Raw genomic sequence first — 1,153,433 nt, forward strand, 5'->3', positions numbered from 1 at the left:
TTCATGATCACTTAACAGCAAATAAACCCAAATTTGCTTTGGAGAGGGGAGGGTTTTATTTTCCTGGCATCATGTACTTGTAATAAAAATGCCCCTTTTAATAAAAATCAATAACAACTTAAAATACACAATAAATATTGTAACATTAATAAAACATACTACCCACTAAATCCAGCTTTACTATGTAATGTACACTATTTACAACCTGCATTTCAGGCCTGATCATGCTTCCAACCGCGAGTGAAATGGCCTAAAACAGCTGTCAGATGGTGTGAAATGAACATAGACACAAAGTAAATAAAACTCAAATTAACCCTGAATGTTCTCTCTCAGCAGTGAGTCCGGCCCTAGATAACTAAGGATGAGTGTATGGCTTGTACCCACGTGTACTATATGTCCTTCCTCCCTCCATCTGTCCCTCTTTCCTTTCCTGCCTCACTCTTTCTATTCTTCCTTCCTACCATGTGCCTGGAATTTGAGGGATACAAAATAAATTGAAGGTATCCTTTGCTTTCTAGGAGTTTACAGCATCATTATGGAGATTAAATATTAACTCTATAAATGACGCAGTTCTTCATGATTCCCTGATGCTTAAAGGGTATACATCTCTGATCCATTGTGTGAGCTGCTTCCTCTATCTGAATTGCCTTGCGTCTCCTTCTCCACCTAGAAAACCCCTATGTATCCTTCAAGGCCTCAGTTAAATGTCACCTCCTTTATGAAGACTTCCTTGTGCTCCCAGAGACTGTGATTACATCTTTTGAGCTCCCATAGTATTTTTTCATTCTCCAATGATAGTGATGATCCCACGCACCCTATAGTGAGATCCCTTATCTGCAAGGGAGGCTGGAAAACATAGTTTAGCTGTGTGTCCAGAGGAATTAAGTTTAGTGTTCACATAGTCAGTTTGGAGAGCTAGACAGAGCCTCAAATTCATGTCCAAACACTCTCCTTCTTATTCATGATGGCCAAGCACACCAGCTTTCTGGGTTTTCTTTGCGCCATGCAAATTTCCTCTTTACGTTTGCTGTTCTCTCTTCCCAGAATCTTTCCCCCAAGGTATCTGTGATCTCTGACCCCACCAGTTACTGTGTAGCCCTTATGCTGCTTTATTGTCTTTGTAGCACTTAGGACTCACTATAGTTGTATTATCATTTACTTACACCGAGTTGTATGTTCAGTGAGGGCACTGTGCTCTCAGGCAGCCCTGTACATCAGCACCTAGAACCTGTCTAACATAGTAGGTGCTCTATGCGTATTTGTTAAATGGACAAATCCCAATTGAAGGCCAAATTTCAGGTGCCTTCTAGTCTGACCCTTCTTGTAGTAAGTCTATGGCCATGCCTGGTTGCATCCTGAGGTCCAGTCTCTGGGGCCAGACAGTTCAGGTTCCTTTAGCGGACAATCTGACAACCCCATTCTTCTTTGAATTGATGAATCCTAAAGAAGATTCTTTCATCTTCTGGTTTTAAAGAACAGTTGAGATGGGGTGGGGATAAAGCAGCTGACATGCTAAGGATCAACCCCACCCTACAAACAAACTAAAGGCACAGCAAGGTCTATAAAAACTAGCTTTAATGAGCTCTGCCCTAAAATGGTCAAATCGAAACTGTGGACCCCAGCTATTTTCTAGTTTATGTGACTTTGGGGAATTATTTAATTTTCATGGGCTCAGTTTTCTGTAAAATGGGCACAATAATAGAGATGGGATCACCTATGTGTGTAAAGCAGTAGGACAATGCCTGACGTAGCAGGCATACCTGCTTTACAGGTATCAATAGATATCTCTTCACCACTTTCCCTTTCTCTTCCTCCATTTTATTCTTTTCATCTCTCTTTTTCCTTCTTTTACCTTGTTTTCTGATAGGCTCTTGTATGAATATCTAATAACTTGCTTTTATTTGCCTCTCTGTCTGTCTCTCAGAACTCACAGACCCTTTTCTACTTACAGGACTCTTACTATGATCCTTGTTTGTCTGCCTTGTCCACTGAACTTTCAGTATAGACTAACTTTCCTGAAGAACATAGCAAATTTCTAGTACATGTAGTTAATAGGTTAATAGGTTTCAGGGGACCCGACTTGGCCTATATTTAGAATGCAATAATGAATTGTGCTTTAATTGGTTTTCCCTCATTTAGGGGCCATGGGAACATAATTTCCTCAAATTCTCAGTAGGATCTGTGGTTGGGGTAACGATTGAATTCTGTTTCAGCCAGACTAAACGTGGAAGGTCCTTCTAGGACAAAACACAGATCTCTGTTCTTTCCCACAAGTGGGAGTGCAGATCCAGTTCCCTACATGCCTGCTAAAGTACTGAATTCAGTCCCCAGAGAGACTTTTTCAACGGAGTCATTAACAACTGCCTTTGCTACACTCCTTAGGCAGCCCTGACAATGTGGCTCTTTTGGATATGAAAATACTGGATAGATAGGAAGACCAAAATTTAAAAAATCAAATTAGCTTGGTTTCAATTAATAGTAAAAATGATGACCATATACAGCACCCTAGAGAGATGCATACAAGGCTATGACACATTCTGAGTTCCGTCAAATGACTGAAAGGGACAGGAGCGTAAGTATTGGCTCTTGTGTGAGCACCTTGAGGACTGGGCCAATATCTTTTTTTATCTTTGCATTCTGGGGTCTATCATCTAATAGATGCCTGGTAGATATTTATGGAATAAAATGAAAAGTTCCTAGGGCTTTAAGATTGGAAAGGGCTACTTGACGTAAGAATACGGCTTGGATAATATACTTTCTCTATGCTTTAGCTTGATAGGTGTTGAAATCTCTCCTTTTGTGTGTATGTACCTAGATTTTATTTGAGGAAAATGAAGAGGCAGGAGGGTTAAGGAGAAGAGAACTCATTATTTTGTTTTGTTTTGTTTTGAATACATACTACAAACCAGCCCACTTTACTAGGCACCTTTGCAAACATTGCTATTGTTATTCTCATTTACAGATGTGAAAAACTAGAACCAGCGAGGTTAAGAAACATGTCCAAGTTCATACAACTGAAGCAGTATTGAGACTATGGTCACTTCCCTCTAAAATTGGTGCTTCTTCACCAAAATCATAATAGGCCAAGGTGGGGGCAGCAGGAAATGAGGGATAAATGGGGTACCACCTACTCAGATTTTGTATGTCAACTGGCCTGAAGATTTTGAAAGCCCTTTCAGGGCTGTTGTAAAATGAGCTGTCATCTCTGCATGCTCTACCTTCTCCTGGCAGCCTCGGTGATTCATATTTTAGATTTATCTCATGGATAACCTAAGTTGCAGGTGAACTTGAACTGTGTGAATTCCCACGGAGAGCTGTGATAACACAGGTAAGGAATGGGCCTGGCAATTGTCACATTCGAACTTAAAGATCCAGGTTTTAGGAGGTCAATACATTTCTTCTTTTTTTTTTTTTTTGAGACGGAGTCCTGCTCTGTTGCCCAGGCTGGAGTGCAGTGGCGTGATCTCGGCTCACTGCAAGTTCCACCTCCCGGGTTCACACCATTCTCCTGCCTCAGCCTCCTGAGTAGCTAGGACTACAGGTGCCCGCTACCACGCCCGGCTAATATTTTGTATTTTTAGTAGAGACGGGGTTTCACTGTGTTAGCCAGGATGGTCTTGATCTCCTGACCTCGTGATCTGCCCGCCTCAGCCTCCCAAAGTGCTGGGATTACAGGCATGAGCCACCATGCCCAGCAATACATTTCTTAATATGCAGGATTATGTTGTGATGAAGGGATGAGAGGTTTCAATCCTTACCACCCGCCTACCCCCTGCCCAACTTAGGCAATTGCTCAGAGGCAGTGATGATGATAAATGGAAGACAAATTCTAGTTGCTTGTAGCCTTGGGCTTGCTTTGCTTTAACTCCCCAGAAAGTTTGAGAATAGAGTGCCCTTTTTGTTCTCTTGAGTTTCTTTAAACCTCTCAGCCAGAGGTTCTTGACAATCTGAGCCACAGGAACTCATGTAACCTGCAATGATTGCTCTACTCACGGCCCGCTATGGGCCATTAGGGTAACACCAGGCCCTCACTGTACATTGTCTTCTGGGGTCTGAAAGTTGGTTCTTTTAGAGTGATGAGTGTCTTTTAGAAGAGGCAGTGTGGCTTTGAGGAAGCACATGGATTTTGGAGTCATTCAGACCTGGGTTTGAATCAAATCTAGATCATGTTTCATAATGACCTGAGATTTCTGGGTGATTCCTCATCTGGGAAACAGGGGACATGAGTCCTTCCCAGCAGAGTGGGGATGTCAGGAATCATATATGGAAAATCACATGATCATTCCTGAAGGCTAGTAGCCCAGGCTTTGGGGTCTGATGGACCTTTTTTCTTTTTTTTTTTTGAGATGAAGTCTCCCTGTCACCCAAATTGGAGTGTGGTGGTACAATCTCAGCTCACTGCAACCTCCGCCTCCCGGGCTCAAGCAATTCTCCTGCCTCAGCCTCCTGAGTAACTGGGATTACAGGTGTGTACCACCACACCTGGTTAACTTTTGTATTTTTAGTAGAGATAGGGTTTCACCATGTTGGCCAGGCTGGTCTCGAACTCCTGAACTCAAGTGATCTGCTCACCTCAGCCTCCCAAAGTGCTGGGATTACAGGTGTGAGCCACCACACCCAGCCTGATGGAGCTTTATCAAATCCTACATCTGTTATTAACGAGCTGTGGAAGTTTGAATAAATATCTAAACCTTTCTGACTCTCAAATTTCTTATGAGTAATTTAGAGATAGGAATAACTATCTTTCAGGGTGAATGTGAGAAAATGAAATAATGTATGAGAGGGGTTAGCATAGAATTTGGTACACAAAGGGTAGTCAGTAAGTGCTAATTCATTAAATTATTCATGTCATCATTATTTCTCTTGCAAGAATTGTTAAGGTTATCCAACCTATGGTGATGCTGTGGTACCATGGTACCCTGTCAGCCTCCTCAGGAGGGAGGATTGCATTCCCCTGCTGCCAGGGCTATGGGCTACTGGTGGCTCATAGCTGAGTCCTGCTGCCCTCTGCCCGAGGTTACACACCCTCCCTGAGGCAGGCTGTCACCAATGACCTGTCCATAGAGAGATACAAAAGCCCAGCCTCATTCTCTTGTAACTGCAGCAGACCAATCTGATTCAACTTTTATGTAACAAAGTTGTGAGTTGTTTTTTCATTGCCATAGACCCCCTAGGTTGAAGGTCACATAACCTAAGCATGCTTCGATGGACCAAGTGTGCAACCAGAAGCAGAACCTAAATGCTCAGCCTGAGGAATAGGGACTGAATTAAGAAGTAGACACTGCATGGCAGGATCCAGGATCCAGTCAGGTTGAGCCCTGGCATCACCCCACGACAGGAACCAGTCAGATAGTGCTTTCTGGTATCACGTCATTGCAAGATCCAATCAGATGAAGACTCATTAATGTATGCCTATAAAACCTGCCCCTGGCTGTGTGTAGTGGCTCATGCCTGTAATCCCAGCACTTCAGCAGGCTGAGGCAGGAGGATCACCTGAGGTCAGGGGTTCGAGACCAGCCTGGGCAACATGGTGAAACTCCATCTCTACTAAAAATACAAAAATTATCTGGACATGGTGGTACGTGCCTGTAATCCCAGCTACTCAGTAGGCTGAGGCAGGAGAATTGCTTGAACCTGGGAGGCGGAGATCGTGCCATTGCATTCTAGCCTGGGTGATAGAGCAAGACTCAGTCACAAACAAACAACCTGCCCCAGCCCCCAGCTCAGGAAACAGATTTGAGTATTTTCTCCTGTCTCTTTGCCAGTTGACTTGCAATAAACCTTTCTCACTGCAAGCAAGTATTTGACTTTCCATCATATGTGGAAAAATGGACCCGGTTTGGTTTGGTAACAATCCCATTGGAACAACTCTGCAGGGCCCTCCCAGCTCCAGAGCTCTCTGTGGCATGGGTTGAGGCATCTGTTGCAACTTCAGTGTCCTCATCTGTTGGAACTCAACTCCTTGCTTTGCACGGCTTCTTCCCTCACACCTCATAGATGCAGCCTGCCTCCTCACTCCTCACAGGTGCTGTTTTTGAGAATCCCCTCCTATAAATTTCTTGCATGAAAATTTCAGAACCTTAGTCTGTCCCACAGATTTATCCCATTCAGTATGTGAATCATTTTCACAACTGAATAGCCAAGCCCCAAAACCCTCATGAGACAGATAATGCTCTCTACCTTCTATAATTCCCAAACTCCTTTCCCAACATTTCTAATAATTAGAAAGTTCTTAAAAATAATATCCAACATTTATGTAGCTCTTTATGTATTCTTTCCGAAGCATTTCTGTATATCTTATTTCTCCTGAGTACCATCAAATCTTGCTGAAGCAAATCTTATTAATATTCCCGTTTTACAGAAGAGCAACTCCATGAGCATAAAAGCCTATAAGCAACTTTCCCAAGATTAGCTAAGGAATTGCCATTAGAGGCTTATAAACCAGACTGGCCCACAGATCATTTTTTGTGTGTGTGTCTAATGCATCTTTTTAAAAATTGAGGCCGGGCACCATGGCTCATGCCTGTAATCCCAGCACTTTGGGAGGCTAAGGCGAGTGGATCATGAGGTCAGGAGTTTGAGACCAGCCTGGCCAACATAGTGAAACCCCATCTCTACTGAAAATATAAAAAATTAGCCAGGCGTAGTGGTAGGCACCTGTAATCCCAGCTACTCAGGAGGCTGAGGCGGGAGAATCATTTTAACCCGGGAGGCGGAGGTTGCAGTGAGCAGAGATCGTGCCATTGCACTCCAGCCCAGGTGACAATGCAAGTCTCTGTCTCAAAAAGAAAAAAAAACAAAAACCCAAAAACCAAAAATTGAAATGGGATGATGTCTTAGTCCATTTTGTGCTGCTATATTAGAATACCTGAGACTGGGTAATTTATAAAAAACAAATTTATTTCTCATAGTTTTGGAGGCTGGGAAGTCCAAGATCAAGGTGCTGACATCTAGTGAGGCCTCCCTGCTGCATTCTCACATGGTGGAAGGAAGAAGGGGTGAATCCACTCTTGCAAGCCCTTTTTATAATGGCACCAATCGACTCATGAAGGCAGAACCCTCATGACCTAAACACCTCTCAGTCGTCCCCACCTCTTAATACAGTTACAATGGCAACGAAACTCCAACATGAGTTTTGGAGGGACAGACATTCAAACTATAGCAGATGACTTTAGTTTTCTTCATCATGCCATTGCTACCATCATTCTGTATCCTTTTAATGAATTACTCTATACATTTCTGTCACCTGTCTGACCTTGGGAAGCAATTTGAATTCAGGACATTTCACTTAAAAATGGTGGAAACAGGCTGGGCGCAGTGGCTCACGCCTGTAATCCCAGCACTTTGGGAGGCTGAAGCGAGCGGATCATGAGGTCAGGAGTTCCAGATCAGCCTGGCCAACATGGTAAAACCCTGTCTCTACTAAAAATACAAAAATTAGCCAGGTATGGTGGTGGGCGCCTATAATCCCAGCTACTCGGGTGGCTGAGGCAGGGGAATTGCTTGAACCTGGGAGGCAGAGGTTGCAGTGAGCCAAGATCACGCCACTGCTCTCCACACTCCAGCCTGGGCGATGGAGTCAGACTCCATTTTGAGAAAAAAACAAACAAACAAAAAAAACAAGGTGGAAACAAGATTCAACCTCAGACATTCTAACTTTGGAGCTCAGGTGCTTTCTAGTATACCAAGCCATCTGTGTTTTTTCTTCCTATATATGTCCTATTTCTAGGTCATACAACAAAAATACAAAAACCTTGCATGTGGCAACTTTTTAATGATCCCAAGTCCCTACCCTCTGAGAATTTTTTCCCCAAGTGAAGGTGCCCAACCCCTGTATCATTTCTCATGGAATATGGCTATAGGTTTGCATTTTACATTGGGCTTGCTTACCTGGAGAAACTCCAGTTTGGTAATAACACTCTTACAAATGGCCTTAGAACTTGTTAGGATAGTCCAGATGTGATCTGATCAGTGCAGAGTAGTTTAACTGAAGCTCAGCCACCTCTAAATCACCACAATCCATGTTTAATGTCTGGTCACATAACTTCACAAACCTCTAAAGTGTTTAAGTATTCCACTCAACCAGGAGACATGAGATGTATGTGAGTGTCTCTCTTCTTTATTATCTGTCTTAAAGTTTATGTGTGCAAATGTCTGGTTATGAGTTAACAATACAGGAACAGTCAATACCAGACTCTGAAAAAGAGCACTCCAACATGTCTATAAAAGTGAAATTAGCATCATAAAACAATTATGGATTCAAGTTTTATTTTTTTCTGTTTTCTTTTCCTTGACTTCACAAGGGGTGTGGTTATCTCTATGCTCCTAAATTAGAATTTCAATGTTTTGTAGGAATGAAAATGTCCTCAACCATCATAAGGGTCATAGCTGACACTCCTATAAAAAAAGACACATTAACAAAATTAAAAGATGACAAATTTATTTAATCAAAGTTTTACGTGACACGCGAGCCTTCAGAAATAAAGGCCTACAGATCAGTTTCTATGCTTAACCTTGATGAAGGATGGACAGTGGTGTAGAAATGTGATTGGACAAAAGGGTGTGATGAAGTGCTAATAGACTGAGGGCAGACACCCAGCGAGCCCGGTCCATTCAGATTCTTTTTTTTTTTTTGAATGTTATCATTGCTTTTTAATTCAAACTAATATTAGACACAGAAAAAATAGTAGAAACAGTTCCCATATACCCCTTACCCAGTTTCCCTTTTTGTTAACATCTTTTTTTAAAAAAATTATTACTATACTTTAAGTTTTAGGGTACATGTGCACAATGTGCAGGTTTGTTACATATGTATACATGTGCCATGTTGGTGTGCTGCACCCATTAACTCATCATTTAGCATTAGGTATATCTCCTAATGCTATCCCTCCCCACTCCCTCCACCCCACAACAGTCCCCGGAGTGTGATGTTCCCCTTCCTGTGTCCGTGTGTTCTCATTCAGATTCTTCTTGGCCTCTTTGCATAGCCTTCCTTCCTCCTGGATATGGAGTAAGGACCCCTCTGGAATGAGAGTCTTCAAGAAAAAAGGGAGAAGGGAGAGAGTGACCTTTCCAGGTTTTATGGCTTACTTTGAGGGAGAGTTCTAGTTTCTACAACCCATCTTGGGAAAGAGGAATTCTTGTTTCTATGGCTCACTTCGGAGGAGAAAAAAGAGGCGAGAAACAGAAAGGCAGGAGGTGGTCAGAGAGACCTTGCTTCTGAGGCCTCATCCCCTTTAGTTCAAAGTACTCAGCATGCAACGGGCCATACTTTGGGGTATTGTGTTCTGAGCACAAACCCTTTAAAATCCATGTTACTTTTTGAATGTGTGATTTGGGTTCAGCTGCACTGTGTTTTTGTTGACTCTGTTTGCAAGAAGATAATAGGAGCCAACAAATGTTTAGTACTCACTGTGTGCTCTCAACTGTGCAAAGCATGTTAACAGATATTTTCTTGTTTTGTTCTCACAATAACCTTGAGAAGAAGTGCAATTATTGAGTAACTTGCCCAGCATTGCATAGCTTTTAAGAGGAACTGCAAGATATGAGCCCTAGTGGCGACATTTCTCAAGAATGGTTGTTTGATCTTCCTCTGCCTGTTGGCTGAGCCTATCACCCAATTGTTCTGAACTTGAGCAGGAACAAGGGTATGCTTTTCAGGTCCCTGCAAACTCCCACTCTCAGCAGAAGAGCCTGGAGGAGAGACTTGGCTCAGGGATCCAATTCTGTGCCCCTGCCTGTAACCCCACTGCCCCATACCTGTCTGTTTCTTGTCTGAGATACCTTCTGAATTCTAAGCAATTATGAAATTCCCCTCCACCAAAGTCCTAGAATGAACATTAATAAATATCCAAAAAATGACAGGACAAGGAGAGAGAGGGGCCAACTGAGGAAAATGCATGCAATTTGATTTTACAGGAATTACTTCATCACTTCACTTAAAAATTTCCTTTAGAGGTAAAAGTTCAGTAAATCCAGGGAATGGCTCAATCTTTTATAAAAGAAAATGGCAGGCTTATTGATTTTTATTAAATATATTACCTAAATGTGGTAACAACCAATTTCGTAAGCTTCCTTAGAGGCTGTGGCCTGGCAGACTGCGTGAAACATGAAGTGATTCTTCGTGCAGTACATTTCCAAATACCTTATAAACACCTGTCATGGCTTCAATGGACTTGTCAATTGTACATGCTTCCAGTGCCATCTCTGTGGGATATGCTTTTTTATTATCTTGTGACCCTAATGGAGAATCATTTTGAGGGTGTCTTTCCCACATATTGACAAATTGGCTTATGGAGGAAAGGCTGGGGATCCTTTAAAGTTGCTGACATGAGTTCTTTTTATGGAAGCAATAACACTTGCTCTTGAAATGACATTGCATATGGTTCCCTATATACAATAATTATACGTTTAGCACCTCTATGTTTGACATAAGCCTACAGTGATGTTAGGGTGAAGGTCTCCATAACATCTCATTCTCTTGGTCTTGGTATATTTCCTTTGGCTCCAATTACGTTTTTAGAACATTTGAAGAGCCGTCTTCCACCTCGTTGGTTACTTTTACTGTAAGGTGTGAGTAGGTGGATGAGAGTTTGCCTTTTATAAAGCAGAATAGCATCATATACCTTTGTTTTATTGGCACCTTTGCTCCTTGTGGTAATTGGTAACTCCTTAAATAAAGCAGAATATGTTTTGCTTCCTAAAGAGATTTGGAATGAAAGGTGAAGGGAGAGGCCCATTGAAGCCATCCCAGAATAAAGTTCAGGTGATGGAAAGAAATGGCAGCCTTCTCCCCGAATACTGATTAGGTTTCATTATGACTCTGCAGGAAAAACATGACACCCTGTTTCTCCACCAAGATCCTGATTTGACATCCATTGTTTGTTTCTATGGAGAAAATAATTGGGAACAGATGGCCTCTGATGTCCTCTCCAGCAGTATGGATGGAGATGTAAGTGTTTGATTGCCTATCCTCAATGTATTGCAGTGGGTATGTGCTTGGACTCTGGATTTCAATGGTTGGGGTTCAAATTCCATCTTCTAGTTTCTTCTTGTGGCATCTTGAGCAATTTAACTTCTCTGTGCCTCAATTTCTGCATTTCCAAAGTGAGAATAGTAATTATAGGTTTAGTTTTAGAAAGTCCCAAGCAAGCAGTGTGGTGAAACCAAGCAGACCAGAATAGAATCCTATCTTTGCCAGTTATTAATGTTCTGAACTTGAACATATTATTTTATCTACAATATATGTGTATGTATAATAACAATAATAGTGATAGTAATAGTATCTACTTCACAGGGCTTGTGGTGAGGATTGATAAAGATAATATATACTCTGTACTTAGGATAATGCCTGGCATATATGTGCTCAATAAGTGGTCATTTTATTATAATAAATATCATTGATATTTATCAATGATAAATATCATTTTAGTTTTTTTTTTTTTTTAATAGACGAGAATGTTAGTGGCATCCAGTGTTGATACCAGGAGGTAGACTCTGAAAGCCCAGTGGAGGAGGTGTCTCTGGTTTTAGTAAAATACAGGAGCTACTGCAGGCAATGGGGAAATGAAGGACAGGTGCTGGAATAGGAGAGGGGCAGTTGCTATGAAGATTAACAGTGTCTGTTGAATGCTGCCTCCTGACTGTAAATGGGCTGCCATGCATGTGCCGCCTCTACACCAGTGACCAGTGACTTTTTTTTTCCTTTCATGTCTAGTCCTGTGGATAATGCAGGCTTTTGGATCTGACTTTTTTTTTTTTTTTTTTAAGACAGGGTCTCTTTTGTTGCCCAGGCTGGATTGCAATGGCTTGTGATCACAGCTCACTGCAGCCTCAAACTCCTTGGCTCAGCCTCCCTAGTAGCTGGGACAACAGGCACATGCCTCTACCCCCAGCCACACCAGTGACTTCTTATAGCCATCAGCTGAACACTGACCCCCACCACAAGGTTTCATGTTGGAATATGGGCATGCTGAGGTCTAGGGAATGCTCACAGGTCCCGATGGTGACGAAGACTCTTTTTGACCAAACTTAAATCGGGCTCCTCTGAGTCCCTAGTCCCTCTAAATCATTTTTTTTCTTTTTTCTTTTTTGAGACAGTCTTACTTTGTTGCCCAGCATGGAGTGCGGTGGTGCAATCATGGCTCACTGCAGCCTTGAACTCCTGGGTTCAAATGATCCTCCCATCTCAGCTTCCCATGTAGCTAGGAGAATAGATGTGCACCACAACACTCAGATAATTGTTTATAGAGAGGGGGCCTTGCTATGTTGTCAAGGCTTGTCTTGAACTCTAGCCTCAATTAATCCTTCTGTCTTAGCCTCCCAAAATGTTGAGATTACAGGCATGAGCCTCTGGCCTGAGTCCTCTTTTTGATGAGGACTCTATCCTTGGCCTGCTTACTCCAGTTTTAGCAAGAATCCTGCTGTGTTTGGTGAAAATCTTCGCCCCTTGATATCTTGTCAAATTCCCCACCCCATCCTCCATATCTTATCACCCTGGCCTGCCTTCAGCAAGAATCCTGTTGAGTTGCTCTAGCAAGAATCTCCCTAGCCTTGATGTTTTCTCTTAGTAATTTTTCCATCCACTGACCCTTACCTTGCTTCTTGGCTATAAATCTCCACTTGACTTTGTTGTATTTGGTGTTGAGCCTGATCTCTCTCCTCTACTGCAAAACTCACATTATGGTGGTCTGTTTTGCATAAAGACTTCCTTTCCAGCTTGAGACTGATCAAGATTCTTCACTTCACCAAACTTTAGTCAGGCTCCTGAACCTTCTCCAAATTCGCCTGTGCATTTCCTTGTAAAATCCAGTTTTAACAAAGAACACTGTTAAGTTGGTTTGGTAGGAACCCCCCATCCTTGATATCTGATCAAGTTCCTCATCCTCCACCATCCCCTGGGTAATGTCTGATCACCCTGGCCCATCTTCAGAATTCTGTGAGGTCAGTTTAGCCAGAATCCCCCTTACCCGTGAGGATGTTTCCTCTTAAGGATTCTTCATTCACTGACCCCACTCTGCTCCTTGGTGATAAATTCCCATTCTCCAGTGCTGTATTTGGAGTTGAGTCCAATCTCTCTCCCCCACTGCAGGACCCCATTGATAGGTCCCGGTACCTATCATGATGGTCCCGAATAAAGTCTTCCTTACCATGCTTTAACCAATGTCACTGAATAATTATTTTCTTTAATAAGGCTCAGAGTTAACAGAGATTTTGAGATGAACATTCAGGCTGTAAGAAAAGACGGCTTTAGCTTCTGTCTCAGGGCTGCAGTTGGCGCTGAATAGCCTCATCAGGAGCTGGGGAAACGATGTCTGTGTGGGCATGTGTGTGTGCATGTGTGTGCGTCCATGTGTGCCTTCAGATATACACTGGCTTGTCTCACATTTATAATGTGGCACTGTCTATCTTTCCAGGAGAAATGGATTAATAATCTACATAAGGCATTTAATTAAAAATGTGTCATCACCTCATTAATGTCTTCTCCAAGGATGCATCATTATTCTCTTTCGTTAATAGAAGTGATGTGCGTGTGTGCCCATGCAGAGGCTGGCTAGCCTGTAATGGCAGGTGCGGAAGGCAGGTGGAGCAGGAGAGGGGGCCTGCTTCGCTGTACCCTTACAGGCCCTGCTTCCATGTGTCCAGGAGTGGAAACTCTCCCTTTGGTCTCTGTGTTCCTGTTTCTTTGCAGTGCTAAGTGTTCAGCCCTCGAGGTGTCTGATTCTTCCGGATGGTGAGGATCCAGGGTCCTAGGTTCCTGGAAGGCTGCTGGGCCTCTCAGGCAGCTCCTCTGCACAGAGATCAAGAGAGGATGTGGAGCCCCACAGTGTAACAGTCCCCAGCTCTAGTTTCCTTTCAAATGTAAGTACAAGGAAGCAGAAGGGAACACAGAGGAGCCCCAGAAGAAGGGTTATGAATTATTCATCTCATAGTCTGGGCTCTAGGCTCATAGCACCTCCTCTTCCCCCATCCCGAAAGGCAGCCAATGAGAAAGGCACCTAATTCGCTGGTTGAATTACTGCATGTGAATGGCTAGAGGATCTATTTCAAAGCTGCACTTGGAATTGGCCTATTAAAAAAAGCAGCCCAATTTGTTTCAGAAGCTACACTGGAAATCAATGAGGGCTGTTCCATCTTTACTGGCTATTAAAAAAGCTTTGCTCCTTACAGAGCAACTATTTTAATTAAATCAATAATTATGTTTTATTGAATTCAATGCTCTTCAGCAAAAATCAGTACAGAGCCTTTGAAAACTTAATTTAGGTCAATATCGGGTTAGAGGAGGAAGGAGCAGCAGGTGGGGGTGGTGTGGGGGGAGAGGATCAGAGAGGGAACTAGCTCTTTAACCACACTGGTTACAATGGCTCCCTCCCCTTTAGCTTTGGAGAGAGGTACCATTTGGGGTCCAGCTTCAGTTCCCTGGTGTGATCTGAGAGACCAAAATAGATGTCCCTTTGTCCACTAAAATGGGCTCCAAGGTGAAGAAAACAAAAGTCCTATGGGTCCAGGGTTTAGGACTGCTGGCATGGCAATTTCCAAAATTCCTACGGCTATACGAAAAACCACACTCTTGCTAAATTCCTTAGCAATAGGAGTTATCAGATCCCTCCTAACTCTGATTTACAACCTGGACCATTGCAACTCTGACTGGACAGAGGACTGGCCTTACAAACATTCTTTCCTGATAAGCAACTGAAGACCTCAAGCCGGTTTCAGCCCGCTGACAGAGGCTACCCACAAGCTATCTTTGTGTCCTATAGTTCAGCTTTTGACGGAAAGAGCCAAATTCTACCTCAGTTTAATGCTGAAACCCTGCTTCAAAGTGAACAAGGGATGTATGTTGTTCATGCCTTGTGCCTGCACTCCACCCCTCTCTCATAAATTTGTGTGGCTTTTCTCCAAACCTGCTAAATATGTATGCTTCTATTGTGTCATACGGACCCCATGAGGTGTCAAACCCAACCTGCCCTTCACCTCTTCAAAAAGAGAGCACCTCTGGTCTGGAGACTCTCTCTTCCTGGTGTGCAAGCTGATATCACCAATAAAGCTCTCCTGGTGTTCTTTTGGATGACACTGGGAAGCATGTAGGTGTTAGTTTTTGTGGGGGTGGGGTGGGGCGGGGAGAGAATACTGGGTTGGTGCAAAAGTAATTGTGGTTTTTGCCATAAAGGTGACAGCAAAAACTACAATTACTTTTTCACCAACCTAATATTTAAACCCAAGCTTTCTAATGTCACGTTTTTTTTTCTTTTCTCTGCCCTGCCCCCAGCCCACTCCAGGATGCTTTAATTGCCTCAAGGCAACTGTGACAGAGCATCCTTCTGTGGGCTCTTGCAGGCTGCTTCTGGCTGGCCATTCCACAGGTGAAGAACAGTGGACAGAGTGTTTTGTCCCTATTTTTGTAAAGTACATTCTCATGCTGGATTAGGGATTATTGCAGTAACTTCCTACCCAGTGTCAGGGCTGTGCCCTGGGCTTTCTCTCAAGTTCAGACTATTAAACCGTCTGGAAAGTAGAGCTGGTCCAGTCACCCTGTCCTTTTTCTCTCCAGTGGCTGCTCCTTGGTCCAGGGATACAAACTCATTTGCTTTATCTGAGCTGGGCAGGTAACCCAGATGAGTGAGCAGGAGGGCAGGGACTGAGGCAGGAGAGGAAGAAGCACACATTGCCTAAAAGGGGTGGCTGAAGCCCAGCCCTGGCTAATGGCTACGGCATAGAAACAGAGCCTCATGTTGCTGGTATTTTGATTTCTTTTCTTCAAGAAAATCTGGAAATTCTGGCTTTTCCATGAGTGTCAAGTTGTAAATATTGGCTAGTGTGGTGGGCTTGGCCACATGATATACTATGGCCAATGACATGTGAGTAGCGTTATTGATGTGTGCCATTGCTAAGCAGAAGTTCTAGAGCCAATGCATGGTTCTCCCACCCTTCTTTCCCTTTGTTGCAAAAGGTAAAATTTTCCTCTACCAATTTATGTCTGAAATGATTAGAGGGCTGACAGATTAACAAGAGAAAAGACAAGGTTTATTTTCATACATGCATAAATGGAGCTCCCAGTAATGGAAAACTTGAGGAAGAATCCCAAGAAAAGGTTGATATGTTTCAACCGAAATGGGTTTTTAGGGCTTTCATGGGAGAGAATGGAATAGTCCATTGGTTTTTTGGATGCGAATGGAATAGGCAGTCTGTTTTCTTGCTGGCTGGAAGTTTCCCAGTAGTGGAGGTTTATGGCAGCTGAATTCATACTTCCTGGGGCTAAGGGCCTGTCTTTTTCAAACAGGAGAATCCCTGGGAGGAGTTTAATGGCAGATGAATTTTTAGAAGGTTCTGCTTAAGTTTAAATAATGGTTCTTTCTGCGACTGCTGTCTATTCAGATTTTTTAGTCTAAAATAATCTTCATATCACTTTGGTTGGCTCTTGATTCCTTCAAATGCACATCCCAGACAGAGCTTGCTCCCTCCATTGGCCTTTGTCTCAGGGCTGAAGTCAGCCCACAACAGATGTAAACACAAGCAAGAAAGAAAGCTCAATGTTGAATGCCACTAAATTTGCAGGCCATTTCTTCCTGTGATAATTTAGCCTAAGCTGACGAATACATCTACTAAATTAAAAACATATTTTGGAAATACAGTGAAAACTAAAACCCATAAATCTATGGGTCATCAATTTTCAACCTGTGTTCTACAGGATAAAGTCCAGCTTTCTTATCAGGACATGTGGAGCCCTTAGACATGCCAGCTCCACTGCCTTGTTGTCTAGCACTTGGCACTAGCCGTTTCACACTCCTTGCAGGTCATTCTGCATCACAGACACTTTGTGTTTGCCTGTACAAAATGCAGCCTCTTTCTAGAATGTCCTCCTCCTCCTCCTGGGCTAAGGCACGGCCTCAAGATGGAGCTTCAGAAGGAGCCAAACCAGCAAGGACATGATTGCAACAGTGGACAAGAGCCCATCTTCCTGGAAAGACCAGCTTTCAACAGTGAAACTGTTCAGAAGCTATAAGAAACTGGTCATTAAAAATCAATACCTGGCTGGGTGCGGTGGCTCACGCCTGTAATCCCAGCACTTTGGGAAGCTGAGGTGGGCAGATCACCTGAGGTCGGGAGTTCGAGACCAGCCTGACCAACAAGGATAAACCCCGTCTCTACTAAAAATACAAAAATTAGCCGGGCGTGGTGGTGCATGCCTGTAATCCTAGTTACTCAGGAGGCTGAGGCAGGAGAATCGCTTGAACCTGGGAGGCAGAGGTTGTGGTGAGCTGAGATCACGTCATTGTACTCCAGCCTGGGCAACAAGAGTGAGACTCCATCTCAAAAAAAAAAAAAAAAAAAAAAATTGATACCTTCTAGTGCATTAATCACTGACCATCTGCATCCATCCACCTGGCATTTGGAATGAGGACTGACTAATCCCTCTGAAGTGAACAAACCCCTAGTTATTTAAATGTTTCATGGGCAGTGAGGTGAGTATCAGATAAAATATTGATTTTCTTATTAATAGTATTTTCCTGACATTACAGTTACTCTACATGTAATCCTTATTATAATTTGTTTTAGAGAGGTTTATATAATTTGTTTGAGAGAGGTTATTATATAATTATATAATTCATTTTAGAGAGGTTTATTATAATTCGTTTTAGAGAGGTTAAATTGAAATCATCATTTCTGTTTAACAGAAGAGAAAATGGAGTAACAGAGAGGTTAAGCAACTAGCCTAAAGTCACAGACCTTGTAAATTTTCACTCCAGCCTTCAAATCTATGGAGACTGGAGTCAGAAATTAAAGTGTTAACTGGGAAAATAGAAGTAGCTACATCTGTCCCTGAAGCTGGTAAAAGCGGTCATGACGTGGCTTACATTAGGCATGAAATATGATTCAATAATTCATCAAAATTCAATCTAATTCAACAAACAAACTGTTACTGTACTCCTACCCTTTTTCAGTTATCACACAAACTTAAGGGATTCAAAGAACAAACCAGACCGTTTCTGCAAGGAGCTTTTGGCCAAAAGTGATTCTGTGTTTTGTCTCTGTTCAGACAATAGTCTAAGACTGGTGGGGAGACTTTTTTTTTTTTTTGGAAAAATGCACTGAAAGAAACAACAACCAAAGCAGCTTCATAGGAAGACAAAGAAAAACCCTGTTGGTGACAGACACCTGCATGAAAGACAGGAAGCATCTGACAGAGTCAGACCAGGCACCCCTGCAAGGAAGCAGCTACTCAACGGGGTATGCTTAAAAGCGTGTTTCATTAAGGTGTTTTCAAACTGTGACCAACCACTGGTGGGAGCTCTCCTGCAGCTCAGAAGCCTCCCTTGATGCTGAGTGGGTGCTCAGGAAGATCAAATCAAACTGATTTGTTATTTTTATAGAGTGCTGTATGTGTGTGTGTATGACAGACAGAGAAAGAGAGATCTTCCTTGGGCACCATTCTCTTGCCTGCAGCCAGAGAGAACCATAGAACTCAGCTTTCTAGAGTAGTGCCTGGTTGAAGAGGGAGAATTCTAAGTTTAGAGCAAGAGTTTGCAAACTTTCTAGAAGGCAGATAGTAAATATTTCAGGTTTTGCAGGCCATTTGGTCTCTGTTGCAGCTACTTGACTTTGCCATCATAGTGTGAAAGCAGCCATAGACAATATGTAAATGAATGAGCATGGCTATGTTCCAATAAAACTTTATTTACAAACACAATCTGTGGGCCAGATTTTGCCCACAGACCATACATAGTTTGCTGATCTCCACTTTAGAGCTTTCAGCTCAATCCTATCAGGAGTAGGAGAAAGGGAAGAAGGATCCAAAACTTGATGCTGTGGTGATTCACGAAGAGTGAGAATGGGAAGGTGGGTGCCGTGTACAAGGTCAAGGTGTATTTCTTGAATGCCTGGAATTTGCCACATTTAGGAAAGTGAAGGTGTCACTTGCTTTGGTACATGGGCTTTGGATGAAGATAGGACAGATATACATATACAAATAATTTTTGTATTTGAGAATAATTTTATATGTACAGAAGAGTTGCAAAGAGGGTATAGTGCTGGGGCTCATGAAAATGAGCCCAAAAATAAGGGTCTCAGGACCAGCCTCAGAAGTAGAGTTTCTCTCTGACCTTCTCCTGCCTCCCTGTCTCTCACCTCTTATTGTCCCCCAAGGCTAGCCATAGAAACTAGTATCCTTCTTCCTAAGGCGGGGTCTTAGAAATCAGAACCCCTTTTCTCTAAAGCCAGCAATAAAATATAAAAATATTACTCTAAATTTCCCCTGCCTTTCTGTGTAAGAACTGACCATAAATAAATTCTGTGCATACCTTGTTTGATTGTAGGTCAAAAGACCCCCATTCCAGAAAGGGTGCTACCCTATACTTGGGAAGAAGGAGTGCAGCACAGAGAGGCCTGAAGAAGAATTTGAACAGACAGGCCTTGCTGAGTTTCCCCACTCAGTCTACTAGCATTAGATTGTACTCTTTCTGTCCAGTCATAGTTCACGACTATCCATTCTTTATTGAACCTAAGCATACAAACGGGTAGTCTTCCCTGTATCTTTGGGCCTTCAATCTGAAGTCTCCTGTGCCATGTAAAACTATGAACAAATACATAATTCAACATCTCCTTATCATAAAAACTCTCAAAAATTAGGTATAACAGCAGGAACAAACCTCAACATAACAAAGGCTGTTTATAACAAATCCACAGCTAACATTATAATAAGTGGAGAAAAGCCGAAAGCTTTCTCTTTGAGATCTGGAACAAGGCAAGGATGTCCACTTCCCCCACTTTTATTCAATATAATACTGGAAGTCCTAGCCAGAGCAATCAAGCAAGAGAAATTTGTAAACAAAGGGCACCCAAATTGGAAAGAAGGAAGTAAAATTGTCCCTGTTTATAGATGACATGATCTTATATATAGAAAACCACAAAGACTCCTCCAAGAAACTGTTAGAACTAATAAGTGAATTTAGTAAACTTGCAGGGCACTAAGTCAACACACAAAAATTAGTAGCATTTTTATACAGGATTAGAAAATTATCTGAAAAATAAAAAGTTCCTTTTATAATAGCTACAAAAAATATCTAGGAATAAATTTAACCAAGGAGGTGAAAGACTTGTGCACTGAAAACAAAACATTGATTTAAAAAATTGGAGAGGCACAAAAAATGGAAAGATATGCAGTGTTCATGGGTTGGAAGAATTAATGTTAAAACATTCATATAACCCAAAGCAATCTAGAGATTCAATGCAATCCCTGTCAAAATACCAATGACATTCTTCACAGAAAAAAAAAAAAAACAGGCCTAAAATTCATATGGACCCAAAAAAGACCCTGAATAGCCAAAGCAAACTTGAGCAAAAATAACAAAGGTGGTGGTGTCATATTACCTGACTTCAAAATATACTACAGAGCTATAGTGACAAAACAGTATGGTACTAGCATTAAAAACAAACAGAAAAAACAACAAAGAAACCATAGAACAGTGGAACAGAATAGAAATCCCAGAAATAAGCTGATGCATCTACAGCCAATTCATTTTTCAACAAAGGTATCAAGTACACACTATTAGGAAAGGACAGCTTCTTCAATACATATTGCTGAAAAAACTGGATATCCACATGCAGAAGAATAAAACTAGACTCTTACCTCTCACCATACCCAAAAATTAACTCAAAATGGATTAGAGACTTAAATTTAAGACCCAAAACTACCAAACTACTAGAAGAAAACATATGGGAAAATCTCCATGATATTGGTCTAGACAAGGATTTTTTTTTGGATAAAACATTAGAAGCACAGGCAACAAAAGCAAATATAGAGAAATGGGATTACATCAAATTAAGAAACTTATGCATGACAAAAGAAACAACCAACAGAGCACAGGGACAACCTGCAGAATGGGAGAAAATATTTGCAAACTATGTATCTGATAAGGGGATCATATCTAAAATATATAAGAAACTCAACCACAAAAAATATAACTAGTTTAAAAATGGGCAACAGATCTGAATAGACATTTTTCAAAAGGAGACACAGAAATAGCCAATAGAGGCCAGGTGCAGTGGGTCATGCCTGTAATCCCAGCACTTTGGGAGGCTGAGGCAGGTGGATCATCTGAGGTCAGGGGATTGAGACCAGCCTGGCCAACATGGCGAAACCCCATCTCTACTAAAAATACAAAAAATTAGCTGGGCATCGTTGTGCATGCCTGTAATCCCAGCTACTTGGGATGCTGAGGCACGAGAATCACTTGAACCCAGGAGGCGGAGGTTGCAGTGAGCTGAGATTGCGCCACTGCACTCCAGCCTGGGTGAAGGTGAGACTCCATCTCAAAAAAAAAAAAAATGCTCAGTATTACTAATTGTCAGGGAAATGCAAATTGAAACTACAATGCATATTGCATATACATGTTGGTACAGAGCTCCTAAAACCTGAGACCTTGAGTTTTCATAGGTGCCACTGTGGGACAGAAATTTTCTATTTCAAATTCTATTTCAAAACACTCTATGAAGGGTGGAAAGGTCCTCTCCTGTTCCTTTCCCAGCCTCTGTACTTCTTATTAGGCAAATTTATCTTACTAGGCAAGACATTAAGTAAATATGTTCACTTGACTTACTCTAGCTTTAATGTTTACAAAATATTATAATAGGAATCCAGGTATCTTGCGGCCAAAGCCATTTCCCATTCCAAGATGCAAAGCCCAAAGAGTAATAAGCCTCATCTACAATTGTGACCCTCTGAAGCACGGAAGAAGGTTTAAGTACATTACCCACAGAAGCTCAGATGGAAGTTCCCAACCATGCTTCCTCTTTGCAATGCTGGAATTCCTGGAGCAAAATCTCTCATTCTTCCATGCTGAAGAACTCTCCATTTATGTCTTCCTGTCCACATCATCTCCTAGTTATTGAAAGCTCTCCCCTCCCTCTGGAGTACCACTGCATGTGACACAGTCCTAATGTGTCATGTCCTCCCACCATGTCCAGCCCTCCAATGTTCTGATGGCTCTACTCTTTGAGAACTTATCCTAAAGGCTTTGTTTTTGATTTCTCAGCAGAAGGGTGAGGAAGTTAAGCAGGGAATGCCAAATGCTCTGTGGATAGCAGGTTACGTGGGGTAGTATGCATCTGCTCCCAGAGGCTCAAGTGACCTCCCTGCCATACCTACTCTTCCTCCTTCTGGCCCCTCCTACTCAAGTAACCCAGGCTTCTGCCAGCCATGACCTAGAATGTAGACCCTGGCCTGGGCTTCCCTCCCAAAATGTCACCAACACAGGCCCAGAGTTGCTTTTCTCAAACTATGCTCTGTGGAAAAAGTAGCCCAGAGTAATGTGCCGGGAAAAATGCATTGCATCATCAAATACGTTTAGTGTAGTTTGGGTGAAATGAAATCAAGCTGGCCTTCTTATTGTAGGACCCCCAGTACAGTGAAAAAGCTAATGTGATTGGGAAACTCCCAAAGTTGGTACAGAAAACTGTTCCCCAAGCATTCCTGACCTTAGAACACTTTGTCATGCAGCACGCGGAAGAATGGATTCCATTTTGGGAAATGCTCATCTAGCAAATATTAAGCAGCAAAGAAACGTTTATTTAAACAAATCCACTCCTATTTTCATACGTTTAAAAAAGACTTTCTCCCTATAATAAACAGTCTTTGCATGCTTAGCGTTTACAAAGTTCTTCCACATTCATTGGCTCATTAAAATGATTAATTTGTGCTAAATTTAATCTTTTGAATGGGTAGTACATTCCCCTGGTTCAGAAACAGAAACCGTGCGTAGGTATTCAGTATAAAGGCTCTGTCATGACGTCCTTGTCTTCCATATACTTAAGATTCCATTTTCCTCCCTTACTCCCAAGCAGCTGCTATTGTTACACTATTCAGTTTCCATACAGACTTCATGTATATAAATGCAGAAAAATACAACATCATTTCTCAGCCTCCAAGTTTTTAATAGAAAAGGACAGTTTTACAGTACCTTAAAATATGAGGTTTATTGAGGTATAATTTACACAGAATAGAATCCACCGTTTCATAGCATACAACTCAATGAAATTTTTTTTTTTTTAAGACAAAGTCTCACTGTGTCACCCAGGCTGGAGTGCAGTGGGACCATCTCAGCTCATTGCAACCTCTGCCTCCTGGGTTCAAGCGATTCTCCTGCCTCAGCCTCCCAAGTAGCTGGGATTATAGGCTCCTGCCACCACACCCGGCTAATGTTTTGTATTTTTAGTAGAGATGGGGTTTCACCGTGTTGGTCAGGCTGGTCTTGTACTCCTGACCTCAGGTGATCCACCCGCCTCAGCCTCCCAAAGTGCTGGGATTACAGGCGTGAGCTGCCATGCCCGGCCTCAATGAACTTTAACAATGTTAGGTAACCACCGCCACAATTGTGGTGTACAGCAGCCCCATCGTTCCAAAATGTTTTCTCATCCCCCTCTTTACGTTAAATCTCTCCCTCCACCCCAGCACCCTGACAAGCATTGGCCTAGTTTTGCCTTTTAAAAAATAATGTCGAATAAATGGAATTATATAATATGTAGGCTGCTTTGCTAGGTTTCTTTCACTTGCCATAATGCTTTTGAGATATGTGTATAAGAAGCTTGTTCATTTTTATTGTTTAGTAATATTCTGCTTGTTTGGAGGAAAAACTTTTCCACTACCTATTTAGGTTTGAGTGGTTGGGGATCTGTGAATTAATTGACAAAGATATTAACAGGAGAAAAGGGTTCTTACAAATGCGTTTGGGAGCACTTTATAAGGAGTGGTTCTGCAGATACCTAAGGATAAGGGCTTAAATATCAGCTTATTAAGTTGGTGAGGTGAGGCTTTAGCAGTAAGGTATAAAATGTTTTCATTAGGTTTGTTTACACAGTTTCTTAGATGTCTCAGTGCTAGCTCCCAGTGCTAGAAGTCAGCTTCCTAATTTATAGGAAAATCCCACAGAGGGGCGTTTGTGGCAGCTAAATTCTTGGAAAATCTGCTTTAATAATTAATGGGAAGTTCAGGTAAGACTTCTCTCTGCAGCTATGGATTGTCTAAATGTTTTCAGTTTAAAATAGACTTTCTGCCATTCCCTTCACAGTGTATAAATGAAGGCACCGCCATTTACTCCCCCATTCACCAACTGATGGACACTTGCGTGTTCCCAGTGATGGTGATGATGAGTCAAGCTGCTATGGCCATTTGAGTACAGGCCTTTGTGTGGATGTTTTCTATAAACACTGCTATGGGATAAATTATCTGTGTTGAAGTACTCGCTCCAATGTCTTAGTCTGCTCAAGCTGTTAAATAGCATAAACTGGGTGGCTTATAAACAATAGAAATGTATTTCTGTCTGTTTTGGAGGCTGGGACTTATCGGTAGACTCCATGTCTGGTGCAGGCCCACTTTCTGGTTCAAAGACAGCACCTCTTGCTGTGTCCTCACATGGTAGAAAGGGCAGGGAAGCTCTCTGGAGTCTCTTTCATAAGGGAACAGAGTCCTCATGAGCTCATCACCTCCAAAAGGCCTCACTACCTAATACTATCCTGGGAGTTAGGATTTCAACATAGAAATTTTGGGGGGACACACACATTCAGAACATAGCACCCTAGTACCTCAAAATGCAACTATATGTGGAGATAGGGTCTTTAAAGATACAATTTAAAGGTAAAATGAAATGATATGGGTAGGAATGGTGGTAGGACAGAGTGGTACTGGTAGGAAAGGGTACTTGGGAGAAACTGGCGACGTGAGACACACTCCTATCACAATTCATTGGTCACCTACTATGCCCAGAGCATTGTACTAAGCATCAAAGAACGAAACAAGATAACAACTCCTTCCAAGCCAACTTGTGTAGCCTTCTCTTATTTACAAATGCTTCCTTACTCATCATTCTCATCTGATCTTGAAAAAATATCTTATGAGGCAACCGGAGCCAGGAAGGCTCATCTTTAATGATGCAGCTATTGGGAAATCAATGGAATGAGTTGATAATAAAATAAGACAGAACTTGGCCCTTTAATTTTAACTGAAATGCACATTGTTTTACCAACACTTTGATGTAGCCTTTTATGAGTGTGAACCCACTGATTGGAATTGTACGTTGTTTTCCTTACACAAACCTCATGCATAATGCATCCTCTGTAATTTCTAGATATAATTTAAATGTAAAATGAGATGATATGGGTAGGACTGATCCAATAGGACTGGTGTCATTATAAGAGGAGATTAGGACACTAACACAAAAGGAAGAGCATGTGGGGACACAGAAGACACCCATCTGGAAGACAAGGAAAGGAGGCCTCCGAATAAGAAACCAAACCTGCTAATACCTTGATTTTGGACTTCTTACCTTTAGAACTGAGGAAAGAAATTTGATTGTTTAAGCCACCCACTGTGTGGTACTTTGTTTTGGCAGCCTTAGCAAACTAATGTATATAGTAGGTTATATCTTGCTTCTTCACACTTAAACAATATGTCTTGGTGTTGTTTTCATATTAGTAAATGAAGAGCTTCCTCATATATTTTGGAGCTACATAGTATACCTTTGTGTGAATCTGGTCCTTACAACAACTCTGTAGGGAAAGTAATCCTAATTATCCCCTAAGTTAAGCCCGCCAGAGACAATCAGAAACTCACAAAGTTGAGTGATTTTTCCCTAAGTAGTAAGTAGAAGAAACAAGAGCTGGCCCTAGGTCTGTCCAACTCCAAGTCTTATGCTTTGTGTAAAATCAAGTCTAATGGCCTTATTCAGGCTTTTTAGCTCTGCCATCATTTGTTGCCACCATTTTAAACCAACTCTTCCTTCTACCAGTCCCTCAATAATAAGTCCCCTACTCCATTCACTTCAACTCCCATCACTTCACTTCACCTCTGTCGTAGAAATAACTTATTTTAAATCTATTTTTTGTTTGTTTATTTTGAGACAAGGTCTGGCTCTGTGACCTAGGCTGGAGTGCAGTGGTTAGATCTTGGCTCACTGCGGCCTTGATCTTCCCTCAAGCGATTCTACCACTCCAGCCTCCTGAGTAGCTGGGTCTATAGGTGTGTGCCACCACATCCAGCTAATTCTTTCTTTATTGTTTTTATTGTTTGTAGAGATGGGTTATCCATCATGGTGCCCAAGCTGGTCTTGAACTCCTGGGCTCAAGTTACCTACCTTCCCCAGTCTCTCAAAGTGTTGGGTTTACAGGTGTGAGCCACTGTGCCCGGCCTGAAATAATTTTATGTGAATTCCCATGGCCTGCAAATCTGGCTACCCTAGGGCTTTCCAACTTAGAAGGAACAAGTTTCAGAGCTTCAGATGAGGGCAGATAACCCCTAAAACGATGTAGTGCTTGTTTAGCTTCAACTGTCAAATTAGATCTCTGTTGTTGTTGTTGTTTTTAGAATCAAGAAAATAGGTACCATCCCCGTGTCATACTCCTGGCAGCTTTAACAAGCAAAGGGCAATCCTGGTTGCAATGAGTTATATGTAAGAGAGTTCCTGGCCATTTGGAGGAACACAGCTGATACATATTCCTAGCCAAGTAGATTGTAGAAAGAGAAGGCTGTAGGAGTATGGGCTTTGACTCTGTGCTTAGATCACCCCAGTGGGCTTTGTCTTCATACAGGAAGGGGAGTTCTGAGGGCAAGAAATTTGCTGAGTTTGGGAGTCTGGAAGGACACTACCTCCCAAGTTCCCCTTGCCCCACCCTGTAAAGTAAACCTGCTAACCTAGCCAGTGCTTTCTTGAACTGCTCTAGGTTCCCATGCACCATAGATGAATCCCAGAAATTTCCATATGCGCTGTAAAGAGTGGGAATTACAGAAAATAACTGTGTTGGCACCCCCTGGGTCTCTTTGGATCCTACCAAGGCAATGAGTGAGCAGAGGCCCTGGGAGGGGGCAGAGGCCAGCGGCAAGTGGAGGATGTGGCAGAGACTCAGAGGGATGCAGGGAAGGACCCGGAGGTGAGGGGAAGACCACTCAGCCAGGGAGCACCATGGATGCTAGAAGAGAGTCCTTGCTCAAACTGTGTTACCAAGTGCATGGGGGCTAAGGAAAAAAATCAGATCAGTTATGCATGAAAGACACTGCATTTCCTTTGCCCATCTGATTTTTGTGCATACCAAGCAAGCCAACATGCAGATGCCATCAATGCATGCAAAACTGTCACCATCCAAGAGAACAAAGCCCCTTGCCTGGGTTGAGGAGTGAGTTTAGCTTTTTGCCTCACTGACGTAAGGTGTGGATTTTCCATTGATACCTACCTACGTGTTGCTCATGGGTTGTCCAACTGGACAAAAGATTGTGCTTAAAACTTTGCCAAGTCCCGTGTGGACTGCCCCGAGGGAGTTACAGCCTGTGGAGGCTGAGATTGCTAGCAGCTGTTGCTGGCAGGCAGCTGCTTGGTCCGGGACTACACTTTCCAGAACACTTGCATCCAGGTCCAGCCACATCAGAACCAACCGTGAGGAGCAGAAGCAATGAGTGGCTGCCTCCCTATAGAAAACCCTCTTCTCTCATTTCTCATCTGCACACTGACTGCAGAGCACCGACGCCCTAGGGGTTGGGACAACTTGGGTTCCTGAGGCACCACATCAAGGAAAAGTGTTGCATTGGATTATTACAGGGAGTGAGAAATAAGCTGCTTCTGTGTTAAGCCCCTTTTGTCTGTAGCAGCTGCTAGCATTCCCTTAATGAATAACTCCTCCAACAGAGGACTGGGGGATTCTCGACATCTGGAAGAGTGGTACTGGCAGGAAAGGGTACTTGGGAGAAGCTGGTGGTGCTGAGACACACTTCTATCACAATTCATGGGTCACCTACTATGCCCAGGGCATTGTGCTGAGCATCAAAGAACAAAACAAGATAACTCCTTCCAAGCCAACTTGTGTAGTCTTCTCTTATTTGCAAAATACTTCCTTACTCATCGTTCTCATATGACCTTGAAAAAAAATCTTATGAGGCAACCAGAGCCGGGAAGACTTGTCTTTAAAGGTGCAGCTATTGGGAAATCAATGGAATGAGTCGATAATTAAATAACACAGAACCTGGCCCTTTAATTTTAACTTAAATACACATTGTTTTACCAACACTTTGATGTAGCCTTTTATGAGTGTGAACCCACTGATTGGAATTGTATGTTGTTTTCCTTACACAAACCTCATACATAATGCATCATCTGTAATTTCTAGATTTAGCTTCTTCAAAGTGAAATCAAAACCTAAAGCACTTCCAAGAATCCTTCTGGATATTGTAAATTCCCCCAATCACTTAGGGTTGTTTCATCCATACCTAATTGGACAATAATTTTTAAGATTTATTGCCTTTGTTGTGATTTTCCCCAGTATTCGACTTAGTTTCCATAGAAAGAAAATCTTTTTGCATTTATATTTCATTGGTTTAGATAATACTTAATAAGAGGACATAGTTATGTTAATGGGCAAGCCAGGTTTGTAAACAAATGTAGCTAACAGTTGATGAAAACAGCAGGGTAGGCATATCAGCTATGGGTTCAGAGAGACTGTCTGGGTATTTAGCAGAGGAAATAGAGAATATCCCTTAGTTCAATAAGTGATTGTCCTTAGTGGTGGCTAGCCCACAAAACCTTTTTTCTTCGGGCAGTGCAGCACTCTGTCATGTACAAGGCTTGGTGAATGGTTCCCACGTAGAATTTCAGCTCCCACTCCATCTCTCAGTCAAAAATCCTTGTGTAGAACCTAACTTGGATGAATATCCTTACATGGTGATGCAGTGTGTTATATGTATAAAAGTTAAATATTAAACCGAGATGGAAATAAAAAGACTACTCTAAATGACTAGGTTGTCAAGTGGGGGAACTAGAATTTGGACCTAAGCAGTTGTTACCTGATCCAGAGTGAACTGGGCCACCTGGTCCCGGTGTCTGGATAAGCCACATCCTCTTGTCTGGGTTATGAGACAAGAGCCTCTCCAGTCTTGGTCAAGTACTTATTAATAGTATCTTTGGGTGAGCCATATGCAAGGCTGCTGCTAGTCTTCTGTCCACAGGATTTGCTCGCCCTAGGTTATTGCTACAATTATGTAATTGTGGCTCTTACATTGTAGAATGGAATGAAGCATTACAATTATGTAATCTCCTCATCTCTCCCTCTGCACTTTCTTTTTTGAAGCCCCTCGTTTGTTTCACGATTCTCTTTGTTCATCTCTCTTACTGAATTTGATGCCAAGGCCTTTATGTATTGCTCCTATGCCAGCAATCCTTCCCATTTCCTCCCTGCCTTCCTGTCTACCCAGAGAGTTTGCACAAAGTATGATTTTGTTCCTATCCAGGCACAGCTAAGTGGACAAAAAATGAACATTGTGGTCAATAATAGTTTGCTCTTTTCAGAGGGACAAAGCCGGGCAGTTGGAGGAGGAATGCAGAGAAAGAGACACAGTGATTATCTTGGTTCCTGATGGTTTTCAAGTTCTCAGTTCCCATCATCCTTGTATCCATTCATTCATTCGTGGGACACACATACACTGAGTGCTTACTTGGGGTAGAGCAAAGGGAAGTTATTACGAGGGCTTCAGCTTTCACTCTGAGTAGGAGGGGGAAGCCACTAAAACAGCATGGCATGATGTTGGTTTAAAAGGCACTTGAGCTATTATGTAGAGAATAACCTCGAGGGCCAGGAGCAGAAGCAGGGAGGCTAGCTAGGGGGCCACTATTATCCTCCAGGCAAGAGGTGATGGTGGTTTGGGCCACGGTAGTTGTAGTGGCGGGGTGAGGGGTCGGGCAAGTAAGAGATGGGTTTGTGTCTTTTGAGAAGACAGATTTCCTGGTGGATTTGAAAATGTGGATGTGAGTTGAATGTGGGTGTGAGAGAAAGGGCAGAGTCTAGGTGAGCAGTTGTAAGAATGGAATTTCATTTCTTGAGCTGGAGAAAATTGGAAAGATCAGGGTTTTGGGTGAAAATCAGGAGTCTTGCTTTGTCCGTGGTAGGTTGAAGTTGCCCATTTGACATAAGTGGGGATGTTTACAAAAAGGCAGTTGGACCAGTTGGATACATTAAGTCTGGAGTATTCTTGGGTCTTCGCTTTCTCTCACATTCCCCATCTAATTCACAGGAAATCTGCTTAAAACCTTCTGATGGTGTTCCTTCTCCCTCAGACTAAGGCCAGTGTCCTTACTGACCTTAGAGGAGGCCCTCTATGGTCTGGCTTTCCTTTGTCTCTGACCTTGGATCCTATGAATCTCCCCTGGCTCACTGTTCTGGGCCACACAGGTCCCCAACTGTTCCCAAGCAGGCCTGGTCTGTTCCTTTACATTGCTTTTTGCATCCTCTGCCTGGGATGCTCTTTCCCCAGATGTCAGTAAAGCTTACCCTCTCATCTCCTTTAAGACTTAGTTGAAATAGAACCTTCCAGGCAAGGCCTTCCATCATCATCCTGTTTAAAATCATCACCCTGCAAGTTCTCACTCATCCTCATTTTGCTCCCCTGCTATTTGGTCTCCTCATCTCCTCACATAATTCATATTTGACTCATTTTGTTTATTTTCTGTCTCCTTCCACTGGAATGCCAGCTCCAAGAGGGCAGGGATTTTGTCTGCATAGTTTGCTGCTGAATCCCTAGTGCCTGACACACAGTAGGCCCTCAATAAACATTTGTTGAATGCGTGAGTAAACTGGACTCTCTTCTTGCCTTTGGTGCTTGGAAGATACTTCAGTATCTTCATAACAGATTCCCTTTCACTCAGCTTAAAGTGAGTAAGTCTTGTTTCTTGCAACAGGATGATGTCTGTCTTATACAAGGTCCTCTCTCTCCACGTGGTATCCATAATATCTTGTAGCTCTGTTACAGCACATGGTGTATTCTGTTTCTATGCTATTTTGCCACATGTGTGTCTCCCTCACAAGGTTTTAAGTGCACCGAGGTTCGGGACTGTACTTTTTTTTTGTTTTGTTTTTGTTTTTGTTTTTTTGAGATGGAGTCTGACACTGTTGCCCAGGCTGGAGTGCAGTGGCACAATCTCGGCTTACTGCAAGCTCCGCCTCCCAGGTTCACGCCATTCTCCTGCCTCAGCCTCCTGAGTAGCTGGGACTACAGGTGCCCACCACCATGCCTGGCTAATTTTTTGTATTTTTTAGTAGAGACGGGGTTTCACCGTGTTAGCCAGGGTGGTCTTGGTCGTGGTCTCCTGACCTCGTGATCCACCCGCCTCGGCCTCCCAAAATGTTGGGATTATGGGCATGAGCCACCGTGCCCGGCTGGGACTGTACTTTATATAAGCCCACTGCAGTGCCTAAGTCATACCCCCAGCAACAGTCATTTATAGAATGAAATGATTTTAAGCTAAATTAATTTCCCATTCATTCTAAAGGTGAGACATAAGAGAAAAACATCTACCAAAGGCTTGCTGGTAAATCACTCAGTTGTATCTTAGAAAAAGTTTGCTTTGTAGGCAGGAAGCCCAATTTGTTCTGAAAGGTAAGTACCTCAGAGGATGGGTGCTTGATTATTTCAGGGGATATTTTGCTAAAATGGAGCAAAAAAAATAGCAGTAACACTTACACATTAGAAATTGTTTGAAGGACTTTATGTTAAGTACTAATTCCTTACATCTCAAAACAACCGCATGGGTTTGGGCATTATTGTCATGCCCATTCTACAGATGAGGAAACCAAGTCTCAGAGGCATGAAGCAACCTGCTCAAGGATACACAGGTAGTCAGTCTGGTAAGAAGGGGGGCCAGGATTGAACTCAGGCAGTCTGGCTCCAGAGCCCATCCTCTAAAGGAATACAGAGGGGAAAGAACATCATTCAAAAAGCCTTCCTTGAAAGCTGGAACCAATGCAACTGGTGAGACAGACAAGTGCCTGGCTAGGATAAAGGAAGAGAAGAGCTGTGACCCTTGCATGGTTCTCCTTTACACGGAAGCAGACTCAAATCCCTCCAAGTAGAGCTTGTCACCTGAACTAAGGATGACTTGGAAGGTAGGCTGAGCTTTCAGAGTTGATTCTTGGACCAGCCTTCAGCCTCCATAGACTTGGGGTTACCATCTCTCCTGCAGCACCTGACCCTCCCTTGTTGCTGCCCAGCTCCCCTCTGCAGCCTTCTGGCATTGTTTCCTGGATGGCAACTGACTTGCTCCTTCTTGGTCCCATGTGTCCACACCTAGGCACAGCCTAGGTACATATTGCCCTTGAGGGGCTCAGCCTGACTTCTTTCCTGGTCACATTCCAGAATGGCTGACTCGACTCCTCCTCTTCCACATGCTTGTTTTTCTCCTGTCCTACATAGTGGCGGTGATGTTACTATTGAAGTATGACCTGCTTGAACCCAACAGATTAATTCACCTCCAGGCATCTACTGAGTTCCAAATGGTTCTTCTGCAGAGAATAAACCAGAAACACTACCTTAGTGCTTGCCTTTAAGCAGCTGCACATTTATTAGAGAGATGAGACTGTGTATGCGAAACAGTTATTGGATAAATGAATTTCTTTTTTTTTTTTTTGAGATGGAGTCTTGCTCTGTCACCCAGGCTGGAGTGTGCTGGTGAGATCTCAGCTCACTGCAACCTCCACCTCCCAGGTTCAAGTGATTCTCCTGCCTCAGCCTCCTGAGTAGCTGGGATTACAGGCCCATGCCACCATGCCTGGCTAACTTTTGTGTATTTTTAGTAGGGATGGGGCTTCACCATGTCGGCCAGGCTGGTCTTGAACTCCTGACCTCAGGTGAGCCTCCTGCCTCAGCCTTCCAAAGTGCTGGGATTACACACAGGAGCCACTGCACCCAGCTGGGTAAGTGAATTTCTAAGTTGCACAGGAAGGCTGTGAAGTGCTGGAGGTCAGATAGTGGACCAACCAGAATGGCCTGGAATAAATCACAAAATGTCACAGCTGAAGGAGACCTTGACTATCATCCTGGTTTCCAAAGTGGAAAACAGAAGTGCAGAGAACTCAAGCCACTCGCTGAGGATAAAACAGCAAAGCAGGTGTGGGATGTCAAGTTCTGAGCCTGAGCCAAATGCTCTTTTTATTCAACTGTGATGCCTTCTCCCAGGAGCAGGGCGGGGATCTTGAGAAGGTCTTCTGGTTAGAAGAAGTTGCAAGGGGACATTGCCAGAGAGAGGACGCCATAAGAGGAAAGAGTCAAAGATGAGAAGACAGAAGGAAACTCCACCCAGGAGACAGATCTGAGCCAAGCAACCTATTCTTGATCAAACCCAGTGGCTCGAAAGCTGTGATGGTGGCTTCTGCGTGGCTGTTAAAGTACTGCTGTTAACTAGCAAGTACCTTATCTTCTCACAGTGTCCGTGTGCTCATCTTGAAAACGTTGACAGCAAAGCAGGCCACCTCATGGGATGATGGAGAAGTGCTCATGGGCAGTAAAACTACTGAGGTGTGAAGACCTGCACATCAGAGCCATTGGAATGAATAATTTCACAAGGAAATAAATGGAAGTCCTGATACCAGTATCTTTTTTTTTTTTTGAGACAAAGTCTTCATTCTGTCCCCCAGGCTGGAGTGCAGCAGCACCATCTTGGCTCACTGCAACCTCTGCCTCCCGGGTTCAAGTGATTCTCCTGCCTCAGCCTCCTGAGAAGCTAGGATTACAGGCGCATGCCACCATGCCTGGCTAATTTTTGTATTTTTAGTAGAGACGAGGTTTCACCATGTTGATCAGGCTGGTCTCGAACTCCTGTCCTTGTGATCCACCGGCTTTGGCCTCCCAAAGTGCTGGGATTACAGGTGTGAACCACCGCGCCTGGCCTGATACTGGTATCATTTAATCCTCCTGTCTGGAGGGCAGATTTTGACAGGATTAACAGAAAATTTTCTAAGAGTTCCTGTTCCCCTCGAGGTACAGATCTCCTCCAGGGGATGTGAGCAGCATCTGGGAGTGTTTGGGGCTGATTGTCTCCTTTGTATGTTTCCTCACTGTAATTATGGTCCCACAGCTGCTTTGGGAAGACAAAAACGTGCTAGCCTTGTTCCCCAAATATTGTTCTGCATTTCTTAATAGAATTTGGTAGTGTAATATCACACATACTTGTAGCTCTTCCAAGGAGCCAGGGATGATGCCAAAAAATACTGGAATGGGAGTTAGGAGTTTTTGGCTCTACCATGGACCAGCTGGATGACCTGAGGCAAATGACTTAACCTCTCTGGGCCTCAAAGAGCTCAGACTAGATTATCGCTAAGGTTCATTTTTATTCTAATATTTTATGAGCCTAAGAAGACAATGCTGTAAGAGAAAAAAGGTGCACATTCCATGGTCAGATGAGCTGGGATTTAGAATTTCAGCTCTCAGCCTCATTTGTTGTGAGTCCTTGGAAAAGTTGCTTAACCGACCTTGGTTTTTTAATATATAAAATATATTGAAGGAAATGAAAGTGCTTATAATAAAATAAAGTGCTTAGAGTAATGCCAGATACATATATGCACTTAAGAAATGTGAGTTTCTCTCTTTACTTTTTCTTTTGCCTATCTCTAGCAACCTAAGGAAGCCAGCCAACCTTCATGTCAAATGTCTTCTTCTCTCCCTCCCTCCTTTCTTCCCTTCTTTTCTTCCTTTCCTCAAGATACATTTTCTAAGCATCTCCAGTATCCCAGGCCCGGGATTAGGCACTGAGGACACACAGATGACCGTGATCTGGTCTGGGATGCTAAACTAGGTACAGTCAGGTGTGGGAGATTATGGTAAACTACATAATGAAGAGAAGGCACGCTTTTGATGCCGAGCAGGGAAACAGATTCATGCTTGGAGGAGGTCTCCGGGAATGCTTTGTGAAGGAGTTGGCGTTTTAGCTGATTCCTGATGGAAACTTGCAGAAGCACAGAAGATGGAGTGTGTGTGAGCGCGCGCGTGAATGTGCTTCTGTGCGCAAGCATTTGTGATGTAGCATTGGGCAAGAGACTGGGAAAATGAGCCCATAGTTGCTTCACTGAGGCCAGAGGCTTTGCAGGAAGAGCCTAGCAAGGGAAGCTGGGATTACGACATTATCTTCTTAAGGCCTAATTAAACTGTACATGTTTCCCAGGGCTTGCAATGGGGCTGCAGTTGCATAGCTTACCTTTTCAGCCGGGTGGGGCTACACAAGTTTCTGGAATCCTGAAGCAGAGCATGATGTCAGTGGAGCCATATCTGCTTTGAAAAATGCCTGTAATTCCCAGAAGGACAATGTAGGGGCCTGTAGGACTAGCCTCTTGACTTCCCAGTTTTGCCTCTGCCTGACCCTGGCTACCTGGCAAAGACTCGAGCTCTTGGATAGGTAAACTGATAGGTGCTTGTCTTGACCAGAGGCCGATAGGCATCAAAACACACTTGCAACCCTACCCAAATGACAGAACCTGAGGTGCAGGCAGAGCCAGCCCTGTCCCTTTTGTATGGCATTAGGATGCAGCAATCTAAGGAACCAGGAGAATCTCCCTGGTCCAAGCCCAGGAGTGATTACTTTTGCCTTGAGCTTCGGTCCCACTTTGGGCAATCTGACTCCGTTTCAGGCTTGGATGCTGGGAGCACATCTTTTTTTTTTTTTTTTTTTTTTTTCCCAGTTCGACTCTTTTCACAATACTTCACGTTGGGGCAGTCCCTGTTTTCTGGGGGAAGCATTAAGTGGAAGCATTAAGTGGAAGGATTATAGGATTTGGGTTTTTTCCCTACTAAAAATGCTTTGTTACCTACTTGGATACAAGAGTTGATTAAGTGGAGGTAAAGTCATTGCCTTGAAAGAAAGCTCTGTTCTGCTCATTTGCCTCTAAGCAGTTGCCATTTTAAACTAGGAACATAATTTTGTGTGGCATATAGAAAGCACTTCTCCTTTTTCTCCTCTTCTTCCGCCTCCTCTTTCCTTCTCCTGCTCCCACTTCATTGTGATCAGAGACATTCTTCTAGGATGGAATGTATTTGCTTTATCTGAGTGGTTCTTATGTTCCCATGTTCCAGAGCAGAAGGTCACAGGGAGGCGAGGGGAGGACCTGCAAAGCGTCACCTGGAGCTGGAAACCACACAGACCCAAACGGTCTCCATCTTGGTGGTTGGGATTTCCACTCTGAGATAAACAACCAGTCTCTCCCGGGGCAGCAGTTCTTATTTTCCTTTGAAAATTCATGCCGCTGAAATTGATAGTTTCTCACAGCTTTACTGACAGGTACAATTGTCGCCAGAAACAGAATAAAGAGACAATGCAAAATAGCTCCTCTAAGCTGCCTTTAATTGGCTCTTAAAGTCATTTTCTTGAGATGGATTAATCACACCCAGACACAGCGTGCTAGCGCAGCTCATAAAACTTGTTTTTCCCGATCATTTTCCAGGGTGAGGAGATATTCGTTGCCACTCCTGGTCCTTATGTAAAGTCCTGCTATTAGATTTTATAGGAGCTGGCCGATGAGACACATCCATCCAGGTTTTGGCACTGCAAGTCCGGTGGACAGGTGTGGCCTAATCCTAGAGGCAGGGTTCTTTCCGTCTTAAAGTGAACATTAAATTCTTTCTGCTTGTGGAAAATGACAGACCCCTGAAACCGCTTTTCTTCTGGTTCTGGCAGGCGGTATGAGTATTCTGCAAACTCTTTCTTTGAGCTCTGCAGAGCTTACTATTAATATTCTATTTCCTATTCAAAGAAGCTTCTATGTGAGTATTGATCTTTGCACCAGCTGCCATTTCAGTGTTGAGGAAGCATCCCAAGCGCAACAGTGCTCCCCTCCCCCAAAGTGAACTAGTGAATCAGAAGAAATCTGTTAGACGTGGCAGTTCTTTTAATTTTTGTTTTAAAGCTCTGTTACTTGGAGGAGAAAACCATGGAGGCTCAGCTTCCGTGGAGAATTGAAGGCTGAAATCAAATAAAACTTGCACAAGTTAATCTTAAACACTTAATGGTATGCAAATTTGAGCTCCTATTCATGTAAATCACTGTAATGAGAATCAGTTTCAACCAGCCAGATCAGATTTTGCAGTTTTTCTCTTTTGCTTCCTTTTGAGTGTGAATGATGTGCAGGCATGCGGATGATTTCCCTGGGATTCCTGTGCGGATGGGTAGGTTGCTGGAGGGTGGGGGGTGGGAGGGAAAGAAGGGGTACAGAAGGGAGAGCAGCTGGGCTGGACGCTTTGTTCATGATGATGGCTTTCTCCGAAAGGCTTCAGTCTAATCCTCCTCTGGCCGTGCGTGGTGGCTCAAGTCTGTAATCCCAGCATTTCAGGAGGCTGAAGCCAGTGGATCGTTTGAGTCCAGGAGTTTGAGACCAGCCTGGGCAACACAGTGAGACTTTGTCTGTACAAAAAATAAATGAAAAAGAATTAGCTAGGTTTGGCGGTGCGTGCATGTGTTTCCAGCTACTTGGGAAGCTGAGGTGGGAGGATCACTTGAGTCCAGGAGGTTAAGGCTACAGTGAGCTGTAATCGAGCCACTGCACTACAGCCTGGGCTACAGAAAGAAATCCTATATCAGAAAAAAAATAAAATCCTCCAGCCATAGCATAGTAGCAAGGGACACGGGGAAGGGGCAGGGGCAGGCTTGGGGGTGTATGCCAGGCTTTTGCTTCTTGCCGGCAGGCCTCCGGAGGTGCCCACAGCTCCTTACCACATGTGCTTTCCTAGCGTGGCTGCTTACTTCATCAAGCTAGCAAGGAGAGTCTCTAGAGTGAGTGTGTATCAAGGTGGCATCTTGTACAATGCAGTGGAGTCACAGACGTGACATCCACACCCATGCCGTATGCTATTGGTTAGAAGAAGCAAGTACTAGGTCCTGCTAACATTCAAGGAGTGGGAATTACACAAAAGCATGAACACTAGGAGGTGGGGATCCAGGTGGCAGGGGGCTGTCCGTCATATCATTACTTATGAATTCCATTCCCAAGTATCATTAAAGGGTTAAATCATGTTGACTTTCAAGTCACCGTGGAGATACATCCTAAGTTATACCAAGCTTAGGTAGAGTTGGTCCTCCTTACCTTTCAAATATCTCTCTGCCTGCTTTCAGGTATTTAATAATCTTCTGTTATAAAATAAACTGATGTCTTCTGTTAAATTGATAGAAGGTAGAAGACTTAAATTTCAAATGCTTCTCTGAAGTTATTCTTGACTGAATTTAGTTACCTGAGCTGGTCACCATTGTTCATGGCTAACATCTGGTCATCATGTATTTGTATGGGAAATGAGATGTGGGAGAGAAAAGAAAAGATCCCACTGGGTGAAGTGTGAGATACAAACTAAGAAGGGGGACAAAATACTTTGCCTTTTCCATGGATCTTGCTTTCTACTTACCCAACAGCTAGGCTGTGAGTAACGGTGTTTCCTCTCTGAACTACAGCAAGGGCAGATAGCTCAGTGGAAGCAGTTGGTCATAATATCCCAGAAGGGAAATCCAGAGTGTCTTACAGGTTCACAAAGTACTGAGTATCCCCGGATAGATCCATTAGAAATTGTTGATCAATTGTTAAACTGCTAAAGGGAGCCTCCAATTGTCATGAACTTACTAGACATCTGCCTGAAAAGAGGAGAGAGAGAGGGGACTTGGGGACGTCCCTTGAATCTCAAAATCCTTCCTTCTCTGGATGATGCCCCAGATTTCATCAATTGTGTCCTAGTAAATTGTAAGTTCTCCTGGTGAAGCACTGCATCCTGCTTTATTAGTTATTCACAGCCTAGTGTGAATGAGGGGAGAGGGACATGGATTTGCCATATCCTCCACTGCACGTGGAGTTGTGGAAGGCTCACATTTTCATGGAGAGAGAAAACATTTTAACACGAAAATGTCCTTTATGTATGTCCCTTCCCTGCTTACATACTTTCGCTGGGCTCCCACACCACATTATAGAAAATAAAACTATTTTATTTGGCCAGAGATCCCCCTATAGCTTCATCATGAGTGCTCTAATACTTGTATACCACACCAACCCTTTATTATAACAAACAACCCAAACTCTTTTACGCAGGTATACCTGTCACACACTCCTACTTCTACCTTGGTTGCCTCTCTGCTCTCTTCAGCCTGGAGTTCTTAGAGATCTAGTACAATGACCATATGCTTCGGGAAGATTTCCCCAACTTCTCTAGGGAGGAGAAGTTGCTTTCTCCTTGGGGCTACCACATTGCAGTTGGTAGCATCAAATCACACTGGAAAAGGTTACATGAAAGTTAATCTCTTTCACTACCCTAAGGGCTTTTTGAGGGCAAGGGACTATATTTTCTTATTATAATCTCTTTGATGCCATCCTAGGGCCTGATGATACTAACTACTAACATTTATAGAGCACTTATTGTATGATAGACACTGGGCTATACATTTTAAATGTATCACTCACTTAATCTTTACAAATCTTCATGTTACTATTCCTGCTTTAGTGATGAGAAGCTAAGGCACAGAGAATTTATGTAACTTTTAAAAAGTCATGCAACTAGAATTAGCAGAGCCTGGATATGAACCTGGTTTTCTTGATGTAGAGATTTTGTCTTAGCTCCTACGTTATTGTCTTGTGCATACTCCTTACTATAGAACTATGATTAATACATGTTTACGGAGCGACTGACTGAATGAAAGTGTCACATGTTAGAGAGTGGCCTTGCCCTCATAGCCCCTCCTCAGTGAAGCCCTGCGTCTGTTCAGCTTGGCATTTAGTTCCTGTAGTTCTGGCTTGCAGTCCCTTCAGCCTTCATTGAAGCAGAAGGAAGCATCTGGACTGGCGGCCCTGATGGCTGATATCTCTATTCCTCCTCCTCCCTACTCTGGGCAGCCTGACCTGAGGAGCCCTTGGTTCCAGCTTGTTTGTGACCTGATACTTCAGCTTTAGGGCCCAGAACCCATGAGCCTCTGGGCTGGCCCAGCTGCAAGGGTCTGATGGACATTCTACACCTGTCAGCACTGCAGGTCTGGCCACGGATAAAACAGCCTGGGTGGGAGGGTAGCGATTGTCTTGGCTTTCCCTGAAGAACTTTGTCAGGTGTCCATGGCAACAAAGTCCTGAGTGGATGCTGAGTAGAGTTGGCCCTCTGCCTCATAGGGCCAAGGATAGGATGACCTCTGAGCTGCCACTTGCTGACAAGGCTGGCAATACTGGCATGTATACTAGCCCAGAGAGGGGGCTTTCCTCTTTCCTTGGAGGCAACTGAAACCCAACATATGTTCCTGGTGCTATGCTGGGAGTTATGGACCTAGAGGACTCCACTGGCCCTGGAAAGACTTAGAGCCTAATGTCAGAGATATCCACATGTATTAACAATTGTGATATATTATAATGAGTAATTTGCTATACATGTATGTGCTTTGGATACATAAAAAAATGAGTATTTAATTCTGCTGGTAGACAAAGTGGTTCATGGTAAGCTGCCAAAAGAGGAAGACATGGTTTAGCATGAGATAAAGTAAGTACAATTCCTGCATGGTCACTGAAACATAATAGTGTAAACATAGTACTTGGCAAGCAGTAGGTGTCCAATGATTGCAGATATCATTGTCAGCAGCAACAGTAGTGGCACCCCTAGATCTAGAAGAGTGAATAAGTGATCTTCAGGCACAAAAATCAGGAAAGGGATCAGCGTTCCCTCCTTAAAAGGAGAAAATATTATTCCCATGGAGTAAGTTTGGAAAAAGTATTGAAAAAACAGTAAGATGAGAAGTTGGAAAGTTGGGAAAACACTGAACTCAGGGTTGGAAATTTAATTATAGTTTCAGTTCTGCTACAGTGAGTTATACTAACTGAGCACTTGGTAAATTGCCTTCTCCCTATGGACTGATTCTCTTTTATAATTTATAAATGTAGAAAGATGGACTGCATGGTACCCAAGTGCTCTTCTAATAACAGAATCTTTAATGTCTACAATATCTCACTCACAATGTCTTGCAATCAATAAAAAGGGATCAGACAAGTATAGAAACAGAAAAATGTACCCCACAGTCAAAAGAAAAAGCAGGCAATAGAAACTATAAGATAGTGGAATCAATAGACTATACTGTAAAGCATCTATTTAAAACATGGTCAAGAATTTAAAGAAAAATATAATCATCATGAATAAACAGATGTGTAACATCAACAGTGAAATGGAAAGTGTAAAGAAGCCAATGGGTATTGTATAATTGAAAATTAAAATATTTGAAATTAAAAAATTACTAGATGGGCTTAATATCACATGGTAGATGACAGGTAAGTATACTTGTAAAATTAATAGAAATTGTCCAATCTGAAGAACAGAGGAAAAAAAGGCTTAAAAATAAATAGAGCCTTAGGAACCAGGGGTACCATATCAAGTTATCTAAGATACATTTAATTGTAGTCCAAGAAGGAGGGGAGAAAAAATTGGGGGAGAAAAAATTTGAAAAAATAAAGGGTAAAAATGTTCAACATTTGGTGAAAAACACAAATTTACAGGCCAAGGAACTCACTAAACACAAGCAGGATAAACAGACAATAAAATAAATAAAACCACAGGCACTACAAAGTCAAAGGGAAAGAAAAATTGTTGAAAGCAGCAAGAGCAAAAGGACACATCACGTACTGAGAACATTAATACATATCATGACTAACTTCTCTTTAAAAATAGTGGAAGCTGGCTGGGTGCAGTGGCTTACACCCGTAATCCCAGCACTTTGGGAGGCTAAGGCTGGCAGATCACCTGAGGTAAGGAGTTCGAGACCAGCCTGACCAACATGGTGAGACCCTGTCTCTATTAAACATACAAAAATTAGCTGGTGTGGTCTTGGGCACCTGTAATCCCAGCTACTCAGGAGGCTGAGGCAGGAGAACTATTTGAACCCAGGAGGCAGAGGTTGCAGTAAGCCAAGATCACACCACTGCACTCCAGCCTGGGCAACAGAGTGAGATTCCATCTCAAAAATAAATAAATACATAAAAATAGTGGGAACAAGAAGGCACAGAATGACATCTTTAAGGTGCTTGAAGAAAAAAAACCTGTCAATTCAGAATCTCAGAATTTTTCTGTTTCTGTCAAAAATGATGGCAAAATGACCACATTTGTCAGTAAATAAAAATTGAGAGGATTTATTGCCAGTAGATCACAAATTCAAGAAATGCTAAAGAAAAGTTTTCAAGCAGGAGAAAAATGATTCTTGATAGAATCATCTATCATCTTGATAGATTCCTGATAGAATCAACAGGAAGGAATGACAAGTACTGGGAATGGTAACCATGTAACAAGATATAAAAGATTATATAATTTTTTCCAAATTAATATAGTGTGAGGTTTATAACAAACATAGACGTAATAAATACAACAACAATATCAAAAATACAGGGGAAGGCAAATAATGCTATTCTGTTGCATGGTTATTATATTTTTACATAAAATGGTATTATATAAACTCCAACTAGACTGTGGTAAGTCAAAGATGCATAATGTAATCATTTGAGCAAGCATTAAAATATAATGCATAGAGATGGAGCTTTAAAGCCAATAGCAGAATTAAAATTGAATACTAAAAATATTTGATGAACCTAAAACAAGGCAAAAAGGAGGAGGAAAAAAACTAAAAGCAAATGAGACAAACAGGAAAAGAACAGCAAAATGACAGACTCAAAACCAATCATATCAGTAATTACATTAAACATAATTGAACACTCAAGTTAAATGGCAGAGATGATCAGACTGGATTAAAAAGTAAGACTCCACTATATTCCTTGTAGAAGAAATGACTAAGTAAGACACAGATAAATGTAAAGTAAAGGATGCAAAAAGATGTAGCATGTAAACCATAAGCATAATAAAGTTGGAGTGACTATATTAACATCAGACAGAATAGACTTTAAGACAAAAGTATTACCAAAGACATAGAGGGACATTTCATTATGATAAAAGTTTTAATTCATTAGGAGGACATAGAAATTGTAAATGTGTACTTGCCTAATAACAGAGCTTTAAAATACATGAAGCCTAAACTGACAACTAAAGGGAGAGAGAGACAAATCCCATAATCATAAGACAGAAGATCTCAACAAGGCTGTCAACCACTATCTTAATCCATTCAGGTTGCTATAACAAAAATGCCCCATGGACTGTATAGCTTAAGTGACAAATACTTATTACTCATAGTTCTGAAGGCTGGTAGGTCCAAGATCAAGGTTTTGGGAGAGTCATTCCCTTGTGGTGGCCCTCTTCCTGGTTCATAGACAGCTATCTTTTTAATGTGTCTTTTTTTTTTCTTTCTTTCTTTCTTTTTTATTATACTTTAAGTTTTAGGGTACATGTGCACAATGTGCAGATTAGTTACATATGTATACATATGCCATATTGGTGTGCTGCACCCATTAACTCATCATTTAACATCAGGTATATCTCCTAATGCTATCCCTCCCCCATCCCCCACCCCACAACAGGCCCCGGTGTGTGGTGTTCCCCTTCCTGTGTCCATGTGTTCTCATTGTTCAATTCCCACCTATGAGTGAGAACATGTGGTGTTTGGTTTTCTGTCCTTGCGATAGTTTGCTGAGAATGATGGTTTCCAGCTTCATCCATGTCCCTACAAAGGACTTGAACTCATCCTTTTTTATGGCTGCATAGTATTCCATGGTATATCTGTGCCACATTTTATTAATCCAGTCTATCATTGTTGGACATTTGGGTTGGTTCCAAGTCTTTGCTATTGTGAATAGTGCTGCAATAAAAATATGTGTGCATGTGTCTTTATAGCAGCATGATTTATAATCCTTTGGGTACATACCCAGTAATGGGATGGCTGGGTCAAATGGTATTTCTAGTTCTAGATCCCTGAGGAATTGCCACACTGACTTCCACAATGGTTGAACCAGTTTACAGTCCCACCAACAGTGTAAAAGTGTTCCTATTTCTCCATATCCTCTCCAGCACCTGTTGTTTCCTGACTTTTTAATGATTGCCATTCTTACTGGTGGGTGATGGTATCTCTTTGTGGTTTTGATTTGCATTTCTCTGATGGCCAGTGATGATGAGCATTTTTTCATGTGTCTGTTGGCTGCATAAATGCCTTCTTTTGAGAAGTGTCTGTTCATGTCCTTCGCCCACTTTTTGATGGGGTTGTTTGTTTTTTTCTTGTAAATTTGTTTGAGTTCATTGTAGATTCTGGATATTAGCCCTTTGTCAGATGAGTAGATTGCAAAAATTTTCTCCCATTCTGTAGGTTGCCTGTTCACTCTGATGGTAGTTTCTTTTGCTGTGCAGAAGCTCTTTAGTTTAATTAGATCCCATTTGTCAATTTTGGCTTTTGTTGCTATTGCTTTTGGTGTTTTAGACATGAAGTCCTTGCCCATGCCTATGTCCTGAATGGTATTGCCTAGGTTTTCTCCTAGGGTTTTTATGGTTTTAGGTCTAACATTTAAGTCTTTAATCCATCTTGAATGAATTTTTGTATAAGGTGTAAGGAAGGGATCCAGTTTCAGCTTTCTACATATGGCTAGCCAGTTTTCCCAGCACCATTTATTAAATAGGGAATCATTTCCCCATTTCTTGTTTTTGTCAGGTTTACTGTGTCTTTATATGAAAAAGGGATGAGGGAGATAACTGGGCTGTCTTCTATAAGAGCCCTGATTCCATTCACGAAGGCTCTGCCTTCATGGCCTAATCACCTCCCAAAGGCCCCACCTCCTACTGCCATCATATTAGGGATTAAGATTTCAATGCAAATTTTGGAGGTATACAAACATCTAATCCATTGCAACTGCTTTGATATGATTGACAATTATAGTATGTTACAGCCAGCAGCTGCAGAACATACATTCTTTTTTATGTACACATTTAATTTTCTTTAAGATTAACTACATGCTGGGTCAAAAATGAAGTCTCAGTAAATTTCAAATGACAGAAATCTTCCAATATTTAGAATATGTTCTTTGTCCATAATGGAATTAAACTGAAGATTAATGAAAGGAACTCTGGTGCCATGGTTTGGAAGTTTGATCCTTCCAAATCTCATGCTCAAATTTAATCCCCAGTGTGGTAGTGTTTGGAGATGGGGCCTAGTGGGAGGTGTTGGGGTCATGGGGGTGGATCCCTCATAAATGGATCAATGCCCTCCCTGAAGCAGGAGAGTGATTTCTCACTCTATTAGTTCCTGTGAGAGCTGGTTGTTAAAAAGGGCCTGGCACCTCCCCTATCTCTCTCTTCTTCTTTTACCACATGGTCTCTACATACACTGGCTCCCCTTTGCCTTTCACCATGAGTGGAAGCAGCCTGAAGCCCTCACCAGAAGCAAATGCTTCTTGTACAGCCTTTAGAACTATGAGCCAAATAAACCTCTTTTCTTTATACATTTCCCAGCTACAGGCATTCCTTTAAAGCAACACTGAATGGACCAAGAAATCTGGCAAAGTCCCAATATCTGCATATTTATAAAACACATGTTTAAATACCCCATGTGTCAAACATTGGAAGATGTTTTCAGCTAAATGATAACACACATGAAAAGTTGTGGGACTCAGCAAAGGCAGTACATAGAGGGAAGTTTATAGCTTTATACGCTTATATTAGAAGAGAAGAAAAATTTAAGATTGGTAATCTAAATTTGTGCCTTAAGACGTTAGAAAGATAGAAACAACTTAAATCCAGAATAAGTAGAAAGGACATAATAAAGAGCAGATATTAATGAAGTAAAGAAATCGATAAACAATAGAGACTAGTCCAGAACCAATTACCCTTCTCGTATTCTCTGATAGAAATAATTCAATTAAACTAATGAAACCATTTCTATAAACATTATAGAATTTATCAGGAAAGATGGGAGGGGGAGAAATGAAAATAAACCAAACTTGCAGCACACTCAGCATTTACTAGCTCAGCTTATTGTCTCTGACTTGCTTCCTTATAGTTGTTTGCTGCCTACCACCCCGGAATCATGGAAATCCTGACACAAGATTATAGTTCCCCTTAACTGCTCTGTAGATAAAAACTTAATTATTGTGAAACATTAAGTTTTCCCTTTGAGATATTCTTTCTGGTCATGCATATCAGTGAAACTACTGATGCCAGCTGTTCTGAAAGACCCCAGAAGGAACTGACTCATCAAAGAAGGCAGTTTCCACATTCTGATGATTTCTTCCCCCTTACCCAAACCAATCAATGCCCCTAATTTTCCAGCCCCTCAACCTCCATGATCTGCTTAGAAACCTCAACCCAGAAGTCCTCAGGGAGACAGATTTGAGGGTCTCCTCACATCTCCTCACCCATCTGCCCTGTGATCATTCAACTCTTCTTCTGCTGCACAGCCGGCTGTCTCAATGTGTTGGTCTTTTACTTCACAGCAGGCATAGGAACCTATTGGTCCTGGAATGCTAATATGTATTTCCTCCTGGGACCAGTGATCCCTTTTGTGGTAATAATACTTTTTTGGGATTCTGGAATAACTTAAGTCTGTGTGAAAAGTTTGGAAGATTTTTAAAAAATGCTTTATTATATTTTTCTGCCAGAAAATACAATTTACATATAAACAAGCAATATGGTCCTTGATCCCATCTAAAAAGTTTGCATTTGAAAGCAAGGCTTCCATAGTTCACAAGAAACTCCTTGTGAGACCACAGCCTCACACAGTCTTCTCCCTGTATGAACTCATCCTAATGATAACCCTTATCACTACACACTAGAGGTCAAAGGGGTAGGAGGTTTGGGTGGTGGTGGTGTGTGGTTGGGTTGGGGCAGGTGAGCACTACTGAGAGAAGGAGGATAAATCAACTGCCACTGAAACCTCCCCTCACTGTTCTAGGCGTTCCCCTTTGTGTGACTTTTGTATTCTACCACTTTCCATAGGTCCTGAAGGATGTGGGCTTTGCTTCACATCAACCAGGAGGAGGAGAAAAACCTTCCAAGACAGTGAAGGAGAATAAGTTATCACCTGGACACCTGTTTAATAGACCAGGATTTGCAGATAAGAAAAGGCAGGGTGATGAGCTTTCTGAATCTTGGACAAGTATGACTAAGACTCTGATAATTAAGCTGGGGGAGTGGTGGTCAAGAATGTTCTTCCAACACCAAGGGGAGCCTTCCTATTATTATTGGGCCCCAAAGTTATGCCAGAAATGATTGAATTGTAACATTTAGCAAGAATTATTGTTCACCTGTTTTGTACACTCTGGACCCCAGAATGGAATAGCCAGATACATAGTCAGCCAGATATAAAAATATTTGAATTGTTCTTTGAGTCTATCGGCTAGTGAAAAATGAGTACATTCAGTTTCATTTGAGAACAACATACAATTTAAAAAACATAACTTATATAACACTATAAAGAGAGTAGAGTAGATTCAGTTCCTTCTTGTCTTAGTCCATTTGGTCTGCTAAAAGAAAATACTTTAGACTGAATGGCTCATAATCAAAATAAATTTATTTTCACAGTTCCGGAGACTGGGAAGCCGAAAATTCAATGTCTGGTTAAGGGCCTGTTTCATGGTTCACAGGTGGCTCTTTCTAGCTGTATCCTCAGGTGGTGAAAGGAGCAAGGCTCATAAGGGCACTAATATTAATATTTAGCTCTTTATATACAAGGGCCCTTTTATAAGGACCCTAATCCCATTCATGAGGGCTCCACACTCATGCCCTGACTGCCTCCCAAAGGCCACACCCCCAATACCATCATATTGGGGATTATGATTTCTATATGTAAATTTGTGGTGATACAGTCAGATCATAGGACACCCCATGAGAAAGTAGTTCCTCCTAACCAGTGCTGTTGGGAGCGCAGTCGTGATTCTGGTATTGCCTGGAGATGCTTTCTCTGCCCCTCTCTGTTGTGTCCTGTGTTGTCCTTGTTACAAGATCTCACTGTGGTGGAGACGACTAAGCTGCTTCGGATCTCTCACTTTAAGTCTCAAGTTCTTTTTCAAAGGGCAAAATCCCCTGGTGTTGGTCAGCCCATCCTCGCCGCAGGTTTGGCTTCCCTTCAGCTTGCTGCACAGGCCACTGGCCATGGTGGATCAGGCTGTTGCTCTCTGTCTCTGTAGCTTGAAAGAGGCAGAGCTCTCATCTATGTCTTTTTTCTTTGTCTGGTATCTCATCAGGCCCTCAGTGGCACCTTCAGTTGCACAGGCCTTGTGGTCAATTCATTTGAGAGATGCTTGGGAATGATCAGAACTCCAAACCTATTTCTTGCTGGGCAGAAATATGGATGTCAAGTCAAGTCACTTTCCTCACCCAGTACCCTCTTATTTAGGAGGAGTCTGGGGTATCGCTGCTCAATAATTTACCGCCCTGTCATCAACGTCCATTAGTCACTTCCACATGCATTTGCTCATTTAACCCTCTCACCAATTATTTTAGTAGGTATTATCAAATCTGAAATGTAATAATGACAATAATATCAATAACGACTGCATTTATTGAGTGCTTTTCAGATGACCAGCACTGCGCTGAAAACGTAAGTGCTGCTCAAATTAATCCTCTTAGCCACCCTATGAGGTAAGCATTATCATCCCCCCCATTTAACAGATGAGAAAACAGAGTCACAGAGAGCTTAGGTAACTTAGCTCCAAGTCACATAGCTAATAGACATGGGAGCAAAAGCTTGAAACCACGTGTTCTGTGTTTAGAGTGGAGCTGGGCTAGTTCCAGGTGCAGTAGTAGAGGAACTCCCTGCTTTCATGCCTCCTCTTCTGCCCGTGGTACCTGCACTCTTGAGCGCTAAGTCACTGCATCTTTCAAGGCACAGCTAAGACTCCTGGAAGTTGTGCTGCCATCCTCATGGCAGGGCATGCTCTCCTGCTACCTACTCTCTCCCTTCTACTCTCAGGAAAGAAATCCTGTTTGCCATTTATGAATTTAAACCTATGGGCCGGGTGCGGTGGCTCACACCTATCTATAATCCCAGCACTTTGGGAGGCTGAGCTGGGCGGATCACCTGAGCTCAGGAGTTTGAGACCAGCCTGGTCAACATGGTGAAACCCCAGCTCTACTAAAAATACAAAACTTAGCCGGGCATGGTGGTGCACTCCTGTAATCCCAGCTACTCAGGTGGCTGAGGCAGGAGAATCACTTGAACCCAGGAGATGGAAGTTGCGGTGAGCCGAGATTGCACCGCTGCGCTCCAGCCCGGGCAACAGAGTGAGACTCCGTCTCAAAAAAAAAAAAAAAAAAAAAAATCTATGGAGAATTTATCTTCCAGGGACCTTTACTCTCAATGGAAAAATCTCAGTTCAGCCTCACTGCTATTTTGGTTACAGATACAACATTTATCCCCCTTTTAAAGGTGATGACATTAGACTGAAAAGATGCTTTGGGGATATGGGGTCATGCTGAAAACTCATATTGGTCTTACCTCTGGATAAACCCCCAAGCTTTTTTCACATTCGGCAGTGTTTAGCCAAGCCTCCCAACCTTATTTTTGTCAGGTGGTAGTGAAGACCTGGGGGAGGGAATTTCTACTCTTGGCTCTATTATATTTCATCCTGTAGGATCTGGTCCATTACTCAAGGCTGTTGAAATCTTTTTGGATTCCAACTCGGTCATCTGACATATTCGTATCTTTCTTAACTGGGTGTCATCCGAAAATCTGATGAGCGTGTAGCCTTTATTTTCACCCAAGTCATTGATAAAAATGTTGAATAGGAAAGAGCAAGGGGACTGAATAAATGCTGTTAGAAAACCCTCTATGTCAGTGTCAATTTATTAATTACTACTCTTTGAGTCTGGCATTCTGCTCACTATTGAATTCTTCTAATTATAGAAGCCTGCACTTCTTTCTCTGTCTTATTCATAAGATATGAGAGTCTTGAGTCTGAGATGATGGGATAAGAGGGCAGGTGTGCGGCAAAGGATTAATCTTGCCTAAAGGAAGGTTTGTTCCTCGTCTAGCCCTGGGAGCTAATCTCTAAATCCTTGGAATGTCCTGCCTCATGAGTGTCTTTGTTTACCTGGGGGCCCTGGGCAACACAGTATAAGCTTGACCTCTGGCAGGGATAGAGACTAAGGCCATTCATGTCTACATGACCAACTCCCAATAAAACCCTGGACACCAAGGCTTAAGTGAGCTTCCATGGTTGGCAATACCCTGTGTGTGTTGCACACATTGTTGCTGGGAGTGTTGGCTGCATAACTCTACAGGGGAAGGAAAACTGGGAGCTCACGTATGGTCTCTCCTGGACTCTGCTCTATGTGCCTCTCTCTTTTTGCTTATGTGGATCTGTATCATTTCACTGTAATAAACTATAACTGTGAGTACAATGGCTTTTCTGAGTTCTGTGAGTCCTAGCAAATCACTAAACCAGAAGGTGGTCTGGGGGTTGCCTGAATTGCAACAGGAATCTCTGGATTACATTAAATGTGTCTTTCTTTAAAGCCAGAGGACTAAGATCTCTCTGAATTTCTGCTTGAACCTCCTCTCTGGCTTCCCTAAACCCTTTCTTCAGAAGATATTATGTAAAATGTGTAGGAAGTCCTCTCTCTGCTTCACAAAGAAGCCTCCTCCCCCATGGCCTGCCCTAGGCACTGACCAACCCCTCTTGCCTGCCCCGTGTGGTTTAATGAGTACTCACTTCAGTCTACTCTGGGTAGGATATTGTATTGCCCAAGCAGACTCCACACTCATCTGCCTTTCAGGAGAGTCCCTGCTAAAATCCAGATGTTAACTGGGGAAGAGCATAATTCCCTGCTGTCACCCATTTATACTTCAGCCTAAAGTAATCAGTTCACTAACAGAATGGGTTGTCATTAAGATAGAATTCAGGAGAGGGGAGTTCGGGTGTGGGTACTTCTGGGGCTTTCCCTAACTATGAGAGTGAAGAGGGTTCTGCTAGGCAGGGAAACAGGGTTGCTGGGGTCTCCACAGGGCTCTGTTGAGGCATAAGGGAGGAGCGTGCTGAAGGTGCGGCGGAGGGCTGACGATAAGCTGGCCTACATCCTAGTTTTGTTAGAAAAATTAAAGGGTGAACACTAGCACTTTGTTCCTTCTCTGGCATCCACGTGTATCCACATGGCCAAGTGGGCAGTAACTTTCCAGAGGATGAAGGGGAGAGCAGCCAAGCTGGGCATGGGAGGCAGATGTGTCACCTGAAAGAGAGGGAGCCCATTCCTTATCTCACAAGGGGTTTACTGGAAACCAGGTTCCTGGCACTGCGGGGGGAAAAGGCGTCATTAAGTAGAAGAGAGCAATCCTTTACATATAGGGTTTTAATCTCACTTCTGCCCTATGCAATTCCAGGGAGCTTAACCAAGACACTCTTCAAAATGGAGAAAATTTTGCTCCAATTCTAATATCAGGGAGTGTGACCACAAAACCTTTAGTTCTCTCCTCTGAGGTCATTTTTATGACTTCTCACTACTTTTTACCTTTGAACTATTTTTTAGGTCTATGTTGGGAAAATGGTTTTGTTTCTTTCTTCCCCCATCTCTTTTCTTTATCCTCCAATTGACAGCCATGAAATGATCTCCCCTTAAGACAGTCACATGAGACAGTTCTGTCTTCCCTTCACCCTGGGCCTTAGAGGATTAGAGAGCACATGCCCTAAAAAGCATCACCCTCCCATAGAAATCCATAGAGAATCTCTATTTCTACCCTCCTGGCAGCAGATGTAGAGAAATTGGGGTAGGGGTAGACGGGGTCAACCCCACCCCGCAAGCTTCATAAATGTGAGCGCTTATAGTCAGTTCCCAAGATGGGTGGCCTTCATATTTAAAGCCATTAAGTGGAAATTTCTTGAGGGCAGGACTACATGAATTTGCCCTTGAATTGAGGGTTTGGCCGGGCCTGACCCCTGACTCGGGACTTCAGAACACTTAGGCCAAGCAGGATCTGGAAATGCAGTTTCTTCAGTCACCCCAATGTGCTTGGTACCTGCCTAATGAATGTTTGGGATGCTCACAGAATCTCCCTAAACTCTGCACGGGGGTGTTGGCTGGGAGCTCACTCCCCCAGTGACTGAGACTCTTCTATAATACCTGACTGTGCTCTCAGTCAGAATCTCCACTGAGCTCAGCGCTCCAATTTCACACAATAAAGCGAGCTTTCAACACAGTAAAGTTGTGCTTTGAGCTTGCTGGGCACTCATTTATTGGGCCAAATATTGTCAGAGTTGTTGAACACGCAGGCAATGTAATCAATATAGTCGAAATTGGAGATTTCCAAAGTTTAATCCTCTGGTCATTTTGTTAACCAGCTCTGAATCCCCCGAGGATCTGGTTTAAATGCAGCTTCGGACACAGTAGTTCTGGGGAGGGGCGTAACAAGCTTCCAGGTGACTCCCTAGCACCATACTTTGAGAAGTCAGCATTGAAGGGTGTTGATATGGGGAGGAGGAGAAGCTAGTTGCTACGACTCTGCTCACACATCCCTAGCAGAAAACATAGAAAGGGATCATGGATTCTACACTGGTCTGAAGGAAACTTGTCCCGGGCATCTGCTGTCCCTGAGGCTGAGGACATGGCTCTCAGACCTCCATTACTTTGAAGTGTTTGCAGCAGCAAGAGGCAGGATGGTGCAATGGGTAGTGCTTGTGCTCTGGTGCCAGCTTGCCTGTTTGAGGCCTGGCATGCAATCCTAAGCTCTGTGTTCTTGTGGCTTAACATTTCAGTGCCTTAGTTTTCTTACTTGTACAACAGGGATGGGGTAGTCATAATAGTACCCACCTCTATTAGGTTACTGTAAAAATTAAAAGATTACGTAAGGGACGTGGTCCATAAAAAATGTCCAGAATACTTATTTTCCTTTTCAGCCAGAGCTCCTGTTTCTAAGCCTGGGACCTCAGGGGGCCCTGGGTTTCTATGCCCTGAACTGCCACAGTTGTGCAAGCACTCTTGGGTCTCCTGTTACCCGGGAGCCGGCAACAGACCAAAATAAAGAGGTGGGGTGGGGTAGCGGGGCGGGCTGAGCGAGCCTCTAGAGGGAGTCTGACCAGGTCAGCTGGGAATGCCTGTCAGCCATCCAGGGTGGCTTCTCCTTTGCTCTGCTCCTGCATGGGCCTGGAGGTGGGTGAGTGACTCATGCTGGTGCCCTCCCCACCCCTGCACCCAAATGCTCAGCCCTCCCCACAGCAGGGGCTCACCTAATCCCCACAGTGGGAGTCGGTGGGTATTCACGCCTGTGCCGAGGTCTAGGGTTGCACCGCGCTGACTTCACACTCAGCAGCATGTGCAGCTGAGGCCTCCGGGCAGTCGTCTCCTGCGAGGCGGGCAGTGAGGTCAGCTTGGCAGCCGCCGCCTCTCCAGCCTGGATCTGGCCGCAGGCAGCGGTTCCCTAGGACCCGAGAAAAGGATGGCCGAACAAGAAGCTAGTGGGCTACAGGTCCTGCTGCACACGCTTCAGGTAGGAAAGGGTAGAGTGGGTGCAGAACCCGGCGGGCTGGGTGTTTGCCTGGGCTGGCCTGCCTGGGAGCTATGCACACAGTCCCCTCTGGCAATCACTGGCCCGGTTTGTTAACAGCAAGAGAACAGGAGTCGGCTCTCACCTTGAAGCTGACCTAAGTGATGCTATGGAGTTCAAATATTAAACACGACGATGTTGATGATTGTTCTGCTTAAATTATTGATCCTCGTGGGATCAGAGGCTCTGGGTAAAAGATCCGAGTTTGCTAGAAATGGGAAAGGTGGAGAAAAAGCCTGTTTGGCAAATGAAGGGGACCTGTTGACGCTCCTCCTGAATAAGGCTGGAGACCTGCTGAGAGCATGCAGAGCTGTCTGGGAGCACAGGGTGGGTGAGGACAGGACCCTTCTGGGCATCTCCTGCTAAATGGCTATCTTACTGGGCTCCCAAATTGTAGTTACATCAGAATGGCCTGGGATGCCGACTATCAGTGCATTTTCCCAGGCAGGATCTGACTAGAAACTGTTTGAATCCTGTAGGGCAGTAGCCTGGGAAACTGCCTTCTCCCTGGGGGATGCTATTCAATTCCTAATTTTGAGAATTCTTGTTCTACAGCAGTGGTTTGCAAACTTGTCTGCACATTAGAATCACCTGGAGAGGGTCAAAAAATACTCATGCTTGGGACCCACCCCCAAAGACATGGATTTAACTGATCTAGGGATCAATCCGAGCGTTAGAGTTTGAAAACTCCCCCGAGGTCTCCATGTAGATTTAAGGCTGAGAAACACTACTCTCTATGCTTGTAGTTAGCTGGATTCAGAGGATGCCAGCGTTCAAAAAGGCCCAAGGGGTCTTCTACCCCAGGAGTTTAAGCTGGAAGTTCATGGAAGGGGTCACAAGGCGATGGGCTTGGGGGGGGTCCATGACCCCATTCCCCTGTTTAGAATATAAACATTTTGTACGTATTTTCCTTTTTCCCTGTTGGGAAAAATGTTCTTAATTTTCCTCTGATTGTTTTTGTTTTTGTTTTGTTGAGAGAGCGTCTCACTCTGTCGCCCAGGCTGGAGTGCAATGGTGTGATCTCGACTCACTACAACTTTTGCCTCCCAGGTTCAAGCAATTCTCCTGCCTCTGCCTCCCAAGTAGGTGGGATTATAGGCTCCTGCCACCATGCCTGGCTAATTTTTTGTATTTTCAGTAGAGATGGGGTTTCACCATGTTGACCAGACTGGTCTTGAACTCCTGACCTCAGGTAATCCACCTCGGCCTCCCAAAATGCTGGGATTGCAGGCGTGAGCCACTGTACCTGGCCATTTTTCTCTGATTCTTAAGAAGATTTGCATTCCTGAAAGTTTAAGAACCAATAAATGCAACCTTCAGGTGTGCAGATAAGAAAACGGAATCTCAGAAGTGAAATAGGCTCCTTGATGTCAAATGGGTACATAGTAGGAGAACTGGGCCTTCAATATTCAGATGACTTGGCGTCCTTTGACTCATTCTATCTGATTCATGCAAGGTGAGAATGTATCTGACCAGGGGTATTGGAGGCAGGAGTGGACCTCAAAACAAATTTGCAAAATAAATCCAAGGATTTATTTGTATCTGGCTAGATTTATTTGATTTAATAACCAGGTACAATAAGCTGATATTCTGAGACCCCTTCTAATTTCTGAATAGTTACATGGAGATCTTGATTAACTGATTCAAACAACTGAAAATATCTCATGGACAGAATTTTCCTTGCACTAGCTGTCTAGGAAAGAGGGAAAGTAATAAGTTGGTAATAGGGGTTCAGTAAAAATGAATGTCCTGTAGTTGGCCTCAAAGTCACTTCAGGTTGAACTCAATTGCCTGTATTCCCACCAGTGAGAATTGATAATTGATGTTTAGCATGATCACCCCGGGGCACTGCTAGATTCTCAATTATCAAAGAAAGATTTAATTATGTTCACTAGACTCTACTTAGTTCCCAATTAAGCAGAACATTATGATAACAGGAGCACGCTTCCTGTTTACACCTCAGTTGATCAGAGTTTGGTTTAGAATTGACCTGGGTTCCTGGCCTGGCCTGCACCAAGTGCTTCCCTAAGCCCTGTTTCTGTCTCTACGGTAGAAGTCAGAACTCTGAAACGCTTTTTAAAAAAGAGAACCCAGAACATATATTCTGTGGAATAATCTTTCATGATGGATTTGATGTCCTGTCCCCATCCCTGCTCCCCATGGACTTAAACTAGGTGAGCCCACATTGTTTCTGAGAAAGGGTTAGCTGAACCTGTCTCAGTTGGGGATCCCAAAGATCTTACCAATTCAAACCAGTCTGTCTCTTCTTGTGCACAAGGTGACAGACAGAAGGCTTTGAATTGCTTCTCAAACCTTTGGGGAAACCAGTGAATAAGTTTGAACCAAATGTGAGCTTAGGTCTCAGTTCCCATGTCTTTTAGGAGTGCCCCAAAAGGTTGCCAAGGGAAGGAAGAAAGAGATCGGAGGGACAGAAAAGGCAAACACAAGCATAACAGAATATCCCTGTGCTATGTTTGTGGATGGCCTCCTACTTAAGCATATCACCATTTCTGACTCTTTAGGGGCATAAAATAAACTGTGCCACTAAGAAACATCAGTTTTCTGTGTGTTAACTTTTTCCTGCACACATGAGGAAGGGGTAAGTGGTTTTCCCTACCACAACTTAAAAACAGCTTCTTTATCTCTGTCCTGAAGGTCTGAGAATCAGATTTCTACCCAGACATGTTCCAACTTCCTGGCCTTTACAGCGTGGGTGTGAGGCAGAAAATCAGACTGACTGATGTGGATCTGGGTGAAGCAGGAGGCAGGCAGCCCACAGCACAGGTGCGAGAGGCAGAACGGACTGGATCCAGCCCCTTCTCTGGCACTTACTAGGCTGTTTATCCTTATGAAAGTCCCTCGACCTCTCTGAGCCTCCATTTATGTAATCTGTAAAAGAAGGGCCATAAAAATACGTTCCTTAGCATTTCTGTGAGGATTAAGAGAATACATCTGAAAAGCACTTGTAAACTCTAAATGGCTGTTTGAATGACTGTGGTTTTATGATTTCCCTCGTTGAGTGTGCAGTGGAGAGGCTGGGAACACTTGCCTACACTTTTTGTCAACCTGCCTGGCTTTTTTCCTGGGTGGACTCCAATATACTTGGAAAAAAAAAAGAGGTGTCTCATTTGTCCTGCTCTCGTCTCTCCATGTGGTTTGAGCTAATGGAGAAGATGGGGAACTGCCAGGTTGCAGGATGTGGGCTCCTTGCCAGCTCTGATGCCGTGGGCTGTCACCCAGCAGTGTCCCACAAAATGCCAGTTAAGTATCTTTATTGAAACATGAAAAATGCATAATTTTTCGGTCAGCTTTGGCACACTCTGCTGTGTGATATGGGCACATTTTTGCCATTTCCATTTGTACTTTATTATTTTATGTGATAGCTGCTTAGATCAAACCCTGGTCTGCATCTTTGCCAAAATGTGCATAGTTAACTTCTTTTCTCAACTTGGGATCCAAGAACACCATCTATTATGGATTATGAATGAGGCTGCAGGATGTGGGGCTTCCTGTCTGGAGTAAGCCATGGAACTTAGATAACCTCGGCTGGGGTGATCAGTCCACTTCTCCCCCTTGGACTTGATCCTCCAGGGATTATTTCCAAGATAGCAGGTGATTTTTAGCTTCTGGGCTGCAAATAGAGGAAGGGTAGAAAAATGATGACTGATATGTTTCATTCATAGCACTTGGGACTTCTGCTTCCAAAACATGTCTTTGAAATTTTCCCTTGTAGAACTCTCCATAGAGGACATGAGAACATCCAACTATTGTATCCATAGGGTCAGGTGGAACAGACGCTGAGCTTTTCCCCTGGACTTAAACAGAAGGATTTGGACAATCAAGGGAAGAATTTTCCTTTAGATAGCAAACACTGTGTAGACTTTCCAAGGTTCCCTAGGAAGTTTGAGGCTTTCTGGGTTTGTTGGAGATACCTGCTTCAACCACAACTCAAACATAGAAACAAACTGAAAACTGTCTTAATTTCAAGCATTAGTAGAAGCAAAGAAAGAGGAAACCCTATAAGGATGAGGGCCAAGTGGACAAGAGACAAAATTGGCAAGAAATTACATCTGTCAGTGCCTAAGGAATGGCTTTGTGACAATCAACCTGGGTAGAGAAGGGATGATGACAGTGTGTAGGTATATGCTGAGCTTTAAGTGGGGAGAACCCTTTATTTGGTGTTTTGTTTTTTAAGACCTCATTACTTTCACAGCTTCTTACATTTCTTGGAATTAGAGATTGGAGAAAATGAACAATTATTAAGGGTCCACTTGTGCCAGGCTTTTACCTCCACTACTTAACTTTCCTCTCTCTGCCACCTGTGAGGAAGATGTGGTTGTTCTCCTGTTTTATAGATGAGGACACTGATGGTTAAGGAAAGGATAAGCTGCTCAAGGCTTAAGGACAGAAACTTAGTAAACCCTGAGATAAGAGATGTGAGGCAGGTTTTGCTCCCCTAAAGCCTTTTCACTGGTTTGCATTGCTTAAGCAACCTATGGAATATTCACTTATTCTTTATTTTGAGGATATTACCTTCATCTGACTAAATGTGAAGGTTGGGGGAATATGAATTTTCTGCAATAGAGGAAGGCTTATTTATAACTGATATCATCTTCCACATCCTGATTTGGTGTGGGGGTAGGGAACTCCTGATGAAGGAAGGTAATATTTTGGATTTGGGTCAATTGGATGTTTTCAATATCCATCTATCCATCTGTGTATTCACTCATCCACCCATTCATTTATCCATCCATCCATCCATCCATCCATCCATCCATCCATCCATCCATCCATCCATCCATCCCATTTACCTGTTCATCCACCCATCCACCTATCCATTCATTCACCTAGCCATAGCTTTCTATGTGCTGGAAGAGATGTGTAAAAATGAGAATTATAACACCTACTTATTGATTTTTTATAAGTTTAGAGAAAATTTATAAGAAGTGGTAAGCATATTGGTACATGCCCAATAAGTAGGAGCACTTATTGTAATGAAATACAGTCACTGCCTTCATGAAAATGTGGTATAGGAGCTAGGAGGAAGAAAGAAAATTATTCATAAAGCAAGTTTGCATGTGATGAATGCCATAGTAAAGGTAAACATCAAAAGAAAATTTTATGGAAGTTGGGGGAAGAAACCTCTCCTGATTAGAGATTCAGGGAAGACTTTGGAAAATGGGTCTAATTTCAGCAGGGGGAGGTACATTTACCAGGTTGAGGAGGGTGCCTAGTGATCTTCCCCCTGTCATGGCGGGGGTGGGGATTTGTCATGGCATGGAGTTTGATTTAAAATGACAGTTCATGAAGGGGAAGAAATGAGATGGATATAGAAGTTTGGCCAAATGCTGGAGGGTCTTGAGTGGCAAGCTTCAGGTCCAGCCATGCTCTTGGTAATGCCTGCCTATTCCTGCGTGTGAGTGGTGGAGTTGCAAGACATTCAACCAAGGTGATAATTGCAGAGCTCTTTGGACTAGGAACATTCGACATGACTGCAGATGTAATGTGATCTGTTTTAATTCCCCATTCCTGACCAGGCTTTTGTCACTGGACTTCTTCCTATACCTGTTCCCAACTCTTAGTCCCAGCCTTCAGCCCCTCCTGTCACTTACCTCATCCTACTATCTCAGCTCATCCTGAGCCTCTCTCTAACCCTAGGAGGAAGGGCTGGGATGAATTGAGGCTCAGGGATTGGGGCAGGAGAACTGTTCTACAACACTTGATTTTTGTTGTTGTTGTTGTTTTTTAATTTGTTATTTTAGGGGCAGCATTCAGATAGCATTCAGATGTCCTTGCATCAAAGCAGCTCTGACAGCATGGCTGAATTAACCAGAGTTGAGTCAAAAAGTCTCATCCCCACTCTCAGATTGAGAGCAGTTGGCATTTCCATCTTCTGAGCCCAGATTTTGGATCTGTCTCCCTGAACACCCACCTCTGCAGGGCAGAGGGTGGACAGGGGGCCAGTGGTGCTTTGAGGTGTAATTAGAAATGCAGTGATGCAATGAGGTGCATTGCTGGTGATATGCTGAGGCAAATGGCCAACAGAGACCCACGCCTACAGCAGAAAGCCATCACTTGGCAATATTTACTCCACAATTTACTCAGTTTCTAAAACTGGAACTGATCTTGTGAGAACCAAACACAGCCCCAGTTCCAGCCCTGGGAGATGGGGATGAGAACTTGGTCTCGGTTATCAATTACTGTATCTGCAATCGTGGAACAGGCAGCTATGAATCAAACAGACTGGACACCTCTTCATATTTCAGAAATGGGTGTATGGAAATGCATCCTCTTGGGTGTGAGTCCCATCTCCTTTATGCCAGGCCTGAAATAAAGAAAGTGGAGGGTTTGTGGGGTATGTGCTTTTTCACTGAGCAAATACTGCATGGTTCCTTCAAAGCCATAGGTCTGCAAATCAGGTTCTTGTTAGAGAAAAAGGTAATATGAGACAAGGGAGCATTCAAGGTCAAGAGCTAGGAACAAAAGAATGAATATAAAACAGGGCATGATAGGAAACAGAATGGCAAAGCGTATGTGCTCAATATGTCTGCCTTCCTCTCTCCCTCCCTCCTTTCTTTTTTCTCTCCTTTCTGCTTTTTGGTAACTTTTTACAAACTGAATACATCTATGGAGTAACATAGAGTAACATGGAGGAATCGCACAAAGTTAAGCAAATAAGTTGCTTAAATTTGTGCATATAAGTTGCTTAACTTTGTGCGATTCCTTCATGTTGCCATATATTGTTGTAGATGGTTCGTTCTGATTGCCCAATAGCATGTCATTGTGTGAATATCTTTATCCATTCTGGAGTTGGTGATATTTGGGGTAGTTTCCAATTTGGGGCTATAATGAAATAGTGCTGCTTTGCACATTCCAATACATGTCTTTGTGAACAAATGTATGCATGTCTGTTGAGTATATATCTAGGGGTGAAGTTGTGGGATGCTAGGGTGCACCTATGTTCAGCTTTATAGATAACAACAAATGGTTTTCAAAAATGGTAGCTCCAAAACAAATATCTATTAGCCACATAGATACCATTAGCTAGCGAAAGCACTGGATATTACTCCAAAACTTGTTTAACACATATTTGTTAGTTGAAAGTGATTTGAGATGCCCTGCATTAAGGGACTACTCATAGCATTTATTTCTTTTGTGTTCAGTTCCCCCTTCTTGGTCCTTTTCATAATAGCTAAAATAATAACTAACATTTCTGAAAGAGCTTCTGCAAGTCAGGAGCTATGCAAAGTTTTTCACATGAATTGTCTCATTTAATGGGCTTTTTTTTTTTTTTTTGACAGAGTCTCGCTCTTTCACCCAGGCTGGAGTGCAGTGGCATGATCTCGGCTCACTGCAATCTCTGCCTCCCACGTTCAAGCGATTCTCCTGCCTCAGACTCCTGAGTAGCTGGGATTATAGGCACGCACCACCGTGCCTAGCTAATTTTTGTATTTTTAGTAGAGGCTGGGTTTTACCATGTTGGCCAGAGCTGGTCTGGAACTCCTGACCTCAAGTGATCTGCCCTCCTCAGCCTCCCAAAGTGCTGGGATTACAGGCGTGAGCCACTGCACCCGCCCTCATTTAATCTTTGCAACAATCCTAAGGCAGTTAATATTATCCTCATTTTAAAGCTTTAAAATGGAAGATTGGAGAGGTTAGTGAATTTTCCTTGATCACAGAGTGAACAAGTGGCATAGCTGGAATTTGAGCAGAGGGAATCTCATACCAGCAGAAGTGCCCTCACCAGGTGCATTAACTCTCTAAGGAAAAGGAAGGGCATTTGGAAGATTGTCAATAGATTTCCTCAGGTGTAAGTGTCTGCTGGGGAAAGATGGAGACCCTCACCTAGCACCGTCAGCAAGGACAGTAGCTGTCTCCACAGGCTGGAAGGACTGGCCAAAAGGGTGCAGAACAGGTGCCCAGAACAGGGATCAGCATTCTTTCTGCAAAGGTCCAGATAGCAAGTTTTCAGGCTTTGTAGGCCATACAGGGGATCCCTGTTGCAACTACTCAACCCTGCCACTGCAGCTGTAGACAACATGCAAATGAATGGGTATGCCTGTGTTCCAGTGGAACTTTATTTGGAAAACAGTCAGTGGATTAGATTTGGCCCACAGGCCATAGTTTGTTACCCCTGGCCTGAAGGCCTTTGAATCACAAGCCTGGTGTAAGGGTGGGAGACGGAGTGGAAAGGTAGTGATGGAGCACGAGGTGGTAATTGCTGCGGCAAACTGCCAAGTAGGAACTTACCTCTCTGTGGTGGATGTTCTCAACTCCCAGGGTGCCCTTCCTGTAAAAGCAACAGATCAAACCATGCCTCTGGGTGCAAGTCTTGGAGAACCTGAACTATGCAGTTCGGAGTCCTGAGACTCCGGCTGCTGCCACAGCTTTTCTGGCTATCAGTGGAGAAAGTGCTTGTATCCGTTAGCCCACTGGGGGTGGGCTTTCAGGTTATTTCAGCAGCATTTATGTGTGATGGGGGACTATTATGCAGATAATGGTCTGCATTCAACAGCACTAGAATCCCAAGATAAAACCAGAACTTCTCAAACTGGGTTCCAAAGAACACTAGTGTTCCCTGGGATGCCAGTGGGTGTTCCACTCAAAAAGCATTGTGGAAACAGATGGATTTGAAATGTCAGGATAAATTTACTATATTTCTTTACTAAAGAATCTTCATTTTTAAAAAAATCTTTAAAGACACTCATGGTTTTCAATTCTCAGTTTAAATACCTTTTACTCAGAGAGGATTTCTCTGACAGCCCAATTAGCTACCGGGTCACTGTATGCCCCACCTCTCTCATTTACCTGTCTGCATATTCTCTAATATTTGTTCTTGTGCTCCTGTTCTTCTTCCATCATGGTTGGAATCTTATCTGTCTTGCTTACTCTTTTTCCATACTACCTAAAGCACTGTCTGGTACATGGTAGGTGCTCAATAAATGTTTGTTGATTGACTAATAAAATGAATGTGCATAGTATATTAATAAGTTTGAGACATAATATATGGCATTTTGAAACCATCTTGGAAATAAAAAATTTTTTTGGCAAAACCCACTAGTATTTCATAGGACATTAGGGATCCATGGAACACATTTGGCAAATAACGGTTTTAGACCAATGCCATGTTATATCTCTGCTTGCTTGTGACTGTTGACTTTCTCTTGGTTTGGAAACTGGTTTCAGCATGTTATAACTGTTCTGATGTGAGTGGATTTGAAGTTAGTTCTATGGGAAACCCAGGGTCATTCCTCTGCTTGGTGAATACCACCAGCTAATGACCCTACAACCAGTCTGCAGGCCTTGCATTGACATGAATTCTGGTCCTTACTTGATTGGGATAAAATAATATAAGCAATAGATGTGGAGGTTTAGAGAAGAGTTCTTTCTAGAGGCTCAAGAGAGCCATTCTGATTCTGATCAGGAGGCCATATGGCGATAAGGATAGCTTTAGCTTCAGGTTTCACATTAAAGGCAGGGTCAGATTTCACAGTCACAGCATCTGAGGAAGCTTTTCCTAGGGGATTTGGAGAAAAGCAGCTTTTCTAATGAATGGTCAGCAATGAATTCTCCCCTCACCCTTCCCCTGACCAATTCCCCGAAAACGATGCATGTTAACATTTCTAATCTCCAGATCCCACCAATCGGTGCTAGCTCAATGCCCTACAGTTTCGACCCAGAGCATCTATATCCCAGCCCTCTAAAGACAGAATTAAGCCAACCAGTCCTGAGGATAATGCAGATACCTTTTACTTTTCGTATTTAGATTAAGAGAACACCATAAGCAAATCCCACGTTCTCTTTGACTTTAATTGCACCAACCTAATATGTTCTAAAGGAAAAAAAATGCCCCAAATGACAACTAAATTTTTGCACTGCAGAAGAGGTTAAGATGATAATATTTGAAGAAAAATGGGCATTACAATTCAAGAAGTGTTTTTGTCAAGAACCCCTCACATTTGTCGAGCACTTACTATGTACCAGGAAATAGCCTAAGTATTTTTCCCGTCTTCTCTTACATAACCTCACAACAATCCTATGAGGAATATATGGCTACTTTCCCCATTTTATAGATAAAGAACACCAGGTATTTGCTTTAGTTCTTGCAGTATTTAAGTAGCAGTCGCAATTTAAACACTGGCAGTCTGACTCCAGATTCCATTACATTCCATTCACCAGTCTACAGCATCCCTTTTGTTTTTACCTGTCCTTTCTCCACTAAACATATTTTTCTGTAAAGGTAATACCTGTTCACTATTTGTAAAAAAATTTAATTAATATGTGGATGTAAATTATAGGGAGGAAAAATCCCCCTATTAGATTCTACTTCCTAAGACAACTTCGTAAGCACTTGCTAAGTATTCTTTTAGATGTTTATATACATATAGCAATGAGATGTTTCTATCATTATATACCTATATCTTTATCATTTTTACACACTGCTATTCAATTTGCTTTTCCTGCATACCAATGTACTTGAACATTTTTCATGCCAAGACATATAGCCAGCTTAACTTTGTGTGATAGTTACATCATTTTTTAGTTCATGGTTGTACCATAATTTAAATAAATAGAAGTACGTTTTCTTCTAGCATTTCACTTGGGCTTGACTTTGTTTATGCTCTTTATTTTTTGATATTATATATGTCACTTTTTAATAGTGAAATTTACCAAACTTTTCTTAAATGGATTATTTTTGCTGCAAAGCTTTTCCCCCATGATCTAACTCTTATACTTAATGATGTTTGAGTTTCACACCATATCATTTCCTTTTTCTTATATCTTGTTGCTTTCAGAGAGCTTCTCTGCCTTACTACTATTCACTTGCTTATGCCAAGAGTTAACACATTTATGGCTTTAAAATTTCTTTTACTGGAAGGCCTCATTTCTGTACCACCCAACAGAGCTCTGCATGATAACATTTGAAAGTTTGAAATCTGATGGACCTATTTATTTAAATTAACATATATAGGTTTCTTGGCTGGGCTTTAGGAAGGCCAAAGTTGATTTTGGGTACTGCCACCGACTTTCTGGTTGACTTGAATCCTATGGGTCAGTATCTTCTCTGTCTTGACATCAGTGCTAGGAGATTTGCCTAGCCATATAATCTGTTTCTTTGGCATATTATTATTTTCTTGTTGTTGTTCATATGTCTATTAAATGCCTCCCTGTGCCAGGGAGTGGAAAGTAGTGGGTGGAAAGTTTTTCAGAATTTTATCAGCAGACGCTTTCCTACTGAAATTCTTTCAAACGCTAATGTCTGATGTCAGGAAGAAAGAGATCCAGAATGTTGTGGTAACTCTTGACCCCCTTTGCTCTATGACCTCTCTATTCTGTGGTGACCAACTGAGGACACACTAGCATCATGACTCCAAGTCTCTTGGGGAAGATCAGAACACTCAGCAGCTGTAACATGTTTAGCTATGCCTATGCATTTCTGTCTGCCTATGCAGTTATGCCTAGGCCTATGCAGTTATCAATTCATACACTGCAAGGCAGTGAGTCATAAGCTTTTTGTTTTTCTTTTTTAATCCCACAGATTCTCTTTGAAAGCTAAAGACACTTTCCCCAGATAGATATACATAAAAACCTGTGAACAATTCAGGGCAATAAGCCACTTGATCAGGTTTAAGTTTTTCCAGGTATACACTATTTGGGCTTTGTCTTAGCGAATGAAGCTCTTAAAGGTCAGAATAATACAGCAACTTCCAGTAAAATAAATCTCACAGTTTTTTTTTTCCAATTATATATCTCTCATGCATCTGTACTGGACACAATATTCTTCCTATGTCCATATCCCAACTTGGTCTTGGACATCTTTCATACTTGATTTGTACTTGTGAAAGTCATAAGTACCTTTGATGGATCAACTAAAATGTTACTTTTCAAAAAAAGCCTTTTCTGACAATCTAAGTAGGTGGTATATCTCTCTTCTCCAAAGTTGCACCCAAGCATTTGTACCTCTCTCTTGATTCGTCTATGATTTACTTGCTTATAAAAATAGTTGTCCTTCATCTATTCAACAAACCCTTACTAGGCATTGAGAACCTCAAAATAAATATAACATGGTTCTTGCCCTCCCAGATATGAAGAATCAGATATACGTTTGAGAGTCTCCAGAAAATTAAAAACTCTCCCCCTAGATAAGCATACATATGCACTTAAACCAAACATTTGAATCTCAGAAGATTTGTCCACAACTAGATTGAGAACCTATGCCATGTGATTGTTTGAGTAAATACACGAACAAATAGTTATAAAGCATTATTATAAATGAAGCAGTAGCAATGTTCCCAGTGTATTTTTTAAAGAGGGGGGATCTCAGTTGATCTCTAACCTTCCATGAACCTCTGCTCTTAAATAATGGTAGGTTAGATATTTCAGACCAACCACTGAACTTTAGATAATTAAAAAATGTGGATAAAATATAAAATTTTTATTCTAAAAATCAATGTTCTAATGATATAATGAGCTTGTAATGGATTGAAGTCAAGAGAGGTGAGAAACTCAGAGAAAAGAGCAAAACTCTGGTATTTTTGCCTCAGTCTTAGTCCATTTTGTGCTGCAGTAACAGAGTACCAAAAACTAGACAATTTACAACGAACAGAAATTTATTGGCTCATAGTTCTAGAGCCTGGGAGTTCCAAGATCAAGGGGCTGGCATCTGACCAGGACCTTCATGCTGCATCATGATGTGATAGAAGGCATCACATGATGGAAAGCCAAAGAGAGGGAGAGTGAGAGCAAGAGAGGGTCAAATTCCTCCTTTTCTAAGAAACTCACTCCCGAGATAATAAACCTACTCCTCCAATAATGGCATTAATTCCTTCATGAGAGAAGAAACCTCATTGCCTAATTATCTCTTATAGGTTCTACCCCTTAATGCAATTGCATTGGGGATTAGGTTTCTAACACATGGTTTTTGGGGAACACATTCAAATAATAGCAGCTTTGGAAGTATTTACTATTTTGGAAGGTGTGGCTGGAAAGGTTGAATTGTATATTCGGTGACCTTGCTCATCTAGGATAACAAGAACAATATAGAACTTTCCAAGAATGGAGACCCTAGTGATCCACTCCCTGCTTTAGGGCTGAGACCTGAAGGACTGCTCTCTAGAAGTTAAAGTGAACCATACACAAGCTAGTCTTCACATAGAGCAATTCTTCAACTCTTCTGGGTGACCCAGAAAATTTGAAGACTTGAAAAGGTGGTCTCAGATGTCTAAAAATCCTAAGTACCTACTAGTTGCAAGTTAAAAACATCATTGGTGGAAGAAAATGTCATATGAAGCCCTGTATTAATTCTACAAGTGATTTAAAAACCAGGCATTAGAGGGAGATAAGCTAATATGAGTAAACACCAGAAGAAATAATACATGATAGAATTAGATCCACCAGTACCCCAGAAACTGAAAATACTGCACATAGGATGTAAGAGAACTGGTTACTGTGGTCAAAGAGATAGAAGCTAAGTTTGAAATGTTTGACAGTGAACTATAATCTACAAGAAGTGATACAGTAGATTTGAAGAGGAACTATTAATCAGTAGAAGTTCTTGAACTAAAAAATAAAAGAACCAAAATGAACAGCTCAATATATAGGTTTAACTGCAGATTAGACTTGGCCAAAGAAAGAATTGAAAATCAGGTCATAAGAGACTACACAGAAGGAAGCACAGAAAGTCAAAATAATTGAACATGCTGAAGGGCAGGTAAGATACACAGAGTGAGAAGGTTGGACATACATTTAATTGGAGTTCTGGAAGGAAAGCAGAGAATGAGGCAGCAACAATATTTAAAGAGACAATGAGAGAGAGCCCTTCAATATACTGATAATATTCGATGATAATAGCAACAGCATCTTACTGAAGTCTATATTCCCTGAAATACAGCCTTTAAGTGTCTGTTGAATTCGTTAGGTGAGGAAACATTCCGATTACATTCTAATCTAGTTTTATATCTTTGAAATTATATCAAAAGTTCTTTCAAAATGGTATACTCTTTAAAATAATATCAGACAGTGTGAACTACTATCTGATGTGGATATGTGTTCAAATATTTGAATCTCTATATTTGCAGTCGTTACTTCAAAAATTAGGGCTAAATCTATAATTGACACTATAAAGTTTAAGCTCTCATTTATAATCTTATGATTACTTTTTGACCAAAACTCTCCCTAAACTCATATATGTTATCTATTGTAATACTCTATTTGATTTCTTACAATGTAAATTTTGTAGCAGCCTTTGGCATTGAGTTAAATATTCTAACCTGATCACAGGTAATTAAAACATTAATATTTACTTGCTTTTGCCTTGTCCTCTTTAATGACATGATATTTTGATAACTTTCTATTTAATTTGAAATAGAGAAGAAAAATGATGTTTTGTAGCTTCCCTGGGAAGCAGATTCTGAGACAAAGATTTTCATGCAGGAAGTTTATTGGGGGAGTGCCTGGATCCACGTGTGGGATCATGAAGGAAGTAGGATTGGGCAGAGGGGAGATTGAACTGCAATGTAGTCACAACAGAGGCTCCAGATGATTCCACACCGAGCTCTGAAACTTAGATGGTCCTTCAGCAATCATCTCATCCTACAGCAAAGGGGTTGAGGCTGTACACCTTCTCCCCTGCATCATTGACCAGTCATTGGATGAAGGCTGCTTCCAGATATGGGACATGGCTACAATGATCTGTTTGTATCAATATAGCACTTCTGATATCAAATGTGTGAGGTGGTTCCCACACCAACAACCAACTCTTCAACTTTCTGGATGCCACCTGGGTATCCTACGTTTAACTTCAATTCTGATCCTAACTACCTGGAGTTAGCGTCAGATCTCACAAGTTAAGGGTTTATCCCATGAGACTGCTTCTACTTCAGATGCCAATCACCTGAAACTTCCGACCAATTGGCTTCATAGCCAGGGAGTTCCCACAGCTCCGTCTTCAGGTTTGATAATTTGCTAGAACAGCTCCCAGAACTCAGGAAAGCACTTTATTTACATTTACCAGTTTATGATAAAGGATAAAAATGAATAGTCAGATGGAGAGGTACATAGAGGAGGTCTGGAAAGGTCCTGAGTGCAGGAACATTAGTCCCAGGAAGTTAGGGTGCACCACCCTACTAGCAGGTGGATGTGTTCAACAACCTGGAAGTACTCTGAACCCCATCATTTAAGGTTTTTATGTAGGCTCCATTGCATAGGCCTGACTGATTGACTCATTGGCCTTTGGCAGTTACTTTGATCTCCAGCCCCTCTCCTTTCCCTGGAGGTTGGGAGGTGAGGCTGAAAGTTCCAACCCTCCAACTATGTCTTAGTCTTTCTGGCAACCAGAGTCCATCCTGAATCTGTCTAGGGTCTTCCAGTCACCAGCCATCTCATTAGCATACAAAAAGACACTCTTAGCACTGGAAATTCCAAGGGTCTTAGAAGCTCTGTGTCAGGGACCAGGGACTAAGACCAAATATTATAACAAAAGATACTCCTATCATTCAGGAAGTTAGAAGGATTTTTCTGTTCCAGGAACTGGGGATGAAGACCAAATATATATTTTTTACCATATCATAATGTCACATGACCTTGGATACTTTTTTTTTTTTTTTTTACCTTACAGCAATTCCCAGAAGATACTGCTCAGAGCTGTTGGTCACTAATACTCTCTGTGGTTGGGAGGATAATTGCCTCAGTTCTGAAGGGGAGACCTTGGAGGAACATGCCCAGCATCCACTACATATGATTACTGATGAGACTGAGCATCATGAGACATGGGCTTAAATCTTGGCTTTGCTATTAATTGGCTATGTGACCTGAGGCAAGCCATGTAACATTCTAGGAAACAATTTCCTCATCTGTAAAATAAGTGGTAGTGAAGAGATCAGTTTTCCTAAACTTTAATCATTTGCAGACTACTTTTATAATTTTTTTCATATTTTTGGTTCAACTAAACTGTTGTTTACTTAACATTATTCCCGTAAATTTATACATTAAAATTTTTTTGTTTCTTTTTCTAGAACTGCATGTCAAAAATGTAATCATTTTAACTTAACATTATTTAAGGTGAAACTTTTTATATAGCCGTAGTATAGCAGTAGCACATAGCACATACAGGAAGTAGCCACAAAAATACATGTAATATAAACACATAATGTTATTTAAATCCAGCTAGATACTGTTTCCTGTGCAGTCTCTTAGCCTCAGGTCTGCTTTCTGTTTTCTAAAAAGATTAGCAAATATTGGAGAGGTATTGGAAATAGACTAATAACTGAGACTTGAACAGACATTTCCCAAAAGAAGAATAAACACTTCACTGAGAATAAACATTTTTCTTTATGTGATACAGTGATATTTAATGCTGTGTCTCCTGTGGCATCTAAATCTAGATCATATACTCTCAGTAGGAGGTTTTTGACCTTTCAAAAAAATCCTGGATTAGGCAGTCTTTTGGGTAAAATTATATTGTTCCATGATTCACTACTTGTGTGAGAAGAGTATTGGGGAAAAGATATGAATTATAAATTTTCAGGTCATGCATCTATTAAATTAAATGCTATCCAGAAGCTTGAGGAATTAAGTTTGTTGGCTGAGGTTCCTAATATTGTGAGCATGCCATATTTGAAATGTAGCCATGATGAATAGTAAAGAGAATTCAATGCTTCAATTCTTTCAATATCCCTGGAAGAAGGAGCTTTTCATAGAAAATAGACACTCCTTCCTTGAGTAACCTAGTATAGTCCTGCCCTATGTCCCAGCTTCCCCGATCTGAAGTCAAATGCTCTAAGATCCCCTCTTTGTGAAATCACCAGTTTCTTAATCAGATATCTTATTTCATGCTGACCAGGTATTAGCCCACTTATCTTGGGACATTTAGGCATTAATAGGAGGGACCTAAAACATTGTCCTTCTTGTGATCTTCCTGGAAGATATCGGACCCTGTACTGAGATGCTCAAACCTGCAGACTCACTTCTAGAATTCTATTACCTCTGCATATGTAGGTCACCATCAGGAGCAGAGTTTTGAGTCTTCTCTAGGACTTCAGCTGTATTCTAAATGTTATTGGGATTGCTATTCCTGATTCTTTCTGATGTTTATTTTTAGAATTGATACATCATATTTTTACGTATTTATGGGATACATGTGATATTTTGTTACATATATAGAATGTGGAACGAGCAAGTCAGAGTAATTGGACTATCCATCACTGAGTATTTGTTGTTTCTGTATGTTGGGAACATTTCAGTTTCTCTCTTCTAGCTCTATTTAAATATACAATACATTGTTGTTAACTGTAGTCATCCCGCTCTCCTATTGAACACTAGAACTTATTTTTCTAACTGTATGCTTGTACATATTAATCAACCTCTCTTTACTCTTCCTCCACATTGACTGCCGCACACCCTTCCCAGCCTCTGATAATCAACAAGCTAATCTCTATTTCCATGAGATCCACTTTTTTTTTTTTTTTTTTTAGCTCCCACGTATGAGCGAGAACATGCAATATTTGTCTTTCTGTGCCTGGCTTGTTTCACAAAATATAATCTCTGGTTCAATCCATGTTGCTGCAAATAACATAATTTCATTCTTTTTTATGGCTGAATAGTATGCCATTGTGTATATATGCCACATTTTCTTTATCCATTCATTTCCTGATGGACATTCAAGTTGATTCCCTATCTTGGCTCTTGTGAATAAACATGGGGGTGCAGGTATCTCTTTGATATATAGATTTTCTTTACTTTGGATAAATACTCAGTGGTAGAATTGCTGGATCATATGGTAGTTCTATTTTTAGTTTTTTAAGAAATCTCCATACTGTTTTCCACAGTGGCTGTACCAATTTACACTCCCACCAAATGCATATGAGTTAATTTTTCTGTGCATCCTCACTAGCATCTGATAGTCTTTGTCTTTTTAATAATATCCATTCTTCCTGGGGTAAGATATTATCTCAGTGTAGTTTTGATTTGCATTTCCCTGATGTTTAGTGATGCTGAGTAATTTTTCATATACTTGTTGACCATTTGTATGTCTTATTTTGAGGAATATTTATTCAAACCCTTTGCCCACTTTGTAATAAAACTATTTAATTTTTTTTTGCCATTGAGTTCCTCGTATATTCTGGATATTAGTCCCTTGGTGGATGAATAGTTTGCAAATATTTCTCCTGATTAACAAGTTATCTCCTCATTCTGTTGATTGTTTCCTCTTCTGCACAGCAGCTTTTTAGTTTACTATAGTCCCATTTGTCTATTTCTGGTTTTGTTGCCTGTGCTTTTGAGGTCTTAGCCATAAAATCTTTGCTTTGGGCCAATGTCCTAAAGTGTCTCCCCTAAGGTTTCTTCTAGTGGTCTTATAGTTTTGGGTCTTATGTTTAAGTCTTTAATCCATCTTGAGTTGATTTTTATACATGCTGAGAGATAGGGGTCCATTTTCATTCTCCTACACATGAATTTTCAGCTTTCCCACCACCATTTGTTGAAGAGGATGTCCTTTCCCCAGTGTATGTTCCTGGTACCTTTGTCCAAAATCAGTTGGCTGCAAATATGTGGATTTATTTCTGGGTTCTTTATTCTGTTTCACTGGTCTATGTATCTGTTTTTGTACAAATACCATGCTGTTTTGGTTGCTGTAACCTTGTAATATATTTAGAAGTCAGATAGTGTAATGCTTCCAGCTTTGTTCTTTGTGCTTAGGATTGCTTTGACTCTTCAAGCTCTTTTTTTTGGTTCTATAAAAATTTTAGATTTTTTTTTAATTCTGTGAAAAATAACATTGGTATTTTGATGAGGATTGGATTGAATCTGTAGATTGCTTTGGGTAGTATGGTTGTTTTAACAATATTAATTCTTCTGATCCATGAGCATGGGATGTCTTTCCATTTTTTAGTGTCCTCCTCAATTTCCTTCATCAATGTTTTGTAGTTTTCCCTGTAGAGATGCTTCACCTCCTTGAAGCCTTGATACACAACATACCAAAATCTATGGCACACAGCAAAAGTTGTGCTAGGAGAAAAGTTTGTAGCAATAAATGCCTACTTCAAAAAGGTAGAAAATACTTCAAATAAACATTCTGATAATGCACCTGAAAGAACGAGAAAAGCAAGAGCAAAACAAACCCAGAATGAGTAGAAGGAAATAACTAATAAAAATCAGAACAGAGATAAATGAAATACTGACTAAAAAAAAATACTAAGAATACCTTACATTTATTCCCAAGTATTTTATGTTTGGTAGCTATTGTGAGATTGCTTTCTTGATGTAGTTTTTTATTGGTTATTTTGTTATTGGTGTATAAAAATGCTACTGATTTTTTGTGTTTTGGTTTTGTATCCTGTCACTTTACTGAAATTGTTTATCAGCTTGAAAAGTTTTTGGTGGAGTTTTTTGGCTTTTGTACATGTAAGATTATGGTATTTTCAAAGGACAATTTGATTTCCTGTTTTCCAATGTGGATGCCTATTTTTTTTTTTTTTTTGAAACAGAGTCTCACTGTGTTGCCCAGGCTGGAGTGCGGTGGTGTGATCTTGGCTCACTGCAACCTCCGCCTCCCAGGTTCAAGCGATTCTCCTGCCTCAGCATCCCACACGAGGCTAATTTTTGTATTTTTAGTAGAGATAGGGTTTCACCACGTTGGTCAGGCTGGTCTTGAACTTCTGATCTCAGATGATCTGCTTGCCTTGGCTTCCCAACATGCTGGGATTACAGGTGTGAGCCATCATGCCTGGTTCCAATTAGATGCCTTTTATTTTTTTCTCATGCCAGATTGCCTAGTACTTTCAGTACTATGTTGAATAAGGGTGGCGAAAATGGGCATCTTGTCTTGTTTCAGTTCTTAGAAGAAGGGATTTCAGTTTTTCCTTTTCGGATATGATGTTAACTGTGGGTTTGTGATATATGGCTTCTATTAAGTTTAAGTGTTTCTTCTATGTTTAATTTTTTGAGAGGTTTTTTTTTAATCATGAAGGAATGTTGAATTTTATCAAATGCTTTTTCAGCAGGTATTGGGATTGTCAGATGGCTTTTATCCTTCTTTCTAAAGATGCGATATATGACAGTTATTGAATTGTGTATGTTGAACCATTCTTGTATCCCTGGTATAAATCCCACTTGACCATGGCTTATTGGCTTATTCTATTTTTGATGCATGTTAGATTTAGTAAGCTAGCATTTTATTTTTGTGTCTCTGTTCTTCTGGAATGTTGGCATGCAGTGTTCTTTTTCTGTTGAGTCTTTGTCAGGTTTTGGTATCAGGGTAATGCTGACCTTGTAGAATGAATTAGGGAGAATTCTCACCTCTTCAATTTTTTGGAATAGTTTGAGAAGAACTCGTGTTCTTTGTTAGTTTGGTAGAATTCAGCAGTGAAGCCATCCAGTCCTGGGTTTTTATTCGATGGGAGAAAGAAAAACCCAGTCTCCCATCTTTTGATGGGAGACTTTTTTTAAAATTATTATTACTGATTCAATCTCATTACTCATTATTGGTCTATTCAGGTCTTCTATTTCTTCCTAGTTCAATCTTGGTAGGTTGTATGTGTCCAGGAATTTATCCCTTTTCTCTAGCTTCTTCAGTTTCTTGCTGCATAGTTCTTCATAATAGTCTCTGATGATCTTCGTATTTCTGTGGTATCAGTTTTAAGAGCTTTTTTGTTGTTGTTGTTGTTTCTGATTTTGTTCATTTGGGTCTTTCCTCTTTTATTTGGTTAGTCTATCTAGCAGTTTGTCGATTGTACTTATCTTTCAAAAAATGAAGTTTTCATTTTGTTGACCCTTAGTATTATTTTTTAGTCAGTATTTCATTTATCTCTGTTTTGATCTTTATTAGTCATTTCCTTCTACTCATTCTGGGTTTGTTCTGCTCTTGCTTTTCTAGTTGTTTCACGTGCATTGTTAGAATGTTTATTTGAAGTTTTTCTACTTTTTTGATGTAGGCATTTATTGCTATAAACTTTTAGCACAACTTTTGCTGTGTGCAATAGATTTTGGTATATTGGGTTTCAATTTTCCTTTGTTTCAAGAAATTTTTTATTTCCTCCTTAATTTCTTCCTTGAGTTAATAGTCAATCAGGATCACATTTAATTTCTATATATTTGTACAGTTTCCAAAGTTCGTTTGTTATTGATTTTTAGTTTTATTTTATTGTAGTCCAAGAAGATACTTGATATAATTTTAATTTTATAATTGTTGAGTCTTGTTGTCGTCCTAACATTTGGTCTATCCTGGAGAATGGTTCATGTGCCGATGAGAAGAAAGTATATTCTGTAACTTGTGAATGAAATGGTCTGTAAATGTCTGTTAGTTCTAATTTGGTCTAATACGTAGCTTAAATTCAATGGTTTTTTTTGTTGTTGTTGTTAATTTTCTGTCTTGATGATCTGCCTAATGGTGAGAGTTGGGTGCTGAAGTCCCCAACTATTATTATATTAGAATCTACCTGTTCTTTTATATTTGATACTATTTGCTTTATAAATCTTTGTGCTCTGGTGTTGACAGCACATATGTTTAGAATTGTTATGTCCTCTTGTTCAACTAATCCCTTTATCATTGTGTAATGACATTTGTCTTTTTTTTTTTTTTTTACAGTTTTTGACTTATAATCTGTTTTATCTGCTATAAGTATAGCTACTGCTGTTTGCTTTTGATTCTGTTCATGTGGAATATATTTTTCTATCCCCTGACTTTCACCTGTATGTTTCTTTACAGGTGAGATGAATTTCTAGTAGGCAGCATATAGTTCAGTGTTTTCTAAAAATTAATTATTTCAGTCTATATCTTTTAAATGAAAACTTAATGCATTTATATTCAAGATTGTTATTGATATGTGAGGGCTTATTCCTGTCATTTTATGAATTTACTTCTGGTTGTTTTGTATAGATGAAGAAACCTTTGCTCCTTTCTTTCTTTCACATTGTTAATCATTGTGGTTTGGTGGTTTTCTGTCGCAGTAACATTTGAATCCTTTCTCTCTCTCTCTCTTTTTTTTTTTTTAATTGAGATGGAGTCTTGCTCTCTTGCCCAGGCTGGAGTGCAGTGGTATGATCTCAGCTCACTGCAACCTCCGCCTCCCAGGTTCAAGTGATCCGCTCACCTCAGCCTCCTGAGTAGCTGGGACTACAGAAACGCACCAGCATGCCCAGCTTATTTTTGTATTTTTAGTAGCAATAGGGTTTTGCCACATTGGCCAGGCTGATCTCAAACTCCTGACCTCAAGTGACCCGCTCACCTCGGCCTCCTGAATTGCTGGGATTACAGGCATGAGTCACCGTACCAGGGCTCCTTTCTCTTCTTTATTTGTGTATTTGCTCTGCCAGTGAGTTTTATACTTTCACATGTTTTCATGATGGTAGATACTGTTCTTTCATTTCCAGTTGTAGGACTCCCTTAAGCATTTCTTGCAGAATCAGTCTAGTGGTGATACCTTTTCTCAGCTTTTGCTTGTCTTGGAAAGGCTTTATTTCTCCTTCATTTATGAAGGGTAACTTTGCTGTGTATAGTATTCTTGCATAATATTCCTGCCCCTCCAGCACTTTTAATATATCATCTCATTTTCTCCTGGCCTGTAAGGTTTCTGTTGAGAAATTCCCTGTTAGTCTAATAGAGGTTCCCTCATAAGTGACTAGACACTTTTCTCTTGAGGTTTTTAGAATTCTCTTTTTGTTTTTGACTTTTGACAGTCTGACTAAAATGTGCTGTGGAGAAGATGTTTTTGAATTGTATCTATTTGGGGATCTCTAAGCTTTCTGTATCTGGATGTCTAAAACTCTAACTAGAGTTAGGGATTTTTCAGCCACTATTTTGTTAAATAGGTTTTCCATTTTTCTATTGTCTTTCTATTCTTCTATTGCCTCCTGGGACACTGCATATTTAAATATTTGGCCACTTTAAGGTGTCTCATATGTCATGTAGGGTTTGTTCATTCTTTTTTCTTCATTTTAATCTTTGGGTTTTTTTCCAAAGACCTGTTTTCAAGCTCTGAAATTGTTTCTTCTGCTCTAGCTGTCTATTGTTGAAGTATTTTTTATTTCATTTAATAAATTATTCATTTCCAGGATTTCTGTTTGGTTCTCTTTAATTATACCTATCTTTTTGGTAAATTTGTCATTTATATCCTGAATTGTTTTTGTGATATATTTGTATTGTTCATCTGTGTTCTGTAGCATAACAGGGTGATTATAGTAAAAAATAATTTAATTGTACATTTGAAAAATCACTGAGCTTCTTTAATATCAATATGTTGAATTCTTTTTCTGGGATTTTGTAAATTTCCTTTTTATGGTAATCTGTTGCTAGAGAATTATTACCTTTTTTTGGAGGTGTCGTGTTTCCTTGCTTTTTCATGTTTTGTTTGTCCTTATGTTGATATCTGCGCATCTGGTAAAGCAGTCACTTCTCCCATTTTTTTTTGGATTTGCTTTTGTAGGGGAGGGCTTTTTCCTGAAGACGTACCAATGGTGTTGGTTAGCTAGGACACTTTGGCTTTGCTTCTGGGTGTGTGCAGTAGTATAGTCTCCATGTAATTTCTTCACCTGTAAACAGTGTTAGTGGTGTCTGTGATTTTCTCAGTGACTTAGGTTGCAGTTGTTAGTGGAGGCTGTGGTGAAGTTTTGCTGGGGATGAAAACACCAGACAGTCCAATCCTCAGGCCCCAGTGAAGGCAGTTGCAGGCTGAGCATGCCTTTCCTTTGTCCTCAGGGTGGCATATGCTGGCGTTGGTGTTAGCTATTCTAGGCAATTTGGTTCTTGGGTCGCCAGGTGGCTTGCTGACTTGCTCAGTTGCAAGCAATGACAGCAGTGGGCCAGGTGGATGGGTGGGTCCTTAGGACCCTGGACAGTGGGCATGGCATGAGTAATGGCAGTAGCCATAGCAGGACAACCCTCTAGCTCCCAAGTGGCCTGTGCTGGTATTGGCAGCAGCTGTGATGGGTGAGGAGGGCCAGTCTTGAGGCACACAGGTGGTGCATGCAGGTGGGTGCCTGCTGTGCTGGTAGCTGCAGATTGAGTGGGACTGTCCTCAATCCCATGAGAGGAGTGCTCAGGTGCCAATGGTGGTAAATGGGGCAGGGTGAACCCAAGGCTCCCAGATAACACATTTTGGTATTGGGGAGGATAAAGATGGGCCAGGCGGGTGTGTCCTCTGGCCCTCTGGTCGTGCATACAGGTGCTGCCTGTGGTAGGCAAGGATGGGGTGATCCCTAGGGTCCCAGTGGAATGTTTGGGTGAGGACAGCAGTGGCTGTGTCATGGCCCTGCTGTTGGGTGGGTTGCTTTTAGTGGCAGCAGCCATAGACCGGCAGCTGGGGAGTATATGCTTTCACCCCAGTTGATGGCTGCAGGTAGGGTAGCCTGTCCTCAGGTCACTTGTAAGTGCACAGTGGCTCTACTGCTGAGGTGGCAGGGTTGCTGCCAGTGGCTTGTGCTTTGGCCCTGGGTGCAGCAGCCAGTAGTGGCAATGGCTGTATGTGGGGGAGTCTTCTCTCAGGGCACATGAAAACGCGCAGAGGTCCTACTGGGAGTGGCAGGCTTGTTGCCAATGGCTTGTGCTTTTGCCCTGGAGGCAGCAGCCAGCAGTGGTGATGGCTAAAGCTTAGGGATGTCCGTGGGGCTCCCAGAATGTGGAGATACAGGGGCTGTTGGGCCTTACAGCAGGATGCAGTCTGGTGAGGGCTGGGCTCTCAAAATAGCACCTTCCTGTAGCTTCTTAGGACTTGTGGGGGTGGTTGTGGGACCCAGTGTGAGCTCCCTCTCTGGAGTAATGCCAGTGTACGGTCTCTAGGTAGCTACCTACGTTAGTTTCAGGGCCCACAATGGTCAAGGGGCTTTCCCATGGCTAGGGTTGCAGGAGTCCACGGTGAGAATGTGGACCACTGGGAGCCCCTTGCCTACCCTTCCCTGCATTGGGGAGCCTCTCCAGGATCCCAGGTGATCCTGGCCGAGAAAGCTGCCTGATTTCCCTCTCCTTCCTTGCCTTAGGTATTTATTGCCACTTCTTGGTTGAATTCCAGTGTTCTTTCTTAGATGATCTATTCGAAGTGTAATAATGTACTTGCTATTTTGGTTCTTCTTTGTGGAGGAGGCAAGTACCAGATGCCTCTAGTCAGCCATCTTGAAGACTCTCTCTTCCTGATTCCTTGTTGAGCTATGTTGACAGATATTTCATGCCAGTCTTTCTGCTCTTCAATCACCCAGTGTTGAGACTCTGGACATCTCTTGCTGAAGTCACCTAAGCTAGGTAACCAGAGGATGACTGAATTCTATGTAAGTACCAATTTATATCAGTACTAATAAGTAAATTAGAAAGACATATACAAATTACCTTACCTGGGGCTAGTAAAGGCACAAACTCATGTTAGCGGGGCCACCATCACTAATTTAGTTAGATCTGTGTTCTGAATATCCCTGAGGAATTTGGACCAGGAGGCTTCTTGGCCTCTATCATAAAACCAATTGATGTCAATAAATAAACAGTGATAAGATGACAACCATCAGCTAAATGGTTGAGAAGGAAGAAGGTGAGGGGAAAGAAGAGGAGAACAGCAGGAAAGAGAGGCCTTCACTCAGCCCTTTTTCTATTTTCCGGGTCACAGGGCAGGGCCAAACATCTTTGAATACAACCTCTATGTGGTTAATAGATCCTTCAGTTACAAAGCCCAGGTTTGATTACACAAATAAGTGTCTTCTATTCTCTTCTAGGCCAACCCAATCACAGTTCTTTTTGTAACTCTCTGAATCTTTTATTGGTGTACAGACTTTGTGGTCAATTTAACAAGGTCTGTGAAAGTGAGTTAGTTTTACACATGCAGTTTTATTTGGTGTGCCTTACAAGTTACATGGAATATCTGGAATTACACTAGTATTTCTAGAGTGACCTGATAACTCAGCCCTTTGTTTCTTCCAATCACATCTGAAAAATCACTTTTCTCTTTGCTTCTAAATGTTTTGCTCCCATGTGGTTATTTAATTCTGCAAATGGCACAGGGACAGAATTTTTATGACTAATAATGTGCAAGTAAATGTGTGTTCCATCTGATGTGTGGGCAACCTCTCTGGTATGATATAACCTAGTATGCTGTTGTATTTGTCAAGTGGTTGGATATACAGATAACAGGGTAGTAAATGTGGTGCTTACATTATATGTGCTTGGTCTTTGTAAGATGTGATCCATAGAATTCCTTTCAGGAAAGCTAAATTCCCCATTACCTAGAACAAAATGCATTTGGATGTACCCACTGTACCTATGATCAAAGCAATTTTCATGCATGATATTCTGGGGGTGCATGGAGAAGGAGGGTTGATATAATGCAGAAGATTTTTAGACCTACCTTGAGTCCTAATGAGAGGAAACCTCCATCTGATTTTCAGATAATACTTGTTCTTTTCACTCAATTCCAGTGGCTGTTCCAGGGCAATTTTGCCCCCAGGGGATGTTTGGCAATGTCTAGAGACAATTTTGGTTTTCATAATGGCGAGGGATGCTACTGACTAAACATCTTGCAACACTTAGTGTCCTACTCTGCTAATTGTCTTAAAATGGACAGAACACTTCCTTCATCCCCAGTCCAAAATGTCAACAGTGCCAAAGTTGAGAAGCCCACTTGATCCAATCAGTCATTTATCCATTTTACTGATCTGGGCTGAAACTTAAAATGGGACAGTACCAGATAGCACAGTATAATTTTGTCTAGATAATAATTTCTCTAAGAGAGATAGAGACAGAGATGCTGTACTTGCTAGTTCTTGGAGTTGCTCATAGAAAGATCAGGCTAGTGGATCTCAGGACAAACATTTTCTCTCCAGAGCCATCTCCTAACTCCCTGCTGGCAGTGTGCTGTGGAGCCCTGAGAACCAACTGGCAGTGATCAATGTTATTTGCTTTGATGTATTCCTGAGGCTGGAGGGGTTGTTGAACTATATGAGTGACACACACCTGGAGGAGACGAGTATTATAATTCACAAAGGGGAGAAGGAGACCAATTAAAGTAGATTAAAAACAGAACATACTGTGGGAAACATTCAGGGCACAAAATCATCCAGCAAGCTGATGTATGCACACCAAGATCCATGGAAGATGAATATGGCATCCTGTGGTTTACAAGTTCATGGGCGACCACAGGACAATGTGAAACAGGAGAATTTCACAAACAGCTGTGATCCTCCATGGTTTCTGTTCTGTTCTTATTTCTTCTGCAGCAGAGCTAAAGATTTTAGAACTTAATTTTCATATGTAGTGGCCAGAAATCGGCTTTAGCTTTGGTGAGAGCTGAGTTGCAATCCTGGTTCTACTGCATATAAACTATGTGCTCTTAGGCAAGTTATCTAGCTTCTTTAAACCTTAGTGTCCTCATCTATAAAATGAGGAAAATGATACCTACCTGTTGTGAAGATGAAAGGAGATGGAGTTTGTGAATATGCTTACACAGTCTTGGCATGCCCTAGGTGCTTGATGAATACTCACCCAAGTCTTTTGCTTTTGGAGCAGAAGCAATGTCAAATCTCTCCATTCTACCAAAATGTTGAGCTTTTCAGAATCACTTTCTTATAAGCTTAGGAAGCTCTTCAGAGTGCAATTCACCATCTAGAATTCATCAGTGGGGATGGGAGGATAAACATTTGTACTCAACATTTAACAGTGTTCTGGGTTTTTCTGTTGTCGGGTAGGGCTCAGTGAGGCGAGAAACGGGAGGAGGAAGAATGGCAAACATGATTCAAGAGGTTCATGGATTGGAAAACAGGGATCTCTAGGAACAGACTGGCTGCTATTTTGCCCTCTCAGAGAGCTTCTCAAAGCCTGGTGCATCCATATGGGTTCCAATTTATGTCTTGCATAGTAGTACCTCATTTTTTATAGGAAGATCAGCTCTCTTAAAATAGAGTAAGAACCAAGACAACAACCAATTCATGCATAGGGAGAGCCCAGATGGATGTCATGCTATAAAATCTGTACACCATGTGAGGAGAGCCTCATGCTACCATAATCAGGGCTGCCTTACAACCCTATTTTACATACAATTAAACCTTTTGATCTAACTTGCAAGCCAATTATCTCGCTGCAACCAGCAAATTAAAATAAGGGGAAGATACTAAAGATGCTTCTTTGACAAAAGCAAGGAATAGCAGCTCTCTTGAGGAGAGATTTAAGTTTACATACTTCACATAGAACAGGTTGAGCATAATAGTAATTTTCTCAGCAATAAACATTCGTTCTCACTGAGAAAGTTGAGATGATTTTGAGTGTCTTCTGTTTAAGGGCATGGGGAATTTCTCTTCAAACTATTTATATAAATAGATAAATAGATAGATACAGCTATAGCTTTACTGCTTAAAGACATAAAGATATAGGCTAGACTAATCATTGAGGAATAATTTAGTATGCCAGAATATAGGAGATTAGAGTGCACCCTACAAACACCTCCTGTAGTCCCAGGACATTGGTGCATCCTTAACCTAGGAAGTCAGGGGCTCAGAAGCTCACTATTAATTTCAAGTGGATACGTTTAGGTGCTCCAGTTTCTCTTCTTGTAAAATGCAAATAAATTGAGGTCAAGAGAGATGACTGGAAAATGCTCCAAGATCTATAGCTAACAAGGAGCGGGAGCATGGCCAGGCGCAGTGGCTCATGCCTATAATCCCAGCACTTGGGAGGCCGAGACGGGCGGATCACGAGGTCAAGAGATCGAAGCCATCCTGGCCAACATGGTGAAAGCCTGTCTCTACTAAAAATACAAAAATTAGCCAGGCGTGGTGGCATGCACCTGTAGTCCCAGCTACTCGGGAGGCTGAGGCAGGAGAATCACTTGAACCCGGGAGGTGGGGGTTGCAGTGAGCCAAGATCGTGCCACTGCTCTCCAACCTGGGCAACAGAGCAAGACTCCATCTCAAACAAACAATCAAACAAACAAAATCAAGGAAGGGGAGCACGTTGAAGTGAGAATATCTATCATATTTAAGGTCCTTCTCTTTTTTGATTAAACATCTTTAGCTGTAAAATGGATATTGGTTGCCTGAAAGTATAAAATGAAAGGAGTTAGTATATCTACAACAACTCCTTGGTATACTTGGTAGGTACTCATTAAATATTACTATTAATGTAAAATACAGTACTACAATAATAATAATCAGGGGTATATCTAGGTTCTGGGGGGCCTGAAGCTTATACAACTTTGGATCTCTCTTTAAGGAGAATAATACAAAACTACAAATACAAAATTAAGTATGAATGAGGATACTTATCTGGAATAAGAAACTTTCAGAAAGCAATGATTTTTAAAAAGCTGACAAATACCACAAGCTTCACAAAATCAGAAAAATAATGTATTTTAAAATTGACTTCCTGGCACTGCTTTATAATCCTTTTTTCTCATATCTTTTCTGGCTGAATTTTCTTTGATTGCTCTATTCATATGACATTTTATATAATACCATTTTCTATAGAGAAAATAAGGATAATTCAACCTCTTCTGTAGCATGGTTGATCAAAATTTGTTTTTTACTACTGACAATTAAAGAAAAATTTCTTTCAGCTCCACAATTTGTTTTTTGGGGTAATATCAAGTAAACATTTGGGATTATTGTCAGATTTGAGAAAACTTCTATCAAGCTTCTTTTAAGAACTGTGAGTTTTGAAAGAGCATTTTATAAAGCAGATTCCAGCTCTGTCCATTGCATGCCACGTTTCTCCTCCATGACTCACATTCAGTGCTAGATGCTGAAGGCAATGTGCTCGTGATCGTGGGACCCTCCTGTTATGATGCTGGTGAGTCTGCACAGGTCATGATGCTCCTGGAAGCCATTGCTATAATCAGATGGCCAGCAGTAACTTAGCTATCCACAAAAGTTTCTGCAAATCATACAAATAAATTCCGCTAAACCCAAGCTAAATAGATCCTCAACTCAACTCCAAAGCCACCCGAACAGGAATCTTAATTGTGGTTAAAATACCTTCCTCCTGCTAGTGGTACAAAATCATATGCCTATGAAAACACATGACTGGGACCCCGTCAGGTATTGAAAGAATCCCATGCAAGTGAGGGACTCCAAAGCTTTAGCTGCGTAAGATTTATGGTAACTCTACCTCTGGTAGTGACAAATAGCATTGAGGAGAAAATTACAGTTCACCCTTAAACAACGCTGGGGTTAGGGGCACTGACCCCTGTGCAGTAGAAAATCCATGTATCAGTTTTGGCTGCCCCAAACTTAAATTCTAATAGCCTATTGTTGACTGGAAGCCTTACTGATAATGTAAACAGTGGATTAACACATATTTTGTATGTTATATGTATCATATAGTGTATTCTTACAATAAAGTAAGCTAGAGAAAACAAAGTGTTATTAAAAATCATAAGAAAGAAAAATATATTTACTATTCATTAAGTGGGAGTGGATCATCTTAAAGGTCTTCATCCTCATCTTTACTTTGAGTAGGTCGAGAAGGAGAAGGAAGAGGCAGGGTTGGTCTTGCTGTCTCAGGGGTGGCAGAGGGGGAAGAAAATCCATGTATAAGTTGACCAGCACAGTACATACCCATGCTGTCCAAGGGCCAACTCTAGTAGAATTGAGCCACCAGTTTGCTCAAGAACTAGCTGTGTGACGTAAGGTTAATCATTTTATTTTTTATGGACCTGGATTTCCCATCTTTGAAGTGAGAAGTTCAAATTAGGGGATGTGTAATGTTCCTGATACCCACAACAATGTGTGATTCGGTGAACAGTTTCTGAACGAGCCTAGCAGTGTCAGGGCAGATGGGGAAGAGCCAGAGGAAATAGTTCCCGCATTAAATACCATCCCTCCCTCCCTTTCTCCTCCAGCAGAGGTTTGTTTAGTAAACAAATCCTGAGTTTTCCCAATACAGCCAAGCTATGAAAGCTCTGTGCCACCCAGTATTGCTACAATTACTAATGTGACAGGCCTATCTTTTATTCTCCCAGAAGCAAGGCATGAGGAGTGAACTGAGCTGTCTGAATGACTTACCCAGGCATTTCTCTTTTGAAAGCCATCAGGGCAGGAGGAGAATTGCCTGGAGGCAGCTGGGCTCAGGCCAATGCCCCGGTTGGTCCTGAGCGTCTCCTGTTTTTGAGGTCCCTAGAAGTCAGACTGTAAGTTTGGGAGGATTCCATGACCTTCTCTCTTTACCTCTTGGCCTTTGATTCCTCTCCTTTGATGGATGGACTGGGAATGGGAGAAAGGTGGGTAGTGACTAGTTCTGCTTGGGCAGTATGTACTTTGAATGCTGCTTTAAGGAAGTCCTGGGAATAGCCAAGATTCTGGTGTATGTGTGTGTGTTACGTAGAATAAATTCAGCTGCTAGGAGAGTGACCAGAGAGGAAACTTCTTCTTCTGAATGTTTGTATCTATTTTGGAATTTGGGTGTCAAGGTAGAGATGGGGAGAGTTTTTGCCTTTCCAAGCACAGAGGCTGACACACAGGCAAGTAACAACTGTTGTTGAAGCTGAAGCCTCATGGCTGTTTCCCTTGGCCTGCTACTTTGGTATGAGTGGGATAGAGGTATTCGGAGAAGAAATGACATTTGAATTACATTTTGAAGACCCAGTAGAAGTTTCCTGGGAGAACAAGTTGGGGAAAACACTTGTGTAATATCAAAGACATGCTCTTACTTGTTAACATGGAACTGCTGACAAATAGAGACTGTCCACTGATACAGGGGTCTCCAACTCCCGGGCCACAGACTGGTAGAAACAAGACCATGTTAGGAACCAGGCCGCACAGCAGGAAGTGAGCAGTAGGCAAGTAAGCAAAGCTTCATCTGTATTTACAACCACTCCCCATCTCTCTCATTACTGCCTGAACTCTGCCTCCTGTCAGATCAGCAGTGGCATTAGATTCTCATAGGAGCGCGAGCCCTGTCGTGAACTGCGCCTGTGAGGGGTCTACGTTGCTCTCTCCTTATGAGAATCTAATGCCTGATGATCTGTCACTGTTCCCTAACGCCCCCAGATGGAGCTGTCTAGTTGCAGGAAAACAAGCTCAGGGCTCCCACTGATTCTACATTATGGGGAGTTGTATAATTATTTCATTATATATTATAATATAATAATAGAAAATAAAGTACACAATAAATGTAATGTACTTCAATTAACCCACAACTACCACCCCACACCCACCCTGTCATGAAAAAATTGTCTTCCACACAACTAGTCCCTGGTGTCAAAAAGGCTGGGGAGCTCTGCATTGATAGAAAGGCTGATAACGATGTATGGGCATTTGTCATTCCACATCTTGTTCTTTGCATTTATCCATTTATATGCATGTTTAAACAAAAAACGACATGCTACACATACATTTTTGTGTATTTAACACTATAACATGAATATCTTCTCACATTAATAAAAATGTCCTACAACAACATTATTATCAATGATTGAACATTGTTCCATTGTATTATGGCAATTTATTTAACGTTAGACATTTAGAGTGTTTTCAATTTTTCACGATTAGCAACAGTGATGAAGTGATGAGGATCTTCACAAATAAGATGTTTGTCTCCATCCCTTGGGAATAACTGCAGTAAAATTGTTGGGTCAAAGGGTCTGTACATTTTAAAGGCTTTTGATTAAGTATTTCTAAATTGCCAATCCAGGAAAGTTGTAGCAATTTACACTCTCTTCAGCAGTGTAGGAGAATGCCTATTTCTTCTCACCCTCACCAGGGCTGGATTTTTATCAGGCTTTTAAATCTCTCCCCATTTGAGAGGAGAAAGATGGTAATTCATTTTAATGTGCATTTCTTTGATTACTAATGTAATTGAATTCTTTAAAAAATAAGCCTATTAGCTATTTGAATTTCTACTTTTGTAAATTGCCTGTTTATTTCTTTTGGGTAAGGGAAAGTTTTACTTTAGGAAAATTCCCCTTAAAACACTAGGGTCAGATTTTTAAAAGCATTATCTTTTGTTCTCACTCTTCAAAAACATGCTTTCCACTGGAAAAATGAAGAAATGATCTAAAAGGAGGAATGGTGTCTCTGTTAGTAAATGGTGAGTCTATCAGCAATGGGACTGGGGCAGATTTTAGCTTTCCTGCTTCAGCTCCTAGCTGTTACCTCAGAGTTGGCTCTCAGCCTTCTTAGTTTCTGTTCAGTACCTTTCACCTCTTTATTTTTTCTTTTCTTTCTTTCTTTCTTTTTTTTTCTTTTGGAGACTGAGTCTTACTCTGTTGCCCAGGCTGGAGTGCAGTGGCACGGTCTTGGCTCACTGCAACCTCTGCCTCCTGGGTTCAAGCGATTCTCCTGCCTCAGCCTCCTGAGTAGCTAGGATTACAGGTGCCCACCACCATGCCCAGCTCTTTTGTATTTTTAGTAGAGATGGGGTTTCACCATGTTGGCCAGGCTGGTCTCGAACTCCTGACTTCAGGTGGTCCACCTGCCTTGGCCTCCCAAAGTGCTGAAATTACAGGTGTGAGCCACTGCACCCGGCCCACATTTCACCTCTTTCACCTGCCTTTCAGTCGAGCTATTTGAGTAGCTGCATTACCATGCCCCATCCTAGGTTTTAAGCTTCTAAAAGGCAAGGAAAGTTTCTTCTTTTTCTATAATGCCATGCCACACCTAACATAGTGACTTGTCCATCACAGGTGCTCACTATGTGAAGTGAACAAATAGGGAATGCCACTTCCCAATAGTACCATTTTACTACTAGGCAAGTTTGAGCTTTCTAGCCCTTCCTCAAACTTGCTAGGTAGTCTAAGAAAAACGACCCAAATTTACAGTGCTTATTCTTCATGCCCCAAAGGAAAGATTGGTAATATGTGTTTATAAGATGCTGTGTGTTATATTGGTTCTTTGAAAATACTGATAATTACTGTGGAGCTAAAAGACAATTAAGAGCGTTCTACACATAAGGCATTAACTACACTTGAAATAAAATATGTGAGTTACCAGTGACATTTCAAGGACTATATTTGTTAATAACTGAGGCTTAACAAATAGAAATTATTTATAAACTTGTCTGAAATGGGAATCCAATAGCTGTTTCTAGTCTTGTTGAACAATCCAATTAAGGGACTCTTTATATATAACATGTTTGCCATTTTCCCATTTGAAATATTAAGATGATGTTATATTTAAAATCTGCAACTGGCTATTTGATAGTGGCTCTGTGTCTTCAGCCTTGGACCCTTGGGGGAGGTGAGTCTGCACTCTGCCTTGGCAAGGAGTCCAGAAGGAAGAACTCAGAGGTGTCACTTCCAACTGAACTTGTGGGAGGTGGCCTGTGTCTTCTACTCTGGTCCGCTTGTGTGTGCCTGTCTGCAGAAGACATTCTCTGTTGCAGATCTAGTGGGACTCCTAGAGCCCTGCATTTGTGAAAAACAATAGGAACTTAGCTCCTTATGGCCCAAATGCTGACTCAATATCAATATGATGTAGATATTGTACTACCATGATGGGAGTCCCTTTCCAAGATTTTAACCTCTAAAACAAAAAGAAGTTTGGGAGATTCCAGGAAGGGTCTTTTTTTCACCGATGTCATAATTCCATGCATATGAATCCTGTTGAAGTTGTAGGCCTTGCTGGCTTAAGGGTTCCACATAGCAGAATGTGGCCGATAAAACAACTGTATGCTAGCTGAGCTTGGTGCAAATGATAACCCACACCATGCTTGCCCACTTCAGAACTGTTAGCATGCATGACAATTCGTATCCTGTAACGAGATGCTGAGGTCCAATGCTACAAGTCTGTTTCTCAGTGAATTCACTTGGAGCCTCGTTCTGATGAGATTCACTGTCAGAGTAGCCTGAGCTGTCAGTGAATTTGACTGTTTTGTTAGAATGTCTTTATTGAACTTCATGATAGGCTCTCATGTGAAAAGGGTTGAAAAAATTGTGGCTGCTAGTGGTGCTAACTGTTCACCATTGGGTTATGGATAAACACTGCCTGGCACCTCAAGTAAGGAAGACCTGAGGTAATATCTTGACTGCTAAAAAATATCTACTGGGATCTCAAAATGACACAATGAGACCACTTTTGCTTTCCCAAAAATATCCCTCTTGAAGGATGTTTGAGCCATCTAGGTAGCATTGTGACATCCATCTTGCTTCTAATCCCATGATGCAGGGGAGTACCATAAAGTCACCGTGGTGGACTGTGACTGTGAAGATGAAATTTTAACAGCAACATCCACTTTATTCTAGTCTAGACCTGCCTGTTAAAAAGCAGTACCACTAGGTTGTGCTAGAGTATAAACATAGCACGATGCGCATTTCCTGGCAAATCTTTACTTTATTGGCTATTTCTTTCTTTCTTTCTTTTCCTTAAGAAAAAAAAAAATATCTGTTCTCTGTAACTTAGAAGAACATATCAGAAATATCATTGTGATCACTGTTGTTTGAAATGAAGGGCCTTTGAATGACAATATTGTGATTTTTGTAAAGGCCGGAGGTAGTGAAATGCGCAGAATTATTTATACTTACTCCCAGATACCGCTTAGTCACCTTCCAACATCTGGTGCTCTGGGATGAGGACTACTGCTCCTCTTCAGTCTTCTCATTGGTGCCTCATTTTCTTTCTGACTTGTCAGCACTGGAAAGCTCAAGGCTATCTCTCGGGTTCTCTTTCTTCTCTTCTCTGTGTACTTTCCTAGGGCGTCTTCCTCAGTCACATACCATGTGTATGTTAAGGGCAATGATGCCCCAGCTATATCTCTGGTCCTGACTTTTCCATGAAACTCCAGACTCATCTCTCCAGGATGACCAAACATTTCAGCCTTCTGGGACAGCTCTGCTTTATACCTACTCTCCTGTTATAATTATTAGTAGGACTCATTTCTCTCCCAGAAGATTTCAGTCATGTCGTCCTATACATGAGGTTGGCATTTAAGTCAGATCATGTCACTTTTCTAACTAAAATTCTCTTATAGGAAGGAAAGTAAATAATTGGGAACAATAATAAAATTGACTGTATCACTAAAATAGGCAGGGAACCTAGAATTTATTGAGTGCCATTGTGCTATGTTATTTGCATTTGTTCTCTCATTTAATTTAAAATTCATCTCAACTCTGTTTTGTGAGAATTGCTCTAGGTGATTTCAGCTAAAGCAAAACACAACCAACCAACCAATCGAGAACAAAAATGTAAGGCTCAGAAAGATTAAAATAACTTGCTTAGGATTACACAGCCAGTTAAGTATTAGAGCTGGGTTTGAATCTTAGTTCTCTCTAGTGCTAAAGCTGAAGGATTATTTGTTTGTTTGTTTCCAATTACTTTGTTGATGTGATGGCTAATTAATGTGTCAGCTTGAGTGGGCTAAGGGATGCCCAGGTAGCTGGTAAAGCATTATTTCTGGCAGGGTGTTTCTGGGAGAGATGAGCATTGGTTCAGTAGGCTGAGTAGAGAAGATCCACTTTCATCATTGTGGGTGGGTATAGTCTAGTCTGTTGTGGGCCCGAATACAACACAAAGACCGAGGAATGATGAACTTACTCTCTCTTCTTGAGCTGGGACATTGGAGCTCTTGGTTCTCTGGCCTTCACACTCTGGGACTTACACAAGCAGAGCAACCCCTACCCCCGATATCTCAGGTCATCACACTCAACTAGGAGTTACACAGTCAGCTTCCCTGGTTCTTAGAACTTTGGACTTAGACTGAATTCTATTGGGTTCTCTAGGTTGCATATGACAGGTCATGGGACTTCTCACCTCCATAATTACATGAGCCAATTATCACAGTAAATCTCTCTCGCTGGTTCTGTTTCTCAAGACAACCCTAATACAGTTGGTAACCAAGCATCTTTCTTCATCTGGCCTCAGAAACACTTTTTTTTCTTTCTTTTTTTTTTTTTTAACATGTTTTCGTGTTACTTAGGCCAGTTGCTTAGTGATCTATCAATGGTCATCATCAAAGTCTTGTTGAAGAGATTTCCTGTGTGATTGTATTGATTAGAATTAGATTTGGCTATGGATCATGGGAACTAAAATCACTATTTTATTCCTTTTTACATAAAGAAATCTGGAGGTGAGTGTTCTGGGGGTCCACACTCATGGCTCTGGTTTCCCTCCATCCTGGTGTGATGCATGATTACCTGCCTTGAGAACACCCCGGGCTCTGGGATGGCTGCTGGGAATCCCCGCTAAAATTGGTCTGTTACTAAGGAAAATGGGGAGAAACCGGCAGTCTGCTCTCCTGATCGACTTTTTTTTTCTTTTATTTCTCAGTATTTGAGAATTTGTTTTTCAGAAGAAGTCTGAGTGTGTAAGAAATAAAGCCTAAAATGAGGTCTATTTGGCATCTGATTGACCTACCTATAATTTCCAATTTTCCCTGTGTGACTATTGTGTTGAGCAAGTTTTGTAACTTCTATGACCTAGATACTTTACACAATTATCTCATTTAATTCTCACTAAAGACTCCAAAGTAAGAATTATCTCTATTTCACAGATGAGGAAACCGAGGCTCGGAATGTGTTTTTAGTGCATATCAAACAATGTATAATGTGCAATGATTAACACTTCACGTGTGCACAAGAGGTATTCAAAACTCTTCTTGACCTGTTTTAATCAAAAGTTTCCCTCCTGATCATCAAATGGGACACGTCATCCTTCATATTTTTTCTTTTTCTGGGTTTTCACAGAAAAAGTAACAACAACAACTAAGCTTAATGTAATTAGAGATGATAGAAGAACATCATGGTTTTAACAAATTCACATGCCTGAAATCCAACCCCAGGACCTGTGATTTGGTGATTTGGATTGGTGCGGGAATCTGTAGTTTAGAAAGGTTATGTGTAACTCCATTAGTGAGCTTCTGGCACAAGAAGAATAACTGTCAAGACTTGCTCTGCGGATCTTAGTTTGGTATCTTCTTGATTTGAAAAGTCTCTGCTTATTCCAGTGTTTGTGCTGTCATATTAAACTGCTATCTCTGAATTTCTTGTTACACTGACATTGTTACCGTTCTCCTGGGTGTCAATATAATGTTTCTTCTCAGAAATTCTCTCTTTCAAGAGATGGCCCTCACCTTTTCCCAGGTGGACTCAGTTCCATTTTTAAAGGTGCTGCCAAGGGCTTTAAAAGCAAACTCTCATTTGAGGTGCTGGGGAGCCCTAGTTCATCTTGTCTTTCTCCCTTTGCTTCTCCCTGGAGTAAAGGCTGGCAGAGGAGAATGAGAATAAAATTATTAAAAGTCCAAATTGGCAGGTAGGATTTCAAAGAACAAAATTAATTTTATTCAAGACACATCTCCCTTCTGTTTATGCTCACAAAAGGCTGTCTTTGCAAGAACTCTACAGCACCACGTACACTGTTGGCCCTCTGCGAATCAGCACCAATGACAACATTATAATTACACTTCAAAAAAAAAAGGCAACGAGAAGTTGCATCTTAAATTTCCTTTATTTGGTTGCTCTAGGAGCTTCTGTTTGAGTACAGCATAGGAGAGCAGGTGCAGAGGTTAAAAATATGCTCATAAAAATCTAGAACCCAGTGTCTTTTTGTTACATTCATAATAAATAAGAATGCTTTCCTGGAGGCTCAGCCATTAAGGGAGGTGATGGGGCAGGAAATAGGAGTTCTTCTCTTGGATTCTGTTTATAATGCAGTCAAACAAGGGTAAGGAGGCTTAGCTAAAGCTTTTTTTGGGTGGGGTGGGGAGGTGGGACTAGCAGGCAAATTTGTACTAATAATTAACCATGAGCCTGTCAATTTCTCGTGTATTGTGCTAAAAAGTGTCTCTTGGCATAAGCATAAATAATAGCAACTCCCATTTATGTAGCATCCACTACTTACCAGACAGGGTACCAGGAACTTTACAGACATGATTTCAAGCTGCCACAGCAAAATTGTGGGTGAGTATTATGTAATACTCTGAGAGTCTCTGAGAGGGCACGCAAGGGGTGCATAGCTAGTAAGTGTCAATACCAACATTTAAACCCACAGGGTCCAAAGTGCTTGCTCCTTTCTCTAGATTATTGGCTTGATTAGGACTCATTTGGTTGCAAGTAACTAAAGCCTAGTTCTGAATTTCAACCAACTCAACTTAAACCACACTCTGGGTTTAGTAAAGCTAATATAATTCAATTTCAGTTTACATATAAAAGAGAATTTATTACAGAGATGCAAAGGTTTCTCACTAGACACTAAAGTGAGTCTGTGTCTCCTGAGTGAACTGGAACCAGTGCTTAAGTGTAGGTAGGACTCATGCAGATTTTTGTCTTTGCTTTTTTTTTGCACACCTCAGTTCACTTTTCCTTCTTGCTACAGATGGGCTTCTTCTGGCTCCTCTCTCAACTATCCCCACATCCTGCAAATACAGCCAACAGTTGCTGAGTTCAGCAGGATACAGTCAAGGCACCTGAAGAGACACCAGATTCAATAGTCGTGATAAGTGGATTGATTGGCCCAGCTTAAATGATCTGCCGCCCCGGACCCATCAACTGGGGCCAGTGGGGAGGTTAAAACTATAGAAACATGATTGACCCCACAATGGCTAGGTGGTATAAAAATGGAAGAGCATATCTCAGAAAAGTAGTTTGTGTGTGTGTGTGTGTATGTATTTGCACATTTGTCTGTATGTGGAAACTAGTAGACAAAAGTTGTCCAGTATGATTGTGCAGACTGCAAGTATCTCCTGGTTGTGGGGTCCTAGTGGCTGCATAGTTTGCCACACATCACTTTTAATTCTATCCTTGTGGATGGCTCCCCACAAGGGACAAAAGTAGAAGGATTCGAGTGGTGCCTGAAGAAAGCCAAGGAAGAAAAGAATTTGTCCATAATCTGTTCTTAGCATCAAATCTAAACGTCTGTTAACTATTTATAAACTAACTCGATTTCCATTCATTCATGTACACATTATTCATTCATTCTCGCACTCATTCATCTACTCATTCATTCAAGTACTCATTATTCATTCGATATACTGAACACAAGAAACAAAGCCTCAAATATAGAGGCTGCCATTGCCTATAGGATAAAATCTAAACTCCCCATTAAGGCCTGCCTTCCCAGGTCATCTTTTGCTTTCTCCTGCGTGTACTTGGGGCTGTAAGATATGTTGCAATGTTCTTTTGCCTTTTTTACTTGATAGATGAACACCTATTGGCTTTAAGGCAAAGTTCCAACATTCTCTCCCCAGCCGTGTCTTTGCAACACTCTCCTTGCTCTTAATGCAAAGCTAAGTCACTCCTAATGTTCCCATAGTACTCAGTGAGCCTGTCTCCAGGATGCCCATTAACCTACAGTGTACTTGTCTGTCAGTGAAAAGATGGTGTCCCCTCCTGGAGACACTTTGTCAAATGCTAAAAAACAGTATTAAGTATGCAAATCAATACTGATTGTGATGGTAGATGTGCCCTCTTAGACCTGGCCCCATGGAGAAGAGCACGAGGTACATGGGTAGATGCAGTGGCTGTGAACCACCTCCACTGCAGAACAGCCTGTGCTTTTCTGTTTGTGTGTCTGTCTCCACCATTGTGCCACTGGCACAAATTGTTTCTCACTAATTGTGGATCCCTAGTGACTAGCAGAACTCTTGGCACATTTTTGGTTCTCAATAAAGGTCTTTTGGTTCAATGCAAAAATGAGTAAAATATAAGACAAGAGTATTAATTTCTCTAGAAATACCCCTTTGGCATAATAAATGTGTTTCTGGTTTCTGCCCCAAGGATATAAGAAATTTTTGGGCTCATGTATTTCCTACTGCCTACTTCCCTCTCCTTTTCCCTTTAAGTTCTTGTTTGCTTTTATGGATTTTTTTTTTTTTTTTTTTAAGATGGAGTCCCGCTCTGTTGCCTAGGCTGGAGTGCAGTGGCATGATCTCAACTCACTGCAACCTCTGCCTCCTAGGTTCAAGTGATTCTCCTGCCTCAACCTCCTGAGTAGCTTGGACTACAGGCATGCACCACCATGCCTGCCTAATTTTTATATTTTTTAGTAGAGACAGGATTTCACCATGTTGGCCAGGCTGGTCTCGAACTCCTGACCTCAGGTGATCTGCCCGCCTCAATCTCCCAAAGTTCTGGGATTACAGGTGTGAACCGCTGTGCCTGGCCCACTTTTATCATTTTTTATTATAGAAAGGGTCTATGGTCATTTTAGAACAATTGAAAATTGAATAAGCAAAAATAATTTGTCATTTTACTATTAAGAATAACAACTATTAATATCTACTTTCCCAGATATTTTTCTGTGCCAAAAATATACATCAATGTGGGTTATTTTAAAAACAAATTTAATCATCCCCTTTAAATAGAGATTAGGCAAATATGTAAATGTACAAATCACAAAGAGATAGGTCTAAGAGGGACCTTATTTAAGATTAGAGTTTCAAACAGTGGTGCTTGCTACTTTGGGAGATGCTAAGTTCCTTGTCCCTGGATGTATTTAAAAAACCAAAAAGATTAGAAACTTCTTCATTTGCAAGTTGTAGGGGTGATTCATGTACTTGACAATAGTCATATTAAAGAACTGAAGTCTGAGTTTCTGATCCATTTGGAGAATCCTCATGGATTCTAAGAGGAACCCGCGTTTCTAAAAATGTCTGCTGTGTTGAGAGCCAGAAGGCCTAGCGTTCTGTAGCCCTGTCTCAACCAGCATAATCCTGAAAGGCAGCCTCTCAGAGGTTAATCTTTGAACACACTCTTAGGTTTACTTATGCTTTTCAGGTTGACAGATGAATTTTCATTCCACAATGTGGTATAGTTCAGTGTTGCCTAATGTAGTCATTGTGCAATTAGCATTAAATTAGTTATAAGATAAAATGAAACAAATTTGGCTTTTTGAAAAGGAGGACTTTCATACGAGGCCAAACTTAAGGGAAAGAAAGCCAGAGAACATTTCAACTCAGAAAGCAATTTGCTTTGCACAAGGAAGTCGGAAAATTACAGCCCATCATACCTAATTACTACACACATTTGCGTTTGAATGTGCGCTCTCCCTCCAAGGAACTGTCTCCAAGTTTCTTCCCCTTCATCTCTCAGCAGCCAGAATCTACTGCTGATGGAAAATAGTCATTGGAGCAACAGGATATTGTCCATTTCCCGACATGGTCACAGGAGGTTCTGACAGATTGAGTGTTGTACAGGGTCCTGTTGCAAACGAAGTAATGGGCATATGTGATCATGAAAAATAGGATGGAGGAGAATGTAGATATTCCCGTGAAAGCTGATGGAATGAAATGTGATTCTCCTTCAAACTTCAAGGATTTAAAGAATATGTATAGATACTACCCCTCCAAGAGATAGTGCTTAATTCTACTCCTTCTTCTCAAGTGTGGGCTAGACATAGTGACTGGCTTCCAAGAAACAGCATGGAAAGCAAAAATAATGTCACAGTGCAGAAACATGGCATGCATCACTTAAGTGATAAACCAAGTGAAGACATCATCAGCTGCATCATGTGTTTATCACTGACCCTGGATATATAACGGAAAGGACCTCTGAAGATCCATAATCCTCATCTAATTAAAAAAAATCAGACTAACCCAACTGGGGGCCATTCTACAGGTTACCTTTTCACTACTCCTCAATACTGTCAAGGTTGTGAAAAAAAGGTGTAAACCAAAAGTAAAATTTTAAGCCCCTTAACCAACTGAGTGGACCCTTCCTCTTGGCCAAGAGCCTTCCAAAGTTAATCTGAAAGACTAGTTCAGGCCATGATGGGAAGTGGGAGTTGAACATGTCTCATTATACCCTCCTCCCTTTGGAATTCAGGCACAGCTGACTAGCATTAACATTAAAACAGAGCTCTTAAGACTGACAAAGCAGACTTTTCATAGCAATAAGACACCAAATTCCAGCCTGACTCTAGTACAGCATCACATAACAGATAGCAGGCCCTGAAAGAAATCAAAGTATTTTACCCCAAAATATATGTATTTGACATATCTTGAAATGGTCCAGCAAAGCTGTCTGTTGTGGGGAAAATCTGCATTCTATAGAGAATCTCTATTCCTTTCTAGATCTTTTCCCTGCTCCAGGAGAGAATTAACTAAGAGTCGGGCACCTTATTAGCTCTGATAAGAGATCTGAAGCCTGCTGCATAGAGGTTTTGTCTGCATGAGAAAACCTTGGTCTCCAGAACCCCTTTGTCTTTTTTTTGTTGTTGTCGTTTTGAGACAGAGTCTTGATCTGTTGCCCACACTGGAGTGCAATGGCACAATCTCAGCTCACTGCAACCTCTGCCTCCCAGGTTCAAGTAATCTCCTGAGTAGCTGGGATTACAGGTGCTTGCCACCATGCCCAGCTAATTTTTGTGTTTTTAGTAGATATGGGGTTTTACCATGTTGGCCAGGCTGCTCTTGAACTCCTGACCTGAGGTGATCCGCTTGCCTCGGCCTCTCAAAATGCTGGGATTACAGGCGTGAGCCACCACGCCCACCCCAGGACCCCTTTGTCTTAACTAAGACATTTCTTTCTATTGATCCCGGGCTTTTAGATAATAACTCTTCCAATAAATTGCCAATCAAAAAATGTTTGAATCCGCCTATGACCTGGAAGCCCCTGCTTCTAGTTGTCTCACCTTTCTGGACCAAACCAATGTACATCTTACATGTATTGATTGATGTCTTATGTCTCCCTAAAGGGTATAAAACAAAGCTGTAGCCTGACCACCTTGAGCACATGTTCTCAGGATCTCCTGGGGCTATGTCATGGGCCACTGTTCACTTGTATTTGGTTCAGAGTAAATCCCTTCAAATATTTTACAGTGTTTGACTCTTTTTTATCCACAAAGGAAGACTGAGAAACCGCCACAGACCAGAGGAGACTCGGGAGAGATGACAACCACATGCAACATGGTAACTGGGTGGGATATTGGAATGGAACGAGGACATTAGTGAACCTGGTGAAATCTAGTAAAGTCCAGAGTTTAGTTAACGATAATGTACCAGGCGGGGTGCAGTGGCTCACACTTAGAATCCTAGCACTTTGGGAGGCCGAGGCAGGCAGATCACTTGAGGCCAGGAGTTCAAGACCAGCCTGGCCTACATGGTGCAATCCCATCTCTACTGAAAATACAAAATGTAGCGGGGCATGGTGGCAGGTGCCTGTAGTCCCAGCTACTCAGGTGGCTGAGGCAGGAGAATTGCTTGAACCCAGGAGGCAGAGGTTGCAGTGAGCTGAGATTGCACCACTGCACTACAGCCTGGGCACCAGAGTGAGACTCTGTCTCAAAAAAACAAAACAAAACAAAACAAAACAAAAAAACCCCAAAAAATCCCAAAAAAACAAAATACCAAAAAAATCAATAATGTACCAATGTCAGTTTTTTAGTTTTGACAAATGTATCATGCTATTATAAGATGTTGACAATAACACAACAGGTTATAAAGAAACTCTTTGTGCTACCTTTGTAACTTTTCCTTCAATCTAAAATTATTCTAAATTAAAAAGTTTATTAAAAATATTTTAAAGATTTTTTCTCTCCATGCAGATTTCTCTTCTGTTTCCTTAAGGGACTTGGTTCATGCCTCTGATACTGACCCATCAGATGGTTTTAAGGAAATCAGCATGTTCCTCACAAAGAGAGTCTACATTTTTGATTGTTGGCTCAAACACCAGATTTTGGATGTAATTCTTAAGAGTAAATGGTTAGAGTAGCCATTCATTATCAACTGCTTGACAATTCACCATAGAGTCTGACAAACAGAAGAAGGTTGTAATGCTTAACCTAATTATGTAATTATGTATACAGTCACTCGCAACAGTCTACATAATGGCAGGGCACAATTATAATTACTCTCAGTAAATGGGCATAAAGCTGATTGATGTTAGAATGGGAGGAATTAATAAAAAGGGGTTTTAGAATTAAGTTGTTCAAATATCTCTCCAAGTGCAATAATGGCTTTGCAGCATCTCTGATTCATGAGGGGCTCTCTGCTTGTGCTTGTCTAGCCAACCCACATCCACTTTGTGAGAGTAAAGAACTTTGCTTTTCAATCATGGTGAATGTGTGCTTACTTTACACGGTTGGTTGACTTCCTTGAAGAAAATGGGAGCCAAAACTTAAGACAGAGTCAGAAATAATCAATAAGGTTTTTGAAAGAGGTTTCCACCCTGTGATAGCCATGGTTAACCAAGATAACTGTTGCCTCTATTTGGAAAGACCCTCCACTTCCTCACTGTCCATCACTATTAATCTTATTTCCATGATGAAGCCTTTCGTGACTAGACTTTCCCTTTCTCTCATACCTCTCTCTCAACTTCCGTTAACCATTCTCATTCACTGAATTCAGTTTGCACTTGATCACGGTAACTTGTCAATATTTCTGTGTCCTTTTTGGCTTGTTTTGCAGCTGCGTTGAGAACTCCCATTCTGCTGGCATCCTCTGAGTCCCCTTCATCCATGGCTAAATGTATTGATGAGCATCTAATTGTTTTAATAAACAATTGATTAATGGATATATAGAAGGACAGACAATGGACATTCTGTCAAGTGACTGCTTATGAGGGAAGCCACAACTCTCTATGACTGTATGTCCTGGTGACTTTCAATCAATAATTTTAAACTCATCCCTCTTCAACCTAGGCAGGGATCTCTGCGTATTAGTGTCCCAGCCATGTGTCCCAGATTCATGGAAAGGATCAAAGTCAAAAACAACTTCTATCATCATGACATTTACTTGATAATTCAACATAAAGTGGAATTCCGGAAAACAGGCATGAAACAAATTTGTATTCCTTAAGTGGGAGCATTGAACTAAGAGATCATTGAATATCTCCTTAGTTTTTGGAATTCAGCCCTGGCAATTAGAGAAGAGATGCCTGATGTCCTCTTTATGGGTTATGTGATCCTACACAGCTGCAGATGCTTTTATGACCTATCAAAATTGTGACTCAACTGGCTAATTGCCAAACATTCATGGCTTTTAATAGACTATTTTCTTCTCGGTGCCCTGTTGTAATCTTTGATCGTTGAAGACTTGATCCATAGTGGAACTACCACCTTCATCCTTGGAAGCTCTTTTTTTTCTATTATCTTTCCCATTTATTTACCCTCTTAACTAATTAATTTTATAACCACGCCTGCTGACATTGATTTTCTGGAATCCTCTGTTTTTGGGGTGTGAACTATAAAAAAGATGAAATGTCATCAGTTTCTATTCAGCCTTATTTTCACATAAAAACAGTTTACTCTTACCTGCTTCCTCTACTTCATGAAATATAATCTGGTAAAGACTGAAGAACCTGGTATAAAATTATTGACAACCAAGAATCCATCTGAAGCAGGTGCAGTGTCCTTGGCAGAATTCTAGGGTGACATCTGTGGGTCTTTGTTGCTCCAGGATGGAATGTTTATATTTCCAAAGAGATATACAGAATATTCATACAGAGTCTATATGAATTGAACAGTGCTTCAAGCACAAGATCCTGTTGATGAGAAATGAGACCTCTCTAGGAGAATGTTTTATGACATTATCCATACACTCTTATCCATACTTATTACCTAGTGATGATAAAATTTTGAACATATTCTTTCACTGAAGAAGGGGTTAGTGGGATTTATAATAGAGATACAGATAAAAAATACATTTGATTCTTTGGAAATGAAGACCTAGGGCATAGGGAAAGATAAATAGGATGCCTAATTTTCTTCCAAACTGCTTCCTGTTTAGTTGTTGCGCTGTGGTTATAATTGATACACCAAATCTTGCAGCAAATTTTCATTGCAGCTGGCCACATAGCACTGAGATTCCTGGATATATTTGGTGGGAAACATTCTGCTTTGAAGATGAGATTTGCTGGGATGAAAATCACAGTTGAAGTCCTTTAGAGGTACTTGTGTGGACCAGCTGGTCCAATGAGCTCATGATATGGCTTAAATACTTCTGAGATGTGCCTCATGAGATGAGGAGGCTACACTACACAGACAGGATGGGTAATCTCTCTTCATAGAAACTTAAAGCTGTAGTCCCCAGTAATCTGGCCTTCAAACAAGGGGGAAAACTATAGGAATACTTACTCTCTGATCCTTGGTATGTTTGACCTTAGCTGTTGGTGATTATCTTTATGAAGTAATTCACTCAGAAGTATAAGGGCTTTATGTTTTCAACCGTGGACATAGGTTGTATGATTTGCTGACTCTTCTTGTTATTGTTCGAGTTTTCTTTTCATATATAACATTGTGTTTATTATTGAGATTAAAGGTTTGGCTCATCCCAAAAAGTGTAATCAATATCAGAGTCAATCTTTTATAAATGACGTGGGTCCTCCTATAGAAATAAGAACTTGGAAAATTGCCTTCTGTTGCAGGATAGGAAATCCAGTGTCTGTGGATCTTGATTACTTTGGCCTATAGTGTGGTGAGTATGGACACAATGGAAGGTGATCCCAGGTAGCAAGGGAAAGATGGCATCCACCAAAAGCAGGCTGGCTGAGGGCACGTGGGAAATCATACCTCTTGGGAAACCCTAAGTGGAAAAGGAGAAAATTCTATTATGGCGGAGCCAAGCTATCTATCTTCCAGAGCCATTTCTTCTTCTTTTAACACAACAGCTGGGCTACAAGTTCCATCCTCCCTTGCAGTTATGTGTGAACATGTGACTGAGTTTTGATAAATGAGATGGGGTTGGAAATGACATGTGCCACTTTCAGACCTGTCACATAAAACCCTCCTGTGAGAGGTCCTCTGTATTTTTTTTCAGTTAGCTTAAGGCAGATGAACATGTTGATCTTGGAGGGTACATGAGAAAAGGAAAGCCACAAGATAGAAGGAACTGGGTTATTGAATAACCACTTACAGAAGCCCTGCCCATCAATTAAGAATATCTCTTTAGGACCTTCTATGAATTTTTAAAAACCCTCTTTTTTGATTGGGCCATTCACATGTTTTTCTGGGGGGTGGTTGTTTTAGTGGGTAACATTATCTTAACTCACCTGTATACCTTACAAACTTGTCTATTTACCAATTAGTCTCATGTTGTATTAGTCTGTTCTCATGCTGCTAATAAAGACATACTTGAGACTGGGTAATTTATAAAGGAAAGGGGATTAATGGACTCACAGTTCCACATGGCTGGGGAGTCTTCACACTCATGGCAGAAGGCAAAGGAGAAGGAAAGGCGGCAGGCAAGAGAGCTTGTGCAGGGGAACTCCCATTTATCAAGGCATCAGATCTCATGAGAGGTATTCACTACAACAAGAACAGTATGGGGGAAACCACCCCCATGATTCAATGACCTCCACCTGGCCCTGCCCTTGACAGGTGGGGATTACTACAATTCAAGGTGAGATTTGGGTGGGGACACAGCCAAACCACATTACATGTCATGGTAAAACTTGGAATTCTGGAGATATGTGCAAAGTTTATGTCTTGGTTCTAACTTACCATATGAGTAACTTGGGAGGAAGCTGGATCACCAGGCGCAGAGAATCAGTCCCTGAGATACAGGCGCCCCACCTCGCATGGTGACACCTCGTTCCTTCCACCCCAGTTCAACCTTACAGTGTTTGCGTGTTATTTTATTAATGGAGGCAAGAAGTTTGTATGTAAGTTATGCTAACTTACCTATGTTCCCTTTCTTTATCTCTTTTTCTTTAGCCAAAGGAGCTCATTTACTAGATCTGGGGAATTAATCTGTATTTATGTAGCAGAATGAAGGGAACTGGGGTATATGACAATTATAGCTATTAATCTTACCATACCTGAAACATTAGTTGAGCAGATACTTCCTAGGGTGAGATATCTGTGAGAAAATAGACCTTACTGACCTATTTACAACCGCATCTCCAGTTCTTGACATGAAGTGGCTACCTAATAAATATCTCCCAATTATATTAACACAGTGCTTCCAATAACGAAGCCAATCATGGATAAATTGGGGAGAACACTGACAATAAAACGAACAGAAAATCTTAGTCTTTATCGCCTGGAATGTGGTGGATGCTTTCTTTCAATATAACAGAACCAAATACTGTAGTGGGAATATGAATTAATAATCATTCAAAAATGAATATAATGTCTCATTCTAGATCAAAGCCACACCCTTAATTTAATTCCTGGTTATTGATTTATTTTCAAATAGTTGAGCAGATGCTGGATTTATCTATAGAATGAAACTTGCTAAATTTAACTACGTTGTCACTTAACCCTCTGTGTGTGTGCATTTGTGTGTATAGGAATCTGACTGGTCTTGTATCTGATTCAGAAAAATCTAGTCCTGGCTTTGAGTGAAAATGGAAGGTAGGCAGTTGTCTTGGAGGAATGATTTGTGGGAGGCTCCATAAAGCTCCAAGCCCTAAAGTATCTCCCTGACTTGGCTTTAACTGATCCCTGAAACAAGGAGACTTTTATTCCTTTCATTTATTTCCTTATCCCCATTAGGTTTACCGGGAGGAATAGTATGTTACATAGGTATGAGTAATTAATGCATTTGTGTGGTGGTTCTCAACCAGGGCCAAGTTTGTATTTTGCAACATCTGTAGATATTTTTGGTTGTCACAACTGGGGCTGAGAGTGGTGGGGTGGTTATGCTACTCGTCTCTAGCGGGTAGAGACCAGGAATACTGCTAAACATCTTGCAATATATGGGATGGCTCCCTCTTTCCCATTAAAAAAATAATTATCTGCCCCAAAATACCAATAGTGCTGAGCTTGAGAAAGCCTGCATTAGGGTGAAGTAACTCGTTGATAGGTTCTTTCGAGAAGATAGTTAACACAGTGGAGGTTTTGAGAGAGAGCGTGTGGGGTGGACAGAAAGGCATAAATTTAAAATTGTGGGATGGGAGGATGAATGCTGGAATACCTTTACACCCCAGAGGCTCCTGGCTAACGTATGTGAATTGAAAGGGAAAAAATTACTCCTTCTTGGGAAATATGCCAACTGTAGAGCTGTTCTTTTAAAATGTCATGGTGCCGTCTTAAGTTAACAAAGGTCAGCAGTCGTGTGGGTGGGGGAAAGGGCAGGGATCTTGAACTGAAGTCCACACTGGCCTCTTTTATATGCCTCACTCTATCCTGGAGCATGAGGGACACCTTTAGAAGAGCTTCGTGCCCTACCTGAGTTTTCTGAGGGCACACCTGTCCTCTGAGACTCCTGGGCATGTTTCCAGCAGATGAACATACACTACCACTTTCTCTCTCATTCTTCATCTTCAGAGTCTGCCACACTGTCAAAAGTGGAAAGTTGGCTTCTTTTTTTAAAAATTTTATTATTATTATACTTTAAGCATGAAGATCTTCTATTGACTCCAGTTTGACATCACAGAACATCATTAGGTTATGGAACTGGAAGGAGCCTGAAAAATCGTGTCTTCTTATTTTCTTAATTGAAACATGAGGAAAGCAAGTGGGGTCCAGGGAAAGTAAATGGCTTCTCTAAAATCATTATGGAAAAATGAGGATTAGAACTGGATTTACCACCTCCAAGTCTGATGTTTCTCTATTCTCTATCATGTAATTTTTTGTAGAAACACCTGAGTAAGAGAGAAACTCACTAAAATCTTTGAGAGATTTTGCAGTTTAAATGCTTGGTATAGATTTTTTTCTTTTTCACTGTCGTGCATTCCAAATTCAGTTTTTAGGAACAAGATTTTCAATGCTTTTTATTGATCTCCTGTTGAGATTGGTTTGCATTCTACTCACTATTGCTGGTAAGAAATTATCCTGATCTCAGTGGCTTGAAACAGCCATTTTATTTTTCTCACATTTTGGTAGTCAGGCATTTGGAAATAAGTCATCAGGGCAGTTCTTTCCTGGTGTCTCTTGTATGGTTGCAGTCAGAAGTTGGCTGGGGTTGCAATTATCTGAAACCTCAATTGGTCTGGACATCTAAGATTGCTCCCTTCCATTATTTGGTTGACATTTAATGCCAATTGATCCCAGTTCAGCTGAGAGCTTAATTGACTGTCTACTGGACCACCATATGGGTCTTTCCGTATGGCAAGACCCATACTGGGCTTTGTTATGGCATGGCTTCCTTATGGTAGTCAGTCCTCTTACATGGAGACTTAGGGCTTCAGATGCAAGTATCCCAGTGACCTGATGCCTATTTCTTAATCCTCAAGCTGTACCCCAGGATTGCATTGCTTTTCATGACCTACTCTTGAAAGGTAAGCAATGTCACTTCCATTGCATTCTATTTGGTAATAAGAGAGTTACTGAAATTGGCTAAGATTCAAGAGTAGTTGACATAGATACCATCTCTTGGTGGTACACATGACAAAGCATTTGTGGACAAGTTTTAAAATCATCACAGTTTGGATTTTACAGTCAAAAAGTTTCCACTAAATAAATACTAATTTGGCTATTTTACAATGTCCTATTTTTTTAAACTTGCTATATTTCAAAATTCAATTTGTAAAATAGTAAGAAAGTTTATGTTTGCTTTTGAGTAAATTATTCAACTTCTCTTGGCCTCAATTTCCTTATCGTTATGATAAGAATAATGATATCTAAATTTTAGGATGAGAATTTTGTTTTAAGAATTAAGCAGTAAATGGTGTCTGAAACAAGGTAGACACTGAATGGTAATAATCATAATATTGGCCAGGTGCGGTGGCTCACGCCTGTAAATCCCAGCACTTTGGGAGGCTGAGGTGGGTGAATTGCTTGAGCTCAGGAGTTCAAGGCCAGCCTGGGCAACATGGTGGAAATCCTGTCTCTACCAAGAATACAAAAATGAGCCAGGTGTGGTAGTGCACTCCTGTAGTCCCAGCTACTCAGGAGGCTGAGGTAGGAGGATCCTGGGAAGGTGGGCTGCAGTCCAGTTGAGGCTTCGGTGAGTTGTGATCATGCCAGCCTGGGTGACAGAGCAAGACCCTGTCTCGAAAAAAAAAAAATCATAACATTGTTGTCTACATGGGATGCCAGTTCATCTCCTGATGCCTATTTCTTAACCCTCAAATTGTACAGAACATCTCTGAAAACAGCGCTTCAGATTGGGGTAGGGAAGACCATTACCCACTACTTTAAAGAGTACCCGAGTAGTGGAGTACCCACAAGATAACAGGAGTCCCTGAAACAGAGGCGCAAAGACAGCAGGGTCAAATCATTCCTGCTTCATAATTCTGCTTTAGACTAGCTTGCTGAGAATGAGCTGGGTAGAGGACAAGGAAAAGGGCATCTTCCCAGTGTTTTTGGAATGAAGGTGACTTGTAGAGGCAGGGAGGAGCCTCCCTGTCCTGAATGCTCTTAATTGTCCGTGTATGTTTTGGAGGTGGTGGATTCAGAGGGGATGAAGGTAGCAAGTGGCAGCTGCTGGTTGAAGGAAGAAGGCGGCAACCCATTTCCTTGACTACGGTGTGAGCCTTGGGTGGTAGACACCTGGAAGTGTTATTTACTTGCTATGTTTAGAATCCTTTTAGAAAAGCTGAAAACTGTTCACCACTTCCTTTCAGAAATCCTTAATTCTAACCTGCAAGTTTTGTGCTATAATTTATCAACTGTGCTTGGGAAAGACTTCATAGACTTCCTAGAAATAGAGATGGAGCCTGCTTTTCAATCAGCATCACTTAAAAGAAAACAGAGAACCTTTTAGGCATGTGAGGTTGTTGATTGCTATCATTATTATGATGACCGGAGACTTTGCAATTTATAGAGAGACCACGAACGTGCCGGGCATTGTTGACAAAGCACAGGATTCAAAATTGTTTCTGCCCAGAGGATGCAATCTCACCCTCTTGAGATGTTTTGTTTATTTTTTTTCTCTCTCCTTAAGAGTATTCTGCTAAATTGGGAACATTGTGATCCTGGTGGAAAATTGATCTCATAAGATGTATCTCAAAGGATCTTCAGACCTATTTTTAGATTATTCACGTTTTGTCTGTCATGGCCATCGCCTATTTATTTATCAACATTTTATTGAGCATTTAGTGTGACCCAGGCAGTAAGCTAAGCATTTCTACATTTATTATGGTATTTCTAACCCAACTGTCCATGAGTTAGGTACAAGTATTAGTCCAATAATGTGGGTGAGGAAATTGGGTGTTACAGAGGTTATGGAAATTAGCCTAAAGTTGATCTGAATTAAACTTACATTTTTAACCCCTTCTCTTCTGTCTTTCTCTCCCTGTCTCCCTCTACCTCTCTCTTTCTGTGCCTCAGCCTCACTAGCCTTCTGAATGTCCCTCAACTTTGCCATAGGACTTTGCATACTAGCCTCTTTTGCCCTGAGCATTTTTCTTTTCCATTTTCTGCTAGTTTACTTTTGTTTGTCTTTCAGCTCTCAGCTTAAGTGTTACTTCTTAAGGGATCCTTTTCTGATTCACATCAAATAACTCTATTTTATGCTCACATGTCACAATAAACCCGGCACCTATTCCCAGTTGCACTTTTATATCTGGGTGACTCTACACAATACATCCCTCCCCAACTAACTTCGAAGCTTTGTAAGAACAAGGACTGTCTGTATACATGCTATCTATGTATTTGTAGCACCTAGCGCAGTGCCTGGTACATAGTAAATGCTCAACAAACATCTACCAAATAAATGAAAAACAGACTACATTCTATCTTTACCTTGTTCTAGACCGTGAATACCCTTTTTACCGAGGAGGATCATTGATATCCTTGACAATTCATTATATAAGACTCAATGTATGGTTGGGACATTTGTCAAATTCTGGGGCTGGAGAACTCTCAGCAAAGATCTTGGTGAGGTTGTTTTCACGGTTCCATCTAAGATACTCCAGTCAGAAAATAGTATATGCCGTTTATTTTTTTTATTTTGTTTTATTTTTTATCTTAACATTTTGTTACAAAACCACGTTACCTACCACCCAGCTTCTGTAGTGATAGCAAATGTCTTTCTTATATGTCTTCACTATTTCCATGCCAACCCCCATCATTACTGAAACAAATATCATAGTTATTCAGCCCATAGTCTTCTAAAACACTTCTTTCTTATGAACCCATTTCAACCTCGCCAGGAAATGTTTTCCTTCAACTTAGACTAAATTTCTAATCATGCAGTTTCTGCCTGTTCCTTCTTGTGTGAAGACAGAGAGCGGCTGGTCACTATTTTTGGTGTTACATAACCATTTTTAGTAATTGAAGTTTGTGATTAGTGCTCCCTTCAGTCATTCATTAACAACTTCAAATTTAAGAATGTCTTTTATTTAACCAGTGGACCATGTCTAGTGAGTGTTCAAACTGCATGACTGGAAGAACAAATTTATTTTTGGCAATATGGTTTTCTTGGGCTATGAACTGTGTCCTGAGCTCTTGGCTCATGAGTTTGGAAAGGTTCTGTCTTATTCTTTAGAGTCTAAGAAATAGAATGTTATGGGCTTGTTCTTTCAATCTGGCAGGGCATAAGCACTCTATTTCTGTGAGATCAGGGGCACTACTCAAAGTGCGATGGGATGGACTGTTTTTTTCCCAGTCTAGTAAAATTGGATCTAGACTTGTGGAGAAAATTGAGAGGGGGACTACAGGATCCTTTCTTCCCCTTCACTTTAAGACTGTGATGGATCAATGGTGTCTTCTTTTTTTTTTGAGATGGCGTCTCACTCTGTCGCCCAGGCTGGAGTGCAGTGGCGTGATCTCGGCTCACTGTAACGTCTGCCACCCAGGTTCAAATGACTCTTCTTCCTCAGCCTCCTGAGTAGCTAGGATTACAGGCACGTGCCACTATGCCCAGTTAATTTTTTTAATTTTTAGTAGAGATGGGGTTTCACCATGTTGGCCAGGATGGTCTCGATCTCCTGACCTCATGATCTGCCTGCCTCAGCCTCCCAAAGTGCTGGGATTACAGGTGTAAGCCACTGTGCCAGCCAATGGTGCCTATTTTTTTTTTAAACAGTGTTTGACTGCTATGTTTTGAATATGATTTGTTTGCCCCTACCAAGTCACATGTTGAGATCTGAACCCCAATGTTGGAGTTGGGGCCTGATGGGGCGCTGGGGCCTTGCACAGAGTAGGCATTCAGGAAACTACGGAATGAGAGGTGTTTGGATCGTAGGGGCAGATCCCCCATGAATGGCTGAGTGCCACTGTCACAGGAGTGGGTGAGTTCTCACTCTTGTTTCCCACGTGAGCTGGTGGTTGAAAAGGCCTGGCACTTCCCTTCCTTCTCTCACTTCCTCGCTTACCCTGTGATCTGCACATGCAGGCTCCTCTTGCCTCGTACCATGAGCAGAAATAGCCTGACACTTTCACGAAAAGCAGATGCTGGGGCCATTCTTCTTGTACAGCCTGCAGAATGTGAGCCAAATAAACTTCTTTTCTTTATAAATTACCCAATCTCAAGCTTTAAAAAATAACAACACAAAAGACAGACTAAAACACTGACACATAGTTGGCACTCTATATTTGCTTGCTCAGTTGCTAGATTGACAGAAAAATTGAGCTGTGCACCTTGTAAACTTCTGTAACAATGTTCTCACTGAGATGGACTTTACATCCTGGCATCGAGAACAGAATGGCAAGGCTCTGTCGATTGCATATTAAGTCTGAATCCCACTTCATATCATTCCATAGTTCCCTGAATGCCTACTGTGTGAAAGACCCTATGCTAGGATCAGGGGAGGGCAAGAGGAATGAGTCAAAAATCTTGCTCTAGAGGAGCTCACAGTCTAAAGTGAGTGTGGGAGATTAAAAGTGGCTGAAAATTCTTTTCTACTCCTCCAGTTGAGGGGTAGAGTCTAACTCCCCTCCCCTTGAATTTGGACTAGCGTCCAGATTGATTTGATTAATCAATAGAATGTGGCAGAAGTGATGTTTGGCCTTCTGAGGCTAAGACAAAAGAAGCCTTGCAACTTTCACCCGGTTCATGTGGAATACTTGATCTGGGGGAAGCCAGCTGCCATGGAAGAGGTCCAGTTACCTTAAGACTATTATGCTGAAAAAGACATATGTGGGCATTCTGGTCACTAGTCCAGGTGTGCCCAGTCTTCTAGCTATACCTGTCAAGGTGCCAGATGTGAATGAAACCAACATAGACCCTCCAGTCTAGTGCATCTGCCAGTTGAGTGGCACTCAGTGACCTCAGTTAATACCATGGGAAGCAGTAGAATCTCCCACCCAAGTTCTGGCCAAATTTACCTACCCACAAAATCCACAGCTAGAATTAAAAGGCCATTGTTCTAAGGCATTAAGTTTTGGGATAGTTTGTTACCCCCACAATAGACAGTGAGAACAGAGATATAAGAAAATAACCAGCATCAAGTAAGAACTTTAATAAAAGGTATGTACAAAGTGTTGTTGGACAATGAATTAGAACAAATAATTCTGGTCTTGGAGAGGCCAGGCCACCACAGTGCCTCACTTGGTGGGGCACCAATCATGTTGTAGTCTTTGTGAACAGCAGCCCTGGAGTTGTGCAGAGCCCAACATGAGCAGACATATGTGGCAACTGTGGGTAATGGGGGCTGGGAAGGCAGGTTAGCTGGGAAAACCATAAAGAAAAGGAACTGGAGCTGAGAATTAACATATGCTACAAAGAGTGGGGAGAAATGATGCTTAAGCCTGCATCAGCATGAGCCCAGACTTGAGAGCAGAGGTACCCATGATACTCTTGGTACATAATAACTGGTTCTGTATCATTGGCATGGAGTGTTGGGGTAGGAGGAGTGGCTGCAGCTGAGCCTCCAAAGGCAGAGTGACGTAAAAGGCATCACTTTCATACTGTGGTGAGGAGCTGGGAGGAGGAAGGCAACAGGCAGACATAGAAGATTTTAAAGCAGGGAGTGACACATTCAAAACAGTATTTGAGAAAATTGCAGTTCAAAACCCCACAGACTATGAAAGACACTGTTCTTCCAACTCCAGCTCCCTGAGTCTCCCTGAAAGCTTGGTAGATACATTTTTTTTAATAGGATTGTTTTCAACAACAGGGAATTACTCAATGTTTCATTTCAAAGGATCATTAAAGGAAAATCAAGGCACATCACATCCTGCCTTCTTTAACTGCTCATTTATTATTACTGTGGGTGAGATAACGGCTTTGTGTTATTCTTCTAAATAGTGTAAAATATTTACTGGTAAATGTAGCAGTACATAAATTAATGCCAACTGAGATTATTTTTCTCCACTGATCGCCATAATTTTTACTTAAAGTAAAACCATTTGTGCTGCTCCATTCTGGCTCAGCGCTAAGTGAGGGCATTATGAACTGAACGTCTTTAGGACGACACTGTCTCTTAGTTTCTATGGGGTGGCAGGACCCTGTGGGTGAGCTGGCTCTCTGGTTTGTTTGTGAAACCAACTTCTTTCCTATTTTTCAAGACCACAGTACTTGGGAAGAGAGCACGTGGAGGTGTAAAATTTTCTTTTCTCTGTCACATCTGAATTTACTAAAAGTGGCTTTCGTAAAGTAAGATATTCATTATTTCACTTAACTGAAAGCCCACATGTGGGGGGCTCCTTAGAGTTGATCTGGTGGCTTACCAGTCACCGAGGACCCAAAATTGTGTCTTCATACGGCAATGTCCAAACACAGGAAATATTTTTTGTGTTTTGTTTTAAATTTTTTTTTTTAACTTCTGGAGAAAAATTTTTTCCAAAATCTTGCAGGTATCCTCTCAGGTTTTCTATTTCTGATCTGGGTTCATATCCTCCTCTAAACCAACCACATGAAAGAGAAAAAGCTTAGAGGAGATGAACCATGGCCCATTCCCTGGGCAGGGGAGACGGACCCACATCCTCCATCAACACTCAACCACCCTGTATTTGAAGCAAATGGGGTTTTCTCAGAGGCAGCTCCGGAGGAATGACTGAAGTGTGTGCAGCATATGATGTTGGCCACAGGTCAAACCAATTTAATTGATTTGTATATTAAATGTTGATTTAATATATACCATATGCCCAGTTCTATATCCCTGTTGGCAGATAAAACAGAAGTATAGAAGACAATGCTTGTTCTCAGGGAGTATCAGTGGGCATTATAATAAAGCGGGCTATTCCTTAGCTTGAGAAATTAATAAAATATGTGGATTATCTATTACAGCTCGTGAGGTGGGAATAGAGAGATGAATAAGACCTAGTTCTTGCCCACAAATAATGTGCAATTCCCTTCACCATCTGCTTTATTCAATCTGGTCATACTGCAGACAGATTCATCCCCCAGCCTCCCCATGCTCTGCCATGTTGCCCTCGGAACACACAGGGCTACATCACAGTGGGAACATTCTTTTCTCCCCTTTCAACTTGGTTTCTCAAGAGTCTCCCATCCAAGTACTAACCAGGCCCAACCCTGTTTAGCTTCTGAGAGGTTTCTCAAGAGTTATCATTCATGGATCTGGCTGGGTTCAATGTTTCTTTCCAGGATTCTCTCTACTTCTCCCAGTTTACCTTTGTCACAGCCCTTGCTGTCTTGGGTCCTGTCTGCCAGCTGTTCATCTCAGCCAGGCCTGGAGCCCTGTGAAGGAAGGTTGTGCTGTCATCCATTTTTATCCTCAGTGCCCAGCTTGGTGGCTGGAATGTAGATGATTCCCAATGAATGTTTGCGAGATGAATGCATGAATCATTGAATGAAAATAAATTATATCTGGACCTTTTATTCCCCTTTAATCAGTTTTTACCTTATTAGTTTTCTTCTTTCCCTTTTCTCCTTCCTCTTTTTCTCATCTCCTCATTTTCTCTCTTATTTTCCTTTTCCTTGCTCATGATTTATAATCAACTAATGACTTCAGCATTTTAAAAGTTACCCAACATTTGCACAGCCTTTCCAAAGGCTTTTATGCCCCTCCTCTTCATAGAAAGATGAGCTGGGCTACAGGTCTATCCAGAAATGTCAATGTTGATCAGGACACCAATTCCGGAGACTTCATTTTCTTCTGTGAGCCATCTTTGGGTCCATTTTCAAAGGGCTAGAGTCCTGAACATTCCCCCAAATAATAGATCAGTTGCTGGACAGCTCCTCGGTTCTTATTTCTAGTTTTTCATAGACTACGGAGGGAGAGGCACCCACATTGGTACACGTATATATCACAATTGCTGGAGGATGGTGTGGACTTGGAGTTTCAGAGAATGATATCGTCTATTAACATTTAGTGCAGCTGTGATGACAGGCATTAGCAAAGCGTATGCCAAGACTGCCCTTGTTAGCCCAAAGCTCCCAGTGGAGAAGATGTTAGAGGAAATCCAAGTCTTTCTCCTGGGTAAGTGTCTAGGGATCCCTAGGAGACTCAGGAAGTCCACACTGTCTCTGAGTTCAGGGTTCTCTTCTGTATAACACCTCTGTTATACAGATAGAGTATCAAGCATTGCAGAGATCCCTTAGAGTTTTTTCATAATAGGATTTGGCACCACCCCAGGATTCTCTTGAGAAAAGGAGGAGTTCATTCTTGTCAGTCAGGGAAGTCTTTCCATCAGAACATTTTAGTGGATTTCTGTTTCTTGCCTCTGTGCTGTATTGAAAAATAAGCCGGCCGGGTGTGGTGGCTCATGCCTGTAATCCCTTTGGGAGGCTGAGGCAGGTGGATAACGAGGTCAGGAGATCGAGATCATCCTGGTTAACATGGTGGAAACTCGTCTCTTCTGAAAACACAATCAATCTCCTGGGTAAGTGTCTAGGGATCCCATCAAGTATCTAGGGATCCCTAGAGGTCTCATCCTTCTCAGAATAGGAGTTAGAAAGTTAAATTTTGATATCTTGTTCATCAATTAATTTACAAATCAAAATTAATTGAAAAAATACGTTAATTGATTTTTTTTTTTTTTAAAAAAAACCAGGGCATTCGTTAGTTTAAGTGGGGCCCACCTGGGTGAGAGGGCCCAGCACCTAGAAGAAGGTGTTGGGTCTCTTGGTGGTGAAGTACCACTTGCATTGACAACGCAGGACCCAGTGGGGCAGCGGGAACTTGTTCTTGGAGTCGTGGAACTGCTTGACTGTGGGCCGGTGGCACTTGCTGGGGACAATCTCCTCCACCTTCATGATCTAAATGGAGTGGGCGGGACATGGTGTGGAGAGCCCCTGTCTGGGTAGCACTGGGTGACAGCGCCCCTGGTGGTCAGGTCTTGGTATTCCCCGTGCACATTGTGGGTGCCCCTCCCGGAGTAATAGCGCAGTCAGATGCCAAGTTCTTCACCCTCAGGGGGGTACTTCTCAAACACCCGCCCACAGGTGTTAATCACTTAGTTGATTTTTTCAATTAATTAATTTTGATTTGTAAAAATATTTATCTTGATTACTGTGGGTTTTTTTTTTAATGCCCCTTAAATTTTGTGCTGAGGCAAGTGGCCCTGGCTGGAATTTTGAAGTCTGATTTTAACTCTTTAAGACCCTGGGGAGGCTTAAAGCTGGGACTGAAGAAAGTGTAGGCATCATGTGCCTTTGGGGATGTTGTTGGACTTCATGGCCTCCTTGGAGTTCTTTTTGGTTCGGTTTGGTTCCATTCAACAAATATTTGCCCACCTTTTATGAAAGACCCCTTGTGCCAGGTGCTGGAAAGATAAATACACAAAACTTGATTTCTTCTTTAAATATCTTCATACCTAGTGGGGGTGGAGTGGGAAGCAAGATTATACCATGATACCAACACCATGTGGTAAGTGCAACGTCAGGGCTGAGCCCAGAGTGATGTGGAGATAGAAGGGACTCCAGACCCAGCTTGGGGGTTGGATGGGATCTCGTGGAGCTGGAGTGCACTTGAAGGATGAGCTGGCATTGACTAGGCTGAGAGGTAAGGAAAAGTGCTGCAGGAAGAGGGAAGAGTGTGATCAAAGTTACAGAGGCATGAAATGGCATGGTTTGAGCAGGAAACTCCAAGGGGTTCCGTGTTGATGAAGCATCTATTTCAGGCAGGGTGTTGTAATGAATAATGAAGCTGAAGACATAAGAAGGACAAGATCATAAAGAGCTTTGGAAATTATATTAATGAGCTATGACTTTATCCTATATGTGATGGGGAATTATTGAGGCCTTTGAAGCAGATGAGGAGTATGAGTCTTATAAATGGGAAGATTAAGGCTTTGCCTTAAATAAAATACCCTCTCCTCCAAATATCTTACAGTGCAAAGAGCGCTGGCCTGATTTTGGGAGACTGGACTGAGTGGTACTTCTGGCCTTGCTGTGTGTATTACTTCAGGAGACTCAGCAAGTCCACACTGTCTCTGAATTCAGGGTTCTCTTCTGTATAACATAGGATAGAGTATCAAGCATTGCAGAGATCATTTAGAGTTTTTTCATAATAGGATTTGGCACCACCCTGGGATTCTCTTGAGAAAAGGAGGAGTTCATTCTTGTCAGTCAGGGAAGTCTTTTCGTCAGAACATTTTAGTGGATTTCTGTTTCTTGCCTCTGTGCTGTATTGAAAAATAAGCCGGCCGGGTGTGGTGGCTCATGCCTGTAATCCCTTTGGGAGGCCGAGGCAGGCAGATAACGTGGTCAGGAGATTGAGACCATCCTAGCTAACACAGTGGAAACTTGTCTCTACTAAAAACACAAAAAACTAGCCAGGGGTGGTGGCACATGCCTGTAGCCCCAGTTACTTGGCAGGCTGAGGCAGAAGAACCGCTTGAACCCGGGAGGTGGAGGTTGCAGTGAGTGGAGATCGCACCACTGCACCCCCGCCTGGGCAATAGAGCAAGACTTCATCTTAAATAAAAATAAAAATAAGCCAAGCCTACTGAAATAACAGACCTGTGCTACTCTGGCCCACAAAGCCCCTTTTACTTCCTTGTTTTCTGTGTAAATCATTATTGCTTATTCTTTTGTTCATCTTGCTGATGTTACTACAAGATACGTCTGCAAAGACGAGTTCTGAAGACTAAATATGGAGGGAGGCACAGCCCCTGGGTCTCTTACCAAGTGAATACCCTTGCCTGTCCTTTCGCGGTAATCTTTCTCCATGACAGGAAGTAGAGCTCTGCCATTCCATGTACATCTCTGATCATCCAACTCCTTCCTCTTGCATTCTTAAATATGGCTGCCTGTGTTCTCATTGCAGAGCTCCTCTGACAAGGAGTCCATCCTGACCATCCTCAAGGTCCTTGGAGATCTGCTTTCTGTTGGTGAGTAGGCCATGCCCTCATGCTTTCATATGGCGGATGTGGAGCCTGCTGGCTGTGATCTCTCCCAGGCACTTCTGTGACCTGGGGGTTTGCTCTTGCTTCAGTTTCCTGTGAGAGGCAGCATCACTAGCCCATCTTTTTTCTCTAAGGTTAATAAGACCCAAGTAACCTGGACTGTTTGTACTTGCACTCCTCAGTCTTCTCACCCGACACTGAGGAGGAAATTAGATTTAGTAGTAACCCTCCGTGGTTCTACCCCTCTTCTCGCCCTGCTCGCTTCCATTGTGACCTATTTAAGAGAGCTGAGTATCAGAAGCTGCTTTGGCTATTTGAAGTAGAGGCAGGAATATCAGGCAGAAGCTGAACCTGAAAGCATGTAAGCATCACGTTTTCAGAGATAAGATAACAGAGTTGACTACATTGGAATCAACTGGATTAACCGGAGCATGCTTCTATTCGCTCAAGTTCTTACTGAGATTTTTGAACATTCCAACATTCACTCAATTTGCATTTTTATGTATGCTTGCCTCATTACTTTAGAAAGAAATATTAACACTGAACAGGCAATATCAGAAATAAATGACACTCCAGACCCATAGATCCTCAGGATTATGGTTTCAAGAGGAAGGGGCCCATCGTATTGGGGTCTTTCCATGGTTTGTGCTGCGTTCCACTGGCAGGATGACTTACATTTAGTCTTTCACGTGGGGCCTGTGTAAGTGAAGTCACTCGTCTTCTGGAATAGTGCTGTCTTACATTTGTCCAGAGGTGTCTGAAACTCTTAAGACAAAACCTTGAAGTTCTCCCTCTGATAAGGTGGTGATTACTTTGCCTCTTGCAGAGAATGCTACTTTTCATTAGGACAAAAAATCAGATGGTCGTCTTTGATAATGTACCACCCTGTTGGCCACCTTGGTTAAGTCAACTTTGCCCCGTGCATAGAGAGAATCAACCAAGGCCAAGTTGTAATGAAATCGTTGCTTTTGAGTTTGTCCTTGGGCAAGGTGGAGGAGATCCCTGTTCAAAATTGTACTTAGGTAGAAAGACCAATAGTTCGTCATAGCTCTAGACTGTCTTCAAAATTCCCTAGATAGGATGATTGGATGTTTCTTTCTCAAGGGACTACTGCAGTGGTTTCTGTAATTTTCTTCCATCAGTTTCTGAAGGCTAGCATCAGAAAATCATTATGCCATCAATACAATGATTCCAGATTAGGCCATCATCCCAATCCTTGTTACAGAAGATTCAAATGTATAGCAGAGGGATACTGATATTCTCTCTTCTAAGTATATGATTACTCAAAAGCCTATATGCATATTTACATACATGTACACACATGTATACATACATATACTGAATATTCAACAGAATCTCAGATAAGCTCTATTTATTACAGCTGTTGCAGCTGAACACAACTAGGTTCTTAAATATTCCACTATTTTCCCATTTCACAACCCTCTTCCCTTAACTGATAGTACAACTTTAACACAGGTTGCTTCAAGAACTACATAATTTTATGTAGTTGAAATGAACTAATTCTTGCTCTGTCTCTAGCTGGGAGGTCTGTCTTCTGCTCCAAGGAAAATGGGGATTATTACTTGTGGCTCATCTTTCCTCCGGTTTCCCCTCAGGCACAGACCGGAGAATTCACTACATGATCAGCAAGGGTGGCAGTGAGGCTCTTCTGCAGACCCTGGTAGACACAGCGAGGACAGCTCCTCCAGACTATGACATCCTCCTGCCTCTCTTCCGGCTGCTGGCCAAAGTTGGCCTAAGAGGTACTCGTACTCTAAGACCTAAAGCTGACTGAAAAGGCACTTCTAGGGTTGTTATCATGAGTGCAATTTGGGAAGCTTTGGTGGAGTAGCACAGGGAGAAAGCGGCAGGGAGGTTCTGGACAACTCGATGGTGATGGCAGGACCAGCCCCATAGGAGAGGCCATTTTGTTGACTTTGATGTCAGCTCATCCAAGGTATGGTGCTCAGGACAGAGCCCAGAACAAACATGGGCTACATGGGGCATGGATAATATGGGGGAAAGGAGGGGAGATACTCCAATGCAGTTTTTAATTATTTTAAAAATAAATGGAACATGTCTAAAAGTTGCATCACAAAGTTGTGGAGAAAAAGGAACACTTATACACTGTTGGTGGGAGTATAAGTTAGTTCCACCATTGTGGAAAACATTGTGGTGATTCCTCAAAGACCTAAAGACAGAAATACCATTCAATCCAGCAATCCCGTTACTGGGTATATACCCAAAGGAATAGAAATAATTCTATTATAAAGACACCTGCATGCATTTGTTCATTGCAGCACTATTCATAATTACAAAGACATGGACTCAACCTAAATGCCCATCTAGACTGGATAAAGAAAATGTGGTACACATACACTGTGGAATACTATACAGCCATAAAAAAGAATGAGATCATGTCCTTTGCAGGGACATGGGTGAAGCTGGAGGCCATTATCCTTAGCAAACTAAAGCAGAAACAGAAAACCAAATACCTCATGCTGTCACTTACAAGTGGGAGCTAAATGATGAGAACATATGGACACACAGAGGGGAACAACACACACTTGGGCCTGTCAGAGGATGGAGGGTAAGAGGAGGGAGAGGATTAGAAAAAATAACTAATTGGTACTAGGCTTAATACCTGGATGCTGAAATAATCTGTACAACAAACCCCCATGACACAAGTTTACCTATGTAACAAACCTGCACATTTACCCTTGAACTTAAAATAAAAGTTAAAAAAATAAAGTCTATTATATAAGTGTCCTAGTTTCCTAGAGCTGCCATACGAATTGCCACAAACTGATTAGCTTAACGTAACAGAAGACTGTTAGGAGGTCAGAAGTCCAAAATCAAGGTGTTGGCTGGGTTGGTTCCTTCTGGAATCTCTGAGGGAGAATCGGTTCCAGGCCCCTCTCCTCTGAGGGTTGCCAGAAATCCTTGGTGTTTCTTGGACTATAGATGCATCACTCCTATCTCTGCCTGCATCTTCACGTGGTGTTCTCCTCTGTATCATTTCCTCTTTGTGTAAGGACATCAGTCATAGGATTTAGGGCCCACTCTAATTTGTAATAAAATCTGCAAAGATTCTATTTCCCAAAAGAATAACATTCTGAGCTTCTGGGTGGACATGAATTTTTGGGGGCTACTATTCAATCCACTACAAGTCACACAGAAGTGGAACATTCCTAGTTGAAGGGAAGATGGAAGAAGGGCCTAGAGTTCTTTCCATTTAGGCTCCATAGTCATTTCTCTTTCACCAAGGAAAACCCTGAAACATTTCCCTAAAACTCTAGAAGTTCTTGGAGCACAGTTTAAAAGCATGGGCACTCAGGACTCATGCAGACATTGCAAACGAGTCACAAGTGTTAAGTTCTAATTGTGTGCTGAGTCTTATATAGGTCACAGCTGAGAAGCTCAGATCCTCTGAAAAGTGGGCCTTTGATGTCCAGTGCTATCAGTGGCAGCCAAATGCCCAGGGGTTCTGGAGCACTCTTCCTTTCAATATTTGGATCTCCACGCTGAGTCCATTCAACATTCTGCTGATAATGATGGAGAACTAGGCTTTTGCCAACACCTGCATGAGCGTGTCCCAGAAAAAATCAATACAATTCGTTTGGTGAATATTCAACAGATATTTACTGCATGTCTCCTAGGGCCAGGTGCTTTAGGCACTAGGAACACCATGATGACCAAGGCAGTTAAGGACCTGCTCTCATGGAACTTATGTTCAAGTGAAGAAGGCCAGCAAATCAACAAATAACTTGATGATAGCAGACTATGATGAGGGCTGTAAGAGGAAGCAAGAGTGATGCTACTTTAGACTGGCATGGTCAGGAGAGGTGACATTGGAGCTAAAACTTGAAGAATGAGAAGTCAGTAAAGCAAAGAGTGAGCCAGGTGGACTCCAGGAAAGGACCACAGAGACTTGATATATACCTCGGTCATAAACGGTATAAGCTGGAGAGTCAGACATGGGTTTCAGGCCTGGCCCTGACACTTATTAGCTGGGTGACCTTGGGCAAAGTACTTAAACTTTCTGAGCATTGTGCCCTTATGTATAAAATAGAGCTATCTGTATAGTTGGTCTTCCATTTCTGTGGGTTCTGCACCCATGGATTCAGTTAACCTTGGATTGAAAATATTTTTAAAAATTGTATCTGTACTAAACATGTACAAACCTTTTTCTTTTCATTATTCCCTAAGCAATACAGTTTAACAACGATTTACATAGCATTTACATTAGATTAAGTATTATAGTAATCTAGAGATGATGTAAGGTCTGAGGATGTGTGTAGATTATATGCAAATACTACACCATTTTATATCAGGGACTTGAGCATCTGTGGATTTTCGAATCTGTGGGAATCCTGGAACCAATCCCATGTGGACACTGAGGGATGACTCTACTTAATTCCACGGTGCTGTGAGGATTAAACAAAGTATTGCATGTCACATGCTTATCATATGTTCAGGGCCCTGGCAAACTAGGGTCATACAGGTTTTATAGGAGAAAGAGAGATGAGAGATACACCAGGCCAGTGATTTCCAAGTTATTCACCTTGATATTACTATTGTAGTGATTACATCACCACAGTTTCTGCCATCAAGGGGTTATAGTCCTTGACACTGACATTCAAGTTGCCATGGGCTGACCTGAACAGAACAGAAATGAGGTTGGCTGCTCATGAAGGAATGGGATAGATATCTCTTTTCTGATGAAGGGAATGGGTTATGTAGGTTTAGTTACAACCTCTTTGCTGGTGTCCTTTAGTCCAGAGGTACATATCAGTAAACCAGGTTTAGGATTTTATTTCTGTTTTACTCATTTCTACCTCTGACAAATCTGATAGTGATGTATTCTTGCAAAAACAAACAGGATGATTTAGACATCACCCATTGACAGGTATCATAGTGGGGGCAAAGAACAGAAAATAAGTATTTCTTTTTTAATGCTTATTTTCTAATTATTAAAATAATGAGGACTATTTGTAACACTAGGTATCAGGTTATTTGGAACAGTAATTTAGAAATATTAGAGGGGAAATAGGGGGCATTCCAAGATGGCCCAATAGGAACAGCTCCAGTCTGCAGCAACTAGCGTGACTGATGCAGAAGATGGGTTATTACTGCATTTCCAACTGAGGTACCTGGTTCATCTCACTGGGGCTGGTTGGATAGTGGGTGCAGCCCATGGAGGGTGAGCTGAAGCAGGGCAGGGCGTCGCCTCACCTGAGAAGCACAAGAGGTTGGGGGATTTCCCTTTCCTAGGCGAGGGAAGCCCTGACAGACTACCTGGAAAAATGGGGGCACTCTCACTTAAATACTGCACTTTTCCCACGGTTAGCAACCTGCAGACAATGTAATTCTCTCCTGTTCCTGGCTTGGCAGGTCCCACACCCACGGAGCCTTGCTCACTGCTAGCACAGCAGTCTGACATCAATCTGTGAGGCAGCAGCCTGGCTGGGGGAAGGGTGTCCGCCATTGCTGAGGCCTGACTAGGTAAACAAAGCCAGGAAGCTCCAACTGGGTAGAGCCCACCACAGCTCTTCAAGGCCTACTGCCTCTAGACTCCACTTCTATCGGCAAGGCATAGCTGAACAAAAGGCAGCAAACAACTTCTGCAGACTTAAACATCCCTGTCTGACAACTCTGAAGAGAGCAGTGGTTCTCCCAGCACGGTGTTTGAGCTCTGAGAACAGACAGACTGCCTCCTCAAGTGTGTCTCTGACCCCCGTGTAGCCTAACTGGGAGACACCTCCCAGTAGGGGCCGACTGACAACTCATGTAGGCAGCTGCCCCTCTGGAATGAAGCTTCCAGAGGAAGGATCAGGCAGCAATATTTGCTGTTCTGCAGTATTTGCTGTTCTGCAGCCTCTGCTGGTGATACCCAGGCAAACAGGGTCTGGAGTGGAACTCTAGCAAACTCCAACAGACCTGCAGTTGAAGGACCTGACTGTTAGGAGGAAAGCTAACAAACAGAAAGGAATAGCATCGATATCAACAAAGATCATCTACACCAAAACCCCATCTGTAGATCACCAACATCAAAGACCAAAGGTAGATAAAATCACAAAGATGGGGAGAAACCAGAGCAGAAAAGCTGAAAATTCTAAAAATCAGAGCATCTCTTCCTTTCCAAAGGATTGCAGCTCCTTGCCAGCAACAGAACAAAATTGGATGGAGAATGGCTGACGAGTTGACAGAAGTGGGCTTCAAAAGGTCGGTAATAACAAACTTCTCTGAGCTAAAGAAGGATGTTCGAACCCATTGCAAGGAAGCTAATCTTGAAAAAAGATTAGGCGAATGGCTAACTAGAATAAACAGTGTGGAGGAGACCTTAAATGACCTGATGGAGCTGAAAACCATGGCACAAGAACTTCGTGACACATGCACAAGCTTCAGTAGCCGATTCGATCAAGTGGAAGAAAGGGTATCAGTGACTGAAGATCAAATTAATGAAATAAAGTGAGAAGACAAGGTTAGAGAAAAAAGAGTAAAAAGAAATGAACAAAGCCTCCAAGAAATATGGGACTATGTGAAAAGACCAAATCTACATTTGATTGGTGTACCTGAAAGTGATGGGGAGAAAGGAACCAAGTTGGAAAACACTCTTCAGGATATTGTCCAGGAGAACTTCCCTAACCTAGCAAGGCAGGCCAACATTCAAATTCGGGAAATACAGAGAACGCCACAAAGATACCCCTCGAGAAGAGCAACCCCAAGACACATAATTGTCAGATTCACCAAGGTTGAAATGAAGGAAAAAGCGTTAAGGACAGCCAGAGAGAAAGGTCAAGTTACCCACAAAGGGAAACCCATCAGACTAACAGCGGATCTCTTGGCAGAAACCCTACAAGCCAGAAGAGAGTGGGGGCCAATATTCAACATTCTTAGAAGAATTTTCAACCCAGAATTTCATATCCAGCCAAACTATGCTTCGTAAGCGAAGGGGAAATAAAATCTTTTACAGACAAGCAAATGCTGAGAGATTTTGTCTCTACCAGGCCTGCCTTACAAGAGCTCCTGAAGGAAGCACTAAACATGGAAAGAAACAACCACTACCGGCCACTGCAAAAACATGCCAAATTGTAAAGACTGTTGATGCTAGGAAGAAACTGCATCAATTAACGGGCAAAATAACCAGCTGACATCATAATGACAGGATCAAATTTACACATAATAATATTAACCTTAAATGTAAATGGGCTGAATGATCCAATTAAAAGACACAGACTGGCAAATTGGATAAAGAGTCAAGATCCATCAGAGTGCCATATTCAGGAGACCCATCTCACATGCAAAGATGCACATAGGCTCAAAATAAAGGGATGGAAGAAGATCTACCAAGCAAATGGAAAGCAAAAAAAAAGCAGGGGTTGCAATCCTAGTCTCTGATAAAACAGACTTTAAACCAACAAAGATGAAAAGAGACAAAGAAGGCCATTGCATAATGGTAAAGGGATCAATTCAACAAGAAGAGCTAACTCTCCTAAATATATGCACCCAATAGAGGAGCACCCAAATTAATAAAGCAAGTCCTTAGAGACCTACAAGACACTTAGACTCCCACACAATAATAATGGGAGACTTTAACACCCCATTGTCAATATTAGACAGATCAACGAGACAGAAGGTTAACAAAGATATCCAGGACTTGAACTCAGCTCTGCAGCAAGCAGACCTAGTAGACATCTACAGCACTCTCCACCCCAAATCAACAGAATATATATTCTTCTCAGCACCACATCACACTTATTCTAAAATAGACCACATAATTGGAAGTAAAGCACTCCTCAGCCAATGTAAAAGAACAGAAATCACAACAAACTGTCTCTCAGACCACAGGGCAATCAAATTAGAACTCAGGATTAAGAAACTCACTCACAACCACACAACTACATGGAAACTGAACAACCTGTTCCTGAATGACTACTGGGTACATAATGAAATGAAGGCAGAAATAAAGATGTTCTTTGAAACCAATGAGAAAAAAGACAAAACATACCAGAATCTCTGGGACACATTTAAAGCAGTGTGTACAGGGAAATTTATAGCACTAAATGCTCACAAGAGAAAGCAGGAAAGATCTATAATCAACACCCTAACATCACAACTAAAAGAACTAGAGAAGCAAGAACAAACAAACGCAAAAGCTAGCAGAAGGCAAGAAATAACTAAGATCAGAGCAGAACTGAAAGAGATAGAGACACAAAAAACCCTTCAAAAAATCAATGAATCCAGGAGCTGTTTTTTTGAAAACAGCAACAAAATTGATAGACCACTAGCAAGGCTAATAAAGAAGAAAAGAAGAATCAAATAGATGCAATAAAAAGTGATAAAGGGGATATCACCACCGATCCCACAGAAACAGAAACTACCATCAGAGAATACTATAAACACCTCTACACAAATAAACTAGAAAATCTAGAAGAAATGGGTAAATTCCTGGACACATACACCCTCCCAAGACTAAACCAGGAAGAAGTTGAATCTCTGAATAGACCAATAACAGGCTCTGAAATTGAAGCAATAAATAGCCTACCACCAAAAAAAGTCCAGATCCAGATGGATTCACAGCGAAATTCTACCAGAGATACAAAGAGGAGCTTGTACCATTCGTTCTGAAACTATTCCAATCAATACAAAAAGAGGGAATCCTCCCTAACTCATTTTGTGAGGCCAGCATCATCCTGATACCAAAGTCTGGCAGAGACACAACAAAAAGAATTTTAGAACAATATCCCTGATGAACATTGATGCAAAAATCCTCAATGAAATACTGGCAAACCGAATCCAGCAGCACATCAAAAAGCTTATCTCAATGATAGACTGGATTAAAAAAATGTGGCACATATACACCATAGAATACTATGCAGCCATAAAAATGATGAGTTCATGTCCTTTGTAGGGACATGGATGAAATTGGAAATCATCATTCTCAGTAAACTATCGCAAGAACAAAAAACCAAACACCGCATATTCTCACTCATAGGTGGGAATTGAACAATGAGAACACATGACACAGGAAGGGGAACATCACACTCTGGGGAATGTTGTGGGGTGGGGTGGGGGAGGGATAGCATTGGGAGATATACCTAATGCTAGATGAGAACTTAGTGGGTGCAGCGCACCAGCATGGCACGTGTATGCATATGTAACTAAGCTGCACATTGTGCACATGTACCCTAAAACTTAAAGTGTAATTAAAAAAAAAAAAAGCTTATCCACCACGATCAAGTCAGCTTCATCCCTGGGATGCAAGGCTGGTTCACCATACACAAATCAATAAATGTAATCTATCACATAAACAGAAGCAAAGACAAAAACCACATGTTTATCTCAATAGATGCAGAAAAGGCCTTCAACAAAATCCAGCCCTTCATGCTAAAAACTCTCAATAAACTAGGTATTGATGGAACATATCTCAAAATAATCAGAGCTATTTATGACAAACCCACAGCCGATATCATACTGAATGGGAAAAACCTGGAAACATTCCCTTTGAAAACCAGCACAAGACGAGTATGCCCTCTCTCACCACTCCTATTCAACATAGTGTTGGAAGTTCTGGCCAGGACAATCAGGCAAGAGAAAGAAATAAAGAGTACTCAATTAGGAAAAGAGGAAGTCAAATTGTCCCTGTTTGCAGATTACATGATTGTATGTTTAGAAAACCCTATCGTCTCAGCCCAAAATCTCCTTAAGCTGATAAGCAACTTCAGCAAAGTCTCAGGATACAAAATCAATGTGCAAAAATCACAAGCGTTCCTATATACCATTAACAGAGAGCCAAATCATGAGTGAACTCCCATTCACAATTGCTACAAAGAGAATAAAATACCTAGGAATCCAACTTACAAGGGATGTGAAGGACCTCTTCAAGGAGAGCTACAAATCACTGCTCAGTGAGATAAAAGAGGACACAAACAAATGGCAGAACATTCCATGCTCGTAAATATGACAAATCAATATCGTGAAAATGGCCATACTGCCTGAAGTAATTTGTAGATTCAATGCCATCCCCATCAAGCTACCAATGACTTTCTTCACAGATTTGGAAAAAACTACTTTTTAAAGTTCATATGGAATCAAAAAAGAGCATGCATTGCCAAGACAATCCTAAGCAAAAAGAATAAAGCTGGAGACATCATGCTACCTGACTTCAAACTATACTACAAGGCTACAGTAACCAAAACAGCATGGTACTGGTACCAAAACAGATAGACTAATGGAACAGAACAGAGGACTCAGAAATTACACCACACATCTACAATGATCTGATCTGTGACAAACCTGACAAAAACAAGAAATGGGGAAAGGATTCCCTATTTAATAAATGTTGCTGGGAAAACTGGCCAGCCATATGTAGAAAGCTGAAACTGGATCCCTTCCTTATATCTTGTACAAAAATTAATTCAAAATGGATTGAAGACTTAAATGTTAGACCTAAAACCATAAAAACCCCAGAAGAAAACCTAGGCAATACCATTCAGGACACAGGCACGGGCAAGGATTTCATGACTAAAACACCAAAAGCAATGGCAACAAAAACCAAAAGAAACACATGGGATCTAATTAAACTAAAGAGCTTCTGCACAGCAAAAGAAACTACCATCAGAGTGAACAGGCATCCTACAGAATGGGAGAAAAATTTTGCAATCTACCTATCTGACAAAGGGCTAATCCAGAGTCTACAAAGAACTCAAACAAATTTACAAGAGAAAAACAACACCATCAAAAAGTGGGCAAAGGATATGAACAGACATTTCTTAAAAGAAGACATTTATGCAGCCAACAGACACGTGAAAAAAATGCTCATCATCACTGGTCATCAGAGAAATGCAAATCAAAACCGCAATGAGATACCATCTCATGCCAATTAGAATGGTAATCATTAAAAAGTCAGGAAACAACAGATGCTGGGGAGGATGTGGAGAAACAGGAATGCTTTTACACTGTTGGTGGGAGTGTAAATTAGTTCAACCATTGTGGAAGACAGTGTGGTGACTCCTCAAGGATCTAGAACTAGAATTACCATTTGATCCAGCAATCCCATTACTGAGTATATACCCAAAGGATTATGAATCATGCTACTATAAAATACATGCACACATATGTTTATTGTGGCACTGTTCACAAAAGCAAAGACTTGGAACCAACCCAAATGTCCAACAATGATAGACTGGATTAAGAAAATGTGGCACATATACACCATGGAATACTATGCAGCCATGAAAAAGGATAAGTTTATTTCCTTTGCAGGGACATGGATGAAGCTGGAAACCATCATTCTCAGCAAACTGTCACAAGGACAGAAAAGCAAACACTGCATGTTCTCACTCGTAGGTGGGAATTGAACAATGAGATCAGTTGGATACAGGGCAGTGAACATCACACACCGGGGCCTGTCGTGGGGTGGGGGCAGGGGGAGGGATAGCATTAGGAGAAATACCTAATGTAAATGATGGATTGATGGGTGCAGCAAACCAACACAGCACATGTATACATATGTGACAAACCTGCACGTTGTGCACATGTACCCTAGAACTTAAATTATTTTTTAAAAAAGAAAGAAACATTAGAGGGGATAATTTTATTTTCTTAAAAATGTGTTTTGACTTTTTATTATGAAAACTCTCTCTCATGTAGAGAGATGGCCTATTATATACCTAAAACTTAGTTCTAACCAATGTTAACATTTTGCCGTATTTTCTTCACCTATTTATTTTTATCTGAAATATTTTAAGAGAAATTGCAGGTTAGCATTTTCTTCCTAAATCCTTTCAAGTGCATTTCTTTGAAAAGAGACATTTCCCTACATAATCACAATACCATTATTACAAACCTAATAAAATTTAAAATACGTGTGTAATTTATATTCATTCCAATTTCTCCAAATGTTCCCAACTGTCTTTTACAGACATAGTCAAAGCAAGATCCAATCCAAGTTGACATACTACATTTGAATGTTATATTAAGAATTATATTAATGTTAAGAATATTCAATATTCTTAATTCTAGAATTGTCTTAAAGGAACAACTTTATTCCCAATTGAACTGTGGTTAATGTATGAGGACAACCTAAATATAGGGGCTTGAGTGTTATTCAACCCACAAGCTTCCATGTAAATATGTGTAGCCTGAATTAGCTCTTTTGATTCATTTGGTTCTAGTGGGGACATATTTAGCAGCATTTGTCACTAGGTCTGAAAAATGTCTTTGGCTATGATTATCCTCCTCCTTCACCATCTTCCCCTTCCTCCACTCTACTCATTGTACAATCCAGAATCAATGTGAAGTGCAATTAAGATAGATTGATTTGTGTTCTTAGATAAAAAGATTGGACGGAAGGCCCTGGAATTGGAAGCCCTTGATGTGACATTGATTCTGGCCAGGAAGAACCTATCCCATGGCCAGAATCTCCTCCACTGTCTCTGGGCTCTGCGTGTGTTTGCCTCCAGTGGTAAGTGACTCTATTGTGGCTCTCGGGGATGGCTTCCAAACCTGGGCTGGGACACATGGAAACTGCATGAGGGTCTGGTTGGAAGAAAAGCATGGGTGAGAGATACACATGGTGGTCCCAGCCAGGTAAATAAAAGAGGCTGACAATCCAGAGGCTGTGGAGGTGAGAAGTTACTTCATCATCTTCTCCTTAGCTGGGTAGAGCTCTTGAGTCTGCTCCTAGAGATGGACTTCAATATTGTTTCTCCTTGGCAGTTACACATTACAGCATTGTAGGCTTTTCTATTCGTACTACAAGGTAAAAAAAGATCTATGACAGGAGAAGGGCAGACTTTATTTAGTCCTTGTCACACTCAAGTGTTATATCTGGGCAGAATGACTCTCACATCACAAATCTCCCTACCATATTCCTGAAATTACTCATTGATTACAACATCCCTTACCATTTAAAAAAACCCATGATCCTTCTCAACAGGGTCCTCCAGGTAATTATTAGGAACATCATTGCTCAGTTGATATTTATTTGCTATCTCTTGATTTGACTTATTTCTAATTATCATAGAAATTTTGTATTTAGACCCATAATTTTATAGTTTTGAAAAAGAAACTTTAAAGAGTAAAGCAGGGCCAGGCATGGTGGCTCACGCCTGTAATCCCAGCACTTTGGGAGGATGAGGTGGTCAGATCGCTTGAGCCCAGGCATTTGAGACCAGCTTGGTCTCTACTAAAAATACAAAAACTTAGCTGGTCATGGTGGCATGTGCCTATAGTCCCAGCTACTTGGAAGGCTGAGGAAGGAGAATCACTTGAGCCCAGGAAGTCATGGCTGCAGTGAGCATTAATTGTGACCCTGCACTCCAGCCTGGGTGACAGAGTGAGACCTTGTCTTAAAAAAATAAAAAAAAGTGAAGCGATTGCTTGAATTCATACAGATAAAAAGTCAGGAGGGTGGAATTTCTAACTCCAGAGCTCATTTTAATTCTATTCCATATGGGAACTTTTTATTAATACATTAGATCCTATACCTCCTATCTCATATGTAATGAGCATAGACTTTCATTTCTCCTTTCCGAATTCCCTTCCTATGAAATGAAAGTGACAATTATTTAGAGGTTATATAGTTGATAGGGGAAAGAACGTGGGCTTAGAGCCAAAAAGACCTGAGTTTGACTGTGGTTCTTTTTTTAATGAGTCATAAAGCATGAATACTTACCCTGTTGAACCTCAGTTTCATCCTTTACAAAATTACAGTAGTAATAATGATTACCATTACTCTGCTAGGGCTGCCTTAATGCCTTAACAAAATATCACAGTCTATGTGGCTTAAACAAAAGAAATGTATTTTCTCACTTTATTTTTTTAATTTTTTTTTATTTTTTTGAGATGAAGTCTCACTCTTTTGCCTAGGCTGGAGTGCACTGGTGTGACCTTAGTTCACTGCAATCTCTGCCTCCCAGGTTCAAGCAATTCTCTTGTCTCAGCCTCCCGAGTAGCTGGGATCACAGGGACCTGCCATCATGCCTGGCTAATTTTTATATTTTAGTAGGGACAGGGTTTCACCATGTTGGTCAGACTGGTGTTGAACTCCTGATCTCAGGTGATCTGCCCACCTTGGCCTCCCAAATTACTGGGATTACAGGCGTGAGCCACCATGCCCTTTTTTTCTCACATTTTTGAAGGCTACAGTTTGGAGCTCAGAATGTCGGCAGATTTGGTTTCTACTGGCCCCTCTCTTTGGCTTTCAGATGGCTGGCTGCTCCCTGTGTCCTCACAAGGTCTTTCTTCTATGCTTGGGCATCCTTGATGTTTCTTTGTGTGTCCAAATTCTCCCTTCTTATAAGGACGTAAGTCCACATTAGACTAGGACCCACCTTAATGGCCTCATTTTAACATAATTCCCTCTCTAAAGGCCCTATCTCCAGATACAGTCCTACTCCGAGGTACTGAAGATTAGGGCTTCAATGTATGAATTTAGGAGTGGACACAACTAGCCATAATGGAGCTCATAGACTTGGTAGATGGGGTGAATAGGAGAATGTTCATGGGCATGTTTGTCACATGGCAACTGCTTGATAATTGCTAGTTTCTCTTCCCTGCCCTATGCTTTTCCCTTAGTCTTTTGAAATAGTAGAATGAGTACAGATATGGGGAGTTAATAGGTGACTTTTTATTTCTAATTACCCCAAGAACTACTAAAATGCCTGATTTTTTTTCTTTTCTTTCTTTTTTCTTTTTTTCTTTCTTTCTTTTCTTTTTTTTTTTTTTTTTTAGACAGTCTCGTTCTGTCACCCAGGCTGGAATGTAGTGGCATGATCTTGGCTCACTGCAGCCTCTGTCTCCTGGGTTCAAATGATTCTCGTGCCTTAGCCTCCCGAGTAGCTGGGATTACAGTTGTGCACTACTACACCTGGCTAATTTTTGTATTTTTAGTAAAGACGGAGTTTCACCATGTTGGCCAGGCTGGTCTTGAACTCCTGACCTCAGGTGATCCACCCACCTCAGCCTCCCAAAGTGCTGAGATTATAGGTGTGAGCCACTGTGCCCGGCCACAATAACCTGATTTTCATTGGTAAATTCTCTTAATAAACATGGAGGATTCATAAAAAGAAGGTATTTCTGGGGGAATAATGGGATAGATGCTTGAATCCTTGTTCACAGACGGAGCCTCTACTCACCCATCTCCCGTATATTGACCTGAACACCAGAGAGCATTAGGGAAAGGCTGAGTAGATTTGTATACACCCATCTCTAATAAAGGAAAAGAAGAACTGTGGCTTTATATAAAGGACAACTCTCATTAATGAATAGACAGAAGGTGTGCCACCCACATTTGCAGTGTGCCAGCAGAGCGAAATTTGAAGCATTTCCTGGTTTCCTAAAGCATAAATAGGCTGAAAAACTTGCCTTCCTTAAATATAATGGTTATGGAGATTTAGAAAAATTCCTTCAGCTGAGTTCTGAGAAGTCCTGGGATTTTCCTGTGGGTATGAGGAGGTGGCTATCTGATTCATCTTCTAAGCCTATGTTGATTGTACCAACTCACTGTTCCATAAGGTATTTAAAAAAATTATACTGTCACTCTCCATACATTCACTTTACTGATGAGAGGCAAGCAGAGTTCAAGAAGCCTGCGGATTACTATCTTTTCTGTCAATTGTTAGCCACTGTTGAATGTTCCAGCAAAGCTTTCTAAACAGCTCCTATCTTCAGAAGGAGTTGGCTGGAACCCTAATGGGGCTGTGAGAGCCAATGAACCCTTTAGACGTTCTCAGATGGCCAATGAGGATGTTCACAGAGCTGCCGGAGCTCTAACCTCGGACAGGCATCCACAAAGGTGAACTCAGTGAGGATTTCTTATTGTTATCCTCTTCCAATTTCAAGCCTAAAATCTTCCATGTTAGAATCAGTGCTTTTAAAATTAACTCCTCCCTTACTCAATACCATAATTTTTTTAAATTACTTGCCAAGAGTTTTCTCTAGTCTGTTTTCCCAATTCGGAAGTAAGAGCTGAGTGAGTAGCCACAAGAGTGGAAGATTGATGGGCAGGACTAGGATGCCAAATCTCTGAATTTTGATCCAGGCAATTACTTCATGTACTAGCCTCAGGAGGGACATATGCATGGACGATGTTCCAGGAACCTGCACTCTGCAATAGCAAAGACATCAGCCTCAGTCTCTATCTGAAAGACTGTAGTGAGATGAGGAGTCTTCAGATTTCCATTTAGCTTCCTTTCCTGAGGGTTGGAGCGATTCAATATCATCCACCCTTGTTTCCCTCTCTTTGCTTCTCTAAGACCTCTTGTTCCCACTCACTTTTCTCAGATCAAGGCTAGCCTAAAGCACAAGGCATTCATAGGTCTTTGTCTTAAAAACACAAGTCCAGTGGAGGAAAGACAGACGAGAGTGTCTGTGGACTCCTCTTATTTTCTGACATGAGCAGAGCTCTACCTAAAGTGATCTAAGTGGAATAGGGTACTGGGAATGTTGGAGAGACGCTGGGGCATCCTTGGAGGGAAGAGTAACATCCAAAAGTTGTATTTACCTAACCAGATACCTCTTTGGAGTTTCTTTCTATCATTCAGATCTATGAAAATGTTTTGATAATCACCCAATTGGCCAAAAAGGCAAAAACTTCCCAGTCTAGTTACTGCTGAGCAGGAAGAACTGATTCTTCATTTGACATTCTAGTTGGGGCACAGTCAAGTCATTACCTTAGTCATGGGAGACCCGAGAATGACATTATAGAGGAATGTGCAACCAGGGTGGAAAAGAAAGGGAGCTATCTTGTTTATCAAGTTGCCCCTTAAAGATTTAAAGGAGTCAGTCCAAGTTGTCTTGAGCCTTAACTCATCCACTTGTGACCATAACTACTGTGCTTTTGTTTTTCTTAGTCTCCATGGGAGCCATGCTGGGAATTAATGGAGCCATGGAACTGCTTTTCAAGGTTATTACTCCTTACACCCGAAAGCGCACCCAAGCAATCAGGTACAGAGTGCCATGTAATACTTCTGCCCCTTTTGTAACAGATGGAGAGATGGAGATTGCCCTACATGTATTTTCATGATGCTTCCAGCTCAGTTTAATGGTCATTTGTCCTTTGGAAATATGGTACCATGTCTTTATCCTTTCGCAGTTTACATCCCTCCACACCCATGAGTCATTTCCTCTAATTCTCATCATAACCCTGAATGGGTATATTATTATTCTCTTTTTCAGACGAGCAAGTTAAAATAAGTTGAGAGCCTTATCCAAGGTCACTGTGGTAGCAATAGTAGAGTTGAGATTTGATTCCAGATCTTTCAGACTCGAAACCTCATGTTCTTTTTGCCTGAAGTCCTCAGGTATATACTTTTTACTCACAGCAAATCTGCCATAAATAAATATAATCCTCAAAAGACATTTCATAAATGACAGGGTCTCTAAAGAGACAGCCAGTTAAACTTCTGGCATGAGTTCTGGGCCTTATAATAGTCCATCATGGTCATGTGCTAGTCTTGAGATGTATTTTTATGATTGGAAAATGAAACTCAGCCTGTTCTCCCTGCCTCTGCTTGCTGGAGTGGAGTGAATCATCAGGTTAAAAAGGGAGATGGTTAGACATGAAGGCTTTAGAGATATTCGGGACTATTAAGATCTATCATTTATGGGAGTGACTCAGCGAGGACCTTGAAAGAATATTAGAAGAAATTCAGCCAATTTCCAAGATAGAGGGGATCATTTGGCAAGTAACATTTCCATGCCCAACCATGATATTTTCTGCATCCCAGCGTCAATCTTAGGCTCATGTTCCACCTGATTATTTTTCTCTTGGGTCACTACAGTTATGCCATTATCATCCATTCTCACCTGCAGCTCTCTACACCAAGCATTTCATAGAGTGAAATACATTATATCTCAGTGAAAAAAAATTCTCATCCAATAAGTTGAGAAATACTGGATTGAATGCTGGTTTCTTTACTGTAAGACTTCTCAGAGCCTTTGTAAAGCCAATACATATTGAGAATATCTGTTATTTAGTATACCCTGATCCAAAATTGATTTAGTCAGGGAACTGTGGTTTTTTTTTTTTTTTTTTTGAGATCACCTTTTTTAGGGGAAGGAGGGGGTCAGTGTTTTATGTCTCTCATTTTGGAAACATCTTCTCCAGGGTGTGAATTTATTGCAAGGTGGAATTCAATTAAATTCTGCTAAGAACCCTCATCTAGTAGGTAAAAAACTTCAAAATAAAAAACTCAGGGACCAAAAAAATTTATTTTCTATAATTATATTTTACTCTGTCTTAAATTTACATTTATGTCAGATAACAAGAAATATAAACCAGTGTCTTATCAGGAATCTAAGTCAAATTAGTGAGTCTTTGGTTCATCCAGGGATTTCACTCTTCTCCCCCCACTTCCTGGGGTACATCTGAGTTCTAAGAAGCCATGGTAGTGCTGGGGTGTTGATGGAAAAACACAGACTGTCCTCAATCATCTCATGTGCATTTGGACATATATATGACTTGGATATGTCTCATTTTTATCATTGTGTGCAGGCCTTTGCTGCTGACATCTGCAGTCTCAACATGTTCTTTGGTTACCAATCTATGAACTTTATCTTTCTGCCCTATTCACAAGGCTTCTTCTAATCTGATGCTGTCATAATTCAGCTGTTCAGAAGGTCAGGAATATCTGGTTTCTTCCTTTAGATTTTGTGAAAATCTTGGTGATATCTGCTGGGCTCATCCACATACGGGTCTCACTCAGTCTTCTCCTCTGCCACTTGGGTACCATGTTGTTTGGAAGGCTCCCCTAGGAAGCTCTTCCCACATAACCATGGGTATCAAGGCACTAGGTCTCTTCTTTCTGGGGTGCTCACATAGCTTTTATTGTCTTCCTCATTCAGGCCAAACTTGTGGGGTAGCGGGGAGAAATCAACAAAGCATAGAAACCTCTTCCTCAGAGACTCACACTAGTTGCCATTTTTAATGCTTTCTTTTCCTCCTGCAAAGGGAGTTGAATTCAGGCACAGATCTGATCAAAGTGTCAGAGGCAAGTGGGAAAGTAATACCAGGGATTAAGGGAGTGGGAGTAGGGTGCTCCCAATCACAAAAGGAGCCTTCCAGGGATTCCAGGCATATTTCTACATGTCTGATTTGTTCTGTAAATTTTGGGCAAGATGGTTTTCCTTCTTCAGTCAAATGCCATATTAAAACCAAACCTCTGTAGGAAAGAGGCTTTTCCACCAACCGTTACAATATAGCTGTCATTGGCATGGTGTTTATGAGGTGCCCTGCACTGTGCTAAGCTCTTAGCATGCATTACCTCCTTTGAGCCTCTCATCTGCTCTGCAAGGTGGGTGCTATTATTGCTATTATTGCCCCCAATTTTACCGGAAAATAAATTGAAACTGAAAGAAGTTAAGTAACATGCTGGGTTTTAAGTGAGAGAGCTGGGATTTAAATCCTGTCTGATACATGAGCCTCAGCTCTTAAGCCACCACTGGCGAATCTTATACAGTCTATTTCCAGCATTTTATTTCTACAACCATCATATGTAAGACGATCATATGCAGTTAAAGTTTGCTTAAATTTCTTTTCCATCTAAATGGCTTATACCCATGGAACAATTTGCTTAATGATAGAGGAGTCTTACTCCTCCATCAGTTGGTTATTTCCTCTCAAAGGCTAAATATCTATTCCCTCTGCTTTTGAATTCTTTCCCAAAGCTACCTTGTTTTCTATCTTATCCTTACTCATCAACAGCAAGATAAGAACAAAGGTAGTGACATTGGAAGGCCTGCTCTGTAAGCCTCCTTCTACCAGATTCCTTGGCGAGTCATTTAACTTTTCTTAACTAAACTTTGACATTTCTTAAAGCATGAATGTCAAGTCTTACCTCCTAGGTTTATTGTGGGCAATAAAAAATAATGTGTAAAGACATCATGTGCTTTGACATGCTATGACATTGTTAATCATTATTAATACAAATACTATGGGATGTCTGGTTGCCTGCTGCAGATCAGATGGCAGAGGCTGGGGAAGAGTCTGGAGATGAGAACGTTCTGCCAATTTCCATCTTTCACAAACTCCATCCTGAGAGTAGTAACTAAGACATACCAAAATGAATTCTACTCAAGCCATTTGGTTGACAGAACCTGTGGGCTCAAGGCGGGTCTTGCAGGGAAGGGATGAAGTCGCATGTCAGGGGGCATGGATAGCTCTACTAAGTATCATCCTCCAAATGCTAGCATGCTATGGGAGAGTTATTCTGGGATGCCTTTGTAGGAGCAGATGCCCAGTGTTGTGTCATGATGACTCCTCCCTCCTGTGGAGATTAGACCTGCCCTACTTCTCTAGCAGGAACCTAAAATTAGATGTGCAGCTGTCCTCCAATGAAGCTCTGTCTCCAGATAGTACTCAGGGCAAGATTTACAACAGAAGCTCCAACCACATACTTGCTAGAGAGAAGTGACATGAAGAGCAATGTCACTAACCCTCTGTGGCCTTGTGCCAGCCCTCAGCCCAGGGCAGGCAGCTATTTCAGGCCTCCTCCACTTCCCAAATACCCAACATGCTGCACACACTTGTGTTGGCTTGTGCCAACTTCCTTCCTTCGGCTCCTCATGAGTCCCATGCTAGTGGGAACAGTTATGGTCAGACTTAAACTGTTATGATAGCCCTCTAGTTGGTCTCGCTTCACTTCAAAGCCATCAGAAATGTGCCTCAGCTTCCCTTTCCAGAGTGGTTTCTCATTCCTACTCTCATCTCTCTTTCCAGCCAGCTATCTCTGAGTGTGGCATTCCCTCTTCTTCCCCAGGTCTCTCCCTTCCTCTGGAATGCCATGCTGCCTTGTGCAGTGGTAGAAGTCTTACCCAGTCTCCAGACTTCACTGGATGCCACCTGCTCCATTTCATCAGAGAAAAGGAATCTACTCTCCTCAACCATCCTCCAGAGATTTGTTCAGACCTTCTTTCGACATGCATTCTATTGGACTCTGTACTATATTGGCCTGGGTGTCTTTTCTCCTCCCTAAATTCTGTACTTCCTAAAGTAGAAATCAAATTATATGTATCTTGTTATTTTCCATTCCTCCTAGCCCAGTGCCTAGATAATAATAGGCTCTTAATTAAATTTAAACGAGGCTGAGCATGGTGGCTCATGTCTGTAATCTCAGTGCTTTGGGAGGCAAAGGCGGGAGGACCGCTTGAGGCCAGGAGTTTGCGACCAGCTTGGGCAACGTAGGCAGACCTTGTCTCTACAAGAAATTAGTTGGATGTGGTGGTGCACACCTGTAGTCCCAGCTACTCAGGAGGCTGAGGTGGGAGAGTTGCTTGGGTCCAGGAGTTTGAGACTACAGTGAGTCATGACTATGCCACTGCATGCCAGCCTGGGGGACAAATTGAGATCCTGTCTTAAAAATAAATAAATGAGGGCTGGGTATGGCGGCTCATGCCTGTAATCCCAGCACTTTGGGAGGCTGAGGTGGGTGGATCACCTAAGATCAGGAGTTTGAGACCAGCCTGGCCAACGTGATGAAACCCTATCTCTACTAAAAATACAAAAATTAGCTGGGCATGATGGTGGATGCCTGTAATCCCAGCTACCTGGGAGGCTGAGGCAGGAGAATCACTTGAACCCAGGAGGTAGAGGTTACAGTGAGCCAAGATCACGCCACTGCACTCCAGCCTGTGAGACAGAGTGAGATTCTGTCTCAAAAAAAATGATTAAATAAAATTAAATAAATATATTGAAAAGAAATATTAAAAAAAAATTATTGGTGAATTTCCTATGTAGTAATGAATGAAAGCCAGAATGTACTGCGTAGGTGCTATGCTAGGCACTTCATATTTGTTACCTTTTTTTCCCCCTGATCCCAGGCTGGCTGCACATGCAGGGTTCTGCCCCATCCAAACATGTCTTAAACATCAGTTGGCACACCTCCCAAGAGCTCTATTGCATGAGGGAATGAGGTGCCTTCTGGGAGAGAACTCATTCTGAGAGACTGCGAAGCAGCAGCCACCAGCTTGAAAGGGAGCAAAGTTTCTCTCACTGGAGGGAAGAAAAAAGTTCAGAGATTGGAGAAGGGAAAGATCTGAATTGGAGGGGCATGTGGGGACAGCATTCACATTAAAACTTTGCTGTCTATTTGAAATAGGCTTCTAGTGTTTGGTCTGTTAATGAACTCAGCTGGGGCTTAAACTTTTCTGGGGGTGCCTTTTTATAGAAGTAGGGAGGAGGAAATGACACTGGGCCAGAGTGTGCTACCTCTCGCTCGTTTGTTCCACTGTGGACAAGCTTGTTTATCTGCACTAAAGCTGTCTTTGAGCTGTCCAAACTCACTAAGTAGGGAAATTTATTGAGGCAAAGACAGATTACTTGTCTGCGACTGACTCATCTTGTGACCTTAAGAAAGCTTGTGATTACTCCACGTCTCAACACTTTCTGCTGGAGGCTGTCCCTTTGTGCCGTCATTCCCAGGATGGGCCTGAAGATTTTGATAATAATAAGGAACATTTCCACTGGCCACGTGCTTGACCTTTTCCAAAGTACAGCCACATCCCCTCTGATCCTTTTGGATTCTCACAGTGTAATATTGAACCCAACCTTTGAAACTGGGTTATCAGATGTTATCATCAGTGTGTCTTCCAGGATTTTAAACTCTGCTGGCTTGCCTTGCTTTATAAATATCATAGCCAATTGGAAATGGGTTGGATCTTCCTAGCAGAGACCAGGTCTTGAAGCCCATTGTATTCTCTGACCATTGCTCCACACTTCCAGAAAGAGGACTCGGGCTGCCCACAGGCTGGGATAGCGTCCTTACCGCTCACCTTCATTTTCTCTGGAGCTGCCCCAAGGACACACAGGAAGTCAGGAAGTGTTTTGCTCAAGACCATGCTGGTCTCACCCTCACAGAGGATAACATCTTTAGTATCCCCACCTTCTCAATGCCCTCTTAGGTTTTCAGCAGGAAGGTCATGCTATGATTTATCTCTTTACCCTCAGGGTCAGTCTCATGTTATGAGATTGTGGAGGTCAGAGTACCTGGGCTTAAACACCTTGGCAACGGGAGGAGATGGATATGTTTGGTCTTCAAGCAAGCTTCATAAGCAAATTCTTCACCTTAGTCTCCTGTTGGCTGTCCTAGTAGCTCCTTGTTCTTGGAATAGTGTTAGGTGATATTCTCCCTCCAAAGGACCAATCTTCCAGGGCCTCCCTGGCCTTAGAATTCTGCCTGAGTGCAGGATTACTGGGCATTGCTTTGTTGGCAGCCCTTTCTGGTGATTTCATCTGCAATTTATGAGCTAGAAAAAATGTCCTGCTTCTCTTCTCCCTGCCCCCAAATCACTCACTGCCTCTGCCCAAAGCCGGGTCTTCTGGGCTTTCTCCAATCATCACTCCATTCCACTTTATCTGATCATAGTAGCTGATAGATGAGTGAGACTCAGCCAGAGCTAATGGATTCCATGAGATCATGAGTGAGTGGGTGACTCAGCTACTCTTCACTGAGACAATGGAAATCCAAGTTACAAGAAATGGATTTTTTTCTGTTTCTTAAAATAGTTACTGAATTCCCCCTGGGTTTTCATTCCCTCCCAGCCCCAACTAACGGCTTCATGACTCCCCATTCAACATTAGAGTCTGTGGTCTCCAGGGCATGGCCTCACAGTGGGGCTTCACTCTATGTCTCAGCACTTTCCGCTTGTACCTTGTCTCCAGAGCACTCCAATTCAAATACCTTGGAACAGGAGCAAAAAATTTCCACCCCAGCCTCACAAGTGCTGATATTGGGGGCGTGCACCATGAGCTCAAGTTACTAGCAGAGTGATTATTGCATCTGCAACCTGACTCCAAGCCTGTAGCTGATGGGGAATGAATAGTTTCCTACATGAATTAAGCCTTGGCAACTAGAGTTATAGGGTTAAAGCCCTTTCGTCTCCTTAAGAAGCCACTGAGCTCTTCCTGATAAGGGCAAGCCATAGATATTCAAGTTGTAGTATCTAAAGTTCAAAGGTCTTAAGGGACCTTCTTATCATCTCCTTCATCTTAAAGTGAGGTCACTGAAACCCAGAGAGGCTGAACCAAGCCTTCTACCCTAACTTCAAGGCACCATTTATTACTCCAAGACACTTTTCTGCATATTACAAAACAAACATGCCTTGAATTAGGACTTTTATTTGACAACATTCTATGTGCCTGTCTCAATGTTAAGTGCTGGAGAAATGTTGCTTGGGGACCTCAAGTTGCCGACAGCCTATGCCAACAAGAATGATGTAGTGTATGAGGAAGGCCTTGCATTCTGATCCAGTCTTGGGCTTGTGAAATGACCAGCTCCCTATCCTGTGGAAATGCCTTTATAATGCCTTTCTCAGAAACGCCCACAGAGCTGAGCAGACAGGGCCTCTGCTTTGGGCTCTGGGCCTCAGGCGACCCTACACTTTGGAGAGTCTTCCTTGAAATGTCTCAGGTATTCTTTTGGTGCTTGAGAAGGGCTTGGTCTGGCAGTGCCATCCAGGGGGGCTCTAGTCCCTGTTTCTCACCTTTGAGGTGTTCTCTAATCCCCTGTCACCTGGGTGGTGAACCAGATTCCTTCAGGAGGAGGAGCTCAGGAACTCATCCTGCGTGTGGGTTGTCCTGATTCAGGTGTGTTGGACTAGTGAGCAGATCTTTCCCATTGCTGGTTCTGTATTTATTCCTGAGGATGACATGCTGGACAGTGAGAAGGGTGCTTGATATGTTGATGTTGGATGGATCAAATAAGTTACACAGACAGGCCTCCAAAAACAAAACAAGACAAACCTCCCTTGGTCCTTCATATCCTGGGGAGGCCTTACATGCACCACTTTCCCCTGATAACGGTCCTCTACAGAAATTGCATTTCCACCTTTATCTGCTGAAGCTTGTACAGCTCGTACCTCCCTATAGATTTCCCTCAGTTTTCCCTCTAGAGACTAGAGGCAGGCTCTAGGAACTTTCACTTGCCATAGAAGTTAATCTTCTTGCCCAGCCTGACTCAGTGAGGAGCTTATGCAAAGAAATTTGTATTTTCCTGTAAATCACACCTTCCTCACAACACTGTAACCACCTACAAATATGGAGGAAAGGGAGTTTGAGGAACTTGGGGGAGGTATGGAAAGACTCTTATCAGGAGGGACTCTTGTGGTTTCACCTTTTACTTTGAGGGAACTGATATTTCTTTTTTTCTTTTCTTTCTTTTTTTTTTTTTTTTTGAGATCAATTCTCACTCTGTTGCCCAGGCTGGAGTGCAATGGCATGATCCTGGCTCGCTGCAACCTCCGCCTCCTGGGTTCAAGCGATTCTCCTGCCTCAGCCTCCCAAGTAGCTGGGATTACAGGTGCCCACCACCATGCCCGGCTAATTTTTATATTTTTAGTAGAGATGGGGTTTCACCATGTTGGCCAGGCTGATCTTGAACTCCTGACCTCAGGCAGTTCGCCTACCTCAGCCTCCCAAAGTGCTGGGATTATAGGCGTGAACCGCCATGCCTGGCCCCGGAACTGATATTTCTAATAGAATTCTAAATTCTTCAGGGATGGATTCCACACTCAGGCACCACAAATTTTAAAGCAGATGGGGGAAGAAAACATACTCTGGTTTTCCTGTGGGGTTGTGAGAGGGTGCAGTGTCTGGAGATGTGCTTGTTTAGCAGAGACAAGCCAACTCAGTTGGCTGGGAAGGAAAGGGTCAAAAGGAGGCCATCACACAAATGTGTAGCCATGGAAAGCTAGCTGCTTTTAAGAGTTTAGGCAGAGATTGTAGGATGAGGACAGATTGAAAGCTTTCTGCCTAAGTTCAATTATAGTGCTATTTTAATATTAGATCTCTATGTGATCATTAGTCATCTTCAACAAAGCTAATGAGAAAAATGAGTAGAGAACAATAAATGGTTATTTAAAAGGAGTGAATTAGTATAAATCAGGTCTGAGTTTCTTTCATATGGTGCATCATAGGTATTCAATAAATGCCAGTTGAATGAATGAACACTGTTGTTTTGGTTTGCCTGAGTTGTCCTCTTTTAACTATCCATTGATTCATTCAGTAGTATTGTGGGGCTTTTATTATTGTCAGAGATTTGTGGGCATTGAGTTGAAAAGACACAGTCCTTGCCCTCAAGGATTGTATAGATACATGAACACATTAGCATGTAAACAAATAAGATTAATGTGATCATGGGGGGGATATTTAAGAGGGAGGGTTTCAGTCTGCTCAGGAATTAGCAAGGAGGAACTCACTGAGAGGGCAGCTTTTGATTTGAAATAGGGAAGGAATTTCTGGGTGTTAATTTTATAAGAGCACCACGTTCTAGGCAGAGGCAGAAGCAAGAGCAAAGACAAAAAAGCATGAAAACAATGAGTGATATGTATCAAGACAAAAAAATTCCTATTCCTTAACGCAATTTTTCTTTTCTTAAACTATGGTCCTAAAAAATCACTTTGAAATGTGAACTAAGATTTATGTGCAAAAATATCAATCACAGTATTATTTTTAATTGGAAATATTGTAACCTGAAAAAGCTCAATAATAGGGAATGCTTGGTAAAAGTGATATATTTCCATATCATATTATGAAGCAACACACACAAATAGGTTAGGCACAATGTTTGTTGTGGGAAACAGCTTATGATAAAATATTGACTAGAAAAAGTAAGTCTCAAAGTTCAGAGTGATACAATCTACATTCCCAGCAGCATATGAATGTCCATTTAATTGAATCCTCACCAACAATAAATATTACCATTTTTCTAAATTTTTATTACTTTGATTTGTGAGATTGTTGTCTTGATCTAAATTGCATTTCTGTGATTATTGGATAGTTGAATATTTTTATGAGTTTCTCTGTTTTTTATTTCCTCTTTGTGAATTACATATTCCCATTCTTCTATTGTCTGCTAAGATATTAGAGTGTTCCCACCTTAAAAAAAACTAGAGATAAAATATATAAACCAATGTTGATGGACATTAGGCAATGAAGGGCAGTGATTCCTGAGAGATAAGCCCTTAAATTCCCCCAGCTCATTTTCTTAGAGAGTTTCTAGATTGCAGTGCAGGGACAATGAACCCACTTGCAGCCCAGCAGACTCCCTGAGTTAAAGAAACAGTTGGGAGACAGAGCTGAAGGCCTGGAGAAACCAAGGTGCATAGCATTTGTAGGACAGAGTACTAGAAAGAAAGCTGCACAGAAGGAAAACTCTGGAGATCTTCAGGGATTACCCTCAGGTATTTAGCTGGATATGCAAGCGTGCTTATAGGGAAATTAGCCAAAACCAAGGAAAGACCACCTGAAGGAAATGGAGGGAACAATATCTGACACACACATAGGACTGGAAGTAGTACTTGGTTCTGAAAGACAGACTGGAAAACCTCATGACTCATGGGACATTGGATAAAGTACACAGGATTTTTCCTCAGTAGGGAGGAATAAAGTCATCCCTCGATATTCATAGAGGATAGGTTACAAGACCTCTTGTAGATACCAAAATCTGTGGAGGCCCAAGTCCTTCATATAAAATATTGCAATAGTCGCATATAACTTATGCACTTCCTCCTGTATACTTTTAAATCTTTAAATTACTTATAATACCTACAAATGTAAATGCTATGTAAATAAGTTGTTAGACTCTATTGTTTAGGGAATAATGACAAGGAAAAATCTGTTCATATTCAGCACAGATGCAATTTTTAAAAATAAATTTAATCCACAGTTGGTTGAATCCATGTGTGTGGAACCCATGAATACAGAGCTGACTGTTGTTACCTCTAGACTGAGCGTTAGCTGTAGACCAGGGCTCTGGTCCTGCCAAACAAATATTAAAAGCAAGACCTTGAATCATAAAACTACTTCCAAGTAAATTAGCTGCATCCCAAGTCAAAGCCTCAGAATATTTATTGGAACACAAAAATATTCAGCACTAAGTGAGGTAAAATCACAATGTGTAGAATCCAAGAAGAAATTATCAGGCATGCAAAGGAACAAGAAAGCACTACCCATGAGGAGGAGATAATTTATTCAATCAAAACCAGAACTGAGATAGATGTTATAATTATTAGGCAAGAACATTAAAGAGCTATTCTAACTATATTTCACATGTTCAAAAATTAAGTAATGACACAGAAGATATAAGAAAAACCCAAATTGAACCTCTGGAGATGAAATCTACAGTGTGTAGGAGATAAACACACTGGATTGAATTAAGGAAAATTAGATGTGGCAGAAGAGAAGATTAGTTTGAAAATACAGTAACAGAACATTTCCAAAATGAAACACACAGAGAAGAGATTTGAGAAGAAGAGAGCACTAGTGAACTATGGGACAACTTCAAGCAGCCCAATACATATAATTTGAGCCACTGGGGAGAGGAGAAATAGGTAGGGACAGAAAAAAATATTTCAGGAAATAAAGGCTTAAATCTCTGAGATACAATAAAAATGATAGGGACACAGGAAACCACGTGCATAAGAAACATGAAAAAAACGACTCCAAGGAAAATCATAATTAAACTTCTCAAAACCAGCCAGGTGTGGTGGCTTATGCCTGTAATCCCAGCACTTTGGGAGGCTGAGTTGGGCAGATTGCCTGAGCTCAGGAGTTCGAGACCACCCTGGGCAACATGGTGAAACCCCCCTCTCTATTAAAAATACAAAAATTAGCTGGGCATGGTGGCTCATGCCTGTAATCCCAGCTACTCAGGAGGCTGAGGCAGGAGAATTGCTTGAACCAGGTGGGTGAATGTTGCAGTGAGCTGAGATCACACCACTGCGCTCCAGCCTGGGCGACTGAGCAAGACTCTGTCTCCACAAAAACAAAAACAAACAAAAAACTCAAAACCGATGACAAAAAAAAAAAAAAATCTTCAAAGCACCCAGGAAAGGAAAAAAGATGCATTATGTACACAGAAACAAAAATAAGAATCTAACAGATTTCTGGTTGGAAACAATGCAAGTGAAAAAACAATGGTGCAGCATTTTTAAAGTATGGAATTCTGTACTCAATGAAAATAGCTTTTAAAACTGCTGATGAAATAAAGACTTTTCGGACATACAAAAACTAAAAGATGTCATCAACAGCAGACTCTCACGCCAAGAAATATTAAAAGAAAACTTCAGGCAGAAGGAAAATGATACGAGTGGAAAGATGTATCTATTCAAAAGACCAAGGAGCACTAGAAATGGTAACATGAGTAAATATATTTGATTTTAGATTATTATTTTAGTCTCTTTAAAAATAGCTAAGTATTTAAATAAAGGTAATCTCAATGTAGTCTGTAGTTTATATTTTTTGTAAAGTTAAAATATATGACAACAAGAGCACAAAGATCAGGAAGAGAGAAATAAAAGTATTCTATTGTAAGTGTCTTATGTATTAAATGGTATATTAACAATTAAATGTGGACTATGATAATTTGAAAATGTACACTAAAGCAACCACTAAAACAGTTAAGAGTTACGGCTAATGAGTTGACAAGAAGGTCAATTGTTATAAAAACATTCAATTCATCCAAAAGAAGCCAGGAAAAGAGAAAAAGGTAGTTAAAGGACAGGTGTCACAAATAGACAAAAAATTAACAGGAATGTAGACTTAAACCTAACCATAACATAACTCCTGAGTGGAGTTCCTCTCCACTCAGATGTCAATGTTGCATACTCTATGTAAGGGCAAATATATAATCATATTGATAAACCAGCTACTCATTTGTGCTGCATATAAGAACCACAATTCACAATTGCAAAAATATAGAACCAGCCCAAATGCCCACCAATCAGCAAGTGGATAAAGAAACTGTGGTATAAATATACCGTGGGATACCACTCAGCCATAAAAAGAAATAAAATAGTGGCATTCACAACAACCTAGATGAAATTGGAGACTATTATTCTAAGTGAAGTAACTCAAGAATAAAAAACCAAACATCTTATGTTCTCACTCGTAAGTGGGAGCCAAGCTGTGAGTGTGCAAAGTCATAAGAATGTTAAAATGGACTTTGGAGACTTGGGGAAAGGGTGGGAGGAGTGTAAGGGATAAAAGACTACACATTGGGTACAGTGTGCAGTGCTCAGGTGATGGTGCACCAAAATCTCAGAAATCACCATTAAAGAACTTATTCATGTAATCATCACCTGTTCCCCAAAAACCTATTGAAATAAAAAAATTAAAATTGTGCTGCATATAAGAAACACACTTAACATTTTTTATTGATATATAATAATTATACATGTTTATGGAGCACATGTGATATTTTGATACATTCACACAATGTGTAATGATAAAATCAGAGTGTTTAGGATATCCATCACCTTGGACAGTTATCATTTCTTTGTGTTGGGAATATTTCAAATCTTCTAGTTATTTTGAAATAGATATCGTTGTTACCTATCATCACTTCACTATGCTATTGAACACTGGAACCTATTCCTTCTATCTAACTGTGTTTGTACCCACATTAACCGATTTCTCTTCTCCCTTCCCCACTCCCAGCCTCTGGTAAATATCATTCGACTTTCATCCCCATGAGATTAACTTTTTAGCTCAGACATGTGACTGAGAAAAATGTGAGTGGTAGTTGTCTTTCTGTGTCTCGCTTATTTCACTTAATATAATGACCTTCAGATCCATCCATGTTGCTGCAAATGACAGGATTTCATTCTTGTTTAATGGTGGACTAGTATTCCATTGTGGATATAGACCACATTAAAAAAATCCATTTATCTGTTGATAAACACTTAGATTGATTCCATATCTTGGCTCTTGCGAATAGTGCTGCAATAAACATGGGAAGCAGGTATCTCTTTAATATACTGATTTCCTTTCTTTTGGTTAAATATTCAATAGCGTGATTACTGGATTGCATGATAGTTCTATTTTTAGTTTTTTTTTCGAAACCTCCATATTGTTTTCTATAATGGCTGTATAAATTTACATTCTGACTAACAGGGTATACGAGTTCCCTTTTCTCCACATCCTTGCCAGCATCTGTTATTTTTTTGTCTTTTTGATAACAGCCATTCTAACTAAAGTAAGATGATATCTTATTGTGGTTTTGATTTGTGTTTTCTTGGTGATTCGTGATAGTGAGCATTTTTTCATATATCTGTTGACCACCTGTATGTCTTCTTTTGAGAAATGTCTATTTACATCCTTTGCCCACTTTATTATTATCATTTTCTCCATTGAAGCTGTTGGCATTCATCAATACTCTCAGATGTCTCTACCAACATAGGCTTCATCAGAAACCTTTGTCTACTTTTTAATGGAATTATATGTTTTCTTGCTGTTGAATTGGGTTCCTTGTATATTCTCGTTATTAGTCCCCCGCCAGAGAGTTTGCAAATATTTTTTCTTCATTCAGCAGGTTGTCTCTTCATTCTGCTGATTGTTTCCTTTTCTGTGCAGAAGCTTTTTAGTTTAATGTAGTCCCATTTGTCTGTTTGTGTTTTTGTTGCCTGTGCTTTTGAGATCTTAGCCATAAAATCTTTAACTAGACCAACGTTCTGAAGAATTTCTCCAGTGTTTTCTTCTAGTAGTTTCATAGTTTTGGGTTTTATATTTAAGTCTTTAATCCATTCTGTGTTGATTTTTGTATGTGCCGAGAGATAGGGGTCTGGTTTCATTCTTCTGCATGTGGATATCCAGTTTTCCCATCATCATTTATTGAAGAGGGTGTCCTTTCCCCAAAGCATGTTGTTGGTGCTTTTTTGAAAAATCAATTGGCTACAAATAGGTGAATATCTTTCTGGGTTTTCTGTTCTGCTCTGCTGGTCTGTATGTCTGTTTCTATGATAGTACCATGCTGATTTGGTTGCTATAGCTTTGTATTATATTTTGAAGGCAGGTAGTATAATTCCTCCAGCTTTGTTCATTTTGCTTAGGATTGCTTTGGCTATTTTGGGTGTTTTGTGGTTTCATATGAATTTTGGAGGTTTTTCTCTATTTCTGTGAAGGATGTCATTGGTATTTTGATGGGGGTTGCATTGAATCTGTAGATTGCTTTGGAGTAGTATAGTCTCAAGATTAATTTTAACAATATCAGTTCTTTCAATCCATGAGCATGGATGTCTTTCCATTTGTTTGTGTCCTTTTCAACTTCTTCATCAGTGTTTTGTAGTTTTCCTTCTAGAGGTCTTTCACCTCTTGGTTAAATTTATTTCTAGGCATTTTGTTATTTTTTGTAGCTATTGTAAATGGGATTGCTTTTTTGATTTATTTTTCAGCTAGTTTCTTATTAGTGATAGAAATACTACTGATATTTGTTGATTTGGTATCCTGCGACTTTACTGAATTCAGTGATCAGTTCTAAGAGTTTTTTTGTGTAGTCTTGGTTTTTCTAAATATAAGATCACGTTATATAAAAAGAGAGACAATTTGACGTTCTGTTTTCCAATTTAAGTGCCTTTTATTTCTTTCTCTTGCTAGAGATTGTTCCGGCTAGAACTTTCAGTACTATGTTGAGTATGAATAGTGATAGTGGGCATTGTTGTCTTGTTCCAGTTCTCAGAGGAAATTCTCTCAGCTTTTCTCTATTTATTATGATACTAGCTGGGTTTGTCACATGTGGCTTTTATTATGTTTCTTATGTTTTATTATGTTTCTTATGTTTTATTATGTTTCTTATGTTTTATTATATTTCTACTATGCCTAATTTGTTAAGAGTTTTTTATCATGAAGGAATGTTCAATTTTATGAAATGCCTTTTCTACATCTTTTGGGAAGACTGTATGGTTTTTATCTTCCATTCTGTTTATTTGATATGTCACAGTTATTGATTTGTATATGTTGAACCATCCTTGCACTCCTGGGTTAAATCCCCCTTGATCGTGGTATATTATCTTTTTGATGTGTTGTTGGTTTGGTAGTATTTTGTTTGCTATATTTTGTTGAGGACTTTTGCATCTGTGTTCATTAGGGATATTGATCTATAGGTTTCTTTTTTTGTTGTATCCTTGTTTCATTTCAGTATTAGGGTAATGCTGGTTTTGTAGAATGAGTTAGGAAGAATTCCCTCCTCTTTAATTTTTTGGAATAATTCTAGAAAAATTGGTGTTAGTACTTCCTTATAAGTTTGGTAGAATTCATCAGTAAAGTCATCTGGTCCTGAGTTTTTGTTGTTGTTGTTGTTAGGGGACTTTTTATTACTCATTCAATCTTGTACTCATTATTATTCTGTTCAGATTTCCTATTTCTTCCTGGTTCAATCTTGGTAGATTGTTTGTATCCAGGGATTCATCATTTTCCTCTAGGTTTTCTGATTTGCTAGCATATAGTTGTTCATAATAGCATCTAATTATTCTTTGTATTTCTGTGGTATCAGGACTAATACCTCCTGTGTCATTTCTGATTTTATTTATTTGGGTCTTCTCTCTTTTTTGTTAGTCAGTTAGCAGTTTATTGATTTTATTTATTTTTTAAAAACTTCATTTCTTTGATCCTTTGTAGTTTTTTAGTCTCTATTTCATTTAGTTCTGCTCTGATCTTTATTATTCCTTTCTTTCTACTAATTTTGGGTTTGGTTTATTCTTGCTTTTCTAGTTCCTTGAGGTGCATCACTAAATTGTTTATTTGAAATTTTCTACTTTTTTGACATAGGCACTTTTTTGCTATAAACTTCCCTCTTAGCACCACTTTTACTGTATTCCACAGATTTTGGTATGTTGTAATTTTACTTTCATTTATTTCAAGAATTTTTAAATTTCCTTCTCAATGTCTTCCTTGACTCAATGGCCATTCAAGAGCATGTTGTTTAATTTCACGTATTTCCATATTTCCTTTTATTATTGAGTTCTAGTTTTATTCCACTGTGATCTGAAAAGATACTTGATAGGATTTTGATGCTTAAAATTTACTGAGATTAATTTTGTGGCCTAACATATGGTCTGTCCTGGGGAATGTTCCATGTGCTGATGAGAGGAATGTGTATTCTGTAGCTGTTTGGTGAAATGTTCTATAAATGTTAGGTCTACGTGTTCTAAGGTGCAGTCTAAATCCAATGTTTTTTTGCTGATTTTCTGTCTAGATTATCTGTCCAATGCTGAAAGTGGGGTGTTGAATTCCCCAACTATTATTGAATTGGAGTCTATCTCTCCAGTAAGGTCAATGGTGGGTAGAGCAGGTTAATCTCCAAGTTCCCTGATTGTGCTAGCATGGGGAATGATGCCAGCTGAGGCAGACCTGTCCTGAAGCCTGCTGATGGTGCACATAAGCACCCAAACTGGCAAGCAATATTGATGTGTAGGTCCCTAGATGGTGTGGTCATGGTGGTGGCAGTGGTGAGGACAGGCTTGTCTTCAGGTCCCAGGAAGGCTCCCAGACAGACCAGACTCCAAGCCTGCTGAAAGCACATGCACGTGCAGAGTGTCTGTGTCTGGGGATGCAAGGTTGCTGTCAGTGGCAGCAGCCCCAGTCAGGTGGCTCTCAGTTTCTGGGGAGTGCATGCTTCAGCTCCCTTTGTCCTGGAGAAAGCTTCCCTGGTGCACTGCACTGCCATTCACTAGGGTGTAGAACATCGCGTGGGTTAGAGTGCTGGGGACCTGGCTGCAATGCTGGGTCCAGCCAGCCTACTTGGTGGACATGAGGAAATATCAGTAGGGCTCCATGGATGTGGAAATTCAGGGGCTGTTGGGCCCCAGGGCAGGATATCATCTGGTGGGGCCTGGGCTCTTAAAATGGCTGTGTGCTGCAGCTGCTTGGGTCTGGGGAGTGTGTGGGATCCAGCCTGAACTACATCTCTGGAACAATGTCATGGTATGAACTCTAGGCAGCTTCATATACTAGTTTCAGGGCTCATGAGGGCTGAGGGGCTCTCCTGTGGCTAGGATTGCAGGAGTCTGTGGGAATGTGGAGTCCTGGGGATCCTTTGCTCACCTTTTCCCTGCATTGCGGAGTTTCTCCTGACACAGAGCTGTTCTTAATCCTGGCCAGGCCAGATGCTTAGCTTCCCTCTCCTTCCATGCCTCAGAGATTCCCTGGGTGCCTCCAGGTAGCCATCTTGAAGTCTCTCCACTCAGAGCTGTGTATAAATACATTTTAAATATAAAGACTCGAGTGGGTTAAAAGTAAAAGGATGAAAAAGATATACCAGGCTAATGATAATCAAAAGAAAGCTAGGAAGCTTTTTCTAATATCAAATAAAGTAGCTTTCAGAGCACAGAATATTGCCAGGTATAAAAAGGTAATTCCGTAATAGTAAAGGGTCAGTTTATTAGGAACAAATAAAAGTCCTAAATGTTTACCTAATAACAGAGCTTCAAAATAATTGACGTAAAAACTGATAGAACTGCAAGGAAAAATAGATAGATCCATGACTTTAGTTGGAGATTTTAATAACCCTTTCTGAATAATCGATAGAATAAGTAGAGAGAAAATCAGTAAGAATATAGATGATTTAAATAACACTATCAATGAATGTGGCTTAACTGATATTCATAGGATACTTTACCCACCTACAGCAGACTATACATTCTTTTCAAATGCAATGGAATTTTTACAAAGATAGATAATATTATGAACCATAAAGCCAGTCACAATTAATTTATAAGAATTCAAATGGTATTAAGTATATTCTCTGACCACAAGGAAATTAAATTATCAACAACAGAAAGGTTTCTATAAGAGTCCCTAAAATTTGAAAATTAAATAATGTACTTCTAAAGGAACTATAGGTCAAAGAAGAAATCAAAAGTGAAACTAGAAAGTATCTTGAACTGAATGAAATGAGTACAGCATATTAAAATCTCTGGGATGCCACATTCTTGGGGGAAATTTATAGACCAGTAGGCACATATCAGAAAAGAAGAAAGATGGAATCTCTAATCAACAACCTCAGCTTCCACCATAAGAAAGGAGAAAAAGAAGATTGAAATATAAAGTAAATAAAATGAAGGAAATAAGAAAAATCAGAATAGAAATAAATAAAATTACAAATAGAAAAACAATAAGCAATTCAATCAAAAGCTGGTTCTTTGAGATCAATAAAATTGATAAAACTTCATTCCAGGCTGGGCATGGTGGCTCACACCTGTAATCCCAGCACTTTGGGAGGCCAAGGTGGGCAGATCACGAGGTCAGCAGATCAAGACCATCCTGGCCAACATGATGTAACCCTGTCTCTACTAAAAATACAAAAAAATTAGTTGGGTGTGGTGGCACTTGCCCATAATCCCAGCTACGTGGGAGGCTGAGGCAGGAGAATCCCTTGAACCAGGGAGTTGGAGGTTGCAGTTAGCCAAGGTCACACCACTGCACTCCAGCCTGATGACAGAGCGAGACTCTGCCAAAACAAAACAAACAAACAAACAAACAAATCCAATCCAGACTGATAAGAAAAAGAGAGAAGACACAAATGACCAGTATCAGAAATGAGAGGCAAAATTCCTACAATTTCTGTAGATATGCAAAGGATAACAAGGAAATACTATGAACAACTTTGTGCCAATAAATTGGACAACTTAGATGAAATGGAAAAATTTCTTGAGAGACATAACTATCAAAGCTCACCCAAGAAGATAAAGATAACCTATATAGCCCTATATTTGGTAATTGAATTGAATGTATGGTTAAACTATCCCCACAAAGAAAAGTCTAGGTTTAGATGAGTTCCCTGGCGAATTCTACCAAACATTTAAAAATAAATAATAAAAATTCTGTACAAACTCTTGGAGAAAATTTAAGAAGAGACAATATTTTCTAACTTATTCAATGAAGCCAGCATTACCCTGATACCAAAAGCAGGCAAAGACTTTACAAAGAAGGAAAACTTCCAACCAATATCTCTCTTTTTTTAAATATTCATACAATGGAATTTTATTCAGCCATAGAAAGGAATGACATTCTGACACATGCTACAACATGAGTAAACTTTGCAAACATCCCTGACTTACCAGGGGCTCCTGGGCTCTCAATGCAATAGAAATTGACATGGGGCCAAAAGACTTTTCCCAGACAAAGCACGCGAAGGGTAGAGGATATAGGTTAGCATCATCTGGTTGTGATGATTATCTCGAGTAATGGGCCACCTGGTGGTCTGGCCAGCAGCAACAAGGCTGTAAATCAATTAATTATTCAGCATTCCCTCCCAAGATGGGGCACTCTGCAATCTTGGTTCCCTATTTTGGATCTCCTAAGGCCAGTTGCTGGAATTGTTTAAGTAAAAGACATGGTTAAGCATTATGAGAGCACAGAAGTACAATATAGAAAGGCCATTTTCTTTGTATGACTAAAGCCTCGAGGTTAGCAGGTATGGTGTTGACACCAATATCTCTTAAGAACAGAGATGCAAATATTCTTAACCCAATTTTAGTAAATTGTTATCGACAATATATACAAGATCAAGATCAAGTGATATTTGTTGCAAGAATGCAAGACTGGTTTAACACGTGTAGAAATCATTATATATGATTTATTATATAAAAAATTTAAAAAACCAACAATATATGATTATCTCCATGGACCCAGAAAAAAACATTTGACAAGATCTACCATTTCCCAATAAAAAGCGCAATACATTAGAAATAGAAGGGAACTTTCTCAATAAATCACATCTATGAAAACTGTTAAGTGACATCATACTTCATGGTTAAAAGACTGAATGCTTCCCCAGTAAGATCAGAAAAAAAACTAGAATGTCTACTGGCATTAAATCTATTTAACATTATACTGGCAATTCTAGTCAGTGAAATAAGGTAAGGAAAAGAACTAAAAGACATCCATCTGGGTAAAGAAGATGTAAAACTATTTGCAGATGATTGTCTTTGTAGAAATTCCAACGGAATCTATACACAAAAAATTACAAGAACTCATAAGTGAGTTTACCAAGGTTCCAGGATGCAAGATCAACATACAAAAAATTTATATTTCTACATAGTGCAACAAATTATTGGAAATACATCACTGAAAATTTTTAATAATATAGTTTACAATAGCAATATAAATGTAAAAACTTAGGGATAAATCTGCCAAAAGATGTAAAAGACCTGTACACTGCAAGCTACAAAACAATGTTGAAACAAATGAAAGAAGACATAAATAGAGAGATAACTAGAGGTAATGGTTCAGAAGACTTAATATTGGCAAAATGTCAATTTTCCTTAAATTGATCTATAGATTCGTTGCATTCCCAGTGAAAATTGTGAAGGCTTTCTGTATGCTGTAGAAACTGATACATTGATTATAAAATTCATATGGAAAGACCAAGGACCTAGAATAGCCAAAGCGAATTTGAAAAAAAAGGACAAAATTGGAGGACAAAGAATACTTTAAGATTTATCATAAAGCTACAGTATGGAAGATAGTGTGGTATCAGTGTCAAGATAGATTAATGGAACAGTATAGACACTTCAAAAATAAACCCATGCATGAACAATTAATTTTTGGCACAGGCAAATTTCAAGGAGGAATAATAGTATGTTCAATAAATGGTGCTGGAAAATCTGGATATTCATGTGCAAATGATAGATTTCAGCTTATACTTTACAACATAAACAAAAATGGATCATAGACTTAAATGTGCAACCTACAGCTATAACATTTCTGGAAGAAAACTCAGAGGAAAACCTTTGTGATCTTCAGCTAGGCAAAAATTATTTATTTAACAGCAGTGAAAACACAATTTATAAACAATTGATAAACTGTACTTTATCAATATTAAAAACTTCTGTAGCTCAAAAGACATTGTTAAAAGAATGAAGACACAGGCTACACACTGGGAGATGATATTTGCCAATCAGGTACCTTGTAAAAAAGTTTTATTCTGTATATACAAAGAACAGTTAAAATTAAATAATAAAAAAGAACAATCCAATTAAAAATGGACAAAAGATTTGAACAGATATGTCACTAGAGAAGATATACAGATAGTAAATATGCACATAAAATATGCTCAACATCAGAATTAATTAGGGAAATGCATATTAAAACTGTAATATGATACTACTACTTACTTTTAGAATGGTTAGAAATTAAAAGACTGACCATCACAAGAATTGGAAAAGAAGAACACGAACACTCACACTTTGCTGGTGGGAATGGAGAAATGGTGCAACCACTTTGGAAAACAGTCTGGCAGTTTCTTAAATATTAAACACACACCTATCATATTGTTCACCCACTCCTCTTCTAGGTATTCATTTACACAATAGAAATGAAAGCATATATCCTTACAAAGACTCATTTACAAATTTTCATTGCTTCATTATTTATTCGTAATAGCCGAAAACTGGAAACAATCCTTACATGTATCAACTGGTGAATAAACTGTAATGTTTTCATACAATAGAATATTGTTCAACAATACAAAGAGAAAATTATTGATATATGCTGCAACATGAATAAATCTCAAAATAATTATGCTGAATGAAAGATGCCAGATAAAAAAGTATATACTGTATTATACCATTGTATTAAATTCCAGAAAATGTAAAATAAACTATGGTGAGAAAAGGAAGATGAATCGCTGTCTGGAGATGGGGGTTGGAGGTAAATATGGAGTGGGAGGGAGGGATTATAAAGAAGAATGAGGAAAATTTGAGGAGGATATTGATATTCATTATCTAGATTGTGGTGATGTTTCAAAGGTACATACATGAAATCTCATCAAGTTATACACTTTAAATGTGTATAACTTATTGCATGCCAATAATAAGTCAATACATCAGTCAAAAAACTAAAAAAGTTCTCTTTATATTAAAGAATATGCATAGTAAAATCTTAAAGAAGGATACCAATAACTAGTTATTTTGAATGGTGGGGGGGGGGTAAATGATTTATTTTTTGTATAACATTAGAAATTACTTTTATAATTATTAAAATTAAATGAAAATAATTTCAGTACTATCTAGTCGAAAATATATTCTTTTTGATTGTGTGGCTACAGGCAAATGCATTATAACTGACAACACCATCATCAATAATTAGATCATGCATTCATTCATTCAAAAAGGAATTGAGGGGAGTTTTGACAGGTGAACTAGATTTAACTCATCAGTGTTGGGGATGGAAAGGAAGGGAATAAAATAGAGAAGGGTTTTTTGAGCATAGAATAAAAGCATTAGTAAATGCATAAAGCAAGAAATGGACTGGTTTCGGTGGGACAAATAATTGGTTGGATATTAATATAAGGTAACATTTGAGATGAGTGGTAATGGGAGAGAAAGGCATAAACCAATTCAAGGTCTTGCCTCTATATCTTGTCCACTTTCTCCCTTGTTTCCTTTTTTCTCTCTGCTCCTCTTCCTCCCTTCCTCTCTTCTTCCCTTTCCCTTCTCTCCCTTTGTCATCTTAGGTTTTTTGCATGCTAGGGAAATTCCTTGTGTTTGTTTACAACCTGAATAATTCAATTTTCTGCTACATCCTATCTGCTGTTTACTGTCTCCCACAAAGTATCTAACTATATATTTCTCTCTATATATATATTCAGTTCTTTATATTCTTAGATTTATGGTCTCATGACAGCTTTGGTCTAGTGTTATAGACCCAAATGGCCCCTAGAATATTCTCGAGAATGCAAATCAAGTACTTCCAAATTAATTTCCTTTTTCTAAATTACATTTACTCTCTTTCACAAGAAGTTACCCCTTGAATATTCAGGAAATTGATTACCTCCTTTTTTTGAACTAAAGAATAGTTTTGTTTGCTATTTCAGCATTGCAGAAGCAGAGCTGTTCTCTCAGTATTAGTTTTAATTAATAAGTCACATTGGATTATGCTGGAGTTTGACATAGATCTCTCCTCAAATATTTTATAGGAGGATCTCTAAGATCAGAATAAAAGAAGCAAAAGGAAACCCTAGTAGTACAATTTTAGCAGTTTATATGTGGCATTTGCAGTTTACAGTTTCCTTGGAGAAGTAGTGTAGTGGAACAGGTCTATACCCATAGCGAGAGATGTTGTTATTTTATTTCAGTATCACTAATATGATGCTCCCCATTATGGCTAATTCTCATGTGTGTGTGTGATTAAGAGCAAACTTTGAGAAGTTCTCATATGCAGGTTTACTAAGGAGGAAGGTAATCAAACTCACACTTATCCAAAAGATTCTTACATGGTTTTGACCTTGAGTTCTTGTTTCTCTGGGATAAGGGATTTCTCCAGTGTTTACTGGTGCCTCTGTCCCATCTCTGGCTATCAGAGAGTCTTCTAAATATTTTACTTTGGCATGTTCCATTCCTGTTTCTCAGAACTGCTAAAATTTTTGCAGTTTGAATATTTCTATGAGACTTTCTAAAGGGTAAATAAAACAATTTTTGACTCTATGACATATCAGTAAGTTTTTTAATTCCATAGAATCTTTAAATGCTTTATGCAAATGAAAAAGTAAAAGGTACTCAATCCAATACCCTCACTTTATAAACAGGGATAATGAGTCCAAAATAGATGATTTCCTATAATTTACTCAAGTAACTAGTGGGTAGAAAAGCTCAGAGAAGACTCCAGGTCTCCTGATGTCCTATGCATATCTATTTTCACCACACCATGCTGTAGCATGATGAGTTTTTTCCTCAAATTTAAAAACAGAAATGACTAAATGACTAGAATAAATAAATAAAACATGAGCAGTGGACAGTTTTACTGGAGCCCAAGGGCTCTAAAGAGGAAAGAGCCAGCCTCAGACCTCTGTTTCCTTGAGGTTGAACTAATTTGTTTTTGAAAATGGTCCACCCTAATCATAGTAATCCTCATCACACATAATAAAATCACATTTTATGTGGCGTTTCAGGCCAAATGAATCCCCCAAAAATGCTTTTCAGAGCTAATACCAAAGTCTCTCAATCAGATGATGCCATTATGAAATTAAATAATTAAACTACAGAACTAAAATATAAAAGGGTAAGAGGGAACGTGGAAAATGATCATTCTGAAACAAGATCAAGAGTCAATGAGGCAGAGAAACATGAGTCAGATCCAGATGGCAGCCACCCACTAATCCTGAGCACACTCGTGCCCGCCTGTCATCTCTTGGTAGCCGTGGGTGTTACAGCTCCAGTTTGCCACAGCCACAAGCTGGTGTACACATTCCTTAAGACAGAAAGAGATACAGTGTTATAATGTCTTATTGATAGAGATGTGAGTTCCAAGAAATGCAAAGAAAATTGCTTTTAAAAAATGTAATTTGCTGATTTTTCTTTCCATTGTTGGGAGAACCCAAATATTGACTTCTTAAATTTTGTTTGTAGTGGGGACAAGTGTTCATTCCAAGTAGCATCCTAGTAGTAGTCTTTTTCTCATTAGGGTTGCAGTGAAGGCTGAAATGAGTTCATTGAGTAATTAGTCATAAGGTCCATAGTAATTCTGTTTGTTAAAGCAGAAGTATAAGAGTGTATATTGGAGGGCAATTGTTAAGAGGCTTTTGATTTTCCATGGACTTTTATACACGATCTATTCCTTATTTCTTTTTTCTTTTTTCTTTTTTTTTTGTCTCAAGAGGGCAAACAGCTTAAAAATGGAGTCTTAAAATCATTTCCTGAATTTGAATGTTGGCCTGCCTTGCTAGGTTGGGGAAGTTCTCCTGGATAACATCCTGCAGAGTGTTTTCCAACTTGGTTCCATTCTCCCCATCACTTTCAGGTACACCAATCAAACGTAGATTTGGTCTTTTCACATAGTCCCATATTTCTTGGAGGCTTTGTTCATTTCTTTTACTCTTTTTTCTCTAACCTTGAAAATGGCCATACTGCCCAAGGTAATTTATAGATTCAATGCCATCCCCATCAAGCTACCAATGACTTTCTTCACAGAATTGGAAAAAACTACTTTAAAGTTCATATGGAACCAAAAAAGAGCCTGCATTGCCAAGACAATCGTAAGCCAAAAGAACAAAACTGGAGGCATCAAGCTACCTGACTTGAAACTATACTACAAGGCTACAGCCAAAATTGACAAATGGGATCTAATTAAAGAGCTTCTGCACAGCAAAAGAAACTACCATCAGAGTGAACAGGCAACCTACAGAATGGGAGAAAATGTTTGCAGTCTACTCATCTGAAAGGGCTAATATCCACCATCACAAAGAACTCAAACAAATTTACAAGAAAAAAACAACCCCATCAAAAAGTGGGCGAAGGATATGAACAGACACTTCTCAAAAGAAGACATTTATGCAGCCAACAGACACATGAAAAAATGCTCATCATCACTGGCCATCAGAGAAATGCAAATCAAAACCACAATGAGATACCATCTCACACCAGTTAGAATGGCGATCATTAAAAAGTCAGGAAACAACAGGTGCTGGAGAGGATGTGGCAAAATAGGAACACTTTTACACTGTTGGTGGCGCTGTAAACTAGTTCAACCATTGTGGAAGACAGTGTGGTGATTCCTCAAGGATCTAGAACTAGAAATACCATTTGACCTAGCCATCCCATTACTGGGTATGTACCCAAAGGATTATAAATCGTGCTGCTATAAAGACACATGCACACATGTTTATTGGGGCACTATTCACAATAGGAAAGACTTGGAACCAACCCAAATGTCCATCAATGATAGACTGGATTAAGGAAATGTGGCACATATATACCACGGAATACTATGCAGCCATAAAAAGGGATGAGTTCATGTCCTTTGTAAGGACATGGATGAAGCTGGAAACCTCATTCTCAGCAAACTATCTCAAGGACAAAAAACCAAACACTGCATGTTCCCGCTCATAGGTGGGAATTGAACAATGAGAACACTTGGACACAGGAAGGGGAACATCACACACTGGGGCCTGTCGTGGGGTGGGAGGCTGGGGGAGGGATAGCATTAGGAGATATACCTAATGTAAATGACGAGTTAATGGGTGCAGCACACCAACATGGCACATGTATACATATGTAACTAACCTGCACGTGGTGCACATGTACCCTAGAACTTAGAGTATAATTTAAAAAAATCGTTTCCAGTTTCTTAAAAAGGGGATTCTAAAATAAAATTTTTTTTTGTCTCTCAAGTTCAGCTTTTGTTTTTGAAAATTACCTTTTAAGTAGTTCCTATAGGGTGGGATTTCATCACTAGATCTGGTTTATGGGTGTCCAAAACTTGAACAATTGAATTCATTCAAATCTTTGGGAGAAGGTGTATTTGCTGTCCCCCAAAATGGGTTTGAAAATATCACACGTTCTGTTCTTACTTATAAGTGAGAGCTGAATGATGAGAACACATGGACACATTGGGGGGAACAACAGGCGCTGGGACTTGCATGGGGCGGGGCATGGGGAGGGAGGGTATCAGGATAAATAGCTAATGTATGCTGGACTTAATACCTAGATGATGGGTTGATCTGTGCAGCACACGTTTACCTGTGTAACAAACCTGCATATCTTGCACATGTATCCCGGAACTTAAAATAAAAGTTGAAGAAATCAAAAAGAGAAAATGTTATGCATTCCAACACAAGTCTCTGGACCTCACGTCATGATCAATAAACGTGAACAATGGAGAAATCAATGTCATTGTAAAGACTGTTTGTTCTTTTGTGCTATGGATGCTCCAGGCCTTTCAAGCCACCATTTCAAGTGTAGTGTTAAACTTGAGGGCAAACCTGCTGCGGGCCTGTCAAAATACTTGCTATGGGAGTGCTGTTTTATTCTCAAGAGCCAGGCTGACACGGAGCCCTCTGGCTGCCACAAAGGCCTCTTGTTGGTAAATCTCACAGAGGGTATCATTACTTTCAAGAATTTGATCCATCGATACCAATAAAAATGGAGCATCAGTTAGCAACCCCAAATGTGTCCGATCTTTTTATGTACATTCTCTTATTTAATTTTCACATCACTGTGAAGTTGGCTTTTATGCTGCTGTTTTACAAATGAGGAAACAGAGCCTGAGAGAAATTTGGTAACATGCACAAGGTCATACCAGAAATGAAGTTCAAGACAGAATGTGACTCTAAATTCCACACTCTCTTCATTATACAACGCACACTGGTTTTTCAAGTCATCCAGCCCCAGGCTATGCTTCTTTCCATTAATAATTTGAGGACATTAGTCTATTATTTATACTAACGTTATAGCAAACAAAGTTAAAGCATTTGTAACTGCTTCTTCGTTTTTGTGTTTAAGCAAAAACATCCAAACTATGCTGCAAACACACACATTGGAATGAAAACCAACACACACCCCCATCCACAAATCAGTTAACAAGATTGTACATAGTATCAGCAATTAAAAAAGGATATGGGAGAAGGAAAGACATTGCTTTACATTGTTACAGGCTGATTTCTTTACAAGGTTTTTTAAAGCGGAAGATCCCTGCTTCCTTTTTCAAATGAATTCTAATATGAAATTCCAAAATACAACACAGATAAGAGCCGCCTTGTTGGAAGCTATAGTTAAAACTTCAGAGTTCTGACTTGAAACTTCTCTGCCTCGTCTGGGATTCCAGGACTTGAAAGAAGATGTATTGAAAGCCCCTCAAACTATTGAAAATAACATTAGGTCAGAAGCCATGGATTTGGGTTCAAGAGTGGGCTCCGTCTCTTTCATTGACCCTAAGCAACTTTCTTAATGCTGCTGAGCCTTAATTTTTACACCTTAAAAACAGGTATAATAGTGCTTGTCCTATGGAGCTGTGGTGAGATTGAAGTGGTATGATTCATATCAGGGCCCAGAACAATGGATTGAATTTAACAAGTTTTAATAATGAATACTACCCTTCATCCCTCAAGAGGCGTTCTCTAAACTGTCCAGATGATATACAGGTCACATGTGACTATGACTTTCACTGCTCAACCAATGCACTATCCCAAGGTGTAGCAAATCCTGTCCTTTGGTTGGCAAATATAGCTATCTGTATTGACATTTGAAGTCAACATCTTCTCTAAGGCTTGCTCAAAACGCTGCTTCCTTTTACGTTGCTTTATTTCCCTGCAACCTCAGGCATTCAGGGTTGGAAATTAAGCAAAGCATCATCCACATGCATTTCTTCAAGGCATTTCTAATAGATATAGTACAGAAAGGCCCAGATTAGGAAAAGATACAAGTACTTCTAAGATAATTTAAAGTTTTTTCGTCTCTCAAATGATACCAATGCTTAATAGTGGCTACTGAATTAGCTTGGGCACATGGCATGAATGTGTACACAGTTATCATATTGTTTCCGTGAATCTTCTGTGAAACTGAGGAAGTTACATTTCCTGATTCAGAGGTTGTAATTAAAATACTCTATGGTTGACAAAAAGGGGAAATTTTGGTAAGTGATCTGTTGGCCCCCCACACTATGGAGCTGATCCTGTCAGTTCTTGTTAATGATCATGCTTTCTTTAGTACTGAGTAATGTGTTAGGAATAAAAAGTTTCACCCAGCTCTTAGATGTGAAAAAATGAGTTTGAAATTATCTTCTTTATTTCTGTAAAGATTTTAATGGAGCTATAGAAAACATAAAACAAAAGATTGTTGATAATCTTGTCCAAATTCATATTAGACTTTGCTCATCTATCTGCAGACTTGGCAGACGTAACTAATATAGATTTTAACAAATTCTATTCAGGCTATAAACTTTCTGCTAAAGGAAAAAAAAAGATATTACCTGCTAAATGTCCTGCACATCTTGAACACAACAGTGCTGAAAAGGGGTGTGATTTGCTTACTTGTGGATCGAGGCTTTCATAATAAAAGTTCCTGGTCACTTTGAAGTCGCCTCAGAACATGCAGAAGCAATTAACAACATGTTTGACTTTATAAAAATGGGAAGTGATAGCTTCTTAGACATGTGCCTACAAGATGGTACATCTTGATATACTGTTGCTGGCCATAGAAAAGATTTTTAATCTTTGGCCTGCAATAAACTATTTTCAAAGTGTGAGACAAGAAGAAATCTCTTGTAATTTGGAAATATGTTGAGGATGAGAATGGGGGAAAAAAGAGTACTGTAAAACAGATTTATATGCTGTTTCTCTGAAGCTGTTTGATCTTTGAAGAGACATTAAGTATCCTAGAAAAGGATGAATTAACTGTACATGAATAGTTTTAAGTTGTGACAATTATATGGAAAAAAGCCTCAATTTTTGGAAATAAGACAGCTTCAGAATTGAGAAAATGTCAATGAAAAGGGCAACCAAATTAAACAGAACTTTCTCAATTTCCTTACTAAATTTGTAATTTATTTAGAGTGCAATGTTAATTTCACAAGTTTAGATGACTTCTGTGCTTTAAAACCATTTTCCCTGGGGTAGGTTAAACTTCGTGTTTTAAAACCATGTCCATTTTACATCTGGAGAACTTATGCACACATTTAAAGATGCAAAAGACCTGATGGACAGGCGCAAGCTGGTCTGTGGTAACAAGCCTGTAGACACAAAGTGGGTGGAGATTTGGGGATGAAAACTAATCCTACATATCTAGAAGCCTGCTGTTGCCAGTAAATAAAATATTAAGTATTCCATTGTTATAGTTTGATATTTGACCCCTCGAAATCTCATGTTGAAATTGGATCCCCAGTGTTGGAGGTGGGGCCTGGTAGGAGGCATTTAGATTATGGGGGTGGATCCCTCTTGAACATCTTGGTGCTCTGCTCATGGTAACGAGTTGGTTCTCATTCCATTAGTTCCCATGAGAGCTGGTTGTTAAAAAGAGCCTGGCACTTCCCTCCTCTCTCTCTCTTTCTCTTGCTGCTTCTCTCAGCATGGTGAGCTGTGCACATTCTGGCTCCCCTTCACCTCTGCCATGAGAGGAAGCTTCTGGAAGCCCTCACCAGAAGCAGATGCCGGTGCTGTGCTTCTGCAGAACCACGAGCAAAATCAACCTCTTTTCTGTGTAAATTACCCAGTCTCACGTCTTCCTTTATAGCAACACACAAATAGGCTAAGATGTAGAAGCGCAAATGCTTTTGTAGAGAGCATGTATATCACCTTGACATTACCATGCTGGACTGACACCAGGTACCCATGTAACATAGGCTCAATGAGAGTAGAGCTGCAAGACAAAGTAATGTTACATTTGCTATATAGTTTTGCCTACATAAAAGAAGGATGTCCTAAAGGGTGCAGGCATTTGAAAGAAGTATCATTAGAGAAGTAAATAGAAAGATTATAATTTTCCTATGTCTCAAAGGACTAAAAGAAACTTGTTTTTCATTGCATAGTAGTAATAAGACATTTTTAATTAGTTCTATTTATGTTCTCTTTTTAAAAAGTATTATGCACCTTAAAAATACATATTAATATAGCATGATGAATATATAGCATCTCTTTAATATCCAAGAGAATTTAAAAAGATTTAAATAAATTGCTCTGTTAAAGAATAGAAAAAATTGATACAATTATCATTACATTTTTCTCACATATATTTGTTTATACCTACTATTAATTACTACTAACTACCACTTTTAGTCTTATTTTGTTGTTTAAATATTAGCATTTATATAATAGAAAGTAAATAGTAAGTAATAATATATAATTTCAAGTAAACATCTATTCTTCATATTTTATGTTAAAGTAATAACATGTCTATAATTTTTTTAAAATTATTATTTTTGTTTGTTTGGTACAGCTGTGTCTTGGATTGACTTTCTAAAATGTTGGCAATTCTACCTAGGTAAATGCATCATAACCAGCTCCAGGCCCACCTGGGTTCCCTCCTCCTCTTCCTATAGGCTGCATAAAAGCAGATATAACTTACTCAGGCTGTGTAAAGACAAACATAACTTACAATACCCTTACCTCCAACCGAAAATCTGAGGGGAAGCTAATAAGGTATCAAAGAACATGGACATGGACTAACAGATAATTTAACGACATTTATGTAGAATGAATAAAACACATAGAAAGGACTGTCCTAGTTAACATAGAAGGTAACAATGTAGGGGCAAAACCCCTCTAAAAGATATAAGCAAGATGGCATACAAAAGACATGAATAATTTAAGCTGGGGAAAACATTACCCAAGAAACAAATGCAAATTTCCTACAACTGCTTTGCAGTGTGGAAGAATTTCAGGATATCATGAATTCAGTGACTCAAGATCCAAAGGGTAGGATGCCAAAACAACAGAATGAGCTGGTAGAAAAGATGCCTGAAGAAGACAGAAACTGAGAACACAGGCCGGGTGTGGTGGAACACGTCTGTAATCCCAGCACTTTGGGAGACTGAGGTGGTGGGATCACCTGAGGTCAGGAGTTTGAGTCCAGCCTGGCAACATGGTGAAACCCCCCTCCCTACTAAAAATACAAAAAAATTTAGCTGGGTGTGGTGGCAGGCACCTGTAATCCCAGCTACTTGGGAGGCTGAGGCAGGAGAATCACTTGAACCCGGGAGGCGGAGGTTGCGGTGAGCCAAGATTGCACCATTGCATTCCAGCCTGGGCGACAAGAGCAAAACTTCGTCTCAAAAAAAAAAAAAAAAAAAAGGGAGAGAGAAATTGAGAACAGAAATTCTGCTTTTAAATGAAATTAACAGAATAGAAGCAGAATAGATACAGCAAAAGAGTTAATTTGTGACAGAGAGAGCAAAGGCTTGTAATGATAACCCTGAATGTAGAAGAAAAAGTCAAACATGCAACTAGAATGACAATAATTTATAAGAAGCCAGGGATGATGCTGTTATCAAGAACAACTGGTCTTTCTGAATAGAAAGAGAGAGAATGCCAACCGTTGTGAATGACAGAAAACTCTACCAGAGTGGCCTTAGAAATCCTGGGTCAGGCATCCTTCACTTGCCTCTGCTGTAAATTTTTCTGTTATTTTTAAAATTTATTTATGTTGGGAAATCTTCCTCCATTATTACCTAATATTGAGGAAATAATTTATTTTATTTATAATAACATATGAACACATGGGCTGCATGCAGTAATCCTAGAGCTTTAGGAGGCCAAGGCAGGAAGATTGAGGCCAGGAGTATGAGACCAAGCCTGGGCAACATAGACCCTGTCTCTTAAAAAAAAACAAACAAAAAAAACCCAAAAAAACCAAAAAACACAAAAATTAGCTAGGTGTAATGGCATGTGCCTGTAGTACCAGCTACTTAGGAGGCTGAGGTGGGAGGGTCGCTTGAGCCCAAGAGTTCCAGGCTCCAGGGAGTTGATTGTGCCACTGTACTCTGTCCTGGGTGACAGACGGAGATCCTGTCTCTCCCACTCCCGCACGCCCCCAATACACACACACACACACACACGCACGCATGCACGCACACACACACACATGCACACACACACATATATAAAAATATATGTACATTTATAATTTATAAATTTATAAAATGCTTTTATAATTTTATATTAAAAATATAGATCATTTTAATACTGTATATATAATTTTTACATATAATGGAGCATTTTATTATATATTTATATAAATATATTACAGATATTAATGTTTTCAATAATATATAAATAGTGAAATATAAAGTTTATAAACTTATATAGTTTAAAACATGAATCCAATAATGCAATGTACATACATATGTGTATGTGCACATGTAAATTTTGTCTATCACGTGGGCCATTCTAAAAAAAATGATAACCTGGCTTGTATCAAGGATGTGATTAAACAGATCTGTTCATACACTAAAGCTGTCTATGCACATTGAAAGCTGTAAAAGTGTTTAACTCCTTTGACCCAGAAATTTCACTATTAAAACTCTTATTTAAAAATAAACATTTATATGCATGGGCATTTGTGACAACATTGTTTCTAATGCTAAAAGATTAGAAATAACTTAAAAATTGAACCATAGTGCCTGTTCATGAAGTAGGTAGTGGTATATATGAAAAATCAAATACTATTCAGTCATTAAAAATCAGATGTCAGGAAAAAATTTGGAATTCATAACACAATGCTGAAAATATAGGTGAAAAATGCAGATACAGGTTATAAGACTTTGTATAGTATGATCACGACTATATGGAAATATACACACATATATAATCTTATTTAATGATCTGTCCATTATGCATCCATTCCATTCATTTCTATTGAGAGCACACATAAGCACCAAAAAGAGATTTTAATTTTGTACTTAATTTATTTCACATTTTTCAGTCAAAAATATTTTTAAATATTAAAAAAAGTATTTTTTAGAAAAATAAATATAAATGCAGAAATGATAGCACCTTAATTTATTCGTAAATGTGATCATACCAGATACTGTGATGGGTGTCAAAGGAATCTTTGGGAACCCTCTTCACCCCAGATGGGAACAGTTTCCTTGGTTCTGTTTGGAGATGTCACTGAGAGGAGGGTGAATTTGCCCCTTATTTTTGCCCAGCTTCCCCAAAGCATTATTTTTTCCAAGAAACAAAAGGACCAGATGAAATGTGAATGGACTTGATAGAGTACAGGCACAAAGATGGAGACCAAAGAATATGATTATGGAAATGGGAGCATGTGGTCTTTTGGGTGAAGAATTTTTCACTCTTTGGAGACTGGAATGATGCAATAGAGCCCATTTATCCATTTTTCTAAATTAGAAGGTGGCAAAGTGAAGGTGTCACTCTGGCCCACTTGTGTCTTTTTCTGATTTTGACCCCGCAGCCCACTTGAGATGAAACCACCTCTCCACTCTTTGTAGCTTTGGCTTAATGTCAAGCTTGGGGTGCTTGAGACTTGTACACAGGCACAGAGTGGGGGACTGCATCTGTGAGTTTCTCATTCAGGGCTCTGGAAAGCCTTGAGGAGAAGTGGTTGGACATTGGAACAAGGGATCGTGTTTCTTAATTCAGTGGAGAAGACCAGTGTGTAGAGAATGGTGTCTGAAGCATTCTCTCAAGGTGTCCCCTGGAGAAAGTCACTCCTTTAGTCAAATTTTGGAGGCTGTTCAAAACCTTTGAATTTTGGAATATTTTCTACGTTTATTCTAACCATCCTCTTGTCATAAACACAAGGCTGTTTGCATTAAACAATCACACTGATTGGAAATGACAGAGCCTCTCTGGCCAGCCCATCAGGCCAAGGGAGAGGCATAGCAGAGTATAACCGGGGTCAGTTTCTGAGTCCTGTCTCTGAAAATGAGACTGCCAGGCATGAGGCAGAATCTTTGTAGAGTCATACATTCTCCTGTGAGGAATTCTGTCCTGATACTTGCTCTTGACTTTGCCGTTTTTTAATTTCTTCCTTTCACTCGTACTCACATCCTGTTGGAACGACTCATTTTGTTCTCGTTCTGCTCTGAGATTTTCTTCGGAGTGCAAACCCAGAATTACATCTGCACTTTCTCAGCGAACTCATCGTTTGGCTGGGCTGCTCTATAATTAGATTTTTCAAAAACCTCTCTCCTCGTATATCAATTATTCCACTCCCTTAATCATCTTCCTCAGTGTTTTGCGTGATCCTACTCATTTATCAAGATGTCTGGGTCTGTGCTTAAGCATTTGCAAAGAAAGAGTGATGCCTGCTACTAGAGTACAGTGTCTATGTGGAGGGCGTCTTGGGATCTTTTCTCCCATGTCTGTTCTTTTGCTTTCCACTATCCTTGCTAGATCATAACATTACTTTCATTTTCCAATCCAGAATGCTGTTCCTTTTAATGTACTTCAGGATTTCCATGATGATGGTTTTAGAAGTAGAGCATTCTGGAAATGGATGCTCTCTGTGTTTGTGTGTCTGTGTACTGGGAGACCTAACTTCCTGAAGCATTCACCAGTTGTGTAACTTATTTTCCTATGATAACCTGGGTGATAGCCAACAGGCAAGATATATCATGAGATAAATTCCTGACCCCGTGTTGGGTAGTTAGTATGAGAGGGAAGATGGGCCAGTACTCAGGCACAGAACAGGTAACCCTCTGTTCCAACAGGAGTGCCAGAGTCTGAAAATTTACACTATGGTGATTTAATAATAGTCCCAACCTCATCAAACTAGACATGAATAAGCTAGCAAGGTCTTAGGCAAAAGACATATGTAAGGAAAGATATATATTTCTACAATTTGTCATTTAGGTCTTACTGTAGAACCTGATACAAATATACTGTCTGACAAGTTCTCTTCCACCTGTAGACACTGTTTTATGATGGGTATAAATTCATTCTTTTATTATAGTCACTAAGCATGAGTGATTTACTTCTTCGATTGATCTATGAGGGTTTTTAAATGCCTTATTCACTCATGTATTCACTTTTTCATCATGCATTTATTGAGAGCTTACTATAGGCTGGGTATTTTGTGGGTGCTAGGGAAGGACTGATGAGTAGAAAAAGATATGGTCTCTGTCCCGAGTTTTATAGATCAACAGGAAAGACAGATGTTAATCATAACATCCCACAAATCCTTGTAAAATCATGGCGATGATAACTCCTAGTTGAAGGGTACCTAGGTGAAGGGCATGTTGGGGGTGTTCTGACTGGCTGAATTTGCATATAGTCATCCTGGACTAAATTAGACACACACATACATGTGTGTCCTTGGCTGTAACTGTTCTGAAGGTGAGGTCATGTTGTAGTGTTTATTTTTCACAGGGTTTGGTAGTTTTTATTGCATTTAACACACAGTTAACATTATTTTGTTAATCAGATTCAGGGAATAAAAAACTCCCAAACATAATTTTTCTATCAAAGTAATGCCTAGAAAATAAAAAAGATTGGATATCTATTACAGCTTCTTAAAAGTCTGCAAATCATCTGGCTTGCTGGGATTCCCACGTCTTTAGATTAAAGTGAAATTTGACTCCAAATCTGGTGGGAAATCCAGCATCCTGTCACTCTCAGTGTTCACCAATAAATGTCCATATAGCATTTTTTATTGAGGACTTTTGGCAAAACGTGGTTTAAATGGCAACTAAACCACAGAGCAGGATAGCAAAAATATAGATACTGGCTATGCAAGATTTTAAAAGTCCCTCAAATATTTCCTCTCCTGGGGGATTTTTGCTTTTTTATTTATTTTTTTGTTTAACTCAAGCTTTGTCATTTGCCCATATTTCTAAGTCTATCCAAGCTCTGCCATGGGGGCGTCTTTCAACAACTATTCTCTTTTGTTGAGGATCATAAGACTTACTGAGGAGAAAATAAAAAGATTTCGTGGTCAAATAAATTTGGGGAGCTTCAGTTCAAATGCCATAAGACATTTTTAAAAAACCATAGGATATCTGATTTTTAGCATACTAATATATGTTGTACATTTTTAAGAAAGTGATTTTTTAGTTTTTTTCAGAGATCTACTTTAAATATTTCAAATAAATTATATCATTTATGATGACTTTGGCCGCATGTAGCATGCATTCTGACTTAAATGATTTAAGCAGAAAGAAATCTTATTTCATGCAACTGAGTTCAGATGTAGGATGGACGTCAGGGTTGGTTGATTCAGTGGCTCAGTGATGGCATCACAGGCTTAGTTTTTTCCATCTTCGCCTCTGCCATACTCAGTGTTGATTGCATACCTAGTGGTAGAGGGAGTGTCCTCAAATCTACAATAGCAATATCCTTAAGAAGAGGAGTGGCCATTTGTTCCTAGAGCCCTTAGGTGTGAAGAAACTTGTCTCAGAATCCCCAAACGTACTGTTTCTCATGTATCTTTGGACAGAATTGGGTATTAGCCTTATTCCTACATCAATCAACAGCAAGGAGAAGGGGTGAGCTCTCCTTTAAGCACCTGGATACACATGGGGTGGGTAATACCTGCACAAAATTGGAGGGAGTTATGTGGGATTAAGTGTCAAGTAGATCACTAACAACGTTTTCTAAAGAAATACACTGCTGTGGACTGAATTGTGTCCCACCAAGTACATATGTTGAAGCCCTAACCCCCAATGTTACTGGATTTTAAGATGGGGCCTTTAGGGGTAAAGTTAAGTGAGGTCATAAGGATGAAACCTTAATCCTATAGGACTGGTGGTCTTATAAGAAGAGAAAGAGATTTTCCTTTCTCTCTTTCCTCCTCTCCCTGCATATGCAAATGTACACACACACACACACACACACACACACACACACACACACACACACACACGAAAGGCCATATGAGGACATGCTGAGAAGGCAGCTAAACGCAAGCCAGGAAAAGAGAATTCACCAGAAACCAACCCTGCCAGACCTTCTAGCCTCTAGAACTGTGAAAAAACACATTTCTGTTGCTTAACCCACCCAGTCTCTGACATTTTATTATGGCAGCCTGAGCTGACAAATACAGATTTTGGTATTGAGAAGTGGGGTGCTGCTGTAACCTAAAAATGTAGAAGCAGCTTTGGAACTGGGTAATGGGTGGAGGCTGGAGGAGTTTTGAGGTGCATGCCAGAAAACACCTAGGTTGCTGTGAAGGGACTGTTGGTTGAAATATGGACATTAAAGGCAATTCTGGTGAGGACTGAAAAAGGAAAGAGGAGAGACGCAGAGAAAGCCTCCACCTGCTTACAGAATAAGTGCAGCGCGATGGAAAGAACGTTGGTAGAAGTAAGGACATCAAAAGCCATTCTGGCAAGGAATTAGATGGAAATGAGAAACAAGTTATTGGAAACTGGAGGAAAAGCCATCGTTGTTATGAAGTGGCAAATAACTTGGGTGTTCTAGTGTTTTGTGGAAAGTAGAACTGGCAGGCACTAAAATTGGATAATTACCTGAGGCGATTTCTAAGCAAAATGTTGAAGATGTGGCTATGTTCTTCCTGAATGCTTAGAGAAAATTCTAGAGAAGAAAGAAATTGACAAAGGAATTGTTAAGCAAAAAGGAACTAGAGCTTGAAAATTTAGTAAATTCTCAGCCTATCCATGTTGCAAAAAGTGAGGAAGCATGTTCTAAAGAGAACACCAAGAGTATGGCTGGACTATTACTTGATAAAGAGATAATGAGATTATATGGGCAGAAAACAGCTTGGACTGAAGGGAATAGAGCAAAAGGCACTAAGTGAAGAAAGGCTGTCAGATTCTTGGATGCTTCAGGACAGAACAACAGAGCTATTTCACTGAAAACATGAGCTATTCTTTAAAAAAAAAAAAAAGGGAAGACTCCAAAGATGATTCAGAGATGATCAGGGCTACCACTCACATCACAGCCCAGAGTATACAGGCCCAGGATGCAAGGTTGGGTGAGGTCACTGCCTTGGTTTCAAGAGGCCAAGCTATCTCTTCCTGGAGTGTTGGGGCAGGATCTCTAACTGACAGAGTCATGGGGGTGACAGAGCATTGAACTAGAAAGGATTATGCTCCAGCCTTAAAATCTAACAGAATTTGCTTTGCTAGGTTTGGAACATGCTTGGGACTTGTCATCTCTTTCTTTGGTCTGATTTCTCACTTTTGGAATGGGAATGCCTGTCTTATACCTGTCCTAATATTGTATTTTCAATGCATATAAGTTTTCTGGTCTCATGAGCTCACAGCTATGGAGAAATTTGCCTGAGAATAGATTGTATTCTGAATACAATTGTATTCGACCGTACTTGACTTAGACAATAATTAGATGAGAATTTGGACTTGAGATTTTAGTGCTGATGCTAAAATGAGGTGAGACTTTTGAAGCTGTTGGGATGGAGTGGATGTACTTTGCACGAGAGAAAGATATTAATTTCGAGGAGTCAGAGGCAGAATGCTAGAGACTTAACTGAGTCCCCCTGAAATTCATATGTTGATGCCCTAATCCCCAATGTGATTGTATTTGGAGACAGAGTCTTTAGGAGGTAATTAGGATTAAATTAGATCATAAGGGTGAGATCTTAATCCTACAGGACTGATGGCCTCATGAGAAGAGGAAGATTTTTTTTCTCTCTCTCTCTTTCTGTGTGTGTGTATGTGTGCATGTGTTGAGGGAGGGCCATGTAAGAATATAGTGAGAAAGTGCTGTCTGCAAGCCAAGAAGGGAGCCTTTAGCAGAAACTGACCCTCCCAGGCCTTGATGTGGGACTTCCAGCCTCTAGACTGGTGGGAAAATAAATTTCTATTGCTTAAGCCACCTAGTCTTGATATTTTATTATTACTGCTATAGAAGACTAATACCTATATCAATGTGATAAAAATTAAAGTATAACAGAAGTTTCTAGAAAAAAATGAGATTCCTCTCTCTATGACAATTCTAGCCTTGAAGATTGCTGCTAAAAATAATTTGTGGGGTAGTTTTCTAGTCGCTTTAATACTTACCAAATGCACGCATATGTTTGTGTATGTATACATACATTAATCATTATACATACATGCTTTGTTTACTTTTTATTTTTTTAACATTGATATTTACTTACTGTTATACAAGTTGTGTATTACCATTTAACAAAATACATAGCCCTATCTCATTCTTTATAAAGGCTATATAGATAGATTGTGTAGATGTATTATAATTCCTTCAACCACTTCAGTATGGGAGAATGTTGCGTGAAGTGGTTTCCACACTTATCAGAACATGAAACATCTCATATTATATATATATCTCCAAAATATATAATTTTGGACCTGCTATTCTAGAACTTCAGGTTGTCTGTGTCTGTTTGTTGCCTTAAAAGAAGATGTAACTTCCTGAGGCTCTCAAGACATTTGGCCATTTGGCCATGGCAAAATGTAATTGGCTAATAGTTCTCAAAAGCCATGATAATATAGGGCACTAATGAATACCCATGTGCTGGATGGTCCCCATCTGGTCCTCGTGCACCTGAAGTGCTAACTTCCCATTCTTTAAGGGACCAAGTACTTTGTTCTTTCATTTGTGACACTGAACTGTTACGGAAATTGTGACATTACTCAGCAGCTGACTTATTTCATCTTGGATGAACTCTCCTTCTAGCTACGTGGCTTGAATTGAGTAAATCTGACTAATGAATCAACAGGCAGGATTTTGGCAACATGAAAGAGTCTGGCCTCCATAAAAGTTTTTAAAATTTGTGTAGTGTTTATAAGGAAAATTATTTCTCATAATTTATATTACTTGAATCTAATTTTATTTATCAGCAAATACTCTGAAAGTGACAAAAAGTCACCTTAGTCAAGCCATTTAATCCCTAAAGCCATCCAATCCTATTAATGGGGTTGTGAAGATAAACGGGTGATTCTAACATGCCTGTGAGTTTGCACAACTGTCCTGTTTGCAAGAGCCAAGATATTCTTGTGTTTACCATTGGGGATTGAATTGATTTACAATATAAAGATTATTCTGAAAATCCAATTTCCATGCAAACGCTGTTAATTGTGATACACGTGTCTCAGTTTGTTGACTCAGTTGTTTGAAGGTCCAGAGCTGTATTTTGGAAGATTTGTCAATTTAATTTTTTAAAATTATGACAATTTAATTTTTCATTTATTCATATTTAAAGCCTCATTTGGGCTTGGATTTATTTTAGGTGACAGCACATATACATAAAAAAAGAAAAAGAACCAGTGTCATTAAATTGATGGATCAGAGACTTAAAATTTTTTTAGTGAGCTTCCTTTCCTGATTTCAACAAATTATAAGAAAGAAGATCTTTCCCAAGTCCACTTAATCTTTAGCACCTCATTTATGCCATCTATGGCATTTTTCTGTATAACAGTGACTTACAAATTATCACAGATTTCAGGTACTGGAAGCTGAGATGTTTCCCATGCTTTATTGTTTAAAGGTGTTTATTTTATAGCACTTTTTAGTTGCATTATATCCTACTCTAGAGTAATAGACCCCTACCCCCCCCCTTTTTTTTTTTTTTGCTCCCATCATGGTGTTGTTTTAAGCAATCATGAATCCTTTTTCTTTTTCTTTTTTTTTTTGAGATGGAGTCTCGCTCTTGTCACCCAGGCTGGAGTGCAATGGCGCGATCTCGGCTCACTGCAACCTCTGCCTCCCAGGTTCAAGCAATTCTCCTGCTTCAGCCGCCTGAGTAACTGGGATTATAGGCACCTGCCACCACGCCCGGCTAATTGTTGTATTTCAGTAGAGATGAGGTTTCACCAGGTTGGCCAGGCTGGTCTCCAACTCCTGACCTCAGGTGATCCACTTGTCTCGGCCTCCGAAATTGTTAGGATTACAGGTGTGAGCCACTGTGCCTGGCGAGGAATCATGAATTCTTTAAATTGGAAAATAAAATTGTCTTCTTATTCAAACTCCTATCCAAATGTTTTCATACAGTAAAAGTACAAGGCATATAGTAATAGTATAATTACAATTATACTAATAATCATAAGTTTATTAAAGTATGTATTCAATGATACACATGCATAAATATGTATAATTATATATGATAAATAGTCATGTCTATTATTACCATTATACTCTACTTGGTTAATATAATTTTAATAATGAATAGGAATAGTCCAGGCTACCAGTGTTTTAAAACGACTGTGTACTTATCTATAGATCAATCAAGACCTAGGAAAGATAATGGGAAGTTCTATGTAGGATATAATGACATTTTTCAAATCTTCTCCATCTCTGTACCCTTAAGAAGAAAAAGAAGTTTCTTGCAGTTTCATATTTAGGAAGGCAACCTTGGGTAGGATGTTGATTACAGATATCATTTGACTATCATTCTTGTCTTTTAATCTAGATATAACAAGCACAGTGTCCTGAAGCCATGTCTGAGACATTTGAAGGCAGACTAGGAGCTATCTTGAATAGAAAATGCCTTTCAGCCCACAGAGATGATGTTATCACAAAACACTGTGACTCAATGGGTTGACAGATCCTTTCCCTCTCAACACAGAGTCTATGACGTTGTTTTCACTGAGAAAGCTTAGTCAAGAGATTAGGTGATAGCAGCTAGCATTTACCTCTACCTCACCATGGTGCAAAACCTGGCAGCTGGAGGGAGGAGAGGGGAGCACAATGGAGCAGTGCAGCATTAGAGACTAATGTGCCCAATTCTCAGGACCCCTTGGGAATCTAGGGCATCCTTTTCATTGACAAAAATCATTTATGTGGAGCTTCAGTAACTGAATCTGTCATGTCAGCTACTTCAGTAGGCCGCATGGATTTAAATGGGTTAGAAGTTCCTTCTCTTTAAAGGGCCTTTATAGGCAACTCACACAAGGACAGATAGGTTTGGGCACATGTAGGGGGCGGTGCTGGCAGACAAAGAAGGCCAATTTGAGTTCATCCATTTAACCAATTAGGAAAGTTCAGCAACAAGTAAACCCTGTGTGGCCAGGCATGGGAGCATACGCCTGTAATCCTGTAATCCCAGCACTTTGGGAGACCAAGTGGGTGGATCACTTGAGGTTAGGAGTTCGACACCAGCCTGGCCAACATGGTGAAACCCCATCTCTACTAAAAATACAAAAATTAGCAAGGCATGGTGGTGTGCGCCTGTAATCCCAGCTACTCTGGGGGCTGAGGCAGGAGAATCCCTTGAACCCGGGAGGGAGAGGTTGCAGTGAGCCAAGACTGTGCCACTACACTTCAGCCTGGGTGACAGAGTGAGACTCTGTCTGAAAAAACAAAACAAAAACAGGTAAACCTGTGTTAGGCACAGGAGGAAGGGGCTCTGTCATATGACCCTATTTTCTCACTTCTTCCTTTTGTCTATTTTTTTCTCTCTCAATTATTTGTAAGAATATCCTTGTGCTATAGAGATCAGAAGACCTGCACTGAAAAAGTTAATCTTCTTAAGTCTCAGTTTCTTCATAGTAAAATGAGACAGCCTCAGATTTGTTGTAAAAACAATTGAAATGAGTGAATAAGGACCTTGACATCGCACCTGCCACATTGCAAGTACTCAGTGGATTCCACTGACTAACAATGCTTTGTCAAACAGGGCAGAAGCTTTCATTATGTTGGGGGTAATGTTTTATAATCCTTAAAATACCAAAGTTTCAATATTTTTATTTCCTAGAATATTTCTGAGAATCCAGAAAGGAGCTGGGTCACCATACTGGAAAAATTGCCCTCCATCTCACCCATATGAAACTTGTGGAAATTTTTGATTCAGATAAGAACTGTAGTGGCTTATCACAGGCAAAGCCCTGGTGCTAAGTGCTTCTAGAGTTATCAGGGTCCATCCCTGCTCTGGAGGGGTTTAAGATTGCGTAAGGAGGCTGAGGCAATTGCACAAATTACTATTTAATAATCACCATAAGGACAGGCACAGTGGCTCATGCCTGTAATTCTAGCTACTTGAGAGGCTGAGGCTGGAGGATTGCATGAGCCCAGGAGTTCAAGGCTGCAGTGAGCTGTGATCACACCACTGCACTCCAGCCTGAGTGACAAAAAGAAATCTGTCTCTGAAAATAAAAAGAATAATGATAGTGATAATGATGATGATGATGATGATGATGCTAATCACCATAAAAGTTACTGAGATGCTGAGGGAAATCCAAAAGTTGGGAGTTAACATCTGGATAGAGGATCAGGAAATGCTTCATGGTACAGATTCATTTTTGAAAATCTAAGATCAACACATTTTCAAGAGCCTGAGAGCTTGATAGCAATTTTAAAATGTTATGCTTATGTTTTAAAGATAGTCACAAATGTGCTACCCTACCAAAAATATATAGAAAACTTTTCATTGATAACTTATAGCTGAAAATATTTTTATAAGGCTAGTTTCTAAGGTCATTGTTTCTGAAACTGGCAACCTAAATATTGTTTGTCTTTATAAATACACAGTATCTGTGTATTTCTCAAGTATAAGAAACTGTGGTGTTTCAGATGAGGAGTGGATAGTTGGATAGAATTTTGACTCACAGGCTTTTTGAGTTTCTCACTGACAGATTGACTCCTACTTGGACTTCAGCATCTTTGCTACCTGACCACAGCTATTTTTGGACGGTGGCTACCTTTACTCTGTTTAATCTGTCAATAGACTTCCTTTGTGTCTTTTCTTTCAAAAATTTGTTGAGGTATTTGTTTGACTGGTGACTTCCCCTTGCCATTATCTCCATTGTTACGGAGTTACTCATCTTCGTATTTCCATTCTGAAATTAATGGGGTATTGTGGGAAAGGAAATGAATTTATGTTACTATTTTACTTTGAATGAGAAGTCCCTGTCTCTCGTCTTATTCATTCATTCTTTATTTATTTATGCAAAGACTTGATTAGGATCCAATAGATGTGATGATTCAATAATTCAAAAGGAAAAAGCAACAAAACTGAAAATAAAATAAAAATTTATTTATGTTGCACTCTTGGCAAGATATTACACTTTACATGACACTCCTAGATAAAGAGTGAAGGATGAGACTTATGATGGATGAGGAGTCTGGGACAATAGCCAAGATCTTTATAGGGAGGCTGAAAAAAGCAGGTGGACTGTACCTGTGGCTCTGGAAGCCTCACTAGGAAGAGCTCTAAGCTTGTCAAGCCACTTAGAGGAATCCTCATTCTATGCTTTTTGTGTCTCAATGCTCAGTGGAGCCAAGAAAACTACCTAGCACCATATTCTCCTGCCAACTCAGTACCTTCATTGCCCCCTGTCCTTCCTCACACCATTCCAGCTCACTCCTGGTATTCTTTAATTTTTACTCAGTATTATTTTTAGAGCAATTTTAAGATTGCAGCAACATTGAGCAGAAGATACTGGGATTTCCCATATACCCCTTACCCTGCACATGCAGAGCCCCCTACCCATTATCTGTGTCTCCCATCAGAGTGGTCCATTGATCCCTTCCCTTCCCTTCCTTTCCCTTCCTCTTCCCCTTCCCCTTCCCCTTCCTTCCTTCCTTCCTTCCTTCCTTCCTTCCTTCCTTCCTTCCTTCCTTCCTTCCTTCCTTCCTTTTTTCTCTTCTTTTCTCTTTGCTTGCTTGCTCTTTCATTTGTTCGTTCATTGGTTCATTTAGTTTTGTTTTTTTGAGACGCAGTCTCACTCTATCACCCAGGCTGGAGTGCAGTGGTGCAATCTTGGCTCACTGCAACCTCTGCTTCCTGGGTTCAAGCAATTCTCCTGCCTCAGCCTCCCGAGTAGCTGGGACTACAGGCGTGCACCACCATGCCCAGCTAATTTTTGTGTTTTTAGTAAAGATGGTTTTTCGCCATGTTGGCCAGCCTGGTCTTGAACTCCTGACCTCAGGTGATCCACCTGCCTTGGCTTCTCAAAGTTCTGGGACTACAGGTATGAGCCACCGTGCCCAGCCTACAATTTCTGAATCTACACTGGCACTTCATTGTCACCCAAAGTCCATAGTTTACATCAGAGCTGACTTTTGGTGTTGTACGTTCTCTGGGTTTGGAGAAATTTATAGTGATATGAATCTACCATTATAGTATCATACAGAGTAATTTCACTGCTCTAAAAATCCTCTGTGCTTCAACAATTCACTGTCAAACAGGGCAGAACCTTTTATTATGTTGGGGGTAATGTCATCCTTTTCTTCCTTTAGCCCCAGGCAACCACTGATTTTTTCATAGATTTGCCTTTTCCAAAATGTCATTTAGTTGGAATCACACATACGTAGCTTTTTCAGATTGGCTGCATTCACTTAGCAATATGCACTTAAGGGTTCTCTGTGTCTTTTCATGGCTTGATAGCTCATTTCCTTTTAGTTGTGAATAACATTCCATTGTCAGGATGTAGCAAAGTTTATTTATTCATTTACCTACTGAAGGAAATCTTAGCTGCTTCCAAGTTCTGGCAATTATGAATAAAACTGCTGTAAACATCCATGTGCAGATTTTCATGTGGAGATGAGTTTTTAACCCATTTAGGTAAATACAAAGGAGCACAATTGCTGGATTGTATAATAAAAGTTTGTTTAGCTTTGTAAGAAACTGTCAAACTGTCTTCCAAAGTGGTTGTTACCGTTTTGCATTCGCATCAGCAATGAGTGAGAATTCCTGTTGCTCCATCCTCACCATTCGTCGGTATTGTCAGTGATCTGGATTGTAGTCATTGTAATAGGTATGTATTGGTATTTCATTGTGGTTCTGATTTGCATTTCCTTGATGACATATGCTGTGAAGCATCTTCCCCTATGCTTTGACATCTGTATGTCTTCTTGATAAGGTGTCTGTTAGGGTTTTTAGCTCATTTTAAAAATCAGCCTGCTTGTTTTCTTGCTGTTGAGTTTTTAATTTAATTTTATTTTGATTATACTTTAAGTTCTAGGGTACATGGGCACAACGTGTGGCTTTGTTACATTGGTATACATGTGCCATGTTGGTTTACTGCACCTATTAACTCATCATTTACATTAGGTATTTCTCCTAATGCTATCCCTCCCCCTGCCCCCTACCCCACGACAGGCCTCTGTGTGATGTTCCCTGCCCTGTGTCCAGGTGTTCTCATTGTTCGATTCTGACATATCAGTGAGAACATGCAGTGTTTGGGACAGTTTGCTCAGAATGATGGTTTCCAGCTTCATCCATGTCCCTATAAAGGACATGAACTCATCCTTTTTTATGGCTGCATAGTATTCCATAGTGTATATTTGCCACATTTTCTTAATCCAATCTATCATCATTGGACATTTGGGTTGGTTCCAAATTTTTGGTATTGTGAATAATGTTGCATTAAACATACATGTGCATGTATCTTCATAGTAGCATGATTTATAATTCTTTGGGTATATACCCAGTGATAGGATGGCTGGGTCAAATGGTACTTCTAGTTCTAGATCCTTGAGGAATTGCCATACTGTCTTCCACAATGGTTGAACTAGTTTACACTCCCACCAACAGTGAGAAAGTGTTCCTATTTCTCCACATCCTCCCCAGCATCTGTTGTTTCCTGACTTTTTAATGATCACCATTCTAACTGGTGTGAGATGGTATCTCATTGTGGTTTTGATTTGCATTTCTCTGATGGCCAGTGATGATGAGCATTTTTTCATGTGTCTTTTGGCTGCATAAATGTCTTCTTTTGAGAAATGTCTTTTCATATCCTCTCCCACTTTGTGATGGGATTGTTTGATTTTTTCCTTGTAAATTTAAGTTCTTTGTAGATTGTGGATATTAGCCCTTTGTCAGATGGGTAGATTGCAAAAATTTTCTCCCATTCTGTAGGTTGCCTGTTCACTCTGATGGTAGTTTCTTTTGCTGTGCAGAAGCTCTATAGTTTCATTAGATCCCATGTGTCTATTTTGGCATTTGTTGCCATTGCTTTTGGTGTTTTAGTTATGAAGTCCTTGTCTATGCCTATGTCCTGATTGGTATTGCCTAAGTTTTCTTCTAGGGTTTTTATGGTTTTATGTCTAACATTTAAGTCTTTAATCCATCTTGAATTAATTTTTGTATAAGATATAGGGAAGGGATCCAGTTTCAGCTTTGTACATATGGCTAGCCAGTTTTCCCAGCACCATTTATTAAATAGGGAATCCTTTCCCCATTTCTTGTTTTTGTCAGGTTTGTCAAAGATCAGATTATTGTAGATGTGTGGTGTTATTTCTGAGGGCTCTGTTCTGTTCCATTGGTCTATCTCTCTGTTTTGGTACCAGTATGATGCTGTTTTGGTTACTGTAGCCATGTAGTATAGTTTGAAGTCAGGCAGCATGATGCCTCCAGCTTTGTTCTTTTTACTTAGGATTGTCTTGGCAATGCAGGCTCTTTTTCAGTTCCATATGAACTTTAAAAAGTAGATTTTTCCAATTCTGTGAAAGTCATTGGTAGCTTGATGGGGATGGCATTGAATCTATAAATTACCTTGGGCAGTATGGCCATTTTCACGATATTGATTCTTCTTATCCATGAGCCTGGAATGTTCTTCCATTTGTTTGTGTCCTCTTTTATCTCGTTGAGCAGTGGTTTGTAGTTCTCCTTGAAGAGATCCTTCACATCCCTTGTAAGTTGGATTCCTAGGTATTTTATTCTGTTTGTAACAATTGTGAATGGGAGTTCACTCATGATTTGGCTCTCTGTTTGTCTGTTATTGGTGTATAGGAATGCTTGTGATTTTTGCACATCGATTTTGTTTCCTGAGACTTTGCTGAAGTTGCTTATCAGCTTAAAGAGATTTTGGGCTGAGACAATGGGGTTTTCTAAATATACAATTGTGTCATCTGCAAACAGGGAAAATTTGACTTCCTCTTTTCCTAATTGAATACCCTTTATTTCTTTCTCTTGCCTGATTGCCCTGACCAGAACTTCCAACACTATGTTGAATAGGAGTGGTGAGAGAGGACATCCCTGTCTTGTGCCACTTTTCAAAGGGAATGCTTCCAGTTTTTTGCCCATTCAGTATGATATTGGCTGAGGGTTTGTCATAAACAGCTCTGATTATTTTGAGATACGTCCCATCAATACTTAGTTTATTGAGAGTTTTTTTTTAGCATGAAAGGCTGTTGAATTTTGTTGAAGGCCTTTTCTGCAACTATTGAGATAATCATGAGGTTTTTGTCATTGGTTCTGTTTATGTGATGGATTATGTTTATTGATTTGCATATGTTGAACCAGCCTTGCATCCCAGGAATGAAGCTTACTTGATCATGGTGGATAAGCTTTTTGATGTGCTGCTGGATTCGGTTTGCCAGTAATTTATTGAGGATTTTTGCATCGATGTTCATCAGGGATATTGGTCTAAAATTCTCTTTTTTTGTTGTGTCTCTCCCAGGCTTTGTTATCAGGATGATGCTGACCTCATAAAATGTGTTAGAGAGGATTGCCCCTTTATCTATTGATTGGAATAGTTTCAGAATGAATGATGCCAGCTCCTCTTTGTACCTCTGGTAGAATTTGGCTGTGAATCCATCTGGTCCTGGACTTTTTTGATTGGTAGGCTATTAATTATTGCCTCAATTTCAGAGCCTGTTATTGGTCTATTCAGAGATTCAACTTCTTCCTGATTTAGTCTTGGGAGGGTGCATATGTCCAGGAATTTATCCATTTCTTCTAGATTTTCTAGTTTATTTGTGTAGAGGTGTTTATAGTATTCTGTGATGGTAGTTTGTATTTCTGTGGGATTGGTGGTGATATCCCCTTTATCATTTTTTATTGTGTCTATTTGATTCTTCTCTCTTTTCTTCTTTATTAGTCTTGCTAGTAGTCTATCAATTTTGTTGATGTTTTCAAAAAAACAGCTCCTGGATTCATTGATTTTTTGAAGGGTTTTTTGTGTCTCTATCTCCTTCGGTTCTACTCTGATCTTAGTTATTTCTTGCCTTATGCTAGCTTTTGAATTTGTTTGCTCTTCTCCACTTCTTTTAATTGTGATGTTAGGGTGTCGATTTTAGATCTTTCCTGCTTTCTCTTGTGGGCATTTAGTGCTACAAATTTCCCTCTACAGACTGCTTTAAATGTGTCCCAGAGATTACGGTATGTTGTGTCTTTGTTCTCGTTAGTTTCAAAGAACATCTTTATTTCTGCCTTCATTTCATTATGTACCCAGTAGTCATTCAGGAGCAGGTTGTTCAGTTTCCATGGAGTTGTGTGGTTTTGAGTGAGTTTCTTAATCCTGAGTTTTAATATGATTGCACTGTGGTCTGAGAGACAGTTTGTTGTGATTTCTGTTCTTTTACATTGGCTGAGGAGTGCTTTACTTCCAATTATGTGGTCTATTTTAGAATAAGTGTGATGTGGTGCTGAGAAAAATGTATATTTTGTTGACTTGGGGTGGAGAGTTCTGTAGATGTCTATTAGGTCTGCTTGGTGCAGAGCTGAGTTTAAGTCCTGGATACCCTTGTTAACCTTCTGTCTCATTGATCTGTCTAATATTGACAGTGGAGTGTTAAAGTCTCCCATTATTATTGTGTGGGAGTCTAAGTCTCTTTGTAGGTCTCTGAGGACTTGCTTTATGAATCTGGGTGCTCCTCTATTGGGTGCATATATATTTAAGATAGTTAGCTCTTCTTGTATTGATCCCTTTACCATTATGCAGTGGCCTTCTTTGTCTCTTTTGATCTTTGTTGGTTTAAAGTCTGATTTATCAGACACTAAGATTGCAATCCCTGCTTTTTTTTTGCTTTCCGTTTGCTTGGTAGATCTTCTTCCATCCCTTTATTTTGAGCCTGTGTGTGTCTCTGCATGTGAGATGGGTCTGCTGAATACAGCACATTGATAGGTCTTGACTCTTTATCCAATTTGCCAGTCTGTGTCTTTTAACTGGGGCATTTAGCCCATTTACATTTAATTTTAATATTGTTATGTGTGAATTTGATCCTGTCATTATGATGTTAGCTGGTTATTTTGCCCATTAGTTGATGCAGTTTCTTCCTAGCATTGATGGTCTTTACAATTTGGCATGTTTTTGCAGTGGCTGGAACTGATTGTTCCTTTCCATGTTTAGTGCTTCCTTCAGGAGCTCTTGTAAGGCAGGCCTGGTGGTGACAAAATCTCTCAGCATTTACTTGTCTGTAAAGGATTTTATTTCTCCTTCACTTATGAAGCTTAGTTTGGCTGGATATGAAATTCTGGGTTGAAAATTCTTTTCTTTAAGAATGTTGAATATTGGCCTCCACTCTTTTCTGGCTTGTAGAGTTTCTGCCAGGAGATCCGCTGTTAGTCTGATGGGCTTCCCTTTGTGGGTAACTTGACCCTTCTCTCTGGCTGCCCTTAACATTTTTTCCTTCATTTTAACCTTGGCGAACCTGACAATTATGTGTCTTGGGGTTGCTCTTCTCGAGGAGTATCTTTGTGATGTTCTCTGTATTTCCTGAATTTGAATGTTGGCCTGCCTTGCTAGGTTGGGGAAATTCTCCTGGATAATATCCTGAAGAGTGTTTTCCAACTTGGTTTCATTCTCCCTGTCACTTTCAGGTACACCAATCAAATGTATATTTGGTCTTTCCCATAGTCCCATATTTCTTGGAGGCTTTGTTCGTCGCTTTTTACTCTTTTTTCTCTAAACTTCTCCTCTTGCTTTAGTTCATTAATTTGATCTTTAATCACTGATACCCTTTCTTCCACTTGATCTAATCAGCTATTGAAGCTTGAGCTTGTGTCACGTAGTTCTTGTGCCATGGTTTTCAGCTCCATCAGGTCATTTGAGGTTTTCTCTACACTGTTTATTTTAGTTAGCCATTTGTCTAATCTTTTTTCAAGGTTTTTAGCTTCCTTGCGATGGGTTCAAACATCCTCCTTTAGCTCAGAGAAGTTTGTTATTACTGACCTTCTGAAGCCTGGTTCTGTGAGCTCGTCAGTGTCATTCTCCATCCAGGTTTGTTCCGTTGTTGGTGAGGAGCTGCAATCCTTTGAAGGAGAAAAGGCGCTCTGGTTTTTAGAATTTTCAGCTTTTCTGCTCTTGTTTCTCCCCTTCTTTGTGGTTTTATCTACCTTTGGTCTTTGATGCTGGTGACCTACAGATAGGGTTTTGGTGTGGATGTCCTTTTGTTGATGTTGATGCTATTCCTTTCTGTTTGTTAGTTTTCCTTCTAAGAGTCAGGTCCCTAAGCTTCAGGTCTGTTGGAGTTTGCTGGAGGTCCACTCCAGACCCTGTTTGTCTGGGTATCACCAGCGGAGGCTGCAGAACAGCAAATATTGCATTACAGCAAATATTGCTGCCTGTTCCTTCCTCTGGAAACTTTGTCCCATAGGGGCACCCACCTATATGAGGTGTCAGTTGGCCCCTACTGGGAGGTGTCTCCCAGTTAGGCTACACAGGGGTCAGGGATCCACTTGAGGAGGCAGTTTGTCCATTCTCAGAGCTCAAACACTGTTCTGGAAGAACCACCGCTCTCTTCAGAGCTGTCAGACAGGGACATTTAAGTCTGCAGAAGTTTTTGCTGCCTTTTGTTCAGCTATGCCCTGCCCCCAGAGCTGGGGTCTACAGAGGCAGCAGGCCTTGCAGAGCTGCGGTGAGCTCCACCCAGTTCAAGCTTCCCCAGCCGCTTTGTTTACCCACTCAAGCCTCAGCAATGGCGAATGCCCCTCCTCCTGCAAGGCTGCTACCTTGCAGGTCAATCTCAGACTGCTGTGCTAGCAGTGAGCAAGGCTCTGTGGGTATGGGACCTGCCGAGCCAGGCATGGGATATAACCTCCTGGTGTGCCATTTGCTAAGAACATTGGAAAAGCACAGTATTTTGGTGGGAGCGTCCGAATTTTCCAGGTACAGTGCATCACGGCTTCCCTTTGCTAGGAAAGGGAAATCCCCTGACCCCTTGCACTTCCTGGGTGAGGAGATGCCTCACCCCACTTCAGTTCACCCTCCATGGGCTATACCCACTGTCCCAGCAGTCCCAATGAGATGAACGAGGCACCTCAGTTGGAAATGCAGAAATCACCGTCTTCTGTGTTGTTCACGCTGGGAACTGCAGACTAGAGCTGTTCCTATTCGGCCATCTTGGAACAGAATCCTGTTGAGTTTTAAGAGTTGTCTCCTGGAATTCTTGTTTATTTTCTCTTTAAAAAAAGGCTTGTCTTTGTAGTACACCTTCTATGTGGTTTCTAGAAGTAGTGTGGAGTTAACATTGAGGTATATTTAAGTTTAGCAGACAACTGTTGCAATCTATTCAATGATTAGTTTATTTACTCACCAAACATGTATTTATAAATTACTGTATAGCAGGTGCTATGATAAGTGCTGAGATTTTAAAGATTATATTTGCTGTCCTCAAAGAGCTTCTAGACTAATGTGAAGTCAGATACATAAATACGCAATTTCCATGTTACCGTAAACAATGTTATAATAAAGAAAATTAGAAAGTGTGATGAGAACTCAGAGAAGGAAGAACTTTATGGAGTCTGGAACTCAGGAAGCGGGGGAGCTGGAATTGAGCTGGATGATATAAGGTGAGTAGATAGGGGAGGAAAAGTTTGCTAGCTGGGAAAGGGCCAAAGGGGAAAAGGCTTTCTAAAGAATGAGAGAAATTCCCTTTCAACCTTGGGGTGAAATGCAGGAACATGTGTGTTAATGAGAATTTCAAGTAGTTCAGCATGCCTGGAGTTCTCTGAGAGATTATAGCCCGTGTTGAACTTCATTGGTACTAAATCACATCCTTTAAAGAAGTGGGATTGACAGTTATTTTTATTTTTTATTTTTTGGGACAGAGTCACACTCTGTTGCCCAGGCTGGAGTGCAATGGCGTGATCTTGGCACACTGCAACCTCAGCCTCCCAGGTTCAAGCGATTCTTCTGCCTCAGCCTCCCAAGTAGCTGGGATTATAGGTGTATACCACCATGCCTGGCTAATTTTTGTATTTTTAGTAGAGACAGGATTTCACCATGTTGGCCAGGCTGGTTTCGAACTGTTGACCTCAGGTGATCCACCCGCCTCGGCCTCCCAAAGTGCTGGGATTACAGGCAAGGGCCACTGTACCTGGCCGACAGTTTTATTGAAGTCTTCCCATGTCATCTGAGTTTTAATGACGATCTTAATTTCTAAACACTACAAGGATTCTGGGAATCATAAATCCTGTCAATCAAGGAGTGATCACCAAATCATTGCAAGGCTTTGTGATATGTACAAAAATGAATAACTGCCCTTACTGTCTGGAACCGCAGACCTTAGTTAGGAAAGAGTTCCTCAAAACTAAAAGATCTCTTTTTTTAGGTGATAGTCCTTAGTTTTATTTAGGAAAGAAGAATGTTTATGAAATCTTTTCTTGGAGTTCTGCAAATCATGGAACTACTGGGAGGCATCCTGGAGGATCTTGAGTATTTGACCTGAAATAGAAATGGCTTAGCAGTACTTCCTTCACTTCTTACTAAGAAAGTCCCTTGGTCAGATCTACTGAGCACCCACTGCCTCAGTCAGTGTTTCACAAGTGAGATTCCTAGACCATAGCGTTAGCAACACCTGGGAGGTTGTTGGAAGTGCAGTTTCTCAGGTCCCACCCTAGACCTCCTGTGTCAGGAACTTCGGGGCTGGAGCTTAAAACTCTGTGTTTTAACAAGCCCTTCCGAGGAGTCTGAGGCACAGTGCATGCTCAAGTTTGAAAATCACTGGTCTCAGTGATCGCTGGTGAACTTTTCTGTTGCTATTCTATGTCCTGCCAAGTGAGGGAGCACTTTGTAGGTCTTTGCCACACTGTACCCCTCTTTCCCACAGACCTAAGCAGCTTTTAAAAAGAGGGATGACTAGTTAGTCATCAAATACAAGAATAACTCTTTTTGTTATTTTTTTATTATAAAAGATACATAACCTAAAATTTGCCGTTTAAACCCTTTTAAAGTGTACAATTCAGTCATTAATTATACTCACAATATTGTAGAACTATTTCCACTATCTACTGTCAAAACTTTGTTGTTACCCCCTAAATTCTCTCTGTAATCATTAAGCAATAACTTCCCACTCCCCTTCCCCTCAACCCCTGGTAACCACTGATCTACTTTCTGTCTCTATTTCTCATCGTTTTATGGGTATCTCATGTAAGTGGAATGAATTGCACAATATTTGTCTTTGTATGAATGACAACGTTTTGAAATGCTGGTTGCATTCATGCTGGAAGGTGCTAAGCCTTGGTACCACATACGGCCGTGTTACATCTCAATCAAACAGGACAGATAACAGTCAGGTTTGTCTTCAATGTGCTCTTTAACTGGAGCAAAATCAGATACATTTTTGTTCATCTATTGAATCAGAAACTGTCTGCTGGGTGCCTGCTCTGTGCTGTGCATTGAGATAGGATATCACATCTTTTCTTTTGTGCTGCCAGATATTTCAAGAGTGGATTATATCATAGGTACATTTGACTTATAAGAGTTCAACTAAATGTGTGGTATAGTAAATATTCTATTGTAGTCAAATAGCAAACATTCTGTAGAATTCTATTTTGCATATATATGCTTAATTATATTATTTACTCATTATACCTCTCTATATACATATTGCAGTATAGGATTATAGTTGTACATCCATGTATAATGGACTTTTGAATTGTTTAAGGAAGTTAAATTATTTTAAGGGTAATGTTTGCCTTAAGTGCTAACTTGAGAGTCACACCTCTATGTAGAAAGAGACTCTCTTGTTTGTGAGAACTTATTGCAATCCCAGTCTGCTCCTTTCCCCTCAGACATTAGCTTTTTCCTTCCCAGTGCTGGGGATTCCCAAAAGCTTTTGTCTGAGCCCTTGTTCTGATGCTGTTGCTTGTGAATTTGGAAGTACTTCAAAACCATTTCTCCTTTGCAGAGTCTCTGCTTATGACAAGCCAGGCAGAATGGGGCCCTCCCAGCCTCGATTGCGGTGCTCTGCTCCTGGTTCCATCTCAGGCAGTAGCCATCCTCTGTCACACTCCCTGCTGAGTGTTTGTAACCAAACCAGTCTGAGATCTGGGTTTCATTTTCTCTTAAAAAAATTTCCCGTGATTGATGAGGATTCCTGCATCTGTCTTTGACAGCATCTGGATAGAGTTGTAGGGGAGGAGGTTCTTTGTTTCCAAAGAAAAATGGATGAGCTCCATCCTGGGCACAGGATCTGGTTCCATTTCTGCACCATATGTTTATGCTTTTTCTTTCCTTTCAGCACGCAGAAGCCATCTCAGTTTCTGTTTCTGTTTTCTCCTCTCTCCCTTGAAAATGGTGATTATCAAGATCCGTGTGTTACCACTTTTCTTGGTCACCTGGCTCTGTGTGTGTGTGTGTGAGTGTGTGTGTGTGTCTGTGTGTGTGTGTGATTTTATGCATCCTGCTAGTCCCTCTCACTTCAGGCAGGAGGCCGGCGCTGTAGCAGATGGTATCTAAACAACATGTTCAATCCCTTTTAAAGGTCCTCCTGCTTTATCCACCTGTTATTTGGCTAACTCCTTTGGTTTTTCACTTTCTTTTTCCGCTGCAACAACCCCTTGTCCCACTGCCAACGCTAGTGAGGCTCTAGGATTAAATTCTAGGGCCACCTTCTTCCTTCTTTCTGAAATCTCCCCAAAAAAGCTCGCTAGTGCCAGTGCTCAATGTGGTGTTGGACAGCAGGTGTTAAGTACCTGACATTGCAGTGAGACAGATGCCCAGTGAAGTTCCAGATCTGCTGCTTTCTAACGTGGCTACTTCAGGCAGGTTAAGTTACCTTTCTTAGTCTCTTCATCTGTAAAATGGTGATTGTTATGAGAAGTAACTGAGCTAGTATTTTCTCAGCAATTTCACAGCAATCTGTCAAGAAATCCCATCAGTTCTAAATCTAAAACATATCCACGTGCTTCTTGAGATCACTCCAATTGTACCAAGAAGAACAGTTTGAAGGGGTCCTAGAGTGGATATGGACGTGTCATTTCGGGGACTACTGCAATAGTTAGGTGAAAAATGATACTTGTGTGATTTCTATTTATTTCAATCTTTAGCAATATTTTTTCAAGTGTTCTCTAGTTCTCAGTATAAAAGGATGCCTTTTGTTAAATTGATTACCAGGAATTGTACTCTTTTTGCTGCTAAGATTAGTGGGATTTAAACAAAATCATTTCTGAATTTTCATTGCTAATGTATAGAGATACAATTGATGTTTGTATGTTAATCTGTTATCATGGCCACCTTGCAAAACTTGTTTATTAGTTTTAATAGTTTTTAGTGACTAAGATTTTTCTGTACCCAAGATCATGCCATCTGCAAATAGACATAGTTTTATTTCTTATTTTCCAAACTACATGCCATTTATTTATTTATTTATTCATTTATGCCTAAGTGCCCTGGCTACAATCTCCAGTATAATGTTAAGCAGAGGTAGCAGAATATGTATCTTTATCTTATTTCTGATTTTAGGGGAAAAGCATTCAATCTTTCTTCATTAAGTATCATATTAACTGTGGATTTTCTATAGGCCACTTTATCAGTTTGAGGAAGTTTCCTTTGATTCCATCTTATTGAATAATTTTGTAAGAAAAATATGATGGATTTTATCAAATACTTTTCCTGCGTGTTTTGAGATGATCAGGTATTTTCAAATTCTTTATTCTGTTATTATGGTGGGTTACTACATTGACTGAATTTCAGATGTCAAACCAACCCTGCATTCCTGGACTAAATCCCATTTACTCCTGTGTGTAATCCTTTTTACTTGTTGCTGTGTTTAGTTTGCTCCACATGGCTTTCTACTGGTCTCTGGCTTCTACTCTTGTCTTCCTAGTCCTTTAAAAAAAAAGTAGAGTTGTCAGAGAAGTCTTAAAACATGCTAAATCATTGCTCAAAATCCAGTAGAGAATCCTCCACTTACAGTGAAGCCAAAGCCCTTATAGTACCTACCTCATCTCAGTCCTGCTCCACTCCTGTCATCCTCAACTCTAGCAGCCCTGTCCATCTCACTGTTCCTTGAACAGGTCAGGGCTATTGTCACCTTACAGTGTCTGCACTGGCTGTCCCCTCAGCTCAGCAGATGCTTCTCCTGATAATTGCATGACAATCACTTCCTCTCCATATTTTTATTTATATGTTGCTTTATCAAAGAAGTCTACTCCAGCCAACCTTTTAAATCTTGTAACCCATTCCTGTACAGCTGATCTCTTTACCTTGTTGTTTTTTCTTTTATTCCCCATGGCATTTATCACATCTAAGAATACTAATTTAGTGTACTTTTCAAAAATACTTTTGTCTATTGGCTATTTCTTTCACTTTAATTCCCTCAAACATAAGCTCTTTGGGTGTAAGAGTCTTTGGTTTATCAATTTGTCTTGACACATAGCACGTGCTCAGTAAATATTTGTTGAACAAAAGAATAATATAACTAAGGCTCTTAGACCAGTGCCTAGCTTTTGAAAAAGGTTTAGCAAACATTTGATGGTGATCTGTGTTCAAATAAGACTAAGTGGTAGGGGTAGAATAGTAGAAAACAAAACATGTTTCCTATTTTCTGGAGCTTGTAGAGTGGAAGAGGAGACAGAAATTAATAAAACAATCACACAACTGAGTGAATAACTGCAAACTAAATTGTGCAATGAGAAAAGAGGAAAAAAGGATGAATGTACCTAACAGAGGACTAGGGGTCAAGGGAGTCTTTCTACAGGAAATGACACCTAAGTTAGGATGTAAAGGATAAAGTATGAGATACAGGTAAAGAAGGGGAGAAAGGCCCAGAGCATTTTAGGCTGCAGCATTAGCAAGGTCAAAGGACAAGTCATGGGTACATGCTCTAGGTCTTGGAAAAAGAACAGTGGGGCAGAGGTATAGACAGCAAGAGAAAGTGGTGTGGGACAAAGCTGGAGAGGGTGGCATCTGCCAGATTCAGTAGGGCCTCCTGGTCCATGTTTCAGATTTGGACTTTTATCCAGAGCAAGAGTGCATGTGGGGTAGCAATGTGAGGGTGCTCAAATTCGAGCCTCTGATTGAGAAGACCACTCTAGTTGCAGACTGGAGAACAGCGTGAAGGAGATATAGAGTGGATATGGATGGATTAGTTTTGGGGCTATAGCAGTAGTTGGGTGAGAGATATTTGGGTGATTTTAATTTATTTCATTTCTTTTTGCTTAATTATATTTTCTAATATACCTAAGAAATAACCTAGGAAGTTAAAATATATATTCCAACCAAGGACCAATAGCTCTAGAAATTACATTTCTCATTAAAGTACCAGACCCTCACATGCTTAGGCTAGGGTGACAACAGCAGAGATCAAAAGGAATGGACAACTTAAGAGCACTCTAGAAGTTACAAAGTGGTGTTTGAGGAAATGATGGAGATCTAGGTGGAAAGGGCAGGTAGTGTTAATGGTGCATGTTCAACTTCTGGGAAGATAGTATTTCCACTCTCTGAAAAGGGGAAGCCTGGGGAGGGTCAAGTCTTGGTGAAGTGAATGTTAGGTTCCTGGTATCTGGATGCTAAACATTGCAAGAAGCTTTGGGTAGGGGACAGACTCAGGTGGCCCTCTACCATGATCCTCACCTCCTGTTGTTTATACCTTTATGTTATTTCCTGCCTTTGAGGATGGGAAAGAGCTGAAACTTGTTTTTAACCCACAGAATATGGCAAGGTAAGGACATGTCATCCCTGGTCACCCCTGTGATTATGTTACATAATTGTGTTATAAGAGGTCATTGCATACATATTCTCTGTAGAAACTTTCCTCATTGATGAAGTAAGCAGTAACGTTGGGGAAACCCCCATTGCAAAGAACAGTTGGTGGCTTGTAGAAACTGCAGGTAGCCTCCAGAAATGCAGAGTGGTCTTACTGTCTGTTGATACAGCAAGCCGGCAGTGTCCTTAGCCCTGGCACTGCAAGGAAAGGTATTTTACCAAGAACCTGTTTGAGTTGGGAAACATCCTTCCCCAGTTGAGCCTCAAGATGAAGACTCAGCCCTGGCTGATGCCTTGATTGCAGCCTTGTCAGAACCTAAGCAGAGGATCCACCTAAGTGGATTCCTGCCCCATATAAACTGTGAGATAATACATGAATATTGCTTCAAGCTGCTACAATTGTGGTAACATTACACTGCAATTGATAACTAATATGGGTGGCACTGCTATATCTAGGCCATCTGTGCCACAGAGTATTTGACTTCCAAGAGATAGTTTGGTCCTGTTTCCTCCATGTACCCAGGGATAGGAGCACATTTTTTCTCCAGTGACCTCTCCTGACTGGTGAATGATGACCCTGCAGGCTCACTGCCTGCAAACACATATACAGAGATAAACCCACTTCCTCACTTGGTACCCATTCCACCTTCCATGATCCAAGAGTGACATTCAAGTTATTAGGTTGGTCCAAACGTAATTGTGGTTTTTGCCATTACTTTTAATGGCAAAAATTACGTTTGGACCAACCTAATAATATTACATTTCAGGGGCTCTAGTAAGCTTTTTAACTTAATTTAATTTAAATTTTACTTTATCTCACTCTTCACACCATCCCATCAGTTAGATCTTATACCCACTTTATAAATGAGAAAGGCTATGAGATTCAGAGAGATCAAGTAAACCCAGAACCCAGAAGCAGAAAAGTGGCTGCTCCAAGCTTCAAACCCAAGCCCTCTAATTCCTAATTTAGCAACTCAGTCCTGCCACTCAAAGATGCCTGTGACTTGCTTCTCCTTGAGTTCTTTGTCTTTGTCTCCATGACCACCATTGAACATCTAAACCCGCTTAAGCTGTACCACACTGTGCTATGTAGAATCTTGAGTCAAACAGTGGACTCAAGCTGGACAAGTTGTTTGCCTCATTGGCTCTTTGATGTATGAATCCTCTGACCTTTCACCAGTCATCTAACCTCTTGATCTCCACAATCCTTATTTGAAAGATAAAAATATTGCACAGAGAGATATTTTAGATTCTTTCTAGAATTATGTTAAAAGTAGAGAGAAGACTTTAGGATCACTAGATTTAAATTCACCCAGAGGTAGACTTGTAGATAATGCTGCCTCTTTTTTTTTTTTTTTTTAGATGGAGTTTCACTCTGTTGCCCAGGCTGGAGTGCAGTGGCACAATCTTGGTTCACTGCAACCTCTACTGCCTGGGTTCAAGCAATTCTCCTGCATCAGCCTCCCAAGTAACTGGGATTACAGGGGCCTGCCACCATGCCCAGCTAATTTTTTGTAGTTTTTAGTAGAGATGGGGTTTCACTATCTTGGCCAGGCTGGTGTTGAACTCTTCACCTTGTGATCCACCTGCCTCGGCCTCCCAAAGTGCTGGGATGACAGGCATGAGCCATCAAGTCCAGTGAATACTGCCTCTTGCTAGCTGCTGAAACTTGGGAAGATTATTTACCCTTTGTGAACTTCATTATTGCTGTTTGTAAACCAAGACTAATAATTTCACCCTCTAGCATTCCCGTGAAGATCAAATGTGATGTATAATGATGTATATGGGACATTTAGCTTGCTGCTTGGCATTTATAGGTGCTCCCTAAATAGGGGTGATAAATATTCAACACTCCTCTGTAATGGCTCTTAAAATTTACTTCAACTTGAAGACATAAATTGAACTGTTGCAATTCTGTTGTGTTTTGCTAAAATCTTAACGAGAGGATATTTACAAATTTGCCAATAGTTTAAGCTTAGCTTTTTCTGAAAAGGAGAGTGGACATGAACTGTGACCTCTAGAATCTTAACTGAGTTATCCTACAGTATGAAAATAGATAGGATGTGGGCTGTTCCACTTTGCCTTTGGCTGCTATAACTCTCTTGGAGCAAGATGTTCTGCAAAAATTTCTGAAATGATTCTTTCATTGATGTAAACGTGGGGACACCCATTTGGAGGACATTCTGGCACTTCTACTTTCTATCTCCCCTGGGCATCCCATAGGGAAGCTCAAACAATGGGGGATGATGTTATGAGTTTACACTCTAAGAAAACAGTGCCCTCCCAAGAAGTCCTCTTCAGGCCGTGCACAGTGACTCATGGCTCATGCCTGTAATCCTAGCACTTTGGGAGGCCGAGACAGGCAGCTCACTTGAGGTCAGGAGTTTGAGACCAGCCTAGCCAACATGGTGAAACCCCGTCTCTACTAAAAATACAAAAATTAGCCAGGCATGGTGGCATGCCTGTAATCCCAGCTACTTGGGAGGCTGAATCAGGAGACTCACTTGAACCCAAGAGGCGGAGGTTGCAGTGAGCTGAGACTGCACAACTACACTCCAGCCTGGGGGATAAGCGCAAAACTCCATCAAAAAAAAATAAAAAATGAAAAATAAAAAGAAGTCCTATTCTATAAAATCAGTGCAGCTACCAGAACCATGGGTGTCAGATGCGCACATCCAGCAGAAGGCGGTCTTGCACTCCAAAGGCACTGACTGTGGGCCCCCAGTTCACGCACTCAATACAATGGGCTTGGCTCTTGGAGTGGAAGTAACTGAATGCCTTCTTAGTTGTTTAAGTTTTAGCAGCTTAAACTTTTGCTTTTTGTGGGCTTAGCAGTTGGTTGACAGAGTAGTTGCCTCGGCTCTGATAGGTTTTACTTCTTTCTTCACGCTTCGCTGTGGGAGCAGACAAGTGGCAGAGCAGCAATGATCAGAGTGGACCAGCGCTGCAGACATGTAACCACTGAATAAACCAAAAATCAAGAGCCTCTTGGTGACATGCACATGAGCGACTCGATGTCTGGATCCTTGGCACTGAGTATGGGAGATGAAGTGCTTTCAGTTTGCTCATTAGTTGATTTCAGATGTTTATTCTTATACAGATCTTATATGGACACTACATCCAAAACAACATATTTACAAACTTTTTTTTTTTTAAGGAAAGCACTTATATCACATTCCCGGTAGGTACACAAGTGTATGTTCACGCATTGAAATGAAAATTTCTTAGATCACTGCTAACATTTGCTACAAGAAATGACTCTGATATATTAAATTTCATTTTGATTTCTATTTCATTAAAAACTATAGTTGATACCTAAAAAATTGACTTCACAATGCACTATTGGGTCAAAATTTGCAGTTTGAAAAACAGTGTGCCTAGACAGTCTGGTGAAGTTCAGTTTCCAAACTAATCATCCGCAGGTCTCCTAGTTCCTCAAATGCACATCTTCTGACTCCTTTAGGGGTTTCCTACCCTCTAGTGTTGATGTTTTCCTGGGGCAGCCCTCTCTTCTGCTCTTGACTGAATTTCCTCTCAGATACCACCTGCTTGCCTGGCTATGATGATCATTGCTGCCGTAGTGATTCATAAATGTATATTCCTAACTGTGGTTGCGTTCCTGAATTCTGTATGATGTTTCCAGCAGCATTCCAAACAGTTTCATGTAGCCTTCTGTTGTACCCTTCATCTTGAACTCAGCACCAAAATCAAAATCATTATTTTGTCTAAACACTGCAACTTCTCTCCTTAGTCTATTAATGGCTCTCTTATTCCCCTATCTACCTAGCCTAACTATTCCAGGCCATCACTGACTCTTCTCTCTCCTTCACCCTCCTCAGCTCACCTTTCCTCAGCTCTTGTTAATTTTTTGCTCACAACTTCTCTCTCACTTTTCCATTTTGACACCACATCATCTCAATTTAAAAAACCAAATGGCTTCTCATTACCTACAGAGTTGAATGTTAACTCTTTAGAATATTGGACTTTGGCCTCAAATCTTATCTTCATCATTGCCCTAAATGTGCCCTTTGCTGCACTAAACATTGATCTCCTACTTATGCCCTAGGAAGAAATAAATATTTTCTAGTTTCTCAGGAATAAGCCTCAATTTTTTTGATGAATGTGACACTTATCATGCATTTCCTGCTATGTAATGTCACTGTTTGGATTAATATTTATTTAGGTTAGCATGTTATTAGGTACTTTCTAGAGAGTTGTGATCTGGGAGTCACCTTGAATTGCTCTCTCAACATCGAAAGAGTAACTAAGCCATATTGATACTGTCCCCTAAACCAATTATCCTAAAACTTTCATGTGCGTATAAATTATCTGTTAGAATAAAGATTCTGATTCAGCAGGCCAGGGATGTGGTTTGAGATTCTGCATTTCTATTTGGCTTTCAGAAAATGTGAGGCTGCTGGTCAGAGACCCACACTTTGAGTAGCAAGATTCAAATGTGGCTTTAACCCATCCCTTCTTCCTCCATGCCACTTTTTGGGTTTGAGACCTTATTATTACTTATTCTCCTAACTGGTCTATTTGCCACCTGTCCCTCCCCACCACTAGTCTGTCTCATAAAACTATTATCTAATGGATCATTACTTCATTTGTGAACTTCCTAAAACAAAAGTGCAATGGAAATTAGAAATGCAGTCCTTAGAGACCTGGCTTGTGAACTAGGATTGGGTTAGGCGCCTTGCTTGGGACATCCTTATTCTTTTCCTGTTTCTATGGTTTCCTTCTTCTCTGCTCATTCATTTTGATGAAATTAATTAGGCTGTTCTGCTTTTCCCAAAACACTGATTTTCTTTTTGCCCCAGGCCAAGCCAGGCCCCATATACTATGGCACCTGGATTTTTCACACAACTTGAATTTTCAGAAACACCTTCCATGTGTTCCGTCTTCAATCCACCGTTGCCAAAACTCTGTGGGATTCAACAACAGTGGGATTGAAGAAGCTGAAAGTTGATAAGAGGAAAACCGTTTGAAGGATAAATGAAGTAGTCCCTCCATGAAAGCTAGCCTCGCCCTCTTTATAACTGCCCTATGGTCATTTTGGTCTCCCTGAGCTGGGGTGTCATCCCAGTTGCGGGTTTGCACAGGGGCCTGTGAATTTCAGGCTTTTGCTCTTGTAGAACTGCCTTGTAGGTTATGGGGAGCAATGCTTTCACATGTACTGCTTTTCTATTGTATTTTACTTTATATTTATTCTTTCATTTATCTTCCTTTTTACTGCTGTCTCTGTTGTTCAGTATTAGCTAATATATTGCAAAGTGAACTTTCATTGACCAGGCAGAGGCCAGGGTAGGGCCAGTGAGAGATTCTGGAGAACAACAGATGGGGAGGAAGCAGAGGTGTGCAGCGAGATTCCTGGGATTGGGATCCCAGCTCTGCTGACATGTCTGTACAGTCTTGGAAGTGTGATCTAGCCTCTTTGGCCTGTTTCTCCAATCCTGAGAGAGGTGGTGGAAACAGATCACTGCTTAGCAGGCCTTAGGGATAAGTTACTAGGGCCACACAGAATCTTCTATTTTTTTAAAAAAAAGCAAACACAACTCTCCTCCCTATAATTATACCACACTGCCCTCAATGCCAGTGAAGTTTTCCTTTGCCCTGTAGGTAGATTTTTGTGTGACCTTCTCAGAAGCAGGAAACAGATTGAAAAATCACTAAGATGTGGGTCAAAAAGTATTTTTCATTTTCATATGTGTCCCTTTGTTGCAAAGACTGTGACATTCCTCCATGGCAGAAAGCGATGAATTTGGAAGAAAAATCCCAACATAACTATTTTCCACCCTAAGGAAACAGCCTCTCTTTGCAACGTGTGAATGCATTTTCCACTGCATCCCCAGGGGTATGAGTGTTTCAAGAAGTTTGCACTGTGCTGCTACATTCACTAAGCCCCCAAGCCCCACTCCTTCCCAGACCATCCTCCAGAGTCCCTGCATGTTTCCAGAAACAAATCAAGAGACTGACAAGAGCTCTGCCTGGTATGAATAATAGAAAAATGAGCCACTCTGTGCAAGGAAGTTGGTGGAAGGTGGGGGGAAAGCAGGGGAGAGAAAGAGATTTTCAGCAGCAGAGGGGACCTCAGAGACCCATCTACAAGATGGACACTTCGCTCAGCGTTATTTCTGCATTTATGCCTCTTTAATGGTCAGCGGGGCAATCAATAGATTGCCTGCTACCTGGTTAATCATGGGTCTGTTATGGGGTGGCAATGGGCATGCTGGCTGTGGGATCCATGTGCTGACAAAAAGACCATTGAATGTTGACTGTTACTTTTCTTTCTCTTTCCCCAGGGCAGCCACTGAAGTTCTGGCAGCATTGCTGAAATCCAGTAAGCACCTCTTTTGAAGGGTGGCTATTTCTCTCCACTCTGGGTTTAATGAAAGATACTTTCTGGTCCCCATGGCTGTTTCTTTTTTTTTTTTTTTTTTTCATGAACTACTATTTCTCAATCACCTATGGCTAATTTCTGACCTTGAAAGCGATAAAGTCATGTCCTGGGTCTTTGGGGTAAGATAGAGAATATTATGGCTGTTCCAGGTACATGACCACAAAGAGAAAATAAATATTATCCATACACAATGCCACCAAGACAGTGGACCCTAAAGGGGGTATATTGACTACTCTGGAGCTGGTAGACCCTCCACCCCTGTCTAACAGAGCCAGCAGTCCCTAAAGATTGTTGAAATAAATTCCAGGTTCCAGTGGGATTGCCTCCAGGTCCCAGTGGAAGAAAAGATTTTGGCTGGCTGGAGAGAAGTATTCCTGTATTTGGTTCTCAACTCAGCTCAGCTCATGAGTCTATATTCTTGGGCAGGTGGACTGTTGGGAATTGCTTGGACAATGATGATGCTGATAACAAATTTATATTTAAAAGTTGACTCTTTTCTCAGTTACTTGAGTGATTGCAAAAGAATAGCTCTGGGGTTCTGAATAATTTGAGGATTTTTTTGCCTGGTAGCCCTGGCCTAATTACGTTGGGAGTCAATTTCATGTGTGCAATATAATAGCAGGCACAATGCACTTGGGAGGGAAGAAGTCTTAGCTTAATGTTTTTACTCATTTTTTCCTCCTTACCTCTTCATCTATTTTAATTTGGCACCTTGGAAGCCAGCTGCTTCAATTGTGATATTTGTTTCTCTATAGGGAGCCTGAGGCCTGTGGGTAATAGGTGAACTTTAATAAAACTTTTAAATAAATAAATAAAAATAAAAACACTCTCTCCCCCCATCCATACATCTCTGTCAACTATAAGCAAAGAGAAAGAGCCAAATCACATGCTGTTTCCCTTTATAGGCTTAGAAAAATTGAAGCTTGAATTCATTTAGTTTATTTGAATTTGATATGAGATGCAAGTCTATCCACAGCTTAAAGACCTGCAGGTAGAGTGGAGGTGGTAAGAGCAGGATAGAGGAGTGAAGAGGAAGGGCTTATGAAGCCCTGGAGATAGGAAGGGATGGAAAAGTGTTACTGTGGGTTCTGGGGAGAGGACCATTCATTCTTCAGACTGAACTTGCTTCAGGTTTGGCATCTCGGTTCTCATTATTTATCTGCTCCCTTGGTTGCTCCCAAATGCCTGGTGTTTGAAGCACCAAGGTGAGGGGGTGTTGAATTGCAGGAGGAAAAGATGCTGAGAGCAGCCTGGTAGGCCAGCCTGTGAATGTCATGCCTTGGGAAAGAAGCTATCTCTCAAATCCCCCTAGCCCAGCCTTGGCATGGAGGACTTGATGTTTCATGGGAAGGGAGCCCAGAGAGCTGAGTAAGGCTGGCTTACTTTCTACATACACACTTTCCTTAGCTCTTGAGCTTAGGGTTGAGCATCCTGATATAAATTGTACCTACCTAGATGTGTAAAACTCTGAAAGTAGTCTTATGTCAGTTGTTAACTCTATTGATCAGGAACACAATGCCTCAGCCCAGGAAAAACCAATAGCCAGTGCAAACATGGCTTGATTCAGGCTCAGACCGTGTAGCTAGGTTTTCAACACACCAGCCATGCCTAGTAGGCTGAGTGTGCAGTGCTGGGCCTCAGCTTTTGGAATTTCTAACTTCTTCTTTCCCTTTAGAGCTTAGCTCAGATATTGCCTCCTCTGAAAATCCTTTCTCTGACTACCACAACTTGGATGCCCCTCACCAATGCTTTTATAGGCTCTCCCAACTCAGATTTGATTACATTGTGATGAAATTGCTATTGTCTGTCTCTTCCAGCAGACTGCAAGCCTTTGAGGGAGAGCGTCATCTGTATTGGTTGTTGTATTACTTGCCTCAGCACAATGAAAATCCTGAAATAAATATTTGTTGACTAAATTTTGTTTTGTTTTGTTTTGTTTTTAAAATAATTTTGAGTACTGGGATACCAAATTTTTAAATGAATACATGATTTGTGATTTTTCCCATGTGTAAAAATGGCAGTACTGCCCCCTACTACCAGAATCTAACATCCATGCATAGAACCAATGATCTAAACATTTGTGATTCTCATCTCTATTTACCTGTTCTAACAGATTGGTGGAGAACTGCAATAGCTTGCTGTCCTCCACATATAAAACGGGTTTTAGTGTCCCACTAGGAGGATGTATAGCCTATTTGCTAATTCTGCTGAGCTGTCTATACATCTTTTGTGTTACTTATAACACAAGGTAGTTGGATGAGAGGTTCTCTAACATTCTTTCTAACACTAAATACTCAGCCTTAATGTGTATCAGGGTTTCTCAATGTACCATTGGCATTTTGGACAGGATAATTCTTTGCTGTTAGAGTCTGTTCTGTGCATTGCAGGATTTCAGCAACATCCCTGGCCTCTACCCACCAGATGCCAATATCATGCCTCAGTTGTAACCAAAAAATTATCTTCAGACTCTGCCAAATATCCCCCATGGGGGGTGGACAGTAAAATTCCCACTTGTTGAGAACCACTGATGTGTATTTGGGTACGCACATGAGCTGAAACTCGTTCAAAGTTTCAAAAGACCCCTTCCAAAATACCTTTATTGATATTTCCAAGAAATGCACTTCTTGCATAATTGATGTGAAATTCCTCAGTATCAGCCTCATTCATATGGGTTCATAAGAGGTAAGAACACTGAAGGCAGAATGTCATTGTGAGCATTTACAAAGTACTTTGGAGGGAAACAGATTCTACAGGATCTTGAGGGTCTGAGAATGAGGAGGGCAAATAGATTTAATAATGAGTAGAAAGTCCAATGTGTGGGTAGGAGAATTCTGAGATCATGTTTAAGCTCAGCAAGAAAGAGGACTACATTTAAATAGCAAAGTCTGTCATGGATTTGGGGAGAAGTAATAACAGCATGCTAGGCAGCTGCCATCTTTGTTTTACCAGCCTATCAAAAGTATTGATGGCATGAAGGGTCTGGTTATAGATGGTACCAACATTCTGATGAGTCAGGGGTTGCTGCAGGGCATACAAGTGTTGTGGAATTTTCTATTTGCTTTACATTGCCTATATGTCATGTATAGTTAAGACCTGATATGGAATATCTTTCGACTTGGACCCCAGAGTGAGTTCGCCTCAGCCGAACTTAAATTCAGGAAGTCAGTTTCTGTCTAAAATTCAAGACTTCACCATCTGGCACTGATATCTGGGAACGTTTATGTAAACCTTTAGCTCCTAAAGGCACACTCCTTTTAGCTGGTGATTATTCTGAGCTTGATCTTGATCTTAGCTTGTCAGTGAGTATGAAAGTTGGCCATTGTAATCGTTCTCTGTAATTGCATCCCAAAAAGGAAATAATTCTCTGATCTAAGTAAAGCCAGGAGTAAAGACACACTACTCTGCAGGGAGAGGGGGCAGTCAGTGGTCCTGTGACAGTAAACACTCGGGTGGGTTGGAAATCTGAGGCCACTGAGGCCCTATCAAGTAGTGACAGGCGGAGGCCATCCCCAGGAAAAGCAGAACTGAGGGATCAGGGAGGCTTGGAGTCTACCCACAGTAACCACAGAAAGCAAGGGAAAGATCACCTGCGTTGCATTTGGAAGATCTCATTATTCAGCTTTCTCTTTTATCAAGTAGCCACTGCATGAAAAGCCAGTGTAGAATATGTGGGTGTTGGGAAAAGAAAAATGAGCAAACACATTTCCCATCTCTGTCTCTTTCTGGGCAATAGCAGGCAAAATAAACCTGGAAATCCTAGTTCTCTTCTCCAATTATCTCAGCAATTTGGGATCCTACAAATTAAAAATCATTGCTCACTCAAGGTTCCTTTCTGTGTCTATGTAGGCTGGAATGGTCTAATCCAAATCCCGTGCCTTTCCTTGTATCAGTTCCCCTCTTCTCCACTCACACATGCACAAATCCCACCCTAAATTGTCCTGTATTGAAAGCTTTGCCCTTTTATGCTTTATCCTATCCAAACACATTTAGCTTTTTATTCCTGAAATGTAGTAAAGCTTTAGTCAGGAAATAGTGCTACTTATTATTGCAGGCAATTTTTTAATATAATAAATCAGAACAACATGTCCTTTGTTTTTCCCTCTGTATTAGTCTGTTCTCATGCTGCTATGAAGAAATACCTGAGGCTGGGTAATTTACAAAGGAAAGAGGTTTAATTGACTCAGTTTTGCAGGGCCGAGGAGGCCTCAGGAAACTTACAATCATGGCAGAAGGGGAAGCAAACATGTCCTTCTTCACATGGCAATAGCAAGGAGAAGTGCCAAGCAAAAGGGCGAAAAAACCCTTATGAAACCATCACATCTCATGAGAACTCACTCACTATCACGAGAACAGCATGAGGGTAATTGCCCCGGTGATTCAATTACCTCCCACCAGGTCCCTTCGATTCAAGATGAGATTTGGGTGGGGACACAGCCAAACCATATCACCCTTTCTTATCATCTGCCTTCACTCTGCCTTTATCTCATCTCATCTTCTTCTACCTTCATCTCTGTCTTTTCCTCTTTTTCCCTCATCCTTTTTGTCATTTCTCATTTCCCTGTCCACCTTTCCCTCTTTCTTTTTGCTTCCTCAATTACCTTCCATGAGCATTAGGCATAAGTGCATTTTTGAAAAATTGTGACCCTGGAAGCGGCACTTGAGTAAGTGTGTGGCAATGGGATTATGCCTGATTTGTACTGGCTCCAGAAATGAATCTTCAAATAATGTCTTAGTATTAACCTTGCTGTCCAGATTTAAAGGTCATATTCTTGCAACAAGAAAACGCCTTCTGGTTCAGGCCCTAAAACTTAATAAGGGAATGATAAGTCTCTGTCAGACCACTCTCCAATTTAAGAATTAGCATTTAAAGGAGTCTGGAAGTTTGCAGAAGTTGGGGCATGGGAACAGAAAAGCAAGTTAGCAAAGGAAGAGTGACAGAGAAGAAAAGGGGGAGGGAGAGATGTAAAAGAGCTAATGGGAAGTTTGGCAGGAAGTTGAGACTTCTCACAGATCTTCCTAGTTAATGCTCTGTCTGGCTGGTTCACAGGGACAGCCCGTCAGCCTGTTGCTCCAGTAGGCTACGAAGGGAGGGCATTCTAAGTGCTGAGAGCCGGATCAGGAACAGACGCCTCATAGTCTCAGGAGTCGTCTGCTGTGACCTGGCAATCAGCAATGCAGAGACGGGAGAATGTGATTGATGGCCAAATGGCTGCTCTACTACAAAATGTCAAAGAAGGGGCCATCTTTGATATGCACCCAAATCAGGTCTTTATAAGAATTCTAAGAGTTCCAAGGAGTCCTCAGAATGGCAATATACGTTTAGGATGGTTGGCATTGTTAATCCATGGTTGGATTATTACCATTAGGATGGTAATGAGATCAAATCTCATGACCATGCACAAGTACCAGTGGATCAATGCAGCTGTCACTGAACTTGCATGTAAATTCTGTGTTTCCACACTGCCTGTGGTCTGCCCTCCTGGCTCCAGGCTCTGCTCTGCCTTGATGAGAATGATGCCCCCAAGGTTTTGCCCACAGAGTGTATTTCTTCCTTTAGTTTCCAGATGAGGGCCATGGAGTCAGACTATGAGAACTGGAAAACACCTTCAAGGCTGTCTCATCCAGGGATATTCAAATATTTGTTTTTAAAAATTCATTCTTATTATTCATTTTTAATTGAAAAGTTAAAATGTATATATTTGTGGTGCACCACATGATGCTTTGAAATATGTAGACATTGTGATGGTTGAATTGAGGTAATTGACACATGCAGTTTTTGAGTAGAGAGCTCAGAGTCACGTCTGCCTGGCTCCCGTCAATTACCCCCAAGGCGGCCTCTGAGACACAGTCACAAAAAACAGGGCTCCTGTGAACACAGAAAACTATTGATCTTACCTCCCCCATTCCCCTTATTTTCACAGGAGGAAACTGAGGACCAGAGAGAGGGCATGATCCACCTAGATCTCTGAGACTTTGAATGTTTCATGTCCAGCCCTTCTTTGGGTCTTGGCACAAATAACACTGTTCATAGAACCTTATGTTTATATTTCAGAGAACTAACCATACTGTAATTGATGAATCATGTTTTTTTTGCATATTATGTGTGTATGCATATTTTTCCTACTGGGTATAGCTCCAAAGGAACTGGGATTCTACTGGATCCCCCATACCTCATACTGGGCTACACCCAGAGGAGCTGATAATACATTAATGTTGACTAAGAAAGAATTCCAGGTTCCTGACTTTAGCCTCACACATTTGCTTTCACTATGCCTTGGTGAAGAGTCCAGCCTAATTCCCGTCCCCAGAAGGAATCAAATTGTGGCATGATTATAGAGCTGATGTCTCTTCTTCCACCATAACTTCTGGAGAAGCATGCAGTATATTTTTGTGATGAGCCAAAAATTTGCTTCAAATAATATTGATAGATTTTTGCATTTGTCACACTGGGATGGACGGCTGTGATTGAGTGTGTAGGAATGCAGCATAGCAAGCTATATCCATCACGCTGTTGGTTTGAAATGACAACCCAAATATCTACCATTTAGCAAGAGTTCTTAGTATGTCAGGCACTCTATACACAGTTAGCCTATCAAGGAGATATTATAATCCCCATTTTACAGATGTAGGAACTGAAGTTTGGAAAGCTGAAGTAACTCACATCGTTAGTGGGCTGCAGGGCTTACCTGCCAGTCTCCAGACCCCTGGGACCTGAGCTCTGTGCTGAACCGAGGAAATTAATGAGGCTAGGTTTATTTAGCCTAAAGAAGATATGACTGGAAGCTGAAGAAAAGCTAAATAAATACTGTCTAAGTATTAGAAGGATTATTGTGGGAGGGGGTATCTGTCATTGAGGTTAGAAAAGAACATGGTCCATGCCTTGTAGGCATCTGAGTGGGACCCAGCAAGAGGTACCCAGCACACCACCATGGCTGTGTAAAGGGCCAGGGTCTCTGCTGCCCTGAGGCTGAGCCTCAGGCCGGCCGATGAATGGTGGGGTGAGAGAGAGGAAGGAAGCAGGACGAATTACAGACTCCTCATGCCATGCTGTGTTCAACTTGGCACATGGCTTTTTTTCCTTGGCTCCAAATTCAGTCCTCTCTGCCAAAATGTTATGTCTTTTGCATAAGTCCATAGAAGAGCTTAAAAAGTTTAAGCTAAAGTGATACTACCTGTCCTCGTCGCCCCCATCCCTGTCCCCTTGGGACGGTCAGACCCAATAGGTTGGGCGGGCCTTGGGCTGAGCCGCAGACAGTAAAGCATGTCGTTCCTCTTCCGGCCATGTGGTGGTGCTGTTCTTTTAGTTATCTTGGCCGCGCTAGTCCAATATTTATTTTCAGTGAGTAATTTGTTTATCAGGAGGTTATTTTAATCTAATTTTGGCCAGATTTGCTATTCCATACTATCTGTGCTTCCCAGCGTTAGCAGCTTGCATGTCTTGAAGGAAATTAGCTGAAGATGGTCTCAGAGGCATTTGCTAAGCCATTATTTAAGGGAGTTGGGAGGAGGCAGGGTGAGCAGAGCCCGGGGTGAGAACAGCCGATGGAATTTGTTGCATTTTCAGTGATGTTAGCATGATGGATCGGGACTTACGGAGGGCAGGAGCACCCGGAGCTGCTTTTTCAGAGCTGCCTCTGGTGAATCCTAGAACATCTTGTAGTTACGTCTCCCCATTTCCCCTCTCGCTCTTTGATAACCTGTTATCTTGCTTGCCTGGTCAGGAAAACACCATGTAAGGACAATGCCCTCCTGCCTCCCCGCCCTGCATGTAGCCCTCATCCCTTGTCATAGTATGTTTTGTGAACGTTTTACTGCCAGCCCTCAGCGAAGTGGGAAGGAGGGTAGGGAGTAGGGAGAGAATGACTGTTTATTAGAGTACCTGCACTGAATAATGACTATCAATAATTACGGAGCACAGCACTTGCTAGGCACTTTACACATGGCATCTCATTCTCACTAGAGCCTGTAATATTATGATCCCCATTTTACATGCAAGGAAGGTGTAATCGGGAGAGGTTAGTGACTTGCCCAAGATCCCACACATGGTAAACGAAGAGCTAAAATTTGAACTCAGTTGTGACCGTTTCCAAAGGAGAAAAGCTTCATATTTCAAAGATGATTCCTGCCTTCCACACAGAGTCAGGAAACTGGACTCTGGGTTCAATGCAGCCATTGATTGGCTCTGTGACTTTAAACTAGTTCTTTGCTAGTTTAAATCTTACCAATTATCAAACTGAAATCAAACACTTGACTTCAGTTTGATTTTTCAAACATGGGAGGGCTAGCCCGGGTGAGGAGATTAGGAATTCTTTAGTAGCAAAACCTTTTTTTTTTTTCTTGAACATAAAATCTTATGAGGGAAATTGCATGCATAAAGCAAACAATGGGGGGTAAGGGGAGACCCCAATTAATGACAGCATGACTTGTCCCTTGCCCCTCCCTTTCTTTGGCTCTTGATAGGCATTGAGAAACACCCAAAGAAGTTCCTGAGGGGCCAGAAGAAATCAAGTTTGAAAACCTCTGAAATAAATATACTCAAGGGACTCTTTCAGAGCCCAGTCTGTTGTTTGAGATTACAACTTAAAAAATGGGCTGACACTTTCCTTGGGAGGTTTGAAAATGTGTTAAATCTTACTATGCAGTGGCAATAAGGAAGAACTAGTGAAGTCTGACCTGGAGGAAGATCCAAAATATTGTTCTCATCCTCCAGCCTTAGTCAAGTAAATTCTGAGTCTCTTGGGACTAACAGACCTAATGAAACAATTGAACTGAACCTGACCGAGTGAGGAGGGTCAGCTTCCAGTTGGGATTTTACTGGCAGGCAGGATGGGCAGTATAATTCCACCTTCCCAAGGTGGCCAGGGTGTTCCCAGGCACCCATTCTGGGTCCAACACAGCTGTGGATGGTGGTGTTGAGTTTTTCTTGTTTGATACAAAACTCTTGGTCACGTAAGATATTGTTGGGTTGCGATTGCCACTAATCCTAGTTCTTACACTCATGCAGGATGCTGTCTTTTATCAGGAGATCCTGTCAAGACTTAGTTCTATCTCAAGGGCTATTCCTCTGGCCTGTGTATCTGCTTGTAGGTTTCGGCCATGTTGTTTCTTTGACCATAGTATAAAAGTGCTCAAGGTGGCTTGGTGGCATGTGTGCAGAATGGTGTATGTTCGCTGTAAGCTCAGAACTCTTACTCTGAAAGAGTAAGTCACAAGGCTGAGAGCGGTGGCTCATGCCTCTAATCCCAGCACTTTGGGAGGCCGAGGTGGGCAGATCACAAGGTCAAGAGTTCAAGACCAGCCTGACCAATATGGTGAAATCCCGTCTCTATTAAAAATACAAAAATTAGCTGTGCGTGATGGCATGCACTTGTAGTCCCAGCTACTTGGGAGGCTGAGGCAGAAGAATTGCTTGAACTCTGGAGGCGGAGGTTGCAGTGAGCCAGGATCACACCACTGCACTCCAGCCTGGGCGACAGAGCGAGACTCTGTCTCAAAAAAAAAAAAAAAAAAAAAAGAGTAAGTCACAGTGGAGAATAGCACTTGCTCAGTGGTCACTGTGCAGGCTCTGGAAAGACTGTGTAGAGTTGAACTGTGGCCACTGTGGCATGTTTCTTAATGACTCTGTGCTACACTTCCCTCATCTGTAAAGCAGAGAAAACAGTACGCTCCAAACATAATTGGTAAAATTTAAACAAGGTGATGTTTAAAAGAGTGGGAGTACAGTGCTGGATCTTAGTACATCTCAATAAAGATGAACTCTTGTTTTATTGTCATCACCATTTCAAAAGTCCTGGAGGTTTCAGGAAGTGATGATATAAGGGCATAAAGCCTGATGAAATGTAAATTTGTCTCCCAAGATCTTCTCCGAGGGTTGAATGATATCTGGTTGTTTTTAGAGTCTGTCTTTTTTTCAAGAAGCTTTTTCTGTAAAAGCGCCAGATGATAGTAAATATTTTACGGTTTGTGGATCAGACGCTTCTGTCACAGCTACTTAACTCTTCCCTTATAGGACAAAAACAGCAACAGACAACATATAAAGAAGTGAAAAACTTTATGAAAACGGGCTGTGGGCAATTTGCTGACCCCCTACTTTAGACTATGTGAGCCTCGGATCTGGGGACTCTGTTTTATTCTTATTTCTTAAGCTATTCTTCTTATTCTTATTTCTTATTCATTCTTTCTTATTTCTTAAGCTATTGACTCTAATGTGTTTTATACAGTGGACACTCAGAGTAAGTTATCTAAATGAACAAAGGAATCAATGAATAAGTGAATGCGTGCAGATTGAGCCCTGCTCAATCAATCCGCATGCACTTATTTTGTTTTAGTCTAGGGAATCAAAGGTTAATATCCAAGGTTGATGAGTTCTAAATGTCTTAAATTTTAGAACTTGTATCATCCTGGCATAATTGATGACTGGCTATGGATTGACAAAGATAAATTATCACAAAGATTTAAGGAGATAGAGAAAAATATAAACATTTCATGACTCAGAAAATACATCATGGCTTCCTCATCACTTTCAGGATTGGCTGTACAATTATTTATTTACGTCAAGATGTACCTAAGGTGTTTCCTAGCACCTTCTAATAATAGCAGTTTACAAAGCAGCTTTTCATATATACAATCTCATTTAATCTTCACCATGGTCCTGTCAGACGGGTAAATATTTAATTATTCTATAACAGTAGTTCTCAACATGAGTGACTTTGCCCCAGAGGGAGCAATTAGCAAGGTCTGGAGACATTTGTGGTTGTCACATCTGTGGTGGGAGAGGGTGTGCTGCTGGCATCAACTGAGTAAAGGCCAGATTGCTGCTGAACATCCTACAAATGCACAGGATGGCCCCACACAATGAGTAATATCAGCCCAAGATGTCAGTAGTGTGAGGATGAGAAAAATAGTGTTCTATACAGAGGACACTGAGGCTGAAAGAGATTGACTGACTTGCCCGAGATTGTGTAATATGCACTTGGCATATTGGGACTAACCTCTACTCCTTCCTTTCACTACTGCAGGTTTTAAACTTTTTTTTTGAAAGAAATGAATGTTTATTTTTATTTTCAAATGAAATCCTTTGCAGAGCCACTGTATATAAACAGATGACAATGTAGCTGCTCTGGGGACAATGGAAGTTAGAGACCCTGCTCAGCCTTTTTCTTAGCCCCTTCCATCAGTCCCAGGGGCACACAGTATGGCAACCACTGCCCACAGACCGTGAGGCACACAGAGCACTAGACATCTCTTGGCACCCCAGACTTCCAGATGTCCCTGGAAACTACTACTTTTTTTTTTTTTTTCCCAGTAGGGGATGAAGCATCCAAATTCTGCTTCAATAAAATGCATTGCACAGAAGAAGAGAGAATGGAAGCATTGGGGTCACATATGAGGCTATTGATTGCTGGTGCAGCCCAGGTGATAGGAGAGGATGGACATATCGAGAGTGATAGGAGTTGAGTTAAAAGGAGAATGCACACGGCTCAAGGTTCTGTGATTGCATAGTGTTACAGCTCTGAGGACTGGAGGAACACCAGGATCCTTAGTCTCGGGCCGAATTGGATAAAACGACACGAACACACATGGAGTAGTTTTAAGGAGTGGAGAGTTTAATAGTAAAGAAAGAAGGAAGAAGCCTCCCCATACAGAGACAGAGGGAGGGGGGCTCCAAAGCCCAGAGAGGAAACCAGAGTGCGGCAGAAATCAGCTGGAGGCTGGAGGAGGGGGTATCTGATTTGCATAGGGCTCAGGGGATTGGTTTGACCAGGCGTGTCATTCACATAGCCCGGGAAAAAACTGACCCTCCCACCCAAGCCTTTTAATATGCAAATACAGGGTACCATGATGTTCCACACACATGGGGATATGTCGGGGGGCGCCAAGTTGCCAGGCACATGTTGGGGCAAGGGCAAGAAGACGTGGGTGGACCCAGTTTCTAATGGTGGACTCAGTTTTTAATGGCCCGCATTTGCATATCAAAGCTGGCCAGCCCAGCTCTAAAAGCCGGGCCTTTCCTGCTAGACAAGAAACGTTCTGGAGCTACTTTAAAAGAAACAAAAACTTCCCAAGGACCCTCTTTCCTCTCTATCTGCCTAAAATAATTTCTTAATAACTCCTATAACAATAGTGACACACTATTGGCTGACATAAGGCTGAAGGGTGGCAGGCTCAGGGGTGCAGAAGCATTTGCTATTTGCCTCTTCCTCATACACTCAGGGCCTAGAGGCACAATGCAGTGTGAACCGATTCATGAGCGATGCTTGCAACGCAGGGCAGAATTGCTTTCCTGCTGTCTATGTTGGTTGTCTGTACTCTGGCCAGAAGCAGGCAGCATCACTGGTGGACAGACGGGTGCCTTAAATATCAAGTTGGGGAGAAAGGAAGGTGAGGGAAGGTCTCTGATTTTCTTCTTCTTGGTGTAAATCCTGGCTTTCTTCTTTAAGTGCCATCCTCTGATGAGTTGACAGTGGACACAGCAAAGTCAAACCAGGTGGAAGATTTTCTAGACCTGGAAGGGATAATGGCTTGTCTTGGGGTTTAGCAACTACTTCCTTCCCCACCCACAGTCTAGACTCAAAATAAAAATTTGGATGGATAGGAAAACTCCTATACAAATTTCTAGGCCTATTTCTAAGACAATTATTCTGAAGGGTCTTCTTGCAGAGATGCAAAAACAACAGAAAGGCGAGTGAGAAATTCTCAGCCTGACAGATTCCCCCGCTTTTGCACAACCTGTTGGGATGAGTCTCAAAATGGTGGGGGGGTCACACATCCTGATCCCTGCTCACCTTTCCCGTCATCTGCTACTACTGTCCCCTTGCTTTCTTCACCTGGCTTTAGCTCCTGGACTTTTCATTATTTGTACTTACCAAGTTTTTGCTTTATCCACTTGCTGTGTGCCCTTGAGGTTTGAAGAATTTCCTATCCCCAGATCTCTGCATCCTGGTTCCTTCTTGTCGCTCATGCCTCAGCTCCAATGCCCCCTCCTCAAGGGTCTTCCCTGATCATCCAACCTAAAGCAGCCACCCTACCTCATCACTCTAGCGCCACTGTTTTGTTTTCTCTGTATCACTTGTCTCTATGTGAAATTGCCTTGTTTAGTTTTCTTTGTGTGTGCCTATTTGGTATCTGCCTCCCCCTGCCACTCCTATGGGACTGCAAACCCCATAAGAGGTGAGGCTTTCTCTATTTCATTTTCTGCTGCATCTCTGTTGTCAATAATAGTGCCTGGAACAACTGGTATATCGTAGTTGCTAAATAAATGTTTGCTGAATGGATTAAGGGTGGTACCTTGGGTTTTGGGTGTGTGAACATGGTTTTAGTTTATAATTTACTCTCTGCCTAGCCGTAGGGAGAATCTGGCTTTCCGGACAAAGGCCTGTATGTTTATTTGCATCTAAGAAGCAAACCTCCCAAGAGTCTACCATGTTAGAGAATTTTCAAACTAGCAATATTGAAAAATCAACCATATTTTCTCAAATCTAAGTCTATCATCAGCTGTGAGGTGTATGCCATTTTTTATGTGCCACTGAGTGAGAAAATGCTGTCAGTTACAATGAAAACATCACCCTTGGTAAGAAGCACCTTAATTTCAGAAATGCTAAAATGTGGATAAACATATGCCTGAGGATTGATAAAGTATGTGAGATAGACTCCTCATATGGAATGTAGAATGTTGACTCAGAAGAGTTTCGAGTCTTGTGGCGCCTTCTATGTTTATTTTTTAAATTTATTTTTTATTTTTATTTTTTTGTAGAGATGGGGGTCTCACTCTATTGTCCAGGCTGGTCTTGAACTCCTGGCTCAAGCAATGCTTCTGCCTTGGCCTCCCAAAGTGCTGGGATTACAGGCATGCCCCTTTCTCTTAATAGGTGCAGCATTGCAACCTAAGGTCCTTCATTAGACATTGTATGTGCCGAGGGTGGGGGAGGAGCAGAGATGTGTGAGGAAGAGAAAGGTGTGGATTCTGAGGCTTTACTGAAAGTAGAGAAATTCCTGTGGTTTGGGACTAGTTCTGTGGCAAGTTATTAGAAAGAGTTGAGGATTTATAAAAAGATAGATTAATCTAGATTTAAAACAATGGTCTGAAGTGTAGTCTCTTACCTGTCCCGGTTTCTGGAGTTTAGGAAAAGCATCTTTAATTTTATAAAGGCAGTCAATTGAGAAAACAAGATTTGCTTGAAACCAAAATTTACTTTATAGCCAAGTTTATTGAAATGTATCTATTTTACAAAGAGAAAAAAGTACCCGAAAGCTAATTCAAAACCATCATTCTTATTTGAGAAATGATAATCAAGTATAATTTCCATTATGGATGGCATTAGGTTTCCTTATGCTTTTGTACATATCCTTATGCTTTTGGCTGTTCTCCTTTGCACCAGCCGCTCCTGCAGCTGCAGGGCAGGAGGAGGTGGCAGTTGATTACACCTCTCTTCAATGGTGCCGCACTCACACCTGGGCCTGACATTGCTGGGCCGGCCTCACTGTGTCATTGGCTGGATGTGAAGAAGTCCCCAAAACATCTTCTCCAGGGACTCAAAGACCCATAGGCTATTTATTTGGGCCTTTAAACCTTTTCAAGTTTCCTACGAAAAACCAACTCTTCCCATAACTTAGGGCCCTGAGAGGGAACAGAGAAGTTGGAGGAGGGGGATTGGCTAAAAGCTACTCTCTTCAAGCACCGCAGGCTGTATCTCCATTAGCCTTTCAGAAATCTTCCTCAAGAAGCTGGATTAGTGGTAAGAACTAAAAGTCTTTACATAGGTGCAAAGAATGTGAACTATGCTGACAGCCTTGTGAGAAGATGAATATGTTTATTAGCCCGATTTGTTCATTCCCCAAGGTATATAGGCACGGGAACCTCACATCGACCTCCATAGATATATACAATCATTGCTTATCAATTAAAAATGAAAATAAAACTAAAAGGGAGCTTTGAGGCTACCATGGGATGTTAAACTTTGGAGTCAGATGAGGGGATTTCATGTGAATCCTAGATACGCCACTTACAAGCTCTGCAGACTTAAATAAGTTGTTTAACTTCTCTTAGCCTCTGTCTTCATTTGTAAAAGAGGGAAAGTAATACTTATCTTTAAACATTTTCATAAGACAAATTAGATGATCCATATAAGATGATTAGTCTAGTGCAGAGCACATAGGAAATATTTAGTAAATAAATATTCACGTTGTAATGTGTTCTGATGGCAGACAGCTTATTTTCATGTAATATGATTTAGAATACTTAGTAGAGACTACTTTATCCAGAAACATCTTCTAAATAGACTCCCTGAAAAGACCCCTAAGATAATCTGTTGCAAAGTCAATGGTATCGTATACTGTAGTTAGGGACACCACTACCTTTATTCTTACTAATGTCTCAAAAATGGGAATTCTCAGGTGGAAAATTGCAGGGTTTGAGAACAGTGGTTTGAAGCAAGGGTTTCAATGTGGAGCCCTATTTGGGATCAGGCAAGTTTTGCAATATAATTGCTCAAGGTTGGGAGGAAGGGATTTGGAAGGAAACTTTGGAGAGTAAGTAAGAGTTCAATCCCCCCAGTTGCATGGTCTTCTGTTCTGAGAAGGGGGTTTCTATCCTGAAAAAGACGAGTTGAATTGTCAGTAGTTCAGATGAATGGATTTTCAGGAAGGCTCTGAAACAGTAGAGCTATTTAATCTTTCTGGGCAAGAATTGTTTGGGGTAGAATATGTCACGGTACGCTATATAGCTGGAGGTAATTTCTGTTCTCAGGAATGATAGAGGGCCTCAAGTCCTTGTATTTATTCTTACTCATATATGTCTTATCAAATGTAAAGGTGGCATATTAAACATGTAACTGCTATCAGTCATATGGATCTTAGAAGATTAACTAATCTCCTAAAAAGGCTTTAGAGTAATGAGACTCAATACGTGTACATTTTGCCAGAGAGGGAAATTTTCAGGTTTATATCATGGACATGGCCTTTAATGGCACCTGGTATAAAATGGGGTGTGAACTTCAGCATGCGTAAAGAGGAGTGTTTCATTGTATGTATGGGAGTGTTTCAGAAGAGGCAGCAATGTAGGACTGGTGGCCATTTTGGGGTGAGAAGTCAACTACATTCCATGGGGATTGAAGAAAATGGTTATAAATTTTACTTATTTTGAAATTTTTCCTTTGGCTATGCTCATCGGTGAAGGGTATGTGAAATTTGGGTGCCATCTTCGTAGGGAAAGGAATGATCATTTATTGAGCACATACTTTATGTCAGGTGCTGAGTTATGTTTTCAATTCTTACAATGGACTTGTAAGAATGTTTCAATTATTTTTATCTTTTTTATATTGCTTTAATATTTACAGATGATGGAAATTCAGTTCAGAATGGCTAAGTGTCCTTCTTAGTCCATTTTGTGTTTCTATAACAAAATCCCTGAGACTAGGTAACTGATAAACAATTTTTTTTCTCACAGTTCTGGAGGCTGGGAAGTCCAAGATCAAGGGTGTGGCATCTGGTGAGGGCCTTCTTGCTGCATACTCACATAGCAGAAGGTGAAAGGGCAAGCTAGCAGGACACTGTGTGAAGCCTCTTTTAAAAGGTCCTTAATCTCATTCACAAGAGAAGAGCCTTCCTGGCCTAATCATGTCTTCAAGGCCCCACCTCTTAATACTATCACATTGACAACACCTGAACTTTGGAGGGGACATGTTCAAACTGTAACATTGAGTAACTTAACCAAGGTTACACAGCTAGTAAACACTAGAGCCAAAAGTAAAATGAGTAACTAGGGGCCCCTGAAGCTTCTCTTCTTGTTGTTATGATTTGGCTGTGTCTCCACTGAAATCTCATCTTGAATTGTAGCTCTCATGGTTCCCACGTGTCATGGGAGGGACCCAGTGGGAGGTAGTTGAATCATGAGAGTGGGTCTTTCCCATGCTGTTCTTATGATAGTTAATAAGTCTCATGAGATCTGATGGTTTTATAAAGGGGAATTCCCCTGCACAAGCTCTCTCTTGCCTGCCACCATGTAAAATGTCCCTTGTTCTTCTGCCATGATTGTGAGGCCTCCCCAGCCTCACAATTCACAGTGGAACTGTGAATCAATTAAACCTCTTTCCTTTATAAATTACCCAGTCTCAGGTATGTCTTTATTAGCAGCATGAGAACAGACTAATACATTTGTCCGTAGCAATAGAGAGCCATTGGAATAAAAAAAAAATAGATGATGCTGATCATGATGATGATAGTTACCACAGGCAACAGATATTGTACCTATTATGTACCAGGCATCGAGCCATCTACTTTATATGTATTATCTCATTTAATTCTCTCAACAGTCTCACAAAGGAGAGATGATTACTACTGGTTTTATTTCGGATAAAGACTGAGTGATAGAGCTGTAAAGTAACATGCTCAAAGTCGCACAGCTAGAAAGTGGTGGAGCTTCTGGCTATATGCAAGGATTTCAGAAAGGCAGTGACAGAAAGTTGAAGGGTCTGCCCACAGATTAGGACATGCAAGGCAGGGAGGGGTACATGAGTTTAGAAGTCTACACTCATCTGCATGTCTCATTTCTGGAGCTGTGGCTGTTAAACGTCCAATACGTTACTTTGCTGCAGGCTCCTACATTTTCTCTGCTTAAGGTCATCACTGCTCCAAAAAAGGATGAGGCAGTCCCCAAATATGGGAAATAAAGAGCAGTGATAACAACTTCCTTTAGTTTTGCCAAGTAAGAGGAGCAGTGGGCTGCTTGCAGGTATAATTATTCAGGACGCCAACCACTTCTCCCCGCCAGCCTGTCATGTGGCCCCACATTGCCCAGGAGAAATTCAATTTTTTGAGTCTTGAAGGTTTCTAGGCTTTCCTGTTTAGACCACAAACATCTTTATAAAGATGGTTGGGATCTCCAGTGCCTTCAGGAGCTAGGCAGGTAATTCACTTCTGAAGGAGCTGGGGTTAGACAAAAAAATGAGTTGATTACTATGTCAACCTGTGGACTGCTTGCCCTTCTCACTTGCCTTGACAACACTGTGTGGCTAATAGTCTGTAGGTTACCAGTTTGTAACATCAAAAGGCTACATTTTTTTTTCCTCCTGATTGTCAAAGTTTGTTGTAGAACGCGTAAGGATTAAAACTACAGAAAACTCTAAATAAGCAAATAGAATCATCAGTTGATCCCCACTCATTAAGTATTCTTGTTACCTTGGCATATTCCCTTCCAGTTTTTAAGTGTAAAAATCTGCATCAGTGGGATCTGCACTAAAGAGGCACATGTGAAACTCAGTTAAGAAATACTTGGGGTTAAAATAAGGATATCACTAGGTCCCGTTTCAGACTGAGAATTAGCTACAAGTCAGGCCCTTGGAGGATAGAACCTGGAGAGATAAGCAGAAATAGTAGAATATAGAAGGGTGAATGGGAGGTGAGGACAGAGATAAATCTCCTGTTGTTCATGGATTTGCCAAAGGAAAACTGGCCAAAAAAATACCTTCAGCATGAGGCTGGCAGCAAGGGCCTGATGGAGCTAGGGGGTGCCAGGAAGCAGGGTCAATGCTTTTAGGGTGGGGTAGAGGAGAGGATGAGGTGTTAATACAAAAGACCCTCAGAACTCTCTGTCCATTCCATCCCCATCCTCCAACCAGTTTAAAAGATACTAATGTAGGCCGGGCATGGTGGCTCACGCCTGTAATTCCAGCACTTTGGGAGGCCAAGGTGAGTGGATCACTTGAGGTCAGGAGTTCGAGCCCAGCCTGGCCAACATGGTGAAACCCCGTCTCTACTAAAAATACAAAAAAAATTAGCAAAATTAGCCGGGTGTGGTGGCGTGCACCTGGAATCCCAGTTATGCGGGAGGCTGAGGCAGGAGAGTCACTTGAACTTGGGAGGCAGAGATTACAGTGAGCCGAGATCATGCCACTGCACTCCAGCCTGGGCAACAGGGTGAGACTCTGTCTTAAAATAAATAGATAAGTAGATAGATAAATAAATAAATAAATATATATATAAGTAAATAGACACTAATCTATTTAGAAACTTGAAAAAAATTAAGCAACATAAAAATTTTGTTTCAAGGAAAATCTTAGGAAAACGCTGTTTATGTAAACAGACTATAGCAGAGCTGGTCTCTTCCAAAGAGGGGGACTTGAAGCCCTCTCACATCTCTCAACTCTAAGTCCACCCAGAGCAGTATTCAAAAATGCACCTCATCTCTGCTCTGTTTGCCCTGGCCCTGCAAAGCAGCGCCTTCCTCTCAGATCTTCCAGAACTCTTCTAAGTTGCTGATCCCAGTGACCCTCATTTCATTCTTTGCTCTTCTCCACATTTGCTTTTTCTCAGTTTGATGAATCTCCTCTTGTCGCATTTTAGATACGTATTGACTTTTGCACAACTTCCCAAGCCATTCTCAGAGAAAGATTGACGGGTGTAGGGTCGCGGGGGAAGGAGGTTTAGCTATTTTAAATGTTGGTAAACATGAGAGTTTGTTGGGGATTAACAGGAAATCATGAATAAAATCATTGGGATTTGATAAGGGATTTTTCTCCCAGAAAATTAAAGATTTTTTTTTCATTATCTTTCTCCCCCCACCAAAAAAGACATGGATGAAGGTCACTGGGATAACCCATTATCAATCTAATATTCTTAAAACAGAAAAAAGACAAAAGTCCTTAAGCTTATGCTGCCCACGGGGCCCCTGTGAACTGTTGTTCTGGCATCTTTTTAGCAGGTGATACTGTCCTTTAATACCTCCCACTTAATTCTCAATTTTCTTTTAAACATCAGATATTGAATAGGCTGCAAACTCCTTCAGGCAATAAATAACTCTCATGCTGTATGGCCAAGATCTGCCAGGAAGTGAAATATTTTTGATACAAAAGAACAATTCATTAAAGGAGGTAATGAAGGCAATTCAAACCCTCCACAAATGTATCACCAGGTGAATAAAGCTCGTCACTCTCTGTTTAGGGTCATGTTGTAAAGAGAAACAAACAAACAAACAAACACCAACTGCACAAATGGGCCAAAAAATCAGTGGGGCTTAGTCAAGCCTGACAATTTAGAATTTGACAAACAAGCAGAAAAAAAGAGAGTTTTATTAATATTATGAAAAAAATCCCCTCTGGAATAAAGCATTACATTTCCATGTTATTGTTTGCACTCATATGCACTCACATGGTCTTAGGGAGAAATCTGACTTTGAGATGAAATTTTGCTTATCTGATTATACCTCATGGGCTCTCCCTCACACACACTCAGCCATAAGCACATACTGTCTCATACGCCAGTGTGAATGGTTTAGATGATGGAGAGATGCGGTAGTGAGAGAACAGAGCTACAAAATTTGGGCATTCTGACTGAGAGTCAGCTGGTTAGAGCCCTGCAATGCACCTAGTCCCTAGGAGCCGAGAGGGCCAGGCATCTACTGGGTAGATCTGAACCGGTACATGTTTGTCCACCAACCCTGTAGCCCAAGGAGCTTAACCTGAAAAGTAGTCTATATTAACTCTTGAGAGAGGTATCTTGGACTGTTCTTCTCCCTCTGTTTTAAGTCCGTAAAATACGGTTTTATGGGAGGTCCCAAACAGGAATATTGTACTAACACAGAGAAGTCAAGGAGTTGAAAAGGTCCCTATTAGATATGAGAAAGCTCCATACTAAATCCCTGCTGGGTGGGCTTCCGAACTTTACCTGAACATTTTCAGAGCCCTGTTGCTCACTACCACGTAGAGTCTATCTTGTTGAACACCCTTAACTGTGAAGAATTCCTTTCCTGAATTCAGCCTAGTGTATTTTAATTTCTTTCTTTCTTTCTTTCTTTCTTTTTTTTTCTTTTGAGCTAGGGTCTCACTCTGTTGCTCAGGACTATAGCTCACTGCAGCCTCGAACTCCTGGGCTTAAGTGATTCTCCTGCCTCAGTCTCCCTAGTAACTGGAGCCACAGGTGCAAGTCACCACATTTGGCTTATTTTTATTTTTTGTAGAGATGGGGTTTTACTATGTTACTCAGGCTTGTCTCCAAACTCCTGGCCTCAAGCCGTCCTCCTGCCTCAGGCCCCCACAGTGCTGGCATTACAGGTGTGAGCCACCACGCCCGGCCTGTGATTTCTTTCTAACTTGATCTTGGGGTCTCTTTCAAGAGTGGCTGTAAGCCACTGATAGGGGGTAAAGTTAGTTGGGGTGTGTGGAGGAGGCAGCACAGCAAAACCCGTGAAGTAACAGAAGTGTTTCTGTCGTTACAGAGCCAGGAGAATAAGCGGAGTTGCTGGGGAGCCTGGAGGTGGCAGGGAGCTCTAACAGTGTCTGGGGAGAGAGAGGTCTTGTTGTGGGACTGGGCCTTTCTTAAGGTTCATGTCGTTATCTGTCAGGCTTTCCTGCAGGGGTTATGGACTGGGCAGTTTAAAGAAAACACACATGAAGAGCAGGTCCTATTCACATGACTCTGGTGTTGTCCATTGGGTTTTACTGTGGTCAGCAGATGTGGGAAATGTTGGGTTTTGGGTTAGTGGGATGAGGAACAAGCAGGCCATGTGGCAAACAACCACGTGGGAAGGGCAAATTTTCTCTAGGTCAGAGGCAACAGGGTATGACTGGGTTTCAAGCAACTTAAGTCATGCCTAAAAATGGATGTGGAGGTTACAACTATATGAAACAAATTTATGAGTCTTGATTATATATAAATTAGCTTCCATTCTCTTTAGAAAGGACACCCAACATATCTCTTAGACATGGCAGCCTTTCAGGTACTATATCTCATTCAGCATCCTCTCCTTCCCCACCTAACCTGATAGTCAGCTCAACCCAAATGACAACCTCCTGGGTCCACTGAAATTCAGATAGGAGGAATGGAAATCTGGTGGAAATCTCTCTCTGTGTCTGTCTCTCCTCCCACACTATTATTATTATGTTTCTTTTTTTTCTGAGAATAAGGTACAGACTTTCATATACTCTAATTATGAATTTCCTAAAAACAAAAGTATTCTCTTACATAACCCCAGTTTATCAAAATCTGAAAATAAACATTGATACAAAACTGTTAGTATAACTATTAGATCTACAGATCTTATTCAAATTTGACCAGATGCCCAATAATGCCTTTTATAGCAAAAGAAAAAATTGTTTGCTGGCCCAAGATTTAAACTATAATTACTTATTATGCTGACTTGTCATGTCTTTTTATTTCCCGTTAGCCTCATGTTTTGTTCTGCTTTGTTTTGCCTTTCATGACCTTGACATTTTCAAGGAGTGTAGGTCAGGTATTTTGTAGCATGTCCTTCATTTTGGCTTTGCTGATTTTCTTCATGATCCAACTCGGGTTATGCATTCTTGGCAGGAACACTATAGAAGTGATGCCGATCTTTCTCAGTGTATCATATCGGGTGGCACGTGATGACTGTCCCATTACTGGGGATGTTAACTTTGATCACTTGGTTTAAGGTGACATCTGCCAGTTTTCATACTAAAATGTTATTATTCCCTTGATGATTAATAAGTATCTTGTGGGAAATACACTGGAACATTCTCAAAGAGGTGTGGCTGTGGAGAGCCTGTGACTGACCCTGCCTTTCCCTTTGTTTTCAGAGTCGAACGGCCGCAGAGCAGTGAACCGAGGCTACGTCACCAGCCTGCTCGGGCTGCACCAGGACTGGCACAGCCATGACACAGCCAACGCCTACGTGCAGATCCGACGGGGCTTGCTGCTCTGCCTCAGGCACATTGCTGCCCTCCGGTCCGGCAGGGAGGCCTTCCTGGCAGCACAGGGCATGGAGATCCTCTTCAGCACCACACAGGCAGGCAGCATGGGGATTCACTCTGCAGCTGGAGGCCAGCTGGGTGATTCCTGAAGGCTGTCATTTAGGAATCATCCCAGACAGAGCTGGGAACGCCTCAGTCTATTTCTTGTTGCCTGCTAAGGGCGGATGTTCTGGATTTAAGTCTTCATTCCAGGCCAGGCCCGGTGGTTCACTCCTGTAATCTCAGCACTTTGGGAGGCCGAGGCAGGTGATCACCTGAAGTCAGGAGTTTGAGATCAACCTGACCATGTTGGTTTAGTAAACCTGTGTTTACTAAAAATACAAAAATTAGCTGGGTGTGGTGTCGCACACCTATAGTCCCAGTTACTCAGGAGGCTGAGACAGGAGAATTGCTTGAACTCAGGAGGCAGATGTTGCAGTGAGCCGAGATCGCACCACTGAACTCCAGCCTAGGTGACAGAGTGAGACCCTGTCTCAAAACAACAGCAACAGCAACAACAAAATCTTCATTCCATTGGTTCATTCATATATAGTTAACATATATTTGTTGAATACACACTACCAGAGGTGCAGTGTATGGCATAGTGTTAAGTGTTGACTCTAGAACTAGAGTACTGGATTCAAATCCTAGCTCTAGGGCCTACAGCTGTGTAACTTTGAAGAAGTCACTCAACTTCTCTGGGCCTTGAGGTTCTTCAAAAAACAGCAGAAATAACAAAACCTAGGTTGTTGTGTGGACTAAATAAGTTATTGTAGATATGGCCCATGCTTAGAAGAGTGCTTGGCATGACTGAACTGCGTTGTGAGGATGAGCCGTTATTGGAATAATTAGCAGTGGAATCTAGTGGTGGATATGATAAATGAGGCCCTTGATCCTATAGGGAAAACCTCCTAGCAGAAGAGTGAGACACTAAGTAAGCAAAGAATCCAATGAGGAAGATAATTTCATATTGCACTGTGAAATCAATGAAGTAAGGGCATAGGTCTACAGGGGCCGCCATAGGTAGAGGGAGCAGGTGTTCTTTTAGAGAGAGAGGTCAAGTCATCTCTGAGCAGATGACGCCTGAGCTGAGACCTGAGTTGTTGGAGGAGCTGGTCATGCTGGTCAGGCCAAGTTGCAGGGGAAGAGCATCCCAGGGAAAGGGGATGGTGTCTTCAAGGGTTTCTACTTATTGGCACCCCACTGGAGTATGCATTCTAGGGATTCCTGGATTTCAACCTAAATAAATTCCTTAATTTCACCTGATCAGGGCTAATTGAAATACTATAGTTTGAGGCTACATATGCCCTCTCTATTGGTGATATAAGTGTTCCAGTATCCATCATCTGCTCACCCACCTTCTCCTGGGGCCAAGGCAGCCATGTTACACACACATTATGTTCCTATTATCTCTGGATTAGGCCGCCTCTGGACTCCCTTTATCAGCCTTCTTGCTCTTCTCTGGACACCCTCCAGTTTTTCTCTATCTGAGTACATCTGAGGTAATGAAGCCACCAATGAGAGTGTTGTTTTCCAACCGTGGTATCTGTAGACATTTCTCATTAAAAAATGGTCTTTTCCCCTGCTAAACAATAACAAAATACAGTGCTGCAAACCAATATCTAATTTCCTATCTGCTATCACCTCTGGGTTTCTTTCCATCATTACAGCTTTCAAAGCTTCTCAGTCATGAAATAGCTATATTTTACCTTCTATTTCTCGGGATGAAGCAGGGCTTTGAATTTTTCCAAGCTCCCCCATGCTTTCTAAGCTTGTGGTTGCCCAAGTCTCTAATCCCTCCCAGTCCTTGTGCAATGCCCTCCTGCATTGCCGATGTTTAAGAGACCCCCACTCTGGTCCAGTGCTTTACCGTGTTCCTCTGCCCTCCATGTTATTGGCTATTTCTCTGTTCTGTGCTAAAAAACCAACCAAACAATAAACAAAACAAACAAGAAAAACAAGACCAATAAAGGAAGAAGACAGTAGTCACAGAGGGAAATGTCTACGATAGAAAGATGGTCGAGAAAACACCAAATGAAGCCCAGCATGAGGTGCTAAGAATCTGTGCACAGGTTCTTCAAAACAGTTCCTTATCAGGTCAGTGAAGACTTCAGTTGCTCAATTAAGCACATTAGCAAGAAGCTTCCAGCCTTGAACTACTGTTGGAATGGAAGCAGAATGTGAGTGCACACAGAGTGTGCACTTTATAGTGAGGTTTCTCTAGCTCATGTTATAATCTCTGCAAGTATGATATGGAAAAGCAGTTCAGGAGGGGCCTATGGGATAGTGCTGAGTAAATAGGCCATGACACATCTGTCACCTGGAAGAGTGTATAGAATGTATGGGTGTCAACCTCAAGAGGTTGAATTCCTCACCACCACCACTCGCCCTTGCTTTTAGTCTTTTAAATAGTGTGCTCTTGGCCGGGCGTGGTGGCTCATGCCTGTAATCCCAGCACTTTGGGTGGCTGAGGCAGGCGGATCACCTGAGGTCAGGAGTTCAAGACTAGCCTGGCCAACATGGCAAAACCCCATCTCTACTAAAAATACAAAAAATTAGCCGGGCGTGGTAGCATGTGTCCGTAATCCCAGCTACTCAGGAGGCTGAGACAGAAGAATTGCTTGAACCCAGGAAGTGGAGGTTGCAGTGAGTTGAGATCACACCATTGCACTCCAGTCTGGGCAACAGAGTAAGACTCTGTCTCAAAAAAAAAAAAAAAAAAAGGTGTGCTCTTCCAGAGAAAATATTATCAAGTTTATGTGCAAAGTCAGATGTTTGACATTCTCCTGGTTTTTGGAAAATGATCATTGCAGGTGAAAGATAGGCTGTCCTGGCTTAGAAACCAAATGGCTTGTTACTCTTCCCCCCGGCAGTCATAACCAGTGTTGAGTAGCCTCCCAGACCTGAGGTGAGTGCTGTGAGCACAGATGCCCTTGCAGGTGTGCTGGAGTTACAGCTGCCCATCACCCCTCCTCTCCCTTCTGCTAGAGAAGGCATGGGAGTCACTGGATGGCCAACTTAGGGGCCTTGGATTTGGTGATGTTATTTCAGTTGCCATTTGCAAATTATGCTGCTGTTGCTGCTGCTGCTGCTATTGCTACTGCCAGTGATAGTGATGACAATGTTAATGAAGCAGCAGCAGCAGAGAGAGGAGGAGGAGGAGGAAGAGAAGAAGTAGGAGAAGGAGAAGACAGTTACTTTGAACTCTTACTATTAATACATCCCTTGGCTGTCTTAGCAATTTATGCAGACTCTCCAATATTGATAATTTCAAAAGCTTTTGAGGTAGGATCTATTATTATCTCCCTTTTTATAGATGAAGAAACTGAGGCACGTAACTGTTAAGTAATTTTCCCAAGTTCGCAAAGCTCATAAGTGTTGGAGCTAGGATTGGAATCTGGTAGTCTCACCTGAGAGCCCATGCTTTTGCCCACTGTACCAGCAGCTCCCCCAGTTGAGCATGCATCAGAGTCACCTGGAGGGGTCACTAAAGCAGAGCCTGTTGGACACCAATCTCAGAGTTTCTGACTCAGCAGGGCTGTGGTGGGGCTTGAGAATGTGCTTTCCTGACAACTTCCTAAATGACGCTGATACTACTGATTTAGGATCACACTTGGAAAACCAATGTCCTAAATTAATTTTATTGATGTTTGTGATGTGCTTACAAACCTACTGAGAATGAGACTGACTGTAAAGGAACTTTTTTAAAGTCCTTCCCACACCTTTGCCATCATAATATTCTTCTTTGCCTTTGTGCTGAGGCCACTGCTTGCATTGTTTCTCTCTTGGTGACCCTACCTCTCTGTTTCCTGAGTCTCGCATTTCTGCACAGATTCTGTAAACATCCCCTAAAAGTTCAAAGGCTGAGATCATAGTGCAGCAAGGGTGCTGTGTAATGTAGTATAATGGAATCTTATTGGAGCTTTGCATGAGGAAAGAGGAAGACGGATGACAATTTGAATGCAAGATTAAAAAAAGAACTCCTACAAGGATGCCTGAAACATTTGGGGATAATTATCAATTTGGAGAAATAGGTAACTGCAGAAGGAACAAACCTATATAAGATAATCAGAGAAAAGAACCACTCTTTGGAGCCACAACAGTTTAAGGGGCCTGAAAGGTTGCTAAAATTGGTGGTTTTCAAACTTGAGCATGCATCAAAGTTACCTAGAGGAATTGTTAAATCACAGATTGCTAGATCCTACCCCAGAGTTTCTACTTCAGTTGTTCCAAGTTGAGATGCAAGATTCTGCATTTCTAATGAGTTCTCAGGTGATACTGATGCTACTGGTCTGGGTACTTCACTTTGAGAACCACTGGAATAAGAAGTGATATGGCCTTTTAAAAGTCACAGTTGCCACCATTTGCTCAGAAAGCACAGTAGGCCAAGCCTTGATTCATCAGGCTCCTCTCTGGCCAACAAGACCAATGACCTCAGCCTTGTGGACCTGTGTAAGGAGGGACTGAATTCTAAAGAGAATATTACCAGGTTGGAATCAAGAACTGGATACCCTAAAGGTCAGATTGGTCTGAGATCATTTACTATTTATTCAGTAAATGTTTTCTGAGCTCCTTCTTTGTGAAAGATGTTGGGGCTGGGTTCTATAGGGGATTCAAAGATGAAGGTGATAGAGGACTCATCATCTTCAGGAAACTTAGAATCCTATATGGGAAAATAGGATATGGATAATGCAGTGTAGGCAGCAGGCGGGGGTAATAGCAGACTTTGTGTAACCATGCAGAGGAGGCCCTACTTGGTCTTGCTGACCAGAGAAGCCTCCATGAAGGCACCCACATTTGAATGAGGCTAGGAGAGCGTTTTGAAAAGTCTAAGAGAAACACTTGGTTTGTGAACTGTTCAGAGAAGCACAGGAGGTGGCCACCAGGCACAGAGAAGCCATGGAGAGCGAGCGGGACAACTAGGACATTTTGGAGGGTCAGGCAGAAGGAAAGATCTCAGTGACAATCCAGAAGATATCAAGCCATTTCCATTTAAGATATTTTTATATTGAAGCTACGCCACATCTGCCCTTGGGCTTAGAATTTCTCCTCTATGTTCAAAGAATCACTGCAAAGAGAAGGGAGAGAGGGGTTATGCCAGGCAGGAGTCGAAGAGCTGCTGTGTCACCTGAGACCTGAATAGTAAGAAAGAACCAGTGCCATGAGGGTCTGGAGACGAGGGTTCCAGGGAGAGAAAAAGAAAGTACATGCAAAGACCCTCAGGTGGGGTAGTAGAATGGGAGGTGGGTGAGCTTGAGAAACACAGATATGGCAGAGCATTGTGAGTAACGGTGGAGGCATGAGATTGAGTTGGAGTCATGGGCAGTGCCAGGGCATGAGATTGAGTTGGAGTCATGGGCAGTGCCAGGGCATTTAGAGTTCCTTGAACTATGATGGGGACTTTGAATTTTACTTCCATCAACTTTTTTTTGTTTGTTTTGTTTTGAGATGGAGTCTCGCTCTGTCACCCAGGCTGGAGTGCAGTAGTGTGATCTTGGCTTACTGCAGCCTGTGCCTCCTGAGTTCAAGTGATTCTCCTGCCTCAGCCTCCCGAGTAGCTGGAATTACAGCCACGCACCACAATGCCTGGCTAATTTTTGTATTTTTAGTAGAGACGGGATTTCACCGTGTTGGTCAGGCTGGTCTCAAACTCTTGATGTCGTGATCCACCTGCCTCGGCCTCCCAAAGTGCTGGGATTACAGGCGTGAGGCACCATGCCTGGCCTCCATCAACTTGTAAGGAGGCACGAAGGAGAAGAAGACATGAATTAAAGGGATAGGGAGGGCCAGATCACATAGAACTTCCTAGGGCATAAAAATAAATTAGAATTTTATTTCTATCAAGTTTGAAGCAGGAGACTGACCTGATACAGTTTATGCGTTTCATTTTTTTATTTTTGAAAAATTTTAAATTAATTGTAGTAAAATACATGCAACCAAATTCACCATCTTAACTATTTTTAAGTGTACAGTTTGGTAGGGTTAAGTACCTTGTTGTATAACTGTCACTACTACCCATCCATCTCCAGAACCCTTTTCATCTGGAAAAATTGAAACTCTATACCCATTAAACTGATTTATGCTTTTAAAGGACCATTCTGGCTGCCATTTGGAAAAGAGATTATCAGAGGGCACAAGGGGAAGGAAGGAGAGTAAGGGGAGGAATTAGAGTGTTGATAGGAGTGTAGGCAGGAGACGTTCGTGGCTTTGGCTACCTAGAAGCAGAGCTGGAATTTAAACCCAGGACTTTATACTCTCAGTCAAGGTCCTTTTCCACGAAAATGCCTTGCTTTGTTATGGGAATTATTACTAGGACTCTGCTCTGAGTAGCAGTGACTCCTAGTATTCTCTTGCAGACTCCTAGGAGACTTTATGAAACTAAGGATGCCTTCTCTCTTCCCACTGGCTAATACTAAATGCTTACTATTCGGCACTTGCCTACTTTAATGCATTTAATTCACACACAACATTAGGAGAGAGCTTGTGTTATTATCTCCACTTTGCAGATGAAGACACTGTGGCACAGAGAAGTGTATTAATTTGCCAGGGTTATGAAGTTAGTAATCTTTAGTCCAGGATTTAAACTCAAGTAGTCTGGCTCCAGGACCTGAGCAGTTTGCTCTTACTTTACCTTGCCTATGTATCATGCAAGTAGGGTATTTATTACACCAAAGCAAATTCAAAGATGTTAACTGTGACGGAAGCATTGAATGTATTAATTGAATGCATTCTCATATTTCGTCATCCCTTCCAAGTAGCAGATGTGTTATTGAGAGTGATGGGAAAAGGGAGCCTAAAATCTCACCTTTCCCTCCAATTCTGAGACATTGGTCCATAAGGGTCCTATTTCCTGGAGTCTTGTCTTTTTTTGATGTGTAGCACAAGTACCAACCCTGCACTTCTAGGAGCCTGAGAGCAAGTGCTTCCTGGGAACCTCCCTTTCCTCACCTTAGTCTTGGCTCTGCACAGCACCTTTCCATCAGCATGAGGGAAATGTTGACAAATGAATTCAAGAATTTCTGTTACCTTGAAACCAATGATCTTTGCATTCATAAGTATTTCCCCTACAGTGCAGCAGACAGCAAATATAGCATGATTCCTAAAGCCTTGGGTTTTATAGGTTTTAATACTCCCTCCAGCCTTCAAATTCAGTTCATGGTATGGTCCAATTTTTCAGAACATTTGAACTTGCCTTCATCCTTTCACTTGTTCCATTCCACCAACGAAAAAGACACGATTATCTTTTATTATCAAAGACCATCACAAACATACCTGGGTTCCAAAATGTTGGCTTTTTTGACTGAATTCCCTGGCTTGGGCTGGCTCTATCTCTACCAAGCTTGGAGCTTAGAATATTATATCTGATAAGCCATCTCTTTCACCTTCTTGCTGCCTCCTTGAGACTCTGTTTTTTTTTTCCCATTGCTGATACTTTTCATGAAACACTTGAGACCATTTGACCAGACCAAATGGTGAAATAGCTTCAACTGTTCATTAGCCTCCATAAGGAATCAGCCAAAACTAATTCATTTTCCACCAAGAGTATTTCCTGCGGTGTATCCTGAGGCTGTTGATTCAGAACACCTGATGGGTATGACTGGCACACACTGAAGGAGAGAGAGCATTCTTGATTGCATTAAGACATTTCATTTTGAAAGCTGGCTTACTTAAGGCTGGGCGTGGTAGCTCACGCCTGTAATCCCAGTACTTTGGGAGACTGAGGTGGGTATTTTATCCTGAGGTCAGGAGTTTGATACAAGCCTAACCAACATGGTGAAACCCCATCTCTATTAAAAATACAAACATTAGCTGGTGTTGTAGCAGGCATCTGTAATCCCAGCTTCTCAGGAGGCTGAGGCAGGATAATTGCTTGAACCCGGGAGGTGAAGGTTGCTGTGAGCTGAGATCGTGCCACTGCACTCTAGCCTGGGTGACAGAGTGAGACTGTCTAAAAAAAAAAGAAAGTTGACTTACTTATATTTTGGAGTCATTTGGGTAGCTTAAATTCATGGAAAAATTTTTATTAATTTTTTTCCTCCATGTTCTTTCACATGGAAGTACCTGTAATGTTGAGTCTGGAGATGCCATAGTTCAGCAGCACCACAGACATTCACACTACCCTGTGGTGTGTACCTAGCATCCACCATCTCCACTTCTGTGACTTATTGGCCTCAGAGCTTTCTGCACCCTTTAGGAATAGCAAACTGGGGGACCCCACAAGTCATCTTCCTGTACCAAGTCAGTAGACAAAACATTTACAAAGATACTGAAGAAAATGGTTGTGTTTTTGCCAAAGAGATACTGAACTATACTCAACTCTCTGTCTCTCAATTTAGTGAACTTGTTCCTACATTTTTCACAGTGTCTGAAAAGAAGGGTCTTGTCATGTTCCATCAGTATCAAAATGTTACATCTGCAAACCCAATTTTTCTCTGATTTGGGAAGGTACCAAGAGGGATCAACACTGTGGGCTTTGAGAAGAGGCATGTAATTTAATTTAGGTACTTGGGATTCACTTAGTCTTTCCTTCTGATTTCATATTTTATCTTTTTTAAAAAATATTTGTCTCCACAGAAGACAGCTGAAAGAGAAAAGCAAAACTTCCATCAATTCAGCTGCTCATTGCCTAACGTAGGCAATAATTCACAGTGACACATGGGTGGCTGAGAAAAGACACCGGCCTCCTCTTCCCCCAGCTATCCTGAGCAATGTCTTGCCTTAGGCGCAGCATCCCTTGAAAGAATTTTAAGTCTGTATTCAGACTGAATTCATTGCAATGATGTATGAAATGAGCAAGAGACAGAAAAGTGCAGATTCTACATTAGGCAAAATTCTATGTTGGAGTGTTCAAATTTGACATTCTACATTAAGGCTGTTTACGGTCTGTCCATGTGTATAATTCATTAGCTGAAACACAGCTAGGAGACTGTGCTGTGTTACAGCTAGGAGAGTGTTATTAGCTGTGTTACAGCTAGGGGACTGTGCCCAGATGTTGGCATCTGATATAATCTTCCCTTTGCTCAGAACTGCCTGGATGACAAGAGCATGGAGCCCGTCATCTCTGTGGTGCTTCAGATCCTGAGGCAGTGCTACCCTAAGAGTCCACTTCCCTTGGTCACAGCCAGCAGTGCCTATGCCTTCCCGGTCCCTGGGCGCATCACCACTGAACCTCCACATGATCTATCTGAAGGTAAAATAAGTTGGTAACTATGACCTTTAAGATGAGTTTTTGCATTTTGACCATGTTTCTCAGGAACATGGGTGAAAATAGAATTCGTTATTTTATAGGTCAACCATAATTGTCTATTAAGCTAATTAGAGACATATATGAAAAAGCAGTTTTGATTTTCATAAACAGGGTGAGAAAAAACCAAGCTCGCTTATTTTGTTCTTCATTATTAACTGTTTCTGCTTTGCTTGGTAGCTATCAAATGCCTGTACAGTCATCTCAGCTAATTAAAAAAAAGTCTATTTAGAATCCCATGATCGAATCTCTGCAGCATACTGACTGTGGAATTAATTTGCCCTAAGGATGAAATTGAAATAAAACTCTTGTTATTTACAACTGCAGGCTAGTCATATTGGAATATTTGAAAGTATTATTATTTAATCTCTGGGAAGATCTTCCTGTCAAAAGATCCTGGTACGAACAGATTTTCTATAGGCATAATTTTGCCACAATGGTACAAGATGCCTTCTATGGACTTTTGTTTTAAATAACTTCCTCAATCAAAAAATTAGGGGCTCAATCAAGGTGATATTTAGGTTATAACACATTTCGTTTGTGTGTGATCTCTAAACTTTGGCTACACTAGTTGCATAAATACCTCTAACTTTCATGGGAGAATCCAGAGTGGTATTCATGTGTCATTTTTTCTGCACTTATTTTGCATTCCATGTGGGATAACTGTTTAAACTTTATGACTTAGTGCCCCGACATGCCTACAAGAACACCATTTATACCGACCAATAAGCATTTGTGTGTGGTGGGATATTGTGCAATTAATATTGGGCCCCTTATTTGAGAGAGGAAGAAGAAAGAACCACTGTATGGTGAACATCTAAATCCTAAATCCCAGGCAAAGGGGAAACTTCACTTATTTCACCTCTTTTTCCCCATCCAGAGGATTTTGAAGATGATGGCGATGATGAAGTGGACAAAGACTCTGATGCTGAAGATGGGAAAGTGGAAGTAGGTACACCAGCCCATGCTTCTAATGATGTCCATAGTCACATCATGCACAGAAAAATATTACTTCCTGTGTTTGCCCAAGCCCAGTGTAAATTTTAAGAACTGACTTTAGTACTGCCACTCCAGTGGTCGTGATGCGCAGTAAATGATAGCTACTGTTATTGATTTCCAAGTTGTCATTTTCATCTTGGTAGGTCCGGTACAATGTCTCATTGTAAAGTCAGAGGCTATCCTATACATTATTATGACACCAATACTTTATTCAGATGACCTTTAGGCACACATTTAACACTTGGAGTTGGTATATTTGATAAGACCATTTAAGACCCTAGAAAGATTTTCCAGGAAGCTTTCTGCCTTTGTAAGTCACTCTTCTTATCCTTTCTGCACAGGGGTGCTGCATTGTACAATTCCATTGACATCAGACTCTGTGAATTGTTTTCCCTTAAGTTGCACAGTGCACAACCTGGCCAGCAGAGAAGTGTTGCTCTTTGGTCCCCCTCCCAAAAAGGCCTATCCTATAGAAGAGAGGTTGGTGAACTTCCTACAAAAGGTCCAATAGTAATTATTTTAGGCTTTGTGGACCATACAGTCTTTGTCACAACTGCTCAACTTTGCTGTTGTAGCACAAAACAGCTATAGACGATTTGTAAACAAATGGGCATGGCTGTGTTCCAAGAAATTTTATTTTTTGAGACAGAGTCTCACTCTGTCACCAGGCTGGAGTGCAGTGGTGTGATCTTGGCTCACTGCAACCTCCACCTCCCGGATCCAAGCAATTTACCAACTTCAGCCTCCCAAGTAACTGGGACTACAGATGCCTACCACCACACCCAGCTAATTTTTGTATTTTTAGTAGAGACAGGATTTCACCGTATTGGCCAGGCTGGTCTCGAACTCTTGACCTTGTGGTCTGCCCGCCTCAGCCTCCCAAAGTACTGGGATTACAGGCATGAGCCACTGTGCCCAGCCTCCAAGCAATCTTTGTTTACAAAAATAAGCAGTGGGTTATAGTTTACTGACTGTTTTTGTACAACAAGTTTTCTAGACCTTGGCACTGTTGGCATTTAGACCGGATACTTCTTGGTTGTGGGAGGCTGCCTTGTGCATTGTAGGATGTTTAGCAGTATTCCTCACCTCTACCCACTGGATATCAGTAGTACCTACCTCGTTACCCTCCAGGGATGAACCAAAAGTATCTCTTAGACTTGCCAAAATCACCCCTAGTTGAGGACTACTGCTCTAGAATAAGAATTTGTCTGTGAATTATAATTCTATCTCCATTTCTGTTGGTGGACATGGACTTTGACAAATTCCTTTAAGTTATAGTTTCTTAATTTTGTTGTCTGTAAAATAAGAGTCAGTAAATTAAGGTCAATGCTGCCTTTTATGACATTTACTGGGGATGAAACTCAAATTTAAAAAATCAAAAATCTTCCCTCCTTTCCTTTCTCTCCTTCTTTCCTATCTGTCTAGAAAGAAAGAGGCTTTTGAGTTCTCTGTCATGATAATCACTCACCTTGCTGATGGTAGTAGCAGACATACAGGGACTACCTCTTAAGCTACATCTATAGGTTTAGACTGCTATTGACAGTCTGGTGTTCTCTGGGTTTTGTTGATAAATAGAATCATTTCTGAAGTCATCCGTAGCAAATTGGATCTTTGCTGTGGCTTGATGGTGCAGACCTATGGAGTACGTGCTGAATTATTTGAATAATACTGTGCTGCTGCAGTCATTCATCAATGCCACTTTCCCCTCCCCTCTTGCTTGCTCTTTGATAACTGAATGTCTGATGCAGAGTGTCACCCACTTCATGTATCTGATGGGGAGGGACCGGGTGCACGATAGTGCCTGACTTCCCACAGCATGGGAGGGAGGGTGTTCAGATACTTCCCTTGGCCCATGCTTTGCAGAGGATGGAGGGGTGGGGTAGAGAGAACCCTAAACAAATAAATAAACTCAACTGGCAAAGAAGCACAAGACAAATTGGTAAGAGCTTGAAAACTATTCTTCAAAAGGCTTCAAGCCAAGGCAAGAAGATGAGAAGTCAGTGTGAGGATGAATTGTAGAGAAGGAGAGGAGCATGAGAGTCAGGGCTCAAATTGGAGGCACAGCAAGAGCAAGGAAACTGCTCCAGAAAACTGGATTTTCCCTGGGGAAACCAGCAGCATTTGCTGCCAGAGGCGTGAACAAGAAGTCAGGCATATTTTATTTCTGGCCACAGCACTGATCCAGGCCTTTAACCTGTGGCCTTCCCATTTGACAATCTTAGGTAATAATTGGGACCAGCCTGTTAGCAAGAATGATTAAGAGGATCTTTTATCCGTAAAGGGTTATGAGAGTGGAAAGTAGGGTGCCATGATTTGATTGAAAACTGCCAAGGTCAACGTATTAGATGTGGGCTGTCTTCACATACACAAGCATTAGATTCTGACAAACTCTGAAGAGGAGGGTGATAAACAGAGTGAATTCAAGCTCTCCCTTCCTTCTTCCTTCCTTTCCTTTCTTTTTAATTTTTTATTTCTTTCAGGTGCTTTATTGGGCATGATCCCTATGCAACATGCTAAATTCTTGGGGATGATAATCTGAAACACAAACAGATAAGACACAGTTTTTATCTTCAAAGAGTTCACAGTCTAGTGGACTTGGAGTTTGTCCTTATTAATTGTTCTAATCACCGCCTTCAATGGAGTGGTGAACTCAAGTCTGAGGCAGCCAAAAGACAATGTCCAAAAGCTCCAACCTATGGAACAAGAGCCAGAAAGCATTACCTGGATTAGGTGGGTACCAGAATTCTAGCTGGTAAAGGACTGCCTGGGCTGCTGTGAGGACACAGAAGCAGGCCACCTCCAGATAAGAATAAATGCCATTTATAAGAAATACAAAAGGAGGTGGCAACCTGGCTGAGTGCCTGGTTCTCAGAGACTAAGCTCCAGAACTTTGAAGGCAGAAATGGTCTCTGTCACAACTATTAAACTTTGCTGTTGCACTAAGAAAACAACCATGATCAAATGAATGGGTGTGGCTCTTTTCCAATAAAACTTTATTGACAAAAACAACCAGTGGGCCATAGTTTATTAACCCCTGCTCTAAGGCTAAGTGGGTCGCCTAGTCACATGTGGAATGAATTAGGTTGCAGCTCATGGGTTGAATGACTCTCCTCCCTTCAGATGCACCAGTTGGAGCACAGCCTTACTCACTGGTGGGGACATCCTTCCCAGTGGCCTTCCAGGTTGTGTTTCCATTAGTACCACCCTGGGCCATGGCTGAGGTTGCAGTGGAGGGGGTGAAGGCAAGCAGGAATTGATGGATGAAGCTGCAAAGCACAAGAGTGGGGGCCATGGAGTTGGTCATGGTGTGTATACTGTACCTGAAAATATCATTAAATGAAACTCATGGGAATTACTTTTCTTTTAATTTGAAGTTTGGAGAAAAATTGTGAAACATAGATGGAACATTGCATTTTTTTGCCCCTTGGATCAGGAATACAAACATTTATTTTCCATGTTTATTGGATTTAACCTTTCAGTACTGCCAGGTTTTTCCTTAACTAATGAAATATACTTGTAAAACATATGGTATTTTTTTTTTCTATTTCATTAAGGAAACTTAATCTAGGATATGAAAAGATGAAGAGACTGGGCTGGTTCATTCCTGGTGTCTTTTCTCTGTAAGACCCTACAACCCTTGGAAAACACACAAGTATTCAGAGGAGAGTCACCATCATCATTAAAAGGTTTCGAAATGGTGATCTATCAAGAATAAACAATAAAGTGCCTGGGATTATTCAATCCAATAAATAAAAGACTCACGGTGCCTTGGTAAATTTTTAAATGTACAAAGGGATAAAGATGTAGTAGGAGAATATCAGCTCCTCCCCATGTCTCATAAGGATTGATATAATTTCTCTCCCGCCTACTTCTCAAATCTCATCTCCTGCAATCTTCCTCTTATTCTGTATGCATCAGCTACCTTCTTTCTGTAAGCAAATTGAAGCTTTTCCTTCTGCTAATAATTCACTGCTAGGCCTGTGCATAGCTGGCTTTTTTTTTTTTTTGCCATTTAGGTCTCAGTTAAAACATTACCTCCTTATGAGTCCTCCTGAGATCTCCTAATCCAAACAGCCTCCCATTCCCCAATCTTAGTCACATCATTCTCTTTTATCATTTCAAGGGGAGTTATAACTGTTGGAAATTAACTTATTCATTTGTTTACTTTCTTCTTTACTGTTTTTCTTCTCTCGCTAGAAGGCAAATACCATGGAAGCATGGATGTTTGTCTGTTCCATTGTGACCGAAACTTCAGTACCTGGAAGAGTACCTGCTCACAGTCGGTGCTGATTAAATGTTTGTGAAAAGACTGACAAACCTAAATGTCAAAGATAGATAAAGAGGGACAATAATTACAATGATGCTGACGATAGTGGCAATGAGATAAAGAATTTCTTTTATAATGTGCTTTATCGATTATGTAGTTTATCTCATTTTATACAAATTTTTATTTCTGATGAAGGCTGATAAATACTGACATAAATGCTGAGACAAGTCCTTTATCTTCTTTCTTTTTATTTTAAAAATACAATCCAGCATAAAAAATTCTTCACTGGATGGGCCAGTGCTATAATTTGGAGGCAAGAAAACCATGTCCTAAGATTCTGAAGAAGCACATACATATCATGTCTTGATGCTTCTCAGGGTGGATTTCCTGACTGTAATCTCTTCTATGACTATTCCATTTTAGGATGATGACTTGGAAACAGATGTGAACAAGCTGAGTTCCAAACCTGGTCTTGACCGACCTGAAGAGGAACTGATGCAATATGAGGCGATGTGTCTTGAGCTCTCCTATAGCTTTGAGGTAGGACATATGCTGTGGTTCTGATCTTTGACGATGCATGATGGGTTCTTTGCAGATCCTGGGAGGCCAAACCAGGGTGTACAGATGGAAAGCATTGCTCATCATTAGCCATATGCTTCTGGGCTCTTCCTTAGAGAAAAGCAGAATGCTAAACAAAAGTGGGAAAAGGTGGCAAAAATGGAAAAAAGTTATGATGTATGCAAGGGTTCTTCAGTCTGACACCTTACACTTAGGATGGATACAAGGTCATGTGCTGCATAATGACGTTTCCATTGATGACAGGCAGCATATTCCTTGATGGTCCCATAAGATTATAATACTGTATTTTCACTGCACCTTTTTATGTTTAGACACACAAATCCCATTGTATTACTATTGCCTACAGTGTTCAGCACTTTAACATGCTGTACATGTTTGTAGCCTAGGAGCAACAGGCCACACCATATAGCCTAGGTACACTGTAGGCTAAACCATCTAAGTTGGTGTAAGCACACCCTATGATGTTCATACAACAATGAAATCACCTGATGATGCATTTCTCAGAACATTCCCCATTGTTAGGTAATGCATGACTGTAGCATGAAGGTACACATCACTGCCTATTGTCTGGTGGGCAGGGTGCCCTGCCCCCATGCACTGAAAAAGCAAATAAAAATTCATGATGATTTAATTGTTCTCATGCTAAAGTGGGACCGTTGTCCTAGACGGCTTTTTGAAGGTGGACATACTGACTTCAGGCTTTCTTTTTTAATAGAAACAAATTGGGAACATTAGACCTGGTGATGCTAATTCTGTGCCTAGTTGCTGCTGCCACTGTTGCTGCCATCGATATTTTAGACCTGCTTTTTGATCTCCATTATTTTCTTATGGCTCTTAGTAATCATGAATTTGCCTACATCTAAGGGTATAAGCTAAGTCATGTGTACAGAGGGAGTTAATATATTCTATTTGACTTCAGAAAGCAGAAGGATGGTTTCAGGGAAGGAAATTTCAGTTTAGTATAAAATTTTTTTTCAAATAAACAGAATTATTCTCAAGTGAAAGGCACTGCCTTGGGGTGCAGTGAGGTCCCCATAAATATGGTTTTCCAACCAGATTGTAATTTAGTGGGGGGTCTTGAAGACATTCAAATACTGTTTTGCATTGGACTGGACCCACCAAAAGCCCCTTCCAAACATGAGTTTCTATGATTCTGTCATTTATTTGACTCTTGAAGGTTAGTCTTTAGTTGACCTTGGAAAAAGCTTCCCAATTCACAGGATTTATGCTTAGCTCTGTGCCCAGAGAGTAAGGACAGGGATCAAATTGTATTCCCTACCTGGAAGGACACACTAACATATTGTATTCCATTTTGAACCTGAAGGAACTGCAGTCCAAACTTGGAGATGATTTGAACTCTGAAAAGACCAATCACCACCACATTCCAGCCGCTGCCTCCTCAAAGCAGCATTGCTACAGCAAGGACCAAAGCTCCTGTGGGCAAGAAAGAGAATATGCTGTCCAGACTTCCCTTCTGTGCAGGGTGAAGATGGGAAGGTCCACTGTGCATCTAGGCTCCAAAAAAAATCCTGGAGTGAACCTGTACCAAAATGTGCAATCCAGTAGTCTCAGGAGAGATTCTTCTGAAAGTGAAATCCCTGACATTCAGGCTTCCCTGAAAGCAGATGCCTGGGACATAGATGCAATTTTCTGCCCAAGGATGAGTGCCTCCTTTTCTAATTCCACTAGGACTAGAGAAGCTGTCAAAGTAATAGATAAGCTTCTGCAGACACATCTGAAGCGTGTCCCTTTCCACGATCCCTATCTTTATATGGCCAAAGCCAGAAGAACCAGCTCTGTGGTAGACTTCAAGATGATGGCATTTCCTGATGTCTGGGGACACTGTCCCCCTCCCACCACCCAGCCTATGTTGGAACGAAAATGTGGAGTCCAAAGGTGATGGCGCTACTGACTTGGGAGCTCTTTTTTTTCTGTTCTTTGATAATTTTATAAGTAAAATGGTTTGTACAGATAATTCTACTATCTATAGGAAAGAGAGCATTAATCAGGAACATGTCAAAGCCTGTTGGCAAACTGGCCAAACACACAAACTTTGCTTCCTGCAAGGACTTTTCAGAATCAAGTGTGGGGTAGTGGTAGGCATGCATTTTCTGATGAAAAATTCCTTGAGTAATTCTAATACAACTCCTTATCCTATCTCCATTGCAAACCACTATCACAAAGAAAGATCATCCAGTTTCTCCAAATACTGGGCTCCTTCCTCAAAAGTAGGTTTTCAGGAAAATCAAGAGCTGATTATTTGGGATCTCTTTTCTTGCTTCCTACAAATTGATAGGGGATCTCTCGCTAATAGAAAGAAGGAGGTGTGCCTCCATTCCACAGCCCTAGCTATTATAGACCCTGGCTTAGTTAGGAGAATAGTTTTGCTGCCTCACAGAGCTGGGGGGGAGTTGATGGAAAAGACATTCTCCAGGGAAGAAACACTGGATGATAGATTATTCCCAGAAGGCAGGAAAGGGAGCTTTACCCATGGCTCAGCATATTGAGATTAAAATGAAAACTGCTAAAGGCAAAGAAAACATTATTCTCCTTGAAAAAAAACTGTATGCACATACCAAGTCAATGGAGCAAAGTGGGCAGACCAGAAAGTTTTCTTATTATCCACGTCATCCGTAAATTATTCTCTTGATCGTAAATCCCCCAAACTGCTCCCACTTGGGGTCCTGGCTGACATATCCAACCCTACCCCCTGCACTTTATCTGTCATGCTCATTTTTTGAGAAACAGATCACAAGGGCTGTTCTAGCACCATGTTATCCCTGCATAGGGCATCTTCCCTCTGAGTCCAGGCCTCATGTCCACCTTTTCTTCACCCTTCTCTCACACCTCCCCTATGAACTGGATTGGAAATTCAGGAAGGTAATCTGAAAGACCTTCTAAGCTTTCTTTCTCTCTCTTAGTTAAATATCCCACATTTTGGTGTTTCTTAGAAGATTGACCTTAGCCTACCGGAGCAGACAGAGCCCAAGGAATATAAATTGCACAAGGGTACACAGGCTTATTGGATCCTCCCAAACCTTGAAGATGCTAGCAGCTAATAGTCCTAATGTCTTCCTCAAAACTTTCTCAGTGCAAACTACCCTCTTATTCCCACAGCTAGAAAAGTTCCAAAGTCCCCCAACGCAAGTGCTTTTGATAAAATTCTTCAAGCCAAGAATTCTCTAACTGAAATCTAACATCACTACTTCCTACATTCCTACTTCTTATGCAGTTTTATTTTTTGATAGAGACAGAGAAAGAAGGGCAGGGCTATTTGTATTCTCTGAGCTCAAAGTTGAGGTGTTATTAAACTTCTCTGTGCTTTCATATTTCTCTGGTGACCCCCAAAGTTCTTCCCAGGTGATCACAGGATGAGTGAGCTAGGGAGAGAAGGCTGACCCTTAAAATGTTTTCAATTTTCTTTTTCAGGATCAGGATATTTGAGGATATTCGGAGGCTCATCCAGCCAAGTGATGTTATAAATAAAGTTGTCTTCAGTTTAGATGAGCCTTGGTAGGTAGTCTCGTGCATCTGAGGAAGGTGGGGCATGGAGAATTCTCTTAATGGCATGAGAATAGACATGTTTCCTGTTAATAATCCACTCCTCCTCCTAAAACAGCATGATGAAAATTCAGGTTAAAGATCTATAAGAGAAAACTTAGCTTTAAGAATCATCGGCCAGGCGCAGTGGCTCACGCCTGTAATCCCAGCACTTTGGGAGCCCGAGGCAGGTGGATCGTGAGTTCAGGACATGGAGACCATCCTGGCTAACATGGTGAAACTCTGTCTCTACTAAAAATACAAAAAATTAACTGGGTATGGTGGCGGGTGCCTGTAGTCCCGCTACTCGGGAGGCTGAGGCAGGAGAAGCGCTTGAACCTGGGAGGCGGAGGTTGCAGTGAGCTGACATCCTGCCCTGCACTCCAGCCTGGGCAACAGAGTGAGATTCTGTCTCAAAAAAATAATAATGAGAAAAAGAATCATCACACTGTTTTCAAAGAGTAGTGATAACACATATGTTCACATGTTCCTTATTTCATTGTAGGCCTTTGCAAGACAATGCTTCCAATTGTTTACGGTTCTTCTCCAAATTTGAGTCAGGAAATCTTCGCAAAGCCATCCAAGTGCGTGAGTAAGTAAGGAAAACCACAGTGGGTGTCTCCTGTCAGTTCGTAAGAGCAAGCTGTGACTATCTCTTCCCCATGCTCTGTTCAGTGACCTTGCATTGGTGGCTTGAAATCAGCCATGGTGGGAATATTTATATCTTAAAAATTGGCAAACAGTACAAGTGAAGGTTTTTCCTTTCAGAGAGTCATTTGTTAAACATTTACCAGTACACCACTAAGTGTACTGATATCATAGCTACACTGATATCATAGCTAAGTGAGCCATTCAGTAGAAGTGAACTGTTATTAATGTGTCTTGTGTTTCAAATAATGGGTCCATATTTCGGTGTGAGAGCACTTTGACTGGGATGTTTATACTTTGATGCCAAGGCTGATTCTGTTGAAGGGAAGGGTACATGGGCTTGCTATTCCTGCACTTCTCTATGCCTGTTGCTCTCATTCCTGTGTACTTAGGTGGCAAAAATTATGAGCTTCCCAGAGAAAGGTGAACCATCCTGCATTCAAGGGAAGATGCAGTACCATGCCTCTCTAGCAGAACCTACAGATGAGCTCTCAGTAGAAAAGGATATCCTAGCCAAGGAAAGTCTAGGGCTGTACAAACTAAAAGAAAGGAAATAAAACACAAATGAATTTTACTTCTTTTTCAGTGTCAGAAGAGACCGCCGTTCTCACTATGTTAAAATTCTTTCTATTATAGCAGTGTGGATATATTTCCCATATACCAAAAGGCAAGATACATGATTCATCTTCTATAGGTGAACTTCTGAAAAAACAGTCCAGAACAGATAATGGTGTGGTGGCCATAGACAGACATCAGAATCAGAGTGCCAGGGTAACTTCATCACCTTCCAACCAGGAGACTGAGCAAGTTTCCTAACTCACTCCATGCCTTTATTTCCTCACTCACAAAATGAGAACAATAATCGCACCTACTACTTTGGGATTTCATGAGAGCTAAGTAATACACTTAAGTCTCTTAGAGTAGTACCTGGCGCATGGTCAGCACTTAGTCAACATCCGTTCTTACTCAGGGATGCATATTCGCCATTGTTGGAGCTCAGAATTCAGTATAGCTGAGACCTCCCTCATATCCACCTGATGATTCATTTTTGAAGTTCTTCCTCTTTGGGGGAGGTGAAGGGTGATTTTTTTTTTTGTACATAAAATATTTCAAGGAAGCCCAGCATATAAAACAGAGACCAGTTTAATCAGGCTGAAGATGGGAAAGACAGTCATGTCAAGACTCTTTCTCAGCCCTCTTTGTGTTGTTGGCTTAGTTTCCACTTCTTCCTGTGGCTCCTGCTTTTACTATTTCTTCCCTCCAGATATCATGTTCAAAGGATCCAGGAGAGGAGACCTGATTATGAGTCTCCTGGTGGAACAGCTATCAGATCAGGATGTGGCTAAGCTGCTGGCCCGGCTCAGGTCTTTTTCTCTATACATTTCCCTTGGACCAGAGTGTAAAATCCTAAATTCATCAGTTATGGTCAGGGTAATAGAGTCAAATAGCAGTAAACAAACCTACTTATGGGTAAGGAATTTTTTATGATTACTTTTTGGAGAGAGCACTGTGGAAATAGCAGACAATTTGAGGGGCATAGCCTTTCCAGAATTGTTCTTGTGAGTGCCACTCCATGGGGTTATGCGTCATGTGTTGTGTGGTGAGCCCAGTGGTTAGAGTGTGGTGCCCACAGCGATAGGGTGAGGACTAGACGCCATCAGATAGCTCTACTCTGCTCTCATCTGTCTTATACCAAGCTCAGCGTTTCATAAATCTCAGACAATGCCATTTACCAGGGGTCCAGTGTGGGAGAGTATGAATGGATCGGGGCAAAAACATTTTCCTTTTCATAAGAGCAATGCAAAGAGAATACCAAGAGGATGGAGCAATATTTTTTAAAATAAAATATCCTGATAATGTTTAAGTCAAAACTGCATTGCTAGTTCTGTTGCTAGAGATCAGAAAAATAATAACCTTTGGAGATATAGTGATGGGGAGAGGATCCTTGAGGGCCTCCTGGGGTGCTGGAAATGTCCTATATCTGGGTAGTAGTCACACAAGTGGTTTCAGATGTAGATAAACTCATGGAGCTGTATATTTAAGATGTGTGTATTTTATAGCATGGGAGTTATATCACAATGAAAATGAAACAACGCCTGCATTGCTAGCCTAATTCATGTTTGTTGTTTTGCTGGGGGATGTATATTTACTAGGTTATTTGATTTTTATAAACAGCACCGCAAGTTTAGACACTTCCATTTTCCATATGTGGAAATTAAGGCTCAAAAGTAACGTTGATCTCAAATAGCAATGGCATATCCAAACCAGATGTGATTGAATTTTCTCTGGTATATAGCACACTTGCATTTTTTCTAGCTAGATAAAAACTGCATTATAGTTTAATAAAAAGGTATGCTAATATTTCAAAATAGTAAAAAGACTAGAATTGGAATGTTCTTAACCCAAAAAGTGTTAAATGCTTAGGTGATAGACATTTCAATTACCCTGATTTGATCATTACACATTGTATTATTGTATCAAAATATCACATGTACCCCATAAATGAATACAACTATTGTGTATCCATAATAGTTTTAAAAAATTTAAAAATATGCGCTATTGTGTAATTGACTCTTGTAATACTAGGAAGCCCCCTCACCTCCATGAATTTCCAAAATCTGTACCCAATATTGTGGTATCAGGATGATAAGTATAACTTACCAGCTGGCTGAGATCCTGGGTCTTAGATCTGTAACCCAGAAACTGAAATGTGTAGATTCTTAGTGTCTGAAGTTTACCTGAAAGACTTTCCAGATAACCCTCCAGTCTTGCTTCTGATCTGCAGGTTCGAGTATGACTTGCTGGTCAACGCAGATGTGAATAGCACCCAGCACCAGCAGTGGTTCTATTTCAAAGTGAGCGGTATGCAGGCGGCCATCCCTTACCACTTCAACATCATCAACTGTGAGAAGCCCAACAGCCAGTTTAATTATGGTATGAACGCCTGGGGAGCAGGGGCTTTCTGGAACATGCCAGGAATGACATTTCTTGACTGTTTGGATTCAAAGGGTTTGAAGTTGGGCAGAGTTTTGGGTTGCCAGGTGCAGCAAGGCAGGCAATGGCCCTCAGTGGCACACTGCTACTTTAGAGGGGAGGCTGGGCACCCTCACTCTGCCACACATTGACATCCACTGCTTCTGGATTCCCTCGCTCTACCTTGAATTTTTTGAGGTTGGTGAGCGTTCTCATTTATTCCTTCTCTCCATCTCCTAAGTCCCATAGGAGCAAATGCTTTGACCTGCTTTTTTTCCTGCAAGATAGAGGAACAACAAAATCCAATTGGACAACACTGATTTACATTCTTAGAAAGCTCTTGAAGAAGTTTAAATTCTCCTGAATACCCGTGGCCGTTTTGGAGGAGATACTCAAGAGAGAAAGGCTGACGAGCAGGCTGTATTTATTTCAAATGTTTCGAGGAATGGAAATTCTGCATACAACTGCTGCATCATATACTAACTTACTGGGTGGCTTTGAATGAGGAAGAAGTATTCCCAGGTGTCTAGGTCCAAGTGCAGGGTACTGTCTCTATTTTGTAGTGACTAAACAGATTCCTGTGGGTATGAGAAGAGAAAATATGAACCTTGACATTTATATTCACTTTGTATGGCTATTGTAATAAATTGTCACAAATTTGGTGGCTTAAAACAAGACAAATCTGTTCTCTTACAGTTCTGGGGTTCAGAAGTCCAACATCAGTTTCTCTGGGCTGAAGCCAAGGTGTTGGGAGAACCATGTTTCCTCTGGAGATTCCAGGGGAAACTCCATTTCCTTTCCTTTCCCAGCTTCTAGAGTAACATTCCCTGCATTCCTTGGCTGATGGCCCCTTCTTGCATCCTCAAAGCTAGTAGTGTTGCATCTTGAAATCTCTCTCTGCTTCAGTCACGTTGCATCTCTTTTTTTTTTTTTTTTTTTTTTTTTTGGTGAGACAGAGTCTCGCTCTGTCACCTAGGCTGGACTGCAGTGGTGTGATCTCCGCTCACTGCAACCTCCGCCTCCCGGGTTCAAGCGATTCTCCTGCCTCAGCCTCCCAAGTAGCTGGGACTACAGGCATGTGCCACCATGCCCGGCTAATTTTTTGGTAGCCGGGTTGTGTTTTTAGTAGAGATGGGGTTTCACCATGTTCGCCAGGATGGTCTTGATCTCCTGACCTTGTGATCTGCTGGCCTCAGCCTCCCAAAGTGCTGGTATTACAGGCATGAGCCACCATGCCTGGCCACGTTGCATCTCTTCTATAGTCAAACCTCCCTCTATCTGCCTTTCACAAGGATATTTATGATTGCATTTAGGGCTCACCAGGATAATCACCCCATCTCAAGATCCTTAACTTAATCATATCTGCAAATCTCTTTGGCGATATATTGTTAACAGTCACAGTTTCCAGGGATTAAGACCTATGTGTATGTGGGGGTCATTATTTGGCCCAGAACAACGCTCTTTCCCTCATGGATTAATTCCTTTCTGATTTTGTGTAGGGATGCAGCCCACCCTGTATTCTGTGAAGGAGGCTCTTCTTGGCAAACCCACCTGGATACGGACAGGCCATGAAATATGTTATTACAAGTAAGTTAGAGCGCTGTTAGCTTCCTTTTCTCTGTCCTGTAATTTTCTCTCAATTTCCCACTTTTCCATATTGATCTTATAAACATCAGCAATCTGTGCTTGTCTGCTAAACTTTTTGTCACTCTGTCCTAATGGCCAGTGTCCTGCCCTTCAGAGATATAAGCATATTCACTGGCACCCACAGTAGACCTCGAGAAATACCTTTTGATTGGCTGAAAGAGTTTATCTTCATTTAAACACATTAAAACTTTTAGATCTTGTTGTCAGATATTAGAAGTCATAGAGATTCTACCTGTGATTAGTGTGTCAAGCCTTAGTTCTTTACTTGTTTCTGCTGAACCCAGAGAGTGAAATGTCTGAGATGTTCTATCCTGTTTCTATCCACCCCGTGGTTTAGTTTTCCAAAGTACAGGAGGGTGAATATGTGACAATTACACATAAGTAACTCCTCCCCATAGCAAGGTAATTTTGTGGAAAAAAGTAAAAGAGGGAGGAGTTTCAAAATTCATCTTCAATCCTTGATCAGTTGCCAGTTTCATCAGTTTATCCTGCAAAGTTATAATGAACTTTAAATTGTCCATATATTTTGATGAAAGAAATGCATTCCAGCCATCTAGATTGCTTATATGTACATTTTCTTCAGATGAAAAATAAAATTCAAATTTATAAGAAAATAAGGATAGGGATTGCTATGAGAGGTAGAATATATATAATTAATTATTAGTTCAGTGCTAGTTTCTTATAAAAACTGAGAGACTAGTACTTACTTTCTTAAATAAAGTAAGTTTCATCTCTTTCTGAAATTACTAGCGGCCTCTAAAAAAGTATGATCAGACATTCTAGAGTTTGGGATAGTTGTCACTATGGAAAAGAAACAGAGTATATACCCTTATGCCTCTTGGCTTTTGAGACTTTGAAGATAGGAGTATTGATAGATGGGAAAGGTCAAGAATCTTGTTGCTGTATCAGATACAAAGGCAAAAATCACCATGGAGATAATGACAGTCTATAAGACACAGAGCCAGACTGACTAGCCTGTAATAAAAGAGTTGGAGGTATTCAATCCCTGATCTATTAGGATATGAATCTAAAGAGGATTTTTTTATATCCTTTAGAAAAATTGCACAATATTATGACTTTGTTGGTTTTCCATTCACCTAAATGGCAACTACTCTCTGGCTCACCTATCTTAAGACTCTTAGGGCCTTTCTTACGGTTCAGAGAGATTTAGATTAAAAATCACCTCAAGGTGATAGTCTGTAACTGCAGGGAAAAAAAATGAAAACCTACTTTTGGACCTTGGTGTGTCAAGAATGACTTTTAGTTTTCTCTGAAAATAGTTATTCTCAGTAAATCTGAAAGACCCAGCTTAGAGCTGGCTTGGACCTGAAAGTTAGTAACAGATTGGACAAACATAACATTTTGCATTATTTCCTAATGGGATATATAAATTCCGGTTGGAGGATGCTCCTCTTGGAATTGGGGAGTAAGAAGGCTAAGGGGACCACGTATTTCCCACAAGAAGGAAGAAGCCACACTTTCAAAAGCACAGCCTTGACCTAAGGAGAACCAATGCTGATAGCTTTTAGAGCTATTAGCAAGACAATTACTATGTGATTAAAGAGCAACAGAGGGATAAGAAAAAAACCATGAATGTATAATGTAATTCATTTTTCATATTCCAGCCATGAATACAACAGAGATGAATGGATAAGATTGCTACATTGTAATGTAGTTTGTTTTATAATTATTCACCACGTTGTGTTAACATATTCCCAATACTGTGATGTAACAACAGGGTAGATATGTGTAATCTCTATTCACCCACAAATTAGAACGCCTCTCTCAATTGTAAAATGATGCCTTAGATTATGCAATATCTCTCTCCCTATTTACCTATCCTGATCTTTGAGTTGATTTGCTTTAGAAGAGTTCTTTGCTTCTCTCCTGCCTTTATTATCTCTGGTATATTAATTTGGGAGAACTTTACTTCCCTATTTCCTTGTCTCCAATATATCTTTAGATACTCTGCTCTATTTGTATTATGCTGTTAAAGTCCCAGATTTGGTGCCATGTTTTAAGAGGATGCCAGGGTGCTCACTGTGGGGACAACTGTGAGCCGTGGTACCTGAGTATGTTTATAGAAGGGTGAAAGGAAAAAGGAGACTCAGAAGAAATGGGATTTGCATTTGCATTTTCTTTCAGAAGTTGAAGTTGACAGCAATGATGAGCAGTGAAGGACATGGGCTGACTACTCTGTAGGGCCAATCGTCATCAAATAGAAAGTCTCCAAACTATTTTGACAATGCGCCACTAATCAATAAGATATATTTGTATGTGTTCTTACCAGATTAGTTTATACATTTAAAAAAGTGTATATGCATTACTATACTAATATATTATGCACCTAAGAAAGCATGTAAAAAATGAAGAGTTTTAAATTAGGAAAAAAAGATGAAATAAATAATAGTTTATATCTACCTAATTGTTACATCTTTATGCTATTTATAGCTTAGGGCACACTAGAATTTTGCTGTGGAGTTTACCATTAGATGTAGTTATAAATAGTCTTTTTGGTAATTTTGAGAAATTTTGATTAACTTTCTAGATCTGATTAGATTATTTTAACAAAAATGAGAATTACCGAGAAAGACCTAATATTAAGGGTAGGGGTAGGCTATGTCCATTCTGCCATTTTATGGTCATTTTGATTGCAATTTAATTTTATCATCAATAGATGGCTTCTAAGAAGATTTTTCTTTAAAAAGTAATTGTCTAGTTTGTGAGGTTTAGTTTAATTTAGGTAATACAATCTGTGAATGAAAGTAAGCTTCTGTAAACTTAAATACCTTGCCGGCAGCTAAAAGCAAAAGAAAAAGGAGGGGAGCTAGCTGTTCCCACTTCTCCCTTTGGAGACCTCTCCCATGCAACAATCGATGCTTAACTAACATATAAAAACCGTAGATGCAGAATATAATGTGTTTTTCATACTCCAGCCCTGGAATACAACAGTGATGAGTGGATAAGATTGCTGCACCATCATCTAGTTTGTTTTATAATTACGCATCACATTAGGTTGACATCGAGACAGCCATGCCAATCCCCATATTAAATAGTAGACAACTTAATTTCTTTCTTACTATCTAGATAATAATCATTTTAAGGAGAAATTCTAATATTTTCTGCCTGTGGTCAGTTGATCACCCTGCCCCTCCCCTGGAGCACCTCCCACCCCTTCTATTCCACCTCCTGCTCTTCCCCACCTTGATGACCACTAGGCTGGAAAATAAAAAATGCCCCTCGAGAGGGAGGAACAGAAATGGGCAGATTCATTTTTCCCTGCCTCTCGTAAAAGTAAGCAAGGGCCCTTTTAGTTTCTTTTTTTATTTAGTTCCCTGTGGTCTGCTTCTTCCTCTGATGTGCACAGCCACACACCTTTTTGAATTCTCTCCCAGCTCTGGTTTAAAGTAATTTTGGTGCTGAAGGGCAGAGGGAGGGAAGCTGTGCACTTAGAGTGGCCATGTAATACACCATGGCTGATCTCTTCTGACATTTATCTCCGCTCGTGAGAGGAGATGGAACAGCTCATTCATGAAGATGAATGTCATACAAGAGCTCTGCCATCATGCATCCTTCCGCGGGATCTCAAGAGAGAGATTTTGTGTTATATGGAATATTAGAAATGCTGCAGACACAGGGAAGCCTGGCAACTTCACTGCTCTGCCTTATTAGGTCCTGTTAAGTGAAATGATGCACCCTTGTTAAACAGAGCCATTGTCATTATAAGATTATCTAATCCATTCTCCATCATGGCATTTGCTTATTTTATGCACCCTGCTGAAAAGAAACAATGACTTTCCAGCATATTTTTAAGTACAAATGGAAATAACCTGAGTTCATAACTATGCCTTTGTGTACTTGCTCCTTGCTTCATTGAAGTCTTTATCATTATAAAAGTGCAGATCCTTCCAAAGATAAATGGTTCAGGGAATGGAAAAGCAAACAAAAAGCCTTTTAGCTGTGAAGTTGCTGGATGTACCCAGCCCAGGTCATCTTTGACCCCAGATGACCAATAGGATCCAGCTAATCTTCAAGATCACTCCTGATTTTCACCAGGCTGCTTCTCCATCTAGATGAACAGATTGAGGAGAGGAAGTTCTTTGACTCAAACTTCCACCACTCATTAATGGTGTGACATTGGGCAAATTATACCAACTTCCTTCAGATTCTTCATCTTAAAATGGGATAATAATGGTATCTATCTAATAGAAGTGTTCTGAAGATAAAATGACATGAGATAAAACACGTGTAAAGGTTAGAACAGTGTCTAGTGCATAGTAGGTGTTCAATGAATGCTAGCAATTATTTTTAATAATTAGTAAAAACATCTTAGTGACATCAAATACCAATGATATAAAAGTCATAGTATATGGATCATTTTATTAGCTCTCATCTTGATTATTTTACATTTTTTTTCTATTATTTTAGACTGTAAGTTCATAAGCAGCTCTGATTTATGAAGATCAAAACTTCAGATTCTTACTTGCTACCTTGGACATAAGACATCTTGTCCTTTTTAACCCATTCCTAAGAAGCAGATGATATAATAAAAAATATTTAGTTTCTGAGCTAAGCCTACAACTGGGGTTGAATCCTGTTTACTATACTTGTTGTGTGGAATTGCTCTAGACACTTAACCTCTGTGAGCCTTAATTCCCACGTGTAGAATGTGTGTAATAATACTCACCTTGAAAGGATGTCATTAGGATTGGAGATAATACATTGAACAACCTAATTATTACTCCTGGAGTCTTGGGTCCACGTATTATACAAACTTTACGTGAACAGCTGCTATGTCCAGGCAAGGTGGGAAGCATAAAGATAAACAGATGAATAAGCATGGTCCTTGCCATAAAGTATTGGCCATGAGAATAGGAGTGATAAGGGGGCTATCAGGGCAGGCTTCCTGAAAGAGGAAACACTTGAGTTAAATCTTGAGGAGTGAAGAAGACTTAGCTAAATAAGGAAGATGGAAAGGGCTTTCCATACAAAGCAAGAACATGGGAACAATTTAACATAGGAAGGATGAACATTGCTTCTTGCAAACATCGCTCGATATGTCCACATCGTAACTGGGAAACTAAAAGAACTTGTTGATGGGATCTCAGTTTATCATGGATGAACTGAACTGTAGCAAGCCAGGTGTTTCACTTTAGAGATTTATCAAACATTTGGCTTTGAAGATCCTGGGAAAGTTTAAAGGCCTCTGCAGAGGAAGGTGTGCTGGAAGTAGAGTCATCTCCTGGACAACTCCTGCTACAAGGTGGCTGCCAGGAGAGTCCAGTGGGGATGCCTGACATTTGCTTTAGGTTCAGCCAGAGTTTAGACCCCAGACAAGGGTTGTAACTGAATTTCTTTTAGCTGAAAGTCATTCTAAATAAGGTGTTAATAATAAGATTTTTTTTTTTTTTTTTTTTTTTGGAATTCCAGCAGTGTGCAACCATCCTGGAGAAGGCTGACTTGTTGGTGGGGAGCCTTTAGTCTTGCTCGGGAGAATCTAATATCACCAAGCTATGGGGGGTAGCATGTTAGGAGAGAGAGAGAGAGAGAGAGAGAGAGAGAGAGTGTGTATGCATGTGTGTGTGTGTATTTGTGTGTATGTGTGTGTATGTTGGTGGTGTGAGAAGGCAGATTTGACATAGTCAGAACTACCATTTGAATTCCTTACACTTCCCTTAAATCTTGGGCCCGTGGAAGCTCAAGAGCTAAGGATTAGCCCATTTTATTTCTCTTTCCATTTCACTGCAGCTGTTTTTTCCTTGGAGTCCAGGTTTTGTCTGAATGAGGGAAAGAACATAGAGATAAATACATGGATTTTATTTTTTCTCTCTCTTTCTTGCTCTCTCCTGTGGTTGAATGTGGTGAGGTTGAGTTTGCATAGGCTAAATGTGCTTGTGATGTGACTTTAGTGTACTAATAGTGCAGTGGGGAACCTAAAAAGAAGCAAGGCCCATGCCAAATAAGACCAACCCTACTGGCCCTTAGGGACACCTATTATTTTTGAGTCAAGATACAGGCTCTGTCTCCACCATTTGTAGGTGAAGAACTGGGGACAGTGAGGCACAAGGTGCGTGTTTCCATCTGCCTTTGCATTCATGAATATATGCACATCTGTGTGTGCACTCACACATATATGCTTACAAGTGAAGCACTCTTCCACGCTTTGATTGGTTATCCCTGGCTCATTTTATTTCAACTGCTGTTTCCTGTAAAGAGGAGTAATTGACTAGCATTCGTTGTTCAGCAAGGTGTAAACTGAGTGTATGTTTGCAAGGAGGCTTTACAAGGGAAATCAGAAAGCAAATAAGAGGTAGAGCATATGTAACTTGCATGCTTTCCGAGCTACCATCTGCTTCTTTACATACTTTCTAATACCAGAGTCATAGCTTTTGGAGAAGCTTCAGAACTTTGGGGCAATCTGGCAAAGTAGACCTAATTAGCCATTGCGATCCATATCACACCATGTGGGAAGACACTGTTTTAAAATTTCTATTTCTGTAGGCACAAAGGAAATGGATTCTATTAATACAATGCCAAAAACCTGGGTGTGACAGCCACTTGGGGCTTATGTTGTTACAGGGTACCCTCCTTTCCCTAGCATGACCAAGGCTCCAGATTGCCATGTTGGCAGAAGCTGAGGGAAGATAAAGGTATCAGGCCATAGTCAGTGGGCTACCAGCTTCCCTTAGTCCCATTCCGAGGTGTATAAATATTGAAAAGCCACAAAACCATGAGAAATAAAATAACAGATTTTCTATCTCTTTCTTCCATGCTTACTTTTTGCTTAGGTAGGGAGTGGCATGAAGGTAGCAAAAAGGTAGAAAAGAATAACCCATGTTTGTTATATTTTTCAAGAACACACAAGATTAATTACCTACTATTTCTTCCCTTCCCCTTCCCTTTCCCCCAATAAAACCAAAAGCACAATGGACTAGTAAGCCAACGTTGTAAATGTTCAAAGGTGGAATTACATCTTGGTGTCCGGGTGTATTTTGCATTATAATGCAGCCTTGATGATAACATTTCTCAGGAAAGCCTGTGCAGCTGTCTCAGCATCAGTTGGCAGCGTGTGGGGAAAATATTGCTCGGAATGGACTTCTGGGTGCAATTTTCTTTGATACTGTTCTCTGAAGTATCAAAATTGGTTCTTCATCTTTGACAAAGGAAAATGTGCACTCTCAAGCCTTACGAAGCTGAACCACATTTGAGGTGACAAATATATTCCTTTGGGAAGAAAGCATTGTACAGTGGAAAGAACAAAGCCTTTGCAGCCAGAGAGATCTGGGTCTCAGTCTTGTATCTACCATTTAGCTTTGAGCCCTTTGGCAAATTAACTTTTCTAAGCTTTTGTTTCATCATCCACACGATGGGTTGCTGCAATAATAACATAAGATGACATATGTTAAATGTTGAATTGGAACTCCATATATCATGTGATTGCTAATAAATCTACTTGGCAGGTGGAGCGGAAAGGAAGGAGTTGAATCCTATGTGGTCTGGGGAGAGATAGGGATTGGGGGAACCCAAATTTGGGTGATAAAGTTTATGTCTCCAATTGAAACCCAAGAAAAACAGAACTGTTCACATTTTCCTTGATGTTCTAGCTCAGTGACTATATAGCCCTCATTTTCAGACAGCAAGGAAAGGTCGGTAGCATATATGGCACAATTGGGAGGCAGATGGGCCAGGCTACATGTTGCTGAACTGACTCATGGACTGGCAGTAAGTTTACTTGTACACTTCCCTTTTCTCAGTTTCACCCACAGAAGTGTTTCAAGTGAAGGCCATTGTGCCAGGACAGTATATAACGCACAAGATTTATAGCATCTAGGACCCTAAATGACCCTGCACCCCCCTCCCACCTCTCCCTTATTCTCTTCTCTTCTCCTCCTCTCTCTTTAGAAATCATTATCGCCAGAGTACAGCTGTTGCAGGCGGAGCATCTGGGAAGTGCTACTATACCCTCACCTTTGCTGTCACCTTCCCACACAATGAGGATGTCTGCTACCTGGCCTACCACTATCCCTATACCTACACAGCCCTCATGGTAACTTCCTCTTTATAGCATCACTCCAGCAGGACTGAAGGGGCTCTCTGAGGTTTTCCTGGGAACATTTTGGAGACCCTGACATCCTGATGGGGGGCAGAGGGGAATGTAGGGGAACTACAGCCTTCCTAAAGGAGCCAGGTTTTGTTGTCACTGACTTGGTGCTTTCTAATTGTCCCATCTCCTTCCCTGGACAGAGCACAAGGCTGAGCCTTGATCAGTGACATTCCAAAGGCCCAAGTGGTCTGCAAGTTGGGGCAGGACATGGGGGCATTTCTTAAGAGACTCTGTCTTTAAAAAGTCAAGTTAAGTATGAAGTAGGTTGGAGTTGTATGGGGAGCAACACCATACAAGTAAGCTGAGATGCAAATCTGAAGAAAATTCAGTCATTCAGAGGAATGGAGAAAGCAGGAAGGTAGATCTTGGGAAACTTCTGAGTCTGTGTGCAAGCAGCCACGCCAACATCTCCAGTGGTTCCAATGACCATGAGCTGGAGGTGGCTAGAAGGATCCAGGGTGGAAGAGAAAAGTGTAAGAATAAAACACTAGATCATTGCAACAGAGAGCCACAATCTTTTTATGAGGGAGAGTAGAAGTCAGTGCAGACTCACAGTTAGCATTCCTGTGTACCATAAGGCCCTGCAAAAAGTTCGCAAGACAATTGTGAGAAAATGGACTGCTTAAACCATGCAGCTTTCTGTCATTTGAAAAAGCTGGCAAACTATCCCTTACTGCTACCATTTCGTGGATATCCTGAGGATAAATGAACTCCAGTATCTTCTATAAAGCACTTTCATCCTCTATGTTGATGTAAAATGTTATTAGCATATTTATAATCGTATGTGTGTATATGGGTATATGTATCACTTAGCCTGAAGGATGAGCATTTTCATTTTAAGGCTGTGATAAGGACTTGGAAAAGATAATAACCAAGAACATCTTTTCCTTCAAAAGGAATGTGCAGGTATAAATGTGAATTTTTCGCATAGAGAAGGCATATCTTGAACCACTTGGCTCACTGCTTCATGAAAGTGCATCTGTCCTCTTCTCCATAAGTTGTCTTGCCTAAAGAGAGATTTCCACTGTTTTCCAGATTGTAAAAGATACACAACTAGTATTATTTGTGCATCACACTCAGAGAGCTCAAGAAGTTAATCCAAGTAATGTGCATTGCAAGCTAGGCTGTAACAAGCCACATTTGTCGTAAAACATGTTTTGTTGCCTTTAGGGACACAGAACAGGCAAGATTCATGATCTCCCTTCAACAGCTGTTTTTACGGTCTTGCCTGTGAAACACTGCACATGAAAAGTCTACTGTGGGCTGGGCACAGTGGCTCACTCCTGTAATCCCAGCACTTTGGGAGGCCAAGGTGAGAGGATTGCTTGAGCCCAGAGTTCAAGACCAGTCTGGGCAGCATGGTGAAACCACCATCTCTACAAAAAATACAAAAATTAGCCAGGCCTGGTGGCATGCACCCGTAGACCCAGCTACTTGGGAGGCTGAGATGGAGGATCACTTGGGCTCAGGAGGTTGAGGCTGCAGTGAGCCAGGATCACACAACTGCATTCCATCGTGGGCAACCAAGTGAGACCCTATCTAAAAAACAAAACCCAAAGCAGAAACCAGAAAAGAAAAAAAAGTCTGCTAGGGATGGCGATTCCTTTTAAAATATGTGTTATGTGTTTGCCTTTCCCATTGGGTAAGTTATCATGGATCTAGGACACTGTTCTTTTTGCTTGTTAGAATATCTTGGACTCTGATAAGGTTCCTGGTGGCCATTCGTTTAAAACATTAGAATGCAAAGGGGTTGGGTGAAGTTGTCTAATTCACCCTTAACGTTTCTAGATGCAAGAACTGAGACCGGAAGTCCCACATTTAGCTAGCAGCCATGCAGGAACAGAACATCAGCCCTTGAGGTGTATTCCTGTGGTCTTTCTACTCCCCTGTAGAAAAGTGTAGAAGAAATTCAGAATTTCTGCCCCGGGGTCAGATTAGTGTCATTGCTTGCCATTACATTCACAAGCTGCTAAAACATACAGTCGTTTTATGAGTCCGTGTAGTCATCATTGTGTGATGATACAGACATCTCTAATGTTTGAATTCAAACCACCAGCCCACAGTTTATATCTTTAATGCTGAGTGCCGTGGATGTGGTTCAGCTGAGGGATAATGTCTCTTTCCAAACATGGTCTAATTCTTACCCCAAGATGCTCCAGTGGATTCTTGCTAGGTGCCTACAAACTGATTCAAATTGTGTACCCCTTTCAACCTGGCCTTGACTTGATGGTACCTAGTTGTTTACCTTGTGCCTCTGGGCCTGCTTACCTTCTGGGCACAGTTTCAGATCAGAATACAGGGTCTAAAATTTGCAATTGATAAATAACTCTAAGAATCACTGGATGGGGGGTCAGTGAGGAGAAGATTTCATCTTAAAGGGAAACAAAACACACAAAAAAGAGGACCCGCCTCTCTCCACCAGTCACTTAGTTTCAATGAGAGGGAAAGAGAGGCCTTGTTAATTGATGCTTATTGGCTTGTTACTGTTAACAATATTAATAACTATTACTGTTACTATTAATTACAATAAGTTATAACTACTTATGACTTTTTATTGCTACTTGTGAGCCTACTGACTGTGAATGTCTTCCTCCAGGGAAGTTTGTGGAGAGTTAATGAGAAAGAGGGATAACTTATTTCTCCTAAATGAACAAAACAGGGTTAGAAAGACAATTTGTTACTTAAAAGTGACAAATGTGTATTCTCAATTTTAGGTTTTACATTTCCAATAACTCATGGTCTCTGTCCTCTCTAGGTTTAAGACAATAATTGACTCTGTGACTTCTCTTAAAAAAATCTTCCTCCCATCATGGACAAAATGAGTACATTCTGTAATGCTTACCAGTCATTTTTATTTTTGGACATGTCCTGTGGAGAAACGGTTTTTCTTCCAACAGATCAGTGATAAATTAAATGCGAATGACACCCCAAGGGGAGAATTAACTGTATGTTACTTGGGGGTTATGCTGAGGGGTAGCAAATACGTTTCCATGTGGAATTCATAATTTGCAAGTCTCCTATAATATGGATTACATTTAGTAATTACAGACATTTTTATAGCAAAGGACTTGTATGTTGAATGTTTTTCAACGTGACTACAATTTTGAAACTTTCAAAATTTTTTTATTCTCTTATAATAAGAAAATTCGTATTTGGTTCTTTCAAATGGATATCTTCCAGATGCTTGCCAGCAAGTCTGTTGGATAATCGTTCGTTTTATAGCATTCAATTATAGATAAAAGAAAGAAATACACTATTGTAATTCTGAAGCAAACAAAAAAAAGCTCTATTTTAACCAGCCGTATCAAGTTATCAGTAATTGTAATGATTGTTAAAGTGTTAGCAATAATCGTTACAGTATTAGAATTATGTTATAAATAGCCCCTAGGTAGCCAGTAGTATTGGTTGAAAATGGGGCCCCAAGAGAGTTTCTGATGAATATTTTAGGAGGTAAAAAATTGGGATCTCACTGAGAACTTATAACTGTGTGAAATGACAAGAGACAGCAAAAGCGGTCATTAGTAGAGTCCATGTATTGGGGGAGCTTAAGGATCTTAAAGGATAGAGCAGAATTTTTACCAGACACATATACCCACTGTGAAAGATGTGAATACTGTTATCTCCAGAGACAGGGGTGGGATGGGGAGGTGGGGGGAGGTGGAAGAAAGAGAGGGAAGAAAGAAGAAGAAAGAAAGAAAGAAAAGAAAAGGAAAGGAATTAGAATGCCACATGCACAATATTTTATAAAAGACTCAGAATAAATGAAGAGTTGAAAAAGTGTCCAGTGGGAAATGTTGACTTACATGTGGCAGATCGAAGATGCAATGAGCAGGTCATAAATCAGCACTGTCAAGTAATCAGTAGACAGAGATCCATCCTTGTATAGGCCAAACAAATGACAGACCCCAATAAAGGTTCTTGATGTTGAAGAGGCGAACATGGAAAGCCATTCTGAAGAAGCCAATATGTGCATGAATGGTACAGTCTTTGACAACAAGGACATCTGCATTCCAGGGTCTTGGGCACAAAGAAAGAAAGCTTTGAGGTCAGACAGGCCTAGATTTTAGTCTAGGTGTTGTGTTTCCTTGCTGTGTATCCACAGGCAAGCTATTTAACTTCTCTTAGCCTCGGTTTTCTCATCTGTAAAATTGGAAACAAAAAAGCAGTGACTACATAGGCTATTTCGAAGATTAAATAATTGCTAATTGGAAAGTTTTAGCAAAGTGTCTACATCTGGTAAGCAATACTAGATGGTAACCATTAAAGCATTTATTGTTTTTTATGATGATGTGTGATTATTTTCTCTGTTGGACTGATTGGAAGATACCCGTTCCATAATTCATACTAAAATTAAAATAAAAAAAAAACAAATGGAAGACCCCTCCTCAAAAATTACGAAGGCTACTGATGGTTTTCTTGGGGTAATTGATTATGATTATTTTTTTCTTACTCTTTTTTCCAAATCATCATAATATAGCTTTGCTTATTTTTAATGGACAAGGAATATTAAACCATCCTTTCTTTATAATTGACAAATCTGTGGGTAGATATCTAGAGACTAATCTTTTCTCACATTTTTAAAGTTAAGTCCCTTTAACTTGGGGAGCATAATATTGGCAGACTGGGACAGTTTGAGGAAGCTCATCAGAACATGCCTGCAGCATATTCTTGTAGCTTTTATTTAGCTTAAGGGTGTTATTTGTTCTTCTCTTGTGACAAGAAGTCTTTGATTCTCTGATGAGTGTATTTAAGTGACAACTGAGATCTAGGCAGTAGACAAATAAAGTAGGCCATCTCCTTAGGAGTGGGCTTTCTTCTAAATTAGGGGAACAGAGAGTGCAGCAGTTTAGGGGATAACAATAGAAAATGAATGGTTTTTGAGTGCATAGTGCTTCTCACTTTATCAGTAGCCATCAGCAGGTTACCCTGCTGAGGTCAAGGAAGTCTTTTATCGAAGTTTTAAGGGAGTAGTTGATAAAGGAAAGGGAGACTGAGGACTCCTGTGGAGAGACACAGGATGAGGCTGCAGGCTAAGGTTATCAGCTTGATATTGTTCACAGACAGGATTTTCTTTTAAGAAGTCAGTCTCTCTGGGGGTTTCTACAATTGCCTTAAACTCATTCACATTTTTATAAAGAAACCCACTGCTGTGGCTTCCACAGGGCTGTAATTACAGTCAGTTGGCACATGCATTCAGAGGTCCTACTTTTCTCATCAATGATCCCCACAATATCCAATTAGGCATAACTTTTCTGGACCAGAGATGGGAGATCATTTTTAGGAGAACAGGACAAAACCATTTTTGCAAAAGGAAATCCAACAGAAATTTATACTTGGTTTACTTCTAGCAATCTTTTATATGACTGAAGTCAAAATAATCCCCTAAAAGTAGAAGTGTTAAATACTTGCTGGACCTGATGGCAGGTCCAGCAGGAGGGAGATTTCATTGAGGGGTGCAGGGAGATGGATCCATGAAAAATTGCAGTTTACAGAAAATGAGTAATATGGTTTGGCTGTGTCCCCACCCAAATCTCATCTTGAATTGTAGGTCCCATAATTCTCACGTGTCGTGGGAATTAATTGAGTCACGGGGGCAGGTCTTTCCCATGCTGTTCTCATGATAGTGAATAAGTCTCATGAGATCTGATCATTTTATAAAGAGGAATTCCCTTGCACATGCCCTCTTGCCTGCCACCATGTAAGACGTGCCTTTGCTGTTCTTTCACCTTCTGCCATGATTGCGAGGCCTCTCCAGCCACGTGGAACTGTGAGTCGATTAAACCTCTTTCCTTTACACATGACCCAGTCTCGGGTATGTCTTTATTAGCAGCCTGAGAATGGACTAATACAGTGAGCTTAAGCTAAGAGAATATTAGGCATTTGTTGATTTGTAATATTATTGTGGAAAATGTAATAATAATAATAACAAATTAAAAGATAACCCATGAGAGAAGAAAACTTTCAGGCTTTGCCTTCTCTGACATTTGCTGCTTGGGAGCCTGTCCAGCCAACACTATTTTGAAGGACAGTGCTCATGTGCCCTATGATACTTTTTGACTTTTTGTCTCTCATAGCTAATAGTGCTTGGTGGCTTCTATAGACCAACCTTCTGCCTAACCTGCTTCCCCATATCTGATTTATAAAATCTAGATTTTATTATTTTTTTAAAGTTTGATATCAGGCACCAAAGAGCTATGGCTTAATTGTAATATCACAGAATGATGACTACTGCTTTTTGTTTTTCATTTATTTGTTCCCCCTTTTCTCTTTTTTCTTTTTCTTTTTTTTTTACAGATTGTGTTTATTATTTATTTTTAATTTATTTATAAAAGTTTCATTTTTAGTTGACAAATAATACTTGCTTATATTTATAGGGTACAATGGGGTGTGTTGATAAATGAATATGTTGCAGATTGATCAAACCAGACTAATAAACGTATCTATCACCTCACATATTTATCATTTCTTTGTGGTGAGAACACTTAAAATTACTCTTTTAGGGATTTTGGAATAATTCTGTGTATTATTATAAGCTATGATTACTATACTATGCAATAGATGACCAGACCTTATTCCTCTTGTCTAATTGAAATTTTGTACCCTTTCTCCAACAACTCTCCATTCCTCCCCCTTGTTCCCGCTCCTCCAGGCCCTGGTCACCACCATTCTACTCTCTGTTTCTATGAGTTTGACTTTTTTATATTTCATGTATAAGTGAGATCAGGTGGTATTTGTCTCTCTGCGCCCAGCATTTCACTTGGCATATGTCCTTCAGGCTCATCCATGTTGTTGGAAATGACAGAATTTCCTGCTTCTTAAGACTGAATAGTAATCCATTGTATATGTATGTATATATGTATGTGTGTGTGTATATATGTATGTGTGTGTGTATATATGTGTGTGTGTGTTTGTGTGTATGTATATATATAAAACTCCATCAATGCGCACTGTGGTTGTTTCCATATCTTGGCTCTTGTGAATAATGCTGCACTGAACATAGGGGTGTAGACAGATATCTCTTTGATGTACTGATTTCAGTTCCTTTGGATATACACCCAGAAGTGAGATGGCTGGATTGTATGGTAATTCTATTTTTAATTTTTTGAGGAAACTTCATACTGTTTTCCAAAATAGCTGCACTAATTTACATTCCCACCAATGGTGTTCAGGGTTCCAGGTCCTCACCAGCACTTGCTATCATTCATCTTTTTCATAATAACCAATCTAACAAGTGTGAAGTGGTATCTCATTGTGGTTTTATCTTGCATGTCTCTGATGATTAGAGATGTTGAACATATTTTTTTTATGTATCTGTTGGCCATTTGTATGTCTTCTGTTCAGAAATGCCTATTCAGGCAATTTGCCCATTTTTATAAGGTTGTTTGTTTTCTTGTTACTGTGTAGTTGGTGTTCCTTGTATATTTTAGATATTAGCCCCTTATCTGATGTATGATTTGCAAATATTTTCTCCCAATTTGTGGGTTGTCTCTTTGCTCTGTGAATTGTTTCCTTTGCTATGCAGACGCCTTTTAGTTTGGTGGAATCCTATTGTCTACTTTTGCTTTGTTTGTCTGTGCTCTTGGGGTCATATTTAAGAAATCGCTTCCCAGACTAATGTCAGGAAGGTTTTCCTCATGTGTTCATCTCATAGCTTTACAGTTTCAGGTTTTATGCTTAGGTCTTTAATCCATTTTGAGTTGATTCTTATATAAGGGATCAATTCTCATTCTTCCACATGTGGATATTCAGTTTTCCCAACACCATTTGTTGAAGAAACTGTCCTTTCCCCATTGCGTGTTTTTGGCACCTCTGTCAAAAATCAATTGACTATAGGTGTCTGAGTTTATGTTTGGGCTTTAGTTGAGAAAGCTTCACCATTGGCAAGGACCCATGTGGTCATAATAAAATGTGAAACAAACAGATTTAATAAGAAAGAGAGAGAGAGAGTGAGCTCATAGAAATAATTCAGCAAGATAGTGTTTCCCAAAACATACTCAATAGCATTTCAGTCTCTTGAGATGTTTAGAGAAGAAAAGTTTAATGGTCATCTAAATTTATGAAGCACTGGTGCTAGTTTTTCTTCTAACAGTTCACAATGCATATTGAAATATTAAAGAATCTGAAGAATCTTGCATCCACAGAAATATTTTCATTTTCTTTAACTCAACATTTTCTAAGCACTTTGGCTATGAATTTCCTGCCTTCTCCACCTCCTTGTTCACACCACAGCACTTACACACTACGGGATATATTTTGGGAAATGCTGCAACCAAGTTTCCCTCTCTGGCTTTAGAGCCTCGGAATCTTGATAGTAATTGTGAGGCAGGCTACATTTAGTCTAGATTTTGATAATAAAGAATACTGAGAGCAGCTGTCACTCAAATGTTTATAAAAATCTTAAAAATAATTTGTTTATGATCACAGAGACTATAATCTGAATCCAGCACTATCCATACCTTCTTAACTAAGGAGCTGGAATTTTCCTTTTCCAGGATGACTTAGAAACGTGACTGATATTCTGATGGAGACATTTCCATTCTTCTTCTGTGCCATCTCTCGTGGGATACCCAGATGTCTACTTCTTATATCAGGGCTTTAGTTAATAATTTAATATTGATTTTTGTAACCTATGATTTTTTTTCCAGTAAGCTTCTTTTAAGAGGCTATTTTCTATTCTCTAGTGGTTATTTTATTTTTGCTGTTTCGAAAACCATTTTTATTTAAGTCTAATTTCATTTAATTGTCAGAAAATGTGATTTGTGTAATTTCTGCTTTTTTGGGGGAATAATCTAATGAGTTTTTAATAGCTCTATGTATGATCAATTATTGCTACCGTTCCATGAATATTTGAGAAAAAATTAAAAAATATTCTCTGGAAAGACAAAGTTTGACATATGTCTACAAAAACAAAATTGTTCAAATACTTTATATTATTATTTTTATGCCATTGATTTATTCAAGACCGAGGTGCGGTCTTAAAATCTCCCACTCCGAGAAGAATTTTTTCTCTTTCTGCTGTTTTTTGTGTTATATATTTGAATCCCATATTATTTGATTCTTAAGATTTATGAGTTTTATATGTTCATTGTGAATTGTGCCCTTTATCAAAATAAGATTTTAAAATCCCATTTAATGCACTTGATCTTGAATATGGCTTCGTTGTATATTACTATTGCCATGTCTGCCTTAATTTATGTTTGCTTATGCTTTTAGTTTCAATATTTCTCCTTTAAAATGTTTTAACAGAGGGAAACAAAATAAAGAGATAATTTAAGAGCATTTCTCATACACATTTTTTTTCCTTTCTCTCTCTTTAAAAGTGCCTCTTATATGCAACATGCTGTGGGATTTTAAAAAGTAATCCAAATTTTTGTCATTATTAAGGCTGACTAGCCTGTTCATACTTAAACAGTTTTTACTGTTACTTGTCATTTTGGTTTCATGCTATTTTCCATGCCTCACCGCTGTTGTCTCTTTTTCTTTTTTTCTTATGCAATGTGGACCATCATTTCTTTCATTTTTTCATCCTCAGGGTTTATAACTTTACTAGTGCTTTCTTTTTACCACTTAAAAATAATATATTTGAACTTATACTTCTCCATTAACAGCTAACATTTATTGTTTCCTACATAACAGATGCTCTTCACATACATTATACAACTAAATTATAGCAACCACTGCATGAGATAGGTAATGATATTTTTATGTGCCTTTTAAAGATGAGAAAACTGAGTCATAAAGAGGTTAAATAAAAAATTTACATCAATTTTTTCAGAATCCATGCAACCAGAATGTAAACCCAGATTTCCTGCATTCCTTGGCTCATGGTACCTCCCTCCACGTTCAAAGCCAAAAATTGCATGCCTCTTACCTCTTTTTCCATTACATCCCATCTCCTTCTTTGGCTCTGACTTCTTATCTCCTTCTTTCACTTATAAGGACCTTTGTCATTACCCTGCACCCAACCTGATGATCCAGGATAGTCTCCTCATCTCAAATTTCCTAATCACATCTTCAAAGTTCCTTTACTGTGTAAAATAACATCTTCACAGGTTGCAGGGATTAGAATATGGGCATCTTTGGAGGGCCATTATTCTGCCTATCACACCAACATAAGCAATAAACTCAACTCTGTTTTAGAGACCCATTGTTCTAGTGATATTCTAGAGAGTTTGCATTTGGCACAATACTAAGTACTGCCTTTCAATTTTCAAGAATTAAATAATATTACTCTATCGATGTAAGTTGAAAACATTAACATTTTGTTCCACCTTTTTCCTCCCTTGTACATCTCTTTTTAAGTTCATTTTAGAGCTAGGTGATGACATCAAAATTTGATAATGTGTACTGCCTCCCTAAAGAATTATTTTTTAATGTTTATATTAATATAGTAACCATATTTTTAGATAGTCATTTAGATGTAAGCTTGTTTAACTGGATTTTATTTTAGTCTTTTTATATTGCTTTTCTGTTTGATTTGGGGACAGCTGAAGTGTGTCTTCAAGTCCTTCTTTTCTTTCTTTTTTTTTTTTTTTCTTTTTTTAAGACAGGGTCTCGCTCTGTCACCCAGGATGGAGTGCAGTGACTTGATCTAGGCTCACTGCAGCCTTGACCTCCCAGGCTCAAGTGGTCCTCCCACCTGAGCCTCCCACGTAGCGGGGACCACAGGTGTGCACCACCATGCCCGGCAATTTTTATGTATTTTTAGTAGAGATGGGGTCTTGCCATGTAGCCCAGGCTGGTCTTGAACTCCTGAACTTAAGCAAACCACCCGCCTCGGCCTCCCAGAGTGCTGGGATTACAGGTGTGAACCACTGCACCTGGGCCAAGTCCTTATTTTCTTATTATTTTTTATTTTTTTTTAATTTTATTATTATTATACTTTAAGTTTTAGGGTACACGTGCACAATGTGCAGGTTAGTTACATATGTATACATGTGCCATGCTGGTGTGCTGCACCCATTAACTCGTCATTTAGCATTAGGTATATCTCCTAATGCTATCCCTCCCCCCTCCCCCCACCCCACAACTGTCCCCAGAGTGTGATGTTCCCCTTCCTGTGTCCATGTGTTCTCATTGTTCAATTCCCACCTATGAGTGAGAATATGCGGTGTTTGGTTTTTTGTCCTTGCGATAGTTTACTGAGAATGATTTCCAATTTCATCCATGTCCCTACAAAGGACATGAACTCATCATTTTTTATGGCTGCATAGTATTCCATGGTGTATATGTGCCACATTTTCTTAATCCAGACTTGGAACCAACAATGATAGACTGGACCAAGTCCTTATTTTCAATAAAGATAAGGTAATATGTTGTCTGAGCTTTTGTATGTCTGAGCATACATAAGCTACATTTGCTCATGAGCAAAAACTTGGTTGGATATAGGTTTTTTAGATTATAATCCCCTCTTCTTTGAAGCTCTAAGCAGTACTCATTTCCTCTAGCATGTAGTGTTGCAGAAGAAATATGAGCCAAGAATGATTTTTTTGCATACATATATGTACAATGGGTTTATTTATGCACACACACACACAGAGACACACACGCACACACACCACACAGAGACACATACATGTTTAAAAATAATCTTCAGTGTAGCGTGCAAGTGTCATTCTATGCAACAATGAGCAGTGAGTTAAGATTGGCAATCAAACACACAGGTTAGGCTTTATCCAGAACTAAATTTACTTATCCATAAGAAAGAATACAGAGAAGGCAACAAAACAGCACACATAGAAAGGGCTTAGTGAGAGTCTGGACTCCCAGGCACAGCTTACTTTGTCCTAGTAACTCCTCACTATGGAATTATGTGGTCATGAGAGATTAGGTTGAGTGGGACATATCCATCTCAGCCTAGGAATACTATCAGCCTTGGACTTCCTTCAGATTTCATGCTTAGCTAGTTGTCTAGGTTGTGTGTGTGTGCTTGTGTATGTGTAGTTAGTCATCTTGTATTCTCAGGGGTATGTGGCTCCCTCCCAATCTCCAATGCAGGTGCAGCTCATCAATACCTGATACTCATTATTTGATGGACAATCATAACAATTACATACAAAGATTTGGTTAGATACATGGGCCTCTGCTGGATTTTTATTTATCTTGAATCTGGTATAAACATGCTTCTTATAATTCCTTTACTTAGTGTTGTGTCAAATCCTGGCTTTCTGGAACATCACAAGAACAACCTGTTTCTAAGACACAGTTGGGTTTATTGCTCATGTTGGCATGGTAGGCAGAATAATGGACCTCCAAAATGTCCATATCGCAATCCTGTGAAGATGTTACTTTACATGGTAAGGGAACTTTGAAGATGTGATTAGAGACTTTGAGATGGGGAGATTAACCTTGATTATCAGATTGGGTGTGGGGTAGTCACAAGAGTTCTTATAAGTGAAAGAATTAGATAAGAGAATCAGAGCCAGAGAAAAAAATGGGACTGAATGGAAGCAGAAGTCAGAGTGATGCAATTTTTGGCTTTGAAGGTGGAGGGAGGTACCATGAGTGAAGGAATGCAGGTGACCTCTAGAAGCTGGAAAAGGCAAGGGAAGAGATCTTGTATAGAGCTTCCAAAAGGAATGCAGCCCTACTGACACCTTGAATTTTGCCCAGTGGGACCCATTTTAGACTACCGACCTTCAGAACTATAAGATAATAAATTCGTGTTGTCTTAACCTACAAAATTAGTGGTGATTCCAGCAGTAGTAGGAAACTAATTTACTTGACAAAGTAGAAAGAATGGGACAGAGTCTTACTAGTGTCTCAAAGGGCAGAGGGCAAAGTGGGGATATTTATTGAGACCTTAAAGCCTGGCTTAAAGGCAGATATTTTAATGTGGGGGCATTGATTAGGGTTGGGTAAGGATCATGAAGTAATGGTTTAAGATTGGTGGACACTGTAAGGCAAGGATTTTGAAAAAGGGTGAGAAGAGGGATTCAAAGAATCTTGGCTCAAAGATGGGTTGATGCTTTCTATTGAAGAGTTGATGGGATATTCCTGAAATGAACAATATATTTATTTGTAATTTCTGTCTTCCCAGAGCAGTAAAGTTATGCTGATGAAGGTTGGGGAATAATAGTCATGTTAATATAGACAGTAAGCTATGTGTGGGTAAATGATTTTGGTTCTCAGTTTTAAGGAGAATGACTCAAGGTCAAATTTTCAGGTGCCCCTGAGGCTAGAGAAAGGTCATAGAATTATCTGGTAATCTTTTCTTTTCTTGGCACTTTTTCTTTTTCCTTGCAATTCAACTGTTTCAGTAGAGTACAAATAGGTTTTAGTCTATTCCTATTCAGATGTCAGGATTTGTACTTACTTTAGGACATTCTTTTTCCCTTGTATGTTAATTGTCTATTGCTGCAGTAACAAATTATAAAAAATGTAGTGGCTTCAACAGGAACAGGTACTTTTTAAAAAAAAATTGTACAGCTTTTTAGGTTAGAAGTTTGACATGAATCTCACTGGGCAAAGACCAGGGTTTTGGGGTTGTGTTTCTTCTGGAGGCTCTGTGGGGAGAGTGTGTTTCCTTTCCTTTTCTAGCTTCTAGAGGCCACCTGCATTCGTTGGCTGGTGATGCCTTTCTCCATCTTCAAAGCCATCAAGGGAAGACTGAGGTCTTATGGGGCCAGCAGTTGTTCTCTGCAGCCAGGAAAGGGTCTCTGCTTTTAATCATGTTGTGAATAGATTGGCCACAACTGAACAGTGCAGGACGACCTCCCCATTTCAAGTAGACCTTAATCTTAAAGATGTCTGCAAAGTCCCTTTCACCATGTGAGGTATCCTATCAAAGGTTCTGAAGGTGAGAACGTGAACATCTTTGGGGGCCACTATTCTTCTTACCATATCTGTAGTAAGTTATTTCCACATGTAAATACTTCCTCTACCTTTTGAAGACACTACTTCCCTTTCCATATATTTTATATATTTGTCAATATTTTTACATATTCATTTTATTAAAAAATTCATAAGTTTTTTGTTTCATTTACCCAGCAGGCTAGTTATTTGTCAAGAAACAAGGTGGGTGGTTTCTCCTTGGCCCTCTTAATACCTCCTTGATTGTGGAAAAAACTTTCTACATTTTAAGCTGGGAGGATAATTTTTGGGCAGTGGTGTTTTTGTGCTGCAGACGGGGCAGTGTTTCCCTCTCTGGTTACTGAAATTTCCACTGTCAGGGGTTGCAGTGCAGGTGGGGGAAAATCTCTTAGCCTCTCTATGACTAGTGCCCCTGTTTTGATTAGGGAAAATTTCTTTGGAATTCTTAAAGATTGTTAACCAGGGGCGGGACGTGGTGGCTCATGGCTGTAATCCCAGCACTTTGGGAGGCCAAGCGGCGCGGATCACCTGAGGTCAGGAGTTCGAGATCAGCCTGGCCAATATGGCAAAACCCCCCTCTCTACTAAAAATACAAAAATTCACTGGGTGTGGTGGTGGGTGCCTGTAATCCCAGCTACTCAGGAGGCTGAGGCAGGAGAATCGCTTGAACCTGGGAGGTGGAGGTTGCAATGATCTGAGATTGCGCCACTGCACTCCAGCCTGCCTGGTTGACAGAGTGAGACTCTGTCTCAAAAAAAAAAAAAAAAAAAAAAAAAAAGGATTGTTAACCAGGTGTCCAAATTTCAATGGCTATTTCATTTTTTTTTTTTTTAAATGAGTATTGCGGAGGTATGGTAGGAAAAATTTGTTGCTATTTGTTAGTTGTTCTTTTAGCTTAGCAGTCCCCCTGGATTAACCATGTCTATTATTTTTTCAATGTGCTCACAATTCTCCCTATTACTTTGCCCTGTGATACTATGTGCTGTTGAAGTTTTCTGTCTCATTTTCCCCAGTGTTCTGGGCGTGTTCTATTTTCATGATAACCACATTTTTTTTTAATTTTAAGGAAAGCATGCTTAGATTTGTCTCTTTTCTTTTTAAATTGTTTGCTAATTTTTATTTGTACAAATTTATGGGTACATGTGAAGTTTTCTTACATGCATAGATTGAGCAAAGGTCAAGCCAGCACTTTTAGGGTATCCATCACCCAAATGACGTACATTGTAGCCATTAACACATTCCTCATGATCCTTCCCCACCCCATCCCCTGACCCTTCCGAGTCTCCATTTTCTGTGATTTCCTCGTATGTCACAGCGATAGGAAGAGGGCTTTATGCCCCTGCCCTCCTCCTCCTTGCTTTCAGTGCAACTTGAAAACAGATCTTCTGTTATGCCAAAACATGCAGGAATGATGCTTCCTGCTCCGTCTCACTGAGTTTCTCCTAGACAGTAGAAATAGCCCCCTTTTAATCACTCAAGGCCCAATACATAAAGGACAGATTAGATTAACAACAATACTTCTAAACTATATGTAAGCCGTTGTTGTTTTCTATTATTGTTGTTATAAAAAATGTTGATAATATACATGCCTGCTTTATTTCTGCTCCAGACTCATCTTGACATCCTGGAAAAGAGTGTCAACCTCAAAGAGGTCTACTTCCGGCAAGATGTTCTCTGCCAGACGCTGGGAGGGAATCCGTGTCCCTTGGTGACCATCACGGCCATGCCTGAGTCCAACAGTGATGAGCATCTAGAGCAGTTCCGTGAGTAAAATGGGATCCTCTTCGTAGAAGATTTGACTAAGGGTGTCCTTTATAGTGTTGGAAGCATTCTGTCTCTTTTAGATCAAAAGCTCCATAAAGGGTTGGAGACTGTCTGTCTTTGTAGAAATACACCCCCAGCTTTTCTTGGTGTGACACAAAGGTTAAACATTAATGTTGCTTTGTTGTTAAAGGGAGAGAAAATGAAATGAATTCAAACTGTCAGGCAGATGAAATGACAGTTTGCTAATGATGGTCACTTCCTCTCTTAAAACAGAACCAGGACTCTGAATCATATTTTCCAACTTCTAATCCAGGGACTTTTCTCACTGTGCTCACTGCTGTTATGTGACTCTCAGTCAGTCAAGGTTTGGAAAGAAAGAAAGTTGAGTTTTTAAGCCCTGGCTAAAGAATCCCCTTGATAACCTGAATACCATTTGTGTCTGAAGGGCTGAAGATGTGGACAGGCTCTAGCTAAGAACTTTGAAACAAAGTCAAAGCCAAACTCATGCACACACACGCAGACACACACAAATATACACATATGGACATAAACACATAGACACATGTAGACACAAACATACACACAGACGTGTAGACACAAACATATACGCCTAGACGTGTATACATGTGTAGACACAAACATATACACAGATGTGTATACACGTATACAGACACGTACACACACACATCTTTAAATGTTGGGCTTCTGTGCCTAAGTGCATATGTGCGACTGACCTGTTGACCTGTTACGAACTAGCTTTTGAAAATGGCTTCTGACATCATTTCAGACCTTAGGTAGGCAAAAAAAAAGAAAAAAAAAAAAAAAAAACACCCAAAGAATGAGGAATGTTTTGTGATACAGAGAAGTTTTGGAAATTAAAGAAGAAGCTGGATGCCCAGCTTAATTTATCCCCAGAAGATACTGCCTTCCGTAATGAAGATACAGCCTTCCCTGGTGAAGATACAGCCTTCTCTGAGGAAGATACAGCCTTCCCTGATGAAGACACAGCCTTCCCTGGTGAAGATACACCCTTCTCTGAGGAAGCTACAGCCTTCTCTAAGGAAGATACAGCCTTCCCTGAGGAAGACACAGCCTTCCCTGAGGAAGATACAGCCTTCCCTGATGAAGTGCTAGCCTCATTCAGGTGACTCTTTGGTAGATCGGAATTATATTTTCTCACACCCCATCAGCATCTGACAATGGATGCTTAACAACCTGGCAAATCAACAACCGATTAACCCATCTGGATTAATGAGGCCCTAAAATGCTTTAATGAATAATAAGGGATTTTCCAAAAATTCTCTTCTGTGTTTTATGCATTTAAGAGCAATTTCTGTAACAGTCACAGAGTCCACCCCGTTAGCAGATGAGCAGTGCTTGGGAGCTGGAGACAGCAATCCTCCCAGGGTAACTTTCACTGAACAATTATTTACTTAAGAAAGTGGATGTGTGTAAGTCTGAGCTTCTTTTTCTAAAAAAGAGTTGAGCAGAACTCTGATGTATCATTATGACATAGAAGTGCCTCCGTTTTTGCATTTTTTGCTGACATTGGTGTTTTTGTTGCTATTATAAATGTGGAGAGTATTCTTACTTTAAGAAGAGGACTTGAAACATGCAAAGGCCCTTAAATAATCTGGCACTCCAACAAATAGTTCTGTTAAAAAAAGAGAGAGAAAGAGAAAAAATATCTCTTAGTACACCCTTATATGAATCAAAAGAGGCTGGTTTCTGCTTGCTCTGTAAGATGGGTTATAGTAAGTGTACACTCTTATGATCATAACAGCTTTTTTTTCTTTTAAACACATGCTAACATATCCGATGTTCATCTCAAGAAGTATCAGATAAATGCTATGCATTTTCTTTTTGTCACTTGCAAATGACAATCATTGAGCTAGATCCTGAGGAAACCAGGCTTTGACCTAGATGAAAGGGCTAGTTAGGGCCATCTTCATGGGTGTGTCACCTATACATTTGCAGAGCTCTCCTGCTTAGAAGGGCCATGCACTCTGCTTAACGCTTTTCTGCTACTATCTTTATAAAATTCTTTATAAAGTTTTAAACAAGGGGCCTTGCTTTTTCATTTTTCTCTGGGCCCTGCAAATTACATAGCTGGTCCTGGATGTGATTTAAGGTCATAAAGGTAGAAAGTGGCAAAGGCCAGTGCCTTTCTGATACTACTCTTCTCTGTTTCCAAATTATGCATGAAGAGCTTTAAGTTTTAACCTATTTTTCCCACTCACTGAAAATACTATTTGTATGGATTATGTAGCTGATTGGTATCTTTCATCATGGGGATTAATTTCAGGACCCCTTATTTTACAGATGGGGTAAGTGGAGCTCAGAAAGGTTAAATACTATGATCAGTAGAGGTGACAGATTTTCAACATTGTTATTCTGATTCCAGACTCCACACACACACAACAAACGTGCTGACTCCTTTGTTATAACACATGTTCAGCATCAACATTTTGGCTTCACTCTTGGAGCCATAACTTCCTCTCTTCCTCATTCTGTCCTCAAATTATTAGATACTAGCTGAGTTGTTAAAGCATTTATGCTAAATTGACCACAAATAAGTGTATTACTCTCTTCTTGCTCACAACGAATTTTATTTTCCTTTCCTAACCCAATGGAAGCATTTTCATGGTGAATGCTTCAGATACTGTGGCAGGAAGGGAGAAAGAAAATTCTTTCTGCCTGAAGGCCTTTCTTCATACCCAGCAGATCCCAGCACAGAGCTGAGATTGCATGACCTAAGCCACGTGCTGGGGCACAGTTTCAGCAGGGCTACATAATAAAAATGTATACAGGGTATGTGTCTGTGTATATTTATATATTTACATATATATATGGTAACTATATATATATACATGGTAACTATATATATATATGGTAGCTATATATATAGGTAGCTATATATATGGTAACTATATATATGAATATATTCTTATATATATACGAATATATAAACACATGCCGTTGCTGTGTTTCTAAAAGAAGAAAAAAAACCCAGCCCAGTATAAACACTGCCTACCCTTCAAAGTGCAAATAACCATGCCTGTAAATCAGAAATGGAACTACTTATTTTCCTTTGAATTATAAAATGTGATGTATTGATTTAGGAGAAAACAGCAAATGAGCCTGCAGCTCAAGATTCTCCTGCCTCCAGGCCTCCCTTCAGGTGAGATTAAATTGTTCTACCTGCTTCCTGCCTCTCAGGGACTAGGGTAGCTTCAGTGTGGGATTGCATTTAGCTGCAATTTAGCTAGTTTCTGGTTCAGTAGCTGTCACTCACCCCTCATAAGGAGGCATGAGTGGAAATAAAGGTTTTCTCTCCACTGTGTGGGATTATTACTTGAGTCTTACTTTAGAATTCCATGAAATAAGACCACGGCTATGGAATGCTGGGGGAACTCCCCTCTCAAGGCTAGTTCCCCCGATGATCTGGTCTAAAGTCCTGGACCTGAAGATTACTGAGGACAACTTAATGATTACTTTTAGTTCCTCCCAGGGTCTGAGCTCCAGAGAGTCTTCCAAAAGTGTTTATTTTGTTTGATTTATTTTTCAAAAGCATTTTCTTTTTAAAGTTATTTTCCTGGAAACATTTAGCCTTACTTTCTTGATAACTTATTTTCAGTTGAGTCGTCACCAGATTTGCCAGCTGTGTACTTTATCACTATTTGGAGAACTGAGGACAGTCCCTTTTTGAAATTCTCCCAATAAAGAAGACTTACTACTTTACACCTTGATATTTGAGCCCTCAAAGCCAAACTGCTGGCAGGTCTTCAAGAGCAAAATCATTCTCTGCCCTTTTCAGTGGGACAGTGAACAGGGAAGTTCTCTGGGAGATTGTCACTGAAGTCATTATGGAAGAGGGGGGCTTAAGGAGAAAATGACGGTAGCAGGGAACCTTTACAAAAGGATCAACAGCTCAGCCTAGGATCAGGGACTCTGAGTGATGAATAGGCATTGGGCAGTTAGAAAGCCCAGGCCCTTCCTAACTAGTAGGATTTGGGATGTCAAAGGAACCCAGGCAGGGCATTTGGGTTTTGCACAGCAGAACGGGAGTGAGGAGGAACACACAGAATCCAAGAAAATGGAACAGGGGCTCCAACAGGTTGGAGCAGAAGATATCCCATAAGCTGTTTGGGAATAGGCTTGGTAGGCACGATCAGTCCAGGAAATTCTTTTCAGTGCCTTCTGAGCCTAGTCTCCATTGGTTAATGGTAGTCTGGCATAATTACACTTAGCCTACTTAAATCCTTCAACACATTATATGTGAGTAGGTACTTTGATTAGCATACCCTTTGAATATGCAAGCTTCCAGGTAGATTTGAGAAGTTTTCTATCTTTAGTTTGTATACTCTTCCAGAATGGGATATGTCGGTAGGTGGTGTGGTATCTCCTTTCTTAAATTTGAACTGAGAGAAGATGCTGAATTTAAGCAGAACTAAAAAGCAATCAGAATAAAGCGTCTTGGGGGGTCATTATTTATCTAATCCTGGAAAGAAGAATGATTCTACCTTTGCCCAGACTCAGCCATTTCCGAAAAACCATGCCTGTTTTCTGTTTCTTCTCACACAGATGGAGTTGCCTTTGTGTGGAAATTCCTCTTAGTAATGAGCTCTTGGCCTTCCTATACTTGTTGTCTTACCTCCATTTTGCAGATGGCATCCATCAAACATATTCCCAGATACCCCTCTTTAGGCTTTGGTCTTACTGGACTATTACCCAGAAATGCACACAACCAGAACACACTGCTTAGTGAAGGCTGCTATCATTTTTTTAACTTCTCCATTTTTTTTCTCCACATTGCTCTCACAACCTCGCATTCTAAATGACCATTTTAGCCTGGAGAAAGTTGAGTCCCATTTTAGTTTGGAGAGCTATATCTCTGGAAGATGCTTCATTTTTCTTAGAAAGTTTATTGCCAAACTGGACATCTCTACATTTAGACCCTATAACAACATTGTCTTGACTGTCCTCATGAGTGATCTGAGAGAAGGAATGAATTTGTGGGAATTTTCTGAGGGAAAATGTCATTCTCCTATTAGAAACTCTCATTCTCTAAATGAATAGTCACGGGCTGATTCACTGGTGAGAAGTCAAGAAACAACAAAGGTGGCTGGGAGGGGGTGGATATGCTATTTTTGCAATCTGAGACACTGCCACCCTGCATTTATTATAACCTAAAAGAGCAAAGCATAACCTTTCTATGTTTCTGGAGGTGAGATAATCTCACTCCCCTGCCACAGTCTCCTGTGGCTTACACACTGTTCTTTCCAGGGGGCCTGAGGTGGGGAAAAGCAAGAGGCTGCATTTGCAGTTGTTAAAGAATACCTTTCTTTTTCTTTTTCTTAAAAATATTCTTACAAAAGCAATGTTCTATTCAGCCTGCCATTATGCTAAAAGCTTTTCCTTGGAAGACAATAGCTGTTCTCAGAAAAAAGATTTACATGGGGTCCCGAGGGTGTAATGAGCTACTGCGGCACCTGCCTTGGGTTGGGAGTTGTCACTTGTAAGTGGTTTTACATTAGAAAGGAGTGGAAAAATACACAGTTACAGAATTCCCCTTTTGGCTTCTTTGCAAATCATTTTCCACTCTCTCTGGCCTTTGTCTCTTTCTAAGCCTCCTGATCAGGTGTGAAGAACAGAGCTTTCCGTTGGGGAGAGCTGGAAGTGACAACAGTGGTTGGTCCCAGGAAAACAGAAACTCAGGCGAACTGCAAAACTCTCACTCTGGACATTTCTGTTTTTGTACCTCCCAGAGACATGTGGGGACAAGTATCACTATGGGATGACTGAATTTTAGAGCTTAACAATCCATAAAGACTATTGAGTCCTGATTTCTCAATTGCTGGTGAGAGATTGGGCTGAGGGACATAGGGACATGAGCTGGACTATCTAGGTTACCTATCTAGTTGGTGGCAGAGGTAGTTCTAGACCTCAGCCTCTTGTCTCTTGGCAATCTTTTTTTTTTTTTTTTTTCTGGAAAGTGATGCTTTTGACAAATAGTACAGCTAAAAAAAAATTAACTACAAGAGCATAATGACTTCTCTCCATGGAAATCTTTAATAAAAGAAGTCAGAGAAACTGAACTGTGCCCTTTTCTTGTCTTGGGATTTCCATCTTTTCAGGCAACCTGGGCTGAAGATATTAGGAACACATAGATAAGTATTATTTAGTCTTTGTCACTGAGGTACTCATAATCTACAGGGTGTGTGTGTGTGTGTGTGTGTGATGTCAAATGGGTCATTATAATACAGAAAGTTTTAACAGGGGTGAAACTAAGTTCAGCGGAAGCACAGAGAAGAGGGGAGGTATCTTCATGGTAAAATCAAAGGGGGACTTTTACCCACCATGGTCACCTGTATAAACTCCACGTGCCCGGTGGTCTTGTATTGACACAGCTTTGCTTTCAAAGAAAGCTCAGTTGGCAATCCAAAAACTATTCGAAGAACAGTTTGACTCTTTCTTGAGAATACATGAAAAGCAAAATATATAAAACACATCAAAACCATCTTAAATTTGTTTTTCCTCATTTTTCTCACTGTTGTTGATCTGCCTGCATATCAACAGTGACTCACCATAATCCTACCCTCTTCAGATACAAACCCTCAAGCTGTGTGACATCGAGAATGGTTGAATATCTCCTTTCTGCTTTCCACTTTGGCCTAGTCACTTTAATAAGAAGGCAGGAATCCTTCCTCCTTCTAAGGCTGGTTGAAGTGGGTGGGAAAGACTGTAAAACCTTAAAGGTAGTTGAATAGCTTGGCTAACACCCTATCATGTAAATATTTTATTCTTATACAGTTTTACATAATATCATTTGGTTCTTATAATTACCTTATGAATTAAGAAAGACAATAATTATTACACCTATTTTATGGATGATAAAAATTAGATTCAGTGCCAATGCCATTGATTTACACTTTGAAGTCAAACTTCTATATGCAGAGAAATGGGGGCAATGTCTTTTCAAGTAGAAACTTAGCATATGCAGAAGCAAGGAGACCTGGATATGGTGCTTTGAAAATCTCAGGGTGGACAGGTGTGGTGGCTCATGCCTGTAATCCCAGCACTTTGGGAGGCCGAGGTGGGTGGATCATTTGAGGTCAGGAGTTCAAGACCAGCCTAGCCAACATGGTGAAACCCCGTCTCTACTAAAACTACAAAAAAATGAGCCGAGTGTGGTGGCACGCACCTGTACTCCCAGCTACTTAGGTGGCTGAGGTAGGAGAATTGGTTGAACCCAGGAGGTGGAGGTTACAGTGAGCTGAGATTACACCACTGCACTCCAGCCTGGGTGACAGAGTGGGACCCTGTCTCAAAAAAAAAAAAAAAAAAAAAAAAAAAAGAAATAAGAAAATAGAAAATCTCAGGGTACAGGACTACAGAATTGTGGAAAGAGTATGGGGACAGCAGATAAAATGGGAAAAGTAAGTTGGGCTAAATGATAGGTAGCCTTCTTTTTCATGTTAAAAAGTTTTTATTGAAGGCAATTATGAGCTAATAGGATGTTATTAAAAGCAGAGAAATGACAAGATCAGATTTGTTTTGGAAAGTTTTGTGGCAGTAATGTAGAGGAAAGTTTGGGGTAAGGAGGATAGTGGTGTCATGGAGTCCAGCACAGAGGAACTCTGAAGCATTTACGTCTTAGACTTACTGGTGTTCAAATATTGGCTCTGCCATTTGTTAACTTTATGACCTTGGAAAAGATGATTAAACACTTTGTGTCATGGTTTCCCCATATGTAAGTTGTGGATAATAATACTTTTTCATAGAGCAATTTGAAGATTGTAAAGGGCTTAGAAGGGTGTCTCCCACATAGTGAGTGTTCAAGAAATATTAGCAGTTGTTGGTCAGCTAAGTGGGTGATGAGGTTTCGAAGGAAGATAGGTCTAGGGAAATGGGAGGGAGGGGCCTAAATTTAAGAGATGTGTCTCAGGAGTGAGACATCCTTGGTGACTGGCTGAGAGTAGGTATGAAGGGTAGGGAGTTGAAATATTAATATTTCCACTTTGGTTGGTGGGTGGATAGTTGAATAACAACAAAGAATATGTGAAAAAGAGTAAGACTGATGTTGGGGGATAAGAAGTTTGGTTTTGGAAATATACATTTTCAGAGGCCTAAAAATTATTTAAGAACTAAGGCTAAATATAATTATACAGCCAATATGCTATAAAATATACTCTATTTTAGAGAGAAATAAAACAAATTTTATACTACCTAATTTTCTCAATTAGCAAGGATATCAGAGTTAATTCTATACAGTTATTACGCAGAAACATGTAATATATTTCATCAGAATCAGTCCTAGAACATTCTATTCTACAAATTTGTTCATGTGATATAATGATTTGCATATTTCAAGGTCATTATTTACAAAACAGTTACATATGACTAATACCTCACAACAGCCCTGTGAGGTAAGAAAAAAGAAAGAATTGGATGTATTATCTCCATGTTTAGATGATGAAATTGAGACCTGAGAAAGACATATAATAAGTAGGAGGAAGAGCTTGGATTTGAACCAAATCTGAATTCTAAACCCCATAATCGTAACTGTTGTACTGACTGCCTCTTTCAGCTGTGCAATAATGAGGGAAAATCCTTTACCTTCAAGATACAATCACCCATATGTCAGAATAATTGTTTACGCTACCAGTAATATGTTCTAGGCTTCTCCAATGGTCATTTAAACACTAATAACCCTTATAATTTTAGTAAAATCTAAATATTACTGCCTCTACAATACTCTGCATTCCTCTCCCACCCGTATCTAAAATGCTTCAACCCTACTAACCTTCTTTCTACTTATCGAACACAGCAACCTAACCACCTCCACTGGGTCTCTGTATTTGCTGTTTCCTCTGTGTCCAACACTTTTTCTCCATAGCTATGCATGGTTGATATCTCCTTGTCATATAGTATTCATGCTCACGTCAAGGAAGTCTTCCCGGATCATGATATCTAATGTTGTTCCCCTACTCCGAATCTCTTTATCACATGACCTTGCTACTTTTTTTCTTCATTGCTTCTATGACTGAGCTCCATGAAAGCACAGACTATATGTTGTATTTTTTTCTATTGTATGTCTTTGAACTAACACAGTCTCTGCATGAAGCAGGTGCACAAGACATGTTTATTCAACAAGTAAGTGAAATCCCTGAACCTGTTCTTGCTCCTAGCCACCATGTAGGACCTTTAACCTCTCTTGAAAAGTTACCTCTTACCCGGTTATTTCTTGGGTCCCCAAGGGTAGCCACAAATGTGCTCATAAAGCAGCTATTGGCTACGGTCTCCACACCACTTCATTCTTTCCCTGATGCTTGGACTTCTCTTGGTAGTTGTTTGTTTTCCTTGCAGTCTCGAAAAGGACTTTTGCCATTGCTATGTTTTCAGAGAGTTACTGGATTCCATGTAAAGGTAGGGGAATAGCCCTCTCCAAAACTGTGCCACACATCCACACTACCTCAAGTGGTATGAGTCTCCTCACGTTTCTGGTGAAAGGCTGGATGAGGATGAGATGAACCCCATGCCTCCAAGGTTCAGATGCCTTTCTGTTTCAGGATTCTTATACCCAAGGAATAAAAACACAACCAATGTTTCTCTTTCAGGATCCTTGCACCTAAGGCAGAAAAACACAACCGATTTGTCTTCCATAGTTATTAACACATGTCCTGAGGGCTGGGTAATTAGAAACCTTGTCAGTTCCCCAAACTCAGAATATAAGACGGTGCTAGCCAGGCATGACCATGAGTTTGCTATTAAAATTCCCAATAAAATATGTAGTTTTCATAAAGCAAAACAATACAATTTATTGTTCATGGATATTTACATGTGTAGAAAAAGTATAAAACCATGCTGAAGGAAAGCTACCGCCAGATTCAAGATAGTGATTCCATCTGAGGAAGGAGAAAGGGAAAGCAAAATTTAAAGCAGAAAGGGAAAGCAAAATGAAACCTAAATCTCATCTATTGGGGAGTTTGTATTTCTTAAAGAAAAAGAGTTCTAAAGAAAATATGTAAAAATGTTAATGGCTTTAAACATGGGTGTCTGTCATATTATTTTCTGCCTCCAACTATTTTTATATTTCATGTCTAAAATTAAAAAATTAAACTAAAAAGTGTCAACATGTCATCCTTGTCTAACAAATGCATAAATTCGAGTTAGAAATGTGAAAATAACTCCACGTTCCTCCTATTACTACTCCTCAGACAATTACTGTTAGTAATTTTAAATTTATCCTTTAATATACAGATGCATGCACACACACATGCACACTCACATACTGACGCATGAATACATATGTACAGAGCCTTGAAATTTAGGTTAAAAAGTACTTAAATTGGCCTTCTTGACAATTGAAGTCTGTGACTTCCTTTGGAAATCCAAATCTCTTTCCCATTAATCTGAGACTTGACAGACTCACCAGATTCTGTGCTACCACTTTACACTCCCACAAAGTATGAGATTATTTTCTTCCATGGCTCAGTCAACAATTTTATCTGTCTTCTGCATTTTTATACTTACTAGTTTTAAAAATTTATTTTTAATTTAATTTTTTTATTTTTAAATTTTTGGTGGGTACATAGTAGGTGTATATATTTACGGTGCACATGAAATGTTTTGATACAGGCACACAATGTGAAATAAGCACATCATGGACAATGGGACATCCATCCCCTCAAACATTTATCCTTTGAGTTACAAATAATCTAGTTACATTATTTAAGTTATTTCAAAATATACAATTAAGTTATTATTGACTATAGTCACCCCATTGGGCTATCAAATAGTAGGTCTTAGTCATTCTATTTTCTTGTACCCATTAACCATCTCCACCTTCCCCTGTGACCCTCTACTACCTTCCAAGCCTCTGGTAACCATCCTTCTACTCTTTATCTCCATGAGTTCAATTGATTCGATTTTTAGATCCCACAATTAAGTGAGAACATGCAATATTTGTCTTTCTGTGTCTGGCTTATTTCACGTAACATAATGATCTCCATTTCTATCCATGTTGTTGCAAATGACTGAATCTTATTCTTTTTTATGGCTGAATAATACCCCATTATGTATATGTAACCATGTTTTCTTTATTCATTCATGTGTTGAGGGACACTTAGATTGCTTCCAGATCTTAGCTATTGTAAAAACAGTGCTGCAATGAACATAGGAGTGCAAATATCTCGTTGATATACTGATTTCCTTTCTTTTGAGTATATAGCCAGCAGTGGGCTTGCTGGATCATATGGTAGGTCAATTTTTAGTTTTTTGAGGAACTTCCAAACTGTTTTCCATAGTGGTTGTACTAATTTACATTCCCACAACAGTGTGCAAGGATTCCCTTTTCTCCATACCCTCAGCAGCATTTTTATTGCCTGTCTTTTGGATAAAAGCCATTTTAACTGTGGTAAGATGATATCTCATTGTGGTTTTGATTTGCATTTATCTGATGATCACTGATGTTGAGCACCTTTTCATGTACCTGTTTGCCATTTGTATGTCTTCTTTTGAGAAATGTCTATTTAAATCTTTTGCCCATTTTTTGATCGGATCATTCAATTTTTTCCTATAGAGTTGTTTAAGCTCTTTATATCTTCTGGCTATTAATTCTTTGTCAGAGGGGAGTTTTAAAAAATCTTAACTCTCTTGCCCCCCTCCAAAAAGAACTCACCGTTTTAGTGTGATTCTAATTTGTATTTTTGGGGGCGTGACTCAGGTGGTCCATATTTTAAAATGTTTGTGATTTTCATTTCTTCCTTTTAAATTGTTTATTTTTAAAATCATTTGTCTGGTTTGTCTATTATGTTAGATGATTTGTTCTATAAATGATTTATGAGGAACTCTTTGACTATTAGGAATATTCCTCTTTGTTAAACATGGATTCATTCATTTAGCAAAGATTTATTGATTATTGATCATTTTACTAAATATGGGAACATTTTCTCCCTGTCACCTCTTTTTAAATTTGTTAGTTTTTTTTTGCTTAATTTTCATGGAATCTAATATAGTAGTCTATTTTTTACACTTGTAAGCATAATGTGTTAGGAAAAAGTTTCCCTTTATACAGATGATGGAAGTAAGACCTAGGGAATAAAAGTGATGTGCCTGGTTGCATAGCTATTAAATATGGAGTGAGAAATCAGAATTTAGGTCTTCTCTCAGCAGCATAGGGTGGCGTGTGCCTGTAGTCCCAACCATTTGAGAGGCTGAGGTGGGAGAATCACTTGGGCCTAGGAGTTTGAGTCTAGTCTGGACAGTATAGTGAGACCCTGTCTTAAAAAAAAATTAGGTCTTCTCTAATCAGACAAACAGTTTTGTTTTTAGTATCTTATAAAATAATTTATATAACATATAGACCTAGATTAAAGAACAATAATAAAATGGACATCTATGTATACACAATCCAATTTAAGAAATATGACATTTACCTATATTTTAGTCCCCATAACAATTTGCTCAATGGCTTTCACTCATACTACCTCAGAGTAACTACCATCCTGAATTCTGTGCTAAATGGTCTTTTGCTATTCTTTATACTTTTAAATCACATATTTATATATCTCTGACCATCTACTATTGAGTTTGCCTGTTTGGGACTTTACATAAACAGAAACATTATATAATTCTATTTATAATTGCTTATCTTATTAAACATATTTTAAAGATTAAACTATGTTAACATGTTTGAGTTGGCATCTGAGTTACTCATTTTTCATTGCTCTATAATGAATTCCTATGTATGAATTTAGGTCAGTTTCTCCCCTAGAATTCATGAGTTGAAACCCTAACCCCCAATGTGATTGTATTTGAAGTAAGGAAGTAATTAAGGTTAAACAAGATCATATGGGTGGGACCCTGATGCTACTCGTGTTCTTATAAGAAGAGACACAAGAGAGATTACTCCCTTTCTCGCTGCCATGTGAGGACACTGAGAGAAGATGTGGCCATCTACAAGCCAGGAAGAGAGCCCTCTTCAGAACCTGACCTTGTTGGCACTCTGCTATCAGACTTCCAGCCTCCAAAACCGATAAAATAAATTTCTGTTGTTTAAGCCACCCAGTCTATAATATTTCTTCTAGGTATTTTATGGTTTTAGGTCTTACATTTATGTTTTAAATTCACTTTGAGTTGATTTTTGTATATGGTGTAAGATAAGGGATTGATTTCATTCTTCTGCATCTGTATATTTAGTTTTCTCAACAACATATATAAGAGACTGTCCTTTCCCCATTGTGTACTCTTGACACCTGTATCAAAGATCAATTGACCACATATGCATGGATTTATTTCTGGCTCCTTATTCTGTTCCATTGGTCTGTAAGTTCGTTTTTATGATAGTACCATGTGGAGTTGGTTACTACAGCTTTGTAGTATATTTTAAAATCAGGTATTGTGATGTCTCCAGCTTTGTTCTTTATTTTTCTCAAGATTGCTTTGGCTATTTGGGATCTGTGGTGGTTTCATATGAATTTTAGAATTGTTTTATCTATTTCTGTGAAAAGTATCATTGGAATTTTGATAGAGATTGAATTGGGTCTGTAGATTGCTTTGGATAGTATGGCAATTTTAACAATATTATTTCAACCCATGAACATGGGATATCTTTCCATTTATTTGTGTCTTCTTCAATTTATTTTTCAATGTTTTATAGTTTTTAGTGTGGAGCTCTTTCACCTCCTTGGTTAAATTTATTCCTAAGTTTTATTTTTATGTTATTATAAATGAGATTTTTAAAATTTCCTTTCAAATAGTTTGTTGTCAGTGTATAGAAACACTGCTGATTTTTGTATGTTAAATTTGCATTCTGCAACTTACCAAATTTATTAGTTGTAGCAGTTTTTGTGTGAAAGTCTTTAGAATTTTTTACATATAAGATCACGTCATCTACAAACAGAAAAATTTTTACTTCTTTCTTTCCAATTAGGATGCCTTTTATTTCTTTTTCTTGCCTAATTGGTCTGGCTAGGACCACTAGTACTATATTGAATAGAAGTGGTGAGAGTAGGCATCCTTGTCTTGCTCCTGATCTTAGAGGAAAAGCTTTCAGCTTTTTGTCTTTGAGTATGTATTTAGCTGTGGGCTTGTCATATTTGGCCTTTATCATGTTGCAGTAAGTTTCTTCTATAACTAATTTATTGAGAGTTGTTTTTATCATGAAAGGATATTGAATTTTATGGCATTTTATGCATCTGTTATAATGACCATATGATTTTTATCCTTCATTTTGTTAATGTTGTGTATCACAATAATAACATTTATTGTTCATGTTTTGTAACACATTTGTATATGTTGAACATCCTTGCAGCCTAGGGATAAATCCCCCTTGATCATGGTGTATGATGTTTTAATGTGCTCTCACATTTTGTTTGCTAGTATTCCATTGGGAATTTTTGTATCTATGTTTATCAAATATATTGGCCTATAATTTTCTTTTCTTATAATATCCTTGTCTAGCTTCAGTCATAGAGTAAAGCTGGCCTTGAAAAATTAGCTTGTAAATGTTCCCTTGTCTTCAATTTTTTGGGAGAGTTAGAGAAGGACTGGAGTTAATTCTTTAAATATTTGGTAGAATTTACCAGCGAAGCCATCAGATCCTGAGCTTTTCTTTGTTGGGAGTTTTTTGATTACAGATTCAATCTCCTTACTTGTTATTGGTCTTCTATTAATATTTTCTGTTTCTTCATGATTCAGTCTTGGTAGGTTTATGTTTCTAGGAATTTATTCATTTCTTTGGGTTGTCTAATATGTTGCCACAGAATTGTTCATAGTAGTCGCTTATGATCCTTTGTATTTCTGTGGTATCAGTTGTAATGCCTCTTGTTTATAATTTTATTTAAACCTCCTCACTTTTTCTCTTACTTAGTTTAGCTAAAGGTTTGTCAATTTTGTTTATTTTTTTGAAAAAGCAACTCTTAATTTCATTGATCCAAAGATTCTTGATGGGTGTTTGGCATGATCCACAGGCAGGCTTCCTGTTGGAGTCCTTGGGCAGGTGGCTAGTTCCAGGGTCAGCAGGTGAGTGGGTCTGTGCTTGGATTCACTGAGGGGAGCCTAAAGCTAGGATCTGCTGGGGGTGGCCCTGAATCTTAGTTCTCCAAGGGTCAGCCTGGTGCAGGGGGCCCCTGGGGTGGACCTGTTCACTGGATCTCAGGGGACTGGCTTGGAGCCTGTGTTCGCAGGGGCTGAACGAGCACCTCTACTGAGGCAGGGTTGGACCATGGGTCCAATGAGGCATGGAGCCGTGGGGGCCAGCCTAGAGCCTGGGGCCACAGAAGCTGGCCTGGCAAAAGCATTTCTATTTGCCTCTGTTAGTCAACTGAGAGTGCTAGCAAACTGGGATGACCATATTCTCTACTATGGATTTTTGGGATCACATATGGATCATAAATTCAAAAGTATGTGAGGATTTGCTTATCATTATAAATTCCTAGGGAAAATTTGACATAAAAAGCTGTTCCTGCTCTCCCCTTCTGTGAATTAAGAGTAAAGACCTTTGGACACTTAGCTTTATGCAGGGATTTCCTATTGGATACCCTGCCATGGGTGGGCCCCATGCTTCACTCCTGGTTCCCTGTGTCCCTTGCAGCCCTCAAAACAGAAGGTCAAGGTCTCCAAGGCTCAGTTGAAACCTTCAGGGGGAGAAACATGCTTCGATGCTTGCTTATTTTCCAAGTTTTGTTTTTGGTTTCACTTTGTTCTTGGCACTTACAGATTTATTCTTTCAGACCAATTCAGCAATGCATCAAAAATGACTTTTGAAAAAAAATTCAACATTTTTGTTGTTTCCTTTGGCAGGTTGTTCAGAATAGTTAGTCTATTATTCTGCAAAAAATGGAAGTTCTTACCCCCCTGATCTTTCCACTTTACATGCTACTTTTTTCCATTAGAAAGAAAAATGAAAGTCTATTTTTTGTTTGCTATAATGGATAATATGAATTTGAAGGTCTGTTTGTAATTTGAAATAGCATATCTGCTATTCTATGTTTAGAACTGACATTATTCCTGCTGAAAAGAATATGCTTTCTTTTATGGTTCTTGGAATATTTTTTTTCCTTAGCAGATAGTAAGAATTTTAGTGAAGAAATATTTTGGAGTTCCTGAATTAAGATTCCAACCAAAACCCGGGTTTTCTCCGGGGCTTCCTAGTTTTTTTTTTTTTTTTTTTTGACATCATGAATATCAACAGAAGAGTGTGATTTTTATTTTTTCTGCTTGTAAGATGACTAATTTACCCAGAGGCACCTCATGTGTGTTTTTAGTCACCTGTATCCAACATCAACACCAGAAAGCTCAAAAAGACAAGTTATTCGATACACCACACCCAGCTGTTCTGATCTGTGAGGCTTGCTTGAGGTACCTTCAGCTGCGGAAGGAGCTTGTTCCCTTGCAGCTGGTGGAAATTCTCTCAGTCCCAAGATGGAACTTCTAAATTGTAACTTACAGGGTGGGTGTAATTACAGTAATTGGGACAGTGAATAATTCTCAGCATAGCTGATCGATGTTCCCATGCTCTCAAAAATCAGGATAGAGTGATGTAGTAGAACCCAGATATGAATCCTAGCTATTTTTTCACAATGAATGTTCATGACCTAGTGGGAGTCTTCATTTCTCTGTTAGAGTAAGTGATGAGTGATTATGGCCACAGGGACATCCCCTCATCCCAAAACAAAACTTACAGTCACATTCAAGCCAGATTACAGAATGCTGAGATTGTATTGTACTACCACTTCTTTCTTCTTGAAAGCAGGGATTGGATTTAGTAGAGGAAAACCGATGTGAATGATGTGGCAATTTCCAATTTGTTGGTGGTGTTTTCCTACTGCCATTCGCCCAAGCAAAGTTGTAGAAAGGAAGTTGTTTGGCCAGACAGGAGATTGTCAATAGCAGCCTCTCGAGGCGGTAGCTGGGAGCTCACTTCACTGATTCCCTTCACAAGAGAGATTTGGGAACACAGGTTATGAGCTGAGTCATTGGGCAAATAAACTGCCCCAAATGTGATAATTAAAATGTATGTCCATGAGCCACCTTGGTAATGATCAAGTGATCAAGTTCTCCCCTTAAGCAACTGTGCGCATTGTTGCCTTTCCCGGTAACAGATGATCGCATTAAGAGCTTGCATGCTGCAGCTCAGAGGGAATTGGTGTTACCCCAGTGTCCTATGTGTATCTTCCCTGCAGCTGATTTTCTGTGGCTCATTGAGCAACGAGTCCAGGTGGCAGCTGTGGATTTTGACATCCCAGAATTTTATAGGGCAAGGGCATTCTCAACATGTAGTGATGCACATCCCGTTAGGAAGTGGCTATTCATGAAACTGACAGGGTAAAGCCCTAATTAGAAAGACCAGCAGGGCTCTCTGTACCCCAGGATGCTTCAACAGAGCTGTCACTGTCTCCCCTCAGGCAGGATCATTGGGCTGAAACACTGAGCAAAAAACATTTTGTTCAATGTTCAACAAAAATAACTCCCATCATTAGCAACATGACAAGTGAAAGGAGGACCTGCATGTCAAAAGAAAAGGATTTATGCGTCGTTGTAAATAATGAGTAATTCTAAAAACTTTAAGCTGCTGGGGAAGCAGCTTTCAGCTTCTGGAAGGTGCTATTGGAAACCCATAGAGTAAAATGGGTATGCTTCTCTGGTTTTCAGCAGATGGAAGCATAATTTGAGGTTTTGGGAACACTTTAGTCATGGAAAGAAGTGGGGGACACCTGAATTTGAATCATGGATTATCTCAATATTTTGCAGGACTTATTTCTTTGAGGTCGATTTTCTTGGTCTTTAAAATGGAGGGTTGTAAGTGACTATCTTCTTTGTTTAGGTATATAATGTAGTCTTGTTTATTCAGATTCTGAACTCTTTAGAAAAAAAACAAAGAATTCCCACATACCAAATTGCAGTCTAAGCACACTTACGCAAACAGCATTTATTCCTTATGATTAAAAAGAAATGTAGCCAGATGGTATGGCAGTTTCTTAAGTTGTTATGAAAAGCAAGAATCCTTATCTTAATTTCTTTTCAATCAATAACAATTTCTAATTCACAAGGAAAAGGAAAGCGAAATAGAAACTGTCTTCCTTTGAAGGAAGCTGTGATGTAATGATTTGCTGGGCAACTTACATAGTTTAATTAAGCACTCTGATTAAATCAATATGTATCCAACAGTTCAGCCTGGCAATCAGCTTAATCTCATTAACTGTTGTTCAGACCCCAATAATTGACTAATAATACATTATCATTTATGAGTTATTGACTTCAAGTTATTATAATTGTCCTGCTTTGTTCATAGCGCCTGTTGCCACATGTTAATTATGAAATGCTCAAGCACTTTCTTGGCATAACTTTAGAGATAAAGCTGATGGGGTTTTTAATGAAGCAAGATTATCTTTAGTTCAGAGCTGGTCAGAAGAGCTAGGCTTTTTCAACCCTGTATTGTTCATTAAGTGGGAGCAGGCATTTAGCATTTTTAGAGCTGAGGCTCAAATAATTAGAGACAGGGTTGGAAGGCACCCACACACAAGTTAGAGGATGAGCCCTACTAAATGAGATGGGTGATATCAGAATCATAAACGCCTAGATCCTTACTGCCACAGGATTCTGCTTATTGAGGCTATCTGAATATATATTAAATAGGTATCATTCCTGCTCTCCCTCCTGATGCTTATAGTCTATCTTTGAGGTTTGGATATGCCCAAGGGTATTTGGGGATTCTAGGAGAAGGAACTGACCTCTCCTGGGTATAGGTGGGATGGGTAGGAGCTATTCATGGAAATGGCCTCCCACTCTGAGAGAGGCCTTTGGCCAAACAAGAGGAGTTACCACACCTAAACCAGGATAGCCTGTTGCATGCTACTTCATTTGCCTAGTTCTGTTTAGTTATTTTTTCTGGCTAGTAAGATCTTGCTTTAGAGTGCCAGCCTGGTCTATGCTGGGGGAGTCAAGACAGGAGCTGGGAATGAATCCACATTAAAAAAGGTCATGGTGTCCCCATGGCCAGCCTGGTTATGGCAGCACAGTGAATTCTTGCTTGATATCCAAAAGAAGGATGAAATTTAAGGAGCAGGAACCAACCGGAGAAATTCTATGGCCCCTTCCTCTATGGTGGGTCTCTTTGCACAGACATTTCTGTAGGACCTGGGCTTAATTTTATTGAAGACACCCTGGGAGGCATCATTATCACCACCTCTGGTTCTTAACCGAAGAGGAACCCTTCACTCAGGAATGAATTGGAGCTCCCACTTGTAACAGTGACTGGCTTTCCTGAGACATTGCTTCCCCAGTAGGCAGTCCCTTTAATCCTGAGCACCGCACTCAGAAACCAGCCGTGGAGGAAGTGAGATTTAATCTTCAAGCTCCATCTTTTCTCGTTGTGAATTCCATAAAAAGCCATGTTTTCAAGGGCATGTTTTCCAGGAAATAAGGCATTTTGATAGAGTTGTGAAACATGGGCTTGTCATCAGACTTGGATTGGAAATCTGGATTTTCTGAATTTTGGAAAGTGGCTTAAACTGTCTAAGCTTCGGGTTCCTTATCTGTAAATAGGGATAATATTCCCACCTTCCTAAGGTTGTGGTGAGGATTAATGAGGTAAGGTATATTTTCCTAACACAGCGTAAAGAGAGGGTGCTTGTTAAATACTCATACCCATAATCTTTCACTCCATCCTCCTTATTCATTGCAAGCTGAAATGTAATTGCCCATTTTATACAATGCCATTTTAACACCCAGGGTAACCCAAAAGCCTTTCGAATGGTGAAACTCAAATGGATAGGCAAGCTACTGAAATGTAATGTCAAGAGTTATAGCTCAGGTGTAGGTTTTGGAGTCACTCTTATCTGCGCTCACATTTGGGCTTTCTCTCAGAGTAGCTAGGTAGACTTCTAAAGGTATTGACTGTTGGGCAACCTAGTTAAGCCTCAGTTTCATCATCTGTAAAATGAAATACCTGTAGTATTTTCACATATGACTATGGTAAAGCTTAAAAAATTCGTGTGGCCAGGCGCGGTGGCTCACGCTGGTAATCCCAGCACTTTGGAGGCCAAGGCAGGCGGATCACGAGGTTAGGAGTTGGAGACCAGCCTGACCAACATGGTGAAACCCCGTCTCTACTAATAATACAAAAAAAACTAGCCGAGTGAGGTGGTGCGCGCCTGTAGTCCCAGCTACTTGGGAGGCTGAGGCAGAAGAATTACTTGAACCTGAGAGGCAGAGGTTGCAGTGAGCTGAGATCACACCACCGCACTCCAGCCTGGGTGACAGAGTGAGACTTTTTCTCAAAAAAAAAAAAAAAAAAAAAAGTATATATAAATCACAGTGCTAGGCTCACAGTAGATGCTCAATAAAATATTAGTCCTCTACCTTCCTTTTATTTCACATGGGAATACTATAGCTAGCATTTAACTCCAAAGTGGCACTGGTCAAAGAAAAGGATATGGCCTTTCCCATCTGTGGTTTCAGAAAATACCAGAGGGGAGGAAATAGCAAGCATTACAAAACATCCTGCTTCAGCCTAAAGCTCTCAGGAAAAAACCTTATCTATATTTAGTACAACAAGTTAGAGACAGCTTTCAGCAAAGACTAAAGCACTATCTCATTCATTTTATTCAAATGAATCCAAATGTATCTAATTTTTGCTTTGGCAAATGAATTTCCTTCTATCCCTTACCTATTTCTTTATTCCTAGCTTGTCTGCTAAAGATAGACCCATGAAGGATGCCTAACAGGATCCCATGACAGTAGTGTAAAAGGTTTAGAGGAAGTTACAGGGGAGAAGTGTCCTGTCTTAATGACTGAAACTCTGTTTCCGAGTTGAAATAAATCCCAACTCATCTTGGAGTGAAAGGCTCTTCCAGAGGCCCCAAATGATTCCTTAGAACTTTGAGCTGTGCTTGATTCATTTTTTCTTGTATTCCTCCTCTTTCTCTCCTACACGGCTTATACTAAAGAACCACACCCACTCATGCCGTGGGTGGACAGGAACAAGCCATCAAACGCAGGAGTGAACGGAGTGGGTTTGGAAGCCTGACGGCCCTGGCTCTCATGCCTGCTCTACCACTCGGTAATTTGAACATCTGTCTCCTCCTCTGAGAAACCCAGAGGTCAGTCATTGTGGAGGTGACCCCACTTCAGAGGATTCAGCAATCAGTGGGTCCCTTGACTTTCTGCAGGCCACCAAAATAATGCTCTTCCTGTCTGACTAGATTTTATCTGTGAGGTGGGGGAGCAAATTCATGGTAAGGGAAAAATGGGTCAGAGGGTCTGAAGATGACAAGACCACATTTTCCATCTTACCCTAACTCTTGTCTTCCTCAGCTGTGCTGATAGCACTCGTCTGAGCTCTGCTGTGTGAATCTCCAGTGATTTGGCCAAGTCACTGTATGTCCTCCTTTCTGATCTCAGTTGAGCACGCGGTCTTGATCCTTGACTTCCTGTTTTTCCCTCAGAGCAGGTGACTGAATCCTGCCAGGCTGAGGCAGTCCTGTGAGAAGCAGTGCTCTTGTGTAGGATGATTGTGGAAGCTTGAACTGGGACTTTCAGGGCTATGAGCTGTCCTGTGAGCAAACAGAAGACTTCAGTTTCCATGGCCGCCAGTCTAGCATTATCCCCTCTTGCCATATTCCTTCACAGCATTTATAAACATGCAATTTGGTATTTCCTGCCTCTCATCTGTTTCCGGCTTCTTCCTCTCCATCCTTTCTTCCAAAGGGATTTGCATAAAGGCAGTCTATCAATACTGTTCTTAAAGGAAGTGTCCACAAAAGACTTTGAATCAACCTAGTTTCTAGCTCATCTGTTTCCATAGCAACCAATCATGATGTCACAAACAGAGGGGGATGACTTGAGGTGGGAATTAGGTGGCAAGAGAGCAGATGGGCTTTTGTAAAGAAAGAAAAGGAAAACAATATCCTATCCGCACAGAGATTTCCTTGGTAATAAAGAGCAAGGGAGAGATAAATAAAGAAGCAATGAGAGAAAGGAAGAATCCTTTCCAAACAGCACTGGAGAAATTAGGAGTGAAAATTAGCAACACTTGCGAGCAATGTTTGTTTCCTTTCAGGCAGTATGAATGATGAATCGGCACCACTCCCTTGGGGTGATGAACAACATGCACAATGAGGAAATAAAACTTTGAGAGGCGAAAGAATTTGGCAGGGCTGTGAAGCAAGTCACAGACTAGCTTTGGGAGGAGGATTGAGTTGATATTAATGATGAAATAGAGCAGGGATTGACAAACTTTTTCTGCAAAGGGCCAGATAGTAAATATTTTAGACTTTTTGTGCCAGATGATCTCTTTTTCAACTACTGAGCTCTGACTTTGTCACACAAAAGCAGACATAGACGATAAATAAACAAATGGGTATAGTTGTGTTCCAATAAAGATTTATTTATAAAATAGGAATGGGCCAGATGTGGCCCATGAAATTCTTGAAGTGGAAGTCTATAGAATATAAGTTTCATATTTAAATGGAAAGGTCCTTGATAGTTGTATGGACACCAGATGCACTCCTGAGACTTCTGGACCAAGTATTATAGTGTCATGAGTAAAAAGAATAGGTGGGTACTGAGTCCAAGCTTCTTCATTTATTCAACAAACTTGATTGTGAATCTGCTTCATGAAATATTCTGGGCATTGGGAATACAGCAGTGCATGAATGTCTGTCATCAAAAGTTTTATGTCCTAATTAGCTGTACAGCTTGGGCAAACCATTTACCCAAAGTCAGCCCCAGCTTTCTCTTGTGGGGATGTAATTTTTTAAAATCATGAGTCATATTACATATACAAAACAATTTATGTAGAACATAAACATAAAATAAATACCTATTTGCCCACTATCCATGTTAACATAAAGTAGAACATTGCCACTAGTGTGTCTCTCCCAGGTCTCATTATCCTTCTCTTCTCTTCAGAATATTTTGTTATTTTCTTTTCTGTCTGTTTTTTGATTTAATCATATAAATATTTCCTAAAAAAACTTAATTTTGCCTCTGATGTTTTAAATTATTTAAGCCATAATGTAGTATTATCCTTTGACATATATCTTTTACTCAATGTTTTTTTTTTCCCATTCATCCACACAGATGTGTGTAGCTATTAATAAAGCCTGGGTCCAAAGACCACTAGAGCCAGATGTGTAGTCAAACAATGTTAGAGTTATTAACTGGCTGCAGCAATAGAGAATAGAGAATCACTGAGCCTTTCAAAGGGGAGTTATGGGAGGGTATTTATAAGATTTGAAGGGTAGAGTTGATCATAGATTTTTTTTTTTTTTTTTTTTTGGCAGGGATTGGTCAGGATTTGTAAGCCAGAGAGTTGCTGGAATTGTCAATGGGTTTATCTTTAGAATGCATGAATCCATGTAAAGGTCTGTTTGTGGTTTTCTGTTAGGATATATGGATCTGAATGAAGTGGTATTATTATATGGTCTGTGATGTACATTGTAGCTGAGTTGGCCATAGTTTATTTTTCTTGTGAGTCTGGGTGAATTTTATATATGTTGATTAAATGATCAGTTTTCCCCTTACAGTCTTGCTACCAGCAAGGACATTAAAACAAACAACAAAGAAACAATTTAACTTTACCACTATAGTTTTTCTTCATTGCTATATAATATTCCATTATATGAACAGACTGACATTTACTTATCCAATCTACTTTTGATAACATCCGAGTTGTTCCTGAATATTTGCTGTTACAAGGGATGCTGCTATGATGTGGTTCAAAGTCTCTCCTAACCGAGTATATACTTAGAAGGGAATCATAGTATCTAGGAGCAGGCAGATGTTTAATTTTACTAGGGAATACTGCACTGGTTTCTGAAGTCATTACACAGAGTTAACTTCCTGCCAGTTGTGAATGAGAGTTGCTCTACATCCTGGCTAACTTTCTGATTTTTGCCAGTCCAATGAGTATGTGATGGTATCTCATTGTAGTTTTAATTGGCATTTTTTGGATAATAAATGAGGTTGAACATTTTCTCAAATATTTCTTTAGCCCTTTGGATTTCCTCTTTTGTGATGTTTCTGTTCATCCTCTTCTCCCTCCCCCCACGTTTTGCTATTGGTTTGTCTTTCTCTCACATTATATATGGAATCCTTCTGGCCACTGAGGTGTAATACCAGTTCTGACGTAAATCATGTTTTTATAGACGTGGGTCTGTTTCTGTTATCTTAGTTCTGATTTGTGTTTTATTTGCCCATCTCTGCACTCATATGTTACTAGCTTTATGTCACTTTAAATAAATTCTGATACCTTGTGGGGAAGTCTTGTAGTCTTGTACTTTGTTTTGCCTCTTTGGTAGTTTTTTTTTTTTTTGAGATGGACTCTTTGTCACCCAGGCTGAATTCAATGGCATGATCTTGGTTCACTGCAACCTTCGCCTCCTGGGTTCAAGTGATTCTCCTGCCTCAGCCTCCCGAGTAGCTGGGATTACAGGCACCCGCCACCACACCTGGCTAATTTTTGTGTTTTTAGTAGAGACAGGGTTTCACCACATTGGCCAGGCTGGTCTCAAACTCCTGACCTCAGGTGATCCGCCTGCCTTGGCCTCCCAAAGTGCTGGGATTGCAGGCATGAGCCACTGCACCCGGCCTCTTTGGTAGTATTTAACTATTCTTGGCCTCTTTCACTTCTAAATAAATTTTGGTATCAGCTTGTCTACTTTTAAAACAAAAATATAAAATGTCTATTGAGATTTTTCATTGAGATTTTATTGAAATGATATTCCTATCAGGGAAAAAAGGACATTCCTATGATATCTAATGCTCCTCTCCAAGGTTTTGAGAACATGTTATTTCACCATTAAGTAAGATTCTACAATTGGTTTCATAAAGTTTTATTTTATTTTTTTGTATAAAGAGCTTGCTTTCACATCATATTTTTACTGGATAATTTATATACTTGTGGCTATTACAAATAATATATTCTTTAATAATTTCTTTTAAAAATGATTCCTACTGGTATAGAAAAATGTGATGGATTTTTCTATATTTATTTTGTATTTTAAAATGAAATACTTTTAAAATTTAAATAATTTTTGCAAAACTTTAGAATTTTTTATGCCGATATATCATTTGAAACTGACAAGTTTTTTTTTTCCCCTTTGCTTCTGTTATATTCTTTATTTTCTCTTTTTTATGATTCAGAACAATGCTTATTATATGCGGTGATAGTGAGCATTTTTGTATTGTTTCTGATCTTCAAAGAAATGCTCTTAACATCTTCCTATTAAGTATGACATTTACTGAAGGTGTGTGTGTCTGTGTGTGTGTGTGTGTATTCATTTATGAGGTTAAAGATGTGTCTTTCTATTCCTCACTTGCTATAAGATTTTTAACATGAATGGATGTTGAATTTTATTAGATGCTTCTTCCCACATCTATTATAATTATCAGATAGTTTTTCTCCTTTAATCTGCTATTGAGATAATCACATGAATTGATTTTATAATTTTAAACTGTGCATGCAGTTCTGGAATAAATCCATTTGTCATCATATATTATCTTTTTTATACATTGCTTGATTAAATTTGCTTTTACTTTGTTTAGGATTTGCATATATATTCAAGGTGGTGAGAGGCTTGTAATTTTCTTTCTTTTGCTGTCTTTGTCTCCTTTTGGTATCAAGGTTGTGCTTATCCCTTAAAATTAAGTGATATAATACTCTTTTATTTTTAAATTCTCTGAAGAGTGTGTGTAACATTAATAACATTAGAATGAGCTCTTCCTTGTATGTTTGGGAGAATTTGCCTCTATAGTTCTGGGGCTTTCTTGTGAGAACTTTTTAACCTGTTAATTCAAATTCATGATTGATTAAATAATATTTTCTGGTTTTCTTATTTATTTTTGAAACAAGTTTGACAAGTTGTCCTTATTTTTTCTATAATGTTTCTATTTAATCTAAGTTTTAACCTTGACTGTAAGCTGTTCAAGTTCTTCAGCTTGTGTAATTATGTCCTTATTTTCTTTCTTAATGTTGTTTATTCATACCTTATTCTTTTCTGATATAAAAATTTCAGAGAGGCCGGGTGCAGTGGCTCATGCCTGTAATCCCAGCACTTTGGGAGTCTGAGGCAGGTGGATCACCAGAGGTCAGGGGTGCAAGACCAGGCTGACCGACATGGCAAAAACCTGTCTATATTAAAAATACAAAAAAAAAAAATCAGTTGAGCATGGTGGCGGATGCCTGTAATCCCAGATACTTGGGAGGAGGTTGAGTCAGGAGAATTGCTTGAACTTAGGAGGTGAAGCCTGCAGTTAGCTAAAAGTGCACCACTGCACTCCAGCCTGGGCAATGAAGTGAGACTCTGTCTCAAAATATATATATATATATAATTTATTTCCCTTTAAATGCCACTTTACCTCTATACCACTGGCTTTTCTATGTAATATTTTCATTTTCTGTCAGTAATAATTTTTTTATTGTTACTTTTTTTAACCCATGAATTATTCAATACTTTCTTTAAAATTTTCAAATATGTGAAGTTTTTCAAGTATGTTCTGGTTATCTATTTAATGTTGATTGTAAATTAATTTTATTGTAAACAGAGAATGTTATCTGCCTGTTACCCATCCTTTGATAATTGTTAAGGCTATCTTTATGGCTTAGTGTATAGCTAATTTTTGTAACTATCTCGTGTGCATGAAAGGAATGTGTACTTTCCAGCTATTGGGTGCATTGTTCTGTATAGCCGATTTAGGTGAAACATGTTTGTCTGTGCTATTTGAATCTTATATATCTTTATTAACTTCTTTTTTTGACTGCTTGATCTGTCTGTTTGAGAGAATTGTGTTAAATCTTCCACTACAACAAGAGATTTGATATTTTTTTCTTGTTAACAGTTTTTCTTTACCTATTTTGAGACTATGATGTTAGGTGCGTATAAATTTAGAATTATTATACTGTATTTTTCTAATTAATTGTAACATTGATCATTATGTAGTGATTTTCTTTACCTTAAATGCCTTAAAGGGCACTTTGATATTAATATTTATGCTTTAAATTTTGAGGGGACCAGTACATGAAATTTGAGGGGACCTGGTAAATCTATTTCCGATTACAGTATGTCTTTGGAGGTTTATTTTTAATGTCGGTTGTTTCAGCTAGTTTTTATTTGTAATATCGCATTACTAGTATGCTTTATGAATATTGATTGTAAGGTGACTATTTATTTGGAACAGCATCTGGGGGAACACTTTATAATGGGTTAAGTTATATTCCTGAGAGAATTCCTTCTGCTAGTCACCCAGCAGCATGCTCAACTCAAGTCCAGATGAAGTTAAATTATTTACTTCATGACTATCAAACCACATTAGTAGTGTGCATTTGTACCGAAAACCAGCTTGGGGATATACATGGATACTTTCCCAGAGTAGCACTGGAGTCAAGTCCAGTAATTTTTCTTGCCACTCCCTTTGCAAAAGTGTTTTGTTTCTGGTTCACTTTTGTATTATGTGTGTGGCTTTTTTGAGTACCAGCTTTTTGCAGTGGTCTATTAAATTTTCCACTGTGGCCAAGCTTTGGGCTGTTTCTCCTATTTCCTGGGATCTGTGGAGTTGTCAAACCAAAACTCAAAATCTCTAGGGGTTGGCAGGAAACTCTCAGGTTCAAAGATGACTTCAATAGTCACTTATTCCCCAAATTTTTGGTTTTACTTTACTTTGGAGCATAGCACGTTTTCTTTCTTAGGCCAGCATAGTGATTTTTTTTTTTTTTGTATTTTATTGAACATTTCAGTTGGTTCTGTGGGAAGGTTGAATGAGGGCATCTCATCCACCATGTTGCTAGAAGTGGAAGAGTCTATTTAATGAATATTTTTCATATCTTATTCTTAGGGTGGCTGTGGGGATCAGGAAAATAATATATGACAAATAAAGTACTTGGCTTTTCCATAATTATGTAAATAACCAAATAACATTACCAATTGAGGCAAAACATGTCAGGGAGAGTCATATTTTGAAAAAAAAATCAACTAACTTCATTCTAAGGTGGCTGTGTAAGCCTCAGTATTGTGCATTGTCATGTTAAATAACTAAATATAAATGGTCCATCCACTATCAGGAGAAATAATCATTTCATTGACAGATTATGTTAAGGGCAATTTGACTAGAGACAAGGGCATTGAAAGTTAAATAACTGCCAGTGCAAAATCCTGCTTGCCCTTTGGTGCTAAATGTGGTTTAAATGGTCTTAGGGTTTAAATGTGATGCTCCTCATATTCAGGTATAGACAATCTAAAAAGAATAATTCCTCTGACTCTACCTTGCTTGACCATCTGTATGCTCAACACTGTCAATGTGACTTCTGAAACTATCCTTTTACCCTACTAAGGTCATGGACCATTGGTGCTCAGTTTTGCACAGTATTTTGCAAACTTAATGGATTTACCACTACTGACCTCTCTTCATGGTGTCTTTCCTTTTCTCTGTGCAGTCTGGCATGACTTGCTTTTTGGAAAGGATGTAATTTACCAAGTATTAACCTGTATGTGGCACTGCTGTGTATCCCAGAACCCCAGTTAATGGATGGTGATGTGCACAGAGAAGACTGTCAATAATTTCTGCAGTGAAATGCTTCATGTGCTATAAGAAAAAATAGAGTCATAAGCATGTCTCATTCAGCCATTTATTTGCTAATTTAAAAATTACTTTAATTTAGTGTCAGGCACTGGGCTAGATACTAGGGGTAGAGTGATGACTAAGATAGTCCTCATCCTTAAAGAATTAATGATTTTCTTAGGAGGAAATATACAAACAAATAGAATGTGTAAGTGTTGTAAGCACTATGATAGAAGCAAATTAGAGATGAAGTATAAAGAAGGGAGCTTAAAACTCTACCCGGGAATGAATGGAGGAAGTCAGATAAAACTTAAAAGAGCAAATGATGCCAGCACTAAGGGATGGAAGCTGTATGGGTAGGTGTTTCCCAGTATGGTGGAGTAGACAAAGGGCCTTCTCTAGGCTTAGGAATCATAGTGAGTAAAGGTCCACTGATGTGAGGCAGCTGTGAACATCTCATAGCCTGCATTCATTCATTAGTTTATACGGCATTCATTCATTAGTTTATATGGCATTCATTCAACCAATTTGTATTGGCATCTACTAGGTACCAGGGACTAAAATATTTATAGAGAGAGTTTCTGGTTTTTTGACACTTTCACACTAATGGGAGACAGTCGATAAACTGTCTAGTTAACAATTACGTGAGTATTCACATAATGTGATAGTAGCCATAACAAAAGAAGTGGGTCGTAGTAATAAACAATAAGGTAGAGTCGTAGTGGTAAATCATTTAGAACAGGTTGGCCTCTTTGAAGAGACATTTAAGCCAATACCCCAACCACAAGAATTTGCCATTTGAGAAGGTGAGTGAAGTGGGGCCGAGTTTGGGGAAGAGGGTTAGAGGAAGTGAGCCAATATCTCCCTAGCTCACTAGCATGTGAGGAGACCATGTAGCAGTAATGAGTTTGGTGTGTTTCAGGATCGGAGAGGAGGTGAGGGTGACTGGACAAGGGAGACAGTCAAAGTAAGTGACATTGGAGAGGTAGACGGGACAGATCTTGGAGTGCATTATAGACCAGGCTAAGGAGGAGTTTTGTTTCATCCTATAGTCAGTGGACAATGTTTAAAGGGTTTTGGGTTTTAGAAATGTGTCTCTTCCATCAGTAGGCAGGATAGGATGGAGGCCTAGAAGACTAGAGAGAGAGGCAAAGAAAACACGAAGTGATTTTTGTAATAGTGTGGACAAAAAATAATGAGTATAATTGGGAATTCTAGGAAGAAATGTATGAAAAATATTTGGGCAAGAATAGAGGAAGAATGGCAGATAACATCCACGGGGGATGAGTAGATGATGCTGTCATTTTCCAAATCTCTAAACTAAGCAGGAGGAACTAGTTGTAGTGGGAAGGAAAGTTTCTTAAATGGTTAACTTTTGAGGTTTGAAGAGCATGAGAAAAGAGAACAGCCTGGAGTTGGGGAATGCAGTTCTATTTGGAGCTTATGGAGCAATCAGGACTTGAATTAGAGATGAATGCAGGTTTTGAAGGGCCTCTCCTTTTCTGTAACTTGCTAAAATACACGATAGGGAACCAGGTTTCACACATGGGGAGTCTTCGCCTCTGCTGCCAGCCTGGCATTGTTATATCACCGAGTGGGCCAGCTCCACAGCCCAATCAATATCTGCCGGCACAGCCATCTTCCATCCCCCTAGCAAGGTGAGCATCGAACAGTTAATCTCCCTTTCTCCAGTTCTTAGTAACTCCTGGTTTGTTTTCACCAGACAAGGCATTGGACTATACTGGAAATATAGGTTGCTATTTTTCCAACGGGTCACATAGATCTCAGAATGGTACAGTCTGTGCATGTTGGGGGTGGTGGGAAGGGGCACATGATAACTTCTTAATTTTTTCAATTTTCTCTCAGACCTCCTACACTCAAGCCCTCATATCCAGTAGCTGCTCTCTTCCTCAGAAAATTCCAAGCCTTCCTACATGAGCAGGAAGTTCTATTCCCTTATCCCCTCCTGTATCTTCCAGATATGATCATGTAAGTCTTTAATAGACAATAAATAACTTTTTTAAAGGTTCAGATGAGAAGAATGCAGCTCTGGTCCCATTTGTGAAGGCAGATCGATGCTCCAATTCTCATTCATTCTCTCCATCAACAAGTAGTTGATTTTTTCACTGTTAGGAAGCCAGCACACTTTATTACGGGAGCTTTTTTTTTTTCATTTTGTTCAGGACAGCACAGTTCAGTCTCATAGACATAATGTATACCCTTTCAGTCTAGAAGATATTTTCCTGCCTCCTTATGAAACAAGAAATGCAGACTTATCAGTCTACACTAGCCATGAGTGTCTCTCTCTTAGCCATCTGGTGTGGGGGAAAAACAGTTCCATTAAATTCTTTTTTTACTTATTATATACTTCTAAATATAAGTATACATAGGAGAAGGGTATAGAGAATGATTTTCAGTTTATTATACAATGTAAATAAAATTATCAAATATTATAACAAGGCCAACCAAGGTGAGGATGCAGAAGAAGAAGTGATTCATTCCTTTGGCTAGAGAAGTTTGGCTGGTGGGAAACAAGAAAATGTGTATAGCTTTTCTTTTCTTTTCTTTTCTTTTTTTTTAAGGATACTTGATTGTTAAGGGAAAGAGACCATTTGAGCAATAATTAGAGTATTCAGGATTGAGGGAGGTATATGTTGCTTGTTGTTGTTAATTTTTTACTTGTTTGTTTTGTTTACAGACAACAGCATTTGAGCAACCTTCTTAAATATCTGTCTGGAGCAGAAGCCATTCTTGAGATAGAAAAGATCAGAAGTGCAGCCAAGACTGGTAACAACTGATGAAGTATCTGAAAGAAGCTAGAAGGGGGTCAGAATAGATTAGTCATGAACTTCTAACCATGAGCAGGAGGTAGAATGATGTTATCCCCCATATCCTCGAGTTATTTTCTTTTTCTTTTTTTTTTTAATTTTGCACAGAGCATTATGTGGTCATCTGCTGATGGGAAATAGAGTAGGAGAAGGATTTGAGGAAAATAGTAAAGGAGGAACAGTCATTAAAGGGAATGGAAGGAAAAACTGACCAGTGATAGAGCAAAGAGGGACAGAGGTAAAGGATCAGTGGTAAGGAAGACTGTGGATTTCTGTGGCTTCAACCTATGTGGATGGGTACTTTTCCCCAGCAGTGATCAATAGGTCTGATGGAACAGAGATAGTCAATGTGCGGACTGACCCGATGTGGAGGGTGTGCATGACAAGGGAGTGGCAAAATTGGGGAATAAAGGAGGCTTAGGGTCATAAATTCTTTGTTTTATGGAGTTAGAGCCCCAGCTAAGTTCTTATCTGATAAATTGGTGGCATTCCAAACACTAGGTACTGATTTTGTTCTTGACACATGTTAGCTAGATATGTTGTCCTTTACTTAGGATGCTGAAGGTTACAACATCTCTGACTCATTCTCTGACAGTAAAATGTATTCTTTGGATGTAGAAATTTTGGTCTGAATGTAAATGTTTCCAGAAATTAGTTTAGTTCAGCTTATTTATTTTAAGAAGCGATGAAAGCCACCTAAGAGACAATAAATCTTAGGCATATGTGCCCAGCAGAAGTGTTTGTATATGCAGTGTTTGCTTATGTTTTCCTTGAGGTGTCAGCTGCTTTTTCTATACACGAACCATTGTGAGCATATGGCATTTTGAGGTGAGTCATAGGAAATTCAGCTGAGTTTGTTAATTGCCCAAAGAGACAGGTATAAAACTCAGAAAGGAATCAGAATGTATTTACAAATGAACCTTAGGCAGGTGTGACTTGCCTAATTACTTGCTGATGGAAAAAGCACAGCTATTCTAATTTATTTACATCCCACTCTAATGATATGAGGAGGCTCAGCAATTGCCAGATGGGGTGTGTTGGGGTACGTCCTCCTGAGTTGCTCCAGGCAGTGTGTTTTAAAGGAAAGAAGAAGAATATGGTTTAGGATCCTGGCTTCATAGTTATGTGGACCCCATACCTATATGAGCAAGCTTTGTTTTTAAGCCTCTGTTTTCCTCTTTCTTAAAAATGAAGCTCATAATACATAATTTTCTGTTATTCTGAAAACAAGATGAGTCAACAAATACTTAAAGCAGAGAGCTTAGTTCCTGTTCCTATGGATATTTGTTTTTCTCATTTCCTACCTGCTTCCCCCAACTATAAAACTTCCAGCTCCTAAACATGAGAGATCAAGTTAATGCTTATTGTGATTCTTCTCCCACAACAAGAGCAAAAACTACAGGATCAAAATAACCTAACTTAACAATTATAAATAAATTGAGACAAAGTGAACAAGCGAGAGAAATGGAGAGAGAACGATACAGAAAGTATGGTAAAAAGTATTTGAAAGATTTTAGATGAAATTACTAAGACATCCCTTGAACTATTTTGCAACTTTTTATTTCAAATAAAACTTAAAAAAATTACAATTTATAAAGAAAACGGTTTTTAATTTTTTTTCCAAGATGGCAGATTAGAGGCTTGTAGCATGCCTCAGCCACTTGGAAATAGAATGATAGTGCACAAAGATAAACTCTGTGAGCCTTAACTCAAGAGGAAAAACAGGAATCCACCAGAATCATGAAGGACACCCCAAATCCCGAGGAGGAGAATGTGGGTAAACAGCCCCTGTGACAGTGTCTATCTCATAAAATTTGAGTGAAGCCCCAGTACATGAGAGAGACAGACAGCCTCCCTCTGTGACTCACCTTTCCACTAGTGATCCAAGCAACTGAGGCTGAGAGAGAGCATTTTGTTTCTCCCAAGCCCTAGAGCTAACTTGGAATGAGGCTTGAAGACAGTATGAGGGAAAGACACTGGGAAACGCTGCAGGCATTTTCCCAGTTTCAGGACCAAGAACAGGACACCGTTTTTAATTTGGGCTCATATAAAGTCAGTCATTCTTTGGCAATTTGCATAGCTGTGCAAGCATTTTAGTCTTGGGCCAGAGATTAGAGCACCTGCTCTGGAGGGGTTAGGGACATCCATAGCCAGAACCGTAGAAAGTGCTTCAGCAGTAGGTGCTAGAATTGTGCTCTTCCCCATTGCAGGCCTGGGGTGGAAGGAGAGCTGCTACAGCTGTGGTTTCTCCTAGGTGACGAGACTTGCAGCCAGGGCCATCTTGGCAGACTGGAACCAGTCTGCATGTATCATTGCTGGGTGCCTACCCCAGCCTGTTCCCCTGAGTTCGTGGTCCAGCAGATCCCTCTCCACTTCACTCCCAGGCAGAAATCCAGGCATTCAGGGCACCCACTTGCCTGGACCAGCAGCCTGAGCCACCCCACCCTCATGGACATAGATGATAGTGCAGTGGGGCCCTCTCTGCCCCATGTCCAGGTAGATCTCCAAGTATTTGGAGCACTTCCTCACCAGGATCAGAAGCCTGAGCTGTCTCACCCTTCCTGTGCATAGATTGTGGTGCAGAGGGGCCCTCTCTGTTCCACATGTAGACAAATCTCCAGGTATTTGGAGCACCCGCTCACCTGAGTCACCTCACCCTTCCTGTGCAAAGATCCTAGTGTAGCAAAGCCCTCTCCACTTCATGCCCAGGCAGATCTCCAGGTATTTGGAGTGCCTGCTCCCTGGTCAAGCAGCCTGAGCCGCCTCACTATTCCTGGACATAGATCATGGTGCAGTGGGGTCCTCTACATTCCAAGCCAAGACAGATCTCCAGGCACCCAAAGCACCTTATTACACAGATTGGCAGCCTTAGCTGCCAAACCCTTTCTGTGAAGAGATTTGGGTAAATGCGGGCCCTCTATGCTTCATGCCCAGGCAGATCTCTAGGCATTCAGAGCACCTGTTTGCCTGGTTTAACAGCCTGAGTTGCCCCACTTTTCCTGTGCAGAGATCCAAGTGGAGAGGAGCCTTCTTTGCTCCATGCCCAGGCAGATCTCCAGGCATCCAGAGCATCCACTCTCCTGGATTAGGAATTTAGGCTTCCCCCTACATCACTGTGCAGAGGACTTGGAGCCTAGGAGGTTTTCCAGATTCAGACTTAGGCACACATCTGGGTGCTTGGTGGCTGCTCGTTGGATTCTCCCTCAGCACTGATGCTTGTGCCTACCATCAAGAGACCTTTAGGTGAGCTGGCTCAGCCTGGCCCTGCCCACTGTGGCTGCTGCCTCCCTGGGAGCTGAGCAGGGAGTTCAGACCACTGTGTACTCCACAAGTCAGCCCATTTCCTGAGGCAACAGAGAACTTTTGCCAGTAAACAAGGATCAAGTATATACCCAGCTGCATTGGCCACAGCTGGCTGTAACCCATAAGGTACGTCTACTGGCTTCTAGGTGAAACTGCATGGCCCAATATAAAACCTGCCGACAGATGTGCATAATAGGGCTATTTCTGGCAAATAAATAGGGCTATTTTTGGCAAACCCAAAAACTCTGCCTAGCATTTTCTACGGTCACATTCCGTAGGGAAGAGGGGAAAGGGAAAGAAAAAAACTATAAGGAAAGATAAAGAAAAAATTCCACTTACGTGAAAATAATTACACAAATTAGAAGTGCCAGCATCCCCAGATGAGAAGGAACCAGTGCAATAATTCTGACACCATGAAAAATCTGAATGTAGTGATACCACCAAAGGATCTCGCTAGCTCTCCAGCAATGGTCTCTAACCAAAATGGAAACTCAGGAATGACAGATAAAGAATTCAAAATATGGATTGCAAAGAAGCTCAATGAAATCCAAGGCAAGGATGAAAATCAAAGAAACTTCTAAAGCAATCCAGGAAATGAAGGATGAAATAAATATCTTTAAAAGAAATCAATCAGAGTTTCTGGAATTGGAAAAAAAATGGAAATATTTCAAAATACAATTGAAAGCTTTGTAATAACTGGACCAATTGGAAGAATTTCAGAGCTTGAAGATTAGCCTTTCAAACTAACCCAGTCAGACAAAAATAAAGAAAAAAGAATTTAAAAAAATGAGCAGGGAAGATGCGGTAGCTCATGTCTGTAATCCTGGCACTTTGGGAGGCCAAGGCAGGTGGATCATGATGTCAGGAGTTCGAGACCAGGCTGACCAACATGGTGAAACCCTGTCTCTACTAAAAATACAAAAATTAGCCAGGCATGGTGGTGTGCACCTGTAATCCCAGCTACTCAGGAGGCTGAGGCAGGAGAATCACTTGAACCTAGGAGGCAGAGGTTGCACTGAGCCAAGATCGTGCCATTGTACTCCAGCCTGGGTGACAGAGTGAGACTCCATCTCAAAAAAAAAAAAAAAAAAAAAAAAGAACAAAGTCTGAGAAATATGGAATTATGTAAAGTGACCAAATCTATGAATTATTGGCATAAATAATAATTCTCTCCTCTTCTCTCTTCTTCTCTCCTGAGAGAGAAGAAGAAAAAAGCAACAACCTGGAAAACATACTTGAGGGAATAATTCAAGAAAATTTCCCTAATCTTACTAGAGAGGTAAGCCTCCAGATACAAGAAATCCAGAGAAGACCTGCAAGATGCTACAATGATGAAAATCACCAAGGCGTATAATCACCAGACTGTCCAAGGTCAACACTGAAGAAAAAACCTTAAAGGCAGCTAGGGAAAAAGGTCAGATTGCATACATAGGGAACCCTATCAAGCTAACAGCAGACTTCACAGCAGAAACTTTACAAGCCAGCAGAGATTGGGGGCCTATTTACAACATTGTTAAAGAAATGTCAACCTAGAATTTTATATCTGGCCAAACTAAACTTCATAAGCAAAGGAAAAATAAAATGTTTTTCAGAATAGCAAGTGCTATGGGAATTTGTTATCACCAGACCAGACTTACAAGAGCTCCTTAAGTGAGTTCTAAACATGGAACAACATAACTATACCTGCTATACAGAAACACACTTAAGCACATAGCCCAAAGACCCTATAAAGCAATCACACAGTAGAAACTACAAAGCAACAGGCTAACAACTTCACAATGGATGAATAGTAACCATTAGTGGTCTAAGTGCCCCACTTAAAAGGCATAGTGTGGCAAGTTGGATAAAAAACCAAGACCCATCCATCTGCTGTTTTCAAGAGACTCATCTCACACATAATGACATCCATAGCCTCAAAGTAAAGGATTGGAGAAAAATCTGTCATGCAAATGGGAAAAAAAAGCAGGGATTGCTATTCTTTTATTAAATAAAACACTGTAACAACAGTAAAGAAGGACAAAAAAGGGCATTATGTGATGATAAAGGGTTCAATTCAGCAAGAAGACTTATCTTAAATACTCAACATTGGAACATCTAGATTTATAAAATAAGTACTTCTGAACCTACGAAAAGACTTAGATGTCTACACAATAATAGTGAGGGAACTTTGACACCCCACTGACAGTGTTAGATCATTGATGCAGAAAACTAACAAACTCTGGGCCAGGCGCAGTGGCTCGCGCCTGTAATCCCAGCACTTTGGGAGGCTGAGGTGGGCGGATCACGAGGTCAGGAGATCGAGACCATCCTGGCTAACATGGTGAAACCCTGTCTCTACTAAAAATACAAAAAATTAGCTGGGCGTGGCAACAGGCGCCTGTAGTCCCAGCTACTCAGGAGACTGAGGCAGGAGAATGGCGTGAACCCAGGAGGTGGAGCTTGCAGTGAGCCAAGATTGCACCACTGCACTCCAGCCTGGGCGACAGAGTGAGACTCCATCTAAAAAGAAAAAAAAAAAAAGAAATTCTGGACTCAAATTTGACACATTACCAATTGGACCTCATAGATATCTACAGAATACTCCACCCATCAACTGCAGAATGTACATTATTCTCATCTGCACACAGAGTATACTCCAAGATCGACCACATGCTCAGCCATAAAGCAAGTCTCAATAAATTAAAAACAATAGAAATTATACCAATCATACTCTCAGAACACAGTGGAATAAAAATCCTTTGCTCTCTCAAAAACCACACAATTACATGGAAATTGAACAACTTGCTCCTGAATGAGTTTTGAGTAAACAATGAAATTAAGGCAGAAATCAAGATGTTCTTTGAAATAAATGAACACAGATACCACATACCAAAATCTTTGGTATATAGCAAAAGCAGGATTAAGAAGAAAGTTTATAGTGCTAAATACCTACCTCAAAAAGTTAGAAATATCCCGTATTAATGATCTAATGTCACACCTAGAGGAACTAGAAAAACAAGAACAATCTAATCCCAAAGCTAGCTGAAGAAAATAAATAAATCAGAAAAGAACTGAACAAAATTGAGACTCCAAAATCCATACAAAGAATTGATGAAGCCCAAAGTTGGTTTTTTGAAAGGATAAGCAAGATTGATAGACTGCTAGCTAGGTTAAGAAAGAAAAAGAGATAAGATCCAAATAAGCACACTCAGAACTAACAAAGGTGACATCACAAGTAATCCCTCAGAAATACAAAAGATCCTGAGATGATTATAAACATCTTTGTGCCCACAAAGTAGAAAATCTAGAAAAAATTGGATAAATTCCTGGAAACACACTATCTCCCAAGATTGTATAAGGAAGAAATTGAAACCCTGAAAAGACTAATAACAAGTTCCAAAAATTAATCAGTAATGAAAAACTTATCAACCAAAAAAATCCCTGAACCAGATGGATTCACAGCAGAATTCTACTAGACATACAAAGAAGAGCTGGTCTCAATTCTATTGAAACTATTCCAAAAAAGTCAAAGAAGACAGACTCCTTCCTAACTTATTCTATGAAACCAGCATCACCTTGATACCAAAACCTGGCAAAGACACAATGAGAAAAGGAAACTACAGGTCAATACCTCTGATAAACATAGACACAAAAATTCTCAACAAAATGCTAGCAAGCTGAATCCAGAAGCACATCCAAAAGTTAATTCTCCATGATCAAGTAGGCTTCATTCCTGAGAAGCAAGTTTGGTTCAACATATGCAAATCAATAAATGTGATTCACTGCATAAAAATTTAAAACAAAAACCATATGATCATCTAAACAGATGCAGAAAAAGCTTTCAGTAAATCTAACATCCTTTCATAATGAAACTCTAAAGAAATTAGTCATTGAAGGAACATATCTCAAAATAGTAAGAGCCATCTATGACAAACTCACAACCAACATCATAATAAACATGCAAAAACTTAAAGCATTCTTTCTGAGAACTGGAACAAGATCAGGATGCCCTCTCTCACCACTCCTATTCAACATACTACTGGAAGTCCCAGCCAGAGCATTCAGGCAAGAAAAAGAAGACATCTAAATAGGAAAAAAAGAAGTCAAACTATCTCTCTTCACTTTTGATTCTATACCTAGAGAACCCTAAAGACTCCACCACAAGGCTCCTAGAACTGATAAAGGACTTCAGTAAAGTTTCAGGATACAAAATCAATGTACAAAAATCAGTAGCATTTCTATACATCAATAACATTCAAACTGAGAACCCAATCAAGAACACAATCCAATTTAAATTAGCCACAAAATACTACCTAGGAATACGTCTAACCAAGGAGGTGAAAGATCCCTACAAGAGAAATGCAAAGTACTGCTAAAAGAAACATAGATGACAGAAACAAATGGATGAATATTCCATGGTCGTGGATTGGAAGAATCAATTTCAAAATGGCCATACTGCCTAAAGCAATCTATATTTTCTATGCTATTCCTATCAAACTACTAATGTAACTTTTCACATAACTAGAAAAAAAACTATTCTAAAATTCATATGGAATCAAAAAACAGCCCGAATAGCCAAAGCAATCGTAAGCAGAAAGAGCAAACCTGGAGGTATCACATTACCCAACTTCTAATTATACTATAAGGCTACAGTAACCAAAATAGCATGGTACACTACAAAAACAGACACAGACCAATGGAACACAACAGAAAGCCCAGAAATAATGCCATTGACCAAGACGATGAAAGAAGCAATAAAAATTATGAAGACAGAATAAGAAACTATGAAAATCAACAGGCATATTTAAGAAAAATAAAGGCATTTTTTAGAAATGAAAGATATATCCATTGAAATTAAAACCATGGTAGACAAATTAGGCAGCAGTTTAGACACAGTTGAAGAACTTAAGAAAATGAAGGACATATTTGGGGCCATAACCTATAATTTATGACCTAGAGAAAGAAATGGATACCACAGAAGAAAGACTGAGAGACATGGAAGGTAGATTAAGTTATTTTTTTTTTTGAGACGGAGTTTCGCTCTTGTTGCCCAGGCTGGAGTGTAGTGGTGCGATCTCGGCTCACTGCAACCTCCGCCTTCCAGTTTCAAGCGATTCTCCTGCCTCAGCCTCCCGAGTAGCTGGGACTACAGGCATGTGCCACCACGCCCAGCTAATTTTTTGTATTTTTAGTAGAGATGGGGTTTCACTGTGTTGGCCAGGATGGTCTCGATCTCTTGACCTTGTGATCCGCCCACCTTGGCCTCCTAAAGTGCTGGGATTACAGGTGTGACCCACCATGCCTGGCCTAGATTGAGAAGTTCGAAGAAGCTTCAGAAAGAGCATAGAGAGTAGGAAGAAGAGGGCACTGTCTTAAATATATTGGCTAATAATTTTCCAGAAGTACAAAAGAAATAAATCCTTAAGTTGAGGATAGGATTAACTGCACTTGAACACACCAAAGTGAAGTTGCAGAACACCAAATATTGAGGGAAATTCTTGGAAGAAACCAAAGATAAAATACATAAAATGACATAGTCCTTGATTATTGTTTTCTAAAACTCAAGAGTAAAATAAGATGTTGTTATAAGAAAGTTGGAGAAAACTATGAGAGGAGAATGTTGAGAAAATGGAAACTGTAAGAAATGAAAGAAGGGAATAGTTTCAAGAGTGTTAAATAGGGGAGATCACAGCACTTAAATTCAGGACACTCTACTCCTGGTTTGTCACTTACTACCTGTGAGAATTTGGCTAGGTTACCTACCTTCTCTGAATAAGAACATGCATGTGTTCTGGTTTTGTTTCGATAAGCTTCAATCATCAGCAATCAGCCCCTCTCGCACAGTGATTTTTATTTTCCACTGAAAGAGCCCAATGTGCTGTATTGTGAAGGTGTTAGACACAAAGATGAGAGAAAGCATGAAGTTAGCTTCCTGTCTGGCAGAAAGAAAGGGTGGAGAAATCCAGAATTTGAAGAAGCAGCCAAAACTCAGCCTCCACCTGTGATAGAGTGCCCTAGGCATTTAGGACTAACTGAGGCTTTGAGGCCAGCAAGGAAGTGGTTTGCACAGAGCAGAGGTGCCCATTTGATGTCTCAAACCACAGATTCTTGCTACATCTGCTCCAGGCTGTGACTTACATTTTACTCATGGGGTTGGGTTCTGTTTCTGGAAGTCTTGAACGTGCTTCAGTTTTGAGTTGCTAATCATCACTCTCTGTAACTTGCAAGAGACGCCCCTGAGGTTTCGCTGATTCAAGTAGAGCAGAATATAAACTTATTATGAAGCATAAAGCATGAGAGAATCAAACAAGTTCAGAAAATAAATTGCATTTGGAGCTAAGTGAATAATCTTCCCTACTTCTTGGGCAGACTGGAACAAGGCACTTGTCTGGAATAACAACTGTTGCGTGAGAGTTGGCATTTGATTGCCTTTATTATCCAGAGGGCTGGCATCAGCATGAGGAGGGGTGAGGGGTGTTTCATCAGTGTAGAGTTGCTGGATTGGCTGGACACTTTCCAGCTCTGATCCATAATTTATACCAAGATGGGAATAGCAAGCAAGACACTGCCCATTTTCAGGGCTTTTGCTTATGGACACAAACCTATCCCACTAAATCCCTTACAGAGGAGACTTAATGGGGGCTTTTCATAGCTCTGATAGTTAGTTCCAGACTGGCTGCTGCCTTAAGAAAGAGACAAATGAAAGGTGCTAGAGGCAAGCTCCTATGTTGACACATGATCTTTGCATACCCAACCTAAGTAAAAATTACCTTGCCATCTACTTCTTCATGTATTGATAGTCTTCTAGAACAGGAAGATTGTCTGAATGAGTGAAGGGGCCACAAGACTGTATTTCTAGAGTGTTAGGAATCACTCCTAAGGACTCTGGCTGTCCGGGAATGGGGACAAGAATTAACATCACTCTCTAGGGTGAAGCATTAGATGGACACACAAAACAATTTAGAAATCCTGGGAGCATTTGTATTCCCAGTGCCTCTCTCTTTCTTTCCTATGTTTATCTAATAATGTGCACAGAATTACACTAGTACACTTTTTGTAAACTGAGTTGCTATTTGATTCTCATGTGATATTTTGTTTACATACACAGATTTATGCAGGAAACAGACAAACCTAGTCACTCATGTTTTGCAAGAATTCAGTGCACTGTCTTGTATTACCAGTAGGCTTTTTTATATTAGTTCTAGAAAAGAAAAAAAAAAGTAGGAAGGAAAAGAAGGAAGGAAGGAATGAGGTAGAAAGATGCATGCAGAATGTGTATGTCCATTGCCGCACTATTCACAATAGCAAAGGCATGGAATCAACTCAAATGCCCATGAATGATAGACTGGATAAAGAAAATGTGGTACATATACACCATGGAATACTATGCAGCTATTAAAAAGGAATGAGATCATATCCTTTGCAGGGACATGGATGAAGCTGGAAGCCATTATCCTCAGCAAACTAACACAGGAACAGAAAACCAAATACCACATGTTCCGACTTATAAGTGGGAGCTGAACAATGAGAACACATGGACACAGGGAGGGGAACAACACTTACTGGGGCCTGTCGAGGGAGGGTGGAGGGTGGGGAGAGCATTAGGGAAAAAAGCTGATGCATGCTGGGTTTAATACCTAGGTGATAGGTTGATAGGTGCAGCAAATCACCATGGCACACGTTTACCTGTGTAACAAACCTGCACATCGTGCACATGTACCCTGGAACTTAAAACAAACAAAAAATGCACTTAAAAATAAAAAAGAAAGATGCATGTAGGGCATTATTTTAATTCATTCATTTACCAAATATTTATCAAGTGTCTGGTATATGCCAGACACTTCTAGTCAGGAGAGACGGCATGAGTAGGAAGCAAAAAAGATAAGGTCTTGCCCTTTGAGTTTGCATTCTAGTGAAGGGACACATAAACTGATTAATTGAAATGGTTCTAAAGGAAATGGAAGAAAGAATAGCAAAATGGAGGATAAAGGGACATGGGGACATGGGCTCTGAATTATGAGAAAAGGTCAGGAAGTCTCTGTGAAAGGTAACAGTTGGAGGAGAGAGACTTGGAGAACTCTTCTTGGCAAAGAAAATAGCAATTGCAAAAGTGCATTTGAAAACAACATGTTTTAAATCCCCAAGACAGGAATGTGCTTGGTGGGTCCTAATCAGGGAGGTCAGGTGGCTGAATGGGGAGAACAAGGTGGAGAGGCAGAGGTAAGTTCTGAGAGGTGACGAGGGCAGTTTCTGCAGACACTGGTAGCAGTTGTAGGGATGCTGGCTTTTTCTTTGAGTGACTTGGCACCATTGGTGGCTTGAGGTAGAAGAGTGATACGGTATGTTTTATTTATTAAAGGAATTACTCTGGCTGTTATGAGGGCACTATGGAGGGATAAAGGTGACCCCCGAAGAATCCTTTGCTCTGATCCAGGAAAGCATAGTGGTAACTTTGAACAGAACCACAAAGGTAGGGGGGTGGCTGTATTTTGGACCCATTTTGAAGGCAGAACAACAGATTTTGCTATTGGATTGGACAAAGGATGTGCAAGAAAGAAAGTCATCAAGGATGACTCCCAGGATAAATGGTTTGAATGGGCTGCCCAAACTGGAACCAGGAAAACCGGTGTAGAGACTGTTCTCAGTCATCCACGTAAAGCTAGAGCTTCCTGGACCATTGAAAAAGAGTCGTGAGAGTGGATCTCCTTGCTCTGCTCTCAATGCTAGGAGGACAGCACTCAGTCTTTCACCATTATATGTCATGTTAACTGTAGGTTTGTTGTGGATGATTATTATCAAGTTGAGGATGTAACCCTCTACTAGAGGGTTACAAGTGTTCCTATTTTTCTGAGAATTTTTATCATAAGTGGGTGTTGAATTTTGTCAGTGCTTTTTATGCATTAATATGATTGTGTGATTTTTCTTTAGTTTGTTAATATGGTAGATAATACATTGCTTTATGATCCTTCATCCTTGAAGGAAATTTTCACTAGATACGGAATTCTGGGTTGAAAGTCCTTTTCTTTCAGCACTTGAAGAATATTGTGCCACTTCATTTGGCCTCTGGTTTTTGATGAGAGATACACTACCATTCAGTTTTTTCCCCGATAGGTAAGGTGTTATCCATTTCTTGTTGTCTTCAAGAACTTTTTTCTTTATTTTTCAAAATGTAATTATAATATGTCCTGCTCTAGCTTTCTTTGAGCTTATCCTATTTGGTGTTTGCCCAGCTTCTTGAATCTGTAGGTTGTTTACTGCGAAATTTGGCAAGTTTTAAACCATTATTTCTTTTAGTTCCCTTTTTGGCTCCACCATCTTTCTCCTCTAATTTGGGGACTCCAATTATATGAATGTTCGATCTTCTATTTTGTCTCACAGGTCATTGAGATTTCTTCTTTTATTTCAGTGAATTTTTTTCTGTTGTTCAGATTAGGTAATTTTTATTGCTCTATCATCAAGGTAACAGATTCTTCTTTCCCTCCATTCTGCTGTTTAGCCTATTTGTTAATTATTATTTATTATAGTAATTGTATTTTTCAGTTCTAAAGTTTTTATTTCGGCCGGGCACAGTGGCTCATGCCTGTAATCCCAGCACTTTGGGAGGCCGAGGCGGGCGGATCACAAGGTCAAGAGATCAAGACCATCCTGGCCAACATGATGAAACCCCGTCTCTATTAAAAGTACAAAAATTAGCTGGGCGTAGTGGCGCACGCCTTAATCCCAGCTACTCGGGAGGCTGAGGCAGGAGAATCGCTTGAACCCGGGAGGCAGAGGTTGCAGTGAGCCGGGATTGTGCCACTGCACTCCAGCCTGGCGACAGGGCGGGACTCCATCTCAAAAAAAAAAAAAAGTTTTTATTTCATCCTTCCTTATATATTCTACTTGTTTGCCAAGGACCTTTTTAATTTTCATTTCTTCTGAAGCATTTTTATGATAACTGCTTAAAATCTTTGTCAGCTAATTCGGACGTCTCTGTCTTCTCAGTGTTAGCTTCTATTGATTGCTCTCTTTCAGGACAATTTTCCTGTTTTTTATTTTTATTTTTGTATGATGAGTGATTTTTTGACGGAAACCTGGATATTTTGAGCTATGATATTATGAGACTTTGGATCTTATTTAAACCTTCTGTTTTAGCTAGTGTAGTGAGTTGAATATTGCCTCCACTGCCCCCCCCCATTCATGTCTATTCAGAAGCTCAGAATATGATCTTATTTGAAAATAGGGGCTTTGCAGATGAAATTAATTAAGGGTCTTGAGATGAAGTCATCCTAGGTTTAGTGTGGGCCTTAAATCCATGACTTGTGTCCTTGAACATGGAGGAGAGGATACAAAAAGACACAGGGAAGGACATGTGAATGCAGAGCCCAGGATTAGGGCTATGCTGTCACAAGCCAAAGATCATCTGGAGGCTCCAGAAGCTGGAAGAGGTGAGGAAAAATTTCCTCTAGCAACTTCAGAATGAGTGTGGCCCTGAAAGCACGTTGATTCCGATTTCTGGCCTCCAGAAGTGTGACTGAATAACTTAATGTTGAGGTAAGCCAACTAATTGGTGGTAATTTGTTATGGTAGTCCTAGGAAACAAAGTGGCTTCCTCTATACCTCTCTGGTAGAGGAAGGGTGGGGATGCCACGGTTACTGCCAGAATTGCGTATCCAGGTTTTCCACTAATCCTCTGATGATCCCCAAAGGAGGTGGCCTCTACCTTGCTTCTGGTTGGGGGCAAGGATTCTGGCTCCACACTAAGCCTGCATTGGTAGCACACTGACTGGGAGGGCAAGGTGCAGACCACTACTCCTCACGTGGTGTCTTCTGACACCTCATTATTACTGGTAAGTGGTGAAAGTCCCTACTCTCACTAGGGCTCCTCTGATACCACCCCAGTGGGGAGCAGGGCTAGGCTCCTCATTACTGCTGGGGTAGGACATGGGAGTCCAGGCTTCTCACATGCAAAGTCCAGGTCTCCCCCTGACACTGCAGGTTCCCTACCTGGCCTTTTCTGACACACCTGTGTGCTGGGAAGTGGCCCACTTAGGGTGCCTCATTGGGACCTGTCCAGAGTGGAAGTCTAGTCTCCCCGGGTTTTTTGTGTGGTGTTTGGCTGGAATGTTATTATGTAAAAATTTTCTGACTTGCTAGGCTGCCCTTTTCCTGACTAGACAGAGCAGGCTTTTATGGGGGCCTCTTTGTTTGTGACAATTGGCATTTCTGGGTTGCTGACTTGTTCAGCTCCAAGTTTAGGATGTAGGAGGCAAAACAAGAACAACAACCAACCTACCCTGAGGTCATTCTTGGGTCCTGAGTTTCTGAGCTGGTCCACCTTCTTCTCTTCACTTTTCAGATACTTTTTATATTTGTGTTCTATGTAATGACCAGGGATTTTAGCTGTACTTAGTGGGAGGACTCATGAAGGGTACATCTACTATATATTCCCAGAAATGGCAGTCCTCAGGTGCCTTTTAAAGATTCCTCATGTCTTCATTCTTGCCAGATTGTAGAACTTATCATTTTATGCCCTTTCCTCATGTGTATCATTCTCGGGCACTACAAAGATCTAGGCAATCCTGTTAGATTAGAAATGTAACTATGAGCTAGAGACCAATCGAGTTCCCCAAACTCAGGAGGGCCCTGAACCTTGATGAGGTTTTGGTCAGAAACATCCTTTGTCCTTCCTTGTTACTTGTGAGTAGGCCACTTGAGTCATTGCTTTAAGGAGGAAGGAACATTAATAGTAACATTTTTTTTTTAAGACCGCCTTCATTTTAGAATTTACTGTAAAATTTATCAAAAAAGGCTAGTCCTTCCAGAGTGAATAAGATATTATTCAGGTTATATGAATATTTCGTGAACCCAGATGTTAAAATAAGTAATTACTTTCTGAAATACTGGTTTGTGAAAAGCAGTGGGCTAGTGTTCTCCTCCCCCAGGGTTTTCTCATGCTAATCAAGGCTACTTTCTGAAAATGAACGCTTTCTCAATTTTATTTTCTGCTCTGTATGTTTCTCCCCTTGTTATCTAACATCCTTTTTTTACTGCTACTTCTCTGCCTGCCCGGTACTCAATGTGTTCATGAGCACTGTCTAAGCTTTTTACAGGATGAACATTTGGGAAATAGCCAAATTCTGGTCTTCCCTATACAATTTGGTCATGAACTCAATTATGTTCCTTGACTTGTATATGTTGGACTAGCTTTTCTCAGAAATATTGTACACTGTGTGAGACCCAAGGCTATATTTCCTACTTCTTTCTTATCTTTTGGGATGATGAAGAAAATGCTGGCCTAATAACTGATGGTGAAATGAATTAATGAAGGAGGTAAAGAGAATCTGGCTTAGAGGATAGTAATAAAGATTAAGTATTTTTTTATTAGATTATATTATTCACCCATTCATCCATCCAACAAACTCTCATGTGGATGCCTGCTGTTTATTAGGTACCTTACTAAGCATTGTACAGATTTCAAAAATTAAAAGAAACAGAGGGACAGGATGATGAATACCTTGGACTTCAGGGTCAGAAAGACCTGACTTTAGATCTCCGATCTGCCCCATTCTAACTGTGTCGCTGTGAAATGAAGCTTCTCGGAGCTTTGATTTCCTCCTCTGTATGTTTGTTATGATGATTAAATGAAATAACAAACATATAGAATACCTGATGTAAGTAGGTACTAGATTTATGTTGATTATTAAGAAAATATGTTTTTCTGCCTTAAAGGAGCTTATAGTATAGTAGAGAAGGAAGAATATGTTCAAAGTAATTAGAACATTTTTAGATTTTCCTATGAGAGCAGCATTTTGTAAATTCAAAGGAGAAAGCTCACATCAAACTGGCAATGGGTTGTATAAGTTAAATGTAGTTGTATTGCTGCACATCATTCAGGTTGGCATATACAGATGAATGATCTTCACTAACTTAGACATAGTCTTGGGGGTCAAGGATAAAGGTGGGTTTTTACATTTTTCTTGATGTGCTGTACATTTTCATGTTACCCACCTCCCCAGTATCCCATATCTATTCTCTAGCCCTGGAGAGTGACTTTATGAATTGAGAGGCTAATCTTTATGACCTGCATCTTTGCTGGAATGGCTTTGATTGGGTTTGGCCAATGGAAGATAATACAAAAGATTAGATAAAGGGAGGAAGAGTGACAGCATGGTTTTTATTCTCCCAGCTTCCTCCTTGGCTATGAATCCCTCCCCTTAAGAGTCCAGCTTTTGGTGGGGTCCCCTGCATCCCATTGTCGTTTCTAAGTACCTGTAATGGCTCCCTCCCCTTGTGTCTTGAGGCTAGGGGTGTTCCAGCTAGCCCCAGGATCCTGTACTATCCTTGCTGATTTCTCCAGTTTCATGTGCTGTTTCCTGCCAATGCTTGAAATGATGCCCCAGTCGGGTTGGAAATTATTCTTGCTTCTGCGTCTCCTCACAGGGAAGATGCCTCATGGTAGAGTGGATTCAATCCAAATAGCATTGAAATCATGTTTGTGTTCAGAAAACATGGATTAAAGGGGCCGTGATAGATTTTCATGGAAGAACAAATATTGGGAGAGGAGGGGAAGGCTTGGGAAATTTTTCTTCTTAAATGAATTCACTGGGGAAATTTGTACCAACTTTTCCAGTGCCTGTGGGTTCTCAAGTTTCTTCCCTTTTAGAGAAATTCATCTCTTTCTCTAGAATGTGACCAGCAGGCCCTGCTGTTGCCGCTGCTCGCAGGGCTTTTAATCACCTGTATGAACATCTGATAGGGTTATGAAATATGGCCCCTGAAGGCCTCTGAGCTGCCTTTCCCCTTCCTCGAATGGTGAATAATCATTGAACCACTCCACAGTTTCTGATATGAAGCTCAAATCAAGCCATGAAAAAACCTATATTTCACAAGGTAGCATATTTTTGGTTCCTGGCAGTAAATTTCCGTCACTCTCCCTGTGCTGTGGGACACATTTGGAAAGGTCAGTTTGGCACTGTGTAAATTAACTGGAGGGCCATTTGAGTTGAATGAAATCTATTGTAAATGTGTATTGATGGGCATAGCATGGGCTGGAGGGGCATGGCTCTTGTGCCAGGGTGATTTGGACAAAAAAGCAGAATTGTACCATGGGCCTTGGAACCACTGTTATTGTCACACTGAGTGATCACTGGAATAGTGTGATGAGACAATGAATGGCAGCAGCGTTCTTTTCCAAAGCTTCCTTTGGGAGGTGAGTATTGAAGTTCTGCCAAGCATGAAGGCAATAGCTTGGTGTCATGAGGTCTTATCCCCTCAAGTCTGAGCAGTGCTATGCATTGCCAAGATCCAGAGGACACCATTCCTGTCAATATCTATGTGAATGGAGCACCCTGGAGTTGTGCAGTGTACTGGCTGTGCAGCCATGTAGGATAGCCTTGAGTTCACAACACCACAGCTTTAGGAGGAGGCAGCATAGTCCAGGAGTTAAGAGTGAGGGCTCTGAGGTTGATGGTTCTGGGTTGGATCACAGGTCTTCTGCTTCTTAGCTGTATGACCTAAAGCATATCTTTCAAATTTTCTGAGCATCTCTGGGTATGCATTTTAAAAGTAGTGATAGTAATAACACCTCCATATGTGATTTTGATTATAAAATCAGATAATGCAAATAAGGCACCTTGCTCAGCATGATAAGCAGTTTCACAATGTTAACTATTAATGTTCTTATTACTTAAAATGTAGGCTCTTTCTGGAGCCCCAGAACCCAGTGTTGTCAGAAATGATAATAATTAATGGAAAAACATGGACGGGAACTTGATTTGCCATGCCCTGTTCAGAGCCCTTTGTTTGTACTTGACTCCTTTCCTTTTCAGAGTCATATAATGTCATCAGTGAACAGAGGAGCATAATTTTCCTGCAATTAATTATTTAATCAATCTATTCATTTGTTTAAAGCATATTAATTGAGCACCTCTTCTTTTTCAGGCACCGTTTTAGACTGGGGAGCAGCAGGGAACAAAGAAGACAATAAACAAATCATGTCAAAAGTTCTTTACACAGCCTCTCCTGGTCTGCTTGAGCTTTATATTAACCATCTTATTTTACCTGCAGGAAACATGCGTTTAGGAGAGAGAGAGAACATTTAGAGAAGACTTTTTTTTTAATGGAAAGTAAAGCTATAACTATTATTCAAAGGCCTTGGCTCTGTGCCCTTTTTCAGGAGACTCTGCTGCTGCTAAGCCATCCCCCTGGTGTTTAACCTCCCACAGTTTGTGGCACCAATAGTCCATCAGCGAGCAACATTAATTATGCACCTACTATGTTCCAGGCACTGTGCTAGGCCCAAAGAATACTGTCGTGAACACAACAGAAATTGAGTTTCGTATGAACATAGACATTAAAGAAAGTTTGAAAGTAATTACTTAACTAATAGTAAATGTTCAAAGAAGCACCTCTAATTGTAAGGAAGCAGTCAAGGGAGGCTTTTCTGTGGAAGTGACATTTACACTGAGACTTGAAGGATGACCAGGAGTTGCAGGGGAAAGGCAGGTATAGGGAGAGCAGCTTCTGAAATCTCTAACTTTTTCTAAAAGATGAAGATGGGCCATTTTTCTAGTAAGTTTTTTCCCCATTGAGGGCTTGACAATTGATTGGTCAATAAATATTTGTTAAGTGACAGAATGAATAGATGGATAGATCATCCATCTTCAATGAGTGAATGCATGAATACATAAAATCTTGCATTAGGAAAAATCCTCAAGATTCTCTGGATCAGGGTCATTGGCATTTTAATAGGTTGAAGAGAGAGAGTTATTTACCATCCTTACTCCTTGGCCTTCTTCTTGCTGATTTTTGGCTGCTATAATTTCTTTCATCAATTCTCTCTTTTCTTTTGACTAGACATACACAGCTCCTCCTTTTTTTTTTGAGATGGAGTTTCACTCTTGTTGCCCAGGCTGGAGTGCAATGGCGTGATCTCGGCTCACTGCAACCACTGTTCCTGGATTCAAATGATTCTCCTGCCTCAGCCTCCCAAATAGCTGGGATTACAGGCATGTGCCACCATACCCAGCTAATTTTTGTATTTTTAGTAGAGACGGGGTTTCACCACGTTGGCCAGGCTGATCTTGAACTCCTGACCTTGTGATCTGCCCATCTCGGCCTCCCAAAGTGCTGGGATTATAAGGCATGAGCCACTGTGCCCAGCCCATAGCTCCTCCTTTTAAAAAGTACTTAGTTGATATAGGATATAAGCTCATTCTTTCTTTTCTTTTCTTTTTTTCTTTTTTTTGAGATGAAGTCTCGCTGTGTTGCCCAGGCTGGGGTGCAGTGGCGTGATCTCAGCTCACTGCAAGCTGTGCCTCCTGGGTTCACGGCATTCTCCTGCCTCAGCCTCCCGAGTAACTGGGACTACAGGCGCCCGCCACCATGCCTGGCTAATTTTTTTTGTGTTTTTTAGTAGTGACAGGGTTTCACCATGTTAGCCAGGATGGTCTCGATCTCCTGACCTCATGATCCTACCACCTCAGCCTCCCAAAGTGCTGGGATTACAGGTGTGAGCCACCACGCCCGGCCAAGCTCATTCTTTATGGTCAAGTGAAAGCTCATTCTTTATGGTCAAGTGAATAGCAGCACTGCTGACCTGGAAATCTTACACATTGAAGAGGAGGAATCAGGAACTTCTGAAAAATGGACCTTTTGTAATTAGTCATAGCTTAACATCCACAGGAAGAAGCTTGTGCTTGTATACCTCTGTTGGAAGCTTTGAGAATCCATGCCCACAATGTGCCATACAGCAAGACTCTGCCTTTGGGTCCAAGCACTGGCTGTTTTGTGTTGATCTGTTGTAGGTCAACTTGGAAGGCTATGAAAAATTACCCCATCTGATGCTTCATTTACACAATATGGATCCTGGTGGAGCTTTGAGGGCTTTATTAATAATAGCATCTGACGGTTTATTGAATATGTGGTGCCCAATTACTGGATTTGACAGTAAAAGGTATATATTAATGACTTGTTAGGGCTGACCTGGATGGTAATTGATTACTAATGAGGCAGACTTGCTTTCATCTAGGCAAAGTAAGATTTTGTAACTCTTTTAGCTAGCCCTGCATGAATGCCTTAGGAGAAGTGATCTACTAAATGGATGATAAATATTTCATGAAGAGCATTTTACAACACCCATCTTACTAACTTTTTAAAGGATAACTAGATGGTTACTGGAAAGTCCCAGTTGGCAATTGTCTTTGGTGTTCAAAATTCATGATGTGCAGGATTGGCCCAAAGTAATTACAGTCATTACTAGATTTATCTTGCTACCTGTAACAACAGGGTTACGTCCTAGTAGACTGAGCATGTTTTCCTGCAATGGGTGAGTCATTGGCAAGCTTTGTTTTGGGTTCACAGAGACAAAGCCTATTTTATGCAAGCATTTCAAATGTCGCAAGAAATGAACTTTTTTTAGCCACAGCTATAATTGCTCACTGATACAGAGGTGAAATATTTTCCTTTCTTTTTGGTTCTGAATTAAGTAAATATATGCCTTCCTGAAGATGTTGCATGTATATTTTCTATAAAATGCTCTGAATATGTTTTACAAATTTCAATTTTCCATCTGACCCTTTTCCTCTTTATATTAATGAATTTCACCTAATTGAATCAAATGCCACAACTGACAAGAGTTCATTCTGAATTTCAGCTTCATATCCCCAAGAAGACATTTTCTTAGTAACACTTAGCAAAATGATATCTATCAAATCACTGGTGCAGTTAGAATTTAATTTGCTCTATCAGCTGCCATTGTCATGCTACTTAACCTTAAAAAATGTAATTTTCCTCAAGACTTCATAATTCCTTTTACATTTCTTCTTCTTTTTTTCTCATTGCTTTAATTTAATAAACTATTGAATGAGAAAAGGCTGGGTAAGAGCCATTCTTCACAAGGTGACAGGGAAGGAGTGAGTCTATTGTGTCCCCATGCGTTTCCAATTCACCCCTACTTCTCTTTCACCTCCCAGCTGGAATCTGATGCTTTCCATGCTGGCTTTCCTCCTGTTGCTAGTCCACAGCATCTTCTTAAGGAAGGGGAAAGGAAGGGACTTGCCGAGAAGTGGGAGAGAAAAGAAGAGGCAGCAAGAATAAGAAAATAAAAGGAGGAAATAAAAAACAGAAGAAATAAATAGCAACAAAGGGGAAATAAAAATGAAAGGGAGAAGCAAATTGTGAAAAGTCAAAGAAACCAGCCCCGCCTTGACCCCTACCTACTGTGTTTTCACCTTAGTGAATATGCAGCTCACAAAAATATCTCCCTCTTCTGAGCTCTGCAGGGCACTGCTTCGCAATTACTGGTGATTTTTCCTCCAGGAGACTTTTGGCAATGTCTGGAGACACTTTTGATGATCACCACTGGTGGTAAGAATAGGGAGGAGTGCCAGGCACAGTGGCTTACGCCTGTAATTCCAGCACTTTGGGAGGCTGAGGCGGGCGGATCATGAGGTCAGGAGTTTGAGACCAGCTTAACCAACATGGTGAAACCCTGTCTCTACTAAAAATGTAACAATTAGCTGGGTATGATGGTGCACACCTGTAATCCCAGCTACTCAGGAGGCTGAGGCACAGACTCACTTGAACCTGGGAGGCAGAGATTGCAGAGAGCTGAGATTGAGCCACTGCACTTCAGCCTGGGTGACAGAGCGCGACTGTCTCAAAAGAAAAAAAAAAAAAAAAGCAGACAGGAGGTTGCTGCAGTGGGTTAAGGCCAGGTATCTTGAGTTGAATAGTGCCCCTCCCACCCAAATTCATGTCCATTCAGAAAACTATGAATGTGATCATGTTGAGGAAGAGGTCTCTGTAGATGTAATCAAGATAAGATGAGGTTATACTGGATCAGGGTGGGCCCAAATCCAAAGACTGTTGTCCTTTTAAGACAAGGAAACTTTGGACATGGAGACACAGACATAGAGAAAAGATGGCAATGTAAAGACAGATATAGAGATTGGGATTGGGCTGCTACAAGCCAAAGCATGCCAAAGGTTGCCAAGAACCACCAAAGACTAAGAGAAACAAGAAAGTATTCTTCCTTAGAGACTTTGGAGGAAATATGGCCTGGTAACATCTTGATTTTGGACTTCTAGCCTCCACAAGGCTGAGAATATACAGCCATTATTTTAAGCCACTTGATTCATGTGGAAACAAATACCTAGGAAACTAATACACTAGGAATGCTGATAGACAGTCTACAATGCACAAGACAACCACCTATAACAAGGAATTATATGACCCATAACATTAAGAATGATGAGATTAAAAAACCCTACTATAGATCTTAAGTCTATGGGTCTCCTTAATATTTTATTATATATGATTTGAGGTGTTTCTATGTTTGCAATTTCTCACCTGATTCCTGTACGTTATTTAAGTTTTTGGGCCTTTGTGTGTTGGTATGTCAACTAATTTGTTAACTCTTGAAAGGCATGTGTTTGCCTCTTTGATTCCTTTAATGTTAATTGATATGTACATAGTAGGAACTCAATAAATGCTTCCTAAATAAATGAACAAAGACTGTTAGCACACGAGCCAGTTGCAATGAACCTGTCTTTACTTCTGTCAGTAGAGCATATTCTGAGGTCTTGAGGTTGTACTTTTCCAAGTTGCGATTGATGTTCCTTAAGTTTGAGATGTCTGTGTAAATCCTGTCAACTCATCAAGGAAGTTCTGATGTGAAAAAGACATAGAAGAACCATGGCCTATTGGAAAGAGCTCTGGAAGGAAAGAGAAGCGTTCAATTTATATATCTTTGGGCAACTCACATGTTCTCTCTGAACTTCAGTTTTCCTTTCAATGAAATGCAAATAGTGAACCTAGTTTATAGAATTGTTGTGAAGATCAAGCAGCTTATAACATAAAGACCTTGACAAAAGTACTAAGCAAAACTTTTAATTTTTGACCATGCAAAAAGTGGAACAAGCATCTTCTCCTGGTTCATAAAAGTGTCACATACCAGGTGACATAAATGTGTGTATGAGGGAGCTATGAGTTTTGCCTGGGAAATACAGATCATGGATGAGGGAGTAATGCTTAACACTGTGCACCTCCTGTGTGCCAGGGATGTTTTCACATTTTCTCTTTAATTTTTAGGACAACCTTATGAGGTGGCAATTGCTATTCTCAATTTGGAAATATGAGGGAGGTGAAACTCACAAAAAGAATCTCACAAAGAGCTGCAGTCAGTATTGACAGACTCTGATTTAATATTAAAGCCCAAAATATATCAACTGAACATGTTGCTTTTCAAGCTGATGTGAAGTCTTGAGTGGTTGTTTGACAAATCAAAGAAAGGTGATGAGACCATGTTGTATTGGAACAGAAGATATATGAAGATAATATGAAGTGAAGCATGTGCTGGTAGGGTGTCATCTCTGTGTAAGACAATGTTTCTGACCCGCCTTTGCTGTGCCGTATACATAGGCTGTTTTTCTCTAGTAGCAGTAGTAAGTTATACATGTGCTTGGTCTCCAGGATTTGCCTGTAATGCATTAATAGTGGTATCTATGGACACAGGCTAGAGAGAAAATGATGGGCCATGGCCTCAGGAGTCCTACAAGGCACTCTGTTGAGTTAGCTAGTTTCAGAAGTTTGGCTATCAGAGCTAGAGAATGACAAGGCTAAAGGTCTGGAAAACACATCAGGATATTACATGGTAATCCAGAAGAATATTCCAAAGCCTCTTGTTATGCTCCTGTTAGGAATTTATACTCTGGCAGCTTCTCTGTGAAACTATTTATGTCCTGATGGCTTATGTCCTAATGGAAAATATGTTAATCCATTGGAGAGTTTTCAATGAGCAATTCAAAGAAAAAGTAAATTAAAAAATAAGGGCATTTAAGTGATACCCAAGAGAATACTTTTTGTATCAGAGACCAGAATCAGGGTGAGGAAAAGCCTGTCTTAAATTTCTCTGGTCTGACCTAAGCACTTTGTGCATAGTTATGCCAGACCTACTGTCTTAGTCTGTTTTGTGCTGTTAGGCTAGGTAATTTGTAATAAACAGAAATTTATTGGCTCATAGTTCTGGAGGCTGGGAAGTCCAAAATAGAGAAACCAGTATCTTAGAAGGGTCTTCTTCTTGCATTATCCCATGGTGGACGGACAAAGACTAGGTAAGAGAGAGGCAAACGGGGGCTGAATTTGTCCTTTTATAACAAACCCACTCCTATGATAACAGCATTAATCCATTAATGAGGGCAAAGTCCTTATGGCCTTATCACCTCTTGAATGTCCCCCCTCTTAATACTGTTACCATAGCAATTAAACATAAACATGGGTTTGGAGGGGACAGGTATTCAAATGATAGAACCTGCTATCCAAAGAATTTATGTCAGAAGCCCACATGAAGAGAAAGCATGGCGTTCCTCTACCATTGTGTGTTGGTATGTCAACTAATTTGTTAACTCTTGAAATTAACAGATTTCATTGAAGTTTGAAGGCCACTCCTTTGCACACAAGATGCTATAAGTCTTGCCTTTGGAGGACCCAGCTTTCATTACTTAGGTAATGTGGCATCTGTAAATCTGATCATGTGTGGATATTCAGGGTAATACTTGTACCCTGAATTTTTTTATAAGTTTACATCCAGAAGATCAAATATAAAATATATTTCTACATCTATTTCTACCAGAGACAAGTAACTTTGGGATTCTTTTCTGTCCTTCTGTTCACCTTCTGCCTTCTCTACAAGCTGAGGCCATTTATTTCTGTATAAATATGACATTAGAAATATTTTCACATATCCTTCCTTTCCAGTTTACCTGGTTTTGACAAAACATAGACCAAGGGTGTTCTTTGAGCCTTTAACTTACATTAAAAGTGACATCTAGTGTAGCAGGCACATGATTTATAGGACTCCTCAGATATTCTACCTCCTTCCTGTGAGAAGTGCTGCCCAATGCCTGAACAACATTACGGACACTGGGGGCTGACCAGTCACTTGTTCTGGAAAGGCCAGATTCCTTCTCTAACGCTGTTTCTGAGTAGCTAGGCTGACCAGTAGCAAGACTGGAGTTCCTGGTTCGTAACAGCCATTTCTAGACTTGAACAGAACCTCACAATGAAGGTTTGGATTGTGGCATCTTGAGTCACTAAAGCAACTATGATATAGAGAAGGGCTTAATACTCTGAGAGATGAACTCTGACCAACTAGAAACAGAAGACAGGAAAGATATAGTTAGAAATTATTCCCCATTTCTTCCTTTTATTGACCTCTTGGAATCATGGTTGATCTTTGCAACATGTCAGTAGACAACTCACGTGCCGAGTGATCTGTTCTATCTACTCATGGAATGTTGTGAATCAACGTGGTAATACTTTCATGGTTTTGTATCTTTCCTTGTCTCCTGTTACTTTTCCTTTACTTTTTTCTTTTTGGAATGGAGTCTTGCTCTGTTGTCCAAGCTGGAGCGCATTGCATTGGCACCATCTCGGCTCACTGCAACCTCTGCCTCCCGGGTTAAAGCAATTCTCCTGCTTCAGTCTCCCGAAGGGCTGGGATTACAAGTGTGCACCACTACACCTGACTCATTTTTGTATTTTTAGTAGAGATGGGGTTTCACTATGTTGGCCAGGCTGGTCTCAAACTCTTGACCTCAAGTGATTCACTTGAGTGCCTCAGCCTCCCAAAGTGCTGGGATTACAGGCTTGAGCCACCATGCCCAGCCACTTTTTCTTTACTCTTTAGGCCCATGGTTTGGGCCTCTCAAAGAAAGGATTAGCACTTTATTTCTTTTCTGTGTCTCTATTTTCTAGAGACCTCAGGTTATGACAACCTCTTAAGTTGGAAAGTAGCTTAATAGTCTTAAGAGGATCATGCTTTGGATTGTGTTCTACATGTCAGAAAAAATAAAAAGTTTTGTTTCAATGATATAAAATGATATTAAAAATCTCTTTTCTTGTGGAGTATGTTGTTATTTTTATAAAGCATCTGTTGCAGTATATATGAAACTCAGGAGGATGGAAAGATGGCTGACCAAAACGTTTAGATGTGATTTCCAATTAGTTTTCCTTGGTCCAACAATTCATATATCCATTGTAGCTGTTATACCATGCTTTGCAGAAAAGCTGAGTGAGGGAAGTCAGTTGGATTGGCATTGGGCTATCAGACAATATTCAGGCTGTTGCCAGGAAAAGAGTAAGACAGAGTTTCACAAAACTCTATTTGCAAAATTAAATTGGCCAGGATCAAGATAGTCTTGCAGCTTCAATTTGGTTGCATGCCTATAAACAAGGACCATCAATACAAAGCAATGTTCTTAATAGCGAGGATGTATCTAATCGGCTGCCACTGAGGTCAGCTCTAGGTCAAGTTTCATTTCCTAATGAAAGGAAAAGAGAGGACTGTGGAGAACATTAATGAAACCCATCATGATTCCAAAGTGGAAGGTCCTGCCTTTCCAGGAGAATGAAATACATGCCATTCCAATTTCTTCACATTTAGAAAGATTTTCTAATTATTTTGCAGTGTGTGTGATTTTATGATAAAATCATTTGAAGAATAAGGGAAATAATGAAAGTAGCAGAGAAATGCAGGTATGAAAGAGGTTTATCTTGGAAACCACAAGACCTATCATCTGGATGAGTTACTGGAATTCAATTTCGGACAGACAGATTTGATAGAGAGAATGCCCAAAAATGGAGTCCAGACTTTTAGGGAAGAATGGGAGTAAAATTAGAAACAAGGGAGCAGACGTCTCAAAAAACACGCGAGAGATGAGAGTCATATGAGAACCCAATCATTTAGTTATGTTGGACGATAAGAAACTAGAGTAGTGCTGTGGTTATAATAAACTTGATATATCCTTGAAAAAGCAGGTGCTTTTTTCTTTCATGCATGGCTCAAGACACAGTGTGCTGATATATTACAGAACAATACTTTAATTTCAGAGAATGTAGCTCTGTGAAGGACACTAATGAGGCGGGTGATTTGCACTTCTGCATAGATGCAGCTGCTAAATGGCATGGCTGTCATGACTTCCATATACTTGAGCAGGGGTATTCCCACACCTTGTACATGGAACAACAGATACTTTCTCTCAGAAGCTGGTCCCTGAGGGGGCATCTGCATAGGGTGTTAAGGTAAAATTGCTCCAAGGTATGGTTCAGGTAGTCATAGGTAAGCAGAAATTCATTTGATTATTAGGCAAATATAAGTGGAGGGCCAGTGCAGTCAGCTGCTAAGGCATTCGATGGTTCTTGGTAGGATTGTTGAGAGTAGATGAAAATCAAAGACAAGTCTTTAACATCTTGGATAAGACACAGACTAATTGGCATGGCCTACTCATGTTGGTTAGATTGTAACACAAATCTGTAATCTTTGCCATTGTCAGAAAAGGACCAGGGATTGAATGGAGCTGAGGTAGAAGACATCAATAGGAATGATAACCAACATTAAATAAGGTTAAGCAGATTTACAAACATGTGAAATATGAAAACAGAGGAGAGACATATTAGCATGATGTGCATAGATCTGCATAATCAGCCAATAGTTTTGAAATGACAGTTGAAGTTTAGTATATCAAGGAATTCATATGATATATCCATTTGGAGGTCAGATCATGGTCTCTCAAAGATGTCCTTGCCCTAATCCCTTAATTCTGTGAATGGGTTACTTTACATAGCAAAGGAACTTTGTAGTTATAATTAAGGTTACAAATCTTAAAATAGGGAGATTATTGTGGATTATTAAAGCAAGCCCAATGTAATTGTACAAGCCATTAAAAACAGAGACCATTTTGTGGCTGGAATCAGATGTGGTAGAAAGGAGGCAGAAGAGATGTGGAAGCCAGAAAGGCTAAAAGCATGAAACAAACTTGATGTGCTGTTGTGGACTTTGAAGATGGAGGCAGGAAGCTGAGAGAGACTCCTAGTTGACAGCCAGCAAGAGAATGGGGACTTCAGCTCTACAGCAAAAAGAAATCTGAATAAGCCCAAAGAAGATTCTCCACCTAGCCTCCAAATAAGAGCCCAGGCCAGGTGACTTTTTGCTTGGTAAAACCTATGTTTGGCTTCTATTGTACAGACCTGTGAGATACATGGGTATTGTTTGAAGCCTTTAGATTTGTCATAATTTGTTATGGCAGCAATAGAAAACTAACATATTCACATATTTATGTTTACATAAAGGTATATATGTTCTTCTTTAGTGTGGGAACATACGCAGATATTTCAGGAAAAGTATCATACACCATATAACATATTAGAGTAAATAAATTGTTCATGGGTCAGGTATACATAGCTTTATGGTCAATTGCTTCTGGCACACACCACCAAGGATTGGTCTGGAAGCATGATGCATTTTGATCATTTTAAACTTCTTCCATGATAAATTAAAAAAGAGATTCCATGTGTGAAATTATCATACTATCCGCTTTTGAGGGCTGCTGGCTCCTATATTTTGTCAGAAATTCAAACCCATCTTCAGCCTTCACCCAAGCTTTTGCCAAACTTGACAAATCTTCCAGCCAATATTATACGTATGTATCTGTGTTTATGTGTCTCTAGTATATATACATGCAGATATATAGTTGCCATTTTCAAAGCAATTTTATAATGTGTTAAGAATACAACAGAATTGGTCCTGCTGAAACACTGAGATGCCCACTTTCTATGGACTGGGGAACAGCAGGTGAAGGGGGGCATGAGGCTTTGGTTTCTTATCAACACTGGGCCTATCCTTTTCTCACAGTGACATCTCTTGGAGGTTTTTCTTATTTGTGCTTCCCCATGTTTTGAAAGCTCACTCATGAGTTTACCCAGAGAAAACAGCTCCTGCTTCATTCTTTGCAAACATCCTGATTATAAGAATTTAATGATGCACTCATGGGAGCCACCACTCTGCTTGCCTGTCTTCTTTTCAGCACCAGACTGGGATGGACAGTCCCCCTAGGCAGTTGGGCAGTATGTGTGCACTCCTTATGTAGTCAACAGAGCTATCTTCTGCGTTTTAAATCTGAGTGTGGATACTGGAAAATGCTAATTTATGGTAAGCAAGAGCTGGATTGACAGGAAGCACATAGCAGAGGGAGAGGCCATTTGTTGAGGCTGGGAAGGGGTAATGGAAATGGAAGTGAGAAATAGAGACTGATGGGAATAAAATCAAAGAGGTTAAAAATAGAATGGCTTAGAGTTAACCCAGAGAAAGGCCTAAGACTTTATTCTAAGCAGAATAACTTAGAAAAAGCTATTTGGATTTATATCTACGAAGATAGACTTGTGTGTGTGTGTGTGTGTGTGTGTGTGTGTGCGCGCGTGCGCCCGCACGCACGCGCATGTGTCAGAGAATACGGAAAATGAAAAAAAGAAGCTAAGGGAGTTAAATACCTTCTTGGAAGATCAACTAATGTCCAGACCTTGAGTTTATATGCTGAGAAATAATAAGGGTGGCCTTGTTTTTTTCCAAAGCTGAGAGGAAATGAGAGGCTAGCTTGCTGGTCTTAGGCTAGAATCCAAGCAGATGTCTTAGAGTGGATCAGATGGACTCAGCACAGATCCCATGCAGCATCCCATGTGTTTGATGATCTTCTGAGTCTTTTTACCCTGAGAATTGTACTGGAAGGAAGTAAGAAGCAGGGCTACAGTTCCTGAGACAAGTTTTTTGAGTTAGAGCAAGAGTTAAGGCTGTCTTTACCATGGGCAAACGAGGAGGTATTCCTTTTGGTGATATCCCCGGCAATTTGCTCTGTAGCTCTTCTGTGGAGGATGCTGGAGAAGCAAGGCGATGCAGATTCTCATTTTACATTTGAGTCAGCTGAGTCCCACAGGGTACCAGAATTGTCCAACATTACACAGTTAGCAACATACGTACCAACTGATGCAAATACTCTCCATTTTTCTCAAGTTCTAAAACAATTCTATTCCCATATTGCCTGAGAATAACCTTGTTTCCTGTTTTGTTGTTTTTGTTGGGCAAACATTGGCACTACCAGCGTAGAGCTTATTTGTGAATGAAAGAACATTTGAGGACTCAGAATATTTTAACGTGGACTAAGTAACTCAGTTGGAACATGATTGTTATCTTCACCTAACAGGGAGTCATGTACGTAAAAGAGGGATTTACTTAAATCCCTGTGGTCCCAGAGGGCTGATGAAGGATTAAAGAGTAGTAGCAACAGGAAAACAGATTTCAACCTAGGATAAGAAAGAATTTTCTTCCAGTTAGAAGAATCTAAAATGGAATTAGCTAATTTGTGTGATAATGAATTCTATGTCTTCTGAGGTAATTAAGTCAAAACTGAATGATCATTTGCCAGGATGCTGTACAGAGAATTATAGAATCGGCGCAACATTGGAGTGGGCTTGTGCTTGATAACCCAGATATTAAAATTCACTGTTTCTATCAAAATTAAAATGACTCCACCTGAACTTCTTTATTTTATTCTTTCCTATTTGCCTTTGATTTCTACTCTCCATCTAAGCTTTTATTTCTATGTAGGGTAAAAAAGGGCCTTGTGGTTAGCAAAGTCTAACTTACCTTCCTGGATTCAGTCCTCTCTTTTTCATTTCCTGTCTGATTTACTCATAACGTTATCTACTTCCCTCCTTTACCTTTCTAATATCTTCTCCAGGGCACTTTCTTTGCTTTAACATAGCGTGCTTCTTTACTAAAACAATGTTCCCTTAACTCTGCCACTCCTTATATTTCCAATCTGAATCTTTCCATGAAGCAATAATTTGTGAACTATTTTAAAATTAAAACGTTGGCATTTCTGCTTCCCCAATTCATGCACAGGCCTTAAACTCTTAACATATGACTCTTCTTGCCCCTCACGTTTATTGCGGTATACCTGACAAATAACAATTCTATATATTTAAGAGGTATGCAACATGATGTTTTGATGTGCAGATACATTGTGAAATGATTTCCACAATTAAGCTAATTAATATATCTATCACCTCACATACTTATAATTTTTCTGTGGTGAGAACAATTAAGATAAACTGTTTTAGCAAATTTCAAGTATATATTAATAACTCAGTATTATTAACTATGGTCAGCATGCTGTACAGTAGGTATTCAGAATTTATTCATCTGTCTTAATTGAACCTTTGTATCCTTTAATCAATATCTCCCCATTTCCCCCAAACTCTACCCCCTGAAAACCACCATGTTACTTTTGGTTTTTATGAGTTAGAAATTTTTACAGTCCACATGAAAGTAAGATCATGCAGTATTTGTGATTCTGACTCTGGCTTATTTTACTTAACATAATATCCTTCAGGTTCATCCATACTGTCATGAATGGCAGATTTCCCTCTATATATATTCTCTTATATATATGTACACATTTTCTTTTTCCATTTGTCTGTAGATGAACACTCAGGTTGTTTCAGTATCTTGGCAGTTGTGAATTGTCTGTAAATGAACACTCAGGTTGTTTCAGTATCTTGGCAGTTGTGAATTATCTTGCAATAAACATGGGGGTGCAGATATCTCTTTGAGATCCTGATTTCCTTTCCTGTGAGTATATACCTAGAAGTGGGATTGCTGAATTATGTGGTAGTTTTATTTTTAATTTTTTGAGGAACCTCTGTACTGTTTTCCATAATGACTTTACCAATTTACATATCCACTAGCAGTGTGCAAGGGGTCCCTTTTCTCCACATCCTTGCTAATATTTATCTTTTTTTAAATAATAGCCATTCTAATAGGTATGACGTTATATCTCATTGTGGTTTTAATTTGCATTTTTCTGATGATTATTGACGCTGAGCATCTTTTCCTACACCTGTTGGCTGTTTGTATGGTTTTTCTTGAGAAGTGTTTATTCAGGTCCTTAGCCTATTTTTAAATTAAGTTGTGTTTTAATTTTTCTTTTGAGTTATTTGAGTTCCTTATATATTTTGAATATTAACCATTTATCAGATGTATGATTTGCAAGTTTTTTTTTTCCATTTTGTAGGTTGCTTATTCCATTGATTGTTTTCTTTGCTATTTAGAAAATTTTTAGTTTGGTGTAATCCTACTTGTCTATTTTCGCCTTTGTTGACTGTGCTTTAAGAGTCATATCCAAAAGTCATCACCCAGGCCAATATTAACCAGCTTTTCCTCTTAGTTTCTTCTAGTATTTTCTAGATGCATGCCTTGTGTCTAAGTCTTTAAACCGTTTTGAGTTGATTTTTACGTGTGGTTTAGATAAGTGTCCAATTTTATTCTTCAGCATGTGGATATCCAGTTTTTCCAATACCATTTTCTGAAGAGACTGTTCTTTCTTCATTTAGTGTCCTCAGCACATTTTTTGAAATTCAGTTGACTGTACTTCCTCAGTTTTATTTCTGGGCTCTCTGTTGTATTCTATTTATCAGTATTGGTTTTCTTTCTTTCTTTCTTTTTTTTTTTTTTGAATTCCACTATCGTGGTTTTTGTTACTGTAGTTTTGTAATATATTTTGAAACCTAGAAGTGTAGTGCCTCCAACTTTTCATTTGTTTGTTTGTTTAAGATTGATTTCTCTATTCAAAGTCTTTTGTGTTCCATATCAGTTTTAGGACTATTTTTTTTTTCTATTTTTGTAAAAAATGTCATTGGGGTTTTGACAAGGATTGCAGTGAATCAGATCACTGGGATAGTATGAACATTTTAACAGTATTAATTCTTACAATCCTTGAACAAGAAATGTCTTTCTATTAATCTCTATCTTCCTTAATTTCCTTCACCAATATTTTGTAATTACATGTAATTATAAAATAAGTATACAAGTCTTTTAACTCTTTGGTTAAATTTATTGCTAAACATTTTATTCTGTTTGTTGCTATTATGAGTGGGGTTCTTTCTTAATTTTCTTTTCAGATACTTTGTTGTTTGTGTAGAGAAGTGTGACTAATATTTTTATGCAACTTTACTGAATTTATCTATTGGTACTAAAAGGTTTTTTGCTGAATGTTTAGGGTTTTCTACATATATATCATCTGCAAACAGATATAATTTTACTTCTTCCTTTCTGATTTGGATGTGATTTATTTATTTATTTTTCTTGTCTAATTTGCTGTGGATAGGACTTCCAGTACTATGCTGAATAGAGGTGGTAAGAGTGGACATCCTTGCCTTGTACAAGATCTTTGAGGGAACCCTTTTGGCTTTCCCTATTGATTATCATGTGATCTGTGGGCATTTAATATATGGCTTTAGTGTGTTGAAGTAAGCCCCTTGTATGTCTATTTTGTTGAGAGTTTCAATCATGAATGGATATTGAAATATGTCAAATGCTTTTTTGCATCTACTGATATAATAATGTAGGGTTTTTTTCCTTTTTTTTTTTTTTTTTTTGTTAATGTGGTGTATCACATTGATTGAGTTGTGTATGTTGAACCATCCTTGCATCCCAGGGATAAATCCCACTTGGTCATGGTGCATGATCCCTTTAATATGCCTTTTAATTCAGTTTGCTAGTATTGAGGATTTAAAAATCTATTTTCATCAGGGATGTTTGCTTATAGTTTTCTTTCCTTTTTGTCTCTTTGGTATCAGAGTGATGCTAGCCTCATAAAATGAGTTTGGATGTGTGCTCTCTTTTTATCTTTTCTGGAAGAGTTTAAGAAAGACTGGTTTTAATTCTTCTTTGAATGTTTGGTAGAATTCAACTCTGAAGGCTTCTGCTCCAGTTCTTTCCTTTTTGGTGAGGTTTTTGATTACTGATTCAATCTCCTTATTTGTTATTGGTATGTTCAGGATTTCTGTTTCTTATTAATTTAGTTTCGGTAGGTTGTATATTTCTAGGAATTTATCAATTTTGTTGGTATACAATTACCCATAATAGTCCCTTGTAATCTTTTTTATTTCTGAGACATCTACTGTAATGTCACCTTTCTCTTAACCTATCTAAAGGTTTATGGATTTTGCATATTTTTTCAAAAAATAAACTTTCAGTTTTGTTAATTTTGTAATTGTTTTTCTATTTTCTATTTGATTTATTTCTGCTCTAATATTTATTTTCTTTCCTCTGCTAATTTTGATCTTTTTTTTAAACTAATTTCTTAAAGGTATAAAATTTATTTGAGATCTTTCTTCTTTTATAATGTAGACATTTATAGCTACAAAATTATATCTTGGTATTGCTTTTCCTGCATCCCATTAAATTTTGTTGTGTAGCATTTTTGTTTTTGTCCATTTCAAAATATCTTTAACATTTAAAAAAATTTTTTGGCCCAAAGGTTGTTAGAGTATGTTGTTTAATTTCCATATATTTTCTCATTTTCTTACTGTTACTGATTTCTATTTTTATTCCATTGTGTTCAGAAAAGATATTTGGAATAATTACAATCTTCTTGAATTTGTTAAGAATTGTTTAGTGACTTAACTTGTGATCTATCCTGGAAAATGTTCTATGTGCAATTGAGAAGAAAGTCTTCTATTCTGCTCTTGGGCAGAATGTTCTGTATATTTCTGTTAGGTTCATTCAGTCTGTAGAGCTGTTCAGTTCTGCTTTTTCCTTACTGATATTCTGTTTAGATGATGTATCCCTTATAGAGAGTGGAGTATTGAAGTCTCCTACTATTATTGTGTTGATGTCTATTTTCTTATTTAGATCTGTCAATGTTCACTTTATATATTTAGGTTCTTTGATGTTGGGGGCATATGTAATTTTAATTGTTTTATCTTTCTATTGAATGGATCTTTTTGTACATAATAACTTTATTTGTGTTTTTTGACAATATTTTTTGTATTAGTCTACCTTTTTTGATATAAGTATAGCTATCCCTGATCTGTTTGGGTTACTTTCACATGGAATATCTTTTTCTACCCCTTAACTTTTAGCCTATGTATGTCCTTAAAGCTAAAGTGAGTTTCTTATAGGCAGCATATTGTTGCATCTTTTTAAAAAAATCCATTCAGCCATTCTATGTCTTTTGATTGGAGAATTTAATTCATTTACATTTTTTGATAGGTAAGGACTTAGTCTTGCCATTTTGTTAATTGGTTTCCAACTGTTTTGTAGTTTCTTTCTTTCTTCTTTGCTTCTGTCTTCCTTTGTATTTGATGATTTTTTGGGACAGTATGCTTTGAGTCCTTTCTTTTTCTCTTTTGTGTATCAACTAGAGGCTGCCATGAAATGTATGTAAATTATCTTACAGTTATAACACTATTTTTAGCTGCTAATAACTTCAGTCACACAAAAACTATACTTTTACTCTCTCACACATTTTATGTTATTGAAGTTCCAGTTTACATCTTTTAATATTTTTATCCGTTAACAAATTATCGTATCTAGTTATTTTTAATACTTTTGTCTTTTAACTTCGATAATAGAGTTAAACTGGTTTATATTCCACCATTGCAATTTTAGAGTATTCTGAATTTGACTATATACTTACCTTTTACCAGTGAGTTTTATACTTGCATATATTTTCATGTTACTAATTAATGTTCTTTTGTTTCAACTCAAAGGACTCACTTAGGATATATATTTCTTAAACCTAGTCATAGGTTTGCTTGAGGATCCATAATTCGGCTAAGTTCAGAGGGCCTGCTATAGGGGACAGGGATAGGCATGTTTCCTGGATGCCTGGACAGAGACTACTGGCCCTGGACTGCAGCAGAGCAGGACTGAAACAGAATCTCAGTTCTGCTTAAGGCTCCATAGCTGAGACTGAGGTGGGAGGGCCTGCCACAGGAAGCACGGATGTGAGTCACTGGGTTCCCAGGCAGGCAGGGCTGACTCTGGACTATGGTAGGGCAGGGCTAGAGCTGAGTCACAGAGCTACTTCAAGATCTGCAGTAGGGACCAAAGTCAGCTGGATTGCTACCAAGATTTGAGGTGGATGTGTTTCCTGCCCTCACCCAGTTCCCTGGGTGGGCAGGACTGCTTCTGGACTGGCAGGATGAAGCTTGGAGCTAGAAATGAGTCACAGGACTGCCTCAGGATTTGCAGTTTAACCAAGGTCTTAATACCTGGGGCATGGACAGGTGTGGCTTCTCCGGAGTTTCTTGGCACATCAGGCTGGTTGCAGGATGGTGGCCAAGTGAGGCTGGAGCTGAGTCTACAGGGGAATGGGGCTTCTTTGGTCTGCAGCTGTGGCCAGGCTTGGTAAGACTGCCACTGGGACAAAGGCCTGCTTTCTCAAAGGGGATCTCCTTGGTTATGAGCGTTGCCAGGGTTTTTCAATCTCGTATCTGGATCCTAAAGCTCCTACAAAGGCACTTTTGTCTGCGGGGAATGATTGCCAGATCAATTTTTGTGTGGGCAGATGCAAACTGGGCACCTCCTGTTCTGCTATGTTACTGGTGTCATTTAGACATACTACTCTTTCATCATCATTTTACTGAGTGGTGGGTACTTAGAGGTTTGTTCCCATATTCTTTGTAACTTTCTGGTTTAAAAAATTTCTCATGATTATAAGCCTCTCTAGGATCTCTTCCTTGTCAAATCAAGCAGCATTTTCTCAGTCTTTGTCCCCACTTGAATTCTTCATGACCCTTTTGTATGGATGATACATTTCCTCACCTTCTGGAAGCCCTCTCTTCCCTTGACCTCCATGGCAGGATCATACTGATTTCCTTTCTATTCCCTCTCATATTTCTAACAGTAGTTTCCCCAGGGAACAATATTCACCTATTTTTCTTCTTTCTCTGTATCTCAGGAATGTTTATGATTACTCTGTTTCAGCTATAAACCTGTATGCAAATGGATCTCAAATTCATTAATTTAGGCCTGATTTATCTCCCAAATCCCTGATTCATATTTCCAAATGTCTGCTCGAGAGCTCTCCTTGGTTCCCCTAAATACCTCAGAGCCAGCATGGTGAAAACCCAGTTGATAACCCTCCCCCTGCCCCACTCAGCTCTTCCTGCTCCCTCTTGACTTGCTCTTCCTTATATCACCATTATCCACACTATTCAGGCTCGAAATTTAGTAATCAGAGTTGATTCTTTCTCTCACTCCATAATCAGTGCCCAGCTTTTATATTCTACCTATAATTTCTTTCAGGTGAGCATCCTGCTTTTCTATTCCCCCATCTCTATTTTAGTGTGATGCCTATTATCTCTCGTCTGACCCCTTCTCACCCATAATCTCTATACACAAAGTCTCTGTTCTTTTCCATCATAACTTCCATACTCTGGAATAATCATTCTTTTCTTCAGACGCCATCACTTAGCTTCCCTCACTGAAAAAATTAAATACAGTGTGAAATTCAGGATCCTCCACAATGTAGGACCCAGCTCTCTACATACTTTAACCACCACGAATAACAGCCATTAATAATAGTGAACATGAATGCGAACTCACTGTGGGCCAGGCATTGTGCTAAGTGATTTTAATAACCCAATGAAGTAGGTACTGTTATTATAATTTGATAGTTACATTAATTATGTGCTATAGTCAGAGAGTTAGTAAGCATTTGAGCCTACGTGAGGGGATTCCAGATCCTGCTACCATTTTGGTGTTTTATTGGCTTATCACCTACTCGTACCACATGAAGCTTTAATCTGGAATTTTAATGCGTCCACCATTGACTGCTGCCCCACCTCCCACTGATTGGAATGTTTTTCTACACATGTTGTGTTAGAAAATATTTTCTTTCCTACAGACTCTTTACTGACCCCTGCCCCATATTTGAAATCCTACATTATTTACTTTGTAATATTGATATACAACTGTATTTATTTCTTATAACAATGTGTGCCCTTAGCATCTCAGTTTTAATATTTTTTATGTCCATAGAGACAGAAACTGTGTTTCAATCCCTTTTTTTATGCTTTAAGTTACTTAGAAAAGCACCTTACCTACAAGCTGGTAGGGTCTTCATTTGAATTAAATTGGCTGGTAGCACTTTAACTAAATATCAGAACTTGTCCTAATTCCTTACAATGCACCTTTCATGCTTTTATGATTATTACTTCTTGCATTAGTGTTTAGACAGCCTGCAGGAGCCGCATTGATTTATATGTCACATATATATATATATACACACATATATATATACACACACACACATATATACACACATATATACACATATATATATACACACACATATATATGCACATATATATACACACACATATATATAATTGATTTATTTATATCTCCAGAACTGCCCTGCTGAGGAAAAGAAAAGTCTATTTCCACAAAAGACAAGCAGTAGTAACTGAAAAAGTGTCACAGCAATGTCCAGACAGAAGGAAAAAATTTTTAAATTGGATTAATTAGAATTAATAGCCTAGTTTTCATCTCCTACATTAGTCAGAAGAGATTCATCTAAGCTATTCAAGTCCATGTGTAGTAGTCTGAAATTTTTCTACAGAAAAGTTCATCTGGAAGAACTAATTTTGAGTTATCTGAATTCTTCTGATCCTAACATTTTGGTTGGGAGAAACTGACAATGAGGAAGTGATGGGCACTTGACTGCTTGCTGTAGATCTCCATGTCTTTGTTACCCATGATGGAGGGGTGCAACTGTCTCAACAACTGTTTGGAAAAATAAATTGAAATTTACCATTTGCTAGCCCTGTGTTGGAGAGTGGGTAATTGAATTTTTGCCTCTTATGTGAAACCTATTCTTACATTCTCTCTCTATACCCATTTATCTCTTTACAGAGCTGCCTGAAATTATTCATATTTCTTATTTTTTAGCCCTTTTTCTCACTCAAACCATTGATTTTTTTCTCAATCACACCCATTATTTTTTAGTTCTGCTTTCTAAGAGCCTTTAAGCTTGTTTGGTGTGTGATGAATACATTTTTTAAAATGTTTTGTGACAGAACATTTCTGGGGTAAGGGAGTGATAAATATCAAATCAAATGGAGGCTAAGAATTTAATTTTCCCTATCAGGGCCAATCTGTGCTTCGTTTTATCCTGACAAAAATTGATATTTTATCCCTGTGATAATGGAAGACTCTGATTGTAGTGCCTTTTCATAATTTGTTGGAAAAAAATCTTTTTTTCCTCCTGAGAAACTTGAATCAAAGCAGAGTGGATTCTGTGCAGATAGTGAAGAAAGGCACCTGATATTCCTTTAGCCCTTTGTGTCCCCAGGCCTGGCAGCAAATATTTTCATAAACTTGCTCAGGTTCTTTATTAAATGTGTTGCTTTCTGGTTTAATCTCTGGTTGTCACCAAGAAATTTATCTAGAAAAGGCTGTGACACAATCCTCCCCTACATTCTTCATTCAGCTCCATTTCTTAAATTAAGGAAGACTTGAGGAGTCTGAGACAATGTCTGAAAACTGACCTTTTAAGTTAATACACTAGAATTTGGTTAAGGCTAGAGAGGAACAAAGTAGTACTTATTTAATGAAGACCCATAAAGAGCTTCCTTTGAGTGAGGCAACATTTCAGAGATCTTTACATATTAATTCATTTAATGGTCATCATATCCTATATGATGCTGATCCTATTTTTAATCCTCATTTTATGGTTGAGAAAACTGAGGCAAAGAGATGTTAATTGTCAATGACTCAAGTTACCAGCAAGTGGTAAAGCCAGGATTCCAATGCAGCCAGGATCAATACTCTTAATCACCTACTCTGCTGCCTCCACATTAAATTGTTCAGTTAGATGTGCACCTATCCTGGCATCACCCGTCTCTCCCAGACATCTTGCCCGTTCTTATTTGTTCAGTCTCTGAACTACTCTTTGGAAGGATGTTGCCCATCATATTTCTTTACATTCCCCAAACAAGTTATGCCAGAAGCATTCAGGAGATGTCCAGGCTCCCAAATCCTAGAATTACTTCTGCCTCAGAGGTGCAGTCTCAGCTCTGTCGAAACAAACTATATGATCTTGGGGGGGAAAAAGTTCCTTTACTGTCTTTCTTGTCCATGTGTAAAATAAGATGAGGCTCAGCTAAGTGATTGCCTTTGTTCCAGCAATAAGGTGTTCACCTTGACCCCATACTCTGCGACACCCAGGCTTGTGGACCATGCTTAGAAATATGTCTCATATTCAGTCTATCTTCTGGGGGCGGGCCGACTTGGGTCAGCTAAAACTTTTCACCAAATCTGAAATAATGTGTCTGCATGTGTGAATATGTGTCTTTTAATTTCATTTAATTTCATGGAAGCCTGACCATTAGTTAAGAACCGTTTAGAACCAAGTGACAAAACCCAATTTAAAATGGTTTCAACGAAGTAGAAAAATCTATGGGCTCATGTAAATCAAAAGTTTGGGAGAATGGAATCTTTAAGGATGGTTTTATCCAAAAACTAAACAATGCCCTCAGAATTTAGTCTTTTGCCATGCTCCCCTCTGTGTGGAATGTATTTTGTCAGGGGATTCTAATAGACAGTCTAGTTTATTCCTAGAGATACAAGTTTATATGTTACTAATTAGCAATTCTAATATGAAGGGAATTGTATGAAGCATCTTTCCTATTAGGTCAAATACAAATCCTAGAGCTACCTCTTAGGAGACTGATTTTTGTGCCAGTTTTTACCAGTCAGTCTGCTGGGGGCAGGGTGGTGGTGGTGGTGGGAGGAATGATGATATAATATGCAAGTTTCCTGTGCCCAAAACCTAGGGATCATACTTGCCTGAAACACATGGGCTGAAAGTAGGGAAGCAATTGTTAACAACAACAAAAAAGCTTCTTTTACCAGAAGAAAAGAGATGCATGGTAGGGAGGAAGGCAGGAAAAACTAAGATATGTAATCCATAGTATGTGAAGCTCAGCTGCCTCCTCCCATATTTACAAGTGTGATCTCAGAAAAAGAGGCTTTTAGGATACTTTCCTTGTCGTCCAAACAGATGACGTTGGTAGATAAAATATAATTTAAACACATGAAAAGAACATAAGTCCAGAAATAAGTTATCATGGACCACAAATAGACCAGAAATTTGAAATGTTGAGGAAGACTTAAGTCAGTGGCTTGCTGGGCTCTAAGACTAGAAGGAGACGTGGTAGCTAGCATTTTACTCCTAGGCTATTTCTGCTAAAACTAATAAACATGGGTTAGGGTTCTAGAGTCAGGCTCACTATTTGATGTCAGAGTCTGGAGCTGGGTTTGGTTCCCCTCCCACAAAGAAAAGTACACTGAAAAAAATAAATAAGTGCTGATTCAGGACTTGGGGATTTGTTTTTTCAGAATCAATGGACCTACAAAGTCAGGAGGATAAAGATGCATCCAGGAATAGCACCAAGATGCCATAGCCCTAATATCACCATGGGTAAAGAGCTCCCTAATATTTCTGGACTGGGGGTCTGAAGGTGAGGGAAGACAAAAACAGCACCACTAGATAGGTACGATATTCACAGAGGGAGTGAGAGAGAGATAAACATAAACAACAACCAAGGAAAACCTACTTTCAACATGACCCTATAACAAATAAAACTTCCAAAATATGTCATGAGAAAGACAGCCAACAAAGCCAGTAAGAAAACCACAAATTCACTCTATATGATATCAAATATATAAACATTTTATATGAAGATTTTAAAGTTACTACATTTAGGATGCTCAAAGTGACAAATGAAGAAATAATGTCAATTAAGAAGTGTGAGAATTAACTAGTTTGAAATCTTGTAAATGAAAAAAGTATAGTTTATTCAAAAAAGTAAATGGGATAAATTTAATCCTAGACACAGTTAAAGAAGGAATTAATGAAGTGAAAGAAATCTGCTCAGAGGCAGCACAAGAGGAATGGGATAAAATATTTCTGTAAGCACAGTTAGTAGACATGAGGATATACTGAGAGGCTCGCACATTTATCTGATAGAACTTCCAGAAGAGATTGAAGGGAATGGTGGAGAAACAGTATTATAAGATGTAATAGCTGAAATTTTTGTAAAATAGAGGAAAGATTTGTGTTTCAAAACTGTATTCTGAATATCAAACAAAAGAAATAAAGATTAACCCACACTTAGAAACATCATATTTAATTAGCAGAACAAGAGGATAAAAAGAAAATTTGAGAATCTGCGCCTGGGAGAAAAACAGATGACTTTCAAAGAGACAACAGTTAGACTGAAAGAAAGGGATGAGCAACAAGGCACAATGTCTTTTAAAAGAATGAAGTTAAAAGTGGAAGTTTTCAGTCACTGAAGATGAAGAAAGTCTACCAACAAGACCCTCAATAAGGGAACAATTAATGGATGCACTTCAGCAAGAAGAATAATAAACAAGAGATGACAGGCATGTTATATGAGGAATGATGATGAATATAGAAATTGATACATTTTATGAGAAATTACAGAAAGGACTGGCTACAAAAACTAATTCATTGTTTAATTTGATAAAGCAAACTCGAGATAGCAATGCCAATATGGAAGACTGAATTTAATGGGTACTTAAAATATGTTAAAATTTTTGTCATATTTTGGGGGGTGCAGATGCATTGTAAATACATAAATTTTGTTCAGAATGGTTATAGGCTAAAGAAAACCACTAAAGTCAAGACATAAAATCTATAATTTGACACTAATAGATAAATCAAAGAGTAGAATATATTAAACTCCATCAACTTAAGCATGACTGGAAAGTAGGGGGAGAAAGGAACAAAAACAGACTGATAAACACAAAATCAGTTGGTTAAAATGAGTGTGTGTATGTATCCAGTAATACCAATAAAAATAATTGGGTTAAAGTAAATTATTTTTGGCTAAAATTAACAATTTGAGAAAAATGAAATCGATCTCCATCTCTGCTAACAAGAGACATACTTAAGATGACCCTCAGAGAAGGTTTGCAGATATAAACACCAAACAAGCTTGTGCAGTAATATGAATATTAAATGAGAAAAAAATTATGGAAAATCTAATGATAGGGATAACAAGGGCTACTGTATAATGAAAAATACAATCATGTGATCTATCAAGCCCCTACCAACAGAACAAAAACAGAATTACAAGGAGGTAGGAACAAACCTATAAAATGGATGATTTAAATAAATATTTCTAATTGGCATATATAGAATTTCACACCCAACAAATGGATTTACAAAATCTAACCATATTCCGGGTCACAGAAGAAAAATTATCAGCAATTTAAAAAATCAGTCACCAGTTTTATGAGCAGAGAGCAATTTACTTCCATCTCTATCATAAAAAATATTTAGAAACTTAATTTTTCATTAAGAAATCACCCTAGAATTTAAAAATGTCTTCAACTGAAGGACAATGAAAACATTACATATAAAAACATATGAGGTGCAGCTAAATTAGTAATTAGAAAAAATTTTCTGCCCATTAAACCAGTATTAGCCACTCTGGGTAAATCATGTGTCTTGGAGTGAGGATTTACATCTGCAGCTACCTAGTAAGCCTCATTCCCACTGTCTCTAGTCCTTTTTTTTTTTTTTTTCTTTAGACAGAATCTCACTCTGTCACCCAGGCTGGAGTGCAATAGCATGATCTCGGCTCACTGCAACCTCCACCTCCCGGGTTCAAGTGATTCTTCTGCCTCAGCCTCCTGAGTAGCCGGGATTACAGGCACCCGCCATCATGACTGGCTAATGCTTGTAGAGACCGGGCTGCACCATGTGGCCAGGCTGGTCTTGAACTCCTGACCTCAGGTGTTCCGCCCACCTCAGCCTCCCAAAGTTCTGGGATTACAGGTGTGAGCCACTCTGCCTGGCCTGTTTCTATTCTTTAACGCCAGGACAAGTGATACCTGCCCAGAGCACAGCCTGTGATATCTAACCTGAGCTGATCTATACTACTTTGCCTCTACTTATCTGCTCTCATGGCACATCTCCATCTTTCTCACCGTAGCATTATCCATGACCTTGTTTAATCCTTTCTCCTCTTTCCACTAGCAGTAAACTATTTGAGGGAAGGGATCTGTATATGCCCTGTTCCATGTAAGAGACTTGTGCATAGTAGGTGTGCAGTAAGTGTTCACAGACTTGAGTGCCAAAGTGATCACAGAAGGCACCTAAACATTGTGCCTCTACATGTGAAGCATGTGAAGGCTCTTGGGTCTATGGGTCTGGGGTTCAGAGCAGTGCTCAAGCTATGGACCTGACTTTGAGAATCATCAGCATTCAGATGATATATAAAGCCTGGAAATGGTTAAGATCACTTAGGCATTGACTGGTGTGAGCAAAGAAAGCCCAGGTTCAAGAAGAGAGGAATGGCAGCACAGTCCAGTACAGATTTGGAGAAGGGGCTAGCTGAAGAGGTAAGAGGAAAATGAGGTGTGTAAGTACCTGCAAATCTGGAGAAAAGAGTGTTTTTTAAAAAATTAAGTTGTGCTTCGTGCAGCTGGTAGGCAAATAACAAAGAGATTTGAAAGGAGTTCACAGGAATAAAAACAATGGCGGTCACTGGGGCCTGGAGCAAAGTCAGTTTTAAGGAAATGGTGGAGTTGGACATGAGATTGGAGTGAGCTGCCTGCGTAATTTTGTGCATGAAGAGCTCTGCCTGGAGTGCCTTTTCTTCCACCCCTCAAGTCTTGGCTCACAGCCTGTCCTCTGCATGTACTTCATATATATCATATATTTTTATTATATATAGTTATACATATGTAATATTTATCACATTGCATATATAGGATATAAATAACATACACACATATACATAAGTTTTTACTACTACACATCACAATCATTATCTACTATTACACATCATTATTATGTGTGTGTGGACTCCCATACCTCACCCTGGCTGAGAATGTGAGGTTTTGGGGTCAAGACCATTTATGTGTGTGTCCCAGTTTCCAACACCGTGTGCAGAAGTGTGTTATCTTTCCCTTCATAGAAAATATTTTTATGAGGGTGAGAGACGCACAAAGGGGGTGGTGTGGTGAGGGGAAAGGCTAAGGCAACAACGCTGCCTCTTTCCACCCTTTGTAATGTGTTTTGGCACAATTTTGGTTGGCTGTGGTAACGTAGTAGAGAGTGGCTGCTTGTAGGAGGGAGGTGAGGTGTGCAGAGCCACTATCAGAGCAGCATCTGCCTGCACTTCCGGCAGTGGCCACTTCCATCTGGGGCGGGGGTACCTGGCATCCCTCAGACATTTCTTATGCTCCTTTGCCTCCCCACCCTCCCAGCATTTCCCCGAAAGTGCAGTGCTAATGGACCCATAGCTGCTGGGCTTTTCATCCTGGTATAATGTGGCCTGGGGCCAGGCAGAGATGGTGGATAGGACAGACCCTTGCCTTCATCACATGCCTGGGCATGAAGTGCATATAAGTTCTGTGCAGACTCCATGTTGTGCTTTTCCAGGATTTGGAATGAGAATGTCCCAATTCAGTCAAGAGTAGCACCCATTTGGTTGGCTTAGTCTTGGCCTCAAATGTAACATAAGTTAAGGTCAAATGTAGATTGTTTCCCCTTCTTTCCCTCCTTCCCTCCTCCCATTCATCCTACTCATCATTTCCCCCCTTGGTGTCTTTTATTTGAGTGTCTCATCTGTCTTAAGGTCAAATGTAGATTGTTTTCCCTTCTTTCCCTCCTTCCCTCCTCCCATTCATTCTACCCAGCATTTCCTCCCTTGGTGTCTTTTATTTGAGTGTCTTATCTGTCTTCCTTTCTGTCTTTTTACCTGCCACTTTTTCTCTCTCATTCATTCTCTATTTCTCTCCATTCATACATATGCACATGTTTGCATAAATGCAAATATATGCTTATATAGTTCATTCCGATTTGGAATACAGACTTTTGGTTTTTTTCTCTTATGGTCGTAGTTTTCCTGGCTACCTCTACAATGTCACCTGGGACCAATACCTGAGAAACTGTTTCCATCGGGGAGGTTGCTCTCTGTCTCACGCCAGCCTGGCTGGCTAGATTCCAGATGCTACAAAGGCTTCTCTGGAAAAATTAAGCAGACAAGGGGTAGGGCCTATAGGGCTCTGAGCAGAAGGTATCAAGGTAGTTATAGTGAGGAAGAGGTCCCTCCCGCCCTTGCTGCCCCTACAGACCAGGGAATCCAGCTGTTACTGGGTGCTAAGGATGAAATTTGGATTCCAGAAGAGTAAATTTTAAAGTGCTGGAAAGAACTGATCTAACCCTGTAACCCCTCCTTTTCTTCTTTTCTTTTCTTTCTTTTTGTTTATAGTTTCTGGCACGTAATGAAATGGTCAAAGCAACAGGAAGTTTTGAAACTAGTCCCACATCCCCTTCAAATAGCATGCAGCCTAATGGGTCATTACCTTTACAAATATACCTCATTGACCCTCACCTAATTAACTCCTTGTGGTTTAATCAACATATCCTTAGGAAAATGGTGGTGATATTTTGCTTGAAATTCTCTAGTCTGACTTTTTATGTGCAATTTTCTTCTAGAATGTGTGCCTCTTATAATGTGATTAATTACTTTCCCCCGGAAGAGGTCTTGGCACCCTTTCAACACTTAGAAGCTCTGCTATCATGGGCAGAGAAATCACCTTGACATGCTGGGGCATGAGCAGGGACAGAATAGTAATGGCTCAGCGTGGTGGAGGGCATGGGAATCATAGAAGGCTTGCTCTAAAGGCCAGGACTGGGAGCTTGGCTGTATTGGATGAGGGTTTTAGAAAGTTCTATATGTCAGAGATGAAATCTAAGTCTTTTAGCAGATCTGAGGAGAAGGTACACTAGGCAGGCCAGTGGCCAGGAGTCCAGGGAGAGCAGGCACCAGAGTGAGAATCCAGATCAGAGAACCAGGCAAAGAAAATTGAAGATTCAGGTGGAGATTGTGGGGATAACAAGGTCAAGAGCCCTTGGACAAAGACAAAGGTAACAGAGGAAAAGCTGTAGGCAAAGCATAGCATGCTGGAAAGACCAGGGGTTAAGTCTCACATTAGGTCTGGGTTCAAGCTCTTGTGCTATTTACAAGGAGTTTCTCCTTGAGCATAATTAACATCTGTAGCCATTTATATTTTACTTAAAATGAAACCTATAAAACCCCTTTGCTTTATTATGGTGAGGTTTAAGTAAAATTATGTGTGTAAAATGCTAAATACAGGGCTTGCTGTATAGTAGCTGTTACTAACTGATAATTCACTACCCCCTGCCCTAGACAAGGTCCTGTGGCATAGCTGTATGAATGAAAGTTGACCGTCATACAGAGGTTAGCAGGTGAGGAATTCCTGTGGGTTTCTTACCTAAGTCCGACTTGGTTGCATATTTAGACAGAAACTCAAGTCTAGAGTGCTTACTTGACTTGGTGAAGGTCCCAGCAATTGTTAGAAACAAAGCCAGAAATATAACTCAGCTTTTCTAAATTCTAATCCGCAGGTCTCTCCAATTAAGCGTGTAAATACTTAATGGTATCCATTGATATTTGGAGCCAAATAAGATTTGTATCTTGGCGAGGAAACGTCTGTGGATTTATTACAAAGCCTATGAAGATAAGTGTTATTTTATGTTTCATGGATGCATCTTAATGAATGCCCTACAGGTCTGCATGTTTGACTTTAATGCTTGCATTTATCTAAATGTCATAAAAGTAATAGGAAGACCATATGAAGGAGATGATGAGAACCAGGCAGCACCTTCTTTGGGGCATGTGACTTGTCTTGTGTATACACTGCTGGTGATGGATCATTTTGATTTATCTGCTTTCCCATCCCAGTCCCTCTGGCCATGACAACAATGATTGGAGTTAGAGCACAGTCTGTGGAATGGAGTGAGCTAGGTTGTCTATCTAAAACCCGTAAATTGAGGATCATTAGTCAAACACTTGCCTCATCTGGCCAAAAGGAGAACCTCAGAGTTCTTGACTCTGCTTTTAGCTCCTGATTTGCTCCATGGGTATCTCTCATGAAACTATTTCTTTGGAAATGTAGCAGGGCTTAGTTAAGAATGTGGCACACAGGAGCCAGACTGCCTGCTTTAGAACCCAGCCTTTAGGACGTTTTTTCCATATTATCTTGAGCCAGTCACTTAACTATTCCCAGCCTCAGTATTCTGATTTGTGAAATGGTGCTTACAGTAGCACATTCATCATGAGCTGTCTTGAGGATAATTTGGGTCAAAACAACCACAGTACTTAGTCAATGATGGATACATAGTAAATGTGTCTTAATTTGTTGTCTGGTCCTAAAGCTACAGATTCTTGGTTTCCCTTTGTGGAATCTGTCACACTCCTTCTCTACTCAGCCACTTGGGTTCAACTCTTCGCTTGCCTTTTGGTCAGACCCAAGGCAGCCTATCTGACCCCTGGTAAGATGATATTTGGGCATGGGTTTGCTTTGAAAGGTGCTGTATTAGCCATTCTCACACTGCCTAAGGCTAAGTAATTTATAAAGAAAAGAGGTTTAATTGACTCACATTTCCACTCGGCTGGCAAAGCCTCAGGACACTTACAATCATGGCAGAAGGGAAAGCAGGCACCTTCTTCACAAGTCGGCAGGAAAGAGAAGCATGAAGGAGGAATTTCCAAACATTTATAAAAACACCAGATCTTGTAAGAACTCACTCACTATCATGAGAACAGCATGGGGGAGACTGCCCCCATGATCCAGTCACCCCCCACCAGGTCCCTCCCTCAACGCATGGGGATCATGGGGATTACAGTTCAAGATGAGATTTGGGAGGGGACACAGAGCCAAACCATGTCAGGTACAGAACTCATGATCTTGATTTGTAGCATCATATTAAACTCCTTGAATTCTCCTGTTCTCATGTCACGTTGGGCTTTTCACTAATCCATCCCTAGTGTCTTTCATGGTACCTGATGCAAAAAAGGTACTCGGCTGTGCTGACCACATGAGCAAGTACATGCAGGGAAGAAACACAGTCTCTTGTGTAGCCCTTAACTGGCCCTAAAAATCTGTACTTTGCACTGCTGCTTCTTCTGTGTTCAGTTACTTTATAGTTTACTGAGTTTTGGCAAAGGGTAGAAGACCAAGGTGTGGGAGCCATGGGTGAAGGAGAAGTGAAAGAATGCCATAAAGAAATGCCACTTTTGGGCCACTGCCAATGGCTAGGCAGGGCTCATGTTGGGAAAGGGAGGGTGGAGTCCTATTTGACGCATTCACATTCTCAGAGTCTGGTGAGCCAGGCAGCCAAACTGCTATGGACAAGTTGGTGTGTCTTAAATCAAGTTGGATCTGAGTAGGCATTTATCTAATATAGTTTATGGCTATGAGAGCAGAATTATGCTAGAGAGGTGCCAAGGTTTTAGCTGAGAATATGGTATGTGTTTTAAGCCTTCCTGACAAGTTAGAGACTCAATGGGACAAAGGAGAAAGATGTCAGAAGGATGTCACTGATGTCAGAATCAGAGACAATTGTCAGCTGGATGAGAAGAAGGTCAGTGTTAGGGATATATTTTTACCCAAACTTCAAAGTCTGAACAGTTCCTTCAAAACTGCCCTCACTCTGTACCAACTGCAAGTTTGGGAACTTTCCAGAATCACCCTTAGTTTCCATGATTTGCTGGATCACTGCACATCTCACTGAAAGTTATTACACTCAGTGATAATTTATTACAGGGAAAGAATTCAAATTAGAGCTAGGCAAAGAAAGAGATGCATAGGATAGAGTCCAGGAGGAGTTGAAATGCAGAGATTCTGCTCCTTTTCTTCCCGTGGAATCCTGGTTGGCATTACTTCCTCACTGCCATGATGTGTGATAACAGGTGTAAAGTATTCCCAACCAGGGAAGCTCATCCAGTCCTTGTATGGAGTTTGCATTGGGGCTTGATTGCATACTGCCTATGTGGCTGACCTGCAGTCTCTCTCCTTGCAGACGCTGGGCTAATACCTTTAGTCTCCAGTTCCTCCAGAGCTTGGAACTGCTAGGGCTAGGGCATGGCTCAAACTCTCATCTTAAGTCACATTGTTAGACAGTCCTGGTGCCAAAGCACCCAAAAAAATATACTCCAATCAGGTAGGACATTCTAGGGGCACAGGGGGTCTCCTCTATGTAGCCAAAGGCAAAGGCCAGACTTATCTTTGGGTAAAGTTGATGCTTCATTGCATAGTTATTAACTCTTCAATTCCCCTTTTGTCCAAAATCACCTTGCAAATGGTGGCACAGGGCAAAACAGATTATAGGGACTCTACCAAGCTAGACCATATTAATTTATGATCCTATCTATATGGGAAAGCCAGATAGAGTGGGCCAGGTCTTTATAAGTCAGGATTATGCTGGTGAGGTTTTTCTGGCTGGGCCTAATGGTGCAGAACCACCATGGACCCCGTCCTAGCCTTCGCTTTGCAGTCTCAGATACTTGATTTTATCCATTCATCTGGGTGCATTGGATTATATGGACCAATGCCCCAAGAGATGGATTTTAAAAATCACAAATCTATTAATTTATAATTAAATATATACTCACATATGTGCATACCTTTACTAAGAACCAGAAGAGGTCACTCACATGGCGTGTCTCAGTCCTGTTGAGGTGAGCCACTCAGGACACTGAAATACATCGCAGAAGGCAGCTTATTCAGCACAGAATCAGAGCAGAGGGAGCTGGCTGTTGAAGATATGGTAGTTCTCACGGCCTGAAGACTGGCCTTGCCTACTCTAGCAGCATTTTTGCTCTAAAATAACAGTATCAGACTCCTAAAATGAGAGCACAAATTTTCCTGGTCAGTGCTAACAAGTCCTGTTTTTCCAAGTCTCCATTTTTATTATTTCTTGTCAGGTCCCAAAGGCTTCTCTCATTACATTATTTTGTGTTATAATTTACAAGCTTATTTTATATAAGTGACATCTCAGAGTAAATGGTTCCTAGTACATTAATCTAAGCCAGCTTTAAGTTACCATGTAGAGTAGGTTAGGGCCGCTCTCATCCAGCTGGGGGCTGCCATGCTCACTAGGTCCAGGAGCCAGATATTCCCAGCCCATTCCTACACTGGGGATTGAAGGACCTGGTGATTTGGAGGTCATCTTTGATTTCTCTGTTTTTATCTTCTGAAGATAATGTGAGCAGGTATTATTCGTATGATTGCCTGAAGAAAAAAACTCATGCTCATAAGATACATATCCTGCTGTGGTCCTCTCCTCTTTCCCATGGTAGAATAGAGATCATTAAAACAAATAACAATGGTAGGAAAAAAATAGATTGTAATATCTGGATGGGAATTTAAGTCCTGGTGTAACATCCAGGCATTACAAACCTGGGCTTCATTTTGCCTACGGACCAACTTAGCATCTAAAACAGTCGTACCACAGTGTGTACATATGTATGTATAATGCAAATATATAACACTCTGCATAATACAGCAAAGAAAGAGTGGGGCAAATTTCAGAGTTTAAAATGCAGTATTGTCATCTTTTTAGAGCTGGAGTTACCTTAATGTGCTGTCTGCCCCACTCAGGCAAACTTTAAAATAATATCATATTTCTCAAAACCCTATTAAACTGTCACCTAAATTCCCTTTATTTCCCTTTCCCGTCAATGCTGATTACCACAGAAGATATTTCTGTGTCAGTGGAAATTTTTTCCCTTCCCATCGGCCTTCCTCTCTTGCCACTTTCTTTTGGGGGTCTGTCTCCAGGGGCCAGTCTTCTAGAGACCCCTTTGCCTCAGCAGAACAGAGGAAATACAATCACTCAGCCAGCCCTGGTCATCCAGTGCTGTTTTTCACGTAAGTGCTCAGTAGCTTCAGCTTCCAACTGGGCCATTCTGAGAGCTATGCTGATTTCACAGGGGCTTACAAATAGGTGATACTGAGCATTTGCTATGTATTTGGCTCAGGCTAAGCTCTTTATTCTGTCTCCTTTAATTTTTTCAATGCAGTGAGATGGGATTATTATTATTATTATTATACCCATTTCACAGCTGAACAAATTGAGGCCACATGTAAGTAACATATACAAAGTCAAGCCACAAATTCAGTGGCAGGGCGAGGGTTCAGGGCAACCAACTGCCCCAGTTTTCCCAGGATGGAGGAGTTCACCTGGATGCTTGCTTTCAGTGCTAAAACTTGGACAGTTCTTGACAGAGAAGGATAGTTGATCACTTTAGTTTTTTTTTTTTTCTTTTTTTCTTTTTTTGAGATGGAGTTTCACTCTTGTCACCCAGGCTGGAGTGCAATGGAGCGATCTTGGCTCACTGCAAACTCCACCTCCTTAGGTAAAGCAATTCTCCTGCCTCAGCCTCCCAAGTGGCTGGGACTACAGGCACCCACAACCATGCACAGCTGATTTTTGTATTTTTAGTAAAGGTGGGGTTTCACCATGTTGGTCAGGCTGGTCTTGAACTCCTCACCTCTGATGATCCACCTGCCTCAGTCTCCCAAAGTGCTAGGATTACCAGCATGAGCCACCGTGCCTGGCCGGTCACTTTAGTTTAGATTTCAGTCCCTCTGACTACCTGAAAACCCTTGTTCTTAACCATGAAGGATACTGCCTTACCCACATGGAACAGAATATGATAATATTATTACATAAATTAATACAATGATATCTACTCTTCATTATTTCCATCTTTCTAAATTTTTATGTTTTACAGAAAACTTTTTAAAGTCAAATTTGAGTGGTTCTCATTCAAACTAGATATGGCCATACCAATAATGTATTCACTCATTCATTTGATTGAGTACAGTTTGAATAATAATAATATAATTTTCCTTAATAATAATGCCAGTAATTATACAACTTAACTAATTACATTGATTGGGCAATTGATGTGTGCCATATACTTTGCAAAATGCTTTACATGCATTATCATATTTAATTTTGACAACAACCCCATGAGATAGGGACCATTATTTTCCCCAGTTTTGTAAGTAAAGCTGTGAAGCTCAGGGTACTTCAATGACTAGCCATAGAGAGTGGGCAGAGTCGAGATTCTGACCCAAGTCCAGCCTGCTCACTGACACAGGACATAGTGATCTCAACACAGCTTATTTGCCCTTCTCTACAGAGTTTCAGAGCTGGTTTCAAGGGCTTTGCAGTGGAGCAGTCCAATCTTAACCATGTAGCTGTGTCTCACTTAAAAAACAACTGTGAGAACTCTTAACTTTTTAGAAAGATTCATAGCAGGCTGCTTCAAAATTGAGGGCTCTCAAAGTAAATTTAAATGATGACTTGATTTGTAAAATATTCATTTACATGCAATCTGTAAGGCCTATCTCTGGCACAATCCTTTGGCATGGTCTAGGGGATTGTTTTAAACCAAGGCACTAGAGGGATGTCGTTAGGCTTGTATTAAATGACTTCCCGGGGACTTTTAAATCTATATACTGCTCAGGAAAAACTGACGACCAAAAAATTCTCACATGACAGACAACTTTGGTCACACAGACAGATATTTCGGACCAAGAGTTCCCTTCCTCCCTCTCTCATTCCCTCCCCTGCCTGCCTGCCTGCCTCCCTCCCTCCCTTTCTTCCTTCCTTCCTTCCTTTTTTTTTTTTTTCTTTCTGAGACAGAGTTTCACTGTGTTGCCCAGGCTGGAGGACAGTGGTGCAATCTCAGCTCACTGCAACTTCTGCCTCCCGGGTTCAAGTGATTCTCCTGCCTCAGCCTCCTGAGTAGCTGAGATTACAGGCATGAGCCACCTGAGCCCAGCCCTTTCCTTCCTTTTTTCCTCTCTCCCTCCCTTCCTTGTTCCTTTCCTTCTTTTCTTCTTTCCTTTCTTTTCTCCTCCCTCCCTTCCTCGCTTCCTTCCTTCTTCCTCCCTCCCTTTCCCCTCCCTCACTCCCTCCCTATGGCGTATTCATCCGTCTGTGTCATTCTCTCTGTTTCTTTGGTGTTTGTCTTCCTCTCTGTCTCTAAACCCTGCAAGAAAAAAGAAGTATTTCCATTAACTTCCTGTTCATTTACAAGGCCATTTATGCACATGCTTGGCTTAAAAATCTGTTTTATTTGGCTCCAACTTTCAAATTGTGTCCTTTGAAAGCTACTCATTCTTATATGAATCCTCTCTGGAGCCACATCTCTTAATGGCTACACAGCAGAACTTTTTAAATTCTTGCCTTTAATGCCTGCCTTATTCTCAGACAGGGTGATATCCTACTCACTACTCTTTGTTGTTCTAATCCACATTACTTATAAAGTGTGTGTGTGTGTGTGTGTGTGTGTGTGTGTGTGTGTGTGTGTGTACCAGTCACTGTGCTGGTTTCTAATTACTGGGGAAACAAAATTGAATTAAACACATATACTCAGGGCCCTTTTAAAATCCTTTTTAGGCCTGAGGTACTTTAAGAATTGGAGGGCCCATCATATAGCATATTAAACATAATAAAATGCAATCACAACCCACGTTAAATATCCTTTTTGTCACTGAATTTGAAAAAATTTTATGTTTGCTTTTACAACTATTTGGCTATGGATGATATTTAATTTATGAGTGACTCTTTTGCCATCATTGTCTAATTGGGAATTCTTGTGAAGTGTGGAAATCTTACCTACAAATTGCTTTCAAAGTCAATGACATTCTTATGAATACTAAATTTAACAACTAATGAAGTTGACATGATATTCTATTTTTTGGACAATTAAATGTTTATTTCAATTTAATAGTTTCTTTTCATGTTTTGGAGCTGATACTCTTTTTTTTTCAGGTCTCAAATATTTTTCTGAATCTTACAAAGTGTGTTGGCTCTAGGAAGACTGGAAACTTAGGGGTAAAGGACCCTGTGTGCCTTCCCTGCCTTGAGGCTTGTTCTGGCTCAAGACAGATAGAAAAATCTAGAAGTACAAGGCAGGATAGACTGAAATGACCCATGCCATGGTAGAAATTAGGGCCAGACAGCATAGGAGCACAGGCACAGGAGAACTTAATTCAGTCTCTAAAGGAGGAAAGAAGGAAATCCCAGAATGGGTGAAACACGATGTAACCAGAAGTCCAAGGGAGCTGGTCAAGAAGAGAGGGCGTGAGAGGGCTTTCCTGCAGAAGGAGGGGCCTGTGCAAAGATCAGGAGCAGAACAGAGCATATTGAACCAAATTGTACTGTGGGGGTACAGGTGGGGGTCTGTGGCATGGGGTGAACATCTCCCCATTGGGAAGGCAGATCATGAAGGGCCTTGTGCCTCAATAAGAAGTCTTGATTTTATCTTGAGGCCAATGGGGAGCCGCTGAATATTTGGAAGAAATAGGAATGGAGAGGATGGAAAATATCCAAAAGGTATTTAGGGGGTGGAAATGATGGGACTTAGTAACGCTCTGGGTGCCAGGTACCTCTGTGATGCAGATGTCTTGTGGGACTCCCCCACCGCCCTGCCACATTTCCAGAAGAGTTGACTAGAAGGGTGGCAATGCAGGGTACCTTCCCCAGATCAGTCCCAGGGGATGGGGGGCAGGGGAGTGGGGGACTTGCCCCTGTGCAGGGGGACACATCTTTAAGCCATTGTCTCAGGCCACTGCTGGTATGCCACACAGACCCGCAGGAAGGTTTTAGGATGGCAGAAGTAAACTTTGAAACGAAGGGGCCAGAAATAAGTCTTTGAGACTGTTTGCAAGCAGCAAAAGACTTTGTATGCAGATCTCAATTTCCCATTTTCAGGCCTAAACGTGTCACTAATATTCTCCGTCAGGCTCTCTGACCAGACCTGCTCCCCACACACTCTGTTGATTCCACACATCCTGGGAGCTCTTGGCCTGCCAGGGGCTCTTTCTTGTTGCCCAGTCATCTGTGAATATACCTAATTCTAAAGGTGAATACATTTAAACGGCTTAAACATAAAAGGCAGGTTGCCAAGCAACTGGAAATCTGAAATACCCTTGTCAGGCTATGTAAGTGGAGAACTGGCAGGCCACCGCTGTAGTCATTTTGAGTGAACAGTGGCAACAGTAACAATAATAATAATAATAATAATTCTTATTCTCTTTCTTTTTATTTTTCTCTGATTTCTTTCCTTCCTCCCTTCTTCCATTTCCTACCAGAAACCAGCAGCTCAGCCTTAATTTTAAAATATAATAGCTCTATTTAAATTAACATAAGCCCATAACAGTTCTTATTTCTGTTTGTGGAGTAACAAAGCAGCAAGGCTGCTTCCCTTTTGCTGACTTTCCCCCATTCCGTGAACACCTCCAGAACTCCGCAAACGACCTGAACTATGCTAAGCTTCGTGAGAGTAAAACAATCCACCTCTCAAAGCAAGTAACCTAGCTATAGAAATTTCCTGACACGGTTTCCATTTTGAACAGCTCTGCTCTGGTGTCAGCTGGTGACATCTGTTTTTCAGCTTCAGACTCTTACATTTTCACCTTCTATGTTATTGGTCCTTATGGCTCAGGACTGTCATTTCTTCATTGTGCTGTTCTCATGTGGTGGTTTTTCTGCTGTCTAGATGTCAGCTGTCTTAAATAGCCGGAGCTGGAAAGGGTTTGGGGGAAGCCCAAGATTCCTGAGAGATGCTGCACTGAAGAGAGTAAGCATTCAGTATGTAAAAAAAAAAAAAAAAAAATTCCTAATTGCTTATCTTAAGTATTTCACTGGGCCGGGCGCAGTGGCTCACACCTGGAATCCCAGCACTTTGGGAGGCTGAGACAGGTGGGTTACTGAAGGTCGGGAGTTCAAGACCAGCCTGACCAACATGGTGAAACCCCACCTCTACTACAAATGCAAAAATTAGTCGGGCATGGTGGCGGCGCCTGTAATCCCAGCTACTCGGGAGGCTGAGGCAGGAGAATCTCTTGAACCTGGGAAGTGGAGGTTGCAGTGAGCTGGGATTGCACCACGGTATGCCAGCCTGGGCAACAGAGTGAGACTCCATCTCAAAAAAATAAAAATAAAAATAATAAAACATTTCATTGCACGTGAGTTCACATGGTTTCACTCCTCTTACCTTTTCCCTGCCGTTCTTTGCTGACGTGTAATGGCATCCTGCAACAAAATTGACCCACTTCAGCCCGCTGCAGTGCTTGCTGCAAGGGCAGATACTTTGCTTCTAGAGGAAACTCTGTCCCGGAGCCCAGAGCCTGCTTCCTCAAGGATTTTGGATCTTTCTCCTGTTCTAATACTTTTTTTCAGGCAAATAATGTGGGAAAGAGCAGAGCAAGAAACATATCTGACCTGAGAGCAAAATTATTCACTAGACTGTATTTCAAAGTTTTCTGAATTAAATCAATAGCTTTCTCTTTCTTCAGGATTGTTATCTCTCAGTGCTTTATAATATGTCTAAACCTGGTGAAATGTAATAAAGTATAACAGGGTGGGATGTGTTGAATGAGTCTTCGTGGAGCATGTCACGGTCCCCTTCCCATCTCATTTTGGTGATGTGTCTAGATTGCTGTACCGCGTGGGCTCCATTGAGGTAGTGCTTAGGGCAGGAGCTCTGGAAGGAGATTGCTTGAGACTCGGCCATGAACAGCCAAACAGAAGTGATCTGGCCTTGAGGTGTCTGGAGCTTTCATGAGAACTCCTGAAGCTTGAGGGAATCAGTTAATGCTTTCCTCCTGGCAGTGTTAATTTTACCAGGGAGATCTGGGGGCAAAGGAGCTAGTAGCGTGGGATACAAGTGAGCCAGCCGGCAGGTCTGCAGCACAGTTGCAAACATCCCTAAGTGAAATCAGCTGATAGATTGATGGGGGCGGGTGCACAGCATCTGTCTGCAATTTTCCTGATGCGATTACACGCTTCTCCCAAGTGACTGCCGTTTCTGTGTGTAGTAAATTTCTCAAACCCAACCCAAATACTTTATTATTATACTGTATATATTACGTATCATTATAGCACAGATGTATTATTTTTTATTCCCAGCATATTATAATATAACAATTTCCAGAAAAATCTGTAGTTTGATGCAGATGAGGGAATGCAGATGGATTGGCTCATCTTTATTCAGAGTCTAAAATTGTTATCTCAGCCTCGATTACACCACTTCCTCTTGGTTATCTGAAAATTGCCCAGGAATAGATTTGCTGATTTTCTTTTCATTTATTCCCATTATGTGAGCTCGCTTTCTTATAGTTTAGAGACAGAGGGTACAAAATAAGAAGGCGAGATTACCCTTTGCAAAGAAATACGAGTTGGTAATATTTTGAAATTGGATAGTTTTGTGAGAAAGAAGGCAGCAAAACAGAATGTTTTGAGGGGAAAAAACCGTATTCTGTTATTCATTTTCTCAATGTCTCAGCTCTGTTCCACTGGGGTATAATAAACTTTTACTATTCAGCGTGGTGAGGGGCTTTAGTTAGCAAGCTGGCAGAGGGTCTAGGGCTGCATCTTTCAATCTGGCAGCCGAGAGCCTCCTGAGGCTATTGAGTAATTAAAAGTGATTAGTCCAAATTGCTCTGGGCTGCAAGTATAAAGTATACCCCCAAAAGTCTGATAACTTAGCACCAAAAAGTCTCACTCAATATCTATGTCTCATTCATCATTTTTTCATATGATAACATATTGAAATAGTCATTTTTACTATCTATTGGGTTAAAATATATTATTAAAATTAATTTCACCTTACATTGCTTTTTAAAAATGTGGCTACTAGAAAAAATAAAATTACTCGTGCGCCTTGTATTATATCTCTGTTGAACAGGGAGAGCTTTGCTCCTCAAAAGTCTGATTCCTTAATTTTGGCACCATCTGGGGGCTTGGTAGAAATGCAGAGTCTCAGGCATCACCTCAGACTCATTGGAGCAGAATCTGCATTTCAGCAAGATCTCCAGAGGATTCACACACACTTTGAAGTTTGAGAAACGCTTTTCTAGTAGAGGAAAATTTCTGAAAGGCTTAAATTATTTTACTTCCCATAAATACCTATTGGTTTCCCATGGGGAAAGTGGGAGTTCTTTGAGGACAGAAACTTTGTCTGACACTCCTTGACATCCTCAGGGTTTGGTATAGTCTTTGACACACAGAAGATGATATCCAATAAATGTTGAATACATGAATGGGCACATAGTCCTGTCTGCCACTTTATGGATGAAGACTCTCAATGGTCACAGAAAGTGAAGTGTTCTGATGGGCGACCACTATCCAGTCCAAATAATTTAAAGTGATGTGTGCATCCTTTGGGTATTTGAAGCACAGAACTGTTTTATTTTCATATGTTAGGATCCTAACTGGTTTTCCTATCTGACTTTTAAAAATTACCTTGTTTGTTTTATTCTCCTCCTCCTCCCCCTCCCCCTCCCCTCCTCCTCTCCTCTCCCCCTCCCCCATCCCCCCTCCTCCCCTCTCCCCCTCCCCCTCCCCCTCCCCCTCCCCCCTCCCCCTCCTCCTCCCCTCTCCCCCTCCCCCTCCTCCCCTCTCCCCCTCCCCCTCCTCCCCTCTCCCCCTCCCCCTCCTCCCCTCTCCCCCTCCCCCTCCTCCCCTCTCCCCCTCCCCCTCTTCCCCCTCCTCCCCCTCATTCCTCCCTCTTCCTCCGTCATCCTCCCTCCTCCTCCACCCTCCCCCTCCCTCCTCCCCCTTCCTCCTCCCTCCCTCCTCCCCCTCCTCCTCCATCCTCCCTCCTCCTCCTCCTTCTTCTTCTTCTTTGTAAAGTGAAAGCAAGTTTATTAAGAGAGTAAAGGAATAAAGAATGGCTACTCTGTAGGCAGAGCAGCCCCAGGCCAGCTGGTTGCCCATTTTCAAGATTATTTTTTGATTTTATGCTAGACGAGGGGTGGATTATTTGTGAGTTTTCTGGGAGAGGGGTGGGCTTTGACTGTGGTATGGAAAATTATATGGAATGGAGCAAAATTACAAATGAGATCGTGGTATTTGGCACGTGGTACCCTTTTCCTCACATACTCTTTGCCATCCCCACTTAAATTCCTTTCATTTCTTTAACTGGCCAAGTTTTCTCAATCCAGAGAAGTCTCTGCTTATCTGTCAACTCCTCAAAGAGCCTTCTTTTCTAAAATGATGATTCCACTCCTCCTCTTTCAATCCCCATTGCCTCCTTCTGCTTTAAGTAAATACCCACTAATGCCCAGGACCTCAAGCCTGGGACCTTCATAGTACTTACATGATGTTATTGTCTCCCTTCTCCACTTCCCAGCCCTTGTTTGGCTGGGACTTTAACTCTTTCACCACAGTCCCTATTATAGTGCCTGTTGCATCACAAGACCTCAATAAATAAATATTCTTTGAATGAATGAATTAATGAACAAAAAATGAGTGATTATGTTGTTTATGTTGTGACATAACTGAGCATGGAGGAGTTAATGACAGGAGTTAATTACAGTTAATTGCACCTATCTACTCAGCAAATATTTTCTGAATAATTCCCGTGTAGACAACAGAGAAATAAGGTATGGAAAGCAGAGAGGGTGATGGAAGAGACCAAATATGAAAATGGATTCTAAGGTCACATGGTGAGTTGTACACAGTTGCATAGATGATGTGCCTGGGACCCAGGAGAAGGGAGTTACTCTTTCGCCTGGGGCATCAAGAAAAGCTTCAGGTGGAAGGACAATGAATTTGCTAGGTAGAAGAAGTGAGGATGAACAGGAAAGGACACAGTGTGTTTTGGGAACAGTAAAAATCAGAGGATGGGTATTTGGTTCAGGAGTGACAGGAAAGGAGACCAATTGGCTGGGCCAGCTGGAGTGGGGTACACTTTCAATGAGGAGACAAAGGACTGTGGGTTCTACTACAGTGTGTTACCTGGAAGATGATACCATCAGACTTAGGTTTTCGTTTTTACACCTTATATGCTGCTGTGTGGCTGGACCAGATGTTAAGGAAGAGGTTGTAGTAACGCAGTGAAGAAGAAAGGGGGATATATGTTTGAGAGAGAAGGAAAGAGAGAGGGTGGGGCTTGAAGGTTGTGAACATTAGTAGGAAAATATGTGTATTACTTACAATTTGTGAAGAAGCTGAAAAGATTTAAGAAAAAGATTTGTAGGCTGCCAATAGAATGATCATTATCCTTCAATCAGTTTCCAAAACTTATCAGCTACAAAGGGCCTGTGGTCAGCCTTGGCCTCCATGCCTTCCTCCCTGCTGTCCCCAAGAATCCCCAGTGCGGTGAGTAGGACCATCAGAATCTCTGTTCCCCGCTCTGCCAATGTATGAATCCCCACACCTTTTTGGTGAAAACTAAGCAAATCCATCACTGAAAGATGTCAGAGCTTCTTGGGCTCCTTGTCATCTGGAGGTAATGGAGGTCACATGTCAGGTTTTGGGGAAAAGGCAGAGTGCAAAATTCTGGGAGGGACAGGGTCTGGGGCCACTTTCTGTCACTGGAAGGCTGGTAGGGCTGAAGAAGAACAATTTCTGGTGAAGGCAAATGGTTTGGAAATGATAATCTGGTCAGTTTCTTATTCCAGTGGTATATGGGTCAGAAAGATCACAGCTTAAGAGTTTGTAAAAGATGGCTTGGGTGCAGACAAACCCTGCTCATCTGGGAAGGAATTGTGTCCCAGCAAGAGAAAGCCAGCTCACACTTCATTGTTCTGAAGCTGATTATTAGCCGTGATTACCTGCACTTTCTATTTTCTTCTGCTACCACCCAACTTTGGACCACTTTTCTGCTTATTAGCACTAGCATCTGAATATTGGAAAAGAGGAAAAGAGAGATGAAGGAGCTCCATGTAATTTTGCTTCCTGTTAGCAGCTCTATTAAAAGAATACTGAAGGAACCAATAGAATTAAAGCAGATTGAAACCATTGGCTAAAAAGTTTGATTTTCGTCTACCCTGTTTCACGTTGCCATTGATAATCATTATATTTAGTGCAGCAAAGACTTAGGAGAGCCTTGCTTTATGGGTAGAGAACAGATTTCAAAAGATTTTAATTTTCCCAAATCCATTCAATCAGTAAGAGGCAGAACCAGATCTCAAACCAAAGTCTTCCAATTCATACTTTACATGGTACTTGTTCCCTCACTATATCATATTTTGTCTCAATAAGATTCATTTTGGCCTTCCTCTTAAATATATACAGGCAAAATAATACATAATGAAATGAAAAGAATATTGGATTTTGATTCAGAACACCTAAGTTTTTCCCTTGCTTTCTCTCTTTTCTTGCCTTATAAGCAAGATAGTGATAATTCCTGCCTTGCCTACTTCACAGATTTACTCTCAATACCAAAGGAATAATACAGGTGAAAATGCCTTCTCTGCTGCAAGGTGCTATAAAAATGCCATGAATGTGTTTACATACAATCCCACACATTTGAACAGAGCTAGTCAGAATTATTTGTTACTATGTCATATAGCTACCAGTTGTAATAACATGGCATGAATTTAAAGGATTCTTTTTATTTTGCAGTATTGAGAAAATTCTGAGAAATTAGAAATGTATCAGTAATAACTGATATAGCTTTTGAAGAGAAGAAAATACTTTATTATTTGCAGGGGTTAGGATTATTTTCCTGGAAACTTTAGGAGAATCAACAGAAAACATTAAAAAAATAAGGAGTATAAAAAAGTTCAATAATTTGGAAATTTCAATAAAAGTTTTTTTCCTTGTCTTGGAAAACATGTAAAAAGAACACATACAACAGAAAACAAAAACACACATTTCTATTTCTGAAAATGAGGAGATAAGTTTCCAGGTAACTAGAGACTGTTAAAAGCTGTCAAGTTCTTGCACAATCTTGGTGGAAGAAACATGGAGAGATGTGGAAAATGGAGAGGTTATGAGCAAGGGTGATACGATTTTATGCCCAGCAAAAACATTTTTCAAAACTGAGGATAAAATGAGTTCACTTTCGGACAAATAAGAAGTGCATGTGTTCACTGCCGGCAGATTCATATCAGAAGAAACACTAAAAGGTGAGTTTCAGGCAGGAGAAAAATGAAACCTGATGAAAGTTTGTAGATGCAGCAAGGAGTGAGGAGTAATTAAAAGAGTAAATATGTGGTTTAAATCAATATTGACTTTATTACACAATAAATGTAAATGTCTTATGGATTTTAGGATATGTAGTGGAAACTAAAATATAGTAGATTATATTACACTATAATAAATCAAAGAAGTACCTTGTAATCTGTAAGGTAACTGCTGAAAAAGAATAGAAGGATATATAACAAGCTAATAGAGGAGAAAAAAGAAACAATGGGAAAAAAACAATCAATCCAAATGAAGGTCAGATGGGAAAAAGAATTGATTGTACATTAGGACAAATGGAGAGCAAATATTAAATTGATAGCTATATGCCAATATAAATCATTAATTATATGAAATGGAAATTTTGACTAAATGCTTCAATTAAAATAAAACAGTGCTAGACTAAATAAAATACAATATACAACCATATGGTGCTTCAAAAGACAAATACTTGTAAAGCGATGGAAACACTGAAAGTGATGAAAAATATATATATTTTAAATACTAACCAAAAGAAAGCCAGCAAAGCTATATTTATACACACAAAGGAGACATTAAGGCAATGCCTTAGGAGAACTGGAGAGATATAATGATAGAAAGTTCAGTTAAGCAGGGAAATATAATAATTCTAAATCTGTATGCAGTTAATAACATAGCCTAAAAATAAAGAATTGACAACTTAATATGGAATTGACAAATTCACAATCATCTTTGGAGATTTTAACATACCACTCTCAATAATTCATGGAACAAGCAGATATAATATTGGTAAGAATATAGACAATATGAGAAATATGACTAACAAACTTGACCTAATTGGTGTATATGGGACATTGTACCCAATAACATTCTTTGATCCTAACAGCTTTATTCATAATGGCCCTAAACTGGAAAGAACTCAAATGTCTATCAAGAGGTGAGAGAATAAACAAATTGTGGCATATTCATTGCTATGTGGTACCTTGGAATACAACTCAGTGATTAAAAGAAATTACTGATGCATCCAACAACATAGATAGCTCTCAAAAGTATTATGCTAAGTTAAAGAAGCCAGGCAGAAAAGTTATATACTGTATGATTTTTTTTTTTTTTTTGAGACGGAGTTTTGCTCTTGTCACCCAGCCTGGAGTGCGGTGGTGTGATCTTGGCTCACTGCAACCTCCGCCTATTGAGTTCAAGCGATTCTCCTGCCTCAGCCTCCCAAGGAGCTGGGATTACAGGCGCCTACCACCATGCCCAGAAAATTTTTGTATTTTTAGTAGGGATGGGGTTTTGCCATGTTGGCCAGGCTAGTCTTGAAATCCTGACCTCAGGTGATCTGCCTGCCTCGGCCTCCCACAGTCCTGTTATTACAGGCGTGAGCCTCCGCTACTCACACTGTATGATTTAATTATGAAATTCCAGAAAAGGAAGCACTATGGTGATTAAAAAAAAAAAAAAAAAAAAAAAGCAAATCGGTGGTTGCCAGAGGCTAGGGGTGGGGTGAAAGGATTGCCTGCAAAGTGAAATGAGGAGAATATCGGAGATGACAATAATAATTTTATATCATGATCATTTGGTTTTACAACACTGTATACATGTGTCAAAATTTATTGACTTGTAGCACTACAATTGGTAAAATTTATTTGCGTAAATTATATCACAAACTAATAAAAAAGATAGAAACATCTTTTAATATTGATATGGAAATATCTTCAAGATATATTGGTAAATGAAAAATGCACAGTGCATAAAATGTGCATGGTATGTACCTTTTTTGGAAAACATAGTAGCATGTGTCTTATATACAAATTTTTCTCATTTTATTTTTTTTTCTCAGAATCTTTCCACTTCCTTTTCCACTCCTGTTTCCTGTCTCCTTCCTTCCTCATCCTGTTTTCCTTCTAACAGGTTGTATACACTCTCTTCTAGGATTGCTGGACTTCATGTTAGCTGCATGATTCCACCTTGAAATCAAACCTGCTCTCCTGGCCATTTCTTCTACCCCTTAATCCCACTATCTAATTCTTCAGCTCCAAGAAGCCCCATCTGATCATACCTTTGTATAATGTTTTTTTTTTTTTTTTTTTTTTTTTTTTTTTGTGGTGCTTCCATAGCATACAAGATTGTTCCCAAACCCTTAGTATGCCCTAGAAAGGGCTGCAGAAGCAGGCACGAACTTAGTTTTTGTACCTTCATTTCTTCTCTTGCCTTCCAAATGGCCTGTGCTTTAGTCACATTAAACCATTTCATTTTTCCTTGGGTATTATGTACTTTATGACCTCAGACGTTTGCAAATACGTCTACTTAGGCCATTTCTACTACCTTTCTTTTTACTTTTCTTTACTTGGCAAACAATTAAACTGGACAGACCAGATCAAATGTTACCTTTTCTGTGAAAATTCATTTTTTTTACTCTTCTTCTCCTGTGGTGCCTTAGTATTTGAAAATACTTTGCCTTTGTGAAATTGACATATGATTGTTATTCTCTAAAAAAGTAAACATTCCAGATAGGGATAAAGATGACCTAAAAATCACGTAGATTACCTCTACTTGCAGCTGTCTGTATGTATAGATACCTTTGTATAAATTTTACAGCCACATACAAATGGGATCCTTCTGTGATGCACTCTGTCGTCTGTTTTTTTTTCACTCACTGTTATATCACAGGTACCTTTTTCTGTTGACAGAAAAAGACTTATGTATCATTTTTAATGGCTGCATAGCATTCTGTTTTGCATATTATTTCCTGAACTAGTGTCATTTACAGTTGTTTGCGTTAGTATAAATGATGTCACAATGATTACTCCACTGTGTTTAAAAATATCCTGATGAATGTCCCTGATGACATTGGATTGTAATTATCTGTGCGCCTTTCTTTCCTACCAGACTGTTATTAGTTTCCTGAGGGCAAAAAACCATTATTTATCTTGTAATCTACAGAACCCTGCAGAGTGCCAGTAGAAGCTTAATATATATTGTTGAAAGAAAGAAGGAATAAATGAATGGATGTTTATATAGTTGGGTACACATGTTTATCATCACACATGTCTTCAGTTTTTACTCAACTTTTCATTGGCCTAAAGGCCTGATATCTCTTAGGCATTATTCAATCCCCTACTTGTTCCTAATTTCTTTTCACAGATGTCATTACCACTATAAATTCAATATGTAGCTTTAAGAATAAAAATCTGTCCAAACCATGACTCCCCCATAGACTATGGTGGTCACTGAAACATATTTTATTAATTGCAGAAAAAAATAAATGCAAATATCTGGCACTTTTTGCCTGACCCTGAGCAGACACGAGTTACTAAGACTGAGATTGTCAATTGCAAGAAAAAACCACATGGTATGTGTGGTGCATACTATTTGCAGCTGTTGTCCATTATGAGTTCTCTGGAGTACCATTTGCTGCTACAACTGAATGGTCTTGTAAGTTTAACTTACCAACATGACTGCAAAATTGTCTTAAATCACAGAGGGGAAGAGAGGAAAGCCAACTAGAACTGGCTAAAATACTGCTTATGTCTTCATGAGAATCCATCGTTGTCCCCATTTGCTTCTTCAGGATACTAGAACAGCCTGCAAGGTCTTGTGGTGTATTACAATACAGCAGATTATCAACTTGACTCTCCAATGGAAAGAAACACATTGTTGATGTCTCTCTGTTAGAGCTTGCATTTGGCTTATTGATTAATGTACTGCGTTGTACTGGGTATATCAGGCAATGGAAGCCAACTGGCCCAGACAATGGAAGTGTTTTATTAGTGTCAAAAATTTACAAGAGCTTAAGCCATTTCTTATTTCGTCTTGCTGGGCTGAAAGCACTTATTATTGTTGTCCAATATGCTGCAAATGAACATAGTTCAAAAATCACAAAGAGAGTGATATGGAATTATAGAACTGAAAATAGGATACTGATTGGGTACAAATTCATCAAGCCTCTTTATTTCGAAACAAGCTTTTTATTGGCGTGCCAACACAGCTTGCTTTGGAAAAAGCGAAACCAACTGTGAGCAAATGATATAGTAGGAAAGTTGACCTCCCATTAATTTCAGTTGTGCCTAGCTAGCTAACTGTACATCTCCTTCTTTCCAACATTTTTTTTTAGAAAGTTTCAGTTAGTGAGTCATTAGTCCTATGGTGCAGAACACCTAATCTGCTATGGACTGAATATGTATGTCCTCCCAAAATTATATGTTGAAATCCTAATTCCCAAAGTGATGGTGTTAGAAGGTGAAACCTTTGGAAGTTGATTAGGTCATGAGGGTAGTGCCCTCATAAATGGGATTAGTACTTTAAGAAAAGAGGCTTGCGGGAACTCAGTTGTCCCTTCCACATGTGAAGACACAGTAAAAAGAAAGTCATCTAAGAAACAGAAGGCGGGGCCTCACCAGGCACAGAATTTGCTGGCACCTTAATCATTGATTTCTTGGTCTCCAGAACTGTAAAAAAGAAATTTCAGTTGTTTATAAGCCACCCAGTCTATGGTATTCTGCTATGGAAGCCCAGAAAAAGTAAGACAAATCCATTGCCCAGTTTTTTCAGAAACTTACATAACTCATCTCATGTTAAAAATGGTGAGGCTGGAATTTGAACCCTGGAAATACGGCTCCTAAAGTTGTTCTCTAATTCACTATGCTGTACTGTCCCTGATTGGGTAAACATGTCATCTACAATAATTTCAGAATTCGTTTTATAAAGCACAGCCTTTGGCATATATTTCTTCTGGTGAAAATTCATCATCTCCCTTTTACTTAAGATAGCGGTTCTCAATTGTTCTTTTCTAAAACACACATGTCAAATATCATTCTCCCTACAACTATTTCACTCTTTTCTCCACAATCTAGAAAGCACACATGAATACATGTCATTCAAGGTAATATTATTATAGGGATGACTTTAAACCTGATCTTACATTGAGTTTAACAGGGTGTAGCAAAAACCTGAGTACAGTGGCCTAACCAAATAGTGGTTTACTGTTCTCAAACATCCAGAAGTAACGAAGAAGCTGGTGAAAATGTGGTATAGCTGCTTAAGGAATTTGCCAAGAACCCTGGCTCCCTCTACTTTTATAGTCACCATCTTTAGCATGTGACTTTGATTCTCAAGTTGGCTTTCTCATCTGAAGGTATCACATCTATGTGCAAAACTGGAGGAAGAAGAAGGGCGAAGGACAAGACACAAAAACCAAGTAGGCATTTACCAGATGAAACTGTTCCCTTTAATTAGTTTTCCAGAAGGACTCACACTCTAGTAACATTTAAATCTCACTGGACACAACTGTGTCACACGGCCACTCCTACCTACAAAAGGATCCATGAAGCTAATATTTTAATATGGGCAAATTCCTTCCCCTTCAAAAATCAGGGCCCTAGTAATAAGAAAGAAAGGGAGAAAGGCTACTGGGCAGGTGACCGGCAGTTTGTGCCATGTATGTAATATCATAAGCAAGCACTTGCACTTTTATTGCTAACTGATGACTCTGCAATATACTCTGTTACTTATCACAGGATATCAGTGAGACACTGACTCTATGGTTGAGAATGTCTGATCTACAGGATGAAGTCCAAATCCCTAAACAACATATATAAGAAAGGATCTTACCAGTTTAATATTAGCCTACTTTTTAAAATTTATGTTCCACCATCTCTAGCCCTTTGCTTGAGCCACACATAACTTGTCTTCATTTTTTAATTCATCAACTTTTGCGCCACTGGTTTTGGCATATGTCCCTTTCTTTGTTCAGAAGACCCTCCTCACCGTCTCCATCTGGTAAATAATACTTATTTTGCAAGATCCAGTGTGAATACCATCACATCTTTGGAAATGGCCTTACCTCTCTCAGTCATACCTATTTTGGTGTTTTGTATACACCTCCATTAGCTCACTTGTAATTATTTTCTTTCATATTTGTCACTACTGACAAATGCTATGGCCTCTTAGAGAACAAGGACTATAATTTATTCAACTTTTTCTACCCAGTGCTCCTGCAGTTCTTGGAATATGCTCAAGACACCTGCTTAAGGGAAAATATAGCTGAGTGTTACCTCCAGTGTATAGGTGACCTACAAGGAGCTGAAGTAACCTGTTTTCACCATAGTCAGTAAAAATGCACTGATCTACACCCCTTAAATCTAGACCTCAGTGGATTAATGGCTGTCAGCAGAAATACGGAAGAGACAGATAGTCTTTAGGTTTTTTTTTTTTTGGTCTTAGTTGATGATAATAACATAATTCAGTAATTTTAAAGTGTTTTCTTTATATCTTCCATTGCCTATTCTTTAGCTCTGTTATCAAAAGATATTCAATTTTTTCTTTCTTTGTGCACAATTTGAGACACAGTTTGTATCTTCAAAAAGGCTACGGTTTTTTAGATTCTGTATGAGTAAGATAGTATCATGTTTGTCTTTCCGTGTGTGTCTTATTTCACTTAACACAATGTCCTCCAGACTCATCCATGTTGCTGAAAATGACAGAATTCCATTTTTTTATGGTTGAATAGTATTCTATTGTATCTATGTGTGTGTGTATATATAAAATCATATATTCATATATATGTGTATATATATATAAAATCATATATTCATATATATGTGTATATATATAAAATCATATACGTGTGTGTGTATATGTGTGTGTGTGTATATATATATATATATATATATATACACACACGTCAGTAAATGAATCAAAACACATTTTCCACCTGAGCCCAGACATGGCTTTAGAATGCATTTCAGCACTATGATACTCCAGCTATCTTCTATAAACAAAGGAGGGAAGACATTCCTATCTTTCCCTCATCAGCACATTCTCCATAAAGACTGTTCATGTCAATACACTACCTGTAACTGGGCAGAGAGTGTTTTCCTGACTCCCTTTGCAAAGTGAAGCAAGCATTGTGACTCCAAGATTGAGCTTCCAGATATTTAACTCTTTTGTCAAATCTCTCTCAAGGATTGGGTTCAGGGTCTTACAGTCATGGAGTTCCAAAGATACTGCTTCTGTTACTTGCCTTCTATTTCTGCTAAGGAATGAGAGGGACCATCCCACCCACAGACTTTACGAATGAGGAGGGAAAGAGCTAACACATACTGAATGGCAGGCAATATAGTGAGTGCTTTATATTTACTTATTTTTGTTTTTTATAACAACCACATAAAGTCAGTATTATTGTCCCCATTTTATAGATAGGAGATAGTGTGAAAGAAATTAATTCATTTGCCTGAGATCCCAGAGGTAGTGAGAGATGAAGATAATCAATCTCAGATTTGTGACATCTAGCATCATGCTATTGAACTCTGGAGAATTCGTTATTTCTTTTGTGATCTTGATAAAATCTGCTTCTTGGGTTCTTTTCATACCATCAAATAGTTACATTTTTGATGACAGCCTTGAGCTGTACCTTCGTACTTTCTTGAGTCTTGCAGACCACAGAGGAAGATAGAAAATGGGTAAATGTAGATCAGATATGTGTTAGAAGCAATCCATCTATTTAAAACCTCATGCCAATCATGTGAAAATCTGGTCCCCTGGAGGACATCTTGATGGAAATGGAAAGCGAATTTGGGTTTAATTTTCTTATGTCCCTTTTTCTGCAGGACATCGTCCATATCAGGTGATCACCGCTCGAGTTCATCCAGGAGAGAGCAATGCCAGTTGGGTGATGAAGGGTACCTTGGAGTTCCTGGTCAGCAGTGACCCTGTGGCTAGGCTCTTGAGGGAAAACTTCATCTTCAAGATCATACCCATGCTCAACCCAGATGGTGTCATCAACGGCAAGTATGTCAGGCAGCTGGCTCAGCCAAACCCACAATTATGCTACCACAGTGACACTGTCATTTCACCAAGTGGGCGTGATTGGAGAGGCCTCGGTACTCTGTCAAGAATAAACTCTTGGTTTTCTGTTTTCTGCTACAAATAACAACATACTTTCCATACACACTGATGTCAGTCTCATGGTTTCTTTGAATAGAAAGGTATAGAATTGAGGCCTAGGCAGGAGGATCACTTGAGACTAGTAGTTCAAGACCAGTCTGGGCAACACAGTGAGACCCCATCTCTACAAAATAAATTAATTAAAAAATAGGAAGCTATAGAATCACAGGCAATTAATAGCAGAGGAAGAATCTAGTTTAACATTTTTCTTTTAAAAAGGAGGAAACTGGTGTCCAGGGTAATCAAATGACTTGTCCGAATCACATGGTGGGTTAATGATAAAGTCAGGGCCCAAACTGTGATTTCTTCAGAGTAAGACCAATGCTTTTATTTACTTATTAATATTTACTACAGGGAAATCTTTATTCTCAATTAGCTCTGATAGGACACAGCTATAAGAATGGTGTCCCTCTAGCTAAATAAAATGTCAGCTGAAAAACAGAAGTTGAGGTTGTTCTTCTCTTTACCTAGCCCTTACAGAACTCTTCGAAATATATGATGGGAAAGATGGCTCCTGTGCCTGGTGAGCTCCGTTGAAATGGACCACATTCTCAGAGTTTGTGAGCTGAGGCCCAGACATCAGATGAGGCACCCAAAGTCACACAGGCGGTGCATGAGGGTGACAGGATTAACATCCACAAAGAGGTCTTTCAAACTTTGTGGGCAAAGGATAAAGCCGCCCCTTGCCATGGTAATAGATGAATAGGAATGGACATTCTATCCCATGAGAAAAAGAGAATGCAAGATAAACTGAAAACATTGAAGGAAAAAAAATTCAAAATCTACAATGGAAAATGTATTTTTAATAAAAATTAGTAACAAAGAAGCAAAAAAGAAGTTTAGAAAACTATAAAATAGAGCAATATTAAAATTGTTAAATGAAAGAGACAAAATGAGAATTATAAAGAAATACTAAAAGCACAAAAACTTCAAAGAAATAAAATGAAAATGACTTAAAATAAATAAGAATGATGTAAGAAAGATGAAATAATTCAATTTTTAAGAAACAATTTAAGTGTTAAACAGCCAAGAATAGACTAGTTTCAAAAGATAAGCACCGAAGATAGATAAGTTGAAAAGGTTAAAAGTATGAAGATGATATACCCAGTAATGGGATGGCTGGGTCAAATGGTATTTCTAGTTCTAGATCCCTGAGGAATCTCCACACTGACTTCCACAATGGTTGAACTAGTTTACAGTCCCACCAACAGTGTAAAAGTGTTCCTATTTCTCCACATCCTCTCCAGCACCTGTTGTTTCCTGACTTTTTAATGATTGCCATTCTAACTGGTGTGAGATGATATCTCATAGTGGTTTTGATTTGCATTTCTCTGATGGCCATTGATGATGAGCATTTTTTCATGTGTTTTTTGGCTGCATAAATGTCTTCTTTTGAGAAGTGTCTGTTCATGTCCTTCGCCCACTTTTTGATGGGGTTGTTTGTTTTTTTCTTGTAAATTTGTTTGAGTTCATTGTAGATTCTGGATATTAGCCCTTTGTCAGATGAGTAGGTTGCGAAAATTTTCTCCCACGTTGTAGGTTGTCTGTTCACTCTGATGGTAGTTTCTTTTGCTGTGCAGAAGCTCTTTAGTTTAATTAGATTCCATTTGTCAATTTTGGCTTTTGTTGCCATTGCTTTTGATGTTTTGGACATGAAGTCCTTGCCCATGCCTATGTCCTGAATGGTAATGCCTAGGTTTTCTTCTAGGGTTTTTATGGTTTTAGGTCTAACGTTTAAATCTTTAATCCATCTTGAATTGATTTTTGTATAAGGTGTAAGTATATACCCAAATGACTATAAATCATGCTACTATAAAGACACACGCACACATATGTTTATTGCGGCATTATTCACAATAGCAAAGACTTGGAACCAACCCAAATGTCCAACAATGATAGACTGGATTAAGAAAATGTGGCACATATACACCATGGAATACTATGCAGCCATAAAAAATGATGAGTTCATGTCCTTTGTAGGGACATGGATGAAATTGGAAATCGTCATTCTCAGTAAACTATCGCAAGAACAAAAAACCAAACACCGCATATTCTCACTCATAGGTGGGAATTGAACAATGAGATCACATGGACACAGGAAGGGGAATATCACACTCTGGGGACTGTGGTAGGGTGGGGGGAGGGGGGAGGGATAGCATTGGGAGATATACCTAATGCTAGATGACGAGTTAGTGGGTGCAGCGCACCAGCATGGCACATGTATACATATGTAACTAACCTGCACAATGTGCACATGTACCCTAAAACTTAAAGTATAATAATAAAAAAAAAGTATGAAGATGATAAATTACAAAAAGATGAAAAGCATAAATTCCAAATGATGAAATATGTTAAACCAGGTTAAAGGAAAGCAAATAAAAGCTACAGACCATAAAAATAAAATTTCAGTACACACACACACATACAGAAAGGAAAGACACCCATGTACCCATGTGTTCCTTACAGGTGAGCTCCTCCCAGCTTAGCTGTTGCCAGACTTCATTTTATTTACTTTTTTATGGAGATTATTTGAGGGCAGAGAATGTTGGGCAGAGAGCAGGGTTTCTTCTCTTTCTCTGTGGTGACTGATTGGCCTTTAAGCACATGGGAAAACTGGGAGGCCAAGTCCTTCACTAAAAAACTCGATCAGACCTTGGAAAGAAATTAGCCTTCTGAGCTCTCAAGCTGGAAAGGCCCCAAAGCAGTGTTCGCTCCTGGTCAAACAGAACTCAGCCGGCTCTTGCTATGTGTTCCTTTAATGGCAGAGAACAGCTCTGGGACATCAGTGAATGGCTCCTCCCTGCTTGAGCAGCCAAGGATTTTACTAGCAAACTTTCTCAGCCTAAATGGATGGAAAAAGTTATGCAAGGCATCTTGAGGGACATGATCCCATTTTGACATTTTCTCATCCAAGTTGGCTCTTTTCTGAAATCTCTCCTTCGCTGGAATTGTCTGAGGTCCAGTAGAGAATGGAAAGAGCCGTGGATCTAGAGTCATATGATTCGTTGGGAATTCTTGCTTTTCTCCTGCCCTAGTCAGTTTTCTCTTCTGTTGGAAGAGGAAGACAACATGCTCCCTGTTGACCATTCTGGAAAAGGTCTCAGAAACCCAAGGCAATATTCAAGCTCAGGGATTAAGTATTGTAGTTTCTTCAATTTTAAATGCTTACACCACCAAACCAGGGGCTTTATCCAGATCTTTGGTTTAAAGGTTAATGTGATCTCAGTCACTGAGTATCCTCCTGGCCTGGACACACATTATTTCCAGCTCACAGCTGGTTGCTTTGGATTCCCAAATGGCAGGCCAGCTTCTCCTTAGTGACACTGGCATTTATCATCATTACCATTATTTATTATGATATGACTAAAAGTACCTTTTCATTTATATAGCATCTTTCATCATGGAGCTCAAGGCACTTTGTAGATCACTTGGATTACCCGAACAATTTTGGCTGAAAGGGACTTGGAAATCATAGTGTTATTCTACTGAAGGAAAAATCTACAGGTCGTAGCACATCATTATGAAAAAACTTGAGACTGCCTGAATGGATAATGCCTCATCATAAAAGAGCTTAAAAGTCTCAGTGCCTGAGCCTTCCTTAGAACATACGTAACATATGGTTTATCTAATTTCTGCTTGAACTAGTTCTGTGATTGACATTTTATTTCAGGGCATGCCCACTCTGTTGTGTATCATCAGGTGGATTTGTGTTTTACTGTGTTTTGATCTTTGTCCTGTGAGCTTCACCCATTTTAATCATTCCTCCCTTAGGAAATCCCATGGATAAAATCTAATCCCCCTCATCCGTGCCTGAACTTTCCCATGTGAAGTTCTCTCCAACCTTGATGCAGTTCACCTAAATCTTGTGTATATGGTATTTTTTTTCGATGTTCTCATCTTCATTGGTTTTCTCTGGGTATATTCTTATTAATAGGCTCCTTTTTGTGACACTGTGGTCTTTTGTCCTTTGTAATGTATTTTAACAGTTTTGGGGGAACAGGTTTTTTTTTTTTTTGGCTACGTGGATAAGTTATTTTAGTGGTAATTTCTGGGATTTTGGTGCACCCATCCCCCGAGCAGTGTACATTGTACCCAATGTGTAGTCTTTTATCCCTCACCCCCCAACTCTTCCCCCGCAAGTCCCCAAAGTCCAGTATATCATTCTCATGTCTTTGCATCCTCATAGCTTAGCTCCCACTTACAAATGATAACATATGATATTTGATTTTCCATTCCTGAGTTACTTCACTTAGAATAACAGTCTCCAACTCCATCCAAGTTGCTGCAAAGGCCATTATTTCATTCCATTTTATGCCATGCTGATATATATATCTATATCTATATATATATATAGATATAGATATATGTATTTCTATATATCTCACATTTTCTTTATCCACTCATAGGTTGATGGCACTTAGGTTGGTTCCGTATCTCTGCAATTGCGAATTGTGCTGCTGTAAACATGTGTGTTCAAGTGACTTTCATATAATGACTTTTCCTTTGGGTAGATCCCCAGTAGGGGGATTACTGGATTGAATGGTAGTTCTACTTTTAGTTCTTTAAGGAATCTCCATACTGTTCTTCATAGTGATTGTACGAGCTTACATTCCCACCAGCAGCGTAAAAGTGGTCTCTTTGCATATCTACGCTAACATCTATTACATTTTGATTTTTTAATTATGACAATTGTTGCAGAAGTAAGGTGGTATCTCATTGTGGTTTTAATTTGCATTTCCTTTATAATTAGTGAAGTTGAGCATTTTTTTCATATGTTTGTTGGCTACTTGTATATCTTTTGAGAACTGTCTATTCGTGTCCTTTGACCAGTTTTTGATGGGATTTTTTTTTTCTTGCTAATTTGTTTGAATTCCTTGTAGATTTTAGATATTAGTCCTTTGTTGCATGCATAGTTTGCAAAGATTTTTCTCCCACTCTGTGGGTTGTCTGTTTACTCTGCTGATTATGTCTTTTGCTGTGCGGGAGCTTTTTAGTTTAATTAGGTCTCTTTTTTTGTTGTTGTTGTTGCATTTGCTTTTGGATTCTTAGTCCTGAATTCTTTGCCTAAGCCAATGCCTAGAAGAGTTTTTACAGTGTTATCTTCTGGAATTTTTATGGCTTCAGGTCTTAGATTTAAGTCTTTGATCCATCTTGAGTTGATTTTTATGTAAGGTGAAAGATGAGGATCTAGTTTCCTTCTTCTACATGTGGCTTGCCAGTTATCCCAGCACCATTTATTGAATAGCATGTCCTTTTCCCACTTTATGTTTTGTATGCTTTGTCAAAGATCACTTGGCTGTTAAGTACTGGCTTTATTTCTGGATATTCTATTTTGTTCCATTGGTCTACATGCCTGTTTTTATGCTAGCACCGTGCTGTTTTGGTAACTATAGCCTTGTAGTACAATTGAAGTCGGGTAATGTGATGCCTCCAGATTTGTTCTTTTTGCTTAGTACTGCTTTGGTTATGTGGCCTCTTTTTTTGGTTTCATATGAGTTTTAGGATTGTTTTTTCTAGTTCTTTGAAGAATGATGATGGTATTTTAATGGGAATTACATTGAGTCTGTAGACTGCTTTTGGCAGCATGGTTATTTTCACAATATTGACTCTACCTGTCCATGAGCATGGGATGTGTTTCCATTTGTTTGTGTCACCTGTGATTTTTTTTCAGCAGTGTTTTGTTTTCCTAGTAGAGATATTTTACCTCCTTGGTTAAGTGTATTTCTAGGTTATTTATTTATTTATTTATTTATTTTTACAGCTGTTGCAAAAGTGACTGAGTTCTTGATTTGATTCTCAGCTTAGTTACTGTTGGTGTATAGCAGTGTGTGTACATTGATTTTGTATCCTGAAACTTTACTGAATTCATTGATTAGATGTAAGAGCTCTTTGGATGAGTCTTTAGGGTTTTCTAGGTATATAATCACATCACTGGCAAACAGTGACAGTTTGACTTCCTATTTACAGATTTGGATGCCCTTTATCTCTTGTCTGATTGCTGTGGCTAGGACTTCAAGTACTATGTTGAATAGAAGTGATTAATGTGGGCATTCTTAGTAGGCTTCTTAAAGGTGAAAGAAATGTCCTGTGTGTTGTCTGATCAGTAAAGAGACAATCCTTGCATAAAGATTAGAGAACCAAAACCTGAACTTGGCACTTAGCCTACAAGGCTTTACTTCTCTCTCACAAATAAAAATGGAGCTTGCAATAATGAATAAAAGCAGACCAGTTTCCTTTTGTGGTGATGGTGATGGAGCTTCTGAGAGTGCCTGATAGCTTTTGATAAGAGTGGCCAGTGAAATAAAGGCATGATTTCCCAGCAAAATTTAGGGAGTCCTGCCAAGCCAAGGATCTCTTAGCAACACATGTCTGAACAGGGAAAGAAAATACAAAGATGGAAGGTTATGTTAAGTTCAAAAACAAACAAACAAACAAACAAACATTTTGTCATCTTTCTGGCCTGGTAGTTTGTGTTGAATTGGGCTGAGTTCTAAGTAAATCAGGAGGACTGATCCAGCGGTTTCTTGACACTTAAAAATCTTCCCAAGGTGGGGTAAAAATAGAATGGGCAGTCAACAGATTTTCTTAGAGCAGAAGTGATAATTGGTAGCTGGATTAGAGTGGGAAGTGGGGAGAAGACAGGTGATTCCTGAACTGCATTAAAGGTAGACATGATGTATAAATGAGCACGGGGTGAGGGAGAGGATAAGTCAAGCATGATTCCCAATCTTTTTATCTTGGTTGTTGGGTGGTAGTGACAAAATAATTTTTATAAACTCAACACACAGCCTAACATTTTATTTACAGGAGAACCAGGGCATATTGATTCTTAGAGTATATACAACTCTAAAAACTTGATTATCTTCTTTCAAGGCCATTGTGGAACAGAAGCAAACAGCAATAAAGAGCAAAGACTCCACTATAAGTAAATACACCAAGGTATTAAAACATAATAGCTGAATGCACTAGAGGAAACAAATCAAGCTATAAAAATCAGATACAAAATCTTGACCATTTTAACAATCTGGGACCATTTAAAGTTAGTGCCAGTAGTGTTTACTCCACTGTGGGTTGTGAAGACTTTACAATAAGAGCACTCACAGAATCCATCTAAAAAATTATTCAGCACCTTTTATGGGCCAAGAAAGAAGCTAGTTCCTTTACATATATTGTCTTACTTAATCATCACTATAGCCCAACAAATGTAGGTGTTCTATGCAATTTCTAGATAAGAAAAGTTGAGCACACAGGCGTTCAGTTTTGAGTGCAGTTTAAACAGCTGGTGTTACAGAGCCAGGAACTCAAGTCTATCCTACATTACTTTGCTGTAGATATTTAAGGGAATTAGAATGTAAGAACCTTAACATGTTCTTGCAGGGCAGATTCTTGTATATTATTTAGTCCCAGTCATTCAAATGATAAGGAAACTGAGACCAAAGAGGTAAATGAGTTATCCACAATTACATAGCTAGTTCAACATGGAACTGGCATAAGAAATTGTCTAGATATTGAAAACACACACACACACATCCATGCCCAAGGTTATATGACTAGCTTGTGGGAGAGCTAACTTCAAATCCTTTGTTCATTTTGGTCTATCAGGTCTTCCCAACCTTGGATAGAGATATAAATAGAGTCTCAGCCCCATCAGCTGCTTGGTTCTGAAATTCATCTTGCTGACTCAGATCTTCATATCCAGGGTGTCTGGGAGAAGCCATGGCGCAGCCTTGCCCAGATTTCCGCTATTCTTTCCCGGGATGAATGAATTGGTTCATCCTCACTTCCTAGCTGGGCTTGATCCTGGACACTCTACCTTGACTTTCCAGCTTTCTCTACTAGAGAATGCTGTGTCCTTCCCTGTTACTGCCAGCTTTTGGCTGCAAACACCTCAGCTGACTGTGAATATTTATTGTCATGGGGCTTCTGTTCTATGGCTCACTTTCACTCAACTCGCCAGGATCACCACGCGCTTAGACTGTCACCTCTGGGCTGGGCCATGCCTTTTCCTTCCCATTTTGAACTCAGCTCTACTTTTGAATGTATTTAAAGTCCTTTGGTATAATGACATGCAGCAGTGGCTCTCAGACTTTTGGATTTCACAGATCTGTTGAATTTAAATAAACAGAGGACTGATTAGTAAGTATGTCATTTTTTTATTTGAACAAGTAAGAATGGAAGATACTCTCTGAGATCCCAAACAATTGACTGGGGAAAGTTTCAGTCTCATTTGTTTCTTGAGCTGCTGCCTTTTCTACATGGGATTATGCAGATAACCTGGGAGATGTGATGCTGGGCCTGTAGATCACGGCAATGAGCATACTTGCCATGTTCACTATAATCCATGCTGCTGGTACCCATGAAGGCTTCTTTGTGGACAGGAAGAAGTGTGTAGTCAATAAGTGTGTTAGTTATTCCCACTGTTAATCATCCTTTTCCAGGAACAGGGAAAATTCTGGAAGAGGAAAAGGTACCTGAAAAATGGGCCCTTAAGGGAAAGAGGCAATGCTCTTGAGCTTTAAATTGGGAATACTCAGGTCTAACCAGGGGGTCCCCGTAGGTCATAGAGGAATGATGGCATCTGCCATACGGAGGAGGCCAGAGGAGACAAGTGGCCTCTTGAGAATGAGAACAGCTATACTAATAATCAGTTTTAATTTTTTTGAGTAGTTATCTTTTGCTATATAATTGACTATCTAAGTGTTAATCAGTCTTCTAGTCCTGTTTCAGCTATGCTACTGGGCTTTAAAGAAAGTGCCTATGCCTGGCCGGGCGCGGTGGCTCACGCCTGTAATCCCAGCACTTTGGGAGGCCGAGGCAGGCAGATCACGAGGTCAGGAGATTGAGACCATCCTGGCTAACACAGTGAAACCCTGTCTCTACTAAAAAATTACCAAAAAAAAATTAGCCAGGTGTGGTGGTGGGTACCTGTAGTCCCAGCTACTTGGGAGGCTGAGACAGGAGAATGGCATGAACCTGGGAGGCGGAGCTTGCAAGTGAGCCAAGATCACACCAGCCTGGGCAACAGAGCGAGACTCCATCTCAAAAAAACAAAAAAACAAAAAAACAACAACAAAAAAGAAAGTGCCTATGCCTAAGATTTGTTAAGGGGAAAAGTGGCACTCATACGTAACGAAATTCCTAAGGGAACAGTGGAAATAGTACAATGGCTAATACATTTTAAGAGTTGTACTCAGTAAAATGAGAACATTTAAGAAAATAAAATAGATTTGTTTTCTAATTATAAAAATGATACATGATACAGCCAAGATAATAGGTGTTTCAAAAATAAGACTTAATATAAGGAATTAGTACAAATCTAATACAAGGTTCACGCAAGTGGTAGAAGTCTAAGTTCAAAAGGAGATGCTAAAAAAAAAAAAAACAGATTAAGAACTGCAGAGGCAGCTACCACCTGTAATAATGGAGGAAGCAAATGCCAGAGGAGGAGTTACCAGAACCTAGCAGGTTGAGGGGCTCCATGAGGCTGGTGTTTGGAACTCTGTGAAGGGAGACTGATCTGGCTAGGGCTTCAGTGCACAGCAGGCACAGCCTAGAGGGTGAAGGAGTCTAGAGTGGCCTGTATCCAAATAGTAAAGGAACCATTTGGTTCTTCCTGCTGCTGATGCCTTTGATGGAGTGCAGCAACGTTGGTACTATGGGAGCTGAAGGAGTAGGGATTGACACATTTAATGGCAGCTGCTCTGGTCTTGTTAACTGGAACTGGGAAACAGAAAGAGTGTGTTTCTTTCTCAACTTGCCTTCCTATCTTTCTCTAGGGCTTCTCATTGGCAGAACCTACTGTCAACTGTCAAGGGCATCTGAGCACTGTAGTCTGCAGAGTTTTAACAACAGGTGAAAATAAGTGCAAAGTATCTATTTACCGAGTGCTCAACATGCCGTAGTATGGTTCTTAGCACCCTGTCTATGTGACTTCATTGTTTTCAAAAAACAAAATGATTTTATTGTTTCCAGTGTGAAAAAATGCACATCATTATTATAAACAATTCAATATGTATAGAGAAAGCTTAAGGAAGAAATTTAAAGGCACCTAAATTCAGGACTATTGCATTGTATAATTCCAAAGGGCATCATTTACATTATAATCTATTATAATTACATAGTGCCTCTGGAATTTTGTAATGTAGAGGCTCTTCCTGAATCAAGCTGCCCAGAGAAAAACATTATTAGCAAGTTGAAGGAGATATTTTAGCCATTTGTCTATAAATTGACAGCTTTAGGTATATCAGCTGTATCTTTAAGTATATTTCTATTTTAACTTTCATAAGATAATATATTTTATAGTATAATTTATAAACTAACCGCATCTTCCTATGGCAAAAATACAAATTAAATGATCAGTTTTAAAAATAACCATCTTTCAGTATTGATGGGGCCATAATTAATGTAAATAATTTTTCATTATAAACTGTAGAAAGATGAATATTTTGTTTATTCTTAGCAATTTTTTCTGGTTATTTTCTTAAGATAAATTTTTAAAGTAGTCAATTGAGTCAGATGTTATACATATTTTATACTTGATACATATTGTTGCCAGATTACCCTCCTTAGAAAATTCACAGATTATATTCCTTGTACTAATGGATAAAAGTGACTGGTCCTCATATGCTTGTTAACACTACACATTATCAACCTTTTCATTTTCTGTCAATCTGATTGGATAAACATGATTTTATTTTCATTTTTTATATTTATAACTTCTAATTATTACAACTACCTGAAAAAGTAAACTGTTTAATTTCATTTTGCAGACCAAAAAATGAAACTGAGGCAAAAGGAGATTGAGTGACATACTTAAGGTCAGTCCCGTGTCTAATAAGTTTCAGAGTCAGAAATTAAACTCAGGTTCATCTGTTTGCAAAGCTCTTGTTCTTGTTATACAGCCCCACTGTGTCAAAGCTTCTAGACAATCATCCTGGTGTCTTTCCTCTTGAGTGTTTCCAGCATAGAACTTGGGAAGTGGTAAGTGCCCAATATATGTCTTGTAAGTCTAGTTCTGAGTATACCTAATCTTTCTAAAGTCTCTTAAAATATGGCCCTCCAGGTAAGGTCACTCCAGAACAGAAAGGCTCTAAAAATGTTTTGCTATAGGTCAGATAGGAAGGTAAAGTTTGTGTACTACTCATTGAAGGTATGATTTTTGTTGAACTTGTGCGCATAACAATCACTTAGCATTTTTAATTCCCTTTTTCTCCTTTTAGTCATCATTTACTGTCTTGAAAGAATTACTGAAGACATACTGGGGAGCCTTGTTTTATGTCTGGGCATTCTCCAACAGGCTAAGGTTTAATAAGCATGGGGTCTGTGGATCCTTCCAAGCTGGATTTATGATCGTGGGACTCTTGGATCATGTGGGGGAATGATTCCCTTTCCCATGATTCGCTGGTCCATGTTTGGCTTCTGAAATGCACATTCCCTGTATGCCTATGGGTGTGAGTTTTGCAGTGCTCACCCATAAAGCTAGGGCAGAGGACCAGGACTCCTCTGCAGGAGGGAGAAGGAGCGACAGGAAGAAGCAGCGCAGACCAGCAAAGGCAGAGGACAACTGGCTGTCACATGGTCAGCTCCCAGCAGGCGTTTCTGTCTCTTTCTTTCTTTCCCTGTCTCTATCTCTGTTTCTCAATCTCTCTCTTTCTGTAACTCATTAAGGCATTGCATCCCCTCTCTGAAAGCTTACATGATCACAAGCTGAAGAACATGTAGGAGAAAGTTCTCTATGTTCTGTGGCCTCTGGGAAATGAATAATTCTATTGATATTCTCTGTAGAAATGATGCTAATGACAAGATGGGGGAGTAAAATTCCCAACTCCCTTGTGAATTCTCATTCCAAGGTTTCAGCTCCAAACTTCTCCTTTCAGGCACAGGCCAGGGCAATTCAAAGCTCCTGCTGTAACATCTCTCTGTGAAATGTTTGCTATCCGAAAATCATAATCTCTTCGCAGTTAAAGCTTAACCTCTACCAGTCATCTGTTCCTTCCACATGGAACTCAACTGCTCTTCCTGGGAGCTGACAAAGGAGCTTAAACTTGCAATCATGTTTAATTCCTGAGTTTCATTCGTCACATTTTAATTTAGATTGCTTTGCTATTTTGTACTGTTTGAAACAGAGCAGAATTATTGGTGGATGGAAATTTTTGCTTCATTTGGTTTTTAGAAAAATTTAAGAATTTTGAGACATGAAGCAGAGGTTGAGTGTTTGGATGAAAATGTCAATCTGGGTTCTGGTTCTACCCTGTTTATCCATCTCCATGTCAAGATGCTCTAAGGGGAGATGGGCAAAAGGGTTTTTAATCTTCCTTTGCATTACTTTCCTTATATTTAAAAATGGGGAAAATTGTTATTCTGATTCAGAAGGGGTCTGAGGAACTATAATTTTTCCTCACTTTCTCCTGCCCTCACTGGGAAAAAAGTAGGGGTGGAGGTCTCAGCCATTTTGAATGTGAAGATATTCTCCTAGACAAAAAAACAAAAAATGAACATTATAGGAATAGTGTAATCTCACAGCTTTTGTTTACAACTTTATAAAATGAAAGACAGTCACATATTTAAATTTTAAAAAATATGCAGAAGTAACTGTTTTCTGCCTTAAATTCCTGCCTGGCAAATGCCTGTCAGTAATTCCCAAATCATGGTCTGTAGAGAATTTGCAGGGCATCCGCAATGCATCTTCAGACAAGTGGAAGGAGGTGGAGAGACCCATGAAGAACATGGCACTTGGTGCAACCGTCCAAACCTCTGTCCATAAACCACAGACATAGTATGGACTCAGAGAGCACTGAGGGCCCTGGTTCTAGAGGGCAACACACTCAATCTTGCTGATGAACTTGTTCGTAGAGATCAAAATGGAAATTATTTGCTCTGGGAACTCTTAAGGTCCTGCTGCTAAGTCATTTGCATAGTGTTAAATGATGCATAGTGCTGCGGCTGGATTCTGGGAGTGTGTTCCCAAGGGTTTCCTCACTTACACCCCATTCCCACCACTGCCTGCATATACAGAAGGTGTCAGGAGCTTGAGGACTCCATTTGCCTTCCTCAGACATTGCCGTTTTGAATAAATATTACTATTTATTATCCCCAAATTTAGAGTTATTAATTATATCAGCATAAACCTAATTTATGCCATCATAAACAGCGATAATAAATGCTGCCAAATTCTAATACCCAGCTCTTGCCAACTGTGCCTGTAGTTGATGGGTTTCCCCCCCTCACTTCCCAGAAGCATTAAATTAAAAATGATTCAGTGTTGCAGAATCATTGATCAAGTTGGGGCTGAGGCTCCTCAGGAAATGCACTTGTTTTGTTCAATGCTTTGCTCTTTCATTGGCCGGGCAGCTTCTGATGTCTGTCTGCATTCCAGTGTTTCTCCTTTCCTTCCTCCCCTCCTCTGATCCTTCTGTAGGAGGAAGAAATCCGGGCAGGGATGCAGGGATAGAGGGAGGTAGATGAGCATCTATTATTTTATTCTAAATTTCCCCTTTAGACATCTCTCTTCTTAGCATCCCCACTTCTAACACTTTATTTCAACATAAACTTAGAAATCTTTATAAAGCAAACCCTTGGGTATAATATAGGTAAGTTATTTCTCAATTTCTATCACATCTATCATGTATTTAGGGATGGATGTGATACATGGCTTCCTAAAATACGTGAAAGCCTATAATGGGAAAATAGGAAGCATAGCTCTGAGAACCCCCACCAAAACTGAGGAAGCTTTTTCTTTGGGTATTTACTCTCAGGGGTGCTCTGATTTTGCAGAGGAAGAGGAGAAGCCTGTCCCCGTGTTATCAGAACTGTAATGCAATCTCACTGCTTTTCTCAAGGAGAAACAGTTTTTACTTTTCCTTCGTTCTCCCTGGCTTTTACTTTGTTTTCATCAGTGATGATTGTGGTGGTGATGTAGTATAAAAAAATTCCAACAAGACAGCCAGAAGAAGACCCACTTTAGGTCAAAGTTAGCTTCTTTATAGCTGTGTGGCTTTGGACAATTTACTTAACTTCTCTACTCCTGTTTGCTCCACTTTTTAAGGGAGTAGTAAGCCCTAACCACTGCACCTCACTTGATTAATATCACAATCAAGTACCATAGTACTTCAAAACTATTAAGTACTGAACAAAGGTAATGGTTCCTTTTATTGTGTTCTGATGCCTAAATTTCAGTGGTAGGGCATCTATGTTCTTCTCAATGGTAGGGCCAAGCAGTCTTAATAATCTTTTTCCTGCTTTTCATTTTTTAGTTTTGCAAAGAGATCCAGGATAAGCCATGGCAATAGGATAGAAATTCTAAATTTTGCAGAGGAAGAGACAAGGTCAAAGATACATATATATAAAATATATATATACTATTTTATATATAAAATATATAATATATTTTATATATAATATATATTATATAATATATTTTATATATAATATATAATAATATTATATATATTATATATAATATATATATTATATATATTATATATATTATATAACATATATAATATATATTATATATTATATAATATATAATATATATTATATATATTATATATAATATATATATTATATATATTATATAACATATATAATATATATTATATATTATATAATATATAATATATATTATATGTATATAATATATATACAGAGAGAGAGCTTTAACAAGCTCTCTCTGGTTATCCTTTTGATTTTAAAATTATGGGGCAAGTATAGAACCGAATAGGTTGTACAAAAATTTCAGCAACAGAGAAAGCTTGGAACTGAGTAGTTCAGCTAATGCCTTTTTTCCTCATGCTTACTCATCAAATAGATTTAACTGGCACCTTAGAATGGACAAAAACCCTGGCTTCTTGCCTTCAGAAGCCAGCCTATCATCAGCCTCCATCAAGGTATCTCCAAGAGCTTTTCAGGGTGTCTGTAATGAGCAGCATCTGTGGTACATGGAGTCTGTCTTCCCCAGCCTGGGGACTGCCTCCCTGGGGTGGGTACCCAAGCCTCAAGATCACAGAAGCCCAGTTTCCTAGAAAAGTGCACCCTATCAGGAACTAGAAGGAATTGCACCTCGAAGGCTGGCATTGGAAAATTGCCCGAGAGCCTTCTGCTCTCTGTTCTGGATCACTCTGCCTGGCAGTCTGGAGTTTCTAAGCAGGAAAGTCAAAGGCAGCATATATACTTTGATAATGCAGATCCACCTCCCCGCCGCGATTTCCAGGTTGTCTTTTCCTTGGCTATTCATCTCTCTGAGCCACATAGCCCTTTTGAATTATTAGCCTTACTCCTTTATTGCCCAGCTTCCTTCTTGCAAACATGCTCCCATACATCTTCACTCCACAGAAAATGCTTTCTTCTCTATTTACAGCTTCTTTCTGCCCCCTACCCTTCCCTCTGGTCCAATAACTAACGGCCAAGGAGATAAATAAGAGACATAACTCTTTTTGGCCATTTTTTTTTGTCGTTACTCTGCAGAGTAATATATACATAATAACAAGGAAACAAATCTTATTACTAAAGTAATTACAATAAATAAAAAATAACTGAGAGTGGAGCTTAAAGAAGGGGACATAGCAGCGTAGTGATTACAGCAGGATTTTAAAATTTTAATTTACTAGTGCCAGTCTCTGCTACTCTGTTCATACCCCGCTTAGGAGATTGTGTCTAATTAGGGATTGGTTGTTATTGGTCTTTGAAAGCACCCACTCCTAGCTGACTTATCCCTAGGTCTTTAAAGGAGACATTTGGCCCAAGGAATCCCTTGAAAAATCTCTTTGTCAGCAGCTCAATGTTGGAAAATAGCAGCATTTAGCATGTTAAGTTTCATCATCATCAAAGCTTGGGAATTGCAAATAATTACTTGGCATTTTTCCCTCTGTAGATAACATTCTCTTAACTAGTCTATACAGACATGCATTCACCCCAACATCCGTGGATCTCCAAGTCGAGGACACAGTACACCCTTTTGTAGAATACACTGGTGCTGACCAATCTTAGAGTTAGACCATTTTTCTTTATAGCCAATCTAATTTTATCCAAAAGCAATTTATGTCCTTTGTTTCCACAGAGGAAGTGTGGAATGTTTATTTTTCTTCATTAATCATGACTATTATCCTATTTCTAATAGTCATCTTTCCAAGTCCTTTTGGTATTTGAGTTGCTTCTCTTTCTTTTTGAACCTAAATCTTGTATGTTCAGTGTTTAGTCCTGATACACAGTGTTTTAACTATAATTGTCAGTGTTTGGTTTCCTTAACCTTCTCCAAGTTGCTCTTGAGTGTGGAAGGATGAGGTGCAGCATAGTGGCTTTCCCATGCATCTTAGCATCTTTCTACAACACCATCCCTAAACTTCAAGTGCATTTATTAATTCATGTGACCATGTGTCCTTCTAAGTTGCTCTAAACAAGTGGTCTTAGTCGTCTACACATTTGAAATATAGGGCAAATACAAAATTTAGACACAGTTACTACAACACTTCTTTCCTAAACCACTGCCATCCCCACCATCTCTACTATCACCACCACCATCAGTGACATTACAAGAAAATGGCAAATATTGAATGAGCATTTAACACATGCTTGACAATGCCAAGTACTTTACATATATTATCTTTTAATTCTCACACAACCCTCTGTGGTAAATATTAATAATATCTTGACTTTACTAATGAAAAAAGTAATATTTTAAGAGCAAAATAAGTGTCCCAGGGCATTCAGAACACAGATAGTATTTGGATAAAAAGGATATTCAATTCAGTTTCTTTCTTTTTTTATTTTGATTCTAGATCCTGCCCACTAACCACTACATTATATATGGAATCAGAAGTTATAGAATTCTGTAATGTTAGAGGTGAAAGGCATCTTACATTTCAACAAATCGGCCCCACCCTTTCTTTATAGAAGAGAAAAATAAAAGATGCTCAGTAAGATAGCAGTAGGTTCTTAAATCTCCACAATGTTAGAGTTGAATTTGAAGTCCAGGCCTAAAACTTTCCCCCACTGAATCTCTATTACATGCAAGGATAACATATTTGCAATCTAGGCAGACATTTATGTAAACTATTATGCATAATATTATGACATTTGGGAATGCAAAGCAAAGATAAGTTATTCATTAAGACAGATAATGCAGGATTGAATGGTGGTTCTATTTTTAGTTCTTTGTGAAATCTACATGCTGTCTTCCATATTGATAATAATTTACATTCCTATCAACAGTCTATAAGTGGTCCCTTTTCTCTGTTTCCTCACCAACATCTGTTATTTTTTAATCTTTTTAATAGTAGCCATTCTGAATGGTATAAGATATTATCTCATTGTGGTTTTAATTTACATTTTTCTGATAATTAGTGGTGTTGGGTATTTTTTAGGTGCTTGTGGGACATTTGTATATCTTCTTTTGAAAAATGTCTATTCATACCCTTTGCCCACTTTTTAATGGGGTTATTTATTTATTTTTTGTTGAGTTGTTTGAGTTCCTTGTAAATTCTGGATATTAGTCCCTTTTCGGATGGATAGTTTGCAAATATTTTTTCCCATTCTGCACGTTGTCTGTCCACTCTGTTGATTATTTTGCTGTGGAGAAGCTTTCTGGTTTAATTTTCCCATTTACAATTCACAGTAGCAAAGATGTGGAATCAACCTAAGTGTCCATCAATGGATGATTGAATAAATAAAATGTGGTATAAGTACACAATGGAATACTATTCAGCCATATAAAAGAATGAAATCATGTTATTTGCTGCAACATTAATGGAACTGGAGGCCATTATCTTAAGTGAAAAAAACTCAGAAATGGAAAGACAAATACTGTATGTTCTCACTTATAAGTGGGAGCTAAATAATGTATACACGTGAACATAGAGTATGGAATGAAAGACACTGGAGACTCAAAAGGATAGGGAGGTGAGGAGTAGGTGGGTGATAAGAAATTACTTAATGAGTTCACTGTACATTATTCAGGTGATAGGTACACTAGAAACCCAGACTTTATCATTATGCAATATATTCATGTAACCAAATTGCACTTGTACCCCTTAAATTTATATTAAAAAGAGAGAATGCAAAGAGTTCTGCGTAGAGATGGTCAAAACATCACAAATATTTTAGCCTGTCTAATATAGCTTCCCAGAGGTAGTTGGATGTCTAAGGGTGCTTTAAAATGGGAGGCAGAATACCCTTGGAAGAAGAGTGATAGTATCTCCAGACCAGCATTTTCTTAATGGCTTCTGCAGGACGCTAGCAGATTGGTGCTAATAGATGTTTCACACAAGAGGGTGCTATGGCTTGAAAAGTTCAAAAAATTTTGGGTAAACAAATTTTCTTTTAATTGTAGAAATGTTCAGTGCCATTAAAATATTAACATGCATGGAGGCTCTCCAAGATGGGAAAAAATATATGCCATTTCCTGAAGTTATTTGAACAGGGTCACATTTGTTGAAGTACACCTAAACTATCTAGAGGAACATTAACGATCACTCAACTTGGGCAATGTTTCCCCAGGCTTTTAACTGAGATGCAGACATAAAATTAAGCCTACTTAGAAAGAAGCACATTAGCATCGTGGCTAAGAACACTTAGAATGGAGCTGTATTGCTTGGGTTTGCCATTTACTAGCTGTGTGACCTTGGACAAGAAACTTGTCATAGGTTGGGTTATTTATGACACAGTCTCCAAGATGGAGACTTGCTGTAGGAAATTAGTTGTGTTGAGTTCTTGGGAATAACACCTATGAGAGCGTAAGGGAAGCTGGATTGGGCATAGAGTACAGTTGAATTGTGATGCATTTGCTATTACGAAGGCCTCAGATGATCAGTGGGTACCACTAACGCTGGGATGCCTCTTTACCCAATGGCCTTTCAGTGTCTGGAATTAAGGCAAGTGGACTGAGCCTTTCCTTTGTACTCCCCACCAGTGATCCGTTCTTGAATATGAGCTTCCTGTAGGGAGGGTATACAACCCCAGGGAAAGATGATCCCTTTGGCTGAGGGCAATTCCTAGGGGAAGTACTCAGTTGTGAGCTTCAGCAGCCAGTAGCAGCTGAGGAATGAGTTCCTTGGTCCTAACGGTACTCTGAGGGATACACCACAGTATCTGCTGTGCTTCAGTTTCCTCATCTGTAAAACGGGGATAATAGCAAGTAATGAACTTTTTAATAAGGCCATTATGAGTTAAGTGAGTTACTATATAATATGCCTGATATTTAATAGTGTTCTTATACATGTTAAAGTAAACAACACTTATAAGAACAGTTATTATACTTTAACACCTATAAAATCACTATTAAATAAACTAAATAGTGTATTTAGCATGAAGCCTTATTAAGCTCTTTCGATGGCTTAATCATATTGCTAACTCATTTTTAGTTCATTGTCAAATAAAGCATCTAAGTTTTTTTTATATTAATTGTCATTAACCTGAATGTTTCCTGGTATGTCACGGTGTAGTTGATCTAAATGGATCAAGTCTTGAACCCATGCTTATCCCAATTTCATCCAATTAGATTCCATTCTTCTGAGACCACTTTGGATCTTTAATCTGTCATCCATTTTGTACACTAAGTTGTGCTCTTATAAATGTTATGATTATTCACATTTATAGTTAAGACAATGAAAACTGAAAAAACAAAGAGAATATATCCTTCATTCCTAATGTATTAAAAACAAGTGTCTATATGTCATAGTATTTTCACATGACTTTTTTTTCATAGCTTTTTCTTAGCCTTGGACAAAGAGGCTATTACTGCATTTTCTGCTGCGTTCTTTCTCTAATAATGTAGATATCACTGTTATAAGAATGGCCCACTCTTTCAGAAGGTACCCCCTCAGACAGTTCATGTATTTGATAAACAAACAAACAAACAAACAAACAAAATTCAGTCCAGGCCAAGATGTAATTTGAGTAGAGATGATTAAATATTGACTCGTTTCTAAGAAGTGGATTGTGATTTTGACATGACCTAAAGGGAACTGTATTCATGGAAAAGATGGCCTATTCCAATATAATGTCAAGAGATTTGATGCTAGCATAGCTGAGATCAATTTTTCTTTTATTTTCATAAATGCGGTGTTAAATGAAAATGTCCAAAGCTTGGGATGTGCTTTCCAATGTCAGGGCAAAAAATTCGAGTGTTTATGAGTCCTGATCAGGCTGGGCTTCTCTCTAGAAGGGGAGACTGCAGCACATTAGTGCCTGTCATTTGTGATAGTAACTGTGGTAACTCAGCCAGCAAGACTCCTTTCAGCAGTAATCAGGGCCATTGATGTCCATCTGATCTCAGGTGGGGAACACTTTTTTATAAAAAAAATGTAATTCAATATCTAGCTATTAATCTAGCCATCTTGGCACTGCATTATTGAGTGTTCTAATTCAGTGGATTTGGCCACTGAGAGACTCAGCCATAATGCATGTAATGTAACGGATATCATCTGAAAAACAATTGTTCTCCTTGGCTAGGTTATTTAAAGCCATTGAATAACATAAAATAGATTATATATCCATAATAGTATTGAGAATCATTTCATTCAACCTAGTTTTTCATTGTATGGAAAAAGAAATAGGCTTAGCAATTCGATGCTATGTAAAAAGTTTACCCAGTTTCCTGGCATAGATAAGATCAAGTCAAAAGACAATGGACTCTTCCATTCCAGTGATATGCAATTTCTCTTGGACAAAGATCTTATCCCTATTATTCCACAGAGGAAGACAATGTGAGCTCTACGTGAATAGATTTCTGTGACTTGATCATACAACCATGGAATCTTAGAGAACTTAACATCTAGTTCAGTTTTTCAACTTGCACTTAAAATTCCTTTATAGCATTCATGACATGTGGCCAAATAGCCTGTGCTCTAGCACGTCTATAGTGTGTGAACTTATTTCCTCTCATGTGAACTTATTTCATTTTCGATAGTCCTCTTAGAAAGTCATTTCTTAAACCATGTTAATATATTTCCTCTCAAAGCTTCTACCCTTCATGCCACATACAGTAAGTTGAATTACTCTTCTTTGGACTTTCACACAACTGAAGACTACCCTCATATCACCTCTATATGTTTTCCTTTCTCCACAGTAAGAATCTGTAGTTTCTTCAATCACTTGTCTTGGGATGTATTTTTGGATCTCTCCATCATTCCGATTGTTATCTGAATTACCTCACTCATTAATGCAATAAATGTTCATTGAACATATCCTAAGTAAGAAACATTGGTAAACCTGTGGATGTAACATTGAACAGAGCAAGCTGTTTACAGTAGAGAGGTGGAAACAGACAATTCAAAATAGTATCATACAGTGTTAGACATCATCTGATGGCTGTTAGCCATACAGATGCCCAGAGAAAGGGGACCTAATTTGGTCCTGAGGTCTGAGACAACTTCTTGTAGCATCTACATTGAGAGCTGAAGGAAGGGTTAGCCAGTGGCAAAGAGTGTGAGTGCAGTAGAAGCAGGGAGGTGTCAGAGCATGCTGGTCTACATGAGAGACCGGCATGTTCAGAGCCCAGGAATATCTAAGTTTTTATTACGATGGAATTCCCAGATGACCACCATTATTATTCTGAAAACCCAATTGCTATTCATGAAGCCTGAAGCATGAAGACTTAAGCTCTTTTGATGGCCTAATCCTATTGCTAACTCATTTTCAGCTTATTGTCAAATAAAGCCTCGAAGTTATTTTTTATATTAATTGCCATTAACCTGAAAGTATCTTGCTGTATCACTCTATAGTTGATCTAGATGGATCAAGTCTTGAATCACACTTATCCCAGTTTCATCCAATTAGATTCCATTCTTTGGAGACCACTTTGGATCTTGAATCTGCTATCCATTTCATTTGGCTTTCTACTAATTTACATGGAAACTTCAGAGCTGACAAGAATTTCTTTTATCTTTTTATCATGTCATTGATACATTTGTTGAACTTGAGAGAACCAAGGACAGTGTACTGGAAGACATATCAACAAAGGCACAAGTCCATTTAGTTATGATCATTCAACCACTTTCTAATCTATTTTAGTGCTGCCATTGAACCCATCTTTCTTTATATAACTTGCAAGGATATCTTGAGAGACTTTTGCAAATTCCTCACTGAAGGCCTGTTAAGCTCTGTCTCCTTATCTAATAACCTGTCAAAGTGTGAAACAAAGTTGGGCTGGCACAGCTGGAACAATTCCCAAAATTGTTCTTGGTTACAGGTGCTGGTTTTTATGAGTTCTACTTCCTTTCCTAAGAGACCCCATATTTCCCTGTTAATATGCTCCAGAATTTTGCTGAAGATCAGTGTCAAGCTCACTGGTTTCTTCTGCCATTTTCTCTTTTTTCAAAAATGGAGACATATTTGCTCATCCTTAGTCTTGATAATTTCCCATAGATTACTGACATTGTCTTAAGCTAAGGGTGGGCTCAGCCACTGCCTTTGAAGAGTGAAGAGGAGACCCCAGCTCCTGACTTAGGATGATTCAGACTTCCCACAGGCACCTCTCATAATTGAGAACTTGCAGCACTTAGTCTTACCTATCCCCAGAATAGATCATTCATCATGCTTGTTGGGATGATTTAGTCTGGGGGTGTGAAACTGCAATTCCTTTGACCTTGGTTCACTGAACTGACATGTTACATATGGGCCCAAATCATTGTAACTTCAGGTATTTTAATCTAGAAAATGCTTTATGACACTACATTGTTTTACTTCCATTGACTTAATGCTCTGTAGTACTAACCAAGTTCCCTCTTGGATATGAGTAGATCATAGATGGCAAAGACTGAACATTTTTTGATAGTGTGACATGCTATCAAAGATACATGACTAAGATATGTCCTGCATATCTTGGCACTTTTGTCCACATGTGGTAAGCTTTCAGGGGTTAAAGAGCAAAATTTGGGGGGTGGCTGGCAAGATGGCTCAATAGGAACAGCTCCAGTCTATAGCTCCTACCGAGATCAACACAGAAGGCAAGTGATTTCTGCATTTCCAGCTGAGGTACCTAGCTCATCTTCATCTCATTGGGACTGGTTAGAAAGTGGGTGCAGCCCATGGAGGGTGAGCAGAAGCAGGGTGTTGCCTCACCTGGGAAGTTCAAGAGGTCAGGAAACTCCCTCGTAGCCAAGGGAAGCCGTGAGGGACTGTGCCATGAGGAACGATGCATTATGGCCCAGATACTATGCTTTTCCCACAGTCTTTGCAACCGGCAGACCAGGAGAATCCCTTGGGTGCCTACACCACCAAGGCTCTGGGTTTCAAGGACAAAACTGGGTGACTGTTTGGGCAGACACTAAGCTAGCTGCAGGAGTTTTTTTTTTTTCATACCAAAGTGGTGCAGGAATGCCAGCAAGACAGAACCATTCACTCCCCTGGAAAAGAGGCTGAAGCCAGGGAGCCAAGTGGCCTAGCTCAGTGGATCCCACTCCCATGGAGCCTAGCAAGCTAAGATTCACTGGCTTGAAATTCTTGCTGCCAGCACAGCAGTCTGAAGTCGACCTGAGATGCTCTAGCTTTGTTGGGGGAGGGGTGTCCGCCATTACTGAGACTGGAGTAGGCAGTTTTCCCCTCACAGTGTAAACAAAGCCGCCCAGAAGTTAGGATTGTGCAGAGCCCACTATAGCTCAGCAAAGCTGCTGTAGCCAGACTTCCTCTCTAGATTCCTCCTCTCTGGGCAGGGTATCTCTGAAAGAAAGGCAGCAGCTCCAGTCAGGGGCTTATAAATAAAACTCCCATCTCCCTGGGACAGAGCACCTGGGGGAAGGGGTGGCTGTGGGCACAGCTTCAGCAGACTTAAAACATTCCTGCCTGCTGGCTCTGAAGAGAGCAGTGGATCTCCCAGTACAGCACTAGAGTTCTACTAAGGAACAGACTACCTCTTCAAGTGGGTCCCTGACTTGTGTGCCTCCTGACAGGGAGATATCTCCTAGCAGGGGTCGACAGACACCTCACACAGGAGAGCTTCGGCTGGCATCCGGTGAGTGCCCTTCTAGGATGAAGCTTCCAGAGGAAGGAACAGGCAGCAATCTTTGCTGTTCTGCAGCCTCTGCTGGTGATAGCTAGGCAAACAGCATCTGGAGTGTACCTCCAGCAAACTCAAGCAGACCTGCAGCAGAGGGGCCTGACTGTTAGAAGGAACACTAACAATCAGAAAAGAATAGCATCAAAATCAACAAAGAGAACATCCACACAGAAACCCCATCCGAAGGTCACCAACATCAAAGACCAAGGTAGATAAACGCACAAAGATGAGGAAAAATGTCCAAAAATGCTGAAAATTCCAAAAACCAGAATGCCTCTTCTCCAAAACCTCACAACTCCTCACCAGCAAGGGAACAAAACTGGATGGAGAATGGGTTTGACGAATTAACAGAAGGAGGCTTCAGAAGGTGGGTAATCACAAACTCCTCTGAGCTAAAGGAGCGTATTCTAACCCAATGCAAGGAAGCTAAGAACCTTGAAAAAAGTTAGAGGAATTGCTAACTAGAATAACTTTAGAGAAGAACATAAATGACCTGATGGAGCTGAAAAACACAGCAGGAGAACTTCATGAAGCATGCACAAGTATCAATAGCCAAATCAATCAAGTGAAAGAAAGGATATCAGAGATTGAAGATCAACTTAATGAAATAAAGTGTGAAGATGTGATTAGAGAAAAAAGAATGAAAAGGAGTGAACAAATCCTCCAAGAAATATGGGACTATGTGAAAAGATCAAATCTATATTTGATTGGTGTACCTGAAAGTGACGGGGAGAATGGAACCAAGTTGGAAAACACTCTCCAGGATATTATCCGGGAAAACTTCCCCAACCTAGCAAAACAGGCCAACATTCCAATTCAGGAAATACAGTGAACAATACAAACAGCAACTTCATCAAGAAGAGCAACCCTAAGACACATAATCGTCAGATTCACCAAGGCTGAAATGAAGGAAAAAATGTTAAGGGCAGCCAGAGAGAAAGGGTGGGTTACCCATAAAGGGAAGCCATCAGAATAACAGCGTATCTCTCTATGGAAACCCTACAAGCCAGAAGAGAGTGGGGCCAATATTCAACATTGTTAAAGAAAAAAAAACTCAGAATTTCATATCCAGCCAAACTAAGCTTCATAAGTGAAGGAGAATAAAATCCTTTACAAACAAGCAAATGCTGAGGTATTTTGTCATCACCAGGCCTACCATGCAAGAGCTTCTGAAGGAAGTACTAAATATGGAAAGGAAAAACCAGTACCAGCCACTGCAAAAACATACCAAATGGTAAAGAACATCGACACTATGAAGAAACTGCACCAACTAATGGGCAAAATAACCAGCTAGCATCATAATGACAGGATCAAATTCACACATAACAATATTAACCTTAAATGTAAATGGGCTAAATGCCCCAATTAAAGGACATAGACTGGCAAATTGGATAAAGAGTCAAGACCAATTGGTGTGCTGTATTCAGGAGACCCATCTCACATGCAAAGACACACATAGGCTCAAAATACAGGGATGGAGGAAGATTTAGCAAGCAAATAGAAAGGAAGAAAAGCAGGGGTTGCAATCCTCATCTCTGATAAAATAGACTTTAAACCAACAAAGATTTAAAAAGACAAAGAAGGGCCTTACATAATGGGAAAGGGATCAATGCAACAAGAAGAGCTAACTGTCTTAAATTTATAGGCACCCAATGCAGGAACACCCAGATTCATAAAGCATGTTCTTAGAGACCTACAAAGAGACTTAGACTCCCACTCAATAATAGTGGGAGGCTTTAACACCCCACTGTCAATATTAGATCAACGAGACAGAAAATTAACAAGGATATTCAGGACTTGAACTAAGCTCTAGACCAAGTGGACCTAATAGACATCTACAGAACTCTCCACCTCAAATCAACAGAATATACATTCTTCTCAGCACTGCATAGCACTTAATCAAAAATTGACCACATAATTGGAAGTAAAACACTCTGTAGCAAACACAAAAGAATGGAAATCATAACAAACGGTCTCTCAGACCAAAGTGCAATCAAATTAGATCTCAGGATTAAGAAACTCACTCAAAACTGCACGACTACATGGAAACTGAAAACCTGCTCCTGAATGACTACTGGGTAAATAACAAAAGTAAGGCAGAAATAAAGAAATTCTCTGAAACCAGTGAGAACAAGGACACAACATACCACAATCTCTGAGACACAGCTAAAGCAGTGTTTAGAGGGAAATTTATAGCACTAAATGCCCACAGGAGAAAGTGGGAAAGATCTAAAATTGACAAGCTAACATCATAATTAAGGAACTAGAGAAGCAAGAGCAAACAAATTCAAAAGCTAGCAGAAAACGAGAAAATACTTAGAGCAGAACGGAAGGAGATAGAGACATGAAAAACCCTTCAAAAAATCAATGAATCCAGGAGCTGATTTTTTTGAAAAGATTAACAAAATAGATAGAACACTAGCCAGACTAATAAAAAATAAAAGAGAGAAGAATCAAATAGACATAATAAAAAATGATAAAGGGGAGATCACCACTGATCCCACAGAAATACAAACTACCATCAGAGAATACCATAAATACCTCTATGCAAATAAGCTAGAAAATCTAGAAGAAATGAATACATTCCTGGACACATACACCCTCCCAAGATTAAACCAGGAAGAAGTCGAATAGACCAATAACAAGTTCTGAAATTGAGGCAGTACTTGATAGCTTACCAACCAAAAACAGTCCAGGACTGGACAGATTCACAGCTGAATTCTACCAGAGACACAAAGAGGAGCTGGTATCATTTCTTCTGAAACTATTTCAAACAATAGAAAAAGAGGGACTCCTCCCTAACTCATTTTATGAGGCCAGCATCATCCTGATACCAAAACCTGGCAGAGACACAACAGAAAAGAAAAATTCAGGCCAATATCCCTGATGAACATCAATGTGAAAATCCTCAATGAAACACTGGCAAACTGAATCCAGCAGCACATCAAAAAGCTTATCCACCGCAATAAAGTCAGCTTCATCCATGGGATGCAACATATGCAAATCAATAAACATAATCCATCACAGAAACAGAACCAATGACAAAAACCACATGATTATCTCAGTAGATGCAGAAAAGGCCTTCGATAAAATTCAACAACCTTTCATGCAAAAAACTCTCAAAAAACTAGGTGCTGATGGAACGTATCTCTATCATACTGAATGGCAAAAGCTGGAAGCATTCCCTTTGAAAACCAGCACTAGACAAGGATGTCCTCTTTTACCACTCCTATTCAACATAGTATTTGAAGTTCTGGCCCGGGTAATCAGGCAAGAGAAAAAAATAAAGGGTATTCAGATAGGAAGAGAGGAAGTCAAATTGTCTCTGTTTGCAGATGACATGATTGTATATATAGAAAACCCATTGTTGCAACCCCAAATCTCCTTAAGCTGATAAGCAACTTCAGCAAAGTCTCCATATACAAAATCAATGTGTGAAAATCACAAACATTCCTATACACCAATAACAGACAGAGAGCCAAATCATAAGTGAACTCCCATTCCCAATTGCTACAAAGAGAATAAAATACCTAGCAATACAACTTACAAGGGATGTGAAGGATCTCTTCAAGGACAGCTACAAACCACTGCTCAACGAAATAAGAGAGGATATAAATAAATGGAAAAACAATCCATGCTCATGGATAGAAAGAACCAATATAGAGAAAATGGCCATACTGCCCAAAGTAATTTATAGATTGAATGCTAACCCCATCAAGCTACCATTGACTTTCTTCACAGAATTACAAAATCAACTTTAAATTTCATATGGAACAAAAAACAAGCCCATATAGCCAAGACAATCATAAGCAAAAAGAACAAAGCTGGAGGCATCATGCTACCTGACTTCAAACTATACTACAAGGCTACAGTAACCAAAACAGCATGGTAATGGTACCAGTATCAAAACAGATACATAGACCAATGGAACAGAACAGAGGCCTCAGAAATAATGCCATACTTCTACAACCATCTTATCTTTGACAAACCTGACAAAAACAAGCAATGGGGAAAGGATTTCCTATTTAATAAATGGCATTGAGAAAACTAGCTAGCCATATGCAGAAAACTGAAACTGGACCTCTTCCTTACACCTTATACAAAAATTAACTCAAGATGTATTAAAGACTTAAACATAAGACCTAAAACCATAAAAACCCTAGAAGAAAACCTAGGCAATACCATTCAGGACATAGGCATGGGCAAAGACTTTGTGACTAAAACACCAAAAGCAATGGCAACAAAAGCCAAAATTGACAAATGGGATCTAATTAAACTAAAGAGCTTCTGCCCAGCAAAAGGAACTATCATCAGAGTGAACAGGCAACCTACAGAATGGGAGAAAATGTTTTTGATCTATCCATCTGACAAAGGGCTAGTATCCAGAATCTACAAGAAACTTAAACAAATTTACAGTTGAAAAAACCAACAACGCCATCAAAAACTGGGCAAAGGATATGAACAGACATTTTTCAAAGGAAGATATTTATGTGGCCAACAAACATATGAAGAAAAGCTCATCATCACTGGTCATTAGAGAAATGCAAATCAAAACCACAATGAGATACCATGTCATGCCAGTTAGACTGGCGATCTTTAAAAAGTCAGGAAACAACAGGTGCTGGAGAGGATGTGGAGAAATAGGCACACTTTTACACTGTTGATGGGAGTGTAAATTAGTTCAACCATTGTGGAAGACAGTGTGGCGATTCCTCAAGAATCTAGAACCAGAAATACCATTTGACCCAGCAATCCCATTACTGGGTATATACCCAAATGATTATAAATCATTCTATTATAAAGACACGTGCACACATATGTTTATTGCAGCACTATTCACAATAGCAAACACTTGGAACCAACCCAAATTCCTATCAGTGATAGGCTGGATAAAGAAAATGTGGCAGATATACACCATGGAATACTATGCAGCCATAAAAAAGCGTGAGTTCATGTCCTTTGCAGGACATGGATGAAGCTGGAAACCATCTTTCTCAGCAAACTAACACAGAAACAAAAAACCAAACACCACATGTTCTCACTCATAAGTGGGAGTTGAGCAATGAAAACTCATGGACACAGGCAGGGGAGCATCACACACCAGGGCCTGTTTGGGTGTGGGGGGCTAGGGGAGGGATAGCATTAGGAGAAATACCTAATGTAGATGATGAGTTGATGGGTGCAGCAAACCACCATGGCACGTGTATACCTATGTAACAAACCTGAATGTTCTGAACATGTATCCCAGAAGTTAAAGTATAATAAAAAAAACCCAGCAAAATTCCAGACTGTTAATAGAAATTGGGAAGCAAGTTAAAGTCAATGATTCCTGTATAGTGCAGAAAACATTTTCAATAAAGTGTGTTTTATTTTTCAGTTAAACTTCTGGTAATTTATAATCAGTGATTTCCAAATGTAGTTGATCATCAGAATACCCCAAGGAGCTTTCTAAAAGTGATGTCCAGGGCCAACATGCTATAGTTTCTGATATCTGATTCAAGAGGGAGAGGTGGGCTCTGGGTGTCTGTATTTTTAATATACTGGATAATTCTAAAAGTAGGCAACTCTATGCTACTCATCTGTATAATCTTTTTACTGTCACACTGTCAGATGATTGTGGAGAGATCTTTGTCCGTCTATGGATGGACAAAGACGTGTTTGTGTGTGAGGGAGATAGAGACATAAAAATAACACACAGAGATAATTCACCAAGAGAAACAGGAAGAAAATGCCAACCCCATGGGAGAGGTAGCAAACATTTTTTTCAAAGCATCAGCTAGAGTATTGTTACTTCTCTAGTATATAGTAGAACATACGTAGCAGAACACATGTAGTAGAAAACAGGAACCAATATAGAAATGAAGCTAGCTAAAACTCTATATTTAGAACTTGAACACTGAAGATTTGTACTCTGAAAGACTGCGAATTCTTTGAAGTTAATGTAAAAGCCCTCAAACAAAGGAATGTCAGCTTAGCCATGGGTGGGTCTAAGACAAATTTGTATGATGTACAAAAGGATTAAAGGAAAATCTAGAACCTTTGTTACCAAAGAAAGGTATTCTGGCAGATCCAGGACAAAGAAAATCTCTTTTCCAAGGTCTGTCAAATGATTTTACATATATTTTGTGTCTATCAGCTATTTGCTTAAGTGAGCACCAAGAGAAATTGTGTATAGTTCCATAGTGTGGGTTCATTCACAGAGGGACAATGCTGTCTAAATACCTTTGGTCCTAACTACAAAGGTTCTTTCAGGAAGTATCAACTTCAGCCAGATAGAACCGGCCAACAACTGAAGCCTCAAACATGGTGGCCAAAGTGAATAGTGGACATGAGTTATGCCCTGCCTAAATGCAGCCTTAAGGCTGTTCTGCTGTAAGAATACATTATAATATAAATGCATAGTTGAAATCCTTTGTGGATCATATCCTAAAGCTGCCCAAGTGGGGCTGCTTAACTATTTATTTTGTCCACTATGTTATGTGTTTTGCATTTTATTTATTTATTAAGAGATGGAGTCTCACTCTGTCACCCAGGCTGGAGTGCAATGGCACCGTCTTGGTTCACTGCAACCTCCGCCTCCCTTTTCAAGTGTTTCTCCTGCCTCAGCCTCCCAAGTAGCTGGGATTATGAGTGCACACCACCACTCCCAGCTAATTTTTGTACTTTTAGTAGAGTCAGCGTTTTGCCATGTTGGCCAGGCTGGTCTTGAACTCCTGACCTCAGGTGATCCACCTGCCTCGGCCTCCGAAAGTGCTGAGATTACAGGCATGAGCCACTGCACCTGGCCTTGTTTTATTTAATTTGAGTCAAATGGAGATCACCTAAAGAAAAAAAAAATTGACTTCATGTTTTCTTTGTCACCAAATGACTTTGTTTTTGACTGAATTACTGGGGTAGACACTGCATAAAAATATTTTTTATAGGCAGGAGGGAAAAAGAGGAAGTTTGTGAAATGAAATTATAAAAGTTTCATTTTATAAGGGTGATGACAATTGTGCTAGACATTTTTGTAATATTCACAGCCAAAAAACAGAAATTGCATAAGGATGAATATTAGGGTCTTTCATAAGATGTTTTAGTACATACTGTGTGTCATTAATTAGGCAATATTTCTATGAGGTCAAAACTAGGACATCTCCAGAGTCCTAAATGACATTTCCAGCTTTATGTTGCCATTCAGTGTCTTTTATGCTATTTTATTTTTTTTCAGTCTGTTTCAAGCATTGAGACCCACAGTTCATGATAAAATACATTCTTCAATTTTAGTGCATGGTTACAAAAAAAAAAAAAAGGACACCTATTGGCATTTAGCAAGGTGACCATTCATAAAGTTTTGACTATTTATAGTAGTTTTCATGAGACAGCCCCAGTTTATATTTGGTTTTCCAGTGTAATTATTTAATAGTATACCAGTTTATTCTCAAAAACTGTAGATGATATATTATGTGGCATCCCTTAATATAGTTAACAGAGTCACTACTTATTTGACTTTAACACTAGCGGTTTTTGTGCTTGTTTAGGCCTATTCTTCCCAGCTGTGTCTTCTCCAGGAATTAAAGCTCATGTTCCCAGTCTTTCCTTGGGATCCAAACACTGTGAACATGATAGAAGTTTGCAAAGCTTACGGACAAATACCCTCTCCCTTTTCCTTTATTATTCTTGACCTTGTAGAGAGGAGTAACATACAAAATGGGATAGATCTTAAATACTTATTCAGGTATCTCTTACCCTCCATTCTGTAGATGATGTAACTGGGATACAAAGAGGGTATAATGGGTTTAGCCCATGGATGGCTTGTCTCTTAGACCAGCATGCTTTTCAATTTAATTAGTATTTAAAAAGGGTCCTAAATAAGCTCACTAAAAGGAGGGATCTGAAAAACCAAGCCAACATGAAGGTGGAATTTTACATAAATCCAAATGAAACCCTGGGTATTTGGAATCCTCATGCAGCACATCTTTGGGTAGAAAGACTGCTAAACAGAGTAGGACAAGAGGGAGTTCGTGTTGCTCTAGGGTGCCACCTGCAATACCTGGGTTCTAGGAACCATTCCTGTGACAGCACAATTAACTATCCCAAAGTAGGGGAAATATATTAAAGAGGAATACTCCAGGGAAGGCAGATACACATCTTCCTATTGATAGTCCTATTTTCCCCACGGACTTCTTTAACTTCCATAATCAGAAATAATCTATTTCTCAGAGTCCTTATTGTCTATTGGACAAATCCAGTAAAAGATATGCATTGTGTTTTTCATATGTCTTTGTTATTTTATGAGTTGATTTGAGTTCTACCTCTCCTCTGAGAAAACCAAGCAAGAGGAACTCTGTAATAGGGAAGACTGTGACTAGAATTAAGGACTCATATATTGACCACTGGGGCTGTTAATCATGAGGATGGATTAATAATAGAGTTCGCAGAATATCTGAAGGTCATTAATTGTACCTTGGATTTCTACCTTCCTGGAATAAATTAGGAATAAACTGAGTCTTTCCAAAAGCAAAGGAATACATGAAACCCTTTCTTGCTTTGTGAGTAAATAACTTTGCCCTTTTGGAGACTCATGTTCTCATCTATTACAGAAGGAAAGAAAAAATAATGGAAAGGTTTATGTCCCAGAAGTTCCTGATTCCATGATGTGTCCCTGACGAGGTGGTGTCTTTGGGACCAGTGCTACTAACAAGTGAATATTGAGAAATAGGATAGACACAGGTGGGAAAATATGGCTGCTGGTTTCACAGAAGATTCCAGAAACACATAGACAATATCCTTTCCCTTCGCTCTGCCTCCTCACAAAGACATTCCAAAGGGCACAAATTCCTTGGATCACCAGGTCATGAGGACCTTAGGTCTAGAATAGACAGTAGAGTGCTCTCTCTGTTGGGAGATTCCTATCATACTCCGGATGGCAAGAAAATAAATATGCAATGGTATCTCTCAGAACTGGTTTAAAACATGCCAAATGTGGGATCTTGGCCTCTGCCTTTCTCCAGGGCCAGTCTTATGGCAAAACTCCATGGGATGGGCCTATTCTACCACATTGAGACCAAGAAAATTCCAAGACTCCACCTTAGCAACACGGACGTATGATGAATAGAAAAGAATAAGAAAGCTGTGATTTTTCTTCGAAAGTAAAAGTTTTAAAAAATGCATTGAGCATAATAGACTGTCAGCCATGCTATCAAACTTAAAATTATAGCTGGACCCAGCAGACTCACAATGTAAATCTGACAGGTAGGGCAACAGGCAAGTGTTGCACAAATGCCTCCTGGGACCGTAACTTCAATTCATCTCTGAGGAATCAACATGAAAGCTCCACTCTCCCTAATACTCATGCCCCTATAATTTCATGCTCTGTTCTCACCATGTGGATGAATACAACCTTGAACCATGTCTACATTTTTCATTTTATTTCAGGCAAATGAATTCCTTGCAGGACATATTGTATGTGAAATCAGGCATTTTTCTTAACATTGCCTTTGAGCATTGCCACTTATAATTCTAAGAAAGCCAGAGACATTAAAAGGAACCCAAGGGAAATTCGTAGTTGAAACAAATAACAAAAATGCATTGACTTTGATATTCTTTACCCTTGTCCACACTGGCCTGGAGTTCAGTCAGCTCTTTAGCCTGCAGTGATGAAGCTTGGAGCTGCTTTTCTGGGGGACAGCACAATGGAATAGAGCCTATTTCAATTCCAACATTTTAGAGTGTCTACATTGATGTAGCCAATCTTTGAATTTTGAAGACATTGCGAATCAAAGCATCGTATCAATGTCATTATATGTTGGAGAGTATACTTAGAAAAGGCAAATTGTACTTTCAGTGCATATGTTTTAGTTGTGATATTTAACATTTTCTTAATAGGATTTACTAAGCACCTTAAAGCAGAATTCAGTGATTAAAGATATATCTCAGCCGGGCATGGTGGCTTAGGCCTGTAATCCCAGCAGTTTGGGAGGCTGAGGTGGGCGGATCATGAGGTCAGGAGATCGAGACCATCCTGGCTAACACGGTGAAACCCCATCTCTACTAAAATACAAAAAATTAGCTGGTCGTGGTGATAGGCACCTGTAGTACCAGCTACTCAGGAGGCTGAGGCAGTAGAATGGCATGAACCCAGGAGGTGGAGCTTGCAGTGAGCCGAGATCACGCCACTGCACTCCAGCCTGGGTGAAAAAGCGCCGTGGCAAAAAAAAAAATATGTGTGTGTGTGTGTGTGTGTGTGTGTGTGTAACTTTTGCCAAGTGCTAGACACTATTCTAGATCTTAGGGAAGCAGTGATATAATCTTATCCTCAAAAGCACACATCAAGCTTGAAAGAGAGACCCAGAAGAACTAACCACACTGCACATAGGATAGATGCTTTAATAGATGCATCAGTAATTTGCTGTGGAAGCAAAGAAAAGGCACGCTGAGAATTAACTTTGCTCTGAACAGTCCACAGGTGATAATTGGGGTTTTAGTGGGGCTTTGAGAGAACAAAGACTTCACAGCACTCACTTTTGAGAATGTGGGTTGTATTACAGTATAACTTTGTGATACATATACATTTTTAAAATGAATTATTAAACTGGTTGTTTACTATGTAACAATAAATAGTTTCTAGCATTTTATACTACAAAATCTCTTTTAATTCTTGTGACAATCCTATGGAAGGGGTAATACTAAAATGCCTTATATAGATAAGGAAAGTGAGACTCAGAGATGGTAAGTAACTTACTCAAGTTCTCACAGTTACCAAGTGGCGGAACTGGGATTAGAACCTGGTCTATCTTGCTCCAAAGTCCCAGTATTTTAATGGACCTATTTGCTTGTTAGCAGTGACCTTACTAATTGGCTAACCCTTCGTAAGATCCCACGATGAACCTCACTTTCCAGAACTTGGCCTGAAACCATGACCAGGAGAGATTAGTGCCTGACTTGGCATCTGGGGATTCTCTGTTTCTTTCAGTGTCAGTTTCAGTACTCAAGTGGTCTTGGGACAAGTTACATAAAATTGAATAGCCCTACTTTCTTATAAGTAAAATGAATATAGTGTTCCCTTCATTATGAAGTATTTAGTAGGGTAATCTTTAACCTATACACGTGGACGGCTAAGCACACAGTGCTAAGCACAGGGCACATAATATGGTGTCCACAAAAGTGTCTGTTACCATATACATTTCCGAGTAATTTGCAATAGGGCAATTTGGAGTATCCCAACCTTTGCGCTCATGCCGTCCACAGTGTCTGCTTCTGTCTCCGTAGGACAAAGTGAAAGAACTATGTGTAAAATATTTCTGTAACTTAGACTGACTTTCACACTAATTAGTCTTGGTTTATAAGCTTTTATTTTACTTTTTGTTACTAATCCTGAGTTATTATGCAATGTCTGGTAAGCCAAAGGATTCCACACGCATTTTGAAATGTTAATGCTTACTGAATACACTGTATCAGCTTCTGGACTGAGTTGTGGTTATTTTATTAGGACCCTATTATAGTGCTTATCCCCTCTTTGACTTCTCTGACTTTTCTACCTTCCTTGACTCCACTTGGTTGAGACTCCCGGTTGCTATGACATGGGAAAGTCAGTTTTAAATCATCTCAAAGGCTTCCCCTCCCTCCAGCAGACCTGAACACCCCAGGGCTATTGGGCTGTGTATCGGCAACACGATAACTCTGAATCCCCTCTCCCGCCAGCCAGCCCTAGAATCCAGGGACTCACCTGTTATCCTCCCATCCTTCTGCTAAGGTGGGGCCCTTGTGATTCTCAGCAACCCAGTTCCCAAGATCAGGTTTTAACTTTGTGGTTCAGGATTCTGTTTGCTAAGGACCTGGTATAAGGGCTTGAGTCCAGCTTGCCCTGGGATCCGACCTCCTGACAAACAACTACATACATGTCAAACTGCAATTAATGTAAGCCAATGTTAAGACATTTCTATTAAGTAAAGTCCATACTTTATTCAGATGTCTTTAGTTTTTACCTAGGGTATTTTTTGTTCCCAGAATCCCATCCATGACATCACATTACATTTGGTCCTCTCATCTCCCTAGGTTCCTCTGGGCCATGGCAGTTTCTTGGACTTTGTTTTTGATGACTTCGATAGTTTTGAGGAGTCCTGGTCAGATATTTTGTAGAATGACCCTTAATTAGGATTGAGCTAATGTTTTTCTCATGATTAGCCTGTGTTAGTGTGTATTTTTGGGAAGAAGACTGTAGGTGTAAAGTGCCATTTTTATTGTATTCTATTAAGAGAGCTATATCAATACGACTTATCACTATTGATGTTGACCTTGCTGAGGTAACGTTGCTGGGTTTCTGTATTGTAGAGTTACTCTTTTTCCCTCTCATTTTATACTTTACTCTTGCTGACCAACCTTTTTCACTTAAATAATATCAGGTCACCACCAAGGATAGCAGAGATAAAGGAGCTTAGATAAAAGCCTGAAGGAGGTAGGGAGATCTAAAGCCTGAGGCTATTCTGCTTTGGGTTTAATTTTTTTCTTGGGTCCAGTGGTGTGAAAAATTGGAAGAGGTTTTTTTTTGCTTTGAGAACAATGAGGAGCAGCCCCTGGCAGGTGGCTGTAAGCCAGTGTGTCAGCACAGGGGCAGGTTGCACTGACTGGAGTGGCCCCTGTCCCCATGTCTCCCTCAGGGTTCTGGCAGGGCCTGGCTGCAGGGCTGCTAGGGGCCATGCTGAGGTCCAGTCCTGGTGATCATATCAGGACAAGCATGCACATTCAAGATGCTAAGAACAAAGTTCCCAAGGATGACTCAGCTGTGCTCAAGCCAGGGCAAGTCTGATAGGCTGGAGCAGGGTGGATGCAGGAGCCAAAGGTCAGTGGCCTGGGAGGACTGAGAAGAAGCCACTTCCTGGCCTTAAAAAGATGAGGAGTCTGAATAAATTCCTAGAAGAAGATGAAGCTCCTTTCCTCCTCTTCTTCTTCTTCTCCTCCTCCTCCTTCTCCTCCTCCTCCTCCTTTTTTTTTTTTTTTTGCCATTGGCCACATAGTTAATGGATGGGTAGAGGAAATTTAAACAGAACCAGGATGATTGCATCATTTTAAATGAGCTTGTTTAGCCCCTTTTAGAAGGAGGAAGGTGAAGGCCCCTGTTCAGGCTGTTCCCTGGAAATTACGTTGGCATTTCTTGTGCAAGGAAGACTGAATGAAACATTCAATGAAATATATCTGTCTAAGAAAACCAGTTGCTCCCAAATCCTGCCCCTTGACTGACAGAGCAGCAACTTTGACCGCCATTCACATTTCTTGGAGAGAGAAGTGTGTCAGGGTCTCTACTTTTAAAGCCCAGTAGGGATGTTCCCATGAGAACTCTGGCATGCACTGTGTGGCAATTGGTACCTCCAGGGAGGGTGCCCCTCAATTTAAGTTTCCAGTGTCTACTCCCACTCAATCTCCAAGCTTCAGCCTTTCTCTGTGAGATGTGCTAAATTTGTTAATGTATCCACTAATACAATCCAGAAACTAATACTGAGTGAGCGAGTGAATGAGTAAGCAGAGGCAGGATGAAATAACAGCATCTTTCTCAAATAACTCTCTTCCTTTCCTTTCTAACTGGAATGTGTCCCTGTGGCCTTTTCCTCTAAGAGACAGTGATTTACAGAAACAAAAGCTATTGGGACCCAGTTTATAAAATGTTCCTGACTATATTCTACCATCCAGAGTGGAGCACCTGTAATTGATCCAGAAATTCTAGTTGATCCAGCCAGTGGAGGAAATTACAGGCATCTACAAACCCAACTGATCCTTTTATCGTGGCTGAAATATTCGATCATTCACTTACCTAGTCATTTCGGCTTTCAAAAAATTGAGTCTAGGTAGTTCTCTGACCAAATTAACCTTTTTGATGACTGTGCTAACCATCTGGATTAATCACCGTGGTGAAAGCAGTTGTCCACACAGAGTTTTACGAGTCTCATTTCCTTTGACCTTTATTCTAACCACCCAGTTATCTGACAACATGTGTCTAAAAAGTGAAAAAAGGTCCACTTGCTTTACACTGAATTCAATAATGTCTGACCTTGCTCTTCAGCTGTAGAGTATATTGTTTAGATTGTGAAATTGATGAGGCGAGAAGAGATGCTGAGAGGAAAATAGCTGAAATGCAGGGAGAGCACATAGGGCAGTTTGCTTACATTTAAATTAACTGATGCTAATTTATTTACTTATTATATTTATGGGATGCACCCATTACTTATTAGCCTCTGGATACATGTTAAGAGGATCATAAAAGACACACTCCTTGTCATTATGGCTAATTAACATTCAAATTGAATAACTAACTAACTAACATTTAAGCGCTAAGAATAAAATCGGTCATGGGCCAGTCAACGTTTTCATCAAACGTCCTTAAATAGAATCCATTAGTCGGTCCCCTCTACTTTTCTACCTGCTGCCAAAATATCTGACACCAGAGGATGTCAGAGTTGATAAGGGAACTATATCTGTAGCATTGCAGCAGCTAATATCAGGTGTGTCTCTGGACTCATGCAGGGTAGTATGCAAAGCTTGATTAAATGGACATGGCTTCCTCTCAGAAGAGGTTTATAGTCCAGCTGTAATTGATGTAGAAGAAATGAACATGACATTCAGGGCTTTTATGTCCTATTGTTCTGAAGTTGTTTTGCTCACGTAGCCGCAGCAATTACTAAAGCTTACAAATTAGGGTGTGTGTCCGATAGTAAGTTTTTCTATTGAATATATGCGCTGAAAGATCCTTGAGCTATTGTAAATCCATCGAACTGAAATATGTAGGACAGTGAGAAATACTGAATGGACAACTCAGGTGGTTCTTTTCATAATTTCTAGGAGGAAAGGACTAGAAAGGGAAGGAAATACATATTTGTCATTAACCTACCAAGTAAATCTCTACATAAGCACATATGAGTCTCACATTAAAATATATGCATATTAAATTTTCTGTCCCTTTTTCCATTTATGTTCTTGATGTTTTCACTGTTTTAGCTCTGAGTTGAGGTTATGCTGAAGGCAGTTGGGGGTGACTGAGATCAGGCAGGGAGAAGATAAGCTGTGAATTATGAAGATATTCCACTAAGTATTGTGAGGATTATTGTTACTAGGTGAGAACCAGGGTGATATTGCCGGCTGAGAGTCAATAGTTTCACTTCAATCAGACTTTTGGTAAATTTACATTTTTGAAGAATCCTATGTTTTAAGCCATGAAAGGTGCTCCATTTAGGCTAATTTTAAAAGAATAATCTCCATGTGAATCAGAAGTTCAAGCAAAATTAGAGATTTAAGTTTCTGTGTCATTTTATTAAAACTCAGTGGGCTGCTTTAGAATTTGGAGCATCTGAAGTTAATTTTTAGGTTGGTCATTCACCTAGTGTAGTATATGGGTGAAGCAAATGGGCTCTGGAGCCAGAATTCTTAAACTCCCAGGCTAGCCAGAAACCTCGGGTACATTTATTTACCTCTCTGCGGCTCGGATTCCTTCCCAGTAAGTCGTGAAGATAATAGAATCCATTAATTCAATGAGATAATAAGGTACACTGCCTAACACTGTTCCTAGCATATAATAAATGCTCAATACATCTTCAGCTATTGTAATTATAGTTAATACCAATATATTACCAATATATAGCAACACAATAATAATTATTAACAACTATCATTAACTAATCCTATATTAACTTAAATTTCTTCTCACAGTGGTTCATTAGTCCAAGGAATACTTAAATTCAGTTTTCTTTCCCTAAGATGGTACTTCAGGGTGATTGCAATGGAGCTTCTAAACTTTCCATTCAATCCCTTTCCTCTCTCTTTTTTTTTTGGCCCATTTCTTAGTGAAATCCTCAATTCTAAGCCTTGCATGCATATAGAAAATTATTGTCTTACCCCTCTCTGTGGTGGTGGAGAAGGTGTGTAGGGAGATCTAGTAGCATCCCAGTGAGGGCTAAGCTTAGAGAAAGTCTCATCTCCTACCCAGAACTGTGCCTTGCTAGAGTCAGGTGGGGGAGAAAGGGCAGGGCTGCAACAAATGAAACACCAAAGAAGAGATTCAAAATAAATAATGAAAGAGGTAAATGTGGAGAATGATAAAATTAAGCTAAGGAAAAAAATGGACATAAAGATGGGATAAATGTGTCTGTTGGGTGTGTGGGAGCAAGGTTCTTGTTCAGAATGATAGTCTTATCCAGGATTAGCTTAATGTGCAAGAAGAGTTTCAGGGCCAGGAAACTCTAGCTCATGCCATCCATTTAATACATAGTTAATGTGTTCCCACTAGGTGACAAGCACTGTGTTAAGCATTGTAAATAGAGTGACGAAGACCAGAGACATGACCTTTGCTGCCATAACAATTACGCTAAGTTAATGGGAAGACTTATATTAGTAATAATATTTGTTGACAACCATGATTTCAAATTTATTATTTTGCAAATAGGCAGAGCAGCAGCTGTTAATGAGGAATAGGGACCAAAAGTTAATTAGTTTAATGGATTAGCTGAGGAAAGACTAAGGATGTATAAATACTTTTAGAGAGTGCCTAAGGAACTGCTTATGGTTCTGGAAAATAACTACAGGGCAATAAAGAGTAAGTAATCACCAAAGTTGGGCCTTCTGGTATGTTTCAAGACTCTGTAACTCACCAAAATAAAACAAACTGGCCTTGCCAAATCTTGAAAAAGCATCATTGTGCAGACGGATTTGAGCAGGACTTTGCTTTTTTTTTTTTTTGCATCAAATGGCTCCAAATTTCTTGGGGATTTTCCATTGAAACTATTTTTAAAACAGCTTCTCCCCGAGTTGCTATCATCAGAGAGAGTGGTTTTTATAATTTTATAAGTTAGCTTAATTTGAGGACACTGAGGGTGTGTAAGAAGGTATGGACTAGAGAAGCTAAATAAGAAAGACTGAGAATAAATATTGCTGTCAAATATTCGATAGAATTCTAAATATCTTGGTGTTGTGACCAAAACTCCCCTCTCCGAGTCCTGGTATTTGTAGAAATAATTTTGGCTTTTTGTGAAGCACTAGCCCAATGATCAGCCACTTCTTCTCTCCAATAGAGAAAAGAGAAAGGGCTTAAATAAGATTGAGGAGGCACTGCTCCTGCTTCAGAGCTCCATTATGTGACCATTATGAGACATTTATTGAGCACCATCATTTTAAAAATCAGAGTAAGATGTAGTCCCTTCTTCACAGTCTGGTGCTCTCAAAGAACTACCTTATCCTGAACCTTCAATTCATTTTTTTTCCCAATATGCATGCAGTTTCCCCAACTCAGCTGGGTCCCGCCACCTAGTCTGTCACAAGCCCAGCTAATCCTAATCCTGGTTGGTGACTACAGTGCTAGGCCTCTTACAAGAACATCAACAGTTTCATCTAACATGGAGTGAGCACTTCAGGATGGAGGTTAGGCTTTAAAAAGTGCCAATCCTACCCTTATGAGCTCCCAGTCTCTTCATCTGTCTCCTCCCACCCTTCTGTTTCCATCATGAGTGGCGTGTACAGTGGATGAGCTCATGCCATCTGAGGTCAAACCCAGCCTCTCTCAATTGCCAACCAAATGTCACAGGTCAGAGTACACGATCCAGCTAAGCCTCAGTTTTCTTTTTTTTCCCTTCTTTTCTTTCTCTTTTTTTGGAGACGGAGTCTCATTCTATTGCCCAGGCTGGAGTGCAAGGGTGCAATCTCGGCTTACTGCAACCTTTGCCTCCCAGGTTCAAGCGATTCTCCTGCCTCAGCCTCCAGAGTAGCTGGGATTACAGATGCGTGCCACCATGCCCAACTAATTTTTGTATTTTTTTAGTAGAAATGGGATTTCACCATGTTGGTCAGGTTGGTCTCCAACTCCTGACCTCATGATCCATCCATCTCGGCCTCCCAAAGTGCTGGGACAACAGGTGTGAACCACTGCACCCGGCCAAGCCTCAGTTTTTTTATAAAATGGTGAATGTTATAGGTGGATTTTGAGAAAAAGGCAGGCTAAACTAGGGAAGAGAGATCTGACATGAAATGCTCAATATACCTAAGTTCTTATTTTTATTATCTCATTATCTCCTAATACTCCACAATCACATGCTCTGAGCAGATTGGAATACTCTCTTTCTCAGGAATATACTTTACCTCTCTCTCTACTTCTTAAAATAACATTCGCTTTATCAGAAATGACCTCCTTATCCCCCAATTCCTCTATCACCATCCAGGGTTACCAGATTTAACAAGTAAAAATACATGACATCTAGTTAAATTTGAATTTCAAATAAACAACCAATAGTTTTTAGTACAAGTATGTCCCATGCCATATTTAATGGGATATGCTTATCCTAAAAATTTATCTACTTATCTAAATTCGTATATAACTGATAATCTGTCTCTTTTTTTTTTTTTTTTCTTGAGGTGGAGTCTCACTCTGTCATCCAGGCTGGAGTACGGTGGTGCCATCTCAGCTTACTGCAACCTCTGTCTCCTGGGTCCATACAATTCTCCTGCTTCAGCCTCCCAGATAGCTGGGATTGCAGGCACCTGCCACCATGCCTAGCTAATTTTTATATTTTTAGTAGAATCGGGGTTTCACCATGTTGGCCAGGCTGGTCTTGAACTCCTGACCTCAAGTGATCCACCACCTCGGCCTCCCAAAGTGCTGGGATTACAGGCATGAGCCACTGTGCATGGTCTGATAGTCTGTATTTTATCTGGCATCTCTCCCTCCTCCATTGTCTCCTGCCTACCAAGCCCTATCTGCTATTGAAAATCTTGTTTGCGGGTGGCAAACTCAACCAGGTAGGGAATGCTGATGGGTGGAAGAGTCCCGATGAGGATGTCGTAATGGGGCAGTGTATACAGGGTAGCAGCATCTCATCTCCTGCTTGTTTCTATGTGTGAATGTAAAACTTGTGTTGCTAGTGTCCCCAGTATTTAAGGGTAGTCAGAAATTCAAAAAATTAAGTGTGTGTTATCTGCCAATATTTAAACGTTGAAACTAATTTAAAAATCACTCAAGGGTCGCAAATTTGAAAACTCCAGCCGGTATAATTACATTTCCCCCCACATGACTTTCCTTGATATCCCACACTTAGAGATGACATCTCGTTCAGCTGAATTCCCTATAGGGAGTTGCATTCTTATGGCTCAGTATTAATGGCCCTGTATGGTACATTTTAATTTTTTCCAAGTAGACTATAAATTTGAAGACAGTAGAAACAATGTTCATTTTTTTATTCTCCAAGGCTTAGTATTTAATGTGTTATCAGTTGAAAGAATGAATAAAGGAATGCATAAACTAATAAATACATTTCAGTTTAGCAGGAGTCAGCAAAGATCACTAATAGGGTCAACAACAGGAGTAAGACAAGGGAATACTGAGCAAAGCACCGAAATCCAACACTTTTCAAACCATGACCAGGCAGCAACAACTTGATCCCATTGTGGTATTTTCTTGTGGTTCTCAATTAAATACATTTACTTGAGGTGTTATGAAATGAGTTAAATTCCTCCTCTCTCCAACAGCTGCTGTCCCTCAGGCCTCAGTCGCTCAAACAGCCCACAGCAGATAGGCTGTGTAAACAGAAGCATTCCCAGTTTACTTAGGGAAAATCCTTATGTCAGAGCACAGAGCACACGGCCCCAGTGAGAACGGCCAGAGGGTTCCTGAAGTGGCCTTCATCAGTACCCTAGCCAGCCTCATATCTGAAGTTTTAGCCATAATTTTTTCCGTGGATAGAAATTAATTTTAAGTCCCACAATATTAATAACAGCATTAAGAACTAATATAATAAAAGTTTATTGACTAATTTTGCACCATAATTTGTGTTTGATTCTTGTGCTGCCATGTTTTTATGAAATGGAAACACTGTTTGTAGGCTGAATAATAATGAAAGAAAAAGAGCAAATGATACTTTGAAAATCATTCATTGTGATTTAAGATGTTTTGGGTCAGGAAACTTAATGCTATTTTCATGAGGGATGGGTAGAATAATTTAAAAAATAATAAAAGAATCTGCCCAACCAGAGAAATGCTTAAGAATACATAATCACTTATGGTTGGTTTATATATTATTTGGCTATACTCAGAAATTGATGTCTTTGTAAAAGCCTTTTTAGATCATCAAGAAAGGAGAAGTTGAGAGTACGATCAAGAATCTGTTATCAAGGGCTAAATTGACATGTGTGATTGTCCTATCACCGCCATGGGATGAATAATAATAATAATAATAATAATAATAATAATAATAATAACAGTTAATGGAAGTTAACCAGTTTATTCCAGGCACTGTGCCTACCATTTCATAGACACAATCTCATTTATTCCTCATAACCATCCTATGAGGTTGATTTTCTTACTAGACAAGGAAATGAGTCCAGTAGTTAGCCCCAAGACACATATTCGTGAATGATATCATTGAAGCTTTAACCCAAGGTAGAGTATGTACCTACTGTGCCTTTGACATGGTCTCCTGCTGTAATACTGCAGCACAAACACAATAGGAATGGAAACCAGGGAGCTTCCATCAAACTCCAGAACATTCTCATAAGTGACAGTTGAACCAAGGGAACATAGTTAAAGTAAGGTGCCTTTTACTGGGACATGAGATAAAAGAGTTGAGTAGCACAAGCATCAGAATCAGAATCAGGCATAGGAAACAGGCTCAAGAAACAAAAAGATCAAACACAGTGTCAGGAGTGGACTTTGGGGTCAGAGTCATACATTAGAGCAAGGGTCAGGACAGATGGAGTAAAGACCTAACCTTTAGAGTTAGAAATACAGTTAAAGAACAGGGACAGAAACCATCCATTCTACTATAAGCTCTCAAGAAAGATGATTTTCTCAAATCTGGTAGCTGAAGGCTTGCTGGAAAGAGCTGTATTATAAAGGGTGCTCGGTGTGGTTATTGTGCCATGTGACTGTACTACATAGCCCTGAGTGATGGTTATTCTTATAGTAAATTTGGATGCGTGGATATAATTATCACTGGTTGTTGAAGAACCCTTTAAACTAGTGAAGTCCGAATCTTACTTTTTTTAAAAAAAATATTGACCTAGTGTTTTTCCTTTGGAACCAAAATCTTCGACATCTCATGCTATGGAAAACAAAAAAAATTCTTCAGCGGCTTTCTCCAATTCCTGCTCAAACAAAATGTACCACCTTTTAAGCAGTGAAGAACACACATAGTGGACTGCTTTTAATGACTCATTCTGTTTAATAAATGACTTTGAGAACCATCGAAGACGGTGTGAGAGTAGGGGTGCCAATGACATAGATATGCTTCTAGGAGAATATCCAGGTATCCGTGAGAGCAGACCCATGCCAAGGCCTTACCATTATTCCTAAAAGGACTAAATGACTAAATAACAGTGTGTGTACTTGGACAGGGGGCATTGTATCCCCGTTATTGGAAGAGGTTGGGTAGCTTCCCTTCTCCAGAATCTAACCATAGCTGTTGTCCAACCAAAGGGTCCATTACCAGAGATGAATGTAATAATAATGGAGTTGGCAGCAGGAGTTAAGCCAGAATCTTCTGTCTGCATTGATCACAGGGAAGAGACAAGTCCAGCAGAGATGCTAGCCCAGCAGCCTGGTGTCCATTCGACCTCTCAGGTGCTGGGCTGAGATCCGTTCTTGAACAGGGAAGGATCAGAAGAACTTAAGGAAAATTAAGGTCATGCTTGAAAGACCTCTGTGTATCAAAGGGAAAGCTGCCAAATCCACAAGCGTGGGGTAGATGGTAACACAACTGATGAAATTTGGAACTTTACGAGCCCAATACCCTCAGGAACTGAGAAGGGAGCTAAGAGTCAAGATAGAAGCAAAGCATGGTTCGAGACAACTGTTTGCAAGGAGCCGGGAGGCTGTGCCTTGTCACTGGGTACCAGCTATGTGGTGTGTGGTATTCAGCTAGGTTTAAAGGCATATGGTCAGGTCAGAAAAAGAAAATAAAAATCCCTGGCTTTGAATCTGAGGAGCAGGCTCAGAGTGAAGGAGATATTTCCCCCATCTCTTAATATTCTCAGGGCTACAGTATAATGGAATGAGCCTGAGCCTCTGAATCAGACAGAGCTGGTTTCAGGTTCTGGTTTCATTCCCTGTTACCTGTGTCAAGCTCGCCATTTTCTTTTCCGGCCAAGATGCCTCTTCCTCATTTGTAAGTGAATATAATCATATTTACCTCACAAAGGTTTTCAAAATTTCATTGGGAATGTCAACCCCAGAGCCTGAGTCAAAGTATATTTTTAATCTTGCCATTAATAACGATAACAATCCTAATAAAAGATCATTTTAGATCTGTCATTGTTGGTAAGCCACTTTCTCTTCCTTCATTCAATCCACCATTGTGGCTCAAGGAAATGGCTGGAATGAATTAACTTTGGGAAAGAACTAGATATAATAGTGGGAGAATCGGTGCTGGAGAGAGAAGTAAAAAGCCACCTCTTATAGCTCTGGTGGATTATGGGAAGCAAAAGAACAACAGCAAGAAAAGCAAGGGCTTCGTCATAGGCATCCTGGCCTCCATTCTCAGGGCTGAAGTGTTTTGGGGAAAATGTGTTAGAGAAAGGTGAAGAGGAAGCAGAGGAGACAGATGTGACTGTCTCTAGAACTCTGGAAGAAAAAGCAGAGAGATGCGATTGCTGTGTAGAAGGGTTTCTCCTCCCACCCCCTGCTCCTGCCCGCAAGGCAAGGTGGCTGCAAGGAAGTAAAAGTGATGGGGGCAGGGTCGTGGGTGTTACTGCTATTCTGTCTGGATCTCCTGTACCAGCCTGTGCATCTCTCCCCGGATGCTGTATTGTCTGACAAGGAGAAACTGTTGTTCTCTTCTGTTGTTGCCCTCAGCTAGACAGAAGTCACTGAGCCGGAGAAACCTAGTGGCTCTCTCTCCACTCATCCCCTGTGGCCCTTCTGCAATGACCATCTGCCGCAGGGCACCAGGGATCTCCAGATGGGACTCATGGCTGCTGGGGGTACAGTTTGTGCTCTTAGTTTCCCTGTGTGATCAGATGGATGGGAATCTCCTATTGAGATAACATTCTTTTCTTTTTTCCACTTTTGTTACTTTTAATTGATGCACAATAATTTCACATACTTACGGGGTATGTGATATTTTGATACATGTGTACAATGTGTAATGATGAAATCAGGGTATTAGCATATCTATCACTTCAAATATTTATCATTTCTTTGTGTTGGAAACATTCAAAATTCAAGCTATTTAAAGACATACAATAAATTATCGTTAATTATAGTTACCCTACAGTGCTACAGAACACCAGAATTTATTCCTCCTATCTAATTGTATTTTGTGTTTATTAACAAACCTCTCACCATTCCCCCTTCGCCCTTACCCTTCCCAGCCTCTAGTAACTGCTATTCTACTCTCTCTTTCTATGAGATCAACATTTTTAGCTTCCATATATGAAAGAAAACATAGTATTTCTTTTTTTGTGCCTGGCTTATTTTACCGAACATAGTGTCCTCCAAACTCACCTATGTTGCCATGAATGACAAGATTTCACTCTTTTTATGACTGAATAGTATTCCATTGCATATATATAGGCCACATTTTCTTTATCCATGCATTCATTGAGAGACACTTGGGTTGACTCTATATCTTAGCTATTGTGACTAGTGCTGCAATAAACATCAGGGTGCAGGTATCACTTTGATATGCTGATTTTATTTCCTTTGGGTAAATACTTTGTAGTAGGATTGCTGGATCATATGATAGATTTGTTTTTAGTTTATGGCGGAATATCTGTACTGTTTTCCATAAAGGTGGTGCTAATTCACATTCCCACCAACAGTGTACCAGCATTCCCCTTTCTCCACAACCTTGCCAGCACTTGATATCTTTTGTCTTTTTGATAATAGCCATTCTAACTGGGGTAAGATGATATCTCACTGTTTTGATTTGCATTTCCCTGATGATTAGCATTGTTGAGCATTTCTTTTTGATATATCTGTTGGAGAACACAATCTCACTGGCTTTTTTTCTCCCCTCTTGCTGGGTTTCCTCATTCTGCTTTTCTTCAAAGAATATCCCGCCCCAATAAGTCACTTGGATAGGAATTCTTACTCTAATGTTCAGGGAGAAGGAGAGCTGGGGTTAGCCCTACCCGGATTCACTCAGCTATTGCATGATGGAAAGGACCTGAAAGTTTTCACATGACTCTCAGAAGTGGAGAGTTCCTGGAAATCTAGCTGGAGAGCTTGCCCAAAGGGTTCACTACAGGGTAGTGTGAGCCTAGGGCCAAAAGCTATCTGGGGGCAGGCCAACCTGCCTAAGACCTGAGTGGGAGTTCCAGGTACTAAGAACCAAGGTGGTTCTTAGGATTCTTGGGAGCATTGTCCATGCAGCAAAAGCAGAGCTATGAATAACAGCAAGAAAATCAGCAGAAACATCCAGCAGCAGAAAGGGAGAGCGTGCTGGGAGTCAGCACCAGGGCCAGCACCTCACACCTAAAGGCCAGCCCAGCCCTTTGCAGTCAAAAGACCAGCACAAGACAAGGGGCCACCCACTCCCCATGCCTTCACAGTCCCATGACAACCACATTCCATCTTGGGAAAAAGGAAGGAGCGGAGAAAATTTAATTGAAAGTTAAATTCTGAGTTCACTTAATTTGGTTTCCCACAAAGTTGTTTTAACTCCAAAGACAATTTAAACAAAAAAATAAATTGAGATACATTAGATTGCAAATTTAAGATTTGAATTATCTGGTGGGGTGGGTGCTTATATATATAAAAAGGTGGAAACCACGTTGTCTTTGCCTGTCTGAGTTGGGGTGTGAAAAAAATCTGTATTATTACTGTGTGCATCTTCCTATCTGCTTCACATGGGAATGGATGTGGCTTACATCAAAGGCCTCAGACAGGGGTCAAGAACAATCACACTGGCACTCAGCTTGACTTGAAGCCCATCACCCTGGGGGAGAGCAGCCCACTGGCAAGCTGACAGGAGTAGCAAGTCAGCCATGAGGATTTGGAGAGAAAGAAATCCATAAAGTGTGTGAATGTGCGATAGCCTTTGGTGCTTACAAAGATATGACTTTTTGCTATAGCGATGCTTCTGGGATGAATGGATTATAACAGGAAATACCTCAAAACCCTTTTTCTTCAGCCAAAGTGGGAGCAGCCCTCAGTGAAGGCTTGGTCAGGGGAACTTCCCTTGCAGTTGATGTGGTCAACTCTCTTCCCTATGGGGACATAGCGGGGCATTCCCATGTCCATCTGAATTTATAGAATTTCACCACTGAGCACTCCTTGTTGTTAAGTATGGCAGATGCCCTGCTCCATAGAAAATAAGCAAGTGCCTGCTAGCGAGTGTGGTAATAGAGTGCAGCCTGCATTTCCTGCCTTCCACTCTAGACCTACCTTCCCTTTTTCTTCCAACCTGAAGCACAATTCTGTGGATGATTTTTCCCTCCACCTGACCTCAGATGAGTTCATTCATCCATTTATCAGGCACAAGAGCCAGTTGAAACAAATAAATGAAGTGGAAAGGAAAGGGAGCTTGGTGTCCCAAACCCCTCCACTGAGCTGTGACTCAGGAATTACAGCACGTTGTATTAAATCATTTCTTTTTGATGCATTGGGGCCGTGTACAAGTCGACAGTGACATATGGGAAAGGCCCTGTTAGCAGGATTGGGGCTGTTGTGTGATAAATGACACAATATGTCAAAGAACATCTGTTATCCATCATGTCGGCTTCCTCAGAACACTTGAGATGGAGAGAGAGGGAGGAAGAATGAAGAAGGGAGAGAGACTGGTAGACAGTGGCTGAGAGGTGGGTAAATGAAAAGGAAGCAAGACTATACACAGCTGGGAGAAGATAGGAAAATGACCTGCTCACCATAAGAGAGCCGACATGATTCAGGAGGATGAGCTAAAGTGAGTCCCTCCAGCAACCTGCCACTCTCCTGTCCCTCACATCTCTCTTCCCTTTATGTTTTCATGTTTTTTGTTTGTTTGTCTAAGTTTAATCAGTTGAGCATATTAAACCTTCATGCCAGCAGGTGAGGAATGGGAGCTGGCTGCACAGTTGTTCTGTTCTTTTCCCTCTCCAGACGCACTGCTCTGGTGTTGCATAGGATCTCTTCTGAGCCAGAGAAGCTCAACGGAGCATTCTGCAACTTCACTGGCATAGCAAGCTGTATTAGAATTGCTCAAGTGAATGCTCTGAAGCCAGTGTTTGAGAGCAGGTTTTGTGCCAGCAGGGAACTTGGATTTCTTAGCACTTCATCCTTCTAACATTCCTGTCACACTTATGCAAATGCCTGCAAAGTTTCTGATTATTTTATTTCATCAGAAGAAACTTCCATTTATATCGAATCTCTCTTTGTGATATTATATCTGTGACTCTTTCAGGATGGGGCCAGGGTACCCAGGAGGATAGATTTCGACTCCCCTCAAAGATGCAACTGCTCATCCTGCCATCTAAGAGAATAAATCTGTGTTAGTGACTCTGAAAGATCAGAATGAGACATCCCTGCAGCTCACATGCTTTTATTTTAGATGAGGTTACAGGCAGAAATGCAATTTTGAAAATAATTACACTGTTATATTTACAGAGTTAGTTTCCTTGGTACTCATATTTCTTTCTAAGCATTATTTTATATCCTTTAAATGTATATCTGGATTGTTGTTCTGTGTTACAGAAGCAAATAAAGGAAGAGACAGAAGCAAGATGCTTTGATCCAACAGTCTGGATTACCTGAGTGGGTTTTATAAAATGAAGATCGTATACTTTAGAACAAGATTCTGATTCAGAAGTTTTGATATAGGGCCCATAAATCTGAATTTTTATGTTTATCTGGTGATTCTGATGATCAATGTAGTGAAGTTATTGGTTTCAGCCTAAAAATTAATTTTACTCTTTTCCTGCCACCAGTACCCAAATTTCCTTCTGTGTATTTAATTTCCGCCTCTTCTCCACCATGTGGTTATTTCTAAAAGATAGATCCACATTTGTACCATTCAGGCCAATGGTAGAGAGTAAATCCTAAAACCTAGAGCTACTGCAAATGACTCTTTTCCTCTGAAGACAGTGGATAAAGATGTGTGAGCCGCGGAATTGTAGTGGACATTTTGTTTGCTATAGCCAGGGAAAGCCTGAAGCTGTTGGGCACTGCCGTGTGTAGCCTGAGAATGAAGCTGACACTGTGGAAAGCAGAGAGGAGAGATGGAGAGAAACTGGATCCTTGATGTATCAATTGAGCTTCTTGATCAGGCTTGTCTAACTTGAAATCTATGTCTAGGTATTTCAGCAACATCAGTCAAAGTGTTTAAGTTGAGATGAGGTGTGTTTTAAATCACTCAAAACAAAAAAGTGCCACCTGATACAAATAGCCACACTGAGGAAACCTTGCTCTAAGTCTCATCCCAAATAGGTAGGGAATCCAAAATAAGCATGAACCAGACACCAGATTCTAATAATACTTACAGAGTATCTGGTAGGGCCAAGCACTGTTTAAGGCCAGCGTGGAATATCTGGAGTTGAGAAGGCCAGTTCTTTGAGATTTTCTGAATACAAAGAGAGGACAGTATGCCTTTTAAAAGAACTAATAATATAAGGCAACACAAAAGGATCAAAACAGGGCCGGGTGCAGTGGCTCATGCCTATAATCCCAGCACTTTGAGAAGCTGAGGTGGGAGGATTGCTTGAGCTCAGGAATTCGAGATCGACATGGGCAACATAACGAGACCTCGACTCTACAGAAAATACAAAAACTAGCCGGGGGTGGTGGCACGGGCCTGTGGTCCCAGCTGTTCAGGAGGGTGTGGTGGGAGGATCACCTGAGCCAGGGAGGCAGAGGTTGCAGTGAGCTGAGATCACGCCACTGCACTCCAGCCTGGCTGACAGAGCAAGACCCTGTCTCAAAAACAAAAAATAAGAAGTATGGAAACAGAATAAATGCAATCAATAAATGAAAGGAAGTTAGAGGAGTAAGAACCAAAGCTCATCATGGGCCAGAGATGTAGAGGAGGTAGTATTTGGATTTGTTAGCCATCATTGTTTACGAACACCATTTCCTGTCTCCTTTTTTGGGCTACTCTTGGGTAACTCCTATGACAAAAGGGAAGATAAGACATCGATTATCTCAGGTCAGACAGGCATCCCTACTCATGAGTTAAGCATGCTGATATCATCGAGGGTAGAGCCATGTGTAGTTGACTAGTACAAAGAGGAGGCTACATGAATTACTGATCTAAAAATTACTTAAAGATCCAACTCCCCACCCATTGCCAGTTAAGGAACAACGCTTTGGATTTTTAGCAGTGGAGAGGTGCACCTGGTGTATCTGGGAATATTGATATGACAGTTGTGTCTAGAGTGTGTTAGAGGAAGGTGAATTAGAAGAAAGGAAGGTCCCTCAAGTATCTAGGCTAACATTTCTTAGTCTCTGATTGAATGTGGGGGCAATCGGATTGTCAGGGAGAGGCCCGAAGCCAGGTAGACACAAGAATATTTAGTAATTGATTGGTTTTGGAGGATAAAGGGAGAGGAGGGAATTAGATGTAATTATGAAATGTTTAACCTGAGTTACTATGGGACTTAGTGTGCCATTAAAATTTAACTCAAAAGAAAAAAAAAGGAGAAGCTGATTTCAGAAGGAATATAATTCTTTCAGTTTCAAATATTTTGAATTTCATTGGCTGGCAAGATATTTGTATGGAGATAGTTGTGGCGAGTACATGAGAAATAAGGATGTGGTGTACTGAAGGGAAGTTGAGGCTACAGGTGCAGCTTTTTGGGGTAACAGAAAAAGTTAAAGCTGGAAGAACAGTTACAAAGCCCCATAAAGAGTATATATAGAGAAAATATGAGGATCAATGCCAAAATATGAGTAAATTTCTAAAGCAAAAGGAAGAAATGGAACTCAGAAAATAAATAGAGATAGGCTGGTCAAGGAGGCAATGGTAATAACAACAAAACAACGGCCACAACAGTGATAACTGTGCCTGTTTACTAAGTGTCAGACACTATGCTTAAGCACTACATGAATATACCTTAGAAGGATCAAAGGCATTTTTTTTCTCCCAAGCAAAGAAAAAAGGATCAGAGGACAGATGTAATTACAGAAAAATCCAAGGCAACTCATACTGGCTGTCTTTGAAGTGGGTTATGAGATCTTCAGTTGGTAGAATGGGGTTCTGCCCATGAGAAGCATATTCAACAGTGGTGCAGTGGTTGAACATCTATGCTATGGAGATGGCAAGACCTGGGATTGAAACCCTGGTCTGCACTTAACTAGCTGTGTGGATTCTTGGCCAAGTGGCCCAGTTTCTTCCTCTGTAAAAATGTGGAGGATTTTACCTACCACACAGGCTCATGGCAAGGATTAAGTAATGAATAGCACATAAAGCATCCAGACCACTGTCTGGTACAGTACTCAGCATATGTCTATTAAGAGTGTGGAGAAGGTAGGAAGCCTTAGCTGGGACTAGGCAGCAGAATTCTGTTATGTGTCCAGCTAGAGCAGCCTCCTGGTGTTCAGTGAGGCAGATTCTGGGTTGTTGCATGCGTGCCTGTGAGTGGAGTGACTGAGGAATGGCATGGCCAATCCTTCCACCCAGGAGAGCCACACTTTGGCTTGCTATGATGGTCAGTGACATCCATGGATCTGTATGCAGAGAAATGAGCTGCAAATAAACCCCCTTTCTCTTTCGCTGGCCTATTTTAAAAAAATTTAACAGTAAATTTTGGCATTTCAAGCTTCCCTTCTGTGTGCCATCTGTTCACCTACCCATAGTCCTGCATGTCAGCTTACTCCAGCAGCTTATAAGTATCCCTGCCATCAATGCCCAGTGACTTCTGACTCCATGAACATTGGCCTGTTGAAAATCATGTCTCTGTTTATCTAGATAAATCGATTGTGGCATAAAGCCATTCAGTTCAGCCACCTCCCGTGATGCATGGGGTCAATTTAATGATGGATTTGACTGTTAGCTATCTAAGGCAGTAATGCTTATCCGTGACTATCCATTAGATTCTCCCAGGAGAGGTTTATGTTTTTACTCCACATTTTTTCCTTGTCAAATCTCTACCCTGGACCTGGTGCATTAGAATTTTTAGGTATGAAGTTGGGACATACGTATTTTTATAAGGCTCCCTGGCTGGGTCGGATGTACAGTCAGTGGTAAAATCATACCTATAAGGAGAGAAGTCTTTGAAAAGTTGAACTGGATTTGTTGGTTGACTGTTTGCTCTAGAATGAAGTGTTTGGGGCCACATGCTTCCTGTCTCCTAGATTCAACCTACAGAAATTTTGAACAGTATTCGTTCTGTTTATTCAGGCTGGAGAATGACTACTTACTTATCCAAAACCTAACTTTTTTGACTACTACTATTTAAGAATAGGGTCAAAATAATAGAATTGGGGTTAGAGATATTTGGACTCAAATTCTAGCTTAGTTATGTACTGACTGTGACTTTGAAGAGGCTAATTCACTTCTTTGAGCCTCATCTATAAAATGCGGACAACACCCATATCACATGTTTGTGGTTAGGGTTAAAGAAGATGCTGCATAAAAATTCTCTAGCTGAGTACCTAGGCATGGAATATGCTTTAAATAGAGCCATTATTAATAATATTTTATTTATCTTCATTAGTTACTGATTAATCAATAGATATTCTTACTGCACTATCCTTATAATATTCCAGCTATTTATAGGTTTATGTTGATTTTTTTTTCTTGGGGTTTGTCATCAGCTAATAATATCTTCTAGGATATGTTTTAACGGATATCCATTCTTTCTTTGAGAATGTTAATTTAGAAATGTATACATATGTACAGACATACTCAAAAGAATTAGTTATTGACTTTCTAAATATACAGACTCATTACAGAACATTTTTGTATGCCTTGAGATTATGTTTTATGCCTGAACTGGTTAGACACTTTCTTTCCCACCCACTAAATTTCAGCATGTGTGACTTTCTCAGTACTTCTTGGGCCTCCCATTGCCTTTGCTATTTTGTTCTATCATTGCTGGTCATGTAAGCTAAGAAGAGAAAGAGTGTAAATGAAGGTAGAGGGAAAGAAGGACCTTAGAAACATCTAAAGTGTAGGAAGTTTGAGGATAGAGACCTTGTTCTTTACATTCTTATATACCCATAAAAGTTGTTTAAAAGAAATACTTGTTTAACTGAAATTGTGTTATAATTCTTCTTCACTAGAATCTCTCAGAAAACAGCCTTTCTTAGGCTTCTGAATATTTAGTTTCTTCTTTTCACCTGTGGTCAAGTGGCCAAACTTTGGCCAAATAGGACTTGGAAATTCTGATTAAAAGCTGTATTAATTTGGGATACCATGGGATAGAGGTAATTCCTCCAAAGGAAAACCCAGTTGCTGCTACCTACCAAAAGGAGAAATGAATAGTGGAAGGCAAGGGCAGTTCATGTCCTCTTTTCCATTTTCCATTACCTACCAGAGACCACCTTCTCAATGTCTTTTCCATGTCTCCCTTTTTCTCCAGGCCTTGGCCACTGTTCTAATGTGCTTTCTTATCTCCTTCTTGTTTTCTCCCAATTCTAATATGATTTGCACATGTCTGTAAAATTAAACTTCCCAAAAAGTGCATTTACCATATTTTAAAACCTTCAGTCATTTCTAATCCTCACTGGATAAAGTTTGAATTCTTCTGCCTGGCATTCAAGACCATAAAAAAAATCTTGTCTTTTACCAGCGTTGATGATTTTATTATTCAGAAATTTCTACTTGAACTAGCTGTTCAATGAATTGGCTCTTACATCCTAAAGACAGCCTCAATGGATTGGTGGAGGAGCCTTATGCCAGCCACAGTAGCTTTGCCTGGACACATTACGTAGACTCATTAGAAATCTTAGGAATAATCTGAGCATAATCTCTAGACTCATCTCCTAACATTTCTGGAATTCTTCCCTGTTCCCCATTATAGGCATGCTCTGTGTGTCTATCATGTTGAAAAACTCACAGGTCTCTGGGCAGGCCAAGTGGCCACATGTTTGTCCCTTAGTACGTGGCATTCCCTTTCTTGAGTGTCATTCCACAATCTCTCTCCAGTTCTGACCACTCTCACCTGGACACTTGTCTCAGAAAAATTGTTCCTGATTTCTCCTAGTGAGTGGGAGGTGCCTCTCATTTGTAGCCTCATGATGCACTGAATATTCCCTTATGACACTGTAATGTAATTTCCATTTACTCTCCCTGTCTCAATTATACCAGGAACTCCTTCATTGAAAAATTAAGCCCTCCAAATCTTTATCACCTGTCCTTAGCACATGCTTAGCTAGTGTAGAAGCTCAGGGATGCTGCAAACTTTACCTATCCTATTTACACCCTGTCACATCCTAGTGCACAGAGAAAGATGGGGCACAAGGAAGCTCTCAACACAGAAGTACTTCAATGGCTCCAACTCAATGATGGTAAACACCAACGTTCTTACTGAATGAAACAAAATATTCTCTAAGACGTGATCCTGCTGCCCTTCTGCCCTCATCTCCTCACACTGTCCCTGACCCACCCTTGCTATTTCTGCCCACTGGCCTCCTTGCTCTTTCTGTGACACTGCAGTGTCCCCGAAAGTGACAAGTGTGTTCCAGATTCATTCTCTTTGCCCTGAGTGTTCCCGCTGCTGGAATTGCTCTTTCCTCTGGTATGTACCCAGTCTGCTCTGCTCAATAATAACCTAATTAGGTCCCTGATTGTCTGATATTAAAAAGTGCTTTCTACATAGCACATCCTATATGCCTTACCCTTCTCAATCATATCCACTGCCCTTAGCCTTATGTTGCACGATATATGTTCAGTGGTGTGTTTATTGTGTTTCGCCCTTTTCTCTATGGTAGTTCCATGAGGGTAGGGACGTTGTCTTGTCTGCAACTCTATCCTCAGCTTCTAGAATATGCCTAGTACACAGTAGGCACTCAATTACTGTTTGTTAAGTGAATGAATACGTGCTAAAGAAATAAAAGGTTGTAAGAGAACACAAAGCATGTAAAATAATTATGTTGGACACTACTGAATATAGATAGCTATTCCCACCAGCCATTCATATTCTCTTCTCTACAGAAACAGACAGATACCTAAATTAAATATAGATGCATGTTCCGGAAACTTCAAATCCAATACAGGCACAATGGTATTAATAATACAAAATACATCATGTCTAGCATTGCTTTGTGAAGGAGATTGGGAAAAGAGAGGAGAGAGCCCGAACACTTCTCCCTACAGCAATTCCATACCCCTTTTCATAATATTTTGGTAGCTTGATGGAGGCATTTTCTTCCCGAAAGCAGCCTGACATTTATCCAGGATTGCCTGAATTTACTGCTGCAGTTACCAGCAAAAAGCCATCAGGTTTTAGAGTTTTCTCATCCGTAGTAAGCTGGTCAATTTATTTTATTAGCATCTTTTCCAGTGCCTGACCCTAAAATAACTGATTTCAGTGTTTACATTCTTAGAGGTGGGCTAATGAAGAATCTTTGGCAGCTACTGCCAAGCCCTGGATGTTTGAGTAAAGCTTTGTAATAAAAGCACCGACAAAACCCCAGCCTTACCCATTGGGAAAAAAATATATTTTGTTGTGTGTAGTATTTTTAAAATATCATATTTTGTAATAGATATGATAGATAGATTTGTGAATAGGCAATTAAAAGAATTCTGTAAATTTTATGGAGCTTCTCTTTCCATTCTTTTCCACCTTGGTCACTGACAGATATAATTTGCCTTTTTTAGGATAGACTGCTATTTTTTACTCTTTCTTGTTTTCCTCAATTGCCCTCACCCATCTGTGTGACTTTTTCTTACTCTCTTCACTACGTATGGAAGACTTTGCCCTCACCCATCTGTGTGTCTTTTTCTCACTCTCTTCACCATGTGTGGAAGACTGTTATTTCTGAATCTTTGGACTAACCTTAGAAAAGTTCCCTTAGAGGTGCACACTGTGGTGGCTTCTGAGAGTCCTATGCCTGTCCACATGGAGTTCCTTCTACTATTTTTGCTTATTTCATCATTAAAAATGAAGCTAATTGTTGCCAAAAATGTAGAACGATTGGAACTCTCTTACGTGGCCAGTTGGGGTGAACTCATATACAGCCACTTTGGAAAACATTTTTGAAGTTAAGTTTACAAATACACTGATCATATGATTCAGTGAATTCCACTGTCTCCCCAAGAGCAATAAAAACATGTCCACATGATTGCTCATAGCAGTTGTACTCATAATCACCCCAAACTGAGAACTCACCAAATATTTATCAACAGATGGATGAATAAGCAAATTGTGGCAAATCCATGCAATGAAATACTATTCAGCAATAAAAAGGAACAAAATATTGGTAAATGCTACAACACGGATGAACCTCACTGACATGATCAGCCAAATAAACCAAACATAAAAAGAGTACACACTGAATGATTCTATTTTATGAAATTCTTTAATAGACAAAACTAATCTAAACTGATGGTTGTCTCAAAACAGGGTTGGGGCTATTGACTGCAAAGGGGCATAAGGAAACTTTTGGAGGTGATAAAAAAGTTTTATATCTTGACTGTGAGAGTGATTACAGAGATGTACCCGCTTGTGAAAATGCATCAAACTACGCTTTAGTTGGGTGCATTTTGTTGTATGTAGACTAAACCTCAATAATGTTAATTTAAAATAAAAACAAAAAAGCAAAACTAATGCATGTTTGAAGTCAATTCCCACTGAAATCTTCAGTGGTCAAGCCGTCTGTCTACAGGCAGACTGTTGCCTCCCTAAGACACTGCTGACCATTTACCCATCAGGAGAATTTTAGGAAATTTCATTAAATTATTACAAAGAGCAAGCTCGGATTCAAGACCTGATTTTGCTGGCCTCTCCCTGGGAGAATAGCAACTGATGATAAAAGCAATGAAAACAGTGCATATTTATTGATTTGTTGAAATACCAGGTATTTGTAGTGCTGTGCCAGTATGTCTGGTTCTTAGCACAGTGCCTGGTGCATAGGAGGCACACCATAAATATTTATTGAGTAGTAGAACAAAACTTATAACAATGTTACAATGAATGTATCACCATTTTATAGATAAATAAGCCAGGGTCAGAGAAGTTAAGTGACTTTTCCAAAATCTCTGAGCTAAGAGTTTTCAAAGCTATTTTTCTAGCCCAGGTCTCTAGCATCAGGCTTTCCATTAAATTAAAATTCGATTTAATGCAAGATATCCTGCTTCCCAATTGGTTGGGTTTTTTTTAAATGTAAAATTGTTATGATTATATCTAAATCATATGCCTGTATTGGCAATCAAATAATTTAAATATGTGAACAATCTTTGTAAACTCCAAAGCTTTGTAGAACAACAAGATGTAAGCAATATGGCTTAGCATAAAATTTGGCTTTCTTTTTTCCTAACATAATAAAAGCTAACATTTGTGCTTAAAATGTACCACACACTGTTTTAAGTGCTGTGTAGTCTATAAAAATCACTTAATTCTCACTTAAAACTGTCTGAGGTACATATCATCATCATCATTGTCTTATCTTTGTCTTCAACATCTCCATTTATAGGTGAGTTCATGCATTTTTTCCCCTGAGTTATAGAGGTAGTAAGTGGCAGAGCCAGGATTTGAATCCAAATAGTTTTTATTCAAATCTCTCATAGCCATTACCCTATACTTTCTCATCCATCCATCTACCTACCTACCCATCCATCCATCCTTCCGTCCCCACAACACTAGTTTTTAGCATATTTCCTTGCAACACGTCTGACAAATAATGTTCGTTCAGTGATATCCTCACCTCATTGTCATTCACTTTGATGTTCTGTATAGATGAACAGACTGCAAGTTATGTATATTTTTCTGTATGTCAGTTGAAATTTCAACCAATTTTAAAATTCGGAATAGAAACTGTTCCTCTAGATTAAAACAATAACAACAAGCAAAACAATGGCATAGCTTGTCTTTTATTGCTGCCAATCTGAGTTGGGTAAATTTTGCATTAATAAGTCACATCACATTTATCTGAATAATGTTCTCTTAAACTGAAAAAAGACACAAAGGACTTATCACTCCAGAAATCTATCTTACATATTCCATTCATACTGTTTCTCTTTTCCTTCTCTTGAAAATATGTTGGAAAAATCTAGCATGGGATTTCCAGATTTTGACTCTTCAATTCAATAGTTAAAGGGCTTATGGCCAGAAAGTCATTAGCATTCTTCCCAGTGACCAGGCAGCATGGGCACAGTAGATGATGATGCCTTTGAGAGCAGTTGAGAAGAAAAACCTCTAGCCATTGTGGTATTCAGAGGAGAAGGCTTCAAAGGGCTAGAGAGGTTTACTCTTCAGGTTGACATGCATGTCTGTAGGCTGGATCTCACATTTGGGGCAATAGTCCCCAAGGAGAATAAGTTCAGAAGAGGTCTGATAAAAGCTGCACATTGATTAGGATATTTCAGTGAGGAAACTGTGATTAAACATGCCTCTAGAGCAAATACAATTTAATGTATTTCATGACAGTTTCAATGCTTCACTTTAAGAAAGGAATTGTGATTTTTTTAATGAAATGTCAGTTTTACCGGATTGGTTTTATAAAATAGAGCATATCTACAATGCTTTCTTATTCAGACTTTATAACCTTTGCTACTGTGTTAACTAGGTTGAATGACCAACATTTGAATATCTTCAAAAAGCATTACCTACATTCTGAAGACAGATACATTTATTAAGTATTCCTTATGGATTCATTTCAAAAATTATATATGTAGAGGAAGAACACACCGCTATTTGCCTTGTTAGTAAACTAAATGGACAAAATTCCTTTCATTATGCAGCCTAGCTAATATTACCACATTCGAAAAAAATTTCAAAATTTAAGAATGCACTTCAAATGTGCATTCTTAAAAAAAAGCTGTTCAAAGGGACAGAAGCAAATATCTTTCTATCTATCTCTATGTTTTTAAAATTTATTTTTGCATGCTTTCCATTTTGAAGGCAACTCCTTTCTTAAAGACTAAAACCCAGCATAAGCATTTGGCCTGTTAGATGTGCAACAAACTTCAATTTTTTTGTGGCATGTACAAAAGGCTTTTGGTTTGCAATCAGGCTATAGTTGACACACTAATTTTTCCCTCTAGTAAAGAGGAGTTTCACTCAACAGGTTCGTCGCAGCCTCTGCACCCAAGACCCCGCTGGGAGCCAATTTTAATACCTGAAATATTCTCTGCTTTCTGAAGAGTGCAGGACATCCGGAGAATACTTGACATTAAGAGTGATCATAATAAAGTTTTGTCTTAAACTATTCAGGAGAATTTTAGAGTCAGGAAAGTATGATTAGAGCATCTATGTCTCGGGAAAAGTGTCCCCACTATGCTTTAAGCTTCATATCTTGTAGAAAGATTTAAGACCAAATAATCTTAAAATCAAACCAGATTAGAAGTGCTCTGGAGAAGAAGTCCAAGAGATATATCTTCCCAGTAGTCACATTATATAGGATGATATAGTTTTGTTGGTTGAAAGGATGTCAAGGGATTATGTGAATTATCCACTTTGACAAAGTTAAAGATAAAGGTTAATAATCTACCAGCAAAAGAAAGGGCAATGCCAGACACACATACTCCAGCCGTTGCTTCTCATAATTCCTCTAAGACCTCTCTGGGCCTGGGATTAGTGAGTGCCCCCGATTCTTCCATGTGGGGCCCTTGGCCTCTTTCAGCTGTCAGTGCTTTCGATCATAGGGGTAGTCTGGTATAAAGGGAAGGCTGATGGAATAAAAGTGAAGACAATGCAGGTTTAATAGGGAGAAATGATTTTCCTACTTTCCTTTTTGAAGCCAAATAGACTGTCCCCGTATATTGCCACTTGAAGAAAATGAGTTAAAAAAATCTGATAACAAGGCTCAGAAAGCTGGCTTAAATTAGGTCAACTACTATGACTAAGTAACAATCTGAAGAAATGTACAAAAATCAAGCCTGTTTTTCCAATATTTGGAGGAGAGCTTATTTTAAATAAAAATCAAAATTTTAAGAAGTAGACTACAAAATAAAAATAACTATAATAATTTTATTATATGAAATATAATCTTGTAATGGATATATTATGCCATATATAGTCTATATGATGATGTATTATAATAATTTACATTCGTGTACCAAGAATTAAGCTATCCATTTTGCATCAATTTTCTTTCTCTCTTTACCAAGTGACAGATTTAATGTAAACTGATTCTGTTACAATTGGATCTAATTTACAGAAACATGTATACCATTCATTCCACTGTAGTCAGTCTGTTACATTGTTTCTATCAGAGCTATCTTTTTTAGTGAATTGAGAACAAAGCTTACACTAACACCATTTGTCACTGAGCAAGCTGAACTCTGCTTTCTAAATAGTCTGGCCACATCAATTTTCTAATTTATCTAATTTTCTAATTTATCTCAATAGTTGTATGTGAGCAATACGTTTACTGTCCCATTTAAGAGACGAGAACATTAAGGCAGAGAAGGTTATAGAGCTCACCAAAGGCACACCATCACTAAGTACCTGTTGCAGAGGGGTTACCCTAGTTTGCAGGAGATAATTTTTGGGTTTATTGCAAGGCTATCCTGTGTAGTTAAGTGCTATGAAGAAAATTGCAGCTAAGAAAATAGAATGGAAATTGCAGCTGATTTCTGAGGCAAATAGACATATTAAGGTCCCACTGTGCACTGCTCAAAGCCTTTATGAATTAATTATATGCTACATGTCTCGTTAATTACTAACGTATCACTGTACTCACCTTTTGCCTTAAAAGCTTGGTAAAATCTCATACATATCCTCGAATGAACTACTGCTTCTCTGTATGCTTGCTTACAAATTATAGTTTGATCCAAGAAACTGGAAGTTTCTGCTTCTCTCTGGCTTATATTCACATGTGTTGACATGGAGCATGTGTATGTGCAGTAATCATGTGAGTGTAACAGGCTCCCTTGAATAGTGCCCACCTCAAGGAGAACAGCTGCAGTGTTATTGTTTTCAGTGTAATATCACATTTATAGAACTTGCTGCCAATGTGGTAAGATCAATAGGAATTGCACTTTTATACTACCAGTTTTCCTCTGGCCTAATTTCATGTAGACCAGGAGCATGCACTCACATGCTTGAGGGAAACCGAAGCCACAACGAGTGACAAATGTTCATTTGTCCCCAAGATTGAGACTGGAATAACAGTACTGCTTTCTCTAGTTTCAGCTTGCCTAAAAATATGTGGTGATTAAATCTTTATTCAATATGCTTATATCAAACATTGGCCATAAATTTCATAATTCGTATTTATAAATAGTTTGGGTGAAAGGAAAGATTTGGGAATAAAAAACTTAAGCTCTTATAAATTTTTTCCCAGTTTAAGTCTTGGTTCTGTTACATGATTTTATTGATCACTCATCATGCCCCAGACACAGCCCTCCACACAATACATGGTTATCTCAATTAATCCCTACCACATGTCAACAACAGAGGCTCAGAAAGGTCATATGCTTTTTGGAAATGGTAGAATTTGAACTTAGGTCTCTGACTCCTAAGGGTATATTCTCAACTGCTACCGCATTCTGCCCTTTGAAATTGATGCAGGCAGGCACAGTTGCCATTTTTTATTGCCCAACAGGTACAGCTACTCTTATGAAGCAATGCTTATAGTGAAACCAGCTTACATAGCTACAGTGACCAGTGATTTGCTATATGATGGAAACTCCAGAGAATTTAAAAGTGAGGAAAAATTTAGGATCAAGGCTTGAGCATAATTGATGGCAAAATCTTCCTGCTTCTGCAACAAGTAGAGAGAATAGCTTGTAAATTGGGCCATTTTTATTTTTGGTCAGGGCCAGGCTGGTCAGATTCAGCAATAGAAGAGTGTTTACTTGATACTCGGTTCAATTTGGTCTCCTGGTCTTAGGTGTCACTTGCAGCTACTTAGATGTCAAGGGACAAACTGCACCATTAAAAAAGTAAAAAGAGGCTATTGGATGATAGGCATCTCATACCTATCATCTCAGCACTTTGGGAGGCTGCGGTGGGAGGATTGCCTGAGCCCAGGAGTTCCAGATCAACCTGGGCAACATAGAAAGACCCTATCTCTACAAAAAAAAAAAAAAAAAAAAAAGCCAGGCATGGTGATAGGTACCTATAGTCCTAGCTACTTGGGAGGCTGAGGCAGGAGGATTCCTTGAGCCCAGGAGTTTGAGGTTGCAGTGAGCAATGACTGAGCCACTGCACTCCAGTCTGGGCAATACACAGAATAATCCCTTGTGTCTTAAAACAAAACAAAACAAACAATAACAACAACAACAACAACAACAAAAACAATGGTTCTTGTTAAACATACAGCTTCCCAGGTTCCCAGATACCTCTCCTGGAGCCAGGGATTCAGAGGGCCTGAGATGAACTTGGGAATTTGCAAATTTAACATACACCACGGGAAATCCTTACCATCAGAGAAGTCTGAGATACTCTGCCAAGGCAAAGAAGATGAAGGCTGGCAGAATTAATTGGCCTTCCTTGCCGCTTTTCCTGAAATGCTTGTCTCTGATTTCCTAGTTCCTTTAGTGCTGGTTCTGTGCCATTGACACTTGACCTCATACATCCTTTCCTGGGTTCCTAGCAGCTGCTCCAGTTCTTGTCTGTATGCCACTCTGCCTCTTGGGTCACAACCGCTTGCCATTTTCTACTATTAACCTTGCATTTTGTTTCCGTCGAATTTGACCCATGTGAGAGAACTGGCGGTTCAGTACCCAAACAGATGATTTCCAGCCCAGAAGTTCAAAGAATGATATGATCTTATTTTCTTCTTTGTTTTGGATGTGAGCTAAGCAAATGCATTCTAGGTCAGTGGATGTCAACCTTGGCTCAGCTCCTCAGGGAGCTTTACAAACCACCCTGGGTGATTCTGATGTCATTGTTCTGGGCTATAGCCTGGGATCAGGGACTTTAAAGGCGCCAGCTGCCTCTACCATGCCCCATCGGTGGTAGGGTGTGGGGGTACCAACACTCTAGAAAGTCCTGCAACCACTCTACTAGATTTTAGGAGAGTGGAACTGGGTTTATAAAAAATGTTTGCTTTAGGTATAGAATCCATCTGAGCTATCTTTGAAGGAATCAACCAAAGTAGCATATTGCTCACCCAAACTCTCTTTTCAAGGAGAGAAAAATCTTCAGTGAGCCCCTTTTATGCCTAGCCACCACTCTTCCCTGGACCCCATCTGAGAAGAACGTTTTATAATATCATATTTATATAGCGTTTATCTCCCTAGAGCACACATACCATGCAGATATGTTTTAAGATCTCATTAATCTCACAGAGTTTTTCCTTTAAGATTTCACAGGAGTATCACGGCAATATATAAACGCTGAAAACACAATTTTAAAAATATGTATAAGTGCCATGTAATTTTCAAACTACTATTTACATTCCATAAACATTTATATTTGGGTGTATATAAAACCCGGAAAATATCTATAACATATATAAAACACAAACCATCAAATGTGCTTGCATTGATCAACATTTCCTTTCAATTCCATCTTTTACTCTATGGTGCCCTATTTTTTCTTTCTCCTTCCCTTTGCAAGAATTTTCATGTCTCTTTATTGCTGAAATTCCTATGGCTACATTTATGGTTATTTCACCCACCATGTTTGCTTATTTTCCACATACTCATGGTGGCAATCGCACCAAGGTGAGCAAACGGCTTGCAACATCCGTTGCTTCAAATCTTACCATACAACCCCTCCCTGCCTCACGCAGCCCATACAAATTCTTAGCTCTGTGGTATTCCTTTTCCTTTGACAATTACTTACAAACTATGAGTAGCTTTATTTGTTGGGCAATCAAAAATGGCAACTGTGCCTGCCTGCATCAATTTCAAAAGGCAGAATCCTATAGGAGTTGAAAATATATACTTAGGAGTCAGAGATCTAGGTTCAAATTCTATCATTTCCAGAAAGCATATGACCTTTCTGAGCCTCTGTTATTGGGATGTGGTGGGGATTAATTGAGATAACTATGTATTGTATGGAGGGCCATATCTGGGGCATGATGATCAATAAATGATGACGTCCTTATTAGCATCTGTCACCTACACAGACAAGCCTTCCAGTCTCAGCCCAAGCTCTTTCCTTTATTTAAGTTGTTCACTGACTCCTGCTGGGAGACTTCAAGACCTGTTTCCTCTGCTGCATCATTTCTTTCTTTCTTTTAAAAAAAAAAAACAAAAAAAACTTTTACTTCTGGGATACACGTGCAGAATGCGCAGGTTTGTTACATAGGTATACACGTGCCACGGTGGTTTGCTGCACCCATCAACCCATCATATACATTAGGTATTTCTCCTAATGCTATTCCTCCCCTTGCCCCCACCTCCCAACAGGCCCTGGAGTGTGATGTTCCCCTCCCTGTGCCCATATGTTCTCACTGTTCAACTCCTACTTATGAGTGAGAACATGAGGTGTTTGGTTTTCTGTTCCTGTGCTAGTTTGCTGAGAATGGTGGTTTCCAGCTTCATCCATGTCCCTGCAAAGGACATGAACTCATGCTTTTTTATGGCTGCATAATATTCCATGGTGTATATGCACCACATTTTCTTTATCGAGTCTAACATTGATGGGCTTTTGGGTTGGTTCCAATTCTTAGCTATTGTGAATAGTGCTGCAATAAACACACATGTGCGTGTGTGTTTATATTAGAATAATTTATAATCCTTTGGGTACCCAGTAATAGGATTGCTGGGTCAAATGGTATTTCTAGTTCTAGATCCTTGAGGAATAGCCACACTGTCTTCCACAGTGGTTGAACTAATTTATACTCCCACCAACAGTGTGAAAGTGTTCCGATTTCTCCACATCCTCTCCAGCATCTGTTGTTTCCTGACTTTTTGATGATCACCATTCTAAATGGTGTGAGATGGTATCTCATTGTGGTTTTGATTTGCATTTCTCTGATGACCAGTGATGATGAGCATTTTTTCATATATTTGTTGGCTGTGTAAAGGTCTTATTTTGTGAAGCGTCTGTTCATATCCTTTGCCCACATTTGATAGGGTTTTTTTTTTTTTTTTGTAAATTTGTTTAAGTTCCTTATAGATTCTGGATATTAGCTGTTTGTCAGATGGATAGATTGCAAAAATTTTCTCCCATTCTGTAGGTTGCCTGTTCACTCTGATGATAGTTTATTTTGCTGTGCAGAAGCTCTTTAGTTTAATCATATCTCATTTGTCAATGTTGGCTTTTGTTGCCATTGCTTTTGGTGTTTTAGTCATGAAGTCCTTGCCCATGCCTATGTCCTGAATGGTATTACCTAGGTTTTCTTCTAGGATTTTTATGGTTTTAGGTCTTATGTTTAAATCTTTAATCCATCTTGAGTTAATTTTTGTATAAGTTGTAAGGAAGGGGTCCAGTTTCAGTTTTCTGCATATAGCTAGTGAGTTTTCCCAACACCATTTATTAAATAGGGAATCCTTTCCCCATTGCTTGTTTTTGTCGGATTTGTTAAAGATCAGATGGTTGTAGAAGTGTGGCATTTTTTCCAAGTCCTCCGTTCTGTTCCATTGGTCTATATATCTGTTTTCATACCAGTTCCATGCTGTTTTGGTTACTCTAGCCTTGTAGTATAGTTTGAAGTCAGGTAGCGTGATGCCTCCAGCTTCATCCTTTTTGCTTAGGATTGTCTTGGCTATACAGGCTCTTTTTTGGTTCCATATGAAATTTAAAGTAGTTTTTTTCTGATTCTATAAAGAAGGTCAATGGTAGCTTAATGGGAATAGCATTGAATCTGTAAATTACTTTTGGCAGTATGGCCATTTTCACAATATTGGTTCTTTCTATCCATGAGCATGGATTGTTTTTCCATTTGTTTGTGTCCTCTTTTATTTCCTTGAGCAGTGATTGTAATTCCCAGAAAGAGGGTCTTCGTGTCCCTTGTAAGTTGTATTCCCAGGTATTTTATTCTCTTTGTAGAAATTGGGAATGGGAGTTTGCCCATGATTTGGCTCTCTGTTTGTCTATTATTGGTGTATAGGAATGCTTGTGATTTTTGCACATTAATTTTGTATCCTGAGACTTTGCTGAAGTTGCTTATGAGCTTAAGGTGTTTTGGGGCTAAGACGATGGGGTTTTCTAAATATACAATAATGTGATCTGCAAACAGAAATAATTTGACTTCCTCTCCTCCTATTTGAATACCCCTTATTTCTTTCTCTTGCCTGAGTGCACTGGCCAGAACTTCCAATACTATGTTGAATAGGAGTGGTGATAGAGGGCATCCTTGTCTTGTGCCAGCTTCCAGCTTTTGCCCATTCAGTATGATATTGGCTGTGGGTTTGTCATAAATAGCTCTTATTATTTTGAGATATGTTCCATCAATACCTAGTTTATTGAGAGTTTTTAGCATGAAGGCGTGTTGAATTTTATAGAAGGCCTTTTTTTGCATCTATTGAGATAATCATGTGGTTTTTGTTGTTGGTTCGGTTTATGTGATGGATTACATTTATTGATTTGCATATGTTGAACCAGACTTGCATCCCAGGGATGAAGCTGATTTGATTGTGATGGATAAGCTTTTTAACATGCTGCTGGATTCAGTATGCCAGTATTTTATTGAGGATTTTCGCATCAATGTTCATTAGGGATATTGGCCTGAAATTTTCTTTTTTTTTTTTTTTTCTTTTTGATTCTTTTTTTTTTTTTAATTATACTTTAAGTTTTAGGGTACATGTGCACATTGTGCAGGTTAGTTACATATGTATACATGTGCCATGCTGGTGCGCTGCACCCACTAACTCGTCATCTAGCATTAGGTATATCTCCCAATGCTATCCCTCCCCCCTCCCCCCTCCCCACCACAGTCCCCAGAGTGTGATATTCCCCTTCCTGTGTCCATGTGATCTCATTGTTCAATTCCCACCTATGAGTGAGAATATGCGGTGTTTGGTTTTTTGTTCTTGCGATAGTTTACTGAGAATAATGGTTTCCAATTTCATCCATGTCCCTACAAAGGATATGAACTCATCATTTTTTATGGCTGCATAGTATTCCATGGTGTATATGTGCCACATTTTCTTAATCCAGTCTATCATTGTTGGACATTTGGGTTGGTTCCAAGTCTTTGCTATTGTGAATAATGCCGCAATAAACATACGTGTGCATGTGTCTTTATAGCAGCATGATTTATAGTCATTTGGGTATATACCCAGTAATGGGATGGCTGGGTCAAATGGTATTTCTAGTTCTAGATCCCTGAGGAATCGCCACACTGACTTCCACAATGGTTGAACTAGTTTACAGTCCCACCAACAGTGTAAAAGTGTTCCTATTTCTCCACATCCTCTCCAGCACCTGTTGTTTCCTGACTTTTTAATGATTGCCATTCTAACTGGTGTGAGATGATATCTCATAGTGGTTTTGATTTGCATTTCTCTGATGGCCAGTGATGATGAGCATTTTTTCATGTGTTTTTTGGCTGCATAAATGTCTTCTTTTGAGAAGTGTCTGTTCATGTCCTTCGCCCACTTTTTGATGGGGTTGTTTGTTTTTTTCTTGTAAATTTGTTTGAGTTCACTGTAGATTCTGGATATTAGCCCTTTGTCAGATGAGTAGGTTGCGAAAATTTTCTCCCATGTTGTAGGTTGCCTATTCACTCTGATGGTAGTTTCTTTTGCTGTGCAGAAGCTCTTTAGTTTAATTAGATCCCATTTGTCAATTTTGGCTTTTGTTGCCATTGCTTTTGGTGTTTTGGACATGAAGTCCTTGCCCATGCCTATGTCCTGAATGGTAATGCCTAGGTTTTCCTCTAGGGTTTTTATGGTTTTAGGTCTAACGTTTAAATCTTTAATCCATCTTGAATTGATTTTTGTATAAGGTGTAAGGAAGGGATCCAGTTTCAGCTTTCTACATATGGCTAGCCAGTTTTCCCAGCACCATTTATTAAATAGGGAATCCTTTCCCCATTGCTTGTTTTTCTCAGGTTTGTCAAAGATCAGATAGTTGTAGGTAAGCGGCGTTATTTCTGAGGGCTCTGTTCTGTTCCATTGATCTATATTTCTGTTTTGGTACCAGTACCATGGTGTTTTGGTTACTGTAGCCCTGTAGTATAGTTTGAAGTCAGGTAGTGTGATGCCTCCAGCTTTGTTCTTTTGGCTTAGGATTGACTTGGCGATGCGGGCTCTCTTTTGGTTCCATATGAACTTTAAAGTAGTTTTTTCCAATTCTGTGAAGAAAGTCATTGGTAGCTTGATGGGGATGGCATTGAATCTGTAAATTACCTTGGGCAGTATGTCCATTGTCACGATATTGATTCTTCCTACCCATGAGCATGGAATGTTCTTCCATTTGTTTGTATCCTCTTTTATTTCCTTGAGCAGTGGTTTGTAGTTCTCCTTGAAGAGGTGCTTCACATCCCTTGTAAGTTGGATTCCTAGGTATTTTATTCTCTTTGAAGCAATTGTGAATGGGAGTTCACTCATGATTTGGCTCTCTGTTTGTCTGTTGTTGGTGTATAGGAATGCTTGTGATTTTTGTACATTGATTTTGTATCCTGAGACTTTGCTGAAGTTGCTTATCAGCTTAAGGAGATTTTGGGCTGAGACGATGGGGTTTTCTAGATAAACAATCATGTCGTCTGCAAACAGGGACAATTTGACTTCCTCTTTTCCTAATTGAATACCCTTTATTTCCTTCTCCTGCCTGATTGCCCTGGCCAGAACTTCCAACACTATGTTGAACAGGAGCGGTGAGAGAGGGCATCCCTGTCTTGTGCCAGTTTTCAAAGGGAATGCTTCCAGTTTTTGCCCATTCAGTATGATATTGGCTGTGGGTTTGTGATAGATAGCTCTTATTATTTTGAAATACGTCCCATCAATACCTAATTTATTGAGAGTTTTTAGCATGAAGGGCTGTTGAATTTTGTCAAAGGCTTTTTCTGCATCTATTGAGATAATCATGTGGTTTTTGTCTTTGGCTCTGTTTATATGCTGGATTACATTTATTGATTTGCGTATATTGAACCAGCCTTGCATCCCAGGGATGAAGCCCACTTGATCATGGTGGATAAGCTTTTTGATGTGCTGCTGGATTCGGTTTGCCAGTATTTTATTGAGGATTTTTGCATCAATGTTCATCAAGGATATTGGTCTAAAATTCTCTTTTTTGGTTGTGTCTCTGCCCGGCTTTGGTATCAGAATGATGCTGGCCTCATAAAATGAGTTAGGGAGGATTCCCTCTTTTTCTATTGATTGGAATAGTTTCAGAAGGAATGGTACCAGTTCCTCCTTGTACCTCTGGTAGAATTCGGCTGTGAATCCATCTGGTCCTGGACTCTTTTTGGTTGGTAAACTATTGATTATTGCCACAATTTCAGCTCCTGTTATTGGTCTATTCAGAGATTCAACTTCTTCCTGGTTTAGTCTTGGGAGAGTGTATGTGTCGAGGAATGTATCCATTTCTTCTAGATTTTCTAGTTTATTTGCGTAGAGGTGTTTGTAGTATTCTCTGATGGTAGTTTGTATTTCTGTGGGATCGGTGGTGATATCCCCTTTATCATTTTTTATTGCGTCTATTTGATTCTTCTCTCTTTTTTTCTTTATTAGTCTTGCTAGCGGTCTATCAATTTTGTTGATCCTTTCAAAAAACCAGCTCCTGGATTCATTGATTTTTTGAAGGGTTTTTTGTGTCTCTATTTCCTTCAGTTCTGCTCTGATTTTAGTTATTTCTTGCCTTCTGCTAGCTTTTGAATGTGTTTGCTCTTGCTTTTCTAGTTCTTTTAATTGTGATGTTAGGGTGTCAATTTTGGATCTTTCCTGCTTTCTCTTGTGGGCATTTAGTGCTATAAATTTCCCTCTACACACTGCTTTGAATGCGTCCCAGAGATTCTGGTATGTTGTGTCTTTGTTCTCGTTGGTTTCAAAGAACATCTTTATTTCTGCCTTCATTTCGTTATGTACCCAGTAGTCATTCAGGAGCAGGTTGTTCAGTTTCCATGTAGTTGAGCGGCTTTGAGTGAGATTCTTAATCCTGAGTTCTAGTTTGATTGCACTGTGGTCTGAGAGATAGTTTGTTATAATTTCTGTTCTTTTACATTTGCTGAGGAGAGCTTTATTTCCAAGTATGTGGTCAATTTTGGAATAGGTGTGGTGTGGTGCTGAAAAAAATGTATATTCTGTTGATTTGGGGTGGAGAGTTCTGTAGATGTCTATTAGGTCCGCTTGGTGCAGAGCTGAGTTCAATTCCTGGGTATCCTTGTTGACTTTCTGTCTCATTGATCTGTCTAATGTTGACAGTGGGGTGTTAAAGTCTCCCATTATTAATGTGTGGGAGTCTAAGTCTCTTTGTAGGTCACTCAGGACTTGCTTTATGAATCTGGGTGCTCCTGTATTGGGTGCATAAATATTTAAGTTAGTTAGCTCCTCTTGTTGAATTGATCCCTTTACCATTATGTAATGGCCTTCTTTGTCTCTTTTGATCTTTGTTGGTTTAAAGTCTGTTTTATCAGAGACTAGGATTGCAACCCCTGCCTTTTTTTGTTGTCCATTTGCTTGGTAGATCTTCCTCCATCCTTTTATTTTGAGCCTATGTGTGTCTCTGCACGTGAGATGGGTTTCCTGAATACAGCACACTGATGGGTCTTGACTCTTTATCCAACTTGCCAGTCTGTGTCTTTTAATTGGAGAATTTAGTCCATTTACATTTAAAGTTAATATTGTTACGTGTGAATTTGATCCTGTCATTATGATGTTAGCTGGTGATTTTGCTCGTTAGTTGATGCAGTTTCTTCCTAGTCTTGATGGTCTTTACATTTTGGCATGATTTTGCAGCGGCTGGTACCGGTTGTTCCTTTCCATGTTTAGCGCTTCCTTCAGGAGCTCTTTTAGGGCAGGCCTGGTGGTGACAAAATCAGTCAGCATTTGCTTGTCTGTAAAGTATTTTATTTCTCCTTCACTTATGAAGCGTAGTTTGGCTGGATATGAAATTCTGGGTTGAAAATTCTTTTCTTTAAGAATGTTGAATGTTGGCCCCCACTCTCTTCTGGCTTGTAGGGTTTCTGCCGAGAGATCCGCTGTTAGTCTGATGGGCTTCCCTTTGAGGGTAACCCGACCTTTCTGTCTGGCTGCCCTTAACATTTTTTCCTTCATTTCAACTTTGGTGAATCTGACAATTATGTGTCTTGGAGTTGCTCTTCTCGAGGAGTATCTTTGTGGCGTTCTCTGTATTTCCTGAATCTGAACGTTGGCCTGCCTTGCTAGATTGGGGAAGTTCTCCTGGATAATATCCTGCAGAGTGTTTTCCAACTTGGTTTCATTCTCCGCATCACTTTCAGGTACACCAATCAGACGTAGATTTGGTCTTTTCACATAGTCCCATATTTCTTGGAGGCTTTGCTCATTTCTTTTTATTCTTTTTTCTCTAGACTTCCCTTCTCGCTTCATTTCATTCATTTCATCTTCCATTGCTGATACCCTTTCTTCCAGTTGATCGCATCGGCTCCTGAGGCTTCTGCATTCTTCACGTAGTTCTCGAGCCTTGGTTTTCAGCTCCATCAGCTCCTTTAAGCACTTCTCTGTATTGGTTATTCTAGTTATACATTCTTCTAAATTTTTTTCAAAGTTTTCAACTTCTTTGCCTTTGGTTTGAATGTCCTCCCGTAGCTCAGAGTAATTTGATCGTCTGAAGCCTTCTGCTCTCAGCTCGTCAAAATCATTCTCCATCCAGCTTTGTTCCGTTGCTGGTGAGGAACTGCGTTCCTTTGGAGGAGGAGAGGCGCTCTGCATTTTAGAGTTTCCTGTTTTTCTGTTCTGTTTTTTCCCCATCTTTGTGGTTTTATCTACTTTTGGTCTTTGATGATGGTGATGTACAGATGGGTTTTCGGTGTGGATGTCCTTTCTGTTTGTTAGTTTTCCTTCTAACAGACAGGACCCTCAGCTGCAGGTCTGTTGGAATACCCTGCCGTGTGAGGTATCAGTGTGCCCCTGCTGGGGGGTGCCTCCCATTTAGGCTGCTCAGGGGTCAGAGGTCAGGGACCCACTTGATGAGGCAGTCTGCCCATTCTCAGATCTCCAGCTGCGTGCTGGGAGAACCACTGCTCTCTTCAAAGCTGTCAGACAGGGACATTTAAGTCTGCAGAGGTTACTGCTGTCTTTTTGTTTGTCTGTGCCCTGCCCCCAGAGGTGGAGCCTACAGAGGCAGGCAGGCCTCCTTGAGCTGTGGTGGGCTCCACCCAGTTCGAGCTTCCCGGCTGCTTTGTTTACCTAAGCAAGCCTGGGCAATGGCGGGCGCCCCTCCCCCAGCCTCGCTGCCGCCTTGCAGTTTGATCTCAGACTGCTGTGCTAGCAATCAGGGAGACCCCGTGGGCGTAGGACCCTCCAAGCCAGGTGTGGGATATAGTCTCGTGGTGCGCCGTTTTTTAAGCCGGTCTGAAAAGCGCAATATTCGGGTGGGAGTGACCCGATTTTCCAGGTGCGTCCGTCACCCCTTTCTTTGACTCGGAAAGGGAACTCCCTGACCCCTTGCGCTTCCCAGGTGAGGCAATGCCTCGCCCTGCTTCGGCTCGCGCACGGTGCGCGCACCCACTGGCCTGCGCCCACTGTCTGGCACTCCCTAGTGAGATGAACCCGGTACCTCAGATGGAAATGCAGAAATCACCGTCTTCTGCGTCGCTCACGCTGGGAGCTGTAGACCGGAGCTCTTTCTATTCGGCCATCTTGGCTCCTCCCCCTGGCCTGAAATTTTCTTTTTCTTGGTGGTAGTCTCGTATTTCCTGAATTTGAATGTTGGCCTGTCTTGCTGGGTTGGGGAAGTTCTCCTGGATAATATCCTGAAGAGTGTTTTCCAACTTCGTTCCATTCTCCTTGTCACTTTCAGGTACACCAATCAAATGTAGGTTTTGTTGTTGTGGGAAGTCAGGGAATCCGAATGGAGGGACCAGCTGAAGCCATGGCAGAAGAACATAAATTGTGAAGATTTCATGGACATTTGTTAGTTCCCCAAGTTAATACTTTTATAATTTCTTATGCCTGTCTTTACTGCAATCTCTGAACATAAAATCGTGAAGGTTTCATGGACATTTATCACTTCCCCAATCAATACTCTTATAATTTCCTATGCCTGTATTTACTTTAATCTCTCAATCCTGTCATCTTCGTAAGCTGAGGATGTATGTCACCTGAGGACCCTGTGATGACTGCATTATCTGCAAAAATTGTTTGTAAAGCATGTGTGTTTGAACAATATGAAATCTGGCACCTTGAAAAGAACAGGATAACAGAGATTTTCAGGCAACAAGGGAGATAACCATAAATTCTGACTGCCTGCGGGGCCGGGAAGAACAGAGTCATATTTCTCTTCTTTCAGAAAGTGAATAGGAGAAATATTGCTGAATTCTTTTCTCAGCAAGGAATAACCTGGGAAAACGAATGCATTCCCAGTAGGAGGTCTCTAAACTGGCCGCTCTGGGTGTGTCTGTCTTATGCAGTTGTAGATAAGGGATGAAATATGCCCTGGTCTCCTGCAGCACTCCCAGGCTTGTTAGGATTGGGAAATTCCAGCCTGGTGAAATTCTAGTCAGACTGGTTATCTGTTCTCGAACCCTGTTTGTTTCCTGTTAAGATGTTTATCAATGACAATGTGTGCCCAGCGGGACATGGACCTTCATCAGTAATTCTACTTTCACCCTGGCCTTGTGATCTCACTCTGCCTCTCTGCCCTTGTGATATTTTATTGCCTTTGAAGCATGTGATCTCTGTGACCCACTCCCTATTTGTACACCCCTCCCCTTTTGAAAATTGCTAATGAAAACTTGCCGATTTTGTAGCTCAGGGGGCATCACGGAACCTGCCGACATGTGATGTCACCCCTGGAGACCCAGCTGTAAAATTTCTTTCTTTTGTACTCTTTCTCTTTATTTCTCAGACTGGCCAACACTTAGGGAAAATAGAAAAGAACGTATGTTGAAATATTGGGGGCTGATTCCCCCGATATTTGGTCTTTTCACATAATCCCATATTTCTTGGAGTCTTTGTTCCTTTTCATTCTTTTTTCTCTAATCTTGTTTTCATGCTTTGTTTCATTAAGCAGATCTTCAGTCTCTGATATTCTTTCTTCCGCTTCATCGATTTGGCTATTGATACTTGCATATGCTTCATGAAGTTCTCTTGCTGTGTTTTTCAGCTCCATCAGGCCATTTATGTTCTTCTCCAAACTGGTTATTCTAGTTAGCAATTCCTCTAACCTTTTATCAAGGTTCTTAGCTTCCTTGCATTGAATTAGAACACGGTCCTTTAGGTTGGAGGAGTTTGTTATTACCCACCTTCTGAGCCTACTTCTGTCAATTTTCAAACTCATTCTCCATCCAGTTTTGTTCCCTTGCTGGCAAGGAGTTGTGATCCATTGGAGGAGAAGAGGCTTTCTGATTTTTGGAATTTTCAGCCTTTTTGTGCTGATTTTTCCTCATTGTCATGGATTTATCTACCTTTGGTGTTTGCTGTTGGTGACCTTCAGATGGAGTTTTTGTGTGGTCGTCCTTTTTGTTGATGTTGATTCTATTGCTTTCTGTTTGTTAGTTTTTATTCTAACAGTCAGGCCCTTCTTCTGCAGGTCTGCTGGAGTTTGCTTTAGGTCCACTCCAGATCCTATGTGCCTGGGTATCAGCAGCGGAGGCTGCAGAACAGCAAAAATTGCTGCCTGCTTCTTCCTCTGGAAGCTTCATCCCAGAGGAGCACCCACCAGATGCCAGCCAGAGCACTCCTGTATGAGGTGTCTCCCTGTCTGGAGTCATGGGGATCAGGGACCCACTTGAGGAGGCAGTCTGTCCCTTAGCAGACCTGGAGCACTGTGCTGGGAGATCTGCTGCTCTCTTCAGAACCCGCGGGCAGGAACATTTAATTCCGCTGAAGCTGCTCCCAGAGCCACCCTTTCCCTCAGGGGGTCTCTCCCAGGGAGGTGGGAGTTTTATCTTTAAGCCCTTGACTGGGGCTGCTGCCTTTCTTTCAGAGAGGCCCTGCCCAGAGAGGAGGAATCTAGAGATGCAGTCTGGCTACAGAGGCTTTGGGGAGCTGTGGTGGGCTCCGCCTAGTCCAAACTTCCTGATGGCTTTGTTTACACTGTGAGGGGAAAACTGCCTACTGAAGCCTCAGCAATGGCGGACACTCCTCCCCCGACCAAGCTTGATCGTCCAAGGTCGACTTCAGACTGCTGTGCTGGCAGCAAGAATTTCAAGCCAATGATCTTAGCTTGCTGGGCTCTGTTGGGGTGAGTTCTCCTGAGCAAGACCATTTGGCTCGCTGACTTCAGCCCCCTTTCTAGGGCAGTGAAATGTTCTCTCTCACTGGCATTCCAGACCCCACTGGGGTATGAATAAAAAACTCCTGCAGCTAGCTCTGTGTCTGCCCAAATGGCCTTTCAGTTTTGTTCTTGAAATCCAGGGCACTAGTGAAACAGGCATCTGAGGGAATCTCCTGGTCTGAGGGTTGTGAAGACCATGGGAAAGGTATAGTGACTTGGCCAGAATGCACTGCCCCTCATCACACAGTATTTCAGGGCTTCCCTTGGCTAGGTAGGGAGTTCCCCAACCCCTTGAACTTCCTGGGTGAGGCGATGCCCCAACCCTGCTTCTGCTCACCCTGCTTCTGCTCCATGGGTTGCACCCACTGTCTAACCAGTTCCAGTGAGATGAACCAGGTACCTCAGTTGGAAATGCAGAAATCACTCATCTCTATGTTGGTCTGGCTGGGAGCTGCAGACTGGAGCTGTTTCTATTTGGTCATCTTGCCCAGGAATCCTGCTGCATCATTTCTGCTTGTTTATTTCGCCTTTACAGATGTTCCTTTATTTTCTTTTACTTGCATGTTTCTGCCCATTAGACTGTAAACTCCTTGGGGCAGGAATATGACTTAAATCATTTTGTCCCTACTCCCAGACATGCAAGTATATAATGAGAGTAGGGGGACAGATAGGGAACTTTCTACCTGCAGATACTTGGATAATTCACACTAAGGCCTTGAAGAAAAATTGCATGTCTGCTTCTCCTCCTCTCCGCAAGAAGAAAGCATTAGACAGGCGTTCAAGTCCTTAGCTACCTTTTTCTAACTGGTCCTAAATTGGATCTTTAGGCAAACTTTGCAAGGTCTGTCTTTGAGAACGGAAATCTAGAAACCCTGTCCATTGCACAAAATTTTGGCATGCTGAAGCTTAAATTACTGAGCCTCCCTAGAGAATGAGGCTTGTTAAGCTTGGGGTGTAGTTTCCCAGACCCCACTGCTGGAATCTGCATTCCGGGCACTTGGCTCCCTCATTTTGATTCAGGCTAATTCCAGGGGCAGGTCACCTTCCCCACAGAGGAGCTTGGAAACACCTGTTATGGACAGACATTGCCGTTCCTCTTCTTCTGAGGAGAGAATTGTTTGATGTGTCTTAAATGACCTCATTATTAGCCCTTGGTGGAGCTTCCATTTTTTTCAGATTTAAATTGGACTAAACACTGACTAATAAGGCTCCTGTGCTTATTAAAATTGTGTTGTTCATGTTCATAGCATTTCTCTTCATGACCAAGGAATAATGAGTAGAGTTTGTAAATTCTTTTGCTAATAATTCAGCAATTATGGTATTAAAAGAGTGTTTTGTAGGATAGACATGAGAGGGGATGTAAAGAAATTAGGAGAGAGGAACTATTCATCTTGAAGCTGAAGGGGAATAGACATTTTTGTCTCCCCTCTTGGAACCTAAATGAAGTGGGGTAGGCAGAGTGGCCTATGATTGACTTTTTGTCTTTATCAAGGTATAATTTACAAATACAAATTGTATGTATTTATGGTGCACAATGTGATGTTTGGATATATATATTCATTGTGAAATGCTTAAATGCTTATCAGCCAAGCTAGTTAATGTATCCAACACCTCACACAGTTTGTTTTTTTGTGATGAGAATATTCAAGATCTCTGATAGCAATTTTCAAGTATAAAATACATTATTATTAACTATAGGCACCTTGAAGTATAAGTTCTCCAGAACTTACTCATACTGTCTAACTGAAACTTTGTACCATTTGACCAACAGCTTTTTGTCCATTTCCTTTTCCTGTTCCCTCAGCCTCTGGTAATCAACCTTTGACTCACTGCTTCTATGAATTAGAAGTTTTTTAGATTCCACATATAAGTGAGACCATGTAGTATTTATATTTATATGCATAGCTTATTTCAGTTAGCATAATATCCTCTAGGTTCATCCTGAGTTGGAGAATTTCCCTGTTTTCTAAGGATGAGTACTATTTCATTGTATGTATATATGGGTCATATTTTCTTTATCCATTCATCTCTCCATGGACACTTAGATTGATTCCGTATCCTGGCTATTGTGAATAGTGCTGTACTGAATATGGGAGGGCAGAGATCTCTTGGACATACTGATGCCATTTCTGTTGGATATGTACCCAGAAGGGGGATTGCTGGATCATAGGGTAGTTCATTGTAGTATTTTTTGAAGCTCCATATTGTTTTCCAGGATGCCGGTACCAATGTACTTGCCACCAACAGTATACAAAGGGTATTTTTCCCTACACACTCTCCAATACTTGTTATATTTTGTCTTTTTGTTCAAAACTATTCTCACTGGTATGAGGTGATATCTCATTGTCATTTTAACTTGCGTTTCCCAGATGATTAGTGAAGTTTAACTTTTTTTAATATATCTGTTGGCCATTTGTATGTCTTCTTTTGAGAAATGTCTATTTAGGTCCTTTTGCCATTTAAAAAATCAGGTTACTTGTTTCTTGCTATTGGTTTGAGTTCCTTATATATTTTGGATGTTAGCCCCTTACAGATGTATGGTATATAAATATATTCCCCCATTCCGTAGGTTGTTCTTTCATTCTGTCAGATGTTTCCTCTGCTGTGCAGAAGCATTTTAGTATGACACAATTCCATTTGTCCATTTTTGCTTTTATTGCCTGTGCTTTAGAGATCGTAGCCAAGCATCATGGTCCAGACTAATGTTAATAAGTTTTTGCCTATGTTTCCTTCTGATAGTTTTACAATTTTGGATCTGGATTTTAAGTGCTTAATTTATTTTGAATTGACTTTGTATATAATGTGAGATACAGGTCCAATTTTATTCTTTTGCATGTGACTATCTAGTTTTTTCAAAATCAGTTACTGAAGAGGCTGTCCTTCCCCCATTGTCTGTCCTTGGCACTGTTGTTGATCAGTTGATTGTAATTGCATGGATTAATTTCTAAGATCTCTATTGTGTTTCATTGGTCTATATGTCTATTTTTATGCTGGTACCATGCTGTTTTAATTTCTACAACTTCATTGTATGCTTTGTTCTTTATGCTCAAGATTGTTTTGACCAGTTAGTGTCTTTTGTGGTTCCATATGTATTTTATGATTGCTTTTTCTACTTCTATGAAAAATACCATTGTAATTTTGAGAGGGATGGCATTGAAGTTGTAGAACACTTGTAGCATGGATATTTTAGCAATATTAACTTTTTCAATTCTTAAACATGAGACGTCTTCCCATTTATTTGTGTCATCTTAAATTTCTTTCATCAATGTTTTATAGTTTCAGTGTACACATCTTTCAGCTCAGTTAAATGTATTTCTAAGTGTTTTCTTAATGCTATTGTAAATGGGATTGTTTTATTGATTTTTGGGGGATAGTTCTTTGTTAGTGCATAGAAATTTTACTGATTTTTGTATGCTAATTATGTGTCTTGCAGCATTACTGAATTTGTTTATTAGTTCCAGCAGTGTTTTGGTGGAGTCTTTAGGATTTTCTATATCTAAAATTATGTCACCTGCAAGCAGAGATAATTTTACTTATTCCTTTTCAATTTTTATACCTTTTATTTCCTTTTCTTGCCAAATTGCCCTTGTTAGGACTTCCGGTACTATACTGAATAGGAGTAGTGAGCGAGGGCATCCTTGCCTTCTTCCTGATCTAAGAGGAAAATCTTTCACTTTTTTACCACTGAATATAATGTTAGTTGTGGGATTGACATAAATGGCCTTTTAAATATTATATATGACCTTTTTAATATTAAGATAGTTTTCTTCTACATCTAGTTGGTTGACTGGTTCTATCATGAAAGCATGTTGAATTTTGTCAAATGCTTTTTCTGCATCTATCGAGACAGTCATATGATTTTCATCCTTCATTCTATTAAGATGGTGTATAACATTTATTGATTTGTATATGATGAACCATCTTTGTATCTCAGGGACAAATTCCACTTGATCTCAGTGTTTGACTCTTTCAATATGCTGTTAAATTCACTTTGTTTGTATTTTGTGAGATTTTTTGTATCTGTTAATCAAGGATATTGGCCTGTAGTTTTTTTTTTTTTTTTTTTTTTTTTTAATAGCGTCCTCAGCTGGCTTTGCTATCAGATCAACACTGGCCTCGTAAAATGAATTTGGAAGCATTCACTCCTCTTCAATTTTTTTGTATGTGATTGATATTTAAATCACATTTCTAATATTTGGTGAGGACAGAGGATTACAGTGGTGTTGGCTTCTCTTTGTAAATTTTCCCTCTTTAGGGCATTCCAGTGCTTCTATATTCAAAGTAAAATGTGCACTAGCGTGAAAAATAGAGGAAATTCTATTTTTAAAACTGAGGGTCATTTTAAGGGTGATGTAGTAGGTCGAATGGTGACCTCCAAAAAGATATTGGCATGTCTTGACCATAGGAACCCACGGATATGATCTTGTTTTGAAAGACAATGTTTGCAAATGTCACTAAGTTAAAGATCTCAAAATGAGATTACCCTAGTTTATCTGAGTAAACCATAAATCCAATGACAAGTGTGCTTATAAGACACACAAGAGAGGACACACAAAGAAGAAGGTCATGTGAAGAGAGAACCACTGACTGGTGTGATGCAGCCATGAGCCAAGGAAAGCCTGGAGTCACCAGGAGCTGGCAGCAGCAAGGTAGGATCCTCCCCTAGAGAGTTTGGAAGGAGGCTGGTATTGCTGACACCTTGATTTCAGACTTATGACCTCCAGAAGTGTGAGAGAATACATTTCTGTTATCACCAAGTTTGTGGTAATTTGTTCCAGCAGCCCCAGGAAACTAGTCCAGATGACTAGAGGATTCATATCAGAAAGACAAAGTGACAAAGCTCATGGGCTTTGGTGATTACAAGACCTGGTTAAGGTTCAGGCATTTTTACTCCTTTGCTTCTATGGCCTTAGGCTAAGATATCCTCTCCGACATCTGATTGGCCAGTGAATTGATAATTCATTAATTGGTTCCTCAACAAGCTTATAATTACATCTTTGTGTGCTCTAGTCACAGTGGTAGGCATTGTGGTAAGTAGATGCACTTCCTAACATTATACAATTTTACAGGTAATGCAGAGAGACCAGTATTACAGTATGTTTGTTAAATGTTCTTTAATCTGACTATAAATATTCCAACTGGAGAACATGCTAATTGGAGAACATTTAAAAAATATAGACAAAAAGAATAGGTTGGGTGCCACGGCTCACGCCTGTAATCCCAGCACTTTGGGAGGCTGAGACGGGTGGATCACCTGAGGTCAGGAGTTCGAGACCAGCCTGGCCAACATGATGAAGCCCCATCTCTACTAAAAATACAAAAATTAGCCAGCTGTGATGGCACAGGCCTGTAATCCCAGCTACTTGGGAGGCTGAGGCAGGAGAATTGCTTGAGCCCAAAAGGCAAAGGTTGCAGTGAGCCGAGATTGCACCACTGCACTCTAGTCTGGATGACAGAGCAAGATTTCCATCTCAAAAAACAAAAACCAAAACAATAAAATAACCCATTAGCCCAGAACCAAAGTTTAATCACAGTTAATATTTTAATGGATTTCTTTCAATCCATTTTATAAATATTCTTATAACTACAATAGTATATATTACTTTAACATTAGAATAAATGAAATGTTACTTTAAAATATCATTATAATGGCTTTATAAGTCCTTTATAGAGAATACTGTTCTCTAATTTTGTAGAATTTAGGTTTCATCCCAATTTCTCCTATGCACAAAAATATAGGTTTGAGTACTGGATTTTGTTCTAGGAACCCAGAATGGGACCCTGATCCAGTCTAGATGGCTTTCCAGGGAAAGACTGAATGTGATAGGAATAGTGAGGCCCCCTCCCAGGGCCATTCTAAGTATTCAAGGAGATAATGCAGGTGAAAAATTCTTGGTCGGTTGTTAGGAAAATTTTTCTCTATTGATCTTTTTTTATCTGTTAGCTTTGATTTCCAGTAAATACAAATTAAAGTAAAAAAGAAAAGCACAAAGAAGAAAATCAAATTGCCTAGAGTTTTATTTCTGTCAGTTAATAACTGTTAATATTTTAGGGTATAAAGTTTCATCATTTTCTATGTGTATGTAGTATGTATATTTTTTTCTATTTGCTTTTTTTAAAAAAGGTCATGTGTACATACTTTGTGTTAATGTATGTATTTTCTTCATATCAAAACTATTCTGAGACAGTATTTCAATGACTACATAGAAGGCATTTTGTCATAGGACTGGAAAACAATTTATTTGATCTTAATAATTTTTCCCAATTGTGATGCTTATGTTTATGGCATGACTATGCTGTTTTTGGAATTTTAGTTCCTTCTAGTGTTGCACTGTTGCCAACGTTTGCCTATATCATTGATTATTAACTCGGTATTAATTCCCATAATGGAGTGGCTGGATTGAGCCTCTGGACATTTTCCTTATTTTTGATAAATTGTGCCAAATTTTCCTTTGGAAAATTGTCCGGACTTGAACTTCTACATGTAGTGGGCTGGAAAACCCCCACCTAGATGACTGGTCAGAATTTCATAAGAATGAATATGTGTTGCTGGACTCAAGTAATAAAATTGCACTGTTTGGTATTTATTTTTAGTGAGTAAATTTTGGCTGCTCTTGCTACACACAAAAAATGAGTAACTACATTAGGGGGTTCCAAGATGGCCAAATAGGAATAGCTTGAGTCTACAGCTCCCAGCATGAGTGACGCAGAAGGCAGGTGATTTCTGCATTTCCAACTGAGGTTCCGGGTTCATCTCCCTGGGGTTTGTTGGACGGTGGGTGCAGGAGAGTGTATGCGGCCCACTGAGTGTCAGCCGAAGCAGGGCAAGGCATTGCCCCATCCAGGAGGTGCAAGGGGTCAAGGAATTCCCTTTCCTAGCTAAGGGAAGCTGTGACAGATGGCACCTGGAAAATCGGGTCACTCCCACACTAATACTGCGCTTTTCCAACGGTCTTAGCAAATTATATCCCGTGCCTGGCTCAGAGGGTCCCACACCCACAGAGCCTCACTCATTCCCAGCACAGCAGTCTGAGATCGAACTGCAAGGTGGCAGCGAGGCTGGGGAAGGGGCACCCACCATTGCTGAGGCTTGAGTAGGTAAAGAAAGCTGCCAGGAAGCTCGAACTGGGTGGAGCCCACCGCAGCTCAAGGAGGCCTGCCTGCCTCTGTAGGCTCCACCTCTGGGGGCAGGGCATAGCCAAACAAAAGGCAGCAGAAACCTCTGCAGACTTAAATGTCCCTGTCTGACAGCTTTGAAGAGAGTAGTGGTTCTCCCAGCACGGAGGTTGAGACCTGAGAACGGACAGACTGCCTCCTCAAGTGGTTCCCTGATCCCTGAATAGCCTAACTGGGAGGCACCCCCGAGTAGGGGCAGACTGACACCTCACATGGCCAGGTACCCCTCTGAGATGAAGCTTTCAGAGGAACGATCAGGCAGCAACATTTGCTGTTCAGCAATATTCGCTGTTCAGCAATATTCGCTCTTCTGCAGCCTCTGCTGCTAATACCCAGGCAAACAGGGTCTGGAGTGAACCTCCAGCAAACTCCAACAGACCTGCAGCTGAGGGTCCTGAATGTTAGAAGGAAAACTAATAAACAGAAAGGACATCTACACCAAAACCCCATCTGTATGTCACCATCATCAAAGACCAAAGGCAGATAAAACCACAAAGGTGGGGAAAAAACAGAGCAGAAAAGCTGAAAATTCTAAAAATCAGAGTGCCTCTCCCCCTCCAAAGGAACGCGGCTCATTGCCAGCAATGGAACAAAGATGGACAGAGAATGACTTTGACGAGTTGAGAGAAGAAGGCTTCAGATGATTAAACTTCTCCGAGCTAAAGAAGGAAGTTCGAACCCACCGCAAAGAAGCTAAAAACCTTGAAAAAAGATTAGAATAAAGGCTAACTAGAATAACCAGTGTAGAGAAGTCCTTAAATGACCTGACGGAGCTGAAAACCATGGCATGAGAACTATGTGACGAATGCACAAGCTTCAGTAGCCAATTGGATAAACTGGAAGAAAGGGTATCAGTGATTGAAGATCAAATGAATGAAATGAAGTGAGAAGAGAAGTTTAGAGAAAAAAGAGTAAGAAGAAATGCAAAAAGCCTCCAAGAAACATGAGACTATGTGAACAGACCAAATCTACGTCTGATTGGTTTACCTGAAAGTGACAGGGAGAATGGAACCAAGTTGGACAACACTCTGCAGGATATTATCCAGGAGAACTTCCCCAACCTAGGAAGGCAGGCCAACATTCAAATTAAGGAAATACAGAGAATGCCACAAAGATACTCGTCGAGAAGAGCAACTCCAAGACACATAATTGTCAGATTCACCAAAGTTGAAATGAAGGAAAAAATGTTAAGGGCAGCCAGAAAGAAAGGTCGGGTTACCCACAAAGGGAAGCCCATCAGACTAACAGCAGATCTCTCAGCAGAAACTCTCCAAGCCAGAACAGAGTGGGGGCCAATATTCAACATTCTTAAAGAAACGAATTTTCAACCCAGAATTTCATATCCAGCCAAACTAAGCTTCATAAGTGAAGGAGAAGGAGAAATAAAATACTTTACATACAAGCAAATGCTGAGAGATTTTGTCACCACCAAGCCTGCCTTACAAGAGCTCCTGAAGGAAGCACTAAACATGGAAAGGAACAACCAGTACCAGCCACTGCAAAAATATGTTAAATTGTAAAGACTATCAAGGCTAGGAAGAAACTGCATCAACTAATGAGTAAAATAACCAGCTAACATCATAATGACAGGATCAAATTCACACCTAACAATATTAACATTAAATGTAAATGGGCTAAATGCTCCAATTAAAAGACACAGACTGGCAAATTGGATAAAGAATCAAAACCCATCAGGGTGCTGTATTCAGGAGACCCATTTCATGTGCAGAGACACACATAGGCTCAAAATAAAGGGGTGGAGAAAGATCTACCAAGCAAATGGAAAACAAAAAAAGGAAGGGGTTGCAATCCGAGTCTCTGATAAAACAGACTTTAAACCAACAAAGATCAAAAGAGACAAAGAAGGCCATTACATAATGGTAAAGGGATCAATTCAACAAGAAGAGCTAACTATCCTAAATATATATGCATCCAATACAGGAGCACCCAGATTCATAAAGCAAGTCCTTAGAGACCTACAAAGAGATTTAGACTCCCACACAATAATAATGGGAGAATTTAACACCCTACTGTCAACATGAGACAGATCAATGAGACAGAAAGTTAACAAGGATATCCAGGAATTGAACTCAGCTCTGCACCAAGCAGACCTAATAGACATCCACAGAACTGTCCACCCTAAATCAACAGAATATACATTCTTCTCAGCACCACATTGCACTTATTCCAAAATTGACCACATAGTTGGAAGTAAAGCACTCCTCAGCAAAAGTAAAAGAACAGAAATTATAACAAACTGTCTCTCAGACCACAGTGCAATCAAACAAGAACTCAGGATTAAGAAACTCACTCAAAACTGCTCAACTACATGGAAACTGAACAACCTGCTCCTGAATGACTACTGGGTACATAACGAAATGAAGGCAGAAATAAAGATGTTCTTTGAAACCAATGAGAGCAAAGACACAACATACCAGAATCTCTGCGACACATTTAAAGCAGTGTGTAGAGGGAAATTTATAGCACTCAATGCCCACAAGAGAAAGCAGGAAAGATCTAAAACTGACACCCTAACATCACAATTGAAAGAACTAGAGAAGCAAGAGCAAACACATTCAAAAGCTAGCAGAAGGCAAGAAATAACTAAGATCAGAGTAGAACTGAAGGAGATAGAGACACAAAAAACCCTTCAAAAAATCAATGAATCCAGGAGCTGGATTTTTGAAAGATCAACAAAATTGATAGACTGCTAGCAAGACTAATAAAGAAGAAAAGAGAGAAGAATCAAGTAGATGCAATAAAAAATGATAAAGGGGATATCACCACCGATCCCACAGAAATACAAACTACCATCAGAGAATACTATAAACACCTCTACACAAATAAACTAGAAAATCTAGAAGAAATGGATAAATTCCTGGGCACATACACCCTCCCAAGACTAAACCAGGAAGAAGTTGAATCTCTGAATACACCAATAACAGGCTCATAATTAATAGCTTACCAACCAAAAAAAGTTCAGGACCAGATGTATTCATAGCCAAATTATACCAGAGGTACAAGGAGGAGCTGGTAACATTCCTTCTGAAACTATTCCAATTAATAGAAAAAGAGGGAATCCTCCCTAACTCATTTTATGAGGCCAGCATCATTCTGATACCAAAGCCTGGCAGAGATACAACAAAAAAAGAGAATTTTAGATCAATATCCCTGATGAACATTGATGCAAAAATCCTCAATAAAATACTGGCAAACCAAATCCAGCAGCACATCAAAAAGCTTATCCACCATGATCAAGTGGGCTTCATCCCTGGGATGCAAGGCTGATTCAACATACACAAATCAAGAAACATAATCCAGCATATAAACAGAATGAAAGACAAAAACCACATGATTATCTCAATAGATGCAAAAAGGCCTTTGACAAAATTCAACAGCCCTTCATGCTAAAAACTCTCAATAAATTAGGTATTGAAGGGACGTATCTGAAAATAATAAGAGCTATTTATGACAAACCCACAGCCAATATCATACTGAATGGGCAAAAACTGGAAGCATTCCCTTTGAAAACTGGCACAAGACAGAGATGCCCTCTCTCACCACCCCTACTGAACATAGTGTTGGAAGTTCTGGCCAGGGCAATCAGGCAGGAGAAAGAAATAAAGGGTATTCAATTAGGAAAAGAGGAAATCAAATTGTTGCTGTTTGCAGATGACATGATCGTATATTTAGAAAACCCCATTGTCTCAGCCCAAAATCTCCTTAAACTGATAAGCAACTTCAGCAAAGTCTCAGGATACAAAATCAATGTGCAAAAATCACAAACATTCTTATACACCAACAAGAGAAAAACGGAGAGGCAAATCATGAGTGAACTCCCATTCACAATTGCTTCAAAGAGAATAAAATACCTAGGAATCCAACTTACAAGGGATGTGAAGGACCTCTTCAAGGAGAACTACAAACCACTGCTCAAGGAAATAAAAGAGGATACAAACAAATGGAAAAACATTCCATGCTCATGGATAGGAAGAATCAATATTGTGAAAATGGCCATACTGCCCAAGGTAATTTGTAGATTCAATGCCATCCCCATCAAGCTACCAATGACTTTCTTCACAGAATTGGAAAAACTACTTTAAAGTTCATATGGAACCAAAAAAGAGCCCACATTGCCAAGACAATCCTAAGCCAAAAGAACAAAGGTGGAGGCATCTCGCTACCTGACTTCAAACTCTACTACAAGGCTACAGTAACCAAAACAGCACGGTACTGGTACCAAAACAGAGATATAGAGCAATGGAACAGAACAGAGCACTCAGAAAGAATACCACACATCTACAACCATCTGATCTTTGACAAACCTGACAAAAGCAAGAAATGGGGAAAGGATTCCCTATTTAATAAATGGTGCTGGGAAAACTGGCTAGCCATATGTAGAAAGCTGAAACTGGATCCTTCCTTACACCTTATACAAAAATCAATTCAAGATGGATTAAAGACTTAAATGTTAGACCTAAAACCATAAAAACCCTAGAAGAAAACCTAGGCAATACCATTCAGGACATAGGCATGGGTAAGGACTTCCTGTCTAAAACACCAAAAGCAATGGCAACAAAAGCCAAAATTGACAAATGGGATCTAATTAAACTAAAGAGCTTCTGAACAGCAAAAGAAACAACCATCAGAGTGAACAGGCAACCTACAGAATGGGACAAAATTTTTGCAATCTACTCATCTGACAAAGGGCTAATATCCAGAATCTACAATGAACTCAAACAAATTTAGAAGAAGAAAAACAATGCCATCAACAAGTGGGCAAAGGATATGAACAGACACTTCTCAAAAGAAAGACATTTATGCCGCCAACAGACACATGAAAAAATGCTCATCATCACTGGCCATCAGAGAAATGCAAATCAAAACCACAATGAGATACTATCTCCCACCAGTTAGAATGGTGATCATTAAAAAGTCAGGAAACAACAGGTGCTGGAGAGGATGTGGAGAAATAGGAACACTTTTACACTGTTTTACAGGTGGCACTGTAAACTAGTTCAACCACTGTGGAAGACAGTGTGGCGATTCTTCAAGGACCTAGAACTAGAAATACCATTTGACGCAGCCATCCCATTACTGGGTATATACCCAAAAGATTCTAAATCATGCTGCTATAAAGGCACATGCACACGTATGTTTATTGCAACACTATTCACAATAGCAAAGACTTGGAACCAAGCCAAATGTCCAACAATGATAGACTGGATTAAGAAAATGTGGCACATATACACCATGGAATACTATGCAGCCATAAAAAAGGGTGAGTTCATGTCCTTTGTAGGGACATGAATGAAGCTGGAAACCATCATTCTCAGCAAACTCTCGCAAGGACAAAAAAACCAAACACCGCATGTTCTCACTCATAGGTGGGAATTGAACAATGAGAACACTTGGACATAGGAAGGGGAACATCACACACCGGGGCCTGTTGTGGGGTGGGGGGAGGGGGGAGGGATAGCATTAGGAAATATACCTAATGTAAATGACAAGTTAATGGGTGTAGCACACCAACATGGCACATGTAACAAACCTGCACGTTGTGCACATGCACCCTAGAACTTAAAGTATAATAAAAAAAGAGTAACTATGTGAAGTGATGAATATATTAATTTGCTTCAATATGATAACCTTTTTTACCATCTATATGTATCCCATAACATCATAGTGTATACTGTAAATATACACAATTTAAAAAAAGTTTTACTAACTTTCAAAGCACTCAAAATTCATTTTTTTCTCGTAAATGCTTATGTTAGGGTTCAGGTTTGTGGCTATTTTTGTCATGCTAATGGAAATTAGTGGTGAAAAATCTTATCAAGGGAACTTGCACCAGAAATGAGTCAATTAAATTCTATTTTATAAACATTCATTGAACATCAGTCATGAGGATAAGAGTTTATTTGAATCTAGTACTATGAAAAGATGAATGTGATGTCATCCTTTTAAAAAGTACACAATGTTACAGAGGAATAAAACCTACAAATGCCTATGAATAAATATACATACATATGAGAGGGAAGAATGTAATATATACTGTCATACAGACTCAAGTAGAAAGGAAGATAAAATCATGTTTTCTTGGAAAATATGGCAAAGAGATTGCCCTCTGAGGCTAGGCAGGATTTTAAGAGATGGAGATTATAAGGCTATAGGAACAGCATGAAGAAAGCACATAAGGTCAGAAAGGCTAAGAATATTTAGGCAATGGTGAGCATTCTAGTCTGGTTGAAGCCTAGGAAGTGTGTGAAGGGTTTTGATCATCATGCTAAGAACTTGGAAGCTTATTCCAATAGCAAAAGTACTACTTGGATATTCCTGACTGTTTTTTTCTCCTGCCATTTAAGGCTGGTGACTATTTTCAATGGGTAGGATTTATCAGTTAAGAGGGAGGTAGCAGAACAAAAGAGGAAGAAGAAGAGGAATAAAATCTTTCCCATGAAATGCAACTTGAACATAACAGTTGAAGGACAGTGAGAGTAAAAAAAAAAAAAAAAAAGTCATTTTTCTGTCTCATTGCCTTGCCATGTTTAGAGGATTTCTTGAGGGTTTCTTGACAATAAGGATATTGAGTACCTACTATGTGCTAGATGCTTTCCTAACCTTTCCTTGAACAATTTAGGTAGATATTTTAAACCATAGTTTATGAAAAAGGAAGTCAAAGTCTAGTAAGTTCATGTCCCTTGTTCTGGATCACACAAAGGGCTGGGAATAAAATTTAAATCAGTTGCTTCCAGATCCCATGCTCTTACTACTGCCCTGTATTGAATATGTGACCTTCTGGGAGCAGGACTTTCTGGGTTCTTTTATTATTCTTATAGCTTCTATCTCTGAATCCTAAGACATGTTAAGCTTGGGTTGGAATATGCAATGAATGCATATTAATAATTTTCCAAATTGTGGTGCTTATGTTTATGGCACGACTATCCTGTTTTTGGAATTTTACTTGCTTCCAGTTTTCCAGTCTTAAGAACAGCAGTGTCAGGAACTGTTGCACTGTTGCCAATCTTTTCCTATACCATTGATTATTTATTCAGTATTAATTCCTATAATGGAATGGTAACTCAGAGTTACCTGTTTTGCACTTTAGTTTCTTCAGATTCTGCCAAATCATCATCTTAGAACTAGACAGAACTTTGGCGGTCACCTGGTTTGTTGTTCACCCTTCTGAAATCCCCATATAGTATCTCTGATAGATATTGTCTGACTCAAGACTTGACTGCAGTAGAAGGGGTTGTGTTTTACTCAAATGACTCATTTAATATAGCTGAGAAGTGGAATGGCAGAGGGAAAGCCATGTTTGCTTCTAGAGAGGTTAAACATTGAACAGAAAAAGTAATGTATAGATGCTGCCAGAGATAAGTCCAGTAGTCTGCTGTGTTGTTCCCAGCCTTACTCATCGTTCACAGCTTAGGAACTCCTCTGCAAAGGAGACAGAAGCAATGTGTTCCTGACTTATAACTGTGATGAGTTAACCTACTTTGGTAATATATTTATAATCCTTTTGAGCTCCTTGGAGGAAAGATGCAATATGAATATAAAATAATAACAAGGCTAGCCTTCAAGTACTTCCTGAATGCTCAGGTGTAGTTTGAGGCTTAATGAATTTGGGTTAGTAAAATATTCTGAGATCCCAGTTGAAGGGAGCTAGAGAGCACAAATGGTTATTAATTATTGTTATTATCGACTCCTGCCCAGAGCATGGAGATGGATGGCCTCTGCCATGCTTTATCCCCAGGAGTGTAGCTGCAGATGCCAGTCCAGTATGCCATAAATGTCTAATCTTTTAGAAGGATTAACTCTACATTGGATTAAAAAAATAATGATTTCCCATAATCTATTCTGAATGAGATGCTTTTTTCTCCTCCTATTTCATCTGGTGACTTTCGATACCTATAATTGAAACAAACTGCACTGAAACCCTGGCTGGACCCTTCATGTTTTATATTAAGAAGCAGTGTGAAGACCGTCTACTCGAATTCATCTCACCTGCATAACATGAGGAGAGGAAACAAATGAAATGTAGTTTTACATGTAACCTTGGCATATTTCGCCTACTTTGTGTCTTGTAGTCATGTTCTTGCCACCCAGAATGTCCAAACTGGGTCTATACACAGTCAACATAGATCAGATTTTTTTTTCAATCATTTTGCTTTACATGATCTTAATCATTCCAACAAAAGCTTCATCAGCCAAGCAAAGTATGTCTCATTATGTCAGATGAAGGATGACAAGGTTCATAAATTTGGAAAGGAGAGCTGTATTTCTCATAAAGAGTTACTGTCTGCAGGGGGGCCATTCTGACAGGCTGGGAAACATAGCCTCCAGTCAGAAGCCAGAAACAGACACTTCAAGGGAGAAGAAAAGGGAACAAAAATTATGCTGAGAGGGGTGGCTGAATATACGTATTTATAAGCTAGAGGAGGAGTCATGAATATGTATAAAAGGAGAAACATGTATATGCTCAATTGAGCTGCATGCCTCTCCATGGGGCCCATGTTCAAAATATGGCGGCATTGGCATGATCTGAGGGTGCAGTTTTCAGTCCTCTGACATAAAAGTGTGAAGCAGAGAACATGAAAACCCTCACTGTACATCCTCTGTAGACTGGCCAGAACCACTTCATGGTTGATGGTCTCTTATCAGCAAGGAATGCTAGTTGGTAGTTGGGCTGAAACTGCAAAAGAGAGGGGCAGTTTAAGGTGGTTGGTGTCAGGGGTTTGGTTGATATCGATGGTGGAGCCAGTCTTTCCAAAGGTCTGGTTTATTTAACCCCTAGGAAAAAATGCCTAATGGCAGTTAGCGAGGGAGGAGGTATAACGAGGCTTGTCTGACCTCCCATCCCATCATGGCCAGGAACTCATCTTTGAGATTTCTGTGCAGTTCCTCTTGACCAAGAGGGTGTCCCTTCAGTCCATTAGGGGGCTTAAAATTTTATTTTTATTTTTCATTCAGTTTCAGGCTTGCTCCAAGGAGGCAGGGGGAAAAGTTGATGATTACTTAACTCTGCCCCAATCACTGTCTATTGTCATTGCCTGAGAAACACAATGGAAAGATTTGGGTAGATGAAATGGTTCAAGCACATTTCCAAAGTGATTACAGAAAAGTTTCATTGGTTTTTGAGACACAAACATTTAGCTGTTAAAATAAACAAACTTCTGCATCCCTACAATTATTGCTTACCAATGCAGATGCAGCTTAAATGAATCCCAGCTCATCTTGAATACTGTTATGATCTCCTCAAATGAAGCTTCTTGCTATTTTAGCCAGGGAGGGAGCAGTCAGTATTCAGCTGAATGGTCTTGTGACAATATCCTCCCTGTTTTCCAGTTCAAGTTTGAAGGACATTTCCAATCAGGTTAATGAAGACCTGCTGATTTAGTGCTGAAGTAGGTTTGTTTACATCTCTCCTCTTATCTATCCGTGAAGAGCCATTCTTTTTCATCTGCCAGCCAATCACAGCCTGCCAGTGCAACATCTGGCTTGAGCAGCTGCTGAAAGAGGAAGTATACTTTCTCTCCCCTCAAGCAAGTAACAAGTGTGTGTAATTGAGAACCTGTAATTGCAAGAACACACAGACTTTGGGAGAAACTGTGAGGGGAAGGCTGAGAGAGGAGATGAAGGAAGCAAGGCAGGTTTTGTACACTTTGGAGGGAGTGTGAGGTGGAAAGAACTGCACAGACGAGGGCAACGAATCATTTTTATCTGTGCACCAGCAGAGAGGAGTTATTGTAACATGTGTTCGTAATGTCCTGGGCCACTTTTTAATCAGATGAACATAAAAAAAAAAACAGATAAGCCTTAATATTTTCCCAAACTGAAAATGCAAGGGATCATGTATGAATCTAAGTGGTTTTTGATTCTATGACTAAGACTCTCTTGAGCCCAAAGGTATTCTTTTAGGAAGCATGTGTTAAAATAGAAACAGGCTGGCTTCTTCCACGTTTCAGTGCATTTAGTTCGCCTGAGCTTGAGTACTCTCTCACCCTTGGCGCACTGAAATACTACTGCCTGAGTAGGAGATGCATTTAAAAAGAGCCTATTATCAATTGATTCCATGTCTTATCAAGAAATTCCAAAGCATCTCTTTCCTCTATTGGGGTCTGTTTCCTTCCAAATCTGCAGCTGTGTTGTTCGACTGAGACGAATTCTAGAGAACTGCTATGAGAACTTTTTCAAAACTTTACATCAGGCCAGATCAGAATCACTGGAGGTGACTGAAAAATGCTTGAAATAGTTTCCCAGATTGTTCCACTCTGTTTTACCTTTTCTACATGCCCCACTTTACTTAGAATACTTCAGTGTGTTTACGAGTTCCCACTTGCTAGTGCTTTGTAAAGATTTTGGAAAACTATCTTTGAACCTCAGTCCTCTTTGAGAACTCCTTGCAGAGAGAAGAGCAGAGCACATCCAGCCAAACAAAGCAGCATCTCAATCCCTTAACAGTCTAAATGACACCAGAACAGGCGGGAATAGAAGATCTGCTAAGCCGTCGCTACTTAAAGTGTGGTCTGTGGGCCAGTATCACTGGCATTACCTGGAGTTTGTTAGAAATGCACAATCTCAGGCCTCGTGCCAAACCTGTGAAATTCAAATCTGCATTTTACCAGAATCTTCAGTGATCTTCGTGCAAAGTTTGAAGAGTGCTGCTCAAAGCCACATCTGAATAAAGAAAAGACTTTAAGAGCCAATACCAGCAGAGTTCCACCCATGATTTTTCACTGCTTATATATGAACAACTATACTTATTTTTAATACATGTGCAGGATCAAACAAATCCTTTCTGTCAAGGGCTTATAGTAAATATTTTAAGTTTTGCAGCTACACAGTCTCTGATGAAACTTTAACTCTGCTGTTATAGTACAGAAGCAGCCACAGACAATAACTAAAAAAATGGGTATGGCTATGTTACAATAAAACTGTATTTATGTACACTGAATTTTAAATTTTACATAATTTTCATATAACACAAAATATACTTCTGATTTCTGCTCACCCTTCTAAAAATGTAAAAATTATTCTCAGCTCATGGGCTATACAAAAGCAGATGATGGGTTAGATGTGGCCTGTGGACCGTAGTTTGCAAACTCCTAAAACATATTGAGGTATGTTTAATTTTTATTCTGTGTTGCAGAGGTATTCATTCAAAATTTATTCTTATTCTGATCCAGGTGGCCTGTAGAAATACCCTTGACAAATCCTGGTCTAAAGGTTTAAACTTTGAAATCACACCCAAAGCTCTTCACAAACCTTGACCACGTCTCTCCTTTCCTTCTCCTCCTCTTTTTAAACCCAATACATTAGACACTCAGAAAGGCAGGATTGCAGAGCAGCTAAGAGGCTGAGCATTGGCATCACCTGTATCTGGGTTGACACTTAGGTTCTTCTGTTTACTAACTATGTGAACCTTAGTCACGATACTTAACCTCTGCACAGCTTAGTCTCCTCATCATTAATTTGGAGATAATTATATAATGGCTGGCTGACAGTTTTGTGCTATTTGTAAAATAATGATCAAGTATGCAGGGTTCTTAGCACAATGTTTGGCACATGACAAATTCTCTATAAGGCTTCATGATTCCTGATCCATGCTGTGAATATTTAGCTCTCGATTCCTTGGCTTACGATCCTTTTGCCCAGTTTACCTTTCCCTCATTTGTCCCTTCTATTTCCATATTCTTCTAGGTTCAGGATATAAGTCCCTCCTCTTCTAAAATCTTTCCTAACTCATCCCACTGTGCCAATCCCTACTTAGGCAAAAGTAATGATTCCATGCTTTTGCTTTGTGAATCACATCACTACATTTGCTGTCACATTTTAGCATGGTCATGTGTATATTTGCCTCACTGGCTGGACGTTGGGATCTGTCTGATTTGGCTTTAAAACCCAGGCACCTGGGCACCGTCCATTTCCCAGAGCAGGCAAGCAACAACTGCATGAATTAAAGAGATACATGCAGTAGTTGTCATGAGCAAAGAACTTGAGAATTGTGATGAAATTACCTTTTTTATAGTACAGACTTTTTATTATAATTTTAATTTCTCAACCTCATTGCTATAAGTGAGATATTGACCAATACAGTGAATCTCCATGTGTCTTTTGGAGCTCAAATGCTCCCTCTCTCTTTTTATGTCTCCCTGCTTACGGACATTTGGGTTTCAGCTGTGCCCATGTACATGCATTTGCCCTACTCTTGCCTATGCACTTTTATTCGACTTGGACCTCTGTACACGGATTCCTGTTGAGTGGCCGAGTTCCCAGCTTGAGTCTTGAATGCCAGCCCTGCATGTGTAGCTTTCCAGCTTCTCCTCTTTCTGTAACCCGCTGGATGCTTATCCTCTTTTCATTTCAGCCCATAGGTGTCCAACGGTGCTGCACGCTCCTTGCTATAAAACTGGCCAGGATCTGTAGTTGCCCAATATTCTCAGGTTCTAACCATCCTGCCAGCCCTTGGGCTTGCCAGCTCTTTTTTGTTTCAGTCTTTCCTGACCTTCCAGAACTGTCACCGGAGAGCATTTTATAATCAGGAATAAAGGGATGGCAAAGTCAGGTCACAAGGAGATGGCCACAGGGTGCAGCGTTCATCCAGAAACAAGCTCAGTCCACATGAAAACTTCTCTCTTCCTATTCTAACTCTTTGCTTGAAAAAGGAGCTTCATCCTCCAAGGGCAGCTGCACCCCAGCCCGTGGAAGATGAAGTGAAGCCCTAATCCTGTGGTGTAAAGTGCTGTGGACTCCTTGCCAATGTGCAGAACGATGGTGAAAATAGTAATTAATAAGTGATGGGGTATTATTGACTCATCAGGAACACCTTTGTAGTAGGCTGGATCAGTGCATAATATGGGTCTCATAAAGATGCTTCTTAGAAATCCAGATACCTCTGGTAATGAAATGAGCTAAAAATTTGAAAAGGCCCCCTGACTTTTTTTTTTTTTAAAGGAAAGTATCTTCAATCTAAAGGAAAATGAAAGCTCAGTTGGCAAGGAGGCCGAGACCAGTGCCAGACAGCAAGCTTAATGCATTTAGTTAGCCCCTAAATCCCATCTATTAAGGAATCAACTGCATGATTAATATTATTTTTCTTTCAGTTGTCCAACAACACTGCACTGATTGTTGAATATTGAATTCATATTTTCTCTAAGCAGCCGAACGTATTTATTTGGAATTAAGTCTCTGAGTTGGTGACTTTGGGAAAGCCTGGGAAACCAGAAGCCTGCATAATGGAACATCGCTGAGAGAACACTGGTCTGTAGGGCATGCCTGTTTTATATCGGGGATGCTCAAACGTGTCTGGATGAGTTTCAAGTTCCCCTCCTTTGCTTTCTTCTCAATGAGTGGGGTTTACCTGGTCAAAGCAAACAATAAGAGCACTAAACATCATTAACTCATCCTGAACTTTTCTACTCAGCCCCCAATTTGGTTTCCAGTCATATTAGCCCACAGTTTTAGTCATGGTGTTTCAGCTAAACAACAGCTGGGAGTTGATGGCAACCCAGCTGTAGCCTGCTAGAGCAAACACTTGAGATCCTGAATGTATAAAAATGATAAAATGGCTAGACGTATAGGTCTCTAATTGCAGCCAGGATTCTGCAGCTGGGAAGTCACCCGAAGATATATATTCTGTGTTGTAACCCAGCAACTATGCATTCCATCCCAACTGAAAAGCACTTCCCTTCCTTCTTACCCCTGAGATTGCTGCCAAAATGTGAAGTCCAGTTCCAGCTCCCAAACTATGTTTGCTTCTCATTAGGAGCTGACCCAGCTCCAGTCTTGTAAATCTAGCCATGGATTGAGCCAGGGAGATAGATCAGTTAGAGTTTGAGGGTGACGTGATGGTAAGGTAATACCAGGACATAAGACTCAGATGCGGTCCTAAGATAAAATCTATGGGTTCACAAAGGCAGCCCTCCAATCCAGCACCACCTGCACCACCATACACATGATTGGGAGCAGAGCCACTTGTTTCCTCCCTTCAGCCTTCTGACACATCCCCTCACTCCCTGCCTCCCCTCTTCTACGTTCCTCTTTTCCATTCCTCCCTACATATATACATACCTGTCCTCCTTGCTTCAAACAACTCCTACAACTCATCACCCCTCTCTACCGGGCCCTTTCCAATGATGGGGAAATGTTCATCTTCCTTGAACTTCTCTCACAAGCATTGAAGGGTTTTTCTCTTCCTTTGCAGAAGGCATTTCCCTATAGTCAAATATTCATTCTTCTGCCTTTACAATTAATCCACCAAGCATTGCTCTTGATAGGAAAAAAAAATCAAATTTAGTTTTCTGCTGCTTAAAGTCTGGCTTTCAAGACTATCATTTTACTGTGGATTTAAAGAGCTGAGCAATGATTTCTTTGTTCCCTTATCCTGAGGTACTGATCTTTAGCTTCTTGGACTAACTAGTCTTCATAGCAGAAGGGCTGCAGGAGCTAAGGGGAGAAGATATTAATAAAAGAGGCCAAGAAAGGAAAGTATATCTGCAAGAGTCTAAACAATTATTTGGCTACAGTGATAAGCCCTGGCACTGCACTGCCCTGGCTTCTTTGCCTTTGGGACTAGACCAAAATCTCCTTATGATAAGGGGCCTTCCATTTGCTTTTATATTTGCAGGGTCTTGCACAGTGCCTGGCATAAAAATATGCCTAGGCAAAGAACAGTGTGAATGAATGAATGAACTGTCAAATCTGTTTGGATCTGCTTGCGCTAATGATAGTGCCCTATATTTGTAAAATTTTTCCAAGTATTTCCACATATATCATCTGACTTGATGTGACTATTGGTAAGTTGTCATTTTTTTCCTGCACTTTTGTCAAAGCCAGAAAACATACAAATAAGCAACTAATTTAATTCTGAGAATAAAACCAGAAGGAGCAATGGCATAGATGATGAGATATATTATCTTGTATCTGGCCTTTGGGTCTATATCAGGGGTCAGTAAACTGTGGCCCACGAACCAAATCTGTCCTATCCCCTATTTTGGTAAATAAAGTTTTGTCAGAACACAGCCATACTTATTCATGATGCTGCTTTATCTTGACAATAGCGGAGCTAACTAGTTGTGAGAGATGGTCAGGCCTGTAAAGCCCAAGACATTTGCTATTTTGCCCTTGACTGAAAAAGTTTGCTGACATCTGGTCTAGATAATTAAGAGGCATTCGCTCAGCAGGGGGCACATCTCACTTTTGAGGATGCCAAGAAAGCTAGAGAAAGTCTGCCTGCCTTTGAAACTCCTCTTGATAGCTGGGTGGTATTTTCTGATCAGTGACCTAAGTTATGTGCTTAAAAAGAAACAGCAGGCGGGAAAAGTGGAGCAGTATATAAAACATAAAATTATCCTCTTCAGTGGATGCATGGGTAAAGGCATACTGGAGTACCCAGGGTTTCACACTCAGGTTGCCTTGTGTTATCTCAAACAGCTCAACATAAAGTGCTTCGGAGGGCCCCCTGTCCCACAAGGTGGCTATGACAGCCCGCTGAGCCATCTTAGCCTTCTTCCTTGTCTCGTACTTTCTGTTATCTTTACACTTGAGAAGTTACTCCAGATGCAGCTCTGCTGAAAGTAACATAATTAGGTATGGGTCCCTCCCCTCGCTCTTTCATCATCCCTGCAGTGTGTGCAGGCTGCCTTCACTCTGAGAGCTTAATTTTTCCCTGCTGGATCCATAAGTAGATGGAACATATGGGACCTCTTGTACCTGTAGGCATTTTAGCAATTTCCTCTGATGAATCCATTTGTAAACCTCTGCTCAGTTACAACGAAAGGTTCCTCTTGTTTTTGCAGCCTCTGAAGATTTTGTCATTCACACAGGCAGGAGGTCGTGAGATATCTGGTTAGTTGTGGGGAAATTTTTGCTTTTGGATGCTTATTTACTTTGATAAGTTGAGATGATTTTTTTTTTTTACAGGCAGTTACTTTTAATTTGTCTGCATGACAATACCAATGTTCTAGAACAAGTCCAACATGAGGATTTGCAATCTGCCTCTTTATCTTGGCAGCTGCCATTTAGCCTTGCTGTTTTTATCACTGAGCCATAGATAAGGAAACCGATTGCAAACTGCTTAAGTAACTTCATGATTAAAGTGAAATTATGCAAATAAAGAGAATATTGAAATATTGTTTCTCAGTGGCACCTGCTATATTAAAACAACATAGACTTAGAAATAAGAGAACGTGGATTCCAGCCACATCTCCACCACTTAACAGGTTCCAAGTTTCTTGCCAATTTGTTGTGTAACTTCTCTGAGCTTCAGTCTCTTCCTCTAGGAAATCTAGATGATGATTGTATCATCAGCCTCACTAAATTCACTTCTATTCCATTTCTACTGACAGAATTTTATTGAGCATTTACTCTTTCTAGGCTCTTTGTCTAGCACTGTGGTTATACAAAAATATATTTATTTCTCCTTAAGTAGCTAGGGTGAATTGAGAAGTCAGATACATATAAGAACGAGTTCTATATAATTTGGTATGGAGCATGTGGGATTCTATATGAGTTTTACAGGGATACAGAAGAGGGTATTTTTCTCAGTCTGAGAGTCCAGGGAAATTAGTGTCATTAAGCCAGGGTAGAAGAGAAGGGTTATCCAGATGGTGACCATAGCATGACAGGAAGCAAGGGTGTGTGAAACAGCATGGTATATGTGGAAAGTCCCAAAAGGTTTGGCAGTATGACCATAAAGAGAAAAGCATATGGTGGCAGCCTATGTGGCTGGAGGTGCATGTGAGGACCAGGTCATGAGAGGCCTTGTAGGCCTTGCTAAGGGATCCTTTCTGACTCTAACCAGAGAGCTCTGGGAATTCTGTGAGGCTTTCAGGCAGGGATGTGGTACAGCAATTACAGTGCACTTTTGATCACTTTGGCTAGTGTATAAGGCACTAGTCCAACAGAATAGAGTTTTAAAATTAAGAGATAATTCTTACAGCTTCCAGGAAAGAGACAGACTAGATCTGTGACGGAAGGGACAGAAAGAAAGGGTGTGGTTTTTAGAATCAGTAAAGAAATCATTAGGGGTAGAGAGGTTGATTGGATAGGGTGGGTGAAGAAGAGGGGATATGTTTAAACTGATGATTAAACAAGCCATTATGAGTAAAAGCATTGCACAAACTCTAAAGCACTGGAAAAAAATTAATGATATTTTTAGTCATTCTTCAGAATATATTTAGTGACGTTATGCTCAGTTTTAAGCCCTAGCTAAGTTCCGGCTGTGTGTGGGGGGTGGGGGGCGTGGAGCATAGTGGAAGAATGGGAGTACAGAAAATAGAAGGGAAATTATATTTATAAAAAATGTTATTCCAGACACTGGCCTAATACTACACATTCATGATTTATCTTGGTTCTCACAATAGCCCTTGAAAGTTGATTTTACCTTCATTTTTGGATGAGAGATGGAGACTTAAAGATAACACAATCCCTACCCTCAAAGTGCTCCTAGAATAATGAGGGAAATTTGTATAAATTGAATTATAACTCATTATGAGTGAAGCTATGATGAAGATGAACATGGAGTGATGCAACTATATAGAAGAAAAGTGCTGACCTATATTTAGGGAAACTTCTCAGAGGTGGTAGCATCTGTAAGGTGATTGAGACTTGTCCACGAGGTAGGAGAGGGCAGCCCACGGAGTCACATGTTCAAAATTTGAAGGACTATGAACAGAGAACTGCAAATGGATCAATATGGCTCATAGGAGTAGCAAAGGGAGGCCAAGGTGGGTGGATCACTTGAGGTCAGGAGTTCAAGAGCAGTGTGGCCAACATGGTGAAACCTCATTCCTACTAAAAATACAAAAATTAGCTGGGTGTGGTGATGTGCACCTGTAATCCCAGCTACACGGGAGGCTGAGGCAGGAGAATTGCTTGAACCTGGGAAGCAGAGGTTGCAGTGAGCTGAGATCACACCACTGCACTCCAGCCTGGGTGAAAGAGTGAGACTCTGTATCAAAAACAAGAAAAAAAAAAAAAAGAAAAAAAAAGAAGGTGAAACTAGGATATGCTAGGACTGGGCCTTATGATAAAAGAAATAGGAAACCATTGATGAGTTTTAAGCAAGTGTGTGTTAAGATAAAATAAATACTTAAGAAAGATTATTTTGAGGGTAGTGTAGAAGGGAAGAAGAAGATCAGGGAAAGGCAATTTCAAGGTCAGAGGAGGTAGAAGCTTGAACTAGTATGGTAAAAGTGGAGATGCGGTAGGACTAACATTCAGGAGGTGAAGAGAGACAACATGGTGATCAGGGGTTTTAGAAAGAGATAGATATAGGCCAGGATTATAGGCTCACGCCTGTAATCCCAGCACTTTGGGAGACTGAGGTGGGCAGATCACGAGGTCAAGAGATTGAGACCATCCTGGCCAAAGGCCAACATGGCGAAACCTCACCTCTACTAAATATACAAAAATTAGCTGGGCATGGTGGTGCACACCTGTAGTCCCAGCTACTCAGGAGGCTGAGGCAGGAGAATCACTTGAATCCAGGAAGGGGAGGTTGCAGTGAACTGAGATCATGCCACTGTACTCCAGCCTGGTGACAGAGTGAGACTCTGCCTCAGAAACAAACAAACAAACAAACAAACATACAAAAAAACATTCAGGAGGTGAAGAGAGACAACATGGTGATCAGGGGTTTTAGAAAGAGATGGATATAAATGCCACTCACTTTCTTGTTTGGGGGCTGGGTAGATGGTAGACTGAAACCTCCATCAGATGGAGGCTACAAGTGGAGGACTATTTTGGAGGAAAAGGGGTTGAAAGAAGATAATGGAGAGACATTTAGAGGACACATAGGAGAAGGTAAACTGGTAAAATGTGAAAGATGAAGGGGAGAGCATGCCCAAGGACAGTGGCATCATTTACAGAGAAGGACAACCTTTTGTCAGGTGGCATCTCTTGGCCCATTGAGAGCCAGAATAATTGGGTCTTGATCTCACATTCCTCACTTTTGCAGGTCTGAGTCTTCCCCAATATTTTCAAGATTTCATGAAGCTTAAGTTCTCATGATTTCAGTCCACACACTTTCTTCTGTAATGCTGTGGGTTTTTGCACAATATTTATCCATATGTAAAACTTCCTTTCACTTGTCCCTGCAAAACACACACAGACACATCTCTAAACATCATCGACTCCAGTGAAGAGCTTATGGTCTTCCATGAAAGAAAGCTTGAAAAATTACTTCCTTTTCAGTCCTACACTCAAACATCCCCTTGCCCACTTCCCCTTCCCCTGAATACCCCGACTATTTAGACTGTTTAGCTTCATATCAGTGCATGGCTCCTCTCTTCACTCTATCCTTCCATTCTCCTTTCTTTTCTCATCCTCTTTACTCCTTTTCTGGAGCCACAAATCTCTTTCCCAAACCTCTCCCTTTTGCAGGCATACTGGTTCTTCCTTCATTTCTGAACCCTTGACGCTCACTGACATCTCAGTCCTTGTGACGTTGGAGCATGGGGTAAGAGGTGGGAGATGAGTCATCTTCTACTCTAAGTGTTTATCAAGAGTATTTTCTTCCAAAGATAATTGAGGTATTGGCTATAAAGTGATTCTAATGTATCTACTTTATTATGTGGTTAATATGAGGCATGGTTGATGTGGGGTCATGTTTGTAACAGAAGGTGACCTGTTTTATCTTAGATGAGTTTCATTTGACATGTCTGTGGCACATTAAAATTACCCTTATGGTTACAGCTAATCTCCTCCCTCCTAGAAGACTTTTCTTATAAAGAGTAGAATTTTGTAGGTGGTTCTGTTCTTTCTTATGGTCACACCTCAACATAAGAAAGTTGACTATTGAGTATCATTATTCTTTGCCCTCACTGGCTCTTCCCATGCTGGTTTTGTATGTTCTGCAGGATGATGGTGTGCTTAGAGTGTTGATGTCTCCAGTCTGGGTTGAGGAACTCAACTTTCTGCTCAGTCAACCTAATCTTGACAGTCTCTTCAGACCTAACTTATTATCACCTACCGATCAGCCTCATGACTTAAAAACATGAGCAGTTTATTTACTTTTGTTTAATCATAAACTCTGACTCAGCATTTTTCAGTTAGTACTTTTACTTAGAACTATCCTTGCTTGAAAAGAAAATGTCATCCTTTATTCTAGAACATTGACCTTTAAAAAATAAGTCTAGTTATTATTTTTATACAGGTATATCCGGAGCCATTATTACTCATGTGTTTGTTTTGTTTTATTAAATAATTCACACATCAAGTAATGTGCAAAGGATATGTAAGGAACACACTTACACTTAATGCTAATATTTAACAAAGTTTAACATTTTTACGTATTTGCTTCAGGGTTTTATTTTTAAATAAATAACATATTGTAGATAAAGATTTAAGCCCCCTTTGAATCCATTCACAATCCAATTTTCATCCTTGCTTCACCAAAATTGCAACATCCTGAACCTGGCATCAGTTTTACCTGCCCCTTAGTGCGCTCTCTGTCTGTCTCGCTCACTCTCTCTCTCTTTCTCTCTCTCGCTTTCTTTCTTTCTCCCTCTTTCCCTGTTTCTGCTTTTGTATTTTTTCTTTGATGTCTTTGGTTAACTTTTAATGCTTGTGTATGGCTAATTTACAATGTTTATATAGAAATTTTTATTAAATTCTTCTTTAATTAAAAGCAAACAAACACACCCCATTCCAAGAAAATTTCTAAAATTCAAAACAAAATGAAACTCTAATGTCGTTTTTTTCCAGCTTGATCTATCAGTTTCTGTGAGAGGTATTTTTTTTTAATACCTCTATCTTTTTTTTTTTTTAAAAAAAAAACCTTATAAAAGAAATTTGATTAAAAAACCCTTATAAAAATTTGATTAAAAAAACCTTACAAAAGAAGTTTGATAAGCATTATTTTCTTATATTTCTACATTTTATAACTTCCATCATTTCTTTAACCCATAAATTGATAGATTCTGTTTTTTGATGCCAGAAGGTCGTGGTAGAGGTTACTATTGTTGGAACGCTGTTCTTATAACTTTTAAGGTGATGCTTGATTTCTAATTCAATTCCATTTTGATTAAACAACCTGGTCTCTACAGTAATTTTTTGACATGTAGTGAGTCTTCTTTTTGACATAGCATGAGAACATTTTTAATAAATATTCAATATATGGTATAAAAGTATGCATCTTCTCTGTTTGGTATATAATTTTTTAAGATCAAGGTTTTTTGATGTATTATGTAGATTTTTTTATCTTGCTTTTTCTTTTTTTTTCCTATTTGATCTGTATCTCTGAAGGATGTTTATAAAAATATCCCAATATTATATCTCCTTGGAACTATTTTATCCTGTTCCATGTTTTTGCCCTCAATTCTATTTCACCCCCAATACTAGTATTGCTACACCAGGTAAAAATATGCCTATTGAGTCTTTCTTTTAAATTTTCAACATGATATGGTTTGGCTCTGTGTCCCTATCCAGATCTTATCACAAATTGTAATCCTCATAATCCTGGCATGTTGAGGGACAGACCTGGTGGGAGGTGATTGGATCATGGGGATGGTTTCCCCCATGCTGGTCTCATGATAGTGAATGAGTTTTCACAATATCTGATGATTTTATAAATCTTTGACAGTTCCTCCTTCACACTTGCTCTCTCTCTCCTGCCACCTTGTGAAGAAAGTACCTGCTTCCCTTTTGCCTTGTGCCATGACTATAAGTCTCCTGAGGCCTCCTCAGCCATGTGGAACTGTGAGTCAATTAAACCTCTTTTGTTTGTAAATCACCCAGTCTCAGGTATTCTTTATAGCAGTGTGAAAATTGATTAATACACAGTGTTTTCCTGATAATCTGTTTTAAGTATGCATCCAGCAGAGATCATATAGCTTTTTTAAAAGATCCTATATATAGTAGTGTCTTTTAATAGATTACTTTAATTTTATATTTATTGTGAGCATTCCTGTATTTGGATTGATTTTTTCCATCTTGTTTTGTGCTATTTAACATCATTTTTAACTTCCTTTTAAAATTCATTTTTGATACCTTCCTTGGATTATAAATTTTTTAACAATTTATTTTTTTTCCCTTTTGCCAGTTTGGAAGCTACTAATTATATTTTATTATTTTGGTGATTTTGCTTTAATTAAAAAATAACAAAATACAATGTACATACATAAAATTGTACATGACAGAAATGAATGATCACAAAATTAACATTCATGTAACTGTCATACAAGAAATAAAACATTTCCAGTATTTCAGCAGTATAGAGCATTAATGCATTTTAAAAATGCATCTTTTCCCTTCCAGTTTTAATGAAGTATAAATGACAAATAAAAATTGAATATACTTACGGTGTACAACATGATGTTTTGATATATATATACAGTGTGAAATGACTACCACAATCTAAAATAAATCTTTATATTTTGCTTCTTACGTTACCTAAAGTTGTGCAATATCTCTATGCCTTCCCAACTGAGATGAGGACATTAGCAAAGCTGACTTATCTAGCCATCAAACACTCTTTCTCATCTTCTGTGATATTGTTTTTAATTTTAATATGACTTATTTGAAACAAAGAAAGTCAGCTATTTTATATTCAGTAGTTATATAAATTTCGCATCTTGCTTCCCTTCTCTGTGCCTTTTTTGCTTCTTTCTAAAGTACCTCCTTAAGTAGTTCTTTACTACTAATTTACAAGAATTCTAAACCTCATGTCTGAAAATGTCTATTTCATTTTCATTGGAACGATACTGTATCCAGTTACAAAATTCTAATTTAAAAATTGTCTTCCCTCAGCTCTTTGAAATGTTTCTCTGTTGCTTTCAATTATTTATTGTTACTACTCTTAAATCTACTCACAGTATAATTGCCATTGCTTTGAAGAGAATGTGGCTTTTCTGTTTGATAATTTTCAAAACATTTCTGTTTATTTTCAATGAAATGTGTCCTCCTGTTTTTATTATGGGAACTCACCCTTCCCTCAGTTGTGTTTCATGCCCCTAGGTTAGGGACCTGGGGCCCCATCATTTGGGAATAAATCTCCCGTTTTCTGAACTGGAGTGGGAGGGGATATTGCTTAGTCATATAACCTGGAGTATGGGACTCGGGATCTGATTGTTCCTAATGCAGACTTTCAACCAATCCTTCTGTGTTTGGAAATTTTCTGTAAGTCTCACATTCAGAGCTACCTGGTGCACCCAGTTCCTGACCTTTTTCTCATATAAATTGCCTTGCTTCCTTTTGGCACATAAGTTTGAGGGATCTCTGAACTGCTAAATCACATACCGCTAGACCATCTGCTTTCAATCTCTCAATATTTAGATATTTCTTGTCTGTTATCATCCTCCTTTGCTATTTTCTTTGTGTCTGAAGATTTATAAATATTTCTAAAATTCGTTACAGTAATTTTGGAGGGGGTTTCTTGGAGGTATAATGAATGAGTGCCTATATTCAATCTTCTACATTTAAACAAAATTTTTTTCCATTAAGATTTTATAGACATTGGAAATTCTATTAACAGAAGATAGGGTCCTTCATTTCATAATTAGAAATATCCCAGGGAGACATAACACATTAACTTATAATTATAAATGGCTGTCTGCTTTCCTCTTTATAATTGACCCCCAATTCAGAATTAATTGCTTCCATTTCTTGGTTTTATCTCCTTCACATATTTATGGTTTTGGTTGGCAGGCTTCAATAACTAGACAGTAGACTTCTTGGGATTATGTGTTAGTACCATGACAGGCACTAAATACTCATTTGAGTGCCTGGTACAGAGGTTGCACCATACATGCTTCTTCAATAAAATGGAGTGATTTAGAATCAGAATTAACACAAAAATTTTCATCTATGACAAGAGTGTTTCTCACCTATTGGCAAGAAATTTGAACCAGATGTTCACTATGTTACCATATTTTTCTCCCAGATTTGTCACATGATTTGATTGATTACTGGGCTTAGAAAATGACATTATGAGTAGATGGAAACCCTGTAATAATGGAATGACAATATTACTTGGTATGTGTATAATCCTTTTATTGTTTAAGATATTTCTATACCCATAATTTTTAAAAATCTTCATACATCCCTGCAATTTTGGAGAATAGCAAGGCCTATTTACAAGATACTGGTGAGAATAATCATCATCAATTTAGGAAAAGGAAAGGAAATTCCCATATTTGACATTTTATGTAAAACTAGGAGCAGTGAAGGCAGGAAACTAGGAGAAGGGCTTCTTAAAGGGATTTTAAAAAGTATGGATCACTTGCCAGTTGCCAAAGTACAGGCCTGAATTTTCCTTTCCGTATTACTCTTCTCCTAAGGAATATGACCATGAGGCAGTTAGCACATACCTGCTTTTTGAAGAGAAATAGAAAAGGGGACTTGGTGCAACATGTATCTATCTACAGAAACGGCCTATGTGCTAGACCACCTGCCCATGAAGAGTGACACAGATATACTTCTTTACCCAATTCCACATTCTGACCAGAAATGGACTACAGCTCTGAGCTTATCGTCTCTAATATTTTAAATGGAGGGAGTAGGGGGACCTCTCCTTATGCAGAGAAACAAAGTTCTTATTTAGTAAAAATATTATAGTTAGACACAATTATAACCACAAAGATACTTGACAACCAACAGTTATCAGCAAAGGGAATAATGATAATTTTTGCCTGGCATAGAAAAACATGCTATTGTTAATTCTGAGAATTGTCTAATCTCTCCTCAAGAAGTGGGAGGCCTGGGGATTCTGGCTAGGCTGGGATTCTGGAGAAAAGAATAATATGGGTTTGAGAAGGGTTGGGGTCTGTGGCTATGCAATTTCGAACGAAGTGTAATGGAACCAGGAAAGCTGGGCTTAGACAAACAAATATTTTAGAAGTTGAAGAAGAGTTTCCAAAGCAAGAATCAAATCTGTGGAAAGGATTACCACAAAGAGGTTGCCTGGTAGGAGCTTTAAAGTCTGCTGATTCAGTCTGAAAGGAGGATTGTACATTGACTTGAGGTTATTTATTGCAGAATAGCAAACAGGTAATGCATCCTCTACTAATTGGTATTACAGTTCAATTCTGGACTGGTCCCATAGAATGACGTTTTAAGCATGGATTCAGCTAGTAGGAGGTATGCATTTTAAATGCATTAAAGGAAACTAAAGTTGTAAATTGTAAATAAATCATTATGCCATCTTAAACTGCCAACAAGGTAAGTGAAAGTAGTGACCTGGTTAGCAGTCAGTAGACACAGTTTCAAGTGAGCAGCAGAAACATTCTATTGTTACATAAATGAAGGGAGCAGGGAATTGTTGTTCCTCCTTCAGTGAGATCAAATTAACTAACATCACATCATAGCATCAGGGAAGTCACCTGTGAATACCTAGCAGCTTTACAGGTGTGACTCTCTTGGTTACTGAAAGAGCTTGTCAGTTGCCAATCTGAGCTATTTTTATGTTGTGTGAAAGCTGAAGAATTCCTGGGTTTGTGGTCATGCTGATTTGCCAGACAAAATGGACAACTGGAGAAAATGGTGCTATTTCCTTCTTCTAAAGAATAGACAGATACCTGTTCATCACAGAGGTGGGACTTGAGAGCTTTATGAGGCTGGCGGTTGGAGTCATTCCTGGAAATTCCTTTTATGATGCACAGGTTTGTGGAGGGAGTCTTTATGTGTGTCTCATGGCTTCTTGATAATCATTAGGTTTTAGAGAACTTGCTAATAAATTGTGGTTGACTTCTAAAAATGAAAGTTGCAGATTCACACAAGAAACTGGAAAGTTAAGAATAGGTTATCCCAAGTTCTAGTATGGAAATAGGTAGCCATATGCTGAAAGAGTAAAACTTTGGTAATTAAGGGGCTAATGAATGGACTATTTGGAATATGAAATGTAGTTTTCATAATGTTTGCAATTACATTTTAAAAATCAGGATATAATTCATATACCATGCTATTCAGTTATTTCAAGTGCGTAAAGTGGTTTTTAACATATTCACAAATTGGTACAACCACTAGCTCATTCCAGTACATTTTCATCTCCCCAAAAGAAAGCTGTTAACCATCCTTCCCTGTTTTCCTCTCCTCTCAGTCCCCAGCAATCACTAATGTGCTTCCCATGTCTACGGATTTTTCTATTCTGGGTGTTTCATATAAATGGTATGATATAATGTATGGCCTTTTATGTCTGCCTTCTTTCACTCAGCACAAGGTTTTCAAGGTTTCATCTATGGTGTTGAATGCATCACTATCTTGTTTCTTTCTATGGCTCAATAATATTCCATTGTATGGGGATACCACATTTGTTATTCATCATCAATTGATGGACATTTGGCTTGTTTCCTCTTTCTGACTGATAGGAGTAATGCTGCTATAAACATCCATGTGCAAGATTTTATGTGGACATATATTTTTAGTTCTCTTGAATATATATCCAGGAGTAGAATTGTCGGATCATATGGTGCTGGGTCATATGGGGACTATATGTTTGACACTTTAAGGAACTACAAACCTACTTCAAAGTGGCTGAACCACTTTATATTTCACCAGCAATATATAAGAGTTTCAATTGATCCACATTCCCTCCAACACTTGTCATTTTCTATATTTTAGCCATCAGAGTGGGTATGAAATGGTATCTTTTTGTAATTTTGATTTTCATTTACCTAATGACTAATGATGTTGAACATCTTGTAATGAGCTTATTGGTGATTTGTATATCCTATCTGGAGAAATGTCTATTCAAATATTTTACCTAGCCTTTGATTGGGTTGTTTGTATTATTGAGTATAAGAAAATATTTTCTCCCATTCTGTGGGGTGTCTTTTTCACTTTCTTGATAGTGTCCTGTGATACCCAATAGTTTTTACTTTTGATGAAATTCAGTTTATCTGTGTTTTTAATTGATTTTGCTTTTGATGTTATATCTAAGAAACCATACCCTAACCCAGGGTCACAAAGATTTATTGTCATGTTTCTTGTAGGAGTTTTATAATTTTAACTCTTACATTTAGATCTATAATTGTTTTGGGGTTAATTTTCATGTGTTACTTGAGGTGAAGGTCCAAATGTACTGTTTTATGTATGGATATTCTGTTCTCCTAGCACCATTTGTTGAAAAGGCTATTTTTTCCTCATTAAATTGTCTTGGCATCCTTGTAGAAAATGATTTGATCAATAATATGTGGGTTTATTTCTGGACTCTCACTTCTGTTTCCATTGATCTATGTCTATCTTTATTACAGTATCATACTGCTCTGATAATTGTAACTTTGATTTTGAAATTCGGAAGTGTGAGTCCTCCAGATTCATTCTTTTTCAATACTGCTTTGTATATTCCTTGTTCTTTTCATTTCCATGTGAATTTTAAGCTTAGCTTGTCAAATTTTGAAAATAAAAAAACCCAGATGGACTTATGATAGAGATTGTGTTGAAACTGTAGATCAATCTGGGAAGTAGTGCCATTTTAATATCAAGGCTTCAAGTTCATGAGTACAGGATGTCTTACATTTGTTGAAGTGCTGTTTAATTTCTTTCAATAATGTTTTGTCTTTTGTGGTGTAAAAACCTTACACTTCTTTGGTTAAATTTATTCCTAAGTATTTTATTCTTTTTAATGCTATTGTAAGTAAACTTGGCTTTTAAATTTTATTTTTAGATTGTTCATTGCTGATGTATGTAAATAAATAGATATTTGTGCATTAATCTTAATTCTGGAAACTTGCTGAACTAGTTTATTACCTCTATTTTTTTGTAGATTAATTAGGATTTTCTGTATACAAGATTGTATCATTTGCCAATAAAGATAGTATTACTTTTTCCTTTCCTATCTGGATGCTTTTAATTTCATTTTCTTGCATAATTTCTCTGGCTAGGATCCACAATACAATGTTGAATAGATGTGGTAAAAGCAGACAACCTTGGCTCATTCCAAATCTTGGCAGGAAAATTTTCAGTCTTTTATCATTAAGTAAAATAACAGCTGTGGGTTTATCAGGTTGAAGAAGTTCCCTTCTTAGTTTTTTTTTTTTTAACATGTTTTTATTATGAACATATGCTGGATTTTATAAAACGTTTTTTCAGTAGCTCTTGAGATGATTGTGTTTGTCTTTTATCCTGTTAACATGGTGTATTACATTGATGGATTTACATACATTGAACAAACCTTCCAATCCTGAGATGAATCCCACTTGTTTGTGAACTACATATATAATCTTTTTTATAAGTTGTTAGATTTGATTTGCTAGTATTTTCTTGAGCATTTTGGGCTTATATTTATCAGGGACACTGTTCTGTAGGTTTTTTTCCCATGATATCTTTGGTTTTGCTACCCGGCTAATATTGGACTCACAGAATGAGTTGAAAATTGTTTCCTTCTTATGTATGTTTTGGAAAGTTTTGTGAAAGATTGGTTTTAATTCTTCCTTAAAGGCTTGGTAGAATTCACCACTGAGGCCATGCAAAATTCACCAGTGAAGTCCTATACTTGGTCTTCAGCTTTGATTTGTGAGAGCTTTGTTGATTAATAATTCAATCTTTTATTTATTATAGGTCTATTTCAATTTAATATTTTCTATTTCTTCTTCAGTCAGGTATGGTAAATTGTGTCTTTCTAACTTTTTGTCCATTTCATCTAGGTTTTCTTATTTGTTGGCATGAAATTATTCGTAGTATTTCTTTACAGCCTCGGTAAGGTCATTAGTAATGTTCCCTCTGTCATTTCTCCTTTTAATAATTTACATCTTTTCTTCCTTTTTTTCCTTGTCAGTTTGACAAAAAGGTTTATCAGTTTTCAAAGAACCAACTTTTAGTTCCTTGACTTTTCTATTGTTTTTCTATTCTGTATTTTATGTATTTCTCTTCTAATCTTTATTGTTTCTTTTCTTCTGCTTGCTTCAGGTTTTCCTCTTCTTTTCCAGTTTTTTAATATAAAAGGCTAGATTATTGATTTGTGATTGTTATGTTTTAAAATAATCTCTTTTAATATAGGCATTTACAAATATGTATTTTTTCTGCTTTTGTTTTATCCTATAAGGTTTGGTATGCTGTGTTTTCATTTCTATTAATTTCAAAGTATTTTCTAATTTATATTGTAATTTCTTCTTTGACTCATTCATTATTTAGGAGTGCATTGTTTAATTTCCATGTGCTTATAAATTTCCCAAACTTCCCTCTGCTATTGGTATCTAATTTATTTTGGTTTTGGTCAAATAATATATTTGTATGATTTAAATCATTTAAATTTATTAAAACTTGTTTTATGGCCAACCATGTGATCTACTCTAGAGAATGTGTGTACTTGGGAAAAATGTGCTTTCTGTTTTTGTTGGACCAAGTGTTCTATAGACGTCTGTTAATCTACTTGTTTCATATTGTTATGCAAATCTTATGTTGCCTTTTTGATTCTGTGTCTAGTTGTTCTATCCATTACTGAAAGTGGGGAACTGAAATCTCCAACAATTTTTGGTGAATTGTCTATTTACTTCATTTCTTTTAGTTATTCCTTCATGTATGATGGTGCTTTGTTATTAGTTGTGCACATATTTACAATCTAGCTTCTTGATGAATTAACCCTTTATCATTATTTAATGTCCTTCTTTGTCTCTTGTAACTGTTTGTGAGTTAAGGTACATTATGTCTGATAGTCCTATAGCCACTCTGTCTTTCTTTTGGTTACTGTTTGCATGGTGTTTTCTTTTCCTTCTTTTAACCCATTGTGTCTTTGAATTCACAGTATATCTCTTATAGCCAGCTTGTAGTTGGAACACTTTAAAAAAATCCATTCTAATCTCAATCTTTAGATTGAATTGTTTAATCCATTTACATTTAACATAATTACTGATTTTAAAAAAGGTTTTATGTATGTCATTTTGCTATCAGTTTTCTATATTTCTATGTGTTTTTTTTGTTGTTTTTTCATTCCTCTCTTATTTCTTTTGAGTTAATAAATATTCAAGGCACTATTTAAATTTGTTTTCATTAGTTTTATAGTATTTTTTGAATTCTTTTATAACTGCCTTGGGGATTTATAATATTGATATATAACAATCTAGTCAGATTAAAACAAACTTAATTGCAATAGTGTACAAAATATGCCATTATATAGCTTCATTTCCTTCCCCTTTCTTTGTGCTATTATCATATAAAATACGTCTTCATATATTGTAGACACATCAACACAGTTTATAATTACAGGTTATGCCATTGTTTTTTAAATCAGGGAAGAAATTTTATAATTAAAAATACAATGCCTTTTATATTTACGTATGTATTAACTGTATCAGTGATTTTTTTAATGTGGATTCTTGTTACTGTCTAGTGTCTTTTCATTTAAGCCTGAAGCCTTCCCTTAAGTGTGTCTTGTACAGCAGATTTCATAGCAATAAATTCTCTTATTATTTTCTTTGTTAGGAAACAAATTAATTTCTCCGTTAAAAAATAGTTTTGCTAAGTATAGAATTCTTGATGTTCAGTCTTTTTGTGTTAGTACTTTGAGTATATCATCTCACTGACTCTGGTCTCCACAGTTTCTGAAAAAAAAATTAGTTATTAATTTCATTGTAGGTTTCTTGTATAGCATTAGTCAATTCTGTCTTGTAGCTTTCAAAATTCTCTTTGTCTTTTGATATTTTGGTTATTACATGTCTAGGTGTGGACACTGAGTTTATCTTTCTTGGAGTTTGATGAGATTTTCGGATGTGTAGATTAGATTAATGTTTTTCACTAAGTTTAGGAAGTTTTCAGCCATTACTTTTTTTAACTATTTGTTCGTTCTGTCTCTTTGTCTCTCTATTGCTTCCCCTTTTATTTTGGAACTCCTATTAGATGTATGTTGGTATGCTTGATGGTGTCCCAGTGGTGTCTGAGACTCTGTTAATTTTTTAGATCCTTTCTTCTCTCTATTCTTGAAAGTGGATAACCCCTTCCAGTCACTGAATACTTTTTCTGTCTGCACAAAACTTCTGTTGAGGATCTGTAGTGATTTTTAAATTTCAGGTATTGTACTTTTGAATTCCAGAAATTATATTTGATTATTTTGTAAAATTTTTGTTTTTTAATGATAGTTTCTATTTGCTGAGACATCATTCTCATACTTTCTTTTAGTTCTTCAGACCTGTTTTTCTCTCTCTTTTTAGTTCCTTAAACATATGCATAATAGCTTATTTAAGTCTTAGACAGTAAGTTCAATATCTGGGCTTCCACAAGGATAGTTTCTATTAGCTGTTATATTTTCTGTGTATAGCCTATGCTTTTTTGTTTTTTTAATATCTCATAAATTTTTTGCTGAAAAGTAGAAATTTTAAATACATAATGTTGCAATTCTGGAAATCAGATTCTTCCCCAAACCCAGGATTTATTGTTGTTTGTTTAGTGACTTCTTGAAGTAATCCGTAAAGTCTATCTTCTTGTCATGTGCAGCCATTAAAGTCTTTGCTTGGCTAGCTTAGTGGTCTTCTAATGATTAGATAGAGTTTCTTAGTATTCTGTAACTAATAAGTCTCATAGCGTTTGCTAGGGAACCTACTGTTGATGTCTGGGCATGCCTTCAACACTCAGTCAGACAGTTTACATCTCTTCTTTAATCTTCACTTCCTGCTTGTTCAGAACCTCAAGGTTTGTCAGGATTGAGAGCTCAGGGCCGTTTTAGGTCTTTCCTGAGCATGCACATAGCCCTGAGTGTACATACAATCCTATGCATGCAGGTTTCTAGAAATATTTTAGAGCTTTCAAAATCTCCCTGTGGACATTTTCCCCTCACCTATTAGTTTTAAGTTCGGTGGTTTGCCCATTGGTTGCCCAACAGTTTTCTACTATCTGGGAGACCCATGATGTTTAGCAATTACCTCTAATTTTTTTCAACAAATGCCCATGGGAAAAAGTCTGTTTCCATTCAGGAAGATTTGAATCATGTCAAATAAGGACCAGTGCTGCTGATTCCTTTTGCCTGTGAACAGAGCCAACACTCATCCAATAGCTTTTCAACAAAACAACCTTAATTGAAGAGTCTTGACAGAATTTGCAAGACATCACTAATTGGATTCCACTTGCCATCTGCTGCACTATACCTGACAGAGCCCAGTAAAATATAAATTCAGAACCGATGACAGAATGAAAGGAGAAAACAACCCCTTCCTGATAATTGTGGTTACCCAATCTGGAGCCTTAGAGGGAGGGGAGAGGTAGCATCTAGAGTCTTGTACTAAGGATTGGCATTGAATAAATAAATGTGTACATTTTATTTCCTCAAGATTTATTTGAGATTTTCTCACCTTTAATGGAGAGCAACAAAGAAGGAAAGCAGGTGTCATATCATGTAGGATAATTTTTCTTAAGGAATATTATTTTGAGAATTATTTTCTTTTATAAATATATATAAAAGTCATATTGCCTATGTTTAGCTTGAAGTGTATATTTTAGTTTAAAATACCCAGTGAACTGAAGATGACATTTTTCTGATCCATGAGACCTAACTATAAAGATGTTTTGATTTCTCTTATTGCAAAAATGACTCCCTAAATAAAAAGACGCAGCCAAGCTACTAACGAGAAAGCCCTCTGATTTTCTCCTTGGATCTTAGTGGAAATAAATTAAAGTAAAATAACTTTAAAATGTTAATGCCATATATTTGAAGGAGCTAGACCACTGAAAAGAATCAAGCTTACTTATCAGTAAGAAAGATGAAGATCTAATTATTTCATGGAAGATCCATTAATACCATATCTGTACTCAAACTGCAACTATTCTAAAAGGAAAATATACTCAGACCATAAAAATATGTTTCCCAGAAACTAGAGACTGGAGAATTCATCCATTCATTCTTTATCGATAAGGTGATTTCTATGTGTCACAAATTGTTTTTTGGGGCTGAGGATACAGTAGTTGAACAAAATAGGTAAGGTTCGTGTTATCATTAAGCCTACACTCTAGTGGGGAAGACAGAACATGAACTAAACTAGGGTAGATATGTAATACAATGATGGATAGTGTTAATTGTAGTGAATAAAATAATGTAGGTTGGAAAATAGAGGGTAATGAGCAGGTGAAAGGTGGGAAGAAGATCGTCTATGATGAGATGACATTTGAATAGAAACTTGAGAGAGTAAACCATGGATATTTGGGGAAAGAGACTGCCAGGTAGAATGAAAGCAGTTAAGAAACCCTTGACATAGTCCAGGTAAAAGAAGATAGTGGCTTAGACAGGGTGGTAGTGTTGAAAGTGGTGAGTTATACTTGGTTTCTGTATATATTAAATATTTTGAAGATTTGCTGTTAAACAGGATTAGGGGTATGTGATAAAGATGCCTCAAAGATGACTATAAGGTATTTGACCTGAGCAACTGGTGATTAGGGGAGCCATTTAATGACAATAGAGAGAGGGTAGTTGGTGCTCCTTCCTTCTTTGTTTAGGAAGCCTAAAAGTGATTTGCCTTTTTTTTTTTTTTTTTTTTTTTTGAGATGGAATCTCACTCTGTTGCTAGGCCAGAGTGCAGTGGCACGAGCCACCATGCCCAGCTAATTTTTTTTGTATTTTTAGTAGAGAAGGGGTTTCACCATGTTGGCCAGGATGATCTCGATCTCTTGACCTCGTGATCTGCCCACCTTGGCCTCCCAAAGTGCTGGGATTACAGGCGTGAACCACTGTGCCCCGCCTGTGATTTGCCTTTTAATTTCCTGGAACCACTTGTGTATGTGATTCAGCTGAACAATACCAACAGGTTGTGGAAGATCTGGATAGAATTCAAACCAACACAAAAGCTTTTCTGTAACAAAACAGTACAAAGTGTGTTAAGAGAGAGAGGGGAAAAATAATGAGAAAAAAGAAGGGATTAGAAAAAGATTGTGCTTTGGGTAAAGAAATTTCCAGACTTTTTCCAGGAAACCTATTTTTCATTGGCTAAAGACCTAGGATCAAATTCATGCTTGAAATACATGACTATGAACAGTTACACAAACCTTGTGAATTGCAGTTTCTTCAAATATAAAACAGGATTTTTTTCGAGGATTAAATGATAAATATAGCTTTTTCTCCTCTTATTTTTATTTTATTGTTATGATTTACTGAAAGTCTCAGAAAAGCCCTATATTGATGATCCAATTAGTCTCTAAGATTATATATTACAAGTAGTAACTGAGATCCATTAAATGTAGGACATGATGATGAGTATTGAAGCAGATTCAATAAACATACAAGATGCAGTACTATCCTCAAATGATTTATAGTCTGAATCTGTAGTTAAGCGAAAATTCAGAACAGTATTGATGGTGATGCAAATGTGAATGCTAAAAAGAACTGCTTTTAAAAAATGCAAACATTTGTTCATCACTGATTACATACGAAGCATTTTGCTAAGTGCCTTAAGTGTGTTATGACACTTAAGCCTAAGAAACAAACAATCAAAAATCCTGTGAGTTAAATACTGGTATCACCCTTAGGTCAAAATAAAAAGACAGGCGTGTTCGTCATCTGATATTGAGAGTCTAAAATTTAACAAAGTTAAATAACTTGGTCAAGTTTATACAGCAAGTGAGAGATCCAGACTTGAATGCACACAGCCAGAATCCGGTGACACACACATACACTTTTCACTATTTTTGTTTTCTCAAGGAATTTTAGAAGTTGGAGAAATTGCTATAGATTGTAGTCAAAGGAAGTCTCATGAAAGGGGCAAGGCTTGATAAGTTTCCTGAAAGACAGGTAGAATAAGAAAGAGATGGAGAAGAAAAAGATTGGGTCTGCAGACATGGCTCCATCAGCAGGTGAGGGGATTTGAGAGCTGGGAGAGCACATAGTGGTCTGGGAACAATAAGGAAATATGGTTTGCTTGGACCACTGGGTTTGTGTTGGGCAGTAATAGAAGATTGAGTTGGACTGGTGAGATGAGACTAGTTTGTAGAAAATCTTGAATGTCAGCCAAAGTAGTTTACACATCCTTTTTTAGGTAACAGGAGTCAGTGAAAGAATTTGAATATACTTTTGGAATTATGTCAAATTGGAGGAGAAACATTACGATAGATAGGAGATGAGAAAAACGGTGAGGAGGCAATTGCTGTAATTTATATAGGAGATAATAAATCTTAGACAATTTTTCTTCTTATGAATTTGGGTTTCAAAAAATAAAACCTTATAACCTACCTCCCCTCTCTTTCTCTTCCCTTATTTATGTCACTGACACTTTGTCTTTTCTTTTGCATGCCTTTACCTAGAATTAGCATTTTCAAAGGAGAAAGTCACCTTGGATAGAGATCATGGGTTCTAATTTTCTGCTTTAAAAACAACAACAGCAAAACAAACAAAACAACATCTCTGAGCCAACCAAAACTACGGAGCTTGCTTAGGATTACACTGTAGCAAGTGTCAAAACAAGGCTGAAGCTCATTTTTTTTTTCCTGATTTCTTCTTCGGCACTGAGTGCTATCCATTTTCTCCTACCAGGAAATCAAGGAAAAGGAACTCCAGAATTCCAAGATGACTCTTGACATTCTTTTACCTAGGATGGTATTGGCAGTCAGCATTGCTTTCAGGGAATGGGATAAATGTTTCCTAGCTATTTAAAGACCCAATCAGCAGAAATTATTTTTCTGTACCTGTGTTCCATGTCCTAAGAGACTAATCAAGATTTTATTATACATCCAGAGTTAAACACATTGACATCCTCTAAAGAAAGCATAAGAATCACCTTCTTTTCTACATCTACTAGTTAGCAGGAAAGAGAAGAGTTGTTACTCTCTAGAGACACATTTTGGCTTGATCAACTCATCAGGGGGATTCCTTTCTGGCCTGTAAAGAAAACTTACCTGAATATGAAGAAGGCTCTTAGGCATAGAAAAAGGGAACAAGTAAAACCCCATGCATTCTTTCCACCTAGGAAAATAAATATGGGGTCTTATGATTCATTACAGGACTCTAATTTCTGAGCTTCTTTGAGAAAACTCAGCTCTAAATTTCTTTATCAACTTTTTTGCAGTAGGGATAGGAGACTAGAAGTTCTATTGCAAGTTTATACAAAACAATGTCTATTTTTCTTAATGTTAATGGTTTTGAACATTACATGATATTTTTCTATTAAAGATTTCTCTCCAACAAGGAATATACAGTGACTTTTAATCCAAAGCAGACTGCAGCAGCCTAGAGGAAGCCCCAGCTGAGATGGAGATGATCAGGAACAATCAATATTTCATAATTAAACCTGTTGAATTCACAGTAATAAAGCTGCAGTTTTAATTTAGAGATTGACTGTCCAGAGAAAAAATATTCTGACAGCAGTAGAATGGGGAGTTGACTTTCATTTATTCCTCAGATAAAGGTGAATTCATTGTCTATCACCTTCTGACCACTGTGATGGGTTGGTGCTGAGAAATTGTCAGAACGAGAGAGACATGATATCAGCTTGGAGCTGGCACTTGATAATAATCCCCAGAATGTAAATTCCTGGAAGGACTTATTCACTGCTGCAATCCTCAGAATAAGAATAGTATCTGACACATAGTAGGTGTTCTAGTTGAACAACAAATGTGTGGTTAATTAGTGAATAAAATGTTTTTTATATGACATTTTTGTCTTTTGAATATAATTTTGTACCTGAAACAAACTTGTCAAATGGGAAGAGGAATATTAATTTTACATAGAAGAAAACCACAAAGATGTCAGAAGATTTCTAAGGCTTATGGTCAGGTGACAGCACTGGCCTCACATCCCATCCATTTTTAAAATATTAAGCAGTGAAATCCTTTCTTCAAACAAAATTGGACTCCAGAGTTCAACAGGCAAATCAGATAGAAGCTGAGACATATTGGTTCACATAGGTGTGGGGAGCAGACACCTTTCATTTCTGCAGGCTTCTTCCCCATCCCTTTTCATCCATTGCAAACACTGGATAAATCATGCTAATTAGATGGTTAAGACATTTGTGCTTCTTATAAGTAACTGTCCTCTCTGTTACATAGTTTACTCTTTATTCAGAGGCTACTCTAGCTGTGTGAACTTAGGCAGGTTACTTAACATCTGTAAATCTCAACTTTCTCCTGTGCAAAATGGAAATTATAATTATAAATGCCTCTAGGGTTGTTGTGAAGATCCATGAGGAGAATACATATAGCAGTTAATAAAAGGCATGGTACAAAATAAGTGCTCAATGAATGTGAACTATAATGGTGGTGATGATGATGATGATTGAGATAATGGTGATTGGGAGGAAGAACAGTTTTTGATACTCACCTGGTCTAAAACAAAAGGATGAAGTAGGGCTCATTTATTTTTCCCGTGTGATATGAGCTTTCAATATTAAATGAAATATATAATTATCCATTTCATTTTACATTACAGACATGACAACCAAGATATAAATAAATGTAGAGAATAATGTGTTCTTGCTTTTGTGGTGTCAGAAAGCATTTATTTTGCTTTTTAGGTTTAACAAAAAGGTTTTGAGCACAGTTTAGGACATTAAAATATACAATTAAATGCCATTTTAATTCATGTGAATATACGTTTATGAAATAATATCTGTGTTCCAGCTACTCTTTCAGGCTCTGGAGACACAGAGGTACACAAAACACTATCTTGTCTTTAAAGTGCTGAATGTCTGGTGGAAAAAACCATTATAGTAAGGTAAAATCAAGTCTGTCGCTGAGGTGTCCTCAAATTACTTTTGCAAAAATTGAAAATGTCCATATCTTTCTGCTCATTTTGTTTATCTGGGTTTTTTCTAATGTATTTCTAAGGACAAGGCTTATGGGGAATGATATTTCCTAGGTTCTTGAATATTGATAAGAATTTGTCTATACCTCTATATTTGAAAAATCAGTTTTTCTGGACATCAAATCATTGTCTCGCATTTTCTTTATTTAAATATTTTTATTTAATTCTTTGAATATCCTTGTTCAATTTTCTTTTGAAACATTGTCCTCAAAAAGGTGTAATCTAATTTTTTCCTTGGTAAGTCATATCCTGTTATTACCTAGATTTCCAATGAGTTTCTTTTTCTTTAAAATCCATTAATATCACTAGATTATCTCTTGGTATTTGTTGAAGTCTTAGTATTTCTTTTGATCCTTGGCTTTTTCTTTTTCAGAAACTACTATTATTCATATGTTAGATGTTCTTTGCCTGTCTTCAATATTTGTCACTTTGCCTTGAATCCTTGTTATCTTTTTCTACCCTTCTACAGAATTAAAACAAAGTTTTTAATTTTACATTTTTCTCTAAAGGCATTATTTGTCTTATTTATTCATGTTTGTGTTCTTTCTACACTAGGTTTTATTTACAAAATGATATTTTCTTTTTTTAACCATTTATTATCACCTAATTTTTGAGTTTTTCCAGTTATTATTTTTTTTAATTATAGATTTTTTCCTTTTTTCAAGTTATAACTTTTAAAACTCTTTTAAGTATTTATTTTGAAATAATTTGTATCTGTCAAAGTTACAATAATAGTATAAAAATATTCCTGCATATCTTTCACCCAGCTTACCTAAATGCTAACATTTTACATATCTGTAAGATAATGATCAAAACCAGGAAACTAACATTAATATACTAGTATTAATTACATACATTATTCAGATTTCACCAATCATTCCAATAATGTTGTTTTTCCAGGATCATATATTGCATTTAGTAGTTGTGTCTTCTCAATCTCCTCTAATCTAAAATGGTTCCTCAGGTTTTTTTTCTGTTTATCTTGACTTTTTTGAAGAGTACTGGTGAGTTATATATAGAATATCCCTTGAATTGGGTTTGTCTGATGTTTCCTCATTATTAAATAGTGGCTTTGTATTTCTGGCAAGGTTGTCACACAGGTGATGTTGTACCCTTCTCAGTTGTATCATATCAGGGGCATGTGATGTTGACATGCCTCACAAATGGTGATGTTAACTTTGATCATTTGAATAAAGTGGTATCTTCCAGACTTCTCCGTCATAAAGTTACTATTATTCGCTTTGGGATTAGTAAGTGTCTTGTGGGGAGATACTCTGATGTGAATCTTCTGTTGCTCATTATACTTTTACCCACTAACTTTAGCTACATTGCTGATTGTTGCTTGTATCGATTATTACTGTGATGTTTGTCAAATGATAAGTTTTTTAAGTTTTTCTCTAAATGTATAAATCTACTTCTCTATGTACTAATTGGAATTCTACTAAAATTAAGAGCTATTCCTTCTTCCCTACTTATTTATTTAAATCACTATGAATTTATGAATATTTAATTTATTCTATGGGTTATCACATAGTACTATTGTTCGTGGTCAAATCTTACTGCATTTCACCATTGTGGTTCCCTTAGAATTGATCTCTGCGTCATTTCAACATGTCCCCATTATTTAAAAATACTTCCTTATTTTTTGGCACCATTATATATTCTGTTCCAGACTGATATTCTTTTCTTCTGCCCCACCTCTGAAACCAGGCATTTCTTCAAGCAGCCCTGGTTTCTTTTATTCAATAATGGTATTTAGAAACTGATATCTGGGAACTAGATATGTTTCTTGCTTGTTAGTATTTCTCGGTTCTTCTAGCAGACAGAGCTGGGAAATAGATGTATGAATACACACACAAACACACACACACACACACACACATACACATCTATTTCTTTATCTATCTGTAAATTTAAAATCATGAGTTCATGCTGATACCTCTGATTTCAATACAAAATCACAGAGTTAATTCCTTATTTGTAATTCCTTTCTGTAACAGTGAGAAACCTGGTTGTTGTTATTCATAATTGATTTACTTATTTATTCAATCCTAGAATACACATAAAGTAGTTTTAGAATTGCCAGCTCAGAATTGTGCACTGCTATGAAAAACAAATTTGTGTATTGTTCTTTTTGTCCTTAGCTTTACCATTTATAGCCAAAATTTTATTTTCTAAAGTTACTCAGTTCAGTTCTTTCTTCTTACTTCGTTTAGTGTTAGTCACTTGTGACAGAGTTTATTTATAAATGTTTGTAACCCATTTGGGTTTTCTCCATGGCTCTTGTGTTTGATTATATTTATTTATTTATTGATATGAATATGTGAAATGTTAACTTGGTTCTAAAAGTTGAAATTAGACAAAAATATATGCTCAGGGAAATGTCACTTGCCCCTCAGTCTTCTTACCCCATTCCCAGTTACCCATTCTCTGTTTGTTATACCCCATGTCCACCCCATGTCCATTAGGCCATCAGTCTTATTAGTTTCTGATTTATCTTTCTTGTATTTTCTTGCACAAAGGAATAAATGCATGTTTATTGTTCATCTCCTTCATTCTTAGCTATGCTATTTTATCCCTTAACTGTATATTTTTATTTGTAAAAGTTATATTTCATTCAACTTTATCATTTAACTCCACATCCTAAAAATTACCACTCCATATCAACTCATTGGGATTTTCCTCTTTTTTTACATAGTTGCATAATACTTCATTTTGTGACTGCACCAAATTATTCAACTACTCTCCTTTATGGAAATTTACCTTTGTATGCTAATATTGTATCCTGCTACTTTACTGAATTCCTTTACTGTTTGAGTTAATAGTTGGTTTTCTAGGTATGCTGCAATGTTATCTGCAAATACACATGGTTTCAGATCTTCTTTACTGATTTGCATGCTTCTGAATAATACCTCTTGTCTAGGTTCATTGGGTAATACTTCTAATTATACATTGAAGAGTTGTGGAGAGAGTGATCCTCATTACCTTGTGCCTGCTCTTAGTGGAAATTCCTCTGGAGTTTCTCCATTAAATAAAATTCTTCCTTTAAGACTTTTAGAATTCCTGGCTTTAGGAATGTGCGCATGTGTGCCTGTATGTGTGTATATACACACATACACGCACAGTATCTATCAATTCTTATTTTCTTGATTGTCTTTATCAGGAGTGGGTGTGGAATTTTTCAAAGGTTTCTATTTGCTTTAATTATTATAAAAATAATAATTAGTTCTTGATTTTTAAACATTGTCTTTTATTATTTCCTATTCTAACAATTTTTTGTGAGAATTAAAAAGAATTTAAAATTTCGGATTTTAAATAAATGACCCTTAGTTTTATCTACTAAATAATGTTATGTTGTTCAAAATGTCAGCTGGTTGCAATGGATGACTTCAAGTGGTTATTGGCTGGCTGGCCTCAGAATTAGTAGCACAGCCTAAGGTTTCACTGTTCACTTGCATGTGTATTTGGCAAATTCTTCACAAACAGTTGTTGGTCTTGTGAACACAAAAGTATCTGAGACAGATCTCAATCAATTTAAAAAGTTTGTTTTGGCAGTGTTAAGGACGTGCCCGTGACACAGCCTCAGCAGTCCTGATGACATGTGCCCAAGGTGGTTGGGGCATAGTTTGGTTTTATACATTTTAGGGAGACATGAGATAGCAATTAATATGTGTAAGATGTACACTGATTGGGTTCAGAAAGGTGGGACAACTCAAAGCGGGGGAGGGAGCTTCCAGGTCATAGGTAGATAAGAGACAAACAGTTGCATTCTTTTGAGACTCTGATTAGCCTTTTACTGAATACACAAGTTCCATGTGAGAGGAAGCTAGAGGAGTAGTCACTTACGCCTGAGTCTGGCTTAGTGAAACAACAGGGCAGAGAAAGCCATTACATATGCATTTTTCTCAGGTGAACAGAGGGTTGGCTTTGAGTTCCGTCTTCTTTGTCCACAAGGAATCTCCTTGTTGGCAAATTGTAAGGCAGGTATGTAGCTTTTCTATCTTTGTAGCTATCTTATCTGGTAATAAAATGGGAGGAAGGTTGTGCAGTTCCCAGCTTGACTTTTCCCTTTGGCTTAGTGATCTTGAGGTCCCGAGATATATTTTCCTTTCATTCTGGTGACGTAACTTTAGAAACTTCCAACGTAGAGCACTGACTGCTTCACAGGGAGTAATATTTAATTTATTGAGTCAGTTGTATGTGGGAACAAGTGTTGTGTAGAAATGTGAATTAACTGGCTGGGTGCGGTGGCTGACGCCTGTAATCCCAGCACTTTGGGAGGCCAAGGTGGGCAGATCACCTGAGGTCAGGAGTTTGAGACCAGCCTGGTCAACATGGCAAAACCCCGTCTCTACTAAAAATACAAAAAATTAGCCAGGCATGGCGGCACATGCCCGTAATCCCAGCTACTCTGGAGGCTGAGGCAGGAGAATCGCTTGAACCCAGGAGGCAGAGGTTGCAGTGAGCCGGGATGGTGCTCTAGCCTGGGTGACAAGAGTGAAACTCCATCTCAAAAAAAAAAAAAAAAAAGTGATTTAACTGATCACGTGTTCTTGATTGATGCAAGTGATGAGGTAGGGCTCTCTCTATATTTGCAGCTAATCTGGCTCATCACTTAATCTGGTCTGAGCTGATTTCAGCTGAAGTTGTCCTGGTCGTGTGATCTTTTGAATTGCCCCATTGAATAGCTGAATGATATTATGAAATCAGACTGGTGAAAATAAGTTAGAAATAAAAACCACATTTTAATCTTCTCTATTGGTGTTCAAATTAAAGCATGTAAGAGACTAACACAACAGTGGGAAAAATGAGTTGGGCAAGTATGTAAGTGGGAGTGTCTCCAAGCTTTTGGAGCTGGCTCTGCTCCAGATGAGATGCTAAAAATCCTAAATATGTGTTCTAGTTCCTGGAAGCATGGTGGCAATAAATCCCTTTATAAAGTAATAATTCCTTTGTGAATGTTAATTTTCTTCTTACCTTAAATTCTAGTAGAAAGCACTGCTTCTTTCACTTTAATGTGCATACACAGTCCATTAGGATCTTGTTAAAATGCAGACTCAGGGTTGGGACTAGAGTTTCTACATATCTAACAGGCTACCAGGTAATGTTGTTGCTCCTCCTTTGTGACTACCCTTGGAGGAACAAGGGCATAAAGAACTATTTTGTATTTAGACCTACCAAAGTTCAAATGTTAACTATGGGTAATTTCTTTCACAAAGATGACATTTGAACCCAGGTCAGTTCTTCTGGCTTATCTTTAAAGATTTTGGCTTTCCCATTTCTGGGCTCTGGGGTGATCATGCCTCTGGTAACCCATTTCTGGGTTCCTGGAGGTGTGTAGGAACACCTGTGTTAGATCTCTTATCTTCCCTTGCTCTCTGGATTATTGACTCTCCTGAGCATTTTGCGTGACAAAAAATATCCTGAACATAATAATATGTCCCTGACAACCCTGGTTGTTTTGAGCTTTAGAACAACTGTAGCTTTGAAATGAAGTTGTCTTTTGGTTTTTTCCTCTTTTTTCCTTTTCTCCATCCAAACCATGTTTATTTGGAAAGCTCTGGGTGCAGTGTCTGGCCGATAGTCCCCCATGCTCTTCGTCGTGTTCTTGAAGCTTTCATGCATCTCTTTGCCTTCATAGATATTCTCCTCCTGCACCCTTCCTGCCTTCTTCACCTAGGATGTGCAGTGAATGGCGAAGCTGCTGCCTAAATCTCAAACGTGCTGCCTCTCTTTAGGCTCCAGAGCTTGCTGTGCTGCAGGCACTAATATTATCTAGCCTGGCATCATTCATTCAGTCTGATGGGCTCTATCCCTCTGTTTTTCAGTCATGGACGGATGGGAGATTTTTGAATCCTCTTGTATTGGGACGGCAGCCCTATAGATTCATTTTTAGAAGGTGACTCACTTTTCCTCTGTCTCTGCTTGTGGTCCTTTCTTGGCTTTAGGAGTTCTGGTAGTTCAGGATCTAGTTGTTAAAGCCCGCAGTTATGTTACTTGTTTCCCAACCTCTGGAGGATCCCTGTTCTCAGCAGATAAACGAGATCCACAATTAATGTTAAAAGAATTATTTTTCGTGGCATCATTGTCTTTTAGACTGTCCAGCCTTTAAGGTTCCCTTTTAATCAGAATATCATGCAGCTGGTGGCTTCTATTCAGTGACCCTTTAGTTAGGACTAGTGCTGCTGATTGACTCTTCGATAATTTCAGTTGAGATGCTTTTGTTTGGTCATAAAATGACCATATTTTCTGGAGATCAGAAGCTGTCTTCTCTTTTCTTAAGGAAAAAGATATGCCCCACAAAAACCTCAGTTTTAAGGATTTCCAGACATTGGCTGCAAATGCCTGAAAAGAACAGAAAGATAATGCGTGTGGGAAACAATCAAGGTAAACATAGGCAATAAGGATGCCTGACCCTCAGTGGCGTATGAAATTCCCACCTAAAAACATTCAGTCAGTGCAAAATAATTCAGCCTAGTTCTGGTGAAGTATTCCAACTCTGTACCACCTTCTAAAATTAAGGATCTAGGCAAGGTTATCACATCTCTGGTGTGCATTTGTTGAGAGAGTTACAGGGATGCAAGCATTTCAAAGCTAAAAATGCAGCATTCCTAGACAAACTGGATATCTGAGCATCCTAGATCTGGCATATTTAGTGCATATAAACTTTATCTTAAACTAGCTATTTAAACTAAAGCTTTTTAAAATAAGGAGGACAAGTCAGATCAAATGTCTTTATTTGTGAAAAACAAAATGAAGTGGATAATTTTTCCCTGTAACTTATTTTCAGTGAAGGGAAAAATAACATCATCCTTTGATATTTGCAGATTATTGGTTCCAGGACACCTTCCCCACACCCACCTCCATGGATATCAAAATTCGTGGATGCTCAAGTCTCTTATATAAAATGGCTTAGTACAGTTGGCCCTCCATATTCGTGGATACAGAGGGCCAACTATAGCAATAATCACCATTTTATGATTCTTATAAAGAAAGCAGAACTTCAAACTATTTGAGAGAGGACCACTTTTCAGAAATTATAGGCACTGAATTTATTGCCAGCCAGTCATAGCTGTCCATCTGCTAATTCTCCCCCCATAGAAGGAGCAGCTGTCATTTCAGAAATGCTACGGTAGATAATAAGATAGGGTGCATTTCATCTTCAAATGCTTAAATCCCTGGGAAGAGCAGCAACAGTTCTTCTGACTGCATGAATCTCTGATATTATTAACACAAAATGCCAAATGGATTCAGAGATCGGAAGCAAATGGATTCACTTTAAAAGGAAAAACACTCAAGTTAGGTGTTGTACATATTATAATAACCTGCATTTGCATAGATACAGGGACTGCCAAAGCCCTAGTCACACACAGAGATACTCTCCAAATCATAACCACCATAGAGTCCTGAAGACAAATACAATCACATGGGCTTCCCAAATCCACACAACCTATCTACACAAATGGAATGATTCATTGCCTCCAAAACAGACAACAAACAAACCAAATTTTCCCCAAAATAAGAGCTTTCTCAACTTCTGTATGTCTCACATTGGCCCAATTTCTCTCCAAATCTCTATGTTTAAATATTCTTAGATGTGGTCCTCCTTTGTGTGCTGTTTAACAGCCCAAATTTCAATCAGCAATTTCTACTGATTATTTCTGTGCATTTTTTCTTAGATGAATTCTTTTCTGTTCAGCCTACTCCCTCTACCCTTAGATGTGTCCAAGTACACTGTTACTTAAAAATGACCACAGCCTCTTGCCTGGAGTTCTTAGTCAAGACACTTCTCCCTTCCATTCACCCTGCATATAGCTATCTGATTATTCTTTATAAGAAAAAAAAATTAGGATGAGGTAAGGAACCAATGAATGTAGTCAAAGTTGTGCTATGCATCCTAGAGCATTTTAGATGTAGATGAAGATGTAGACATAGATACAGATGTGGATATAGTCATGGACACAGACATAGGTAGAGATAGAAGTATATGATATTTCTCTGTAGGGATATCTAAAATAGCTATTTCATTCGATCCTCAAAATAAACCTAGGGGGAGATTTGACTTATTTATTTCACACATGAGAATGTTGACTCTCAAAGAGGTCTCAAATCCTATATCTGGTAGCAGCTTGGAGTTGGAACTAGGTCTTATTCAAATTTGGGCTTCTGGTTTCAGCACAAAACTTTATTTTTTTTATTCTTGGAAATTGTGATCTAAAATAGTATTTCTGCAAAGTGGTAATACGTGAGCCTTCTCCATGTAGATGTTGCCCCTGAACTTGGTTTCCATGGAGCATAGGCAAAGAAGATGTAGAGAGAGTTCATACAGAATTGCTGGCTGCTGGACACATGTATGCTTGCATTTTCATTTATACAAGCAGAAATGCTTTTAAAGGGCCTCAACTAATTTCGTCACAGTCAGTGTTACAAAGGAAAAAACAAATCCCCAGTGTTGATGAGAATCCGGGTCAAGGCAAGGAGAAATCACAGAGCAGTCAAAGAGAATCCTGGGGCTCTGGGATGTTGTGCCTGCAAGTACCTTGATTTGAGAAAAGCAATTCATTTAAACACAGCAAATGTGCTTGGGAGCAAGTCTGGGCTGCCTGTTCCTTTCTGTTGCTATCGGCATTGAAAATCTGCTTCATATTTTACCTTCATCCTTGGTCACCAGGCAGAACTGATAAACTCTATTTCTAGATGTCATTGCTATTAAAAAGAGAAAGGGAGAAAAAAAGCAGGCAAAGAATAAAAAATGCCAGAGAGGAACATGTACAAGACCTACCATTTATCAAGTCAAAATATTTTAATGGAGAAATCAGGATAAGTGATTAATCTGAAGATTTTTAGTTTCCAGTAAGTTGTAAGAGGGTCTGACAGGCAGCAGGAAGCTAATATTTAAAGATAATTTCAGGAACATGGAAATGAATAAGTGGTAAAAGGAGAAGACTGAACCTTCTTTTTACCTCCAATGTTTATTGAAAACACTGTGTTTGAAACAAAACAAAACAGAAATCATATCTGATTCTGCATATGAATGCTGGTAAATTTATTCTTTCCAAATTATTTATTCAATATCAACTCTTGATAGAGTTACTATATTAGAGTTTTGATGGTGACCAAGAGACTGTCACTGTCCCTGCCCCCAGGAAGCTCCTAGTCTAATTGGGAAGTCAAGAGAAATAAAAATAAAAATCCATCCAAAATGGTTTTATAAGGACTCTGATCAAGGGGGCCTCAGGATGTTATTGCAGCAAATAGGAGATAGATGCAATGGCCTGAAAAATCAGGGAAAGTTCCCATGCAGATTGATCCCCTAGACGTTGAAGAGGTAGGGGTACATGAAGATGGAGGAGCCCCAGCCAAGACCTATGTATGATAAGATAGAATGGGTGATGTATTGTGTACTGGTTTCTTAGGGCTGTTGCAGCACACTACAACAAACTGGGTGGCTTAAAACAACAGAAACTCATTTCACACTTCTGGAGGCCATAAGTCAAGTGGGAACTGTTAGCAATTCCACTGAGCTTGGGTGTGGAAGGACAATGGTGGAGGGTTTGGGAGGAGTTGGGGGTGCTGGAGGTGTTGGGGATGCTGTGCTGATCCTCCCGATCTGTGGCACTTAGCTCATTGACCCTACTGAGTAAATAATACCTTAGCAGGACTACTGGGAATGTGTCCTGTGCAGGGCTGCCCTTGGTAATCTCTGGTGGTTGTGGGTTTTTAGGATCACTCTGCCTGACAACTCAGCATCTCAGTTTCCTCACTGTAAGTGGCAGTCAATCCTTTCACTACCAGCTGGGTCACTTTTGTAAAGTAACTTGGTACTTTTGAATATGAACATCATCATTCCCACAAATAAGGGAATGTATGATTTTGAGCTCATTATTGCTCTAATCTACCATGATGATATATTTGAAAAAGGCACTCTGATTCTCTTGGTAAATGTCAAACAGTGCAATAGAAGAAAGAGAACAGGGTTAGAAGCCAATAAATCTGGGGGGAAAGCCTAGCTCCTTCTTATGACCTAGATCTCCAGCCATTTAATAATTTATAAGCCTCAGTCTCTTCATTGGGGTGTTCTAATGTCTACCTTGCAGAGTTATTGAACCAGCTGGAAATATCATATGTAACACACCAAGTATGATAGATTGAATGCAACTTAATTATCTGTAGAACTGAAGAACTCATAGCCTAGAGAAATTTATTAAATATATTCCCCATGGATGTATATAATGGGGAACTACATTTTCCAACTTTGTCTTAAAACTCTGATAATCCGATAGCAAGTCAAATATGGTTTCTAGTTCATTTGGGGGTTGTGAATAATTATGATACTTTGGAGCTTAAAGGACAGATCTACAGCTTTCTAGACATCTGAAATTGATGCCAATTGGGGAGAAATCAGAGGAAAGTTTTGAAGTCATTAGTTTAATTGTTTATCTTGTGGAGCTTTATTTTCTCAAGTTATTTTCTTCTGAATGTGTATTTATTTGCTTATTGTTTGTTCCTGTAGCCACAGATGCTCACTGAGCGGGGAAGATTTGAACAGACAATGGCTTTCTCCCAGTGCTCATCTGCAGCCAACCATTTACCATGCCAAAGGCCTCCTCTACCACCTGAGCAGCATTGGCCGAAGTCCCGTGGTGAGTCACTTCCTTCTGCCTCCACCTTCCTGGCTTCTTCCTTCTACCTTCCAGGAAGCAGACTATATTCTGCCAAGGCAAGAATAGACAATGACCAAAAACCTATGTATGACAAGATAGAATGGAGGATGCATGGTGCATTGACTTCCTGGGCTGCTGTACCAAACTGCCACAACTGGGTAGCTTTGTGTAATGCAAGAGAAACTTATCTCACATTTCTGGAGGTGTGAGTCTGGAATCAGGGTGTTGGCAGGATCATGCCCACTCTGATGGCTCTAAGGAATAATCCTTCTTTGTCTGTTCCAGCTTCTGGTGGTTGCTAGCAATCTTTAGCATTCCTGGGCTTGTGGCAGTGTAACTCTAATCTTTGCCTCTGTCTTCACAAGGCCATCTTCCCTCTGTGTCCAAGTTGCCCTCTTCTAATAAGGACATTAGTCATTGTATTAGGGCTTATTCTAATTAAGTATGGCCTCATCATAGTTTTATCATACCTGCAAAGACCCTGTTTCCAAGTAAGGTTACATTCACAAGTACCAGGGATTAGAACTCGAATACATCTTTTGGGGGGACACAATTGACCCCAAAACAAAGGCAAACCCCCAGTGTAGTAGTCATTGGTAAAAACTGGGCAAAAAAATCATATTTCATTCCATATCCTGAGTCTTCATTTTTCTAATATCTCAGTTATTGCATAAGAAAGAAAATGTATATACCTATTAAATAGTGTTTGGAACAAAATCCTCTAGGTGTTTATGTTCAACTAATACTTACTATATTCCAAATTTTATTCTGGCGCTGTCCCAGGGATTTTTATATCTAGGCTGTTTTCCCAAGCCTCTAGTACTATACAATTGATTGAAAAAACACTATTTGAAACCAGAGGACTTGGCTGAAGATAATAAAGAGAAAATGGCAGCCAAGTAACCATATGAAAATGCTCATTTATTAACTACAAACTGTGAACATACCTGTCTACAAACATGTAGAGGGACATACGTCCAAATTTAGAGTCCTTACCTAACGTAACAAACTTAAAATAGAGTGAAGAAGCTCACATACTGGCCAAATCAATTAATCATCTCTACCTTTAGCCACTTTTTGAACATCTACTATGCGACAAAAAGGTGGCACATTCAATGAATATTTATTTTTAAAATGGATGAATATATAATGTAGAATCTTATTTAAATCTCAAAAGAGATGAACAAGTAAACTGATTTCAATGAGATCACCCAGAGGTGTATGGCAGAGTGGGAATTTAGTTCTGATATGTTTTTGTACCCTGCAACATAGCCTCCCTTCATTACTTACTGTTGAAAGCATGTGTTGGGGAGCTCCATGACTATCCGCAGGCACAGTGATTCCCTAGAAGGACTCACAGGACTCAGAATAGCAGTTATATTCATAATTACAGTGTATTACCTTCAGAGGACACAGATTAAAATCAGAAAAGGTAAAAGGCATTCATGGCAGAGTACAGGAGAGAAAAGGTACAAATTTCCAGGTATCCTTGCCCGGTAGAGATATATGGACAGTGCTTGACTCTCCAGCAACAATATGGGTTGCCAGCCAGGAAACCTTACTTAGCTCTGGTGTCCAGGGTTTTTGTTGGGGGGTCAGTTACGTAGCCATCAAATATCCTACATGGCTGATCTTAGTTACTCTGTCTCCCATCTCTCCAGAGGTGAAATTGATATCTCATGGTCCTAGAGCCCCACCATAAGTCACATTGTTAGCATCAACCATCTGGCATGGCCCAAGTCCCAAGGTAAAGAAATATCTGTTATCCAGCAGAATATTCCAAGAGTGTGAAGTTTATTTCCTAGGAGTCATTCAAGGGACAGATCTTATTTCAGAGTGTGCAGGATTTGAATCTAGTCTTGCTGAGTCAATCTTGTTTTGCTTAGAGAGCAAAGTGGATTCTTTTCTCTTAAGAATCCTCATTCTGGAAGTCCTAGACAGAGCAATCAGGCAAGAGAAAGAAATAAAGGGCATCCAAATTGGAAAAGAGGAAATCAAATTATTTCTGTTTGCTAATGATATGATCATATACCTAGGAAACCCTAAAGACTCCCTCAATAGACTCTTACATTTGATAACTGAATTCAGTAAAGTCTCAGGCTACAAAATCAATGTACACAAATCAATAGCACTGCTGTATGCCAATAACAACCCGCTGAGAATAAAATCAAGAACTCAGTTTTATTAACAATAGCTACAAAAAAAAATACCCAGGAATATATTTAACAAGGAAGGTAAAAGATCACTACAACAAGAACCACAAAACACTGATAAAAGAAATCAGAGATGACACCGACAAATGGAAAAATATCCCATGCTCATGGATAGGAAGAATCAATATTTTGAAAATCACCGTATTGCCCAAAGCGATCTACAGATTTAATGCAATTCCTATCAAAATACTAACATCATTTTTCACAGAATTAGAAAAAACAATCCTAAAATTTACATGGAACCAAAAAATAGCTGAAACCTTAGCAAAAAGAATAATCTGAAGGCATCACATTACTGGATTTCAAGTTATACTACCAGTCTATAGTTACCAAATCAGCATGGCACTGGTATAAAAGTAGGCACATAGACCAATGGAACAGAATAGAGAACCCAGCGATAAAGCCAACCACCTACAATTAACTAATCTTTGACCAAGTAGAGAAAATATATATTCAGTAAATGATGCTGGGAAAATTGGATAGCCGCATGTAGAAGAATGAACCTGGATCCCTGTCTCTCACCATATACAAAAATTAACTCAAGATGAATTAAAGACTTAAATCTAAGATCTGAGTCTGTAAAAATTCTCAAAGAAAACCTATGAAAAACTCTTCTGGATATAGGCATAGGCAAATAATTTATGGTGAAGACTCCAAAAGCAAATACAACAGAAACAAAAATAAATAAATGGGACCTAATTAAACTAAGTACCTTTTGCATGACAAAAGAAATAACAGAGTAAACAGACAACCTACAGAATGGGAGAAAATATTTGCAAACTATACATCTGATAAAAGACTAATATCCAAAATCTACAAGAAACTCAAACAAATCAGCAAGACAAAAAAGAAATAATGTTATTAAAATGTGGTCAAATGATGTGAACAGATATTTCTCAAAAGAAGTTATATGAGTGACCAAGAAACATGAGAAAATACTCAACATCACTAATTATCAGGGATATGTAAATTAAAACTGCAGTGAGATACCACTTTACCCCAGTAAGAATGGCCATTTTTAAAAGATCAAAAAACAACAGATGTAGGCATGGATGCAGTGAAAAGGGAATGCTTATACACTACCAATGGGAATGTAAATTAGTACAACCTCTATGAAAAACAGTATGGTGATTTCTCAAAGAACTAAAAGGAGATCTACTATTTGATCCAGCAATCCCACTACTGGGTATCTACCCAAAGGAATAAAAAAGTTATTGTATTAAAAAGATACCTGCACATATATGTTTATTGAAGCATAATTCATAATTGCCCAAAGATATGGAATCAACCTAAGTCCCCATCAATTGATGAGTGGATAAAGAAAATGTGGCATATATAAATATGCACACACATATGTTTGTGTCTGTATATATATATATATATACACACACACAGAGTATATATATGTATAGTATTTATACACAGATGCACATATACATATACTATGGAATACTACTCAACCTTAAAAAGAATGAATTAATATTTTTTGCAGCAACTTGAATGGAACTGGAGGCCATTATCCTACGTGAAGTAACCCAGGAATGAAATACCACATGTTCTCATTAAGTGGGATAAGCTACGGGTATGCAAAGGCATACAGACTGGTATAATGGACACTTGGAGAAACAGAAGGGGATTGGTGGGAGTGGAGTGAAATGAAAAATTACCTGGTGGGTACAATGTACACTATTCAGGTGATAGGTACACTTAAAGGGGACTTTACCACTATAGAATTCATCCACGTAACCAAAAACTACTAAAGCTATTGAAATTACAAAGTTAAAAACAAGAATACTGGTTCTACACTGCTGAAAATGTACAATCTTTTCATTCTGACCTTCTCCCTCCTCCAATCTTAGAAGGCACCCTAATCTCTGCAGTCTACCCTCTGGAAGCAAGCACATGGCCTGCACAGCAGGTCACAATTTGAAAAAAGTATGTTTCTCTGAGTAGAAAGCTTTAGCTTCTAAGAGGAGAGACAGAGAGTGGGACTTAAAAGGAAGAAATCCCTATATAATACACATTTAAACACGCACACATTCAATCCACAACAAAACAGAATTCCTCTCTGCTCTGACAACCTCTAATTGAAGAGCAGAACATTTATTTTAAAGCATGACAGGTGAAAGCCTTGTTTAAAAATATAAATAAACATTAATTAGCTATAAACATGACAGCCACAGACATGTTTCCTGCTGGGACCATCTGAGAGGTGGGTGAGAAACAGCTGAGCACTAAATGCTGTTCACAGTGTTACAAAGCTCTCTAATGGGCTCAACATCACCTTTTAGTTACCTAGGAGGCTATATTTAATGAGTCTCCTGCTGGCAGCAGAAGCGCTGCCACTCACTCAGCACTCAGGCCTATCCTGTACTGGGAAGATTTCCACTGCGACGAGATTAACTGTGACTCTGCCCAAATTCTGGCTCTTATGAAAATGTTTTCTGAAGCACTGGGAAGCCACTTTATGGTGGCTAGGAAGTTCCACCGGTTCTAGATACTATTCAGCCATTTGCCTATGGTGAGTGGATTAATATGACTCCCAGGACCAAAAAGAATGTGGTACTGTGAGAAAAAGCAGTACCCTGAGAGCATTGAGCATTGCTAAATACCAGACAAGTCATTCACTTTATAGTGAATATGGCAATATTCACATATTGTGTAATTCCTCCACTCATCCATATATCTGTCCATCCACTCACCTAGCCATCCATCATCCATTCATCCATCCAACCACTTATCCATCCACCCCCCCATCCACCCAATGTAGGCAGTCATTCATTTCTTCATTCACTTGCATCATATATGTATAATTATGGTGCTACGTGTCAGGGATACAAAGAAAATTTTTTATTTAAGATTGTCCTTTTCTTTGAGGAACCCAGATTTTACTTTGGTAGAAAGTAGAGTCAGGTCTACAAGGAAACCGGAGTGGTAGAAAATAGTAAGCACTGTAACAAAGGCCCATGTGAGCTTTGATAGGAACATAGATGAAGGGTTGAGTCATTCTCTCTCAGGGTCATGGAAAAGCCAGAGATTAGAAGTACCATTTGAGCTGGACTTGCATGAAGAAGAGTTTCCCTTGGATTTTATTCTAGTAAGGCTGAGAAATATTCTTTCCTCAAAGAATCTGTAGGCCTATGATCTCTTGGGTCTTCTGCCCTGTGAAATTGAAAATCTGGGAGTTTTCTGTGCTTGGGGTTACTACACAGGGCAAAGGAAAAGAAGCTTCTCATTTGATGGGTCGCAGAGATTCATTTGATATCACACAGACCTTCTTGTGACTCCATTCCCATTTTCTTTAACCCAGGTTTTCTGTCTCTTTTGTTTGTTAGAGAGTCCAGATGTTAGATACAGAAGCCCAGACACAACAAAGTTTGGTATATTTATGCACTGGAATATTATTCAGTAACTAAAACCAAAACCAAACCAAAAAATGAACTATGATATAGTCAATAATGTGGGTGAATCTCATAAACATTATATTGAGTGAAAGAAGCTAGACACTAAAGACTACATACTCTATTCTCTATGTGTCTGTTTATGTAAAGTATAAGATCAGTAAAAGTAATTTATGGGGACATAAATTGAACAGTGTTTGCCTCTGAGGAAGAGCATTGAATAGTAGGGGTCAGGAGGGAACTTTATAGGTTAGCAGAGATGTTCAATATCATGATCAGAGTCGGTTACACAAAAACTCGTTGAACTATATATTCAGGATCTGCGTTTTTCACTCTAGGTACACATTTACCTAAATACAGAAAATTAAAATTAAAGCAAAGTCACAGAGATTTAAAATGCAATGAGGAGACAAAGGGGGCTCCCTTAAATGAAGCTGACTAGCATACAGGCATGTGAGCCAAGGAAAACAGTTTTCCCAGGAAAGAGCAGAAAGGTTGTAGAAGAAGGTCTGTTTAGAAGTCAGAAAGATCCAGCCAGAGAGGCGGCCTATAAGCAGAGAAGCCCAAAGAAGCGGACAAGCTCTACAATCAGCTAGCAGAAGGCATTGAACCAGTTTCCCTTTGTGGAGCTCCCTCTAAAAGCCAAGAGGCTCATGGCCAAGGGGGCAGATGAGGACAGTCAGGGACATCCCTGGGACTGGAAGAAAGTTCTTAGGCTACTACAGCAAGCTCCTGGGGAGCCAGGTGGACAGCCTCTTCTGAGCTGCCATATTGCAGCTGGCCTGGCCCCTGTGCTGTTCAAGTAATTGGGGCTTCAGAAATGGGAATGGGATCGATTCCTATCCTCTTGGCTCTCACTATGTGAGTGCATTTTGGTAAAGGGATTTCAGTCCTCTTTGAAGAGCGCATCGATTTCTGTTTATAACTCACACAAACTGAGCTGCCTTCTGCCAGAGGACAGGGTGGGCATATTGTAGTTTTGTCTTTCTCTGGGGCCCAGTGGAATAGAATTTTTAGCTACTTAAATGATTTTTCTGGTTTTATTTTGTCCCTCTGGCATATGTTTTGGGTTAATCAGCTTCTTTTAAAAGAAGCACAAAAGGAGATGAAAAAAAGGATGGCATATTCCTTTCTATAACCCTTGTCGCCAAGGGCCTCAAGATATTTTATACACATGAATTGTTTTATTTCCACTTTATTCCTTAGCAGTAGCAGAAGAATAAGTGTTATTTTTGCTTATTTTCATAACTCGTGTTAAGGTACCACATCTAGAATTTCCCTTTTTTTACATTTGAGGATATGGTAGGAAAAGAACAAACACTCCTGTTCCATAGTCAGGAAGGACAGAATACCCATAAAGGTCCTGAATTTAAAATATTTCAGTTTGCTTCCATATTATTTTATTTGGAATTGTTCCCATGCTATCAGAATGAAGGTTAAACAAGGCTTCTTTACCATACCAGAAACCAAGTTTTGTGTATATTTTTACTGACACAAAAAAACTACATTTAATTGAATTGCTTCAGTTTCTTGATAAATTTTAGTGAAAAGCAAAGGGCATTTTTTCTCTTGCTCTCAACAGTGTCTTCAATGTAGTTTCTGTGTAACACAAGAGCTGAAAATCTGGGATATTCTTTTTTGTTTGTTTGTTTTTTTGAGATGGGGTCTCGATCTGTCACCAGGCTGGAGTGCAGCGGTGCAATCTCAGTTCACTGCAATTTCTGCCTCCCGGGTTCAAGCAATTCTCCTGCCTCAGCTTCCTGAGTAGCTGGGACTGCAGGCACGTGCCACCACACCTGGCTAATTTTTGTATTTTTAGTAGAAACGGGGTTTCACCATGTTGGCTAGGATGGTCTCTATCTCTTGACCTCATGATCTGCCCGCCTCGGCCTCCCAAAGTGTTGGGATTACAGGCATGAGCCACTGTGCCTGGTCAAAAATCTGGGATGTTCTTAGAGGGAGGGCAAGTCAGAATTTTCAAAGAAGTCTAAACAAATTTCTTATGTTTTATTTGTTGTGGAATGGAATGAAATGAGGAGATGGAGGGGAGGGGAAAATAGGAGGGTAACCGCTTAGAAAGCATTCCTCTTCAGCCTTTGTGAAGGTCCCTCTGCCCAGAGCTAGTGGAAATAGGTGAAAGCAAGAAATACACAGAGATGGGGCCACAGGGACTAATTTTGCCATAAGGCTGCTCTCCGTGAAGGCCAGAAGTGAAAACAGAGGCTTCCGATGAAGACACGGAAGAGACTTGTGCATGTCTGAAGAAAACTAATCTGGTAAACACAGCAAGGTAGCAATGATCGTGGCCAAGGGCATTGGGCGTAGGGCTTAAAGTTCTCATCGCAGACAGTGAGGGTTGCCCAGAGCAAAGCACAGTCCATCCTTGGGGGCCAAGGCAATCAACAATTCTCAGTTAGGAAAGCAACTCAGAAACAGAGGCAAAAGCCAAGGGCAAATCTCTTTACAGGGACTGAGTAGGCGTGGTGATAGGTCAGTATTCAGTCCCCAGCCTACCCCAAGGGTTTAGCCAGACAATATAGAAGCCTTGTTATAGGTCAAAAAGACTAGTCTGAATCCCACATTATGGTGAAGACAGAGGTCCCAATAACCATCTGCTCTGATTGGGCTTGGTACACCAAATAGATTAATGCTTCTACCTCGAGAACTTCAGTACCTGCAACTGAGCGAGACAGATGGCAAAGGCCTCTCAGGCTGATAGGTTGCAGGGATTGTGTAGAAAGGTGACATCCAGGCTACTGCTTCTCTCCCTTCAATGTCTGAAACTGGGGAAAGGGAACAGATTTAACTCTTGAGGAATCTGCCCAGGAACTCACTGCATAAGTGCCTTCTCAGGGCATTAGGCTTACCACTCATGGAGGGATGGCTGGCCAGAGATGGAGAGTGGAAAAACGCAAGACCACTCACTTTCAAATACGCTAATTGAGAGTTTTGTTATATTGTTCTTCATCACTCGTCCATCAAATGTTTTAAAATGTCGTGTTTGGAAAACTTTTAGAACCACACTGATTAGAGTTTGAGATATCACACATCACTTTCTAATGGGTCCATCTGCAAGTTGCTTAACCTCCTTTAACTTTAGAAGAAATTGAACCTCATCTCTATATTTGGATAACATCCTCCTTTAGGACTTCTTATACTGATTATAGAGGAGTGTAAAATCTCAGCATGGTGACCGGCACATATCTGGCATTCAAAAAAATAATAGACGTTAAAATCATTACTTACTAGAAGGGCATTAGATACAAAACAAAGCCACATATTAGATTGTGTGTTTTTGGGTTGATTTACAGGTGCTCTTTCATTGTAACTGAAATATTTTGGAAAGAACATTATAATACATGCTACTGAGGTGAGATGGCCAAAAACGTCCTTCAGCATAAAGGGTCCCACTGTGGGCAGTCTCATGAGCAGTTGGTTATTGATACATTCTATTGAGTTTAATGTGAAATTTTTCTCCCCAAAGTGGCCATTGGAGGGGTCCAAGACTGATCTGTAAGTAAAGGCTGCTTTTCTAAGGCCATGTTGAAACTTTGGCCCATGATGACCCAATTTAAGTGAAAGTCTGAGTCTCTCGCTTTGGGAAAGGAAACAGAGCATAAAATCCCTTTCAGGTGGTTTTAGGAATAAATTCTGCATGTGCCTAATGTGGTTAACCTCAGCTAGGACTGGATGTTGCTGATGACTCAGATGAAGCACTTACTAAGGAGAGAGTATGGCTATCAATAAAAAGACTAGGAAATGTGGTCTTGCAAATTGGCCTCTTGGAAGGTAGCTGAACATGTCACCAATATCATTTCCCTCAAAGAGATGTTAACTCCATTTAGGAACTTGGGCTGAATGCCATCTGCACAATATTGTGCACAAGCTGGAACCTCCAGGGCTTTAGTTAGCCTCGGTTGGTTTAATTGGACACATTGCTGTTTTCGGTTTCCATCATATTCTCGAATATATCTCCTCTAGGCTTCAGCCTTGCCTTTATTTTCCTGTGGCAATGGTATAAATAATGCAAATGTCTTGATACTGGGAAGCAGGAATGAGACCCAGATGTCAGAATGGAAAACACAGCAGTTTACATTGGCAAAGCAGAGCGGTAAACACAATCAGGAATAGGTGAGCCCTGGGGAAAAGGGGAACGGCTAAGGGAGAGGTGTTTGAGAGGGAGAGGGTAACCTCTTGAACAAGTGGGACCTATTCACTTGCAGAGGAACTAGAATGGGACCAAGGAGGAAGGAGATGAGGAAGGCATGTGAGAAGCATGGCAATCTGGTCCTCATCAGCTTCTTTGCTGAGCAAGAAATCATGGAACTCATGTTTGCATGAACTAAATTAACCTTGCAATTCAGCTCAGACAAGAATGCATTGGAAAAGGTCCCAGGAAGATGCATAATCCAATCCATACCATATACCTTCCTGATGAAGAAACTGAGACACAGAGAGGGGAATTGGTTTAGTCAAAGGCCAAAAGTTCAAAACTAAACACTCCAGCTCAAAGGAAACTAGATGAAACTACACAAAGTCTTCAATTCTGCATTTCTTCCTATGTTCCTTGCCTTTGTGGAAAGGCACAATCATTGCCTGTTTACTTAATCTGGAAATCAAGGAGTTATTCCTAACCTCTTCCTTTCTTAGCCTCTAAATCCATTGTCTCTAACTCCTGTAGATATTACTTCTTTACTCTCACAAAACTTCTTTTCTTTGTATACTTATGTCTGGTGCCTTAAGCTAGGCCCTTCTCATCTCACTTGCCTAGTCTCAGTCCCTCCCATCTTAACACTTCTGTTCTTCTGTTCTAATGATCTGATCATCTTGCTCCTTCTTGCTTAGTTTAAAGGCTCCTTCACCACCTTCAAGAAAATGTCTCAACATTCTAGAATGATGTACAAGTGCATTAACGATCTGACCACTGCCCACTTCTATAGATACCTAATTTATTCTCCTTTCACTCTACCCTCTTATTCCAAATTATTGTTAATACCTCAAAACCACAGATCCGTCTCGCTCTTTCGTCATTTGCTTGGATAGCTCTCACTCAGTAAGGTTCATCTTATGTATAACCTCCCTTGAGAATCCCAGAAGCACCACATAGCACACTTCCAAGGTGCTGCTCCCTTGGAGTGCAATGTGAATGCTGCCCCCTGGAAGGGTGCAACTGTTCTTATTGGGTTCCCAGAGAACACTGCTTATCTCTACTTCAGCTCTTCTCTCATAGTAATACAATGACCTATTGGCTTGTGGTATAATATCAACAAATCAGCTTCTGGATGGGGTAATATAGAAATGAAAAGTGTTTTAAAACATTGCCTCTGGGTTAGGGCAAACTGGGGCTCCAATATTTATTCACACAATAACAATACAAACTTGGGCAAGTTACTTATTTTATCTGGAATTCAGTGTTCTCGGCCACAAAATGGGCATAATAATAGCACCTACTTCATCATGGGATAATCTAGATTAAATTTTTAGCATGCTATCTAGAGTCTTCAATAAATTAAATATTATTGCTATTATTATTGTTACGGAGAGCAGTGCTGTGTTATATTAAAATTTTAACTTCTCCTATTACGTAGCAGTTACCCAGTAAATATTTGTTGAATCAATTGATAAACAACAAGATAGGGCTATTGAGGCGGGGAGTGGTGGCTCATGCCTGTAATCCTAGCACTTTGGGAGGACAAGGCAGGCAGATTGCCTGAGCTCAGGAGTTTGAGACCAGCCTGAGCAACATGGAAAAACCCTGTCTCTACTAAAAACACAAAAAGTTAGCTGAGCGTGGTGGCAGGCACCTGTAGTCCTGGCTACTCTGAAGGCTGAGCCATGAGAATCGCTTGAACCTGGGACATGGAGGTTGCAGTGAGCTGAGATTGGGCCATTGCACTCCAATCTGAGTGAGACTCTGTCTTAAAAAAAAAAAAAGGGCTATTGATTAACCTGTAAATATTGTATTGGGAACAGTTTCTGCTTACCTGTTAAAGAATTTTACTGAAAAGAAGTATAAGTATTAAATCTTACAGTAGAAAAGAAAAAGCTTCCTTAACTTAAATAACTGGATAATTGCCTTGTAATAGCACCCTGCAATTTGGAGAAACACATGTTTCTTAGAATTAACAGGCATTTGTTTTTAGGGATATCGTTTGAGCAACAAGCAGAACAATGTCTCCTTCTCCTTCACTCTGAATCTTCTGTGGCTACTAGAACTCACCATGTTTATTCCTGCAGGTGAATAGCTCTATAATTTGTCATTTACTTCCTTTTTCAGAGTCTGTAAGGATCAGGGAAGGAAGAAAAGCTATTTTCTCCAGTTGAATTTAGCATTTAAGGAGTGCCTATCACCAAGGAGGCATAGCTTCTGGCTTTATTGAGAAATCTGTTGCTAAGACACAGTTTTAATTTGTTTGCACACTTTTCATAAGAATGGTGAGTGTTTATTCACAGAGAGAAACTAAGATGTAAGAGGGAAAAGTTGGTGGAAAATTAGTGATAGTAGAGGATTAAACCTCAAACAATTATTTTATTTGTTCCTTTAGACTAGAGGCTTTGAAAGTAAGGTCCTGGGGCTGGGGCATGAGCATCACCCGGAAACTTGCCAGAAATGCAAATTCTTGGGCTCAACCCAGACCTACTTGAATCACAGAATTGCCAGGGTGTGGCTCAGCAGTCTGCTTTAACAAGACCTCCAGGTTATTCTGATGCTTATTAATATTTGAGACCCATCCTGGGCAACAGAGGGATATCCTGTCTCTACAAAAGTATTTTAAAAATTAGCCACGTATGGTGTCGCTTGCCTGTAGTCCTAGCTACTTGGGAGGCTGAGGCAGGAGGATAACTTGAGCCCAGGATCTCGAAGGTTGCAGTGAGCCATGATTGCACCACTGCACTCTCAGCCTGGGTGAAAGAGTGAGACTATGTCTCAAACAAAAAAAAAAAAAGAGAGAGAGAGAGAGAGACAGAGAGAGAGAGACCCACTGCTCTGAAGTCTAGAATAGGACATCATGCAAATCATGCAAGCCTCACATATCAGTAGCAATAGTAACTGAGGAGACTAGCTTTCCCCTGCTGGAAAATTCTATAATAACATCACCTGAAACAGATGCCTCTAGAGACTGAGCCAATTTTTTTCAAGACCCACAACAACTACCTCATGTTGCCTCCTGATCTCCTAACTAGAATCAAATATCAGCATGATCCTAGAAGATAAGTACATGCTGTTACCCAAAAAGAAATAGCTTGCACACAAAAGAATTACAAGATTTGATAATATATATCATTAGAAACCTGGGCAACATTTGTGGGAGTATTCTAATAAGGGCAGAAATTCACTAGATTTGGCTGACTTCATTGACATGAGTATACAATCTAGAGGTTCTAAATTTAATGTGTTAGCTTGCGCAGCTGGAAGTGGATCTAACAGCTTAATTGGGTGGTTGAATGAATGTTGTGCTCAACAATAGTCTACATTTAGTAAGGTCAAGATTCCAGAGCTTTGCTGGCATAATGTAGGGGAGAGTATGCAAAGTCTCTAGGAGATAGAAATGTATACTGAGTTTATCCTGTTTATGAGAGGGCTCAGAAGACACTCCCTCCATGAAGCAATGAGAAATACATTAGTGTCTTCATCCTTGACAAACTCTGTAGTTGTTCTCCTTTGAAGGCCAGGTTTGTAGGGGATGCCACCATTGAGATTTTTTTTTTTTTTTTGAGACAGAGTTTTGCTCTTTTTGTCCAGGCTGGAGTGCAATGGCACGATCTCGGCTCACTGCAACCTCCACCTCCCAGGTTCAAGCAATTCTCCTGCCTCAGCCTCCTAAGTAGCTGGGATTACAGGCGCATGCCACCATGCCTGGCCAATTTTTTGTATTTTTAGTAGAGACGGGGTTTCACCATGTTGGCCAGGCTGGTCTCGAAATCCTGACCTCAGGTGATCTACCTGGCTCGGCCTCCCAAAGTGCTGGGATTTCCAGGAGTGAGCCACTGCGCCTGGTGAGATGGGGTCTTTGATTTTATGGAGATTATGCAATCCTAGAGTACAGAGGCCAAGTGGTAGCACTTAACCACCAAAGACAGGAGGGATACATCAACCATCGTATCTCTCTTTATCTCAGATAATTCTTCTTGTTCTGATGTCTACTTTATCTGATAATTAATATGGCTACTCTAGCATTCTTTTGTTTTGTATTTGCATACTATATTTTACATCCTTTTACTTTCAACCTATCTGTGTCTTTTTATTTAAAATGAACTTCATGTAGGCAGATATATTTGATCTTTCTTATTTATCCAAACTGATACTCTTTACCTTTTAATTAGTGTGTTTTGACCATTTACAATAAGTAAGATTATTGATATGTTTGGGTTGAAATCTACCATTTTGCTGTTTTCTATTTTTTCATGTGTTCCTAGAGCTTCCTATCTTTTCTGCTTTCTCTTTTATTCATTGAGCATTTTTATGATCCCAATTTATCTCCACATTTGAATTATTATTCATGCCCCTTAAAAGTAATTTAGTGTTTGCCCTATTGTTTACAATATCTATCTTTAATTAATTAGAGTCTACCTTGAGATAACATACTGCTTCATCTCTACTACAAGGACCTTATGACAGTATATAACTATTTTCTCACATTTTATAATATGATTGTGATACATTTACTTTTACATATGCTATAAACATGCAGTATATTGCTACTATTTTTCTTTAGACTGTCAGTTGTGTTTTAGAGAAATTAAAGTCAAGAAAAAAAAGAAAAATATTTTCTTTTACTGTCGTGTGTTTCATTTCCATTCTTTTAATGTTTTGATTCAAAGAGACTGTGACTTTTTCAGACCAAAATGATCTTTGGACCCCAAACTTCTACATCAGGAACTGGAGAAGTTAGAGGCTTTGCCTTAAAGTAGGCAATATTGTTCAATGCCCTTTTCATGCATGGCCAAGAAAGATACAGGAAAAATAAGTACCTCACAAGGAAAGAGTAAATATCTGTAGAAAAAATAATACTGGACAACTAATGACAGGGAGCAGAACCAGGGTCTAATCAACCAACTGGCCCTACCCAAAGGATACAGGCATCTCACAATGCCTGGATGAAAGCATTATAGAATTGTTATGAACCAGCAACTGCTATATCCATCTTATTCATCTCCTTTGAAACATGAGTGTTACTGGGGATATTATTTCCTCATTCAACCATTGTAGGTAGATGAACAGAAAACAGGTGGCTTGCCTTTTTCTTCATAGATAAGGAGAAGGCATACACAGGATATAGAAACTATAATGGAATTTTGGGCTGAGACTGATACTGTAATGGAATGGGCTCTTTAAGTGTATTTTCCTTGGAGAATAGGTGAGTGTATTTTGTATGTGGAAGGGAGGGAAACAAATATTTAGACTAGGAGGAGAGATTATTCTAACACTTAGCTTTTGTTGTATAATAAACCACAGCAAAACTTAGTGGCTTAAACAAAAGCTATGCATTATGATTCCTCTGCTCTGAGCCAGGTTGGCTAGGACTGGATGGTCTAAGTTAGATTCATTCACATACCTGGTGGTTGGCTTGATATCAGCTAGGTCAATCGGGATGACTTTGCAGAGAGTCTCATCATCCAGCAGCCCAGCCTATGTTTACTCACGTGATGGTTGTTGCAATGTTCCTGGGAACAGCAAGACAGCAAACCCCTTAATATGCCTCAGCTTGCATCATATTTGCTCATTCTTATTGACCAAAAGATGCTACATAGCTGTATTAGTCTGTTCTTATGCTGCTAATAAAGACATACGTGAGACTAGGTAATTTGTAAAGGAAAGAGGTTTAATTGGCTCACAGTTCCACATGGCTGGGGAGGCCTCACGATCATGGTGGAGGGCAAGTGAGGGGCAAAGTCACATCTTACATGGCAGCAGGCAAGAGAACGAATACAGGAGAATTCCCCTTTATAAAACCATCAGGTCTCATGACACTTATTCGCTATCAGGAGAACAGCATGGCAAAGACCTACCCCCATGATTTAATTGCCTCCACCTGGACCCGCCCTTGACATGTGGAGATTATTACAATTCAAGGTGAGATTTGGGTGGGAACACAGCCAAACCATATCAATGGCTAAGTGCATATTCAAGAGGTGAAGAAATGTACTCTACCTATTGATGAAGATGAAACATAGTCTACTGCAAAGGGTCATGCATACAAGAATAGAAAAAAAGTTGTGGTCTTTTTTAGATTTTATTATTTTTCTCCATTATTAGCATCTCTCCTTATAATAAGATTTTGCACCACTGCGCTTGTCATATGATTTGCAGAACCTCCCTGTAGGAGGAATGTACTTCCCTACACCACTGATAAAATTGGTTATGTGACTTTCTTTGACCAGTGGACTTTGAGCAGATATGATGTTTTCCACGCTTCAGTAGAAGCTTTAATGGCCATTACCTGATTCTACCTTTGACCGTTTTTCCCCTCTACCACAAGAGTAGCATGTTTCAAATTAGGGCTTCTTTAGCCTGGATCCTAGAATGAAGAAAACATGCAGAGCAGAGTCATAGCCGATCTCTAGTATGAATGAAAAGTAATCCTTTGTTTGATAAGCCATTGTGTTTTGATGGTCATTCTTTTCTACATCGGAACCTAGAGAAAAATTAGAGTGATTGATTAGCTTCTGTTTTTGTATATTTCACCAATTCCCTTTAGATGGATCTTTCCTATTGACTTTTATTTTAATTGTTTTTAACTTTCAAGTTCAGGGGTACAAGTACAGATTTGTTGCACAGGTAAACTTGTGTCATGGAGCTTTGTTGTACAGACTGTTTCCTCACCCCGGTATTAAGCCTAGTACCCATTAGTTATTTTTCCTTATCCTCTCCCTTCTCCCACTCTTCACCCTCTGAAATGCCTCAGCGTGTGTGTTTTTCTCCTCTGTGTGTCCATGTGTTCTAATCAAATTGTTTAAAATGCTCATAGATATCTTAAAATGCCCTTGTTCCTATTTTCTTTTCCAGCTTTGCCCATTCCTCCTACCCAGTCACAAGTAAATTTATCAAAAGAGCTATACATGACTTGTGTTTCTTCGTATTCTATTCACTCCCAAGACCCTTAAAGTCTACATTCTCCCCTGATAACTCCATCAATACAATCAATGTCACTCTTGCCAAAGACACCAGTGATCCCCACATGGCTGGTCTGCTAACTCAACAGCCTCCGAGAAAGTTGACATTTTAAACTTTCTTTGAGCCATGGAACATGAGTAGATACGATTTAAGTGGATTTAAGAAACCAATGACCTGACCTGGTTTTATTTTCTCCTTTGTTGGGCCATTGTAGGTTTTCTGTGACTTCCATGGCCACTCCCAAAAGAAGAATGTGTTCCTTTATGGCTGTAGCATCAAGGAAACCTTGTGGCAAGCAGCATGCACTGTGGGCACATCTACTATCCTAGAGGAGGTCAACTACAGGGTAAGCCGCTGTGGGGAATGACATCAGACATGTTGTGTTCATATTCTTTATTCTTACCTTTAAGACCATGCCCCACTCATTTATTTAGTTTTTTTTTTTTTGTAAATAAGCATTTTAATTATTTTAACTATAGGATTGTAATACAAGCAGGCTGGAGGCATGTGTAACTTCTCCTAATTTTTGTTGAATAATGACTTACTGACTTGTTGCTTTGCCTCTGTTTTCTATGTGGTTTGATATTGTATAAAAGGCATGAGAACTAGAGACAGAAGACCTCATCTTAATGCCTGGCTTTACAATTATTCGATTATTAACTGTGTGATTATGAGGTCATTAACATTACCTCTCTGAACCACCCTTCTGCCATCTGTAAAATGAGGATAGTAAAAATACTGCCTCTGTTACATAGCTTATGGAAGGAACACAATGATACTGAATACAAAAGGACTTCAAATAAATAGGAAGGGATGAACAAACATAAGCCATTAAACCATCTACATCTCTCTGCATGAGCATTCTATAAAAAGCAGATCAGTAATCCACTGACCCTAATTCTATTTTACTTTAGTTTTAGTGGTTAGAGCTCAACTGTTCCTCCATGAAACCACACAGGAAATTAGGGAGGGGTAGAGAAGAGAGTACTTCTTCCCATCAGGATAAAGGCAACAAGCTATTGCATAATGAGAATCAGGAAGAAGCAAAGTTGCCCAAACACTAAATGAAAACTGGTCTTTGTTTAAAATTTCTGTAGAAAAAGTAGAAAATTATGATGGTGTCTGCCTCTTCTGTTATTCTGGGTATGCAATTTACTATGTGCAAAATAGCTTCATCCCCAGGGTTAATGATAGTATTAAGAGGTAAAAATCCACCAAATCACCATTTCACCTGGAAATACGTCCCCTCTTCTCTAGCCTTCTTCACCCAGTCCATCAAAAATAGACTGCTGCTGATCAATACAACCACCCCAAGGCTTTTATAGCAGAATCAACAGCTTATCCTCAATAACCTGTTTGCTGTAAGGCTCAACCAGAGTAATGGTGATAAACCATAAGAAGCTTAATAACTTAATCTTGTTTAGGAAACTAGTTTAGTAAATTAAAGCATTCATCTGGGCAGCTCCTGTGGACCCAACCCATATAAAATGATCTCTTATATGTGATACATCTTGAATCAAAAAAACTACCATGGTCCAATCTTAAATATAGAGTCAGCGTGTTTTTTACTTCTCTTTTTCCAAGGGAAGGTAATAATATTAATAGATAATTCCCTATAGACAGGAAAAGGTATAAGACACAGAACCTTTAAGAAGTCTCCTGTACGAAGCTGACATGAAATGGGGCAGAGGTCAGACATTGTAGGGAATGATAGGATGGGTTCTTATCAACTGTATTTTAATTTTTGTGAATAATTCATACTGTTTAATTAATAAATTCAAAACATATTTTGAGGCCCAGATTAGTGTCAGTTAAAGTAAAAGGCATAACCTTATAGAGACAGGTATGCCAGTTTCTGCCTATGAGAATAAGCACAGTGGTATTTAATAGCAATGCTGTTAAAAAGATTAATCCATCTATACATTAATGCTCACCTATAAGGTTCTTTAACTGTGAGTGGGTCAGTTGTCTGAGCCTCACTTTTCTCCCTTGTGAAATTAGGAAGTTAAATTTTCTACATAGTTTATTACATCAAGTTTGTTGGTGCCCTGGGATTCCTTAAAGGTGATTCATGGGCTACTATGACATATGTGGAGGTAGTGAAGTGAATATGGTTTGGTCACATCCCTGGCTTTCAACCCAAACAGCTTTGCTTTTTAGGGTCCCACATAGTATATAACTCCCTCTATCACTGACACTCTAAATTAGGACATAATGATCTGTAAATAATTATCTTAACACTGGTGATCTGCCTAAAAAGACTTTTGTGTATACAAATGGATCTTGTCAGAATTGAAAGGACCCACTCATTTTACAGATGGGAAAATTGAGGCTCAGGGGAGAGTGTCTTGGTAAGATAGGTTAATGTTATCATCATGGTATCTACCAGCAGTCCAGAGTCTGTTGATGCTTAGAGGCTGATTCCTTCATTACCATCGAAAGTGGAACAATTCTAAACATGTTAAACTTATCTAAGACTTTATTTGGTCATTTACCATTAGTATTGAAGAGACAATTATACACCCTGTTATATTTCACATCCACTCTGCAACATTTATTCAATTTTATTAACCAACTTTAATGGTACTACTTCTAGTTATGTTGGTATAAAGAGGTCAGTGAATCCTCTCTGCAAAACACAGTATAAAATAGAAGAAAATTTTGAAAAGCAGCCCTTTTAGGACTCTGTAAATTGACCAAATACAGATGATAAATTGAGAAGCATTTATTCTTGAAAATTGCTGGAAGTTCATGTAAGAACAGCAGGGGTCTGTAACCTTCTTGACTGGGGCTGCTCCTGACACCACTCTATGTGGTCATCAAGAAATGCAGTTTTACCAACAGAAGGATAGCCACACACACACACACACACACACACACACACACACAGCCAGAAATTTACAAGGGAGACCTTAGAAAAGAGAGAGCCACAGAAAAGCTAAGATAGGCTCTCTATAAATACATGATATATTAAGCCATTCTTGCATTGCTGAGACTGGATAAATTATAAAGAAAAGAGGTTTAATTGGCTCATGGTTATGCAGGCTGTTCGGGAAGCATAATGTTGGCATCTGCTTCTGGGGAGGCCTCAGAAAGCTTCCAATCATGGTAGAAGGTGAAGGGGGAGCAGGCACTTCACATGGTGAGAACAGAGCCAGGAGAAGAGTCAGGGGGAGGTGCCACACACTTTTAAACTACTAGATCTCATGAGAATTCACTCATTATTGCAATGACAGCACCAAGAAGATGATGCAAAACCATTCATGGGAAATCCACTGCTGTAATCCAGTCACCTCCTACCAGGCCCCACCTCTAACACTGGGAGTTACATTTCGTCATGAGATTTTGGTGGGGACATGTATCTAAACTATATCATATGGATTATGGAAAAATATATGTCTTTAGAGGAGACCCAAGAGGGCCCAGTGAGAAAGAAAGTCCAAAGAGACTTAAGAACTGCCACAATTTTGAATGTCTTCCGAAATCACGTACAAATCAATCAACAGAGAGTGGAAGTCTTATGCACTCAAGATATTTGAGCACTACATTTGCCCAAATTATTGTATAACCACTATGCCAAGCAGCCACAGATGTCAAGCTAAATAATTTAAATAAGAAGGTAGAAACTGTGTAGAGACATCAGTGGCACACATTGCAGAAGAAAAAAGAAAGAAATATTCTGCAGATTAATCCAGGAAAGTAGTTAAAAATTTAAAAACATTTAAAAAATAGAATCCAGAGATGCTAAAAAAAAAGTATAATCTATGATGTCCAGTTTGCAACCAAAAATTACAATTTTGTGAAGAATCAAGAATGTGAAATCCATGCTCAGGAAACAAAGCAGTCAGTAGAAACAAGAGTGGGCCAACATGTTGGATTCATAATTATTTCCAAGCAACTGTTAAAATATGTTCAAATAATTAAAGAAAATTATGTTCAAAAGTTAATGGCAAAATATGATGACCATTACTCAATATATATGGAACTTTGATGGATAATTAAAAACAGAAAGAAGGAAGGAAGGAAGGTAGGAAAGAGGATGGGAGAAGAGGGGAGGGGAAGGGAGGGGAGGGGAGTGGAGGGAGGGAGGGAGGGAGGGAGGAAGGAAGGAGATAATGTTGATGAGTATCATAACCAACATGAAAAATTCACTAGATGGGATTGTCAGCAGATTTGAGATGGCAAGATAGTAGAGAATGAATCAGTAATTTGATGATTAACGCCAAATTATTCAATTCAAAGAACAGAGAAAACAAGATTAAAGAAAAGTAAAGAGCTGTAGAGACCTATAGGATAGCATAAAGCATATCAACCAACATGTAATGGGAGGCCCAAAAAGAGAGGAAAATAAATGTCTGAAAAAATATTTGAAGATATAATGAGAGAAGAAGATAGTATAGGAGGAACAAAACATATATGAGACATATAGAATCAAACAACAAAATGGCAAATGTAAATCCAAAAATATCAATGATGTCATTAAATATGAACGAACAAACCCTCATTCCGAAGGCAGAGGTTGTAAGACCAGATTTAAAAAATAGGTTCAAGTATATATTGTCTATAAATGACATGCTTTTGATTCAATAATGCAAACAGCTTAAAAGTTAAAAGATGGGAAAAGATACACCATGCAAATGGTAACCATAATAAAGATGGTTATGTTGACATAAGACAAAATATACATTAAAAGGAGAAATATTACTAGGGCTAAGGGTGCAATTCATAATACTGAAACAAATTGTTAATCAGCAAGGTGTAACAATTATAAATGTATGTGAATTTATATACTCTGAAATACAAGAAGAAAAAGTTGAAAGAAGGCATTTAAAATTTAATAATAATAGCTGAATATTTTAGTGATCTTCTCTCAGTAAGCGATAGAATAACCAAAAAGAAAATTAGTATAGAGAACACCTGACTTAACTTATATATAGCAGTTCTTTTCAAAACAAAAGAATGTATATTCTTTTTGAGTGCACATCAAAATTTCTCCAGCATAGATCTTATAATAGGCTATTTAATAAATATCAATATATCTTAAGGGACTGAAACCATGCACAGAATATTCACCTACACAACAGAATTAAATTATAAATTAACTTTCATAAGAAATCTGGGATATCTCTGATTATTTGGAAATTAAACAATTTGTATCAAATTAACTTATGGATCAAAGAGGAAATCCAATGGGTAATTAGAAAATATCTTTAAGTGAATAAAAATTAAAACTCAATATGTGAAAATTTATAGTATGCAGCAAAAATAGTACACAGAAGGAACTTTGTAATTTATAATATTTAGAAATGCAGAAAGATCTAAAATCAAGAATCTAAGCATCCACATTCAGAAACAAGAAAAAGAAGTGCAAATAAATCCCAAAGTATAAGAAAGAACAAAATAAAAGCCAAAGTAAGATCAATGAAATAAAAATCATATGAACAATAGAGAATCCATAAAGAACATGCTTTTTATTCAATAATTCATAATTTGATTTCTTAAAATGGTCAACAAAATGATCATCATTTAGCTAGACAAAGAAAAGAAAGAAGATACAAGTTACCAAAATTGAGATTGAAAGAAGGGGCATCACTACAGATCTTACAAAGTAAAAATGAATATCATTAACAACTTTAGGCCAACAAGTGAATACATTCTTAGGAGAACACAGACTACCAAAACTGACTCAAGGACACACAGACAATCTGATGAGGTTTATTTTAAGTGGAAAGAAGAATTAGTAATTAAAACTCTTCTCACAAATGGAAGTCTAGGCCCAAATGGCTTTGTTCATACATTCTATCAAACTCTTAAGAACAAAATAGTGCTAATTATAAAAACATCCTTTCAGAAAATAGAGGAGAAACACTTGCCAACTCATTTTATGAGGTCTGTGTTATCCTGATACCAAAGCCAAAATGAGGACATCACAAGAAATGACAGCTACAGCCCAATATTTGTTATAAACAGACAATAAAGTATTATTCAGTGCTGAAAAGGAATGAGCTATCAAGCCATGAAGAGACATGGAAGAACCTTAAATGGATATTACTAAGTTAAAGAAAACAACCTGAAAAGGCTACATACTGTATTTCCAGCTGTATGACATTCTGGAGAAAGCAAAACTATGGAGACTAAAAAGATCGGGGTTGCCAGGAGTTTGGAAGGAAGGAAGGATAAATAGGTGGAACACAGGGGATTCTTAGGGCAGTAAAACTACTTTGGATAATACTGTAATATTGAGTACACATCATTATACATTTTTTCCAACCTATAAGAGATACAACACCAAAAGTGAAGAGAATCCTCATGTAAACTATAGACTTTGAGTGATGATGTTTCTATGTAGGTTCAGCAGTTACAACAAACCTACCACTCTGGTGAGGGATGTCAATGTTGAGGGAGTCCATGCATGTACAGGAGTGGGGGGCATATGGAAAATCTCTGCATCTTCCTTCTCAGTTTCGCTGTGGACCTAAAACTGCTTTAAATAAAGCCTTTTTATTTTTTTTTAAAAAGAGAGAGATACAACCTACGGAAGAAAAAAATGGTTTCACTTAAGTAAAAAGGAAAAGTCACTTAAACAATGTAAGAGTAAACTTTTGCAACGTGGTATGCCAATGTTAAATTAAAGCTATTTGCAAGTATTATTGATCACTTTAGTTGCAGGATATAGAAACAATATATTTATGTCTGTTTGACCAGCCCCCCAGGGGTCTGGACTAGCAGATTCTATTTATTTTAGCAAATAATTATGTAGTACCCTCTATGAGCAACATACTGCTCGATGTGTAGGGATTTTCCTGTGAATAAGACACAGACCTGCCCTCATGGAAATTCTAGGCTTCTGGGGAGATAGAAAACAAACAACTAATACATACACAATAATTCAGTTGTAATTGTAATGAGCACTTTGAAGGAACAAATAGATGGAGGGATTATAGGAAGGGAGGGACAAGAGTGGATAAGATGAAATCAATTAGGAGGCAATTGTAGAAACTCAAGTGAAGATAACATTAGCATTCTATTTCCCTTTTTTAGATGATTGTAAGTCTGGAGGCTATGTAGGAATTTAGAGATCATAGTGAATTATATTAATTATGCTAATATATTTATATAATATATAATTTATAAGATAATTAATAATTATAATTAACAGTTACATTTAACATGAGGATGGTAAGTACCAGAGAGAGTAAGAGATTTGCTCAATGTTCTAGAAATTAACAAAACTGCATCTCTTTAAAAACAATTCTTTCATTTGTATTCTCATTAACTTGTTATGGCTTCTCTACTTTCTCCCTGTAATTTGTCTGAAAGCCTAAGGCTTCACTGTTGTCTAATGTATGTAATTTTATACTATGTGTTAGTTTATGCATATTCTGCCAACACTAAAATGAGAGAATCCTTCTTGTTAATGTCGTAAAAGTTCTGGGACTAATTGCAGTATTTCTGCTGACTCAGAACTGTGTATACTATCAACTCTGAGTCATTGTCTTCTGGGGAGGAGGTCCAGTGGCTGGAAGATCCCTTTCTGTCAATCAGGGTGTCAAGTGTCTAGAGATGCCTTCTAAATGGAGATTAAGTAGTCATAAATAAAATATTTTTACCCCAAGAAAAGGTGGAACATATGAACCCAGAGAGGATGGATTTTCAGGAGTTTCATATTGATCAAGCCTCAGATTTTTGGCTTAGAAGATGAGACGAAAAAGTTCATTTTGGCAATTATATACTCTTAGGAAAGAAGTGAACTATATGTGCTTCTTCTCTAGAATCATCACTGGCCCCTTTGGCCTTGTGAAATAAGTGAACAGTCCCTAGTCTGACCCTGCTAAGTAACAGTGAGGCTGGATGTAGTCTGTAATTTTCAAGTCCCTGTGAAATCTGAGGCTTTCCATAGTCTCAACTCTTTCATGTATGAGGCCAAATGTATGTGTGCAGCCTTGGTCCACAGCAATACAGGAATTGAAAGATTATGGAGTTGGCCAGGTTGGCATTTGGATTCCTTTCTAGCAACTTTATGGTTTTCTGGACTTCAGCTATTTATTTCTAACTTTTTTTTTTTTTTTTTTTTGAGATGCTGTCTCACTCTGTCTCCCAGGCTGGAGTGCAGTGGCACAATCTCGGCACACTGCAAACTCCATCATCTGGGTTCAAGAGATTCTCCTACCTCAGCCTCCTGAGTAGCTGGGATTACAGGTGCCTGCCACCACATCCAGCTAATTTTTGTATTTTTAGTAAGATGGGGTTTCACCATGATGGCTAGGCTGGTTTTGAACTCCCGCCCTCAGGTGATCCACCTGCCGCAACCTCCCAAAGTGCTGACATTACAGGCATGAGCCACCGCTCCCGGCCTATTTCCAACTTTTCTAAGCCTGTTTCCTCATCTGCAAAATGATTTTTTAAAAGTGATAGCCATTTCTTAGGGTTAATAAATGATTTAAAGTAACGAGTATTTTATATATAGATGCTTAACAATGTTGAGAAGCTATTTTTATGACTATCCCTAGTCATCCACAACTAATCATAGTTTGATTTTTGTTTTTACTGTAGACTCTTCCCAAAATCCTTGATAAGCTAGCACCAGCATTCACAATGAGCAGCTGCAGCTTCCTCGTGGAGAAATCTCGAGCTTCCACGGCCCGGGTGGTGGTGTGGAGAGAGATGGGGGTGTCCAGAAGCTACACCATGGAAAGCAGCTACTGTGGCTGCAACCAGGGCCCTTATCAGGTATGTGAGGCTGCAGGACACCCATACTTTCTGTCCAGCAACAATACACAGAAATTACAGACAGCTCGTACCTGCTTTCTCACCTAAAAGGGGAAGAAGGCTCCAAGTAGAGTTTGGTCCTTCTCCCTTGCCTTGAAAAACTGGTTCAACAATTGCTTTCACCTGCAGGATCATCTATGTTGATCCTGGAAGCAATGCATGCATGCTTTCCAATTTGGTTCCTCAATCAGCTGCCCTCACTAGCAAGCAGCTGGGAGCCTCTCTTTGATGTGCATCCCCAACTTTTACAGAACCTCTGCTTGCCTGGCTCTGTTATATGCATAAAATTCTTGCCTTCTGCAACAAGTGGACTAGTTCTATGTACATCATAAAGGGCATAGGTCAGTGTGTAGATATTGTTGGTACATATATCTATTGCGTTTCCATCTTCTGCGTCAATCTAAATCTGTAGTTCTCTTTGTTATCCTGCTGTCTCCAGAGCACACAAAAGTGTGTGCATGGCGTGGGTCTCCCAGAATGAGTGGGTTTTGGACTCATATGCTAGTGTTGAGAGAAAGTGCTCTCGTATAAATCACATTCTTTCTACAGCTATATTAACTGCATGAGCAGCTGGATAGCTGCTACAGCAGGCTGTTCTGGCTGCTTTTCCCACTCCCCCATAGAGAAGCATAAATAAAGGACATTTTGACAGTGCCAGGGTAATAGATTCTTGTAAATTTCTTAGGCAAGCTGACAGACTGCTCCTCGGTGACTTCCATTCAACCCTAAGAATACCTGGACCTCCCCAGCATTAAGCTCATTGTGTTGGCTTTGATAGTCTCCTGGAACAGCTAGGAAGCACTTGGCACCTATGCAATCCTGAGCTTGTAGAAATCTGTTAGTTACCAAAGAGAGTACAGGGTGTGACAGGCAATGCACATTATCTAACTTCTCACGTAGTCGAAGATTTTTTTTAACTCAGAGCTACCGAACCACCCCTTTTGACTATCAATTCTGTCAAATAGCCACTTAGTCTAAAGACTTGTTTCAAATAATTGTTTTGTTACTGAATTAATAAATTCTTAGACTGAATTAATCCTATTCACCCACATTAATGTAAAAGAAGAATAAGAAGAGCTGAAATCATTGGATGAGCCTGAGATTGGGCATCAAGAGATCTCACTCTTTCACTTACCAGCAGTGTTGAAAGCTACTTACTTCTAGGAACCTATTTTTTTCATATGTCAAATGCAGATTTTAATAAGGACTCCTTTTATCCTACCGTACAAGGTTTTGTAAAGACTAAAAGAAAACATATATGTGAATATACTTGGAGGTTATATAATCAGGAATCTGTTCACTCCCTTGTCATTCAAAACGTATAAGATTGGAAAAAAAAAAGCTTTAAATATTGTGACTTTAAGGCCTTATGGACATAGGTTTGTGTCTCTCTCTGTACATGTGTCTTGATGGGAAGGGGCTTGTCATTTGTTTAAAAGACAACTCCATGTAACTCTTCAAAGATTTATTAGCTTGTGACTGTCATTGAGTTTGTTTCTCCAAGCACCAGTTCAAACAAACAGCTTCTAGTCACGTAAGTATCAGTGCCATTCACAATAAATCAGCTGGAAACTCAAAGTTCTCTGGAGCTGTTTGAAGATGAAATGACTCATAGGTTCAGGCCCTCACCAACTCTCTACTGTGCAGTGTACACAGAGGCTGTTGGAGAGGACAAAGAATGAAAGGGCTTACCCAGTGGATGGCCTTCAGGTATTGGAGCAGCATTTATCCTGTGAAATTTTCCAAATGGCTTTTGCATTGGGTCACTAGAAGGAATAACGGAGGGAGAACTGGCTAGAGAAAGCCCTAACAGTGCCAGACCTGGTTTTGGTTTAAGAATCCCATTCTCTATATGAAAAACACTTCTCCTAATGTATTAGTTTCCTCCTTCTCTTTGTTTTCCTGTCCTTACAAACATTGTTGAGTAACTGAGCAGAATCACAGGCAGTGATACTCACAGAGGATGGTGAGTAATTTTACATATGGGGGGGCCCACCCCATGGGAAGGAAGCCAGCCTGGAGTTGGGTGTTTTGGTGATTTTTGCGTAAGGTACATAATGCAGTCTATGAGCTACAAAGCAGTATAGAAATTTCCATCCTGAACATATTGCAAATGCTTTTTGTACATTGGGAAGCTGAGTCCCAGTTGAGTCTTGAGATTATTATTCTAAGGTCATCTTTCCATTTTTTGTTTAGCATTACCATTTATCCAAAAGATGGAGGATACTTAAATACACCCGTGAGAGGCATTCTTTCCTTCCTTCATAAGAATATAAATATTTTTGCAGTTTCTCTGGTTAATGCAGCTTTAAAGTCGTTCCAATCATTTCTCCCCCAGCACACTAAGTACCTGATTTGTAAGTATTGAAATGAAATATCATTCTTTACAGTGACATTTATATTGGAACTGCATTAAAGAACATAAGCTATTACCTTAAAATAATGATTATTAATACGATATTTCCTCTTCTATTTTCCAGTCTATAGTTGGCTAATTAGAAAAAGAATTATCCTGCTCTTGTTTCTTTGGGATACAGTCTCTGTTGCTAGGTCATACACTTAGATCTATAACTTGTATTTAACGTGGAAATCCCACCCACTGAGAGATTTACTTTACCTATTAGGGATGGGCCCAAAGCTATTGAGGCTGTTGAGGTAAAAGCCAAAATGAAATGATGCATCCTTTGGGGGCTCATTTTTTTAGAGGCATCCCGTCCATGTGGACAGCTGTGGGCTTCACACTGAGTGTTTGTGACCTGAGGTCACACACGTGGTGTGTTTGCATACACAAAGGCATGTGGCTGGGCCCCAGGGGTTGCTGGTAGCTTAGGAGGAGGATGTGAGTCCCTCTACCCAAGCAGGCTGTCAGCTTGCTCCTTGCAACACTGCTAACTTGGACAGCAAAGTGGATCTTAAAGAAGGACAGAAGATGGTAACTCAGCTGAGGTTCGAAGAGTGACTCAACTTGTGTTTAAATTCTCTACCTGCGAGTTGCATCCTTGTATTGTGGGACCTTCCTGCAGTGCATCCTTTCTACCACCCACAAGGGCTCCTTTAATAACACAAATCTACTCAAGTCACACTAATGCCCATAAGTGTCTTCATTGTGTCTCGATAAAATCCACCTCATCATCGTGGTGAGTAAGGCCTTTTACAATTTCTTCTTTCTTTTTTTTATACTCAATGCTTAGTATAGTATAAAGTAGGTATTAAAAATGTATGATGGCTGACAAGTGAGTAAGTAAGTGAACAAGTAAATAAATGGCAATTTCCAAGCCCTCAAATGATGATCCTCACTGTCCTTGGGTAAGTAGAAAAAGAGAAGAAATTATTGTGGTCCAAATGTGATCAGATGCCATTCTAAAATGGAGATATTAAGAGTCGTTGCAATGGGTAGAGCTGGAAAATGTGTGGGTGAAAGAAGGAAAGACACAAGAATGCAGGGCTGAGACCTCTCAGACCTGCCACTAGATATGGTTTGAGAGACAATAATCCACCCAATGGATTATTTCCCAGAGTAAGGCAATTCTAGTTCAGGTATGGAATCTCTTATGGACACATTCTAATAACAGATGATAATTAGGCAGAAAGACTTCCATCCATATACGTAGTAGATGCTGCAGTCCACCCTCAAGATCCCTCCTTAGGACCCAGGCACTCAATTTCCCCTGGTTGTTCACAGCTGTGTCTATAACCAGGAATTGCTTGTAACTAAAGGACCCCATCTTGCCCCAAAGCTATGGCTCCTCCCTACCTGCAGCCTACATCCAGTAGCTGATCTGTGGGAAAACAAAAGCCTTATCTCTGCTTCAGTTGGGATGACTCCAAAGGGCCATTCCAGCTCTAGATATCCCTATAGGATTAGCTGGCACCTCTGTTGTAATTCCCTTGTGGTTCAACCTCCCCCTCTGCCCAACTTTGTTTCCCTAGTAACTCACAGGTATTGTTACAGCAAGCACTCCCCAGAAGTCCTTCTATATGCAAATCTCAGCATCTCAGAGGCTGTTTCCTGCTGTAAACAACTTATAACAGTATTTCAAAAAGGCTTAGATTATAAAACATGCATGCTGGAACTAAGCACTTAAATTGTTGGAGATGGTTTAGTGGGGATGAGTTTCATATAGGAAATTCAATCATCGGAACTCCGTGTTCAGGGCTCCCAGTGGCCCTTCATTCACTCCACTTGCCTTAGCTGTTTAGGGAACAAAGCCCTCTACTACAAAACTAGAGACCGCAGATCAGAGCAGGGTTTCTTGCAGTAGCCCAGACTGTAGGCTGACTGTATTTATTTTCTGTGGCTGCCGTAACAGAATACCACAACCTGGATGGCTTAAAACAACATAAATCTGTTCTCTCACAGATCTGGAAGATAAAAGCCTGAAATCAAGGTGTAGGCAGTGTTATGTTCTCTCTAAAGGCAACTGTTTCGTGCCTTTCTTTAAGCTTCTTGTATTGCCAGAAATCCTTGGTGTTTTTTGGTTTGTCAATGCATCACTACAGTTTCTTCCTTTCTTGTCACATGGCCTTCTCTACTTGTGAACCTCTATCTCTGTGTCTCCCCTCTTCTTCTTATAAGGACACCAAACATACTGGAATAAGAGCCCACCTCACTCCAGGATGACTTCATCTTAACTTAATTAATTGTATCTGTAGTGAACCTATTTCCAAATAAGCTCATATTCTGACATTCTGATAAGGAGATAAATTTGGGCATTGGGCAAGATACTATTCAAGCTAATCAACTGGGTCACACAAGAAAACACAAAATTATCTCCAAGAATTAGGGAAGGTTTTTATTTCTGTCTCCATATTGCCCTGCGTTAAAGCCCTAAATATGTTATAACAGTTCTTATTTTCTCTCTACCTCATGATGAGGAAAATGAAACGTTTCAGATTTTCTTGGAACATCTTGGAAGACAAATTTGAGACTCATGGCATGTATGAGTGCTGATTAAGGCTGCTCCAGTATTATAATACACAATGTTAAGGTAGCGATAATGATAACAAACACATCTATCATACTTATTGTGTGCTAAGCCCTTTACATATCTTAAATTACTTCATGTCTGCTATTGTACAACAAAGCACTACAAAATCAGTTTCATTATTATTCTCATTATTCCTATTTTACAAATGAGACCACTGAGACAGAGAAGTTAAGTAACTTGCTCAAGGTCCCACAGCTAGAAGTTTTCTGAGCCAGGATTTGAAGCCAGACAGATATGTTACTGGGATCTTTGCTTTTACCTCGTGCTTTCTGTCTAATAGAATGTGGTTGGTAAAAGGGGACCTGGGCTTTGGAAGCAGGAGACCCACCTTCTGCACTTGGCTGTAATTAAGCAGATCTGCAGCAACAGGTGAGCCACTTAACCTCTCTGGGTCACAATTTTCTTATTTATAATAGGAAGACAGAATTGGAACTAAAAGATAGGTGTGGTTTCTGCTACATTATGTTGACCAAATTTTTTGCTGGGTATCCGAGGGACTTATGGATCACCCAGACCAGGGTGACCCAGTGTAATGTGAAGCCCTTAAAAATTTTATGCAATTTTTCTTTTTTTCTTGTACATTTTTTTAATATACTTTAAGTTCTAGGGTACATGTATACAAAAGGCAGGTTTGTTACATATGTATACATGTGCCATGTTGGTGTGCTACACCCATTAACTCGTCATTTACAATAGGGATATCTCCTAATGCTATCCCTCCCCCCTCCCCACCCCCGCAACAGTCCCCGGTGTGTGATGTTCCCCTTCCTGTGTCCAAGTGTTCTCATTGTTCAATTCCCATCTATGAGTGAGAACTTGTGGTGTTTGGTTTTTTGTCCCTGCAACAGTTGGCTGAGAATGATGGTTTCCAGCTTCATCCATGTCCCTACAAAGGACATGAACTCATCCTTTTTTATAGCTGCATAGTATTCCATGGTGTATATGTGCCACATTTTCTTAATCCAGTCTATCATTGATGGACATTTGGGTTGGTTCTAACTCTTTGCTATTGTGAATAGTGCCACAATAAACACACATGTGCATCTGTCTTTATAGCAGCAGGATTTATAATCCTTTGGTTATATACCCAGTAATGGGATGGCTGAGTCAAATGGCATTTCTAGTTCTAGATCCTTGAGGAATCGCCACACTGTCTTCCACAATGGTTGAACCAGTTTACAGTCCCACCAACAGTGTAAAACAGTTCCTATTTCTCCACATCCTCTCCAGCACCTGTTGTTTGCTGACTGTTTAATGATCGCCATTCTAACTGGTGTGAGATGGTATGTCATTGTGGTTTTGATTTGCATTTCTCTGATGGCCAGTGATGATGAGCATTTTTTCATGTGTCTGTTGGCGGCATAAATGTCTTCTTTTGAGAAGTGTCTGTTCATATCATTTGCCCACATTTTGACGTGGTTGTTTTTTTCTTGTAAATTTGTTTGAGTTCTTTGTAGATTCTGAATATTAGCCCTTTGTCAGATGAGTAGATTGCAAAAATTTTCTGCCATTCTGTAGGTTGCCTGTTTACTCTGATGGTAGTTTCTTTTGCTGTGCAGAAGCTCTTTAGTTTAATTAGATCCCATTTGTCAATTTTGGCTTTTGTTGCCATTGCTTTTGGTGTTTTAGACAGGAAGTCCTTGCCCATGCCTATGTCCTGAATGCTATTGCCTAGGTCCTGAATGGTATCACCTAGGTTTTCTTCTAGGGTTTTTATGGCTTTAGGTCTAACATTTAAGTCTTTAATCCATCTTGAATGAATTTTTGTATAAGGTGTAAGGAAGGGATCCAGTTTCAGCTTTCTACATATGGCTAGCCAGTTTTCCCAGCACCATTTATTAAATAGGGAATCTTTTCCCCATTGCTTTTGTTGGGTTTGTCAAAGATCAGATGGTTGTAGATGGGTGGTGTTATTTCGGAGGCCTCTGTGCTGTTCCATTGGTCTATATATCTTTTTTGGTACCAGTACCATGCTGTTTTTGTTACTGTAGCCTTGTAGTATAGTTTGAAGTCAGGTAGCGTGATGCCTCCAGCTTCGTTCTTTTGGCTTAGGATTGTCTTGGCAATGCGGGCTCTTTTTTGGTGCTATATGAACTTTAAAGTAGTGTTTTCCAATTCTGTGAAGAAAGTCATTGGTAGCTTGATGGGGATGACATTGAATCTATAAGTTACCTTGGGCAATATGGCCATTTTCATGACATTGATTCTTCCTATCCATGAGCATGGAATGTTCTTCCATTTGTTTGTATCCTCTTTTATTTCATTGAGCAGTGGTTTGTAGTTCTCCTTGAAGAGGTCCTTCACATCCCTTGTAAATTGGATTCCTAGGTATTTTATTCTCTTTGAAGCAACTGTGAATGGGAGTTCACTCATGATTTGGCTCTCTGTTTGTCTGTTATTGGTGTATAAGAATGCTTGTGATTTTTGCACATTGATTTTGTATCCTGAGAGTTTGCTTAAGTTGCTTATCAGGTTAAGGAGATTTTGGGCTGAAACGATGGGGTTTTCTAAATATACAATTATGTCATCTGCAAACAGGGACAATTTGACTTCCTTTTTTCCTAATGGAATACCCTTTATTTCTTTCTCCTGCCTGATTGCCCTGGTCAGAACTTCCAACACTATGTTGAATAGGAGGCATCCCTGCCTTGTGCCAGTTTTCAAAGGGAATGCTTCCAGTTTTCACCCATTCAGTATGATATTGGCTGTGGGTTTGTCATAAATAGCTCTTATTATTTTGAGATATGTCCCATCAATACCTAATTTCTTGAGAGTTTTTAGCATGAAGGGCTGTTGAATTTTGCCAAAGGCCTTTTCTGCATCTATTGAGATAATCCTGTGGTTTTTGTCTTGGCTTCTGTTTATATGCTGGATTATGTTTATTGATTTGCATATGTTGGACCAGCCATGCATCCCAGGGATGAAGCCCACTTGATCATGGTGGATAAGCTTTTTGATGTGCTGCTGGATTTGGTTTGCCAGTATTTTATTGAGGATTTTTGCATCAATGTTCATCAGGGATATTGGTCTAAAATTCTCTTTTTTTGTTGTGTCTCTGCCAGGCTTTGGTAGCAGGATGATGCTGGCCTCATAAAATGAGTTAGGGAGGATTCCCTCTTTTTCTATTGATTGGAATAGTTTCAGAAGGAATGGTACCAGCTCCTCCTTGTACCTCTGGTAGAATTTGGCTGTGAATCCGTCTGGTCCTGGACTTTTTTTGGTGGATAGGCTATTAATTATTGCCTCAATTTCAGAGCCTGTTATTGGTCTATTCAGGGAATCAACTTCTTCCTGGTTTAGTCTTGGGAGGGTGCATGTGTCCAGGAGTTTATCCATGTCTTCTAGATTTTCTAGTTTATTTGTGTAGAGTTGTTTATAGTATTCTCTGATGGTAGTTTGTATTTCTGTGGGGTCGGTGGTGATATCCCCTTTATCATTTTTTATTGCGTTTATTTGATTCTTCTCTCTTTTTTTCTTTATTAGTCTTGCTAGCAGTCTATCAATTTTGTTGATCTTTTCAAAAAACCAGCTCCTGGATTCATTGATTTTTTGAAGGGTATTTTGTGTCTCTATCTCCTTCAGTTCTACTCTGATCTTAGTTATTTCTTGCCTTCTGCTAGCTTTTGAATGTGTTTGCTGTTGCTTCTTTAGTTCTTTCAATTGTGATGTTAGGGTGTCAGTTTTAGATCTTTCCTGCTTTCTCTTGTGGGCATTGAGTGCTATAAATTTCCCTCTATACACTGCTTTAAATGTGTCCCAGAGATTCTGGTATGTTGTGTCTTTGTTCTCATTGGTTTCAAAGAACATCTTTATTTCTGCCTTCATTTCGTTATGTACCCAGTAGTCATTCAGGAGCAGGTTGTTCAGTTTCCATGTAGTTGAGCAGTTTTGAGTGAGTGTTTAATCCTGAGTTCTTGTTTGATTGCACTGTGGTCTGAGAGACAGTTTGTTATAATTTCTTTTCTTTTACATTTGCTGAGGAGTGCTTTACTTCCAACTATGTGATCAGTTTTGGACTAAGTACGATGTGGTGCTGAGAAGAATGTATATTCTGTTGATTTGGGGTGGATGTTTATGTGGACGTCTGTTAGGTCCATTTGGTGCAGAACTGAGTTCAATTCCTGGATATCCTTTTTAACTTTCTGTCTTGTTGGTCTGTCTAATGTTGACAGTGGGGTGTTAAAGTCTCCCATAATTATTATGTGGGAGTCTAAGTCTCTTTGTAGGTCTCTAAGGACTTGCTTTATGAATCTGGGTGCTCCTGTATTGGGGGCATATATATTTAGGATAGTTAGCTCTTCTTGTTGAATTGATCCCTTTACCATTATGTAATAGCCTTCTTTGTCTCTTTTGATCTTTCTTGGTTTAAAGTCTGTTTTATCAGAGACTAGGGTTGCAACCCCTGCCTTTTTTGTTTTCCATTTCCTTGGTAGATCTTCCTCCATCCCTTTATTTTGAGCCTATTTGTGTTTCTGAACGTGAGATGGGTCTCCTGAATACAGCACACGGATGGGTCTTGACTCTTTATCCAATTTGCCAGTCTGTGTCTTTTAATTGGAGAATTTAGCCCATTTACATTTAAAGTTAATATTGTTAGGTGTGAATTTGATCCTGTCATTATAATGTTAACTGGTTATTTTGCTCATTAGATGATGCAGTTTCTTCCTAGCATCGATGGTCTTTTCAATTTGGCACATTTTTGCAGTGGCTGGTACTGGTTGTTCCTTTCCATGTTTAGTGCTTCCTTCAGGAGCTCTTGTAGGGCAGGCCTGGAGGTGACAAAATCTCTCAGCATTTGCTTGTCTGTAAAGGATTTTATTTCTGCTTCATTTATGAAGCTTAGTTTGGCTGGATATGAAATCCTGGGTTGAAAATTCTTTTCTTTAAGAATGTTGAATGTTGGCCCCCACTCTCTTCTGGCTTGTAGAGTTTCTGCCGAGAGATCTGCTGTTAGTCTGATGGGCTTCCCTTTGTGGGTAACCCAACCTTTCTCTCTGGCTGCCCTTAACATTTTTTCCTTCATTTCAACTTTGGTGAATCTGACAATTATGTGTCTTCGAGTTGCTCTTCTCAAGGAATATCTTTGTGGCGTTCTCTGTATTTCATGAATTTGAATGTTGGCCTGCCTTGCTAGGTTGGGGAAGTTCTCCTGGATAATATCTTGCAGAGTGTTTTCCAACTTGGTTCCATTCACCCCATCACTTTCAGGTACACCAATCAGATGTAGATTTGGTCTTTTCACATAGTCCCATATTTCTTGGAGGCTTTGTTTGTTTGTTTTCACTCTTTTTTCTCTAAACTTCTCTTCTCCCTTCATTTCATTCATTTGATCTTCAGTCACTGATACCTTTTCTTCCAGTTGATCGAATTGCCTACTGAAGCTTGTGCATCTGTCACATAGATCTCGTGCCATGGTTTTCAGCTCCATCAGGTCCTTTAAGGACTTCTCTACACTGGTTATTCTAGTTAGCCATTTGTTTAATCTGTTTTCAAGGTTTTTAGCTTCTTTGCGATGGGTTTGAATTTCCTCCTTTAGCTCGGAGAAGTTTGATCGTCTGAAGCCTTCTTCTCTCAAATCGTCAAAGTCATTCTCTGTCCAGCTTTGTTCCATTGCTGGCGAGGAGCTGCGTTCCTTTGGAAGGGGAGAGGCACTCTGATTTTTAGAATTTTCAGCTTTCCTGCTCTGTTTTTTCCCCATCTTTGTGGTTTTAACTACCTTTGGTCTTTGATGATGGTGACGTACAGATGGGGTTTTGGTGTGGATATCCTTTCTGTTTGTTAGTTTTCCTTCTAACAGTCAGGACCCTCAGCTGCAGGTCTGTTGCGGTTTGCTGGACGTCCACTCCAGACCCTGTTTGCCTGGGTATCAGCAGCAGGGGCTGCAGAGCAGCGAATATTGCTGAACAGCAAATGTTGCTGCCTGATCGTTCCTCTGGAAGCTTTGTCTCAGAGGGGTACCCAGCCATGTGACGTGTCAGTCTGCCCCTACCGGGGGGTGCCTCCCAGTTAGGCTACTCAGGGGTCAAGGACCCACTTGAGGAGGAAGTCTGTCCGTTCTCTGATCTCAAACTCCATGCTAGGAGAACCACTACTGTCTTCAATGCTGTCAGACAGGGACCTTTAATTCTGCAGAGATTTCTGCTGCCTTTTGTTTGGCTATGCCCTGCCTCCAGAGGTGGAGTCTACAGAGGCAGGCAGGCCTCCTTGAGCTGCCTTGGGCTCCACCCAGTTTGAGCTTCCTGGCAGCTTTGTTTACCTACTCAAGCCTCAGCAATGGTGGGTGCCCCTCCCCAAGCCTCGCTGCTGCCTTGCAGTTCGATCTCAGACTGCTGTGCTAGCAATGAGCGAGGCTCCATGGGCGTGGGACCCTCTGAGCCAGGCGCGGGATATAATCTCCTAGTGTGCCATTTGCTAAGACATTGGAAAAGCGCAGTATTAGTGTGGGAGTGACCCGATTTTCCATGTGCCATCTGTCACAGCTTCCCTTGCCTAGGAAAGGAAATTCCCTAAGCCCTTGCACTTCCCAGGTGAGGTGATGCCTTGCCCTGCTTTGGCTCACGCTCGTTGGGCTGCACTCACTGTCCTGCACCCACTGTCCGACAAGCCCCAGTGAGATGAACCCGGTACCTCAGTTGGAAATGCATAAATCACCCGTCTTCTGCATCACTCACACTGGGATCTGTAGACTGGAGCTGTTCCTGTTTGGCCATCTTGGAACCCCAATTTTTCTTGAGTATGCACATTTTTCTAGGGAGAAAGTGCTCTGCTTTTAGAACCAATTAGGTAGTTTTCAAGTGACTTTGGCTGTTCTATCCACTATTTCCCCCTCTCCTTTTCATTTTATTCTGGCTGGTCTTTATTTCACCTTTCCAGAGTATACAAAGAGGGCTGAGAGGAATGTAATACATTAAGTGGCAGCTCTCCATCAGCAGGGGGAATAAGGAGCAGAGTAGATCTTCAGTGAAACAGCCAATTTTTTTTATAGCAGGGAACCTCCTAGGTTGCTTCCTTTTCTCATTTCACTTCCTCTTGACTTCTCTCCTTGTCTCATCAGAGAACCATGGCTCTCACACAGTACTTTGGACTTGCGCAGCCCAGATGGGACACTTCTCCTCCCTAAAAGTGTCCTGAGCTGCAGAATTGCCTCTGTATCAGGATACAGACACACACACACACAGATTCTTTCTCTCCAACACACAAGTATATGTATATATCACACATATATACACAAACATGTATCCATATCAATGGTTTTTAATAATAGATGTATACAGGAAAGCAGAGTTTATTGTTTAATATGGGCTCCTGTGTCAGATGTAGAGTTCCAGGGAGAGCTCTACATTTCACAGTTGTGACCTTGAGACGGTTCCTGACTTTTATGAGCTTTAGTGGTAGACATGGTGCTCCTCATAGTTCCTACTTCACGGAGATGCTATAAAGACTGAATGAGCTACTGCCTACAAAACATTTGTCACCATTTTCATAGTAAAAACTCAGTACATGTTTACTGTTTATATTTTTATTGATTAACAGGATCATTAATGGTGGTTTTCTTTTTCGATTTTAGATAAAGACACTTAGGCTCCAACTCTTAACCATAATCATTTTATTCTAACCTTCCTAATTAGAAACTTTGGGGTCTAAGATTAAGACTCTGAGCTTTTATGAAGTGTAATATACAGCCAGTGTTGAGAACCACAGATTTTGGCTTTCGTAGACACTAATATCCATATACCTGTATTTATAGGCTTAGCTACATCAAAGTAATGTCTATATGTATCATTTAGACATTTCTTTTATTATCCACTCATTTATTCTATCTGTCAAAATTCCTGTGCTGCCTAATCTATGTTTTAGTTAATTTGTATGTGAAGTCCCAGAGAAGGGAAGGGGAAGAAGACAGTTTGTGAGCCTTCTTCTAGGAGAAGAGAAAGAAAAGCATGAGGAGTTGAGGCAGGGAAGGAAACAGATTTAAATTTCTCCAAGATTGCTGAATTTAAAAGTCTATTCTAATTATGAGCACAACTCAAAAATATTTTAGATCACTATTCTCAGAATCATTTTTACAGGTAACCTTTAGAGGAATATAATTTTGATCTTTTTTTGATCTTTGAATAGGGGGAGGAGGTGTCTTTCTTTCATTAATGTAATCTGAGGAGAGATTGAGGACCACCTCAAACTTTAGTGTGCATGAGAATCACTTGTGGAGTTTAGAAATTGCAAATGTTTAAATTGCAAGAAAGTCTGAACTCTGTGTCCAGCGATATCTTGATCTGGGGCATGGTCCAGGAATCTACATTTTTTTCAATTGTCCCTGGACATTCAGAGCCCAGCTGCCCAGAGACCAGTTACTGAGAGACTGAGGCAGGATAGTCAGACCAGAGGTAAAAGGTAAGATGGTTTTGAGACAAGTTTTTGTTTTTCTTCTCTTGCTTCTGATCTTCTTTGGGATAGAAAATTCCCCATGGCTTTTGTCATGAAGTCTCAAATTCTGCTTCTGCTCCCACTTTTACTTTTTTTTTCTTCATCCATGCTTTTAGGTAATTAGCTTAATTCTACTACAAGAAACTGTCTAATATCCCATTGAGAGTTTAAAGATGTCTTTGTTTCGTTGTTTTCTCTAGCTCCTGGGACACTCCCAGGTCAGGGTATTTTAAATCAGTATCTTTGAACAGTCCTCTTATGTGGACTTTCAAAAGTTTAAGAACAGATATATACAAAATTATTTCTTGGCTATGTGTAAGTTTTCTGGGGAGAATACCTGTATTTCTAAAGGTGTTCTTAAAAGGATGAGCAACGCCCCCAAAAAGATTAAGAGATCATGCCTTAACTTATTGATTCCAGGATCTCTAGAGGGCCCTTCACAGTCTCCTAGTTTTTGCTCTTAAATCAGCTCAGAAGTGCTTGGCTTGACTTTGTGAAAATCAAATGGAGGCTGTAAATCCCTGACTATTTCTGCCTACTTATCAATTAGCACAAGAAGAATGAAGCATCTCATTAAATGTGTATTGGATTAAGCAGTCTAAATCTTCTGTGACTGCATAGGATGCTAATCTTCTTAGGATGCTCTGTCTCACAAGTGGTGGTATAGACCCTGGAGCAGAGCATCAGCAGCATCTGGGATTTGTTAGAAATGCAGACTCCCAGGCCCCACCTACTGAATCTGCATTTTAACCAGATCTCCAGGTGATCCATGTTTCCCATAAATTTGAGAAACATGGATTTTGAACACCCTTGGTCAAAGAGGTGAGGTAGATTGGAAAGAGTGAAGGGTCAAGCATAGGAAATTGGGGAGCTCCAACTTTTCTGTTAAGGCAAGGACATTGTTCCCAGAAATTTTTTTTTAATGACAATGAGATGCTGTATGTATGATAAATATGATTTAAAAGTTGAAAATAAATAATTCCTAGTATGAGATACTTTGTTGATCTATGCCAACATTTTTAATGTTACATAAACTGTTTTTTTTTCACTCCCATATTCTCTAATACCTTTCCCTTCTCAAAGTCTTGGAAAAGAGGACAATTTTCCAAATGCCTGTTTTGCCATTGGAATGCCATTTTATTTCTTTGAAAATACAAATATGAAATCCAGATGCTGCTGGGCGCAATGGCTCATGCCTGTTATCCCAACAATTTGGGAGGCTGAGGTGGGAGAATAGCTTGAGTCCAGAAGTTTGAGACCAGCCTGGGCAATATGGGCAGACCCATCTCTACAAAAAAATTTAAAATCGGCCGACCATGGTGGCACGTGCTTGTGGTTCCAGCTACTTGGGAGGCTGAGGTTACGGTGAACTGAGATCATGTCACTGCACTCCCAGGCAACAGAGCAAGACCTGTCTCAAAGAAAAAGAAAACAAGGAAAAAAAAAAAAAAGAGAGAAATCCGGATGCTAATCTATCATTTTAGTAGAAATACTATTTGGACCATTTATGTTGACACTCTGTCATTCCTTATTAACTGCAATTCAAGTGATGCCTTGCTGTTGTCTTTTTTGTTTTGTTTTTAGAAAAACTTCTTCGGATATGATCTCAAAGCACACTATGAGCAGTTTATTAACTCACTGCAGTCTTAATTATGTAGTAAAATATTGTCCTCATTCTGTTGCCCTCAGTTCTATAATGTCTGTCAGCATCATGATAGAATATTAAAAGGAATTAAATAAAAATCAAGAGGCAGAGATGCTAATAAGGTTGCCAGCAGGGATCTTTCCTGGGATTAGAAAAGCCCTGGGAACCATGAAATTTAAATGCCCATTGTAGAAAATTGTTCCTTCTATGAAAAATAAGGAGGAGATCTGGCACTTGGGATAATCCTATGAGCCTCAAAGGACCTATGATCTTTTAAAAATAATTTGAGTTTAAATGACAAAGAAGAAGAAAAGATGGTTTATCTCTGTAAATCTTACTCTCCCATGTGACTGTTGTAAATGCATAAGCCAGATACTCTTAAAGAACAGACAAACAAAATCAAAGAAAGCATTGACTTAATCCAGAGTTTTATTTATCTTGTAGTGTAGGGAAAAAGGATTGACTCAACCTGGGATGCTTGGAGTAGCATTTCCATACAAATGTTCTGAGAAGGGCAGAGTCCAGGATATGAAGAGTTGTCATGGGGTATTCTCTCTGTATAAAATGGGGTGCACCCCAAACCATAATATCCCCTTTGACTATTGATACCAGTGGGCTGGGGGAGGTCCCCAAACACTGGTAGGACCTTGAACCCAGCTATTGTCCAGGCTCTTGACACCATCCTGAGAAGGAATTCAAGGATGAGTCAGAAAATAGGGAAAGTACAGAGATTTATTGCAAAGTGAAAAGTACACCCTCAAGAAAGGGGAGGACAGGCACACTCAAGACAGAGTCATGTGCAAAGACATTTACAGCTGCTACCTTTATGGGTTTTTCTTTAATCAAGGGGTAGAATATTCATAAAGATTCCTGGAAAAAGTGGGAATTTCTCAGAACTATGATGCCACCCATTTTTACACCAAATATGGGTGTTCCTCGAACTGTCATGGTGCCCATGAGTGTTAATATGTTAATGAGCATATAATGACATTCTAGGAGAAACCTAGGTCAAATCCAGCACCATGTTGGATCTAGTCGGTCTTAGCGAGCTTGGTCCACAAACTATTTTTCAGGGTCTTTTTCAGCCCCAGCTTGTGCAGCTATTTCAGGTTTCCTTTTGCTATTCATGTTTTTATGGGATCTTTGGGGTGTCGCTTTTCTGGCTGGAAACCTCTGTGGCTGGAGGCATCTTTGCCCAAGTTTTGCTGGGGCCCTCTGGGCTTGTTCCGCTCACTCGACCTGGCAGGCTGGACTTGGCTCATGCTACTGGCCTGGATCCCATGCCTGCCAAGGGAGAGTCAAGCATGGAGCAGTGAGGGGTGTGTGAGCAGCATGCGGGCTGGCCTGTGAGCAATTTGTGGTCTGGCCGTTGCACAGTCAGACACGCTGGCTGATGCTATAGGGTGGGCAGCTCCAGGTGCTGGCATGGACACAGGCTCTTGGCTGAGCTGCGGCTGGACCGGGTACACTACAGGCAACTTCCCTGGCTGGCACTGGGGAATATGGTGGCACCCTAAAGTTTGGAGATGCCAGGAACTGCTGGGGGCCCCAAAGATGGAGTCACATCCCTGGCCCAGGGAGCTCCCAGGTCTGAGATCCCTGAAGGGCCACAGCTCTTCTCTTCTGCTCTTCACTCCCAACATGGCAAGCAAGGGGCATGTTTCAACCCTGTTTGTGTTACAGATCTTTCAGCCTCACCATTCAGCAGGTCCCGAGTTCTTGTTCTGCACCCAGGAAGAATGAGGTTCACAGACAAGTGGAGGGTGAGCAAGATGAAGAGGAGCATTATTGAGCAATGGAATAGCTCAGAGGGCCCACAGTAGGCAGCTCCTCTCCATAGTCAGGGTGTCCCAACAAGTGTGCATCTCTTAGTAGAGAGGATACTTGCTCTCTGCAGCTGGTTGTCCCATTGTTTCTTCAGCTCACAGCAGAGAGGGTGGTTCCTCTCTGCTAGGCAGGTCATCCTGATGAGTGTCCAGCTCTCAGCAGAGAAGGTAATTCTTCTCTGCAGCTGGTCATCCCTTCATCTCCCCCTTGTTTCCTATCCTGTCTGTCCTCTGCTCAAGTCAAGGGATGGGGTGTTTATTGGCCTCAGAGGGGAGGAAGTGGGTGCTGATTGATCCATGAGCAGTCATGGGTGGGCCCAGGCAAAAGCACCACAAGCTCCCCCTCTGGTCTGGGGGTCTCATGGCCCAGCCCCCAGGCTTCAGGCCCTCCCTGGCTTAAAGGTGAGGCTTCACTAGGGACCTGCCTCCTTCGCCCAGGAAACTGCCTCCTGCCACTGTTCTCCACACCCAGGCTGTTCATGCTAAGGGAAGCCTGAAGGCCAGCACCAGCTGTCCTCAGCACCCCCTTAGCCTCCCTCCCATGCTTGTTGGTGCACAAAGTCCTGAGGGGGCCAAGCCGGCAGGCGTCAGGCATGTCAGCTCTACCCCGAGTATGTGCATATCTGGCCAGGCTGTGACATTGCCCAGGCTCAGCCCTGACTTTATTCTGAGATTGGAGTGGGCGTTGACAGTGGGGAGAAGCCAGGCAGTGGGAGCAGGCACTTCCGGGCCCGCAGGGGGAAGTGCCGGCTCCCTTCCTGGGCCCCCAAGAGCACAGAGATGCCCGGTTCCTGAGCCATGGCAGGGAGGCTGCAGCTGCATCTGTGGAGCTCCCGCTCTGCCAAATCAGAAGGGGCGAGGCTCTCACTTGTCCCTGGTTCCCGCTGGCTCCATGGAGTGTGCAGCCCAGGCCACACCTCCTTGCAGTCTGGGGTGGGGGCTCCAGGTCCTCGCTGGGTCCCTCTCTGAGAGTTCCTCTGTGCCATACCATGCTGCTCTCCTGACGGCTGGCAGCTCAGCCCGGCCCCATCGTGGCAGTTGCCGGGGTGGCAGGCTCCAGGAGGCTCCCAGAGGCAGGCTCTGGAGACTGTCCGCCTCCTGCCTGCACCGTTCCCGCAGTGGTGGTTGGTGAGAGCAGCAACATGGGGACAGGGGCCAGAGCTGCGGAGGCTCTGGGCCTAGGAGTGGGTCCTGCCCAGTCACGCAATGTTGGGGGCGGTGCAGTCGGCTGCCTCGGGGTACAGGGCACAGGAGTCCAACCATCGCCACAGCTGCTCCCGCAGCTTCTCCAGCTGCCACCGCCTGCGCTTCGCTGCTTCAGCCAGCATGATGGCAGTGGCTGCTCTGGACGGCCCGCCCCTGCCATCAGTGTGGCACTGCTGCCTGGAATTTTCTATTCTCCTGTGACTGCCCTGTATTATTTCTGTCTCACTGTAAGAGGCAAATGACGATTCAAGTCTTCAACAGTCTTCACCATTTCTGCAATCTAATAGAGCAGCCTTAAGAATCATCTCTATTTCTAACAGTAAGCAATAATTCTGTTTATATGCCTGTATTCCCTAAATGTAAATGAGAACGTTTTAGAATACCTTGAATCCTGTTGTTAGAAGCCAATAATTAGAGGTTTTTATATAAATGTTTGTTTCATCAATTAGTCAATATATATTTACTAGTTATCTACTTTGTTTTAAGCTGAAGTTTGTGACTGGGTTTATTATATACAACTAAAAGCACATAACCAAGGGCAGATAATAGCCATTTCATCTACATTCTTCATTCATTCTTTCTTGCATTATCCATTCAAGAAACGTTTTCCTTTTTAAATCCTGCAATATGTTAAGTGCCAAGAATATGACAGGGAGTAGAACTGACAACTTCCATGTCTTCTACAGTTTATAGTCCAGCCACAAAGGCAGATAAGTAAGTAAGCAATGACAGCAGAGTATGGAAAGAAGTGGGTGCCATAAGAGAACACAGAAGAAGGACATGATGATTTAGGCTTCCGGAAATGTTGGTTGTGTATGTGTGTGTGTATGAAACTGGAAAAGGTAACATTTGGTAAAATAGAAGATCATTCTTTGAAAGTAGGGCAGGGTCAGGAAGTCCTTGATTTCTCTTTCATCCTACTTCCTCCTCCTTTCATATTCTAATCTCCCCATAGAACTGCATGCCAGGGTATGCATCCTGCTGGATCTGAGTCCGCTGGAATATGTAAGAACATGATCCTCCTCCTTATTCCAACATGCCCTCTTTAGGAGCATGCTGAAATGTACTGCTGGTATTTCTATGAAGCTTATAATTAACTACACCTCCCCGAAGGCAGACAGAATCGGAAAGATACAAAATGTTTCAAACTCCTCAGACTGATAAAGAGTAGTAAAATTTAAATAGGGCCCATCTTAATTATTTTGTTCCAAATGGAATTCTGGCTATCTACCCCCAAGTATTCCTGAAAACAACAAAAATCACAATAATAAAAATACTTTCCCTTTTCAAAATGATGTATAATTTACAAAACATTTTCATAAACTTTATTTTCTCAGATAAGACAGAAAACTACCAGAGACCAAACAAACAAACAAACAAAAACCATGAAAGTGAGAGATAGGGCAATGGAAAGGAGTGCAGAGTGTTGCATTGCTGCAATGGTCAAAGCAGTCAAGGAGGTCCACTCAGCTATGTGGGCTATTGCTGGATAGGCTGTACATAGTTGAAAAGGAAGGCGAGAGCATTTATCTGCATGCTGTGCACCACCCTACCTTCCTGTTTCCTGTTAGTCCAAGTATGTACCCAGAAGGTTAAACTGACATGTTCAGGTTGCACCATCTGGTCCCTTCTGCAGCCACTCATCCAAGTCCAGAAATGGTGGGAGAAGCCAGAAACTTGAGGTGGAAGGATGGTTGGCTTGGCTCTCTAGGAGCAGCAAAGAAGAAGGTCCTTTTAGGAATTTGACTGGTCAGTCCCAAGGGGTGCAACAAGGGCCCAACAAGAACTGGTGGCACCTAAGGCAAAGTTCATAACTGGGGATCCAGGAGCTGACATATCTGAAGGAATCTAAGGAGATACATAACATATGTTCTATACAATTCTTAAAAGTTTTTTTTTTTTGTTTTTTTTTTTTTTTTTTTTTGTGATGAGGTTTTGCTCTTGTCACCCAGGCTGGAGTGCAATGGTATGATCTCGGCTTACTGCAACCTCCACCTCCCAGGTTCAAGCGATTCTCCTGCCTCAGTCTCCTGAGTACCTGGGACTACAGGCAAGCACCACCACTCCTAGCTAATTTTTGTATTTTTAGTAGAGACGGGGTTTCACCATGTTGGCCAGGCTGGTCTGGAACTCCTGACCTCAAGTGACCTACCATCCTTGGCCTCCCAAAGTGCTGGGATTATAGATGTGAGCCACTGCACCTGGCCCTAATGTTTTTAATTATAAAAGTTATTGCACGGCTGGGTGTGGTGACTCACACCTGTAATCCCAGCACTTTGGGAGGCTGAGGCAGGCGAATCACAGGGTCAGGAGTTTGAGACCAGCCTAACCAATATGGTGAAACCCCGTCTCTACTAAAAATACAAAAATTAGCTGGGCATGGTGGCAGGTGCCTGCAGTCCCAGCTACCTGGGAGGCTGAGGCAGGAGAATCGCTTGAACCTGGGAGGTGGAGGTGACAGTGAGCCGAGATCGCACCACTGCACTCCTGCCTGGGTGACAGAGGGAGACTCTGTCTCAAAAGAAAAAAAAAAGTTATTGCACATGGGCTGGGTGTGGTGGTGCATGTCTGTAATTTCAACACTTTGGGAGGCTGAGGCAGGAGGTTCGCTTGAGCCCAGGAAGTCAGGACCAGCCTGGGCAACATAGTGAGACCTTGTCTCTACCAAAAAATCAAAAAATTGGCTAGGTGTGGTTGGACCCACCTGAGGTTTTGGCTACAAGGGAGGCTGAGGCAAGAGGATCACTTGAGCCTGGGAAGTTGAGGCTGCAGTGAGCCATGTTTGTGCCATTGTAGTCCAGTGTGGGTAACAGAGAAAGACCCTGTCTCAAAAAAATAAGTAAATAAATAAATAAAAATTTGAAAATAAAAGCTAAAGCACAAACGAGCCATATTCAAATTTTAAAATTCACGAACTTAAAAAAAAATTATTTTTAGAGACAAGATCTCTCTCTGTCACCCAGGCTGGAGTGTAGTAGTACAATCATGGCTCACTGCAGTCTTGACTTCCTGGGCTCAAGTGATCCTCCCGCCTCAGCCTTCTAAGCGACTGGGCCTACAGGTACACACCACCACATCTGGCTTATTTATTGAAAAAAAAATTTCTATAGAGACAGGGTCTTGCTATGTTGCCTAGGCTGATCTCAAACTCTTCAGCTCAAGCAATCCTCCCACCTTGGCCTCTCAAATTGCTTGGATTACGTCTTGAGCCACCATGATGGGCCTTCATGACCTTTGACTCTGAAATCTTCCAGAAATTTAATTCCAGAACTACACAAAGATACATATACAAGAAAGTCATTGCTTGTTAGTGATAAAAATGTGCAAACAAGCTTAACTCCCATAAGTAGAAAATTAGTGAAATAAACAATTGTCTGAACATTGGATGACTCAGAAGGAAGAAGATAATTAATATTTACATGGACTTTAGCATTTCTACATGCTAACTCCATCATTTATTGACTGTACTTTGGGTAAATTATTTATGCTTTTAAAATTTTTAGTGTAGTCATCAGAAAGAAAAGGGGGCTAATGATTGTACCTCCTGCAGAGTACATGTATATAAAGCACTTATAGTGTTGTTAAAAAAAAATCAGACAAATTAAATTTAGTAAAATTTAATTGAGAGAAAAACAATTTGGGAATTGGGCAGCCTCCAAACCAGAATGGATTCAGAGAGACTCCAGCACAGGCACTGTCACTGAAAAAAAAATTATGGACAGAAAAAGGAGATGTACAGAAAATGGAAGTGAGGTACAGAAACAGCTGGATTGGTTACAGCTTGGTGTTTGCCTTAATTGAACATGGTTTGAACAGTTGGCTGCCTTTGATTGGCCAAAACCAGCCAAAGTGACTGACACAAGAGTAAGTTACAGTCTCTTTACACATCCAGTTAGGTTACAGTTCACTATATACAAAGAGGTCTTTAGGCTGAACTTGAAATACCTAAGGAGGCAGTGATATAGTTTGGCTGTGTCCTCACCCAAATCTCACCTTGAATTCCCATGTGTTGTGGGAGGGACTTGATAGAAGGTAATTGAATCATAGGGACAGGTTTGTCCCATGCTGTTCTTGTGATAGTGAGTAAGTCTTATGAGATCTGATGGTTATCGTAAGGAGGAGTTTCCTTGCACAAGCCCTCTCTCTTTTTGCCTGCTGCCATCCATGTATGACATGACTTGCTGCTCCTTGCTTTCCACCATGACTGTAAGCCTCCTCAGCCATGTGGAAACCGTAAGTCCAATAAACCTCTTTCTTTTGTAAATTTCCCAGTCTTGGATATGTCTTAATCAGCAGCATGAAATTGTACAGTAGATTGGTACCAGGAATAGGATTCTGCTGAAAAGATACCCAAAAATGTGGAAGTGACTTTGGAACTGGGTAACAGGCAGGGGTTGGAACACTTTGGAGGGTTCAGAAGAAGACAGGAAAATGTGGGAAACTATGCAACTTCCTACGGACTTGTTGAATAGGTTTGCCCAAATGCTTATAGTGATATGGACAATGAAGACCAGGTTAAGGTGGTCTCACATGGAGATGAGGACCTTGTTGTGAACTGGAGCAAAAGTGACTCTTGTTATGTTTTAGCGAAGAGACTGGTGGCATTTTTCCCCTGCCCTAGTGATTTGTGGAACTTTCAACTTGAGAGAGGTAATTTAGGGTATCTGGTGGAAGAAATTTCCAAGCAGCAAAGCATTCAAGAGGTGACTTGGGTGCTGTTAAAGACATTCAGTTTTAAAAGGGAAACAGAGCATAAAAATTTGGAAAATTTTCAGCCTGACAATGTGATAGAAAAGAAAATCTTATTTTCTGAGGTGAAATACAAGACAGCTGAAGAAATTTGCATAAGTAACAAGGAACCAAATGTTAATCCCCAAGACAATGGGGAAAATGTCTCCAGGGCATGTCAGAGGTTGTCATGGTAGCCTCTCCTGTCATTGGCCTGGAGGTCTGAGGGGAAAAGTGGTTTAATGGACCAGGTGGGCCCAGGGTCCCCATGCTGTGTGTAGCTATGGACGTGGTGCCCTGCATCCCAATCACTCCAGCTGTGGCTGAAAGGGGCCAACATAGAGCTCGGGCCATGGCTTCAGAGGGTGCAAGCCCCAAGCCTTGGCAGCTTCCACGTGGTGTTGAGCCTGTGAGTGCACAGAAGTCAAGAACTGGGGTTTGGGAACCTCCGCCTAGATTTCAGAAGATGTATGGAAATGCCTGGATGCCCAGGTAGAAGTTTGCTGCAGGGGCAGGGCTCTCATGGAAAACTTCGGCTAGGGTAGTGTGGAAGGGAAATGTTGGGTTGGAACCCCCACACAGAGTCCCTACTGGGGCACTGCCTAGTAAAGCTGTGAGAAGAGGGCCACCGTCCTCCAGACCCCAGAACGGTAGATCCACTGACAGCTTGCACCGTGTGCCTGGAAAAGCCACAGACACTCAACACCAGCCTGTGAAAGCAGCCAGGAGGGAGGCTGTACCCTGCAGAGCCATAAGTGCAGAGCCGCCCAAGACCATGGAAACACACCTCTTGCATCAGCATGATGTGGATGTGAGACATGGAGTCAAAGGAGATCATTTTGGAACTTTAAGATTTGACTGCTCTGCTGGATTTCAGACTTGCATGGGGGATGTAGCCTCTTCATTTTGGCCAATTTCTCCCATTTAGAATGGCTATATTTACCCAATGCCTGTATCCCCATTATATCTAGGAGGTAACTAACTTGCTTTTGATTTTACTGGCTCATAGCCAGAAGGGACTTGCCTTGTCTCAGATGAGACTTTGGACTGTGGACTTTTGAGTTAATGCAGAAATGAGTTAAGACTTTTGGGGACTGTTAGGAAGGCATGACTGGTTTTGAAATGTGAGGACATGAGATTTGGGAGGGGCCAAGTGTGGAATGATATGGTTTGGCTGTTTGGCTGTATCCCCACGCATATCTCATCTTGAATTCCCACATGTTGTGGAAGGGAGCCAGTGGGAGGTAATTGAATTGTGGGGGCAGGTTTTCCTGTGCTGTTCTTGTGATAGTGAGTAAGTCTCATGAGATCTGATGGTTATTATAAGGGGGTTTCCCTACACGAGCTCTCTCTTTTTGCCTCTTGCCATCCATGTAAGACGTGACTTGCTGCTCCTTGCCTTTCACCATGACTGTGAAGCCTCCCAGCCATGTGGAACTGTAAGTCCAATAAACCTCTTTCTTTTGAAATTGCTCAGTCTCAGGTATGTCTTTATCAGCAGCATGAAAACGGACTAATACAGGCAGCTTTAGGCTAAACTTAATTTAGCAGTGTCTGACACAAAATACTAGCTAATCCTCATCCTCACCATCATCATCATCCTTTCATCTTGCTTGCATATTGTTATACCCAGTCTAGGGTATAACAAAAGACTTTTGTAAAAGCCTAGATGTGAAAACCTAGATGAAAAATATTTCAGTGGTATTCTAAATGCTTGACAAGTAGTCAGTAGTGTTCTTCAATTATACTGCTTTGTCTTATATTGATGAAATTTTCAGATGTCAAAAAGCTGGGACAAGCAGTCATTGCATTACGTTGCAAATTTTGTGTCTAAAAAGATCTTAGCAAAATGGAATCCTGGGCAAAATCTCAAAAGAGGAACTTAAAATGGCTAATTGGGAAGTCTTGAATTTGGTTAAAACAAAAAGGCATCACTGAACTGCAAGATTTATAACAAATATTTAGAGATTTTACTTTTAATGTAATATGAATTAAATGTGAATTATGACTGTTAAGAACATGAATGTGATATTAGATTATGTTAAAATTATCATAGTGACTAAAATGAGGAAGCTGATATTTCTTCTTTCTCCACGTAAGTCTCAATGCACTGAGAAAAATGTGTTCCATGCAAAAATGTAACTTGATTTTTGGGCACTTATTGGAGAATTGTAGCAGAAGTAAGCAATGGTCAGAAAAAAAGAGCCTTATGAGACATCCTAAGGGGATGGAGTTTATTTCAGAGACAGTAAGAATCCATTGATAAGATTTAAAAAGAGGAGTAATGGGATCACAGCTGTCTTTTAACATGTGAATGTTGAATGGGACTTGGGGCAGGGAGACCAGTCAGAAGGCTTTTGTGAAGCCCATGGTTGGAGGGAGAGCAGAAAACAAGATAGACACATGAAGAGATATTCAGGAGGTGCAATTGACTGGACTGGATAATTGGTTGGTTGAGGTGGTGAGGGAGGAAGAAGTGGGAAAAGCCTATGATGACTCCCAGGTTTCTGGACTGTATTTGATACTGGGAATGTAAGAAGGAAAACTGTCTTGTGGGATGTTTGGATGATTATATGCATCAGAAAGTGAAGCATAGGCAGGGGAACTACCAATTTCTTTTGATGTTAAGGAAGAAAAGAAGCTGTGTTTGGCTTGATAGATAAAGTCCATGGCCAATTTCTTCTGTGAAATTCTTGAGTATATAATCAGACCATTAATGGAAGAGAATGTGAAATTGCTGAGTTAACCGTAGGAGGGACTTTCTAACATATACTCATTACTGCTTCAACACAGCTGACCTTATCCTTGTTGCAGCCTAATTTAAATTATAATGCTTATTCTTCTGTGCACTCCAAAATTCTGACTATAGTTTTCCTTGTTACTACTAACTTGCTATAAATGCAGATTTGTACTTTTAGTATTGAAAGTATACTTTTGGCTGAAAAAAGGGAGTCTGAGTCAACTTAACTATGTATGCATATATATATTTCTAACTATGTTATAGACAAGCCCAGGGTAAAACAAGAAATATGGACCATAAATGTATGAATTTATTTTTATCATTGTTTTTGTTATTTCGGTATTTTTTTCTAGACTTTGTTACATGCACATTTTTATAGACTAGTAGTCAGTCTGTACATACATTTATGGATCATTAATTTTTTTCCTTTTGTTTTTAGTTGACATAATAATTGTACATATTTAACTGAGTACAGAGTGATATTTGGATACATGTATACAATGTATAATGATCAAGTTAGGGTAATTAGGGCATTCATCACCCCAAACATTTATCATTTTTTTGTTGAGAACATTCATAATCCTCTCTTACTGCTTTTAAACATTTACAAGAAATTTTTGTTAACTATATTCACCCTATAGTGCTATGGGACACTAGAACTTAGTCCACCTATCTAGCTATAGTTTTGGAACCACTTATTTTTAATTAATATGATAAGAATTTTCCACATTGCTTTGAAGCCTTCGTGCTTCTAATATTTGTATTTTGTTCCAACATTACATTAACTACAGTAAAATTTACTTACAACTGTTAGATATTTTGGTTGCATCCAAATTTTTGCTGTATTGTGCAGCCCTAGAAATAAGATCTTCATATGTAAACTTTCCTTCACTCACTCCAATACTTTGAATTAGTAGATGAGAGTTCCAAAAGGGGAATTACTAAGTCAAAGTGTTGGAGAAAAATTATGGAACTTGATATTATAAAATATTATTCAACAAATTAAAGCCTGGGTGGTCTTGACTCCTTGCTCATGGTCAACGTGAGAAGTTGTATTTCTACTTGGGCTTTTTAGTTCAACAATATATACGACATTTAAGCTTAATGGAGAGGCAAAAGAAAGGAAGGCAAATTAGGAATAAAATGACCACTTTTATCTTAAATGTTTATCTCAAGATTTGTCATCTCTTGATTTTGATAGGTCCTTTCTTACTTTCCCCTCCTCCCCCATTGGCTAATGACAAGATCTGGTGGCAACATTTCTTGTAAGTTTTCTCATTCAGATAAATTATCATAGAAAGGAATTCAAAGGATGGGTTGTTTATTTTGTTTAGTGCTTATGAAATGATATCCTAAAAGAGGCCATTGCAAAAACCATTATGTTAACTTCCAAATTGGATCATCATTTTATCATTCATTTGAAATCTCATTTACCAGTGGCACCCACTGCCAGTTTCCATAACAAATCAATTTGTGTGTCATAACACTCCTCGGGCACTCTTCAGTCACCCATGAATGGGTTGAGTACAGCTGTCATGAGCAACCCCCAAATGTTACCTAGAAATCAAATCTTCCTCTCCCCCAAATCTCTCTGATATAGCTACTTCCTCGCTGGCTCAACATAGGTACAAAAATGAGACCATTTGTAGTCTCGGTCAGGAAATATAAAATAAATTACCAAGGAAGGTGGTGAAATGAAACCAGCCAAACCCCTCTCTTCATCAAGGACATGGGAGATGAGTTTACTTTTGATTATGAGGATCTTATGTAATAATTATGGATATATGACAGGCATGAGATCCTAAAAGTATTACTGAAGCAAGGGTGATCTCTCTGGCTTGGAAAGTTTCTCAACCTCAGCACTTTTGACATTTTGGGCTGGATAATTTTTGGTAGTAGAGGCTGACATTGTAGGATATTTAGCTGCATCCCTGGCCTTTACCCACTAGATGCAGGTAACACCTCTGTAGTTATGACAACCAAAAAATATATCTAGACATTGCCAGTTGTCCCCTTGTAGATCAAAATCACCCATTATGGAGAACCATTGCTTAGTTACAAAGGTTTAGTTTCTCAGGTTCACTCTTTGAGTCTTGGTTTCCTTAGCTGAAAAATCAAAAGAAAGACTTGGTTATCTAAGTTACCCTACAACATTAATGGTATTTGAACATGCCAGGGTCAGGGAAATAGATTTACTGGTCTATATAATCTTTAAAGCCCTAGCCTTTGTAATTCCTGAAGTTTAAAAGTTATTTACACTGTTGGTGGGGCTGTAAACACAATGGGAGTTCAACCATTGTGGAAGTAGGTGTGATGATTCCTCAGGGATCTAGAACTAGAAATAGCATTTGACCCAGCCATCCCATTACTGGGTATATACCCAAAGGGTTATAAATCATGCTGCTATAAAGACACATGCACACGTATGTTTATTGCAGCACTATTCACAATAGCAAAGACTTGGAACCAACCCAAATGTCCAACAATGATAGACTGGATTAAGAAAATGTGGCACATATACACCATGGAATACTATGCAGCCATAAAAAAGGATGAGTTCATGTCCTTTGTAGGGACATGGATGAAGCTGGAAACTATCCTTCTCAGCAAACTATCGCAAGGACAAAAAACCAAACACCACGTGTTCTCACTCATAGGTGGGAATTGAACAATGAGAACACATGGACACAGGAAGGGGAACATCACACACCGGAGACTGTTGTGGGGTGGGGGGAGGGGGGAGGGATAGCATTAGTAGACATACCTAATGCTAAATGACGAGTTAATGGGTGCAGCACACCAACATGGCACATGTATACATAAGTAACAAACCTGCACATTGTGCACACATACCCTAAAACTTAAAGTATAATAACAATAAAAAAAAAGTTATAATATTTTTTGAAAATTTTTTTTTAAAAAACACCATGGTATTATTAGTTGGGGAATGTAAATATGATTAGCTATTATTTTATCTAAGAGGAAAAGTATTTTTAGAGATGAGAATTGGAATTTAAAAAAAAATTTCAACTTTTATGTTAGAGTCAGGGAGTACATGTGCAGGATTATTACTTGAGTATATAGAGTGATGCTGAAGTTTGGGGTACAACTGCTCCTGCCACCAAGGTACTGGTACCTAAAATTAGCAGGTATATACCTACTTAGCATACTACCTCATATTAAGTTTTTCAACCCTTGCCCCCTCCCTACCCCTCTCTCCAGTGTCTATTATTGCCATATTTTTATCTATATGTACCCAATGTTTAGTTCCCACTTATAAGTGAGAACATGCAATATTTGATTTTCTGTTCCTGTGTTAATTTGCTTAAGATTATGGCCTCCAGTTGCATCCATGTTGCTACAGAGGACATGATTTCATCTTTTATGGCTGTGTGGTATTCAATGGTGTATATATGTACATTTCCTTTATCCAGTCCACTGCTGATGGGCACTTAAGTTGATTCCATATCTTTTCTATTGTGAATCATGCTACAGTGAATGTGCAACTGCATGTGTCTTTTAGACTGATCATTTTAGAATGATTTATTTTCTTTTGAGTATGTACCCAATAATGGAATTGCTGGGTCACACAGTAGTTCTGTTCTAAGTTCTTTGAGAAATCTCCAAACTGCTTTCCCTAGTGGCTGAACTAATTTACATTCCCACCAACAGTGTATAAGCATTCCCATTTCTCCACAGCCTCATCAGCATCTGTTGTTTTTGACATTTAAAATTATAATTATTCTGACTGGTGTGAGAAGGTATTTCATTATGGTTTTGATTTGCATTTCTCTGATTATTAGTGATGTGGAACGTTTTTTCATGTTTCTTGGTCACTTGTATGTCTTCTTTTGAGAAGTGTCTGTTAATGTCTTTTACCCATTTTTAATGGGGTTATTTGTTTGTTGCTTGTTAGATTAAGTTCCTTATAAATTCTGGATATTAGACCTTTGTTGGATGCATAGTTTGCAAATACTTTTTCCCATTCCCTAGCTTGTCTGTTGACTCTTTTGATAGTTTCTTTTGCTGTGCAGAAGCTCTTCAGTTTAATTAGGTCCCATTTGTCAGTCTTTGTTTTTGTTGCAATTGCTTTTGAGGACTTGGTCATAAATTCTTTCCCAAGGTCAATGTCCAGAATGATGTTTCCTAGATTATATTCTAGTATTCTTTTAGTTTAAGGTGTTACATTTAAATCTTTTAATCCATCTTGAGTTAATTTTTGCTTATGAGGAAAGGTATGGGTCTAGTTTCATTTTTCTGTATGTGGCGATCCAGGTAGCCCAACACCATTTATTGAAAAGGGAGTACTTTCCCCATTGCTTGTTTTTGTTGACTTTGTTGAAGATCAGATGGATGTATGTGGGTGACTTTATTCTCAGTTTTCTATTCTGTTCCATTGGTATTTATCTGTTTGTACCAGTACCATGCTGTTTTGGTTACTATAACTTTACAGTACAGTATGAAGTCTGATAATGTGATTCCTCTGGCTTTGTTCTTCTTGCTTAGGATTGCTTGGCTATTTGAGCTCTTTCTTGGTTCCATATGAATTTTAGAATAGGTTTTTTTCTAGCTCTGTGAAAAATGATATTGGTAGTTTGATAGAAATAGCATAGAATATGTTGATTTCTTTGGGCAGTAGGGTCATTTTAACAATATTGATTCTTCCAATCCATGAGTATGGAATGTTTTCCCATTTGTTTGTGTCATCTGTGATTTCTTTCAGCAGTGTTTTGTAGTTCTCCTTATAGAGACCTTTGACTTCCTTGATTAAATCTATTCCTAGTTATTTTATTTTATTTGTGTGACTATTGTAAATGGGATTGTGTTCTTGATTTGGCTCTCAGCTTGAATGTTACTGTTGTATAGAAATGCTACTGATTTTTATACATTGACTTTGTATCCTAAAACTTTACTGAAGTTGCTTATCAATTCCAGAAGTTTTGGTGGAGTATTTAGGGTTTTCTAGATATAGAATCATGCTGTCTATGAAGAGAGATAATTTGACTTCTTCTTTTCCTTTTTGGATGCCTTTTATTTCTTTCTCTTGCCTGATTGCTCTGGCTAGTACTTCCTCAGAACTGGAAGTTTTATTTGTGCAAATGCCCCAGAATTTTGAGATTGGAAGCAGGCTGGAGTGTGACGGAGTCAGAAGATAGAATGCTGGCCAAAGATAAGAGTAAAAAAGGAGTGAAGGTAAAATCAGTAGATTTCAAGTGTGCAAATACATACAGAACTCATTTTATTGTTTTCTTTTTATGTATTTATTTATTTAGAGACAGGGTCTCACTGTCTCTGCCCAGGCTGGAGTGCAGTGGTGTGATAATAGCTTACTATAAGCTTGAACTCCCGAGTGGCTGGAAATACAGGTGTGTGCCATGATGCCCAGCTATTTTTTTACTTTTTTTTTTTATAGAGATATGTTTCACTATGTTTCCCAGGCTGGTCTTGAACTCCTGTTCTCAAGCAATCCTCCTGCCTCAGCCTCCCAAAGCACTGGGATTAAAGGCATGAGCCATCTTACCTGACTGAGCTATTTGGACACCACTCCTTTTAAACATAAAATAAACTAAGGGTTAGAGAAAAAAAGGTTGAAGGAGTCCAGGAACTGTTTTCTGTTGGAAGGCTCTCTCTGTCATCACTTGGTTATTTAAGTTGCACAGACGAGACTAGGTGTGAAATCCAGGAATTGCATTCAAAGTAGATTGAAAGGAATAATTAGCAAATTCATAACAATGGTGAGACAAGGAGCTCAGAGTTCTAGACAGACTGTGAGGATGAAGCAGGAAGAAAATGATGAAGAATACCTAGCCATGCTCCACATTCTGCTGCTTTCACTGTGACAAGGGCTTTGGTGATGTTCAGTGCCTATTTAGACACACAGGCATGCTGCCTGTCGGCATGCCTCTGCACCGAATAGAACCATGAATTCAGATTCAGCTTCACAGGCAAGAACATTCTCATCTGAGAGATAATGCTTTCTAAAACTGAGTCAGAAAGGGGAAGAGGAAGGAATAATAAATCCCTCTCTCTCTTGCTTACTCTCTCATTCTGTCTCTATCTCTTTCTCTCCTAGCCTGTAATTCTCAGTTATCTAGACAAGGTACTAGGGACACCTGAAAAACATTCATAACTGAATGATAACAAGTAATGTTATTTAAGTGTTTGCCATTAGTTTACCTGCTTGGAGTGGCTCTTATAATAAATCGTAATATTTATTAGAACTTACTATTTGTTCTTATGTTTGCATGTGTTATATTTACTATCAATGTAAACCTATGAGGTAGTTGCTATTTTTATCATATACCTTTTAGGATGAGAAAATGAGGGCAGAGAATAGTCGAGTAACATGTCCAAGGTTACACAGAGAGTAATGATGGCAGAAAAACCAAATTCCGTGAAAATATATAAAGTGTTTTATTCTGAGCCAATGTAAGTGACAGCAGCCCAGGGAAACAGTCTCAAGAGGTCCTGAGAAAGTGCACCTAAAGCAGTCGGGTTACAGTTTGGTTTAATATATTTCAGGAAGATAAGAATTGCAGGTAAAATCATAAATAAATTCCTGGGAGGTATACAATAGTTTGGTCTGAAAAGGCAGGCCATCTCGAAGTGGGAGCTTATAAGTCATAGGAAGGTTTAGGAATTATTTATTTGGCACTTGGTTGAAAGAGTTAAGCTTCGTTTAAAAACTTGGGGTCAATAGAAAGGAATGCTCAAGTTAAGGGGGGTCTGTTATTTGTCATGTGATGCCATGTTAGAGTCTGGTTGAAAAGTAGGCCACAATATACTGGGTCAAAAAAGACTTGTTTAATGATCTCTAAGGGTTTGTGAGGCATGACACCCCAGGCCCCTTAGAAAGGAATATGAGGAAGTAAAAAGGTCAGAGTCCATTCCTCAGTACGTTTAAAGAGTTAGGACTAGAACCCATCAGATTTGCAACTGAGGCTTCTCTCCTTACTGCTAAATTATTCTGCTTCACTGAGCACACTGCAGGCATGGTCTTAGCTTACTCCCACCATGAGCTTATGAGCAGGTATTGTTTTTATCTTCCTTCTACAGATGAGGAAACTGAGGCACGGAGAGGATGAATAATTTATCTAAAATCAGAAATGAAGTGAGGAATCAGGGATTCAAACTAAGTTGGGTTGCTGTCTCTTTTTCCTCTGACCTCTATGCTCCTTGGCCTCCTGTCAGAGTGCTGCAAGGATATGCAGTACTAAGCAATTGTGCAGCAAGGCAGGTGGAATCGGAGCTCACCTGTGGCAGCATGGTTTCAGTGTTTGGAGAAAGACGAGATTATATTTGATTGCTCCAAATTTGGGTGTTAAAAAGGCTTCATGGAGGGGCTTGTGTTGGCTACAGTTTGGGAAAGTAGGTCTAATTCTATAGGCAGCAAGTGGGAGAAGGGCGTTCGTGGAAGAAGGAACAGTATAAGCAAAGGCATAAAAGCCAAGTGGCACTGGGTTTGCTGCAGGAAATGTTCAGTTGTCATTCAGTTTAGAGTAGTGAGGGTGTGTACCTTTTAGTATATATTTTCTTTAAAAGTACAGCAATTTAGAGAAACTCAGAAGACAGAAAAAATAAGTTTTGATTAAAGTCAGAGTACCCACAGACAACCGCAGAAAGTGACCAAGACAGGGAAGATGCTGCCATGAGAACCCATGTAGTAATCACACAACAGCTGCTGAGCTGTGTTACATCCAGGGGTGAGGACCATTAGGATCAAAATCACAAAGCAAGTATCATATCACAGTAGGAAGCTTCTAGTTCTTCCCCAGGCTCCAACGACTCACTATGAACCCAGAGTTGTCTTTTAGACCCCAACCTGTCTCTGAAAAAGTAACTGCTTTGTATATGTATGCATTTACATGGAAAGGATTACTAATAACTAACATATATGCTGGCACTATTCTTCATTATTCTAAATATAAACTTATGTAAAGGTATAAGTAATGCTTATGTTTAATTGCACAGTTAGAAAATTACCTGTGGGTTTAAGAATAAAGTTCATGAAGAGAATTTTAAAATTCTGCATTATACCTTCGTTAATACAATATTATGATATTTGAAATCAGGATGAGCCTGGGTTGGCTACTCTACAGAGTGTGAATAAATGTGAATGGGAATAAAGAAGTTATGCTTAGGGAGCCTTGATCACCTACAGGTCTTATCAAAGGCCCTCTTACACAGTTGATCTCCTCCAGTTATCACTGACTGAGAGGATTCAGCCAGTAGTAATTCTACTGTCCTAAACAACGAGATATGCCTCCCCACTCCTGCCCCTACCAGAAGAAAACTGGCAGCAGTAACCATTGAGGACTGGCCTGCCTGCTGTGTCCTGCAAGGGAGAAGTAGCTGCAGGGAGTGCTGGGATCTGTGGGATTTGGCTTTTCAACATTTTTAATAAGGCTGAAGCTCATATGCACATAGAACTCATTTGCCTGAAGTCAGACGTCATGGCAACCACAACCTGATCAAATCCAACCCCTGGAGTGTGTGTCAGGGCCTCTGTGATGGAGCACAGCAGGCTCACCTCTGAAGCAGAGTTTGACTCCGGAATCTTCTGTTTGCAGCATGACTAAGCTTTGTTTTTAGTCTCCATCTTGGGGAAGAATTAAAGCTGACCCTATGAGGAGGCAGCAAGAACTGAACAGAAACCCATATTTATTGATAGTGACTCTTCCTCAGAGGAAATTGAAGCAAGTGTCTTTTGAATTCTGTTAAGCCTTTATTATTTCTTTGATGGCAAATATGTGTTAGCAATGTTTATTGAGAAGACTGAGAATATGCTGATCATAAAAGATCTAAAGAATATTAAACATTTCCCATTCATGTATCTTTCACAATTTTTATTTTTTATGTGTATCTTTTCAGAATCTTCATATATATATATATATATATATGTATATATACACTGTGTGCATGGACACAGAAGGATGAAAATTTTTTTTAAATATGAATAACTTATGATGGTTGATTTGAAATCTGTTTTTGGGTATGATTTTAGAACAGAATGAAGTACTCATTACTTAGTGCCGGATGAGATGTCAGAGCCCTGGCATCAGAAAGTGATCAACTCACAGGTTGGTAAGAATTTACTGATGACTGTGTAGGTTTGAAAAGGAAATTATTATTATTATAGATAGAAAGTATACTGCAGAAGAGTGCAGTAGGGCATCTCAGCAAGAGAGGGCTGACCACCCCATGATGAATTTTTGCTTAGGGGTATTTATGGAACTTAAAGTGGGACCTTAAGGGTAATTTGGATCATGTTAGTCACATAGCTCATGATAAATGGTTAAATTTGTAGACATTTTGTGCCTTAATGTCAGCAAGGGTTGCACAATAAGATTCTATATGCATGCATTCTGGAGATGTATAGAAATTCTAATTACTTATAAACTTTGGGTAGAGAAACCTGGAACCAGATGCCTGCTTTAGATACTAGGGAAGTCCAATTACTTCAAATTCCTCAGATAAAAAGTTTTGCCTCCGGATGGCTTGCTTGATGATCACCAGTTGATCTTTGCTTTCTTCACTTGGATTTGCCAAATGGTTTGCATTTTGCCCCATTTATTTTATAATTTTCCTCCTTCCCTTCCTCCCTCTTCCTTTCCTCCCTCCCTCCCATCCTATCTATTAGTCTACTTCTTTATCTAATCTATCATTTCTCTATCTGTCCACACATATTTTTTGTAATCATTTGAGAGTAGTTTGGAGACATCATGCCCTTTTAGTGTATATTTCTGTATGCATTTCCTAAAAACAAGGACATTATCTTGTATAGCTGCAGTAAAATATTTCTCTTACATATGTAGGGGCAGAGGGAAAACTTCTCTTTCGCCCTCAGAGGGTTTGTTGAACAATTAATTCACAAAAGGCAGATTAATAAGATAAAAGGAATCCAGTTTATTACTGTGTGCACAGGGAGAACCACAGAGTGATTGGCCTCCCCAGTGGGCTGCAAAAGCTTATGTACCATCTTGAGGCTACACACAGAATAGGAGCTCGGACAATGGCCAAAAATAGGTTATATTGGTAAAACACATTATGGGAGGGAGAGAAGAGGAGACTTGGTTTGTGATATGGTTTATCTGTGTCCCCACCCAATCTCATCTTGAATTGTAGTTCCCATAATCTCCATGTGTCATGGAAGACACCCTGTGGGAGGTAATTGAGTCACGGGGGTGGTTACCCTCATGCTGTTTTCATGAGAGTGAGTTCTCACAAGATCTGATGGTTTTATATGGGGGCTTTTCCCCACTTCACTCTTGTTCTTCTCTGTCCTGCCACTATGTGAAGAAGGACCTGTTTACTTCTGCTTCTGCCACGATTGTAAGTTTCCTGAGGCCTCCTCAGCCATGCTAAACTGTGAGTCAATGAAACTTCTTTTCTTTATAAATTACCCAGTCTCTGGTATGTCTTTATTAGCAGTGTGAGAACAGACTAATACAGCTTGCAAAGGGGGTCTTGTTATGTAGATGAAACCTCACAGGTAGCAACCCTCAGAGACAATAGAGATGGTAAATATTTCCTTGAGACCTTTAAAGGTGTCAGACTCTCAGTTAATCTTTCTTGGATCCAGACAAGGGAGAAGGCCTGGCAGTATAAATGCAGGTTCCCTACAGATGATGTAAATTTCCCCCAGGAAAGACAGCTTTGCAGAGCTACTTTTATTTGCTGGCTCTCTGACAGCCATCTCAAAATATGTCAAAGAAATATATTCTGGTGTAAAACACTTTTATTTTCCTCACATACAACAATAAAATGACCAAATGAGAAAATATACATTGATACAGTATGATTGTCTAATCCAGAGTTCGTGTTCAACTTTTCTCAATTGTCCCAATAATGTACATTATAGCTGTGTTTTCCTTCTCCTGAATCCAGTCTGAGATTCCACTTTAAGTTTAGTTCACTCTCTAGTTTACTTAATCTAGAATACTTACTCATCATTTATCTCTCTTAACCTTGACGCTTAAAGGTGTCCCTCAATTTGTATTTGTGTGATTGTTTTCTCATTGTTAGATTCATTTTATGCATCTTTGGTAAGTGTACCTCTGAGGAGAAAAAATACAAACTCAGAGCTTTTTCCTATTCTCTTTCCCAACACAACAATCAATGCAATACTTCTGTGATTAAATGAGTAAGGGTTTTTCCACACACACCAACCACTGGACACCTGCTGGATGTCCTCTAATTCAATTCAGTTCTGATGCTATCTACCTACAGATAGTGCCAGATGCCACAGATCAAGGGCTCAGTCCCCAGGAATGCCCTTGGCACTTCCAGACACCAGTCACAAGTTCAGGCTTCCAGAACTTCTGACCCACTGGCTTGAAGTTGGGGTTCCCATGATTACCTCTTTAAATTCAGTTAATTTGCTAAATTGGCTCACAGAACTCACAGAAACACTTACTTGTGTTTACCAGTTTATTATAAAAGATATTACAAAGAATATAGATGAAGAGATGCATAGGGTGAAGTATGGAGGAAGTGGCACAGAGCTTCCATCCCCTCTGTAGGTGGGCCACCTTCCAGGAACCTCCAGATGTTCAGCTATCTAGAAGCTCCCCAGATCCTATCCTCTTGGGTTTTTATGGAGGCTTCATTACATTGGCACAATTGATTAAACCATTAGTCACTGTTGATTAGTTTAACCTTTAGCCCCTCTCCTCTCCCTAAAAGTTAGGAGTGGAGTTGAAGATCCCAACCCCCTAATTGTATCTTGGTCTTTCGGGTGACCAGCTGCCATCCTGAAGCCACCCAGGGACTGCCAGTCACCAGTCAATAATTAACATACAAAACATCACTGTGGAGATTCTAAGGATTTTAGAAGTTATATACCAGGAAATGAGGTCAAGGACCAAATATATATTTTACAATATCACAATACCACAGAAGTAATATAGACCCATCTCAATGCATCATATCAGGAGGTACATAGTGCTGGTCATCCCAATATTGGTGATGTTAAATTTGATCACTTGGTTGAAGTGTTGTCTGCCAGGTTTCTCAACTGTAAAGTTACTGTTTTCTCCCATTGTAATGAGTCATTTTCCTTTGGGGAAATACTCTGGGGCCACGTAAATGTCCTATTTCTTATCAAACTGTTAGCAGCTGCGAATCCAACGGGTCTGCAGCAAACTCGATTCTTGCCTCCTCAGAAAAAAACGAATTCAGCCAAGGGGCATAAGGCAGAGGGAGAGACCAAGGCAAGTTTTAGAGCAGGAGTGAAAGTTTATTTAAAAAGTTTTAGAGCAGGAATGAAATGAAGAAGGCCAAGCAAGAGACTTGAGAGATCCAAGTGTGCTGTTTGGCCCTTAACTTGTTTTGTACATTGGCATGGTTCCAGAGTTTCCATTTCTCTTCCCTTGATTTTTCCCTTGGGGTGCACTGTGCACATGCACAGTGGCCTGCCAGCACTTGGGAGGGGCCGTGTGTGCAGTGTGTTTACTGAAGTTGTGCCATGCTCATTAGAAGCGTTTTTCCCTTACCAGTTGAGTGTTCTTAGAGGAAGGTCGCATAATAGTTAAACTTTGCCATTTTGTCTCTTAGTAGACATGCTTGAGCCCACTCACCCAGCTTCTGAGATCTTATCAGAGTGCTTCTGATCACCAGCTTCACGTGTTTTCTATCTTGGGAGACTGCCTTTCCCTGGTGTCAGCTGTAACTAATTATTATTTTAGAGAGACAGTATAACAAATGCCAGACCAACACCCGATGGTTGCTTGACATTCCTGGGGTGCGGGACCATCTCCTGCCCTGCTTATATCTGCCTAGCTACCTGATCTAACAAAACCACTGGTTTAACATCCCCTTGGGATTTTCTAACTTTATCATTACTTCGTATTTACTAGTTATCATTCTATGACAAGGGAAAACCTCTCCCTTTATCTCTATCCTCTCTCTTGCTCTCTCTCTGCAGTACTGATTAATGGATTCATCAATGGGTTATAGTCTACCAGTGTCATTATTTATTTTATTGTTCAAGTTGCCCCAGTGTGGTCACAGGGAGGCCCTTCATGCTGCTGCTTTTTCCTTTTGACATGTCCTTATTCTGTGAGCACTTTTTTAGTTCTTGGCACCACAAAATGTTTCTTACTAACCTTGTACTTTCTCTGTCCAACTTGTGTAATCAGCTCTTGTCCCAAGGAACCTTAGATTTTTTTTTTTTTTGAGAAAAGAACTTAGAAACCAAGATCTGTGGATTTGGTGTGCTCCTTGCTACTGATGTGTCTCATCAGACAGACCTAGGAGACAGGAGATACAGACAGCAGTTATTTAACCATGAGAGCATACGGATATCTCCAGCTTAACACTAAAGAGTATGTTCTAAGTTTTCTGTTTTTCATATTTTTAAATGTCTTCTTCAACAGCTGGGAATTGAGAAACCTGGCATGGGACTCATTATTTTTCTGCATGATTCAGTTAATAGATAAATTGCATGGACTAATTGTTATATCAACTTCGCTGGCATATAATTTATATACAGTAAAATTCACCCACTTTACATGTACTGTTTGATAAGTTTTGTCAAAGTATATACCACTGAAATCACTAACCATAATCAAAATACAAAATATTTCCAATATTCCAAGAAGTTCCCTCCTACTACTTTGTAGTTAATCCTTCATCTGTAGCTCTAGGGAACGACTAATCTTTTGTTACTGCAGATTATATTTTTCATTTCTAGAATTTCATATAAATGGAATCATACAATATGTGTTCCTGTTTCTGCTTCTTCTTGATGTTTTTGAGATTCTTTATCTTGTGTGACACTGATTGATTTTTTTTTTTTAATTTTGAAACAGAGTTTTGCTCTGTCACTCAGGTTGGAGTGCAACAGTGCAATCATAGCTCACTGCAGCCTAGAACTCCTGGGCTTAAGTAATTTTCTTGCCTTGGCCTCCTGAGTAGATGGGATATAGGTGCACTCCATCACACATGTCTGGCTATTTTTTTTATTTTAATAGAGATGAAGTCTTACTATGTTACCCAGGCTGGCCTCAAGTGATCCTCCCACCTAGGCCTCCCAAAGTTCTAGGATTACAGGAGTGAGCCACTGCATCTAGCCCTGATTGATTTTTAAACCAAGCTTGCATCCCGGGGATAAAACAGATTTGTTCATGATTTATTATCTTTTCATATGTTGCTAGAGTCATTTTGCAAATATTTTGTTAAAGATTAGTGCATCTTTGATTTTGAGGTCTATTTGTAATTTTCTTTTTTGGTAACATCTTTGTCAGGTTGTGCTCACAAAGTAATGTTAGTTTCAGAAAATGTAATAAAAATGTTCTTTTCTTCTATTTTTTATTAAGTAAACTGAAGAATATTGCTATAATTCATCTCTGAAATATTTAATAGAATTCACCAGTGAAGCTGTCTAACCTGGAGTTTTCTTTGTGGGAATGCTTTTTATAATGATATAAGGCTATTGGTCACTCTTCAGTGCCTTTAAATATCTTTGTTTTGTTCTGTTTTCCAAATTTATTTCAATGTTAAAATTTGTAATTTGAGAGCATGTTAGTATGCTACATGATATTCCTTCACTACCAGGATAGTACAAAGTAAAATCTATTTTTTAAAATCTCAATCATACATTGGAACATAGTTTTACATCAGCAAATACACCTGAATACTGCAGAGTATTTCATTTTATACACTCATGACTATTTATCTGATTTCACTACTTGTACACTCACTCTCGTTTTCTTTAAACCCACTCTATTGAGGCCTTTATGCCTACTCGAATAACATTACTGTTGCCAACCTCACTAATTGCCTCCACTTTGCTAAATCAGTTGGTATGTCTTTCGTCCTTGTTTCACTTGATCCATCAGCAGCATTTGACTAAGTTGGTCACTTTCTTCTTTCCTCACTTGGCTTTCAGGACACCACCTTTTCTTGAGTTCCCCTGACCTCTCTGGCTGCTATTGTTTGATGTCATTTGCTGGTTCCATTTCTTGTCCCTGAACTTTTAATGTTGAAATGCCGTGAAGCTCTGTTCTTGGTCATCTTCTCCTCTCTCTATAACCTTAATCCCTTGGTAATCTCAACCAGTCTCATAACTTAAACTGTCACCTCTATCTTGTTAATTCCAAATTTATATCTCCAACTTGGATCTTTTTTTCTAACCCCAGACCTAAAAGTCTAACAGACATCTTTAACTCATCATGTTCCACACCAAATGCTTCAAAACTTGCTCCTCTCACCTGCTTATAAATTCTCCAAAACCTACTCCTTAACCTTTTAAAAGTTCAGTTGCTGTCAGTTCTGTCTTTCTGGTTATTCAGTTCAGAATCCTTGGCTTCAACTATGAATTTCTTGCTCTCTTATATTGATCAAAATTCAAATTCTCTTGTCTTTACATTTCTAGTAAATCAAAAATCTTACCACTTTTCACCATGTCATTATATTATCAACTATTATCTCCTCTCACCCTCTCCTGTCTCTCTCACTCCTTTCTGAGTCTGAGGGACCATCACCTCTTTCTTGGACTATAATCACCTGACATGTTCTTCTTTCCCACTGCACAGATAAAACCAATTTACTGAGATAGTAGTATTGCAGTAGAAAAAGTTTAATTAATGCAGGGCTAGCCGAGTGATAGATATGAGTTTTTTACTCAAATCAGCCTCCCCAAGAACTCAGAGGCTAAGGTTTTTATGGATAATTTGATGGGCATGGGGCAAGGGAATGGGCACTGCTGATTGGTTGGAGATGAATTCATAGAGTCTGGAAAATGATCCTAGTGCACTGAGTCGGTCTCTGGGTGGGAGCCACAGAACGAGTTAGCTATGAATCATGCATCCCTGTGGAGTTAGTTAGTCGCCAGAAAGCCAAAGTCTGAAAAACATCTCAAAAGACCAATCTTAGGGGGTTGGGTGTGGTGGCTCACACTTGTAAATCCAGCACTTTGGGAAGCTGATGCAGGAGAATTGCTTGAGCCTAGGAGTTTGAGACCAGCCTGGACAACACAGGAAGACTCCATCTCTACACACATACACACAAAAGAAAAAATTAGCTGGACATGTTGGCATGTGCCTGTAGTCCCAGCTACTCAGGAGGTCAAGGTGGGAGGATTGCATGAGCCCTCCCTAATGATCATTTATTGCCCTTCAACAAAAGTCCTCTTCTCCACCCCCTCCCATATCCTCTTTTGCTAGGATCCAAGTCCCCATTCTTTCTGTAACCTTAAGATGATATATAGACTTCTGTTCCTCACTGGGGGTTGGATCTCCATTCAGAAGGCTCTTATGTATATATAGATTAAATAACTTTGTGTGCCTTTTCTCCTATTAATCTTCTTTCTGAGAATGATTTTTCAGCAGTCCTTCAGAGGGCCCTTGGGCCCCACACCTATGCGATCTTCTTCCAGTACATCTCCTCATTCACTGCTCCAGACACTGTGGTTTTCTGCAATTCCTGGAAAACACCTGGTGGACTTCTCTCTCTTTTTTTTTCCCCAGAGATATACTTGGCTAACAACTATATTCAAGTCATCATTCAACTTTCATCCATCCTCCTAATGTAGCCTACCTTGACTGTCTTGTCAAAAATCATAAATATCTTACCTTCACCTTCAGAGTTTCTAAATCCTACCTTGACTGTTCTGTCAAAAACTATAAATATCTCATCTTCACCTTCAGAGTTTCTGAATCTATTTACCTTGCTTTCCTTCTTCTTTTTCCCATATTACTCATCAACTTCTAATATCATAAAATTTATGTACTATATTTATTATTTATTGCCTGTACTCCTATTAAAATTTAGTCTTCAAGAGCAGGGATATTTATCTGTTTGGCTCACTAGTATTGTGTACCTAAAATATGGACCAACATGTGACAGATATTTAATAAATTCACATGGAATAAATTAGACAGGTTGTTCTCATTTTCCACAGCAAGATGGATTTATCCATTCATCCATCCATCAGTCCATTTGTTTCTTTGTCCATATATCCATGATAGATTGATCTATTGATCTGTCTATCTAATCTACCTATATCCATCCATCCATCCATCCATCCATCCATCCATCCATCCATCCATCTCTCTTATCTAGCTAGCTAGCCAGCTATCCATCTATTTACCTACTATTTTCTGTCTATCTGTTTTTGAGCATTTACTCTTTATTTACTCTGTCAGAAATAGTGTTAAAAGCTTTGGAAAAAGTAAATATACAGTGATGTGCTAGAGCTTCTTACGCCAGCTTATAGGAACTGATGGTTCAATATTCAGAAATTTTACGAGCTGGCTTTTAAAATAGTGGTAGCTTGAAATTGGCCATGGTATGGGTATTTATACCAGAGAAATTGGAAAATTCTGCAAATCAGGGCTTTTCCTGCCCTTTCCCTTCATCACCCCTAGCCCCAGTTTACCAGTGTACCACTAGAAGTATAAGACATCTCTTGCCATAAAGCAGTTAAACTCCTAAGCATATAGCTCCTAAATACAGTATGTAATAGAACTCAAGAGGATAGTTAAGATGGACTTGCAGTATTCATGTCTTGTGGAAATAAATGAAGAATATTCAAATGAGAATAGACAGAGCCTACTTACTCAGAGCTTGCTTTATCAAGGGAGTCAGCTACTATCACTTGTGTTTGGCAGAGATGCAGAAGCAGTTAGGTATTTGGAAAGCTTTATGAGTGAAAAAAAGGGAAAAACTTCAGGTGATCTAATTGGAGATTGTTGGCAAGGGGAAACTGGATAGATAGAAGTGGGGCAACTTATGTGATTGGTTTGGGAAGGATTTTGGCTTTCTCTAGTCTGTTCTGAAACAGATAAAAGAGAGGGAACAAAGATAAGAAAGTTTGCCATTGTTGATAGTCCTGATCATCCTGAGCTGACTGATTTGGAGGTTGTGGTATAGCTTTCTGGACTTCCTATGTGGGTCAGAGTTCTATCATCATATTTTGTCTGGCTGTTGTCTGTAAATTTGGCCTCTTTGGTCCTTGGTTTTGTCATTTTCTTGCTTATGAGGGGTGTTTAACCCATTCAGAGAAGGCCATGGTTTCAGATATTCACTGCTAGAGGATTGTCACCATAGTCAACTGTATTATGAAATACTGACTTTTTAGTTATATCATCATGGTAATCATATAATAAGGGAGCAGCTGTGAAGAAGCATTTAAAACTCTGAGTAGAGTGCAATGGACCATAGTCTTGACACTATGACTAAAATGACAATTAATAGTTCATGTAAGATGCTTTGGACCCAAGAACGCCAATTGCCAAGACAACAAATTCCAGAGGCTATGGAGATTGACCTTAGTGATCTAAGTAGCTTTTTCCTTAATGCAAAATATAGCCAGTTCTACTTTGCCTGTTTGATCCAAGTGCAAAATCAATATTAGCAATGACATAGAAGCCACCATGACTAGCCCAAAAGGGATGTAGAGCAATGCAATTGTCCATCACTATTCTTGTCAACAAATGACACCATTTTGTATTCCATCTAGGGCAGAGGTAGTATCCTTAATGACTTCTGCCAGAGTTAGGGATCACTCTTTTAGAGCTTTTACTTCTATATGTATGCTTCCCACTGTTGGGAACGCTGCTGTGACTGTCTTCACAAGCAATGGGTCAATTTAAAACATGGCTGCACCTATACTAAGGATATTACATTGAGATGACTTACTGTAGATATGTTAATGATATTTAAATATAGAAATGCAACTTAGATTTTGTTGTTCTGTAGGCAGTGAAATTAGGGTCAACTGTTGAATTGTCAATGTAAGGATGAATTTGATATTAACAAGAAATCTGAAAATGGAGCAGACTGCCCTGAGAAAGCAGTGGGCTATTGAATGTTTTCCAGAGTGATTAGCCATTTCTCAAGTGTAATGGGAGAGTCTATAATATTCCAGCTTTGAGGGTGAGGTTGAAATAGATTATTAACTTTAATGTCTCTTTCAATGCTAAGAGTCTATGTCTCAGAATGATTCTTGTGAGACGTTGATAATCCTGTCAGGAGAATAGTGATTGGTTTCACACCGAGCTGACTTTATTTTACCTAGTTTTACTTAGTTTTTTAAAAGTTTACTAAGTTTTTAAGCCAGAGTTACAAAGGTTACAAAGGGACACTTACTAGTATTATGTTGTTTTACCTGCCATGAGAATATTCTATAGTCATATGTTTTTCCCCTAAAAATTTGTTGTATTTTCTCTTTAAAGACTGTGTGAATCATGTAACTGAAGATGTTTCCATTTTTTTTTTTAGCTGCCATAAAGCCCAGGGACAAATTTGCCACTGAACATTTTAATCATGCAGGGTCAAATTGTCTCTATATTTATGCTTTTTCTTCCTGGTCTCAATCTCTTATTTTAAATGACATTGTCTCTGGCTTTATTTTTATGTTTTAAATTTACTTATGTTATGCATTCTTTCAAGTACCTCAAATCCTTTGGGAAGTGCAATGGGAAGTGGATGAATGGATTGATAAGTGAATGCATATATAATGGCGTGGCAAATTGGTGTTTCTTTGGGTAAGTGCCTATAAGCGATGATAATATCATGTTCCACAATGGCCCAGTAAGCTATCAATTCCTATCCTTGCCAGTAATTTTCATTCTTACTCAATATCCAAATTCTTATTCCGCTATTCCTCAGATGGATTCCCATTTGGATAATCATCAGCCCCAATTCTATGCTCATTCTGAACAGTTGTGGTAAACACTAATTTTTTGCTTGAGATCCAATTGGTTAATAACAAATTGGGTGACAATATCCTACACCTTTTTTACATATCATAATTAGGGCTCAGTAGGTGCTTGATGTATAGAAGAATGTGCTTCTAATAATAAAAACCCCCATATTGAAAACAAAACTTATTAAATACCCCTTGAATTATATACAGCCTACTTAAATTGGCAGTACGTTTAGTCCCAAAATTGTGGTACACTTGATTTGCCATCTTAGATTTAATTTTGAATTAATTTTTGAATAGTAAAAAGTAATTGCTTCTTTCCAGTTATTACTGATCTGAGCATGTATAGAATGTGTCCAGTTCTGGGCAACATCCTTGGAGAAGGATGTCAACTAACTGAAATAGGTTCGGAGGAAGTTAACACATTTCTGAGGACTTTTGAAAGTATGTTGCCTGTCACTGCTGGAGCTATGAATGCTTAGTCTGGAAAGTGATTACATTGACATGGTTATTTCTTTCAAATATTAGACTTGAGTATCTCCACTGTGCACTAAACCTTGTGCACACATGGAGTCTTCCAGAAACACAAATATTATCAGACAGGTGATACATGTTCATGGTACCAAAATACCACTACATCAAGTGCCCAAAATATCTTAAAGGTCTTGCAAAAGGACTATACGGGATGTGGTTTTCTGATAACTGCCATGTGACAACCTACCTGTCAAGCCACCTCTGTGTATACCTCCTAGACTGTGTTCTGGGAATAGTCATCCCCTGGCAGTATGGGATGGGTTTACTCTGTCACCCAAACAATCTGCTTTTTGTTTTCCTACAGAAGGCACCTTAGGTAGATTGATTAGGAGAGATCCCTGTAGCCTGGAAACTGGTTCCTAGGAAAGGAAGCTGAATCAGAAAGAATCTGGGTGGGGAGCCCTGCTTTTCCTACCCTTACCCTCACCTCCAAAACAATTCCCGAATCTGCTTTTATGGCTAAGCAGTATCAAAATCAGAGAATATAAAAGAGAGAAAATTGGGCTGACTTGTTCTTTCAGTGGCACAGTTCCAAAGCATTTTAAATCTTAAACATTCTAAACACTCCTGTAGTATACCTGGGAGAGCTGATACTAATTTAATCAAGGCAGAGGAGGAAGTCTGTAACAGTATTCCCTGTAAGCTCTGACATTTTCCAAGGGTCCAGAGCCTGCTGGACTCCATTTGTAATTTCTTCAAACTTCTCCTTTTGCAAAACCCTCCTGGATATTAAAATACCCTAGGATTGGTGGTAACTGCAACCATTCCATTTCATCTTATTTGCATTAACTTCCAGCCAGACCCTTATGGAGAGAACAGTTGACAGAGTTGTTTGTTGTCAAGGAAATGGTGGGAATAATAGGGAAAAAGTATGCTCTCTGATAGTCATTTTGTCAAAAGAAAGTTACATAGATTTAATTAATAATGAGAAGATTCTTCTGTAGACTTAGCTAGCACTCAGTTAAGGGTTATCAAATCCTCAGCCTGGAATTTTGAAAGTGACGGGGCAATACATTATTTGACTTTGTTTTTAATATATTTACCTTTCCAAGTATGTGTTGCTTATACTAATAATACAATTATTTTGCATTTGTTGGAAATATTCTGAATTAGAATTGAGGTCTTGAAAATAGGTAGTGAATTTCACAAAAATGTGGCTTTAAAGCTAAGCTTTGATCAAGCTTCTGTTGGGTGCAAGTGGGTTAATTAATTCAACGAATTAATAAATGAATAAACAGATAAACAAATGCTTTTTTAAAAAGATACGAGTAAGGTTCTTTCTGTTTCTGAAAAGACAGACAAGCTTCTGCCCAGCCAATTAAGACTTAAGAAGAAGGCACAAGTGGTGAGCTATGGAGGACAAAGGGAAAGAAAAGGAGACGTTTTTAACTGGTGTTTTAGGCAGAATCCTCAGTAATGACACATTCCATTTAATAGCAGTTTTAATTTCTCCAATCCCTTCTACATTCACCATGTTATTTTATTTTGAGGTGGTTTAGGCAAGTTATCGTCATTACTCCATCCAATAGATAAAGAAATGGAGACAGACAGGATAAATATGTGCCTAAAGTCACATAGCTGCTTAATAAATTGTTTGAGGCCAGATCCCAGGGCTCTTGGCTTAACCATATACTCTTTCCACTAGATTACCTGGACAAGCAAAATTTATGAATGATCTCCATTAAATGTAAGCCATCAGTAGTTACTGTATCTTAATTGTTCTCTCCCTCCCTTCCTTCTTCTCTCCCTTCTCTTTCTTTCTTTTATTTTTCCTCTTCCCTTTCTTCTTCCCTCTCTTCTTTACTCTCCATGTTTCTTTCTTTAAAATATCACGACATTGGCAAGCATTAGTAATCCCTTTGCCAGAGAAAATCTAATCCTCACTAACAATGAGTCTGAGTTTTAGATTCTTAATTCATCACATGTTGTATGGTGGGAGTGGGGTTGGTATAAAAGTTTCCTCCTTCATAGAATTATTCTGAGGATTAAATTTGATTATTACGTGAAGTGCTCAGCACAACTTCTAGTACATTGAGAGATTAAGTACTCAATAAATGGTAGCTGTTGATGCTGTGATGTTGTATGCTTACCAAGTAACAATGAAATTGAAATTGATAAAAAGAAATTCATCCTCATTTCAAAGAGAGGGAAATAGAGTCACAAAATATACAGCCTTGATTTGAGATGAAACCCAGGTATGCTATCAGTTAGTTAGGGCTATTTCTAGGCAAATTCCAGTCAAATTTAATATAGTCCTTGCATATGAAAAGATTTGTAATGGGTTGAAAAATACCCAGCTAGTGGGGAATACATGAATGATCTAGTTAACAATAGGGTTGTGAAATCATAATCATGATTTAGTGGAATGGGTTGTTTCTATTTTATAAACAAGATGGGAAATTATTTAAAGATCAGGACTTAACTAGGGAAACGTCTTTGGAATATGAAAATGAGAATTCTGAAGTTAAAAGCATTAGCAGAAAAAAAATAAGGCTTGGAGGGAAGAGAGACTTCAGCTATGGCTTTGATCTCTTGAAGTCGATATCAAAAGCCTTCCTTCTAAGTGGAATGCTAGGATCTCTGTTCCTCCAGCAGTGGACCAGTGGAGGTCTCATTCATAATAGCAACACCTCTTAAATCAGGCCTCTCACCCTGGCTGCTGACATGTTGTTGGGTGTGGACTTGACTTGCAATTGTAGATGAAGCCCCATGCCAAATGGTTCAATTACAGTTCAGAAGAAAGCAATGATAGAATAAAGGCAGTATTGCTCCACATGCATTCTGAATGTGGGCAATTTCTGGCATCTCTCAGCTAGAGGAGGTGGTTTCCTTTTATTCTCAGAACTCAAGATTTCTTACCCCTCAACATTCAGCCATCCCCCACCATCATCCATTTCTCCACATTACTTTGTAGACTTTCTGGACTGTATCTTTCCAAATTCAGATTTCCTTGGTTACAGCACAAACCTTCCCCTCCAAAGGACCCAGTATCTGATGCATGTTTTAACATCTCACTTTTATGTGTTAATTATGTAGTTGTTTAGGAAATAGTTGGAAACTGACTTAAGAATAAGGATATAAAATCCATTTAAGATTCCTCTTAATATTGTTGTTCCCCACACCCCCGTCCCCCACCGTCTCAAGCATCTGGGCACTTGGCTAAAGGTTAGTGCAATGACACAGGCTTCCTGTCCCCCTTGGCCCCCTATTTTCTAATACCCATCCCTTTTACTTTCTAGATGGGTATTCTGCCTGAAATGGGATAAAGCTGGCACACTACCTACCAGAAAAGAAATCTTTGTTTTCAGAGAGAAGTATTGAATCGAGTCTCTCAGAAGGGGAGCCTGACCTCTTCCCTCTCTTCCCACCCCCTCCATCTGGAAGAGAAGAGAAACAGTGAAATTCAAAAGTTGCCAAAGTTTAATTACTTCTACTGAAAGTGCCAAAAAAAATGTGAAAGCTTATCCTTTAGTGGAAGGAACCCAGAGGGCCCTGTGGACATTTGCAGCAGTCTGTTTGCCATTTGTTTTTGTTGTTGTTGTTGTTGTTGTTGTTTGCTTTTCTACTATAGCCCCTGAGTAGCAAATTTCCACTTTCTTTTCCAAGACAAAGGAGGACAGATTGTCCCTCAGAGATTTCAAAAGGGTGTTTCAGATTCTGCCACTAGAGACAGAACTATTGAGCCATCCCCAAATATTTCTGCTTTAAGATTCACACAATGTGAAATTTCAGGCAAGCATTTTCTTACACCATTAGCTCATCATATCGACCATCCACCTATACAAATTGTGTTAAAATTACATCCATTTCTAACAAACTCATCGGGGCCACCTCAGCAGATATTAAAATAGATGTTTTTCTTAGGGGAGCAACAAAAACTCAACAAACAAGCAAAGAAATAAAAATTACAAAGTTGTAATATGAAATTGTAGGCAATTAGATGATAATTAACATTCTCATTAAACAACAGTTATCATTTACCTACCATATGTCAGATCTACACACTTTTATTTGTTTTATTATAATTATTTATCATGACAACCCTGTGAAAGAAGGTAATATTTTCATTTAATAGCTTCAAAGAAAGCTAAATTTTCATCGAGGTTATGGGACTTGGCCAAAGTTACCCATCTATTCACAAACAGAGCTAAAATTTCAATCCATGTTTTCTTATCCCGGGGCCAGGCAATATTTATTCCTCAGTTAATTCTCAATTACACAGTGGCTGAACTAGCTTGTGGATCACCACACATTTATCTGCCTCTTCTTTTCCTGTGCTATATTTTCTATGTGCCTTACCTTTTAATAATACCTGTACAGTCGGGTTGACATATACCAACCTCAATTAACAGGTAACAAAATTTTCTTTTCTACTTTTTAGTACTTGGATAGGCAGGTGAATGAGCCCATTAATTAAAATTATATATAAATTATTATGAATTACAATGATTGCTATTTTCGCATTTCTTTTTCTTTCTTTTTTTTCTTTTCTTTCTTTCTTCTTTTTTTTTTTTTTTGAGTTGGAGTTTTGCTCTTGTTGCCCAGGTTAGAGTGCAATTATGTGATCTCGGCTCGCTGCAACCTCTGCCTCCTGGGTTCAAACAATTCTCCTGCCTCAGCCTCCTGAGTAGCTGGGATTACAGGCATGCGCCACCACGCCCGGCTAATTTTGTATTTTTAGTAGAGACGGGGTTTCTCCATGTTGGTCAGGCTGGTCTTGAACTCCCAACCTCAGGTGATCTGCCTGCCTCAGCCTCCCAAAAAGCTGGGATTACAGGCGTGAGCCACTGCGCCCAGCTCACCTTTCTTTCATATGTGGTAGTCAAAACTGGTGACATGAAGAATAATGTTTTTAAAAAGAACAAATTTGGAAGTTGAAGATAGTAAAGAACATTGTCTGAAAGAAATACAGCTAACATTCCTTCAGCTTTTAGCAACAAGCCTGTTCTTAAAGGAATATCCTTTTCATTACAAATGAGACATGGTAGGTTTTCTGTCCTGTTGGTGACTTTTTAAATAAAAAAAAAAAAGAATCTTACATCTTTAAGTTTTCTGTGAAATCAGCATGCTTTGCTTTTTGATTTCTGATATCTCTTTCTTTTCGATCTAGTTCTTTGTGGATTTATTGCACAAATCTGTGCAGCAGCTAAAAACTGTCCTTTGATACAATGCAGGCAGTAAGCATTAACTTCTACACTGAGGGAAATTGGTATGGAGGATGATGGTGCAACTGGGGATTGGAAGCCAGTTGGACTGTGTATTTCAAGCTCTTTTTACTTTCTAAATCTTTGATGTACCTGGTTCATTCTTAACATCACATGGAAGACAGAAATTGCCCTCAGAGGTTAAGACATTGACGTTGATTTTGCTAGTCCAATCTCCAGTTGAAGCCAGGTTTTGATTTTTCAGAATATCACAAAAAGTTCATATTTTACTGACGTGGACTCAGGCTGTATGTGAGTGTGTGTGTGTGTGTACGTGTGTGTGCATGTGTGTATGTTGTGTGGTTTGGGCTGGGCTAGAGGAGGCAGCATTGGTTGAAAGAGTAAAGAAGCCAGGCATGGTGGCTCACATCTGTAATCCCAGCACTTTGGGAGGCCAAGGAAGGTGGATCGCCTGAGGTCAGGAGTTCGAGACCAGCCTGGTCAACATGGTAAAACCCTGTCTCTACTGAAAATACAAAAATTAGCCGGGCGTGGTGGCAGGCGCCTGTAATCCCAGCTACTAGGGAGGCTGAGGCAGGAGAATCGCTTAAACCCAGAAGGCAGAGGTTGCAGTGAGCCGAGATGGTGCCACAGCAGTCCAGCCTGGGTGACAGAGCAAGACTCCATCTCAAAAAAAAAAAAAAAAAAAAAAAGAGTAAAGAAGAAAGGAGTCTGAGTGACAAAGTGTTCTAGTTATTGAATTAATCAGCTTCTATTCTACAGACTAAGGTCTGAGATTTGGCTACTGTGGTTCTGTTTAAGCAAAATGGCATATTTGGGGGACTGAAAACATTCCTTCCACAATCTCCTTAGAAACAGAGCTCCCTGGTAAATTTGGCAAGGACACTCAACAGTACAGAATTTTCTGTGTGAGATTAGTTTGAGTAACATATTCAGTAAAGACAGAGAGATGGCCAAAATTATCTTCGTCTAAGTTACACTCCAGGGAAGGGATATAAAGACGCTGTTTGTTGGTATCTGACATTATTGGACACCTGATAATTGTCGAACACCTCACCATTAAATAGAATTTAATCTGGTTTTGTTCTGAAATCTTGTTAAGAATAAAGTGAGAGTAAAATGGTGTTTAGAGACAAGACACAGAACCAGCCCCTACTCCTCCTCTCTTGAACTCTGTGAAATTAGCATGCTTTGATTAAAGATACTTAACAGGCTTTTTGGGGAGCAGGTTTAGATTTATAGAAAAATTGAACAGAAAGTAGAGAGTTCTCATATATCCCCTTTCTCTCCTCCCAGCTTCCCCTATTATTAACATTTTGCATGAGTGTGGTACATTTGTAACAATGGATAAGCCAATATCCGTATTACTAACCAAAGTCCATAGTTTACTTTAGGATCATTCTTTGTGTTGTTCATTCCAATGGTTTTGACAAATGTATAATTACATGTATCCTATGTTGTAGTGTCATATAGAGTCGTTTTACTGCCTTAAAGGTCCCCTGTGCTTCCCCTACTCATCCTTCCTTCTTTCCCTTTCCCAAACCCTTGGTGGAAATTACTGATTTTTAAAAACTGTCTCTATAGTTTTGCCATTTCCAGAATGTCGTATAGTTGGAATGATACAGTATGAAGCCTTTTCAGATGGGCTTCTTTCACTTAGCAGTATATATTTAAGGTTCCTCCATTTCTTTTTATGGCTTGATAGCTGACTTGTTTTTCACACTACATATTCCATTATCTGGAGGTACCACAGTTTATGTATCCATTCACTTACTGAAGGAAACTTTGGTTGCTTCCAAGCTTTAGCTATCATGAATCAGGTGCATCTGGGGATTGGAAGCCAATTGGGGTTTCTATTTCAAGCCCTTTTTACTTTCCAAATCTTTGATGTACTTGGTTCATTCTCTTGAATGAACCTCCTCTTGAATGAATGCTTTAAACATTTGTGAGCAGGTTTTTGTGTGGACGTACAATTTCAACTCATTTGGGTAAATGGCAAGGAATGGGATTACTGTATCCTATGGTAAGAGTATGTTTGATTTTGTAGGAAACCACCAAACTGTCTTTCAAAGTGGCTGTGGCATTTTGCATTCCCAGCAGCAATGAGTGAGAGTTCCCTCTACACCACATCCTTACCAGCATTTGGTGTTTTATATTTTGGCCATTTTACTGGGTGTGTAGTGGTATCTCACTGTTGTTTGAGTTGTAATTCCCTAATGACTTACTATGTTGAACATCTTTTTGTAAGCCTTTTTGACATGTATATATCTTTTTTAGTGAGGTGCCTGTTCAGGTCATTTGCCCTTTTAAAAATTGGGTTATTTTCTTATTGTTGAGTTTTAAGATGTGCTTTGCTTTTTTGATTTCTGATATCTCAAGGGGAATGTGCTACAGAGGAACAATTGTTATGCAAATTTTTTGTTTCTCAAGCTGGGGTAAGGAAAGTCTAGGCAGGCAGTGCATGGACATATTGTCAAAGGTTTATGAATTATTATTTTATTTGAGATGATATCTATAAACCATAAGAGAAACATGTATTGCTAAGCTGGAGGGCCACTTTGAAACCAAGTCTTATCTTCTTTCTGTGCCTGCATTTTCATTAGTATTTACAAGTGCTTTCACACCAAGTAATGACACAACAGTGACATCATTTGTTTTTAATGCAGTATTTTTAAAACCAGTATTTTATAATCCTGCTAGTATGTGGATATATTATTTGAGATCCAGAACAGCTTTATCCCTTTCTCATCCTGCAGTTCAGGTGTTTCTGGAGAGAAACAGAAATATCACTACAAGGTTTTGGTCACAAACTACAATAATCTCTACTATGTTAGGGCAAGACTTTCTTTGCCTTGGTTAGACACAGGCTCGAGCTAGAACCAAAGCAGAGAAGAGGGACTGCTCTTTGTCCTTTTCCCCAAATTCACTTTCCAATCTTAGATTTTTAAAATAGGGGAATGCAAGAGCAAGCAAGAATATTTGCCTAAACACAACGTTCTTTTTTCTCTGTTGATAAGACACTATGCAGAGAAATGTGGCTCAAACTGAATAGCCTTGCAACCTTCTCACAGAAAAGTAAAATGCTTGGGTCCTGAGAGGCATAAAGTGGTAGAGGCAAAGCAAAGGAGGCCTTGAACTGCCTTCCCTGAGAGACCACTATATATGACATGATGCTGAACTGCAGGATTCACCAGCAGAGACCTGGCGGGTATCCAGGCAGGATGACGGCAGCATACCGGAGAACTCTACCCATTGAAAAGAACAGCTGCTATTCAGTGTCAGTCAGTTGCTGCATACCAAAATGTGGGCTCAAGACAGATCTTCTGATTTTTCAAGGGAAGCTGGAAATCTGAATTTAATGTAAAATCTCCTAATTTTCAAATGTTGGCAATGAGTTTGGACCCTGTGAGCATCATGAAACATATCTATAAATGAGATCTGGCCTATCACAGGGCTTCCAAGTTGGTGATTTTTGCTCCAGTTGGGTTTGCATCGCTAGTGACTTGCTGACGAGAAACTGCATCTTGGCAAACACAAAGTGGCTATATGGAATATGACACAGGAAGCACACTTTGCATAATTTTAAAGTATGTGACTTTTTTGCTTCCAAACATATTTAGCTAAACTGTGCGGGTTGGCTCTTGTGAATGCATATTACACTCCCTTTCTACCTGCTGTCTGATCCAACCCACACAAACCCAGACAGAGAGATACGTCCTTGAAGGTGTTACTGCCTGTATATGGATAAAGATTGATGAAACCAGCCTTCCTCTTGAGGAGTACTAGATCTCAGGCTCTGCAAAGTAGTAAGAGGTGGAAAGAGAACACACAGAAGAAAATCAGAAAGGAGGAGGAATTCAGACCAGAAATCCTAGGAAGCAGAAGTTGCTAGGTTGCTAAGACACAAAGGTCACCAGCCATCAAATGATGTTTCAGATACCGAAGCTGAGAATCACAGCTGAGGGCAGAGAAGTCTGGTGCCTGGGCTGATGCACGTTTCATTTACTGCTTTCTATATCAGTAGCTGTGGTGGGGAGTATTGGCACCTGTGGGGTAGGGTATGTGTAGTTCTAGGAGTTAATTTGTGTTGACCTATTCTTGGGTTTAATACCATTTTAGTCGATCCAGGTTATAGAACTCAATCATAGGACACATTGCATTGTCTCCCCCAAACACCTCATTCTCGTGAAAACTTCTTGTTAAAAAATCCATTTATTCTAACAAATAACTTGGCATAACAAACAGAGGTCATGTGAGAGTTGTTACAATAGCCAGGTGAACAATGCATGCTTTCTCAAAAAGATGGGGGGGGAAAGATTTGTAAACGACATACTCTTGTAGCAAAAGCAAAGCAAAACGACCCAGGTACTCATAACAATTCATCCAGATTTCCCTCGACTACTTATTAAATGCCAACCGTATGCTGGGGTTTTGTGTTCTGTTTAACAAACCCTCTCTCAAATTTTTATCTTAACTTTAATTGTGCCCATTTTATGGATGAGGCCATGCTTCTGTGAACACACCACTTGTGCAAGTTCACAGATCAAATAAGTAGCAGAGCTATGCATCCAAAAAGACTACATATCCCCCCCATCTCCACCAATGGAACATCAAACTTTTAATGTCTCTTAGGGGCAAAAACATTGTTTTCTATTAGGGATTTAATTTGACTGCCGGTTTAAAAAGGTGATCTCCTCTTTCTGTAGCATAATACATTCAATGGAAGATAGTCATTTCGTCTCTTTTGACATGACAGCACTGTGGTTGTGATATATGTGGATAGTTGAATGTCACTACCACCATACTGTTGGGTTAATGCCAAACCTCCAACACAGCAGACTGAGAAAGAGAAAAACTTAGTCAACCCAGTGGTTCTTTGGTCCACATGATAGTAAACAAAAGTTTAAGATTAAGCAACATCAAATACTTCAAGAAAAATTAGAATTTTTAGCATGTGATGATGGATTTGAAATGCTTACCTGGGGCCCTTAGTTGTGAAGAGACACTTTCTTGGATGTGAATGTGGAATGTACTTTGGGCGACAGCTAAAAAAGTCAGCCTGGGGCTGCTCACTGTTCTGCCCCAGGGAGAAACAGATAAACAAAGGAGTTCCCTAGACTAACTAGATAATACAGTTTAGAGTTTAAAATGGGAAACAACCAAATCCAAATTATTTCCTGCAAATCTATGGGGAAGAATAAAAGGAATGTTTCTGATTTAGACTTTGAGTGCAAAAACTCTGCTTCACACTTTGTTGAGACGTTCCAAGGTAGGTCCAAAATCAGTACTTAACTTCGCTTCCCTAATCACATGTTTTGCTTCCCTAATCTCGTATTTTTTTTTCCTTCTGTGTTTCCCACCACTTTCTTGCCTTTTGTCTTTCATAAAGTATTTGTAGAGGTCGTGATATTCACACTGTCCTGTGCTCTGGATCAGTGGTTCTCAAAGTCTGCTCCCTGAACTTGCAGCTTCATTGTCACCTGGGAAATGTTAAAAGTGAAAATTCTCAGATCCACTTCAGACCTGCTGAATCAGAAACTCAGGAGTGGGATCTGGGAATCTGTGTCTTAACAAGACCTCCAGATGATCCTGATGTGAGGTCAAGATGGAAATTGTGACTAACCTAGACTGCAAAATTGAACAGGACTTGTATCTTGTATCTGCTCTTGGTAGCTTGCAATTTGATAATGGGCACTGCATTAAAGTATTAGTTTATGATAAACTATATGATATAGGTATGCTCAGGGTGTGTGGATGAACAAAGAAAGAGCAACAAAATAAAAATCAATGTTTTAGAGGAACTTCTGTGACACTTTAAATTCAGCAACTTTTTATTGTCTAAAGAGTGTCACCAATATATTTGCATATTTGCGATGTGCAGCCATCTTAAATTAGCAGACACCCCAACCACTGGTGATCCATAACACCAAACCAGGAGGAAATCAAATTCAGTTTTGAGAATTTTTCAATATAGATGATGTGAAAGATCCCTTTAATGTTTTTGTCTGCAGAGTCATTCAGTTTTTCTGGGGCCTAGAATTTGAACTCAACCCCAAATCAGGAGAAAGACTTAGAGGGAGGAATATTCACCAATCCCAGGAAGAAAGAGTTAATGTCAGATCCTACAAGGTGAATTGCATCCTGTTGCAATTTACAACAGGATGCGGAAATCTTTGCTGATTTATTGCAGCCTTTTCTGTCAAGGTATTTTTTCCCCCTTGGTAATCTAATCAGAAAGACAACGTACATTTCTGTGGGATTTTTTAAATCATGATACTCACAGGCAACAGAGGCCAGAGAAGAGGTTCTTATTAGAAGAACAAGCCTATTTGTAAGATACTGTGAAAGCAGCAGCTACATGAAAAAACCTCAGAGGCGGAAGTTTACTGTACACTCAGGGTGAGTCAACAGAACCACAAGACTGCCAAGAAAGTTAATTTGATCTTACCCTGCATGCACAAGTGGCTGGTATTTAAAATGGGGGCAGGCTGTGAGTGTTCTGCTCAGTAGAGGTCAGAACACACCTGGAGTATTGCCTTTTGTTTTGAGCCCAGTTCAAAGGAATTTAACAAATAAACCCCAAATTTCCAACCCAAATCAGACTCTAGCTTCTCTACTTAGTAATTGTGAGGGAAAGAGAGAACCATCACCCTCAGCTGGAGATAAAACCTCCATAGTGCTCTTCACTTTTTGGGAGATTGTAGGGGGAAGAGGAAAGGTGAGACCCTAAGAGATCTGCCTTTGACCAGCAGCAGGATGCATCACCTCCATGAGTATTTGAATATGCATATAGAAGCCCCTGAAGGGTAGCACAATATGCCACCCCAAAATATGCTAGCCACTTTTGCCTAAGGATAATTTTGAGCTAAAGGCATATTAACAAAAAATAAAATTCTAAGCTCCTGAATAAACTTAGGCTGAATGGGCCCTGCCTTGGCCCAGGGGATTCCAAAAAAACCTGAAGAACTAGTTCAGGCCATGATGGGGTCCGGGGAGGGGAAGGATGGGGCTCTGACATGCCTCATCACACCCTCCTCCCTTCGGAGTTTAGACAACAGTGACCGGCATTAAAACAGAGATCTTAAGACTGACAAAACAGACTCATTACAGCAAGAAAATACCGAATTCCAACCTGACTCTGGTACAGCATCACAGGACAGCAGGCCCTGAAGGAAATCAAAGTATTTTACACCCAAATATATTTCTTTGACGTATTTTGAAATGGCCCTGCAAAGCTGTCTCTTGTGGGGAAAATTTGCACTCGGTAGAGAACCTTCTTTCTTACTAGGTCTTTTCCAGAGCGTCTGACACCTTTTAAGTTTCAATAAGAGAATTTTACCATCCATTCTCTCTGAAGCCGGCTGGCCTGAAGGCTTTATCTACATGACAAGAACCTTGACTTCTGCAATATCCCTCTCCCCTTAACTGACCTTAACTCAAGCTGATTTCAGTTCTTTCGACCAATTGACAATCAGGAAATCTTTGACTCCACCTATGATCTGGAAGCTTCCCTGCTTCAAGATGTCTTGCCTTTCCAGGCCAAACCAATATATACCTTACATATAATGATTCATGTCTTTGTCTGTAACTTTTGTCTCCCTAAAATGTATAAAGCCAAGATGTAACACAATCACTTTGGGCACATGTTCTCAGGACCACCTGAGGCTGTGTTACAGGCCATGGTTCTTCACCTTGGCAAAATAAATCTCTAAATTGATTAAGACTTGTCTCAGATACTTTTTGGTTTACGGGTACCTTAAAGAAGAAAACAAATTAAAGCAGGAGTCGGAGTGAGAGGTTGGTTGGTTTTGGAACGTGAGATCCCAAACCATCGGAGAACTGCAGCATGGTGAAGGCAGTCGAGGTCCCATGAACTTGTAGGTGACTTTAGCTGGATCTAATGGGGCAGTAGGACACCGGTTGGTGTGTGGACAGTTAGTGGGTGAGAAGACAATGTCTGGCATGTTCAAAGCTGCTTAGCCAGATGAGTGGCAGGAGGAGCTGTGGGCATTTAGCTCAGACAGAGAAGGCTTGCTGTTAAGTACTTAAAGGCTGCCATGTGAGAGAGAGATTAGGATTATTCTGTGTGTTTATAAGAGCTAGAACTAGGAATTGTAAAGTAGGAAATTACCTGAGCCAGATTTCAGATCACAGAAAGTAAGTCACGAGTACTTACCAGCTACCTAAAGAAGGCATGACATTTCCCAGAAAGAGGGCATTTTCTATTGAGGGATGAAAACAAATGTTGGTTAAAGCCCAAGCTCTGCTACTCCAAGTAGGATCCTCAGAACAGCATCATCTCCATCACCAGGGAGCTTGTTAGAAATGCAGAATTTCTGACCCCATCCCAGACCTACTGAATTAGAATATGTAGCATAGTAAGATTCTTGAGTGAACTATATGCATGTTAATGTTTGAGAAGTCCTGAGTGAAAAGACCAATCTCTAGGGATGTTATTCAAAGTAGTTCAAATAATTAATGGATAGGTGGATTCCTTTCCATCTCCTAAGGGAGGTGGGGTAATGTGCTGCTGCAAACTTTGTACGGTGAGGGAAGAAACTTATCCCGCTGAGTTGTTGGTTTTAATAAAAATAAATCCTAAGAACAGAAGAATGTGCAACCCAGAACTAGTTAGCTGGCTCTGGATAATAGAAGATTCTATCTATTTTAACTGTAAGCATCTATTACACTCTGCCAGGCACTGGGAATAAAACAAAATGAATAATATATGCATCGAGCTCTATGTATTAAACTGTTATACTCTGCCCCTAATGGTTGAAATCATTTACTGACCCTGGGGCTCTTGCCTTAATTTCTGGAAGAATTTAGCTCATCCTTATTGTCACTTTCTTCCAGCCCTGCTCTTTTCTTAATTCTTGATAATATTGCTGTTCACATGAATACCCAATACCTGGAATACTCCACCTTGTTCTATTGTTTTCTTAGTATTTAGCACCTTCAAGCACTTTTATAAATTATTTTCTTATTTAGCATTTGTGTGGTCTGCTTTTCTTTCACTAGAATTACGTGTTTCATTAGTAAGAAGATTTAGGTATGGTGGTACCCTGATGGAGTACTGATAAAACAGGTTTGAAATAAGCTTTGATTTGTAGTGTTTGCCAATCCCTCTGGTGTAAATATTCCTGTCATGGCCAGTTTGAAGCTACTGTTATGACATCACTGAATGTGACATTAGGAAAAATGTGCACAATTGACTCTTGTGAGCTGGCCTGAGCAGCTTCCATCACACAGTTGGTCCCTGTTACCTAGAACAGTGTCAACTCCAAGTAAGTGCTCAAAAGATATTTTTTCATTTACTTAATGAAGGAATGAAGTGGAAAAAACCAGATTGTCATATAATCTACTGATCATAAGAAGAAAGTGTTGTGTAGACAAAGAGAAGAGACAATTAACAGTAACTTTATGGCCTATTGGAGGCTTCTTTCTGAAGGTGACAACCAAACTGGGTGTGGAGTTGACCAGGCAGTGAAGGTAGTTTATAGAGAATGAGCAAAGTTGTTCTAAGATGAGCAAAGAAAACTAGAATGGTGAGAGTTCATGGCAGGGCAATTTGGATAAAGTAATTAGGATACCAAGAGGATGGGCCTTTAGAAAAGGTTAGGACTAGAATGTCAAATGTCTTGAGTGATGCATTAAGCAGCATGTTGAGGGTGATGGAGAGTCACTGAAGAAATCTAAAAATGAGAGTAATTCCAGCAGATTTGCCTTCCAGATGCCTCTGCCAGCAATGCGGGAGATTAATTCTAGCATTGGAAGTAGAGTAGAGGGCCAGGGAGACTACAAACAGACTATTGACTAAAAACCAGCCTAGGAAAAGATGTGATGAGGGACTGTGGTAAAGACTAGAGTGGAGGAATGAGATATGGGAACACATCTGAGAGCTCTTCAGGAGTAGGTTTGATGCAGGTGGTGTCCAGTGGGATCTGGGGTAAGGAGGGAGAAGGTAAGATGATTATGAGATGATTTGATGGTTACTGTGGCTTTAACTAAAATAGGCAACACAAATTGCAGGAACAGATGTAGAGGAAATGAAAAATATTCCTTGTGCTATGCTGAACCTGAGAAGGCCACATGCCATCCAGGTGGAGATGGCACAGTGGAGAAGGCAATAAACCTTCCATGGACTTTGAGGCAATCTAATCTGAGTGTAACAGAGCACTGGGGCTCCGGTTCACCTCTGGACAGCTGGCGTGGGTGCAAAGACATTGACTGACATGTTAAGAAGATTCAAAACTACTCAAAGCCACAGAGTTAGAAATGTGAGTTTTATATTGTGGAGAGAGGTTAAAAAATAGATTTAAAAGTCAGCAACATGTATAAAAGTTCTGGAAGCAGATGGAAACTCAGGGAAAGACTGTTGTAAAATGAAAAATTAATTAATAGGGATGACAGTGTTGGGGTTATACATACATTGATAGGGGGCATCAATATAAGAAAAGATGTCAACAGGAAATAAAAAAAAATACTCCCACGGAAGTGGAAGGTAAACCACAGAAGAAAAGAGTTTCAGGAGGTTGGGGCAGGGAGATTAATCTGATTAGGATAGCAGTTGTCACAATACAATAAAATGAAGATGGGCCAGGAGTATTGGCTCACCCCTGTAATCCCAGCACTTTGGGAGGCTGAGGCAAGTGGATCACCTGAAGTCAGGAGTTTGAGACCAGCCTGGCCAACATGGTGAAATTCCATCTCTACTAAAAATACAGAAATTAGCTGGGCATTGAGGCAGGCACCTGTAATCTCAGCTACTCAGGAGGCTGAGGCAGGAGAATCGCTTGAACCAGGGAGGCAGAGGTAGCAATGAGCCGAGATAGCGCCACTGCACTCCAGCCTTGGCGACAGAGCAAGACTCCTCTACCTCAAAAAAAAAAAAAAAAAAGAAAAAAAAATGAAGATGGAAAACTTGTTGTTGGATTAGATTGGTGGTCCTTGTATGATGTTACTATAGAGGTTGGACTGTACAAATTGCAGTGGGCAGGGTGATAAAATGGGAAAGGAGAAAAGAATGAGCAAGTAGAGGACACTGTCTTCAAAATGCCTGATCAATGGGTAAATATAGAACTAGACACCTCTTGTCTGATTTTGTTATTGATTTAACTTGCTGTTGACCCTGGCACAGCTTTATCCTATGCCTACATAATGTTGAGTCACTTGATGTTTCTATAGAGTCATAGATTTGGAAATATTGTTATACTTGGTTTCACTCAGACAGAATATTTGGTTAATTAACGCATTGTTACCAGTCACCTGTCACTTTGTCACATTTCAGACATATACTTCGCTTGTCCATCTCTACCCCTCAATTTCCTCCTCCTTTTGTAAATTATACTTCAATAAAGTTGACTCAAAAAGAAGAAAAGGAAAGAAACCGAAAGGGCTAGTCCTATGTCTTTAGCTCACAGTAAGTATTGTGAAAAGGGACTTTTGCTACTTCATCTATCTCTTCTGCTTCTTCTGTCACCAGGAGCGATTGCTTGCTGGTAGGGCAGGATTTGTGCTGTAATCCTTTACCATCACAAACATTATGATCCCATTTCCAGTTTAAATGTTATCTTGCCTCCTTTAACCTTCACTCTCTGCTCACATGTAAAAATCTATTCCTCAAGTCCCTTCTTAGCCTTAGCAAACTACCTTTGGCCTGACTTCCCCTTTGATCTGTGATTTCTAATTGCATTCTATAAGGGGTCCTGCTTTTACACAATTTATTGACCCTTTGACAGGAATTTGGACTAGTGTCATTCGGCAGAATTGATGTTTTCTGCAATCTGACGGCTGTTTGGATTTCAGAGTCGATAGCCAACAATAATATTCCTGTGACCTTTCAGAGTCACTGTTTTCTTCTGCTGTAAGGACTAGACACATGAGATTGGAAAGAACTGCCCAAACTGGCTTTCTTCCATTCAGTAGGAGAAATGATGCCTCTGACTAAAGTCAGAATGATTTACATTAAAAATATAAAACTCTCTAGTACAGAATTGAGCATGAAATTCCTCCTGTCTACTAATCAATTGTATGTATGTAAATATTCTATAATTTATGATAAGTTCTGACAATTGGAGCTACAAGTGGTATTGTCAAATTTTCGTTCAATTGGTAAGAATATGGTATTGTCAAAACTGTGATCATAGGTATATTTTTTATTTTTAAATTAAAAAGCTTCTTCATTTCTTGGGCTGTGACATAAGTATATAATATACTAGGTAGACAGTATAAGATTGCTGTTTCATAGATCAGAAATGGTTAATAATGGCAATTCTGTGTGATTCAACTTTATGCGCGCGTGCACACACACACACACACACACACACAGCCAGCCAGAGCGAGAGAGAAAGAGATTTTTTCTTAAAATGCAAGTACTTCATAACAGAAGTTTGATACGAAAGTGTTGATTTGCCATTTCAAAAACAAAACATATTATTCCTATTGGGTCAATGATTATGCAATATTAGTGGAATAATATTAATTGAGGGCTTCCTATGGGTAAAATATTTAATCATAACATTTCTATAAGGTAGAAACTGAGCAGGGCTTCCCACTATATTATACTTCTGCCTGAGATTTAACATTTCTCATGCATATCTTGGAAACTGAAGTCTTGATGGAATATTCATTAGACGGGGCTAATTATGACCAACGAACAGAAATACTCTTTAATTCCAAACTATGCAGGATGCTACTAAGTTTGATATCAGAGAAGATAATTTAAATAAAGAAACAGGAGGCAAAAGCCATGTCTGCCTAGTCTTGCCTTTAAACAACTGCAATTTTGGTTAAGAATTACTAACTTCTTGGTGCTATGGCATCTTATTTGCAAGCCATTAGGATGAGGCTAAGATGATTTAAAGACCTCTCCCCACTTTAGATGGGGCTCATTACATTCCTGATGACACCAGCAGGTCTATTAAAGTGATAAAGCAAACGGAGCAAAAATATCTTTCTCCAGGTTTCGTCCCAGGGCCACCCTCATCAGACTCATTTGGGGCTTTTATTAAAAATATAGATCTCTGGGCTCCAGCTCCAGACCTACTGAATGAGAATCCTCAGGGATGAGGCCTAGGGAATCTGCATTTAATTAGCTTTTCCAAATGCCTGGAATTTTGTTAGTGCTATGTAAATGAATATTTATGTCACATGTATAGTGCTAATAATTCTTAGGCATCTCAAATTTGAGAACTGCTAAACCAGAGAGTGTGGTAAGACATGCAGATTTATTTGATACTAGACTCGCATCCTTACTGCACCAGAAAATGGGAAAGTGGATCATAGACTGATCTACTGAAATCTCTGGTAAAGACATGGAGTTTTTCTAAGATGCCCGTTTTGCCCTCCTCATTAGAGACCCTCCGTGGATCCTGCTGTCTCAGGCACATCCCTATTTTGCTGGACCCTCTGGCGCTAACTCCTTCCCTTGGGCTACAGGTTCTGCTCCTACTTTGTAGTTGCTTGTCCTCTCAGAATGCAGAAAAAATGTAGGCAGTAACTATCATTAAAGATCATTTAGGTTCTAAAAGATTTTTTAAAATGACTTTCAGTTCAGAAAATTTCATAGGCCCTTCTGTAATGAGGACCCCCAGGGGTCTGTGGCCAGAGCGCTGAGGTTCAAACCTCTTTATTCACTCATTCATTTAAAAGCTAATCTATATATATCAAGTGCCTGCTATGAATGAGGCACCATACTAGGCCCAAGAGATACTTATTATCAATTATAACGTCAAGCATATAATAAGTACTCAATATATCTTTTTTAATAGACGTGACACTGAACCTCCTACAATGCCTGTAATTTACCAGTGACCCATCTACGCTTGGTGTGTGGCCTAAGGTCAAAGATCACTTACTAATGTGGAAAAGCCTTTTAAGATCTACCCCTGACTTCCACTTCTTCCCTTTCTCCATGCTTCTTTCTCTCTTTTAATGTCCTAAAACAAAATGAAAAGTTCAGTGGGAACTGATAAAGTTCAGATTTCATTAGCTTTTGATGTCACTTTTCCTTGGGGAGAAGAATCACATTTTTGGGTGACCTTTTTAGTTAATTCACAGCTGGGAGAAAATCACACTTAGTGTCTTTCCTGTTAATAGGTAATTAGACGGTGCTGGTCAGTGCAGTCCTATGAGATGGGCTGTGCTGTGGGGGTGAACAGAAGCAAAATATGGCATTCATCCTTTTGGCCTGTGATTCCCAGGGCCTGGGCCACAGTGGCCATTAAAGGAATGAGATCAGTAAGTGACAACTCAGACTGTGACAAGCAGTGAAATAGAGGTACAATACCTGGGGCAGAGAGGGCTCACTGCAGACCTGGGAATTAGGGAAGGCCTCAGAAGAAGGAACATTTGAATTGAACCTTAAATAATATATGACTAAGCTTCAAAGGAACTGAGACGTACATGCACACGCAGAGAGACTGGGCAAACTTGATTTCTACAAGAGTCTACTCCTGGATATTCCTATAACAGAGCTAAGTCACATTGCTGCTATCAGGACCCAGTCTTTCCTGCTGAAGGGCTTTCCAGACTCACTAGTGTTAGCCACATAACTGTTCTTCCAGAAATGCTGGGTGAAGACGGATCTCAGAGTGTTTTTATTAAAACACTGTGGTCTCCAGTAATATCACTTATTTGTGAGTTTCCCCAGGTGGAAAGGGTCCACAAAATTGGTGGTGTCAGGTACAATTCCCATAAGTAGAAGATGAAAAGAAAGATCCATGAGGTCACATCCAGTCTGTCTCTGGAGGATCAGGGCAGGAGGATGCCGGGATGTATTTATTTTCTAGCACTCTGTCCAGCTCAGACTTACATGTTTACATTTATATAGCACCTTTCCTCAAAGGAAATGACTTCACTCGTGGAAAAGCGAAAGGTCATTTGAAATTTGAGTTACATAGAGAAGCAATAAACTTCACCCTGTCAGGAGGTTGCGCTGAGACTTTGTGAATGATCCTTTGTGGATTGCACCTCATCACTCCCACTTACCTGCTCGCCTGTGTGAGATTTTTGTATGCTATTCCACATTTGCCTGCATGCTGACCTCTCATCTCCCAGACAGCTCCTTTGGCTTCCCCAGTGACCTTAATTATCACCTCATCAAGAATACATATTTGGTGCTTTTAATCTGTCCCCAGAAATCAATCTATCCTCTGCATGCATTACTTTTGTTTAACCCTTTTATCAATTTCCTACCTTGCCCTGCTGCATTTCTACTTTCTGTTTTGAAGTGACTCAGAAATAATCTATCTTCTCATTAGAGCCTCGTAAAAAGGGACTTTGCAACCTGCCAGCTATGTGATTTTTCCACCTCTGAAAGTGAACTTCGAAATGATATTAGCTCCTTGTTTTTTTCTATAGCATTGCATGACTGGTCTAAATCCGACTTGCCGCCTGCATGTCTCTCTTCACGGCTCTTTTTCAAGTCGGCTGCGTGCTTTGAATATTTCTCTGCAAAGGGAGGGGCTGCTCTTTCCCTCCAGTTAAATCTCTCTATTATTTTCTACTCTCATAGCTATTGCTGCTAAGTTCCTCTGCATCTCTCTTCTCGCTTTCCTGGAATTTGCAACCCTTTCTATTTGGAGTCAGCTAAGAGTTTCTTTTGTGTGAGGTCTTCTTTGCACTTTGGCCATGAATATAAGTGATACTATGACCAACGGTAACAACTGTGCTTGCAGATTTCATTTGGTTATAGGGCTGTGCTTTTACGTCTTCCTTAATTGTTATAATATGTTGATCAAGGATGACTCCTCTGCTATAGAATTCAGGGAAGCGAACTGAGATAGTGAAATGAGTACAGGCTTTGGATTCAACAGATCCTGGTTCAAGTCCTTGCTCTGCCATTACCAGCCCAAGATTTTGTGTTAGTAAAATAAAGATACTGTAATAAATTATTATAAACAGGATGGCTTGAAAGAAATTTATTGTCTCGCAGATCTGGAGGGCAGGAGTCCCATTCCACATTTCTTGCCTAGCTTCTGATAGTTGCCAGCAATCTGTGGCATTCCTCGCCTTGTAGCTGCAACACTTCAATCTCTGCCTCCATCTTCACAGGGCCATCTTCTCAGTGTGTCTCTGTGTCTCTCCTCTTCTTGAAAGGATAATAGTCATTGGATCTTAGACTCACTAAAATCCAGTATATCTTGAGATCCTTAATTACATCTGAAAAGACCTTATGTCCAAATCAGCTCACATTTACAGGAACTGGGATTTAGGACTTGGAGATATCATTTGGAAGGATACTATTCAATGCGATATAGCCTTAGTCAAGTTATTTATTCTCTCTCACACTCAGTTTCCAGAATGGTTGTTGAGAGAAATAAATCATAAAATGTTTGGAAAGCCTCTAGTATCATGGCGGGCATATAGTAAGTGATCAATGAATATTAATTCCCTTTTCCAAAATTTCTATTTACTCCTTTGGTAGGACTTTTTAGAAAACAAATACGATCTTGTTTTACAGAGTAGGACATTTTTAAAGATCTAGCATTACATCACTACATGCAATTTAGAAACCAGCTTCCCTCTAAATAATTCATCTGCAAGACGAAGTTGAAAACTTTGATAAGAAAGGGGTCAGCCAGGTGTGGTGACTCATGCCTGTAATACTCGCACTTTGGGAGGCTGAGGCGGGCTGATCACCTGAGGTCAGGAGCTCGAGACCAGCCTGGCCAACATGGTGAAACATTGTCTCTACTAAAAATACAAAATAATTAGCTAAGCGTGGTGCTGGGCACCTGTAATCCCAGCTACTCAGGAGGCTGAGTCAGGAGAATCTCTTGAACCCGGAAGGCAGAGGTTGCAGTGAGCTGAGATGGCACCATTGCACTCCAACCTGGGTGACAAGACTGAGACTCCATCTCAAAAAAAAAAAAAAGGGGGGGGGTTGGGGGGTCCACACAAAAACCAGACAGGCCTAACTATTTTTTTCAGTCTATAAATATTTACTGAGCAACTACTAAGTACTAAACACTTACCAAAAGAGACCAGTGACCAGTCATCATGGAAAGAGATAAAATCGACAATAACACAAAACTATGAAATATAATTTCAAGTAATAGTAAATAAAATAGAGACAAATGAAACAGGATGAAAAGATGGAGCACTTTGAATGGCAGGAGAAATGATGACCTTTGGGAAGGTAACATTTAAGACAAGTTCTGGATAAAGTGAGGGGTCATCCCATGCAAGGGACTGGGGGACACACGTTCTAGACCAGCAATCCTCAACCATTTTGGCACCAGGGACTGGTTTCACAGAGGACAATTTTTCCACAGACTAGGGGTGGGGCATACTTTCAGGATGATTCAAGGGCAGTATTTACCGTGTACTTTATTTTTATTAATATTACATTGTAATATATTATGAAATAATTATACAACTCATCATAATGTAGAATCAGTGGGAGCCCTGAACTCATTTTCCTGTAACTAGACAGTCCTGTCTGGAGGTGATGAGAGACAGTGACAGATCATCAAGCATTAGATTCTCAAAAGGAGCACGCAGTACAGCCTGGATCCCTCAAGTGCACAGTTCACAATAGGGTTCGCATGCCTATAAGAATCGAATACCACCACTGATCTGACGGGAGATAGCGCTCCAGCAGTAATGCAAGCGATGGGAGGTGCCTGTAAATACAGATGAAGCTTCACTCTCTCACCCTCCACTTACCTCCTGCCTAACAGGCCATGCAGCGGTATCATCTGGGGACCCCTGTTCTAGAGAGAAGGAATCGCAAGTGCAAAGCAGGACAGTCAGGGTGTGTAAGGCAGTGGGGTATGGGGACGGGTTTGGAGGAGGCAGGAGCCCAATCATGTAGAGCCTGGTTGGCCAGGGTTGGGATGGGGCCATCATAAATGCTGGATGGGATCCAGTGTGGCTGGCAGAGCACAGGGTTTGAGGGCAACAGCTACTGCTAGCTGTGATTCAGAAGGGCAGTCTGCAGTGTGAATTGAGACCACTGTGGCTGGTTCTCCAGACACTGGTACAGCTGTCTAGGATATGCAGAACTTTTGCCTCGTTTTCCAACTCTAGGCTCTCTCTACTGCCATTCTCTTTGTTCACTACCCAAACTGTCCTCCAACCACAGGAATGTCACCAGCTCTGGATGCTTGTTCTTGCTCTCTTTATTTTATTTTTGTTATCTGATAGAAGCAGACAGTAATACTCTGAGATACTTCTAGGAACCAGTATATGACAAGAGATGCATTTCACCCTGTCAGTTCCTCCAGCACAAATGACATGATAGTGCTTTTCTAAATAATTTTGCAATAATTCGAAATCCTGTTCCTCCAACACAAATGACATGACAGTGATTTTCTAAATAATTTTATAATAATTCCAAATCCTGTTAAGTGAGTGCATACACTTCTGTGGATTTTACTGTCTATTCACCTGAAATTAAATTCTGGTGGGCTTTGCTGCACAGTTCACCTAGAAGAGGCACAATTAGATGCGATCTCATTCTAGTCTGACACTGCTGTGCTAAATACTTTCATTAAAAACTATTTTCTCAAAGAATAAAAGCAAGCATAAAAAATAAAACTAGGGGCCTTTCCATAAGAGAAAGAATAGAGATTGAGAGGAATGGGAGGAAGGATACTGAGTGAAGAAAAGCTGAACAAAAGCATGGAAAGTCAAAGAAGCACACACATGTGTGAATAGCATCATCTAATTGTCCTATAGTGAATTGTCCTATGTCAGAGCATGCCTCTCAAATTCTTCTAAACTTCTCTAGGCAGGCTTAGAAAGGTAATATTCTAGTTCTCATTATTGGGAAGTCACAATCAAGAGAAAGTGATTTGAATGTTAAAAGTATGAGTCTAGCTGATATTGATAGATCAAATGTAATACAACAGCATGTGACACTTATTAGCCTTTTGGTCAAGCTATTGGGCATGGAACACATTCAACATGCAGTAACATTTATTGAGCACCTACAGTATACAGTGCAATGGTTTGAGTAAGGGCTCTGTGGAATGGAAGACATATCCTCTGTCCTCCAGAAGTGTTCAATATCGATTCTGAGTCATTTCCTGTGGCCTTCACTTTTTCAGTTCTTCATATCTACTTTCTTGGAAGGTATTCTCAATTAAGGCTCAAAAGGCTGCACATAAATTTAATTAAGGCTGGAAGTGGTGCTAGACAGTGGAGGAGCAGTGAGCCTGAGCTGCAGCCAAAAGGAGGAATAATCCACTAACTCAGGAGAGCACCCTTTCTTCCCCAGCAAATGCCCAGTGCACTCTGTTTTATTAAGGGACACTGTGCTGTGATGAGCCGACCTGGCCACAGGGTGTCACAACTGCCCCAGGGACTCCTCTACAAACTCAGGAGGGAGACAAGGTCTGAAAGGTCAGACACCAGCAGCTTGTCGTTCCTTCTCCTGCCCACATCGCCAAGTGAGTCAGCCCTGAGTCAGCCCAGCTGCTCAAAAATCATCTAGAATGTCACGGCTGCCAAGGCCTCACAGAATGCCTTCAGAGCTGCTTACCAGGCTCTGTGTAGCTCTTGGTCTAATGGAGGGGATCGACATTTTGGCAGTGCCCGTGAGTGAGATGAGGGACTGGTGACAGCCCCACACCCACGCAGCACCGGCTCCCTCATAGACCTCCAGTCATTCGACCAGGTTTGTTCCTGGAAGGGTCTGCATCATTTATTTGGAGAAGGACCAGGCAGGGGGTCAAGAGACAATGATTTTAGTGTCGGCTCTGCTTCCTTCAAGGTGGGGACCTTCAGCCGCTGAATCCACAGAGATGGGCCTCAGTTTCCCAATCTGTAAAATGAAGGTGGATCCTTTTAACTTCTGAACATTAATGAAGGATTGGCCATGTCGTATTTGGTTAGACATTTCAATTACTTTCTCTTTTTTTGGCTCTGACAGCCTCCAAGGTAGAAGAAATTAGCCATTTTTTTTTTTTTTTTACAAACACAGAAACTGAGGGCCTGTGAGACTAAAAGAAGGTAATCAAAAGGGAATACAGAGGAGACATTTTAATCCAGATCTGTCCAGATTAATCCCACTGTAACTGGGGTGTTCATTTACAAACTACACACAAATGTTTTGTGACTCCTGGGAACTGAGTTTTAGACATGATGAGATGAAAGACACAGAGAATATATTTGAATAAGTCTCATAAAAAGTAAATTCTGGATCTTTGGGATAGAAGCTAAGGGATATTTGTGAATCAAATGGTAGTAGCAAAATGGGTCAAGAATGGCAGGTAAAGGTTAAACAGAAGAGAAACACATTTTAATAATACTCAACCAATATTTATTAAGTTTCTCCCCTGAAAAAGTTATTGTTCAGGGCAGCAAAAGACATGCAACCCTAGAGGCAGCTGAGAGTCCAGCCATGCCAATATCCAAATGCAAATAAAAGCAAGAAAAAGCCAGGAAAGAGACCAGCAAAGTACTGCAGGATTCAATCAAGAATCGAATGAAGAAACTGTATCCCATTGGTGGAACTTGGAAGGCACCAAGGAGAAAGTTTCAATTGAGTCATAAAGAATAGTAGAGTATCAACAGGTAATAACACAAAGGATGAGCTAGCTGGAAGAAAGAAATGCATGAACAGAAGTCAGGAAAAAAAGGGTTGCATTTGATTGTGGAAGACAGTGTAGCAATTCCTCAAAGTCCTAAAGACAGAAATACCATTCGACCCAGCAATCCCATTACTGAGTATATACCAAAAGGAATATAAATCATTCTATCATATAGACACATGCATACGTGTGTTCATTGCAGCACTATTCACAATAGCAAAGACATGGAATCCACCTAATCCACCTAAATGCCCATCAACGATAAACTGGGTAAAGAAAATGTGGTATATATACACCATGGAATACCATGCAGCTGTGAAAAAGAATGAGACCATGTCCTTTGCAGGAACATGGATGGAGCTGGAGGTCATTATCCCTAGCAAACTAATGCGGTAACAGAGAACCAAACACAGCACGTTCTCACTTTAAGTAAGTGGGAGCTAAATAGTGAGAACACATGAGGGGAACAGCACACACTGGGGCTTTTTGGAGGCTGCAAGGTGGGAGGAGGGAGAGGAGCAAGAAAAATAACTAATGGGTACTTGGCTTAATAGCTGGGTGACAAATAATCTGTACAACAAACCTTCATGACACAAGTTTACCTATGTAACAAACCTGCATACATACCCCTGAACTTAAAACTTGTTTTTTTTAAGAAAAGAAAGGGTTACATTTGGAGAACAGTGAAGACTATTCTGTTGAAGTGTGTAGGGGACACAGGATTGGAAAAGTTCCTCTGAAATCATATTGTAAAGAGCCTTCCTAAAGACAATTTTGAGATTGGTGGACAATGGAGAACCAATACAAGAGTAATATACTTTTCTTTTCTTTTTTTTTTTTTTTTTTTTGAGACAAAGTCTTACTCTGTCCCCCAGGCTGGAGTGCAGTGGCACAATCTTGGCTCACTGCAACCTCTGCCTCCCAGGTTCAAGCAATTCTCCTGCCTCAGCCTCCAGGGTAGCTGGGACTACAGGTGCCTGCCACAACGCCCAGCTAATTTTTTTTTTTTTTTTTAGATGGAGTTTTGCTCTTGTTGCCCAGGCTGGAGGGCAATGGTGCAATCTTGGCTCGCCGCAGCCTCCGCCTCCTGGGTTCAAGTGATTCTCCTGCCTCAGCCTCCCGAGTAGCTGGGATTACAGGCATGCGCCACCAACCCCGGCTAATTTTGTATTTTTAGTAGAGACAGGGTTTCTCCATGTTGGTCAGGCTAGTCTCGAACTCCCGACCTCAGGTGATTCGCCCGCCTCAGGCTCCCAAAGTGCTGGGATTGCAGGTGTGAGCCACTGTGCCCTGCCTGATATAATTTTTATAAAGAAGTTTTTGCCTATTGTCTGGGCATGGATGCTGGAACAGGAGATGGGATGCCAGAGGAGAGGTTAGTAAAAGAGTCCTTAAAATAATCTGGTGGCAGAGGTGAGAATGAGGAGGTGTTAGAGATACCAAGGTACAAATGTGAAGACTTGGCCTCTGATTAAACACAGGTTCTGGAGTATTAGAGACAGGGCAAACAGATGGTGGAGTTTTTAAGCCTCAGTGGGAAAATGAAGGTGCTGTTAGGATAAGCAGAAATATCATAATGAGTGGCAAATTCCAAAAAGTTTACAAGAGGAAATACATAAAGAGAAAAGAAGTATACAAATGGAACATTGGGAAGAATTTATGTAATGCAGTGAAAGAAAGAAAGTAAAGCTAATGAAAAAGAGAAACCAGCAACCAGGGTATACAGTTAGGAAGGAAGAGAGAGTTCCTTGAAGAAAGCAGCAGGGTCAGTAGTGGCAGGGACCACAGGGATTGAGAAGGATTGAGACAAAGCCTTTGGAAATGCTGTGATGAGTGCTGTTTTCACATCTTTGCCATTTTCTCTGAACATAGAGAAATTCTGTCTGTGCCTGTGTATTTGTAGCCTCCAACACAGCGTCCTGCCCATCAAAGGCGCTCAATGAATATTTCCTGAATGGAGAAAGGAAAACACAGACACAGACACGGGGCTGTTTAGGAGAGCTGTAGGCATGGAAACAAAGGTGTTAAGAGGGAGTGCCTTCTGAGTCTTGCAGGTGTCCTCTGTCTTTCCTAAATAGTTCGGGGAGAAGGCAGTTCTGGGCTAGTGCAGTCCTTCCAGACCTTGAGCATGCATCAAAATCACCTGTGGGCTTGTTATGTAGCTTGCTGGGCCCCACCCCTAGAGTTTTTGATTTGTAATAATAGGTCTGAAGTGAAGCCCCTGCATTTCCATTCAAACAGGTTCTTGGATGGTGCGGAGGCCACAGGTTCAGTGATCATGCTTTGAGAACCCCTAGGCATGTGAAAATATCCCTGTATATTCAGTTAGAAGACTTAGTTTGAATCCCAACTCCTTATTGGCTCTTTGCCTTGAGGTATTTCTCTCTGCCTATTTTCTCATATGCAAGATGAGGGTCTTACCTAGAACATAGCACTGATAGGCGCGTTAAATGAAATCTCAGTACTTGTCTAAAACATGTTTATTGAACTAATTTTTTTTTCTTTAAAAAAATTTTTGGCCGGGCACAGTGGCTCATGCCTGTAATCCCAGCACTTTGGGAGGCTGAGGCGGATGGATCACGAGGCCAGGAGATCAAGACCACCCTGGCTAACATGGTGAAACCCCACCTCTACTAAAAATACAAAAAATTAGCCAGGCGTGGTGGTGGGTGCCTGTAGTCCCAGCTACTTGGGAGGCTGAGGCAGGAGAATGGCATGAACCCGGGAGGCGGAGCTTGTAGTGAGCAGAGATTGCACCACTGAACTCCAGCCTGGGAGACAGTGAGACTCCATCTCAAAAAATATATATATTTTTTTGAAATTTGATTTATTTTTAAATGTCTTCAGCTTTACCGAGGTACAATTGACAAATAAAATTTATACAGTATATTAAAGGTGTACAACAAGATGTTTGATATACATTGGGAAAGAGTCATCACAATCAAGCTAATTAATATGTCAGTCACCTTACATCGTTAACTTTTTTGTGTATCTGATGAGAACACTTAAGATCTGGTCTCAGCAAATTTCGAGTATACCATAGCTTCTTATTAGCTATGGTCACCATGCTGTACATTAGGTCCCCAGAATTTACTCATTTTATAGCTGTAACATTTATAGCTGACTAACATCTTCCCATTTTCTCCACTCTCCAGCCCCTGGTAACCACCATTCTACTTGGTTTCTATGAATTCAACTTTTTTACATTCCAATAAACATTTTTAAGAAGATAAAGATTGGTTGGAGCTTGAGAAAGTAACAGGAAGGAAAAAAATGTGTTTATTTTGCTTATTTAAGAAATGCCAAGATGCATGGCAAATGCATGTTTGTTGGGCAAAAGATTTACTCTGAATTAATGGATCTCTGTGGAATAGCAGTTAATTTTAGAGCTGGCATGAGTCTTATGATTATCTGCATATCGGTCAGTCAGTTTGTCTGTGTGAACAGGACATATGAAGCCTAAAGGCAAGCTTTATCATCTTGCTTATACAAAGTTAACTATAGCACTCAAACCCCACACATTCAGAATAAGAATAAAATAATGCACCCTTTGAATCATACATAGATATGTAATTTGCTTCCAATAAAAATGGAGATGAGGTTGCAGCTAGATAACCATCAGCTTCGTCCAAGGTACAAAGGTTTAATTTTTTATGTTTGCATTTAGTCATTTTTATAGTACGGGCTTCTTGGCTCACTTCTGAATAAATCTAGGCAGCATTGAAACAAATGCCAAAGAAACAGGAAAAAAAAACCCTCTCAGAATTTCCCGTTCATATTTATAGTGAGTTGACAGATATTGCATTTCCTTTATTTCAGGCCCTAATCAATTCATTGCTAAAAGGAAAAAAAGAGAGAGAAGAAAACAGATGAAGAGGAACAATTTGTATGGGGCTTCTGGTCATTACCCTTCTGTTATAACTCTCATTGGTAGAACTAATTAGCATTACATTAATAAATATAAGAATAGAGGATATGGCAGCCAAAGCAGATGCTTATTGCAATTGCAGATACATTGCTGCCATTTGCTTGTTAAATTCAGCATCTTTAATTCTGCAATGTGGTGCTTTGAAGAGGATGAAAATTTCTCCTTATATGAATCTTCCTTCTATGTGGTCAGGATGCAAGTCATGGGGTAAGGCAAAGTGGCCGTGTCTGTCCAACTTCCTTTGTGTACAAGGTTGATGACTGTGCTTTGTGTCGATCTCTCAGGCATTATAAATCCAGATCCTTCACATTCTAATCTTGCTCGCCTCTTGGCTGTTGGTGAGATGGTGGCCCCAGCACTGACAAAAAGAACCAGCCTGTTCCATGATAGTTTCTGTGGAACTCAGCGTTGATCACTTGTGTCACTGTACCAACAGGGACACCTGAATGGCTCTGTCATTAATAATGGAATGGAGAGCCAGAGTGCAAAACAGACTCCATTGGCTGACTCCCACACTTACGGGAGGGCAATGAAGGGCAATAAGTGCTAAGATGCAAGAGTGCTGTGCTTCTCAAAACATTAATCTTATGCAAAGAATCACCTGGGCATTGTGTTAAAAAGCAGATTCTGGATCCACAAGCTCTCACGGATGCAGGTGCTGCTGGTCCATGAGCCACTCTTTGAGTTGTCTTAATTCCTTTCCCTTCTCTCACCTGAGCCAGGGGTGCATTTCAGCTTCTTCAATTTAACCTTCTGTCTTCTGTGACAAGAACAACGTGAGCTCCGCTCAGATAGCTCCAGAGGACAACATAGCTATTTTTTTCCAAAGTCACAAATAAGTAAATAAATAATAGGTAAATTAGCAGGATTGCTAAAAGCCCCTTAATTTTTCCTTTCAAAATGTAGAGGTAAGTAAAAGCAAATGAACCAGATTCTTGTATCTGTTCAAACCCGGAGAGCGCACCAACAGATAACACGAGGAGGTGTGGAGCAACGTGCTATTTTAACGAGCGCCTGAGTGCAGGTGGGCTGAGGCCTAAAATGGCGTCAGCCCAAGTGAGGACAGGGCAAAGGTTTTATAGCCTCCTGTAAACAGGAAGTGTCCTGGTCTGACATAACTGCTACGTTGTACCTGGAAGGCGTCTTTCTCCATCTTCAGGGGTGTCTGCCAGCCAGGGTAGGTGTCTTCCGTCCGGCTCTCTTCCTGCTTCTGCTATCTTGCTGACACACGCTGGTGACACAAGTGGCCTTGGGCCTTGGGACCAGGCCTGAGAAGGGAGGAGTTATTCATCTCCTTAAGCTTTCAAGTCCCTGGGACAATCTTACAGTTTCCTCTTGTCACAGCTTCCTTAGGAGGAAGTAGGGGGAGACGTAGGTTTGGGGAGAAAAAATGTCATATTCACTGAGCACTCTTTGTGCTATGCTTAACAAACATTTCAATTTTTAATCTTAGCAACAGTCTTAAGGGGTCAGTAACAGCATACGTCAAAGATAAAGGAACTCAGAGGGGCTGAGAGAGATTCAGAGAGATTGCGTGACTTGCCAAGAGTCAAGTTTACTGGGAAGACCTAAAGCCCATATTCCTTTATTTCTAAAATACATGTTTCTGACTTACTAATTCTTTGAGACCTGTAGTTTGAGTTGAGGCATGCTGGCATCTTTTATTTATCTCTTGCATCCTTTCTCATGAGATGTATGGGGCAGCCTGCTAATGGAACCTCCTGGAAGGATGAACACACTCCCTGATGGGAGGTGTGGTTCATGGGAGTTCCCAGGGAGATGCAGAAAAAGGCTGTTTAGGGTCGCTAGAGGGCCCAGTGGGTTCTCATAGCCAACCCCAGGTCCTGAATCTGTTCCTATCTGAATGGAGCCTAGAGCCTCTTTCTACTGCCTCTGCCTCCATCCCCTTTTGTTGATGGTTTCTTCCCTCGGTTCTCATTGGGTTCCCTGCTTCGTACTAGTTTTAAAAGTTAATTAGGTCGGCCAGGTGCTGTGGCTCACACCTGTAATCCCAGCACTTTGAGAGGCCCGAGGCAGAAGGATCTCTTGAAACCAGGAGTTTGAGAGCAGTCTGCGCAAGCCTAGGGAGACCCTATCTCCACAATTTTTTTTTTTTTTTAAAGTTAACCAGGTGTGGTGGCTCACATTTGTAGTCCCAGCTACTTGGAAGGCTGAGGGAGGAGGATCACTTGAGCCCAGGAGTTCCAGGCTGCAGTGAGTTATGATCATGCCACTGCACTCCAGCCAGGGTGGCAGCGCAAGACCCTGTCTTTCTCTTTTAAAAAAAAAAAAATAAAGGCTGGCCGGGTGCAGTGGCTTATGCCTGTAATCCAGCACTGTGGGAGGCTGAGGCAGGGAAATCGCTTGAACCCAGGAGGCGGAGGTTGCGGTGAGCCGAGATTTCGCCATTGCACTCCAGCCTGGGCAACAAGAGCGAAACTCTGTCTCAACAACAAAAAAATGTTAATCATGTCCATTTGAATTATGTAGTTGCAACTCATGAGAAAGGGGGGGAGTTTTGTAGACCACTCTACTATTCAGGTTGTTCAGACCTTGCTTCTGGATGTCTCATCAAGATTCTCAGATTCTCTCACTTCCAACCTTACTACCATGACAATAACTAAATCTCATCATGTTTTTTTTTTTTTTTTTTTTTTTTTTTTTTTTTCTTTTTCACAAAGGCTTCCTTCTCTGTGAGCTCAAACTAACCCATGTAATTTTTAGGTGGCGTTGCCTATAAGTAAGGGCTTCTGAGCAGGTGTATTCATTGCCACTGCTCTTAAGATGCATGTGTAGTGTTAGGGATTTCTTCTGCCAGCGTAGTTTTGTTTTGGTTTGTTTTTGCAGTTAATTTGCAAAAAAGGTTTTGCTAATACTACTGCCTTTTTTGTTTCTTACCTTTCTTGTCATTATGGATAATTTTTGCTTCAAACTAACCATACTTGATTCACTTGCATAGTTCAATTATTAACCAAAAAGCCTACAAAAACACAAAAGCAATATTTGAAGACAAAATGGATGAGAACTTTGTAGACGTGATGAACATTGTGAAATGTAACATTAGGTAGACATAAGCCATTCTTTATATGATAAATAAAAATAAATCTACACTTAGACAAGTAGTAAGAATTCAGAACAATAAAGACAAAGAAAGTATCTTGAAAGCAACTACAGAGAAAACATAGATTATCTGACTACCATTCAATACTTACAAAAAAGTGGTGCAGCTCTGAAAAAAAATGCTGTGTTGTGTGATAATGAAAGGATAGAACTTAGGTGAATGTTAGCTTTTATGGTTTCTTGCACACACATTAATTATTACCTATATCATTAAGACATATCAGATTAGTTTTGCTGTGTTTGGTTGCACCATGAATTTTATTATGTAATATGGTCACCTGCTGCTAACTTAAAAAAGTCTCTATCAACAGGACCTGTTTATGAAATGATATATATACTGTAACATTTGACATCATGGATCATCTTTTATGTACTTTGTTTACTGGGAAGTACTTAGAATGCTACATATATAGTGAACTCTCAGTAAATAAATACTGCTGAAAGAATATTAGAATCTTTGCTCCTTAGCAGAATTTTTATTTTAAATTTTGATGGTTCTTTATATAGGTGTTTTCTAAGTGGAATGAATTAATCCCAAGGGAGTAAAAAAAGATCATTCTCTGAAATATTTGGAAAAGTTAGAACTTCTGTCTTACATTTCAAACATATTTTAGGGGATGTTTCATACTATATGCTATCTTTGTACTGTATTATACACAGTAATATGTATAAATACAATATTTTATGTGCGTATATATATATAAAATGTATATATATAACTTTATAAATAATCCACCACACATAAAGTGAGGTGAATGCTCAAATGCTAATAGGCATGCACAATCAAAAGTGTTTGGAATGCAAATCAATATCACTAGGAGATACCACTTCACACCCATTAAAATGGCTGAAATAAAAAGATAGAAAATAGCTAGTATTGGCAAGGACGTGGGGAAATTGGAGCCCTCATACTCTGATGGCGAGAATGTAACGTGGTGAAATCACTTTGGAAAACAGTGTGGCAATTCTTTAAATTGTTGAAAATAGAGTTACTACATGACCCAACTCTTCCATGGCTGGGTGTATATGCAAGAGAAATGAAAACATATGTCCACACAAGAATTTGTATGTAGGTATTTATAGCAGTGCTATTTATAACAGCCAACAAGTAGAAACAACCCCAAAGCCGGATAACTGATGAAAGAATAAACACAATGTGGTATTTCCATAGGGTGGATTTGATGGAAAGGAATGAAGTACTGGTACATGCCACGACATGGATGAAGCTTAAAAACATTGCGCTAAGTGAAAGAAGCCCATCACGAAATACCACATAAAGCACAATTGTATTTATAGGAAATGCTCAGAACAGGAAAATCTATATAGAGAGAAAGTGGATTACTGGTTGCCTGGAGCTAGGGAAATGGAAAATGGGAAGTGTCTGCTAATGGATGTGGAGTTTCTTTTTGAGGTGCTGAAAATTTTCTAAAATTAGATAGTGGTGAGGCCTGTACAACTCTGTGAATATCCTAAACAAACTTGTATACTCTAAGAGGGTGAATTTTATAATATGTAAATTATTTTTCAATAAAACCATCATAAAAAAGAAAAATGTGCCAGGAAACCACTACTTTAGATAAATTCACACAAACTTGAGGAAGCTAATATAACTGAAAAGACCCTGGCAATAAAAATGTTCCGTTTCATTTGCATTATGTTGCCCCATTTGTTTTATCTCTCTTTAAATAGCATAATCTCTAAAAGACATTTTTTTCTTTAAATTATCTCTATAAGCATTGACTTAACAAGAGATGGCATGTTTCATTTTGTGTACCCTCATGGTGTCTAAAGGGAACACCACTAGATGTATATTGAAAAATGAGGACATTCTGCATAAACAAAACTGATAAAATTGTTTTATGAATTAGGAGAAAAGTAATTTTTATCAGATTTGTAATGATATATTCTCATTTAAGAGGCTGTGGAGAAGAGAAAAGAATGAGTGCTTCCTTCATATTTTCTTCTTTTAAGACTAAAAGAACTAGAGTTTACCCATAATTTCTTGTCTTGCCCTATTTTGGGTGGCAGGGGATATAATCATTTCTTCTTTCTCCTCCCCCTCCCCCTCCCCCTCCTCCTCCCCCTCCCCCCTCCTCCTCCCCCCCCTCCTCCCCCCCTCCCCCTCCCCCCTCCTCCCCCTCCCCCCTCCTCCCCCTCCCCCCTCCTCCCCCTCCCCCCTCCTCCTCCCCCTCCCCCCTCCTCCTCCCCCTCCCCCCTCCTCCTCCCCCTCCCCCCTCCTCCCCCTCCCCCCTCCTCCCCCTCCCCCCTCCTCCCCCTCCCCCCTCCTCCCCCTCCCCCCTCCTCCTCCCCCTCCCCCCTCCTCCTCCCCCTCCCCCCTCCTCCTCCCCCTCCCCCCTCCTCCCCCTCCCCCCTCCTCCCCCTCCCCCCTCCTCCCCCTCCCCCCTCCTCCCCCTCCCCCCTCCTCCCCCTCCCCCCTCCTCCTCCCCCTCCCCCCTCCTCCTCCCCCTCCCCCCTCCTCCTCCCCCTCCCCCTCCTCCTCCCCCTCCCCCCTCCTCCTCCCCCTCCCCCCTCCTCCTCCCCCTCCCCCCTCCTCCTCCCCCTCCCCCCTCCTCCTCCCCCTCCCCCCTCCTCCTCCCGCCTCCCCCCTCCTCCTCCCCCCTCCTCCCTCCTCCTCCCCCCTCCTCCTCCCCCCTCCTCCCTCCTCCTCCTCCTCCTCCTCCTCCTCCTCCTCCTCCTCCTCCTCCTCTTACTCCTCCTCCTCTTACTCCTCCTCCTCCTCCTCTTGCCCCTCCTCTTATTCCTCTTCCTCCTCATTGCTGTGTAATTATCAAGGGCAAAGTACTGTTGCCTTGAACTGCGATTCAGGTTGCTGTGGAGGTAACTTAGAGGAACAGCTCACTGTTTTGGCTCTCTGTTTGAAGGCTAATGTAACAGACTCAGCTCAACAAGTGATATTCCTGCCAGGTTGGTCGTTTAAGGATCCTGATGTATTTGAGAGTTGTCTTGTGTTCTTACTGAAGGAAAAGTAGGTGTGCTGGGTCTAGCAGTAAATACAGCTTTTGTGGGGCCTTCATCTAATAACGTTCGGGAGTTCCTCTATAAGAAAAAGATTACATATTACAAATATAAAAATAGTTACAAAAGTGAATATTTAGAGTGACAAAAGATATCACCCATCACATAGGTCAACATGCTGCCACATTCCAACATGAGATTAAAAAACATAATTTATTTCAAGCATTGTGTCTCATTCCTCTCTCCTGTCAGTGCCAACTGCCAAAGGAGTTATCAACAGAACTCCTGGCCCTAACTTTTGTGTCCCAACATTGGGTGAGTCAGTACAGTTGGAGATAGGAGAGTTATTAGAAGCTCTAATGGTGGGATGGTAGCCATGATTTAATGACACATTGGATTCACTATGAACCACATAAGTGGGTACCACTCACCATGAACTAAATAGATCCCTAAATCATCTCCTCCTCAGTGTGATGATCAAAATGTCCAGGAACACTGCTTTACCATACCACATGAGGGGAAATATGATGGAGGGGACTGGAAAAGTGGCAGTGTCGGAGAGGGGAGACAGCACAGTGTTAATCCATTGCTGCTAGAATACTCACTTCTGCAAATTTTATAACAGTAGGGCCCTGGAAGGAGCCTGTTAGCAAGGGCCCATGAAACCTCACCTTCTTTAGTTTCTTAATAAATATATCTCCACTGATGCTCTGTTTCAGAGGCATTTTATAGATGTCTAGTCAAAGAAGTCAATTTTCACCGTTTCATCTGGACAATTTTACAAGAGTAATGATTTCAGGACATTTTGAAACATTCCGATTTAAAACATACAGAGAAGACAGGAGAAGAGGGGACATGAGAAAAGTATTATTTAATTCATCAAGATAGTTTTTTTTTTTTCTGGAACATCTCCTACATTTAAAAAAAATTCCTATTAGGAAGACACAGAGTAAAACTTTTTCCCTTATAAAATACATTTTAAAACAAATTCATCACATCCTCACTGTAAGGGGATTATTAGATTACTGAATCATTGTGAGTCAGAAATTTTTAATCTTATCATATTGGCTTACAGCTTTGCATAGAACCACCAGTCATATATATATATATACATATATATATATACACACACACATACATACAGAAAGGCAAGAGAAGATTACCTTCTTTAATACATTTAACTGAAACACTGTGACATCACCTATGATGACTCATAGGCACAATTCAATTGTTTCATCCATTCATTACACATTTATCAGTGCCAATTATATATAGGGCTCTTGCTGGACTTAAGGTGGATTTAGAGATTTATAAGAACAGATCTCATCTTCAAGGAGCTCAGATTTTTTTTTAGGCACAACCAGGTATGTATACAAGTAACTATCATAGAAATGCTGGGTGACAAGTAGACATAAAGAACTGAAAATTCTGAAGTATGGGAGCACCATCCAATCATTTATTCGATGACAGAGGATGGACAAAATATATTTGGTGCCTGCCCTCATAGAGTTTGTAATCTAGTGAGGAAGATGCACATTACACAACACAGGACATACACAAATATGTAACCTATAAATTGTGATGTGTTAAGAAAAAATAGATGTAAGAGGCAATGAAAGAGAGTCCTGATGAAGAGTGGAGGGTCATGAAAAGTGTGAGAATGTGGCATGTCAGGGAGAGCTAAGTGCTGAGGAGGAATGACCTGGGTGAAGGAGGATAATGTGGATTGTTTCAGGCATAGAGAAACACAAATGAGAAAGGCACCAAGGAAGAAGATAGCTTGATGAGCTTGAAGAACAGATGAAGGTGAATGAGGCCGGGTTATAGTGAGTGAGGGTGGCAGAAGATAGTTCAGAGAGGAGGAAAAGAAGCTAAAGTGTCAAGGAACTTAAAGGCGTGTTAATGATTCTGTGCTATGGGAATTCTTTGGAGCTACAAAAATATTATGTACAATATAAAGTATGGATTGGAAGCAGAAAGCAGTACTAGCAAAGGCTACTGGGGTCATCCCAGGGAAAGATGGTGGCTTGGACTAGGGCAAAAGCAATGAGGGTGGCAGGGGTGGTGGTGGTAAGAAGCACTCAGATTTTGCAGGTAGAATCAACAAGACTTGATTATGGATTAAACAGGGAGAATGAAAGAGAAGGAACACACCAGACTGTTTGCTTTTATATTGTAATCTGAACTTTGTCATGAGAGTGTAAGTTCTTTGAGGCAGTGGACATGCTTTCTGCCTGATCTGTGCTCTTTATAGCATGAAAGAGGGAGATGGTGTTTGGAAAATATTAATTTGCAATTTGTTTTCCCAGGTAGAAAATCTAGTTTCTCTATCCTTCTGCCCCTCAGGGCTCTCTTGTTTTTTCCATCACTGTGTATTTGCTTCCTGATAGGACCTCAGAGGAAGAACAGGAAAAAAAATCCTTTATACTTCATACTTCGGGACTACTTCTCATCTTCTTTCAACTTGGCACAGGCTAGAGACCCAGAACTGTTCCTGCCCTTTTGAAAAAAATCCTACAATGGTGGCCATCTTAAAGGGGCTATTCAAGATAGTAGCAGTTGGTAGCCCAGTCAAGTTAAAGAAATATTGCAATACAACAGTTGGTATCATTGTGTTTTGTGTAGTGACCAGATGGATGTGCCTTTAAAATGTCTTCATATGCCTTTTGAAATTTTCTATGAATACTTCAATGACAATGGTGTGGGATCTGGCTCTTTGTAATGATCTTCCAAGGAAGCGATGTGCTGCATTTTCACTTGCGTCTGTATCACCTGGTCCATTTCAAGACCATGGGTGCCGCGTTCAGGCTGCCATCATATTATCACTCTATCTTGTGGGGAAGCAGGTGTGGGTAGTGAGTGTTGAGAACCAAGCAGTTGCTCTGGTGGGGTCTTTGGACTTGGTGGACGGCCACAGCTGAGGCAGCATTCTCCTTTATCTCCAAGACTCCTGTCAGCCCCCACACTTTGTTCTTCACATGCAGCTTCAGTGTCTAAGTAATCCGAATAGAGAGCTTGCCTTAAGAGGAGGCCAGGAGGACTTAGTGGGGAGATGAGGAACTTCTGAGAGAAAGAGGAAAATGAAAGAAGAGGTAAACATAGGACTGTATTAGTCTGCAATTGCTGAGTAACAAATCACTGCAAAACTCAGAGGCATAAAACACCATACATATTATCTCATAGTTTCTGTGGGTCTGAGTCTGAGTGTGGCTCAGGTGGGCCTCTGCTTTCAGGACCTTTCACAGGCTACCATCCATGTGTCAGCTCATCGTAGTTATTTCAGGTTTCAACTTGGTAGCAATCCACTTCTGAGTTCTCTCCATGCTGGTAGACAGGATTCAGTTTCTTACTATCTGTCAGCTGGAGGCCACTCTGTTCCTTGCCAGGTGGGCCTTTTGCTTCATTGATGCTGCAGCTCACTTCATCCATCTAGGCAAGCGAGAAGGCAATAGAGTATGAGCAAGGTGGAAGTCAGTCTTCTGCTACCTAACCATAGAATTGACATCGCGCCACCTTTACTGTATTCTATTGGTTAGAAGCCAGTCACTAGTTCCAGTCCACACTTAAGAAGAGGCTGTTACACAGAGGCACAAATACAGGAGATAGAGATCACTGAGGGTCATCTTGGAAGTCTGCCTACCACAATGACCTTGCACTAGATCTACTTGCAAATATTAAAACTGTTGTGGTACAGTGAAGGAAGAGCAGGAGTTTCTTTGGTAAGTACCTTCACTTCTACATGGAAGCAACTCCAAAGTGTTACTCTGGTATAACTCTGATCCAGGATTAGATTAATGTGGTGGTCAAAGAAAGAGTCTGGTGGCTAAATGTGATTTCAGTGGACTCAAATTATTCACTACTGTTTCTTAAAAATACTGTGGGGGCCATGCATCTTCTGTACCACATCTCCTCTGAATTCCAGTTTTTCCCTCCCATCTACTTAACTCGTAAACTACATCTGGGTTGCTCCGAAATTGCTCTCTTCCTACCTCCCCCATACAGCTTCCCGGGTCTCTTGTCCTTTCTTCCATCTCTAGATGACAAATGTCCACTGACAAAGTCTGGCTGCAGCACAGAAATGGTCTGGCAACTGCTGATCCCTCTTTGGGGAGTGGAGGAGAGCAATGACCTGAGCAGGAAAAGCAAGTTCTCTTTAGCAGGCAAGGAAGGAGGAAAGCTGGGAAACCCATGTATATTAATATTTTCAGCCTCATCACATTACGTTTTCTGGGTGCAGGTTTTTATCTCTATAACCAGGCTGCAAACTCCTTGAAAGCTTGTCCTTATCTTCTGCTTTCTTGTATTTCCCAACAGCATATGTGGGACCGAGGTTTGCTGAATGGATGGTGTGTGTACTGGGCTGTGACATTTTTTCCAGTGGACTGGTGTGACTGAAAGAGATAATGTGTCTGAAAGTGCAATGTAAATTGTAACACTCTATATACATGTCATAGTTATTATTGTTACTATCAGCACCATCATCATCATCCTCTAGCACATCTTTTATGCACCATCTGCAAAAATAGGCTTTTTCCTAGATGAATGCTCCACCTAGACCATCAGGATTTAAGCGCAACAAAATAGACAAATTCCTTCCAAAGATATATTTATGTGTCATTCCTATGTTTATAAAATCCAGAATTATAATAGAGTGGGAATATCACATATTATGGCATGAGTGTTTCTAAATGTTACTTACACTTTCTGATTGGGAGAGCAATCAGATATCTTTTATAAAATTTAGAAATAGAAATGAGGTAATAGAAGAAACCATTGTTAATATTTTGCCACATTTCTTTCTATCCTTGTGTGTATTAATATATAATACATGCATACATAGATTTGGGTATATGTAGTTATGGGTATAAAGATTTATGTGTTGCTGTGTTTATAGTCTCATGAGCAATTTCCTATGTCATTAAATACATTTAAAACTATTATTTTGTTGGTAAAATAATATTCCACTCAAATATATGTAATAACAAGTTTAACCATTTCTCTACTTTTTGGAGATCTAAGATTCTGTCTCTTTCCTAATATGAATAAGATTTCAATTAAGATTTGGTAATAAGTCATTGTCTACAGCCCTAGTTACTTCCTTAGGAATTAAGAGTTTAATTAGTAAGTCAATGGTATGACCTTTTAAAATATATTTATAAATCTGGCAAGGCATTTTTCTGAAAAGAATTAGCTAGTTTACATCCTTCCAAGAGTCTAGAAGATTGCCTCTCTTATCCCACCCTCAGTGGCAATGAATAATATTAATTTAAAATTTCTGATTATTTGATGCAAAAATATTCACATTTAGTTTTGTTTTTATTTTTTAGTTACTGAGGTTGATTTTTTTTATGTGCCTTTTGGCCATTTGCATTTATTCTTCTGTGAATGGCTTAGTTACCTCTTTTGCCCTCTTGACTTTTAATGAGTCCTAATGTTTTCCTTTTTAATTGATAAAAGATCTTTAATAGCTGATTTTCACCTTTAGGCTATCGTATTACAATTATTTCTTTGCAGTTGTTTGCCTTCAAGATTTTGTATATGATGGTTTTGACATGTAAATATATTAATTTCTTAAGTAATATTCAGGCTAGTGAACTACATTGAACTATCTTCCAAAAATTATTGTGATCACTTATTTTTATTGTAAAATATTTTATGCACAAATGAATGTATCAAATACACAAAACAATATACAAATGATGTATAGAATATATGTGCGCTGTTTAAAGAATATTGGATAAAATGAAAGCTCTAGTTCCTAGCACTCAATTTTTAAAAAAAAAACGCAATGCCGGTAGCCCCCATGAGAACTCCCTAGTCACACAATTCTCCTTTATTTCCCCAAGTTAACCACTCTGCTGACTTTTATGAGAATAATTTTTCTCCTGAATTTGTGAATTGTATATATTTAATATTTAATCAATATATTGTTTAGTTTTAGTTTTTCTTGTCTTTGGACTTTATATAAATGCAACCACAGTGTGTATATTTTTGTATCATTTCCTGCCTGTAATCCTAGCATTTTGGGAGGCTGAGGCAGGAGGAGTGCTTGAAGCCAAGAGTTTGAAACTAGCTTGGGCAACATCGTGAGACTCCGTTTCTGTATTTCAAAAAAAGACCTAAAAAAAACCCACAGCTTTTATCAGTCAACTATTTTTGCAGCAATGCTGTGTAGCAAACTACTCTGTAACTCAGTAACCTAAACAACAAGCATTCATTTTCAGGCTCGTGGATGTGCTGGCCAGTTGTGCTTTAGGCTAGGGCTTGGGTGGGCAGGTCTACTTCAGACTGTGAAAGGACTTCAAGCCTGCTCCATATGTCTTTTCTTATTATGTGATTGCTACCTTGAACTTGTTCTCATGGTAATGAAAAAAGTGTAAGAGTAGACTACTCATACTTATAAGCACATTTGATCACTGCTTGCATCATGTCCACAAATAATCTATTGGCTAAAGCAAATCACATAAGCTCAACCTCAATGAAACAGGGAAATATATTTGGATTTCTAGTGGTGACTGTAAAGTCATATGGAAACAGGAATGCATGTAAGCTATATAAAACTATAATCAGAAGGGTTGAAGAATTTGGAGCAATAATGAGATCTGCCATGCATTTTAGCCTTCCTAAAGTGAAATATATCTTTTACTCAATAGCTAAATTTATTGTCATGCATCTCATTCCCTGTCTTTTTCTTTTTATGGTTAATAGTTTAGAGTTAATAGTTTATGGCTTTACAATTAAGTGTTTAAGAATTGAGACATGGTAATTAAGATATTACATTATCATTTTTTTTCTTCCAGTGTTTCACTATAGCAAGATATTGGCTGTTAGTTTACAGTGAATTCTTTTAAAAATTGTGATAAAGAGTATTCATATTTCTAATTTACTAAGAATTTTAAACAACACGCAACTTTTGTCTTCTGAAATTATAGGGATAATATTTTCTAAAATTTTTACTTATTAAATATATTAATATTTAATGTTACTGAAATTAAACCACTTTTACAATCTGAGTATAAACACTATTTAGTGATTGTGAATTATTCCTTACATCCTTTTGATTCTATTTGCTTGGTTTTTATTTAAGATTTCACATCTATGTTCGCAATTTCATTTTATTTTCTTAAGTTTTGTAATTAGTGTTGTGCTACCTTTACCAAGAGCACTGGGTAGCTACCATCTTTTTCTGTGCTTTAGGAGGACTATTTTATTTTATTTTAATATTACACATACTAGAAAAACTAACTCATACTGTTAAAATAAATAAATGTGTTTATGCACTAATATACCAGGATGGTAAAGAGGTAGAGCGAGTTTGGGGTTTTGAGATTGCTTTAAATCAATGATTATATGACATCAATGACTTGGTTTCTTTTTACATCTCAATTCTGACTTCTGGGGTGACAAACTTTTTAGGCTGGCTCGCTGCATGGAAGCAAAATGGCTGCGGCAATTTCAGTCATCACATTTTGTAGTACATTGTTCATAAAGAGAAAGATGGGCTGGCTCCTTCTAAGCTTATATAAAATAGAAGTATCTTATTTTGAGAAGTACACACATATATATTCAACATATATAGTCCTAGAATATATATCTAGTCACATACTTTTTCATGTTTATTGATCAATTTAGGTTTCATATGTTTTATGAAATCTGTTTTGTAATTTATATCTATTCCAAAGATAACCTTTATTTTATCCTGATTTTAAAATGTTTGCCAACATTCTACTTGCAATTCTCCTATTTTTAATCTCCTATATGCCCCTATATTTGCTGCCATAGCCTTGATTTTCTTTGTGAATATGCATAATATTGAGGACTTAATTTGACTTAAGTACTTTGAAAGAAATTTTACGTATATTAGCTTATCGCTAACTTCTCTTTTTTTCTTAATTAGATTTATAGGACTTGTTTAATTTTGGGGTTTTGTCTATTTTTTAAAAAGAACTGATTCTTGGATTTACTTACTCTATCTGCTGGTTTACATATTTTTCAGTAATTAGTTTGACATTTTTAAATACATTAAATCAGTTTTACTGCATTTTATTATTTTCTCCTTTTTTCTTGAAGTTGACTTTACATTTCTAAATTTTTAAGAATAAAAATTATTTAATGACAAAGTATTTAAGGATTTTATTTATGCATGTTTACATTTGTCATGTGGACATATCTAAATAGTTTACTATTTTGTTATGCATTTACTCTTTATCTCAACAGGCCCTTAGAGAAGAGCAGCTTTCAACTTTTAGGACCTTGTAAAGTTGTTTTTGCTATTTTTACTCTTACTTAATCTTGAATAAATAATGCAGTCTATACAATGTCTAATTTGGGTGACTTATTGCAGTTTTGTGTCTCAGTAAACAAAAAATTTTAAACTATTCTTTGGAGACTTAAAAAAATTTAATGTTTAAGTGGTATAAACATTAAATATACTGTATGTCTATTCACTTTATATGCTGATTATATTAATCTAATCATCACTATTTCTATACATTTTGACTACTTTATTATATTGTGAAAGTAGGGAATTAAAGCAACTCCAATTATATTTATCTCAATTTTTAATTTCATTTTATTTTGACAAATAATTGCTTGATTAAACAGTTGGTTTCAGATTGGGCATTGTGGAGCACTTGGGGAGGCTGAGGCAAGAGGATTGCTTGAGGCCAGGAGTTGAGATTAGCCTGGCAAACATGGTAAGAGCCCGTCTCTACAAAATAAGAAAAAAATTGATTTCATGTGTAATATGTGAGCACACACTCACATAATCAGCACCTAAGTCAGGACTTACAAACTTAATAGGTTAGCTTCCTGCTTCTATTGAGTCACTAACACTCACAGGTAATTGCTATCCTTAATTCTAACAGCATAGATAAGTTTTGTTTGTTTTTGTAATGTCTCATGTCCGGCATCTTTCATTCAACATTAGATTTGGTCATGTGTTTTGTGTGATACATTCTATAAAACAATTGGCCTGAACTCAAAAAAAAAATCAATATAGTGAAAGACCAGAAAAGCAAACAAACAAAAAGCTGAAGGGCTTGTCTACATTAAAGGAGACGTGGCTGGGCATGGTGGCTCATGCCTGTAATCCCAGCACTTTGAGAGGCCAAGGCAGGTGGATCATCTGAGGTCAGGAGTTTGAGACCAGCCTGACTGACATGGTGAAACCTCATCTCTACTAAAAATACAAAAAAAAAAAAAAATAGCTGGGCGTGGTGGCATGCACTTGTAGTCCCAGGTACTCGGGAGGCTGAGGCAGGAGAATTGCTTAAACCCAGGAGGCGGAGGTTGCAGTGAGCGGAGATCAAGCCACTGGACTCCAGCCTGGGTGACAAGAGCGAGACTTTCTCGAAAACAAAACAAAACAAAACAAAAACAAAAACAAAAAAAAGGAGAAGCTTTGATGAGCAAACTTATGATTTAATTAGAAAAAATTGAATATCAACATGTTAATATTATCTTGTTAATGTTAAAACTTTTATTGTGAAATGGTGTGGTTATATAGAAGAGTATTCTTGATCTTAGATGACAGGATACATTTAGGAGTCAAATGTTTTAGGATCTGTAAGCTATTTTAAAATAGTTTGGTAAAAGTAATATACATACATATATACTTGTGTGCATAAAAAGAGCAGGGAAGTGTGGCAAAATGTGAAAAATTGGGGAAGGACAGGTTGGTGTCCATTGTATTGTTCTTTCAGCTTTTCTGTGGGGGCTGAAATATTTTAAAATTAAAAAATGGGAAGATAAGCACACATTGCTATTTAATCCTAATTTTTAATAACTGAGCAGTAGATTTTCTGTTGTGATTTTATTTAGCATATGTAGAAACTGAGGCTCAGTGGAGTTTGGCACATTGCCTAGAGTGTGGCCCTGATGACTCTGTGATCTAGGTCTTGTGACCATCTCCTGTGCACCTTTTATGAAGGCCACAAGGACACTGTTGACTGACAGTTGAGAAAGGTAAAAGCTATTAAGACATCCTAGAATTTTAGAGTAGATAGAAACTACAGTGATCAGCTAATCAGATTCTCTAATCTTAGAAATGTCAAGGAGGTCAAGTACTCAGTCCAAGTTCACAGAATGAGTTAGAAATGTCAGAGCCTGCATTACAATCTTGGTTTTCTAATTTTAAAATCCATATTATTTTTACTGCACCACCAATGAGCTGAACGTTCCAAGCAGATAGAATTCTGGGCCATGGAACATTAGGACAACAAAGTTCAAAATCAAAAACCAAAACAAAAGCCTCAAATTCCTCAGCTTGCTTTTCAGGTTTAAGCTTGACTTCTGACCACATGTCAATCAGGCATTGTTTTCGGCTTGAGTCGGGAACATTTTGTATAACTCCTCTGAATGTATAATATCCCTGCTCTCTTTCCCAGCCAGGTTGGGAGTGTATCTTGGCGTGTAGCAGAATTTCTGAGTGTTTATTTCCCCGTCTTACATCAACAGTTTGCTGAATCATTTACTTTTTCTCTTTGACAGAGTTTCAATGCTGTCAGTAGAATATGCATCAGGGCAGAAGGGAATTATCATGGTGTCAGGCATTATGGGTAATTCCATGTAAATGGTTCTGCAGAGAGCCATGCTGATTTGCACGGCGGCAGTAACAACTCTAAGTGGAAGGCTTCCTCATGTCTGGTTTTGTTAATTTCAGTTTAGTGGCTATTAGCAGGTTTCCTGAAAATAGGAATGTTAGACCCTAGACAGTCCTTCTCGAACTTGAGAGTGCTTTCCAGTCTTATTTATCCTCTTCTCATAGAAAAGGTTTTGTTTTCAATTTCTTTGTTTCTATTATCCTCATCTTTCTGTTTACTTTTCCTGGCTCCCTGCCTAACCTGAGAGGAAAGGGATGTGTCTCATGTTCCCTTCCCACACTCAAGACTCTGTGCCCTGAGTTTGGGTTACACTTTTCTTTTTTTTAAGTTATTGAGTATACTTCAACAATAGTATACTCTGCCCCGCTATAAATAACTTTTTTCCCACAGAATCCTGTATGCTTTTATAGGAAGAGCTCTGGACTGAAAGTCAGGGGGTCACAATTTCAATTTTGCCATTAGTCAGTCCTATGTCCTTGATCACATTATTTTCATCACTAAATAACATTGAGAAAATGGAATGATTCTGCCTTCACATGTGTTTGATAGGTGGTGAGTAATTAGGTTATACATGTTCATTCTTAAATTATATATGAAAATACATTCTAAAAGATATATTTTAAAAATCAACACTTAATTATCCAGAAAAAGTTGAATTAATTTTTTTCTTAGTTTTTTAAAGTGTCATGACATTTCCTTATTCTGTATGACTTAATGTATTTGAACACATTGTTTTGTTGTCTTCTCTTATGTGATCTTCTCTAGCTCACATAAAAGACTAACATTTTAAAACCCATTTTAAAAATACACAAATGAAAGTGTAGCAAATTAACTGATTTATATAACATTAATTGATTTATATAACAACCATATTTGAGCTAGAAGTAATAGTTTAAAAATCTTAATTTTAATCTCTTTTTTTTACTGCATAGGTAGTAAAATAATGCATCCAAGATAATTTGTAAAGTAGAAATGGACAATAAAACATGGACAATAAAATCGCCTGTGTCCTATATTTGTTAATGATCTAAATAAATGTTGATTATTTACTATATGCTAGCTATTGTTTTAAAGGCCAAGAATACACCAATGAACAAAACAGAAATCCTTGTTTTCATGCAACTTAGAAAATATGTAAAATATCTGGCTGGGCGCAGTGCCTTACGCCTGTAATCCCAGCACTTTGGGAGGCCAAAGCGGGTAGATCACCTGAGGTCAGGAGTTTGAAACCAGCCTGGCCAACATGGTGAAACCCCGTCTCTACTAAAAATACAAAAATTAGCCAGATGTGGTGGTGCATACCTGTAACCCCAGCTACTCGGAAGGCTGAGACAGGAGAATTGCTTGAACCTAGGAGGCGGAGGTTGCAGTGAGCCGAAATCACACTACTGCACTCCAGCCTGGGTGACAGAGCAAGACTCTGTCTCAAAATACAAAAAGAAAATATGTTAAATTTCCAATATACAATGCACAATAAATGCATGAATCATATAGATTACTAGAAGGTGATAAATGTTGTCAAAAGAATGAAAGGAAAAGGGTTTGGAAATTCTGGAAGTAGGGTAAGGGTGTTATTGAGAAGATGATATTTGGGTGATAATTTGAATATGTGAGGACGTGAGCCATGCAGGTATCTGGTGGAAGAACCTTCCAGAGGGAGGAAGAGTCAGAGCCAGGGTAGAAGCATGTCTGGCATTTCTAAGGAACAGCAATGTGGCCAGTGTGACTGATCATAATAAGGAATGAGTAGAGTGTTAGGAAATAAATAGTCAGAGACTTGCTCAAGGACCATAACCTGTAGCCTTTTAGGTCATGATAAGGGGTTTGGAATTTTCTCTGAGAGAAATGAGAAGTTAGTGGCATAATCTGACTTACATTTTGAAGGTCTCACTCTTACTAAACTTTGCGAAAACTGTTTGGGATGTTGTGGGGGAGGACAGGAAGGGGAGGGCAAGAGTGGAAAGAGAAAGATGAGGTAGGAGGCTATTGCAGTTCTCAGTGAGGGCTAGTGATGACTTCCTATGTGGGGTGCTAGACTTGAGAGTGGTGAGGATCAGATTCTGAATATATGCTGAAGGCAGAGCCAATAGGACTTTATGATGGGTTAGAGGTGGTGGGTGGGAGAAAAATCAAGAATAATGGAGTGCTCTCAGGTTTTTGGCCTGAGCCACTGGAAGAATGGAGTTCCCCATCAACAGAGATGGGGAAAACTGTGAGTTTAATAGGTTTGGAGCAGGTGGGGACAATATAAACAATTGGTTCTGCAAAATGTTTTGTTTAAGATTTCTGTTAGATAGCCAAGTAGTAATGTCAAGTCCTTAGTCAGATAATGAGCCAAGAGTTCACCGGAAAGGTCTGGGCTGTAGAAATAAATTTGACTTATTCCTGGGACCTTTGTTACTAAGAATTGAAGTGGAGAGACTAACAGAAGACAATAAGAAACGAGGTAGAAGGAAAACCAGGAGATGAATTAGTAGTATAGTGTCCTACAAGCCCAGTGAAGAGAATATTGTAATGAAGAATAACTGATTCTCTGTATCAATTAAAATGAAGTAGATGAGGAGTAAGAACTGGCTATCAGATTTAATGAAATGAAGGCAATTGATGACTTTGGCATGAGAAGTTTAAGTAGAGTAATGGGTGTGAGATTATAAAAGAATTTGAAGTTTAATGCAAAGGGGTATGGAGAAATGGGGCCATTGTTGGAAGGAAGAGTGATATGAAGAGACCCTTTTTAAGAGATGGAGAAATGATACCATGTTTGAATGCTGATGGGAATGATCTAGCAGAGAGGTAAAGCTTATGGTGTGGAAGAGAGGCAAGAATTGCTGGATGGCTGTCCATCTATGAGGATGAGGAAATAGGATCTGATGCATACCTGAAAGAATTGACCTTAAAAAGTGTCATGGGTAGTTTACTTATAGTAACAGGAGAAAGGCAGAGTATATGGAAATAGATTCTGGAAGGGGTAGAAGAGGTTGTGGGAGTCTTTGGAAGATCTCCTTTGATAGCTTCAATTTTGCCAGTGAAATTGGAAGTAAGATCATTGAGAATGAAGATGGGGAAGAATTGTTGAAGGTTTTAGGGGGAAGAAAGAGGTAAGTAATTGTTAACAAGAGACTAGGAGAATGAATGGGCAAAAGGAACATACTGTGATGACTTGGTAGTACTGAGTCCACTGGAAATTTTCAGTCATGAATTTGAAGTGAGCCCAATCAGCAGAGTGATGTGTTTTTCCCTACCTATATTCAGTTACTTGGAAGAATGTAGGTGGTAAGACAGCAGAAGCTGAGAATATATGCAAATATGTGATTAGATTGGCTGATCATATCAGTCCAAATTCTGCATAAGAAAAAATGGTTACTTTCATAATTGATACCTTGTTTCATTTCCTTCTATCTTTTTAATGCACAGGATTAATTTGGGTTTTTTTTTTACATAAAAACAATTATTCTGAAGTATGTCCTTTTATTCAACATTCTTTTTTTTTTTGGTGGGGGGCTTACAATATGATGCCTATGTGTGGTGTTATATACAATTAATGATTGCATTAATTTTTATTTTTACTATTGTAAATCTACCTAATTGTATTGTCCTTTAAAACTACATGTCAGTTCATGGTTATAACACCCATTGTTATCAATAACTCACTCACCAATCAATTTAACCATGAAAATGGCCCATGCCATATGTCTGACAAGCATTAAGTCATAGGACCAAAAAAAATTGGGATAAGCTTTAAAAGTATCATTCAACCTTCTTTTATGGACATCTAAAAATAGTCTAGTTTCTTAATAAGCTACAGCATATATATCTAGTTCTTTTGGTGGCACAGGGGGCATTTAGTTTTGTGAAAGAGACCAGCAGTTTTTCTAAAATACTCTTCTCCCATTCTTCATTAGTAACAGAATCCCTTTCCCTGTTTTTAGCTTGGTACATGGCCACCTGAAATGAGGACTAAGTTTGCCAGCTTCCTTATTACTAAGTATGGCCATGTGACCATCTTTGGCCAATCAGATGAAAGTGAAAGTGGTGTTTCAGCCATCAGTCATCTGGCACCATAACCTTGACAATGGAAGCTATATAAATTTATAAGGTATAAGGAATCTATGTCTCTGACACTATGGTGGATGTACTTCTGGTCAAAATGACTATGAAAGAAAAATAACTTCTTTTATAAGCTACTGTTATTGTTTATTCTGGGCCTCACAGATGAATTTCAGCCATCTGATAACACAAAAGTCCAACATACCTGTTTTTTCCTAAGCCAAGCATTCTATTGCTTGTTTTTCTTCAGTCCACATGAGACTCTCTGAAAATAAGAGCAAAATAAAAAGGCATTACTTTAAAAAGGACAAAGAAAAAAAAACCCTGAATTTAAAAACTATAGGGCAAGATGTCTGTAAAGTACATATTTGTGATCCTCCAGCAACTGTCCTTGAATCACAGACTGGCAGGCATACAGTATCAGCACACTGTCTAGAGGCTTCTTTCCCGAGCTCCCTCATCTCCCAGACCTATGGATTCTGAATATAGGTGTAACTTTTTTGTAGCCTGCAGCTAGTCTTGCCCACGCTACTCTCTGCCAAGGACAAATTCCAAGTAGGTTTGATTTGGGGATTTCATTGACTTCACAGTTCATTGGCAGAGCAGTGATTCTTGAAAATTCTGTAGTTAGTAAATCCCTTAGCACTTCTTGGTTCAAATCCTCAAATTGGCTTTCATCTGAGAAGGAAATTCTGATATTACTCACTGAAGTGTCTTTAAGACACCCTTTCCTATGTTTCCTATATTCCCCCAACATACAACTTAATTAAGTAGTTCTCAAGTTTTAATCAGCATAAAATCTTGATAAAAATGCATCTCATCTGACCACAGCCTCAGAGTTCTTAATTTGGTAGCTATCATGGTGAGGCCCAGGATTATTCATTTTTAACCAGTGTTATTCCATGACTCTGATGTGGGCCCTGCAGGGGTCACGTTTTGAGAAATTGCATAGAGGCCTCCAAGGGTCTTGACTCAGACAATCTAACTAGTTATAATTTTCTAGTACTTCTAAGGCTCATGCTGAAAGGAAAGAACACTTCTGTATCAAAGAGATAATTCAAAGAGGATTAGATTCTGGTTAAAACTTCTCTCACTGTAGAAACACATAAGAAATGGCATGGCTTCCCTTGCTGTGTGAATTTGGAATTGTATAGATCTTATTATAATTCCAGCACTGCTACTTATTGGCTAAGTGATTTAGATGAGTTATTTGGCATATACAATCCTCATCCACAATGCTGTTGTCAGGATTGGAATGCCTAGCCTGGCTCCTGGAGCATTGACGTTCGTCAGTAAATGACGGTGTTCCTGTTTTCCCACTCCTCTTTCTTCTCGTTTTCTTAGTTACATGAAACTTCTTGACCCCTCCATAGATTGCTAATAAGTTCCAACTACTGATCTCTCTGAGTGTTGATATCTTACTAAACCTGCCACTGAGTACGTTAACTCTTAACACTGAGTTCAGTTGACTTCCTGAATGTCTGACAAAGTATTGTCTTCCTTGGTCCACTGCTTGGTGTCAGTCCTGGTTGCCCCATCTGAGACACTGTCTCTTGAGCTGTGGTCCCACATGTGGTTGCCCTACTTCCACCAGCATAAAGTGTCATTGAGATGGGGGTACTTCAAAAGTCTGGGGAGTTTTTGCTTGCTTTTCTACAGTCCAACTGGACTCTACTGGATGCTCAGAAGCCTTCCATTGTCTAAGATTGTTTAACAAATGAGTGATCTTCACTAACTTCATCTATTCTTTCCCCAATACAATAAAAAGGAAACCTCTGTTAAAAGAGTAACTCTGACACCTGTGCTTCTACTCCCAGTGCACTCTCAATTTAAATGTCATTTTATGGTCAAAAGATTGGCAGACAATATATGGAGGTACACCAGTTCTCCTCATGTTCTCTTTCAACTCAAGCATCATAGGGAGCTTCGCAGCTGTGACATGACTTCCACTTAGTGACAAAGGGGATAAAATCAATTTCCATTTCTGTGGTTCTTCCAGAGAGGCACAGGGATCTCAGCCTCCTAATGTTGTTATTGTTGAAGATCCAAAGATAAGAGCTAGGCTTTAATGTTCGAGGCCAGAATAGAAAGACTGGCTACCGGAGGTTTTTATACTTCCTGATTTATCCATTCTAGAAAGATGTTGTCAAAGGATCAATATTAACACACCAAGATGTGGTTTAGCTGCTTTATATTTCATAGTTATGTAGATACCTACCTCTGATTGGAGATTTAAACATTTGTTTGGGTAAGACCCGCCTAAAACTAGCGTACTATCCATTTATTCTCCATCTTTAAAAATCTTCCAATATTTGTTTCTGGAACCCTATTCTGAGACTCATTTCAAGGGTATTAAGTTAATGAAAAGTATTGTGTTTGAAGTTTTCTCTTTGAAATTTCGTGAATGACTACATTAAATCTCCCAAAAATGTATGTATACACACACTTCAGTGTGTGTAAAGCAGTGGTTTTAAGCAGGGAGAAATTTTGCCCGCTTTTCACTTCCCCTGCCAGAGACATTTGACAGTATCTAGAGACATTTTGGGTTGTCCTAACTAGGTACGGATGCAATGGGCATCAAATGAGGAGAAGTCAAGGATGTTGCACAATTTCTTGCAATGCACAGAACGGTCCCCATAACAAATAACTTTATGACCCAAATGTCAATAGTGCTGATGTAGAGAATCCTTGTTATAGACCCTAACAAATGCGTTTTATCCATGAGAATGTATATTCATTTTATTTTCAAGAAAGATTAGTTCACCCATCAACCAGTTGGGATATTGCCGAGTAGCCTTCTTGCACCGTCCTTCCATAACCTCCTCAAATGCAAACCAAAATGAGTTATGTCAGCACAAACATCCCAGGGGATCCTGATACACAAATAAGAAATAGCCCTGGCTTGCCAAGCTCCCTCCACACCAAGTCAATAGTCTCATCTTAGATTATAGTCCATACACTGTGTCCTTCAGTGCCTGCTCCTTTCCCTTCTCCCTGCCACCCGGAGTACAAGATACAGACTTTTCCCTAAATCCTATAATACCACAAAGCCCCTGCTCTTTGTATTATTCTCAAGGCCTAGCAGGACTTTTTGCACTCAGGCAAATAAACACGCCACCAATAATCCAATAAAACCTTCACAGACATCGGATATAAACCACAGTGATGAGCAGCGCACAATCTATAACTGCTTGGTTCTTTTTTATAAACCGTGCACTTGAGCCCTGAAGGCAACACAAATCAAAGCTAATAAAAGCACCAAGGCCTTCCCCTTATTGTTCCTAATGGGTTGATTCACCCTACGTATGCCATCCCCCTAGTGACCACAGGCTGTCTCCACTCCCAAATGGAAGACATACAAGCCAGCATATCGAGTATGAGGAAGGAAAGAGCTCATTTCAAATATGCCTTTCATCATGATGGCTTTCCACTTGGTGCTCAATAGCTGCAGAGAAATAAACACGATCACCTTGGGCTGGAACTAGCCAATGTCTCATACTCCCAGAGACCAAATACAGCACAACACTCAATCCTGGAGCTCATTTTTTTAAAGTGTGTTTTCCAACTCTCAACTTTGTGAAGGAGCTGCAATTAGTCTATGCAGTAAATGAAAGCAGATTAGAGCAGAAGAATGTGAGTAGTTTGATAAAAAGCTTGCCCCAAAGCAGAGGTAACAGGAAACCACAGTTAGAATGTTCTTTCTTCACAGGAAAACCTCTGTCTTTGGTAGAATGACTGCAGAGTTTCACGATAATCAAAATGCCAAGATTTTATTCTGAGCCACAAACTCAGATGTCTCTATGGGCCAAGCAGATCATGTACCTGAGTGAAAAGGGGTAGAAAAAGGGAAAAGCAAGAGGGGGAGTCTTTGGTCATCTGGATCACATTCCTTGTTTATAATCTCTACTCCTCCCCTAGAGCTCTGCCAAGTTGTTAGCAAGTAGGAATATTTTTTCAGATCTTCCCATTTTTTTCAAAGCTATATAATAAAGACTTATTTTGAGTGTAGAAGCTTCCAATTTTTACATATGGGTAAGTAATTGCATTTAGACAAAAAATGCATGGGCCAAAACAAACTAAAATATATCTGTGGGCTGGATCTATTAATAGCTGTGAGCTACCAGGCTGGCACCACTCTTTACCCATGGCCCTGTATGCAATGTCTCGTCCTTGAAAATGAAGTTAATAGTTAGTGTCCATTAGTACCAGGACCCTAATTAAGGCTTTACAGACTACATTGTTGTATTTTTTAAGTTTCATGTTTAGAATCCACATACATTCATGGAAAGAGGTGGATGGCAGGTGTCAGTGTAACGTGTTGGCATCCCCTTTTGTTTCAAACCTTCTCCTATAGGTGTCACCGATGCTCTCCTTGGGGAGGACTGTGGTCATTGACCTCCCAGTCCCCTTCATGGTAAGCCTTTTCTGATGATGGGCCCTGCCTAGTCAGCCGGCCATGGAGAAACAAAGATTACATACAGCCTTTCCAGACTAAAGATGCCAGTGAGCATCAAAATCAAATGGGAGATTCTCGTAGCCCCAGGCACCGAGAGATTGCCACTCTGGAGTCTCTCTCAGTAGGGTTATGCTCTTTTATAATGTAACATCTTCTCAACAGCTCCTACTTTTCAGAGCAGTCTTGCAGAAAAGCAGTTGGAGGTCTGTTTCTGTTAGCCAAGAACTCATACTCACAGCTTGCCAGAAAAGGTGATGCATCTGTTTATAAGGGAGGTAAGGGAAGAGCCTACTCTATCCATTGGCACAATCATTCCAGATGCATCTGGTGGGACAATTCTGGGGCTGATTCCAATCTCCAGAAATGCATTCTTCCCTGGGAAAATTATTAGCAAGGAGGGACAGGTGTGCAGGGCATTCAAACAGACCTTCCTTTAATTCTGTTTGAATCCTGAATATCTATTAACAACTTGCCTTCCCATTGTTCCCCAACAATTGAAGCGCAGCTGAATACACAATAGGAAAATAGAAACTGGACTAGCCAATTGACTCCGGCTTCTATTTAACTACCAATACACGCAATAATGTCCTCACTAGTAAACATTTGGTGGAAAATATGTAAACATATAAATAACACTATTGAGTATCTCCAAACTAATTTTTGGAAGTAGGTAATCAATAATTTCCCATTAGTTTCTTTTCTCTTGTCTTTCCTTTTCTCTCCTCTTCTTCTCTCAAATATTTGTAAAGCATCTTATATTATGCGTAATTCTGGGCACATCATACCTCTAGGAAAGGACTTCCTCCCCATCAAATTCATATGTGTTGACAAAAAGAACATACGCAATTCAAAAAACTAGAAATTGCCCTGGTGTGTTATTAGATGTCCAATAAATGTTGCTGTTGTCATGTGCTGGGAGAAGGGAAGTCATTGCTAACTTGCAGTGGTCAGGAAACACTTCAAGAAAGTGTACAATTTGGGTACATTAGGAGGAGAAATACCTGGGAGAGGTGGAGTAGGGATAAACATTATGAGGAAAGTCTAGCTATGGGCTTCGTAGTAGTTTTGCTGCTACACCACATTACTATAGATGGTTAGTGTGAGTTAGAAGAAAGATTGGCAGATAATTTAAATATTGGACAAGTTAATTTGCCTCCCTGAGCATCAGTCTCCTCATGTGTAAAATGGGAGTAGTAATGCTTACCTCCATTGAGATGCTATCAATTAAGTGAAATAAGTAATGAAATAATGTACAGAGCATGAAGCATGCTGCCAGGCCCTTTTCTGCACCTGCAGTGTAATAGATAAAATCATGGAGGTCTTTGTGTGATGAATTTGGACATATTTCTACTGGCCTTTGTTGAGGAAAGTTGTGATTTATAGGAAGTCTTTATTCTATATTAAATACACATAAACTACTTTCAACCATCTTAACAAGTGGCAGAGGGTGAGAAACTATGTACAATATTAAATTTCATTTGGATTATTTGAACTTTCTCTTAATTTGAGCAGAACTAGCATTAGTAGAAAGAAAGAGCATGCTGACAAAATTAGTGATGCTTCAAAAGTGCTTAGATATCACCCTGGGGCTTTAGGGGGGTTGCCTGCATTATGTAGGAAAGCAACTTCATTACTAACCCAGTGTTGTAGAGTTCTAAAGGAAGTAACTTGCTGCTCGTTGAGGTTCTAATGACACATCACTCTTGTTTATTCTTTGAAGGGAATCTCTAGCAGGCCTCTGTGTAGCCAGACTTTGGTAGTGCACTCCTAAGTTCTTTATGCATCAAAAAGTAGTAAAGTATCTCTTAAAATATGACATAGTCTAATTTGACCACTGATGTTAATAATCTGGCTTCTCTCCCTTCTTTTTCCCTTATTTATTGAAGATCTCTCCCATTTCCTGGCCAGAACCCTTGTGACCTTCTTCCTTTACACCCCCTGAGCTCCCTTATCTTCCATTGTTTACCTTCTATGGAAGAGGGTAAAATGTACTCAGTGGCTCTTTTGCCTCCTTAGCTAACATGAGAAGGGTCTGTTCTTTTACCAGAACTCCACCAAAAGGAATTCCACATCTCCACTGGAGGTTTGAAATGCAAATAAACTGAGAGTAGTTTTCATGTCACAGATTTGGTTTCTCTGCTCCCTTCCCTTAGGAAATTGTATTTTTCTTTGCCCTGGCTTTTACCTGCTCCCCAGCCCTCCATCTTGCCTCAGCCATGTTGGTTCTCTGGCCCTTATTTCTTTTTAAGATCATTAGGTTTCTCTCATGTTAACTGTTGCTGCTTCCAAGACCCTCACCTTCCTCGTTTCTCAGTGTGATTTCTTTTGCTAATATGCTCACTGTCTACCATGCCCCTTCCACTAAGCCTTCAGCAGCCTTTGCTCTGGTCCTCCAGAAATATTTCATGAAGCGGGAGCTGACCTGGGACAATGCCAACTGTACAAGTGCCGCGGGCTGACTGTGTGCCTCCTGGCCAATCAGTTTGCCAGCCCCCGTAAGAGCTCGTTTCCTCATGCTCCTTGACACAAGCTTTCCTCACTTCATGAGAGTTTCTGATTAGTATTCAGAAAGAGTTTTCTCTGATGGCATTAGTGGGAAATCAGACTGTCAATTTATTTATACCCAGCCTCAGGGCAGAACCACTGTGTGTGGGTAAAGCTATTAGATGCAGAAAATACTCTGTGTGTGTTTGTATGTACACATATTGACTGGAGGTGACGTTTAGAGTGGAAATCCATTGCCCCATGGGTTGGAAAGTGACTCACAGTGGGATATAAAAATGCCGGAGAAAGATTTGGTGTTATTGCTAATGGAGGTCACATTTTCAAACCCCTAGTTAATGGTTTTCCCTAGAAATGCTGTGTCCTCTATGGATAATCACAGTATCATTTATGTCTGGACTTGCTTGCTGCAAACTTAAGGTGGTGGCCTAATCTCACATCATAAGGAAGGACACATCTCTCGTAAGTCTCCTACTTCTGAGATTGACAAAATGGGCTACTGGCCTGGGGTAGACCAGAACAGGGATTAGGGAGCAAGGGTTTCTGATGGGCCAGCAGCCATGGTGTCTTGGTGGGAAGCACCCTGGATTTAGGTTTAGGGGAGCTAAGTTAGGGGTGCAAGTCTCCTGCTTATTGACAGTACAGAGATAAGATGCTCAACTTCTCTCAAACTCATCATTAGGACTGTTGTAAGAGTTAAAATATATACATACACATAAATATATATAATTTATATGTGTATATACTATATTGTATATGCATATATATGTATGTATGTGTGTATATATTCATGTATTTATGTATGTATAATGAAAGAACATGATCAGCACAAAAATCCAGGTTGGGTTGGATTCCCTTAACGTTTTCTCGTAGCATCCTGTAGTTTTTGGTCACAGCACTTTCAAAACTATAATGAAGCAATTAATAATGTAATGCCTCTAGACCAAGACAATTATTAAAATGACTCCTCTGGATTAAGTTATATGAGCGTATAGGGATTTTGTCCTTAGCCTGAGAACAATGTAACAGTGTCTAACACTTGGAAAGAACTTACTATATATTTTTGCAAAAATGAATGAATAGTAAATGTTAATGTTTCTTAAGTCTGAATAGAAATGAACTCTATTGGGGATTTTCTGTGACTAATGGACACTGACACCTCTACTGGTCTGCTTTATTTTGATTCTGGATTAAGTAAGAGTCAATAATATCCTAGGTGCCCATTTAATTTTTAACTAGCAAAATGAAAATATGAACCCCTTCTTACAACTATGACTCTTACAGCCTCCTGGACCTCGGTTTTGGCCAGTGTTTCTCATTTGTAGACTGACTCTTACTTTGACACATAGGTATCAGCAACACTCAGGATTGCAAATCTTATATGGGCATGTGGATACAGAAAGCCATAGCCAGAGTTCCTAGGCTGGTGGGTGTTTCTGATATTTGGCCCATCACCCCATTAATAATTTAGCACTTGTTAGGCCATGTGTTTGGGGTTTGATTTAGGGAAAAAACGTGGTCACAGAAACACTAAGGAGAGCAATCCTCCATGTTGGTAGGTAGAGATAAATCATAGAATGTTAGAACATTCTGGAGGAAAGCTGTTTGGGATGCACTACCAAGCATCATGCAGATTCAGTGGAGGTTATAGTAACGTTCCCTTCATTTACGCAGAACATGTGTTGGCTGGCTGTACTACACAGAGAGCAAAGGCGGGTATTCACAAAGACAGAAGTAAGCCATGATCTTTTAATTAAGAAAAGTTCCTGTCTCATTTATTTCCTATTTGTCCCCCCTCCACATCCCTTTCCTAAAAAGGGTCATTGAAGGCCTGAAGATTTCTAGATTCTTGATCTTTTTTCCAGAATTTACCTACCTGTTCCATGTTTCACTCCATCTGGCCTTGAATCTCCACTGAATGGCTATGTAGCAGTTATGCACTAATAAACAGTGCAAGAATTGGTGTTACTTTGCTTATTAGTGGACACTATTTAAAGAGCCATTAATAAAAAGAATATCAGTAATTGTCAGATTGATGGATGAGATGATTTGAAGCCGGGAGACTTTTGGCTTCCATAAGCTAAGACCCTGCCAAAGGTGAGGACTCTGAAGGTAAAGGTGATACAATCTAGACCTGCAGGTAGATCTAATACAACCTCATCTCTGTGCCCAATATTGGGGTTTTCTCTTCTGTCTATGGCAACTGTTGCCCCTTTGCAGAATTTCAGCAGTATGCTCCTATCTTCTGCTACCCGCCACGGCATCTTTAATTTCCAAGTCTCTTTCATTGACAATACATCCCAGTTCTTTTGTCAACCACAAGATCTAATCTGATCAGGTTATGAACCTGATCATAACCTAATCTTTCTTATGTAAGTAAGAATGAGACAGCTAAACAAGGTTGGAGGCAGGCAGGAATCAGACAGGACTAACTGGAAAAGGTTTCATTAAAAAATAAAACATTTCTCATCATTTGAACTGAACAAAGTCTGCTAACAAGTGTTTTGCCTGCTGGGGTTTCCAGCTGTTCCCTCCTGAGCACTTGGGCATCAAAGTTATATGGGCCCATGGTAGGACTGTTTGCTCTGTTGCCAGGGCAATTACAGTCTGACAGTGCTCAGGTCTGTTCCTGTATTTATTACTATTGTTATTACTTCCCTGCTCATGGACTTTGGGGGCCTCTCAACACAGATGCACACCCTGGGGAATCACAAAGCCACAGGCACATTTGTAGCCACGGCTTGGCAATTCTTGGATTGATATGAATTTAGCATATTCCCTTTATCTAGTAAGCAGAACCATAGATGTTTAGACCTACTCCCGCAAGAAAGACGGTTTCCTGCAGAAAATGTCAGTTTTCCACTCCAGGCAAGGAGCAGAAAGGAGGGACTGCAGTATCTTCATTTTCATCTGAAAAGATCTACAGGGGCCGATTGACCGGTGCTTCATGCCTGACACTGGGCAGAGAGACATATTCATTGTCAAACTGCTCAGGTCCTAGACTTCCATTATTGCTACAGCTATACATAAATACATTTATAAACAAACATACAAATAATTAAATTTACCATTTAGAACTATCAGAATGCTTTGCATTCTTACGGTGTACATGTTTCAAAAGGCAACATATACACGTATCATCCTCTCTTCAAATCTACTTACACTTTGGTAGGGGACGTTTGCTCAAAAACAGAGCAAAGTTTTGGAAACAATCTTTTTCCCTTAAAGTTAATTGTATTACTAATCCAATATAGTCAACACATTTTTTTTTACTGATTTTTTAAGTTCAAAGATTTGAAAATTAACCATTATTTTTTAATTTACTTATAGACTCTGTATGAGTTTTATACAGCAATCTCATTGCTTTTAAGACCTGAATTATGATTTTCTCTGCATTTGGTCAGGCCTCATTTACTGAAGTGAATATAAAATTGTTATATGGCTTTTGGTCAGATATTATCTTTTAGATCATAACAGCAAATTCTAGCCATGCGTAAATCTGCAGACTCTAATGTATATTAGCCTCTCTTCCTGTTTTTATTTGTTTGTTCTAAGTCTCTCCTTCTCCAAAGTATTCAGTCAAGCAAAACTTGAAGGAAAATAATAATAGTATTAATGAAGGAGAGTTTTAGTGACTAAAAATGCTCAGAACTTGAATGCCTACAGGAGCCAAGCAGGTAATGTAAATTCAGGGACTGAGAAAGTGTAAAACAGTATGGACTTAACTGCTTATGTTGCTACACCTGCTTAGCTCTTTCACCTTTAAAACACTGTGCAGGGACAAGCAACCAAAAGATGTCTGTAAGTATACACATCCCAAAGTCCTAATGCAGAGAAGCTATTCTTCCTTCAGACATTCAAGGCAAATCCTATTTTAGTGTATGTTTTAGCTTCCTTAATACGCATAAGATCATTGGGGATTGACATTTCTTATTCCCTTCAATGATCCTTTAAATGTCCACCCTGGACTCTAAAATGACACCCTGTACCAAACACTGTGCTAGAGATGTACAAATAAAGGCAATTTTTAGACTGGAGGCAGGCACATGAGTCACCCTCAAGAATTCAGACCATGCTTTTTTTCCCAACTCCTAAAACAGAGTCATGTACATAGTAAAAGCTAATTCAATGGCCATTAAATGAATGAATGAACAATGGGCTCTCACAATTATTTGCTGGAGATAATGATGCTAACCCAGTCCAGTTAGCAGAACTAGACTGGGTTAACATCATTATCTCCAGCAAATAATTATGAGAACCCTGTAATTCTTCATGAAGCCAAGGACACCTCTTAAAAAGACACCCACACACAAATTTACATGCAATAAGAGGAGAATTACCAATTGCCACGGACTCTCATTGGTCAGTGAAACCCAGTTAAAAGCCTTTTTACTAGAGCAAGCAAACAGTCCCCAGATAAACTGGAGATAGGGAGCTGGGAGATGGTGCTAAGCACGGTGACCATGCTAAGGTGTCATCCAAGTACAGGGCTCCATACCAAGTCACTCTCGTCGCTCTGAGAATGTCACATTGCTTCATCTCATGTTCTGTGCAGTTTATCTGACTAGTCAAATGAATCATTTTGTGGACAATTTCCCTATTCTCTGCTCTAAGATCTAAAGTTTCTTTCTTCAATTCAACTTCCACTTTCCACATAAATTATGTATAATGGGAATACTAATCTTTTATCTTACCTCATTCAACAACTTCAATTATGTAGAGGAATAAAAGCTCTGGCTTCCCTTGAATGTCACTTCTGAATACTTGGCCTTTCTGTGTTTTATCCATATCAAATGACCAGGTAAAATTGGAGAAAAGTAAAGATTTCAGCTGGAAAAAGAGAAGCAAAACTAAGCAAAGATGAGTGGCATTTATATATCCATGTAAATGTGCATACACACACATATCTGTGATCTGTGCATATTCTGCTATGCCTCTGTGTGTAATATTACATACTGCATAGGGAAAAAGTGTCTGAAAAAATTCACTTTTTTATGGAGCATTTACTCTATGCCTCCATGCAAGGCATGTGCACTTTATATCTCATTTAATCTTTATAGAAGCACTTAAGCAGTAGATAATATTTTCCCATTTTTAAGAAGAGGACATTGAGCTTGAAGAGCTTATGTAACTCAAAAGTGGTCATTTGGACAGAAAGTTGGGATTTAGATCCCAGAGAGCTGACTACCAAAATACTCCCTTTATGCTACTTAAAGTAGAGAGATCTTGCTGGGGAGTGTATTTTGGAGCAGTGCTACTCAAAGTATCTGGTCTATGAGCTTTTGATTCATTGGCTGCTGCAATGATAGAGGGAGCTTGTACTCACGATCCCAATGCCACCTTCATTGATAAAATCAGCGGAACTAAAAACAGATGCTTAGTTACATGATTGATTTACATTCTGGCTTAGGCTTCTTATTTTATCACAAATAAAAGTTCATAACTATTTCACAGGCAAATGCTAATCTGTAGACCGTACTTTGTATACCCCTGGACTTGACTATTATGGTCCTCTTACCTAACAAAAACGACTAGCCATTCTGCATGACCAGTGAAGATATGCCTAGTGGTCCACTCTCCTGGCAGACACCATATGGAAGATTAGGGAGCAACATCTTCATATTAATATTATTTCACATTTTTGAAAATAGTTTTGATTTGTGTCTTATCCCCATCATCTTCCAAGAACACTGGATGGACTTGAATGAGCTGCTGTGGGGCTTGGAGGACTAAGTAAAGATTAGGATTGATATTCCACTGATTTTCACTGGCGTGACTATACCAATTGCTAGTGCATTATAAGACTTCCACACCTATGGGTTAATGGCCCCTGCTCATACCCACCAAGTGAATCCCCTACCCACTACTTCGCTATCCTATTCTTCCCCACACTTCTTACGTGATCCACCAGGACCTTACTGAGATTCAGAAACTAAAGGGTTAAAGCCAAACAAAACGGAACTCAGCTCCATTGCTGTGGCCAGCTTCTGTTCTAATTGGTCGTTGTCCTTTTCATTTGAGTTTCTCAAAATGATGTATGTAACCATGGGGAGAGCAGCACCTTTCTCCTTCTTCCCTCACTCTGTGGTCTTTGAAGGAAAGTTCAAAATTAGGTCTGAGAGAAACCACAGAGACCCAGGTCTAAAGAGATTACTCCTGCTAGTCACCACACGAGGTAGCTGCAGGTAGGTTTCAGAAGCCAGGGTGTGGAGCTTAGGGATCAAAGGGCCAGAGAAGATGAGTGCAGGAAGCAGTGGTCACAACAGCAAAGGGGAGGGAGGCAGGCTGTTGTTGCACAATACTGGGCTTGTGCATGTCTCTGGTGCCGTATTGAGTTTTTTGGTGGAGGCATGAGAAAAGAGAGAGGGAATCTGGAAAGGTAGAACATAATTTATAAGAAAGACTGACCTCCAGATCTGCAAAAGCTCTTGGTAAACAAATCCATGAAGTGTAAAGCCTCTGTTGAAATGGACAATTTAATAGAGTCAGGGACTATTTCTGTCACTCTGGCTCTACTACTACTTAATTACATAACTTTTTAAATGCAGTTTATGCATCTGAAAAAACAGAGAGTTGGGCTTGATCAGACTCTAGGCTATCTAATGATATAGTCTCTGATTCACATTTACCCTCTGTATGCATCCTCTAGAAAAACATGGAAATGTAATCACAGAGGGTTTTGCTGTCTGCTGTGGTCATTCATGGTGTAGGGACAATTTCACCAATAAAAGACCCAAAGGAAGGTCCAGCATAGAAATGAAGGACATGTTTGAAGTCTAGCCCACACCTTCAACCCTGCTGTGCCAGTGAATATATGGCCTTTTTTGCAGTTACTAAGGAAACAATTGTCAGTAATGGATTAGGAAACCTGGGCTGAAAGGACACACACAGAGGAGGCTTTGTACGGAGGAGCCCATCAGATGAAAGCTGGCAGAGACACCAACATGCTTAGTGATTGATCCAGTCCTCAGCATGAAAGCATTAGAGTCCATTTGTTGGGGTCGATAAGTGGAGAAGCCACAGAGCCCATCCACCAGCCCTCATACTTTCTTCTCTGCTACCTATTAGAGTTCACAGATCTGCATGGTCTGATTGACTCAGTTTTAACTTCTCTGTTGGGTGCATGTCAAGGCAGGGAATATACACACTTAATTCAAGTTCAGAGCCTCTCCAAACCTGTTTAAAACTCCGAAAGTCACTGTCTTTCAACTCATGCTGGCTCTTTGTAAAGGTTCTGAGAATGTTTGGAGGGACAATACTAAGGAAATAGATGTCTCATTGCTATTTCTTCACTAGACCTTTTCGCTGGGGGTTTACCTCCCCTGCCGAGTAGACACAAGCCTAGTGACCCTAAAAAAGTTAAGGGGAATCTAGGTGATACCAGGTAGTTCATGGGAAGGAAAAAGTAGGAACCTAAGAAACTAGATAGGTCTAACCAGCTCTTTCCTTTGCCTTTTATTATTGAATATTTAAATTAAAATATTAAATTTAAATTTAATGATTTATAAAAGTTAATTTTAAATTTAATTTTATTTGTAGATTTAAAATCACATATTACATAAAATAATATCTTAATTCAGATACACTTTTTTCAGGCTTACATGCATTGCTGAAGGAAAGAATGAGTGGCAAAAGCAATTACATAATCTGCGGATTTTAAAAAAATAAGGAAAACGCACAAAGAAAATATTTAAATCATGCAACCTCATCGCGCATTTCTAACCAGTTAACATTTTTGTGCCCATATAGCATTACAAAAATTTAAAGTAAAATTGGAGTCATAAAGAATATAGCATACTATAGTCAATCATACTTTACATTATGATTATATCCCTATGACGTTGCCAATTTGAAACACATGATGTCAATATTTCCACAGTGTGAATTCACTCGAGTTTATTTGACTAGTAATGGACTGGTGCACATTTTGGACTGTCTCTGTTGCTCATTTTACGATTATTTCCTTAATATTAATTTCTGAAATTTGTATTGTTAACGCCAAGAGTTTAATTAAACACTATTAAGGCTTTCGAAATACACTTCCAAATTTTCCTTGGAGAGACTGCAGTGGTATGTGCTTTTGCCAATGATAGAATGTAACAGTGACTGTTTCCAGTCCATTTCCAGGAGACGATTATGATTTGGGGCTGAGAGTAAGCCTACGATGAGAAGAGAATCATAGTATTTTATTGTTACATTAATTTGCATTTTATATCAAAGCAAATTAACATTTTCTTCTCTGTTGGAATTATGTTTATTTTGTTGTTTCCATTTTAGTTTAGTTTATGGTATTTCAGGTTATTTAGATATATTCAAATTTTATATATCTAATCATTAATATTTTCCTTTATGATTTCTTCCTTTGAAAATATACATTGAAAAACCTTCTCCTGGTTTGGAGATGATAAAACATTAATGTATTCTATTCCTTTTTATCATTAAATTCTTTGATCATTTAACTCTTTAATCAAAATAAATTTTTTTTTATATTTGGGGTAAGATTTTTCTCTCAAATATTAACCAACTGCTTTTGAGTTTTTATCTTTATTGTAGTCCTTTTCCTGTTGCCTGAAGGGCTCCTTTGTCAACTACAAACTTATTTATCCCAAGATTTTTGTGCTTTCTCTATTCTTCCTTTGATCTGCCTGCCATGTTTTATATCAATACCGAAACATTTCATCATCATCGCGTACAAGAGCTTTTTCTTATCTGTAAGGGAAAACCCTCATTAATAGTTTTTACTTTTTATTCTGGGATATTCTTGCCATGTATTCTTCCAGAGGGGAATTTGTTTTCCAAGTCTGAAAATCCCCAGTGGCGTTCTGATTTCCTATGCTTTGATAGACTAATAGGAGGAGAATCGATATTGCATGGTCCTGGGCCTTGCTTTCCCAGAATTTATTTAGATGTTCCTTGCTGTCTCTTGGTCCTAGGATTTATCACATAACCCTTGGGATATTTATTATTAATTTCATTCTCAGATATTTTATAGTTCTGTTGCTATTGTGAATGGAATTTTTATTATACTTAATAATTTATTTTGCTGGTTTAAACAAAGAAAATTGATTTTTGTATATTTAATTTGTAACCTGTCTATTTACTCAATTGTTGCCCTATCTCTAATAAATTTTGTCTTTCAGTTGATTTCTTTAGTTTGTTTTAGGATATAATCAGTCTTCAAATGAAGATAATGTGATTATTCCTTTCTAATATGTATGACTCATTTTTTCTTATCTTATTGAATTGTCTGGGTCTTGCCAAATAATAGGAAATAACATTGGTGAAAGCAGGCCATAGTTTTGGTGATAGTTTTAACAAGGACTGTGTTAGTGTCAAGTACGATTTTGACAATTGGTTTTGCATGAGCATTTGCTGCTGTTATTGATAATAATAAGTACTTATATAATATGCAGTGGACCAACTACTGATCTCAATTTATATGTTAATTCACTGAATTATCTCAGCAACTCCATGAATTAGATATTATTATGCTTATTATAATTATTATTTCCATTACATAGATGAGAAAACCGAGGCACTAAAAAGTCAAAGGGCTTCCTCAGGACCCTGCAGTTAGAAGTGGAAGCACTAGGACTGTAACCCCAGAAATATGGGTCTTGGGGCCTGTGTTTACACACACCATGCCAGGCTATCTTCTCAGGTTTACAGAGAATCCTGGTGGGCTCATATGAGATGACTTGTATCAGACATAGATGCATCCATCTAGAAGTTCCTGATATTTTCTTCTGTTCTCTGCCCTTTATCTTGATACGTTAGGTATGTTAACATCTATACTAGCAGATTTCCTAATGATACCATCATCATGCCATTCTTAGAAAAATACTCTCTAAATCATTTATATTTCTATATATTTATGTTTCTGAACATAAATTTTTTTAAAATTGAGATATCTATGTATCTATGTATGTGTCTATGTATGTATCTATCTATCTATCTATCTATCTATCTATCTATCTATCTATCTATCTATCTATGCTGTTGGCTGGCTGCCCTGTTTATATATTAGTAATGCAATAATCAGTTTTTGGTATTAGGATTATGTTAATATTATAAAAGAAATTATGAAACTTTTTCTTGTTTATGATGTGGTTTGCATTCAATATTTCCCCTTCTCTTGGTTTGTCTTCCTGACGCTCCTACCCAAAACATTTTGAGGTGCAATACTTTCTCTTCAAAATTATTTATATCTTGCTCCACTGTCTTAGGTATTAGTAGTATGAATAAATATTAGACTGTTTAATTTTAGTTATTTATAGGGATCTTGATCCTTTTTTCTTTATTTTCTTTAATTATATTTCAAATACTTGGAGATCCTGTTTGATATGTAAACTCAGATATTTTTTGGACCGTAGGTGAGTGCTCTCTTCCTTCTCCTCATCCTCCTTTCCTTCCTTTTCCTTCTTCTTGGCTTCTGCTATGACTACCATACTATCTGAGTTTGAAATTCCAAATGGAAGCATATCACTTTTCCCTAATGTCTTCTAAAATTCCTATTTATATGTTTAGCTCATCATTTTAATCTAATCTGTTGTGTTAGTTTTGTATTGCTGTAAAGGAATACCTGAGAGTGAGTAATTTATAAAGAAAAGAGGTTTATTTGGCTTACAGTTCTGCAGGCTGTAAAAGCATGGCCACAGCATCTGCTGAGCTTCTGGTGAGGCCTCAGGGAGCTTTCCCTCATGGCAGAGGTGAAGCGGGAGCAGGCATGTCACATGGTGAGAACAGCAAGAGAGAGAGGAGCAGGTGCCAGGCACTTTAAACAACCAGCTCTTGCCTGAACTAACAATTCACTCATTCCCATGGGGAGGGCACCAAGCCATCCATAAGGGATTCACCTCCATGAACCAAACACCTCCCACCAGACCCCACCTCCAACATTGGGGATCACATTTCAACATGAGATTTGGAGGGGATAAATATCCAATTCATATCATCCACCTTTGAGATATTGGAAAACTTCTTGAAGTTGTCTTCTCTGTAATATATTTAATTTTCTACATTGAACAGTCTAACTCACAATTTTGGCCTTTAATTTAGAAATTGAATTTTAATCTCAATAGTGATGTCAATTCTAATTTCTTATTGTTTCCTTTTTGTGCCTTTTAATGTACTTTCACCAATGCAATATACTCATTTCTTTCAGAAAATATAAACAAGAAATTTCCCAGATTTTTCCTATTTCTGGCAGTAAATCTATTTCACAAAAAGACATTTTTTTTGGTATCTTCAGAGTGGCCCCCTTTTATCTGCAATATTTCTTCACAGATTTAACGTCTTTCCTCTGTGCATGTTTACAGAGGATGTTCAATGATGCTCTGTTTTATAAAAAGTGATTGCCAGAGGTTGTTGTAAGACTTTGGGGCAGATACTAAACCCTGTTCACTTATAACTTGGTTTTGTAACAAAGACAGAGGCCCATGCAAGGTTTGAGGATTGATTTGGGACCATCATACAAAGCCAGGACCTCCAGAGATGACAACTGTGGTCAATAAATTAGTAAGACCGCAATCTGCAAAGGGACAACATGGGCATATTTGACTTTCTTGGCCGTGTCTTTGGGTAGAGCAGTAAAAATGGGCAAAGTCTTCATTCATAATTTCTGAACACAGCCCTCCTTCAAGCAGATTTGGAATCACAATTCAAATGTACCTGTAGCCCAAAAGGCCTCAAGCCAAAAATTCTCTCTATAATGGTTCCTGATTGGTAGTGTCCTCAAGTACTTAGGGGAGAAAAACAAAAGTTCCAACTGAAGAAAAGAGTGCTAACACCAATCTACAAAAACAGACTTTAATGTTAAAAAAAAAAGTTTAGCGTTTTAAAAATTATAAAATAATTGAGCAAACAGGACTACACTACTGACACTCAACAGAAAAATCAAACTACTGTACGATGCCCAGAAACACTGCATATGCAGGAATAATCAGGTATGATAATATAAAATAACCATGGTTATATGTTTTTCAGAAATGGTTTTGAGATGAATGAGTTTACAAGTAGATTCAATCTAGTTGAAGAAAGAATTATTAATATGGAACAAAAATATGAAAAAAATCAGAATTTACTACAGTGAAACAAAGAAATAGAAAATAAGAAAGTAAGGTTAAGAGATGTGGAGGACAAAGGGAAAATAGAAAACATAACATACGTTGAATATTATCTTTGATTTCCTTGACAGAGATAAGGGAGAGGCAATATTCAAAAAGATCATGGATGACATTTTTCTAGAATTATTGAAAAATACTAATTATCCTGTCAATAAATTCTAAATAAAAGAAATGAAAATAAATTTAAATCTACTTCAGAAAATCCAAGATAAAGAGAAGATCTTACAAACTGCTAACCTAAATTCCACCATTCATTTGTAGGCATATATAACTTTTAAAACATTTTTTCCAGGTAGCAATAATTTCTTATTCTTTAAAATTTCTGAAATATGTGAATATTTTCTTGATGAGATTATAGAGCCCCGTCTCCTGGAAATGCTTACATTTTCCTGGCAAACTATGGCAATAAAGTCTGAAAGTGTGTGTGGAGGGGAGTGGGGTCTGAGGATCATCACCTCTGCTTTCATTGCCAAACCTTTGGCATAAATTGTGTGACTGCCTGCTTTGTACCTTGACTTTATTCAACTTTATTTAAATCATGTGCATTTTTCGTATTCTAAATGGTTGTTATAATTATCATTTTAATAGCTTCCTTATATTCCATCAAATTTATTCCATTACAATTTCCTCAGTCATTCCTCGCCTATTAGACACTTATGGTTTTATTTCCCTCAAATTTGGATTATTATATATAATACTGTCATAATATACATTTTTATGCCTATAGCTTCCCTTTTATTTTGGTTCAGTTTATTAGGAAGGGTTCCCTGAGGTGACATTACCATGTCAAATGTTATGGAGCCACTGCCCTGAAGGTCTCAATTAATTTACACTTCCACCAGGTATTTTGATATCTGCCAGTTTCAGCATGAGGGTCAGCACTGAGTATTATAAGTTTAAAATAAAGGCCGGGTGCGGTGGCTCATTCCTGTAATCTCAGCACTTTGGGAGGCTGAGGCGGGCAGATCACCTGAGGTCAGGAGTTCGAGACCAGCCTGGCCAATATGGTGAAACCCTGTCTCCACTCAAAATACAAAAATTAGCTGGGTGTGGTGGCAGGTATCTGTAATCACAGCTACTCGGGAGGCTGAGGCAGGAGAATTGCTTGAACCCAGGAGGCAGAGGTTGCAGTGAGCTGAGATCGTGCCACTGCACTCCAGCCTGGGTGACAAGAGTGAAACTCCGACGCACACACACACACACACACACACAAACACGCTGTGTGTGTGTGTGTGTGTGTGTGTGTGTGTGTGTGTATATAGCAAACTTATATAGTAAGAATAGTACATATATATTACATATATGTAATAGTCTATCGATTTGCAGAGTGTAGAAGGCATTTTTGTTTAAATAATGAAATGGAACATTTTCCCACATTTCCTTATTTTTTTCTGTTTTGCTCACCAATTATCAGTACTTATGCTATTTAAACATCTTTTTTGGACCTGATGTTTGTCTTACAGATATCTAGCATAGATATTCTTCTTTTGTGGTGAGTTATCAACAAAAGTTGTTTAAAAACAGAGAGGGTTGTACTGGTTAGCTTTGCTTACTAATACTGTGCAGACATAGGGACCTATATTTTCTAGCAGCATTGGCATCAGAATACTAGTGTGATAGACATTGTTGGCTTGCCTGACACTCATTTCTAACCCTCTTCTCTCTTACCTGTCTCTTTTAAAGAGGGTGAACAGGCTGAAACATTGAGTGACCAGCGCATAGTAAAGCTGGAGGTGGTTTTATTATAAAGCCTGGCCAATAAAATATAAGCAAGAGTGTGCTGGTGCCTTTGTGCCACATTTTCTCTTTCTTTTTCCTCAGATGATGATGTGGTTGCTGGAGCCATAGCAACCACCTTGTAATCAGATTTAAACAAACAAACAAACAGGAGAATGGCAGATAGTGTGGCCTTTATTTTATTACATTGCTGAAATAATGCTATGAATCTTCTACCTTTCCCTCAAATTTATTTGTGTGCAAAATAAAACCTCGTTTAAGTCATTATAATCAGACTTTGTGTTACTGTCTGTGGAAAAAATTTCTAATTAAGACATCTGAGCTGGGTGAGAAGGGAATTGGATCTTCATTTTACTTATACTCACTTTTAAACAAATCCAGAGCCAGTTTTATTCATAAACTTTCTACTGTGAACCCGTGATAACTGACCAAAGTGGAGGTCAAAATTTCTAAATTTTATTTACCTGTTTCCCAGTTTATATCCAGAGATATGAATAAGTCTCCTGGAGCCAAAATAAAATCTGTTTTATTTTTAATGCTCACAACATTTGACAATGGGAGAACAAGATTTAAAGGCACTCACATACCCAAACCCAGAGAAGTCAAGTTCTACTTGACAGTTACAATATGTATCTGAGAGATAAAAATCCATCCATGCCTCTCCACGTCCACTCATTTAGAGTTGCTATTTACCTATTTATCACATACTGAGGATATGACATTCGACAGGTATGTGCTCCATGCCAGAGATGTAAAGGAAGAAACATACTCCTCAGTCTTTGCCTTTGAAAAGTTCTCTTCCACCCCAGTGATGGGGTGTGAGAGGAGGTTATCTACATAAACAAATGTATTTAGCCCAGGAGTTCAAGGCTGCAGTGAGCTGTGATAGCGCCACTGCACTCCAGCTTGGGTGACAGAGCAAGACCCTTTTTCTAAAACAAAACAAAAACAAAAACAACTCTCAAATATGTTTTATACTGTCTGAGAGTAAAAAGAAAAAAACAGAGTAGTAAAGAGAGATTAACATCAAAGGGCAAAATGGAATATAAGGGCCTTGCCCAAGTCTCCACAGCCAATAAAGTGGTACAAGTTCCTTTAATCAAGGTCTTCTGGACTGCTTGTTACAATGACAACTATGACCTGAAATATGTGGACCAACATCTGGGGCATCAAATTTTTTTACATTATAAAATACTATCATTTTAGCTGTTATTGTATAGAAGTTGACTGGTATGAAGGAACTCTCCCTAACCTACCAGTATGGAATATACCGTGAGGTTTATTTTCCTGAATGACTCCTTCTTTTAACCTCTACAGAGCACCTGTTATGTGTCTGCTGGAGGCTGGGGTTGCAAATGTGTATGCGAGTGCTCCTGCCCCCGAGGGCCAGAGTCTTACTCTCATTCCCCTTCTCGCCTCCCCTTTGCCACCTGTGAGGTGGCTGACTGAGCAGGCGGGTGTGACCTTCACTTCCAACCAAGCCAGCCATTCTAGAATTGTATAAAAGTAACCTGGAAAAGGGGTTGGGGAAAGAATCAGACCTCGGAGCTTTAGAAAAGAGACTCAGATTTCTCTTTCTTTAGAAAGTGATCTTTTCTATTGACTTAAGAGAAAAACAACTTGTTCAACATCTGTCTTTACCTTCTGACTGCTGTTGCTTAAGGAGGAACTGACTTCCCTTAACTCTGAAGTAATGTCTCCTTTCTTTAGGAAAACAGGTGTCAAAACATGCAGCAAATCAGATTTTCAAACAGCTGAAATAAACTTGAGGATTTTCTACCTTTTTAATGCTTTTAGCCAGGAATTCTTTTGTGAAGCTTATGATTTCCCAATTTGGAATTTTGTTTCTCCTTGAGGTGCTTATGAGCAATCCTTCTGCATTCTTATTGTCCCATTCCTGTCCTCCATAATAAATCATTATTATTTGGATGTGAAAATCTATTCATAAAAAATGATTCACTATTATTTTTTATTTAGGTCAAATGTACTTTATAAACAGGAAGGCCTCAGGACCACACTGAATTCCGTTGTATTAAACATCTTTATAGGAAGAGAGAAAGATCAAAATTGAGCTAATTTTGATCAATATTATGACTGTGAAATATTCCTTATCACCAGATGCTTAGGTATGAAGGGGAGAATTATGATTCCATTTTACAGATGAGAAAATCAAGGCAAAAAGAGTTCGCTGAGCCCAAGACCACACACTTAGAAACTAGTGAAACCAGATTCACACTTAATTCTGATCTAACTTCAAAAACCACGCACTTTCTAGCTCACCACAATGGAGTCTCTTCTAGTCGCTATACAGCTTTTTATGTTGAGTAGTCAAGACTGAATTTACTTATTAGCCTCTGGTACTTACTAGATGCTAGGCCTTGGATAAGTTACTTGTATTCATAAGTCTGCATCTCCTTATCTGTGGAATGGAGAAAAGAACAATCTCTACCTCACAGGGCTTTGGTAAGGATCCGCTGAGTTAATGCAAATCAAAGAGCTTAGAAGGGTATTTGGCATGCAGTAAGTGATCAATTAAGTTTGGTCAATTGTTATTATTATCTGTTTTTTCATGAATTATACTATAGAGTACATGTCATAATTTTGCTTTCATGCATATATGAGTACAGCTGAATAGGGGGTTCTAAATGAATACTGGTTTTTTAAAGTTTCAGTGTTCAGTATTTATATATGAAATATTTCCCCTACTTTTCTCCATTGGCCGATAAATTCAGAGGAAGGAAAAGTTATCTCTTAGTAAGATTCTTTATGAACTTTTGTTTCAGAAGTGAAAAAAAGCCCTTTTTAAAAATACAGATAAAAGCATTGCTGCTTTGACCATGGTGTGGGAAGGGTACAGATTCCTGGATCTCCATATATCCCCCTTTCCCTTTATAACCCCTACCAGCTCATTATTGTCATGGGGGTACTTCTGGGGAGCCCTGGATGTCGACATCACACAGACTGAGAACCACCACTCCACAATGCACACAACAGAATGTAATGGACAGTGACTGACAAATACAATTAATTCTCACTATCTGAAAAATGCCTGTGTGTAGAAGTCCTTCTTCCTAATTTCAAAGTGTCACCACTCAGCTCCCATTATACGTTGCCACGGTTAATGCTTTGTTTAACTGGCAGGGTCTACAGTTTGGTACCAGAGAACTGGAGGAGATGGGAGCCATGTTCTGTTTGGGCCTCCTCATCCTGGAGCTCAAATCTGCCAGCTGCAGCCATCAGCTCCTGGCTCGAGCTGCAACTCTGCTGAGTGCTGAGGAGGAGGCTCTGGACCAGCACCTCCAACGGTAAGATGCTCCCAAGGGCTCAGAGAAATTTGGACCTTGGTGGTTACATTGCTGAATATCTCAGTAATGAAAGTCGAGTGGACCTAGGGGTCTTCACACAGAGAAAATATGGAAGAATTCCCAAGTAAAGGTAGGTACGCTATCTCGTTTCCTACTGATGACAAAGAGGATGCGCCTGTTTGTACACATATATGCAAATATAAAACTATATGTATTTATACATATTTCTAGGTAACACATTTATGATAAAGAAGATGTGGCTTGGTGACACACACACGGGATATCTACATACACTTATATTTACCAGTTATGTGTTTATATGTATACAGATAACATTTTTGAGCCATTACTCAACAAAAAACAATGGCAATCTCATTGACAATATCTAGGCACCTGGAGACAAGAAATGTTTTTACTCTTCCCATTCTCAAACACCATTGTTCCTTCTTGGAAGACGAAGGGAACCACCTGAAGATGATTAATACATTGGCTCAGAGAACCGGACTCCCAGCCATAGCAGGGAAAGGCTGGATTTCTGAGAATCATGGAGATTATTAATGAGCCAAGTGAGGGAGAACCGTTATCCAAATGAGCTGTTTTGATGTTCTTTCCTGTTGAGAAATATTTTAGACTTGACCAAAACAAATTCAGTGGGCAAGAGGGGAAGAAATAATGGACACGTGAGAGGAGAGAGGATGGAGGGGAGTCCAAGAAGCCAAAAGCGGCTAAGTCATTGCCCACACTTTGAGTGTCAGAATGGATGGAGAAATTGAGTTGTTGGGGAAGTGTCTCCTGGTAAATGAGGAGGCATCTGGTTGTGCACTTCACGTCCAAAGGCAGAGAGAAAGCCATTCATCCTGGGGCCATCTTATTTTTAGCTAATTTTCTTGAATTTTCCTCCTGTTCCTGTTAGGTGGCTGTTGCAGTGTGACATACTGAATGGCCAGTGAAACCTAGAAAGATCTAGCAGTATGCCTTAATACTGCTTTGGAAGGCCGTGGTTTTTCTGAGACTTGATTACCTAAATGCAGTAATTAACTTGCTCACCACACTGGGCTATAGATCATAGACTATAGAAACTTAAGTAAGTGCAGGGCTCTTTCCATAGAGCTGCCGCTGCTGATTTATTTTGACATCACAACCACTTCTGCCTGCCCCTGGTCCCTTCAACACCCCTCAGTGTCTGAAGGCTTCGTGTGTTTGGTATCTTTGTGGTGTTTTCAGACTCTGCCTCTGACAGCAAGCGCTTCCACCTGCCAGCATATATATTTCAACTTGTCTTTTCATCTTTTCCTTTACTAAGCTATCTTGGGTGTAGGCATGCCTGGATTTTCTTTCCTTCTTTCTCTTTTTCCCCCTCTCTCCTCTGCTGCTCATTGAGGGAAGATTGAGCAGAACTGGCATTGCTTGCTTTCGTCAAATTGATTGTGCCCGTCTGTTTGATCCAATTCAGTGAGGATTAGTTGCCTGCAAACTGGAACAAAAAGAAATCTATCAAAGAAATGCCTTTTCTAATTCAAGTTTAAAGAATTTGATGTCAGGCTTCAAATACAATGGCTGCTATATAGGTTATTATAAGGAGATAGTATTATTTGCCTCCACCCTTCCACACCATTTCACACAATTATTCATTTTTCAATTGCATCCTGACCAAGGGGATTGAAGCTAGAGGTCCTCGCATGACCTCTGACCTTTCCTAGGCTGGTGCAGCTCCCAGTCAAGGAAAGATACCTGAACACAGGATGTGATTAATATGTCTACTTTGAATATATTTGAATTAAGTTTGGCAGGCATGGAGTTTGGTGGAGATCAGCAGGAGGGAAACTACCTATTTCACCCAGACATTTGTATGGTAATATATTTTCCTATTCGTTACGATGCAGTTGACCACACGGATTGCGATTCTTGCCCAAAGGACCTGAAAACTGCATGGTTGAGAGGGAGATCACCGTGAGCATTTCTTGACCCCAAAAATGTTCCAGCCAATAAGCTTATGGTCACAAAAAGATGACAGAGAGAAAATTTATAAAATCTACTGGTTTGAAACCATCAACAGGCTTTTTGAGAACCATTTGATTAGTTTCTGAAGAATAAAGTTAAATCCTGAGATGTAATAATCAGCAGAGTGAATCCTAGAACTTTTGTTAGTATCAGGATTCTTATTGTAATACAAAGAGTGTAACCAATGTTTGTCAACACAAATCTTTGTATGTTTTAAAGAGGAGACCTCTACCACCCTCCTCTCCTCCTGCCTCTTCCTTTGATATAACAGGGTTTCCAGCATCCTACAAGATTTGTATTGTTGTTGCACGGAAGGAATTGTGAATAACAAGGTGGGTGAGGGGGCTCTTCTCCAAAGGTCTGCCCTAAAGAACTACAAGAATGGCTGGGTGCGGTGGCTCATGCCTGTAATCTCAGCACTTTGGGAGGCTGAGGCGGGTGGATCACGAGGTCAGGAGTTCAAGACCAGCCTGACCAACATGGTAAAACCCCGTCTTGAACCTGGGAGGCGGAGGTTGCGGTGAGCCAAGATCGTGCCACTGCACTCAAGCCTGGGCGACAGAGGGAGACTCTGTCTCAAACAAACAACAACAACAAAAAAATGCAAGGATGTGGTACTGCATCCTCTCCTAGGCCCACAGACAGCATTAACTCCTTGGGAGTGATCAGCCAGGAAGACAAAGTGTGGCTGCACACTGTGGACATCATGTTTTCTGACAATAGGTTTCATGCTTCATTTACCATAAAAACAATTAGAGTGTACTCAATATCCACAGAGCAACTCAACATTTTTCAAGAGCAGAGGAAGAGCAGAGATAGCGGATGTTTGCCTGGTGGCTGACGCTGAAAATGAAGTACATGCATGCTTTGTTGTTGGTTTCCTTTTGCAGTCCTCTTCTTCCCAGTTGCTCATTTCAGAAATGTCTGCATACTCACGAAAGCATCTTTTGATCTTTCCTCTCCTCTTCCTTTCCCCTTCCTCTCAATCTTATCCCTGGAAATAATTGTGTGTGCACTGCAGGAATGCTAAGCTGCTTCTTCAGGAGGAGCCGTTTATCCATTGTGACAGGTCTTTTGCGAAGTCATTTAAGTTTTGCCGAGTCAGCCACTGTTCGTCTCGATTTGTATCCCTCCACTGCCTCTTGCTCTTCTCAGCCGAGCCCCCCACCTCCATTTGTCCCTCACTTAATAACAAGAGAAAGCTAAAGCTCAGAGCTTCAGAGCTGCGCCTCAGCAATGGCTCAACACCTCCCGTGTTCTCCGAAATTATAATCCTGTTGCTTTAGCCTGGGCTCACCTTAGTATCTACATAAACTGGGTTTGTTTGACGGACAACGCTAAAAGAATAAAAATTCTACATAGATCTTAGAAAAAAAAATGTTTAATAATTAAAAAGTTGCTTGATTTTCATTTGTAAAAGTATAATTTTGTTCTTTTGAATGAGAAAATGAAATTAGGAAGGCAGACAAAAGCGCCCCATCCCTGTCTCAGCATCCAGATAACTACTGTCAACATTATGGCGAAATATCCTAAATTATTTTTCTGTTTTTAACTTAATTTATTATTTTAAATTGACAGATAAAATTGTATGTGTTTATTGTGTACTGTATGATGCCTTGCAACACGTATACATTGTGGAATGGCTAAGTCTAGTAATTAACCTATGTATCACCCCACAAAGTTATTTTTGTGGTGGGAACATTTAACATCCACTCTTCTATCATTTCTCAAGAATGTAATATATTGTCATTAACTATATTCACCATGCTGGCAATAAATTATTTGAACTTATTCCTAGGTTATATTTTTTACCTGTGGATAAATAGACATACAGTACTCTCAAAAAAACAATGTGCTATAGTTCTCCTTTTTTGCAGCTTTATAAACACTTGTTCCTATATTAAAACTTTTGCCATTTCTAGGAGAAAATGGGTTGCTGTTTTAATTTAGAATTTGATGTTTTCTGATGCAGATAAAAATCCTTCTATATCATGAGGAGTATTTTTTATAAATTTCCTAATCACGTCTTTGTGCATTGTTCTGTTAACCATCCCTTTTTTTAAAAAAGTTATATTTACATTTAATTTTAATTTCTATGTTAAAGGTACTCAACTTCTGTTTGTCTTGTATGCTGCAAATATTTTCCCCAAATTGTCATTTACCTTTCACATTTTCTATATGGTTTATTGACATTGAATATTTTTGCTTTCAAGTAATTATGTTTATCAATTCTTTTCTTTGCTTCTCTTACCTTGGATAAACCTGTCTACCTCAGTTTAATAACAGATAAATTCACACCCACTGTTTATCTATCTGTTATTGAACGAGGTAGGCAGGTAGTTTTATAGTGAGTATATTTACATATTATAATTTATTTTCCATTTTTACTATTGAATCATTTTGTATTTTTAAGTAATCAACCTTTTATCACGGATTAGTAGTGCCAGTTTATTATATAGTATATACACATGCATGTACCTGGGTATATTTTTTGGATTTGTATTCTGTTCCATTAGTCTGCCTGCCAAGAGCATGTAGCTTTTAATACTGTAGCTTTGTAATCTAAATGTATGATGTTGCAAACACCGCCTCATTAGTATTTGTTTAAAAATGTGTTTTGCTGCATTGCCTTCTTTATTTTCACTGATGCACTCTATAATGAGTTGTTAGCTGCCAAAACCTAACCCACTGGGATTTTAACTCAGGTAATATTAAATTACAGATATTTTTGGTCTATTGAGTGCTCGTCTATGTTACTTTTATAAAATCTGATATTTTTATTTACTGATTCAGATCTGCTTTGATGTTCATCAGTAAAGTATTGTAGGGATTCTTTTCGTATCCTTTTTATGTAGTTCCTGAATATATCATCATAAACTTTTAATCTCAATATTTAAAAAAGTTTTGTTCATCTAAAAAAAGCGTATTTTTCACTACATTGCTTCTAAGTGCTTGTTTTAGTTATATAGGAAATTTCTGGGTTATTTATATATTTATTTGTAACTTCAGCGAACTCTCTCTAGTTATACCTAAAAGTATTTCCAGGGATTTTTCTGTTTTTCTGGATAGAAAACAGTATTGTTTATAATTTTTGACCATCAACTTTGCTTACTTCTTTTTCTTATCTTATGATCTTGGCTAGAGTTTTGAGACTAATGTTTAAGGCTGAGGAGTCTATGAGCATCCTCACCATAAACCTAACTTCAAAATGAGAATGACTCTAAGCATTTAAGAATTAAGTGAAATGGCTCTTGGTTTGATATTAATATTTGATATCTTCTTCATTATTACTATTTTTTCTTAGCTTATTAATTTAACAAAGTCCAGATTAGATGATTAATTTTATCAAAAGATTCTTTAGTATCTAGAAAAATAACTATTTACTTGAATTAATAAAATCTTATAGATTTTCTAATATTCAGCTATCTTTACATTTCTAAGGAAAATGTATCTGGCTGTGATCTGAAATATTATTTTAATGTAGAGATTGATATTACCTACTGTGAATTGAGGAGTTTTGTGCCTATATTTGTGAGTGAGTGAAGTCTGTGCTTGGTTTCTATTGTTCTATGACCTGGAACACTTTAAATTTCCTAGGATACATCTGCACCTTGAACATGTACATACTGCCTGTAAAATCATCTGTGTTCTATTTATTTGAAAAAAAAATATTATTTTTCCAATGTTAATTTTCCCAAATAAGAATTATCTATGGCATTTAAATTGTCTTATAATCATATTCAGATCATTTTAAAATTCAACTTTGTGTTTAATGACTTGCATTGCTCATCTCTACCCATTCTAGGCAATCATGTCCTCATTCTTTTTTCTCAATGTTGATTCATCTTACATTTTTTCAGAGAGCACCTTAAAAATAGCTTTTCTTTTTTAAAATGTAAATCAATGGAGTTTTTTGCATATTAATACATATGTGAATATCCTTCTCTTCCCTTTACCTAGGAATTCTACTTTCCCTGCCTAGAGATTTTATGGGTAACACATTAAAACAATGTAGACGTGGCCAAATTTACTCTGGTATGTAATCTTATGGTATCCAGCCTAATTTTTCTTTCTTTGTATGCACCTTCTTTTTTCTTTTTCTTTTTTCTTTCTTTTTTTTTTTTTTTTTTTTGAGATGGGGGTCTCTCTGTCACCTAGGCTGGAGTGCAGTGGGGCAATCTTGGCTCACTACAACCTCCGCCTCCTGGGTACAAGGGATTATTCTACCTTAGTCTCTTGAGTAGCTGGGATTACAGGTGCCCACCATCATGCGTGGCTAATTTTTATATTTTTAGTAGAGACAGGTTTTCACCATGTTGGCCAGGCTAGTTTTGAACTCCTGACCTCAAGTGATCCACCCACCTCAGCCTCCCAAAGTGCTGGGATTACAGGCGTGAGCCACTGCACCTGGCCGCACCCTGTCTTTTCTACCTTCATAGTTGTAGTAGTTTCTGTTTGTTCCCTAAAACAAAAATTATTTTTCTAGTATAACAAAAATATTTCTTTCTTTCCTCCCTTCTTTCTTTTCTCTTGTGTGTGTGGTTTAGTTCCTTTAGTTGATTTTGAATATGAACATTCTATTCTCTTGAAACATGTCTCAATTATAAAGGATCAGTGATGCCACCCCACGTCTTCATTTATCTTCCTCTGAAGTGTTTGTTATCTGTTTTCTCACCTCTGTATCTGTTATCTCTTCTTCTTTAATCCTTTTTACCTCCTTGCCCCAATTCATCAAATTCTGGAAGTATGTCTCAAGTTTGCCCTCACACATTCAATTTTCTGCAGCATGGATTCTCTGCTCTTTGCTGATAACATATTTTAATTTTGGTGACTTTACATTTAGGTTTCATTGCACCTATTCCTCATCTTTCATGAGTTTCCTTTTATTCATGTTTGTACTATTGCCAGCTCACTTTCCATTTGGATCAGTTATCTTTTCATTTATCGTCCCATACATTCCTTTTTGAAAAACAACTTTCCAGATACCTTTATACAGGCTCCTGTGTCCTGTGGCTAGTCATTCCCCTGAAGTGCACCACTGCCAAGCTTCTGGAAAGGCATTGGCCTCCTTGTACTTTTGCAGGATGTTTCACCACCTCTAGGTTGTGCTTCTTACCTGTTTCTGCTCTTCCAACTTCTTTTCCTCATTTTTTTTTTTTTGGTCTATTCATTTTGAATCATGAGAGCTCTATCATGACTTACAATTAGTCAATAATCAAGAGTTTATATGTTCTTTAAGCCCTTTTATGGTCTAGCTGGATGTTGAGAGGTCCTCTTGTTTTAATAGGAAGTAACGTGATTTAGGTGGTGCTTTCTCTTCAAGAATTCATGGTATTTTGGCTTTTACCTGAGAGTACGAAGTTGGGTGATTGTGTTGGAGAGGTTAAGGACAGCGGGCATGGAGAAGTGAATGAAGATGGAAAGTGCCCTACTAATGTCTATGGGCCAAAATGGGAAAATTGGGATTGGAGACAATGGTTTCCATAAAGATCCCATTACAGTAAAGTGAAGGATGGAGTCTTAGTAGAATCTTCAGTTTCAAGTTAACTTTCTGTTTCCATCAATTCCAAATTAATGCTACGTGACTATTCTGGTAATAGCTCTCTTTAATTATCTACTGTTGTCTTAATTCTATTCAGATTTTTAAAATTAGCCCATAGTATGAAATATCTGAGAATATTCCTAGCTTCTTTCTATAGTTGCAGGCAAATAAATGCTACATGTTGGGAAATGTTAGAATGGAACTCCACCTGGGAATCATTGTAGATTATGAGTACCATGTCCTGCTTTAAAACATTAAATGGCTCCCTAACTGGTCACGGGAAATGAACTGATTGGCCAGAAGAAGAGCTAATTTTAGGCTGGGAAAACAATAGCAAAAAACAAACAAACAAACAAAAACCTTGTTTCATTAGCTGTTAAAAGCAAAATCAAATATTTTTGGTATGATTTTATGCTGATTCTTCTATAATAGATAAATTAAAATAGTGAAAACCCAGTGTTCACGTTTCTGTGAAGAAAGAGGTTTAATAATATCATGAAGCTATTGGTAAATTGGTTTACTTTTCTCTGGAGAGCAATTTGGCAGTTTGTAAAAAGGCCCATAAAAATCTCTCATTTGATCCTCTGTTTACAGCTTACAGAATATTACTCAAGACAATAAACAGAACAGAATATTTAATACGCACATATTTATATAAATAGTACTTATTTCTCCACAAAATTTTAAACAACTCAGATTCTTAGCAGTAAAAAAAAGAACATTATTGATTAATTTTCTGAATTACTATACTACCATGAAAATAATAAGTATGTCAACTTATATATAAGATAATAATAAAGCAAACATTTATTAGGGCCTTACCATGAACTAGATGCTGTGCTAAGCATTTTATAAATATTATCTCTCTTAATCCTATAAATAATCCCGTGTAGTAGATGCTTTCATTAACATTCCCTTTTACCAACAAGGAAATTAAGTTTTATAGAGGCTAATAAGTTTGCCAAATGTCGTGACTATATTTAAGAGACTGCACTGGCATTTGAATCTACTTTTGCCTAACTCCATGGCTCAAGTTCTTATCCTTTGTTATATTTAGCCTTTTGAATAATAGATGAAAAGCAAAGCAGAGTAATTAATGGTGTACACATGCTGATTACGAGTTCAGCAACACAAAAAACTGACAGGTGGGGGGGGCATTAAATGTATAATCTAAATTTAATTTAGTTTTATTAATTTCTCTTTATAGTTCCTTAACGTATGTGTTGGGTGCATGTATATCTGTGTGTGTTTCTGGGTAAGTTTTAAAACTCGAATGACTTGGGTTCATTTTGGACCATAAATATCCCTTGATTGTTTTAATACTATTCAGGGAAGATTAATGTATACCATTATAGGTTGAATGCGTTGTAACCCATGGTGAATTGAAAAGAGAAAAAGATTGCAGATGCCAAGGAGTGAAAGTACATTTTCTTCATACTGCATTTGCTGCTTCCAAAATGTTACCACCTAATAACAACCATGAAAGTTAACCTAAAAGAATTCCTATTTTACAAGTGACTCCATGGGAGTCCAGGGAATCTAAGTGACTTGCTAGGTGTAGTTAGGTGATTTACACATTGCCAGTCAACATGGGGGATCTCATTCACCTCTGCCTCAGGCTCAACCAAATGAACGGCAGGTCTCTTGCCTATGAAACTATAAATACCTGAAAATAGAATAGGCTACCAGCCCCTGGAAAAGGATTTCAATCAAGAAACTCACTCTTACTACTCTGTATAGCAACTGCAGCCCTTCCCAGCCCTTGTCTTTGGTTGTTAATTCTAAAAATGGAAGGCAAATAAAACTTTTGAAGTTTTCCCAAACAGGAGCAGTTGTTTTCATTTAAGAAGGCTTCAAATAGCCTGGCATGGGTGGTCTAAGTTAACTCAATAACTTTTCATTAATTTTACATCATTACCGCTTTCTCTTCTTTCTATCTAATTCTTATTTCTTTTTATTAAGTACCCTGTGACGCCTATGGCTCTTACCGAAGAGCTAGTCCTTTAGGTCAAAGCCATTTTACTGGTGAGAGCTAATCTACCAGATGTGCTAGAGGAAAACAAAAGTGTAAATACAATAGTGAAGGCAAAGGAGAGAAGGGAGGGAGGGAAGGAAAGAGGGAGGGAGGCTAATGAACAGGAGAAGAAATCAAGGCATTTGAACTAACAGATCCTTATGGGGATAAAAAGCATCATAGAATGTTTACATTTTTTGGTTTGAAAGATCCTGAGCTTAGATTACTGATTTAGAAGAAAGATGGTGCCTTTTAAAGTTTCTGTGAACATTTCCACATTTTTACCTGATTTCTTTATCTTTGCCAATTGCCAAGTTGCCCCCTCTCAGGAAGGAAGGAAGTAAAGAACCCTAGCTACATTCTACTGTACCCAAGATGAAATAGTCTATCATGGCTTTTGCTGTCCTGTAAATTTCCATGAAGTCCTCACTTTAGTTAGTACCTAGCATAGTTCTCTCTTTTTTTTTCCTTTTTTCTCTTCTATTTCTTTTTGTTTTTGAGACAGGATCTCACTATGTTGCCCAGGCTGGTCTCAAACTCCTGGGCTCAAGCAGTCCTCTTGCCTTGGCCTCCCAAAGTGCTGGGATTACAGATGTGAGCCACCACACCTGACCCGTAGCATAGTTTAGATCACAGACATGAGGCTTAAATTCAAGGAAGTTCAATTCTGATTCAAAGTATTTCTGGGATGACAAGCTCTGTGAATCTATGGCGTTGTCTTAACTTGTTTACTCTCAGATTTTTTTGGCTTTAACATTAGGGAATCTCCTTTCAGATCTAATATCCTACATTTACTCTCAAAGGTACAGCTACTGATACCCTCACATTCTAACATCAGCAGTAGAGTTGCAACCCTGAATTCAAGATACAAAAGGCAAAGCAGTTGGATTATGCTAAGTGGCAAACAGCTTGTATTTGACTGAATAAAAATTAAATTTTATTTTTATGTTGACTGGATAGATAATAAAGAAACAGAAGCCTTACTAGTGCATGGGTAACAGAAAGGAGTTGTAAACAAGCAATGAGAAAAAGATGGAAACAAAGAGATATGTTTAGAAGTAGATATCAAGATGTGTGGAAAATACCAAACCAACATCTAGCATCCAAAGTAGAATCCGATACAAGAGGACGCTTTACAAGGGGCTTAAATGTTCTTACCAGGAATGTCAATAGGTAATATTTTCTGTTTCTGGACATGGACATCTCAGGAGAAAAAAGTGATTACCTCTGCTTGGTACTTTTAGTTTCTTTAGACAGATTTGTCCAATTGAGACCTCAAGTATGTTCTAGTAAGCCAGAAAAATATCTTCGGTCATGTGATAGCTCATCATAGACTTACTGATTCTATTTGTGGTGAGAGATGAGCCTATTGGAAAATGAAGATAACTTAGCATAAGCCAATATTGTTTCAGTACAATAGGAATGGAAACTAAATTAGAGTCAATAAGTTTATGATGACTTAGCATTCATCATTTTATTATGTGGCTTTGAATCAGAAAAGCTGACTAGCTCCCTATGCTTTGCCAGTGAGTAATAAAATAAGTAGAAGGAAGAGACGATAATGATATAGAATACCATGTGCCTGGAAGTGTGATAAAGATTTGATAGGCATTATCTTAAAGCAAGTTTAGAAAGTCATTATTATTATTACTATTATGATTAATACTATTTTATAGATAAATAAAAGGAGGTTTATGATGCTAAATGTTCGATAAAAGCCAAATCAGTATTATATGACTGATCAGTGATTCAAATGCTGGTCACTGAATCAAAGTTTTTTCTCTTTTATTTCTGAAACATATTGCAAATGATTCTGAAAATATATTCATAAAACAGTTTCCAGGATGAAGTGGAAAAATTAGTCCATAAAATGTGATCTATATAAATCACTGTTCTTTACCAAAGAGCTGACTTCCTATAATTTCAGTACAAAGATCGTAACATCCTCCACTATAGGGAAACATACGTGAAAATAAGTCCCAACATTCTAAACTTTTCACCCACTAGATGTTCAAGGTCATGAAGCAAAACTAGATAGCCTGCCTTTGTTGTTGTTCTTGATCTTCATGTATTTAATTACTCGTGGACAACCTAGAAAAAGGGAAAGAAACTTCTCCTCCCCACTCTCAGCAAAGGACATGCAATGATTTTTTAGGTCTACGTGATATTGACTATTGAATGTTTGCTTTTTAAAGGATTGATCTAGTTTTTCTAAAGAAGGCCTGGAGAGTTTGAATTGACTCCATCTCCTATCAATGAAGTGCTGAGGACCTAGAAGTGATTTGCATTCCAGTCTTAGCTAGTTTTTAACCACTCACATGTTAGTGTGTGAAGGAATAGACACCAGGGAATTTGGTATCCCCATCAGAAAAATAGGAGTTAATGGCACTGCTGATAATAGTAACTGATGTTTATTGACTGCTTAGCATATTCTAAGTTTTTTTTTTTTTGAGATGAAGTCTTGCCCTGTCACTGGAGTGCAATGGCATGATCTCGGCTCACTGCAACCTCTGCCTCCCGGGTTCAAGTGATTCTCCTGCCTCAGCCTCTCGAGTAGCTGGGATTACAGGTGTGTGCTACCACGCCCAGCTAATTTTTTGTATCTTTAGTAGAGACAAGGTTTCACCATGTTGGCCAGGCTGGTCTTGAACTCCTGACCTTGTGATCTGCCTGCCTTGGCCCCCCAAAATGCTAGGATTACAGGCATGAGCCACCATGCCTGGCCTTTAAGTTTTTATTCATATGAATTTTTATCATCTCTCACAACAAATAGTCATGAGATACATAATATAATTATACATATCCCATTTGACAGAGATGAAACTGAGGCACAGAGAACTTAAATAACTTGCCTAAGCCCACACAGCTAGTTTAAATAACTTGCCTAAGCCCACACAGCTAGTAAGTGATGAAGCTGGGATTTGAACTCTGGCAGTTAGACTCTAAGACCAGAATGTTTAACCACTACTCCCATTTGAACAGTGGATGTGGTTTTGTAAAATCATTCATCTCTTATTTCTAACTTATCCTTGCACCGGTCAGGGTTCTGTCAGGAAAACAAACTGCTCTATGAATTCCAGATATCAATGGCAAAAAAAAGGGAATTAGAGGTTTATTAAGGCATTGAAAGGCTATATATGGAAACAAAGGCAAGAACTCCGTGGCCAATTTACCTTCAATAGAAAAGTTGGCCATTTTCAAGAGCACACCTAGAAGCTGCTGTCAGCCTCAAGAACTTCTAGGACACTCTTGTCAGGCACCTCTGTCTGTAAAGTCGGCTGGAGAACTTCTGAAGTAACTGCCCTCACCTGCTTCTGTAGCCAACAACCATGAAGAAGGTGTCTGGCTGAGGCTTGCCTGAAAGCTAATTAGACCCTCATGTCTGCTGCCTGCCCATCCATCTGCCACAAATGCCCCCTACCCAAGAACAATGGCCTCTTCTCTTCTGCTTCCAAATCCAACAAATAGATTGACAGAATCTAACCTGAAACCTTGGAGAACCAGAGTGAAAGGATAGGATGATTATATGGCTGAATACTCTGTAATATTTTAATATAGTCATAAGTGATTTCAAAAATCATGGCCTGTGAATAGACAAATCTATAGCTTCAAAGCAGAAGTATGAGTGCCATAAGAATAAAGCATAGGCTAAGTTAGTTCCACAAGTTGCTATGGAGTAGATTGATGGGAATTCTTAAATCTGCATGTTTTTGTTGAGTTTCCAAAGTGTACATAATGATTACAGTAATTTTAATTTATATAATTCTTCACTATGTTCAGGTGTTTCTATTTATAGCCCCTCGATGAGTGTCCTCAGATATACACTGAAATATTGAGAGTGTGAGAGACCCATACACACTGGCAGCCAGGTCAGTACAATCACCTCTCAGCATTTGTAAATCATGTCCCAGGCACAGTTCCCCTATATCCAATAAAATAGTTGTTACTAATTCCATCAGCAACACAGAGATTTTGTCTTCCCCAAGACCCTAACTTTTGTTAGCAGCAGAAATGAGAACAGGGCCAGGAGTATGAAACTTCCTTAAAAAGTTGGAATTTATAAAACTAATGCCAGGAGAAACAACAAGCGCATGTCGTTGTTTCATGTATGAATGCAGCTAAAGGGGAAGGCACATTGCTTGGTGCTGCAGGGGATTGATGCTTGAGGAGGGAGGTCCTCTCCGACCCTTGGATGCTGCGTTCTTCACAACATAAAGAATGATATTTAGACTGAGAAAGAGGAGGAGGAGAAGGGTGGGGAGGACAAGGGAGGAGAAAGAAGGGAAGGAGGAGACTAGAAGAAACTTGGCAAGAAGGAACAGAGGTCAAGGTGAGAGAGGGAACTCTGAATGAATTCAGGGTTTTCAAACTGTCTGAATTAAAATGCAATTCTGAAATCATATGCAAATTAAGTTATCTAACTCTTTTCCAAGGTATTTGAGGAGGCTTGTTTGCAAACTGAAGTTGAGCAAATATTGTTTTACTGTCCAAAACTGAGAAAGTGGTATAGTCTCCCGAATATACGCAAGTGAGTGTGATGCAGATGTCAGGAGGGCATGGGATGGATTATCAAGGGAGGTTTATTAGGTACTTAGAAAATGAATCAAACATTACTCAAACTACCAAATATTTCCCTATGAAGTGAAATGTTCAAACAAACCTGATTTTATTATAGCTTTAACGAGGCGGGCACAATTGATATATAATAAACTGCACATATTTGAAATACTAATTGGATGATTTTGGCATATCTATATATATGCATAAAACTATCACCACAATCACAGTTATTCCCATCATCACACCAAATATCAAGTTCCTTTGTAATTCATTCGTCACTCTACTCCAGTATCCCCAGACAACAACTGACTTGCTTTCTGTCCCTAAATATTAGCCTGCATTTTTAGAATTTTATGTCAATGGAATCATATGGTACGTACTCATTTTCCATTTAGTTTTTTACACTCAGCATAATACTTTTGCGAATTACTCATGTTCTAATCCAATTTCATTTTACTTTTACATGGTAAATGGTCACTGGATCAAAGAAAGCAGAATTTGTTTACCTGGATGTCGACCAGATATTCTATTTCTCTAACAGCCTGAGACGCATCAGTTCTAACTTAAAATTTGTCACTAGTTGTTCCTCTGCCTGGCATGCATTTTCTACGGATGGTTGCATAGCTGGCTCCTCTTTGACATTCAAGTCTCAGCTTAAATGTCATAATCTCAGCTTAAATTTCACCATCTCAGCAAGACTTTTCATGACCACATTGCCTAAAGTAGCATTTCTAGCCACTCCTACTGTAAGGCCTCTAATTTAGTATTATCTGTCTCCTCCAGCTAGAATGTATAATCCATGGGAGAAGGAATTTTATCTGTCTTGTTTAAAGCTGAATCCCTAGCACCTAGAATAATGCCTGATGCATAGGAAGTAATCAATAAATATAATAAATGAACAAATCTTTGTCAAGCCTCTCATCCTGTATTTATGGGAAGATATGAAGACTTATGGGCTAAATAACAGTATAATTCCATGCAATAGTTGTTCATTGATGGAATATATTCAAAATATGCTGATTAATGGATATTAATTAACCTTGATGGGGATTTACACCCACGGCATTACCTCAAATTCTGTCCTATTAGAGAACTTTTATGTATTAAAAAAAAATTAGCTGTAACTATAGAAACGATTGTCCCTTCCTGTATAATGTGATACTACAACACATTAGGATAATATAATTGATATTTAAAAAAATCTTTACAGATTGAAATGATGGATGATACTAAAAAGATAAAAGTGGATAAGGATAAATTCTGCTCAAAGTGTTCCTAGCCAAGAGCATGCCACCTTGGTAGAGTACACGGTTCTGTATATGGGAATTGTAATTGGCAGTGAGCTTAAGGCTCTGTGTGCTAAACCTGCAAAAGCTCTTATTGCAACTAGTAACTTTGGTAGAAACATAATGTCTAGAATTAGATAGGGAATTCTGTTTTGCTGTGGTCAACACAAAACCTAGAATGTTATGGTTCATTTCTGAGCCACAGAAATGGAAATGGGTTCAGTGGATTGACTGCATAATGGTAAGTAAAGAGTGATACATACAAGGAATGTTATAAGAAATAGGTAGTGTTCTTTTGTTAGCTGTCTTCAAATAGCTCTGTAATGAAATTAAACAGTCTTGCTTATAGCAAGGAACTAAGATTTATTAATCTCTGATACTACAAAGACCTGTTTGATGATCACAGATGCCCCAAGATAGAATGAACTCTTACTGACTTGAGGACCATACAGTGTTTGGAAAGGCTTTGTAGGAAAGACTTAAAAGTATGAATTTATACTTGGAATTGAGAGCATAAGGAGTTTGTACCAACTCTGAAATACAAATGAAAACATGTCATCTTAATAAAGAAATCCATTCGTTTTCATTTAATTCATTTGGGGTGAGATTTAGTCCATTCACCTTTTTAAACAGGCAAAAACGCTGAATTCTTCCCTAAATTCCTTATTAACATGGGTAATCCACTGCAGAGGTAGGTTTGAAAAGTGGCAAGGAACTGGGATTTGTTTGAAAATTTATCTCGAATCATTAGGGTGACAAAGGAGAGTAGGTTTTTATTTGTTTAAGGCACAGAAGAGTAGTGTGTGGTAGGGTGTTGGAAGGTGATGCTGAAGGCACTGAATTATGGGGATCTTAGTCACCACAGAAAATTATGCTTCATTCCTCAATTTCTGTTTGGTTGGGTGGTTTTGTGTGGATGCTTGCTGAGAGGGTACTGTCCAATAGCATGGGTGCTGAATTGTTAGTCTCTTGAAGGGAAGTTTTCTCAGCAATCTCATTAGTAGGATGAAACTGCAGGTGACAAGATAAGCTTGTCTAATTTATTTATGAATTCTATTGTTCATAATTGTATTATTAATCAGGGAAATGTATTAGCTATTGATGTATTTTTCTTTTATGTGGACATTTATTTTAAATTGTAAGAGGAACAAAAGATATTAATTCATATTAAGTAGTAGGTTGCATTTTTTTTTCCTAGACAATTTTCTCTATTAACAAGAAGTGGAGACAAAGGAAGAACAAAGACATATTTGTTACGTGATATGGAAGCAAAATTGTTTCTAAATAATACTGTTGTGTGGTGTATTCCTGGAGGTACTGACAGCTCCTTATAAGGCAAATGAACATTTTGGCTAAAGTTTGCAAGCAAAACACAAGGCCAATTATAAAATATTCTTTTGTCTCTTAGCAAACTGCAGGGGGCAAGAGCGAGCTTGTGTAAGCACTGTGAGCTTCGATTTCCCTGGGTGCTATCTTCTCACATGTGTTTTTAAATCTTCCAACTTGTGATTATTATTTTTCAGTACTGAATTAGTGAATCATTTTACATAGTGCCATTATGTAAAATAAAATGATATTTTGTTTCTCTGCATTGGCCAATTACTGGGAGGGGAAAATTGGACTCCTGAAAGGCACATGTGTGTGTAGTTTGGCAGATTAAAGGAAAGCCTTGTAAAATGCTCCCAGATGTTTGATGCATGAGAGGGAAAATGCCAGGAACAAGGATCAAATTGAGGTGGGTTTCAGACATTATAAAATCTGTTGATGTAAAAACTAAGAAAACAAATAAGATCATAGGCATGAAATCCTTCTGGAAGGTCAATAATGATAAAGTTTTACTATATTAAACCGATTTGCTCCTTTTCTTTTCCCTTCTGCCTGAGGCTATTACAAAAAAATATTAAGGAACATTATTGCTAATCCATAATAAATGGTACATTAACTATGATCCAACTTATCTTTTCTACACAAGGGCCACGGGACTGCATGTGGATAAAATCTGGACTGGATTTATTTTTTTAGGGGCCTGATCCCATGTCCAATCATTAACCTTTAAGGTGGTTCTTAAAAAGAATTTTATTATTAAGAAGTTGAATCATCATAATTATAGTATCCCTCTGACTTCAAAGAGCAATTTGAGGCTTGTCCCTCTCTTAATATGAGGTTTCTTAAGCTCGACAACAATGCTGGATGAGGTAAGGGTTGTAAAACTGACCTCCTTTGGAATGGTGTGAACCCGGGAGGCGGAGCTTGCAGTGAGCTGACATTGCACCACTGCACTCCAGCCTGGGCGACACAGCAAGACTCCATCTCAAAAACAAAAAACAAAAAACAAAAAACCCAAAAAAACTGACCTCCTTTGAGTGCCAGAATTGTTCTCGAATCAGTCCACATCCTAGCATCAAGCAGATGGCACATGGCAAAGGGGTAATTGAGGAAACTTCAATGAAGGAACTCTTTACAAAGCAAGATCAGGGAAGCAATAAAGAAAAGGTGAAGCACCTTGGGAAAGGCAGAAGTGGGAAGTTAGTATCACCCTTAGTGAGGAAGAGGGTGGAACTGGCGAAGAATTGCCCTCACCTATGAAAGCTGGGGGCTGTAGAAGGACTACCCACCAGGAACTGCAGCCTTAGGTCACGTAGCCACTGCCAAACAATGGCTTCGCAAGGAGGGAGGTTGAGGAATAAATACCACATCTCTTTCACTTGCTAACTTCTTACTAACTTACTAAATTCTTCTTTCAAATTTTTTTTTATTTCCATTGATTTTGGAGGGAACAGGTAGTATTGGTTATATAAGTAAGTTCTTCAGTGGTGATTTGTGAGACTTTGGTGCACCCATCACCTGAGCAGTATACACTGAATCCAATTTGTAGTCTTCTATCCCTCATCCCTCTCACACCATTTCTCCTGATTCCCCAAAGACCATTGTATCATTCTTATGCCTTTGCATCTTCATAGCTGAGCTTCCACTTATGAGTGAGAACATACAATGTTTGGTTTCCCATTCCTGAGTTACTTCACTTAGAATAATAATCTCCAGTTCCATCTAGGTTGCTGTGAATGCCATTAATTTGTTCCTTTTTATGGCTGAGTAGTATTCCATTCCATATAGATATATCACAATTTCTTCATCCTCTTGTTGATTGACAGGCTTTTGAGCTAATTCCATATTTTTGCAATTGAGAATTGTGCTGCTATAGACAGGCAGGTGCAAGTATCTTTTTCGTATAATGACTTCTTTTCTCTGGGTAGATACCCAGTAGTGTGATTGCTGGATCAAATGGAAGTTCCACTTTTAGTTCTTTAAGGAACCTCCACACTGTTTTCCATAGTCGTTGTACTAGTTTATATTCCCATCAGAAGTGTAAAAGTATTCTCTTTTCACTGCATCCACACCAACATCTATTTTTTTTAAATTACAGCCACTCTTGCAGGAGTAAAGTGGTATCACATGGCAGTTTTTATTTGCAGTTCCCTGATCATTAGTGATGCTAAGCATTTTTTCATATGTTTGTTGGCAATTTGTATATCTTCTTGTGAGAAATGTCTATTCGTATCCTTAGCCCACTTTTTTGATGGGATTGTTAATTTTTTTCTTGCTAATTTTTTGAGTTCCTTGTAGATTCTGGATATTAGTCCTTTGTTGGATGTATAGATTGTGAAGATATTCTCCCATTCTGTGTGCTCTCTGTTTACTCTGTTCCTTTTGCTGTGCAGAAGCTTTTTAATTAAGTCCCACCTATTTATCTTTGTTTTTGTTGCATTTGCTTTTTGGGGGAGTTCTTGGTCATAAAGCCTTTGCCTAAGCCAATGCCTAGAAGGGCTTTTCCAATGTTATCTTCTAGAACTTTTATAGTTTCAGGTCTTAGATTTAAGTCCTTGATCCATCTTGAGTTGATTTTTGTATAAGGTGAGAGATGACAATCCAGTTTCATTCCCCTACCTGTGGCTTGCCAATTATCCAGCACCATTTGTTGACTAGGGTGTCCTTTCCCCACTTTATGTTTTTATTTGCTTTGTTGAAGGTCAGTTTGCTGTAAGTATTTGGGCTTATATATGGATTCTCTATTCTGTTCCATTGGTCTATGTACCTATTTTTATGCCAGCACCATGCTATTTTGGTGACTATGGCCTTATAGTATAGTTTGAAGTCAGGTAATGTGATGCTTCCAGATGTGTTCTTTTTGCTTAGTCTTGCTTTGGCTATGCAGGCTCTTTTTTGGTTCCATATGAATTTTAGGATTGTTTTTTCTAGTTCTGTGAAGAATGATGGGAATATTTTGGTGGGAATTGCATTGAATTTGTAGCTTGCTTTTGGCAATATGGTCATTTTCACAATATTGATTTTACCCCTCCAGGAGCATGGGATGTGTTTCCATTTGTTTGTGTCTTCTATGTTTTCTTTCAGCAGTGTTTTGTAGTTTTCCTTGTAGCAGTCTTTCACCTCCTTGGTTAGATATATTCCTAAGTATTTAATTTTTTTTGCAGCTAACGTAAAGTGTGTTGAGTTATTGATTTGATTCTCAGCTTGGTCCTTGTTGGTGTATAGCAGAGCTACTGATTTGTGTACATTAATTTTGTATCCTGAAACTTTGCTGAACTCGTATATTAGTTCTAGGAGCTTTTTGATGGAGTCTTTAGGGTTTTGTAGGTATACGATCACATCATCAGCAAACAGCAATAGTTTGACTTTTTCTTTACTGATTTGGATGCCATTTATTTCTTTCTCTTGTCTGATTGCTCTGACTAGGACTCCCAGTTCTGTGTTGAATAGAAGTGGTGAGAGTGGTAATTCTTGTCTTTTTCCAGTTCTCAGAGGGAACATGTTCAACTTTTCCCCATTCAGTATTATGTTGGCTGTGGGTTTATGTAGATGGCTTTTATTACATTAAGGTATGTCCCTTGTATGCCAATTTCGCTGAAGGTTTTAGTCATAAAGCGATGCTGGATTTTGCCAAATGCTTTTTCTGCATCTATTGAGATGATCATGTGATTTTTGTTTTGAATTCTGTTTATATGGTGTATCACATTTATTGCTTTGCATATATTAAACCATTCCTGCATCCTTGATATGAAACCCACTCAATCACGGTGGATTATCTTTTTAATATGCTGTTGGATTTGGTTAGCTAGTATTTTGTTAAGGATTTTTGCATCTGTGTTCATCAGGGATATTGGTCTGTAGTTTTCTTTTTTTGTTATGTCTTTTCCCGGTTTGGGCATTAGGGTGATGCTGGCTTCTATGATGATTTAGGGAGGATTTCCTCTTTCTCTATGTTGTGGAATAGTGTCAATAGGATTGGTACCAATTATTCTTTGAATGTCCAATAGAATTCAGCTGTGAATCCATGTGGTCCTAGAATTTTTTTTGTTGGTAATTTTTTGTATTACCATTTCAATCTTGCTGCTTGTTATTGGTCTGTTCAGGGTTTCTAATTCTTCCTGATTTAAACTGGGAGGGTTGTATATCTCCAAGAATTTATCCATCTCCTCTAGGTTTTTTAGTTTATGTGCACAAAGGTGTTCATAGTAGCCCTGAATGATCTTTTGTATTTCTGTGGTGTCAGTTGTAATATCTCCCATTTCGTTTCTAATTGAGTTCACTTGGATTTTCTCTCTTCTTTTCTTGGTTGATCTTGCTAATGGTCTATCAATTTTATGTATCTTTTCAAAGAACCAGCTTTTTGTTTCATTTATTTTTGTATTGTATTTTTTTGTTTCAATTCATTTAGTTCTGCTCTGGTCTTGGTTATTTCTTTTCTTCTGCTGGGTTTGGGTTTGGTTTGTTCTTGTTTCTCTAGTTCCTTGAGGCATGACCTTAGATTGCCTATTTGTGCTTTCTTAGACTTTTTGATGTAGGCATTTAAGATTATGAATGTTCCTCTTAGCACCATCTTTGCTGTATCCCAGAGGTTTTAATGGGTTGTGTCACTATTATTGTTCAATTCAAATAACTTTTTAATTTCCATCTTGATTTCATTATTGACCCAGTGATCATTCTTGAGCAGGTTATTTAATTTTCATGTATTTGCATGGTTATGAAGGTTCCTTTTGGAGTTGATTTCCAATTTTATTCCACTGTTGTCTGACAAAGTACTTGATATAATTTAGATTTTCTTAAATTTATTGAGACTTGTTTTGTGGCCTATCTTGGAGAAATTTCCATGTGCTCATTAGTAGAATGCGTATTCTGTGGTTATTGGTTAGAATGTTCTGTAAACATCTATCAGGTTCATTTGTTTTAGGGTATAGTTTAAATCTGTTGTTTCTTTGTTGACTTTCTGTTTTGACCTGCCTAGTGCTGTCAGTGGAGTATTGAACTTCCCCACTATTATTGTGTTGCTGTCTATCTCATTTCTTAGGTCTAGTAGTAACTGTTTTATAAATTTGGGAGCTCCAGTGTTAGATGCATATATATTTAGGATTGTGATATTTTCTTGTTGGACAAAGCCTTTTATCATTATATAATGTTTCTCTTTGTCTTTTTAAACTGCCGTTGCTTTAAAGTTTGTTTCATCTGATATAAGAATAGATACTCCTGCTTGCTTTTGGTGCCCATTTGCATGGAATGTCTTTTTCCACCTTTTTACCTCAAGTCTATGTGAGTCCTTATGGGTCAAGTGAGTCTCTCGAAGGCAGCAGATACTTGGCCGGTGAATTCTTACTGATTCTGCAATTCTGTATCTTTTAAGTGAAACACTTAGGCCATTTACATCCAATGTTAGTATCGAGATGTGAGGTACTATTCCGTTCATTGGGCTATTTGTTGCCTGAATACCTTGTTGTTGTTTTTTTTAATTGTATTTTTGTTTTATAGGACCCGTGAGATTCATGCTTTAGAGAGGTTCTATTTTGATGTGTTTCCAGGATTTGTTAAGAGATTTGGAGCTCCTTTTAGCAGTTCTTGTAGTGCTGGCTTGGTAGCAGTAAATTTCTCTCAGCATTTGTTTGTCTGGAAAAGATTGTATATTTCCTTCATTTATGAAGCTAAGTTTCACTGGATACAAAATCCTTGGTTGATAATTGTTTTGTTTAAGGAGGCTGAAGATAGGGCCCCAATCCTTTTTAGCTTGTAGGATTTCTGCTAAGAAATTTGCTGTTAATAAGATAGTTTTTTTTTTTAATAGGTTACCTTTTGCTTTTGCCTCACAGCTCTTAAGATTCTTTCCTTCATCTTGCCTTAGATAACCTGATGACTATGTGCCTCGGTATTGAAGTTTTTGTGATAAATTTCCCGGGTGTTCTTTCAACTTCTTGTATTTGGATGTCTAGTTCTCTAGCAAGGCCAGGGAAGTTTTCCTCAATTATTTCCCCTAAATATGTTTTCCAAACTTTTAAATTTCTCTTCTTCTTCAGGAATGCCAGTTATTCCTAGGTTTGGTCATTTAACATAATCCCAAACTTCTTGGATAGTTTGTTCATTTTTGAAATCTTTTTAAAGTCTTTGTTGGATTGGGTTATTTCAAAAACCTTGTCATCCAGCTCTGAATTCCTTTCTTTTGCTTGTTCAATTCTGTTGCTGAGACTTTCCTGTACATTTTGCATTTCTCTAAGTGTGTTCTTTATTTCCTGAAGTTGTGATTTCTTTTTATTTATGCTATTTCACTGAAGATTTCTTCCCTCACATCTTGTATCATTTTTTTTTTAAATTTTCTTAAGTTGGAGTTCACTTTTCTCTTGTGCCTCTTTGATTAGCTTGATAATCAACCTTCTGACAATTCAGGGATTTCTTCTTGGTTTGGCTCCATTGCTGGTGAGCTAGTATGATTTTTGGGGGAGTGTTAAAGAACCTCGTTTTGTCATATTACAAGAATTGTTTTTCTGGTTCCTTTTCATTTGGGTGGGCTATGTCGGAGGGAAGATCTGGGGCTCAAGACTGCTGTTTATATTCTTTTGGCCCATGGGTTGTTCCTTTGATGTAATACTCTCCCCCTTTTCCTAGAGATGTGGCTTCCTGAGAGCTTAACTGTAGTAATTGTTATTTCTCTTCTGTATCTAGCAGATTCCTGGGATGTGAACCATCTTCAGGTCTCTCAGCCATGGATACCAGCACAGTATTTGGGCTGTCTCCCAGGTCGTGCAACAACAATCTGCTTCCTTCAAAGAGTCTGTGAATTTTCTTAGCTTTCCTAGTATATTCTTGCAGTAGTTCTTGGAGCAAAAGTTCACAATGTGAGTCTCCACATGCTGCTTTGCCCATATGAGTTGGATCTGCAATTTAGTCCTGCCTCCTATCTGCCATTTTTTCCTACCCCTTCTTTCTCTTACTAACTTCTAATCTGATTATGCCACAATTTGTCTGAACCCAACTAATAGCCCAAGGCAAGGGAGATTGGTTAAAGTAGTCTTTAGGGTTGGTCTCCTAGGACATAGAGTGGGATGCAGAAAACTGATGAACAGACCTGGAGGGGAAAAGGAAGAATAAACAGCACATTCCACATGTTAGTTTGTTGGTTCTTCGAAATATCCCCTAAAATAACTAGTTTCCTTGTTTTTATAGAAAAGGATACTGAGGTTCAGAGTGGTTAAACACTTTGCCTCAATACGAATAAGGATTTGTCTGACTTCAATTTCCACATTTTTTCCCTTCCCTATACCATGCTGCATACCCACCTGCACCCGCATACACAGTGTTTCCAATGATGTTCTTTAGGGGAGATAATCCATGGAAGAAAAACAATATATTGTTATATCCACTCCTTTTTTATTGGAATTCCATCTGTATATAGTGCTGATCATTGTTTTTTTTTTTAAAAAAGAGACCAACAGGATTTATGGAGGTAACTGATCAGTACTCTCAGGCAAGGAAGCTCAGTCCCACTATCCTACCCTGCCTATCTAGTGCTGCAGTTTTTCTGGGATGCCTAAAAAAGACAGTGGGAATTTGAGACAGTGGTTCTGGAACAAGACGTGAAATGCCATTCTGAGATCCTGCTGCCATTAATGAAATGGATTTTGAAGGTATATTGTGAAGGTTGTAGGTTGTGAAGGTTAAGATCATTACTGAAAAATAAAGATTTATTCAATTTTTTCATTTGATATATATGTAATTTAGACTTCTTGTGGATTCCTCTTAGTAAGATGAGACCAAAATATCAGTTTTTAAGACTTCATTAAAAGTCTCTATAACTTTCTTTTCAAATAATAAAGATGAGGAGGTCAAAATATTAAATCATAAAAAGCAGGAAGATAAAGTATTCTCAATCTCAGGTAACATGCCTTTCATATTTTTTTTTTACTGTTTTAATGTTAACCTTTTATCTTTAAATAATTTCAACCTCACAAAAATTTCAAAAAAAATTTGTATATCTTCATTGAGATTTATCAAATGTTAATATTTTATTACACACACACTATATATACACACACTGTCATTTTTTTCCAAATCATTTAAGTTGCAGATATAATTCAACTTTATTCCTTAATATCTCAGTGTGCATTTCCTAAAAATATATATTCCTGCCTACCAGTGCAGTATAATTAAAACAATGGCAATTAATAAAGTAAAAACAATGTACAAATCTTAGTGAAAATGTTTAGTTGTTCCAGCAGTGCCCTTTATAGCAACAGGGGACAAATATCTTGGCTACAGGATCCAGTCAAAATAATAAGATTCATTTCGTTGTGAAATCTATTGAGTTTTCTTTAATCTAGAAGAGTTCCTTGATCTTTCTTGGCCTTTCATGACCTTTATGTTTTTTAAAAGATTTTAGGTCAGTAATTTTGAAGAATGTCTCTCATTTTGGGTCTTCCTGATATTTTCTTTTGATTAAATTTAGCCTATCCACTTTGGGCAAGAATACCACAGGGCAGTGTTTTTGTCTTTATTAGTGCTTCATACACAGCACATGTGGTTGATTTGTCCCATTACAGATGATGTTTACTTTGACCGCTTGTTTAAAGTAGTGTCTGCCAAGCTTCCCCTCTGTATAGTTTCTATTTTTCCTTGTAACTAATAGCTATTTTGTGAGATGCTACCCTGAGACTGTATAAATGTTCTATTTTTAAAATTATGCACCTACCAGTTTTAGCATCCACTGATGATTCTTTTTCGTCTGAAACAATTATTATTATGGTGAATAAATGCCAAATTGTTATTTTCCAGTTCCGTTATTTCCTCTACATTTGTTAGTTGGCATTCTGTGGTAAGGAAGAGCTATTCCTTCCCTCTTCTCTCCATTTCATTATGTATTTATTTAGGTATATATCTATGGATTCAAGGATTACTTTTTTCTTCAGTGACTTATACTTCATTATTATCATTATTTATTTTGATGCTCAAATTCTCCTAAATGTTGATAGTGGGAATTTCTCATGCTGGCTGTTGTATCCTTTTGTTATGTCTCCATCATTCTCTGAGCAAGTCTTTATTTTCTGGCACAGCAGTATGTTCTAGGTTCATCTTGTACATTCCCCAATTCATCTCTAGAATCACCCATTTTTAAAGAATGCTTGGTCCTTTGGTGAAGTTAGTATTATAAACCAAGATGTAGGTGTTGTTCATGTTTACTTTTTCAGCAGACTAATATACACACACACACACACACACACACACACACACACAATCTCTCTTGAAGTGGTCTTTCTCTTGCCAAGAAGTAGTTTAGGCAACAATATAGTACCTTTCTTTAGAAAAGATATAAACATAGAGCATTAACACTTTTCAAGATATAATCAAAACTTGCAATTTTCAGCTGGTGAAAATTAGGACCAAAAAATAGAAATGATACACTAAAGATACAGGCAAGGATTTTTGCTGCCTTGCGTTTTATTCTGTGTCTCAAGTAATCCTAACTTTTCTTTTTCTCTGCTTCCCTGTTCTCAGAGAAGTTTCTTCATGAGATCTAGTTTATTACCAAGATACTTGATATCATGAAAGTTGAGATTCGGGTGTAGGTTAAATCGATTCATCCAAGTGAAAATGTTAGTATTTGGCCTGGTGTTCATGTGGTCTCCACAAACAACCCCAAGAGACAGTCAGAGTCAGCCGGATCAGGAACCATGTGAAATGCTGTGAATCTGAGCATCTTCCCCAGTCCTGCTGAGGGAATAAAGTGCTGAGGGCTGCTGCAGAGCTGTGTCCTGTGCTCATTCCCTGGATGAATTCCAGGTGCACATTAACAGTTTAACTTTGTTAAGAAGGTGTCAGCCTCGGATCATTTGCATTCCATCATCCACAATGCTTTTTAATTTTGTGCCTGCTTTGGAAAGTAAATGATGACATTCTGCTGGGAGAATTTCAGCCTGTGTGCTCTTTATAAAGTAAGGAAATGGAGTAATTATCACAGAGAAGGAGAAAAGAGAGGATATGATTTTCACATTTGGTGCTTTTAGAGAGTGGTGTGTGTTGGAGGTTTCATTGGAGAGGGGAGGTGAAGGGTGAAAAAATATGGGGACTCTGGTTGTGTGTGTTCATAATTCTGAAGCTAGAATTGTTAATAATTCTGGAAATCCTTCATAAATAGTTGATAGAATCCACATGGATGTTTACAAAGTCCCAGCCGAATTGTGCTGAGTGTGCACAAAGATATACATCATCAGAATTGTGGGTAAATCAAGATTAAATTGTGAAACAATAAGAGGCTCATACTCAAAGGTTAAGACTTGCTTTGTCTCTTGAATGGTCTCTAGAGATTAGGAAAAGAAAGCAGTTGAAGAGAACCAGATAGAATGGTAAAACATGTCTCCTCTCCTCTCCTCCCCTCCCCTCCCCTCTCCATTTTTTCCCTCCACTTCCTTTCCTCTTCTCTTCCTCCTCCCTTCCTCTGCCTTCCACTCCCTTCCACTCCCTTCCCTCCACTCCTCTCTCCTTCCTTTCACTCCTCTCCCCTTCCTTTCACTCCTCTCCCCTCCCCACTCCTTCCTTCCCTCCTTTCTCTTCCCCACCTCTCCTCCTTTCCACTCCCCATCTCTCTTTAACCATTCCTTCCCCTTCCCTTCTCTTTTTTCTTTCCTTCCCTTTCTTTCACTTTCCTCCCATCCACTACCCTTCCTTCCCCTCCACTACCCTTCCTTCCCCTCCCCTCCTCCATCCCTTCCCTCCACTCTCCTTCTCACTTTCTCTCCCTTCTCTCCCCTTCCCTTGTGGCTGGTCTACCCCATCCGTTCTCTCCTCTTTTCTTCTCTTCCCTCCCCTTCCCTTGTGGCTGATCTGCTACAACAAATTATCACTAAATCCTATCACTCCTTTCTCCAATCCATAGCTCATATTAAACAAATGTAAATATCAGAGTATTACAAAGAAATATAACCATGAGTAAAGAGAGGTTTACTTTTTAGTTTTGAAAACTTAAATCTAGTAAATAAGCCATGACAAATATTAAATTAGTATAATAAAAAGGAACTGACAAGCAATGTGAATATTATACCTGTAATCATTCCACATAGACTAATAAAAATATTTTACTTTCATCAAGTCCACTAGAGTTGAACTCTAGGAGGACAGAGATGGCCTTATTGATTTGTTCAGTGTTATGTAGTCAGTCCCTTCAATAGTTCTAGATATATAGTAGGTGCTCAATAAGTACTGAATGGATAAATGAATCAAAGGGTTTACATTATTTTATCATCACTTATTTCTCTTTTCTTACCCTTTCAAAATTATACTTGACTCTTCCTTTCCCATCCACTCCCTAACTCACTGCAGCATCACTCCATTGGAACTACTTTCAACAGGGACACCACACTGCTGCCAAATCCACTTTCTTCTTTCCAGTCCTCATTGCACTATCCTCTTTGTAACAAGTAGTACATTTCTCTCTCCACCTTTAAACTCTTTTTTCCCTTTATTTCCTTCACACTTTTCTTGCATCTCCTATGTGTCTCCTCTTAACAGTCTAAGTACTTGATAGTATAGTTCACTTGCTTGTCTTCATCTGCTGGTGTTTCCAGAAGTTTCTTAGCTTCCTTTTTTTTTTTCCTTGCCCAGTCTCCTGGGGTAATTACGTCAACCTCCATGACTTGGACTATAATCTCTGTGCTTAAAAAAATCTTTCAAGGAAGCAAGTGTAGATGGAAAAGAAATATAATTCGAAGACTGACCCCTGGGACACTTCAACTTTTAAATGACTGGAGGATGAGGATGAATTATCAAAGAAGACTGAGAATACATGGCCAGATACAGTGGAGGAAAATCCAGTTATTGTAGTGTCTCAGAAGCCAAGAGAATAATTTTAAGGAGCAACACTGAAAGGCTTTTATCAACTGGGTAGAGTGGTGATAATGAATCAATGTTTCCAACCATGGTTGTTGTATTCTGGTAAATTCACATTATTACAATTGGAATAGCATTTTTGTTTCACTTATTATTTTTTAAATGCCTAGACAAATAGATATACATCAAGAAAACAGTTTGGATACACTGAGTTTGAATACTGGCTCTGCCTCTTAATGAGCATAACATGGTGGTAAGAGCTTGGACTCCGGAGCCATATGGCGTGACTTTAACTCTGGCTCTTTTTGTAAGCAGATGATGTGCTTTTAGGTGAGTTGTTTACATTGTTTATGTTTCCATTTCCGAGTCCATCAAATAGGAATAATAATAGTACTTCTTTTATAATGTTGATCTAAAGATTAAATGAGAAAATATACTGGAAAAGCCTAGAACAGTGTGATAAAATAAATTCTTAGTGACTGTTTTTCTGTTACAGTTTGTCTCTGTGTCCCTACCCAAGTGTCACCTTGAATTGTAATAATCCCTGTGGAAGGACCTGGTGGGAGGTAACTGAATCATGGGGATGGTTTTTTCCCATGCTGTTCTTGTGCTAGTGAATAAATCTCATGAGATCTGATGGTTTCATAAAGGGGAGTTTCTCTGCACATGCTCTCTTGCCTGCTGCCAGGTAAGATGATGTGTCTTTCTTCCCCTACACCTTCCACCATGATTGTGAGGCCTCCCCGCCCATGTGGAAGTGTGAGTCAATTAAATCTCTTTTTTTTAGAACAAAACTGGAGGCATCATGCTACCAGAGTTCAAACTATACTACAAGGCCACAGTAACCAAAATACCATGGTACTGGTACCACAACAGATATATAGACCAATGGAATAGAACAGAGACCTCAGAAATATCACCACACATCTACAACCATCTGATCTTCAACAAACCTGACAAAAATAAGCAATGAGAAAAGGATTTCCTACTTAATGAATGGTGCCAGGAAAACTGGCTAGCCATATGCAGAAAACTGAAACTGGACCCCTTCCTTAGACCTTATAGAAAAATTAACTCAAGATGCATAAAGACTTAAATGTAAAACCCCAAACCATAAAAACCCTAGAAGAAAACCTAGGCAATACCATTCAGGACATAGGCCTGGGCAAAGACTCATGACTAAAACACCAAAATCAATTGCAACAAAAGGCAAAATTGACAAATGGCATCTAATTAAACTAAAAAGCTTCTGCACAGCAAAAGAAATTATCATCAGAGTGAACAGGCACCCTACAGAATAGGAGAAAATTTTTGCAATCTACCCATCAGACAAAGGTCTAATATCCAGAATCTACAAGGAACTTAAACACATTTACAAGAAAAAAATAAACAACCCTACCAAAAAGTGGGCAAAGAATATGAATAGACACTTCTCAAGACATTTATGTGGCCAAAAAACATATCAAAAGAAGTTCATCATCACTGGTCATTAGAGAAACGCAAATCAAAACCACAATAAGATGCCATCTCATGCCAGTTAGAATGGTGATTATTAAAAAGTCAGGAAACAACAGATGCTGGTGAGGCTGTGGAGAAACAGGAACGCTTTTACATTGTTGATGGGAGTGTAAATTAGTTCAACCATTGTGGAAAACAGTGTGACGATTCCTTAAGGTTCTAGAACCAGAAATACCATTTGACCCAACAATCCCATTACTGGGTATGTACCCAAAGGATTATAAATCATTCTACTATAAAGACACATGTACACGTATGTTTATTGCAGCACTATTTACAATAGCAAAGACTTGGAACCAACTCAGATGCCCAACACTGATAGACAAGATAAAGAAAATGTGGCACATATACACCATGGAATACTATGCAGCCATAAAAAGGAATGAGTTCATGTCCTTTGTAGGGACGTGGATGAAGCTGGAAACCATCATTCTCAGCAAACTAACACAGGAACAGAAAAATCAAACACTGCATGTCCTCACTCATAAGTGGGAGTCGAACAAAGAGAACACATGGACACAGGGAGGGGAACGTCACACACTGGGCCCTGTCAGTGGCTGGTGGGGGGCAAGGGGAGGGAGAGCACTAGGACAAATACCTAATGCATGCAGGACTTAAAACCTAAATGTTGGATTGATAGGTGCAGCAAACCACCATGGCAAATGTATACCTGTATAACAAACATGCATGTTCTGCTCAAGTATCCCAGAACTGAAACAAAACAAAACAAAACAAAAACCCTCTTTTTAAAATAAATTACCCAGTCTTGGGTATGTCTTTATTAACAACGTAAGAATGGACTAAAACATATTCCATGAATTTGTGTTTCCTCACTTGGACAAGCATAACAAATAATTTCAAACTCATAGAGTTATGGTGAAAATCAATCTAGGTAATCCATGTAAAGTGTTCTTGCATGGCAAGACCTCCATATGTATTGGCTGAATTACTGGAAAGTATGTTTATCATTTAGCATTGGAGTTAAATGAGCCAGCCACTCGCTTCATTCCTCAATTAAGACTGCTAGTGGTTATGGGGATGTAAGCATTATACAGCCTTAAATTGTCTTATTCTAAGTCATACATTGTTTAATTTATACTCTTAATGTACCATTGGTTGGCAACAGGAAGCATAAGGGGCATTGATGTGCATGCATTTTCACTGGATCTTTGAGGTGCATTCATCTGATCAAAACTCTCACAGAGCACATCAAGGTGTCTCTAGTGCTTTGAAAACCAATGTTAAAAAGATAAAATTCAGTGATGATTACATCTAGTTTGATTTTCATTTTGGGGAAATAAACACTATCTTCACAAGCAACATGGTGTTACATGTGGAGAAGTACTTGCAAATGGAATACTGAAACCATCTCTCTTACTTCATCTTTTGGAAAAAAAAAACTTTAAAAATAAATAGTTTTTTAAGTACCAAATGCAATATTTCAAGACATGAGATCTATAAGGTAAGGTTTAATTTCATGGCTTAATTTCCATCTGAAATCAATTATTAAATAACGTGTGCCAATTGCAAATGGAAAAAGTAAAATTTGTCTATATGGATTATGAATACTATTGAAGGTTATGCTAAATTAACTATATATTATATATGTCATAGTTTACCGATCAAAGATAAAATATCGTTTTTAACCTTAATTCATTTTTTATTGTCACAATAAAAACTTACAAAATATTTTGAAAAATCCCAAGGGGTTTTTACAAAATCATATATGATTATGAAATAAGTTCAAGTGGTAAAAAAGAAAAAGCTTGGAAAAGCTCTATTTAATAAAAAATCATAGAGGCAGAACTCAGATTCTTGGACCTGGTCTGTTAATTTGGGGAAAAATTTGAAATGCCAGTCTTTTGAGTTTGATTATAGCACTTAATTATGGTAATCACTGCTAACCTTCTCCCACAACCTTGCGCTCATCTCCTAGACAACATATTCTTCAGGAAAGATTTAAGTTTGCCTTGTAAAACTTGCTGCAACATGCTAGTAATCACAATTCCCTAAGGCTCGCAATTTGTTTTATAAGAAAAAGGTATTAAATTTAAATAAATGGTGTACGTAGACAGTTAACACAGTTGCCTAACACCATGCTGTTCTCCTTACAAGACAAATGCATCCCATTGTTTGTTCCAAATTTGGGGCATATTTTATCTTCTGTCTTTGAGGATTTTGCAAAATAAGCATATTCAATGGAATATACATTTTAACTAGCCCCAAATTTAAATCCAGGCACTTGCACTAATTTGTTGTGGAATATTAGAAACACCTACTTAACCTAGCTTACTTCACTTTTCTCTACCAGTTACTCATCTATGACACAACACATTTTCCTATGGTGAGTAAAAAGGGATAAGAGTGGAAAACGTAGTCAAAAGGGAAAAATGAGTAGATATAATAAGAGAGGGACTTTGCATTTACTGATAATGATGATGCAACATGAATCAAATAATGTGAACAACTCAACATTCTGTCCCTGAGCTGTAAGTCTCTCTATCTGTTCATCTCTCTAGTTTTGCTAGCTATGTGCTAGATCCTATCAGAGCACTTCACTCAGCAAGTACCTGACAAACAGGGATTCCTTTCCCTTTTCAGCTGTCTCTTCTCATAACACTACATCACCTTTACATCTGTGCACAATACCATAATGGGGAACAAAGGTCTACTCCACCAATGAATCCAAAAATTGGAATAAAAATAAATCCAGGTATATAGTCAGTTATTTTTCTTGATGGTGTCATGGGAATGATTTCCATTTTATCAGTTGGAGGTTACTCTGTAAATATTACTTTCCAGTCAAGCAAATAGGAAAGAATATGTTTTCATGAAACTGCATAGCTCGGCTCTGTTTTTGTTTTTCCCAGCTCTGTATAGAGAGAGCATTAAATAAAACATACTCTGCCACGTTTGCACACACCACATCCCTCATGTTCTAAAGATACTACATTGTAGAAATGTAATTGACTATTGCATGCTTTCCTCTCATACCTTTCCCATAATTTGGAAAAAAGACAAAATCAAATGTGTAGAGTTTACAGAAACCTCACCAAAGAAAAGAAAAGCCTCATAAGTTCAATAAAAACCCCTTTTTCTGGACTTTCTTTATAAAATATTGAAGCAACATTGCATAAGGAGGCTGTTGAATTCTTCCATGACAAAAACTGTTTCTGAAAGACTATTGTTATCATGAGATCTTCTGAGCATTTTCCCAGAAGTAGAAGCTGAACTTCCTTTTTCAATGGAGATGAGGAGATAGATATATGTTAACCAATCTTTAAAGGGGCCATACTTGATTAGACTATGGATGACAGCTCTTTGGAAATCATAGTTGGAAATGGAGGGTTAATAGAGGGAGCGGGGAGGTCCAACACAGACCACAATTCTTTTAGCTACTCAGTCTCAAAACATTGACATTCCATTTAACTTGTTCCCTTCTTTCATTTTCCTTCTGTAGTCTGTAGCTACTGCTTGACAATTGCCATTCTTAATATTTTTCATCCTATTTCTTTCAGTGACACAGGCATTAACACGTGTATACTGCTTTTGGACTTAATCGTGCTCTCCTCTCTCCAAATGTAGTTACGTTAGGGGTTAAAGTTGAAGCCAATATTTGGCCAATATTGGATTGGACCCAATATTTGGAGATAGGGTCTTAAGGGAAGTAACTGAGATTAAATGAGATCATAAGGGCAGGGTTCTGATCTCATAAGGTTAGTGTCCTTGTAAGAAAAGACATAGGAGAGGTCATTCTCTCTGCAGGTGTACACAAGGAGAAAGGCCATATGAGGACACAGTGAGAAGGTGGCCATCTGCAAGTCAGGAAAATAGCCCTCACCAGAAGCAGAACCCTGCTAGACCTTGATCTTGGACTTCAGGCCTCCATAACTATGAGAAAGTGAGAAAATAAATTGCTATTGTTAAAGCTTTCCAGTTCGTGGTATTTGTTACCGCAGCCTGAGCAGTCTAAGACAAGGTTAATTACAATATTCCAGAATTAGAGCTATGTATATATTATGCCAGATTTCAAAAAATCTTTGCAAAAGCCCTGTGTTAATGAGGTTTTATTATAGATGAAGACACTGATGTTCTAAGAGGTTAATTCACTGAATTATAAGAACTCAGAACTTAAAGATGTAGGAACTACAATTTGAGCCTTGCTCTATTTTATAAGTGTGTTTCCTTCATGCTACTGACAGTATCACCCTAGGCCAGGCCCTCCTTGTTTAGTGACTTACTTGGTTCACAGCATCTCCCTATAGCTACCCAGCACTCTTGTTAATTTTGCACACTTGCCAAGTCCTAAATCATCCATTTTGTTGCTTCACTTCCACTGCTCAAGCTCATTTAATGTACCTGTGAGAGTTCCCAGGACAAGCTCCAAATCCTTAACCAGCTTTTTAAGGTGTGTTCAAAATCTGAGCCCACTTAACTAAAAGGTATGACTATTTTCTCAAAGCTCAAATGCCAAATTCCAATTCACTTCACTACGTCAAGATTATACTACATTAATTCTTGTATTTATAATCCTATCTATGGTATTCCCTCTCCGGAAAACACTTTTCTCACCCCTCCACACACAAAACTTCTACTCATCATCTGAAGACAGACTCAATCCAGGCACTTGTATAAAACTTTTCTTACATCAGTCTATAGTGACCTCCTACTTAAAACTCTCTAGACTTTTTTGGGCAATTTATTTCTTTTTTGCTATTGGGTCGTGTGTTATTTCCTAGTTGTCTAATGTTTAGGAGGAATTTTTCAAAAAGCAGGTGGGGAAGGCAGGGGAACAAAAACTCTTTGAATGCATGCTCAAGTATCTAGCCAACAAATCAAGCAGCCAAGAAATCTACTAATCAGTACATAGTTACTGAGCACTTACTATGACCTAGGCTTTGCAAAACTGAATGGCATTGGCTCGGAATATATTTTCCTTTCTGTATTTCATGGCTAATTCCAATGATCCAAAGACATTCAACAAATGACAATTTATGAAATACATAATGATATTGCTGCTATGTGCTTGAAAACCAAAGAATAGCCAACACAATCTTGTCTTTGTTCACCAATAACATCAACAAGGAATTGAGACTAGAGTAGGTATTTGATATATGGGAAGACAGCATGGTGTGATGGAAACCATATGGACGTTAGACAGAACAATTTAAATCTTATCTCCATCTATTTTGTCCTTTTGTCCTCTCAGATAATTATTAAACTTTTCTAAATCATAGTTTCCCTATTTAAAGTTTCTATAATAGAGTCTGGCCCATAGTAAATGCTTAATGAAATGTACTAAATCTCCTAATTGCTATTTGTGGTCATTGAAAATCATTAAATAGAGAGCCTTGTTATCCTGTTAACTGTACTCTTTTTATGTTTCTTGCTGCCCCAACTTTTCCCTGCTTCAAAGATGAGCAATATGCATAGCTGGTTCTAACACATGGCCAAAATGCTAGTCTGGCTTTGAATGGGGCAAGGAGCAGATAATTTGGAGGGGATGTGCTAGAACAAAGGTAGTAAATAGAAGGATTGTATGTAATCACTTTTTGTCGTACTCATCATCCCTTACAGGAAGAAGCTTATTTGCTGAACTTAGAAAAAAAATGTGACAGCCAATCCTTCAGATGCATTACAATGCTTTGGGAAAAATATAATTAGACAAAACACCAAGTATCGATGGATTGCATCTTGGGGTGATGCACCTGATTAGAGAATTCATCGTTTTACTTAGTAAGACCTATTAGACCCATTATTAGTCGTCTTTTGAATCAAGAGATATAAATGATTATAAAACTGCAAATAACATCCCATTATTTTTAAAATAATGAATGACTGTGAACCAAGGTAGTTCTATTATTTCCAATGGAAAGATAATTTGAGCTGATACTTAAGGCTCTGCTCAGCATTACATTTGGAAAAGTGCAATTTAATTGGTGTGAGGCAGCGTAGATTTGTGAAAATAAATCATGTCAAACACATTTGATTACTCTTTAAAATTAAATTGCTATTGGACCAGCTAGACGAGGAAACAAGTAAATGCAATACAACTGAATTCTTTTTTAAGTCACCTGGCAACATTCCTTATCAGTGTTAAGCATATGGATAGGTTTCAGGTAGGTTTATAAGTAATAGTCAAGTGGCAATAGACAATGGGTGCCAAGGTTGAAGATCTAGAAAGAAACATAGCAATTCTTTGGAATGGCTGGAAAAGCACAAAATGCCAGGAATGGAGGGATAAGCAGACAGTTTCAAGGTCAAATATTAGCACTGCCAATTACTGACTTTGTGACAAGTCACAGTCTTTGAAACCTCAAATTTTGGATCTATAAAATAAGAATCATAATAGTTTCTTTCCAGGGTTCTTGAGAAGAACAAATCCAATGGTTTTAAAGTTCAGGGCTCAACATATAGCAGGTTTCCATGGGATGATTTTTCTCACTAGATCTAGACCCTAGGCCACAAGGTGACTTCCCCTGATCACATAGGACTCTAGGGAGTTTGGGGAAGCAAATACTTCAATATGCTGTCAAGACTGTGGGTAATACTGAGGTCCAAGCTCTGCTGTACTCTTGAGCCGTTGGTACCTTATATATGTTTCAAGTGTTTTCCTCTCTGTAAATACCTGTCCAAGAGATCAGCACTGTAAAACCCAGCTTAGTTCTTTGGAAACAAGAAACTTGAGGAGGTTGAAAATCTTTACAAAAATCCTGAGGTAAAAGTTCCAACAAGATCAATGAAAGCCTTTTGGTAAATGAGTTCTGCAGTACTCTGAACCTCTCTGTGGCAAGATACGGCAAGAAGCCTCATGTATCCACCTTGTAACTGACATCTGTTCTAATTCTCTGCATCGTGCCAGCATTATTGGGTGCTTTTCTTGTTTATAGCATTTGTGTCCATGCTTAGTCACTGCCTCCTCTTATAGGAATGTAGGTAGGTCTTACAAGAATATGAATTTTCCAAGAACTGCTAGCCCTTACAGTTGCTAATCTAGTACGGTTGCTAGCTTAGTGTAGGCACCCAGATAAATATTTGTTGAATGAATTAATAGGTCATGGCAAAGAACAGGAGTTGGCAAACTATGGCCCACTGGTTAAGTCCAGCCTATGACCTGTTTTGAATGGCCTACAAAGACAGTCATGCTTATTCACATGCTATTGCCTGTGGCTGCTTTGCTGCTACAGTGGCAGAGTATGTGTTTCCTGATCCACAAAGTCTAAATATTTACTATCTGGCACTTCAGAGAAAAAAAGATTGTCCACTCTTGATTCAGAAGATAGAAATCAATATTGTGATAGTATCACCATCATCAGAGCAGCTATCACATATGTCTTATATGGACAAGACATTTTATGTGCTTTCATTTGCTCTCTTAACAGCCTTTGCAAGGTGGGTCTTATTTCTGCTGTCTTGGAAATGAGGAAACTGACACCCAGAGAAGTCACTTCTGCAAAGATACAGAGCTGAGTGCTATCTGAGCTCAAATTCACCCCTGCCCTCCACCTCAACCTTTCTGACTCTATAGCCTTTGATCTTTATACTAACCTAAGCTACTAACACTTTTTAGTATAGACATTTTAAGTGACCATGAGAATATTGTTAAAATTTTCAGTGTTTCCATTGCCTTGTTTATCATGGATTTAGGGTAGAAATAATTAAAACAAACAAAGCAATAATAAAGATGTCCCAGCCTCGTTTTGTAAGTTGGTTGAGCATAAATTGTCTCTCTGTTATGTTTCTTTCTTTGCTTGTACTTAGTAGAAGGGATTACAGAGACGATGTGTACTTTTTTTTTTTTTTAATTTACCACTGACATTAAAACAGAATGTTAAGAAACCCAGCTAGAACCATTTCACAGAATAAACACTGAGAGATTAGGCAATTGGGCTTCAAAGTGGAATATGAAACTTAATGTGGCTAAGTGATGCACTTGGGTAGAAATAATGCCCAGGCTAAGTACAACTTAAATGGTGCTTAATTAGTTAATACAGCAGAGAAAAAAAATCCGCCTGTACTCTGAGAATGAACATTTACATTTTGGGTTCACTGTGCAGCAGTGATGGAAAGAGCTAAAATGCTGTCAGCTTGTGTTCAGAGGGCTATTCTATTAGTCCTGGGATACGGGCCTTTTGTAAGGTGCTGATTGGAACGCAACAAGGCATCTGGTCCAATTCCGGACTCATTAAGTAACAAAAAAGATGAGGAGTCTGTTTCCAGGAACTAGATACTTGATTAGTGAAGATAGCAGCAAGGGCTGGAGCTGAAGCTTAGCCTGCTGAACAGAAGCCTTAAGCACTCTCTGGGATGGGGCTCCTGCCCTCTCCAGCCACATTCCGTGGTTCCCTCCTCTCCTGGTCTGCATGATCTGATTTTAACAATTGCCACCCCCTTCCTATGTGATAATGATGTGCACTACAACCCATCCTACAGAAGGGACAATTTAGCTTGTGTGTCTGTTTCCCCAGGAGAAAGCAAGCTCCTTGAGGCTGGGGTCTTTGTCTTATTTACACAGGCATTACTGGACCCTACACTCCCTTTCCTACTACATAGAATCTTATTTTTGCCCTTTCCCTTTCTCCTTTTCTTCCACTGAAAGAGAAAGGGAGGCTAAGTATAGCTACATCATTAATTATGAAAGAGTTTGGGGAAGGACAAAGATAGAAAATTCAGGCAGCATGTTTATAGAAGAGTTTTTACTGGGGAAAAAAATGCTAGGGGTGGAGCAGAAGAGAGCATTGGAATTAGAAAAATGTGTATGTTATGAAGCGTTGCTGTGGATTGCAAACAGGGCCTCCTTACTTTCTAAAATATACAAATCCATATTTAAGTTGATTTTTAATTAATTATGGCTATGGAAGTGCATTGCTTTAAACATAATCCCACCCTTGGTCTGGATTGCATGGTTGTTAGAATTACAAGTATTACATTGGTATCCCCAGTGCCCATAGAGCACTAGACAGGTTGTGGAAATTAAAGTATGTTTTGAATAAATGAATGAGCAAGAGGGAAAAGAACTGGGTGATGCTAACTAGGGAGTGATCTAATAGAAGACAGAACTGTGCCCCAATACTCTTCAAAGTGTTTCAGGTCAGCATAATAAATTAGTGGTGGGAGCCTAAAGCGCTGCTCCTCCAGGGTACATAACTCACCAGGACGTGACTTGGGAGCTCCTTCAGCCCAAAAGCTAAAGTGAACAGGCTAGAGAGTGTATTTTTTTCCCATGAATCTACTAAAAGAAATCCACTAAAATTAAATTAATCATGAAAGAGCTGTAACGTAGACTTGGATTAGAGTTTACTAATTAATGAGCATTTGACCAAGTTGAGCATGCGGCTGTTAGAGAGAGTGAAATTATGCCATGCATGATGGGTGTCTACATGTGTCTTTCCTTGAACACACACACAAAGGCTGAAAGCATAGGCAACAGGAGAGAAGAATAACCTGTGTCGATAGCTGAACTTTTACTCTGTCTAGGCAACACATGTGGACACCAGCTATGAGGCACAGGAGTTATAAATATAATTGCTACCACCACTTCCTTCAAAGAATATATAGTGTTAGGGAAAGGGGTGCATATAAACACAGAATTAATTATGAGGCAATGATAAGGGGCCCAAGAAATACAACCCATGTGCCGTTAAGTTGCAGAGGATGGCAAAGGCACATTTTACTGGTGACAGGGATAAAGGAGTTCAAGGCTCAGGTGATATGTGAGTCAGAACTCAAGTGCAGTTGAATGTCAGTGGGCTGAGCTGAGAGGGAAGGGCAGAACACAAGGATGGGAAGCACAGCAAAGACTCAAACAGATCATAAGATAAACTATCAGTGGGAAATTAGCCTGGAAGCAAGGAATTGAAGCAGTTTAAACTCTAGGGGATTTGGAGCAATGGCTGTCTTATCAAAGCCATGTGTGTGTGCAGATAATCAGGGGCCTGAGTGGTATGAGACATCATGGAGCGGTGTGAGGTCTATAAGAAACAGAAACGACTAAGATTCAAAGGTTTAGAAAAAAAAGTTTACAGACCCCGAATGCCAGCATAACCTTTCAGAGCAGGCATGATTCAGCTTTCCTGACTAAGTCCTCTACTGTGGAGTAAAGTCGTGACCTTGTTGTCAATAACCCTCTGAAAGTCAACATGGCTCCCAAAAAGAGAAGAAGGCTTCCTGATGCTTCTAGGCTTCATTGCTTCCCCATTCTACCACGATGTAAAGGGTCCCCTGAGGGGAAACAAGCAGGGAGCATCAAGGGAGGGGCCCCTGCTCAGCATCCCTCCTATTTGGAGCTTCCTTGTCTGATGTCTCCCAGCAGGCATGCAATCAGTCTGCACTCCAAGTATTTTAAGTGGTGTGCTCACCACTTTAAATTTTTGGATTATTGAAATTTAGGGTTGCTCAAATAAAGTTAAGTACTTTAATGATCTTCCGTATGACCTTCCTCCTCATCCCACCATGCCTCTGTACTCCCTGCCCCCAGCACTTTTGCTGGCCCAGACGTGGGAATGTAATCTGCTTTTAGGAAGGGGAGATGTAAGAAATTGACCTGGCCCAGCAACTTCACTGATTTAAGCCTGCAAAGCTGAATGCTGAGAATGGAGTTGTTCTGCCAGGTCTGAAGTCAGAGAATGGGGGAAAATAATCTAAATCCTGCACAGTGAATTAGTGGCAGAGACCTATGTACCTGTTATTGTTGCTGTTCACTATTTCTATAATGGCAAATTATCCTTATCACCCAGCGGAGAAGTCACAAAGGAAACAGCTCTGATGGACTGCTCTTTGGTATTGCAGCTCATGCCCCTCACACAGCTACAATCTATGGTCTTCTCGTAGAAGCATTTATACCTGAGTATTTAATACCAAGAAATAAGAATTCACAGATTTTTAACTCATAACTGAACTGATCCCATTTTCATGGTGATTTAGTCTTATTTTACCTTTCTTTGGGTCTTTAGCAAATAGAATAGTTACTAATTGATGTGGAATTGATAATTTGGAATGAAAACTGTATTAAGCTTATTCTCTGAAATTTTTTGAGGAAGAAGATAGCTTGGTGGATCTGTTTTATCTGCAAGATTGTGTTACTAAGTAGGGATGGCTGTTGGAATTTAAAGAAAGAGAAAGATGAAGGAAAAGCACAGGGAAAATGTATAATTAATGAGTTTTAATTGATTAGTTTGTGGTTATTGAAATATAAATCAGGCCGGGTGTGGTGGCTCACGCCTGTAATCCCAGCACTTTGGGAGGCCGAGGCGGGCGGATCACAAGGTCAGGAGATCGAGACCATCCTGGCTAACATGGTGAAACCCCATCTTTACTAAAAAATACCAAAAATTAGCCAGGCGTGGTGGTGGGTGCCCAGTAGTCCCAGCTACTTGGGAAGCTGAGGCTGAGGCAGGAGAATCACTTGAACCCGGGAGGTGGAGCTTGCAGTGAGCTGAGATGGTACCACTGCACTCCAGCCTGGGCAACAGAGCAAGACTCCGTCTCAAAAAAAAAAAAAAAAAGAAATCAGTTATTTTCGCTATTGCATTTTAGTTTGCCAGTCTATTGGTAGTAATATCTATATTTTAAAGTGTGCTAGGGATTTCTCCTCCATTCCTGGAATCTCTCTACCATTCCCAGTCTAGGTCTTTCTCAAAAGGATTTCAGTGAAGATGCTATACACTGCAGAGTGTTACAGTGAAGGTGACTGCTAAATACTCAACCCAGTCCTTTTTTTTTTAAGTTAGCATTGCTGCATGGGGGAAATCTGAAAGGCTTGGAAGTGTAGTGGGGTCCCATGGAGGGCTTCAGTTGATGGTGTGTATTTTAACATCTCTCCCAGGATCAGGTAGGGTACATGTCACCTCCATTTCATGTGACTTTCTTCCCAGTTTGATCTGTAGCTGAGCTAAATGTGTCATTGGTAATCACTGCTTATAATTTCTACAGCTTGGAAGATCCCAGCAAGATATTAAAGATAAACAAACAACTGACCAAGACTTGGAAGGGAGCAAGAAAATAGAAAAACCAGTAAGAAAAAAGCTCATGGCTATCTCCAGCCAATACTCAGCTTTCAGATGTCAGAATAGAAAGGACACCTACACCTGAGACAATTAAGACATTTGATTCAGGAGCTCATAACATAGATGTCAACTATCCCAAAGCCATCATTGCTAAGATTTGGAATAGATGCATAAACCAAATTTATTTTAGTCTACAAATTGTTAAATGTTAAATAAAGGACCTCATAGGTAGATTGGGAATCCAAATGAGGTGGGGAGGTTAAAAGCTCAGGCTCTAGGGTTGACTCTAAGGGCCTATTGGAATCCTTGTCGGGCCATTTATTACGTATGTGATTTGGGAGAAGTTGTTTTATCATTCTATGCTTCAGAGGTATTTGTTTTGTTTTTACCTTTAAGGCAGAGATGATAATATAAACTAACTCAGAAAATATTTTGTGAATTAATCCACATGAAATGCTTCAGGCAATTGCCTGGTATATGGTAAGTGCTCAAATATTAACTATTAGTTAAAGCAAGATGGAAATATGTCCTAGGTGACAAAATGGTTAAGAGGCAAAGATGAAAGAAGCCACAAGGGAAGCGAAGGGCAGGACAAGGAGAATTTGAGATGAAAGGTGATAAGAGCTGAGAACAAGGAGAAGGAGTGGGGTAGCACTTCATAATGAAAAGTATTAGTTTCCATTTTATAAACTCAATTTCTGCAAATAAAATTTATATATTGGGGCAAAAGCAATGGGCTAATATGGTCAGTGTGGAACTTGACGATCTCTTCTAATTGACCTACTAAACCCAGGGGAGAATACTCTATAAACAGATTGCTAGGCTAAGCAATAGGGTGCCCCATTATCCAACAAGGAAGTACTCCACCAAGACCAGAGGCTAGATTCTATGGGTCATTGTAAAGATAAGCACATTTAGTTCTTCCATGACAATTCTTATATAGCCCCTCCTTTTGAAGTTTTCAATGTTTTGCAGACATTTCCCAGAACCTTCACATTTCACTGATTGGCCAGTTGCCCTAGGGAGCAGAAGTAGCCTTAGCCAAGTTGAAAAGCAAAGGCTTGGCTCCCTGGAAGCATGTTTGTACTGCCTCTGATTAATCTGGACTTCAGGGATCTTTATTTTTTGCCCCATTGATACCTCCCAGAAAAATGGGATTATAGTATCACAGCCATCTTTGAGATGGCAGATTTGGGAGAATTTAAAACCCAATTCAGGCCTGGCATGGTGGCTCACACCTGTAATCTCAGCATTTTGGGAGGCTGAGGCAGACAGATCACAGGGTTAGGAGTTCAAGACCAGCCTGACCAACATGGTGAAACCCCGTCTCTACTAAAAATACAAAAATTAGCTGGGCGTGATAGCATGCACCTGTAATCTCAGCTACTCAGGAGACTGAGGTAGGAGAATCACTTGAACCTGGGAGGTGGAGGTTGCAGTGAGCCAACATTGTGCCACTGCACTTCAGACTCCAGCCTGGGCAATGGAGCGGGACCCCATCTAAAAAAAAATTATTATAGAAACAGGAGAAAAAATATTATTAATATTGTCTGTGTATGAACAAAACAGCCAGAGCCAGAGACCCTACCTCTGAAGTAAGGCTGATCGCTGCCCAGCTAGAAAACCATCCTGTGTTGAGTTCATGTCTTTTGTACAGACATGGATGAAGCTGGAAACAATCATTCTGAGCAAACTATCTCAAGGACAGAAAACCAAACACTGCATGTTCTCACTCATAGGTGGGAATTGAACAAGGAGAACACTTGGACACAAGGTGGGGAACATCACACACCGGGGCCTCATGGGGTGGGTGTAGGCGGGAGGGATAGCATTAGGAGATATACCTAGTGTAAATGACGAGGTAATGGGTGCAGTACACCAACACGGCACATGTAGACATATGTAACAAACCTGCACATTGTGCACATGTACCTTAGAACTTGAAGTGTAATAATAAGAAAAAAACCATCCTGTGTTGATGGAGAAGCAAGCAATCAATGCAGCTTAACAAAGTGGCAGTCAGAAGGACAAATCGTACCCCAAACCAAGGGGAGATGGAGGCATCCGATGAGAAAGAATTTGGCTAGTTGGAGTTATGAAGGGAAAACAATGCTTGAAAAATCTGAGGTGAAGTTAATGATCACAGAAGGGGTATGTAGCCAGGAGGAGGCCAGGAAATGAAGGACTTTTTTTAAAAAAAAAAATTGTATTTCATAAGTCTGTTTTCTGAACAGAAACAAATGAAGTAAGTCTTTTTGGGGAACAAGAGAACAATGGTGATTCCACCAAGTTAACTATTAATATTAGTCCTATCCACCCTTAAATCTAAACATTTCTGAATAAATTTGATTGGAATCCCTGCGTCTGGTACTGCTAAAAGTTTTGGCTTCTGGTCTAACTGCCTAATGAAATCAACGATCTATCCCTCAACACCCCTTTCCCCCCATTCAATAGTCTCCCTTTTCTCTCCAAAGAGAAAAAAAAGTTCATGGGAATGGCTCTCTGGGAAACATACCATCAAAATTTAGTAAGTGATAGAGCAAATATAACAAGAAAAAATATGTAAGCATTTGAGAATAGAGGGAGACAAACTTCAAGTCTGTGGGGGAGAAATTGGGATTCACTCACTCGATGGCTTTTTCTTCCCCCAGTTGACCTACAAGAACTGGGGTTGGGAAAGTCAGCAGCAGTCAGATAGGAGACAACTCTGTTTTTAAATCTATATAGCCCCAGTTTTCTGCTGCCTCCAAGCACTTTACATACAATAGTAAGTTAATTAATACCAGCTCTGAGTAGGCATGTGAGCTAAAGATAGGGTAGAGAAAACATCCACTAATCTAAAAAGAAAAAGAAAAAGACACAGCATCCTTATAGTGAAGGTTGAAATCTTCATCAGGAGTAAAGCCCTCTTTGCATTCCTTTCTATGCATAGGGAGCATGGTGAGCTTCCCAGTAAAACCAGACTCCATCCTGAAGCTTTTCTCTCAGATCACTAGGGGTCATTCATTCAGTCATCCTATCCTCCCTCCCTTCCCTTTTCCTCCCCTTGCCTTCCCCTCCCTCCCTTTCTTTGTTCCTTCTTTCCTTTTTATCCTCAATTAAGATGGTAAAGGGTGATGGAAGACACAGGAATTTTTAAGTGAGCCAACTTCAGTTTAATTACCAACACTAAAATGTATCACTTGTGTGAACTTGGATGAAGTAATTAGTCTTTCCAGGTATTGATTTATTTCTGTTAGATGGAAATACCTGTGCCTGTTTAGCAAGGTTGGAGGATGAGGATAATGTGTGTTCAATGTCCAGCACATGCTAGTGCTCTCTTGGTTTCTGTGACACTTCTTTCCAGCCTCTCTGGCCACGGATTCTCAAGCTCCTTAGCTGATTTTTCCCTAGCTTTCTCATCTAGTCACAAAATGTTGGGCTGCTTCAGGGCTTGACTCTGATTTCCCAGACCTTTGCATATTTATTTTCTATCTGTAAGTGATCAACTTAGGTTTAAATGACAAGTATATACAGATTACTGTCAAATTAATATCTCTAAGCTTCAGTTTTCTCCAAAGAGCCCCATACTTACATGGGCAATCAATCCTGTGACATATTCACTTGGATAACTCAGACTTAACCTGACTGATGATGATAAAGACTTTTTTCTCCACCTCCTAACCTTGCACATTATTCCTTGTTAGTTTTTTCACCTGGATGTATAACACTACTATCTACCCAGTTACCAGGCTCAAATCCTGGGGGTCATCATTGATTTCTTCTCTTCATTTATGTTTACTTTCTGTCATTCCTAGCCTCAAAATATATCTTGAATAACCAACTTATTTTTGTTCTTAATGCTACCACTGTAGATTGTATTAAAGTTCTCAAGTATTCCTTCTTCTTACCATAGAACATGTAGGGCCACTCCACTTATGGAAGGAATTTACTTCGCTGCCAATGGGGCCACTTGAGATATGTGGCTATAGATGGGAAATGTGATCAGTTCCTCAGCTTTTCATTGCTCTGGTTAGGACTATAGTGGGCAACAGTTACCTTTAGCCATTGTTGCTGTCAGACAAGTATGATAGAAAGAATGCGAAGTTGCTGAGAGTGAATGTCAGGGGTGAGTATACTGATGGGCCATGGGACATAAGAAAGAAAAGAAGATAAGAAAGGAAGTGGATATATCGCTAGCAAGACTAATAAAGAAGAAAAGAAGAATCAAATAGATGCAATAAAAAATGATAAAGGGGATATCACCACCGATGCCACTGAAATACAAACTACCATCAGAGAATACTATAAACACCTCTACGCAAATAAACTAGAAAAGCTAGAAGAAATGGATAGATTCCTCAACACATACACCCTCCCAAGACTAAACCAGGAAGAAGTTGAATCTCTGAATAGACCAATAACAGGCTCTGAAATTGAGGCAATAATTAATAGCTTACCAATCAAAAAAAGTCCAGGACCAGATGGATTCACAGCTGGATTCTACCAGAGGTACAAGAAGGAGCTGGTACCATTCCTTCTGAAACTATTCCAATCAATAGAAAAAGAGGGAATCCTCTCTAACTCATTTAATGAGGCCAGCATCATCCTGATACCAAAGCCTGGCAGAGACACAATAAAAAAAAAAGAATTTTAGACCAATATTCCTGATGAACATCGATGCAAAAATCCTCAATAAAATACTGGCAAACCGATTCCAGCAGCACATCAAAAGGCTTATCCACCATGATCAAGTGGGCTTCATCCCTGGGATGCAAGACTGGTTCAACATATGCAAATCAATAATTGTAATCCAGCATATAAACAGAACCAAAGACAAAAACCATATGATTATCTCAATAGATGCACAAAAGGCCTTTGACAAAATTCAACAACCCTTCATGCTAAAAACTCTGAATAAATTAGGTATTGATGGAATATATCTCAAAATAATAAGAGCTATCTATATCTATGACAAACCCACAGCCAATATCATACTGAATGGGCAAAAACTAGAAGTATTCCCTTTGAAAAATGGCACAAGACAGGGATGCCCTCTCTCACCACTCCTATTCAACATAGTGTTGGAAGTTCTGGCCGGGGCAATCAGGCAGGAGAAGGAAATAAAAGATATTCAATTAGGAAAAGAGGAAGTCAAATTGTCCCTGTTTGCAGATGACATGATTGTATATCTAGAAAACCCCATTGTCTCAGCCCAAAATCTCCTTAAGCTGATAGGCAACTTCAGCAAAGTCTCAGGATACAAAATCAATGTACAAAAATCACAAGCATTCTTATACACCGATAACAGATCAACAGAGAGCCAAATCATGAGTGACCTCCCATTCACAATTGCTTCAAAGAGAATAAAATACCTAGGAATCCAACTTACAAGGGATGTGAAGGACCTCTTCAAGGAGAACTACAAACCACTGCTCAATGAAATAAAAGAGGATACAAACAAATGGAAGAACATTCCATGCTCATGGGTAGGAAGAATCAATATCGTGAAAATGGACATACTGCCCAAGGTAATTTATAGATTCAATGCCATCCCCATCAAGCTACCAATGACTTTCTTCACAGAATTGGAAAAAACTACTTTAAAGTTCATATGGAACCAAAAGAGAGCCCGCATTGCCAAGTCAATCCTAAGCCAAAAGAACAAAGCTGGAGGCATCACGCTACCTGACTTCAAACTCTACTACAAGGCTACAGTAACCAAAAGAGCATGGTACTGGTACCAAAACAGAGATATAGACCAATGGAACAGAGCAGAGCCCTCAGAAATAATGCTGCATATCTACAACCATCTGATCTTTGACAAACCTGAGAAAAACAAGCAATGGGGAAAGGATTCCCTGTTTAATAAATAGTGCTGGGAAAACTGGCTAGCCATCTGTAGAAAGCTGAAACTGGATCCCTTCCTTACACCTTATACAAAAATTAATTCAAGATGGATTAAAGACTTAAATGTTAGACCTAAAACCATAAAAACCCTAGAAGAAAACCTAGGCAATACCATTCAGGACATAGGCATGGGCAAGGACTTCATGTCTAAAACACCAAAAGCAATGGCAACAAAAGCCAAAATTGACAAATGGGATCTAATTAAACTAACGAGCTTCTGCACAACAAAAGAAACTATCATCAGAGTGAACAGGCAACCTGCAGAATGGGAGAAAAGTTTTGCAATCTACTCATCTGACAAAGGGCTAATATCCAGAATCTACAATGAACTCAAACGAATTTACAAGAAACAAACAACCCCATCAAAAAGTGGGTGAAGGATATGAACAGACACTTCTCAAAAGAAGACATTTATGCAGCCAAAAGACACATGAAAAAATGCTCATCATCACTGGCCATCAGAGAAATGCAAATCAAAACCACAATGAGATACCATCTCCCACCAGTTAGAATGGCCATCATTAAAAAGTCAGGAAACAACAGGTGCTGGAGAGGATGTGGAGAAATAGGAACACTTTTACACTGTTGGTGGGATAGTAAACTAGTTCAACCATTGTGGAAGTCAGTGTGGCAATTCCTCAAGGATCTAGAACTAGAAGTACTATTTGACCCAGCCATCCCATTACTGAGTATATGTCCAAAGGATTATAAATCATGCTGTTATAAAGACACATGCACACATATGTTTATTGTGGCACTATTCACAATAGCAAAGACTTGGAACCAACCCAAATGTCCCAACAATGATAGACTGGATTAAGAAAATGTGGCACATATACACCATGGAATACTATGCAGCCATAAAAAATGATGAGTTCATGTCCTTTGTAGGGACATGGATGAAGCTGGAAACCATCGTTCTCAGCAAACTGTCGCAAGGACAAAAAATCAAACACCACATGTTCTCACTCCTAGGTGGGAATTGAACAATGAGAACACATGGACACAGGAAGGGGAGCATCACACACCGGGGACTATTGTGGAGTGGGGTGAGGGGGGAGGGATAACATTAGGAGATATACCTAATATTAAATGACGAGTTAATGGGTGCAGCACACCAACATGGCACATGTATACACATGTAACTAAACTGCACGTTGTGCACATGTACCCTAAAACTTAAAGTATAATAATAAAAAAAAGAAAACAAAGCAAATTGATGGATTTGACTAAACGGAAAACTAGAACTTATATATGGCAAAAATATACAAAAGAATTAAAATGTAAATGAAAATTTGTGAGACAGAAAAAAAGAAGAAAGGAAGTGAGTATGTGAAAGAGATGAGGGGGAGTGAAAAGGTGGCAGGACCAATGCAGTGGGCGTGCTGGCAGAGTGGGAATTGTTGGAGTCAAAGTTTGGATACTTGAAAAGTTTGAAAATGAGATTATGAGGGAGTAAGATGACTAAATCAAAAGGTGTTGAGTAGGCCAGGCGCAGTGACTCAAGCCTGTAATCCCAGCACTTTGGGAGGCCGAGGTGGGCGGATCACGAGGTCAGGAGATCGAGACTATGCTGGCTAACATGGTGAAAACCCGTCTCTAATAAAAATACAAAAAAATTAGCCGGGTGCGGTGGCGGGCGCCTGTAGTCCCAGCTACTTGGGAGGCTGAGGCAGGAGAATGGCGTGAATCCGGGAGGCCGAGCTTGCAGTGAGCCGCGATAGCGCCACTGCACTCCAGCCTGGACGACAGAGCGAGACTCCATCTCAAAAAAAAAAAAAAGAAGGTGTTGAGTATGACCATGACAGTGAATGGCTAAAAATCAATGACAAGAACATCGGCAATAAGGAAACCAAGGAATAGAGGGGCCAGAATGTTGGAGGGGCTACCGGTGTGGATCTTGAAGTCCTCAAGAATTATGACAAGCATTAGATTGATTCAGTGCTAAAATATTTAAGGAAGGAAGAGGAGTGACCTGAGGTGTATAGGTGATAGCATCATGGATGAATAGCAATAGTGAAGGTATAATCTTTTGGCCCAGAAATCACAGCAGCAGGGGGCAAGGGTAGAGGTAAGGGAGAAAGAAAGAACAGTGACCTGGTGGTGACAGTGAGGAACAGGGAGGATATTTGCTCCATTTTTAGCATAAAAGGTTGCTATAGTTGGAATGTTTGTTCCCTCCAAATCTCATGTCGAAATGTAATTTTCAATGTTGGAGGTAGGGCCTGGTGGGGGGTGTTGGGGTCATGGGAGTGGATCCCTCATGAATGGCTTGGTGCTATCCCTTCAGTATAGTAAGTTCTTGTAAGACCCGGTTGTTTAAAAGTGTGTGGCACCTCCGTCTTCTCTCTCTTGCTTCCACTGTTGGTGTGTGACAAGTAGGTTTCTCTTTCACCTTCTGCCATGATTGTTAGCTTGCTGAGGTCCTCACCAGAAGTAGATACTGACAGCAAGCTTCCTGTGCAGCCTGCAGAACCATGAGCCAATTAAACCTTGTTTCTTTATAAATAACCCAGCCTCAAATATTCCTTTATAGCAATGCAAAAATGGCCTAATACAGTGGTATGTGAAGCATGAGAAAAAAAGCAGCCACTATTTGTGAGGGATGCAAAGGAGGTAGCATTCTTGAAGAGCAGCCAGCAGAGCTAAAAATTAAATGTGGGTTGAATAAATGAATAAATAATAACTATTATTACATTTCTTTTAAATTTCCAATATATGACAAGCTAAAGGAGAACAAAATACATTGTTTTATTTGAGGAGCTCAGAGGAGCTCTGGTTCTCATGTATTTCCAAGAAAATCATGTACAATGAAACTAATGCACAGAGACATGGTCTAGATGTTATGGGAACACAGAAAATGATCAAGTAATGCTTCCAGGGTGGTATAGATCTCTAGGATAGGGTAGGGGAGGTTTTCTAGGGAAAGGGATGGTTTAAAGGTAAGTAATTAATTCCTGGGAGGTCAGTTTAGCAGAGCATGGGTGAAGTCTGAAAGGTATGAGAACACATTAGGGGTACGAGGCTTAGCTGAAAAGTTGTGGCTGCCTCTTTTACCAATGTAGTATCAGCAGACAAAGGCTTGAGATAAATTCCTTTGTATGTGTGAATCTGCCTGTGTGCATGTGTGAACATATGTGTGGCAATTTTTCCCATGGAACTCTTCCAGAAACATTCCTTTGTAAAGTAGGGTTTCTTTCTACTGGTAGGTAGGACATGGGGTGGTGTGAGCTACCACTAAGTCAAAGAGCAAGGTGACATTGTGAGTTGTGTTCTGATGCCACTGGTAGGTATGCACTATATGCATATGTGTGTTATCATTCTGGATGAATCAACCCTAAGTACGAAGGCATGCACACACACATACCAGTGATTGTTGCAGATTTCACTAAAGCCCTTCTAAGTATAGCTACGATTGGAGGAAGAATCCACTGGACTATGAGTTCTTAAAGGACAGAGCCATATCTTATTCATCATTGTGTTCCTAGTACTAATTCTGCATCTGGCATACAGTATGGTCAAAAAAAAGATGGTATTTTGTTCAACCTTCACCAATGAAGCCAATGAACAGATAAATATGAGAAATCATCTAGCAATACTGTCATAGGATATAATAGTGCTTGCTTAGAGTACATTGTGCTTTGTAAATTTTAAGACTTTTGAATATACATTGACTTATTAGATGCCATAAACAAAGCCCTGAGATGCTTATCAAATTCTGCTTTACCTAGCAAAAAAGCTTCTCAGTTACTTGGCAGAGCTGTGACTAAATCTTTTGTTTTCTGGTCCATAGTTCAGTGACAGATGCAAGATCTGGAAAAGGCAGTGCGCTTTAGCAACAAGAAAGTCAGGGCCAATTTGGGCTGCATGAGAGAGTTGGGCTGCCAATATGGGATAGTGGGAGGAGAGCGGACCTTAGAGTCAGGCATAACTGGATCCAAATCTCAGCTCTGGAAACTTGAGTTGTGTGAATTCACTCTGTGAGGATCAGTTTCTCCATCTATATAAAGAAAGCAATTGTAACCAATAGATGAAGGTTAACTTAGGATTGAGCAAGATAATATGCATAGTGTTTGGCACAATACTCAGCTCTTAAAGTTGGTAGGTACTATGTATTATTATTATTATTTGAAGTAGGGTCCTGCCTTGTCACCCAAGGTGGAGTGCAGTGGTACAGTCACTACTTACTGCAGCCTCAACCTCCTGGGCTCAAGCAATCCTCCTACCTCAGACTCCTGAGTAGCTGGGACTACAGGCAGGCACCACCATGCCCAGCTAATTGTTTTTATTTATTCTATTCTCACTATGTTGCTCAGGCTGGTCTCAAACTCGTGGGCTCAAGCGATCCTCCTGCCTCGGCCTCCCAAAGTTCGGGGATTACAGGTGTGAGCCACTGCACCCAGCCAGTACTATGTATCATTATTATCATTGGATACACCAGGTTTTAGTGGCAGTTAGTTTCTGACAAGGCTACAATGAATGGTAGAAACGTCGTTTTCCTCATTGGTCAGATACACATGGGGAGCTTTTGAGTCTTGGCACAGTTAAGAAGTCAGTGGGAGGAAAAGGATATTAAAATGCAGAACACGTTTAAACTCCCTTTGGACTGTGTTGTATCAAGGAGATGGAAAAGAAAGTGTCAGGCAGTACTTGGGATAATGGGGACTCTAGTGATAATGACACTAAGGCAAAGGTGCAAAACCTGTGACATGATGGCCAAAGAGGGAATGTGATTGCACCATTTAAATGTATATCAGGAAGGTGTGAGACATCCTGCCATACTCAGGGACCTTCCACACCACAAAGGTGACACTAAAATTCAGACTTAGGGAGACTCTCTTGGCCCGGACACTGGCTAAATGTGTGAATTCAGAAGTATCAGCTGAGATGTGAAGCAGTCACACATGAGCTGGCAAAGACTATTTTGCTCTGAAAAACGTGCCTTGGGAAAGAGACATCATTAATTTTTTTTTAAATTTAGTTTGATTCCCATTCTACGTTTTATGGCCCTGACACTGGACTATCAACTAATGAACATAGTCCTTGCTGGATAAAAGAAATGTATAGGGATAGTTCTTCCCCAAGAACTTGTTTTATTTTCAATGACAAAAAAACTAAATTGCTTTCAGCTTCATTATCTTTTCAAACTCAAATGTAAAGAAAGAGCATCAGAAGCAGGAGTGTGCAATTAAAGCTGGAAAAGTAAAATAGAGTTTATCTAATAATAATGGGATATTTTCCATAGGCAGAAGCTTAATTCTGATTTCTCAATTTAAAGACTCTAAGGAGAAATCAATTTATAGACTCAGAGAATCACTGAATGTTAAGTTGCAAAAATCCCACAAATCATTTTGTGTATCCCTTCATTTTATAAATGAAAGGACTGAGGTCTAGAAAGGTTCAGTGACTGGTTATCCAGTGAATTTACTCGGAAATATAAGAACAGGTGCAGTTAAGATGAAGATATCTGGATATATACTTAGCTTCTACAGTGACTTACTGTGTACCCATAAGCAAAGCTTTTGCAATAGGCAAGTTCCTTGATCTCCCCTTATGCAAATGATATACAGGGAAACATTGTTTAGACCTTACTTCTAGCATGTACAATGAACCTATACAAAATGGTCTACATTCTTGGTTCCAAAGGCATTATATAAAGTCAAGTAGATTTCCCTCTCCTTTCTTGGAAACCTCAGCCTGGCAAAGGGTCTAACAGTCATTGAACTGGAAAGGATGTACCTATTTTATAGATGTGATAAGTGAGGCCCAGCAAAACTAAGTAACCGTACCACAGTTACCCAGGAAATACACAGTGCAGGTGGACCTGGGGCCTTTGGCTTCCTGCTGCAGGGTTCTTTCCATTCCATCATGTGACACTATTTAAATAGAAGCAGGCTAGAGTTGACAAAATGAGTTCCTTTCCATTTGCATGAGGCACTGAGCTTCTAAAGAAATTCTATTCATAAAAGTCAACAAGTTTCTTTTTGGAGCCTGTCCACAACTGCCCAGGCTTAGGGTAGAACGAGGCATTCCAAGTCCTCAGTCAGACAGGTGGCCCCATAGGTATCAGCAGAGCCTACCTTTTCACCTCCAGCATCTTTTCAGCTGCCTTTTTACTCAGGGCCTTGTGGAGCCATACTGGAGCCTGGGGCTAAAGGAAAAAACCTTGCCTTTATTTAGAATTCTGATATTATGCTCATCATGAATTGTTTTGCATTAAGTTTTGTTTTTTAAAATACTACATTAAGACATTATCTGTCTTGACTACTGAGGGTTTTTCTTTTTCTTTTCTTTTTTTTGTTCACACCTTTTAAAATTTTGTGTCTGGAGTTATCAAGGGGATAGAATTCCAGGTTTCTCTTTACTTGCTGTAGCCTCTGGTTTCACTGTGTAACAATATAGATAAAATGGGCCCACTCCACCCATTTTCCAGATGAATCTAACCTGCACATCCAGATTTAGTTTGCACTAGGAAATGGACTTGTGAAGCCATTCGCATGGGCAGGGATTTTGTGTGTTTTATTCTCTGATGTATCTACAGAGTTCAGTACATTTAGTTTGTAGAAACCCAATTGATATTCATTGGATAAATAAATAAATGCAACAAAACTCTATAGTTTTTAGTGTTTATGACCTGTTAACATTTATCTAAGCTCCCTCCAATAGAGTCTCCTAGGCCCGTAACCAATTTCTGGCAAGTTTTTGGGAATTGAGCTCTCTGTCTTGCCATGTCTCTAGAGTATTCTAAACAGATAAAGAGAACAATAGTGATTTTCAAACAAGCCACTATTAATGTTAGGTTTTAACTGAAAAATAGCTCAAATGATTAACTATTTTCTGAAATCTTCACTTTTTCTTTGTTTCTTTGGCTCTTTATTTTAGGGTCAGGAGGCACACAAGCAGGTTTGTTATGTGTATAAATTGTGTGTCACTGAGGTTTGGTGTAAGAATGATCCTGTCACTCAGGTAGTGAGCATAGTACCCAATGGGTAGTTTTTCAACCTACCCTGCTTTCCCTCCTTTAGTAGTCCCCAGTGTCTACTGTTGCCATCTTAATGCCCATGTTTACTCAGTGTTTAGCTCCTGCTTATGAGGGAGAACATGCAGTATTTGGTTTTCTGTTCCTGTATTAATTTGCTTAGGATAATGGCCTCCAGCTGTATCCATATTGCTGCAGTGGACATGACTTTGTTCTTTTTTATGGCTGCATAGTATTCCCTGGTGCATATGTACCACATTTTGTCTGTCCAGCCCACTGTTGAGCATCTAGGTTGACTCCATATCTTTGCTATTGTGAACAGTGCTGCAATGAACATATGAGTGCATGTGTCCTTTTGATAGAATGATTTATTTTCCTTTGGATATATACTCAGTAATGGGATTGCTGGGTCAAATGGTAGCTCTGTTTTACGTTCTTAGAGAAATCACACTGCTTTCCACAATGCCTGAACTAATTTACATTCCCACCAGCAGTGTATAAGCATTCTCTTTTCTCCACAACCTCAGCAACATCTGTTATTTTTTGACTTTAAAGTAATAGTCATTCTGACTAGTGTGAGATGGTACCTCATTGTGGTTTTGATTTGCATTTCTCTAATTAGCAATGTTGAACATTTTTTCATATATTTGTTGGCTGCATGTATGTCTTCTTTTGAGAAGTGCCTAAGATTGAAACTGGACTCTTCCATTATATACAAAAGTTAACTCAAGATGAATTAAAGATTTAAATGTAAGACCTCGAATTATAAAATCTTATAAGAAAACCTGGACATTGGCCTTGGCAAAAATTTATGACTAAGTCTTCAAAAGCAATTGCAACAAAAACAAAAATTGACAAGTGGGACCTAATTAAACTAAAGAGTTTCTGCATAGCAAGAGAAACTATCAACAGAGTCAACAGACAGAATGGGAGAAAATATTTGCAAACCATACAACCAACAAAGATCTAATATCCAGAATCTATAAGGAACTTAAATAATCAAACAAGCAAAAAACTAGCAACTCCATTAAACATGGGCAAAGGACATGAAATATTTACTTTTTAATCACTCTTAAACTTTAGAACATTTTATTTTAGGTCCATGGCTTTTTTTTTTTTCTTCCATCATCCCAGGCTGATTCAGATACAATGTAGGGTCTCTTGCTATCAGTGTTTCCACAGTTAAGTGCATTGGCTGCCATTTGCTTTCTTGGTAGCCTTGACTATGTATCCCCATGTTTCTGGACGTAAAATTCTTCATTTGTCATCTGGCAATAATGATAGTTATTACAAACAGCTTGGAAAAAATTAAATAAGAATGCATGGGAATGGACTTTACTAGTGGTAAAAAGAACACAAATTTCAGAGTGTATAATTACAAATTCCATGCAAAAGCAAAAACTTCAGATTTGTACCTATTTTATTTTATTTTATTTATTTATTTTGAGATGGAGTCCCACTCTGTTGCCCAGGCTGGAGTGCAGTGGCACGATCTCGGCTCACTGCAACCTCGGCCTCCTGGGTTCAAGTGATTCTCTTGCCTCAGTCTCCCAAGTAGCTGGGATTACAGGCACATGCCACCATGCCAAGCTAATTTGTTTATATTTTTAATAGAGACATGGTTTCGCCGTGTTGGCCAGGCTGGTCTCAAACTCCTGACCTCAGGTGATCCGCCCGCCTCGGCCTCCCAAAGTGCTGGGATTACTGGTGTGAGCCACTGCACCCGGCCTTATATATCAACAAATCAGGGATCAAAAAGAGAAAAGACATGAATTATGTCCAAACTATTGAATTATGTTCATAGGCTTTCTGGAATGATAGTAGGCTTGATTGATTTTTCGTTTTTTACATTGACTGACCTATAAAGAAGTCTCACGTACCTGAAAGTCTCTCGAGACTAACTTCATGGGGGACACTGTCTGAGTCTCTCACTCTCATATGCACATCCAGCATTCTCAGATCCTAAGACTAGAGATTCTCCATCATTGTTGAAAATAGAAAATGTCACCAGGGATCTCCAAATCGTGCTGCGATCTTTCTGCTTTTTATATTATCACCAACAATAAATATTCTGCAGTGGGATTTTAGCTGACGGTTCAGGTGATGATTTGCCAAGCAGCAAAGTCTCCAGCTTTGTTCTTCTGGGGTTCTATCTGATCCTGCAAGGCTAGGAAGGAAATCTTGTTGGTTTTCTTTCCCATTTCTGTAATGCTGGCAGGTGAGACTTGAAAGCCAACAAGATACAAAGATAGAGAGAGAAAGAAGCTATCATTTTCACCTAGAATTTTTTCCACCAGCCAGACTGACTTTCAAGTTGCAGAGTAAGTCACTGACCTAAGATAACGGAGTAGCTTGCATTTTTACAGATGTCTTGAAGTAAAGGTTGCTTATGTGTAAGGCAGCAGTTTTGGAAGCCAGAAATTGGGGTGTCTTGAGTGGTAGTAAGCCTTTGAAATGTGCCCCAGGGAACTGGCTTGACCGTTGATTCTGAACAAGATAAAAACTCAGTTCTTTAAGGACCATCTTCTTCTTTCTGCATTTAGTCACGTGGCATTCCTCAAGGGCACTGATCTGCAGTCACTCTGCTTTGTCTGGTTATCACATGAAGATTGAGAGGAAGGTTTACTTAACAGTCTTATGAGGCAGATGTTCCTGTTATTCCCATTTTACAGAGGCAGCTACTGAGGCACAGCAAGATTAATTGCCTTGCACAAGAATTTGCAGACAGTAAATAGCAGAGCAACATTTTGAATGCAGGCAGTAGGGCTCTAGAGACTAATAAATAAACTTAATTTATTCTTTTATACCTGAGTGGTCTGAAAAAATAATAATTTCATTTATTCAAATAAATGATAGTGCATGTGTATGCATGTATATTTGTTTATGTGATGTTTTCCAGTGTTGTAGGTTTTATTAGTAATAGGTTGATCTCATATAATCTACTCCACCATAGCTGGAAATTGAAATTTCTTGTGATGTGATTTTATAACTGTTTGTAACTATGTAGCTGCCCTTGTCAATGCCTTTTTTTCTCATCCTTGTTTTCCAGATTTTCGGTTTATTTTGTGAGCCCCCTAATATTCTTTCTATGCATTTCTAAATTAGGCAGATTTGGTTTTAGTTCCTTGTAGTTAAGAACCACGATTGATTTGAAATGTGGAGATTAAGAAAGATAGTACTCTTTTGAAAATTAAGTTCTTGAATATGGGGTAAGTAACAAGGAGTTCACTTTTCCTCATTCTGAAGGCAGTATAGTATTCACTATACAGACTCTACGACTAGACTGCTTGGATTTGAGGATTTGATTCTAGACTGTGCCATATATTAGCTGTGTGACTTAGGTAAGCCAGGTATGTATCTGTCAGTTTCTTTATCTTAAAATAGGAATAATGATAGCATCTGTCTCATATCCTCATCTCTGAGCATTAGAAGATATATTAGGGTTCTCTAGAGTAACAGAACCAATAAGATATATATAGATAGATAGATATATAGCTATAGATAAATCTACAAATATATATATATAGATAGATTTGTAGATATATATATATAGAGAGAAATATATACACACATATACATATACACACATACAGGAGATGGCTATATATATTATATATAATATCTCTATATATTAATACTATATATATCCATATATATCCTGTATCCTATATAAATCATATTATATATAAATATATATATTCTATACATAGGGATTCATCATGGGAATTGACTCACACAATTGTGGTATCTAGGAAGTCTCAAGATCTGCCATCTGCAAGTTGGAGAACCAAAAAGCCAATGGTATAGTGCAGTCTGTGTCCAAAAGCCTGAGAACTGGGGATAAGGGGTGGGGGTAGAGCTTGCTCCTGCACTGAGTCTGAAGACCGAAAAACAGAGAGTGTGATAAAAAGTTTTCTCTTCCTCTTCCTTTTTGTTCTATCCAGGCCCTCAACAGATTGTATGATGGCCAACCACTGTGAAGATGAGAGCAGTCTTTTTTACTCAGTCTAATCATTCAAATGCTGTTCTCATCCAGAAACACAGACACCCAGAAATAATGTTTTACCAGCTATCTGAGCATCCCTTAGCTCAGTTAAGTTGACACATAAAATTAACTGTCCCAGATGAGAATATTTAATCACTGCTTGGAATGGGACCTGGCACTTAGTAACTATAATATAAGCATTAACTACTATTATTCCCAGTGGTTTGTTATTGTTGTTGTATTTAAATATCACTAACATGCATTGACTGTTTACTATGTAGAAGTCATGGTACTAATCATTCTATATGTGCTCGTAACAATCTTATGAGGAGCTATCATTAGCCATTTATAAAGAAAAGTGAGGCTCAGAAAATTCAAAGATCTCCCAGGATCTCATAAACAAGAATTGGCAAATGTAGTATTTTATCCTGGTTAAAAGTGTCTTTATCCTTTATGGGACCTTCTTTGGGAAGGGTAAAGTCCCTTTGCATGAGTCGTATATACCCAGAACACTCTGCCTTCATACGCTTACTGCTGATGAGACTACACAGTCCTTCTCACCATTCTGTAAGTAAACTCCTCCTCCCTTCCCTAGGTCTATGACATCTGCAGTGACCCCTTATACAGGTTAAATTTGATCCCCTCTGATACCCTCATGAGAAGGGGAGTGACCTTTATTGAAGCCATTCCTTGTACTGGACCCTGTTCTAGGCAGTTTGCATATGTTTTCTTTTCAAATGATCAGGTTATAAGCAACCCTGGGACATACAGCCATATCTATTTTGACCCAAGGCACTTATGTTCTTAAATGTTATGAAAGTTGTTCAAGGTCACATTGTGACCTAGAAGTAGAGTCAAGATTGAAAACCAGGCTTGTGTGACTCTAAAGTATATATTTCTGTGTAATATAACCCTGAGTTGGGCATTCCAATAAGAAAAATGACTAGAGTGGTAATGAAATAATAATTCAATTATAGGAAGAAGTATGGCATGACAGGTTTCATGAACTTGATAGCAGGGAGTGACAAGGAGATCTTCACTTGGAAAAGATGCAGAGACTAAGAACTGTTATATGAAGAGAGGTGATGAATAAGGAGATTTAAGAGAGTAAGGAGAGGTGTGGGCTGTGCCTCAGGTCTGCAAGAGGTGAGAGATGAGTGCTGAAGGAAAGCTAGGTAGAAATGGGCATACATCCTTCATGCTGGTTCTCCTGCCTGCTCAGAGCCACAGCCGGCCAACTCCTATGCTGTGGAGTCAGTGTCACTGGTGGTTCCTATACTTCTCTATTGCGACAAAGCAATGAAGTGACATCAGGAAAAATGAGGAACAGACAACGCTGGCTCTTTCCATGATGAGGCCAGATGACTCCTTCCCATTGGCAGCCTCTTTAGTTTTCTGTGGTTCTTAGGTTGGTTCTCTGTAGACAAACCAAAAAGAAGACAAAAGAGCAAGACTTTCCTTACATTTCTGCCACTGTTCCCTGAGTGAGCTGATGGGGAATATGTTGTAGAATTGTGAGGGAACAATAAGGGAACAGGAGGGAAACCATAGTTCCCTCCCACAAACATATACATGCCCCAGATTCAGGATGTGTTTCCATCCAGTTTTCTATTTTCTTTTGTGTTCATACCTTGATATGTTCATAGGCATCATACTCAGTGTGAAATAAAGATGTTGTTTCTTGGCATATAGTTATAATAATAATAATTATTATTATTTAAGAGGGAGTTCCACTCTTGTCACCTAGGCTGGAGTGCAATGGCACAATCTTGGCTCGCTACAACCTCCGCCTCCTGGGTTCCAGAGATTCTCCTGCCTCAACTTCCCAAGCAGCTGGGATTACAGGCACCCGACACCGTGCCCAGCTAATTTTTTGTATTTAGTAGAAATGGGGTTTCACCATGTTGGTCAGGATGGTTTTGAACTCCTGACCTCAGGTGATCCACCCACCTCAGCCTCCCAAAGTGCTGGGATTACAGGCATGAGGCATGGCACCCAGCTGGCTTATAATTAGATTAAAGCCATTACACACACACAACTTAAAAACACACACACATTAATGCTGAGTGGGCAGATTTCAAAGGAAAATGCACACATATATATTGAAGATCATTAGAACATCTATCTATCTATCTGTCTATCTATCTATCTATAAATCAAATCTCCTCTCTTCCTCCAACTATTGCACATTTTACTACTACCTTCTATTGTCTCTTTTGATATAGAGATACAGACTGTGTGTGTGTGTGTGTATTTCCTGCTACAAAGAGCTATATATATATGTGTATATATATATACATATATATATACATATATATATACACATATATATACACATATATATATATACATATATATGTATATATATTATTTGTCTGCCTACTGTCTCTCTGGGTCTCTTTCAAATATCTTATTTTGTCAAATGAAGGTAAATTTTTAAAAATGAATAAAATTGCTTGGCACAAGTGTGCTATATTTTAAAATGTAAATAGGCGTGACTCATGGCCTGGCATGTAGCAAGCGCTCTGTAAACAGTAGCAGGGGTGCCGTACCTCACAGGTATGGCTGCTAGAATTTCAATAAAGTAGAAATGAGATATGACTTTCATGCTCATTTTGCTCTTGATTCTCATTGCTTATTCATTTTAATTGTACAGCAAATATTTATGGAGGTGCCAGCACATGCTTGGTGTGGTGTTTGACAATGAGGATACCAAGTTTACTGCAGCAAGGTCTATGACCTCAAAGAGCTCAGCATTGCAAAGGAGATAAATATTATGAATAAATAAAGTTTATTGGGCCAGGCATGGTGGCTCTCGCCTATAATGCCAGCACTTTGAGAGGCCGAGGTGGGCAGATCACAAGGTCAGGAGATCAAGACCATCCTGTCCAATATGGTGAAACCCATCTCTACTAAAAATACAAAAATTAGCTGGGTGCGGTGGTGCACGCCTGTAAGCCCAGCTACTCAGGAGGCTGAGGCAGGAGAATGGCTTGAACCTGGGAGGCGGAGGTTGCAGTGAGCTGAGATCGTGCCATTGCACTCCAGCCTGGGTGACAGAGTGAAACTCTGTCTCAAAAAAAAAAAAAAAAATTATTGAGCACCTATATTATGCTAGATACTCTGCCTAGTGCACTTCTATATAGCATCTCCCATTTAATTCACATAACAACTTTATGAGTGGGCTCCATGATCAATTTTTTACAGATAGGGAAACAGACGTAGAGAACTTCTGTAGCTTGCCCGAGGCCACCAAGGCTATAAGTGATGTCACTGGCATTCAAGGCTATTCTTATGTAATGTCACAGCAAATACCCTTTTTCATATTGTGAGACAATTTGGCTCTTCTACTAGCCATAAAGTACACCGCTTCATCCATCATCCCTTTTAATATTCATGTAAAATTGGGCATAGTCTCCATGGGGATAAGGACATAAGTATGCAAGCTGGAAGTATAAACAGGCCTGCGACATTAATACCTGGCTTTTAGACATGCTTATGAGGGTACCCTTTGAACATTTTTAGCTCCCTTCAGCCTCTTAGTTTTTTCTCTCTAAACTCCTAGGTCAAGAAAGTATCATGCATTTGGAATCCTCACTTATTATGTTTGATCATTGGTAATTTCTGGTATGTGTATTTGCTTCTTAGAAGTCAAGTTCTCTGGAGGCAAAGATCCTAGCTTGTAACAATCCCCCTTATGTCTTCTTCCTCACAATATTTTCTGGCATTTATATGCCCTGTACTGTGCTGAATGCTATGTGTAGAAGACACTGTGTTTGTGACACATACCTTGTCTTCAAATTGCTGATAGAGAAGACAAACACATACAGAATATTATTGAAGCAAGGTGCTGAACAGTGCGGGAATGGAAGACAAGGCACGTTTTCAGTGACTAGGGGAAGGGAGCTGGAAGGTTGCTGGGGAAGTAGTAGGGCCTGGAAAGTCACAGAGGAGGTGATATCTGAGCTGGGCCTGATCAGGTGAAAGGATTTTGCTGAGGAGAGAAACAGCTGATGCAATTTCCAGGCAAAGGTGATATTCCTTTGTTCAATGAGAGCCATAACAATGGTGATTTATTCCAGGTGTCTTAAGACACATTATTTCTGGTTATCACAACATCTCTACAAAGTGAAGTTTGTTTCGTTTTCTTTTAAATCACCATCTCACAGACAAGAAAATGGAGGTTTCAAAAGCCTAACAAAGTGCCTATGATATCTCAGCTTGTGAGAGTATGAGCCAGACTCAGGAGCCAAGTTCTTCCTGCTGTAACCACATTGTGTAGTATGAGCTGAGCCTTGATTTCCTCCTACGTAGGGTATGTTTCAGGGAGAATGACATCTGGGAGAATGAGCACAGCCGAGCGTTATTAGGTGGGGTTTCAATGGTAAAGATCCCACATACTGCTGCTCTGCTCCTTTTATAATACTCCATAAGGGAAAATGTGACCCCTTTTAATTTCAAGATCACATTTCACTTTATTATTAATGAAAACATTTGTCAAAAGCATTTGGTGTAAATGTGCAGTATTTTAAAATGTAAATGGGCTTCATGAAATTAACTTTTTCTGATAAACATAGATGCAAAAATCCCCAACAAAATGCTATCAAATCAAATCAAATAACATATCAAAAAAGTTAATACAACGTAATCAACTAGTATCTATCCCAGGGATGCAAGGAAGTTTCAACATACACAGATAAATAAATGTGATATATCACATCAACAGAATGAAGGACCAAAACCATATGTTCATCTCTACAGAACACAGAAAAAAATCCCTTCTGTGTCTATTGAGATAAAAATATGGGATCTTTATATGTTAATTTTGTATCATGCAAGTTTACTAAATTCATTTATCAGTTTGATAAAATTCAACACCGCTTCATAATAAAAGCTCTTAATAATTTAAGCGTAGAAGGAATATACCTCAGCTTAATAAAGGTCCTATGTGACAATCACACAGCTAACATCATACTGAATGAGAAAAAATTGAAAGCACTTCCTCTAGAACTAGAACAAGACAAGGATGCCCACTCTCACCACTCCTGTTCAACGCAGTACTGGAAATGCTAGCCATAGCAATCAGGCAAGAGAAAAAAATAAAAGGCATCCAAATTGGAAAAAAAAAGAAGTCAAATTATTCCTCTTGCAAATACATCATCTCATATATAGAAAAACTTAAAGATGCCACCAAAAACTCTTAGAAATGGTAAACAAATTCAGTAAACTGGCAAAATACAGATTTACATACAAAGGTCCCATTTTAAACTACATGGGTTTTTCTGACTCTCTTCATCCGTTATGCATTATTGTCCATTATGCATTATTGTCAATATTCTGGCAATAGAATATTGTCTCATGTGACATGAAATGGGGTTCTGAAGTCAAATGAATTTGGGAAATCTAAGTTACACAAGAAACATAAGTATCTCTATTGCAGGCCTAAGAAGTCTTTAATATGCTAGAGTGCATTATAAGGCTCCAAAAGATAGAAGTTGTGTGGGGGAAGATAATTTGACCATGAAGCCACTTCTACATACTTAAAAAAATATCCCAGCTAGGCTTGGTGGCTCACGCCTGTAATCTCAACACTTTGGGAGGCCAAGGCAGGAGGATCGTTGAGCCCAGAAATTTGAGACCAGCCTAGGAAACAAAATGAGACCTCATCTCTAAAAAAAAATAAAAATAAAAAAATTAGCTGGGCATGGTGGTGCATGCTTGTAGTCCCAGCTACTCAGGAGGCTAAGGCAGGAGAATTGCTTGAGCCTGGGAGGTTGATGCTGCAGTGAGCCATGATCACACCACTGCATTCCAGTCTGGGTGACAGAAGCAAGACCCTGTTTCAAAAATGAACAAATAGACCAGGTGCGGTGGCTCATGCCTGTAATCCCAGCACTTTGGGAGGCCGAGGCAGGCAGATCACCTGGGGTCAGGAGTTTGAGACCAGCCTGACAAACATGGAAAAACCTTGTCTCTATTAAAAATACAAAATTAGCCGAGCTTGGTGGCACATGCCTGTAATCCCAGCTACTCAAGAGGCTGAGGCAGGAGAATCGCTTGAAACCAGGAGGTGGAAGTTGTGGTGAGCCAAGATCGTGCCATTGCACTCCAGCCTGGGCAACAGGAGCGAAACTCCATCTCAAAAAAAAAAAAAAGAAAAAAAGAGAGAAAAAAAAATTTTCACAGGATCCATCAAGATTCATTTTTTTTTTTTCGGGGGGAGCAAGAAATTAGACATGTGAGAGTAACAGGTGAAAACCATGATTTGCAATCTTCAAAAGACCTGGGTTCAAATCCCACCTCTGCCAACTAACTTACTGTACCAGCTCCCATAAGTAATCTATCCACCCTTAGAATAACAGACTTACCTTGGCACTTGGAAAGTACAGGAAATGGAAGCAACTATCATTATTACTTTTATCACTGTCACTTTCAAAACCCTAATGCACTGGAAATAAGGGAGGATGGAAAGATAATTTTCACTCCTTAAACAGCAGCATGGCAGAGAGGACTGGACACCTCCAGGGTTTTGTGACACTAAGTTTATAAAGACCCTCCCTCTCCAGAAGGGTGGCCTAATGAATAACTGAGCCCTGCTATGAAGAGAAAGGTTTATGGTTTTCTGATGCTGCAGCTGGCTAGTTCGATAACACTCTTAAATAACCCCTTTCACCTTTAAAGCCTGATACATTTGCCTCCTGTTTACTGTTCCAGGAGTTCTAAAGCTATAAAAATAACCTCACTTTAAAGAGGCAATACATTTTTTTTTTAAAGAATAAAAGTGACCTGGCTAGAGCCTTAGTAATTTAAAGAATAGAAGCCCAGCAAGTACATTTCATTCACTACAGCTCAGTCTTCTATCAGGGAAGAGTTGGACAGTTTTGTCTCTTTTGTTGTAAAGTATAAAGAAGAAAATTGTTTCCCTAGCTCCTCCATACTGGGATTGCCCCAGACCTTTCAGACATGGGAGCTCATGCTGAATTTCATTAACTAGGTAACCATTAACTGCTCTGAACCTCTGTATATGTAAATTGAAGAGGTTAACATTTTTTGCTCCAGCTTGCCCACCCGGAAAGTTCTAAGATTCTTGACATAAAATTGTTGCCGGGTATGCCCCACACTCTTGTGTTCTTTTAGTCTGAAGATCTGAGAGAAGGAGTAAAATTGGGAGTTCTGCTAACATGCGAGTAGATTCAAGATGATCCAAAATTGTCCCTGATTTTAAGGAGATTGCTGTCTAATTGGGGACATAAGACTGAAATAGAAAACAGTCAGTGTGAAGTTGAGTGATAATTATGGCACACAATTTATAAGTGCTTGTAGAAGATTAGTAGACAGTGTGATTACATCCGTTCAGAAATGGCTTCATGGGGAGCTGGGTAGACAGATGAATGAGTGTTGCACAGATCAAGAAAAAGAAGGTGTTTTATTCAGGTTCTTTTTACTGGCAAAGATAAGGAAATGATGTAAGGTATCCCAAGTAAAAATCAAGTTTTAATACAATGATAAGGTATTTTGTGAATTCCAGTTAGGAAAGAAAATACAGCCAAATTTTAGGTGAATAGAAATTGATAACTGGAATGCCGCAGGTTCCAGAGGTGAGATCCCCTCCATCCCTCAGAGGATACACAGTTGACTATAGATCCTCAAGTATACCTGCTCAACCTCCTCTCTCTCAGGGGACACATGGAAGAACGACTGCTTACTCTTTATTTTGCCTGGGAGCACACTCAAATGGCAGCTCCAGCCTCTGAAGGGTAAAACTCCTCTATGTGGGCAGAACACTACACATCATTTGCTACTAGCCAGCCTTTTGATTGCATCCTCACAAGTTAGGGGACCATTGTGGTTTGTCAGCTATGCCCAAGGGTAGGGTCACATAGTACAGAGGACTTTTCGTTCCAAGGGCTACAGGCAGGACTGTTTATATTAGCAGGAAAAGGTTCCTCAACAAGGAAGACAAACAATACTGCTGGTGCAAAGTGTCACAGCAGGTTACAGAAAATGACGGGCAGAAACACTGAGCCTGTAAAGAGAATTTTGTAGCCCAAGTGAACAGTGGTCTAAGGCAAAGCAAAAAAAAAAAAAAAAAAGAATTCAACCAGATGAAGCATGGCTTTGAAATTCAAGGAAATGATGAATGATTAGAAAGAAAATAAGCACTGATAATGTAAATAAATAGGATAATGGATTTTGACCATTATGGTGGGGACAATGTTGAAGTCTTGAACTATAAGACATCATAGTTCTGCATGTTGATGAAGTCTCTTGAAATTTAGATCAGGAGGCAATCAAACAGCAATGAGAAAGGAACTCTATACACTGTTCTAATTGACCTTCGGGAAAAGAATTTAGTCCCTTACTGAATTTTGAAACACCACAGCTTGATGAAAAAGATCCTCGGCTCCAGTTTCTAATTTAGCTTTAATATTTGCTAGCAGACATTTTTTTTAACCTCTCCTTGTTTTAGTTATTCAATCTGCAAAACAAAAGGACAATGCTTACATTTAAGAGTTATTTTAAGAATTCATACAGTGTGCCTAGGATAGTGTCTGGTATATGGTAGATGTTTTATAAATGTTAATTTCAGTTTTTCTCTATTCCTCTTCAAATCTAGGTCCATATTAATTCTCTTTATCCACTGGAGTTTTTTTTTTTTTAACTATGAGTGGCTTAAAACCCATGCCAGGCTAAAGATGATGAAAGGGAAGGGTAAGCTTTTTTGTGTGGAGAGGAGGGTTGAGAGGCCGGCAGTGACTCTGAACCAGCAGTGAGGCATTGAGCCATCTATACTCACTGATGACATGGCTATTCTTTTTATTGGGCATACATAAAGAAACGTGACCCAGACTGCAAAGGACCAATTGTGTCACAGCTTCTTTCCTAGAGGATTTCCTTTTTGTACTTTTTATGAGCCCCTACAAATGGAATCAGACGGCATGGCTTTTCCAGACATTTTGTAGAGGAAGATTGATTAAAATTAGTTACAGATGAAACAATGCCCTCTGCTTTTGTCGAGTCCCTTTGTCAAGAAATAAATGACAGAAGTGACTAAACTCTTCTTTACCCACACTTTGGCAAAAGCCAAAAGTTGTTTCTCTGTTAATCTGACCTTATCCTTATTTACCAATGAGGCTTTCTTTAGCTTGTTGTTCCCATGGGCTTGGAGTATCACGAGATCAGATTATGGGATGCAGGGAAGGAAAAAGAAGCACCTACCCTCATCTTCTGTTTGTCCCTATGTTCTGCCTATTGCCTCTGCCTCTCCAAGTTACCTCCCCGTAGGCCAGTCTCAGGGCTGTGGCTTTCCCAAGGATTTGCCCATTTTGCCACAGAGAGGGACTTGGACTCTGATAATATTGCCATTAGCAGTGTCAGAAAAGAACCTCTTTCCTTCAGTGCTCTATTCATTCCTCTGATAGAATCTGGGTAAATACAAGTCTCCTTATGCAGAATAAATGGTCCCTGCTGCTCTCTCTGCTTTGATCTGTTAGTCACTAAATTAAATTCTGCATTGGAAAGAATCAGAAGCCTGCAGGTAGCTTGGTTCAGCAAATAATGAGAAAACCAAACTGAAAATCAACATACTTCAATGCTTGTTATATGGATAAATTCTGTGGACGCTGTGGGAGTAATAGTATCATATATAATTTATTCGAAAAATTTGTATTTTGTTTTGTAGCACCTAGATGAAAGCAGGGTTCAATAATTGTAAGCTGGATGAATGGATGCATTTTGAAGACTCCCAAGGAGCGTGGTCACAGCAATGTTAAAGGCTTGAACATATAGCTCCTCAAGACACCCAAGTTATATTTTTCTTTAAAAAGTATTTTTAAAAATTATTTATTTCGATAGTTTTATTAAGGTGTAATTTACGTATCTTAAAATTCATCTACTTAAGTGGGCTATTGACTTTGCAATTATTCTTGACCCAACATTTGTTATAATGGAAGGAAGGAAGAGCATCTCTCTGATTGAAACTCTAGGGGAGCCTAAGGGGGTTAAATGTTATCATCAAATCTGTCACTCCCCTAGGTTCTGGGGAACATCTTTCAAATCCACTTCATCCTCTTTTCATCCTTACAGCTTCTCAGAACCACCTGGGCTGTTTTTCCCTCTTAGTAGGCTGAGCTTCTGGCAAGAGAGCGTCCCCTGGTGTCGGGTTGTGAGATGAAGGTTGTGGCCATAGCGCATGTGGGATCTTCACTTATATACACTGGGGAGAGTTCTTACCCGAATAACCCAATGGACCTCCATTAGAAGAGTGTGCTTTTAAAGTGCAGATTCCCAGGTTTCACTTTCCAAATGGCTGGTTCTGGAGGGCTAATGTAGGCCCAAGAAATCTGTATTCTAAAGAAGCCCCCAAGGGGATTCTGATGCAGATGATCCCTGAAAAATATCTGAGAGCTTCTGAATGACCTTATAGCAATATCGGAAAGGTTATGAGTGGAAATGTTGACTGCCCTAGTCTAACCAGTTCTAGCTTTAACTACCTAACATGGCCTTTCCAGTGTATCTAATCACACCCCCCCATCCCCCGCAACACACACACGTCTACACACAGTCTTTATTTTTGACAAAAAGAAAAGACAAGTTGATATGGGTAAGTTAGGAAAAGATAACTTAGAAGTAAAATAAATCATAATTTTCTGGGAAAATATTTTTTAGAACAATGCCATCTTATTTAAATATATATACTTTCAAGGGATACAGATACATATGCATCCAGCCTTCCAAATTTTAGCTGAGACCAGATTCTTGCTGAGAAATGAATGAAATGGGAGATTCAACTCTAGTTTAAAACACAAACATTTCCAATGACTAATGGTTTCCTGCCACCTTAGTTAAGGCAGGACTTCCTATTGACAGGAATAATTAGCTTTGGAAATAAAAGTGGAAATGGAAACTAAGGATGCTAGCTGACGAGCCCGCTTTGCATATTTATATATTCTGCCATGTCTTTGCATTGTGCTTTCTGCTCAGGAATAAATTTGCCTTTATTGTTTGTCCCGGCCTACCCCATTCTCACAGAGCTCCTGCCGTGCCAACAGAGATATGAAAAAAGGCCAAGTGATCTGCTATTGAAGCTGGAAGAAATATCTCCCTCCCAGTGACCTTCCTAGATAATGAGCAGATATGGTTTTCTAATATAAAGGGAATAAATCAAGGGACCTTTCAGGGAATCAGGGCAATAACAGTGGAATCCAAGACCATCAATTCCGAAAGCAAAGGGCAGAGGCACCTTTCTTTATAGATCAACATTAGACTAAGGCAAGAAGGGAGACATTCACCCCCAGAGTGGGGGAGGAGTTAAAATAGATCAGCTCTCCCTTCCCCGTGTTTCTCCCACCCTCCCTCCTTGCACTGAGTCCTGAGACTAATATGGGAGAAAATCACACTTTCACAGGATGTCTCACTGGCTGTTATTTTCTATCAGTTGAGTTAATACATAGTTTTGAGAGATGGGTTGTTTGTCTTTGCCTTTAACTCTTTATAATTTTTTGGTGTGAATTCAGTGCTAGACCCAGGTGCCAGACTGGTGTCATTCTGCAAACCTCTGTTGATCTGTGGAGCAGCTCTATCCTGCTCTTTGTCTTCATCTGAAACCATTGATCTCTCTCGAGAAGTACCTATTAGGGATAGGGCTAAAAGCAGGGCCAGGAAGGGTTTGGGACCAGGTGGACCATTGGGGGAAGACAAGGTAATAGAGTATGTCTTTCCGTAGACCTACTGCTGTTTGGTGATCCATTTCTTATATATGTAGCACCAAAATACACCAGTGAAAACAAAGGAGAGAGTAGGTTTAATTCAAGGAATGACATCTGGCATATTAAGAATAAACATATAGATAATTTTGATAGAAATAATTGCTATTTGCTGAGGTCTTAGTATGTGATGGGCATTGTCCCCAATCTTTCTGAATATATTAACCTTGAAGAAGGGGTATTATTATCCCCATTTAAAAAATGGGAATATAGAGGCTGTAAGTTTACATCATCTGCTCTGAATTACACAAGTATAGAAAATATTAAGTGAAACATTATATTGAGGGCTGTCTGACCCCCAAAGTCCATTGTTTTAAACATGCATCTATGCCACAGGAAAAGTTGTCAGTAAATGGTCTAAAAAGGAGGTGCAGAGAACTGGGAACTACTGCCCAGAGAGGCTCAGTCTTTTTCTGGACCTTATGTAGGAACCAGTTTTTTGGACCAAAATCTTGGTCAAGGGGAGATGGCATTGAGGGCCTGGCATTTTCAAATATTACGTGGTGCATGTCAGATTTCAGAAATTTTATTTAAATCCCACCTCCCGATTTTATCTGTGAAGAAACAGACCTAAAGAGGAAAATGGATTGTCCAAGGCTGAGCCGAAATTGTAACTCAGGTCTTTGGTGTATAAGCCTCTCCTACTGGTAGCCAGTCATTATTTGGTGGCAGTTAAAACATCTTGTTAACGTAGTAAGATCTATTTAGCTCATCTTTCCCATGACACCTGGAGAACCCCAGGCACTTGGACTCACACAGGCTGTCAGCAATAGATTTGGGACAGAAACTCACAGCCCAACACCATGGGCACCAGAACAAATCTGGTCTAAGATACTCTGATGTCTCTCTTTCAGTTAGAGAATACAGCTCCCATTCTTTGATGTGCTAAGAAGCCAGGGCAGTGCAGGATAGTGACCCATTTGGTTCCTGTTGGGGCTTCTTGTGGTTATGCCTCTCACCTCGTACTTCATCCCAGTAAGGCCTCCCCTCTGCCTCTTTTCTCCCTTCCCTGAAGTCTGTTCACCACACTGTAGCCCAAGAGAGTTTTCAAAACACACCTGGTTATGTTTTGCTCTTATTGACAAGATGAAGTAGACTCCTTCTGCACATCCTTCTTCACATGACTTATGCAGGACCTTGTAAGAAATGGTTGTTTCTTGTTCTGTAAACCCATCCATATTGAAAAGGTTTTATTTCTTCAAACATGACATATGTCTCTTGCCTCTGAGCCTTTAACCTTGCTATTCCCAGTCCCTAAATCTTTGTATGTCTGGCCCAAGTCCTGGTCATTCTTGAGGTCTCAGTATAAACATCACTTCACTCAGTAAGTTTACCCTTGACTTTTTTATTTTGGGTTCAGAACATACCTTGCACAGAGCTCAGGCCTAGACTTATCACCCCGTATTATAATTCCCTGATCGTGCACATCAGCCTCCACCGATAGACTGTGAGGTCCCAGGAGCTGGTAACCATGTTTGTCTGATTTACATTATATCCCCAGTGCTTAGGAGAAGGTCCAGCACAAAATAGGTACCAAACAAATATTTCTTCAATGAAGCACTTATTGGATGTTTTGGGAACACATCCTTTCTCTTTGGTGTATTTTATGGCAGCCACTGTATCTAGTCTTGGTCATTAAATGGAGAGGAAATTAGTATGACGCTGGCCTCCTAAAGACTTCAGTCTATTGGCCGAAACACATGTAACTATGCAACAACATAGGCACACACAAACAATATAACTATAAATTCTGATAAATATTCTATGTATACATTACAAGAGACCCTATTACATGATGACCTAAACTTTTTCAATCATAGATTACCTTCTGATACTGTTTAACTATTAAGGAATTGATAAGATCACATGAAAAAATATTCAGTAACTCAGCAATTAAGTGGCATGCTCATTTGCATAATGGAAACTGGAAGTGAATAGGGATGATACCACCAATGTCTCAGCTTCACAGCCCCCCGAGCATATGCATCCCAGGACTCTAGAGGGATCACTTTTGCCCTTCCGCCTTTAGAAGAGCATGGGCCCCAAATATAGGCCATGATTTCATGCTGCTTTTCCTTAGAATCCATGGCCATGAGAGGAGAATGTAAGAGTATTTTCCTGCCTCAAATAATGCTTATTAAGGAGTTTGTAAAAATATTTGAAAGAAAACAGTAATAGCCCATGTCTCCATTGTCTAGATGGTTGCTGATGACATTTTGTAGATTAAAGTAATATACAAACTTAGTTAGAAAATTAAACTGACAGATAAAAATTGAAATAAATAAAAATAATAAAACATACAAAATTGCAAAATGTCTAAGTATGAAAGTCTAAAAAACACGAAGTGAAATTTCTTTCCAAAGGCAATAATTCTTTTCTTTTATTATTATACTTTAAGTTCTAGGGTACATGTGCACAACGTGCAGGTTTGTTACATATGTATACATGTGCCATGTTGGTGTGCTGCACCCATTAACTCGTCATTTACATTGGGTGTATCTCCTAATGCTTTCCCTCCCTCCTCCCCCCACCCCACAGCAGGCCCCAGTGTGTGATGTTCCCCTTCCTGTGTCCATGTGTTCTCTTTGTTCAGTTCCCACCTAGGAGTGAGAACATGTGGTGTTTGGTTTTCTGTTCTTGAGATACTTTGCTGAGAATGATGGTTTCCAGCTTCATCCATGTCCCTACAAAGGACATGAACTCATCAATTTTTATGGCTGCATAGTATTCCATGGTGTATATGTGCCACATTTTCTTTATCCAGTCTATCGTTGATGGACATTTGGGTTGGTTCCAAGTCTTTGCTATTGTGAATAGTGCCACAATAAACATATGTGTGCATGTGCCTTTATAGCAGCATGATTTATAATCCTTTGGGTATATACCCAGTAATGGGATTGTTGGGTCAAATGGTATTTCTAGTTCTAGATCCTTGAGGAATCGCCACACTGTCTTCCACGATGGTTGAACTAGTTTATAATCACATCAACAGTGTAAAAGTGTTCCTATTTCTCCACATCCTCTCCAGCACCTGTTGTTTCCTGACTTTTTAATGATCACCATTCTAACTGGTGGGAGATGGTATCTCATTGTGATTTTGATTTGCATTTCTCTGATGGCCAGTGATGATGAGCATTTTTTCATGTGTCTGTTGGTGGCATAAATGTCTTCTTTTGAGAAGTGTCTGTTCATATCCTTCACCCACTTTTTGATGGGGTTGTTTGTTTTTTTCTTGTAAATTTGTTTCAGTTCTTTGTGGATTCTGGATATATTAGCCCTTTGTCAGATGAGTAGATTGCAAAACTTTTCTCCCATTCTGTAGGTTGCCTGTTCACTCTGATGGTAGTTTCTTTTGTTGTGAAGAAGCTCTTTAGTTTAATTAGATCCCATTTGTCAATTTTGGCTTTTTTTTTTTTTTTGCCATTGCTTTTGGTGTTTTAGAGATGAAGTCCTTGCCCATGCCTATGTCCTGAATGGTATTGCCTAGGTTTTCTTCTAGGGTTTTTATGGTTTTAGGTCTAACATTTAAGTCTTTAATCCATCTTGAATGAATTTTTGTATAAGGTGTAAGGAAGGATCCAGTTTCAGCTTTCTACATATGGCTAGTCAGTTTTCCCAGCACCATTTATTAAATAGGGAATCCTTTCCCCTTATCTTGTCTTTGTCAGGTATGTCAAAGATCAGATGGTTGTAGATGTGTGGTATTATTCCTGAGGGCTCTGTTCTGTTCCATTGGTCTATATCTCTGTTTTGGTACCAGTTCCATGCTGTTTTGGTTGCTATAGCCTGGTAGTATAGTTTGAAGTCAGGTAGCATGGTGCCTCCAGCTTTGTTCTTTTTGCTTAGGATTCTCTTGGCAATGTGGGCTCTTTTTTGGTTCCATATGAACTTTGAAGTAGTTTTTTCCAATTCTGAAAAGAAAGTCATTGGTAGCTTGATGGGGATGGCATTGAATTTATAAATTACCTTGGGCAGTATGGCCATTTTCACGATATTGATTCTTCCTATCAATGAGCATGGAATGTTCTTCCATTTGTTTGTGTCCTCTTTTATTTCGTTGAGCAGTGATTTGTAGTTCTCCTTGAAGAGGTCCTTCACATCCCTTGGAAGTTGGATTCCTAAGTATTGTATTCTCTTTGAAGAAGTTGTGAATGGGAGTTCACTCATGATTTTGCTCTCTGTTTGTCTGTTATTGGCGTATAAGAATGCTTGTGAGTTTTGCACATTGATTTTGTATCCTGAGACTTTGCTGAATTTTCTTATAAGCTTAAGGAGATTTTGGGCTGAGACAAGGGGTTTTCTAGATATATAATCATGTCATCTGCAAACAGGGGCAATTTGACTTCTTCTTTTCCTAATTGAATGCCCTTTCTTTCTTTCTCTTGCCAGATTGCCCTGACCAGAACTTCCAACACTATGTTGAATAGGAGTGGTGAGAGAGGGCATCCCTGTCTTGTGCCAGTTTACAAAGGGAATGCTTCCAGTTTTTGCCCATTCAGTATGATATTGGCTGTGGGTTTGTCATAAATAGCTCTTATTATTTTGAGATACATCCATCAATACCTAATTTATTGAGAGTTTTTAGCATGAAGGGCTGTTGAATTTTGTCAAAGGCCTTTTCTGCATCTATTGAGATAATCATGTGGTTTTTGTCTTTGGTTCTGTTTATATGCTGGATTACTTTTATTGATTTGCGTATGTTGAACCAGCCTTGCATCCCAGGGATGAAGCCCACTTGATCATGGTGGATAAGCTTTTTGATGTGCTGCTGGATTCCGTTTGCCAGTATTTTATTGAGGATTTTTGCAACGATATTCATCAGGGATATTGGTCTAAAATTCTCTTTTTTTGTTGTGTCTGTGCCAGGCTTTGGTATCAGGATGATGCTGGCCTCATAAAATGAGTTAGGGAGGATTCTCTCTTTTTCTATTAATTGGAATAATTTCAGAAGGAATGGTACCAGCTCCTCCTTGTACTGCTAGAGGCAATAATTTTTAATACTCAAGATTCCCTGCAGAAAAGTTTTCTAGTCAAATAACTGTGTGTGTGCATGTGTGTATATATATAATTATTATTAATACCAAAAGGAGTCATTCAACAATGTTGTTTTGTACTTTTTTTATTTTTAATTATTAAGTATAAGATTTAAAAATTAACACATAGTAATTTTACATATTTATGGGGTACAGATTGGTATTTCAATACCTGTATACAATGTGTAATGATCAAATCAGGGTAATTCACATTTTATTTTTCAGCAAAAAATAGAACCTGGTAATTTCTGTATAACAATAACACAGAACTCCCTTTTTCTTTTTAATAGCTGTGTAATCTTTTGTCTTATGGCTAGATCATCAATTATTTAACAAGCAATTGTAGTTGTTTGTTTTTGCTTTGAAAAACAATCCTGGCAGGAACATTCATTGGCATTTTCCTTCTAGTGTAACTGTAAATTAGGTATTAAGCAATGGGATTGCTTATAAGAATGATGTGTGATCATTTTATTTTTTATTTTTTAATTTTTTTAAACTTCAGGGGTACAAGTGCAGGTTTGTTGCGTAGGTAATTGTGTCGTGGGCATTTGTTGTACAGATTATTTAATTGACCAGGTATTAAGCCTAGTACCTCTTAGTTATTTTTTCTCGTCCTTTGCCTCTTCCCGCCTTCCACACTCTGATAGGCCTCAGCGTGTGTGTTGTTCCCCTATGTGTTCATGTGTTCTCATCATTTAGCTCCTACTTATAAGCAAGGACATGTGATATTTGGTTTTCTGTTCCTGCATTAGTTTGCCGAGGATAATGGCTTCCAGTTCCATCCATGTCCCTGTAAAGGACATGATCTCATTCTTTTTTGTGGCTGCATAGCATTCCATGGTGTATGTGTACCACATTTTTTAAATACAGTCTATTGTCAGTAGGAATGTAGGTTGATTCCATGTCTTCACTATTGTGAATAGTGCTGCAATGAACATAAATATGCATGTATCTTTATAATAGAATGACATATATTCAGTAACGGGATTGCTGGGTCGAATGGTATTTATGTCTTTAGGTCTTTGAGGAATCACCACACTGTCTTCCACAATGGCTGAACTAATTTACAGTCCTACCAACAGTGTTTAAGTGTTCCTTTTTCTTCACAACCTTGCCAGCATCTGTTATTTTTTGACTTTTTAGTAATAGCCACTCTGAGTCATATGCAGAAGGTTGAAACTAAACCCCTTTCTTACAGCATATACAAAATTAACTCAAGACAGATTAAAGACTTAAACATAAAACCCCAAACAATAACAACTCTGGAAGACAACCTAGGCCATACCATTCAGGATGTAGGCATGGGCAAAGATTTCATGACTAAGATGCCAAAAGCAATGTCAACAAAAGCAAAAACTGACAAATGGGGTCTAAATAAACTAAGGAGCTTCTGCACAGAAAAAGAAACTATCAACAGAGCATTTTATATATTGTTAGATATTGCTAAATTACCCTCCAAGTCACATTGATCAGTGTAGGAGTAGATTCATTTCTTGCAGCCTCCTGAGCAATGTTCAATGACCATCTTATAGATGAAAACTGTATTACATATCTTATTTAAATATTTTTAAAGTGAGGTTGCATATTTTTGGTCTGCTTACTGATATGTGTATTTCTTAAGATGCTACCTTAGTATCAGTTAGAAATGAAAAGGTTTATTTATTTATTAGCACATCCTAAATACACACAGGTTTGCACAGACAATGGTAAAGCCCTTTTAGGGAAAAAAATATGTTTTAATCACAGGTCCCAGAATTTTAGAGATGTTCATCTGTCATTAAAGGCTTCATATTCTATTTACAAACCACCCTCAATCTAAGTTGTTCTGGAATGATCTTTAGTAGGGATCACTTTATTACCTTGGTTCAATTTGTTCTATATATGGAATAAATTAGCTTTCACCTTATGTCATTCTGTAAATCACACACCCCTCCCAATGGCCCATCTTAGCAGGAGTTAATGTACCACAGGTGGACATTCTAGAACCTCTACTTATCTGTTTGTGTGCCATGATGCCAGGATGGAGACCAAAAGGCTAAATGAAGCCCTCACACTGTGCAGCAGTTACTCCATCAGCTCACAGCTCTGTCCCTCCCAACTGATATATTCCAATCTTTCTGATTTTCTGTGTATCCATCTTTCCAGTCTCATTGGACCTAGCATTTGTAGCCTGTGGGTTTATGATGTGCTGGGTCCTGAAGCAAAACAGATGTGTTTCTGAAATGTGTCTTAATCCATCCAGATTTTAAAGACAAAGCCATTCATCTTTTATCTGGTACAAAAGGGATTTCTAGGTTCCTCCCGAGGTAATGAGTTTGAGTCTAGTGATGTGGTGATAGGAGATGCAGGCAGATTCTTCCATGTCTGTCATCACCTTCCCAGATCCATGCTTTAAGGAGAATGCAGGAGCACAGGAACTCAGCTCTGTTTCTGCTCCAGGCTCTACCCCATTGCCAGGGGCCAGAGGCTGGGCAGGAAGGCTCCCTGTACTCTTTTTACTGTTATCTATATTTTTCAGACTGACATTAAGGATGACAGCCTTCTCCCACCTCCAAAGAATAGATACCTTTGAAGCCATATTCTGGGAGAAAAAGTTGTTAAGAGAGGAAACCAAACTCTCTGTGACCAAACCTTTTTGTTTTTTGTTGCTTATAAAAGGAGTAGCTATTTATTTAGTAAATGCATTTTCTGAACCAAAAATCAAGGACCCTTGATTAGATGAGGGACACTAATTGCTAAATTAATGGACCAGAATATTGCAATTTTCACATACAAAATTTCCTTGGTACAGAATAACCAGTCAATTTATCTTTCCTTCCTCCCACCCTTTCTTCAGTCCTTCTAAAAACAAGGCACTGTTTATAAGACGCTGTCCTATTTTCTCCTCCTTGACAACTCTTTTCTTTTAAAATCTCTTTGTTCTGTAAATTTGTTACCCTTCTATCTAAATCTGTTAAAAACAGAGACAAATGCATGTAGAGACTGTGTCTCTATGTTATATAGATAATATGTGTATGATTATATTATGTGGTCTCAATCTGGCCCTGGGTGGTGTCAGATCCATGGTTTTTCTGGCTCAATCTCCATTCTTGCTGTGTTAGCCAAGGACTCTGGCCAATGATGAGGCACCAGGTACTTTTTTATGTCTGCTTCAAGGAGCTTCATTTTCAGTAAACTTGCTTAGGGACACACAAGAGTAACCTGGGGCAGGAATGAAGGCTTTCTTTCTTTTTCTTTTTCTTTTTTTTTTTTTTTTTTTGAGAAAGAGTCTTACTCTGTCGCCCAGGCTGGAGTGCAGTGGCATGATCTTGACTCACTGCAACTTTTGCCTCCCGGATTCAAGCAATTCTCTTGCGTTAGCTTGCTGAGTTGCTAGGATTACAGACACCCACTACCACACCCGGCTAATTTTTGTATTTTTAGTAGAGACAGGGTTTCACCATATTGGCCAGGCTGGTCTTGAACTTCTGATCTCAGGTGATCCACCCACCTTGGCCTCCCAAAGTGCTGGGAGTACAGGCGTGAGCCACTGCGCCTGGCCTCAAGGCTGTCTTTCTAACTGTCAATCATGTCTAGGTCTCAAGAGTGAGGGGAGAGATGCCCCTTTATCTCACCTACAGACACTTGTCCAGGTTAAACTCTGAATGTCAGAACACTGAACATGTGAATCACAAGTCTGTCTCCCTTGCTTAGATGCAGGTCTCCCTCTATCCCAGTGTCTTGTCAGGTTCCACTTGCTCTCCAGAGCTAGGCATCAGTGACTTGAGAGTAGGGCCACTGTACTTCCATACCTCCTATGTCCTAAGCATGTTGAGAATCTTACTCATCATATGCTGTGACAATTGTTCCACAGAAAAGAAACCTAAATCAGGAAACTTGAGTCAAAGACTTGGCTTCAACCAAACAACAGCATCCATCATACTAAATTAGAATGGTTAATTCAAATTTTATTAGTAGAAGAGCTCTAACTATAACATATTTTATGTTTGTGCAGATTTAAACACTATTATTTTAAAATTATCAACAAATTTAAGGGAATATTCATATTTAAAAGGGATTCGTGCTTACTCCAAGTTTATGGAAGCATAGCCTTAATTAGTACTGGTGTTTGTCTTTTCATGCAGATATATCTTGCTTGCCCAGCTAAATTATAAAATTCTTGAGGGCAGGTGCCATGAGCCACTTGATTTTTGGAACCCAAGGGTACCAAGGAATTTAAGCAACAATCAAACAATATTGATTGATTAATGGTTCTGTCACCAGGTAGGTTCTGATGTCTGGGTTTTGTTTATTTTCCTCTGGATTTTTTAAGGATTGAGAGTTGTGCATGGTTGGGGTTCTTGGCAAGAAGAGAGTACACATGTCAACTCTTTTGTGTCTGTCCATGAGTCCAAAGGGCTCCTGATCCCATTAATCCCTGACAGAGATTCCTGCAGGGCTTTGATGTGTATACCCACCCCAAGTGAGTAAGTGCTCCTCGTGTCCTGAAAGCATCAGCCTGGCCTCTCCTCAGTGACATCTTCCACTCCGATGTTCAGTTGTGGCTGTGCAGCTTTATTGTTGCTGATGGCACTAATATCCCTGCATAAAGTGGTTTCTTTATTCCCATCCTTTTATTCTTTTGTGTTCCCTGTTCAGAGGCACTGACCTTTTAGCTTGCATGCATTGCCAGGTTCAAGAGAAAACCCAATCTGTCCTTTACCTGGCAATTGTAGCTCATCCTCATTCCTCTCCCCTTATCCCTTCTCTCTCATATCCATCCTTTGCTTTCGATTTCATTTTCTTCCCCATATCACATTTGGAGCCTTACTAACTGGAGAGAAGGAGGGGGTATATGATGTGGGACTTGAGATTTATCAGAAACCTTTCATTGCAAAATGATGGCATGGGAAATTGCATCATCCATATATATGTCTGAGAAAGACCAGATGGAGAAAATATTTCCACAATGTGACGGACTTTCATACTACTTTCATACTTGTGTCTGCTCTATGGAAAAGACCAAAAGGAAAAAGGAAAGGAGGGAGCAAAAAACAGGAAGGCAAATAAAAGTAGGGTGGATGACCTAATGTTTTTGGCTGCTGGTTCAACCCATCCCTGCTCAAAATTAAAATGAAAACACTCTACAGTATAGAATGGAAAGTGTGGAAATTCTATTCTATATTTCATTTGAAGTTTGAGTTATTATTACAGCTGAGTAGCAGACAGACCAGGAACACCGAGAGTCCTGAGAAGGCAAGCTTTCTGTGTTAGGTTTAGAGTGGTGGGTGAAAAGCACAGATAAAGTTAAAATGCCAGGAACAAGAAGTTGCCCATCTTCTTCAAGGAGCAATGGACACCACTGCCATTTCCTGAGTCTTTTCTGTTTTTCAGATATAAAGTACCATTCATTTTAGGTTGACCTCAAAGTCCCCCTCTTCCAAGGATTCTTCCCTGATTGACAACCCTCTCTATACTTCTTTGCTCACTTGCCGCTCTATCTTACTTTTGTGAATGTGTTGAGTTCTCGTCCTGTGCCTCTGTTCCTTCATGTGCTTTCCTGCCTGACTGCATGGTTGTTGAGAGTAGACGCTGAGTGCTTTCATTTTAGTTCTTCCCAGCTATTCTTTCCTATTAGACAAGGCAGCCTTGCACTATTGTTACCTGACTTCTCTCTAGCACAGGACATCTTGCTTCACCCTTAAGAAGGAAGGATGAGGTAGTGTTGGGGAGGAGACTCTACCAGGGCAGTCAGTCAGATTGTGCACAGCTGGATTTGTTTCCCCAAGAGCTGGTTCCTAAAAGATATCCATTAAAGTGACAATGAAAAAAGATGGCTAGAGGCTGGAATTTCCCCATGCTGTTTAGCCAAGAGCCCAGATGGCTTGGATGCTCTTCTTTTGGTTCTCAGTTGAGGTTAGCAAATTCCCCAAGGGGCATGCAGAAATATAGTAGGGTCAACTATAGGTTGTCATACTGACCAGAGGGAAGAATGGGTAATATTAGCATTTGATGCCAGGAGCCAGGCCAAACAAATATCTTGAAATATGCAAAAACAGCTCACAGAAAAAGATAAGTCCCCATGAAATTCCAGTAGTGCCCCCGCCCCCACCAAAAAAAGAAAAAGACTACACGGCCATTTTCCCAGAAAAATTTCAGATTCCAAGTGAAGTTTGCTATGTAATCTTCAAATCCCTTTTCTAGAGTCCATTTATTCATGCATGAACTTTCTAAAGGAACTACCATGTGCTGGGGAGTGGGGACTCATCAGTTCATAAGATAGACACAGGCCCTGCCTGTTGGCTCCTGACTAAGTAAGAGGTGAAGAAGAGGACAGAGATGCTGCCCTTCCATGCCATGGGTGTTTTAAGAAGGGAAGGGCAGAGTTGCCTGGGCAGGTGTGGAAAGAATTTAACCTAGAATAAGGGAACTGGGGAAGATTTCCCATAGTAGCTGATTCCTAAATGAAGATGAGGAGTTCTGAGGGTGAGAGAAGGAGGGTCTGGGGTGGAGCGTCTATAACCAGGACCCACTGTGTGAAGTAGAGGGTGCAGCATTTGTAAAACCTGGAGCATCATGGGAGTGAAGTTCAATATGGCCGGTCGAATTGTAGATTGAAGACAAAAGTTGTTGAGAGGGAAAAAATAGACAGAGCCTGTCTTATAAATAATGGTAAGTAGCTTAGAGTTTGTCAATAGGATAATTGGAAGACACTTAAGGTTTTTAAGGAAGAATATTGACAGTTCAAATAGCTCCCTCTGGCTGTAGTTTGGTTGTGTTGACCAAATTTGAATCCAATAAACATGTCTTTTTTTTTTTTTCTCCCCATCCTCTACTCATTCCGCTTGTAACTAATTACTTACCTACAGATCCCCAGATCCCCAGAGACTGTCATATATTGGCTTTTGAAAATTGTTCATTAGGCTGAGAATTTACAACTAAAAACAGTATACGATTTTCTGAGTATTTATAAATTCCTATCATCTCTGGATGTCTAGACAAGTTTATTCATGATTAACATTAGATGCTGACTTCTGAAGATACATAGAAAAAGCATGATCCTTCTTGCTATTTCTAGCGGCAAGTGAGTAACCTTGATGTTGCTATTACTGCTGAATCTAAGCAGCCAGAGTGTGTCAAAGGTTTCTCTACATTCTCTCATTTTAACCTCACGGCACTGCTACAGGTAGGATGAGTGGGTAGCACTGTATTCTATTTGTCACACTTGGGGAAATGGATCACTTTCTTAGCTATCAACTTTAATGTCCTCCTGTGAACTAGAGGAGTGACCTAATTTTTACTGAGCAAACGCTAAAGTGAAAAGTACTTTCTGTTGCCATTTCTTTTGATCTTCTCAATGGCACTATTGGGAAGGATTTATTAACTCTGATTTTACAGAGGGAAAAGCCAAGGCTCAGTGGGGTTAAGTGACTTGTCCAAGATTCACATAGCTCTGGAGTGTTCTTGGAAAACAGAAAAGAAAATGGATATGTTTAAATGACAAATGGTCTTCTCTCTCCACCCTTTTTTGTCATTTTTTCCATTCCGGAAAGTTGTCTTGGCCACGTTCTTTTAGTTCCTAGGAATTTCCTTTCTTTCCTCACGCTGGTCCTCTTTGCTGGCCCATTATGCCTCTCTAAGCAGATTTGTAGTTTCTAGCCTTGAACTATGAGTGCTCCTGCCGTGGCTGGCTCTTGATTCTTTAACCATAGTAGAACAAGAAAACCCAGATTCTCTGAATGATTCTGATTTTAAAATGTAAGACAAGTGATTCTAGATACATTTTATTCCACTTTGTAGAGTTTGTTGTGGCTCCATCTCTAACAAAGAGAATAGCAATTCCTCCTCTTTATTTAAAGCATGGAGGGGATCTCAAGACAATCAATTATCAGGGCCTTTGAAGTTCTATTCATTTTACATATTTTTTCTGAGTCCAAGTCAATGATCCCCATGGCTTCCCAATTCTCCTATAGTAAAATCTGAAAACTATACTATAGCATTCAAAGCCCACCATGTCCACTCTCCTGTGCCTTCCCCTGCCACATCTGATACCATAAGACTATTTGTTTCTTGTGCTCCATCTCCAATGGCCTTCCTTTCATTTCCTAAACACTCCAAGCTCCTTCCTTCTACAAGGTCTTTGCATAGTTTCTGCCTGAAAACTTCTTAACAGCTTTCTGGTTCATAATCTACTCATTATCTTAATTGATGGTGACTTCCTCAAGGAAGTATTTTCTAGCCCCTAGAGTAGTTTGGGCTATTATATGCATTCCGTAGTACCATGTATCATACCATGCAAATTGTTATTTATATTGTAATTAATTGATTAATATCTATTTCATTCACTGGATGATAAACCTCATAATAATAGAGGCCAAGTCTGCTTTTGCAAACCATTGTGGTCTAAGTAACTGGGACTTAGGTGCTCGATAAGCATCTGTTGAAAGTTTGAATGAATGCTCTGGATTATATTATGGGTGACTAAATTGCCATCTGAATTGTTCTGATCCAGGTGCCGAGGACTCACTTTTGTTAGAATTTAAACTGATACCTGGCCAGGTGTGGTGGCTCATACCCAAAATCCCAGCACTTTGGGAGGCCGAGGTGAGCTGATTGCCTGAGCACAGGAGTTTGAGACTAGCCTGGGCAACATGAAAAAACCCTGTCTCTACAAAAAAATATAAAAATTAACTGGGCATGATGGTACATGCCTGGAGTCCCAGCTACTCGGGAGGCTGAGGTGGGAGGATTGTTTGAGCCTGGGAGGCAGAGGTTGCAGTAAGTCGAGATTGCACCATGGCACTCCAGCCTGGATGACAGAGAGAGACTCTGTCAAAAAAAAAAAAAAAAAAGAAAAGAATTTAAACTTATACCTCATGAGAGTAGAGAGCATGATTATACTTGATATAGATTTCTTTGAATCAAAGGAGTTTAAATTGTATCTTCTTAATATGGATCTCTTCGTATTCCCATCAGTTCCGAACTCTGTATTTAATACAAAATATTGCAGGATTCATGTTTAGTTCAGAGATCCAAAATAATATGGGATTAATTTATGCTTTTTAAAGACAGTTGGCCATTAGAAAGTAAATGTTAATAGAGAAAGCATTTAGGGAATTAGAGTAGTATAGTGGTTATAAGTCCGAGTTCTAGCATGAGACTTTTTTAGATAAAATTCTGCTTAATAGGCATGTGATTATGTGCAAAATATTTAGTTGCCCTCTTAGTCTGTTTTCTCACTTGTATAATAGAAGTAATAACGGAAACTTCCTCATAAAGTTGAAAAGGCTTAAACAAGGTAAGCTAGGCAAAGTGCATAGCATAGTGCTGGGCATCAAGGAAGTGCCCCCAAATGTTCTTATATAATTAAGAGATTAATACATTATCAAGTTATTTAAGAATTAATCAATGTTAATTGACTTGCTTTGGCTTTCCTCCCCAAATCACACAACCAGTTTCCCTTTGTAACATTTGGTGAGGTAGCCATTGTTAGAAAGTCATGATTTGAGATGACATCTAGACATTCATTGAGAATCTGGATACAGAATATGGAAGAACATTAAAATCTTTGACAGGAAACATGCAAGTAGATTATTTTAAGGAAAGAAAACAAGATGATGACTCTACATTCTTCTCGATGATCTTCACGTGATTCTAATTCTCTTTGGCAACAATAGAAACATTTATTGTAATCATTTTTAAAAATCACAAACACTCCCACATTATTTCTGGTACTTATGGTAACCTTATCACCTTTCCTAGAGCAGAGTAAAGGCAGGCATTCTGACATTTGGAAAAATGAGATGTGTGGTTATTTTTAGACTTACTGAAACAGCAGCAGCAGGCTTCCATTTATAGGAACTGTAGGAACCTTCCCCTATGTCTGGGACAAGGTAATGACTTCTATGAAGTAATGATTTTGCCATCATAAATTTTATCCCACTGATGATTACCTACCTCTTTAGTGGTCTTTGCATTATGCTAGTTTGTCTTTTTAGTATTAAGAGAATGAGGCCCTGGTTGTTCTTTGCATTTTATCATTTCTTTCTTCCCGGGCTGGGAGAAAATGAGAAGCAGGGGCAGACTACCTCATGACTAAATTGTTCCTGGCTAATAAAACTGCAGGAACTGTACATTAGGGTGTCTTCCATAAATCAGCCTTGGGGAGAATTAGGTGCTGAGAGATGGAGGAATGATGTTTAATCATCACTTGTAGGAAATCATTAGCTGCACACCCTCATTCTACTACTTGCCCATTCGTCATTCCCCAATCCCTAGATTCCCCTAGACCATTAACATTTCTCAATGACTTTCTAAATGCAGAGAAAAACCACAGAAGGGGTGAGGGATGGAGGTGCATTATGGAAAAACACAACAGAGAGATGTCTTTGCTGCTTTCTTCCTGCTCCTGTGAATGTAAATGGACCTATGTAAAAACCAAATGATCGATAACTTGGCCAGCCAGCTGCTGCCACAAGAGGTAAAGAAACTGTTGCCTCCTGTTTTCCCCTCTGCAAAAAGAAATAACTTGGTTCCCACCTAGATTTCTTTCCTTTGGCAGTGTGAAAGACAGCTCTTTCTTTTCTTCATTATCATAACTTCCTGACAGATAAGGAAAGTGAGGACGTTGGCTGGTTCTTGGAGGAGTACCAACTTTGGGAAATTAATTGTGTCTTCCTAAACTGCCCTCTGTCCTACCCTAGAGAGGAAAAGCCACAACTTAAGTTTCTGTAAGGTCTACAAAGAAGTGAAGTGGACAGTTCAGTAAAACTGAACTGGTTCATGGTCTAAATACATTAAAAGGGTGAATCCAATAGTGATGTGTAGACAGACAGATCTGTTCAGCAATTCATAGAGGGAAACAGTATTCTAGCCTTGTCTTCTCCAAGAATATACTTGTTGATGCTAATACATGTACACAAAGGGATTTTAGGAGCCTCTTCCTTAGACAAGTACCCCAGGTTTTTGCCTCTGATTACTTCCCGAATTAATTTTGATCATGGATCTTAGACACTCTTAGCTTTCATATACTGTTTCCCAGGCAAGACTAGAAGGTCAGGAATACTATAACAAGTTCATTGAGAACTTACCGTATGCCAAGCACTGACTCTAACAAGAAACCTGACATATATTAAAAATGGCTAATTTGCACAACTGCACTCCAAAGTAAGGATTTAATTTTACTGGTGAAAAACCTAGTGCTAGCGATTGTGTTTCTGAATTCATGCAGCTGAGACAAGGCAGATCTAAGTTCTGTAGGTCCTGAAAGTTACTTGAATAGTCTGTATGAAAAATGCAGGAATACAAATGTAGGTACAGGGCTACAGAAAGGGCATGTGAAAGGGAGGGTCACTGTAGCTGAATCTTCATCAGCTCTGTGGTAAATTTGCTTCCATTCGGTTAGAAGCAGAAGAAGCCTATCTGACTCTGGTCTCCCTGATATCTCAACTGCAATGAAATTTGGCATATAAAAAAGAGGAGTGTCTGTTCATAATCATTTGTGCACTTTTTAATGGGGTTGTTTCATGTTTTAATTGTAAATTTGCTTAAGTTCCTTGTAGATTCTGGTTATTAGACCTTTGTCAAATGGATAGATTGCAATATTTATCTCCCATTCTCTGTAGGTTGTGTTTTTGCTCTGATGATAGCTTTTTTTGCTGTGCAGAAGCGCTTTAGTTTAATGACATCACATTTGTCAATTTTTGCTTTTGTTGCAATTGGTTTTGACAATTTCATCATAAAATCTTTGCCCATGCCTATGTACTGAATGGTATTGCCTAGATTTTCTTCTAGGGTTTTTATAGTTTTAGGTTTTACATTTAAGTCTTTAATCCATCTTGAGTTAATGTGGCACATATACACCATGGAATACTATGCAGCCATAAAAAGGAATGAGATTATGTCATTTGCAGGGACATGGAGGAAGCTGGAAGCCATTATCCTCAGCAAACTAACACAGGAACACAAAACCAAACACTGCATATTCTAACTTATAAGTGGGAGCTGAACAATGAGAACACATAGACACAAGGAGGGGAACATCACACAGTGGGGCCTGTTGGGGGAGGTTGGTGGGAGGAGAGCATTAGGGAAAAGAGCTAATGCATGCTGGGCTTAATACCTAGGTGACAGGTTGACAGGTGCAGCAAACCACCATGGCACATGTTTACCTATGTAACAAACCTCCACATCCTGCACATGTACCCCAGAACTTAAAAAAATAAAAAATACCCCCTGCCCCCCGCAAAAGATGAGTGTCCTAACAAGTTGAATCCAAATGTGAAATAGTAAAGAGTCATGTTAATATCCCAATAGACTTTGAGGCAGAAGTTTTGGAAAGCTTAAGAGAAGATGAAAAATTAATCATGGAGTTTTCTCTGTGGCTCAGGAATTTATTACTCCTTACTATAAAGCTCTGAGGGAAGAAGCCCTGACTGGTAGGCTTTCAACCACTCTACAAAGGAGCCAATCCATGGAGAAGGCATAGGAAATGGGGGTCAGAAGGACTGTATCCTAGCCCTGGTGCTAGTGCTGATAAACCCTGTGACTTTAGAGAAGTTACATTTGGTTTCTTTATCTCTGAAAACAGAGGGCTTTACTGTAGCTTCTGAATTCTTTGATTCTAACTCAAAGAATGCATTATTTTCTACCTATCCTTGGTGTTCCTCCTTGTGGAATATTTGTGGGATAGTTGAGTGTGTTGTAAAGAGGCCACCTCCAAGAGAAGTGTGGAAGTGAAGAGAGAAGAGAAAATATTGCCTTGCCTCGGGTGGGTAGAGACAGAAACAGAGAAGGGAAAACACCATAGCACTGTACTAAAATAGAGTCCAATGTCTATCACACACAATTCAGGTTGCTTAATTTTGTGTAAATGAAAAGCTAGGTTGAATAGCAGAAGATGAGAGCAGTTGCTGATCGCGTGATGTTTGGAGTTGCATTACTGTAAGTGCATTTTTGTTCCAAATCACACTCCTTTACCTAGTCTCCACTGACCACAAGGATGACAACAACAACAAAAACTATAACAATAATACTATAGATATGTATTGACTGTAAGATTTATGACTTATGCACATGGACACTCAGAAGATGGCTCATGTAGGCAATCTCTCAAATATTTTCCAATAGAGAAAACGTTTTAGATTATTTGTGGGTTCTCAGGATGTATCACTAAAGAACTATTTAACTCACAAAGTGGCTGAGAATATTGTATCCTCAATGAATTGCAGTAGAAAATGTTGATAATTTGTTCTCAACAAATTAGGAAAAAAATTACAAAAATTATACTCACTTTAGTGAAAAAAACACATATTTAAAGATGATGGGGAGATAGATGATGGGGCAGATATTCTTTTATGAATATCTGGGAGAGCTATAGGACTTCAGAGATTGTGGTTCCCGATTGCTTGTCATTATTTGACTTTAAATCTAGGATGTTCCTTTTATGTTGAAGGAGTTGAATGCCTAACACAGCTCTCACCTTTATTGGCCAAGATTATTGTCACTTGTCAATCATAGGAAATGGGAATCAGAAGGACTGTGTCCTAGCCCTGGCACTGTTGCTGATGAACCTGTGACTTCAGACAAGTTACAGTTGGTTTCTTTAGCTGTGAAACCAGAGTTTTACTGTAGCTTTGGAATTCTTTGATTCTAACTCAAACAGTGCATGATTTTCCACCTATCTTTGGTGTTCCTTCTTGTGGAATATTTATGGAATAGTTGAGTTTATTGTAAAGAGACTGCATCCAAGTGATGGAACAGGAATTCTATTGTGAATATCTGGAGATACAGAGATAGAATAGGATTGTGGGATGGAAAAATGAAATGAAGTGAGGGACAAGTATTTTCCTGAGATAATTGGGTAGGGAAAGCGAAGACAGACAGGTTGGGTAGAAGTGAAAGAACTTTTCTAATGGGGAAAGACAGAAGGAAAAACAGAAGTTGCTTTACCTTTCTGATCTCTCTGAGGAGAAAGTGGGTTGGATTAGAAAGTCCAGCTGCCACTGCTTGGAACCATTGAACCTTACAATATACACGCTTCCAGAAACAAACCAGGGATTGAAGGGCAGGGGAGATAAAGGAGAAAGAAGCAAGATAATACATGTAGCAGTACAGCTAAGTACCGGGTGATACAATGTAAGCTGTATATGGGTACAGTGATATGTAGTGAAAGTTTAAAAACAATGACAGTATAGAAGCATGCTGTTGTCAGATGGGGTTATTAGGAAGGCAAGATAGGAATATGATAGGGGCATTGGCCAAAGTAATTAACTGAGTGTGTCTAATGCTCTGTGTGGGTGGATGGAAGTGTGTTTATGTATTTTAAAAGGATCTGAGACAAATATATCAAATATTAACATAGGTTATATCTATAAGATGGGCACATGGGTGCCTATTATAAATCCTGTATACTCTTACATTTTAAAGTTATTTGTAGGGTAAAAGTATAATAAAGGCATAGTTTATGATCTACAAGAATATTAATAATAGTGTTATAGATTTGATTATCAACTCTGCAAAGACTTCCCTTTCTAATGTAAATTTCTTAAGCCCACTTTGCCTCAGATGCTAAAGTTATTAGGAAACAACATGTCCAAATTATTTTATAACTATGAAATTTTTAAACATCTTGCACGTGAACATTAAAATGAATTTTCATGTTAATTTGGGCCACCTTTGAGCTGGGTGAATGTAGATTATACAGAAATCACTTGATTAATCTCTACTCTAATGAACCTATTTCTAGACAATGATAAAGAATATTGATCCTCTGTAATCCATTGCTGTAGGATGCTTTGATTCTCCAGGACAGGCATTTCCATTGCAGGTGGATAGATAGGAAGAGTAGGCTTGTGTTCCTAGGAGAAACCAGAGGGAGAAGAAGCTTGGAAAAATCCATTAGGTATAGTTTATGACTTGAATGAAACTTAACTGGTTCTACACCATGTCACATTGCAGATCCATAAGGATTACATGTGTGGTTTTCCATATTTGAAGATGATACCGACCCGGAAGCAGAGAAGCCCCTGACTTGTATTTTTATGACAGTGGAAATTCCCTATGTTCAGTTTCTTTGCCTTCTTCCCCTTGCAAAAAATATGCTTTTTCCAACAAATAATCATTGTGCTCCTACTAAGTGCAACCATGACAGTCACTGGAGACACAGAGCTATGCTAGACCCAGATAGGTTTGTTAAGGCCCTCACAGTCTAGTGAGGAAAGGAAGCAAGTCAACAGACAACTACAATCCCAACTGACAGGCTCTGCTATGAGACATTTAGTGTATTATAGTGAGGGCAGGAAAGGGCACCCACTTTGCAGCTGGTGTTTCAGAAGACACATCGTGGAGAAAGGAGCATTTGCAGAGGAGCAGCCATTGCTAAGTGAAACAGATGGGGAACACATTCCACATGGTAGGGACAGCATTTACGATTCCCTGGAGCTTTAAGGGGGAGAGACGTGACAAAAAAATTCCAAGTACAGGCGAAAGTCTCAGTGTTCTGTTGAAGTATCTTGAGGTGAAGAATGACTAGACTTCGGCTTTTTTAAAAAAATTTTTAAAAACATCTCTGTCATGGCAGTGTAGATGTTATCTTATTGGAGTATGAATCTGAAGAAGAAAGATATCTATGGCTGGGAAATAATTTATAACCAAAGGACAGATAAAACACAACAGGATTATAGGGACCTGACATGACATATGGTGGTTTCAGTAGACTGAGCTGGAAAAAGTCTCTAGGTGTTGTCTAAAAGAGGGAGAGCTGAACCTAGTTTAGTCAGCAACTATTTTCCTTAAAGTACCTTTAGCTCTCCATCACCCAGATTGGTTGTAATTTCTAATAGTTAATAATAATAATAGTAATAATAATCATAACCAATATTTACTGAGTGTTTACTATGTGCCCTGCATGTTTTTAATAATTCACCTGCATTCACTCAACTCTCACAACAGCCCAGTGAGATAGGTTACAGTGGTGTCCCATTTTACAGATAAAGTAGAAGGAGGTTTAGTAATTTGTCCAGGGTCACACAGCCAGCAAATGAGTGGAGCCAAGAGTCAAACCCAAGTGGTGCAGCTCCAGAGTTCATACTCTGTCTCCCAGGGTGTACCACCTCCTAGATCAAGACCATTTTATGTTTAATGCAATTTACAATGTCACTCCACTATTTTTTCTTGTAATTTTATACATGTTATTTAGAATTTGTTTCCTTCCGACCAGACACTGGTCCCTTTATAAAACTACTTATGGTATAAATGGAGGATTTTGTAGGTCTAACCCTATGTCTCAGACAAGTTAATAATTGATGTTATCATTAAACTCATTGATAATGAAATTATTCCATTCAACATTTTTATTTCATCCTAGGCCCATCAATTACAAGCAATACAAAATTTATATGAAAAGATAGATGGTCATATAATTTTTTTTCTATTATAAGGGAACAAGTCATAGTGATTTTTATTTCAGTGCGAAGATTCCCTTATTCATCCATTTGTCCATTTATTCTTTTGTTATATATTGATTGAGTGTCAGCTAAATGCTGGATTATGGTTATGTACTAGAGATACTGTCAAAAAGACACAGTTCTAACCCTCAAAAATCTGGTCATTTGGGCCTAATCAAATTTCTGCTGTCCACAATGAAGGAAACAGGGAAACAAGAAATAATTTTTTTGAAAGAATCCCATCTTGACAAAATAATCTACACACACACACACACACACACACACACACACACACACCCCTCTGCTCTGAGAATTAACAAGACAACCTACAGACCCCATTTCTAAAAATCTGGCTGGCTGGAATAGAGGGAGGAACTATAGCTCTGACATAAGGATTTAGGGTAATTTAGTAAAATATTAGATTAAAATTTAAGTAGGAAATTTATGTGTTATTAAATAGTAATCATGTTTAAGAATTAATGATGAGGTATTCAGTTGTGTTTAATGCTTAATTCTTAGCTATTGCTTAAATAAGTATCAACTTTTAAAAAACATGATTAGCTATATAAGTGAAGCTCAGATTTTTGAATCTATTTTTTAAAGAATGCAATACTGCTCAGAGGTGAACCCTGAGAATCTATGGAACTAGATAGCCTAAACTTAACCTCCGGTCATCACTCTAGCAGCAAATGCAGGCATTCTGATCATGTGTTCATGGCACCAGGGACAGAGACGAATGGGCCTTTGTCTGGTGTCATTATAAATTATTCTAAAATAAGTAAAGCCAAGCTAGGGAAAGACAGACTTTTTCCCTCTTTGCTTGTTTGAATTTCACTTTCTCTAAGAACTTCAACATTAAGAAGAACTTTATTATTAAATTTCTTAAATAATAAATGCTGAGGAGGCATGTTACCCAACGCATGGATTTAGTTTCAGGAGGTAGCAAATATTTCAGAGGCAAACAGTCAAAGAATTCTATGCCTTGAACTGAAGGAAATAATATAGCATTTATTGAGCTTCAGTTTTATATTTGTTATCTCATTTGACTTATTTCTTTCAACACTTTCCCATGGATTTATTAATATTCCTATCTTACAGTAGAGAAAACTGAGATTTGCTTCTGAGGCTTTTTTCTAAGATCACAGAGTTCACCAGAGTAAGAATAGAGATTTTAAAAGTCAGATTTTCTGATGCGATGACCAGAACTACTTCCTCTTCTTGTTGTTCTTACTGGTAGCATTCTGTAAAGCATGCCACCATCTCTCTGATAATACAAGACATCACAATCGAGAAGTCAAACAATCTTATGTTCTATTCAAATGTGAAAATTTGCATAACTCAACCTTTTTGGATTTTATTTTCCTTGATTAAACCATGAAAACCGTGAGTTGAGTAGAGTCAGACAGAGCTACACAGAGATGAAAAAAGGGCCTTCTTAGATTGCTTTCATTTATACAGAAAGAACACATCACTGCAAGGTGTCTGCCCTGATCATGTTGCTTCAAGCCAGCCATATCCTCAATCATTGCTCCACAGTGAATCTAGTCAATGTGGGAACATTGCATTTCAGCTGATGTGAATAGTCTTAGACCCTGCTGATTTGCTCGCAAATTTTATTCAGTCTAACTTTACACCTTTGGCATTTTTCTCCAATTTAGTTTTACTCCAAATTTCTGGACACAAACATCTCCATACCCTTCCCATTGCATATAACATAGTTTAACATAACATAATGTAACGTAATGTAACGTAACATAGCATAACATACTCATAACAACACAACATAACATTACTGCTATAGCCCGCAAGCATGATCCACCCAGTCTTTGATTCCCCTTCCCACCTTATCTTATACCACCTTCTGCCTTGTTCACTGTCCTCCAGCTACACTGGTATCTTATTTTAAATTCTTCAAACATTTTGCATTTGCTCTGGTGTAAGGGTCTTTGTGCTTGCTTTTTACGCTTGGGATGCCTTTACCCTGACCTTTGCATGCCTCATTTCCTTTAGGCACTTCAAATCTCAGCAACGTAGAGAAGCCTGACCTGACAACCTAGTGATCAACTGGCTCTTGGCCCACATCAAGTCACTATCTACCACATTGCATTTTCTAGATTTTCTTTATGGGAGTTATAAAAATTAAACCATATGAAATTAACTTTTTAACATGTATAGTCGTTTATTGTTTACTAATTTTCTGCAATGTAAGTTCCAGCAAATCAGGGGCCTCTTATATCATATTAATTGCTGTGCCTTAAGGGCTTAGAGGAATCTCTGAAATATAATAGGTACCCTTTAAAAATAATCTGTAGGGTGAGTGAATGTTTGAAGAGATTAGATATTTAGAACACAATGTTGTCAGACACTGTAAAGGGTGTGAGGTTTTTAACCTACTTGCTAGATAACATAGACCCCTGGGTTAGAGACAAAGACAGTTTATTACTCATAACAAAAGCAGTCGCCAAAGGAGCATATTGCATCAGTTGCCAGTGTCCAATCCTTGGATCCAGTGAGGGCTTGATGGGACCTGTACATGCAGTGGGATACATTACAGGAGAGGAACCCAAGATTAAAGCTGTTGGTGGGTTTCTCATTTTGAGAGAGAGAGAGAGAGACAGAGAAAGAGGGAGAGAGAGAGAGAGGAAAGGAGAGGGAAGAGATATTCCATTTTTATTCTGGAATATAAGCAAACATTTCCTGGGAAAAGGAAGGAGAGTTCTGTATCTTCATTATCCCAGGCTATCTCTAGGAAGGAAGATTTCTCTATGCTTTACTATCCTGGAATGTATCCTTACATAAGTATTCTTAATTTGGCTATAAATGCCTTTGCTCAGAGGACCGAGACCCTGTGTAAACATGAGATATTCATAGAAAATGATTTCTCATCACACAGTTTCCATGTCATTAACTAAAGACTCTGAGTTGTATTTACTTTTACCTTCTGCAAGCAATCTTGTCCAAGAACTCTGGAAACCTTTCCATTGTCCAGTTTGACTGATGCCCTGGCCTGGCCACCAGCAGGAGAGCTTAGACCCAAGGTATCTGAGTCCAAGGACACTTGTTCATTCACCATCCCCATCGACATTGGTAGCATTTGCTGTTAATGGTGACTTTCTTTGGACTTTACTAGCAGGTGGAGTAATACAGCTCAAGTGAAATAATACTCTTCCAGTAGCAGAAGTTTGAAATGCAAGGCTCATTTAGAGACATGTTTGGGATGAGTATATTTCCCTCCACCTCATCTCATTGCCTCCCTTTTAAAGTCACAAATGCAAATCTGGGGAGAGCTTCTGAGAAAGGCAGATTGAAAGGCTTAAAGATGACTGGGTTCTAGTGCATATCCCAGAACAAAGGACCAGTTATATACCAAGCATTAAGAAGATTCCGCTGGGCTCCTCAACCCAATTTAAAGGCTCTTACTTTAATCCTTTAATACTGTATATTGACTCCTTACCTCTGCAATAGGATTAAAATATTCTGCCCAGGTTGTTCCTTTTCAATAGTCCCTATTGGTTTTCTTGTTCTTCTTTATTTCTTATTTCCTTTATAAATGAAAAACTAAACAAAACTAAACAAACAAAAACATTGGCGGATAATCTACATGTATCTGGCGCTATAGTTAGTTTATAGAGATGAATAAGACTGGGTCCTGCTCTCATGAAGCTCACTGTCTAGTGGAACAGATACATAAATAACTATCACAGTGCAGTGGTCCCTCCATGGGGTTGATTTTGCATCCCCCCACAGGAGACATTTGGCAATGTCGGGACATGGTTTTTTTTATCGTCATGACTGGGAAGGTAGGGTTGGTTACTAAGAACATCTACTGTGTAGAAGCTACAGCTGCTGCTAAACACCTTAGAATTCACAAGCCAGTTTCCTACAACAGAATTATTTGGTCCAAAATGTCAGTAGTGCTAAGATTTAGAAACCCTACAATAGGGTAACCAAGCTGAACCAGAAATTAAGAAAGACACCGTGATTGCACAATGGAGGGTTCAGTGTCTCACCGAAGGATGGCAGAGTTGGTCAGAAGAGACGTACCTGAAGAGGTGAGTTTTGAGCTGAACTTTAAAGGACAGTTAGGAGTTTTCCAAGTAGATGTAGAGGGTATCATAGGAGCAAGCTCCCTCACGGGCTGGGGCATGGAGCATTGATTTCCTGCTAGAGAACTTTTTGTTCCCCAAGGCTACTGAAGACCACAGAGGAGTAGTACACAGGAAGTAACTAGGATTACATAGAATAATAACAACCTACCTTGTTCAGACATCTACTCTGTGCTAAGGGCAGGGAGGCCAGTCCTTCTCAAACCTGGGCACACAGCTAGATTACCTATCTCAGCTACACTCATAGTTAGATGTGGCCATGTGACTGAGTGCAGTCCTGGACTATTGGCAGGATTGAGGTGTCCACTTCCAGGCCTCACTCGTAAAGGCCTCCAATGTGTGGTCCTTGCTCTCTTTCCTCAGCCACAGTCTAGAGGAACTCTAAGGCCCTGAGGAGGGAGGTGTCAAAGATGGAAGGAAGTTGGTCCCTGAATCACTGCATAAAAGATTACGCACCGGACTTGACTAGAGCAGAGACTAAGTTGTTATGACATTAAGCTACTGAGATTTCAGGGTTTATCTCTTATAGTAGAAAGTGCTACTATAATTAATCTAAGTATAAATAGTGCTAGGTACCTTAGCTACATTATCCCTAATCCTTTTGATAATCTTGCAATACAGATGTTATTCTACATATTTTAAACATTAGGAAAAAGGGTTCAAAGTAGTTAAGTGACAAAAGCTATTAAGTGGAGTGAATCAGGGATCAAATGCTTGCTCTTTCCAATGCGCTTAATGGTATGTGCTTTCTCTTTACAAGAGCTAGTTTTGAATGACTCTGGATAACTTTTTGGAGGGAGAGCTTTCCTATACAGACTTGCATTCTTCTGTATTTCTTCTGGTTTGGTATGGGGGAAAGATTACCCCTAACCCCCGTATTTCCATGCCTGGTTTAGTATACCAATGCAGTACTCTCATCGCCTAAAATTTTTGGTCCACTGGTAACATGTTCGGTAAATAGAAACTGCACTTGCGTAAGTGGTACATTGCTTGTCAGACATTCAGGGATGGATAAAAAAAAAGAAAAAGCTTTCACAAATGTAGTTGTCTTTCTCCTTAATTATTTTTTTCTCCAATGAACTGAAAAGGTACATGAAACAAAGGACCATTCTGCCTCTCTTAGCTGCTGGAAGCCGTGTTTTATTTCCCAGTTAGAGAGCTTATTGGCCCCTAAGGCTGCTGGATGGGGAAGTTGCCAGTAGGCAGGCAGAGTCATTAAGGGAAATGGGTGTTTACATATAGCAGCCCTGGGAGATACGGAAGTTCTTGTGTGGATAGAAATGAAGTAAGGGCCTGAGAGGGGCAGAATGTACATATTTGATGGGGCACTTATGAAAACCAAGTGGAAGAACAGTGTGGCTGGATCTGAGAGTGGAAGTATAAGACATGAGGCTGGGAGGTCACTGTAGTGGTCTCAGGCTTTCAGTCTGCCCAGCATCTCCTTCAGCATCTCCTTGGGAAACCATCTCTCCTCTATTATTAGTCTTTGAAATTAAATTGGGGTTGAGCACCTTCTACTTCCTGGTTTGGGAACCTGACCCAGACTTGGCCCATCACTTGATTTAGTCCTCATTACCCTCTGCTGATCCCAGCCACAGTAGCTGTTATAGAAATGAGCATATTACCCAAGCAGCACCAGTATAAATAATCTCTAAGATGTTTCTGTGTGGGAAACCTGTAAGAATAACAAATTTGGAGGTGAAGTCAAGATCATCAGTTTACATTTTATTTGTGGTGTCTTTGTCACATTCATATAGAAATTTCAATTAGGCAACTGGAAAGTTGAGTCTAGGTTTCAGAGAAGAGCTCTGGACAGGAGAGAAACATTGGTAAATCATCTGTTCCTTGGTGGTAATTCATAAGCACACATGAGATCACAGAGTCAAAGGTTAAGAGTGAGCAGAGAAGAGGGCCTGTGGCTGGGCCTGGGATAATGCCAATATTTAATGGCCAAATAGGAAATAAGGGGTCTGAAAATGAAGACACAGAATGGATAATCATAAAGGTAGGAGGAAATCAAGGAGGTCATTTTGTCAACTAAGGCAGAAAGAAAATATTTGAAGATGTTGTAATCAGCAATCCTGATAGCTGCTGATACGTACAATAAGCTGAGAACAGAGAAATACTTTGAAATTGAGCAACATGCATGCTATTGCTGACCTTTGGAGCTGTTTCAGTAGTGTGATCAGAGCAAAAGCCAGAGGGAATGGGTTAAGGAGTGACTGAAGAGAGAGGAAATGGAGATAAGTTATCATAAACAACCCTTCCAAACCAGTGAACCCTTAACATGCAAAACTGAGCCACTGGCAACTGGAAGCCTGCATGACAAACTGTGGTTTGGGGTTAGATTTACCTGGATTTTTCAGAATCAAGGGTGCACTTATGGGCCTTGATTCTTGATTCTTGGCTTTTTGTCCATGGTTCAGTTCTGTTCAACCAACATTATTGAGTATATACATTGTGTTAGGCCCTGAGTTGTAGGGAAGAACAGAATTTGGTTCTTGGCTTTGAGAAACGAATTATCCAGGTGGGGAAAAAGACTTGCAAAAAGAATATTTGAATTCAACATGGTAATGCAGTGATGGGGTACAGAGGAGGCACTCCTGAGTGGAAGAGGTGTGATAGCTGAACCAAGCCTCGAAGGATATGTAGGGTTTAAGTTTCTCTCTCCAGAAATCTAACTCTTCCACATATGGAGCCAACCCATAGAAAGTGGATGTCAATACATATGTATACATGTGCCATGTTGGTGTGCTGCACCCATTAACTAGTCATTTAACATTAGGTATATCTCCTAATGCTATCCCTGCCCCCTCCCCCCACCCCACAACAGGCCCCGGTGTGTGATGTTCCCCTTACTGTGTCCATGTGTTCTCATTGTTCAATTCCCACCTAGGAGTGAGAACATGTGGTGTTTTGTTTTTTGTTGAACATGTACCCTAAAACTTAAAGTATAATAATAAAAAAAGAAAGTGGATGTCAAGACAATTAGCCTTCATGCACTCAGTGGAATAAATGTGCAGAGAAGCAGAAGCCTGTTTCTTTAGACCCCTGATGCTGCCCAGCTACCACTAGTTGGCTCTGTATGCACTGAAAAAGAAAAAAGCAGAGCAGCTAGGTGTGTATGGAAAAGAATCTCTCCTAGATTTCTTATCTCCATGGGGTTTCAGAATGAAATATACCAGCTCCACAGGAAAGCCTCTGACAGATGGGAACCTATTTAACAAGCCATGGAAAATGAATAGGCTGGCTCTGAGAGGGATAGCACAGCCGTATAAATCTATTCTCAGGGATGTGGGTGTCGGCGAGCCCCAATGACCCACATTCAGAAGTATTTGTCTATTAATTAGGGCAGGTGGTTCCATCCCAGAAGGCTTTGCCTAGCAACAGTAACCAAGACCATCTGCAACTTCAGTCCTGTGAGAGAGCTTCAAGTGGGAGAAATTAGAGTGATGTGCACGGTAGCAAGAGAAGACCGGGAACCTGAGCCTGATGCTGTATTGTGCCCCTGTTTTTCCCTCACTGAAATCAGGAGTTTCTGACAGACCAACACAGTCCTTAAAATAAAATCTTTCTCCCCTCACTAATTTAAAAATCTGTATGGCTTTTTCATCTGGCATATGATTACAATAGTGGATGATTTCAAATAAGAATATTAAACAATGTTTAAGAGTTATTGCAAGATGGTTGGGACATAGAAAAAGGACAATGGAGTCTTTAATACATACTTTTGTTTTATTCAATTTATTCATTGAGCAAATGTTTATTTAGCATTTTTCACATATTGGGGGCACAATATTTAATGAAACAGTATCTGACTTCAAAAACTTAAAATCTATGGGAATAAATCAATAAAGTAATTTCAGTGCAATGAGATAATTACTGCAACAGGTAGCTCTCAGGGCAGGAAGCTCTAAGTACAGGGAGCTCCTGGAAGACAGAAGCAGCCCTATCATTGAGGGCTAATGGAAAGTTAAGAATGGGAGGTACAGTATGAGAAAAATTAAGATTTATATTGAGGAAAACAAAGTATGGTGTTCTGAGAAGTGCTACAATATGTATCAAGGCCAGGAGACACAAGCAGGGCATATTTCTTGAATGAATAGTTCACTGTGGCTTGGGACTTAGAGGGCTGGGATAGAGGTATAAGAAATGAAGTGGAGAGGAAGAGAGGTAAGTAGCGGCTATGACATTAAGAGTCTAAAATGCCATGCTAAGGAGTGAGGATGTTGCCCTTTAAGTCACCATAGAAAAGTTTTAACTGGAAAGGAAGCAAACTCATGTTTGTACTTTGGGAAATGTTCATTTTTTATTCATATCCCAAAAAATACACAGAAAACCCCTGCTGTATGGCAGACATTGCTTTGGGAACACAGTGGTGTTCAAAACAGGCATGATTCCTGCCCTTGCAGCACTTGTAAGACAGATGTTAAACAAATGATTTGAAGGGTCAGTGGGATATCAATGTGGAACATGAACAGAAAGAGGCTAGAGACAGGGAGGTGACTTAAAGGCCTGTGGCGATAAACCAGACAGAAAGTGATGGTGGCTCAATCCAAGGCAGATAGCAGGGTTGGGAGTAATAGATTAATTCCAGATGTGGTATAGAGTGAGAAACCCTGGGACACTATGACTGAATATATGAAGAAAAATGCAAAAGGCAATTGGGATCTCCTGGTGACCATACACTTCTCTTGATGAAATAGCATGCTCAGGATTAGTTCGCTCCATGAAGAAAAAGGAACCTGCTCAAATTTTGCAAATCTATTGGTGCATCTTAGAGTTAAATCCTGTGGTGGTGAGAGATGACATAGAAATTCAGGCAGCATTGATATTTGAAAAGAGCTGTCAATATCTCATACTCTCTGAAGAAGATCACTTGGCATGGCTAGTTTCTGGGTGGCTAACATGAAAAAGACTTAGTACAGGTTAAGATTCAAAAGTCTATTTAAAATTTATACTTGGACCTTTTCTTCAGCCAGAGCTCATGCAGTGGTAAATACTTACATTTTTAACTCATGCCAGAAGATTTTTTCCAAGCTATTACTATATTTTATATTAAAATTGTTTACATTTTATTTATAAACATTTCAAACACATAAAAACATATAGAAAATATTATGACAGACACCTATGTACTCAGCAATCACCAATCTTAAGTAATTTTTATTTAAGCTGTTAAAATACAATTAAATCACCATTTCCATTTCATCATCCTTAACATCTTAGAGAAAAGAATCACTGTGAAGTTGATAAATAGCATCCTATATACTTCTTTTTCTACCTTTGCTAGACATAAGTGGGTCCACAAACAACACATAGTTTCTTTAGCAATCCACCCTAAATTGTAGCTGACAATCTGGCCTCTGATGATTGTTCAATGGTCATCAATCATTTTCCAACTCCTCTTGTTCACTCAACATGTTGCACTTGAGATTTTCAGGTTGATAAAAGTGGACTCAGTTTATTCATTCTAATGGTTGTATATACTCATTGCATAGATGATCACAGTTTACAGATCCATTTTCTTTACTGAGAGACAGTACCTTTCTGTCCTTTGCCTTGTATAAAAGTTCTCTATGTCAGCAATGGAGAAGCAGAATTGCTGAGCTACTTCCTCATCATAACTTGGTGATATCCATGTAGTTGCCCTTTGACAGTCTGGAAGTGATATAATCTCATGGTTGCTTTTACCTTCATTTTCTGATTAGTGAGGTTGAGCTCAACCCCTCATATTTTATTTATTTGTGTTTCTTCCACTGTGAGTCACTTATTAATATGCTTTGTCCATTTTTTCTATTCGTTGCTTCTCTTTCTGTTCTTTTTTTTCTTATTGATTTCTAGAAGTTCATTCTGTATCTTGAGAACTTAGGCCTTTGTTCCAGGGACTGTAATATTTTCATCCAGTTTGTGACTTGTCTTTTCATTTTTGTGGGTTTTTTTTTTATTTATGGAAAAAAGATTTTTGCTGTTGTTTTGTTTTGCTTTTATTTGAATGGATAGCATTCCTGATTCATATTTTATTCTCTGTGAATCAGTGGCTTAGAATTATATGTGTGTGTGTGTGTGTGTGTGTGTGAGAGAGAGAGAGAGAGCGAGAGAGAGAATTAAGGGGAATTTGTTAATAAAACAGGTTTTTTTAAAAAATCAACTTTTAGACACGGGAGTACGTATTATTTTTTGCTAGTTTTACTTAATATGTGTTAAAATATGTGATTTTTCTTCATTACGTATTATGTTTCTTTTGTGCTCTAAGAAATTGTTCCTAACCAAACACAATAAGGTTTTTTTTCTTCTATACAGTTTTCTAAACATTTTAGAGGATTACTGCTCACATTTAAGTATTTTATCTAGCTGAAATTAATTTTTGCATATAGGCAGAGGAAACGTTCTAATTTTGTCTTTTTCCATATGGACAGCCAATTAATGGTCCCAGCACCATCACCAGTTTTATAAAAACCTACTTCCATTATGTGCCAAACTCTCATATACATGAGGGGGTTGTTTCTTTGTTCCATGTTATGTTCCCTTGATTTATTTCCTATTCCTGCACCTGTACCATCCAGGTTAAAATATTGACATTTCGTTAATATTTATAATTACTTACTGGTGAAATACTTATTTATATATTACACAGTTATATTAAAATAAAAATATTACTCATATAAATTCATACTCTTTCTCTTGTGCCTCCCCTTTCCTTCTTATTACAGTGGCCTCTTCCATCTATTTTTTTTTCCCTTTACAATATCATCTTAGTCATTATTTAATTTTCAGTTTCCATAGGAAGTTTAGAATCTGCGTGTCAAAGTTCATGAAAGATCTTTTTGGAATTTTAACTATAACCACATTCAATTTGCAGATTTATTTAGGGAGAATTGGGATATTTATGCATTATAATTACCATCCATGTAGATATATCTGTTTTTATTTATAACATTTCTTTTCAGTCTTCAATAAAATTTCACATTCAGGCCAAACATGTTTTTTACATGGAAAATATTATTTTGAATACGTTTCATCTTGAAAATAATTGTCCATTTACATTTGACAACAGCCATGTTACCTCTTCTGTTTTTTTTCTTTTAATTTTTATCCACATTTAACATATATAAAGATAAGTGAACAAATCATAATAGTAACTCTTGATTACAAAGGGGTCATAATCAAGAAACTGTCACCTAGACAAAGAGAAATTTTTAAAAGCTAATTATCGGGGGAAATTCAGCCAGATATCCTGCGAAATTCAGCCAGATATCGGGTGAAGTTCACCCCCGATATTTCATGTAGGTTCTTTTCTATATTCCCTAAGGGTCAGCCGATCTGAGAAATAAAAGGACAGAGTACAAAAGAGAAATTTTAAAGCTGGGTGTCCAGGGGAGACATCACATGTCAGCAGGTTCCGTGATGCCCCCTGAGCCGTAAAACCAGCAAGTTTTTATTAGTGATTTTCAAAAGGGGAGGGAGTGTATGAATAGGGTGTGGGTCACAGAGATCACGAGCTTCACAAGATAACAGAATATCACAAGGCAAATGGACGCAGGGCGAGATCACAGGACCATGGGACCGGGGGCAAAATTAAAATTGCTAATGAAGTTTCGGGCACACAATTTCATTGATAACATCTTATCAGGAGACAGGATTTGAGAGCAGACAACCAGTCTGACCAAAATTTATTAGGCAGGAATTTCCTTGTCCTAATAAGACTGGGAGCGCTATGGGAGACTGGGGCTGGTTTCATCCCTACAGCTTCGACTGTAAAAGACAGCCACCCCCCGAAGCGGCCATTTCAGAGGCCTACCCTCAGGGATGCATTCTCTTTCTCAGGGATGTTCCTTGCTGAGAAAAAGAATTCAGCGATATTTCTCCCATTTGCTTTTGAAAGAAGAGAAATATGGCTCTGTTCCACCCAGCTCACTGGCAGTCAGAGTTTAAGGTTATCTCTCATGTTCCCTGAACATTGCTGTTATCCTGTTCTTTCTTCAAGGTGCCCAGATTTCATATTGTTCAAACACACATGCTCTACAAACAATTTGTGCAGTTAATGCAATCATCACATGGTCCTGAGGCAATATACATCCTCCTCAGTTTACAAAGATAATGGGATTAAGAGATTAAAGTAAAGACAGGAATAGGAAATCACAAGGATATTGATTGGGGAAGTGATAAGTGTCCATGAAATCTTCACAATTTATGTTCAAAGATTGCAGTAAAGACAGGCATAAGAAATTATAAAAGTGTTAATTTGGGGAACTAATACATGTCTATGAAATCTTCACAATTTATGTTCTTCTGCCATGGCTTCAGCCGGTCCCTCCCTTCCGGGTTCCTGACTTCCCGCAACAGCTAAACTTGAAAGAGAATATTATGCACATCCCAGAAGTCTCCTGGTGTCTCCTTTTGCTCTTTGACTCATCACCCTTCCTACGGATCGTTCACTATTCTTATTATCACACATCATTGACTAGTTTGTCCTCTTAAAAATGTGATATGAATGGGATGTTTGCCCTTCCCACCATGTGAGGACATGGGGAGAAGGCACCATCTGTGAACCAGGAGACAGGCCTCACCAGACACAGAATCTGCCAGTGCCTTGATCTTGAACTTCTCAGTCCCCAGAACGCTAACAAATAACTTTGTTTTATTCATAAGCTATCAAGTTTATAGCATTTGGTTAAAGAGGCCCACATGCACTAAGACAGTATTCCATTGTGTGAATATTATTTATCCATTGGAATCATTTATTCCCTGAAATCTGAGTGGGCATTTGGATAGTTTCTAGTGGGGGACCATTATAAATAGGGCTGCTATGGACAGTATTGTACCTGTCTTTTGATGAAAATATGCATCTAATTATTTGGGTATAAATTTAAGTGTGGGCTTAATGATTCATATGGTATATATATTCAACTTGTAGTCGATACTGCCAAAGAAATTTTTAGCACTGTATGGAGAATTCTGATGATCCACATTACCAACCATTTGTGTCTCTTTTCTTTTTCACTGATTTATTGTAATGGGGAAATAGTGGGATTGCATTGTGGTTTAATTTGCATTTTTTTCAGATGACTAATAAAATAGAGTATTTTATTTTTATATTTTATTAACCATTTGAGTCTCTTCTTTTGTGAAGAGCCTATTCAAACTTTTGTTCATCGTTCTATTGAGTTGATTGTGTTTTTCTGATTGAGTTGGAAAAGTATGTGTTGGACACCCCCCCAACACACACACACACACACACACACACACACCCCTACACTTTTCACTCCCTTGTCAGTATGTTTTATTTTGGAGTCTAATGTACTATAACTTATTTTTCTTTTAAGGCTAGTTCTGCTCATATCCTATTTAAGAAATCTTTGCCTACTCTAAGATCATGAAGCCATCCTCCTATGTGTTTTTAAACCTCTATTGTCTTACCTTTCACATTTAGGTCTATGATCCACTTTTAGTTATTTCTGTATATAGTATGATGTAAGGAACAAGACACATTTTCTTGCCATTGACATCCAGTTGGCACAATACCATTTATTAAAAAGGCCACCTTTGCCTTCACTGCCGTGTCAGTTTTGTCATAAATCAGATGACCGTATGTTTCAGAAACTATCCCTGGTTTCTTTTCTGTTCTACTCATTTATGTTTCTCTCTTTATCTCAATATCACACTGTGTTCATTAATATAGATTTATAACAGCTCTCAATATCTTATTGGGTATGTCCTTCATGTTTATTGTTCTTTGATATTACTTTGCCTTTTCTTGGCCATTTGCATTTTCATATAAAAATTTAGAATCAACTTATAAACTTCCACCAAAAGTACATTCTGGATCTTTATTGGAATCACCTTTATTGGAATCGCATTGAGTCAGTAGATCAGTTTGGGGGAAGATTTGGAATTTGACAACATAAAAGTTTTTTATTCTATGGCTTTAAAATATCTTTCAATTAATTGGGTCTTCTTTAACTTCTTTTTTTTTTTTTTCTTTTGGTGAGACAGAGTCTCGCTCTGTCGCCCAGGCTGGAGCTCAGTGGCGTGATATCTTGGCTCACTGCGACTTCCACCTCCCGGGTTCAAGCAATTCTCCTGCCTCAGTCTCAATCCCGAGTAGCTGGGATTACAGGCATGTGCCACCACACCTGGCTAATTTTTGTATTTTTAGTAGAGACGTGGTTTCACCATGTTTGCCTGTCTGATTTCGAACTCCTGACCTCAGGTGATCCACCCACCTCAGCCTCCCAAAGTGCTAGGATTACAGGCATGAGCCACTGCACCTGGAATTTAACTTCTTTTAATTGTTTGAATTGCTCATTTTTGAAGTTTTTATAATTTTTATTAATTTAATTTATTCTTAAGTATTTAACATGTTCTGATGTTATTGTAAATAGCACCCTTTAAAATATTTGTATTTATTTGTTAATTCTGTATTATGTTCATTTCTCTTTGAAATAACATAGAGATGAATTTTTTTTCAAGTTCTCTCTGTCATTACCTGACATGTTTAGCCCATGTGTGTTACTGATATGTGTTAATTTATTTTCTCCAACATTTTATGAATTTTCTACTTACTATGTTTTGCCTTTAGTTTTAGCTCTATATTTCCTGCCTTCCGTAGGGTTAATCAATTTTATTTATTCTCACTTTCCTCTTTACTGTTTTGAAAAGTGCACATTATGCCTCTAATTGTTTATAGGTTTCCCTTAATATTTCAATGTAACACCTCCTTTGTGGGAGTTGATATAAGAATTTAGTAGCGATCATGAGGCAATGTATTCTGAGTGCATGACCCATGACAGGTGCTCAAAACCAGTAATTATCATTATGAGGATCTTTAGGACTCTTAGAGATAGTTTTAAGACACAAAAATCATCTTTTCTTACCCCACCCTTTGTATATCTCCCTGTGTCACTCTCTACATACCTTTCTAGGACTAAACAGTGACATTAAACCTATCCTTAAAGAACTTTTATATCTGAGTTGTTTCATTGTAAGAAGAAAATTGAGTCACTAAAATCTCCAGAGATGGTTAGGCTACCAAAGACAATATAGTCAAGAGTAGTGGAGCCTCAGCTTGAGGCTTATGAGACTGGAAGCTGAAACATGTTTTTTCCACCTCATTTACATGTATCTTGTTAAAAGTTGACTATGATGACACTCTGATCATCTACTGGGAAGAACAAGCATGAGATGTTTTGCCCATTTTTTTTTAAATTGGCCTTGTTATAGCTGTTAACAGAATCATGGCTTTTACTTTTTATCAAGAAGTTTCTCTGTGTCCTTCCCTCTTAATCACAATTTATAGATCTTCTGGATCTGTGGCAGAGTTATTATAGATCTTGGACTTCATAGTCTTTTAATCTACAAAAATTCTGACTCAAAAGTCACAATCTCAAAACGCTACTCATTCAAATATCAGTCCTGACACAATCTAGGAATCAAAAATTATATTTGTTTGTTATTTCTGTATTATATTTTTATCTCTTTTAAATAATTAGAGCCTTAACTCTCAAAGGGCCTTGACTCATTTCAAAATCTTTATTATTTTTTAAATTTTAAGGATTATTTGACAATAGTATTTATAAAACAATGAAGAGTACTATTTTCCATATATAATGTCTGAGTCATTATTTGACTCTATGCTACCTGGTAGATATTATCTCCCATTCCAAGATATATATTATTCCCTTGCAAAAGCAGACAAGACAATTCAGGTGTAAACTCTACAGGAGAGACAGTAGGATTTTACTATTTCTCATTTCTAAAATGTGTTCGAAATGCTATGTAATCTGCTCTAATCTTATTTGAGGAATTGGAAGCAAAATCCAAAAATAATCATTTCCTACTTTTGTGTGCGTTCTTGAAAGATATGATGAGACTGGTGGTTAGAAACAAAAATATGAGTGAAACTAATCTTGGATAATACTCTAACAATTGCATTAATTTTTGCTTCAAGTTGACATCAGTCAATTTAAAGTTGGGGCATATCAATCAAATTCAGGATTGATCAAGGTAGGGATAGGTGGCAATAGGGAAGAAAGAAAAATCTACATATACTTAGAAAACATTTTTATAAATGTTGAGATTTGCTGAAACTTTGCCTTGCAATGGTAAAGCAAATATTTTATTCTTGTGAAGGTCAGCAGTGAAATGTTTTAAGAATTAAAGACAGTGGGGCTATTTTTGTTAAATTTGACAAGCCCCAAAGCTAACTACTTTCTATGTCAACGTCTGATTGAAGGGAAATTAGCTTTAACTTGCACTAGCCAAATTCTTTGGTCACTTTTCCTTGTTTGTTTGTTTTAAGTGATGTTTCATCTCTCCAGTGACATGTATAATTAGTTAAAAGGCTGAGAAAAACAGTTGCATCCCAAAGGAATCCATATCCATGAAATTGTTTTACTCCTTCCAAGTTGCTTATGCTTTCCAGTTGTTATAAGAAGTTATTCCACCAAATGAAATTGCTATTTTAATTGTTACCCCCTGCTTTCCATGTCCCCAGTACTGCCTTTCCATTCTTGTTAATCCATTTGGATGCATGTTTATTCTTCTACCATGAGTCCTAAGAATAAGTTCTGGTCCTCTATTCTGTTTTCTTTCTCATCTTCTACTAAAGACATGCATCTGTTTTGTATTTAATGTTATCAGCTACTATGGAATTTCCTAATCTCTGGGGATCTCCAGAAAGTCTGTTGTTTAAAGCAAACTTTTTCACTTATTTTTACCCTTTCTTTTTCTTTGGGAATAGAAATGGTCTTCTTTTTCTTCACAGCACAAGAACAGGAAGAATGTGTGGTCTATGTGTCCAAGAATGTCTTCCCATCATGGTAGAGTGGTCCTGTCTCCAAGGTGCAGGACTCCCTGCCATTGGCTTTCTTTGCATCACTGTTTGAAAATTATAATTAGAGGAACACACTGTGAGGTTCTTTGGGACTCTAACCCATTTTTATTTGTATTTTTTTTTGAGACAGATTCTCACTCCGTCACCCAGGCTGGAGTGCAGAGGCACAGTCTCAGCTCACTGCAGCCTCCACCTTCTGGGTTCAAGAGATTCTCCTGTCTCAGCCTCCCAAGTATCTGGGATTACAGGTGCATGCCACCACACCTGGCTAATTGTTTGTATTTTTAGTAGAGATGGGGTTTCACCATGTCAGCCAGGCTGGTCTCGAACTCCTGACCTCAGGTGATTTGCCCACCTTGGCCTCCCAAAGTGCTGGGATTACAGGCGTGAGCCACCATGCCTTGACCCCACTTTTCTTAAAAAAATTTTAAACTGCTGGTTTAGGGGAGGAATGGTGTTGGAGAAGAAGTAAGAACATGGATTTTGAGGTCAGAGTGACGTGAGATTAAATCCCTGCCCTAATGTTTACTTACTGTGCAATTTTGCACAATCTCTTAACCTCAGTTCCCTGTCTGTAATATGTGAATAATAATAATACTTGCTATAAAGGAGTGTTGTTAATTTTAAATGAGATAACTTATATAGTATTTAGGACAGAGCTGGCACATCATAAGCTCCTAGTGCCATGTTAAATATTAATAATGATATTAATAATGTTGGAGCATAGAAAGTCCTGTTCCCCACAGAGGCAACCTACTGATGGAATTCAGGAAAAATATAGCCAGAAAGTTAATTTGCTTTGTGAACTGGTCGAATGAAAACAGGAGAAGTGGTTATGCAAATTCCAGAAATAATAGCCAACATTTATTTCAGCTTGCCAGATCATATTCTCTGCCCCACTGGTTTTCGGATTTTACTGTGAATAAAAATCCCTGGGTAGCTCATTATGAATGCAGAGACCCAGGTTCTATCCTTACAGATTTTAGTTTATTTGCCCTTGGGTTCATGATTCTGCTTTCTAGGGAGTAGCCCAGGTGTCTTCATTGACTATATATTAAAAACTGCTGTACTGGGCTTTGATTCAGGCTGATCCTATTGCTTGATAAAGCTTACTTATACAGTTTCCCACCACTATCTGAGCCACAGTTCAGAGGTAACTGTGGCTTCTACTGCGTTATAAATTATCCATAGAGACAGGTTAGTCAGACTGCCTTGGCCTATAGAATACTCTAAAATACAATAGTGCTCAGTAGCTATAGCCCGAGTTCCTACAAGGCATTAGGTTCTTTCTAGTTTATAGCTCATTGGTGAAATGGAGTTTGGCATCATTGGAACAGATAATCTTTGTACTACTATCTTTGCAACTTTTCTATAAATCAAGTTATTCAAAATAAGATTATTAAAAAAAATTTAGCTCGTAAGTTCGTATTTTCTCAAGTGCCTTTTCAAGCACAGTATTACAAATAATAGTAATAATTATCAGTGTAAATTAAGAGGAAGGCTGTACTTTCTCGGGCAAATTCCTACAATGAATGCAAATGAATTGGTGTTACTGCAGAGGAAACTTCACTTCCTAAGGTGCACTCTCTGCCCTTTCCATCCCTGAAGCTAAGGAGGAATAGGAGAAAGGAGAGCCAGGGCACAGTTGTAGGGAGCACATCCAGGTAGCACTTAGTAAGGGGCTTAAGTGTCTGGGTAGGAGGTGCAGGGAGAGAATCAAGGGGAAGCATGGTCAAGGTCAGTGTTTGGAAAATCTGGCTGACCTTCGGAATCCTTTAGGACTTTTTCTGATTCAAAAGGTCTGGGAAAGGCACAGAGATCTGCGGGTTCTTTTTTTTTTTTTTTTTTTTTTTTTGAGATGGAGTGTTGCTCTGTCACCCAGGCTGCAGTGTAGTGGTGTGATCTCTGCTCACTGCAACCTCCACCTCCCAGGTTCAAGCGATTCTCCTGCCTCAGCCTCCCAAGTAGCTAGGACTACAAGCGCACATCACCACTAATTTTTGTATTTTTAGTAGAGACGGGGTTTCACCATATTGGTCAGGCTGGTCTAGAACTCCTGGCCTCAGGCGATCCACCCGCCTTGGCCTCCCGAAGTGCTGGGATTACAGGCATGAGCCACCATGCTCGGCCCGAGATGTGCATGTTTTAAAGGGTCAGTAGTGATTATGATGAGCAATCCAGTTTGGTAAACACAGATATCAGCAATGAAGCAGAAGTTAGGAGAAAATCACAAGAAATAAATCAGGTAATTGAACCCCAAGAGAACTGAGTTATAGGGCAACTGAGTAGTCAGAGAGCTCTTTCTAGTGGGGTACAGAGGGTAAGAGCTAGTGTCTAGTTACAGAAACTCAAACAGGAGAGCTGGGACTACATCAGAGGCAGAAACTATGACTGGAGATGGGAAGTGATTTTAGTGTTCTAGGTTAGTGCTGGTGACATAGGATATAGGAGTGTATCAGGTAGTTTGTGTACAAACACCCACTGGGTAAACAGTTGTGAAGGGATTTGGCTTCTTTTCAGAGACTTTTTGGTTTTCTGGATTTTTTTTTTTAAAGGTTTTCTGAATTATTTTATTTTATTTTATTATTATTATACTTTAAGTTTTAGGGTACATGTGCACAATGTGCAGGTTAGTTACATATGTATACATGTGCCATGCTGGTGTGCTGCACCCATTAACTCGTCATTTAGCATTAGGTATATCTCCTAATGCTATCCCTCCCCCTTCCCCCGATCCCACAACAGTCCCTAGAGTGTGATGTTCCCCTCATTCTTCCGGGACTAACACTTGTGTCAAAGCCTTGACTCTGAAAGCTCATGACTGCCAGGGGCTCTGGGTTGTAGAAAGAGAGTGTGGCAGGATATGGCTTGTGCAGTCATCAATACGTACAAAGGATATTGGGTACAATTAATTTTAATAAAATATTTAGGGCATATTTATGTATTAAAATACATAAAAATATAATAGACACATACATACTTAACTAATAAGCTTAAATGCTAAAATATCACAAATAAAATGGTTATCCTCTCTATACCCATGTCAGAATCCATCTTCCTCTTTGCAACCTAAAATAACCATTATTCTAAATTTAGCTTTTACCATTTTAAGGACCATCTCTCTATCATTTGTTGATACATCTCAACTTTCATGTAATTGTTGTCATGCTTTATGAATCCTTCTTTCTTATTTCAGCATGTGTTCTTGAGACATATGCATGTTGCTACATGTAGATCTAGCCCTTTAATTTTGTTGTGTTAGATTAGAAACACTAGAATTTATGCATGTGTTATTAAACACTGTGCTACATTTAACATTCTCACACCTATCTCCTTGTACCCTTGTACTACTGTTTTGCCCGTATGGAGAGTGTCGAGCCAAAAGGTATGTTCATCTTCTGGATATTGCCAAATTGGTCTGCAACTGGTGGTACCAATTTACACTCCTACCAACAGTGCATGAGATTTCTTAATGCTCCACATTTTGTCAACACTTGGTGGTGTTTGCCTAATTGATGTTGTTTGAAGGGTTATTACCGATTCTTTTCTACTAATCAAATATTTAATGGGTATTCTTTGATTGTTTTTTAAATGAATTTGTATATATTTAATACATAATGTTCATGTATATATATATATATATATATATATATATATATATGCTGAAATGATTACTACAGTCAGGCAAACTAACATATCCATAACATATCCATAACCTTCCATAGTTATGCATTTTTATGTGTATATGTGTGGTGAGAGCACCTAAAATCTATTAACAAATTTTCAGTATGCAATACAGTATTATTAACTATAGTCTTCATGCTGTACATTAGATCTCTAGACTTATTCATCCTACATACTCTAGACTTATTCATTCTATGTAACTGCAAATTTGTACCCTTAAATCTATATCCCCTCATTTTCCTCCCCTCCCCTATCCTAGTAATCGCTGTTCTAGTCTCTGTTTCCATGTATTCAACTTTTTCTTTAGACTCCACATATAAGTGAAATCATGCAGTATTTTTATCTGGGTCTCGGTTTTTTCCCTTAGCATGTCGTCTTCCAGATTCATTCATAAATGTCAGGATCTTCTTTTTTAATGCTGGACAATATTCCTTTGTATACATATGTATGTGGACACTTTGGTTGTTTCCGTATTTTGCCTAATATGAATAGTCCTCCAATGAACATGACAGCACAGATATATTTTTGAGGTTCTTATTGCATGTCTTTTGGGGATATGTCCAGCAGAGGGATTGCTGGGTCATATGGATAATTTGCATTTTTCTCAATTACTACTGAGGTTGTGGTCACTCAGGTTTCTTCTTCCAAGAATGTTTTATCAATACTTATATCTATTTTTTTCTTCTTTGAATTGTTGATTTTTTAAATGTTGATTTCAAAGAGTCTATATATTTTGAACACTAATTCTTGCAATTTAATTGCATTGAAAATAAGTTCCATCAAACTGTGGTGCATCTTTTTGAAGGCCACCTTCTTGAACATAAGAAAGTCAAGTAAGGGAACAAAGAAATGTGCATCAACTTTTTATAAAGTAGAAGGATGAGGAAATGGGAGATGCTGGCCAGTTGCTAAGGCCGGAGGGAAAAGAACAGGATCTAGAAGTTGATGGAGTTTGAGGCAGTGGCTCTGCACGGTGCCCACTGAGGCCAAGCCCTTGGAAGGACTTAGATGCTTTCTTTGGTCTCTTGCTTGTGAGCTTGAGCAGACCTATTGCCACAGAACAAAATATGAATAAAGTAAAGAATACATAGCCTGGTTGTTATTTTATTTAGCAGATTCTTAGTAAACACATACTATATGCCAGGCTGTGTACCAAGTTGCTAGTATTATACACATGAAGATGACACAGAACTTGACCTTCAAGAGATTTCAGGATTGTTAAAAGACTCATCTCTAATGAAGTCACTGCAAGAAAATGTGGTAAGAGTTTTAATAGCACTAAGTACGGGACAATATTGGAGCCATTGATTTCTTCATTTGTAAAATACTTATAGAACATCTACTATGGGGTCTAGGGATATAGCAGTGAACAAGAGAAGCAAGACCTCCTGGAGCATATATTTTAAAGATGTGAGACGGTCATAAGCAATTAGTAAATAAACATACAAAATCACGGCCATAAATTAGTGATCATTAAATATGTTTATAAGTAACATAATTCAGACAGTGACAAATGTTGTGCTGAACAGTTTTATAAGGATAATGTCATGAAAAGTATTGAGGAATGGATCTGCATCCAGCATGGTCGAAGGCCTCTCTAAGGTACAAACATTTGAGTGAGCTATATGTGATGAGAAAGAATCAGACGTACAAAATTCAGAAGAATATCACAGACCAAAAAAAGCAAGTGCAAAGTGCAAGGCTCCAAGGCAGGCATAAGATTGGGGTTCACAGATAAGCACAAATCATAGAAAAAGTAGTAATGGGATCTGCTGGCAGGCAGTAGGGTTTCAGGTTAAAGGCAAGCTTTGCAGAGTAGATCACACTGCAAAATCTGGAAGGATGGAGAATAAGCTAAAGAACCTTCTAGCTAGAGGAAATAACATGTGCAAGGTCAAAGCTTTTGCATCTAAATCCATTACTGTGTCTAATTACAGAGTCAGAAATAAGGTCCTACAAGCCACTGCCTGCAATGTTTCATGATGTCTGGGCTCAGCCCAATTGCCTGTACACTTGTGCTCCGAATCTGGAGTCCCAACACTTCCATAGGCTCCATTGTTAGGCAAGGAATATCACATCATGCAACAATGAAATATGTTTTCCCCCAGGGAAGTAGCAAAATGCAGACTCAGATTATCAACTGGAGTTAAGAGGGTGAGATAGAGATCATCTGAGACAAGTTTCAGCCAAATTCCCATCACTGCAGCTTGTACTTTGGCTTTGGTAGTTGCTGCCAGGTTGTTTAAATTTTTCTTTGCTGGAAATTTCATGTGAGTTTATAGATGATCCCATTGAGGGGGACGAACAGCTGAATACAAATGGACTTGATTCCACCCTCTTGGAAAGCTAAGGGGGAGGTGAGTAATGAGCCTTTAAATTATACCTCCTGGCCAATGATCCAGGTCTAAGTAAAACTGCAATCCAGCCCCAGCCAACCTGGATTGCCACAGTGCCCATTTCAGTGGCTCTCAATCCTCACTCACTCCAGAGAGTGGTTTGAAACACGTGTAAGTTTTAGCAGTCTTTGTGATACTTAGAGACCCCCTATGTTTTTGAAAGAGTAGGGGAATGTTCACTTGACCAAGTGAGTGCTTCTGATGATAGGGAGCATAAGATATCTCACCCTTGCCTGGGGCTAGCCCTGGTAAGTCTCATCAAATTTATCTGTATGACTCTCAGTTAGGCTTAGATGACTCCAATCATTTGAATTGTTTCTGGTGATGAAAATAGTCACCAGGAGACTAGGAAACTCCACCGTCAGTAACATATCCACTGTCATCCTTGATTTCCACTACTTTTGCTTTCTCTTATCTGATTTCTTAAAGTTCAGCAGTGTTATAAAGGTTTTTTTGTTGTTATTTGTAACATGATGATGCATTCTCATTACTTATTTCTCATCCCAGGATCTGAAAAACTTTCTGAAGAAGGTACACAGAGCTGCATTTTGCACTTGGCAATCATTTTCTAATCACAAAGCCCACAGAAAGAAACTTCAGGTGAGGAAAGTACTGTGTTTCTCCAGAAGAAAGACATTCTAGATGTTATTTCATCAAGGCATTTGGGTAACATTATCAACCTGAGGAAAGGAACTTGGGTGGCATATTAACTTCACCAGCTGGATAGAAAGGAAGCCATGGGTATATTTTTGTCCTTCAAACACACACACACGCATGCACTCACGCGCTCGCGTGCACACACACACGCACACACAGTCCTGTATCTTTTTTTAAAAAAACTTTCTCTCCCCACTCTCACACACCTCTATCTTAATAGGTGTTTGAGCTTCCTCAGAGCTTGGTGAGCATCACTGTAGGACCTGCAAGCTAGTGCCCTGTGGCAAACTTGCTATTTGAACTTCTTTTCTAGAATACTGAGATATAGATGGTGACCATTTGGTCTCTTAGTTTAGGGTTCCTATGGTTTTTCAATGTATTTTATGGGAAATGATTTCCATTGGAATACTAATAGGGTAGCAGCATGAAACATGTGATGGAATCTGGGAATTTAGCAACTTACTCTCAGGACTGCTCCCTCTTCATCTTGTGTGCCTAAAAGTCCCTCCTGTCATAGAGAATCACTATACTTTCAATTTAATTCAACAAGCATTTAGAAAATGTATAACAGTTCCATGTGGTAGCAGCTCCTGGAACACACCGTATGGCTTCTGTAACCACCAAGAAGCAGTTGCATGAAAGAAGTTGTAATCAGTCCCAAACACTAAAACAAGAATAATAATAAGTTGTAAAATCTACAGACAAAATAACCAAAATAATCCATGTAGCAGATGACAGGAAGGGGAAAGATCAATCTTTGTCAGAATTTTCAGAACTGTCAGATGATCAACAAGTAAGAGGTAGCACTGGAAGATGGATGATATTTGGAAAGATATGAAAATCCAGTCTTTAGACTGAGATCACATCCTTAATCTGGAAAACACACGAACGTAAAATGATTTGCCACAGTGGATGAATCCTCCCAGTTAGTTACCATTAGATTGGATGACCTGGTCACTTTAGTAAGCTACTTAGGTCTGAAGATAAGTTTCCCAATAAGGCTTAGGCTAAACTTTCTGAGTAGTATATACCAAATGTGGATAGTATTATATATGAATCTCAGTACTTCCATTTATTATTTGTATGACTTTGAATAAGTATTGAAACTCCATGAGTTTTCACTTTTGCCTGTTACGGATGCACTTTAGTTTGCATGATCATTTCAGAATTAAAACAAGTAATTCACCTCACCCATAGCAGGTGCTCGGTAAATGCCCACCTGTATCCTTAGGCAGGAAAGCTGGCCACAATGGCCTCAGTCTTTTTCAAGCTCAGTATTCCTTAGGGAAGTAAAGTCAGCTGGAACTCAGACACAGAAATGTTGCCTACCTTCACATTGCTTTTCTACAAGCTAATGTCATTGAAACTCTCTTGGATACCTCAGTTTCTTGGGTATCTAAATCTTTAATCCAAACAGCAGTCATTGAATCTTTTCCTCTGATCTTTGCAATAGTATCAGCTGAATTCTGAACTCATCTTTCCTTGTTTTATATATATATATATATATATTTTGAGACAGAGTCTTGCTCTGTCATCCAGACTGGAGTGCAGTGGTGTAATCTTGGCTCACCACAACCCCCGCTTCCCAGGTTCAAGCAATTCTCATGCCTTAGCCTCCGGAGTAGCTGGGATTAAAGGTGTGTGCCACCACACCTGGCTAATTTTTTATTGTTAGTAGAGACAGGGTTTTGCCATGTTGGCCAGGCTGGTCTTGAACTCCTGGCCTCAAGTGATCTGCCCACTTCGGCCTCCTAATGCTCTGGGATTACAGGCATGAGCCACTGCACCGGCCTGTTTTATGTAGTTTCTAACACAATTCCTTGCCTCAACATATATTTGATTTTATAAGTTTAACATTGTATGATTCTATATCTAACTCCAGTGCCCACACTTATTTTGAAGTAGGCCTGTCCTAACTTTCAATACCATATACTATGTACAGCTGTCCCTTAAGCATTAGAACAGAGTACTTTACTTTTGCTCTGCATCAGAATTCCATGGGGTGTTTGTTCAGTGCCTTTCTTCTCTAGTCCCCTTCTTCCTTTCATGTTCTAATTTGATTAATCTGGGTAGATTCTAGAAAAATTTGTTTATTAGCAAGGAGTACTCCAGTAATTCTGATATAACCTGTTCATTGTCTAGTATTTGGAAAGTGTCATTCCAAATACTAGACAGCAAAGATGTCAAGCAAGGAGTGAACATGGTCTGTTCAGCGTGGAAGTTATTGAGAGTGGCCTGTAAGATTTTTATTGGGAGTTTCATATGAGTTATGTGAATAACTTGGGTTAATATTATGAAGAAATTTGTTGGAAAGAATAAAGTGGTTAAATAGACTTTGAAATCATTACCCATCCACCCAGACCTAGCTCTACCTGGCCTGCACCTTTAAAATAATTCTTTTAAAATTTAACAATATTAGCGGGGTGTGGTGGCTCATTCCTGTAATTCCAGCACTTTGGGAGGCCGAGATGGGAGGATTGCTTGATCCCAGGAGCTCAGGACCAGCCTGGACAACATGGCAAAACCCCATCTCTATTTTTTTAAAAAAATATAAGAGAAAAGAGAAAACAATTAACAATATCCAGAAATTATGACAAAAGGTTAGAGAAGTCAAAGCTATATCTCCATGATTCCCAGTAATATTATCAACAAAAATATAGATATTTGTCTCTTCCATTGTCAAGTCAGTCCCATTCTATACATATTTTAGAACTACACAGGTATTTGCACTTTTGTGCCTCTTGATAACTTAAAAAAATTAGACCATAGTTAAAAAAAAAGTAACCATAGTTAATATTTTTAAATTTAACGCCATCCTCAAGGTACAGAAAGGAGCCTATAGAATTTCCCATTCTTTTTAAAAATGGTAACAAAACTTTTCATGATAAAACATTTATTATGGGAGTTAGAAAAGCACCATAGACTATCATTCATCCATCTGCCTCCTTCCTCCCAATACACATACTTTAGATATGAGAAATCTGATGCTCAAAGAATGGATTAACTTGACCGAAAGAATATTTAGGGAAGACCGGCATAAGTCTAGACATATGAACCAGTGAAATAGAATTGATAATCCAGATATAAACCCATACATCTATGGTGAATTGATTTTGGACAAGAGTTCCAAGATCATTCAGTAGGGAAAGAATAGTCTTCAACAAATGGTTCAAGACAACTTGCAAAAGAATGAATTTGGACCTTACCTCACACCATTTACAAAAATTAAGACAAAATGAATCATAGACCTAAGAGCAAAAACTATATATCTCTTAGAAGAAAACATAGGCAAAAATCTTCATGGCATTATATTTCACAATTTGTTTTTAAAATATGATAGCAGAAGCACAAGTGACAAAAGAAAACAGATAACTTGGACTTTATCAAAATTAAAAACTTTTGTTTATCAAAGGAAACTATCAAGAAAGTAAAAAGACAACCCACAAATGGAAGAAAATATTTGCAAATCATACATCTGATAACAGTCTAGTATCCAGAATATACATTCAACAACAAAAAGACAAACAACCCGATTAAAAATTACGAAAGTCCTGAGTAGACTTTTTCCAAAGAAGATGCACAAATGGTCAACAAGTATATGAAAAGATGTTCACCATCACTGGTCATTAGAGAAATGCAAATTAAAACAACAATGAGATACCACTGAATGCACATTAAGATGACCATAATAAAAAATATGGAAAGTAACCAGCGTTGGTGAGGCTACAGAGAAACTGGAAACTTAATACATTGCTGGTGCAAATGTAAAATGGTGTATCCACTTTGGAAAGAAGTTTGGCAGTTCCTCAAACAGTTAAACATAAAATTACCACATGACACAGCAATTCCACTCCTAGAAATATACCCAAGGAATGAAAACATATGTTCAAACAAAACTTGTACAGAAATATTCATAACAGTACTATTTGCAATAGCCAAGCAGTGAAAACAACTGAAATGTCTATCAACTGGTGAATGGATAAATAAAAAGTGGTGTGTCTATACAACAGAATATTATTCAGTCACATAAAGGAATGAAGTACTGATACAGGCTACAACATGGGTGAACCTCAAAACCATTATGCTAAGTGAAAGAAGCCAATCACAGAAGGCCACAGAGAAGATAATTCTATTTTTATGGAATGGCCAAAATAGGCAAATCCACAGAGACAGAAAGCAGATTAGTGATTGCCAGGGGCTAGCTGAAAGAGGCAATGGGGAGTGATTGCTTAACGGGTACCGGGTTTCTCCTTAGAGTAATGATGTTCTAGAATTAGATAGTGGCAGATAATTGCAAAGCATTGTGAGAGCAATAAAAGCTACTGAATTGTACACAGTACTTTACAATGATTAAAGTGGAGAACTTTATAATATGTGAATTTTACTTTGATGAAACAAAAAAAAACATGCAGGGTCTCATGTTTACTGCTTCTATATCAGTGTACTTTTCCCCAATCCATGTTCAGTGATATTCTGAAACTGGACAGCCCTTAGATATATACCTCATGACTATCCATATGGCAAAAGTATTTTGCTTATTTCTTAGGTAGCTGGATGAAAGTAACATTAGTCTTTCAGTCCTAAGCACAGTGCTGTATACAAGCAATGGAACTGCTAGTTTTATATTTTTTCTAGTTACGTTGAGAAAGCCCCAAAGTGGACACAATGGACTGTGTCATCACATCACAGAAAGTTCCTAATTAGAAGGCCACCCGGGGGGACCGGCACCTGTCAAAAGCAAGAAAATTGCCAAAGGGGGAAAATAATAGACCCAGCACCCTGGGGGATAATCAATTAAACAGCTTCAGGCTCAGGGCCATCTGCTAAAGGTGAGCTGAAAAAAGTGGCTATCAAAATTTGAAACTTAGTCTCCATGGCTCTGAGGGCTACAAGGCCCAGCCCTGGCACTTTAGCTGCAGTTGGAATCCTCAGTTTTAATTGCCAGATCGTCAATTTCCATTGACTATCTGCTCTTGCTTGGATCCCTGCATTGTGAAAGGGAGACGTGGGGATAGACAAATCATTGCCTGGACGGAGGCTGATTGGTGGAGCCCTGTTGTGATATCTGACAGCCGATCTTTTATAAAGCCTTCTGGGAATGAAGAGGAGGACTGGAATTTTGTGGAACACTCAGAAATGCTCGTCCTTGAAATAATGTCATTGGGAGCATTCCCTGAGGGTCCCATTACCTGGGATGGGGAGCATGACTCTGCAATTGCTTGTTTGAGACTTAGATCCAATGTGATGTTCAGGAGTTCAACTCTCCTATCTAAGTGACACTGCCCTTCCTCATCCAGCCCCTCAGCACAGGCATTTGACTAGTAAACCTTGCTTTCTGCTTGATTTTTTTTTTTTTTTTGAGACGGAATTTCACTCTTGTCACCCAGGCTGGAGTGCAATGGCGTGATCTCAGTTCATTTCAACCTCCACCTCCTGGGTTCAAGCAATTCTCCTACCCCAGCCTCCCGAGTAGCTGGGAATACAGGTGCTTGCCACAACACCCAGCTAATTTTTTGTATTTTTAGTAGAGATGGAGTTTCACCGTGTTGGCCAGGCTGGTCTTAAACTCCTGACCTCAGGTGATCCACCCACCCCAGCCCCGCAAAGTGCTGGGATTACAGGCCTTGAGCCATCCTGCCTGGCCGGTTTCTGCTTGATCTTATAGCCCAGAAGGCACACAATAAGAAAGCACCAGATTGCCTTCCTGGAGACATGGCACCTCAGTTTCACTGTGTTAGGAACCCAACACGTGTACATGAGGCACTCAAGACTATGCAGCAGTCTTCTTACATGTGTCAACCAACTAAAAGTTTATACCAATTCTATGAGGCACCCATTGGTACAATTATCACCAAGTTAAAATGCATAAACTTGGGCCCAGATGAATGAATGCTTTTCTCAAGGTCACATAAAAAATTAACTGTTGGTATCAGCATTCTCTTCTCATTCTTTCTCATGCGAAGACCACATTTGTTCCACCTCACACTGGGAAAAGTGAAGAGATGAGTTGGATGACTAGACATTTGTTCTGTCAGAAAAGTAAGTGTTATTGGGCTTTGAACATAATACACTCTGTCCTTTCATTTCTGTCACAAAGGATTGTCCCTAAGCCTCAAAGGACACAAGTAAACTCTCTGAAACCTGAAGTAGTTGGTCTCAATCTATTCTTTGGCATCAAGCAAGTGCAAGGGTCAAAGATAAAAACTGTATTGCTTGCTTCTTGGATGCCACAGTCCGAAATACCTCTGACCAAATGTAAGTCACACCCAGGACATGACAAGAATCTTTAATAGTGGCCCAAGATTTAGCTATGGCTTTGGAGTTCTACAGTCATTCTTGCTCATACCAGTTAGAAGCTCATGCACTCTGAAATGGCTTTGTTTGGTTTTGGAGCAGCGATAGTCAGCAAACTATGGCACAGGATGAAATCCAGTCCTCCACTTGCTTTTGTAAATAAAACATTATTAGAACATAGCTACACCCATCTATTTACATATCATCTGTAGCTGCTTTTGCTCTACAAGGCAGAGTTGACTATTTGCATCAGAGACTGTTTAGTCCACAAAGCGATACTGTCTGGCTCTTTATATAAAAATGTTTTCAAGCCCTGTTTTATGAATTAGGAAGAAAGGGCTTTCTAAGTCTTTCTCACTACAAAGTTTATTTCTCAGAATCAACCAGAATGAACTGTCCAGGGCTGAGGTAGCTGTGCTGACTCTGAGAGGTGGTGCAGTTGTACAGAACAGGGACTCTGAACATTAGACAAACCTGAGTTCAAATTTTAACAACTATCTGGCTGTGCACTCAGAAAAGTCACTTAACTACTCTGAGTTTCCTCGTCTGTGAAGTGCCCATTAGAATTCTGACCTTGCAGGACCTCTGAAGATTAAATTGGATGGGATATTTGTAGCACCTTGCCCAGTGTCAGGTATATAGTAGTATTCACTCCGTGATATTTTATATATAATTCTCAGAGGACTGCATGCCCGCATCATGAAGACCTCAGTTAAACTGACATTTTGTGGGTATGCACACTGGAGCTCACTATCCCTGGGCTGTTCCAGCATGACAGATTCCTCTTTACATCCCAGTGATAAGTGACCCACAGGAGGCTGTGTCTTCATGCTCTAAGAATAGAATGGAAAACCACGCTCATTTCAAAAAAGGAGCAGAACCCCCTCTTATTTCCCTTTCCTGGTTTGTCTTCCTCATGCCAGAACTTGTTATCCTGCAGGCATTTCAACCTGCTCACTCTGAGAAATAAAAAATGCACCAGGCAATTGCTAATTGCTGATAGCTCTCTCCCTATTGATCTCTCCATTTGGCTCAAACATCTCAGATTACTGAGTGATCATAGTTGAGATAGGTCAGGACAAAGAGGCCCTGCTTAAATATTTCTATGGAAGAATGACAGAGTGTCTGCAGGAAAAAAAGGTAGAAATGCATTTCAAGAGGCAAGGACCTTCAAGTTAAGAGTTTTGTAACATATTTAAAGCATGGGGCAGGGGTGGAGGGGAGGTGATCCATCAGCAAAATGGAGAGGGAAGGACTTGGAAGAACCTGCAAAGGGAAGGAAGCCCGTGGAGGTGGAGGCCTTAGAATAAGATCAGAAGTTTGATATGAGGTAAAATTACTTCTTTTCTTGGATATGACCTTTTTGTCAAATGGTATTCTCCTAATGTATTTGTCAGGGTTTTAGTTTAAGCAGAAAGAAATTTATTAAGGGCAATTAGTTACAGAATGTCTTGGAGGTTCATGCAGCTAAAGCTTGGGTCCTGCCCAGCTGTAAGCAATGCAGCCAGGAGAAATGGCCGACCACTTGGTACAGAAGTTGCAATTGAAATCCTGAGGCTGTCACTGCAGTCCCTTGGTATCCATTAGACTGCAGACCATAGAACAGAAATTCAGTTTCAATATCTACAGGAAAACAGAACAACAAAAACAACCTATTCCTCCACATTTATCTTTGCCTTCAAAATCTCGAGTGACAGAGTTGGCTTGGTAACAGTCAGATTACCCGTGGAACTCTGACTACCAAGGAGTCTGGGAAATTTACACTTTAACTCTCCAGCATTAAGTGAGCTGGGACACACGCTACAAGGGTGTTGGGATAGGGTTGGGTGAATCAATCTATAATGTCTGCATCTTAAAGATTATGTAAACAAATTACATGGGATTATTAAAAGAATCTCTTTATGTTAAGAGTACCCTCAATCCCTGGACATTCTTAGAAATTTGAATTGAGAAGACTCTGCTTTCCTTTGTTACTAAGATTGGTTAGTAACCTATTGAATGAGCCACTATTCTATAATAGCAATGAACTGGACACTTTACCTGGCATAATTTATTTAGTTGTTTTTTAACAACTATGTTTGATAAATATTATTTATTTCAACTTTCCTCTTGGAAACTGGGAGGAAGACAAACTTAGTAACTTGTCCTGTTAATACCACATACATGCTGGGTAGTACGTCTGGATATCCAGGACCGGCAACTAGATCTGCTAGGTTGAGGAGCCCAGAGTCCCATATTTTTAGAGAGCCTGAAGAAACCATAGTCAGGAGACAAAATCTTCAGTTGTTCGTGGTGGAGTTTTTGTTGTTGTTGTTTGTCCGTTTTTGATTATTATTGTTGGAAGTGAACCTCCTGAATGAAGAGACTTTGACTTAAAGATTTGGGGAAGAAGCTGGTTTGCTTGGGCAGTCTTCATTTGGCATTCTGAGGAAAATTAAAATAATAAATGTATTTGCCTGAGGTGAGTATTCTTTTTGGGAATATCCTTCGTTCAATACCAGGGCATTTGATTAGCGCTCAGTGTCTAGGTAGGAATCAGACTCCAGATTCAAAGTCCTATCTAGTAAGACAGTTCTCTCTGGTTCCTTTTGTTTGTATCTGAATGCAATTGTAATTTTATTTTATTTTATTATTATTATACTTTAAGTTTTAGGGTACATGTGCACAATGTGCAGGTTAGTTACATATGTATACATGTGCCATGCTGGTGTGCTGCAATTGTAATTTTCTAGGGCCACTTGTTGTGGGCAGAAATCTTCAGGCAGTTTTTTTCTCTAACATTAAATAAATCTATCCTTGATTTCTTGAAAAATGCATGAGCACACAGAAATTGCCCTTGCAAGGTGTGGGCGAATAGGGTGGGTGTTAAGAGATGAATCCAGACTAAGCAAGTGCCAAGAGGTAACATTCTCTTCTTTACTTGGGAATAATTAATGCACGGCTATACCACATTTGTTTCTTAACACTCCTTCTCACTCATTTTCAGAGTAGCTCATCTTATTTAAAAAATGGCATCTGATATTGTGACGGAATTATGTAAAATCTAGAATTCTTGCTCTAAGGATTCCCGCATCTCCCGAAAGTTGGAGAAATTGAATAAGTAATTTGAATTTCACTTCTATTTTTTTGTTGACTTTGGACAAAAAAAAGAAAACCCCCTTACATCTTCATTTGACTCCACAAGCCATTTTGAAATTGTTAGCTGAAAAGTTCTAGGGAATTGCCTATAAAACTAATCATTACCTTGTAATGAAATGGTTCTGCAAGTTACTGCTTAATAATACTTGAAGTCATCAAAAAGTTCAAAGATTAATTACCATGTAACTGGCAGTGTTTAGATCGGAAAATTAAGGTTCCAGCGAAGAACCGAAAAATATCCATATAATTACCCAGGTATAAAATGCAGCTTAATACATTCTGGAACCCGGGCTTCTCAAAATAGCAAGTCCCTTTTGAGAGCGTCAAGTGGTTTTTCATTATTTTTCATTATTCTCATTTTTCATCTTACAGCAGCCAATATCATGCTTGTTTACTAATAAGTAATGGTCACTTTCCCTTTAGCAAAAAACACCTGCACCACCATGAAATAATTAGAACCAGATCATTTGATAGGATATTATTTTCTTTTGTCATAGATCCTGGCAATTAACCAACACATCATATTTATACAAATTATTTTGGGACATATTTATGAGCTGTAGTTTGCAAAACCATGCCACAAAACTACAAAATATTTGAAGCCACGTAAAGAGAATTATGAGTTGACTAATTTATATTAGGATAGTTTTGTATTTGTGTTTTTGTATTTGTGTTTTTTCTCCTTTCCATATCCTTGCAAATAGTACATCTTAGAAGACAAGTGAGAAAAAAGGCCCAGAATTTCCTTTAAAGAGATTCTAAGACAGAAGGAAACCAGAAATATGGAACCTAGGAATCCTTTTTCCATAAGTCTATTTGGTGTTCTACACTTTCCCTAATTTATTTCCAAGTACCTTTCTCACTTTGCATAACTGGTTTACAAATTTGGCTTAGAAAACTGGCCTCTTATGTTTTTAGGAGATTTTTAAAAGTAAGACATAATTTAAAAATTAAATATGGCAAGCAGTGCTAAGTTCAAGCATGAGCCATATGCTAGCAAGCAACCACCACCTGGCAAGTTCATTGCAGAACAGTTTTGGGATGCTGTATATCCTGTTTGAAAATATTTGCTTTAATATTTCCTACCTGAAGAAAAGAAGGTCACTTACAAAGGTAGAAATAGAGAATAAAGAAATGGAGACTGGCCCAAAAAAGAGAACTAAGCTATCTGATTGAAGACAATGACTTGTTATCAGAAGCAGCAGTTGCTGAGTTAGGTTATAGAGCAGGTGACATTTTAAGGGGTGAGATGCATGAAATATCAACTAAAGATTAGTGTTAGGAAACTTTTTTTAAAAGCAGATTTCTCCAACGAAAGGTCGTTGAGTTTGAAATAGGTGTCTCTTCTTAGCACATCTTTGCCTTCAGGCAAAAAAACTCGAACTTACATGTATAACACTTTTTTATGGTCCATCCTCAAAATGATCCTTACATTCACCATCTTACAGCTTCAAACGTTGCCTTTTCCTGTAGTAGCAACCATCATGGTTCCTTTAGTTCTTTTAAGTTTTTCTTCTGAATTCTATCAGGGAGTAAAACTCTTTCTTGACAAATGTTGGGGAGAAGCAGAAAAGAGAATATGCATGTTTTTTCTTGGCTTATAACTGTTGATGATTACATCTATGTATCTATCTGTCTGTCTGTCTGTCTGTCTGTCTATCTATCTATCTATCTATCTATCTATCTATCTATCTATCTATCTATCTATATTAAAGCCTTCTTAAAAGCCCCTCAGAAACTCACTCATCCCATTCTCTTCTGTGCCTGCTACTTACTATGTTGCTTCATGATGACAGACTTCTAGTTTATTAATATTTTATCTGCCCATGGACCCTGGTCCTCACTCATGTTACATCACACTTTATTTCCATTTGTGGGATATTACCTACTTCAATGAAGTCTCATAAAGGAAGATACTACATTCCCAAGAACGTCTCTTGGCATATATCTGTCTGTATCTGTGTCTATCTCTATAACTTATCTATCTAGATCTGTTTAACCTTCAACATAGAGATAACTATATCTAGATTTTTTTTAACTTTAACATGGAGATCTCTCCATCATGGTACAGATTTAGATGCTACCAGTACATTTTACATGAAGATTTGGTGGAGTTATGATTAAACCAGTTGGAATGCTCTGGGAGAAAAGCAAGTACTAGTAAATAGAAAAGATCATTGCTGTGGTTATTACATGTGCCCTCTGGAGAGAGCTGCAGAGGAACCTGGAGCTCTCAGAGACTTAAAGGGAATGGGAGTCAGAATCTGGTCAGTTTATGCTAAAGATGAGAAATGATCAAGCCCTGACAACAACTTATGGATGCTATTATACTTGGGAAGAATTAAACTTTATATCCTTTGGAGACTAAACAGTTCCCTAGATGGTGGGAATAAATCTTGAAAACATTTTTGATGATAGTTAGGGATTTAAATTTGCCGAGTTCTTTTTGTGGCTATACAGGGAGACTAAGTTTATGAGTCTCACTGAATGATTCCATATACAGAAACAGTGGGCAGCATTTTATTTTTCAAGTTTGACTCATCAGCTCTCAACTTTGAATTATATTTTTTTAGACTTTATATTATTATTCCCATTTTCAAATGAGCCAGATGCTTTCTAACGAGGTTTTCATTTTTTTTTTTTCAGTTTTCAGTAATTGCATTGTAGTATTCATGATGGCAGGGAATATGTCTACCTGATTCACCATTGTAACCCCAGTTCCTAGCACAGAGCCTGGCACTTGCAAGGGACTCAAATATTTCTTACCTGATTCATTTCCAGTGGACAAATGTTCAATTTCCACCATGCACCTGTTCCTCAAATTACAAAGTAGAACCATGTTGCAATGCTGGAGAGCCCAATGCGGTAATATAATTCTACCCTCTTTATTTTTAGTCTAGCATATACTTAATATATAATGTAGTAAATATGTTAACACGTAAAAACAGATCGAGATTCAGTTTCTATATCTAAGGGGAAGCTGGGAATATGCATATCATTGTTTCTGACCTCACAGTCTAGTAATTGAGGGACACACAAACAAACATGAAATCTCAATATTGTGCTATAAATGCAATTCATGGAGCTACTGAACATAAAGGTGAGGTAAAGGTGAGCTATAAGTATTTGTGGTCAGACAGACCTGCATTTAAACTGAGCCTTAGTCATCCACTAATTACTTTACATTGCAATTGTCCCTTAACCTTTCTTTGCTCCAATTTCTTTATCTACAAAAAGAAGATAATAAGACACTCAGTATAGAACTGTCATAAGCTTTTCATGACGTAAGATAGGTAAGAAGCAAATCACTATGTGTGACCCATTATTTGGACTGCTATTAACCATTACTCCAAAATCAGAGAAGTTTTCCTAAGGAAGTGAGGGTTCTTTTGTATTTACCTTGTTGGAAACAGCATCCAAATGAAGGGCCATAGTATGGCGAGGAATTTAGATTTGTTTCATAAGGAGCATCACGTATAGCACTGACATGGTTTGGCTCTGTGTCTCCGCTGAAATCTTATCTTGAATTCTAATCCTCATGTGTCGAGGGAGGGAGGTGATTGGATCATGGGGGTTGTATCTCCCGTGCTGTTCTTGTGATATGAGTGAGTTCTCATGAGATCTGATGGTTTTACAAGCATCTGGCATTTCCCTTGCTCATGCTCTTCTCTCTCCTGCTGCCATGTGAAGAAAGTCCTTGCTTCCCCTTCACCTTCTGCCATGATTGTAAGTTTCCCTGAGGCCTCCCCAGCCATGTGGAAGTGTGAGTCAATTAAACCTCTTTCCTTTATAAATTACCCAGTCTTAGTTATTTCTTTATAGCAGTGTGAAAACAGACTAGAACAAACACTAATATGTATATCAATTAGTATTTATCCTGCCTCGTTTCAGAAACGGTAAGAGTCAACTCTGGTGTCTCATGAGTGATCCATTTAAATTATATCAGGTTATTTGCATCTCTCCTTGAGTTGTACCTAATCTTATGGTGATTTGGAATCTCCTAAATGGTGTGGCAATATTGCTGTTGCTTCTTGGTAAGGACAAAATTCATCCTAAAAGTCTTGAAGGAAAGAGACTGGGAAAGATATAGTGCAGTGGTCCTCAACCAGGACTGACTGTGGTGTGTAAGAGACATTTGACAATGTCTGGGAACATTTTGGGTTGTCACAACTTGGGGCAGGGGTGGAGGATGCTTCTGGTATCTGTTGGGTAGAGATCAGAGATGCTGCTGAAGATCCTACAATTCACAGGTCAGCCCCTCGCAATAAAGAATTACTTGGCTCATTGTATCAGTAGTGGTGTAGCTAATTAACGTTGGCATAGGGAAAGACAATATGGACTAGTGCTTATAACAAGTCTGTTATCCAATGGTTTGGTGAGTAGATTTCAGGAAAACAGACATGAAAAAAACCAACCCCTAAGAAAGCCAAGTACAGTCTAGAAGACAAAGGGATCATGGGAAGTGACAGAAATTCCAGCCCTTTGGTATTTAACATTAAGAGTAAATATGAAAGGAGTGGGAAGAAGCACCATAAATTTCATTGGAATTCATTTAAACATTCGTGAATCTGAGAAAGGGGGAAGGAGACTTCCATCTGTTGAGTGCATGTTCTCTGACAAGCTTTTGACATATCTCAGGTTAATTGTCATTAGAAAAGGCTTCAGGTGAGTAGTATTACTGACTGTTGAGAAATTTGGGTTCTTAAACATACAGCTGGTTAATGACAGAATCAGAATTCAATACAGAACTTTCTGAAGTGTTTCTAATTCACCATATTTTCTCCTTAGCTGGTTCTCTGTTTCAAGCCAATGGTGGAGGCAGAAACACAACAAAAAAACCCAAATCAAAAATAATAACAACAACAAATCTGGCCTCAGGAAAAATGCAGAATGGAAGGAAGCGAAGTCAAATGTGAATGCTATGCATGTGTCCTGATTGAAATTTAATGTGATCCTAAACTAAGCAATGCCAGTTCTCTTGGCTCTGGCCCAAGACACACCTCAAAAACCTGGGTCATACTGTTTTTTCTTGCACAGAAATAGCTATATCACTATTCTTGGGGAAGGTATAACGAGGGATGGGAAAGGCTATATGAAGGAATAGGTGGAGTGTGAGGCCCTGAGTTTTTATGTCTGCGTAGAAGGAAAGCCACAGAGGATTTTAATGTCTAAATACCAAAGTTTCTTTGGAAGAATTATTTTCCAAACTCACTTTCCGCAAAGAAAAGAAGCATCGGTGGCCAGAAACCATGGAATATAAACCAAGAGCTCAAAGCTAAGGTAGGAAAAGTTTAGATTAGCCAATAAGGGAGATGCTGTTTAGACAGAGCCATCGGGGAGTGAGCAGGGTCCCGTGGGAAAGGCTGAAGGACTCCCAGTGCCAAGTTTCTAGTGCATATTGGATAAAATAATTGCAAAGGACTCAAGTGGTCTTTTCTGGCCCCAGGAGATAATTGGTTAGCTGAGCAGAGCTGTCTCACCCATGGGCCAATGGCAAATTATATCAATCCATTATTTTTTCAAGAAGGAGAGAAGAGGGTTTTTTCTTTTTTTTCCTATTGCTCGAAATAAATTTTGTCTGTAAGGAGCATCAGACAAATAGACCCTAGAGGCCGAAGTTTTTTATTAACACACATATAGTGACTTAACTGAGCAAGAGTGGTGCAAAAGTGTCCTCTGTGAATTGTTCCAGCACGCCACAAGACTTTCTGCAAGAGCCTTGTTCCTCTGCCCACTCTGCCCACTGCCCAACACTGCCACTTGGTGTGAGATGAGAGTTCCTCAGTACTGCCAACCACTCAGCATCTAGCCCTCTCTGCTGAGCCTTCCAACAAGGGAGCTAATAAAAATGTGTAAGACTCTGTGCTGTAGACATGTGCACGATAGGAAGAGGGTTAGAAACATATCTCAGAGTGTACAAGATTACGAATTGCTTGGAATGATTTTTAGCTATTCTGAAGATGTGTGGACTTAACATAGCCCCTTGGGGTTGGTGGGACATGCTCGTTGATTTTCTCACTGTTCTCTGAAGTGCTTATTTTCATGATGTTTCATGTGTAAAAAGTATTTTTTTCCTAAATAAAATGCTAATTTTGCCCCAGATATACAGGATAGGCATTGACAGTCTTTCTACAACCAACTACAACACATTCAACCATTTACTACCCAGTTGCAATCCCCAAAAGTCAACTCGTACTACGAATAAGTCCTGATCAGTTTGTGACAGACCCAATAGAAGCAGGGAAAACCAAAACAGTCTACAACACTACAGTTAGAGCTCTGTAACAGCACAAACTCCAGAAAATACTAATGGGGTCTATGCTGATTTCAGGGGCTCCTTCCCCAGAGTCTTTTTCCTGCCAAGAATTGATCAGTGCTCAAGGCCCAGCATATTCATACTTTGGCCTCACTGTTTGGAGGCTTGCTGGGGATTGGGGACTGGAAGGAAGGAAGGGTGGGAGGCCTCCAGAACACAAAGACATATTCCAGAAACTTGGAGCCAGCTCTTCCTCCAGGGACAATACATTGTCATGCATTTGGGATTCTATGATTCAGATGATGAGGACATAGACATACTATAGATCAATGGGGTCAAGATGGAAACTGGAATGATCTCCACCACTTCAGACTGACTCTGCCAGATCAATCTTAAGCAGACTGAGAGGGTGCAAAACTCTGATTAAGTAGAGGAAATATGACCTGGGAGAGAAAAATTAGGGAGAAATTACTTAAAAAGTGGCTGAGCAGAACTGAAACTCCCAAAAGAAGTATCAAACAGTTAATGCCATATGAAATATGTGTTCTGGGCCTGGAAATCTCAGGAGATGGACCTCATATTAGTTTCACATTCCATGATGGTGTGGTAGTTCAAGACAAGGACTTCGGAGGAACTGGCTGTGTCCAAATTCTGGTTCTAACACTGACTAGTTGTGTGAACTTAAGCAAGCTTCTTAACCTTTCTGTGCCTTCCCTTCCTAATCTGTAAAATGGGAGAAATAATACTATCTCAGAGCGTTGTTATGAAGGTAAATTGAATTAATTTATGTATAAAAGCACTCATAAGAGTGCTGCTACTTATAAAGTAATATATAAATTCTCTTTATTATTTTATATTAATTATGTACATAATGCATGTAATATATAATGATGCTTATTTGTACACTATATAAATATTATAATTAATAACTATTATATCTTTTACATCTATTATATTATACTATGCTATATACAATACATGATATATCACGTATCATACGGTACATATATATTATTCTTTATTGGTGACTACATCTGCATTGCAGAACTGAACCTAATTTATATTTTATATCTACCTTTTTTTCCTTAAAACTTGTAACTGCTTCCTAGATTTCCTGAGAAACATTCCAAATAATCTGGCTCAAAACAAGCTCTAACATATACTAATTGTGGAAGTGTGACAAACCTCCCTAAGTCCAAGTTAGTTGATCTTGAACATAGGGGTGGGTAAAGATTTAAATAAGATAGAACAGAGCTGCTCAGCCAATGTGCCATGCATTCGTTACAAGCAAGCCAAATAGTGAGCACTTTAGCCTTGCAAATAGACAGCCAGGGTCTGGGTTAATTGGGGCTCTTGCCTGGTCATCTCTGACTGTAACTGTCCTTTTACTGTGCCCTACAAATATTATTTTCGTGGGTTCATAATAACCTGTTGGAGAGAACTGTGAAAGACATCACGTTGGAAGCATTGAGCACCAAATGTGGAACATAGTAGGTGCACCAAAAATATTTGCTTTTGTGGTTGCTGATGACAACAGTGGCAGCGCAAGGAAGATGAGACAGAAAAGAACTTTTTTTTTTTTTTCTGTCATTGTTCTGTTTCTTAGCAAAAGTGGAATTGGAACCTGTTTTAATATTACTACTTTAATTAAAGAGGCCATGCAGCCTATAGGTATGGTCTGTGTACCTTGGAAGTCCTGGGTGTTGTGGAAAGTGTGTTGACCTTGGAGCCATGAAAAGTAGGGTGACCAGCTGGCCCAGTTTCCTAGGAATGAGGTGGCTTCTAGGTAATGGGAGTTTTTGTACTTGGAAGTGAATCCTCACCCTGAATATATGACTTGGCCTTTCTGAATTATATTTTCCTATTGTCAAATAGGGAAAACAAATCCTGACTTGTAGCACTTTTGTTATCAAACAAAAAATTGTACCTATAGTATGTGAGATAATTGAAGTAAAACAAGTGTTATAGCTGCTATGTTCCACCCATTCCACCCTCCACTTAGAGGCATCAGAGTGTGAATTTAAGCTTCACACTTGGTAGTTGCATAAACATGGGCAAGCTGTGGAACATTTCAGAGCTTCTATTTTATCATCTGTAAAGTAAGACTCATAATACCAACCTTGATGAGTTAGAGGAGGATTAAATTAAAAAAGAAAATTACTCCATAGGAGCAATTATTAGATGTGATTTCCCTCCTGTTTCTCCCTTTATTTTTTCTTCTAATAAATTTTCAATCCATAAATCTTATACAGAATGACCTTTCTGAGAAATAAAGCTTTTAAACTGTGGTTGACCCCTGGTATTCTCCATGCATCTTAGTTGAGAGAATTTTAGAAGTGGTGCTTCTCCATGCTACCCGTGCCTTTCCTGTAGAGAAGATGGTGTTCTCTATGTTGCATTTGCACAAACTTCAGAAAACAGCTTTCAGAAACACCTGAGGAGCTGACCAAGATTTCACTAGCATGTCATTGAGTTGACATAGCAAATCAGTTCTTGTATCCACATCTCATTAGTTTTCCCTCGTCTTTCATAATGTCCCATAGAAACTGAATGAGAGATATAAAAATGGCTATAAACCTCTTCCACATCTGCTAAGATGAAAAACTGATTTTTACTCAGTTTTATAAATTTTCTTTCCTTCTCTTTATCTTTCCTTCCTCCCCTTTCCTTCCTTCCCTTTCTTTCCTTCCTTCTCTTTCTTTCCTCCTTCCTTTTCTTTCCTTCCTTTTTTCCTTCCTCCTTCCTTCCTTCTTCCCTTTTCTTTCTTTCCTCCCTCCCTTCTTTCCTTCCTTCTCTCCTTTCCATTATTTCTTTAGTTCCTTCCATTCTCATCTGGATCATGGTTTCTTTAACTTCTTGCAATTCTTCTTGACTTCAATTTTAGTTGTCTCTCTGCTTTCCTTATCATTGGCAATTATGGATGGATTTTCTCTTTTTTTCTGAATAATTTATTCAATTACATACTCAATAACTATTTGTTAGCACTCCTGATAGATAATGTGTGAGATACTGATGAATGGAAAAAGGCATAACCCTATGGTTCCTTTCATAAAGTACTATTCTTTAGCAAAACAATTTTTATGAATATCTAAAAAAAGGCTTGCTATGTACATTGTTTCATTCAATTTCCAACAATGTAAGGATTAGAAAAATATAACAAACTTGCCTAAAGTCAACGGCTAGACAGTGACAGATTCATAATTCAATCCAAGATCTGTTTCACTGAGGCACAGTGATTCATTCTAATTTGAATGTGCTGTGAAATAATTTCTGTAGCTCTTCTCATTTTTCTACTTTTATAACTGGTTACTTAAAAGCTTTTACTACCAAAGTCTTCCCCAGACAAATATGAGGTTAGGAAAGTCTTAATTTGATGATTCCTTCTACCCTCAAAAGCCCCTGTCCTTAAAAGTTAACATCTCAAAAAGCCATTTCCACTACTCTCACATATATATATGCTGAGCTATTCCATAACCAGGATTCTTTTTATCCTATCAAACTGTGTCTGGTATTTGTCCCAATCCTTTATATCTGTGTCCTTTGAAACACACGATTTGCTATACTAGCCCTGTATCCTAACTTGTGAGCAGCCATTAGTGTTAGTACTACTTCATTGGCTGGGACATTCTGGTGGCATTGCCTTAATTCAGGAAGGTAGTGGTTGAGAAATGCAGGCAGTCCTTGGAATTAAGGGAAGAATGTGTCAAGTTGGGGAACTTCCAATCATATTGGGTCATTTTCTAGAGATATGTAGCTCTATTTGACTTAAATGAACAACATTTAAGAACCCATTCATCTATATTATTTTGGTAGATCACACGTTTTCAATGTAATGTTGAAATTCAGACCATCCAGGAAAGATTGAAAAATTTCTGAGGAGATAAGCAGCTCTGGACCTGGCTTTGGGCTTTCTTGATGTGAGTTTTATATGTCGTTTGGCCAATAAAAGCTCTGCTGGATCATTGCTTTTTAATAGGATAAATAATTACCTCTAACACAAAATATTTGGAATGGAAACATTTGGTTCCAGATTTTTTAAAAATCTCATTAAAACATCACATTAATTCAGCCTTGGGTTCACTACAACTTAAAGTGAGAGATTGGCAGCCTTGGTCAATATGCCTCAAATAAGTTCAAACTTGGGAAGGTTTTGTAAAAACAAACAGCAACAATAAAAACCACATCAGTCTTCCTTTCCTCAGGACTAAGTAGATTCTTAGTTCTGCTGCAATGTGAGAGAGAGGGAAAGACAAGAACACAGTCCTTGGAATATAACCTTCTTGGGGGTTTGGCTCAAAGCTATTCCTTTTGAGTGAGTAGGGGTTTTCTGATCTGTCATTTAGCTACAACATGACCAAATATTTTCTTGCCTGTCTACAACACCCAGTCTATAGGGAGAATGACCCTTTTACCTTCTAGGTCCAAAGACATGAAATTGCCCATCACTCTTCCTCTGCTCCTTGGCATGCAGTTTTCTTCTTGCCATTTTTGTCTAAACCCTATTAATCAGCACGTCTGAAAGGCCCCATTTCTGAGAATATTTAAAGTATGACAGGATAATACACTAGGAAATATACTGTGGGGAATATTATAGTCCTGGCAGGACTAAATGATCTAAATTTGTCTCAGTCTCCAGTGTTTCTTTGATTAATTAACCCCATTTCTCAGAATTCTTGAGTTCAGAGTTCTCTCTGTAATGAAGCTTGTGCGTGGCCAGTGCAGAGGAAAATTTTTTTTCCATCTCTGGTGTGCTTTCTTTGCCTTAGGGTTGTCCTTACTCTTAAAGTTCAGCTTTTGTCTCTAAAACATCCATAAGCTCAACAAGGATGACTGCATTTCTGGTATTGACTAGACACAGTTCGTGGTACTGGTGAGAATAAAATGGAGCAAGATTCGGGCCACACCTCAAGCAGCTCTAAGCACTGGAGGGGAAATTGTTCACTAGGAGGCCTTATGGACACACAGAGGAGGAAGTGCTTTGCTTTGCCAACAGTCCCAGAGGAAGCAACACATGAGCAAAGTCTCAAGAGATTGGTTATTGTTTGCGAAGCAGATGGACCAGGGAAGGTTATTAGAGAAAGAGAGAAGATGATGTACAAATATGTGGATCATTCTTGCCCCATTTATTGGAGCTGAAGGTATTCAGTGTATCTAGAGTGTGAGAGTCAAGTGAAGTGGTAGAAAAGAATGAACATCAAGACCAGCTAAATAAAGAAATGTCATTTACAATAGGCCAAGGAACTCAGTCTTCTTCCTATTGGTAGTGGTGAACCATCAGAAATGTTTTAGCAGAGCTGAGTTTTTGAAATATCACTCTGGTAAAATAAAAGGATAGAACTCGGAGGAGGATGAAAGATGGGAGAACAGTCAGAAGGCTACTGGAAAAGTTCAGATATGAGATAACTGGAGTAGTAAGATCTGGGTCTATGGATGTGACCGTGGTTCTTTTTGGAGATACAGCTCTCTTTCCTGGCCTTATAACTTGCTCTTTTATTTAAAAGTAAAAACAATTCTTTAAGATGGACAAATATATTCCCAATGTTCCAACAGGCTTTCTTTTCTCTTCCTGGCCCTGTGTAAAGAGCTCTCCCAACTCACCTCTGTTTTATTTCATTGCAGTTGAATATTTAAGACTGTGATACTTCTATCAATCAGCAATCATGGAATAATCTTAGTTTCCTAGGATTTTAGAGCGCTCAGTCCCAAACAGTTTGGAACTCAAACAGTTCCAAGATGTTTGAAATACCACTGTAAATACAAAAAGAAAGTTACAGTTTGATATAAGATGTGAAAAGTGTTATGAGTGAGTCTTCTTAAACTGACACAGTAACACCTGTCATTAAATTTGGAAGGAGTTATAAAAAAAACACACAAGTCAACTTTTGGGTTTAGAACCCACTTCATATCTACCAGGTACATTAATTCATTTTAACTGGCTACAGCCATTTTCAAAGTGCATTCTAAGGCTCAGTTTCTTCAACTCTGAAAAGCATAGAAAAATGCCTATCTCACTCACTTTTCAGATCAATCAACATATAAGAACGCACTTTGTAAACTTTAAAATACTGTCAGATTAAATGGTTTGGGTTGTAATGTGTAAGAGTAAGTAACTGATTAGTGACAGAGCCAAGACAAAAGGTCTTCTGATACTCATCCTAGCCTAGTATGACAATTTGTGCACTTACTTTTTATTTTTCATATTTTCCTGTATACACTTTACTTAGTTTCAAAAAGAATTAAGCCTGAATACCTTCTTTTCCTGTAGCAAACTAAGTCATGTGTATGGGTGTGTATAAAACATTATACTGTCTCCCTAATTCTGACACCCCAATATGGTGTTTAGAATGATTCAGTCAAGCTATGGACTACAATTTACTTTAGAAGAATTTACAAAGAATACAAAAGGGGTTGAACAACTTGCTTCCTTAAAATGACTAATAGAATTCTCAACTTTGCTTTGGTATTAAAATCACCTGTGGAGTTCTTAAATTAAAATGAAACAAAACAGAAAAACAGTTTTGATGCTCGAGCTCCACCACAAGCCTCTTGAATCAGGATATCCTGTATTTCCCTTAATGATTGAAGCCCAAGACATGAAATTAGCTAAATGGACAGTGGTGATCCTGGTACGTGCTTAAGTGGATAGTTGGCCCCCACAACCTCTGACATGTAAGTTCATAGAGCACAATAGATCTGCAATGCACACAGATCCCCCTGCCTTGCCTCCCACCGCACAGCCGTGCCTCCGTGCACTGCTGGAAATGCACAGCATGCAGACCCATTTGGACTCACAATCACCACCCATGTTATATTGCACTATGCTAGATAAAAACATGAATGAACACAATTGCTGCTTACAAGGCATTCTAAAGGTATGCATGGCAGGTAAAGAAGTAAACCTAATGTGAGTATAATATTTGCAGTTATATATATATGCCAAAGTCCATATTAAAGGAGAGATTTTTTTTTTTTCACTGGAAGGGAGCAGGAAAGAAAAAGCTTTACAGGTGAGGAAATTTCTGGGCAGAATTTAAAGAATGAGTGAGAATTGTCCAAGAGGAAGAAAGTGGGTCAAGCCAGTGGAAATGGAGAGCAGGTAGCTGTTGGGAGATGAAAGAAGGAAGGAAGATATTCTGGGAAGATGAGGGAGTGCGTACAAGGAGTCATGAAACAGCCTCGAACACATGGGACCTTCAGGCTGATGGGAGTAATGATGGGTCACACCTTTGAGGGTGGGGGGGGCCTCAGGGGATGTGGAGGGAGAGGTCAGTAGGGGTCAGTCCAAAGGGCCTTGAGTGCAATGCTATGGAGCTCCGCTGTGCTATTCCCAGTACACAGCATGTCTCTCCATTCTCGTTTTCCCAATGATTTTTCAAAAATACACATCTAATCTCAAGTAAAGAAATATTCTTAATAACACTTCTGAGCCAGAAGGGACATTCTGACAAAAAGTGCTTCTATCACATTCTCTTCTGCCTTCCTTTTATAAGAAGAGTCATATATGTTTTCTGGAGCATTCTTTTCCTGTCTTCCAAAGCAGAAAACTCTGTCCTTTCTTTGCTGTCTTCCAAAGAGGATAGCACTGAAAGCTGTCATCCTAAGGCCCTTTGGCCCTTCATCCCTCTCAGGCCAACAGACAGATCCTCTGGAGTCCTCACCTGGCTCTCATTTCTCGTGGGTGGCAGCATTATTGTTCTAAGACCTGTTAACATTGAAACAAGCTCAGAGTCAGTTATAGGACAGGGAATAACAATCCAGAGAGAGGGTTTGTAACAAACAGTCAGAGGATTCAGGGCTATTCAAACTACATAGCATTCAAGAATGAGCTCCAGTTTTGGAGAAAACTAATAACCTTACTAGAGATATGAACATCATCAGTGCAAATCTCATGAACTTTGCACCTGCTGTAAGAGCTAGGGAGAAACATTACTTCTTTTTCCACATAGAATTGACCCTGAACCCTGACTAGAAGTGAGTAGATACCAGATTTAGGACTGTGAAACTGAGTCTAGATCCCTGTCTCATCTGCCAACTGCTCTGGTCTGCCTTGGCTCATGGCCTGGGAAGCCGGATGCTTTAGACTGGGGTTCCCAACCCCTACGCTGTGGACTGGTACCAGTCTGGTCCATGGCCTATTAGGAAGCAGACCCCAGAGCAGGAGATGAGCTGCAAGTGAGTGAGCATTACCGCCTGAGCTCTGCCTCTTGTCAAATCAGTGGCAGCACTGGAGTCTTGTAGGAGCATGAGCCCTGTTGTGAATTGTGCATATGAAGGATCTAGGTTGAGCACTCCTTATGATAATCTAACTAATGCCTGATGATCTGAGGTGGAACAATTTCATCCCAAAGCCATTCCCTCCACTCTACCATCCGTGGAAACATCATCTTCCATGAAACCAGTCCCTGGTACCAAAAAGGTTGGGGACTGCTCTTTAGATGGATGGGTAGGAATTCGGTGGCCAGGCAGAGACTGAACCTACATAGGATGGTCACAATGAACCTCGACTATTAATGTGTTACAAATTTACATAAAAGCTTGCCCACAGAAGCATCTAGATCACAGAAACACATTCTCTGGATCTCAAAAGGGATAGTCTCCATATTCCAGCAGGTAGAGAGGAGTGGAAGAGAATAAAGTGTTACTTAGAGTAAGAGTTGGGACTCTGAAGTCTGGATTATCTGGTTCAAATGATTCTATTATCATGGTTAATGCTCTGGAGCTGCCATATCAGGCCAACGTCCAGGGAAAGGTCTAGGTTTATTTTAGTCCTCGAGGTAGCCCAACACCCACCAAAGAAAACAGTCAATTTTTGATTTCTTAAACAAGTTAATTCTTCGGGACTTTTATTGCGTTTGCCTCATTTTCCTCCTCTGTAAAGTAGAGGTTAAAAATACCTACTATGTTCTTGTGGAAATTGCCTGATGAAATGCATTAAAGTTTCTAACAGAATTCCTGCCTTCTTAGTAGAAATGTACGAATAAATGTTGGTTTACTTCTCTCCTTTAGTTTCTTGTGTCCCTGTGTAATTTACATGGAGTAGTCAGATAACTTTTTTTTTTTTTTTTAATATGGCAGTTGACCACCAATGTAAATCTGAGGAAAGAATTATGGGAAAGCATAATATAATATTTTGTGTACCTGTAAATAAGTGACATTTATTTGTGAGGTAATTGACTGAGGAACTGGCTTATGCTTTAATCTCCCCACAGTAATGACTTAAGTACTTTGTGCTCAGCAGAGGTTCCAAAAATTTTTATGTATTAGATGATTTAGGAGATATTTTGAACTTTTACTCATTTAATTTTAAAATTGGGGGATATTTAATGTAAATAGGTTGCCAGAATTAGATGAGTTGGGTCACATCAGTGCACAGAAATTTATAGGGTCCACCACCAATTTCTAGTGTGGTGTTGGTGTTCTGCTCTGCAAAACATTCCAAGACATTCCCACTTACTGCAAGGAGTGGGGATAAAAACGTGTGTAAGAGAGATTAAAGAGACCAATCATTTCTGGCAAAATGTTCATATTTAGAAAGTTGTGAAAACTTAAGAAGTTGGTCAGGATCACCACATTGATGAAAACTGCACATTATCAGGAGTTATTGAAGCAGCACACTGCAATTTTAAGATTAATTGGAGCAAAGAGGAAAGACAAGCACCCAGGAGATAAGTAGTATGGTTCTGGGTTTGGTGGATTCAGTTTGTGGACTGGGAGGAGATGAGGGGTCTCCAATCTTTCTGATATACTTAGAGAGAAGCAAAATCCCAATCCCTGCTCTAAGTAACACTCTATCCCCGTCCTCTCCTCTTCTACCTCCCAGAATATGGAGACTATGAATCACCTTCAAAGTGTTTGAAGGTGATTCCAGAATTTTGAAACAAACAAAATAAACAGAACATTTATAGCAAAGGAGATTTTCATAAAGGATGCTTTGGGGAAGGAAACGGTGGGGAAGCATAAAGTAAGTTTGTTGTTCATGCTTTAGACCTGTTGAGTATGAGGTGGTAGTAAGTGTAACAAGCATATATTTCAAGTCCTGGTGAGTAATTTGTGTTTTCAGCCAGAAATATGGGATAAGGACACAGTAAGAAGATAAGGCAGAAAGACGGATAAGACGTGTCAGTTAAAACCATAAAAAGAATGATGTCTTCCAGAGGAATTAAAGAGAGGACACATTATAAAAGCCTGAGAACTGGGGAACACCCACCTTTAGGACAGAGGACAAAATGTGTAGTAGCAAATAGAATGGCGAGGTCTTATTCACAAAGGTAAAAGGACCAAGAGAGCCTTCTGTCATATCAGAGAAGTCAAGATAAAGAGAGAGTGAAGAAGGCAGGTGGCCAGCTGGGATACACCGCAGAATAGTGAGGAGGCCTGGAGGCCAAGAAAAGACATATTTGCACCCGGCTATTTCCTTTCAGTGCCAAGATTCTTTAATGCCATTGTGACTTTCAAAAAGGCAGTTCAGTTGACAGGTGACATCGACACCAAAGAAATATCAGGAGGATAGGTTAAAAGGAAATAGAAGCATAGTTGTAGAACATTCATCTGGAAGTTTGGCTGTTAAGAGAAGGTGACAGGTAAAAATAGTGAGTAGGGTCATTTAAAAATCATTTCAGGATGAGAAAAAATATCTTATTTGAAAGCAATTCAGTTGAGGGGAAAAATCTGGAGAGACTAAAATAGAAAGATGTAGTAAAAAAAACACAAAAACAAAAATCCTTCAGGAGGCAGAGAGAAGACTTGGCACAACTGGGAAACTGGCCCCCTCTCTGAGGTCAGTGACCAGAAGAGGTAAGTGGGTGTAAATGACAATCATGTCATCTTACCTTTGAAAATACTCCCTAGCTTACAAGACTGTAAATGCAGTTTTTTATCTAAATATTTTTTTTCCTTAGGTAATTAAACCTTCACAGTCACTGTGTAAGAAAGGCATTATTACATTAATCTTACATTGTATAAATGAGGTCTCAGAGCAGGTTAGGAAATAATTCAAGATTCCATACACAGGGAGTAGCTGAGTTAGGACAAGATCTCAGATCTGTTAAGCCTAAAACAAGGCATGGCGCTTTGGGAAGCTGAGGTGGGTAGATCACCTGAGGTCAGGAGTTCGAGACCAACATGATGAAACTCCATCTCTACTATAAAATACAAAAAAAATTAGCCAGGCGTGGTGTCAGGTGGCTGTAATCCCAGCTACTCAGGAGGCTGAGGCAGCAGAATTGCTTGATCTCGGAAGGCGGAGGTTGCAGTGACCCAAGATAGTGCCATTGTACTCTAGCCTGGGATACAAGAACAAAACTCCATCTGAAAAAAAAAAAAAAAAACCACCAAACTTAAGGCATGGGCCAAGCCTTCTAAATGCTCATCACATTTGTCTACACCAATGTTAGAATATCACCAAAGAAGATGACAGCGATGCTGTGGGTTGTGGCCTCAAGCTATTAAAAAAGGCAAGTGTGTGTGTGTCTCTGAGAGATAGACACACACACACACACACACACACAGAGAGAGAGAGGAGAGAGAGAGAAAAAGAGACAGGCAGATACACACACACACAGAGGAGAGAGAGAAAGAGACAGACACACACACACACACACACACAGAAAGAGACAGGAGAGAGAGTGCTGGGAGAGGGTATGGGTTGAATTGTGGTCCTCCAAAAGGTACACTGAAGCCTTGATTTCCGCTCTCTATGAATGTGTGTTTATTTGCAAACAGGGTCTTTGCAGACGTAATTAAGATGTTACTTAAGATCTTAGTTAAGATGAGGTCATACTGGAATAAAAGGCCCTTGATCTAATATAACTGACGTCCTTAGAAGAGAAGAGACAGAGACAAACACATAGAAAGAAGACAGTCATGTGACGATGGAGGCAGAGATTAGAGTGATGGATCTGTAAGCCAAGCAAAGCTAAGGATTGCCAGTAAACATCAAAGAGGCAAGGAAGGATTCTTTCCTACAGTTTCTAGAAGGAGCATGGCCCTGCTACCACCTCAAGCTATTAAATAAGGCAAGTATGTGTGTGCGTGTGCGTGTATGTGACACACACACACACACATGCGCATGAGAGAGAGTGTTGGGAGATGGTATGGGTTGCCTTCTGGCCTCCAGAACTATAAGATAAAACATTTAACACATTTCTGTTGTTTTAAGCCACCTAATTTGTGATATTTGTTACGGCAGCTCTAGAGCAGAACTGGTCTGTGGCCTGTTAGGAACCAGGCCACACAGCAGGAGGTGAGCAGTGGGCCAGTAAGCATGACCAGCTGAGCTCCACCTCCTGTCAGATCAGCGGCAGCATTAGATTCTCATAGGAGTGCAAACCCTATTGTGAACTGCACATGCAAGAAATCCAGGCTGCATGCTCCTGAGGAGAATCTAATGCCTAATGCCTGATGATCTGACGTGGAACAGTTTCATTCAGAAACCACTCCCCCAAACCCCAACTGTGGTCCCTGGAAAATTGTCAAATTGTTTTCCACAAAGCAGGTCCTGATGCCAAAAGGTTGGGGACTGCTGCTCTAGAGAACTAATATGGGAGCATATCACCTAGATGGATTTGGTGAAAACTTGTCCAGAAAAGAGAAGGTGTTAATGACCAAAGTGGATGGTGATAGTGGGAGTTGACAAAGGGGAAAATGCATTTCTGGAATAAATACTTGCAGGCCAGTAGTACAACATCGTGGCTCAGCATAGTAATTTTGGAACCAGACACCAAGGGGTTCAAATTGTTATTCTGCTTCTTTTAGGCTGGGAGACACTGATAATGTTATTTAACATTTCTAAGGCTTTGTTTACTTATTTGCAAAATGGATATAATAATTCCTACACCATGGTATTATGATGAGGATTAAATGGCATGAAACATGTAAAGTGCTTGCCACAGTGCCTTTTAGTACTCAATAAAGTGAGGTGAGTTCCTAGTAGTTATAATAGTTACAGTTGTTGTTTATGCCTTTACCATTATATGCCTTTTTCTAACAGCATTTTTGTCTGGAAGTCTTTCCAGACAAAATATTTCCAAAGTATAGCCAGCATTTTTGTCCACAGGGAGCAGAAAAAGAAAGTGATGGGGGCAAAAATCTAACACTGAAGGGTATTTGTTTGTATGAAAAGGGCACCATGATGCTGAGGTCAGTAGTGATACTAATAGTAGTGGCAGTAGTACTAGTAGTAGGTTGGTAGTAGTACTAATAGTAGGAGCAGTAATAGAAGGAGGTACACAAAGATAAGGAGAAAAAGGGACAGTGGTTCTATTAAGTGATTACTATGTTCCAGATACTTCTCACATGCTTTGCATATATTAATAAGAAAACCCCATTGTCTCAGCCCAAAACCTCCTTAAGCTAATGAGCAACTTCAGCAAAGTCTCAGGAAACAAAATTAATGTGCAAAAATCACAAGCATTCCTATATACCAATAATAGAAAAATGGAGAGTGAGTTCACTCAAATCATGAGTGAACTCCTGTTCACAATTGCTACAAAGAGAATAAAATACCTAGGAATACAACTTACAAGGGATGTGAAGGACCTCTTCAAGGAGAACTACAAACCACTGCTCAAGGAAATAAGAGAGGACACAAACACATGGAAAAACATTCCATGCTCATGGAGAGGCAGAATCTACATTATGAAAATGGCTATACTGCCCAAAGTAATTTATAGATTCAATGCTATCCCCATCAACTACCATTAACTTTCTTCACAGAATTAGAAACAACTACTTTAAATTTCATATGGAATCAAAAAAGAGCCCATATAGCCAAGACAATCCTAAGCAAAAAGAACAAAGCTGGAGGCATCACGCTACCTGAATTCAAACTATACTACAAGGCTACGGTAACCAAAAGAGCATGGTACTGGTACCAAAACAGAGGTATAGACCAATGGAACAGAACAGAGGCCTCAGAAATAATGCCACATATCTACAACCATCTGATCTTTGACAAACCTGACAAAAACAAGCAATGGGGAAAGGATTCCTTATTTAATAAATGGTGTTGGGAAAACTGGCTAGCCATATGCAGAAAACTGAAACTGAACCCCTTCCTTACACCTTATACAAAAATTAACTCAAGATGGATATAAGACTTAAACATAAGACTTAAAACTATAAAGCTTCTGGAAGAAAACCTAGGTAATACCATTCAGGACATAGGCATGGGCAAAGACTTTATGACTAAAACACCAAAAGCAATGGCAACAAAAGCCAAAATTGACAAATGGAAACTAATTAAACTAAAGAAAGAGCTTCTGCACGGCAAAAGAAACTATCACCAGAGTGAACAGGCACCCTACAGAATGGGAGAAAATTTTTGCAATCTATCCATCTGACAAAGGGCTAATACCCAGAATATACAAGGAACTTCAACAAATTTACATGAGAAACAATCCCATCAAAAAGGAACTTAAACAAATTTACATGAAAAAGCAACCCCATCCAAAAGTGGGAGAAGGATATGAACAAACACGTCTCAAAGGAAGACATTTTTGCGGCCAAGAAACATATGAAAAAAAGCTCATCACCATGTGGACATTAGAGAGATGCAAATCAAAACCACAGTGAAATACCATCTCATGCCAGTTAGAATGGCGATCATTAAAAAGTCAGGAAACAACAGAAACTGGAGAGGATGTGGAGAAATAGGAACACTTTTACACTGTGGTGGGAGTGTAAATTCGTTCAACCATTGTGGAAGACAGTGTGACAATTCCTCAAGGATCTAGAATCAGAAATACCATTTGACCCAGCAATCCTATTACTGGGTAGATACCCAAAGGATTATAAATCATTCTACTTTAAAGACACATGCACATGTATATTTATTGCAGCACTATTCACAATAGCAAGGACTTGGAACCAACCAAAATGCCCATTAATGATAGAGTGGATAAAGAAAATGTGGCACATGTACACCATGGAATACTACAGAGCCAAAAAAAGAATGAGTTCATGTCCTTTGCAGGGACATGGATGAAGCTTGAAATCTTCGTTCTCAGCAAACTAATGGGAACAGAAAACTAAACACCATGTTTTCTCACTCATAAGGGAGTTGAACAAAGAGAACACATGGACACAGGGAGGGGAACATCACACACTGAGGCCTGTCAGGAGATTGGGGGGTTGGGGGAGGGGATAGCATTAGGAGAAATACCTAATATAGATGATGGGTTGATGAGTGCAGCAAACCACCATGGCATGTGTATACCTATGTAACAAACCTGCATGTTCTGCACATGTATTCCAGAACTTAAAGTATAATAATAAATAAAATAAAAATAACAACAAAAAAGCATGTTAAATATCTTAGGAAGAATAACATTGAATTTGAAATCTAAGGCTAAGAATACATTTATTCGATATGAAGAACAACATTTTGGTCTTCGTGAAAAAACTGAAAGTAATTCCAGATAACAGAGAGGGAATGGAATACAAGAGCAAGTTTTAAAAAAGAGATAAAAAATATAATTGTTGAAAATAAAGCATTCATGATGACTCATTTGTGTAACAGAAGGGTATATTATGCTGATGAATTTTTGCCTTTTTATATAATGGCCATAGATATCAATGGATAGTGTAAACATGTCAATAATGTCATCAGCATAAATGATAATAGTAATAGTTGTTATTGATTGAGCATTTACTGTTTTCCTGTGGTAGTACTGATGGTATTATGAGTCTTATTTTGTATAATTCTTAAATCAATCCTCTGAGGTAGTGTTTCACACACCTTTAAGGTGCTGCTTCAGATTTACTCAGCTTCACTTATCTCTGGAACCCCTGGCTACTTGTTCCATCCCAGTTGCCTCTGCAGTAACTAACTAGGCATGGGATTTAACCAATATCACATGGGCACAACCCAACCCACCTTACCTCATACCTGTGCTGGTCACCTTTTGGCTCCTGTCTCAGAGATTCCTAACACTCCCTGAGAGATACAGTGCCACAGTACCTGTTCAGTGTCCATGTGTGCACAGTACCTGTTCAGTGTCCATGTGTGCACAGCCCTGAAGTACAGGGATTTATTGCCATTTGGGATGAACTTGTGACCAATGAAAAATGGAAGTTCGTGAGTATATTTGCCTCCTGTTTTGCCCCTGGACTAATTTTCCTGTGATGCAATAGCTTCATAAGACTTCTCAGTGAAGAATCTCCTAAGGTAGAGCAATGGGTTGTTCTTGATCACACATGATATCCACCACAATGACATACCTCCATTATCCCCTGTTCTTCTCAGTTTCATTAACCCCTTCTCAAATTCCTGCTTCTCTGATATTTCTCTTCCAAATAAATTAGTATAGCACCAGCATTTGCCTTTGTTAAGAACCCAGGCTAAGACAATGGCACCAGAACTAGGCTGTTTTATAATGTCTGTTCTGCAGTGGCATCACCATCTCTGTGACCTTCACCTGTGCATAATTGGGATGAGGTGAAGGTGAAACGCAGAGCATGGGATATGCAGTGGTTGTGGTGATGAAAGAAAATGGGCACAATGACAAGTATAGGAATTGTGGAGTTGGGTGGTGTTCTGTGGTTAGCAGGTCTATGCAAACCTACCCCTAAAAGTCCAAGGAAGCTGAGAAGCCAAAGAAACAGGCTGATGTATGCAGTTTTTCAGGAAAGAAAGAGGTAAACATCTAACAGGAACTTACAACAGAAGCCATGTCTGTGTCTTGGGTGGTGGCAAGACAAGATAGTGGATTCCCACACCATTACCCCTCAGACCTAGCTAAACTGTAGGGAAAGAGATGTGTAGGATAACTACTGAAGAGCAGGATTTACAGTAAGTATAATAACATCAGGGTTGTTTTGACCTAAGGGCAGGATTCATGGTAAGTACATGCTCTTACACAAGGAAGAGTAGATGATATAGAAATCTTAGAGGCATTCCTAATATTGGGGGAAGTCAACATGGCAGATGAGCAGCCAAGATGGAGTTGCTTTAGTCTCAATAGATGGCTTTTGTTAACAATGCTAGTAGGCTTGACAATAGAAAATGATAGGCTCAGGTCAACTGCTAGCTTAAGTCATGCAATGAAACCTGGAGTCACCTTATAAAAGCTTTTAGTAATACCCTTATCTTCTGTAACTATAAGGCATACAGTACTGAAAATCAGGCACAGACTCTATCGTAATGGAGCTGCTAATGGAACCTAACTACTCACCTTTAAAAATTAAGGCCTTGAGAGAAAGGGTGGGACATACGACCTGAGATATGGACATTGGATGAATATGTCTGAGAATCTTTAATCCCCAAATTCTCTTGAATTCCTCAGGCCAGTAGAAGTAACCCCCTCTCAATTTCTGCAGGACAACAGTCTGTCAGTGCCTTGAAATTTGCAATATCTCACCTGAAGAAGGAGCCTTGCAAAATAATGCTTATACACTTCAAGAGTCTTTCTCGTGTCCTTCATTGCCTCCAGGCCAATAATCAGGGTTAGGTCTTAGCACAGACCAATCAGGAAAATACAGCCTTGCTCTAGGAAATATAGACTACATGCAATAATAAACTAAAATAAATTGCAAGATCTTGCTAATGTGTTTGAGTGAGAAACAGGAGAAATCTGTATGAGAATGTATCCTAAGTAGGTAAGATTGGTATAGCGAGAAGCAAATATAAGACTGGACAGGGGAGAATTTATTAACATAGGATAAATCACCTGAGAATCTGGGTTTAATGTTTTATCAAAGATCCTAAAGCAAATTTGGAAAGTCTGCTGGATCCACCATAACAACAGGCTAAAGGAGAAAAATCATACTCATAGAATTACTGTGGAAGAAGTTAACAAAATTCAGTACCCTTTCATTAAACCCTTTTATCTCAGAAAATTAGAAATGGAGGAGAATTACCTCAACAATAAAAGACATCTACAAAAAAAGCATATGAATAATATTGTATTTAGTAATCAAAGGCTAAATGTTTTCCCCTGATGATTGGGAACAAGGCAAGGATGTCCACTCTCACCATTACTATTCAACACAAGCCTGGAAGCTCTAGCAAGAACAAGAAAAAAAGAAATAAAAGAAATAAAAGGCACATATTAGAAAGGAAGAAATCAAATCCTCCCTATTTGCACATAAGATTGTCTATGTAAAACATTCCATGGAATCTATCCTACCCAATACCCCCCAAAAACTTGAGAACTAATAAATGAGGTTATTAAGATTGTAGAATCTAAGATCAATACACAAAAACCAATCATTTTTCTATACTAAAAATGAACATACTGAAACTAAAATTTAAAATATAATACCATTTATAATTGCTTCAAAGAAAATACAGCACCCACATATACCCTTAACAAAACATGTACAAGAATGGTATGATTACAATTATAAAATGCTGAAGACAGAAATTGAAAATCTAAGTAAGCAGAGAGACATACTATGTTCATGGATTGGAAAACTCTATATAGTAAAGATGATATTTATCTCCAAATTGATCTATAGGCTTAATAAAATTCCTATCAAAATCCCAGGAAGTTTTTTTTTTCATGAACACAGCTTATTCTAAAATTTATATGAAAAGATATATATCCTAGGGTAGCTAAAACAATTTTGACCAAAAAATATAGTGAGATGAATCACTCTACCTGACACTTGAGCTTAATTTATAGCTATAGTAATCAAGGCAGCATGATATTGGCAGGGGAATAGACACATATAGATCAATAGAACAGAAAAGAGAATTCAGAACTAGGTCTGGTATGGTGCCTTACACCTAAAATCCCAGCACTTTGGGAGGCTGAGGCAGGTGGATCACTTGAGGTCAGGAGTTCAAGAGCAGCCTGGCCAACATGGAAAAACATGATCTCTACTAAAAATACAAAAATAGCCGGGCGTGGTGGTGCACACCTGTAATCCCAGCTACTTGGGAGGCTGAGGAAGGAGAATCACATGAAGCCAGGAGGTGGATGTTGCAATGAGCTGAGATTGTGCCACTGCACTCCAGCCTAGGTGACAGAGTGAGACTCTGTCTCAAAACAAAAACAAACAAACAAAACAAAGAACAAACAGAAAAACAGAATTCAGAACTAAACCTACGCAAATATATTCCAAAGTTGCAAAAGCAGTTGAAGGGAGGAAATCATTTTAACAAATGGTGTAGAAGCATTTGGACATCCATAGGAAAGAAAATGCACCTTGACCTACAACTCACACCTTATTCAATAATTGGCTGAGTCTTTAGTCTTGATACCAAAAGCATGATCCATAAAAGGAGAAATTGATAAACTGGGTTTCATCAATATTAAACACTTTCTTTTTTGTAAAAGACTCAAAAAGAAGTTGAAAAGACAAGGTAGAAACTGTTAAAAAAAAAAAAAAAGTTGCAAGCCAGATATCTGGGAAAGAATTTTATCAATAATATACTAAATAAAAACTCTTACAACTCAACAGTAAAAGTTCAAACTGTCCACTTAGAAAATGGACAAAATACCCAAAAAAGAGACATTTTAGCAAAGGAAGTATACAGATGGCAAATAGTACATGAAAAATATGTTCAGCATTATTAACCATCAGGAAAATAAAAAAAGGAAGGAAGGAAAGAAAGGAAGGGAAGGGAAAGAGGGAGGGAGGAAGGAAGGAAGAGAGGGAGGGAGGGAGGGAGAAAGCGAGACAGGGAGGGAGGGAGGGAAGGAAGTAAGAGAGGGAGGGAGGGAGGGAGAAAGCGAGACAGGGAGGGAGGGAGGGAAGGAAAAACAAAAAAACCAATAATGGGATACCTATCAGAATGGCTACTTTTTTTTTAAGTGATAGCACTAAATATTGATGAGAATGTAGAGAACCTGGATCATTCATTCATTCCTGGTAGAAATGTGACAGATGATAGATGGATAGATAGATAGATAGATAGATAGATAGATAGATAGATAGATAGATAGACAGACAGATGAGATAAATTATAGATACACATGCAGTTGTAAGAAATAATACAGAGAGATTCCATGTACCTTTCATTGAGTTCCCTTCAGCAGTAACTTCTTGCAAAAAAAAAATATTACAATCAGAATATTTCACACTGATGTAATCCACTGATTTTATCATATTTCTCCAGTTTTGGTGTACTTATTTGTGTGTGTATGTACGTATAGAAGAAAAGTTAAAATCTTCAAAGTAGTTCCTTAAAGCTTCTACACATCAAATCCCTATATTAAGGAGATAGAGATCCCTTTGCCTATGTAGGAAATGGCAAATATCATTGATGTTCTGGAGAACTAACTGTTGCCAGAGAGTAGAAGATAATCTCAACAGAGATTTGAGGATGATGCTTGGTAAAGTCCGAGGGATGCAGTGTCTGCCACCTGAAGGATATTGAGAATGAAGGCAGAAGAGTCGGGGCAATGGAAATATTAGAATTGATTTATTACACGACATCTAAAATTTACCATCTGATAATATTTTCTTAGAATTCCCAGAGAACACTCCTTTCACTAAGTCAATGGTCCTTACACTTGAACTTTAGAGTTCCCAGGAGGAGATCAAAATTTCCAGAAGGGCTTGTTAGATATAGATTTCTGGGTCCCATTCCCAAAGTCTTATTTAGTAGACCCTAAAATTTCAGGTTTTAAAATTTGCATTTCTAAAACGCTCCTAGGTGCTGTTAATGTTACTGTTCTGGGGTCTACACTGAGAGAGAACTCTGCACTAACACAGTAAGAAATGCACTGGGGATAAGGGAGCATCAGCATTGTTGAGAAGTTCAGTGGTGGGTGTCCTCTGTAGGCTAGATATGACCATTGGAATTCTTAACATGGAAATAATCTCCCTAAGACAAATGGTGATGATGAGATTCCAGAATGGTTGAGACTGGGTGGCAGCACTTAACTATCAGACAAGGAGAATATACCTGACATAATTATTATAATGGGTAAGAACACTGTCATAGTAATCTGGATGTCTCAACCTGCAGAAGTTTGTAGCAATGTCTGAGATCAAGGTGACTTTTGATTAAAGGCAAAGGTCTACCCCATAAGGAAGAGCCTTACAATGTCATTGCAAGTAGATGTGGTAAAGATCCCTCTGATTTCCCCCAAAGGGACCTGTGCTAGGATTACTATGTATGAGGAGCAGGAAATAACTAGACTATTTGAGGGCTGTTAGATAGATGTTCTAAGCTGACACCAATACCAGGGGACCTAAAATGCCTTCACATTTCTCTAGAGTTGGGGTATAAGAAAGCCAGCTATTAAATAGGATTTGGCTCAAGCATATCTCATAGTGGGCCCAATGGGTGTGTGTGTGTATATATATATATATATATATATATATATATATATATATATATATATATATATATGGCCTGTGGTTATTTTCCTGGGTTCTGAATGTATGATGGACATAGATTTACTTAATAGCCAGCCATGTTGATTATCTGATGTGTAGAGCAATGGCTGTTACAGTGAGAATGGCTAAGTTGAAGCCCCCACCTCCTCTCCCTTTCAGCTAAGATACACATCAGAGGCAATATTTGTCTTCTTTGAGGAAAGTCTGAGACCACTACCACCACCAAAGATGTGCAATTATGTAGGAGTAGTGGTCCTCTTCCTTTCTCCCATTAATATGTCTAGATCCTGCAAAAGCCAGGTGGATTGTGGTGGATTATGGTGGCTACCATAAGATAAAAGATGGTAGCCCTATCTGTGCCTTCCTGCTGGGTGTGTTATCTTTACATACAATTAACATAGTCTCTGGCACTTGATGTAGGGCTTTTTTTTTTTTTTTTTTTTTTTTTTTTTTTTTTTTGAGACAGTATCTTGTTTTGTCACCCGGGCTGGAGTGCAGTTGTGTGATCATAGTCGCTGCAACCTTAAACTCCTAGGCACAAGAATTCCTCCTGCCTCAGCCTCCTGAATAAGCATGACTACAAATACACGCCACCTTGCCCAGCTAATTCTAAAAAATTGTTTGTAGAGATGGGGGTCTCACTTTGTTGCCTAGGCTGGTCTCAAACTCCTGGGCTCAAGAGATCCTCCTGCCTCAGCTTCCCAAAGTTCTGAGATTACAGCCATGAGCCACTGTGCTCAGCCTGTTGTACGACTTTTTTATGGCAAATGATTTCTTGATCATTCTGGCAGGCTGAATAATAACCCCCAAATATGTCCATGTCACAATCCCAGAAATCTATAAATTTTAATGTACATGGAAAAAAGGGACTTTGCAAATGTGATTAAGTGTAGAATCTCGAGATGGGAAGATTATCCTGAATTATCCCAGTGGGCTGGATGTAATCATACATGTCCTTATAAATAGGATTAGAAGGGTCAGAGTCAGAAGAAAGCACTGTGGTGACAGGAGGAGAGACTGTAGAGATGCACTTTGAAGATAGAGGAAGGGGCTACAAGCTGAATAACACCAGGGGTCTCTAGAAGTAGAAAGTAGAAGACCTAGAAAAGGCAAAGAAACGAGTTTTCCTCTACAACCCCAGAAGGGACCAGCGCTTCTGACACCTTGCCTTTAGCCCAGTGAAATTAGTTACAGACATCTTGTCTTCAGAAATATGACAGAATACATTTGTATTGTTTTAAGAAACCAAATTTGTGGTAATTTGTTGCAATAGCCATAAGAAAGGAATATGCCATTAGTTTCAGCAAAAAGGATTAACACAGTGCAAATTACTCACTGTGTGCACCAAGGCTGTGATAAAGTTTAAAGTTATATATACAGTCATATATAATTCATATGGTCATAAAGTTCAAAATATATATACATATATACTGTGTATTTATATGGTATAATAAATATTATATATATAGTATGTATATAATTGAATATATTATTGTCCTTAAATTGATGACATGATGTTGATTGGAACTAGTGAGTAGGAAATGGCAAATATTATTGATGTCCTGGTTATTACATGTTGCCAGAGAGTAGAAGATAATCTCAACAGAGACTCGTGGGGTGATGCATTGGTGAAATTCAGAGGGATGCAGTCTCTACCATGTGCTGGGACTGTCTAAAGTTAAAGATAAGTTGTTAAAATTTGCACTTTCTACCACTAGGTAAGAGGCACAACTCTTAGTGGGCTTCTTAGAATTTTAGAAGAAACATATGCCACATATGAGAATACTGCTCCAACTTGGAAAACCGCAAGGGTCAAGTGGGCTCTGATAAAGAGAAGCCTCTGCAACAGGCTCAGAATGCAATGCAGGCTGCCCTTCCACTCATGCGATATGACCCTGTAAATCTGATGGTGTCAGATGTTGCTGTGGTAAAGAATGATGATGTGTTGTTTCTCTGACAAGCCCTAATTAGAGAGTCACAGTTCACATGCCAGATTTCTGAAGCAAGATCAGGCCTTCTATGGAAGAGAACCACTTGCCATTTGAAAAAAAACATCAGTAGAACTATTTGGTCATTTCAAATGGAAAGAAAAGTAATCTGAGATAAGGACACACAGACTTCTGGGCTTTGAGGAATGGCTGAGCTTGTTGCATAGGATTCTGGAAGAAATTAAACCTGAAGATCAGAGACAAGCAGATTTGAGGGAGAGATATAGTCACAGACCTGTAGGAATGGTCCCAAAGCATACAGTTATTTTATTTTTTAAAAATTATAATATTTATTAAATTTTGTTACTATTTATAACATAGATTTATTGACTTTTGGTTGGGAAAACTAGTTGCGTGCATTTGTTCAGTTCATTGCAGAATCTTTAGCACCCTGGCCTAAGGATTAAATGCCCATAGTATACCACTTTTATTGCAATAGCCAAAAATGCTGCTACACATTTTCACACACCCCCAGGAGGGTACTTAGTTCTCATTCTACTTGAGAATGATTTAATACCATAAAACTTACCACCAGGTATGATTCTTAGAATAATTTTATATGTTTCCAATTTTTAGAGTTAGATGTATTTAAATTATCTCAAATATATTATTAATGTATTTTTAAATCTTTTTTTGAGGTATAACACATATACTCTCAGAATTAAGTTTTAAAGAATACAATTTGATGATTTTTTTTTACCTACACATTATACCCATGCAATCACCATCCAGGTAAAGATGTTGAATATTTTTAGGACTTCAGAAATCTTTATGACCCTTTTCAATCAACCTCTGAGAGGTTAACTTCTAATCTAACTTCTATCACCATGTATTAGTTTTGCCTGTTTTTGAACCTTATTTTTTTTTTAAAAAAACAATCATAGTAAAGCATTCAGATCTCTATCTTTAATCCTTCCAGAAAGCATCTACCACCAAGGAGGCTTCGGTCACCAGGTGGACAGAATGACTCATCCAGGCATGTGAACTAGTCTCTGACTAGTTTATCCCTGTGTTGGTGCAATCAGTCCATGACCATGTGGTCATGGTGGTAAAGATGAAGGCTACACAAAAACTCAACAGCATAAGTTCTCCCTGATCTAGCTACTGTCAGGGCCTAGTGTCTATCCTGTCAGCAACATACACTGGGCCCTCCATGTAGCTCCATTTATTTAAAAGGCCAGCCATTAATAGCAGACAGGCCAATTATTCTGAACCCCTTTTATCCTGGAAGGGTATTAATTTGTCCTTACTGGACTTAATAGGTACTCCAGGCTATGATTTTCTCTTTTTTTGTCAGCAAGGACTTCACCCATACCACTAAGAGTACTTATAAAATGCTTGCATGGCATCTCATACAACAATGCTTCAGATTAAGACACACATTGTATTAGTCTTTTTCTCATGCTGCTAATAAAGACATACCCAAGACTGGGTAATATATAAAGGAAAGAGGTTTAATGGACTCACAGTTCCACATGGCTGGGGAGGCCCCACAATTATGGCAGAAGGCAAAGGAAGAGCAAAGTCATGTCTTAGGTGGCTACAGGCAAGAGAGAGCATGTGCAGGAGAACTCTTCTATGTAACACCATCAGATCTCATGAGACTTATTCACTACCATGAGAACAGCATGGGAAAAACCTGCCCGCATGATTCAATTACCTCCCCCTGGGTTCCTCCCATGACACATGAGGATTATGGGAGCTAAAATTCAAGATAAGATTTGGGTGCAGACAGAGCCAAACCATATCATTAAACCCCTGGACCCTCCCAAATCTCATATCCTCACATTTCAAAACCAATGATGCCTTCTCAACAGTTCCTCAAAGTCTTAACTCACTTTAGCATTAACTCAAAAGTCCATAGTCCAAAGTCTCATCTGAGACAAGACAAGTCCCTTCTGCCTATGAACCTGTAAAATCAAAAGCAAGTTAGTTACTTCCTAGATTCAATGTGTGTACAGGTATTGGGTAAATACACCCAAATGGGAGAAATTGGCTAAAACAAAGGGGCTACATGCAATTCTGAAATCCGGAAGGCCAGTCAAATTTTAAAGCTCCAGAATGTTCTCCTTTGACCCCATGTCTCACATCCAGGTCATGCTGATGCAAGAGATGGGTTCCCATGGTCTTGGGCAGCTCTGCCCCTGTGGCTTTGCAGAATATAGCCTCCCTCCTGGCTGCTTTCATGGACTGGCATTGAGTGTCTGCAGATTTTCCAGGCACATGGTGCAAGCTGTCAATGGATCTACCTTTCTGGGGTCTGGAGGGCAGTGGCCTGCTTCTCATACCTCCACTAGGCAGTGCCCCAGTGGGGAAATCTGTGTGGGGGTTTGCACCCCACATCTCCCTTTTGCACTACCCTAGCAGAGGTTCTCCATGAGGATTCCACCCCTGTAGCACACCTCTGCCTGGATATCCAGGTGTTTCCATACGTCTTCTGAAATCTAGGCAAATGTTGTCAAACCTCAATTCTTGACTTCTGTGTCCCTGCAGGCCCAACACCACATGTAAGCTGCCAAGTCTTGGGGCTTGCACCCTCTGAAGCAACGGCCTGAGCTCTATGTTGGCCCCTTTTAACCATGGCTGGGATGCAGAGCACTAAGTCCGAGACTGCACAAAGCAGCCGGGCACTGGGCCAGGCCCATGAAACCATATTTTCCTCCTAGGCCTCCAGGTCTGTGATGGAAGGGGCTGCTGTAAAGACCTCTCAGATGCCCTGGAGACATTTTCCCCTTGTTTTGGTGATTAACATTTGGCTCTTCGTTACTTATGCAAATTTCTGCAGCCAGCTTGAATTTCTTCTCAGAAAATGGGTTTTTCTTTTCTACTCCATTATCAGGCTGCAAATTTTCTGAACTTTTATATTTTTTGCTTCCCTTTTAACATAAATTCCAATTCCAACCATCATAGCTTTGTGAATACATAAAACTGAATACTATTAACAGTACCCAAGTCACCTCTTGAATGCTTTGCTGCTTAGAAATTTCTCCCACCAGATGCCCTAAATCATCTCTCTCAAGTTCAAAGTTTGACAGATCTCTAGGACAGGGGCAAAATGTCACCAGTCTCTTTGCCAAAACATAGAAAGAGTCACACTTTTGCTTCAGTTTCCAAAAAGTTCCTCATCTCCATCTGAGACCACCTCAGCCTGGACTTTGTTGCCCATACCACTGTCAGCGTTTTGGTCAAAGCCATTCAACAAAGGTCTAGGAAGTTTCAAACTTTCCCACATCTTCCTGCCTTCTTCTGAGTCCTTCAGACTGTTCCAACCTCTGCCTGTTACCCAGTTCCAAAGTCACTTCCACATTTTCAGGTATCTTTATAGAAGCACCTCACTCTACTGGTACCAATTTACTGTATTAGTCTGTTCTCATGCTGCTAATAAAGACATACCATAGACTGGGTAATTTATAAAGGAAAGAGGTTTAATGGACTCACATTTCCACATGGTTGGGGAGTCCTTACAATCATCATGGAAGGCAAACGAGGAACAAAGTCATGTCTTACAAGGCAGCAGGCAAGGGAGAGCATTTGCAGGGGAACTCCCCTTTATAAAACCATCAGATCTTGTGAGACTTAATCACAGCATGGAAAAGACCCGCCCCCATGATTCAATTGCTTCGCATTGGGTTCCTCTCATGACTCATGGGCATTATGGGAGCTACAATTCAAGATGAGATTTGGGTGGGACCCAGCCAAACCATATCACCCATTTAATGGCAAAAAGAGTATGTCCTTGGGCACATGCCCATGAGATTCACAAATCATGTAATGTACTTAATATGGTTTGGCTGTGTCCCCACCCAAATCTCAACTTGAATTGTACCTCCCAGAATTCCCACGTGTTGTGGGAGGGACCCAGCGGGAGGTAATTGAATCATGGGGGCTGGTTTTTCCCATGCTATTCTCCTGATGGTGAATAAGTCTCAGAAGATCTGATGGGTTTATCAGGGGTTTCTGCTTTTGCTTCTTCCTCACTCTTCTCTTGTTGCTGCCATGCAAAACTTGCCTTTTGCCTCCAGTCATGATTCTGAGGCCATATGGAACTGTAGGTCCAATTAAACTTCCTTTTCTTCCCAGTTTCAGGTATGTCTTTATCAGCAACGTGAAAACGAACTAATACAGTACTCCATCACCACATTTCAGACCAAAAGAATGCTGGAATAGCCTGCTAAAGCTCAAATAGAGCAGCATCTCAGAACAACATCACGAACAGCTGGGACACTATTTTCTTTGATTGAGAACATGCCCAGAATCAACAAGAGTACACAGTGCTATGTCCCCAGTACTTAAGATACATGGGTCCAGAAATCAGTGTGCAAAAATAGAATTTACACATCTCAGCCTCACTCCTGTCAACTCAATTTCTATTTTGTTTTTCACCCTTGAAAACTCAGCCTCTTCCTAATTAAAGACCCTCAGTTTCCCAAAAAAGAAATCTGGTGCCAGGGGACACATTTAGTTTCCTGCAGAACTGAAAGCTACAACTCTCATAAGCCCATATTAGGCTTATGAGCCAGCAAACAAGAAAAGAGCTACTCTACTGGAGGTGGGTGCTTGACTTTGATCACTATGAGGCATTATAGTTTCTCCTACACAATGGAGAGAAGGAAGCCCTATGTCGGGATACTAGAGGATTCAATGGGGCATCTGTTTGTGCTTCTGTACCCCAAAACAAAGGTAAAAACAAGTGTTTGCAGCAACCACGGTATCCCTATAATAGATGCAAGGCAACTAAGAATTCAGTCCCTATAGGGATAAAGTTCTGGGCCACTCCATCAGGCAAGCAACCCAGACCAGCTCAGTGTGCAAGAAATCAAAAAAGGGAAGTAGAGAAGGGAGATCATGAATGTCATGGTCTCAGAATCAGCTCTATGGCACCAGGGAATTTAACCTGTTTCATAAACACTCTTGCCTTAATCCTTCTCAGAAATCATAGCTGCCACCAGCTAAAGAGAGCTCCATGAATAATTTACAGGCCCTCTTAGGGATAAATTAGGATCTGCTCATAAGAGTAGAAGTACCTCTGTATTGTGAGAGGCTGGAATAATAAAAGGGCACGTGTGGATCTGAGTGCCGCTAGGGGAACCCTGTATCAGGCACCTCCTTATGTACCCTCTCTGATCCTTTTGACCTTACGTGTCTCTAGGCTGCATGTTTTGCCCAGTTACCACTAGGGAGCCAACTCTGCATGGACTTTGACCCACTTCACGTGGATACAACCCAATAGAACTTGTCCATGCCAGGCCACTGTCACCTTCGACTCTGGAGCTTCTCCGTTGACACTAAAGCGTGAGATGCCATGAGACCTACATGGCATGCACAAGCCAGAGGTGTGGGGAAGTTAATTTCCTTTGGGGAAAACCTATGAAACGTGGGATCCAGAGGATAAATTCTTCTTCTTTCCTTTCCTATGGACTGTCTTGAGGAGCAATACTTCTTAAGACTACTCTAAAGACAGTCCCACGATATTTAGCAATTGTGTTCACTTGCTACAATGCAGTGAACAGTTTAGTAAGGTACCTACATATGGACTCTCTTGTCTGAGTCACTCCCCTTTTCCAGGCTCTTGCTTCCCTAGTATTACATTTAAGGGTTAACTAGTGGCCTCAGGCTCTTTTTTCGGGGTAGTCCAGGCTAAGACAGGTGTATACTATTTGATCCCCAATTTATAGATGAGAAACTGAGGCAAAAAGAAGTGAAGCAACTCGCTGGGATCATATATCTAGGTCTTTCACACCTAGATCAGCCTGGCTTAAAATCTAGATCTTAGTTAATGTATTTAATAGAAGACATGATCTAGTTGCTGAAAACAGTTGGGATGGTAAAAATCAATCCTGTAGATTAAGCAGTAATGGTTTGAATGGGGTGGTGTATAACGGAGTCCTGAACTATAAATGATCAGGAGAGGTGATTTGATAATTACTCAGTGGGAGTAAGTAAAAGGCTGTTGCCTTCTAGCGTGGCATAGACCAGTGTAGGGACACTATTCTGCCATTTGGAAATACCGTAGAAAAAGCATTCTGTAAGAGACGTCTATGGTGTTTCTGGTAAGCAGGTTCAAAAAAAGGGAGGAGAGAGAGAGAGGAAGAAGTAGAAGGAAAAAAATTAAGACCTGGTCACAGGGTGAGGGAATTTCTCTAACAAGTTAGTAGGTGAAATATATGGCTAGGGTAAAAGTGGTGAATAGTTAGGGTCTGAGCTGAAAGTTTACAAGGATTGGGATATAAATGACTATAGTAGGAGACCTGGGCAGGGAACAAAGGGTGCGGGGCATTAGCTGGGAAGGAGGTAGGTGTGGAGCAGATATCAGAAGCTGGACCTGCCATCATGCACAGAAATACGTGTATGATCCATGTATGTATGATCCATTGGCTCCTATCAAGAAAAGTCCATCTTCTTTCATTCACACAGGTCTATGGGCCAGATCCCACCCACAAAGTGAAGGAAAAACAGTTTCTTATCTTTCATCAAGTCTGCTCTTGAACAAGAACATGCTGCTTCTAGCTTATCCCTTGACTAAACTATATTTATTTATATTCTGCAGTCTTACAAAGAAAACCTCTCCTACCCTTACAAACATGAGAGGCAGAAGTTCAGTTTTATACAGCTAAACAGAGATTGCCTGTTTAAAGAAAAATCTGGAAATTGGTACTGGATGAAAAGAATATTCACTGACTTTAAAATATTGGAGATTATGCTCTGAAGTCCAATAGCTTATTTGTTCAATAGGCCACATGGGTAGCCCTGAAAATAGAAGCTGATGAAATCAAGGCGGGGAAGTAGAGAAGGTCAGTGACTTAAGAGTTAAGATAACAAAGAACCAGCTCTCAGATCTTGGTCCTTTCAGTAGAAGTAATTTTTTCAGAGGTATTAGCATACCAATTTACACTATCTCAACTCTAAATTAATTAACACAGTGTAATGGATGAAAGAAATACTCCAGACACGCCGACATCAGGCAACAGTATCCTAACTTACCTTTCAGATTCTACTTTTTCTCAGGTCCTCCAACAGTCTGTTCTCACCCCAAGACAAGCTCTCCTTTAAGGAGTCTAGTTATATTATCTTCTCTTTCAAGCCATACAATACCTCCCCTTTGCATTAGTAATAAAATTCAAAATTTTTATCCTGGTCCCAGTGACCTAGCTCTAGCCTGCCTCTCTCACCTCATATGGGTACCCTCCCCCTCACTCTCACCACATGTTCCAGTCATACTAGCGTTTGTTCTCTTGTTTAGTGCCTTAATCTTTTTACAGGAGGTTTCTAATCATTAGGGCTCAGCTGAAAGAATCCATCTCAGAGGGACCTTCTGCAACTTCCCAGATAGTAGTAGCCATTCCTCCTATGTCTTGTCCCTGTAACATCACTCTTATGTTTCCTTTATGCTAATTTTCATTATCTGAAACTATATTGCTTATATATTTATCTGTTCATTATCTGCTTCCTCATACTACATATAATCTTCAAAAGAGCAAGAACAAATTTTGCAGTGCTCACAGTTACACCTCTAGCACCTAGAAAAGGGCTTGGAAGACAGCCACACACGCTCCTTTCCCCAAATAAAAATTGATGAGTGAGTAAATGAATGAATGCATGAAACTAAATATTCTTAGCGCATTTCACAGTCTATACAACTTCAGGATCCCTGCATATACATCCCCAAGATTACCACTTTTATTACAGGCTGTTCCAGAAGGCTTCCTGACTATCAAAAAAAAATGCCATTTAGTACAAAATGACTACTAAGCCTTCCAAGAAACCAAGGACGTTCTAGTACCAATTGAATACTATTGCATGCTGGTCATTTATTTTATTTATGTATTTGCCTTACAAATTCTGAGTTATTGTTGTGTATATGAAGCAAGGGTCACCAAATTACAGCCTCCAGGCCAAATTTGGCTCACCCCCTATTTTTATAAATACATTTTAATGGGAAAACAGCCACAGCCTTTTGTTTACATATTTTTATGGCTTCTCTTGTGTCAAAAAGGCAGAGCTGAGGAGCTGCGACAGAGATGGTATAACCCCCAAAGCTGAAAATATTTGCTGTCTGACCCTTTACAGAAAAAGTTTACTGATTCTTGATATACAGCAATATGTACTCAAAAATAGAAACTGTGTGAGAAAAAGAGCTGCAAAATGTCAGGGGGGGAAATGAGAGCATTGACTGGTGTTTTCTTTGGGTAAAATCCAGGAAATTTGATAGTGACCAAATTAGAAGTGTATCCTCAAAATGGTTTTGGATTAGAGTGTGAGAGAGAAGACTACATTTCGGTGGTTAGCTCAGAAATCAGAAGTTTACTGGCTGAAGACCAACCTTTCTTTCAGGCTAGTTCTGTATTCTCTTGCTAAGAGACACTTAGTTCCCTTCCATTTCACACTGGGCCCCCTCTTCCTACCTTTGTTTGCATCTGTTCTCTGTGCAATCCGGAATGTAGGGAACACTGCCATCTTCATGATGAATCGTTTCCTCCATTGAATTGCAATTACAGGTTTTAATCAGTTCATTATTTCACCTAGTTTTTGGGTCCTGACAGTTATGCTATGGAAACTAATTGAATTGGCTTTACCTCAAGGCATTCCCACAAGAAGATTTTTACCTTGCCATTTGGGAATTTTTTGGCTGTTTGACCAAATTAGCCCTAATTGCTCTGTAACCTAAAAAAAAAAAATCTTATTTTTATATTTTTTCCTTTGAAAGCTTTTACATTCTATTCCTGCTCTGAACACAGTGCTGTTTATATAAAAAGACAAATCACTGGCCTATAAGTTAGTGTGTTATATACCGAGCTTCTTATATAAGAGGCTATAGAGTATTTGTATAATATACCCTTATTCTTTTTCATAGCCCTCCTTTAGAATAATTTTTTAAAAGTGTGGAAAGGCTGGACATTAGATTACGTTTTTTCAACCCTTTCGTATTTCTGCTGCTGCAAGTTCTAGTCTATGGAAAATATATGGCCCAGGAATAACGTTTGACTGTCTGTCCGTGGTGACATTATCTTAGCAAGTTCACCATGATCTAAGGCTGGGTTCTCAGATTTTGGGGTGCCTCACTGGCTTACATCAAATTGACAAAGTTTCATCTGATAAAGAAATCAAAATGTCAGTTGATAATATCATGATGAGAATACAGCAGCCAGGCATGGTAGCTCATGCCTGTAATCCCAGCACTTTGAGAGGCCAAGGCAGAAAGACTGCTTGAGCCCGGGAGTTTGAGACCAGCCAGGGCAACATAGTGAGACCTCATCCCTACAAAAAAAAATTAAAAAAAATAGTTGGACATGGTGGTGCATGCCTGTGGTCCCAGCTACTCGGGAGGCTGAGGTGGGAGCATTGCTTGGACCCTGGAGTTCAAGTGTTCAATGAGCTAGAGCTATGGCCACTGCACTCCACCCAGGGCAACAGAATGAGATCCTGTAAAAAAAAAAAAAAAAAAAAAAAAAGAAATGTAGCAGCAGAGGAGACTAGAATGATCTAATCTCCTTGGTCAGCACGTTCTCTTCTTCCAGGAGAACCTACACATATGAGAAGCCATATTATAATCCAAAGGTTGTTTGGTGAGTGTAGAATGCAAGCAGAGAGAGGAGAAATACTGGTTAGAAGATTACATTGTTGACAGTAAATGAACACCCAGCTGCATTCATCTCTCATTTAGGAGCTGGAACATCAAAAGACAAGAAAACCAAATTCTGGGACACAGCAACTTGTTCTCTGAAAAGCCATGAATGAGGACTTCCAATATTGGCCTCTACTCTGCTGATTTTCTACATACATTCTAGTGAAAAAGTCTTGCTTTAGTAATCATCAGACAAGCAACTATTTCATCAAATCCTATTCTTTCTGCTCTCTGCCATAGGGGCCCTCATCCTCTGAAGGTGATGTCTGCATATTTCTTATTGGATCCATTGCATGTTAAATTTATCAGTTTGATTCACAAAGCTCTGGAGTTTCTCTTGCTGTCTCTATTTGCTGTCCATATGTAGCAGGGTTTCTCAGCTTTGGCACTACTGATATTTTAGGTGGGATAATATTCTGTTATTAGGGATTATGTAGGATGTTTAGCAGTATCCCTGGCCTCTTCCCCTTATATGTCAGTTACAGCCTCCCCACCCACCATCCCTTAGCAGTTATGACAACTAAATATGACAACTAAATATTGCCAAACGTCTCCTGAGTACCAAAATTGCCTCCTGTCAAGGAATTCTGGCATATAGGATAGATAGGTGAAAAGAAGAGAGGATTCCTTCTAATTCCTTTCAAGGATCTAGGGCAAAAACCATTCAACCCAGTCAAGCTGGGTTCCAGCTTCATATCATTTAACTCCTCTACTTTTATTCCTCTGAGATTCCCCTTACCATAACCAAGATGTTTATACAAATCAAATCCTAACTCAGACTTCTATGAATTCTTTATGCATATCTACCTTTCCAGGCAAGTCACAACTTTCTTATATCTGATTGGGCAGAAGGTTTATAGTATCTCAGTAAATAATTTTCCTCAGTTACATGGAGCATCATATTTTTATTGGGAGAGAAACATATTTCAAAATTTGAGGTATGCACAGTATCTGTCAATACCCATGAGTGGCTTCAATTCTGAAATCTAATTAATGTGAATTCTAAATTCCTTGGGTTCATCAAATCTTTGCGTTTGTCAACATAGGGTACAGAATTTTGGTTGTTGTTTTCTTCTCTCTCTTAACACTTTAACTAGAGTTAAGCAGTTTTCATTTCATCAAGAGGGCAAGTCACAGACAAATAAATCTCTCTTCAGTGGTAGAGGTAACATTTTAGTAAGTTGAGAGATGCAGTATTCTTATTGCTCCAAGATGACACTGTGTGGAAATTGGACCAAGTTTAAGTTCCCAAAAGATGCAACCCAGGATGCTCTGTCCAAATGCATGTTCTATTCTTTTTATTTTATTTTATTTTATTTGGAGACAGAGTCTCACTCTGTTGCCCAGACTGGAGTGCAATGGCATGATCTCGACTCACTGCAACCTCCGCCTCCGTGGTTCAAGCGATTTCTCCTGCCTCACCTCCCGAGTAGCTGGGATTACAGGCGTGTACCACCATGCCAAGCTAATTTTGTATTTTTAGTACAGACGGGGTTTCACCATGTTAGCCAGGCTCAAACTCCCTACCTCAGGTGATCCGCCCACCTCAGCCTCCCAAAGTGCTGGGATTACAGACGTGAGCCACCACACCCGTCGCAAAGGCATGTTCTATTCTTAGACAGGTATATTATCTTATTCTCATCTTCTTTTCATCTCTTGCTTCCTCTTTTCCTCCAACATGTTTGAATTAACTATGCCCCAGTTTTTGTGTTTCCCTAGGTCATGTCTCAACCATGCTATTTCTCCAGAACTTAAACAAAAAGCTTCTTCAATGGAAGGTGCACAATCTTTCTACTGCAACTCACAAACAACAGTCAAAAGCCCTATGCCAAAAAAGTTATCTATGAAAAATGAGACTACAAGATTACTTTTTTTCAATAATAATTTTGAAATTTCTTCCCTACCATCAGAAGGTTCTAGGACAAGCCCAGTGATGCTTACACTTGGAGAGAATAGAGCAGCAAGGATGAACGACAGTATTTTTCCACACTCAGCCCCTACAGGCAGCGCAGCATTTCTTTGGCAGCTCCCCTTTAACTAGAAGAAAGATGGCAGTTGACCAAACAGATAAAATACAAGTATTGCTGAGACCACCCAGGCATGTATCATTCATTTTGAATTGACTGGATCTTTTCCAGAGGGATTTTGTTAGCAAAGAAGAGAGAGGAGATGGAGTATAAGGGTTCAGGGGCAGTGAGGGAAAATGATGAAATAGGTGGATAATTCTATTTGGAAAAATGTATAGACACATGCCAAATACAGGTAAGAATTGCAGAAAATATTTTGCTGTGATGTTAGTCTCGAAAGACCTATGAATGTTTTTTAATTTATTTTTAAATTTACTTTTAATCAATCTGTCTTCAAAATTTGGCATTCCCAACACACATCTCACGATTTCAGCTCTAGAGTCAGAAAAGTTGGCCGGGCGCAGTGGCTCATGCCTATAATCCCAGCACTTTTGGAGGCCGAGGTGGGTGAATCATCTGAGGTCGGGAGTTTGAGACCAGCCTGACCAACATGGAAAAAACCCTGTCTCTACTAAAAACACAAAAATTAGCTGGGTGTGGTGGCGCATGCCCGTAATCCCATCTACTTGGGAGGCTGATGCAGGAGAATCGCTTGAACCGGAGAGGCGGAGGTTGTGGTGAGCCAAGATGGCACCATTGCACTCCAGCCTGGGCAACAAGAGTGAAACTCTGTCTCAAAAAATAAAAATAAAAATAGAGTCAGACAAATCAGATTTAAATACCAGCTCTACCACTTATTAAATATGGGACCTGAACAAGTTATTTAAGAATTCTCAGACTACATTTCTTCATCTGTAAAGTGGAATAAACCAATTAACAGAGTCTGGCTCACATTAGACAATGAAGACAAGGCACATTAAGGTGGATGGATGGATGAGTATGTGGGTGGTAGAAGATTCTGAAACTCTGAATCTTGCAGAAGAAAAAAATATAATCTAAATTCTTACCTAGAGGAAACTGCTTTGCTTTGCTAGTTCTCATTGAGAGTGTGAAAGATTTAAGTGTTCATTCTTCAGGAAGGGCGTGAGTCCTCAGCCATCGATATTAAAAAAAAAAAAAAGTGCAACTTCACCTGCCTTGAGTGTTTTTGCTTTTAAGAACTGGAAAGCTTTTATTGAAGTGGTGGTATAGGAATCACTGAAAACCTTTATACTGGACTCTGAGCTCCTCAGATAGATCAATTTCACTCTAATAAATCAAACCTTTGAAACCTGCTCTGTGATATTGCAGTCATCTCTGCCTGAGCTCTGTGGCAGGCAGAGTCTGGCCCAGCCATGGGGCTGGTCTTCCATTTCTATTTCAGTGTAATTAGGAGATTTTCTTTCTTTGAATTAGAAACTGGCTGGCAGGAAAAATGGTATGGGAACATTCCACAGGGTTCTCTGGAGAAACAGGCAATCTAACCATTGATGAAGAGGACATGGGCTCATGCTAATATAAAGAAATGCTCCTCTCTGCAGCAGGAAAGTGAGGAGTATGCTTCATGCTGGTGGGCTGATTATTTGGCTCATTCCAATTAGTACTGAATCCAAATGGAATAATGTATTTTTCCTTAATTCTTTCAATTATCCAAATGCTTTGTGGGAGAACACATTCTTTCTCTCCAACTGGAAGCAGAGGATTCAGCTCTGCTATGGGGCCTGGTGATTAGACCTGTTGGATTAGTGATGCCTGCAATTCAGTCAGAGGTGTAGTCTTCCTAATTGCCTTTAGGGGGTTACACTCCCTCCCCTTTGCTTCCTTAATGATCTCATTAGACAATTCAATCTGGAAAATGCTTGCAACTCCTCCAGCCTATGTAATTGCACCCAAGATGGGGTTTTAGGGCTCCTTCAAACAGGTCAGATATCATACTTTGGGACATTCAAGGTAGATTTGGGGGCCGTCTACTAAGCACTTTGACTGAGTGGCTCTCACTCAAAACTACAGATGGGTAAATAATGATAGCATCCTTAATGGGCAACAACAGAAAAAGCAAGTTGCTTAAAGGTCATGCATCTGCATTCACCACGGCCTGATGCTTCTCACAAGGATCTTCAAAGGATGAGCACATTGGATCAGCAAGACTTCACTCAGCTTTGAGGGCCCTGCTGTAGAGAGAGTCATGGATGTTCCAGCAGCAAGAATAGTATAGGTTTCATGCAGGCAATACTGAAGCCAGGACTTTTTTTTTTCTTTTTTAAAAAATAATTCACAAATGGTGAAAGGTCTGGATGTTAAGGCAAGAAGGGTAAGTGTGGGTGTATGAAAAAGAGATAGGGGTTGGATTTTAACATAACCTTTGGGGTAAGGCTATTTAATGAGCATTTAATACTGGTAGGTTAACCAAATCAAGACCCCATTTTTTTTTGTTTGTATGTTTGGTCCTTTCTATGAAGTTATCCAGAAGGAGGTACTGCAAACATTGTCCCCCAGGTAGGGAAATAAGGCAACGCAGAATGATTTCTCCTTTCAACCTTAATTACATGTCTGCTTGAATTAAAGACTTGTAACTGAATTTGATGGCTAGACCTTGACCTTCAAGAATCATATACTGAAGATTTTTTTTAGCTTTATTGAGGTATAGTTCACATACTATAAATTTCCATCCAAGGTAAGCGTAAGGCTCAATGATTTTTAGCAAATGTATGTAATGAAATCATCACCAGAATCCAGTTTTAGAATACAGTATTATCATCATCCCTATTTTCCTTGTGTCCACCAGGAGTTAATCCTTCCACCCTCCTCTTAGTCCCAGCCCAGACAACTACTAATCTTTATTTTCTTACAGATTTTCTTTTCTGGAAGTTTTATATAAATAGTGTCATATAATATGTAGTCTTCTGGCTTCCTTCACATGGCATAAGGTTTTGGAGATTCATCTATCTTATAGCATTTATCAGTAGCTGGTTCCTATTTCATGGCTGAAAAGTGTTCTGTTGTATGGGTATACCATATTTTGTTTATCCATGCACCAGTTTATACAAATTGGGATTGTTTACAACTTGGGGATATTATAAATAATGCTGCCGTGAACACTCACATACTAATCATTGTGTGGACATGTTTCAGTTTTACTAGCATCGAAATTGTTGGGTTGTATGGTAAGATATGTTTCACTTTTAAGTAACTGCCAAACGTCTTTAAGTGGCTGTACCTTTTACAATCTCATAAGCAGTGAATGAGGGTTCCAGTTTTCCTACATCCTTGTCAACAATTGTCATTGTCTATCTTTACTATAGCTATTCTAGTGAGTTGTATAGTGGTATCACCTTGTGGTTTTCATTTGCATTTCCTTAACAACTAAAGATATTGAGCATCTTTTCTTATGCCTGTTAGCCCTTCATGTATTTCTTTGGTGAAATCCCTCTCCGAATATTTGGCCCATTTCTTAATTAGGATTTTTGGTCTACCTATTAATGAGTTGTGAGAATTCTTTATATATTTGGATACAAATTTTTTGTCAGATGCATAATTTTCAAATATTGTCTCCCAGTCTGTGGCTTGCATTTTATTTTCTTTATGGTATTTTTGAAGTACAAACATGTTTAATTTTGATGGCATCCAAAACGACAATTTTAATCTTATATATCATGCTTTTGGTATTGTAGTTAAGAAATTTTTGCTTGCCCAAAGTAAGGAAAATTTTGTCCTATATTTCCATCTGAGTTTGATAGTTTTTGCTCTTATGTTTAGTTCTATGAGTCAATTTATATGTATGGTATGAGGTAAGAGTGTAAGTTAATTTTTGTTTATTTATTTTACATGTGGATATCTAATGGCTTTAGTATCATTTATTGGTTAGCTTTTTTCCCATTGAATTATACTTTTGTCAAAAATCAGTTAAGCATATATGTAAGAATTTATTCTAATCTTTGATTGGTCTACACTTTTATGCAGTGCTCACTGTCTTAATTACTGTAGATTTATAGTAAGTTTTAAAATCAAAGTCCTCCAAATTTTTTGTTCATAATAATTTTAGCTGTTCTTGGTAATTTTCATTTCAATGTACATTTTAAAATCTATTTGTCAGCTTCTACAAAAGGTCTGTTGGGATTATGATATATATCACTTTGAATGTATAAATCAATTTGAGGAAAATTGTCATCTTAATATTGAATTTTTTAATACATGAATAAGGGTGGTTAATTTTGTTAAATCCTTTTTTTAGGCAGTGATTGAGATGACTGTGCTCTCTTTGTCCTTTATACTATGCACTGTACACAATACAGTGTACACTCTATTGTTTACTGTATGAATTGAGTTGTGAATTTTAAACCAACCTTGCATTCTTAGGATAAATCTCACTTAGTCATGATGTATAATCCTTTTTTTAATGCTTTGCCCAATTTGGTTTGCTAATAATATGTGTTTATACTCATGAAGGATATTGATCTGTATTTTACTTTATTCTTTTGATCTGGCATTGTTAGCACAGTGATACTGGCCTCATATATTGAGAAATGTATTCTCCATCTCTATTATCTGAAAGAGTTGGTGAAAGATTAGTATTATTTCATCTTTTTTGATAGAGCACCAGTGAAGCCATCTGCACCCAGGGTTTTCTTGAGAAAAGAATACCTATTTACTAACTTAATTTCTTTACTTGTTATAGATATATTTGTATTTTCTATTTCTTCATGAATCCATTTTGGTAAATTGTGTTTGGTAAATCTGGTAAATACTTACCCATTGTTCATTCTCTCAATCCTCTCTCATAAATATGTATAGCTTTTCTCCTAAACCTGCTAAATATTTATGACTCTATTGTGTGACACAGACCCAATGAAGCATAAAAGCCAACTTACCCTCTTCCCTCTTAAAAGAAAGAGCACCTTCGACACATGCCTGAGACTGTCTCCTTCAGTTTGCAAACTGATATTGCCAATAAAACTCTCTTTTCTATTTAGCCAGCCTGGTAGTCTTTTGGATGACAATTACACATATACTTAGATTTTCTTTTCCTTTTTGTCTCTTCATGTGGATTTTTATCATCTGGTGTTATTTCTCTTCAACTTAAATGACTCTTCAGTATTTCCTGTATGACATCTCAGCTAGAAAAGCACTCTCTCAAGCTCTGATTGTCTGGCAATGTCTTGTTTTCATTTTTGAAGGATAGTGTTCCTGGATAGTTGACAGTTTTTTTGTGTGATTGTTTTGCTTTCATTGCTCCGAGCATGTCATTTCACTGTTTTGACTTCTGTTGTTTCTGATAAGAAGTCTGCCATTAATTTTATATTCTTTTTATCTGTACATAAGGAGAAATTCTACTTGTGTTTGGCTGTGAACATTTTGGTTACAATGTGTCTATCTTACTTAGAATTTGAGTTCCATTGTCTTACAGATTACTACTTTTAATCAAATTTGGGTAGTTTTTTATTGTTGTTGTTTGTTTGTTTGTTTTGAGACGGAGTCTCCCTCTGTCACCCAGGCTGGAGTGCAGTGGCGCCATCTTGGCTCACTGCAACCTCTGCCTCCCGGGTTCAAGCAGTTCTCCTGATTCAGCCTCCTGAGTACCTGGGTCCACAGGTGCGCGCCATCATACCTGGCAAATTTTTGTATTTTTAGTAGAGACGAGGTTTCACTGTGTTGGCCAGGCTGGTCTCCAACTCCTGACCTCAAGTGATCCACCCACCTCGGCCTCCCAAAGTGCTGGGATTGCAGGCGTGAGCCACCACACCCAGCCAAATTTGGGTAGTTTGTATCCATTACTTTTTCATATTCTTTTTCTGGCCTTTCTTCTTCCTCCTTTATCTGAGTCTTCTAAAATGTATGTATTGACACCCTTTAAGTTTCCATTTTTTATCTGTTATTACTTTTTATTCTCTGTTCTTCAGATTAAATAATTTCTATTGATCTATCTTTAAATTTTCTGATTATGTCTTCTAACATTTTAATTCTACTATTGAGTTCCTTTAATAACATTTTATTTTAGTTATTATGTTCTTCCACTCCAGAATTTTTATGTGGTTATTTTCATAATTTCTATTGCTTCATTGAAATTAATCATATTTCTCTTTATTTAAGCATAGTGTTGTTTAGTCCTTTGAACATATTTATAATGGCTACTTTGAAGTCTTTTTCTGCTGAGTTCAATCTATAGGCCCACTCAAAGACAGTTTCTAATCACTGCTTGTTCTTTCACTTTTGAATAAGGGTCATACTTTCTTCTTTCTTTGTATCAGAATTCTTACTGAAAGCCGGAAAATTGTAGATAATGCATTGTACTAACCCTGAATTCTGATATGCCTTCTCTGCCCAATGATATTTGGTTTTGCTGCTTTTGTTTTGTTTTTTGGTAACTTGCTTTGACTAAGTCTATGTCATCTGTTTCCCCTTCATAGGTGGCTGCTGTTGTTTCTACTCAAGTTTTGAAAATTTTTGTTTTTGTTTTATTCATGGATTTTTAAAGGCCACACAGTTATGCATAGCTTAATAATTAAACAATGATGTTTGAGAGGTTGCACTCAACCTCTCAATCTAACAAGTCTCTACCCTCTGCCAACGGATCTATGTATGTGTTGGGGAGCACACTCAGACCCATCCATCTTTTAAGCTGGCTCCAGATTTTATTTTTTGCACGTCCTCTTGCACACGTATGCAGACTTGGAGTCAGACGGTGATGTGTGGATAACTTAGATTATCTTAAGTCTGCCTTAAATGTGTGCACAGCTTTCCAGTCAGCTCAGGACTGGTAGAAAGCTTACCAAGGCCCCTTCCAGCTGTCTTGCCTCCCAGGTTTCCTTGTTCAGTTTCTGGCTGGTCTGCTACTTTACTGCTTGATCACACTAGGTCCTCACCTCAGGCTTGCCGAGAGACTGGTCATTCATTCATTCCTTCGTGACAGAGATACCTATAAACACGGACAATGCTGCTTAGTGTGGGGTGTTTTTTTCCTGCTTGCTATAAATCAGGTCAGTCCTCTTTTTCAGTGAAGCTTCTGTTTTTCACAGATTGGACCCACTCTGTTAGAACTATTATGTCAATTGAGTGGGGGACAGAAAGTGGGAGCTACCCAGAGCAAGAATGCCAGACTTCCCATTTTCCCACCAGAAGTTCAGTATTGTTTTAAATAACTGCTCCTCGACTTTGTGTATGCATTTGGTTGATTTCCAAAGCCTGAAAATGGTTTTTATTTTTTAGTTTTTACTTTTTTCTAATTTTGTAGCTGATTTTGAAGGAGAGAATTTACTGAGCTAAAAACTGTGCCATATTAGAATCCCTATTTCAATAAATTATTTTGGAAAGAAAGAATAGGTGAAAGAATTAATGAGAATGTAAGTATCATACTTTCCTCATTAATTAGACATGAAATTCTATGCTCATTTCTGTGATCATATGGTATCACATCCCTTCATCATCTTGATCCATATCTTTGGTTACTTATACACCTTTATAATACATGGTCCCAAGAACTAAACATAATACTTCAAGTATGGTCTCAGTCATTCAAGCAGTTGTGACTTATCTCTGTAGAATGGGTTACCTAAGACTATATCATCCTTTTTCCAATAGGCAGCAATAAGAGTTGAGCCTTTTAATAGATTTTGTTTGGGCTCTGGCTGATGATCCACGGTAGAAAAACAGTGAGACAAAGCATTAGACTAAATTTCCATGGAAGAAATTTGGAATGAATAGCATAAATATATTTATCTTTAAACTTTTTTATGGTAGCAATATACATAGGGGAAAAGGAGATTATGATAATATCAATAATAGCCAATATTTCTTGAGTACTTTCCATGCTCTAGATACAATTTTAGGTGCCGTACAAACTACCACCCTTTTATCTTTGCAACCCTACTGATGAGGAAACTGAAATCAACTGTAGTAAAGCAACCTGCCTAAAATAACAGAGCTATTAAGTGGCCAAACTGGAGTTTGAGCAGGGATCCTCTGGATCCAATGCTCAGTGTTGATTGAATATGCAGGGCTACTCACTGTCTAGTGAGGAGAGCTTTCTCATTGAAAGCTAATCTGAGCATGCCTTGCTTATCCATCGCCAGTTCTGAAGGAGATTGAGAAAAGATTGGTGCTGTAAACTTCTAAATGATTCCAATCTACAGCACATTTCAGTGTTGCATGGTTTCAGTTTATGCAGCTTTCTCTGCTTTGCCTCAGCAAATTGCAAGTCCCTCAGAAGAGTCCCTAAGAAGCAGTTCCTCTGGCTGCTGAAGCGGCCAGGCTGCTATGCACACTGGGATCACATTCCGCATAGTAAGTAGCCATCCCTTCTACTAGAAGACCTGCACACAAATCAGCATGGGGCTAGATAATTCAAATCAGAATTACTAGCAGCTATTGAATCTGAGGGCATTTGCTAAGTAGAACAAAGAGCTATGAAAATAAGGTGATGGCTTTCTTTTTTTTTTTTTTTTTTTTTTTGGCTGATCTTATGCCAATCACAAGGAAAATATCAGAATTGCAAATCATGTGAGAATAAAATTGCCCAAATCCTGATGGACCTTATTATGGATAAAAGTGGAATTATATCTAGAATAGAGAGAGTAGCAGCTCTGGCCAATTTCCTTCACAGGCTCCAGAAGTGACAGGCATGGCACAGATTATGCCAGGCTTAGTATCTGTGCTCTGCAGGGGCGATTCCCATTAGCTTCTGTGCCCAGATCCTCATCCTAGGCAGCGTGTGCTGGGTAGCATTCAGGACGGCAAGGTTCTCCTGCCTCAGCAACACTGTGCTTGCTTTAGAAGCAGAGTGAGTAAGGCCACTGTTGACATCATGCTTTAATTGTAATGAGAAGTCATAGAAGGAGCTGGTCTTTTTGGTCTTTTACAATTTGGAAAATAAGAAAAAAATTGTTAATCTTTCCATTCCTATGCTGTTCAGTCATTTTGGCCTAGGAACTTTAATGCTATTGCTTTGTAGTTTCCATTGCATAAAGGTAGTCACCTATGTGCTGGTGTGATGCTCAATCTCCCTCAACCCAATCGCATTCAATGGAAATGATAAGAGAACTCTGTTCAGCTGTTGCCCATGTGTAAAACACCTATTTAGTGGAGCTGAAATGTACTGATAACTGGGTTCAAAAGAGACAGTCATTTTCAGGGCTTGATAAGTAGCAAGATGTCACCATTCTTGCTGCCTTAGGCTATGGACATTACTTATTCATTTCTTCATCCATTATTTTATTAAAAAGTGTCTGTACATGGCATGGATTAAATGTTGGAGAAATTACCAATATTCATTGCTTTATTTGACTTCCCAGTCTTATCTCTGCTCCTGCCCCCTTCCTGTTTTTCACACATTTCCTATAGCACCGACTACATGCCATTTTATAAACAGATCTTTGCCAAAGAACCAAGTACCCTCACACCATGGGTGCCCCACGGCGCCCACATTGCCTGTCCTTGTTTTGTTTGCTCCTGTTCCAGATAATTCTTTCTGCATCAAAACCCATCTTCCTCCCACCCTCATTTCCTCTGGGCTCTGCCAAACATTCTTATTAACACACAGAATCATTATTGTTATGGTTACCTAAATTAACCTTGACCATTTCCTTTAACTATAAAATGGGAGTGATAAGAATACCTGTATGATATATTGTTGTATGGCTTAAATGAGATAATAGAAATGCTGAAAAAAATACTTGTCATATAGCAAGTATTTACTTACTATGCTGCATATCATGTAATCATTCCAAAAGCTAAAAAACAAAACAAAACAAAATGAAAAGATAGTTTCCTTCTGGTCAACATTGATAGTAATAGGTAATATTTATATTACTTAGATACTGTGTGAAGCATAATATTTTATTAATTATTGCCATGCCCATTTTATTGATAAAGAAACTGGAGTATAGGAAATCAATAATAATTTTCTGCCATCACTTCTATAATGCATTTGGAGAGGCTTTTTGGTCAATTATTGAAGGGACTGGATTTATAAGTTGCTTTAGACCTTCTGATTAAGGGTGAGTGATGTCACCAATCACAGCAATGGAAGGATCACTTACTCTTATCCCTTCTAAATGCTTTCCTGATAGCATCACCCTCATCTACTGTTTTGGGAAAGAGGGCAAGAAGTGGAAGAAAGGAGTGCTGCATATAAAGCCCTGGGAGAAAATTGAAAGCTGGACCTATGGGTTCTCTGATTCCTGAGGCTATAAATCTCTAGGATTTGGGGCAGGAGCTGATTCTATCTCACAACCAAGTCTACTAGAACTGGCTCCCTCTGCCCACCTAACCCTGTAGGAGGGGGCTTTAAACAATTTTGATGGGGGCAAACAGTGAGGACAGAAAGGTCCATCACCTGGTCAAGAACACAGCATCATTGCTCTTCCCTGGGCATTGAGAACAGGAGGTCTGTTTGAAGTGGTAAGATACATATCAAACCCATTCAGTGGGCACAACTTTCTGTATCCCCAAAATTTCCTGAAAACATCTTTATTATAAGAGCAAGTTTTTCCAGTAAAATCTGCAAAGATTAGTTCTATCTGACTCATGAAACCCTCAAATTCTTCCATCCTCAGAGTCTCTAGAGTGGTAACTAGCTTGATAAATAAAGAATCTGGGCCTAGGCATGGGCAGTAGCAGGAAAGAAAGGCAGGGCATTAACTTGAACCTGGATGGGGAAGGCATGGGGATGGTGAGCAGTGGGGCCCTGAGAAGTGTGCACACATGAAGGATGCAGGAGATATTCTCCACGAGTTGCTGGAATGGCCAACAGAGATTTGAATTTCATATGGAAAGAGGGAGGTAGTGGGAAGTTCAGACTCATTGTGGTGAATGGTTTGCCTGCAGCAGTGGCAGGTTTTTATTTTTTATTGTTTAGTTGTAAAAAGACGACTGCATCTGTTTTGCTCACCATTGTCATGGCACCTATTGCAGGGGAACTACTACATAAACACTGTTGGATGGATGAATGGATGGTCCATGTATTCATCCGTATTCACACTGCTGTAAATATACTACCCGAGACTGAGTAATTTATAAAGGAAAGAGGTTTAACTGGCTCACAGTTCCGCATGGCTGGAGAGGCCTCAGGAAACTTACAATCGTGGTGGAAGGGGAAGCAGACACCTTCTTCACAAGGGGCAGGAGAGAAAGAAGTGCAAGCAGAGAAGATGCCAGACACTTATAAAACCATCAGGTCTTGTGAGAACTCACTCACTATTGTGAGAACAGCATGGGGGAAACTGCTCCCATGATCCAAACACCTCCCTCTCTCCACACACTGAGAGTACATGTCCCTCCTTCGACACATGTGGATTACAATTGGAGATTATATTTGGGTGGGGACACAGAGCCAAACCATATCAGTCCATTTCCTGAGAGTCTCCTAAATCACTTTAAGACATCCCCTGCTATCTGGAAACTCTATTCTGATCCACCTGCAAGCCCCCAGACACTATATAGATTATGTGACTTAACACTGAAGCTGCTCTCCCAATGCCTCTTTTTGCAAGGTACATTATCTTCATTTAAAAATATCCTTCCTTCATTCCTTGAGGGGTTCTAAATGCCCCAGGGCTTTTTTCACTGAGCAGGCCTATGGCTGGTTACCCCAGGCCAACATGTAATGGAGGGCTCAACATGCCATCCTGTGAACCTCTTTCCTGGAAGCAGGGAAGAGGAATGAGGCAGGCTGCTATGGAGTAGATCCCTTATCTCCTACCTAGAAGGCATCTTGCCTATTGCAAAGGTTTGAAGCAGTGGCTCTCAGGCCTGGTTGCATATTAGAATCACCTGGGGAACTTGTAAAGTGCACAGATTTCACCCTGGACCATTTAAATCAGAATCTCTGGTCACGAGGCTCAGGCTTCGTCGTTTTTAAAGCTTCCCAGGTGAATCATTTGTGGTCAGAGTTGAAAGCCAATGAGTTTTTGTTCTTCAACTCTGCTGCAATTAGAATCACATGGGAAAGTTCCAAAAAAATCTCAAAGCCCAGGCCACACCCCATGCCAATTAAATCACAATATCTGGGGTGGGGCCAAGGCATCAGAATTCTGACAACTCCCCAGATGACCAGTCAAGTTTTAGAATAAGTAGTTTAGGAGAAAACAAAGATTTATTTCTCCTTGGTATGCCAAATCACTGTTATTTGCTAGTTGAATGCCAATTAAAAGCACTGATTTAGACCTTTGACCAAAACAATCAAAATAGTTTCACATGTCTAATGCTCATACAAGATCCACAAATAAGCATTAGCAATTAAGCAAGCAGTAGAGAGCTAATTACCTTATTTTTAACATCTCGATTTCTAGTCATCAGAAATAAAAGAAATAAAATTAGCTATTATTGCTTTAGTGCTAGATCCTCACAGCAATCTTAGGAAGTAGAGAATATTATTCCAATTCTACAGATGAAGAAATTGATATTTAAAGAAATTAAAGAACTTACCCAATGTTGCCCAGGGCAGAAGAGCTGGAATCAGGATCTGCACTACAGAATAATGACACCAAAGCCCGGGCTCTACTTGCTACACTTGGCTGCCTTTATTTTTCAGAGCTGTATTGAAATACAATTTACATACCATAACACTCAACTTTTTAAAGCATGTAATGATTTCTAAAAAATTTACAGAGTTGTGCAGCCATCACTACATCTAGTTTTAAAACATTTGTCACTCTCAAAAGATCCCTTGTGCCCATTTGACTGGCTTTTAAAGAACATCGGACTAAAAGTCTGAAAACCTGGGTTTTACTCCCAACCCTGTCATTTACACAGTACTATGACCTTGAAGAATTCCTTAACCTTTCTGGGTCTCCGTGTTTTTTTAATTAGTCACTTAGAGATAATAATTTCTGCCAGATGATAAAGGTCAAAGAAAATATTGCATAGGGAAATGCTCGATACCCAAGAGCCGTAAAAGTGGAAAGGACAGCAATTTTTTTTTAATATGCAGAAAGTCATTTTGCACCTTCCAAATACCTTGGGTCTGAAATGGCACTGAGAGAGTTGCAATAACACAAATCTAGCTGTTTCTCCCTCCTCTGCATTTTCCCTCTCTACCAACTCTGTCATCCCATTCACGGTGTCTCACTTACACTCCTTTGGGAGGTCAAAATTTGCACTAGTCATCTTAGTTGATGGGGGTGTACATCCCTTTGTATCACTGGAGTGGTAATGGACATGTACAGGCCAGCGTAGCTCAGAGCTCTGCTTGGGTTCTTAGGGGCTTAGCTGTCCCTGGCAGAAGCCTGATATGCCCATATGCTCCTGTAATGACTAGCTGTCAGGGAGATGCATGGTGTCCTTTCAGCAGAAGAACACAAACAGATGAGGTGGACTGTGGTATTTCTCTGGCTCCTTAATTAGCACTCTGATGGGTGACAAGAGGCCCAACTGGATGTGTTCCATCAGGGCTGCAGGGGAGTCAAGCCAAAGGATTATGATTTTCATCTAGGTCCCAAATAAACAGTCAATTTGGAGCTCAGTGTTACATGCACACAACCTGATTTTATTTCCATTTTTTCATCCTTTGCCTGAGCCAGTTTTCTAACTTTTGGTAGTGGAGACTAGAAACATTCTAAGGGTGTATCTTCTTCAGCCTTATAGTTTATTCTAGCAAAGGCCATTGATAAATGTTCACTGAAATATAAATAGAGCTTGAATCTTCATGCAATTGCTTACCTGTTCCTCTTTCTCCATCTTGCAGTATCTGGGTCTTATCTCCTGTATAGAAATTCTCAGACTTTCCGCCTAGCAGCTCAAAGACCATCACTGATTTTTGATGATTCGCATGAAAAACATTACATAGTTGCAATTCGTTCCCCTCAACTGCCCTTGATCTCCATTACTGCTTTTTGATGACTTCAGTGATATCTTATATAGTTGTGATTTGCTACACCCCCCACTGGTCCTAGTTTAATGGCCCATCTGGCATGCAGAGGAGATGAGAAACTTGTCTTCTACTCAAAGGTTAAGGGCACGCAGAGACAGGGAAATATGGGGAAGAAGGACCTGTGATCTTATTGTGATGCTGTTGTTACTGCATCATTTTTACCAGTTTTCCCAATAAAGGGTCAAGGTCTAAGTCTTAAATTCAATAGCATAAATTATATATATTCAGTGGAAGATTCCACACTAATATTTAAAGTTTGTTTCCACAATGTTATTGGGCAGCTATTATGTGTGAAACACAGGGGGAGGGGGTAGACACTGAAGAATACACAAATCTGATAAACAAAAAGCTCAAGTAGCTTAGTATAAAGCCAAGGAGAGCCAGAGCACCATATGTTTATGAATATAATGGCATTTCTAAGAGTGCCCCTTGAGTTCCAGGGCTTGAATGATATGTGTGGGTCTTCTTTCTCATAGATTTGGGGTTAAGCAATCCAGCTATTTCTCACTGTCCCAGTAGATCTCTTGCTGAACCACTGGAACATGGCATCCACGTGGGAGAAGTGGTGCTTCCTCCTCCTATCAGGCAGATTTCAGTATCCCCAGCCACAATAAGAAGCAGGAATAGACAGCTGCACAGGGAAAGGCAATGGTGATATAAATACATGTTTAATTGCACATCAATTACAATTAGTTACTAGGCTGCATTTATTTAAATGCAGTGTAATTAGAGCAAAAACCTTGATTTAATCATAACCTTATCAAACACAGATCCCGTCATCTTCCTGTGCTCGCAGTCTGTGTTTCCCTCTGCTCAATTCCAAGGGGAGGGGAGATAGCAGAATCCATTTATGGTAGAGGCCTTTGCCAAGGATTCTCTCCTCATCTGGGACCCCTGCTCAGATCTGCAGAGGGGTTCATCGTGTCGTCTTCTCTAGCAGCTCGTGATGAGAGGGTCTGATTAGCTAGAATGACTTATTGAAAATATAACTCATCCCTAATGGCAGCCTTTATAACCCGGGAGCTCAAGATTATTAAGGACATTACATAGGTTCAGCCTCCAGAGATAAATTACTCCTTGGAATGTACCCTCTCACAGTCCCTATATCTGATTTCTCATCAGTGTGGATGGGCTCTGACTTGACATTTCCGCAAAGGGGTGGACAGCAGGCAGGCCGACTGTCTTTCACAGTTAGCCCCAGGCTATGTCTTTGTCCTCCTCCCTTTCTCTTTCATTATCTCCTGGCTTCTCTGTCCCTGCCTCCCCAGAGGCTGAGATGTTATCTGTGAGTCTTTTGAAGGAGAAACTCCTCTTTCTCTGAGTGTGCTTAGAAGCAGGGCTCTATTGTACCCATAACAGCACAAATATCCCCAATTGCTGGGAGGTCTTTTCTTCAATGATCTTCTCCATGGTTACTGGGAGATAAAAGGGAAACAAACCTTATCTACATTTTATGGACTGGAAAGTGGAGGTCTAGATCTAAGACTAAGCTAGCAAAGACAGACTGACAGAAATAGGCAAATGTCTTTGTGAAGCAATTATGTTGCTTATGGTTCCTTCACACAGTTATTCCCTACACTTTCTGCCAAACAGAAACAGATACATTTCTGGAACTTTGGTATTGATAAATAAAGTGCATTGAGCATCCACTCTGCAGCAGGCACTGTGTGTGCATTGTCCTTCACAGCAAAGCACAGTATAGCCACCATTATTATTTCCATTCCACAGATGAGAAAACTGACGTGCAAAAAAGTTAGTTACCTAGCCTGAGTAACGCAATGACCACTGTTGTCTGTGGAACATAAGCTTAGAGCCAGAACTGCATTACACGCTTAGATATTTTGTTTCCTCTTATTCTTGCAACAACCCTATGGACCAGGCATCACTGTACTATGCTGACTTTGCAAATGAAGCAAATGAGCTCCAAGTGGTGAAGCTAATGGCAGACATTTTCATGACTAGAGAGTGGTGAAGCCTAGTTTTGTCCCGAAGTCCCATGTGCTCTCTTCTGTGCCTACCTGGTCTTCTTCCAGTGGTCCTACATCCCAGCTGGTGACACCACCAGCCACTTAGCTGCACAATCCAGAAACCTGAAAACCCCTGTCACCTGCCACATTGTTTCTATGACCAATTTCTGTACATTTTATGTGCTTAATCCTTCTCCAGTTTATCCATCCCCCAGCCAGCATGCTGTCCAGGCCACCATTATCTCCTAGTTGGATTCAGCTATTACTGTCCAACTGGCCACCCTGTTTCTACTATCTATTCCCTACGTGTCAACCAGAGTGAACTTAAAAACTGCAAATGTGGTCATGTCACTCACTGGCTAAACCCATCCATCAGCTTCCCATCCTTCCAGTAAAGGCCATGATCTTTCTCATGGCCTGCGTCTCTTTTCAATATGCGATTCTCACCCATCCCATATCTCGAGCCCACATCCATGCCTCCTTGCTCCAGCCGTGTGGCCTTCTTTCATCTGTTTTCACATGGTCTCTCTCAAAACAGAGGCTTTTCCCATGTGACTCCCTCTGCATAGAATGCTCTTCACTTCGCCCCACCTGCCTCTACCTGGCTAACTATTCCTTACTTTGAATCTCAACTCAAAAGTGACCTCTTTATGGAGGCCTTCCCCGACCCTTCTGAATAGATCAGAACCTCATATCATCACAGATAGTAGTCATTCGCTGTTTTTATATACTCATGTGACTCTTTCATTCAGACCTGGCTCCGTACTAGGCTCTGAGATGCAGGAGGGCAAGGACGGTGTCCATCTCATTTACCAGGACATCCCTGGCCCCCAGGATGGCAGCCTGAACCTAGAAGGTCTCAATAAATATTCACTGGCATGATGAGTTAATCCACTCCAGTCAGCCTGGAATCCATTCTTCCATTTATTTCTCTTTGGTGTCTTCTACATTCCACAAGCTCTTTCCCACATCCCACAACTGAGTCTTTTCTTTCACAAATGTTTTCTTGGCACTGTAGTTTTGGGCTCTTGCTTTTATGAGCCCTTACCAGAATTTTTCTTTCTTTCCAGAATAGTCTTTCTAGTTTCTCTTCTTCGCTCTGCCCACGTAACACCTTATATCCACTATACACAGGCTAAGCTCCCCTGATACCACTTTTACAAATAGTATGTAAGGCCATGCTGGGGATACAATATCTGTAGCACAGATTCAACATAAACCTCCTGGAGGGACACATGTTCAGTGCTATAAGAGGGTATCACAGAAAAAAAGGCAAAAGCTTGGAATGGAAATAAATAATTGCTCAGAAGAAGAAGCTAGAGTGAAGAAAAGTATTGGAAAATTAGATTTAATAGGGCCTTCTAAAACTCAATGTCATGGGGCCTTGTGGAACATCACTGGGAGTTTACCAGCCCAAAGCGTTATTCCTTTAACACTATGCTGGGCACAGGACTAAATACTGGGGCCAGAGGAAAACAGGAGACAGTTTCTGACTTCAAGCAGTTCTCAGTTCACACCTTGCAGGTGGTGTGTGTGTGTGTGTGTGTGTGTTAGGGAGCAGGAGACTTGTAACTACAACATGGTAATAATCATTCATCCATTCATTCAGCAAACATTCACGGACAACTTATTATGTCCAGGAGACTGTTGTAAGCACTGAGACATAAATGTAAGCAAAGAAACTAACCCCCTTGCTCTCTAAGAGCTTACATGCTCAGGAGGGAGTTGGGGTAACAGGGACAGGCTCAAGAACAAACATAAGTAAAATCTACGGAATGTTGGAAAGCGCTAACTGTCATGAAGAATCAGGAAACTTGGGTGGGGTAGGGGGATGGAGTGTGTACTTGTATGTGAATTAAGGTGGTCAAGATAGGTCTAAAAGACTACTGCATGTGGACTCCAGACCACTGTGTCTTTCTTATCAGGCCTTCTTCTCAGCTGTATTATCTTTAATCCTTGAAACAACTCTAAAATTTAAATATTGTTACCTCCACCTTATGGAGAAGAATTAGAACCTCAAAAAAGGCTACTTACCTTTCCTAAGCTCATATACCTTCCAAATGGTAGGACAAATGCTCAAGACTAGGCTCAACTGCTGCCCAAGCTCAGCACTAGCCTGTTTTGCTGTGCTGCTGTGCTGCTGTTATATTAGTGAAAGCATGCTCCAAGGCATATGGAATAGGAAGGAGTTAACCCTAATTATTGCATTGGAGAATGTTTCTCAGAGGAACTAATATATGAGTCTAGCTGTGATAAATCCATAGATGGATGTTTCCAGCACGACTGATCACCCTGGATGCCAGAAACGGCTCTAGCCTCACCCTGGGCAAGGCACTTCCCACGGGCAGTGATGACCTAGACATTCACATCTGTGCAAAGGATATTCATGGGCACTAATTGAGCATTAGTGTGCCAGGTGCTAGGGTGCAAACATGAACAGGGCAGGGCCACTGAGCTAAGGTTAAAACTCCTCTTTTAATAAAAGAATGTTGTCATCATACAGAAGTAGTGTGAAGTTGAGAGTGGCCTTTAACCCTCTTCCCCTTAAATCTATCTCCCATGAAGAGTACTGTCCCATAAATCCATGCTACTTGGGATGCTGTCCTTTGGGTTCAAAGGTTGCTACTATCAAAGCTTTTAGTTTCGGTAAGGCATTCTGCTATCTGGACAAATGCCATTCTGTAAGGGTGCCAAGAACACACAGCTTGTCACGAGAGGCTTGACCAGCTGCAGCAGGTCTGGATGAGTCGCCTTAGAAATCATGAAGGAGAGAGTACATAAGAAGTGTTCATGTGTGGTGGGGAGCACTCAGAGGCATGAGTGCACATATGGAAGAAGAATACTCACACCTCAACACCTTGGTATTCTAGGGACAGTACACGGCTTTGGAGTCAGACATGCTTGCTTCCTAATTCCATCTCCAGAGTTTATCAGCTGTGTGACCTTGGACAACTTAAAGATACTGTCGAGTTTGCTATCCAAAGTGAGATGATGAGACTTCCCACTGAGGATTGTTAGCCAGAGGATTAAATCTGAAGTTGAAACTAGTTGAACGTGTTCAGGCATCTGATCCCAAGTTTTGCCTAGGTCTAGTCTGATTCAATAATGTCTTTTTGCTATACTTTAATGATTGATTTTGGGGCTGAATATCTCAAAGCCCTACGAACCTAACTTAGTCATTCACCGACTGTAAAAACGGCGAACTTAGGGCAAGTTACCAAGCCTCTCTGAGCCTCAGTTTTGTATCTGTCCAGGGAGGGCAATGAAGCCTCCCCTGTACCATGTTTTAGGATTATAGGAGATGACACATGCATGGCTCTGAGTTTAGTGCCCAGCACATGGTGAGTTCTGAATAGACTAGACATAGCCATTATCATTATTATTGACTATAACAACTACATCAAGAGAGCCAGCTCCCCTTCATTCCTTTTGTGTCAGAAATTTGCTTTTTCTCTTTTTCTCCTGGAATATATCATATATATATCTCTCATATATATGAGAGAGATATATATCATATATATATCTCTCATATATATGAGAGAGATATATATCATATATATATCTCTCATATATATGAGAGATATATATATGATATATATCTCTCTCATATATATGAGATATATATATGATATATATATCATATATATATCTTATATATATAATTTCATATATATGTTTATATTTATATACAATTTCTTCCTCTTTCTTACCAGCTGAGAAGTGAGAAAGAGTTAACTGCAGTCATAAAGCACAGAGGCTGTTCATTAGAGCCTGACTTATAAATGTTTTACGCTGCCATCCAGACATGTTGGTACTACACGACTACAAATTATGCTTTGGTGCGTTGTCCCGCAGCAGGGGCTGCTGTTCAACAACCAAGCCCAAGAAGTTTGATTTTTGGTAGTTCCTGCCATCAGCGATCCTTCCTTTCCTCTGTGAGTAAGTGTGTGTGTGTGTGTGTGTGTGTGTGTGTGTGTGTGTGTGTGCCTATGAAGATACACATGTGTCTGGATGAGCACATGTTTCTGAAGATGTTAACAGAGCCACCACCTACCATAGGGAAATCTATATTCTGCTTGCATCTATCGTGGGCAGGAAGCAATAAGGAGGTGAAAGAAGTTGAGGGAGAGGCTCTTTGTTTACCTACCCCTTGGCTTCTGGCTGCTCTTGTGCCTCCCCAGCCCAGGCAGGGGGCAGCAGGGATGTGGGAAGCTGTGTCAGTCTTGCACCTGCGCTAGATCAATGCAGTTCCAAGTGATGGGCCTTCTTAAGGAGGTGGCAGGGGTCTGTTGATTTCATTGGGTGGATGGAAGGGCACTAATGAAGTTATTTCACCTTTTTCCAAGCTCCCAGGCACTCCTGAACGTCACTGCTCCCAAATTTTTTCTAGGGAATTCTGATCCCCATTGAAGATATCTATTTTCTCTTCAGTTTCATTCAAAGGTGTCTATGATGCACCAACCATAGGCAATAACATACTGTCTGGGTGCTGTGGGGAAAGCAAAAGTGAACTAGATACGATACCTGCCCTCAGAGAGCTTGAAATCCAGCAGCTACAAATGATGATGTTAACCTGTATTGAGCTCATTCTTCAATGTGCTATGTTCTAAGGACTGTCTCGAGAACAGTTTCTCATTTAATTCTCAAAATCTTTTGCGTTAGGTTATGTTATTATCCCTATTCTATTAATACGTTCAATGAAGTTCAAAAAGGTTTAGTAACTATTCCAACTACAGGGAGCTAGAATATCAACATTCAGAGCCTGGTTTTAAACATTATTATGAGTATGACCTTGGTAACTTGAAGTTCTCTGTTACTCAGTTTTCCCGTTTTTACAATTGCATAATGATGTTATCTACTTCACAGAGCTGTTGTAAGGATAAAACAATATATTAGGTATTTAATATGTGCTGGCATATAGTGAGGACACCAAAAATGTTAGCTGTTTTTTAAATCATTGCCTCATCAATGTCCTCAGTATGCCACCCATACTCCTGAGAAGAGACTGATGTGTTTGAAATGTCCAACCCTGAAGTATTTATTTGTATTCATGGGTTAATTGTCAGGTTTATCCACAAAGTCAAACCAACTGTATGTCATCAGGTATCACAAAAAATAAACACAATTCTGAAGATAGCAGTAGCTCATAGACATCAGGTCAAATCTGCAAAGATGAGCATTGTCCTAGGTGCTGAGGATACTGCAATTGAGAGTCTACATGGCACTTCAGATTTAGAAAAACTAGGGTTGGAATCTTGCTCCCTGTTCCTTCTGCTTGTGTACTCTTGTCCAAGCTACCAAACTCTATAGCATTGCTTTCTCATTTTATGAAATTGGAGTAACAACAGTACCTACTTCTTAGAATCATTTGGGGGCTAAGTGACATGAAAAAACACAAACCATAGTCTCTACGCAGAGTAACTGCTTGAGGAATGTTACTTATAGGTCATTGGGAAAGTGTATTGCACAGAGAACCAGCATTTATAGGCAGAACACATAAATTATAACTTAATTAAAAATCTACAACACAACAAAACTACAAGATTAGTATTACTGATAAGTCCTACAGATAAGGCTGCTCAAATTGTTGATGATATTAGCCCAAGGGTGCACACCTATAAGATTGCATATTTAATCTGAATTTGTATATCCTTAATTCAAAGTTAATGTTCTTTTCAGCCAGGCATGGTGGCTCATGCCTGTAATCCCAGCACTTTGGGAGGCTGAGGCGGGCGGATCGCCTGAGGTCAAGAGTTCGAGACCAGCCTGGCCAACATGGTGGAAACCCATCTCTACTAATAATACAAAAAATTAGCTGGGCGTGGTGACATACGCCTGTAGTCCCAGCTACTCGGAGGGCTGAGGCAGGAGACTCGCTTGACCTGGGAGGCAAAGGTTGCAGTGAGCTGAGATCGCGCCATTGCACTCCAGCCTGGTTGACAGAACGAGACTCCATCTCCAAACAAAAACAAAAACAAAAACAAATTCGAATATGGAAACAAAGTTAATGTTCTTTTTATCATTTTGGCCACAAGCATTTATGTAACAGCTATTGGTTGTGCTGAGGATATACATACATGAGGACATCTATGAAATTATCAGAAGAGGAAAGCAAGAAGGTGGATGTGGAAAATGCACTATGTAAGGAAAAGAGTCCTACATTAATTGGACCAAACATGGTAGCTAGAAACACAGGTACTTGCTGATGAATATGGGCAAAAACTGTGAAAGGATGGACAAATGATTTGCCAATAGGCTTGCTGAGGGTAGAATTAGCAGTCCAGGGAAGCACGTGCTACCATGCTGCAGGAGGTAAATTACTCTACTCACTAGTTAGAGGTTCGAAAACAATTAGAGAGATAGATTCCACGCATATAAATAGAAAGAGCATGTGGATATATGGGTGCTGCATGGTGATAGATAATGCCATAGATAAATACTGGAGCTGGAAAGGCATATAGAGACTCCGGATAAATGATTCCTATAAATAAGAATTGCTCATAGATATTTCAGATGCTTCTCTATTTATGAACATTTGACATTCACCCCTAAGGAATTGCATATTTCCTCATCAAAGAGAAAAGCAACCGTGAAGCCAATGACTGGATGTCTGATTAGAGCTTTCAACATTCACACCGTGTTAGCAGCTGCAACTGTGACTCAGGCTCTAGCTTCAAGCCCTTGAGTCCTAATGGATGTCTCATCCACAGCATGGCCAGGAAGCCACAGTAATCGCTGCCTGAGAAAGCTCACCACCAGTGTCTGTTACTGGGCTCAGTTTTCTTTGGAAAAAAAAAAAAGCCCTCATTTTCCCTTGCTGTGATAAGTAAGAGAAGTCACCATTTCTTGCTTGAGGCAAAGGATTTGTTCTGGGTAGGTATTGGGAAGTGTTCCTATTGTTTATTAGATGGGACTTTCCCTGTGAGTAGCAAGCATTTCATATCGTAAATATTGGAACATTCTGTATGGATCATGGGCATAACAAAGTAATAATAGCAGAAATGTGATCATATTTATGCAACAGCTTCTAAAGGAGAACACATGGGTTCTGAAGTCAGATGGACCAGAAACTGTGTGATACTAAAGAAGTTACATAATTAATTTTCCTTAGTCTTAAAATGGGGATTATAAGAACCATTTCATAGGTTTGTTACGTGAAGTAGATGTTATAGTCTACACAAACTACTTAGCCTAGCACCTGGGGGATGGTAGGGTTTCAACAAAAGGTAATTGATACAATTATTAACAATGACCAGAACAGCAAAGTCCCACCTGCTTGTCCCCAGTGAAGGCATACTTGTGTGCACAGCACTTTTTACTACTTAGGTAGCACAGCTTTGCATAAAAACAGAAGCCAAAACACCTCTGAAATAGCTGCCAGAGGCTCTTTCTCTTGAGTTGAATGTAAGAAAGAAGGCATACTTGCTCCCTAGGTCAGCCTGACCTGCTTGAAAACATAATCCAAGCCCAGAGGGACACCAGAGCCTATGGCTGTGAGTTGTAGAAATAAATATTAAACAGCACTCTGATTTCTAGTTATTTTTCCACTAACTTGCATTGACTCATGAGAAAATACCTTGAAGCCTTGAGTTTTCCCATCTACCAAAAAGTGTATTGAAAGTTTGCTTTACTCAGGCACGATTGTAAGTACTTTTTGCATTAGTTCATATCACACTATTAGTAATCTTATGAGTTAAGAGAATTTTAATACCTTCATGTCATAGATAAGAAAATGGATATGCAGAGTTGAAGCAACTTGGCTATGGTAATTGGTATTAGAGCTGAGAGTAAATCCTGGGTCATCTTACTCCAGAGCTTGCCTTCATACTACTCTACTAAGCTACCTCCACCAAAATCAAGATGTTGATCTCACTGAAGCTTTAAGCTCCATCTTAACTACAAATGTCATGACTCTTTCATGAATGTTTTATAGCAGGAAGGCATCAGGAAATTAAGTCACTGGCATAGACTTAGTGGAGCATTCAACAAACACGTGTTCAAAGAGCCTACCAGGAACTAGGCATCAGGAGTTACAATGCACAATCAACGGTGCAGTAAGTCGCCCTGGATTTCATACCACTGTGCTATGGATGTCTATGAAAGCATTCTGCAATCAGTCTTATTGGTTGGAATATGATGTAGCAAAAACAACCATAAACTCTCTCCATATTTTGATTTTTCGGAGCACTTATCACAATAAAAAATTATTACGTTTGTTTTCTTGCTTATTGCCTTCTTCCCCTTTACCATCCTGATGGGAATATTTGTTCTCCCTGGAGCAGGGGTCTTGTTGACTTGTTCACTGTAGAATCCCTGGCACCCCTAAGAGTGCTGATCCATCATGGGAGTTACATAAATAGCTGTTGAGTGAACAGTGAATGAACACAACAACAATAAATCCTAGTATAACACTTTGCATCATTTCACTGAAGTTTAGGAAATGCTTGCAGATACAATATTCCATTTGATATTCATCGACAGCCCTGTGGGAGAGCTAACTTGCACTCCTCATTTTACAGAAGAGGAATCAGAAAAATCAAAGAGGTTATTTGAATTATCCAAAGTCACACGTGTGAAAACTGCAACCATTTTGACTCAAAGCCCCACGTTTTGTATTCTGCAAGTTTGCAAATGAAACTGTGACAACATTTTGGAGGTACCCTTTGTTGAAACTGAGCACTTCAGAAACACAGGCCCTTGGCATAATTGGACCAGAGGAGTGAATATAGGCAGAAAGAATCAACTTCTGCCTTCTCAGTTGTATGATAGTCCTAAAGAAAATGGACAGTATAAATAGTTTAAGCGGATGACAAGTTTAGATAAACCATGTTTCATTTTCTTAACTCAGTATAACTGAGAGAAAAATCCCATGTCTGCAGAGCTAATCGTTCCATTTTCTTCCCAAAGCACAGCCTTAGCTTCATCCACTAACACCTGATGTCACAGCATGTTATAACTCAGCAGAGTGCTATACAATGTGTCAACCTGCACCTTCATTTTTTCCCAGTCCCTCATCTGAAGTAAATGGAGTCTATGTTTAGCCTGTCTGCGTTCAGATCCTAGCTCCACCTCTTCCTTTCTCTGCAGCTTTGGGATGAGTAGCTTTAACTCCCTGTGCTTCAATCTTTCACAGGTTTATGAGAAGATTAAATGAGTTAATGCATATGAAGTGTTTAGTTCTAGGTCTGGCATATAACCAAGTGCTTGGTATCTTTTAGCTGTTATCATTATCATTTTCATTATCATTCTAACATCCAGATGACCTTGCCTCAGCCATCTTTCCCGTCCCCCCAAGTTGCACTGTAAGAAACATCTTTGTCATCTACTCTGCCATTCTTTTTGGCTCCCTTCTAAATTCTCAAACCACAATTTCCTTTCATCATAACTCTGAATATAAAAATAAGATCATTTTTCTTCTCATAACTGGATTATGACTCAAAATAAACATTCCGTTGAAGGAATTAGAAAAGTCATCTTGACAAATGAAGGACAATGGATATTTTAATAGTGACCATTATCATTGCCTATATACCATTTCCTCATGTACTATTCTTGAATTGTTGGTTGGACTTCAGTTCCATTGATGGCCTGAGCCATATTTATTTCATGTCGCTATGGCATTGATCACACCCTCAAAGGAGGTATGCAAACTGTGATCTTGTTTCTGTGACAAAACCAGGTTGGGGGAATGATGGTTAATACAACAGTCATCTACTTCTTGCATAAGTCTTTCAGAAAACAATTATTGAGCACCTACTCTTTCCCAAAGGAGGCATTTTTCTAGATGCTGGCAAATCAACAATAAATAGAATACTACCTCTGGCCGGGTGTGGTGGCTCAAGCCTGTAATCCCAGCATTTTGGGGGGCTGAGGAAGGCAGATCACTTGAGGTCAGAAGTTCAAGACCAGCCTGGCCAACATGGTAAAACCCCGTCTCTACTAAAAACACAAAAATTAGCTAGGCATGGTGGTACATGCCTGTAGTCCCAGCTACTCAGGGCTGAGGCAGGAGAATTGCTTGAACCTGGGAGGCAGAGGTTGCAGTGAGCTGAGGACAGAGCAAGACTCCATCTCAAGCATTTGTTAAATAGAACTATGCTTAGTCCACTATTTGCCCATCTGACAGAGACTGTAGAAGTCAGAAAAGCTTCCCAGAGAAGAGAGTATCAGTAGAGCATTTGCAAGAATGGATTGAAGTTAGGCAAGGTGCAGAACAGAGCTCCCGTTTGATTAACTAATGTCTGCAAGGGCATGAGTTGAGATGGTAAGACACTCCTAGGAGACATCTATCATATCAGTGTGGCTGTGGCATGAGTTTGGGAGTGGAGGGAGTAATGAGGAAGAAGAGGGGTCATGTCATAAACACACTTGCATTCTCATGCTGTCAGGACTTAAGCTTTATCCTTTTCTTGGGGGTGGGGGAATTGTATTTCACAATCATAAATGGTAGGTACAATTATAGAACTCATTGAAGGTTTACTCAGCCCTCATTTTTTTTCTTTACCCACGTTGGTCACAGCATAACACTTCCCTCAAAACCACACTTGATGTGCTGGTACTTCAGTTTTCCTTTTGCCAAGAGTTGACATTATGCTAACTTTACATTTTACAAATCAACTCACCTACTAGGTAGGAGAGAATAACTTTCTGCGTTTTGTGGTACATGTTTCCACTTACTGCTTGCCCCAAGGATGAGGGATTCTGTATGTGGCAGGAGTGAAAACAACAGTTTTTTAAAAAAATTAAGCATTAAATTACACTGGACGTGTTTAATTTTGTTTTCAGTAATGGGCTTTGATGCTTTGGTGAAGACTCATTGTGTTATACTTGAAATAGAAACATGTCATGTGAGTGAACCTGTGAGGCGGGGAGAACAATAAAATGGCAAAATGCACCCGGACTAGGTGGGGCTTATAGTGCTAGATATTTTAGGCTCAATTTTATTGTTCATGGCACTGTGCAAAAATAAATAGACATTTAAAAGAAGTAGGATATATGTTGGTATGAAAGCAGAGGGAAATCAATTAGCAGCTGTAACTTAAAGCTGAGGAAATGGATAGGATTGACTTTAAAGATATGAGGTACTAATTTGTCTCCTTAAATGCAGATTTCTAAGTTTATCCATGGCCGTCCAATATACAGATATCCCAATGAACCCAGATTATTTTCTACTAGGGAATAAAGGAAATAGCAATCGTCACAGAGAGGTGAGCCCTTATTTTGGTGTTTCATAAATGCCTGAATCCAGATCATATATTGGGGCCATGATCCGAGAGATGTCAGATTGTGTATATTTTACAGTTTTTCAAAATAAGGAATTATCAATGTGGCTAATCCGGTCTGTGAGAGGTCAGGATGTAACATCAGATGAAGTTGAACATCGGTCATCAGGTAGAGTTGAAGACACATGAAATGTACATGAAAAAAAACATGAAAAAATAGGCAAGAAGCAAAGGAACAGCCATGGACATAGAGTGAAGATGATTTGGTTTAATGGGTCACAAGAAAAGCTTCAAACCCTGTGAGGTCCCCAGAGGACTATTTATATGTGGCACTAACTGTATAGCACAAAGCTTGCATATAGCTAACCAAGCCACACAAGACTGTAACCTCTTGGGTCTTTCTAGATGAGAAGTCTTGTTTATATAGCAATTAGAAAATCCTTTATGACTTTTCTTTTAGCACCAAGCTAAGGGAATTCTTTCAGGTTTAGTGGCTACAAATCATGGAAGAAAGGTCCACTTCCCCACGAGGGTGTTGCACAAGGGACACATTCAACTATCACATAATTCTAAGTACTTTCGAATCTAGTGGTTTAAAACTAGAAATTAATGCTTTAAAAACATAGGCGTGTAAAGCATTCGTGAAGAGGATGTTGTAACGAAATATGACTATCTAGAACCACATTAAACTGATTTCCACTCACCTTGGGAATTCATTAAAGAGAAAATCTTCATTCTGTGACTTCGCACTGTCTGGTTTATATCTGGGCTTATGTCCAACAAAACTACTAAAAAGTAAGGCCTGTGAACCATTAGTAGATATTGGTGGGGTGACAGAAATTAATGGAATTGTGACATGCAACATATGTTGAAAAAATAAAAAGCAATCTCAAAATTGGAAAAAAATAGAATAGAAACAACAGGTATGAATTAAACTGCCTGTGCTTTTAGTAGAAGATAATGAAAGAAAGTGGCACGTCCACCTTGGCTTACAGCTAGGACATTCCCAATTCAAGGCCTTTAAATCAACAGCTTCAAGGACCAAGCAAAGGCATCATTTTGAAAGAATTTTTAGGGCATTTATATACTAGCTGTCAACTGCCTTGGTGGCAGGGTGATAAATGCTTCTGAATTTGAGTTAAGCAGACTAAACTCTATGAAACTGTGCTTGCACAACTGATAAACTATCTAATGGTCAATTCTCCAAAATTCCCACTGGGTAAGACAGAGAGGTGTGTCAGGGGAAAAACTAGCATGGAGGTGGGAGATAGAGACACAAGTATGCAAAAGCCACCCCCCACCGTGTCTTCCCAGTGGTCCACGTGATGCCCACCCCTGAATGCACAATGGCACAGCTGCTCCCACCCACCACAGAGAATCCAGCTGCAGGTCTCTCCTCCTCTCTGCCTCAGAGCCCCTCAACATCCTTGGATTAATAATCATGGTCATTTTCAGGGCTTTGGTTTCCTTCCTTAGCAATAAACATGTAGATGTTTTAATCTAAGATATGGTAAAGCTAAATGACACACTAGTGTTCAACTTCCTTAGAGAAGAACTTGGGGCACAGTCTAGATGGCATGAGGGGCATATTTCATAGGATGTCTATTTAGACCCTGTAGATCCGATATGTGGATAAAGCCTAGAGACAGAGAAGAAAGTGTTACCAAACTTTGCTTGACTTGATTCTAGACAAATGCTTCCTAATAACAGTAATGATAAAATAACAATAATAATTATTATAACCATCCCTACTACCCCAACTATTACACACGCTGACAAGGAGGACCATGTACCAAGCCCTTGGCTAAGTACTTCGCATATCTTATCCCAAGTGGCCCAAGTCTAAGCTTGATCATCTCTTGAGATCCTTTCTACCTTAAGTCATTAAATTGAATTCTCATTTTCCTAGGAAGCTTATGAGGAGACAAGCATCATTTTGTTACTTGACAGTACCTGGTTGCTTACCTGGACTTATGTCCAGCAGAGCTGCAAAATAGGCTAATCCATTGCCCGCAAGTTTCCATTTTGAAACCATTGCATCAAAGTCATATCTCCCTCCTTCCTTCGACTGCATCACCCCACTTCTATTTAGACTGCAGGGCCTTTGAGACCCCCTATTCTAACACACAGATAACCTTGATTAGAAGAGATTCATGTTTATAATTGAACAACATGAACTTTCTAGTTAAATTGTCTTAAGATCATCTAATTGGAAAAGGAAAGAAAAGGGAACTAATTTATAGCCACTAATACTTAATGCTTTATATAGACTAAGAGAAATACTTTATCTCTATTTTTCATCCTCAGTTTACAAGGGAGAAATCTGAGGCTTTGAGAATTTAAGTCACATCTTGAAGGTCAAATAATGAGTAAGTGGCAAAGTCAGGATTTAAGCTTTTCCATTTCCTCTTTCTGCCTCAGAAGGAACATTTAAAAGAGAATCCATAGCCTGCATCCAACTGTGGCAAGAAAAAAGTAAAGCATACTGCAAAAAAAAAAAGAAAAGAAACAAACACAGCAAAAGCCCTTTCCCTTTGGCATTTAAACATTGCTTGTGTGAAAACATGAGGATGAAAATTGTACACATGCTTACATGAGCAGAAATATTCCTGGGAGCCTTGAGATTTATTTCAGACCTATTTCAAATAGATATATGGAAAGCAAGAAAGGAGCAGAGAAAAAAAAGGCATCTGATGAATAAATGAGTGGGAGAAATCATGAGGAAAAGAGATGCAGTGTAATCATGGCCCTGATTTCTTTCAGGATAAACGGGCTTGCTGGTGCTGTCTATACTATAGGGGATACATCATATGTACTGAGATTACTATTTCATCAAAGATGATATTGGATATGATCTTTCAGTTTGGCCAGTTGGCTACAGAAACAACACTGGAATTTTCCAAACAAAATTTTAGCTCAAGAGAATATCTAAAGTACAGATTCCTTAGTCTACTTGACAGAGAGATTGGGCTAGCTTGCCTTTGGTGCCCAGCAACTAACTGCTTAGGGATAGTAACTCTTATCTCTCGCTCACTATCTCCCTCAACCCACATGATGCCTTCCTGTTGGAAACATTCCATGAAATTAGACAAACTTATCTGAGTGACTTAGCCAGGAAGCCAGCTTAAGAAACCAAATCAGAAAAGCCATTGTCATTTTGCTTCCTTTCTTCCTCATGATTTGTGGGTAGGAGATGGAAACAGAAAGGAAATTGTCTCCAGTATCCATGATCCCTAGAGACATCCATCTGTCAGATATGGGGCTTGCTATTTCAAAGGGAGTATCTATCTGCAGAGACCCTCAAAAGGATCAAGCTTGACCTCAACCTGTCAACCGTTTCAATAGGAAGCCCAGATACCTTCACAAAACAAGCCTAAATGAACTCCTTGACCTGCCATGAGTCATAGTTTTATTAGATCTCTGTAGTATCATTAGATCTCTATAGACTAAACACACAGAATCCCCTTCCCTCATTCTCCCTTCCCACATGCTCTTTGGCAAAAGGCTGCCACTCCTGTGGTCTGGATCCTCAGGCTCTCTCCTCCTTCTACCGACTTTTCTCCTTCCTCACTCTGTTCACTAAGCCTTAAGATGGTTAACTGCCTCATTGCCTCAGACTTGGGGTCCCCTGGCCTCTTCCAATGGTTGGATGCTTTGGTTCATCTTCAGGTTTTTATTCTGGTATTGCATACACCGGGACTGTTGGGTCACCTCTACCTTCACGCTCTTCAAAATAACACAGCTCTGACTTCCTTCCACACCTACCATCTTGGCTCCAAGAACTCTGGAGACCTACTTGTGCCAAAAGAGTTTTTGGGACAACACTACTTTGTCTTTCTACATCATCCCTCAAATGAAAATAAAATGATTGGTTGAATTATTTATTTGAATGATTGTCACTTGACACATTTAGCTTTAAAATACAGTTACATTTAGAAAATACTTTGGTACATATGTTCACATCTGATACTACAAAAACCTTGTGGTATTCATATCTCCATTTTCTCATTCAGATGAGAAAATGCTTTAAGTGATGCTGAAATGAATTTCACAAATTCCTATCGATCAACAGAAGCATATCTAGAACTCAGACACAGAGCAGATTCCAATGCAGTTGTGCAGCCCCACGCACACGTGGGAGCTCTGTCAGGACAGCTGTAGTAGTCAGATGGCTGGGACAGAAGAGCTTGTCGCATGAATCACAAGCAGTGCCTGTGAATTCTCATCAGGTCCCCTTGCATTTTCCTCCTTAATAGATTTTATGAAGTCAAATAGGCAACATTTCATTGTTTCAGGTGGAGAAAATTGAGACACAAGCTGATGGAACAATTTGAAAATAGAAGCCCTGAGTCCTGAATCTTAGACCAAGTTTTCCTCCTTCATAAATTAATGTAATGAATTCTGCCGCTAATGGTATTGCAAACCCGCTTACTATTATTGCAGAGAAAAATCTAAAAATATAGACAAGAGGCCGTGGGTGCAGTGGCCCACACCTGTAATCCCAGCACTTTGGGAGGCTGAGGTAGGCAGATCACAAGGTCAGGAGTTCGAGACCAGCCTGGCCAATGTGGTGAAACCCTGTCTCTACTAAAAATAGAAAAAAATTAGCTGGGTATGGCAGTGTGCACCTGTAGTCCCAGCTACTCAGGAGGCTGAGGCAGGAGAATCGCTTGAACCTGGGAGGCAGAGGTTACAGTGAGCTGAGATAGAGCCACTGCACTCCAGCCTGGGCGACAGAGTGAGACTCCGTCTATAAATAAATAAATAAATAAAAAACTACTTTCTATGCCAGTTACAAATCCATAATGATATGTTTAGCAATCCTTTTTTTTATTTATCCTTTCCTTCTCAGAAATTCAATAGCAGACTTAGTTATATATACACAGCCAATGTGAAGACACTCATTCTCAAACATGCAAATGTTATACACGTCATCTTGCTTCCCTCTACCTATTGTCAGCCTTCAGTCACAGTGTCTACCAGACAAGTCATTTCTAATTAGAGAGGAATCTGGCATTTGTCTTTGTGATTATACTCTTTAAGCTCCAATTTGCTGCCAAACCCCAGGTCTCCAGAGGTGGGAACTGAAGAAAAAAAGCATTTTTCACTGGTGGCTTCTTTTCAAAGGTAAAGTTTTCATCTCTGCAGGAGCAATTAATTTTTCCTGTTTAAAATGACAGAGAAAAGTCTTCTCTTTTGCTTTTCACTTGAAGAGCTTGGGGAAGGCAGTGTGGGAGCAAAGGCATGTTGGTTTTTCCTGTTTCCCTGCTGAGCCAGATGAGTTGATTTCTGAGCAAATTCTCGTTATTATATAAAGAGGTTAGTAATCTGGTTAGATACCATTGAATGCCATGAGATATTAATAATGAGAATAAAAATTTTAAGAATCCACTTTTGTTCAGCGCTTTCAAAGGTGTTTGAAAAATCTCCACTCCACAATGATAATGTCCAGTTTTCTTCCCTGATATAATCTGAAAGTTTTTGTCCCCATGAAAGACTTACATATTGAAATTCCAGGCCCCAAGTTGATGGTATGGAGAGGTAGAACCTTTGGGGAGTGGGGCCTTCATGAATGAGATTAGTGCCCGTATAACAGAGGCCCTAGAGCAATCCTTTGCCCATTCCACCATGTTAGGACACAGCTAGATGGTGCCATTTATGAATCAGGATATGAGCCCTCACCAAACACCACATCTTATCTTGGACTTTTCAGCCTCCAGAATTGTGAGAAGTAAATCTCTGTTGTTTAATAAGCACCCCAATTTATGGTATTTTGCTATTGCTATCTGAACAGACTAAGAAACTAAATATTACTACCTCTTTTGGTGGTAGTAATATTTTTTGCCTTCAGCATAATAGAAACTATAGAATGGAACTCAAGATACAATGGTCTTTATGATCTTAACAGTAGTAGTTATAATAGAAAGAACAGTGGACTTGGACGCAAGAACTAGGTTCAAAACTTGGCTCTATTGCCTGTTAAGCCTGTGAGTCATTTACTATATCTTTTCTCAGTTTTTAAATCTCTGTAATGGGGACAATACTTCCCATAACCACCTGACACATATGAGGTGAGGGTCAAGTCTGATTCAGCTATGGAAGTGCTTTGTTAATCATAAAACCTAATATAACTGCCTGCATTATTTCCTATAAAATCATGAAAAAGGCTTCTATGGAGAGCCAAAATTATGTCACTATTTTCCAATCCATTCCACAGGGCATGGTAACTGTCCCAAGAGTTGCTTAAATAAAAGAAAAAAATAAACAAAAACTATCTAGACAGTCAGATTTTTAAGAAAAATTATGGTGCTATGCTTCTCAACTTCAATTACTTTATGTGCAAAATGTAGTAAAAGGACCTGCCCTAAGATTGTTGTGGGTGGGACACACACACACACACACACACACACCCTGGGGCCAGTAACCTATGCATAGTAAATACTAAATTATGTTCGTTTCTCCCCACTACACTGTTGAGAGCCTCACCCACTCTGGCTCCCTTCTAGTTTGAGCAAAGGCCTGGTTCTTATTGAAGGAGTACCAGAGTGGGTACCTGAGCCCCTGCCACAGCACCTGGGAAATAACAGCTGCTAGTTGAGCACCAGATGATCCAGAGTTAGGAAAATCCCTCTATGTGGAGTAAGCCACAGGTGGAAGAAGAAATGGGGACATTCTTTGTTCCCCTCACTGACCTGGGATTAACCTTTAGAACAGAATTTCTCAAATACTTTTAAATGTAACCCCATATTATGAGTACTTTTTATGCAGTGGCCCAGTATATATAAACAGCACAACACATATGAACCAGACATATGCTACTTTCTATTCCTTTAATCCTATTACTTTTAAAAATAGGATTTTAGGACACACTAATTGGTAGCAGTCCAACAGTTCAAAAATGCCACTGTAGAAGGTCTCCCGGCATGACCTCCAACCTCATAACTTTTCTGGGCACTCCCTAAGGTGTGCCCTTAGGGACCTGACAAGTGACAAACCGACTATTAATTGTTTTGCAGTTCAGAAAACAAAGAGATCATAACCAGGACCATGGGTTTAGAAGAGCTAAAAAATACAGAACAGAAAAAAATATATCTTGTTTTTCTTAGATGCTTTGTTCATGACCCCCAGAGAAAAAGTCTCACAATTTCTCTTCCCTATAAATGCTAAGAATCTTTTAATAACAATAAAAGGGTGAAATCCATCTTAGGCCCCCCACACCCTGCTCAGGGCAGGCATTTCATCATGCTCTGCCACTGTCACCATAAATAAGATCTAGGTCTTACAAATGTGTCTGCTACCTGGGACAAGCCCAGAGCCAGATCACATCTTACTATCCAGAACGTGGTTGACAAATGTACCAGTTTCCCTTAGGCACACAGCATATTCCTTGCTGCAGTGTAATTGGAGTTTTTTTTAAAAACTTTTTAATAGAAGATTCCATAGAAGAGGAACAGATGAGTGAGCGGTTGGGATCAGCGTTGAGCCTCATAACTTTCTCTTTAGTGTCTGACTTGCATCTGTTCAAGTAGGTCTGTTTTATTAATGCTTACTGGCCTACAGCTATAGCCATAATATTAAAGATACAATGTTAGCACAGCACTGACATATAGATTGTTTTCCATAAGAAAGAAATTAATGCTCGTGTAGGATATTGAAGCCCTGGCTTTCCTCCAACTTTCTGACCTCCATGTTCAAAGGCTGGATTAAAGATACAGATTACAAAGGGGCTCCTATTACCATTGAGAATGGGATAGAGATCAATGAAAGCTAGACTAGGGGACTAAGGCTGAGATACCACCTCACCTCAATGTGAGACCCGACTTCCTCTGCATTGATCAATCCTCAAGCATCAGGTAATCCATATGGACTAGCAGGTACTTGGTAAAGAAGGAAACAGAGTGATCCCTTGACTCATAAAACATCCAAACAGCTTTGTCAGGCAGGTGGCAGAATTTCATTTGTCATAAATGCTGGGGTCCTTTTGTCACTAAGAATAAGAGAGTGTAGCCACCTCAAGTTTGATCCAGGCCAACATTTATGCTCAAAATATTGTAGGGTGGAACATTTAAATTCAGTTTCTACATAGCTGCCATCCTGGATACCAAGGACTCTGAAACCCCAGCCCAGGAGGCCCTTCTAAGCAGATGAGAACAATGAGTCTCAACCACAAGGGAAGGCGGGGGTTGATGGGAAGGTCACAACCCAGTAACCTGGTCTGTGCTTCGGGGCAGGACTCCAGACAGATGAATAGAGAGGGCCTTAGAAACCAGAGGCCAGGTGGAGGGAAAGCTGCACCAATGGAGGGCATTCAGAATTGGGAGCCAGGGGACCGGAGGTGATACTGCTGCTGACTCCCCGAGATGTTCAGACTAGATGCTGCTGATAAAAGAAAATTGACTCCTCAGGAACTTCCTCTCCTGCGGGAACAAGTTCCTCTTGGGATTCGTTGCCATGGGTTCTGGGTCAGAGGGAGATTAGTCTGTGGCTGACCAGCCTGATGATGGTTTTCTTCTGGAGCTGGGCTTGGCAAAGTTCTTCTGCAAAGAGTAGTAAGTATTTTTAGCTTTGTAGGCCATAGGCTCTGTCTTGCTATCATTCAACTCTGCGCTTGTAGCAGAAAAGCAGCCACAGACAATACATGAACAATGGGTATGGCTGCATTCCAAAACAAGAAAATATATATTTACAAAAACAGGCAGTGGGCCAGATTTGTCTTGCAGAATGTAGTTGGCTGAGCACGTGTACTTCGGGCTCCCTAAGTCCTGGTTTCCTCATTTCTAAAATGGAATAATGATACCTATCTCTAGGGTTGTTGAAAGGTTTGAATGAATGGATGCATGCTAATCCTGCAGCATTATGCCTGGCACAATAATAAAAATAACAATAGCAATACAATCTATATTGTCTTTATTGTTTTCCCATTCCTGGGCTAGGAAAAAGCATTCAGAGATCAATTCTACCCACTCATCTCACTCACTGCACTTAATGAGCTCTCTTCTCAGATCCATATAAGATAGGGTATATGGGTCAATTATCAAATTCCAACCTTTCTCTGTTCAAATGCATAAAAGCCCCATAACCAATCCCTGCCCACTCTTCCTGTGCTCACTGAGATCTTGTCTAGCTCATTCTTCTGCAGGCATCCTGGCTGCCACTCAACAATGGACTTGCTAAGAAAACCTGAGTCATAGTACCCCAACCCGGATGGAAAGAGTATGACAGGTGCCCAGCCCTGCCCCATTTTCTAAGTGGATAGCACCAAACTGAAGGGATTGCTAAACAGTGTGTCACTAGTCTTGGCCGGCATGCTCTTCCATGCAGAAGAGATTGGGCAGATAGCCATCTCTTCTGGAGGATATTAGGTTGTGTTATTGGAGATGGGAGGATGAACTCAGTTGACCTCTTAGGACAGACTTTCTTGTCAAAGGATACTTGGAATCTCTCCTTCCTGTTACCGCTGGGGAAGGGATAAGTAGAAAGTAATGAAGCATGAGCCTCCCCTACAGGAAGGAAACACACAAGGCATCTCCAAGTCCAGTTAGAACTTTGCCATCCACTGTGAGCAGGCTCAGCCTCTGACCCTGGGAGACAATGAGATTTATCTATATCTTGTAACCATCAGTGATTAGAAACACATCCAGACAAAGAAGCCCAAGGGACACTTACTGCTCCATAATTTAACAGCTTCTCTCCGGACACTCCTTTGGATTACTTAAATTGCATTTTTTTCCCCGAGATACCATGACCTCCCCATCTCATGAAGTGTCTTTACCAACCTGCTTCTCTCTTCTCACATTCTTCTTTCTCCCCAAGGTCAAAGCTAAAAATGGTGACATTTCTAATGACACATGTCTGTGTTTTAAAACGGAGTTACCCCCATCATGGATAACCCAGCCTCCACATCCACCTCATGCTGATGTTGAGGAAAAACAAAGAACACTGGAAAGTGTAAACTGCTTCTGTTCTGGAACAGAAAATACCTCCAAGAGGGACTGATTTCCACATGGAGTTCAGTAGCTCAGTGATGCCACCCACAAAAGCAGATCCTGTGTCTGCTTTTGTGTCATGAGACTCTGGAGACAGAATGAAGACATGTTTTTATGCATGCAGTATGATTTTGTGATTAGGGTTTTGTTCCTGGGCTGGGCTTGACAAAGTTCTTCTGCAAAGAGTAGTAAATATTTTAATCTTTGCAAGTCATAGGCTCTGTTTTGCTATCATTCAACTCTGCCCTTGTAGCACAAAGGCAGCCACAGACAATACAATGGGCATGGCTGCATTCCAAAACAAAACCTTTGTTTACAAAAACAGGCAGTGGGCCAGATTTGTGTTGCAGAATGTAGTTGGCTGACACCTGTTCTGGAGAAAAATACTCTTTTCTCCACAAGGCCATCCCTCCTATCCATCAGGCTTCTTGTTTACGGCCCAATGCAGGTGCTCCTCGGTACTTCTATTTTCCTCCTTTCTCCTTCGCTTTTCTTTCTCTGCTCCTTTTTTGTTTCTCTCTTCTATATCTTCAATCTCTTACTGTTTTTCTTGTAAAGCACTTGCCCACCACATTGTAATGTAATCATCTGCACCCAGATCTGTCCTCTACTGGACTTCCTTAAGGCTCTGTTTCTGAGAGTTTGTAGTTTTCTGCAATGCTTTATAGCCAGTAGGTGCTCGTTCAATGTTAGCTAATCAGCCTGCTCAACTGGGACATTTTACTCCTTTTCCTGAATGCCTGGTCTTCCTCCCATAACCTCCACAGCAGCTGTGTTTCAGGAGCAGCTCCTCCTCTCTGTTTGGAGCTCTCAGTGTTGGAGGAACAGCCACTGGGATGGGATTTTCTGAGTCCAGGAACCTTCAGCAGCTGGTCCCTGCCTGAAGAGAGAGCTGCTGTTCCAGTTCACAGCACACCTGGTTGTGACAGGAGAACAAAAGAGCCCTGGCAGGAGCATGAGTCAGACCGAGAGGGGGCGAAAGCCTTTTGGTGAAGGTCCCAGAAGGCAGAAGGCCTTTCAGAGGGCTCGGGTCAGAGGTGTTCCACCCAAGAGGATGTCTGGCAGGTGGCAGCTTCCTTTCTGCACTCTTGCCCCATTCATCCTCTCTTTGGCCCTCATCTCTTCAAGAGAAGGACTCCTTCCTCCTGTTTTGCAAAATGACTAATTTTCATTTATGCCAATCTAGTTGACAGACCCGGGTCAACGCAGGGCTAAGGTAAGTGTCTGACTTCACAAGCCCCTGTGGCAGCAGCTCTTCTGTTGGTTATAAAGAGCCGCTCAGGAGATGTTGGGCCTCCCCACATGGTCTCTTTTGGGAAAGAACTTACCTGCTGAGTGTGCATCTTAGAGGCCTGCTGTGCTTTTGGCTCCAGAAACGGTGTCATCTGGGGCTTGGCCTGAGTCCAGGTTGCTCTTGGTCTCCTTCAGTGAGACATTTCCCCCTCCCACTCCTCCTTGCCCTCTTGCTAGTTTCACAGATGCACCAACACATCCATTTTTAATCTGACCAAATCAATTACAAATGTTACAGATTGTAATTACCGAAGGAACTCCCGAAAACTAATTATGTAATATGCAATCCCCACAATAAATTACACCTTTCCTTTGGCTTGATGTTCCAGAAAACTGTTTCCTGAGGAGGCAGAGAAAGTGTTGCTCATCCCTGCCAGGGATGCTCATGAAACGGCTCTTTATTTAGCTCCGCTGCATGTTTGTGGGTGTTTGTCAGAGGTGGCCACAGGCTTCGTGCCAGGGCTCTGGGCAGCAGCCACATCATCTTTTGCCACTATAGGGGATGTTGCCAGAATACCCATGGGACCATGTCTTCTTGTCATTCCACCACCAACAGAAACTTCAGTTTCCTTGGGCAAAAATCTGGGAGTTCTGGTAACGGAAAGCAAATAGCAGATGCAGGAGATGCTTAAAAAGGAAAGAGAAGCAATGTGTTAACCTTGGCCTGAGACTAGTGGAGTCCTGTTAAGTGATGGATCACTAGAGCGTTCCTCAGCAACAGTGCCTGTCAGAGAAGAAACCCAGAGCAGACATTTACATTCTTCTTTTCTTGTTTTCTTTTCACTGTCATCAGACAATGGAATCTCCGAGCCTGCTGAATCTCAGCTTTCGGTACCAATAAAGGCTTTCCTTGACCTAAATGCATTTGAAAAGCACACTATAAAATTATGTCAGTGATAAAGTAAGAAATTCACTCATTTACAGGACTCATAGCCTCAGAGTTGCAGACCCTTCACCGGGAGCTGCCATTCATGTGAAATGCTATTCATAACTGTTAATAAAATCATCAGGATAAAAGGGGAAACAGGGAGCAAACTTGTGAACATCTCAGGCATGGAGCAGGGGATGGAGAAGTTTAGGAACAATTGTTTATGTCAGGAGGGCCAAGGAAGGCTGACAGAAAAAAAAAAGTTCTTTGAGTCTCAATAGTAGTGAGAGGGTTCCCAGTGAGGAGTGAGCTTGGGGTTTTTCCTGTGTGTCTATGTATGCACGGGGGTGGTATGTGTATGTGGCAGTGACTATGTGTGCATACACATGTGCACATGCAGATATGAATTGTGTGCATGTGTGTATGCATCTGTGTGGATGTGAGTGGGTGTGGATGTGAGTGTGTACATGTGTGCATATCTGCATTTGCATATGTGTTGCTGGGTATGGGTGTGTGTGCATATGTATGTGGGTGTACATGTGTGTATGTGCCTCTGTGTGTGTGTGCACGTGTGTGTGTGTGTGTGTATAGGGACATCAAAACACACTAGATAAGATAAGAGCCCTTTACTCTTCTCCTGCAGCCTTGGCCTTTACTTCCCTGTTACAACCTCCGTGGTTCTTACTGTAGATTCTCATTGAACTGACCGCCTCCTCTCCTAGGAGGGCCGGGGGAGGGGGCGGCTGTGTGTTCTTCAGCTGCACACCCAGCCCTAAGCCTGCCTCCTGGTAAGTGCTAGCTCAGTGTCTGCAGAGCAGTGGAACTGCACCCCACACTGATGGGATGGGGGACAGTTAGTGTGCATGGCGGGCAGTTCTCATCTCACCTCCTTCCTCACCAGACATGCTGAGTTCCATTTTGCAACATGGGGAGTCTAGGTTTTGTCACTTGTTTTTTGAGCATTTGTTTTTAAGACAGAAATGCAATTTTTTGAATTAGCATGGACCCAATTCTGGCATATAGAATAAAGTCTATAGAAATCTGAAGAAACTTTTCTTTTTTCAAAATTCTTGACATTAGAAGAAACCTCATGGAATGCTCTCAGTGTCTTTTACTGCAAACCTCCGCATCCTCCTGGTAATTCTCACGTTCTCGCCTCTCATGTCCACTTGGTAATCTGTCATTTTAGTTTGGAAATGATTCAGGAACCTACTCAATCTCTCTTTGTAAAGCTGCTTTTATGAAAACAGTCATTCCTCCTTGCCTGTGTCACCACAAAATTTCTAGCTTGGTTTCTTTTTCCATTTTCCTTATTTCATTCTGTACACCTTGCCGAGGTTACTGTATTACTCTGTCTTGTACTGGTATAAAGAAATACCTTTACATGGCCAGGAAAGGAGGAAGATGGCAGAGAGGGTAGTGCTATTTATTTATTTATTTATTTATTTATTTATTTATTTATTTAAGATAGGGTCTCACTGTGTCATGCAGGCTGGAGTGCAGTGGGGTGCTCTCAGCTCACTGCAACCTCCGCCTCCCGGGTTTAAGCAATTCTCCTGCCTCAGCCTCCCAAGTAGCTGGGATTACAGCTGTGTGCCACCACGCCCGACTAATTTTTGTATTTTTAGTAGAGATGGAGTTTTGCCATGTGGGCTAGGCTTACATACTTTTAAATAAACAGATCTCATGAGAACTCACTCACTATGTAGTACCAAAAGGGGATGGTGCTAAACCATGAGAAACTGTCCCCATGATCCAATCACCTCCCACCAGCGCCCACCTCCAACACTGGGGATTATAACTGAACATGAGATTTGATGGGGACACAAATGCAAACCATATCGGTTACCTTTCAGTAAGAAGATCTAGTTGCATTAAATGGGAAACTATGAAATTGCCAGTATCCAACCTCTCTTGACCTGCAAAAATTCACAGTCTAACACAGGTCACCATGACACGGCTACCTAGTTCTCGAGTCTGTGTTGGCCTCTCATGACAATGGTTTTTTGAGAAGAACTTGCTGTACTTTGTTTCCTAATCACTTCCTCAGAATTAAATAAGTGGGGTGGTATCCAGAATCTCACGTCCCATCGATGTCATTTGCTGGGTAACCAACAGTGAAGATCAGATATTTACCTCTGAAATGCGATGTTCAAATCAAATAGTAAAACATCTCTATGTACACATTTTATGCCTCTTTGTAATATCAATTGAATTCTATCCTTTCTGAAGTCACTACACCATTTCTCCCAGTAAAAAAATTGTCTGCAAAATCTGAGTTGGTTCTGACACTACTAATTTTGAGTTGAGTGACCTTAGATAAATCACTCACCTTTTTAAGCTTCACTGTTTTTCATATAAAATTTAGATATATTAATAATAGTTAACCAACTGGGCTTGTCTGAAAATTAAAGTAAAAGTGCATATAAAATGGTCTGTAGGGTTATTTGCACCTACTAAGTTCACCATGGAGTTGAGTTGGCATTATTTTTCTGGATCAATTCAAGGCCAACTCTGTTTGGATCAGTCTTGTCTGGACCCTTTCTGATACTCTGTAACTAAATGACAACTCACTGGAGGCATTTTCTCTAAATCCTCCTAAGTCTGAGAGGAGAGAGAGGTCTTTATTAAAAAAACTGGACAGGAACCTAATGGAAATCTTTTCTCTCTTTTCTTTTTAGAAACATATTTCCAATGAAAATAGTACTAGAATTTTCTTACACTTACATAAGTTTATGTGGAGAAATTTCAAACAGATTTTTAAAATATGAGTGATTCTTGCCAGAGATGTGAATTGTGAAATGAATTTAGAGGAGTTGCAGAGTTGCTTGGTAGTTAGTATTCTTCACTTTACTTTATGAGAAAATATTGGTATTGCATTAAGTTTTTAATAGCACATCTAATTATATCCTCATTAATAGATGTCAAATATTATTATTTAAAACATTGCTTCAATTAATTATGTTTTTTAAATTAAACAGCTAATTTCGAACAAGTTATATTTAAATAATTACATCTAATGCTAATAAAATGGAGTGTGCTTCAGCATCTTCTTTAGAAACACAACATAAAATGACCTGTAAAATTAAGTCTGATTTTCTTTCCTTGGCTAACCAGCTCCTCAGCTTCAGGCCTCCCTCTTCCTAGCTTCAAGTCCCACCAGAATCCATACACAGCTTATACTTCCTACACCAGCATTCGCTGTGCAAACTATGGTCTCCCATAATGCTGGATTTTGTATGTGTGAGTCTTCTCCCTGTAGTGTCCATTCTTTGCTTCTGAACCTGGAGAAAATCTCACGTGTTCCTCTTTAGAGACATCTTTCCTGCCTCCCCCTGACAGAGTTACTGATTCCATCTGCTGAGCTCCTAGGGTGCATTGCCTGTTTCTCTGCTAGAACATTCACCAAACTATACCGTAATTGATCTCCAAGCCCATCTCGCCCCGACTCCACTCCTAGGCTCTTTTCTATTCCTGTGCCCAGTAATATCCCTAGCACATGGTAGGTAGGTGGAAGAAAGGTTGCTTTTCTTTCCTTCTTCCATTTTCTTCTAAATTAATGAATAGATAAATAAAATTTGTAGACTAATGATATATGTTTGTTGAATGAATGGATAAATTAAATGAATTAGTGACTGTAAGAATTTTAGTGCATTTAGGATTTATATGGCCTAGGCACACTGAGTAACAAATCAGAACCAGAATATGTATACAGTAGTCCCTCCTTTCCACGAGGGATAAGTTCTATGACCCCCCAGTGGATGCCTGAAACTGCAGATAGTACTGAACTCTATATATACTATGCACTAATTGTTTTTCTTCTGAGGCCCATGGATAGAATATTCATCCTTACCATAGATCTTAGAAACTTCAGCATATCTTTTCTTTCCTCATTAAGTTGAGAACTTTCACCTTTTGATCTTACTACTACTCTTGGCACATCAGAATCACCAGCAACACTATTATTGCACGTTGGGGCCATTATTAAGTCCAACAAAGGTTACTTGAACATAAGTACTTCAACATAATGACAATGGATCTGGTAACCAGGATGGCTGAGTGACTAATGGGCAGGTAGTATACACAGGGTGGGTTCGCTGGACAAAGGGAGGATTCATGTTCAGGCCAGGATGGAGTGGGACGACACAAGATCTCATCACGCTACACAGACCTGTGCACTATTTAAAACTTACGATTTGTTTATTCCTGGAATTTTCCATTCATTGTTTTTGGACCGAGGTTGACCTCATGTAACTGAAACCCTGGAAAGTGAAACTGTAGATAAAAGGAGACTACTGCATTTTAAAATAAAAAAGTTAAAAACAAACTATAGGCTGAGTGCAGTGGCTCACGGCTATAATCCCAGCCTTTGGGAGGCCGAGGCAGGCAGATCACTTCAGTTCAGGAGTTGGAGACCAGCCTGGACAACATGGTGAAACCCTTCCTCTACCAAAAATACCAAAATCAGCCAGATCTGGTGGTGTGCACCTGTAATCCCAGCTACTCTGGAGGCTGACATGGGAGAACCACTTGAACCTGGGAAGCAGAGGCTGGAGTGAGCTGAGATTGCACCACTGCACTCCAGCCTGGGTGATAGAGCCAGACCTTGTGTCAAAAACAAACAAAAAAACTATAAAGCAATGCCATTGAGTAAAATGAGGTAATTTATTTAAAGTGTCTCACAAAATGCCTCTCAGTGAGCTCTCGGATACGGAAGATGTGCTTTACTGTGCATTGTGCTTCTTCTCGTGGTTGCTATGTTGTTCAGTAATTAGTAAATAAAAAAGAACTACCTAATAGAACGTATGCTACCAGATGATGCTGAAACATCTATTTTACCATGCTATTTTTATTTACATTTAAAAAGCTTTTGAAATAAATTATAATATATAACCTAGTTTAATTATATATAATGTGTAAAATAACTTTACATACACACATATACTGTTCTTTGTTATGATTCTTATAATACAATATCATGGTTTTGTTAAGTATATTAATTCACTCCTTTCTTATACCAAGTTGCTGTAACATATTATGCATTATCTTAAATTATTTTATAATATTGTATGTGGCATATAGTAATGAAATTACTATAGAACTGAATGTGGGAGAAATTCAAATTTGTTTATCGGTTTGGGGTAACCTCCCTCTGAAGGTACTGACAGCTTTTGCTCACACATCTTGTGAAAAGACAAGGTTTTTCAGCAGTTGACCTGAACAATATGGGAGTCCATTCTAAATACTTCACAACTATTAAAATACCCTATGTTGATTATTTACCTACTTAAAAGTAAAAAAGAGTGACACTCTCTATATCATATTATATTTAATAAACATAAATGCTTCATTCTTATTTCACTTCCATAGTGATTTCTCCCAATGATGTTTATAGTACTAGCATCTATGGCCATGCTACCTGACTGTAATATAATTTCATTGTCAGGAAAAATGTATGTGAAAAAAGCAATAAGATATAGATAACTGTAAATGTGTTACTTCTAACTAAAATAGAATAAGACATCCACAAAATTATGGTTTTACTCCAGAGTCAATGGTAGGTGGTAGCATAACTTACTCCATGCTCTGAGCCCAAGAGCCATCTGGTTTTCTTCCTACAACTGAGACTGAAATTCATTGCTCTGTAAACTTCCAATCCCTGGGTGTTTCAGAAGGCAAGCAGATTTGATTTTGCTCTTACAACAAAAAGACCTGTGTAAAGAATTCTTTTAGTCTGTAACAATAGCAACACTAAATCCTTTTATCTGAAACCTGAGAGCCTGATAGAAACATAGAATTTGGGAAACAGTTCCAAGATAACAAAATAGAGTCTTTAAATAGCATTGCCGATTTTTTGTTTTTTTTTTTATATAGGCTCTTAAACATCCACCCCATCCTGCAAGTTTTGGACTTCTATCCATCTGTACTTTCTTCATCTAAACTGTAAACATCCTGTTCTCATACTTCATATGAAGTAAGAAGCAAAATAAAACACAAAGATAGAACAGACAGTAAAATAGCATACAAATGTTTGTAGTTTATATTAGTATATTTGCCTATGGCAAGTGTACTAAAATCATCTATAAAATTGCCAATTAACTTGAAGTTATAGCAAGTTATTTTGGGAAGAAATGGCCCACGTTAGCACTATCACTTTTGCAGTTTAACAGTTCAAGGTATGAATTCTCTTAAACACTCCTGCCCCTTCCATTTCTGTGTATGGTGTAATGAAAGCAGCAGAGATATTTGGTTATCCCTAATCTGGAAGTGGAGTGTATATTTCTCAAGTTTAGAGAAGAGAATTATTCTGCCCTTCTTTAATTAGCATTTGTTTTGGGCATATTCTATATATAAGACAAAGGATAAGAACCATGAGGATTATAAATTAATAGAAATGTGTCTCTGGCCTCTAAGGGACCATATGGTGAATAAACGCATTAAAATCAAATGGGTAATTATTTCTAATCTGCATGATCATGGATGTTTTTATGGAGGAGGTAACATTGGGTTTATTTTAAGCTATGGCAGAGTTTTCAATTAGCCGTGGCAAGAAGGATGGCATTCCAGCTAGAGTCAGCTTGGACCCAGTCAGACAACAGCAAGGCCCCAAGCATATTTGAGGAGAGGTGAGAGATCAAGTTAATTCTAATGAAGGGATTAGGTAGGACCATGTAGTTGAAAACTCAGACGAAGAAATAAGTAAAGACAAGGTTTTAGAAGCTCCTTTCTCTCACCAAGTATGTAATACCAAGTCTCCAAAACAGTAGATGACACAGATCAAAGCTCTATTAACTTAAGGGGCAGAGAATGCCCAAGGTTAGTGGAATGCTCACAGAGTTCCCACAGTGAGAAGGCTTTGCTCATAATATGTGTCTAAGATGTTAACACTCAGTAAATTCCAATTAGACTGTTTATGTAAGGATTCTGATTCATAAACATAATTTATTAAAACAAATAGAAATAATAAGGTACATATATGTAAAGGTATATGTGTAAAGATATATATGTCTATTATTCTGCCATCTATCCTCTATCATTCAATCTATGCGTGTATCTATTTATGTATGTATCTGTCTACCTACCTACCTATCATTTATCTATCAAATCGATCTATCTTGGCTGTTACTTTTAAACTCTTCCTATTATTTGAACTATAGACCTCAATTCTAAGGATAAGCATCTCTTTCATTAACACTCACCTGCCTAACTGCTCACATCCACCTGCCTGAACTCAGACTTCACTGAGCTCAACAGGGCTTTTGCGCAGTTTATACCTGCACCTCTAGTATTGTTTAAGCATCTCTCTCAAGCCATATTCTGCTATGCTTTCATTTTAAGCTTTTAGTTCCTAGCATGTACAGGCATTATGAGTTGAGTGAGGAGGAAGTGTTTGTGAAAATAGAAATGCCGTTTGAATAAAAGCTACACAAGTCCTTAAAACATAGTCCCTATAGAGATGAGTTTCTGACATTGAACTTTACAATTGTCATTTCACTTTTAATTCCCTGACATTGTTCCATGCACCTCACCAAGATTCTTTTAGCCACAGATCATACAATTAGGAATATGCACCTCACAGAAGGCAGTGTTATAATGTCAAAGGACTTCGACAATTCTCCAATTGAATTAGTATAAATAGAGAAAAAGAAAGAAAGAAAGAAAGAAAACATATACCCCCTCTGGATCCTTGGATAAGGGGGTCACTACACAGAGGTATAGATTCATAATGATGTGTATAAGCCCCAGGAAGCTTTAATTTGCCTTCCATTTACTCTAAACCCTCTGGAGAAGAATGAGAAAAATATAACAATGAAGAAGAAGTTAGAGTTACAATCTCTCACCACTCCGGCTGCCTCTACATGCCAAAGATGAGAAAAAGGAGGTGCATCTTGCAGGAGCATCAAGGCTTGGGAAGCTGGATTCTTTTCGTTTGGGCCCACAGAGATCAAAACTTCAGTCCCTGGGACCAGCAGGGAAACGAGAACTACATGGACCAAGACCAGTCCTGTTGCCTTAGTCTGAGGCACCCTCAGCACCATTCATTCTAACAAGCCCGGTGATGGGTCTGATTGTATCAGAAGTGACCTGGCCAGCACCACTCACCTTAGGGCTACCTCATAGAAAGAGATTAGGCTGTCCAGTGGAAACTAAATATTCAGAAGACTGGAGCTCTCTTCAAAAGAAAAAAAAGAAGAATGCACCAATCCACATAAACTGTAGAGCTACAGATGAATCATATACCTGTATTTTAAAGGTAATATTGATGCTGAAATTCACACTGTCGATTCTTTGCGAGGTTTGTTAGCCAGAATTATATCTAAGATGTATGTGTGTCAATAATTTGAGGAGAAAATGGTAACCAATGAAGATCTAGGTATAAAATGAAGTTTTCTGAGGATGAGAGGGAGTGGGGTGGTCCTAAAGCTCAGCACGAGGGGATTTCTCAGAGATCTCATTGGGGATATACATTGACCTTGGACATTTTCCATCTGTTGCCTTACCCCTCATTTCCTTAAATGTGCTTATGGCCTCAAGCTGCTTTAAAACATAGCATTGATGTCTATGTACCTCTAGCATTATTATTTGCATGTCTTTCATGAACCATTATGAGTCAAAACTGTTAATCAGAACATAAAATAATGTCAGAAAGAGAAAGCTGCAGAGGAGTTAAAAATGAGCGCTTTTAGAAATGAGCAAAGCGCTGAATGGCATGCTACATTCATTGGCTGGAGCAATAGATGGCGTTCATTTCTGGGACAAGACTAACAATATATAAGCACTTAGTAAGAGTTATATAACAAGTAAAGACTGGCACTAAAGGAGACATCTATAAATTTAGGTCAGAAAATAAATGCATATTATCTTTTAACTTTTCAAAGGATTAAATCCTATGTTTACTTTTACAACGTTTATAATTTGTTTTCCGTTCACTGAAAAGTCATTCCTGACCTTTCCCATGCCATAGTTTATCCTTATGTGGCTTAGTTTACATCCAGTAACCCATTTTATTTCTGTTGTTTTGAAGCATATAAGATAGAAAAGTCCTTCTAATAGAAAATTAGGGTGGCGATACCACTTACTGTAGAAAGATTGACCAAAAATTAAACTGAAATCTAAGTGGTTTCGGCAAATCTATATTTCTTTCCAGATGCTCTGATCTTCTTTTCTGGGGGGTGGGTGAGGGGTATTTGTGTTTTATTTTTCATTGACTGTTATTTTAAGTTCTCAAGTACATGTGTAGGATGTGCAGGTTTCTTACACAGGTGAACATGTGCTATGGTGGTTTGCTGCACAGATCAACCTATCACCTAGTTATTAAGCCCAGCATCCATTAGCTATTCTTCCTGATGCTCTCCCTTCCCCCACCTGGCCCCCAACGGCAGGCCCCAGTGTGTATTATTCCCCTCCATGTGTCCATGTGTTCTCATTGTTCAGCTCCCACTTATAAGTGAGAACATGTGGTGTTTGGTTTTCTGTTCCTGTATTAGTTTGCTGAGGATAACGACTTCCAGCTTCATCCATGTCCCTGCAAAGGACATGATCTCATTCCTTTTATGGCTGCATAGTGTTACATGGTGTACGTGTACCACATTTTCTTTATTCCGTCTATCATTGATGGGCATGTAGGTTGATTGCATGACTTTGCTATTGCGAATAGTGCTGCAATGAACATACATATGCATGTATGTTTGTAATAGAATGATTTATATTCCTTTGGGTATATACCCTGTAATGGGATTGCTGGGTCAAATGATATTTCTGCCTCTAGATCTTTGAGGAATCACCCACACTGTCTTCCACAATGGTTGAACTAATTTGTAGTCCCACCAACAGTGTAAAAGTGTTCCTTTTTCTCTGCAGTCTTGCCAGCATCTGTTGTTACTGGACTTTTTAATAGTCACCATTCTGATTGGCTTGAGATAGTATAACACTGTGGTTTTGATTTGTATTTCTCTAATGATCAGTGATGTTGAGCTTTTTTTGCACATGTTTGTTGGCTGCATGAATGTCTTCTTTTGAGAAGTGTCTGTTCATATCCTTTGCCCACTTTTTAATTTTTTTTCTTGTAAAATTGTTTAAGTTCCTTGTAGACTCTGTGTATTAGACATTTGTCAGATGGATAGATTGCAAAAATTGTCTCCCATTCTGTAGGTTGTTTTATCACTCTTATTGATAATTGTTTCTTTTGCCATGCAGAAGCTCATTAGTTTAATTAGACTCCATTTGTCAACTTTTGCTTTTGTTGCAGTTGTTTTTGGTGTTTTTCTTATAAAATCTTTGCCTGTGCCTGTGTCCTGAATGGTATTGCCTATATTTTCTTCTAGGGTTTTTATAGTTTTGGGATTTACATTTAAGTCTTTAGCCCATCTTAATTTCTGTGTAAGGTATAAGGAAGAGGTCCAGTTTCAATTTTCCGCACATGGCTAGCCAGTTTTTCCAGAACCATTGATTAAATAGGGAATTCTTTCCCTATTGCTTATTTTTGTCAAGTTTGTTGAAGATCAGATGGTTGTAGGTGTGTGGTCTTGTTTCTGAGTTCTTTATTCTATTCCATTGGTCTATGTGTCTGTTTTGGTACCAGTACCATGCTGTTGTGGTTACTGTAGCCTTGCAGTATAGTTTGAAGTCAGGTAGCATAATGCCTCCACCTTTGTTCTTTTTGCTTAGGATTATCTTTGCTATGCAGGCTCTTTTTTAGTTTCATATGAATTTTAGAATAGTTTTTCCTAATTCTGTGAAGATGTGAAGAATGTCAGTGGTAGTTTAATGGAAATAGCATTGAATCTATAAATTATTTTGGACAGTATGGCCATTTTCACTATATTAATTCTTCCTATCCATGAACATGAAATGTTTTTTCATTTGTTTGTGTCCTTTCTGATTTCCTTGAGCAGTAGTTGAAGAAGTCCTTCACTTCCACTGTTAGCTGTATTCCTAAGTATTTTATTCTTTTTGTAGTAATTGTGAATGGGAGTTCGTTCATGATTTGGTTCTCTGCTTGCCTGTTGTTGGTGTATAGGAATGCTAGCAATTTTTGCACGTTGATGTTGTATCCTGAGACTTTGCTGAAATTTCTTATCAGCTTAAGAAGCTTTTGGGCTGGATGCTTTGATTTCTTTTCAGACAATGAGAAAATGTTCCTCTGTAAGTTTTAGAATGACATTGATGAGTTTTACAGCAGTGTAGTTGAGTGAGATGGTCCCATCTCCCTGTAAAGTGTTTTCCTTGATCCATTAGATCTGACATTGCACCATGTGTCCCACTGCTTGAGGGAATGTATTATACCAAATGGTAAAATATCTTAGCCATATCTGATTACACTGTCTCATTTTAGCAATGACCCACAGATATCCAGTAGAATGTATCTGACACCATTCAACAAGAAATAATGAGGAAAAAAAAAAAAAAACAAGCAAGGGAGTGGGTATCTTTTGAATGCTGAAACAATAGTAGCTTGAGCAACAGCACCATCATTCATTGGTAAAGTGAAAAACTGGGTTGCCCACAAGCACCTTCTCTACTCAAGTGACATGGGTCATTATGACCTTGATTTTGATACCTATACGAATTTGTTAACTTCTCCTGGTCCCTTAGCTACACATTACAGCCAACCATGCACACCAAAGCCCAGCTGTATTTTAACACTGAATAAGTTTCTAAACAGAAGGAATGAGCAAATGAATGTGGTTTGGTTCAGTGGAGTTTCATCAACTAATTAGGTAAATAGTTTGAATTGCATGTCTGAAACATCAATGGGCCACTCAGTACTCAGAGGTCCTCTCATGTAAATGCTAAACTTTTAGCTATTGACCATACTCTCAGTGAACCAGCCTCTTATATATCTTTTCCTTTAGACCACTTAGGTCAACCCATTTTTTCATAAGTTATGAGAACTTAAGAGAAAAGCACTTGCTGATGAATTGATTCAGCAAGTTTGACTAAACAGGTCAAACACCGTCTCTCCTTTCCCTCTCTTTTGCTGTCATTCTTTTCCTCATTAACCCACTCTCTCCCACTTCCTTCCTGTTTTATTCTACATTCCCATTTTCATAAAGAGTTTGGACTGCATCTCCCCACACTAGGGTACACTTGTTCAATAAGAAATAGGACATTTATTTCCATTACTTTTTATGTGGGAATGACTGGATTTTTTTCTAGAGCTCTAGATCATGTAACAGAGTTCATGACTTCGATTGGGGCTGAATGAATACCTCATTCCAGTTCTTCCTCAGGCAGAGTAGACCTTATCTATAAATATTTGTTGATTGAATCAAGGGATATAGGAACCCTTGGTCTTATCTAATTATCACACATTTTCTATGCCATGTGCAGCTTTAAGATATTGGGAAAATTATCTAAACTTCTAAATCTCTTTTTCCAATTGTTAAGTAGGATTGATAAGATCTACCCCATAGATTTGTTTATTTGCTTACATTTTAAGAGAGAACAATGGCCAAGCACCTGGCGCACAGTAGGTGATTGGCGATGTTTATTCTTATTCTTTTCTCAACAGTGCCTAGTGCTCTTCTCTGTACATAGAAAATGCTCCGTTACTGGAGTTAAGAAAAAAAAACCGGAGAGTAATAAATTATGTCCTTCCTCTTAAATGTGTTAACTCAGGGACACACTTTGTGATGGTGTGAAGTACCTGACAAACACAAAACCCTAGGGAACCATGCTAACTGTCCCAGATGATGATGGTGAGACATTCATGGTGAGCATACTCAGTGTGTCTGTAAGTGTGGATGAGTTGTGTAATAGGCTGCTCGTGCCTCTTAGATGGAGCACAGCGTTCACACAGCTCTGCTCCTGGAGAAAATAGATAGAAGGTCAAGGGAGAATAGCAGCGTGTGGGCAATGCTGCTAAATACTGCCTCCGGGACTCACTCACCCAGGGAATTCAGAGTTGCTGTTTTCTAGCCTGCAAAAACTGAGATGTAGCCAGAGTTGCGTTTCATTAGAGGGAGACATTCGGTGGAGCTCAGCTTTTTCAGGAGGGAGATGGGTGACAGGTAGCTGGGAGAGTATGCTGGATGAATCTGAGTGTCTGGAATTTTAAGTGCTCGCCTCTTGCTTCTCAGTAGGTGGCTGCCTCTTGAGGTCTGGCACCCACCCAAGTCTTGAGCATTACCTCAGCATTTAAAGAGAAAACAAGTGAAAAAAAGAATCCGCAAAGCTGCGTTTAAATTAGCATCAACATTAAGGAATGCCACAGGCTGGGTTTTGTTCACCCTGTTAGCATGCAGAATTATTTTTCACTATAGGAAGCTGTCTTTTCCCAACCAAGAAAACAAACAAAACAAAAAAAGCAGAACTAATTAAGATCGTCATATCTCAATAAATATGCAAATGAAAAATCAAAACAAAGAACCTCTATTTATCACATCATAAAGTTGCAAATTGCTGTATAGCCTGGCTTGGAAGAATGGCAAGGGATAGAGTCTTCTTAATGGCTTTGCTTAGAGATTGTCTGAAAGCTTCATTTATATAGGTTTATGTTTGAGGATGAGGATGGTGAACTTGCCAGGAGAAAATCATTTTCATACTTTGTCTCCAAACTCTGTGGAAAGGAAAGGGGAATAAAAATTCAGTCGAGTGACTATGTGTGAGGTTCTATGCTATGGCATTTGTTTCTAAGTACGTCATTTCAAGAAGAAGAGGTTTTATGCTATGGCATTCATTTCTATGTATATCATTTCAAGAAGAAAAAGAATAAGATTCCCATTTTACAGATGAAGACAACAAAGCTCAGAGAAGGCAAATTCCTGTTTCTCACTTGGTATTTGGAGAAGGATTCAAACCCACAATTACTTATCTGACTCTAATTTTATGTTTTGTTTCTGATTTATATTTTGCCCCTACACCATGACTCTCCAATACCGCCTAAAGTGACTTCACTTTTGAATGTGTGTTTACAGGACATCAAAGCTTCCTAGTGAAAGGAGGAAATAAAATCAATTTTCAGGTGTTTTCTCCATGTATTTCCCACATCTCAATATTAAGGCCCACTCTATCAATGGAACTACCGTTTGATTTCTGCATGATGCTATAATGCTATTTTCTTTCATTTACATGTAACTTCAGTTGCAAATGGTGAGTATGAATTGAATTCATCAGGTTTGAAAAATCAAGAGGGAGGAGAGAGAGAGAATAGCTAACACCCTACTATTGCTGAAGTTATTGTAACCATGCCTTAACATATGTATTTCATCCTGAGGGAGCTGAACCTGAGCTGCAGAGAGAGCAACTCTGCATGACGTCGGAGCTTTATTTTAGAAGCTGCTGTCTGCTCTCTGGCATGTAGAATGCTGCCCTTAGAAGAAGGTTCTCCTGGACACGGGCTGTGTTGTTCTTCTGGTCCGCTAGGCTAACTTAAGGGTGAGGCTGTTTATGAGAATGGGGAATTATCTGGAATGAGCAAACAGTTAATGAGATTGGAGGTGATTTGGTATCTATGAAGTATTCCACACACTGCCCTGGGCACAAGGGCAGTACAAGGAGCAGTGGTGAAACCAGTAGGAGGCCACCACACACAGAATTGCTTCTTACCACTGCCAGTCATATTAAACAAAATAGAAGTATCCAGTCGAAGAGAGTGGTCCAACAAAGTGCTCAAACAAGTTAAAGAAGGGAGAGGCTGATGTTCTCAAGGAAGATTTCAAAGAGCTGAATGCAAGCTTTGCCTTCAAGATGGAAAGGTTGGCAGGAGTGTCAAGGCAGTTTTATTGCATTTTGCTAGATATGAACAACTTTGTTCAAAGGGAATAAGATAATGGATTAAGTGGTGGCAGGACACAGTGACTCTGACCACTTGCCAGGGACATCTAACAACAGTGTTTCATCTTTTCATATCCATCCCCTTTTGTTCCTTCTTTCTTTTATCTTCCCTCCTTCCCTTTCTTTTTTCCTTCCTTTCTTCCTTCTACTTTCTTCTCTTTCTCTTTTTACTCTTTTCTTCTTTCTCTTTTCCCCCCTTTTCTTTTCCCAGCCTTACTTTTATGTTTTTAGATGTAAAACATTATATTCTTTTTTTCTCATTAAAATACTCATTTTAAGCCTTGAGAAAAATATAGAAAACATTGATTGATACATAAAAAATAACCTGTACCTTATGTCGTCTTATTCTCATTATCTAAGTATAACCACTGTCAGCCTACAAGAGTATACTTTCCAGTTCTTTATCTGACATGGTTAGTTTTTTTTTTTTAAATTATCTTTGCATTTGCGTGTATTTCTTGAGCTCCGTTTTCTTCTTACTAAGCTATATACTATAGTAGTTCTTTTTAGCAGTGGTTTCTCCATGGGAAGATGTATTTACTCATACAAAAGAAATAAAGGGATTTTTTGAGTATAGAATTGCAGTTTGGGGTTCATTTTCCTTCAGCATTGACAAGACATTAATTAATTTCTTTTTTCTGCCTGGCTTTAACATTTTTATTTATTTGTTTGTTTTTGCTTTTGCAAATTAAGCTTTAAACTTAGAATAATTTTATATTTATAGAAACACTGCAAAGATACCACAGAAAGTTCCTTTCACCTAGTTTCACTTATTTAATTTGTCTTTACAGAAAATTTATTGTTGATCTAAATGTCCCTTATTTAAAGATAATCTGTCTTTATTTCTCAAGTTTTCTAAGATTTGCCCTTCTTTATTGATGTTTATTATGATGTATTTACTTATGAACTTCATATATTTCCTATATTTTTTCTGGTTTCTAGAGTATTTCTTGAAGATGATCATCTTTCAACTAGTATCTTTTTAAATATTATCTCTTACCCATTTACCCTAAACACGACTTTTAAAAATTCCTTCTTGTTTCTTATCTTTGCTGAACTGTGTCTGTGACATTTAACCATTCTATTAAGCTTTTTGTTAAAATGTTTTTTTCATTTAGAGAAAAGACTGTTTACTATTTAAATCTACCTTTTTTCCCAAAAAAATCTTTTTCTTTCATTATGTTTCGAGAACTTATTCTAATTTATTAATTATTTCAAATATAACCATTCTATAGTCTTTTCCAAATGGGTCATAATATTTCAAGTTCGTGAGTGTCTGCTTTTGCTGCTTTTTGTGTCTGCTGAGTCTTGTTCAAGGTGGATTATTTCCTCATTTGATTTATGATTTGTTATTTTGAGTGTATCTTCTGCAGGCTGTAGCCTTCACCCCCTCTCAGGAGAGTTCCATATACCCCGGGTTAAAAAAAAAAAAAATACCTGCATGGTAATTTTGTATTTGTTTCTGATGGGGGCCTCAAGTTTTCACCAACAAGAATTACGTGGTTTGTGATTCACAATGTAATTGTGAACTCTACATCTGTGTAATCTATGATTTCTATATTTTGTCAACATTTTCCCCCTTCTGGTAGTTAGGTTTTCTAACTTTGTTGCATTGCTAACATTACTTTCCCATATTTAAATCTCTATTTTTTGTTTCTTTTTAAAAATTAACATATTGTCTATTGACTTCTGCTGTAAAAGATAAATTATTCCAATATACATTTTCTTTCTCATGCATAGCTTCTTATTTTTATTAGTTATAGCATCACCTTTCCATTGACAAGATTGATAGCATTTATATTCTGTTTTGTAAACATCATTTCCAGATTATCCTTAGTTATATATTTATTTATTATAACATAGTTCTGTGCTCGTCAACACTTTTCTGACCATGCACTCCCCATTTGTGAGATCTTCACTTTATCAATCTTTGGATTTCCTAGACTTTCTCAAGTAGTGTCTCCCTCTACCCACTACATGCACATTCCTAAGGAAAGCAAGTAGCTTTTATATTTCTAGAGGTCTTGCATGTTAGACAGTGTCTTTCTTTTGCAAAACAATTTGGCTTTTTAGAAAATTATTTAGTCAGACTTTAATTTTCTTTTGGCCTTTTCTTTCATTAGGGACACTTACTCCACAGTAGAGAACATTAAAATCAGTCTGTGTTTCTCACTTTAGAAGACTTATTTTTCTACTTACATGCTTATATACTTTTTTCCTTTATCTTTGAATTTGACACTGCTATAGTGCCTTACATGTTTCTCAGCTCCAAGCACCCTCTTTGACATAGAGACAGTATTCAGTGTTGCAGGATTGAATGGATGATTGAATAAGTAAGATTATATGTTGCTGTGGATCATTCAGTCCGTTCTTATTTCTAGTGTATATGATGCACCATTTTGAGCTACAAGTAAGTTTTTCTGTATATGAGATTTTTTTTCTATTATATCTTTAAACTATATATTTTCCCATTACATTGATCCTTTATTGTTTTACTTTCACATCTATTATCTTCTCTCCTATTAACTTCTTTCTTATATATTATATATTTGAATTGTAACTTTCTCCCCTACATTGGTTTTTCAATGTTTCTTTCATATTTATTATGTTTTTCTTATTCCTTGGATATGTTCAGTATGTTTTATGTAAACTTCACAACTCTGATTTTCTTGTCACTGATTTTCCCCCCAGTGGTTTCCACCCTAATTCTTGTTGCTTCAAATGTGATTATGGTTTCCATAAATTTTAATCACCTTTTTTTTTTCTCCAACTATGATAATTTACTCCTTTCATCTTCTATCTTTTTTTTTTTTTTTTTTTTTTTGAGACAGGGAATCACTCTGTCACCCAGGCTAAAGTGCAGTGGCACAAACTCAGCTCAGTGCAGTTTCGACCTCCTGGGCTCAGGTGATCTTCCCACCTCAGCCTCCTGAGTAGCTAGCTGAACTACAGGCACGTGCCACCATGACTAGCTAATTTTTGTATTTTTTGTACATGTGGGGTTTTGCCTTATTGCCCAGGCTGGTCTTGAACTCCTAGGCCCAAGTGATCTGCCCACCCACACCTACCGAGTGCTGGGACTACAGGCATGAGCCACTGCACCTGGCCCTGAATAAATATTTGATAAATAAATTATTAAATGAATGAAGAAAGATGCACAAAATAGCAGGAAAAAACTTCTCCAGAGTTTTATTAAGGCACCAGAATAGATACACATTTTTTGGAAATTTAGTATTTTATTCTTCAACTCTGATCTGCTGTCTAAAAAGTAGCTTGACTGTGTTTGGTGTCTTTGTCATGAAATCTTTTCTGATTCCTATGTCCAGGATGGTATTATTGCCTAGGTTGTCTTCCAGAGTTTTTACAGTTTTGGGTTTTACATTTAAGGTTTTAATCTATCTTGAGTTAATTTTTGTATATAGTGTAAAGAAGGGGTCCAGCTTCAATCTGTTGCGTATGACTAGCCAGTTATCTCAGCACAATTTATTGAATAGGTAGTCTTTTTCCCATTGCTTGTTTTTGCCCACTTTGTCAAAGATCCTAGATGAAGGTCTTAGATGAAACAAAATCAAAAATGGACAACTGGGATCTAATTAAACTTAACAGCTTCTGCAGAGCAAAAGAAACTATCAACACAGTAAACAGAAAATCTACAGAATGAGAGAAAATATTTGCAAACTATATATTTGACAATAGTCTAATATCCAGCATCTATAAGGAACTTAAAGAGGAAAACAAACAACCCCATTAAAAATGGGCAAAGGACGTGAACAGATACTTTTCAAAAGAAGACAAATATGTGGCAAGTAAGAATATGAACAAAAAAGCTCAACATCACTGATCATTGAAGAAATGCAAATCAAAATGACAATGAGATACCATCTCGCACCAGGCAGAATGGGTATCATTGGAAAGTCAAAAAATAACATTTGCTAGCATGGTGGTGGAGAAAAGTGAACACATATACTGTTGGTGGGAGTGTAAATTAGTTCAACCATTGAGGAAAATACAGTGGTGATTCCTCAAAGAGCTAAAAGCAGAACTACCATTCAACCCAGCAATTCCATTCCTAGGTATATACCCAGAGGAATACAAATCATTCTACCGCAAAGACACATGCACACGAATGTTTATTGCAGCATGATACACAATAGCAAAGACATGGATTCAATTTAAATGCCCATCGATGATAGACTGGGTAAAGAAAATGTGGTACATATACACCATGGAATACTATGCAGCCATAAAAAAGAATGAGATCATGTCTTTTGTGGGAACGTGGATGGAGCTGAAGGCCATTATCCTCAGCAAACTAAAGCAAGAGCAGAAAACCAAATACCACGTGTTATCACTTATAAGTGGGAGCTAAATGATGAGAACTTTTAAACCCAAAAAGGAAAAAACAGACACTAGAATCTTTGAGGGTAGAGGTGGGGAGGAGGGAGAGGAGCAGAAAAGAGAACTATTGGGTACTGGCTTAATAGCTGAGTGATGAAATAATTTGTACAACGAACCCCCATGACACAAGTTTACCTATGTAACAAGCCTTCACAAGTACCCCTGAACCTAAAATAAATGTTAAAAAAGTAGCTTGAAATTCTTTATTTCAAAATCTTAAAATTCTTTAAAATTTATATTTGATAATACTTGTATATATTTATTGGGTATATCAAGTCTTGATTTGTTCTTCATTTTACCTCACATGAAGACAATTCATCTGAATTAGTTGTGCATATCATGGAAAAATGATCCTGGCCTGGCCTCCCTTCAGTCCTAGCCAGGCACACTGTGCTTTGGTGATACATTGCAGCCTGATGCATATTGTGATGCATATTGTGAGTGTTAACTTGACCGGATTGAAGGATGCGACATATTATTCCTGGATGTGTCTGTGCGGGTGTTGCCAAAGGAGATTAACATTTGAGTCAGTGGACTGGGAGAGGCAGACCCACCCTCAATCTGGGTGGGCACCATCTAATCAGCTGCCTGAACAGCTAGAATAAAGCAGGCAGAAGAACATGGAAGGACTAGACTGGCTGAGTCTTCTGGCCTTCATCTTTCTCCCGTGCTGGATGCTTCCTGCCCTTGAACATTGGACTCTAATTTCTTCAACTTTTGGACTCTTGGGCTTACAGCACTGATTTGCCAGGAGCTCTCGGGCCTTCAGCCACAGACTGAAGGCGGCACTGTCGGCTTCCCTACTTTTGAGGTTTTGGGGACTCAGACTGGCTTTCTGGCTCCTCAGCTTGTGGATGGCCTATTGTGGGACTTCACCTTGTGATCATGTGAGTCAATTCTCCAAATAAACTCCCCTTCATATATTCATCCATCCTATTAGCTCTGTCCCTTTAGAGAACCCTGACTAATACACGTATGTTTCTTACTTTTCCTAGTTTCATCCCAGGAATCTAAGATTCCTCAGAGAGATTTTTGGTTGATCTTATCAGAATGCTTAGTAATTTTCAGAAAACTCCTCAGCCTCCTTGACAAACGGGAAAATAATTTATCCATTCTTAGTTCTTTCTTTAAATTTTCCAAACTTGAGTATATTTAGCACATATTTTTCATAGTCTATAGATTGAGGTTAAGGCCAATTTCTAATTTCAGTGTAATTGATTTTTTCTTGGACTTTTATTTTTTGAGAGTTCAGAAAAGACAATCGAGTATCTTATATCGACTATCTTATATCAGAATTTTTTTTTTTTTTGCTTGTGTATTCTTCCTTCTATAAGCAATGCTAGAATGAACTTCCTGGTATACAAAATAAATATCTCTGCCCAACCTTTTTACTGATAAGATGTTGAATATCTGGGTGAAAGATTGTGTCTTTTTTAAAGCTTTTGATACTTCTTGCAGATTACTTCCTGGAAAGACTGTGCCACCCTTCAGCACTTGCAAAGGTATCAGTTTACCTGGACCCTCTCTAATGCAACACTTAACAATCTTCTCACATATTTAGTGTCAGTTTTATACATGAACAGTGACATCCCATTATATTAGCTATTCTTATTTTACTTAGTGTAAACCTCACTTTTTAATTTTTTCCTCATTTTTTAATCCCCATATTCTTCATATATAAGTTTTCTCTTCATACCCCTGATCATTTTCCACTGGTGAGGATTTTGTTTGAGTCCAGGTTATAAGAATTCTTTAAATACTCCAGATAATGACCATTCGATGGTTTTCCACATTGCAAGACTTTTCTGGTTTTTTATAGGCTTTCAAATATGTTGACTAGGTTTTAGATTTCTGTTTCATTTGTAGAAGATTTTTTTAAAGAGTTCAGTTGCCTTTGGTGTCAAATTTAGAAAGAATTCCATCATAAGTTTTAGAAAACATTAATTGTGTTTTCTTTTGATATTTTCATAATGTATTTTCTTAATATTTTCAAGCCATTTAGAATTACATTTTTATCATGGTGTGAGATAGGGTTATAACTTGATTTCCTGCCAAAATTGTTGCAGGTGCTCTATTTGAAAAAAACCCTCTTATAGTGTAATAGTTTGTATACATAATGGTGTCTTCATTTCCAACTTTCTTTTCTATTGCACTATATTTTTATTTCTTCAGCTTTACTATATTTTGTTAGACCAACTTATAAAGAGTCCTAACACAGATAGAGCAAGTAACCCCTCATTACCCTTTCTTTAAATAATTTTTTCTTTGAACCCAATTCCATGTTTTTGTTGGTGATTTGGTCTTCTAGTTACATTTCAAACAATTTCAAACATTTTTAATAATTGAATAAAATATTTACTTCAAAATAGTTTATAATTTTCTTTGTATGCATTTAGGTGTCACTTTATGACCCACACTGAAATTTGGTACTTTTTTCATGTAAACCTACATAGTTTTTATTGCTTTTATGACTAAGCATTTTATATATGTTTTTTCTGTTGTGGATGAATTTTTTTTAATTGTTACATTAAAGTTTTAGCTGGTTAATGTTCAAACAGCAAAACTATTAATATCAATATTAATAATAATACATTTATTCTTGTGGCTGACTCATTTTTCCTGGTATGCAGGTCCCACAGTTCATTCACCATTCACCTATTTTTGGACATTTTGATGTTTCCAGGTTTGGGCTATTACAAATTAAGCTGCTGTGAACTATCATGTGCAGGTTTCAGTGTGGACATAAGTTTTTATATACCTGGGTGTAATGTCCAAGAGTGTAATTGTGGCATCGTTTTACAAAGTATGCTTTGAGTTTCTAAAGAAACTAACAAACTACATTCCAGAACAGCTGTACACTCATACCAGGAATGTATTAAAGATCTGGCTCATCTGTCTCCTCTCCAGCATTTGGTATAATGACTATTTTAAAATTGTATTTCTTTTTATAGGTGGGCAGTGATATCTCATTATAGTCTTAATTTGCATTTCCCTCACAGTTAGTGTTGTTGAACATCTTAAATATTTATATAATATAGTAAAAAACACCACACAATTTTATAAATTTTAATTCAGCTGTCAAACATCATCTTAAAAACTTAGGAAAAGAAAAATCTATGTATTTGCTCATATTTTTACTCTTTTGTTGCTTTTTTCTGCCTGCTTGTGTTAAAAATTTCTTTTTATTATTTATGTTTAGAGAGTTTCCTTTAACCATTCTTTTAGGGTAGATCTGTTGCCAAAAAATTATCAAAAATTTACTTCCCATGAGAATGTTTTAAGTTTCCCTTCATTCTGGAAGGATATCTTTGCTAGTTTTAGAGTGTTAGGTTGTCAGTTCTTTGCTTTCAACACTTGAAAAATGGTGTGCCATTTTCTTCTGGCCTCTATGGTTTCTGATGAGAACTTTGCTGCCATTCTAATTGCTTTTCCTTATGGCATTGTTCCCCTAAAGTTTCTCCCACAGCTTTCAAGATTTTAAGTTTGTCTTTAGTTGAAGAAGATTAGCTATCATCTGTCTTTGCCTTGATTTCTTTGGCTTTATCTGTTTGGGAGTTTTTCTAAGTTTCTTGTATCTGTAGGTTTATGTCTTTTGCATAGTTAAGGACATTTTCAGACATTATTTCTTTGGATACCTTCACAGCCTCTCTTCTTTTAGGACAATGGTGAAATGAAGATTAGATCTTTTGTTATAGTCCTACAGGATCTTAATGTTCTCTTTATTTTTTTTTTAAAGTCTATTTTCACGTTTTTTTTCAGACTGGGTTTTTTCTATTTTTCTACTTTCAGGTTTACTGATTCTTTCCTCTGCCTTCTCCTTTCTGCTGTTGTGTCCCTCTACTGAGTTTCCTTTATCTAGCTTTTGATATTTTTTCATTCTAAAATTTTCATTTCATTTTTCTTTATAGCTTCCATTTCTTTGCTGAGACTTTTTGTTTTTTACTGAGTTCTATAATTCTGTTATTGGATTTCTCACCTCTCCAGTTTCCATTTATTCTTCTTTATTTTCCCTACCTTTTTTTCTGGGATGTTCTATTTCTTTCCTGAGACATTTTATTTTTTTCATTTGTTTCATGTGTGTCCATAATTACTCATGGCAACACTTATATGCTTTAAAATCCTTGTCAGATAATTTTAACAGCTGTATCATCTTGCTGTTGGCATGTCTTGATTATCCTGATTCTTGGTATGATGAGTGATTTTCTGTTGAAACTTGGGCATTTTGAGTATTATTCTATGAGGCTATGGATCTTATTTAAGTCTTCTGTTTGAGCTGATTTCTCTGACACCATTCACACAACAGAAAAAGGGAGCTTGTTACTGTCAGGTGTTGGGTGGAAGTCTAGGTTCCCCACTAGGCCTCCAGGGGCACCCAGTGTGGGGAGGGGCTCCTTGCTACTGCTGGGCCATGGTGGGAATTCCAGCTCCCCACCAGGACTTTGCTGATCCCTTTCTGGCCAGAAGAAGCAGCAGTTCCTCCTTACTGCTCTCCAATGGTAGGGGACAGACTTGTTACCAACAATTGCCTGTAGAGGTCCAGGTTCCCCACACAACCTCCACTGATATTGAAGGGGAGGAAGCCACATTATTACCCAGTGGGGATAAAAGTCTTGGCTCCCACCCCTGCCTTCTCTCCCTGCTCCTCCTCCTCAGCATGAGGGAGATGGGGGTCTGGTGAGAGTAGAAGCCTAGGCTCCCTGCTTTTGTTGGTGGGGATGGGGGTGGGACTGCTGGCTTTTCTGTGGTGTTTGCCTGGAGCAGAACAAACTTTTCTTTCTTGATAAGCTGCCCCCTTCCTCATCGTCTGGCTAGAGGAAACAAGCTCTTGTTGGGGCTTTTAATCATCTGCACCTCTTGGCATTTCCAGCTCTCAGCTGTTCCAGCTCCAAATCTAGAGTATGTGAGGCCCAAAGGAAACCCAGAGAGATCATTGCCAACTCCACCTGCTAGTCCTGAGGCCCTGATACGGTCTGCCTTTTTCTCTCCCCACTTCGTCCACGTTTCAGTGTCTTCTTATTTTTTTAGTATATAATATTTTAATATATAATATTGAAGGAAATTAGGAAGAGGAAAAAGTAAAAATACTTCTCCATCTTTTCAGAAGTGAAAGTCCTTGAATATGTATCTTAATTCCTTAACTTATTAGAATGCTTATGCTGCATTTGGGCAAATAAGTGAGAGATAAAATTAAATGATTTTGAGACTCCTAAATTTATATATATGTTTATAACATGTTACATAATGTATTATCATATCATATATAATAAGTATTATATATTCTATTTGTAGTATCTATTATATTTATTTTGTTATGTATAATAAATGTATGTTATTATATATAAATATATTACATGTATTTTATTATATATAAATGACAAAACCATATTTGTTATAAATCACTAAAATTCACAGACATGATAATTGTGGTATAATCCATATATAAAAATCTTTTAAAAATAAATTAAAAAGTAATTCCACAAAAGATGATTCAAATATGGGTTTTTCTATATATACCCCTGTTATATGTTCAATTCAGCAACTCTTTATTGCATGTCTAGTATGATCTCATTACATTCTAGGTGTTCTATAGTATAAAATAAACATAAATCTGACAGAGGCATAGGCCTTATTGACAATAACACTATAACCATGTTAATGATAAAAATAAATTAATTTGTAAAGACTCATATTTAGAAAATGGAAATTTCATTAAGAGATGGAGTTATCAAAATAGTCATTTCATAGAAATTAAAGTGAGCTTTTTAAAAAAGCTGCATTTGGTTGTATGTTGAGGGGTTGGCAGACGGTTTTAGGAAATTGTGAAGGCTTGGGAAAATATTACATCTGGTATGTCTAAATGATCACAACAAGTACGACTTGACAACTTGATGCGCGGGAGAACTGCAAGTTTGTGAGTGACTAGAGCCAACTGTGCAGGATGCAAGGCAGGACATTATTTAAGCAAGATTGACCTTGTTGTGTCCCACTGGACCCTGTAGGCTCTGTTCATCAATACTCACATTGCACTAATAGGCAAGGGAGCATCATTGCAAGTTCCACAATTTGAAAGTGGCGTAATAAAAATGATGTTTTAGAGAAATTATTAGGAGTGCCAATTTGGCTGGTTTTGCAACAGTTACTGCAGTAACCCAGGTGTGAAGCAACAAATCTACATGCATGCTCTTCTTCCACACCATGTTTCACCATGTTCTTCAGAATCAACAGCACAGCAATGGAATTAAAATGTGGTGATTGCCTTTATTTCACAGAATACTCTGCTAGACAACATCCATGTGTTTTCTCATTTAGTATTCAATGCAACTATTGAGGTATTATTATGGACATTCTATTAGATTAAGCAGTTTTTCCAAAGTCCCACAGCCAATATTTAAACACAGGCTCTTGACATTGCATGACACTGACACCTCCATACCTAGCATGATGGAGGTGAGGCACAGGCTCCCAGGGTTCTCAATGTCTTGAGCCTGTGTTGCAGCTGGGGCAGCTCTTGCCTTCCTTTACTCAGCTACTTTATTACCCACAAGTCAGCCTGTAAAATATGATAACAATTTAATGTGGTGCTGTAGAAACAAGTTTCATATTTCTTCCTCTTCTTCTCCATTCAGGCAATGTCCCACCAGACCTTCAGTTTAGGGTACCGCAGCCTGGAGAGCACAGAAGCAGCTCACATCAGTCAGCAGACAATTAAGACACTGGCCTTTGATTCATTTCCCGATCTAACATGTAACCATGCTGCTGATTACCCATTTTCATTGTTTATGGCGAGGCAGGTGGATGAACAGCTCTGCCTGATTTATGAAGTGCTTGCCTTCTATAAATCACAGAGCAGAAACCCAGCACGCTGCTAATCCTAATTGGTTAAGTCCTAAGTAGGGAGGGATTAGAAAGTCTTCAGGAATGAAGGTGCCTCATGCAAATGAGGGAGACATACAGCTCCTTGGGAGGAAACTCCCCCTGCTCACAATATGCAGTAAAGTTTTTGTTAATGTTCATTTCTACTGCCCTCTTCTATCACTTGCTGGTCAACCCCTGTTGATCTTCCACTTGTTAATAAACTGGAGAGAGGGCATAAGTGGGAAAGCACAAACACTGTAGAAGCAGAATGCTGTTTGCCCACTTACTCTGTCATTTGTTAATTTCAACCTGGATTAATTTTCCAGCTACTATAAACCATTCATCATGATGAAGGAGAACCGTGTAATATGACTCATAGTGCTGTTTATTGGAGTGGGAAACACGAGGGCTTTGAGTTCTGTCTACCTGCATTCCAATCCCACTCTTTCCTGGAAGAAAATGACATGGCATTCTCAGACACTCAGTGATGACCTTCTCTGATTGTTCACTTAAAGCCTAAACTACTTTGAAAAATTCTAAACATGTGAGGCTGTGCACATCTTCTGATTGGAAATAGGGCTAAGAAATGTATACTCTGCTGGCAAAGGAAGAAAGAAGCCTGCAAATTGTATACAACTTTCCCCCCGCCCCAGCCTCAAGGTTGAGGACACAGGGGAGTGTGCATATGACACATTTAAAGGAGCAGTGATCTGAGGTTAAAACTCAAAGCAGGGAACTTCCACTCTCCTCTTCCAATCAATTGAATGTGTTCCCTTTTTTGGCTAATTTCTCTTTTCATTTCTCTCTCCTCTTCCCCATCTTTCTCCTTCTACTTCCCTTTCCCTTTGTACATTTTCCCTGTCTTCCTTCCTCTTCTTCCTTTCTTCTCCATATTTCCCGGGACCCAATGGCAGGTGCAGCAGCAGCAGTGGCAGCATCCCTTCGGAACTGGAGGATGAACCTGCCTGCATGGAGGAGATTGATTACAGTACCGACAACAGCTCAGACCAGGAAGGGAGCTTGTCTGAGCTGGACCGGAGGATCCAGGAGTGTGCCTTCAATAAGGTTGAGGGAGAGGAAGAAGAGGAGGCACCAGGGCAGGGAGGAGAAGCCATCCCATAGCCCCGAGGTTCACAGCAAGTTCTGTGTCTCCAACCATTGGATTGGACTAGCATCTATGTTGCTGCTGCTTCATCATCAGACACACACAATGTATATGCCAGTGCAAAAAGCCAGCCTATGTGAGCTCAGCAACCCCATTTCCAGATTTTGTTCTAGTTTCCCTATGTGTAGAAACTAGCCACTTTATAACATTTTATATTAGAGTTAGGTAGCCCTTGGGGCCTATGCAAGCTGCCGTTGTACTTAGAATGGGACCCAATGGGTAGCCTCAAGATTACCATGGATCCTTTCAAGATTTTTCTGAGTTATTCTCCATTCCTGTGCTTGAACTGGAGCAAGCTGGAAGTAGAGGAGTTGGGCTTCTTCTGGGCTTCTCAGTCAGAATTCCAAGTGGTTATTTAAGTTGTTCCATATACAAGTGTTATCTTCCAATGTTATCTCCCCACCATAGCATTTGAGCACCCCAGAACAAACCACTGAGACTCTGGGGATCCTGGCAGGGTCTTCAGGTGCTGGGACTTGAACATGAAAAACTGTGCATCCAAGTAATTGCAGGTTTCATCTGTGATCTTCTCAAGCAGCATATATTTTACATATGTGGTACAGGCCAGAAGCTGCCCTAGACTCTTAGAAATAAGACATTGTCACTGATCTTCACAGATTTTAAAATCCTATGTATTCAGATCACCAAACATAATGCTAGGAAGTACCAGACCTACTGGAAAATTTATTCATTTCAGAATCAGACAGATATGGTTCATATGCTAGATCTGGCAGTTGCTTGTTATGACAACTTAGGCAAGTAATTAAATTTTCCTAAACTTCAGTTTTCTTATATATAAAATGTGGATAAGTATATCTATATCATAAAGTTATTGTAGGATGAAATGAGATGATATATAAAAGTGTATAGCTTAGCATTTGGTACACAACAACATTGGCTTATTTTTCTTCATAACACAAAAGAACATTCTGTGTAAGAATTCTGACAGTTAAGAAAACATTCTCACCAGCCTGGACAACATGATGAAACCCTGTCTCTACTAAACCCCATCTCTACAAAAATTAGCCAAGTGTGGTGGTGCACACCTGTAATCCCAGCTACTTGGGAGGCTGAGAAAGGAGAATCACTTGAACTTGGGAGGTGGAGGTTGCCATGAGCCGAGATTGCACCACTGCATTCCAGCCCGGCAGCAGAGCAAGACTCTGTCTCAAACAACAACAACAACAACGACAACAAACCCAGAATCCAGAATTCTCTGGAGTCACATGGTAGGAAATAGGCCCTCTTACTGGAAGGGAGCTGGGAAGGAGATTACAGAGGAGCAGAATCTAGGAGGCTGGAATCACTTAAAACAGGTGAAAATGGAGCAAGGCCTTTTAGCATTCGGAAGGAAGCAGCTTAGTTATTTGAATAATGAAGTGTACGAGACCTGCGAAGAAAGGATGAGAAGGGACGACAAAGGCAGTGGTAGAGTGAGAGATAGAATATGCTAGGTCAAACTTAGGCTGTTTTAGATGTCATGTGTATTAGTTAGGATTAGGTTTAGCTGCAAGAGATGGACAACTTATCATAGTAGTAGCTTTCATAAGGCATAAGTCTATGTCTCTTTCCTGTGGAATTTTACACACTGGAAGACCAGTCCTAGTGTCATGGCTGCATGGTGTCAGAGACCTGGCTTCTGCAGTTTTCTGGCTCTACGTGTGTGTTGCTTCTACTCTTGGTCTAGAATGGCTGCTGACGCATCAGTCACTGCATCTGCATCCCAGGCAGTAGCAAGAAGAACACAAAAAGAAATGCCTGTTTTCTATCTTTCCAAAAGCTATACATAATATTTCTTCTTAATCCCACCAGCTGAAAAAAATGGGCCTATAGCCACAGGAAGTTGCAAGAGAGGTTAGAAAATATAGTCTTTATTTGAGGTGGGCCCAGCTAAAATTTGAAGTTTGAAGTAAAAGTCTGAATACTAAGGGAAAAGATAATAATACATATTGGGAGATTACATATCTGCCAAAAGACTTCTCCTGATGTTCCAAACACCACCAAGGGAGTTTTGGATATATCAGAATAATCTCAGATGACACTCATAGCACACACCTCTTGACCAGCAGAAAGCCACAGAACAAAACAGGATTAGCTCCAAGGCATAGAAGAAAGGCATCTGTGTTGTGATTTTGGGAGTTGATAACATTATTAATAGTCTCTTATTTTTTTAACTCTTTTCCAAGTTTCCATTTTGTAGTTCAGAAATTGTATATCCATTCTTCATATTAAGACATGTATGTTTATGTAACATATGCAAGAAATTTGAAGACTATTAGCAAAGATACTGAAAGTGAAACCCAAACGCTATATAGCTCTTAACTCCTCCCATATTTAATCTTTCCACTCTTAAATAAAGGTTAGCATAATGGTGCTGATTTCTCTTTGCTTTGAGGATTCAAGAAGATAATATTGAAATGTAATTGCTGAGAGAGGTGGGAATGATGCTAGCTTATCATTAATTATTATTTCAGCCCAAATTAGTTTTGGGGGTTAGCTTCTGGTCATGAGGCATGTTTCTTAAAAAACGTGGCCATGACAGATAAGTTTTTATGTGGCATGTTCAGAAAAAGCCAGGAACATGAAGTATTTGTTGATCCATCTATGTAACAAATGTATATTTAACCCCTAACTGTGGGTCATGCACTTTACTAAGCTCTACGGATGCAGATGAGAAAGACCTATTTTGTGCCCTCAGTAACCAGACAAAGAAGAACAATAAACATTCTAAGTTAATGCAGTATGGCCCATGCCATTATGGAACTCTGCAAAGAATATTACAAAAACGCCTAATCTAATGGGGGTGGCAGTTGTGGTAAAAGTCTACCAAAAGAAGGTCATAATTTGGGTGATTCTTGAAGAATATGCAGGAGGTTTCAGGTATAAAGGGAGAAAAGACATGCGAAGGAGTGGAAAGATTTTGTGCAAAGGCCCTGTGGTAGAGTTAGAGCTTGAAATAAAATGTTCAGTGTGACTGGTTTAAAAGATGTGTTTGTATGTGAGGAAAGGAGGAGAGTGACAACAGATGAAATGGAAAAACTAGACAGCAGTCAGATAAAGCTGCATTTGGCATTCCTTGATGAAAAGGCTGAATTTAATTCTGAATGTAATGGGGGAGACTTAAAGAGCTTTCAGCAGAGGCATGCCCGTGACTGATATCAGCGCCATTGTTCCCTTGTTTATGGCTGAGGGTTTGGTGCTCCTGCTATGCTGGTTGTTCAGTAGTTTGAGGAGTGCCCCAGGTGTGATACTACTATATTTGAAGAGCAGAACGTTTGCATTCAGGTCAAAGATAATAAGTGCAGTTTGGGGACATGTTAAATGTTGGTGGCCTACATGATAGCCTGTTCGAAAGGTTTCCTAGAAATCAGAGGTACCTCAGGAAGTAGAAGGAGAACAAAGAGAGGTGTACCTAACACCTGGTGATTTTGGGGACACAGGTGAATGTCCTGAGCACCTAAGCCCAGGTGTCAGTGAGTTGGGAAGGCAATTGACTGGAGGGAAGAGGGGACTTGGGAGCAGACCTCTCTCCTTTCCTGCTAGGACTGAAGGCTATCTTGTGTCACATCTCACCAGTCTTCCATCCAGAGTTAGAGGGTACTTACTTGAGAGTTAACTCTCAATAGTTATAAGAGCCATTTTTCCAGTCAAGCCAGGACTTTCTCTTGCTGGCCAGACCACTTCACTGAATTGTTGGGATAAAATGTGTTCTACCAAATTCAAAGCCAAACTAAGATGACCCAAGAATTCCAAGGAGTTGTAGGCCATAATGGGAAGCAAATGTGGTCCAAAACGTGCAGAGGAGAGAGGAGAGTCCAGAGAGGCGATGTTGGGGCAGGCCAAGTGCATGCTGTCCTGTACCAGCTGTCATCCGGTGCTCTGCATGCAGGACTGGAACTGGGGCTGCAGCTTCGTGGGACAGCCTGGTAAAACTTCTCTGATGGGCAAAGGTTGGGAGCTTTCTGATTTCACCTTTAAGATAGTCCCATTGTTAGAATAGAAGCCCAAGACTTGCCACCCATGAGCCCTCAAGGGTGGAGACTACTGACCCCTTCGTAACACTTCCCTCTGGCAAGAGGCTTTGTGGCTCCACATTTCCTTCAGAAGGAAGTCTAAATGTCTCAACAGATCCCTTTATAGCCTGGCCCCAGTCTCCTTGACAGCCTCAGGTTCTGACATTCTTTGTTCTCTTTGATTTGCCACAGAACATACCCTCTTTTTCTCTCATCGCACTTATGCATGTGAGTGTCTACACACATATGCACATGCACAGTGCAATAGGGGCATGGAAGGGCACTTCTTAAGCCACACAGCTCCCTAAATGTCCTTTTTGATTTTTCTAACATTTTCACATTTTTCCTCTGCCTCTGATAAGAATCTCCCATTCCCTCATTTGGGAATATGAAAACCCAGTTCAAATATCACCTTTCTTCTATAAAACTTGTCCTCATCGCCCAATGCCAAGTTATATATAATCTCTCTTCCATGCCCCTGTTGCACTGTTTATATATCTCTTTTATACTATGCTTATTTTTAACTTGATAAATATGTCTTTTATACCCACACCCCCATTCGCCATTGAATAGTGAGCGCTAAAGTGCACAAACCTGCTATTGTCTTGGCATCTGTCCCTGTACCTATCATACTTCTTAACACATTGCAGGTGTTCAAAAATGTGTCTTCCCCTCAGCTTCAAACCCAGACATCCAATGTCTCAATAAAATCTCACTTATTTTCCTTAAATCCCTCCATTTTCCATCTCAAAGAAGAGTTTGTGTTATAGACAGGGAAACTGGTTTCACTAAAAGGACGTGTAGCACAAGTGCAGCCTGGCCTCTCAAGCTGGTGGTTGCCATGGAAGACTTCCCAGTGCGAGGAGAGCTTAACAAGGGGCAGGGTGTCCTTTTCCTTACCTGTGTTGTGCAAATGTTTAGAGTGGTGATAATGGAGGGGTGGCATCTCCAAGGGTTCCCAGGAGCTGCCACATTTACCCAGGGGCTCTGCCTCCTATGCTCCCTTTGGTGAGAACTGTCTGTGCAGCTCCATGGATATCATGCCAACTTGGCTGCCTGGGCCCTCCTTGCAATCCCATCAATAAGAATCAGCATCCAAGAATTCCATACATTGGCTTCAGTTTCCTTCCAGAAAGAGGATTCGGAGCCACCAAGAATATTTGAAATTAACCTGCTCCCTGAGTTACAAGCTCACCTTGAGGGCTGCCAACACAAGGAAGGTCATATTACACCCTTTCATTTATCAGCCTGGAAAATGGTGCCATAGAGTCGATTTCATATGCTAAGGGAGGCCTCTGCCCTATGCCAAGAGAAGGAGCTCCCAGGAAATGCCTGACATAAGTCATCCTTGTTAGGGCCACAGAATAATGACTCGCATGGTGGATCTCAGCATTTGGATTTGCATTAAAATGATGGATTTGTTTTGCCTTGCTGGTACAGCTCACCCCAGCTCCCCAAACTCTCTAGTCTTGGAAAGACATGCATAGTAGCCTGGTGCTCACCAGGAGGGCTTTTCTGGGCAAAAATAATTCATCAGCTCTGGAGCCTGCTGCTGTCTTCCCAACAGATGTCCTCTTTTGTTTGTGTTGCAGTTTGGTTCATGCTACCAATGCTTGATAAAAAGTGTTCTTTAGAAAAGAAAAAATAGAGTGGTAAAAGGGAATTTTGAGATAAAAATGGATTCTATTACAACCTTTCAGTGCCTAATAATAAAAAGATACAATTGCATATAACTTAAAATCATCTATTACACACACACAATTCAACATAATGGAGCTGAAGCTGAGTTTGAGTTCCCCACCACACACACACACACACACAAACACACACGGCACAGGGCTTTAAGCATAACAATGAGTGAGGGAAGGTTGATCCTCAGATACATGACACATGTTCATATGGGTGAGGGGCAGCTAGTTGATGATTTTAGGCTCTACTGTCACACAGATGTCAAGATGAAGGTATTTTGGGTAGAAGACAGGACTCATCTCTCATTAGCACGTGACATAAACTGGACTTGAAGTGCGTATATATTCTGGGCCAGTTCCAGCGCAAAGTAAAATGGGTTCAGTATCATTGGTAGAGAACACAGTCTATGAGAGAATTACCGAATGAGCCACATTTAGGTCTTATGACAAGTAGTTAAACAGAGGAGAGCACTGACTGTTTACAAGGCTGAAGCAGGCAAGGCGTGGTGGCTCACAACTGTAATCCCAGAATTATGGGAGGCCAAGCTGGGAGGATCCCTTGAGCCCAGGAGTTTAAGACCAGCCTGGGCAACATAGTTAGACCCTGAATCTACAAAAAATAAAGAAAAAAAATAGCCAGGCGTGATGATGCATGCCTGTAGTCCCAGCTACTAGGGAGGCTGAGGCAGGAGGATCACCTGAGCCTGGAAGTGGAAGGTTGAGGCTACGGTGAGTCGTGATCGCACCACTGCACTCCTGCCTAGGTGGCAGAGTGAGACCCTGTACTCTGTCTAAAAGTAAATAAAAAGGCTGAAGCAAAGATGATTCTACATGGGGGGATTTCAATGATCTTTTATAGTCTCTAGGCTCTTATGGGGTTAAAATGATTTCTTGGTATCAGATAAGTATTATGACCAGCTCCTGGCAAAATAAGTAACACTTAAGCATAATTATTTGGAGCTATTCAGTTAAAGTGTCTGAGTGTAGCCCTGGTCTTGAAGGGCAGGGCAAGACATGGCATTGAGTTCCATTGTCTCTACTGGCTGTGGGACGGGACAGGAAGCAGAGAGGCCGACAGGTCTGCCATCCAAACATCCAGGGTATGGGGGTTAAATGAATGAATGTCCTGGGGTAGAAGACTATCAACCAGACCCCACCCACACTTCATTCTGAAGAGGAAGTTATTTTGGGAGGTATTAGAGGAGGAAAAATCTGCCTATGTTTCTGCTCTGCTCAGACAATCACATAGTGACTCATTTCACTCTCAGTACCACCTCTATGGGATAAATGGACATTATGATTGCCATTTTAAAAATGAAGTGCACCCATACTTAAAGAGACACGTTTAGTAAATGATAGAGCTGGAATCTGTTCCCGGGGAAATCTGACTTCCTAACTCATTCTCCCTCCACTTCCCCAGAGGAGGTGAATATGAACCATAACACAGTTACAGCTAACGTGGTAATTAGCAACACTTAGTATCTATAATAGTCTAAGACCATCGCAGGTGTCATCATGTTTAAGCCTAAAACTTCAGCCCAACGAGCTAAACTCTGTTGTTATGCTCACTTTATAAGTGAGGGCATTAAGAATTTAAGGGCTAGCCTAAGATGATACAGGTAGTAAGTAGCAGATCACAACCTTAACTCAGGCAATCGGACTCTTAAACTTGCTCTCCAAGGAAAAACATCTTTCTTCAAAGACCCCTAAGGGCCCTCTGAGAGGTTATGGAGCAAGTCTCCATCTCTAGGAAAGTGTGTTGTTCTTGTAGATCCTTGACTCAAATACAAGTAACTCCTACTGGACATTTCTGCATAACTTCCTGCTCCTCTTCAAACTCAACAGGTTCAAAGTCAAAATCTCCTCCCAACAAAATCTCTACCTCCAAATTCCTAAACTTGATTATGCTGATAGTAAACTGGTGTTGTTTGATTTATTTGTGTGCCAGATGCATAGCTCACTGTCTGGCCGAGGCAGGTACTCAGATCTTCACTAAACAGATGAATCTGCAATGTTGTTGAGTGTGAATCTTAGCTTTGGTTGGAGTCCAAAGCTAAGAATCAGACTCGATAACGCTGTTCTCACCTGGACTTCAAGTTTTCTTACCACTCTTCTCACCTTTGGTTGTGCCTCCTTTCCAACCCTTTCATCCCTGTGCAGCCTGATAGTATTGGGAAGGAAAACCGGCTTCTACTTTCGCGGTTTATAATTTGTCAGTGACCTCCCATGGTCTTAAGGATAAAATGCAAACAGGACCTAGTGCTTGAGCCTTTTCAGATCCAGCCACTACGTAATTTTCTGGTCTCTTCTCTTGACATCAGCCCCTGTTAAAGTCATAAAAACTTACTTTCAATTCTCAGAAAGCACCTTACTCTTCTGTTCCCTCTTCTTCCATCCATGTGCCTAGATCTATCCATTATGTTCTTAAATGTAGGCTCCTCCAAGAAGTCTCCCATGATCTGATTCTGAGTTCCTACTGTCATCTTGGAGAAACCCAGTCACAGCTTTTGTTGTATGGCATTGCCTGTGGACTTTGCTGTCCCCTCTTCACCTCCCCCCCACCGCCCCACTGCACCAAGACTGTAATATCTTGGAGAACAAAGACAATTTTGTTCACTGCTACATCCTGAGAGCCTAGCATCGTGCCCAAGATGTGGTGGGACTTCCATAAATATGTGTTGAATGGTTGAGATCTTAATTTCCGTTACAAAGGTCTCCTGAGAATGATCTCCTACCTGTTGCCTCAGTAGCCTCTTACACATGGAGAGCAGAGCTGCAGGAAAGCAGGACACACGTGAGTCCAGCCAACTCAGAGCTTCAAGGAGGCGTCCAGGAGAAACCTCCTTCAGCCCCGTTTGCGGTGCCTCCTGGTCGGTAATTTTCCAGAAGCAGTTTCTTGTTTCCTCCAAATGGCCTGTAGAGGTCAGAAAAGGGCCTTGTTTTCCAATCACCGACTGTCCTCTCTACATTAGCATTCACCCCGGGTGTCTATAATTAAGCAAGCCTAAGCTGGGCACATAGGAACGGAAATGCATTGACTTTAATAAAACAGAGTGTAAAACAACTTTAGATTGACTCCAGCCTTGTTTATTCTTGCACACTTGTAATTCTGGTTTGGTATATTCCCAGTCAAAGAGACCATTGTCCTGGGAACTGAAGCGTGTCCCTTGCTTCATTGCTGCTGCAGCCTGTCCAAGGAGGCAAGCCGCACCAGGTTGCTGCTACCGGCTCACAGCATTTTTTTTTTTTAATTTTTTAAAGAAGAAAAAATAACAAAGAGAATAACCTGTGGGAACGATGAGAGGAGTTCCTATTGATGTCCCAGACTTTGTGTGTGTGTTTGTGTGTGTGTGTGTGTGTGTGTGAATGTAAGTACATTCAGAGTCCAGAAAAAATATGTAAATAATAAAAATGGATCAGGCACTCTGGTCTTCACCTATTGTGTAATTTAGGAAATGATGGTTTTGTTCTTTAAGTGATTCCTTAGCATATGGAATAGAACATTATAACAGAAGTTGAGAGTCCAACCAAGGTTTAGGCTCTGGCTCTGTTACTTCAATATATGGCTTTCGACTGACCCTTTCCTCTGGGTCTCAGTTTCTCCATTGGAGGGTGAAGGGCTGGACCACACGAAATCTAACCTCACTTCTATTTCTAATATTCATGAACATGAATGCTGTGCTGGCGGGGCCTGCAGAGAACACCAGCAGGCCCAGGGCTGGCCAGGCCGGTGAAGAGGCAGCATGAGGTGGCTCACACTAGCGTTCTGTCTCTGCAGGGACCGAGGCCAGGCCTGCACAATGATCTTTTCAGAGCACAGAGCAGAGCAGTGCCGTTGATACCCTGCCAATGCCCAGCAGAATAAAAGCTTCCGAAATCAGGGCTAAAAATAAATAATAAAACAAAATGACAACATAAACAGGAAGACCTAAAGGAGGGGGAATGAATTGAGTCAGCAAACTTCAGCTGGGGTGGGGCAGGGAAGAATCTAATTTGTTTTCATCCACATGGTTTGGCCTGCTAGGTGCTGCACTGGTGTTTAAAGTGCTGTTGGAAGGGGGAGTTTGATGCCACCCTGGGAGAAGATGGAGAAGATGGGGGAGAGGCGTGGCTGCTCTCTCAGGCTCGTTTCCTCCCCACTGTGCAGTTGGTCCACCCACTCCTCACTGACTCTTTGTTGGTTGTTCAGAGAGAGTTCTTTCACAGTCCCTCTCCTGTCCCTGGCCTCTGCCTGGGCCTGGGCCAACTGCCCTCATCGACCTTGTCTCTCAGCATTTGGGGCCCAGCTTCCTCTTAGGCTCTTTGCACACACTCAGGATTTCAATCAAAATGACTTTCAAATCTGGTCATTTAGGGGACGATGTGTGCAAGAGGGTTAGGGAAAGGGAGCTCATTATTACTGAGCACATTGAATGTTCCGGCCACTGTACAGTTACATGCAACATGCAAGGAGACAGACAGCAGTGACCTAGCAGCAGCCACAGGGCAAGTAAACACACGCGGATCACCTCTACAACCTTGTTCCAGGCCTTGTCATTGCGAAGGGTAGAGATTCAAAGCAGTTGGAGACTTCCTTTAGTGAGGCGGTTTCTTGAATTTGGGGATATGCAAATGTCGGGGTGAGGGATGAAAAGCTGCTCTGCTGTGCATTAGATGGTACCAAAGATTCAGGGAGTGGGGCCAGGGGTGTGCACTGGGAGAGAAGGAGAGAGAAGAGAGAGGATGAGGACTTCCCAGCATGGCTCAAGGCAGGGGAGCAAAGAGGGCCTCTGAGAAGTCCTGACTCATAAAAAAGTGATGTCCAGGATTGAATTTTAAGTTGTTTTCTGTTCTGTGGGATCTCATTTCACTCCATCCCTAGTCCCTCAAATCTCTAGTAAAAGTCCATTACTCCCAAGTAGCTGGGTTCTCATTATATTTTGCATAGATGAAAGGTTCAATTGTTCATTTTGGATAAAAACATGGGGGAAGCCACCAAAGAGAATTCAGCAGAAGCAGGAAATTTGCAAAATTCATTTCTAGGAAATTACAGATTCCATTTATTTGGGCACTTCATGAATATGATGGTAATGATAATAATCAACTTACCATAAACATGAACCAGTCCTTGGGCTGAATGTTTACTATTCACAAAACCCTTTTGAGGTAAATAACTATTATGATACCCATTTTACAGACAAAGAAACAAACTCTGGGAGATAGTTAGCAGCTTGTGCAAAGTGAGTGGTTAGTGGAGAGGCTGCATTTGGGTTTGAACTGAGCTTGCATCCTCTTCCCATTCTCCCCATGGTGTATCACCTCGGAAAAGGAAATATTCCTAGTGGCAGTGGACATCTCCTCCCTTCATTTTTCCCTTGAGGCAAACTTGCCTTCATACTTTCTTCTTCAAATTCAATTAGAAATGGATCCGTATCATGCCGCTGCACTCCAGCCTGGGCCACAAAGGGAGACCCAGTCTCAAAAAATAAAAAAAAAAAAAGGAAATGGATCTGTAATTTTCAGAGTCTTATTTTCAGACTTAGTCAAGGCCTGTTTTCTCCCCCACGTACCTATTAATCTAAATTTTGCTCAGCTTCCTTTTCCACATTTCCAGACAAAAATGCTGTGTGACATTTTACAGAAATCTTACAATGGGCTGATGGTGGTAGTTGATGATGTGTATGGGAAATACGTGAAGCACACTATAAGCTTCCCCTAGTAAATGTTCAGAGCAACATTTTTAAAGATGAACAACATGAATTTCACACAGTGGTTAAGTAAACATCATAGAGAAATATGTCCCCAACAAAATCGTGTCTGGATTGGGATCAGCAGGATTTCCCTTAAGGTGTCTTCTCTGGTTCAGGAAATGATTCTTCTGGGTCTCTGTCTGTCACGTCCATGCGTGTTCCGAACAATATCATGTGTTCCCCTGGTGACTCTTTTTTTTTCAGAGTACTACTTTGAAGGCTGTGGCATAGTAATGCTAGGGATACCTTGCAGACTTACGCTCAGAGATCTATAATGCACCACTTCAATATCAGCTAGTTTCAAGTGATACTCAGTTTACTTTATTAGGAAAGGATCTATACTCTTTAAATCCTAAACTGTTACTGTTCCTCAACTTCACTTGACTTCAACCTAAAAATTAATGCTATAAGTGAGTGGCCACTTCAGCAAGGCCACTCAGCAAAGAGCAACAGGAGAAACACACCTTGGTCCTCTACCTTATCCTGTCTCTGTTGAAATAGATTTTCCTGTAGTCTGACATAAGTCAATGATATTCCCGAAAGACAGCCTTACCTGAGCCATGCTTCTCTTTTTCTGAATAGTTTTTTTGTTGTTGTTTTTTGTTTTGCTTTTTTCTCATCTGAAGTGGCTACAAGATGAAAAGACCAGAAACACATGACATTAATTAAGGTAAGGAAAAATAGAGCCCAGCAAGGGAGAATGAATTGACACTGAAATCTCTAGGGCCCATCAATGACTAGCTGCTTAGTTGCCCACTCCCTGTTGACACACACACACACACACACACACACACACACACACACCCGACTACCTAAGGAAAAACTCTTATATGAATGAAGAAAAAACCAGAGCCTTCAAGGACACTAATTTGGTGCCTGTTGCAGAGAGCAGTTTTTGTGGTAAGAGGAAGATTATAAATAGAAGCGACTGCGGCAAGCTCTCTCACGATGTTTTATAATTGGTGTAATACCTTGTGCCAGATGATATGAGAAAGATGGTGTGGCAGGATGTGTCCAGCCTGTAAAGCACTCACAGTGTCTGGAGTCTCAGTGGGGCTGAAATGGGACAAGGGAGAAGGAGTAGGCAGGGGCTGCCTGGCCCACTCTGCCATGGGCCTCAGGAGTAAAGGGCAGGCTCATAGGGGAGGGTTATCAGTACCTGTGCCTCAGTTTTACATTGCTGGAAAACAAATTACCACCAATTTAGTGCTGTCAAACAATATCCATTTACTGTCTTAGGGTGAGTAAGTCAGAAGCACAGGGAACCTCCGTGGGTTCTCTGTTCAAGAGGCCTCGAAACTGAAACCCAAGCGTCAGTCAGCCTGGACTCCTATCTGGAAGCTCAGGGAAAGAATCTGCTTCCAAGCTCAAACTGTTGTCTGAATTCAGTTCCTTGTGGTAGTAGGCACTGAGCTCCCCATTTCCTAGCCAGCTGTCAGAGGGGCTGTTCTCAGCTCCTACAGTCCGCCTCCATTCCTTGGCCTGTGACATCTCAAAGCCAACAAAGTGGATTTAACCACCACCCCTCCCTGATGCTTTGAATCTCTTTTACTTCTACTAGCCAGAAAAACTCTCTTCTTTTAATAGGCTAGTGTGATTAGGTTAGACCCACCCTGATCATCTATTCTTTGCCTTAAAACCTAGTATAATCACAGGAGTGAAATCTCATCATAGTCAGGGCCTCTATCCATGATCAAAAGTGGGGAAGGGGAAAACACAGGGCAGATTTCATTGGGTTTATTTTTATAATTTTGCTTACCACAAACAGTAATATTATCAAGGGTTATGTAATGCTCTCTCCAAGTGCTAGGAACAGTTTAAGCATTTTATATACCTTAATAACATCAATCTTCATGACAATCCTATAACATAGGTATATTCATCCCAGTATTCTGATTTTACATGTGAGGCCAAAGTATTGATGTAGTATACACAGCTAGCCTGGGATTGAGTTGTGATTTGAACTCGACAAGTACAGCTCCAGGTTTATGCCAGATTTCTTGGCTCCATCTAAAAATGTACTCTCTTAGACATAGTTTTTTTCCTTCATTTTGCCTGAGCTGGGATGTGAACATGGTGTTTCCAAAACAAATTAGGGAGCTGCTCACCTGTGCATTAAGGCAAAACATCCACTTTGAGGTTTTGCAATTGGAGAAAGGAGGGCATTCATTTTCAGAGTGCCAAGCAAGGAGAACTGGGCAGCTCACACTTAGACCTGACCTCCCCAGTGGCTTCTAGGTAAGGGTCTTTAAAGGAGGAGAGGCAGAGGTTATAGGCAAAGTCATCAATAAATACGTGGTGGTTATACATTGGTTTGACCAAAAAAGTTGGGACATTTCGAAGCAGGTCGTAAGAGGATTCAAAGATTTTTCTCATCTGTGATTGGTTAAGGAGATGAAGCTTTGTTTAATGATTTGGGGGTCAACAGAAAGGAATGTGAGTTCCAGCCTGTGGATGGGACTTCCTCCAAGCTCCTCAAGAAGAAATTTAGAACAGAAAATGGCCGTCAGAGTTCAGTCCTCAGTCTCCTCTTGTCTGAGGTCTATGTGCCAGTGTATCCGTTTGGTAGGGGTCCAGGTTTCTGAAAAAACAACTCAGGGACATATGTTAAGATGTCATTTTTAGTTTCTATAGGGAACCAAACATCTCATGACTCTAACTTCCTTGGTTATTGTTTTAAGCTACTATTACCTTCTTGCTTATCAAGTTGCTCCTTTACTTCTCAAGGCTAGCTAGGTGTCTGGAATTTCCCTTGAAGAAACTCAATATTTTCTCTTATTTCCATGCTTGGGGAGGGAGAATGAGGAGGAGGCCCCTAAGAGGAGTCCCTACTCCCTCTTGATGAGGTTTGGAGTTGTCTAGTGGGACAGGAATAGGATGCAGTAGAAGGCAGCACAGCATGCATGGATCAGACTGTCTGTGGCCAAGGCTGTAATGTCAAGGCACCTGTGGCATGTCCACCTCTTCTAATTTCACCATCTTGTACTCAGAGTCTTACTTAGTTATAAAGAGCACACATTTCCCCAGACTGTCCCCTCTCCCATATATCCTTCAGGAGCAGTTGATCTAGTAACGACATTTGAGATGTTCAAGGTATAAAGTGAGGTCTTCATGAAACAGATATCCCACCTCCATGTCCCTGGGACTCTGCTTCCTGCACAGGTCTATATAAAAAAGGGACCTAATAAACCAATGGTTACTCTGTATGGACTTAGTCGTAATTTTTCAGTCTTTCATTGATTGGGTTGCATTATTTTGGCTTATGTAGGAGGATGAAGATATATCCTTAAAGGTATAACTAGTTTATAATCATAAATTAGAAGAAAAAAGGCTAATAAATATGAAACAAAGTTGATTTCAAAAATAGTATTTTGCAGCGCCTTAATATTATTAGTATTAACAGAGCAACTTCACCAATAAAATTACATTGTTGCATATAGCAAAAGGCATAACAAAAATCAAAATCCAGAAACATGTTGTTATTTTTCTGAGATGAAGTCTCGCTCTGTCACCCAGGCTGGAGTGCAATGGCACAATCTCAGCTCACTGCAACCTCCACCTCCTGGGTTCAAGAAATTCTCCTGTCTCAGCCTCCCAAGTAGGTGGGATTACAGGCATGTGCCACCATGCCCAGCTAATTCTGTGTATTTTTAGTAGAGACAGGGTTTCACCCTGTTGGCCAGGCTGGTCTTGAACCCCTGACCTCAGGTGATCCACCTGCCTTGGCCTCCCAAAACATTGGAATTACAGGGTGAGCCACCATGCCCGGCCCAGAAACATTTTAAAAAACTAAACAGAAGGTAGAAAACTGACATTTCATAATTATAGCTATAATTTAAATGCTATAAATTATACCACTAAATGACACAGAATATCAAGTATGATCAAGAAATAAACATAATACTATTTTTCATTCATTATACATAACAAAATAAAAAGATTCATAATGAAACAATCCAGGTGGAAAAGAGGCAATGAAGCGATTTCTAGGGAGCAATTACCAATGAGAAGAATTACAAGTGCAAGCTCAAGTTCTGAAGCAATGGTTTAGATAACGGGACTGGTTTAGGAAACTAGGAGAAATATGAATCAGCTTATTATCACAGCTGTGGTAGAAGGGCATGATGACCAGGAGGAGATGTTCAATCTGACTGTGAGAGCATGTGAAAAATAAGGAGACAAAAATTGCATCAATGATCCCACCCAGGGCACTGCAGCAAGAAGGAGTCCAGGTATCCGGCCCGAGGGATGGTGGTGGCAGGGATGCAATCGCTGAAGCTGGATATCACTAATGTGGTGATGTGTCTATCTGCGCTCTCATCCCTTGTCTCTCTCTCTTACACCAGATAACTTTGAACACATGATAAATAGGCAGAATGGGTAAACAGATCTGTTGAATTATGTGGGCTTAGGGCAGATTAAAGTGAATTGAAAAGACTGTCTCCTTCAGTTGTCCATATGATGTATCAGCTTGACATTCAAAAGCCTCTACAATTTAGCTCACCTGTGCCTGCCTTGCCAGGCTTGTCTTCAATACACAGGGCCCAGGACCAGCTTTTCAGCCAGAGTGGCCTATTCCTCATCTCCTAAGTTTATCCTGCCTGTTATCACCTCCTCATCTTTTCCTGCTGTTACTCCCTCCCTTCAAGGACCAATTCAAATCTCAGCTTACCCCTGATCTGAGTATCTTTTGTAACTCCTACTCTCTCTGTGCTTCTATCCATGAACCCTTAAAGCATTTATTATGCAATTAACTATATCCTTTCGTGCTTGGTTATTTGGCTGTTTATCTCTTTTGTTGTGGTTCAGTGCTTCACATGTGACTGTCATATCTCTGCAAGTAAACTATTTATTCCCTGAAAGCAAGGTTATGTCTTTTTTATATCATTCATCATTTAGCATCTTCCAATTTCAGTTTGTTTACGGATATTATCTGACAAAATGCTCCCTATAAAACTTCATGTTAAATATTATTTTCCTCATTATATGAACTACCTAATTGAGGCTTAACAAAATTTAAAAACCCACCCTATGTCATACAGCTAATAAGTGACAGAATCAAGATTTAAAGCCATGTGATTTGGACAAAAATCCTCTACTTTTCCCATGAGGGCATGATATCATTACACCTTCCTGGAGCCATTACTCTAGATAATACATCAAAATAAAATATTCATAGCATATATACATACAAAAGCAGTCTCCATAAATACGTGTCAATTATTTTACTTCATTTGCCCACAAGTTTTAAGTTATGAAGGAATCTTTAAATGGAAAGCCTAGATAAAATGTCTATTCATGCATATTCACAGATGCACATGTATGCATGCACACATACATGTGCACACACACAGGGATGCATACACACATGCTCATACACACAAATGTTTGCATCACAATAGATTGGCTGGTAAGTGCCACACACAGTTCTGCCTGAAAGGACATTGTGATCCTAATGGCACAATGAATGGTCTCATTGGCAAGGACATAGAGAATTTTTAATCCCATTTAGGGTAGAAAGGTGTGTAATCTTAGCAGAATGCTTCGAGGCTCAATTTTATTGCAAGGATGCCCAGACCTCATTGATTTGGTTTATAGTCAGCAAATTACTTTGAAGTACAGCCGTGTTAGTTGTAATATTAGCTATTGAAAAGCTCTATGTCAATTCCTCTGTTAATCATGACGTGGAAAGTATAATGAATGTGGAGGGTGCTCAGCAGGCATATTGTTTGTCCAGGTTCTCAGCTTATTCTCTGTTTGGGAGACAAAGACGACAGCTCTGAAACCTATAATCTTTCAGAAGTGGGAAGCAGAGAGGGAATTGTGGTGGGGAAGGTACCACAAGATTGTTCGTAGGTTCCCTTCATAACTTGGACATCACTTTTTGGCAGCGGATAGTTTCCATGTGCATGATAAGAATCATTACATTTTGCTACTCTGTGTCTCTCAAACTTTGGCCACATAAAAATTACCTGGGTGATCAGGTGTGGTAACTCACACCTGTAATCCCAGCACTTTGGGAGGCTGAGGAGGGTGGATCACAAAGTCAGGAGATTGAGACCATCCTGGCTAACATGGTGAAACCCCGTCTCTACTAAAAATACAAAAAATTAAATTAAAAAATTTAAAAATTAAACTTAGCTGGGCATGGTGGTGGGCACCTGTAGTCCCAGCTAATCGGGAGGCTGAGAAAGGAGAATCGCTTGAACCCGGGAGGTGGAGGTTGCAGTGAGCCGAGACTGCACCACTGCACTCCAGCCTGTGTGACAGAGCGAGACTCTGTCTCTAATAATAAGAAGAAGAAGAAAGAAGAAAGAAGAAAGAAGAAGAAGAACCTGGGTGGCTTGTTAAAACAGAGAGCTAAGCCCCAATCCTGGTGATTGATTGGGGAGGTATATGGTAGAGTCTAATAATTTGCATCTCTTAGAAGTTCATAAATCATGCTGATACTGCTGGTCCAAGGAACATCCTTTGAGAACCGCTGTCCTAACAGACATGGTGTGTAATTATAGGGCATAGAAGAAGCATTAGTTTCCTTCAAGAAAATATATTATGATACTGATAATCAGGAAGCTTTTTCTATTAATAACACCAGTCCTAAGTATTTTTCTTCTGTTCCAACATCAGTGCTCTCCTTTGTATCTCAGAGAATGTAGAGAGCTTCTATGCATTACACAGATGCTCATATTACTATCTCAAGCCTTGTTCTTATGTAAGCAAAGTAGCTGTCCACCAAATAGGTGCTGACAGGCTTCCTCTCATTGATGGGAGTTTTTCTTCTTTTCTTCTTTTCTTCTTTTCTTTTTTTCTTTTTTCTTTTTCTTTTTCTTTTCTTTTTTTTTTATTTTTAATTTTTGAGACAGAGTCTCACTCTGTCACCCAGGCTGGAGTGCAGTGGCGCCATCTCGGCTCACTGCAACCTCCACCTCCCAGGTTCAAGCCATTCTCCTGTCTTAGCCTCCCAAGTAGCTGGGACTACAGGCGCCCGCCACCATGCCCGGCTAATTTTCTGTATTCTTAGTAGAGACGGGGTTTCACTGTGTTAGTTACGATGGTCTCAATCTCCTGACCTTGTGATTCACCCGCCTCAGCCTCCCAAAGTGCTGGGATTATAGGCGTGAAAAGGAGAGTCTGGATCAGGGAAAGCAGGAGAACACTAACCTATAGGAGAAGGAAAACGTCAATATCTGCTTCATCTCCTCTCCTTTCCTTCCATTACCTTTTCCCTCCACGTTCCTTTCATGTTTCTCCCCTATTCCTTTTGCCCCTGTCATTTTCTTCTCTTTAGGTCTGTAAGCCTCTGTCTATCCTCTCCTTTCTATCTGCTGCAGATGAAAAGAAGTTATTGTGGAGCATTGCCAACTTCCATCTCCATGACTTTACTTCGTCTTACATTATCCTCACTACATAAATCTTTTCTGAACAAAATGAATGCCATTCGTTCTGGTCCTAGAAACTTACTGAGACTTTGAACCATTCAGGCCAGGCAAGGTGCTAGCAAGTCACAATGACTTTCCAATAGCTTAGTATACCTGCCATGTAAACAACCTTTTAAGAGACTCCATACAAATAGGTCATTTTGTTTGTGTTCAATGATATCATGACCTTGAACACGATGGATTTGACCCCCAACCCAAAAGAAGCAAGTCAATTTATAGGGATTCCTTAGATCTATGAAGTGACTTGGTGTGAAAGCTCTAATAGGAATGCCATAGACTGGATGGAGACTTTACAAGCCAATTCGATTTTTCTTTGTTGAAGAGTTTGAATTTGAGACATATGTAGAATAATTTTACAAAAGCAGTGCTAATAATAGAAATAGAGGTAAAAAATTGCCAAGTCATTCAAGCCAGAGTCTGGAGGATTGGACACCACAGGGCAATCACCAGAATTTCTATGCATCATCAGAGCAGGAGTTGTACTTTTAGAACTATTGCATTGACCTCAATAAAATCTCCACTCAGGCCAGGCGTGGTAGCTCATGCCTGTAATCCCAGCAGTTTGGGAGGCCAAGGCGGGTGGATCCCATGATCAGGAGTTCGAGACTAATCTGGCCAACATAGTGAAACCCGTCTCTACTAAAAATGCAAAACATTGCCTGGTGTGGTGGTGGGCGCCTGTAATCCTAGCTACTCAGGAGGCTGAGGCAGGAGAATCGCTTGAGCCCAGAAGGCAGAGGTTGCAGTGAGCCGAGATCGTGCCATTGCACTCCACCCCAGGCGACAGTGTGAGACTCCATCTTAAAAATAAATAAACAAATAAATAATAAAATAAAATAAAATAAAATCTCCGCTCTAGGAATCCTGCTTAGTATAATTGTAAAATGCTATTTAGGATAAACTGAGTATCTCTGTTCCTTATGCCTCAAAGTAGCTCAACTTACAAATAATAAGGAAAGTTATTTTAGGCCAGGTGTGGTGGCTTGTTCCTGGAAGCCCAGCACTTTGGGAGGCTGAGGTGGGAGGATCACTTGAAGCCAAGAGTTTGACACCAGCCTGGGCAATAAAGGGAGACCCCATCTTTACAAAAAAAAAAAAAAAAAAAGCCAGGTGTGGTGGCACAGGCCTATAAGTCCTAGCTACTTGAGAGGCTGAGGCAGGAGGATCGCTGGAGCCCAGGAGTTCCAGGCTGCAATGAGCTATGATCATACTACTGCACTCCAACCTGGGTGACAGAGCAAGACCCCATCTTTGAAATAAATAAATAAAATTTTTTTTAAAAAGTTACTTTAGGCTAAGATCTAGGCAGAAGGCTATAATGAATAGAGGAAGTAGCAATAATATAATCCAATATTGATAATCATGACCAGTAGTAGTTATTGAAAAAAAATTACCATGTGCCAGCATACTAGAAATGTCAATCATTGTGTCTGCTTGCCTACACAGACCTCTAGGGCAGTTGTTCCTCTCAAAACCACTGACTGAAGGACAAACCTAGGTTGCAATATTGTGTATTACCTGACCTCACCCTTCCCTTTAAATATTTAGACCAAAGGTGAGCAGCTACTTCAAGGACAGCAAATTCAGAGTTTTATATATGCATATATATATATAAAATGTGTGTGTATGTATATTGTGAGCATGTGTGTATATATGTTTGAGTCTTGCACTTAAAATGTACTTTATGTAAGGAATGTCTGAGGAAATAGAAATAAATGTATAAAACAAAAAAGGAAGGATAAGCTAGGCCAATCAGATCCCTGTATGGGCCATTTAAACTAAGAATATCAAGATAATGACTTAATTAGCTCATTGAAAGGTTTTGAAAAGTCATAAGGCAATTGATGGCATGAAGAACAATATGCAAACTCAAGTAAGGATGCTGAGCCCCTGGACTGTCAGAATCTGTGATGCAGAGTAAAGAGAGGGCAGAGGAACAGAATGGACCAACCAGGGCAGAGGCACAGAGAGAAGCAAAGGCAGAGAACACACAGCTCACGGTGGAAGGGACCAGGGAGGACCTGGCCTAAGAGAGGCCCTGTCTGCAGAAAGATTTTCAGGTCCCGTCTGAGTCCAAATCAATCCTGACAATGAACCCGATTTTCCTTGAGGCTCAGTGATGTAAAGCCCCTTTCCTGAAACTGGTGAGCTAATATGGACTGGAGCAGTTATTTGAGTCTAGGGCTGGTTTGCTCTTTCCACTGCACTATCACGTGCTGCAGAGCTTCTACAAATGTGGAAGAACGTATGAGTCTTAACAACAACGATGCTCTATCACTCATATCTATCTTTTTCTCCAAGTACCGTGCATGTTTTCTGTATGTGTATGAATTATATCCTTTTGGTCATTTTGAATGTGCCCCTCTGCCTCTTCTATCCCAATCTCTTCTAACCACAATGTTTCTGGCAATAAAGCATTTCATTTGAATGAATGAAAGTAATTAAGTTGTCTCTCATATTTTACCTGTTTATTTTACATGTGAGGTTGCTGAATGTTAATTTAAGCTGTGTTAATTTATAATTTTTTTCACATTTTAATAATTTAACTTTATTTTTTATTGTGGTAAAATATGCATAACATTGAATTTACCATTTTACCATTTAAAATGTACAATTTAGTGTCATACACATTGTTTTGCAACTATTATCTCCAGAACTTTTTTTTAATCATTCCATACTGAAACTCTTTCTTTCAAACTCCCTGTCTCTCTGAGACAGAGTCTTGGTTCTGTCGACAGGCTGGAGTGCAGTGTTTATTTGCAGTTTCTTCCATTGTCTGCCATGTCCTCCTCCTCAGTCCACCATTCATTTACATTCTTTCCTATTTGGTTTTCATTTACCACTATTCAGTCTCCTCAGGTCAGGTCTTGAAACATTCTCTTAATAAGAAAGAATCTGATGTAAATAGCAATAGTAGTGACACCTGGTCTGGCTTTTTTAAATGGGGAAAGATTGAAGGTTGAGATACCTTTTCAAGGTCTGCCCTTTGTGGCTCTAAACAAAAAGACTATCAACATGATTATCAAGGAAACAGTTTTTTAATACTCTGTCCTCAACCTCTGGACAATACACAAAATGGGATAGCTACGCCTCACAATCCCAGCAACTGATCACATTCCCCTCCAATATCAACTCAGAGGCCTGAATCTACCTGTGAATTTTCACCACCTTTGCCTACATGGCCAGGTAGATGCATCTTAGGGAATGGCATCCAAGTAATACTAATGCTCTGGAATGAAGAGATTCCCAGTCTAGCAAGTCACAAAATTATGAAAGAGCAGTGCCCAGAGGTTCCTTTCAGATACACAATTCAACATCCAGTTTTCAAAATATTAGGACTGCATGGCACTATCCATCAGCCTGGTGATCTTCAGAGGAATCTGGGCTTTCCAGAGAGCCAGCGTGTTTCAGCTTTGACTATAACTGAAAAACTTCCAGTAATAGCTTTCTTTATGATCATTGACATTCATCACTGGCATCCAACTGAAGTTCTATATATCATATTCACAGATGAACATATTCACAGATGAATATGATTTCTAAACTGGGTAAACTAGAATATGCCACTTCATGGAGGTTGCCTACCTGCCTTTCCTCAATTTTATTCCAATTCTCATTTATAAATGCCCTTTGGCTGGCTAATATTTTGGTAAGCACATAGATAGGTGTGTGTAAATTGTCTATCATGCATTCCAACAATCCATGCTTGCTTGCCGAAGGAAACATACCATAAATCATGGTATTTGTCTTCCCCCAGATACTACTTAAAAGGGCACAAATAAATGATGAATATTATCGTCAATGGCTCACTCCTTCCCATGCCACAAAATATAACGAATATCACTGGAATGGGAGTTAGGAGACCTATATCCTTGTTCCAGTTAACTGCTGATAGGGTGACTTCAGGCAAGTCACCAACTCTGAAAAACCCTCCAGAGTGAAAATAAAAATCCTGTCCTACTTTCCACTTAGGGCAACTATGAACAGGATGAAGTGATGCATGTGACAATATATTTATCGCTACTATATAAATATAAGGGGTCAGCGTGAGGCAGGGAGGGACAGGGGCGGGATAGCAGTTGCCAGTGATAAGAGGAGGTCCATTCTGTTGGGGGCACTGCTTCGGGAGATCTGTTTATTCTGTAATTAACAATAAGCAAGGGAGACCTTTGAGATGCTTACTTAGAGGTCATCATTTCAATTTGACTGCTATTTAATAAATATTTTCTTTGGTTGTAGATAGCTCCCTTAAAAATAAACAATTATTTTCAGCATATGAGTGAAAGAAAATACATTTATCTGCCATGTGCTAGCTGTTCATTATAGGATTTAAGGGTCCTTGAAAAAAATGATAAAAAAGAAATTACTCAGAATAATTCAACAATTATTTTCAAAGTGAGATAGATCAGGGATCCCTCTTAGGGGCCTGCCAGCCCCTGAACCATAGATATAAAGGAAAATCTTGAGTTTCTTCAAGGGGAATTCCAGGCACATAAAAGTAAATGAGCAACTTGATAAGCAAAAAGGTAATCGTGGCTTAAAATAATAGTCAAGGAAGTTAGAGTTGCGAGATGTCTGATTCCCTATAGAAACTAAAGATAACATCTTAACATAAATCCCTTAGTTGTTTTTCAGAAACCCAGACCCCCACCAAACAGATCTGCTGGCATGTAGACCTCAGATAAGGAGGAGCTGAGGACTGGACTCTGACTGCCTGCCGTCTTTTACTCCAAATTTCTTCCTCGGAGGCCTGGAAGGAGTCATCCTCAAAAGCCAAAGCTAGCATCCTTTTCTGTTGACCCCAAGTCTTTAGACGATGCTTCCTTTCCTTAACCAATTGCAAATCAGAAAATCTTTGAATCTACTTATGACATGTTACCCTTCGCTTCAAGATATTTCGCCTTTATAGGCCAAACCAAAGGATAACCTCCATGTGTTGATTTACAATTTTGCCTGTAACTTCCGCTTCCCTGAAATTTACCCCTATGTTTAACAACCCTTGTTTGTAAGCTATCAGAGAGGTCAGGTCTTCAGAGTGAGGTACCTGATTCTCCTTGCTTGGCGCCTTGCAGATACACACCTATCTTTCTCCTGCTGCAAAACCTGGGTAGGAATGTTTGGCCTTACCATGCTGGGCAAGTGCACCCCAGTTCAGTTTGGTAACAATAGGAATCTACATTAAAAAAATTACATTATTTCACTGAAAAATTACAGCAACAAAATGAATAGTGGTGCTTTTGCTGCTGCTGCTGCTGCTGCTGCTGCTGCTGCTGCTGCTGCTGCTGCTGGTTGTTGTATTGATCGATTCCACGCTAACAAGTCTTTTTCATTTGATACGTTTCTGAAATTTTAAGGTATGTGTGTGGTGTGAGGTGGAGGGGGGACCTTGGGCAGAAATAGTCTGAATTCTATTGGGATACATTTTCCTAGAGTTATTTACTTCTTAAAACAAGCCAATGCCATCATTTATAACTATAACCCTGAAGTCATCATGGTTGCCTAAATATATAAGCAAAATGAAATGTACAATTTGCAGAATCTTTATCTGAATACTTTAAAATTCTTGAATGGTTTAGGGGAAGACATGCAAGCAGTAAAAATCAAGTGTGATGCTATCTAGCAATGTTTATTAAATGCCTACTTGTGGTTCTGTTTGATATTCTGAAGGACAAAATGAATGTAATTGTGGAATCATAGAGTTATAAAGCTGGAAGGGATTTTAAATTTATCTTATCTAGCTTGTACGGTTTACTCACGGAGGAAGTGAGGCTAAAAAATAATTAGTTCCTGAGGTCATTCAGGTAGGAAAGACAGGACTCAAACCCAGGTTTCCCAAGACCTAATACAAGACTCCTTCCAACACCCTCCCATTTGAAGAGCCCTGTTATATCAACTATTGCTAATGTATAATGTAAAATTCCCTAAGTGCATATAAACAACGAAGTAATTTCTAAACATGATATTACTGCAAGGATAGACCTGACCATTAACTTTAGGCTCTGTCAACACATTTAAAAGTGGAGAAGGGGTGTTCAGGCATTACTCAAGTCATTTGATTAATGCCAGCAGTTCAGATCTTTCAGGTTCTAAAATGGACTGCTGTGTGGATAAGCTGATTTGATAGTGTTTAGGACCTGTTTCAAAGGGTGCGTGGAAACTCTTTCCTTCCCTTCTTACTATGTATAATAGCTTTGCGTGGGTGTTGAAGCCAGAGAATTGTTTGAAAAGAGAATTGCTGAGAATAAATCAAATCACCAGTCTTCAGAGACAATCAGTTAGGTCACATTTAGTCAACTCCGTGAAGCAAGGACAGAGGTTGGTCCTGAGTCTTGTATTTTTTTCCAAAATCGCTTTGCAATGACATCAACTATGGCTCACTCCCCATTCTCCTGCTTCACTGCTTACCATATAATGGCCCATTATGAATGTTTTGCTGAAGGCAGAAATTAACCTTTTATGGAAGTTTTGTCCCATTAAGTCTAGTTACTTGAATCTGGACTGATTTTCTTTCTGATGAGAAGACTTTTAGCCAATGTTTTAAGTGCTTGAAAAAAATGTTCTGGTCTTGACTGCCTGTGAGAGCCTTCCTGGTGGAAACAGAATTGTTAGTCAGCTGTCATCTCCATGGTGATTTTTTAAGGCTAAGTGTAAGTCATTCTTCTAAATATTGAGGCATAATTTGTGAATATGCAGTCGAATAAATAATAATAGAATTTTAAACAAGATAGACTGCCTTTAATTCTGCTGTTTGAGACTTTTCACGCGCTAGTCTAATCTATAACTAGTCTTCAAACATGACCTTAACAGTTTCTCTGAAACCACCTTTGCAAAGATTATGAAAGTGAGAGAAATGTAACGTGGCTGACTCCATCCTGCTTGTAGCCTTACAGGCTGGCTGTCCCTGTTCATTCCTGGGCAGAGGCCAAGATAACCATGGGAGGAATTTAGTTTTTAGTTTAACTTTGAAGCAAGGATGATAATAGTCCCTCCCTACAACTGATCCCCTCCTTGTTTGGGGGATGAAACCAAAAGGCCACAAAATAAGGGATATGGGAGGGGTCTGAATTCTGCTCAAATGTAGGCTTAATTTCTATAGCTCATTACAGCTCAGGAGTCATGTAGCCAGAGGTCGCAAGATTTGTGACTTCCCCAATTGCTCCCATAGATCTCATCTCTATTGTAGAACCTAAGATTGATCTTTTGAGATCAACTCCAGTTATCCTGTGTGTCTGGCCTTGCATCAGTTAAACTCATTTCTTGACTGGAATACCACAGTCTCAGGGAATTGGATTTGTCTGTGCAGCAGGCAGGAAGAACCTGCTAGGTGATTACATCCCCTCCTCAATGATCACGTTTTATCTGCCTGCCTGTGTTTTATTTCACTCTACCCACTTTCCGTGTATCCGGTTCCTTCAAAGAATAGCTCTATTCTAACCACTAAGTCTTCTCTTACACCCATCTCTTTGTATTCCCCAGTGTCTTATGCAATGCATATAATATAGGCCCCCTTGCCGGAGGAATTGCCACTTTGGGAAAAACAACTCTAGTTTGGATGTCAGGAGATCTTGGTTGAGGTTCTAACACTGCCCAGTACAAGCTCTGTGGCCTTATTAAGTTTCTCCATCTTCAATTCTTCCGTCTAAAAATTGAACAAGTTGGGCAAGATCATCCCTAATGTTCTCCGTCTGTGGATTCTATGATGAATCTCAGTTATAGAAACAAAATAATAAAATCATCAGAGAGCACTGGCTTCCTGCACTATATTTTTAATAGAGTGTTTTTTCATCCATTATCTCTTCAAATTTATGCTCAGAGGTCAGAATTATGATAAACAGCTAAAAGCTGCTGTGAGCTGGGGAGAGGAGTAAGTGAATTCACCTCTCCAAGGAGACTTGTTCTGCAGCTTGTGAGTGCTGTTAACCCAATGTTCCCAGTGGCAAAGTAGGGGCATCAAATGATTTATTCCTTATTTTATCTCTTTAAGTGTCCAGAAAGCTGTTAAAGCAAGAAAAAGGTCTAACAGCTCCCTATTGGCCAAGAATAAGTCTTTGGGATCATCCATTTAGAACAATAGACCAGAATGTGTGAATCTTCAACTATATTCCCTCATCTGAACCAAAGAGAGGCAGAATAAACAAGCCAGTATGTTCTGTGCTTACAGACTTCCTCCTTGCTATTATTTTATTTCTCCATTTCAAACCTTATATAGGTTAAAAAAAAAAAAAAGTAAATAGCAGAACAAAACTGTCTCCCAAAGTTCTTGGAGATGGCTAAAATAAATATTTATTAACTGCATACTATGTTATATTTATAAGTTACGGGATCAATAGGATGTCATGATTAAGATTATAGCCCCTGGAGCTGGTTAATACAGTACTTCAAGCAATATCTGGCTCAAAGTAAGCACACAATAAATGTTGCCTTTTAATAGTGTAGTTATTTATTATTGTGGTTACTTCTGGGTACCAGATACATGGTGAGGAAAATAGTAAGTTCCCTTTTTCCATGGGCTTCCAAAATAACCTCTACATATATTGATAAATATTTTTTAAACACTGATTTTGGGGAAATTGTGGGTAGGACGATAAGACATACTCCAGATATTCTGGATCCATTCTCCTCCTGATATCACACCAAATTTTCCAACCTTGTGCCATAATAAATGGGACAAATGTAGCATTTAAGTTAAAATATAATAACTATAAAATAAATTTACGCTGCAGCTGGGGTCACCTTGGTCTTGTCCTATTTTGTAATCCTCCAGGCTGAACCAGATTTCTTTTCATTATGGGAGTGAAAATGAACTCAGTGGATTTTCTCCCCGATTCCTCTCCATTTTCTGTTTTCAGACTTCTCCATCATGTTCTTGTGCCTGGTGAGTCCCGTTGTCAGGTCTTGTTGTGACCCCAGAGATCAATTAGAGGGTCGTTCAGTGTTTTACCATTTACTTGGCAAAGAGGATAATGCGGGCACTGTGAGTCACCACACGGAGTTATGGTTATACATGTGACATTAAAATTAATTGTACACGTGAATACGTTGGCGGTGCTCTAAGGCATTGGATTTGCTCAGAGAAAGGGATGGCTTAGGAGAAGACAGAGAAGGTAAGAACAAATTCTAGGCTAGGAGGCAAGCCAGCTAATGAGTGACATTTCCCCATGCCACCATAGTGGGCACAGCTCCTTCAGGTGCAAGCTGGGGCACACAGCCTTCTTCTTTTATGCTCTTTCCCTCTCTAAAAACACAGGGAGCCATATCACCCTGAGTGGACCAACACAGTCTCTAATTGGAACTTAGTTTTCAGTTTCCCATGCTCTACTGGTGGCTCTGTGATAAGAGAGTTTATGGAAACATAAAGAGCCCACGTTAGTGTTTAGCCAGTGTCAAGTCTGACTAAAAATGAAATCTTGTTGTTGTCATGCTGTGGGATTTGCAAAGAGAGCCGCACTGAGGCTGGAAAACAGGGGAACTCAAGGCGACAATTGTATGTGGGTTTTAAAGGGCAGCTATGATTAGAAATGTGCCTGTAAAAATGGCATTTCAATGTTCCAAATGTATTCCCCTTTGGTGATTTCCATGTCAAATTCACTTAGTTTACAAATAAAAACAAAAGATTCGCAACTGCAGCTCTGGAAGCTCAGTGAAAGACTTGAATAAAGGAGAGACTTGTCCTGTCCTCGGCTGAAGAGCCCTGCTCCAGCAGGCAAGGCAGAGGCCGCCACTGAGCAGCAGAGCGGGTGAGGATGGGTCTCACAGGCGGGCTGCTCGGCAGGTGCAGCCCTGGTGCCCAGGCCCTGGGGTTCTGCAGTGCCACTAAGTGCACACCATCTCAGCCACACTCGAGAGAGCCCAGCTTTGTCAATGAGTGCTTTTGAATGGACAACAAATGCATTGCCAAATTGTAAACAGCAGTGTGTGTGTGTGTGTGTGTGTGTGTGTGTGTGTGTGTGTGACAGAGAGAGAGAGAAAGAGAGAACAACAGATAAACAAGAAAAAAAACAAAAGTAAATTACTCACTGTGCCAGGTATTGTGACAGGAAGTGCTAGTCATCTATATTCTTGTGGAAAACTGGCCATTATCTGGTGTATATTGACACTTCCAAGGAATCCAGACTCAACACCACCCCAGGTGCTATGCTTTGTAGATAGGGGAATGTTAGCAGAACATTCAAGATACGGGAATGTTATCAGGACTATTAACATATTTCTTCTCTGACAAAAACAAGTAATGGGGAAAAGCCTCCCTAGTCGATAAATGGTGCTTGGATAACTGGCTAGCCATATGCAGAAGATTGAAGCTGGACCTCTTCCTTCTACCATAAACAAAAATCAACACAAGATGAATTAAAGACTTAATTGTAAAACCCAAAACTGTAAAAAATCCTGGAAGACAACCTAGGCAATACCATGCTAGACATAGGAACGGACAAAGATTTCATAACAAAGACACCAAAAGCAATCGCAGTAAAAGCAAAAATTGACAAGTGGGATATAATTCAACTTAAGAGCTTCTGCACAGAAAAAGAAAGTATTAACACAGTAAATAGACAACCTACAAAATGGGAGAAAATGTCTGCCAACTATGCATCTGACAAAGGTCTCATATCCAGCATCCTTAAGGAACTTATATAAATTTATGAAAGGAAACATACAACCCCATTAAAAAGTGGGCAAAGGACATGAACAGCCACCTTTCAAAAGAAGACATACATGCAGCCAACACGCATATGAAGAAAAGCTCAATATCACTGTTCATTAGAGAAATGCAAATGGAAACCACAATGAGATACCATCTCACACCTGTAAGAATGCTATTATGAAAAAGTCTGAAAGTAACAGATGCTAGTGAGGTTGTGGAGTAACGGGAACACTTATTCACTGTTAGTGGCAGTGTAAATTAGTTCAACAATTGTGGAAAGCAGTATGGTGATTCCTCAAAGAGCTAAAAGCAGAACTACCATTAAACCCAGCAATCTCATTACTGCGCATATATCCAGAGGAATATAAATCATTTTACCATAAAGACACAAGCACACAAATGTTCACTGCAGCACTAGTCACAATAGCAAAGACATGGAATCAATCTAAATGCCCATCAGTGGTAGACTGGATAAGTGTAATACATATACTCCATGGAATACTATGCAGCCATGAAAAGGAATGAAATAATGTCCTTTGCAGGAACATGGATAGAGCTAGAGGCCATTATCCTCAGCAAATTAAAATAGGAACAGAAAACCAAATATCACACGTTCTCACTTATAAGTGGGAGCTAAATGATGAGAACTTATGCACACAAAGAAGAAAACAATAGACACTGAGTTCTACTTGAGGATGGAGGATGGAAGGAGGGAGAGGAGCGAAAAGATAACTATTGGATACCGGGCTTAATACCTGGGTGATGAAATAATCTGTACAACAAACCCCCATGACATGAGTTTACCTATGTGGCAAACTTTCACATGTACCTCCAAAACTAAAATAAAAGTTTAAAAAAAGTTTTTTTCAACCTGTAAAATACCACACGCTATGTACTACCCTGTTGCACAGCCTCAGCAGGCTCAATCCTTCTACAGTCTGGACGTAAAGCATGCAGGGACCTCAAAGTAAAATTGCAAGAGGTGAGACCATACAGCTAAGGGAAGCAGAGTAAGATCTGATGTATTAAATTAAATAGAAGAAATGGCCAATACAGTTGGTTGCCCATCAAGTATTTAGTCTCTTATTTTTCCTTGTTTTGAGACACACTACTTTTTTGGGGTGCAGCAACATATCCATTCCAAGGCATGATTGTGCAGAGACACTTCTGATAAAAGTGGTCCCTAATTTTCCAGCTTCCCTTGCTTCTGTGGGAAGACTTGCTGCCCATGGAAGTCTGCTGGGAAGTGGGTGTGAAGAGATGAGCTACGAAAATATTTGCTTTCCTGATTATAGAAAATAGAATGGCCTCCAAGAGCCCTTTCCCCTTTTATAGTCTTCCCATCTTGCACGGGACACAGATATGATGGCTTGAGTGGCAGCAACCTTGCTGTGACCAGGAGAGGAAGGCCACAAAAATGGAAGAGACTTTGGACCTAATTTGGTAGAGCCACTAAAATAATCATAGTAATTGCCTACCTCCCTGCTCTTTTGGAGAAAACCAAAGTGTTGTTCCCTAATGCCTCTGTCATGGGATTTTCTAATTCAGGCAGCTGAACGTATTTCTAACTAATATGGAAGAATGGCATGGGGGCTGTTCCATCTGCTTGGAGGGACACTCAGCCATTCCAAGCACCTAGTCCAGGATACATAACAAAATTGAGACTAACTCAAGCCAATATCTCTCTCTCAGGGGTTGGAGAAAGCAGGGTATGAGGTTTTGGAGCAGCAGCGGTAGTTCTAAGGATCGGTGGATATCAGAATTGAAGTACCAAGAAAGCCTTTTGAGGATACTCTGACCCTCTAGTTCAGGGTATGTAAAAGCAGATTCTGGCTCCAGTAGAAGTGAACTTCTCCCAAAGGAGAAGACTGAATTTATTCACCGCCTGGGTTTTCTTTTTACTGGAGAACTGCACTAAAACAAAACAAAACAAAAAACATCTGTCTTCCTTCAGGACCTTGCAGCATCAATCAGTTTCATGCAAAGGAGGAGCTCCAGCGTTGTCTTGCCACAAAGAGCCTTGGGGGTGACCCACATTCACTGTCACATCCTTCACATCTTTTTCCATCTCCTTGTTGCTTTTTGCCACTTCTGAAATTGTTACACATTTTCCTGTTTGGATCCCTGCATAGCCTGTGTGATGGTTAATATTGAGTGTCAACTTGATTGGATTGAAGGTGCAAAGTATTGTTCCTGGGTGTGTCTGTGAGGGTATTGCCAAAGGAGATTAACATTTGAGTCAGTGGACTGGGAGAGGTAGACCCACTCTCAATCTGGATGGGCACCATCTAATCAGCTGCCAGCTCAGCTAGAATAGAGCAGGCAGAAGAAGATAGAAAGAGCAGACTCGCTGAGTCTTCTGACCCTCATCTTTCTCCTGTGCTGCATGCTTCCTGCCCTTGAACATCAGACTCCAAGTTCTTCAGCTTTTGGACTCTTGGACTTACACCAATGATTTCCCAGGGGCCCTCAGGCCTTCCGCCACAAACTGAAGGCTGCATTGTTGGCTTCCCTACTCTTGAGATTTTGGGACTCGGACTGGCTTCCTTGCTCCTCAGCCTGCAGATGGCCTATTGTGGGACTTCACCTCGTGATCGTGTGGGTCAACACCCCTTAATAAACTCCCCTTCATATATACATCTATCCTATTAGTCCTGTGCCTCGAAAGAATCTTAATACAGCCTAAGAACTTACCTCTCTCCTCAAAGGCTAACGTGATGTTTCCCTGCAGATATGCCAACTTATGTGACTTTGGGTAAGCATTTATCCTCTCCATCAGTACCACTCTTCCTGAGCTTTTGCTCATCACCTGAGTAGCAAATAAGCAGAAGACTGGAATAAGGAAGAAAGTCAGCCAAATACACCAGTAATTTGGGCAGAATCTTGATAACCATGGGAGAGAATAGAGTATGCCGTTTCTTTTTTTATTTTATATATATATGCTTTTTTTTTTTCCAGACAGGGTCTTACACTGGCCCAGGGTGGCACCATTATTGATTCACCACAGCCTTGACCTCCCAGGCTCAAGCAATCCTCCCATCTCAGCCTCCCTAGTAGCTGGAACTATAGGCATGTGTCAACACACTAGGCTAATTTTGGTAGTTCTTTTTTTTTTTTTTTTTGGTAGAGACGGGATTTCTCTGTGTTGCCCAGGCTGGGCTTGAACTTCTATGCTCAAGAGCTCCACCTGCCTTGGCCTCTCAAAGTGCTTACAGACATGAGCCTGTGCCCGGTTGAGTGCACTGTTTCTAATGGAGCCCTTTGATTTGGTGTGTCTTATTCGAAACACACTTTCTTTTAGAAAAACTTAACCTCTTAATTTGTTGATCTGTAAAATGGAGATAATAATAATATAGACCTCATAGAGTTGCTGTTTCAGCTGAGATGATTTATCAAACTATTTAGAAGATTGCCAGCACATGGTAAGTGTCCAAGAAACTTAATCTCCCTGAGTGATCAGGCACTCACTCATTGAATCACAAATACTCATTAAGTACTGGTTATATGCTGAATACCTGGCATATAATGTTGACCACTAAGCCATGGTCCCTACCTTCAGGGAACTTATAAGAGTGTTGAATAAAAATTATAGAAGGAAATTGTTACAAACTAAGTGCACACACAAGGGCCCAACAGACCAAACTAAAAGTCAAAATGGAGTCACTTATGCTGAGGCTCCACATCACCAAACCAAAACTGAGTTATCCAACTTGAGAAATCTGGAGGGAGAGATAGGCAAATTTCCCAAACAGGCCAGTTTCAATTGGCATGGTAATGAAGTTCCCTCTGCCTTTAACTCTTAAACAAAAGGTAACCTGAAGTAACTTGATGTTAGCCAATCACTTTTCTATTGTTTTTTTTCCGTTTCCCTACCTTACAAGAAATATAAATTTGAAAGGACCAATCACTTCCTGTTCTTTGTTTCTGCTTTCTTCAGCCCTGCTCTGCCTATAAAACCAATGTCCTCTGCTCAGCTCACTGGAACTTATTCCATTTTATGAAATGAAGTGTTGCCCAATTCTAGGACCTCAAATAAAGCAACCTTAGATCTTTAAATGTAATTCTTGTAACTTTGTCTTTTGGCAAAAGAAATCAGTAGATAAACCATACTCTTTGGTCCTATGCGTGCTGTGATATGAAGTAAAAAACATGGTTCTAAGTAACATGGAATCTACTTGCAAAGGAGACTGTGACATTTACAAGATGAATGGATATATTTGAAGAGCACAAACTCTTTGGCTTTTGGTTAAATATTCTGAGACTCTTTTCCTCCACATTTGAAATGTATTCACACTTCCCCAGGAGGAAAAGCTAAAGCTCAACCCTGTCAGGACATTGTAATGTCTGGGTCAGTCAGGAGAAAAACTACACAGTACTTTAACAGTTATGGTAATATAAATATTCTAATAGGGAATTGGAGTAATCAGGAATTAGGTCACTGGAAGTCAAGAGAACTCTAAAGAACATAGAAATAGTAAACATGAGGAACAGTCACAGCTATGGAGCCGAGACATCACGCCCAAGGAAGAGCCCTCTGCAGTGGCCATTCCCCACCCAAAGCTGAGATCCAACCTGGCTGGAGAGACCATTTTGTGGCTCATGATGGCAGAGAAGTCACTGTATATAGAGATAATATACGTAGAGAAGCCATCCTGGCAGATCTTGCTGGAAATAGGCCCTTTGGAATTTGCTGGAAAACTGCCCTCCAGGAAAACTGTTCACCAGGAGGCATCTTTCTTACTGGAGGCACTCTATGACAAAGTGCTCAAAGAAGAGCTGCCAGGCAAGGTGCCAGCCATTGAGAGCTGCTGACTGCCATGCAATGCAGAGCCTGATGCAGGAGAACCATGCACACTACAGGAGCAGGCCCAGGGAACATGCCAGAAGCAGGAGGCAAAATTCTTCTCTGCCAGAATCTCTCTCCAGTGCCTTGTAGTGAATTAGTGCTAGCTGGTGGAAGAAAAAGAGTTAAGATTGCAGATTTATTTCAACAAGGCAGTAAAAAGGGTGATATTGGAACTGAGAGGCAATGGATGAATAGCACAGGCATCCAACTCGAACCAGGCAATATACAGTATTCTCTCCATTAGGACAGAAGAGTCAACTCTTGATCCAGAGAGTTGAGAACTAAGATGTTCCTTTTCTCCTTAACTGCCTCCCCTGTAAACCTACACACACAAACACACACATACGCAAAACATTCAGTACACAGTGGTGTAACCAGAATAGGATAACTGTAGTAAATACTCCCATTTTAAAAAGGGAACGTGAGGGAGACAGCAACAGTCACCAGCCATAGCAATTGTGCTTGGAGGACTGTGAAGTTTTCATCCCCTAAGGTGGAGGAGGACTCAAGAGGTAGTCATGGTTCTACTCCTGGAAGGGCTCATTTGACATTTCTTCTAGATTCCCTGACTCTACTGTCGGGAAGTTTCTTCCGAGGGTTTTAGAATTGTTTCAGTAAAAGATATTTTTACATTCTGAACTTGTGGCTTCTTAGGTTATTCATTGTCTCAAAAAGTTAATCAGATTCTGACTCATGGACTTTCACTCAGTTCCAGGTACCAGCAACCACACCTAGACATCTGAAGAGACATAGATTTTAGAGCCACTTTATTACTTTTCATTTTTTCCCTCACACCTCTCTCTCTCAACTTAATTAAAATACCTTAAAACTCAATCTGATCTTTGCCTAGAATCACTTTATCTTACTGAGCATTTGTGATTCAAAGCCTTTTGTAATCCCTTCTCTTACAGTTTGGGCTTTAGAAACAGTCGGCTTTTCTAACCCTGCAAGGACCCAATTTTCTGGATTCTATTTCATTCCAGTTCATTTCTACTTATAAGGAGGCTAATGAATTACTGAGTTCTTGTCTTTCTTGTAATACCTTCTCAATCCACCAGTAGTTGCTAATATCTCAGTAACAACTGCCTTTTAAATTTTGTATTATTTCCTTCTAACACTGCAGGCACATTGTACCTGTTCTCACTTTTCACTGCAAAAAATGGATCACCATCTTCTTAGCCTCACTGTTAACTGCTCAACTCCTTATTCAATGCCACATAAATTAGGTTTTTGTAACATCATTACCCTACTTTTGGAACCAAGATTCCTATAAGTCAGGAGAGTTAACAGATTTGGTTACAGTGTAAAAGCTCTAAAATCTCAGGTACTTAAAATAATTTAAGGATTATTTCTCAGTTAACCTAAGTCTCATACAAATTAAAGAGTCCTGTTCTATCTTGAAACTACCTATCTGGAACACATCACTTTTAAGATTAGCATGATAAGGAAGAAGAAAAATGGCAATTCTACTGGAAACTTTGTGTGGACTTTATATCCTGACATAGAAGACATGGAAAGAGATTACAACATATCCAGATGTGGAAAAAAAATAAATTCACAAAACAGTATTCAAAATTTCTATTAATTTTGGAATCTGTGGTATCTCTCTCCTGCAGAGAGACAAGAGCGCTCCAGTAGGTCTTCTGGTTCTGTGACAAAATACACAGGGTTTTACAGACGACCTTGAGGATGTGGTGTCTGATTTACATAGGGCACGAGAGATTGGTTGGACCAGGTGCGCCATTCACATAGTGTGTGAAGATGCTGCCCACCCCACCCTAATCTTTTATTATGCAGATGGGTTCTCTATCCGGTCGGCACCATATTGCCTGCTTTTTTACTGCACATGTGGTGATGAAGAAAAAGGAAGAGGGAACCTCCATGTTGAATATACCTGGCTTCCAGGTATCCCTTTTCTATTGGCACAGCTGCTGGCATTTCCCTATGCAAGTTTTAGCTTGCTTATCTATGCTTGCAGCTTGATTTTTCAGGCTGCTTTTTATTAAAGGGAAACCTTACCAAGGACTCTCTCACCCTTGCTGTCTGCCTAAATCATTTCCTTCTAGCTCCTGTATCACCAGCCCATTGGCCAGGAGCAGCCAAATGGCCCAAACCTAACTTCAAGGAAGACTGGAGAATGTAGCTAGCATATGGAGTACTTGTGGACCACGAACATTCTCTGCCACAGTATAACATATACTGTGTCAAAAAAGTATGCCTAAGATAAAATGAAATCTAAGATAAGACCTGAAGGAAGAGTAAGAGTCAGGTGAAGAATGAAGGGTGGGGCGCGGTGGCTCATCCTGTAATCCCAGCACTTTGGGAGGCTGAGGCGGGCGGATCACCTGAGGTCAGCAGTTCGAGACCAGCCTGACCGACATGGAGAAACTCTGTCTCTATTAAAAATACAAAATTAGCCAGGCATGGTGGCACATGCCTGTAGTCCCAGCTACTTCAGCTACTTAGGAGGCTGAGGCAGGAAAATCGCTTGAACCCGGGAGGCAGAGGTTACAGGGAGCTGAGATTGTGCCACTGCACTCCAGCCTGGGCAAAAAGTGAAACTCCGTCTAAATAATAATAATAATAATAATGAGGGCAGGCATGTTTCAGGATGGCCGACCAGCATGTGCAGGGAAAGCATGGCACCATTCGGGGAACATACTGAGCTGAGTTAGGGGACCAATTCAAAGTCAGTCCTGATGATAGAGAGACAGAACATTCGACTGGACATCGCTTTGCTCAGAACTTTAGCAATGTTGAAGTCATAAGGGACGCACAGTAGAACTGAAAGAGGAAGGGACAAAAATAACTGTTTAAAATAGTCCAAGCATATGTAGTACCTACATAAGTAATCTGCATATTTTTAACGCCTTCATTCATGAAATCTGCAAATTTTCAATACCTTCAATTCATTTTCAGAAATGAATATGTATTTCACATTAGAAAACAAGTAGAATTAATTATTATCTTTTACTCAGCAATTCCATTGTCAATTTTCTTAAGGGCAATAAGTAAGAATCTTTAAGATAGAGTGACAATACAATTTATTGACCGAACTAGGAGACTTTTGCAGGGAAAAGGGTTTTCTCTAAATACTTACAGTAGGACAACAGCTGTAAACTGGCCCTTTCCTGAGCAAACCAGAATGTATGGTCATCGTGTATATAAGTATTATGAAATTTGTCACATCATTGTTTACAATGTCACAGTAAATAAATTATAGTAATAAATAGGAATTATAATTATCATGTCAAATGATGACATAGTAAGCAGCTGATAAAACAATGTTATGCCTGGGTGTGGTGGTGCACACTGTAGTCCTAGCTACTTGGGAGGCTGAGGCAGGAGGATCGCCTGAACCAGGAGTTCGAGGTTGCAGTGAGTTATGATCTTACCACTACACCCAAGTCTGGGCAACAGAGCAAGACCCCATCACTAAAAAAAAAAAAAAAAAAAAGTCATAAAGAAAATATTTGATATTATGAAAAGAGTTCACAATATGTAAAGATAGAGAAAAAAAGTTTACAGATTTATTTCCATTCAATGGGTGGTAGTAGAAAAGATAGTGAAAAACCAGCCGGGCACAGTGGTTCACATCTGTAAATCCCAGCAGTTTGGGGAGCCGAGGCAGGTAGACGGCTTGAGCAGAGGGGATTGAGAACAGCCTGGGCAACCTGGTGAAACCCCGTCTCTACAAAAAATACAAAAAAAATTAGCCGGTTGTGGTGGCATGCACCTGTGGTCCCAGCTACTTGGGAGGCTGAGGTTGGAAGATCACTTGAGCCTGGAAGGCAGAGGTTGCAGTGAGCTGAGATTGTGCCACTGCACTTCAGTGTGGACAAGAGAGTGAGACCCCATCTCAAAAAAGAAAAGTAAAAAACTGTTACAACTTATTAAAATTGGTTGACCCATTGAATAGTAGAAAGATATGTGTGTGCATATGTGTGTGCGTGTATGTATGTTTTCTATTTTGATTCATTGTTATTAGTCAGCAGTCTGGGGATACAGCACTTTAAAAAGATACTTTTGGACCTCACCAAAGTTTTTACAAGTAGATTCAGCTGAAGGACAGCTCAGAGTCAAAGAATAATAATTCTTTCCAAATGTATAGCACTTTCACATTAAAGTGCCTTCATGTGCGTTATCTGATTTCATCTACTCAACAGAAGACAGGTATTATAATTCTCATTTTACAGTTCCAGAATCAGAATTTCTGAAAGATTAACTTAATTGCCCAAAGTCAAACAGATATTTTAAGGTGGGGTGAGAATTATAACTCACATCTCCCAACTCTAAGTTCAAATTTCTTTCAAAGACAGCAACCTAGGTTCATCCCGGGTCACTAATTATGATGCAATATTTTATTACAGGCAGTGTTAAGGGGCTACTATTTGGACGGAAGAAGCCTTTGGAAAAGTTGTTGAAGAGTCATGTGCACAAGTGATGTGCTGAGCAGACTGGATCTTGCCTGATGGCCAGAAAATTAAAACAGCACTGAAATTAATAAAAATTCAAACTCCCATTCTGCTATTTGAATACTTCACTGAGCTTAAGGATATAACATTTAGGATTCTTTTTTTGTAGTGGAATTTATTCCAGTGCTAGTTTATATAGTATACATAATCTACTTAATTTATCCTTCCCATACATGAACACATGAGTCCATAAACCTTTTATTCATTTATTAATAGGCTCACTATGATTATTTCTGTTGAACTGTCTAATGGGGAATGCTAAGAAACACCATGAGGAGGTTGGGCACAGGGGCTCAAGCCTGTAATCCCAACACTTTGGGAGGCCGAGGCAGGTGGATCGCCTGAGGATGGGAGTTCGAGACCAGCCTGACCAACATGGAGAAACCCCGTCTCTACTAAAAATACAAAATTAGCCAGGCGTGGTGGCGCATGCCTGTAACCCCAGCTACTTGGGAGGCTGAGGGAGAATTGCTTGAACCCGGGAGGGGGAGGTTGCAGTGAGCCAAGATCATGCCATTGCACTCCAGCCTGGGCAACGAGAGTGAAACTCGGTCCAAAAACAAAAAAAAAAACAAAATAGAAAAGAAAGAAAAAGAAATACTACAGGGAGGTGAGATTGGAGATGGGAATTGACTTATCCCTTCGCATGTCCCCTGCCCATTACTCAGAAATCTGTGTGGCATCTTTTCATATGGGCTTTAAGTTCTTCAAGGAACCTTTTAAGGATGTGGCAATACTCCCTGCAAGCACACAAACCTATCCAGGGACTACCGACTTAATCAGCTAGAAACACGAAGATCATCTCTGCTGCTTCTCTGAAAATTAAATGCTAAATTTGAGAAGGGTGGTGGGAATTCTTTGCTGATCTTAATGAATAATGAATAATGAAAGCTGCCCGGCTCCTGTTGACTAAGTATATGCTTGGATTTGATCAGCCATTTAATTTCATATTTTAGTAATTGTTTTGAATGATACCAGAATTGAGGGACAGTTACTCACATGAGCATAATTTCTAGTCCTGAAACCTGGAAAGCTTGTCTTATTGACCTGACCTAAATTTATATTGTTGGTTTTTAACATTTAGTATTCCTTCAGGTATTTCATAAATTGCTTTAGGTAGATTTTATGTCAGATATTTCATATTTTATGTTGTTCTATGACTCAATCATTTGCAGATAAATTATGGAACTTTGAAATGTTTGCCTGATTATGCCTTCAGGGTGAAAACAGAAAGGATTGCTGAGCTAATTCCAGCGAATTATTTTATTAATTTATTTTGAAAATGTCAAACTTTGTTGTAATTTTGTTATCAAATTGTAAGTCATATGATTGCTTTACAACACTGAAGGAAGAAAATGTCCACAAAAGAGTCAAAAGGTATAGGCATTGAGTGAGATCCAGGGTTCAAATCCTAGCTTCACCGTTTATTAGCTGAATGACTGAGGGCAAGTTAGCCTTATATTTCTTATTTTATTACTCATTTTAAAAATACCAAATTTGTGAAGTTGTTGTGATTAGTATATAAAATAATTCATACAGATTATCTGACGTTGTTTTTTCCTTTAGATTTTACATTAAAAATATAGTATTTTTTCTGCTATACTGCTATCTGCTATACTGATGATAACGGACATTAGGAGAAACATTAATTATCTGCTTTAGCTGAAGTTTTTCTCTACATCATCAAATAATTTTCCCCCATTAACATGATGTTAAGGTTGTCATCTACCTCAAAAGATGAAAGAGAGCCTTTCAATTCTGCAATTCTGTGGCTATACTGGTTTAACATTTTACGGCATGACAGAAGCAAAAATAGAACCAAGAGCCCCATGAGTTAGCATGTGCAGTGACACTGAGGCTCCCTGACTTGGGGGGAGGAGGTGGATTTAGACCAAACACCACCAGATAGACACCCAGGCGATAAGCTGCAGACTGATAAAGAGATGAATGAAATACACCAATGAGCCCCTAGAAAACACCAAAGCAAACACAAAACAATATGTGTAAATGACAGATTTAAAAAAGAACATATTGCATTTTTAAAAATAAAAAATAGTCATTAGAATTAAAATGTAAATGGACATTTAAAATAAAAACGTAGACACATCTGGAACAAGAATTGGTAAATTAGAAGATAAATATAAGAATACTAATATCGAAGGAAAAAGAAATGAATCTATTTAAAAAAGGTTAAAACTCACCTAAGTGGACACTAGAGCCACTCATTTGATTTGTCTGTTTTTTGACTGCCATAAGATTACCCTTCCTGGTCACTTTATACACTTAGAGGATTATGCGTGGTCCATCATATTTCTAGCCAATGAGTGATTGAATGCGTGTGATGAGTATGTCTTCCAAAGTAAATATTTAATTGCCAGAACATTCTTTTCTGTTTGAATGCCAACAAGATGTCTTAGCTAGTATCCCTGAAAAACTGCAATGAGCAGAGTGCCATTGATATATCTAAAATAAACATGTAGCGTGAGGAAGAGAAAAATAAAATAACTATTTGATATCTTGGACGAGTGAGATTTCAAGAATGTTTAATACACTAGCATAACCTAGCCCAGGAATTGGTAAGCTAAGGCCTGTAGGCCCTGGATACCACTTTTTGTAAATAAAGTATCCTGGAATACAGCCACAGACATTCATTTATGTAACATCTATAACTGCTCTCGTGCTACAACAGTGGAACTGAATAGTAGTGACAGGAACTGTGTGGTCCATACAGCCTACATAAAATGTCTCCCGTGATGAAGAAATGGAGACAATAAAAACTGCAGAATAAGTCACGTAAAAGTTCCAACAGGAAATAATTTAGAAGAAAAAAAGAAATACTGTAGAGAATAATGGCAGATAATTTTCTTAAATGAAAAAAATAAAAAAATAATGACCCATTAAGATTTTTGTTTCTCTTTTTGATAGAACAGATTGCAGCAGACCAATGTTCCTATTAGGAAAAACTTACAAAATCAAGATGAAATTTGAAATCTGTTTGAAGACATCAGAAACAGTCAGGAGTTTTCCTAGAATCAAGTAACTAAGATCCCAGAAAGAAGAAACTGTAGCGAGGTAGGCCCATGTCCTGTAACTGCTCCACCCTTCAGGGAATTTTCAAACTTTTGGAGCCAATTCAGGAAGAAGGCCACTGTTAAGACGTAAATAAATGACGAAAAAAATCAAAACTCCTAGAATAGAGAGGATAACATAGATATTTCAGGCTGTCAAATAATCAAAAGAAAGTTGACTTAAATATATTAATAATAAAGTAGACTCTGAGACAAAAAATACTGCTAAAGAAAAAGGGGTTACATAATAACAAAAGGGTCAATCCACAAAAATCATATAAAACTGCTAATGTTTTATGTGTATAATAATGCTTTGATCCTTCTCCATTCTAGAACCTGGAAGAAAAGAGTAAAAAAGGTTTTGAAATATGTAAAGTAAAAATTAAAAAATTAAAATGAGAAATAGACAAACTCGCAATTACAGTAATTTATGAGCCTTTGTATATGAACACATATAGAACCTCACTATACCCAATGATAGCAAAATAGCATATTTTTTCATTGGACATAGGACACTTATCATTAATAATTATATACTGGGCCTTTAAGTGAGCTCAACGAATTTCTAAGGAATGATTGTATGTAGAGTACGTTCTCTGATTACAGTGGAATCAAGCTATAAATCAATAACAAAAAGTAAATTATCAGCCGTTTGGAAACTAAGATATACTTGTAAATAAGACAGGGGTCAAATAAATCAACCTGGAAATTAGAAAATATTTTGAACTAAATGACCAAAAAAATGCCCTATCAAAATATATCTGTTAAGCCTGTTTAGAGGAGAAATTACCTAAAGGAAAGATAATTTTAGATAAATATAACTTAAAAAATAAATTCTCAAAAAACAGTAACTTATGTAACCATCTCAAGAAGCTAAGGAAAGAATAATCAGTTAACCCCAAACAAAGTTAAAACAAGAAAATAATAAAAAGATAGACTAATGGAATAAAAAACAAATGTAAAATAAAATAACATAAATAAAATCAAATTTACATTTGGGAAAGACTAATTAGATTCATAGAATTCAACCAAGAGTTAAAAAAATACTCATATCAGGAGTAGTAAAAGAGACATAATCATAGATTTTACATATACAAAAAGAAAATAAGAAAGAAGATTTCATAAGTAGGACAGAAAAGCAGTAACCAAAAAGAAAAAAATATATATATGTATATATATATGCACACACATATATTTGTGTGTGTATATGTATTTATAAGTTAAGCTCTACTAAAATGAAGATATTTTATTTACCATTAGAAACCACTGGAGGATGGAATGGAAAGTCAGAGTGAAATGTACTTGCAATACAGAAATCCAATAAAGGATTCATGAAGAATATATACAAAGAATGTTAAATAAGAAGAAGAAACACAGCTAATCCAATTAAAATTGGACAAAAGATTTGAAAAGGCAACTCACAAAAGAGGATGTCAAAATGGTTAATCAATACATTAAAATGTTCTCAACATCATTAATCATCAGTGAAATGTAAGTTAAAATAACAATGCAAAAACACTACACTCCCCTTAGATAAATAAAAAAATAAAATAAAAACACTATATCAAACAAGGCTGAGAGTAGAGTGAGATAAATGAAGTGTGTCTATGGTATAGAATTTAAGAAGGCACTTACTCTCAAGTTTGCTCAAATGCAGAGTTCTACCTTCTTAAATTTTGTGTCCGAGCACCTGAGTTTTAGAGAGACACCCTCTTAGGTTCACGCAAGTTACGCTAGGTTCAAAAGTCAATGAGGGTGTGCACCTTTTACATTTTTCTACCTTCATTGCCTCACCTGCCTCATTGTACTCCTGGACCTAATGTTAAGTGTTGGTGAGGATAAGAAGCTAGTGGAACTATTAACTGGCACAACCACCTGATAAATATGTTGGCATATTCTACTAAATGTGTACCCACATACCCTAAGTTTTCAGCTGTTCTACTCTTTGCTATTATACTCAAGACAAATAAATACTTATGTTCATCAAAAGTCAAATATAAGAAGGCTCACGACTGCCCAATTCCTAATAGCACTCACAAGAAAACAATTCAAATGTTGATCCAAAAAATATGTAGAGACATTTTAGTAAAATAATTCAAAAAATTGTATATAGTAACAAAGTGCAACTGTACATGACATCATGGTTAATCTCATAAATATAATGTTGAGTGAAAGGAGATGCAAAAGATCATATTAACTGATTTATATTAATTTTAACAAAGGCACTTGTCTGTGGGATTAGAAGTCAGGAGAGTGGTTATTTGAGAAAAAGAGTTGCTAAGATGAGACACAAAGAGAAACTTTTGGAATGCCAATAATATCATATTTATTGATCTGAAAATTGTAAAAATTTATTGAGCTCCACACTCATGATTTGGGCAATTTTTATTTATTGCTTTTTATAAGTCTATCCAATTTTTCTTCTTATATATTTTGAAGCTCTATTGTTAAGTGTACACATGTTTAGGCCTGCTATGTCTTCTTCATAACCATTTTATCATTATGAAATGACTGTATATATGGTAACATTGTTTCCATGAAATCAACTTTGTCTGCTATTAATATAGTCACTCCTGGCTGGGCATGGTGGCTCACGCTTGTAATCCCAGCACTTTGGAAGGCTGAGGCGGGTGGATCACAAGATCAGGAGTTCCAGACCAGCGTGGTCAACATGGTGAAACCCCGTCTCTACTAAAAATACAAAAATTAGTTGTGTATGGTGGCAGGTGCCTGTAATCCCAGCTACTCCAGAGGCTGAGGCAGGAGAATCACTTGAAAGCAGCAGACAGAGGTTGCAGTGAGCCGAGATCACGCTGCTGCACTCCAGCCTGGACAAGAGCGAAACTCTGTCTCAAAAAAAAAAAAAAAATTTTTTTGTCACTCTTATTTTCTTTTAGTCAGTGTTAGTAGCATATAAATTATTTCATTGTTTGATTACTTTGCTTTTCATCTATTTGCTTATTTATATTTAAAACCTTCTTCTTATTGGCAATATCTAGTAAGGTCATGATATCTTATCCAATCTAACAATCTCTACTTTTTAATTAAGTGCTTAGATAATTGACACTTAATGTGATTATTGATATAACTGTAATTAAAACTAGTATCTTGCTACTTGTAAAAAATTTGTATCCTTTGCCCATTTTTTAAATGAGGTTGTTTCTTTCTTGTTGATTTGTTTAAATACCTTATAGATTCTGGATGTTCGAACTTTGTCAGATGCATAGTTTTTGCAAATATTTTCTCCCATCCTGTAGGTTGTCTATTTACCCTGTTGATAGTTTCATCTGCTGAGAAGTTATTTAATTTAATTAGGTCCAACTTGTCAATTTTTTGTATTGTTGCAATTGCTTGTGGGGACTCAGCCAAAAATTCTTTGCCAAGACCCATGTTAAAAAGAATATTTCCTAGATTTTTAAAGAATTTTTAGAGTTTGAGGTCTCACATTTAAATCTTTAATCTATCTTCAGTTAATTTTTGTAATAGTGAAAGGTAAGGGTCCAGTTTCATTCTGCACATAGTCAATTATGAAAGCATAACTAATTGAATAAGGAGTTCTCTCCCCATTGTGTGTTTTTGCTGGCCTTTTTGAAGATCAGATTGTTATAGGTGTGCAGCTTTATTTCTGATTGTTCTTTTCTGTTCCATTGGTCTATGTGCCTGTTTTTGTGCTATACCATGCTGTTTTGGATACTATAGTTTTATCGTTTGAAGTGGGGTAGTATGATGCCTCCAGCTTTGTTCTTTTTTGTTTACAATTGCTTTGGCTATTTTGGCTCTTTTTTGGTTGCATGTAATTTTTAGATATTTTTCCAATTCTGTGAAAAATGACATTGGTAGTTTGATAGGAATAGTGTTAAATCTATAAATTGCTTTGGGCAGTATGGCCATTTTAACTATATTGATTCTTCCTATCCACAAGCAAGGTATATTTTTTCCTTTTATTTGTGTAGTCTCTGATTTCTTTTAGCAGTGTTTTGTAGTTCTTGTAGAGATCTTTCACCTTCTTGGTAAGCTGTATTTGGATTTTTTTTTTTTTTTTGACAGCATCTCACGTCAGGCTGGAGTGCAGTGGTGTGATATTGGCTCATGGCAACCTCTGCCTCCTGGACTGAAGCAATCCTCCCACCTCAGCCTCCCAAGTAGCTGGGACTACAGGTACATGCCGCTATGCCCAGCTCAATTTTGTATCTTTTGTAGAGACAGGGTTTCACCATGTTGGCCAGGCTGGTCTCAAACTCCTGAGCTCAAGCAATCCACCCACCTCGGCCTCCTAAAGAACTGGGATTACAGGTGTGAGCCACTGTGGCTGGACAAGCGTTGTGTTCTTGATTTGACTTTCAGCCTAGACATTATTGGTGTTTAGAAATGCTACTGATTTTTGTACACTGATTTTGTATCTGGAAACTTTACCGAAGTCGTTTATTAGTTCTAGGAGCCTTTTGGAAGAGTCTTTAGGGTTTTCTGGGTATAGAATTATATAATCAGCAAAAAGAAATAGTTTGATTTCTGCTCTCCCTATTTGGATGCCTTTTATTTCTTTTTCTTGCTGGATCACTCTGGCTAAAAAAAGAAGACGGACAAGCAGCCAACAAACATTTGAAAAAATGCTCCTCATCACTAATTATCAGGAAAATGCCAATCAGTCAAAAACCACAATGAGTTACCATCTCACACCAGTCTGGCTATTAATAAAATTCAGAATGGCTTCTATTAAAAAGTCAAAATAATAATAATCAGAATAGCTATTATTAAAAAGTCAAAAAACAACAGAATCTGGTGAGGCTGCAGAGAAAAGGGAACACTTATAAACTGTTGGTAAGGATGGAAATTAGTTCAACCACTATAGAAAGCAGTTGGGAGATTTCTCAAAGAGCTTAAAATAGAGCTACCATTCGACTTGGCAATCCCATTACTGTGTATATATCCACAGGAAAATAAATTATCCTATTCTACCAAAAGGACACTCACACTTGTATGTTCATCACTGTGCTATTCACAATAGCAATGACATGGAATCAACCTAGGTGTCCATCAGTGATTGACTGAAGGAGGAAAATATGATACATATACACCATGGAACACTGTGCAGCTATAGAAAGATTGAAATCATGTCCTTTGCAGCAGCATAGATGCAACTGGATGCCATAATCCTAAGTGAATTAATACAGGAACAAAAGACCAAATACCACCTGTTCTCACTTTTAAGTGGGAGCTAAACATTGAGCACACCTGGACATAAACATGGGAACATAGACGCTGTGGACTACTAGAAGGGGGGAAAGAAGAGGAGAGCATGGTTAGAAAAACTACCTATTGGGTCCTATGCTCACTCCCTGGGTGACAAGATCCATTCCACAACCTCATCATCATGCAATACACCCATGTAACAATCATGCCCATGAACCCTCTATATCTAACATAAACACTGAAATTTAAAAAAATGTTCCATCTGTTATTCTGCTTCTCTCTTTCTGAATTTTAATTGAATTGAATATTAGTTTATGGTTATATCTTTTTTGACTTATTAGTCATGATAACTTGTGTTATTACATTAGTGGTTGCTTTAGAGTTCACGTATCTTTACTTATATATCTTTAACTTGTAAGAGTGTAAGTTCAAGTGGTACTACGTAACTTCTCATACAGTATAAGAATCCTACAAAAACATACTTCCATTTCTCCCCTCCAGAACTTTGTTCTATGGCTGTCGTCCATTTCACTATTGCATATTTTAGAAACCCTGCAATTTCATTATCATTTTGGATTTAAGATTTGCACAAATTTATATGTATATTTACTCCAGTACAAATTTACTAAAAATAAAAATTTTAATATATATCTAAAGTCAAAATAAATGTTATTAAATATTCATTGTAATGAAATTTTTTTAAAACTCCTAAGCACAATTAGCACATACTTAAAATTGAATCATAGAATCACAATGAAAACCCTAAAGGTTAAAATGAGTGGGTTGCTAACAAAATAGTACTTGAAGGAAATCAGTGGCCCTAGCTACCCTTATCAGAAAACAAATCAGTTCTGAAACAAAGGAGCCAAGAATTCAACTCAAGATGGAAGAAATAGAAATGAGTAAATTTTAAAAAAGAACCAGACACAAATGATGAACATGTAATCAAAAATGAACAGAATAGAGAAAGAAATCAAAAATGTAAAAATAAAACTACAGCTTGGTTTACAAAGACAAGATAGACAAACTTCTGACAAGTATGATTAAGAGAAAAGAAAGATTAGAGTAGCTATAATGATAAAATCAACAAAAGTTTTTAAAGTCTTGGAAAGGTACTATGAAATATACATGATTGAGTGCATATGACATGAATTAATTTCTGGAAATAAATTAACAACCGGATTATGAAGAAGAAAAATGAAAATCAACTAGACTCGATTTTTAGTATACTTAAATAGGATTCCAAGGCTCTCCCTCCATAGAAGAAAGGTTTTAGGAGATACGACTTTATATCAAACACGTAAAAATGAAAAATTCAATAATATATATGTTATTGTGGCCATGGAGAAACTCCTGCTGGTGGGAGTGAGACATGAAGCCAGGGTTTTACAAAATAGTCTAGCATTTTGGAATGAAATTAAGTATACATGTGCATGCTGTATCAAATCTGGGTAAATAGAGTTATACAGTTTATACAAAACAAGTTACAAAATTATCCCAAGCAACATTGTTGGTAGTAGCAAGAAATTATAGACTATTAATGGGTCCATTAACTAGGAAAATATATAAGGAAAAAGTTGTAAATTCTGTATTAGGGTTCTCTAGAGAAACAGAACCGGTAGGATTTAGATATAGATAGGTAGATGATTGATTAGATAGATAGATAGATAGATAGATAGATAGATAGATAGATAGATAGATACATAGATACATAGATAGATACATAGATAGATAGATTAGATAGATGATAGAGATGATGGATGATAGATATAGATATAGGTAGATGATAGATAGATGGATAGATAGATAGACAGATAGATGATAGATGAAAAGAGAGTGAGAGAGGCAGATAAAATGAAAGAGATAAATTCTAAGACATTGGCTCATACAGTTGTGGGAGCTGGCAAGTCCAAATCCCACAGGACAAGGCAGAAGCTGGAGATTCAAGTAAGTGTTGATCTTGCATACTTGAGTGTAAAAACTAGATTCAAGCAAAATTTCTATTGTAGACTTGAGGCAGAATTCCTTCTTTGGGAAACGTCTGTCTTTGCTCTTCAACAGATCAGATGCGGTCCATCCATGTCATGGAGAGTAATCTGTTTTACTTAAAACCAACCGATGTGAATGTTAGTCACACATTAAAAAATAGTTTTGCAGCAACATCAAGGCTAGTATTTGACCAAACAATTGGTCACCATTGTTTAACCAAGTTGACACATAAAATTAACCATCACATATGCCAAAGATTACTATTTAGCAACGAGAAGTAAAGAGCTACATTTTCATAGAGCAATGTAGCAGCATTTCAAAATGTTAGTGAAATAATTAAGAAATTGAATGGAATAACAAATAATATTTACATAAGTTAAACATGCAGCATATAACACTGAACACATCTATGCACATATGTGTGTATACAGAATGAATTAAAACGGTATAGATTGTTGAAAATAAAGTGCATGTCTAGAAGGAACAATACAAAGGCAATCGGGCACAAAAAGAAAAAACATGACATGAAACATTAGAGGTGTTATACATGGTCTGACGATAAGGGCAATCAATCTAGTAATTAGGAACTAAGCAGTATGATTGTCTCCATTCTGTGCGTGTGGGATCTGAAATCAAGTCTAAAATCTGAATTCAACACACTGAAAAATAATCTATTTTTATATATTTTATTCAATATTTTAATACCTTGAAATTAAAGGACATTCAGTGAATGTGGTAAATATATCTACTAAAATCCTACAGAAAATTTTACTCTTTAATGCTGAGTTCAGCCATTTCCTCTATCATCACATTGTAGTGAGGGGCCTAGCCACTAATGCAGAAGAAAAAATTTCAATAAAATATGTAACATTTGGGAAAAAGTTAAAATCTTCTCATTTTTCTCAGAGGTATGTCAACAAAGTAAAATCTAAGGGAATCCATAAAAAATATTTAGATATACTGTGAGAATTTGGGAAAAAATGTTAGATTAATATATAATGGAAAATATCAATATATAAAAATTAATCACATTACTATATAGCAGCAGCAAACAATCAGAAAAACAATTTAATCAATTACATATAAAACAGAAGAAAGAAATCAGGTAATCATCCTGTAATACATTTAACAAAAGTTTGAATGATCTTTCAGAGTAAAAATATCAAATTTAATTAAAGAACCTTTTCCAATTTCAAAACAAATGTAGATTTATCCCTTAATAAATGAGAAGAATCAATATAATGAATCGTCAATTCTTGTCATATTAATCTATAAGTTAAATGTTAATTCAATTAAAATGTTGAAATATTTTGTTTTCTTGGAATTTAAGAGCTTAACTCTAAAATTCGTATGGAATAATAAAAAACCTAGTACAGTCAATATAATTCTGAACAAAAACATGTTTGAGGCCAGGCACGGTGGCTCACACCTATAATCCCTGCACTTTTAGAGGCCAAGGCAGAAGGATCACTTGTGGCCAGGAGTTGGAGACCAGCCTGAGCCTCATGGCAAGATCCTTGTAACTAAAAAATAAAAATAAAAAATTAGCCGAATGTGTGTCATACAACTGTAGTCCCAGCTACTTGGGAAGCTGAGACAGGAGAATTGTTGGAGCCAAAGAATTGGAGGCTGCAGTAAGCTATGATTGTGCCACTGCACTCCAGCCTGGGTGACAGAGCAAGATCTTGTTTCTTAAAAAAAAAAAAAAAGAAAAGAAAAGAAAATGAAAGGTGGTAGAATGGCACTCTCCTTTGCACTGTATTAATGGAATATTCAGCAGTGTCCCTGGCCACTGCCCCTACAGGTGTGATGATCGAAATGTCTCCAGACATTGCCAAATGCCCTCTGGAGGGTAAAATGTCCTCCATTGAGAACCACAGAGTTAAATTAATTAAAACCATTTGATTTTAGCATAGGTATAAACAAGAAAAATAATTAAAAAGAAAAAGAAACATGAATCAGACCTACATTCATAGAAATTTGGTGTATATGCAATGGTAGTAAATTTAACAGGAAAAAGTTTAGTATAAGGTTCTGCAACAATTAGCTGTTTATAGAAAACAATTAATGAAATAGATTTCTGTGCTATACACATAAATCTATTGATTAAAAAACTAAATGTAAAGACTCAGTTGAAAAGCTAAAGCAATATATAATTTTTTATCAGCACTTTCTATAAATTGATCTTAGAAAAATTTCACAAATGTATTCAAAGGGATAGTTCAGAAGATATTCATTTTGGCACAGATTGTAATAGCAAAAGCATGAAAACAATTTTACTATCCATTATTAAGACAAATAAACTTTATGTTTAATTCAGTGGGACACTATGTGTCTGTTAAAATGAATTAGCTAGATTTAAAAATATCAATATGAATAAGCCTCAAAAATATAATACAAGAAGATAGCAAATATTGCAAAGTATACTTACAGTAAGGTACCATATATTTGAAATGTTAAAACACTCAGAAACAATAATATATACTGTTTATAGTTGCCTACAAATGTAGTAAGTACACAGAATCCTGAGAGAAAATATTCCCTTTCTGGAAATGGAGGGACAAAGAAGGATGATGTGAGATTTCAATTACAGATGTACTTAAGTCGGTAATAACAAAAAAGACTTCTGAAGCTAATGTAGCAATAGTTTAGTATTTATTAATCTTTGTTCATCAAACATAATAATCTTCTTATTGCTCTCTGTTTTTATATGTGGAAGTGTGTTCATAAAAAAGGTATTATGCTTGTCCAGTTGATTAAAGGTATTTTAATATTTAGTAAAAAAAAATTAAACCTACTTATACAAACACAATAAAATGAGTAGTTCAACATCCAGTTCTGTACCTAAGAACCCAAATGCATGCCTTCCATTTCCATGCTTCTTCTAAAAAATGTCCCTGCCTGGAAATGGGTGTTCTCTGGTTTGACCAGAAGTGGTTTCACATTTCTAATATGGACTGACTTGCAATATGCACTTTCCATTTTCTGTTTCTTACTTTGAAGAGTGTTTGCTTATGAGATCATCATTACAACACACACAAACACCCAAAGTCTTCTTTTTTTCTTTGATTTGTTATTTGTCAGGAGAGATGAATTAAAATTTAAGCTCCCTATTTCAGATAACTGGTAAATCTACTCTGTTTTTCTTTCCTGTTTATTAATGAGCTTGTCACTTTTTCTCTCCTTTCTTATTCTTTCCTTCTTTTTCTCTCCTCAACACATTCATCTCTGTGCTCATTTGCTTCAATACCCTTTCACAAGACTTATCTTTTTCTTCTAAAGCCAAAATAATGATGCACATTATTCTTATCTGAGTTTCTCTCCACTTCTCTATTTCCAGGTCAGATTTAGCTTAACAAGTGGATCATTGATTGGATGTTTACACAGCCACATTGGATCTTTATTGCTCTGTTCATTTGTCTTGTTCAGGGGAAATGGGATTAGCTCTTCTTTAATTGTGTCATCTCTAAAGATGCCCACCAACTCTTTTAAGGTTTCGGGGAAATGTGCAGCGCATAATATTTCAAAATATTTTTTAAATAATTCAATTGAAGGCCTTTTGCTTCTTAACCTTTCTTTGTTGACTTGAAAACAAATGAAAATGTAATAAAAATGCAGGGTACTACTTATCTTGCTTTCTGCACAGTCTGACTCAACATTTTCTTAGTTGTTAAAAAGATGTAGACACAGGATTGGAGTTGATAGTTGATGGCTCTTAGTTTTTATTCTATTAGGGAGCTACTTCTAGATCTTATACCCATTCAAGCTCTTATCACTCTATTTTATAGCTTTTCTTTCCTTGTACAACTTATGCTCATATCTATAAACTACAGGTAATTCCATATTATTAAGAAATATAAATTATCTGGTTGAAATGAGCCAAATACACCACTCTTGTTTTATTTTCATAGGGTAAGGATCAGATTCAAGTAGAGCTTGACACAAGAGAAAGTCATTATCAAAAAGTCAAAACATTAGTGTTGTCAAAGATGTAAAGAAAACAGGACCCTTATGTATTCGATAAGGATGTAAATTAGTACAGTATAGAGATTCAACAATAAATTAAAAATAGAACTACAAAATCATCCAGAAATCCTAATACTGGCTATATATCCCCCCAAAAAAGAAAGAAAATGACCATCCTCAAGAGATATCTGCACCCCCATGTACACTGCAGCATTATTCAAAATAGCCAAGATATGAAAACAATCTAAGCATCCATCAATGGACACTTAGCCATTACTCAGCCATAAAAAAGGAATCTACCATGTCTGAAAACATGGATGAACCTGAATGACATTATGCTAAGTGAAATAAGCCAAACAGAAACACAAACGCTGCATAATCTCACTTATATGTAGAACCTAAAATAGTCAAACTCATAGGATCATGGAATAGAATGGTTATTGCCAGGTGCTGGAGGATGGGGCAGATGGGGAGTAGTTGGTTAAGGGGTCCAAACTTTCAGTTATAAGAGGACTAAGTTCTAGAGACTTAATGTAAAGCATGATGACTAGAGTTAATAATACTCTATTGTATACTTGAAATTTACTAAAAAAGTAGATTTCAAGTGTCCTCACCCCCACACTCCCACAGACAAATGGTAACTATGTGACATAATAGACATGTTAATTAGCCTGATGTGGTAATCATTTCACAATACGTATGTGTTATCAAATCATCATGTTGTACATTTAAATGTTTACAATTTTTGTCACTAATACTAAATAAAGCTCAAAGAAGGGAGTCATTGCTGCAACCTCTGTTAGGAGTACTTATAAATCTACCCAGGCTTTAGAAAAGAAAAAAAAAAAGCCAATGAGGGTCCACTCTGCAGCTCTGCTGTAGGATTTCTGAAAAATTGGTCAGTATAATGACAACCCTATCACTGTGGAGACTAAGTGCTATGCCAAACTTCTATCGACTTCAATGGGGAGGGCACCAGATTCAAGGGTCTGAAGAAGAGACCCAGAGCCAGCAAACGAGACCTGGGGCTTCACTGAGGCTTACGCACAGGGGAGAGGGTCCAGTGGTGGTGGGATGAACAGGAGAACTGCCACCACTTGGAAAGGCATGCAATGTATACAGTATTTTTACTTAGAACCCTTTCCCTGACCACCTCCATTTGGCAACATTCATTCAACCCAAAACTCAGGACCTCGATCCTCTGTATCTCCCATGTTCTGTGGGTCAGGCCGGGGGCTCAGATGTTTCTCATAGACAGGAACGAATCTCTAGTTTAGCCACTCCTGGATTCCCTAGCTCTAGAGCACACATTCAGGTGCATCTGCCATACAGGGCCATTCTTAGGGTATGCCTAAGATATTGCCTCTCAGGTGCATTTACCATCACCTAAGATAATCTTGATTCAGCATTCCTGAAGAGGGCAGTGAAGGCAGTAGAACAGCCAGGGCTACTAAATAGAAGGGCCTGAAACTGACTTTATAGAGTAATGTCCAAAAAGCCTGGATGTGAGGATAAATAATCATTTCTCCCCACAAAACACTAAACAAATCTCTTGTGATGTATTGGCGAGTTCTTATTTGCAGTCATATGATGTTACTATTTTCTATTACAAATTGCAAATTCAATTCTCAAATTCAATTATCCTGGAGACAGCCAACCAATAAGTTTAGCAGTGTTTGAAAAGAAAGACAAGTTGCACCCAGGTTTATAAATACACATGTAGACACAAAAGTGTTAAATGTAAGCCTCAGCAAAATTGAAAATCGGCAGTTTCTAGATCCAGATTGGGCCAGAAGTGGGAGAGAGGATTTTTGGTGGAGAGACATAAGAGACTCCTGGATCTGTGTGTTTTCTGGAATAGCATTTCCAAATGATTCTCCAGGAAGGACACATTTTTTATTACCATTCACAAGGCATTAACGTGTCTAAGATTCCAAAAATTCTTAAAGAAACATTCTTTTTTAAATCATGTCTTTAAAAGAAAAAAAAATCTCTTTTTACTTTGTTTACTATCATGCCACATATTCGTTTCACCACAAAACACTTTTTTAAAGAATTCTTATGAATAACACTTCTTGGAAATTTTGCTTCATAAAGCTCTCCTAGGGAGACAATGATGCAGAGTAAATAAATTTCAGGTTATGCAGGACATACCATTGAATATAAGACTTACACCAGAAGATATTTTCTTTCCATGAAAAGCCACAAACATTTATAAAACATATTTTGAGGCAGGTCTATTTAGGACCTTGCTATTCAAAATATGGTTCTTGGAAAAGGAAGGTTAGCATCACTGTGGATCTTGTTGGAAATGTGGAAACTCTGGTCCCACCACAGAGCTACTGAATGAGAATCTTGCATTATCTGCAACATCCCCAGCTGATTCCTGTGCACAAAAAGTTTGCGAAAGTCTATTGTAGAATACTCAAACTTCTAAAGTTATGAATATCACACATTTCTGCATGTAAATTAGAAAACACAAACTAGAAACATATAATTAAGATTAATTGCACTTATCTTTTAAAATGTGACGATTAAAACGTGAGCATTAACCAATTGCAAAGCATAAACAATGATATTAAAATATCATGTAAGCCTTGAATAGGTGACCAGTTTGAATTCATATATATCAGCATCAGATCTGGATCTAAATAACTGGATAAGAATATATTAGGAAATAAGGAGAATGACAAAAGCCATGGACAACCTGGCGTAAAACCACAACTCTCGCTTGATTAACACAAAACAATTTGCTAGTGACTAGAGAAAGACATTTAATGCCATGAATGCGCCAAGGCTACATTGACACGTAGTATACAGAATCCTCAGTTTACTTACACTCTTCTAATAGTGCCAAATGTCAAGTTTAGAAATATTCTAATGGTTTGAAAATATCTATTTAACATTTATTTATCACTGGTTAATTATATCATTTCAAAAATGCTTTCTTTGGATTAGTGCTGTCCTCAGATCAGTTAGAAATAAACTTTCCAATCAAAGGGAACATCATCTAGTATATTGGATGGATTATAAACAATCTACCACGTTGAAAGCACACATATTACAAAGTTATAGCAAGAAGTTTCAGGAAACATACATGACAAATATTGGGTGCCAGAATATGATTAAGGATCTGGAAAAAGCTCCGTCTCGTTATTTATCTGTGTATCCTCACATCACATCACTCGGAGTTAGTGTAGTCTGTAGGTTAGAGGGTGGAGTAGGAGACTCCCTCTCTTCCAAAGTCTCTGTGTTAGTCCTTTTTGAGTTACTGCCTTTCTCATTGAACCACTGTTCAATGATTTTTCTGAACAATGGTCCTCTGAAGGCAGCAGCTTCCTAGTGGACGAGTGTCTGATTTTTCCCAGCACTACCTAGTACAGAGCTGGGCTCAGAGTTCATACTTGTAAAGCCAGAGATAAGAGATCTTGAAGAAAGAATTATGAGCGATTCAAGGGTAATACATTGGCATAATTTAAGAATAGAAAGCCAGCTCTGCAAGCAATCAGACTAATGGAAGATCTGAGCCAGGAAACTAACTCTCTCTCTCTCTCTCTCTCTCTCTCTCTCTCTCTCTCTCTGTATGTGTGTGTGTGTGTGTGTGTGTGTGACTTCAAACAATTTGGAAGACTTGGTGTTATTATACTAATTTTACAGTTGAGTAAAGTTATACCTAGAGAGGTTAAGTTCACAGCTAGTCAGTGCTGGAATTAGGGACCAAACCTGGTTCTGCCTGACTGTAAAACTAGGACTCTTCAATCACTCTTTTTCAGGGTTTCTTAACCTCAGTACTATTGGCAATTAGTGCAGGATAATTCTTTGTTGTGGAGGGTCATGCTATGTATTGTAGGATAATTCTTTGTTGTGGAGGGTTATGCTATGTATTGTAAAATGTTTAGAAGCATCCCTGATTGCTACCCACTAGATGTCAGAAGCACATTACCCACCACTACCCCCACGGTGATAACAAAAAATGTGTCCAGACATGGCCAAATGTCTCCTGGGAGAAAATCATCCCTGATTGGAAACTACTGATCTATTAATAGTAGGTCCATAGGATCCCTAAGGTGAGCATGTTACAGTAAATCACCTCCTGAACATGAACCACTGACACAACCTTATTAATGTAGACAGCTTAGTGGGCTTGCCTATAGTCACTTCTACTTCTAAAAGAAATAGAAATCTTTTTTTTTAAAAAAATACTTTAAGTTTTGGGATACATGTGCAGAATGTGCAGGTTTGTTACATAGGTATACACGTGCAATGGTGTTTTGCTGCACCCATCAACCCATCATCTACATTAGGTATTTCTCCTAATGCTATCCCTCCCCTACCCCCCAACCCCTGACAGGCCCCGGTGTGTAATGTTGCCCTCCCTGTGTCCATGTGTTCTCATTGTTCAACTCCCACTTATGAGTGACAACATGCAGTGTTTGGTTTTCTGTTCCCGTGACAGTTTGTTGAGAATAATGGCTTCCAGCTTCATCCATGTCCCTGCAAAGGACATGAACTCATCCTTTTTTACAGCTGCATAGTATTCCATGGTGTATATGTGCCACATTTTCTTTATCCAGTCTACCACTGTTGGGCATTTGGGTTGTTTCCAAGTCTTTGCTATTGTGAACAGTGCTGCAATAAACATACATGTGCATGTATTTTTATAGAAGAATGACTTATAATCCTTTGGGTATATACCCAGTAATGGGATTGCTGGGTCAAATGATATTTCTGGTTCTAGATCCTTGAGGAATCGCCACACTCTCTTCCACAATGGTTGAACTAGTTTACAGTCCCACCAACAGTCTAAAAGCGTTTCTATTTCTCCACATCCTCTCCAGCATCTGCTGTTTCCTGACTTTTTAATGATTGCCATTCTAACTGGTGTGAGATGGTATCTCATTGTGGTTTTGGTTTGCATTTCTCCAAAGGCCAGTGATGATGAGCTTTTTTTTTCATATGTTTGTTGGCCGCATAAATGTCTTCTTTTGAGAAGTTATCTGTTCATATCCTTTGCCCACTTTTTGATGGGTTTGTTTTTTTCTTGTAAATTTGTTTAAGTTCTTTATAGATTCTGGATATTAGCCCTTTGTCAGATGGATAGATTGCAAAAATTTTCTCCCAATCTGTAGATTGCCTGTTCACTCTGATGATGGTTTCTTTCCATCAATGATAGACTGGATAAAGAAAATGTGGCACATATGCACCGTGGAATACTATGCAGCCATAAAAAAGGATGAGTTCATGTCCTTTGCAGGGACATGGATGAAGCTGGAAAAACATCATTCTCAGCAAACTAACATAAGAACAGAAAACCAAACACTGCATGTTGTCACTCATAAGTGGGAGTTGAACAATGAGAACCCATGGACACAGGGAGGGAACATCACACACCGGGGCCTGTCAGGGGTTGAGGGCCTAGGGGAGGGATAGCATTAGGAGAAATACCTAATGTAGATGACGGGTTGATGGGTGCAGCAAACTACCATGGCATGTGTATACCTATGTAACAAACCTGTACGTTCTGCACATGTACCCCAGAACTTAAAGCATAATAATAATAATAATAATAATAATAATAATGGAAATAATAGACGGTTTTTCTTAGGTAAATTGTTTTTGAGGTCACTGGCAATAAGTGAAAGCCTTTAATTTTGCCCATCTGGGCCATGTTTCACAAATATTACTGAAAACACCTTTTCAAAATAGCAATAAAGGCTAAGGTATCAGGGACTCTGTAGTATTTTTTAATATAAAACAAAACAAAACAAAAATGTGAAAATAGCTGTAACAGAGCTTAAGGTCCAGTCTGAATTTAGGTGTGGGATTGAACCATTTCTTTTTTTTTTTTTTTTTTTAACAGAAATCCTCATTCTTTGGCCCATATCTTTTTTATTATTATTATACTTTAAGTTTTAGGGTACATGGGCACAATATGCAGGTTAGTTGCATATGTATACATGAGCCATGTTGGTGTGCTGCACCCAGTAACTCGTCATTTAACATGAGGTATTTCTCCTAATGCTATCCCTCCCTGCTCCCGCCACCCCACCACAGGCCCTGGTGTGTGATGTTCCCCTTCCTGTGTCCAAGTCTTCTCATTGTTCACTTCCCACCTATGAGTGAGAACATGTGGTGTTTGGTTTTTTGTCCTTGTGACAGTTTGCTGAGAATGATGGTTTCCAGCTTCATCCATGTCCCTACAAAGGACATGAACTCATCATTTTTTATGGCTGCATAGTATTCCATGGTGTATATGTGCCATATTTTCTTAATCCAGTCTATCATTGCTGGACATTTGGCTTGGTTCCAAGTCTTTGCTATTGTGAATAATGCCGCAATAAACATACCTGTGCATGTGTCTTTATAGCAGCATGATTTATAGTCCTTTGGGTATATACCCAGTAATGGGATTGCTGGGCCAAATGGTATTTCTAGTTCTAGATCCCTGAGGAATTGCCACACTGACTTCCACAATGGTTGAACTAGTTTACAGTCCCACCAACAGTGTAAAAGTGTTCCTATTTCTCCACATCCTCTCCAGTACCTGTTGTTTCCTGACTTTTTGATGATGGCCATTTTAACTGGTGTGAGATGGTATGTCGTTGTGGTTTTGATTTGCATTTCTCTGATGGCCAGTGATGATGAACATTTTTTCATGTGTCTTTTGGCTGCATAAATGTCTTCTTTTGAGAAGTGTCTGTTCATATCCTTCACCCACTTGTTGATGGGGTTGTTTGTTTTTTTCTTGTAAATTTGTTTGAGTTCATTGTAGATTCTGGATATTAGCCCTTTGTCAGATGAGTAGGTTGCAAAAATTTCCTCCCATTCTGTAGGTTGCCTGTTCACTCTGACGGTAGTTTCTTTTGCTGTGCAGAAGCTCTTTAGTTTAATTAGATCCCATTTGTCAATTTTGGCTTTTGTTGCCATTCCTTTTGGTGTTTTAGACATGAAGTCCTTGCCCATGCCTATGTCCTGAATGGTATTGCCTAGGTTTTCTTCTAGGGTTTTTATGGTTTTATGTCTAACATTTAAGTCCTTAATCCATCTTGATTAATTTTTATATAAGGTGTAAGGAAGGGATCCAGTTTCAGCTTTCTACATATGGCTAGCCAGTTTTCCCAGCACCATTTATTAAATAGGGAATCGTTTCCCCATTTCTTCTTTTTGTCAGGTTTGTCAAAGATCAGATAGTTGTAGATGTGTGGTATTATTTCTGAGGGCTCTGTTCTGTTCCATCGTTCTATATCTCTGTTTTGGTACCAGGACCATGCTGTTTTGGTTACTGTAGCCTTGTAGTATAGTTTGAAGTTAGGTAGCGTGATGCCTCCAGCTTTGTTCTTTTGGCTTAGGATTGACTTGGCAATGTGGGCTCTTTTTTGGTTCCATATGAACTTTAAAGTAGTTTTTTCCAATTCTGTGAAGAAAGTCATTGGTAGCTTGATGGGGATGGCATTGAATGTATAAATTACCTTGGGCAGTATGGCCATTTTCACGATATTGATTCTTCCTACCCATGAGCATAGAATGTTCTTCCGTTTGTTTGTATCCTCTTTGATTTCATTGAGCAGTGGTTTGTTGTTCTCCTTGAAGAGGTCCGGGATTGAATCATTTCAAACAAAATATCAGATTCTCTTTTATGCTGCAGAATGGGGCTAGTAATATTGCCCAACTTCAAAGGTGAGGAGAGTCTCTTCCTGAACATGCAGAAAGAGGGTCACCCAAAATCATTTGGAGTAGTGACAATGACATTGGATTTGGAGTCAGAAAGAAAGCCTAGATTACCTCCTCAAATGATTACCATCTTTTTGACCTTCTAGGGGCCAATAGTCTCTGAGTTTCATATTTGAGCCTCAGATTTGTGTAATTGCAATAATAGTCTCTATCTCATAGAGCTAAGGTAATGATTAGATGGAATGTTCAGCGGAAAAAAAAGACTTCTAAGCACAAATATGGCTTCAAACATTAAGCTTTGATTGCTCCAAAACTTACAAATAATTGCTTACATCGCATTTTGCAATGGATACAAATGGCCAGGGGGATTATCCCATAGGTAAATAACACAATGCTCTTTCAAAGTTTTCTATCAAATTAAGACTCTTGGAAGCAAAATGATCTTAGGCCCCGTGACTACACCATGTAACTAAATTTAGTCTGATTTTCATCTTACCCTGGCATAAAAATGAGGGAAAGCAGACTCAATCAACTCTTCAGCCACCTCCCTTATCCCACACCATGATAATGGATTCAATATCTCTGTGCCTTAGTCTCTTCAGGCTGCTATAACAAAATGGCTTAGACTAGGTAATTTATACACAAAAGTGTTTATTGCTCACAGTTCTAGAGGCTGGAAAGTCCACGATCAGGATGCCAGGAGATTCGGTGTCTGGTAAGGGCTTGTTACTCACAGATGGAGACCCCTTGTAGCTTTCTCACATTGTGGAAGAAGCAAGCAAGCTCCCACAGGCCTTCTTTATAAAGGCACTAATTCTATTCATGAGGCAGATCCCTTATAACCTTGTCACCACACAAAGGCCCCACCTTTTAATACCATCACTTTAGGGTTAGATTTCAACAAATAAATTTTGAGGAGAAACATTTAAATCATAGTACTCTGCCCATGGCCTCCCAAAATTTATGTCCTTCTCATATGCAAACTATATTAATTCCATCCCAATAGCATCAAAAGTATTCACTTGTTCTAGCATCAACTCAAAATTTAAAGTTCAAAGTCTCATCTAAATCAGGTGTGGGTGAGACTCAAGGTACAACTCATTCTGAGAGCAAATTCTGCTCCAGCTGTGGGCCAGTGAAATCAAACAAGTTATGTGCTTTCCACAACACATTGCACAATCATTCAGACCTCAGGACTGGCCCAACTTAACTCAAAAAACAGACATGTTTTCCTTCCAACTTGAGTTGTTGCAAGATACTACCTGCTCTCCTTTAGAAACTAGTAATCATGGGATACAAGAAAACGAAGCACAGGAAGTGGAAAACCTTAAGTCTCTGCCATGTCCCAGACCAGAGTCAGTGAGGATACATGCATATGTATGTGAATATTCACCTTTATGTATGCACATACGCATAGGCAAGTGTATTCATCAGTCTGCATGTGGGTGTTTCTGCACAAGCATATGCATGTGTGTGACTATTTGTGTGGGAATGTGTATGTGGGCATATGTGCATTTTAGTTTGTGTATTCATGTGTTGGTATATGTGGGTGTGGATATAAGGGTAGATGTACATATATATCTGCAGATATTTGTTGGTTGAATTTGCACAGATTTCTGAATATGTCATCAGGGTGGAAGTGGGAAGAAGGAGAAAATGGAAATAGAATGAAATTCTCTCACTGAACCTACAGTGGGAATTTAAGGAAACAGCATGCTATTAACCAAATCAGGAGCTGGTCTACAGTCACCTCACTGAGGAATGTGGGAAGAACACAGTTGAAATTATCTTTAAACATCAGCAAAAATAGAGTTACTTGGACTCTGGATTTCATGTTGAATTTTCTCCAGCTACATGGGGCTTCCTTATAACTATAAGGAAGTTGGGTGGTAGGTCGTAGCTGCTTTACGGGGAAGAGTTGTATCCAGAATAAGCAAAATAAGAGTAAAAGGTAAAGGCATGGGGAGCCCAAAAGTCTACCCAATAACTCTAGTAGCTTATTCTGTCTTTCAATTGCAGAGGAAGTGGAGCCCAGGCCAAGGCAGCACTGGAAATACTGTGTTAATCCCTTCCTTCTAGCCCTCAGAACAACCCCTGAATGAGATCCCACTATACTGGGAGGCAGGAAAAAGAAAGAAACCCCAATTTCAATACAGGAATATTAATAATAGTAGCAAATACTTATATGGTACTTAGTATGAGCAAGCACCATTTAAAGAGTTTTAGAAGTCATTATTGCTTATTGTTGTCATTTATGAATTGCCAATTGTATATCAGGCACTTTACTATGTGCATTAAAGATATATTCCATTTACATTTATTTTCATAACAACTGGTTGAAGTCTATATTAAGAAGTCAATTTTACTAAGGCAGAAACTCAGGCTCAACGACGTTGAGCTATGTGCTCAAAGTCATAGTGGTGGAGCAATGATTTGAACGCAGGCCTATTACAAATTGTCTTTATTTTCAGAGTTAGTTTTCTAAACTACAATCATGGTACCTAGGTTTGATTTGATAATGCAAAAGCAATATGTGATAGCCAATTTTTCTCTTTATCCTAGCAAGGGAAAACATTACAAAGCAATTTACAAAATTCAGTATGTTCCTACCACATTCAGTTTCCATATGCATATTGGATGGAAGTTAGCTGAAACTTTCCCCTAGATATCTGAACTGCAGAATAGTGTACAATTGGCCCTCCATATCTATGGGTCCTCCATCTACAGATTCAAACGAACTGAGGTTTTAAAATGTTTGGAAAAAACATAATAAAACATAACGATATACAAATAAGATCAAGACATTTAACCACTATTTGCATGTCACTTCCACTGCATTAGGTATTACAAGTAATCTAGAGATAATTTAAAGTATACAGGAGAATGTGTGTAGATGATATGCAAATAGTACAGCATTTTATATAAGAGATTTGTGCATTCGTGAATTTTGGCATCTGCAGTGGTTCTGGAACAAATCCTGCAAGGATATTGAGGGACAACTCGAATTCAGGACAGTTCAAACCAAATTAGAAGATCAAGTACCCACGATGAGCATGGCTCACTTTACCTATTAGCTCTTCCTGTTTGCATGAACTTGGAAAACTGTACTGTCATACTTGGATGTAGATGAAACCTAGAAATGCTAGGAATCTTCAAACCTGAGAGAAGTATATTTCTTATGCCCTTTTTTGTGTATGTTTCCATTAAGAGCTGTATTTTGTGACATGTGGTGAGACATTAATTGCCATCTACTACGTGTTTCCTTAGCACCTTGCTCTAAACAGCATTCTACAGTAAGGGATGGCTTGTTCATAAAGGTTACCAGTTGATATTAATGCTAAATATTGCCTCATTTATACTATTCCTACTAACCCAAGTATGTGGCTATGGGGAGAGGGGATGTGCTTTTTAATTAAATAGTCAAGAACAGAAAACACTGAGCTCTATGAGAAAGGTAAAAGAAAAAATAGGAATAGCTGCTATTCTAGCATCTAATATGTTACTAAGTCAGTAAAATACATGATTTCTCCTCTTATTTGCGTAACTTAAATAACTGAGGTAATTTGGTATCTGGAAACATTGCAGCTCCCTCTCTTTTCATTCTTTGGCCAGCTGAATTAACTAATTGATACGGTTAGGCTTTGTGTCCCCACCAAAATCTCATCTTGAATTGTAATCCCCATAATCCCCATAATCCCCCTGTGTCAAGGGAGAGACCAAGTGGAGGTAATTGAATCATGGAGGCAGTTTCGCCTATGATGTTCTCATGATAGTGAGTTCTCAGGAGATCTAATGGTTTTATAAGGGGCTCTTCCCACTTTGCTTGGCACTTCCCCTTCCTGCTGCCTTGTGAAGAAGGGGCCTGCTTCCCCTTCACCTTCTGCCATGATTCTAAGTTCCCTGAGGCTTCCCTAGTCATGCTGAACTGTGAGTCAATTAAACCTCTTTCCTTTATAAATTATCCTCTCAGGCAGTTCTTTGTAGCAATACAAAAACAAACTAATACACTGATGAATATAGTTTTCCATTTACCCTGGATAAGACCTCAGAATCCATCTTAACACAGCATGTCAGAAAGCCATGCCAAATAGATGATTACCACTCTGTGAGCCCTAGTTGCCAACTCTGTCATAGATTATTGATCTGAGGAGAGAAGGAGAAAGAAGTTTCACAGATACAATATTTGGCATTCCTGAAATAGGCCTTGCTATTTGCCCAACATATAACTAAGACGTGAAATTCTAGTAGGTCTGAGGAAATAGTGGCACCTGTTGGTGCCATTCCAGACCAAGACATAGACTTCATTCAGGCTTGGATGATAAATGGTCTATTGCAGATAAAGATATGTATTTCAAACAAAGCATTTTTTATTTACTGAAATTATTAAATTTATAACTTCTGATTTGAAAATAAGAATCTTATCTATCACACTTTTATGGGCATTACTGTCAAGGCTATCTTTATGTTACATAGATGCACTGAGCTTTTGGCCAGATACCATTAAATGTTTGACTTCTGAAACTCACCTGCATTTCTGATGTCCTGATCACCAAATATTTGCATGTTTGTTTGCTCCCCTTTCCTTACAGGGGGAGAATGCACTGATCATGCTAATGTGGCCATTCTGCTTTACAAAAGCTTTCTTTTCTCTTTCATTGTATGCTAATCTATTGCAAGTCTGATAATTTTCATTCCCTTAAAACTCAGTTTTTCACAACCTGACAAGTAATTTTTCTGAGTTTTTTTTCTGACAATGGTAGATCCAGAGTCTCAATAAACTTCACCCAGAATCAAATTTCTGGAGTAGCCATCTGCTTCTCTCATTATAATCTTGGTATAAGCAGTATAGCTCGGTGGTTAAGAACAAAGAATTTGGATCAGACAAATTGGATTTTTGCAACTTTCTGGTTGTGTGACCTTTGGTGAATCTCAAAACCTCTTTAAGCCTCAGTTTTGGCATTTGTGTAACAGTAGTACTGGTATGTATTTGTGATGCTGTAAGCTTGTTGTGAAGATGGTATGAAATGATGAATAGATATGGTCAGTAGTCCTGTTTGTTAGCAATTGGTATATATTAGTTGTTATTATTCCTTGTTTAAAACTCCACTGACATTAAATAGCCACATGAAGAGCATGGTGACATGTGAACAGTATCATCTTCCTAATGATTTTATGCTCATGAAACCTAAACTTACTTTTGTGACTTAAAATTGCTACACCATCAACAGTTGAAGCTTCTTGATGGTGAGAAATCTATTTTATGTAGAATTACTTAAAAGGACATTTTAACTATAGTAGCAATTTCAATTGACTTCCTGTCATTTCCAAGTCACTCAGTGTCAGCCTACCTCCTCTTCAGGGAACTAGTTCCTCCCAAGACTTCTCATGTCAGGTTGGCCTAGCATGATCGGAAAAAATCACAAGTTGGCTGTCAATCATCCAAAAGCATCTCTTCAGCACCTAAAAGGGCATAATGCTATGCTAACTACTGTGCGAAGTACATTACACAGACATAGCCATAGTAATCTTGCAACTTTTATTCTCCAGGCAGAAAGAGAAAGGATCTTTGTGCTTAATAAAAAGTGGTATGCTGTGGTGAAAGGAGCATTCTCTTGTGTTAAGAGACCAGGCTTCCCCAGGTTTGTCCTTCAGCAATGCATTTTACATTTCTGAATATATTTCTTCATTGAAAAGCAGAATTATAAAATCTGCGTACCCCTAGTGTTCTTAATCCTTTAAAAAATGTTTGCAATGTGCCATGAATATATACATATATATTTAAAATATAAACATATTTAATATTATAAATATAAACATATTTAATATTATAAATATAAATATATTTAATATATTAAATAGAAACATATTTTATATATTAAATAGAAACATATTTTATATATTAAATAGAAACATATTTTATATATTAAATATAAATATATTTATTGTATATATTAAATATAAATACAAATATATATATTTATATATAAATATATATATTAAATATAAATATTTATATACAAATATATATATTAAATATAAATATAAATATATTTATATATAAATATATATTAAATATATAAAAATTATATATAATTATATAATATAAATTATATATATTTATATATTAAATATATAAATATATATATTTAACTTTTCTGCAAAAAAAGATGAGAAGAAAGATCAAAAGGAATAATAGCAAGTAAAAAAAACAGTGATCAGAACAGAGAGGACATGAGCAATACTAGCTAATTATGACTATCAGTTTTTGAATTTCCACTCTGAGCCAGATCAAAAACAGAATCTCAAGCAAGTTAGTTGGGGATATGGTGGAATTTACTGTATGTTGGCTAGAGGTAACAATGTAGTAAATTGACAGGAGAGAAACCACACTTCTGGGTGATTATTTTGAAGTTCCTGAGTGGAGATATAAAGCAGAATAATGTTGCAGGGGGATTATTGGAGCCTTTTTCTTGGTGTTAGGGACTTTAAGCAAGGGTCTAAGAGGTCTCTAAAAGAAGTGGTTTTGGGGAACTCCTGGTATTCATTTCTCATTAGCTCTGAGGTTCTGGAGACAGGACCAAGTAATCCTCCCCTCAACTTTCTGGAGCTTTTTTGAGAGGAGAAATAAGATAAAAAGTCCTACAGTGGTTTCCCATTGCTCTAAGGATGCTGTATTAGTCTCTTCTCAAGCTGCTAATAATGACATACCAGAGACTAGGTAATTAATAAAGGACTGAGGTTTAATTGACTCACTGTTCCACATGGCTGGGGAGGTGTCACAACCATGGCAGAAGGTGAAGGAGGAGCAAAATCACTTCTTACGTGGTGGCAGGCAAGAGAGCATGTGCAGAGAAATTCCCCTTTATACAACAATCAGATCTCATGAGACTTATTCACTATCACCAGAAGAGCACGAGAAAGAGAAAGACCCATCCCCATGATTCAATTACCTCCCACAGGGCCCCTCCCACGACACCTGGGAATTATGGGAGCTGCAATTCAAGATGGGAATTGGGTGGGGACACAGTCAAGCCATATCAAATACATAGTATTTCCCTTATTTTACAACTAAAGACCCTGTCTCCAAAAATTCCCATTGCTCTCCATGCTCCAACCTCATCAGCAAATATTTGCAGTGTTTCTAAAGCACAATGTTTCAGGCTCCCTCCTGACACAATGGACTTTTGCAAATGATGCTCCTTCCGTCTGAGAACTTCTTTCCTTATTTTTGCTTAACCATCCCACACTCAACCTGTCTTTCAGCTTAAATGTCAATTTTGCAGGAAAGCATCCCCTGGGTCTTCAGACTAAATATGATCGCAGTTATAAATTCTCAAGAACACCTGGTCAGTTCTTTTCCTAGATAGCCAAAATGTTTGAAATCATGGAATTTCTGCATGATTGTTTGCCCTGGCTATCCCATTAGGCTGCAAGCCCCATGACAGCAGAGGCAGTTTAACTTCATACCTAATAAACCGTCTGCAGCTGCTCAGTAATGATAGCTGAGTATGTGAATGAATAACTGAGTAAATAAGCAAAAAAATCATATACTTTAAAATTATTATGTTGGTTACACATATTCATTGTAGAAAGTTTTAAAATTATAAAAGTATGAATAGGATAAAAAATTTTAGATCTATCACATAGGATAAATCATTTATTATATTTTTATTTATGATTTTAGTTATTTATGTATTAATAAATTATATTATTTAAGATATTATAATTTATTCTAGTAATATATATGCTTATATATCTGTAGTATATATGTATGTATATGTGAATATGTATCCATGTGTAATTTTGGATGGTAGGGCATATGTTGTTCATAAATTTTTTATTACAACTTAGAAATATATCATAACAAATTTTCCAAGTCATTAGATGTTCTTTACCAATATAATTTCTAATTGCTAAATAGCATTGCATTTGTTTGTTTGTTTCTCAAGTACCCCAGTTTATTTAACTAAAGCTTATTGTTGGCATTTGGATGATTTTAAATATTTTATTATAAACATGCTAGAATAAACAACTGTTTTGCTAAATTTTGCATGCTTTTTTCTTAGGATATATTTCTAAATGTGGCATTACTGAGTCTAATATTTTGATTCATACTGCCAAATTGTCTTTAAAAGGAAAGTAATTCTAAAGCTCTCTTACACTAGTGAGATGTAATACTCAGCTCAACAATATTATTCCTATACTCCTTTTAAACTCTTCGAAGTTGATAGACAAAATTTGTAGATTTTGTTTTAAATTCATATCTTTTTTATTACAAATATAGTGGAATTTATACATAAACACAGATAGATATGCTCATATATTTATTCGTATATACGCATATTCACCATTTCAAAAACAACTTTGTTTATATCGTGTATGGATCTGTTGCTGTCCTCACTCAAGTTGTTTGTCTTCTTAGTGATTTATAAATGTCTTCATGTATATTTCAAAGATACTTATACTACTTTTGCAGCATGTTATATTTTCTGAATTTGTTGATGTCTTTTAATTTTGACTCACTGTTTTGCTGTAAAGTGACACATTTTAATATAGTGAAAGTTACATCTTTTATTGTTCTCTTCAGGTATTTTATGCTCTGTGTGTGTGTGTGTTTTACATCTTATATAAAGATTTCATATTTCTGGTGCTATAAGTTATGAGGTAACATTTTCCATTTTTTTCTCCAAATAAATTTTCAGTTGTTCCATCAAATATCACTTATATAAAAATTCATTTTTTTCATGTGCCACTCATAACACATAGCAATTCTTATATACATTTGACTTTGGCATTGGATTTTGTATGCAGTTTTAACGGTCTACTAAGCTAATAGAAAACTACTTTATTAATTTTATAATACATTGTAATGTATGGTAAGTTCCTTATTGTTTCTTTTTCTTTATTAAAGTTTTTTTTTACTATTGTGATACATTTATTTTTATAGATAAAAAGAACTCATCAAATATCACTGGATAGTTATTGCACATTAAAATTAGAGATTAATTTATGCCATTATTCAAATCTTTTTACATATTGAAAAAAAGCTGTTTATTTTCCTTAACTGCAATATTTGTCAAGTTTATTCCTAAGCATTACATTTCTGTTATTGCAATTATAGATGAGATTTATTTCTTGTCATTACATTTTTCTGAGTTGTTATTATAATGATAGGAAAATTATTGGGTTTTATGAATTTAGTATGTAATTAATTACTTAAGTCTACTAGATTTCATTTTCTTGCAAATGATTATGAATTTGCATCCTACTTTTGTATGATTATTTCTGATGTTATTTTCTCTTCTTATTGCTTACTTAAAAACTTTTAGATCGATATTGACTACTGAATAAGCAAATATGTCTTAATTTTCAAATTTAAGGGGAATGCCTCTTTAGCTTGTTTATTAAGTTGATTTTGGAGCCCCAGAAGAATCATTCTACTCCTGAATTACTAAGGATATTTAAAATAAGAAATGTTAAATTTTATCAAAATTATCTTCTAAGCTATCATGTTTCTAAGACTATCATGTAGTCTTTTATAAATAATTTTTTAGATAAAAGCATTATTATTTTAAACTAATGCTTACTTTTCTAATTCAGTTAAAACTGTCTATAAGTAATTCCATCAGCCAAATTCACAGACTACTACCTAACCACTATTGTCTGTTAACCTTACAAGTAAGTCAACACACACTTAGGTTGAAATTTTCATATCTGAAATGCCATATACAGACTTGCAACAAGACTAAAAAAAGAATACACTAAGGTTCAGAGAATGAAAGTAGATCTTCTTCCTAGGTTAGGGGAATAGGGTCAATGGAATTGACCAGATAGCACAAAGCGATTGTAAGTTTCAGTTAGGGCACATATATTAGTGATGGTCATAAATATTCACAAGTTCTAAAAGTAGGAGGCAGACCAAATTTAGCAACGAAGATTTAGACAAATAGCTTCTGGGAAATGTCTATGAGCTGCAGAGCCTGACTTACAAAGCTGGGGGTTTAAGTACTCGCGCAGCCCTACAGCAAGGTAAAACAAGTAGTGCTCCTTAATAGAAAATGAATGACTCAGAAAAGTTACTGATGTAGGACCAAAATATAAACCAGCTCAGAAACCTAGCCCCACCAAAGGATCCCAGGTGAAGGAGTGAACATGTGGTTACTGAAGCCCTCAGAATCAGATCACGTTAGCACCTCTGGGGTCAGGCTGTGAGCTGGGCAGGAGGGAAGAACTTAGAGATAAGCTCTAAGTCACTGCAGTTCATGTAAAAGAACAAATAATATTAAGGCCTCTCAGACTGGCAAGATATGGAGCCTCTTACTATGTCTTGTCATCAGCCTATTTTCTCCTTGGAAATAAATCTGAACTTACATAGTCCAGTGGACCCAGTCAGGGGGAACCCATAAGAGGTGGAGAATTGAGGCAGAAAGCTGACAGGAATCATTTAATGAGTTCTTGCTTTTCAAATTCACACTCAAACTGAAGGAGATATTAACATGTCTGTATTGAGCATTCTGGAACTGGTGCAGGCACAGGCTTCAGAAAACCTGTATCCTATTCACTGGCATGACACAGTGTGAGGAGGTAAATCCTACTTGTAATGCTTGGTGATGCTTTCATCTAACCTGTCATTAAAACTGAACTATTTCTACACATTTTGGTCACTTGTCCTTAAATTATTAAAATGCTAAAAATGTGTCTGAGCAATTAAAATATAAATCATGAAGAATAAGCCGTTCTTTAAGAAAAATCCATTATGACAATTTGGGAAATGCAGTGCAGTATTGAAAATGCAAACAAAAATTCGAGTGCACCTTATTTCAAATAAAATAACTATCCACAATTATAATGCACATTTGTTTCCCCCAATGTCCTAAAATCACAGTTATCTTACTATATCTAATACATGATACAATTTAAGAGTAGATTATTTGAAAACACACAGGTAAGTGAGCCAATAATTAAAAGCAATGTAGAGGCACTTTCTTTTTTTCTTTGTTTTTTTGGGGGTTGGGGGAGACCGTGTCTCCCTCTGTTGCCCAGGCTGGAGTGCAGTGGCGCGATCTCGGCTCACTGTAAGCTCCGCCTCCCGGGTTCACGCCATTCTCCTGCCTCAGCCTCTGGAGTAGCTGCAACTACAAGCGCCCGCCACCACGCCCGGCTAATTTTTTTGTTTGTTTGTTTTTTGTATTTTTAGTAGAGATAGGGTTTCACCGTGTTAGCCAGGATGGTCTCGATCTCCTGACCTCGTGATCTGCCCGCCTTGGCCTCCCAAAGTGCTGGGATTACAGGCGTGAGCCACCGCGCCCGGCCAGAGGCACTTTCTTGAAGAACTTGAAACCATATTAGAGTGAAGGACCCCTCTTGGCCCCATCTCATACACATCTCACTGTTTCCCTTTCCCATCCCATAACAACAGAGAGAAATCTACCAAGTGATTTTTACTGGGATCCACTAAGAGACTTTTTAACAGGTGAGAGCAATTTCTCACTTTCTTTTCCCTTCCTCTCCCCTAATGCCCTTATCTCCAAATATAGCCTGAGAAATTGTTGGGATTGAAATCTAGGAAGGAGCTTCTTAAAAAGAAAAAACCTTTGTCATCTTATTTGATTTTAACCTCAATCCTGAATTCTTCGCCCTCCTAGAGCAACTCAACTCAGTAATCAGATCCTAGTTTTAAATCAGAAGTGTAGTTGAAACCATTGATTTTATCCAATATTCTCTGAATAATTGGTTGGTACAAGAATTTCACCACCTGTTTATAGACGGTGGCCAGAAGTTAGAGCTGCCTGCTGATTGCTTTTTTGTGTGTTATTGTGATTTTAAACTATATTTAATGTTCTATTTGAATGGGAGATTTTGCCACCTGCGGGAGCATTCCAAAAAATAGCACTGGCTGCTGTGTATATGAATGTCAGAGTCAGATTCGTACTGCAAAGGGGCTGCAAAATTCATCAGTGGAAAATGGCTCGGCGAATTCTGTGAAAGCATCTTCCCTGGGAAGTCTAATCCTCTGTCAATGATACTTAAAAAGTAACTTCCATTCCTCCTCTAAGAAAATCGTAAACTTCTCTCCTAGGTTGTGGGCTGCAGCAGAGATATTAGAGAGATTTTTTGAGAAAATACGCCTCCTTCATTTGTCTCAAAAATGGACAAAAACGTAGATTCCACTAGTCACACACAATACAATATTGACATCATACTAAATTGAGTCTTGCATCATGTTTTTTCATTAAATATTGAGTTCTCATTCATTTCTCTTGCTATTATTTTAAAAACTCAAATTATATATTATTTTAAAACCACTTATGACTATATGAATATAATTAATTTCATGATCATTGAAGCTTTATCTACTATCTACTAAATATAAATAGTGCTTCAGAAACATCCTTTTTTTTTTTTTTTTTTTTTTTGAGACAGAGTCTTGCTCTGTCACCCAGCCTGGAGTGCAGTGGTGTGATCTCAGCTCACGACTGTCTCCACCTCCCGGGTTCAAGCAATTCTCTTGTCTCAGACTCCTGAGTAGCTGCGACTACAGGCGCACACCGCCACCCCTGGCTAACTTTTGTATTTTCAGTAGAGACAGGGTTTCACCATATTGGTCAGACCCGTCTCAAACTCCTGACCTCAGGTGATCCACCCACCTCGGCCTCCCAAAGTGCTGGGATTGCAAAAACATTCTTATAAGTATACTTTTGTTCACATCTCTTAGTATCTCCTCAGTGAATATTCTACAATATTAATTATTTAACCAGAATGTATGAATATTTTAAATTTATTAGTATATTTTAATAATGTGCTTTCAGAAAGAATTAATCAATTTTCATTCTCATTAGTTGCATCGTACAGTCTGTCTTACTGCAGTCTGTGCAACACCATGATCGTTGTTTTTCAAACTTTGCCTGTTTAATGGACAGAAAAGCTAATTTTTGTTTAATTTGAATTTCATTAATTACTTATAAGAAATGTCTTTATATATTTCTCAGCTCTTCGTCACTATTATATGAGTATTTTGTTCATGATCTTTGTCCATGTATCTCCTTGGTTTCTCTCCTTGACTTGTAAGTGTTCTTTACATAGTTCTAGTGTAAACCTTTGACATAGATTTTGATTGTTTTTCGTCAAAGAAATGCAGAATACTTTTGAAACTTTTAATACAGTTGCACCTTTTTTTGAGTTTGAAATGATGGTCCTTGCTTGATTTAAATTGTTTTTTCTTTGAATGCCTATGACCAAAATATCTCCCCGTTAAGCCAGCTTCTAGGCCCGGAAAAATGAAAGTTGCCTTGGGACAAAACAGGAAAACAGGATCCATCACCATTCTAAACCATCAGCTGTAAAGACATCTGAGATGATTATTGCATAAGAGGCACAGAGAGTAAGTGGATCTTAGTCCAGCAGAATGATTCCTCCTGGGACCAGAAAATTCCTCTCATTCTTAATTTTCTTTATGTGTTTTGCTTCCTATAATTACTTTAAAAATTATAATGTAAAATATTTTCAACAGACCAAATATGAGTAAGGATATCATGAACACTCATGTTATGAATATTCTGCTTAAGAAATGATCATCAAAACGATGAAGGCCCTAGGTACCTCATGCTGATCACATTCTTCTTAATGTCCTCCCAAACTAGAAAAAGTTACTGCCCTCAGAAAGAGTTTCTTATCCCTAAGAACTTCTTTATATTTAATCATATAGTTATATCATCCTAAATAATAGGCAGAATGGTTTTAAAATTGTCAAATATGCACATTTCAAATTTCATTAAGTAGAGAACATATATTTTCACCCATAATTATGTTTTGAAACTCACTCATGTTGATACCTATTTTACTCTTTTATAGTATGACATTGTATAATGTTGATGGACATTTAGCTTGTGGTATATTCTTATTTTCTTTTCTTTTATCTTGTTTTATTTTTTTGCTATTATAAACATAGCTGATAGGAATATTTATATACAGTTGACTTGTGAACAATATGAATTTGATCTCATTTACTTATACATGGATTCTTTTCAATAAAGATGAAACAGAGTCTGTCTGCCTTTTCTTCTACCTCCTCCACCTCGCCTGCCTCTGTCATCCCTAAGACAGCAAGACCAACCCCTCCTCTTCTTCCTCCTGAGCCTACTCAATGTGAAGAAAATGAAAATGAAGACCTTTATGATGATTCACTTCCACTTAGTAAACAGTAAACATATTTTCTCTTTCTGATGATTTTTTTAATAACATTTTCCTTTCTCTAGCTTACTTTATTGTAAGAATACAGTATATAATACGAAATAAGTGTTAACTGTTTTTGCTATTGGTAAGGCTTCTGGTCAAAGTAGGCTATGAGTAGTTAAGTTTCTGAGGAGTCAAAAGTTATACAAGGATTTTTAACCAAATGGGAAAAGCGGCACCCCTCATCTTCATGCTGTTCAAGGATCAGCTGTATATTCTTGAGAACCTGTGAGTTTGTCTAGATCAGAATACGCCATTTTTTAGTTGACTGGAATTTGCTTTTCAGGGTGGTTCTACAAATTTAAATTTGCATTTTTCATTAGAATTTACTATTATCACACCTTTTTTTGTTTTGTTTTTGTTTTGTTTTTGTTGTGATAATTGGTGTCTTATTATGGTTCTAATTAGTATTTCCATGATTACTATTGAGTTGACCTTCTTTTTGTATGTATATTGATCTTCACCTTTCCTCTTCTTCAAATTGCTTACTAATATATCTTGCCTAATATTTACTGTGGTGTTTATCTTTTCTTATTGATTTGCAGGATCTTCTATTATAATCAGTATATTAATCTTTGTCACTTATATGCATGGCTACTATCATCTCCCAGACCATGGCTAATCTATTTTTTATTATGAAATATTTCATTCGCACAAAGAATATATATGATGAGTATATAAGGCTTGAAATATAATAAAACAAAAATTCTTGTGCCAAACACCTACCTTATGACCTGGTGATGAAATATCAGCAATACCCCTGAAGGTCTTTTGATGTTCTTTTGTCTTTCCTGACTATGTTAACCCCTCTTTTGAATTTTTAAAAACTCAGCTTTATTCAGATGTAATTATATGCAATAAATGCATACATTTTAAGTATATGGTTTGATATCTTTTGACAAGTATATATACCCATAATCAAGATAGAGAACACAGACTTGTTACCTCCAAAAGGTTCCCATGCGTTCTTTTGCAAGTAGCCCCTTTGCTAATCTCCAGCCTCAAACAACCAGTATCAGCTGTCAATATAGGTTAGTCTTCAGTGTTCTAGAATTTTATATAAATATAATCGTACATTATACAAAAGTACTTGGTGTCTCTGGCTTGTTTTGTGCAATATAGTGCTTTGAGATTTATCCATGTTGTTGTGTACATAGGTAGTTCTTTTTGAGTTCTGAGTAGTATTCCACTGTATGCAACCGTTTGCATACCCACTCTTCTGTTGCTGGACAGTTAAGGTGTTTCTTATTAATTTGGATCCTAAAATATTTATATACAAATATAGGCATATGCTTTATGTGGGCATATCATTTTATTTCTCTTGGATAAGTACCCAGGGGAGAAATTTTTGGGTTGTATGGTAAGTCCTATGTTTAACTTTAAAACATTCCCAACGTGTTAGTACTCATGTTACATTCCCACCAGAAATGTAGGGATGTTTCAGGTAATCCATATTCATTAGGTAGGCTTAGTTCAAAGTTTTGTTTTAATTTTAGCTACTATTATTTAAATGGACATTTCTTGAGGACTAATGATGTTGAATATCTTTTTATGTATTTATTGATCATTCGTAGATCTTCTTGGAAATGTGTCTATTGACATATTTTGTCAATTTTTTCAAAGTAGATTGTTTTCCATTTTTTTCTTTTTTTTTTTTTTTTTTTCTTCCTGGAGACAGAGTTTCACTCTGTCGCCCAGGCTGGAGTGCAGTGGCGTGATCTCAGCTCACTGCAACCTCCACCCCCCCCCGGGTTCGAGCAATTCTCCTGCCTCAGCCTCCCAAGTAGCTGCGATTGCAGGCACCTGCCACCGTATCTGGCTAATTTTTGTATTTTTAGTAGAGACAGGGTTTCACCATCTTGGCCAGGCTCGTCTTGAACACCTGACCTTGTGATCCACCCACCTCAGCCTCCCAAAGTGCTGGGATTACAGGCGTGAGCCACCACGCCAGGCCTGTTTTCTTTTTATGATTGAGTTAAGTGTCCTTCATATAGTTGGGAGACAAGACCTCTCTCATATACATATAGGTGCAATATTTTTCCCAGTTAGTGGCTTGCTTTTTTATTTTAACGGTGTCATTAAAAAAATATCCATTTACAGTTCACAGTGCAATGAGTTTTGACAGCCACATACACTTGTTAAACCACCACTACAGTATATACAAAATACTTCCATCCCTGCCTCCACTCCTGGCTGGTCACAGACAACCGATGATCTGCCTTCTGTCAAAATAGGTTAGTTTGCATTTTCTAGGTTTTTCAATTTATAAATTGAAACATTCAGTTTTTATTTTTGACTTATTTTACTCAGCATAATGATTCATTCATGGAGATCCATCTATGTGGTTGCATGTTTTAGTAGTATCCTAATTTTATTGCAAAATAGTAGTACATTGTGTAGATATGCTATATTGTGTTTTTCCATTCTCTTAATGATGGGAATTTGGATTATATCTGGTTTTTGCTTATTGTGAATAAAACCTCTGTGGACATTCATGTACAATGCTTTGTGTAGGCATCTATTTTCATTGCTCTTGGGTAAGTATCTGGTAATGAAATGTCTGGTTCATATGGTAGGTTATGTTTAACTTAATCAGGAACTTCCTAATGATTTCCTCATAGTTGTATCATTTTACACCCCTACCAGCAATGTATGAGAATTTCAGTTGCTTTATATCTCATCAGCATTTGGCATCGTCAGCCTTTTTAATTTTAGCTTAGTAATGTGTATGCAGTGACATCGTATTATGGTTTTAATTTGCTTTCCCCTGATGACTAACGCTGCTAAGCAACTTTTCATATGCTTATTTGCCATCCTTAAAACTTCTTTGGTGATGTGTCAATTCAAGATTTTACCCACGTTATATTGGGTTGTTTGCGTTCTCATTTAGGATTTGTAAAAATTTTTTGTTCCAATTTTTTTTTTATCAGATTTGTGTTGTGTCAATATTTTCTTCCACTCTGTGGCTTACCTTCTCATTGTCCCAGTGGTGGTATTCAAAAGAAAAATGGTTTTAATTTTAACGAAGTCCAACGTATCAACATTTTCTTTTATGGTTTATATTGTTGCTGTTGTATCTAAACTGTATTTCCACATTTATTTCTAAGAGTTTTATAGTTTTAGCTTTTACATTTAGTCCCATGTTCCATTTCGAGTTCGCTTTTGTATGCAATGTGAATTGTCAAAGTTTATTTTTTTATATGGATATCAATCTTTTTTTTTTTTTTCTTTTTTTTTGAGACAGAGTTTCCCTCTTTCGCCTAGGCTGGAGTGAAGTGGCGGGATCCTGGCTCACTGCAACCTCTGTCCCCCGGTTTCAAGCCATTCTCCTGTCTCAGACTCCCAAGTAGCTGGGATTATAGGTGCCTGCCACCATGCCCGGCTAATTTTTGTATTTTTAGTAGAGACGGGGTTTCGCCACGTTGGCCAGGCTGGTCTCGAACTCCTGGCCTCAGGTGATCCACCCGCCTCGGCTTCCCAAAGTGCTAGGATTACAGGCGTGAGCCACGGCGCCCGGCCAGGATATCAATTGTTAGAGTACTATTTGTAAATAATTAAATTTTAAAAAGTTTATTTCTTCTATTGTCTAGGTAAATCTTATGAAAATCAATTGACATGTGGGTATTTATTTCTGGACTCCTAGCTTGTTACAACTATATACATATATATTTACACACACATATACACACACACTACCGTACTTTCTTAATTACTTTATAATACGTTTTGAAATCAGATAGTCTTTCAACTTTTTTTCAAACTTGTAGTCATTGTATAGCCTTTTCATATAATATACATCTTATAATCAGCTTATCCATTTCTACAAAAATAGTAGCAAAAAGAAGGAGGAGGAGGAAAAAGGTGAGGAAGATGTAGAGGAGTAATATATCTGGTGTGCTTTAGACTGGGCTTGTGTCGAATCTATAGATCAGTTTGAGAGAACCTTACTAATATTGAATGATCAATAGATGAACATTGTACATCTCTTCATTTATTTGTGTTTATTTTATTCACGCTGGTAATTTGCAGTGTCCAAATCTTGTACCTGCTTTGCTAAATTTATATTTAAGTGTTTTCTGTTTCCTTGATTTCACTCGCGTCCATGTGAAGAGACCACCAAACAGGCTTTGTGTAAGCAAGGCTGTTTATTTCACCTGGGTGCAGGCGGGCTGAGTCTGAAAAGAGAGTCAGCCAAGGGAGATACGGGTGGGGCCGTTTTATAGGATTTAGGTAGGTAAAGGAAAATTACAGTCAAAGCCGGGGGTTGTTCTCTGGCAGGCAGGAGTGGGGGTCACAAGGTGCTCAGTTGGGGAGCTTTTTGAGCCAAGATGATCCAGGAGAAGGAATTTCACAAGGTAATGTCATCAGTTAAGGCAAGGACCGGCCATTTTCACTTCTTTTGTGGTGGAATGTCATCAGTGAAGGCAGGAACAGGCCATTTAAATATCCCTTCTTTTGTGATTCTTCAGTTACTTCAGGCCATCTGGATGTATAGGTGCAGGTCACAGGGGATATGATGGCTTAGCTTGGGCTCAGAGGCCTGACATTCCTGTCTTCTCATATTAATAAGAAAAATGAAACAAAATAGTGGTAAAGTGTTAGGGCAGCGAAAATTTTGGGGATTAGTATGGAGAGATAATAGGCGATGTTTCTCAGGGCTGCTTCGAGCGGGATTAGGGGCGGCGTGGGAACCTAGAGTGGGAGAGATTAAGCTGAAGGAAGATTTTGTGGTAAGGGGTGATATTGTGGGATTGTTAGAAGAAACATTTGTTGTATAGAATTATTGGTGATGGCCTGCATACAGTTTTGTATGAATTGAAAAACTAAATGGAATAAGAGAAGGAGAAAAACAGGTATTAAAGGACTAAGATTGGGGAGGACCTAGGACATCTAACTGGAGAGTGCCTAAGGAGATTCAGCATAGTCCTGCCAGCAAAGATTATTTATTTACTTTAAGAGTTAAGAGTGGCAGTTTGGGGATAGCACCAGGAGATATCAGCTGTAATGGCTTGGAGAAACAGTGTAAACTGGCAGTGTAAACGAGAGCAGGGCATGTATGAGTAGTTGAGAGCGGTGAATAGGAGTATGACTAGACAGAAGATAGTAGGGATGACAAGTTTTCTTTTTTTTTTTTTTTTTTTTGGTCGGGGAGCGCAGTCCAAGTTGGTCTGGTGTCTGGAATGAGACTGGGGCCTAATAAAAAGGAGCGTCTATACAGGAGCTTAAATGGGCTGTACCTTGTAGCATTTTGAGGACAGGCCCGAATTCTGTGAAGGGCAAGTGGTAAAAGTATTGTCCAGTCCTTTTTAAGTTGGTGGCTGAGCTTGGTGAAGTGTGTTTTTAAAAGACCATTATTCTGTTCTACTTTTCCTGAAGATTGAGGATGGTAAGGGATATAAAGGTTTCACTGAATACCAAGAGCCTCAAAAACTGGTTGGGTGATTTGACTAATAAAGGCCGGTCTGCTATCAGACTGTATAGAGGTGGGAAGCCCAAACCGAGGAATTATGCCTGACAGAAGGGAAGAAATGACTGTGGTGGCCTTCTCAGACCCTGTGGGAAAGGCCTCTACCTATTCAGTGAAAGTGTCTGCTCAGACTAAGAGGTATTTTAGTTTCCTGACTCGAGGCATGTGAGTAAAGTCAATTTGCCAGTCCTGGGTGGGGGCAAATCCCCGAGCTTGATGTGTAGGAAAGGGAAGGGGCCTGAGCTATCCCTGAGAAGTAGTAGAATAGCAGATGGAACACTGAGAAGTTATTTCCTTGAGGATAGATTTCCACGATGGAAAGGAAATAAGAGGTTCTAGGAGGCAGGCTAGTGGCTTGTACTATAGCACAGCCTGCCTTAGCTGGTGTGTGGCAATTAGGCTGGGTAGAACTGCCATCATTAAACCAAGTGTGATCAGGGTGAGGAACAGGAAAGAAGGAAATATGGGGAAATGGGGTGAATGTCAGGTAGATCAGAGAGATACAGTCATGGGGGTCAGGTGTGGTATCAGGAATAATGTGGGAGGGCAGATTGAAGTCCGGGCCAGGAACAATGGTAATTGTGGGAGACTCAACAAAGAGTGAGTACAGCTGAAGGAGCCAGGGAGCAGAAAGTATATGTGTCAGGTGTGAGGAAGGAAATAGATTTTGGAAGTTATGAGAACTGTAGAGAGTGAGTTGAGCATAGTTTGTGATTTTAAGGGCCTCTGAAAGTATTAGGGCGGCAGCGGCTGCCACACGCAGACTTGAGGGCTAGGCAAAACAGTAAGGTCAAGTTGTTTGGATAAAAAGGCTACAGGGCGCAGTCCAGGTTCTTGTGTAAGAATTCTGACTGCACAGCCCTGCACTTTGGCTGTGGGTAATGAAAAGGGTTGGGATGAGTCAGGGAGAACTAGGGTGGGGGCTGTCTCTAAATCTGTCTTCAAGGAACAGAAAGAGGAGTGGGGAAAGGATTTAGGATCTATGGGGTCAGCTAGGTTTCCTTTTGTGAGTTTATATAGGGGTTTTGTTAGGATGGCAAAACCAGGTATCTAAAGTCGAAAGTATCCAACCATGCCTAGGAAGCAAAGGAGTTGTTGTTTTGTAGAAGGTGCTGGGGTTTGAGAGATCAGTTGGACACAATCGGCAGGGAGAGCACGTGTGTTTTACGAGAATTATGCCGAGATAGGTAACACATGAGGAAGAAATTTGGGCTTGACTGAAGTAATGGGGGCTATCTGTGAAGACTTGTGGCAGTACAGCCCAGGTAATTTGCTGAGCCTGATGGGTGTCAGGGTCAGTCCAAGTGAAAGTGAAGAGACGCTGGGATGAAGGGTGCAAAGGAATAGTAAAGAAAGCACGTTTGAGATCCAGAACAGAATAATGGGTTGTGGAGGGAGGTATTGAGGATAGGAGAGTATATGGGTTTGACACCACCGGGTGGATAGGCAAAACAATTTGGTTGATAAGGCGCAGATCCAGAACTAACCTGTAAGCATAGTCTGGTTTTAGGACAGGTAAAATGGGGGAATTGTAAGGGGAGTTTATAGGCTTTAAAAGGCCATGCTGTAGCAGGCGAGTGATAACAGACTTTAATCCTTTTAAAGCATGCTGTGGGATGGGATATTGGCGCTGAGCGGGGCAAGGGTGATTAGGTTTTAATGGGATGGTAAGGGGTGCATGATCGGTCACTAAGGAGGGAGTAGAGCTGTCTTATACTTGTGGGTTAAGGTGGGGAGATACAAGGGGAGGATGTGAAGGAGGCTTTGAACTGGGGGAAAAGGTGGCAATGAGGTGTGGCTGTAGCCTAGGAATAGTCAGGGAAGCAGATAATTTAGTTAAAGTGTCCCGGCCTAATAAGGGAACTGGGCAGGTGGGGATAACTAAAAAGGAGTGCTTAAAAGAGTATTGTCTAAGCTGGCACCAGAGTTGGGGAGTTTTAAGAGGTTTAGAAGCCTGGCCGTCAATGCCTATGACGGTTATAGAGGTAAAGGAAACAGGCCCTTGAAAAGAAGGTAATGTGGAGTGGGTGGCCTCTGTATCGATTAAGAAGGGGACGGACTTACCTTCTCCTGTGAGAGTTACCCGAAGCTTGGCGTCCGTGATGCTTTAGGGGCTTCTGAGGCGATCAGGCAGTGTCAGTCTTCAGCCGCTAAGCTGAGAAGAAGATCTGGGAAGGAGTCAGTCAGAGAGCCTTGGGCCAGCGTTCCAGGGGCTCTGGAAGTGGCTGCCAGGTGAGTTGAACAGTCCGATTTCCAGTGTGGTCCCGCACAGATGGGACGCAGCTTAGGAGGAATCACAGGCTGCCTGCATTCCTTGGCCCGGTGGCCAGATTTCTGGCTGTAGCAAGCTCCTGGGGCAGGAGGTTCTGGAGAAACACCTGGACACTGCGGTTCAGGCGTTTGGAAGTTCTTGTGTGCTGGAGATGTGGCCGGGGTTTGTCTCACACTGGAAGCAAGGAATTGCAACTTTTTTCTATTATTGTACACGTTGAAGGTGAGGTTAATTAAGTCCTGTTGTTGGGTTTGAGTACCAGAATTTAATTTTGGAGCTTTATTTAAAGTCGGGAGCGGATGGGGTAATAAAATGTGTATTGAGAATAAGACGGCATTTTGACCTTTCAGGGTCTAGGGCTGTAAAGTGTTTCAGGGTTGCTGCCAAAGGAGCCATGAACTGGGCTGGGTTTTTCATATTTGATGAAAAAGAGCCTAAACGCTAACTGATTTGGGAGAGGTCAGATAAAGAAAAATGAGCATTAACTTTGACTATTCCTTTAGCTCCAGCCACCTTTTTAAGAGGAAATTGCTGGGCAGGTTGGGGAGGGCTAGTCACAGAACAAAACTGTAATCCAGACCCGGTATGAGGAGGGGAGGTGATAAAAGGATTACAGGGTGGAGGAGCGGAGGCTGAGGAAGAATTGGGACCTAGCTCGGCCTGGTGAGGAGGGAAGAGGTCAGATGGGTCAGTAGAAAAGGAAGATTGAAAAGACTCAGTGATGCTTGGGGTTGGGACTGAGGGGACAGGTGGAGGGAAAGAAGGAAGATGTGGGATGAGTTGTCTTGGGAACAGAGACTAGGGAGGGACCGATGTGTAGAAGAATGCCTGGGATGTCAGGCACCTCAGACTGTTTGCCCATTTTACGACAAGAATTATTTAGATCTTGTAGGATGGAAAAATTTAAAGTGCCATTTTCTGGCTATTTGGAACCACTGTCGAGTTCGTATTGGGGTCAAGAGGCATTGTAGAAGAAAATAAGGCATTTAGGTTTAGGTCAGGTGTGAATTGAAGAGATTTTAAGTAAGTTCTTGAGAACACAGGCTAAGGGAGAAGGAGGAGTGGAAGGCTGGAGGGTGGAAGGCTGCCCATAGTGAAGGAGGCAAGCCCAGAGAAGAGAGAGAGTCACAGAAAGAAGGGGTGGGGGTTGCTTGACCCCAAGGAAAGTGGAGAAGGGGTAGAGACATGGAGGGAAGGGGTCAGGGATTTCTTGCCCCCCAGAAAAGCAGTACTTGCCGCTAAGGGTGAAGGACCAAGGCAGGCATCCCCGCGTGGTCAGACACCTCTGAAACGTGGGTGAATAATCAGGCATGCGTCCCTGCGTGATTAAACGCCAAGGGAAGACTGTCTTCCTGAGTCCGTGACCGGTGCCGGAGTTTTGGGTTCACAGATAAAACGTGTCTCCTTTTCCGGTAGCAGAAACGCGTCTCCTTTTCTGGTAGCAGAAAAGGAAAGGAACTGATTGATAATAAGAGAAGGGAGAGATTGAAGTGTGGCGCCAAGATTGAAAGGAGAAAGAGGTTGAGGGATAGTGAAAGAGGTTGGAGAAGAGTGAAAAGAGCCTGCTTACCTGATTTAAAATTGGTGAGATGTTCCTTGGGCTGGTCGGTCTGAGGACCCGAGGTCGTAGTGGATCTTTCTCACGGAGCAAAGAGCAGGAGGACAGGGGATTGATCTCCCAAGGGAGGTCCCCGATCCGAGTCACGGCACCAAATTTCACTCACGTCCGTGTGAAGAGACCACCAAACAGGCTTTGTGTGAGCAACAAGGCTGTTTATTTCACCTGGGTGCAGGCGGGCTGAGTTCGAAAAGAGAGTCAGCCAAGGGAGATATGGGTGGGACCGTTTTATAAGATTCGGCTAAAGGAAAATTTACAGTCAAAGGGGGGAGTTGTTCTCAGGTGGGCAGGAGTGGGGGTCACAAGGTGCTCAGTTGGGGAGCTTTTTGAGCCAGGATGAGCCAGGAGAAGGAATTTCACAAGGTAATGTCATCAGTTAAGACAAGGACCGGCCATTTTCACTTCTTTTGTGGTGGAATGTCATCAGTGAAGGCAGGAACAGGCCATTTAAATATCCCTTCTTTTGTGATTCTTCAGTTACTTCAGGCCATCTGGATGTATAGGTGCAGGTCACAGGGGATATGATGGCTTAGCTTGGGCTCAGAGGCCTGACAGTTGACATCATTGTCAATGGTGTTTTTGCATTACATTTACAATTGTTATTGCTAGTATATAAAAAGACAGTTGATTTTTGTATATTGTTTTGCATACATAAGTGTATCTAGTAGTTCTAAAAACTTCTAAAAACCTTTTAGGTAGATGTTTTAGAATTTTCTGTATTCATGATTTATCAACTACAAATAAGACAGTTTATTTCCAAATTGTATGCCTTTTATTACTTTGCTTGACTTACTGCACAGGCCAAGTCCTCCTTTTACATTATTAAACAAAAGCGGTGAAATTTGGCTGTTTTTAATTAGTTTTATCAGGTTGAGAAATTTTCCCTTCCATTTCTTTTACTATTTTGTTAATAGTTTCTATCATTAATAGGTATTGGAATTTATCAAAAGGTTTCTCTGCATCTAATGATATAATCGTGTTTCCTTTCCTTTATTCAAAACTACGGTACCATACATTCCTGACAATGATAGTCACTCTTAATTTTTTATCAGATTCTTAGACCACCATATATTTTCCCATACATTATGTATATTTTAATAAGAAATAGATTATAAATATTTGTATGTTTCTGACCTTATGTTGCTGGTATCCTACTATATATATCCTATTAAAGTTTGTTTTTCCCACTCAATAATATGTTTTTAAAATCCATCTATAATAATATGTGACACTATGGTTTATTTTCACCAATCTGTACCACTCATTTATCTGAACATTACAGATTAAAATCATCCAATTTCCTGTCAAAGCATATTTGGTTTGCTTACCACTTTTTTGCCATTACAAACTTTTTCAAGATGAACCTTCTTCTGCATGTCTCCCAGTGAGTATGTCAGTTTCCTGATTGTACATTGCTTGGGGCGGGGATTGCTGGATGAAATGCCCTGCATGTGACTACATTGGGACTGGACAAAGAGAAAGTAAATGGGTGGGCCAACAACAAAAAAACAACATACCCTTCAGCTTTGCAAGACAATGCCAACTTCTTTTCCAAAGTGGTTGCAACAATTTACATTCATACAAATGAATACGATTACTGGTTGTTCTGTATGCATAGAACTCAGTACTTACTATCTGCCAGTAGATGTTGATCTCAATTGGTGGATCCCTTTGTGGTTTTGTTAGTAAATATACACCAAGGTTTCATTGGTAAATGTCTTGCTTGCTGTTGATTCTTGTTTCTTTTCTTTAAAATACCTATTCATATCATTTTGAGGTACACTGCAATGATATTAAATTTTATAGATTAATTTGAGAAGTATCTTTTTATAATTGTGTGGAGACCTATTAAAAAACAATTTAATTTTACCTTTCTTAATGCTATTACATAAGGATTTATCATTTTCTCTTTGTATTTCTGTTGTCAGATTTATCTCAAAGTTATTCAGTTCTTAATATTTTGGCAATGCAAATAGTATGTTCGAATTATACTTTGTAACTGTATATTGCTAGTATGTAAGAACTCACTTTATTTCAAATTTTGGTCTTATGTTTAGAAACCAAGTTATACATTTTGATGATTAATTTTAGTAATTTGATTACAGATTCCCATGCTTCTTTTACATGAATATTAATATCACCCCAGAATTGACAGGGTTTTCTGTCCCATTTATGACAAGTATTTATTCATTTTATTTTTCTTACTCGAATGGCTAGGACTTTGAATAAAATATTGAGTGAAAATGATGATTGCCAATATACTTACTCATCTCTGATTTTTTCCCCCTGCTTTTTTTTTTTTTTTTAAGAGTCAGAGTCTTGCTCTATTGCCCAGGCTAGAGTGCAATGGTGTGATCATAGCTAACTGCAGCTTTGATCCTCCTGCTTCAAATGATCCTCCTGTTTCAGCCTCTCAAGTAGCTGGGACTACAGGTGTTTGCCACCAAGTCTGGCTAATTTTTTATTTCTTGTAGAGATAGGGTCTCACTATGTTGCCTGGGCTGATCTCCAGCTTTGGACCTCAAGTTATCATCTTACCTTGGCTTCCCAAAGTGCTGGGATTACAGGCATGAACCACCACACCCAGCCCTCATTTGTGATTTTTAAATCAATGCTTCTAAGCTTTTACTGTAAAGTCTGATGGATTTTTGGTAGATTATCTTTATTAGGTTAGTAGAGTTTCCTTCCTTTATTAGGTTAGTAGAGTCTATGTATGATAAGGATTTTATTATTATTATTAAATAATTGCTAAATTTTTTCAACTGCTTTTTTCCCTTTCTCTTGAAGAGATCATAAGGGTTTCCCCCTTTTAATCTGCTAAGATGGGAAATGATTAAAATATTTTCTAAAATGAGGCCAACATTAAATTTGTTGATTAATTGCCCACTTAGTGCTCGGTGTTCTGTTAGCATCTGAGAAATATATAGCAATGATTAAAGGAAGAATGGTGATAAAGGTTTTATTATTTTTTTAAAACTAAGCAAATAAATAATATGACATATGACAATGTTTTGAATAAAAACGGAACAAGATAGAGATTGGTAGGTACTATTTTAAAGAAGATGTTTAAGAATTTTCTATCTGATCAAAATGACATTTAGGCAGGGATCAGAAGGAAGTGAGAAAATGAGCTATATGGACACATGCAGGAAGCACTTTCTAGGCAATGGAATTGGCAAGCGCAAAGGCCCTGTGGCAGAAAGAAGTTGGTCAGGATGGCGAAGGGGTGGCAAGTAACAGTGTGAGTGGGGTTCTGTAAAGTCAAAGACACAGCAGCATATCTGACCTGACAGGTTCTAAATATCAGATGCTCCATTCCAGGGTCTTGGGGGCCATGGCCAGAACTTTGGAGTTTTATTCTGAAGCAGATAAAACTCTGGAGAGCGTGACTTATTTTTTAGTAGGATCCTCTGGCTTATTTGTGGAAGATAGAAAGCGTATAAGAAAGCAAAATCACAAGCAAACTAATGGTTAGAGGGCTCTTGTGTAACTCCAGATGAGAGAGGATAGGGACTTGGTCAAATAAGAAAGGTTTGGGGCCGGACGCCATAGCTCACATCTATAATCCCAGCACTTTGGGAGGCTGAGGCAGGTGGATCACCTGAGGTCAGTAGTTCAAGACCAGCCTGACCAACAAGGTGAAACCCTGTCTGTACTAAAAATACAAAAATTGGCCACACGTGTGGCAGGTGCTTGTAGTCCCAGGTACCTGGGAGGCTGAGACAGGAGAATTGCTTGAACCTGGGGGGCAGAGGTTGCAGTGAGCCAAGATTGTGCCACTGCACTCCAGCCTGGGCAACGGAGCAAGACTCCATCTCAGAAAAAAAAGAGAAAGGTTTGGGTTCTGGACACATGGGGAATATCCATATTGACAGCAAATACTTTTATAGCACTTACTATCTACCAGGCACTCTTCTAAGAATTTCGTAAATATGTATTTATTTCACAGCTTCAACAGGTAGATACTATTATGACCACCATTTTATATGGAGAAGCTGAGGTACAGAGAGGTAAAGTACCTGCACATGTTTAAAGAGTCTCAGGGAGTTAGCTTGGAGGCTGGGGAACATCAAACAAGGTCTACCTCCGAAGGTGGTTCAAGGCCACCAGGAGCAAGGACAGGGAGGGAGAGTCCTTGGCATATGGAAACTCAGAAGGGGGAGGTTTATAGGCTGTCTGGGGCCTCACTTTAGAATGGCATGAATGCTTTATCTGGCTATGATTCTAGGGTATGTTTCTTAGGATAGAAATCTCCACTCTGGCTGTGGATACAAGAGGATTCTGTTATTGATAATAGTGAAGGAGGGGTAGGATTACATAATTTATTCATTTGTTGCTGTTAGCATTACATTTTATAAGAGTACCTAGGCTCTCTGATCCTGAGAGCTGCAGTGTAGTTTTTTATAATAGACAAAAAAGAGAAAGAAGTAGAGTGTCTAGGATTCTCGCTGTCTTCTCCCATGATCAGTCCTTAATACTGGATCTGAATTTTCTCTGGCTAAATGGTACAAAAGTCTTTTTCTTCTTATTTTTTGTTCATTTGTTTGTTTGTTGAAATGAAGCTCTGTGCATTCTTAGTGTGATGGCACAGAACACCAACTTATTTTTTTCTTGCATAAAACTATCAATCATGTCTCTAAAATTCCCTCAGCATCTGAACTGCTTACACATGTTTGCCCATTTCCATCATTTCCCCAAAAGTGAAGTTCTCAAGGCCCCTTTTGTACTTTTTGTTCATTTCAGATTTATATTTAGTTTTTTTTTTTTTTTTTTTTGGTTTGCAAAATGCTTAGGAAACCAAAGTATGAGAGATCAAGTCATTACAAACCAAAGCAATGCAGGACAAAATCCATAAGGATGATCTAGGCAATAAGATAATTTCAGAGGAAGGGAGAATGACTCTTGACTGAGGGACCATGGAGGGCTCTGAGGAGGAACTAGGATTTGAGCCTGGATGTGAATATTGTCTGTTTTACACAGGTAGAGAGGGACAGAGATGCCTGCCTGTGAGTACTTGTGTCAATTCTCTCTGACTTTAGCCCGTAGCACTGAGTATGCTTTCCTCACACATTCTGGTCAATAGAAATTCCCTCAGTAATCACCAAGGACACCCAAAATCTCAATCTCAGCTTTACTTCTTCCAAGGACTTGGAATCAAGCATTTCCTGAAACAATTGTATTAGTTGGGGATAGACTAAGGCTGTCAATTTTGTCTTTCTCTGTATCTTCCCTATACCAGGTACATAGTAGATACTGTTGGTCTGTTTTTGTGCTGCTGTAAAGGAATACCTGAGGCTGGGTAGTTTATAAGGAAAAGAGGTTTAATTGGCTCCTAATTCTACAGGCTGTACAGGAAGCATGGTGCTGGCATCTGCTTGGCTTCTGGTGAGGCCTCAAGGAGCTTCTACTCAAGGCAGAAGGGGAAGTGGGAGAAGGCATGTCACATGGCAAGAGTGAACAAGGGGATGTAGCACGTGCCACACTCTTTTAAACAACCAGATCTCATGTGCTCTCAGATTGAGAACTCACTCATTACTGCCAGGAGGACACCAAGCCATTCATGAGGAATCTGCCCCCATGACAAAAACGCCTCCCACCCGGCCTCGGCTCCAACAGTGGGGATTACATTTCAACATGAGGTTTGGAGGGAAACATCGGAACTATGTAAGGTACTTAGCAAATGTTTAGTTAATGCAAAAATACATTCCCATTTAACTTGAAATCTTTAGAATTGCACTCTTCATCTCTAGTAAGCCACATACTTTGATCTATTGCACTGAACACAGTACTAGATATATTACTAAATTTATTTCTCAGTGACCAGCTATTTGCTGGAACCAGAATCCCTTCCTAATTGCAGTCTTATTGGCTAGGTATTGGCACTGCACTTAGCTGAAGTGTCACCTCCCTCATCAGGGTGCACTGCCATAAATGGACAGATGGCCATGGGTTCAGGGCTGCTGTTTCCCTGGGTCTGAGTGTTTCTTGCCAACCAGGATTGCAAGGAAGTCTGGATTTTTTTTTTTTTTTTTGTAATGATTTTCACCTCCATGCCTAATGCTAAGCCTGCTCAATATCAACAATGCCTAAACGGCTAAATATTACACAATGGCTATCTGGTGCATACTAAAAGATAAGTTCAGTTCCTAGCTTGGCTTTTCAAAGTCATTGTTATCTAGTCATAGTTTCCTTATGGGTGACTGTTTTAAATGGCAGGAATGACTTGAGCTATGCAAAGAGACATGAGCATCCCTAAAATATCTCCAGTGTGGTGAGTGTGTGGAAGAGAAATTTGAATTAAGCAGAGGTCCTCAATCTAACTGGAATAAACACTTCCCATTTATGACCAATATTTGTCATTTTTTTATTATCCTAAAATAAAAAGTAAAGTGATATAATATTTGACATAAATAGTTTCAGAGTATCAACATTGTGCTCTAACTGTAATATAAAAGGAAAGTATAATAAACTGCTACAAATTAAATTTGTGACTGATAGACACAGTTCACTTAATATGTACTGTCCTAAGCAGCTGGATCCTTATTTTTCTCCTTGTAACCCCAGTTTATTCCCAAGGCATTTTGTACATCAACTCTTGTTTTCTTCTTTGCCCTTTATTCAAAACTTCTATTGAATACCAACTATATATTGGACACTGTGATAGGCAATAATATAAGAATTACTATCTCCCACATGGCTGATATGGAAACCAACAAGTTAACCCAGTTTTCCTAGGTTGTATTATGAATAGGCAGCTGAACAAAGTTTCAAAAGCAAATATACCTGTTACTTCTGCTGTCACAAACATGAGAGCAGTTATGGGTGGGGTAGTCACTGGCAGGGAGTCTGAGGGAGGTTTCTGAGGGGTGGGGTTGGTGTTCTTCTCACGTGGGTGGTTATATGAGTATGCTCCCTTTGTTGAAGTTCAGTGAGTTTCACACTTATGATTTGTGCTATGTGAACTTTTCTTTATGTATGTTGTTCTTCAATAAAAGCTCACTCCAAAGGCAGGGAGAGAAGCAAATCTATCTAAATCCAACAATTTCCTTTGCCTGAAGCCAGATTTCAATGAATCTCCACTTCAAATGTCAGATCCCCTTCTCAGTATGCTTTTTGTCATTTTATTAGCGCTGGCCTGCTTTGCAAGGATAGCTCTTTAGACCCTTCTTTACTGAGAGCTCTTGGCAGAAACCAGGACTCCTCTCGAAGGGCAGGGGTAAGAGGAATTAGAGAGATTGATCCAAACCTGAGTTCTACAGGAGTTCCTTTCCCATCCATCCTGCCAAACCCCAAAGTGACGTTTTCATTCGACGTCACAACGCTTCATTCAATGTTACATTCATTCTGTGACACAGGTTCTGAAGAAGAACTCAACTTCAGTCCCATGGAGACCACTGAAAGAGGAAGCTCCCCGCAGCAAAGAAAGTAACCAGAAAGTGAGTTTTGATGGGAAATTTGTCTTTCAAATTCAAAGCAGTAGATTGGAATGCTATGGATAGCCCAGCCTTGGAATTGAGATGGCCCTCAGAAATCAGAGCACTGATTTTCACTTGAACAACTATGAAAAGCCTAAACAACAAGGGAATATCTCTCTCTGTATATATATATATCCTGGCCTGTGCTCTCTCTACGTCCCAGGGTGGGTTCGGATGGGCACAGCTGGGCATGGACTGTCCAGAGTGTTAGACGCCAACTGGGTAGCTATTCAATTATGAATAGTTAGAAAAGAGAGAGAGAGAAAAGAGAAAATAACTAAAAGACTCTCTACCATACCACTCTCCCTCAAGCCCTGGAAAGAGGCAATTCTGAAATGGTTGGTGGTCATGGAAAATAGGTTAATGATTTTACAGATTTCCCAGACAATGAAAAAATGATACATTTATTTCTAGGCAAGTAGATCAGTTTGCTTCTTTATCATAAAAGAGCTTGAAGAATTCAGTGAGGTTCAGAGGGAAAAAAATGCTTAAAGAAAAGTTGCTTTCAAAGTTGTATTTAAAAATCACATATACCCTTTTATATTTTATAAGCCATTAAAAGGCTTTCCAAGGGCAAATTTAAACATTCCAATTAGTCATCTTACAAGCTGACTTTAGAACATAAAGTATATGTAAGATTTAATTTCATTTTATTTCTCAACCTTATAATGGTCGAAAGAAACAGATACTGTGGGGTGAAGTAAAATCTTTGACCCATACAGTAAAATATGAGGCTGTAATGAACTATTTCTTTAAACCTGGTATTTACCAAGCATAGAGCTATGTTGGTGCTGAGCTGACTTTATGTTTCTTTGGCCAGGCACTATGATGGAGACCGTGTTACATTATTTCCTTTAATCCATTCTCTAGTCCTATGTGGTAGATAGTAAATTGTGCTTTTAAAATAAGGGTACTGGGCTTGGCACAGTGGCTCACACCTGTACTCCCAGAATTTTGGGAGGTCAAGGTGGGAAGATCGCTTGAGCCCAGGAGTTTGAGCCAGCCTGGACAACCTAGAGAGACTCCATCTCTACAAAAAATTTAAAAATTAGCTGAACATGATGGTGCGTGCTTGTAATCCCAACTATCAGGAGGCTGAGGTGGAAGGATCACCTGAGCCCGGGAGGTCAAGGCTGTAGTGAGCCAGGATGGTGCTACTGTACTCCAGGGTGAGTGACAGAGCAAGACCCTGTCTCAAAAATAAATAAGTAAATAAACAAACATAGGGGCACTAAGGTACATAGAAGTTAACCAACCTGTCCAAGTTACAGAGCCCACAGCTCTCAATCAAATAGATACAATTCTATGCCAGTGAAACTTCTGGGGCGAAAGCCTTTTAGGAGACATAGAAATGTGTCAAAAGTTCAAAAAGCCCTGAAGATTATTTCCAGAAGGAAGGCACAGAGGAGAAAAAAGAAAATATTTGAAAATACAGTGGTAGAAAATTCGCCTGACCTGAGGGGCAGCATTTTGCCACCAATGTCTCTGATACATTAATTATTCTCTGCTACATTAAGATTTTAGTTTTTAATTTTAACAGTTTTTCCTCCTGAATTTGAATTTTCTGTGTTTGTTTGGTTTGATGCTTTTTCTCACAAGGGTGGATTGCCTCAAATGTTTGGGGATTTTTAGTCATCTTTTCATATTTGTAAATAAGAATCTGCATTGATCAGTCTTTGCAGCAGGAGTGCATTTTCTCCAGCCTCCGGGTTCTAATTTTATGACACCACTGCCTATCATTCTGAAATTATTCGAAACACTAATGGAAAAAATCACTTTTTAGAGATACTCTTCTTCACTTGGATGAGTTTGCAATTTTCTCAGCATCACTGTATTTTATCATTTTTTACCCTGTTCCCATCAGCTTTGCATTTTTTACAAACCCCGTAACCATCATGTGGGCTGATGACACTCCTCCCAGCCTCCTAGCCCCGCTATGGAGATTTTATTCATTTACTCATTTGTTCATATACCCAACTTTTTACTGAAGTCTATACATACAGAAAGGTGAACATATGGTGAGGCTATAACTTGATGAATTTTTGAAGAGTATGCTTGTGTAACTATCTCCCAGATCAAGCAGCAGATTCTTCCCAGGAATTCCAGAAACCCATCTCCTGCACCTTTCCAGATACTAAGCCCCCCTCCCAAGGAAGTCAACTATCCTGACCTCTAGCACCATATTAAACTTGCCTGTTTTGCACTTTATGTAAGCAGGATTCCACAGTATATACACTTTGTGCACTGCTTCTTTAATCTGTGTTTGGAGATTCACCCCTGTTCTTGCATGTAGCCATGCTTTATTTGTTCTCATGAGGTGGGAGGATAGCCTGAGCCTGAGAGGTCAAAGCTGTAGTGAGCCAGGAAGGTGCCACTGTACTCCAGCCTGGGCAACAGAGCAAGACCTTGTCTCAAAGCATATACCTAGCATATACCTAGGAGTAGAATTGCTGGCTTTGATTTATTCTATTATTACATATTTCTGTCATTTCAGTAGGCTTTGGAATGAACAAAATATAAACACATTAGATCTGTTTGCCATCTTTTACCTGAAAGCCTAAAGCATGGTTTTGACTGATAAGAATCATTTACAATTCAATAGCAACGCTATTGCTCATACTTTAAAAATTTTTATTTAAACCAAAATGAGAAAACTTTGGAGTTCATCACCATTAAAAACAATGACAAAACTTGTCGATTTCGTTTTGCTCCCTTTTAATACTCCAATGTATATTTTGATTTAAAAATTTCTTAAGAGACCACCACAGAAAATATCCATTATAAAACTTATTTCTAGAATCATAACCATCTTTATAAAGCTGCAATTGAAAACAAAAAATAAGAAGAAAGAAAAAAAAGAGACATGAATAGCGTTTTTTTTCTTTCCTGTTGTTTTGATCTGTATTTGTCCAATTATGCATCTCTGAATAAACCTAGTCCCTCATCCACTAACCTTCTTTTGAACTTAAATGATTTGTATGTGGTCTAATCATATTTCCTGGTCCCATGGCACTCTGGAGTCTAACTGTGCATGTCGGTCTCTTATTTCCATACATTGTATCTCAGAGATAACCAAATGCATGGCCAACTTCCCTAATTACAGTCACCAGGTCCTGGCGGCCTCCTGCAGTGCCCTCTCTTCCCTGCATCCTTTCACTTTTGTGTTTTCATTTTTTCCATCTCTCTCCCAGAAGTATACTCTCCTTCAAATTTCCCCTGGCCCTAAGGAGACTGCTTCAACATTTGTTTACATGTCAAAAATAATTGAAGACTAAATTAATTCTCAGCTTCAGTTTATCAAGCCCCTTTTCAATTGTGGCTTTTTCCCCCTTCAGACTTTGGAATTTAGCAACTAGGACAGCCTTTGAAAACAGAAAAAAGCACAATAGATATTGATGGATCACTTGATAGACTGTATCCTCTAAGCCTAGAGTCTATGATTTTATGATTGATTGACGTGCTAGGTTTCTTTTTGTTTTTTCCTCATGGGTTCCCAACATCTGATTATTAAATTACACAGAGAGAGCCATTAACCATGTTTGTAAAGCCCACATTCTTAATATCTCTGCTCCTTTTCTTTAAAAGAGACTTAATGGAAAACCTAATATAAACACCTGAACTGTGCATTCTTTCATGAGAGGAAGACATATTTCATAACTCCTTATATACTAAAAACACAATATATTGGCCAAACATGTGGAAGCCACACACACACACACACACACACACACTTTGCCTATTTTTGTATTTTATATATTTACTTTCTTATACTTTACATGTTCTGTGTAAATGAACTAGATATGTAACACATTGAGCTATGTATATATAGTAGATTGAATGTCTGTGATGTCTTAGGAACACATAGGATTGGGGATTGTGACAGGCAGCTTCTGAGATGACCTCCTAAGAATTTCCACCTCCTGATATATTTGCTTTGTGTAATTCCCTCCCGTTGAGTATGATCTAGTCTAGTGACTTGCTGTTATGTAATAAAATATAGTAAAAGTGATAGGATACCACTTCAGTGACTGGATACAAAAGACTGTAACATTTGTATTTCAAGTAGTTTCTCTCAATTGACTCTCTCCTTTCATGGCTTTAGTAAGGCAAGTTGCCATCTTGAGAGACTCAAGGGGCAAGAAATTGAGGGCAGCTGCTGGCCAGCAGCCATCTAGAAATTGAGGACTTCAATCCAACCAGCCCTTGAAGAACTGAATTTTGCCAGCAGACACATCAATTGGGAGTGGATACTTTCCCAGCTGAGACTTACATGAGGCTGCAGCCCTGGCTGATACCTCAATTGTAGCCTCTTAAAGATTCTGATATAGAGACCCCAGATAAGTCATGCCTAGACTTAGAGAAATTGAAAATAATAATCACACCTTATTTTCTCCAATATGTTTGTTAATTTGTTATATGGCAATAAAGGCCACATTTGTGGAATGCATGCTCAGTACTCAACAAGGGAATGGGCAGCTGATATACAGAATCTCATTTGGTTGTAACAATCATTCTGCAAAGTAAGGCTTTGGTTGAGATATAAGCATGACTGCAAATTGCACAGATGCAGAAAAAAACACTTCTGACAAGTTAGTTAGCTCAACCTGCCCAAGGTGACATGAAGCCAAGATTTTACTTTATTTTTTCTTTTATATATATATATATATTTTTTTTTCATTATAGTTTAAGTTCTAGGGTACATGTGCACAACATGCAGGTTTGTTACATATGTATACATGTGCCATGTTGGTGTGCTGCACTCATTAACTCATCATTTACATTAGGTGTATCTCCTAATGCTATCCCTTCCCCCACCCCGTAGCAGGCCCTGGTGTGTGATGTTCCCCTTCCTGTGTCCAAGTGTGCTCACTGTTCAATTCCCACCTATGAGTGAAAACATGCAGTGTTTGTTTTTTTGTCCTTCGATAGTTTGCTGAGAACGATGGTTTCAAGCTTCATCCATGTCCCTACAAAGGACATGAACTCATCATTTTTTTTATATAAAATATAAAATTTTTATATATTTTTTTATTATACTTTTAAGTTTTAGGGTACATGTGCACATTGTGCAGGTTAGTTACATGTGTATACATGTGCCATGCTGGTGCGCTGCACCCACTAACTCGTCATCTAGCATTAGGTATATCTCCCGATGCTATCCCTCCCCACTCCCACCACCCCACAACAGTCCCCAGAGTGTGATATTCCCCTTCCTGTGTCCATGTGATCTCATTGTTCAGTTCCCACCTATGAGTGAGAATATGCAGTGTTTGGTTTTTTGTTCTTGCGATAGTTTACTGAGAATGATGATTTCCAATTTCATCCATGTCCCTACAAAGGACATGAACTCATCATTTTTTATGGCTGCATAGTATTCCATGGTGTATATGTGCCACATTTTCTTAATCCAGTCTATCATTGTTGGACATTTGGGTTGGTTCCAAGTCTTTGCTATTGTGAATAGTGCCACAATAAACATACGGTTGCATGTGTCTTTATAGCAGCATGATTTATAGTCCTTTGGGTATATACCTAGTAATGGGATGGCTGGGTCAAATGGTATTTCCAGTTCTAGATCCCTGAGGAATCGCCACACTGACTTCCACAATGGTTGAACTAGTTTACAGTCCCACCAACAGTGTAAAAGTGTTCCTATTTCTCCACATCCTCTCCAGCACCTGTTGTTTCCTGACTTTTTAATGACTGCCATTCGAACTGGTGTGAGATGATATCTCATAGTGGTTTTGATTTGCATTTCTCTGATGGCCAGTGATGATGAGCATTTTTTCATGTGTTTTTGGCTGCATAAATGTCTTCTTTTGAGAAGTGTCTGTTCATGTCCTTCGCCCACTTTTTGATGGGGTTGTTTGTTTTTTTCTTGTAAATTTGTTGGAGTTCATTGTAGATTCTGGATATTAGCCCTTTGTCAGATGAGTAGGTTGTGAAAATTTTCTCCCATTTTGTAGGTTGCCTGTTCACTCTGATGGTAGTTTCTTTTGCTGTGCAGAAGCTGTTTAGTTTAATTAGATCCCATTTGTCAATTTTGTCTTTTGTTGCCATTGCTTTTGGTGTTTTAGACATGAAGTCCTTGCCCATGCCTATGTCCTGAATGGTAATGCCTAGGTTTTCTTCTAGGGTTTTAATGGTTTTAGGTCTAACATTTAAGTCTTTAATCCATCTTGAATTGATTTTTGTATAAGGTGTAAGGAAGGGATCCAGTTTCAGCTTTCTATATATGGCTAGCCAGTTTTCCCAGCACCATTTATTAAATAGGGAATCCTTTCCCCATTGCTTGTTTTTCTCAGTTTTGTCAAAGATCAGATAGTTGTAGATATGCGGCGTTATTTCTGAGGGCTCTGTTCTGTTCCATTGATCTATATTTCTGTTTTGGTACCAGTACCATGCTGTTTTGGTTACTGTAGCCTTGTAGTGTAGTTTGAAGTCAGGTAGTGTGATGCCTCCAGCTTTGTTCTTTTGGCTTAGGATTGACTTGGCGATGCGGGCTCTTTTTTGGTTCCATATGAACTTTAAAGTAGTTTTTTCCAATTCTGTGAAGAAAGTCATTGGTAGCTTGATGGGGATGGCACTGAATCTGTAAATTACCTTGGGCAGTATGGCCACTTTCACGATATTGATTCTTCCTACCCATGAGCATGGCATGTTCTTCCATTTGTTTGTATCCTCTTTTATTTTCTTGAGCAGTGGTTTGTAGTTCTCCTTGAAGAGGTCCTTCACATCCCTTGTAAGTTGGATTCCTAGGTATTTTATTCTTTTTGAAGCAATTGTAAATGGGAGTTCACTCATGATTTGGCTCTCTGTTTGTCTGTTGTTGGTGTATAAGAATGCTTGTGATTTTTGTACATTGATTTTGTATCCTGAGACTTTGCTGAAGTTGCTTATCAGCTTAAGGAGATTTTGGGATGAGACAATGGGGTTTTCTAGATATACAATCATGTCGTCTGCAAACAGGGACAATTTGACTTCCTCTTTTCCTAATTGAATACCCTTTATTTCCTTCTCCTGCCTAATTGCCCTGGCCAGAACTTCCAACACTATGTTGAATAGGAGTGGTGAGAGAGGGCATCCCTGTCTTGTGCCAGAACTCATCATTTTTATGGCTGCATAGTATTGCATGGTGTATATGTGCCATATTTTCTTAATCCAGTCTATCATTGTTGGACATTTGGCTTGGATCCAAGTCTTCGCTATTGTGAGTAGTGCCACAATAAATATGTGTGCATGTGTCTGTATAGCAGCATGATTTATATTCCTTTGAGTATATAACCAGTAATGGGATGGCTGGGACAAATGGTATTTCTAGTTCTAGATCCTTGAGGAATTGCCACATTGACTTCCACAATGGTTGAACTAGTTTACAGTCCCACCAACAGTGTAAAAGTGTTCCTATTTCTCCACATCCTCTCCAGCACCTGTTGTTTCCTGACTTTTTAATGATCGCCATTCTAACTGGTGTGAGATGGTATCTCATTGTGGTTTTGATTTGCATTTCTCTGATGGCCAGTGATGATAAGCATTTTTTCATGTGTCTGTTGGTAGCATAAATGTCGTCTTTTGAGAAGTGTCTGTTCATATCCTTCACCCACTTTTTGATGGGGTTGTTTTTTTCTTGTAAATTTGTTTGAGTTCTTTGTAGATTCTGGATGTATTAGCCCTTTGTCAGATGAGTAGGTTGCAAAAATTTTCTTCCATTCTGTAGGTTGCCTGTTCATGCTGATAGTAGTTTCTTTTGCTGTGCAGAAGTTCTTTAGTTTAATTAGATCCCATTTGTCAACTTTGGCTTTTGTTGCCATTGCTTTTGGTGTTTTAGACATGAAGTCCTTGCCCATGCCTATGTCCTCAATGGTATTGCCTAGGTTTTCTTCTAGGGTTTTAATGGTTTTAGGTCTAACATTTAAGTCTTTAATCCATCTTGAATTGATTTTTGTATAAGGTATAAGGAAGGGATCCAGTTTCAGCTTTCTACAGATGGCTAGCCAGTTTTCCCAGCACCATTTATTAAATAGGGAATCCTTCCCCATTTCTTGTTTTTGTCAGGTTTGTCAAAGATCAGATAGTTGTAGATGTGTGGTATTATTTCTGAGGGCTCTGTTCTGTTCCATTGTTCTATATCTCTGTTTTGGTACCAGTACCATGCTCTTTTGGTTACTGTAGCCTTGTAGTATTGTTTGAAGTCAGGTAGTGTGATGCCTCCAGCTTTGTTCTTTTGGCTTAGGATTGACTTGGCAATGTGGGCTCTTTTTTGGTTCCGTATGAACTTTAAAGTCGTTTTTTCCAATTCTGTGAAGAAAGTCTTTGGTAGCTTGATGGGGATGGCACTGAATCTATAAATTACCTTGGGCAGTATGGCCATTTTCACAATATTGATTCTTCCTATCCATGAGCTTGGAATGTTCTTCCATTTGTTTGTGTCCTCCTTTATTTTGTTGAGCAGTGGTTTGTAGTTCTCCTTGAAGAGGTCCTTCACATCCCTTGGAAGTTGGATTCCTAGGTATTTTATTCTCTTTGAAGCATTTGTGAATGAGAGTTCACTCATGATTTGGCTCTCTGTCTGTTATTGGTGTATAAGAATGCTTGTGATTTTTGCACATTGAATTTATATCCTGAGACTTTGCTGAAGTTGCTTATCAGCTTAAGGAGATTTTGGGCTGAGACAATGGGGTTTTCTAGATATACAATCATGTCATCTGCAAACAGGGACAATTTGACTTCCTCTTTTCCTAATTAATACCCTTTATTTCTTTCTCCTGACTGATTGCCCTGGGCAGAACTTCCAACACTATGTTGAATAGGAGTGATAAGAGATGGCATCCCTGTCTTGTGCCAGTTTTCAAAGGGAATGCTTCCAGTTTTTGCCCATTCAGTATGATATTTGCTGTGGGTTTGTCATAAATTGCTCTTATTATTTTCAGATATGTCCCTTCAATACCTAATTTATTGAGAGTTTTTAGCATGAAGGGCTGTTGAATTTTGTCAAAGGCCTTTTCTGGATCTATTGAGGTAATTCTGTGGCTTTTGTCTTTGGTTCTGTTTATATGCTGGATTATGTTTCTTGATTTGCGTATGTTGAACCAGTCTTGCATCCCAGGGATGAAGCCCACCTGATCATGGTGGATAAGCTTTTTGATGTGCTGCTGGATTTGGTTTGCCAGTATTTTATTGAGGATTTTTGCATCAATGTTCATTGGGATATTGGTCTAAAATTCTCTTTTTTTGTTGTGTCTCTGCCAGGCTTTGGTATCATGATGATGCTGGCCTCACAAAATGAGTTAGGGAGAATTCCCTCTTTTTCTATTAATTGGAATAGTTTCAGAAGGAATGGTACCCGCTCCTCCTTGTACCTCTAGTAGAATTCAGCTGTGAATCCATCTGGTCCTGGACTTTTTTTGGTTGGTAAGCTATTAATTATTGCCTCAATTTCAGTGCCTGTTATTGGTCTATTCAGAGATTCAACTTCTTCCTGGTTTAGTCTTGGGAGGGTGTATGTGTCAAGGAATTTATCCATTTCTTCTAGATTTTCAAGTTTATTTGCATAGAGATGTTTATAGTATTCTCTGATGGTAGTTTGTATTTCTGTGGGATCGGTGGTGATATCCCCTTTATCATTTTTTATTGCCTCTATTTGATTATTCTCTATTAGTCTTGCTAGTGGTCTATCAATTTGTTGATCTTTTCAACAAATCAGCTCCTGGATTCATTGATTTTTTTGAAGGGTTTTTTGTGTCTCTATCTCCTTCAGTTCTGCTCTGATCTTAGTTATTTCTTGCCTTCTGCTAGCTTTTGAATGTGTTTGCTCTTGATTCTCTAGTTCTTTCAATTGTGATGTTAGGGTATCAATTTTAGATCTTTCCTGCTTTCTCTTGTGGGCATTTAGTGCTATAAATTTCCCTCTACACACTGCTTTAAATATGTCCCAGAGATTCTGGTATGTTGTGTCTTTGTTCTCACTGGTTTCAAAGAACATCTTTATTTCTGCCTTCATTTCGTTATATACCCAGTAGTCATTCAGGAGCAGGTTGTTCAGTTTCCATGTAGCTGAGTGGTTTTGACAGTGGGGTGTTAAACTCTCCCACTATAATTGTGTGGGAGTCTAAGTCTCTTTGTAAGTCTCTAAGGACTTTCTTTATGAATCTAGGTTCTCCTGTAGTGGGTGCATATATATTTAGGATAGTTAGCTCTTCTTGTTGAATTGATCCCTTTACCATTATGTAATGGCCTTCCTTGTCTCTTTTGATCTTTATTGGTTTAAAGTCTGTTTTATCAGAGACTAAGATTGTAACCCCTGCCTTTTTTTGTTTTCCATTTGCTTGGTAGATCTTCCTCCATCCCTTTATTTTGAGCCTATTTATGTCTCTGCATGTGAGATGGGTCTCCTGAATACAGCACACTGATGGGTCTTGACTCTTTATCCAATTTGCCAGTCTGTATCTTTCAATTGGAGCATTTAGCCCATTTACATTTAAGGTTAATATTGTTATCTGTGAATTTGATCTTGTCATTATGATGTTAGCTGGTTATTTTACTCATTAGTTGATGCAGTTTCTTCCTGGCATTGATGGTCTTTCTTTACAATTTGGCATGATTTTGCAGTGGCTGGTTCCAGTTGTTCCTTTCCACATTTAGTGCTTCCTTCAGGAGCTCTTGTAGGGCAGGAGTTGTGGTGACAAAATCTCTCATTTGCTTGTCTGTACAGTATTTTATTTCTCCTTTACTTATGAAGCTTAGTTTGGCTGGATATGAAATTCTGGGTTGAAAATTCTTTTCTTTAAGAATGTTGAATATTGGCCCCCCTCTCTTCTGGCTTGTAGAGTTTCTGCCAAGAGATCCACTGTTAGTCTGATGGGCTTCCCTTTGTGGGTAACCTGACCTTTCTCTCTGGCTGCCCTTAACATTTTTTCCTTCATTTCAACTTTGGTGAATCTGACAATTATGTGTCTTGGAGTTGCTCTTCTCGAGGAATATCTTTGTGGCTTTCTCTGTCTTTCCTGAATTTGAATGTTGGCCTGCCTTGCTAGATTGGGGAAGTTCTCCTGGATAATATCCTGCAGAGTGTTTTCCAACTGGTTTCATTCTCCCTGTCACTTTCAGGTACACCAATCAGATGTAGATTTGGTCTTTTCACATAGTCCCATATTTCTTGGAGGCTTTGTTCTTTTCTTTTTATTCTTTTTTCTGTAAACTTCTCTTCTCACTTCATTTCATTCATTTGATCTTCAATCACTGATACCCTTTCCTCCAGTTGATCAAATTGGCTACTGAACCTTGTGCATTCGTCACATAGTTCTCGTGTCATGGTTTTGAGCTCCATCAGGTCCTTTAAGGACTTCTCTGCATTAGTCATTCTAATTAGCCATTTGTCTAATCTTTTTTCAAGGTTTTTAACTTCTTTGCCATGGGTTCGAACTTCCTTCTCTAGCTCAGAGAAGTTTGATCATCTGAAGCCTTCTTTTTTCAACTTGTCAAAGCATTCTCTCTCTGTCCAGCTTTGTTTCGTTGCTGGTGAGGAGGTGCATTCCTTTGGAAGAGGAGAGGCACTCTGATTTTTAGAATTTTCAGTTTTTCTGCTCTGTTTTTTCCCCATCTTCGTGGTTTTATCTACCTTTGGTCTTTGATGATAGTGACATACAGATGGGGTTTTGGTGTGGATATCCTTTCTGTTTGTTAGTTTTCCTTTTAACCCTCAGGACCCTCAGCTGCAGGTCTGTTGGAGTTTGCTGGAGGTCCACTCCAGACCATGTTTGCCTGGATATTAGCAGCAAAGGCTGCAGAACAGCAAATATTGCTGAACAGAAAATGTTGCTGTCTGATCTTTCCTCTGGAGGTTTTGTCTCAGAAGGGTACCCAGCTGTGTGAGGTGTCAGTCTGCCCCTACTGTTGGGTGCCTGCCAGTTAGGCTACTCAGGGGTCAGGGACCCACTTGAGGAGGCAGTCTGTCTGTTCTTAGATCTCCAGCTGCATGCTGGGAGAACCACTACTCTCTTCAAAGCTGTCAGACAGGGACATTTAAGTCTGCAGAGGTTTCTGCTGCCTTTTGTTTAGCTATGCCCTGCCCCCAGAGGTGGAGTCTACAGAGGCAGGCAGGCCTTCTTGAGCTATGGTGGACTCCACTCAGTTCAAGCTTCCCTGCCGCTTTGTTTACCTACTCAAGCCTCAGCAATGGTGGGTGCCCCTCCCCGAGCCTCGCTGCTGCCTTGCAGTTTGATCTCAGACTGCTGTGCTAGCAATGAGTGAGGCTCCGTGGGCATGGTACCCTCCGAGCCAGGCACGGGGTATAATCTCCTGGTGTGCTGTTTGCTAAGATTATTGGAAAAGTGCAGTATTAGGGTGAGAGTGACCTGATTTTCCGGGTGTCATCTGTCACAGCTTTGCTTGGCTATGAAAGGGAATTCCCTGACCCCTTGCACTTCCTGGGTGAGGCAATGCCTCGCCCTGCTTTGGCTCACGCTCTGTGCACTGCACCCACTGTCCAACAAGCCCCAGTGAGATGAACCCAGTACTTCAGTTGGAAATGCAGAAATCACCCGTCTTCTGCGTCACTCACTCTGGGAGCTGTAGACTGGAGCTGTTGCTATTCAGCCATCTTGGAACCCCTTGGAGCCAAGATTTTAAACCTGGACTACAGCCTGAGAAGAACGGAATGAGAGAAAAGTAAAGGATCTGACATGGGTCCTGTTTCATGGGTGAGGAGTGAGACAGGGGGTTGAGCTTTAAGTAGGATGGGTTTTGCTATCCCCAAAACATAGCAGAAAGTAAAACAAAGCAGGGAAAAACTAAGTTATGCTCTATCTGAATAATACTCCAGAGAAGGTACAAAATTAGTTTAAATTCTCTTGTATTGGGTAAAAATCAAGTGAAGTTATAGAAAGGGTTCAAAAAAGAATCACAGAAATTATGCCTTTTTAAAAAAGCCACTGAAGAAAAATTGTTTGGTATTCATTTGAAATATATAGTACATTTTTTCCAGGAAAGAAATATTTTGCATCAAGACCAGGTTCTTACGCTAGCTGTATATATATAACCATAATGCAGCTGAAATACTACAGGTTTGTAATGGAATTAACAGAATACTGGACTCTTAAAATGATCCATATTAGATACAGCAGCAAAATAAACCCCACTAAGATAGAAAAATACATTGCTTTTAGCTAAACTATTTCCTCAAGAAAATCAATTTTAATAGAAAATTTGCAGGTACTCTGGACTTTGGTAGGAACTTTAAAATTGATATCACCAGTTCAATATTGGTATTTCTGATTTCTTTACAAAACAACATACTTTTTCTTGATACAAATATATTGCTAGCATGAGTCTTGTTCATAATAGACATGAATAAGAACACAGACAGGATGAGGTGTTTTAGTTGAGAGATAACTATATAAGAAGTTGGGAGGGAAAATATAAAGGAGAAAGGAATTAAGAAAATAACTGCGCAACAAAAAGATATAAAATGTTTGCTGGTGGAAGAATCAGCTCTGTTAGATATGTAAGGAATCCATCACAGGAGCAAATGGGAATGCTGACTCTACAGATTACCTCTGTGTATGCTTAGTCAATTCCTGGGCCTCAGATTTCTCATCTTAAAACTGGCTCTACAATGCTTGTTTCTATATTAAATAGCCTAATGTATATGGCAATTCCTTGTAACAACCTGCCATGATAGTGGACTCCAAATGATATTTGTTGAATCTGAAACTGAATCTCTGCAGCCTTTATAAGGAGAAATAATGGAAGTCATAAAGAAGAAAATTTGGATTATTCATTGCTGAAGATAGATTTTTCTGGTGAGTGAAGGAGGGAAGGTGTGATGGTTAGTTTTAGGTGTCAACTTGACTGGATTAAGAAATATGCAGATAGCTGGTAAGGCATTATTTCTAAGCATGTCTGTGGGAGTGCTTCCAGAAGAGATTGGCATTTGAATTAGTAGACTGGGTAAGGAAGATCTGCTTCCACCTGATATTGATTGGCTCTCTCCCCACCCAGATCTCATCTAGAATTCCCATGTGTCGTGGGAGGGACCCAGTGGGAGGTGATTGAATCATGGGGGCAGGTCTTTCCCACGCTGTTCTCATGACAGTTAATATGTCTTATGAGACCTGATGGTTTTATAAGAAGGAGTTTCCCTGCACAAGCTCTCTTTAATTGCCACCATCCATGTAAGACATGACTTGCTCCTCCTTGCCTTCCGCCATGATTGTGAGGTCTCCCCACCCATGTGGAACTGTAAATCCATTAAACCTCTTTTTCTTTCCAGTCTCAGGGTATGACTTTATCAGCAGTATGAAAAGGGACTAATATAGTAAATTGGTACCAGTAGAGTGGGGCACTGCTGTAGATACCTGATATTTGGAAGCAAATTTGGAACTTGGTAACAGGCAGGGGTTGGAACAGTTTGAAGGGCTCAGAAGAGGACAGGAAAATGTGGAAGAGTTTGAAACCCCCTGGAGACTTGTTGAATGGCTTTGACCAAAATGATATGGACAATGAAATTCAGGCTGAAGTGATCTCAGATGGAGAGGAGGAACTTGTTGGGAACTGGAGCAAAGGTGACTCTTGTTATGTTTTAGCTAAGAGTTTGATGGCACTTTGCCCCTGCCCTAGAGATTTGTGGAACACTGAACTTCAGAGAGATGATTTAGGGTATCTGGCAGAAGAAATTTCTAAGCAGCAAAGCATACAAGAGATTACTTGGGTGCTGTTAAAAGCATTCAGTTTTAAAAGGGAAACAGAGCATAAAAGTTTGGAAAATTTGCAGCCTGACAATGCGATAGAAAATAAAATCCTATTTTCTGAGGAAAAATTCAAGCTGGCTAAAGAAATTTGCATAAGTAACAAGGAGCTGAATATTAATCACCAAGACAATGGGGGAAAATGTCTCCAGGGCATATCAGAGACCTCTGCAGCAGCCCCTCCCATCACAGGTGCAGAGGTAGTTTAGGAGGAAAAAATGGTTTCATGGGCTCAGTACAGGGTCCCTGTGCTATGTGCAGTCTTGGGACTTGGTGACCTGCATTGCACCTACTCCAGCCATGACTAAAAGGGGCCAATGTACAGCTCGGGCTATTTCTTCAGAGGGTGAAAGCCCCAAGCCTTGGCAGCTTTCACATGGTGTTGAGCCTGTGGGTACACAGAAGTCAAGAATTGAGGTTTGGGATCCTCTGCCTAGATTTCAAATAATGTACAGAAATGCCTGGATGCCCAGGCAGAAGTTTGCTGCAGGAGCAGGGCCTCATGGAGAACCTCTGCTAGGGCAGTGTGGAAGAGAAATGTTGGATCAGAGCCCCCACACAGAGTCCCCACTGGGGCACTGCCCAGTGGAACTGTGAGAAGAGGCCCACTGGCCTCCAGCCCCCAGAATGATAAATCCACTGACAGCTTGCACTATGCACCTGGAAAAGCCACAGACACTCAATGCCAGCCCACAAAAGCAGCTGGGAGGGAGGCTCTACCCTGTGAAGCCACAGGGGCAGAGCTCCCCAAGGCCATGGGAGCCCACTTGCATCAGAGTGACCTAGATATGAGACATGGTGTCAAAGGAGATCATTTTGGAGCTTTAAGATTTGACTGCCCCACTGGATTTTGGACTTGCATGGGGCCTGTAGCCCCTTCATTTTGGCCGATTTCTCTCATTTGAAATGGCCGTATTTACCCAATGCCTACACCCCTATTTTATCTAGGAAGTAACTAACTTGCTTTTGATTTTACATGCTCATATGCAGAAGGGACTTGCCTTGTCTTGGATAAGACTTGGGACTGTGGACTATTGAGTTAATGCTGAAATGAGTTAAGATTTTGGGGGACTGTTGGGAAGGCATGATTAGTTTTGAAATGTGAGGACATGAGATTTGGGAGGGGCCAGGGGTGGAATGATATGGTTTGGCTGTCTCACCACCCAAATCTCATCATGAATCCCTATGTGTTGTGGGAGGAACCCAGTGGGAGACAATTGAATCATGGGGGCAGGTATTTACCATGCTGGTCTCATGATAGTGAATAAGTCTCATGAGACCTGATGGTTTTATAAGGAGTTTCCCTGCACAAACTCTCTTCACCTGCCGCCCTCCATGTAAGATTGACTTGCTCCTCCTTGCCTTCTGCCATGATTGTCAGGCCACCCCAGCCATGTGGAACTGTAAATCCGTTAAACCTCTCTCTTTTGTGAATGACCCAGCCTCAGGTATGTCTTTATCAGCAGGGTGAAAATGGACTAATACACCACCCAACATGGATGAGTGCATCCAATCAGCTAAGGGCTGATGTAGAAAAAAAGGCAAAGGAAAGGTGAATTCACTCTTTCTGCTGGAGCTGGGACACTCTTCTTCTCCTGCCCTTGGACCACACAACTACAGGTTCTCTGGCCTTTGAACTTCACAACTTGCACCATTCCCCTGCTCCCCATCCTGGATTCTCAGGCCTTCAGCCTCAGACTGAGAATTACACCATTGCCTTCTCTGGTTCTGAGGCATTTAGACTTGGACTAAGCTATGCTACAGCTGCCCTGGTTCTCTAGCTTGAAAATAGCCTATCATGGGACTCCTCAACCTTCATAATGACAAGAGCAAACCCCCTAATAAATCTCCTATCTATCAGTCATCTATCTGTCTGCCTACCTACTTACCTACCCACCTACCTATCTATCTGTTCATCTGTCTATCCACCCATCATATTGATTCCATCTCTGGAAAATCCTGACTAATACATCTATCTAAAGATGAAAAGATCAAACAGAGACAAAGCCTAGAAAATGTGGCAGAGTCTGGCTAAATGCTCACCAAACCCATTTTTCTCTTCTTGTAAGTGCAGATAAACTAAATTTTGTGAACTTCTCGCATATATGAGCGAGACCATGTCAGCAGTTCTTGCCATAGATAGTGAATGAAAGTGATTTGTCACTTGCAGTTCAGTGACAGAAGTTACATAAGAACCTGCCTTGTCTTTGCACTCCCTTCTTCCCATCTGCCAGCTAGATGATGTCAGGACAACCCCTAACTGTGTATTGAAGGAGACTACCACATGGGAGGAGCCTGAGTACCTGAATGGTTGCATGGGGAAGAGGCCCACTCCCACACTATCTAAATTTGAACTAGGGAGTGAATAGAAAAGAAACCTTCACTGTGTTGATCCATTGAGAACATGAAATTGTAATAGAAGCCAGCATTATTTACAAGTAGAACATAAATGGGGGAAAAGGGGAAACATTATGTAACAACAGCTAAATTTATGTATACGTAGGAAGTGAATGTGCAGATTTAAATAAATAAGAGATAAATTACTTGGTAATTCTGTATGTCACCAAAATATTCCCCTTGGATTCCTTTCAGTGGTCAGCTTCTACTGTCCATTTAAAAATATTGCATTTTCAGTATGTTTGTGGGTACAGTCATTATAGGAAAAAGGGATGTACCAGCATGCTACCCAAACTGACTGCACTGTAATGGATTCCCAAAGGAGGTGAGATAGCTCTCCACTGGAGAGGAGTTTATTTTGTAGTCAACAAAGTGCAAGAGTATATTTTCTGAGATATTTGCTTAGGAGCTCAAAATTTAAACTTGCAACATTGGCTTAGCCACTTGTTTAAGATAATAAAAGTTGCACCCATTGGAGATATTATATTCAGAATGCCCATTGTGTATATTTTTCTAATTAATTGGACTTTAATTACTTTGCAGAAACTCTATAGAGAGTCATCAAAGTTTTGAAGATGAGAACAAGCTGGTACATATTCCGTTTACTTTCCATAGAGCTATCTCACCATGAAACCTAAGAAAAAAAATAGCCAATTTAATTTTCTTCTGTTGAGGTTTATAAAAGGCCCAACAGAGGCTACTATCTCTAATTTTTAATAGAGATAACTATTTAGAAATATAAATGCTGAGAAGGAGAATAGGCTCAGGTATGCTCTGCTAAATCAAGGTGACCCTTCATGTTAGTTTCTTCTAGTACTTTTGCGTGTATACACAAATTTATACACACACACACACGCTTGCATATCTGCTCATTATTCAGCCCAAGCTAGGTAAAAAAAAAAAAAAAATCCAACAAGAATGTAGTAACATAAAGCTAATTCCTTGATTTTTCTCATTTCCATATTTTTTGGGGGTACTTTCCTACATTGGAGGGTAAAATACAAAGGATTATACTTGTAAATGTTTAAGAAAATGTATTTAACCTCAATTACTGAATATATGGTTCGAATATATGGTTCAGTGGGGAAAAGGGTGAAGATACAACGTTAAGACATCGTTTTACTAGAAGGAAATTGTTCACAGTCACCTGGTGAGAGGAAGTTATGTACCACTGATGCAAACAGAATGATGGGGAATTGAGTGGTAAGGAAAGGAATACTGAGTGTGATCTGGGCTGTATCCTGCCCTTTCCTCTATTATAGTATTGGTGTTAAATGGAGGAGGAGCCACTTTTAAATCCCATCCTAAATATGTCCAGTGTAGTCAATACAAAAAAAATTATTTTTTGGCATTTGGAGCAGTACAGCAGACTAGATAGGGAGCTAGAAGCTAAATAAAAAGTGAAACCTGAAATTAAATACCCCTCAAAATCCATCAGTTCTGTATGGCTGAGATATATCCTTACCTAGAGGGAGATGATTGCCCTTGAGGGCATCTCAAAAAATTCTTTCCAGCTCTGCACTTTGATGCTCTAAGTTTCTGAGTTGAGAGATAATTGGCTAAATATTTTGTCTTTGACTTGGAATTTCAAATCTTCAACCTTGTCCTGGATGCGGTTGCAACAATGCTTATTTTCTGACCACGGCTACTGATATCTATACTTCATAATACTGTTAAGTATTTTCCTATAGCCTGAATTAGCTTAACATTTCTGACAATGAATTCCCAAGTAATTGCAGTGGCTTCACTCCATGATATGTCTCTCAGGGCACTCTTGGAAATTAAATGTTACTTCTTCTCAACAGTTATTTGCTTAGTTCATCCTCATTTTATTAAATAATCATAAAAAACTTTCAAATTTAAATATGCCTGCTCTGTTATCTGAAAGGTCTGGCAAGACAGGAAGGCTGGATGAAACAAAGCCAGCCCTGGTCTCTTTGTTATTTTTCAGTGAATTTTCCTTTGGCATTGAGTGCATCCCAAGTCTGGGGCTTTAAGGAGCTCTAAAGCTATGTGCTCACTGGGGTCCTGGTTGATTTTCAGCAACTAAAGCTGAAATTGCTACTGTTTAGAGGTGGCCCAAACATTTTTAACAATGTTAAAAATACCTAACCTCATTAGAGCAAAAGAATAAACTATTTTTTCTTTTGTTTTTGAATAGTTTTTTTTTTTTTTACAAGACTCCTAAAGATTTATTTTGGTTGAATAAATAAGTAGGAAGGGTTCCAAGACCCATGCAGGTGATCTTGTGACAATTATTAGACACTTGATCTGGGTCCAGTTGGTTACGAGGCCTTGCCTCTCATTTTAGGCATGCCGTCTTCTAGAAGAGTTACATGAGGTTACCCGACTGAAGAATTTGGAGGGGAGAATATTGTCCTCATTTAAAGAAGTTCACTCAATGAGACATTAGTGACTTGTTTAAATTTAACAAAATGGAGTTATGCTGAATTCCCAGCTCAATATTCCAGAGCAGCATGGGGTAGCAGGGAGGTCATGGGCTTTGAACATAGACACACTTGATTTGATTCCGGGAGCTACCCTTTCCTAGCTGTACATCCTTCTACATCTTAGTGATCTCTGAGTGTCAGATCTCTAAAAAGCAAAATAGAGTCCAACTTATAGAGTTGATATGAATTATCAAAAAATACCTTTAATGTACCTAAACTATAATCAATAATAATGATAAACACTTATTATTTCTTGTATTAATTCCAACACATTGCTTGGTTTAAGGCTGACAATTGTGATATGAATCATGATATAGCCCAGAAATGTTATTTAGAAAGTCTTAAGTTTTATTTCCTCCCTTGACCACCTAACATGATAGTTTCTTCATCAAATCACAATATATATGTCTAATGTTTTCACAAAGAAGGCTGTGTGTATTAGCTAACACAAAAGAGAAAAATTGCATTCTTATCCCAATTTTCCCTCTCTTAATTCTATTGCGTGATCTTAGGCAAGTAAGTACAATTTTCCATTTTGTTGAGAGGAAGGGCGGAGGACTTTATCTGCTATATCTGTGTAATTATTTCCAAGACACAAGTGAGAGTGACTGCAATATTGTCCCTCAAGTACTTGGCATTCCTTGGAAGAAAACATGATGTAATTGGGCTTTAATAACTTGGATGAAAATGTATCCTAGGGCCATAAAATATTTCTCTACAACATTAGATCTAGGCGAGTTATTATGATTACCTCTTAAGAAGTGTTCAGATTAACAGATATGTGATTATAAAGTCCATTACAAAGGCAGAATCAGAAGGAAGAGGTACAGAAGAGTACCCTGATATTTCAATGCATTTTATTCCTGAACATTTTAAATGGAGAAGTTCTTTTATCACTTGTACTGCCAGGCTCAGTGGGGGAATACCTGAACAAGGAAGCCTGCTCTGAATACTATGTCTATCTCCCTACTTGCCCTCCATTAGAAGCTTGCTTAAAGAAACTCCTCTCTGTAGCCATGCTTGATGATTAATGTTAGGTGTCGACTTCACTGAATAGAGGGCTGCCTAGATGGCTGGTGAAGTATTGTTTCTGGGCATCTCTCTGAGGGTGTTTTAAGAGAAGATTGTTATGTGAGTTGGTGGACTGAGTGGTGAAGATTATGCTCAATGTGAATGGACATGATTCAATCAGCTTGGGGCCCTGATGGAACAAACAGGTGGAAAAGCATCAATTCTCTCTTTCTTCAGGAAAGGGACACTCTTCTTCTCCTGCCCTTGGACATCAGAAATCCAGGTTCTTCAAGCTTTGAACTCTAAAACCTGCACCCTTAGCCTCCCAGGCCTCTCAAGTCTTGGTCTTGGATTGAGAATTACACCACCAGCTTCTTTAGTTCTCAGGCCTTTGGACTTATTCTAAGCCCTGCTACTGGCTTCTCTGGTTCTCCAGCCTGTGATAATACTTATCAGCCTCCATAATCATGGAAGCCAATTCCCCTAATGTATCCCTTATCTTTCTGTCTGTCTGTCTGTCTGTCTGTCTGTCTGTCTATCTATCTATCTATCTATCTATCTATCTATCTATCTATCTATCTATCTATCTAGTCTGTCTGTCTATCTATCTACCTATTTTTCTATCTATCCTATTGGCTCTTTCTCTGGAAAACCCTGACCGAATATACTATGTGTATAGGTAAGGGCAATGATATGGAAGTCAAACCAGTTCAGCCCTACCAAGCTATGTGATTCATTACAACATTCATTCAGTAAACACTGAGTGCCTTCTGTGCTAGGAGTTATATATACAATATGATTCTTGACTTCAGTTGAAAATGGTTTAGTGGAGGGAAACAGATGTGCATAAATAAATCTATTTATCTCCTAAAGCATTTTATGGCTTATTTCCCATAGTTGATTATTCTTAGCCAATTATAGTAATTTCATCCTTCATTCCCCCACCCCACACCCATGCTATTGATGAATTCAGGGATAGAGCTTTAAGTCTAAGCTAACTTGAAACCTAAAACATTAGGAGTAATTTTTAGACACTTATGGGAAAAATGCCCTCTTGGGCTAAAGAGGTCATCTAATGCCCTTAAGGTACACTACCTTAGAATGATGTTAAATTTGCCAACCGCAGAGTAGAACGTGGGAAGGTTACTGTGTCCTAGGTGATACACATAAGCAGCTGGTTTAAGCAATCTGAAGACTTCTTGCTCTGCCTGTGAACTTGATGTTATCTGAGCTAATAAATGACTTTATTGCTTAACCAAGTCTGAAATAAATTTTTACTTACTTGCAGCCAGAACCATGCTAGCTGAATGCTAGTTTAATTTAATGCTTTCCATATCACGTGATCATGACAGGCCCCTCCAATTCTTGTTTAAAACACAAACTCTCAAGTAACCCTTAAGGAGAATCTGACCCACTGATCCACTAGGACTGATATAAGGCCCAGGAATTGGGATGTTTAATAACTGCCCCAGGTGATTTTTATGTTCAGCCATATTTCAGATAATTGTTCTGACTGCTATAATAGAGACAAGAATTAAATGCAGGCTTAGCAATGGACTCAGGCTGGAGGAGTTAAAGATGGTCTCTCAGACAAAGGGACATTTGAGCTGTGCCTTGAAGAATGAGTGGGGGCTTGCTAGGCTGAGGAGAGGTGCAAAGATGTTCCCAACAAAGGAAGTCTCAACAAAATACTTATCTCTCGGGCCTTTATTTTCTCATCTATAAACTGAGGACATTATAAAAGAAGGTCTAGGACTGGGCCAAGATGGCCAATTAAAAGCAGCTACAGTCTGCAACACTCATGGAGAGAAAAGAAAATGGCAAGTGAATTCAGCACCTTCAACTGAAATATCCAGGTTCTCACACTGGGACTGACTAGGCAAACATCTCGACCCACAGAGAATGAAGAAAAGCAGGATGGGGTGATGGCCCACCTAGGAGTGGCATAGAGCCAAAGGAACCACCACCCCCAGACAAGGGAAGTGGTGAGTGATTGTGTGATCCCACCTGGGAAATCATGCTTCTCCCACAGATCTTTGCAACCAGCAGATCAGGGATCCCCTTCTAAGCCCATACCACCAAGGCCTTGGGTCTGATACAGAGAGCTGTGTGAAGTCCCTGCAGAGCAGCCACTGGGGCACACACAGAGACCCAGGAGTTTTGCATACTGTGGCCCCAGGATTTCTGACAAGGTAAGAGATCTGTCCCTATATCCCCTAAGAGGGGAGCTAAATCCAGGGAGCTGAGCAGCATCATTCTGCAGGCCCCACTTCCACAACACCTCACAAGTTAAGACCCACTGGCTTGGAAGTCCAGCCAGCCAGTGGCAACAGGCTGGAGTCTGCCTGAGAAGGACCAAGTTCCTGGGCAGAGGGGTGGCTGCCATTCTGTGGTCTGGTTGACTCAGCTTTTCCAGCCTGCCAACTCTGGAGAGTCCAGACAGTCCAGATGAGGAAGGGTCCACCACAACACAGCACAATTCTGCTACCAAAAAAAAACCAGACTGCTTCTTGGAGCAGGTCCCTGATACCATTCCTCTAGATTGGATTTGACTTCTCAACAGAGGTCTCCAGCTACCTCCTTTAGATACAATTTGGGCTGGCAACATGTCCGTACTTCCCTGGGACTGAGCTTCTCGAGGAAGAAGCAGGCTGCAATCTTTGCTGTTTTGCAGCCTTCACTGATAATACTTCAAGGTACATGAAAAACCAAGGCAACTAGGGTCCATAGTGGACCCCTAGAAAACGGCAGCAGTCCTACAGAAGAATAGCTTGACTGTTAAAAGTAAAACGGACAAACAGAAAACAACAAAAACAACATCAGCAAAAAGATCCCACAAAAACTGCTTTCCAGGGTCAGCAGCCTCAAAGATGGAAGGTAGTTAACCCCACAAAGATGAGAAAGAATCAACACAAAAACCCTGAAAACCCAAAAAGCCAGAGTGCCTTATATCCTCCAAATTATTGCAACATCTCTCCAGGAAGGGCACAGAACAGGGCTGAGGCTGAGATGATGGCTAAATTGACAGAAGTAGGCTTCAGAAGGTGGGTAATAATAAACTTTGCTGAGCTAAAGGAGCATGTTGTAACCCAATGCAGAGAAGCTATAATCATCATAAAACAATACAAAAGCTGATAGCCAGGACAGCCAGTTTCGAGATGAACATAACCAACCTAATGGAGCTGAGAAACATAACACAAGAAATTTACAATGCAATCACAAGTATCAATAGCAGAATCTCAGAGCTTGAAGAACATGTTTCTAAAATAGGCAGATAAGAATAGAGAAAAATAATGAAAAGGAATGAACAAAACCTCCAAGAAATATGGGATCATGTAAAGACACTGTGCCTACAATGGATTGGGGTACCTGAAAGAGATGAGAATGGAACCAAGTTGGAAAACGTACTTCAGGATATCATTCAGAACTTCTTCAACCTAGTAAGACAGGCCAACATTCAAATTCTGGACCTGCAGAGAACCCCATTACGATACTCCCCAAGAAGATCAACCCCAAGACACATAATCATCAGATTCTCTAAGGTCAAAATGAAAGAAAAAGTATTAAAGGCATCCAGAGAAATTCCAGGTCACCTACAAAGGGAAGCCCATCAGACTAACAATGGACATCTCAGAAGAAATCCTACAAGCCAGAAGATATTGGGGGCCAATATTCAACATTCTTAAAAAAAATTTCCAACCCAGAATTTTATGTCTGGCCAAACTAAGCTTTATAAGAAAAGGAGATATAAGATCTTCTTTGGACAAGCAAATGCTGGAGGAATTCATCACCACCAGACCTGCCTTGCAAGAGCTCCTGAAGGAAGCACTAAATATGGAAAGGAAAAACTGTTACCAAAAGTAGTTTTTTACAAAAGCACACGGAAGTACACAGAACAGTGACACTATGAAGCAACCACATAAACAAGTCTGCCAAATAACTAGCTAGCATCATGATGACAGGATCAAACTCACATATAACAATACAAAGCTTAAATGTAAATAGGCAAAATGCCCCAATGAAAAGGCACAGAATCCCAAGCTGGATAATGAGCCAAGACCCATTGGTATGCTGTCTTCAAGATACTCATCTCACATGCAAAGAAACACATAGGCTCAAAATAAAGGAATGGAGGAAAATTTACCAAATGGAAAACAGAGAAAAGCAGGGATTGCAATCCTTGTTTCTGACAAAAGAGACTTTAAAGCAACAAAGATAAAAAAAAAAAGACAAAGAAGGGCATTACATAATGGTAAAGCGTTCAATTCAACAAGAACTAGCTATCCTAAATATATATGCACCCAATACATGAGCACCCAAGTTCATAAAGCAAGTTTTTAGAGACCTACAAAAAGACTTAGACTAACACACAAAAATAGTGGGTGACTTTAACACTCCATGGACGTTATTAGACAGATCATCGAGGAAGAAAATTAACAAAGATACTCAGAACCTGAACTCAGCTCTGGATGAAGTGGACCTGATAGATATCTATAGAACTCTCCAACCCAAAACAACAGAATATATATTCTTCTCATCACCACACAGCACTTCCTCTAAAATTTATAAATAATTGGAAGTAAAACACTCCTCAGCAAATGCAAAAGAACTGAAGTTATAACAAACAGTCTGTTAGACCACAGTGCAATCAAATTAGAATGCAAGATTAAGAAATTCACTTAAAACTATATAACTACATGGAAATTGAACAATCTGCTCCTGAATGATTCTTGGGTAAACAATCAACTTAAGGCAGAAATCAAGAAGTTCTTTGAAACTAATAAGAACGAAGAGCCAGTGTACCAGAATCTGTGGGATGCAGCTAAAGCAATTCTGAGAGTGAAATTTATAGCACTAAATGCCCACATTAAAAAACTAGAAAGGTCTCAGGTTAACAACCTAACATCACAACTAAAAGAACAAGAGGACCAAGAGCAAACAAATCCAAAACACTGCAAAAGACAATAAATAACCAAGATTAGAGCTGAACTGAAGGAGATAGAAACTCCCCAAAATTCAAAAATCAACAAATCCAGGAGCCTGTTTTTTGAAAAAAATAATAAAATAGATATACCACTAGTTAGACTAATAAAGAAGAAAGAAGAATCAAAGAAACAAATCTGAAAGGATGAGGATATCACCACTGACCCCACAGAAATATAAATAACCATCACAGAATACTATAAACTCCTCTATGCACATAAACTAGAAAATCTAGATAAAATGAATAAATTCCTGGACATATGCACCCACCCGAGACTGAACCAGGAAAAAATTGAATCCCTGAAGAGACCAATAATAAGTTCTGATATTGAGGCAGTAATAGATAGCCTACCAATCAAAAAAATGCCCAGGACCAGAAGAATTTACAGCTGAATTCTACCAGAGGTACAAACAAGAGCTGGTACAGTACAGTTTACACTGAATGTCATTGATCACACAAACAGAACTCAAGACAAAAACCACATGATTATCTCATTAGATGCAGACAAGGCCTTCAAGAAAATTCAACATCCTGTCATGTTAAAAACTCTCAATAAACTAGGAATTGAAGGAACATACCTTAAAATAATAAGAGCCATATATAACAAACCCACAGCCAATATCACACTGAATAGGCAAAAGCTGAAAGCATTCCCCTTGAAAACCAGCACAAGAAAAGGGTGTCCTTTCTTACCACTCCTATATCAACACAGTATTGGATGTTCTGGCCAGGGCAATCAGGCAAGAGAAAGAAATAAAGGGTATTTAAATAAGAAGAGAGGAAATCAAATTATTTTTGCGGATATCATGATCCTATATCTAGAAAACTCCATTATCTCCACCCAAAAGCTTCTTAAGCTAATAAGCAACTTCAGCAAAGTCTCAGGATACAAAATAAACATGCAAAAATTGCTAGCATTCCTATGCACTAAAAACAGGCAAGCAGAGAGTCAAATCATGAAAGAATTCTCATTCACAATTGCTACAAAAAGGATAAAATACTGAGGAATACAGCTAACAAAGGATGTGCAGGACTTCTTTAAGGAGAACTACAAACCACTGCTTGAAGAAATCAGAGAGGACATAAATAAACAGAAAAACATTCCATGCTCATGGATAAGACTCAATATTGTGAAAACGGCCACATTGCCCAAAGTAATTTATAGATTCAATGCTATTCCCATTCAACTACCATTGACATTCTTCACTGAATTAGAAAAAAAAATTTAAAAATTCATATGAAACCAAAAAAGAGCCCATATAGCCAAGATGATCCTAAGCAAAAAGAGCAAAGCTGGAGGCATCACACTACCTGGCTTCAAACTATACTACAAACCAAACAGTAACCAAAACAGCATGGTACTGGTAAAAGAACAGACACATAGACCAGTGGAACAGAGTACAGAACTCAGAAATAAGACTTACAACCATCTGATCTTTGACAAACCTGACAAATCAAGCAATGGGGAAAGGATTCCCTATTTAATACATGGTGGTGGAAGAACTGGCAGCCATATGCAGAAAATTAAAACTGGACCTCTTCCTTACACCATATACAAACATTAACTCAAGATGGTTTAAAGACTTAAATGTAAAACCCAAAATTATAAAAACCCTAAAAGAAAATCCAGGCAATACCATTTAGGAAATAGGCATGGGCAAAGATTTCATGACAAAAGCGCAAAAGCAATTGCAACAGAAGCAAAAATTGACATATGGAATCTAATTAAACTAAAGAGCTTCTGCACAGCAAATGCAACTCTCATCAGAGTGAACAGACAACCTACAAAATAGGAGAAAATGTTTGCAATCTATCCATGTGACAAAGGCCTAATATCCAGAGTCTATAAGGAACTTAAGCAAATTTACCAGAAAAAAACATACAACCCCATTAAAACATGGGTAAAGCACATGAACAGACACTTCTCAAAAGAAGACATGTGTTTTCAACTCCTAGGGAATCATGGCAGATGGGAGGCAGGACTAGATTGCAGCTCTAACTCAGACAGAGCAGCATGTGGAGGCTTGCATTATGAATTTCTGCTCCAGAACAACTGCAGGAATAAATCAGGAAACCTGAAAGGACCCCCAGACCCCTGAAGGAAGCAGATTGCTCCTGCAGGACCCGGGAGACATGCCAAATACTCTGCTGGTATCCACGGCTGACAGACCTACAGATGTTTCGCATCACAGGACTCTGCAGAAAATCCCCAGTACTGGCCCAGAGCCTGGTAGACTTGCTGGGTGGCTAGATCTAGAAGAAAGATAACAATCACTACAGCTAGGCTCTCAGGAAGCCACATCCATAGGAAAAGGGGGAGAGTACTACCTCAAGGGAACACACTGTGGGACAAAAGAATCTGAACAACAGCCTTCAGCCCTAGACCTTCCCTCTGACAGAGTCTACCCAAATGAGAAGGAACCAGAAAACCAACTCTGGTAATATGACAAAACAAGGTTATTTAACACCCCCCAAAAATCACACTAGCTCACCAGCAATGGACCTAAACCAAGAAGAACTCCCTTATTTACCTGAAAAAGAATTCAGGATGTTAGTTATTAAGCTAATCAGAGACGTCTTTGAATTAACCCAATCCAACAAAGACAAAGAAAAAAGAGTAAGAAAATATGAATAAAGCCTCCAAGAAGTCTGAGATTATATTAAATAACCAAACTTAAGAATAATTGGTGCTCCGGAGGAAGAAGAGATATCTAAAAGTTTGGAAAATATATTTGGGGGAATAATTGAAGAAAACTTCCCTGGTCTTTCTAGAGACCTAGACATCCAAATACAAGAAGCGCAAGGAACACCTGGGAAATTCATCACAAAAAGATCATCGCCTAGGCACATTGTCATTGGGTTATATAAGTTAAGACGGAAGAAAGAATCTTAAGAGCTGTGAGACAAAAGTACCAGGTAACCTATTAAAATAAAAAACCTATCAGATTAACAGCAGATTTCTCAGCAGAAACCCTACAAGCTAGAAGGGATTGGGGCCCTATTTTCAGCTTCCTCAAACAAAACAACTATCAGCCAAGAATTTTGTATCCAGTGAAACTAGGCTTCATATATGAAGGAAAGATACAGTCCTTTTCAGACAAACAAATGCTGAGAGAATTTACCACTACCATGCCACCACTACAAGAACTGCTTTTCAAAAAGTGCTCTAAATTTTGAAACAAATCCTGGAAACAACATCAAAACAAAACCGCTTTAAAGCATAAATCTCACAGGACCTATAAAACAAAAATACCATTTAAAAAATGAAGTCAAAAAACCAAGGTACACAGGCAACAAATAGCATGATGAATGGAATGGTACCTCACATTTCAATATTAACATTGAAGGTAAATTACCTAAATGTTCTACTTAAAGATACAGAATTGCAGAATGAATAAGAATTCACCAGTCAACTATCTGCTGCCCTCAAGATACTCATTTAACGTGTAAGGACTCACACAAACTTAAGTGAAAGGGGTGAAAAAAGAGACATCATGCAAATGGACAGCAAAAGTGAGCAGGAGTAGCTATAGTTATATAAGAAAAAACAAACTTTAAAGCAACAGTAGTTGAAAAAGACAAAGAAGGACATTATATAATGATAAAAGGCCTTGTCCAACAGGAAAATATCTCAATCCTAAATGTATATGCACCTAACACTGGAGCTCCCAAATTTATAAAACAATTACTAATAGACCTAAGAAATGGGATAGACAGCAACACAATAATAGTGGGGGACTTTAATACACCACTGACATCACTAGACAGGTGATCAAGACAGAAATTCAACAAAGAAACAATGGATTTAATCTATACCCTAGAACGAATGGACTTAACAGATATATACAGAACATTCCATCCAACAACTGCAGAATATACATTCTATTAAACAGCACATGGAACTTTCTTCAAGAAAGACCATATGATAGACCACAAAATGAGCTTCAATAAATTTAAGAAAATTGAAATTATTTCAAGCACTCTCTCAGACCACAATGGAATAAAACTGGAAATCAACTCCAAAAGGAAACTTCAAAGCCATGCAAATACATGGATATTAAATAACCTGCTCCTGAATGATCATTGGGTCAAAAATTAAACCAAAATGAAAATTAAAAAATTCTTTGAACTGAATGACAATAGTGACACAACCTGTCAAAACCTCTGGGACACAAAAGGCAGTGCTAAGAGGAAGGTTCATAGCACTAAATACCTACATCAAAAAGTCTAAAAGAGCACAAACAGCCAATCTAAGTTCACACCTCAAGTAACTACCTAAACAAGAACAAACCAAACCCAAACCCAGCAGAAATAACCAATATCAGAGCAGAACTAAATGAAACTGAAACAACAACAACAAAAATATAAAAGATAAATGAAACAAAAATCTGGTTCTTTGAAAAGATAAATGAAATTGATAGACCGTTAGCAAGATTAACCAAGAAAAGAAGAGAGAAAATCCAAATAAGTTCAATAAGAAACAAAACAGGAGATATTACAACTAACACCACAGAAATAAAAAAGATCATTCAAGGTTACTATGAACATCTTTACATGCATAAATTAGAAACCTAGAAGAAATGGATAAACTCCTGGAAAGATACAACTCTCCTAGCATAACTCAGGAAAAATTAGATACCCTAAACAGACCAATAACAAGCAGCAAGATTGAAATGGTAACGTAAAAATTACCAACGAAATAAGTTCAGGACCAGACAGATTCCCAGACGTATTCACAGCAGAATTCTACCAGACATTCAAAGAAGAATTGCTACCAATCCGATTGACACTATTTCCCAAGATGGAGAAAGAGAGAACCTTCCCTAAATCATTCTATGAAGCCAGTATCATCCTAATACCAAAACCAGGACCTAGCCCAAAAAGAAAACTACAGACCAATATCCCTGATGAACATACATGCTAAAATCCTCAACAAAATGCTAGTTAACTGAATCCAACAATATATCAAAAAGAAAATTCACCATGATCAAATGGGTTTCATTCCAAGGATGCAGGGTTTAGCAGAGGCAAGTCAATAAATGTGATACACCACATAAACAGAAATAAAAACAAAAACACATGATGATCTCAATAGATGCAGAAAAAGCATTTGACAAAATCCAGCATCCCTTTATGATTAAAACTCTCAGTAAAATCGACATACAAGGGACATACCTCAATATAATAAAAGCCATTTATGACAAACCCACAGCCAATATAATGCTGAATGGGGAAAAGTTGAAAGCATTCCCTCTGAGAACTGGAACAAGTCAATGATGGCCACTCTCACCACTCTTCTTCAACATAGTACTGGACATCCTAGCCAGAGAAATTAGATAAGAGAAAGAAATAAAGGGCATCCAAATTGGTAAAGAAGGAGTCAAACTGCTGCTGTTTGCTGATGATATGATTGTTTACCTAGAAAACCCTAAAGACTCCTCCAGAAAGCCCCTAGAACTGATAAAAGAATTCAGCAAAGTTTCCAGATACAAAATTAGTGTACACAAATCAGTAGCTCTTCTATACACCAACAGTTATCAAGCTGAGAATTAGATCAAGAACTCAACCCCTTTCAAAATAGCTGCAAAACAAAAACAAAAACAAAAAACATGAAAAAAACTTAGGAATAGGCCTAACCAAGGAAGTGAAAGACCTCTGCAAGGAAAACTGCAAAACATTGCTGAAATAAATCATAGATGACACAAACAAATGGAAACACATCCCATGCTCATGGATGGGTAGAATCAATATTGTGAAAATAACGTTACTACCAAAAGTAATCTACAAATTCAGTGCAATACCCATCAAATTACCACCATCATTCTTCACACAATTAGAAAAAAAATTCGAAAATTCATATGGAACCAAAAAAGAGTCCAAATAGCCAAAGCAAGCAAAGCAAGACTAAGCAAAAACAACAAATCTGGAGGCATCCCACTACCTGATTTCAAACTATACTATAAGGTCATAGTCACCAAGACAACACGGTACTGGTATAAAAATAGGCACATAGACTAATGGAACAGAGTAGAGAACCCAGAAATGAACCCAAATACTTACAACTAACTGATCTTCAACAAAGCAAACAGAAACATAAAGTGGGGAAAGGACACCCTTTTCAACAAATGGTGCTGGGATAATTGGCTAGCCACATGTAGGAAAATGAAACTGGATCCTCATCTGTCACCGTATACAAAAATCAACTCAAGATTGATTAACGACTTAAATATAAGACCTGAAAATTAAAATTCTAGAAGACAACATTGGAAAAACCCTTATAGACACTGGTTTAGGGAAGGATTTCCTGACCAAGAACCCAAACACAAATACAATAATAACAAAGATAAATTGTTGGGACTTAGTTAAACTAAAGAGCTTTTGCATGGCAAAAGGAACAGTTAGCACAGTAAACAGATAACCCAGAGTGGGAAAAAATCCTCACAATCTATACATCTAACAAAGGGCTAATATCCAGAATCTACAATGAACTCAAACAAATCAACAAGAAACAAACAATCCCATGAAAAAGTGGGCTAAAGACATGAATAGACAATTCTCGAAGATATACAAATGGCCAACAAATATGAAAAAATGCTCAACATGACTAATGATCAGGGAAATACAAATCAAAACCACAATACCCTGCCACTTTACTCCTGCAAGAATGGCCATAATCAAAAAATCAAAAAAATAGATGTTGGCATGGATGTGGTGAACAGGGAACACTTCTACACTGCTGGTGGGAATGTAAACTAGTACAATCACTATGAACAACAGTGTGGAAATTCCTTAAAGAACTAAAAGAAGAGCTATCATTTGATCCAGCAATCCCACTACTGATACCTACCCAGAGTCATTATACAAAAAAGATACTTGCACACACGTTTATAGAAGCACAATTTGCAATTGCAAAAATGTGGACCCAACTCAAATGCCCATCAATTGATAAGTGGATAAAGAAACTGTGGTATATATACACAGTGGAATACTACTCAGTCATAAAAAGGAATGAATTAATGGCATTTGCAGCAACCTGGAGGAGACTGGGGACTATGATTTGAAGTGAAGTAACTCAGGAATGGAAAACCAAACATCGTATGTTCACATTCATAAGTGGGAGCTAAGCTATGAGGATGCAAAAACATAAGAATGACACAGTGGACTTTGGGGACTCAGGGAAAGGGTGGGAAGGGGGTGAGAGATAAAAGACTACAAATAGCGTGCAGTGCATACTGCTTGGGTGATGGGTGCACCAAAATCTCACAAATCACCACCGAAGAACTTACTCATGTCACCAAACACGACCTGTTCCTCAATAACATATAAAAATAAATAAATACAAAGATATACATGTGGCTAACATATGAAAAATAGCTCAACATCACTGATCATTAGAGAAATGGAAATCAAAACCACAATGAGATATCATCTCACACCAGTTAGAATGGGTATTATTAAAAAGTTAAAAAACAACAGATGCTGGCAAGATTGCAGAGAAAAAGAAGTGCTTTTACACTGTTGGTGGAGTGTAAATTAGTTAAACCATTGTGGAAGACATCGTGGTGATTCCTCAAAGACAGGAGGCAGAAATACCATTTGACCGAGCAATCTCATTACCCAGAGGGATATAAATAATTCTATTATATAGATGTATTATGCATTATATAATACATTATATAGATATGTATTATATAGATGTATATTTATTACATAAATCATTCTATTATAAAGATACATGCACGTTTATGTTCATGGCAGCACTATTCACAATAGCAAAGACATGGAATCAACCTAAATGCCCATCAATGATAGACTGGAGAAAGAAAATGTGGTACATATACGCCATGGAATACTATGCAGCTATAAAAAGGAAGGAGATTATGTCATTTACAGAGACACAAATGGAGTTGGAAGCCGTTATCCTCAGCAAACTAATGCGGGAACAGAAAGCCAAACACCATGTGTTCTCACTTACAAGTGGGAGCTGAACTTTGAGAACACATGGACACATCAAGGGGAACAACACACACTGGGGCCTCTCGAGGGGTGTGGGTGAGGGGAGGGCAAGCCCCAGGAAGAATAACTAATGGCTGCTGAGCTTAATCCCTAGGTGATGGGACGATCTGTGCAGCAAACCACCATGGCACATGTTTACCTATGTAACAAACCTGCACATCCTGCGCACATACACTGAACTTAAAAGTGGAAGAAAAAAATAAAAAATATATATATAAATGTATGGTCAAAAGAAAAAAAAAAGGAAAGTCTCCATTTCCTCTAATACCTTCTGTTTCAATATTAACTGGAAAGTGAGAAATCTAAGTGCCCTTTGCTTATTGATCAACCTCATAATATTCAATGCAGTAAGTTGTGAGATTTCTCTGAGAATGTCTTTCTATTGGAAAAATAATGGAAATATTTTGTAAGCTGTATTATAATACAACTATCATGCAGGCAGAGGCATTGTATTTCCTGTTTGCTTTTGTATCTGTATCAAAATAGGATATCTGATCCATATAGACTCAAACGTGGTTACTGAGTAAGTCAGTTGAATTAAATTTATTCAAGTGGCCAATTTCATATAGAACTTTTAAAGATTAATTTCATGTGTAAACAATAATACTTTAAGTGTAGTGATGATAATATCAATAATATTAATACTTGGAATTTACCTAACGACTTTATATTTTTAAATCATCCATTCATTAAAAAAAATTTATTGAGAATTTTCTAGGTATCAGGTCCTATTCAGTGCAATGGGAATAAAGCAGTAAATAAGAATTCATGCCCTCACATTCTCACATTCTGGGTGAAGAGGAGAAATATCTCTTACATCTCTAATCTAAATGTAAGTATAATTGTTTATAATCCATAGATGAGGAAAATGAATTTCATATCTCTAAAAGGTCAATTTGCCAAACTTGTGGCACAAACCAGAAGTTACACGGCTTCAAGCACAGTAATTAATATATTTCTTATTCCTTCTCAGAGTTTGTGACACTTGATGAGGCTCCCTTCAAATGAGCAAGTATTGAAGTTCATGCCATGTGCCCAGCTCCTCCTGGATCTGTGAGGAAATATCTGAAACCTTCAAGATGTGCATGTCTTATGGAAAATGTTGCTCCATCATCCCTGCACTCCCTTATCTACTATATCTACCTCCATAAGAAAACATAAGGACAGGCAATCTTCATAAAAATAGACTCCACCTATTTGGTTCATAGTTCTCGGAACCTAGAACAGGACAGAACTAACACTCAGTAAATATAATAAATATACATTAACTAAATGAATGAAAGAATCACAAAGGTACTTCACATAGATAGTTTTCTACTCAAGCATTAAAGTGTCTCTTACCAAGGCAGCTTCCATATTTGAAATAGTGCCTCTTTTTTCGGTTCAAAGAGCCATGAGTGGTTTTGTAGCATCAGGGGCTCAATATCCTTTACGTAATACTGAAACAACTCATTTACCCAGGGATCACTTTCTGGAACATCCATCAATTTAAACATAGACCAAAACCAGTCATCAAGAAGAAAGTGAATCTAACCACCAAGCACAATGTCCCTAGTTCATGCATGCTTTGATGTGCTAATACTTTATTCTTTGCATTTTTCTTAGATCCTCTTTCAAAGGACCAGCACTCTATTTATAATAATAACAACAACAATGACAGCAACATTAGGAATAGTAATGACCACTACCCCTTCATTGGTACTTAAGTATAATTTCTTATTTTGTCCTCCTACAAACCCTATGAGATGACTATAGTTATATGTCCATTTTATAATGAGGAAACTAAGGTTTAGAGAATATTTTTTAAAGTCAAAAACATAATCTGTAGGGAAACAAGAATTTTAATGTTTTTCTATGTTTGTATTTCTCTAGAATATAATCTTTTCCTTCAAATATCTGATTTCATAACTCACAACAGCTAATAAATGGAGGGAGACATAGTATAAGATGCACATACACACACACACGTACACACGCAAACACATGCACACACAAAAGCCACAAAACTAAAATGCATAGCACTTCTGGGTATTTTGTTGTAGAGGCAAACAACCCTTCATCCCTTGATGGCTCCTAGGATGTTAATGAAGATACATAAAGAAAATTCTGAATAATGAAGTAAAAGTGAAATTTCATTGATTCTTTTTGACTAAGGATAAATGAAAAAAAAATCTATATTTTTGAAAGACATCTAAGCAAGATTATTACAATTAAAAGGTTGGATACTTAAACTAAACTTAAGGTATCTGGAAAAACTGCTTATACTGAACAGCTCATTCGTGGCTGTAGTTGAAGTCACTATTACCACTATTACTTTATGTGTCTACTGTACACCCATGACATTTTAGCACAATATGCAAGGATTCAGAAATCTTATGGTGGGCATATGTATACAAGGTTAATTAAGAGAAGAGATTAAAAATAATAAATAGCAGCTGATTCTATCCTTAAGACTGAGTGAAACTCAACTTTAAATATCAATATTTAAATACCCAATCGTTTTAAGAACCAAATTCTTAGATATAATTTTTATTTCTACTGGGGCAGCTTGAACAGGTAAGTATTTCTTGTTGAACAGTAGTAATAAAAGCAGGTTTTATTATTCTAGTCTCTCATTCTATTTACAACTCTTTGCTTGGCCATAGATTATATCACTAACAAAATCATTGGTGTTTAACATATAAGAATAATCAAAGTGAGTTTTGCCATCATGGCAAATAACTAAGGAAAGAGTAGAGAAAATGATGTCATTGCAAGTAAGCCCAGCAAAATTATTCCTGGTGGTTTGAGGACACACATTAAGCTTCCTTGTGCACTTTTCCCCTCTTTTTCTAAATAAATTTATTTGTGATATTGCTTTGCTAACTATATTGAGCACATTTACCAATTTACTACTTCCTTATGAATAAAACCCACTTTTTCTCCATTAGAAAGCTATCCCAGTTCCTTCACTGGGTCTATTTTTCCCAATTATCAGTGTATTTGAACTCTATTACTCTACTCGCACCAAGCCACAGCCTCTCACCCAGTCCATACAAGTCTACACTCTGGTACAATGTTGTGGCTGAACTGAGGAAGGACAGAGGTGGCATCATAGGTCCTGATATTTCCGATACAACCAACACTACTTCAGAGAAGAGTGACATCGATTTGCTCTCAACTGAAGGCAAATATTTGCTGTTATTCAAAAAAAGCATTTTCATTTTTAGGCAAACATATTTGCCTACTTCTTCAATTCCCACTACAATAGCTTGGGCTTTCTGTAAACCAGAACAAATTCAACCTTCCCTTATCTTTTTATGTGTCAGCTTTGTGTATGGAAGAAGGCAACTTTTCAAACATATCCTGAAATCACTGATATATTGTCTCATTTTTTCTCTTAATTTTTTTAAACCAACATCTGTGATACCCTGATGTAACCATAATTACAAAATGGAAGATTAGTCAACGGCAAAATTGGAAAAAGGAGACATATTAACATAAATAGAGAGATATTTCTCATGAAAAATATACATTTACAGCAAATAGGAATAAATATGTGGCTCCCTTATTGTATTAAGATAACACAGACCAGCCTTAAGTGCAGATAAAAAATGTAACTTCATGTCAAATGATTTTTTCTTTAACATGAGATGAGAAATGGACTTTTAATATTTGTTGTATTTTTTTTTTTTTTTTTTTTTGCCTTTCAGGCTCTTTACTAAAGCTTTATTCTTTTTCAATACCTTCCATTTTTATTGTCCTTAGTTTAGCATGGTTTATTACATTGTTTTGACTTCATTTGCTGGGTTTTTTTTGCTTTGTTTTATTTTTGCCAGAGTTGAAGCTGGGCATTGTTCCACATTTAATCTGACAGTCCTGGCAAGTTCTACGGTACTTAGCTAATTGCTCAAAGATGTACCATTGCACCCCATTCATGCCTTGTACATGTCTCCGCATGACTTTTAAGGAACAATCCAAACATACTCTCCTCTGAGCCGAAGGATATTTTTCAGATCAATTTGGTCTTCTCTGGAATAAAATTACTTTTATCAGTAACCAAAGAAAAGACTTTCACAATTACACACTGTCCTACAGTGCCGTATCCATTTATTATTTTTCCTTTGTTTGCAAACTGAGATATTGATTAAAACTCTGCAGTTGTAGATTTCTGTGGACTCTGTGCCTGTAAGGAAACACTCTGCAGCATGGGAGAGAATATGGCTCATCAGGAATCATAGCCTTACTACAAAAATCTGTCCAAGTTGCCACTTAAAGAAAATTACCATGTGCCTTTTTTAGTTCTCCAGAAGCAAAGCCTGAGATAAAGATTCATGTGCAAGTATTAGGTTGGTGCAAAAGTAACTGCAGTTTGCCTTCACTTTTAGTGGCAAAAATTGCAATTATTTCTGCACCAACCTAAATAGTTTAAGGTAGCACTCCCAGGATAAAATGGTTAAAAAAATGGAGAAAGTAAGGGGAAGGGGAAGAAGTTAATAAGGTATGATTTCAGGCAAAGTCGAATCTCTAGCTGATTCTGTGGGGAACTCTGGAGTATAGTTTGCACCTCACAGTTTGTCAAAACTCAAAGCACAGGAGCTGGGCATTCTTGATCGATAAGTCAGTCAGCCACTGGCTACAATCTGCCCTGGAGGGGTGTGAGCTCTAAGGCATGCAGGAAAAGGTGGCTCTCCTAGCCAAGAGATAGTTATGCGAACAGCATTGCAGATACAGGTCATTAGAAGCGAAGTTCACAGAAGCTGGAGACAAATGCATGAATATGATTAACGGATTCCAAGGGAAACTTAAAAGAGCATTGACTTCTACACCATGTCTACATCTCGACATATTTGCATATATTTTGTATGCTGTCATTCAGTGTTAAAATGTACTATGAATCTAGCTCAGTGTTGTCCAATAGAAATATAATGTGAGTCGAATGTGTAATTTTAAATGTTCTAGTAGCCACATTAAAAATGTACAAAAAGTATATATATATATTTCAATGATGATACATTTTATTTTATGCAGTATATCCAGACATGTAGTTAATAAAAAATATTGAGACATTTTATGTTCTGTTTTTGTACTTGGTCTTCATAATCAAATGTGTATTTTGTACTTATTGTACATCTTGATTTGGACTAGTCTCATCTCAAGTGTGTTCAATAGCTACATGTGGCTAGGGGCTATTGCATTGGACGGCACAGATCTAGCTGGTTTCTTGAGCTGTTATTTTGGGCATTTACCAAGTGGTACAGTCAGAAAATTAATGTTTTATACTTACAATAAGTTGTTTCTATGCTATACTATATATGATATAATCTATAGTATAAACTGCACAGTTCTTGAACCATTTTACGTTTTCTGAAAATATCTTTCCTCCTTCCACAAGGGGGCCCCTTATGGCTACTCTCGTACAATGTGACTGTCCAGTTGGACACAACCGATTAATCAAGATAGACCTGACCCAAGCTGGGCCAATCATATTCACTTTCTTAAAGGATTGGGTACATTCCCAGTGGCTTTACAGATTCTGATTCCAGCACTCTCTGAAGCTTGGCTTCATTTCTGCCCTTGGTTTTGGTGAAATATGACTGTAAAAATAAAACAATTCTTTATTTTTATTAAGTTGCTTGCAAGTGAAAGAATCATAACTAATAATGAAAATAGGTACCGGAAGTTCAGAGACACTGTCAATCTGACTGCATGAAGGAAAAGGACAATGAATCTTGCCCATGCTGGACTGGGAAGACAATAGGCCCTAAAATGACATTCATGTTCACTGTCTTGAAACCTAGACCAGTAGAACTTGATCAGAATTTAGGAGAATTGGATACAAAACTTAAAGGTGTCATATCACGGCATGTAATTCCTCTTTGGAAACTCCGGAAAAGTGCAGCAGGACAAGGAAACGGGATAATCTAGTGGGAAGGAGATACCGAAAATTCATGTTTATGTCTTTTTTACCCTAGAGATTATTCTTGACATGGTAGCCATAATGATTCTTTTAAAATCTAAGTCAAATCATGTCACTCTCCTTTTCAAAATATTCTAATGATTCCTGAGCAAGAGATCACTCAGCAAAAGTGTGAGATAGCTAAAGTCCTTAAAATGACTCATAGTGGGCAACAGCATCTGGCTTCTAAGAATCCCTCTGATTATTTCTTACTATGTCTCTCCTTCTCATTCCACACAGTACCTTTCTTATGGTTCATATATGTCAAGTCCCACTTTGAAGGCTTTGCACTGACTGAACCTTTATCTGAACCACTCTTTGCTTACTTCCTTCAAGATATTTGATATATTTCCTAAATGTCACCTCTCCATAAAGACTACCCTCATCAATCATTTTCTTAAAATTATAACCCTTTCTCTTTGGCATCACTACCAAAATCTTCTAACCTTACTATATGGTTTAAAAACTAATATCCCATATAGCCTATATTTGCATATTATATAATATATATTCGTAATGTGCATGTATTAAGTCTATTTATTTACATAATTTTTAAAAATTCCTCCACCACTAAAATATAAGCTCCATGAGGTCAGGGATTTTCTTTTTCCATTTATGTATACCACTAATGAATAAAATGATATACACTTAAATCACAACACATATATATATGTGTTCAAGAACTGTGCGGTTTATGCTATAGATTATACCATATATAGTATAGTGTAGAAACAACTTATTTTAAGTATAAAACATTAATTTTTCTGACTGAACCACTTGGTAAATGCCCAAATAACAGCTCAAGAAACCAGCTAGATCTGTGTGCTTTCCAATGCAACAGCCCCTAGCCACATGTATATGTATATAGATGTATATATAGCCACATGTATATGTATATGTATACATGTATACATACATATATACATGTATACATGTATACATACATATACACATGTATACATGTATACATACGTATGTATACATGTATACATACGTATGTATACATGTATACATACATAATAATGAAATATATATATACAGATACATGTGTATATACGTATATGTATATACAGATACATGTGTATATACGTATATCTATACATATAGATATATGTATACGTATATATACGTATATACGTGTGTATATATACACGTATATGTACATATACGTGTGTATATATACACGTTATACATATATAACGTATATGTATATATACGTACGTGCATATATACCTGTATATATGTATATATATATTTACTCAATATATAAACTGTGTATATATACACATATATAATATACATATAAGTATATACATATATATCTATATATACATAGAGAGAGTTTATATGTTGAGTAAATTAATCAATGGATGAATAATGAACACATACTGCCAAAATTAATTATCTGAGGATCCAAACAAATACATTTATTGGGCACATTGCTACACTGCAGGGACAAAATTATTTTTAGTCTTCTTTCTGCTGGTAAGATTGGCACACTAATTATGAAAATGTAGGGTCTTCTCATTAGAATGGAGATATGTAAAAGGAATCGAAAGTATTCAAGTCTAGCAACAGCATGCCCACAAATCCCTTCAGGACACCTTCACCTGGATTTCACCTTTGAATTTGTAAAAGTTCATGTTGTTGCCTATTGCAAAGTGCAGTCCAGGAGCAGGAAAGAATTGCAGGGGTTTTGTTTCATATTTCATCTCTATTGCTCTTTTGTTATCTACTAGTAATGTCCAGAAAACAAATAAGTAAAAATAGAGATGATGTCAGCAAAAGTAGGGGAGTAGGCAACTCTAACAATTCATTCTTCAAACAGAAACAGAAAAATCAAGCAAAGTTGTCAGAATCAACTGTCAGAATCCTGAAAATCATAAAAGAATTACAATAACCAAGCAAATGCTGAATCAAGAAAAAGACCATTTAAAAATGGTAGAAAAGTTATGTAGCATTTTTACTTGCCCTTGCTCTACCCCTTCTCCAGTTTGGCAGTGATTTTGAAGACAGCAGCCCACTTTCCCAGAACCTCATTTCCTGATTCTGGAGGGAGTAATACACACCTCATTTGCAAAGAATTATGTTTGTTCTAATCTGTCTGTCTGGGGGCTGCTGGAAGAACTGACACAAGTTGCTTGTCATTGTTTTGTCTAATCTGGAACTCACACAGGGTGGAAAAACAGCATGCAATCCTTGAGAACCTTGTAAATCAACTGAAGAAGCTAAAATCACCGGAGGCAAAAGATTATGGCTGAAGCATACAGGAGAATACCCAAAGCATGGGTGAAAACATAAGAAGAGAGATTCTTTGGGAAAGTAGGCTACTCAAAGACACCTGTGTATACTGAAAGATTTAGAAAGGTACACATATGTCCACGACATGATACATGCTCAGAAAAGACCTGGGAAAGCCCTAAGCTTTCACTTAGGGCTAATCTCTAGGCTTGGAACAAGCAGGAAGTGAAAACTAAGGCTAAACATCGAAGGAGTGACCCAGCACATAGCCAATCTGCAAATAACACAGGGGCTATTCCTTTTGAAGGGGTAATATAACACCACTACTTGTTTCTTTCTTTGCCATAAAAGACACAGATTTGCAGTCTGTTTTCTTTTTAAGATTGTGAACTAAGAATCATTAACACAAAGTAATAGCTTCAAACATAAGCTTCAAAACATGGAAGACAGAGGTGGGAGAATAGTACATTCTTTTTGCAGAATAAAGTGAAATTAATCTGATGTTGGAAGGCTGAGCTGTTACTCAGCCTATCCTGCAAAGGCCAGGATAAATAGATTATTATTATTATTAAAATTTGTTTCCTCCTCTTTTTTTGTCAATTTTCTTATTTTGGAGGTTGACGTTCCTGGCATGTAAGGAAGTATCTGCCAAAATACTTTCTGAATACAAACTAAATGAACAGAGACTTTGGAGATCACATGTGAAGAAGACTATACAGTACAAAATTAGTTCAGCAAAATTACTAAACAAATGGCTACAGCCTATAACAAGCAACTAATACAATTGCAGAGGATAGGGAAAAGTCTGATTTCCAGAGTTATCACACTCTAGTATTAAAAATGTTTGTTTTCAAAATTATGAAGCATGAAACAAAACAAGAAAGTGTGGTCTATTCACAGAAGAAATTTATAGGAACGGTTCCTGAGAAAGCAGACATTAATTTACTAGACAAATAACTGTAATTCAACTACCTTAAAGAGCTACAGGAAACCAGAATAATTACATATGAATAAGTAAAAAATATAAATAAAGAGAAACTATAAAAAACAGAAATTTTAAAGCTGAAGATATAATAACTGAAGCAAAAAACTCACTAAAGGATACCAATAGCAGATTTGAGCAAACAGAAAAGATAATCAGAGAAAATGTGGGTAGAACCATTTAAAATATTAGTCTGAGGAACAGAAGAAAAATAGAAATGAAGAAAAAGGAACAGAGCCTAAAGGATTTGTGGGACACCATTAGGCATAAAAACATACACATAATGAGAATCCCAGAAGGAGATGAAAGGGAAATAGGAGAGAAAATAATATTTGAAGAAACTCTAAAATTTGATAAAAGACATATCTACACATTCAAGAATCTCATTCTCAGATAAACAAAAGCTGAAGGAGTTCATTGCTGGTAGAACTGCCCTACAAGAAATCCTAATTAGAATCCTTTGGCTCAAATTAAAGAATATCAGACAGAAAATCAAAGCTATATGCATAAATGATAAATCCTGGTAAAGATAATTACATAAGGATAAAAGCTGATATTATTGTATTTTTAGTTTTTGTTAACTTTATTTTTTATATGATTTAAATGCATAAAACAATATAAATCTATGTTAATGGATACATCCTATATAAAGATGCAACTTGCCACAAAAATAACATAAATTGGGGGGAGGGAGGAGCTGTATTAAAGCATAGTTTTTATGGAAACTTTGAATCTATATTTGTATCATTCAGACTAATTTCTGAGTGGAACCACTCAGAAAATATCTTTTAAGATACACACAGATGGCAATGAGAAAAAAATTAAAGTGGCATACTGCATACATATACATATACACATACATATATACACACATATATTTTTCAGACATTGGACAACAGGTAGGATAAGACTGTGATCCCTAAGAAAATGGAAATTAAAGAGCTGGTCTAAATCACTATCCCAGTTTTCTGCCTAGAGTCCATTAGCAAAGGAAGAAGAAATTTAATCAGAGCCTGAAGATTTTGCTGATAAGAGAAGACAGAGAAAAAATCTTGGAAAGTCAGGGGTAACTAGAATAGGTGAAAGAAGAGCACCAGAGAACAAAGGATTACTCACAGGGAGAGCCACAGAAATCTGCAGGGGCCCTTTTGAGTCTCGGGCTAAATATTACTCTCTACAGGGAAAGAGTAATCTTCTATGAAACCTAAAAAGAACAATTGCCAGGAAACTATGTGCTAACAACTTCCAGATTTCTTACACGGCTGGGAGACATTCAAGTTCCTAATAGCCACAGCGAGTGAGATGGGTTGGCCCTGTGTCCCACCTAACTCTCTTCTCAAACTGTGTTGAGGAAGGACCTGACAGGGGAGGGAGGGGTGATTGGATCATGGGGGTGGATTCCTTCATGCTGTTCTCGTGATAGCCAGTGAGTTCTCACGAGATCTGTTGGGTGTATGAGTGTTTGGCAGTTCCTCCTTTGCTTGCACTCTCTTTTCCTGCTGCCTTGTAAAGAAGGTGTCTGCTTCCTTTTCACCTTCTGCCATGATTGTAAGTTTCCTGAGACCTCCCCAGCCATGCGAAACTGAGTCAATTAAAACCTCTTTCCTTTATAAATTACCCAGTCTTGGGTATTTCTTTATATCAGTTTGAAAACGGATGAATACAGTGAGGGACATTGAATTCTGAGCACATTCAGTAGAGACCCAAGTAGGTTACTGAAGCAGTGAGGCTAAACTAGCCTTGGAACAAAGGCTAATCTATATCCACATTAACAAAAGTTAAACACAAGCCTTAGAAATGACAAGCTGATCCAAAAGAAATTTAGCTGTCAAAACAAACTGCTGTGCTCTTCAAAGGTAGACAACAAAATCCAAATACTCAACAATGTAACATTCATAATACTAGACATCCAATAAAAAATATTAGATGAGTGAAGAGCCAGGAAAATGTGAACTATGATTACCAGAAGAAAAATCAGTCAACAGAAACAGATTTAAACACAACTGATGACTGAAATAGCACGTAAGCACTTTCAAAATGCTGTTATATGTTCAAAAATTAAGAGGAGAATAAGAAGGAAATTATGAGTAAACAAGTGAACAACATCTTTGTTAAAACTCCAGAGCTTGAAAATACGTTATCTGAAATTAAAAGTTCAGCAAGAGATGGAATTAGCAAAAAATAAACACTGCAGAGAAAAAGACCAGTCAACTTGAAAACAGAGCAGAGGAAACTCAAGCGCACAGAGGGAAGAAACACTGAAAAACTGACCACAACAGCAATGAACTGCAGACATTATTGAGGTCTAACATGCTTAATTGGATTCTTAGAAAAGAAGCAGAATGGACAGGAAAATATTAGAGAAATTATTTAAAAATTTCAAATTTGTGAAAATTATGTATTTCTTTATTCAAGAAGCCTCACAAATCCTGAGGAAGAAAAATGAAAAAATGTGACACCAAAGCAAATCATTACCGAATTTCTTAAGTCAGTAATAAAAAGAAAATAAAAACAGCCAGAGTGGGGGAAAGCCATATTTTGTATAGGAAAACAAAAATAAAAATGAATGTAGGCACCTTGTCAGAAACAAAGCAAGCCAGATGATAAAGGACCAGCAACTTTTATGTATTGGAAGGAAAAATAATTGCGAAGACAAAATTCTGTAGATAATGAAAATATTCTTCAAAAATGAACACGAAATGATGACGTTTTCTGACAAAAGCACTGCCAGCAGGCCTGTAGTCAAGAAATGTTTAGAGCAATTCTTCATACCAAAGAAAAATTATACCACATGAAAACTTGGACATATAGAAAACAATAGAGTGTTAGAAATGGTAGTATGTGGGTCGATATAAAAGTCTATTTCATGTTTAAAAAATTTATTTAATATTTTAACATATAAAGTAAAAATAATAACTATGTATCGTGAGGTTTTTTAACATATAGAAATGAAAGGTATGCTAACAATAGCACAAAGGTCAGGTGGGAAATACAGAAGCATACTGTTGTATGTTTCTTACATGCTGTAGGATGTTGTATAATATTTTTACAGGTAGCAGGTAACAAGTTAAAAATGGATTTTTAGATCATAGAGCAATCACTATAAAATTAAATTAAAAATCAGATAAATCTAATAAGCCAAGAGTAGACGTAAGTTGGAATAGAAAAATATATTCAGGTAACACAAAATTATTCAGTAAAAGAGGAGAAAAGGACTACATTATAAATGATGAGAGAATAAAAAAGAAATAGCATGATAATTGAAATCTTGTCATATTAATATTTACATTAAATCTAAAGAGTTTAAATACTTTAATCAAAATATTGAGGTTATCAGACTAGATATGAACAAGTCACTGCTATAGTGATCTCTATAAGAAACCAACTTTAACAGTATGGTACTGGTAAAATATAAACACTTAGATCAATAAAACAATAGTTTATTGAGTGTAACAAAGATGCCAATGCAATTAGATAGAGAATAGAATCAAACATGGTGCTGGAGAAATTAGCTATCCAAATGCCTTCTTGTATCTTTACACTAGCCCAGACACTAGCTGAATGTAGTCAAGTGAATGACCCAAGCCAAAACCTTATAAAATAATAGAATTGCCAAACTGAACCCTGTGCAAATTTCTGATGCACAGGGTATGAGAAAATAAACTAGTGTTGTTTTAAGTCACTATGTTTTGGAGTTCTCTGTTATGCAGTAACAGATATCTAAAACTTAAATTGGTAACTATACATGAGGTGCTGCCATAACAAATATCGAATATATGTGACATTGCCATTGGGATTTAGTGGAGAATAGGTACTTAAAGGGCAATAAGAAGCCTGCTACTGGGTGCTAGAAAGGCATGAGTAAATTTGTTATGGTTTGAATGTGTCTCCCAGTTTTCATGTGTTGGAAGCTTAATCCCCAATGTGGCTGTATTGAAGGGTGCAATCTTTTAAGAGGTGATTGTATCATGAGGGTCCTGACCTCATGAATAGATTAATCCACTTATGGATTAATGGGTTATCATGGGAGACAAACTGGTAGCTTCATAAGAAGAGAAACAGAGACCTGAGATAGTACACTCAGCCGCCCATCATGTGACATCCTGTGCTGCCTTTGGATTCTTCAGAAAGTCCCAATCAACAAGAAGACTCTCACTAGATGCAGTCCCTCAATCTCAGAATTCTCAGCCTCTGTAACTATAAAAAATATACTTCTTTTCTTTACATATTACCCAGTTTCAGGTATTCTGTTATAAGCAACAGAAAATGAACTAGTACAGAATTGTAAATAAAGGTTGGAGGAAAGATGGTTCGTGTTATGTAATGGCAGAATATTTGGAAACACTGTCATCTTAGGTGACTTAGAACAGGGATCCCTGACCCCCAGGCTGTGGACTGGTACTGGTCTGTGGCCTGTTAGGAACTGGGCCACACAGCAGGAGGTGAGCAGAGGGCAAGCAAGCATTCCTGCTTGAGCTCTGCCTCCTGTCAAATCAGCCAGGGCATTAGATTCTCATAGGAGCACAAAGCCTATTGTGAACTGCACATGCGAGGGATCCAGGTTGCAAGCTCCTTATGAGAATCTAATGCCTAAGAATCTGAGGTGGAATATTTTCACCACACAACTATGTCCCACCACCACCCCATCCATGGAAAAATTGTCTTTCATGAAATCAGTCCCTGGTGCCAAAAATGTTGGGGACCATGGACTTAGAAGACAGAAAACTTACCCGGGATTCCTCCTAAGCTGTGTCCCATCTGTGCAGGACCCCACTGAAAATTGGACTGTTCAACTCACCTGGCAGCCACTTCCAGAGCCCCTGGAACTCTGGCCCAAGGCTCTCTGACTGACTCCTTCCCAGATCTTCTAGGCTTAGCAGCTGAAGACTGACACTGCCCGATCGCCTCAGAAGCCTGCAGGACCATCACAGATGCTCTGGGTAACTCTCACAGTGGAGGGTAAGTCTGTCCCTGTCTTAATCAATATGGAGGCTACCCACTCCACATTACCTTCTTTTCAAGGGCCTGTTTCCCTTGCCTCCATAACTGTTGTGGGTATTGACGGCCAGTTTTCTAAACCTCTTAAAACTCCCCACTCTGGTGCCAGCTTAGACAATACTCTTTTAAGCACTCCTTTTTAGTTATCCCCACCTGCCCAGTTCCCTTATTAGGCTGAGACACTTTAACTAAATTATCTGCTTCCCTGTCTATTCCTAGGCTACAGCCACACCTCAATGCCACCTTTTCCCCCAGTTCAAAGCCCCCTTCACATCCTCCCCTTGTATCTCCCCACCTTAACCCACAAGTATAAGACAGCTCTACTCCCTCCTTAGTGACCGATCATGCACCCCTTACCATCCCATTAAAACCTAATCACCCTTACCTTGCTCAACACCAATATCCCATCCCACAGCACGCTTTAAAAGGATTAAAGTCTGTTATCACTCGCCTGCTACAGCATGGCCTTTTAAAGCCTATAAACTCCCCTTACAATTCCCCCATTTTACCTGTCCTAAAACCAGACAAGGCTTACAGCTTATTTCAGGATCTGCACCTTATCAACCAAATTGTTTTGCCTATCCACCCGGTGGTGCCAAACCCATATACTCTCCTATCCTCAATACCTCCCTCCACATCCCATTATTCTGTTCTGGAACTCAAACATGCTTTCTTTACTACTCCTTTGCACCCTTCATCCCAGCGTCTCTTCACTTTCACTTGGACTGACCCTGACACCCATCAGGCTCAGCAAATTACCTGGGCTGTACTGCCGCAAGGCTTCACGGACAACCCCCATTAGTTCAGTGAAGCCCAAATTTCTTCCTCATCTATTACCTATCTTGGCATAATTCTCATAAAAACACACATGCTCTCCCTGCCTATCATGTCCAACTGATCTCTCAAACCCCAGCACCTTCTACAAAACAACTCCTTTGCTTCCTAGGCATGGTTGGATACTTTCGACTTTAGATACCTGGTTTTGCCATCCTAACAAAACCATTATATAAACTCACAAAAGGAGACCTAGCTGACCCCATAGATCCTAAATCCTTTCCCCACTCCTCTTTCTGTTCCTTGAAGACAGCTTTAGAGACTGCCCCCACCCTAGCTCTCCCTGACTCATCCTAACCCTTTTAATTACCCACAGCTGAAGTGCAGGGCTGTGCAGTCAGAATTCTTACACAAGAACCGGGACCATGCCCTGTAGCCTTTTTATCCAAACAATTTGACCTTACTGTTTTGCCTAGCCTCAAGTTGGCGTGTGGTGGCCACCACCACCCTGATACTTTTAGAGGCCCTTAAAATCACAAACTATGCTCAACTCACTCTCTATAGTTCTTATAACTTCCAAAATCTATTTTCTTCCTCACACCTGATGCATATACTTTCTGCTCCCCGGCTCCTTCAGCTGTACTCACTCTTTGTTGAATCTCCCACAGTTACCATTGTTCCTGGCCGGGACTTCAATCTGGCCTCCCACATTATTCCTGATACCACACCTGACCCCCATGACTGTATCTCTCTGATCTACCGGACATTCACCCCATTTCCCCATATTTCCTTCTTTCCTGTTCCTCACCCTGATCACACTTGGTTTATTGATGGCAGTTCCGCCCAGCCTAATTGCCACACACCAGCTAAGGCAGGCTATGCTATAGTACAAGCCACTAGCCCGCCTCTTAGAACCTCTCATTTCCTTTCCGTTGTGGAAATCTATCCTCAAGGAAATAACTTCTCAGTGTTCCATCTGGTATTCTGCTACTTCTCAGGGATTATTCAGGACCCCTCCCTTCCATACACATGAAGCTCGGCGATTTGCCCCCGCCCAAGACTGGCAAATTGGCTTTACTCAACTAAAATACCTCTTGGTGTGGGTAGACACTTTCACTGGATAGGTAGAGGCCTTTCCCACAGGGTGTAAGAAGGCCACCGCGGTCATTTCTTCCCTCTGTCAGACATAATTACTCGGTTTGGCCTTCCCACCTCTATACAGTCCTAGAAGGACTTTATTAGTCAAAGCCCCCAAGCAATTGCTCAGGCTCTTAGTATTCAGTGAACTAATGGTCTTTTAAAAACACACCTCACCAAGCTCAGCCACCAACATAAAAAGGACTGGACAATACTTTTACCACTTGTCCTTCTCAGAATTCGGGCCTGTCCTCGGAATGCTACAAGGTACAGCCCATTTGAGCTCCTGTAATGGATGCTCCTTTCTATTAAGTCTCAGTCTCATTCCAGACACCAGACCAACTTGGACTGCACCCCTGCCCCGCCCCCCCCCAAAAAAAAACAACTTGCCATCCCTACTATCTTCTGTCTAGTCATACTCCTATTCACCATTCTCAACTACTCATAAATGCCCTGCTCTTGTTTACACTGCCGGTTTACACTGTTTCTCCAAGCCATCACAGCTGATATCTCCTGGTGCTATCCCCAAAGTGCCACTCTTAACTCCCTCTTAAAGTAAATAAATAATCTTTGCTGGCAGGGCTATGCTGAATCTCCTTAGGCACTCTCTAATTTGATGTCCTAGGTCCTCCCAATTCTTAGTCCTTTAATATCTGTTTTTCTCCTTGTCTTATTCCATTCTTTTTTCAATTCATACAAAACCATATCCAGGCCATCACCAATAATTCTATGCAACAAATATTACTTATAACAATCCCACAATATCACCCCTTACCACGAAATCTTCCTTCAGCTTAATTTCTCCCACTCTCGGTTCCCACACCATCCCTAATCTCGCTCGTGGCAGCCCTGAGAAACATCGCCCATTATCTCTCCATACCACCCCCAAAATTTTTGCCACCCCAACACTTCAACACTATTATGTTTTATTTTTTGTATTAATATAAAAAGACAGGAATGTCAGGCCTCTGAGCCCAAGCTAAGTCATCATATCCCCTGTCACCTGCACCTATACATCCAGATGGCCTGAAGTAACTGAAGAATCACAAAAGACGTGATATTTAAATGGCCTGTTCCTGCCTTAACTGATGACATTCCACCACAAAAGAAGTGAAAATGGCCGGTCCTTGCCTTAACTGATGACATTACCTTGTGAAATTCCTTTTCCTGGCTCAAAAAACTCTCCTACTGAACACCTTGTGACCCCCACTCCTGCCTGCCAGAGAACAACCCCCCTTTTTCCTTTACCTACCCAAATCTTATAAAACGGCCCCACCCCTATCTCCCCTTCGCTGACTCTCTTTTCGGACTCAGCCCGCCTGCACCCAGGTGAAATAAACAGCCTTGTTTCTCAAAGAAAAAAAAAAAAAAAAAGGAAAATTTACTCAATGAGTTTGTACCTCTAGCTAAGGAGATGTCTAGGTTGAATGGTATGAGTGCCAGTTATGTTTGTCTGTTTCATAATATACAGATAGAGATGAACTAAGAGATAAGCTGTTCAGTTTTCAAGTATGAATAGAAGCTAGAGAAAATAAAACCCACATTTGAATTTGATAGTATGGAAAATTAAATGCTTTTCATACCCAGCTTCTCCAGAAAATAAAGATTCTCAAAATAAGAATTGGCCTCAGGGCAAGGACCAAATCTAGGGTTCTGTCAGTAAAAGATGGCCTCAGGGTCAGGTCAAAATCAAATGAGAAATGCAACTGTAAATCCTGTGACAGGACCTCAGAAGAGTTTAATGGGGTGCCTTATGAACTCAGGCCAAAAGACTTCTAAGAATCTGAAGGGCATTGTATCACAGCAGCCCAAAGTAGAGTGTGATTTCTCTTGAAGATATGTGAAGGTGTGGTTTTTGTCTGATGAAGTAAACACCGATATGACTCATAGAAAACTTACAAAGTTTGTAAATGTAATTATATTGATGGAAGCACTAGCAGCTTGAACTAAAAGGACCAAGGACAGTTCAAAATAATAACAGGCTTCTGGACACCTACAGACAGGCGGTAGGATGAGAAAACCACTTAGGTACAAAACACATGCCAATTTGATTTTAAAAGGATGATGCCAAGAGCACAGCCAACACACACACACACACAGACACACACACATTTTCCAAGGACTAAAACTGAGCCTTAATCAAGGAATATTTTTTCACCCTGGAATAAGAAAATTGATGATATGTGCCCTGGTAGATGACAGAATTTCTGCAAGCCAGTGACTGAAATGCATCTTTTTTATTTTTTAAATTACTTTTTGCATGGTCTTGTCCATTGCAGTTATTCTACTTCTATGTCTGCTTCTGTGTTATACCCTGGGGTGTGTAAGATCACTTTACTGGCCTTTAGATTGAGAAGATGTATACTCATTCGGTTGACTCTGAGGAAAAACAGACAATGAACCTCATCCACGTTGGGTCTGATTTAGAAGACAATATCCTAGACCTCAAACCCAAGCATAACATTAAAATGGGGTCTTACTTTTTGCTTTTGTGGGGTAGGGAGTGAGAATATTTTTCATCGGGGAAGAATGTGAATCATTATAAACCAGATTATGTTACATTGTCACCTTGATGGTCCCCAATAAATCCTGGCTGCTGAGATTCATGCCCTTTTCCATTTTTCTTCAGCAGGACCTGGACTAGAGTGAGACCAGGTAGGTGCCTATGGCACAGAATATAAGTGAGATCCATGTACACAGATCCACTTACTCAGAGATGTGTCCAAGGCACCTTATTTGCCTCACCCTAATCCTGACCCTTCTCTGGAATCTGTTCTCAGCCTGCGATTTGTTTTAACAAATAGAATGTGTTGGAAGTGACGCTGTGCTAGTTCTGGGTCTAAGTCTTATGAATGCCTGGAAGCCACTATTCTGTGCTCTTGGGAATCTTCAGTCTTCTAAGAAGTCCAGTCATACTACTGTTGAGAGCACATGGAGATACAGAGTGGACGCTTCATGTGGAATGGGAGAAGCTCTGAGACTACAGGAGCAGAGGAAGATGCCCAGCCTTACTGGCATCCCAGCTCCCAAACGACCTGCCAACTGAATGCAGTCATAGGAGTGATCACTGGCAAGACCAGCTGAGCCCAGCTCACAGACTAGAATCGTGGGCAAATTAAATGGTTGTTGTTTTAAGCCACTAAGTTTTAGTGTGTTTGTTAGGTAGCAATAGGAAACCAGAACAGAGACCAGCCCTGTCTGCTGTGGATGCTCTGATGGTTTAAGCAGCTGATATAAACCATGACAAGAAATAGCAGAGAAGGGAATAACACGAAACACAGCAGCAGGAAGCCTGGAAATATCTGTGAGATTTCCTTGCAGGTTCCTAGAGTCAGGTGGGCTAGAGGTCTGGATGCTTAAGAGTAGATGGAGTCAAAGACTAGAAATAGTGTCTTGTCACCAAGTCACTCTTTATCACTAATCAGGTTTGTCCTGGGGGCCACTTATCTAATAGTGCTATATACATGCATGTTGGTGTTACAACCACAAAAGAAAAAAAATGACAGGTCAGGGACCTGATTGATTGTTCAACAGAGAGCATTTATGGTGCTTGGCCTGTGCAAACAGACTTACGAGGAGACAGGCTCAGACCCATCAGAGATTGAGTACAATAGCTAGGATGCAAATCTCTCTATATAAAATGTCTCAGCCCATACATACATGGATACAGTGCTGAAAGCACTAGGACCCCTGAGCCAACATAAGCACAACCTAGGCATCTTGCAATATCTAAGCTTTGGGGACTCACTTCTCCCCTGCTGTGATTATATGCCTGGCTCTAGAAGCATTGTGCAAATTATAGGACCTGGAGAGTCTAAACTGTAAATGAATGCAAATGAATGTGGCCTCCCAGGAAATAAAAATACAGGCTCATTATTTTGTTTTTCAGTCCAGAAAAGAACACACTTTGAAATGGCAGCTTCTGGCAAGAATAAAATAATATTAATAATAATGATAGCTCTGCCCAAGTCAATTTTCTACAAATGGCAGTCTGATAGGCGCTGGCAAAGTAAGGAAACATCAGCCGATCTTAAGCACAGTGACCTCCAGGGAACTTGCCATGAATCTATCATCACTGAGCCTTTTACCAGCAGCATTTATTCAGCCCGTTTATTCCACAAGGTGGTGGGGACACAACTGTACCCCTGGTATAGGCACAGAATGCATTGTTAAAGGGTGGGTAATATATAAGGTGATGTAAACATGTTCCATTTTAAACACAACCAAATTGGCCAATTTCCTTGATCTTTAAAAATAATTTCAAAGCACCATGGTGATGGAAACATTTTGTCATCTTTAAAATGCATAGACCAGATTCATCTTGGAGATGGCTATACTATTAGAATATTTTATGGATGCCATTTCTGCAGGCTACTGGTACTAGGAGAACTTAACAAATGGTGCCAGGAATGTTTGCTGGGTTTGCTCAGCTATTCAGGTTGATTTCCTGGGGTCCTTGCTATAGGAGATTCCAGTTTAGAGGCGATCCTGCTGGGCCAAGGTCTCTTATGAGGTCTCTATCCCTTTAAATCTTTGTTCAAAGCTTACCTCTCTTAATTAGGTCCACCCAGACAACCCTATTCATACTCAAACCTGCTCCAGAATCCCTTGTATTACTGATCCTCCTATTTCTGCTGTATTGCTAAATCAATGAATTATTTTTTGTTAACTACTAGTGGAATGCAAGCTCTATAAGGACAGAGGTTTTGGTATTTTATTTCACTGATGTATCTAACACAGTGCCTGAAGCTCAGTAAATGTGTGGAATAAATAAAGGAATGGGTGCATCTTTGTTAAGGCACTTTATTTCACTGATATAGAAATCTCATCTTCTGAATGGGAATGATTATTTTTGTTTTCAGGACCTGTTACCTGCATAATCAAAAATGGTTCAGTGCAAGTCCAGTTCATGTTGGGTGAGACCCAAGGAGGTTTGCTTTATATATACAGGCATACTTTTGAGATGTTGTGGGTTTGTTTCCACACCAATGCAATAAAGTGAATATGGTAATGAAGCAAGTCGCAGGAAGTTTTTGGTTTCCCAGTACATATAAATGTAGCCTATTAAGTGTGCAATAGCATTATGCCTAAATAATGGACATTTCTTAATTAAAAATACTCTATTGCTAAAAAGTGCTAAAGATTATCTAAGCCTTCAGCAAGTTGTAATCTTTTTGCTGGTGGAGGGAGAGAGAAGGGGAAATGGCTGGTTGGTGGAGCCGTCAGAACACACTCAACATTAATCGATTAAGTCTGCCATCTTATGTGGGCATGATTGATGGTGCCCCAAACCATAATAATAACAGCAGAGATCACGGATCACAGACCACCATAACAGTTATAATAGTAATAATAATAAATCTGAAATATTGCAAGAATTATCAAAATATGGCACAGACAAGAAGTGAGCTCATGCTGTTGGAAAAATGGTGCCAACAGAGTTGCTTGATGTGGGGTTGCCACAAACCTTCAGCTGGTAAAATTAAAAAAAGCAATATCTGTGAAGAACAATAAAGTGAAGCACAATAAAATGATATATGTTTTTAATCCCAATGAAAAACTTCATATAAAGTGTTACTGATATCGGAGTTCAGCTTCTTGATTTTCAACATGGAAATTTTCTCCATAGATGTTCTAAATGTTAGTTTGCATGTGTACCGACATAATAGGTTTGAACTAATAGAACTCATTCACATGTGTTGAATATACATTTATTAAGAGTCTACTGTGCATTAGACACTGGGTTCAGTCTGTAGATGCAGAAATAAATCAATTGTCATTATGTGTCCTTAAGGAGCTCACAATGTGGTACAAGGCAAAGACCTGTGCAAATATACACAGCAATGATGGAATGCAACTGTGCTTCAAAGGAGGCCAGGAGCAGAATGCTGAAGGAGCAAAGAGAAAGAAGCCACGTGCTCTGCTTGCTGCAGAATAGATGATAAATGAACTTCTTCTTGGAGGATGAACAGATACTTGCCAGGTAGTCTGTGCGATGATGAAAGAAAGACCAGCGGAAAACATTCTGGGCAGAGTAGATCTCATGGGAAAGGAAATGAGATGGTCAAGGGACACTGGCACTTTGATTAGAACACAATGTTTTACGGAATATTGAATAGCTTGATAAAGCTTAGTTATTGGGAAAGGTCTCTCTGAATCACTGGTCAAAGAAACCACATGCCTTCTCAGACGGCAAGACAACTCACTTAACTATGATGGAATCTTCTATAGAAGCACTTGCTTAGATGTGGTTATGTTATACCCATATGCATGTAATGCTTTTGCCCAGGTAGCTCCATGTTCTCAGCTTGATAGATGCTGTATCAAATAGGTGTAGCATCTGCAAATAGTAACAATTAGTGATATCTTCTAGAACAACCTCTTTGGTAAGCTTCCGATATATGTGTATGTGTGCATATATATAAAAATATATATGAATGACTTAAACACACACATGCACAAACCCACACTTAAGAAGGTTCAAATTAGAAGTTTTTGTTCTATAAGAAGGTTGAGAGTGCTTGTTATATTAATGATACAAAAGATGGTTTAGCTGTAACACGTGTTATCAGAAGTCTCCTCAGGGCTCTCTGATTTAACCTAGCTGGCTAGCAGATGAAACCTTCCTCTCTTGTATTTCCAAATGCACCTTCTCACTGGGACTTGGACATGCCCAGGAGTTTGCAATGGCTGTTCCTTCTACCAGGAATGTTCTTTACCCTGATGTCCACATGCATTGCTCCCTTATTTCCTTTTAAGGCATTGCTCAAATGTCACCATCTCGTTGTGGTTTACCTTGACCATTTTATTTAAAATATAAATTATTTTCCTACATAATTGGTTGCCTCCCTGGGGCTCTGACACTCCCGATTGTCTTTTCTGTTCTCTATTTTTTTTTCTTTTTCATAGCAGTCATTCTCAAATTATGTGTTTGCAGGGTTGCTTCACGACCTGCTGAAGGGGAAGAGGTGGGGCAGTGGAACAGATAGGGTCTAGATCCCCAGCATTTATTTTAAATTAGCTCCTCTTTTATATTATTTGACTCAAGGGCCTATATCATGTAAAGTGTTCTGAGCCTTTAAAAAGTTAGAAAATGACTGTTGTAGATGAAAGTACACAGAACTAAATTCAGGAAACTTAGATTCCAGTCCTATATCTTTTACAGACAAACTGTGTGTGAACTTATGAATGTCATGCACTGACATTGTACCTGTAAGATGATGGACAAAATCATGGTCTCTTGGTTCTATTTGAATGTTTTTCTGTGATTCTGAATAGTTAAGCATACTCCCTGCTGCTACAAAACAAAGACATGGAGGCTCCTGAAAATGGTAATGAATATTAGAGCAAGAACTGACATTATCTAGTTATGAGGAGATGCATTCATAAATAATAAAAAGAATGTTCACATATGGACCAAGTGCCTAAATATAAATACAAATACAAATATAGTGATGGGAAATAGAGTGGAAACTGAATGCTAAAAGGTGAGAAGAAAGATCAGTTGTGACTACTTGGAAACAAATATAAGATAATATAGGATTTTTGGCAATCCAGAGAAAAGAACTGAGGGCCTGGCTTTTCACATATTAATCTGGTGAAGGCTAAAATCATGCTGTATGGCCAAAGCCATGCATGTTTTGAGACTCATCTCACAGATATATCCTCCCACACTAGTAAGACCTTAAGAAATTTGGACCATTTTTGCATTTGTGCTTTTAATATCAAAAACAACAGCAGCTTCTCTTCAGAATGTCCAGTTTCAAAGGAAACTGGATATCTTCTGACACATCCCAGGATCCCTGCTAGCAGCTGTCAGGGACATCCTATTCCAAGTCTAGAGCACATCGTAATGAACATGAGCCTTCTCTGATGGAAAGGACAAAAGAGAAATCAATAGAGAGTAACTTGAAACACCATAGACTTTCCTTGTGTTTGTGATATGTTCAAAAATTCCTGTCAGCCTCTGCTAAGCTTCATCTCCCCTTTTTGATTATTTACTTGTTTTGAAGGATTAAAGAACAGAACTCTTGTCAGAACTTATTTATCCTTATGATACCACATTATTAATTCTAGTCCAAATGGCTTGATATTTGAAAAGTTAATTGAATTATGGTTTACTTTTGCAGTAAGGAGAGCAAAAGATTTCTTTTTAAACAAGTGGAACCTTATGGGATCTTATTTAGAGTTTGGCCTCTAAATTCGGAAGCTGTTTAAAAATCCTAAATTTTCTCCTGAGTATCTTTATTTAGATACTAATATCATAAGCTGGATATCTCTCTTCTCAGATTATATCACACAAGAAATAACTCTGAAAACTCAGGATATGATTTTACTAATAAACATCATAACAGCAGCTAAGTAAAAGGAATATGGTATAATATTGGCAAACGAGAAGACAGATTTATTACAGAAGATGGGACTGACGTAACTCTATAATAAAAAACAAGTAATAATAAAATACTTACAAAATATAGATTCATTTTTAAATTGAAAAGAAAGAAGATAAAAACCGTATAATAAGTAGTTCCAGAATCAAAGTAATATGCCTAGTTACAGTCTTAGATATTAATGCCAATTAGAATAAAAACATGTGAAAACTTAAGGCAGAAAAACATGTCTTTAGAAGCATACTCATAGTCTCAAATATGTTAATTATTGAACTATAAAAAAGAAAATAAATTTTTCAAAAACAAACTGCCTCCTCTCCTGCAAAGATTTGATGATAATATGTATGATAAATCACAAAGATAACACTAGAAATTAATATATTAGAGAATTGAAAAAATGATAAATTTATGCAGGAACTAGTTTTGGGGGTAAACTCTAAAAATAGTCAAAGTTTTTTTAAAGGTAATCAAGCAAAATTCAGAATTCAAGCAAAATTCAGAATTCAGAAAACTAAAACTACAAAAATCCATACATAAACAAGAGGGCACAAATATGGGACAGATTTAAAAGAATACTCCTATACATTTCTACAGCTAACATTGGAAAATCTATATGAAAAGGGTTATTTTCTATGCTTTTCTTAAAATAGAAGAGATAATTTAATAAATGTATTAAACGGGGAAATAAATTGAGCATGCTGTTAAGGATTTCCACTAAAACTGTGGGTCCGGAGAGCTTTAAATTCTATAAAATCAGTAAGAAACAGGTAACACTCATGCTCTCTACATTTTTCTGCATTGTGGAAAGGAGTACATTTCTTCTCAATTAAATTTATAAATCAAGTATAATTTTCATAATGAATCACAAAGATAGCTCAAGAAAATCGACTCATTTTTCAAGAATAGAAATGCAAAATGTTTTAATAAATGAAACCAGCATGTTAAAATAACAACATACAAGTGCATAAAGTATATAAAGGAATGTGAGGCTATTTCAACAAAAGGATATATTAACATAATTTGTCATTTTAATAAGCAAAGAAGAAAAAATATTAATAGATGTTAAAAATAATTTCAAAAAAATTTATAGTAATTTTCTACATTTAAGAACATAAAATGTAAGCTTTGAGCAAACTGTCAAGTGAAGTATACTGACTTTGCATGATGATTTCAAAACCATTAGCTGACGTCAATATGATTACATTCTAGAGGAACTATATATGCTATGACATAAAATGAAATGTTATGTATTATCTATATAATAAGTATTGTTAAACATATTACAATACTATACTTAAATTTTTTCTGGTAGTTACAACCAATACAATAAAAAAGAATAAAAATAATAATACTAATTAAAATAGAGAATATTTTAAAAGATAATTCTTCACAGATAATGGCAATTTTACCTAAATCAAAAGGAGAAAACTGAAAGAAAATCTATTATAAATAGTGATAATTTTATAATTGGGTTACATACATAGTAAATATTTAAAATAACTAGTTTTTCTGTATAGCAACAATAACACGTCAGATCATTTGGCACTTAAAGAAAACCAACAGCACGCATGTGCATAAACACACACACACACACACACACACATACACAAGACCATTAGAAGTCAGCAGAACATCTGAACCTGCAAGTAAATAAATTATTCAGGTAACAGAAAAGACCTTTAAATAAAATTTTTAATCAGAAAGATCAAAGAGCTAATTATTTAAAAATATGATTTATGTAATTCCAGCACTTTGGGAGGCTGAGATGGGCAGATCACGAGGTCAGGAGATCGAGACTATCCTGGCTAATACAATGAAACCCTGTCTCTACTAAAAATACAAAAAATTAGCTGGGTGTGGTGCCAGGCACCTGTAATCCCAGCTACTCATGAGGCTGAGGCAGGAGAATGGCGTGAACCCAGGAGGCAGAGCTTGCAGTGAGCCAAGATCGCGCCACTGCACTCCGGCCTGGATGACAAAGTGAGACTCCATCCCCCCCCACCAAAAAAAAAATGATTTAACATCATGTTATGGAAAGTAATAATCAGAGAAAAATAAAAATGTCATTATCTAAGGTAAACCTGGATGTAAAAAATTCTCAACACAATACTGTCAAACCAAATCTAGCAGCACATCAAAAAGCTAATTGACCATGATCAAGTAAGCTTTATTCCTGGGATACAAGGTTGGTTCAACATATGCAAATCAATAAATGTGATTCATCACATAAACAGAACTAAAAACAAAAACCACATGATCATCTCTATAGATAAAGAGAAGGCTTGTAATAAAATTCAACAACCTTCATGTTAAAAGCCCTCAACAAACTAGGCATTGAAGGAACATACATCAAAATAATAAGAGCTGTCTATGACAAGCCCACAGGCGACATCATACTGAACAGGCAAAAGCTGGAAGCATTTCCCTTGAGAATTGGAACAAGATAAGGATGCCCACTCTCACCACTCCTATTCAACATAGTACTGGAGGTCCTGGCCAGAGCAATCAGTCAAGAGAAGGAAATGAAAGGCATCCAAATAGAAAGACAGGAAGCCAAACTATCTCTCTTTGCAGACTATATAATTCTATACCTAGAAAACACCATATTATTTGGCCAGAGGCTCCTAGATCTGATCAACAGCTTCAGCAAAATTTCAGGATATGAAATTAATGTACAAAACTCCACAGAATTTCTGTACACCAACAACATCCAAGCTGAGAGCCAAATCAAGAATGCAATCCCACTCACAATAGCCACAATAAGAAGAAAATACCAAGGAATACAGCCAACCAAGGAGGTGAATGATCTCTGCAATGAGAATTACGAAACATTGCTGAAAGAAATCAGAGATGACACAAACAAATGGAAAAATGTTCCATGCTCATGAATAGAAAGAATCAGTATTGTTAAAATAGCTATACTGCCCAAAGCAATTTACAGATTCAGTGCTACCCCTATCAAACTACTAACATCATTTTTCATGGAATTTGAAAGAAAAAAACTATTGTAAAATTCATTTGGAACCAAAAGAGAGCCTGAATAGTCAAAGAAATCCTAAGCAAAAAGAATAAGGCTGGAGGCATCACACTACCTGACTTCAAACTATGCTATAAGACTACAGTAACTAAAATAGCATGGTACTGGTACAAAAACAGACCCATAGATCAACTGAACAGTTTACAGAACCCATAAGTAAAGCAGCACACCTACAGCCATCAAATCTTCATCAAAGCCAACAATAATAAGCAATGAAGAAAGGGCTCCCTATTCAATAAATGGTGCTGGGATAACTGGCTAGCCATTTGCAGAAGATTGAAATTGAACCTCTACCTTTCACCATATAAAAAACCAACTCAAGACAGATTAATGACTTCAATGTAAAACCTAAAACTATAACAACTCTAGAAGAAAACCTAGGAAATACCATTCTAGACATTGGCCCCAGCAAAGACTTCATGACAAAGACTAAAGAAAAATTGACAAGTAGGACCTAATTAAAGTAAAGAGCATCTGCACAGCGAAGGAAACTATCGATAGAGTAAACAGACAACCTACAGAATGGAGGAAAATATTTGTGACTATGCATTCAACAAAGATCTAATATCCAGAATCTATAAGGAGCTCAAACTAACAAGCAAAAAACAACCCCATTTTAAAAATGGCAAAAGACATGACAGACATTTCTCAAAAGAACACATACATGTGGCCAACAAGCATACGAAAACATGTTCAATATCAGTAATAATTAAGGAAATGCAACTCAAAACCATGAGTTACCCTCTCACACCAGTCAGAATGTCTATTGTTAAAAAGTAAAAAACAAGCAAACAAAACAAAACAAAACAAAACAAAACAGATGTTGGTGACGTTGCAGAGAAAAGGGAAAACTTATACACTGCTAGTGGGAATGTAAATTAGTCCAGCCACTGTGGAAAGCAGTTTGGAGATTTCTCAAAGGACCCAAAATAGAACTACCATTCCACCCAGCAATTCCATTACTGAGTATATACTAAAAATAATATAAATCATTCTACCATAAAGGCATATGCACACAGATGTTCATTGTAGCACTGTTTACAGTCACAAAGACAGGGAATCTGCCTAGATTCCCATCAATGGTTGATTGGATAAAGAAAATACGGTACATGTGCACCACAGAATAATACACAGCCATAAAAAATACTGGGTCCTTTGCAGCAATATGGTTGGAGCTGGAGGCCATTATCCTAAGTGAATTAATGCAGGAAGAGAAAATCAAGTACTGTATGTTCTCATTTATAAGCAGAAGCTAAACATTGAATATAAATGGACATAAAGAAGGAAACAATATAAACCAAGGCTTACTTGTGGTAGAGGGTTGGGGGAGAGTAAGGATAAAAAAGCTACCTATTGGGTATTATGCTGATTACCTGGGTAACAAAATTATCTGTACACCAAACCCCTGTGACATGAAATTTACGTGTGTAACAAACCTGCACATGTACCCCTAGAAGCTAAAATAAAAGTTGGAAAGAAAAAGAAACAGGAAACAAAACAAAACAAAATGGTATTCCTGACAAAGGAAAAAATGGCAAAGAACTTAGTCTTCTCTTCAGCAACACTCTATGTCAAATGACAATAAATTAATATTATTAATATTTTGAGAGAAGTAGATTTTGAGGGAAAATAATTTTGAAGTTAGGATGCTACATCTATTAAAATATAAATCAAATGTAAATGAAAATTTAAAATATGTTCAAATGTACTAGCACTTAAAAAAAATTTCCATGTACTTATTTTTTGAGAAAAATATCTTGAGGTAAGGCATTATCAAAGGAAAAAGGAATTCAAGAAAGAGAGAAAAAGAAGCAGACTTAGAATCAAAGCACAATGCACTTATACCACAAGTGAAATGAAAATAAATCATCGGACTTCAAATATAAAGCAGCCTTAAAACATAAAAATTAGCCCAACATAAAAGAGGAAATGAAATGGCCCTGAAAATAATGTTTGTTGTAAGAGATTGGATTTATTTTAAAGGCAGTTTGAAGATGCTAACTGTCAAAATGCTACAATAAACACAACACATTTTGTCTATTCACCACTAGCACCACCACCACCACCACCACAACAAAAACCAAAATATATCTAGAGAGAAAAAACTAGAATACCATGAATCAATTGCAAAGAAAACTGAGATGTGGAACAGCTTTGAAGAATTGATAGACTTCTTTACTACAGAAGTCTACTAATGTACCAGTTTTGAATATTATTAAAAATATTTTTTAAAAAGCTAGTAGTACATATTTTCATTAATGTTACTCTATCTCTCTTTTTTCTGTACATGTATTACTTTTAGTTCTTATTACAATTGTTTTTAAATGTCTTCTAAAAATATCATTTGCCCTTTGTAGTAAGTTTGCAGAATAATACTATATTAATTGGGTGAGAAGTTTAGAGAAAACATTCCTCTTTACCTCTCAAGACTCTGGAAAGTCTCTCAATTTATATAACCCTTTCTTGATCTCAAAAATAAGAGAAGAAACATACTTTACAGGCACAAATAAGAAATAAGCTACAACTGATTCATTTTTGTGTGTTCAATCAGGCTTACATTCCCAGGATAAACCCTACTTCATCATATATTTTTGGACTTTATTTACTAATATTTTGTGGAGGACTTTGACATCTATGTTCATGAAGAATACTGCTTGTTAACTTTCTTTTCTTAGACTGTATTTGTACTGTTTTGGCCTCATGGTAGTACTGGCATAATAACTTGAGTTAGGACTTTTTTTTTAACCTTTTCTGTTGTCTTGAAGTATTGGCGTACAACTGTTATTACTTCTTAATTAAATATTTGATACAGTTTGCCAATGAAGCTATCTGGAAAAAAACCTTTTTTTGTTAAATTTTTTCAAGTTCAATTTATTTAGCAGAAATCGATCTGTTCTGTTTATCTGTTGTTTGTGAGTGAGCTAGAAAGTTTATGTACTTGAAGGAATTGGTTCATTTCATATCAGCTGTCAATTTATGGGTATATATAAAGTTAGTTTTTCCTTATTATCCATTTAATGTCTGTAGTATTTATAGCAATGTTACTTATTTCATTCCTGATATTTGTAATTATTATTATTTTTTAATTATTATTATTTTTTTTTGAGACGGAGTCTTGCTCTGTCGCCCAGGCTGGGGTGCAGTGGCGTGATCTCAGTTCACTGCAAGCTCTACCTCCTGGGTTGATGCCATTCTCCTGCCTCAGCCTCCCAAGTAGCTAGGACTACAGGCATCTGCCACCACGTCCAGCTAATTTTTTTGTATTTTTAGTAGAGACGGGGTTTCACCGTGTTAGCCAGGGTGGTCTCCATCTCCTGACCTCGTGATCCACCCGCCTCAGCCTCCCAAAGTGCTGGGATTACAGGCGTGAGCCACCGTGCCCAGCTGATATTTGTAATTATTGTCTTCTCTCTTTTTGTCTTAGTTAGTGTATTAGTCCCTTTTCATGCTGCTGATTAAGACACACCCAAGACTGGGAAGAAAAAGAGGTTTAATTGGTCTTACAGTTACACATTGCTGGGGAGGCCTCAGAATCATGGTGGGAGGTGAAAGGCACTTCTTCTTACATGGCAATGGCAAGAGAAAATGAGAAGGAGACAAAAGTGAAACCCCTGATAAAGCCATCAGATCTCGTGAGACTTACTGACTACCATGAGAACAGTATGGGGGAAACGGCCCCCATGATTCAAATTATCTCCCACCGGGGCCCTCCCACAACATGTGGGAATTATGGGAGTACAATTCAAGACGAGATTTGGGTGGGGACACAGAGCCAAACCACATGATTCCTCCCCTAGACCCTCCAAATCTTATGTCCTTACATTTCAAAACCAATCGTGCCTTCCCAACAGTCCCCCAAAGTCTAAATGCATTTCAGAAATAACCCAAAAGTCCACTTTCCAAAATATCATCTGAGACAAGGCAAGCCCCTTCTGCCTGTGAGCCTGAAAAAATCAAATGCAAGTTACTTCCTAGTTACAATGGGAGTACAGGTATTCGGTAAATGAAGCCATTCCAAAGGGAAGAAATTGGCAAAACAAGGAGGTTACTGGGCCCATGCAAGTAATACTCTTTCTTTGCTACTTATCACCAAAGTTTACAAATACTTGAGCTTTTGAAAAATTATTTGGGAAATGAAACACCATGGCTTACAATGTTATTGAACATTTTTTAAAATAAAATGTTCTTCTTAATTTAGTTGTATCTTGTGCAAATTTAGTTGGAAATCTTTATTTAAAGTAATTAACAAATGGAATGTCAAAATATTCCGTAGCTGATGCTCTTAATTAAATGTAGTTATTGAAAACAAAGTTTGAACACAAAAGGGGGTATGAAAATTCATGCCCACAAAAGCAATGGGTGAGCATGACAATAGCAGCCACAACAAGACAATGAAAATTCTAACTGCACATAATATCATCTTAGAATCCAAGACATGCCACAGAATCAGGCAAATTATTTTACAAGTTTACATAGTTAGGCTGAAATATTTATACCTATAAACATGAAAAATATAGAAATTCGTATCTTCATTCTAGAACATTATTTTCTGAGCTCAATAGAAATACCAGTATCTACAGAGCAAATGTTCTCTCAACTAAAATACTAAGTTTTTTTCTACTTATGAGTAAAATTTAAAACCTTCATTCATTAAAAGTCACTAGTAACAGAGGAAAAAGGCATGTCACACATCTGGGAAAAAAATTCTGACAAAGATTTGTATTCAATACAACAAAATAATTTCTTCAAATCAATAACCAAAAGGCAGACCACCAGCAGAAGAATTGGCCAAAAAAAAAACCTTGCAAACAACCAAACCAACAACAAAAGTATGAACAAATATTTCATGAATGAATATCACCAAAATATTAACAAATGTATAAAGAGGTGCTTGACTTCAGTAGTTATGAGTGGTGTTCAAGTTAAAAATACAACACAATACCACTACTCACCACTGGAAAGGCTAAAGGTAAAAATGACTGAAAACAGCAAGGGTTCATAAAAATGTGGACCAATTGGGATTCTCATAAAAGAGAACACATGCACACTCCATAGAATAGAAGTACCAATCCTACCTGTATATCCAATATAAATGTGTTTATAAGTTCATCAAAAGATGTGTAGCCTGGTGCGGTGGAACATACCTGTAATTAACCCCAGCTACTCAGGAGGCTGAGGCAGAAGAATCGCTTGAGCTCGGGAGTTCAAGACCAGCCAGGGCAAAATAGAAAGACTCTATTTCAAAAAAAAAAAAAAAAAAAAAGATGCATAAGAGAAGGTACATAGCACCACTATTTACAATAGCTTGAAATTGAAAATCACTATAGTGCAGAATAAAATATAATCTATATATACAAAATAAAATGTTTAGCCATGAAAATAAATGAACTATAACTCTTCTCCAAAACATGATTGAATTTTACAAACAGTATCAAATAAAAGAAGCCAGACATGAAAAACTACATTCCATATAATACCATTAATATAAAGTACACAAGCAGGCCAAACTAATTCATGGTGTTAGCAATGAGGGCAGTGGTGTCTTTTGTGGAGGATGGGTGTAGTCACTGGAAGAGGGCACGATGGTGGGCAGCTTTTAGAGCAGAGCGATTTTTTCCTTTTTAATATGACGCTAGTTACCGTAACTACACAATTGTGATTTTTAAACTCCTCTGTATGTGTGCCTTACATAAATAAACTTCATGCACCGCAAAGCCAAAAAGGTCTTAAATAAATTAAATAAAAAGAGTTAAAATGGCATACCAGATTAAATGTCAAATTTCTATAATTGTGTTTTCAAACATCTTGACTTGCATGAAAAATATTTTGGTGGAATGTCTATTTTTAAGTAGATACATTTATCCTACACTAAAATGAAACAACATTAAAAATGTATGATTTTGTGGTTTTTAAAATTGGTAAAAAAAAATTGAAAATAATCATATAGCAACTTACTGGATGAGTTTATAAAGATTTTTTCAAAGGAAGGGAAAATATACAGAATAGGTTTAAGGTGTCAGCAGTTTCAAGTTTATTATAAAATGCGCTTGAGGCCAATTTATGAAAAATTGAAAATAATAAAGACATATCAAAAATTATTTAGAAAAATATCAGATCCTCTGTATTAGAGACAGAGCGAAAATTTGATGAAATATGTAAATGTCTTAAGAATAATTATTCTGCTTATGTTATATTTTAATAATCAAGTGCACGAGATAATTTTTCATTTTGTCTTTTTTTACACAGTTACATGTTACTTTTTTTCTTTGGAAGAGCTTAATTTTTGAAACTAGTTTTTGAAGAGATTTATTTTATAATTTCACCAATATAATAATGTTTGTTAATCAATACATAAACATTTCACATTGATACATATATATACTTAATGATAATTCATATGGTCATTCTATGGATACAGAAACGATATAAAATATTGAATTTTTAAAAATTAATATAAAAACTTAAAGCATTTCAGCTCAAAATCTCAAACAAATTTTATAATGGAATTAGAAAGTGTATTCTAAAATATGCCTCAAAGAGCAAACGTCTTAAATGACCTAGTTAATTGAGAATAAAGAAAGACATATCATAACAAACACCAAGAACTATTAGAAGCTAGGGTAACTAAGACAACATAGTCTTGATGCAAGAATAGAAAAATAGAATGAAGAAACAGAGTAAGATCTTAGATACAAATGTAAAATATCTATAGAAAATTGATACATGACAGATATTGCAAAAGAAATCACACGCTTGTAATTGGCAATGTTGTGGCAATTATCTCTATAGGGAAAACACTCTACTTCTATGCTATAAAGAAAACTAGTTGCAGATGAAATATTGACCTCAAAGTGAATAGCCAAACTTTAACTTCAAAAAGAAGATCTAGACAGGCACCTTTTAATCAAAATTTTCATAAACCATAAGGGAAAAATTTAATCAGTATTATTAGGAAGAAATTAAAACTTCAGATAATGAAAATAGTAAAAAAAATTATATAAAACCTGCAAATATGTCACAGTTGTATTGCATTTAGATAACAAAGAATTAGTGTGCAAATTGTACAAAATTATCCCTAAAATAAGTTCAACAGAAATAATTCAATTAAAATATTGGCCAAAGAAATAAACAGTTTAGAAGGGTAAACCAAAATGACCAATGAATATATATAAAAATATTCACCCTCACTTGTCAGGAAAGATTTGCAAATATAGGCCATGATGAAATTTCAGATTCCATAGCCATAGAATCGCTAAAAAGTGTAAAGCCTGATAATGCTAAGTATTGACAAAGATGTGTAGCAACATATACACTTGTAAATTGAAATTAAGAATTTTAATTGGTGTAACTACTTTAGAGAAATGTTTGGCAATATTTATTTAAGCTGAAATTGCATGAACCCTTTAACTAGCAATTTTACTTTCAGGCTATAACTCTTACATAGGTACTTGAGAAAGCATGAATTAGAATGTTCATTTCACTCATTTGGGTGAAATGTGAAAAATTATAGAAAATAACCCTAAATGTTTAAGAAGACAGTGATAAAACCTATACTAAATAGTGGTATCCTATATTAAAGTTTTTAAAAAACTAGATTTACATAATTCTCTAGAGATAAATCCTACAACTATAATTTTGAGAAGAAAAAAAGTGTCTCAGAAATGTGATTTTCTATAAAATTTACAAATACACTGAATTATACAACATGGACAGATGCATAAGTATTTAGTAAGTAAAGAAAATTCAAATACTTATGAACAGAAAAATCAGGATAATGGTTATCTTTGGGAATGCCTCACAGTGTAGGGAGGGAAAGGTAGGCACAAGAATACGGCGGAGAGAAGTATATGAAGTAAAAGGCAAATATTTTCATTTTTTTCTAAAACTTTGTGGGGGGTGGCTTATGTTGTCACTCCATGGACTACTTATATATGTCTATAATAGTTCAAAATATAAGGGAAACAAGTAGAAAGTTATTCAAGATATTCTGATAGGATTTTTAAAAGCCAGTATATATGGTATAAAACTATTTACATTTGTAAAAATATCTATGAATAAGTGTTTGGAACTATAAGAGAATGCATGAAGGAATATAGCAGGAGGCATTACCTTGGTTAAATTCAGATGAAAAAAATAAGAAATGACTTTCATCTCCATTTTCTTTCTCTGTAGTTTCCTATTTTTTCCATAATTTAGGCTTATGGTCTTTATCATCAAGGAGTAAGCAATCACAATCCCCAAACAATCAGTGTTTGAGTGGAAATGGGATTAGATAGTAAGTCCCACAAAGCCTAGGCCCTAGCTTCTGTGTTCCTTGCCATGTCCTTAAGGAAGGGTGCTCATTCCCAATATGCACTGAGTTGCTAGAAAAAAAATAATAAATGAATAAATGAGTGAACAAAGCAAATTCTAAATTAAGCATTAAGGGAGTCATTATGTTACAGAATTTAACCAACATTTCCTGAAAAATCGGCTTTGCAGAAGAAAAATGATGCCTTTTTTGCCCTCAGGAAGCTTACCCTCTAGTGATGGAGTCAGACATGCAACAATATGATTTTGTTGTCCTAGAGCATTGTTAGGATTTAAATGTGTTGCCTATTTTCACCACAGAACACCCTCAAATCAAGCTCTTACCCTTTCCTAAATTGATGGATTTTGTTGGAGACTTGTGATTATATCATCTGCAGCTCCTTATTTCAGATTTAGGAAATCTGCCTTTGCATAAAAGGACACTCTGGATGAGCCCTTCTTTCCATCCAGTAGACAGGTATCTACGGTATCAATGTCAAGATCTCAGGTATGGGAACAATAGACATGTATAGTGTTCAACACAATTGCAGATGACTCTTATTCTCATATTTGCTGATTTCAAAATGAATCTGGGAGAGGTGTGGAGAGAGTTAGTAGTTGTCTTGCTTTAAAACTACTTCCTGAATTCTGCTTATGCCTATGATGTACTAGCACATAGCTGACCAATCCTCTCCATGAGAACTACAAAACTGGATAACGTATATTTCAGAAAAAAATCTGTGTAAAGACCTTAAATATGTACCAAGGCAGGCAGGATATAAAATGCCAAAGTCCCCAAGGAAAGGTATTGAGGAGAGTATGATATTCTACTCTACTTTTTCACTTTAGTAACTTATTGAATCATTAACAAGATTTGTGGAAAGTCTAAGAAGCTAGTTAGAAACAGCTGCTCCAGCTGATAACCAAGTTAAAAACAAGGCAGAGCTTTTGGCAGTCTCACAGGGAAAAAAAAGAAGAAATTGGTCTGCATAGACCTTATTTCTTGTGTGCCCAAGATCCCAAATAGAAGAGAAGAGAAGTGAGACCAACTTTTCCTCTTGATAAATTCTCTGATGTGTATTTTGTGCTGTCAGAGAGGTGGAGAAGCCAAGTAGAAAGTAGGTCATAAGGGGCTAAGCGGAGCTGAGCTATCAGCCACCTTATGGTATGAGAGAGATAAACATTATAATTCAGAGCACTTGAAGGTGAAGAGACCCTGATAAACATCCCACAATTTTATGTAGGGACTCCTGGCAGTCTAGGGGAGTCAACTGGACATGGCCTATGTCTTACCAAGCCTAAAATCAGCCTTGAGTTGTCACAATACAAGACTGGTGGTCTACTACTAATCTAACTACAAATAATAACCTGAAGGAAATATTATCTAAAATAAGCAAATGTCATCCAGAGACTTTATATGCAGAGGGCATGGCATCTTTGCGTACTCAGCACGTGACATTCTTTTAAAAATTATCGGGAATTCCAAGAAAAAGGACAAAGATAAGAAATAAACAAAATAAACCTATCTGCAGATGATGCATTTATTTAAGTCATCAGACATGGACTTCAAATAATATATAATTTGCCAGCAATCCAAGCACTTTGAGAGGCCAAGGCTGGCAGATCACCTAAGGTCAAGAGTTTGAGACCAGCCTGGCCAACATGGTGAAACCCCGTCTCTACCAAAAACAAACAAACAAAAAATACAAAAATTAGCCAGGCATGGTGGCGGGTGCTCGTCATCCCAGCTACTAGAGAGGCTGAGGCAGGAGAATCACTTGAACCCAGGAGGCAGAGGTTGCAGTGAGCCAAGTTCGCGCCATTGCACTCCAGCCTGGGTGACAAGAACAAAAAACTCCATCTCAAATAATAATACTACTAATAATGTATACTTTGTCTAAAAATAGATAGCAACGTAGAAAAGTTTACTAGAAGACACATATTTTCTTTGACAAATATGTATTTAGGTGTGTGTCTATTTTTTGAAAATCTCAATACCTAAAAATAGGAATGCCCTAGATGTGTTCTTCCTTTTTTCTCCCTTCCTTTTATTTTTTATTTTTTGGCTTCTTAAAAAAATGATTCTATATCTCTCCCTTTCTTGGTCTTCTATTGCTATGGCTTTTCTTCTCTTCCCTAAGTGATCAGGTCCAGTGGAGGCCATCAAGTCTTCTTCAGAGATGGCCTGGACTGGCCAGGCTGGGGGCATCTAGAACAAAAAAGGCAGACAGGGCTGAAGGGACAGATGGGGGCTGGTAAGACTTGAGAGGTTGCGGCTACAGAGGTGATCAAAGACTGGATCAAGGAAGTAACCAAAAACTGCAGGGCCTGTGAAATCAAACACGAAATTACCCATACAATATTTTTCCATGCAGGTAAATTTACGTGCAAAAATAACTAATGGCAACAAATCAGCAGAGGGGTTCCTTGGGGAGGGAGGCAGTGACTATGGGTGTATAAACAGCGCTTCTGGCCTGCAGATTAATTTCCGTTCCCTCATCTGGATAGGGAGGTGTGATTTTGTGTGTCTGTGTGTAAAAATTCACCAAGCTGCACATTCAGGATTTGTAACTTTCTATGTTCAAGTTATACAGTCATAAATTTTTACTTGAAATATAAATTCTGACCTGAATGTTTATGAACAAATTAGAATTAGCATAAAATAGGGCAGGAAGAGTTAAGTGTTTGGCAATGTAGCTATAGGTCCGGGAACATAAAATTGTTTGATACATGTATAAACTATAGGCAGCTCCACAAACAAAATGAAAACTTGGAGGCAGGAATTGATGAGGGAGGAAGCTAGAAAAGCAGACAGAAACAAGTACATGGGGGGACTTGAATATAATACTAAGAATTTTGGCTTCTGACCTGCAGAAAATGGGAAACATGGAAGGCTCAGGAGTGGAGAGAATTGGTTCAGAATGAGGAGTGAGTTTAACACTCCATCAGACAAATCATTAAACAAAATAAGAAGCTTAGGGTCAGAGAAGCTGTGAGGTGAAAGTTGGTGGCAAGTGTTAATTTTGTTAAACAAAATATACATTTTGTTTAAATGTATAACTGGACAAGTGTGACCATTTTAACAGCAAAATATAAATGTTTTTAATCTTGATAATTTAAAGATTATATCATAACTTACAAAAATGTGGTGGCATATGTAAGCAGATATTGAAAGAACATGTAAAAATATTGCTTTCCTATTATTTGATACGATTTGAAATTGATAGATTTATTAGACCTTATATATTTTAAGGGCAATGTTAGTAATAAAGGTAGCAGTAAAGCCAATGATATAAGAAATAGAGTCTATAAACATTACAGATTATCAAAACTAAAACCCAAATCATACATACAAAGCAAAAGAAAATACAAACCATCGAGCTAATGACAGATGCTATAGGAAACATTAAAAACAAATGGAATAACACAAATGACAGAATTCAGAACAAAAATATCTGTTACAGCAACAAATGTCAGTGGGATAAACTAACCTATTAAAGAAAAAGACTCAGATTATATCAAATAATAAAACCTAACTATATGCCATATATATGAGACATATCTGAAATTGACTCAGAAGTTTGAAAGTGAAAAGATAGAATAAAATCACATCAGACAAACACAAACGAAAAATAAATCACAGCCCACAACAATGGTATTTAAGTTAAATCCAAGACAAAAATTTAAATGACTAAAGGATCTGTATAATAATAAAATTTAGAGACGCATACACGTCTAAGTGTTCATGTGATCTTCATGCATCAAACAACAAAACATTAAAATGCATAACCAAGAATTGTGGGCAATAAAAGGAGAAAATATAGAAACACGGTAACTAGCAGAGTTTAACTTCTCTTGCATTGCATGACTAATCCAAGTTACAATAGAGATTTTTAAATGCAATTTAAAAAGTACACTCAATAATGTGTTCTTGAACTTTTCCCTGCTGTATACCCGGAAGGTAACTTGTTTTTAAATACCTATGGGGCATTTGGAAACATTGGCCATATATTAGGCGACAGAAATCTTCCAAGAATTCTCAAATGAAAGTAATATGGACCATATTTTTAAAATAATTTGTATAAAAACTATTAAATAATTCCCAGCATAGACATGAAAAATTAAAAAGCCTCCAATCCAGAAACTTTAAAAATCCCTCTATTGTGTTAAAAAAAATCAAAACCAACATTTTACAACATGAATCAGGAATTATGAAATAACTCCCAGGAAATCAATAGATTGTAACTAAAACTAAACTAAAAAAAATTATTCATGTTTACTAAACTAGAAAAAATGAAAATTATGGTTTCAAGGAAAACAAAATAAATTGAAGGTGAGTAGGGAGAATTTAAATAAAAGCAGAAATAAGTGAATTAAAAATTAGAAAAATTAGTGGAAACTCTAAAAATCACATTTTAACTAAAAAGTAAAAAAAGGAGGCTGGATGCGGTGGCTCACGCCTGTAATCCCAGCACTTTGGAAGGCCGAGGTCAGGAGTTCAAGTCCAGCCTGGGCAACATGGAGAAACCCTGTTTCACTAAAATTACAAAAAATAGACGGGCATAGGTGGCACATGCCTGTAATCTCAGATACTTGGGAGGCTGAGACATGAGAGTCGCTTGCACCCTGGAGACAGAGCTTTGGAGGTTGAAGTGAGCTGAGATCGCACCACAGCACTCCAGCTTGGGCAACAGAGCGAGACTCTGTCTCAGAAAAAAAAAAAAAGATGGGAAGAGAAAGCATAAGTATCACAAATACCTCAAATTAGAAATGAAAATGAGGAAACAACCACAGATGAGGCCTGGGGAGTTTTTGCTCCAAGTCACAGCGACACCAATGAGACTGGGAGATGCCGCGAGGCCCCTGTGGGCACTGTGGACTGTCACCCAGATCTGAGGAAGTGCGTTTCCCTGTGAGCACTTCAAAAGGGAGACCTGAGTGAGCAACTACTACATATTCTTGCTGGCATATAATCTATGATGTAGATACCTAATATATTCAACCAATAATTGAAATTCACATTGTCTCCTCATTTTGTTACCACAAACAAGGCATCATAAAATATCTATATATACTTGTAGTAAGTTGGGTTTGTTGGGAAACGAATTCTGAGTTTCTGAGAGTTGCTGCAGGAGGCTTTTGGGGAGGCGTTCCCAGGAAGAACATCTGTGAGGGGTGAGAGGACCAGGATTGGGCAGAAGGAGCCACTGAATTGCAATACAGTTGTATCAGAGGCCTTGAGGAGTTTGGGTGGCTCTGAAATCAGGTGCTCGCAGTTGGTCCAATTGATGCAAGGAGGCTAAGCCTCTGTACCTCCATAGTGGTTGCTGTCCCCAAAGAGGGGTCAAAGCCTGGGATGGGGCAGCTTACTTTGACTGAGGGCAATTACTGGAGAGCAACTTGGCTGAGTGATTGCAGAGCTTTTTTCCTTATCATCTTAGCTAGGCTAGAACTACATTTCTCAGAATCCCCTTCCCTGTATTGCTCTAGGTTCCTTTTGGACAAAACAGAAAGTGGTGGGAGATAACCAAAGGCAGAGGTAAATGTGCTGCTGTTTTGCCATGTCTAGAAGTTGTTACAGTCCGGGTGGCATGGCTCACGCCTGTAATCCCAGCACTTTGGGAAGCCGAGGCGGGTGGATCACTTGAGGTCAGGAGTTCGAGACCAGCCTGGCCAACATGGTGAAACCCCATCTCTACTAAAAATAAAAAAATAATAATAAAAGAAAATAAAAAAATAGCTGGGTGTGGTGGCGCACACCTGTAATCCCAGCTACGCAAAAGGCTGAGAGACTGAACCCAGGAGACAGAGGTTGCAGTGAGCCAAGATCGTGCCATTGCGCTCCAGCCTGGGTGACAGAGCGAGACTTTGTCTCAAAAATAAATAGATAAATTAAAAAATAAAAGTCGGTACAGGATGCCAGACACAGACAGCTTGTGCCCCTTTTTGCTAATCTACTAGCTTACCTGATTGATTAATGGATGGACCTATAATTTCCCCAACTCCCACCACATCTACTCTTTTGGCTTCTCTGACCCTGTGCAAGTGAGTATGCACATCTGTGATGAATGGTACCAGCTGCTCCTGAAAGTCTCCTGTGGCATTGAGGTTGGAGGTGGTGAGAGACTTGGACTCCAGTTTGTCTTCATGCACTGCAGATCACTGTCCCAGTTTCAGTGTGTTCTTCCTTTGTCCATGCCCAGCTTTCCTTTCTGACTGATGGTCTGGCTGACCTACAGTGACTTCAGGCCCAACACCAGATGTAGGGTCAGACATCTCCACTACTTCCCACCACTGTGTCACGTCTTGTCTTTATAATATATTCTTTATTTTATATCAACCATAGCAGGTCTGCTACTCTAATTGAAGATACGCTACAACACTCCTGACACCTGGGGCATTAGTGACTCAGTCCTGAGGGGAGATCTGGGTGGTACACCACAGCATCCAACTATAGTACTAGTGCTTTATTTTAATGAAAGTGATTTCCAGGATTAAAATGGCTAGAATGAAGAATACATGTGTTTTAAATGTGACGGATGCTGCCAGATTGCTTTCCTCAAAAACAGTAGCAATCCACCTCCCTACAGTGAACATAGCAAAGCCTATTACCCACATCCTACACAAGACACAATGCTGCTATTCCTTTTAAATTTTGTCAGTCTGATAGTTATAAATAGACATCTTACAATTTAAATTCACATTTCTCTCTTGTTATTAATTGGAGTCTGTCATGTTTGATGACAATCTGAGTTCGTTCTTTTGTAACTTGTTTGTAGCTTTTGCCTGGTATTTTCTATCGGAATATATATATTTTCCTAGGGAATTTGTAAATTTTCTTTGGACATTAGAGACACTAACCTTTTATGTGTTATCGGAATTGGAAAAAAGTTAGTAAAAATCTATTTTTATCATCTATTTGACCTTGTTAATGTCATATTTTATCATCAATATTGTATTTTTTTTTAATTGGAATGTTTAGTTCCCTGGGAATTCCATTGGGAAATAGTATAAAATGGAAGCCCAGATAGGTTTTCTTCTGCTAGATAATAAATTCCACTAGGAGTATTTGTTAAATAATCCAACATTTTCCACAAACTTGACGAAGACATTTTGGTATATTAAATACATGCATTTCTTGATTTACTATTTAATTTTGCCAATAAAATTTGAATTAGAAATATATTTGTAAATTTTTAATCTGATAAATGCACATAAAATGAATGGCAAAGATCATGATTAGTAAAATAAAAAGAAGTGTTACCATTAAAAACCAGGAACAAACTTACTTGTACTTAAATTGTTTTGAAAGTACAAATCAATGCAGTAAGAAAATAAGTTAAAGTATCAAGTATATACAAATGGAGGCAAATTTATTATTATTTGCACATGATAAGACTGTATACATGGAAAGAGAATCAGCTGAAGAACTGTTTTAATGGTAAGAGAATTTTAGAGATCGGCTGGTTAAATAATTAATATATAAAATTAAATAGCTTCCTAGACACAAACAGTAAATTTAGAAAAATCAAATGCAGCAAAGATCTAATTTACAACAACAACAAAAGAGTTAAATTGTCTAGGAATGAACTGGAAAAATGTTCATTGTCTGTTGGAAGCAAATGATGAAACTCTACTGAGGCATAAATGAAGAAATTGAAAAAAGGAAAAGGCACATTTCTTATGGATACATAGGTATCTTGTTCACCAATTAGAGATGAAAAGTCACAAGCTCTCAGACAATTTGAACCAACCTGTGCCAGTCACTTCAGTAAGAGGGATGAGGTTTCACTATCTGGCTTCATGCTTTTGGTATTGGTAAAGGTGCTTAAAAATAGGATTAGTGAAAAAAGTATGGCTAAGATGGAACAGTGGTCCTCAGAATTAAGAACGCATCATAATCAAGCAGGGCTTGTTAAGACACAGATTGCTTGGTTCCTCTTTCAGGGTTTTCAATCTTATAGGTCCTGGATGAGGCCTCAGGTTGTATATTTCTAACAAATTCCCAGGTGATGCTGGTGCTGCTGGTTCTATGCTTTGGAAGCCCCTGGCGTAGAGAAAGATTTATGCAAAAATCCCTTTCCAAGTCATACAGCATAGAGAGCCTGGAAAATGTGTAGAGTCACACTTATTTCAGAGAAAACATTCATATATTAGGTATAAGACTATTTAATCATTTCATTTTAAAGACAGTAAGCCTTGAGTTCTGGAGTGGATAAATGAGGGCTGAGTTATCTGGCTATTCTGACTTTGGATGTGGATCTTTAATTCTCATTGCTGACAAATTTTAGCCACTGAGGTTTCCTCAAGGTCCCAGGTTTAAGAAAAGAAGAGAATTATCTAATCATTTTTGAGAAACAAAAAAAGCCCACAAAACCCTTAAGTATACACTGAGGGGATTTTAACTCCCACTGGCCTGACAGCCTTAGAGAGCTGAGTCTAAGGATGGACTCAGGAATTAACCACAAGCAGCTAAGGGAATATTCAGTCCATTTGTCCATGTGCTCCAAGCTTCTGTTCCCAGGGTGACCTGAATGACATGGAGGCCAGAATTAATAATAACAAAAGCTACCACCTGCAGTGGGTTAGAAAGGGCAAAATCATTGTTGAATTGTGCCAGCCCCTGTTGTAGTCTGATGCTATTAACAAGACCAGGGGGGGCTTTGAATCAAGAGTGCTTGGACAGCAAGGCAGAATCCCACCAAGAGAAGTGCTAACTAAAGGAAAACTGCTCCTCTGGCCCAAGCCACACACTGTAGGTGACCATATAAAAGGACATTTGAACCTGATACACCAAGTAGCCATAGCTTCCTAGAAGTCACAAAAGTGACATCTTTTTATACGTGTTTCATTACATGGTGGCCCCTGACTGTCTTTTGTTATCCCAGGTTGCCATAAGAAAATGCCATAGATGACTGGGCATGGTGGCTCACGCCTGTAATCCCAGCACTTTGGGAGCCTGAGGCAGGCAGATCACCTGAGGTCAGGAGTTCAAGGCCAGCTTGGCCAACATGGCAAAACCCTGTCTCTACTAAAAATACAAAAATTAGCCGAGAATAGTGGAAGGGCCTGTAATCCCAACTACTTGGGAGGCTGAGGCAGGAGAATCGCTTGAACGCTGGAGGCAGAGGTTGCAGTGAGCCGAGATTGTGTCACTGCATTCCAGCCTGGGTGACAGAGTGAGACTCCATCTCAAAAAAAAGACAAAAAAAGAAAATAACATAGACTAGGTGGTTTAAGCAACAATTTATTTTGTACGGTTCTGTGGTCCAAGGTCAAAATGCCTGTTGATTCAGTTGTTGTTGAGGGCTCTCTTTTGGCTTGCAGACATCTGCTTTATGGCTGTTTCTCAAGTGGCTTTTCCTGGGTTCAGGATCATGGAGATCTCTCTCTCTCTTTCTCTCTCTCTGACATCTCTCCTTATAAGGGCACTAATCCCATCATGGGCCTACTTACTTCTTATGGGCCCCATCTCCAAAGACCATCATATTGGGGGTTAGTGTTTCTACACATGAATTTGCAGGGCAGGAAAGGGAGCAAAACCATTCAGTCCAAAATGCTGGCCCTTGGTTGAATTAAGCACCATGCTCCTTTCCCTTTAAAAATGGAATAAGAGAGAAAAAGCCTGACCCAGGCCTGAAAAATCCTACTTGTGCGAAGAAATGAGAATTGGTTATCTGGCTTTGCTCAGTTAAGCAGGTTTCATGATGGATAATTGTAATTGTGGGCAGCTTTCAGCACTGGTTGAAAAGCTTCCTCAAACCCCTTTCTGCAGCTCAGAGCAGATATTCTTCTCCCTTCCTTTTGCAGCTAGAGAACAGGAGCAAATGGAGAGGCAAGGCGTGAAGCCCAGGGAACGAGGCTGAAAAAGGCTCTCTTCCCTGGCTGTCAGTCAGGTGGCTGCTTTGGTCCCAGGAACTGGCAGTTGTGAATTACGGACTCCCTTTCTCCCTGCCAAAGCTGCTCCCCCGTGGACCTCTCTCGTTGTTTTCTGATTATTTCAGATTCCTGTTAAACATCCCCTGAGTTCAGAAGCCCTTGTTGTGAGGGGCGTGAAAACAAGCAGTTGACTAAACCACTGCACACAGGTGTCAGTGCAGAAGCAATGCCTGTTACCAAACAGCATGCACCCTAAGGCATTTCCAAAGTGCATTTCAGAGGCTTGAATGTCTTGGTAGAATAATAATAATATAACACAAAGATAATGTTTCATCTCATACAGCAGCAATTCAATGGAAATCATCTGACTGGATTTAAGGAGCAGCATAGTGAGTTTAGAATTGTAATGATTCCCCACTTTACAAACGCAGGCATTTGAATCCTGTAATTCTTCCTACCAGGGGATTTAGGGGTTATGGGGTTGTGAGGGCGTCAGACTCCACTATCATAAGAAAGTGCTGTTAAAGCTATGGTCTGAGACAGGAAAGGTGGCTGTTGCCCAGCACACACACACACACACACACACACACACACACACACACACACACACACACACACTACACACACACACACACACAGAGCAGGCAGAGTAATCTTGCCAAAATGGAAATTTGAGTATGTCACACAGATGAACAATGAGTTAACAAAGGCTTGAAGGTGGTAAAATGCAATCCAGCCTCTGCCACAAGCTATGGGATGTTGGGCAAATCCCATCCTTCTCTAGATGCTGTTCTAAGATGAAGCTCTTGTAGTATAGGTTGTCAGAACGCTGAACATTTATGACATTCCAGGAACTTTGCTGGAAGCTTTTAAAATATATTATCTTACTTAATCCTTACAGAAAACCTGCATGGCTGGGAGTATTGTGATCCTCCTTTTACAGATAAGGAATACTGGAGTAGGAGAGTCAATTGCTTACTTAAAGTCCCATCAGCAGCAGTGAAGAAGTAGGGTATCAACAAAGGTCTGTTTGACTAGTTATTCACACATGCATTCCTTCACTTACTAAATTATTATTCCATGCTTACTTTGTCCTGGATACTGCTGTAAACAGAAGACATCCAAAGTAGCTTGGACTCAACCCTTACAGAATTTATTCTCTGTGGAGGAGAGGGAGGGTTATTAATTAAATATGTAAACCTATACCTGTAAAATAACAGTCCTTCTAAGCATCGTTAAGGAAATGAGAATACATAACAGGATATCCCCTAGTTTGGGAGTTATGGAAAAGAAGTAACATTTGAGATAAGACCCGATGACTGACTAGAAGTTAACTGAGTGAAAGAGAAGGGATGGAGATAAGACATTGGGTTATCAGCCTACAGATATGAAGTGAAGTAAGGGAAGTAGGTGAAATCATCCAGAGATAAAACAGTGGTTTTACCAGCCTTTGGACTTCCTGAATTATAAACATAGCACATGATCTTGGACATATTTAGGTTTTGCCTGAACCCTCTACCTCACATGGCTACTGTGGGTATGAAATGATTATGTATTTAGTGTTTGGACCAATAGGCAAGCCACATCTTTACCAACTTTTATAAAGGATAGAGCATGAAGAGAAGCAAACCTAAGGTCAAATCTTGAGGGACATCAACACTTAATTTCTCAGTGGTGGAGGCTAAGCATGCAAACAGGAAGGGAAAGGAGCAGTGCGAACTCTGGACTGTCACAGAAATCGAGGCAGGAGAGTTTACACAAGAAGGAAGAGGGATCAACTGGAGTTAAGTGCTGCTGAAATAGCAGGAAAGACACTCTCCTTAATGTTGCTCACTGGATTTAGCAATGCAGAAATCCTTGGTGAGACTAGAAATACCTTTTTTAAAAAAAATCTTATAAATTTAAGGGGTACAAGTGCAGTTTGGTTACATGGATATATTACTTAGCTCTGAAGTGTAGGCTTTTAGTATAAACATCACACAAATAATGGACATTGTACCCATTAAGTAATTTCTCATCTCTCACCCTCTTACCACTCTCCCACTTTTCTGTCTTCAATGTCCAGTACTACACTCTCTCCATGCACATATACACATTATTTGGCTCCCACTTATAACTGAGAACATGCAGAATTTGACTTCCTGTTACTGAGTTATTTCACTTAAGATAAAGGCCTCAGTTCCACCCATGTTGCTGCAAAAGATATGATTCCATTCTTTTTGTGGCGTAGAAATATTACACTGTGTGTGTATGTGTGGGGGGCATATTTGAAATCAAGTATTGGAGTCTTTCAATTATGTTCTTTGTTTTCAATATCGATTTGGGTATTTTGAGTCCCTTGCATTTCCATATAACTTGTATGATCATCTTGTCAATTCTAGAAGAAAATAAGGCTGCTGGGATTTTGATAGGCACTGCATTGAATTTGTAGATCAATTTAGGTGTTATCACTATTTTAACAACATTAAATCTTCTGATCCATGGCAAGGAGTAACTTTTCATTTATTTCTGTCTCCTTGAAATTGTAACAATTGCTTTGTAGTTTTCAGTATACAATTAATTATTACATGTCTTTGGTTAAATTTATCCCTAAGTATTTTATTTTGCATTATAATTTAGGGGAAATTTAAATGTAAGTAGAATTGCATCTTAGTTTTATTTTCAGATTCTTGATGGCTAAGGTATAAAAATACTGAATATTGTTAGCTTATCCTATAACCCTGCCGAAGTCACTTATTACTGCTAATAGTCTTTCTTTGGCTTAACAAAATTATGTACAAGATTTTTTATCTGCAAATAGTGATAGTTTTACTTCCTTGTTTTCAATCGGGATGCCTATTACTATTATTATTATTACTATTATTTGGCTTGTCTAATTACCCTGGTGAGAACCCTCCAGTACCATGTTTAATAGGAGTGGGTAGAGAAGATGTCTCTGCCTCATTTTCAAGCTTAAGGGAAAAGCATCCAATTTCTCACCATTAAGTATAATGTTTTCCTCTATTTCTAGTTTGTTGACTCTTTTTTTAATATCATGAAAGGGTATTGAATTTTGTGAAATAATTTTTCACCATCTATTGAGATGATGATGTGGTTTTTGCTCTTCATGCTATAAACATAGTATTGATTTTTGGGTATTAATCCAGTCTTGTAATCCTAGGATAAATCCTTCTTGGTCACAGTGCATAATCCTTTTCATCTGTTTCTGAATTCGTTTTGCTGGTATTTTGTTGAGGGTTTTGGGTCCGTATTCATAAGGGATATTTACTGTTGTTTTCTTGTGACATCTTTCTCTGGTTTTGGCATCAGTCTAATACTGGCCTCGTAGTATGAGTTGGGATCAAGTCCTATTTTGCCTGGCACATCTTCTCAGCAAATATTCACATGAGCCCTATTTCCCTCTCTTAGAATGGAATCCTATGGTGCTTCAAGTACATATATGTGATTCGTCATCGACCTAGTTCAGGATGATCTCTATTGATGCTTCTCTGGAACTACCGCTTTGGTCTGTAGATATTTTCTGCCCTCTTGATGATTTCCTACAATATTCCTTCAACAGCCTAGTCACTTATCACTACCACAACATCATATGGAAACGTATGCTAAATGTCCCTGGGAAGGCTGGCTATGGAAAATGACTGTTCTGAATTCCTCCAACCCTTTTAACTCAAGCTGACCAGCTGATCCAGACTAAACAGTGAGAACATAGGAAACAGCAAAGATTGAAGAATGACCTTTTTATTGTCATGACTTATGGAATAGTCAGATGTAATTAGCCTAGCATACTATTAAAAGGTACAATAGTGTATGGAATATACCTGATGCTACAGGAGGAAATGGAAAGAAGTAAGCTATACCTCTCCAGCAGAGGAACTAGAGAAAAGATTATCAGTCAGTGCTGAAGAATCTCATTGGCCCCACTTCCAAGGTAGTGGTTAGTTAGGAAGGAGTGGGTTAAGACAAGTATAGTTTAGCCTTAAGTGGCTACCTGTAATGCTAAGTAAAACCATCTCTAGTCATTGGTACCGAAGTACAGAAAAAAACACACAGACCTATAGGCAAGCATAGGGCTCTCATCTGGTAAGCTGAGATTAATGGTTCAGGTTTTGGCCAGTCAGACTATACCAAATGAGGGGTTAAGAATCCTGAACACACCCACTTCAAAATGGATTGCTTTTCTGACTTTTTCTTTTTCTTTTTTTCTTCAACTTTTATTTTAAGTTCAGAGGTACATGTGCAGGATGTGCAGGTTTGTTACGTAGGTAAATGTGTGCCATGGTGGTTTACTGCACAGATCATCCCATCACCCAGATATTGAGCCCAGTATCCATTAGCTATTCTTCCTGATGCTCTCCTTCCCACAACAGATGCTCAGTGTGTGTTAATCCCCCACTATGTGTCCATGTGTTCTCATCATTCAGCTTTCACTTATAAGTTCTCATCATTCACTTGTAAGTGAGAACATGTGGTGTTTGGTATTCTGTTCTTCAGGTTGCTGAGGATTATGGCTTCCAACTCCATCCATGTCCCTGCAAAGGACATGACCTCATTACCTTTTACAGCTGCATAGTATTCCATGGTGTATGTGTACCACATTTTTCTTTAGCCAGTCTCTCATTAAAGGGAATTTAGGCTGATTCCTTCAACTAGAAAATTCAATGAGAAATTTCCTTACCTGTCTTTGGGCTCTAGAAAGTGACTTTTTATTTGCCACATTTTCAACTATGCCTCTTATTTTTAGAGTTAAGACTTTAAAAATATATATAGTCATGCATCACATAAAGATGGGGATACATTTTAAGAAATGTCTCATTAGGCAATTCTGTTGTTGTCCAAACATTACAGAGTACAGTTACAGAAACGCAGATGATGTATACATTTTTATTTATACTGAATATTAATATTTATCCTCTTTGATCTGAAATGCCAATATCAAGTGCCATATATCAAGTTGTTAGATACGTTTCATTATGATCCAATGGTATCACTATCATATCTGTGCTCCATCATTCACCCACACGTTGTTACATGGTGCATGACTGTATATCATTTGTCCTGTCTTCCCACCTCCCTGTTTCTCATTGTGGTTGCTATTTATTGTTTTTCTCTGGGTAATGGAGTATGAGGAAAGAAATAAACATTTTAAAAAGGTCTTGATGCTCCTTTTGTCTGTGATCTCTTTATTATCTTTGGGGGTAGAACTGGATGTTTCAAAGGAAGTTTTTCCACCATCTTAATTAGGGTGTCTGAAGTTCAAAACCAACAATAATCTTATTACTTGTTATTTTTTAGTAACCACAGGAGAAAAAATTAGAGGATCCTTGGCTCTAAACTCACACTGTTAAGGCCATCAACATTTTGATCTTTTTCTTTTTATTTGTATAATAAAGTTATTAGACCAGGGTTTCTAAGAATGTCATATGTACAACAAAAAGGCAAACTGAATTCCCCTAGGGATACATTTGGATCCTCTGAGAAGCTGAGTTACTGCTTCAATAAATGAAAACTAGAAATACAGGCTAGTTAGTCTGTTTATTACTGTAGTAAAGGATAGATCACAGCTAAAAATGACATGGCTAGGAAAAATTTTAAATTCCCTATTGATAAGGAAAAAAATAGACATTGAAACAGTTGAAGCTTAATGAAGACCTTGACAAAGAGCTGTTGTTAAAAACATAGGCTAAAAAAATTAAATAGAAATTAATTATAAAAAAGCAGTATGTCTGAATGCCATTTATGGACTTTTCTAATCTATCAAATAATTTCCACTTAAATTTAAGGAGAATGAAAGATGAGAAAGATTTATGGTTATGATGAAGAAACATTATTATGTTTCTAGGTAGCAGTGACAAAAATTTATGCTCTTTCCAATCAGGAATTAAATTTCAAAGTACGGCAGAACAAGAACAATATAGTCAAGGAATATGGAATTTTTAAGATATGTTCCCAAGATGCAATTCTTTAAGGAATATGAGAAATTAAAATCATGTAAACTAGCCAGAATTGGACAGGAAAATTGTAATGGATCTCACTGGGGAGCTAGAGTTGCTAATTTTTTCAGTAATTCATCACTGTTTCTCTAATTACGCTGATGCATGATCTGAAGATAGCTCCAAAATGGTCACTAGACAATGTGACAACACACACAGCCTGTGCCACGATGCATTCCAGACAGTCTTCACTGAGCTGCAAAAGTAAGAAAAGTAAGGTTGCCAAGGCCAGGCTTGGGTTAGCACTGTGAGAGGCACTGGGGTGCAGTCGGTAAGGGAGCACACTCCCTGCCTGGGTTTGGATTCTGCCTCTCCTTCTTGCTCACTCTGTAGTTTTGGGGAATTCTCTCAACTGCTCTGCCTTTTATTTCCTCTTTATGGACCATGCATAATAGTAAAATCCAGCTCATAAGATTACATTTAGTATGATGCATGGGACATGCTGAGTTGCTCTCAGAATATTAGCAATCATCATTATGGTTGTTGGGGTAATGCTAATAAATGTGGAGTACTGTCCAGTGGGAGATGACCTTTGGCTCATTCTGAACTGCACTGTTATTCAAGGCTTGATTTTATTTCTTCTTATTAATCTCTAGGGAATAATACTCTATGATGGTGGCATTTTGGATCCAGGCACTATTTCTTAATGTGAATTCAGGCCCCAAACAGCAGCCAGTTGGATGGAGTCCAAACCCCAAAAAGAAGGGACTGGGATTGGTAAGGACCTGAAAAATTGTCAAGGCAGCAAACAGATGATTTGAAGTTACAAGAAGAGGCGCCATCTCATCAGGAAAAGCAGACAGCAAATCAGGAAATTAAATTCTACAGACCAGGTTAATATGGGAGCGGTAAGAGCAATGCCTTACTGCTACAGCCTATTAGATATTAGGTAGCCTTCCATGAACCCTCAGGTGGTCTAGATATTAGGATGTGCCTCCCAAGGCCTTCAGTTGATTGTCTTGTATTTCTGTAGCATTCCACTCCCCCCCGTAGTCATTATGTTTTCTGTTTCATCACCCAAACATGCAACAGCTGACAGACCACGAGTAGACACCTGACCTAAAGGCACACATGTGTAGTCTGGCCAGTGGCCCAGGTAGTCTCTGAGAAGTTTCCCAGAAACAATTATATTGTCAGTTTCAGGATGTGACAGCTAACCTGTTAGCAGAAAGGCATGGGTAAGAACTCACTAAACAAGAAAAAAATATGATAGCAACCAGGGATCTGTGATGTACACACAAATGGTTATGTAATAATTAGATGACAATAAAATATAATAACTTGTGTTTATCCCAGTGACTAAGTGATCAGTGAACATTAATATCACATCATGTTGAGTATATTGGTATTTTAATAGTATAAAAAAGTATAATAGATGTTAACAACATTTACATCTAAATTAGGATTTTGAAAATAAATTTTTGAAAATTATGAAAAATGTATGCTGAACTCTCCATAAAACTTAACTATCCAGATTATTATTTCTTTGGTGTTTCTGGATGGCTAAGATTTAGCTATTATTGAAAGTAGTGACTGATGAAATAAATGGATGGTTGTAAGTGTTTTCTCTTTCTGACGATATTTCAGACAAGTGAACTTTGGAAGGCAAATACAGACCTACAAAAATTGATCACAAATTTATAAATGATTAGAACTGGAAAGGAAGGGGAAGTGAGAATTATTAAGAATCTCCTCCTGCAGGTAATGTGCTAAGGGATTTACCTATTTATACTTAAGTTTCAGTATTCACAGGACATAGGCATAAGTATCTCTATTTTATAGATGAGAATACTGAGTTATTTGTTTGTACATTCTATGTTGCTGCTAAACAAATCATTCAAAACTTAGTGACTTAAAAAGAAATACTTTACTATGGCCTCTCATGGCTTTGTGGGTTGACTGGGCTCAACTAGATGGTGTTTGCTTGGGCTTTCTTTTGCATAGCTGGGGCTGTAGTCATTTGAAAGCTCTACTGAGCGGAACATCCAAAATGGCATCATTATTCTCACGTGTAGCACCTGAACTAAGATGGTTTAATTAGCAGAAGCCTAGCTGGGTCTCTCTCTCTCTCTCTGTCTTCCTCCTTCCACGTGGCCTGTCCACATGAAACCTGAGATTCCTTACAGCATGGCGGTGGGAGGCTTGTCAGACTCTTTATATGGTGGCTGTTATCCTCCAGACTGAGCTATAAGGTTTCTTATGTCCTGCCCTCAGAAGTCTCAGTATGTGGGCCAGGCGTGGTGGCTCATGCCTGTAATCTCAGAATTTTGGGAGGCTGAGGCGGGCAGATAACTTGAGGTCAGAAGTTTGAAACCAGCCATACCAACCTAGTGAAACCCTGTCTCTACTAAAAATACAAAAAATTAGCTGGGTGTGGTGGCTCAGGCCCGTAATCCCAACTACTCGGGAGGCTGAGGCAGGAGAATCACTTGAACCTGGGAGACAGAAGTTGCAGTGAACTGAGATGGCACCACTGCACTCAAGCCTGGGTGACAGAGTGAGACAATGTCTCAAAAAAAAAAAAAAAAAAAGTCTCAGTATGCCACTCACTCCTCTTGGTAAAGCAATTCACTCAGGCCAGCCCAGCACAGGAAGATAAATTAGACCCCATCTGACCCGGGGAGGAGTGTCACAGAATCTATGGCAATCTTTTAAAAGGTTACACCATAGTAACTCAATTAGTATAGGAACTAAATCTCAGTATATCATTTAACAACATCCATATCACATTTAGGAAAATTAACCCTGGAGCACATCTTATGTTGCTGATGCAGTAGCTGAGTCCCAAATAGACAAAGTCATGTAATTCAATTCACAACATTGTCTGGGAATTTTTCTACATGTAAGACTGTCCAGAATTGGTTTGTTCAAAAATAAGAAACAACCTCTAAGAAGGAGGTGCAAATTCAACTAATTTCAAGCAACTCAGCATAATGCACTATCAAAAATCCTACAGGGAGCTCTCCAGAGCAGGCTGTATATGCAGGGATTTGTAAGGCCCTAAAACCTAATGGCCATACCAGGACAAAAACCCGCATGCATTCTGCTCTTTCTGCATAATCACCAGGTGGTTGAGACTTAGAACAGATGGGCAAGTCCCAGAGAGTGGCTCATGTCATACATCTGGGATGTTAACATGTTGGGGTGGAAAGTCCTTGTGCTTGCAGTAGCAGAAAATCCTGTGCTTCTCTCTGCATTTAGAGCCATGAGGAAAATCACCACTGACCTGTGAATATTCAAGAGGAAATCCAATAGTGATGACCGTCCTATGAACCCAAAGGAAAGACAGAGGACGGAGACAATTCCAGAATTTTAGTGTTTTTCATATGTAATAGGCCATACATACATGAGCATGGTTGAAAATCACCAAGAGAGGTGAGTACAAGAGATATCCTTGAAAATGGGGAGAAAATTGTTATCAGGTTTTTTTAACCAATGGTGATAATGAGAAATTAGACCAGAGATTGTTATAAAAATCCGTCCCTACAAAACCATTTTATATAAAAAATAATGAGAACAGAACAGAACTAATTTAGTTAGCTAATTATCACATGCATTTCACATCAGCCCAAAAGCAACCAGAAACCATTAGCAGTACACCCCACCGTTCTCATCAAGCAGGGGATTAATGGGAACAAACCTGGAATTGGCTTTTGCAGAAATGAATCTACCATCTTCAAAAGGTAATAATCGCCACGGGCCTCCCCTTGTGATCTCCACTGTGCAATGAGGTTTCTCCTGGAGCCTCGAGGAGCAGGAGAGATCTTTTTCTTCCCCTCTTCCTGGTTGCCCCACTCCCACCCCAGAGTGCTGGAGGTATAAGGTGAATGAATCTCTTTACACAGATAGTCCTAGAGATTAATTCATCTCATTAGTGACAGAATAAAATCTCAATGTCTTTGGCCCCTCTTCTGAAACAGGCCTAGTAATCTACACACAGCCTTGATCATCTGTTCTTGTCAGAATATGAGGTTGGGAGGGTTTTTTCCCCCTTTGCATATATCTATACGTGGTTCATATAATTTGTGCCATTGCTCACCTGTCAAACATTAAGCTTCATTCATTTAGTCATCCATTCATTCAAGCAATCACTAATATCTGGTTTCAGCCACACACGATATTAGGTAATGAGAAAGGACACACGTAATCCCTGTATTTAATGAACTCATAATATGTTGCATAAGAAAAAAAAAAGCTAGAGAGCAGCGTGATGCATTGACATGGCAACTGTATCAACCCCCCCCCCTGTTTAGGACATGGATGAAGTAAGGGATCAGGAGAGCATGGCCTGAGGATTGACAACCACAAAGACAGAAACAAGCAGCTAATCTGGGTAGCTCTTTTAGACAGAGGACAAACAACACAGAAAAAACATAATTTTAAAATTATGGGTATTTGGCAGGCTTGGAGTATAGGGTTCATATGAGTAAGTTGCAGATGAAATCAACCTACTACTTTGTACTCAAAGTTTGGTCCATGAACCTGCACCATCAATAGCCCCTGGGATTTCTTTGGGAATGCATAGTCTCAGGCTTCTCTGCAGACCTGCTGAATCTGAATCGCATTTTGACCATATCCTAGGTGATTTGCACGTATGTTAGAGTTTGAGAAGCACTGGACTAGGGCACCCAATATCTGACATATTAGTTGGAAAATGATGAAAAAATTTTAAAAAGCTTCCAGTCCCTGACACACAAAAACCTGCCAGGAGGCAACTGCAGCTGAAGATCCTGATAATTCTTATTTATCTGTCCTGTGCAATAGAGATGATACCTATCAGCTCATAGTTCTCAGTTAGCAACACTGGTTTTTGATGAGTTTGACCACATGTTTCCCTCATTAGTTAAGGTGTCTAGTAAGATACTATTTTGACAGTAAGTTTTTAATCTTCGTAATTTTTTTAACCCATCGTTCTTCTCCATTCAAAAGAGACAATGAAGGATCTACTGCCTCAGGTTAGATTATTTACCACAGAGCCCAGTAAACAAGTCAGTTCTAGTCTTTTGAGTATCAAGATGGAATATGCTTTGGGAGTTAAGGAACATAAACATTAATCTTCAAAATTCTGAGCCACAAAGAATTGGAGGCACAAACCTCAGGCTATTGGTGGTAGGTTGGGATGAAGAGATAAAAAGTCAAGCAACCTTGTTTCTAGATTAGGTAAAAAGTCATGGGTGGTATGGAGAAGAGAGTCAGGAGACCAAAGGGAGGACTTGGATGATTGTGAGTCCTGGATAAGATACCCTATATCCTGGATTCTAGATTGAGGCTTAGTACTCCATAGATTTGTGAGAGAAGCCCTGGTCCTTATCTCCTGGGTTGCTTCAGGTTTCCATGAGCTCTTAATAGGAAAGGAGAGTTCTTGGTGTCCCCAGGTACATAAGGGCAGTAGGATGCTCTGAAATTCCAAAAAGAGAAAAATGATAAAATGGATGAGGTATTAGTCAGAGTTCTCTAGAGAAATAGAACCAATAGAATAGCTATCTATCTATCTATCTATCCATCCGTCTTCTCTCCCTCATCTCTCTATCCATCCATCCATCTTCTCTCTCTCATCTATCTATCCATCCATCCATCTTCTCTCTCTTATCTATCTATCTATCTATCTATCTATCTATCTATCTATCTATCTATCTATCTATCTATCTTTCTCTCCCTCTCATATATATATAAGAGAGAATTCTCAGTCCAAGTTTACAGACTCAAGAATTAGGAGCTTTGATGTCTGAGGGTAGGAAAATTTAGATGTCCCAGTTCAAGCAAAGAGCAAATTTGTCCTTCCTTGGTCTTTTGTTCTATTCTGACCCTCAGAATGGATGATGCTGGTCCACATGGTGGAGGATATTGTCTTTATATAGTCTATTGATTCCAATGCTAATCTCTCCAGAGATCCTCACAGACACACGCAGAAGTAACATTTTACCAGCTATCTGGGCATTCCTTGGTCCAGTCAAACTGACATGTACAATTGAGCATCACAGATGAGGACAGCAGTGAACATGAAGGGGCCTTGATGCCTGCTTTCAGAATGAGGAGCCACGATGTGCACAGACGGATAATTGAACATCTATTTCACCTTCATATCCAGCAAAGCTTGGTGTCTCATTACTGCTCCCCCATAATACCTAAGACATAGGCCAGCTGACCAAGTCTCCCTAAATCTATTGAGGTTAAATGTTTGTGCTTTTCAAAACGGGGGCTTATAGCATATCTTTATTTATACTTTAGGAAAAACAGAGATATTCTATCATTCTACATTTGTGATGTGAATATTAATACCTGCTGCAGACATGTGTGGCTCAAGAAGAGGATCCGTCCCAGCCCGGATGTACAGATCTCATGTGAGCAGCCCACTGGCTGAGCAGACCCACCCATCATGAACATGCACAAGGGTGGCTCATTCCCTTGGTGTATCTGGCAATTCTGGGCAAGCTAATTGTGACTCTATCCATTTTTATTCCGCTTAAGAAAGAACATAAACAAAGAAGTTGTAGTGATGCTATTGTAAAGAAAACATTGAATTGTTATTTCTTTATAAAATTCCATCAGTCATATAAGACAGTACTTTAATGTAGGTAACAAATGCTAGAGGACACACCCCAAATTAGTCAACACCCACATGTATTATAACACTGAAATGGGAATCCACTAGGTAAGAGGGGGCCTTGGTTTGATACTCAGGCAGCCATAAAGTTGAGGTCAGGTGATATCTCACTCAGAATCTTTAGGGAGCTAATTTTCTCTCATGACAAATATCCCCTCTAAGAAAATAGAGGGAAATGAACATGTCCTGGTGTGTCATTAAATAAAGGACTGTAGTGATGGTGTACCAAAAGCAATGAATGTGGGATCCAGGCCGATCTGGATTTTATTGTTAATTTGATTTCTTTTACTTCCTGCGTGATCTTAAAACAGGGACCTATTTTTTTTTTCTGAACTTGAATTTTTGGATCTGTAAAGAATTGCTGTATGATATAACTATTGAATTGACTGCAGCCAAATAGATTTTCAATAACCGTAAGATCCTTCCACTATTATTATTATATAATTAGAATTGACATGTTTATGTTTCTCCAAACCAGTACACAGAGGGATAGCCAACATCCTTTTCCCTCCTTCTCCCTGTCTCTTAATCTCCTTACTAGGAGACTTCAGTTGGCTGGAGAAAAGAATGCTTAGTCACCCCAAACTGTGGGTAGAAGACATTCATTCATTCATTCATTCATTCAATAGCTATTTCTTGAGTGCCTTCTTAGTTCTTGGAATTCGTTATTCTTAAAAAAATAATTGACTTGTGTGTGTTTTAGTGGAGGGTGAAAGACAATAAACAAAGACCTAAAAAGTAAATAAATTATAGAATATATTAGAAAGTGATAATTACTATAGAAAAACAGAAAAGGCATAGGTGGTAATAGGTGTAGGACTGGGGGGTGTAGTGGCTTGCAATTTTAAATAGGATGATCAGGGTAGGCTTCAGTGAGAGAATCTGAAGGAAGCTGCTATATGAATACTTGAAGATCTGAAGATCATGACAAACAGGGAGCGGCCACTGCAAAGGTCCTCGGACAGAACATGGTGCATGGCATGTCTGAGGAATGGGAAGGAGGCCACTGTTGAAGGGGAAGAGGTCAGAAAGAGGGGGAGGCACAGAGAAATAGACCGAAAGCCCAACTGTTTTTCAGCATGAGGAATCATCTTGGCTGGGGTTTTCCTCTTCCTTGGTGGGGAAGTAGAGTCCTCTGATGAGAACCATTTTTCCTACTCCACTTGTTCCAGAAGCCTGCAGATAAAAGGCCTCAGCTGGAATAGGATGGAGCCTTCTTATTCTTGTCCTGCAATTGGATCCAACAGAACTACATCTCAGGATGGGGAAGAAGGACTCATGTAGCCTCTGACCCTTACTCAGAATCCCCCTCTTTCAAGGCTAGTGTCTCTGTGGACTCAGGCTTGGGACACAATTAGCTAGGATTACTTCAAGGGAAGAAGGGGAAGTCCAGGGATGAGAAGGAGGAAAAAAAAAAAGTGATAACTTGCATAGTATCTCAAAAAGACCAGGAGGCTCCAAAGATGGAGGTGAACTTGCCTGCTATAGTCCCAGGCAGCTCACCTAACCCACCCAAGTCTCCCCCTATTCTATAAAATGAAGGTCAAGTAATTTCCAAGATTAGGTCAGGTTTAGTCTCCAAGATTCTTCCCAACACGCAGAGTCTCTCTGCCCATGCATACCTTGTATTGCAAATGTGACTGGTTACCTGGTTCTCCAGGGACCCTTTTCATGTTCTGAGCTAAAGCACGACAACTGTTGTGGGGTGAATTGTGTTCTCTGCAAAATCCATATGTTGAAGCCTTAGGCCCCAGTACCTCAGGATGTGACTGTATTTGGAGAGAGTCTTTAAAGAAGCACGTAACTTACAATGAGATCATTAGGGTGGTCCCTGATCCAATCTGCCTTGCATCCTTAACAGAGAAGGAGATTTGGACACAGACAAGTAAAGAGAAAAGACCACATGACGACATAGGGAGGGGAAGACAATTATCTACAAGCCAGGGAGAGAGGCCTCAGAGGAAGCCAACCCTGTTGAAATCTTGATCTTGGATGTCTAGCTACCAGAATTGTGTGAAAACAAAATTCTGTTTCTTAAGCAAAGTGTAGTTCTAGCAAACGAATATACCAACAACATAATAGGGTCAAAAGTGCACCCATAGAATCAGGCATGGCCTTGGAGCACATAGGGATATGGAGAAGAGAACAAGCATAGGAAAAGAGAACCAATCCCTTCTTTAGGCCATCCCAGCTAATGCTCAGCTCAGCTCGTCTCAGACTCTACTCAGTATATGTGAAAATGTACTTCTGCTGCTTTTCCCAGGCCTCAGGACATAACAAACCTGCAGAGGCATCCATACCTCTGATGCCTTCCAGGTGCAGCCGTCCTGTGGATCAACACTGCCTTCCAGACCTGAATTTGGACATCCGTTCTGGGTTTAGCTCATATTCCTGTGTCCAGCTTGGCATGCGCTTGTTGGGTTACCCTTTTTCTTTCCTATCACTGAACCTGATCTCCTTCTGTTTGGGGCTTGGTGATTAACCAGGGGGGCCCTATAATACAAATGAGATTCTTCTTTAATTGTCAGAGATATTCAAGGTGGCTTTATGTCAGAACCTCTGTGGATGCTGTCTTTTTCTGCTAAGTAATAAAACGGATGAGCAATATTTTCAAGTAGTCATTAAACATGCAGCAGTATTGTAATAATAATAGTATTAAATTTAAAAAATCATATCTCAGACTTGGAGTCAGTTATTCATTTTTCATGTCTTCTATACATAAATACTTTAAACTTGTAATCATAGAATAGATACAATTTTACACTCTGACTTTCTCTCATTACTGTGTGGCTACTTTTATTTGTTGCTGTATAACATATACTATTGCTTTTAGAAGCTTCATAATATTACATCTAAATGAATGTACCTGGTCTTAAATGCCTTGTTGAACATTCAAGCCATCTTAAAATTCTTCACTACTGAAGTGAACATCTTGATCAAAGTAGTGTTTTCCATCGTTGGGGACGATTTCATTAGAAAATTTTCCAGGAGGAAAATGATTAAGTCAGAATATCTGAGCATTTTTATAATTTTAAAAACACATCAAATCTCCAAAAGACTTGTCAATTCAGTTTGCCTATGGCAGTGTAAATGTACTAGTTTAATTTCAACCTCATCAGAAATTGGTGTTTTTTTTTCATTTTTCTTTTTTAGCAAAAGCAAAATGTGACCTTATTTTTGTTCTGATCATAATTCCTCCACCAAAATGTTCTATTTTAGATTTACTCAAATGTGTGAATTTATATTGAAGTTAAGATATAAATAAAGTTATGGTGGTGAGAAATAAATATTCAATACCCACTACCTGCCAGACAGTTTACTAGAGATTTTATACTCACTACTATTTAATCCTCACAATAACCTGTGCTTATTTCACAGATGAGTCACCAGAGACTTTTCTTGGTCATGGAACTGATCCAGAGTCACAGGTCTAGTAGTTAAAACAGGTGAATTAAAACTCAAAGCTGCCTCCAGTTCTGAACTGACTGGTATTGTTAGAAAGTGGATTTACAGACATTAAGCACTGCCGCATAAGCTCATACTAGGTCAGAGGCTGAGACTCACCTGTGGGGAGGTGAAACAGCATTTGGGCTCAGAACTCAGAGATTCAGATACAGTGAGTCTGGAGTGTGGCCTGGAGGTCTGTATTTTATGTAACAGCCTAGGAGATTCTCACTGTCAGGTGTGATTTGCACTTTGCATTTGACACTAATTTTCCACTCTTAGCTATCGGAATCACGTGGAGAGCTTGATAAAACCTACAGATCCTGAAACCATGCTTCAGATCTGTTGAATAGAATCTTCCAAAACGGGGCAGAAGAATATGTCTCTTAGCAGGCTCTCCAGTGTGTTCTTTTTATTTTTTAGTTTTTTATTTTACGTTCTGGGATACATGTGCAGAACGTGTAGTTTTGTTACGTGGGTATACATGTGCCATGGTGGTTTGCTGAACCTATCGACCCGTCATCTAGGTTTTGAGAGCGTTCTTACAAAGCAGCTGCACAGGGCTCCTCAGTGGCATTTGGGAAGTCCTACCCTAGGATTTCACTGCTGCTGCCCGTTGGATCTGTGGGATGGGATCCTGAATTAAGTGACGGTCTTTTATACGGCTCTTTGGTCACATAAATAGAAGTCTCTGGAATATAAAGTGCCAGAAGTATCTGGTGTGCCCACTAACTGAGACTGCTTGCGATTTTATAATCTCTCTGCAGATCACTATATGAACTTTGAAGACCTTTAAAAACCTGTAATTTATCATATTTCTTAACTATATTCATGTCTTAGTTCTTACACTGCGTATGTTAAAAGTGTATTTCTTTCTTGCTGCCAAAAAAACACAATGTCTGCTCTCATGAAAAGGCATGATTCTAAAATCCTCCTCCTTTTTAGCCCCCCCCCCCATTAATTGTTATATTCACACTTTGGATAAAGAGCCTAAGATAAGGGTTTAATTTGGATTAATAGGATAATTACTATGTGACAAACGTATGCCAAATAATGTGAAGAACTGCTTTGTAAGGGAATTCTTGGTTTGATAAAGGTTTGCTTTCAGGTGTGTGGCCTGAATTCTAAACCTCAGAAATATTTCCCAGGCTTCTGATGAAATTTATATTTAAACATACCATGCAACCTTGCCATTTTCCTGCATACTTTTATGAGTCAATTTTAAACGCGGCAGTGGAATCTTTCTATTATTCTTCAGGCTTTGCTGAGACAGCTGAATTGTCACCTTGACCTTCTTGATACCCACAAGGGCAGTTTCCTGAAAATGAAGAGGCAGTCTCTAAATCTATGGGGGGGAGGAGTGCATTCTTTTCTCAAGATCATGCCTGTGTTCACCAGAGCAACCATTGTTTATGTGTTTCTCATTCCTGTTAAACTGTGAGCTCCATCATCTGCAAGGGATGCGCAGTAAGACTTTGGTAATAATGTCAAAATATCTTCAACACCTAACCACTTCTGAGCCATCACAATGCCATGAGTACTGTGCTAATTACTATTAGGCACAATTCAGAGAAAAGAGAAATGCAACTAAGAACATTTGCCAAAGGTCCAATGAACATTAAGTGACAGAAGTGGGATTCAAACTCAAAACTGCCCGACTCCAAACCCTAGTTTATAAGGCCCTCTTAAGTATCACCACTACCTAACCTGTAGTAGGTACTTAGTACATAGTAGGTATTGACAGTATACTGGGAATAAAGGGCTAACATTGATTGAGGGTCTACTCTTTGTTGTATACGGTGCTCAGCTCTGCAGAAGTTATCAACTCCTAGAACCTAACCACCACATTTCCGTGTGGTCCCGGCTATAAAGACAGTGGCCACTTCTGTGGATGCGCCTACGGTGGGCTGGCTCTGGCCCCTGTGCAACGGGCTGGTATTTCAGTCCAGCTCAAGGCTTTGGCTACCTTAATTACTCATTTATTTTTCTTTCTTCTCTCCTGACTTCCCCATTCTTTCTGGCCCTTGTGCATTTTATGCTGGGCCCATTTTTCATCTACCTGCACATTTTACTCTACCGCTGTCAATCACCTGAATCCCCTCCGTGTACATACAACATATACTGGGCATGTCTTGCACTAAACACTGTCCCTGTTCACAGCCCCTCACTGCCCCACGGCTTCTGTGCACACCTCTAGGTTCATTCCCAGTCACTGTGACAAGCAGTGCTCAGGATCACACCATGGGCTACCTGGAGTCACAAACTCTTCTCATCTCTTACCATTTTATGACTTTGGGCAAGTTACTTAACCCATTTGTCCCTCAGCTTTCTCATCTTTGCAAATGTGATAATAATAACAGTACCTGCCTTCTCAGGTCAGGGGAGAATTAAATAACAGTTCTTGGATCATAATAAGAGCTCCCAGAGTGTCAGTCTTCCCATCGGCTTACTCTGACAGTTTCTCTCAATGCTTTTCAATTCTGGTTGCTCAACAGGCTGTGTCCTTTGACTGGCATTCCTCTCTGTTCCCCTTTATACTCACTCCTTGGCATTGTTCTTCCTTTACTTTTTAATTTTTTTCTGACTTTCCTTCCTGTTTCTTGTTAGTCTATTATCCCTGAAACCACACGTGGAGGTGTTTGTGCTTATATTGTATATGTAGTCATCAGACCAGTGGAAAAGTGAAAGGTTCAGTCAATTTTATGGCTTGTTTTTAACAAAATGAATTGATTTGTAAACTGAATTAATAGAATCAATTACATATAGGAACTGTTTCATTAAAAATTATAGTTTCATCCAAGTAATTTTGTTTGTAGTTGTGTGTGTGTGTGCATGCGTGTGTGCGTATGTGTGTGTGTGTGTGTGTTATAAGGGTGATGTCTACCCATACTGCAAATGGAGGCTGGGTCTACTGAGTCCTCAGTGAATAAGTGAGAAAGACCCCAAATTTCTCTAGGCCTCAGCTCCCATATCTGAACAGCAGGGATAGGTGGGCCTAATTCATAATGGTGTTTGGTGAAATACTTTGTTGATATTAAAACTCTAATGGAACTGAAGCAAAGTGCTAAAAAGAAAGCTTTATAATCTGTTTTTCCTCTCTTTCTCTCTTTGGTTCTAATCATGAATATGTACAAACTATCATCCTATCCCTAGATTTCATGTCTCCTGGCATACACGGTAACGTGTGTGTGTGTTTGTGTGTATGTGTATTTCTCCTTCTACATTAATTATTTACAGGATTGTATGCCTCTTGCCTCAAAAAAATCTTTGTAATTTGAAGTTTAATGGGTACCATTAGGCATTTGGGAGTACATCCAAACACGTAAAAAGTATGGCACAAGAATATTGGCACCAAATATTCTTCAATAGTTGGAGACTCAGGCTCAGGTTGGTGATGCTATAGATGGTGGAATGTCAAAGAAGAAGATGAGACACAGAAAATAAAACAGAAGAAGCTCTTTCCTGGTCTCCTTCTTTAATTATGGAATAATTGGGTAATTTAAACAATAGGAAAGAGTCAAATTGGGAAAAGACTGGTGAAGATATTGCAATATTGGATAGAGGTCCTTATATAAGTCTTCGTGACTTTTTTTTTCTAAAAGATAAAAGCCTATGGATTGATATCCTGAGGCTAAAAATTCTCCTAATCCTTTCCATATAAACCAGTCCATGCCTCCTATATATTACCTGAGGAGCTGTTACTATATGAATGGGAAGATTCTAAGGCTGGTAATAAAATAAAATACTGTGTAAGTTAAATGTGTTCATTTAAGCCTCTCAGCATCTATTCAACCCACTTGCAGGTTGTGATTTAAGTGGAGCCCTGACACATGACTCCAGGATTGGAGCGTATGACCCAGACTTAAGCCAATCAATTGCAGCACATTCTCCCTGCCGAGATAAAATTCTGATTCAATCAAAGCATGTGAGATACAATCAAACTTTTGCTGAGACCTTAAAATCTCTCTATTTCCATCTGACTTGAATCTGGAAGAATTTGATGTCAAGAACTGCCACCATTATCTTTCAAATTTAGAACATGTTCACTCAAAGGAAGTAGATGTATGCTGGGGCAAGAGAGAAACTGGGTCTAATGCAGTAGGGTATATCCTGTCACAAACATCTGTACTGAATCAGCAATTCCTAGTACATGAGATGGAAAAATAAGGAGAACATAAAGAGACAAAGAATAGAAGACAGAGGAAAATAACATTAAAAGAGAAAAAAGCAGGGAGGACTCTAATAATTCTTTAGTGCTTAATATGTACCAAACACCTACGCCAGGCACTGTGTATGACTAACGTCACTTATTCTCACAGTAACTAGGTACTATTAGTGTCATGTGTAGAGAAGAATTTACAAAAATTGAGTTGTCCAAACTGATGAGTGCATTGTTTGCCTTTTGGAACATGACCAGGCTTCTTCACCTCTATCTCATTCAGAGCTTTCCATAGTTCTGTGTACAGGTAACCTCAGAAATGTCAGAGAGTGCTATGGTTTCAATGTGTCCCCTCCAAAATCCTCGTTGAAATTTAATACTCATTGTGATGATATTAAGAGTTGGGGCCTTTCGGGAAGTGATGAATTCCTGAGGGCTCTGTCATTCATGAGGGATTACTGTCTTATAAAGGAACTGGAACGAACAATTGTGGGACCCTTTTTGCCCATCCATCCCTTCTACCAGGTGAGGACACAGCATTAGTCCCCTCCAGAGGATGTAGCAACAAGGTGCCATCTTGAAAGCAGAAACCAGGCTCTCACCAGACACTGAACTTACTGGTATCCTGATCTTGGACAAGCCAGCCTCTAGTACTGTGCCTCTAGTTTTACGAACATCTAATACTGTGAAAAATACATTTCTTTTTTTTTATTTTTTGAGACAGGAGCTCACACCTTTGCCCAGGTTGAAGTGCAGATGCACAATCCCGGCTCACTGCAGCCTCAACCTACTAGACTCAAGCAATCCTCCCACCTCAGCCTCCCAAGTAGCTGAGGCTATGGGTACGCACCACCACACTTGGCTAGTTTTTAAATTTTTGCAGAGACAAAGTCTCACTATGTTGTCTAGGGACGTCTCAAACTTTTGGACTCAAGTGATCCTCCTGCTTGATCCTCCTAAAGTGCTGGGATTACAGGTGTGAGGCACTGCACCTGGCCTATTCTTATTACAAGAAAAAAACAAACAACCCCATCAAAAAGTGGGCGAGGGAGTTGAACAGACACTTCTCAAAAGAAGACATTTATGCAGCCAAAAAACACATGAAAAAATGCTCATCATCACTGGCCAGCAGAGAAATGCAAATCAAAACCACTATGAGATATCATCTCACACCAGTTAGAATGGCAATCATTAAAAAGTCAGGAAACAACAGGTGCTGGAGAGGATGTGGAGAAATAGGAACATTTTTACACTGTTGGTGGGACTGTAAACTAGTTCAACCATTGTGGAAGTCAGTGTGGCGATTCCTCAGGGATCTAGAACTAGAAATACCATTTGACCCAGCCATCCCATTACTGGGTATATACCCAAAGGACTATAAATCATGCTGCTATAAAGACACATGCACACGTATGTTTATTGCGGCATTATTCACAATAGCAAAGACTTGGAACCAACCCAAATGTCTAACAACGAAAGACTGGATTAAGAAAATGTGGCACACATACACCATGGAATACTATGCAGCCATAAAAAATGATGAGTTCATGTCCTTTGTAGGGACATGGATGAAATTGGAAACCATCATTCTCAGTAAACTATCGCAAGAACAAAAAACCAAACACCGCATATTCTCACTCATAGGTGGGAATTGAACAATGAGATCACATGGACACAGGAAGGGGAATATCACACTATGGGGACTGTGGTGGGGAGGGGGGAGTGGGGAGGGATAGCATTGGGAGATATACCTAATGCTAGATGATGAGTTAGTGGGTGCAGCGCACCAGCATGGCACATGTATACATATGTAACTAACCTGCACAATGTGCACATGTACCCTAAAACTTAAAGTATAATAAAAAAAATAAAATTAAATTAAAAAAAAATTACCAAGACTAGGATATTTTGTGTCATAATAGTGCAAATGCACTAAGATTGCCTTCCTGAATCATACAGTAAGGAATAGCTGAAATGTGGATTAAATCTGAAATTTATACAAATACATCTGAAATTTATACAAATACATCTAAATGCACTATTTACTACATACATATCACTCTGAAATGAGGTGGTTTCTTTTGTCAGCATTAGCTAATATTTTCATTATTAAGGGAAGACTATATGATTATGATTGCTTGAGGTCCTAAGTTAAGATTATGATGAGACTCAAACTCAGATTACTCCTAGTAATAATGTGGACAAATTTCTGGATATGGAAAGATTTTGTTGTCAGTTCCTGCGTGAGTTATTTTATATGACATATAATATTGATCTAATCCCAAAGCTTTATACCAGACCTATTCATATTCATGCATCCATTTAAAGAAGACAGCCACTATTCTGAAATCCCTTGTTCTTTGGTGGCACAAAGATTTAAAGAATCTTGCCAATGTATTATTGAAGTCATTTACCCATGTTAAATGTATTTTTGTAACATAAAGGTTAACAAGTTTAGAAAAAAGACTACTGGGTTATGAATAAGAACAAAACCATGGTGACACTCACATAGATACAGTGTATGGAGTCATCTCTTATACACTAAAAAATAGATTCAACCCCAGTTGCAGTTGGTCCTGCCTCCCACCTGGTCTCCTTGCCAAACAAGAGGAAGTGGACCAGAGTTTTTTTGTGTTTTGCTTTACAATCTCTCAGCCATCTGACATTCATTCCATCATTGACTCAATCTTTCAACCACCCATTCATACACTCACCAAATAGACACTAAATGCCTGTTGTATCAGCAATACTGTTTTGCAGAAAGTTTCACCCTGAATCAAGAAGGAAGAGTTGATACAAATTACAAATGATATACTGTGATGATGAAAACATTTATTGACACCAATAAACTATGTATCCTCATTCAGATTCTCATTCATTCAGATTTTACAAATACTGAGATGTGCAGACACTCTCTCAGATGTTTCCAGTCATGTTAGCATGCAGCGAGACCAGCTCGAAATTTGTAATATGGAAGGGAAATCTGCAGCTGTCTGGAATATTTAGTAATGTTAAATCTCTCCTTGTCCTTATTTGCATCTCTAAAATTTGGAAAAGAGAAGAGTATAAAGGTAGAAAAAAAAACTATTATTTCAACATTCTGAAATAACCACTTTTAATATTTTAGTCTTTAGTTTTTTAATCATTTTATGCAAAAATTTAAATTTATATATAAATGTATAGATATACAGAGATAGAAATCTATATATATTTTCTACCAAAAAAGCATACTATACATAGTATTTGATAGCTATATATTCATTTATCAAGTATCTAATGGGACTTTCCAGGTCAGTGAATATTCTTCTATAACATTGTTTTTAGTAACTACATATCCATGGCATGCACATGCCATATTTCAGTCAATCCTATTATGGAATATTTAAGTTGTTTCTGAATTTTTGATATTGTAAATTATACTATGGTATCAGTCAGCTATTGTTAAAATAATGTTCAGTAACAAACCCCTACAAAACTCAGTGTCTTAAAATAATAATCTTTATATTTGTGGATCTACTGCTCAGCCATGGCAGCTGTGGTTCCCTGTATATATTGGCAATTCAGGATCTTCTCCATGTGGCTTTCTTCTTCCATGAAACATTAGGCTATCTGGGGTATGCTATTTTATGGCAACAGCAGGAACAAACTTGACTTTGCAAGCACATTCTGAATCCTTGGCGACATTACAGCTGCCCATAAAAAAAATTGTCCAAAGCAAATCATAACCAAGCTCAAATTGTACTCCAACTTTTGTAAAGAAAAATCCCAACAGGACATAGTAAAAAGCTTGGATACCAAGAAGGGTGAAGAATTTGGGACAAGAGTGTATCTATCACAATTACAGTAAACATTTTTGTATGTATCACTTAACACATATCTCTTTTTAAATGTTGTTTCTTTAGGATTACTTCCTAAAAGCTGGGTTGGACAATATGCTTTCACTAGTGTATATACATGTAACTAATCTTCCCAAATCACATGCTCTCCGGTATAGAAATCTGCTATATACTTAAGCTCCACTCCATGGATTTAAGCCAGCCTTCTCAAGCTTGCTGATACTCCCTTTATTTCCAAGATTCTTTTGTTTCTTAAATTTCAGCTTTTATTTTAGGTTCAGGCGGTACATGTGCAGGTTTTTACATGGGTATGTTGTGTGACTGAGGTTTGGGATATGAATGATCTTGTCACCCAGGTAGTCAGCATAGTACCCAGCAGGTAGTTTCACAGCCCTTTCCCTTCTTTTTCCCTCCCACTTCTACTAGTCCCCAGTGTCTGTTGTTTGTTGTTCTTACTTTTTATTTATTTATTTTTTTGAGACAGAATCTTGCTCTGTCACCCAGGCTGGAGTGCAGTGGCCAATCTCAGCTCACTGCAACCTCCACCTCCCAGGTTCAGTGGATTCTCCTGCCTCAGCCTCCCAAGTAGCTGGGATTACAGGTATGCGCCAGCATGCCCAGCTAATTTTGTATTTTTCTTAGAGATGGGGTTTTGCCATGTTGGCCAGGCTGGCCTCGAACTCCTGACCTCAGGTGATCCACCCATCTTGGCCTCTCAAAGTGCTAGGATTAGAGGCATGAGCCACTGTGCCCAGCCTGCTGTTCTTATCTTGATATCCATGTGTACCCAATGCTTACCTCCCATTTACAAGTGAGAACAATGTGTTATTTGGTTTTCTGTTCCTGCATTGATATCCATGTGTACCCAATGCTTAGCTCCCATTTATAAGTGAGATCAATGTGTTATGTGGTTTTCTGTTACTGCATTAATTCACTTAGGATAATGGCCTCCTGCTGCATTCCTGTTGCTGCAAAGGACACAAATTCATTCTTTTCTGTGGCTGCATAGTATTCCATAGTATATATGTATCACATTCTCTTTATCTAATCCACCACTGATGGGCACCTAGATTGATTCCATGCCCTTGCTATTGTGTATAGTGCTGCAATGAACATACTAGTGCATGTATCTTTTTGGTAGAATGATTTCTTTTCCTTTGGATATATTTGCAGTAATGAGATCGCTGGGTCAAATGGTAGTTCTGTTTTACGTTATTTGAGAAATCTTCAAACTGCTTTTCACAGTGGCTAAACTGATTTTCATTCCCACGTACAGCGTATAAGTGTTTCCTTTTCTCTGCGGTCTTGCCAGCATCAGTTATATTTTGACTCTTTTACAATAGCCATATTGATTGATGTAAGATGGTATCTCATGGTGGGTTTGATTTTCATTTCTCTAATGATTCGTGATGTTGAGCATTTTTTCATGTTTGTTGGCTGCTGGTATATCTTCTTTTGAGAAGTGTCTGTTCATGTCTTTTACCAACTTTTTAATGGGGTTTGTTTCTTTTTGCTTGTTGAATTATTCAAATTTTGTATAGATTCTGGATATAGACCTTTGTCAGATGCATAGTTTGTGAATATTTTCCCCCATTCTGTAGGTTGTCTGTTTACTCTGTTGATAGTTTATTTTGCTGTGCAGAAGCTCTTTAGTTTAATTAGGTCCCATTTATCTATTTTTGTTTTTCTTGCAATTGCTTTTGAGGACTTAGCCGTAAATTCTTTCTCAAGGCCTGTGTCAGAATGCTGTTTCCTAGGTTTTCTTCCAGGATTTTTATGGTTTGGGGTCTTATATTTAAATCTTTTTTTTTCTATTTTTTTGAGATGGAGTCTCACACTGTGACCTGGGCTGGAATGCAGTGGTGTGATTTTGGCTCATTGCAACCTCCACCTCCTAGGTTCAAGCGATTCTCCTGCCTCAACCTCCCTAGTAGCTGGGATTACAGGTGTCCGCCACCACACCAGCTAATTTGTGGTATTTTTTAGTAGAGATGGGATTTCACTATGTTGTCCAGGCTGGTCTCAAATACCTGACCTTGTGATGCACCAGCCTCAACCTCCCAAAGTGCTGGGATTACAGGTGTGAGCCACCATGCCTGGCCATATTTAAATCTTAAATCCATCTGCATATGGCTTGCCAGCTATCCCAACACCATTCATTAAATATTCCTCATTGCTTATTTTTGTCAACTTTGTCAAAGGATCAGATGACTGTAGGTGTGTGGCTTTCTTTCTGGATCCTCTATTCTGTTCTATTGGTCTATGTGTCTGTTTTTGTATCAGTACCATGCTATTTTGATTACTATGGCCTAATATGGTTGAAAGTCAGGTAATGTGATGCCTATGGCTTTGTTCTTATTACTTAGAATTTTTTTCGCTGTTCAGTCCCTTTCTTTTGGTTCCATATGAATTTTAGAACAGTTTTTTTCTAATTCTGTGGAAAATGACATTGGTAGTTTGATAGAAATACTGTTGAATCTGCAGATTGTTTTGGGTAGTATGGACATTTTAATAACATAGATTCTTTCAATTCATGAGTATGGAATTTTTTTCCATTTGTTTGTGTCATCTTTTATTTCTTTTAGCAGTGTTTTTAGTTCATGTTTTAAATATACTATTGCCTGAGTTCTGTCACAAAGATTTTTATTTAATTGGTCTTGGATGGGGCTTAAACAATGGTATCCTACCAAAATTCACCCCTAGTATTTTAGTATGTATACAGTTAAGAGTTATTGCTTCAAACTCTCAAAATTTTGCTGAGAGTTGACGGGTATTGCCATTTGGCTGCACCCAACCACTCACCCTCCCAGCCATCCTCCCCATTCCCTAACCCACACACACATACACCTACCCTCTGGACATTGTTTTCTTTATTTTTCTTTTTGTTTCTTTTTCCTCCAGGAAGAAGAGAAAGGCTTGTTTGTTGTTACCAAAACAACACTAGACTTCGGTAAAAACTTTCCCAAAGGAATTTGTGACATTGAAATTGCCCCTTGGGCTTTATTTCAATTCTGACATATAAAGAACATAGAATTCATCACTGTCATTATTTCAACAAGAAATTCCTACAATAAAGAAAAGGCAATGACTTCTCTTGGACCTTTTAAAAAACTGACGTTGCAGGATAAGGATAAGTTACTACCCTGAAATCAGGTGAGACAGGCACATCTGGAGAGATATAGCCACTGAAATCTAAAGCAGAAGAGTCTGGAGCCATAAACTGGGAGAAACATGATGCGCATGACTCAACACAGCAGGACTGTACATGCTGTCCTTAGAAGGACTTGCCAGAGGGACATGGATGAAGCTGGAAGGCCATCATTCTCCACAAACTAACACAGGAACAGAAAATCAAACACCGCATGTTCTCACTTGTAAGTGGGAGTTGAACAATGAGAACACATGGACTCAGGGAGGGAAACATCACACACCGGGGCCTGTTGAGGGGTCGGGGGCTAGGGGAGGGAGAACATTAGGACAAATACCTAATGTATGTGGGCTTAGATGGCAGGTTGATAGGTGTAGCAAACCACCATGGTACATGTATACCTATGTAACAAACCTGCACGTTCTGCACATGTATCCCAGAACTTAAAGTAAAAAATAAAAATCAAAAAAAGATCTGCTGAAAGTTTGGCTCTTGGCTGGTGTTTGGAAACTTGGATTTCAGGGGAGTTACTACCATTCCCAGACCTAATAACAGGGCTCACTTTGCCTAAACTGTTTGTACAAACCAGGCAGTTTATTCTAAACACTATTTTTCTTCTGGGAGTCTGGAATTTTGGTATGTGCTATGCAGGGGATGACCTCAATAAAAATTTTGGGCACTGAGTCTCTAATAAGCTTTCCTGGTAGGTAACATTTAATATGCATTGTCACAACTCATTGCTGTAGGAATTAACAGCAGGCTGTGTGCTTCCTCTGGGAGAAGACTCTGGGGAGCTTGAGCCTGTTTTCCACCAGACTTCATCCTATACATCTTTTGCCCTTGATACTTTTGCTTTGTATCATTTTACTATAGAAAATTATAACTGTATGACTATGGGCTGAGTTCTATGTGTCCTCTTAGTAAATCATTAAAACTGGGGGTGGTCTTGACCCCCCACATAGAAATACATATTACATTTGATGAATTGCAGGAGACTAAGTGTAGACAAAGTGACAGGAACTATTGAAGATCATTGTTTTTTTGGGGGGTTCCCAAATTTTCATGGGCTTTATCCCCAGAAATTCCGACCAGTTTTTATGGTGAAGATTTGATGAATATCCTTACTTTTTATTAATGGAGAAAGGGGAAGAACAATCATTGTGAAGTATACTCATAACCTTCTATATAAGCAAATCCTACTCTCCAAGGGAAAGTCTTTGCCAGAAACTTCTACCAGAAAGAAAATTTCTTCCATTCAGTATCATTCAGTCTTCCCAATTCACCTAAAGGAACAGGATATCCAATAGAAGTCAGAGTATCAAGGAAAAGGATGGAGAACATTCTAGTCAAGGAAAGAATTAGAGACTATTGAGAACAAGCTGTACCACTGGAGAAACAACTTTGGAGAACACAGCTCCAATATGCAAGCCCACTAAAAGACTGTGATTTAATAGGAAGATTATAGAACACTCCCCATCCCATAGACATGACTGAAAAAAGACTACCTTATAAATATAATTGATTATGCCTGAAAGAAATGCAAGACATAAACTTTAACTAGAACTACTTAGGGACACCCAAGGGAATTAAAACAAGGATGCTATAGCAATTTGAAGCCTCTGATACCTATAGCTATAACAAACATCAAACAGAGGCCACATCCTAATCAGATAAACAAGTATCCTCACATTATAGTTCTATTTATTTCAGTTCCTATTACCTGATACAATATGTCTAGCCTCTAATGAAATTACAAGGCATACATAAAGGCAAGAATGAACACCATTTGAAGAAACAAAGCAATAATCAGAACCAGATTCGGATATGACAGAATGATAAAATTAGCAGCCAGGGAATTTAAAATGACTACAATTGAATTGTTAAGGGCTATACCAGACATAAAAGTAGATAATATGCAATAATAAATAGGTAATATAGAGAGATAAATGGAAAAACTAAAAAATAATAAAAAACAAATGCTGGAAACAAAAAAATGCTATAACAAATATGAACAGTGTCTTTGATGGGGTCATGCATTGACTATAAATGACTGAGGAAAGAATCAGAGCTGGAAGACTGGTGAATAAAAATTTCCCAAACTTAAATACAAAGAAAATGAGTGTATGTTGGGGGTGGGGGGAGACAGAATTTCAAGAACTCTGGACCAATTTTAAAAAATGTAACATGTATATAATTAGGATAAAAGGATAAAAAGAATAAGAGAAGAATAGGAGAAATATTTGGAATAATAATGGCTGACAACTCTCCAGAATTAATGAGATAGACTAAACAAAATCTTGGAGAATAACAAGCATGTAAATTACCGAAACATGCACACACACACACACACACACACACACACACACAGAGAGAGAGAGAGAGACATACCATATTTAAATTTTAGGAACCAGAGACAATAGGAATATTTTGAGAAAGAGAGAAGGGGAGAGAGAGAGTAAGAGACTTTACTTATAGAGAAATAAGAATAGAATGAGAATTATGACAGATTTCTTATCAGAAATCATGTAAGCAAGAAGAGAGTTGGTAAAATATTTGAATAGCTGAAAGAAAAAAATCAACCTAGAATTATATGCAGTGAAATTCTTAAAAGACATTTTTCAGTCAGAGAAAAAATGTTATAGGTAAAAAATTTAGATATTTGTAAAGGAAAAAAGCATAAAAAGAGGAATAAATGAAATTAAAAGAAAATTAACATTTTTTATTCTTAGTTCATCTAAATGATTACTATACAAAGTAATAATAGAATCAATATATTGGGTGAATATAGCTCATGAATAAATGAGGTAAATAAAAACAATGTCACAAGGTATGGAAGGGAGAATTTGGGAAGAATACGTTCTAAGGCACTACATATGAAAGCAATATAGTATTATTTGAAGTGAAATTATATTAATTATAACTGCATACAGAAAACTCTAGGCACCCAATATTTTAAAACATAAATATAACTGATATGTTAAGAGAGGAAATATAAAATGCTCCATTAAAACCAGAAAAGCAGAAAAATGAAGAAAAATAAGAAACAAAGAAAAATTCAATGAATAAAAACCAAGAATATTAATAATATCTTTAAATGTAAATAGTATAACTTTACAAATTTAAAGACAAAGACTTATCAGAATGAATAAAATTAAAACCAAACTATGTAATCTACAGAAAACTAACATAATAATCCTATAAGTTAAAAATGAAGAAATGCAGAAAGACATACCATGCGAACACTAATTAGAAGAAAGCTGAAGGAGCTTTGACAATTTCAGACAAAGCAGACTTCAAAGCTGGGATGATTGTCAGGAATAAAGAAGAAATGCTGTATAATGATAAATGTGTCAGTTCTTTAAGAAGAATAACAATGCTGAAAGTGTATATCCTAAACAAAATACATTAAGCAAAAACTGAAAAAACTTAATAGTCGGCAAATCCACTATTGTAGTCAGAGACTTCAACACAGTTTATTAGTAACTGACATTCCAACCAGGCAGAAAATCAGTAAAGATGTAGATGACCTAAACAGCACTATCAATCAACTTGATCCAATTGACATTTAAATAATTCACTCCATCTAACAACACCAGAATACACGTTTTTCACAAGCTCATATGAAACACTTACCAAAATAGACCACATTCTTGGCCATAAGATACAACTAACATATAAAATAATTGAAATCATGCAAAATATGTTCTCAGACCGTAATAGAATAAAACTAAAAATTAATAACAAAAAGAAAGCTGAAAAATTACCAAATATTCAAGAATGAAACAATATGCTTCCTAACACACAGATCAAAAAATATATTTCTCAAGAAAAATTAAAATGTATTTTGAACAGAATGAAAATAAAAATTCAGAAGGGGTTTCAAGATGGCTGACTAGGGACATTAGACACTTGCACCCTCTATGAAGAAGAATCAAAACGGTGAGTAGATAATCACACTTTGAATGAATGATTTAAGAGAGAACACTGAAATTCAACAGAAAAGTGACAGGAAACACCTAAGGCAAGGAAGGAGAGGGAAGCTAGGCAGTCTGCTCAGCCAAGATCAGCTGGGAGCCTGGAAAGGCTCCTCAATGTGGGGAAAGTGAAGTGAGAGACTCCCATTAGTCTAAATTCCCACCATGGACTCCTGCAATTCTAGCCATAGGAGAGCCCCTTGACCCTCGCAGGCCCTGAGACTAACACAGGCAGTTGCCTGGAAACATTGCTTCAGAGAGGAAGCTCATCTTGAGTCTTAAACACCTGGTGAGACCTAAGCAGCCACATTGCAGGGCCATTTTGAGAGCCCAGCCCACAACAGACTATATCCTGCCCTGGGCCCATCAGCCCCTGCATCTTTACATTCCTGAAGCCCAACTGACATCCTTTGCCTGCAGCCACCACTGCTGCTGGATGCTGCTGCTATAGATAAAGTGCAAGCTACTGGCACTGACACCAGCCCTGGTGACAGTGCTGCCACTGACAGCAACCTTACCTTCCAGAGTAGCAGGTGCACAGTGCACTTGCATGTGCCCTGAGGAGAGGCTTCCCCATCTACCACCACCACTGCTGCCTCCATCCAAGGGGGAACCTAAAGATCACCTCATTCCTGCCCACCACAACCAATACCCATACATATCACTGGGGTTGCTGGGCTGGCCACAGATACTATACTAACCCACTCAGCCTGTTGAAACCATCACCAACACCAGTGCAGACAGCTTGGGAGCCAAATGGTTGCCCTGCCATTGCTGCTGTCATCAACAACACCAAGCCTATTTCCCAGGGATCTGAGAACCTGTCCACCAATATGACCTACTGATGTCACAGCTGACACTCAAGCAAGGTACCTGGAGGTCCAAGAACTGGCCAACCTACAACCACTAACACTGATACCAGCATATGCCACCCACAGACCAAAAGACAAGCATGCTTAGCCTGCCACTGCCACCACTGGGGCCTGAGCACTGGCTTACCTAGCTTCCCCATCCTCAGCAAAACTTCATCACAATCTCCACTGATAACTGCACCCTAAGCTACTGGGGAAATCACATATATCACTGACACTGTTTATAGCTGAAGAAAATATATGAAGACAATGTTACTGCTTGCACCCAGAACCAAAGCCAAAGTGCCCTAATCAACCAACACCATAGATATATCTTCAGGAAAATGTTTTCCCCTATGAAAGTAGATCCAAAAACATAGACATGACTGTTACATTAAATGCACAGATGTCAATGTAAGGATACAGGGAACATGAAAAGGCCAGGAAATATGACACCTGCAAGAAAATGCAATACTTCTGCAGCAACAGATTCTAATGAAAAAGCAGTTTATAAAATGCCACAAAAATTCAAAATAATGATATTTTAAAAGCTCATTTAGATAAAAACATAGATATACAATAAAAAGAAATCAGAAAAGTAATTCACAATATAAATGAGAAACTTACCAAAGAGATAGGATACCATAAAGAAGAACCAAACAGAAATCCTGGAATTAAAGAATTCAATGAATGATATAAAATATACATTCAAGAGCTTTGACAATAAACTCGATCAATTAGAAGAAAAAAATTTCAGAACTTTAAGATAAGTCTTTTGAAATAAAAGTCAGACAAAAATAAAGAAAAATAATAAAAAAAAAGAATGAACAAAACCAACATGACATATGGGACACCACAAAGTGCCCAAATATTTGAATTCTTAGTGTTCTAGAAAGTGCAGAAAAGACCAAAGGGGTAGAAAATCAATTTAAGAAAATAATAGCTGAAAATTTCCCAAGCATATCAAGAGATTTAGGCATACAGATACTGGGAGCTCAGAAATCCTCAAAATGATACAACCTGGAAAGGTCTTCCTCACTGCATGGAGTAGTCAAACAGTCAAAAATCAAAGACAAAGACAAAATTCTAAAACAGCAAAAAAAAAAGTATCTAGTCATTTATAAGATAAATCCCGAATGACAAACAACAAATTTCTCAACAGAAACCTCACAGGCCAAGAACGAATGGGTTGATACATTCAAAATGCTCAAACAAACAAAACAATGCCAACCAAAAATACTATACCCAGCAAGGTTAACCTTTATAAATGAAGGGAAAATAAAGTATTTCTCAGATAAGCAATAGCTGAGGAAATCCATTACCACTATACCAGACCTACAAAAAATGCTTAAGAGGGTCCTATACCACAAAGATAAAAAGCAGTATCTATCATGCATTGTATCATGAAAACACACACAAGCATAAAACCCACTGGTCGAGCAACCACACAAATAAAAAAGAGAAAGGATTCAAATATTACCACTACAGAAAGCCACCAAACCACAATGACAATAAGATAGAAAAGAGGAACAAAGGATATACCAAACAATAATAAAACAATTAATGAAATGACAGGAATAAGCCTTAACATATCAATAATAATATTGAATATGAATGTATTAAAATTCCCACTTAAAAGATATAGAATGGCTGAATGAATATAAAAAGTGTGACCCAACTATATGCTGTTCACAAGAAACTGACCTCACTAATAAAGACTGAAGGTAAAAAGGACTGAGAAAGATATTCCATGCAAATGGAACCCACAAGTGACCAAAAGTCACTGCACGTATAATAGATAAAACATATTTAAAATCAAAAGCAGTGAAAAGAAACAAAGAATGTCATTATATAATGATAAATGGACCAATTCAGCAAGAAAGTATAACAATTCTCATATATGCATCTAGTACAGGAGCACCTAGATATATAAAGCAAATATTACTATTTGTAAAGGGAGAGATAGACTCCAATGCAATACAATTGGAGTCTTTAGCACTCCACTCTCAGCATTAGACAGAACATTTTGAAAGAAAATTAACAAAGAATCATTGGATGTAAACTGCACTTTAGATCAAATGGATTTAACAGGCGTTTAAAGAACATTTTATTAAACAGCTACAGAATACACATTCTTCTCATCAGCACATAGAAAATTATCTACAATAGACTATATGTTAGATTATAAAATAGGTCTCAACAATTTTTTTAAAAAATCAAAATTATATCAAGTATCTTCTCAGACTACGATGGAATAAAAGTAGAAATAAATAACAGTAAGACCATAGAAAACTGTACAAATTCATGGAAAGTAAACAACATGCTACAAAGTGACCAGTGGGTCAATGAAGCAAATCAAAAAAATTTTTGAAACAAAAATTAAAACACAACATTCCAAAATCTATGGGATACAGCAAAAACATTAAGAGGGAAGTTTATAGCAATAAATGCCTACAACAAAAAGTGGAAAGATTTCAAGTAAACAATCTCATGATCTACCTCAAAAAATAAGAAAAGCAATAATACACCAAATTCAAAATTAGTAGAAGAAAAGAAATAATAAAGATCAGAGAAGACCTAAACATAATAGAGACTAAAAATACAAAGGATTAGTGAAATGAGAAGTTGGAATAAAGTGATAAACTGCTAGCTAGACTAACCGAGGAAAAAGGAGAAGAAAACCAAAAAAATCAGAAATAAAAAAGGAGACATTTCAACTGATAACATAGAAATACAAAAGATCAGAGACTATTAGCAACAGCTATATGCTAACTAACTGGAAAACCTAGAGGAACTAAACATATTCCTGGACACATTCGACCTACTAAGATTGAATCAGGAGGCAACAGAAAATCCAAAGAGACAAAAAACAAGTAATGATACTGAATCACTAATAAAAAATAAATCCCAACAAAGAAAAGCCCATGACTGGATGGCTTCATTGCTAAATTCTACTAAATTTACAGAAAAGAACTAATATCAATTCTTCTCAAACTATTCCCCCACCAAAAAAAAAAAAAAAAAAGGAATTCTCCTTAACTAAATCTGAGATGAGGTCATCATCATTCTGATACCAAAAGCAGACAAGAATGCAACAAATAAAGAAAAATATAGGCCAATATAAATGCAAATGAGCTTAACAAAACACTAGCAAACAGAACTCAACAGTTCATCCAAAAGATTATACACCATAATCCAGTGGGTTTTATACATGGGATGGAAGGATGGTCTCATGTACACAAATCAATAAATGTGATACATTACCTCAACAGAACGAAGAACAAAAAATGTAATCATCTCAAAAGATCCAGAAAAAGCATTTGATAAAATTTAGAATTCTTTCATGATAAAAACTCTTAACAAACTAGGCATGGAAGAAACATACCTCAACATAATATAGGCCATATATGACAAACCCACAACTAACATCATACTGAATGGGAAAAAGCTGGAAGTCTTAAAGAACTGGAAGAAGACAAGGATACTAACTTTCACCACTTCTACTCAAAATAGCAGTAGAAGTCCTAGTTAGAGAAATAAGGCAAGATAAAGAAATAAGAGGCATTTAAATTGGAAAAAAGGAAGTCAAATTGTCCCTCTTTACAGATAACATGATCTTGTATCTAGAAAAAGCTCCACCAGAAAAATAAAACATAGAGCTTATAGATTCAGTAAAGTTGCAAAATATAAAACCATATGAAAAAAATTTATTAACAGAAATTTTTATTTTTCATACAGTTTTATATTTTGCAACTTTACTGAATTTATTTTTCATTTCTACACACCAATAATAAACTAGCAGAGAAAAACAAATCAAGAAAACAATACCATTTAAAATAGCTACAAATATAAAATACCTTAAAATACATTTAACCAAGGAGGTGAAAGATTTCCACAAACAAAAATGCAAAACACTGATGAAAGAAATTGAAGAGGACACAAACAAAAAGACATCCCATGCTCATGGATTGGAAGAACTAATATTGCTAAAATAACCATAGTACCCAAAACAATCTAGAGTTTCAATGCAATCTCATCAAAATACCAATGTCATTTTTCCCAGAAATACAAAAAAAAAATTCTGAAATGTGTATGGAATAAAAAAAAGAGCCCAAAGAACCAAAGCAATCGTAAGTAAAAAGAGCAAAGCTGGAGTCATCACAGTATCTGACTTCAAAATATATTACAAGGGTTTGGTGTGGCGGCTCATGCCTGTAATCCCAGCACTTTGAGAGGCCAGTGTGGGGGGTTGCTTGAGCCCAGGAGTTCAAGACCAGCCTGAGTAACATAGTGAGACTCTGTTTCTACCAAAAGTAAATATATTTGGTCATGGTGGCACATGCCTGGAGTCCCAGCTACTCAGGGGGCTGAGGCTGAAGGATTGCTTGAGTTCAGGAATTTGACACTGCAGTGAGCTATGTATGACTGCACCACTGCACTCTTGCCAGAGTGATAGAGCAAGACCTCACACCCTTCTTAATATATATTACAAGGCTATAGTAACCAAAAAATGCTTGGTATTAGTATAAAAACAGTCACATAAAACATTGGAACTAAATAGAAAACCCAAAAATAAATTCACATATTTATAGCCAAGTGATTTTCAACAAAAGCCCCAGGAACATACACTGGAGAAAGGACAGCTTCTTTAATAAATGGTGCTTGGAACACCACACAGCAAAGGAAACAATCAATAGAGTGAAGAGACAAAGAGACAACTTTTGAATGACAGAAAATATTTGTAAGTTATTCATCTGGCAAGAGAATAATATTCACAGTATACAAGGAACTCAAACAACCTAACAGTAAAAAACAAAACAAAGCAAACAAACAAAAACCAATCTCATTAAAAGGTGGGCAACAGGCATGAATAGATAATGTCAGAAAATAAGAAATACAAATGGTCAACAAGTATATAAAAAATGCTCAACATATCTAATTATTAGGAAAATTCAAATCAAAACCATGATAAGATACAATCTTACCTCAGTTAGAATTGCTATTGCTAAAATGACAAAAAATAACAGATGCTGGAGAGGATGTAGAGAAAATGCAACTCTTGTATACTTTTGGTGGGAATGTAAATTAGTACAGCCACTATAGAAAAATGCTTGAAGATTTCTCAAAAAAGTAAAAATAGAACTAACATGTAATCCAGCAATCCCACTACTGGGTATTTATTCAAAGAAAAGGAAATCAGTATATCAAAGTGACATCTCCACCGCCATGTTTATTGCAGCACTATTCTCAATAGCAAAGATATAAAATCAGTCTAAGTGTTCATCAATGGACGAATGGACAAAGAAAACATGGCATATATACACAATGGAATACTATTTGGTCATAGTAAAGAATGAAATTATGTCATTTGCAGCAACATGGACAAAACTGGAGGCATTATGTTAAGTGAAATAAATCGGACACTGAAAGACAAATACTGCATGTTCTTATTCATCTGTGGGAGCTAAAATATTTGATCTCATAAAGGTAGAAAGTAGAATGATAGGTATCAGAGGCTGGTGGGATATGTGGATTGGTGTGGTTATAAAGAGAAGTTTGTTAATGGGTACAAATATACAGTTAGATAGAAGAAATGAGTTCTAATGTTTGATAGCAGAGCATTGTGACTATAATTAACAATGTATTATATATTTCAAAATACCTAGAAGAGAGGACTTGAGATATTGCCAACACAGAAATGGTAAATACTTGAAGTGATGGACAACCTAAATATCCTGACATGATTATTACCCATTCTATGCATGTAACAAAATATCACATGTATGCTATAAATAACTGCAAATATTATGTATCAATCAAGAAATTAAAATTGGAATTATCAAAGATTATGTGATCCAGGAAAAATATTGCTAACAAGGACGTTTACAGCATTAAATGCCTGTATTAGAACATATGGGAGCTCTAAAATCAATACCTCCAAGCTGCCACTTAGAGAAGAAAATTTAAGCATAAAGCAAGCAGAGAAAACAAATAGAACAGTAACCAATTAAATTGAAAACAGTAAAAGAATTGTGAAAATTTAAAAAACCTAACAGCTAATTTTTGAGAAGATAAATAAAATTGGTAAACATCAGGCTGGGCTAACCAATGAAGAAAGAGAAGACACAAATTATTAATATTAAAAATTAAAGAGAGGTTATACAAACTGAGCTCACTGACACTGAAAGGATACTATAGAAATACCATAAATAAATCTATTAGCAAAAATGTTGATAACGCAGATGAAATAAACCAATTCCTTGAACAATGCGATTTATGAAAACTTGCACAGAAATGAAAGCGCTACATCCATCTTGTTTCACTGGGGAGTTTGTATCAACATATGGGAAAAATAATTCTAATTCTCCGCAATCCTTTGCAGAAAATAAAAGCAGAGAAAAATTTTTCTAACCCATTCTTGAGGCTAGCATCACCCTTAAACTGAAACCAGAAGGAGGAGGAGAAGGAAGAGAAGCTACAATATCTATCATAAACATAAACACAAAAACCTTTTAAAAAATTAGCAAATCAAATTCAACAATGCCTGAAAAGAGTTATGCACCATGGTGAGATGAAAGTTTTTCCAGATATGTAAGACTGATTCAACATTAGAAAATACAGGGATGTAATCTACCATATCAACAGGTTAAGGAAGAAATGTCATAGGATTCTATCAGTTGACATTGAAAAAGCATTTTAGAAAATTCAATACTCATTCATGATAAAAATTCTCAGCAAACTAGAAATAAAGGGAAACTACTTTAACTTGATGGACAAGTCAAAAACCAATTGCTAACCTCATACTTAGTAAGACACTAAGAGTTTTTGCCCTAAAATTGAGAACAAAGCAAAGAGGTCATCTCTTACCAATATTGTTCAGAATATTTGTGGAAATTCTAGTTAGTGCAATGATAGGAATAATAATTATAAAACGTATACCAATTGAAAAGGAAGGAATAAAAATGCCTTATTTACCAATGGCAACACTGTCACTCTAGAAAATCTCAAAGAATCTACATTAATACTTTTGAAACCAATAAGTGGGAATAACAAGACTGCAGGCCTCAAGGTTAACATAAAATGTTAATTTTTTTCATAAGTACCATTTACAATAAACTCCTCCTCCCAAAATAAACATTTACATATAAATCTAACACATGTACAGAATCTATATGTAGAAAAATGATAAAATACAGATGTAAACAATCAAAGAGTATCTAAATAGAGAGTCCATATGCATGGATTGAAAGACCCAATATTAAAACATATAGTCCGTATTTTTTATTGATATCTTCAATGCAACCCTAGTCAAAATCTCAGCAAGTTATTTTGTAAGTATCAACAACCTGGTTCTAAAGTTTATATGGAGAAACAAAAGACATAGAATAACCAAATACTGAAGAAGAAAGGTGTAAAACTTTTATGAACCAGTTTTTCAAGACTTACTATAAAACTACAGTAATTAAGAGAGTGTACTATTGGGAAAAAAAATTGCCAGGTAGTTTGGTTGAACAGAACAGAGAGGCCCAAAATAGATCTGTGTGAATATAGTAAACTGATCTTTGATGATGTAACAAAGTAAATTCAATGAAGAAAGTATAATATTTACAACAAAGGATGGTAGGACAATTGGATATCCCCATGCAAAAAGAAAGAAAAAAAAGAAAAAGAGAGAAAAAAGCAAATGAAAAAAGAAAGAACCTTACACCTTACAAAAAAGTGAATTCTAAAGGGATGATAGACCTAAATGTGAGATACAAAATTGTAAAATTTATTTAAGGAAACATAAGAGAAAACCTAAATTATGTTGGGTTTGGTGACAAGTGTTCAAATACAATGCAAATAGTATGATTCATGAAAAAATTGGTAAGTTGTACTTTAGTAAAATTGAAAACTTTTGCTCTAGGAAAGACACTGTTGAAAGAGTAAAAAGACAAGGTATAGACTAGGAGAAATATTTACATAACACACATCTGATAAATGACTTGTATCCAAAATATACAAAGACATAAAAACTATCAAAACTTAATAATAAGAAAAATAATTCTCATTTTAGGAAATAGGCTAAAGATCTGAATTAATACCTCACCACAGAAAATACACATATGGCAAATAAACACATGAAAAGCTGCTCAACATAATTTGTCCTTTGGGAAACACAGATTAAAAGAACAATAAGATACCATTGCATACCTAGCAGAATGGCTTAAAAAAAAATGCAGTACCAAATACTAGAGAGGATGCAGAGCAGCAGGGACCATTGTTGATCCAAATGCAAAATGGTACTGCTACTTTGGAAGACAGTTTAGCAGTTTCTTTCAAAGTTAAACATAGCCTTACCATATTATCCAGCAATTGTACACCTAGATATTTACCTAGTTTCTATAAATATAAGAAAACATATATTTATACAATACCTGCACATGAACGGGTATAAAAGCTGTACTCACAATGACAAAAAAAAAACTGAAAAAAGACATTCTTCAATAGGTGAATGGATAACTAAATAGTGGTACATTTATAGACTGGAATACTAGTCAATAATATAGTGACGTGAGCTATCAAAACCTCAAAGGACTGAACTTCAAATGCACGTTGCTAAGTGAAAAAAGCCAGTCTGAACTACATATAATTTCAATTAGATGACATGCAAAAGGCCAATCAATAAATATGGTAATTGATCAATAGTTGCAAGAGACATAGCAATGACTGATTCTTAAAGTATGCAAAGTAAATTATATATATATTTGTGTCTATATATATAAAGACATTTAGGCATGTATACAAAGTCATTTAGGATGTTGCAGGATTCTAGAATGTAAGGCAGACTCTGGTAAAATAATCGAATTGTATTACAGATATGTGAACAACCTCACCAAATGAGGTTCAGGAAAAAGTGTTAATCTAAGTAACTTTGGAAATGTGCAGAGTCTGTAAAACTAAAGGCAAAATAACTTTTATACAGCAATTTAATCTAATTAATAAAGCTGTTTCTCATGGCAATATGGGTTAATAATTCTGAAACCACTATACAAAATACTGGCGTTGAACAATCACATAAATGGACGGCAGATGGTGTAAGGCAGGGTTCTCACTATCAGAATGGCAGTTACAAACAAGGGGATAAGACTAGAGTGACCCAGATGGTAATATATTTGAGTTGAACACCTCAGTATGAGTTCATAATTAGCTTAGCATAATAGAGATGGTAATGCATTGGAAAATTTATAGATATTTATATATATACACAGGTTAGCATACACATTTATGTTTCCTTGTTTTGCCTACTGAGAGGGCCTCACTCAGTGGCAACAAGGATACTTACCATCCAGAGATCTTGGTTTCTATGCCGTTCTCCAATCAAAGGAATGGGAGCCACTTGGAGAAATTGGCTAGTTCTGATACAGAAGGCCTGGGCTCCCAGCTAAACCCCACCCTTAAGCCTGGAACCGTGGCCCTAAGTGAAAACAGTTGACCTCGTTTTTCTGCCCAAATGTTGCCTTTTTGGCTCGCCCCTATCCTGTTCCCATAAAAGACTTCAGGTGGCGGAGCAACACGAGCAGCTGAACATCAAGGCTACAAGTGGCTGAGTGGTGAGCAGAGAAGCATCGGAGATTACGGATAAGACACTGCTAACTTCAGATGGTGCAGCTTCTGGGAGGGGCCCAGCCGGAGACCGCCAGGCTTCAGGGAACGATCACCTTCCCATCCCCTTTCCAGCCTCCCTTTTTGCTGAAAGCCACCCACTGCTCAATAAAATCTTCCAAATTCATTACCTTTCAAATGGTTCGTGTGACTTGATTCTTCCTGGACGCTAGACAAGAACCTGGGCGCTGAGAGGGCAGGGGCTGCCACTCTGACCCTCCACTGAGCAGGCTGGCACTTGGCTGTCCCCGGATGGCAGAGGTGAAAGAGCATTGGTTGTAACACATTTGGATGCTGCTCAGAAGCTTCTCTGCTCACCACTGAGCCACTTGTAGCCTTGATGCTCAGCTGCTCGTGTTGCTCCACCACCTGAAGTCTTTTATGGGCACAGGATAGGGGCGAGCCAAAAAGGCAACATTTGGACAGAAAAACGGGGTCAACTGTTTTCACTTAGGGCCACGGTTGCAGGCTTAAGGGTGGGGTTTAGCTGGGAGCCCAGCCCTTCTGTATCAGAATTAGCCAATTTCTCCAAGGAGCACCCATTCCTTTGATTGGAGAATGGCATAGAAACCAAGATCTCTGGATGGTAAGTATCCTTGTTGCCACTGAGTGATGCTGCTTTGGGGCCCACGCAAAGCCTGCTTCTGCCAGAGATGAGCAACAAGTCAGTCCCAGCGTTGGTTCATTCTGGTTCCCATATTAGCTCGCTCGCACAGTCCCTCCTATGAGAAGTGGCCAGTCATGGGCGGAATGAAATGAGCCACTCCAGTTCCCACCCGCGAATGGGGTCAAGGGAACAATCCCATCTCAGTTCTAGGGCCACGACTGGAAATATACAAAATGAACCTGGACCATTTTGTAGTACCAGAAAGTAAGAAACTGCTAAAAAAGTAATTAAATATGCATATGCAATGGAGGGAGATATCAAAGCTATATAGAGAAGAATGGAAAGAGCTCCCAATGCCCAAAGCTGGAACAATTTGAGTAAGAAAATAAAGTAGTATTGGATAACTGAAAGTATAAAGTAATTATACATGAGTTAATACTGATATAAATAAATGATCAAATACATAAATGATTAGATAAATAGTGGAGAACAGACGAATCTCTCCTGTGGAAGAATTCCAAATAATTTATGTAGATACTCCACCTTCAAGGAGGTGAATCATAACTCCTCACACTTTACATAGTAATTTTCTTCCAAAGAGTACTGTGTGGAAAGTGATACAACACAGTAACTTCACAGCGGAGAAACCTGGCAAACACTGTCCCAGCCAGGTGATTACGGTTAGCATCAACAATGTTAAGCCATGCAGATAGTATATACCCTTGGTGTAATGGGAGGAAAATGGTACTTTGCCTCTGTGGGTCTTCTTTGCCAAACACATAACCTCAGCCTACAAAACGTTAGACAAATCCCAAATGAGGGACACTTTACCAAATACCTGATCATTAATTCTCAAAACTATCAAGGTCATCAAAAACATCTGAGAAACTGTCACAGCCAAGAGAGGACTATGAAGACATGATGAAGTGTATTGTGGTGTCCTGGGTGGATAGAAATAGGGCATTCGGTCAAAGCTAATTTGAATAAATATATGAACTTTAATTTTTAAAAATTGCTTTCAATCAACAGTCACTCACCACATCTGTTTATGTTTATTTAGTTGCATCATCAGCTGTGAATTAACCTCAGCCCACACCTCTTCTGCTGCCTTTGAATACTAGGAAAGAGATTGTCTGTACTTTGTTTTCAGTGCCTTTAACTAACACTAGTTACCTCACAGGAAAACCAGCCCTTTTAACCTGCCAGTTGAATTCTACACATCGAATTAGATCTACAAGCCCTTTTAACCTGCCAGTTGAATTCTACACATGAAATTCAATTTGATGCCTCTTGGAAACTAGTCCTCAATCCAACCTAGGAAAGGAGGCCAGAACTGCCTTCTGCAGTTGTCATGGTGAAACTATATTGTTCCTGATAGATATCTGTGATACAGGGTTTGAACCTAGCTGTAATCTGGTATATCTCTTCCAAAAAGCAACATTTGTTATTCAGAATGTTGAATTTATGAGCTTATGCTAGTTTTCTTTCCTGCATCTGGAATCTCACCTATCAGCTATGCAAGTTAATTTAACCAGAGCAATTAATATCTTTTCCAGGAAGCATTTAAAAGCAAACAATTCATTCTGTAGTTGATAGCATGTTGCTTAGAATATTAATAAACATCATAGAAGTTTATGTTATGTCATCTTTACAAAATTAAAATCCACTAATTCACTTAACAAATATTTATTAAGCAGCTACTATATTCAAAACACTTCAATAGCCTAGGCAATACATCTCTACAAAAAATAAAAGTATAAAAATAAAAAATAAAATTTAGCCAGGTGTGGTGGTGAGCGCCTGTAGCCCTAGCTACTCGGGAGGTTGAGGCTGGAGAACTGCGTGAGCCCAGAAGTTCCAGGTTTCAGTGATCTGTGATAGTGCCATTTCATTTCAGCCTGGGCCACGGAATGAGACCCTGACTCTAAATAAAATAATAAAACAAAAGAACAAAGAAACACATACACTCCACTAAGCACTGGGACATTTCAAAATGAAAGATCTCTGCCTTCCTAGAGTTTTCAATATACCTGGGGAGATCAAAGAACTGACCAAATGTTTCTAACTCAAGGCATTATACCGTGGTCATTCCTATAGCACTGAAAACTTTCTGAGAAGATCAAGGCATTGCAGGAGGGGAAGATAAGAAAAGACTTCTTTGAAGTGGTCTTTGGAGGCCTCTAGGATGGTAATAAGTAAAATCAGTATTAGAGGGTGCTGTGGGAGGAATAAATGGAAAAGGCAGGTGGTAAAGTAGGGCAAGCACTTTGGAGGATAGAATTTGGAGAAAGCTGTGTTGAGTAGAGTGACGAAGATAAGAACGCATTACTGAGATGGTGAAAGCAAAGCAAAAGAGTTAAACTTTTATTTGATAGGCAATGAAAAGCCACTGAAGGAAGCCATTTGTGATCATAAAAGTGCCATGATCAGATTGGAATCATTCTGGCATCAATGTAAAGGACACATGGAAAGAGGTACATGTGCAGATTTTTTTCAGGCTCGACATTTGCAATCAGTGCTCATGATCAACTGCAGCATACTTCACTAAATATTCCATTGCCACCAAAGGAATTTATTCCTCTGAGCACAGTAGCCAGCACTGGTTCCACAAACCATGAGTTTGTTGGATGTCCAAGAGATATTCCTCTGATTCCACTTGGGATTTTATCTGTCCATGACAAAATTCCAATTCTGAATGAACGCCATTCCTTGAAGACCGGAAGCATCACATGACTTTTGTACTGCAGATACTTAAAGGGAAAGCAATGAGATGAAATGAGAAGTTATTTGCTTTTCTAAGCCTGATAGACCAGCCAGTGCTTTTATAGAAGGCTTCTCCTCCTGTATCTGTCTGCGACAATTTCCCAGGTGGAATAATGACAGAAGAGACTGAAAAAATATTCCCAGGGATCTGGAGGTGTAAAGAGGCCTACTAAAAGCCTTGATATTTCTTTAAAGTTTTATGTTTGATTTCCAGAATTATTGTGAATTTTGGTCTTCTTTTTAATATATGTGTTCACTGCAGATCACTGTGCATTCCTGGAGTGCTCACACCCCTGTGGAAGCATGGGTAGTGTAGTTTTTTTTGTGTTTTTCAGAAGCAGGCAGTGTGAAAGACAGCAGATCTCACATCTACCATGCTTACTCTAAGGACAAGTGAGAATTAAAAGACCAGCTGGACCTGTACATGCTGAACCTCTAAACGGAACTGAGATACACAGACCCTTCAATATGGTCAGCTTTTCCCCATGTTCTGGCAGAGAGAAATACCAAGGCCTTTGGAGATTGAATGGTCAATCTTGAACTAATCAAAGCCTAGCTGTTTAAAACAAGGGATCTAAACTTTCCCTAACTTGATTAACATTTCTCTCTATCCAAATATGAAAAATGGGCCCATTTATTATTTATGGTCTTCCCATCTGATATTTCACCTGCTGCCAACACAGCTACGCCCAGCCAAGTTTCGTCCGTGGCTGGCCTGCAGGCAGATGATCCCAGCAAAGCAGAATTACACCCAGGGAAGCAGATGGGTGACCTTTCTCTCGCCTGCTCTCCAGACTAGAGAACAGATAGCCAAACTCTTTGGGTGGCCCAGGCCCTTTGCTTCTATAAATTAAAATACATATTTTCTGACTGATGGTCTGTTTCTCAGAAACATCGATCACACATTCATCAAATACCATCTTTCATGCATTATGGCAGAGCAGCCAGTTTTTCTATCTGAAATCCCTAACGTGATACCCGTTCCCTCCTAGCCGACCTTCCCTAAAAATAACTTGGTGTGAACTTTTTTCATTGCTTCTTTTTCCTCCTTCTTTGCAGCCATGTGTTTGAAATGTGTTTAAGATATTGTCACATTTCACATTTTAAATATCATGAGGACAGGCCAATTCTATGATATTTTAAGTGCCCTCATTATGAAACATATGGCCAGAGGGGTGGAGACGGGGAGGTGGGGAAAGAAATATGGCAAATGTAATATTTTCCCAAGGGGGGGTGGGGAACATGACCTGCAAGATGCAAGAATCTATGTGTGCCACTACTGAAATACCATCTGTTTCCATTCAAATTATCATCTTGAAATTATGACTTTTTTGCATATGCCATAATGTATAGGATTCAAGGGCCAAAACACATCATAGTGTTTGCAATCAACTGATCCAGTTGCTGTTAAAGCTGTGGCAATTCAAAAAAATTTAAAAACCAAGAAAAACAAAAAATGTTATACGTGTTGTGTTCTCATTTATATTTTTTTTAAAAAATATAGATATTGTTATTATAGAAACAATGAAAGAGATAGTCATTGATGACATCATTGATTTATTTGTCAGTTAATTCATTTATTCTTTTGTTCATTCAGCACTACTTAAGGCATCATATGAATTACACATACAGTATATGGATATGGGGTGCAGAGATGAGAAGACAATGGTCAAACTGTTAAAATATAAACAATAAGGCTGATTGTAGAAGTTAACACAGATGTCACAGAAATACCCCAATTTTTGAGGGGAAGGGGACTATGACATTGCTCAGTGATGGAAAAATCTTTTTAAAGCAGGCCACTTTTAAGCTGATTTAAAAATTAAGCAGGATTTAGCTATACAAAGTAGATGCTGATGTTCCCAGGCTTTGGAACAAGAACATGCGATAATGTGGAAGTGCCAGTGAGCACCGGCTGCAAATAATTCATTATGACTGGAACATAAAGGCACAGAAACACAAGAGATGGAGGTAGAGGGGGTGGTTGGAGCCACTCCCAGAGAGCCTACCTCTATGGAAATCCGACAAGTACTTTGATAGATAACACCTGATTTCCTACGAGGATGAGACAATGGCCTTGATTGAAACAATATCTTGATGAACACTTGGTATAGAAACAGATTGCAAAAGCCTCTATGTAGGATGTGGCAAGAGTCACAGAGAAGCAGGCAAGCTACTTTAAGTAAGATGCAGAAAGTAAGTTCGTTTGTTACCCTGGAAGGGTGTGGAAGAGTAGAGGATAGAGAGAAAGAAGAGTAAGCGATCAGTCGGTGGTAGGATAGTGGACCTTGAGGGCAAAGGGCTAAGAGAGGAACTCCAAATGACAGAGAAAACAAAAAGGACTTTTGGAGAAAAAGACTCTAAAATTCTACTGTTTTGATTGCTTTGCCTGGGCAAATATTTCTCCCCATGCCCCCTACTCCTCTCTAAACTCTCTTTTCAGCTCCTTCAAAAAGTCTTCTGCAGTCTTGTGTATTTATATGGGAGGGTAGATCTTCTTTTGGGAAAATTAGTAAAGATATGGGTTTCTTGTTTGAAACAATATGGCTTACTGAAGGGATCACAAGCAAGCAAACAAGCAGTATTTAATTTAAGCTTTCCAGGAATTAAAATAGTAAAATAATGAGATGGATGGGCTTTGAACCTCAAAAGGATGTGTAAATGGGGTTTCAAGCCAATCTCACTAAACTTTTAGGCATAAGGAGGCATCCTAGTTGACATTTAGTTTGTGTCAGTAAAGATTTAACTGTGATAAACATGAACAGTAATAAACACATGAAGATCTGGTGCTTTTACTAAAGGTTTTATGGTGGACTTGGGAAGAAGTTCATACATGTAAAAGAGTAGTGAGGAAACTGAATAGTCAGCACATTCATCCTTAGGAGGGCCATCTGACCATTTCCTCTCTGACACCCTGAGAACCATTTGGAAAACACAAGAAAGCACTGACCCTTAGACTTTGGGCAATGATCTCTGCCAGCTAAAAATAACCATTAACACATGAGGACTTTCCATCATTCTGGACTAGGTTTAGACAATCCCCTTTCTACCCATACATTTTTTTTCTATCTCACACTATACTCCAAGACATCAGAGACTCCTGATAATATGTGTCCCTTTGGATCCTCAATGCTCTGCCCTGTGTCCTCATGAGTTAGTCAAAATATCAATTATCTTGTATTTGTATAATGTTTAAAAATACTTATTGAATTAATAAATGTATGAATGAATTTATATGGATTAATGAATAGATTTTCCAAAGAAACGTCCAAGCTACATTTATCAAGGGTACATATGTTTTTAGAAGATTCAGAATTCTGAGTAACTTATATACTTCTGTTCTTCATGGATAGACTAGTAATATTTAGAACAAATTGAAGGTTATATGATGAAATAATATCATCAATAAAACTGACATCTAACAAACTCATCAAAATTTTTATTTACCCAGTGCTTGTTCTTAGCTATTTCACAATTCATTATTTCATCTGTACTACATCACTCAGAAATGGATATTATTCCCCTTTGCGATGAGGACATTGAAGACAACTGATGATAATCTCTGGGATTTAAGCTCAGGCCCTTTGATTTTTTTCCCAGGGCTGACTCCCTTTCCTTGGGTTGATGGTGAGGGGGTGAGAGTTCTGTAACCACTCGTCATTTATTTACTCTATGATGTAATCTTAGGCAAGTCATCCTTGAATGATACAGTCTCTGCCCTCTTTCCCATCTCTGCATCTCTTCTCTTAAAGATCTGGTAATACTTGACTTGCATTTCAGACTCAGCCTGGTTATGGGGACCAATACTTCCTGCATGCAGAAAAAGATGTTTGTTGTTGTTGTTGTTGTTGTTTAACCCACTGAATCTAATACGTGAGAACTTCATTTGTTTATTCAGCCATTTGTGTACTCAGACACATTTTTAGATGCCTGTTATTTGCCAAGAACTATTCTAGATTTAGGAGATAGAACAGTAGCCTAGACTAGAGTCCTGTGCTTACGACCCATTCTGGTGCCTGGTAACATGAGCATCTAAGCTCCCCAGGCTAGAGATAGTGAGATATAATGGGGACAACATGAACTTCAGATGTGACTCCTAGGTTCAAATCCTGTTTCTACTCCCTATTATTAGATGGGACGAAAAACAAGGCACTTTATTTCTTTGAGTTCCCATCTATAAAATGGGGGTCCCAACCTCACAGAGCCTAGTAGGCACCAAGTAAAGTAGCATTGTTAGAGTGCACAGCCAATGGCCAATGTGAAATAGGCATGTACAGTAGCTGCTTAGTCCTAGCACCTCTAGGCTGTGGAGACACCTCCTTTGTAATCCACCTGTTTTGTTTTGAGTGCCAGACTTTATATATCTTTTGCCTGGCTCAATAGCCAGTCCCATTCCCCCATTTTCTACACATTCTCTCTTGTCCCTATTTGATGTATTATCCATTCAGCATTTAGAGGTATATGTTGAAAACATGAGCCTGATCCCGCCACCTTTTTGATTAGGAGCCTTCAATAGTTTCCCATTTTCTTGGAATAAAATGTAAGCAAGTCCACACGGCCTGTGATTTGCCCTCCTGCCTGCTCCTATTGCCATGCCTCGGTCCTCCACACCTTTTGCTCAGCCCTTCTTGTCTTGTTGCTGTCCCTCAGAATGCCAAGTTCATTTCCACCTTAGGGTCTTTCCATGGCTTTGCCTTCTGCCAGGAATACCACTTCCCCCAGTGTTGGTGTTTAGCTTCATTCTTCAGCTATTTCATATTTATCAACTGACTCTTGGCAAAAACACCACCTACTCACAGAGTTGTTTACTTACCACACAATAGAAAATACCCACACCCCTTAATCACTCACATTGTTTTTTACTATCTAAAATATTTATTCACTTATTTATTTTCCACATTCATACAAGAATGTAAATGACCCAGGAGTACCTGCTTGCTTGACTGCTGTGTCCCAGCATCTAGGACAGTGCCCAGGGCATAAGAGGTCTTCAGCAAATATTTTTGAATGACCTTGTGAAGGAAGTTTCTCATTTTCAATAACTTGCCCTGGCTGGTGGACAAGACTACGCAGGCTTTCTTGAATTTAACACACACTTATCTTTAACTCTCTTGAAAGAGACACCATTAAGTTAGTTAAAAGCAATAGGCAGCTATAACTGTCCCCAAAAACACCCATAAGAAGCAAGTGCACTCTCCTTATTAAAAGGGACCCCTTTGGGCCTTGCTTGGGTAACTGTTTCATAAGGATGAGTGGGCGGATGGCCTGATTATAGAGGCCATTCTCTGTAAGCAAGTTTCCAAAAAAAAAAAAAACACAAGATGTTCAGGCACAATTGCAGATTTGCTAATTACCGTCCACCTTCCTCCCTCTCCTCCTCCCCTCTCTCCTAGTCACCTACGCCGAGGTGGTTGGGGGCTGTCATCCCATCGCCAAAAAATTGCTTCCTTTGCCTCCCCCTCGTTGCTCTTCATCTTTTCCCAACATAATTACCATCTTGCTAATAAGTCAAATGAGTGGGTACAGCAAAGTGGGCAGCTCCACTTGGCTGCCTCACTGAGCCGCTGGCTTGGAGTGAATGGGAAATACCGTAATAGAGCTGCAGCTGCCCCGGCACGCCAAGGGAGTCCTGCTAACAGGATTTCTCTTCCTTGGTTGTTGCTTGCAGGGATGCACAGAAAACCATCTGGAGGAAGGAGGAGTTATGGCCCCATCTCGGTTCCCAAGCTGTGCTCCTTTTGCCAAAGCTGTACCTTCCCGAACACCACAGAAAAGTCACAGCCTAATCCTTCTAGTCCGAAAAAGGACTCGGCTTACCCGGTGCTGACTCCCGCCCACCCCACCCAAGCATATTCCTTTCTGACATATTTTCGTGTGAGTGTGGTCTTTCCCATAGGTCTGTGCTGCCCTGCAATCCAGACTCTCAGTTGCGTTTATCAGCCGGTAACTCCTGCCCTGCCAATCACATTCTAGGCTGGAAGAAGGATTCTGGGTCAGGAAGGCAGTAGCGTATTTAGACTCGCCAGACTGGAGAGCCAAGCAGCAAGGCGACTCTGGAGGACTACACGACTTTGAGCAACCTGCAAGTCGTCACTAATTTATGTGCTTTTGTAACACATTACCATGGGCATCTCAGGAACAGTATAAGGAGTGCCAAGTGCTTAAAATGCAACAGTGGGGCTATGTTGCAGAGATTCGTAATTTCATTTTAAACTCAATGGAGCCCGGACGATGGGAAAGAATAGGGTGGAGCCAGAGTGGAGAGGGCGTGGCCTTGCGCCCGCCTGACACAGCAAGACTGCAGAGGAAATCGCCGTGGCAGGAAAGCTCCTCGCCTGGACACCAGCTCCGCATTAATCACCAAAGCACGCTTTCTGTCCTTCTGTCTGCTTTTTCTTCTCCCGCACAGTTGAGCTCTGCACAACTCTTCGAAAGGGGTAGGAACAAGGCAAACCTCGTCTCATCCCACGAATGACTCCCTGGTGCACTTTTAATTATTCATCTGAGCCAGGTTATTCATCATTAGGAAGACAGCAAGCGGTACGGCCCTCACAGGCGCCATCTTTTATCACGCAAATCCCAGAATACTAAAAGAGCCGATGAAGAATTACTGGAGACCCCGAAGATGCCTTTCCCTTGCCGGCTTTCTGCCCTGGGACCAGCGGGGGCTGTGCTCACGCTCTCCCTAGCTCTAGCATGCGACAGAAAAAGAGGACGTGAGATGCTTTGAACACAGTGAAGCCCCACTGATTTGAAATGAAGGGGTGAAGGTCAGTGTAGATGTGTGGAAAGCTCAAATTCAGAATATTCTTAAAGAAATCTACGCTTATCTCTTTCAAGTATATAGAATAACATATAATTATAGTTAATTAAGTGTTACCAAAAAGGAACCCTAAGGGGGGATTGGATTGAACATCGTTTTTTAGAAGCTTCTTGTTACATCAATGGCTGGTAAAAATTTGGCTTCAGGAGGGCTTTTGAAAACAATTCTCTTACATAATTTTTAATTCATTCTTTTAGTCATTCAGGCTTGAAATCATAGCGATCTTTGATTTTTCCATTTTCATGATTCCCCCCCCCCAATTTTTCTTTTGTAAGAGCTATCATTAGTTGAGTTACCATGATGTGCCAGCTGACTATTATTTGTAGTTTTGATCTTTACTAAACACTGCAAAGTAGATCATTTTAGGTCCCCTTGGCAGATAAGAAAACTAAAGCTCATAGAAATTCAATGGCTTATTTTGGGTCACAAAGTTCATTGAAAAAAAATAAATAAAGTAAAACTAATATTATGCCACCTTCTTCCACCCCTCCTTAATAAAATTGCTAAGTTTGTAGATCAGAGCTATGATAAGTAAGTTATATATATATAGGTTTATATATTATATATAAACATGTAAATATACATTTATATAGGTTTGTATATTATATATAAACATGTAAATATACATTTATATGTTTATATATATAGGTTTCACTAGGTTCCTTATAATTTTTTTATATTAAAATATATAGAAAATGTGGGATTATATGTTAATTAAGTGTAGAGTATTTGTTTCTGATTGAGCTGTCCTTTTGGTGGCTGCCCCAGCTGTTCACATCTGTATCTAATGGATCCCAACTATAGGTCCAACTGCAACTTTATCCCTAGGGACAAGAGATATATTCAGCCACATCATCTGGTGGTAATTGACACTGTACTGCCTTCTGGATTCAGGAGCCACAGTGCCAAAGATTAATCCTGAGTATTATATAGACTCTTCAGGATTGCCAATATGGGCTTTATCTATCCCTCTTTCTTTATAATTTCTATATTTATTTTAACCAATCTCCATCAATAACTGTAGTTCCTCTCCCACTCTAATTTGCTACACTGAATCCTTATTCTTGCCAGTTACCATTCCTCAAAAAGCTGAAACCTGACCTATATTACGAATTATCATTAGAGGGCCCTCTCTTAAACAAACAAACAACAACAATATATCTTAAACGCATGACATAGATTTGCTTTGTTTCATGTTATCGATGGTTCCAAGGAAATTCTCATTTAGGATCACTGCCATCCAATCTCAGGATGCCTCACGTTCAAATCCACTTTTACTGACAAGACCCAAAGACTTATAACTAATGAATAGGTTCTACCTTAAAAGAATTTCACTCTTGAATCCTGGCTTTGGCCTAAGGTTAATCAACATTTTTGTTCTTAACTTGGATGTTGCATATGGCCAAATCAACCTGTGCGTGACACAGAGCTGGGAAAAAGAGCTAAAAATGAGTCCAAAAAATGTTCCAAAAGCTGCAACAATGGGCTCAATGTAACATGATGAAATTTAACAGGCACAAATGTAGATTTAAAAATGAAAACCACTAACAATTGCAGACATGAATAATTGGGGGGGGATTTATCAATAACACATGTGAAAAAGATGCAGGGGTTTTAATTGACTTTAAGCTCAGTATGAGTCAACTATGTGATATAGATGCCAAAATATTAATGCAATCTTAGGCAAAAAGAATAGAAATAGCATAGACTTTTCAGAACAAGAGACAGTCATCCCGCTCATTCTGAGCCAGTGAAATCACACCTGGAATGTTGTGTTGGGGTCTGGAGAGCACTCAGGTAGTTGGGGGGGCCTGGATCCATGTTATGTGAGAAGTGATTGAAGGAACTCAGTGTCTGGTAGAAGAAAGCCACAATGAGTATCTTAAAATATCCAACAATTTTGGAATATAAGGAGAATCAGAGTTCTCCTATCCTCAAGCCTATCATCTCAGCACTTTGGGAAGCTGAGGTGGGTAGGTGGCTTGAGCCCAGGAGTTCGAGACCAGCCTGGACAATGTGGGGAAACGCTGTCTCACCAAAAAACAGAAAAATTAGCTGGGTGTGGTGGTGCACACCTGTATTCCCAGCCACTTGGGAGGCTGAGGTGGGAAAATCACCTGAGTCCTGAGAAGTCAAGGCTGAAGTGAGCTGTGATTATGCCGCTGCACCCTAGCCTGGGAGACAAAGACGCTGTCTCAAAAAAAAAGAAAAAAGAAAAAGAAAGAAAGAAAATGGAAAGGAGTCTACAGTAAATATAAATGGGACATTTTTATCATTTAGAATGTTCTTTTTAACTTTCTATAATTGACAGAAAAACTTGTATACATTTATCATGTACAATTTGATGTTTTGAATTATGCACACTTTGTGGAATGATTGGAATGTTCTTAAATGGAATGAACTTCATTGGGAAAAGGAGTTGGCAGTCAACAAATTTAACAGATATTGGATGAGTACCTCTAGATCTTTATAGAAGAGATTAATGCCTTCAAAAAATCTGGGCTGGACAAGAGAAACTGTAGCATAGATATGAATGCTATACAGTCTACATACTGCTGGATAATCCTGAATCATTATATTTTTCTGTGATTTCCTCATCTTCCCAATCAAAGTGAAAGTTCTCTGAAGCCAGAGACCATGTCCTTATCCTGGGCTTCTCCTAACTTCCTTCTCTTCCTTCTAGTGTGGCTCAGAGAAAAACCCTTAATAACTATGATGACTGATAGCTGGAATTGTTAACTTACGTAGCTAATATTTTACCCCATTGGCTAAAGTATGGGCCAGCCTAACTTATGTCATAATTGTCACATTTCTGACCTGTGGAATTAGCAATAATATTCTGCATTTCTTGTGCATCGCTGTTTGCTCATCTCATTTGAAAGTACCAAGGTTCTTTCCCCCGAAGATATCCAGTTCTGAGTAACATGGACATGCTGGGAAATCTCTCTATGCCTTAGTGTTCCTTTTGTGAAAGGGAGGGATGAGATTTCCAAGGTCTGTTTCAATTTTGTCATTCTATGACTCTAGTCCTGTGGACTGCCTTAGGAGTTTTGATTATTTTGTCTTTTTCGTATATTTCCTTCATCTCTCTCCTATGTTCCTTCAATGACTTTGATAGTATCAGCACTGAGCTGGGTATGTTAGCATCAGATTCTGAACATAGCATCTCAAGAACTCTTAAAGATTAAATATGTAGAGAATTATAAATATTTGAAATACCCTGGGGCTGGTGTATGTACTGTCTTTAAAAAGATCTTTTTGATCTAGTATCTTTTATTTGCTTGCTTGCAAGCTGGCTTTTTTACCCTCTGCTAGAGCATCAAACTGGTTGGCAGGCTTTCAGGATGGTGAAGGGCCCTGCAGACAGTCGCAGCACCCTCACTCCCTGCTCTCCATACTTATTCCATACTCAAGGTTGAGGGAAAGGATGGGACATTCACAAGCTCTGATACCACAGCAGAGTACAATACTAAGAATTCCTTTTGCTGAGCCTGAAAAGTCTTAACTAACTATTGAAAGGTCTAAGCTCTGAAGCTTTGCTATTCACTCACTTAGGAAAGATGCATAGCCTTGCTGAAAATCCATTTTCCATGATAATGACCCTTACATTCCGCAAATAATGTCTTTCTTGAATATCTATTTCCTAATTCTTGATCGATTATAATCAAAATATTTTTATTACAGCTCTGCCACATATATGACTTTAGTAGACACAGTTTCTACATGATACTTACCTTGAAGGGTTTATTTGTTTATTATTTATTTGTTGGCTTTTGTCTGTTTATTAACATATTCCATGCTTTTCTTTCTTGTCTTGCTTCATTCCTTCCGTATTTCTGCCCTCTCTTTCTTTCTTCTTTCTTCACAATATTTCTTCTGAAAATGCTTTCAGATGCTTTACATAAAGGCACAGAAAAAAAGTGTAATTTAAATAAAGAGGTTATGGCAAAAGGAAAAGTGGGATGATCCTAGGATAAATATACAATGGAGTCTATGCCTAGATGATATGAGGAATATGAGGATATAGGATATATAAAGTGATAGAGTACATTCATAAAGGATATGAGGAATAGAGGACGGAGGTAAATAAAATGCTTAGCAAATGCCTAACACTCTTTCTAGAATGTTGCAGTGTGTTTCATAATAGCAAGAAAAAGAGGAAAAATAAGGAATTATACGCCTCAGCATTTCTACAAGCTAAAAGGAAACCTGCTGATCAGGAGAAGCATGACTGCTACTGGTCCTGGGGCTGGAGAGAAATAAAGAGAACATCATGGATTGTTGTAGACATGGTTTTCAACAAACTTTTGCAAAAAACACAACTTTTATAAGAATGCTTCTTTCAATATTCCTCCACATGAGCATTTGTCATAATGCCAAATAGTGCTTCATTTAAAGGCATTTTGGCCAGGCACAGTGCCTCACACCTGTAATCTCAAGGCTTTAGGAGTCCAAGGCAGGAGGATCGCTTAAAGCCGGGAGTTTGAGACAAGCTGGGCAAGACAGGGAGATCCTGTCTCAAAAAAAAAAAAAAAAAAAAAGGAGAAAAATTAGCCAGGCATGGTTGTGCATGCCTGTAGTCCTAACTACTCTCTTTGGGAGGCTTAGGAGGGAGGGTCACTTGAGCTCAGGAGTTCAAGGTGGTAGTAGGCTATGATAATGCCACTGCACTCCAGCCTGGGCAACAGAATAAGACTAAGCTGGCTCATAAAAAGAAAAATAAAAGCATCCTATGTGGTAAAGACAGATGGTGGGGAATCAAAAGGGTGAGGGAGAGGAAGAGACAAAATGCTTCTCTGTTGTCCAGCTTAACAAAAGGATGAATTTTCAAAAACTAGATGCATAAACTGCATATCTTTCAGATAACTTTCCATAAAATAAGAGACCTAAACTCTCTCATAAGTCCAACAAAAGTTTTGATAATTGTTGATGGTTCATAGGTTTGAGATTATAATACCCCATGACTACCAGAATATCACTATTTCCTATTTCCAGCAAAATCCAGTCCAAAGCACAAAACATTCAGGTTCGCATTCAAAGTCCTTTGATAAAAATAATTATGATTCAGTACTCTGTCTGTTGGGTATGTTGCATACAGCATTTTTATTATTTATAACAACCCCTCAAAGTAAGTATGATGTAGAAACTAAGGCATAAATGCATTTAAGTAACTTTTCCAAAGTCACAAAGTGTCTAAGAGGGTCAGATTTCAAACTCATGTTTCTCTGACTGTGTAAGTCAATAAGATGTATGCTGGTTGCTCAGTGGGCCATGCTGAGGATCCACCTTGGCTCACTTCCTGACAAGTGCTTATTATACCTCTGGATTTTTAAAAAACTAGTATTGTTTGTTAAAATATTTGAACAGTCTTCCAAAACCTCTATGACTCCTTTTGGTCTTAAAGTGGAGCAACAATTACAAAAGGAGATTCTCTCTTTCTCAGTCTCTCTCTCCCTCCCTCCCTCCATCTCCCTTTCCTCTAGTTTTACAAAGTCTGTCCAAGACCCCAGAAAAACATAACACATAATCCTGATTTTTTAAATCCAGTTTCAGAGGAGAGGAGGTTTCACATTTGATAGGGTCATGGTTTATTGGATCATAGGGCTAAGAGAAGCAAATGCAGAGTTTGGCCCAAAGCAGAAAAGAACCAAGTGGTAGTCTCCAGCTTTCTTTTTACTTGACATGTTTTCAATGGCCAGTCATTTTTACATGCTCAGGATGGCCCTAGAGAAGGTTTCCTGGTGGCATTATCAAAATGTGTGCTGGATGGAGATCAGAACAACAACCACACTCCTGACACAGCATTTGCACTTGCCCAGCCTGCCATGAGATCCCACCATCCTTCTTACCCGAATGTGAATAAGTCAGAAGGACTTTCTGTCACCATTCTTTCCAGATCTAACGTATATGTCACTGATCTCTTAAAACATTGTTTTACATTTTAGAGTTTCAATGTTAATGCCTAGAACAGCTAAAGCAATACCATATGTAACGTACAAAATATAGAAAACAAAAATGTGAAGAAGAGAAATATCCACTATGATTTCACCTCCAAGACATTTCTATTTATATACTTGTGAATATATGTCTAGGCTTTTTATCTGTGTGTAGAAATGCACAATCACATATAAAAACATACATATTTGTTTGATTTTAAGAAAATTAAGGTTTCATAGAAAACATAATTATGTATTATTATTTTTCCTTCTTACTTTATAAGCATATTTTGTGTTAAGTGAAGTAAGCCAGACACAGAAAGAAAAATATTGCATAATGATCTCACTTATATTTGGAATCTTAAAAAACGGTCAAATATATGCAGATAGAGAATAAAAATGGGTAGTAGGGGCAGGGGCTGGGGCAGGGTGGGATGTAGGTCAGAGAATACTAAGAGGCAGGTATATAGGATAAAGTCTAGAGATCTAATGTGCAAGATGATTACTATAGTTAATAAAATTATATTGTATTATGGATTTTTGTTAAGTAAGCAGATTTTAAATGCTCTTGTCCCTAGAAAAGTAAATATGTAAGATGGTAGATATGTTCATTTGCTTCGTTGTATAACCATTTTACTGTCTATATGTATCCCATGACATCATGATGTAAATCTCAAATATACACAATAAACTTTATTTAGAAAAGCAAGTTTATTGAAATTTTAAAAGCATGTTTAAAGTGATGCATGATACTCCAACATAGGTTATACTATAACTTCTTTAATTATTCCAATATGAGTACATATTTATGTTTTCCATTTTTTACTATGTAATATAGTGCTGTAATGATCATCATTGTTCATAATATACATAACATTATGATGTACATTAAATCACTTTTCATCTACAAGAAGCGAGGAAGTAAGTCAGGTCTTTAGTTAGCTAAAACAAGAGAACATAGAAAAAATTTAAACATAAAAAGGAATGGCATGTACAAAGGTCCTGTGGCTGAAAAGAGCACAACAACAGGAAAAAGAAACCCGAACAATGAAACAAAACATAATGTAAAGAGTACAAGGGATGGGGGGAGGGCAAATAATAAAACAAAACTGGAGACAGAGGCAGGGAGTAGAATATGCTTTGGTCTTTATTTTAAAAGCAAAAAAAAATTTTTTTTAGGGAGGGTTTGGAGTTTCTGAAGTTTTATTTTTAAAGTAGAGTTGAGAGATGAGACATAAAGCAATTTGTGCCTAAAAATTTGTGTGTAAGAGGATCCCTTTGGCCTACCAAAGAGACACCTGCATTTGCATGTTTATTGCAGCACTATTTATAATAGCAAAAACATGAAATCAACCCAAGTGCCCATCAACAGTGGGCTGGATAAAGAAAATGTGGTACATACACACCATGGAGTACTACATGGCCATAAAAAACCCTGAAGTGATGTCCTTTGTGGCAACATGGATGCAGCTGGAGGCCATTATCCTAAGTGAAAACCAGCAGAAAACCAAATACTGCATGCTCTCACCTGTAAGTGGGAACTAAACATTGGGTACACATGGACATAAAGATAGGAACAATAGAATACCAGGGGCCCCAAAAGAGGGGAGAGAAGAAAGTGCACAAAGGTCAAAAAGCTACCTATTGGGTACTATGTTCACTATTTGGGTGACACATTCACACGATATATCCCTCTGACAAACCTGCATATGTACCCCATGAAACTAATTTTTAAAAAAAGATCCCTTTTACTATAGCACAGAGGATACACTGAAAGGGAGAGTAGAATGGCCATGGATGGAGGAGTTAGGAGCTTATTGCCATAGTCTAGGTGGGAGACAATCACAGCTTTGTGTAGGATGCTAAGAAAGAGATGGTGACAAACGGATGGGTTCAAGAAGCATTTAGATGGCAAAACTGACAGGACTTCCTTGTAGATGGGATATGGGTGGGGAGGGAGGGAAAATACATTTACAAGGATGAGCCCTTGATATCTGACTTACAAAACTGTTGTTGTCATTTACCAAGATAAGGAATCCTGGAGGAGGATCATGGTTGCCGGGTAGATATTTTGTGTTCAGTACTGGAACTCTTGTGGCATTTAGATACATGTACTTGTAGGCCAGGAACTTTTAGAAACAGTCCAAGCTTTGGAGGGTACCTCTGACTGTCACTGGCACATAACTGGCCATAAAAGAATGATGTGGATAAAATTTCAAAAGAACTGGTGTGGAATGAGAAAGGTAGAGAGCCTGGAACAAGAATTAAAGTGTAAAAGAAGCAAAGTTGAAGGGAAACTAGCATGATCACTAAAAGCGTTTTGGAACGGGAGGAGGATTAATTTATGAATGGAATACTTGGTTCTATCTTACTCTTAAATATGGGGTTTTTTGACTTGAATGCTTGAATTCCAAGTCAGCTACATAGCACATTAAACTGACTTTATAACATAGGGAAACTCAGGCACCAGCTTTTAGGCAGGTTATCTTAAAATAGTTTTATTGTTAATTCTAACTTGTCAGAGGGATTCTTAACATGACACAAAACATTCACTTCTGAAGACATGGGAAGTTGGGTGGTGAGTCAGGAGATGGGGGTCATTCAGCCTGGAGGTCTCCACAAATGTAAAATACAAGTCAGGCCAGGTAAGTGAATGACAGTGCTCACCTGCTGCTTCATTCTAATTGCACTTTGGGGACTATGCTAGAAAGAGGACACTTGATAAAAAGAGTTATACTATATAAGCTTGACTCCAAGCTGTAGAGGACAGTGCAGGGTCTCAAGGAGAAGAGAGGTTTGGCAAAAGCCACCTGAGATACAAGGATGATTGGAAGCCACTGGAATATTGAGATCCCATCTGAGAAAGGGAGTCAAAGACTGCTGAGAAGATGAACACCATTTCCCTCTACATGTGTTTGTTACTCTGTTCCTCTGATTCCCATGCTGATTAACAAATGACTCCCCACAGCCAAAGGCTTTTCTGTGGATGTTCTTGAATGTAGCTGAAGAAGGTGGTTGCTGAGGAGGGGAAAGCTGTCCCTCAAAATGCTTTGAAAGGATATAGCAAGGTGGCCCTTATAAAACAGAAAGTCAACCAGACTCAGGAAATGAGCCCATAGACTTATACCAGAATGATCAGCTCCTAGGAAGAAAATGGAGATGGAGGTGAATATTCACTCATAGAATGCTTATGAAGATGCTAATGTGGGCCAAGTCTATGAGTTACCCAGCAAGATGTTAGCCTAAGGATCAGCCTCTTATAAAAAACTATAGTTCTATTTTCTGGCATATTTTAAATTAATTAATGTCTTCATTCTTTTGACCCAGTTGTCCTGAATATCTGTTTTGTGTTAGGCATTGAGAATATAACCATGAACAAAAGCAGACATGGTCCTTAACTTTATGACTTAGCTTGGTGACATTTTACTATTCTTTTTATTTCTTTTCTTTCTTTCTTTTTTCTTTTTTTTTTCTTTTGAGAGAGAGTCTCACTCTGTCACCCATGCTGGAGTGCAGTGGCACCATCTTGGCTCACTGCAAACTCCGCCTCCTGGGTTCAAGTGATTCTCCTGCCTCAACCTCCCAAGTAGCTGGGATTACATTCATGTGCCACCACACCCAGCTAATTTTTTTGTATTTTTAGTAGAGATGGGGTTTCGCCCTTTTGACCAGGCTGGTCTCGAAATTCTGACCTTAGGGAATCCTCATGCCTCAGCCTCCCAAAGTGCTAGCATTACAGGCGTGAGCCACCACGCCTGGCCCACTCTTTTGATTTCTTAAGAGGTTATTTTTTTCCATGGGATCTGTGGATCTATTTCAATGTTGCTGCTTAAGACACTTTTCAGTGTAGTCTTAGGCCAGTAACTCTCCTGAATAGTATCTATAAAATATCTCTGAAATAGGTCACATTTCCTGAATATACCCCCAGGACATGGGTCTGAGAAAAATCCGTCTGCATGGTCTTCATTCCCTAATCTCTCTCCTGCCCTCCAAACCTGCTCTTTCCCAAAGACTCATGTTCTTCACATACGTTCCATCAGCCTGAAGTCTTCAGGGCACCTGGGGGACAAAGTACTCATTTCTGCAGTTCCTGCTTCAATTATCTTCTTGTTGAATAAATTAACATAAAAATATAGGATATCTAAAACCCAATTATATTTTAGTTACTCTGGATAGAGACAAACAATTATTTTGTATACACACATTAATTGGAAACAGAAGATGCATTTTGTTTATCATTTTGCGAGTGGTTGTTTTAAACTGTCTCTCAGCTTAACTTTCGTTGACCTCATTTTCCCAAGAAGTATGGTTTCTCTTCACAGATCCATACTTTTACCTCCAGTTAAACTAGATATCTGATTTTATTGCTTCTCCATGTGCAAACCTTCCATTTCAAGCCAATATCTTTCCACACCCTACCTACCTTAATTAACCCATACATTTTGAGATACAACTTATCTTTTATTTAATGTTTTCTTATTTCCACATATGAACCTTTAAAATATACAATGGTGCATTTGAAATATGCAAAATGATTTATGGTCTGGTTTCAAAGGATGACCTAAAGAATAAATAATGCCCAAGGGTAAGTGAGGTCATTCATTATAGTAATTTTTAGTGTGCTTGTCAAATGCCAAGGGAAATCATATGATGCAGTAATCTCACTTCTAGGAATCTACTTCAAACATACTGATAGATAAGAATATTAAATAACATAAGATAGGACTATTCATTGAAACACTGTGATATATCAAATGATTGAATTGAAAACTACCCAGATTTTGATTATGGAAACTGGTGAAGTAAACTATGATATCTTCCCCAAATGGAATTGTAAGCAACTAAACAACAACAAAAAGAATATGCATATATATGTATGCATCTCTCTCTCTCTCTCTCTCTCTCTCTCTATATATATATATATATATATATATTTACACACAGAGAGAAAGAGATTTAAAACAATTGCAATTGGATCATGTGATTGTGGGGTCTGGCAAGTTTGAAGTCTGCAGGGCAGGCTGGCAGGCTGGAGACCCAGGCAAAAGTATGTGTTATAGTCTTGAGTTGAAGGCAACCTGGTGGCAGAATTCCTTCCTCTTTGTAGGGTGGATGTGTGGAGCTCAGTCTTTTCTCTGAAGGCACTGAACTGATTGGATGATAACAACCAGCATTATGGTGGGTAATGAGCTTTACTGAAAGTCTACTTGTTTAAAGGTTAATCACATCTTTAAAAAAAATACCTTCACAGCAACATCTAAACTGGTGTTTGAACAGACAGCTGGGTACCATAGCCTAGGCATTTGAAATATAAAATTAACCATCACAAATATAAAGTACTAAGGTAAGAAACTCAGCTTAATATATGTAGAGATATATTTGCAACAACAAAACAAAAATAAAAATTTGTGCCCTACTGTGCAGAAAAGAATTAATGTAGCAAACCTGAGAATGCAATCTTTAGAAATGCCGCCATCCAAGTTTTGCCCTTGGCTGGTGTCTGAGAACCTGGCTGGTAAATAGTTCTCTATACTGAAATGAAATTTTCCCTAACTGATAAAAGTGGTTCATTGTTTATAGACTGTGCAGACAATATGGTTTATGATGAATACTTGCTTTCCTTATGGGTGTCTGAAATGTTGGTACATGCTAGGCAGAGGGTAACTGCATAAGCAATCCCCAGAAAACACCTTGAGCACTGAGTAAGCTACTCCGGACACAACAATAACACACATGTTTATGCACTTTTGTGCAGCAACACAAAAGAAAGCTCTGTGGGACAAAAGAAAGCTTTATGTGGAAGAGAGAAAGCACGAGGAAGTCTGCCCCTGGACTCCTCCAGACTCCACTTGTGTCTTTTTCCTTCATGATCCAGGTATATTATTACTTTATCACTGCAATAAATCTTAGCTGTGAGTACAATTATATGTTGAGTATAGTTTGTTCTTCTACAGGATCTCTGAACATGGAGGTTGTCTTGAGGGCCTCCAACATACCTATCCTACAGATAGAGAATATATATATATTCTGTGTATATATATACACACACACACACACACATACATACACACACACACATACACATAATAATTATTTACTAAAATATAATTTTAATTTTAGCATAATTTTAGATTTATAGAAAAGATTCAAATATAGTACAGGGAGATCTCATAGACACTTCACCCACTTTCCCATATTCATAATATCTTACCTTATCATGGTACATTAGTCACAACTAATGAACAAACTTTGATACATTGCTCAACTAAACCTTCACACTTTATTTTGATTTACAGTAATTAGTTTTCCCACAATGCTCTTTTTCTGTTTCAGGATTCTATCCAGGATATATTGAGTTTAATCGTCTCATCTCCTCAGTTCCCTCTGCTCTGTAAACATTTACAGACCTTTCCTTGTTTTCCAGGAAGTATTGTTTTTCTGTTGCTTTGTTTTAGTTTTTTTGTAAACAATTTTGGGTTTCTTAATTATCTCTATGGTTTCTCTGTGTTTTACTTTGCAAATGCCTGTTTTTTAACTTTATTATAGCTTTCCTTTTATAATTTTCTTTGTGTTTACTCTGGTTTTATTTTCTAGCTTCCCCAATAGAAGTTTTAGCTCACTATTTCTGATTTTTTCTTGCTTTCTAAAATAAAAATTTAAGGATATAAATGCTCTTTTTTTATATCTACCATCCATATGGTATGTTTGGATAACTTCCTCGTATTTCTTTTCTAATTCAGTAATATTTTCTTCAACTGCTTGTAGTGTATGAGATATAGATAGATACAGATGAAGATAATTTAATAAGAATTATTATTTATGGGAGAAGGGACAGAAAAGAGTAAAGAGGATGGAATAAAAGCTGGAGTTATCTCACTCTACCTTGTGTGACAGGTTTTTCTTTAGAAATATGTAAATGATTCCAAAATTATAAACTAAACTTAAATCAAAATAAAATAAAAGTGATGCCTAAAACTCAAAAACAAAATAAAGCAAATGATTCTAACTTTATATAAATTTGCTGGCCTAAAAATATTATTTGATTATCCAAGCTTTATGAGTAACAAGTATTTAGTAATATTAAATACTAATTATAGAACTCTAGTATTTTTTGTAACAATGTTATTGTTTCTATAGCTAGATACATATAGATACATAATTTTAAGATAAAGGAACTGTGTAATTACTTAAAAATATTTCAACTTAAGATTTCTAATGCAAAGAAAGAGGAGAAACTATAAAATCAAATAAGTTAATACTATCTTAAATTCAAATAGGAAATTTTCTTATGAACATATAATGTATTTTGGCTTTACAAAAATAAATTACTTTTTACTACCTTTGTCCGGTGAAATGGTCTACAATGATAACAATATCCAATAGCAATAATAATAAGATTTCAAAATTGAAAATTAATTTCAGAATACTATTTTTCACTAAAAGGAACCAATAATTTTTGGTGAAATCATTTATTCCAGATCTGGGACAGGAAATGAGCTTTACTTGATTTGTAAATCAATGTCTACATGATGTCCACATCATGGACATCTTTACAAAAAGAACCATAAAAGATCATATTTACCAGAAAATAAGAAAGTTTTAATGCATATTGGGGTTATGCTGTAAAAGGACATAGGCATCATTCTGAAAGACCTCCACTGGAAAAGAATAAACAATTTGAGCATCAAAAAGAAGTTTGGTTATAAAAGATTCAAGATCATCATTTTTGAATTCATAGTGACACAAAAATACATCTCACTGATCACTTGAGGAAATTTTTAAGGCACAAATTCAGTATTTAAAAAACTGGTAGCAAAAAAATGGGGGCAGGGGAACACATGCATTTATCCTGCCTTTCCCATGCCAATTAGGTTTCAGAGTAATTTAATAGTAGAGAAATACAAGCTTTTCTTTATAGAAAAATTCCACAGCTGACAAGAGCAGAAATAATGGAAGGATATCATCATTTTGCCATCCATTAATATAATTATAAATCTAGACAATAATCCTTGGTGGCTACTAAAACTAGTAGATGAAACACTAATGGAGAATTTAAAAATGGACAAATTGAATTGACAACTCCTGAACCTATTGATAAATATTAACATCATAAAAGAGAGACAACAAGATAATACGTGACTATTAAAGCAATGAAGTGTAGGCAAGTATTTTTGAGAAAAAAAATCAAACATGAATCTCATTAAGTCTCCATCAAGGCCCAGTGTTTACAAAGGATAGAACGTGCTATATGACACCATATGGCCAAATTCAGAATGTGAGAAACGTGACAGGAAAAAGGACTTGGTTTTTTCAACAAATAAATGTTCGAGGATAGTGGGGAAAGGAGTGAGAGAGAGAAAAAAAAAAGAATAAAAGAGAGAGACAGAGACTGAGAGGGGGAATTTTATAGGTTAAAATACACTCAAGAGACTTAGCAGTCAGATGTAGTATGTGGACATGATGTAGATATTGATTTACAAACCAAATGAAGTAATTGATGGCACAATTGATATAATTTTACACTATATATTTTCAGTGTTGACATAAATGATTTATTTTTAAGTTGAATACAGGTGTTATGATTAATTTTTAAAAGTTTCTTCATGTCTGTCACTTGAATGTGAAATGGCTTTTAAAAATGCAGCCTTAGAATTATTAAGTTTGTGAAATTCTTCCACATACTCCTTGGATCCCCAAAACTAATGGGTTATGCAGGGAAGGTATTATTAGCCTTTATTTTTCTTTTTTTTTTCTCCTTTTCCTTTCCTTTCCTTTCTTCCTTTCTTTTCTTTTCTTTCCTTCCTTCCTTTCTTTCATTTTCTTTTTTCTCTTCCTTCCTTCCTTCCTTCCTTTCTTTTCTTTCTTTCTTTTTTTTTTTTTTTTTGACGGAGTCTCGCTCTGTCACCCAGGCTGGAGTGTAGTGGTGCAATCTCAGCTCACCGTAACCTCCACCTCCTGAGATCAAGTGATTCTCCTACTTCAGCCTGCCAGGTAGCTGGGACTACAGGCACACACCACCACGCCCAGCCAATTTTTTGTATTTTTAGTAGAGACGGGGTTTCACCATGTTGGTCAGGCTGGTCTCAAACTCCTGACCTCAGGTGATCCATCTGCCTCCGCCTCCCAAAGCGCTGGAATTACAACCATGAGCCACTGCACCCGGCCTAGCCTTTATTTTTCTAAAGACAAAAGGAAACTTAAAAAATATTAAATATCATACCTCAACACCTTCTAGAAAGTGGAAGAGCCAAGTCCTCTAGTGATAGGTATCATGCCCCAGCAGTTTACTATTTCAGGCTGCCCATGCTTACACATTAGGAAAAAGCAGAAGAAAATAGTCACAGCTTAGGATTCTCCAAGCTCTTTTTTTAATCAAATGTGCACAATTTCATTTAACACAATCAGATAAAACACAGACACACACACCACACCAGATACACACACACACACACACACACACACATATACTGGGAGATGACATAAATTCCATGTCCTCTTACTACTTAATCTATGCCCAATATCAAAAATTTTCCCTTACACATTTTTTGGACACAATTTAGGAAAAAGCGCAAACACCAAATAACTCGATTGCTTAGCTACCTTGATTTTAACATTAACAAAGAGGCATTCAGTAATTCAAGCAAATAATAAGGTGTTTAACATTAAGGTACTTGATGTTTTCTATTACATAGATTATAGTGTCCCCATAATCTAACAAACGAATCAAATTTTACTAGCTCATCTTTGAATTCCACATATTTTTTTCAATTTTGCCTGGTTCACTACCCATTTTTATGCAAACATAATCTTAAGGGTTAAATATTATTTCAAAAAAATTTCTAAATATTCTCACTTGGCAAATATTTATTTCCTATATTTTTGTATTATGGATAAGCTTTGATCTATATTCATGCACATAAGATTTTATGTGAATTGTGAGCTAATTCTTCAGGATTGCTTTCCAAAGTGGATTTAATGGATCAAAGGAGTTTTAAGGCTCTTGATAATATTGCCAAAATGCTTTCCAAAAATGTTGTACCAAGTTGCATGACTGCCAGCAATGCACCTCTCCACACCCTCTGCAGCAGAGACCCTGCAGATTGCTAAACTTAAGTGAACTTGACTAGCATCTCTTCTGGGCTTTCATCCTGAAACATATCTGGTCTTGCATTGTGTGTTGAGCAAGAGTGAAAGGAGGGGACAAACTTGAAGTATTTCTTCCCCTTGGGCTGCTTTCCACAGTCCATTTTTATGCAGTGGCATTGCCCAGAAATGGTTTCATTCAACACTACCCCCGTTTTGATGCATAAAGTCATGAGTTCCTCTGCTTTTTAATCCCCTTAATTCTTCTGATTTGCTGGCTGGTTGAAAACAAAAGGAATAAATAGCTGGCACACAGGAAGCAATGTGTGTTTCAAATGAAGCTTCTTCTTTGTAAAGCTAGGTGATTACAGGCTTGGCTCAACCTACCTTCATTCCAAATGGTTCCGTGCATGGCTGCAGTGGTGTCTGGTTCAATGACCACCTTGTCTGGGCTGCTGGTGAGAATCAAGCTTAGTTCTGAGCTGCTATTTCAGGCATTATTTAGAATTTGATAATCAAAGAATTGAAACAATGTGCAAATCAAAGACCTCTTTCCTTTAGAAAGCCAAGAGCTGATTTGCATTTTCTCCTGCCTCTTTCCTATTTCTAACGACTTGGAAAGTTGAAACATGCTCAGTGCTTTGAAAAAGAGGCATGGATCTTGAAAACATAGTGTAACCTGAGAGAAATAGGATAGCATGTATTTTAACCTTTCATCTCCTTTTTCTATTTTTTTTTAACCTTTGCTAAGAATCTTTGAAGACCTTACTAAAAATTTAAAGCAGGGATACAAGACACAGAACTTCCATTGAGGCTAGATCTATAGCAGTAACCAACAAACTTCAAGGCTTGGGTCACCACATGGAGTCATGCATCCAATCATTCATTCATTTATGCAGTAGCCATCTATTTTTCATTATTTGTCATCACTATGCTAGTTATTAATGATTCAAGACTACAAACAGTACAATTCTTGTTCCCCAAAATGTCAAAGTCAAGGAAAAGACTGACCCATTTATAATTAACTCTAATATAGAACCTTCCAGCAGGACAAACAGCTTTGACTCCTGCCACTTGTGAAAAACATAATAAAAATCAAACAACATAAAAATGTCCAGCATATTACAAACCACCATTAGCATCTTAGCTATATATTTGCAATGCCAATTTTTGTGTATTTTATCAAAAATGGCCTTGAACTGTTATAGGACCACCAGGTTTGATGGCTTACAGCATGATAACAGACCAATACACTGAAACAGCAAGAGTTGCAGTAGAGAAATAGTTTAATAATCATAGGGCAACCAAAGAAGGGAACTGAAGGGAACCTCAAATCTGCTTCCCTGAGGGGTTTTGGATGGGCATATTTAAGGAAATTTTGGAGAATAGTGGGCTGAGGAATTGGGATCACTGATTGGTTAGGGCATGGGGAATGAAATGATAAGAATGTAGAACCTACATTCTTGTGCTGAGTCTGTTCCTACATGGGGTATTCAGCCCTACCGGCTTCAGTGGAACCACTGGAATGCAGAATCCAGAAGATTTCTCAAATGGAAAACTTGAGATTTCTTAATGTTAAAGATGTTATCTGTAAAAGCAATTAAGGGAAGTTAAGACCTTGTGACAGGGACTATGTGACTTTTAAACAGTAAGCAGCTATTTTAAAAAGTGGGTTCATAGGGCAAGCTAGATAATGCTTAGCTATGGTTCTACTCAAAGCTCATGCTTTTGATAAAAACCCAGCAGTTTCTTTTTATTAATTTTATAAGGAATGTTTCACCATCTGCAGTAAATAATTTTTTTAATGAGCTTTTTTTCTTTTTTTTTTCTTCTATGTTATTCCCAGGACAGACCATTAAAATTTTCTGAGTCCTCTTTTTTGGTAAATGTCACAAAAGTACCTAATACAGGTTTGTTTATCATGATGACTCTGAATATCAGGACATCATGACTCACAGATGGTGAAAGGTGTCATATCCCTTTGACTTACTCAGTTTGGGCATGGTCATATAAACACCTTGGCCTCATTTTTCTGTGTTAGAAATTAGGTTGTCAATTGTTGGCCTTGGAAACTGAGCAGCAGGAGCATCTCCAGCCATGGAGATTTTTCTTTCTGTGAGGGGTAGGGCTGGTATGGCCACAGTTCTCTCCTACTTACTGTTTTACTGGGTAACAACTTTTGAATAATTTTATTCCCTTGTTAGATCTTTGCTATGGCCCAAGAACTCTAGGAATATTTACAAAAATAAAGGATCTTTCTTACCTTTCAAAAATGATCCATGGTGCAGTTTGAAGAGTTGTGCCTAGAATGAGCTTCATGATGTCCCTTACCATTTTTATTCATCATAATATGTTCAAGGCTTAATGAGATCTGGCACATGGTAGATATATAATCAGTGTTTTAAAAATGAGTAATGAGGGTCAGGCACGGCTGTAATCTCAACACTTTGGGAGGCCAAGGTGGGCGGATCATGAGGTCAAGAGATCAAGACCATCCTGGCCAATATGGTGAATCCTACCTGTACCAAAAATACAAAAATTAGCTGGGCCTGGTGGCACATGCCTGTAGTCCCAGCTACTTGGGAGTCTGAGGCAGGAGAACCGCTTGAACCTGGGAGGCTGAGGTTGCAGTGAGCCGAGATCATGCCACTGCATTCCAGCCTGGCGACAGGTGAGACTGTGTCTCAAAAAAAAAAAAAAAGAGTAATGATAAGATGTAGGCATACTTTTTCCTGATTAGCACAGACTTTTAAAAGTGCCCCATCCACTGCTTTGTGCAGTCCATCACATTGGTGGTACTTTCCATGTTGACACAAGGAGCTCACCAGGGAAAGCAGCTGCCCTCAAAAAAGCAAAGACTTTTTAAATATCTCACTCTCCTTGACCAAGGCCCTAATAAATATTTGGAATAATACATTCTCTTTTCACAGTGGCCTTTTGTTTTAGATAGTCCTGGTTTTTAGTGTCTTGGTAAAAATAAATTCTTTATATTTTTAAATGATAAAAAAAAAAAACTAGAATCATCATGGAATAAACATTTCCAGGCATGTTGATCTATCTGTTCTTGACAAAACCAAGCTCTTTCTTGACTTTGAGACTTATCTTTATATTTCTCTCCATTTGGAATATGTCCCTTTTTTATTAATGTGGTTGGCTCCTGCTGTTCATGCAAGTCTCTACTCAACTGTAATGTCTTCCCAGAAAGTAGCTATTTAATCAGGTATCCACCCAATTTATAGCCCAATCATTTCCCAAATCTGTATCGTTAATGTGAATTATTCATATAAGTCACCTCTTTCATTTATTGCTAAATTCCCAGTCCCTGGCACAGTACATGACAAATAGCAGAAAACAATAATTATTTAACAAATCAATGAATGAATGAATAATTTAAAATATACATTAGATGACTTAAATATCTCTTTCTACTTTTAGATTTCTTGACAACCTGGTGTACCAGGTACTACCATTTGACTTTTCTACTTAAAAATGTCACAGTGTGTGGACATCAACATTTATGGACTTTATGTGAAAGCCAAAAGGTAGTGGCCTGTGATAATCAAAAGGAGATTGCTTACTTATAGGCTGGGAACCAGAGAAGGAACATGAATTGCTGCCCATTTTACCAAATCTGAGAAAGATGATTGGTGAAAAATTGCCCTCATTCAGAAGACTGCACTGATCAGCAAGATTTACTGACTGCTGTTAGGAGTCTGAAGTGGAAATTCTTACAAACAATAACAGATTGATAATGAAATATTGATCGGGGATGCACATTGCAGAGCAATTTTGTCCATTTCCTTATGGAAGCTCAAGCCTTCACAGGCTTCAGGGAGGTCCCTGGCTGGCATCTTCAGCCCTAGCATTTCCTTCTTTAGAGGTTGATTATGATGCTTATTTTGTGCTGGACAGAAGGTATGACTATTTCTAATTTTCTTGGGGCCTTTAGGACATCTCTTTTTTTCCTCCACTTTCTCATCCTCTTTTCTTATATAGGCTTTGAAAATGAAATAGCATGGCTTAGAAAAACCTTGTGCAGAGCAAACTTTGAAATCAATCAATCAGGCTGGCCCAGCAGCAGTGGCTGTAGTTCAGGGATGACTCTGCCAGACAGCTCAGCCATTACTTACATCTGAGATAACTTCCTCTGCTTCCTCTCCCACTCCATGCCTATCCAAACATTGGACAGATGGAGTATGTTTGCACAATGTCAGATGGTACTGCCTTTTGGCTAGAGTGCTAATCAGAAAGCCCTGGTGTTGCAAATCCTGCTTCTTTTTTTCTTTCTTAGAACTGATAATTCACAGGCATCAGAAATAGATGCTATCAATAACCATCTTCTTCACTTTTTTTTCAGTCTTTTGCCTCTGTTGACACCTGGAAAATTTGTCATCTAAGAATAATGAGATGCATTCTTAGGAGTCAGTGCAAGATGGAATAAAGTATTCTGGTCTTAGAGTCACAAAATGTGCTATCGGAACCTGATTTTGTCTCTTGGTAGCTTAAAAACCTCTCCTAGCATAATAGAAAGAGCAAGGATTGGGGTCTTATAGTCCTGGTTTTAAATAGTACTGGTACTTACTAACTGAGATAAATTTCCTATCTCTGAGATAATTTTCTAGACTTAAAAATAAAGTTATAATTTCCACATAAAAATATTTCTTTAAAAAAATTAGATTCCAGTGGAATATTATTTGAGGACTTTCACTGTGTCTCAATTTTCTAATCTGTAAAAGAGGGAACAGTGGTTGACTACAACCTTCCACATCCTACCTGAAAGGAGAAGTCACTTTCCTACTCCACAGAACCACCTATTAGAACACAAGCCTGTGCTATGCCCTAAGAAGGTATACCCACACAAAGGATAGTGATTGTCTTTGCCAGGTGGTTTTTAAAACTGAGAAATTAGCCATGTTTCAAGCTATTATCTATGTAGACAAAGAGTGTCAAACTGGTGAAATGAACCAGCCATATGAACAAAGTTGAAAACCAACTATAAATTAAACTGGAGCTCTTCCTGAATTGAGAAAATCTAAATATGTGACTCATAGGGCTGCATCTCCACAAAGCTCAGAAAGGAATGGTTTTGGAGGCAAAGTGGATAGTGCAAAAGGCAGGACTGACAGGGAGATGGAATCTGAAACGCTTAATGGGGATGAGACTAGCTCACCAAAAATGTGTAGCAGCACCCACCATTAAATGAACGTGGTGTTAGAGCTAAGCTAATCCTTACTTGCTCTGTTTGAAAAATGCATTCTCCCAATTCCCTGAAGTCTATAGGGTCATATCATAAGCATACTGTTATAATTACTCTTTATGTTCTTCCTAAGATTGCCCACCCCAAAGCTTTGACATTTCTGTCTAAAAATTGCATTTTTAGCTCATTTCGGGTAACATGCAATAGGTCACAACAGACCAATGTTTCTACTGCAATGACCAAGGGGAAAAAAGATAAATTGCAAGACATATTTTAAAATGCATTGGAGAGCTATTGAAGCAACAGAAATTAGATCAACTAAAATTCAAGAAAGGGAAGAGTTCTGTTTTGGTGAGCAGATCACCAAATGTTTACCTCCCCAGGGTCATTTTCTGATTCTGTGTATAAGCCAGATCAGGATAAACAGATGCTACTGGGAGGAAAGAAACTAGTGGGAATCATGGTGGTTGTATGGCACTGGTTTAATGGATTGAAAGCCAGAAGGGTCCCAAAACATGGTCAGTTTTTCTTATGGGTAAGTCATTGAATTTTGGTGGGAAGGGATACTAGAAATATCATCTGTCTTCTAAAAGATAGAATGAAATCACCCACATAATCAAAAAGGCGTACAATATTATGTCTTCTAAGATGAAGAAGATATTATAAGATTGTGGCTGCCTAGGTAAGTTACACAAACACATGGTCCCCACCTCAAGATATTTGCTAATTTAACAACTGTGAGATGCCAATCCAGATGAAAGTGTAGGAAAACAGACTCAATTTCTTGAAAAAAGAAACTTCAGATTTGCATTGCAAAGGATATAAATGCATGGAACAGTGGCAACTTGAGACCATGTTTGCATTCAATCTACCACAGATCAGTTTAACATCTCCTGGATACAATAGAAGACAGCATCAGTGAACACAAAGGCAGACCAATTGAAAATATTAAAAGTGTAGTAGAGATAGAAGAAAACATAGGTGAAATGCTTCAGGACACTGGTCTGGAAAAATATTTTATAACTAAAACCTCAAAAGCACAGGCAACAAAAGCAAAAATAAACAAAAGGGATTATGTTAAACTACAAAGCTTCTACACAGAAATGGAGACTATCAACAGAGTGAAAAGCTAACCTACAGAGTCGCAGAAAATATTTGCAAACTACTCATCTGACTGAGAATTAATATGCAGAATGTACCAGGAGCTCAAACATCAAAACAGCAAGAAAACAAAGAATCTGATTTAAATATAGGCAAATGATCTGAACAGACATTTCCCAAAAGAAGACATATAAATGGCTAACAAATACATGAAAAAATTCTTAACATTACTAATCATCAGAGAAATGCAAATTAAAACCAAAATGAAGTATCATCTCATCCCAGTAAGGATGGCTACTATAAGAAAGACAAAAAAATAACAAATGCTGGCAAGGATGCAGGGAAAAGGAAACTCTTATTTACATTGGTGGGGATGTAAACTAAAACTAGTACAGCTACTATGAAGAACATGATAGAAGTTCTTCAATAAAGTATTAATAAATGTACTGCATGATCCAGTAATCCCATTACTAAGAATTTATCCAGAGGAAAGGAAATCAGTATATCAAAGAGACATCTGCACCCTTATATTCAGTGCAGCATTATTCATAATAGTCATGATTTGGAATCAATCTAAGTGTACAACAGATGAATGGATTTTAAATTGTGGTATATACACATAGTGGAAGACTATTCAGCCATAATAAAGATGGAAGCCCTGTCATTTGCAGCAACATGAATGGAACCGGAGGACATTAAGTGAGGTAAACCAGGGACAGAAAGTTGAACACCACATGTTCTCATTCATATGTGGAAGCTAAAAAATGGTTGATTTCATAAAAGTAAAAAGTAGAACAGAGGATAATAGCGGCTGGGAAGGGGAAGGGGAAGGGAGGGATAGGGAGAGACCTGTTCAAACCCAAGACTTAGTTACGAAAAAAGCTATCACCTGAGGTATGCAATACTATGTAGTGAACCATAGTGTCCTAACACCATTCTGTAGTATAAAATTAGTTACTGAGTTTATAATCTCTGAATCTCCTGGCATTGGTGTGGTATATAGAAGAGTCACTTTGCATTTCTATCGATATGAGATTTTGAGATTTTATCACAGGATAAATACTGCTGAAGTAATTACATCTTGAAGGGAATCACTTCTTAATTGAGGACACTTCTGATATTTTTTTGCTTAGGAGTTTAGAATTCATTCTAATGAGGTTTGGTCTATTGGACAGCATATTAAGTTAAAAGTTCCTAGCTCAATAATCAATTTGATGCATGGTGATCAGCATACTGGTTACATTTCTCACTCCTCAGTGTCCTCACCTGTAAAAAAGGAATAATGACATCTACCTTTTCACCCTTCAAAATTGATATAAGGAGCAAACGTGATAATATATTAAAATAATTTGAAAAGAAAAACAAAGCGCAGTACAGAAAAAAATGAATAAAAAAAAGAACAGAGTAGAAGACATATGTGGGACACACTGAAATGGTCTGACTGTGTATTTTAGAGTCTCAGAAGGGGAAGAAAGAGAGCAGAATAATATTTAAGCAGACAATTATTAATAATTTTTTAATTATGAAAGTTATACTTATTCTCAAAAAAACAACAAATATCAAGCAGAATAAAGGTAAAGAACATCATATCAAATAATTTTATTGTCAAACTGCTGAACACCAAAGGCAAAGAGAAAGTGCCTTTGTGTACACTAGCAATGAACTAGTTATAACATATACATATTTTTTATTTTACTTTAAGTTCTGGGATACACGTGCAGAACGTGTACGTTTGTTACGTAGGTATCATGTGCCGTGGTGGTTTGCTGCACCTATCAACCCATCATCTAGGTGTTAAGCTCCGCACCCTCATGCATTAGGTATTTGTCCTAATGCTCTCCCTCCCCTTTCCTCCCACCCCTGAGAGGCCCCGGCGTGTGATGTTCCCCTTCCTGTGTCCATGTGTTCTCATTGTTCAACTCCCACTTATGAGTGAGAACATGAGAGGTGTTTGGTTTTCTGTAGGACATATTTTAATACCATTTACTATAGCATCAAATTTTAAATATCTAGAAGTAAATCCAACAAAATATGGGCAAGATATTTAAATTAACATTTAAAAATATTGCTGTGATAAATTAAAAAGGCAAAGAGATAAATTGTTTTTATGGATTGGAAGCCTAAATGTTGTTAAGATTTCTATTTTCCCCAAATAGATCTCTAAAATTAATACAATTCCAATCAATATCTCAGACCATATATGCATGGAGGTGTATAAATTGACAAGTTAATTCTAAAGGTATATAAAAATGTAAACGACATAGGATAAATGGACAATTATAAAGAAGAAAACAAAGCTTATGGACTGAGACTGTCAAATACTACTTAAATACTGTAACTATTAACACAGTGATGTATTAGTGCAAATAAAGACAAATCTCCCAATGGAACAGAAAGTCTAGAAGCAGACTCACACATATTCAGTCACCTGCTTTGCAGTAGATGTACCAGTGCAATTTTGTGAATAAATGGTGGTCTTTTCAATAAATAATAGGGAGCAGTTAGACTCCATATTGGACAACTAATAAGAAAAAAATAATGAAACTTGACCACTACATTATACAATAGAGAAATTTTATAATCAACTGTTCAAGATAAATTATAGACCTAAATATTGAAGAAAACATAGAAGATTCTTTGTGTGTCAAGTAGAGAAATTTTCTTAAACACAGCAGAAAAAGCACTAACCTTAAGCCAATAATTGATTAATTGCTCTTCAATAATATTAAAAACTTTGAATTATCCAAAGACACCATTAAAAATTTAAAAAGGCAAGCCGTAAACTGGATGAAGATATTTCCAGTACATATATTCCACAAAAGACTAGAATAAAGAATATAATAACAAGACAAAATGCCCATTTAAAAAAATGGACAAAATAATTTAATGGGCAATTAACAAAATAAAGTATTCAAATGGTCAATGAGCATATATAGAGGAGTTCAAACCATCAGCCTTTAAGGAAATGCAAATCAAAACTACATTGCAAGCCAGGTTTGGTGGCTCACACCTCTAATCCCAGCACTTTGAGAGGCTATGGCAGGAGGATTGCTTGAGCCCAGAAGTTCAAAACCAGCCTGGGCAACATAAGTGAGACCTCATCTCTGTATTAAAAAAAAAAAATTAGCTGGGTATGTTGATGCATGCTTGTACTCCCAGCTACTCAGGAGGCTGAGATAGGAGGATCACTTGAGCCCAGGTTGTCGAGGCTGCAGTGAGCTATGCTTGCACCACTGCACTCCGGTCTGGGTGACAGAGTGAGAAACTGTCTCAAAAAAAATAAAAATAAAAACAAAACTACAATGCAGAAAGCTGGGCACCATGGTGTGTACATGTAGTTCCAGCCACTCTGGAGGCTGAGGCAGGAGGATTGTTTGAGCCCAGGAGTTCCAGCGTGTCAGTGCATTATGAGCACAATGATCATGCCTGTGAATAAACCCTGCACTCCAGCCTGGGTAATATAATGAGACCCAGTTTATAAAAAAATAAAAATAAAAAACCTACAATGCAAAATGAAAATACATATTGAAAAGGATGTGGTTAAATGTAAAATGGTTAAAATACTTTGAAAACTATTAGGCAGTATCTACTCAAGTCAAACAGTAGCTTAAACTATGATCATTAATTTTACTTTTAGGCATATTCCCAAGAACCAATGAGTGCATAAGCCCACCAAAACATACATTTAAGAATGTCCATAACAACTTGATTTGTAATAGCCCAAAACTAGAAACAACTTACATGCCCATCAACAGGAAGATGGAAAAACAAATTATGTTTTAATCATTCAGTGGAAAGTTACCTATTCAGCAATAATAGAAAGAGACAGTTTATTGATACATACAATAACATAGATACATTTCAAAGAGATAGTGATGAATGAAAAAAGACAGACACAACAGAGTACATATTACATGATTCTATTAATCTAATAACAGGTAAAATAAATGTGTGATGATAGAAATAAAAAATTGGTTACTTCATAGCAGAGGACAGTTATTGACTCTGAAGCAGCACTGAAAACCTGGGTGCTGGGGATGATCTTATTTTTATTTGGGTTGTTGGTTACATAATTACATTTATATGTAAACATTTACTGAGCTGTATGCTAAAATCTGTGAACTTTGTGTTTGCATATTATACCTCAATAAAAATAATAACTAAATGCAATAACACTGGCATTTTAAATTAGTTCAAACATGCATGATCAGAATTGGTCCTTAGGGCTTTCTCTGTGATATCCCAAAGCAACCAATCAGAACAGCCTAGGCAGAAGCATCAGTCTGTCCCTTTGCCTGAGATAGAATAAATCAAAGAAGCATACACAATGTGAACAACAATGACCAAGAGAAAAAATGATTTTTGTAGCAGTTCCTCTGAAAATGAGAGGATTGAACAAATTCTTTCAGCAGCAGGATGGGTCTCAATCAATACTGTATGATCAAATACTGTATGAGTTCAGGCCTTTTCCAAGAAGCCAGCTTCAATTGGTCAAAGACAGTCTCTGTAGATTTGCAGTATGACATGAAGTGTCATTGTTTAGGGATGCTGTAGAAAGCTGATTTTAATATTTGATGCAATACTGAAAAATATTATGTTAAATTTTAGGAAGTATTTTAAATACTGAAAAATAAACCTTTTTATATGTGGAATTAGCACTGACATGGGTGTATGAAGATCTATTGTCTAAATTTCACTCTCATATTCAAGGCAACCTAATTTTTTTTAACTATTTACAGCTTCTTTGAGCCTAAGACTGTTCTCCCATAAAATACAAAAGTAACTTTTTCCTTCTTTATTTTTTATTTTCTAAATAGAATAACTACTTTTTTCCAAATGATTTCCTAATAAAATATAAATTAAGGTGTTTTGGTTGATGCTTAGGTGGCATTATGGCCTAAGCATTGCCCTTCGGCCTCCAATTTTGTCTTTTGTGGTCCCCTAAGATTCAAGGAAAACAGCTGGAAAACAACTGGAAGTTGATAATTCCCAGCTCTAGTGTTGAAAGATGAAAGGGAAATCTCAAAAGCCTTGCCAAGATAGGCTCACTTATCACTTTGAATTTTAGTCAGTAATTCTGTTTCAGCCACTGTGCTCAGAAGAGGCAATATTATTCTTTTTCATGTTCATAGAGATTCCTGGTTGCAGTGTGCTACTACCTTTAGCTTCACAGGAGACACTGCACAGAAAGAGAAAGCCAATAATAGAAGATGGAAATTGGTCTTAGAAGTCTTCCATTTTCCTACCTTTCCACTTCCTTATGCCCTCTCCTCTAAAATTTTATGCACTACTTCCTCATGGTTCCCTTGAGACCCCAATTACAGCTCTCTCCATTGTTCAATTCCCTCTCAGGAACATAATTACTTTTCTGCTAACAGGACTTTGCCAGCAATATTGACACCGATACCAGCTATAAGAAGTATAGTGGAAGAAACTGTGGAGGCAGGCATCCTGGGTCTTGGCTTTGCAATCTGGTCTTGGCAAATCCAATAGATTTTTCTGAGCCACTTTTTTTTTTTTTCATTTTCAAAACAGGGTCTTGCTCTGTTGCCCAGGCTGAAGTACAGTGGCACAATCACCACTTGACCTACAGCTCACTACAGCCTTGACCTCCCAGACCCAAGCACTTCTTCTGGGTTCAAGCAGTCCTCCCACCTCAACCTCCCAAAGTGCTGGGGTTACAGGCATGAGCCACCAAGCCCAGCCTTTGGAGCCATTTCCATCATTTGTAAAATGTGAATAATAAACCCCTTGTAGAATGCTTCATGGAATAAAGTTAGTATACATGACATATTTAATATCATGCCTGGTATATAGCATGTGTTTAAAAAATGATATCCATAATGATTGAATCACAGGCCTCAATTGATTACAATTAAGAAATACCAAGTTGTGCAGTTGGATCCTCTTAACCTTTCCGTGGTACTTTTATGTTAGAGGAAATCGTGAAACTTCCCAATCATAGTTTTACAACAGTATAGTAAAATCATTTCATGGGGGCTGGGGGTGTACCAATAGACCCCTTAACCTTAAGAACACCTTAGTTTTGGGGTTTTTTTTAGGGGAGGAAACTCATAAATACCAGATTGTCATCAGGCAGCTTTACCAAAAGCTCCCATGGAAAATATGACTATGGAAGTCAATTTCATGTGTACCTCTTACCTCTGTGATTCCCCTCGATCTTTCTTTTTACTTTATTTTATTTTTCCATAAGTTATTGAGATACAGGTGGTATTTGGTTACATGAGTAAGTTCTTTAGTGGTGATCTGTGAGATTTTGGTGCATCCATCACCCCAGTATTATACACTGTATCATATTTGTAGTCTTTTATCCCTCACTCCCCTCCCATTCTTCCCCTCAAGTCCCCAGTCTCCATTGTATCATTCTTATGCCTTTGCATCCTCATAGCTTAGCTCCTACGTACCAGTGAGAACATACAATGTTTGGTTTTCCATTCCTGAGTTATTTCACTTAGAATAATAGTCTCCAATCTCATCCAGGTCAGTACAAATGCTGTCGATTCATTCCTTTTTATGGCTGAGTAGTAGTCCATCATATATGCATACCACAGTTTCTTTATCCACTCATTGATTGATGGGCATTTAGGTTAGTTCCACAATTTTGCAATTGTGAATTGTGCTGCTGTAAACGTGCATGTGCAAGTATCTTTTTCAAATAATGACTTCTTTTCCTCCGGGTAGATACCCAGCAGTGGGATTGCTGGATCAAATGGTAGTTGTACTTTTAATTATCCACACTGTTTTCCATAGTGGCTGTACTAGTTTACTTTCCCACTAGCAGTATAAAAGTGTTCCCTGTTCACCGCATCCACGCCAACATCTACTGTTTTTTGATTTTTTTTTATTATGGCCATTCTTGCAGGAGTAAGGTGGTATCGCATTGTGGTTTTGATTTGCATTTCCCTGATCATTAGTGATGCTGAGCATTTTTTCATATATTTATTGGCCATTTGTATATCTTCCTATGAATATTGTCTATTCAATTTTCTACACTACTCTATTTCCAGAATACTATAAATGGGGCATAATTGAAAGACTGAGGGTCATGAAATCCTTAGCTCACTTTCTGATGGGATTGTTTGCTTTTTTCTTACTGATTTGTTTGAGTTCGTTGTAGAGTCTGGATATCAGTCCCTTGTCAGATGTATAGATTGTAAGGATTTTCTCCCACTCTGTGGGTTGTCTGTTTACTCTGCTGACTGTTCCTTTTGCCATGCAAAAGTTCTTTAGTTTAATTTTGTCCCAGCTATTTATCTTTGTTTTTATTGCATTTTCTTTTGGGTTCTTGGTCACGAAATCCAGACTGGTGGAATGGAATAAAGAACCCAGAAATAAACCTAAATACTTACAGCTGGCTGATCTTTGACAAAACAAACAAAAACATAAAGTAGGGAAAGGACACCTTTTTCAACAAATGGTGCTGGGTTAATTGGCTAGCCACATGTAGGAGAATGGAATTGGATCCTCATCTCTCACCTTATACAAAAATCAACTCAAGGTGGATTAAAGACTTAAACCTAAGATCTGAAACTATAAAAATTCTAGAAGATAAAATTGGAAAAACCCTTCTAGACATTGGCTTAGGCAAGGATTTCATGATAATCTTTCAATTATGCCCCATTTATAGTATTCTGGAAACAGAGTAGTGTAGATTCTTCTTGGCTGCTGAATTTTTCTTCAAGCATTCTTGGAATCTATTACCAATTCCTGTTCTTTAGAACCCAGTAAGGGGAAAGTGACGCAATGCAGACTATATTTTCTTGACCTCATCTTTTCTTTGCCATTAAGGTGAACTAAAGGAAGCAACACAATTTCATGTTTAGTCACCACAGAGTCAGACAAGCTCTCTGCAGTGAGAAACTGGACAAGTTAACCAATCATGATTAGCCTGTTTCTATATGGAGATGATAATGTTGTTTGCTTTCTGCCTAGGGTTATTGTGAAAATTAAATGAATTAGTTACTCAGCACATGGTAGTATTACTCATCAATTGTAGTTCTTAATCTTACAAGAGAGAGAACTGGCCTCAGATCTGGATGTATGGGATATACTCTTGACTTTTTTCACTAAGGTTTCTTAGCCTTTTTCTTTTTGATTTGTCTGCTAAGATCCTTTCTTAATTCTAAGAGTTTAAGAGTTCCTCAAAACCAAAGAAGCCTCCATGTTACAGAAGAATTCTACTCTGTGGAAGACAGAGTTGCCAAAAGCAAGGCCCTGATTAGCCAGTTTACTCATCAACAAATATATCTTTGATATCTACTATGTAAATATGACCTGAGTATCTAAATTACTAATCTAGAAAAGTGTGATGCTTGATGAAGTAGAGGAGGTAAAGATTGCTTCTGGAGAAGAAATGGGGCTCCAACTAGAAAATTAAAAAACATCCTATAAGGATATGTAAATGAAAGAATCATGTGAGGAAGTTGAAAACTTAAAATGAAAAACACCCAAGTTGCATTTAGTGCTACGATAAAAACCTTCAGATAAGTTAGAGACAATGTAGGTAATCTTTAAGAACACAGGAAGAATGTGAGAAATGCTAAAAGACTAAAGAAATCAGTAACAAGGGTCCAGCTTGGTGGTTCATGCCTGTAATCCCAGCATTTTGGGAGGCTGAGGAGGGTGGATCACCGAGGTCAGGGGTTTGAGACTAGCTTGGCCCACATGGCGAAACCTCATCTCTACTAAAAGTACAACAACAACAACAACAAAAAATTAGCCGGGCGTGGTGGTGGGCACATGTAATCCCAGCTACTACAGAGGCTGAGGCAGAAGAATCACTTGAATCTGGGAGGTGGAGGTTGCAGTGAGCTGAGATTGCATCACTGCACACCAGCCTGGATGACAGAGCAAGGCTGTGTCCAGAGAGAAAGAAAGTGAGAGAGAGAGAGAGAGAGAAGAAAACTAGCGTTCAGTAAGAACTTACAGCATAGCAGGCATTTCCATATTCTTGATCTCAGAACAATCCTTTTTATAGGAGGAGGAATCTCTGAGGCTAAGTGATTTTCCAAAAGGAATATAGCTAGTAAATGGTTATGCTAGAATTTTAACTCAGGTCTGCCTACTTATAAAACTCAAGTTTTAATTGATATCTTATTCTTACATTTACATGATCCTTCATTTATTCATTCATTCATTCGACCATACCAGGAAATGGGGTTCCAGCGGCAACCTAAGTAGGCACCAGCCAACCCTATTGAAGCTTACTGTTTTGTAGAAGAGAGAGCCAAAATCAAATAAACAAATATATGTCATTATTAATTATGGCATATTCTATAAAGGAAACCAGTAGGATGTTTGGAGAAAGAATGAAAAGATATTGTAAATGGGGCTTACTTTAGACAGAGGGATCAGATGTGTCATCTTCGAGGAGGTGAGATCAACGCTGAAAGCTGAAAGATAAAAATGAATCAGTCCTGCAATGATCAGGGAGAAGAACATGAATATTCTACTTCTTCAGCAAAAACAGGTAAGGCAATGTCCACCATGTCAAAATTCTGCAGCCTGTTATGATGCAGGTAGCTTGGGGACATTGAAAACAAGATTACATAAAACAACACAGGTGACTAGGTAGATCGTTGTGTCAAATTTAGTCAAGGTTTCCTTCCTTCCTTCCTTCTTTCCTTTTTTCCTTCTTCCTTTCCTTTCCTTTCCTTCCTTCCTTTTTTCCTTCTTCCTTTCCTTCCTTCCTTTTTTCCTTCTTCCTTTCCTTTCCTTTCCTTCCTTCCTTTTTTCCTTCTTCCTTTCCTTCCTTCCTTTTTTCCTTCTTCCTTTCCTTTCCTTCCTCTCCTTTCCTTTCATTTCCTTTCCTTCTCTTTCTTTTTCCCTCCATCTCTCTTTCTTCCATCCATCCCTTCCTTCCTCCAACTATCTTTCTTTCTTTTCTTTTTGTTTATTTTTCCTTTCTTTCAGTTTAGTTACTTAGTTAATAAAATAGTGCTAAAGCTATTTTATCTCAACTTCATGAATGGATTGGACATAATCTCTCATGACATACAAAAACATGCTGAATTAAGACTAAGATATTACATTATTTATGTGAAAATAAAATTGGTTCTATATCCATCCTATGATGCATTGGTGGTTCTGAACATGGAGAAAACGTTTTCTGGAGGACAGCTGTGGGGGCTCAACCTTCAGTCCTGTTTCGGTGAACATCTTCATGTAAGGGTTTAATAGAAGCACATACAATGTGTTTAACAAATTACTGTTGGATGGCTAGATTACAGTGGTGACCAAAACAGAATTGAAAATGCCTTAAGGTTGTTACACTCTATGTAAACCAAAATAGAATGAAACAAAATGAAAAATATGAGAATTCTACATTTACATTAAAATATTAGATTTTATAAATACAGGTGTGAGGAGATGGTCCCAAAGCATAGGTAGGGGAGTTCTCAATATCAAAGTTGTCAGAAGCTTAAATAAGTCTGCAGTGTCATAGGTTACTAAATGCAGCCTTGATAGTTGACACTATGGAGACATCTGTGATGTGCACTGGTCAGAGCCCACCTACTCCATTTTTTCCAGTTCTGAGCCCCAACATTTAAGAGCAATATGGAGAAAGTAGAATTGGTCCAGAGGAAGGTTTGTGTGCCCCCAGCCATCCAATTATGTTTATGCTATTTCTGCTTAGGGCATTTTTATCTCTACTCCTTTTAATTGTAAGGTTCTGCCTTATACATTTGGTAGTTTTGGAATCTACCCTTTTGGGTGGATTCCTTTTGGAATTTATATTTAAACATAAATGAGACTTCCTCAGAGCACTCTTCTAACAACATTATCAAAATTAACCACCTGACTTCCCATTCCCCATCACCCTCTATTATCCCTATTATCTTACCCTATTTTACTTCCTTCCCGTGTTTTTTTTTTTTTTTTTTTTTTTTTTAGACAGAGTCTTGCTTTGTCACCTAGGCTGGAGTGCAATGGCATGATCTCGGCTCACTGCAACCTCTGCCTCCCGGGTTCAAGCGATTCTCCTGCCTCAGCCTCCTGAGTAGCTGGAATTACAGGTGCGTGCCATCATGCCAGGCTGATTTTTTTGTATTTTTAGTAGAGATGGGGTTTCACCACATTGTTTAGGCTGGTCTTCATTTTACATTTCTCTCTCTGAAATTATCTTATTTACCTATTTGTTTAGGTGTTAGAAGTGGAAGAATTTCTAATTTCCACTAAAAATTGAAGGATGAGAGCAGGGTTTTGGTTCTCTTGCCTCTCCCATGCTACCCCATAGAAGCACTAAAAAAATTGTTTGAAAATGAATCATGTAAAGAATGAATGAAGGAAGCTGCTACATTTACAGCAGACTAAAGGGCTATAGCAGAGTTTCCTGCAGATGTGTGAAGAACCATCCTGGAACACATCAAGGGAACTGTGGTATATGACTTACTCCAGACATAAGAGTAATCCTTACACTTAGGATTAGCAAGTGGAATTTAAGGAGTCTCAATTTGGCTCAAAATAAGCAGGAGCTTTTTGCTAATTTGGCCAGTCTGACAATAGTACAAATAGCACAAAGTCGTAATAGAGTTGTACTGAAAGCGAATAACCAAACAATGCATAATTGTGAATTGGAGAAATTATACAACACAGCCTTTATAAATAGAAAGCTGAACTAAATAAAGGCTAAAGTCATCTACATCTGAAGAACCTCTCCATGCATAGTACCTAATATGGTTTAGATATATCGCCACCCAAATCTCTTGTTGAATTGTAGGTCCCATAATCCCCATGTGTCATGGGAGGGACCTAGTGGGAGGTAACTGAGTCGGGGGCTGGGTTTTTCCCAGGCTGTTATCATGATAGTGAATACGTATCATGAGATATGATAGTTTTATAAAGCATAGTTCCCCTGCACACACTCTCTTGCCTGCCTCCACGTAAGATGTGACTTTTCTCCTCCTTCGCCTTCTGCCATGATTGTGAGTCCACATGGAACTGTGAGTCCATTAAACCTTTTTTTCTTTATGAATTACCCAATCTTGGGTATTTCTTCATATCAGTGTGAAAATGGACTAATACAGTAAATTGTTACTGGGAGTGTGGTACCACTATAAGGATATTCAAAAATGTGGAAGCAACTTTGTAACAGGCAGAGATTGAAACAGTTTGGAGGGTTCAGAAGACAGGAAAATGTGAGAAAGTTTGGAACTTCCTAGAGAGTTGTTGAATGGCTTTGGCCAAAATGCTTATAGTGACATGGACAATAAAGTCCAGGCTGAGATGGTCTCAGATAGAGATGAAGGACTTATTGGGAACTGGAGTAAAGTAAAGACTGGGAGCATTTTGCCCCTGCCCTATAGATCTGTGAAATTTGAACTTGAGAGAGATGATTTAGGGTGTCTGGCAGAAGGAATTTCTAAGTGGCAAAGTATCCAAGAGGAAGCAGAGCATAAAAGTTTGGAAAATCTGCAGCCTGACAATGTGATAGAAAAGTTAACCACATTTCTGGGGAGAAATTCAACCTGGCTGCAAAAATTTACATAAGTAACAAGGAGCTGAATGTTAGTCACCAAGAAAATGGGGAAAATGTCTCCAGGGCATGTCAGAGACCTTCACAACAGCCTCTCCCATCACAGACCCAGAGGCCTAGGAGGAAAGACTGGCTTCATGGAACAGGGTCTAGGGCTCCCCTGCTGTATGCAGCCTAGGGACTTGGTGCCCTGCTTCCCAGCTGCTCCAGCCATGGCTGAAATGGGCCAAAGTACAACTCAGGCAGTTGCTTCAGAGGGTGCAAGCCCCAAGCCTTCGCAGCTTCCATGTGGTGTTGAGCCTGCAGGTGCCCAGAAGTCAAGAATTGAGGTTTGGGAACCTCCATCTAGATTTCAGAGGATGTACGGAAATGCCTGGATGTTCAGGCAGAAGTTTGCTTCAGGGGTGTGGCCCTCATGGAGAACCCGTGCTAGGGCAGTGCAGAAGGGAAATGTGGAGCTGGAGCCCCCACACAGTCCCCACTGGGACACTGCCTAGTGGAACTGTGAGAAAAGGGACACTGTTCTCCAGACCCCCGAATGGCAGATCCACTGACAGCTTGGACTGTGCACCTGGAAAAGCCACAGGCACTCAATGCTAGCTGTGAAAGCAGTTGGGAGGGGTGCTATACCCTGCAAAGCCATAGAGGTGGAGCTGCCCAAGGCCATGGGAGCCTACTTCTTGCATCAATGTGCCCTGGATATGAGACATGGAGTCAAAGGAGATCATTTTGGAACTTTAAGGTTTAATGACTGCCCTATTGGACTTTGGACTTGCATGGAGACTGTGGCCCCTTTGTTTTTGCCAGTTTCTCCCATTTTGAAAAGGTGTATTTACCCAATGCCTGTACCCTCATTGTATCTAGGAAATAACTAACTTGTTTTTTATTTTACAGGCTCCTAGGTGGAAGAGACTTGCCTTGTCTCAGATAAGACTTTGGACTTGGACTTTTGAGTTAATGCTGGAAGGAGTTAAGACTTTGGGGGACTGTTGGAAGGGCATAGTTATGTTTTGAATTGTGAGAACATTAGATTTGGGAGGGGCTGGGGCAGAATGATATGGTTTGGTTGTGTCTCCATCCAAATCTCATCTTGAATTGTAGCTTCCATAATCCCCATGTGTCATCGGAGGGACCCACTGGGAGGGAATTGAATCATGGGGGTGGTTTTATCCCATGCTATTCTCATGATAATGAATATACCTCAAGAGATCTGATGATTTTATAAAGGGCAGTTCTCCTGCACACACTCTCTTGCCTGCTGCCACGTAAGACGTGACTTTGCTCCTCCTTTGCCTTCCACCATGATTGTGAGGCCTCCCTAGCCAAGTGGAACTGCGAGTCCATTAAATCTCTTTTTCTTTATAAATTACCCAGTCTCAAGTATTTCTTCATAGCAGTATGAAAATAAACTAATACAGTAAGTACCAATAAAGATCCAGGCTGGGCATGGTGGCTCCTGCTTATAATCATAACATTTTGGGAGGCTAAGAAGGCAGAATCACTTGAGGCCAGGAGTTTCAGAACAGCCTGGGCAACATAGTGAGGCCCTGCCACTTCAAAAAAAATTTTTTTAAATTATCTAGGAGTGGTAGTGCACACCTGTAGTCCCAGCTACTTGGGAGGCTGAGGTGGCAGTATCGCCTGAGCCCAGGAGGTCTAGATTACAGTGTGGTATGATGCTGCCATTGCATTCCAGCATAGATTCCAGAAAGAGACCTCATCTCTAAAAGTAATAAAAATAAAAATATCTGAAGAAGTTTTTGCTTTGTTCTGCCATTACACCAAGGAGGAACTCAAACTGCAAAGATAACTACCAGAGCAAAGCTTAGAACCAAGAAGAATTCACTTCATTCATGGGATTTATTTTTGTTATTCTCTTACATTACTAGTTTTATAGGTATACAGACAAAAAATAAAAGAATGAATGGCATAGGGGGTCTCATTTATGAAACTAGGATTCTAATGTTCCGTTGAGCAAGGGCTCTAATTATTATTTAATAAGACAATTTCCCTAAGACACGTTATTTACCAGATTGGCTGTGTTAATGAGGATGCTTTGCAACTAATTTAAAGCACTGCAATAAGCATTTTTATCACAAAAAGGACAAACCTTCTCTAAATAATCAAAGCTCTTATTAGGGGAAAACCTTTCGTAAATAATTATTTATTCCTAAATGGAAGTCAAATGCACCACTAAATATCTTCCAGGGAAATGTGAAGCTTTAAATAGTGCATTTAACATGAGACAGTCCCTTGGAAATCACTCTGAGGATGCCACATTTCCATCTTCCAATAACTTCCAAGGTCCACATAACAGAATCTGTTAAAGCCATCAACCTGAACTGACCCCAGTTGGTTACTGATTTGTTTGCATAAGATCCTGTTACTCAGGCTGGGCATAGTGTCTCACACCTGTAATCTCACCACTTTGGGAGGCCAAGGTGGGAGGATTGCTTGAGTCCACGAGTTTGAGACCAGCCTGGGCAACATGGAAGACCTTGTCTCTGCAAAAAATAATAAAAAAATAAAAAATAAATAGCCAGACAGACATAGTTGGGTGAGCTTGTGGTCCCAGCTACTAAGGAGGCAGAGGTGGGAGGATTGCTTGAACCTGAGAGGTCAATGCTGCAGTGAGTGTTGCAGTTTGCACCAACCAGCACCCTCCAGCTTGGGTGATAATATGAGACCCTGTCTCAAAAACAAAACAAAAACTGTTACTTGGGTGCTTCCAAAGTGACACTCAATTGTAAATTTCTCCTGTAAATTTCACACCAATTCCTTCTACTCACTATTAAAATCAGTAAATGGAGCCAGTAATCTAATCCAAGAGTTTCAAAACATCAGGGTTTACCATGAGGCATCAATTTCCACCCACTCCTCTTCCCCATTATTGACATGTCACTTTTGTCTAACATCAGTCTCTCATCCAGTAACAAAGATATCCCAAATTACAGGCTTCAAAAGCTCAACCACCTTGTCTGTCTTTTACAATCCCTTCAGTAAAGACACGCTCAAGGATGTGTGATGCAAACTCAGTGAATTGGAAACCTAATTATGGAGTTCTTCTGTTCCTCCCTTCAATTTACCTTTCTTTGGCACACACAGGTATATTGCCCTAAAATATTCCTCCTTGTGCTTGGCTGGCATTGCCCCTTTTCTTTTCCATTTTCTCAATTCAGATATTAAGATTATATTTTAAAATTTTAATTTAACAAATGACTTTTTCTCTACCCCTGATTCTAAGCCAAAGCCTTCTCCTAGAATCTCCTTTCTATTCCCTCTTATTCAAAGTGGAAATGAATCACAGCATTGCAAGAGAGGCACATTTCTTATCATTTTCTTTGGGTGTGCCAGGCAACTGCTTTATGCAGTAGAGAAGAGGGGCAATCTTTTATGAAGGGCATGAACTATAAAGTCCTACAGACCTATGTTTAATGCCCAGTTCTTCTGCTTACCTGATGCTAATACTTGAGCAAGTTACTTAGCATCATGAAGCATCAAAATCCTTACCTACAAAGCAGGATAATAATAGGCCTGCTTGGGAGAGTTGTTGAGAAGTTTATTCATTCTATAAGTTAATAAATATAAAGAATTCAGTATGATGCCAGACACAAAGTACTCAGTAATTACTAGCTATTATTTTTATTACTATTTATATTTTATTGATAATGTCAGCAGCAGTGCAGGGAACCTGGCATCTATTTCTAGTATTGCGTGTCAAGGTTGCTGTAAATCTAGAGAATGGCAGCATCTATGCTCTCTTTTCATTGCAATGCCCCCAGTACAGCTAATTTTTTATTGTCTCACCTGGATCAGATTACAGCTGCTAGCATGGCCTCCACTTGCAAGGGCTTCCAGTTTACCATCCAGTTCATTCTCTTTAAATGTTGCAACTATCTTCCTTAAGGACATCTTTGGTTATTTAACACTTCCTTCTGTGATGGTTTCTAAGGGCTCACCAAATAACAGTGAATGTCCTTACCATAACATTTGAGGTCCTCTAAAGTCTAGCCTCAAACTACTGTTAGCCTTTAGTTTCCATCATAGGGCTAAAGAGTGGATATAAAGATGCAGCCTCATGTTGGTGGCATAACAAGTCAGGGAAAGAAGGAAGGGTTTTCCACTTAGCTGAGCGGGGTGATAGGACTACTACTAATGAAGAAAGCAACACTTCTATCATCAACAAAACTTCATTTTTTAAAAGTTAAAAATAATAACTATAAAGAGACTCCTAACACTGTTACCCACTTCTATATTCTAAATGTTTCACTTAACATTCAATAAAAGATATGTCAGAAGCATCCATTTTAGAGAGGCTTTGAAATGTCCAATGAGAAGGTTTATCTTCTCCTCAGTCTCCTTATTCGCTGTGATCTGAGTGTTACAGGTCATTTTTCTCTACCTACCTGATGTGGCACAAGCCACCTCCTCTCTTGATGACCACAAGCACTCCTTGAAATGGTGTGTAGGTCATGCACATGTATTAAAACAAACAAACAGAAAATCTGTAATAATAATGTGCTAAAGGATTGTGGGTGGTATCTGGCACTGGGTTAGCAGGCACTCCCCTCCTTACTTCCTGTAATGAAATTCTAATAAAAAATGAAACCTTGTCTGAGTCTGGAGCCTCAAAAGTAAGGGACTGACTATAAGGATAAGTGTGGAGGAAGTGCTTTTGGTCAGACCACTCCTGCAGTTTGGGGCCACCTGTGAGCTCACAGTCTCTGAGGCTCATTTTGATCGCACTTCCTTCTTTTTAGTTTGGTGGGCTTTCTACCCACACATGGCTTTGGTAAGAAGTAAGGGTCATGTTGGTACGAGGAGGAGGTCATAGGAAAGCAGGAGCTGGAACACCCCCACCTACCTGCCACCTTTCCTACCTAATTTCATAAACTTCACATCGAAGCTTTGAAGGGTCTGCTTTTTTTTTTTTTCTAATACCTTTGCTCATGTTATTCCCCCATCTTTGTGCCCTTTCATTCAGCTCTCTCTGCTACATTCATCTTCAGCCTTCAGGGTAAGGTTTCTCAAACTTCTGCACCAGTCCTCTCTTCAACTAGTCTATACGTAGGTAGTTATTTGCACAATGTTATCTCATCTCTAATCGTCTGCCGACTCCTTCAATGCAGAGACCCTGCCTCTCTTCAGTTCTCCCATCTCCTGCCCTAGCCCCTAACAATTTTTGAATAGCCAGGTGATTGCAGTCTACTCAGCTCTTTTCCTGAAAACAGTAGGAAAATAAATTGTCAGGAAATATAACAAAAGTCCCTTTCTCAAATCTCAGAGGTGTTTAGACCAAGTAGTGAAAGAGCTCACAGGTTGTGATAGGCACTGGTTTGATCATTTGTGACAAGCAGCTCTTCTTTAATATCTACTGGTTGTACCCAAGCTGTTATCAGCTCCTCTTCTCCTTGGGGGCTTCTTAGTGTCTATGTGTCCATACAGAACATTACTTTTTATGAGGGAATTTTGCCTGAAACACCAACTCTTTGCAGAGATGCCTGTTAACTCATAATTCACAGGGATTTGGTCTTCGTCCATGCTCACCTTACCTTTGCCTGACTTTGAAATACTGAGAACTACCCTCAGGCTTGAGTGCTGAATTTGCTGTGGTTGTGGGCACACAACTTGGGTTGTCTTGCTCCTCTTGTGAGGTGTAAGGCTTTTTCCCACTTCCCATTTCCTGTAGCTTTCCACTGCCTCCGATTTCCAGATGACAGAGTCTCTGCAACTTCTAATAATCCCTTCACTAGGACCAAGCTTGAAAACAAACAGCCCTTTGCACATATTAAGTGCTCAAATAGTTTGTGAAATAGAGTTGAGTTGAAAACCATGTTATCAGTGCTGAAAGAATTTAGTGTTTGGTTCAGGGAAAATAGCCTTACTGGTTGCATAATTAATCAATAGTCTGTTTTTTCATGTGATAAAATGAATTTGAAGAGAAGTCCTTTGACTTTGCAGGATGCAATGAAATCATCTAATTTATTACAAAAATAAATGCATCTGCATCTTCCCTAAGGAAATGATAATGGCACTGGCCCTTGATTTCTCTGGAGTGGAAATGACGTTCAAATCACCTGGTCTTCAGGAAGTATTTTACACCTCCCACCATCTGTGTACTTTCTCACTCTTGCTATATTCCCATGTGGCATCAAGCCCAACATGTATAACGTGCTTTCTAAACCAGAACATAAAAGTGCTAGATTCCAGACAATGGACAGACTCCTAAGCGTCTTCCAAAGAAAGTGCCCTCTAGTTCTGCACCATTGCTGACATAGAACTCTGATAGTGATAGCCTGTTGTCTTATGTCTTTAAAGTACCTTGTTTGGCCAGTCTAGCCTCTAGTCTATATAAACCATACAGGGTTTATAACAGACTCAGATTTAGAAGAAACCTAACATGTAAATTAATTGAGGGATTTTTCAGATATCTTAAAATAATATGCATTGTCTAAATGAAATACAGGTTAAGTATCCCTTATCTGAAATATGTGGAACCAGAAGTGTTATCAATTTTGGATGTTTTTGAATTTAGAAATATTTGCATATACATAATGAGATATCTTGGGGATGAGACACAAATCTAAACATGAAATTCATTTATGTTTCATACATATCCCATACACATACCTTAACAGTAATTATATACAATATTTTCAATAATTGTATTTATGAAACAGAGTTTATGTACATTGAACCATCAGAAAGCAAAGGTGTCAGGTCATGGAAGTTTCCATTTATGGCATCATAGGGCGCACTACAGCCTCAAACTTTTGGGCTCACAGGATCCTTCTGGCTCAGCCTCCTGAGTAGCTGAGTCTATAGGTGTGGACCATCACGTCTGGCTCTATATTATGTTTTAAATCATCTCTTCAAACAGAAACAATTCTAGGTAAACAGTAATTCTCCAGGTAGTGTTTCTTGACTTGACCAATTGGCATGATGCCTTCATCTGTTGAGAGCTTTCCATGAACTCAGTATTAGATGGGATCCTACTGTACTGGATGGGACTTCACAGTAATGTCACTTTGTTAGGCTCATTAGAGTCTAAACCACTCTAATTTTGACTCTGAGAACAACATCTTCCATTACTAAAATTATTCATATAAAGTATTCTCCAGAATCAAACAGCTTGTCCCCCACACCCACTAAATTATTTCAATTATATCCTAAGGGTCCATTCCTTCTCTTATACATATATACAGTGGGTAGTGACTCACTGTGGAAACAATGACAAATGCTCTGCAAACTGCTTTAGATAGGAAGATACAAGCCTCCCTTTGCAGAGACTGATAAATGACAGAGGCCAAAGAAGGAGACATGTAGTTGCACAGAGACTGGGGAGATAAGAGTATAAGGACAAGATAAACCTCCATCTCTGAGGTAAAGAATGACAATGATTAGGAAGCTGCCTCACTACAGATGGTTCCCCTCATTGCCCTCCAGAGGAACTTATCCACCAACAGTGGGAAGCCCATTACTCATGAAGTGTCCAGTTTGAAATGATGTTCAACTCTGCTCCTGGGGATGTAACAAACCACCAACCCCAGCAAAACTTTCTTCCACGAATAACCACAAATATGACGGTTTGGACCAATGTAAGCCCTCACCTACTCACGCAGAAACATAAACTTTGCCTTGAATATCTTCTTTGGAGATGGAAGCACTAGTGGACTGCCCAAGACTTCCTTTAACACCAAAATGGAACTAAGAAGAATTAGCCTAAAATTTTCTGCTGAGCAAGGAGGTTGGAAGAACACACTATCAAGTTATATATAAATTAGTTCTATGTCATCACTGAGCACACTAATGGTGTAGATGTCAGTCAATACCACGGGAAAATACTCATTCAAATGAATCATTCCATATAGTACCCAGTGTAGAAAGAGCTCAGGCGTAACAACAGGGAGGCAGTTCAACTGCCCTGCTTCCTGCTTGACTCTCAGCTGCAGGTAAACACATGCCTGCCTTCCTCTGAGCTGAATCAGAGAATAGATTGAAGGTTTGGCCTGGGAATGAAAAAAGTGAAGAATAAAGATTGGCTGAATGGATGCTCTGAGGTGACTCCTTTCTCTATAGTATCATTGTGAAAATAAGTATTCAGCAGCAGCAGAGGAGGAATTTGTTGAAGAAAGAGGATAAAATGAGATTATGTCTGAGAATGGCTGCCAAAATAAAATGGTGCAAAAGTCAAGTTTTTCTACTGAATTTTATTCTTCAGCTTGGGAATTGGCTCACTTAATTATGGAGGCCAAGAAGTCCCACGATCTGCCATCCCCAAGTGCAGAACCAGGAAAGCCACTGCCATAATTCAGCCTAAGTCCAAAGGTCCAAAAACAAGGGGAGCTAATGTTGTAAGCCCTGCTGGTTTGGCTTCAAAGGCCTGAGAACCAGGAGCACCAGTGTCCCCAAGCTGGAGGAGACAGAGTGTCCAAGTCAAACAGAAAGAGTAAATTTGCTGTGGTTTCTTTTGTTGTTGTTGTTGTTGTCGTCCTATTCTAGCCCTCAAGGGATTAGATGATGGTCACCCACATTGGTGAAGGTGGATCTTCTGTGCTCTGTCTAGTCATTCAAATGCTAATGTCTTCCAGAAACACTCTCACAAACATAACCAGAAACAATGTTTTACCAGCTATCTAGACATCCCTTTGCCCTGTCAAGTTGATACACAAAAAACCATCATAAGTAGGAATACTTGTGAAGTATATGTAAATATCTCTGAAAACATGGTAACTTGAGTCAAAGTGAAAGTTAAATGAAGGAGTGAGCCAAGCAGTACTCAGGGAGGAGAGTGGCCTTGGCAGAGATACCAGGAATGTCAAGCAAAGCTCAAGAGAAGGGAAGGGTAAGAGAGGCATTAGAGGGAGATCCTGCAGGTCAGAGAGGTCATGGAAGATCTTTAGATTGTATTATGAGTAAGGTGAGCATCTCTATACTTACAAGCAAAAAAGTGACTGCTGAGAATAACTGAAAAAATGGGATAAGGTCAGAGACAGGATCCACATTCTGGACATCTTTCCCTGTACATCTGGGTGGCAGAAGACCCCAGAATGTCCATACATTCAGCTTTCCCTGTTAGATGATTCTTTAGACCTCTAGAGCTGACTCCTTACATCCCATTCTCACCGGCTTGCTCAGGCAGGTGAGGTGAGATCTAAAGATAAGTCCTGGGTGTCCTTGCTCCTTGGATCAGTCAGATGAGCCCTGTCTCTTCTGTTGTTCCATCAAAGACCTGTGCACAGATGATGAAGTACAAAGAGTGTTCACTAAAGACAAGAGGTTCCCATGCATGTCACTAACATTACCAGAGCTTCTTGTATCCGATAGTTGTTTTTGTCTTCCTAAAATGGACCTGCACACAGCAAGGAAGCTGCTTGAACTGGGACAGTCCTTTAGCCTTCCTGTGACTCACAGTGGCATCCTCAATGTCTTGTACTCTACAAATGTTAATTAAAAGAAACTTGGTGAGAAAAACAAGAGTAATCCTAATGTATCCATTTATTCATCCATCATTTTCCTACATGTGCTTATTAAGCACCTGCTGTGTCCTAAGCAGGGATTTGTACAGTGATGCAGCAGTGAACAGAACAGACAGGTTCTATCTTAATGGAGGAAGAGAGAAACAGTAAAGAATTATATAAACAGTAAGATAATTTCAAACGCTATTATGAAAAAACATAGAGCATCAAAGACTTAGGACATTGTTTGGGCTGCAGGGTGAAGGCAGCATTAGGTAGCATCATCAGGATCAGTCTCTTCTACTAGTGTTTGGGATCAACCTCGAGTACCAAGAAGAAACCGGACTGGCAAAGATCTGCAGTGATTGCAGCTAGCGCAGTTACTGTAGTACCCCAAGTAGCCACTGGTGGTTAATAATGCCAGAAACAAGGTTGTTGTGGGTAGGCATACTGAAGTTAATGCAACCACAAAAAGCAAGCAGAAGAGCAAAAATACCCAGTAAGTCCTCTTTTGAGCAAGCCCAAGTGGGAAGTCACGGTTTGTGGCAGTCAACCTCAGGACTGCACTCTCTGAATTGCCCTGATGGCTGCCAGCCTCCTAAGGGCCTTGGCTGTCATGCAGTGACCCTCTGAACTGCTCCTTCCTTCTGCCTTATGCCCCTAGCCTCCAGGCTCTCTGCTCTTCCAGGACCAGCTGCCAAAGTCAGCCTCTGCTCTGGGAAATACTACAGACCATGACCAATCTGTATTTGGGCATAAAGCACCAGATGTGTGCACTGTGACAGTGATGGTTCCAGCTCTGACAGGAGGGCAAAGTTCTCAGGCTCTCTGATTCCATCTGTTTGTATCCTGGGAGATAAGGTAGCCTTTGAGAATATAGAAGAGAACAGATACTAATGCCTTATTTATCTGCTATTGCAGGCAAAGGATGTTTTCCACTTAGGGGGCAATTCCAGGCAACAGAAGTTTATTCCTCTGCCTCCTAATTAAAAAGCAACAACAGCAAAAGACACACTGATTTTATTTGCTTATACTCCATAAAGCATCAAACACACACACACAAACATATTTGTTTTGGTTTAGTCTTGAGCAAGTGGGATTGAAACATTTCTATGATGGGTGACAATCTACCTCCCTGCATTTTCTCAATCTTAATGAACTTAAATGAAACTGCTCTTAATGGCTCGGGGTTATCTGTAAGTTTGGAGGATCTAACAAGGTTCAGAAAATGGAACCAGGCTACTAGGTATTTGGAGAGCAACTACCTTCTTTCAGTTTCGTTTTCTTCCCAAATTTTTCAAATTCTCCCCCTTGCTGTTACCTTCCCAGCTATCACTTCTTACTGTTACCACAGTCATTGCTGCAGTATAATCACTCCACCCACCTTTTCCCACTCCCATCCTCCATTCAATCCTAGTCTGTTCTAGGTTTGGCAACTGATTAGAAATGTGCCCAGAATTATTAAATAGTCATATTATGAATGAGAACTTGAGATAAACTTCTATGGAAAAAATAGTACATGATTATGAATGTGAACCCTTTGACGCATATTGATGGATTTTTACCTTGAGCCCAATGTTGAAAATGCCCCAGATAAGTAGGAAGTGAAGTTTAGAAAAGTATTTCTAAATAACAAAAGGAGATTTTGTTATTATTGTAATTATGACTTTAATGACCTCTTCTGGGAACCTGCATTTAAATATTTAGGCTGGTAGGTATTACTCAGATATTAGAGCAGATATTATGCCTTTGTATCATAGAAAGAACATTGGACTGGAAGCCATGAAAACTGGTCCTAGTCATTGCTTGGTTACTAAATGCTTGTGTGATGCTGTGAATGCTACCTAACTGATGAACTCTAAAATGGGTCACGTCATAATAGTCAATCTGCCTCATAAAGTTTCTTTGAAAATGAACTGAGGAAATGAGAGTGGAAAATTCCTTGAAAAACAAAAATACCATAAGCATGAATGTGTATTTGCAGTTAATTATTCTTTCAGTCTCTGTCCTAATTTCTTTCACGGTAATGACTAGTAGAAACCAGAATATTAAAGAAAAAGACGGCCAAGTCAAAAACATAAATGCGAAGCAGTCAAATCAACAATAACGAATAGAAATCATCAGGAAAAAAAAAAACACGTTCCTCATAAACAAAGTGATTATTTGATTGTAAGTGAGTAGTATGAAAACTGGCATAATTGTGCCATTTTTTTCCAACAAAATTTTAGATAATTTCAACTCTGTTTAAAATGCCACTGATTAGCACACTGGACTAGAAGCTGGGAAAACTGGGTCTCTGCATTGACTTGTGTAAAATAAAGTAGCTGTGCAATCTTGGGAAGATTACTTCCCCTCTGTGGATCTAATTTTTCTGAAGAATGAAGGCATTGCAACACCATTCTTCAACTCTCCCTTTCTTGCTCCTTCTAGGATGTAAAATAAGAGGAGTAGCAAGATCCCCTTTGTCTGGGACATGGGCCATCTGTTGAACGGAGACTGGGAATTCTGGGGACCAGAGTAGCATGATTTCCCCATCTCTCTGCATGTAGAACAAGGACATCATCCACAGGTTATGAGCTGCTGGAGGGCAGGTACTGTGTCCTGTGTTGGTCAAGCAGTAATGACTTGACACTTCATCAATGACTATCATTAATCAATGCAACAACACCTTTATGGCCCTTTCTTCTATGCTCCAATGGTCATAGTTCAATTAGGAGCACACCAGGTAAACAGTGGGAGGCGGCTAATTTAGTGTGCCCTCAACTGGGTACCCAGAATGGCTGGCACATATATACCCCAATGTATGAGGGGGTCATTCCTACTGGTTTGTTAAATACTTTGGGAGTCATGTTGTCACACATAAGAAGCATCCATGGCTGCCTCATTTTAGATAACCTGGGAGCCATGTACAGGGCACTGCCTTAACCAGGTCTCTAGCTAAAATTATTCCTTTAACTTTAATCTTTTTGTGTATGTTTTATAATTGTACATTAGAAAAATGCAAACACTCAAGGTTAATGTATTTAATTAATTTAAAGTACACAGGTGATAAAATGGATCACCCCTAATTTGTTGGCTAGTGCCAAGGGGTTGTCATGCCAACAGGTACTTACTAATTTAAAGAATGATTTGGCCCTGTTCTTTGATCTCCAAATCTAATCTCCAGTTCAGATGGAAATCTCAGATGTCCAGCTTATATCAAACACAATCTCTTCTCCCAGAAGAAGACTTGCCTCAATGCTTCTCAGCTAAATGGTACTAGAAAAAATGCACACCCATAGAAAAAGCTATGACCTTCAAAGATCAAGATAATAAAATTAGTAGAGGAGTGATAACCATCTCAGATCACTGTCTCCTGGGTATGACATGACCAATGGTCATGTCAGGCTGCTGCAGAAACTAGTTGTTCAGTACTGATTCAGAGACAGGGTTGGATACAGTATAGGAATCCAGAGTTGTTGACAACATTAATTGAGGTGAAGCAGGTCATTTCATTTAATCCTGTTGGGCTTTAGTATCTCTACATGCATAATAAGGCCATTGTTTTAAAAAAGAAAGAATTACACACTTTTGCTTCCACTCTGGACTCTAACATCTAAGTCAGATATTGCTATCTGATGCTAGTACACTTTGATATCTCAGATTCCTTCCCAAGACAGTGCTCTAAGACATTGCTTACCAGTCAAGCAGAATAGACATGTGAGATGTGTATTTGAGATCTTTGATCTAGAGGAGGAGTTGCTTAGATGCAAAAAAGTGGAGGCCACTAGTGGCATTGGTGTTACAGGAAATGTTTAGCAAACAATTTTCCAGAAAAAGAAGCACTAGGCAGAGTTGATTTGGTAGCATTCGCCAATTTCCACTGTGTCAGCATTCCCACTGTGGCCATTTGGAGCTAGCAACACATCAATTGTCTTGCAAAATTCTTAACAATTTTACAAAAGACTCCTGTTGTCCACTCTAAGTCAGCTCCACCACACTTCTGGTAGTGGCCTCCTGGCTGAGTTGTAGTAGAATCTGTAAACTCAATGAAATTCAATGCAAAAGTTGTATATAATCATCTACATTTTTCTGTGTAGCTGGCCCGTAATTTTCATGAGACGTATCATGAGTTCATGGTCCCAAATGGGTTAAAAAACACTACCTAGAAGATATCTAAGGAAGATATTACAATTAACAGCTGGTTCAATTCTCCTTCTTACTTGCCCCCCTTGTAGTTAAGAAGGCCATGTAACTAATTCTGGGAGGTGATCCATGAGCACATGTGACATCTGTCACTTCCAAGGCTAAGCTGTGCATTTTGAATCTGTTTGCCTGGGTTTCTGGGTAACTACATGGAACAGAGGCCCTGCTAATCCACAATAGGTAATAACATAGAAAGAAATAAATCTTAAGCCAGAATAGATGAATGACAAGCAGATTGAAGTAGTAATTTAAAAACCTTCCAACAAAGAAAAACCCAGGACCAGATGGCTTTACAGCTGAATTCTACCACACTTTCAAAAAATAATTAATATTAATACTTCTTAAACTCTTTCAAAAAATAAAGCTGTAAGGAATACTTTCTAACACATTTTGTGAGGAACAAATCACCTTGACATTTTAGGTCCAGGCAAAGGTACCAGAAGAAAACTGCAGGCCAATATCTCTGATGAATATTGTTGCAAAAGTCCTCAACAAAAAATTTGCAAATTGAATTCAACAACAGATTAAAAAAAGATTATACATCATGATCATGTAGAATGTAGCCCTTTCATGCAAGACTGGCTTAACATACATAAATCAATCACATTAATAGACTAAAAGACATAAATCAAATAATGATATCAAATTGATTTAGAAAAACATTTGACAAAACTCCA

The 1,153,433-nt window shown here is 39.2% G+C and overlaps 1 protein-coding gene, 2 long non-coding RNA genes and 1 other non-coding gene across 4 annotated transcripts; 2 read left to right on the forward strand and 2 right to left on the reverse strand.

Moving 5' to 3' along the window:
• The first annotated feature begins 52,890 nt into the window (after positions 1 to 52,890).
• AGBL1 (AGBL carboxypeptidase 1) lies at positions 52,891 to 648,654 on the forward strand. The gene is made up of 22 exons (XM_055098914.2): positions 52,891 to 53,120; positions 114,938 to 115,001; positions 116,633 to 116,779; positions 127,354 to 127,485; positions 131,876 to 131,969; positions 197,790 to 197,827; positions 220,435 to 220,643; positions 229,612 to 229,777; positions 230,712 to 230,779; positions 235,521 to 235,637; positions 237,001 to 237,572; positions 239,106 to 239,189; positions 239,722 to 239,808; positions 242,650 to 242,798; positions 244,337 to 244,424; positions 252,387 to 252,531; positions 268,010 to 268,163; positions 369,871 to 370,051; positions 502,751 to 502,880; positions 519,846 to 519,977; positions 528,185 to 528,361; positions 648,487 to 648,654. Exons 1-22 carry the CDS (start codon positions 53,070 to 53,072, stop codon positions 648,652 to 648,654), a joined length of 3,153 nt encoding a protein of 1,050 aa, XP_054954889.2. The 5' UTR covers positions 52,891 to 53,069.
• Positions 56,433 to 90,589, reverse strand: LOC130540856 (uncharacterized). Its single transcript, XR_008954859.2, has 6 exons — positions 89,601 to 90,589; positions 82,861 to 82,949; positions 80,626 to 80,745; positions 61,428 to 61,467; positions 59,379 to 59,502; positions 56,433 to 56,808 (listed from the first exon to the last, which is right to left on the reverse strand). It is a non-coding gene; the product is annotated as an uncharacterized LOC130540856 (long non-coding RNA).
• Positions 146,139 to 146,211, reverse strand: LOC112437334 (small nucleolar RNA SNORD74). Its single transcript, XR_003025958.1, has one exon. It is a non-coding gene; the product is annotated as a small nucleolar RNA SNORD74 (small nucleolar RNA).
• A 258,184-nt stretch (positions 648,655 to 906,838) lies between the features above and the next one.
• Positions 906,839 to 920,817, forward strand: LOC130540857 (uncharacterized). The gene is made up of 3 exons (XR_008954860.2): positions 906,839 to 906,928; positions 909,046 to 909,156; positions 920,137 to 920,817. It is a non-coding gene; the product is annotated as an uncharacterized LOC130540857 (long non-coding RNA).
• The last annotated feature ends 232,616 nt before the right edge of the window (positions 920,818 to 1,153,433 follow it).

The sequence above is a fragment of the Pan paniscus genome, chromosome 16, assembly GCF_029289425.2.
Source record: "Pan paniscus chromosome 16, NHGRI_mPanPan1-v2.0_pri, whole genome shotgun sequence".
Lineage (NCBI taxonomy): Eukaryota > Metazoa > Chordata > Mammalia > Primates > Hominidae > Pan > Pan paniscus.

What these genes read in the sequence shown, in the direction of transcription:
- AGBL1 (XM_055098914.2), top strand. Translation starts at nt 53,070, where the DNA reads ATGGCCGAACAAGAAGCTAGTGGGCTACAGGTCCTGCTGCACACGCTT. An exon ending in GCGTGTGTTTGCCTCCAGTG is followed by an intron (nt 127,486 to 131,875) that starts GTAAGTGACTCT and finishes TGTTTTTCTTAG; the next exon opens with TCTCCATGGGAGCCATGCTG. An exon ending in TGAGCATCTAGAGCAGTTCC is followed by an intron (nt 268,164 to 369,870) that starts GTGAGTAAAATG and finishes CTTTTTCTGCAG; the next exon opens with GACATCGTCCATATCAGGTG.